At 57.2% G+C, this 1,108,724-nt stretch overlaps 33 protein-coding genes, 1 long non-coding RNA gene and 1 pseudogene across 126 annotated transcripts; 13 read left to right on the top strand and 22 right to left on the bottom strand.

Moving 5' to 3' along the window:
• Positions 1–5,291: 5,291 nt before the first annotated feature.
• RTP5 (receptor transporter protein 5 (putative)) lies at positions 5,292–9,958 on the bottom strand. The gene is made up of 2 exons (XM_027045258.2): positions 9,716–9,958; positions 5,292–7,107 (listed from the first exon to the last, which is right to left on the bottom strand). The coding sequence occupies exons 1-2, from the start codon at positions 9,940–9,942 to the stop codon at positions 5,622–5,624; spliced, it is 1,713 nt and encodes a 570-aa protein (XP_026901059.1). The 5' UTR covers positions 9,943–9,958; the 3' UTR covers positions 5,292–5,621.
• Positions 9,959–17,739: 7,781 nt separating this feature from the next.
• Positions 17,740–29,996, top strand: PDCD1 (programmed cell death 1). Its single transcript, XM_053216111.1, has 5 exons — positions 17,740–17,910; positions 24,982–25,341; positions 26,799–26,960; positions 28,770–28,804; positions 29,052–29,996. Exons 1-5 carry the CDS (start codon positions 17,835–17,837, stop codon positions 29,253–29,255), a joined length of 837 nt encoding a protein of 278 aa, XP_053072086.1. The 5' UTR covers positions 17,740–17,834; the 3' UTR covers positions 29,256–29,996.
• Positions 29,997–33,237: 3,241 nt separating this feature from the next.
• NEU4 (neuraminidase 4) lies at positions 33,238–42,602 on the bottom strand. 3 transcript variants are annotated; one of them, XM_027045288.2, is made up of 6 exons: positions 42,473–42,602; positions 41,428–41,819; positions 38,994–39,098; positions 38,238–38,441; positions 37,896–38,151; positions 33,238–36,909 (listed from the first exon to the last, which is right to left on the bottom strand). In XM_027045288.2, the coding sequence occupies exons 4-6, from the start codon at positions 38,436–38,438 to the stop codon at positions 35,924–35,926; spliced, it is 1,443 nt and encodes a 480-aa protein (XP_026901089.1). In that variant the 5' UTR covers positions 38,439–38,441; positions 38,994–39,098; positions 41,428–41,819; positions 42,473–42,602; the 3' UTR covers positions 33,238–35,923. The 3 variants fall into 3 exon arrangements, with proteins under 3 accessions (XP_026901089.1, XP_026901097.1, XP_053072085.1); XM_027045296.2 differs by having other exon boundaries at positions 38,994–39,088; XM_053216110.1 differs by lacking the exons at positions 41,428–41,819; positions 42,473–42,602 and adding an exon at positions 39,802–41,113.
• A 1,588-nt stretch (positions 42,603–44,190) lies between these two features.
• GAL3ST2 (galactose-3-O-sulfotransferase 2) lies at positions 44,191–61,436 on the bottom strand. Of its 2 annotated transcripts, XM_027045308.2 has the most exons (4): positions 59,324–61,436; positions 48,829–48,912; positions 47,469–47,733; positions 44,191–46,603 (listed from the first exon to the last, which is right to left on the bottom strand). In XM_027045308.2, the coding sequence occupies exons 1-4, from the start codon at positions 59,350–59,352 to the stop codon at positions 45,785–45,787; spliced, it is 1,197 nt and encodes a 398-aa protein (XP_026901109.1). In that variant the 5' UTR covers positions 59,353–61,436; the 3' UTR covers positions 44,191–45,784. The 2 variants fall into 2 exon arrangements, with proteins under 2 accessions (XP_026901109.1, XP_053072084.1); XM_053216109.1 differs by lacking the exon at positions 59,324–61,436 and having other exon boundaries at positions 48,829–49,996.
• Positions 61,437–67,019: 5,583 nt separating this feature from the next.
• Positions 67,020–93,404, bottom strand: D2HGDH (D-2-hydroxyglutarate dehydrogenase). 6 transcript variants are annotated; one of them, XM_027045319.2, is made up of 11 exons: positions 93,286–93,404; positions 92,042–92,403; positions 85,007–85,064; positions 83,432–83,571; positions 82,561–82,754; positions 81,905–82,073; positions 80,346–80,489; positions 79,952–80,038; positions 78,037–78,179; positions 75,166–75,331; positions 67,020–67,970 (listed from the first exon to the last, which is right to left on the bottom strand). In XM_027045319.2, the coding sequence occupies exons 2-11, from the start codon at positions 92,391–92,393 to the stop codon at positions 67,711–67,713; spliced, it is 1,713 nt and encodes a 570-aa protein (XP_026901120.1). In that variant the 5' UTR covers positions 92,394–92,403; positions 93,286–93,404; the 3' UTR covers positions 67,020–67,710. The 6 variants fall into 6 exon arrangements, with proteins under 6 accessions (XP_026901120.1, XP_026901121.1, XP_026901143.1 ...); XM_027045320.2 differs by having other exon boundaries at positions 93,282–93,356; XM_027045342.2 differs by lacking the exon at positions 93,286–93,404 and adding an exon at positions 92,916–93,238.
• A 5,505-nt stretch (positions 93,405–98,909) lies between these two features.
• On the bottom strand, positions 98,910–118,746 carry ING5 (inhibitor of growth family member 5). Of its 3 annotated transcripts, none has more exons than XM_027045366.2 (8): positions 118,647–118,734; positions 116,281–116,352; positions 113,120–113,286; positions 112,374–112,485; positions 112,113–112,206; positions 101,499–101,634; positions 101,320–101,381; positions 98,910–99,637 (listed from the first exon to the last, which is right to left on the bottom strand). In XM_027045366.2, exons 1-8 carry the CDS (start codon positions 118,681–118,683, stop codon positions 99,595–99,597), a joined length of 723 nt encoding a protein of 240 aa, XP_026901167.1. In that variant the 5' UTR covers positions 118,684–118,734; the 3' UTR covers positions 98,910–99,594. The 3 variants fall into 3 exon arrangements, with proteins under 3 accessions (XP_026901167.1, XP_026901178.1, XP_026901175.1); XM_027045377.2 differs by lacking the exon at positions 118,647–118,734 and adding an exon at positions 117,918–118,576; XM_027045374.2 differs by lacking the exon at positions 116,281–116,352 and having other exon boundaries at positions 118,647–118,746.
• A 7,452-nt stretch (positions 118,747–126,198) lies between these two features.
• On the top strand, positions 126,199–132,923 carry DTYMK (deoxythymidylate kinase). 2 transcript variants are annotated; one of them, XM_027045437.2, is made up of 5 exons: positions 126,199–126,375; positions 127,071–127,179; positions 129,651–129,741; positions 130,477–130,674; positions 132,513–132,923. In XM_027045437.2, the coding sequence occupies exons 1-5, from the start codon at positions 126,246–126,248 to the stop codon at positions 132,621–132,623; spliced, it is 639 nt and encodes a 212-aa protein (XP_026901238.1). In that variant the 5' UTR covers positions 126,199–126,245; the 3' UTR covers positions 132,624–132,923. The 2 variants fall into 2 exon arrangements, with proteins under 2 accessions (XP_026901238.1, XP_053072082.1); XM_053216107.1 differs by lacking the exons at positions 126,199–126,375; positions 127,071–127,179 and adding an exon at positions 127,230–128,344.
• A 2,489-nt stretch (positions 132,924–135,412) lies between these two features.
• On the bottom strand, positions 135,413–162,214 carry ATG4B (autophagy related 4B cysteine peptidase). 2 transcript variants are annotated; one of them, XM_027045408.2, is made up of 13 exons: positions 161,677–162,214; positions 152,927–153,028; positions 152,711–152,782; positions 150,719–150,817; positions 150,239–150,340; positions 149,688–149,760; positions 146,916–146,995; positions 140,790–140,983; positions 140,189–140,267; positions 139,774–139,919; positions 138,503–138,559; positions 138,006–138,099; positions 135,413–136,875 (listed from the first exon to the last, which is right to left on the bottom strand). In XM_027045408.2, exons 1-13 carry the CDS (start codon positions 162,197–162,199, stop codon positions 136,802–136,804), a joined length of 1,695 nt encoding a protein of 564 aa, XP_026901209.2. In that variant the 5' UTR covers positions 162,200–162,214; the 3' UTR covers positions 135,413–136,801. The 2 variants fall into 2 exon arrangements, 1 of the variants encoding a protein (XP_026901209.2); XR_008295684.1 differs by having other exon boundaries at positions 136,812–136,875; positions 138,006–138,559.
• THAP4 (THAP domain containing 4) lies at positions 161,991–203,144 on the top strand. 4 transcript variants are annotated; one of them, XR_008295683.1, is made up of 7 exons: positions 162,766–163,067; positions 164,453–165,615; positions 186,228–186,387; positions 187,337–187,446; positions 188,227–188,330; positions 198,745–200,983; positions 202,872–203,009. XR_008295683.1 is itself a non-coding variant. In XM_027045389.2 (6 exons), the coding sequence occupies exons 1-6, from the start codon at positions 162,342–162,344 to the stop codon at positions 202,989–202,991; spliced, it is 1,734 nt and encodes a 577-aa protein (XP_026901190.1). In that variant the 5' UTR covers positions 161,991–162,341; the 3' UTR covers positions 202,992–203,144. The 4 variants fall into 4 exon arrangements, 3 of the variants coding, with proteins under 3 accessions (XP_026901190.1, XP_026901186.1, XP_014938296.1); XM_027045389.2 differs by lacking the exons at positions 162,766–163,067; positions 198,745–200,983 and adding an exon at positions 161,991–162,418 and having other exon boundaries at positions 202,872–203,144; XM_027045385.2 differs by lacking the exon at positions 198,745–200,983 and having other exon boundaries at positions 162,783–163,067; positions 202,872–203,144.
• Positions 203,145–210,305: 7,161 nt separating this feature from the next.
• On the bottom strand, positions 210,306–223,436 carry BOK (BCL2 family apoptosis regulator BOK). Of its 2 annotated transcripts, XM_027045455.2 has the most exons (6): positions 223,251–223,436; positions 222,680–222,931; positions 219,837–219,965; positions 214,798–214,920; positions 212,091–212,254; positions 210,306–211,091 (listed from the first exon to the last, which is right to left on the bottom strand). In XM_027045455.2, exons 2-6 carry the CDS (start codon positions 222,900–222,902, stop codon positions 210,966–210,968), a joined length of 765 nt encoding a protein of 254 aa, XP_026901256.1. In that variant the 5' UTR covers positions 222,903–222,931; positions 223,251–223,436; the 3' UTR covers positions 210,306–210,965. The 2 variants fall into 2 exon arrangements, with proteins under 2 accessions (XP_026901256.1, XP_026901264.1); XM_027045463.2 differs by lacking the exon at positions 214,798–214,920 and having other exon boundaries at positions 223,251–223,432.
• Positions 223,437–240,828: 17,392 nt separating this feature from the next.
• On the top strand, positions 240,829–252,802 carry STK25 (serine/threonine kinase 25). Its single transcript, XM_027045491.2, is given in 14 exon segments — positions 240,829–240,968; positions 241,489–241,611; positions 246,770–247,000; positions 247,680–247,736; positions 248,193–248,301; positions 249,023–249,180; positions 249,264–249,449; positions 249,839–249,984; positions 250,202–250,234; positions 250,236–250,279; positions 250,282–250,316; positions 250,474–250,545; positions 252,088–252,224; positions 252,453–252,802. Coding segments are annotated over 13 exon segments (1,278 nt in total). The 5' UTR covers positions 240,829–240,968; positions 241,489–241,581; the 3' UTR covers positions 252,493–252,802.
• FARP2 (FERM, ARH/RhoGEF and pleckstrin domain protein 2) lies at positions 252,765–357,135 on the bottom strand. 7 transcript variants are annotated; one of them, XM_053216103.1, is made up of 29 exons: positions 356,996–357,135; positions 341,850–342,081; positions 311,470–311,574; positions 310,388–310,430; positions 308,938–309,016; positions 306,799–306,896; positions 304,939–305,053; positions 300,121–300,268; positions 295,309–295,404; positions 292,954–293,117; positions 292,555–292,623; positions 291,985–292,042; positions 289,023–289,275; positions 277,941–278,119; positions 273,522–273,611; positions 273,015–273,148; positions 272,542–272,623; positions 269,132–269,369; positions 266,406–266,536; positions 260,981–261,049; positions 260,299–260,388; positions 256,977–256,997; positions 256,687–256,769; positions 255,827–255,945; positions 255,320–255,480; positions 254,300–254,407; positions 253,913–254,064; positions 253,581–253,646; positions 252,765–253,286 (listed from the first exon to the last, which is right to left on the bottom strand). In XM_053216103.1, exons 2-29 carry the CDS (start codon positions 342,051–342,053, stop codon positions 253,220–253,222), a joined length of 3,222 nt encoding a protein of 1,073 aa, XP_053072078.1. In that variant the 5' UTR covers positions 342,054–342,081; positions 356,996–357,135; the 3' UTR covers positions 252,765–253,219. The 7 variants fall into 7 exon arrangements, with proteins under 7 accessions (XP_053072078.1, XP_053072077.1, XP_053072075.1 ...); XM_053216102.1 differs by having other exon boundaries at positions 252,765–253,288; positions 253,533–253,646; positions 256,687–256,997; XM_053216100.1 differs by having other exon boundaries at positions 256,687–256,997.
• On the top strand, positions 254,626–259,275 carry LOC128314167 (uncharacterized). The gene is made up of 2 exons (XR_008295682.1): positions 254,626–255,013; positions 256,545–259,275. It is a non-coding gene; the product is annotated as an uncharacterized LOC128314167 (long non-coding RNA).
• Positions 357,136–359,021: 1,886 nt separating the features above from the next.
• SEPTIN2 (septin 2) lies at positions 359,022–393,869 on the bottom strand. 7 transcript variants are annotated; one of them, XM_053216097.1, is made up of 14 exons: positions 393,271–393,325; positions 385,491–385,520; positions 384,034–384,260; positions 383,662–383,782; positions 374,262–374,384; positions 373,546–373,669; positions 372,129–372,263; positions 371,832–371,949; positions 367,936–368,037; positions 367,433–367,578; positions 366,005–366,088; positions 364,414–364,471; positions 362,967–363,069; positions 359,022–361,082 (listed from the first exon to the last, which is right to left on the bottom strand). In XM_053216097.1, the coding sequence occupies exons 4-13, from the start codon at positions 383,669–383,671 to the stop codon at positions 362,968–362,970; spliced, it is 1,002 nt and encodes a 333-aa protein (XP_053072072.1). In that variant the 5' UTR covers positions 383,672–383,782; positions 384,034–384,260; positions 385,491–385,520; positions 393,271–393,325; the 3' UTR covers positions 359,022–361,082; position 362,967. The 7 variants fall into 7 exon arrangements, with proteins under 7 accessions (XP_053072072.1, XP_053072073.1, XP_026901426.1 ...); XM_053216098.1 differs by having other exon boundaries at positions 384,034–384,239; XM_027045625.2 differs by lacking the exons at positions 384,034–384,260; positions 393,271–393,325 and adding an exon at positions 393,636–393,869.
• On the top strand, positions 393,524–463,978 carry HDLBP (high density lipoprotein binding protein). 2 transcript variants are annotated; one of them, XM_027045579.2, is made up of 28 exons: positions 393,524–393,675; positions 430,715–430,779; positions 431,977–432,089; positions 433,472–433,629; positions 434,865–435,080; positions 440,702–440,908; positions 440,994–441,209; positions 441,732–441,938; positions 442,071–442,178; positions 443,475–443,579; positions 443,951–444,029; positions 445,662–445,801; positions 447,215–447,319; positions 447,432–447,545; positions 448,525–448,611; positions 448,777–448,908; positions 452,182–452,400; positions 454,897–455,118; positions 455,210–455,428; positions 456,228–456,366; positions 457,832–457,986; positions 458,823–458,927; positions 459,104–459,238; positions 460,191–460,334; positions 462,316–462,501; positions 462,940–463,056; positions 463,270–463,398; positions 463,514–463,978. In XM_027045579.2, the coding sequence occupies exons 3-28, from the start codon at positions 432,014–432,016 to the stop codon at positions 463,598–463,600; spliced, it is 3,807 nt and encodes a 1,268-aa protein (XP_026901380.1). In that variant the 5' UTR covers positions 393,524–393,675; positions 430,715–430,779; positions 431,977–432,013; the 3' UTR covers positions 463,601–463,978. The 2 variants fall into 2 exon arrangements, with proteins under 2 accessions (XP_026901380.1, XP_026901389.1); XM_027045588.2 differs by lacking the exon at positions 393,524–393,675 and adding an exon at positions 426,274–426,366.
• Positions 463,979–465,870: 1,892 nt separating this feature from the next.
• Positions 465,871–495,663, bottom strand: ANO7 (anoctamin 7). Of its 11 annotated transcripts, none has more exons than XM_053216087.1 (24): positions 494,106–495,663; positions 492,852–492,963; positions 491,512–491,569; positions 487,042–487,181; positions 485,027–485,134; positions 484,321–484,457; positions 483,519–483,576; positions 482,710–482,820; positions 481,631–481,796; positions 480,217–480,307; positions 479,217–479,313; positions 477,954–478,097; positions 477,745–477,882; positions 476,999–477,097; positions 476,805–476,907; positions 475,813–475,924; positions 475,519–475,573; positions 473,821–473,918; positions 472,610–472,755; positions 471,003–471,208; positions 470,781–470,923; positions 467,220–467,310; positions 466,612–466,848; positions 465,871–466,480 (listed from the first exon to the last, which is right to left on the bottom strand). In XM_053216087.1, exons 1-24 carry the CDS (start codon positions 494,141–494,143, stop codon positions 466,364–466,366), a joined length of 2,805 nt encoding a protein of 934 aa, XP_053072062.1. In that variant the 5' UTR covers positions 494,144–495,663; the 3' UTR covers positions 465,871–466,363. The 11 variants fall into 11 exon arrangements, with proteins under 11 accessions (XP_053072062.1, XP_053072061.1, XP_053072064.1 ...); XM_053216086.1 differs by having other exon boundaries at positions 477,954–478,167; positions 479,217–479,309; XM_053216089.1 differs by having other exon boundaries at positions 466,612–466,731; positions 477,954–478,167; positions 479,217–479,309.
• A 4,340-nt stretch (positions 495,664–500,003) lies between these two features.
• Positions 500,004–529,048, bottom strand: PPP1R7 (protein phosphatase 1 regulatory subunit 7). Of its 6 annotated transcripts, none has more exons than XM_027045648.2 (10): positions 528,849–529,048; positions 525,894–526,034; positions 521,736–521,791; positions 521,077–521,142; positions 520,408–520,538; positions 519,887–520,049; positions 517,952–518,068; positions 517,008–517,112; positions 513,756–513,842; positions 500,004–500,315 (listed from the first exon to the last, which is right to left on the bottom strand). In XM_027045648.2, the coding sequence occupies exons 1-10, from the start codon at positions 528,898–528,900 to the stop codon at positions 500,139–500,141; spliced, it is 1,095 nt and encodes a 364-aa protein (XP_026901449.1). In that variant the 5' UTR covers positions 528,901–529,048; the 3' UTR covers positions 500,004–500,138. The 6 variants fall into 6 exon arrangements, with proteins under 6 accessions (XP_026901449.1, XP_026901455.1, XP_053072058.1 ...); XM_027045654.2 differs by having other exon boundaries at positions 525,906–526,034; XM_053216083.1 differs by lacking the exon at positions 528,849–529,048 and adding an exon at positions 528,451–528,499.
• LOC128312184 (deoxyuridine 5'-triphosphate nucleotidohydrolase, mitochondrial-like) lies at positions 521,800–524,374 on the bottom strand (annotated as a pseudogene).
• On the top strand, positions 529,022–570,841 carry PASK (PAS domain containing serine/threonine kinase). 3 transcript variants are annotated; one of them, XM_053216081.1, is made up of 19 exons: positions 529,022–529,115; positions 530,400–530,480; positions 540,017–540,401; positions 541,911–542,143; positions 542,699–542,869; positions 543,537–543,677; positions 544,140–544,274; positions 546,081–546,341; positions 548,115–548,307; positions 550,406–550,562; positions 555,585–557,326; positions 558,174–558,355; positions 558,728–558,895; positions 562,467–562,592; positions 562,708–562,842; positions 565,553–565,752; positions 567,751–567,884; positions 569,500–569,646; positions 570,251–570,841. In XM_053216081.1, the coding sequence occupies exons 4-19, from the start codon at positions 541,958–541,960 to the stop codon at positions 570,355–570,357; spliced, it is 4,185 nt and encodes a 1,394-aa protein (XP_053072056.1). In that variant the 5' UTR covers positions 529,022–529,115; positions 530,400–530,480; positions 540,017–540,401; positions 541,911–541,957; the 3' UTR covers positions 570,358–570,841. The 3 variants fall into 3 exon arrangements, 2 of the variants coding, with proteins under 2 accessions (XP_053072056.1, XP_053072055.1); XM_053216080.1 differs by lacking the exon at positions 529,022–529,115 and adding an exon at positions 529,729–529,954 and having other exon boundaries at positions 540,017–540,182; XR_008295681.1 differs by lacking the exons at positions 529,022–529,115; positions 570,251–570,841 and adding an exon at positions 529,729–529,954 and having other exon boundaries at positions 540,017–540,182; positions 565,553–565,756; positions 569,500–569,638.
• A 1,836-nt stretch (positions 570,842–572,677) lies between these two features.
• MTERF4 (mitochondrial transcription termination factor 4) lies at positions 572,678–643,446 on the top strand. Of its 2 annotated transcripts, none has more exons than XM_053216079.1 (4): positions 572,678–572,767; positions 573,878–574,373; positions 576,602–576,786; positions 640,494–643,446. In XM_053216079.1, the coding sequence occupies exons 1-4, from the start codon at positions 572,747–572,749 to the stop codon at positions 640,653–640,655; spliced, it is 864 nt and encodes a 287-aa protein (XP_053072054.1). In that variant the 5' UTR covers positions 572,678–572,746; the 3' UTR covers positions 640,656–643,446. The 2 variants fall into 2 exon arrangements, with proteins under 2 accessions (XP_053072054.1, XP_026901471.1); XM_027045670.2 differs by lacking the exon at positions 640,494–643,446 and adding an exon at positions 577,479–579,907.
• Positions 578,251–665,925, bottom strand: SNED1 (sushi, nidogen and EGF like domains 1). Of its 13 annotated transcripts, XM_027045538.2 has the most exons (31): positions 665,347–665,925; positions 641,339–641,626; positions 638,305–638,445; positions 637,522–637,684; positions 634,548–634,673; positions 634,194–634,307; positions 632,261–632,374; positions 632,043–632,156; positions 624,470–624,595; positions 623,790–623,894; positions 623,447–623,560; positions 622,731–622,847; positions 617,317–617,433; positions 617,050–617,166; positions 616,776–616,889; positions 616,300–616,473; positions 607,149–607,262; positions 606,720–606,833; positions 605,625–605,738; positions 604,911–605,207; positions 603,261–603,444; positions 601,411–601,523; positions 600,289–600,570; positions 598,993–599,134; positions 598,826–598,908; positions 597,221–597,334; positions 589,516–589,632; positions 588,914–589,001; positions 584,460–584,543; positions 583,571–583,616; positions 580,510–581,844 (listed from the first exon to the last, which is right to left on the bottom strand). In XM_027045538.2, the coding sequence occupies exons 1-30, from the start codon at positions 665,557–665,559 to the stop codon at positions 583,577–583,579; spliced, it is 4,143 nt and encodes a 1,380-aa protein (XP_026901339.2). In that variant the 5' UTR covers positions 665,560–665,925; the 3' UTR covers positions 580,510–581,844; positions 583,571–583,576. The 13 variants fall into 13 exon arrangements, 10 of the variants coding, with proteins under 10 accessions (XP_053072045.1, XP_026901339.2, XP_053072044.1 ...); XM_053216070.1 differs by lacking the exon at positions 580,510–581,844 and adding an exon at positions 578,251–580,477 and having other exon boundaries at positions 606,720–607,262; XM_053216069.1 differs by having other exon boundaries at positions 606,720–607,262.
• On the bottom strand, positions 656,206–664,918 carry LOC128314166 (histidine-rich glycoprotein-like). Its single transcript, XM_053216078.1, has 2 exons — positions 660,972–664,918; positions 656,206–660,628 (listed from the first exon to the last, which is right to left on the bottom strand). The coding sequence occupies exon 2, from the start codon at positions 658,752–658,754 to the stop codon at positions 657,417–657,419; it is 1,338 nt and encodes a 445-aa protein (XP_053072053.1). The 5' UTR covers positions 658,755–660,628; positions 660,972–664,918; the 3' UTR covers positions 656,206–657,416.
• A 3,184-nt stretch (positions 665,926–669,109) lies between the features above and the next one.
• CROCC2 (ciliary rootlet coiled-coil, rootletin family member 2) lies at positions 669,110–743,421 on the bottom strand. Its single transcript, XM_053203868.1, is given in 37 exon segments — positions 669,110–672,663; positions 673,297–673,450; positions 674,666–674,763; positions 675,516–675,710; positions 675,980–676,107; positions 676,614–676,712; positions 678,411–678,557; positions 686,637–686,770; positions 687,426–687,546; positions 687,941–688,104; positions 688,342–688,792; positions 690,011–690,046; positions 691,171–691,330; positions 691,962–692,179; positions 695,852–695,995; positions 699,466–699,579; positions 700,562–700,738; positions 701,338–701,507; positions 702,020–702,147; positions 705,599–705,792; positions 713,467–713,667; positions 713,880–714,026; positions 714,323–714,467; positions 715,016–715,198; positions 716,963–717,174; positions 717,493–717,699; positions 717,858–717,947; positions 718,027–718,123; positions 719,962–720,159; positions 720,705–720,984; positions 723,879–724,036; positions 724,193–724,211; positions 724,726–724,952; positions 726,314–726,420; positions 728,541–728,689; positions 729,691–729,841; positions 742,394–743,421. Coding segments are annotated over 37 exon segments (6,582 nt in total). The 5' UTR covers positions 742,973–743,421; the 3' UTR covers positions 669,110–672,263.
• A 7,953-nt stretch (positions 743,422–751,374) lies between these two features.
• On the top strand, positions 751,375–759,189 carry MAB21L4 (mab-21 like 4). The gene is made up of 6 exons (XM_027045698.2): positions 751,375–751,519; positions 751,990–752,757; positions 754,983–755,208; positions 756,277–756,430; positions 757,440–757,796; positions 758,680–759,189. The coding sequence occupies exons 2-6, from the start codon at positions 752,274–752,276 to the stop codon at positions 758,770–758,772; spliced, it is 1,314 nt and encodes a 437-aa protein (XP_026901499.2). The 5' UTR covers positions 751,375–751,519; positions 751,990–752,273; the 3' UTR covers positions 758,773–759,189.
• A 5,700-nt stretch (positions 759,190–764,889) lies between these two features.
• On the bottom strand, positions 764,890–775,723 carry AGXT (alanine--glyoxylate aminotransferase). The gene is made up of 11 exons (XM_027045722.2): positions 775,302–775,723; positions 775,010–775,202; positions 773,747–773,811; positions 773,012–773,112; positions 771,932–772,002; positions 770,374–770,458; positions 769,356–769,451; positions 768,637–768,706; positions 767,400–767,495; positions 765,827–765,955; positions 764,890–765,252 (listed from the first exon to the last, which is right to left on the bottom strand). Exons 1-11 carry the CDS (start codon positions 775,530–775,532, stop codon positions 765,145–765,147), a joined length of 1,245 nt encoding a protein of 414 aa, XP_026901523.1. The 5' UTR covers positions 775,533–775,723; the 3' UTR covers positions 764,890–765,144.
• A 20,778-nt stretch (positions 775,724–796,501) lies between these two features.
• KIF1A (kinesin family member 1A) lies at positions 796,502–893,146 on the top strand. 17 transcript variants are annotated; one of them, XM_053216052.1, is made up of 50 exons: positions 796,502–796,637; positions 822,462–822,628; positions 830,597–830,673; positions 831,327–831,506; positions 832,291–832,356; positions 832,837–833,015; positions 834,056–834,167; positions 835,413–835,490; positions 836,192–836,257; positions 836,780–836,797; positions 841,518–841,593; positions 843,107–843,185; positions 843,559–843,701; positions 844,148–844,174; positions 845,504–845,715; positions 847,004–847,083; positions 847,379–847,454; positions 849,406–849,485; positions 849,731–849,837; positions 850,571–850,654; positions 851,552–851,732; positions 851,856–851,928; positions 852,096–852,189; positions 853,134–853,282; positions 853,532–853,710; positions 855,362–855,499; positions 856,136–856,399; positions 862,934–863,052; positions 865,079–865,164; positions 865,979–866,117; positions 866,294–866,465; positions 866,599–866,689; positions 868,061–868,179; positions 869,213–869,268; positions 869,429–869,537; positions 869,730–869,796; positions 869,896–869,980; positions 872,236–872,341; positions 874,731–874,757; positions 882,268–882,382; positions 883,352–883,485; positions 884,480–884,541; positions 884,860–885,005; positions 885,268–885,468; positions 885,932–886,009; positions 886,554–886,678; positions 887,448–887,600; positions 888,160–888,352; positions 889,188–889,306; positions 889,659–893,146. In XM_053216052.1, the coding sequence occupies exons 2-50, from the start codon at positions 822,523–822,525 to the stop codon at positions 889,699–889,701; spliced, it is 5,469 nt and encodes a 1,822-aa protein (XP_053072027.1). In that variant the 5' UTR covers positions 796,502–796,637; positions 822,462–822,522; the 3' UTR covers positions 889,702–893,146. The 17 variants fall into 17 exon arrangements, with proteins under 17 accessions (XP_053072027.1, XP_053072028.1, XP_053072031.1 ...); XM_053216053.1 differs by lacking the exon at positions 796,502–796,637 and adding an exon at positions 796,677–796,696; XM_053216056.1 differs by lacking the exon at positions 796,502–796,637 and adding an exon at positions 797,579–797,714 and having other exon boundaries at positions 845,582–845,715.
• Positions 893,147–896,682: 3,536 nt separating this feature from the next.
• LOC113595523 (aquaporin-12B-like) lies at positions 896,683–902,162 on the top strand. 2 transcript variants are annotated; one of them, XM_027045859.2, is made up of 3 exons: positions 896,685–897,426; positions 899,013–899,129; positions 900,423–902,162. In XM_027045859.2, exons 1-3 carry the CDS (start codon positions 896,820–896,822, stop codon positions 900,626–900,628), a joined length of 930 nt encoding a protein of 309 aa, XP_026901660.2. In that variant the 5' UTR covers positions 896,685–896,819; the 3' UTR covers positions 900,629–902,162. The 2 variants fall into 2 exon arrangements, with proteins under 2 accessions (XP_026901667.2, XP_026901660.2); XM_027045866.2 differs by lacking the exon at positions 899,013–899,129 and having other exon boundaries at positions 896,683–897,426.
• Positions 902,163–919,547: 17,385 nt separating this feature from the next.
• LOC106984583 (G-protein coupled receptor 35) lies at positions 919,548–923,158 on the bottom strand. Its single transcript, XM_027045877.2, has 2 exons — positions 921,629–923,158; positions 919,548–920,771 (listed from the first exon to the last, which is right to left on the bottom strand). Exons 1-2 carry the CDS (start codon positions 921,630–921,632, stop codon positions 919,633–919,635), a joined length of 1,143 nt encoding a protein of 380 aa, XP_026901678.1. The 5' UTR covers positions 921,633–923,158; the 3' UTR covers positions 919,548–919,632.
• A 2,059-nt stretch (positions 923,159–925,217) lies between these two features.
• LOC113595526 (G-protein coupled receptor 35-like) lies at positions 925,218–943,424 on the bottom strand. 10 transcript variants are annotated; one of them, XM_053216047.1, is made up of 5 exons: positions 943,207–943,334; positions 929,998–930,660; positions 929,607–929,758; positions 928,493–929,292; positions 925,218–926,502 (listed from the first exon to the last, which is right to left on the bottom strand). In XM_053216047.1, exons 4-5 carry the CDS (start codon positions 928,603–928,605, stop codon positions 925,575–925,577), a joined length of 1,041 nt encoding a protein of 346 aa, XP_053072022.1. In that variant the 5' UTR covers positions 928,606–929,292; positions 929,607–929,758; positions 929,998–930,660; positions 943,207–943,334; the 3' UTR covers positions 925,218–925,574. The 10 variants fall into 10 exon arrangements, with proteins under 10 accessions (XP_053072022.1, XP_053072023.1, XP_053072018.1 ...); XM_053216048.1 differs by lacking the exons at positions 929,998–930,660; positions 943,207–943,334 and having other exon boundaries at positions 928,493–928,958; positions 929,061–929,292; positions 929,607–929,983; XM_053216043.1 differs by lacking the exons at positions 928,493–929,292; positions 929,607–929,758 and having other exon boundaries at positions 925,218–926,499; positions 929,990–930,660.
• A 1,422-nt stretch (positions 943,425–944,846) lies between these two features.
• Positions 944,847–956,604, bottom strand: CAPN10 (calpain 10). 4 transcript variants are annotated; one of them, XM_053216041.1, is made up of 14 exons: positions 956,265–956,604; positions 954,751–954,803; positions 953,888–954,019; positions 952,585–952,781; positions 952,316–952,468; positions 951,577–951,794; positions 949,855–949,996; positions 948,998–949,164; positions 948,355–948,635; positions 947,693–947,895; positions 947,291–947,546; positions 945,780–945,979; positions 945,517–945,562; positions 944,847–945,245 (listed from the first exon to the last, which is right to left on the bottom strand). In XM_053216041.1, exons 1-14 carry the CDS (start codon positions 956,587–956,589, stop codon positions 945,216–945,218), a joined length of 2,403 nt encoding a protein of 800 aa, XP_053072016.1. In that variant the 5' UTR covers positions 956,590–956,604; the 3' UTR covers positions 944,847–945,215. The 4 variants fall into 4 exon arrangements, with proteins under 4 accessions (XP_053072016.1, XP_026901714.2, XP_053072017.1 ...); XM_027045913.2 differs by lacking the exon at positions 952,316–952,468; XM_053216042.1 differs by lacking the exon at positions 954,751–954,803 and having other exon boundaries at positions 956,265–956,494.
• A 6,957-nt stretch (positions 956,605–963,561) lies between these two features.
• Positions 963,562–973,512, bottom strand: RNPEPL1 (arginyl aminopeptidase like 1). Of its 2 annotated transcripts, none has more exons than XM_053216038.1 (11): positions 972,879–973,512; positions 969,352–969,492; positions 968,871–969,022; positions 968,260–968,376; positions 967,845–968,080; positions 967,454–967,567; positions 966,782–966,894; positions 966,396–966,504; positions 965,173–965,403; positions 964,956–965,098; positions 963,562–964,495 (listed from the first exon to the last, which is right to left on the bottom strand). In XM_053216038.1, exons 1-11 carry the CDS (start codon positions 973,416–973,418, stop codon positions 964,208–964,210), a joined length of 2,184 nt encoding a protein of 727 aa, XP_053072013.1. In that variant the 5' UTR covers positions 973,419–973,512; the 3' UTR covers positions 963,562–964,207. The 2 variants fall into 2 exon arrangements, with proteins under 2 accessions (XP_053072013.1, XP_026901817.2); XM_027046016.2 differs by lacking the exon at positions 972,879–973,512 and adding an exon at positions 970,574–970,909.
• A 3,372-nt stretch (positions 973,513–976,884) lies between these two features.
• DUSP28 (dual specificity phosphatase 28) lies at positions 976,885–978,862 on the bottom strand. The gene is made up of 2 exons (XM_027046035.2): positions 978,362–978,862; positions 976,885–978,090 (listed from the first exon to the last, which is right to left on the bottom strand). Exons 1-2 carry the CDS (start codon positions 978,761–978,763, stop codon positions 977,935–977,937), a joined length of 558 nt encoding a protein of 185 aa, XP_026901836.1. The 5' UTR covers positions 978,764–978,862; the 3' UTR covers positions 976,885–977,934.
• Positions 978,863–981,397: 2,535 nt separating this feature from the next.
• Positions 981,398–1,025,164, top strand: ANKMY1 (ankyrin repeat and MYND domain containing 1). The gene is given in 19 exon segments (XM_053216037.1): positions 981,398–981,603; positions 982,060–982,213; positions 984,997–985,183; positions 987,795–987,938; positions 993,728–994,200; positions 995,921–996,137; positions 996,244–996,507; positions 999,123–999,586; positions 1,000,711–1,000,882; positions 1,001,993–1,002,133; positions 1,002,521–1,002,661; positions 1,004,196–1,004,303; positions 1,005,717–1,005,848; positions 1,009,091–1,009,204; positions 1,009,575–1,009,740; positions 1,014,571–1,014,649; positions 1,015,401–1,015,561; positions 1,024,845–1,024,963; positions 1,024,965–1,025,164. Coding segments are annotated over 18 exon segments (3,285 nt in total). The 5' UTR covers positions 981,398–981,603; positions 982,060–982,076; the 3' UTR covers positions 1,025,031–1,025,164.
• A 1,068-nt stretch (positions 1,025,165–1,026,232) lies between these two features.
• On the bottom strand, positions 1,026,233–1,054,424 carry GPC1 (glypican 1). 2 transcript variants are annotated; one of them, XM_027046050.2, is made up of 9 exons: positions 1,053,996–1,054,424; positions 1,033,335–1,033,493; positions 1,031,274–1,031,665; positions 1,030,308–1,030,473; positions 1,029,483–1,029,613; positions 1,029,277–1,029,396; positions 1,029,045–1,029,178; positions 1,028,525–1,028,700; positions 1,026,233–1,028,168 (listed from the first exon to the last, which is right to left on the bottom strand). In XM_027046050.2, the coding sequence occupies exons 1-9, from the start codon at positions 1,054,159–1,054,161 to the stop codon at positions 1,027,939–1,027,941; spliced, it is 1,674 nt and encodes a 557-aa protein (XP_026901851.1). In that variant the 5' UTR covers positions 1,054,162–1,054,424; the 3' UTR covers positions 1,026,233–1,027,938. The 2 variants fall into 2 exon arrangements, with proteins under 2 accessions (XP_026901851.1, XP_053072014.1); XM_053216039.1 differs by lacking the exon at positions 1,053,996–1,054,424 and adding an exon at positions 1,036,360–1,036,937.
• On the top strand, positions 1,036,361–1,042,438 carry LOC113595582 (translation initiation factor IF-2-like). Of its 3 annotated transcripts, none has more exons than XR_008295675.1 (3): positions 1,036,361–1,037,996; positions 1,039,773–1,039,988; positions 1,041,115–1,042,410. XR_008295675.1 is itself a non-coding variant. In XM_053216040.1 (2 exons), exon 1 carries the CDS (start codon positions 1,038,854–1,038,856, stop codon positions 1,039,463–1,039,465), a length of 612 nt encoding a protein of 203 aa, XP_053072015.1. In that variant the 5' UTR covers positions 1,038,637–1,038,853; the 3' UTR covers positions 1,039,466–1,039,988; positions 1,041,115–1,042,438. The 3 variants fall into 3 exon arrangements, 1 of the variants encoding a protein (XP_053072015.1); XR_008295674.1 differs by lacking the exon at positions 1,036,361–1,037,996 and adding an exon at positions 1,038,456–1,038,571; XM_053216040.1 differs by lacking the exon at positions 1,036,361–1,037,996 and having other exon boundaries at positions 1,038,637–1,039,988; positions 1,041,115–1,042,438.
• Positions 1,054,425–1,108,724: the final 54,300 nt, after the last annotated feature.

Below are 1,108,724 nucleotides of genomic sequence, written 5' to 3'. Positions count from 1 at the left end.
CTGCGGTGACAGGTCTGTGCCCACAACTCCCAGCCAGCCGCGGCCTCCCAAGGAGCCTGACCTGTGGCGCACACTCTTGAAGCAGAAAGTATGCGATTACGGTTCGAGTGTGTGCGAAAGGGAGCACGGTGGCCAGAAGAGTGTGGGTTCCGTGCTCCTGCTGGGATCTCACACCCGCTGAGGGGCCGACAGCTTGTGGCACGCCACGGGCCCAGTCTTGATCCCCAGAACGACTACTAAAAGCAGAGCACGAAGAGGCATGACTAAGAGGCCAGCAGAGGAAGTAAATTAAGGTGAAATACTAGGGGCGCCTGGGTGGCTCCGTCGGTGGAGCGTCTGACTCTTGCTTTCAGCTCAGGTCATGATCCCCGCGTCACGAGATCGAGCCCTGAGCCAGGCTCTGCGCTGACGGCTCGAGCCTGGAGCCAGCTTCGGATTCTGTCTCCCTCTCTCTGCCCCTCCCCCGCTCACTGGCACACATTCTCTCTTGCTCTCTCTCTCCCTCTCTCTCTAAATGAATAAATAAATAAACATTTTAGAAAATGAAGTGCCAAAAAAATTCTGAAAAAAGGTAGGAGTGGAGGAACCGAGGAAGAAAAAGCAGAACAGATACGAAATAAATCCCAAGACAAGACTGTTACGAAACAAACAAGAAAGGGGATTTCAAGCCAACTGTATGGAAAAGTGCACACAACACAAAGGCAGAAACAAAGACAGAGGTCATCAGACTGAGACGCACGCCAGGACCCAACTCCACTTCAAGCATGAGGACCCAGGCCGCATGTCTCCAGGACAGGGGTGCGCCCGGCCAGCCAGCGTCAGAGAGCTGCGGTGCCCACGTCGGACCATGAGGCATCCCAGGGGAAACGAGGAGTGCCGTGTTGCAACAAAGGAATCAGCCGCCAGGAAGACCTAAAAATCTTAAATCCTGGTGAACCTGATACCCGAGTTTCAAAATGTAACAGGAAACCGGGCAGAACTGAAGGGCGGGGCTCGGACGCTTCAGCAACAGGTAGGGACTTAGAAGCACCGTCGGCCCGGCGGACACGATGCACATTTACAGAACCTTGCACCCAACAATTGCCGAAAACACATCATTGTCGAGTGTGTGAGGCACACTTACCACGGATGTCTGCCACCATGAGTCATGAAGGAGATGCAAACCGAGGCCACACAGAGATGCCACTACCCTTGCGTCGGGTCACAGAGGCGGTGACGGGCCCGGCACCCGCCGGAGGCTCCGAAATAGGGTCAGGAAGAGGGTCCGAGCCGTGGCAGCTGCGGCTAGGTGCGCAGTGTCTGCTGAGGGTGGCCCTTCTTTCTTAAAGAGCTCCGTTCTAACGCTGCTCACCGAAGGAAAATCAGAGAGCTTCTCTTGGTTACGCTAAGGCTGTGCTTGGCGGGACCAGGCCCCTGTCAAAACCTAGCTGAAACTTAGTGGAAACGGCAAGCTTCCCATGGGCAGCAGGGGGGAGTAACGCCCAGGCGGCGGAGGAGAGAGGCCTGGGGATCCAGGAAGCTCAGAGTCAACGTTGGAGGAAAGGACTCGCAGCCATTTTGCTCTGAGGCCCACGGTCAGCGTCCAGTGCCTCCCCGACCCTCGGGGGAGCCCAGAGGTGGCCAGGAGCCCAGGGTGGCCGTCGCTGGAAAAGTCAAAAATCCCGGGCAGGCAGAGAAGTAACAGCTGCAGCAGAGGGGAGGGGGAGGGGGATCACTGGGCCGCCAGGGAGGGATCAGCTGTTTGTCACACACATCGTGTTACCTATAGAATTATTTTGACTTTTACACACCACAGAAAGTCCCACTTTGCTGTGATCTAAGGAAAATGATACTGCAGCCCCGGTGCCACCAGGAAGCAGGGAGAAGAAGCGGCTCCTGAACCCTGCGTTTCTGGGAGTTAGAATGTTTCCTATCACTTTCCTAATAAAAACGGAGGGGGAGGTTCAGGTCACAAGTGGGTAAGTGTGCGTTCTTGTGGGTACCTGGGGACAAGCTCTTCCTGGAGGCAGGCCCACCCCTTCCCTGGTGCTTGAAGGAGGACCTAAGATCTGCCCTGGCTCTGACCCCAAACTCACCCAGCCCCTTTGTGATTACAATGGTAGAACCTTCCAGAATTTTCTGGAAAACAATGCCAGACTACATTTGCTGATAAGAAGGGCTGGACTATAAGATAGATGTGTTTTCTAATCAAAATCAACAAATTGTCCTGACTTTTCAACTCAGAGGAAAGATGATAGAAAAGCATTTCAGATGGGACAGGATTCCAGCTGATAGAGTTTGCAGAGTGGGATCACAGCCACCTGCCAGGGCCTCGGGCAAGGACACCTGGTACCTGCAGGAGGCCAGCCGTGGCAGGGATGTGCCGGGACTGACGGTGCACTGTGGCTGCCCTCAGGGAGAGGGCCTAGGAAAGTACCCATCCACCGCCTGCATCCCAATGCAGGGCATGAACTAATCAGGGTCCGTCTGGTGCAGCCCTGTCACCCCCTGCCCTGCAGGAGGTCTCCTTGAAGCCCCCCTCCACACACACAGGGCCCTTCCTTCTTCCCCCAGCTTGAGAAGCTCACATCGCTGTGCTCAGTCCCTGGCACGCAGGAAGTGTGACTCATTCCTTCACTAGAACATTTACCAAAAATCAGGAAATTGTTCACACTTTGAGACCCCCCCCCCGGCTCTGGCTGAACTAACAGTACTTGCATTTAAAATGTGTCTGCCTTTGGTTCTCTTCGAGATGTTTTAGACATTCAGTGTCTCTATTATTGAGTTCCCAAAAATAGTTATTGCTACATCATACTGAATTAGGCCCAACCTGGTCATTCAGGCTGTACAAGAGACAGGTGTGGAATCAGGTGGAGACTCAAGTACAGGGTCAGGAACAGGCTCAGGTGTGGGCCCAGGTGTGAGCCCAGGTGCGGGTCAGGCATGAGCTCAGGTGCAGACTCAATGTGGGCCCAGGTGTGGGTCAGGCATGAACTCAGGGGCAGACTCAGTGTGGGCCCAGGTGTGGGTCAGGTGTGGGCTCAGGTGCAGTCTCAGGTGCAGACTCAGGTGTAGGCTGTCCTAGATTTGCGTCCCAGGCACGCCTTGGCATTTTAGCCGGTGTCTGTGAGCCTGCAGTCTCCCGTGATTACGAAGGTAAACAGGCGCTCAAAGGAGCTGGTGTGCCCGGATGCGGATGCCCGGATGAGGATCCGTCACAGAGCGAGTGCATTTGCTCTCCGCATTTGCTATCGGTCTTATTAATGAAACTGAATTTTTAATGAGTTAATTATTAATGATTTAATGAAATTTAGCTATTCATAAAGACTAATGTTAATGATGTCGATGATGGATGGAGTTTGCTGGGTTTTAACAAGCCGTCTGATTAAACAGAAATATTTAAACAGCTGCCATCAGTCGCGCCATCGCGGGGCTGCGTGTCCCGCCAGCAGCCACACGGGGGCGCCTCAGGACAGCGCGAGCGGCCAGGCGCTGGAGGCGAGGCCGGAGAAGGGGCGGGGCTGGGGCGAGGGGAGGGGAGGGGAGGGGCTGGAAGAGGGGCAGGCGTCTGGAGAAGAGGAAGGGACTGGGGAGGGGAGGGCTGGGGGCCAGGGGTCGGAGCGGTTTAGGGTGTCAGGGGCTGGAGAAGGGGCCGCGAGCTGGAGGAGGGGGCGGGAATGGAAAGCGCCCAACGCGGCCAACCGGCAGAGGGACCAGGTGGACCCTTACCTCCTGACTCTCACCAGGGCTCCCCCAGTGGGGTGGGTCCGGACTGGCTTCCATCCCTCTATCAATCAGAAGAGACCCCGGTTTCAGATATTAAGCTCCTCCCCAGGGCAGCCCTGGTGAGCAGGGTCCCTGAGCTGAGGGAGGTGTTCCCCAGGGGGTCCTCTGGGAAGGACAGACCCCTCTGGCCAGCCCCTGGTAGGGTTCCCGACCCCCACCCTCGTGGGGCAGGAGGGTCTCCAGCGCCCATCCCAAAGGGACGCTGGTCCTGCCCTGGGACCCCCGCGACTGTGGGCAGAGTGTCCCTCCCTGGAGAGAGTCCAGCGGCAGATCCCACGGTGGACACTGCCACCCCCCAGTCATTTCCAGGGAAGCCAGTGAGCTGGGCAAGGACCCATGTGTGGGGACAGGACATGGGAACCTGCCCATGTCGGACCTCCCTAACAGACTCCCGGGTAGGTGTCCACACCCAGTGTAGATGGGATGCTGGAGGCAGAGGCAGGGGGGTGGGGGGGGTTAGGGTTAGGGTTAGCGGGGGGGGGGGGGGGGGAGGGAGGGGGTGGCAGCTGCCCCAGGACAGAGGGCTGTCACCTGGTGTGGGTCCTGCCCTCCCAGTGAGGCTCTCACCCAGTGTAGACGGGACTTGGAGGGTCTGTGTTTAGGTCTGCCCCGGGTCCCAGTGGCGTCAGGTGAGGGCTCCTGTTCAGGCTGGCTGAGGTCTGCAGACCCTGTGTCCCACACAGGCTTGGCCTTCAGGGCAGGGCGGAACCTTCTGGGTTTGCTGGTATTTGAAGCCTCACCTGCACCTCTTCTCTCCCAGCCAACAACGTAGTCGGTGCAGGAGCACCCCGTCCCCGTGCCTCCCCCAACATGCACCTGTAGGATCCAGGTCAGGCCAGAGGGCAACTGGGCAGAGCCCTGGACGAAGGTTACCATACACTCAGCCCCCCCCCCACAAGGCAAGGCTTCCCCAGACCCTCTCATCTGACCCCCCGCTGCCCAAATCTCAGACCTCGGGGTCCCTGCAGACAACTCCCCACCTCCCTGGGGCCCCGCCTGGAGAAGGGGGGCATGGGGGCCTGACATGGTCATGCCCAACGTCACGCCTCCACCTGGCTGGGAACTGCACAGCCCAATACCCCTGCCCCTTAGAGTGGGCCCTGTGGCCTCTGAAGATGGAAATCCAGAGTGTGGCTGACGGGAGAGTTCTGATTTCTGGCGTGGACGGCCCTTCTCCCACCACAGCAGTGCTGTCACGCACGGGGTCCTGGGGCAGGTCGGGGAGCAGGGAGTTCACCATGGCTCAAGGGGGCTTTTACCTTTTCCCAGAGCGGCAGGAGTGTGGCAAGTGGTCTGCTCCAGGAGGGTCCCGGGGGTCCACACAGGAACACGGCTCGTGCATGGCCCGCGTCCCCGTGCTCAAAGGACAGAGCGCCCCGGCCCAGCACACCCGGCCGGGAGTCCAGAAGCCATCAGGGGAACAAGGGCTGGGCACGACCGGGTCCCTGCAGGGAGGTGCCCGCCACACCTGCCCACCTCCAACCCTTCCGGGTGCTGGCTTCCACTCAGCCCAAGAGCACTGTGGGTTTTTTTCCGTTTAACTTTTATTTTACTGGATTGTAACACTCACACAGACAAGTGCCGGGAGCACGCGTGGGCAGCTTGGAGGACAATCACAGCGTGGACATCCACGAAGCCACGACTCACATCAAGAGACAGAACACACACGGAAGTGGGAAGGGGAGGGGAGGGTAAGGACCAGCTGTCAGAGGACTCAGCTCAGGGAGGGCAGGGAGGGGGGCAGGGGGCCCGGGGGTGCGGACAATGGCGGGGGTCCCGTTGCTCTGCGGCCTGGGCGGCCCTGCTGGAGGGGCGCAGCAGGGACCGGACGGGGGGCGTCGGCCTCACCCTGGCCGTCAGGGGCTAAACTTGTACAGGTACATAATCCACAGGATGCAGACGGCCATGGACACCCAGATCCACACTTCTTCGTAGGGGTCGAAGCAGGGCCTGCAGCAGCCGTCCTCGGGGCACAAGTCCTCCTCCCAGCCGGGCTCGGGGCAGGACCTGCCCAGCCTGGCCCGTGACCGCCTCCTCTTCTGGGACTGGCCACGGGGGGCCAGGCCACCCCTCGGGGAGCCGCTGGCGGTGGAGCTGGGGCCCACACACTTTATGATGTTGAAGACCGAGAAGGGGATGGTGACGGAGCCCTCGCTGATGGTGACGGGTCTGCGGGCGTGGGGCCCCCGCGGGGGCTCCCGGCCAGCGACGGCGGGGCCGTGGCTGCCGCCCCCCTCCTCTTTGCCTCTGGTGACGTCGGCAGAAGCACCCTTGCCTGTGCCTTCGTCAGTAAAGATGAAAGGGAAGGTGACGGAGCCGTTGACGATGGGGAAGGAGTCCTCCTCTATGACAATGTTGGCCAAAGACGAGGGGAAGGTGACGGAGCCCTCTCCGTCATCCGTGAGGCCAACGATGTAGGACACTGGCAACCGGCTGCTCCCCGCAGGGCCCCGGTCGCCCGGGTCGGTGTCGGTGGGGCTGGGGATGGAGCCCCGGCCCTTGAAGATGAAGCCTTTGAGCTGGAAGGGCCTGATGCTGTTGATGAGGAGGCCTCGGCCGTGGAAGATGGGGCTCTTGAAGTTCACCGGGAGCCCTTTGCCCTTGGGCGGGGCCGTGGGCTTGGCAGGCAAGTAGATGGAGCCCCTACCAATGACGAGCGGCCCGCGGGGGTCAGCCGCCGGGAGGGGGCCCCCCCTGGGGCCGACACCGCCCCTGGCATCAGCGCCGGGCCCCCTGTCCCTGCCCGCATCCACAAGGGAGAAAGGAACCGTGACTATGTCATCGTCGCGCTCGAAGAAGTTGCTGCTCTCAGACACGGGGTTCCTGATGAAGTCGGACACGGACAGGGGGATGCTGATAGAGTTGGGGGTGTAGCCCCGGGAGCGGTCGACCACGGGCCCGCTGCCAAGGCTGAGCAGCTGCTTGCCGGCAGCGGCCGAGGCCACGCCATCCCCCCCATACAAGGTGTACCTGCCCTTAATGGAGCCGGGGCTCTGGACCTCGGGCCCCCAGGCCGGGTCTGGGGGCTTCTGGAAGAAGCAGACCCCCAGGTCGCAGGCCTCGCAGCGCTCGCCGAAGCAGATCTCGGGGCACTGGTCCGCGCTGAGGCCCTCCCCGTAGCACTTCTGCAGGATGAACAGAACCAGCTTGTTGAGGAAGAGCCGCACGTTCAGGAGACTCACCTGGCAGGCCCCCTGGGAGCCCGGCGGGCACAGTCGGCAGCGCTGGCCCCAGAGGCGCATCTTCACCAGCCCCAGGCAGCTGGCCGGGTGGAACCACACGTGGAAGAGGATGTGCACGTGCGCCGAGGACCAGCCCCACTGGCAGCGGCCACACTGCAGCCTGAGGAGGACAGAGGGGCCGTGAGCGGCAGGCAGGGCCGAGCGCCCGCGCCCCCTCTGGGAAGGGACAGCGGGCAGGTACACACCCCTGACCTGCAGCCCGCAGTCTGAAAAGCCAAAGGGCAAATTCTTTTCCACCAGTCTGGCGGGAAAACCCGCTCAGGGACGAAGCCCGGCCCGACACCCGTGAGGGGTCACTGCACTGCCTGCTGTGTCCTGCTGCTTTTGTTTTGGGACTCAAGACCCAGGCTTAACAGCCCTGAGGAAATGTCACCAGGAGCCAAGCACCCTGTGAGTACCTGGTGGGGGGGAGCATCGCTGTGGGTACCTGGTGGGGGGAGCACCCATGTAGGTACCTAGTGGGGGGAGCACCCATGTGGGTACCTGGTGGGGGGGAGCATCCCTGTGGGTACCTGGTGGGGGGCTGGGGGAGCACCCTGTGGACACCTGGTAGGGGAGCATCCCTGTGGACACCTGGTGGGGGGAGCACCCCTGTGGATACCTGGTGGGGGTGAGCACCCCTGTGGGTACCTGGTGGGGGTGAGCACCCCTGTGGGTACCTGGTGGGGGGTGAGCACCCCTGTGGGTACCTGGTGGGGGTGAGCACCCCTGTGGGTACCTGGTGGGGGGTGAGCACCCTTGTGGGTACCTGGTGGGGGTGAGCACCCCTGTGGGTACCTGGTGGGGGTGAGCACCCCTGTGGGTACCTGGTGGGGGGTGAGCACCCTTGTGGGTACCTGGTGGGGGTGAGCACCCCTGTGGGTACCTGGTGGGGGTGAGCACCCCTGTGGATACCTGGTGGGGGTGAGCACCCCTGTGGATACCTGGTGGGGGTGAGCACCCCTGTGGGTACCTGGTGGGGGTGAGCACCCCTGTGGGTACCTGGTGGGGGTGAGCACCCCTGTGGGTACCTGGTGGGGGGTGAGCACCCCTGTGGATACCTGGTGGGGGGTGAGCACCCCTGTGGTTACCTGGTGGGAGGGAGCATCCCTGTGGATACCTGGTGGGGAGCAGGGGGAGCACCTCTGTGGGTACATGGTGGGGAGCATTCCTGTGGATACTTGGTGGGGGGCCAGGGGAGCATCACTGTGGACGCCTGGCGGGGGAGCATCCCTGTGGGTACCTGGTGGGTGGAGCATCCTTATGGACACCTGCTGGGGGGAGCACCCTATGGGTACCTATGGGGGGAGTGGAGGGAGCTTCTGCTACGGCTCAGCTGTGCACAGAAACATGGGGAAGCCCTGGAGGGAAGAGCCCCGTCCAAGAGGAGAGGAGGTGACAGGGAAATAAAGTCGGGGCAGGGAGGGATGTCTGGAGAGCTGGGAGGGGCTGGGGGCTCCCAGCAGGACAGTGAGAGAGCCTCTTCGACGGGTCCAATCTGGCTCTAAACACGTGAGCAAGAGAGCCGTGCACCGGCTGTCTGGGGCTGAGGAAGGTGCTGGTCTGGGGTCTCTGTGGCTGCACGCCCCGGGGCCAGGCAGGGGCCCCCTCTCCAGACCCTCAGGTCCTGGACGAGTGACCACACGCGGGCATTCCTCAGACAGTGCGGTCACCGGTGAGGACGGGCTCCATGAGCATCAGCCGGCCAGCAGCACACAGCCACAGGTGGCCAGGGAGCACCCATACCAGTGCCCTGGGAGCCGCACTTCCAACTTCATTTTGGTGGGATCAACACGCGCGCCAAGGGCCACGTGTGGCCAGTGGCTGCTATGTTGCAGAATGTAGGGCTGTGCTGTGTGACCCCGCCACTCACTGGTGTGCCTGCACGAAAGCTGAAAACCAGCTAAACGGTGTTTATGACCCTCAACCACACGTTTCAGGCAGCTTTGTCGCTTGGCTGTGGGACAGTGACGTGTTTCTCCCAACACCTGGGAGAGCCGACAGGCCACCGGACACCTGCCCCCGGGGGCTTTCAGACGCCGTGTCAGAGTGTGGCTTCCCACGGAGTCCCCCTGGTGACCTGTGAGGCCCTCTCCCCCACTGAACCCCATCCCTGCAGGCCTGGCCCATCCCCACTGCTGTCATCATGCTGAGAAGAAGCGGGGTTCATGCAGTGACCCTCACAACACTAGGGTTCCCAACCTGGCCCTGGCCAGACACAGCCCCACCTCAGCCTGTGGCCCCTTCGGTCACAGTCATGACTCAGCTTCCCTGTCTCAGGCCCCTCTGCAGGGCAGGGTGTGACCACCATCACCTGCCCATCCCCCATTAGGCCGTCAGTGCTGCCATGGAAACCGGGAGATGCTGCAGTGACCAAGTAAGCCTCCCACGTGTGGGTGGCCATGTCACCCCACCAGCATCTGCCCCCCCCCCACCGAGTCCACAGGGCCCCGACAGGGGTGGCCAGCACTGCCCAGCTTGCCAGCACTGGGAAGGACAGAACAGGCTGTCCCCCAGCACCCCCACTTCCCAGAAGGGAGGACGCGCTCCGGGCCCACCTACCTGTTGGAGCCAAGAGCAGGCTGGATGCGTGCCCCTCTTCCCTGCCCACAGGGTGCCCGCCGCAGCCGGCCCGGGCCCTGGACTCAGGGCCGACCAAGGGCGGTGCTTCAACAGCTCCTGCCCCTCGCCCCCCAGCACCCCACAGGAAGCCCCCACCCTCAGCGCACCTGGAAAGCCCCCTCAGCCGATACTGAAAACCGCCACTCTCCGTGTGCCCGGAGGCCAGGTTCTCCTCAGGCAGCAGCTCCCAGGTGTCCCGGGGTTTCCTCTTGGCCATCAGCTGGGCCAAGGTGCTGGCCCACACGTCCACCCCGTCCATGCTGGCGCCGGGCTCCGCAGTGCAGTCTGCTGGCTGCACCAGCTCGGGCTCCAAGGAAGCCCTGGGATCCCACATCCTGCACCCTCACCAGCCAATCGCTGTCCTGACAGCCATCCAGTCTCCATGGCAACCGGGTTTGTCTCTGAGGAATGAGAAACAGGCCTTTTTCCTTATCCCCTTGAACATTTTCCATTACGCAAGCAATACGTTTCATTTCAGAAAAAACAAGAAACGGACAGAAAACTGCAGTACAATCGAATCGTACGTGATCACCCTTGTGGCGCTGACATCCGTACGTTTCCACACACGTGCCTGTGTACATTTTTGTACCTGTTTTTCATGAGCAGGAACTCATACTACACATGTTATCGTACAGCGTGGCCTCTTTACTCCACGACATACCGCGGCCGGTGGTCCGTACTCGTCCGTCTGGAAATATCTGACATCTTTCCAGTCCGCAGCCGAGCCCAAGTCTGCGTGCCCCGCCCCCGCCCGTGCTCATTCTTTGCCATCAGAAACAAGGCTGTGAGGAACTTTACGGAACATGTCTCATTGTAAATTTTCCCATGGTTTTTTTTCAAACTTCTTATTGGCTAGAAATGTAAAACGTGTACCTAAAACAATGGCTAAAACATAATGCTTCACAAGTTGTTATAAAGATCTCGCGCGGCACCCCCAAAACTCTCTGGGTGCCCCTCCCCTACAGAGGCTCTACGGGGCGGGGGGGGGGGGACCCCTTGGAGCTCCGCCAGCTGAAATGTTTCTTTCTGCCGCTTTGAGCTTTCTGCAAAAGGAACCCTGCAGGACACATACTGTGCGCGCGTGTCTGGGCCTCTGCCCCAACCTGGGCAAGCCGCTGTTCACGCGCACGTCCCCCAGATGAAGGTCGGACATCCGTCTTCAGCTTTCAGGACCACTGCCTCCGCCCCCGGGGCCAGCGTGCTCCGTGGGCCTTCCCGGCGGCCTGGGCCTCCTCCGCTCTGACCGCCAGCCTGTCCCCAGGTCCCTGCTCTCCCCCGTGGGTGCGCTGTTTCCAATCTCCCTTCCCACCCCTCCAGGAGTTCGGATGTTGCGCTCTGGTCCTGTTGCTTTGTGGAAGGCCCTGGAGCTCCAGGGTGTGAAGCCAGCCAACGCCTTCAGAGGGCAGAGCCCCATCCCCTGTGGGGCCCCGGACTCTGTGTCTCGCTGACCTGCACTCAGAGCAATCCTTTCCCCTTCTCGACAGCTGACGAATTCTCTGCTCGCCCAGTCTGCAGCTAATCCTGGCACGTGACTTGATGTTCCCATCATGTTTTGCATTTCTGAAACTTCTTCTTTGATCTCTCAGCGATGTGATATCCGTCTGTCTTGCAGCAAAGGGGAATCGTGGGACAGGAGAGGAAACTATTGGGACACACTTCCAGGAAGGCTCCATAATACAGGACCAGCTGGCTGGGGAAGACCTATTCCCCATCCCACTGTCCCCGGCATCTGTTTATCGATGCAGAGATGATGACCGGCACTCCTGCAGCCCTCTTAGACCATGAGGTGACTATGGTCACCATCTGGTCCTTGATGACAGTTGGAGTCACCACATCACTTCAGCGCTGCCCGCCTCTGGAATTATTGTTCAAGAGAGAAGTTCACACCCAGATGCCGCTGTTAGCTTAGGGCACTGTTTTCTGGGTTTTCTTGGTTATCACACAGGTAATCTCAGCAATTCCACCTGATATGCTGGGGCTGCACCTATGGCCATTGTGTGTAGGTGGGCACGTGTGGTCCTGGTCACACGCTGTGCAGGGGTCTGAGAGGATGGCTGTAGCCCTGGTCCGGGGGGGGGGGGTCCCCACAGAGATTTTCCTCTGTATGTGACCTGATTGAGCCCAGCGGCCCTGACTACTTCTGCACCGTGCTCTGCCCCGGGCCATACCACGGCCTCGTCTGCATGGCCGACCCCACAGTTTCCTCCCCTCCAGAGGCCACAACCTGCCTCTGAGTTTAGGGAAGAGTCTTGGTATCATGACTGACCCAACCCAAAAATAATCTTTTTGGTTAAGAAACTTCCTTAAACCTTTCCTAGAAGTCTGCTGCAAAGGCCTGGGGGGCCAACCCCAGGGAAACCAGCCTCATTCCACGTGCCTGGTTATCTCTCCTCCCAAACCCACGAACCGAGCCCTCTGCCACAGCTACTCACGGCCAACTAACAAGCCAGTTGGCCATAAACATCCCCCCCTTCTTTAGCAGAGGATGATGGAGGAGACTGAGTGTGCACATGGCCGACTCCGGAGGGGTGTGCCGTACCCTGAACCCGGTCGGCCGTCGCCCGCGTGGATGCAGGTCCCTCCGAGGACAGGCTCTGGAGGCTTGATCGCAACTCCCTCTGCACCTGCCCCATCCTCTGACCTGCGCCCACCATTCTGTGACCAGCCCCACCCCCAAGGCTCGGAGGGCTCCAGAATGGGAGAGTCCAGGGGTGACGGGGCACCATTTCAAGGCTACTGCACCCACCTGACAGAGACGGTGCTCTCCTCTCCCCGACGGACCCTCTCTTGCCTGCCTGGCACTCATCTTGAGTTCAGTTTTCCGAGAAGATGGCTAGAAGGCAGGGCCTCACCCCTGGGCAGCCCCGAGGGAGTGGATCTCAGAGCTCAGAGCATCTGTCCCCCTCTTGGCCTGGGCGTGGCCTGGGCAGGTTCCCCCAAAGCCACTCACTGCGAGGCTGGACCAGAGAAGTACCAGCTTTGGGGCAGGACAGCACAGCAAAGGAGTCTAAGCTGGAGGCCAGCTGGCTGGCTGGCTGGTTTGCTCTGTCGGCAGGACCCTACCTTGTGTGCCTGGAGGGAGAAAAGTTGAGAGACAGACAGGCCAGGAGAGAAAATCGAGTGGCAATAATCATGCTGGGTTCACCCCTGCCCTCCTCCAAACACCAGCAGAAGTTGTACACCTCCAGGGACACGCTGCCCGCGCAGACCCCAGCCCCCAGCAGGCGGGCAGGGCGGGCATCCTGGGCCCCAGGCAGGCAGCGGCATCTGCTCCTACAGGCTCTTCCCAGTGCCCCCAAGTTCCTTGCCCTGGCGTCCCCCCGGCTGCTACCAGGCGGGGGCCAGTCACGTCCTCCAAGCCTCAGTGGGATGGGGGCTTGCCCTGCAAGGAGCAGAGACCACCCTGGACAAAGAAGGGACAGACCAGGGGCCTGGGGACCCATGAGGCTGTGCATGTGTGGCTGGCACATTGGCCACAGACATATTTGCCGGGAGTGTGTCTGCCATAACCAATCGGCCATGTGGTGATTTTGCAAGAGAAAAAATAAAAAACTGGCAAACAGTTGGTTTGACAGTGCGATTTCCTCAAACCAGTAGACAGTTAGGTTTCGTTTCTCCATCAAAATGAGCAGGTGCGTGCAGGGCAGGACAGGGCCCCTCCACGTCCATGTCCACATGCCGGTGGCCAGCAAGGAGCCCGACTGGCGTCCACCATCAGAGGTCAGGGACGCGTTCACGTGAACCGTGTCTCACACACGCCTGTGAACACACAGCACACACACACACGGGAGCACGTACACACACACACACATGCAAGCACATTCGGAAATTTAAGATAAAAGTCCACATTTAAACAACAAACAGCATTCTAGAAAGTTTAGAAAGTGAGGGGACCTGGAAATCTCCTGTGACCCTCCTACCCTCACAAACACCCGACTCCCTTCATTCTTGTGCACAGTAAATGGTGTAGTATTTTGTTCACATTTTTAAAATTTGGTTCTTAAAATGGGCAGATAAATTAGGTGTTCTTTTTTAACTTCTGGGAAATGCTTCAAAAACAGGATAGAACAGAAAGTTTTTATTTGCAAACACTATTAACCATTTCCTGTTCCAACCTCAGAAATCGCTGTGAATCTGCTGCTGCCTCCCAGGGCCACCACCGCCTGCGTCCAGGCTGGGTGACATCACCCCAGCCTCCCTCAGAGGCGGTTTCGGGATGATCCTTCTTCCTGTGTTTTACCATAAATGGAAACCTCCCTGTGACTCGGCCGCTGGCTCGGGAAAGCGCGGGGGGATCCCCTCTCCCCCACTTTCCATCGCGCTGGCTCCTGTTCCGGCTCCCCGCACCTGCCCATCCGCCAGCCCACCTGCACACCCTGGCGTCACCGCTGGGCACCTTGGAAACCAGGACTCCTCTCCTCTCAGGGAGGGGGCACCCCACAGGACCAGACCCCCTGGGACCAGAGCGCCTGGTGGGGGAGGGGGGCACCCCGCAGGACCAGACCACCTGGGGGGGAGGGGGGCACCCCGCAGGACCAGACCGCCTGGGGGGGAGGGGGGCACCCCACAGGACCAGACCACCTGGGGACCAGACCTCCGGGGGAGGGGGGGACACACCGCAGATCCAGACCACCTGGGGGGGAGGGGGCACCCCACAGGACCAGACTGCCTGGGGGGGAGGGGGGCACCCCGCAGGACCAGACCGCCTGGGACCAGAGCGCCTGGGGGGGGAGGGGGGCACCCCCCTCGCTAACAGCCCGGGGCCTCCCGAGCCTTCTCCCCTTGGTCCTGCCAAAAGCAAACAGTGGACGCGGAGCAGGTCGGACACAGGGACGCGGGCACACGGCGCCCAGCAGGTGCAGCCCTGACAGTCTCCCGGCACAGACCACAGGCCTCCGGAGCCCGCTGCAGACGCGCACACGTGCGGGAACGCGGCCAGGGTCCTGCCCCGTGGGGCCCAGCCCGGCAGGCCACACGCCAGGCTCCCCCACAGCTCTCCAAGTGCAGGACGCTCAGGCCGTCCCACAGGCGACCCTGTGAGGCACTAACCTCGCCAGGCGTGCGGTCCTTGGGCAGAATGTCGCCCTCGAGAGAGCCTGGCCAAGGTAGGAGGCCGGCGAGAGAGCCTACGATCTCCCAGGGACCGCACACAACACGCTCTTCGCGAGAGACCCCTGACCCGGGGGTCAGGGGGCATCCCCGATGCCTGCCTACTGGAGAGGGTCCCGAGGTGGGGGCAGGGAGCAGGCCACCCTGGCTGGGACCTCCCGAACCTGAAGGGGTGAAGCCAGGACACGGCGGGGAGGAGAGGGCCGGCTAGCAGGGGCCACCAGAAAGGGACAGATGAAGACCCTGACCTTCCCCTTCCCTCCTGTCCCCAATGAAAGATGGTGGGGGCAGGGCAAACACACAGTGTGTGACGGGGACAGTGTGTGTGATGGGGACACTATGTGTGTCGGGGAAACTATGATGGGGATACTGACAAGGACACTGTGTGTGAGGGGACAGTTAGTGTGGCGGGGACAGTGTGTGAGGGGACACTGTGTTTGGGGGAGACAGCACGAGTTTGGGGGAGAGCATGCCGACAGGTGGTAGGGAGCTCCCCTTGGGGGTACGGCACTCCAATAGTCCCTGGGGCTCTTGCCCCCTCCCCCACCTGTCCCAGCCTCCTCCACCGGCTCTGATCCGGTCACCTGCTGGTCCTGCCCACCCCAGGGTGGGGTGGGAGGCTCCCCTGCCCCCCCCCCCCCGCCGCCTCCCCAGGCTTCACAGTCTCTGGGCCCCCCTCTGCCTCCATATCACCTGTGCCAACCCAGTGCCCCCAGGGTCCGAGTGCCCCTCTCAACCTCTCCACTGGGCCCCTGCACGCAGCCCACCACCCCAGTGGACATCAGTGGGAAAGGGGGATAGGAGCCAAGGAGGGAGAAGAGAGGAAGTGACAGAGGGGGGACGGAGGGCGCTGGGCAAGGAGGGGCACCACACACCCTTAGGTTCTCCGGGGGCCCACTCTAGATGCGCATCCAAGCTCCTGCCCGTGGAATCACAGCCAGTGTGGCTGGGGTGCAGGGGCCCCCGGGGGGCCCGACGACATCTTCCACCCAGAGCACACCCCCACACCGCCCCTCCCGGCAGACCCTCCAGCCCCGAGCCCCACAGGGCATCATGCCCCCCAGCGCGGAGCCTCGAGGCAGGTGCCCACAGGTCTGAGCCTTGCCGGGCACCCGGCCGTCCTTAACCTGACCTGACCCGCCTCCCCAGCCCCAGGCCAAGCGCCTGCCATCTGAGGGGAGGCCACGAGGCAGGTGTGTGGGAGACAGCTGTCCACGAGGGGTGTCCACGGGGGCTGTCCCCTGAGCCATCCGGCAGCTTCGGGTGAGCCACAGGCCCTGTGCCCAGCCTGGCCGGCAGGGCTCCTGCCCACCACGCCGCCCCCGCGGCCCGCGCCCCGACTCTGGGAGTGGCCCTTCGCTCAGCACCAAAGCTTCCTCTGCTCGCCCTCGCCCGCAGATGCGTCTTTGATGCTCTTTTTCCACAGCTTCAGTTCTCTTTAATGTCTTCCCTTCGCCGCCGAGCCGAGTGGAGCTGGGCGGCCCGCCAGCTGTCAGGCGGGCTCTGCCTTGTCGCTCAGGCTGTGAGACCCACGCGCCCAGCCACCCGTGTCAGCCGTTTCCGCTCCCGCTCGTCACCGTCGGACACGAGAGCACGGGCCAGGAAACCGGCAGCCGCCTCCAGACCCCAGCGTCCCTGGGGACCCCAGGACCACGTGCTGGGGGGGCCGGGCAAGAGGGGCTGCGTGACAGGTTGAGCCTCCAGGACTGGGTGTCCTCGGGACACTGCGTGGAGGAAGAGCCGGGGGCCGCTGCGGAAGGACGCGGGACCCCGCCTGGCCTGCGGCCCCTGAAGCTGGGCCAACGGCCCCAGGGCCGGGCAAACCAAAGCCACCCCGGGGCCAGGGAGACCCCAGTCCGCGACACAGGACTGGAGGAGAGGGGTCTCACGTGGGCTCGCACAGACCCTCAGCTGCCCCAGAGTGGTGGCCTTGCAGCTCAGGGGTGGGGTGAGCCCTTGGCCATGGAAGAGCCCCCTGCCCTCTGCCCCTGCCCCTGCCCCCTGAGCCTGCCCCCTGCCCTCTGCCCCTGTCCCTACCTCCTGCCCCCTGTCCCTGCACCCTGCCCCTAACCCCCGCCCCTGCTCCTACCCCCTGCCCCTAACCCCCGCCCCTGCTCCTACCCCCTGCCCCCTACCCCCTGCCCTTGCCCCTTACCCCTGCCTCTGCCCCCTGCCCTCTGCCCCTGTTCCCTGCCCCTGCCCTTTGCCCCCACCCCTCCCCTCCTTCTTGCCCCGTGCTTCCTGCCCCCTGCCCTGCCCCTACCCCCTCCCCTTGCTCCCTGACCCCTGCCCTTGCTCCCTGCCCCTGCCCCCTGCTCCCTGTCCCTGCCCCGCCCCTCCCCCCTCCCCTTGCCCCCTGCCCTCTTCCCTGCCCTCTGCTCCCTGTCCCTGCCCTGCCCCTCCCCCCTCCCCTTGCTCCCTGCCCTCTTCCCCTGCCCCCTGCCCCCTGCCCCCTGCTCCCTGTCCCTGCCCCAGCCCCTTCCCCCCACCCCTGCCCCCTGTCCTTCCCCCATGCTCCCTGCCCCCTGCCCCCCTCAGCAGTGTCAGGGTATGGTGGATTCCACCCCTCAAGCGCAGGCAAGGTGGGCTGACGCCACCCTTCATTGTAGATGAGGGGTGGCGGGGGGGGGTGCCTGAGCCCAGACGACCTGCCCTCCCAAGAGCAGGAGGGGGGAGGACACAGGGCCCTGCAGCCTCACCAGCCTCAGCGGAAGGGCGAAGAAGCAACAACAAATAAAAGGACAAAAACCGCTGCTGGACAGACCCCACGGTGGGGGAGCGGCGGCTGGCCTTCCCTTCTCCTTCGGCCTCTCTCTCTCCCTCCATTTCTGGGTCTCTGTGGCTCCTGCGTCTCTACCCTCTCACTTCTATCTTCTATCTCTGCCCCCATCTCCCTCTCCCACCCCCCCACCCCCATCTCTGTCTCTCTGTCTCCCTCTGTACCCTTCTCTCTCTCAGGCTCCCCTCCAATCTCCACCCACGTGGAGGAGGAGGAAGAGGGGGCAGGGCTGGGGCTGGGGCGGGTCTCGTCCTAACACGGGACAGTTTCCTTTCCGCTGACACTCTACCAGAGCCGTGGAGGAAGAGATTACGGAGGCAGCGGCTGCCGCTCCAGGCATGGGGACCCCACGGGCGCCCTGGCCTCTTGTCTGGGCCGTGCTGCAGCTGGGCTGGTGGCCAGGATGGCTCTTAGGTACGTGGTCAGGGGGAAGACTTCCCGCCCATGCCCCCTGGCAGGTGGGGAGGGGGCTGGGGGGTGGGGGGCCAGGGCCCGGAGGCCCAGCTCTGCCCCTGGCAGGGCGCTGTGTGGCTTTGGGCAGGGGAAGGGGCCTCTCTGGGCTCCAGTTTCCTGCCTGCCCACCTCACCTGGTGTCCAGTCCAATCCTCGCCAATAAGCAGGCAGGAACCTCCCAGCTCCTCCTCAGAGTCCCGTGGGACAGGCCGGACGCTCTCTGAAGGATGATGGGTCCTCAGCCCAGATGCTAATGTTCTGCTGGGGATGGGACCAGCCTCCCAGGGGGAGGACTGTCTCTGCAAGGCTCCAGGCTGGACAGCCCAGAGACACTTCTCTAATTATATCCGAGGTGTGGCCATTCAGGTGAAGACTTCTCACCTCTCCAGCACACCTGCCACGGGCCTGGGGCCTCTAGACAAGACTCTTGGGTGTGCAGGGGTGGGCACGGCTGGTGGGGGGCATCTGCGGCAGGATCTGGCAAGGAGGCCCTGGCCCCTAGCCCCCTCTCGGGGGGTGTCTGTCGGGCAGGCCCTGGGGGCCCCCGGTCAGAGTCTGCTGGTCGGGGAGAGGGGCCCGGCTGCCCTTGTCCTCCAGGGAAGGTGGATCCCTGGGAGGGGCCCAGAGTCTTTTCTCTGGACCTCGCTGGGCTCAGAGGTGTGACGGCCCCTGAGCCCCCTCCCCCCCCCGACCCTGGGGCTGCCCAACCACCCTGCATTTCCTCCTCAGGCTGGCCTGGCCCTCAGGTTCAAGGGAGGGAACTCAGAACAGAGGTCGGTTGTCCAAGGGCCTGTGGCCAAAAGGTGCCCCATGGGGGTCCTTGCGTGGGAGCCCGGGGAACAGGGGCCGAGGGGCGGATGTCATCCCAGCATAGTCAGGCCATGACTCAGCCCTGGTGGCCAGCTACCCACCAGGACCCCTTCCCAAAGCAGGGGAAGATAAGAACATGGCTGGGCGTGCCTCCATTTCCCCACCTCAGCACTGAGCGCTCACGCTGCCAACATCACAGGCCGGGTGGTCCTCCGGCTCTTCCATCGGCCTCCGGCACTGCTGGCTGTGGGACATCTGGTTCCATGTCATTTCTTTCCCTTCCTGATTTATTCTCTGTATTTATTATTTTGGTCGTTCCCATGGGTGTCCCCCACAGCTCCTCATGTACACGTTTTTTGTTTTGCATTTTACGAAATATCCCAAACCCAAGAGTTGGCCGAGCCCTATGCTAGCGAACAACAGTGGTAAGGGTACGTACAGGCTTTGAAACAGGCAGGCTTGAGTTCAGCATCGCTGACGAGGCACCTGCCGCTGGGGACAGGGATGCCTGCCTTATGCTGAGAATGGAATCAGATCGTTAATGAAAACTGTCCGGCACAACCCGTGATAATGTCCTTTGAAGCCAGATTTCGCTTATGTATCTTTTCTGCTTTATAATTTTGAGAAATGCCTGAAACCTACAGCAAAGTCACAAAAGCAGGCAGCGGACCCCCTCCCCAGAGTGGCCAGCTCGCAACCAACCCTGGCACATTTGCTTCTGTGTTAATTTGCCGGGTGAGCCATAACGAAATACCGACCCCTGGGGGCTGCGGGTCCGAGAGCAGGTGTGGGCCGGGCTGACCCCCTCCGAAGCGGAGGGGGCATCCATTCCAGGTTCCCCCGGCTTCTGCCGTTTGCTGGCAGTCCTTGGGGTTTCTTAGCTTGTGGGTGCATGACCCCATCCCCGCTCCAGCTTCACACGGACCTCTCGTATGTTTGCGTCCAAATTTCCCCCTTCTTACAAGGACACCAGTCATGTCGGATGAGGGACCCACAAGCTCCAGCTTATCTTAATTAATTACATGTACAATGACCCTATTTCCAAATAAGGTCACGTTCTGCAGTGCTGAGGATGAGGACTTCAACACATGCACCGGGGGTCACAGCTCAGCCCACAGGGCTTTCTGAGATGTCAGACTTCTCTGCTAACACTCCAGAGGCTTCCTCCCGGGACGGTAGCCTTGACCCACAGCCCGGATGCTCCTGCACCCCAGGGCCCCCCAGGCTGGGTTATCCAGCCCTGATGGGAGCCCAGCCGAGGACCCCCTGCTTCACTCAGATGTCTCTGTCTTCAGCTCCTTCCAACTGGGGGCCCCAGCTCTCTCTGCCACCGCCAGCCCTGCCCTTCTCTGTGTGTGCGTGTGGTGTTTGTTTTTTTTTTTCAATCAAATCTCAATTTTATTTTGGATATGGAAAGCCTTAGGGTCGGGAATACAGAATTAGGAATATTTTTACTGAGGTACGATTGACCACAACGTACTAATTTCAGATGCACAATGAAATGATTCGCGATGTGTATATACTGTAAAACGACGACCCCGGTAAGGCCACCAACATCTGTCACCACACACAGTCACAAAACACGTCTCCTGTAGTGAGAACTTTCAGTCCACTCCGTAGCGCTTCCAAATGCGCAACACGGCACTGACTGTCGTCCCCGTCACCGTGCAGCGCATCCCCGCGCCGTGACTCTCGCATTTCGTAACTGCAAGTTTATGCGCTTTGACACCCCCCCCAACTTGCCAGCACTTCCCTCCCCGTCTCGGTAGCCACCAATCTGTCCCCTACGTCCGTGAGCTCGGGTCGTGTTTTAGTTTGCTTTTCGTTTTTAGATTCCACGTGGAAATGAGATCCTATGGTGTTTGTCTTTCTCCGACTGACTTACTTCACTTAGCACAGTGCTCTCTGGCTCCGTCCATGTGGTCACAAATGGCAGGTTTCGTTCTTTTTTTTTTTTTTTTTTTTTTTTAGTCGCTGAGCAACATTCCGTCGTGTACACAGCACACCTGCCTTATCCATCGTCTGTCGGCTGCTTCCATACTTTGGCTGTTGGTACAATGCTGCTGTAAACATAGAGCTGCGCATATCTTTTCAAATTAGTCTTTCTCTGCGGATAAGTATCAGAAGAGGAATTGCCGGGTCGTAGGGTAGTTCTGTTGTTGGTTTCTTGAGGAGCCTCCACACTGTTCTCCAGAGTGGCTGCACCAATTTGCAATCCCACCAGCAGTGCACGAGGTTGCCCTTTCTCCACGTCCTCGCCAGCACCTGTTTCTTGGGTCGTTAACGTCAGCCACTCTGACCAGTGTGGGGGGAGGCGTCTCACCATGGTTTGGATTTGTATCTCCCCGACGATGAGAGATGTGGACTATCTTTCCATGTGTCTGTGGCCCTCTGTGTGTCTTCTTTGGAAAAGTGTCTGTTCAGGTCCTCTGCCCATTTTTAATTGGATTGTTTGGGCGTTTTGCTAGCGATTTACATGAGTTTTTATGTCTTTTGGATATTATCAGGTGTGTAATTTGCAAACACTTTCTCTCATCCCGTAGGTGGCCTTTCCACTGTGTTGATGGTTTTCTTTGCTGTGCAGACGCTTTTTACTTGGACGAGGCCCCATGTGTTTGTTCTCACTTTTGCTGACGGCAGAAAGGGTCCAAGCCAGGGGCACAGGCACGCACCCCCGGGTGTGTCTGACACCTGTTTGTGGGTGATCACAGGCGTGCTGGGGCCCTTCGGGGACCCCACGGCAAGGAGGCCAAGGCACCCTGTTTCCGTCCTGATGAGTAAGAGACCCGTGGGAGTGGCTGGAGCCCCGACAGCCCATTGCGTGACCCTTCTGACACCACAGACAGGGTTTGCCTAAATCCAGCGCCAGCTGGGGGTGAAACGTGTGGCCCGTGGGCCGCACTGCTCTCTGTGGGAGCCTGACACACAGCCTGTCCCGCAACGCTGGGCCCCACCGTGAGGTCTCGGGGTCCCCACCCTGCCAGGCGGGCACAGTGTTCTCTCCTGAGCCCACCCCCCAAACATCTCATTATCAAATATAAATAGACAACATTTCAGTGTTTAAGCCCAAACAATATAAGACTCACAGATGTTGGTATCGTAGGGACAAAGTGGACTCCCATCCTCTGTCCTCAGAAGTGAGTTCCACTATCGACCCTTCTCTGGGAAGGAGTTTGGGTTGACTCCCAGGCCCCATCTGGCCGTCGCTCCTGCTCCCGGAAAGCAGATAGCCGAGGGCCCTCCTAGCCCCTCTATCTCCCCCATGAGGTCTCAGCCCCGTGCTCCCTCTGGCCCACTCCCCCCTGGTGCTCCCAGGCTCCTATTCCAGGGAGCCCATCTTTCTCCATCCGGACAGGCCCCTGAGCACCCGGCTAGGATCCCCCCTACGGCCCTGCACCCCGGCCAAACAACCAGCGCCCTCGACGGTCACACACCCTGTGACTTGAGGGAGGTGGGTGCTCCCTGGTCAGAGCTGCTCTGGAGCCTTCGACGGGCCTGCCCCCTCCCGCCTTCCCCACAGGAACACTACCCCCTTGACCTGTCTCGGGCCAGGCGTAAGCTGCCGCTGTATCCGGCCCCTGCCCCTGAGCGTGCTGTGAGGACACGGGCGGGTGGGAAGGGAACGGGCCCGGCCGTGGGAGTGTGTCCCGGGCAGGAGTCTGAGGAGAAGCGGTGAGGCTGTATGGCGCCCAGAGGAAGTGGGACCTGGGCAGGACCGGGAGGCTGCCGTGTAGACGCCTAGGCAGAGAGGCTGGGCCAGGGTGGACGGGGCTCCGGACAGCCCAGAGTCCTCTCCTCACCAAGTTCAGACTCCCTGGGAGGCCCATAAGGAGCCGACGAACAGAGGAGTGACCCAAATGGTTGCAAATTCATGTCAGACACGGGGCAGTGAGGGTCTGAACCAGAGTCCTCGAGGGGCCCTTGTGGGGGGTGGGGGACTTGCGGGAGTGGGCAGCCCATGCACCACGTGGACCAGAGGGAGCCCGGAGGCACGGGGCTGGGTGGGCCCCACGGATCACACGGCCTCGGTGCCAGACTTCGCCCTGCTGGCACTGTTCCTCCCTCGACGAGTTCCGTGAGTGGACGTGCGCTTCTCGGGCAGATGCGTAAAGACGGCTGTCGGTGCCGCCAGGGTCAGCGGTCCTGCTGGCCCGTGCTGGTCGTGTGCGCCTGGGACGCACAGTTACAATAGGAGATGGGCTTACTGTGGGCGCCCCTGGTGCTGTGTCACCCCCGGGAAAGCCGGGCTGGGGTCCGTGAGCAGATGGCCGGCTCCACAAAGCAGTGGGTCTCCCGCCTGCACCAGCCACCCCCCCCCCAGTCCCGGCCTGGCCCCCTCCAGGCCTTCTGGCCTCCTCCTGGCCAGTGGGATGGGCCCTCTGCGGGGACGCAGAGATGCACGGACAGCCACCCCCCCCACGGGGGCCAGGGGACCCCAGGCTGGGCGGCCTCCTGGCCCTGACACCCAGGGGGTGCCCACCCTCATAGCCACGTGACAGCCCTGTCCTTCCATCAGTGGCCAAGGGAGACACCAGGGAGGCCAAAAGTAGAAGGTCCAGACTGGTTGGTCCAGCCTCTCTAAGCCTGGGGGCTCCCAGTGTAAAGGGGGGTGGGGGGCACCCTGCGTGCTCCCCCGAGCAGGGCCAGCGACGCACAAGGATGCTGCGGGCATGTCAGGGCCCACCCTGCTCTCACCACCTCTGTGATCTCGCCCCACGTGAGGTGCCCAGTGGGGACGTACAGGAAGAGCTCTTGTTACCCGCGCCCCGACGGGGCTCTCTGGGCCCTGGCACCAGCCCCTTCTTCCCCAGGGCCACAGTCACTCGGCCAGAAGGACCCGTGACCGGCCTCAGGCACCCTGTCCCCAGAGGCAGAGGGACTCCCGCTGAAGGGCTGTGGCCCCATGTGTGAGGAACCTCGCCCGGCACACGCTGTTGCTGGGGTGGAGGCCTCGCCAGGGAAGAAAAGCTCAGAGGGGCAGCCACACGGCCTCACCTCGGGACTGACGTCCCCGGTCCCTGAGCATTTGGGGAGCCGAGGGGTGGGGGACGTGCCGGGAGAGCCAGGAAACAACCCCGCTGGGCCACGTCTCAGGTCTGGATGCTCCCAGGGGAGCAGCGCGGCAGGGGCCGGGAGGGGCTGGGGGCTGCAGGGGCAGGGGGCCGGGGCAGGGGGCGGCAGGGCCAGAGCTGGGTCCTGGCTTAGCAGCTCATGGCCAGCCGCCTCCTCCCTCCGAGCCTTGGTTTCCCCGTGTGTAACTCAGGTTGTGGCGCAGCCTCCCCGTGTGAGCCGACCACAAGGAAGGGGGGCCCAGCACGTGTGGGTTTGGCCGTGACTCTGTCTCTGGAACCCGGGGAGCCTGTGACCCGTCCCCGTGTCGCCTTGACCCCGTATGGGTGCTGCTGGCGCGGTGCCTGGGCCTCGATGGAGGGGCCTCTCCCCGGCCGCGGTGAGCACGCGAGGGCGTGTACACTCACGCGGGCGCTTGTGGAAGTGTGGGAGCACGAGTGCATGTGTGCACGTGGGCCTGGGCGTGCCCGGCGTGGCGGCGTCCCTGGGCCAGAGCCCTGGCCGTCGGGTGTTCTTGCAAGGCCTCGTTTTGTGGAGAGCGGGCCGGGGCCCAGGACTGTCAGGGGCCTCCATTTCTGTCCATATCAGGGGGCGACGGCCCGGCTGGCCTCTGAGCTCCCGTCCCCAGGGTCGTGGCGGAAGACACGGAGGGACCCACGCTGACCCCACCCAGCTCTGAGCTTGTCCTGAGACGGGCCAAAGGCTGGACCCTGAGCCTCCTGGGGGCTGGGCTTTCCGTGGGAGGCCCCCACCGGCCCCTCCCAGCCTCTCGGACACCCACCCCTCCACCCTCAGTATACACGGGACCCGGCCAGGCCCCCGATGCGCCAGCGGCCCAGGACGGTGGAGCCAGGAACGTGGGGGGTCAGGCCCTCGGACACTAGCAACCCGGAGTCAGCAAGGGAAGGGTGACGGCCTAACCACCACGGTCCAGGGAGAAAACTGGGGGACCTGGGGCCTCGGGTCTCGGTGGGCTCAAAGGACAAAAGTCCCACCACAGAGCTGCCCGGGGAGAGCGCCTCGGCCTCTAGAGCCACCAGGGAGGAGCCACCAGGGGCTCTGCAGCATGCGAAGGTGGGGAGAGCAGGAGGGTCTGGGCGGGCTGCCCGCGTGCCTCCTTCCTCACCAGCCGGTCCTCTCCCCACACCTCAGACTCCCCCTACAGGCCCTGGAGCCCCCTCACCTTCTCCCCGGCCCAGCTCACGGTGCTCGAGGGGGAGAACGCCACCTTCGTCTGCCACCTGCCCGACGTACCTGAGAGCTTCGTGCTCAACTGGTACCGCGTGAGTCCCCGCAACCAGACGGACAAGCTGGCCGCCTTCCAGGAGAACCACACCGAGCCCGGCAAGGACAGGCGCTTCCGCGTCACGCGGCTGCCCAGCGGGCAGGACTTCCACACGACCATCCTCACCGCCCAGCTCAATGACAGCGGCATCTACCTCTGCGGGGCCATCTACCTGCCCCCCAACACGCAGATCTATGAGAGCCCACGAGCGGAGCTCACTGTGAAAGGTGCACGGCCGGGCGGCCAGGGCAGGGGGCGTGGCAGGGATTGCCCAGGCTGCACTTCCGACCCACGGGGTGACTGAAGCACCCCCACACCCGCTGCCCCTTAAGGAAAGGCAGGGCCTCAGGGGGGGGTGGCAGGTGGCACTTGTCAGGGTAAGGAAAGCTTGGAAGCTCAACGGAGGTGCCGCCTGGGAGAGGCTGGTCGGTGCAGAGCTAGAAGCCAGGCCCCTCAGGATTCGGGCAGGGGAGGATGCTGGGTCCCCTCCCTGGGTCCCACCTCCCTGGGTCCCCTCCCTGGGTATGCCCCCCGTGTACCCTCTCTGGGTCCCCCCTCTTTGGGTCCCCTCCCTGGATCCCTTCCCTGGGTCCCCTCCCTGGGTCCCCCCTTTCTGAGTCCCCTCCCTGGGTCCCTCCCAGTGTCCCCCCCATGTCTCCTCCCTGGGTCCCCCCATGTACCCTCTCTGGGTCCCCCCTCCCTGGGTCCCCCCTCCCTGGGTCTCCTCCCTGGGTACCTCCCCCGTGTACCCTCTCTGGGTCCCCTCCCTGGGTCCCCCCCATGTCCCCCCCATGTCCCCTCCCTGGGTCCCCCCTTCCTGAGTCCCCTCCCTGGGTTCCCCCCATGTCCCCCCAATGTCCCCTCCCTGAGTCCCCCCCTCCCTGGGTACCCTCCCTGGGTACCCTCCCCATGTACCCTCTGGGTCCCCCCTCTCTGGGTCCCCTCCCTGGGTCCTCTCCCTGGGTCTCCCCTCCCTGGGTCCCCCATTCCTGAATCCCCTCCTTGGGTCCCTCCCAGTGTCCCCACCATGTCTCTTCCTTGGGTCCCTCCGTGTACCTTCTCTGGGTCCCCCCTCCCTGGGTCCCCCCTCCCTGGGTCCCCTCCCTGGGTACCTCCCCCGTGTACCCTCTCTCGGTCCCCTCCCTGGGTCCCCCTTTCCTGAGTCCCCTCCCTGGGTCCCCCCCATGTCCCCTCCCTGGGTCCCCCCTCCCTGGGTCCCCCCTCCCTGGGTCCCCTCCCTGGGTCCTCCCTCCCTGGGTCCCCTCCCTGGGTTCCCCCTGGTGTCCCCCCGTGTCTCCTCCCTGGGTCCCCCCATGTACCCTCTCTGGGTCCCCCCTCCCTGGGTCCCCTCCCTGGGTCCTCCCTCCCTGGGTCCCTTCCCTGGGTCCCCCCCGGTGTCCCCCGCCATGTCTCCTCCCTGGGTCCCCCTGTGTACCCTCTCTGGGTCCCCTCCCTGGGTCCCCCCTTCCTGAATCCCCTCCCTGGGTCCCCCCCGTGTCCCCCCATGTCCCTTCCCTGGGTCCCCCCTCCCTGGGTCCCCCCCTGGTTCCCCCCCCGTGTCCCCCCTTCCTGAGTCCCCTCCCTGGGTCCCCCCCATGTCCCACCCATGTCCCCTCCCTGGGTCCCCCCCCCGTGTCCCCTCTCTGTCTCCCCTTAGTGAGTCTCTGTCCTTCTGCCCCTCCAGAGAGAGTCCTGGAGCCCCCCACGGAGAGTCCCAGCCCCCCACCCAGACTCACGGGCCAGGGCCAGGGGCTGGTCGTGGGCGTCACAAGCGTGCTGGTGGGTGTCCTGCTGTTGCTGCTGCTGACCTGGGTGCTGGCTGCGGCCTTCCCCAGGGCCACTCGAGGTAACATCGTGCCAAACCCTACTGCCGTTCCCCGCAGACAGAGCCCAAGGCACAACCCACAGCCTCACCCGCCAGGGATCCCAACCCTCCCCCTCCCCCCCCGCCTCCCCCCAGCGCCCTCGCAGCGAGGACCCCTCAAGGAGGGGCTGGGCCTGGAGCAGGCCTCCCAGGTTCCGGGGCCCCCTATCCCTAACACCTGTTTTAAGGAGGGATGGGGGCGTAGGCAGCTGCCAAAGTGAGGAGAAGCCCCCCAACAGGCTGAGCCACCTACTCTGCACCAAGGCCACCCCCAAACCTCAGGCCACACCTCAGCCCACAGGGCACAGTGAAAGTCATTCTAACAGCCGCTGGGCTCTGCTGTTGACCACAACCACCAGGGTGGTATGAGGCCCCCACCTCGCCCCCAGGTGCACCTACCCTGGCCTCCCGGCGTCACGAGGACGACTGGTCACTCTGATGTTGGATGCACGTCCCTGGGGCTGGAGGGAGGTGCCGAAGTTGATTCTCCCGGAGCCACTGAGAGGGGACCCAGCCAGGGGTCAGCTCTTCCCCAGGCTCCAGGTCATGGTCTCCTGGGAAAGGCACCCGGGGGGACATGTGGCCAGAGAATAGGAGGTTCCACAGGGTCCTGAACAAGACTTCCAAGATCTCCCCGCTGAGCGGGTCAGGGAGGGCAGCTGAGGTCAGGGAAGGCGGCTGGGGTTAGGGAGGACAGTGGGGTCAGGGAGGACGGCTGGGGTCAGGGAGGGCAGATGGAGTCAGGGAGGGCAGCTGGGGTCAGGGAGAGAGGCTGGGGTCAGGAGGGAGGGCATCTGGGGTCAGGGAGGGCAGATGGTGTCAGGAGGGTGGCTGGGGTCAGGAGGGAGGGCAGCTGGGGTCGGGGAGGACGGCTGGGGTCAGGGAGGGAGGCTAGGGTCAGGAGGGAGGGCAGCTGGGGTCAGGGAGGGCAGATGGCGTCAGGAGGGAGGGCGGCTGGGGTCAGGGAGGGCAGATGGCGTCAGGAGGGAGGGCGGCTGGGGTCAGGGAGGGCAGATGGCGTCAGGAGGGAGGGCAGCTGGGGTCAGGGAGGGCAGATGGCATCAGGAGGGAGGACGGCTGGGGTCAGGGAGGGAGGCTAGGGTCAGGAGGGAGGGCGGCTGGGGTCAGGGAGGGCAGATGGCGTCAGGAGGGAGGGCAGCTGGGGTCAGGGAGGGCAGATGGCGTCAGGAGGGAGGACGGCTGGGGTCTGGGAGGGCAGCCAGTCTCCCCGGGGCAGCAGTACTCAACCTCAGCCAGTCTCCAGTGGGAGTTCATTTCTCCAACGATTTTCCTCCTGATATTTTCGAGAATGTGCTATGTGCTCTGTGTGCTGGCCACTGGTGGACACGTGGCATCAGTTGGAGAGAGACTTGCTACACTGATTCACTGTGACCACCCGCCACCCCCCCCCCCCCCCGCCCCCCGCCACCGTGTGCTGCACCAGCCCGGGGATGGTGGGTGGGTCTGGTGGGCTCCTCTCTCGGCCAGGGTTTGCAGCCCGAGACAGTAGGCACCCGCGGCAGGACCCAAGCCGGGGGTCCTAGGTGGTCGCCAACCCGGACAACCCGCGGTCCAAGTCGGACTTTTGGTTGACAAGCAGGGACTCAGGGTCACCACGTGGGGGGCGGGGTCAGCCAGACCGCTGGGTGGGTTGGGGGGGGAGTGGAGAGGACATTCCTCGGGCGGAAGGCGTGGTGCCCTCCCAAGCCCCCGGGGGCAGGGACCCCTGCCACAACCCCCACCCCGAGGACCGCCGGGTCTCCTGGGCTCACTCCGGACGCTTCTTCACAGGTGCCTGTGCGTGTGGGAGCGAGGACGAGCCTCTGGTGAGTTCTCTTCCCTTGGCGCCCTGGCGCCAGAGCCCGCACCGTGCTGGGGGAGGGCCGGGGCCGCTGCAGGGCTCAGCGGGGCTGGGAACCCGCCAGGGAGTCTGAGCGCGGGGACACCGGGCCCCAGGAAGGGTCACGGAGCGCGGGCCCTGCCCAGCTTCGCTCCGGCTTGGCGTCTGCACGTGCACCGGCGCGCCTCCGCGTGTCTGCCGCGGGACCGCCAACGCCAGCCCTCTCCCTACAGAAGGAGGGCCCCTCTGCGGCACCCGTGTTCACCGTCGACTACGGAGAGCTGGATTTTCAGTGGCGAGAGAAGACGCCCGAGCCCCCGGCCCCCTGCGCCCCCGAACAGACCGAGTATGCCACGATCGTCTTCCCCAGCAGGCCGGGCTCCCCGGGGCCCCTGCCTCTGAGGCCCGAGGAGGGACCCTGCCCTTGGCCCCTCTGACCGGCTTCCTCGGCTGGCCTGCATCCTTCGGAGCCTCCGCCAGGAGCCCCGGCGGACCCTTCCCCGGAGGAGCATGCCGCATGCCGTGGGGAGGCTGTGGGGACTGCCAGCTTGGCTCGCCTCTCGCCGCTCACGTGACCCCGGGGGTAGGAGGTGTCCCCGTCCCGTAGGGAGGGGACTCGGGGCCGAGCCGGCCCATCGCTCCCCAGATCTGCTGCTCTGCACCTCCACACACGCCTCCCTGCGGGGGATGGTCTGGCGCTGCGGCTCTCCCTGACCCACCAATGCCTCCCAGGGGAGCCCCAGGACATGGGCGCACAGGGTCCCTGGTTGGGGACTGTGCCGGTGAAGTGCCCCCACGGCCAAGAGATGCAGCACACGGGTGGAGGGGCACACGCATGGGGTCCGGGACCTCGTGCCCCTCCGGGCCTGGAAAAGAGCTCCTGGTGTGGGGAAGGGCAGGCTGTCCGTGAGCCACCCTCATGCACAGCCCAGCCCACCAAACAGCCTGGGGGCAGGGGGGCAACAAGGGGAACGGGCCCCAGCTGGGGAGTCGCCCTCCCCTCGGCGCCCATGCATGGTGCTATTTATGGGGGCCTCCGCCCGGCACCCCCCGGGCCCACTGTCACGGCGGGGGGGCAGTGGTACCCAGGCGTCAGGGGCTGTCTTAGGTTCCACACACACCTCAGAGCCCCTCACCCTGCTCTATTATATTATAATTAAATACTGACGAAAACTCTAAGAAAAGCCTAGGTTCTCTCCTGGCCTTGTTGGGGTGGCAGTGGCGGGGGGGGGGGGGTGGGTTCTGCCTCAAATAGAGGACACAGCCAGCCCTCCTTGGGCCTGGCCCTCACCCACCTGGCCGGCACCTTCTCTGTCCCAGGAACACACGGAGCCCCGAGGCCCCTCATCTCCGTCCCCCCCATCATGTACCACGGCCCCCTCAAGAAGTCTGTCCCCAGACCACCTCAGCCAAGAGGCTGCGTCGGTATCTGTCCTGCTCCAGCCCTCCCCACAGGCCCCCTGCACCTGACCGTCCCTCCCAGGCAATGTCAGTGCCCTGGGCTGGGGTCAGGCCAGGCTGTGAACGAGTGGGTGCAGCCCCACTGGAGACACACGGCCCTTCTCAGATGCAGAGGGGAGGTTTGTTCCGTCCTCCGGGAAGAAGACACAGCACCACCATCAGGGGCCTTCAGTTCTTGTCCCTGACTGCAGTGACGAACACCCCCCAATCCTGTCCTTCCCCGTGAGCCTCGTCCAGACTCTCAGGGGCCAGGAACACAGCTGCCCCCCACCCAGCCCTCAGGGCTCACACCCTGTGCCCGCCACACTGGGGTCCTGTCCTGGGCGGGCAGGAGCTAGAATCACCAAGTCCGGGACAAGGCGAGGACATCAGGCAAGGTCACACATGAGGGAACAAACACTGCCGGGAAAGGCTGCGGAGGGCACAGGCTTGCATGCCTGGAAAACCCAGTAGCTTCTGCGGAAACACGAATAGGGCAATAAGAAAATGGAGTCAGGTGGCACACACAAAATTAACCTCCAGAAATAAATGGCTTTCATACATTCAAACAGCCGCCCCCTGGAAGAGAGAGTGATAGAGAATCTAAAGTTATGCCCGAGGCGTAAATTTAACAAGAAATGCGCCGACCCGCAGGAGGACAGCTTGGCCGCAGGTGTGGGCCCTCCAGGCGGGGACACGCGGTGCCATCGAGACACCACCCCCCCCCCCCAGGTTGACTGGTAGGTGTGACCATCCCAGTGAAAACCCACTGCGACTGAAAAGCTCGTATGGAGAAGCAAACAAGAAGAAACCTAGGAAACCAAGAGAAGGAGAGCAGCTGTATCAGACCTCCGGCTCGAAACGGTGGTGCTCACACACGAGAGGCAGGACACTGGGAAAGGACATTCTGCAACAGAGGGCGTGAGCAGCTATTCGAAAAGCATCAGGTGGACTCCGTTCGTGTGCCAGGGACTTGCACAAATCCCAAATACAAGGGTAAGACGGAAACCCGAGCAGACGCAGAGGAAGACGGGTGAGGTCCTTCACGCTGGAGCAGGAAAGCCTCCCCACACTGGCTCGAAACCACAGCACCATTAGAGAGATTGACACATTCAACTCTACAAATTGGGGGAAACACTTTAATGTGGCAAAAGGAAAGTCAGAAGCAAACCAGGGGAAAGTATTTGCAATATTGTTACACAAAAGGTTAAGACTCCAGTTATGTAAAGACCTAAAATACGGAAAGAGCAAGGCCGATGGAAGGTACGATGGAAAAGTGAGCAGAAGATATGACGAGGCGGCACCACCAACTCACACGCCCACGCGCACACATACGTGCACACGCATGCACGCGGACACGCACGTAACCACACACGCGCGCGTGTGTCCCATCTACGTATACTCAGATCCCTTAAGCAACCAAAGGATGTTCAATTTTACTCATAATAAGAAAAACGCAGATTACGACTTACAAATCACCCGCGGGCAAAACTCTGACCGCGTGACAACACGGTGCTGGCGAGGCCGTGGAGAGACAGCCCTGGAGCGGCTGGGGGTGACAAGGCCGGACTGAAGGACTAGGCACCAGCCAGTGGTTAGAGAAAATGTGCCCTTTGACCCCTAAGCCCCGCCTGTAGAACTCCTCCAGGGGGTGAGCCAGCCGCCAGGACCGCGCGTGCCCCAGGCAGGCAGCAGGAGTGGGGGGAACCCCAGGGGCAACTCACTGCCCCCCAAAACAAGGAACTGAGCTGGGGGCTCTACTCAAAGACAAGGGAGCACTTTGAGCACGAAAATACCAATTAAAATTAACATATTTTGAGTATGTTTTAAAAGAGATAAGTTCGTATTCTAAAAAAAGAAGAAGGAGGGGGAGAAAAAAGAAGACAGAGGAACACGCAGCAGAGAGGGAAGGAAGCGGTGGCCTCACCAAGCCACCGGCCGGGCCACCCACTAGCGGCAGCGCCACGGCTCAGACAAGAAGTGAGAGAGCGCGGGCACAGTCAGCACTTTGATGCTCGCCTTCCCGGAACACGGCCCCTGCAGCCCGCCTCCACTCATTTTTTCCGTGCCCTGCTCTGCCCCAGTCCCGTGTGTCAACGGCCCTGGCTGGGGCAACTTGCCCATCCCCACCCACGTGCCCCCCCCCCCCCCAGAGGTTCCCTCTCTGCCAGCCTTGCTCATCTCCTGGAGGCTGGCCTCAGGAGGACCAGTGGGGGCTGGGCTCTTCAGATGAGGCCTGAGACCCTGGCACAGGGCACCCAGGGCGGAAGGCATGTGGCCACCCCGACAGCCCGGGGCCACCAGAGCCCCACACTTGTAGCCCCTCTGGCCAGGAGGACGACCTCTCCCACTACCTGTGCTCACCTTTCCTGGTCTGCAGAGCTGGGGGCAAGGGCTGGCCTCCTCCCGATAGAAATGCAAGGTCGTGTGGGACAGGAGGACAGGAGTCTGTGCCACACCCAGAAATCCAAGGTGGGGGCCCTGACAAAGGTCTCCTGGTGGGAGAAGAGTACAGACCCCAAAGGCAACCTGCCCAGGGGATCGGGAAGGAGGGGCTGGCGGCCCTCACTCCAGGGTCCAGTGCGTGGTAACCAATCCCGCGTGGACAGGGGCATCTTTGCGCCTGGTGCAGCTCCTGAGATTCTGGAGAATTCGGGATGGGGTGGGGAGGTGTCTTCCTGAGGGCAATCAAGGCAGCATGGCCAGCATGGTGTTGACTCCAATCGCTGGAACCCCTCAACTGCTGCTCAACCGCAGCCCCCTGGGGGCCCTGGACCCTCTGGCTCCGGTCCGGTGGCCCCACCCAATGATGGGGGCCCATGTCTGAGGCTCCTGAGCTGACCGGCTCACAGTGAGGCTGATGACATTGTCACGAGTCCACTGGCCACTTGGATGCTCTCAAGATTATACAACCATTGTCAGGCACTTTCTTCTTTCTCTTTTCTTACTGTCAGAGTGTTTATGGCTATACTTTTTTTTAAATTAGTAGACATATTTTTTTTAATGTTTATTTATTCTTGGGAGAGACAGAGACAGAGACAGAGCACATGCGGGGGAGGGGCAGAGAGCGAGGGAGACACAGACTCCGAAGCAGCTCCAGGCTCCGAGCTGTCAGCACAGAGCCCGACGCAGGGTTCGAACTCACAAACTGTGAGCTCACGACCTGAGCCAAAGTCGGATGCTCAACCGACTGAGCCACCCAAGCGCCCGAATTAGTAGATATATTTTAAAGCGGTTTTAGGTTTACAGAACTGAGCAGTAAGTCTCAGTACGCCACCCCCATGCCCCCCGCACACACAGTGTCCCCGAGGTTAGCATCCCCCACTGGTGGCGCACATCTGTCCTAACTGATGAACCAGCAGTGATCTGGTACCTCACATCAGGGCTCACTCGTGTGATGTGCACTCTGTGGGTTTGGACAGATGTACGGTGACATGTACCTACCATTATAGTATGGCACTCGCTGCCCTCACTGCCCCAAGAACCTTCCGTGCCCCACACACACCCCTCTCCTCCCCACAACCTCTGACAGCCACCCATCTTTTCACTGTCTTCCAAGGTCCGCCTTCTCCAGGATGTCATATGGAATCGCACAGTACGTAACCCTGTCACACTGGCTTCTTTCACTTAGTGACGCACCTTCGCGGTTCCTCCATGTATTTTCATGGCTCGATAGCGCGTTGCTTTTTGGCGCTGAGTAATCTCCCGCTGTCTGGATAGACCAGTTTGTCCGTTCACCTCCTCAAGGACATTGATTTCTTCCAAGGTTTGGCAATTCTGAATAAAGCCGCTATAAACACCATGTGCAGGTTTTTGTGTAGACGTGGGTTTTCAACTCATTTGGATAAATACCAAGGAACACAATTGCTGGATCCTACGGCAAGAGTTTGTTCAGTTTTGTAAGAGACGGTGACGCTGTCTTCCCACGTGGCCGCCCCGCCCGCGGCAGGAGAACGCTCCTGCTGCTCCACCCCTCGCCAGCAGGCGGCGCTGTCAGCCTACCGGACCCGCCGCGCTGATAAACTAATCGCGTCCTGCTCTTTGTTTTACTTGGTCTTCCCCATGGGGGCATCTTTCCATATGCTCACTTGCCAAAGCATGCAAACAAGTCTTAAAACTCCCAATGAGAAGGCAAACAGCACAGTTAAAAAAGGGGCGAAGGCTCTAAACAGACACCTCACCAAAGACGAGCTGCGGCCACTTTGGAAAACAGGCTGGGCAATTTCTTGCGAAGCGAAACTATCCGATAAACCAGCAGGTATCCTGAAATGTTTGGCGGAATTCACGGGGAAAGCATGTACTCCTGCAGTTTTCCTAGAATGCACATATTTTTTTTTATTTTTCATTATTTTTTTAATGTTTTATTTATTTTTGAGAGAGAGACAGAGTGCGAGCAGGGGAGGGGCAGAGAGAGAGAGGGAGACACCGAATCTGAGGCAGGCTCCAGGCTCTGGGCTGTCAGCACAGAAACCGTCGCGGGGCTTGAACCCACTAACCGCGAGATCATGACCTGAGCCGAAGTCGGACAATCAACCTACTGAGCCACCCAGGTGCCCCAGTGTGCGGAGATTTTAAATTCCAGATTAACTTCTTTAATAGGATTTTTCAAGCTATTTCGTCTTTAATAAGTTTAGTATTTTTCCAGGAATTGTCCATTCATATAAATGGTTCCTAGTATCTTCTTGAAACCGGTGAACATCTGTAGGGCCCTCCTCGTGTGTCCCATCTCGTTCCTGATATTGGATTTGTGTGTTTTGTGTCTTTTATGACCAGCCCCTCGAGGGGGTTATCAGTTTTACTAGCTTTCTAAAAACCCAGCTCTGGCTCTGGCCATTCCCTCTGGTGTCTGAAGTCTCCTGTCCCTCTAATTCTGCTGCTCCCTTGGACTTCACTCACTGCCACTTTCTAAGGTGCTGGCATCACGGCGCCTCCCCCCACCCCCGCCCCCACGGGACCCACCTGGCTCAGCTCAACTCACAGATCGCCTGCAGCACTCACACAATTAACTTCAACGTCTTTTTCCATTTTCACTGTAGCATCTTCTTTGAACCAGGGGTAATTCAGAATTGTGTTTCTCAATTTTCAGACACAAGATTGGAAAAAAAAAATTTTTTTTTTTTGAGAGACACAGAGAAGCGAGGAAGGGGTAGAGGGAGAGGGAGGGACAGAATTCCAAGCTCAGCGCGGAGCCCAACGCAGGGCTCGGTCCCAGGAACCCCGAGATCACGACCTGAGCCGGAATCAAGAGTCGGATGCTGAACTGACTGAGCCGCCCAGGTGCCCCCACAAGGAAGATTTTAAGTTTCCTTTTGTTTTCATTTCCAGCTCAATTTCACTGTACTTTTCAATCCTTTGAAGTCTTCTAGAGACTTGACTTCATAATCCAATATAATGTCAATTTTCACACCTACGTGTACTCCAACAGACTGTAGATTCTGTTCTGTGCAGTGCTGTGCGTGTGTCCACTGAGTGAAGCTTCTTGGGCAAGTTGGCCAAAGCTTCTGTGTGCAGCCTGATTTTGTCTGCTCACTCTGTCATTGAGACTTGTATCTACAATTTTCTACTGTAACTGTGGATCTATGTCTCCTAGAAGTCTGCCCACTTTTGTTTCTTATTTCAAAGCATACTATGAGGTATGTACAAATGGGTCGGACCAGAGAGCCCGTCAGGAAGGCCGGCAGTGCTCCAGACGCTTGTCCCCGAGGCCGGGTGGCTTGGGGCCCGGCGGCAGGTTCTGCAGGACCTCACCAAGGGAGAACATGCAGAAGGAGATCTCCTCGTAGGAGACCCTGGCCCCACTCTCAAACAGACAAGCAAAGGTCAGGGCTCCCTTGACAGTTGGCCCGACGGATGCCAGATCAGAGTAGCCGCTGGGCCCCTCATAGATCACCCAGGGCTCCGTCCAGCTGTGGGGATCCAGGGGGGACCGGCTCAGATAGATTCCCATATGGAGCCGAGCCCTGCGCCCCACCGGGTGGGAATACAGCAGCCAGGTGGGGCTCTGAGACAGGGTGGCAGGGGGCCCGGGGACCTTCGAGGTCCAGGCCGCCATGATCCCACGGAGCCCAGGCCCCAGGCCAGGCTCTTCAGGGCTGTCCCTACATCCCTCCATCCCGCTGGGCCCCTGGGCCCCTTGGGTGTCTCCAGTACCCTCCTCTGAGGGTTCCTGGACTCCAAGACAGAGGTGTGGAGAGTAGGAGTGGCTCCCGGCACCCACTGGCCATCTACCATTCCTCGGCCTGCTAAAGAGCGGGGCAGGGAAGCCAAGGACGCTGCCCTGGCAGCCCCGGGCGGTCTCGGCCAGGGCGGGCACCAGCTCCCCGGGCAGGAAGGAGGTGCCCTCATCCGCACTGAGCGCCTGCACACGGCTCCCCAGGGGGCTCCGGGCGTTGCAGTACAGGATGTGGCCGGCCTGCCCGCTGTCCACCGCGGCCAGCTGGCACTCGCCCGAGCGAAGGTTGGGCACCAGGCCTCCGTGGCGCCAGGTGCGACCGTGGTCGTCACTGTAGAAGGTGAAGGCATGCGGGCTGGTCCTGCAGATCTTGCCAAAGCACTCGCGCCGGTCTACGTGGTACGTGTAGGCAGGCACCAGCAGGCGGCCTGAGCGCAGCTGGATGCCGTGGCCCGGGCCCACGGCAAATGTGGCCCAGTCTGCAGAAGAGGGACTGCTGATCATCCGAGCTGGGAGGCAGCCTTGGCCGAAGCCAGACGCCACCGCCCTGGGGGTCAGGGACGATCTGGAGCCAGTGCCTCAGATGTGGGGACAGCTCATGAGGAAATGGGGGACTGCCCCCCACCCACACTCCTGCTGCCCACTCCGAACCCCCCAGGGCTGGACAAGCCTCTCTTCACCACTAGCAGGAGCAGGGAGCCCGGGCAGGTGGCCAGGCTCTCCAGACGGCAGCAGGTAGCTAGTCCCTGAGGGTGGGTGGGGGGGGGGGGTGAGCAGCCACTGGCAGTGCTCAGCATGAGCCCTGCCCAGACAGAGGGGCAGCCAAGGGCAGAAGGGGTACAAGGACCTTCAGGGTGGGGTCAGGCCCTGGGCCTGGGTCGCATGGGGTAGGGTCCACAGGAACAGAGAGCTCTTCGGACCAGCTCCGTGTGACCTGGCCAGGTCCCAAAGCCACATCCCCTCAGCTCAGCTCCCACCTGCAAGGATCAGCGTGGCCCCTGGGCCAGTGTCGCCACACCAAGGTTGGGGTCGCCTCTGGGGGCAGTGGGTGGTATGGCCCTCGGGGAGGGGGCAGCAGGAGTGGAGGAAAAGCTTTAGGGTCAGGCCACCTGCCTGGCCCTGGGCTGGACACCCCCCCCCAGGGGTCCCGGTGCTAAGAAGGAGGGGCCTCAGCACTCAGAGCGAGAGGGGCTTGGTTAGATGAGCCTGTTCCTGCCGCCAGGAGGTGGGGGTGATGAACACCCATTCACGGGACTGAGGGGTTCGGAGGGGCGGGGGGGGTCAGTCCCAAGAAACGGTGTGGGGGAGTAGGCAGCCACGTGACCTGCAGACGGACCCTTCCCCCGCCCCCGCAGTGCAGAGCCCCCTCCCCTCACTTGGTGAGACCCCGCAGCTCTACAGGCCCCCTCCCAGCGCAGACCCAGCCGAGCGGACCCCCACCCCGAGCGAACCCCGCCCCGCCTACCCTGCTCGGCGCCGCCCACCGCCTCCTCCGTGAGGTCCCGGGCGGCGCCCCAGCTGCGCCCCGCGTCCCGGCTGGTCACGCAGCAGAGGCGCGCGGCGTTTCTGCCCGCGGCGATCTGCGCGGCCTCGGGGGTGCGGCCCCGCACGGCGATGAAGAAGAGGAAGACGGTGGCCGTGCGCGCGTCGTGCACGGGGCAGGGGTTCATGGACCGGTGCTCCTCCAGGGCGGCCGTCCCCAGCACGCGCGCGGCGCCCCACTGCCGGGGGCGGGGCGACCTCAGTTTACCCGCGCGCGGCGGCGGCCCGGCCCGGCCCTGCCCGCAGGGCGCGCCCGGCCACTCACCCGCACGGAGCCCCCCGCCAGCGTGCCCCGTCTCTGCACCAGCCGGTGCGCGTGCGCGTCGTCGGGGCTGAGCCGCTGCTCCGCGAAGGCCAGCAGGGTGGGCGCGGGGGGCACGGGCAGCAGCGCGGGCACGCGGTACGTCAGGCCGCTCCTCTCGCGCTGGAAGAGCACTGTCCGCTCGGGGACGCGCGGGGCCCCCATGCTCTGCGGGGACACCCCCGCCCCCCCCCCCCCGGGCCCCCGGGGTCAGCGGGCGGGGCTGGCGCGCTCCCCTCCTGTGCGCCTGGATGGGGGAGGGGGCTCTGCGGGTGCGGACGCCCCCACCCACCCGCGCGCCTCCCTGTGCCCCTCCTCCTCGGAGACCGCCCCGTCCCGGGCTCCTCACCCCACGTCCACGGCCGTCCCTGCCCACCCCTCCCTCCTTGCCACTGCACCCCCAAACGTCTGCAGTCGGCCCTTCCTCCTTTCAACCGGGTCCCCCCGAGCGGGAGCTGCCTGCTCGGTGTCGGAAGCGGGGGCCCCAGCCGGAGTGCCCCGACTGCCCGCCCCGTGCCCAGGCAGGAGGCTGGCCAAGTGGACAATCCGGGCCCAACGTGTGGGACACGCAGGGGTTCAGTTTCCCCCAGTAGGGACCCCACGAGCACGGGAGCCACACAAGCACAGAGAGACACAGAGTTCAGACGCACTAGACCCCGAAAATGAGACAGGGAGAGCCGGGCAGGCGGCACAGGTGGGGACACCGGTGCGCAAACTCACCACGCAGGAAGGAGCCTCGGAGACAGAAGGAGCTTGCGTCCCACACCCACGGCCGCAGGCTTCTCGGGGAAGGTGCCCCAGCTGCCGCCACCACCCTGCTCAGACCTGGGGGTCAGGGAGCTCTTGGGAGTGGCCAGGAGACGGGGGTGGCCTGCTGAAACCAAGAGGGGGCGCCAGTGGGGCTCCTGCAGAGAAGGGGCCTGAATTCCAGGTCCCTAGCAGGCCACCTATGGGTGCCGGGGACCAGTCCCTCGGGCTCCTAAGCAAAGCTGGGGTCATGAGGAGGTCCAGCAGAGACACCCCCCACAAGATACCCCAAATGACTCCCACGTGTGCCTCAAGGGAGGAAGGTACACACCCCAGTGTCCAGGCCCCCCACAGCTGGACCCCACAGTGATGGGAGGAAGGTACCCACTCCCAGTGTCTGCCCCCCCCCCCCGCCAGCTGGACCCCACAAGCTGAAGCCAGGTTGGGGAGAGGGTGGTGTGCTTGGGGGCTTCCCAGAGTGGAAGGCTAAGAGGCTGGGGGAGGGGGAGGGGAAGGGACCGAGGGGAGGCAACATTCCAGGCACGGGGGGATTCAGCAAGGAGAGAGGAGACCCTCCCCACTGCAGTCCAGGCCTCTCTTCCACAACCCCGGCCCCACCTGCCCCTGCCCCTGGGCCCCATGCCCCTCACAGCCCCAACCCCCAAAACCTTGGCTGGACACCCGGCCCCCCTGGCCCACAAGCAGGTGACAGAGAGTGGCCTACGGCAGACTTTCTGGAGGCAGCCCCCCTCCTAGGAGTGTGCTCCCAAGGGAGGCTCACATTTGGGGTGCACGTGGAGGCCTCTTTCTCTGATTTGCACAAGGCAAATGAGGGCTGGCCCAGCCCCCCCTCCCCCACCCCCCCCTCCACCGCAGGGACGGGAGTGAGTGAGCAGAGAGGCCCAGGGGGCCGCAGGCAATAGGGGCAGGGGTGCCACACGCCGAACTTGGAGCAGCCAGAGGCCCACCGCCAGGCACCGGGAGGTAACTGACACCTGAGGGCACTGAGGGGAGGGCGAGGCAGGGAGGCGGGAGAGAGCAAAACACCCCACGTCACGCTCAGAGTACCCCTCTCGGCAGATCAAGCCCCCCACACACAGGCACGGCCAGTGCGTGTCTGAGGAGACAGGATGCAGAGGGGTGACCGGTCACGAGAACGAGCACCCGCCGCAGGAGTGGCCTCGCCGGGACACACGGGAGGCCTTGCCGCTGGCTCGGCCTCCTCTCCTGAGGTCCCCCAAACAGACAGACGTGTCCGCCTCAGTCCACCTCGGCCCAGGGCCACCTGCTCCCGAAAGGCTCTCGTGGGCGGCACGCAGGCCCACCCCACTGCCCGCCCCACCCCCACCACAGCCTCTGGGGCTCTGAGAGCAGCTTCCTGTGTGCTGGAAGCCCCTGGCCCGCCCCCAGTCTGCATCCAAGGGGCAGTTGTCCCCAAGCAGGAAGCAGGTGCACATGCCATGTGTCCCCAAAGGCTGAATGGACACAAGGGGACATTCTCTCCACTTGGCTCACTCCACAGGCCCTGAGACCACCTGGGCTGGTGTCGGGGAAGGCAGAGGCTCCGGGCCCACCCCACCCCCACCCTGCGGACAGAGCAGGAGAAATGGAGGTTCCCCAGACCAGCGGCTCGCGCTGCTGGCTGCACAGAGCAGGGCAGGGCCGCCGGGCCTTCGGCGCCGTCCTTGTCTAGGCCAAGCCGCGGGTTTCGGCAGAGCCCCAAAGTCCCAGGGAGACCCCCTCAAGCGAAGAGGAAGAGCAGGGCCCCGGGGGCTCCCAGATGAGCAGGTAGCAGGGGTCTGCTTGACCAGGATAGGACGGCTGTGTCCCGACATCCTGTCTGGGCTCCCTGGAGCACTCAGGACAGCCCTCCGGACCAGCACGTCTCCTGTCCCTTGGACCAGGATCCCGGCCTGCTGCAGGGCACTTAAATGCACGCACACGAAGACAGCATGAAGAGGGACGGGCTTTGCGGACAAGCGGACAGAGGGGCCCTCTTAGCTCCGTCACTGCCCTGCCGGATGGGAATCCGGTCTAACCTGCCTGTCCTGTGCCCTGTCAGGGGCGAGGACTCAATTATAAACCCTGTGCCTGGTGGAGTGTGGCCTACACGCCTGTCGGATCCTGCAGGCTGGGACGGTGCCCCTGGCGTTGAGCCCCTGCACCCTGTCTGCATCACCCAACCTCTAAATCTACCCCTGGGGCCCTTCGGCACACCTGTCACTTGGGCCAGGACCTCATCCCACGGGGGGGGGGGTGGGGGGGAGTCGTCCATGCGGAACCTCTGGCTGGACGGCACCCAATCCAGGCACCCACTGCCCTCTGCCCAGAGAAGGGCGCCGGGGAGAATGGAGCACCGTTTCTGGCCCTCGGGGCTGGGGTGCGGGTGAGCGGGGAGGGGACTCACCGGGCACCACAGGGAGGCTGAAGAGCTGGCTGTGGGGCAGCAACAGGAGCGCCTGCTTCTCCGAGCCCCTGAGCAGCGCAGAGACAGAGACCGGCCCGCTGTGTGGGCGGGGGCCGGGAGCTGGCTGGATCCCAGGGCCGCGTCAGGACCCAGGACCCAGGACCTTCCCGCCAGCTGTGCGACTAAAGCCTGTGCAGCCGGGAGAGCGGGTGGAGGTGCAGAAGGGCACCCCGGGGAGGGGCCCGGCGTCGCGACAGGGCCACACGGCATTCCTCTCTGCTGCTCAGCTCTCTCCACCCTGGAGTGTAGGGGCTCACCCTCCAGCAAAGGGCCACGGCGGACCTCTGAGCTGGACCCTGATATCCGCTGCCCGCAAGCCTCGCCAGAGACACCTGCTGTGCGAAGCCGAGTGAGCGCTCAGACCCCCGGCCACACACCGTGACCCCCACACCGCCCCGGGGGTGCCGGGCCCTCTGGCTCTCACCGGACCCCAGCCCCGCGTCCATGCTGGGGAGCCAGCTCAGGCCCGGCGGGCCAGCACCCCACCCCCTTCCTAGCCCAGCCACCTTGCCACGCTGGCCCCTTCCACGAGGGCGCACTTCCCGGGGGGCCGCTGCCCAGGCCGGGGCTCCAAGGGAGCCCTCAGCACCCCAGCCGCCGTCCGTGGAAAGGCCGAGGGGCCGTCCTGCTCAGGAGCCCCTCTGAGGGCTCCTCAGACACTGCCCCTCCCTCTGACATGGTGTCACCTGCAGGAGCCCAAGACCTGAGCTCTACTGCCACCCGCTTGTCCCCCTGACCTTCATCCCCCATTCTTCCCGAAGCTCTTCCTTCCCCCTCATCTCCTCATTCAGGCACAAGACCCGACAGGTAAAGCATCCCGTGGAGGAAACTCGAACTTCCCCCAAGCAGTAACGACAGTCTGGGCGAAGAGCTCTGGGGGCCCAGACCGCCCAGACCACCCAGACCAGTGTGAGCTCAACCCCGACTCACGCCTGCGCAGACGGACCACGGAGTGACCCACGGAGCCGCCGACAGTTACCCTCACCTCATTGTAACGTTCCATCCTCCATCCAAGGAAGAGCCCAAGCCTCATTTCTACAACACACAGCGTGTGTGTACGTGGAAGGTTTCCTTAAGGCCCGTGTGTGACCGCGTGCCCACCTCTACACGGGATGACGAGGCTCCCCTTTCTGAATATTCCATCCTAACCCTAAATGAAAGGAAACCAGCCACCCTTGCTCGAGGGTCATGGCTTTGGAAGTTATTTCCCGTGATCTCCTTCTCTGCTGCAAATAAAGTTTTCTTTGTGTGCTAACTCACCTGGTGGAGTTTCTATGTGTGACTCACCAAGGAGGGAACTCACGTCAGGTGTTACAACAGGACTTGGAAGGGAAACCGAGCTCTGGGAAAATTATGACATCATAAGATGTCCACGTAGGGATGATGAACCTGCCGGGACTGTTCAGGTCCCCGGGGGGGCACCTGGGGAGCGGGTGGGAGGCGACCCCGATGCCGGCCAGGCCACTGGGCAGCAAGGATGTCCCTAGCCGGCAGCCTGCGCCCAGACGGAAGCCCAGAGATCTGCTGTGGAAGGAACGGGAAGACGGGGAAAGAGTCGGCACAGCCTCCCCACCTCTCAGGGCTCCACTCACACCATCTCGCTCCCCGTGTCCCCCAAGTCTGGGCCTGATGCAGTCTGATGGGCCCCCCACGGAGCCTCCGAGTCACGTGGGCAAAGTGCCCACGTTCAGCAGGGCCGTCTAACCACGATACCCTCTGGGGCCTTAGAAGGAGGAGACTCTTGGACAGGCCTCCTTCCCTCTGCGTAAGGATTTGGGATTCGGGTACTTTGTGGGTTGTTTTTATTTTTTTAACAATACCAAGGAGTGCTTAGTAAATAATTTACCGTTTGGAAAACTTTTATTCATAGAGATTTTCTAAGTAAGCCGTTAATAATCTTTCACGTGTATTCATCTGAAAACCAGCTGTTTTTCATGTGTGACAATGATCTTGCCTCTAGAAACAGAGCAAGAGATCTATGGGTTTTGTTTTGTTTTCTGGTGTGGGGTTTTTTTTTTCTGTTTTTTTTTTTTTTTATTGAAGTGTACTTGACATATGACACTATATTAGCTTCAGGTTGGGACACAATTATATGCATCACAAAATGCTCACTCCCGCCTGCAAACAACATTATCACAGGACTGACTGCATTCTGTGCTGTGCCCCTCACCCTCATTGCTATTTATTCCCTAACTGGACGTTTGTGCCTCTTAATCCCTCCACCTGGTCACCCATCCTCCCCGACCCCATAATGTTTTAGTGAGACGCCAGCAGGTTTTTAACAAAACATGGAGATTTTACATGAAAACCTGTATTTCCAGCTTCTCCTGAAAAATCAGCCCACAACCGGCCATCACTGCCCCCCTGCCCCCACCCTGACCCCAGCATCATAAAGGCGTTGGAATCCCCCTCCCAAAGGGATTTTCTGCCTGGCTCTGTGCTCCCCACTTTTATTGGCTGCAGACCCAAGCATTTTAAATATCCCTTTTGAATGGATTTCCTGAGCAGATGGTTTTCCGTGGTTTTTTTTGGTTACAGACCACATGCACTTTACCTTGTAATAAATACTCCCGATTTCCTTCCAAAGAGACAGAACCAGTTTACATTCCTGCCAACCTCAAAGGCAAAAGCAAACATCATTGAATTCCTATTATAACTTTGCGTTCTTGATGGGCATGCTGAAAACAGACCCCCTTCTGTGGTCCTGGCACTGGGGACAAGACGAGGCACATCTGTCCTCACCCTGGACGGGCACGCTGGCCCAAGCTAACTGGTGGAGACTGCCTGACGCCCAGGGCACCCAATTTGAGTCTGTCTTCAAATGGGGGTAATATTTCGTTTCTTTGCGTGGCTATAGTTTCTTACCTATAAATCCCTCACTCTCCTTCTGGGGCTCTGTTACCCACGTGCTGCTTAGCCTGCATCTGGTCTCCCTTCCATTCCCCAGGACGTCCCTCCACGGTCCCCACTGCCCCTGGCTCTCTGCAGTGTCCGTTCTGGTCTTTACTGTCTCTGTGCAGTTTCGGGGAAGTCAGGTTTTCAGTTTCTGATATCCTGTTTTACTCTCAAAAATCTCTGCACTATGTCCTCTAATCTCACTGAAGTTTCATTATTCTTAAATTTCCCATTAAACTGATGTCCAAGGTAGATGCTGCCTGTTCTGATGGCTGGGTGTCTCTGCGAAATGCTGACCCCCTGAAAAGTGTGGCCACGCCCCCTCCCCAGGTTGCCCCCCCCCCCCAACTCCCGGCCAGGCAACTGGGGACTTCGGGCCGAGGACCCTGGCGTGGAAGGAAGAAGACCCCGGGCACCCGGCAGACAGGCCAGGCTGAGCGTGTGAGAGCAGTTCTGGTTCTTGGCTGCCCCAGGCACCCTGCTTCTCTCGGGACACGGGGCATCCGGTTCCAGTGTGCACCCACCCTAAGCACTGGGCCCCGGGGCAGCCAGGGATCCTGTCCTGCTAGGCAGGGGGTCCTCAGTCCCTCCCCACGGGTGGCAAACAGGGGTGCCTGGAAGCCACCCCCCTCTGGCGCTGCATCCGAGGGGGTCTCCGGCACAAGGGAGGGTGCCACCAGCCGCGGGGGCTCCTCCGGCAGACACTCCGGGGGGCTGTCCCAACAGGGAGCTGCAGGACTAACCCCCCCCCCCCCCCGCTTGTGCTCCGGCCAAACCATGCGTCTTATAAACATTTCTCAACCTAAAGCCATTCTTCAGCTGGAAAGAAACTTCATACAGCCAAAGAGATGGGAAGCTGAACATTCCAGACTCGCTGCCTCATACCAGTTTCCTGGGCCTGTTATCCAAGTGCCGCCTGTGGGTGCAGCACAAGTGTCTCTGTGACCGGCAAGTTCAGGGAGCCACTCTGGGCTCCCTCGGGGACCCATGGCCCTGCTGCCCAAGCCCCTCTGGGTTCTCTGAGTTCCAATTCTTCTGACGGTTCACGTGTCCAGTGGTTCCTTCCACCGGCAGTGCTGGCATGCGCTCTGATGGGCCGCGTGTCCGTGTGTGTTCCTTCGTGGGACGGTGTACTGACGTCTAATTAAACACGTGAGCGTATTCTGTTGAACAGGTTCATGCCCTCAGACCAGGTGTCCCTACTGTCCAAGATCGGGGCCCTCACCGAAAAGGCCCCTCCAAGAGGATGGATCCCGGGTGGGCGCCTTCACAGGGGTCTTCACCCTAAAGAGGGGCTGCTGCGGGAGCTCCCCCCCCCCCGCCCCCGCATGAACTGGGGCCACGGCCTCCCCGCCATGACAGGAGGGGGCTGCAGTCACACGGGGGGCCCGACCCCGTCCCTCTATTCCTCCAGGAAGGGGATGTTCTTGGGGGGCTTCCCCGGGAACTGGCGGGCGTACAGGTGGGCCATGTACTGGAGCTCGGGAGTCACCATCCTCAGGCACATCTGCCGCGTCTGGTTGTCCAGGCCCCGCCGGAGGTTGTAGCCCATGATGTCGGCCACGCCCGACTGGTAGGGGCGCAGCCGGCGGTCGGTGATCTGCGACCCGTTCTTGGCCTCGCCGTCCTGCAGGCACCGCGCCGCCAGCTCCCGCCGCCGCGCCCGCAGCCGGGCCAGCTCGGAGCGCAGGCGCCGCGGGCCCAGCTCGGCGCGCACGCGGGCCCACAGGGTGCGGTTGAAGTGTTCGTAGAGGCGCCAGTCGAGGGCGCACCAGCGCCGGGCGCGCGCGCGGGCCTCGGGCGACAGGCCGGCGACGCTGCGCGGGCTGCGCGAGTTGAGCGGGAAGGCCACCACGTCGTCCAGCCGCCAGCGCAGCAGGTGGCGCAGCAGCACCAGAGACTCGTCCAAGTGCTCGGCGATGAGGACCAGCTGGAAGCGCCGCTCCACGTCGGCGAGGCGCGCGCGCACGTACGCCTCGTCGTCCGGCGCGTCGTTGTCAAAGCCCAGGTCGAACCACATGCCGTTCCGGGCGGGGGCGTTGCGCAGGCCCGCGCCGCGGTGGTAGTAGGTGCGCGGGGCGGCCAGGAAGGCGTCCAGGCTGCCCGCCGCCCGGAAGGCGGGCACGTCTTTCCTGTAGTAGGCGAAGGCGGACTCCAGCTGGAAGACGGGGTTTCTGAGGATGGAGAAGTAGAAAGTGTCGTCGGGCATGACCTTCTGCACCTGTTTGGAGACATAACGGGAAGGGCTGGTGACTCCTCTGGCGGGGCACCCCGGGCCGCCTCGCTCCCCTGCCCGCACCCTCGGCCGCCGTTGTCCAGAAGGATCCGAAAGACCTCGACGGGGGCCCCGCCCCCTCTCCTTGTCCCCCCACCGCTAAGCCTTCCGAAGGCTGGTCAGGGAAGCCGGCGGGAGGAAGTGACGACCTTTAAACGGAGATCAGAGGGGTGCCTGGGTGGCTCAGTGGGTTGAGCATCCGACTTCGGCTCAGGCCATGATCTCATGGCTCCTCAGGCCATGATCTCATGGCTCCTGAGTTCGAGCCCCACGTCGGGCTCTGTGCTGACAGCTGGGAGCCTAGAACCTGCTTCCGATTCTGTGTCTCCCTGTCTCTCTGCCCCTCCCCTGCTCACACTCTGCCTTTCTCTCTCCCTCTCTCTCAAAGATAAACCTTAAGAAAAAAATTTTAAATACCCGGAGGAGGAGGAGCTGTGAAGAGTGCCCCCTCAAAAGGGGGCAGCATGTGCAAAGGTCCTGGGGAGGGAGAGGTCGGTGGGTTTGGGGACCAAGAGTGGGAGTCCAGAGACGCAGATGGAGAGGACGGCAGGCCACGAGGGTGCCCACATCCGACTCCAAAAGCAATTGCAGGCACCCGTCAGCAGGGGAGGGGAGCGAGGTGTGTGGCAGGCCTCGTCCGGCCCCGTGCGAGGCTCCGGCGAGGTCTGCATGCACGCACACTCAGAGCCTTAGTCTCTCCAGCGTCCAGGCCACCCCCACCCCCCACCCCATGGTCACACCTCAAAGCCACAAAGTGCCTGGGGCTGCGTCTCACCCCCTGCACCTCTGCCCTCCTCCGCGCGCCCCGCACCTCCGGCAGGTTGAACCTCAGGTGGTTGCACATGATGTTGAAATGCCGCTGCGGGCCGGGGGACTCCAGGCCCTCCACGTAGCGCGCCAGGAAGAGCCAGGGGTAGCCCAGGTGAAAGCGAGAGCCGGCGGGTAGCGCCACCGACAGGTTGTGCATCTCCGCAAAGCGGAAGAGGATGTTGAGTACCGTGCTGCTGGCGGTCTTGTGCGTCTTGAGGAACATGACATTGATAATGGGTGGCCCCTCGGCCTGGCCCCCGAGCAGGCTGGGGGGAGAGCATAGCCAATGTCAACCAGGGAGGGCCCACGGACCCCCCGCCCAGAGAGACCCCCCAACCCCACAACCTGGAGACCCTCAGACCATCCACCACCGAGCTTTCCCTAACCCAAGATCCCCTAACCCACACTTTCCCTACGGTAACACCAAAACCTGTGCCCCCACCCACCAGAGACCCCAACCCTGCAACCCCAGAGGGCCCACTGGCACGGACCTGACTGCTCCCTAAGTGGCACATCATCTGTCCCCCCCACATCCCACAGCTCAGTCCCCAGGCCCTGGCACCCTTTCTTTTGCCTCCCAACTTTCTGTTTGGTTCTCAGGGCACCCAGCATGGCTCTGGCCCTGTGGACTGGACACCACATCCAGCATTTCTTGGCTGACCCTTCATGCCTGGACCGGCCAGCCTGACTGCAGGGCTAGAGTGGACACTGGTGGCCTCTCTCGTGATCCCATGACAGCACCTCCCAGCTGTGACTCCAGCCTGGAGAGCGGGCACCTTCCGTGCCCAAGTGCGTGACGGGTAAGAATAACCCAGGATAGTGGGGGAGGGGGGCGGACGGGATCCAGAAGCTGTGCCAGCCCTGGGTACAATGCGGGGGCCAGCAGAGACCCGGGCAGCTTGGGTGCCCCTTGGGGAGATCCAACCAGAGGTGGTAGGGTCAGGGAGAAGAGGCCCGGAGCCACAAGACCTCCCAGTGGCCAGCCCTGGACCTGGATGACCACCCCTGAGGACCTGGCTTCACAGAGGACGAACCACTGGCAGGCAGGGGAACAGGGGCCTGGCCGTCCCAGACCTACCGCGGGCCCTGGCCCTGCCTCCCAGCACCTGGTCACTCTCTGCACACAGCGGCTCTGCCCGACACCCAGGCCCGCCCCCGTCCTCCCCGAGCCCTCCCCAGAGGCTGGGCCGCTCACTGTCCACAGGAGACACTGGGAGGGCTCCAGAGGGCTATAGGATCCCTGAAAGGAATGGTCACCAGCCAGTGCTGGATGCCACCCAGAGGTGGACACCCTGGGGTCTCAGGCACGACTCTGGGAGGGGGCAGTGTCCGAACCATGGGGCACCCAACACAGAACTCACGGTTCGAACAGCCTGATGTCCCTGTGCAGGAAGCCAGCCAGCAGGAACACGATCAGGGCCAGAAGGAGAATGGCCTGGAAGCACCTGTGGGGCAGAGCGAGCCCTTCAGCCCCCCTCAGGGGCATGGGAGGGGCCGGCACCACCCCCTCCACCCCCCACCCCTGTCATCCGTGTATCAGCTCCGAGTACCTACCTGCGCCCACCCCATGGGGCCTCTGGGGTGGGGGCTGAGACCCAGGAAGGGCCTGAATCATCAAACTCTACCCCCTCTTGGCCCCGTACTGCACCCTTCTGCTGCTCAGAAGCTAGGAGAAGCTGGGGAGGGGGGCAGCGAGAGGGGCCAGCTGATGAGCCCTCGGCAGGGATCCTTGGGAGTCTGGCCTGCCGTAGACCCTTGAGCTCACACCCCCACGGGCGCATCAAGAGAGGGTCTGAGAGGTGGGACGTCCTGATTTTCCACCACTGGGGGAGGGGAGGGGCCCCACAAGAGAAGAGCGGTGTGGGATGGAGGAGAGAGTGAGCAGCGGGGCAGGGGCACGTTTGGAAGGTGGGGGGAGCAAATCTGTTGCATACGAAATGTCCTGGGACACCCAAGCAGAGATGCCAGCCCGTGGCTGGGAAAGGAGTCAGGAATTGCTGGGGCTGTGACACACATCTGCACATCAGGATAAAAATGCCATGTAACTTAGCGCCCCAGTCAGAAAACAATGGTGGATTCTCCTCACCAATCCAGAAGTCTGGAGAGGGGAGGCTGCTGCTTCTGGCATACTTAGCCCCACCACATTGAGGATGTTGACATCTCTCCCTCTCCGGGCTTGTAGCCTCATGGTCACAAGATGGCTGCCAAGCTCCAGACATCACATCAACATTTGGGTCAGCAAGAAGGGAGAAGGGGCAGGGCCAGCCATGGTAGAGGCAGATGCCTTCTTAAAGCCCCTAGCAAAATTCCACCTCCACCTTGTTGGCCAAAATTCAGTCACATGGTCACCTCCAGCTGCAAGGGGTTGCTGAGAAAGCATTACTCAGTGTTTACAGCCTCTGTAGTGGGGGGACAGGGAGAAGGTGGTGGGTGTCTATACGGCTATATTTCTGTAAATCTCTGGGAACGGTGGGCTGCAGCCTGGGCCCGAGCTGGGCTTGCCTTCGGAGGCAGACGCATCTCTGGAGGAAGTACGTGACCTGGCTAGTGGCCCAGGATCCAGGTGGCCAGGCCAGCAGCAGGGTGGCCCAGAGCCACCCGGAAGTCAGGCTTCTGTTCACCGCAGCACTCAGGTGACAGCACTTGACGTCAGGTTCTGCATACAGAATTCACGACCCAGGTGGCCCCAGACACAGAGCTGCAGCCGGCCACCCGTAGGCATGCCGCAACGTGGCGGGAAAACCGTCTTCAGGGCCTCACCGGGCCCTGGTCTGCAATTATGTTCCTGACATCAGACCGATAAATGCCCGTTCTGGTGCCTGTTAATGCTTTCAGCCCCTGTGCACTAAAACTGTCCATTTGCATCGAGGTATTTTCAGCCGCAGTTGATAGCGAGCTGTCCCGCTGTGTCTGCACAGCCGAAAACAGCCTGGACCTCCTCACTCGACGGGGACGGCACCTTGCAGACAGGAGCTAAGGCAGAGAGAGGCCGGGGTCTCTCCTTCCACCCGAGACAGCCGGAGTCAGGGTCCTTTCAGAGCCACCAAGAGGGGCTGCAGCCTCTTCCGAGCTCTGCCCGTCACGCCCGGCCTGTGGCCCGGCCGTCTGATGGGAGACACACGTGGTTTAGTGGTGGTTGACTAGATTAGCTCCGTGCCCTGGCCTGTCGGAGAGAGGACCCCAGTGTCCCCTCCTGGGCTTTGCCAACGACAGCACAGAGCTTGGGACCCTGAACTCCAAGAGGGGCGAGCCGGGAGGAGCCGTCCAGCCCAGATCCTCGACTCCAGGACAGGCGGCTGCCTGGCCCCTGTCCGCAGACGTGGCCAGGAAGATTTCACAGCCGTCCTTCCAGGCTGTTCCCAGCTCCTCAGCCTTCCCCCGGAGTACCCTCCCCACCCACCTGCTTCCCTGTACACAAGGGAGCTAGCTCCCCAGGCCTCCCCTTGGACAACCTGTGCTCAGAGGCTGAGCCTCATACTTCCCCGGGCTTGAAAGGAAAAAGACAGAGGGGGTCTCTTCCTGGAGCCTAACTGGGGGGCCTGAGTGTCCCCAACAGGTTGTGCCTGGGTCGGCAGACTGTCCCAGGGGCTCCCTGGAGGGGTAGCCGGTACCCAAAAGGCCTCTGAGCAGGGGAAGCGGAGGGTGTGGCGGTGGCCAGAGGGGGCGCGGGGGGAGGGGGCTCTGCCGTGTGGGCCCTCGGCCTTGAAGGAGGTCAGCTCACAGGTTATGAGGGAACTGGGTGCCACATCTGGACTCAAACAGCTTAGCATCTGGAGAGCACATAGGGAGGAACTTCCTGCTCAGACTGGGGCTTTCACATAAGGCTCCACAGGGTACACAGGGGTGTGACAAGCTGGGAACGGGGGTGGGGGGGGGCACTGCACTCCTCGGAGGAGAAGTGGCTATATCCACGCGTGGCCCACCAGTCAGGGCCCCCTGGCCCCGAGGCTGAAACAGGAGCAAAGAGGAGGCCCTCACCCCTGCTCGGCAGTGGCCGGCACACCCCCATCCTGGGACAAAGGAGGTGACCAGATTTCTGCATCAAACACGCTCAAAGTTTAACATAATTCCCAGAAGAGAATCTTTAATAATAAGTCAATTCTAGAGTTCCAAGGGAAGCAAGTCATACAGTAATAGCCAGGGACATTCTAAGCATAATTATAAGGGGCACGGGGTCTCCACTGCAAGGCATAGAAAACCACTCTCTCTGAAGCTCCTTGGTGTTAGTGCAGGACAGGAGCCCAGGGGAGGGGTGGGGGGTGAGGGAGCTTTCCAGGGAGGGGAGTGAGGGAGGCAGCGGTGGATGGCGTGAGCAGCTGGCTAGCTAGCTCTGGAAAAGGCTTATGCCGGATTTCCCTCACCCCACAGATGAGAATAAATTCCAAACGGGTGACATTTAAACGTGGCAGGTGTGGAGAGCCCAAGGCTGTCCCTCCCTCCCTGTCACTGGTGTCCTGACTGGCACCGCCTCTTGGGACCTCTGGATTAAAATGCACAGAGCCTTTGCCCAGCCAGGTTGTGACCAGCAATTCATCTTGTAGTCACCACAGATCCCCTTATCCCAGCACCCGACGTGCTCTACCCCGTGGTGTCCCCATGGGTCATCGCTGGTAGCCACTGGGCAGAGGGAAGTCACAAGCCTCGCCCAGGGCCCCACGCTAGGATGCAAAAGAGGTCTGTGACCCAGAGCTGCGTTAACCAGAGGGCCACGCTGTCCCTGCCCACAGAGCCATCACTGTGGCCCAGCCAGGGAACAAACAGGGAAGAAACGCATCAGTGACCTCCCAGATGGAGAGGGGTGGGGACTCCAAGGGGAGGACACGGCCGGGGTCAAGAGCGGAGAGGTGCCCAGCAGAGCCCTCAGTGGACAGGGCAGAACTTGGGGGACACCAGAAGCCCAGGAAGGGAGATGGGGGGGGGGGCGTTGGTGCAAGTTTGGAAAGAGGGACATCGTTACAACGCTGCCACGCCACGGGAAGCACTGTGTCCGTCCGTCCTCCGTCTGCATGTCCAAGGTCTCTACCCTTCAATCAGACGGTCAACCTAGACACTCTCAACACATTCTGGCTGTTTCCATGACGTCGGTCCTGTGCCTCCCGTTGTATTTATTTTGATTTGCTAGTTTTTCTTGCCACTGGAAATGAAACACTCATCCAAGTCCCATTTCTGGGTGCTTATCACTAGAACATTCTTTGTACATCGTGGCTGTCACTTCCAGTCTCTCTCCCATGCTGCCCATTTACTGGGCACCACTGTTTCATTCCAGAAGCCTGGTGCCCCTGGTGCTGCATCCGTGCTGGCTGGGACACAGGACACTCCAGCCCTGTCCTGCTCGCCTCCTGGCCTGGGCCTGGAGCCAGCCCCATCTCCAAGAAACCCTGGTCCCACTGGTAGGGACGGTCTTTAGGGACCATAATCTGGAGGCTGGGGTGCTCGCTGCTCAGGGAAGGTCGTAGTTTCAGGGGCAACAAAGCTAGAATGGCACGTCGAGGCAGAATCGCTCACGAGCTCACACTGACAGGTCCGCTGTGATTCAAGACTGCAGCTTTTTGAACAAACCTCTTCCTGCTGCCTCTTGCGTCCCCTTTCCCGCACAGGAGTGTGGTCTCACGGGAGACGGCCGAATTAGAGTAGCCCATCATTACTCGTTGGCTCCATCCACACTGCGCACACACCAGTGTTGACCATTTCTTGGCATACCCTGTCCCCTTCCCACAAAAGAAGCGACAAGCTTTCCCAGCTCTAGAAGGCCTCACTGTGGTCCCAGGGCTCCAGGGTCCTGGGGTTCCTGCACAGCAGCCATGCCATTTCTCCGGAACCCGTGAGGCCTTCCCGGGAGCGGGGGGGGGGGGGGGGGTTCCCCTCGTACCTGAGTGTGGATGAAGCCACAGTGGTTTTATAGCCCATATACACTCTAACTCCCACTGGGCAAGGCCCACACGGGATACTACCCAGGCTGGTCTCTACCCTCACGATCTTACAGACCCCACTGTGCCGCCACATAAACTCCCTTCTGCAAACACGGTGTGTTTGCTGGTCCCTTGCAGAGGAGCTGAATGAAGCTCTGTCACACGCTGACCATCTGTTCGAAATTCTCCCCTTTGGCCTTGAGGCGACAAGAACTGGCCTGTTTCTCACAGCTGTCCGACTAGAACAAACAGTCCTCAGAGAAATCCGTGTGCTTCTCAAGAGAGGCTCTTCTTTTGCCAAAAGAACCTGTGGCCCAAACGCCCACGGGGGCCGCCAGGTCACGGTTCTGGAGCCGCCAGGGTGCCAGGTGGCCCACCCTCAGGGCCGCGGGTGGGCGGGATTTGCTGCCAAGCGCCAGATGGGGAGCCGGGAGCCCCTCTGTGGCCTGTGTGTCTGACACACAGACGTGTGTTCTCTATGGAGAGCTCAGTGGCTGCACGATGTTAAATGGGTGAATTGTTTGCTATGTGAATTACGTGCCAATAAAACTGTTTAAAGTGATAAAAAAAAACCTATTTAAAAATATTTTCAAAGTGTTCAGATGCCAAAAAAAACTTTTTTGAAAGCCAGTAATTGTGGGAACAAATAAATATAGCTGGAAATGATTATCACGTGACAGTGCTCCCAAGTGCCTTAGCTGAAAGGGGCTTCCTACATCCCCCCCACCCCCCCCCCAGTGCCTGCCGCTCAGGCACAAAGGTCTCTGTGGACCTCCCTTTCCTTGGGGGCTTGGCCTGGGCTGCTCACAGGACAACTCCCAGAGTCTCAACCTTCCTGCCTTGGAATGCCTGGGGTGGGGCTCTGTGCCCAGCATCCAGGTGGTGGGCCTGCTGCCCGCCTCGGGAACATGAAAGGCTGGTGTCCCGTGGCATCCGGGGGCCAGCAGGCTCTCGGTCAGGCTTTGCTCTTAGAAGCCACAGAGTCCCAGCAAGCGGTACCAGAACCCCTGCAGCAGAGGCCCAAGAGCCAGTGCCGTCTGCCAGACGTGGCCCTGGTCCAGTCCCGGGGGGCACCCGTGGGAGAGCTCAAGACCCCAGGCCCCTGAGCCCCAGGTGGGTCTGCTCCCAGGTCCCTCAGGGAGAAGTCCCAGGCATGTGGGTAAGAACCAACACAAGACTCAAATCATGGATAAAAACAGTATTGGCACATCCCACCTCCAGCTCAGGAGCTTCTGGTCTGGCGAGCTTGCTTACATATGAGGGAGACTCACAGGGGGGCTGACGGAAATGGGTTTTTTATATCCAGATTACTCGTTCCCACCCTCCCCCACACCCCCCACACCCACACACACACCTACACACATACACACACCCACACCTGCTGTTCCAGCTGACCAGTTCCTTATAAACACACACTCGCCTCAGTGGGACTGAAGAAGGACATAGAACCAAATGCCTGATGGTCATCCAGTAGTCAGCCAGTTTCAGCCAAAATCTAGAAAAAACAGGACTGACCCTAATCCGGGGAGCTGACTTTCAGCCCCACAGAATGCACAGGAGGCCCCGGGCTACACCCAGCCACCTGCCCGGCCACACTCTCTGTTCCATCTCGGTAGTCCCACGGCCCGAGGGAAGCAGGAGAATGGGCTGGAAAGACCTAGCACCCTCCCCCCTCACCTGTACACACAACCGTCAAGTGTTACAAAGCCCTCCGTCTGTCCTCTGGGCCTCCGGACCCAATGGGCTTCCTTAGAACACATTCTACCTCAGCCCATCTGGGGCTCCAACCCAGGGCTCGCATGTAGGATCCAAGGTTGTCACACAAAGCCGCCCCCCTGCCAAATCCCTGCTCATGGTGCATCCGTCATCTTTCACCTGGCCCTCATTGAGCCCCTTGTACCACTGTAGGTACAAGGACAAGCTGAGGGCATCAGGTACAGTCGGAGCATCTCATCAGTGGGGGCCAAGGACAGGATGGATGTTACTCAGGGCTCCCTGCCCACAGCCAAGCACTTGGCCTGAAAGGCTGGTCTCTGCTGCCCCTGGGAGCTGCATCAGCACAAGGCCGGGGGGCAGGGCCACCCCAGGTCTCCCAGGTCGGCACAGCTTCCTCTGCTGAAGACACCATCAACGCCAGGGTGGGTAGAGCACAGAGCCATCCATACAAAGAAGAACCAAGAAGAAACAGGGATGGGCTGCCAGACACCCAAACCCAACATCTCCCGAATAATATGGGCCACCCTCCACCCAAGGGCTTCTTCTAGAAGAAGAAAAGAAGGCCACATTGTAACCGTCCGCAAGACGTGACAGAGAAACATGGCCACGGATGGGACGGGATGGGACGGGACAGGTTAGGATGGTTTAAGATAGAGAGAGAGAGCAGGACTGAACAGATACAGAATAAAATAAGACAGATGTAGGGTAGAAAAGAACAAACTGAGTAGATTAAAATAAACATGGAGCAGGACAGACCAGACCAGAAAACACCTGAGGGTGTCGCCTGGGTTTTTTTGACACCTGTTTGCAGAGGGATGCATGAAGTGTGTCCTGGGTGCTGGTGCTGCACCTGGGTGACCGTCGCCGTGGGGAGGTGGGCACTCAGCCCCTCTGCCTCAGCCGGGTGCTGTCCTGACTCCCTCCCCGGCGCGCTGAGGCCGAGGAGCCCCCAGGGAGCCCCTCCCCACGACGGCACGACCCCCGGCCCCTCCACACCCTGTCCATCGCCCGTTGACAAGGACGGCACACGCCCTGGCCCAGCAACCTTGCTGCAGCAGGGCCTGGTGCCCGAGCCGTCCTCAGCCTGAGCGTCCCAGCTCCTCACGCCCAGAGCCCATCGGGCCGGCCACTAGAACGCTGCTCCGTGACAGGCCATCCGGTCACACAGCTGGAGCCTCGCCCACCCTGGCCTGCACCTTCCCTCCTCGGGGGCGGGGGGGGGGGGGGCGGCGCGTGAAGGCCCCACCCCTGCTGCAGTACCCCCTCCCCAGGGACCCAGAGTCTGCCTTGGGGGCCCCGCAGGGGGCAAGACCCAGGAGCCCTGCTGCCTCAGTGGCCCAGGGCAGGCGCTGCCCATCCCCACCAACAGAGGCGTGAGATCCTCCCAGGGTCCCAGGGGCGGGGGGGGGGGGGGGGGGGGCGGGAAACGGGAGGAGCAGCGGGTGGGCAGGGCATTCACCTCCTGGTCCCTCCTGAGCTCCCAGGATGGCCTCCAGGAGAGAGGTGGCCTCCTGTGCTGGCCACCTGAGCCCGCATCCACTGGGGCACCGTGTAGGTGGTGGGGCCGCAGCCCTGCCCTCCAGGCCCCTGCAGGGTGGGTGACCACCAGGTGTGACCCTGGGAGGGCTGGCGGTCACCACCTTCACTGCAGAAACCAAATGTGTCTCCCGGATGGCTGCTCCAGAGGGCACCAGCGGCCCATAATGCTGGGAAAATACCAGACAATTCGCAAAGCACTCCTGGTTTGTCCCTCCCAGAAGTTTCTGTGGCTCTGAGAAGCCCTGGGGCAGACCTGGCCTGGCCCTCAAGGGGTGCCAGACCAGGAGGCTGGGAGCCAAGCCACTCCCACGGCCAGGTGTAGGGAGGACACGACCCTCCTCCCAGCCCACCCCTGCTCGGGACCGGGCCTGGAGGCCAGGACAGACAGCCCAACAGGGCACCAGCCACAGAGGTCACGGTGGCCCCATCACAAAGCCGCACAGTCCCACACCAAACAGTGCCTTCTGGAAGGTGTGGGCCTGACTCACCCTGAGAACGGCATCTTCCAGTTGGTTTATTCCTTGGTCCACTAGTGGACTGGGAACCCGTGAGGGCCACTGTCCCCAGCCCTCCAGCAGGAGGCCACACCTGGAGGGGACACCCTGTCTTGGCCGGCAGCCAGCTCAGAGGACACCCACCCAGCGCTCAGTCAGGGTGACAGCTGCAGACAGGCCAGCACACGGACCACGTGGGGACAGACCGTAGGGCTCCACGACAGCTTTGGGGCATAAGCCAGGCTTTTCCCAAAAGCACCGGTGACTCCTGACAGAGGGAACCCCACCTGACCACACACTGGGGGCGGCACGCTCTAGACACGGTGAGGAGGTGCTGCACCCTCCCCCCAGGCTCCACTGACCCTCTCCATCCCCCCTTCGCGGCCACCACAGGTGGGCACCAGCAGACTATTCCCAGGTCCCCCTGCATCGTCCCCCTCACTCTCAGAACTGGTCCCAAGACCTGGAGCCACAGCCTCCTGCGAGGTCAACCCCCACAGGGTCACACAGCCCTCCTACGGGGACACACACACACACACACACACCCCACAGGCAGGACCGGAGGCTCAGCACTCCAGGGGATACTCGATCCCCAGAAACAGAGCTGGGCCTCAAACCAGAAATGCAGGTTTTCAGGAGCCCCCCCCCCCCCAGCAACTCTGAGGCAGGACCTGGAAGATCTGGGCTTTCACCCCAACAGCTGCCAGGCAGATTGTGCCACCTGGGGCCGGGGTCCCCGCTGGGGATGCCACCCAAGCAGAGGGTGCCCCAAAGAGGAGGGTCTGTGCCTTAACCCATCACAGTCCACTCGCTGAGACCACAAGCCCCCCTGGAGGGGAAGATCGTGTCTCTGCTCCAGACGGCTCCTCCGACCACCAGGGCCCCTGGGCACCCGCTCAGCCAAGTTTGCCCGGGGTTATCCCCTCCCTGTGCCCAGGGCCACAGGGTACCTCCCCAGGCAAGCCTGCCTAGGACTGTCCCTCTGTCCCCAGGGCCATGGCTCAGTTTACCCATCAACCAGCCAAGCCTGCTGGCCAAACAGAGAGAGGCCTCTGGACATGTGCACAATCCGAGGAAAGCAAACAAGTCGAAGGCTGTGAAGACAGTGAGCAAGCGTGTCCGAGTGACCCAGGCAGCCCCTTTCTCCCGGGGCATTTGAGTGGACCCGTAAGCCTGGGACACCCAGCACAGCCGCCGCCCAAACCTGTTCCAGGACGGCCACCTGGAACCACAACACACTGCCCTGCTGTCCCACCAGGCGTCCTGCTCCGGGGGGGCTCCCCCTGGGGCCCCTCGCCTTCCCTGTGCGCCAGAGGCCGGGCAGCCAGTGGGACCTGGGCTTGGCCTCCGGCTGATAGAGTGACGTCCCCACTTCATGCTTCCTCCTCAGGGTGGTGACCACATCCACCTCCACGGAGAGGGGGACACCCGGACCTTCCGTGTGTCAGCTGGCCCCTGGGGACCCGCTGTCCTCACCCGAGGAAAGAGTTGGTCATGCCCACGTCCGGGGCCCATGGGGAGAGCGCCCGGAGGCACTGGCGTTTCCCCAAAGCGTGTGGGATGAGACAGAGAACGAAAATGCAAAGCATTTCCAGACACACCCATCCCCTCTCCGAACCTGAACTGTCAAAAAAACACAACTCCCTCTGTTTATACAAAGGGAAACATAGCACTTACTACCCTGAGCCAGCAGGGCCGGGCGCCTGCACCTGAGGGGGCCTTGCTCTAAGTGCCTCAGACCCTGCAGCGAGCACCCTAAACCATACATGCGGATATCTGGCCCTGGAGTGTCAGAGGCTCAGGCTGGAACTCCCCCAATGCCAGGAAGTTCCTGCTGCACACAGGGGCCTGGCCATGGGAAGTGGGGGACAAGGACAAAGCCAGGAGGTCCCGGACCCCCAGCAGCCGCCCACCCAGGCCTTCACTCCAGACACCAAACCGTCATCCCCTTGGCCCCGAGCCCCATGTCCCCACAGAGGCCGGGACCAGCGCCGGGCCTGGGAAGACAGGGAAGGGTCACTCACGGCCTGAAATGAAGAGTGAGTTCAGGGCAGTTATTCTTGAGAAATAGCCCCAAATATAGTGACTTCCTTCTAAAGACAAACACAGAACAGCTCATTTCTGCCAGTCCCTGGAATATGCAGGGACTAGAGACGTGTTTTGTGTCTCCGTGCCAACCCCAGCGCACCCCAACTTACCTCTGCATGCCACCTGGTGGGGACAGCATGCTGGCTGGGGCCCACGCAATGGCGGTGGGCAGGTGGCGGTCCAGGCGGAGGGAGGCCAGCCCTTAGCCCCTGGGCACAGGCACCCGGCAGGGTGCGGTACGTGCAGAGTATGAACTTGACTCCCACGGGAGCTGACCTGGCTCAGGTGCGAGGCCACGCCCTGCAGCCCAAGTCGGGAGAGCTTAAGCTTCAGTTCTCAGAAAGAACCGGACTTTCCCTGGGGCTCAGCTGGCGCAGGGAGCGTAGGGCTCCTTCCGTGGGCCTCCCCGCCAGGCCAGCCCCCCAGGGCTCCCACCTGCTCACCCGGCCCCATGCCCAGGGGTCCCTCGGCCCCGGGTCGCCAGGGAGCCACAGGCACCTTCAAGGGCCTCTGGACCCAGAGGTGAGGATGAAGTGGACGAGGTGAAGGCTGAGGGTCCGCGAACCCTCAGGATGGATCTGGGAAACAGGGGACCAAATTCAAGACCTGTTCTCCTCCTTCTACTCCTTCAAAGCTTGCTTTATACCAGGAGAAAGTCTAACTAGCTTTTACGTCTTGGGATGAAAACAACTTCAGAACGGGGACCTTGGAATGCAAGATAGAAATACTGGATTTTACCGCATGCAGATTTGTCTCTTTATCCAGGAAGTAAATAAATAAGCTTCAAAGACAAACAGACCAGGGGAAACGTCTGCAGTGCTCAACCGAGTGTTAAGTCCGTAAGGACAGGACAAAACCCCCATAACAGCACACGAGGTGGCGCTCCGTGGCTTGCTGGCCAGCGGAGGAGGGGCTGGGCATCGGAGCCAGGCCCGTGACCCACCTTCCCACACGGCCCCCTTTCTGTGACTGGTCCCCAGACACAATCTGGGGACTGAGTCCTGGTCCCCAGATTGGTCCGGGCTGGCCAGCGGCCTCCCTGCCCTGGCCGGTGGCTGGCATGGTGGGTGCGACAGGACAGAAATAACGTGGGTGGGCCGGGGGCCTGGAGGAGGAGAGGGGTGCCGTGGGCGGGGGCCGGGCTCAGGACACTCCCACGCTCCCTGGTGCCCGCGGGAGTACCTCCCCACCATGCTCAGCGGTCACACAGGAGCTCCCAGGGGCTGCAGCTCAGAGGGCAGGGAGTCTCACCCCCAGGACAGCCCTGGACTAAAGTGGGTGGGGAGGATGAGGCCAGTGTCCACCGTCCACGGGGCTCCAGGAGGACGCATCACGTGGGGGAGCGGGAGCCAAGCACCCAGTATGTCATTTCCACCAAGGGGGCGGAGGGGTGAAGCGAAAAAGGCAGAAGAAACACAGACAATATAGCCCTCCACTTCCAACTTGCCGATGTGTGAAACTCAGCCCCTGAAACTCGGCAGCTCCCCAGCAAGGGCTGTGCTAGAACTCATGGGCCCTAGGGGCTGTCTGCCCACCCTGCTGCTTCGGGCAGGGGGTTTGTCCTGGGCCCCAGCAGGATCTCTTCCAGGAGGACCCCAGGAGGCCAGGGCACACCTCACGCACCCCCCACCCTCATTGCAACCCAGCCCCTCCCATCTCACTGACCAGCAGAGCCATGTGGCCAAGCCCAAGGTCATTGGGAAGGGCGTGGGGGCACTGCAAAACCACAGCCCACGCAGGGAGTAGGAGTGATCAGTGGGATATCCTGTGCAACGCCCCCAGCCCCAGCCCAGGTGACAGATGTCACTGGATGGGGACAAGACAGCCCGTGACCCCCCCCCCCCGTGGCCTCAGGGAGGGCCCCAGGCCCCAGACAGACTGTGGGCACTCCTCCCTCAGCCCCCTCCCCACACCAGGGAGCCCAGGGAAAGGTGTGCTCTGGTCACTGAGCCTGGTCCAGAGATGCCCAGCCGTCCCCCAGTGCAGGGTCTCCTCTGCTTCCCTGGGGTCACCCCTCCCTGGGCCCGCTGTCCAGGAAGAGCCACAGTGGGGCAGGTAAACCAGGCAAAGAGCCACGGCTACAGCTGCAGAGTGCCACTCATCCAAGCTGGCAGGGCCCCAGGCCCCCATCGGGCAAAGAAACTTTGTGGCTGCCTGAGGGCAGCTGTCTGTCCACTCGCAGATGGAAAGGCGCCCCAGCATGGACACAGGGCCAGGACACTCCAGCACAGGGGTGGGGGGTGCGAAGAGCCGCACATGGGAACATCTCAGTGCCCAGACCACTCTTCCCCACCTGCTGGGACCTTCAGGCTCTGTGAACAACATTTCTCTTCCTCCTGATCTACTGCTTCTGTAACCCTAAGCCTCACCAGCGCCCCGGGGGCACAGCGGCTGCCCCTCGCAAGGCCAGATTCTCTGACACTTGCTGATGAGGTCACTGTGCCAAGCCCCATGAGAAGCACCCTGAGTGACCAGAGAAACCATAAAGCTGCCAGTCCTAAAGACCTGGCCCAGCTGGCCCAGTGACTGCGACCGGGCTCCGGGCAGCTGGGCTCGGGCAGTGACTGGAGCAGTGACTGGGGCTGGGCTCCGGGTGGCAGAGCCCAGGGACACTGGATCCAGGGGTGATACAGCTGGAGGCACTTGGAGTCTAAGCCACGAACCCCAGGAGGGCCCTGAGGGGTGCAGGGCAAGGCCTGACCACCAGGGGCTGGGGGGCCACAGAGAGGGAGGGAAGCAAAGACTCGACAGGGGTGGGAGGAGAATGAAGGATGGGGGGCTGGCTGTCAGGTGCAGCTGAGCCGAGGAGGACAGGGCAAGGACTGACCACGCCATCGGGAGGATGAAGCAAAATCAACTCTGAGCTGCTGAGGTCAGTGGGGCTCTGGGAGAGGAGACGCCCTTGAGAGCTGCCACAGACAAGGCCACCTGGGGACACAGGGCAGGGAGGGGACAGCACCAGGGCACAACCCCGCCCCACAGCTGCATCAGGAGGCTGTGAACGCAGGAGAGCTGGCTGATCCTGGACCACAATCCCTTTCTTTGACCCTCTGAGGCCCAGAGGTCAGGTAGACCAGGAGGCCCCGATCTAGGTGGTAGGCTTCCTGTCCAGCCCCCACAGAGGCCCCCTTGTGGGGCAGACGTCTCCCTGTGCCCTCTGTCCTGTGGCCGGGTGACCCCACAGGCAGGACTGAGGATGCCCAGTCTCAGAGTGGGGGGCCTGCCACCCCTCGCCTGCGATGCAGCCCCCAGGCCCAGCGTCCATCCTGAGGAGGGCCCAGGACAGAGGAGCACCGTGTCACCCACCGAGGCTGTCCAGAGGAGGCCCAGAGGGCCACACGGATGTGGGCCCCCAGAGATGCTCAGGCTGGCATCGCCGGCATCACAGATGCTTGGCTGGACGGCACAGCCCGCTGCCTATCCAGCTGCCAATGGGGCCCAGATGCCCCACTGCCTCCCTCCCCCGCTCACCTATGCCTGTAACCCAAGGTCATGACTCTGATGGCATATGGTGGACAAATCCCCCACCTGGACACACCCTGCAGCCTCCACATCCCTCCCTCCAGTGGGTCATGGGGGGCCTCCTTGCTTCACCTCTAAGGGGAACACTCCCTTTCCACCCCGCCGCCTAAACCTCGGACGTTGTCACCCGGAAGTCTGGGAGTCACGTCCACGATCCCTGCACTTACAGATGGTGGGGCCCAGGGCACCCCATCCAGTTGGGGTCCCAGCTCCCTGAATCAAGGCAGGCAGAGTGGGCTGAGGTGGGAGGCTCAGGGCCCTTCACTGAACCACCCAGTTCAGACTAGGGCTGGGGGAGCAGAAGGGGACAAAGCAAGGGGACACTGCGGCAGTGATGGCCCCAGCCCCAGGGACCGGAGGAAGGAACCATGTGGGACGCATGGGGCCTGGCCCGGGGCCCCTAGAGAGCAGGGTCTGTGGCTCCCGCCTACTCACAAAGAGGACTCAAGGGAAGGCTGGGATGGATTAGGGCCCCACACCCAGAGGGCCCGGAGGTTACCTCCAGGCTGCCTGGCCAGAGGACCCCTGCCCACCCTGCCCTGCAGGCCTGCTCCACGGCAGGAACCATCGTGCAGGGCTCCACCTCCAGCAGCGTGGCCGTGGCCGTGGCTCCTGCTTCTGTGCTGAGCACGTGCTCTGGGAACTCGGGGAGATGGACGGACCACACCCTCTTTGCCAGCCCAGACAGGGGGCTCGGGGCCAGGACCTCAGCCTGCTGACCAGCCTCCTGCCAATGTCCACGGAGCAGGCCCTCCGAGCCTGAGTCAGGAGCATCTCCAGACCCGAGGGCAAGGGTATTGTCACCCAAGCACCCCCGCCACCAGTTCTCTGCTTCTGAGGCCAGCCCTGCTGCCCGTCCACCTCAGACCCTCTGCAACCCATTTCCCTCGCCGGCCCACGGGCCCATGGCCACAGAACCCAGAAGGTGGCTCTGGGCACCGCACGTTCCGCCCAGAAACGGAGGGACACGGCCTGACTGGGCCACTGCTCCAAAGAACACCTATTTGCACAGCCATGGACCAGAGCCAGCAGGGAGGGGAGCCCGGAAACAGACTACCCAGATAGTTCCTTCTTAATGCACCCCTGCAGAGGAGCTATTCCAGAAACTTCGCCCTGACTCGGGCTGTCCCCCCAGGGCAGGTGTCAGGATAAGCCCAATGCTCGCTGGAGGCCTCCCCCGAGGGCCATGGTCAGTGCAAGCCTGCCAGGGAGGCCCAGCCAGCATGTTCCTCCTCACCGCCCCGGGAGACAGGCTGTGTCCCCACCACCCACGTGGCCTTTGGGGCCTGAACCTTTGGCAGGACAAGACCCAGCCTGCTCTCCCCAGACCCCTGAGGTCCAAAGGACCTCAAAGCCTAGGATGGCTTGGCAGCAGCAGGGCTGGTGAGACTGGCCAAGTAGATCCCCTGTCCCTCTGGGGGTCAGGGAGGAGACGGGGGCTGGACCTGGGACTGTGTCCAGGGTAAGCACTGTCCTCGTCAGAGGGTTGAGATCAGAGGTCAGGCATATTGTGCAACAGCCTGTCACCTCCTCTGCACAGGGTCAGCATCCTGACGGACACGTGGGGGCCTGCGGGCCACATGGCCCCCAAACTCTTCATCTGAGCCCCTGGGGTCCACAGTCAGGAAGCCAGCTCTCCCCGAGGAGGGCTCTGCTCCCTGCAGGCCTGGGGAAGGCTGCCCAGACCCCGGCCACGTCCCTGGGGTTGAGGGGCAGGTGGCCCCCTGGCTCCCCACCATTCTGACAAGCAGCTCCCTGGGTGGAGACCCCCAGGCCCACTCCCTCCCTCCCTCACCCAGCAACTCAGGCCCTTCCTGCTGCTCCCTGGGGCCCCTCCAGACGGGGCCCTTGGTGGCCATCAGCCATGAGCAGTGAGAGGTCCTGGTCCCTCTTGAATAACCACTTCTCTCGTTGCACCAGTGTAGAGGTTTTGAGGTGAAAATCACAAACTTTTCCTAATCCAAATACAAAAGCCACCCCTCACCACCCCAGGCATGCTGGGAGATTATCCTCGGCAGGAGCCCCACCTGCTGTGGCCCCGTCCCAGGAGGAGCCGTCCTGTCTGCAGATAGGCTTTGTGCTGCTGACGTTCCCGACAGCCCGGCCTCCTGCCTCTTTTCACATAATGTTTAGTGTGACCACATCACCACGTGGGGCAGGACAGCGTGGAATCCACCGTGCCCTGCTGTGCGCCCCACCGGTCTTCACGGTGGCCGGTGGCCGCCGGAGAGGTTGCTCCCCGCAGGCGTGAAGGCACGTGACCGGCTCTCCTGGGGTCTGGGGTCCTGTCCAGACAGCACAGGTCCTTGTCACCTTGAGACACATGTCATCCACCCAGACGGGACAGGGCTTCATCACGTCCCTGCTGGGTGTGCGAAGATTCAGGAACCCGTCTGGTGGAGCACACATTTACCACCATAAACACGGGTTTGCACCAGCAAGCCCCCTGTCCCACGTCCCGCTTTGCAGGCTGTGTTGTGTTCCGCGGACTCTAAGACACCATCAGCCTTAAGACAACACAGAGGAAAGCTGGAGGGGGCGTCCGTGAGACACGCCAGCCCCTACTGTCAGACAGTTGAGAGGTGAACAGCATTGAGTGTCCCGTACCTGCTCTCTGAGCTCCCGGAGCGGGTGCCTGGCGGCCGGCGGGCACCAGGCCTCATGCTCGTCGTGCCCACCGCCACTGGGTAACACGGGCAGGAAATGCCTAGCACAGGCCTCTCTCCCGCAGCCCGGTCCCTGCCACCTCCCCCACCCAGGCTGCCGGGCAAAGCAGCCCCAGCCTCCAGCCCAGAAACAGGGAGAAACGTGCCAGCTGCACACCTGGCTGCAGAGGGTCGAAGGCTGAGCCCAAGAACTGTGAGACCATGACCTGAGCAGGTCTACCAGCTGACCCCAGACGGGTGGGGACAGAGCAGGGTCAGCTCCGTCATGCCATCAAGCACCCATGGATCTGTCCTGTGTGGTGGAAGCCTCAGCTGCCCGTGGGCACCCAGCCAGGGGCATGGGACGGTGGCCACGGCCACAGGGTCAGGGCTGGCTCTTGGGGCTGGCAGGGCAGGAGGGGTAACTCGACAGCTGGAGTGGCCCAGGGCGCCAGGCCCGGTCAGGCACCAGAACCCAGGCGAGGCCACCAGTGCGGAAGGGAACTCTCGTCTTAAATCCTGGCAGGTGGGGCACCTGGGGGGCTCAGTCGCTTAAATGTCTGACTCCTGGTTTCGGTTCAGGTCATGGTCTCATGGTTCGTGGGTTCAAGCCCCACATATGCTCTAAACTGAGAGTGGGGAGCCTGCCTGGGATTCTCTCCCTCCCTCTCTGCCTCTCCCCTGCTTTCTCAAAAATAAACTTAAATAAAAAATAAATACATAAGCCAATCAATCCTGGCAGAGAGCAGGCGGGAGCAGTTGGGGACAGAGGAGGTGGGCCACCTACCAGGAGATGGGTGCCTGTGTATGTGTGTGTCCACATGTATGCATGTGTGCACCGTGTGTGCAGAGGCCTGTCTGTGGATTGTGAATTGTGAATTGTGCAGGGCGGGCCCCACGAGTGAACCACGGGGCCAAAGGTGCACCACTTCCCATTCTGACATCTGAGGGCCAGCTCATCCTCAGGGACAGGGAGGTTCCTCCTGCCACCTGCTCCCTATGACCCCCAGTCATTGGGCCACTTCTCAAAGCCCCACCCCTACACTAGCAGAAAACACCTAAAATCTTAAGCCTTTTCATATTTTGTGCATTATTTTTTTAATTTTTTTTAAGTGTTTTTATTTACTTTTGAGACAGAGAGAGAGCATGAGCAGGGGAGGCGCAGAGAGAGAGGGAGACACAGAATCCGAAGCAGGCTCCAGGCTCTGAGCTGTCAGCACAGAGCCCAACACGGGGCTCGAACTCATGGACTATGAGATCATGACCTGAGCCAAAGTCGGACACCCAACCGACTGAGCCACCCAGGCGCCCCTTTCGTGCATTATTTTAATTCTCACAGTGAAGCTGCTTAGTCATACGACCATCCCTGAAAGTCATTTTGGAGCCACAAAGCCCTCACTGTATGTCACTAACATGAACTGATTCCATCTGACAACTTAGGAAACCCACGTGAGGCCAAGCCCATGGGCCCAGGAGGCGGGGTCTTAGGTTACTCAGAGCGATGAGGACAGGGGAAGGGGTCAGGCCTGGGGTCACTCTGTCGGCCCCCATGTTCCAGCACTTAGGGAACAGGGCACACAGAGGCACCTCACCGCAGCCTTTATGAGATTATTTTCCAGTAAAAGAAACAAGGAGAGTGTCGTGATTAATTCCCATTTTTACTGGAAGTTCATGACGGCCAGAAAGCGAAAACATACCCAACCTCAGACCTCCACAGCCCCAGGAGGCCCCAGGGCAACAGCAACTATCAGGCCAGGGCCGCGGAAGCAGCGTACCCGGGCCTGGCCCCTGGCCTCACCGATCTTTGATGCAGAAGACCAGACACATCACAGCAAGCCACCGAGACAAAATACTAATGGCTGACCTCTGACAACGGTCTTGCCAATGCACAGACCTTCCAGAAAATGGAGGAACGATGCCTTCCAGGGTGGAGACCATCCCTGTCACTCTGGCTCAAAGGTGACCCTGGTGACCCGGGATGGACCCCACACAGAGCTCATCACCTCTGCCGGGGGCTCACGCCACATGGGGGACAGGACCACCCACGTCCCCTCCCACAGCTGCAGCCGGTCTCCGGAGTGGGCAGAACTGCTCGCCCACCGGCCTGCCCGGCACATGCAGCAGGAGGCCGTCTCCCAACCTGCAGAGGGCCGGAGGGCGCCCGCACAGAGGCTGAGCAGCACAGCCGGGAGGGACCTGCCCCCACCCCACCCCCACCCGGCCCCCACCCCGCCCCCAGCCAGCCCGGCAGGCCCACTGCGACCAGGACAGCAAGACCAGGACAGGACCAAGGCCCCTCCCATGTCTCCCACTGGCCCCGGCAGGCCTCGTCAGGCCTGGGCAGGTAGCGTCTTGTAGGGGTTCAGGATGCCCTTGGGGTCCAAGAGGGCCTTGAGCTGCTGCATGAGCCGCAGGGCCTCGGGCGGCTTGCTGTAGCCGAGGACGCCCCTCTTCTTGAAGCCCAGGCCGTGCTCTGCGCTGACGCTGCCCCGCTGCTCGGCCGTCCACTCGTACACATAGGGCTCCAGGGCGCCCAGCACCGAAGGGCTGAAGGCCTCTGACGTCACGTTGAGGTGCAGGTTCCCATCCCCTGCAAGGACAGGGGCGCTGGGTCAGGCAGGGCAGGCTGAGACCCCTTCCTTGGTACCCCCAGTCCTGCTCCTGCCCTCACGCCTGCTTCCTGCCCTTACGCCACTGGCCGCTGACCTGCAGTGACAGAAGTGGCCTGCTGGTGACCGCTCCTGTCTTCTGGGAGGTCTCTCCGAGTCCTTCCCTCTGTCCTCGTGGCCCTCTCTGAGGGCCCCCAGCCAAGAGTCACTGACCACCCATCCAGCTGGTGACAGCACCTGTGGCGGTCCCCAGACCCACTTCTCCCACGGTGCCAGGAAAACCCCATCCCCGCCCAGCCAACGCCCGCCACAGAGTCCTGGCTCCCAGCCTCCCCCTCAGGTCTGCTGGGGCCCAGCGCTCTCTGGCCTCAATGAGACATACAGATGCGCCCTGGCTCTGCCTCTGCCCACACGCACCCCCGTTGGGGGTCCCAAAGCAACGACGAGACACAGGATTAACCCGAGACAATGGGGGCAGGAGAGGGGGCTGCAGTCTGGCCGGAGGAGAGCCTGGTGCGCCCACATCCGTGGGGCTGAGGGGAGGAAAGGGACAACACAGAGCAGCCGCCAGCGCCCAGAGGCAGGAGGGAGGCAGACTTGCCCGCCATGAGGCCCTCACCCAGGAGGTAAACGTTCATTTGCTGGTGTGACCGCCATGCAAAGCCAGCATGGGAGCCACCGCAGATGCGCAGAACAGGAGGCCCCCGTCCCAGACTCGGAGGTCAGGAAGGTGGAAAGGGCCGAGCAGAGCAGACGGTGCGTGGGGTCCAGGGAGGGTTGCCGCCCACCCTGAGACACAGGGAGCCGGGGCGCCAGCAGGAGGGGCCCCTAGAGGCTAGAGCAGCAAACCCCAGGCAGCACAGGGGGCGCAGGGGGCAGGGCTGCGGCCTCGGACCGATGACCCAGAGCTTCTCACGCCCCACCTCCCTCCCTCCGGGTCTGTCAGGGGTAGGGAGCAGAGCAGGTACCCTCTCCCACCAAAGTGGTCCCACGGACACACTCAGGGCAAAGGCACCAGAGCCCCACCAGGGAGCTGCCCGGGAAAGCCGGTCCACGCACACTGCCCGGGTATGCTCGGCCACAGCCAGAATTCACACCACCTCAGTGCTCCCGCGGACCTTGAGCTAAGAACGCGAAGATTAAAGAGGTTCCAGCTCAGGGACCTGGGTCCCCACCCCCACTCCTTCTCCCTGCACAAGGAAGTCACCCAAATAATTCCCACAAAGCCCTAAATACAGGAGCCCACAACAAAAATGACCTGCACACAAGGAAGCAACCACCATGAGCAGGAGCCAGCAGAGAACAAGGCACAGACTTCTGACACTGTAACTTCCGGAAACTGAACACAAACGTGTCATATGTTAAGAGTAAGAGATAAAAAAGTATAAAGAGATAAAAAGTAAGACATAAAGAGTATAAAACACTGACCAGGCGAAGTTCTTAAATATCTAAGTCAATTTTCTAGAAACAGAAACTACGAATCACTGAAACATAACAGTCAATGAATGGCTTCAAGGCACACGACTCACGGCAAGAGATTAATGAGAACGTGAATCAAACATGGGAGCTTGATGCAGCACCGGTCAGAGCTGGGGACAGCAGGGGACACAGGGACCACAGGCTGCAGCCCCAGGGACACTGGGGGACATGGGGGGGACACGGAGGAGTCAGAGCCAGGAGACCGGGGGACACAGGGAGTCAGATGTGAAGAGAGAAGGGGAGTGCAATTTCTAAAACCAGAGCCCAAAAGACTGCAGGCAGGACGTGCAAACGTTCACCCAGACAGACCAATGACCCCAAAGCACCCCAAAGACAAAGGGAAAGAGAACACAACAGACTCCCTTTGTGGGGGGAGGGCAGCATTCTCACGGGGAGCTGACTTTGCAACAACACGCGAGTCACAGACGGCAGGACGCCTTCACCCTGCAGACAGGACGGAGCCGTCAACCAGACGTGGGTGTGTGAGTCCACTGGAAAAGACCTTCACAACAAAATCAATACATTGTCAGGCAAATACAATCTGTGATTTCTGTCACCCACTGCCCCACACTAGTGGACACTCAAAGCTGAGATTCGGGGAGAGGCTGTGACACAAGACTGAAGAAGGACCGCAGGCCGGCTGAGCCCGGACAAACACGGAGCACACGAGATAACATCATCTCTTTCCTCAGAAAAGAAAACTGAAACAGACCCCAAGAAACTGTGCGTGAACCAGGAGAGGACAATGACAATGAAAGTCACGGGTCTCAAGGTCTTTGCACCGTGTCAGTCGGGGATCTCGGAGAAGCAGAGCTGACAGGGTGTGGGCCCACACACAGATGGGGAGCGAGGTCTGAAGGGAGGGGGTCACACAACTGAGGGGCCTGGCGGGGCGGGCCAGCAGGCAGCTTGGGTCCAAAGGCGGTGTGGAGGCAGAAGTCCCTCCTCCTCTGGGGACCTCAGTCTCTCCAAGGCCCTCAACTGATTAGACGGGGCCCAGCCACATTACGGAGAGTAATCTGCTCTGCTTACTGCTGATTTAAATATTAGCATTATCCAAAAAACACCTTCACGGTGACATTGGGGCTGGTGTTTGGCCGCAGCCTAGCCACATCGACACAGAATTAACCACTCCATCGTGTTTAGAAGGAGGAGAATAATGACACTGATCGACTTCAAACTCTGATAAGCTAAGGATGCACGTGGCATCTGAGGCTGGTACAGAGAACAGACACACACACACGATTCCCTAATTTATAAGTGGGACAGGTTCAAACGAGGAAACAGAGTAGGCAAGAGAAGGCAGTAAGTTAGAGAAGAGAAACGCAGGACGGGAGGCCCACAGTAAGAGTGGGAGTCCTGGAGCCCAGCGGCTCCAGCAACGTGAGTGACGGCAGCAGAAGGGCCACTCTGAGCCGAAGAAAACTGAGAACGAGCAGATCCAAGAAAAGCTCTCTGCCCTCCCCGTCTGCTGAGAGCAAGACACACACAGGCCAGGGTGTGGCCCCGCCCCCGGAAAGGAGAGCCAAGCCCCGGGCGGCCGTGGGCCCTGACCGGCCAACCGGACCGCAGGGGTCTGCGCGGCGAGCCCGCCGTCCCTCCAGTGCCCGGTGTGCACGCCCACGTCCCCGCACTTTGCCGTCAGAAGGCCAAAGTCGCCTGCCTTGCCTGGGACCTCTCTAAAGACGCAGTATCCTTTGTCACGATGCTGCATAAGCCCCGGTTCTAACCGCCTGAGCCACTCACCGCTGAGCCTCCCTGGCGTAGGCCCGATGCACAGCCAGTGAACCTGCATGGTCTAACGTTCAGGCCCAGCCCAAGAACCTAGGAGGGCAGAGGGGACAGCTACGCTTTCTCTCCCCTCCATGGAGTAAACAACATGCTCGAGTTTAAAAGCAACGAACGTTTATTTGTGTGTCTCGTGTCAGAAAGTGGTCCAGGTTCATTCTTCTGCATGTCGCTGTCCAGTTTTCCCGGCACCACTTGCTGAAGAGACTGTCTTCATTTCACTGGATACTCTTTCCTGCTTTGTCAAAGATTAGTTGGCCACACATCTGTGGGTCCAATTCTGGGTTCTCTATTCTGTTCTGTTGATCTATGTGTCTGTTTTTGTGCCAGTACCATACTGTCTTGATGATTACAACTTCGTAGTAGGGACTAAAATCTAGATGAGACCTATCAAAACCCTAGAGGAGAAAACAGGCAACAACCTGTTTGACCTCTGCCGCAGCAATTTCTTACTCCACATGTCTCCAGAGGCAACGGAAACAAAAGCAAACATGATCTATTGGGACCTCACCAAGATAAAAAGCTTCTGCACAGCAAAGGAAACAATCAACAAAACTAAAAGGCCACCGATGCGATGGGAAGATATTTGTAAATGACATATCAGATAAAGGGTAGGTATCCAAAATCTATAAAGAACTTATCAAACTCCACACCCGAAAAACAAATAATCCAGTGAAGAAATGGGCAGAAGACCTGAATAGACACTTCTCCAAAGAAGACATCCAGATGGCCAACAGACACATAAAAAGATGTTCAACACCGCTCATCATCAGGGAAATACAAATCAAAGCCACACTGAGATACCACCTCACACCAGTCAGGGTGGCTAAAATTAACAACTCAGGCAAAACAGATGTTGGCAAGGATGCGGAGAAAGAGGTATCTTTTGCATTGTTGGTGGAAATGCAAGCTGGTGCAGCCACTCTGGAAAACAGTATGGAGGTTCCTCAAAAAATTAAAACTAGATCTACCCTATGACCCAGCAATAGCACTGCTAGGAATTTACCCAAGGGATACAGGAGTGCCGATGCACAGGGGCACATTTACCCCAATGTTTACAGCAGCGCTTTAACAATAGCCAAATTATGGAAAGAGCCTAAATGTCCATCAACTGATGAATGGATAAAGAAATTGTGGCTTATATATACAATGGAATACTACATGGCAATGAGAAAGAATGAAATCTGGCCATTTGCAGCAACGTGGATGGAACTGGGAGATATCATGCTAAGTGAAATAAGTCAGTCAGAGAAGGACAGACATCGTATGTTTTCACTCATATGTGGATCTTGAGAAACTGAACAGAAGACCATGGGGGAGGGGAAGGGAAAAAAATAGATACAGAGAGGGAGGGAGGCAAAACATAAGAGACTCTAAAATACAGAGAACAAACTGAAGGTGGATGGGGGGTGGGGGAGAGGGGAGGGTGGGTGATGGGCATTGAGGAGGCACCTGTTGGGATGAGCACTGGGTGTTGTATGTAAGCGATGAACCATGAGAATCAAACCCCAAAACCAAGAGCACCCTGTAAACACTGTATATTAGCCAACTTGACAATAAGTTATATTAAAAAATAGTAAAATAAATAAACAAAATTTTTAAAAATAAAATAAAAAATAAAAATAAACCCACAAGGTTTTCAGCATTGAAAAACAAAAAAATAGTAATAATAAACAAAATAAAATAAAATAAGACAACAAGTGGCAAACTGTGTAACAAAGAAGCCCCAACTCCTTGTCACCTACTAGACACGTCTAAGCCATAAGGAAGGAAAACGGTCGAAAGTCCTGGGAAGAAACACATCGTGTCAGGAAAACAACTAAATGCAAGGAAGCCTGTGTCACTGCACAGTATCAGTCAAGGCAGGCTCCCAGGACAGAGCGATTCCGGGGCCCAGAAGAGCCTGTCGTGACAAAAGAGCCCACCTACCAGAATGACCGATGTGACCTCCCTCCATCTTCACCACTCACAGAGCGACAGAGCCTGCGGCCGCTGTGAGGCTTTCTAACCCCCACTCAGTACGCAGCACCCAGGCACGACCCAGCGCTCACACAGCAGGTCTGTGTGCACAAACACTGGCCCCCTGACCACAGAGAACACGCTCTCCACAAGGACTCGGGAAATGTCAGGAAGCCGGGCCACTACCCGAGGGGCACACACGGTGTGACCAGGCTCGCAGGCTTCTATGCAACAAACAACAAGTCAGAAATTTTAACAACAGCTAGAAAACTCTTGTACGTTTGGGAATTTATAAACACATTTCTGCCTAACTGACGGGTCAGAGAAAAGAGAACAGGAATCAGAAAGTACGAGGGAGGCTGGCCAGCGTCCACAGAGGAGGCTCTCAGAGCCGAGTAGGGCCGGCCTCGCCCTCCGCCCTGTCCACTCCCCGGAGCCCGGGGCCGAGGTCAGGACGACAGGCAGCCCAGAAACCAAAGGGCAGGAGAGGGCGAGGAGGGCTGGCGGGCAGCAGCGGAGCCGGGAGCCCAGATGCCCAGCAGGCGGCACAAAGCGCCTGACTCTGGCTCCCTGGCGCACCCTCCTGGCCGAGCACACAGACGCCGGGGCTCCTGGGCCGGCGTGAGCAGGTGCCGGCCTCACAGACCCTCAGACATCACGTGGAGTCTGACAGGACCACACACAGAGACACTACTTAAGACAGTCACCCCTGGGGTCCGCGAGACTGGTGCGCAGAGAGAAACCTAAATACTTATGCTAGAAAAGAAACGAGGGCTGACCCGACAGAGGAGCAGGAGGGGGATCAACAACTTTGTGCCAACACGGCTGAGATTTACAAGAAACGGACAAACTCCCAGAAAGCAAACTTGGCAAGAGCACTCAGCCAGGACGGCCCCACGGCTGGTAAGGACACGGGTCCGCGCTCAGCCCCCCGCCGCCCAAAACACAATATGCCTCCGGCCCTGAAACTTCACTGCCAGCTCCCAGGGGACAGTCAAGGAGGCGGTAACACCAACCACTCAGACCATGCTGGGCCCAGAGGGAGAGGCCAACGCCCAGCTCGGACACAGCGAAGGGACCTTACAGGATGGCCAGGCCCGGAAGGCCACTGGAAGAACCCCGTGCAGAACAGAGGCACGTGGACCACGCAGGGCGCAGAGGGCCGGGCCGAGCCGGGCTCACCCGCGGGTCACAGCCCCCCTGCAGGAGGGGGTCTAGGGTGCACCACCCCACGACCACAGGAAACCATGCCCGGGTCGCATCTGCAGACACAGAAGCAGCTTTCCGCAAATTCAACACCCGCCTCGACTCACAGAGTGGGGGCCCGGCTCCATCTCCATCGGCGGCAGGAGCCACTGTCAGTGCCCCTCGAGGAGCGGGCTCTGGTCCGGGGGCTCCAGCTGCACGTCCTTGCCCCAGGCCCTAGGTCAAGATGCCCTCCGTGCCCGTCCCCCAGCCCCCCTTTGGGAGCCCACCGCGAGGACGGAGCTTCCTCCAGGCTTCCTCCCTGAACGCTAGGTGTGCGAGCCCCGTGCCTTTGCCCGCCAGCGTTCCCATTCAATGGTCTGACAAACCGGAGAGTGGTCCGAGTTAGCAGCCCCTCCCTCCTGTGGTTTACACATCTGCGTCCTGATGAAGAAATGGTCCCCACTGCGAGGTCATCATGCTCTCGGGTCCTCTCCTTCACGAGGGAGAGTCTGAGCCACGCGGACAGCGCCACGGGGGTGTGGGTGGTGGCTGCACCCAGCCCCTGGCCATTCTCACCGTCCTTGACGCTGGACAACCTCCCCCCCCCCCCCGCCCACTCTGGGGGCCACCAGCGGGCACCACACACCCTGCCTCCGAACCACAAACCAGGTCCTTTCCAAAATACCCAAAGATCCATGAAGACAATTAGGGTTCTCCCAGGTCCCAGGTTCCCCCGTCACTGCTGACCCCGGCGCAGCTCACCCAGGTGGCCGTAGCCCACCACGTGCTTGGCCCGCGGGCCGAGGCGCGCGCGCAGGTCAGTCACAAGGTCGTAGAGCCTCTCGGTGGGCAGGGATAGGTCATACTTGTACACGTAGCCATCCCGGCTCAGCGCCTCCGAGATCCTCTCCCTGAGGGCCCATAGCGCCTAGGATGGACAGAAAACAGGCAGAGTCAAGGGCCGCCACGAAGGGTGTCTATGCTGATGGCAGTCAAAATGCTGGGGCCTGGGGGGACTGGGACAGTCATGAGGGAACTTTCTGGGTGACGGAAGCGTTCTTGTGGTGATAGGCACAGGGATTTGATCCAAGAGCCAGTACCAGATGGGGCCCCAGAACATGGCCATGGCTCGCTCGAGGACACTGCAGGTGACAGGGTGGGAGCTGGTTGGGGCTACCGGCAGGCAAGGAGCCAAGTGAAGGCAGGGTTGGGACAGGGAAGACCCTGCAGACGGAGGGGACAGGGCCACAGGGATACGCGGGCTGTGGGGGACCCATCACATCACTGCCCTTCCAGATAAATCCGTCCATGGGTCACTGCCTAGGCTTGCTGACCTGTCACCAGGGACACCTGAAGTCCTCACGATGGAGCAGAGGACAGACAGCGCCAAGCAGGCCATCGCTCGGCTGCAGGGTGGTCGCTGTCCTGCCCTCCACATGTCCCCCGGATCCAGGAAGCGTCATGGCAAAATTTCTACAAGTAAGGACTCGTGCCCTGGCTTTTTCACATGATCACAGTGCCAGGACCACCCCCAAAAGAAGAACAACAACCCCTCACTCCCGTGGACCCCTCACCACCCCGGACCCCTCACCACCAGACAGTGTCCCAGCCTCCCCAATTCTGTCATCGGCGGTAGGGGTCACTCCGAGGTCACTCTGCCTCCGACCCTCAGCAGCTCCCACCACCACCTGCCTCACACGCACAGAACCCGGCAATGACCCCACACAGCCCACTATGCTGCTGGACCGCGAGCTGGAGCACTGCGGGGCAGTCCGGCTGCCCACGGGCTCCTCCATTCACACCCACCACACCCTTCCGTGGCCACAGACCTGCCCTCCCCCCCCCCCCCGCCTGCCCCACCCTGCCCACCCACCTCAGGGCCCTGGAGGACCGCTCCTGTCTCTGTCCTATCTTTGCTCAAATGCCCCTGTGGGGACGTCCCCCCCACCCCCGTGTCGTGCCCTGCCCACCCGGCACTGCCCAGCTCCTCCGTGTGAGAACACGGCTGTGAAGCCAGCAGTCCAGACGGGGCAGGGACCAGTGTGGGCACACGTGGCAGCCCCGTGGCCGCTGCCCCCACAGGAGGAGCGGCGACCCCACCCCAGCGGCCGGCTCTCGGGACTCGCTCTGAGCAGAAGCAGGGAGCACTGGCTTTCCCGCTGTCCTCCTACTGCTCAAGCCTCGGTCGGCGGAGCGGAAATGCCCGCTTGTGCAGGATAGGGTGGGAGCCTCTATTCTCACAGCCCTGGGGCCTGCACTCCCACCACGGACGGACACTGCATTCAGGAAGAAGTAAGGGCGTGGAAACACCAGAAAGGAAACAAATATGCCTGTCGGCAGGCAGAGAACAGCACCAAGCCGATCCGGAGACTGAAGGATTTGCCCACGTTTCCTGCACTGGCGCTGGCTGCATGACACTGCGGGGGAAGCACAAGACGCCCCTGCCTGGGTCTCCCTCAGTGGTGACATCACCCAGTGGAGACGATGGGGCCATAGAGGCGGGAAGACGGTCAAGTGCCCTGAGACCCTTCGTCAGCAGAGGGGCTGAGGCACTGACGTCTGACCCCTTTGCTAAACATACAAATAACTGAAGAGAAAGGTTCAGCGATAAGGCGGAGAAAGGAACCCACCGAGCAGACCATAAGGGCCAGCCTGAGACCCGCCCCACTCACCTGCACGGCCTCTGCCCCCGCCCCTGGTCAGCCCCAGCCCTCCCACCACCCCGCTCCCGCGGCTGCTCCCACACAGCGCCCCAGGGACCACGGAGCACAAATTGGGGAGGACGGCACACAGCACCCCAGTTCCCCAGTGACGGTAACGGTGACGATGGCTCCCACAGCCATGGCTTCCTTCTCCCTCCTTTGGCCTCAGAGCCGAACGATCTCTGGTGGCAACATCAATGCCCTCTCCTAGGAAAGTGTAGCCCTTGAGACTGGCTCAGTTCCAGGCACACCTTCCCATGTCCCCCGGCAGCTCTTTCTGCCTTTTTTTTTAATGTTTATTTATTTTTGTGAGACAGAGAGAGAGAGAGAGAGAGAGAGAGAGAGAGAGAGAGAGAGAAGGTGTAGGGGAGGGGCAGAGAGAGAGGGCGACACAGAATCCGAAGCAGGCTCCAGGCTCCGAGCTGTCGGCACAGAGCCCGACGCGGGGCTTGAACTCACGAACCGGGAGATCGTGCCCTGAGCCAAAGTCAGACTTTCAACCGGACTGAGCCACCTAGGCGCCCCATCTTTCTGCTTTTGTTTAAGATACTGATGATAGGGACACCTGAGTGGCTCAGTCTGCTGAGCGTCCAACTTCAGCTCAGGTCATGATCTCACGATTCACGAGTTCAAGCCCCACATCGGCCTCGCTGCTGTCAGCGCAGAGCCTGCTTCAGATCCTCTGTCCTCCTCTCTCTGTCCCTCCTCCACTTGTGCTCTTTCAAAAATAAATAAAACATTTAAAAAATAAAATAAAATAACATAGAATACGACCGATAAAGACAGAGACCCAAAAGTGTGCTTCCAGAGAGCGAGGGACACCTGCCCACATCCGGACAGCGCACACCCTGAGCCAGACACACGGCACCGTGCAGACGTCCTGCACCAGTTCAGCACGACAGAAGCAGGGAGGGGCCAGCAGCACACGCACCTTGACTTTCATGTGGTCTGTGGCCACGGTCCCATCCGTCACCAGGCCGGAGCTCAGCACCTGCTCCAGGAAGTCATTCAGCTTCTCAGCATCATGGCCTGCTCTGGAGCCTGAGGTCTCGATCAGAACATAGAAGGGACTCTCTGGAAGGCACAGAAAGCAGGATGAGCAGAGGCGAGGCCGGCAGACAGACAGTCAGGATGGGCCTGGGCTGAGCATCTCCGACAGCCCTGTGGGGCCATCGGGCAGGCAGCTCACACAGCAGGAAGCCTCTGCTCAGTTTAGAAATAGGTCCTTCAGCGCGCCTGGGGGGCAAGTCGGGTAAGTGTCCCACTTCAGTTTGGGTCACGATCTCACACCTCATGGGTTCGAGCCCCATATCAGGCTCTGTGCTGACAGCTCAGGACCTGGAGCTGCTTGGGATTCTGTGCCTCCCTCTCTCTCTGCCCCACCCCTGCTTGCACTCTCTCCCTCTCTCAAAAAAATAAATATTAAAAAAATTATTAAAAAATAAATAAAAACAGGTCTTTCATGGGGCGCCTGGGGGGCTCAGTCGAGGAGCACGTGACTCTGGACCGTGGGGTTGAGCTCAATCCACGCTGGGTGTAGAGATCACTAAAAACAATAAACTTGTAAAAATAATCATAAAATAAAATAAACAAAAAACAGGTCTTTCAGTGGAAGAGAGACCACGCTCCCCAGAAACACATGAACAACCACATGACACCATGAAACCCTCAGCACTGGCGCCTGGATGGGGCCCCTCTTACAAACCCACACACGGTGGGGAGGCTACGGGCTAAAGGAGAGATGGGGGGATCAGGGGAGCCTTAATTTCAACTCAGGTCATGTTCCCAGAGTCATGGGGTCAAGCCCCACATCAGGTTCCACACTCAGCACGGAGCCTGGTTGAGATTCTCTCTCTCCCTCTCCCTCTGCCCCTCTTCCCTGTATATACACACCCATGATCTCTCTCTCTCAAAAAAGAAAAACGCGTACCTTTTACCGAAGATATCTTTTTTGAAGTTTAAAAAAAGGTACGTTAGTAACTATAAGAAAACGTTAAGCTCGTTTTTTCAAGGCTACTGTAAGTTTATCTTTACACTTGTTGAAATCACAAATAAACTCACTGAACCGTCTTTTCCTTCAGTACTACATTGCCCTTCCAGGAAAACACAACAAGTTGGTCCTACTGTAAACAGAACAGTGTTTTCCAGAGAGTGGCTTTTTCCACGCTGAAATGCACATTCTGCTCTTAAATTTCTCACACGTCATAGAAAACACGGAGAGCTTTTACATTTCTATTGGCTCCTTTTCCAATTACAAAAGTAAAACATGATTATGAAAGGAGTCTTAGGGGCCCTTCGGTGGCTCAGTCAGTTGAGCGTCCAACTCTGGCTCAGGTCATGATCTCAACGTTCATGGGTTCAAGCCCTGCATCACGCTCTGCGCTAACAACATGGGGCTTGCTTGGGATTCTCTCCCTGCTTCCTGGCCCCTCCATGCGTGCCCTCTCTCTCTCTCAAAATTAAATCATTAATTGATGAACTTTTAAAATTTAGAGCATAAAGATCTTTCCATATTTATGACTATTTTGAACTAAGTTGTGTCCCCCAAATTCCCACAGTGAAGCCCTAACCCACCCCCAACATGACTATATTTAGAGACGGGGCCTTTTGGGAGGTAATTAAAGCTAACTTAGGTCATAAGAGTGGGGCCCTGACCCCACAGGGCTGGTGCCCTCATAAGAAGAGGGAGGGGCACCAGGAACCCCACCACCACCACCACCAGGAAAGGCCACATGAGCACAGAGCTCCGGGCCATCTGCAAGCCAGGACGAGGGCCCTCGCCAGAACCAGCCCTGTGGCCTTGCAGTGCCACCATCTGTTAGGGCAGATCTCAGAGGTGAAAATACCAGGATCTACAGGTTCCGAGGCACAGACACTTTCTGCAACGTGGTATCGGCGTCCTGTGTGCTGGTCTGGAATGAACCGGCTGGGATCTGTCACGGACAGATACCCCTCTGAGTCGAAGAGAAGCATTTCTGACGAGTGCACCTGGGTTCTCAAAGGCCCCGGCGCTCTGGCACAACAGGCAGCACCGACGGGACCCGCACTGGGGGCGCATTTAAAACGCGCGTAAAGGAATTCTGCACTCAGCCAGTTGTGGCGACGCCGGGGCCACAGACACACCGACCTGTCCAGGTTCCTGCCACACCTTCCCAGGTTGTGGGCAGGACTGATGGCCTGCGAGCCTCCCCTGCGACCCAGGGCCCGGAGGGGGTGCCGCCCACCAGCTGGGGTCAGTACCTTGCACCGGGCTGGCGAGGCGAAGGTGATGCGTGACCAGCCACATGCACTCGGCATCCATGAACTCGTACGCGGACAGGATCTCACCCAGCAGCCCCTTGCAGGTGCTGAAGGTCTGCAGGACCTCAGAGAAGCCCGGACAACCTGCAAAGGGTCAGAGCCTCAGGCCCCAGAGCCCACGGCCCCCGACACCCACCCCGTCCCCCCTTACCGCGGCCGCGCCGACCCCAACCCCAGGGGAGGGCGCTGGGCGAGCTGGGCAGCCTCGGGAAGGTGGTGGGAAGCAGAGGGGCCGAGACGTAATGAGAACGCAGGGCTAGTGGTTGGGAACGGCTTCGTTGTAGCTCTCTTCCCACAACCAGCACTCGGCTTTCTGTGGGAAATTCATCTGGGGCTTCAAGACACAGCCAGGCCCAGCACAGGCCCGGGTAGCTCGCCTGCCGGCGGCCGGAGGCGACCCTGCGGCAGGAGGGGTGGGATGCACGCGGCCTTTCAGAGGTGAGGCAGGGAGAGTCTGCGGGGGGCGGGGAAGTGTGTCCTGCACAGCGCGAGGCTGGCAGGTGCCTGCTCTGCACACATCCAAGGAGCACATGGAGGTGCCACGGCGGGGACGACAGGGCACGTGGGGGTTTGGCAGCACGTGGAGCACCGCGACGGGAGCACTCATAAATGGAGATCAGACGGGAAGAGACTGCCCAGACGCGACAGGAGTGTGAAAGGGTGGAAAACACAGCAGAGCGAGAGCACACACTGGAAAGTTGTGTCGTGGGTTCAGTGACAGCCCTGAGGGACAGGAAGACAGGAATCTTCTAGAACTGGTGAGACATCAACCACAGGTGCAGGAAGCTCACGAGACCCACACACAACGCGCCTCAAATCACAGAAGACCAAAGACAAAAAGAAGACCTTTAAAGTGACCACAGAACAGAGCGCCAGAGTCCCCGGAAGCCACAGTGGCAGAGGGCAGCAGGCCTCCCCGTGACCACCAGCACGAGCCACAGGCCACGCAGTGACGCTCGACAGGAGGAACAAAAACAAACCCAACGTGCTTGTGGACCAGTGACAGTGTCGTCACGGGGGGGGGGAGGGACGAAGTCACTGCGGACACAGCGGGGGACAGAGGACGCGTCACGAGGAGTGTGTCCCAGGTGGAAGGCCCGACGTAGGAGGCATGCTGCGAGCCGACGGGGACGAGCAGCGACAGGGCAGGCGGTGCGTCCCCACAGGCGTGACTGATTCCCCCACAGTAATGAACACACAAGAAATGACACGATCTCCCCCAGCATCTTCCAGCATAAGCTACTTAAACAGCGGACCAAACGGATGGAAGAGACAAGCAAAGCCCCAGTTGTGTTACAGAATAAAGTGTGCTCTGCACCAAGACAGGACAGGGTCCGCTCCAGAACCAAGAAGGCCAGGTCCTGACTCCTCTGGGAACAGACAGCGAAGCTGGGAGAGGCAGGAGTGGCCTCCCGAAGGGCCCCCACCCCTGCACCAAGGGCAGGGCAGCCGGAGGAGGCGCGGCTCTGAGCCGTCCACCCGGCGGCCGGCCCACCTACTGAGGAAAGCCACGCTCACAGCCCTGGGCTTGGGCGGACACAAGATGGACACAGCCGTGATGACCCCCAGCGTGCCCTCGGACCCGATGAAGAGCTGCTTCAGATCGTAGCCCGTGTTGTCCTTCCGCAGGGTGCTCAGGCAGTTCAGGACCGTGCCGTCCGCGAGAACCTAATGGGCGAAAGAAGCAGGCTCAGCCCTCGGTCCCAGCAGGTGTCCCTCCCCTCCCACCGCAATGCTCTGTGGGGCGGGGGGGTGGGGGGGGTTGCTGCAGCCCAGCACCGCCTCAGAAAGCAGAGCCAGGCATGGGCCCCCCCACCCCACCACACCCCGGAGTGTTCAGGAATGCGGGGCCCAGAGTTACTTAATCAGGCTGAAGGAAAGACTCATTCCCCCAAAGCCAGCAGACCCCCGAGGGAGGCAGAGAAGGGGGCGCAGCCAGGTGCAGCTGAGGTGGCATCGGGCCCACCCCCCCCCCCCGCCCCGTGTCTCGACCTCACCCTGCACCACCCCAGCTGTCCCTGCAACCTGCAGAGCGGCCCAGCAGCCCAGCCAGGACGGGGCTCCCGCGGACCTCACAGGGGAGCACAGTCCGTGCTGGGAGACGGCCAGGAGGGCCGGGGGGACACAGGACGGCGGACGGCGCCCCCCAGCTCACCACTTCCAGGCCTAGGACGGTCCCATGAAGTGAGCCGTAGCGCAGAAACCGCAGGCCACCTGCATTGGTGGCCACATTTCCCCCGATGTGGCAGCTGCCCTTGGCCCCCAGGTCCAGGGGCATGACGAAGCCCCTCTCCTCCACGTGACGGCTGAGATCCTCCAGGACACAGCCCGCCTGGCACACCAGGGTCCCTGCCGGGCGGGAGGAGGTAACTCAGGGCGGGGGGGGGCGGGGGGAGGCTCCCGGCCCCACAGGAGCAAGGACTCGTGGCGGGGGGGGGGGGGGGGCCACAGGGGTCAGCCACCCGAGAGCCATCCCCCCACAGAATCCAGGCAAGGAAAAGGTGTATGTCCCCCCAAACCAGAGAAGAAAACCCTCATGTACGCTCACCCTCGTGTGGGAGGGACGAGAGAGAGCAGTGCTCTCAGGAGGGGGTCCCTGGCTGGCAGGGGACCCCCACCAGGGACATGTGACGAACCTGACGACAGTTTGTGCTTTGGGTGCTGCCGGCAGGGAGCAGGACGGGTGCTGTGCCCAGGGCCCCCACCACAGATGTGTCCTGCTGGACAGACGAGCCACCGGGCCACTGGGGCTGCTGGGCGGGAAGGGTCTGCACGCTGGCTCGTGCCTCAGACGGGGCACCGCATCCACAAGGGCAGACAGGGCCATCTTGGCCAGAAAAATGCCAGGGTCACAGGGACGCACGGCCCTCCCCTTCACCACGAACCCCCAGCACAGGCCCCCGAGTGACCAGCTGAATGACTCCCCAGGGCACACACACACCCAGAGGGCCGGGCACACAGAGCGGGAGCCCCCGGGGCCCCGCCGCAGGCCGGCAATCAAGGCACCCCGGGCAGGGTAGGCTTACCGGACATGTCATGGAAGCTGATGACCTGGTTCATCAGGGCGGTGGACAAGATGATCTCATCGAAGACGGGCACGCTGCCCCCCACCATGCCTGTGTTTCCCCCCTGCGGGTTCACGGCCAGGTTCCTCTCGTGACAGTGCCTGAGACATGCACAGGGGGCATCAGGGCCCCCCGTCACGCACAGCGTCATCCCTGCAGAACAGCACGCAGGCCAACACCTGGCTGTGAGGCCACTAAACCTCGCTTCCGTACCCTCTCTTGTTGGCCGCAGCCCAGATGGGGGAGCCTCCTGGGTCCCCACGTGGGACGAGTCTGAGGAGGCCCGTGTCTGTCACAGACTGCACGGAGCGCGAGGCTGGCACTTTCCCAGATGCCAGACAGGGTGGCACGCGAGGGCGCCCCTCTTCGGACAAAGCGCCAGTGCCAGCTGCACCCCTGCTGCTCCCCAAGAGCCACTCAGTTCCCAGCCCCCGGGCTCCTTTCCCCCCACCCCACCACGCTCCACACACGTCCATGTCACGGTGGCACTTCGTCCACGGCCAGGCTCCAACTCCACAAAGGCCTAAGCGGAGGGCCCATAAGGGTGTGGCTTTGCAGAAGGAGCGCACCTGCCCTCGGGAGGCAGTCCGCGCACGCACATCACGTGGGCCGCCCTGGCAGGTGGAGAGCCCCCCGCGGTGGGCTGACGGTGAGTGTGCGTGGGCCCACGTGCGCTCACGGAGGCCATTCCGAAGCCGCAGTTACGTGAGTGTAAAGGTGCACGGCCCCGCTGCGTGCTCTCTGGCAGCTCCGGGAGGCCAGTGAGCTGCAGAGCACTGTGGGGTGCACCCCCTCACGCACTGGACATGGCGTGGAAGAGTCCGCGCTGGGGGCACGACACGAAGTGAGTCAGACGCAGGAAAGCAAACACTGTATGATCTCACATGTGGAACCCAGAAAACCAAACGAACAGAAACAGGCCCACGGAGGACAGAAGGCTGCCAGCTGGGGGGGCGCAGATGCAGAGGCACAAGGTCACGGTTATAACGTACATCGGTCCCGGGAAGGAGGCACCCACGGCAAGTCAGGAACGCCGCAGGGACCTTATGGGGACCACATGTAGTCACAAGACCACCTGCTAACGGGTAAAACTATCAAACCACGGTGTCATCCCCCACAGGCCAACAGGACACTGCACGTCGATTACACTCCAATCTCAAAAACGGCGTGGGAGAATAATTAGCATCTAGAAACAGGCGTGGACACGGCCAAACAGGGCAGGGGGAGAAGGTGTCACATGACAGACACAGTCGGTAACAGTCAGAAACCACACCAAGGCAGATGAAACAGAATGTCATCGGCGGTTACTTCTGGAGGGAAAACACTGGTTGCTTTTGCAATATTTTCCTTTATGGTTGTCTATGTTTTCCAACTGTTCTAGAACAGGCATGATGGTTTACTGACATAAAGCCATCAAAGACGCCATTTGCACGGCAAGGCCAATCCGCCGCCTGATGTCCGCAACTGCCCCCCCCCACCCCGCCCCACTCAGCTCCAGTCCGCGGGTGAGGCCCCTGCCCGGGGCGGGCTCCATACCTGAGGATGTGGGACACCTCCTCTGTCGTCCGCGGCCTCAGCAGCAGCACGCTGCTCCCTGCAACGCCAAGGAGCACGTCACACACGGAGGGCAGTGTCAGTGTACCCTCTGAGCGACGCTCCTCTGGGGGGCGACCCTCAGGGCACCGTTACCAACAAGCCCACAAACCTCAAGGACGAGAGCGGGGTGTCAAAAATGGGTCCCGTCTCAGCCCGCAGGGGGGTGGGGGAGACCCCCGCATCCACGTCCAGGCCCGGACCCAGGGCAAGGGGCGCCCGCCAGGCTCGTGATTCCCTAACTGTAACTCTCTCATGCGGAGACACTTGAGACTCCAAGTCTCCCATCGCTGTCCACACCTCCACCGCCAGTGCGAGCTCGGGGACAGTCTGCCAGAAGAGGCTCAGTCCATCCCTCGTCCATCCCTCCACCTGCCATTATTAGCTGACTTTCCACCCACAGAGGGGCTGCCCTTCCCTCTCACATACTTATTCGAACATATCCGTGAGGCCTCGTGGGCTCTTACTGGATGCACCAGCTTACACACCAGCCCTCTGCTGCCGTGACTGGTCTGACGCCCAGATGTGGCGGCAGGAGCCCCTCCAGGCCAGCCCATCGGTGTTCCTGACCACTGCCTCCCCCAGATGGTCAAGCTCCTCTCTGCCCCTTTGACTTTGTTAAAAGTACGAAAGTAGGCGAGGGAGCTTCAGAAGGCAGGAGGCACGCTTCACACGGGATCCTCCCATCAGTGACTTTTCACGGAGCCTCACCATCTGGCTGTAGCTTTTATCTTACTTTTTTTTTAGGAAGGAGTAAGTTTTTGGGTTTTGTTTGTTTCTTTTGTTTTCTTGAGGGAACTCAGGCACACATAGGGGAGAGGGGCAGAGGGGGAGAGAATCCCAAGCAGGCTCCTCATTCGGCATGGAGCCAGATGAGGGGCTCAGTCCCACAACCCTGGGATCACGACCTGAGCCGAAGTCAAGAGGACGCTCAACTGACGGAGCCACCCAGGAGCCCCAGGAAAAAGTAAGTTCTGAATATTTATTATCCTTGTTTTATTTTATTTTATTTTATTTTTTATTTTTGAGAGAGGGGCTGACAGAGCTCGAGCAAGGGAGGGGCAGAGAGAGAGGGAGACACAGAATCCAAAGCAGGCTCCAGGCTCCGAGCTGTCAGCACACAGCCCGACGTGGGGCTCGAACTAACAAGCTGTGAGATCATGACCCAAGCCGAAGTCAGACGCTTAACTGACTGAGCCCCCCAGGCACCCTTTATTATCCTTGTTTTAAACGTAATTTAATTATATATCTATGTAACTTAATTTTTAGTAATGGCTGTGTTTTACAACTGGTCTGCAACAAAATTCTAAGAGTTTTTTTAAAGTAGGCCTCATGCCTAGTGTGGAGCAAACACAGGGCGTGACCTCTCGACCCTGAGATGAGGACCTGAGCTGAGATCAAGAGTTGGATGCTTAACCGACTGAGCCACCCAGGTGCCCCTCTAACAACTGTTTGATAACTGGCTGTCCAGAGCCAGGACAGGCCAGCTCCGGCACACCACTGCCCCAAGGCTCCAGGAGACCCTGGGATTGCGGGGACCACCTGATGACACAGGCCAGAGGGAGGCAGCCGTGGAGGTGCTGCTGGCTTATTTCCGCGTTTTCTCTCGGAACGTGTGGGAGGAACCCAGGAAGGCATCTTCAGGCAGACTGCCACCAAGGTTCACTTAAATTCAGCTGTGTCCCTGTCTCCTTTCTTCCTTATCTGTGTGGAGACTCACGGGTTGAGGGCTTCACTGAGAGGAACAGAAAGGGGGAAAGCAGGAAAGGCTTCGCTGCAGAGGGAACAGAGCCAAAGCTCTGGAGGGGATGGGACAGGGAGGAGTAGAGGCTGAAACCCTCGGCCCTTCTGGCCATCCGCTCTCATCCTTGGGCTAGAGGAAGCAGAGTGGGTGGGGAACAGACACCTTTCCTTGGTCCAACCAGCATAACTAGTAGTAGGCTTGGGCAGAGCTCCCCTACCCGCCCGGCTCCCACTGTCCCCCTCCAGGGAGTTCGTGACTCAACATCCCCCCCCCCCCCCGCCCCGGGGAGAAGAGTGCCCTGAGCAGGGGTGGCGGGCAGAGCCAGGATCCGAAAGGGGATCAGGGTGATGGAGGAAACACAGGATTACCAAATCATCCAAATAAAGTGCCCATCAGGGCAGAAGAGATGGTGTTTCCCCATGTGGGCCCCTCTGCCCATGCCGGCAACGGGAGGGGGTAGCAAGCTCCCCCAGAGCCTTCCACCTGGGCCCTCCGTGCCATCAGCACCTCCCAGACACTGTCCTCAGCTTCCTTCACACTCCGCTCAGGGAGGATTCTTTTCTGTTCTAATTCTTTCATTCTTTTTTCTATTTTCTGTTTCTCTAGGAGCTCATTGTTGTGAGTTACCTCCTTGAATTGGAGAAGACACATGGTTCCTACACCTTCGTAACATGTTAGTCTCATCCACCAAGGCCGTGAGCTCTGTATCTGTAAGATGCGTGTGCTTTTTCGCTCCGTTTAGCTGTTCAGCCTGCACGTCTGCAAATCCCTCCGTCCGTTGAGAGCCACAACCGGCTGAGCTCAGCGAAGGCCTTCATCGACGCCAGATCCGTGGGGCTGCCGTCTTGGCATCCTCTGTGCCGGGGTCACGTCCGGGATTCTGAAAGCCCCTTCTCATTCGATTGTCATCAAACAAACCATGTCTGCCCTCCAGCCCTGATCTTTTGGGACAGCACAGTCCCAGGACCCTGGTCACCCGTGAAGACCCTGCAGGCTTCAGTCACCTACTGCTGGGATCCCAACGGTGTCTGTGTGCCCACCCTGTGTGTCGGGGCCTGCTGAGGGCACAGAGAATGAAAACAGGCAAGATGTCCCGTTCTCAGGACATTTACCTCCTAATGGGAGAGGAAATGCTCTAATATGTCAACAGCAGGCACCCACAGAGAGAACAGAAAATCATCAAAGACACGGCTGGGGACATGGCCCAGGACTGCAGGAAAGGGTGTCTGAGTGGAAGAGGCCCCAGAATTGCCCAAGCCAGCAAAAGCTGCACACAGGTCAGGGCAGCACAGCATGCAGCCCGCCGTCTGCCAGCAGTGCCCTCACCCAGCAGAGTGCCACGGTCAGCCCAAGTTCTCGCTGGGGCAGCCGTTTCCTGCGGCTTCTGAGCCTTCCTGCCACCTTCTCCTTCCACCATCCCGACTCCCTGGCAGAAGCTGGCTCCTCTCCCGCACTCTGGATGCCACCGGGCTTGCGGGACGGAAGGCACCCACCTGGCCCACGGCCCGTCCCAGGTGTGGGAGACCGCCCTCCGCGAACGCACGTCACCCACCACAGCAGACAGACCTCAGGGCTCCCAACTGCCCCACAACAGACATGGCCCCGAGGGCTCCCAGCTGGCCATCAGCAAACCCGGGACTCTTCTTTCCACACGCACACCTGGCACCCAAGCCCATCTCTCCTGGCGGCCCCTCGAAGACTCACGCTGTCCTCTGGGCTTCCCTGACTAGGCCGTGGAAGCCTGTGCCCCACGCGGCAGCCACGGTCAGGCCACGGGCCCCTCTCTTCCCAGGGCCTCCTAGTAGCTCCCCATCAGCTCGGGGGAGAAGCCAGGACCCACACGGCCCTAGAGGTCTCGACGACTTAGCCCCTTGCTCTCTGACCTCCCCTCCCCTCCCCAACCCACCGCAGCTGCACACAGGTCTCACGACCCCACAAACACACCAAGCGTGGCCTTGCCAAGGGCTTTGCACTGGCGATTCCGGCCCCAGAACACCCTTGTGGGTGGCTTCCCGAAGCCCCGAGAAAACCGCCTGTGCTGGCCTCCCGGGCCCTCACGGCCACCTGGCGTGCAGCCCACCCCGTTCGTGCCCCTGTCCCTCAGGTCAGCCTCCTGTATGTCTTCACATTTGGGACCCCCAGACCCGCACTCGGTGAGGCGCTCACTAAATCTCTGGGGTTCACCTCTGAACAAGTGACCTAATGTTTGGGCGAGATATTTAATGACAGCTTCCATTTCAAATAAAGACTATGCTTTAAAAAATTATGAAGCTCTGGGGTGCTGGGGTAGTTCAGTCAGTTAAGTGTCCAGCTCTTGATTTCAGCTCAGATCATGATCTCACCGTCACGGATTCGAGCCCTGCATTGGGCTCTGCACTGACACCATGGAACCTGCTTGGGACTCTCTCTCTCTCCCTCTTCCCCCCACCCCTCCCCTGCGTGCATGCTCTCTCTCACAATAAATAAACCTTTAAAAAAGAATCACGAAGCCCTAATCAGCATTTACTAGCTGTAACTTCTACACAACTCCAAGATTAAAATGTTAAAGTGTAGTTTAGTTTAGAGCTGCTTTCTCCCCCAAAGAAAGCCACGTCAAGGGCTATTTCAAGAAAAATTCAACAAACTATTTCAGCGGACACCCACCGCGTGGACGCTCGGAGGTGGGCTGGCTACAGTGCCAGCCTCCCGGGTCAGGGTCTCGGCAGCGGGGGGTCCCCCACGCAGGCACACACGATGTGCAGCCTTGCAGGCGGACAGGCCATCCAGCGTGAGGCTCCTAGGAAGGGCCCCCAGGGGACAGCCCGCCCTTGCCCAGGTTGGGGAGGCACATGGTCTCCATCCCAGGCACCGTTTCCACCTGCTCTGGAGGCCCGGAAGGAAGACACCCCAAGCCTCGAGCACCAAGCACACTGGGTTCTTACCTCCAAGGTGGGAGCCCATCCCCCGTTTACGGGCAGTGGAGCTCAGGTCCATCTGGCCAAGGGCCAGCCAGGCAGCGGTGCCAAGCCGGACGGGGGCCTGGCCCGGCTGAGCCCGAGGTGGACAGCGCTCTGTCCTGTTTCCAGGAGCAGTGCACGTGAGCCTGCAGACCCTGTGCGGGTGAGGGGCTCTCGGTGGGGCCACATCAGCCCTGTGGGGTCCCCACTTAGCAGGCAGGGTGGGGCTGGGAGCCCTGCCACTCTCAGGCACTTGGCCCGTAAAGAACAGGCCAAGGACTTCCTGTGTCTCCGGCCTCCTCACAGGAGGCGCCTACGTTGCCTGAGCCCACACCCTAATCCCACTCGCTCAAGACCACGCACCGGTTCAAGACGCACAGCATTTCCCAGCTGCTGTGGACCCTCCTCGGAGTTCTTCCCACCAATAGCACAGCCCTTGCAGGGGCTAAGTCCAGGCCCAGCCTGAGGACAGGGCTGCCTAGCCAATCCAGGCATTACGTATTTAAATACGTTACTTCGGTATATAGCAACCCAGGCCTTCCTAAAGAAGGAAGAAAGATACACAACCTAACCTTACGCCTTAAAGAGCTGGAAAAAGAGCAGCAAATAAAACCCCAAACCAGCAGAAGACAGGAAATAATAAAGGTTAGGGCAGAAATCAATGCTATCTAAACCCCCCAAAAAAAACAAACAAAAAAACCCCCCAGAAGAACAGATCAATGAAACCAGAAGCTGGTTCTTTGAAAGAATTAACAAAATTGATAAATCCCTAGCCAGTTTGATCAAAAAGGGAAAGGACCCAAATACATAAAATCAAGAATGAAAGAGGAGAGATCAAACCAACACAGCAGAAATCAATACATTACTTCATGGGGCACCTGGGGGGCTCAGTCACTTGGGTGTCAGACTTCGGCTCAGGTTGTGATCTCACGGTTCGTGAGTTCGAGCCCCAAGATGGGCTCTGTGCTGACAGCTCAGAGCCTAGAGCCTGCTTCGGATTCTGTGTCTCCCTCTCTCTCTGCCCCGTCCCTACTCATGCTCTGTGTGTGTGTGTGTGTGTGTGTGTGTGTGTGTGTGTGTCTCAAAAATAAACAAACATTTGAAAAAATAAAAAACTATAAACAAATACATTACTTCGTTGTAAACTGGTTGTCTCCTAGGTCTCTTCAATACTACAGCAAGGACGTCGTGATGGGTTTTGATCACTGTCTGAGTAGACGGGTTACGTTACCGCTGAAAACATTTCAGGAGAGAAGAGACTTACAAATTCTTTCTCGTGGGAAGGGTGTGCTGGGTCTGGACGGACGAGAACCACCAAGCAGGTGCCCAGGCATGTGCTGGTGCAGACAGGTGTGGTGAGAGGAGGGAGGCAGGGGTGGCCAAACAGCAGCCCCACACCTTGTCCCAGTGACATGCCAGGGGCAGAGTGTCCATGTCCTGTCCCTCAGAACCTGTGCACCTGACCTCATCTGGGTAAGGGTGTTTGCACACGTAATTAGACCAAGGATCTAGAGACGAAATCATCCTGGATTTGGGGGATGACAGGGGTCCTTACAAGAGAAGCAGAGGGAGACCTGAGACACAGACACACACGGGAAGAAGCCACGTGAGGATGGAGCCGGAGACCTACGGAAGCTGTCACAACCCAGGGACGCCCGGGGCCACCAAGAGCTGGACAAGGCAGGAAGGAGCCTGCGCCAGGGCCTCAGAGGGAGCACGGCCCTGCCCACGCCTTGATCAGACAGACTACATCCTGCTGTAAACCGCCCAGTGTGTGGCTGTTAGGGCAGCTGCAGGGACCGGCACACCCCCCTCAGAGCAGCCAGGGGACACTGCTTTTATTCGCAGATGTCACATACCACCAATAAACCTCTATGAATTTTGTTCTCAGAACACTTTAAAACCACAATACAGCTTTTCTTCAGTGTAAGAAAGGCTACGTGGGGGCACCTGCGTGTCTTAGGTGGTTAAAGGTCTGACTTCAGCTCAGGTCATGATCTCACGGTTCGTGGGTTCAAGCCCCGCGTCGGGCTCTGTGCTGACAGCTCGGAGCCTGGAGCCTGCTTCGGATTCTGTGTCCCCCTCTCTCTCTGCCCCTTCCCCTGTTCGTGCTCGGTCTCTCTCTCTCTCTCAAAAAGTAAAAATAAAAATAAAAATAAAAAATAAAAAAAAAGAAGGCATATGTGACAGTCACCCCGTGGTCCTCTACCCGGAGCTCAGTGCTGTCGTCTCTCCTCTCACTGCTAGCGCACACCGCCGTCCCCTTCAGGGACACCGTGTGCACAGACCCTCACTCACCTCGGACGGTTCGAAGCCAGTCCACATTTGAAGCCTCCAGCACCTCTGGGTCTGTGATGACCCTGCCGGGGACGATGCGTTCAAAGGCTGCCAGGTCTTCCCCAGACACCACGGAGAATGGCAGCCGCCTCACAGGGTAGCGCTCCCGGGTCAGCATCACCTCCGGGGCCCGGGGGGACGTGGAAAAGCCACTTCTGTAGACCCGGGGGCTGGTGGCCGTGGCTCCCCACGGGCTGCCCAGCCTGGGGATCCTGGACACCCCTGCCCATGTCCTGTGCTGCACAGAGGCTCCCAGAGTGCACGCCGCCTGCCGCCAGAAGCGCCACCCAGGCTGCACCAGATGGGGTGCCATCGCCCTTGTCCTACAAAAGCAAGGGATGGGACCTGTGACTCTGAAACACTAGGACCTGGGAAGAGACAAGCACCTGCCCGGAGAGGAGCCGGAGGCGTCCAAGTCCGGGCCAGGCCCAGGAACAGACCTGCTGTCCAGCGGGGAGACGGTCCGAGAGCAGGGGCGCTGCCCTCGATCCTGACCCGGGCTGTTTTCCTGCAGGACCCCCCTCTCGGGAATGCCCTGAGCTGCACACCTGGCTGGGAGCCAGCTGCGCCACCCTCTGACAGTCTGACATTTGCCGTCACAAAGCTGTCTTTTGGCCCCCTCGCCCTTCAGGACTAAACCAGGACTGAAGACACGAAAAGGATGGAAGCCACTGAGTACAACTGACAATGGTTGGAATGGTACGTTTTATGTCGTACGTGTACGTTACCAAGTGTAAAAAGTGTAGCAAAGGAAAGGGCGGGGTAGGGAAGCTTCTCCGGCTGCCAGCCGAGCTGCAGGCGACTTTCGACGTGTACAGGGAGCCCCCAGACCTACCCAGGCGAGGGGACAGGGGACGGGGACGCGCCCCTCTTCTGGAGCTCAGACAACCTGAACCGGCGCGCGGGCCAGCACTGCCCGCGGGGTTCACCAGCGCTGTGCGACCTGGGGAAAATGAGCGCGCCTCTCCGAGCCTCCCCGCGGCACGCGCGCCACCGCCAGGGGCCGAAGAACGAGCGCGCGGGCTCGAGCCGCGGCCGGGAGTCGGGCCCGCGCACCCACGTGACGGCACGTAACCCGGCGGGCTCGCACTCGAGAACGGCCTCGGCGCGCGACGCCCCCAGCCCGCCGCCCCGACTCGCGGCCCTTCAGCCAGAGACCCCCGGCGGCCGCGCGCACGCACTCGCGGCCGCGCGCACGCACTCACGTCCGCGTCCCCGTCCCGCCGCTGCCGCCGCCGCCGCCGCCGCAGGCCTTGCGCCGCCAGAGCCACGGCCGACTGAGCCTGCGCACCGGCGTCCCTCCGATCCTGCTCTGGGCCCCGCCCCCGCGTCTTCCAGGCCCCGCCTCCCGCGAGACGGGCGCCCTCCAAGCCCTGCCCCCAGGCCTGCGGTCCTCTGCGCATCGCGGGCAGAAGGCTTTGAACCGCGTTCGGCACGCCTTGCAGGGCTCCCCCCACATCCTCCCACCCCTTCCCAAGGCCAGGTCCTACCGTGGCCCGCCCTGACTGTCCCTTCTCTCTTCCTACTGCAGGGCACCCTCCAGGGAACTCTGCCTTCCGCCAGGGGTCTCTAGTTCCCCCTCAGGGAACTCTGCCCCTCCCAGGGATCTCTGGTTTCCCCCCAGGGAACTCTGCCCCTCCACCCACAGGAGTCTCTGGCTCTCCCCAGGGAACTCTGCCCCCCACCAGGGGTCTCTGACTCCCACCAGGGAAGTCTGCCCCCCCAGGGGTCTCTGGCTCTCCCCCAGGGAGCTCTGCCCCCCCCCCCAGGGGTCTCTGGTTCCCCCCAGGAGCTCTGCTCCCTCAGGGGTCTCTGGCTCCCCCCAGGAAACTGCCCCCCCCAGCGAACTCTTCCCCCCCCCAAGTCTCTGACTCCCCCCAGAGAACTCTGCCCCCCAAGTCTCTGGCTCCCCCCAGGGAACTCTGATCCCAAGTCTCTGCCCCCCCCCCCCCCCCCCCAGGGAACTCTGGCTCCCAAGCGCCCAATGCCCTGCCCCTACCCCACCTCCAGCCAGAGGGCAGACACTTCTGCAAGTTGGGCACGCATTACAGGCAGAACCCAAGAAGCTCAGAAAGCTGCCTGCGCACACACAGCCTGAACATTTTCCTGAACAAAGGCCCAGGCCTGGGACTCAAGTGAGGCGACCTCAGAGGGACCGCACTGGGGCTGGGGGACCGGAAAACCACACCCAGGCAGGGAAGTGGTGGCAGCCTGGCCTGGCGGCTGCCTCTTACAACCCCTCCAGGTTTCTGCCTGCCACCCAGCTCTGACATGCCCTGTGGGGCCTGTTAGGCCAGGGCACCTGAGAAAGACAGTGGCAGTGGGGGGGGGGAGGAAGAGGAAGCTCCTGGCCTGATGGATGCTCCCTGCAGCATCACCCCCAGCAGCCTGGCGCCAGGTCCCAGCCTCACCAAATTCCCTCAGGGGTGGCCAGGCCAGCTGAGCAAGACCCTGTCCTGGGACAGGAGTCCCGGCTCCGCGGGGCACCCCTTCCCAAACATCTTACCCGCCAGCCGAGCAGCCCGCCCTCCTCAGGGCTCTGAGTCCTAATCAGTGCCCCTCCTCCAAGCTGCCAACCCCAGAAACCCCCAGACTTAGGAGTGGTAGCCGCCTCCTGCAACCATCGTCCCGTCACCGTCACTAAAGTGGCTTCTGCCTTCCTGACACAGTACCTGGTACCAGGGTGGGGCTCATCCCCCACGCACCCCCCTGGTTCCCAGCCATCCTACTGAAGCATCTCCACTGGTTGTCGGGCTCATCCAATTCCATATGCCAATGACAGAGCAGACGGCGGCATGTTCTGGGGAAGGGTAAGATCACGAAGACGTCCGGCCCACGTGGCTGTAGGGCGGGTGTTCACAGAACCCTAAGGTGCACAACTGGCTTTGCCACATAGAGTGGATCCTGGTGGCCTTGCAAACTGGCAGAGAACAAGCACTTGCCAGGTCAGTGACGGCATGCCACGCGCCGAGAGGGCAGCGGTAGCAATGCCGCATCTGGGTGCACCACCTGTGTCTTCAATCAACCATACTCCTTACAACCTGCCCGCCTCCTTACAGGTGTGCTAAGGACACCACCACTGCACCCTCTCATCGAGGATGCATTCTGCCTTTGGATTGCCGTCCTGACCAGGGAGACGACGTTCTAGAGACTTCCACCTGCCCGTCCCTACCATGACGGCCCTTGCTCCAAGGTCAATGTGGAATCCATGTGGGAATCCTGCCAGTTCTCAAGTCTCTTTGCATGGCACATTCAGGTCCTGGGACGATAACCACAGGCATCTGTGGACTCACTCAGACAAGTGTCACCACTTGATCAAGGTAGCCCTCCTGGACCTCTGAGACTTAGTAACAATTCAGAGCCAGTGAAGATTACCACCCCCACCCAAAAACACTTCTTTGGTGTTCCCTTCTCCTAGGCAGTCACCACAACAGGTGGCTGCAGGTTCCTTTAGGAGTGCCCAAAGGAAATCCATGCATGTGGCAGCATTCCAGGCCCTTCCTCCAGAATCTCATGCTCCCCTCAAGCAAGGACTCTGGGTGTGCTGAGAGGCTGTGCCTCTCCATCATGGTGACCAAGCTGGGTTTCGGTGCCCTGACCATTAACTCTCCTCAAGGAAATGTCCTAAGAACTATTTAGTTCCCAAAGGGGTCTTGACATCTATGCAGATCTCAAAGGCAAACCTTCTGTTCCAGACAAAGTGCTTTATGCTTCTATGAAATAGCCACTCCAAGTATTCTACACTGACATTTCTTGTGAGCTTAGGGATCAGCTTCTGACACCACGTAATAGCTGAGGCCCAGGGTCCTGCCCAGGCCCGTGGCCAGGGAAACTCCTCTGCTCCCATTCACTGCCCGTCCCTTTAAAATTCTACGGAGGGGTGCCTGGGTGGCTCAGTCGGTTGAGCGTCCAGCTTTGGCTCATGTCATGATCTCATAGTTCGTGAGCTCGAGCCCTGCATCAGGCTCTGCATTGACAGCAGGGACTCTGCTTGGGATTCTCTCTTTCTCTCTCTCTGCCCCCCTCCCCCCATTTGTGTTATCTCTCTCAAAAAAAAAAAAAATTCCACGGAGAATACACCTACCATCTCTGGCCACAATGTAGAAGTTTTCACACTTCCTGGAATGACTCATCCTCAAACGTTTATTCCAAAAAATACTTTATTTATTAAACAATATATCCATAATCTATAACATGATCCAAAAATACAGATATACATCTTTACATTATTCAATAAAAAGATTTACAATATTATCTTTCCTTTACAAAGGGGACATAGATAATTCCTTGAAAATAAAATGTAACATTCATGTTAAAGCTGCATCATCTTTTTGGATGAAATGTGGTCAAAGTGAACACCACAAAATACATTTGTAGAAAGAAAGAAACTTCATAGACTTCTCTCCTGAATGAGAACGTTTTTCTTAGGCTTCCTGTTTTAAAATTCCTCTCAGCACAGGTAGCGAAGACCAGCCACGGCTCACTAGCAATTGAGGAAAAGCTTCAGTCTCCAAGGCCCATGATTAAGTGTCTATTCCGGCTCCGGCCACACGGCGGGGGGGGGGGGGGGGGGCTGCTGTTCGGACAGCGTGACAGCTCGAAGCCTTCCCTGCCAACGGCTGCCAGCCACAAGTCGTGAGGCAGAGAGCCGCGCGGCCGCCCGGGGACAGGACTGGCACCCAGCTGCCCAGTGTCGTCCGCAGCCCAGCAAACCGCCAGCTGCCCAGTGTCCCCACGCAGCCCAGCAAACTGCCAGCATTCCTGTGGCTGTGTCTTCAGCATTTGCTGCCCTGGGAAGACTCAAAGCCACCAGGCTCCCGTGACCCTGGCCAGTCCCATTTCATATCCACTCGCCCAGGGCCCCAGCCTGTGCAGTGGGGACGCTCACCACAGCCAACAGCTCCACCAGCGCAGCCACAGATGGCGGGGGGGGGGGGGGAGGGTTGGGGTTCAGTTTATAAGTGCAGCATGTGTCCTCCTGTGGGAAAATGAGAGGCTGTCGAGCTGCTGACTGATAATCTAGCACTGAGAATGAGGAACGTGCAGATTCTCCTCAAACAAGGTACTCCTTCCCTTACACGGAAACCCCGCGGCCGTGGAGGGCCCGCACCCTTGGCTCAGATACAGCTGCAAGAGGGACCGCTGGGCCCAGCCTGGACCCCCTCAACCCAAGGAACAGGGCTCTGCAGCCCCCTCTGGGTCCGATCCAGCGCCTGGGAGGCAGACAGGGTCTGGTAGGAATCACCCCAGGATGAAGGCGGCTGGCCTCAAGCAGCAGTCCTCAGGACCAGGGCCACGCCAGGTGGCAGAACATTCTTCCCCAAGCAAAGCGCTGCTGTCGAGTGTTGTTCTGACTTGCAGAGTGTTGTTCACAGTTGGGAAGGACAACCGATCGGTCTTGACCCAAACAGCATTCCAGGGAATCTTCCTAATCCACTCATGTCTTCTGTTTTCTCCAAAGCTAAACGCGTGTTATTTTGGAGATACCAATGTAACTGACAAAAGTAAACACCAGAAACAGGTAGGCACAGAAACCTAAAGAGAAGAGGTGACAGCAGAGACGCCATCAGACTTTCCACATAAGTTTCATATGGAAGTCGGCCATCTCTCCTGTCATCCTCGAGGCCCCGGAAACCAGGCATCGAGTGTACCCAACCAGCCATCGGCCTATGTCCATGGTCACCCGTCTTTCCGCGATGGCAGCGGCCGCGAGTGTTCTGAGAGGCAGTGCAAATATTAAACTAGCTTCCAAAGAATCACCACAAGCTCACTGTACTTACCTACCCTCTCCACAAAAACTGGTAAAAGAGTGAAGCAGACAATTTTCCACAATTTATTCCCCACAATCTTTAAACACCTGTGTTAACAAAAAGCTAAGTTCCTAAATACAGACGAGCCTCGGTTTTGGCTGCAGTGGAGACTGAGGGCCTCATGCGGGCCGGCGCTCAACCCGAAGCCCCCACCCCTTCTTTCGGAGAAGCAGGAAGGCATCGGTTCTGGGAAAGCCTGTCAGGCCCGGCGACCCCCTACCCTCCCTCGCAGCCCGGGGCGCACATGCCGAGCCAACCCCACCTGCAGTCGCCTGGAAGCAAGTCCCGCCACTCGGCCTGCTCCAGGAAGGACACAGGACAGCGCGTCTGCTGTGGGCTGACCCTCCGAGAACCACGGACGCAGGTCCCGGCTGGACACTCACTGCCCTCTGACGTCAAAGCTAACAGTCAGCGCTCATCTAGGGACGACGAGCTGAGCCGGCGCTAGGCGGCCCGTGCATGACACAGCTCCCCGAGATTCTCTACGTGGCATCTCCTGGCCTTGCTGACATACTAGAAACAGGAGGACACGTGCAGTGAACAAGCCATCGGAGGAAGCGGGGCACTGTTCCAGAAGGCCTCCTGATAAAGAGGAGACTCCTGTTCACCTAGGAACTTCCCATCTCGACCCTGCCTCCTGCGTTTCTTCTCATGCCTCCAGGACAGAGACCGGCTCTCCCTTCGGGGCTCCTCAGAGCCCTCTAAGTGGGTGCTGTGGGGTCTCGGGGTCCACAGATACTCCCAGACCGCACACCACCACAGACGGACCTCAACCGGAGGTACGCGACTTCCCCCAACTGTTACCAGAACGACGGTTCAAAACTGGTTTGGTGAGTGCAGACTGAAGGGAAAACGCGCTCCGGTTTCCCAGCTGCGGCGCCGACTCACAGGTGGCCTCACGTAACCGTGGTCCCCTCGGACGTGAGCTGCTTACCAGTGTGCAACACGGCAGGTTTAAAATCAGCCCGGCCTCGCCAGACCGGACTCGCCTCACGTGCACGCAGACTGCCATCTTCGCGCTGTTACGACAGTTCCAGCTTCACAGTAAAACATCAGGGATTCCCAGAGCGACGGCACACCAGCCGTCGGTCAGGCATCTCACGGGCGGCTCACGGCAACCTGCTGATGACGGGCCGTTCACTCCAGCAGGTAAAGCCCTCACGGAGGGAACTGGGAGTCCAGACGAACAAGGCAGCGCACAGTGCGGCGGGGCCCTCCCGCTCCAGGGACAGCCCCACCGTCCCAGGCAGGTCACCGAGACACGGAGGATGCCTTCCAGCAACGCCTCGCCAGCTTCCGGGCACACGCCTTGCGGGGACAGATGTGCCGCGGTGGCGCCGGGACAGTCGGACCACACAGGCTCCCACCCCAGCTGCAGAGCGACGGCAGTGCAGCGGGTGGGAAGGTCCCCACTGCACCGGCCCACGGAAGGCTCGGCCACTCGGTGCACCTGCCGTGCCCGGGGCCGGGCCCCGTACGAGAAGTCTCGAGAATGAAGTCACTGTGGCAAGTCCCTGTGAGATCGCTCCTCGTGCAAACAGGGCTCAGGTGGATTCTTGCTTGTCTCAGGAAATACCCAGACTTACAACTGGCCACTGAGTTGTTAAGTATCATTCAAAACAAGGTAGTTTTAAAATGAAGAGAAAATATTGCAACACGAAGGAAGGAATACATTAACTCGCTCTTCCAGCCCAGGTAGCAGCCTCACTTCCTCCTCCTCCTCTCCTGAACGCACCGCGGACAGAACCTGAGGAGAGAGGCACGGTGATCGGCCCTGTGCGTGAGGAGGCCCACCCCGCCCCCCAGGTCTCCAGGGACGGTGGCCGTGTCACCGAAACCACGCCGGCAGAGAGCACACGGCTCTCCCACCGGACGCCCCGGCAAGAGGAGACCCCCAGCAAGTCGCTGTGGCCAGCGTGTGTTTCCAAGGTGACAGAAACGAGTCAACGAGCAAGACTGTCTGTACGAACGAGTACGCCTCTTGACCCAGTTTCTTGGCCCTCCCTGTGAGACAACGTGGCCACCGGGGACCAAGGTGGAGGCGACACCCACAGTCACATCAGCAGACCAAGCACGGCGGAGGATGAACCAGTGCGCTCCAGCAGGTGGGGCAGGCCAAGAGGGCCCTGGAACCCGCATGGTTGGCGAGTGCTCCCCGGGGACCCTGGGCAGGCAGGCTCAGCGCCTCAGACACCGGGGGGCCGCTCCTGGTCACGCCTGGACCACGGCAGCTGTCAGTGACACCAGGGGACCTTCCAGCTACTCCCGATGCACGTGACTGTGCCCCCCCAGGCCCCCGGCCGCCCCGTTCCCCAGTGTCCGGTCTGTGCCAGTGAGCGAGCACTGAGCGCGCCCCCAGCCCTGCCCCCCAGGGAAGCAAGGCTCCAGCGGCAAATGCACTCACGCAGGCTCGTGCCGCAAGAACATGTCAGAACAAATCTCACTTAATAGGGAAGAAGCCTGAACACTTTGTGATTTTGGAAAGACCCCAGAGAAACCCTGAGTCAGACAACAGGGGGGGGCCCCACCCTGCCTCCCCGCCTCTGCCCACGGGGCACAAACCCCCTGCCGCTCGACCCTCCCAAGAGGCAAAACCGTCTTCCAATGCCCACTGACTCTCCCACCCGGAAGTTCCACCAACAACTCAAACCCACATCGGAACCCGAATCACGTGTCCCTGCCCCCCACCCCAGCAGGAGGCCCGCAGCCCCCCACCCGGGTGCCCGTGCCCCAGCTGCAGAGCACGGTCAAGGGCTGTGCAGTCACTGCTCAGACTTCCTGAGGCGACCCGGGGCCGGGACGCACGTGGGGCCAGGCACATGAGCACCCCCTCAGCCACTGCCCACTGAGCCCTGGGGACAGCACAGCCTGTCCTTCAGGGGTCTGTCACCACCCCCCATCCACATACACGCGAACACGGAGGACAATCTCCGAGCCTGCATTTTAGAACTGAGACCCACTTCACCCACAGGTAAATAAAACCCGCTTTTTCCTTAAATTAACTCTCGGGAACGACACCGAAGCCACCAGCGGGCACACGGACCAGGGACAGAAGCTGCCCCCGCACCCTGCACCCCTGCCCAGGTGAACACAAGCCCCAAGGCAGGTCACCGGCCTCACCCAGGTTCGGATTTAATGCTTGTGCTCTTTGCCTTTCCCCAAATCTCCCCGGGAAAGAACTCGTTTCACAGTTTCTATCTCAATCAAAAGCTTCCGAATAGCTGTTCCTTAGAAGCTTAACAAAAATAGGGGAGCACCATGCAAACATCCTGAGAGACCAGACCCAGGCGAGGGGCGCGGATGTCCCTCTACCAGCTCAGCCCCAGGAAGCAGGACCCGTGGACTGCCCGTGGCCACAGCCTGGGCCTGGTGGGGGCAGCACTCATGACGCCCCACAGGCAGGGGAGGCCGAGCAGAGCCCATACTGACCATTTTCCTTTGGGTTTCGTGGTCAGATCCACACAGGCGAAGTGAAACCACTCGATAGGACACTGCAAGGCAGAGGGGGGAGCTGCAGTCAGGACTCCATGCCCCCCCCCGCACCCCCGCACCCCCGGCCCTGGGTGCAGGGCCCTGCCCGAGGCCCGTGCACGGCGCCCAACACTCACGTCCGGGTTGTCACAGCCTATCATCTCCCCGTAGGACACCTGGTGGCACAGGCAGTAGGTGGGCTCATTTGGGTCCACGGGCATGTCCAGCACGTCAGAGGGGTGCACGGACAAGATGGTGTCGGTGAACTCAGACCTGCGGGGAAACCACAGCAGTGAGCAGCAGGTGTGGGGGGAGAACGGACTGGCCCCTTCGTACCAGACAAGATGGGGCACAAAGGCACCCCAGAGGGCGTGAGGGGACGCACTTACTACCCACTCTGGGGTCGTGAATCCATCCCTGACTCCTGCCTCCAACCTGCTCCCTGGGCTCCCCGCCCACCCCGCCCCAAGTCCCCCCATCCCCAGCCTCTCAGGGGCCCTCTCCCCTGGGGGCAGGCAAACACCCCTACTCACCAGCCACCAGCTGACGACACCTGAGAATCCTGGACCCCAACCCAACCCAGCACACCTGGTGCCAGTCCTCCACCCCACACATGCTCACAGCACCTTCACCCCAAAACCTACAAACCACCAGCTGCCCTTCCCATCCCTGGAGCAGTAGGTCTAGGGAGCCCCTCCAGCCCCCTACTGCCCATCCCCCAGTGGGGCCGCTTCTGACCATGTGCCGCTGTCAACTGCCCACCCCCCTGAAGCAGGCCTGTCGCCCCCCACCTTCCGCAGCCCCCCTTGGTCACTAACCAGTGGCCCGGCCAGAGTCCGGCCTGCCCGTGCTTTCCTCTGTGTCAGCTGGGGCCTATCCCCCTCACTCCCCACAACTCCCCCCACCGCCGGCCAGAGTCCGGCTGGCCCGTGCTCCCCTCTGTGTCAGCTGGGGCCTATCCCCCCCACTCCCCACAGCACCCCCGGCCAGAGTCCGGCCGGCCTGTGCTCCCCTCCATGCTGGCTGGGGCCTATCCCCCTCACTCCCCACAGCCCCGCCCCCCCCCCCCCCCCCCACTGGCCAGAGTCTGGCCAGCCCGTGTTCCCCTCCATGCCGGCTGGGGCCTATCGCCCCCCACTCCCCACAGCACCCCCGGCCAGGGTCTGGCTGGCCCGTGCTCCCCTCCGTGTCAGCGGCCCACAGCTCTGCAGCCAAGCAGATGTGAGAGCCGGAGCAAGCGTTCACCTGCCTTAGAGCAGGGAGGGCTGGGGGTTCAGGCTTCTACGTGTTTCGGCAGCTTTCAAGCAAACCTACCAGCTACGGGGCAGTGTAGACAGTACGCTCCTACTAGCACAGAAAGGCAATCTTCCCTATCTCACCCTGCAGAATCAAGAACACACATGTGACTCAGGGGTATACCTGCTATGGAAACACTGCAAGTTCACACCAGGAACTTGGTGACAGGGATGCCGCGAAGCCGTGGCAGACCACGTTTCCACACGCCGACCAAGAGTCCGGTTCCCGAAGGCAACCACCGACCCCTTTGTCCCATACTGCCCGTCTAAGGACACTCTGTGCCTCTGCCATCAGATACCCAGGGCCAGTTGTGCACGCCACACTACCCCCCTGCAGATAGCACTGTCCTCCCTACCGGCCCCCCCATGGCGCTGTCCTCCCTACCGCCCCCCCACAGCGCTGTCCTCCCTACCGGCCCCCCCACGGCGCTGTCCTCCCTACCGGCCCCCCCACAGCGCTGTCCTCCCTACCACCCCCCCCCCACGGCACTGTCTTCCCTACCGCCCCCCCCCCCACGGCGCTGTCCTCCCTACCAGCCCCCCCCACCCCCCCAGCGACAGTGTCCTCTTTGCCAGTGCCGCCTCTGGCCTGAGTGCCGCTTGCTGGAGGCAGTGCTGCCCGTGAGGGCCCCAAGGCCTGTCTAAGCCTCTTCTCTTTGTAAGTGACCTGCTCTCTGTCTCTGGGAAGAGGCAGGACTTTCTCTGTTTATCCGAAATCCGTGTGCATCACAAAAAGGTGTCCCGTCCACATGCTTTCAAAACGTTTCAGGCAACTCTCCAGACTAGGACGTGGTTTCCTCTGTTTTCCGCCAAACCTCGATTTCTCAAGCTGGCCTCTGACACCGTGTCTCACCCCCTGCTGGATCGGTGGGGTTTCCTCCCCGAGACTCACCTGGAGGACCGGTGCCAACCTGCGGTGGGGTCACCCCCAAACGCCCCAGGGCACGCGCCTTCCGTGTGCCGACCGCACTTCGGCGGCCCTGTGCGTTCTGCTTGCGAAGCTGGACTGAGCTCTCACACCGCGAGCTGACATCTGACCTGAGCACCTGTCCCCCAGGTTCAAGGGCGCCACCCAACCGGCGAGGAGGCCTGGGATCGCCCCTGGGCACCTCCTCTCCGGTCTCACCTGAGGGGGCTCTGGGGTGGGCGGGTGAAGGGCTGCCAGGAGGTCTTTCCCACCTGCCAGGCAGGCTGGAGACCCCGTATCGGCCGTGCTGGCCACCTCACTCCGACATTACTGGGCACAACAAGTGTCCTCCAAGCCGATTTCCCGGGACATCGCAGGCATCCCTCACCAGGCACTGCCAGGGATCCCCCCTCCTGTGCCTAAACCGCCAACTGCCCGATGTGCTTTCCAGGCACGAATCAGAGCCAGACTTCAGGGCGGGCCCGGTGCCCCTCACACACCCCTCACGTCAGTGGCCCCCGTGGCCCGTCCTGACCTCCGTACAGTGCTGCTCGGGGGCCCGAGAAGGGATTCGCACGGACGGGCCGGGCCCGGCCAGACCCACCCAGGCGCTCTGCACACGTCGCCACCCGACGTGCCCCGCTCCTCCTCTGCAGCCAGCCCAGCACAAAGGGCCGGCTACCCGCCTCCTCGGCGCCATCAGATGGCGGTCAGCGACGCACACGCCGTCACAGCTCTGCTGAGGGAAAAGCCACGCGCCCAGCCATCTCCAGTGTGTCCACACAGGTGGCGGCGAGACTCGTGCGTCACCGTGAGGTCTGCGGCACAGGCAGGTGTACCCCCGCCAGGGAAGCTCTAACCGCACCTGAGAGCTGGGGCCTCGTTCCCTGTGAGGGACCCGTGGGGAGGCGGCCAACGAGAGCGCCTGCTGTCTCCAGAAAAGGCCACCACGCCTTTCGGTTCTGAGCAGCGTGGAGCAGGAAGACTCGGGAGCCCTGCCGCCACGAGTCAAAAAACCAAACCCAACAAGTTGCTAAATCCACATTTTCCAGACACCGGAAAGCTGTGGCGTGACAAGGCCCAGACGCCCTAAGGCCAAGGGAAGGGCAGTGGCCAAGTGGGCAGGCCATCTGTGTCCCGGGCTTAGCCGAGGGCTGCCCGCCCTCTGGGGGCCACACAGAGCCGGCACAGCCAATGACACATGAGAGCTCTAGATGTGGGGCAGCCGTGACCCCAGAGTCATTCGCTGAACCTGGGGGCGGCACAGAGGCTGCAGAGCGGCAGAAAGGCTGAGCGCTGAGCCATATTCTCGGGGGAGGGGCCCGCCTCTGTACAGCGGCCCGTCCTCCACACCTCCGCCAACCCCAGGAGCAACACAGGCAGGAGACAAGAAAGGAAAGCCAGGGCGTGGACTAGCCACACAGGCGCCTTTCAGGAGGGGGAAATCAACCCTGGGTCCCCCACTGAGAACTGGGGGGGGGCGGGGTCTTCCATCGTGAGACCTTTGACATCAGAGGGGACAGGGGACAGGGCCCAGGTAGAGTGGCCGCCAGCCTCCAGCCTGCTCCATTTGCCTGGACTGAGAGCAAAATGAACTCCTTCTGGGGAACGGCAGAAATCTCACCCTCCGGGTTCCTCTTATACCTAAAGTCAGACAGACAACAAAAAAAAACTACAGGACGGGAAAAAGAGCAGGAAAACGTGAGTGAAAATCACGAAAAAGCTAATAGAAGCAGAGCCACAAATGACCCGATGTGCAAATGAGCAGACAAGGGCTTGAAGCAGCTGTTACAAAGAAAATCTGAATAACATGACTGCAAACAGGGAGACTCTCCAAAGAGGAACTAAAATCTGTACAAAAAGGAATCAAAGGGTGTTCGAGAATGGAGAACGCCACGTACAAGATGTCCTGCTGCTGGTCTCGTCCACCCGGAACTGACTCGGCCTGACCGCTCATATGTCAGCCAGTCGAAGGAGACCCACCAAGGGCCGGGCCCTTTCGATCCCGTCTGCGGGCCGTGTTTTCGGCCCAGCCTCAGGTGCCCCACCAGACCTCCAGAACGCTGGCACAAGCGGGAGCACACGCGAAAGCGCCCCCGGTCACAGATGGAACAAATCCACCGAGCACGGGAGGAGACCCCCCATGATGATGCTGAGAGAGGATGTACTGACATCTGTCAGCGAGATCTAGACTCCAGGAAACGCCGGGAGTCACACAGTCTGGGCTCCGCATTAGGAAAGCTGTGAAGAAAGGAAAGGGACGGAGAAAAACTGACGCGTGAGAGAGACTACAGGGCTCGTCTAAAGGAGAAAAGAAAAAACCTTCCGTTTCTGACCAGGATATAACAACAGGCACCAAACATGCCCCCCACCATGAACAGGGAGAAAACCGGATGAAACACGCGACAGCTCTTCAGACGCTGACTGCGGGCAGCACAGGACGGCGGCCCGAGAGAAGGTAACCGAGGCAAGCCCTGCAATCGTGTCGGCTTCCTGCTGGAGGCACTTCCCACGCTCCAGTCCACCAAGACGGAAACCAAACGCAGCATGGAGGTCTAGAACTGAGGGAAAAACCAAAGTTCCAGGAGGGCAAGGCTGCTGGCATTTGGTGGCAGGTTGCTAGAAAGGAGGAAGTAAGAGAATGTGCTCCCGAAATCTGCAGAGGGACCCCTTTAAGTTTTCAGCAAAAAACTAAGCTGTGCACAGGTGAGAGTCCCTGAGTCCTGGAAGAGGGTACAGGGCGGCTGGGAGCTGAACTCGCCAGAGCTCACACACAGGCTCGTCACACTCGCTCCATGCGGCCAGCAAGGAGAGGCCTCGCTAAACACAAACAGCATTCAGAAGAGAACCCAGAAGGGCTATACCTTAGCAGTACAGCTTAACCAACCCTACAGTAAGGCTACCCTAACCTAGGCGTTGGTGGTCTGTTTCTGTAAATAAAGTTTTATTGAAACACAGCCACATATTTTCTGTGTATGCTTTTGATATAAAATAGCAGAACTGAGTGGTCACAGCAAAGACAACACGGCCTATAAGCTTAAAATGTTTACCATCTAGCCCTTTAAGAAGAGAGGGTTTTTGGAGCACCTGAGTGGCTCAGTCGGTTAAGCGTCCGACTTGGGTTCAGGTCATGATCTCACGGTTCATGGGTTCAAGCCCCGCATCAGGCTCTGTGCTGACAGCTCAGAGCCTGGAGCCTGTTTCAGATTCTGTGTCTCCCTCTCTCTCTGCCCCTCCCCTGCTCGCACTCAGTGTCTCTCAAATAAAATAAACAAATAAACATTAAGAAAAACGGATTTTTTTTTTTTTTACAAAGGTTAAACATGTGCCTGCAAAGGATCAAGTTGATCCACAGGTAATTAAACTATTGACCAAAAAATTGGAAAACAAATTCAATACCTGTTGAACGAAGACAACAAAATCTGGACACTCAACAACACACATTCACATTGTCTATCATCCCATAAAAAAATCACTAGATGTGTGAAGAAGTAGGAAAATGTGACTTCAACCAGGAGAAAAATGAGTCAGAAACAGACTACGCATTACGCATGGACAGCTCTTTGTACCTCACTCATGCCTTAATAAATTGGGGGTTTTTTAGCATGCTTTTCTTTTCTTTTTTCATTTTAGAGAGAAAGAGCACGAGAAGAGAAAGGCAGAGGAGAGAGAGAGAGAACCTCGAGCAAGCTCTACTCTCAGCACAGAGCCCAACACGGGGCTCTATCCCACAACCCTGAGAGCATGACCTGAGCTGAAATCAAGAGTCAGACACGCAACCAACTGAGCACCCAGGTGTCCCAATAAATAGGTTTTTAAAAAAAGAAAGAAAAAACCCCTGGAAATGACAGAATCAGAAAAGAAGATCTTTCAGAAAGCTATCATAAATGTGTATGCTCAAGGAGAAAGGAAAACATAAATGTAATAAGGGAACCGTTGAATAGTACTTAAATAAATACGGTGTAAATAGAACTTCTTTACAAAAAAAATCTCTTAAATGAAAGATTCACTAAAAGAAGATTAAGTTAGACACTAAGGAAGAAGACCTGAAGACAAAGTAATAGAAACTATCCAAACAGAAGCATAGGAAGAAAAACGTTGAGAAAAAAAAACCACCACCACCGACAACAACAAACGAGCTGAGCCTCAGTGAACTGCCGGAAAATATCATGCCAGCATACATGTAATTGAAGGTCCATAAAAAGCCAAAAGGGAAGCAGAACTGTCTGAAGAACGTCTGAAAATTTTCCCAATTTCATACAAACTACAAACCAATAGTTCCAAGAAGTTCTCGATGAGGTCTAAGCCAAATATATACAAAAGATCCACACCGGGACAGATCATAATTAAGTTGTTAAAAATCAAATTGCCGAATGGATATCTTAGAAGCAGCAAAAACAAATAAAGCCACGTACATTCAGAGGATCAAAGAAAAGGCTTTCTCATCAGAATCCGTGCAAGATAGAGGATACCAGGGAAGGAAATATCTTTAGTGCTAGGAAAAGTCAACTAAAATTCTGAGTCCAACAGAAATAGCCTTAAAAAAGAGATAAAATAGACATTTCCAGACAAGAAAATTTTGAGAAAACACCTCAGCATCAGCAGACCCACAGTGTAGAACAACGTTGAAGGCAGTTCTTTAGCAGGAGAGAGATGACAGCAGAGGGAAATCCTCACGTCCGTAAAGAAATAAAGGCAGCGGAAACGGTACGTACATGGAGTGACAATAAAACCCTTCCTCGTGTTTTATAGTCTGTTTAACATAATCAGTGGTTTAGACCTAAAATAATAACAATATGTTGTGAGGCAAATTATCACGTGTAGAAGCAGAACTTTTGACGACGGCACAGAAGGCACAAGGAAAAACAACTCGTGTGGGTTCTTACATTACACACAAAACAGGGTAATATCATTAGAAGTTCACTGTGGTAAGTCAATGAACAGGGAAGACACACTAGAACAGTCCTTAAAACAGAATACCAAAACATGTACTCAAAAAAAATACATATGGAGCGCCTGAGTGGCTCAGTCGGTTGAGCGTCCAACTTCAGCTCAGGTCATGATCTCACAGTTCATGAGTTCAGGCCCCGCGTGCGGCTCTGTGCTGATGGCTCAGAGCCTGGAGCCTGCTTTGGATTCTGCATCTCCCTCTCCCTCTATTCCTCCTCCACTCGCACTCTGTCTCTCTCTCTCAAAAATGGATAAAGATTTTAAAATAAAATTTTCTAATACATGATTAATCTAAAAGAAGACACTAAACTAAGAGACGCACAAGCGGACAACTACCAGCAGAAGGTAAGTTCAAATCCAATCATATTGGTAATGATGTTAAATCTGAGTACTCTAAACATTGCAGTGAAAAGGGAGACACTGTCAGACTAGATTAAAAAAAAAAAGCGAGACTCAACTTCGCTGCCTTCAGGAAACCCACTCGAGGGGCGCCTGGGTGGCTCAGTCGGTGGAGTGTCCAACTCTTCATTTCTGCTCAGGTCACAATCTCATAGTTCATGCAATCAAGCCCTGTGTTGAACTCTGTGCTGATGGTGCAAAACCTGCTTGGGATTCATTCTCTCTCTCTCTCTCTCTCTCTCTCTCTCTCTCTCTCCCTCCCTCCCTCTCTCCCTCCCTCCCTCCCTCCCTCCCCTGTTCGTGCTCTCTCTCAAAATAAATAAATAAACTTAAAAAAATAAACCCACTCTAAATACAAAAGCATAGGGGCGCCCGGGTGGCTCAGCCAGTTAAGCGTCCGACTTCGGCTCAGGTCAAGATCTCACGGTTTGTGAGTTCGAGCCCCGCATCAGGCTCTGTGCTGACAGCTCAGAGCCTGGAGTCTGCTTCAGATTCTGTGTCTCCCTCTCTCTGCTCCTCCTCCACTCACACTCTATTTCAAAAATAAATAAAAAGTTAAAAAAATTTAAATAAAATAAAAAATAAATACAAAAGCATAAATGTGTTGAAAGTAAAAGAATGAAAAAGGAAAAAGACACACCATGCGAAAACTCATCATAAGACAAATGGAATAACTATCATAATATCAGACCACGTAGACTTCAAAACAAAGAATATTACAAGGGAAAAAGGAGGAAATTTCATAACAATGAAGAGTCAGTTATTTTTAGAAAAAACTAAATGCATATGTACCAACAAATAACAGACTTTCAAAACATGTGAAGCAAAGCTGACAGAAGAAACAGACAAATCCACAGCTTGAGTTAGAGACTGTAAGATGTTTGTCTCCGTAATTCATCAAGTGAGTAAACAGAGTGTCAGGAAGGACACAGAAGACCAACAGGACTGCCAACCAAGTTATCCGACTAACAGCTACAGAACATGCCGCCACCAGCAGAAAACACAATATTCTTCTCAAGGGCATATGGAATGTACAGCAAGGCCGGACCATAAACCATAACACAAGTCTTCATCGACTTCAGAGAATTTCAATTATACAGTGTTCTCTGATGACAGCAGAAATATTAGAAACTGAAATCACAAAGTTACCTGGAAAATCCCAAATTACTTGGAAGCTGAAAACATACTTCTACATAAAATATAAGTCAAAGAAAAATCAGAGGAAATTTTAAAATATTTTGAAGGAAATAAAAATAAAACATACCTAAATTTATGGGACATGCTAACAGTAATTAGACTTAACAATAGTTTAAAAAAAAAACTATAGCTTTAAGTGCTTATATTAGAAAAGGAAAATATGAAAATCACTGATCTTAGTTACTTCCAGCTTAAAAAGCCAGAAAAAGAAAAGTAAATCCAAATAGCAGGAAAGAAAAAATAAAAATACAAGCGGAAATCAATGACAAAGAAAACAAACAACAGAGAAAATATAAAAACCGATGAAACCGTGAAGCACCTGGATGGCGCAAACATCCAATTCTTGATTTTGGCTCAGGTCATGATCTCATGCTTTGTGAGATCAAGTCCCACATCAGGCTCTGCACTGACGTCACAGAGCCTGCTTGGGATTCTCTCTCCTCCTCTCTCTCCACCCCTCCCTCGCTTGCACCCTCTCCCAAAATAAATAAATAAAACATCAAAAAAAAAAAAAAAAAGTCAATGAAACCAAAAGCTAATTCTCTGAAAAGATCAAGACAAAATGAGAGAAGACATGAATTATCAATATTAGGTCTGAAAGAGGAATCATCAGTACAAAATCCTACAACAGAAAGACAATCATGTAATATTATGACCAACCTGGTATCAATAAATCTGACAACTTATATGAAACAACCAATTCCTTGAAAGACACAGATTACCAAAACCGACTCAAGAAGAAATAGAAAGGTTGAAGAGTTCCATAACTTGAAAGTGAAAACAGCATTAAACTGTAAACTTAAAGTATCTTATTGTATGTAAACCATTCTTTAATAAAGTTAAGTTAAAAGAGAAAAAATTAAAAGGGTGCCTGGGTGGCTCAGGCAGTTAAGTGTCCGACTTTGGGTCAAAGTCATGATCTCGCAGTTCGTGGGTTCAAGCTCCACACTGGGCTCTGTGCTGACAGCTCAGCGCCTGGAGCCTGTTTCGGATTCTGTGTCTTCCTCTCTCTCTGCCCCTCCCCCATTTGCGCTCTCTCTCTCTCTCCCTCTCTCTCTCTCTCAAAAATAAACAAACAATAATATAAAAAAATAAATAAAAGGGAAAAAAATAAGGTTAAACTATAGCATCCAGGAACACACACACAGGGGACAGAACTACAAAGAATGGAAACAAACACCACGTAAGTCTGGGTCGTAGGTCCCCGGGGCAGAGGGAGGAGGTTACGGCTTCCACAGAGCCATGAAAGCACTTTTGGCTGAGGTCAATCACTGACCAGGATGTGCCTCAGAGGAATTCGTTAAACTACCTGCTTCTTCTGCATTTATTTACTGCAAGATGGTATTCAGGGTGTTTCTTAAAAGTTTAAACAGAACCAAAACTTCTCCCGTTTTTTGTCAAGAATGGACTGTCCTGAGATCTCCCCGTAACCGTCAGAACCATCTCCCCAGAAGCTACTCAGCTCTCTACCGTTTTCTCTGAGTCTAAATGTCACTTCTGTGAAGCAATACAAGAGCGAGGGGGGTGGGGGGAGCAGGTGGGAGAAAGCTTTAAATGAAATATGCTGAAATTCAAGGTAAATGACACATCTGTTTAATAAATACAGTCATGCAACTTAATGATGAATATATCCAAAATATATATTTATACATAAAACAACGAACAGCTATATATTTAGCTGCTGAAGTGTGGCTCAGCCTGAAATGTCAGTAAATGTTATAATGTCACTCAAAAGGCAGGACACACAGGGGCTCAGAGCGTGGGTTTTGGAGTCACACCGCCCTGTGCGAACCCGGCTCCCCGCACACCAGCTGTAAAACCTTGGCCGGTCACTCTCCCCAGGAGCCCCGTCAGGCTGCCGAGCGCAGGTGGAACCGCACCCACAGCGGGCACGCAGGGAGCGCCTCCTCGCTGTTAGCGGCCACTGGTGCTCCTAGATGCTAAGTAAATACTAGCGCTAAGTAACCTCTGGGGAGAAAGAGACAAGGAAAAGAGCCTCTCACCCTCCTTTATGCTTCTTTTTCTTTGGAGTGTCTTCTTCTGAGGTCCTCCTGCCACGACCTCGGGAGCCTCTTTTTTCTTTCTGACCTCGACCTTCTGAAAGACCATAAACACCCCAATTATCTGCACAGAATTCACTGAAGCAGGACAAGATTTACTCAAACCTGATATTTACCATAATGTTCCTAATACATTTATCAGACAAAACTCTTCAAAACTCCGTACGTAACGGTGACAAAATGAAGAAAAATTAACAGACTTGCTTTTTAACCCTCGTCCTCCGGAGCTTTCAAAGTCACTGCCCTCCATCTTGTCCTTCAGGTCTGCTTCGAAGCGTGCCAGGTCTGCATCGAGCCTTCGAATGTGTTTATCCACCTACAGAAAAGGATGCTCGCAAGTCATTTAAAAATGGAAGCAGGACATGTCAGGAATCACAAACACACTGGAAATCAACCAGGACGTACATTCTTGGATTCAGTTGAGTCTTCAATTAACAGAGCGCTATAGAACAAGGCCCGCCATCCCAGTTTATGTGGGGGTCTTTGTCCCCACATGCTTTGACACCTCAACAGAGTAACTGCCACTCAGGAAAACCGTGAAGGCAGACAGTAATGAGACACAGGGCTGTGAAACGCAATGGAACGGGGGCGAAGACATAAAAATCTGAAGAACGTACAGATTTCAGAGTACAGGTTCTCACAGAAAATACCTCCGATGCCTTAGGTATTTAGACCAAGACGGTAGAAAGAAGAGAGAGAGGGCAATGGGGTCAAAGCTCGGGGATGAGACAGTTACCCGGCCCCACAGAAGAGACCTACAGACGCTGCCAAGACTTGACAAGGAGCCGGCGGGCTCGCAACACTCAGCCAATGCCACGTGCCACAGTCCACAAGGAGGACTGGTCGGGGCACCCAGAGGGTGTCTTCTGGCAGACAGGGCAGCACCACCCCCCCCCCCCCCCCGCCACCCCCTCTTCCCGCAGAACAGGGCGGGGCCCACCCCTCCTCACCATCTCATAGGTCTGCATGGCCAGCTGCACCTTATCATCACTGTACTCCTTACACTTGCTGTAGGCGCTCTGGATCTTCTGCAGGTGCTCCACACGCTGGTCTGGAGAAAGCGTCTTCACCGTGGAGATATACTCCGCAGCCAGGATGTCAATCTCTGCCTTCTTATCTGATGGGGAAATGGGGGAGAAGCTAGTCCCCGCAGGGGGTTCCAGAACAAGCCCAGCAGTGCCGATTCCAGTGACGGTGGCTGACTGAACTCCGAATTACTGCTGGTAGGAGCACATTGGGCACGGCCTTCTGCAGGGAGCCTGGCGCGGGGGGGGGGGGGGGGGGCACAGACGCCACAGCCAGGGCAGCGTACCCAGGAAGTTACAGCGCACAACCAGGCACAACCGTGGTCCAGGTGAGAACACATACCGGCCCCACCAACTCTCAACGCCCCCGAGTAACAAATTATGTGCTCATTCAGCCACAACCTGCCTACTGCCCTCGAGTCCACACCCGAAAGATTTAGGATCCATATGGGAAAACACCCATAAATGCAGAAAACAGGAAACAAGGCAAATGTGCGATCTATAGTAAGACGGATCAATAAACTATGGCCCAATCACATGGAATGCTACCCAGCACCAAATAGCACAGCTGTCACCCATAGCAATGTGTATTAATCCCACAAAAGGTGGCACTGAGCAAGTAAAGCCAGACACAGGGGCACCTGGGTGGCTCAGTCGGTTAAGTGTCCAACTTTGGCTCAAGTCATGATCTCACAGCTCGTGGTCCAGCCCTGCATCCGGCTTCTGTGCTGACAGCTCAGAGCCTGGAGCCTGCTCCAGATTCTGTGTCTCCCTCTCTCTGTTCATGCTCTATCTCTCTCAAAAATAAATAAACATTTTTAAAAAATTTTTTAAAAAAAAGAAAAGCCTGACACAGAGAACAACAGACCGTGAGATTCCACTGATAATTAGGGGCGGACTGATACAACTCTGAAATCTCTGGTTTAGCGAGGTGAGAAACCTACTGTTGCAGGAGGAAAGCTCGGGGTGCCAGCCCCTTGGGGGGAAGGGTAGCATGCTCAGCAGGGTTACATGTGCCCCAGGCTCCAGAGGCTCCATTGCTCCATCTAGGCAAAGGTTCGTAAGTTGGTATTTGTTAGACAATTTCTAAACATATGCTTATTCCTGGATGTAAATGCCATATTTCACAATAAAAAAAAGTCTCCGTATTTGCTAGTAGGGAGACTGTACCTCAGTAAAAAACCACAGCTATCCTGATCTTACAAAACTGTGCCAGGCACAATGAATGAAAAATCACCCATACCCAAGTACGTTGCCACAAAACACAAAACCTCAAGGACAAAGAAGCAGCAGAAGCTGCTAAACAGGAAAAAGACCACATATATAAAGGATGAGGAATCCAAACAGCATCACATTTCTCAAGGGCAATGTGGAAGCTGGGAGACAAGGCAGCAGTGCCTTCCACATTCTGAGGGAAAAGATGGTCAATATGGAATTCTATACCCAGCCAAACTGTTCATCAAATAGGAGACCAGAACAAACACATTTTCAGACATATAACATCATAAGAAATCTACCTTCCCGTGTACCCTTTTCCAGGAAACTACTGGAGGAAAGGCTGCAATAAAACAAGGGAGCAGATCAAGAAAGAGGATGTTTACAACAAAGCATTCAGGGTCCTGCATTGAAGATGAGCAGAGGCAGAGCCTGTGCAGCAGGCCTAGAAACAACCAGCCCAGGTATAGCCTGCAGGACAGGAAGCCCCAGGGGAAAAGGCTGCGTTTGGAGAGCAAACTCAGAAATGGCAGATAACCTAGTGTAACAGACACACGGAAAATGTGGAACATGTATGAAATGTGGAAAACAAAGCAATTATGAACTCCCAGAAAAACAGAAGTTATTCAAAACAGGTCACACAAGCAGAGCATGTAACATGGCCCAGCTGCAAACCACCCAGTCAAGAGTCCTGAAGGAAACACCATCCCTGTTGTACTGCAGGTTCAGATTCTAACCCACTACACCAGGAGGTGGCTGGGTGGGCGGGGGCGGTGCAGGAGCTGGGCAGGTGCAACTGGGGAAGCAAACCTTCATATTCCACAGTAACAGAATAAACCCCAAAGCAAAAGGGAGGTAAGTAAGAAATAGCAAAAACATGATGTTTAGAAACAGGGAGTTAAACACCAGAATATCAGAAAGTGCTCTTTTTAAACTATATACACACAGTTTAAAAACAAAAAATAATTTTTTTAATGTTTTATTTTATTTTGGGGAGAGGCGGGAAGGGCAGGGAGAGGGAGACAGAGGATCTGCGCTGACAGCAGAGGACGATGCAGGGCTCAAACACTCGAACCATGAGATGATGACCTGAGCCAAAGTCGGACATTCAACTGACCGAGCCACCCAAGTGCCCCGAAAAACATAAAGTCTTTTAAAGGAAAAGAAAGATGACAAACATTCTGATTGCAAGAGACAGATGATGGTCATAAAAATGATACATGAAGGGACACCTGGGTGGCTCAGTCAATTAAGCAACTGAATCTTGATTTCAGCTCAGGTCATAATCTCAATTTGTGAGTTCAACCCTTGCATCAGGCTCCATGCTGACAGTGCAGAGCCTGCTTGGGATTCTCTCTCTCCCTGTCTCTCTCCCTCTCTCTCTGCCCTTCCCCCAGTCGCCCACATGCTCTCTCTAAATAAATAAGTTAACTTAAAAAAGTGTTACGTGAAGCTATGTTAAAACCGAAGAAACTAAGTATAATTTTTTTAATGTTTTACTTATATTTGAGAGAGACAAAGCGTGAGTGAGGGAGGGGCAGAGAGAGGAAGACACAGAATCCAAAGCAGCTCCAGACTCTGAGTTGTTAGCACAGAGCCTGATGCGGGGCTTGAACTCACAAGCCATGAGATCATGACCTGAGCCAAAGTCAGATGCTTAACCGACTGAGCCCCCCCCAGGCGCCCCTAAGTCTAATTTTAAAGTGTCAGCACACTCCATAAGACACCACACAATGCCCAAAGTTTAAGGCTAGGCTGCAGCCCCACTGTCTTGGGTCCCCTGGGAGACCAGTGCCACCCCAGTATCTTGGAGCCCCCTCTCCCCAATTGTCAGAGCACACCGCCGGCTGTACTGTAAGGCCTGGACCCACCTTCCGTCCTCTGGTCCAGCTCTCTCATGAGCTGGAAGTTCCTCTGCAGCTCACAAGGAAGGTTCTCGATACCTGAAACACAGAGACATGTACTTCTCGGGAGCAGGACAAAATCTGCCTTCCAGACTTTATACCTAAAATCTACAAAAAATAAGCTCACGTCGTTTCCTGTTTCTGTTAGGATTTGGGGAGGAAAAGGATTAAGGTATCTTTTGGGGAACGGGTATCAAACACTGATAATAGACTCACAAGCTTCAGATGTTGTTGGAAGCTGGAGAAATTAGAGGGACTTCTCCTGGAGCTGCGAGCAGAGGTGGGGAAGTGGCCCGTGTGACTGTCCACCCCACACCCCCCAGTCACTCCTCCCCTCTCAATACCTCACCACAGTGAGTAAGACCGAAACCCTGGGGTCTCTTTGATCTCCCCCCCCCCCCCCGATTTACTGTGAAAACCCATTCACGGGGTAGAACAGCAAGCAAGGATGGATATGGTCTCTCCGGGCTACACAATACATCAGGCACTGACCACGGGGCTGCTGAGCACCTGAAGGGCTGCTACTACAACCGAGGCACTGAGCTCTTCATTCGCTTGTCTGATTACTTCCAAGTTAAACAGACCATGCTGAACAGCGTGGGTGGAGGACCCCACCCCACACTGCTTTCCCCTCTGCACTGCAATCCTCCTACTCCAGGACAACCTTCCAGCCTGCCTGCACAGCCTCAACAGGCCCCTAAACTGGCTCCCATGCTCAGTCCTAACCCCCTCCACTGTCTTCAGCTGACGGTGATTGGTGTAGGGCTAAATCCGGTCTTTACAAAGCTGCTGCTTAAAGCTGCCCAGCTCAGCCAGACAATGGCACAAACTCCCTCCACAGCCTCTAGGCTCACCACACCCTCCCATGGACCTCCCCGCTCTGTCCTACCCTGGGCTCTGCAGGACAGTGCCACCTCAGTGCTCTAGCAACCTGCTGGGGTCCTTCATGGCCCTTCTTCGGCTGCGAGCTTTTAAAAAAAATCTGTCTGCCCCATGTGAAAGTAAGTTCCAGGAAAAGGAGGACAGAGTCTGCTTCCCTGGCACACAAGCGAGTAGGCATGTCCATCCTGAGCTTTCACACAGGTGCCCAGAGCATGATGGAACTCACGATCCTCAAACCCTCCAAATGGGGCCCACTGGGAAGGTACCAGGACAGAGAAGAGCAAGCCCCAGCAGATGGGTTCAGCAGATGAGGTCATCGTGGTTCTGTAATGAGTGCTGCAGGGAAGAGCCTCCTCCCCTCCAGGGTGCTCTCCCACCTAGGACACCGCCCCCCCGCCCGCCATCGCTCACGCTTGGCCTGGGAGGTCCCCACCGTCTCCCCCAGAGCAGCGGTTCACTTCCAACTGCTCCTGCTAAAGCTGCAGGTGGGGTTCCCAAGCAGCCAGGTACCAGGGACCGCGTATATTCCCACTGCAATACAGCTCTCCAGCTCCCCTCCACCAGCCCCGCCCACCCCCTCCCGCCAGGCCATCCCCTAGCCAGAGCCAGACCAGCAAGAGTGCATGACCTTGACAAGCTACTTAGCCTCTGCAGCCTGCATTTCCCCATCTGTGAAATGAGGGCAATAACCATCTGCTCAGGAGTTCTTAGGAAGCTCCAACCTGTGCTACATGTGGACAGAACGACGCCTGCAGGAAGCGCCTCACAGACATCTGCCCGTGGTGCCGATCACTGCCCTGAACACCTGCGAGTCCCCCTCCTCCGTCCCCGGCCACGCAGAAACACAGGCACCCGAGGACACTCTCCAGCCAGTATCGTCTCCCCCAACTCCCAGGTCACTGCACGAGCAGGCACAGAAACACGGCCGGAATCCCGCCCAGGCCCGGTCCAGCGTCGAAGGGGATACGGGCTCAGGGCTCAACCACCTGCGCCAGTCAACTGGGTGGGAGCGGGGCCGGGGCGGGGGACCGGGCCAAGACAGCGGAGGGGGGTAGGGAAGGGCGGAGCGGGGCCCTGAGCTAGGCCTCTCCCAAGAGAGACTGAGGGCCGGGAAGGCGGTACGCCGCTGAAGGCAGGGGCGGGGCCTAGCATGGGAAGGGCGGGGCCGTGGCACGCAAGCCACGCCCCACGCCAACCGGCCCCGCCCCTCCGTGACGCACCTGGAATTGGCGCGGCCGTGACGGTGGGACCCTGCGCCGCGCCCCCCGCGCGCATCTCCTTGCGGCCCCGCCCCGCCCCGCGCGCGCCCCCGCCACCCCCGCCGCCCCCGGACTGCCCTCGCCACCCCCACGAGTCCTCGGGGTCCGCACGCAGCGCCTGGTGTCCGTGGGGAACCGTGAGGGGGGTACCCTGTGCGGGCGCCGGGCTCGGGGGCCGCGAGGGACGCTTACTGTCCAGGTAGTGCTCCAAGTACATGGCGGTCGCCATCTTCGTCCGCGGCCGCGCTCTAGGTCTGCGCGGGCGGGCGGTGCCGCGAGGGGCGGAGGCGGGGCCGGCGCGTTCACTATTAATGAGTCTCGAGTGTTGATTGGCCCTCGCGTAGGGGGCGGGGGTGCCATCTGGGCACGCCCCCTGGCTTCCGGTCGGCAGGCTGCGCGCGGCGCCGCGCGGGAGCAGGTTTTGGCCTGGCGCCGGGCGGGGCAGGGGACCCGGCCCGGAGGCGGGGTCGTGGGCGCCGCGCACCCTGGAAGCCCGCACCTGTCCGCGCGGCCCCGGACTCCCGGGCCCCCGTCCCCCGCCTGGCGGCAGCGCTGGCACGTAACAGGTGCGGGTCGGGTGTGACGAGTGTGGTACGGCGAGCGCGCGCGGTGTCGCCAGCGTCCGGCAGGGCGGTGGGCGACGCACGTGCAGGTAGAGCGCGGGCTCGCCACGTCGGCCGCTGTGCTGGGGAGAAGGGGCCCGGGCCCCGGAGGTTCCAGGGTGCCCTCCCGCAAGTTAGCACACCCTGACCAGGGGAGTTTCGTTATTCGGGATGCGTGTATAAACATGTAGCCCCCTCGTGACTCCCCCCTAAACCTGTCAAACACTAACGAATTTCCATTTGCTACGTTCGCTGAAAAAATTCAAGTCGTACAGGATTTTCGAGTTTCCCCACCTCCTAAGGGTACAGATCTCTGTCTTATTCACCTTTGAATCCGAATGTTAGCAGGTTGGGTGCATCCCTTCTGGTCCCCTTTCTGTGCTTGATGAAAAAATGCACGTAATTGGACACTACCGACTTTTTTTTTTTTTTTTTAAGGTTTATTTATAATTTTTGAGACAGAAAGAGATCATGAACGGGGGAGGGTCAGAGAGAGAAGGAGACACAGAATCCGAAACAGGCTCCAGGCTCTGAGCTGTCAGCGCAGAGCCCGACGTGGGGCCTGAACCCACGGACCGCAAGATCATGACCTGAGCCAAAGTCCGATGCTTAACTGACTGAGCCACCCAGGCGCCCCACTACTGACCTTTTTTGTTTTAAATGGCCATGGTTGGTTTTTTGTTGTTGTTTTTTTTTTTTCAACTAAATAGACTTTATCTTTTAGAGTAGTTGTAAGTTTACAGAAAAATTGACAAAAGTTCCTATATACCTTTTATCCTTAAACACATACACGTGCGTGTACACACAGCCCTGATATAATTTGCATTACTGTGGTACATTTATTATAACTGATGAGGGGCGCCTGGTGGCTCAGTCCGTTAAGTGTCAGACTTCAGCTCAGGTCATGATTTTATGGTTCCTGAGTTCAAGCCCCCAGTCAGGCTCTGTGCTGACGGTGCAGGGCTCACTTCAGATTCTCTCTCTCTCTCTCTCTCTCTCTCTCAAAAATAAACTTTTAAAAAATTAAATAATATTGATACATTACTATTAAAGTCCATAGTTAACATTAGGGTTCACTCTATTGAACATTCCATAGGTTTTGACAAATGTATAATGACGTGTATAATATACAGAATTGTTTCTCTGCCCTAAAAAATCCTGTGCTCCACCTTTCCAGCTCTCTCCCCACTCCCCATAACCCCTAGCAAACACTGATCTTACTGCATAGTTTTCCCTTTCCCAAAATGCCATATAGTTGGAATCACACAGTATGTAGCCTTGTCAGATTGGCTTCTTTCACTTAGCAACATGCATTTAAGTTTCTTCCATGCTTTTTTTTTAATGTTTGTTTATTTTTGACAGAGACAGAAACAGATCTCGAGTGGGGGCCGGGCAGAGAAAGAGGGAGACACAGAATCGTAAGCAGGCTCCAGGCTCCGAGCTGTCAGCACAGAGCCTGACGTGGGGCTCGAACTCAGGAAACGTGAGATCGTGACCTGAGCTGAATTCAGATGCTTAACTGACCGAGCCACACATGTGCCCCACCTCCATGTTTTTTTTGTGATTTGACAGCTCATTTCTTATTAACGCTGAGTAATATTTCATTGTCTGGGTGTACCATAGTTTACCCATTCACCTACTGAAAGAGATCTTGGTTGCTTCCAAGTTTTGGAAATTATGAATAAAGCTAGTATAGTCATTCTTTTAAATTTACATCCAAGTTAGCACGTGGTGCAACAATGGTTTCAGAAGTAGATTCCTTAATGCCCCTTACCCATTTAGCCCATCCCCCCTCCCACAACCCCTCCAGTAACCCTGTTTGTTCTCCATATTTAAGAGTCTCCTGTTTTGTCCCCATCCCTGTTTTTATATATTTTTTTTGCTTCCCTTCCCTTATGTTCATCTTTTTTGTCTCTCAAAGTCCTCATATGAGTGAAGTCATATGATATTTGTCTTTCTCTAATTTCGCTTACCATAATACCCTCTAGTTTCATCCATGTAGTTGCAAATGGCAAGATTTCATTCTAGTAGTGCAATTGCTGGGTCATAGGATAGTTCTATTTTTTAATTTTTTGAGGAGACTCCATACTGTTTCCATAGTGGCTACACCAGTTTGCATTCCCATAGTATAATCACTTGTATACAGGTTTTTGTGTGGACATGTTTTCAATTCCTTTTGTTAAATACAAAGAAGTGTAAGATTGTCTACGTTTGTAGAAACTACCAAACTGTCTTCCAAAGTGGTCGTATCATTTTGCATTTCCATCAGCAGTGAATGAGAGTTCCTGTTGCCCCGTATCGTCACTAGCACCTGGTGTCATAAGTGTTCCAGATTTGGGCCATTCTAACAGGTGTGTAGAAATAGTTCTTTGTTTTTTTGCAATTCCCTAATGACATGATTTTGAGCACTTGTTCACACATATATGTGCCATCTGTATATCTTCCTTTGTGAGGTGTCTGTTCATAAATTTTGCCCATTTTTTAAATTGGGCTGTTGGTTTTCTTATTGGTGAATCATACTATCCATTTTTCTACTATTTACATCTCTAACTTAATACTCTTTGCAAACATCTGGCCGTGTTTTACTCAATTCTACTTCATTTTGTTGACTAGATATATTTTCATTGGTGTACCACATTTTAACAATAGGTGTTTAATATTTTGATTGTTTTCAATTTTTCATTACCATAAATAATGCCCTGTTGAACATTTATTCATATGGCTGGCTGTATGTATCTGTGTGTTCCAGTTATTTATTCCTGCATAATAAACTACCTGAAAACAGTGGCTTAAAGGAACCATTTTATTATCACTTATAATTTTTATGAGTCACACATTGCAGCAGGGCTCAAGCAGGGGATTCTTTTTTCTATGGGAGACTGTAGAGATCACTGGGGTGGCTGGAAGGTGGCATTCAACTGGCATTATGGACCAGGGCACTTACATAGGACCTCTCCAGCATAGCTGTCCCACGTGGTAGTACTTTGCACATGGCCATGCAGGGCTTCCCGAGATCTCCAGGCCTCCGTAGAAGCTGCAATACTTGCGAATGCCCCTTGGAAGTCCCAAGACACCTCACTACATTTTATTGGTCGAGCAAATTGTTGGGGCCAACTCCGATTTGAGGGGAGGGGAATTAAACACACCTCTCAATGGGAGGAGTAGCAATGGTTGTGGACAGCTCTAATTTACACACTGTCCTATTAGCCCTTTAGGATAAATTCTTAGAAATGGAATTGCTAGCTCAAAAACTATTGCATGTTCTAAGTGTTGATACTTCTAAATGAATTGCCCAAGGGAAAATAATACCAACTGACACTCCACTAAGCATGTTTCTACACTTTTTGGCCATGATCTCGTGTTTCATGAGTTCGAGCCTGGCGTCAGGGTCTGTGCGAACAGCTCACAGCCTGGAGCCTGCTTCAGATTCTGTGTCTCCCTCTCTCTCTGCCCCTCCCCTGCTCATGCTCCGTCTCTCTCTTAAGAATTAAAAAAAAGAGTAACTCCTTCCAGATAACCATTTGTCTTCTTTCGTTCACGTGACAAAGCTGATGAATTCTCTTACAGAGACCCTGTTTTAGAAACTATCAGAGATGACTCCCTTACTGTCTACTGTAACTGCAACGTACTTAAGAGCAGGTTTCTCAATCTCAGCACTGTTGACACCTTGGGCCAGAAAACTCTTTGCTGTGGAGGTGGGGGTGGGGAGGGGGGCTGTGCTGTGCCCTGTAGGATGCTTAACAGCATCCCTGGCTTCTACTCACTAGATGCACTTTCCCAAGTTGTGACCATCAAAATGTCCCCTAATCGAGAAACAGTTGGGGGGCATTTTGGGCAAGAGTAAGCTACTCTGACATAAAGAAACCCAACCAAGATCCAGTGGCTTGGAAAAGACAGAATTTTATTTCTTATGTAACAGTCCCAATGTAGAGTCCAGGATGTGGCAACCATGCTCCCTGGGGTCACTCAGGGGCCCAGATTCCTCCAAGCATGGTGTCTCCCCCAGGGAGCTTTGTCATCGTCAGCAGAGGCAAGGCTGGGTTGCAACAAGAGGGAGCAGTGGGCAAAGGGAGAGCACTGTTTGCTGTCTCAAGGAGCACACACCGTATCTACTCACATTTATTTATTTTTTAAATGTTTATTTGGGGGGGAGGCAGAGAGAGAGAGGGACCAAGGATCTGAAGCAGGCTCTTGTTGACAACACTCACGAACTGTGAGCTCATGACCTGGGCCAAAATCAGACACTTAACCAACTGAGCCACCCAGGTGCCCCCCCCCACTCACGTTTAATTGGCAGTTACCTGGCCACACCTAACTGCAAGTGGGGCTGGGAAAAAGAGTCTGGTAAGGCACTGATGTGCCCAGCAGCCTTCTGGAAGTAGGTGAGTGCTATGGACTGAATATCCCCCCAAACTCATAGGATGACTCCTAGCCCACAGTGTGACTGTATTTGGAAAAGTAATTAAGAGGAGGAAGAGACGCCAGAGATCTCTCTCCACACCTCTGGTAGAAAGACTGGTGCCATCTGAGCCTCCCGGTCTGTGGTGTTTCGATATGGTAGCCAAGCTAACACAGTGAGAGGGTCTTTGCTCCACAGCACCAGTGTCTGACACAATCCTGCGAGGTGAAAGGTACAACACACCTGAGAAGGCAACAGTAAAAGGGTTTTAGTGATTTTTTTTTTTAAGATTTTATTTTTAAGTAACCTCTACACCCAATGTAGGGCTCGAACTCACAACCCCGAGATCAAGTCGCACACTCCACCAACTGTGAGCCAGCCAGGCACCCCAAGTCTTTTTGTTTTTTAATGGACAATCGCAAACACATTAAGAGTAGAGAGGACCTAAGAAGCTCTGTGTGCCCATCAGCCAGTGTCACCAACTCTCAACTTACAACCCATTTTATCTCACCTCTGTCTCCAAGCACACTTAGACCTGGAAGTGCATAACGTCGTCCATGAAGTGGATGTCCTGTGCCCACCTACAAGGCCTCCATGGTCTGGGGAAGAGGACTCACTGCTTCAGGACAGACCATGCTGAAAATCAGGCCCGAGACCTGACTCCCCCACCGTGGCAGAGCAGAAAGGAGACCGATGTCCAGAGCCAATGGTGCCCCTCTGCCCACCGCAGGGCTATGAGATCAGCACTGGATGCAAGAAGAGGCGGAAGTCACCCTGTGACCAAGAGGGAAAAGTAGAACTAAAATGTGGACCTGACCTTCAACATCACCTAGCAAAGGAAGCAGTTCTCAGCTGCCTAACTCTGAACTTCGAGTTATATGAGATAATGGAACATCCTGGTGATTTAAGCCACAGTGAGGCTGGGATTCTGACACGGGCAGTTAGAGTCATCCTGATATTTGAGAGGCGTGACATGTCCTTAGCGATGGAAGCAAAACTGTTTGCTGTATCTTAACAACATCACCGTGCTTGTGCCAGGTTAGCCGTTTCTGCAGTCAAAAGGGCACCCCCACCAGCATCCGGCACCCAAGACCCTCAACAGCCAGGCTCCTCCATTTCCACCGGCAGCCAGGAAGTCCCTGCATTCACGTTCCTCCCCGGCAGCCTGGTGAGCTCATCCTGCAGACGTAGCACAAGGCTACCCTGGGCCCTGCCGACCCCGCGAAGGTTCTCGTCCCCACTCTAATCCTTTTCACACTTTCGAAAGCAAGGAGATGGACATTTTAGAACAGGAGACACCAAACAAATGGATGTTACTTCCCCACCCTGAACATTAAGCACCAGCCTTTGTATCAGTGAGCTCCTCCTAGGCCATGCTGCAGTAACAAGGGATCCCAGGATCAAGGACAGGGAATCCCGCTGGCTTAACTCCTGCCGTGCCATCAGCTGCAGGGGCTGCAGGCCTTCTCTCTGGGATCAGCACGAACAAAGAGTCATAACCATGCAAAAACTCTTTTGGCACTGGGGGCAAAGAGGGGATGGATGAACCACACACCAGCTTTTAAAGCTTCTGCCTCAGAGTGTGCGTGTCATCTCTGATTACAGCAGCGTTGGAAGTCATACGCTGAAGATCGACATCGAGGAATGAGGCAAACGATTTGGAATGATGATATAATCTATCACCTTTTCCAGAACAGAAAACCAAATCAGGCAAAGGTCAGTTGGGGAAACACAAAGTTATTCCAGGTGTCTTGGGTAAGAGCGGCATCAGGGTCTTGTACAAACCCGAAGACCTGGGGGGAAAAGTCAGGGAGATCGCGACCGAGGACGTGGGTGGTGCGGAAGCCTCGGCAGTCTCCTGGGCTGCAGCAGGGAAGCCTGTGCTCCAGGAGGCTCGCTAGAAAATTCTACCTGCAACTGCCTCCGATCCTCAATCTCTAATCCAGTTATGGAGGCTATTCCGGGAAACGTGGCCCCCAGCCGATTACCACCCGAGCTTCTGTGTCCTGCTCCCCATGTGACGGCACCTGGGCAGGGCCCCCGGGAAGCGAGCAGGTGGCGAGGGCGGGATCCCGACGGTGGTACAGCGCCCTCACCAGGCGAGGCCGGCGGACTCCCCAGGAGCACAGGCTCACCTGAAGCACCCCAAACGGCCCGGGTGTCCCTAACATGACAACAGCACACAGGAGAGGGCGCTTTCCGGACGCCAGGCGCTCCTCTCCACCCTGAAGCTACCCGCCCCCCCTTGCCGTCGCCCCACGGCAGGAGTCGGGCACAAGGCGGCGGAACAGCTGCCCCCGTCCCTCTCCCGAGAGCCCGCCTGTGTCTTCTGAAGCGCACCCCGGGCCTCAGGAACAGCGACAACGCCACCGCTTCCCCGCGACTGTCGCGGAACTACACGGCCGCCACGGGACAGCTCAGTCCGTCCGCGGCACGGCCCGCAGCCCCGGGCCACAGCGGCCGCAGCCCGGGCCCGGAGACTGGGACTCCATCGGAAGGGGCAGTGTCCGACCAGAGCGCCTTCGCCCACCCCCGGGCCAGCAGCCAATCCCAGCGTGCGGCAGTGAAGACGGCCCACCTTAGTCAATCCCAGAGCGCGCGCGGGCGGCGCTCCGCTGACGCAGATATTTCAGCAGGCCCGCCACGCGCCGCGGCTACCGGTTCTTCCCAGCGCGCACTGCGACCGCGCCCCTTTCAGCCAATCACAGCACGCGCCGCGGACGCCCGCCAATGGGCGCTCTGAAAGGCGGGGCGGCCCGGGACCGCGGCGGGTGGCGGGAAGGCGCCGCGATGGCGGGCCGGCGCGGAGCCCTCATCGTGCTGGAGGGCGTGGATCGCGCGGGAAAGAGCACGCAGAGCCGCAAGCTGGTGGCCACGCTGTGCGCCTCGGGCCACCGTGCCGAGCTGCTCCGCTTCCCGGGTGGGTGTGGCGCCGGCGGGGCGGACGGTGCGCGGTCCCGCTCGGTCTGGTGTTTGTGCGGCTCCGTGGGTCTGTAGTGGGCGTACGACCCGGCGGCCCTCTCTAAAGCGGGGTCGTGACGTGGTCGTACACTCAGGAGACTGGTGTCGCGAGGTGACGACCCGATCTGTCACCCCCAGCAGTGTCCTGGCGCTGATGTGTAGTCCGTACCCCAGTGTCTGCTTTTGGTTTTCTGGATAGCTGTTTGCTCTCGGGGGGGGCGGTATGGGATATTTTTAGTTTGTAAAGTAAAACTTTTGATCTCCAAAGTGCTTACAAAAATTTCGTCAGTGCTTACGTTATCCAAAAACACCTTAAGGCCTACGAAATGGGTAGGGAAATGAGGGTAAAATGCTTTTTTGAATACCGTTCTAATCAGTCTGCAAATCTTATGAATACTTCTTTCGAGATAACTACTTTGTGCCCTCATTTCCTTTTCTTAAAGCATTTTTCGTCCCATCGGGTGTGCACGCTGCTGCCCTTTCTCAGGGAAGCTCCTTTGGCTTCAGGGGGAGGTGTGAACCTGTGTACACACGTGGTACCATAAAACAAAGTTCGACTTGAGTGTGGGACCGGAAGCTCAGCCCCAGCTATATTCTACTTCAGGTGGAGAGTCTGCCCTCACTTTTGTGTCACCCCCTCTTCTCTTTTTTTAGAAAGATCAACTGAAATTGGCAAACTTCTGAGTTCCTACTTGGAAAAGAAGAGCGAGGTGGAAGATCACTCGGTGCACCTGCTTTTCTCCGCGAACCGCTGGGAGCAAGTGTAAAAACAACCTTTGTGCCGCCCCTTCCTGGTGTGGTTCTTCCTTCTTGAGCCTGGGTGAACGGCAGCTCTTGATTCTGAAGGGTGTTGGCAGGAACGCCAGTAATGACACTTTTAAAAGTGTCAGGCTCGTCCCCCGTGACCCGAGGTCTTAGAGCTCCATAGTTCCCAAAGAGCACTGATTAGTGCTTTTCCTTCCTCCTGCCCTGCCACCTTTCTGTTATTAATAGACATTATTTAGGGTAGGTTTAGGTATACAGAAGAGCTGGTGAAAAGGTCAGTTCCTCCATACCCCCGTCCCTACCCCCTCCTCCATTTCTCATGTTATTGGTTAGATCAGCGAGTTAACTTGTTACAGTGGGTGAACTGATGTTGACACATTAGTAACTGAAGTTCACAGTTTACCTTCTCCCGCCCCTTTTGTTCTGCCTCCTCTTACTCAGCCTCTTCCCTCAACATGTAACTTTTACACAGTGCCTGTGGGGTATGCTTTTAGGTGCTTTTGTTTCCATTTACATACACCTGTGTTGTTGGGCTTGTTTTGTTTTCTAACATAAATAAATGGGATCCTCCCATACAAACCGCCTCCTAACTTGCTTCCTAATTCTGGCCTGCAGAGCTCTGACTTCCCTGTCGCTCTGGGGAGCTTTTCAGAAAGGCTACTCCACAGTAGATGCAGCTAGATGCCTGCTGATGGCTTTGCGCTGTCCCCCCTTATGAGCAAGCCTACGCTGCTTTCTTCTGGATCACCTGTGTCTTATTTGGAAAGCTCTTCCCACTCCAAGTATTAGAAGAAAGTGAGATCATTTTTATAAACTTTAATACATCTGGAATTCATGGACATAATTGGTCTGACTTTGCTTTTTGTGGCTTTGTAGAAAAATAAGTCCACTTAGAAATGAAAAATAATGCTGACTCCACTTCCTAGTGAGTGATCTTGTCCCTGGCACACAGGTCTGCGTGTGGCACCACTCCTCCTTCAGGTCATTCCAGCCACTACCATTTGCTCAGTCAGATGTGAAAGTCCTTGGGTGACCGGTCAGATGCCGGGTTCACATCTGGCACCATTGCCCACCAGTTGTGTGACCTTGGTCCTGCGCAGCCCCTCTCAGCCACAGCTGCCTCATCAGCATCGTGGCTGTGGTGGCCCCTCTTGTAGATCCAGGTGAGGATCAAGTACAGCTGGGCGGCAGGCCTGGGAATGAGTGCCCGGTTAACCTGAGCTGTTCTGAAGCACTTCTGTGAAGAAACTGCTGATTTCCTCCAGCCCTTTAATTGTCCATCTTTTTGCTCTGCTTCTTAATGGACTCAATTGCTGATTCCCAGAGATACTTGTCTTCTGGCTTCTGTACAGTCCGGGGGCACAGACTGGGTGGCACTGCCCTCACAGAATGGGGGCAGCACCCTGCACTTCCTTCCCCATCTCTGCCAAAACCCACCAGTCCTCCAGGGGCACCTTCCCACTCCATGCAGGAATTCATTCCTGGAAATTAGGGATTTCTTTTACTTCCCATAGCAATTTAGCCATTTTCTACTCCCTTCTGTGCCTGTCTACCTGAGATCTCAGGGCTGGGGGCTGACTAGCCATCATCCGGTCAAGGACACCCTTGGCCACCTGTCCATCCTCGTCCTCATCCTTCAGGCTCGAGGCCACAAGCATCATCGCATCTCCTCCTGGCCTCATCTGCTCCTTTGCCCTCCTGGGTTCTTCTTTTCAGCAGGGCAGCCTGGCCCCTCTGCACCCCCACCCAGACAGCCCCAAGCCTCCCTTTGCTCATCTGTCTTTGTCACTTGTGTCTGTGGTGCTTTAGCGGACTTGTCTTTTCTACGTTGGGCTTTGCCAGGAACGCTCCTATGGCATCTTCTAAAGAGAAGATCCAGGAGTGCCTGGGTGGCTCAGTCGGTTGGGCGACCAACTTCAGCTCAGGTCGTGATCTCATGGTCTATGGGTTCAAGCCCCGTGTCAGGCTCTGTGCTGACAGCTCAGAGCCTGGAGCCTGCTTCGGGTTCTGTGTCTCCCTCTCTCTCTTCTTCTCCCCCCTCTGTGTTCTATCAAAAATAAATAAACATGGGGCACCTGGGTGGCTCAGTCGGTTAAGCGTCTGACTTCGGCTCAGGTCATGATCTCACGGTCCGTGAGTTCGAGCCCTGCGTTGGGCTCTGTGCTGACAGCTCGGAGCCTGGAGCCTGTTTCAGATTCTGTGTCTCCCTCTCTCTCCGCCCCTCCCCTGTTCATGCTCTGTCTCTCTCTGTCTCAAAAATAAATAAACGTTAAAAAAAAATTTTTTTAAGTAAATAAATAAACATAAAAGATTTTTTTTAAAGCGAAGATCCAGATCTTTTCTGAACAAGAATAAAGTTACAAATCACTGCCCAGTAATCCCTTCATTGCATGGGTTTCTGAACTGGTGAGTTACATTCTCTGGACCTGTGAAGCCAGGACCGTGGTTCAGAAGCACTCTGTTTTTTAGGCCATTAATTAAGAAGAAGTTGAGCCAAGGCATCACCCTCGTTGTTGACAGATACGCATTTTCTGGTGTCGCCTTCACCAGTGCCAAGGAGGTGAGTGTCTCCTGGCCCCCAGTGTGATCGTGGCAGGTACAGACTCCGTGTGTTCATAAAATGCTTTCTAGGACTGCTAGGGTCCCTCTCTTTGCTGGGTTAGGTGGCTCTTTATCGGGAGGAAGAGCACCCAGATTGTTGTCACAACTCTGTGTTGCTCGGATAGCATATTAGCGCCTCCATTCCATGGTGGGTGTCTGGGTGTTTTCTATTAATTTTCCTCCCCACCCCCCCCCCAGTGCCATGTACTTGTCGTTCTACGGGGAGAACGGCAGTGACCATGCTGCCCATTTGTTCTGCTTTTTATTTAGAAATGTTCACATAAGCACCAGCAGAGAAGACGATAACCAGCAGCACCATCGCCTGCCTCAGAACCTTCTGGTCTCTGAGCTGACCCACCGGGCACGTCACTAGCTCCTTGGTGAACATTTCAGTTCACATCCCAAAATAACTTCTCACTAACATAATGTCACCTTAGCAAAGAGGAGCCCTTTCCTGATGCCATCATTCAGTCACGTGCTCAGTCGCCAGTTCTTTCGGGAACTGCTTGATTGGTCTTGTGTTTTCACACATAGATTGAATCAGAATCCCTTTCAGGGCCGTACTTGAAGTGAGATCCCTTTGCTGTCTCAGACACACATTAGCTTGTTTTTCCCCCTTTGTTAGGAATTTTGAAACCAAAAATTCGACCCCGTCATGGCTTCTTTCTCTAACTGTTGGGTTCTCTGTTGCCAGAATTTTTCCCTGGACTGGTGCAAGCAGCCGGACGTGGGCCTCCCGAAGCCGGACCTCGTGGTGTTCCTTCAGTTACGGCTGGCAGAGGCCGCCACCCGGGGAGAGTTTGGCCGTGAACGCTATGAGAATGGGAACTTCCAGGAGCGGGCGCTGCGTCGCTTCCATCAGCTGATGGCGGATAAGACTCTGAACTGGAAGGTGAGGGTGTCTCCCGGTGTCGCCGCCAGAAAGCACCTCAGTCCTGCTGCTGAGCCGAGACACCTGGCGGGCCTGGGGCTCCTCCAGGGCTTCTGTGCACAGCAGACCCCGGTCCTTTGTGGGTTGTGCACAACTAGGGAATTTGGTGCCTGGTGGGTGAGTCGGGGAGAGTTTACTAGATGGCAGCTCCCAGAGTGCAGTCCCGTGTGGTCAGGGCTCCTCTGTTGGCATCATGCCACCCACAAGTCACACCTGGCTTCGCCTTGTTTTTTTTTTTTTATTCTGGGTTTTGTTTTAATTTTTGTTTTTTAATGATTATTTTTGAGAGGGAGAGAGAGGGAGACACAGAATCCGAAGCAGGCTCTAGGCTCTGAGCTGTCAGCACAGAGCCCGACGCGGGGCTCGAACTCACAAGCTATAAGATCGTGACTTGGGCCGAAGTCAGACGCTCAGCTGACTTTGCATTTATGCGATCTTTGCATTTATGCGTCTCTTCCTGCTTTTTGTTTGTTTAGATTCCACGTACACGTGAAATCATACGGTGTCTGTCTCTGGCTTACTTCACTTAGCCTGCCACCCCCTGGGCTCACCTGTGTCCTTGCATACGGCGGGAGCTCCTTCCGCCCTTCGGCTGAGCAATGTCCCACTGTGTGCGTACCGGTGACGTTCACCTCCAGGGTGCTTGCCGGGCCCCACTGCGAGGGGACTCTCCGTCTGTAACTAATGCGTGTTTTGTGATGAGATTCTTCAAAACCACCAAAGAGTCTCATCGCTCATCACGTTTTCAGTTCACCTTTACGTCTATATCTGAACAGACCCATGTTTTCCTGCTTTACCACCAGCAGTCTGTTCCACCGAGGTCTGGCCCACGGGACCCCCCTCCCCACGGCTCCTGTTACACTTCTGCTCCCCAGCACGTGAACATTTTCTGGATTTGTCCTATATTTTTCCAGCCCAGCTCTAGAATCGGTTGCCTCCCCAGGTGTCCCTGGTTGCTTTTTGTGGCGAAAGGTATTTCTAGATCCGTGTCCAGGGACCCAGGGCGCTTGTTGATGCTGTGCTGTCTGTTCCCAGGCCCTCAGAGGACTAGAGATGTAGAAGTTTCTGTGTGATGTGCCACGTGTGAGTTTATACAGTGTGTGTATGTGTGTGTGTGTGGTACACGTGTGTGGTTTTCCCGTGTGTGTTTATACATGTGTGGTACGCCTGTGTGTGTTTACATGTATGGGGGGGTACACCCGTGTGCGAGCTCATACGTGTGTGAGACATGCCCGTATGCCAGTTCACACCTGGCATGCAGGGTGCAGAATGCAGTCTGGAAGGCCTTCAGGAGGGTGTCACCGGTGTGGGCTCTCGGGCTGTGTAGGAGGTCATTCCGACTCCTGCAACCAGACCTCACGAAATCGTTCCACAGCCGAGTGGGTCTGTGCTCCCAGGAGCCCGGCTGTGTCAGGACAAAACCGTCTCCCCAGGCCTGACTTCTTGCAGAACTTGCCCGAGTTCCGCTCAGCGACCGGGCAGGGCTGCGGCCGGGCGGGCCCTGCAATCCCTGCGCGTGCTCTGAGCTGGACTGGTCGGGGTGGGGAGGCGAGGGGAGGGGGCTGATGGGGAGCAGGACTGGGTGTTTCTCCTGTGTCGGGGCCACGGGAGGAGTGCGGGACGCCTTGGTCCTCAGGACACGAGCAAAGCCACGACCAGAGGTCAGAGGGGAGGGTGAAGGACCCCGGCGGCGTGGGGTGCCCCTCCGGAGCCCAGCCCCGCCTAGAGTCCCCGCGCGCAGCGAGAACGGCGAGAAGCATTAACCGTCCTCTCTCTCCCTGCCTCCCCTGTGGGAACAGATGGTCGACGCCTCCAAAAGCATCGAAGATGTCCACAAGGAGATCCACGCCCTCTCCGTGGACACCATCCGGGCCGTCACGCAGAGGCCGTTGGGGGAGCTGTGGAAGTAGACGCGCAGCGCCCCTCGTCGGTGGCCCCTCGGGGCGGAGCTGCCGGGGAGGTGGGCGACCCGACGCCGTGCGCATGCGTGGACCAGCGCCGGCAGCCGCAGGCCAGCCCGTCGTGAGGTGGCGGGGCGCAGAGACCCCGTGCGCGCAGTCTTCCTCCGCCCGCTTTTACCCCGAGATCCCAGTAAATTACTGTTTTCTCTTCCGGAGGGACCGCATCTGCGCGGTTTCATTGAAACGGCAGTCAGCTGAAACTCTCCTGAATCTTTTCTAGGAACTAATAAAAATGATTTGGGGAACGTCCTGCGGGGCAGTCGTCTCTTTAGCAGCCGTGGGCGTGAGGGAGAGGCGGTCGTAGCGGGCCAGCCCCGGCTGGGCCTTCGGGATTCCTGCCCGGCGTTGCCGGCAGCCACCGCTGGGCCGTGAGCACCTGCGTGCCGGCCCGTCGTAAGCTGCTGTGCGTGGTCTGAGGGCACGAAGAGAATCGGGGCTGGGGGCAGTGCAGCGGGGGCCCCCATCCAGAGGGACTGCGGCCGAGGTGTGGTATCTGGGTGACCACTACGTTGTAAGAGGTGACGAGAGGAGCCTGGGCAGCACCTGGCGGTGGCCTCAAGGGTCCTGCGCAGCGGCAGCACCCAGGGCCACACTTGCCTGTGCTGGGCAGGGTCGTGCTTGTCTGGGTTCTCGTCTGTGGTCACCGAGCCGGGGGCGCAGGCCCGGATGTGCCCAAGGCAGCCCGGCCCTGCGTCCTGGTCCTCAGGGGGCATCTCAAAGGGGACGGAGGAAATGATGGGTTCTGTGTCCTTTGGTTGCTGAGGGGCCTGGGGACAGCACGGTGTCAGCCTCAGGCCTCTGTCCATTAGAAGGTGCTGGTTCTGTCCACTCAGACCGCACCGCACCCTTGAGGTCACCATTGGGTAACAAGAGCTGTCCGGAACGGGGATAGACTGTGGAGTGCCGGGTGTCCCCCCGCGCCCCCCAGTGGTGGCCTGGCCTCACCATTGTTAGCTGCCTTTGTGCTCTTTGACAGAATCGAGGCCTCATGCCCTGTGATGAAAACAGTCGCTGCCCCCCCCAACTGGGGGCCCCTGGGTGGTCAGTCCGTTGAGCATCCAACTCTTGGTTTTGGCCATCATCGCACAGTTGGTGGGATCGAGCCCTGTGTTGGGCTCTGTGCTGACAGCATGGAGCCTGCTTGGGATTCTCTCTCTCTCTCTCTCTCTCTCTCTCTCTCTCTCCCTCTCCGCCCCTCCCCAACTTGCTTGCACATGCACACTTTCTCTCAAAATAAGTAATAGTAGACTTAAGAAGCTCCCAAACCAGCATCCCATGTGCCTCCCGTTGCCGTGGGGCAGGCCAGGGTGACTGACACCTAGTGAGAGGTGGGGACTGTCGGGCAGGCGGAGTGGGTGGTGGGTGGAGGCTGTGTCCGGAACACCCAGGCCACGATGTCGGCTGAGAGGACCTCTCAGCTGCAGACAGCTGCACCCCAGGCTAGAACTCAAGCCTTGGGGAGCCACCTGCTCAGCGCCGGGCCGTGGTGGGGTTGGAGGTGGACAGGAATTCGGGAAGAGAAGGGCTGGAGTGGAGACAGAAATGGTCTGACAGATTCCAACTTTCTCCAGGAAATACGGTGGGTCTTCAAACATCTGGCCAGGTGGCAGGGGCAGGCCTGACCAAGGAGGGGTGGGTGGGGGAGACAGGGTCCAGAGCACCCTTCTCTCCGGTGGTTTCCGGTCTCTCCCTAAAGACAACTGTCAGGTGCTGGGTGGGGCACCCGCATGGCAAGGGAACTGGAGAAAGCCCACGGTGCTGTCACAGGGTCTCTGGTGGGGAGGCGGCAGTCCTGGTCAGGGGAGTGGGCGGCAGCAGGAGGGCTCAGAGGGCGCTCCCTCGCTGGCACTCAGGGTGGAGGGAGGGCCCCACCCCGGGGAGCACAGGTGGCTTCTGGGAGACGGAAGGAGGTGGGCCAGCATGGGCCCGGGCCTCCAGCCAGAAGCAGCCTTGCAGAAGCCTTCTCAGGGCCCATGGGAAGAAGGCGGCTGCTGCTTCGACTGTTCCAGCTCAAGCTACTCTGGGTGTCCCCTAGAGGCCGTGGCGCAGGCTCCCGGACTTCCTCACCTGGGGAGTTTTGTCTGCCTTCATCCCCTGGCAGCTGCCGTGGATGGCAGATGGGGGCGCTGTGTGACTCGTGCCGAGGTGACCGGACGAGGCCAGTGGGCTCAGCCCACCTGGAAGGACACTGCTTTCAGAAATCAAACCAAGGATGGGGTGCCTGGGTGGCTCAGCCGGTTAAGCGGCCGACTTCGGCTCAGGTCATGATCTTGCATTGCCGTTTTTGAGTTCAAGCCCCACATCAGGCTCTGTGCTGACAGCTCAGAGCCTGGAGCTGCTTCAGAGTCTGTGTCTCCGTCTCTCTCTGCTCCTCCCCCACTCACACTGTCTCTCTCTCAAAAATAAAGTAAACATTAAGAATCAAACCAAGGCTAACACCACGCGCGAGACACTCTCCACAGCCTCTTGTCGGAGGAGGAGTCGCTGTGCGTCGTCCTAAAATCGAGTTCCTTGTCTTTCACTCTGGGGACCACGAGGCCAAGGGCAGCATCACAGCCCATGAGCTGGCGGGGGCAGGACGGGCTCCTCGTGCGCCGCTCTGGGGACGAGAGCTGCCCACACCTGCCGGCTACCAGAGCCCCACCCCGAGGATCTTTCTGTGGCATCGTGAGCCCAGGAAATGCTCTCATCACAGCACCTAGACCTCCAGTAGAAATCAAGACACAGACAACAAAGTGTTTTCTACTGAAACGGTTATTATTTGCCATTAAGAATTGCAAACTACGCTACGAGGAATGAACATTTTCTTCAGTAAGCCTTTTTCAAAACACACGAAACAAAGCTCCCCGTGGGTCAGGCCATCGCCCGCGCCCCCGGTTCGTACCGACGGCAGGGCTGCGGCAGCGCCCCGCGCCCCCAGCCCGCGGCAGCGGCGGCACATGTGTGGTCCAGAGGGTTGCAGCCAGCCCTCCCGGCTCCCCAGGCTCTACCTCACGGATGGGGCGCAGGACAGACGGCCCACACAAGCAGGGACACGGAGCCCTGGCGACACGTCCTGGCAAGCCCCGGCGGGCCCGGCGCAGTCTGGGCCCGGAACACGGGGGCTGAAGGCTGCAGGTGCTGACGTTAGAGCCGAGAAGGGTCTGGAGATGTCTCCAACTGGTGCAGAAGGATGGGGCGCCAGTCTCGCACCATCAAGCCTTTATCCTCTGGCCCCAAACCACCTAAAACCTCACCACGAGGCAACCCCGAGAAGGACAGGGAGCCGGAGGAAGGGCCTGGGGGCCCCAGGGCAGCCCCCTCCCCACCCCCCGACCCAGATCCGACCCAGGGGAAGCCGGAGACGGGAAAGCAGCAGCACGGCGGGGGGGGGAGGGGGGTCTTCGACGCCAGGACCCACAGAGGAGACGTGAGGAAGGCACGCCCGCATGACCTGCAGCTCCGAGGCGTGTCCCTGTCCTAGCGAGTCACATGCACGGTGACATCTTTGGATTTCCACCACGCCCCACCACTCTGCTACTTTTCCTCCCAAATCAAGGAGAAGCCTTGCCGTTGACTCTTCCGGCCCGGTTTCCCCCCGAGGTAGCCCTTGAGAAAGCACGGTGGCAGGGCGGAGGCCGCGGGGCAGGCAGGGGCCGAGGCTGAGTCCACAGGCGTCCCGCCGCACACGCCTGCCCTGCAGGTCTTCCGAGGCGGACAGGACAGAAATTCACGTCCTTGTGACTTCAAACAGGATTTTAATTCCAAAGCAAACCCAGAACCGAGTGCCCAGGAGGAAGCAAGGCAGAGGCGACGCACCAGCGCGGGGCCGGCAGTGTGGCAGGGAGAGCTCTCGCGAGTGTGACGGGCCCTGCTCTCGGGGGCTCCCGGCCCAGCCGCGCTGGGCTTCCCTCGGTGGCTCCTGGCTTGCGCCTTGTCGCCCAGACAGACCCTCTGGGCCCGAGCAGCAGCAGGGCTCACGGGGGGGCTCCGTGTGAGGGCAGAGGCGGCACGGGGCGCGGGCGCTCAGCGGACGGGCAGGCTGGATGGATGAAATGCGGCGGCACCAAGCGCCCCAGGGCAGGTCTGGGCTCTCGAAGGTGCCCCCAGTGAGGGCCAGTGGAAACCGTCCCCCAGCTCCGGGATTTTCAAAGAGACAGGATTTCGAAGTCTTCATCTTCTGAGTCAAAGAATCTTTCCAGTCGCTCTACGTCAGAAGAATCTAGGAGAAACGAGCCAACGCCTCATCAGGTGCCTGGCGTGGGACACCTGGGGCGTGGCGACGAAGCGACCAGCGCCTGTGTGCGCACCGCCTGCCGCACCCTGCCTCTGGCCGGTTTGCCCTCGGTGCAGCAGGAGCCCAGAGGACACCGGGCCGCTGCGGGTCTTGGCCGGCCCGGAGCCTCAACCAGGGGAGGGCGGGCCAGAGTCCCTGAGGCTCATCTGAGGAGAACACGCTTCTCGTTGGAGCAGAGAGAGAGGCTGGGGGCTGGGTGGGCAGGGATTCCCGTCCCGGGGTTTGGGGGGGGTGGGGGGCGGGCAGCACTCCCTTCTGGGTTCTGTCAGGCAGTGGACTCCATCATCAGCCTCCAGGATCTTCTCAGAGGGACAAGGACACGAGCCCCGTCATTGTCACGGAGACAGACAGCTTCAGGAACCGGATGTGCTCCCGGCCTTCCTGCCGAGGCCGGGTTTTCGGTACGCTGCAGGCTGACTGATGTCGGAGATGCGGAGGGCCTGAGCGAGGGAGGCGGCCTGGGCCTAGAGCCCGTGAGCAGCAGGAAACGGGCGTCCAGCTGCGGCCTGCCGTCCCAGAGCTGGCGCCGTGCCGTCTCGGAGACACAGCGTGTCCCGGCTCTGACGGAACCCAGGGGCCGCGTGAGCACCCCCGGGCACTGCGCGTGAGGCGAGGGACAGCCCGCTTGGGGCAGGGGACGGGCTGCCGGGCAGCACCCCTGGTCCCACACACACCACAAGCGGTCACATCTGGGGTCATACAAATCTTTTTTTTTTTTTTTAAATGATTTTTAACGTTTATTTATTTTTGGGACAGAGAGAGACAGAGCATGAACAGGGGAGGGGCAGAGAGAGAGGGAGACACAGAATCGGAAATAGGCTCCAGGCTCTGAGCCATCAGCCCAGAGCCCGACGCGGGGCTCGAACTCACGGACCGCGAGATCGTGACCTGGCTGAAGTCGGACGCTTAACCGACTGCGCCACCCAGGCGCCCCTAGGGTCATACAAATCTTAAAGGCCAAAGGCAACCGGAGAAGCAGAGAGACGGGGACAGAACGTCACACAGACCACAGGACGGCGCACCTGACACGTGGCCCCGTGGCCCCCCACACTCACCTAAGGACAGGTTCAGGACGTCGGGGCAGGCCAGGTGGGAAGGCTGCTGTTCCACCAGCTCGAACATGGGCAGGGCGCCCCCGAGCAGCGACAGCTGTCAGCAGACACGGCCGGCCGTCAGACACGGCCCCAGCGCCCCCGCTCACCAGGCAGAGGGAACTGGGGACAAGAAAGGGGCGGCAGCCTCCGCACAAGAGGCTCTCGACCCTCTGCTGAGGCAGGTGCTGCCGCCCCTCAGGCATCCACGTGTCATCAGGTCTCCGGCCACACGGGGGGCGGCAAGCGTGAGGCTGGCAAGCAGCCTCGGGGGCAAATCCCACTTACCGCCTCCCTTCACCGACACGACAGCGGCGAGCCAGAAACCGAGGCGCACGAGCAAGGTCCGAGGCCGACGCCACAGCCACGACCACGCGAGGGCCACGGCACGCTGCGAGGTGGGACCCCAAACCGGAGACGGCCTTCCCCCCTGCCCCACAGGCGGGGGACCCGCTACCCACCTTTCTGACGCGCCGGCACCAGTCGTCAAAGTCCTCCTCGGTCTGACAGAAAAACCCCTGCAAGAGAAACAACGGTGAGCAGCACACGGCAAGGCGCGAGAGCGGGGCCCCCTCAGACGCCGTGTGGACCGCGAAGTGGCGTCCACCCTCCTCTGGAGGCTCTGCCCCAACTGACCAGACACAGAGGCCGTGCACATTTTAACGGCCTGGCCGGCAGCAAAGGCCCCTGGGACCCACCACGTGCGGCCCAAGTGGGCCTCCCCCACCCAGCGGCACCTCGACGCGGGGAGCCCTGGGTCCCACGGAGCCAGTGAGGACGGCGCACTGTTACAGCCACGTGCACAGAGCGCCAACCCTGCTGACGAGTTACGAGAAACTCCAGGCGCCAGCAGAATCACAGGTTTTTACCACGAACAGGAGCACGGGCAGCACCCTGCAGGGAAACGGTCTAGTTTCTCCTAAGGAGCCCACATGCAGCACCCTTCCTATCAGACGAGGACACGGCGTCCACGGAGCTGGAGCTGGCTGTCCAGGTGGGTCGGGTACCAAGCACCTTGCGCAGCTGCGTACTTCGCGCTAGCCAGACGGGAACTCAACCCTCCACGCTCCAGCCACGTCCTGCCACCCTCAGGCATCCTCCCCGGGGCCACCAACCTCAGGACATGACACAAGACCCACAGACCCTGCGTCCAGATGTCTGTTTCAGGACCGATCTGCCTCATCTGTGACTCAATCACCCCCCGAGGGACATCATTACTTGCAGGCATCTTGGGCCTCGTTCCCCATCAAGTACATTTTGAGGGCAGGTAAGTTCAGAGAAATCACCACCCCAGATCCCAGCCTTGGAATCAAGAGAGAAGGAAACTGATTCTTAAGGACGATCTCACAGGCACAGAAGTCAAGAAACTTAAAAGTCAACCCAAAAAGCCCACAGAGGTGGTGCAGGGCAATGGGCTGGGCAGGCCGCCGCTGCCGCCGCTGTGTTACGGGGGCTCACTCACTCTCACTGCGCTCTGGCTCACACCAAGGCCGTGAGGGCCGCGCAGGGCCACGCAGGATGACGGCCTCTGGCGGGTGTGAGTAGCTCATGGACACCGTTAACCCTTTTGTGCCCTTTGCATTCTAAACCAACACGTTGGGGAAAAAAACAAAAATCACGAGAATCTGAAGCCTTTCCGAAACTTCCATTCTAAAACAGCGGGACTGAGCACAGGACGACTCATAACACCAGCCCACGTGGCCGGAGAAGGCGGGACGGGGTGGGGGCGCACCACGGCAATGGATGGGTCGAGCTCCCTGACGCCCATCCTGCTCGGAGGGTGCTGGCAGTGGAAGCTCTCGTCCGGGATGAAGCAGCTGTCCGCAAACTCCACCGCGGGCTGTGTCGTGTGCGGGTCCAGGTAGATGAGCTCCTCGCCTGCGTCAGAGGACAGCAGTCAGCAGACGGGGAGCGGCCCGGGGTCCCATTTCAGACCCGCTGCACCGAGACCCACCTGGCTGGGTGTATCAGGCTGGGAGAGCCGGTGGGCCGCAGACGGGTCGGGAACCAGCCCACTGGGGAGGCCGGCACCGGCCAAGAGGGGACACAGACCACCCGCGGGAACGGGACACCCGGCTCGAGCCGACGCCCTAAGCGTCTTCCTCAGCTTCGGGCCTGCCTGAGCATCCCGCACACCCACCACTCACCGACGTAGCCGATGAAGTAATGGGCGCTGTTGGGCTTGCCTCCGATCACGCCCAGGGACTGGGGCATCATGAAGCAGTGCTGCGGGACACAGGGGAGGCGGGGCGGCTCAGCATGCTGTGCGGCAGCACAAGCCACGCGACCGCCAGCCTGTGTGTCCAGGGGGCAGCCCCTTCCCTGCCGGCCCCAGGCCCGAGGGCGGGACGCGGGAAGGAGAGCCAGAAGACGTGGTCCCACAGAGCTTAGCCACGAAGGAATCCGCGGTCGCGTCCAGGGAAGCTCTGTGGGGGCAGTGGGCCTGCGGAAGGGGGACGCGGGCGCAGGGAGGAGGTACGGACTGGGCTCGGTGGCCCGTACACAGGGCAGACAGGCGTGGGGGGGGGGGGGAGCGGTGCCCCGAGGCTGGGTGCTGGCGGAGACCGGAGGCAGGGGGAGCAGGGGAGCAGAGGCGCAGCGGCCAGTGGAGAGGCGGTCAGGACTCCCTGCCGGGAGTGGGGCCAGCAGTCCACAGGGTGCCAGCATGGTCACGACAGCAGGGCTTTAGCAACAAGCGGCATCTCGGGCCCCCTGCTGGTGGGCGAGAAGACGCCGGCCCCCACCCACCTTCAGAGTCTCCACGTAGGCCTCGTTGATGTCCGTGAGCCCCAGGCGCAGGGGGATGAGAAGCACCAGGGGTCTCCACGGTGCCAGCCTGTTGCTGACCTCGGCTCCCGCGGGGAAGCCGTTACAGTGCCGGCCGGGATCCGCAGGAAGCGCGGCGGCCCCCACGCACGGAAGACCGCCCCTGCACAACCTTCCTGAAAGATGGAGACGGGCTTTCGAGGGCCGAACAGGGGCAGGCGGACGGTAACCCGACAAAAACAAGTACACAATCCTCTGGTCTTAGGAAAAGGGGATAAAAAGCCAAGGGCTTAAACACAATTCAAACTTGGAAAATACGATGATTAATCCTGCCACCCACAGAGAAAAAAACAGAATCAAACGTTTTCTATGCACGTCCGATAGACAGTTGTTACTGTGAAGTAAAGTGTCCCGTGAAACCGTACAAGCAAACACAGCCGTGCGCCCAGCGACGACACGGGTCCGTGGAGGCACGGGGCCCCTCAGCAACGAGATGCTTTCCCTCCCTCATGAACGCTGCTATCTGCCGTCTACACCTGCTGGTGATCCCTAACCGACGTGCTAACAAGGGGGCTGGCTGGTCGTGTGGACGGGGATGCTCCAGCAGCACCCGGTCAGTGGTTTCTGAACACCTTTCCCCACTACACGGAACCAGGGCTCCTCAGGGAAACCACCGACCCCAGGCCTGGGGCAGAGAGAGTGCAAGATGAGCCTGAATCTAGTTAACGCCCAAATGGAGGACTGCACGATGACGATGACAGAGCACGTCAGAAAACAGCACGAACCTGAAGGGGTGTCCACTCACCGTACTTGGAACAATGAGTAAGGACCATAACGTGTAATGCATAACCCGCTGAATAAAAAGAGAATCCACAAGTCCAGTGACTCACAAAGTTTCCAAATCGAAATAAGGAGAAAGGGGCACCTGGGTGGCTCAGTTAAATGAGGAGAAAGAAGGCAGAGAGGGCTCTTCTCGAGAAGGCCAGCCAGTGAGCCGGCCGGGGAACGTGGAGGAAGGACGGTTACAGAGCCACCGTTCCAGGCAAAAATCCTCAGAGCACACTCTGCATCACCCTCAGATCTCAGCGATCGCAGAAGCAGAGACGCGGCCAAGCAGGTGCCCTGAGGAAGCACCGCTGCTGGGCAGAACCTCCACGGCGGCGCTCTACTGGTGGCCCCGGGGTCTGCTTGTGGGCAAATGTTTACCCAGATCCGAGTGGGAGGAAGCGAATACACTGAGTGTGGGGCGCTGTACCAAACCGGCCCGGGTTCTTCAACAGGTCAGTGCTAGCAAAACCCAGGAAAATAAACCAAGGGGGCAAACCGTCAGATCAGAGGAGACCGCGAGGCCCCCGGACCACAGGCCAGGGCTGCGGAGCGGCGGGAAAGTGGGTGTGCCAGAGCACCCCGACTGGGGATGCAGGAGGGAGGTTGATGGCTGAACGAACCCGGGATTGGAATTTCTCAAAACGCGTAGTTGGGGCGTCGGGTGGCTCAGTCAGTTAAGCGTCCGATTCTTGACTTCGGCTCAGGTCATGATCCCAGGGACTCTGCACTGAACGCAGAGGGAGCCTGCTTGGGACTTTTTCCCTCCCTCTCTGCCCCTCCCCTGCTGGTGCTCATGCTGTCTCTTACTTTAAAAATACATACTTGGAAGATGAAAGAACGGGTGAGGAAGGGATTCAACTTTCTTTTCATCTCTGGCTAATCCTTGTTTAATGTTGCAGTTTATTGTAAGAAACACGTATTTGGTTTTCTAGCAGAGCTCCTAAAACCCTTTAATTTTCCTAAGTGATGAGGCCCACACAGGTGCCTTTCGTTGTACGAATGAGGCGACTTCCCCAAAGCTTCTACGGGTGGGCTGGAACTTCCAGTCCCACACCTGACCTCTGGGGAGAGGGGCTGGGGCGGAATCGATCCCCAACGGCCAATGATTCCATCAGCCGTGCCTGTGTAACAAAGCCTGTGTAGAGACCCAAAAGGACCGGGTTCGGTGAGCTTCTGGGTGGGTGAGCACGTGGAGATTCGGGCAGCGTGGTGCCCCCGGAGAGGGCACGGAGGCTCCACACCCCTTCCAGCCGGCTGTTCCTGAGCTGCGTCCCTTCCAACACTCCGGGAATCTACTAAGTGAGTTCTGAGAGACGCTCAAGCAAGTTCACCGAACCCGAAGAAGGGGTGGTCAGAACCTCCCATCTACAGCTCAGAAGCACAGGCCACAAGCTGGTCTTGGCGCTGGGGTCTGAAGGAGGGGCATCGTCTTGTGGAACCGAGCCCTCGGCCCACAGGGTCTGACGCTGCCTCAACTCAGTGTCCAACTGGGTTACAACGTAGCATAGTTACACCCAGCTGGTGTCGCAGAACTGCTTGGTGTGGGGGGTGCAAGCCCATGTAACAGAACTGATGTCAGAATCTTACCATCTAATTTCTGAAAGCAGATTTCTGGGCTTTTCCCATTTTCTTTTTTTATTTTACAGAGACTGCAAGTGCGGGAGCGGAAGAAAGAAAGAAAGAAAGAGAGAGAGAGAGAGAGAGAGAGAGAGAGAGAGAGAGAGAGAGAGGGACGGAGGGAGGGAGGGAGGGAGAGAGAACAGAAGATCTGGCAGGCTCTGCGCTCACAGCACTGAGTTCAACATGGGGCTCGAACTCGTGAACCTTGAGATCGTGACCTGAGCCAAAGTCAGGTCATGACGAAACAGAGCCACCCACGTGCCCCTTCCCATTTTCTCTTGATAAAGTTACCTGGTGATGTGTTATTGCTATTTTGAAAAAGCCAGCTCCAGAATTTATTAGTTCTACAATTCCTTCTTTTAAATCATTAATCATCAATTGGTCTTTATGAATACCACTCTTCCTGGATTTCTTCAGCTAATTTTGTTGTTCTTTCCCTAACTTCTTGAGTATATGCTCGCTTTGTGTGTTTTCACTTTTTAGTATCTGGCAAGCAGTACTGCAGATACAGGCTCTTCCTGAGTTTACAATGCATCAGATTCTGATACGGAGCCTGTAAACTTCACTTCTTTTGATCCAAAAGCTAAGGCCGGTTTCAAATTTCTAGGTAGTATTGTGTCTTCTATTTAGTCTCCATTAGTTTATACACACGGACACTTCAAAAAGGTATGTTCTGTGGCCAGAATCTAGAGTTCAATGTGTAGCCGCTAACCTCTCTTACAGTGTGATCGGGCCGCTCCATGACTCCACGTTCCGTATATTCAACCTGTCACCTAGTCTGTTTACTGTTCTGTGACACTTTCCTGGTTCACTGCATCTTCATCACTAGCACAGAATCTCACGTGGATGGGCTCAAGAGAGGACGGGAGCAGAGCCTGTCACTGCTGCACTCTGGGGACCCACCAAGGCTGCATGTGGCCCAAACACTGCAAACGTCCTGCTGTTAACGAACAACGGGTTTTCGTTTGTACCAGGCACCCACTGGCAATTCTGTCGTGCTGCTCTAACACCCTTACCATGTAAAAGCCCCCTGTGTTTCTATCAGTGACAACAGCTGAACACCGCCTGGGCCCCCAGCTCACAAGCCAGGCCACTGCCTCGGGATGCTGACCTGTCTCCGCCAGCATCTCCTGTGGCAGAAAGGAGACAGCCAGGCCAGTAGGATCACCTTTCTTCAAAGGCAGCTTATTATCATCGTCAATTAGGTGCTTATAAAAGTGTCTCTTTTATCTCTGACAGCTTGGAAGTGTCACCAGGAACAAGCATATCTGAACAACTCTTGGTTAAAAAGTCGGAGGTCTCCGATTCTACAGATAACACCTGCTCTGGAGCGAGGAAGCTTTCCTCCCGTTCCTTCACGGCCACCTGTCCTTGCCTCCTGAAAATTCTATCCACAGCCACCTCTGTTTTATCTCTGCCACCAGGGTCTTTCTGCCACATGCTTTCTCTGGTGTGCTCGAGTTTAGTTTTCCTTCATTCGTGCGCAACACCAGATCGTCTCTGTCAATCTGTAATTCCCCAGATCCAGTGACTTCCCACTGTCTGCTTGTTCACGAGGGTCTAAACCCACTGACGGCAAGCGCTGGCAGGGGCAGAGGCTGCTCTGGGTGTCCTGGCCGGCCCCCCAAGGAGGGTGGGCAGGTGGGTGGGGACATCCCAACCAGCAAGGCCTCCCCTCGCCCAGCACACTTCCCCTGAAGAGGAGGGAAGGTGGGAAGCCCGCGCTTTCCCTGGGGAGGGGCTCTGGGGGTGCTTCTGGCTGACCCTGCACACCCGGGGTGCTTCCGGCTGACCACTCCCGAAGCGGCTCTGAAAACTAGGTCGGCCCTTGCTCGGCCACTGCTGGTTCTCCACCACTTGCTTTGCTGAATCAGAGCTTTCCCTCCTGTGCCCACGACCTCAGCCCCCGTGACTACAAAGAGGCTGCCCTCAGGCCTTTGCTGCAGCCCACGGGGCCTCCCCTGGGGTTCCTAAAACCAAAAGCATTAGCACAGCCATTGGGAAGCACCTCCGTCTACTCCACGCACCCCTCACCCCTCAGGTCTCTGCACTTCTTCAGCCTCAGTGTCCTTGTGGGTTGGGTTCTGATGCTGTCCTTCCTCAGTCGTCCCCGTGACCAGCATACAGCGCTTCTGACTCAGGAGGGGAGGACCACAGGGCCCTGATCACGGCCGGGCAGCCACACTCACCCCGCTTAGGAACCCTCCCCAGAACAGACCCATGTCGTCCTCAGACAAACCCCGGATCTGCACCTCGTCTCCAGCAGCGCTGCCGCGGGCGACCTGAGACCCTGAGAGCCGGGAGCCAGCGTCCAGCCACGTGGCTGAGTCTCCTCCAGGTGCCAGCCAGCACCCTCCCCACCGAGGAATGGAGGTTCCGGACAGCAGCCTGTCCCTCACCCCTCCTGGCACCGCACCAGGGAGCCAGCCTCGCTCGTCTGAGGGCAGGTTGGGAGGCTGACTGGGTAGACCCTGAGGTAAGCGGTTCCCCCAACAACGGGGCCAAAAAAACCCTGATGTGTATCGGGAAGTGAACAGACAACAGATGGTTGTGACGTTTCACTGACGGAAGAGGCCGCTGTTGACGCCTGTAAGGACCGCTCTCAAAAACGAGACACACACTGGGAGGGGCCGTCTATACGCCAACAGGAACCATTTCCAAGTGAGAAAATCAAGTGTCGTTTCCCTCATTCTCTGTGCGTTTCCATAGTTTCCAAGGTGTCACAAACATTTCTAGAAACAGAATGCGAGGAGAAGGCAGAGGGAAAAGATACATGTCCTTCTGTGGGGGCCCTGGTCGGCCAGCCCTCAGGGGACACAGGGTCGGTGAGCTGGGAGGGCGGGCCGGGCAGAGGGCCGCTGCCTGCTGGAGGCCCGACCCTGGCTCCCCCGACACCTCATGGACGCTGTCCCCGAGCTGAAGAGGGGAAGGGCCAGTCGGCAGCGGGGAGCAGCGGTGCCTCGGGCCCAGGTGCGCTTGTGGCAGGGGCCCCCCACCCGCCATCACAGCACAAGACCCCCTCCCGCAGATCAGCTGGCTCACAAGGCTCTTTCTTATGTGACAATCTTCAACAAGACCGGAGGGAGGGAGGGCTGGGAAACTGTGGGGAAAAGGCGTTCCCGAGGAAAAAACTAAGACGTTCGAAAGAGTTTTGTCGGCTTGGTAGCACAAGAGGATGTCAACTCCAAATTCAAAACTCACTCTCTAGAGGCTATCTGCCAGATGGAGCTGTTTTCCTCCTGGACTACCACTTCAGCATGCCTGGACGCCTCCAGGTTTCCCGTGGATCCTTCCAGAGGGAGGGACAGAGCTACGCTCCCCTTTCCTGCTGCACGCTGGCCCGAGACGGCGCAGCAGAAAGCCATTCCTGCCTTTCCTTGCGGCGCACAGATGCCCGCGAGGGGCTGACCCAGCACACCGGAACACTTCATTTGCAACGAGGACACAAAACAGCACGGGGCACTAAGGGACCCAACCCAGCTCTACAGAGAATCCAGGCCCTCCCCTGAGCCTGGTGTGTGCTGAAAGAGAACAAGGGGTCCCCTGGCCTGCGCGTGGGGCGCCGACCTGCATGCCGGGGGGGGGGGGGGGCGCCCAGCGTGGGCCAGGGAGCCGCCCCCGAGGCCCACCAGCCACAGCCCCGCATGCCCATTCACTTACTGATGTCCTCCATCACCACCGTGTTGTCCATCGCTACGTGGACTGCCAGGGCACTCCACGTGTCGAAGACAGCAAGCTTCCTGACGGAAAAAGGGAGAACACACCAATAAGCCTTCACGATCAAAGACATCTCACTTGTGCGGGGCAGGTGAAGGAAAGAGCGTCAAATGCTCTAGCGGTTTCTGCAGATGAGAAAGATGACGACCGAGATGGTCAGCACCGCAGGCGGGAGGAAGGCCGAGGCTGCGGCCCGCTTGTTCCCACCTGGGCCCAGCGTACCCTCCATCACCCGCAGCCTCCACCTGCGAACACAGTCCCCGCGCCAGAGCCCTGCGCGGCATCACCTCCTGACCCAGCTGCACGTGGAAAGGGAACTGGGGCGCAAGCCCTGCCTCAGGCACCGGGGGTGTGGCCGACCCAGGCGGGTCCAGCCCCCTGCTTCTCCCAGCACCTGCACACGCAGCTCCAAAAGTGCCGGACTGACCAGCACTCGGGTCCTCCCACAGACATCTGGTTTCACAACTGCGAACAGCAGCGGAAAAGAACCGAGACCAAAGACAAGATTCTGAAGAAACCCAGAGAGCAACCAAAGGTGCAGCAGGAAGGCGGGCGAGTGCACCCTGGGTGCTGGGTGACGGGGTGGGGCCGCCCAGGTGACAGGGAGGACCTGGTTTGTCTGGGGACGCACGTGGAAGGCACGGGGCAGCCACACAGAGCCGCTCCCGATGGAAGGCCAGAGTGGAGGCCGGGGGAGCGCGTGCAACACGCCACTGGCTGCCTCCCTCTCACATCTGCCGAGGGCCAGGTGCGGGCCCGAAACCCACGGACGCACAAGACACAGAGCAGCCCCTCGTGAGGCTGACGTTCCGAAGAAGCGTGTGGGCAGCAGGCGTCGTGGAGAAGCACGGAGCAGCAGTGGGGGGCACTTCCAGGGCAGGTGCAGAGTGCCTGGGAGCGAGCACAGGGTGGGCAGTGGAGGCAGGGCCCCGCGTGTGCTCACCGCTTTCCCTGGACTCGGCTGGGAAGCCCCAGGACGGTTCCGAGCAGAGAAGGGGCAGGTGGTCAACTTGCACTTTGTGAAAGCGTCACCTACTGCTATTTCCACAGAGACTCAAGAATGACAGAAAAGGAAGACCAAGGAGGAGGCAAAAGACGGGGCTTGGGCCAGGGTAAGGACAGGGAAGCAGTGACCCCTGGTTAGAGTCTGGACACACTGGGACAGGGTGTGCCGAGAAAGAGTCTGGCAGGATCTCAGTTGTTGGCCTGAGTTCTGGAAGGAAGGACAGCACTGCCGTTCCCTGTAGAGGAACAGGCTGGGGAGGGGGGGCAGGGGGGCCGGCTTTGGGTTCTGGCTGTTAGGTTGACCTGCCCCTCAGACACCAAAGGGGTGATGCTGAGGAAGCATCACCTGGGCCTGGAGGCTGGGCACGTGGCTCTGGGAGCCGGCTGCGTGCACACAGCAGCTGAGGCCGGTGCTGACAGGGAGAGAGCGGCCAAGGGCCCAGGCCAGGCCTGCGGTGCTCCCCGATGGGGCGAAGCGGCCACAATGGAGGCACCGACAGGGACCAGAGAGCATGACCGTGCGGCCCAGGGTTTCCAAGACAGAACACCTGCATCGAGGGCCACCTGCTGGACGGCGGAGTAAACGGAGGACCCAAACCTGGCCTTCAGATGTGACCACCAGACTGACAGCAACCTCGAAGGAGCTCTTCAGAGCAGCAGCGGGGACGCAGAGCGAGGGAACAGCTGAGACAGGGGAGTCCACATGCAGAGCCCGCGGACAGACCCCATGTCCAGACACGCAGAGCACATGGAGAGCACCCACGCAAACCAGCACACCGCACAGACCACACACATAGGCCACGCAGAGAACACCTGCAAACCACGCACACCACACAGACAGCACACCACACTCACGCGGACCACATAGCCACGGCACACACGGGCCACGTGCACCGCGGACCACAAAGACAGACCGTATGCATGGAGCACACCAGGAGAGTCATATGCAGACCACACACGCTGACCGCACAAACAGGCCAGGCACACGGGCCACACAGACCGACCACGCGCGCGCACCATGCAGGGAGACTGACCATCCACAGACGAGGCTCCCGAGGCACGCGGGGCTGGGCCCAGGGCCCTTGAGGGCATGTGGTGGGGGATGAGCAAATGGGGGGCTGGGGAAGAACACAGATGGCGGGTGGGCTCGGGGCTCAGCTAGGAGGCGGACGTGCGAGAGAAGGCAGCATCTGGGTTCCTCCAACCCAGGAAACGCGACCAGGGCAGCCGGGCGGAGCTGGCAGCCCGTCGCCGTAACGAGGAGGAGCGGGCTTGGGGCCGAAGGACAAGGGCCGGTTCAGACCCGCTGAGCGAGGAGCCTGGGAAGAGCCCGGGGGGTGGGCAGCACGTGCACGAGTCAGGACGTGGAGGGAAAGCTGCAGCTGCAGACACGGGGCCCCAGGAAGGGGCAGAGCCCCACGGTGCCCACACCATACTGCCGTCGCTCCAGACCAGCGTCAACCTCCCAGACCCTCAGAAAGCACCAGTGGGTGGTCCGGGTGACACACACGGCCCCACCCAAAGTGAGCCATCTGGGTGAAGATGTTCATTTATCGGGAAACAGAAATTCCACACAGGAGACCACTTGGTGCAGCCGCCCGTGAGGGGAAGAGGGGAAGACCCCCCCACGGCCTTCAGCAAGCGAGACTCAGCGGAGTCTCACGCTCCACTACGCCCCAGGACACGGGAGGGACAGAGCTTGGCACGTACTTGAGCACCTGGGCGACCGTGTTGGGCCCGTACCACTGGCCGATGGACTTGCCCTCGCCGACTCCCATTTGTGCTGCAGGAAACAAGACGGGATGAGTGACGGGCACCGCAGCCCGCAGCCCTCCCCCCCCACCCCCCACCCCCCTGAAGCGGCAGCAGCAACGCTCCACAGGAAGCCCGCACGGGCGCTCCCACCCCGGCCTCCAGCGGGCCCTCCCCACGCACACCAGGACGCTTCCTCGCGAGAGGCGCGGAGGCCACGCCAGGGCTGCCCTTCACTAGGAGCCAGGACCCCAGCCCCTCGGTGAGGAGCAGGAGGGCCGGGTCTCTCAGAGCTCTGCCTCTCCCCTGCCCCGCGGGAGAACACGAATCAACACAAGGAGCACTTGGACCCCGCGAAGGGCGCAGAGCGGGACAAACCCTCGGGGGCAGGGTCCGGCTTTCACAGCCCCGCCGGTTATGGGCCGGAGTGACCTACATACAGCCTCACGCCTCGCACACCCCACAGCAGAGCGGCTCTCGGGGGACCCCGCACATCCGCAGCCTCCCACCTATCTGGTGAATGGAGTAGTAACTGTCCTTTCTGTCGATGAACGCGTTGAGCACGCTGAAGTAGCTGTCCGGCTGCCTCTTCCGCTGCGTCCACCGCCAATCTACCGGAGACACGCAGAGGTCAGCGGTACCCAAATAGCAGAGAGAGGCCTTTACGCTTCTAGAACACCCAAGCCACAGAGGATACCCTTCCCTGAACCTTCCTGACGTTAACAAATTCTCCAAGCTTCCAAATACGTATGAGCTAACCCACCGAAACAAATCCACGCAGAAGACAGACGTGGTTTATAAAGAGTTTTTGAAAGACAAACGCTCATCAGTATCCTTTACAGTCACTTTTTCAAGCTGACGAAACCCAGGGGGTCACCACTCAAGAAAACCCTGAACCCCAGTCTCTGCTCCACCAGTGATCACTCTGGGTGACCTCACCCCACAGTCCCCTTTGCTGAGAACGCTGCCGTCCCTGCGCCATGACTCACCTCGGCCTAAATGCCGGCACACCAGGGCCTGGGCAAAGATCATCTGTCCACACCGCAGCATACAGCCCCAGCCTGTGTCCGAGGTGGGGCCGGTCCCCCCTGGCAGGGCAGACAGACAGACAGGCCTCGCTGTCAGAGGGCCCGGCGGGCCAGGAGGCCATCGGCGGGAGGCCCGGACGCCACCTCAGCTGCACCCCAGGTGACAGGCCATTTAGAGCCTGCTCATGCCAAGGGCACATTTAGTGGGCAGTGACGCACCCCGCCATCCTCTCAAGATGGGTGAAATATGTGAACAAGTCAGTCGCAGAGAATTAAGAGTGTGTGGAACACATGAAAAGACAGGAAGCCTCGTGAGTAATCTAGGAAACCTGAAGCTGAATCAGGAGCCATTTTCCAAGCCCCAGAAGGGCAGAGACGCAGGTGCTGCGAGAGCGGGCAGGGGCGCGTCGGCCGCAGGGCAGGAGCAGAACCGGGGGGTCAGCAACAACCCCGTGCCCTGGCAGCGGGCCCGCCCCGGGGCACAGAGGGTGTGGCCACCAGGCAGAGCAGCTCTGCGTGCCCTCCGGGATGGGCCCTGGCACGCCAGAAGACACCTGTACGTCCTGTCCACCCGCAATTGCACAGGCAGGTGCTGGAGGAGCAGAGATGCCAGGGTCGCCCCAGCTGGCTCCACTGTCCCCGCCCACGTCACCTCAGAGCCTCGGACAGCCCCTCCCACGAAGCCTCTTGGGCTTTCAGAGCGCAGCGCCCCAGACAAACTAGTCCTCTCCGCGTAGCCAGGGCAGGAAAGAGACCATGGTGGCCCTCACAGGCAGGCCGCGTCCTTCTCGATGACTTCACCAAACCGCACAAGGCTCCTCTCGGCCTGTCCTTCTGTGCCCAGACCGCAGACCCGCAGGACAGCGGGGTCCTGCCAGCACCGCCAGGCACCCCCACCCCGCCTCAATCCCAGGGCGCAGCCGACAGGGCTCATCAGACAGTGGTGTGTGGTGGCACAGGCCTCGGATCCGCACTCTGCAACGCTCCCCGACAGGCACCATGGCTCGGCCACACACACCTCAGTCCAGGGACGCAGGAAACCGCGTCTGGGTAGGGGCCTGAGACCAGCCACCCGTTGGCCTTCTGGTGCCCCACCACCTCCAGTGTCAGGTTCTCCAAACGGCAAAGGCCAGGCCAAGCCCTGGTGCCCAACCTGTCCACCCCCAGGGTCCCGACGACAAAGGGTCACTCTCAGTGGGACGTACGCTCGTGCTACGTATGTAGGCACGTACGTATGCACGCTGCCCCCCAGCTCTCCCACGGCTAAGTGCGGAACACATCGGAAAAGGTGATGGGGGCGGGGGTGAGGGGGGCGCCTGGGTGGCTCAGTTGGTAAAATGTCGGACTTTGGCTCAGGTCATGAGGTCATGGTTCATGGGACTGAGCCCCGTGTTGGGCTCTGCGCTGACAGAATGGAGCCTGCTTGGGATATTCTCTGTCTGTCTCCCTCTCTCCCTCCCTCTCTCTCTCAAAATAAATAAACTTCAAAAAAAATTTAAAAAGTGTCGGATACAGGGCAATGGCTTCCACGCATGCTGGCCCCACAGCAGGAAGCGAACTGTCACCACCACGGCCCGGGGACAACACTCAGACACACAAACTAGATCCTCCTGGATTGACACGCTGTGCGCTACGGTAACACACCAATTCGTGTCCCCTTCTGTTCTGCATTTTTAAATGCCGGTTGTGACTCATTATCCTGATCTCAGGTCCCAGGAAGAAACCTTGACTTGCACACCGAGAATCCCTGCCCTCGGAAGAATCAGGAGTCCTGGGTTTGGCCCCTGACTCTGCCACACCAGGGGCGAGCCCTCAGCCGGCTTATATTTAGTTCAGGTTGCTACAACAATTAAAACGAAGTAACAAATAACTAGCATCCTGAAGTTAACTGTCAAGTTTCCCTCCTCATACGACGTACGTATCGTCAGAGGTTGTAACAGAGAGAGTACTTACCAATGGCTGGGAAGTTTTTTCTGTATGTAAACCAAAGTCTGGACGCCACGTCGGACAAGATCTCATCCTTTTCTAGGGATTATTTAAAAGAAGAAAACACAGCCTTAACTTGGTAGATCACGTGTCACAGAAACTTAGCAGGTAACTATTATTACCACAAAACGCTTTTTGTAGACTGAGCCCCGTGAGCACAGCAGGCCTCACCACGGCTAATACCTGTGGAAATGCTGTATTTTCTACCCAGTATCCACACAGGCTCTGAGGTCTCCGGGAAATCTTCAAATTCGGCAAATCGAAGAGTGTCGTAGGTCAGAGTAGCTATTGAAACCAAACACACAGTGATCCCATTTTTATGATTTCAGAGAACAGCATCAGAGACTATCTCTAGCATTTCTGTATAAAGAGCTAGGTGGAATTCTGCATCTCCGCAGGGTCGTGCCAGCTATCTGCCCCCCCCCCACCCCCCTCCCGGCCCGAGCCTCACCTTCCGGCAGACACGTAGGTGAGGCCCACTGGGCTAGGCCCAGGGCAGGGAAGAACTTAATTTTTTTTTTTTTTGTAAGAGTTTTTTGTCTTTGTTTTTTTTTTTTTTTTTTCCGAGAGAGAGACACAGAGAGTGAGAGAGACAGAGGGGGAGAGAGAATCCCAAGCAGGCTACACATTCAGCGTGGAGCCCAATGCTGGGCTTGGTCCCATGCTGAGGCCATGACCTGAGCCAAAATCTAGACTCAGGTGCCCCATTAAGTACTTGTTTTAAATTTAAACCTACAGGACAAAAGTAGCCCTGGCATCTCAGTGCACACGGGGGCCTGCAGACTGAACAGACGGTGGAGTAAATGTCCCCTAGGAGCATGTGTCCAGATGCCGTGGGGGAAGGCAGGCACTTCAGGGGCAAGAAAACAAGCTCCTGGACGACGAAGCCAGATGCAGAGGGCGGGACACAGACTCCCAGAAACAGACCCAGAGGCCCCTGCAAGCTGTTTCCACTTCACTGATGCTCTGAGAACAAGGCCACCGGCTCCCACCTGCTAAGGAGGTTGCCATGTGTGGAGCTAGCAAGTCCTGAGCACCACTTAATACTGTGTTGCTTCAGCTAAGAAACTAGAGAGGCCCAGGGTCCCTCTGTCCTTGGACCCGGCTGAAGAAACCCTGTGCACACAGTCTGCAGACCCGGCAGAGCACAGACGGACACCCGCGAGGCAAGGTGCACAGTAGGTCCCGGGCACCCCAACTCTGTGGCTGCTCCTCATGGAACAAAAATGCACAGCTCTCATCTGCTAGCTCCCAAGCCTCAGTGGCATCTAGTCACTTGTACCCTTCACCTGTAGCTTCCCCAAAATCTTTGGAAAATCTATCATAATAGTTTCTCCCGCATCTGAATTTACTTTTTGACAACAGCCCCACCTTTTGGTAACAACGATATATTGATTTTTAAAACCCCAAGACTACAAAAATATTATAAAAAACCATCTGCAGCTTCACACCCAGCGGTGAATCTCCTTCCAGAGGTCTACGTGTGGACCCACAAAGGAACTACACCACACCCCTGATTTCCTCCTCTCTGTTCTGGACAACAACGCGGTCAGTCCACACAGACACAGAGCTCCAGCAAATGTCTACCAGTCTCACGGTGTCCTGCTGCACAGATGTCCATGCCCTGAGTGCTCAAGCGCCCGGTTTCCTGCGTGAACGTCCCAGTGTATCGGTCTGTGCTGTGTGCGATCCCCTTGGGGTGTTGGGGGTGTGGCGCTGGCAGTGGGGGTTCAAATCCTAGCTCAGGCACTCACAGCTTCTAAGTTCTTTGGGCTCCTTGACCTCCTGGTGTAGCAATTTCCTTGCCCATAATATGGGGGGGTAGGGGGGAAAGTAACAGGATGCTCTCGCAGTGCGATTGCAAAGTGTCCGTGAAATCCTCCCCGCGAGGCGCTCACACAGAAGCTGGCAGACTGAAGGGCTCCGAGGTCAGCTGGCATCATTAATATCGAGGATGAGGACGCAGACCTGCAGGCTCAAAGGCGCGCAACTGTACTCCCCCCACGAGGCGAGGCTGCGCTGGAGGCGCGCTAATGCCCGTCACGGGGCTGGCCGCCAGTGCTCCGCCAACAGAGACATCCACAGGAACAGAAGACCCCGTGCTGGCTACTTAAAGAAGCCCCTGGCTGTCAGGAACCCAGACCCAGCCCTGCCTTTTTTTCCCACCCCGAATCAGATGGCATCAGAACAGTCTTGCGCTTCCAAAGAAGCCTCGCCGCCCAGAGCGCCTGAGCAGGATGCAGGCACCGGGGCGTCACTCACTGGGCTTCGGGCACATGCAGGGGCCCTGCTCGGTGCATGTGACTTGCCCACGCGTCCACCGTGAGGAAGAGCCCCAGCCCGAGGCTACCTCCCCCTCCTTTGTTAGGGACAATTCTGGTCTCCGCACACAACTGCAAACGCTACGCGGGAATGGACTCGCGTTCCACATTCTCAGGGGGCTGTAAACACCGCCATGCCTGTTACCTCTCTCTCTCTCATCAGGACCTCTGGGCCGTAACCCACGCGGACACTCAGCTATTCTCAAGGAGAAAGGAGGCAAACAGCTTGTCTGGTCTCAAGTGACACCACCACAGGACCACACTCTCATCCTGCCCTACTAACGTCTGAGGTCCTCCTACGGCCGCAGCCGTCAACTGCGGGTGAAGGGGTCTCTGACGACCCTGAGAGCTACCGAGTACTCCGGGCGGCATCTCCCCCATGCACCGCGTCAGGGGTGCGGCACACGTCAAAGGGCCGCCACTCCGTGTGAAAGCCGGGGCCCCTCTGAAGGTGAGAGGTTTTCATCAATGAGGTGGCAAAACGCAAAGCAGGTGTATTTCTTAGGTTTACTAGCAAAGTTTATAGGCAACCACGCCAACTTCAGAGGGAAAGGAGTAAGAGGCGTTCCTTTAACACCGGTCACCGAATTTCGTCCCAGAGCTAACAAAATTATGGGTTGCGTGCCCTCAGATCCTTTACTGCCCCAGCCAAAAGCAAGCAAGGAGCCAGACACTTGAAGGGAATGAACTACACCAGGGAGTGACCCCAGCTCTTGCCAGATCAGCAGGAGCCTTAAAGCGAGGGCACACGTTATCTGCGGGTCCCCAGAGAGCGCTGCCGTGCCCGTTCCCCATGTCCCCTCACACCACTGTTTCTTCTGCTCCTGCCCCTCCAGTGACCGCCCCGGGGGGGGGGGTGCAAGTCACATACCATCCGCCTCTGGAACCAGCTGCAGACACGCTGCCCCCAGCGCACCGCGGTGTCCTCAGACAGGGACCGTGGTCGCCTCCCGGTCCTGGGGGACACTGCCTGTCGAACACACTCCCCGCCGTGTGGAACCAGAAGGCTCACCCTCACTTGGTGGTGACCTTTCTCTGCCTTGGTCCTCTCATCGGTAAAACAGGGACGGTGTGAGGAGGAAACCGGAAAGGCTCTGTGCCACAAGGGGCGACAGGAAGCGAGGTTCAGGGTGGGTCCCCTGAGAGCGACCGAGCCGGCCACGCTGGCAATGCCACAGCCAGGAACGAGAAGCCCCCACGCTCTGTAACTGAGTTGTGGCCCCGAGGGCCATGTGAGCAGGAAGCTGGCCTGGAACACAACCCACAGGAGCACGAAAATGCATCTAAGGCCCAAACCTCCCTCACAGACGCAGGGCCGTGCTCAGAGCGCAGATGCCAGCCACTGCGACGAGTCCCATGGACCTGCGGCAGTTCAGCCCAGGAACGTAACCGAAGGACCCCTCGTCCCCGTGCAGCCACCAGAGTCCTGCCCGGCAATCCCCCCTGCCCCGGAGGACGGGACCCGCCTGGTGTCCCCACAGCCCGGCACCCTCACGGCGCCTGGACCATACCAGCAAGCTCCTGGCCCTTCCAGATTGTACTCTCCAACAAAGACAATGTTTTCCTAAATCCATGCACGTCCGAAGTTCAACTTTGTAGCTGCTGGAAGATTTGGTTCTGGGCACAGAGAGCGCACCTGCTGGCTGCAGGATGCACGCCCGGGTCCCCTGACCACGGAGTGGGGACACAGCCACTGGCTCTGCCCGGGGGGGTGGGGACACAGGCTGGTGCAAGGTCCCAGCAACATGTGTGGCACCCAGCCGTGGTTTTCAGCACCCCCTCTTCCTCTCTTTCATATCCTCTTGGACCTCACATTTCATGGGATGGAACTAAATCTCCCTTCCCCTCAGAGAACACTTTTGCCGTTCGTGTTAATTTGGTCAAAACACATATTAATGACCCTGCAGAACAGAAAATGTTACAGGACACCCGTTCAGAAAACAGTTTAATAGACAAACCAGCACTTTCCTCCTTTAAAACTCAGCTCGCAACGCCTGAACAAAGTGGCCAACACGGGAGGCCACTCGTCTACCAACTCCGCTCACACCGGCCGGCGGCCTCTGCCTCCTTCCCAGAGAGGCTGCGGCAAATTGATGAGCCCTTTATCTAATTTCATCACCATCCCGTGTGATCTCAATCCTGTGTGAAGCAGTTCACATACCTTCCACGTTAAAAAGGGTCAAATCCCGAAAAGACCGCCAGTCTCCTGACTCCCAGGAAATGACTAACCCCCACTAAGGTGACGCGCAGGACGAGAAGGGCTGACAGGTGCCATTCGCCGTGAGAAAGGGGCTCCTTCATAGGCACTTGCCTTCAGTTGGTCACCTGAGTCCCAGACACTTGATTTTCCACATTTTCCTCCCTGATCACATCCGGAAGAAGGAGCAGAAAACCCTTTAATAGCATGCTAATTCCATCAGGAAACAAATGTTCTGATTTATGTTATTAATTTGACACAAAAATAGGGAACTGTGCTCAACGAATGTCACCAATTTCTCTCCGCTTAGTACCAATCACACTGTAACCCAAGCAGGGAGAAATACAAAATACACACACCACTAGCTCCTTTCAAGCTTATTGTAAAGCATCACATTTCAAAGACATTTCCCCAAAATACCTACAGCTTCTGAGAGATCATGTTTTATAAACAAAATCAAAAGAAGCGTTCTCCCTTTCCTTTAAAAATGTTTATGCTAAGCAGCACCTGGGCGGCTCAGCCCTGACTTCAGCTCAGATCATGATCTCATGGTTCGTGAGTTCGAGTCCCACATCAGGCTCTGTGCTGACAGCTCGGAGCCTGGAGCTGCTTCTGATTCTGTCTCCCTCTCTCTCTGCTCCTCCCCCGCTTGTGCTCTGCCTCTCCATCTCTCTCAAAGGCTCTTAAAAATAAACATTAAAAAAAAAAAATGTTTACAGTTAAATCTTTCTTTTTAATTTAAAAAAATTTTTTTTAACGTTTTATTTATTTTTGAGACAGAGACAGAGCATGAACGGGGGAGGGGCAAAAAGAGAGGGAGACACAGAATCGGAAGCGGGCTCCAGGCTCTGAGCCATCAGCCCAGAGCCCGACACGGGCCTCGAACCCACGGACCGCGAGATCGTGACCCGAGCCGAAGTCGGACGCTTAACCGACTGAGCCACCCAGGCGCCCCGTTTAATTTTTAATTTTAGAGACAGAGAGAGTGAGAAAGCAGAGGAGGGGCAGAGAGAGAGGGAGACAGTCTCAAGCAGACTCCACGCTGTTACCACAGAGCCTGATATGGGGCTCAAACCCATGAACTGTAAGATCACAACCTGAGCCCAAACCAAGAGTCGGATGCTCGACCGAGTGGGCCACCCAGGCACCCCAGAAAATGTCTGTTTAAAATAGCAGGTTTGCAAGTAGTTACTTTCTAAAATCCCAAATAGTTTACATGAAGATGTTGGCGGTTCAATTCGGAATAGAAGGAAGAGACAGGAAAAGTACCCGGAACGTTAGCGACACCAAGAACTAGAAAATAACGCGCTCATGAGCACACCAGACAGAAGGCCACTCTGAACCCTGCTGCCCCGCAGGGATCAGCAGCCCCTTCTCGCCGTTTACACCTTCGTGTTACAACAGGCTAGCTTTACGTGGCAAACTCTCCAAACCGAAGTCCTTACAGTGCAGAGTGGGAAAGTGTCACAGATTCAACCTCTGCTTCAATTACCAGCCACGCACCAGACACAGCGCGAAGGCCTGCGCGCACAAGGTGCCGGCTCTGTCCTCAGGGGACGGGCGGTGCAGCTCTCTAACCGCTGGCACCGGTCAGTTCCCTGAACCCAGAGCATGTCTTGACACAAGTGCTGGGGGCTCAGGGGAGAACACAACGGGCCCGCAGCCAGCCTGCCGCCTTCTGGACCCCTATGCCCCGGCCGGCAGCCCTGGGCACCCCTCCTAGGCCCCTTCTTTTTCCTTCTCTTCAGACCATCAGCAACTCCTCCAAAGTGGCTTCCCACACACTTGAACCTCTAGTCCAGGCCCACGCCCTCAGCTCCAGGCCGGGGACCCAAACCTCCCTGGACGTCACAAAGCAGATGTCGAACAATAGTCAACACGTACAAAGCCCAACTCCCAACAGCTTCCCCACCGGCACCCCTCCCAAGGTCCTCCCCGGCAGTTTCTCAGCTCAGGCCACAAACCTCAGCCCCACCTTCGACTCCTTCCTCTCGTCCCCTCCTACCGCCCCATCACCTCCAACCCACAGACGGTCCTGTTGTCTCAAGCCTCCAACACATCCAGAATTTGACCCAACTAAGTAAGGTCCGCTGGGCTTCCTTGCAACAGGCTCCCAACCAGAGTGTCCCTAGCAGAGCGTCCCTACTGGAGCCTCCCTACCGGCTTCCTGGCTTCTGCCCTTGCCCCTCTCAGCACGAGCAGCATTCCCGGACGGAAGAGCCAGAGTGAGTGTGTGCAACACATTTCCCATCACGGTACTCCTCCACTCAAAACCTCCCAAAGAGTCACCAACTTGCTTAGAATAAACAGCCCAGTCCTGTGCCTGGGCCCAATTCGTCTCTCTGCCTTCAGCTCCTAAGCTCTCATCCCACCTGCTGCACCCCGGCCACACTGGGCCACCTGCCCTTCCTCCTACGCTGCTTTTGGGTCTCAGCTAAAACTTACCTCTGTCTGCAGAGACACCCTGCCCATGACTCCAACCCTCCTGGCCCACATCCCGCTCCCACGTGAGCCGCATGGCTTTTGTCTATTCTGTTCACGTCTCTAGCCAGGGCCTAGAACAATGCCCAACACAAACCTCTCACTCAACAATAAATGCAGTTTATCAAATGGATCACTGTAAAAACAGAACCACCAGGAATTGCGTAAGATTTGGTCAAAGAAGGCAGAATCCGTAAGGACTCCAAGGATCAGGGGAGACTGGATCGTTAATCATCCCTAAAAGGATGCACAACATCACGTCAGGAAAAAAACCCTCCACTGCAGCTTACAGATACCACACGTACTTTTATCAGCATCAACAGAGGCCCTCAAATGCAAACACCTTCTGGTACTTTGAAACAGCTTTGGTGTTTTCCCTGGAGATGACTTCAGGGAACCACCACGTGGCTACCCCTAACTTTAACCTGCTGATTTTCACGTGCACGGCAATACAACCAGCATTAAACCATGTTGTCCCCCTTAACCAACTCTCCCATGTCAAAGGTCTACAGTTTCTGGGCAAGGCTAACTTCAAGAAAGTGGATAAATCTATTCCTTTCTCCACCCTGTGCCCCCTGCCCCCAGCATACAGTAAAACACTCTCTGACACTTCTTTTTAAAACAAACCTCACAAAAAATAATCTCTTTAACCTGCTCTTTTGGGAATCTGGGCAAGTGTCCACCACAACTTAACACGTTTATTATTTTTTTTTTAATGTTTTTATTTATTCTTAAGACACAAAGAGAGAACGCGCGCGCGCGCGAGCGAGGGAGGGGCAGAGAGAGGAAGACACACAATCCGAAGCAGGCTCCAGGCTCCGAGCTGTCAGCACAGAAGCACAGAGCCTGACACGGGGCTCGAACCCACAACCCTGAGATCATGACCTGAGCTGAAGTTGCAGGCTTAACTGACTGAGCCTCCCCAACACATTTAAAGGACAAGATGCTACAAAAATCATTGAATACTGGCCATACATGTTTGCATTCATTTCCAAACTGAGATTTCAGTAAGTTTTTGTTGCCATTGCCAGAAGAAAGACACAGCAAACAATGCCATCCAGGATGACAGGTGGGATGAAACCAGGTGGGATGAAACCAGGTGGGGGAGGGGAGCGGTGCTTGAAGGCCAATCACTCCCTATAATGAACGAAAAGGCTAAGACTGCCCTGGAAATGCTTTCAAGGCTACTGAACAAAGACCCAAAATAGCTTGCCAGCAAAAATGAAGGGACGGTCTCTCCTCTGAACAGAAGCACGATGAGACAGACCAAAACACCACATATGCGGATATTCGCACATGTACGTGTACACACGGATAATACACACACCCTCCCGCTCGGCCACATACTTTGCATTAGGACCCCAAGAAGTTAAGTTATGATGAGATGAATTCAGGTGCTCTCTTCAACCACGGAAAGGAAGCTGGCATGATCTACTGGTCACTGAATTTAAAAAAGAAGAAGAAGAAAAAGAAGAAGAAGCGTGTGCCGTGAGTATGTTTCTGGCCTCCGGAGAGTTCAAGAGTCTCTTCCACTTCTTAATTCCCGGGGCATGGGGAGCGGGTGGGGGAAGACAAGGCATTCTCCGGCCGCAGTTTCTAGAGCCAGCTCCGCCCGACCCCCAGCAAGCGCCCGACACCGAGGCGGTGTCCCGTCTGGGACGCCACGCCGCCCCTTCTCGTCCGAGCTGGCCTTGGGCCTGTCGCCGGGCGCCCGGGCGGGACCGAGAAGGCGCCGAGACACGCAAACACCCGCTGTCACATCCGCGCCGGCCTTCCCACGGACGCCGTCCCCGCCCCGCTCCGCGTGAAGGCCAGCTCCGCCCCGCGGCCCCGCGCCCAGCCCTCACGCCCGCCGAGGCCGGGCGACACCCCGGCGGCCGAGGGGCCAGGAGAGCGCCGCCCGCGGGTAGCCCAGCGCCCGCTCGGGCCCTCACCTGCGTCCATCTTCCCTCTCCGGCCGCCGACTGAGAGCGGCGTCGCTCCGACGGTTCCGCAGCGCGACGCGACGGGCCGCTGCCGGGGCCAATCCGGGCCTAGCGGGAGCGGGCGGGGCCGGAAGTGAGGGTGGAAGCGCACGTCCGCCATCTTGGCGTACGGCGGGGCCCAAAGCCGAGGGCTGGGCCCGCGCGCTCGGCTCCCTGGCGGCCTGCACCGTTCGCTCCGGGGACCTCGGCAGCGACCCGTTGGGCTAGCGGAAGCAGACGCGGGCGGGCGGCGGGACCCCGGGGTGGGGGGGCGCGTCAGCCCGCCGTGCGCCCGGGCCGCCGGCGCGGCCATCTTGCCGTACGGACCGGCCGGCGCGCCATGCCGCCGTACGGGGCCACCGGCCCGAGGCGCCCCCGCCCACCCTCGACGCCTGGAGCCTCGGGCTGCGCCCCGCCTGGTGCTGGGGAACCCTGGCACGCCGAGGCCCGGCCTGGGGGCCGGGCGGCCGGGCGGCCGGGCGCGCGCCGCCATCTTGCCGTACGGGAGCCGCGGGGGCCGGCTCCCACGTCCCGCAGCCGTGTCGCCGCGCGCCCTCCCCTCGGGGCGGTCCCGCTCGCGGCGCGGCGAGGCGAGGGCCGGAGCCTGGCGGCGGCGCGGCGGCCTGAGGCCCGAGATGGTGATCTGCTGCGCGGCCGCGAATTGCTCCAACCGGCAGGGCAAGGGGGAGAAGCGCGCCGTCTCCTTCCACAGGTAACGGGGCCCCGCCCGCCACCGCCCGGCCGGCCGCCCGCGCGGCCCGGCCGGCCACGCCCCCGCCCGGCCCGGCCCGGCCCGGCACCGCGGGGAAACTGAGGCCGCGCGTGCCGGCCCGAGACGGGCGGCCCTCGGCGCGCCGGGCCTCGGGGCCGGTCCCGCGAGTGAGTCAGCGCGGGGCGCTGTGTGACCTTGGCCCGGGCCGCCGTCTCTGGGCCGGGCGTCTCGGGCCACCGCGGCCACCCCGGCGCCCACCGGCGGCCGCTCTGCGGCCACCGGCCTTTCGCCCTTCCGCCACCGGGCACCTACCCCACGCCAACGTGGAGGCCGCCCGGCGCCCACCTTACGGCCGCCACCACCCTCTCTCACCTCCGCCCCGCGGCCACCCTGCGCTCCATTGATTCGGGCTGGCCCCGCCGGTTTCCAGACAGTGTGTCCTGGAGACGCTCTTAGCTTAGTTGTCCTCTTGCGTTTGCTATGACTTTTGTGCTCTTTCGATCGCGAGGGAGCCTGCCTTGAGTCGAGTGATCAGGACTGGGGCCGAGCAGATGCAAGTTGTGCCTCGAGGACTGACACGCGCTGCCACACGCTCTGCCAGCAGCAGGGTCCCGGCGGTCGCGCCGAGAGGTGGCCCTGCCGCGCTCAGGTGCGTCCCTGGACAGTCGTGCTGGCTGCATCCTGCGCACCAGCAGGGCGAGGCCCGCTGTTCACAGGGGGGGCTTCCCGGGCCCACTCTTGGACCCGGCGCTCCTGGCCGCTTCTTCCTGGCCGGGCCTGGCCCCCTCTCTGAGGGATTCTGGAAATGGGCCGCTCTCAGCCCGTCCTCTTCCCTCGACTCGCTCCCTGGAAAGCCTCCGCGCAGACATTCGTGTTTGCTGTTTTAAAAACTTGAATCCCGTTGGTTGCCGGTAGTTTCGTTGGGAGTTCTCAGGGGTTTGTTTTCTTCAGTTGTTACAATCTATCAAAAGAGCTGATAGCAGATTGTTTTAGAGGTCAGCCACCGTGCTTTCTGGAGTTTTGCTCAGACCCTGTGTCCGGAAAGTTTTGATGCTGCTTTCACAGATGAGGCAAATCAGTGCAGAGTTGCTTCTCTTGGCCGGCATCCATAGTGGTCTTCGCTGGTAAGGGCAAAGGGTATGGGGATCAGGGTCTTGGGGAAATGGGCTCACAAAGCATTGAGGAAGTGTGGAAGGGCGCGTTGCATGGGACTTCCTGGGGCGCGTTAGTATCTGCCTGGCCCTGGCCCTGGTCCTGGTCCACAGTGGCCTCAGGTGGGGCAGAGGCGGCCCTTGGGAGGAACCACCCACCCCACCCCTAGGGCAGAGTTTGGTCCGACTTTTGTAAATAGGGATCTTGTCTAACAATGAGAAGAAACGACTGCTAAGTGTTTTAGTGTTTTCTAGGAGTTAGTTGCTTTTTAAAAGACACTTTCGCTCCCGGCCATGGAAATGTAGTAGAAACCCAGGACTGCAGCTTTGAATTATCCTCAGTTGCTGGAGTCACAGCTCTAGCTGTGAGGGTCGGGCATCAGGCAGACCGTCTGGGATGCTCTCCTGACCCCTTGCTGGCCAGCGCCTGACCTGGCCCCTAACTAGGAGACCAGCCGTCCCTGTTTTCGCACCTGGCATCCTGCCTCCGAGGCACACCAGGAGGGCAGTTGTGCTGTGCGTTTCTAGGAACTATTCCCAGGGCTTCCCCAAGCCTTTCCTGTAGTCGGACGCCCTCCTGTGCGATCTCTCCGAGCATTCTGTGTCCCTACGGGACATTCACCACAGCCTGGGAGGAGTTACCTTCGTTCTCTGCCCTACAAACCGTGAGCTCCTTGTGGGCAGGTGGTGAGGCTGGCTGGCTTCTATCTCACAATCACTTACGAGCAGAAGGTGTCCCTTACGTTTTTACTTAAGTTTTAAATGAGTAAAGTCAACGCGGCATTGGGTATTTGCAAAACCACTTGTTTTGCTTTGGTGATTGATAAATTTAGGAGGAGACGTTTAGCTCTTTTTTTCTAATTCTCTGTCATTCTTCCTGCAGGTTCCCCTTGAAGGACTCAAAGCGTCTGATCCAGTGGTTAAAAGCTGTTCAGAGGGACAACTGGACCCCCACCAAGTACTCTTTTCTCTGCAGTGAACATTTCACCAAAGACAGCTTCTCCAAGAGGCTGGAGGACCAGCATCGCCTGCTCAAGCCCACGGCCGTCCCCTCCATCTTCCACCTGCCTGAGAAGAAGAGGAGCACCGGAGGCCATGGCCGCACGAGGAGGAAGGACACCAGAAAGGCCTCGGGGGGCCTGAGGGGACACGCGAGCGGGGCGGACGGAAAAGGAGCTGGAGCTGCAGGTGCGTCGTCGTCCTCAGGTGCAAACCCAATGGCCAAGCCCGGGGCCCGGAAGGTGAAGCAGGCCGCGCCGCAGGGTGAGACCGCCCCCGGGGCCGCCCAGGAAGCCGCCGGTCGGGAGCGGGCGCCGCAGGCCCCAGCAGGAACTCCGGCCGATGGCTCGGCCGCCGCCGCCAGCAGTCAGGGCGAAGCAGAGGCGTCTGCAGTAGACGCCGGCGGTGAGAGCGCCGCCGCGCCTGACGGAGGCCTGGTGGACAAGAGCGGCATTTCCGTGGATGACTTTACCCCGCCAGGGTCTGGGGCCTGCAAGTTCATTGGCTCACTTCATTCTTACAGTTTCTCCTCCAAGCACGCGCGAGAGAGGGCGTCTGTGCCCCGAGAGCCCGTTGACCGAAAGAGGCCGAAGAGAGACGTGGAGCCCGGCTGCAGCGGGACCAGCCTGGGGCCCGACAAGGGCTTGGCCCAGAGCCCCCCGAGTTCATCGCTCACGGCGACGCCTCAGAAGCCCTCCCAGAGCCCCTCCGCCCCTCCGACGGACGTCACCCCGAAGCCGGCGGCGGAAGCCGTGCAGAGCGAGCACAGTGACGCCAGCCCCATGTCCATCAACGAGGTCATCCTGTCGGCGTCGGGGGCCTGCAGGCTCATCGATTCGCTGCACTCCTACTGTTTCTCGTCCCGCCAGAACAAGAGCCAGGTGTGCTGCCTGCGGGAGCAGGTGGAGAAGAAGAACGGCGAGCTGAAGACCCTGCGGCAGCGCGTCAGCCGCTCCGACAGCCAGGTGCGCAAGCTGCAGGAGAAGCTGGACGAGCTGCGGAGAGCGAGCTTCCCCTACCTGAGCAGCCTGCTGCCCCTGAGCCGCGGTCAGTACCGGCCTCGCAACCCCCGCGCCGCCCGGCCGTGGGAGGGGGTTCTCGCCGCGTGGCCGCCAGGCCCCGGGCACCCGTGCGTCTCGGGAGGAGGCCTCTATCGGAGCTGCCCTGGGAGACGGAGAGCCGGGTTAGGACCCTGCCTCGCGCCAGGGCACCCGAAGGGCGTCTGTGGCTCTGAGGGTTCGGCCAATGGGAAGCGAGGCCTGTGCCGTCTGCTGGGGGAGCCAGAACCCCCAGTGCGTGGCTTCCCATCGGCCGGGGGTGGGGGTGGGGCATCCGCTCCTGCACCCCTCACACGAACCACGGTTCCAGACGAGTTGACCTCTTGACGTGAGTGCAGTAGGCTCAGCAAGCTGTTGGAAAAGCGGTAGGAGACTCTTAAAATCGTGGGGAGTTTCTTTCCATTAGTGTTTTGAGGAATATCCTTGAAGTTAAATCGTTTTGAACGTCAATAGTTACTTTAGTGCGACTGCTCGTCATTTCCTTCAAAATAAAAAACCTTAGGGGCGCCTGGGTGGCTCAGTCGGTTAAGCAGCCGACTTTGGCTCAGGTCATGATCTCACGGTCCATGAGTTCGAGCCCGGCGTCGGGCTCTGTGCTGACCGCTCACGGCCTGGGGCTGCTTCGGATTCTGTGTCTCCCTCTCTCTCTGCCCCTCCCCTGCTCGCTCGCTCTCTCTCAAAAGTGAATAAGCATTAAAAAAAAAATTTAAACATCTATTCAAGTAGAATATATTCTGTCTTACAAAAATTAAGATGCTACGGAAATAAGGGGGCTTCAGAAGTGGTGAAAACTCCTGTTTCTCACTTATCTCTGACTTCTGGTCCTTGTTAAAATTTCCTGTATGATATTTTAGATCATCGTCTGTGTTGTCACATACGTGTCTTTCAACCTATAGGTACAGGCAGGTTGGATATATATTTTGTAAGCTTGTCAGCTACGTTTCTACTTTTCACCTTACCTTTCTACTTAGTATTTGTAAAAAACTGCTTTCTAGATATTCTCTACATTTTGAGTGTTATGTATTTTACCTGTTAAGTATACATGGAAAACATTTTCCTACTTGTTGTTCATGTGATCTGGATCAATATTTGTCTTCCCGGGCGTAACGAGCACTTCTTTGGGAAGAGGCTCCTGGCGTGACGGGCTGGGACATCCTGGATCCCAGGGCAGCAGCCACGCACAATATGAAACCAAAGCAAGAAAACAGCCCCATCCTGTGCAAAGTGCACGCTGGGGGAGGGACAGCCCCAGCTGAGGGTCACCGATGTGCTTACTGGTGGAGGTAGACCCGCTCACTACTTTACGGTACCTTCTCCTCCTGGCCAGACTCCCAGGGGCTGTCACTGTTTCGGGTCTTTCCTTTGCTCCATTGAGCAAGGCCGCCTTGTTTCCGCTTCATTAATCCTCACTTCTTTCTGCTTTCTCCACTGTTACTTGGTTTTCTTGGTGGTTCTGGCTCCTGGGGGGAAGAGGGTGTTTCCGGATGCCTGCAGGTGGAGGTGTGTCCGTCCCATTGGCCCGAGAGGATTTGTCTCGTGCAGCTCTCATCACTGGTCGTTTCTGAATAGTTTCTAATTTCAGTCTGTGTTCCCTCTTTGAGTTATTTAGAAGGGCGTTGACATTTTTCAAGTTGGGGGAGGGGAGCTAATTTTGTTGTAGGGTTTTTTTTGTTTTTTTTTTTTTTGGCGGTTTTAAATATTCAGTTTCTTTCTTTCAAAATGTGTGTTTTTAATTCCAGCGTAGCTGACATACAGGGTTGCATGAGTTTCAGATGCACGGGGCAGTGGTTCCCTAATCGTGTACTTTCTCCACGCATCAGGACGAGTGTCCTGTCGATCCCCTCCCTGTTTCTCCCAGCCCTCAACCTCCTCCCCTTTTTTGTGATTATTTTTAAACTTTATTGCTTTAAGGTCATATTTGGTTTTTGGCTCCTTTCAGGATTTCGTTGTGGCTTAATATGCAGCTTGTTGTCGTGACTGTTTCGCTGTGGTTTGAGAAGAATGTATCCTCCCCGCTTGTTGGTTCCATGGCTCTCTGTCTCACCGAGCCTCCGTCTGGCTTGTTAACAGGTCTGTGTCCTGACTCACCGAATCCCTTATCTCGGGGACAGAAGGGTGACGTGCCCATCCTTCCTGGGCGTCTGCTTGGTGCTGCCATGCGTCCCGCGGCCCTGTGTGAGATGCCCAAGTGGTCCTGACTGTTACCACCACGGAATGCCCCTTTCTGTCCCAATTTGAGTATTCTTTACCTGCTTACCTTTGAAAGCTTTTTATATTCCTCTATCTTTTAGCTATATTTTAACCCAATCTGAGAGTGTTTGCATTTTTTTAATAAATTTGTTTAAACGTTTATTTATCTTTGAGAGAGAGGGAGTGAGAGTGCAAGTTGGGGAGGGGCAGAGAGCCACAGAATCTGGAGCAGCCTCCAGGCTCTGAGCTGTCAGCACAGAGCCTGACATGGGGCTCGAACCCACGAACCATGAGATCGTGCCCTGAGCTGACTGAGCCACCCAGGCAGCCTGTCTTCCTTCCTTTAGAGTAATCCATTTATAATTGTGATTATTGATAAGTTGGAATCTGTGCCTGTCGTTTTATGTTTTAATTTGTTAGGCTTTTTCGTTTCTTTTTCTGTGCTTCTGGTGGATGTCTCTCAGCTTTCGAAGCTAACTGTTGAAGCCCATCTTCCTGTGGTGCTTAGAGCTTGGGCTGCTGGGTTCCACAGCCCAGCGCCTCCACGCTTCTGTCCCGTCCCCCTCCCCCACCCGCCCTGACTGTGTGTGTCCTCTACTCCCCTACTCAGGTCTCCTGTCTAGGGGCCTAGGGGCCGTAATGAGGTGCAAGCACACAGTTGGTGGGTCACTTCACTCACCACCGTTTGCTGTTTGCTTCCTTTCCAGAAAGAGTTAATGGTATTTTTGTAAGTCCTACCCTCGTAAGATTTTGAGAGGGGTTGAGTTTGAAATGCTGATGCCAGGAAACCATCCATTCTCTCAGAGCTGCCCGTGTGTGCGTGTGTGTGCGTGTGCGTGTGGTGTCAGGATGAGGTCAGGGGTATTTAAAGCCACGATTGAATGGGGTTTCCTGGAGAAGCTGTAGCTGGGGAAGGGGAAGGAGCCAGGCCCGGCCCGGGAGCCGGCTGTTTGCAGAGATGCGGCTGAAGAGGGCCAAAGAAGGCCCCAGAAAGGGAGAGTGAAAGAGGGAGCGTGGGGTCACGACAGCCCAGAGGGGAGATGAGGGTAAGCAGCTGGGCTGGACCCAGCTCTGATCAGAGTGGGGAAAAGATGGCTGGGCTTAGCCACATGGGGTCACTGGTGACCGCGGTGTCCTTGGAGCAGTGGGAACCCTGCTGGGTCGGTCTAGAGCGGGTGAAAGGCAGCACTGGGGCACTTTAAGAGGGTTGGCCGTGAAGGAGTGGACTGTGGGCAGAAACCCCGGGGAACGTGGCTCCAGGGGAGAGTTGTGTTTGTGAAGTGGGGGTCAGCAAGCAGGTGTCCGCGCTGCCCGTGGGTGGGATGGAGAGCAGGAGTCGTGGGGGCCAGGAAGGAGTGTGCTGGGCCCTGGGGAGGTGCCCGGAGAGGGGGCTGGTGGACAGGGTGTCCCACCGCCTCTGCCCAGTGCTCCCTGGGGGGGTGGGGCTGGTCGCTGGTTGGCAGGGGAGGGGAGGGTGCGAGAGGTGTTGGGGGGCGGTAGTGGGAGGGACAGCGGGCACCCTGGCTTCGTCTCCAAGGAGACATGCCTGGAGCCCCCCACTCAAAATGTCTTCTCTCTTAATGGTTTCCCTCCCAGGCTGTCGTGAGTTTGTTGGTCAACGAAGGAAACTTCTTAGGGATTTTATGTCCAAGAGGCATACGCGTGTTTATTCCGCCCAATGTCTTTAGCCAGGCAAGCCCTTTATTTTTGGGCAGATTACCTCCAGCGGGGCAGCTGGGCCAGGGGTCTGCAGGTTCTGGGTTCAGAGCCCTCCAGGAGGCGGGTGCTGATTGGCCTTCTCACAGGGTGTCCGCAGGGAGGACTTTCTCCCTCCTCCACCCGCCTCCCGCTGCTGTTTCTAGCCTCCAGGAGGACTTCTGTGAGCCCAGCTGTTCGTCCTTACCAGTTGGGAACTGACATCGATACATCGTTACCAGCCATCTTCCCATAGAGGTTTACTATCTTGTACTTGGATTTTTTCTTTTTTCTTTTTCTAATTTTGAGAGAGAAAGCAGGAGTCAGGGAGGGGCAGAGAGACAGGAAGAGAGAGAGAATCCTAAGCAGGCTCTGTACTGTCAGCACAGAGCCCGACACGGGGCCCAAATTCACAGACCATCAGATCATGGCCCGAGTGGGCCCTGAGCCGCCCAGACACCCCTTGGATTTTGACAAGTGGGTGCCCACGGTGATCCCGTGCGGTGCCGCGCAGAAGAGTCGTGTCCCTCAGCATCCCTGCTCTTCTCGTGGTCACCCCTTCCCTTCCCAGCCCTGGCACCACCGGCCTTCCTGGTGTTTCTGTAGTGTGGGTTTTTCCAGAGTGTTCCGTGGTTGGAGTACACGGATGCCGTGGAATCGCAGGCACAGCTTTTTCAGGGTGGCCTCCCTCACTCAGCGGTACGTGTGCTTCAGGCTCCTCTCTGTGGCTCGGTAGCGCATCGTCTCACCTTTTTTTTGCACTGACTTAGAATGTACACAACAAGGGCTGCCTGGTGGCTCAGTGGCTCAAGCGTTGGACCCCTGACTTAGGCTCAGGTCGCGATGTCACAGCTGGGCTCCGCGCAGACCGCACAGAACCTGTTTGGGACTCTCTCTCTCCCTCTCTCTGCCCCTCACCTGCTTGTTCTCTCTCTCTCTCTCTCTCTCACTCTCTCAAATAAATCAACTTAAAAATGCATACGTACAGAGCAGCGATTTACCGCTTTTAGGTGTGGAGTTCAGGGGCGTTAAACGCGTTCTCCTGGTCGTGCAGCCACCACCATCCATCCCCCAGAACTCACGTTAATCTGAAGCTTGACACGTGTGAGAGCGTAACGGTCCTGTCTCCCCTCCCCGCCGTTCCGATGTCTGCTGTGTGATGTTGTCGGCTCCCAGCGCCTCCTGGAAGAGGAATCTGGCGTGTTGCGCCGAACGTGACGTGGATACGTTGTGGCATGTGGCAGAATTTGATGCCAGCTGAACCATCCCGTTGCCCTGCGCGGACGCACCGTATTTTGCTCATCCGTTCATCTGTCAGGAGACGTGGGTTGCTTCCACGGTTTCACTGTCGAGAGTGATGCTGCTGTGAGCGAATCTCTCTTCGAGACCCTACTTCCACTTCTTTTCGGCATACACCCAGAAGTGGAATCGCCGGATCATGGGGTATTTTGCGTTTAATTTTTTCGAGGCGCTCCAGTACTGTTTTCGACACCGGCTTTAACGGTGTGCATTCCCACCCACGGAGCATGGGCTCCAGACTCTGCATTCTCGCCATCGCTTGCTGTCTTCTGTTTTCTTGATTCCCGCCGTCCTAGGGCGTGTGAGGTGGGCCCTCGTCGTGGTTCGCATCGGCATTTCCCTGGTGATCAGTGGTGATCAGTGATGAGCATCTTGTCCTGTGCTCAGTGGCCACTTGTGTGTATCTTGGGAGAAGAGCCTTGTTTGCCCATTTTTGAGTCTGGTTGGTTGTCTTCCCACTGCTGAGTTTGAAGACTTCTCTGTACATTGGGGACCTCAATCTCTGATCAGAAGTATGATTTGCAAATATCTTCTCCTATTCTTTGGGGCACCGTTTTATTCTATGCATAGTGCCTTTTGATGTACAATTTTATTTTCACGAAGTCATATTTGTCTATTTCTTTCATTACATGTGCCTTTAGTGTCCTATCCAGGAAATCATTGCCAAGTCCATGGTCGTGAAGCTTTTGTGCTGTTTTCTTCTAAGAGTTTTACTGTTTTAGATCCTTGATCTACGTTGAGTGAGTTTTTGTTTATGGTGTAAGGATCCAACTTCATTCTTTTGCATGAGGACATCCAGTTTTCCCAGCACCATTTGTTGATAACGTTCTTTCTCCATTGAATGGTCGTGGCACCTTGTCAAAATCAGTTGACCATATACAAACAAGGGTTTGTTTCTGGATGCTCTACGTTGCATTGATTTCTATGTCTGTTTTTATGCTAATACCACACTGTTTTTATTACTGTGGCTTTGTAGTAAGTGCGGAAATCAGGAACTGATTCCTCCAGTTTTGTTCTTCTCCAGGATTGTTTTCTTCGCTGTTCTGGGTCCCTGAGATTCCGCGTGAATTCTATCTACAGGCAGTGTCCTTGGGATGTCCATCGGGATTGCATTGAATCTGCAACTTTGTTTGAGTAATATCAACACTGTGACAACATTAAGCCTCACATGAACAGAGGATGTGTGTCCATTTATCTCTGATTACATGGATGTCCAGTCCCAGCACTGTTTGTCAAGAAGACTCTTCTCCATATAGTTGCCTTTGCTCTTTTGTCGAAAATCAGATTCATGAATTTGTGTGAATCTTATTTTTTTTTAAGGTTTATTTTTGGGAGAGTGACAGAGTGCAAGTGGGGGAGGGGCAGAGAGAGAGGGAGACACAGAATCTGAAGCAGGTTCCGGGCTCCGAGCTGTCAGCACAGAGTCTGACGCGGGGCTCAAACCCACGAACCGTGAGATCATGACCCGAGCCGAAGTCGGACGCTTAACCAACTGAACCACACAGGCATCCCTAATATTTATTTATTTGAGTAATTTCTACACCCAACATGGGACTTGAACTCACTACCCTGAGATCAAGAGTCACGTGCTCTTCTGACTGAGCCAGCCAGGCGCCCCTGTGTGTGAATCTGTCTCTGCACCCTGTTGTGTCACTTGATCTGTGTATCTGTTGTGCTGTCAGTCCCATGCTGTAGTGGTTACTGTAGCTTTTAGTGAGTCTTGAAACAGGACTGGGAGTTCTCCAGCTTTATTCTTTCCCATGAGTATTGTGTTGGCTGTTCTGGGTCTTTTGGCTTGTGAATCAGCTGGTCGATTTCCACAAAATAGCTTGCCGGGATTTTGATATTGGGATTGTGTTGAATCTATAGATCAATTTGGGAAGAATTGACATCTTAACAATACTGAGTCTTCCTGTGTATCAACCCGTTTATTTAGATCTTTTATTTCTTTCATCAAAGTTTCATATTCCAGGTTTTTTGTGGGTTTCTGTTTTGTTTTGTTTCTGCTGGTGTGTAGGGAAACAATTGACTTTTGCCTGTTAACCTTGTATCCTGCAACCTTGCTGCTTACTAATTCCTGGAGTTTTTTGTGAGTTCTCTGGGATTTTCTACACGGACAGTCATGTCATCTGCAAACACAGATGGTTGTTTTGTTTTTGTTTTGTTTTTTTTCTGTCCCAATCTGTATGCCTTTTATTTCCTTTTTTTTATTACATCAAGTAGGACTTCCAGTGCAATGCTGACTGTGAGTGGTGCTGAGCTTAGTAGGAAAGCTTTTGCTTTCCCACCATTAAGTATGATGTTAGCTGTAGGGTCTTGTTAACGATGTTCATTATTCCTAATAATAATATTTGTTCCTAGATTATTGAATAGAACTTTTATCAGGAATGGGTGTTGGGTGTTATCATGGTGAATAACTCATTTATTTATATTTTTGGATTCAGTTTACTAAATGCTTGTTAAAAATTTTTGTGTCTGTGTTCATGAGAGATACCCATCTGTAGTTTCCTTTCTTGTATGTCTTTGGTGTTGGTGTCAGGGTAGGGCTCACCTCACAGAATGAGTTAACACTCTGCTTCTACCTTCTGTAAGAGATTGTAGACAACTGGTATTAACTGTTTCCTGAATTCTGTGGTGGAATTCACTGATAAGCCCATCTAGGCCTGGGGCTTTGTTTCGGAAGGTTATTAATTATTGATTCAGTTTCTTTGATGGATGTAGGCCTATTCAGATTATTAGTTCCCTTGGTGAATTTTGGCAGTATGTGTCTTTCCAGAAATGCAACCATTTCACCTGAGTTACCAAATCTGTGGGCATAGAGTTTTTCATAGTAACCCTGATTGACCTTTTCATGTTCAGAGGATTGGTAGTGATGGCCCTCTTTTATTTATAATATTGACATTTTATGTCTTCTCTTTCTCTCTCTCTGTTCTTAGTTAACTGGGCTAGATGTTTATCCGTGTTATGGATCCTCTAAAAAACCTTTGGTGTTGTTGATTTTATTGTTTGTTGTCTTTATTTTCCTGTTTTCAATTTCATCGGTGTCTCTTTTTTTTTCTGCTTGCTTTCAACAACTTAATTGTTCTTCTCTTCCTACTTTCCTAAGGTGAACACTTAGATTATCAATTTTAGATCTTTCTTCTTGTCTAATGTACTCACTCAGTGCTATAAATTTCCCTCTAAAGATTGCGTTTACTGCACTGCACAAAATTTGATAAGGTATATTTTTCATTCTATTTACTTCGAATATTTTTTTATTTCTCTTGAGGCCTCCTTCTTGACTCACCTGTTACTTAGAAGTGTCTTGTTTAATCTACAAATATTTGGGGATTTTTCAACTACACTGCTGTTCCTGATTTCCAGTTTAATTCCATTGTGGTCTCAGAGCATACTTTGTATGATTTCTACTCTGTTAAATTTGTTATGTTTTATAGTCAAGAATGTGGTCTGTCTTGGTGAATGTTCCATGTGAGCTGGAGAAGATTAAGTGTTCTGCTGTTGTTGGATGAAGCAGCATCCTAACCTAGCCTCACGCTGACCTGTTAGGGTTCTCCAGAGAAACAGAACCAGCAGGATGTATACATACGCGTACACGACAGGAAATTTATCACAGGAATTGGCTCCCGTGGTTAAGAATGACAAAATTGGAGAACCAGGAAGGCTGAAGGCATAGTGTAGCCCCTGTCCAAAAGCCTGAGAATTGTTGGGGGATGGAGGGGCGGCGGGAGGGCATGAGTCCTGGACCAGCACTGATGTCCCAGGACTGCAGACCTCCCAGCTCTAACTGCAAAGTCACCTTTCCTCTGCCTTTTTGCTCTATTCAAGCCTTCAGTGCCCACCCACCTAGGGGAGGGCCCTCCACTTTACTCAGTTCACAGGCTCCTATCTTCCCTAAACACCCTCGCAGGCACACACACGAGTAATGTCTTACCAGCTTTCTGGGCGTCTCTTAGCTGCATCAGACCGACATGTGACATTACCTATCTCGGTAGCGTACGGACGTCACTTACATCCAGCTGATTGATGCCGCCCTTGAGTTTGGCCAAGTCCTTCCTGATTTTCTGCTGCTGGATGTGTGCATTTCTGACAGAGGAGTGTCAAAGCCTCCAACTGTAACAGTGGATTTGTGTGTTTCCTGTTACAGATCTGTCCGTTTGTCTCCTGTGTTTGAATGCTCCCTTGTTAGGAACATAGACATTAGGGATTATTATGTGGTCTTAGAGTATTGACTCCTTTGTTATTATGTAACGTTCCTCTTTGTCGCTGATAATTTTTCTGATCCTAACGTCTGTTTTGTTCTGAAGTTAGCATTGCTCCTCCAGCTTCCTGTTGATTTGTGTCAGCGGGATAGATGTTTCTCTGTCCCTTTCCTTTGGTCTATCTTTATACTTAAAGTGGGTTTCTTATGGACAACATATAGTTGGGTGTTTTCTAGTCTCCTGACTGTCTTCTCCCTCCCGTTCACATTTGAAGTGATAATTGTTGCAGTGGGACTAAGCGCTCAAATTTGTGACTGCTTCCCATTTCTGTTCTCCCCTTTTCCACCTTCTCTGGCCTTGATTGAGCATTTTGTGTGATTTCATTGTGTCCCTTTCTCAGCACACTGACTTGACTTCTCGCCGCACCTCTGTTTGTGGGGGCCCTGGGGTTTTCGCCCCACGTTTACAACTCAAGTACATCTACTTTCACACATTGCCGCGTCCCCGGTAGCGCAGGCACCTGAGACCTGGGCGTCCCCGTCACCCCCGTGTCGTCCCTTATAAAACCGGGACTCCGTTTCACTTGCACGTGTGCTGGGCTCACTACCATTAATCTGAACACATTCATCTGTTGGGTGAATTAAGAAAAAGGAAAGATTTTATCTTTCACATATTCCTTCCCCAGTGCTCTTGTCTGTACAGACTCAGGTTTCCAACCTGCTTCATCGTTCTCCCTGAAGAACTAATATTTTTTATAGGGCATGTCTACCAAGGAATCCCCTCCAGTTTTATTTGAAAAAGTTTTTGTCTTTAGTTCTTCTTTACTTTTTTTTAGTTTTTGTTTGTTTGTTTGTTTGTTTAGAGAGGGAGGGAGACAGAGTGTGAGCCAGGGAGGGACAGAGAGAGAGGGAGACGCAGAATCCCAAGCAGGCTCCAGGCTCTGAGCTATTGGCACAGAGCCCGACGTGGGGCTCAAACTCACGAACCTTGAGATCATGACCTGAGCCGAAGTCGGACGCTTAACCAACTGAGCCATCCAGGCACCCAGAAATCAGTGTTTTGGTTTGTTTTTTTTTTTTAATTTTTTAATGTTTATTTATTTTTTAGAGAGAAAAACAGAAAAGTCGGGGGAGGGGCAGAGAGAGAGGGAGACACAGAATCCAAAGCAGACTCCGGGCTCCGGGCTGTCAGCACAGAGGCTGATGGGGGGCTCAAACCCATAGACTGTGAGATCGTGACCCGAGCTAAAGTCAGACGCTTAACCTACTGAGCCACCCAGGCACCCCAGTTCTTTTTTACTTTTGAAGGACAGTTTCTTTTTTTTTCTTTTTTTTTCTTCTTAGGTTTTCATTTTATTCATTTCCAGAGAGAGTGCACGCACACACAAGTGGGGGAGGGGCAGTGAGAAGGACAGACCGAATCCCAAGCAGGCTCTGCGCCAGCAGCACAGAGCCCGATGTGGGGCTCGAACCCACGAACTGTGAGATCATGATCTGAGCCAAGATCAAGAGTCAGAGGCTCAACCGACTGAGCCCTCCGGGGGCCTTTTAAGTTTTCATTTTAATCCCAACTAACGTAGAGTGTTGTGTTTGAAGGACAGTGTCTCTGGGCATGGAATTCTACTCTTGTTGCCTGCACAAGATGCCCTCTGTGATTCTTCCCCATTTTGTTCTATAGGTAAGAGTTCTTTCCTCTGGCTTCTTTCAAGACTCTCCATCTTTGGTTTTCTGCAGTTTGAATATGAAATGCGCAGGTGTAGGGTTTTTGGTATTTGTTGTGATTGGTGTCCTCTGAGCTTCCTGGGTCTGTGGTTTGGTGTCTGTCATTAATTTTGAAAACTTCTCAGCTACTACTTCATGTATTTCTCCTACTTTCTCCCTCTGTCCTCTGGCTGTCATTGCCATGATGCATACACATATCTTTTGTAATTGTCCCCAACCCCCCAGTATTGTGTGCGTTCTGCTCTCTGCATCTCACTGTGGAACGTCTCTGCTGCCTGCCTTCGAGCTCGCTGGCTCTCTCCTGGACCTCAGGCACCCCAGGTTTCGCCTGTCTCGCGCTGGTTTGGATGTGCAGCCTTTCCTTCGGACCCTTGTTAGCTTCCTCTCCACTTGCAGAGCTCAGTTCATGCACGCTGTCTGCTCTTTCTGCTAGAACCTGAGCGGATGGATCATAGTTATTTTAAACTCCGAGTCTGAGGATTCCAGAACCTCTGCCTTATCGGAGTCAGGTTCCGATGTTGTCTCTTCAGACTGAATTTTTTCTTGCCTTTAGCATGGCTTATAATCGTTCTAAAAGGTGGACATGGTAATGGAACCTGAGCCGCCAAGTTGGCCTGCCTGGCAGGTGGGTTGTGTCTGATCTCTCCTGCATCAGGCTCAGATTCCTCTGCTGTCTTTACGCTTCATCTCCACTGTGGTCCTGGGGCTTGTCTGCCAGACTCCCTCCCAGCCCCTGCATCTGCGGCTTTTTCTGCTCTGATCCCCTCACCTGCTGGAGCCCTGAGGAGGGCGTGGGGGAGGAGGACACTCTGCAGTCAGCTTTCTGTGGGGTTCCTCTTCTGTGGCCTGTGTTTCTGGGCTGTGACCTTCCCGTTCTTGTCCTCTTGGAGTGGGGGCGGCGGGGGGGGAGGCCGTAGGAGCTCGTGGGGGAAGCCGTCCCCAGCAGAGTAAAGCTCAGGTGACATCTGCACTGCACAACAGCCCTTTCCTTTGGAGCATGCTCTGAGCTCCGGTCAGAACTTTCTCTCCCCTTCCAGTGCCAGAGAGAGACCAGGGGATTTTTTTTCCTTGGCTTCTCACAGTGAGAACTTGGTGGGTTCCTGGAAATGAGACCCGAGGGAGCATGGGGCCCCCAGGAAACTGTCACCTGCTCGTCTGCGTTCAGCTCCAGCCTCTTGCCCAGTTGTCATCCAGCGTCCCTGTCAGCTCACATCTGCCCCGGGTGAGCATGTCCCTTCAAGTTCTGGGACACTGGGACCTCACTTCTGATGGGTCCAGGCAGTCACTGATTTTCAGTTCGTTCCATGTTTTTCTTGTTGTAAAGACAGGAAATAGGGCTTCTAAGCTCTTTACGGGTCAGAGTTGAACCGTGAATCTCCCTCCTCTGTTATTTGGTTATTGTTAATATGTAGGAAAGCTAACTTTAAAAACAAACCATCTTATCAAAGTCACTTATTCTAATAGTTTTTCAGTTGAGGCTTTGGAGTTAACTAGGAAATCAACCATAATACTCGCAAATAATAACTACTTGGTCTCCTTTTGTGTCTTTCTGTATTTTACAGGAACGTTTGCCCTATTTCCTGTCCTTTCTTTTTTCCCTGTGTGCGCGAACACCTTTTCATCTGACGGGTCATAAAGTGAGGGCCTTGCCACCATCTCAAAAGAACAGCTTCCCCTGAGGCGCCGGGCAGGTGCGGTACGAGCGGTCACGGGGCCAGGACAGTGTCTGCTCCGCCGGGACGGCCAGCGCCAGCCAGGCGACGGCGGCCTGGGCCCTCTCTCTCTCATGCTTTGCAGCCGGTGTCGGAAACACTGCCGTCTGCTAACACAAAGCAGAGGGAGGGTGGGAGGCGCCAGGAAGGCGTCCGTCCCTAGCGAGCGTGTCTGCTTGTTTCCTGTCGCTGGGGTCCTGGGCCTGTCTGCTGACACCTTTGCCAGGAGGCACAGCAGTCTCGAGCACCCGTGTCAGAGCCAAGATGAGTGTCCACCAGCCCGCTGGGAGATAGATGCAAGGGACGCATCAGGAGTTTCCAGGGTGACTTACAGAAACAGCTTCTACCATGTGCCTGGCTCCGCCTGCTTCCCCGTTGGAGGGATGGGTTCCCTCCGTGGCCCCTGGGGGAGGCAGTGCAGGGCCGAGGCCCCACTCCTCACTCCCTGGCAGGTCCCACCTTCCTAAGCCCCGGAATGATCTCCTCCCAGATCCCAGTTCGGTCACCTCCGGGTGTCCTTGTCCTCTCCCGGCTGGAACTACACTTCCCAGAATGCACTCTTCGGCTTGGCACTCTCTTCCTGCCAAGCTGTTAGTAACCAGGTGCAAACGTTTCCGTCAGTTGGCAGAGAACAACCTTGAAGAACCTTGACGGTGTCTGGAGTTCAGAAAACTTAGTGATGGGTAAGCCTGCTTTTGCTGTCTTGGGCCAACAAACGAAAATTTAAATTTCTTGGAGAAGATTTAAATTTTTGTTTTTGCATTTCGGTTGAGGTTTTAATAAAAGAAGAAAAAAATGAAACTAAAAGCCTGTCTGATTTACTTGAAGAGGTAGAAAGTGGCAAATAGGCTTAAGTCCCTTACTTCTTATGCTCATTTGTTTGACTTTCAAGTTTATCTTACTTTCATTTTTCTAATGAAGTATGATTTACATGGAGTGAAAGACACCAGTGTGAAGGATGCGATTGGATGGCTTTTGACATATTTCACGTAACTTGACATTTGGATCTTAGAATTGCCCTGTGGGTCGTCCCCTGGACCGCTTCATTGAAAACAGGAGGCGACACGGTGGCAGCAGGACCGTGGGCAGGGGTGCAGGTGCCGAAGACCTGGCTTACCCCGTGCTGGGGGGCGGCGTCCGGGGGCACTAGACCTGGCAGGAGGCGTGGAATCCCCCTGCCCACCACCGGCAGGTTAGTGCCTGCCGCGTCATCCTTATTCGATTAAAATTCGTCACAGCCGAGAGCAAGTCGCCAGGAAGCCAGGGAAGACCCTAATTCAGAGCAGTTAGGTTCTCCGTGGCAGAATCCCACGCCTCCCGGGGCTGGAGGTTTGGTGGACGTGCGTGCTGGTCGTGGACCCTGGGCGAGGCGACCCAGAGTCTCCTGACGTTGACCTAATGGCACGCACCTTCCACGCGGGTTCTAACTTTTGCTGCTCGAGATGGTGTTTCTTTGAAGAGTCATTCCAGAAACTTTGCATTGCCAAAGAAACACTGCTTCCTTCCACTTGAATGTGATGCGTCAGAGGAGCTTCTGCAGGTCCATCAGGCGAGTTCTGTGGGCCTCAGAAACCACTGGTGTCTGAGGGCGTCTTGTCTCCCCAAGGGCTTGCTGAGCCTCCTGTACGGAGGCTCTGCGTGACCTACTGTGCACCCTCCCGCCGCTGCAAAGCCCACTGAACAGGTTTACACAGAACTGGGTAGAGGCAGAAGTTAGACCCTCAGCTGTCTCTCCCACTCGCTCTCCTGAAGACACCCTCTCACCCCGGGTCCCGGTGCTGTGACCCTGCTGAGCCCACCCCTCTGGGGGTTTTGACCTGTCCTGGGGTGATGTCCACCCTTGGCCCCGATCCCCCTCCAGGCTGCCAGCCTGGGACACCGGCCCCTGCTGGACTTTCCCCCTGACCCGCACCCGCCCACCTATCCCTGTTCTCCTCCACTCTTCCTGGCCCGCATCACCTCTTAAGCCCCTCTTCCCATTCTGTGGTTCCGGCAATTCTGTCCTCCGGGCTTCCAGCATGAGTCCCCTCAGCTCACCTCCCTGGTCCCCACCCTGGGCAGGCTGTCCCTCTGTGTCACCTCACCCAGCCGTAGTCACCCACTCCAGCCCCTCCCCCCGGTCCCCTGTCCCCTGCCCGAGCCCCCACAGCACAGCACCTGCGCTCTGGCCTGCAGTCGTCGTCACCAAGGAAAGAGGGAACGGGCCAGACCCGTGCTAGCAGACCACCTGGGGTGCTGCTGTCTTGTCCCAAGGCCCTGCATCAGCACCCCAGAGGTAGAGAGGGTGCAGTCCAGGGCTGCTGGGATGGTCCAGGCTCCGCCTGCGTCTGCCTGCGTTAGCTGGGTGGGCGGTCACAGTCCCCCGTCCCCCACCCTTCACAAGATCTTGGAGCACCTTTTCCACCTGTGTGCTGTTCCTGTCTTCTCTCCCCCCCCCCCCCGCTCCCTCCCCCTCCCTCCCTCCCTCCCTCTCCCCCTCCCCCCCTTCTGGTGTCACTTGGTCGGAATTGCTTGTGCAGACACCTGTCTTGCCTACTGGCAAGTGAGGGCTGACGCAGAAAGCCCCCAGATCCTCTGAGAATCACCTTCAGTGGTTCCAGGGCCAGCACCTGCAGGGGGAGGAGGCCCAGCAGACCCCCGGGCCCCTGCAGGGGTGTTGGGAGGATGTCCACATGCCCGGGCCCTGACCACTGACTCACCGAACCACACCTCACACTGTAAGCTGCAGTTGTTGTCATTCAAACGCATCTTCAGAAATTGGGGTATTTTACCCCCAGGTCAGTAGTTCTAGATTTTCTTAAAACACCAAAACAATCTGCAAGAGAAGGCTGTCTCCCTGTGGGCAGCAGTCGGCCAGCACAGACCAGAGGCCCTGGGAGGCTAGGCTGCCCCCTGAAGTGCCAGCTGAGGTTGGAGTCACCTGGCCACTCATGAACCTGTGCTGTGGTGACAGTAAACATGTCCTGGGAAGGCGTTCCCAGGCTCGGGTTGTTTTTTCTTTTCATGTTGGTTTGCTTTGTGGAAGTTTCACATCTGAATGTTTTCACTGAGGTACAGTTAATATAAGTAAAACAGCCCTTGGGTGTCCCTCCGTGACTCCTATGTGACGCCATCATCCAGAGTCCCCGGATCTCCACGCCCTCCTGCCCCAGCCCCCACCCCACACCCGTTTACCTATTCTAGAATTTCATGCAGATAGAAACGCAGATTACGTACATGGTCTCTTTTGTGGCATGACATTTTTGAGGGAAATCTGATCATGTTTTCATAGCCTTGCTGCACTGTGGTCGGATGACATGGTGGGGACTCTCTTTACTTTCTGACCATTTACGAGGTCAGTTTTCGTGAGGCTTGGAGAGGAGATTCTGCAGTCTCGGGCGCGGAGCACAGCGTCGCGCGCTCAGAACTAGCTCTCTAGTCGTGTGGAGCGAGCCCTCCGTGCCGTGCTGTTCTCTCGGACCCACGCGAACCACGGTTCCTGCTGGTTTCTTCCTGTGAGCATCTGTGTGTTGTCAGTAGTTTCTGCTTTGTCACGGCTGCCGCTGGTCGCCTGCGTCTTCCTGACCGCGGGGTCTTCGCCGGGACCGGGACCCTGAGCGCTCTGGAGAGCCGTGCTCTGTCTGTTCTAACGCGTCTTGGGTGGAAGTTCATGTTCCCTCACCACGGGAGCACGATGCTAGCTTTCCCTTGGGCCCGCCTTTGCCTGGCTCTGAAATGCCTTTCTGAGTGATTCTGTCTGGTGAATCTCTCCTTTGCAGCAAGAGTTGAAGGTCTTGCTCTGTGATCCAGTGTGAAAAGCTTTTCCTTTTCATAGGTGAGTTCCGGTACGTGTGGCTTTAGCTCTGCCTTATTTTTTATATTGTACCTTGGCGTATGTTTTTAGAATAAAACCTTCCCACTTGGTCTGTGCTTGGCTTGCCCGCCTCCGTGACGTCGCCACTCGGGGGTAGACCTCGGGCATGGTCAGGGCGGCCACCGCCTGGGACCAGTTCTCCTGGGGAACGCTTCCATGACTTTCTGGGAATCCCTTTGCCGTCACTTCCCTGTGGCTGCCTGGCGAAGGCTGTCCTTTGGTGGTGTCCTCAGAATTCGCTGTAGCAGAGATCCCTGAGTGTTAGTGTAGAGACCATCCATCACGGCGCCGTCCAACAGGAGCACAGCGTGAGCTCGGACATGGTTTGAAATTGTCCTGTAGCAACACTGAGAAGGTAAAGAGAGGGCCGCCTGGCTGGCTCAGCCAGTGAGCGTACGACTCTTGATCTCAGGGTTGGGAGTTCAAGTCCCACGTTTGGCCTGGAACCTGCTTAAAAATCAAAAGGTAAAGAGAAACAGGTGAAGTGAACTTTAATGCTATATTTTATTTAACCCAATGTTATCTGAAACGTTATTTCAGTACATAACCATCGGAACCTAAAAGTTACTGAGATGTCTGAAGTCCTTTTTGTGCTGAGTTTTTGGAATCCATGTGTGTCTTGGCCTTAAAGCACATCTCAGTGGACCAGCGCCTCCAGATGTCCACGTGGGGCCGTGGGCGGCTGTGTCAGACACACCTGTGGCAGCTACAAAATCCGTGACGCTCACTCTCCCCGTGCATCTTGTAAGTGTGGCACCAGCATCTGCCGGACGCTGCTGTGGAGGAACCGTTGGTCCGCTCTGGGCCTCTGCAGGCTCGCCTGTTACGTTTCATATGAGTGGAATCAGGGTGCGTGGTCTTTTTCTTGGTTCATCCACGTGGTAGCATTTGTCAGTGCTTCAGTCCTTTTGAGTTTATTTATGAGAGAGAGAGCACGCAGGCGCAGGAGGGGGCAAAGGGAGGGATGGAGGGAGGGAGAGAGAGAGAGAGAGGGTGTGATTGGTTGATTGATTCCCAAGCAGGCCCTGTGCTGTCACTGCAGAGCCCGACGTGGGGCTCTGTCCCACGAATCATGAGATCGTGACCTGAGCTGAAATCAAGAGTCAGACGCTTAACGGACTGAGCCCCCAGGTGCCCTCTTCATTCCTTTTTATGACGGATACTGTTCCTCCGTCTGGCTGTGCCACGTCGTGCTCACCCACTCGTCAGCCGGAAGCCGCTGGAAGGTTTCCGCATCCAGCAGCTGTGAACAGCAGCCACGTGGACGCATGTCGTCCTCTCACAGGAGGACACCCAGCCGTGGGACTCGCGCCCGGCCCAGGTGCCCCCTTCCCTCTCCCGCTCCCCCTTCCCCCGCCATAGTCTCTCCCCCCTCCCCCACCCTCTGCCCCCACCTGTCTTTGCACAGGCTGCACGTTGCACACACCCCCAGCCCAAGTCTCCAAACCTCTTGACTTTGTTTTCGTTTTGCTCTTCTCATTGTCCTCTGTGGCGCGTGTCTGCCGTGAGTCCCGGGCTGCCCTCATCCACCTCCACTCCCAGCTTCGTGACGCATCTCTCCCGACTTCTTTCTGCTGGAGTTTCACCTCTCCTGCTCCCCTGCCGCTTCTGTCCCACATTCTTGCATTTCTTCCCGGAGGTGGCTGCTTCACCGTGCCCAGAGCCGTGTGCACAGAGCGGGCACGCAGAGCCGTGTGCGCAGACCCGTGGGCACAGAGCCGTGTGCGCAGACCGGGTACAGACCCGTGCGTGCAGACTTGGGTGCAGAGCCTACGCTGACAGCCTCCTCTGGGCCCTGGTGGGGGTCAGTGCTCCTTCAGTCTTCGGGCTCTAGGCCCCACGTCCACTCTCAGGCTCCCGCGGTTGGCACAGTCTGATGGGAATGCAGGGTGCTTATGAAGCGGGGGGCGGGGGGTCCTGTGTCCCTGAAGGTCAGTGGCACCTGCCAGGGGCCCGGCTCCTTTCCTGCTGCTTGTGAACACGGGCAGGGTCCCAGGGCCACCCCAGCCCCACACAGCCCTCCTGCGCATTTTGGTGGCTGTGGGTTGTGTCTGTGACCTGACTTCCCTGAGAGCCAAGGCCAGGGGAAGGGTTTTCAGTTATCTCTGTTGTCGTTTTTTATTCCTTTCTGAAAGAGGTGATAATGCTCACCTACCAACCCTGTTCCCTCAGAGAGATCCCCAGAGAGATTTTGAGGCAAGAAAGAGCATTACCCAGCTCTCTCTGTCCGTCTGTCTTTCCCCATCTCTGGGTCCTTCCCTGTCTCTCTGTCCGTCCATCTGTCTCCCTCCATCTCTGGGTCCTTCCCTGTCTGTCTCTATGTCTGTGTCTGTCTGTCTGTCTGTCTCCACCCAGTCTCTGGGTCCTTCCCAGTCTGTCTCTGTCCTGTCTTCCCCCATCTCTGGGTCCTTCCATGTTTGTCTCTCTGTGTCCGTCTGTCTCCCTCCGTCTCTGGGTCCTTCCCGGTCTGTCTCTCTGTCTGTCCGTCTGTCCTTCCCCTGTCTCTGGGTCCTTCCCTGTCTCTCTGTCTGTCCGTCTGTCTCCCTCCGTCTCTGGGTCCTTCCCTGTCTCTCTGTCCGTCCGTCTGTCTCCCTCCATTCTGGGTCCTTCCCGGTCTGTCTCCCTCCCTCTCATCCCAGGCCCACGGGGCCTGGCTGCAGTTCCACCACCGCCACCCTAGGCTATGTGCCCAGGGGAAGGGCCACGCTCACCAGCCCAGGCGGGCACTGCTCTCACTCAGAGGGGACTGGACCAGCAGGTGGGGCCTGGACAGCGGCTCCAAGTGCTGCCCTGGACGTGACACAGGGTCCGCTGGACAGAGAGCATCTCAGAGGCTGTGGCTGGCTGGCTGGCTGAAAAACAGTGATTTCTGTTTATTCTGAGAACCGCAGGCCCAAACCATCCGAGCTTTGCTCTCCCCTTGTCTCCCTGATGCCTTGAACCTCGGGTGCCGCTCGCCAGCCCTGCATCCCAGACATCAGTGCGTGCAGCTGGCTCTCCCTGCAGGGCACCCCTGGGATCTGGCCCTTTCCACCGGCGACACGGGGCCCAGGCCGCCCTCTTCCACCACCAGGCACGTGCTGTCCCTGCGTCTCCCACTCAGACCTCCCCAGGGTCCTCCAGGATCTGGCCCGGCTGGCCCTGGGGAAGCCTCCGTGTCCCGGAGCGGCCACAGGCCCACTCCCACTGCGGCCTCTGCACGCGTCTCAGGGAGCCGTCCTCCGCCCTCGAAGTTTCAAGCTCAAATGCCACACAGCCCCACCCCCTTTCGGCTTGTCGCCTCTTTCGCCACACATTCAGCATCCTTTTCTTATTTCTTGGTGGACTGCTCTCTTCCCTCGGTGGGACACCGGTGTCCCTGTGAGCAGGGTGTTTGTCTGCTCTGTCCTGCTCCAGACCTTTGACTATGAAGCTTTTATTGCTGGTCTCCACCATAGGTGGCAGCCGAAGTCCCGACTTCACTTTTCTCTTGTCGTCTAACTACGAAAGTCTTATGGCCATGCTCACTCCCAGCTGTCCACAGGCCATCTGCAGAGGCCGGGAGGAGCCGGCCAGCTGGGGGAAGGAGCGGCCCCACCCCTCCCCGGCCACCTGTGTCTGTCCGGGTGGGCTCCCACGGTGGAGGGGCGACCCGCCATTTTCCACCCACAGCTGCTCCCACTTCTTGCCGCCAGCCTGGCGCAGGGCAGCCCTCCTCCGCGGGTCCTGTCTTCCTTGGACTTGGCCTCAGCCCCGCCCACCCCCAGGCCCTCTTGCTGTCTCCCCCGTGTGGGAGCTGCGTCTGACAAGATGACATTTGCTGTCTCTCCCCGGCTCGACGGCCGGCTGGTGCACGTTCATGGAGGCACCAGCTCTGCTGTCTGCACGAGGGCGTGCTCCCTCACCGAGCGTGGACACGGAGCCCACTGACCGCCTCTTCCCTCTGTCCTCAGAGCCCCCCACGATGAACCCAGTGGTGGAGCCGCTGTCCTGGATGCTGGGCACCTGGCTGTCCGACCCGCCGGGAGCCGGCACCTTCCCGACGCTGCAGCCCTTCCGGTACCTGGAGGAGGTGTACATCTCCCACGTGGGCCAGCCCGTGCTGAACTTCTCGTAAGTGTGCCCCCGACTGCGTGCAAGAGCAGGTCCGGGCCGGGGACGGAGCGGCGGGCGCCGGGTGGGAAGACACAAAGGAACTTGGTTGTATTTCGGAGACGCGCCCTCTCCCTGCCCCGAATCTGGTCGCACAGTGGGTAACGAGGTGCTTTCTGGTGGTCACGTTTCTGAAGACGCGCGGCCGACCACAAAGCCTCGGGCGTGTTGATGCAAACACACCATCAGTGGTGCCGGCACTCAGTTAAGTTCCCCGTGCCTGCCGCGGTCCTGTATGGAGACCAGCCACCCCCGTGTCACTGAGAATAAGATGACGAACATGCCTTTCCCAGAATTCCCCCCTGAGCTGAGCCGTGTGAGGTCTCAGAGAAGCGGTTAGTATCATGGTTCTCAGATTCGTACCACACAGCCAAGCGCACGGCCTTTGAGGTCCTCTGTCAGCACCCTGACTTCGTGCCTGCTGTGTCTTACGTGGGGGTTGGTGGGACCCCCGAGCACGATAATAGCTCCCAAGAGGCAAAGCCTGGGGTGAGGGTGGGATTTGACTGTGCTCGTGGGGTGCGTGGGACCGAAAAGCACGGAGGGGCCTTGCAGGAGGCGTGTGCCTAAACTATGGAGACCGAGTTTCTGTCATCAAGGTCACTGTCAGTCGTGACTGTCGGGAAGATGGGGACACAGACGAGAGCGAGGGCGGGTGACACCTGGAGGAGCGGCTTCTGGGTTGGAGACAGAAAGTCCTGACGTACCTGGCAGCCGGGCCACACACGTGGTCTCTCGTGTCTCTTGGGCCGTGTCTTTTATGTGTCTCTGCATTTTCCACATGAACAAGAAGCTGTTTATTTTACATTTGGTGGGTGGGGGCTTCGTACAGTGAGACGGGCACGTGCACGCAGCCTGGCCCTGTCTCGGGGGTATCCGCTACCTGGGCCTTCACCCTCCTGCCCGCTAGGTTCAACGCCTTCCACCCGGACACGCACAAGCCCATGCACAGGGAGTGTGGCTTCATCCGCCTCAAGCCCGACACCAACAAGGTGGCCTTCGTCAGCGCCCAGAACACAGGTACTGTCCCTGGACGGCCCGCCCCCTACCCACATGCCAGTAGAGGGGTGGCCAGCGCCAGAGGTGGCACCTGCGTCCCGCCTGCCACTCTGCAAGTGACCTCTGGGAAGCATCAGGCCTTCGGACGGGCCCAGTGGGGCTGGCGGGAGGGAGCTGGTGGCAGGGGCTGCGGGTCCCCTTTTGCCCTGAGCTGCACACGGGTGTTGCCTGTAGGCTGGGGCTGCGTGGAGGGAACCAGACCAGGAGGCCCACACAGGGCCCGAGGTCCTCTGGAAGTCCGCACCGCCCCCAGTGCCAGGCCACCCTAAGATAGCTCACAGGGTTGATTAATTGGAAATTACTCAAATCACACCTGCTTGACCTTTAACCTTGCTCACTGGTCCAAGTGGGGCTCACTTCCTAGAAGCAGGTGGACAGTCAGAACCAGCCCGACTTGGGGTGGGCCTGCCCAAGGCAGTAGTGAGCTGGAGGTCGGGGGGGCAGCGAACGGCCGGGAGGGGGATGCCTCCTGGCCTTTTTCATGGGGCCGAGGGCAGGGCCAGGGTCAGGGCACCCCCGGAGAGAATGACCCTCCACAGACCACCCCCGCCCCGGCTATAAGAGGACCCGTGAGTCTTTCCCCCTCGACGCCTGGGAGTCTCTGTGCTGGCCAGGGGGACAGGTCGTCGCCTCGATGGCTTCAAAGTTCAGACCTGTTGAAGCCTGGGGTGCAAAGGCCGGTGGTGGGAGCAGCGGCGTAGGAAGCCGCGGGCGGGACACTGAGGACTGGCGGTCCCACAGGCATCGTGGAGGTGGAGGAGGGCGAGGTGAACGGGCAGGAGCTATGCATCACGTCCCACTCCGTCGCCAGGATCTCCTTCGCCAAGGAGCCCCACGTGGAGCAGGTGAGTCCACACCGCAGTCCCCTCGCGGGTGCCCTCGCCACCGTCACGCACTTGGGCCAGGGTCCCGGCCCATCCCTTGGCCTAAAATCTGCCTTTCTGCTTGACCGAGCCTGTCTGCCCGTGCTTTCTCATGCCCACATGGGGGTGTGCCACCATTCAGACACCTGGTCCCTGGCCAGTGGGCGGGGCTCGGGTGTGCCGTTTTTTCTCGCACACACATCCTGCGTTTGTGCTGTCCGCCTTTGCGAGATTTCTCCCGATTGAATTGCTGGGTCAAAGGCACATTTTAAATTGTGACAGATTCCGTTAAATTGCTTTTCTTGACCGCTGTGTTCCCACCAGCGTTGCGTGAGGGCACCCAGCTCGCTGCTCCTTCATCAGCGCTGCTCGCAGACTTACTGGCCCTCGCAAGTCTGACGGATCAAAGACGGCATCTCGGCTGTGTTTACGTTGAACTCGTGGATGCAGGGAGCGTCCCACGTCTCCTCTCATACTTGATGTTCGCCGTCCTTGCCTGTGTTGTGTGCGTTGTCATTTATGGGAGCTTTCTGTGTGCGTGGCTGGTACCCCCGTGTCTGCTGCTTATGTGACACAGTCCCCATTTGGTGGCACGTGGTAGTTTGGTTTGTGCCGTGCTCCACCACCTGTTGTGAGCTTTCCTGTCGCTCCCTCCAGGGGTCTTTCCCTCCGTGGCGTCTGGATTTGGGTTCTGGCTCTGGGAGGTGTTTCTGCTCAGATGATCAAAGTATCCAAGCATCCCTCCCTTCCCCACGCTCTTGTAGCTTTTCACACTCAGACCCTAGTCTGTCCCAGATTTGTTTTCCCATGATGCCGTGTACAGACACGTGGTGACCAGTGCCCCACAGATCTGAAGTGTCCTGCCTGGCTCGGGCCCATCCCACAGGTGGGAGAGGAAGTGTCCGTCTGTCTGTCCGCCTCCTCACTGATAGTAATTTAAAATTGTTCAATAACGTAGGTTCCCGATACTCTTTTCTCTAAGTTTCCTTGGTGAATTCTTCAGCACTTCCTCTTCTGCATGAGCCATATGTGCTGGGCTGCGCAAGTGCACGAATGAATCCGGGGAGAAGCGGCCTCCTCGTCTGCAGCAGCACACAGCGGCTCGGGGCTGTGTTGCCATGGTTTCAGGTCTAGTTTGCGCTCTTTCGGGGGCACCAAGTTTCTTTCTTTATAATCTTGTGTAATTATGTAGGTGTTGGACATTTCATGGCAGGTGACGTCGTGGTCCTCTCTAGCATTCGCGGCTGTACCGACGGCATGTGGCTTCGCCTTCTGATTGCTGGTGGTGGTGGGAGGGCTCTGGTTTCTGTCCACCTGTGCTGAACTGGGACGTGTCTGTCACGTCTGACAGCTGGTTCTTGGGCACAGCCCTGACCGAGCAGAGACGTGTGTTGGCGCTCACCCCGTGAGGGGCTCGCGGGCTGGTCGGGTAAGGACATCCTGTTTCTACTATGTTTTTACTATGGTAAGAATTATATTCAGGAAGGGGTTTTGAGTTTCATCAAATGCTTTTGCAGCCTCTTTTGGGAGGATTCTGTGTTTTTTCTCCTTGAAGCTGTTGACGCAGTGAATCAGGATAATAACTTCTAAGTGTTGAGGCGTGCCTGCTTTTTGAGGGTAGCTCCTACTTGCGTGATTTTCAGGAATTATTATCCATTTGGGTATCAGTTTTTCACAGAGTGAGCTGGGAGCTTTTTAGTGGTTTCCATTCCCTGACAAGGAGGGAGCCCCATGGAAATTGCCTGTTCCTGGTGGGTGTCCAGGGGACAGCGTCTGGGCCCAGCCTGGGCGGCCCCTGCTTCCCTCCCTGCTTGCCCGACCCTCTCCCTCGTTGCTCCGTTGGCAGCCTCCCCTCACGGTTCCTGGCAAAGGTGCCCTTTCTTCTAGGTTTTCAAGTTTGAGGAAGAAGTGACACATACTGGTCTCTCTCTGCCATTCTGTGTCCACCTTACATCTCTGATCTTTTGCGTATGACCGTTTTCTCTTTTTCTTGCTGGTACTTGCCAGAGGTTACTTATTTTATCAGGGTTTTGTGGAGGTGGGGGGAGCTTTATTTTTGCTGGAGAACTGACTTTGGGCTTTAGGAAACAGAGGAGCCCCTCTCTGCAGGACAGAGGAGGTGAGGTGAAGCCTGTGGGGGCAGGGCCAAAGGAAGGCTCAGCCCCGCAGAGTGACCCGGCTGACCGAAGGCTGGTGGGTGCCTGGGTTGGCCTCCCCGCTGGCTCAACATGGACAGAACCTGGAAGTGAGAAGCTCACACTTGGGGCCAGAAGAAGGGAGGGGGGCGGGGACTGGAAGTATGTGTCTGTCCTCCCAGCAGCTGGCAGGCAGAACGCCTGGCTTCTGCAGACCCCTGGGAGTGGCAGGTGTCGGGACAGGTCCCTGCCTGTCTGCTACTGAAGCCCAACCCCGTCCTCACCCTTCTCTGTTACTTGCCATCTGTGTTTGGTCGTTCAGGACTCCACACTGTCCACACGGCTCTGAGTCAGCGGGTCTAGCCCCTGCCCCCATCTGACACTGAGGATCAGAGGGGCCCTGCCTTCCAGAAACTCCCCGCGTCCTGAGGTGCTGGCTTGTGTGGTCAGGCTGCTCTGACGGCCAGTGAGGCTGAGCAGTGTCCATCCCTGCCTGCTTGGTCCCTCCTTTTGGGAAGTCCTGACCCGGCCCTCTGACCCGCGTCCACTGTGTCTGTCCCGCCGGCTTCATCCCCATACAATTTCTTCGTCCCCATATAATTTGGATATAAGCTCCTTGTCAGTTACTTGTGGTGCCAGTATCCGTTCCTGTCTGTATCACTTCCTCCTCTTACTAAACTCTAATTATATGTGGTTCAATTTCCCAGGCTCTCCTTTCTGGATTGGTTTTGGTGTTTCTTAATTAAGCAGTCTTCCCTGAACACAGGTCAGAAAATACGTATTCTATGTATTTTTTTCCGGAAGCATTACAGCTTGACTTAAAACCTCCCCTTCAGCTCATCAACGCACCTAGACTTTCGTGCAGATAAAAGGCTCGCTGTCCCAGCCCCAGCCGGAAAGGCCTGCATCGCCCTCCCCGTCCAGGTGCCCTGCCTGTCCACCCTGGGCCAGTCTACTGTGTTTTAATTATTGGAGATTACTAGAATTTTTTTTTTTTTTTTACTTAAAAAAATCAACTCTTTTGAAGTATAGTTACGTAGAATTAGCACATACACTTGAGGTGTCCATGCCCGTACGTCAAGACCATAATAGCCCGGCCCCCAGCCCCTGCCCCCCAACCAGGGCCAGATTTCTGTTGCCACAGACTAGGTGTGCGACTTCTGGGACCCCTTATGAATGGAACCATCCAGTATTTACTCCTTTCGTTCAGGGAAACACTACTTTTGAGATTCGTTCCTGCTATTGCTCTTAGCGGAAGCTTGGGTGTTTTGATGCCCAGGGCACGTCCATCACAGCTTTGTCTACTCTCTTTGACGGACGTGGGTTGGTTTGTTTCCAGCTCTGGGCCGTCACGAGCGTCTGTGTGCTCCTGCACGCAGACACATGGTTTCACTTCTCGGGTGACGACCTCGGCCTGCCACCGCCCAGTCCCGTGGCGAGCGCCAGGCTTACTGGTGCCCAGCGCGACCGCACCACGGTCCCCGGGCCGCCCTCTCTGCGGCACTGGTCCTTGAGTGGCCGCGGACAGCATTCCCTGTGCTGATAAACACACTCCCGGATGCCTGACGGGGTCGCACCCTCCTGGTGCCCGTTTCTCATCTGTGAAGCCAGCGCCCGCCTCCTGTGCCCCTGTCGCCCAGCTCTGAAGGTTACACGTTCTGGATGCAAGGTCTGCACGTTGACACGGTAACAGCGTTCCAGCTGATGACTTAGCTTTTCGTTTCGTTAACAAAGTGTCTTACTTTTCACGTTCTGTTACCAGTCTTGTCTTTTACGGTTTGTCCTTTTAATGCCCTTTCGTAAATTGTTTTGCCCAAGCCAGGCAGCAGAGGTGAGTAACTTGCATTTTCTCCAAGAATTTTTATGGTTTTCTCTTTCACTTTAAGGTTTGTGATTTTGGAACTGATGTTTTTTTGTTGTTTTTTTTTTCCTTAATGTTTATTTATTTTTGAGAAAGAGAGAGAGACAGAGCACGAGTGGGGGAGGAACAGAGAGAGAGGGAGACACAGAATCTGAAGCAGACTCCTGGCTCTGAGCTGTCAGCACAGACTCAGGGCTCGAACCCACGAACCGCATGATCGTGACCTGAGCTAAAGTCAGACACTTAACCAAGCCACCCAGGCGCCCCTGCTATATTATTCTCTTAACGTGATTCATTATAGGAACAGTTTTTCAGATGTTGAACCAACCTTGCATCCTTCAGGTAAACCCCACCTGATTGTAATGATTTATCATTTTTAGTTATTGCTGAATTTTTGTATTGCTTAAGTACATAAATTGGAGAAGTTTTGCTTCATATTATTTTTTATTCTAATCATCCTGAGTTTAATATCCTCCTGTTTTTTGATTTCTTAAATGGGAAGCTTGCATCATTGATATCTAGCCCATTTTTAGTTTGTAACACTTGAAACTATGAATTTTCCTGTAAGCCCTGCTTCAGCTGCCTCCCGCAGGTATTAGTAGAGTGTGTTCTTACGACCTCCTAGCTCAAAATATTTTCTCTAGTGACTTTCTTCTTGGAACTGGGTTATTTGGAAGGTATGCTACTACTTTCCAAATATTTAAGGATTTTCTACTTATCGTATTGCTAGTGACTTCTAATTCAACTCTGTAAAGCCCAGAGAACGTGTTCTTAGAGTTACTTTATGCCACAATGTGTGCTATAACTTGGTGAATATACCATACACAGTCCAGATGAGTAAGAAGTCGACAGTTGTCGGGTGCAGCGGACCTGACACTGTTAGGTCAGGTCGCTTGATGGCGTCATTCAGATTTCTAGCATACTACTGAACTTTTTGGGGGAGGGAGTCTGGTTCTATCTGATTGCAGACAGGTGTTAAACTCTCCAACAATGATTGAGGCTAATTCTCTCCTTTACTTCCGCCTGCTTTTGCTTCACAACTTTGAAGCTCTGTTATTAAATGCGTGCGTATGATATTTCATGTTTATGACATGTTACCCTTGGTAACTTGTGTGTACCTTGAAGTTGGAGAATAACACAACCATACCTGCTCTCCAGTGGTGGTTGTCTATGTGCCGTGTCTGTCTTCCTACCTTTCTACATTGAACCTCTTTGTCTGTATTCAGAGTACATCTCTTGTAGGCTTGCTTTTATTGTCAAAAAACTATATTTTAATTGGAATGTTGAGTCCACGTATATTTAAGAACAATATTACTAGTATGGTTGGTTGTAAGACCGCCACCTTGATTTGTTTTTTTGTGCTTTCTTGTTTTTGTTCCTTTACTGCATTCTCTTGGGTTAAATATATTTGGCATTCTGTCTTATTCTGTTAGGGTTTTTTTTATGTTTATTTATTTATTTTTTAGAGAGACAGAGAGAGTGAGGGGGGGCCAGAGAGAGAATCCCAAGCAGGCTCCGCATGGTCTGTGCAGAGCCCAACACAGGCTGTAACCCACAAACCACGAGATCATGACCTGAACTGAAACCAAGAGTCAGAGGCTTAACTGAGCCACCCAGGTGCCCCCCCCCCCCCCCCCCCGCTTTTTCTTGTTGAAATGTAGTTGACACACATTGTCACGTCACTCTCAGGTGTACAACGTGGTGACCGGACGGCGTGGGCAGGACGCCGTGCTCCCACGAGCGTAGCTCCCGGTGGTCACTGCACAACGTTCCTCCAGCGCCACTGGCTGTGGTCCCCGCGCTGGGCCTTCCGCACCGGGCCTCCTTCGGCCCGTAACCGGAAGCCTGGCCCTCCCTCTCCCCTGCGCCCCTCCCTCCAGCCCCGCCCCTCCCCTCTGGCAACCACCAGGGCGTTCTCTGCATTTATGGGTCTCTTCCTGCTTTTTTTGCTTATTTTGTTTTTTAGATAACACATATAAGTAAAATTCTACGGTTTCTGTCTTCCTTTGGCTGATTTGTTTCACTCATGCTAGGCCCACCCACGTGGTCACAAATGACGAGGTCTCATCGTTTCTGTGGCTGTTAGCTTCTCAACTGTGTCTCCCTCGTTTTTTAATGGTTGCTCGGAGGCCACCGTGACATTTGCCCCTTCACACTGGTTGTGGATAATCCGACTTCACAGCTGATGCTTCCTTCTTCCCGCTCTGCAGTCCCACTGACCGTTTCTTCTGTACGGTGTCGTCACACCCGTAACATGTTTGTGTAAACATTGATGTCAAAAGTACACACACACACACCATAAATCTTCACGGTACTGTTCTTTTTGCTTTAAATAGTTGATTTGCGGGGAAATTACAGTGAGGGGAAACGGTACCCTCTTCTCATCACCCACTGCTTTTCTCTGTGTGCTGCTCTCGTCTCCTTCCTGTGGCCCTGCGTCTCCAGCGGTGTCATCTCCCTTCATCCTCAAGACCTACATCAGTGGCCCTTCTTGCAGCATAGTCTGCTCTCAGCAAGTCTCTTGGGACTATTTCACTCCCGAACTTTGTTTTTTCTTTTTCTTTTTTTTTTTTTTTTTTAACTGTGGGGTGAAATACATGTAACAAACTTTAGCATCTTGACCGTTTTTCAAGTATTTGTCTCACGTTTATGTATTTGTTTGAGAGAGAGAGAGTGCACATGTGCACGCCAGCACGGGAGGGGCAGCGGGGATGGGTAGAGAATCCCAAGCAGGCTCCACACTGTCAGCACAGAGCCCGACACAGGGCTCGATCCCACAAACCGTGAGATCACGACCTGAGCCAAAATCGAGAGTCAGACATTTAACTGACTGAGCCACCCGGGCGCCCCACATCCTACCTGTGTTTACGGACGTGCATCCGCGGTGTTAAGTATATTCGTGCAGTCGAGCAGCCATCACCACCGCGCATCCCCAGGACACTTGGGTTTCCTAAGACTGAAGCTCTATGCCCCGTGAGTCACGACTCCCCCTTGTCTCCCCCTACAGCCCCTGGTGCCCCGTGTCCCACTCGGTGCGCTATGAGCCTGACGACTCCAGGGACCTCATCCAAGCAGAGTCACACCCTGTGGGTCTCTTGTTACTGGCTTATTGTACGTAGCGCAACATGCCCAGGGTTCGTGCATGTTGTGGGATATTGCCGAACTTCCTTCTTCGGGCTGAGTACTACTCAGTTGTGTGTATGTGGTACATTTTGCTCATCCGTTCATCCGTGGCGGACGCCAGGGCCACCTGCACCTTGTAGCGGCTGGAATGCGGTTACCGTGGGTGCACAGACATCTGCAGGACGCCGCTTTCGGTTCTTCTGAGCGTGGACCCGAAAGCGGGCTGGCGGGGTCGCGCGGCAGTCCCGTTTCTGGTTTTGTGAGCCCCACGGCGGCTGTGCAGGAGGCCCCCTCCTCCACGTCCGGCTGCTCACCCTCCGGCTGCTCGAGCTGTTGGGGCGGCAGCCGGACTTCTGTTACCAGCGACGCGACCGGCCGATGTTTCTCTCGTTGCGTGAGTTGTTTTTACTGTTTGGTGTCTTTGGACGCATACAAATTTGTAATTTTCATGAATTGCGGTTTGTCTGTTTTTTCTGTTGTTGGCTCTGCATTCAGTGTCACATCCAAACATCGCCAAGTCCCGCGCAGTGAAGCGTTTGTGCTGTTTTCTTCTAAGGGTTTTATTGTTTTAGCTGTGACATTGAAGTCTCTGACTCGCTTTGAGTTAGTTTTTGTGTGTGGGGCTAGGGAAGCATCCAGCCTCGTTCTTTCGCGTGTGGACGTCCAGTTTTCCCAGCGCTATTTGTTACAAAGACCATCCTTCCCACATAGAGTGGTCTTGGCGGCTGCGTTGAAAATTGACCGCGTATGTGAGGGCTTGTTTCTGAGGCCTCTGTTCTGGTGCATCGTCTGTATGTCTGTCTGTATGCCAGTGCCACGCTATGGTGAAATCAAGAGGTGTGTGTCTTCCAGTTTTGTTCTTCCTTTTCGGGATTTTTTTGGCTATTCCGGGTCCCTGAGAATTCCATGTGACTCTTAGGATGGATTTTTCTGTTTCTACAAAACATATTGTTGGGGTTTTGATAGGGATTTCGTTAGTTTTGTAGATCCCTGGGCAGTATTGATATCTTACTGATACTGAGTCGTCTAATCCATGAACGTGGGATGGGCATCCCTTTATTTATGTTTACTGTTTTGGGGTGGTTTTTTTATTTGTTTGTTTTTGTTTTTGGTGTAGACTGTCCGTGCGCAGGAACCACCCAAGACATAAACTGAAGGTCTCCTCAGGTCTTTTCTGAGCCTTTCCCTGGGTGTGTGCAGGCACCCTCTGACCTCCCCGTGTATGCCCTGGTTTGTCCGAGTCGCTGATGCGTGGTTCCCAAAAGGGGAAAAGGAAAAGAAGTGGGGGAAGGGGGTGCCGGCCCTTCAGATCTCCTGTGGGCCTGGGCTGGTCTCCTGAAACTCTTGGGACTGTAAGATCGTGTTCTTCATACTTGGGGATTTTCAGACATTATTTCTTCAACTGTTCTCCTGCTCAGTTATTCCCGTTTTCCCCTCGGAACTGCTGTTAAATGTATGTCAAAAAGCCATTTAATCTTGTGCCACACGTCCCCGAGGCTGTTCATTCTTCAGTCTGCTTTCTCCATATTACTCAGTCTGGATATTTTAAAAATTGTATTGGGGCTCCCGGGTGGCTCAGTCGGTTAAACGTCCGACTTCGGCTCAGGTCATGATCTCACGGTTCGTGGTTTGAGCCCCATGTCGGGCTCTGTGCTGACAGCTCGGAGCCTGGAGCCTGTTTCGGATTCTGTGTTTCCCTCTCTCTCTGCCCTTCCCCCGCTCACTCACACACACTCTCTCTCTCAAAAACAAATAAATGTTTAAAAAATTTTAAGATTTTGTTTTATTCTTTTTAAAAAATTTTTTTTCAATGTTTTTTATTTATTTTTGGGACAGAGAGAGACAGAGCATGAACGGGGGAGGGGCAGAGAGAGAGGGAGACACAGAATCGGAAACAGGCTCCAGGCTCTGAGCCATCAGCCCAGAGCCCGACACGGGGCTCGAACTCACAGACCGCGAGATCGTGACCTGGCTGAAGTCAGACGCTTAACCGACTGCGCCACCCAGGCGCCCCTGTTTTATTCTTAAAGTTCATGTATTTTTGAGAAAGAGCACACACGTTCAGGAGTAGGGGAGGTGCAGAGAGAGGGAGAGAGAGAATCCCAAGCAGGCTCCACGCCGTCGGCAGAGTCCTGCTCGGGGCTCGAACTCACAAACGGCGAGATCGTGGCCTGAGCTACAGTCAAGAGCTGGACGCTCAACCGACTAAGCCGTCCGGGTGCCCCTAAAGATTGTATTTTTAAGAAATCTCTACCCCCCAACATGGTGTTCGAACTACGAACCCGGAGATCGAGGGTCACATGCTCCCACTGAGCCAGCCGGGTGCCCCCAATTTGGATATTTTTATCGACCCATTTTCAATTTCACCAAGTCTTTCTTCTGTCTCCAGTTAAGCTATTAAGTGAGTTTTTCATCCTTCTGTCTTGTGCCTCCTCTCAAAGTGACCTCTCTTCCTGGCTTCCTCTCTCCCTCACCTCCCCCTCGCCCCACTCTGGCAACCCCCTTTCCTTGTCGCCCGCGAGCAGCAGGGCAGGGGTCTGGTTACAGTCGTGGAGCAGCTGCGTGTCTACGGCCGTGAGATAGATACTGCCCCCCGGACCCACTGGGAACTCCTCACCCGTTCACGGAGACACGGAAGCAGCCTTCGTGTGCACCGACGGGTAGAGCGAGTATGTGTGCGATGTGCACCCACACACACGCACACGAGGAATGTTAGAATTTTAAAATGAATTAAATCCTGTCATCTGCCACATGGATAAAACCCCGAGGGGATCATGCTAAAGTAAAGTAAGGCAGGAAAAGAAACACTGCTGGTTGTTGCCGAGGGGCGGAGGGATGGCAGGTTGTAGGTCAAGGGCACAGACGTCCAGTTAGAAGAGGAGTGAGTCGTGGGGATGTGATGCCCAGCATGGTGTCTGCAGTTTCTACCGTATTGTATACAGTAGATCTCACAGATCGCACACCCCGTACACAAAAAGTGTGTGAGGTGATGGGGGTCAGCTAGCACCAGAGACACCTGTGTCCAGTCCACACTTTTGCACCTACACAGTGTCGTGTGTCTCAGTAAGCTGGGGGCGAGCGTGCGTGTGCTTGGATTCTCGGTCGTGCGGACTGGCGGCAGGCCACCGAGGAATGACGACAGGCCTGGCTGTAGGGTAGCTGTCGGCTCGCCGGGATTCCTGTGAAGCTCGGCCCCTGTCACCGCCACACCTCCACCTCAAACCTGCTGTACGGCGAGCACAGTAACCACTGTGGCTTCCTGATTTCTTTGTTTTAGGAACTAACACACAGTGAAAGCCATCTTCCTCCTGAATTTCCTTTTCCACCTTTTCTCTACTGAACAAAACAAGGAAAAGCATGCTTTTAGAAAGCATTAAGACATCAAAAAATTCTCACAGCGCGCCTCCCGCCGCAGCGCACTTCCCTGCGGTGGGCGCAGTCTAGGGAAAACGGGCACCCTTGGCTAAGAGAACAACTGGCGTTTGTCAAGAGGGACTCTTCTGCACCTCCAGAGGCTCGTGGGCCCTCGGCCCGGCTGTGTGCGCGGGAGCCGGGCTCCCCGCGGTCTGAGCGTGCTGTCTGCGATCACCGGGCCGCCTGGACCGGCTCCCCTTTGAAGCTGTCGAAGCTAGCGGCTCCTTCCAGCCTCCCGTTCCTCAAATGAGGATCTGTCTGTGGCCCAGATGGGTCTTCGATGATGCCTTCGCTGTCGTGGCCGACTTGGGATGAACACGAAATTACTCTGAGCGAGCTTACCAGATTGCTGTCTACGGGCAGAGGCCGTGGGAACCACCGAGCAAGGCCGCGTGCAGCCTGCCTCGACTTTACATCTTTCCAGCGACTGGCAGTAGGGGGGGACGAGAAACGTCCTCCGAGGGCCTCCAGTTCCAAAGGAACCCGATGGGCGACTCTCGGGGCCTGTGCGCTGGTGCTACCGTTGCTGGCTTTGGCTCCGAGTGCTCCGCTGTGACCGCTGTCATCTCCGCGACAGGCTGACAGCACTCCGGAGGCCACACGGCACGTGCCGGAGGTGCCCGACCTGACCAGAGCCCAGTGAGTGTGCTCTGGGGGCGGTGGGCGCAGGGTGGCCCCTCGCTCCCCAGCCCCGCATCCTTCCTGGACTAGCGGTCGGGCTGTGCTCCCCAGGCCTGCCTCCTGTCTCCTGCTCACCTGCTGCCCGTCGCCACGCTGCTTACGCCGGAATAGGATGGCCATCGCAGGTTTGGCACGAAGAGGCAGAGGTGAGGGGAGGCCACACTTGGATCACTGCACCGTGAGGCGGGCTGTGGGGGGCCGTGTGGTATTTCCAGAAGCCCCTCCAGCCATGCAGAGACAGCCGTTCAGAAAAGGCCAGTTGTCCTCAGGTGTTAGATGTTTTGAGGAGCCTCTCACGGGCTCAGAGTAAATAAGCAGCAGCCTCGCTCTTTTCTGTGGCTCACAAGGCAGTGCCTCACCTGCACGTCCCTGTACAGCGTGGTCCCGGGCACTCAGCTGAGGGCACCGCAAGACCACATGTCTCCACCTGTGTCCCCTGAGAAGTGGTCTCAAAGGTTAAAGCCAGCCTTATTTTTTTTTTTTTTTAATTTTTTTTGAGAGACAGAGACACAGAGCATGAGCGGGGGAGGGGCAGAGAGAGACGGAGACACAGAATCCGAAGCAGCTCCAGGCTCCGAGCTGTCGGCACAGAGCCCGACGCGGGGCTCGAACACACTGACCACGAGATCATGACCTGAGCTGAAGTCGGACGCTTAACCGACTGAGCCACCCAGGTGCCCCAAGCCTTGTTTATTTTTAAATGAAATTCCAGAAGAAATCACGTAGAATTACAGGCGCTGATACGGTGAGACGAAGCTTCCGTGCCACATGAGGCCCCCCGGTTGTGTGTCTGTCTGTGTGTCCTGTTTTGGGTGCTCCGCTCCCCCGTGCCTGCCTCTTGTGCTCTCCCGTCCTCCCGAGTGTTGCTGTCTGCCCTGTGGTGACCGCCACCAGGGGGACTTTGCAGATGGGCGAGGTTCCCAAGCTCCAGCACTGGAGCCTGGGTGCAGCCTGGGACTGCGTGGCCAGCACCCCCGGGCGGCAGCTGCTGGCGCTGGGGACACGCTCCGAGTTGCGGGATACGGGACGCGGACTCCGTGCGTCTCCCCTGCCCTGTCGTCTTTTTACTTTGCTTTTTATCTTCCACCACTCTTTTTCTGAATGACGGCAAAAGGAATCTTTTTTCTTCTCACAAGGAAATACAAGTGTTTCCTGTCACTTTAGCAGGAGTCAGAGATTTCCTCACAGGTGACCTCGGAAATCTTTCCTCGTACTCGAAGACAGAGATGAACATCCTTTGCGGGGAGCAGGTGTGTGTCCTGCCTTAGAACATACCAGTACCTTTGGCTAAAAGGGAGCCCGGGAGCTTCGTTCACTGGACGCCTTTCGCGGCTGGCGCCCTTCAGTCACAAGTTAGAGTCTGGGAGACCAGAAGGAAACCGTGTCTGACACAGCGGCGTGTGACTTTGAATATAGGGAAGGTATTTTCAAACACATCGCCATCTGAGGCATTTTTCGTACCCCTCCCATGAGCCGGACGTGGGTCAGCCCCTTCCCACGCTCCCCCGTTCACAGAAGCAAAGCGTGCTGCTGCCTCAGTTTCCCCACTCGCGCGCTCCCACGCCTCGCTGCACGTGGCCACCCACGTGCCTGCTTTCGCCCTGCCCTTCGTTTGCCCCTGCTTCTCCGTGCGGGGGGCCCTCTGGTCTTCTGTTTAAGGGGATACGAAATCTGTGGAGTTTCTTTTGTCCAAAGACGTCTTTATTTTGCCTCCAGTTTTGAAGAGAACACCTTGGGTGGCGGTTCTGTCATTTCTCTGTGGTGCCATCCCGCTGTGTCCTGGCGCCCGCCCTGCCCCTGCCCCTGCCCCTGCCCCGGGGGCTCCTGCTCTCCTGGGGCAGCCAGTGTTAGGCCCGGATGCACTTTGCATGCGAGTCTTACAGCTGCAACCTGCTCACATCTGGCCGTATCGTTCTGTCCTGTGTGCTGGGGTTTCCGCCACACGTGTGAGCTGTGACTTTCCGTCCGTCCGTCCGTCTGTCTGTCCTCACGGTCCAGCGGGTGTTTTCTACCAGCTGCGACTCTTCTGCCGAGTCCACCTTGGGGGCTCTAATTTTCATTATCACATTTTGCAGTTACAGAACTTCTACCTTATTCTTTCTGGCAGATCCGATTCTCTGCTGAAATTGTCCGCAGGGAATACCGTGTGGTCTCCTGACCGGGGCGGTATCGGCACCCCACCCCCACCCTGGGGTGCCGGTCCTGCTCTTACCTCCTTTGCTAAGCCAGTTCTTCTCTCTTTCCCTCTTGGACTCTAGACCCTGTGTGTGGAAACCTCAGGTGCCATGAGGCTCTGTGTGGGGCTGTCTCCCACGGAGGGCTGTTGTGGGGCGGACCCCGCCCGTTGCAGGCTGAGTCGCTTCGAAGCTGGCCTTCCCTGTCCCATAGCCGGTTAACTCTCGGTGCTGGGGGCAGCCCAAAGTCCGCGGTGCTTCCACAGCCTCTCCTTCTCGGTGGGCGTGGAATTGCAGAGTGCTCCACGCAGCACCGCGCCACGAATCGGAGCTGCCGTCCCCTCGGGGTCCAGGCAGCCGCTCACGGCAGGCACATGACTCGGGTGAAGGGCCGCCCCGAGCTGGGTCTCCACACGCCCTTCTCTCCGGGACCTTTGTCCCGGCTTCGGGGTGGTTCCCTGATGCCTTTAAGTGGACTTTCTGAAATGCGGCTTTTCTGGTTTTTCGGAGCCGGGTGGTCAGTTACAGAGCGGTTGGCTGCGGCCTGCGGCAAAGGTCCTATTTCCTACGTTTGCGGCCCCCGGCGTGTCCGGAACACCCGGAAGGTCCCGGCCACGGGGTTGTGTCTCAGCCGTTGCATGTTCCACGCTCTTGGGCAAACGTTCCAGACGGGTAGCATTTTCTCACCGGCCGCCGTACTTTGTTCTGACTAATTCGTGGTTCCAAAAGTGCTCGTACTGAGCTTTCCGAGAACGCGTGTTACGTCAGTTCGAGTCGTGGGCGTGAAAGTGAACGGTGACAAAGCAGGAAAGAGAAGGATGGCTGGCTTCTAAGTAGGCTGGGGTGAGACCAAGTCCCACACTTGCCTGTTGGTCTTTGGGGACAGCCCAGGGGCAGAGGGAGGGGCCGGAGCAGAGGTCAGGACGCCTTGACCCCGGCACGCCCCGTGGCGGCTGTGGGCCCCGTGTCCACCCCCCCCGCCACGCCCCCCACCTGCTGGCGGGGACACCATGAGGCCCACGGGCCCCTGACGACGGAGGCAGCAAGTTGCGGCCTGTGCCACACGCTTGGCCTGTGGCAGGGCCGCCCTTGGAAGACAGAACTAAGGGGTTTGCGTTTGTTTTGTCCTGCTCAGATCACCCGAAAATTCCGGCTGAATTCTGACGGCAAACTCGAACAGACGGTCTCCATGGCAACCACTACCCAGCCCATGACTCAGCATCTTCACGTCACCTACAAGAAGGTGACCCCGTGACCCCGAGCGTGTGTTGTGACCCTTCGGCTTTCCCGTGGACGCCCGCAGCAGGTGTGGGTGTGGCCACAGGTCTCCGTGGGCTCCCGCGTGTTGCCACGTGTTCCTGTAACGGCGTAGAAAAACCAAATAAAAGGCCTTTATTTTTATGACGGAGCATTTTGAATATTGTCCCTCGTGTAGACTGTGCGTTTCTTCCATCTGCCGGTGGCTGCTTGTTTTCCAGTCTTTTCCCTAAAAAATTAAGGAGTGACTCTCGTGTTCCCTCACCTTTTCTTCTGGTAGTTTTGGCAAGATCTAAAATACCTATAAATCTTCAGTGGGGGAGCCGACAACCAACGCGTCACAAAGGGGATCAGTTACTTTATGACTTTAGAGCTGACGGTCTCGGGGCCCCATCTGCACAGGTGAAGGGCGTTCCCGCGGCCGTGAGTCCCTCACACCCCCCGCCGTTCTGTGCGGACCGCTGCTCTCATTTCTGTGTGTGTTGTGCAGACTCCCAGCCACCCAGCCGTCCCCCTCCCAGGGCTTCGTCCCTTCTCCCTTCTTTTCGCTGGAGTATTTTTAAACAAATTCCCGGCGTTTCCACCAACTGCTTTAGTGTGCATATCAAAGCAAAACAAACCGTTTGCTTCTTCCTAACACCCCACCTTAAAAGCCCAGCCCTGAAGTGGAGCCCACGTGAAGGGAGGTGGTGCCCCAGCCCCAGGGAGAGGAGGACCAAGCCTCACCCACCCCCCCACCCCGGGCTTGGGGACAAAGGCGGTACCAGGTGAGGTGGCCAGTACCTAGGAGCTCAGGAGGGACCAGGACTGGTGACCCAGGTACCAAGGGGCCAGGGAGGTTGCTGCAAGCCAAGTAAATCCAGGGCAGGAGACTCGTATGAAGTCATCCTGAGGTGAAGTCCCCTCTAGCTGCGTGTGAAACCAGACAGTTGAGGTGCTTCCCGAACATGACAGGCCAGGGACGGTGTGGACGCTCCCCGGCAGGACCAAAACCTGAAGGCGGCAGAGTCCCGCTCTTTGGCTCCGGGCCTGCCCGGAGGCCCGCAGGGTGGAGGCCCTGCCTCCCCAGCTTTGCTGGACGCAGCCCACACGCGGCTCCCTGGGACGCGCTCCTGTGGGATTACGCGGCTGTGCCGCGTAGATTATATGCACTTCTCTGGGGTCTCTGCGGCTGGAATCACACCAGCGGCTCCACCCGCATGGGGCGTGGGTCTCTGCCAAGACTCCGGGCCACTTCACCCTCCAAAGTCTAGGGGGAAGTAGCAGAGCCCCTCTGGTTAGGATTTCAGCATCTGGGCTTTGGGGAAAACAAACATTTGGACTTTAGCACCGGAGGCCCCGGAAGCCGGCAGGGCGGCCTCCACCCCGCGGCCCTCCCGCCCAGAGCTGCTTGCGGGGTGGGCTCGGAGCCCAGGACCAGAAGCAAACATCCGGCACGGTCTGGTCCCTCCCCCGTGCTGTTTGGGAACGGGGTCTCTAAGCCCGGAAGGTGTTCCCCAGGCTGAACTGAGGGTGTGTCTGTCTCGTTCCTCCGTCCCTTCTGTCCCCGTGGATGGAAGTTCTCACTGGACTGTGTATGCCCAGAACTTCTGTCGCCACTCCGGCAGTCACCTGTCCAACTGCCGCCCTTTGCTGATGCTAAAATTAAGAGGCCCCAGTCGTGGGCGGCTGACCCCATCTCTCACCGGGGAGTCCGCCACCATGGGGGATCTCTTCCTGAGCCAGCCCCACGGTCAGCGCTGCAGACTGGCCGCCTTACCACTGTGGTCGTTTCTTTATTTATACATTTACGTCATCTCCACGCCAACATGGGGCTTGAACTCACAGTCCCCCGATCAGCAGGCATGCTCCTCCCAGCAGCCGGGCACTTTTCTTTTTCATTTTTCACAGAGCCATTGTATTTTATCGGGTCTGGCATATTTTTTATTTAACAAAATAGAGGAGCCAAAACTGCAAACCGGTCAGCAGTGTCCTGATGGGAAGAGGGGCTCTGCGCCCTCCGACCCTTCCCACCCGACTGGAGCTGAGCGGCATGGAGCAAGCACGGCTGCTGACAGCGGGTAGGACCCAGGTCCTGCGACTCCTGCCTTCTGCGTGTGTTCAGGGGCATCTGTGGGTCAGGGAGACCCCAGGTAGGAGCTGAGGAGTCAGCTCCTGGGTAGATCAGAGATCCCAGCGGATGCCCACCTTGGACGCCATGCCTGCCTCCCTCCTTCCCCTTCTGTGACTCGTTCATGCCTGCAGCGCTGGAGAGACAGAAAGGAAAACCAGTTGCAGCCGTCAGAGGGGGAGGCTGAGACTCCTGCAGGTGTCAGCAGGGCGCCTCCCGCCACATTCCCCAGCGGCCCTGCCACCGCCCACACAAACAGGAGAAGGAAAGGTAGGGATTCCAGGGACAAGCCAGACGTTGGGATCCCAGGCTCTCCTGGAAAACTGAGGAGACTTTGGAAATTTCTGGGGCATTTCCAAGGAGACAGCGTCTTCAGGAGAGCCTGGAAACTCCTATTCTGACAGCCTGGGGTGGCGGGGGCGCAGAGCCATAGTCCGTATCGCAGAGCTGCTGACCACCTCCAGGCCTCTCTGCGCTCAAGCCAGCCACCCGCGACCTACCCGCTGGCTCAGGCCTGACATTTCCCCTCCACATCCTCGTCCCCTCCGACAAGGCTCTCAGAGGCCCTGGTCTAAAAGGCCAGTCAGTGCCATGGACAGAGTAGCCTGTCTGAGAAGGAAATCGTAGGGGAAATGCATGAGATCACGGATGGGGAAGCGCCACAGCAGCAGACATTCTGTCTAGTGTTGTAGTCTCTGGAGTGGGGATGGGTGGCGGAGAACCACTCACTTCCTACCGCAGGGGCCCCCTCAGCACCGCTGTCAGGCAGGAGGGGTGGGAGCTCTTGGGAGTGGGGAACACCCCACGGACACACTGCCTGCCCACTCCCTGGCCCCTTTAGCTCCAGCCATCTGGACCACTAAATCCCCAGGCTCTTCTACAGCCCCCAGGGCAGGGCTGGGAAGAGAGGGACAAGTCCTGCCACCACTAGGGCCAGAGCATGGTCCCCGGGACACCTGACCCCCTCTCTTGAAGGACTGGCTACGTGACAGTCAGAGAGCTGCATGGACCTCACACTGTTCTCTTCCTGGAGCCGTGGTGTGAGTGGCAGATGGGAGAGAGAGAAGAATGGAAAGGCTTGTCAGAGACCCGGAGAGAGGCATTCAGAGGCGGAAGGGACAGGCCTCCCCACCAACTGCTTTGTTTTAAGTAATCTCTGTGCCTAACACGGGGCTCCAGATATCGACCCCAAGGGGCACCTGGGTGGCTCCGTCGGTTAAGCATCCGACTCTTGATTTCAGCTCAGGTCATGATCTCGTGGTTCACGAGATCAAGCCCCAAGTCGGGGTCTGCACTGACAGCACAGCCTGCTTGGGAATCTCTTTCTCCCTCTCTGCCCTTCCACCGTGCACGCGTGCACACACACTTTCTCTCTCTCTCTCTCTCTCTCAAAATAAACATTTAAAAAACAAAATATCGGCCCTGGGATGAGTCACATGCTGCCCCCACTGATCCAGCCAGGCACCCCAACAGCAGTCACTCGTGCACTGGGGGATGAATTGTCAGGAAGAAACTCCTTCCGCGTGCAGCAGGCTGAGCCTGGTCGCCCTGAAGTAACTTCCCAGCAGAAAGCCGGCCGCCATTTGCGTCAGAAAGCCCTAGCACCTCAAGTGGAGGCCCACACCCAAGGCTCCTCTGCTCCTCCTGCTGCCCGGAACCTGTGATTCGGGTCAAAGGGGGCGGGAGGTGCTCAGAGGACAGGAGGTCGAGGGTGGGGGGTCAAAGGTGGTGGGAGGTGCTCAGAGGCCAGAGCGCACAGCTGTGTCCCGTGGCCTCCGCTCTGGTGGCGGGGTGCTCAGAGGCCGCAGGCCCACTGCCCTGCTTCCCGCCTGCGTGGGCAGAGCCAGAAACGGAGTTACACCTCATGGTCTCCGCACCGCCGTGGCCCGTTTGAGGTCGCCACGCAGTCGGCGCCTTCCCCGTGGCTGCCTCAGCACAGGGGACTCACATTCGTGTTTACGGGGAAAAGCGTAGCATCCATGCCATCTCCAGTTCACGCTCTAGGAGCGCAGAACTTTTCACCTAAACTCTTTGATCTTACCTCTTCTAAGGTGAAAAATCTTGGTTCTTTGCAGCATTAGTTGCTTTGGTCTCCGGGTACATAGCGTTTTCAGAGGAGTAGCGCTGTGACAACGGACCGAGCCGGACGGCTGCAGTTTTTCCTTTTGGCTTTGCCCCTTCCCAGCAGAGAGAGCGAGTCCAGATGCAGTGGAACTGGACTCCTCGGTTTCCCTGGTGCTTCTGGCACCGGCTCGCCACACGAGCTCCCTGCGTAACTCTCTGATTGACTCCGCAAGGTGGCTCTGCTTACGCAAAACCCCCGACGTGACTTTATTGCCAGGACCGTAAAATAGGGCCCACTTGCGCGCCCCCAGCTGCAGGTGCTTCTGGGGCAGCCAGGCCACGGCTCACCAAGCGGGTCCCCTCCCGCCGGACGCCCACCCCGCTTCCGGTCTTCGGCGGGCCTAACGATGTCCCCACCAGTAACCTGCCGCTCTGGGTTTCTGCCGGCGCACGCAGGCGGGACGTCCAGGAGGGGGGCTGCCAGCCCAACGCCAGCCGCACAGGGGACCCGACCCCTCGGGGCTGTGCCCTCCACCCCCACGGCCGTGAGAGGCCGCCTGCCCCACCAGCCGGGCGCTCGTCAGGGAACGGGAGCTGGGCTAGCTGGGGTTTGCATTTCTCTCATTTTATTTTTTTCTTCTGGGTTTTTGTAGCTGGTGCACTCTTGAATTTGGAATATTAATCCTGACATGAACGTTCAGTTACAATTTTTTTATTGAGGGAAAACACACTGTTATGACATAAAGTTCGCCATTTTAACCAGTAACTAAAGTACAGTTTAGCGGCATTTAGTACCTTCATCCTCCTGGGCAACCGTGACTTCTGCCCTCTCCCAAACCATCCTTGTCGTCCCAGAAGGAAGCCCCCGACCACGTGATGGTCACTCCCGTCCCCCGACCCCTAGCCCCTGGCGCCCACTACTCTTTTCTGTCTCAAGTTACAAGTCTTTTTGAAAATGTTAAATGCCTTTTTATCCACTATGCATTTTGTCTTTCATCGTTCCTGAATTTTACGTCTTACTTCGGAAGGTTTTGTCTGTTCCCCAGTTACGGAGAAAATTACCCATTTCTTCCAGTACTTATTTCATGATTTACACTTAGGTCTTTGACCCACTTGGAATTTGTCCCCGTGTATATTGTGACCTCGGGTCCCATCTCGTCTCTTCCCCCACCTTACTCGCGGACTCAGTTCTGCAGGCACTGGGGTCTGGCTCTGGCTGTCCCAGGTCCCCCGGACTGCCTGCCTGCACTTGGCCTCGTGCTCGCGGTTCCGTGACAGACGCCACACCGGGCTCAGCTACAGGCGGGCTTCTCCCTCACCTTTCTCCTTTTTAAGATTCATTCTGGGGGCGCCTGGGTGGCTCGGTCAGTTAAGCGTCCGACTTCAGCTCAGGTCACGATCTCGCGGTCCGTGAGTTCGAGCCCCGCATCGGGCTCTGGGCTGATGGCTCAGAGCCTGGAGCCTGCTTCCGATTCTGTGTCTCCCTCTCTCTCTCTGCCCCTCCCCCGTTCATGCTCTGTCTCTGTCTCAAAAATAAACATTAAAAAAAAAAATTAAAAAAAAAAAAAAAAAGATTCATTCTGGCTGTACTTTTTTTCATTTTTAAAATTTTTTAACATTTTATTTCTTTTTGAGAGAGAGACCGAGCACGAGCAGGGGAGGGGCAGAGAGAGAGAGGGAGACACAGAATCCCAAGCAGGCTCCAGGCTCCGAGCCGTCAGCACAGAGCCCGACGTGGGGCTTGAATCCACGAACCGTGAGATCATGACCTGAGCTAAAGTTGGACGCTCAACCAACTGAGCTACCCAGGCGCCATTTTTGCTTTTTAAGAAAATTTCCTCCCATTAAAATTAGCTTGTTCGGGGGCGCCTGGGTGGCTCAGTCGGTTTAAGCATCTGACTTTGGCTCAGGTCACCATCTCACGGTTTGTGAGTTCAAGCCCCACGTCGGGCTCTATGCTGACGGCTCGGAGCCTGGAGCCTGCTTGGGATTCTGTGTCTCCCTCTCTCTCTTTGCCCCTCCCCTGCTCGTGCTCTGTCTCTCAAAAATAAAATAAACCTTAAAAAAATTTTTTTAATCAGCTTGTTTAAATCTAGAAAAAAAAATGCCATTCTGAAATGTCTACAAGGATGCATTAAATTTGTAAATTTGCTTATGAAGAATTGTCTTCTTTGTGGATGGATTTCCTCTCCGGAACATGGTGCCTCCGTCTGCTCAAGTCCGTGTGGGGTCTTGAAGGCACACGAGCCTTCCGCACACAGGCTCTCTCACTGTTGGGTTCATGCAGAGGAGTCTTATCCATTTGTTGCTGTTGGAAACAGAGCCTCTCTCCTACCGCGTCCTGTAACAGAGGTGTGTGAAGACAGCCCCCGTCTGATCTCCCTGCGGTTTCGGACCCTGCTGCTGTCCTGTGCTGCCAGCCTGCCCCAGGATTGGGTCCAGGGGGTGAGGGAGGAAGCTGGGGCAGGCCCAGCGGGCAATGAAGACCTGACCGGCATCGCCTGCCCCCGTCACGGGCACCAGGGCGAGAGGAGGGCAGGCAGGGCTTGGAGGAAGCAGCATCCTTACAGCCAGCCGACTCCCACCCTGTGCCGCTTCCCTGGGAGGCTGGATGGGAGGGCCGGGCCAGCTGACTTCAGCCTTCCTCTGGCTCAGCCATACGTTGCACAGAAAGGGAAACCCAGACCACGGGAGACTGAGTGGCAGAGTCCAGCACTGTGTGCCTGTGGCCTGAGCAGGAGTCGGGCCCCCATGGGGAGAATGTCCGTTCATCAGAAAGCCGGGGGTGCGGACTGCCCGGAGCCAGCAGCCAGGCCTCTGGGCCCAGGGGGAGCCCGGGAAGGGGCACGGAGGCCGTGGCCGGCAAAGCAAGGGGAGGAGAACGGCCGGGCTGGACTGAGGAGTCGTGCAGGGCAGGACCGCTGAGCATTTGTTCCTGGTGTGTGTGTGCGTGTGTGCCCGTGACGCCGTGCATGCACGAATGTGTCCGTGTGGAGCTCCCTGTCACGGTGCGTGGCAGCAGAGGCCGCCCTAATCAGGGAGCGTGCTGGGATGCTTCCGCACTTGTGTTTTCTCACCTGCCTCCTGTCCCGTCCCTGGGCGGCAGGGCAGAGGCACCAAGAAAGCAGATGGGTCACCTCCGTTGCCATGACTCTTTATTGGGACTGAACGCACACACACCAGCCTTCTTGTTCACAGGCTCCTGTGCCCTCAGGTCAGGCGTGCCGGCTTGGAGCCCACACCCCTGGTCCCCACAACACAGCCTCCCTGCCATGGGAGGGGGACACGCGCTCCCCCAGAAATGGATTAAGCAACCAGCACATGAGCTCTATGCCCTGTTTACAAGGTCAGTAAGACCCCACGGCTCCTCCAGCCTTGGCCAGGCCAGGGTCTCCTTCCGACCGAATGTGCAGGGCCCACGGCCCAGCTCACGTCCTGACGTGGTCACCCTTCACGGACGGGACCCGGGCATCAAGTGACAGCCTGGCGTTCCCAGCCCCCTTCCTTTGGGACCTGGATGGTGACCCTGGCTTCATGGCTCCAGATGGAAGAGGACAGGGAGGGGTTCCAGGGGAAGGCACTGAAACCCAGCTCCAGGCCAGGGAGGCCCCCGCTGCTTCCCCTTCTAGAGGGCCAGGGTCTGTGGACCAGGGGCTCAGGGCAGGGCCTCCGGCACCGAGGCGGGGCTCTGAAGATCGGAGCGTTCCCAGCCTGGTTGGGGAGGACGTTGGCGCTTTCGAGGGCCGGGGGTCTCCTGGGTCGGAGAGCCTGGCTTCGGCCTCTGCCCGAGCCAGCGGCTCATCTCTCTGGCAACAGCACGAAGAAGGCGGCCTTCAGGAAGCGGCCGAAGCTGCAGAGTGCGGCCACCAGCCAGTGTGAGCGGAAGCCGGGCTCGGTGCTGACCACACACTTGAGGACATCGGTCTGGGAGGGAAGAGGGCACAGTTAGAGGGCAGGGCACCTCACACGGATGTCTGCCGACACCCACGAGGGGGTGCGCGAGGCCGTTAGGGAAGGCCCGTGGTCCACTCCGGACGGAAGACCCGCGTGGGGCCGACCCGGCCACGAGAAGCGAAGGGAGGAGGTGGGTGGAGGCAGGGAGCGGCCAGCCGACGGGAGAAGCCTGCGGTGCCCACGTGAGGACTCCACCGCCAGCCCCGTGGCCACTACCTGCAGCCACGTCCCCGCAACCCCCGGCCTCCTTCTGCCTTGGCCCTGTGGAGCCTGGGGCGCCAGGAAACGCCAAGCCCAGCTTCAGACTCTCCCTTCGAACAGGAGTGGACACAGCTTTCCAGAACCCCAGGGAATGGCCACTATTTCTTCCTATTCCTGCTAAGAAATGAAGTATTTTCTCTACAGTCCAGACTTGGACCGTGGTGGTCACGGCCTTGCTGGCTCCACGGAGAGGAAGCAGGAGGGACAGAGGCCCCGGGGTCCCTGCTGAGGGACACCCACAGCCACAAGTCACCCTGGAGGCGGTGTCCCTCCGCCTGCCTCCCGCAGCGCCAACTTCAGATGAGCCTCCGGCCCCAGAACCGCCCGACCTCGGCCTTCGGCTCCGACCTCGGCGGAGGGCTGAGCTCTGTCATCCACAGCCGGCCTCGCACACCCTTGCCCGCCATCCTTTTTACAGAGGAGAAGACTGAGATCTCCTGTGGGAGCCTGGCCAGGGCTGGGCGGGCGGCTGGGGCGCGGGGACTGATGGGTAGGACGCCTGCACGCATCCCTGCGGGCTGGGCCGATGTGCCCCACCTCTCCTGGACAGAGGGGTCACGGCTGCAGACCAGCTTCTGCCCTGCGGGGGACTCCCGGACAGCAGGACTTTAGCCCTAGAGGTGGGGGGAGGCTCCGGCCTTGGAGGGAGCTGGGCCTCACCCCTGCCCCACCCAGCAACCCCTTCCCGGGACCTCAGGTGCCCCTCACCCATCCGCCGCGCCTCCGCAGCCAGGGCGCCAGGGTCTTGCGCACAAACTCCCCGAGGCAGTCGACGATAGCGTGGACCATGGCGGGCTGGGCCTGCCGCACACAGTCTACGGCCAGCCCCGCAGCCACTGAGTACAGGGACACCACCTTGCCCCACGTGATGCCTGCAGGGAGAGAGACAGACGCCGGTCAGCAGAAGGCCACCCAAACCCTGGCTCCGGTCCAGCCCTCGGGGTCGCAGGAAGGGCCTCTCTGAGCCACGCCCCCTGCCATCCTCCCACTGATGACTGGGGTGGGCACCCAGGGCGCCAGCCTCCACCCCACCTGGACAGGTGCCCTGCCAGCTGACCGCCAGGCACGAGCCCCAGCCACCCTCCATCACAGGTCAGTCCTGCCACCCTCACGGGTAGTTCTTAGGTGGAGATTCTCGAAGCCCCCGTTATCCGCCCGCACACCTGTGCCAGCGCCCAGGACAACCTCGCACGGCCCACCGTCTGCCGGAGGAGGCGATAAGACAGCAAGGCAGTTCAGTGAGGAGGAAACGGAGGCCAGGGGCGAGGGTGGCCAAGTGACCTGGAGCTGCACACTGTGTCCAGTAAGAGGCGTCGAGCCACACCTGCCCCGGGCGCGTCCGGTCTCCCGAACGGCCGTGTGAAGGCACCGGGACGTTCCCTACACGAAGCAGCTGAGGCCCACGAGGGGGGTGACCCTCCCCAGACCACAGAGCTCCTGAGCAGTGGCACCAAGATGGGGCCGCCCGGGAGGAAAAGGCCGATGAACGGAGTCTGAGAAAGAGTGCCCGAAATTCTAGGGTGTGGGCTTCCTTAATGTATAAAGAGAGTTTACAACTCAGCCAGAACAAAGAGAAACCTTTCAAACGTATGAACGCAGAATGAACAGCTGCTTCACGGGAGAAAAGATACAAATACATGAAACATCTGAAAAATGCCCACCTCGCAAATAACCACAGAAAGGCCAATGAAAACAAGATATAGATTGCAATCTGTCAGATTAAAACTTTATTGTTTTTATTTATTTTGGGGGGGAGGGGCAGAGAGAGAGAGAGAGAGAGAGAGATTGGGAATCTCAAGCAGGCTCCACGCTGTCAGTGCAGAGCCCGACATGCGTCTTGATCTCATGACCGGGAGATCACAACCTGAGTGGGTGTCAGGAATCGAATGCTTAACCAGCTGAGCCACCCAGCCTCCCCTCTTTCTTACCTCTCTTAATCTTCCTCCTCCCCGAACCCACCGTCCTTAATTCTCCGACTAACGAACACAAAGCACTTGGAAGAGCACTGCTGTAACATGTGGGGGGCACTTTATTTTCTGTGGCTGTATTACCGTTGTCATTGTAATTATAAGTATTAGTCATTCCTCTTTGTACCAAAATTTCCTCATGCTCATTAAAATACCAATTATAAAAGATACCATGAGAAAACATAGAATGTGTCGAAGAATCTTTAAAACAGATTGTAGCAGGGGAGGATTATGGTTACCTGGATATAACCGAGGAAGCGTCATATGACCCAGGGGAAAAATAAAACAATGGCCAGACAGCATCATCCCTTGGGATCTAGTGTGTCCCCTGTCCAGATTTATTATAACACTGAACAGGTCTGAACAGTGACTCTGGAAGCTGAGGAGAGGGCGTGCTCTGTGCAGAGTCACAGGATATAGCCCCTAAAGCCAAGGACCAGGTAGATACCCCAGGCTGGAAACTCTGACAGCTTCAGACTTGTGCACCCAGCAAACTTCTGACCCATGGCATGGATTGGACCAGTCAGTAAGCAAACGGGAGGGCCCCGGGGTCCCAGAAACCAAGGCCCAGATACCATGCCCGCCTCCCTGCCAGGCTACGAGAGTCACAGCCCTCCAGCCTCCCAACACGAGGGGCCCCTCTACAAGTAAAGATTCTTCACAAACAGCAAAAAACTACAATTACTCTGGTCTAGCGAGTACATGTGAGTACATTATCGACTGTCCTCTTTTGTCTTTTTAAGTTTACTTGTTTATTTTGGAAAGAGAAAGAAGGCGTGAGTGGGGGAGGGGAAGAAAGAGAGGAAGAGAGAGAGAATCCCAAGCAGGCTCCGCACCGTCAGCACAGAGCCTGATGTGGGGGTCGAGCTCATGAACCGTGAGACTGTGACCTGAGCCGAAATCAAGAGTCGGACGCTTAACCGACTGAGCCCCCCAGGCGCCCCTTTATTTATTCATTTTTAAAGTAAACTCTAGCCCCAACACAGAGCTTGAACTCATGACTCCAAGATCAAGAGCTGCACATTCTACCGACTGAGCCACCCCAGCGCCCCTGTCAGATTAAAACTCTAAATGCCAGTGTGAGTGAGGATCCAGGTGAGTCTGCACCTTGTCACCCTGACGGGAAAGACAGCCACCATCACGGCAGGAATTAGCCTGAGGACGCGGGCGGCATCCGCGGATGGTGGTGCTGCCGGGTCAACGCACCTTCGCGGAGCAGCCGGTGCATAGACCGGCTCCCACCCACCCTTGCTCACCCGTGTTCGCGGCAGCCCTGCTCACAATCGCCAAAAGGTGGAAGCGACAAAAGAGCCATCAACTGTGAGCGGAAGAGCAAACTGTGGTCCGTCCGTGCCAGGGAACACGACAGCCACGAAAAGGGATGGGGCGTCGGGGAGCCTCGGAAACACGGCGCTCAGGGGAAGCCACAGACTCAAGAGGCCACATACGCTGTATGAATCTGTTACGCACAACGTCCAGAATGGGTAAATCCATGGAGACAGACGCAGGTCGGTGGTTGCTGGGGGCCGGGGGAGGGGCGGGGAGGGGGTGCTCAAGGGGCTCCAAGTGTCCTGGGCGATGAAAACAGAGGTGTTAGTTGCACGCACTGTGAATGCACTAACGGCCACTCGATTGTACGCTTTACAACGGTTCATTGTTCTGTAAGTTTCATCTCAATAAAGAGAAAAATTTTAAACCCCATAAATGGGACCACATCATTCCCCTGCGTAAAAACCTCCCATTACTGTTACTTTGCATCTCTTTCAAAAGAAATCCAAGTTACGGGGCCCCGTGGCCAGCTCCCAGCCTGTGGAGCGTGTGACTCTTGAGCTCAGGGGTGTGAGTTCCAGCCCCGCGCTGGGTATAGAGATGACTTAAAAATAAATCCAAGTCTGAAATCTCATGTGAGCCCCCACCCCCCTCTAGGCCCCATTCCCACCACCCCGGCCCCGCCGGGGCTCTTCCCGCCTCTTCCCTGCTGCCGGCAGTGCTCCCCAGCTCCACAGGCCAGGCCGTGAGGGCGCCAGCTCGTGGTGACAGCACTCCCCCCTATGCCCGTCCCGCTCACGTGGTGCCCTTGGCACCTGACAGGCACCGCCCCCTGCCAGGACGCAGGTGAAGGGACTGACACGCGAGGGTCGGGGTGACTGCCACGGGATGCAGGAGGTGAACACCACGTTCTGTGGTGCCCCACGTGGAGACAGGTGCTCACTGTGGCGAGCTCCACGTGATGGCTGTATTTTCAGGTCTGGAGAGAAAAGCCAGGGATGGTAATAAGTTACCCTAAATTACAGTGGCACTTAATGCACTCACCGCCTCTGTCTCGCCCTAACACATTTTCATGCCCCCAAAGGACGCCCTCACCACGGACAGTCAGGCCCCTTCCCCACCCCTGCACGCAGACCCGTCTTCTGCCTTGGCGGATCTCCCTCCTGTAGGTGTTCCCTGTGGAAGGGCTCACACACGACACTCCGTTCTGCGTCTGGCTGCTTGCACCGGGCACAACGTCCCCAAGGTTCATCCACGTGGTACCTGTCAGCATGTCTCCCTTTCTGTGGCCGAATGACGTTCCCCTGCGCAAAGAGACCACGTTCTGCTCATCCATCCATCAGATGACGAACGTCTGGGTTGCCTGTGAACAGCACTGCTCTGAACGTCTGCGTAGACGTGTGCTTCCATTTTTCACGGGTGGACGCCCAGGAGCAGGACCGGTGTGCCCCGCGGTAACGCCACTCGAGTTAAACCGCTAGAGAGGCCGACCGTCTTCCACAGCAGCCGAGCCACACTGGGGCCCCACCAGCAGCTAATGAGGCTTCGACTGTTCACGTCCCCACCGTGGCGTGTGCACCTGCCTCTGATCCCAGCCATCCTGGTGGGCGGGCGCTGGGGCCTCGCGGTGGTAGCTCTTCCCTGGTTGGCTGATGAGAGCACTTTTCATGGGCCATCTGTACATCTTCTTTGGAAAAGCGTCTACTCAGATTCTTTGCTTCTTTTAGGTTGGGTGGTCTTTTAGTACTGTTTTCTAAGAGTTGGTTATCGTTTCTATTTTCTGATCTCTTTGTGGTAAAATATTTTGCTCTCGTCCTAAGAAGAAAAAACTGAAAACCCTGCCAACTTCTAACCAGGGAGAGAAAAACCAGTTTTTCCCCTGAAGGGAGCTGAGCAGACAAAGGGCAGGGACAGAGGCACGGCCACCCAGGGGATGCCTCCACAGGTCCTGCCCTGTAGTCCTCAAGCTGCCCCATCCGGGGCCACAGCCCTGACTGGGCCTGCACCCCAGGGGGGCCTGCCAAGGGGAGGAGGGGGTGCGAGGTGCAGCGGGAGGGTCCGTGTGAGCAAGGGGGGGCCGCGGGAAGACGGACAGTGCTGGCGAGCACCTCAAGGCTGGACCTCACGGCTGGGGCCGACCCAGTGGCGAAAGGGTCTAAGGACCTGAGACGTAGGATGGACAAGGGACCAAGGGGAAGCCTTGGGCGGCAAGCAGGGTGGTGGGAGGCGCACCCACAGCTGGTGAGGGGGTGGCCGGAGAGCCAGGCAGCAGCAGAAGGCCAGCCCTGCAACCCCACCTCCGTGCAGCCCTGCTCTTTTCAGGTGGCTCTGAGGTTCAGAGAAGCTAAGAAACCACTTGCAGGTCACGGAGCCACAGCCGATGAGGGGCAGCTGCCGCAGAGCCCACAGGGGCAGGTCAGGTGTGGAGGCTGCCCCCAGAAGGGGACGGGGCCGGCGGGGGCCAGGGCCGAACATGCTTGAATACGAGGGGGTATATTCCGCCCCAGTCTCCGGTGAAAACCACAAGACTAACTGACCTCTGCAAGCGGATCGAGCCTCCGGGCTTCTGTGCCCGTTCTTCCCTGCCCCTCCCCTGTCCTCGTGGTCCCAGTCGTTCCGAACACCTCCCTGAGCAAGGCTGGGCAGGTGGAGTGGTCCCTCTGTCCCCTGTCCCCTGCCCACATAGCAGCCACCACCCAGGAGCCTAGCCCAGCCTTCCCGCTCAGACCCACAGCCAGCAGCAGAGCAGAGCCGCATTCTCAGAGATAAGCCTTCCTTTTAAAGCCAGACCTCGGCTCATAAACCAGCCACCCGCCAGCCTGGAGTCAGACACAGGTGGCCACCCACGCGCCAGCCATCAGGCCCAGGACACAGGAGCCCAGGGAGGGGGAGGGGGATCCTCAGCCCAGGATGTCCCCTGGGCCCCACCTCCTTCCTGGGCCCCACCTGCTTCCTTCTCCACAACGTGCCCTCCCAGCCCACCCCTGCAGGTTGCCACAGCCCAGCACCGCCCTCCCCACCCCCCTGCCCCCCGCCCCGCCCCAGGTCAGGACAGTTAGAACATTCTGAAGGAAATTGGCCCTCCCACCAGCCCACCCAGGCACCTGCCTCATGACGTCCTAGCCTTACTGACTCCTATCTGGGAGGTCAGTGCTGACCTGGTGGTGGCCCTGGAGGAAGCTAGATTCTACGGTTGGCTGTTCCATGTCCCTGGCCATCCTGCGTCCCTGGCTGTCCTGTGTCCCTGGCCGTCCCGTGTCCCTGGCTGTCCCACGTTCCTAGCCGTCCCTGAGTGTCCCGCGTTCCTAGCCGTCCCGTGTCCCTGGCTGTCCCATGTCCCTGGCCGTCCTGCGTCCCTGGCCATCCTGTGTCCCTGGCCGTCCCACGTCCCTGGCTGTCCCAACGTTCCTAGCTGTCCCTGGCTGTCCCGCGTTCCTAGCCATCCCGCGTCCCTGGCTGTCCCATGTCCCTGGCCGTCCCTGGCTGTCCTGCGTTCCTAGACGTCCTGCGTCCCTGGCTGTCCCATGTCCCTGGCCATCCTGCGTCCCTGGCTGTCCTGTGTCCCTGGCCGTCCCGCGTCCCTGGCTGTCCCGCGTTCCTAGCTGTTCTGTGTCCCTGGCTGTCCCGTGTCCCTGGCCGTCCCATGTCCCTGGCCATCCCTGGCTGTCCTGCATCCCCACCGCACTGGCCACAACTGAGGGAAGCCTATGCCCACCAGGAGCTGGTAGAGCCTCCTTGGGGGAGGATACCGGAAGTCGACGTGTGGTCACCCCAGAGGGTGGGGTCAGCTGGGCTAGGGGTTCATCTCTGATGGGATGAAGCAGCCCTCTGCTTTATCTGTCTCTTTTCCCTGCAGGGTGTGGGCTGCATCTGCAGGTGGTGGGGACCGTGCCTCCCCCTGCAGCCCTGCTCTGCTGCTGTCCCAACCATCCCATGGATGAGGAAACCCAGGCCAAGGTCACATAGCTGGTCAGCAACAGAGCCAGGACTGCCTCCCAGAGGAGGGTGCGAGGCCTCCCTGCTGCCTGGGGCCCTTCCTCCTGCAATGGAATGCCTTCCAGAAAGCCCCAGAGGGAGGGTGGCCCTCTCCACTAGCCACATGACCGCTCACCTCACTCCCCACTCCAGCTGGGATGCAGCCTCTGGAACACTCTGGCTCCGAGGCCCCCAAGCTTTCCCCCGGTGAGGGCCAGGGCAGGCTGTCCCGTCATCAGGGGTCCCCTGGCCCCGGTGCCGGGGAAACACCCACGGGATGTGCTGAGGCAGGAGGTGCTGGTTGGGGCTGGGGCTCTGGTTACCTAGACGCACAGCCTGGCACCTATTATACAAGGATACAGGGACGGACTCACAGAGTGTGGGTGCCAGGACAGGACGTAGTGTCACAGGTGGGGATATGAGGTCCGTGGACGGCAGGGAGCCCAGCAGGGTTCCAAGGAGAGGATATGGGGACAGGAGAAGGTTTAGGGGGACGAGCCCCATCGCCTCCAGTGAGTCTGGGGGTAGCAGCAGGAGCTGAACTCAGAAGTGAGGGCACAGAGAGGAGGTGGCAGGAGCACATGTCACCTGCGCACAGTTGGGGCACCAGGAGATGCCCAGGGGAGTGCGGGTCAGCCAGCTGAGACAGGTGTGGTGCTCTTCCCCAGAGACTGCCCAGGGAGCCTCTGCTCCAGGGCTCCTGTCCTCATGGATCTTCCCTCCACATGGGGCCGCCCCGCAAGGCGCCTTTGACCAACACAATCCGGCAGAGTGACACCGTACCTGCAGAGGCTGCATCCCGAGAGCCTGACAGTCCCACCCGGGATGCTGGGGACACTCCCCTTGGGGACCCGGTACCACGCCGTGAGAAGCCCACAGGCCACACGCAGGACACGCTGCCCCCCCTCTAAGTCAACGGCCAGCACCAACTGGCAATCTGGGACACGCGGCCCAGACAAGACTTCAGGTCGCTGCCACCCCAGCCGATGCCCAGTCAGAGCCTCGTAGAGGCCTGGCACCAGCTGCCCAGCAGGCCCACCGTCCTCACAACCGGGGGAGGCACTGCACGTCACCGTTCGAGTCAAGGTTCTGGGCTCTTTTGTGCAGGAAGAAAGTACACGTGACCACCAGGTGGCTCCAGGGCTGTGGGGGCCGCTTCCTGCAGGCCCCAGAGCTGAAGGCCCTGCCCCCTGGCCCACCCCAGCCCTGTGGACGCCCTGGGGGAGGGGGTACCCAGGCCTACCTGCGGAGAAGATTTGTGCTGCCACGGCCAGGAAGGCATCGGTCACCACTGTCTCAGACTGCAGGGAGATGTTCAGCTGACGAGCCACGTTGCGGTAGATACTGGGCCGGATCAGCTCCAGCTCATCTCCTGTGCAGTCACACAGCGGGGTCAGAGGTGGTCCGTGCCTTCACGACCCTAGTCCCACCGTCACACGGGCCTGGGACCAGCCCACTCCTCATGGCCCGCAGCTGGCACCGAACATGCCTGATCCCCGACTGGATTCAGCCCGTCAAATTCCCACCCTGACTTGGCCCCACCATGGCCCCTGGGAACAGGAGACCAAGGAGGTACACCGGGAACCCCCAGACCTACCTCCGCGTCCCGCCCCTCCGACAAGCCAGCCACCCCCCACTCCCTCCCAGGGCCAAGCCTGCTGGGCCGGTGTGGTGGGAATCCCAAGGAGGAACAAGGGCCGTGCCTGATGGGTGACTCATGGCTCACAGTGAGCTGCCCGGGCGGCAGGCGGACTGGGCAGGCAGCCAGAGCCCGACCCGGGCAGGGGCTGTGCCAACGACCCCACGCAGGTGGGCCCCTGGCTGCTGCCTCCGAGGGGCATCCTCGCTCAGGCCCTGCTCTGTGAACCGAGAAGCTGAGCCGTTGCCCCAAGCCACCGACACCGCCCAGGCTCAAACCTGGGCTCCTGGTGCCAAGCGGGTGTGTCTGGACGGGCGGCCACGTTGGGCAGAGAAAATGCCCTCTCAGCAGCCCTGCCCGTGGCCTGCGCTCGCTGCAGCACCCCTGGCAGTGACGTGCTGGGAATCCCGCACGGCCCTCCGACCGGTGTCCCCCAGCCCAGGCACTTCTGCAGCCAAGGCCAACGGGGAGATGCCGGGGACTGGCCAGCACGGAGCGACAGGGGTGTCTGCGTCATTCCCGAGGCCAGCTGCACTCCATCTAATGAACTAAGATCTAGATGCAGAGCACAAACCGGCGAGGCTGGCGGGCAGCTGGAGGAGGTGGCATGGAAATCCCCAGGGCCGGCCTGGCCGTTCCCACACAGACCTCAGGGCCGCTGGGGACCGGCCCCAAGACACTGACCACGGGGACGCGACCCATTCTTCTTCCTGTGTGCCGCTGCCCCGGGAGCTAGGCGTCTGTGCCGAGGAGGGGCTGAGGGGCGTGCCGGGGGGCAGGGAGGCAGGGGGCAGGGAGGCAGTGCCGGCCGTGAAGGGGCTAGTGCGGAGCGGCACCAAGAGCAGAACGCAGCAAACAGACATGAAGGAGAGCACCCTGGGGGGCCAGGCCATCTCCTCCCTCCAGATTTCACCCGGCAGGGCTGAGTCCCAGCCACCGGACATAGCCTGGTGCCGGGGAAGGGCCTCGAAGGCCCTGCTCCTGAGATGGCTGGTGCTGGGCACCCAAGCCCAGGCCGGAAATGCCGGGGCTCTCAGGATGGGACACACAGGACTGAGGGCAGAGGAACCAGCCTGGTCAGACTGGGAGAGGCCGAAGCAAAGTTCTTCAGACAAGTTCAGACAATAGGCACTCTGGGCCCAGGGCAGAGGCAGTGCCCAGCTCCTGTTCACAGACAAGGAGACAGAGGCTGGAGGTTGGGGGGCTGCAGGGCAGGCCAGGACGGAGGCAAGACTTCCTTCTGGCTCCCCCAGGGAGGCCAAGGAACCACCTTCTCCAGGGCCCTCTAGAATGCTCCACCAGTGTCATCCCCACAGGCCAGCTGAAGAAACGGCTGTGGGTGGCTGACCTCATGGGAGTCTAGGCCCTCTGGACCCCTGCCTGGTTCCCCAAACCCCACTGGCTCTCCCCTCCCCTGAGGCCCCGGAGGGCTACCACCCTTCCTGGCAGCCTTGTCTGACGCCCCAGGGAATCTGTGTGTCTCCCCACACCCCAGGTCTACACAGCTCTGCTCTGAGTCCACACAAAACAGGGACAAGCAGACACCGGTGTCAGCCGGAGAAGAGGCAGCGTCCTCTCACACAGCACTTCCCCGCGAGCCTGGACCCACACTCTGCGCGCAGAGCCGCACCATCAGGCCTCCATCCCCTGCCCATGTGCCCACCGCCAGCAACCAGTAAGCGAGCTCAGTCCCTGGGGGAAGTACACTGAATCAGCTGGGCTGGTCCCCCTCTGGGGTGTAGACCCTGGAGAAGGTGGAAACAGTTACTGGGCTGTGTGTGACAGCACCCCCCTCCCATAAGTACCCCCAGGTGTCTATACACACGGGCTGGCCCCTTGGTGGCTCTGAGCCTCTGAGCCTCTTTTGCAGGGAGCCCTACCAGGCCTCCACATCAAGGGGAAAGAGCAGCGGGGATTTCAGGCAGCAACCCCAAAGACCTACTTTCCAAAACAAACATCGGGACACGTGGTCCCACAAAGGATTTCTGTGCCCAGCTCAGTACAAGGGTCACTCTGGAAGTTTAGCCACCAAAACACTGTTGTTTCCCAGAGATTTCTAGTCTTTGTGAACAGAATGTCTCAGATCTGGGCGGAGCTGGCATGCCGGGGAGCTCTGCAGCGGGTGGGCCGGAGAGCCCAGGGGCTAAAGAGGGGAGTGTGGGTGGGCCCGCCTAGCGAAGCAAGGCTATTCCTGCCCTCCTCCTCCTCCCCTCCGGGCCCGCCCCCTGTCCGCCCCCAAGGGAAACTTCGGCCTAGCAGCGGGGGGCTTCTCCCGGACACCCCTTGGCGTAGCAACGGGGGTCGCCCCCGGGGCACCCCTCGGCCCAGGATTGGGGGGCTTCTCCCGGGCACCCTCGGCCCAGCAACGGGGGTCGCCCCCGAGACACCCCTCGGGCCAGCAGCGGGGGGCTTCTCTCGGGCACCCGCCCGCCCCGGCCCGCACTCACCCAGGCGCAGCAGCACCGCGCACACCTCCGCCAGGCGGCCTCCGGGGGCGGGAGCGGCGCGTTCGGGCGCGTTCCAGGCGAGGCCGGCGCGCAGCAGTCGCGCATGCACGAACTCCCGGCCGAGCGCCTTGGCCTGGGCCACCAGCTCCTTGTCGGTGGGCGAGCGGTCAAAGGCGTCCATGATCTCGGCGGCGAAGACCGAGGAGCGCCGCAGCACCTCCATGGCGGGGACGCGGGCCAGGGGCGCGGCACCTGCGGGGAGCCCGGCTCAGCGTCCCGGCCTGGCCGGCGGCGGGGACGGCGCGCGGGGAGGGGGCGCGCGGGGAGGGGGGCAGCGGGGAGGGGTTGGAGGGGCGCGGCCGGCCGCGAGGGGCCGTTCGTTTTGGTGAAGGGGGGAGGGACAAATCTTTGAAATCACGGTGCCACGCTCTTTGAGATTCCGGGTTCCATCACAAGGCTCCCCAGGGTGCCCGCGCCAGAAGGACCGCTGCGAGGTGGCGATGCGCCCCTGGGGCCCCGCCTCGGAGGCGCGGCGTGCCCCGCGCCCGTCCCCAGCCGTCGCCCCGCTCACCTCCCCCGCGGCATGGCGCGGGCGCGGGGCCGGGGAGGGGGCTCTGGCCTCAGCGTCTGCGGGCCGCGGGCCCCGCCGGCCTCGGTCCTTCCCCCCGCAGCGGCGGGGACGCGCGCCCGCCCCTCGCCCCGCAGGTCCGCGCTCCCGGGGGCGCACGGCGCGGCTCTCCGCCGGCGAGAGGCGAGGCTTGGGGCTTCGCCTTCTAAGGAAAAGGCAGCCCCCGGGGCGGAGCCGCGGCCCGGCCTCCCCGCCGCCTCCCGGCTTAAGGAGGACCGAGCGAGTTCGCCGCCACCGGCGCCACCGGGCAGGACCTGGAGCTGCGGCCCCCGCGCGGGCCCCTGGCTTCGCACCCAGTGCGTTTTCTTACTGGTTCCCAGACGTTCTCCATGTGCCCCGGGGACGTGCCCCTGGTCTGACACGTGGCCTTGCGCTGTAGATAGACGCTTGGCCGCGTAGCGCATTGAAGACCCTACAAAAATCTTGTGGCGCTGGGGGGGGTGGGGTGGGGGGGTTGCTGTTGCTTACAAGGAACTGGAGTGATTCTCAGCCAAGTCCAATTTGCCTTTCTCTCTCTCTTTTTTTTTTTTATTAAGAAATGTTTTTAACTTTGTTTATCTTGAGAGAGACAGAGCGTGAGCAGGGGAGGGACAGAGAGAGAGAGAGAGAGAGGGAGAGAGGATCCCAAGCAGGCTCCTGGCTCCTCGCTTTCAGTGCAGAGCCTGATGCGGGGGTGGAACTCACCAAAGGGTGAGACACTTAACCCAAGGAGCCATCCAGGCGCCCCTGTCTTTTCTCGGTAAGGTTGGTGTTTTTTCATTAGGATAGTCTCCTACATTTCCTTTTCATAGCATAAATGTTTTACCGGTGACATCAATGGATCACAGATCAGTTCTTGTGAAGGGCGTCCTAGGGACCAGACAGAGCTCTTTTTTGTATTTTCATATGAATATCCAGTTGACCCAACGTCATTTCCTGGAAAGACCATCCTTTTCCTCTTGAATTAGACAAGAGCCCCCATCATAAATCAAGTAATGGTGTATGTGATGACCTGTTCTAGATGCTCTTATGTCCCACTGGTCAATTCCTCTATCCTTGAACCAACACCACACAGTTCAAACAACAAGATTAACCAACCTGCCCTAACTCACATACATAGAGCACATCATCCAATAGCTATAGAATACATGTTTCTAACACGTGCACATGGAATGTTAATCAAAATAGACCACATCCTGGGCCATAAAACCTCAACAAATTTCAGAGGATTGAAACCATGCAAGTGTGTCCTCTTTGAATTCAATTAAAACTCAATGTCAACAAAACTATTAGAAAGCCTCCAAGTGCTTGGTATTTAAACCTTACCCTTCTAGATAATTAAGGATCTAATGGTAAATCACAAGGGAAACTGTAAAATATTTTGAAGTGAAAATATGACCTGCCAAACACTGAGGGGCGCAGGTACAGCAGTGCTTGGAGGAAAACTTGTAGCTTTAGGAGAAAGGTGGAAAATTAATGCTCTAAGTTCCAAGTCAAGAAGCTAGTAAAAGAACAACAAATTAAACCCAGAGGTGAGAGGAAATAACAAAAACTATGGCAAAAATTAATGAAATAAAGCAAAATTAGAGAAAATCAACAAAGCCAACAGTTGGTTCTTTGAAGAGATTAATAGAATTGATAAACCCCTGGAAATGTTGGGTAAGAAAAAGAAAACAGAAATTCCAGTATCAGGAATGAAAAAGAGGACATAACCAGATACTACAAACATTAAAAGGATAATAAGGGGACCCTGGCTGGCTCAGTCAGTGTATCACACAACTCTTGCTCTCAGGGTTTGAGCCCCACATGGGTGTAGAAATTACTTTAAAATAAAATCTTAAAAAAAAAAAAAGGGGATGATAAGAGAATAGTATGAACAACTCCAAGACAGTAAATTTGAAATTTAAATGAAACACAATTTACCAAAACTGACATTAGAAGAAATAGAAAATCTGGATAGTCCTATACCAATTAAATAAAATTAATCCATAATTTAAAATATTCTCCAAAAGAAAATCTAATTCAGATGGTTTCTTTTTTTTTTTAGTTAGTTAGTATATTTATTTATTTATTTATTTATTTATTTATTTATTTATTATTGAGAGAGAGCACAACTGGGGGAGAGGTAGAGAGAGGGACAGATAGCATCCCAAGCAGGCTCTGTGATGGCAGCACAGAGCCCCATGAGGGGCTTGAGCTCACGAACCATGAGATCATAACCGGAGCTGAAGTGGAACGCTTTACTGACTGAGCCAGGTGCCCCATGTTTTTTTTTTTTAATTCAGATGGTTTCATTGGGGGAATTCCTCTAAACAGTTGAGGAAATATCACCAACCTTACACAAACCTTTTCAGAGACTAAAAAGTGAGCAAATACTTCCCACCTCATTTTGCAAGGCCAACAAAGCATTGATACCCAAACGTATGTAGAACGTTACAAGAATCGAGGAAAGCTATCGAACCTCTGCTGCCTTGGCTTCTGCATCTATAGAACAGTTACCTACCTTGTGTGGTTGTCAAGAGGCCTGGACTAGTGAATCCACGTAAAAACTTGCTTGTCACATAGAAAAGCTACGGGGCTCTCAAATGTGAGTGCGCATTTTAATGACCTCTTCAGTGTAGGGTCTGGAGTGTCGGGACAGAGTCTGCCCTGGCATTTCTGCAGAGCACTCGGGTTTGGTACCTCCCTGTGTTTTAAAGATGGGAACATGGAATATGGATGCTCAGAATGGAAAGGGATTTACCCACGGTATCTCCGCAAGACTGTGCATAATCAGATTGTGAACTTTGGGGTCCACCCCTGGGGCCCCTGGAATGTACTTCTGGCAGAGGGAAAACCGGTGTCTGCACACAGGAGACAGGGATGCCCCCTCCTGCCACCTTCCCCCCACGTGGCCTCAGGCAACTTTCGGCCCCACTCACAGCCTCCTATAGAACGTGAGATCCCATTCTCTGCTTCCTTCCTCCTGGGGAGCATGGATGGGTGCAGAAAGACTTGCTAGGCCCCCACGTGGAAGTGACAAATCACTGGACATAACTGATAGATGCCTATGTTTAGCACAGTCCCTTCAGTCCAGGAGATGCCATGCCTGAAACCAGCCATGCCTGAAACCAGCGGACTCCTCCCTGGACCTGTTATAGCAGATCAAAGCCATGTCTCAGGATGTTCAGTACAGAATATTGATAACAGTGAGGGACTGGAAATGCCCCCAAAGGCTTATTAAGAGAGAAGGTTTTTGGGGTTTTTTTTTTATTTTTTTTTTAACGTTTATTCATTTTTGAGACAGAGAGAGATAGCATGAATGGGGGAAGGTCAGAGAGAGAGGGAGACACAAAATCCGAAGCAGGCCCCAGGCTCCGAGCCGTCAGCACAGAGCCTGACGTGGGGCTCGAACTCACGGACCGCGAGATCATGACCTCAGCCGAAGTCGGACGCTCAACCGACTCAGCCACCCAGGTGCCTCCACGAGCCAGCCTTTTTAAGGTCTGGATAAGGGTTTGTGCTCTAACCACTCAGGACTGCTTTAACCTTCTCTCCTAGGGGCACCTGGGTGGCTCAGTCGGTTGGGCGTCCGACTTCGGCTCAGGTCATGATCTCGCCGTCCGTGAGTTCGAGCCCCACGTCGGGCTCTGTGCTGACGGCTCGGAGCCTGGGGCCTGCTTCGGATTCTGTGTCTCCCCCTCTCTCTGCCCTTCCCCTGCTCATGCTCTGTCTCTCAAAAATGAATAAATGTTAAAAAAAAAATCTTTTTTTAAAAAGGCTGGATCATGCTGGAATTAGTTGAGGCCTTCTTGTCCCTCGAGGCCTGAGGAAGCTGGCCTTGTCCACCCAGTCCTGGTCGCAGTTCCCCATGAGTGCCCCGACGCTCCGCCGTCACCTTCGGCCCCGATTCTCCGCCTCTGGAGAACGTATTGCTTCTGCCCCTCTGTCTGCCCTGGTGTTGACCAAGTGTGGACGTTGGTGCCTGGTGGCAAGGAGCCTTCTGCGGCCCCAGACTGGCCTGAGCATAGGGGGGCTTTTGGTTCGTGCGACTAAAATGTCCAGGGAGAGGTCCACTGGTTTCAGGCACGGCTGGATCCTGAAGGAGGCTCTCCTTCCGCCTGTGGGTCTGTCTGTGCTCCTTCGTGGTGGCTTCACTCTCAGGCAGGCTGTCCCTGAGTGACTGCACTCACCTCAGCCATGCAGGCTTTCCCAGAGGGAAAAAACCCAGTCTTTCCAGGATGCCCTGGGGCCAGCAGCTTTTGTCACAAGCCCCTCCCTGAACCAGCTGTGGCTGGAGACAGGGAAGGTGCCACGGTGTCAGGTCTGATTATATTCGTGGCCCTGGATGGGGTGCAGGGGCCTGTCAGTGCCACCAGGTAGCAAGGATAGGGGTGTAGCTCATGACCTGGAGAGGGAGCCTGGCTTTCCATAAGATCCTGCTCAAGGCCTTTGTGGGGGTCACGATTTGGGGAGCAGGGGGTCCACAACCCAGTGATGCCAGGTTTGAAAGGTGAGTGGTCATACTAGCACAGACGTGGACCAGGGTCCCTGCCTGGTCCCCTATAGCCATGCAAGGGGGAAGGCACACAGGCCAGTGTCCTGTCCCGCAGAGCCAATGCCCAGGCCTCCAGAAACCCCTGTCTACACTAGCACGGCCACCTACAGAGTCTGTGTGGGCCTCTCCCCGAGCCCAGCCCTGGAGGAGACTGAGCAGCTGGAGTCTGCAGGGATGTGGACGGTCACGGACGTGTGGATGGGCATGGAAGTGGCTGCACAGGGCTGCATACGTGGGGCTCACGTGAGGCCTCGTGGGCAGGACTGGCTGTGGCCGAGAAGGCCACGTGAGGTTCCTGTGGGACTCTGATCTTCTGGACCCCGTCCAGGCCTTCCAGGACATCATGGGGCTGCTCGTCTAAGGTGGGGGCCTGCATGTTGCATTAAGTCTTTGCTGAACTCCTCCTGTGTGCAGGCTGGGGACACGTGCCCGCCGTCCGGGGACCCATGACTCATGGGTGGGGTGGGGCTTCACCAAGCCTCTTCATTCTCCTTTCAGAAGACACCCTACGGGAGCTGCTTCTGCCTCCGTTGCTGTAAGCACCCTGACCCAGGTCAGCGCCCCTCTCTTCCGGAATGCCTGCCTCTCAGCCACACCTCTCTAGGCTACCCTGTGCGTGGGGAGTGCCTTTTCAAACCCAACCATTTTCATTAGTGCCCGGCACCCCGGCACCTGCTTTTACCCTCCCCGACCTCCGAGGCTTCCTCTCCCCTCCCTCTGCCTTGCTCTCAGCTCCAGCCACCCATCTCCTTGTAGATCATCAAACACTTGTGCCTCAGGGCCTTTGCACTTGCTGTGCCTTCTTCTCTACTATCTTCACGGCTCTGCTCACGTAACATTTCATCAGAGATGCCCACTCCTGGATCCTGACTCTCCCGCCATTCCCATTACAGTCTTCCTCACTCTCACAACCTCTGTGCAAAGCAGGTCCCTACAGGGGTAGCCCAGGACAAGGTGGACCAGGAGGACACGAGGCGGAGTCCCCGAGAGGTGTGACACAGCCTGCCGCTCACATACCCGAGTCTGCCCTCTCGGAAGTCCAAAGCCTCACTGACGGTAGATACCCTTATTGAGTATCACTTTGTGTATGTTCTACGGGGCACGGCGCACCGTCCTTCCGGGTACCTCAGGGCTCACCTCCTCCTCTGGCTCAGGTGTTCATCAGGTGCTTTGCTCCTCCTGGACGCAGGGGCAGAGATCTGTGCGGAGCACCCGTGTGGACTGAGCCGAGATTGGGGGGTGCTGCGACTCTGGCCCTCCATCCCTGTCGGCGGATCCCCTGGAGCTCTGTTGTTAGGGGTTCTGTTTACTCCAAGGCGTTCTTGCCCCTTTTCTCTTGAGGTCCAGGATGTGCACCTCGTGGGTGGTGATGGGATACCCTCAAGGTTCTCTGACAGGAAACGAACTGATGTACTTGACCTACTGGAAGGAGGTCAGGAGCCTCAGAAAAGACAGACGAGGGGAAATGGCCCCCCAGGCACCAGCCTCTCTGCAGGGGGTTCCGCACGGGGCCACTCGGGCTGGTGGAAACTGGAGCAGAGAAGGAGCCAGAGGATCCGGACCAGAAATGCACAGCATCCTTGAACCCTGGAGACGTTTAAAGAGTCCCAGAGGCAGAAGCCGATAAGGTGGTCACGTGGACATCAATCTGCAAACACTTGTGGCTTGGCCCAGGCTCTGGGATGAGGTCCCTGCCCTGCTGCCAGATGGGAACACCCCAGGAGGGGCCCTTGGGGGTGCTGAGCGAGGTCTGAAGGGGCTGGTTCCCCGGGCCCGTCTCCCCACCCCACCCCACCCCAGGGACAAAACAGGGGAGCGCGGTGCAGGGCGGAGCCGTAATGTGGGCGGGGCCCCAGGTAGCCCCTGCAGGGCGGAGCCGTGGTGTGGGCGGGGCCCCCAGGTAGTACCCCAGGGCAGGTGACCCTCACTACCCCTTCAGGAAGGCTGCGTGGGCAGAAGCTGCCCGGGTGGGCGTCCACTCCGGCTCTTCCATAGCGATGCTGCAGTAATAGGAGGGCTTGTGGGACAGAGGCGGCACCTGGAAGCTTCCTGGGACTGAGGCCTGGGGAGGCTGTGAGACCCGCTCTGGCCCCTCCCTGTTTTTCTCTAGTAGCTCATTCTTCTTCCGGAAGGATCAAAGCCCGGACAGAAGGGTTTTGTATACACTGGGGTAAGTGCTGGATAAACACCCAGGGGCAGAGACGGGGGGGGGGGGGGGGGGGGGGGAATGGAAGGGTGGGCTCCAGCCTTGGGAGGCGGCCTCAGGGCGGCGGGCTCAGCCGGACCAGCTGTATCCGCCCGCAGGGCCCGTTGCCCCTCTGCCAGCCCCTCCGCTGCTTAATTATAAAGTATTTGGGGGCACCTGGCTGGCTCAGTCAGTTAAGCATCCGACTTCCGCTCAGGTCATGATCTCACGGTTGGAGGGTTCGAGCCTGGCGTTGGGCTCTGTGCTGACAGCTCAGAGCCTGGAGCCTGCTTCAGATCCTGTGTCTCCCCCTCTCTGCCCCTCCCCTGCTCGTGCGCTCTCTCTCTCCCTCTCTCCCTGTCTCCAAAATGAATAAACATAAAAATTTTTTTAAATGCGAACATTGTCAAGCAGCCAGGTGAAGAGCCCAGTTAATGTGCCCGCTGCCGACAGAACTGAGCAACTTTGCACCAGCTGTGAGCCATCCGGGCTCTTGTAATTTCCCAGGCACAGAATCAGCCCTTTTCCTTCAGGTATTTATTTGTTCTCCTTGGCTTGTCCATATTCTTTGTATATTCTGGGTATTAATCTTTCGTCTGTTTTATATAAATGTTGCAAATATCTGCCCGCTCCCCCAGGCTGCCGCCCTTCCCTGGGGCCTTCGTTGGGGCAGGGCCGCCCACCCCGCTGTCTTACACCTGCTGCCAGGCTCTGTTCCTGCCCTTCTGGTGGTGTTTAAAATCCAGTTTTGTGGGGCCCCTGGGTGGCTCAGTCAGTTGAGCGTCTGACTTCTGCTCAGGTCATGATCTCATGGTTCATGGATTCGAGCCCCACCAGGGCTCAGCACTGACAGCCGGTAGCCTGCTTGGGATTCTCTCTCTCTTCCTCTCTCTCTGCCTCTCCCTGACTCGTGGCTTTTCTCTCTCAAAATAAAGAAATAAACTTTAAAAAGAGAGAGATTCTCTCTCTAACAAAAAGCGCCAGTTTTGTGGATGTTAGTAAGAAAGATGTTCTTTTTCTTGGTCTTCTCCAACCTGGGCTGGAGGTTTGTCCAACACTTCCTGCCGAAGAGGCTGGTGTTTTCCAGGACTTTGAAACTCAAAGCTGAACTTGAGTCCAAGTCTGGACTCACCGTGGACGGGCCCTGCCTCAATTCCTCATGCTCCTAGCTACTTCATGTATGTGTTCACATCTGGCACGGTGAATTCGACTTTCATGCATTCTTTTTGCATTTATTGTGCACTTCAACGAAAATCATGCACGTCCATGATTTAAAGAACTCAGTAGTAGCTTTATGAGATTTTCGGTGAAAAGCAGCTGTCCCCGGGGCCTCCTCCCCAGACACACCATCTCCAACCCTCACTATAAGGCACGCCTCTGGGCAGCTCTGGGTTCTCTGTCAGAGATGTGCCCACTCACTTGCTGCCTTGGAAGGTGAGGAATCAGCCCCCCAGCCCCACACCTACTTCCTGGCTGCTCTACCTTCCCGTTTTCACTCTCTGGGACTGGGTGAGGTTTGTGTCTGTGCCAAAGGGCAGAGCCATGCTCATAGCCCTGGCGTCCCGGTGGTGGCCCTGCAGTGCACACTCTTGGTCTGTGACTGTCCAGTCCCTGTCGTTTCCAATCTTGCCCCAAAGGAAGATAACCCAGAGCTCTGGGGCCCCTCGTCGCCGGTCCAGCCTGCCACTCCCCAGTGACATCCTCAGGAAAACAACATTCTGGATCAGTCTGATGGATTCATGTGAAGAAACCCAGGCCACACCGATCCTATAGTGTTCTCTGACCTCAGAGCTTGGCGGGGATTCCCCCAGGAGAGGTACAGGGCCTTCTCGGGCTCACCCCTCGCCCCTGCCTTCCATTTCCCCAATATGGTCACATCACAGGTTCACCTTGGACATGGCTTGTAAGCAGCCATTCTGATTCACAGGCTTCCCTGCCTGGCGTTAAGGACTGCCTCCCCTCCTACTGCTTCTGTGTGCCTGGTACGAACAGTTGATGGACACTTTGTGGTCCTGTCATCGTTATCAGTCATTGTTCCAAGTGCATCTGTCCGTTGTCCTGTCCTGGAGGCCCCCCTCTGCGTTCTTCCCCCGTGTGCATGGGTCTCACCCCTGTGCAGGTGATGCCAATGGCCTGGGGCCGGCACCAGCTTCCCAGTGTCCCCTCCCCCGCCCCCGTCCATATTCTCTGTTCCATCTCTGTGTCTTTGGTTCTGGCTTCTGGAAGAGTTCCTTAATTTTATCTTCATGCATTTCTATTCCAATGCTTCTTTCTTATTCTTTGATCATTGCCTTAACAAAGCTTCCTGTTCTCGGTGTTATGGACACAGTATCTTCTCTTTCTGAGGATTATAACTTTAAGGGACTTTTTGGTGGGAGGCCTCTTATTTTGCCCCCTCTCCCCCCACACTTCTGTATGATTTAGTCCTCCCCTTTCGTGAGGGAGGTGCTCCTTGGCTGTCCTTCCACGTGGACAGGAGGTCCAGCAGCTCCTTGTGGGTGTCCAACCAAGTCTGGTAGCTGGCCTGCTTCTCTCCTGGGAACCCTAAAACGAGGTCCTTTTCCTGGGCAGTCTGGCTTCCCTGAGAAGGTTCGTCAGGTCTCCTGCTTGGGGTGAGGGGGGCACTCCCTGTCTTTCTGGCAGCATCCTGGAGCAGCGCTCGTGAAGGGAACCAGGGTCTGCAGGCTGGGAGACAGCCCCTCCTTGACACCCCTCCCCTGGGCCTCACCGCCCTCGACATTCCCACAGCTGGAATGCCTCAGACCCAGTTTCCTCCGAGGACAGAGTCTGATCTGGTTTTGTCCTGGGGGCAGGAGGCTTGGGCAAGGCCACCCAGCCTGGCTGCGGGACGTGGGTGAGGGACGTGGGGGTCAGGCCCTGCTGCCTTCCCTGGCAGGGACTGGGCTGTGACACTCAGACACCCTCGGGGTCAGCGTGAGCTCCATCGATTTCACAGTCCCTGCCTGTGTGTGTCGGGGTGGGTACAGGCCCTGGACCCCAGATGTCTGGCGGGGCCACGAGACTTGCCTCGGCCTATGAAACGTGAGTAGGGCGACGAGGGCCATGAGTGAGCAGAAACTTGAAGAGCCAGGACGCGCTTCGGCCTCCTGACTCGGCCACAGGCTCTGCCCCAGAGAAGGCTGCCCCTCCCCCTGACTCCTGGAACGCAGCAGGAACAGGAATGTGTGTGGGCGGAGCTTCAGGGAGGAGCCAATGTGTGTGGGCGGGGCTGCAGGGAGGAGCCAATGTGTGGGGGCGGGGCTGCAGGGAGGAGCCAGGGGGCACAGGGTGCCTGCAGGAGAGAGACAACTTGGCAGCCGCCAGGGCCTGTGAGTCAAGGGCTGCTCCTTACTGGGAGTCACTGCCCGGAGCTGACAGCTACTTGTGCCGAGTCACACACCACCTTCCATCTTTCTTTGCATTACAGTGTGGTGGAAAGCAGTCAAATCTCTCATCTACTGTTGCCTTCTCTGCCTTCTCTGCAGTTCTCTTTGTTTTTGAGGGTTTTCCCTATTGTACAGTTCTTTCACTGCCATTTTAGAAGGGCGTGGGGAGGAGATGTGACTGATGAGCCTTTTTTTTTTTTTTAACGTTTATTCATTTTTGAGAGACAGAGAGAGACAGAGCGTGAGTGGGGAAGGCGTGGAGAGAGAAGGAGACACAGAATCTGAAGCAGGTTCCAGGCTCTGAACCGACAGCATGGAGCCCCTCGTGGGGCTCCAACTCACAAACTGTGAGATCATGACCTGAGCCGAAGTCAGACGCTTAACCGACTGAGCCACTCCGGCGCCCTGCTGTTGAGCCATTTTAAACTGGGATTGTGGTTGCCTGCTTTCCAGCGGTACAGTCAACACTTATGCTGACTTCCCAACACGTTTCGCTGACCTCTGTGCAATTCTGCTACTTGTGTCCTGTGCCTCTTTATCGTTGTTCTGGGCGACGCCGTCCGATCCTTCTTTCCGACTCCTGGGTCCCTGTGTGTTTGAAGATGCCTGTGACTCCACTCGGAATACAAGTAGACAGCACTCCACGGTCTCGGTGCATTTCCATTGTCCTCCCTCCCGTAGTCTTCCTCCCTGCTCCGTCCCTTCCTCCTCTCCTTTATTAATCTTCATTAATCTCCCGGGGCTCCTAACAAAGCAGCACAAACCTGGCCTAGAACAGTAGACAGGCTCTTTCACAGTCTGGAGGCCAGGAGGCCAGAACCCCAGGTGTGGGCAGAGCTGGCTCCCTCGGAGGCTCTTGGGGAGGGTCTGTCCTTGCCTCTGTCCTCACTGTGTTGCCCTCTCCCTGTGTGTTTGCGTCCAAATCTTCCCGTCCAGAGGCCCCTACTCCAGCACGACCTCATCTGAACTTGACGTCCTCTGCAAGGACTCCCTGTCCAAACAAGGTCCCATTCACAGGGACAGGGGTAGGACTCGACATGTCTCTCTGGGTGATGCCATTCAACCCTCTCAGCTTTTTTTTTTTTAATTTTTTAACATTTATTTATTATTGAGAGACAGAGAGACACAGAGCGTGAGCTGGGGAGGGGCAGAGAGAGGGAGACACAGAACCTGAAACAGGCTCTAGGCTCCGAGCTGTCAACACAGAGCCCGACACGGGGCTTGAACCCACGAACTGTGAGATCATGACCTGAGCCGAAGTCGGACGCCTAACCGACTGAGCCACCCAGGCGCCCCAACCCTCTCGGTTTTTAAGACTTGTTTTTATCCTTAGAATTCTAAAACTTACTACAATGTGTTAGGTCAAGACTTTATTTCCTCTTCTAACCTGAAAACCCACATTTCTCTTCACTTTTGTGGGGAAATTTTGCCTACTGTGTGTCTCTGCACATGCATGTGGTCTGAGTGGTTGTGGGTGTGTGTTTGCCCCTGCCTGCCTGTCTGTATCTGCCTGAGCGTCTGTGTGTGTCTGTGTCTGAGTGTGTGTGTGTCTGCGTGTCTGCGTATGTGTCTGAGTGTGTGCGTGTGTGAGACTGTGTGCGCCGTCCGTGCTTGGCGTGCCGAGTGATCAGTTCCAAAGATGTGCTCTGCCTAATCCCTGCGCGTGAGCTGCCTCACGTGGCAAAAGTGACTTCGCAGGTGGGGTTGGACTGAAGATCTTGAGGGGGGAGATCCCCCTGCATTGTCTAGATGAGCCCAGTATCATCACAAGAGTCCTTGTAACTGGGACCAAGGAGGGTCGGCCTAGAGAGCAGATCTGTAACAGGGTCTGGGAGAAGCAGGGTCAGAGAGAGGCTGGCTTTGCAGATGGGGGAGGGAGCATGAGCCAAGTTGGGCTGCGTGTGGCTTCTAGAAGCTGGAAAAAGCAAGCAAACGGGTTCGCCCTGGAGCCTCCAGAAGGAAACAGCGCTGATAACACCTTGACTGTAGCCCAGTGAGACCCATGTCAGACTTTTTCTTCCAGAACCATCAAATACCTGCGTTGTCTTAAGCCATTCGGTTTGGGGCATCTTGTTAGAGCAGCCGTGGGAAAGGCGCGTGCCTGGCGCTTCTGGTTGTGAGCTCGCCTCTGTTTAGGCTCAGGGAGCCCAGGGAGAGCTTGCGGGGCACTTTGGGAGCCGAGCTGCTGCCCTCCGCCAGGGGAAACCTAGTCTATAAGTAATACAGGGTCATTGATCAACTCTGAGAAGTACAGAAAAAATTAAAGAATTTGCAGGAAAGATTCATAATCTGGCTCACAGGCAAGCGAGCACTGTAAACGTTCAATACATTTGTTTCTATCCAACAGGGAAGAAGGAAGAGAGAGAGGGAAGGGGGGGAGGGGGGAGGGGGCTGGGTTGCAACAGGAGCAGTTTTTCTATTTTCCCACTTGCCTTGGGAACACTTTCCTGTCATTATGGCGTCTTAGCAACAGCAGTTGGATGACAGCACCGCGTCCCAAGGATATATGGAAGTATTATTCAACTGTTAGTATCACTGGGTTTTTGCGGTGTTCCCACTTTCCCACCTTTGAGCTAAATCGTGCCTATTTTTTTAATATTTATTTTGAGAGAGAGAGAGCGTGTGTGAGCATGTGTGCGCGTGTGCGCGAGGGGGGCAGCGAGAGAGGGAGGGAGAATCCCAAGCAGGCTCCTTGCTGCCTGTGCAGAGCCCGATGCAGGGCTCCATCCCACGAACCGTGAGATCACGACCTGAGCCGAGATCAAGAGCCAGACGCTTAGCTGACTGACCCCCCAGGTGCCCCGCGCCTCTCGATTTCTTCAGTGCTGATGCCTGGAGGTGGTGTTGCCGGGTCAGCAGGAGGGGGCGTTTTTTAAAGCTCTGCACCTGGGTAATATTATGCAGGACAGCATTGTTCCCCCCGCCGCCCGCCCCCGAACCCCACTGCCAGGATCTGAACCCATCCGAGTCTGAGCTTGCCCGGTGGGCACTGGGCAAAGCAGCACTTTTTTGGTCCGGAGCCTGACACGACCCAGGGTGTGTCTAGAGAGGCTGTACTGGCTGCTGGTGACTGGGAAGCTGGGCGGGAGGCAGAGGCTGCTGGCTAATACGGAGGCACCTGAATGCACCAGTCTTCACCAAACTGGGTTTAGATGTTTCCGGAACTTCAAGTCAGTCTTAGAAGGTGAAGATTTGCTGTCTGTGAGGGTGGAGGAGACCTCGACCCAGGAGAGCCTGAGGATCCTCGAGGCTGCGGTTGGGGGCCGTCACCTCCCCAGGGCCAGCCGGGGCTCCCACCCTGCCGCCTAGTGGGCCGGGGAGCAGGTCCGGGCAGGCCCAGGAAGTCACCTGAGCCCTGTCGTCGTGGGCCCTTTACCTCCAGTCCAGACTTCGTGTTTTGTTTGTTTGTTTTTGCCCTGAGGGGAGTGAGTTTTCTTCTACCTTAACCTCCTTCCTGAGATCCTGAGGCCTTGAATGTGTTGTTTGGAAACAATCCTCATTGTTCTGAGATTTCAAAGTCAGCCAGCAGACACAGATAAGGCTGTTTTTCTGAATACAGGAGTAAAATCTGGTCACTGAAGTCTACTGGACCTGGAAAGTTAGGATAGCAAATAAAATAAGACTTAAGATCCACATGGCTGTGTCCAGTCCCCATATCCTGTCAGTTCAAAATAGTCCCCATGTGTATACACAATTAGCGTGTAGTTCTAAAACCTGGTTTTTCGCAGCGCCGGGGTAGCTCAGTCGGCTAAGCGTCGGACTTCTTGCGGTCCGTGGGTTCGAGCCCCGCGGCCGGTTCTGTGCTGACGGCTCGGAGCCTGGAGCTGCTTCGGGTTCTGTGTCTCCCTCTCTCTCTGCCCCTCCCCGGCTCCCGCTCTGTCTCTCTCTCAAAAATAAGTAACCATTAAAAAAAAATTTTAAACTGGTTTTTCACTTAACGCCATCCCTGAGCATGTGTCCGTGGCATCTCTTCCGTCCCACGGCTGGAATCCTCCACCGCCCTCCAGGAGCCGTCGGCCTCGTCCACAGACGGGCGTGGACAGGACACTCCTGCCCTTCTCAGTGGCTTTCCTGGTGGTGGCAGTGGGTGCCAGGTCACGGCTGGAAAGTGAGGCTTCCTGGGGGTCGCACTTGAAGGCGCAGAGCCTGGTGGGCGGAGAGCGGGATGGGAGGCGGAGGTGCAGAGCCCAGGGAGCCCAGGGCCTGTGTGGAACTGGGTGCTCCCCATGCCGGTTCCATCCTACACCCAAGCCCGGCGGCCATGCCATCTGCCCGTGCGGGGTACTCTCCCGGCAGTCTCTCGGTTGCCCAGACATCCCAGGACACCCCTGTGGCCCTGTGACACCCGCTGCCTGAGTGCTGCCTCCCGTCCACAGTCACCAGTGGGAGGCATTGTCCTCGGCCTAGGGAACACCCTCCCCTTCTCCATTCTCTTGAACCCCTGGACTCCGGGATCCAGGCTGATGGGCGCCTCTGGATGACACAGGAGCCCCTAGGGGCCGGCTCAGCCATCCACACCCTCCTCCCACGACAGCCTGGGTCCCAAGGAGGGGCGGTGAGGCCGTCCCCACGCCCCCCCCCCCCCCCCCCCCCCCGCGCCGTGAGCTCTGCACCCTCTCATCCTTGCCTGGTTTAGGGTCTGAGAAGCCTGGGGATTCCCCTCTGGGACCTACTACCAGGGGCAAGGTGAAGCCCCCAGACGGCTCAGTCCCCTCCCACCCAGGGGGCGGTTCTGGTGCCTCCCCCTCGCCCAACACTGCCCCTGCCTCTTTGGACGGCGTGAGCTTCTGCAGCCCTCCCAAGATGAGTCCATTTGACCCTGACATTGGCCAGGAGAGCATGCACGTTAGAGCAGAAGCTTCTGGCCCGCCTTGTCCCACCCCTGGGGCCCCAGAACAGGGGGCCCCTGCAGAACTCTGACCCAGAGCCCGGGGCACTGGGCCAGTGGGATCATTCAAGGCCACGGAGGCTGGGAGAGGCCTAAAGAGAGAGAAGCAACCATCCAGATGTTGTCCAGAGCGGTGGTGCCATTTTGCATTCGCACCGTGTAGGATGTATGAGAGTTCCGGGTTTTCATCCTCCTCCTGAATGACCAACTGTTCAGCTCTGCCTCAGGCAGAGGGGTTTCCAGGGATGTGGGACTTTCAGTGCCAGAACTGGAAACTCCCTATTATCAGTACCTTTGATTTTAGCCATTCTAACAGGCATGTAACAGTACCTCGCTATGGTTTTGTTTGCATTTCCCTGATAGTTAATGACGTAAAGCATCTGTTCACGTGCTACTGCCATTCACCCATCTTAATCAATTATGTATTTATTTATGAGATAGAATGAGCAGGGGAGGGGCAGAGAGAGAGAGAGACAGAGAGAGAGACAGAGAACCCTAAGTAGGGTCTGCACTGTCAGTGTAGAGCCCAACTCAGGGTTCCAACCCACGAACCATGAGATCATGACCTGAGCCGAAGTCAAGGGTTGGACGCCCAACCGACTGAGCCACCCAGGTGCTCCTCACCACCCCCTTTAATGAAGTGTCTATTCAAGTCTGTTCTCAATTTTTTTTAATTGGGTTGTTTTCTAACTGTTGAGTTTGGAGAGCTCTGTGTATATACGTTGTATAGTATGTGTATAGTATAAATACATATTTCACGTACATACATCCGTATGTATGTATGTACGTATGTATTTGGATATGTGCTTTGCAGTTTTTTCCCCCAGCCTTGTAGCATGTCTTTTCCTTCTCTCAACAGTATCTTTCTGAAAGCAAAATTTAAAAAATTTGTTGACATTCACTTTATCACTGCTTTTCTTTCTTTGCGTTAAAATGCACGTAACGTAGGGGCGCCTGGATGGCTCAGTCAGTTAAGCGTATGACTCTTGGTTTCAACTCAGGTCACGATCTCAGTTTCCTGAGTTCAAGCCCTGCATAGGGCTCCGTACTGACAGGGTGGAGCCTGCTTGAGATTCTCTGTCTCCCTCTGTCTCTGCTCCTCCCCCACTTGCGCTATCTCGCTCTCTCTCAAAAATAAACTTTAAAAAATTAAATACACATAACATAGACTATACAGTGTACAATTCAGTGGGATTAACAAATTCACGATGTTGTGTAATCATCACCACTATTTCCAGGACTTTTTAAAAATCACCCCAAACAGAAACTCTGTCCCTATTAAGTAATGATTCCCTGTTCCCCTCCTCGGCCCCTGGAAACCTGTATTTGACTTTGTCTTTTGAATTGGCCTATTCTCCATGCCTTAGGTAAGTGCAATCATGCAGTATTTGCCTCTTGTGACCGGCGTATGTCCCCTGCGTAATGTGTTTGTTGTTGTTTGTTCTATTTTAAATAGGCTCCATGCTGGGTGTGGACTTGGGACTTGAACACACCACCCAACACAGAACTTGGACTTGACTTCATCAAGATTGGGATGCTTAACTGACCAGCCACCCAGGAGCCCCTGCATAATGCTTTTAAAAGTTCATGTTGTAACACGTGTCAGAACGTAATTCCTTTTCTATTTTATTGTATTTTATTTACTTTAAATTGTGACATAACACACATAAAATTTACCATCTTAAAAGTTGTAAGTACATTAGCATTGTTGTGCACTCAATCTCCAGAACTCTTTATTTTGTGAGACAGACTCTGTGTCGATTAAACAGTAACTCCCCCCATTTCCCCTCCCCCGGACCCTGGCACCCACCGTCTACTCTGCGTAAATCTTCCCCCTCTAGGGACTCCACGTATGTGGACCCATGAAATAATTGGTCTTCTGTATCTGGCTTCTGTTACGTGGCATAATGCCCTCCAGGTTCATCCATGTTGTCGCAGCTGTCAGAATGTCCTTTTTCAGGCTGACTAGTATTCCACGGCTTTGCTACGTCACATTTTGTTTCTCCATCCCACCCTCCACGGTTACTTGAGTTGCTGCACTGGGCAGGGTCTCCAAAACAGGGCATCGGCGAAAGCCCTCCAAGGCGGAGGGGAGGAGGGAGGAGGGAGGAGGGAGAGCAGAGAGCGGGGAGGTGGGTGGGAGGGACCACCAGGAGGGAGGATAGAGAGGGGAAGAGAGGAGGGGAAGGGAGAGGAAGGCCGGAGGGGGATGGACGGGACTGGGAGGGAGGACGCAAAGGGGGTGGCGGGGGTAATGGAGGAAGCAGACGGGGACCGGGTGGGCGGGAAGGGGAGCGAGTCCACGGGTGGGAGGACGCATGCCCAAGGGCCCCCCTAACCCCCGGCCGCAGGACCCCCTCCTGGCCCCGGCCCCGCCCCGGCCCGGCCCGCGGCCTGCTGGGAGACGTAGTGTAGAGCCGCTCAGGAAGCCCGACTCCGAGTCCCGGCGAGCCCCGCGACACCGCCCTGCCCCGTGGCTTGCCGGGACTTGTAGTCCAGAGCCGGCGGGCACCCGAGCGCGGAGCGAGCGGCGGGACTCGGTGTCCCAGAGAGCCCCGCGCCGGGCCACGACACCGCGCACCGCCCTCGCCGTCGCCGCCGCTGGGCTTTCTCCGGTCGCCGCCGCCACTGCCACTCCTTCGCGGGCTGGAGGTCCGGGCGTTCCCCGGGCGAGAGGAGGCTGCGGGTGGGAGCCTTCGTGGGCACTGAGGAGCGGGCCGGGGGAGGCCGGGATGGAGCCCCCCGGAGGTGGGCGCGCTGCCGGGTGGGCCCGCGCCTGCGGCGGTTGGGGAGGGGGCCGGGCGGTGGGGGGTGTCGGGCAGTTACGGACCGTGGGGCGAGTGGAGGGCGCTGAGGGAACTGGGGGCGGGGCTTGGCGGTGGGGGCAGGGCGCGGGGAGGGGGGAGAGGACGCTGGAGGTGGGGTTCGGGGTGGGGTAGGGCACTGGGGGCGGGGCTCAGCGCTGGTGAGGGGGGGGGGGAGGTGTGTGTGTGAGGGGCGTGAAGGGGCTCGGGGACCCGGCCCTGGGCTGCGGGGGGGGGAGTAGCGGTGGAGGGTCGAAGGCCAGAGCGCGGGCGGGAGAGGCTAAGAAGGGGGCCCCGCTTGGTGAGGCCATCAAGGAACGAGACGGGTGGGGGCGCCTGGCCCCGGGGAGCCCCGTGTACCCCGAGCAGCACCAGCATCGAGCGCGCCTGCTGTCCTTCCAGTTGACTGAAGCGAGGGAGCCGGCTTCCGGAGCCTCGAGGCGGGATCTAGGGGCCTCGTGGGGTTGCAGCCGATGGTCTGAGGGCATCGCAGACATGGCTCACCTCAGGGGCTTCGCCAACCAGGTAAGGCTGGTTCCAGGATGGGGGGTGTGCGGCAGCGTGCCTGCCCCGCCCCCGCACGTGGGAGCGCCGACCGCCGCGTCCCGGGAAGACGTTTATTTCACCCACGAGCGTGTCACCTGAACAGCGCCTGGGCTTTCAGGAGAGCCGCCCGCTGAGGACCCCGCTCCTCCGGGGACCCCGAGGAGGGGGCAGTGCAGAGGGGCTGCTGCCTCGGGGCGGCTGGTGCGGGTTTTGGGGGGGCAGATGCGCGCAGACTTCTCAGAATAGAAGCCCGGAGTGGAGGGTGTGCGGAGGCTGACCTTGGGAGCAGAGCGGGGCCGGGCGGCGCCGGTGGGTTTGTCTGGGAACCTGGGTGGCTGCGTTTGCGGGGTCCCGGGGCCGGGCCGGGGGCATGCCGGGCTGTGGCAGAGGCTGGGGGTCCCCTCCCTGGGGGCGCGATGAAGCCGCCTCGGGTGACTTGGTGTGTCGGGAGAGCTGAGGGCCCCAGTGTGTTTCTGTCGTGGTTTCTTGGGAAGGCTGCTCTAGGAGCGCGTCACCTGGGCCGGAAGTGCCTGCCTGCAAGGTTCTTGTGCTTCCCCACCCGAACCACTTTGCGGCGTCACCGGCGGGCTCTGGGGGACCCCCCACATCCGGCCGGAGTCTGCCCGGCTCCAGGACCGGCTGCTGCTGCTGGGACGTGGTGGCGGCAGCCAGCGTGGGGGCTTGTGGTTGGTTCCCCTCCCCGTTTTGTTGTCTCAAAACAAGGGCGATGGAGGCAGCACGAAGGAGACTTTTCCTAGGTGCTGGCGGTGTGGTCGTGTCCTCAGTGGGCTGGCTGCTGCAGGGCGATGGAATGGCCCGTTAGCCCCCCTCCGCTGGCATCTGCCCCCCGGGAAGGTGTGGACGGGGAAGCCTGTGGGGCTCCCATCGAGCGGCGCGTCCTGCACCAGCTGTGGCCACAGATGGGAACCGAGCCTCGCTGGTTGATGCCGAATGGGGCTAGCAGATTCCTCTCTAGGCTTTGACATTTCTGTCTGGTAAGTCACATTACTGGTGCGCAGAGAAAACTCGGCCTCGAGCTTATTTTCAAGAGCCGCAGGGTACATTTTGCACCCAGAAAGAGCCTCCCTTGCCTTACCCCGCCCCGCCCCCCATCCTGCTGCTGGTGAGTGGCAGAAGCTGCAGAGAAAGCACCGGAGAACCAAGCCGGTGATCGTGAAGTGACTGTATCGAAGCTCACCTTGTAAGTTCCACGGCTGCAGCTCCAAGTGCACAGGAAGCCCCAAACCCATGTGTGAAGGGCTTTGACATTCATTGTCAAACTTGAGAGAGGCGGTTAGAAAGGTGCGGGTTAGAAAGAAGAATTGATTTGGAAAAAAAACAAAACACTTTGTCTGGGTGACATTTACTCGTTCAGTAAACGTTTATAGAGCACTTGCCGCCAGTCTCTCTGCGCTAAGCCTTTTGCGTGTGTAGCTCTCGTGGTTCCCCTCAGCCTCACCACACAGGTGCCGTCGTCACCCTGGGTTTAAAAACTCGGTGCTTAGAGATGTTAGTCGGCTAGAAAGTGGCAGATCGAGGCTTCGAATCCAAGTCTACCTGGGGTGACGCTCCCAACCGTCCTGCAATCCGATGGCAGGATGTGTCTGTCGTCACGGCTTCATTGTTTCTCCCAATGAATCAGAAATACCCTTTACCATTCTTCTTTTCCCTCTTAGAATACAGGAAGGAAAAAAAGCTGTGGGAGTAGTTTCCGTGGCTCCCGGAAATCGGAGCCCTGAGCTGCCCCCGTCCCCGTGTGCGGTCGGTGCTTCGTGTCGGCCCTCGGCGTCCAGATCAGACGGGGAGAAGGGACCCCTCAGGAACGAAGCCCCCTTTGTCCTTTCAGAGGCCAGTGGCAGGGAGCCTGTCAGTGTATCATTTTCTCTTGAGACAGTTGTCACTGTGGCTCCGTGGGGCAGTCCCTGCATGGGGCAGTAGGCTGTGCTCCCCCACAGCCTGCCCTCCCACCCTCCTCATCTCCCCCCCCCCCCCCCCCCCGGCTTGTTCCTGTGCTGCCACCTGTCGTGTGGTGGGTGGGGATGGCTTCGCTCCCCTCATTTCGTGAGGTGACATTAACAGCAGACACGCTGCCAGGCAGCGGCCACAGACCTGGCAGCCTCAGGGTTGGAGGACAAGGGTGTCAACCCCCAGAGCCAGTCGAGCTTTTGAGCTGTTACAGCATCGGCTGGAAAAGCAGCCCGAGGCCCCCAGACCCAGGAGCTACTTGCCTTTCCTTCTCCCGGCAGGGCTGGGAACAGGTGGGCCCTGTGACATTCTTGTAGTGTCAGGCTCGCAGCCAGGCATGTGCACGTGTCACACTGTCTGCTGAGTTGACTGGCCTGCAGTCGGGGGGGACTCAAGGAGTATGAGAGTCGGGGGTTGCGGCTCCCCGCCTTCCTTGCCAAGCCAGGAACTCTGGCTTAGGGTCCACCGTGTTCTCCCGGGCAGTGGGGGTCTGAGTGCCCCGTCTGGGGGTTTCCCTTGTTGGGTTGCTGGCCCTGCGTGGAGAGGGCCGCGGTGTTCTCAGCAGGGCTGAGGGGAGCAGAGCTGGAGGACGTGTTGCCAGCAATTGCCTGAGGGTGGGAAGGGGACCCGCTGATTGGTTCTGCCTGCTGTCCGTCCCACCTCCTCCAGCTCTTCTCTCAGGGCACCTTAGGAGAGGGACTCTCTTCGGCGACAGAGGACACGAGGTCAGGGCACCAGCTGGACTGGAGTTACTGGACAGCCGTCGTGGGGTGTCCTGCAGGGCTGTGCCAGCCCTTCTGGGGCAGGGGACAGGCTGGCGGTCTGGTGGACTGCCGCCCCTGGCACCGAATAGGCGGTGACGGCTGAGTCGATGGCAAGAGCCTCTGGGAAGGTGCTGTTTGGGCAGATGCGGAAGGAGCAGGTCCGGGAGGGGCCGTGTCCCAGACCATGACCCACCGCGGCAGCCAGGGAACAGCGAGGTCCCCCACCCGCTCGCGGAGAAGGCCCTCCGGCAGGAAGGTGTTCTTGTCCGGCTGCCGGCCGGTCGCATGTGGGGTCGCGTGTGGGGCCGGGGGTTGGCGGGATGGCGCAGGTGCCCTGCCGGGCCTTTCTTTCGGGTGGGGGTGGGTTCTGGCCACGTGATCCGCGCCACCCCCTTCCTGAACACAGCCGACTGGCTGCAACTCGCGGCCACATGCCTAACCTGTCCTGGTTTTCTTGACACGCGCGGCAGGAATGGAGATGCCCGGCGGTTGGGCCCGAGGGACCCGAGTGGCGCTCAGCTCTGTGTCCTGCTGAAGCCTTCAGCCTTGGCTTGGGGACTCGGTGGTAACTTGACCGCGTGCACCCGCTGCGCCTTGTCCTCTACACGCACTGGCTTGGGGACTGGGCTGCTGGTTCTGGTGAGGAAGCGAGGAGGGCCACGTTCCTGAACCAGCTGGGCCAGCGTGTGGGTGGTGCCTGGCCCAGCCCGCCCCGTCTGTGGGGACTGTGCTGAAGTGCTGCTCTGCCCCTTGGTCCCGGCCAGGCCCCGCTCCATCTGCTGTCCTGCGGGGCTCCTGGCACCCGATGGCCCCTGCTGTCCTGGCTCTCCGGGTGCTCGGAATCAGGGCTGCTCACCTGTGGGCCTGCGTGCTGCCCCCTCCCTCCCGGTCGCACACCTCGGGAAGGCGGCTAATTAGCAGTTTCTGTTGACGCGTTGTCTCTGTCTGGAGCCGGTCAGGCCCGACGTGGAGCTTTGCTGGGGGTGAGCCCAAGGTGGGCCCCGTGTGTGTGCCGAGTCCATGCGTGGAGGGCTCTGCTCGGGACCGGGGGCGCCCACCCACCGCAGGATGGGCCGTCCCTCGGGCCGATGAGGCACGGGAAGCTGTACTTTTCTCCCTCGTGTACCCGGCACCAAGATGCTCTGTTGCCGGTGGTGCTGGGGCTGTGGCAGCGGCCTCTGTGCCGGGAGGCACCTCCTGGTGGATCCGAGTCTCGGGGCCTTGGAAAACCCTTTCTGCCTCTGCCTGGACAAGACGCTAGGCTCCCACCCTCCTGGCCCCCTGCGTCGCTCTGGGGCTGTGTGGACTGCTGCTGGCTCTCTGAGGACACAGTGGCTTGGCGTTCCCAAGAGAGTGCTGTTCTCGGGAGCCCGGGGGGCCACGTGCGCAGGGGTGTTGCCTCCTTCGGGCAGCCCCCCGAAGGCTGAGCGCCATCTCAGCCCCTGACGTGTGGAAGGGCAGTGTCAGGCGTGTGAGTGTCCGCCCGCGAGCGGGCGGGCGGGCGGGCGCCCCTCTGCCGGCCGCGCCCTGGTGCTCAGACCTCTGGGCGCTCTTTTTCAGGCTTTGAATTGAAGTCCGAGGACAGGACAGTGCGCTGGTTTTGCGTGGTACTTGAATATCCAGGATTAAGCATCCAAGACAGCATCAGTTTTCAACTCCCCGCTGGTGTGAGGGTGGAGCTGTCTTGAGGACTGATTTGGGGACCAGAAGGGAAGCCATTTCCGGGGGGTGTGGCTCCCAGGTGTGCAGGGAGAACCGGCTGACGCCATAGACTCTTGCTCAGGAGGAGTTCGGGGGGGTCCGGGGAACCTAGCGCGCCGGTACCTCCCTCCCCCGCCCCCGAGTCTAGCTGGGGTGTGTTTGTTACAAACGAAGAGGCGGCATGGGTACGTTCTTGCGAACTAGGCCCCTGGTCCGCGAGACTGCGTCGGTGCTGTCCCCACTGTCCCTGCTATCCTATGGGATAGCCTCGCTGCCCCCAAATCCCCATTTCCTACCCACGTATCCCCTTTAAACTTGTCCTTGTGCCTCACTTGGCCCTCCCCATGTGTCCACGTGTGGGGTGTGGGCAGGTAGGGCATGACCTTCACGGTCTCTCCACCTGCTCCACAGCCTGGTCCCTTGGCTGCTGCGGGGGCCTCTGTGCTCCTTTGTGGGGAGGGTACGTTTAGGTTTCCTGAACAAAGAGGTAAAAGCAGCAAGGAGAGCGGTGCCTGGCCGGCTCAGTCAGAAGACCGCAACTCTTGATCTTGGGGTTGTGAGTTCAAGTCCCACAGTGGGTGTAGAGATTATTTAAAAAGCGTAAACTTAAAAAAAAAATGTGGGTGGGCTCCCTAGCTCCTCATTTTGGGGATTGCCACCTCCTCCAGCAGGGTCACCCTCAGTCTGCCTGCTCCGTGTCTCTACAGCACTCACGCGTGGACCCCGAGGAGCTCTTCACCAAGCTCGACCGTATCGGCAAGGGCTCCTTTGGGGAGGTATACAAGGGCATCGACAACCGCACCAAGGAGGTGGTGGCCATCAAGATCATCGACCTGGAGGAGGCCGAGGATGAGATCGAGGACATCCAGCAGGAAATCACTGTGCTCAGCCAGTGTGACAGTCCCTACATCACCCGCTACTTCGGCTCCTACCTGAAGGTGCCTGTGGGGTGGGGGCTCGCTCCATGCCAGGCCTGCGCTTGGGTAGATGCCCGTGACCGCCGCCCCCCACCCAGGCTGCCTCCAGAGAGGCAGAAAGTCCCTGTACCTGCTCGGGAGGCCCGGGCTGGGTCTGCCCCCACATGGGGACGGTGGGGACAGGCTGGGTCTGAAGGATGAGGGCACTCAAGAAACTACAGTCCCGAGGGCCAGGTAGGCATGTAGGACATGAATGCGACCTAGTTGGCTCTGAAGTGGCCGTGGTGTCTCACTTCCTGGCTGTGCCGTCTCCCAGGCCAGGGCAGCCCCACGGCACAGCGTCTTTGAGCCCATCTCCCGCTCTGCCCTTGGGGGCCCGCCCAGGGGGCCGCCTGGGTGCAGGTGCCCGCAGGCCGAGTGCCGGCTGGACATGTCATGCCTGCAGCCTGGTTTCCATTGGGGTACTGGCATGGGGGACCTGGCCACCGGCCTGAGCACTGGGTCCATCTACACACACACACACCAGGGCTGTGACAGGAGGGGGGCTGGATAGGGGCCCCTGGGGCCTTTTTGCGGTGGGTCCCTGAGGGTTGGTCCCTGAGGCTTCCTGAGGGCTGGAGGCCTGAGTCTCCCCTGCCGGGGAGTGTGTGTGTGTCTTGGGGCCGTGGCCTTGAGCTCATGGGCGTTTCTCTGGGCCCAGGGCACGAAGCTGTGGATCATCATGGAGTATCTGGGCGGAGGCTCCGCGTTGGACCTGGTGAGGCATAGGCTGCGGCAGTGGGCGGCTTGTCGTGGGCAGGAGTGGACACAGGAGGTGGCTGTGGGGCTTGGGGCAGCAGCCCTGGACCCACTGCCTGAGGACCCCCGGCTCCTGTGGGCCTCCGGTCCTTGGCTGCTTCGGTGTGGTGCGTGCTCAGAGCCTTCTCAGCCCAGAAGTGAACTGGGGTCCATTTCCGCTGGTTTCCCAGGGGTTCTGGGCTGGTGGGTGCAGGCGGGTCAGCGCCCCCAGGTACGTGGGCTCGGCAGTGGCCGGGATCCCCTTCACGCCAGCGGAGAGAGCGGTAGATGCCGTCTGGAGACAGCCTCCCCCACTCCCACCTGACTCAGCATCTGAAGTCCACTTGTCCCCTGGTGGACGCTGCGGCCGTGGGGCTGGGATTGGCGTGTGCCGGTGGGGGTGCCTGAGGCCCTGCCGTCCCTTCTCTGCCTGCAGCTGAAACCCGGGCCCCTGGAGGAGACGTACATCGCCACCATCCTGCGGGAGATCCTGAAGGGCCTGGACTACTTGCACTCGGAGCGCAAGATCCACCGAGACATCAAAGGTCCCCGGGGGCGCGCCCCCTGTCCCTCGTCCCCGTCCCCTCCAGACCCTAGAAGCGCCAGGGTGCGAGGTGGAGGTCGCTGCGAGGGGTGTGCGGCTGGCGGTGCTGGGGGGTCTGGGATGTGGGGACCCTTGTAGTTCGGCGCTTCTGGCCTGAACTCCCTTGGGCCGTCCGACGCCGAGCGGTGCCGTCTTGCTCTGTTCCTGAAGATGCTGCCAGTAACAGAACTTTCCGAGTATGTTGTGCCCGTACGATGGGGACACCACCTCTGCTCCTCGGGTCGGAAGGGACCTGATTAAAGCAGACGTGTGGATTTTTGCTCGTGGTCTCCTGAGCGCCCAGTGTGTGCTACAGCGGCCCCACCGTGGGAGCCGGCCCTGCCAAGGGCAGCCGGGGGTGTGAGGGCGAGGGCCAGAGTCACCTCTGCCTGCTTTGCCGTTCGGGAGAAAAGGGTGGCGGCTCTGTTCTTGGGGTTTGTCATATAAGGCACACTCTGGGAAGGCCTGGACCTCGTGCCCAGGCGGGCCCCTCCCGCAGCCACCCCCCGGCTGTGCACGTGGTCCTGGGTGCCTGGCCTGCCGGGTGCCGAGGAGAGCTAAGGTCCCTGAGCCAGACCTGCTGGCGTCCCCAGGTAGCCCTGTGCTTCCTCAGGCAGCTGTGTGCAGGGGGAGGGGCCCTGCGCGGCGCTGAGGGTGACCCCCTACCGTCCTGTGTCGAGCAGCCGCCAACGTGCTGCTCTCAGAGCAGGGTGACGTGAAGCTGGCTGACTTTGGTGTGGCGGGGCAGCTCACAGACACACAGATCAAGAGGAACACGTTTGTGGGCACCCCCTTCTGGATGGCACCCGAGGTCATCAAGCAGTCGGCCTACGACTTCAAGGTGGGTGCAGCGGGCGGCAGGGGGGCCGCCACGTGGCTTGGGGCCCCCCCGGCGGCAACAGTCCTGTATGGGTCTCTGTCCAGGCTGACATCTGGTCGTTGGGCATCACGGCCATCGAGCTGGCCAAGGGCGAGCCTCCGAACTCTGACCTCCACCCCATGCGTGTCTTGTTCCTGATTCCCAAGAATAGCCCGCCCACCCTGGAGGGCCACCACAGCAAGCCTTTCAAGGAGTTTGTGGAAGCCTGCCTCAACAAAGACCCCCGATTCGTAAGGCCTGTCTCACCCTGGCCGCTGGGGCCCTGGCTCTGTGGGGTGGGCCGGGAGGAGGCCTGAGCGGCTGAAGGCGGTAGGGGCGGCTCTGGGACCGGGCCCCAGAGAACGGCCCCGTGGGAGGGGACGGGGCCTGAGGCCCCTTCCTTGCGCCCAGCCTCGCCCAGCCCCGATCGCCTCCTGATCCAGAGCGGACCCTGGCCAGGGGCTGAGGTCTGGGGGAGCTCGAGGCGGGTGTTTACCTGGTGTGGAGGGGGATGTGTTCCACCCCAGCCTGCTGGTGGCCTCGTCCCTCTGGTCCCCGGGGGGAGCCGTGAGCTCCGGGAGTGTAAAGGCAGAGCTCAGCTGTCCCTGGCGTCCGCTGACCTGTGCCCTTCCTTCGGCAGCGGCCCACTGCCAAGGAGCTGCTGAAGCACAAGTTCATCACCCGCTACACCAAGAAGACCTCCTTCCTCACTGAGCTCATTGACCGCTACAAGCGCTGGAAGTCGGAGGGGCATGGCGAGGAGTCCAGCTCCGAGGACTCCGACATGTAAGGGCCCTTCTGGGGGTCACGCCCCCTGATGGCCGTGGGCCTTGTGCCGTGGGGGGTCAATGGGCCCCTAGGGCCCCAGGGCGGGCCTACTCGACATTTAGGGCCATGAGGTTGTCTCCAAAATCAATGGGGAGACTAAGGGCAGGTGTGGGCCTTGGGACCCCCAAATCCCAGCCCCCATGCTCCTCACGACCCTTCTCACCTTCCACTGTAGTGACGGAGACACTGAGGATGGAGAGCAGGGCCCCCTCTGGACGTTCCCCCCCACCATCCGGCCGAGCCCCCACAGCAAGGTGCACAAGGGCACAGCCCTGCACGGCTCCCAGAAGGTCTGACCTGGCTGGGGGGTGGGGGGCAGGCACCCAGGCCTGGACACCTCACGGGCTGCACCTTTTAAGGAGGTCAGAAAGCTGGGAGGGGGACGGGGCACGCCTGACCCTGGGGCACACTCGCTCTCATCACCCTGCCGGGGCTTTGACTTGGCAGTCTGCGGAGCCCGCCAAGAGGCAGCCGAGGTCCCAGTGCCTGTCCACGCTGGTCCGGCCTGTCTTTGGAGAGGTAAGGGCCAGGTCAGGGGGTCCCCTGGGGCAGGAGGCTATCGTGCTTCCCTGCATACGCTGTCCCCACGTTGTGACCTTGAGGTTTATCAGGAAGTGTGCTGGCCAGCCCCCCCCCCCCCCCCGCCCCCCACGTGTGGGGCTTCTGGGCCCCTTGAAGCCCATTGTGGTTGGACCTGGACCTGGGGGCCAGGCTTTCTGAGCAAAGCAGAAGCGGCCGGGAGAAAGTACTTTAATGTGACCTCCCCAAGTTCTCCCCCTGCTGTGGTGGTTTGGGGTCTCAGGATGGCTTTGATCGAAAACTCCTGTGACTTTTATTTTGAACTGCAAACGCATGGGATGGTCATCTGTTGAGACAGAGCCTGGGAGGTTCAGTTCTCAGTGCTGGATGTCGGGCCCAGGGCAGGGAGGCCTCAAGGGTCATGCGACCCTGCATGTCACCTACCACTGGGGGGTCGATAGCACCCCAAGGACCCCCACACCCTGGACTTGGGGCTGGCAGTAGGTCAGGGGCCCAGTTCCCACCGCAGGCCCAGAGAGGGAGGAACGGGGTGCTGAGAGCCTTCCTGAGGCAAGTGGGCCCTTGGGTATCCGCTGGGGGGCAATGGGTAGAGGCGGGAGAGCTCCCACCTGGAGGGGCCTGATATTCAGGGGAGGAGGTTGGGGAGGAGCAGGTGGCAAGAGCGGTACTGTCGGGCCATGGACCAGGAGCTTGGGCTCAGCTCCTGGGACACGTCCCCACACTGGGGAGGGAGGCAGCCAGTGTCACAGGAGGGCTGGGGTTATAGCGCCCTGGGCCGCTTGGAATGTGTAGAGTGGAGGGGTGGGGCCCTGGGCTGCTGGAGCCCCTGCACCGTGTGTGATGGCGTGTGTGTGGGGAGGTTGGTGGGGAAGCATAGCCTCATCCAGGTGGTCGGGGCCCCCCGTGGGGCCTGATTCTGTGGGCGGGGCCTGAGGTGGAGGCCGCTGGACGGGGTGTGCTAGGGGGCACCCTTGTAGTTTCTGTGAGGGGTGTGGCAGGGGACCCGGGTGACCTGCTTCTAATCCCCAGGGCGGTGATGCCTCCATCTGGTTCTCACAGCCCCCGGTGGTGGTGGGGCCCAGGGTCAGGATGCCTTGATCTGGCTGTGCCGCGCACTGGGGGGGTTTCTGGGCTGTTCTCTCAAGTTTGTGGGGCCTGAGGCACGGGGTTTCTGTGACCCTTGGGAGGAAGCCACGTGGTTAGCCCGACCCACTGTAGCGTGACGGTGAGAGGCCATTAGAGACCCCTCTCGAGAACGGAGTTGGGAGATTCCCTCAGGCGTGGGGGTGGGGCAGCATCTGTCTTTGCGGGAGCCCCGGGTTTGGCCTAAGCAGCAATCCCAGGAACCCCGGGGGACCCGGCCCACCCTAGCTCTGCGGTGGACCGACGGCTGGGGTCCCGCAAACGCAGGTCACAGCGAGGGGCCGGGAAGCCTTCCGCGGGAGCTTCCTTGTGGGAGCGTCAGAGCCGAGGGCCCCGGGGTCGGCAGTTCCGGTCAGGCTCCCGGTGGTCTCTCCACAGCTCAAGGAGAAGCACAGGCAGAGCGGCGGAGGCGTGGGGGCGCTGGAGGAGCTCGAGAACGCCTTCAGCCTGGCCGAGGAGTCCTGCCCTGGCATCTCGGACAAGCTGATGGCGCACCTGGTGGAACGGGTGCAGAGGTGAGGCCCGGGGCGCCGGCCTTGTCTGCGTCGGCTTCTCTTTTTCTCTCCTCTGGAGCCTCGGGGCCTGCGAGGAGAGGCTGCGGCCCTCGTGGCCCCCGGCGGGCTGTGCTCAGAGGCTCGGGTCAGAACGCGGGTCACCCCCTCCCTCGGCATCCCGGAGCCCCCACCCTGTCCGGGGCCGCGCCCCTCCTGGCCGGGAGTGACCGCGTCTCTCCCGCTCCGCAGGTTTTCCCACAACAGAAACCACCTGACGTCATCCCGCTGAAGGCGCTGCTGCTTGAGAAGTGGGGAGAAGGGCCTTTGTGTGGAGCCCCCTGTGCTGTCGTGGCCACGTGGGCCTCACTGCCGGGTCACCGCCCCCCACCCGCGCAGAGGGTCCCTCTTCCACGTCCCCTCTTGGCAGCGGAGCACCGACCTGCGACCACGTGGCACGAGGAGCAGAGACTGTCGGGGCAGCCCTGCCTCCTCCCCTGCCTGGGGCCCACCGAGGCCGCGCCGGGCCCAGGTTTGCTTCGTGTCGCATTACCGTGTCTCCCAAGGACTCGTTTCGGCCAGGATTTTTTTTTTTTTTTTTTTTTTAAAGAAAATGAACTTCCTGCTTCCCTAAATGTTCTGAGGTTAAGGTGTTAGTTTTCATAGAACATCGAGAGGCTCGGGCCACTTTCAATAAAAACCTGAATCGGACAGATGCCGGTGGTGGGCAGGGGCCCCGGTTCTGGCTTCTGAGTCCTTATCATGGCACAGGGTGACCCTGTGGCCCGCTGGCAGGAGAGCAGGGGAGAAACTCTTTATCTTGGACCGCACGCACGTCTGCATGGACAGACTAACAGAGCCTGTGTCCATTTACTTTGATTTGTGAGGAAACCCTGGGGAACCGAGAAACTCTAGGCCCTTGCCCTCCCGGGGCCAGGTGGGAACTTTGGTGTCCTCTCCTCCAGAGGTCTGTGGGGCGGGCCCCAGAGTGGCTTCTGCTGGACTTGCGCGGACACGTGTCACCTGGCGTGCAGCTGTGGGGCCCACCCTGGTTCCTGTTCCGGGCCGGTCCTCGGCGGGGCGCTGCTCTGGAAGAGGAGAGGGCAGGGGAGCGTGGGGTGCGGCCACCATCCCTGAGCCGGGCCCGCCTTTTTCCTTGTGTGTCCTTCCTGGTGCCCACTGGGTCTCGGGATGACGACCCTCCCAGAGGTCACTGTGAGGCGTCCCCATGCTGTCCTACCCCACCTATCCTACGCCGGGGACCCGAGGAGACCACAGCCACCCCTGCGCCGTCGGGAAGACGGGACCCGCAGTCACGGGGGATGTGCTGACCCTGCTCTGCTCCTTGGTTCTGCCCTCCTCGGTCAGGGCGGGCTTCACGCCTCGTCCTCGGGGCGCCCGGCCCTCCCGGGTGAGCTGCTGGCTCTCTCGATCACCTCCATCCACCTGGAAAAGAGGCTGGGCCGTCAGAAGCTCCCAAGATGCTCGCTCGCTCGGATTTCAGGGTGTGCCCTGGTCACACCAGTGGCCTTGTGCTCAAATAACTCCCCAGGGGCAACCCCAGGCACGGAGCGAACAGGCCAGCCAGCCATTCTGGAGGTGGCACCCAGCCCTAATCTCCAGGGCTCAGAGCGCCTGTCTCCGGCACCCTCTGTAACAACAGGAGACCCGCGGGGACAGCGGCTGACCATGGCCGCCTGCCACAGGATTACCTCTCAAACGTGTACTTGCTCTCAGCCCGGAAGAAGTAGACGTGGGACTTGAACTGGAGCTTGAAGACGTGCTCCTTGTGGACGCAGTCGGCCTCCTTGGGGACGCTGACACTGTAGCCCAGCAGCGGGAGGCTGGCCAGGGGGTAGTCGTCCTGCAAGGTGGCATGCGGCTCGGCGGGTGCGCCCCCTCCCCTCCCCCCCCCCCCCCCCCCCCCACCGCCCTGCGACCACCGCCCAACCCACTCTCCCCGTCGGGACTGAATGCCCCGTGGGAGCGGGCGGAGGAGCCAGGAGGCCGTGCTCTCCTGTGCTAGGAGCAGGGGCCGCTGTCTGCCAGCGCCACGGGCACAGCCGCCTCCCCGCCCCGGCTCTGTCCAGCACCTTTACCTGATGAGTTTTGTAGAAGAACAAACAGAAGTTGGTGAAAACCACCCAGAGCTTCTGCCAGCCGTTACTGTTTTTGAATTTTCTCAGCAGATACCCTGAAAGCTGGTTCTATGGGAAAGAAAGACACCGGTACTGGTTAGGGTCCTGGGACTCTGTCCCGGAGCAGCACCTGCTACCCCGAAGCGCGCATCGGCCCCCGAGGGCTTTCTTGGCTGTGGCCTTGACTACACTTTCCTGAGCGGCAGCTTCCTTCGCCAGGGCTCTGGGTCGTCAGTCTGTTCATAGTCTGACAGAAGGATGTTTACAGATGTGGGGGGTGAGGTCCCGGGCGCTAAGTAGAAGGACACGAAGTTTCTTTTCCCTGTTTATAACCTCCCCAGCCATGACCCTCATAAACCCGATGCTGTGACAGGCCACGTGGAGTCAAGTTAGCACAGTCCCAACGAGACGGCCTGGCCCTGAGCGTGGCGTCCTGACCCAGGATGGCCCCTGTGGCCAGTGGCCCCGCCTCTCCCTTGTAACCCTGACTGTGCTCACGAGGGCCCTGCAGGGACGCCGTCACCGTGCGGGCCTTCAGCCCGCACTCCTCGCCCCGGGCTCGTGGGGCCTGGCGTGCTGGCGGTGCTCTGCCCTTTCTGTGGGCCCTACCTTTCGGGCCCCAGCTGACGGGGGAGCCCGGGGCTCTGACGGCTTCCTCACTTGGTTCTGCCTCAGGTACGACAGGAGCCCAAAACCCATAGCGAATGGGAGGCGGCCTGGGGGCCGAAGGGCTGGAGTGCGAAGTGGCCGCTCCGGGTGAAGGAGGTGGGAGGGGAGGCGGCAGCCCCCACGAGACCGCCCTTTCCGGAGAACCCCAGGGACGCCGTCCGCCCAGATCCTCCCACACGGAACTAATCTCGTGGGCCTGCACAAGCCCTGATGGTCACGGTCAGCCCGCAGCCTGGTGGCCCCCTGCTCTGCCCGGTCCAGCCCTCCTCCCCTGTAGCCAGCGCAAGCAGAGGGCGCTTGGGGCCACCGTACCTCAACGGCCGCGCTCTGGTCGGCTCTGGAGACGCTGGTGTTCCGGTACCAGCACACGTGCACTGTGGTGTTGGCCCGGTGCTGGCCCTGCCCCTCCAGGGACCCGTGGACGCCATGAGTGTCTTCGGACTCTTGCTCCGGAGAGACCTCCTCAGAGGACCCTGGGGAAGGAGTCGGCCCTCTGCTCAGAGGGAAACGGGAGCACGGGGCAAGTAGGGCGGGGGTGGGGGCTGCTTTTGGTCCAGTGCTCTGGACTGGGGGACGAGGGGAGCCTGCAGCCCGGGTCAGCAATGGGCGGAGAGCAGTCACGCGGCGCTTCTGCCAGGAGAGCTCGTGGCCCCTCCCCGCGCCCCTCCCAACCTCCCCCCTGGTGTTCGGGGTGCCTGGACCGTTCTCTGTGGAGGGAGAGCCTGTGGGCCGGCAGGAGGCCTGTGACCAAGAAAAGGGATCTGTAGGGAAGCTTAGGTGCAGCGGGGTCCCCGAGGGGGCGTCCCGGCCGGAACTCACTGCAGGGAGGAGCGCAGAGCACGCTACCCGGCAGCACCAGGGACGGGTCACCCCCGCTCTTGGCCACGTCGATGGCAGTGTTCAGGTCACATATCCACTTCTCCTTTTCCAGGCGGGTGCTGGTGGGGGAGGGCCGAGGCTCAGCGCCCGGATCACAGGACCCAGGCCACCAGGGGCTCCCTGCTGTGCCGGCTTCTCTGACTGAAGGTCCGAGGGCCGCACCCCCCTGGGAGGTGAAGGGCCTGGAGGGGGGGCTTCTCCAGGGACACTTTATTCCCGAAACCAGAACTTTCAAGTCTCTGCCGCTGAACTACCAGACCCGTTCCTGGTTCATGATTAAGCTGCCACGGCTTCCTGGTGGGGCATTAAGTGTCCTGTGCTCTCTGACGTCAGCCGTGACACGGTGACGACGGGGTGGAAGCCCAGAGCCAGGTGCCCTCCCGGGAGGAGAAACGCCTCCCCTCTGGAAGGGGCCAGGGACCCCCGGCCCCTACAGGGCAGTGAGCCGCCTGCTCACCTTTGAGCTCAGGCCTCCTTCACACTGGGGTGATTTGGGGGAAGTGGCTCGGCCGTGGGGGCAGGTGGAGGCCGGGCCCCTCCCGACTTGAGGGCACCTAAGTGCCACTAACCACGTGGGCTGCCCCTGGTCGAGGCAGCTCAACAGCACCGTGGCCGCTCCGTGGGGACATTCTCAAAGGTCACTCGCTTCCCACCACAGGAGAACCTGCTCTCTGGTCACATAACTGAAGCAGGGCTCAAGGGGGCACGCGCCCCACAACGACCTCGCTCGTGCCAGGGAAGCACTCCCCCGCCCTACCCCACCGCCCCGGGCCGCTGGGTGCACAGTGGAACATTCTTACCTGGCTGCCACCACGACTGTTTTCTGAGCTGCACAAATGGTGAAACAGTGTGGAACCGACCGCTCGCTCTCGCCCTCTTCTACCTGTGGCGGGAGAAGAGGCGGGCGTGTGGAGTGAGCCCGGGGCCGGCAGAGCCCGCGCCTGCAGCACAACACAGGTGCCTCGGAAGCCCTGTGCTGGGCAAATCTCTGCTGACTACCAGGGGCTACAGGGGGCATGGGGATCCCCAGGCCACGGCACCTGCCACCCAGGTGGGCGAGCTGTGGGCCGCAGGGCACCGAACTACTCACCGGTGGGTCCAGCACTATTAGCTGAAAGTCAAGCACAGGAAAAAATGTTGAGCATTTTCATTATCAAAAAGGGAAATGGACAGTTCGCTTTATAAACCTGGTACCAAAACCTGACAAAGTTAGTTTCAGAGAAAAACCCAACGGGCTGCTCACGGTCTAAGTGACTCACTGAAGTAACTCCCAAATAAAATACTATCCAATCAAACCCAAAGCACAGACAAGAAATTGTCCTGTGACCGAGGAAGGGTGCTCCCGGGATGCAACGGTGCTTTGACGCTGGGAAGCCGGCCAGCAGAGGTCTCCCTGTCGGGAGGAGGGCGGTCATTTCTGCAATGCCACATACACCTCAGCTAAAATCCAACGTGTGACTTTTGATGTCTCTCACATGGAAACAGGAGGAAGCCGTAAACATGACATAGGTTCTCTTTCTGAAGCCAAGACCTGTCACCCTTCCCTCTGCATTCAGGATGAGGGCCGGCTGTCTGTTCCCCGGAACCAGCCGGTTACAGACCACCCCCGAAGAGACGGCTTCCCCGTGTGGGGGCCCATGCGATGCCAACCACCAAGCCTCACTCAGGACACAAAAGATCTGAAAGTGTGAGCAGTGGCAAGAGAAGGTCACGATGTTCGTCTCCCTGTAAGTCAGCACGTAAATGTAATGCCATTGAACTAGAAATCCCGGTGCTGTTTTTGGAAGGAATTTGTCCAAATGATTCCTCAGTTTATCTGGAAGAATTAAATACTTGAAAGTAGCAAAGAACTTTTTAAAAAGGAGGACGAATAAGGGGTGGAGCTTCCCAACACAGCAACCCACCCCCCCACGTGACAGAACAGTGTGAACTGAGGCTGGCCCGGAGAAATGAGACGGGAGGCCCAGCAGGCACCCCAAGTGTGAAGGCCACAGTGTTTCCATGACGAGGGCAGCCTTGGAGGTCAGAGAGAAACAGGTTCGACAAAGGAAGCTGCGTGCAAGGGGGGACGTGGCACGTCCCCATCTGGTGGCCCGCAAGGAAACGCGTTCAGGCAGTTTGTGAGGGAGACTTAAGGAAACTGAACGTATCAGAAGAACAAAAAGGCGCCGGTGTGATCTTGGCACAGGGAAGGACTTCCTGAGCCCGCACTAAGGATGGGAGCCCTGACGGAAAGGATGAACTGATCTGACTATAAAAATGTCTGGATTCCCTCCTTCAGCAAGGATTTGTTGGGACCTCTGTGCCAGGTGCCGTCCCAGGAGGAAGACACGATCACTGTCCAGTGGACTTTCAATTCTACCAGATCACACCAAACCGCAGGCGAGACAAACAAGACTTGCCAGCTGCGGAAGGGATCCGTGGCCTCCGCGAGCAGGTGGCGTCTATAAAATGCGGCACAAATGTGTACGAAGAGCCAACAGACCGACAGAGACTGTGGCAGCAGACACCCGCGTGTCTCCTCGGGGAGGCCCCAGACTCTAGGAGACACGGACTCCGTCAGCCTCCACGACCGTCCAAAAGCTGCGCCACTGGCCGGACTGCGAAGGATGAGGGGTGAGTGCCCAGTGCCCCCCGACGCCGTGGAAAGAGGCTCGGATGCACTTAGTGGGAGGCCGGGTCGTGTGTATGCTCCGGCAGTGATGTGGCGCTGATATTCGGAGCCAGAAAAACGAGCGTGCCCAAGGCTCGAACAACACGTGCCGGGCGTAGAGATGTGTAGAAAGACCAAAATCCAACGGGGTTATTTCTAATTTCGAAAAACTAAATGGAGCCAGAATGTCCAATGTCGGGAAACAGTTCAGAAAGCCAGAGTCTGGCCTCCCAGTCCACTGCCCGTCTCCGTTAAATGTGCACGGAGCCCACCTATTACAAGCACAGGAGACGTTAGGGATGAAGTGCTGAGCAAGAACAAGCGAGTTACAGAAGAGCTTGTAGGTGATTGTGCCGTGCCACCCATGGAAATGTTCCCGTACAGACGAAGCCTGATGGGCACGTTGCAAAATGCCAACAGTGCGTGTTACTTGGTGGCGAAGTTATGAGAGATTTTTATATTTTCCATTTTTTTCTATAATGAAAGTATAATTAAAAAATATACACTTTAGGGGCGCCTGGGTGGCTCAGTCGGTTAAGCGTCCGACTTCAGCCCGGGTCACAATCTCGCGGTCCGTGAGTTCGAGCCCCGCATCGGGCTCTGGGCTGATGGCTCAGAGCCTGGAGCCTGCTTCCGATTCTGTGTCTCCCCCTCTCTCTGCCCCTCCCTCATTCATGCTCTGTCTCTCTCTCTCTCTCAAAAATAAACAAACGTTAAAAAAAATTAAAAAAAAAAATATACACTTTAGAACAGATGGGGTCTGCTTCCAGCGAGGGCAGAGGACTGTGTTTGGACAGGCCCCGTTTTGCTGAGGGTGGGGAAAACCACCAAATGTTACAGGCTCGGGTGCCCAGTGGAAGGAGGCACAGTGCCCAGGAACACGGAGGGCCGGGAAGGGGAAAACACCCTTGAAGAAAGGTGGGGAAGTTGAGGCAGACCAGGCAAGTGTAGCAGAGTGGTGTCTGAGCCCCCACCGTGGGCACCTGGACGGGAGGCTGGCGGGCCTGTCCTGGAGCAACAGCACAGCTCTGTGGCAAACACCCGAACCTGGCCAGCCATCTTGACTGTTCCCAAAGACGGGGTCCGGGCTGAGTGCAGGTTTACGCTCAAGGGCGAATGGACAGTGAGTCGATGTGTGTGCGTGAGCCTCTCCGAGACCTTCACGCAGGGTCGTCAGACCACGAACAGCACCGACCACAAAAGGTAAAGCTGGGGAACTGGGTCACGTCAAAACGAAGGGCTCATCAGAGACCACACTGAAGTGTCGGGCTGAGCCTGTGCTGAGGGGACACAGACACGCTGACCGGTGTGTGGTGTGGACAGAGGGCACACTGTGCAACAGGGTCACCGGTGGCCCAGGCCCGCTAGGGCGGCGCACAGACGGGGTGCGACGTTTCCTGTGGCCAGCTCCTAGAACATGGAGGGAAGGCCCGAGCCCAGCCCCCAGCTACAGCCCGACGACTTGTTGGTGGTGCTGTCTTCTGGTTTTGAAGCTGTGCGCGCAGGTGCACGTGTGACAGAACTAGGAACGATCAGACGACGTGAAGAGAATGGCCCATGTGAGAAGGGATGAGCACAAGAGCAGTGAAAGGGAATCGGGTTTTTTTTTTCAAGAGCTGGGTCAGCCCCATTCCCTGAGCACCCAACTGGGGTCTCCCATTGTGCCGTCTAAGGAGGGACAGGCCCCCAGGGGAACGGCAGGTGGGCTGGAGCGTGAGGAGGGATAGTAACGACCACCGGCGCAGTGCCTGGCACTCACCAGCATGCCACGGAGAGGAAGGAGGCCCCGGATCCGGAAGTGGCTGGTACCCGTGACCCCTTTGCTTGTGTAGAGCAGCATATCTGAGAACTGAAGACGACAGGCTTTATTACGTGAAGCTTAAAAGCAAGCGACAGGTTTCAATGTCTTAATAGACCAACTTCAGCGCCTGGGGCCTTTATGTGGTTATCAAATTTGCTCAGCTTGCTGGAGATTTGGGGCAAAAAAGGGATTTTTTTTTTTTTTTTCAGTCACACGATTATTTTGACGAGCTGGTAACCACATGAGGCAGCAGATCTCTTAGGCCCGCATGCCCAGTGCCCTCCAGCTGGAGGCGGTGGGGACTTCTGGCTGGTCCTCCGGTCAGGCTCAGCCAGGGTGGCTCAGGCTGGGGTCTCCTAAGTGGCAGGAGGAAGGGAGCCGATCAAGGGGACCTGCCGGGAGGGCCTCTCTGAGGCAAAGCCAGCTCTCAGCGGAACATTCCTGCAGCAACGGGAATGTGGACTTTTCTATCTTCTGGTTTTCTGATGGCCTTGCAGACAGGCTCCCAGAACACAGAATGAGGCAGGCGCCTCGCTGCGAGTGTTTTGTGCCGTCCTAGGCGGGCTCCTGTCTGACTTGGGGCTGCTTGCCTGGGCCTCAGCACCGGCTCACCGGACACAACCACACCCACCCCACCTACCAGAAAGAACATTCTCTGCTGCAGACCTTTCTTGGTGAGCTTGTGAAGGCAGCCCTCGCGGATGAACTCCTAAAAGAGAGAGATGAGGTCCTGTTTGTGCCGAAGGCCACCTCTGCAGGTGGTGTGCTGGCGGGGCTGAGGGCCAGGTGATGTCACCATTTATACTTCTCTGAGCCCGTCTGGATGAGCCACTCACAGGCCCCCGTCCGACCCTTCGACAGTGCCCTCCTACCCAGGACGCTCCATGCTTTTCCGACCTCTTCCCTTCCCCCCTCCCCCCCCGCACCCCCCCCCCCCCGCCTGCCTCCCTTGGCATCCAAGTCGGTCCCCAGACTGTCTGCTGAACACCTGCAGCCCCGTCTCGCCACCGGCCAGCTATGCTGAGAGCCTTCATGGAATGCAAAGGACACTGTTCTTGTTGAGGGGAAGCTTCTGGAAGGTTCAGACACAGAGATACCGGAGTTCAGCTTTGAGGAAAAACTCGGCCAGAGCAGCCTGAGAATGGGAGGGAGGAAGGGACAGCTGGTTCCCACCAAATGTTCACAGGTAATTAGTGTCAGCTGCCACCTGGGCACTGGCATTTGGAGAAATGATTCCCCAAACCATGCAGGCTTTTCCACCCCAAAGGAATGAGGCCCTGGTGGGAGCCGCCCACACTCGTCCTGGGCTGTCCCTCCACCGAGGAGGAGAGGGTGCGGCCTCTGCCGCCAGGGCCTGATGGCACCACCAGGACCCGGGCACACCCTCACACTTCCCCACCTGCCCCGGAAGCGGCACTTCCCAGGCCCTCGGGCGTCCACACAGGCCTGACTGCCCATACCAATGGCGGGAAGGGTCGGTCCTGGTAATTCCGAAGAATTCTGGTTTGGACAATTTCCAGACATTCTGTTGCCATCTGTCATTCCTTTCAGAGAAGCAGGAGCGTGAGCTTCACACCCTGAGCACTCGCCAGAGACCCCGGCCCTCGAATGGACCGAGCGAGGGCGTAAAACGGAGGACTTCGCGGAACCCCTGCGGACCCACCTGCCCAGCCGCACGCACTCTTCTCACTCTTCGGCTGAGGGTGAGCAGGGAGCCCAGCCCCTTCCTGCGGCCCCTAGTCCTGTTTGCAGGGCTCCTCCCTTCACACAGCCGGCTCCTCCCCCTCTGCCCCAGGGAGGGGGAGCCGCAGGGCAGCAGCCCCTTCTCCGGGGAGCGTGTCCCAGGTCCGTGGCTGCCCTTCCCTCAAACACTGCCTGCGGCACTGCAGGCTCGCCCCGGGTGGCAATTGCGTCCTGCCTCTCCGACAGGGCCCTGCTGGCCCTCTGGTACCTCATTATCAACTTTCTTCCTAGTTAATAACCCTGGCTCTTAAATTCCTCTGCTCACATCTCTGGTGTGGCTTCTGTCTCTGACATGAGCATTTAGCAAGCAGGGAGACCAGGAGCCCTGAGTCATGAAGACGTTAGAGGTTTGGGCTAAAAACAACTATGGCAGCAAGTGTTTGCAGACCAGCCACTTCATGCCAGGCGCTGAGCCAAGCAGCTGCCATCAGTCCCCTGTGGCCCCAGACGTGGAGCAACTTGCCGGGCCACACAGAGACCCCGCCCGGTTTTCCAGTCCCTGTAGTGACAGTCCCCTAGGCCACCACCGATAACCCATTGCGTGGAGCACCGAGAGAAACAGCCTGTATTGAGAGCCCTACTGACCTCCAGGAGCTCACAGCCAGCTGCAACCCTCAGCCACGTGGCAAGGAGAGAAAGGACACAGAGCTGTCTGGGTACCAACCAAAGCCCTGACTCCAGGAGGTCAGCACCTTCCTGTACGTAAAAAAATTTTTAATGTTTTATTTATTTTTGAGAAAGAGAGAGAGAGAAACAGTGCTCGAGCAGGGGAGGGGCCGAGAGAGGGGGAGACACAGAATCCGAAGCAGGCTCCAAGCTCTGAGCTGTCAGCACAGAACCTGAGGCGGGGCTCGAACTCAGGAACCGTGAGATCATGACCTGAGCCAAAGTTGGACGCTCAACAGACTGACCCACGCAGGCTCCCCCCTTCCTATACATTTTAGTGTAGCTCATTTCTTTTCTTTGTGATCCCACATTCTCCACACCTTCTAACAAGGCTAACACGGACACATGACTTACACACCACAGTCTAATTTGTGTTAAGATGAGAAACATCCCCCATGCAACCCTTAAAAAGGTCTTCTTAGGTTGACAGTACTAAGTTCAAAGCAAAAAGCATTAGTGGCAAAGCAAGGAGCAAGCAGCCAGGAGACATGTAGACCCATGGAAGGGAACTAGGGTTCAAAAAGAAACCTGCATATCTGTGTCTATGGACAGTTCAACAAATGGTGCTGGGAACACTAGATGTCCACGTGGGAAAGAATGGAGTGGGACCCCTACCTCACACCACACATAAAAATGAACTAAAAATGGATCAAATCTAAATATAAGAGCGGAGGGGAGCCTGGGTAGCTCAGTTGGTTGAGCGTCTGACTTTGGCTCAGGACATGATCTCACTGTGTGAGTTGGAGCCCACATCGGGCCATCTGCTGTCAACATGGAGTCCACTTTGGATCCTCTGTCTGTAACCTCCCCTGCTCATGCACTCTCTCAAAAATAAATAAACATTAACAAATATAAGAGCTGAAACACAGAAAGCTTCTAGAAGAAAACACAGACGTATATTTTCACACTGTGGACTGGGCAGTGATGTCTCAGCTGTGACACCTAAAGCACGAGCAACCCAAGAGAGAATAGGTAAATTGGATTTCGTGAAAATCAAAAATCTCTGGGGGCGCCTGGGTAGCTCAGTCGGTTAAGCATCCAACTCCCACTCAGGTTGTGATCTCACAGTCCGTGAGTTCGAGCCCTGTGTCGGGCTCTGTGCTGACAGCTTGGAGCTTGGAGCCCCATTTGGATTCTGTGTCTCCCTCTCTCTGCCCCTCCCCCACTCACAGTCACTCTCTCTCAAAAGTAAATAAACATTAAAAAACATTAAAAAGAATAAATAAAAACATTTAAGAAATCCCTAAAAACAAAACCCAACACCTTCTGTGTTGTGATACCATTGAGAAAGTGAAAAAACACCCCACAAAATGGGAGGGCATATTTGCAAATCCTATTCTGGTAAGTGTCTGGTATCCAGAACAGATAAAGAATCTCACAACTCAACAGCAAAAAGACAACCCGGGTGGAGAAAAGGATCTGAAGTGGCATTTCACCAAAGAAGGCACACAAATGGCCGACAAACACACAACAAAAGCCTTGGCATCTGCTGTGTGAGAAACGCAAATCGTAACCACAGTGAGACACCCTGTGTAGCAGCCCGATGCCTAGACTCACAGGGACAAGGTACAGAGAAACCGGAATCCCAGCGCACCCCTGGTGGGAACGTAAAGCTGTCCGGTGACTCTGAAAGACTTTGGAAAACTGGCAGTTTCCCACAAGGTTAAACCCAGTTCCCATACAACCCAGCAGTTCCACCCCTAAGTGTCTACCCAGGAGAACTGGAAACGTGTTCACAGATGGACCTGTGTGGCAGGGACAGACGTTCACAGCAGCGTTGCTCACGGTCCCCATTAGGGGGAGCAGCCCGAGAGTCCACCAGCAGATGAACGGACACAGAGAGCATGCTGTATGCAGAGAACAGAATTTACAGCCACCAAAGTGAGTGAGGCCCTGACATGCTACAACATGAACCCGAAAGCATGATGCTCAGTGAAAGAAGCCAGACGCAAAGGCCACACAGTGATTCCACTTAGAGGAAACGTCCAGAAGAGGCAAATGCACAGAAAGTGGATTAGTAGCTGCCGTGGATTGGGGACGGGGGAGGGGAGTGGCTAACAGGTGCAGGGTTTCTTTCACGGGGGATGAAAATGTTCTAGAATTAGCGATGCTGATTGCACAACCTTGTGGACACCCTAAAGACCACTGGACTGTACACTTTGGAAAGACGAATTCTGCAGTATGTGACGCAGGTCTCAATTACACGCAATGAAGTGAAAAAGAACAAGGCTGGAGGCATCACAATCCCAGATGTCAAGATGTACCACAAAGAGGTAGTCATCAAAACAGTGTGGTACCGGCACAAACACAGACACATAGAGCAGTGGAGCAGAATAGAGCCCAGAGATAAACCCATGATCATATGGCCAATTAACCTTTGACAAAAGGTGCAAGGATATACAGTGGGGAGAAGACGGTCTCTTCAACAAACAGTGCCGGGAAAACTGGACTACTTTCTCACACCATACACAAAAATAAGTTTGAAATGGACTAAAGACCTAAATGTGAGGCCTGAAACCATAAAAATCCTAGAAGAGGTAACATCAGAATAATTTCTCTGACATGGGCCTTAGCAACATCTTTCTAGATATCTCTCTTGAGGCAAGGGAAACATAAGCAAAACTAAACTATTAGGACTACATCAAAATAACTTTTTGCATAGCAAAGGAAACAGCAAAACAAAAATGCAATCTACTGAATGGGAGAACATATTTGCAAATGACATATCTGAGAAAGGATTAGTATCGAAAATATATAAAAACTTACACAACTCAACATGAAAAAATAATCCAAGGTATGAACAGAAATTTCTCCAAAGAAGACATCCTCATGGCCAACAGACACATGAAAAGATGCTCAATGTCACTCATCACTAGGGAAGTGCAAATGGAAACCACAAGATATTACCTCACACCTGTTGGAATGACTTAAAAACACAAGAAACAATAGGTGTTGATGAGGAGGTGAAGAAACGGGAACCCTCGTGCACTGCTGGTGGGAATGCAAACTGGTGCAGCCACTCTGGAGAACAGTGTGGAGGTTCCTCAAAAAATTAAAAATAGAACTCCCCTACGACCCAGTAATTCCACTATGGTTATTTACCCAAAGAATATGGAAACCCTATTTGAAAAGATATCTGCACTTCTAAGTTCACTACCGCATCATCTACAATAGCCCAGATATAAAAGCAACCCAAGTCCACTGACTGATGAATGGATAAAGAAGACGTGGTGTATAGATAAGATGGGGTATTACTCAGCCATAAAAAAGAATGAAATCTTGCCATTTGCAAACACGTGGATGGATCTAGAGAATATCATGCTAAGCGAAAGAAGTCAGAGAATGATAAATACCATATGATCTCACTCGTACGTAGAATTTAAGAAACAAATGAAAAAAAAAAAGAGACACCCCCCCCCCGCCCCCCGGCAAAGACTCTTACCTATAGAGAACACACTGGTAGTTCCCAGAGGGGAGGTGGGTGGGCAGATGGGTAAAACAGGTGAGGGGGATTGAGAGCCCACTCACCGTGAGGAGCACAGAACCATCACTGTATTGCACACACGAAGCTAACACAACAATGTATTGTGAACTACACTGGATAAAAACCAAACAATTAGGTGACCATCTCAAAAAACTTCCTCGAAGTCACTCACCCTGCCGGGAGTGATGAGATTCTCTATGCCGACCAAGTCCCGCTGCAGCTCTGTCAGCTTCTGGAGGTTTTCCAGCCGGGCAAGGCTGTGCTGCAGTGTGGAGGTCACCTCTGTGATGGCCTGGAGGGCATCTGTGAGGAGAGACCCCTCAGTACAGGCACCGGGGAAGGTGGGCATGGAAGGAACCCTCCACCCACACCTCTGCCACAGGAACTGGCATTTTAAAAGGCAGTTTTAACCCAAGGAACATTCTACTCCCAACTCCTCACGGGACTGCCGTCCATGGTTTGCAGCTGCCAGGGACAGCACGTGGGGGTCCCTGCAGATGCCTCGAAATTTGGACCTGTTCCGTCCAAACCACTGACTAGCTAACGCTCCAGCTTGGAAAACAGGAAGAATGGTCTTTGTGAATAATTGCCGTTCTGGGCACAGCCATATTTGTTTTTCACGGAGAACTAGCTACTGTAGTTGAAAGGTGAATGATTCGCATCTTCAAAACCTTTGTCCTTTTTCTCCTTGAATCGAGAAACACCTGCCAATCTTGTAGTTCCAGTACAGATATGAAGGTTTATCATCAGGAGGGGAAACTCATTCAGACAAAGCACAAAAGCAGCCACGGAGGGTGGCCTTCACCACGCAGCCCTGACCAGGCCACACCGGGAGCAGCCGCTTGGCCAGAGCAGAGTGGCCACATTTTGTTTCCTTTTGGGGACGGCTCAGAGAAGCTTCCACCCTCCCGCCAGAACCTCCGCTGACAGCCTGGCCACTGCCTGGTGCGCCCAAGAGGCACAGCAGGAGCTGTCTGCACCCTCAGCTCCGCCCTGCAGGTCGGTTGCTCCCAGCGGGGTGCCCACCCCTGCCTCACAGCTTTAAGAGGATCAAATCGGGTAAGAAAGCACGCGCTTTGATGAGCCACTCCTCCGGAGGAACCACTGGGAGAGCGCCTGCGGCATCAGGCCTTGCTGTGCTGCAGGGCTCCCCTTGAGTCTGGACGCAGGGCACACGGATGCTTGCTTTGCTCTGCCGGTGCACCGCGGGCTGCCTCGCCGGTGTCCCTCGCTCTCAGACGCCTTGTGTGCATGGAGCACAGGGCCGGAACGTGGGCTCGCACTGCACCTTTGTTGGCTGTGGAAGCTGGGGACACGTGTCTGACCTACTGCCAAACTGATGTCCCCAGGCCCACCTGTGCCTGAGTCTCCACAGAATCACAGTGATGTCGAGGGATCAGACACACACGTGTGGCCCCGAGCCAGTGCCAGGCAGCGCCCTCAGGAAACCCTTACTGAATGAAAGATAAAATAACAACACAAGGGGCTCCCGGGTGGCTCAGTCGGTTAAACGCCTGACATCAGCTCAGGTCATGATCTCGAGGTCTGTGAGTTCGAGCCCTGCGTTGGGCTCTGTGCTGACAGTTCAGAGCCTGGAGCCTGCTTTGCATTCTGTGCCTCCCTGTCTCTGATCCTCTCCTGCTCACACTCTGTGTGTGTGTCTCTCTCTCTCAAAAATAAATAAACATTAACAAAAGAAAAAGAAAAAAACACAACGCAAGCCTCAACCTAAAGGGATCCCCTTTTGCCCAACAGGTTCAAGGAAGCCCTGCAGGTCGGGGAACAGGTGGGAAGGGGCCCTGACCGCTGCTGTCAGCTAAGCATGTGTTTCGTCCATGGCTTTCCCAGTGCTCTAGAGATGGCCAGGCTCTGAGGCAAACCCATCCAGGCTGTCGGGTTATCAACACTGTGTCATGTTAACAATTTACACAGCACGTTCAGACACGCAACCTTGCTGGGTTTTTGCATCAGCAAAACCCCAGCCCTCTCATGCATCAGCCCGGGGATGGGTTCCACCAAGTGGGAAGCCGGTGGTAGCCAGTGGGCCCCGCCCTCTCCACTTGCACTGGCCTCCCTGCCGTGTCCTGGAGCCCGGGCCTCCCCTGCCGGCACCGCCCACCCCACGGCCAACGGACTTTTATAAACGCTCTGTACTTGTATCACCCTAAATGTGCTTGCGAGGATTTCCCACAATTTTGTCCTTTTATCGAGCAGAAAGCCCTTGCTTTTGGAATGAAGAGGAAGGGAGATGTCAGTGTCCTATGACACATTAGAAAGTATCTTATTTACTCCCTTCAGGACTAGGTGGGGACCAGCTAAATAATCTTTCATCTTCCAATGACAGTAGGGGACTCGCACAAAGGCTGGCACCAGAAGCGCACAACTAGAGGTCGTCTGTAGGCTTAAAAGCTCTGGGTTTATGCTCCTTTGCCCCTTTAACACAAATAAAAATGACCAAGCTCATTAATATCAGAAGCTTCTGATGGGCCATGCTGGCTCAAATGCTTGACTTTTAGAGCCAAGGCTTCAAGGCCAGAAAGGGTCAGCTTTCTGCTGCTCTCTACCGGCAGTGGACTTGGGTGGGGGGGGGGGATCCCCTCACAGCAGAAGGCCACTGTGACTTGGCGAGGCGACCGGAGTCCTTCCCTACACTGCGCAGACGTGCAGAGAAGAGCCCTGCCCTGGAGTGGCAGAGCTAAAGGACAGGCACCCACCTCTCCGGCAGCTGGGTGGGGGGGGGGAGGGGACTGCGGCCAGACCAGCCCTCCCAGGGGGGAAGCCACGCACTCCCCAGTTCCCAGTAAGAAAGCCAGCATGCTGCCCTGTAGCCGGGCCTCTGGCACCCGTCCACGCCAGCTCTGGGCCGCACCGGCTCCCGCCTGTCCGGCCCACACTCACCACGGCAGTCCGCGTAGTCATGGTGCCCAGGCTCACAGTGGCCGCACAGCCGGCTCAGCAGCAGGCGGTAGTGCACCAGCCGCTGGATGGGCTTCAGCAGGAACGCATTCAGGGGCAAGTAGCAGACTTTCTGGAGCTCAAACTCTTTGTACACCGTCTCCAGCTTCTTAAAGCGTTTGGTGGCCTTTTCCAGTTCCGTCAGGACTTCATCGTGCCTTTGGAAGTAGCTGGTGAACTCCTGTTGGGGCATAAAAGGGAGGGCCTTAGGTTGGGAGGCCGGGAGAGGGGGGCCCGCGGGGACAGCCTGGTCAGCCGGAAATCTCAGTGGGGCAAGACAGAAAAGAACGGCCGGTGCGCGTGCGACCAGACGGCACTCAGACGGGAGTGCGGGGCTCAGCCACAGGGTCACCACCACGTGTGGTGAGGGGACACGGGGTGTTAGCCCCACTTTACAGATGAAGGGCTGGGGCTGAGAGGGCCGTAACCTGCGTCACACGACACAGTGGTGCTGGGCGGCAGGGAAACAGACCAAGCTCCCCTCTGCCCTCAGCCCCGCAGAGGCCGTAGGTCCCAGCCATGTGCAGAGCAGAGCGGGTGTTCGAGCCACTTGTTGGAGTGGGAATGATCACTCCTAATATTCTTACAGCACAAATCAAAGCACACGTGTATGGATTCTGAGTATTATACAGATAATCCCAGCCAGTCCCTCTCTACCTTCTAGAAGGTTTCAATATTAAATCAGTTCGTTTTACTAATGTTACACATAACGTCTGTGGTACGATAGCCTCAAGCAGATTCGTGTGTATTTTGATTTTAAATTCGTGCAAGTGCTTTTGGGATAGGAATGATGAATTTGCTACCTGGCTCAGAAAACCAAACAAGTCTCAGGGTAAGAGAAGGGGCTCCGAGCAGGGCTCTCTGAAGACAGAACTGAGGGATCTGTGGGCCCCCCAGGCTTCTAGGAGTGGGGCCTACAATATGTCAGGAGTCTGGCTGGACTGGCTGGAAGGCAGGACGGGCCTGGGATGGAGGCGGCGGCCAGCCCAGCGAGAGGCCATGAGGGCTCGGAAGCCCAGAGCAGTACCAGTGGGTTTGAGTCCCCGGGCAGGATGCTGCAGGGCTGCTCCAGGATGAGCATGTGGGTGCGGCACCTGTCCCAGGTGTGTTTAGCCAGAGTGAGACCCCTGAACAGCGAAAGCACGGCTGGCCCCATTGTTTTCCACACCGGTGACAACTGGTCCTAATGAGAAGACATGCTGCTTCTGCCATGTCGCTGACCTCGGCTCCCCAGAGTCGCTCTGTACTTTCCTTGGCACATTCCCTTCAGGGAGCTCTAACACGTCTGAGGGAAAAAACCTGAACTATAAGCCAGCAGACCTGTGTGCAAAGACCCACTGCCAGCCTAGACATGTCCTGCACATCCTACTGCAGCTGGTGAGCTCAGCAAGGACAGCGACAACTATACGGGTCAACTGTGATCAGCAGGCATCAGGAGCGCCAGCCCTCAGCACGCTATTCCCTCTCATGCTGTCCTGAGGGAACACTGCTCTAAGGGAAATGCTGTCCTTAGGGGAAGGGTGTCTGAGGAGAATGATGTCCTGATGTCCTGAAGAGGAAACTGCACTAAGGGGACCCTGTCTTTAGGGTCTGCAGTCTTTTTTCAAAAAAATTTTTAGGGGCACCTGGGTGGCTCAGTCGGTTGAGCGTCTTTCATTCAGGTCATGATCTCGCGGTTCGTGACTTCAAGCCCCGTGTCAGGCTCTGTGCTGACAGCTTGGAGTCTGGAGCCTGCTTCTGTGTCTCCCTCTCTCTCTCTCTGCCCCTCCCCACTCGTGCTTGCTCTCTCTTTCTCTCTCTCAAAAATAAAGAAACATTAAAAAAAACTTTTCAAAAAATGAAGTAAAAAAAAATTTTAAGTGTATTTATTTTGAGAGAGACAGAAACAGTGCGAGTGGGGGAGGGACAGAGAGGGACAGAATCCCAAGAAGGCTTTGTGCTGCCAGCACAGAGCCTGACCCGGTGCTCGAACTCATGAAACCTCAAGATCATGACCTGAGCTGAAACCAAGAGTTGACTTATAACTGACTGGGCAACCCAGGCATCCCGAGGTTTTGCAGCCCTGAGGGAAAAGCTATCCTGAAGGGAATGGTGACCTGAGAACCCTGATCTGAAGGGAATTTCATCCTGACTTTTGTGTCATTCTAAGGTGAAAACTGCCCAGAAGGAAAGGCTACTATGAAGAAAACTTTGTCCTGAGCAAAATGCTGCCCTGAGGGGAACACTGCTGTGAGGGGAAAAATGACCTGAGGGGAAAACTGTCCTGAGGTGAATGCTTTCTGAGGGAAAACTCTGAGGTGAACACTATCCTGAGGAGAAAACTCCCCTGGAAAGAGCTGTCCTGAGGGGATAAATGACCTGAGGTAAATTCTGTCCTGAGGCAAACACTATCCTGAGGGGAAAACTGTTCTGAGGTGAACACTGTCCTGAGGGGAATGCAGTCTGGTCCTGAGGGGAAGGCTGTCCTGAGAGGAAGGCTGTCCTGAGGGGAAGGCTGTCCTGAGGGGAAGGCTGTCCTGAGGGGAAGGCTGTCCTGAGGGGAACACTGTCCAGTTCTGAAGGGAACACTCTTCTGAGGGGAATGCAGTCCAGGTCTGAGGGGCACGCTGTCCTGAGGGGAACACTGTCCAGTCCTGAGGGGAAGGCTATCCTGAGGGGAACATGGTCCAGTCCTGAGGGGAACGCCGTCCTGAGGGGAATGCAGTCCAGTCCTGAGGGGAAAATTGCCCTGGGGCAAACACTGTCCGGATGGGAACACAATCCTGAGGGGAACACTGCCTCAGGCGAATGCTGTCCTGAGGGGAACACTGTCATGAGGCATACGCTCTTTACAGGAGAATGCTGCTCTGTGGCTAATGCAGTCCTAAGGGAAAGCTATTCTAAGGGAGTCTGTCCTGAGAGGAAAACTGTGCTGAGGTGAATGCTGTCCTGAGGAGAAAACTGACCTGAAGGGAAATCTGTCCTGAGTGGAATACTGACCTGGGGTGAACCATGTTCTAGGGGAATTGTATCCTGAGGTGAACAGTGTTCTCAGGTGAATGCTGTCTTGTGGGGAAACGGCCCTGGGGCAAATCCTTAGGGGTACGCTATCCTGAGGGGAGCTATTCTTGGATGAACACTGTCCTGAAGAGGACTGAAGGGAACGCCGTCCTGAGGGGAATGCTGTCTTGAGGGGAAAACTGCCCCCGGGGAGAAACATGTCCTGCCTACAAAACTGTCCTGAGGGGAACGCTTCCCCGAGGGGAAAGCTGTGTTGAGGAGATAACTGCTCTGAGGGAATGCTGCTCTGAGGGCAACGCTGAGGGCGCACTGTCATTTGCTAGGTATGGAGTTATCACACCAACACGTGGTACCTTTAACTGATGCATGTTCCTGAGCAGGATGTCCCCGATTCGTTGATGGCCGCCTGTGGAATGGGCACTGGAAGACCCTTCCCTGGAGTGGACAGAGATGGACAAATACGGTCAAAACCTTGTTAAAACTTGCGAGCTGTACTTTGACGCTAGTGTGCCTGGCTGTCCTAGTCTTAGAATGGCAGTGAGATGCTTCAAGGTGGGAGGCCCGTATATGACAGAAGACGGTAATGAGGCAAAAAAGTGGATCTACCTTGACTTCATTCTCTCTTACGGAAAAGGAAGAATCAAAGTGGCTGTTGTTACAGGTCTACCCCTCCCACAAGTTCTAAAAATATGCTTCGACCAAACAATGGTTCTTGTGAGTTAGTTTCTGAAGCTGGGAATTTCCTGAGGGCAGTGATATAGCTACGTCGGCGGAGCCGGCCGTGTGGGGGTCCAGGGCAGGGGCCGCCAAGTGTGCAGGGTGTTACCAGAGTGCCAGCCTCTGCTCCACCTCACGCAGGAAGCCTCTGTGGAACTCGTAGATGGGGTCTATGTTGGAGAAGAGCAGGGTCATCAGATCTGCAGGCATGGCGTCCTCCTTGACCACCGCACTGCGGAACCACTGCAGGAAGAGCTCAGGGTGACCGAGGAACCTCGCCCCCGATGGTCTGTAGCCATAGGACACATGGCACCGATCCCAGATTCCCCATTGTTCAAATCAGTGCTACAGCTATCCTCTTGGCTGATCACCCAGTTTTCACAACATACGAAAACAGTTCTGGGTGAAAAGCTTCAAGTGGATACTAGTTTTACAAAAAAACTTGGACTCACTATTCTGACTCTATTCTTAGACAGGCTTGAAGGCAAACATGTTTAATAGAAGATAAACATGTACATCTCATGGTGGCCAAGAGCTACTTCTCAGGACAGATGCTCTATTTCTGGTGTCGATTATATTAAAGAAGACAAAGCAACAAAGGATTTAGGTTTCATACCACAGTGAGAACTTCTAAATCCTTCAGGTATGTTCGTTCTGTAGCGAGAATCTCCTTCGCTATGAAATAGGCCTCATCTGCTGCCATGCTCTGCAAGAGGCACAGACAGTGTGAGCGTGTGTCTGTCGGCCACGTCGCCCACGCTCACAGCTCTCACTTTCTTCTGCCCAAGCTGACATCATTGTGGGCTTTTCATCTGTAATTCCTGAAGGGATTTACTTGTGAGTCCAAACATAAGCCCAGATGGATCTCCTTCACATGTTTTCCCCATTTTATGTTATTTTTTTGGAGGGAGAAAAAAAAAAATCACTGTTCAAACATCAACATGTTCTGAAGCTTATTACTGGTTTTGTAATGAAATTATTGTTCTGGTATCGCTGCTGCTGGTTAACAGATACATGTGTCCGTATACACGCATGTATGTGACTAGAAACGATTAAGCTGAACTCACAAAAAAGTCATTAAAGTTGCCAAACATTCTAACTGTGCCCAACGTCAGAGCACCAGGCCGGCTAACACGCTTTGAGTGCAGGGCCAGAGATGACCCCGCCCTGGGAGCTCCGAATTCTCCGTCGTCACGGCCTCTGCCTGACTCTAGGGCGCCGGCAGCCAAATCAGCAGGGAGGGGACCCGACCCTTGGGAGCAGGAAGGGCTGCCGCAGGCCCCCTGGGAACCTGGGCCACACCACACCCAGCTCTCGGCAGGCCAGCAAAGGACAGGCCGCATGCCCCACGTGGGTGGCCCTGCTCAGCCCTGCAGGGCTCCTCCACGCCATGAGCGCCTCAGGTAGCCGCCTCTGTCAAGGTCCGGCTCGAAGGTCCCTCCTCCGTCCTGTCCCACCTGGCTGACACCCTGCTCTGTTCTATCCCTGCACGCTCCCCTGTAGCTCCCCCACCCGGCCGAGGACTTCTCTAGGGCTGGCTGTCCCTGAGGCCACCAAGCAAACACCTACAGAGCACATACCAACGGCACACAGGCACTGGGGACTCCCCCAGGAGTAGAGGCCCCCGCGCTGGAGCGACAGCAGTGGGAGGAAGGGCAGAGCGGGGAGGGTGGAGGCCGGAGGTGTGGGGCGGCCGCAGCCCCTGCCGGCAGAGACAGGGGGTCGGGTAGTGGGAGACCAGCTGGAGGTCAAGGATGGGGGGGGGACGGGCAAGAGACAGGTGAGCTGGTTACTGGTGGGGGAAGCAGGGCGTCTCTGGGGCCTACTGGAGCTCATTGGGAGGGGCTCGGATGCCGCGCCAAGAGCCGCATGGGGGGCTGGGGCCCGGCAGAAGTCTCCGTCCATAGTGGGGAGGGGAGCAGCAGGACCCGGAAAGAGTCTCCTGGTCACGTTCTGGTGTGGGTGGAGGTCCAAGGGACAGAGGAGACAAAGCTGACTGTAATTTTGGGTCCAGGCCCAGGGACAAAGCTGCCATCCCCGAGGTGACAGGTTTGGGGAGGAAGGTGAGGAGTCGGGTTTGCACGAGTCTGGGATGGGCTTTCGACGCCGGCGAGAAGCTGACAGGGGAGGCTGGGCTAGAGGCTGCTATTTGGGGGCCCCTCTCCTCCCTGTGCCCCTGCCCCCAGGTGAAGTTGACCAGAGGTTGCCATGTTCCCACGGTGGCAACACAGTCTCATGCCTCCTGTGTGCCCCGGAGACCACCGATTTGGCCGTGACCTCTCCACCCACAGGGACTACTCCCCGCGGCCCACTCTTTCCAAATAGTCAACAGCTGCTCTGTCCCAGCAGCCCCGGTGAGCCTGCTCTGCGGTCACACAACACCGGGGTCCCAGCAGCATCTCCTTGGAGTGCCCACCCCTTGTTCCTAGAGCTCCAGACCCCCTCCCTGCAGAGTGGCAACCTTTGTGGCTCTTCAATTCTTTCTGGGCTTTGTGCTATTGAAACATGACTTTCCAAATCCTGATTCAGTCCAGTCTCTTTGACACACCCCATCTCCACCTGAGCTCGAAGTGCCCAGCAAGCTCTCGGGGGCCAGAGCCGAGGAGGAGGCCCACGTTCCCGGTCTGCAGCCTCTGCCCACCCCCATGCGGCCAAGTGTCCCTGATCCTGGACACCTCCACCTGCACGCTGTCGGCCCGGGGGTTCTGGGTGGGGGATCCAGGGCAGGCAAGCTGGCTTCCTACCCACATTTCCTTTGCGTGGGGTCCCAAGCAGTGCCTTAGCCCTGAGTGCGATCCTGCAGAAGCAGGGTCACCCTGAGGTTCCAGACCGACTCCTCTTCCGTGGGGGATGAAAGTACCCACAGAGAAATGCTCAGAAACACAGCCACGGCAGTGTCACTGATTAGCTCACCATCACGTCACAGGCGCCACCAGTTGGTGACGGGACACAGGGGTGTGGCAGTCAGGAGCGGCTGACGGACAGCCTGCCTGTGTACCGAGGGTGGTCCGCAGGTTTCCAATGCGGTGAAAAACCTCTTAGGGAAACTCCCAGGGGAGCAAAAGCCCGGCCGGCCTGGCTGCAGATCAGTGGGGCTGGGACGGCACCACCCCGGGAGGAGTGTACTTTCTGCCCAGCCCTGCCACCTGTCCTCACAGGAAGCAGCCCAAGAGCCCCAGGCAGGGAGTGCCCCACAAAGAACCTCAGTCTTCGTCCCTCCCGAATACTGTCAGTCCTCAAGGATTTCTATTGGAAAGGGGGAGAAACAGCCAGTTAAGTGGGACACACTGGGGAGGAGGGACTCCAGGAAACAAGTGGGCGGGTTGCTCCCCACGGAGGGGGAGTCCGGCAGTCAGAGGCAAACGCAGAAGCCCCTCCCAGCGCTTAGCCACTGCTGAGGCCCTGCCAGGGAGTCCTCCTGGGTCTGTGGCCCATGTGTCTTAGCGCCAGCCTGTGGGCTGGCCGTGGGCAGCACTGAGGAAAGTGCCCAGGGACAGGAGAGGAGGCAGGGGAGCTGTGGGGCAGGGCCTGGGGTCCCCAGGTGCAGGGCCCAGACATGGCTCTGTGAGCCTGTGGTGGGGCTCCCAGGTTCCATCTCTGAGGCCTGGTCTGGTTGGGAAGGCCACGGCCACCCACTGGGAATCCGGCCAGTGACCCTCGCAAGTCTCCCTACAGAACCACCTAAAGGATGACTATTTTTGTAGTGCGGAAGAGTAACAAAACAAAATTTAGTTTTTTATGCAGCTTTCCAGCCATTCTGTTTATGCACCAAAGCAACAGTGAGCTAAACAGATAATTGTTAGGTTTGCAAAATCAATAAATAAAAACACCCCAAGCCAACAGTCTTGCTGCCAAACCGGGTTCGAGGGACCAGAGTGACCTCTGCCAGGCAGCCCGATGTGAACAGAGGCCTGAGGGGCGGGGACTGTGAGCCCTGCCCCCGGGGCCGGGGTCCTGGGATCCCTGCCCTTGCCAGCCGCCCAACGGCACACCCGTCTTCCGGTTCAGGACCTGCTCTCTCTGACAGGGGCCCCGGGAGGGATTGTGTGCTGAGGCCTCGCCAGGCCTCCGACTGGTCGACCCCACTTCTCGAGGAATCTCCCGCATCCCACGCATGGCATCCCTCGGAACAACTTCAGGATGAAACCCACGGCCTGACAAGGTGTTCTCCACGACAGCCCTCCCACGTGACAGGCACCTGTGAGGCAGGGTCCCACCTGCTGGCAGCCCAGTTGAGCCTTGCTTCCTTCCAGCTTGCTCCTCGGGGACCCTAAACAGGGGGACAGGTGCCCTCTGGGCCACCACAATCCACCGCCCGTTATTTCAACCACTCTCTTCCCCAAGCCTCCAGCTGCCTGGCCCCTTTGTCCTCCCTTGTGTGCCCGCCCACAGAGCTGCCTGGCCAGGACCACCTGGTCTATGCTGCTGCTCGGGTTGGGGGGGGGGGGCACAGGCCAGGAGGGTGGGGGGGGGTAGCCACGCAACAGGTGCCACTGCCTCTGGCCAATGCCTCATCCTCGAGTTGGGGCTCTCTGACCTGCCGGCCTCCTGTCCCTGAGAGCAAAGAGAAACCTGTGGGCATCCCCTCAACTTTCCACCGCAAACCCCACACAACCCTCCTCCTGTGCTATCACGCCCCCTCGTGTGGACCCCACCCCACCCGGTCACTCCTTCAGAACCCACTCATCCACGAGACCAAAAAGATGGGGGTTCCTGGTCACCCTCCCAATTACCCAATCGTTTGAGAGAGTGCCCAACAAGGGAGGGAGGGCAGGAGGCTGAGAAGTCCTCCAAGGCCCTACCATTCCCACCACATCCCCACTTGAAGCCCACAGGTGCCAGGAACGGCCATTAAATGAATAAGGAAGCCTGCCTGTGCGCAAAGGTGGCCGAAGAGTCCCCAGTGACGTGCAGCTCTAGGGACAGATTTCACTGGGCGAGCCAGCCCCCTGGGACAGAGCTTGCCCTGGGCCCCCCAGGCTTCCCTGCAAACCAGGCCCACCAGCAGCCAGCCTCTTGCTGGGGCGGCGCCCACCTTGTGTTTTGGCTCCTCCTCGCCGTCCATCCTGGCTCCGCCAGCGTTGCTAAGGACAGGGCTCAGGAGGGGGAACAAGCCCTGTTCAGCTGGGCCCAGAGTCACCTGAGATGCAGGGCTCAGGCTCAGCGGGCTCTTCCGGGTGGAGGGAGAAGGCTGAGGACTGTCCACGGAAAGGCCTGGAATTGAATGGGGCGGGGGATGGAGCAAGAAATGAGAAAGGGCCGCCACATCGGCCAGACACCACAGTTCTTAGCGTGCTTTAGCCAACATTAGCCTAACGCTACCACCGGGCACCTTCTGGGAGGCATGTAAACAAAGCCTCTATCAGGTGCAATTCTCAATATGACAGAAAGCGAAACGAACACAGGCTGGTGGCCGGTCGACTCGATTTCAGAGACCAACCACAGGTGGTTCGGACACCCCAGGGCTCTGAGTTTCTGGGTTTTTTTCTCGGTTCTAGACAAGATGCAACTGTGATGAGAATAAGCAGCACAAGGCCTGCGAAGCAGAAGGCACACCTGAGTAGGGCGCTTCTGTGCGCACATTAACGGAAGGCAGATTGCGGAGCTTAGACGGAAGGTACCCACCTGGTGCTAACGAATCTGAAAAACAGAAGTGTGCTTTAAGGTCGCACTCCTCACTTAATCGTTCGTTAAAAAAACTGGATCATGTACTCATCATACTGTTTTCTACTTCCCTGAATTTTTTATTAACAAGGATTTTATATTGGTTTTCTAGATTCATACCACAACAGTAACTACTACTATTTTTCTTCTTAAGACAGGGTTTGCTTGGAACTGGGCAGAGGCCAAAGCGTGGCCGAGTCCTAAGAGGGCTGACGAGGCATGCCCCATCCCACGTTTTGCAATACAGGAATTCTGTTGTCAAGAGACCTTCAAGTCTGAAAGGGTTATTTCTAATGTTTTTCTATGGGAAATCAGTCAACTACTGAATGGCAACTTTTGAAGGTATCTTTAAAGCAGAGTTGTATGTAAGAAATCGAACCAGTTTAGAAGCTATTTATAATTGAAATTTACCTCAGGTTTACAAATGGGCGTTTAGCTCTCATGCTACCATTACTCCTGACTGTGGCTAAGTGGGCTTACGGAATGCGGGCACCTGAGTGACTTGGCCAGGACCCCTGGTGCCTCCCCACCCCACCTCAGCCCATCCACCATTGGCTTCAAAGCGAGATCCTCTTACACCGTAGACAGAGACTTCAAAAGCAGTCACCTATAGTGACCAGCTAATAAAACCAAACCTTGGCTTATTTGACCTCAAACATGCACGTGTGCAGGCAGGTTAGTGCAGAGGGCTGCCCGGAGGGCCGGGTGAGCATGGCACCAGGGAGCCCTGGGGCGCGGCCGGCAGGCTTGATTTTCACATTGACAAAGGTGGAGTTCTGGAAGGCTGCTGGTGCTGGCGGGGTCTCGCCCAGGGAGGGGGTCCCGCCTTGGAGGGGAGCTACCAATGCTATGAGGGCAGAACTTTCCTGTGGGCCTCTCACCACGACGGAGAGTGAAAACTCAAGCAAACATTCACTGACCGAGAAAACCTGGATGCTGTAAGAGCATGAAATTATTAATCAAATCAGAATGTGCTTTTATTCCACATTAATTTAAACAAATTAGAATTTGCTTTTATTACACATTTAAAACATGCTAAAGCAACCTTGAAATCACATGGGCTTCCTTCGTGCCCTACTCATGTGCAGGAGCCTAGTCGCTTCTGAAGGGGTCAGATGGGGTCGAGGGCTCTGCCGGCCCCTGTGGTGCGGAGGACCCCTACGAGGGAAAGCGGTGTTTCCAAAGATGAGCTATTTTAGGACTCCTATCCAAAACCCTTTTTGTCTCAAGCAAGCTCAGAACTGTGTCGGGAGATACTTTTACACACAGGAGAATTCACAAAAAAGTCTAGAAGCTCCTAGCAACATACCTTATTTTTCACAACTGTACTGTTCAAAGTGTGAGAACTGAGATATTTCATACTCATTGGTTATGAAAATAAGGTAAGTCCACTGCTCCCCTCTGCCCCCCACCCCGCCCCATGCCCTGCGCAGCGCCTCCCTCAAAGATGGGTGGTCCTACCACAAGGTCATAGTGGACAGTTTCCCAAAAGTCACTGTGAACTTGACTTCATGTTTAAACAGCAGAAGGTGACGTTGGAGGAGGTGGTCCTCCCTGAAGTGTCATGGATGGGTGCCATGACCCGTGGGGTCGGGCTGGTCGGGCCATCAAACTAGAGAATGCGGCTTCCAATACACGGCCCTTCTGATGAACTTGTGAGAGGAACCACCCTTCCAGGACGGACCGCTCATTTGGAATAAAGCATTGTGGTTCCAGGGAGGGTACAAGCCGTCATTTGATATTATCACTGTGGACGCTTACTTGACAAAAGTCGTCACCTCACAATTTAGTGAATAGATTAAAAAGTACCACAAACTGCTATTAAACACCTGTTTTTATTAAATCTGTCAGCTACATCGAAACAGAAGTCATACCTACTTCAAATTATGTGAACACAGATCCTACACGACAAAGCAAATCTGTTAGGAGACACTTTTTCAAGCAAGTGGCAGTGAGCATGGAACCCGTCTACACTGCTGCTGGAGGCTGCTGGAGTGGGCGCCACGGCTCCATGCCCTATCCTGTGTGGGTCAGCCTTAGTACTGCATCTGAGGTCACCAACGCGTACACTGCACACGGAGAACACAGGCGTGGGCTGTGGCTCTGTGGTGTGTTCTTCCGGAGTGACAGAAGCCAGCGGTGTCCACGGCCTGCTGCTCTGGACCCTGTGTTGACAGCGCGCAAGGGCACTCACGTTAGAAGCTCCCTGCCATAGCAAACCCTGTCATCGCTGACATACCAGGATGCAGGTCTGAGGGATTTTTAAAATGCTAAGCCGTCGTTTCAGATACCACGGAACACATTTAGTCTTAATGGACACGGAAAGAGTCTTCAATATTTGCGAAAACAGACTCCCGTGTCCGAGGTCCTCTACGGAAAAACCGCGAGAGTACTATTCTGAGTGACAGGGTCCCTACCATTGATCTACTCAGACACAAAGGCGGTGCTCTACTGTGTCACCGCAGCATCAAGAATGACCAGTTCCGGGACACCTGGTGGCTCAGCTGGTTAAACGTCCAACTCTTGGTTTCGGCTCAGGTCATGACTTTACGGTTTGCGAGTTCGAGCCCCACGTCTGTGCTATCAGCACAGCCTGCTTGGATTCTCTTTCTCTGCCCTTCCCCGGCTCACACACTCTCAAAATAAACTTAAAAAAGAATGACCAATTCTTCTACTTGTGCATGAGGAATTTTCCAAAATTCTTCCATTTCCAGCATCGAATTCTTTGAAATTGATAGACAAAAATGATAGCTATGTTCTACTGAGCACCTCATTCCTGCTGGAGTGGCTCCACACTGTCCACCCAGTGTTCAAGACAGCTCTGCACTCAAAGGGCCAACACACAAGGTTTGATTATCTTTGAAAACACACATTTAAACCATTTCAAACTGCCAACAGGAAGCAACTCTGACAGGTGATGTTCTTTATTTCCCAAAATTTCTAACTATCTTGTAATTTTTGAAATGCCATTTTAAAAAGCACAGTATTACACTTCTGTGATCATCTTCACCTTATCCATCTAACTAGCTGGGGAGAGATAACAGCACAGAGCAAAATTTAGGCTTATTTTCATTTCGTACCTTTAAATTCTTTTTCAAAACCCTGTAATGAACTCTCTTGAAAATCCTGCCTAAGGTGGACGAAGAATCAAGGTTCGGTTTGGAAAATACAAGGTGAAGTCTGAAGGTTAATATGATAGCAAGAAAGTAAGATCTAGAAACTCCTTTCGTTTGAAAAATGGATCATTAATTCCATAAATGGAAAAGGCTAAACTGTACAGAGAATTCAGGTAAATGTGAGCATCACAAGTTAGCAGAAAACTACTTCTGGCTCTGCTTTTGGACTAGGATGTCGGGGTCACTTTTACACAAAATCTGGCTCAAAAATAAGAGTGGGAGGAAAATGGCGGGCGCATGGGGCACAAACAGCAGCTCGTCGCCCGCCGTGTTACCGCCAAACGGCAGAGGAGGGCTGACTTGTGCCGCACCTTGCCACGGCGCTGTGGTGCTCACCCACAAGGCTGTGGGCCGGTGCCTGGCACAGGGGGACCTCAGGGTGTGGATGTGGCTGTGGTGACCTGAAGTGAAGAGGGAGACGCCATCGTGCATTGTCAATCTTTTCTTTTGTTCTAAATAAACAGGACTCTTTCCCTGTTAAGGAAAACAGGTATTGTGGCCTACAACACAGTCACATTTTGGGCGTCTGCAGGGGTGAGGTCTCTTGCGTGTGGTCCAGGGTGCCCTGCATCTGGGTTCTAACGGAGGACCCGGGTCTTCTGAACCCACTGCAGCATCGGGGACAAGGTACCCACAACCAACTATTCAAAAAAACAAAAACAAAAACAACCCACAAAAAAGCCTGTATGTGATGTTGTTAGGAAACAAATGTAACCGAGATTGACATAATTCAGCAATAAAAGTCAGACGGTTTTCACCCTTCTAACCAGTCATCCTAGAGATGAGATGGAAAAGAGAAAGCTTTGAGCAGTTTCTTGAAATCTGGATTTGTTAATGACACACCTCGTGGGGACCCACGTGTCGCGGGAGGGAAGGACTTCCTGTGGCACACCAACCCTCTGAGTGGGGAAGGGACCACCCACGCGGGTTGTGGGGTGTGTGCCAAGGTGCTTTTCTAGAAGGCTGCTGCTGCTGCCACGGCCCCCCGGTTCCGGCCACACCAGGCGCCAGGCACCGCGAAGCCCCAGGGAGGAGACCGGCAGCCGCTCCCAGGGGCCCGTGTTGCTCAGAGCACCAGGAGGGAGAGGTGAGAGCAGCATCCGCCAAGCTCCAGGACCCAGCGGGGGGGCTGCACAGGGGTGGGCGGCTCCGTGGGGGCAGCAAGAGCTCGTGTTGGCCAGAGGGGAAACTCAAGTTCAGACTCTGTGTAGCTGCTGCGCTTTGGGTCGGGGACTTCACAGGGTTCCAGCTGACTCGGGGAAGAAAAGGCACAACGTTCTCACCTTCAGAATTAAGAAGCCAGCAGCAGGTGTTTTGCGTGCAGTCTAAGCCTAAGGACCCCGTGTTTGTCCCCAATGCTGCAGACAGCGCCACGCGAGAGGTGCGGTGCGGGGCCCCGAGCAGCAGGCCATGGCCCCCCAAGTCCGCCTGCACACTGGCCGCACCCGTCAGGCCCTGAGACAGAGTGACCCCCGCGAAAGTGCACGGCACCTTCCCCTGCTGGCCTTCCAGAGGGCCGCCTGTCCACACCTGAAGCAAGCCCGCCAAGGTGCCTATTCGCTGCTCAGAAGCCTACGAAGTGAAAGAGGCGCCAGTGAAGAGGTTGTAGAAACAAGATGTAGCTGTTCCGGAGATTCGTTTAATACGCGAGACCATCCTTAACATATATAAACCAAAACTATAAAAAAAGGAGAGGGAAAGGAAGCTAAAAATCCCATTTAAGAGTTCATAGTAAATATTTCCTTATTTTATTGAATAAACAATTAAGTTCTGAATTAGTACATATCTGTGAATTTATAAATGGCAATTTCAGTGGAAAACAAATTCTGTTAAGTACCACAAAGGAGGCAACAGCCGTGTTTTCTTTAGAGAATGAATAAATTAAGTGCGTCAGGAAGTACCGGTTCCTTTCCTCTGCATTTCCTAGAGGAAAGTAGATGTTTTTAGGCCAAAGATAGCACTTTGGGACCTCACAGCACAGCCACCAGACCTCACAGAGGGGCCAACCAGGCCACCTGCACTCCAGCCAGCTGTGACAAGCTCTGTAACTTCAGGACAAGGGCCAAAGAAAAACCCTGGCAGCGTGACTCCATGCCTTGAGAACACACACTGAAATTCTCAATTCTCAACTGTACGCGCCTGGAGAAGGTTAACATTTTTGTCTGTGAAGTAATTGTTCTAGAAATGGATTTCTTTTTTGATGTTCCGTGAACCAGGAGGGAATGGTACCTTGAAGACACAGGCACTGACATCAAATGTCACACAAACACATGGCTCATGGGGAGATGGCCCACGTGCCAGGTGGGTCTTACGTGATTGCAGCCACGACACGAGGGGCGCTCGTGGTGACTCATGTGGGGCGGCAGGTGGAGGAGATCGTCACTGAAAATCCACGTATGTCCACACAGGACCCAGTTAGAAAGGACTTTGCAAACGACTATGATGAACAGATGTACAGGTTTCCCTGTAAGCTTTTTGATGTCCTATTTTTATTGTCCATCCATCTACCATTACTGCTATTTCTAAAATGTGTGTTGTCACACACAAGGTACTGTGATGAGGTTGTGTGGTGACAGATGGCGGCCACCCTCACAGCAAGCACACCCGATGCCCAGACTTGTCCAATCACTGTTGTACAACTGACACTAACGTAACATCATGTGTCATTGACACAACACACTTTGTTAACTGGAAAAGGGGATCCTGACCTAACTCCATACTCAGGGAATTCCCTTGGAACACAGAAAAGGCACACAACCAGACCTAGCGACTCATAAAGTTACACAGTACATACCATTGCCTATTTGAGTGCGGTCAATCTTGCTAACCTGAAACTTTACTGTTAGACTTTAGATACTCATATATTGGTGTATGTAAAATACTGGACTTTGGAAACTTAAATACAAAAATAGACTTGATAACTAATATAAATAAATATTCTGCCTCAAGCAGGTGTACTCTCAGAGGTGGACTTCATGGAGGTAACAGGCACTGTCTATGGCCCCAACACTCCCGTCTGTGATGGGGCTGGTGGGTGCCCTCCTGTGGGAGGTCAGGCCTGCATCTGGCCAAGGCAGGCAGCACATAAAAGGAGAAAACCATTTACACTGCAGGCACTTTTCAACTACACACTCTCAGCAAAGTGGCCACTGACATAAGAAGTGCTCGTTACAACTCTGCACAGCTCACTCAGGTACGAACATCCATCCTGTGATCCAGGAATAAGGGACCACCCTCCCAAGACGGCCTCGTGCACATGAGGGCTTCCGATCGTGATCAATGGTCATAAACAAACAAAAGAAAGACCCAACGATGCTTCAGGAAGTACTGACGCTCAATCCGAACTGCTCCAGATATTTTGATATTTGTGGTAAAGCATCTCTTACTAAGATAAAACAGAACAAGGTCACTGCCTGAACTATCTGCTACAAGCAGAAAGCACATATGTAGCAGGAAGCGTCCTTCGGGCTCCCCTTCCCCGGGTTTCTAAAGAACTCCCTATGTGTGGGGGTTACGACCCACCCGGAAGCAAAGGGGGTTGGTGGAGACGTGAATGGCAGGCGCCGCCAAGGAGAGCCACGACTGGTTTCCAAGTCACTGACTTCACTAGAAAGGGAGACCTGCCAACCTAAACATAGTATGAACACTCTGGAAGAGAAAAGCTCTTCTACATTTCTCCAGATCTTGCCAAAAAGCTAAACCTGAATCTGAACGTAACAGCTGTCCCAGTGGTGTCCACAGAGCGTCTGGGACCGGGCTCGTTTCTCAGCCGTGCTGCCCCACGTGCTGATGGCACAGAGGTGCCAGCCTCGTGAGGCTGCGGGACGAGGGCTGGTGGGTGAGGGCACGTGCTCAGCGGTCCGCACGTCTCGGGGCTCAGCCCCCAGAGAATCAGGGGAAGGGCAGACAGGTGACGGCATAGGCAGGGGCGCGAGCCAGGACCAGGGGCCTGGCTCCTTCTACAAGTCACTGGCACGAAGTGGGTCTTGTCAACAAGAGAAGGTGGAAGAGCGGTCACTGCCACGTGTGTTGAGCAGAGTGTGTTTAGAGCCGGATCTGAACAAATCAGGTATTAACAGGCCCTTCAGGCACCAGGGCAAATTCAAGTACATCCCTGGTACTGGAGGATACCACAGGGTTATTGAGGATACCACGGGATTATTAAGTTTGCATGACTGTCTGTGGCCCCAGGAGAGAAGGGGTCACGTTTCAGAGATGTACGTAGACATTCTGAGGAAAGGCATCGGCATGTCAGGGCCCACAAGAAAATATTAGAGCACCAAACGCGGAGAAGGAAAAGGGGCAGACGGCACAGGCACGGTCGGACTCTGGTAACGCTGAGTGGGGTGGCAACGGGGGTATGTCTACTCCCTTTTCTGCTTTTGTGTATTTTGAAAACATTCTGAATAAAAAGCTAAAAAACCAACTCTAGAAAATGAAGGCTCACTGGGGAAACAGAACTCCTCTACAGGAAGGCCTGGTAGAAGCTGTCGGAGAACAGCCTTTGCTCGGAATCTGTGGGACAAGGGTGGTGTGATGGGGTCCTCCCCCACCCGCCCTGGCTGGCTCCAACCCACCCACGTGGGGCCTGCTGCCTAGGCACCCGAAACAGGACAGCCCAGGTTCGCTGAGCCCAATGCCAGGCACTTTCATTAGGAGAGAGGCAGCCCTCATGACGACTACAGCCCAGGAAAAGCACTTTCCATGGAATACAGATTAACTCCTCGCTGCACAGACACAGGCAGGGTTTGTTTCTGAGTGACCCCAAGGGAAAGACAAAGTGTCTGGAACATGCTATTCTAACTTGTGGTTCCCACCTGTGCAACCCTACCACCTTCTCCCTCGCTCACACCGTCTCTTCACAGGTACTGGTCAGCCAACACGAACGACACTGCACCAGACTGCCTCCACGCTGGACACAGGCCAGGTCTCAGGAACAAGGGATACGATAAGCGAGAAGGACCTGCAGGCCACAGTGATGAGACGGTGCCGCAGGTTTAAGGCAGGTACAGAAATGGAAAATCAACACATTTGGCAAAAAGCCTCTGCTGGTAATCCGGTGAATGCGGATGACAAAGACGGCCCCTGGCGAGAGGCCGCTGGCTGCTGGGCGTGTGCACACGTACCGGCCAGGCGGAGGGTCCGCCATCCGCACACAGGGACAGACGGGAGGCCTGCAGTTACCAAGGGACGTTTAAGAAGCACAGCCTTTAACACGGCCTGTCTCTACTAGGTGAGACCAGAAAGGATAAGCTACGAAAGTCCGATCTGTGGAGTGGGCAGCAGCCCGGGCTTCACAGTGGCGCAGACCAAGGCACCTGCGAGTGTGCCCGTCCGGTGGGCACGGCCACCTCAGGCTGTCCATTCCCGTGGCCGTTCCGTCTGCCTCAGAAACAGACACTACTAGAAAGGGCTGGCGCCCACGTACCACACACAACCCGACCTGAAGGAAATGACACTCCCGAACGAAGAGTGAACATCTCAGCCCTTGACGTGTGTGGAGCTCTTGGGCGCTGCTGCTTTTTAGTGAACAGCCCCCCCATCGGTGTGAAGCAGAGAGCTCTGGTGAGAGCTTACGCACTTGAACTTTCAGGCGGATCGGTGTGTCCAGTTCTGCTTTTTCTGCAACCAAATATTTTATATCCCGATTAAGCCAGATGGAAGAAAGCAGTTCAAACTTACATTGCATTTTAAACCAAACTTCTCCAAGCCCACTATCTAAACACAGCACCATTTCTGGATCTAAAGTCAGTAGACAATGCCCTTGGCGCAGAGAGCGCTGCCGCAGGGCCAGGGACCCCGCCACGTGCAGCTGCAGGGCTGGGCAGGCAGGGGGCCTCGGCCTCCAGGGCCTTTCCCAGGAGCTGGGTTCTGCGGGGCTTACTGGAAATTCTGTGCGGGGCCTGGACAAATCCCACCAGACTGCCGTCCTGATGAAGCTCAGGCAGCAAGCTTCATCTTAAAAAAGAAGCACCAGGCACAATGCACACTGCAGGAGAGACCAACGTGGACCAGAACCGCGTACCGTTCCAAAAGTGGGGCGCCAGTTTCTCGCTGAGTCAACGCGTATGCCAGAGATAAAGCTGCGAAGACTGACTCATCAGCCTCTAGGTGGAAATACTCATCTACTTTATGCCTTTTAACACACCATTCTAAGCAAAAGTTTTAATCCTTTGATCTTCAGAACAGACTAAGCAGAAAACTAGAAAAAGAAGAACATCTAGCCTCGAACACAGACTCGCTGCCTAGGTGTAAAGCCACCAGTCTGAGCTCTCACCACACTGAGCGGGTGGGGGGTGACCCTGCAAGGGGGCCCAGGGCTGCTCAGGAAGGGTGTTTATCTACCCGCTCTCCTGGAGTCAAATTCTTTATGGTCTGCAGATCAAAAAGGACTCTCTCTCCACCTGCCTGTGCAAAAGGGTTGCCGAAAAAAAGGCTCATGTCTAGTGGGGCCCCGGCCTCGGCGCCCCACGAATCCGTGTCTGTGCTGCTGGAGTCCTCGGCGGTGGTGGGTGGGTAGCTGAGCTGCTCTAACTGGTCGATAACGTCTGAGAGCCGGAAGGCTGAGCTGGCCTCAGAGCGGACCGAGCAGGCTGGGCAGTTGGCCATGGAGCTGGCCTCGGACTGATTGGCCGAGCTGGGAGTGCGCACGGACAGGCCGCTGTGAAGCGGCAGGTGGCTGAGGGAGCTGTTCTCAGACTGGTTGTTCCTCAGCGAGCTGGTCTCCGAGGCGCTCAGCAGGCTCTGCATCAGGCTGGCTTGTGCCTTCACCTCAAAGAGCTCTGAGGTGTCTGAGGGGTGCACGTTGCCACCAAAGCCATCCTCTCCCTCAAATTCAAAACCGTGCTCTACGTGCATGGGTATGACCCCTGGGGGGTACCTGTCTGGGCTGGAGGGGGTGGAGTTGGGGTGACCACAGGGAGGGGCCTGCGGGGCTAATGCACAGTACGGGAAGGAAAATGCCTCCGAGCCTCCAGCAAAGAAAGAGATGTCTGCCGGGTCATCGTCTATGAACTCCTCAGACACCTGCAGCCGGGCATTTGTCAATGTGAAAACAGGCCCCCCCCCACCACCACTGCCCTGCCGGCCATGTGGGTGCTCCCCCTTGGTGGGGGACAAACCCACAGTCAAGCCACCGCCACCCCCGCGGTCACTTTTACCAGCAGCTCTACGCTCCCCGCCAGCACCCCCTGCATCTGGGTCTGTGGCAGTGTCGTGACTCTGCCCCACGGGGCGACTGGGGCTGCAACTCCTCACAACGTGACAAAACCCAACACCTTGACAAGGCTGCGGCGCAGGGGGCCCGGGGGACTGGGCCCGTCTGGTGTTGCCGTCGGCCGCTGCTGTGCTGCTCCTCTCTGCGGCTGGCCTCTTGGTGTCGGGAGCCTGGGGCTCGGTGAGGGAGCCACGGCTGTCTCTGAAATCAGGCAGGCCTCGCAGGGCCAGAGGGGAGGTAGGAACGGAACAGAAGGAGGCGTCTGCTGAAGACGGGGACGCAGAGGTCCTCAGGCCCTCGGTGAAGGAGACGCTCTGCGGGTCACAGATGAAGAGAAGAAAAGAGGCGCACATAAGATTACAAATCATCATTAGAAAGCTGCAAAGCTAACGGACCCAAGCTCGTACGTCTGCCTCTACTAAGAAGTGCGACTGACCAGACTTTCCCCATTAGAACTGAAGATTTGTAAACGTAGATAGGATTTCAGAAGGACCCAGGGTCATCTGTTTAAAACCCCTTACAGTTTCATTTTTCCTCTTATGCTGTAAGAGTGTCCCGTGCCACCCTGAGGTTGCAGGAGAGCGTGCTGGATACTCATCATTTCCGGGGCAGAGGACAGAGGGTGTGAGCCACTCCATTCAGCTAACGAGACTCCAAAGCAAAGCACCAATAAGGCGACACACACGGCTGCACATGACGCTCATTCCTCGGAGGTCATGGCCAGGCACTGATGAAGCGCGTCGGTAGTACATTCACATGGGCACGCACGGCCGGGGACTCTGCCAGCGCCAGCAGCACAGGAGCCCGGGGCCTTCTGGAAGCACTGGCGTCGCCCCCAGCTCGCGTGAGCAGCTGCTCAGGGGCAGGAGGACCCTGTCCTCACTCACAGTCCCACACGCAAGGAGACGGGGTGAGCCCTCTCTTCTCCTTCTGTCACTGCTCACGTGCCACAAGACAGTCATGCCTCCAGGAAACTTCAGATGACATATACACACACAACATCGTCAAGAGGGTGGTTAGACCAAGGTATCATCAGACAGTCCTGAATGATTTTCTGCGCAAGGAGCGGCATGCGATACGAGCGCAGCGGTAGAAGCCAAAGCAGTGACTGACCAGAAAGAAAATGGTAGCTTTCAGTCCACAGGTCAGTCTCTCACAGGTGTACATCCCATCGCTTTTTCAATCATCCAACTGTACTCAACATGCTCTTGTGGTTTTTAAAAGACAGTATCAGAACTGAAAGTTTAAATGTAATTTTTAGACTATTCATATTATCTTTTTAATGTTTATTTTGAGACAGGGAAAGAGAGCACGAGTGGGGGAGGGGCAGAGAGAGAGGGAGAGAGAGGATCTCAAGCAGCCTCTACACTGTCAGCATGGAGCCTGATTCTGGCCTCAAAACCCTCAAACCTGAGATCATGACCTGAGCTGAAATCAAGAGTTGTACTGGATGCTCAATCAACTGAGCCACCCAGGCACCCCTATTCATACAATTTTATTCATTCATTTTTAATGTAGGCTGCAGCTCCAATGTGGGACTTGAATTCACAACCTTGAGATCAAGAGTCACACGCTCTTCTGACTGAGCCAGTCAGGTGCCCCCATTCATACTATTTCAAACTATTCAGGGGCACCTGAGTGGTTTAGTCAGTTAAGTTTCCGATTCTTTATTTCAGGTCTGATCGTGATCCCGCGGTTCATGGGATCGGCCCCTACATTGGGCTCTGTGCTGACAGCGCAAAGCCTGTCTGGGATTCTCTGCCTCCCTCTCTCTTTGCCCCTCCTGTGCTTGTGTGCTCTCTTTCTCTCAAAATAAATAAACTTTAAAAAAAATTAAAAAAAAGAAACCATTCATAAATTTTAACTTTGTTTAAACAGAAGTCTTTTAATATCCATTGATTTAGCAAAAAATTCCTAAATGTGAAATGTACCTAGAGGAGTTAAGGAATGTTTTTATTTAAAAGATCCAATTAAACACAGTTTGGGAAACACGAGCTTTGATACATGAGGTACAAGTGCAGCTTCTGGAAATACTATAACAATATAAATGACCAACTGTCAACAAAGACTAACATCGAACGGGAATAAAAACTTCTAAATGTGAAACTACAGAGCTGCACGAGGAGACAGTGACAGCATCACATGAAGAGAGCAAGAGTCTACATACAGTACATATGTGGAAGCTGACCTGTGAGCCTGCAGACAGGAAGACTCTAGTCAAGCACACGGGAAGCACAGGACCAGCCACGTCCCCTCACGCCGGCTCTGCTATCACATTTTGGATTCTGTGGTCAAATGTCTTTCTGTGAAGCATTTGCACGTGCCTCTGGCTATGCCCATGCTTAGTATAGTAGTAATCACGCCAAACACGGATATAAATTTGTTTCCTGCTTTTCACCCTTAACATATTAGCAAAAAAAATCTCACTCTGTGAATATAGTTTAAGTAAATTAGCGCCCTAAGCTGGCATTTTACAGTTTCACGCTTTTATAAAGGTAACATTCAGTGTCTGTTTTCCTGACAAGCAAGCTGAGCTTCCTGATAGGCAAGTAGTAGAACTTGCCTGGAACCCTGCCACCCAGAGACGACACGGGACACTTAGGTTTGTGCCTCTAGCCTGTCCTCTCTGTGCATCTGTCACTTTAGATTCATCACACAGGCTGCTCCGCAACCTGCTAGCTCCCCTTGCCAACACATTGTGCGTGTGTCCCAGGCCGCACACCGCTCTCCTGCCCCGGGACTTGTGGCGGTTCCCGGGTACTCCCCATCGAATGGGCACACCTGAAACCAAAACCGTGCTAGTGAGTCACCTAGCACAGGCAGCGTTACAATGCCACCGTGGTGCGTCTCAGTGCACAAAGCTTTTTCCTTACTTAGGACTCCTTTTCTGCAAACAGCCCCCGGGCTGGGAGTGCCATGTAAACAACAGGACTGATTCTAAGAGTCCTGTTACAACACTGCCAGGTGATTCTGCAAAAGAGTAGGGTGATAATATCACGTATGTTTCAACCGGAAGGACTAACCTGTCTTGGCAAGTCTGCAGTCAGAGCACGAATAGACATCCGAGTCTTGCTGTGTCTTCTGCAAACAGAGAACAATCTGTGAGCCACAGAGCCTGCCTCTCCCAGCACCTGTTCTGAGGGCAGCCGTGCCCCGAGGAAGAGTGCACGTAAGAACGGGGCTAAGGTTCTGATAACATGCCACAGGCACCTGGCTAGAAACAGGCAGTGACAAAAAGCAGGAATTCAGATAAAACAGATGTCGCAGAAGAGGTAAAATTATCCCCTCACGCTGAAGAAAAATTCCACATGCAAAAAACCCATGCATTTTCAGATTCAAAGTTAAGCATACTATATAAAAACATTATATATAAGATACGCTATACAGATTAGAGGCTAAAAAGTAATTATCCGTATCTGCGCAGAGTAACTATAGACAGATATTAATCCATTATTTAAAAAAAATAAGAGAAAGAGAACTCCAGTGTCAAAATACATGTTTACGTACTTGAGGTGACTACGTAAAGGTTAAAACTATGTAAAATATTAACTTTAAAAGCACATACTCTCCACCACAAAGACCATGGTGCTCACCTCTCATAGGGAACCCTCTTCACCCCACTGTCTCGGACATAATCCACCAGCTGCTTCTGAGTCCTTCCACTGTGAATAAAAGTTCAGATTTTAAAGGAAAGAATCGGCAGCAATTCACAGCATAAATTTTCCAGGAAGGCGAAATAGCACGTGCCAGCCCTCTAAGTTCCCAGAGACATTGTAAAGTTCTGTTTGTGATAAGCATAACCGATTTTGCAGTTTTTATCACACTGTTTTTTCCACTATCTTTCTGGATTTGCTCCCTCCAGTTTCACAGTAGCTGTGTTCTGCATGTAATTCTCTGAACCATTTCACAGTGCTTGCCTGCTGACCAGAGACATGCACACTCTCAGTCCTACAAAGCCGCCAGAGCCCCGTTGACACATGGTGTGGCCCCACCTGTATCTGAAGGAGGAGCCCCTGCTGAAGAAGACAGCTTTAGCTCTGGGCTGAGGTTGATCAAAGAGTCTGAAGAAGGTGTGATACTCCACACAGATCTTCCAGAAGTTCTTACAGCCGTCTCTACTACCCAACAAGAACTCCAGTGTGTCCTGGTAAGGTCCCTAGAAACAAAACACAAAGGTTCAAGTAACTAATTCAAGAAGAAAATTTAGGCAGTACTCAGGCAACAGGCTTTTTATTCAAAGTTAAAAATTAGGAAGATATTTTTGGGAGACCTGGGTGACTCCATGGGTTGAGCGTCTGACCCTTGATTTTGGCTCAGGTCATGATGTCACGGTTCATGAAACAGAGTCCCGAGCTGGGCTCTGCGCTGACGGCACGGGACTCTCTCTCCCCCTCTCTCTGCCCCTCAAGTGCTCAAGTGCGAGTGCATGTGCACGCACTCCTGCTCAAAATAAACTTGGGGCGCCTGGGTGGCTCCGTTGGTTAAATGTCCAACCTCAGCTCAGGTCATGATTTCATGGTTCGTGAGTTCAAGCCCCGCATCAGGCTCTGTGCTGACGGCTCGGAGCCTGGAGTCTGCTTCGGATTCTGTGTCTCCCTCTCTCTCTGCCCCTCCCCTGCTCACGGGCACATTCTCTCTCTCAAAAATAAAAATTTAAAATAAATAAATAAACTTGAAAAAACTCAGGAAGATTTTTATTCTGAATTATCTATAAAGACTTCTGGTGTCATTTATATTTAAGAGAAGAAATTTCACTGTAGAAATTACCAGAAAAATACAGTCACCCACGATCACACAACTGCTAACATTTATAAGTGTATCCTTGCGACACATCCCACCCAGCAAACCAGGGCATTTTGTCTGTGAGGCAATTATTTATATGCTGTTGCCTGCAGAGTTTTGGGATGTGCTGGATGTCCTCACACACATCGCCTTAAAGAAACTACTGCCTTCTCTCATAACTACTCCTCAGGATAAGTTCCTAGAATTGTTACACTGAGCTTAAAACAATGCATATTAAAACAAAATTTATTTATTTACTTATGTAATCTCTACATCCAACACGGGGCTCAAAGTCATGACCTCGAGAACAAGAGTCACATGCTCTTCCGACTGAGCCAGCCAGGTGCCCCCACAATGCACATTTTTGAACCTCGTGACATATTACTAAATTATCTTCCAGAAAGACTATCCTACCCAGACTCCTGTATTCTGTCTTTAAAATCTAAGTGCTGACGGATACAAGCTGTAACTGCCATGGGCAGGTGCAGCCGCAGCCCTGAGCCTTGATGGGAGTGTCACGCTGTGGCTCCAGCACACTGGGCAGGGACGCTCCTCTTTCCAACTTGTCCCAACAGCCCCAGAACCCTTTCTTTCACTCACGGAGAAAACGGCAGCCCTTTACCTGATTTTGTGTATGTTTTCAGCATCCCTTATCCTTCCCTCCCATCCCTACAGCAGATACTTGAGTAAGAAACAAGCCTTCCTTCCTGGCTTCTACAGAAAGGAAACAGCCAGGCAGCCCAGGAACCTGCTGTTGGACAAAAGCTCTTGCTAATCAAGTGTCTTTTAAAAGCTTAAGTAGAGCCTTCTTCTCAGCTGGTTCAGGGCCTAAATCTCCCCCCACTGGAAGCCAGTCTTCGCTGACACAGCCTCTTAAGCCTCAACCGCAGCGTTCGGCTAATCTACTCTCATTTCCTAACCTCCTTTGTACACTGGGAACGTACCAATGTGGACATCTTCGAATCGTTTCAAGTACTGGATTTTTCCTAACTATCACACTTATAGAGACATTTACTTTTTTCCATCTTTACCCATTTCAGTAAATTCATATGTAATTATTACTTAATTGACAGACAATCTCAAATGAAAGGAGTACTTATTTTCTGAAAATCAAGACTTCTCCATTTAGAGCACGTAAAAGGTCAATTTCTGAATCAAAGAGACAGGAGAATACTGGGAACATCCCTCAGCTTACTCGTGACAGAAGCTCTAATGCTAATGTGCTGTAGGCCTTCAGACCACAGCCTCCTTACCTAGAGAACAAAGAGGCTCAATAAACAGACTGTTCTCAGCAGCCCCTGGTAGCTTCTCTCTCTCACCCCAGACCCGGCTAAACCCGAAAGCCAGCTGGGAAGAGCTGTGTAAGTGGTCCCTGCCCAGAACGCTGACCCATCCTCAGCGGCAGCCCTACAGGGCAGGTTATCTAGAAGCCCTTCCGCACAATTCCAGATCCCATCCTTAAACTCTTGTGTGCATGGCGCCAAAGTGCTTTATAATTTGAAAAGTCAATATTCTAGCAGAATAAATTTTCTTAAAATTTAGAAAGTGCTCAAAATCGTACTTACATGGACCTCTGGGTGCAGTTTGATGAGAAACCTTTTCCTCTTGAAGCTGAGTTTTCGGACTCTGGACCAGTTAAAAGTGTTAATTTTGGTGGTGCCCTGAAATCCAAGAGATGCACACTCAGACACATTTATAATCCAGACAGACACACACATTTTTTCATGAAAAGAGAAGATTTTTTATTTTTTAATATAGATTTTTGAAAAAGAACACAACCGGGGAGGAGTGGAGAGGGAAGGTGGGGTGGGGAGGACCTCTGTCAGCACAGAGCCCAACGTGGGGCTTGAACTCACAAACTGTGAGATCATGACCTGAGCTGAAGTTGGATGCTCAACCGACCGTGCCACTCAAACGCCCGGAAACAGAGAAATGTTTAAATTACAAACTTACCAGATAGCACAACAACCCACTTGATACTTTACAATTATATTTGGAATGACTCTGAATTAATATGTCAACACTAAACATACAAATCTGCCTGTTTTAGGAAAAGTTGATGTTTTTGATACGGCTCTCCTACAAATTACTATTATTATTTTTTAAAGTATATTTACACACAGAGAGTGTGCGTGCACGTGAGTAAGCAGGAGGGGGCAGCGAGGGAGGAGAGAATCCCAAGCAGGTTCTGCGCTGTCCGCGCACGCAGAGCCAGACTCGAGGCTCGATCCCACCAACTGTGAGATAATGACCTGAGCCGAAACCAAGAGTGGGACACTTAACTGACTGAGCCACCGAGAAGCCCTCCCCGCTTTTAAAGTTTATTTATTTAGAGAAAGAGTGAGAAAGAGAGCAGAGACTTTCTAACTTTTAAACCTGAGCAGCCGGCAGCACTGCTCTCACACGGATTTGTATGCAATGACCCACGGTGTAATTAGAAACGTCAGGCAGGGCCTGAGACAGAACCCAGGCATTGTGGGCCCCATGCTCAAGCACTCCTGCTGGGACAGAAACCCCCCCACCCTCCCCAGCAGCTCTGACGCCCGCCCGGGGTGCCTGTGGGAGACCTGGCCTCTGAGCCCTCCCGTACCCCTCGATGGCCGCTGAATTTTAAATTTGGTTTCCATACTATTGATCACGTGAATACAGCTCACAGGCTGAGCTATGGTGAATTCTAACTATATTTTGCTCCTTTCCTTTTTCTTGACTTACTGAGTGCCTCTTTTCATTTACTCAATTCTCTATGTTCCCATCACCAATTCAGCCTAAACCATCCATGCAGAATTTAAACTCTTCGATGGGTCTGATCCACGAGACAATTTTCTCCCCGCTGCCTGCGTGCTGGCAGGTGCTCTCCAGGCCCCAGCCCCCAGCGTGAGGCCACCCCCCCCCCCCCCCGCCGCCATCCTGGTCTCTTTCGTCCTTTAAGGGGTGCTCAGCACTCACCCCTTTGCAAAACTGCGTGTCTGGAAAACTCTCTTATTTTCTCTGCACGGAAGTCCTGGGAAGTCCTGCTGGACGGGGCACAGGCCCTTGGGTGGGAACTGACTTACTTTTGTGTTCTGCACGACCGCCTGCCCGGTCGTCTTGTGGCTTCCAGTGTTGCCCCTGACGAGTCTGACACGCTTCCTGGTCTCTCCTCCTGGAAGCTCTCTGGTCCCATCCCCTACTATGACATTTCACACCGGTGTGTTCTGTGGTGATCTTTCCTCGTGGGTTACACGAGGAACGTGTAGATGGTTCTAACATAGAAATTTGTGCATTCAGTTCTGGATATTTTCCCCAGGTAATTTCTTAAAGGCTCCCTCTGCTGCTTTGGGCTTCCTGGGTGCTGGGTGCTGGGCCTCCCGAGCTGTTCCCCGAATTTTCGCTCCCCTCCTCCACCTTCAGTCAAAGCCTCCTGGTGGAGATTCTGCCTCACTTTCATCTTCCAGTCCCATCCCGCCAACACCGCCCTCTCTGCCACCGCATCTCAGACCTGCAGGCGCTCCTGTTCTCCGTGTGTCCCTGTGACTGGACACTGCTCGTGTTTCAGAGATGAAGGTCCTCTCTGACTTCTGCAGGGCGTTCCAGAAAACGTAAGACAGTAACACGTCAACAAGGTTCAAACTCGCAGCACCAGAATGTGTCCACGGGAAAAGCCCCCTCACTGGCTCCCGGAACCCATAGCTGCCTTCCCCATGGCCACGAATACCACCTGGTTCTTCTGTGGCATAAATGGGGTGTAATTCTCCTTTTTCCCCACGGGCAGCAGCAAACCCCACACACACCTGTTGAGTCTTTGCTCACACAACAGGGACAGGGCGTCCGACAGAACGTCCCACGTGCCACGACAGAGGAAGCCTCTACGTTCCTGTGCAGTTGCCTGATGCTCCACAGTATGGATGCACCAGCCTCCTGATGAATTACCAGTGTTTTACTGTTATAAATGACTAGACTAGAATTTCACACAACAAGATGAAAACTGTACATTCGGATTCCTATTCCTCATAAGCATCACCCAGCATAAAGCAATTTTCTATGTCTTGCCCATGGGACAGACAGAAGGTGGGGTCCTCTCTGAGGATTCTATGGGCTTTGTTTCTCCTCTTCCGTCCCTGGCATAGGTTCTGTTTCTTCTGAACGGAGAGGATTTCAATCCCTGGTTAACTGAGTTTGAAAGTGAGGCCCAGGACTGCGGGAGCCTGTGACCATCTGGTTCAGTGGGTGTGAGATCTGGAGGGAAACAGGATAACTGAATGGTCTTAACATGCCTCTCCACAGATTGCTTATTAGTTGAAAGAGAAAAACTAGTAACTATAGTAACTGATAGCTAATAACCGGAAAGCAGCGATGAAGATTCACACCACCAGTGAGGCCAGGTGGTGTCTCTGTCATGACCCCCTGAGAAGGACGTGACAATACCCGGGTAGGGGTCCAGCTGGGAATGTGTCCCCTGAACCTAATCCCAGGAAAACAGATGACAAACCACAAGTCAAGAACATCCTATTAAAGAGAAAAAGGACTGTGCTCTTCAATACTGTCAAGGCGGTAAAAGATAAAGAAAAAAATAAATGTTCCAGCTTAAAGGACACTGCAGGCACGATCGCTAAGTGCTGCATCTGGTCCTCGACTGGGTCCCATCCTGGGGAGAAGAGCAGCTGTGAGGACGCTGCCGGCTGACAAGACCAGAAAATGAACAGTGGATCAGCTGCGTCAGTGAGGAGGGTAAGGGAGCCCTTTCTTGTTAGAAATATGTGCCTTCAGTGGTCAAAGGCCCTCAAGTCTACAACTCACTCTCAAATGCTTCAGAAAAACCATCTGCAGGTGCACATGTGCGTGTGCATGTAGAGAGCTGGGGGAGGAGAATGTGTGCTGGGGGAAGCACAAACCATAAAGCACAGGTGAGAAACGCTGGAGTGCGTCAATCTGGGCAAAGGGCAAGTGGGGGCTCAATGTGCTGTTCTAATTCTTTACAGTTTTTCTCTAAGTTTGAAAGTATTTCCAAATGAAAGTCTTTAAAAGAGGAGGCTCTCTGTGGGCTGGAGTAGGGACGCAAGCCTGTCACCACGGGGTGCCCCTGCATCAACAATTGAGAGAGTAATAGTGAATTCCATCTAACGTGGTTAATTTGAAGACTCTAATTTCTGGTTTTAACTTCTTCCAGTTACAAACTAGTTATCCTTTTCTGGAAAATGACACTGGCTGGATTCAGATGGATGTGATTTTCATCATGCATGATGGTAGAACTGTCATCTGAGTGAGCAGGTGTGGGAGGTCATGGGTCCACCAACTCACTGGGTGTGCCTGACACGATCATTGCCTGTCAGTCAGTGTACGATATAACACAATTAGCGTTCTGTTTACAAATTAATTTTTTTCCCAGTAGGCAATTGAAATTTGATGGCTAGGTTAAAAAAAGAAAGGGAAAGAAAGCAAGTGTAGCTTGACTACAGAGGCCTGGACTAGACAAGCCATTTTAGGCAAACACAGGTTAAAAAGAGCCCACAGATGGGGCGCCTGGGTGGCTCAGTTGGTTAAGTGTCTGACTCTTGATTTCGGCTCAGATCATGATCTCACGGTTCATGAGATCAAGCCCCTTGTCGGGCAGGCTCTGTGCTGGCAGTGCAGAGCCTGCTTGGGATTCTCTCTCTCTGTCTCTCCACCCACCCCCTCAAAATAAATAAATAAACTTAAAAAAAAAAAAAAGAGCCCACAGAGTGGACTCCCTGGAGTCACAGGATGCAGCCCTGGACTCCCAGGATGCAACCTTCCATGGCGGTCAGCAATGAGCAGGTCTCTGCAGGTCGGCTGCATGCACCTGGGCCACAGAGCCCGAGTGAGAGGATGCAGGGAGCCCTCCACCATGTCCAGGCACAAAGGGTCTGCGTTCCTCTGCTTCGGATGCTTCCACAGCAAAAACCCAAGCACACACATGTGTGACTGCAGGCAGAACTTAGTGGCCATTTTATGTCACTAATTACATATCCATACATAACTAATACACGAGTTCCTGAAGGCTGTACTGACGCTTATCACGTGCAACAGACTCTGATATTTTCCAGTCTATTTCATGTACTGAAATGACACCTCACAGAGCGTCACACCCAGACCTGCAGCAGGTCCATGCCTGAAGCGTGGAAGAGCCAGTGTTTCTGCTGAAGGTTCTATGGACATGAACTGTGGCTCAGCATTAGAATGGTGGCATTTGACCACGTGCCCTGGGGGGCAGAGGGCTCTGTGACAGCAAGGACAGGGAAAGAAGTGCTCCGCGGGATGAGACAGGCACACTAGGTTCTTCCGACCAGTCCAAGACCTTCAGCATCAGAACGAAAATTTACCAATACGTGTCAAATCAGCCCCCACCCAGTCCTCGCACACCCCTGCCCTCTCCCTACCTGGAACACGAGGACACCCATGTGGGAAACGGCCAGGTTAATTTTGGCCCCCTCCCTGTCAGAGGCGGCGTGAAAACGGATGCCATACATTTCCAACTTTCGGGCAATTTCGAGCACCTGGAAATCCGACTCAGCAGGCGTCTGGCCCCTATGACAAAGGACGGCATGATCACAGCACTGAAAACAACCTGATTTCTAAAAGAGCCAAGGTGTGTAACAAAACTGATCAGGAAAACAAAGCAGAATGAAACAAACCCACACAGGAGGCTTTTTTAGAGAATGGATTGCTTTTGTGAGTGTATTTACCCACTAGAAGTGCAGCAGAGCACACACAGGCCAAAGAAACTGTCCATTTCCTTTTATCCTGTGATCCACTTCCTGATGGGTAGAATGTTTTCTTTGTATGCACAAAATGAGCTGAGGTGCTCAGCCTTGTAATTTGTTCTTAATACTGAGGAGGTGACATGCAAACACTCTACGCAGAGACAGGTACGAAACGCAGGGAAACCACAGATAACACCGGTATCTCATGAAACCCATTTCATACTTAAAAAAACCGTTTTCGTAATGTACAATTCTAACCGAGAGAGTATACTTTTATAAGGATAAAATTATGAAACGGAATAAAACCATGTTTCCCAAGTGCACAGTCCACAGTCCTGCTCCCAGGGCAGTGACCTGGGCAGGGACCATGGCCCATGTCACACTGACCAGCCTCCAGGAGGCTGCCGCTCAGGGAGGGCACAGCTGGGCGAAGGGGACAGACAGGGTCCTGGTTAGGAGAACCCCTACACAAGGCCTGAGCCCTGCATGTGGGGTTCTCCATCAACAACCCTTCCTCTCACTCCCACATGTCTGAGCTTCTGGATCTTTAAGGAACAGCCCTTCCCACAGTTTCTGTTGTTAGACTAAAGCTTCTATTCTCTGAGTCTGATATGGACACCCGACTATCAGCTTATATTTGATAAATCATCATCAAGCAGGAACACCCAGGGTGTGACAACCGTTTTCCATGGTGTCCCAATGCTTCTGTTTTGGAACGGGGCACTGGGCGGAAGCTGGAGGAGTTCTGAGGGGAGGTTAGGGTTAGGGATGCTAAGGGAGATTCTGGTAAGGGCTAAGAAGGAAAAGAGAGCAGAGAAAAAGCCTTTCTTCTCAGAGAAGCCCTAAGCCTTCGTGAACAAAATTTGGTAGACACGAGGGTGGTAAAGATCATTCTGGCGAGGTCTCAGAAGTGAGGAATATGTCATTGGAAGTAGGAGAAAAGGCGATCCTTTTTATAAAGTGGCCCAACACCTGGCTGAGTTACATTCGTGTCCTAGTGTTTTGTGGAGAGCCTGATGCAGGCGCGATCTCAAGAACAATGAGATCATGACCTGAGCCGAAATCGAGTGGGATGCTTAACTGAGCAAGCCCTCCTGGCACCCGTGGCCGAAGAGATTTCTAAGCAAAGTGATGAAGGTATGGCTGGGCTCCTCTGACTGCTGATAGCAATGCAGGAGGAGAGAGATGCCCGAGACATGGAAGTTTAAGCAAAAAGGAAGCGCAGAATTTTAAGACGTGGAAAGTGCTCAGCCTGCCCATATTGCAGAAAACAAGAACACTGAGGTGTGGCTAAGAGGCTGAGCAGGAGGTCAGTATGGACCGGCCACCGCAATGGAAATCAGGACGGGGGAAGGAGGATCCCAAAGGCAATCTGGATCAGGGCTGCCTCTCCCATCACAGGCCACGGTGGAAGAGGGTGGGGGTTGGGAACACAACTGGCCCTTGCTCAGGTTTCTAAGGCCAGGGCTGCCTAGAGCCGCAGGAGGGTATACTTGAGGAGTATGGTAGGCCTGGAGGGCAGGGCACAGAGCCAAAGAGGATTATTCCTGAGCCTTAAGGTTTATGTCATTTGCTCCACTAGGTTCTGGACTTGCCTGAGACCCGTCACCCTTTTCTTCCTTCTAGTCCCTCCCTTTGGAAGGGAAATGTGCACCCTGCGCCTATCCCCTACCACAGTACTTTGGTTTTACAGCTAGAGGAGACTGTGCCTCAGGCAAACCATACCTGGAGTCTCAGCCAGATCTCATCAAGATGAGATTCAGGTAAGGCCATGGAATCAGAGGATTTAGTGTTGGTGTTAGAGCAGTGAAGGCTTTTGGGCTGTTGGGGTGGAATGAATGTACTTTGCATGTGAGAAGGACATGAACTGTGGAGGGTGGAACGTTCCAGAGTGAATGTCTGTGTCCTCCAAAATTCAGATGCTTCAGCCTAACCTCTGGGGTGATGGTATTTGGAGGGGGGTCTTTGGGAGGGCCTGGGTGGGGGATTCACGAGTAAGAATGCCCTAACAGAAGCTCCGGGGAGCTCTTGGCCCCTCCCGCCCCATGAGGATGTGCGAGAAGATGCCATCCGTGCCGCAGGAAGCAGGCCCTCACCACACCCGAATCTACCAGTGCCTCCATGTCTGACCCCCAACTCCAGAAGTGTGGGAAATCACAGTCTGTGGTCCCCAAGCTGCCTGGCTCGGGGTGTTCTGTTATAGCAGCCGCGAAGGACTAAGACACCAGTTTTCAAATGTTTTTCCTTCAATGTCAAAGATCCAAAAGAACTGTAATAAAAGTAAAAAAACCACTCCTTCAATATCCTCTTGAAGGGTGATTACAAGGGTGTTTCCAGTGGGTCGAGGAAGATAATTATAAATAACTATGTAAGAACTAGATCTTGATTAAAATGAAAGTACTACATCGTCTCTAAAAATCCTACATAAAAAATGATTAAAAGAAATAAAAGTGCAGTAAATATCTGATGACCGTGGAGGACAAAGTTAGCACATCAGAACCACGAGAGGGGCACCTGGCTGGCTCAGAGGAGTGTGCAACTCTTGACCTTAGGGTTATGAGTTCGAATCCCACCTTGCGTGTAGAGATCACTGAACAATAGATATCTTAATGTTTATTTTTGAGAGAGAGAGAGAGAGAGCGAGCGAGCAAGCATGTGCGCAAGAGAGTGGGGGAGGGGCAGAGAGAGAGGGAGATACAGAATCTGAAGCAGGATCCAGGCTCCAAGCTGTCAGCACAGAGCCCGATGCAGGGCTCCAACCCAGGACCCGAACCATGAGATTATGAATTGAGCCAAAGTTGGATGCTTAACCAACTGAGCCACCCAGGCGCCCCCTAAATATCTGACAGAAAGAAAAGAAAAAGATCATGAGAGCCAAGAGACAGCTGAGCTCAGGGATGGCGGCACTCTGTTGGAAAGAACCCAGGTTTAGTCCTGTGTCAAGCACATCACCTGATTTCTCTTTAACTGGCTTTCACGAATTTTTAAAGCAGCCACCTTGAGACACACCCCTAAGACGCACAAACACGCACACACGTGCAAGCTCATGAACATGTGAGCACAGGCGTCCTCCCACGCGGCTCTCAAAGTGACTGCTCATAGACCTGCACCATTCCATCACCTGACACACATGCCTGTGTCCACACTCACCGGGCCCGGTGGGGAGCCTCAACCCTTTCCTGATGTACCCGTCCCTCAGAGCCTGAGACCCCCACACACCCTGCCTTGTTCTCATGGCCTCTGGCGGAGCCCCCTTCTCATTCCTCCCTTCAAGGCCAGTCTTCAGGAGGCTGTCCTGGGCCCTGCTCTCCCATCTGTGTCTACCCTCTCTTCCCTGGGTGACCTGCACAGCTTGATGTGCCCTACGTGTTGACAACACTCTGCCCGCATCCCAGACCCATCCACCTGCTGGCACCGATGCCTTGGTGGGACCCTTGACCCTGTAGTGCCCCACGCCAACTCCAGGAACAAATCCCAAACAGGCGATCATCTCCCTGGGGACTGGCGCTGGGAGATGACCCTTTGTTCTTCTGCCCCAGTGTGCTGAACCCTGACACTGAGAGGTGCCCCCAACCGTGCACCGAGAGGGGGCTGGGGCCTTTGCTTGGTCTTACCATGACAGTGGAGTCACACAGCCTCCTGTGAGCAGCGGGCACTATTACTCGCCCCACCAGCCAAGCCAGAAATTCAGGTGCAACTGCGGGCACCATGCTGGGTCTCCTGGACCCTCCCAGGCTGCTGCCTTCGCCTGGCACTCCCCCTTCACCAACCCTACGTGGCCAATTCCTTAGAGATGCCTGCTGGCCCAAGCAGCCCGGCCACTCACCCTTCTCACCCTGGCCGCTCTGTCTGCCCTCAGCTTGCACACCATAGTGCACAACAATATACTCGTGTATCCAGTGCCCGTCCCGATGCCAGGCACACAAGAGGAGCTCCCCAAGTGCCGCGAGTGGCCAAATGCATGAGAAGCACACAGTCTTGCCGGGGTAAGGTCCTCCAGGTGAGCATCTTGGTCCACCTTCTCAAGGGCAAGGCTTCTCTCCTGTCCGCTCTCCTTTTGGGGAGTTCAATATCACAGCTAACTCCCCCCAGGCCCTCGGCCCTGGCCCTCCCTCCTGCACCTCTCTTCAACCTGAAAGGACGTACCAGCGTCAAGTCAGTCAAAGAGCAGGCCCGCCAGCCCTACCCCACCTCACAGGAGGGCCGCCTGCTGCTCGGCGGGCCACCACACGCTTCTCACCATTAAGAGTGTCATGCATGTGGTGGGACCCCATGGCTGCCCCTGACGCTCTGCCCTCTGGTCACTCTTACCAGGGCCCTGATGTCCCTTCCGGCCTTTCTAAAGCAGTGAGACTGTGCCCTCCCAGGGAGTGGACGGCGGTCACTTTAGTCAGCCTTGCAGAAGCCTTAGTGGTGGCTCCCGTTACTTAAATACACTATTTCATCATTATAGCGTAGGGACAGGGTGCCAGCGGCTGACTCTGACAGACTCACGTGTGCTTCCGGTGGAATTCTAGAATCTTCTCAAGAGAACGCTCCTGACTGGGTAGGTACTCATTCACTTTAAGGTGCTCTCGATCCAGGGTTTCATCATAATCTCCTATTTCAGCTGAAGTGAGAGAACAACAGTCAGTAATTCTAATTCTCAAATAAAGAAAAATACAAGCATTTGTACATGCAAACGCATGAATTAAAAGAAAAAAATTATCCTAAATCTGTAATAAAAGAATATATAAATATTTTTATTTTATGAACAAGATTTTGTATTTTACTTTCCCACACATCTTAAGCTACTAAAGGCAAATATAAAGGCAGGTAAAGAAGTTTCTTCCTGAGTTTTGAAGAACAAAGATGCTGGTGAGTGACCCCAGGGAGGATGACACTCAGTCGCCAGTTTATCCTGAGTTTTCTGTGTTTTAAACCTCGCTTTATTTGTCTGTAGTCTCAAGACTGTTGTGACCAGGAATATGTATCTTGTTTGTTTCAGGACAATTTTTAAATCATTTTAATTTATTTTTTATTTATTTTATTATTATTAATTTATTAATTTATTTTATTTATTTTAAATCATTTTTTCCTTCAGGGCCTCTCAAATTCTTGAGGAACAATGTCTCTTTCTAATTTCATGAAGCTTGAGAGGCCACTAATGTTTCAAGAATTGTAGTTAAAGCCCAATAATCTTAAACAATATACATCTTTTTGTTTTGAGACCATCTCAAGTTCACAGAAACGTAGCTTGCACTGTGCCACACTTGAGGGTGTGCTGTGTCCACATAAGACACAGCCGCCCATGAGCAGGGCACAGCCCCCGAGCAGGCGGGCCCCGGGTCTGCTGCGGTATCCGAGCCTCAGACCCCACCATGCTGTCAGCAGCTGCTCTGTCACGTCTCCTACAGCCAGACGTCCTGGCTCAGAGTCACGCTGCAGCGGGTGGCCCTGTCTCTGCAGGTTCCCGCAGCGGACGCAGTGCATGTCCAAGGGCAGGGCGACGGCTCGACAGGTTATCACACCACATTGGCACCGGAAAGCCAGCTGTCTCTCTGAGAAGACCTCAAACCCAATAAAAAACAACGAAGTCACTTTGAAAACTTATATCAACAAGTGACAGCAAGGCCCCTAGTGATAAAATATGCTATTTGTACAAGGTGTGTGTGGGGGAGGGGAGGGGACCTGGCAAACCACAAATTAACCCCCGTACTTAGCCGTTCCTATGATCCCCCACACTTTCTACATTCTACTTTCTGTGCTCAAATTTCAGAAACATCACTTCTGTGTCAGGGACTCTAGTCCAGAAGCAGCATTTCCTTCGTCCTACCCTGTCGGGGTGGGGGGGGCTTTGTAAAGCCCCAGCAAGACACACACCCGTTTTTCGGAACCTCTTCCTACAATATAAATTTTCCCGCTCTTCTGAGCTACATCTTGCTGTGTGACATACTGAGAAATGTGTTCTTTTCCCTCAGGGTTTGATGACTGACTTATCACCAGAGGGGCTGTGACGGTCACCCCAGGGAGGTCTCTTTCCAGGGGTGCTGAGGGTCAGGGCTGCCACTTGGCTCCCAGACGCAAGACATTTACGGGGAAAATGCGGGAAGACACAAAGGAGAGACGTTCGGAAGGGATTCGTGTGGCTGCAGCTCTTGGCCTGGAGCCTTCCTTTCTTGGTGGAGACTGTCTGCCTCAAGGACTTCCACTCTGTAGATGTTAATCTTCAGCTTATTGGAGAAAATACTCAAATCAAAGGCCTGTTCTTTCATCACATTCATTAACTGTGCAGGTACATCAGGTGCTGGCAGTCCTGAGGGCCGTGCACCTAGGACACCGTATGCGCCTCCGCCCGCGGCTGGGGACACTAACACTGCAGAAGGTGGGATGCCAGAAGGGCTGCCGTGGTGTCCGCACAGGGCAGACGCTCCTCCAGGAGGTCCCTCTTAAGTTGCAAGGCAAACAAGTACCTAGAAGGGAGTTCAAACAGCACAAATGTCAGCTCCGAAGGCTCTAGAGCAGACCCCCCGCATCTCCGTCGCAGGACAGCACCTGTAAACAGTGGTGACCAGGGACACCAGAGCAGACAGTGACAAAGAGGCGAAGTCGCAGGCGGCAGCTCCGTGGGCAGAGTCACCACACACACGAGAGCACTCAGATGCTCGCCTCCCGGACACTACCGCACCTTTAAGGGCAAGCTCACAAGTTCAGGTCACTTCTGTCACACACACAACTGCACTTAATGGCTCTGTTGTGAAAGAATCAGCAACATCCAATTCAGATAGAGCTTAAAATGTGGCTATGGAAGTTTGAGACAGATCGATGATATTCAGCCTTGGCTAGGATCTGAGAAACAGGCACTCCTGAATGTAGCTAGAGAAGGCAGTATTAATATGCTCATATGCACATTTATTCCACCGACAAGTAATCACTGAGCTTGTACCATGTTCCAGGTACTATTTCTGGAGCTGGAGCTACGATGGACAAGACAAACTCTCTCTGCCCTTGCTGCCATTTATACCTGAGTGAGCTGTTAAAATTTACTGTATTCTCTTAAATTTTAAATGTGGCTACCCTTTAACTTAGCAATTTCACTTCTATGAAACTTTTCAGGAGAGATATTTTCTAGAGCTTACAAAGATGTGTGGGCAAGGCTGTTTGTTTGCAGCAATATAGCAGAGAAAAATTGGAAATGATCTAAGTGTGCACTAATATAAGAATAATTTAGTAAAGCAGATACAGGCACATGCACTATACGCACAAAGACGGACATGTGGATAACAAAACAAGACCAAACAAGCCATCCAGCCCACAGTTCTGGGCGCATAGTGTGATACGGCTTTGTAAATTACCATTTCTTTAAAGACCTGGCTCCATTTATACATTTGCTGTGAATTCGTCCGGAAGACACTCCTCAAGTGTAACTACTTCTGGGGACAGCGCAGTGGGCAGGGAGTGAAGGGGAACATTTGCTTTTTATTCCATGTAGCTGTATTCTGAAGATTTTCTTCTTTTATAATAAACTGCTTTTTTTTTTTTAAATAAATAAAAGAAGCACCTTCTGCATAAAGTTGGCTTGGACCCAGTTAGGTAACACCTTCCGTTACCTGTTATTCCCTCAAAGAGGACTTTTTTGGGAAACGCCAGGTACTTAATATGCTAAGAAGATGAGCTCTGTATTCACTCATAACAACACTTTTTGCTGCCCTTGGGGTTGTTTCCTTACCCACAAAGTGAGCAGCTGGGCTAATGGGATCTCTACATCTCCCTGCAGCTGACAACCTGGGATTCTGTGATGTTACAGAGTTCTGTAAGAACCTTCTAAAGAGAGATTCATAAGATGCCCATGATGCAGGTATAAATACATTTTTTTGCTCAGAAAGGCTGGTACCACCACAATGATATCACAGTTCTCTTTTATCTTATATCTGATCTTGGGTTTTGAATTGGTACATAAAACACAAGGAAAATAAATTCCATAATCTGTGGCCAGATGAAGCAACTGTAAACATTTTCTTCAAATCATTTCTACGAAGAATCAATCTCGAATTCGAGAGAGTGATAACAAAAGAAATCACCTAAAATACTTCTGCTCATATATTCATAAGGACTCTCAAACTCAACACTTCTCCCACTTGAGAGTATTTTGGGCATACGGGCTAGGCTCCTGACAACTTTATGCACATGCATAAATCTGTGTCAGCAGGAGGCTATCAGTTCAACAGCACACTAACACGTGTTAGTCCCCCCACCTTTGTCCCCAGTTTGCACTATAAACACTCTTCCAAGCTCCGCTGGCATTTATGTTTGTGCAAGAGTTAAATGCCTCTTTTAATACTAGACACTGACCACACCTTTTATGTGTATACTGTTCACCTTTTAGGTGAATGAAGATGTATTCGTTCATTCTTTGAATAGAGCCTGAGCACTTGATGAGCCAGGCGCTGCTGGAGAGACAGGTGAATTCTAGATCCCGCTGACAGCAGCTGTGGCTTAGTAGGGGCTCTTTACCTTGTATATTCTTCCTGCAACTGACCCGGATCAGGTGGGAAAAATTTGACTGCTAGACGAAGCAATGCGTTCTTTGGCCCTATGAAAAGAAACATTTTAAACTTCACAAATATTAGGTCAATCCCACTATTTTTTGAGACCTTTGTACACTTTAGTGAAAGAAAAATGTCACCATCGCTAACTATACTGAACCAGAACAATATGACTGCTGTAAAGAAAAAGCACAAGGTATTATTAGCTCATCTGAGTATCTTAGCTTTACTGAAATTTTACAGTAACACACCCATGTAATTTTCACCAAAAAGGAAAGAGGAGCTGTTTCGCTAAATGTGATGATGCCCCACACGGCCTGACGTCACCAGTGACTGGTGAAGCTACTGGTGCATGCCCTTCTCTCCCATTCGGGACTAAACACGTTGCAGGTGAATCTGGACCCCTAGAAAGGACCCTGTGCGTTACATAATTATTAAGAGGCATCACTATGTGCCTCAATTTAACAAATTTAATAGAGACTGACAAAAATAATGTTTAAAATTACAAAATAGTATGAACTATTTTATTAAAAATGTAAACTGTGTGTCAACTATACTCAGAAAAAAAACATCAAAAAAAAAATTTTAAAAACTGTTTAAAAAAAAAAGGGGGGTGCCTGAGTGGCTCAGTCAGTTGAGCATCTAACTCTTGATTTGGGCTTGGGTCACGACCACAAGGTCATGGGATCGAGCCCTGTGTTGGGCTCTGTGTGGAGCATGGAGCCTGCTTAAGATTCTCTTCTTCTCTCTCTACCCCTCTCCCCAGTCATGCATGTTCTCTCTAGAAAAAAAAAATTGTTAAAAAAAAATTACAAATGCTAATTGAACCTCAATGTCTTTTCATAACTCAGAGAGAAACTGCCTTCTTATTTTTTTGTTTAAATTCAAATTAGTTAACATACAGTGTAGTATTGGTTTCCAGAGTAGAACCCAGTGATTCATCACTTACATATGACACCCAGTGCTCATCACAAGTGCCCTCCTTAATACCCGTCCCCCACCCACTTCCCTCCATCAGCCCTCAGTTTGTTCTCTGTCATTAAGAGTCTCTTGTGGTTTGTTTCCCCTCTCTCCTTTCCCCTCCCATATGTTCATCTGTTTTGTTTCTTAAATTCCACATTTGAATGAAATCGTACGATATTTGTCTTTGCATATTGGTCCAAAATTAAAGTGCTATCAAAGAGCATATCCTGTTACTGCCACACCTGAGAATGAAGTGAGTTAAATTACTGCCCACCCCCAGCTAACATAGGATAAGACTAAGTAGTGAAATGACTTTCAAGTTCAAGTACTGTTGTCGATCACCTTGCTGCTATCCAGTGACAATGAACATCTGAACATACCTTCAATTTGAACAGTCAAGAACGAAAGCATCTAAAATGAACAGAATTTTTAAAGACTTTAAAAAAAGGACTTACTCCGTATTTGCCTAGTGATGGGCTTCATAGGTTCGAGCCAAATCTAAAGAGAATTTAAGAAAAGAGATCAGATGTGTTCAATGATTTCTCTATTTAATAAGTATGTTACAAAATACAGAACTGTTTATAATTAGGAGAGATATTTAAGGCGGGCCTATTTTGGTTCTCCGCTCACACACCAGTCTAATGCTGATAAAACAGCTGGGAGTGGGGTGTCTGGGTGGCTCAGTCAGTTGAATGTCTGACTTCAGCCTGGGTCATGATCTCACGGTCTGTGAGTTCGAGCCCTGTGTTGGGCTCTGTGCTGACAGCTCAGAGCCTGGAATCTGCTTTGGATTCTGTGTCTCCAACTCTCTCTGCCCCTCTCCTGCTAATTTTCTCTCTCTCTCTCTCTCAAAAATAAATAAATATTAAAAAAAAAAAGACACCTGGGAGAGGTATAGGAGCACCTGCTTTGAGAAGTGTGGCAGGAGGCCAAGATGCCACACTGTATGGGACCCCACCATGAGGCCACAGCACGCTGCTGTTGCTATGCACAGAACAGGTACCAATAATTATTTTGGGGGGGGGGGATCTGTTAAGGCCAAACAACTATGTGGTGCATGCTGCACTTGTAAACAACAATGGCAAGAACACCACTACACGAAGGGGTGGATGGAACTCTAACGTTGACATACTTATTGAACGAACAGGTTGATTTTGGGTTTTAAAACAGTTCCACCTGTAAATATCAAAGCTCCACACTTTTTAAGGCTCATCTATCAAGTAACAAAAAGGATAAACAATTTAGTAGCACAGTTTGCTAAAAATGATCACCAAACAGATGTACTAGAGGGAGTTTCTGGATCTCCTTGGCACACGTACTGGCAGGGAGAACAAATTCAGGGAGGATGGGAACTCAGCCTAGCTAACAGGCACGTGTACTCCGTATTTCCACGGGACAGCCCCAGTAACAGCCCTGTGATCAGGTTCCGTGCTCCATTGCTGCCACAGGTCCTCCGAGGCTTGCCATGGCCACGTGCATCGCCAGCACCCACCACGTACCCACAGCCCGTCTGCAAGAGTGAGGCAAGAGCACGTACCCAGTAGGCCCGGGGGTGCTGAAACTCCAGCCCGAAGTAGTCACACTCCGTCAGGTTCAGGCGCCTCCACACCTGAGTCAGCAGCGTCTGGCCATCGCGCTTAGGCTGTGAGAGGCAGGGAGGGGAGCACAGGAGAATGAGGTGCCTTCCAACAACCCGGGTTCGTGAAACAGCGTGGCAAGATGTGGCTTCCGCATGTAAAATCCATCCTCCTAACTCCTTGCTTCACTCTGCCTTCTTCTAAGGCTCTTAGTGCTCAGAAACGGACACCAAAGTGAAGCCAGACAACCCCTTCACTCTTACCTTCTCAGGTGCATCTTTAGCTATTTTTCTTGGCAACGTTAGATGACAGAACCCATTCTTAGCCTCACTGAACACTTTATCAACTTGGTATTCACTACAGAGGTGGGTCTCATACTCCATGTTTGCCCGAGACCCCAGTGAATGCTTGATTATTTGGTAATAACATTAGCGAGGAGACCTCGCACTGCTCACACTAGAGGTGGGATGATCGGCCCTCCATTCAGAAGAAACGTGAAGTTAGCTCCCTGGTCTGCACTGGCCACAAAAATAAACTCCTATGGACTAAAGAACAGAACAAAGCAGGAAAATATTTCTCCAGTTTTGGGGTTAAGTAAAGTGTTCCTAAATACTACACAAAGACAGACAGACTCGATTAATTAAAGGTGAAAAACTTCTGAACAGAGAAACAGCGAACAAAGTTACCATCCAGAATCATACTAAAACAAGTGATTTCTCTCTCACATTGCTCTCATGAATTGGGTAAAGAAATACAAATGGCTTTTAGGCACATAGAAACATACTCAAGCCCTCTAATAATGAAATAAAACAGTGAGACACCACTTCTTGTCCATCTCAGAGGACTGGGAGCATGGGTTAGTGCGGCTGGGGGAAGGCAGCCGTGTCCGCGCACTACTGGGAGAACTCCAGTTCGTCCCATCCTCCGGGAGAATCTGAAAACACCTCCAAAACTTAAAGTGTACACATACACCTTTGCTCCAGCAATTCCCCTTCTAGAACTTTCTCCTACCGATATTCTCACACAACTGCACAGAGCTAAAGATGCAAGGACAAACCCAACAGAGAACTGATGACACGAACAACGGTACCTCCGTTGTCACAGCCCTTAGGACTCTGCACCAGTGTGGAATGAAGTCCAAGACTACAGTTCAGTCATGAAGAAAAAAGGGTTCCCTTCCTATCCAGTGTACATGACAGAAGCCCGCTTCATAAAATGTGCATGCTGCATTTACCTTAACTGAAGCAAGTCTGGAAGGCTCCATCCTGAGAGGAAATCACCATTCTGGACTGAATGGGGGTGGGGGACAGGGACCAGGGCCTTCACTTTTACCTTATTTTCTAACTTCCGCGATGTCTCAGTTTTCATCAGCGGGCATGTCATTTTCGCACTGCAAAGATAACATCTGCAGGGGGAGGAGAGGCAAACCTCCATGGCTCCCCAGGACGGTAGTTTCCGTGAGTTTAAACACTGGACTTTCTTACTGTGTGCCCAAGAAGTGGCTGTGCTCCTAATGTGAGCACTCTTTTCTCTTTTTTTTTTTAACGTTTTATTTATTTTTGAGACAGGGAGAGACAGAGCATGAACAGGAGAGGGTCAGAGAGAGAGGGAGACACAGAATCTGAAACAGGCTCCAGGTTCTGAGCAGTCAGCACAGAGCCCGACGCGGGGCTTGAACTCACAGACAGTGAGATCGTGACCTGAGCCGAAGTCGGACGCTTAACTGACTGAGCCACCCAGGCACCCCTCTTTTCTCTTTTTTTAAGTTTATTTTGAGAGAAAGAGAAAGAGAGCGCAAGTGGGGGAGGGGCCGAGAGAGAGGGGGAGAGAGAATCCTAAGCAGGCTCTGTGCAGAGCCTGATGCAGGGGCTCGAACTCACGAACCGTGGGATCGTGACCTGAGCCGAAATCAAGAGTCAGCAGCTGAACCTCCTGAGCCCCACAGACGCCTGTAAAGCGAGCATTCTTATGGGAAGACGGAAATAGCCGCCCTCTGTGGTGACAAAGCGGCATGCAGCGAGTCACAGCCGCAAAGGGATGCAGACAACGCCATCCATAGAGAAGGGAAGAGCAAATGTTCTGGACGAAGTACCAGAAGATCACGTCTGACAAGGATCACGGTGAGGGCTCGAGTGCCGGCCGTCCTGTTGGGAGAACGCACCCACGACAGGCTCTGCAGCCTGACGTGCGGCCCAATCCCCTCAGTGGTGAGCTGGTCAGAAATCATGGGGTCTGCTGCAACTCCTCTCACGCTCAGCACTCCTCCCCAGGAAGCTCTCCCACAGCTGTGTCCCCTCCCCCAGGACTGCAGGGCTGTTGCGGGGTGGGGGGCTCCACAGGAGGACGAGGAAGGCCCCAAAGGTGTGTGCGCATGGGCCCCACAAGGCCTGGCCTTGCCCATTCGGGGGCGACTTGGACACCTGGCTGCTCCCTCACAGGGAGACCCCCTCTCCCTCTGGCGGCCTCGAGCAGACCCTTGAGAACCTGGTGAGTTAGTTGCCTCGTGGGGAAGGTCCCCTTAATTGCGTTTGGCTCCACATAACCGCCACGTCACTTGGCGCTTCTCTCCAGCACGGTGCTTATGGCGCTGTCGTTCCCACATTTACTTGTTTGGGTGCATTCCTACTACTACAGGGTCAGAGACTGCATCATCCATCTTGAATCTCGAGGCCCAGCAATGTGGCAGATGCGCCACTGACAGGCCCAGAACGTCCACAACTGCTCTGCTGCTCCAGTCCTCCCCTCTCCCTTCTCAACTGCCTGGTCACCCCACGCGGTAAGGGGCGATGGTGGGATTAACAGCCCCATCCAAGCCCTCCACCCACGGGCAGTGAAGCCCTGGCTTGTCCCAGGAGGCCTGCCGAACCGAGGGATGCCAACATGTATCAAGTGTGCAGACACACAGGCACACATCCATGATGCACCAGCGTCCAAATCCAGAACAGGGTTTTTAAATCTGGGCATAAAACTACACTTCATTACACAGGTTTCTGTACTAATGTACACGCATATACATACATATGTATGGACACACACATGGATACACATATATCCATACACACATATGCATACGTGTATATATATGTGTGTTTAACTCCTGTATTGGAGTAAATTTTACCAAAGTAAAAAAGCTTTTGCAAGTCAACTATCCTATGTTCAGCAAAAAAATAATAAGTAATAATTTTAATGTTGGGACACCTGGGGGTGGCTCAGTCGGTTAAACGTCCAACTTCAGCTCCGGTCATGATCTCAGGTCCGTGAGTTCAAGCCCCGTGTCAGGCTCTGTGCTGACAGCTCAGAGCCTGGAGCCTGCTTTGCATTCTATGTCTCCCTCTCTCTATGCCTCTCCCCTGCGCTCTCTCTCTCTTTTTTTTTTTTTTTGCAGGGGCCATATTTCATCTTTTTTTTGGTATTTTTCTAGTTTCCTTTACTTTTGCAATTGAAGTATAATTAACATATAGTGTCATTATATTATCCTCAGCTGTACAATGTAAGGATTCAACAATTCCATACATTTCTGAGTAATCATCAAGATAAATGTACTTTTTTAAATGTTTATTTTTATTTTTTATTTTATTTTTTTTAAAGTTTATTTATTTTTGAGACAGAGAGAGACAGAGCATGAACGGGGGAGGGTCAGAGAGAGAGGGAGACACAGAATCTGAAACAGGCTCCAGGCTCTGAGCAGTCAGCACAGAGCCTGACGCGGGGCTCAAACTCACGGACCGCGAGATCGTGACCTGAGCCCAAGTCGGATGCTTAAACCCGACTGAGCCACCCAGGTGCCCCTAAATGTTTATTTTATTTTTCAGAGAGAGAGAGAGTGGCAGAGCATGAGCAGGGGAGGGGCAGAGAGAGAGGGAAACACAGAATTTGAAGCAGGCTCCAGGCTCTGAGCTGTCAGCACAGACCTTGACATGGGGCTCAAACTTATGGACCTGAGATCATGACCTGAGCCGAAATCGAGTCAGCTGCCACCCAGGTGCCCATAGAACAGGAAGAAAGTGATTCTTGAACAAGAGGAGGAGGCCACTCTCTGCAGTACACTAAATAGCTACTATGTGACACTGACATCAAAACAGAAAGAAATGAGACGTAAAAAATCAGAAAGGAAGCAAAACGATCATTATTTGTAGAAACGATAATTCACTTTGAAAACCTGAGAACATCAACCAGAAAACTATCATGAAGAGATGGAACTGAGTCAGGTGATGGGGGAAAAATACCATACATGCATCTAAGCTGCGTTCCCCTATACACAATTAGCCACCATCCTCAGGACAGAAAGGAAGGAATCAACCACATTTGTAACAGTCACGAAAGAGCTGAAGTATTTTGGAGTAAGCTTAACAAAAGAAAGCTTCATGGAGAAAATTTAAAACCACTGCGATGAGACAGAAAGGGGGACACAGAAGGAGCGTGGAGAGGTGCAGGGCACACGAACGCCTCCAAAGGGGCGTCATTGCTCACTGAAGTAAGCCACGGATTCCACATGGTCCTAATAAAAAGAGCAAAAGGATTCTTTGATGGACCTGATAGACTGATTCTACAGCTGGTATTTTTTTTTTTTTTTAAGTGCAAGCATGCCAATGAAAAAGAAAAATAGGGGAAGACTAGCCTTAGCAGACATTCAAACCACAGTAATTAAAATGTTTGGTACTGGTACATGTCTACACAAACTAAATAGAACAGATTAGGAGGTGAAGAAATATACCCAGATATATAAGGTATTGGAGTGTCTGATAAAAGTGATGTTTCAAGTCAATCAGTGGGAGGAAAGCAGATTACTCAATAAAAACTACTTAGTATCCATCTGGAAAAAATAAGGTTGTACCCTTACCTCACGTAATAATTTCAAGATGAGTAAAATACCTAAACACAAAAACATGCACCCATCAAGGTCCTGGCAATGAGACCGTTTTGTTTCATACTCTGGGTGGAGAGAAGGCCATGGTCAGGACACTCCAGAAGCTAAGAGCTGTAAGAGGGGCTTGAGAAACTGGGACATCAAACAAGAAACGTCTGCACGAGATGAAACTGCTGTGGAGGCCAGCTCCTTTGGGGGAGCATGTGACTCCATGCTGGGCAGAGAGCTTACTTAAAAAATACAATCAGGGAAAGGGGAAAGGGGAAAGGCGAAAGGGGAAAGGAGAAAGGAAAAAGGAAAGGAAAACAAAACGAAACTACTATAAAGCCAAAAACACTCAGGGAGAAAACATTATAGCTCACATCACAAGGTGTTAATTTTTAAGGCACCTGGGTGGCTCAGTTGGTTGGGTGTCTGACTTCGGCTAAAGTCATGGTATCACAGTTCGTGGGTTCAAGCCCAGCATCAGGCTCTGTGCTGATAGCTCGGAGCCTGGAGCCTGCTTCGGATTCTGTGTCTCCCTCTCTCTGCTCCTCCCCGACTTTTCTATCTCTCTCAAAAATAAATAAGCATTAAAGAAAAAAAAAGCAATTGATAAAGCAGATTAAAAAACAATATAAATACCAAAGCCTGGAAAGTGAAGACAACTTTAGAGAAGAGGAAAGTTGGAGGACTTACATTGCCAGATATCAAGACTTATTCTGGGGCACCTCGGTGGCAGAGTCAGTCAGGTGTCGGATTTCTGCTCAGGTCATGATCTCGCAGTTTGTGGCTTATGGGATTGAGCCCTGTGTTGGCCTCTGTGCTGACAGCATGGAGCCTGCTTGGGAGTCTCTCTCTCACCCCTGTTGCTCGTGCTCGCTCTCTCTCTCTCCATCTCAAAACAAATAAAAACTTAAAAAAAAAAGACTTATTCTAAAGCAGCAGTAATTAAGATAGTATGCTATTGGTGCAAAAACCGACCTGTGGAGTGTGCAAGAGCCCAGAGAGAGACCCCTATACGCACACTCATTTAACTTAAAGACACTAGTGTAATTCAGTGTAGGAAGGGTGGTCTTTTCAACAACTGGAGCCAAGGGAAGTGAATGACCATATGGGAAAAAAGATGAACATCGACTCCTACCTCACACCATACACAAATATTAATTCAACATGAATCATGGAGAGGCAAAGCAATAAAGCTTGGTGTGAGCATCATCTGCTCCTAAAAATCCAGAAATGCACCATCAGGTGGACTACAGGACCCATGCCCACTGCATATTCCCGAAGTAGCAAAGGAAACCAGACTCTCTCTGAACTACATAAGGGGCTAGGCTCTACAGACACTGAAAACACTGGCATCATGGACAGATACTCACAATGGAAGAAAAATGGTCTTCACAACCCATTTCCCACTGAGGCAAGCAGCCACCCAAATTAGAACTGTGTTTCAAACACTAGACTGGAGAAGAAACAGCATTAAAAATGTAACATACAAAATATAGATTAAAAACCAAAAATTCTGTTTGGTGTTCCCATCTTCCAGTTGGCCACAGTATTCAAGTTCTTCTCCAAGCTTAGACATAAAGCATATTGTTAGAAATTTGCATAGACAAAAGTACCATTAAAGATTTTGTCTGGATGCAAATGGGCTACAAAACCTCAGCTCACAAAGTACTTCTTTATTCTTTGTCTTAAGCACTGTGGGAAAATTCTGGAAAAAGCTTGATTTAGTTCTTCAACTTGTTTCACATGCCCATTTACAGTTCATTTGCCAAATTATAACTCCTCCATCTATCTATCCAGATGCCTACTCCTATTATACAACTCATATCTCTACTGTTTCATTACTTAAAAAATTTTCTTGTCTAATAATTACATCAATGTCAAATTTCCTTTTATAATATTATGTTGTACAATGAATATAATCTTGAGTGCTCACAGGAAACTGTAGCTACATTCATTCTAGATTCTTTGAAAGGTCACCAACATTTTTGATAGGCATTTCATTCCCACTCTGGCACACTTTCAAGTCTTAGGTTCTCACATCTCCCTGAAATGCTGTGCACCAGAGAACTCCTCCAAACTGCATGGAAAGCCACAAGGACTTGTGTTAAATCTGAGCGCCGAAAGATGGAACTGCCACTTCTGCTTATCAGAGAGGGGATCCTATGTCCTGGAAGGAGAAATGTATCCCCACGCATTCAGTGTTCTTAGACTGAGGAGATCACCTTGCACGTAAATTCCCTCTACCATAAGACATGGACATAACGCGAGAGCCTACTTATCAATGGATCCACTGCTACCTTAGCTCTTTCTATGATGGTTTCTCTTAAATTACTCAAGGAAACAGGACAACCTAAAATTACCAAATTTGAACCTGTTAACACGGGTGAGCCAGGTATCCATTTACTGCTATTTTCTCCAAATCTACCCTTCTTTGCCTTGCTTTGTCACACGGGGGCAGGTCCCTGTAGATATTTCTCTTTTACAAGCTGCCTTGTCAGGAAAGGGTGCCAGGGATACTATGAGAAGAAGGAGTTTCTCTCCCTGTTTCTGGGGCTTTGGGATTTTGTGCAGCTATGGCCAGTCCATAGCTTCCCTGCCCACTGTGTGCAGGAGATCCCATGGCTGTGCCCTCCTGGGTCTCCCCTCTTCTACTCCAGTCCTGTCAGGGGGCAGTTTCCTGCCTGCCAGCCTGTTCCCGTGGCACCTTAGCAAATATCTCCACCAACTGTAGGTCTGAACCTTGACCCTAGAGAAGGAGACCTCTTCCAAGTTTGTGTTGGCCACTCTTTACTGCATTTCCGGTTCTGTATTCTTCAGCATTCTCTCCTCCCCTTAGTAGTTAATCCTTATACTACTTAATAATCACTCCTATTACATTTCCCAGTTCAAATTACTGGCATGTATATATATATATGTTTATTTACTTATCGAGGGGGGAGGGGCAGCGAGAGAGGGAGGGAGAATCCCAAGCAGGCTCCTTGCTGTCAGTGCAGAGCCCGATGCGGGGCTCCAGCTCACGAACCGTGAGATCATGACCTGAGCCGAGATCAAGAGTCAGACGCTTAGCTGACCGAACCACCCAGGCTTCCCTGATGTATTTTGTCTCCAAAAATGACAGTTGCCCAGTCGCAGGGCCGTGGGAGTGGCCAAGATCCTGGCTGGGACCCTGAATACGTCAACAGGGAGACCCTGGAAAATGCTGACAGTTGGCACATCTATCTGGAACTTGGAAGGAAGAGTTCTGTAACTGAGGAGAAAAATGTCGCATCTATAGTGGCCCTCCTGTAATCTGTCCAAGCTCAAGCTGTATGTCCTGGCGCACAGGCTTGGCAGGGCCAGGTGATGCTTACCAGTGCAAGAGTAATAACTACGGGGGGCTTGCGTGGGTGCCTGTTCTGCTTGTTCCCAATTCGTCAGGAAAAGAAAACACTGTGCCTTCAAGCGGCTCTCATAAATGAGGGAAGGTAGGTTTCTGCCTGAGAATACAGTCAGTAACAAGCTTCATAACAGAGGAACTGATGGAGTGCACAGAGGGGCTGAGACGTGAGCACAGAAGGGGATAGGTGTGAAAGACTCTGCTGTTGCGCAGAAGGACCGTTAAAGTCTCCTCATGCCAGAGCCAGGGCGCCTCCAAAAGGATACATGCCAAGTGAATGAGGCCCGGTTTTGTGACACTCATGGTTTCCCCACCACATATGTACACAGTAAGTTATAGACCAGCAGCCAAAGAAGCAACTTGCTATTTCTGGTAAGTTTTAGAAGTTGGGCAATCAACCTACTCTTCCGCGCCCCCCGCAATTCCTTGTCTTTACCTTAGCATCAGGGAAAAAGCAAAGGAAAGGGAGAGCATCTTAGGTTGGCAGTAGAGCTCTCAGAGCAGTCGGCCTCACAGGTAATTCCTTTCTTTTTTCCTCGTCAACAGAAGGGCTCTGGGCAGCTTGCCTGTTCTTACTTGTACTTGTGAAAACGCATACACAGAGAGGAAACCTGTCTGTCAGCGTGCCCTACCCACTCACCCAGCCAGGATCTTGACTACTCCCGTGGCCCTGCAACCAGGCAACTGTCATTTTTGGAAAGGAAGCTTGCCTGGGAAAAATCAACCTGTGGCCACTGCAAAGGCCAACGAAGCCAATAGGAACAGTCTGGAGCCTCACTTGCAAAAACACACGGGCGACCAAGAATGAGCAGACACAGAGAAGGAAATTCCTGAAACAGAGGGATCAGCCTGAAAAGCAGAGGAACTGACCCCAGTGAACAGAAAGAGTGGGGTACACCAAAGAAACCGCAGTAAAAAAAATTAAGGTCCTCAAAAAGGCCAATGTAACAGGCCACTGCATTCATGAAATGAGGAGACTCTGGGGAAAAGAGAAGCAACTAATGACTTAAAGGGGACATGAAAAGAGCACTCCAGAAATTAAACCTCAACTCAGGAGGCCTGAATCACAGTATGAATCAAGTATGAATCTGAACCGATGGCATGAAAAACAGAGGCAAACTTCTGCAGATAGAAGTAAGGAGAGAAGAGTTTGGATTCAGAAATGTGTGTGAGAAGGATTTCAGGATGGAGACGGTAAAGGGAACAGGGGGTGTGGGTGGTGCTACAGACAATACCCGGTGGCTTGCCTCTTGAAGACTGTAGTCTGAGTTGTCATTTCCTCAATCTCTTGCTAGAATCGTTCAAAATCAAAAAAGAAAATAACAAACAAAAATGTAAACTCCATTTTCAGGAAAATTGCTAAACCCTGAATCAAAAACCTTAGGGGTATGGAAGAGAAACAAAAATAATATAAAAACAGGGAGGGGGACAAAACAGAAGTGACTCATAAATACGGAGAACAAACTGAGGGTTACTGGAGGGGTTGTGGGAGGGGGGATGGGCTATATGGGTAAGGGGCACTAAGGAATCTACTCCTGAAATCATTGTTGCACTACATGCTAATTTGGATGTAAATTAAAAAAAAATTAAAAATAAAATAAAAAAAAAAACCCGAAAACCTTAGGGGGAGGAGTGTCACTAGCCACAGAGCCAGAGGGTGCTGGAGTATAGGGGTGGCTCAAACTAGATGCCAGGAAGCAAATTTCAGGAGAAGCCTCAAAGAATACAGATCAACAGTGAAAGACAGAACCCGGGGAGTAAAACTTAAATCCGTCGTTTGCAGAAACGAGGGGCAAGAGGCATCAGGAGCAGAGCTGCACAGGAGCCAGAGGCAAACAAGAAGTTGTATGTGAGCTGTACAAGGGAGACACTGTGAGACCCACCCTCCCCTGCCCCACCCCCCACAACCACAGGCGAAGAAGAAGTAAAGGCAAAGCTAACTTACATACAAACCTCAGGTCACTGGATAAATTTCAAATTTCAGCTAGGTTATAACCAGCCACCCATACAAGACCTCCTGAAGATAGCCATCCACGAACAACTTATCTGCCCCAAAGATGAGAAGTCAAACTAAAATCATTGCAAATATTCAAAGATACTCAAGATAAAAGGAGAAAAGAAACAAAATACAAAACAAATGTAAGATGAACACTCAGTTGAAAAATGTTGCCTCTTAGCACATGAAGCTGTGACTGAAATTTGAACTGAAAAAGAAAAGTTCATAGAGCAACTGCCTCTGTAAATTAAGAGCAGAAAGAAGAGATACAAGAGCTCTAGAGAAGACAATAACATCTATCCTGAGAAAAAGGATCAGCTGGGTGACAGTTCCTCTGCACCTGTTTTCTACTTGTGTGACCTTGGGCAATATCTGAACTTGGCTCGCCTTTTCATTATTGAGTTGTAAGTCATTTTAAACTATTTTTCAGATATAGAATTTATAAATATTTTCTTCATTCTTTTTACTTTCTCAATAGTATTATTTCTAGCACATTTTTTGTTTTGTTTTAATAAAGTCCAATTTATCCATTTTTCTCTTTTGTCATTTCTGGTTTTGGTACCATACCTAAGAAACCACTGTTTAACCTAAGGTCATGAAAATTTTCTCCTAGGTTTTCCTCTAAGAGTTTTATAGTTTTAACTCAACACTTAGGTCACTAATCCACTTCGAGTTGGTTTTTGTGTGTGGTGTTAGGTAGGGTTCAGCTTCATTCTCATCCATTTGTGGAAGACCATTTGTTCTCTGTTGAACTGGCTTAGCACTTTTTTTAGGGTATTTTCTTCAACTGACCATAAACATAAGGACTTACTTCTTGACTTTCAATTCTATTCCACTGATATCTATGTCTATCTTTACGTCAGTACCACTATGATTTGATTACTATAGCATTATAGTAAGTTTTGAAGTGTGAGTACTTCAACTTTATTCTTTTTCAAAATTATTTTTAGCTATTTTAGTTCCCTTTCATTTCCATATAAAATTTTATTTTAAATGTTTATTTATTTTGAGAGAGAGCAAGTGTGAGTGGGGAGGAGCAAAGAGAGAATCCCAAGCAGGCTCCATGATGTGAGGGCAGAGCCAGATGTGGGACTCAATCCTGCGACTGTGAGATCATGACCCGAGCTGAAATCAAGAGTTGGACGCTCAACCGACTAAACTACCTAGGCACCCACCCCTAGGTAAAATTAAATATAAAATTTAAAAATCAGCTTGTTAATTTCTGCAAAAAAAGCCCACTGGGATTTTGATGGGGATCACATTAAATCTGTAGATCAACTGAGGAGTATTGCCATCTTAATAATGGTAAGTCTCCTTTTATTATTATTATTTTTTTAATGCTTATTTATTTTTGAGAGAGACAGAGTGTGAGCAGGGGAGGGGCAGAGAGAAGAGGGAGACACTGAATCTGAAGCAGGCTCCAGGCTCTGAGCTGTCCACACAGAGACCAACATGAGGCTCAAACTCACGAACCATGAGATCATGACTTCAGCTGAAGTTGACACTTAACTGAGCCACCCAGGTACCCCATTAATGGTAAGTCTTCTGATACACGAACATGGGATGTCTTTTCTTAGCTATTCTTTAGTTTCTTGCAACAGTTTTACGTTGTTTTTTTTTTTTAAGTTTATTTATTTATTTTGGTATAGAGAGACAGACGAACTGGGGAGGGATTGAGGGGGCGGAGGCAGAGTATCTGAAGCAGGCTCTGTGCTGACACCAGAGAGCCAAATGTGGGGCTTGAATTCATGAGCTGTGAGATCATGACCTGAGCTGAAGTTGGACGTTCAACCAACTGAGCCACCCAGGCGTCCTGCTTTACAGTTTTCAGTGCACAATTAAAGAAAAAAAAAAGTAATAGTTTCACTGGAGCTCATAATATCTGTGTTTGGAATTCTGTTTTATGGTCTCTCATGATCACTGGAATCTGGGCTGTCCTGAACATGGCATGATGAAGTGGAGTGATAACATGCAAAGCAAAATTCCTGGACTTCCACAGCTGAGCTCTAGGTTTCATTTTACTGTCTTTTGCTAGAAGCACCAGCAAAAGTTGCTAATGAGTATTTATTATATTTTGGCAAACACCATCCTAAAATGGAAATGAATAATATATGTTCACTTAGCCCAATCTTTGCCTTTAATCTTTAAGTATTTGTTGAAGAAAAAAAATCTCAGTGTCTTGACATTTGGTTCTAGTGTTTAAAATTTCTCTTTAAAAATCATGTTTTTCATAAATATAGAGTGAGATTTATTGGATTTATTTTTAGTAGTATGTAGGTTTTTTTTTCTAATTAATATAGGTTTCCAGAGAAAATATAAAATTTGGTTCTATCTCATATATCAGTACTTCTAGCAGACAGGCCAAATGTAAATACAGATAGGAACAGTGATTCAATTATTTTAGGACTTTACATGTATTACCATGTTTAGTTTTTAGAAAAAACTGCAATGTAAAAACCAGTAAATAATTTTGCAGCTGGATTCAACATAAATACTCTACAACTGTAATTTAAGTTCTAAAACATAGGAAAATAGATGGACAATGTAAAGGAAGGATAATTAGACCCTATAAACAAATCAGTGGACTGTGTTTTAATTAGAATTTTGTTGGGCTCATGAATTTGTAATTATTTTGATAATTATACTGGGAAGGAGAAAAAGCCTCTCTGGGTTATTCTCTTTGGATTCTTCTTTCCTAAAAAGTTTTTTTTTTTTTTTAATCTTTTTATTTTATTCTATTTTAGAGAGAGAGTGAGCGAGTTGGAGAGAGGGACAAAGGGAGAGAGAGAGAATCTTAAGCAGGCTCTATGCTGTGTGAAGCTGGACGTGGGGCTCAATCTCATGACGCTGGGATCATGACCTGAGCCAAAATCAAGTCAGATGCTCAACTGACCAAGACATCCAGACACTCCCTAAAAAGTTTAATTAAACACCTGGAACTAATGTAATATTGTATGTCAAGCATACTTCAATTAAAAAAAAAAGCTTAATTCAAAATCTCCGGGTCACTAATTAGATTTTTAAAACTCTCTTTTTATGGGTTATAACAGATTTCTTCTTTAAGAAATTAGTAGTTGATAACCAGAGAGTGTAGAAGTTTTGAGGTTCTCTTGTTAAATTTATTCCCAAGTATTTTTTTTGATGTGTAAATTAAAGTGTTTTCTTAATTTTATTTTGGAATTGTTCATTACTATTATAAAGAAATACAAGTGATCTTTATACATTAAAAATTTTTTTTTAATGTTTTATTTTTTTTTGAGAGAGATGGAGACAGATTATGAGCAGGGGCAGAGAGAGGAGACAGAGAATCTGAAGCAGGCTCCAGGCTCTGATTGGTCAGCACAGACCCTGACACGGGGCTTGAACTCACGAACCACGAGATCATGACCTGAGCCGAAGTCGGACGCTTAACCGAATGAGCCACCCAGGTGCCCCAAGATCTTTGTATATTGATCTTGTATCCTGCAACCCTGCTGAATCTGTTTATTAGTTCTAACAGTTTTTTGTTTGGGTTTTTTGAGGTAGATTCCTTAGGATTTTGCATATTATGACAATGTCATCTGTAAACAGAGATCGTTTCACTTCTTCCTTTCCAACCTGGATGCCTTTTTAAAAAATTTTCCTCTTCTTTTTCTATTTTCCCCAATTGTCCTGGCTAGAAATTCTAGTAGTAAGTTTTTTTTTTTTTTAATTTTTTTTAACGCTTTATTTATTTTTGAGACAGGGAGAGACAGAGCATGAACAGGGGAGGGTCAGAGAGAGGGAGACACAGAATCTGAAACAGGCTCCAGGCTCTGAGCTGGCAGCACAGAGCCTGACGTGGGGCTCGAACTCACGGACCGTGAGATCATGACCTGAGCCGAAGTCGACTGCTTAACCAACTGAGCCACCCAGGCGCCCCATAGTAGTAAGTTTTAAGAAACCTCTTTACCTCAGTTTTCTTAAGTATAAAACTAATTATAATGCAAACGGTGAGGATGAAATTAAGTAACACATCCTGCAAAGCACTTTAGAACAGCACTCAGAATATGGTAAATACTTAATGTTGGCCATTAGGTTAGGACATCTAAAGCAAATGATTCAGAAAGATTGAAAAATAAAACTATGCAATGAGTGTACCAGGCATACTGTAAACAACAACAACAACAACAACAGAAAAGCAAGGGAAACCTGAACTTAGAGAATACACAGTTGCATTTAGGCCAAAAAGTCGCTAGAACAAAAGAAAGAGGACATTTTATAAAAGGAAAACAGTGCCATCCTCGTCAAGCTATAACCGTGAATATCTCTGTACAAGTGAATCTAGTGTCAACATTCATAAAACAACAATTACAGGAGATAAGAAGAGGAATAGACATGAACACATTACCAATGGCTAATTTACTTCCTCAGTGCTAAAGTAATCACATGGACAGAAGTGATATTATGGATGATGTGTGTGTGTGCACATAAGTGCATAAACAAGACTGAAAATGGTCAGGAAGAATTAAATGGATAATATGACCAAAACATCAAAGAGGCTATTTTGGGGTGTAAAAGAGTAAGAATTTTTTTTTCCTCTGTACTCTTTTATATTGACTGAATTTTTTACTGTGAGCGTGTATCAATTTTATAATTAAAAAAATACATACAGAAACTTCCTGGGGCAGAAAATGCAAAACAAAAAGACAACACAAAAAAGCACACAAAATGTTATTATTTTATAAATCCAACTGACTTGAATAATTAACAATAACAGCATTAAATTCTAAACTGCAGAAAATCTACAGCAATAGGAAATTTTGTTTTTCCAGAACTTTATGGAAACAACGTTCCAAAAACAATTTACTTTCTCTAGTGCTCTGACTTGTCTCCACATTTAAATCCAGTAAGAAAAAAATTGACCCACTGTAAAGCCTGTGTTCTCAGCAAGAGTCTGTCCTCTCTCAAGGTACCTATTTTTATTTTTTTTAAGTTTATTTATTTTTGTGAGAGAGTATACAAGCGGGGGAGGAGCTGAGAGAGCGAGGGAGACACAGAATCCAAAGCAGGCTCCAGGCTCTGAACTGTCAGCACAGATGTGGGGCTCAAACTCATAGAGTGTGAGATCATGACCTGAGCCGAAGTCAGACACTTAACCAACTGAGCCACCCAGGCGCCCCGTACCTATTTTTATTTTTTATGTTAATACACTAACAAGTTCAATTTTTATGATCTTACTACTTATACCTAATTTATACTTTCATTTCATATTACAATTTGCATTCATAATGACATTTAGGTCACGTTTTTATTATTCTGTGTGGTTTTAAAAGATGGAAGATTGATGTAAATTAAAGCCAAAAGCAAGCAACTACAGAGCTGAATGTTCTTGATTTAACAGAAGTTTGATTTGCAAGAGCTCACTATGTATTTAAAAACAAATTTTTTAATCTTTATTTATTTTTGAGAGGGGGGGAGGGGCATGGAGACAGGGAGACACAATCTGAAGCGGGCTCCAGGCTCTGAGCTGTCAGCACAGAGCCTGATGTGGGGCTCGAACCCATGAACCATGAGATCATGATCCAAGCTGAAGTCGGACGCTTAACTAAGTCACCTAGGTGCCCCACTATGTATTTTTAACATGTATCTTTCAGCATATTTTCCAGGAGAACAGCAACGTCCAGAGCCTTCAGGTGATTCTGAGTTGTCTTAACAAAAATTACTTTAATAGGAAAAAACTGGTTTTTCTTCTGCTCTAAAAATCTGACTTTACCAGTTTCAAATACCAATACATGCCCCCCTGCCAGAAGCATACTGCCACATATTAGTGAGAAACAAATTTAAAAAGTAAAGTTATGATGATATGAAGAAACATTATGAATATTTAAGTACGGAAAACTAAGAATGTATTTTTCATAATCAGGAACATGAGACTTATTTCCGAAAGACATTTTAGTTTATCAATGGACTTATTTCACAGAAGTCTAAACTGAAGCTTTTGAGAAGGTTATTAGTTCCAGGCAGGTGTTTAAGATTGTGGATTAAGGAAGAAAATATTTCTTTTTTCACCATCATGAGAAAAAGCTCTTGAATAAGGGCTGGGATCCTCTCTGCCACTGTGGCAAAATGAAGCTGTGTTATATAAACTATACAATTATACACATAAAAGCATAACACGTGTGCACAAGAACATTCCACAGCATTCCAACAACAGCAGTTTGGAAGCACCAACAGATGTTTTCATGTTTCTCTTTAATGACTAGTCAAAAATCTCTAAAAATAAAAGCCCCATAATTACTGCAACCAGGAGTCAAAGACTGAGGATAGTTTTAAAAAGTTGCCTCCCTGGCCCACAGCATGACACTTGTGACACTCGTCCTTTGACATGAACCAGTATGAATGCAATCACAGCACCACACAAGGGCAATACTAGCATCTCGGGAAGGTCACAGCAATGGCTGTCCTTGCCCTTGTGTATGAGAGTGCAGGTCACTAAAGGACACGGCAAGGACCCTCCACTCAGATGCTGAGGATCACTTCAGGCTCCTTGTGTCCCCAAACAGCTCCCGACCGTCCTCCCAAAGCAACTCTCCTCATGACCCCTATCTGAGGCCCAAGCTGGCATCACCTTGGCTCTTTGGTTTCTGTGCCAACATCTTCTGCACAGCAAATCCTGTGGGCTCCTGCTTCAAAATCCTTCCAGGACGAAACTGATGGTCAGCACTGTCCTGATCCTCCTCTCCATACCAGCTCTGACCTGGCTCTGGTCCAGTCATCATGCCCTTGGGGCATTTCTGCCTGCACCTCCAGACCACTGTTCCAACCACCCTGAACACTCTTCCTGAGAAGAGAGGTCTGAGCCCCACTCCCTTGCTATCTCAGAGTGCAAACCCCACATTCCTGTCCCCTTCCCGTTTTGTCTCTCTCCCTAGCACTAAGTGTTCTGTGTTTCGCCGTGGTCATTGTCAAACTCCTGCTGCAGAACAAGCACCGAGAAGGCTGAGCCCACTGTCCATCCTGCTGACCTATGCACTTCCGGCTTCCACGAGGGTGCCTGGCAGGTGCTGAGGAAACACACCAGCTGAACAAAGGCGGCCCCTATGGGCCTCTGGGTCAGTAAGCACAGCTCAACCCACACTGACAGTCTGTTTCCTAGGTCTCAAATTCTCATGTGTGATTTCCACCATTTCCTGTCCTTTTCGTCACTGTAGATGTCACTTCTGTGAAGTCTCCAGCATTCCTTCTTGTTTCCATCTCTTTTTTTAACTCTAAATACAATGTATATGCTATTTCCCTAACTCTTAACCTCGTATTTTTTTCTAAACTTCAAATACAATGTAGAAATATTTGCAAATCATGTATCTGATATAGGGGTTAATATCCAGGATATATAGAGAACTCTTAAAACTCATCAACAAACTCCAAACAACTTGATTTAAAAAGGGGCACAGGACTTGAGTATACATTCCTCCGTAAGAGATCTACCAACGTCCAATAGACACGTGAAAAGATGTGTGACATCACTAATCACTAGGAAGATGCAAACAAGAATCACAATGAGACACCACCTCACACCCATTAGGACGGCTGCTATCAAAATAACAGAAAACAAGTGTTGGAGAGGATGTGAGGAAATGGGACCCTCAACCACTGTGGGTGGGAATGTGAATTGGTGCAGCCAATGTGGAAAATAGCCCGGGGATTCCTCAAAAATTAAAAACAGAATTACCACACGATCCAGCAATTCTACTGCTGGGTGTACACTCCAAGGAAGTGAGAGCAGGGTCTCTGTGAGGTGTTTGCACCCCCGCGTCCAGAGCACCGTTATCCCCAACAGCTGAAATACGGAAGCACCACTGACAGATGAACGGAGGAGCACGGTGTGGTCCACCTGCACGATGGAATATTGTTCAGCCTTAAAAAGGAAGCAAATTCTAACGCCTGCTTCCACATGGCGGAGCCCTGAGGACATTAGGCTCCGTGATCAAGCCAGTCATGAGAAGACACGCAGAGTCGTCAGATTCACAGGGACAGAGAGCAGAAGGGTGGGCGCCAGGGGCTGGGGATGGGGGACGGAGAGTCAGTGTCTCATGGGGACAGAGTTTCAGTTTTACAAGAAGAAAAGAGCTGCACAGAGGATGGCAGTGATGGCTGTGCTGCGGCGTGAATGTATTTAAGGCCCCTGAGCCGTGTGCCCTTAAAGGTGGCTAAGGGGCGCCTGGGTGGCTCAGTTGATTGTCTGACTCTTGATTTTGGCTCAGGTCATGTTCTCACAGTTTGTGGGTTTGAGCCCCGCGTCAGGCTCTACGCTGACAGCTCAGAGTCTGCTTGGGATTTTCTCTCTCCTCCCCTCCCCCACATTCATGTGCTCCCTTTCTCAAAAATAAATTTAAAAACATAAAAAAGGTGGCTAAGATGCTACATTTTTGTTGCATGTATTTTACCACAATAAAAAAAAAAAAACAAAAAAAAATGATGCAGATCAAACACCAGAAAAATCCTCCCTAGACCCACAAAACAAAAAACCAGAAGTTTTATAAAAAACAGGCTCCTGCCCATTTTTTTTATTATATATTTTTTAACGTTTATTTATTTTTGAGACAGAGAGAGACAGAGCATGAATGGGGGAGGGGCAGAGAGAGAGGGAGACACAGAATCGGAAGCAGGCTCCAGGCTCCGAGCCATCAGCCCAGAGCCCGACGCGGGGCTCGAACTCACAGACCGTGAGATCGTGACCTGAGCCGAAGTCGGACGCGTAACTGACTGAGCCACCCAGGCGCCCCAGGCTCCTGACCATTAAACTGGAGATTTTATTAAAAATTTTTATAAGGTGGGAATGCAAACTGGTGCTGTCACTCTGGAAAGCAGTATGAAGGTTTCTTAAAAAATTAAAAATAGAACTACCCTATGACCCAGCAATTGCACTACTAGGTGTTTATTCAAAGGATACAGGAGTGTTGTTTTGAAGGGGCACATGCACCCCCATGTTTATAGCAGCACTATCGACAAGAGCCAAAGCACGGAAAGAGCCCAAATGTCCATCAATGGATGAATGGATAAAGAAGATGTGGTATATATATACAATGGAGTATTACTCGGCAATCAAAAAGAATGAAATCTTGCCATTTGCAACTACGTGGATGGAACTGGAGGGTATTTATGCTAAGAGAAATTGGTTAGTCAGAGAAAGACAATTATCATATGATCTCACACATACGAGGACTTTAAGACACAGATGAACACAAGGGAAGGGAAGAAAAAATAATATAAAAACAGGGAGGGGGACAAAACATAAGAGACTCTTAAATATAGAGAACAAACTGAGGGTTGCTGGAGGGGTTGTGGGAGGGGGGATGGGCTAAGTGGGTCTGGTGCGTTGAGGAAACTACTCCTGAAATCATTGTTGTACTATATACTAACTAAATATTTAAAAAAGAAAGAAAGAAATAGCAAAAAAAAAAAAAAATCTTGTAAGAAACATTGCCGAAGGGGGAGAAGCAGGCGCTGGTGAGCACTACCGGGGGTGCGGAGGAGAGTGATTTCACTGCACCTGTCCCAGCCTCACAAAAACGCGTAACACCCTCTGGTGTAGGACTGCCACTGTACATATTTATCTAAAGGAAACAATCAAGAATGTGTATAAAGACTTATTATAGAGAAACTGAAAGCAGAAAACTTTGTAGCCATTAAAAACTGTTTAAAGAGTAATTACACAGAAAAATATTTACAGTGCATGAAATTTAAAAATAGACTACAAAAATGCATGTAAATCTGATTCCAATTTTATTTAATATATGTGGTAGGTAAAAAGTAAAAGAAAGATATTCAGAAAAATGTGAATGGCTGTTCCCTCTGGGTAGTTATCTTTGGTCATGGATCACTTAAATTTTTCTATTTCTCTACAACGAATTATTTGTATGACAGAAACTGAATTACTTTGCAGATGAGTTCCATCTAAAACCAGGAGCATCAGGAACCCCAAGTGACATCCTGGTTGGTCTTGCAGCCACAGTCAGTTCAGCAAGCAGCAGAGAAGCGAGAGGGACCTCGCCAGAGCACAGCTTCTCTGTGGACACTGACCCCAGTGAGCACGTCATCGTGCGAGAGTAATAAAAAATGTACAAAACACTCTACAGAAGTGAAAATGCAGGGGTGCCTGGCTGGCTCAGTTGGAAGAGTGTGCAACTCTTGACATTGGTATTGTGAGTTTGAGCTCCACGTTGTGGGTAGAAATTACTAAAAAAAAAAAAAAAAATACACTTAAAAAATACAAGAAGTAAAAAAGCAGAATGCTCTCTTTGAAAAAAGAGAAAATTATAAGTCTACAATTAGTTTTCTGGAGAATCTTGGTTTCTTTCTGGATCTGGAAGTGACCACTAACACTGATAATGAACCGTGGGGCTGGTGTGCTCTAGAAATGCTCCACAGGAAGACACTCCAAGTTGGCTGTGAAAACAACATTGGACCTTCTTGTACAGAGAAGAGGGTTTTTGAATCTTGTTCAGTGATGGATGGGTGGGTGGGTGAATGAAGAACGAACGAACGAATGAACGAAGGACAGGGCCAGGAGAAAAGGGCACAAAGGTTGGAATCAGGTGGGGAGGGTACACGTTCCAGAACATACCAACTCTTCTTAAAGCCACAGGCCCTGGTTCTGCCCAGAATCACCTGAGACCCCTGCCAACAAGACCCTGTGAGCCAAGTCTGCGGCCGGTGCCGAGGCCCCTGGAGACTGTAGCAGCAGGAAGGAGGGACAAGTCCCTCCTGTCAAGCCGGTGGCAGCAGGATGGAACTGGAGGGTAAGAGAGGGTAAGAGTCCCCCATAGAGGAGGAGGGGACAGCTCGACAGGAGGGGAGAGAGGCACACAGTCCGGGGGGCATTGTGTGGAGGAAGGGAACGTATGACAGGAGAACCGGCTGGCAGAACCATCCTGCATGACCTGGGCAGGGCCAGAATGGGCACATCTCACAACCACAAAGTCTATGCTAGGAACACACCCTCGAGAAACCCACACGCGTCCCCACGACAACATATACAACCTCACTGTTCCCACCAGAACAAGACTGAATTCTAGTGCATCCAGAAAACACTGCGCTGAGCCCAGGGCAACAGGGGCTAGCAGGGCAGCCGAGGGAAGGCCTGCACTGGAGGACTTTGGGCCTTTCTGGCCTCCGGGAACTGCCCTCAACTGCAACCCACATGGCCCCAGTGGGAGGAGACATGGACCATGTCATCCCACAGTTCCAGATGGGTCACCTGATCAAAGCTGTCCCCAGACCTGGAACAAGGCACGTCTATACGCCGTCAAGAGGCCTAGGGTAGAGATTTAAAACTTGGTCCTCACTTGCCCTGTGTGGTGATTTTTTTTCTTTTTTAAAGGCTGCCCCTTGCAGGGACTAACCAATTCATTAAAAAAAAATTTTTTTTTAACGTTTATTTATTTTTGAGAGAGAGACAGAACACGAGCAGGGGAGGGGCAGATGGAAAGGGAGACGCAGAATCCGAAGCAGCTCCAGGCTCGTAGCTATCAGGACAGAGCCCGACGTGGGGCTCGAACTTACAAACTGAGATCACGACTTGAGGTGAAGTCCGACACTCAACTGACTGAGGCCCCAGGTGCCCCTGTGTGGTGATTCTTTAGGGACAGAGAGAAAGAAGCTGGCCGAGGAAAGGGGGACCAAGAATACTGGGCAAGGGGGCCCCAAAGAAGAGCTCATCAGGCAAGCATCACCCTCAAGTGGGTCACCTACTTGTGGGGAGGTGGGCCAAGAATGCAGGCATCTGAAATTTTGGGGAAGAGGTGAAAAGAACTGAAGGGAGCCATGAGTCAAAGGCCAAGTCAGTAAATTAGGTGTATGTTCAGCTCCTCAGCCTTCTAGGAACAAGCCAAAGCAGAACCATTCGGGATGAGAAGTGAAAGTATCACTGGGGTAAGACGAGAGCACGGGGCAGGGTGGCGCTCCTGGGTGGCTCAGTCAGTTTAAGCGTCTGACTTCTGCTCAGGGCATGATCTCATGGTTCGCGAGTTCGAGATTCTGCTTCGGATTCTGTCTTGCTGTCTCCCTCTCTCTCTCTCTCTCTCTCTCTCTGCCCCTCCACTGCTTGCACCGTTTCTGTGTCTCAAAAAATGAATAAAAACGTTTAAAAAATTAAAAAAAAAAGAGAGAGCACAAGGTTTCTGGAGACAGCACGGGGGTGGTCACAAGAGCAGGCTCCCAGCTGGAGAGGTTAGCTGCTACCTGTGTCACCTGGGGGCTCATTCCGTCTCATTCCCATATCCTGCTGGGGCTGCTGATGATAGGAGATAAAACTGCCAACTGCCAGAACTGAGGTGCCCAAGAAGTGGCATTCCACGTCCAGGTGACCCTCCGCCAAGACACTGAGAGATCTCGGTGGTGATGGGACTCTCACCGGTACAAAGATCAGGAGGACAACAGTTCCCTTTTCTTTTCCATTTGCTGGTCTAGCTCCTCCTCCGTCAACATCACATCCAACAGACTGTGTATGCCGACCTCGAGCTGTGTGCATGCACGCGCATTAGGGTTGGCGGGGGGAGCCGGCACCAGCAGCTTTGATGACACGTCTCAGTCACTGAGGATAAAAACATCCACATCTCTGCCCTGTACCACCTGGCCACATTCCTGGGCATCATGGTCAAAGGAACAGATCAGCTTTCTCAGACAAAATAACAGGGTTCTGAGGCTAGGACAGAGTCCTATAATAGCTGTATATACTCGAAATACATAAGAGCTTTTGTATAGAGCCTATATTATCTCCAAATTCAGATGCTGAATTACTGCCTTTTTCTTCTGAGATCACACCAAAATAAGTTCTAAGGAGGTTTATTTGCCATATTTAGGATGTTCATGTGGGAGCAATGACAAACATCTGGCTACGATACTTTCTGGAATTTTGACTATTTCTTCCTGGCCAGAAGGAAAACATTAACTTTTTACTGGAATAGCAACTAGCACAGAACTTCAGGATTGAGACACTGTCCTCCAACTTGTTACATATTTAATCTAAAGCTTTTCCAATTTTTAAAAAAAGTAAGCCTCCTCCAAAAATTCTGAGTATGATAAAGAAAAGGGGAATGTGAGCAAACAGATTAACAATAATCAAGAAACCTCATATTCATTAGAACTTGCTCCCCAGTTGCCAGCAAAGGCACGGAACATTCACTTCTGTGGGTGAGGTCTCACACACCCAAACTACACCCCAGATTGTTCTTTTAATCACTAAATATCACCTTTTCCACACTATTAGCTTCCAGATAACAGAAAAGCTAAAATTCACATCAGTTCCTAAACCTGGTGGTGAATTATCAATTAGAAGAATATCTGTTTTAGAAATCTTGCCCTGAAGTCTAGCAGAAGGCCTCTCCCTCTAGCGCACCAACACTCAGACACTTTCCACGCTTAACGTGGTGTGGAGCTGAAAGCATTTCTACTCTGTGACTTTGCACACAGGACAAGACAAGCTGACACATGGCTTCCAGATGGTTTCTTTTATGGCTCAGAAAAAAAAAAAAGACCTTCTAGAGCTGAGGCCAGATTTCTATTTTCAAAACCACAAAATTCATTTAACTCACTGAAAATAAATCAAGACTTTACTAGATCAAAAAACCGGCCACTGACTGACCTTCGCATAGCTAAAACCCCCATCAATAGATGTCAAATGTCACTTAAAATGAGACATGATGGGAGCCTAGGCAGATGGCTCCCCAGACTCCGTTGTGCAGGCTGCTCTCCTTTCCCGGAACCACTAGATAAGTGCCTTCTGTACAGAAAGTATCTTATCTTCATTAGTCATCAGAAGAAAGAGCCACAAAGTGTTATCTCACCTCCTATCTTACAAAGTCCTCGTAAGTATAGTTGTGGGCAGCAAACGATTTATATGGACAAGGGTAATCAAAGTAGTGGTTACTTATAAATGAATTAAGTGAGAGAAATAACTGATTTAAAAATACAGTGTATCGGTCCTTAGTTCTTTAAATTTACAAGACAACTCTAAAGGGAACTTTAAAATGTTTTACAGATCTTCCAAGTCAGCGTCCACTCTTCGCCAGCTTCATCTCAGGGACACTGAGGCCAGCCCTCAGCTGTGCTTTCTTGGTGGTCCTCACAACCTTGCAATGTAGAAACGTTCATTCCGGGGGCACCTGGGTGGCTCAGTCGGTTGAATGTCTGACTCTTGATTTTGGCTCGGGTCATGATTTCGTGGTTCACAGTCCTGGGATCAAGCCCCCATGCTGGGCTCTGCACTAATAGCTTGGAGCCTGCTTGGGATATTCTCTCTCTCTCTCTCTCTCTCTCTCTCTCTCTCTCTCTCTCTCTCCCCCTGCTCACATATGCATGCTCTCTCTCTCTCTCTCTCTCTCAAAATAAATAAACTTTAAAAACAAACAAACAAAATGTTCATTCCATATGTGTACCAGGGCTCTGCAAGAGGGTTAACTTCATAAGTACCCAAAACCTACCCAAGGAACCACTCTGGAGATAACTGTTTACTGGTACAGTTCTCATGTTTTTGGCTCAAAACTTTCCCTTCTTTAACCATTAAAAATAACCATTCAAAATAAACTTCTAGAATTTCACCTCAAACCATAATGAGCTACCACCTAACACCCCCCAGGATGACTAGAACTCGGAGACCAGGTAATACAGGTGCAGGGGAGGACACGGACAGACTGGAGGCCCACACACTGCTGGTGGGTGAGCCCCAGACACAGCCAGCCACTCTGGAAAATGGTGTGGCAGTTCCTCTAATAGTTACCATGTGACCCAGCAATTCCACTCCTGGGTACACACTCAAGAGAAACACACATGTCCACACAAAACCCTGCACATGAATATTCACAGCAGTACGATTCCTAACAGCTAAAAGGTGGAGTGTCCGTCAGCTGCCGAGTGATAAACAAAATGTGGTCTATCCATACACAGCGTTATTCGGGCACAGAAAAGAAAGCAGTGCTGACACATTCTACACACGTACAAACCTCTGAAACGTGGTGCTCAGGAAAAGAAGCCAGTCACAAAAGAACACACGTAGTCCCACTCACAGGAAATGTCCAGAACAGTGCGGTCTATGGAGGAGGGGCGCAGACTACGGTCCGCTTACCGCTGAAGCGAGAGGAGACGAGGGCAGCGAAGTGGCAGCTAAAAGCTGTGAGGTTTCTTCCTGAGGCGGCGAAGATGTTTTCAAATTGACCGCTGCAGCTGCCCGTCTGGGAACACACTAAGCCTCGTGGAAGTGCACACTTCAAATGGGTGACTTGTGTGGGACGTGAACTTTACTTCAACGAGGCTGTTGAAGACTTTACCATCGACGCCACTAAAACCTGTCTGGATGAGAGCAGACCCTGGCTTCTGGCTGTAAGCCCTCTGGACTCGCGGGCAACAAGCTCTGGACAAGCTCACGTGATCCAGCCCTAGAAGGGGCCGGAACAAAGTTTCCCCACACCCAGCGAGCCCCCCAGCTCCTCCTTGGCAGTCGGAGTGCTGGAAACATGGGCTGTCACCGCGGCGGTCAACACAGCGACGTGACACGCGGTGTGTCCGCACACCCAGAGACAGCGGAGAAAGAGATACAACTGGGGGCCTGCAGAGCTCACCTTTCTTAAGAAACTGTAACGAGGATGGCCAATGCCATCTTACTTACTAAGACAGACACGAAACAGCACACACTGCTCAGGAAGAGACGTGAACCCCAACAGGGAGGTCTTCGGGCTGAGCTACTCTGTATTTTCACTGAACAACATAGAAGCATTTCAAAAATAACTAAAAGTCAAAATTTTCCCTAAATTAAAAAGGTCCCTTCAATGTCAACTAGGGATTCTACACAATGCCAGTGATTCAAACTCCCTGTGTGCAGGAGCCAGTGGCCGTGTCCCCCCCCCCCCACCCCCAAACAAACACACACGCACTCGAATCTGAGGTCAGAAAACTCTGCTCTAGGGGAGAATTCAGGACACTCTTGAAGAAAGGATGTTAACCCAATCTATGTTTTGATTTCCTTCATTCAACACGTATTTACCGAGCCAGCACGGTGCCACATCAATAACTCGGCAGAGCCTCAGACAAAACCTTGTCTCTGGGACTTGCCTTCCAGGAGGAGAGAGACCTCAGACAAGCTCTGGGCCAGGGGGTGGCTTCACTAAGACCTTCCTTCTGTGCTGCCAACAAAGACCCAGCCAGGGGTATCTGTGCACTGTGGGCCTGCTGCCCATACCACGAGTGTGCGCCATCCCAGACAACAACCTGTGTCTCTTAGCTCAGATATAAAGGGCAGAGGGTGGCAGAGCAAGTGTCACCTGCAGGACCCTGAGACCTGAGCTCTACTGCCACCCGCTTGTCCCCCTGACCTTCATCCCCCATTCTTCCCGAAGCTCTTCCTTCCCCCTCATCTCCTCATTCAGGCACAAGACCCAACAGGTAAAGCATCCCGTGGAGGAAACTCGAACTTCCCCCAAGCAGTAACGACAGTCTGGGCGAAGAGCTTTGAGGGCCCAGACCGCCCAGACCAGTGTGAGCTCAACCCCCGACTCATGCCTGCGCAGACGGACCACGGAGTGACCCATGGAGCCGCCGACAGTTACCCTCACCTCATTGTAACGTTCCATCCTCCATCCAAGGAAGAGCCCAAGCCTCATTTCTACAACACACAGCGTGTGTGTACGCGGAAGGTTTCCTTAAGGCCCGTGTGTGACCGCGTGCCCGCCTCTACACGGGATGACGAGGCTCCCCTTTCTGAATATTCCATCCTAACCCTAAATGAAAGGAACCCAGCCACCCTTGCTCGAGGGTCACGGCTTTGGAAGTTATTTCCCGTGATCTCCTTCTCTGCTGCAAATAAAGTTTTCTTTGTGTGCTAACTCACCTGGTGGAGTTTCTATGTGTGACTCACCAAGGAGGGAACTCACGTCAGTTTGGTCACCAGTGGTCAAGGAACAAGCAGTGGTGGATCAGTGATGGGGCCCCAGGGGCAACCAGCCTCCATCTCTGGATCTTTTACATCTTTGGAGCCATGGCTCGTGGGAGACACTGGGGAGAATGGATCAGGACAAGCCTGTGTTCTTGGACCAGAATCTCACAGAGGGGTATGGGGGAAGCATGACCCCCCAGAGAAGGCCACGTGGCTTGCTCTGGGGCAGGCCCCACAAAGCATGTCGCCCGGCAAATGAGACCAGCCCACTGACGGGAGATACTAGAACTTCACAGAGACAGTCATCTTTCCAGAGATGCATTCCTGATCCACTGGCAACAGCTGTTGTGGTATACCGAATAAAATGGTCACAAATTCCTTGGCACTCCCGCTACAAGGTAGCTCTACTGCTCCCCACTCTTCCCTGCTTGAATCTGGGCTTGCCTGGTGGCTTGTTTTGGTCAGTTAAACTTGGTAGGCGTTACAGCACATGAACCCCAAGCAATCCAGGGACCTGGCAGCTTCCACTCGTGAGAACATTTCCATCACGGAGCAAATAAGAAGCTAGCTCCCTGGAGGGTGGAAAGAGGTTCTAGCTGGGGTGCCAGACATGGTAGGCCCTCCAGGCCGGCCCAGACCAGAAGACCCTCCCAAGCCAACGCTCAAACATGCAGGAAACATTTGATATTTACTGCTTGAAGTTACAAGGTTTTAGAGTGGTCTGTTACTTAACAAAATCCACTGACGGGGTTGAAGAGGACAGGATACCTGGAAGCTGAATACAAATGACTCAAAAAAATATACTGAATTCTAACTCCTCCTAAAAGGTATGCGTTAGTGGGTAACATCATTCAAAAAGTACTCCATCCAACTCGGGGTATGTGGCAGCAATGTGATTCTGCAATTTCTGGTGACTCCGACAGGCTTACCAAAACATCAACCTGCAGGGAAGTGAAGATGATGATTCCATCTGATGAACAGAAGCAACTATAGGGGCCAAGGGCAGGCCTCCCCAAGATGGGCCACTGTGGCATGAACGCTATTTTGAGTTAAAAGCAATAAAAACCCAGCAGATTCAGGAAAAGCTCTTCACCGCCCCCCCTCCACCCCCCAACTAACTGTCTGCACCAGGAAGACAACTATTAACAAAGACTCTTCACCTGAGACACTTATCTGCACGACAGTCAACCCCTATTCCCAGACATCTCCTCTCCCCTTCCTGTCCCAGACCCAACCCCCCTCCTGAGCTCATATAAGCATCGTGCTGCCTGTGTTAGGAATTTCCATCTCTGTGGATTCCCTATACATATGCTATTAAGTTGGATGTTTGCCCATTGATCTGTCTCATGTCAATCTGATTCTTGGTCTAGCCAAACAGATCTGGAAGGGCAGAGAAAATTCTTCCTCCCCAACACAATAATCTCAACCTACTCAACTCTGACAAGTTCTAAATATGGTGAAACCTTTACAAAATGCCACTTCTGAATGCTGACGAATAAAGCAATCCAGACACTTAGCGATGGCGTGTATATCAGAGAAGGGCTATGTGTTATTTATGACTCCACAATAAATATGTGCTTTCTTCTTTTTTGGGCCTAGTTTTAGTTGATAAAGACTATTAGGCAGGATAAAAAAAGATGCTCTGAAAGTAAGCTCTGAATAGCTCAGTTCTTTGTGTTCTTTTCTCTCCTCTCCTCTCCTCCCCTCCCCTCCGTTCTTTCTTTTGAACATTCTGAGAGTGTTATAAGCCTAGACCATAGTGGGTGTGTCTATCAGAAGACGGCTAGACGTGGAACTCTTGAGAGCACTGGCTGGAGAAGATCTGGGAGTCCAGCTGGCCCTGCACACCTTTAGCCCATTTCCTGCAGGTGACTCATCAAAGAGCACCACGCGGGGCTGGGAAATGCTGCCAAAGAGAGCCCACAGCCAGCCTCTAGCTCTCCAGCATTCAAAGGTAGCCTGTTTTGGACTACCTTCCCAGCAAAGGCTGCCTCTGGCAACACGGGAGTGACCCGGGAAGCTGGACAGACAGGTCCTACCAGTTTCAATTACTACTGCCCTGATGAAATGCTACTCAATTTCCTCCTCAGGTAAGACCTTAAAAGGAGTGTTCGGGGTCCTCTGAATTCAGATACTATGAATCTATGCACTAGACGCTTACCATCAAACACTCAAGCAGGAGAGGCAAGAGAGGCTGGTGTGCCTGGGACCCCAGGCAAGAGGACTGGGGTACAGCCCTGACCTCCAGCTCCCCACCACTGACCCCCTCCCTCACTCCCTCCTCCCCTTCCCATGCAATGCGTTCTGAATTAGGCACCACCAGAGCCCCCAAGAAGTTTCCTCTAGGGTCATCACAGCCTGGCCCCCAGCTCAGTAATCTTAGCTTCTGTGTAGCATCCTGACTTCTTGACAGAAATCTCTAAGCACAAATAAGCCTCCTGCTAAAGTTTAAATTCATTCTCTTGTCCTTCCTTTTGTGACATTAAGAGCAGAAAAAACTTCTAAAGATACTACTTTAAACCATTATGAAAAAATTAGAGAAGAGAGACTATCTTTGTGCATTACATATAAAATAAATAATTTTAAAAAGCACACTCATTCTAACACCATTTAGAAAATCAGTGTTTTCTAAAGTATTATGTGGGTCTAAAAAGTATTGATTAGATACATATATACACACATACACTTATACGATACAGGTACACATTTTTGCTATATTCACTTGTTTTTGCCAACGTTATCAGTGCAATCTATTGTTAGGAAATTTTCAAAATAAAAACGTTATTATGTTTTCTGTATCTGTTGATACAGAAAAACAAATTGAATGTTACTGTGCACCACCACCTGTGTGCCAGGCTCTTTGCACGCGTCCTTCCCACAGCCCCTGAGAAGAGGGGACTACAATCACCGCCATGTTTCAGAGAGGAGCTGACACACAGTGGGCAGATCTGGATGGGTCCAGTCCGTGCTCCACAGCAGTCAGCCAGCCTCTCTGAAGAACAGAAGGGCCATGTTGTATCAGAATTTCAAAGGAAAGACAGGAGAATATCACTTTTCAAATAAAAGGAGAAACTCAGAATCACTGTTTCCAAGGATCTTAGTGTTACCAACACCACCCTTGGTCAGCTTGATAAATAGGCCAAGTCTGATCAGCAAAATGGAATGTGGTTCATCATACTTGACTTTTAGAAAGTATAAGGAAATATGCATCCAAATATCACTACTTACCTCAATGTCAAATATTTCCATGCTGTTGTCCAGCAGCTTTACTCGGAGGTGAAGGTGCTTCTCCTGTGTTCTGGCTGATGCCCGTGCTGCGGTTGCCAAGAGGTTCTGCCCAGGTTCGAGGGTGCTCACTCCCCCTGGGGTCTGGGCGCCCAAGCGTGTCCCTGGAGTCTGCAAGACTCTGTATGTTCCTTCTATCTCCCCCATTCTTCATCAGCTAAGAACGAAGAGCACTCTAAAACAAAACAAAAAACCCCAAAGAGTCATTGAAAGTCATTTAATGTTTGTTTATTTTTGAGACAATGTGAGAGACAGAGTGCAAGCAGTGGAGGGGCAGATGGAGGGAGACACAGAATCTGAAGTGGGCTCCAGGCTCTGAGCTGTCAGCCCAGAGCCTGACGTGGGGCTGGAACTCATGAACTGTGAGATCATGACCTGAGCCGAAGTCGGATGCTCAACCGACTGAGCCACTCAGGCGCCCCCAAAGTTATTTAGATATTAAAAAAAATCAGGTGCCCAGGAATTCTCTGCTCTAATTTTGCAACTTCTAGGTGTCTTAAGTTACATTAAAGCAAAGAGTTAAACAAGATTACCTTCTACTCATACATGGATCGGTGGATCACAAAATAACTAGCACTGTTCACAAAGACACTATTTCCTGGTGCTTCTGCAAGCCAGGCAATGCATCCTCTCATGTAACTCACAAGACCTCATCCAACAGTGGCCTGTGCCTTCGTCTGGCCGCCTGGAGTCCCCCGGTACATCCTCTGGGCTCCAGCAGCCCAGAGAGTTGCTGTGCTGATGGTACACTGTTAAATGCCAGATGGTACATTTCAGCAAAGAGGAGCAGGTGCCACAAAGCAAGTGCAGTGCACGACGGGCACCATTCAGTAGGCCACTCCCTGTGCTGGGTGAGGACAGCCAGGTGAGGACAGCCCAGGTTGGTCTGGGCCGGGTTCAGGCTTCCCAGTTTTGTAAGTGGTGTCTTACCAGGCTGGATGGAGGCCATCAGAGTGACATGAGGGCTGTGTGCCTGATGTGAGGGGCACTGGCCCCAGGCCAGGCCGTTCCCAGCACCACTTACCTGTTCTCACAATGTTCTTGCACCCGCTGCCCGCTAAGCAGACACCAGCACACAAGCGATGCCCTCCGCCCTTTCCAGTCCTCCATGGCATGCCATGGAAACTTCTCTAGCTTCAAGCCAGAAAGCTGAACAGGGTTAATCACGTCATTGTTTTTACAAAGAAAGAAGAGGCTGAGTATCAGCTAGAATCTAATAATACCAGCTTGCTTTCCTTTGTATTAATCTAGCTACTCTCTATTTATGACAAATTTACTTCTTAAATATGTGTATTTATGTTTGAAAGTCAGCTTAAAGAAAAATCTTGATCAGTGAAGCACAGTATGACAAAAAATAAATTTGAGACGTTTACTCAAGAAAGAGCAAATGGGAATGCAAGCTGGTGCAGGCACTCTGGAAAACAGAATGGAGGTTCCTCAAAAAACTAAAAATAGAACTACCCTATGACCCAGCAATTGCACTACTAGGCATTTATCCACAGGATACAGGTGTGCTGTTTCGAAGGGACACAGGCACCCCCATGTTTATAGCAGCACTATCGACAAGAGCCAAAGTATGGAAAGAGCCCAAATGTCCATCGATGGATGAATGGATAAAGAAGATGTGGTATATATATACAATGGAGTTCTACTCTGTAATCAAAAAGAATGAAATCTTGCCATTTGCAACTACGTGGATGGAACTAGAGGGTATTATGCTAAGTGAAATTAGTCAGTCAGAGAAAGACAAAAATCATATGGCTTCACTCATATGAGGACTTTAAGACACAGAACAGATGAACATAAGGGAAAGGAAGCAAGAATAATATAAAAACAGGGAGAGGGACAAAACAGAAGAGACTCTTAAATACGGAGAACAAACAGGGTTACTGGAGGGGTTGTGGGAGGGGGGATGGGCTCAATGGGGAAGGGGCACTAAGGAATCTACTCGTGAAATCATTGTTGCACTATATGCTAACTAATTAGTATGTAAATTTAAAAAAATAAAAAAGTAAATAAAAAAAAAAAGAAAGAGTGGAGCTGCTGGGAAAACTACCTCACTCCCTTACCTCTGACAAGCATTCTACTAATGTGCGGTAAATTTCTTAGAGAATTAATCTAAATTTCCGGTCCATTCCCTCATGTGCCAACCTAACTGTTGGCTCCCCTGGCCCTTTCATCCGTTCCATGCTTACTTTGTTATCAAGAAGAACCATTTCATGAATGTTTTGTCTCTTGAATTAAGTTTAAAAACTTCTCAGTCACCCGCTGAGCCACCTCTACCACACACTTAAACCCTCCCCAGCAAAGACAAGGTCTCCAGCCCACGTGGGCAAGAACTTCCACACACGTGTGATCTGTCGAACAAGCAGGCAAAGCACAAGAAAGCTAAAACCTCCCGGGACAGTGAACCAAGAACGGTATGAGCAAAGTGACAAGGTGGTGTCACTTTGCCAAATACACCTCCCGCCCCCACTCTTGCACAAGGACGGACTGCCCCTCGTGGACAGGCACAGGTCTGGTTCAGGTTAGCAGTTACCCACCATATTCGAATCCCCTCTCCGGGTTGTATGCACCCTGACACCCTTGATGACAGCAGTGTCATCAAGGAACATGAACTGCCTCGTCAGGCAATGCACCATACAGGCCTGAGCAGCGAAAGACAGACTATGGTCACAAACAGAAAACACTGGAAAATCACTAATATTCATGCCACTAATATTAAATGTGGGATGAGATTCTGAGAACCAGAAGGATGAGCTTTTTCAATTTCACCGATGTGAGTAGTTAATGCAAAATTGATGGGATATGAACAAAGAAGACACCACCTGTAAGGCGTCTCTAATGTGCACACAGAGGAGAACAAGTTCTTGGTTAGTTCACAGCATTTACTGACCCTGAGGCACTGAGAGCAGGTCCTTCTGAGAAACTATGGGCCGTTTAATCCTGGGCACCAAAGTGATCCTTCCCTTTTTAAGCTACTGTTCTGAAAATTTCTGTACAACCAAAACATATTTTAACAAGTCACCTGTTTATTCCATTATATATTCTCATGTAGACTTTTTCTTTTTTAAATTTTTTAAATGTTTATTTATTCTTGAGAGAGAGAGAGGTGGGGAGAGAGAGAGAGACAGCAGGAACAGGAGAAGGGCAGAGCAACAGAGGGACACAGAATCTGAAGCAGGCTTCCAGGCTCTGAGCTGTCAGCACAGAGCCCAATGTGGGGCTCAAACTCACGAGCTGTGAGATTATGACCTGAGCTGAAGTTGGACGCTTAACTGATTAAGCCACCCAGGGTTTCCTGATATAGATTTTTTTCTTAATAATTTTAGATGGAAAAAATTTCTTCAGATTATCTTCTACTCATTATAATAAGAGAGTCCTGTCTAGACACATACTTCTAAAACAAAACAGGCAAGACTCACCCCCAGTGTGCTGAGGGGCACATCAGGGTGGGCACACTGTAAGAAGAGTGTGCAAAGAGATTCGTACTAGAAAACTCGCAGTGGTCCATCTTGGTGGGAGGGCTTCTGTCTCCAGGATAAGGTTTCAGAAGGGCCCTCTGGCATGGTCAGCATGGTTACGTCACTTGGTTAGACCATGTTCACTTTATAATCATTAAGCCATATACTCGATTTATGTGTTTTTTCTAGATCTTTATTTATATAATAAATAAATTAAAAACAGCATACTTTTAACATTATTTCATCTTTTCTAAGAACAAAAGACCACTTCTTGGTCCACAAGAGATCTGTGCAGGTCTGCATGCCTTTTGAGCAGCAAATGGACATCCTAGTTATTTTCATCTAGTCCAAAGACCTCAATGTAGCTTAAGCTAAGACTCGGGGTCATCAGACACTCTTGTTCTGGAAGGTCATTGAGGAAATGGCCCCGAAGTACCCTACTGCTTATGTTCTAAAGAAAAATACAGTTGCTATCACATAACGGTATGTGGCATAAATTACACGTTTAATATTTACTTGGCTTCAAAGTTTAAGAAATCTTAGAAAATGAGGAACTTAACAGAAAACGGGTACAGAACCCCGATGCTGCCCTCAGAGACTACCCATCTGCCCCAGAAAGAACGGCGTAACCGGACCCCTGTAGAAACGCCAGGCCACTCTTTCAGCAGTCACGTGCCCCGCCCACTGCCTCCTCCAGCTGACCGCGGGAGAAAACGAAAGGAAAAACGTATGCGCTGAATGAATCTGTTTTACATCAATTACGACCTAACAGAAATTACTTTGTTTTGCCTTGTGTGCTTCTAAATAAACATTTAAAGGGCAAAAGTATGCAAGACAGATGAGAAACACAGCAAGGCCACGTGAGCTGTTCTTCGGTCCTGGGAGCCCTAAATGTTAGATGTTAGCCCCTGCTCACTTCTCCTGCTTCCAGAGAGCCTCCCAGAAATCCAGAGGGAAGCAGTGGTGTGAAGAACCAAGGCCCTACACGGGCTCCAGATTTTGTCATCCTCCTCCATGAATGAAATGCTCTGCAGATTTCATTCCTAAAAATATTTCTGGTAGCCGGACACAATTTCCACTACTGACATTTAGCACTACCTACTAGAAAACTCCGTTCCTACCTAAATATTTTCATTTAATAAAAAATTTTTTTAATGTTTTTTTAATTTATTTTTGAGAGAGAGAGAGAGAGAGAGAGAGAGAACGCGCGCGCATGAGTAGGGGAGGGGCAGAGAGAGATGGAAACACAGAATCCAAAGCAGGCTCCAGGCTCTGAGTTGTCAGCACAGAGCCCGACGTGGGGCTCAAACTCACAAATTGTGAGATCATGACCTGAGCTGAAGTCGGCTGCTTAACTAACTGAGTCACCCAGGCACCCCTAAAATTTTTTTAATTTTCATTTTGAGAGAGACAGAGAGACAACAAGCGAGTGGGAGATGGGGGAGAGAGAGAGAGAGAGAGAATTCCGAGAAAAACTTTAAAAACCACCTTGTGATATATTTCTATCTCAAAGTTGGAAAAATTCAGCTCAAAAGTCTGTCCATTTGGGCGCCTGAGTGGCTTAGTCAGTTAAGTGTCCAACTGATCAGATCTCATAGTTCGTGAGATTGAGCCCTGCATCCGGCTCTGTGTTGACAGCGTGGAGCCTGCTTGGGATTCTCTGTCTCTTTCTGTGCCCCTCCCCCACTTGTGCCCTCTCTTCCTCAAAATAAACAAAAAGTCTATCCAAGCTTTGGGTGATGACATGTCAATGCGGGTTGTAGCAGATGTGCTACTCTGTGTGTGTGTGTGTGGGAGGGCTGATGGTGGGAAAGGCATAAGAGGGACAGGGCATTTGGATATCTCTGTACCTGCAACTTGACTTTGATGTGAACTCAACACTGCTCTAAAACATAAAGCCTATTAAAAAAAAAAAGTCTGCCACAGAACACATAACTCAGAAATGACTGGGCCAGGACCTAAGCCCGGCCTGGACCTAGCCACTAATCCGCCTTGCTGTCTACTGGAAAATGAGCACATGGCTCCCCAGACAAAAGCACCCACTGGTCATGGTCCACAATAAAGGGAATTGCTTAAAAATTCTGTTATGCAAAAGATCTCCTTGGTTGCCTCTTCCACCCTCCTTGGTTGCCTCTTTCAGGAGGATCATAAAACCTAAGTGTATACTGACCAATTAAGGAAGCAGAACATGGCACTCACTTCGACGACATGTTTCTAACACACCTAGAGCGTACGACAGCGCTGGCAAGAACGCTCGTTGCTGACAATGTTCAGATGGAGTCCTCACCTGGCTCCTGGGCCCTGGACTACATCACCTCTTCACTACAGCACAGCAAGAGGTAGGCCCTTTTATTCCCTAATAAGCATGACTGGTATTTTTTAGAACAAGCAACTGAACAATTCAATCGGTATAAGGAATCAGAGAGAAAAATGTCAGAACATGCACCGTAAGGCAACGCCTCAAAGAGCTGACAAGAAACAGCTGGCCAGATGGAGGGCAGGCAGGGCATCCGCATGCATGGGCACGTGTACTGGTGGCACAAACACACCCACCTCCTCCAATCAAGAGGTTGATTCTCAACCCTTTTTTCCTTTGGTATGAAGCTGCCCAATTTAACACCAAAATCTTCACGGACAAAAGCAAGGTCTTTATGGTTCTCTAGCATGAACAAGAGAGTTGGAATAGAAACATGTGCATTTGCTTGTCTTCAAACAACAATGGAAGGACAAACCCAAACGTACTGACAGTGGCTGCCCATGGGATGGAATGCACCAGGAATACAGCACTGGAAACCTCTTCTTCCAGTGCACAAGGTTTCCATGGGTTGACTTGGGAACCTCCCGAATGTTTTACATACTTAGAAAGCAAAATGAAATCAGTGTTTTAGAAAAGCCCCAAAACTCAAAAATGAAATAAATGATCCTCACTGTACATTCAGACAGCAGCTAAACTACAAAAGGAATTACTTCAAGTGACTTTCAAACTCAGTAACCTCATTACCCATCACTAGTGAAATACATCCTAAAGATTAAAGACTACGAGTAAAACCACAATGTGGCATATTCTACAAGAAAAACAATCTCATTTCTTCAATAAATGGCAAAGAAAAAAAACAAGCAAGCAAGCAAGCAGGCAGGCAAGCAAGCAAGCAAGCAACGGGGTGGGAGGAAGGTGATAGACACTGTTAAAAGATATTATCTGTCAAATGCTCCCCATGGACCTTATTTGAATCCTGAATCAAGTATTTGTGGAACAATCAGGGAAATCTGAGCACTTCCTTCAAATTAGGTGATTTAACAAGTACCACTAATTTCCTAGATGTTTTAATGGTATTGTGTATATACGAAGGTGGAAGACACCCTATCTCTTAGAGATACATAACTATTTTTGGATAGTGGAATAATACCTAGGATTTACATTAAAATAATCCACTGAGGTGGGGGTCAAGAAGATAATAGTCCCTCCCCCCCAAAAAAACCCCAAATTATTGCCCATATGTTAATCATTGGAGCTGTTTTTGATATATGCACTTTTGTGGATGTTTGGAATTTTCTACGAGTTAAAAAAAAAGAAAAAGAACAAATGAAAGAACAAACAACAGATCTGGCGACAATTTTCAGCGTACATTAAGGATCCAGAAAACCGCTGGAACAGTTCACCGGTGAGAGGGCGAGTGTGTGTACACCATGAAATGCTGGCCCAGCCCCTTATTTTCCATAGGAAACAGCAGCCTGAGAATGGAGCCACTTGCTGAAGGCCACAGATCCAACCTGTGTAGACAGGACTAAGGCCCAGTGTCCTGACTCCCAGTCCAATAAAATATAATGCAAATTCTTCAAGTTTAAAGGACAAAACAATTTGACTTTAAAAACTGTACATCCAGGGGCACTTGGGTGGCTCAGTCAGTTGAGTATCCAACTCTTGATTGGCTCAGGTTGTGATCTCATGGTTTGTGGATTCGAGCCCTGCCTCGGACTCTGCACTGAGCACGGAGCCTGCTTGGGATTTCCCCTCTCTCTCAACATAAATAAATAAACGTTTAAAATATTGCACATCCATGCATCATACGTTCACTGTCATTTGTTAACTCTGTAACTCCATTTTACGTCAGTTATTGTATTTTCAGTTCTAAAATTCCTACTTGTTTTTCCTTTACATCTTTTTTTTTTAAGTTCACTTTCTACCTTTCCATCTGTTTCAAGAATACCCTTGCTTCTCAGGACATTTTAGTAACAGTTGTTTTCAAGTGCGTTTCAGCTTTTTATCGCAGCCTTTAACAGTTGAGCAGCTTAAATAAGAGCCTTTTATTGTGTCAGTCTCTGTGGATCTGAAGTCTGGGTACAATGTACACCCGCAGAGCACTCTGCTGAAGGTCTCACAAGGTCTGCACAAGGGGACAGCTGGTGTGGGGTCTGAGACGGAAGAATGCATTTCCAGGCCCGCCCAGCTGTCTGGGTAGCGAACTGAGACCCCTGTCCTTGCTGGCACTGAGCTGCTGTACCATCGCATATTCCTAGAAGTAACATCAGGAGGTGAAGGTCACGGGAGCCAAAATTCTGCCAAAGTCTCTGTCGGAGACCTGCAACATTCGTATTACCTTGGTTTGTGCCTGTCTTGTGTCTTCTGAGGGGATATTTTCCCGATTCTGTGTATGCTATGTAATTTTGGATAGGATTGTGGACTTTTGGAGCCCCGGATTGTGGCCATTTTTAATACTGTGTGCACTTGGGGTATTTCTGCTTTAGTAGACACAGGTCTGCTTGGGATCAGGCCGCAGGCTGTGGTCTCAGCGTCAGTTCCATGTTCAGAGGCTCCATCCTCCTTGTGTACCATCATCCAGAGGCCAGCTTGGTTCCCAGGCCGTGGCCTACCTCTTAGTTGAGTTCCCAAAGCCTCTGGCAAGTTCTTCGGGGTCAGACTCATACGTGCCCAGCTCAGCGTTGAGTTCAAAGCAATTTCAGGGGTCACTTTCTTGAACTCTTCCCTCTCCCACATCTCCCTGGTATACTTTCCAGCTGCCTGGAGCTCCCCTTCTCAGTCCTTCAGCCAGAAACCTGGGGCTTTAGTTACTGGCTCCGCTGTGCACTTCCTGTGCCTGCACCCTTGCCTGGGAGAAAACAGCAATGGGGGTTTCTGGACTCCCTCAGAGTTTTAGGTGTCTGCAGGTTCCAGAACCACAGCCTGACTGGCGGACAGGGGAGAGGGGAGGAAACCAGCAGCTTTCTCCCATTCTCTCCTACAGCACTTTCTGTTTGCATCTGGTGCCCACCTCTGGGTTTCAGATACTGAGACCAGGCTGGGGAATCCTGGAGGAAAAATAGGAAACTCTTTACTGGTGCAGTAGTTCTTCAAATTCTGGCCTTTGTTCCCAATCCTCCTGTCACCATTGACTTGTCAGAGTCCTCAAACACCAGTTCCCTGCAGCTGTCCAGGCTTTATAGCCACAGGCAGTGGGAGAGCCAGGGTGGAGCATGCTTAGTCCATGGTCCAGGAGCCAGACTTGATATCCATGCATTTTAAAAATGGTTATGGTGGTTATCTTTGGGAGAGAAAGAAGGTTGATTTTTATTTCTTTTTCCAACGTTCTATAATTTTCAAATTGCCTCCAGTGATATGTATACATCACTTTTAAATGAGATGGCTTTTCTGCAGACAAGTACTACCTGCTTTAGGAGTCTTAAATGGTAGGGGTACCTATGGTATGTCACTGCTCACCTTCCAAGAGAAAGATGCAATAGCTATTATCTCTAGTCTAGGAAGTGTACTTGTTCTTCTAAAACAGTTCAGTAAAATTAAAAAAAAATAATAAAGTTTATTTATTTTTGGGAGGGGGGCAGAGAGAGAGAGAGGGAGAGAGAGAATCCCAAGCAGACTCTGCACTGTCAGTGCAGAGCCAGATGTGGGGCTTGATCCTATGAATCATGAGATCATGACCTGAGCTGAAATCAAGAGTCGGATGGATGCTTAACTGACTGGGCCACCCAGGTGCCCCTGAAATAAAAATATCTTTAAGCACTCCCTGGAATCGATTTCTTGTTCAGGTACTGAGACTTGTTCCCCCAACATGCATCTTATCAACTACTATCAAAAGCGTTCAGGGCTTTCATTATGAAGGAGGCAAGAGTTACTAAAGCCTAGTAATTGAAACAACTTGTAAAATTCCCTAGTGTTGCTTCTTCCTTCTCAAACACACTTCCACTGGGTGTTAGAAGGTGCGCTGAGCACCCTCAACCCTCGTGCCTCTATCGTGTTATCTGGCATCGAGCACAGGGACACAACTGCCCTTGCAAAAGCCTGATACCTCTAAAGCTGTTCTGCCTCTGGTTTGGGCCCCCCCCCCCCCCCCTGCAATGCACTGGCCCCTTCCAAGGTCCTAGGACAGGCCCTATGCAAAGTGTGCCTATGGTTGTAGCCTTCTGTAAAATTCACAGAGCACATTCTGATTGCAATCAACTTAGGCTGCTGCCGCTTTCCACTACAACCTTGTTCCTTTTATGTCAGGCAGCTTAGTAGGGGCTGCTGGCATTTTGGGGATGCAGCTCAGGGCACAAGGAGCTGGAGACACATTTAGCTTGGATTTGGTGGGATACGTGTATGTTTGCAATTACTTCTTGTACACTTACCACCTGCCATCTCAGTGCAGGTAGGGCTTCTGGGAACACTGGCGTCACCCACTACGCCTGCCCACCAGGGGCACATGAAACAAAGGTGCAGGGCTGGGGGCCTGAGGCCATCTGTACACATCTGATGGTGCCCAGCACTGGCAGTGCATGGGCTATGGGAAAGAAACAAGGTTTGAAATAAGGGGAGCCAGATGCTCACCTGTGGGAAAATTATCGTCACACATGTTAAACTGTAAGTAGACAAAACTGACGCTCTTGTTTGTCAGAAAAATAAATGTTAATGTAGTAGGTCTATCAACATAGCACAGATTATTTTTTTACTTTTTGAATGGAATTGTACAGAATTGAATTTATCAGAACTCCTGCTTTTCTGAGACACACACCTATAGCTGTACTAGAAACAGCAAACATATACTGTCCATAGGTGTAACCATGTTTTATGCATCCTATCGATATTTTTGATCACTTGTGTGAGAGGGATCATTGAGTTCTTTCTATTCTCTATCACATGAAGAGACAATTAAAAAACACATATGCTACTTTTGAACAAATATGGCATTTAGTGATGTTATTCTCAGCTTTTTTGAATCTGTACCTTTTTCTTATTCTACATAAATATTCACTTTCCAATTAATTATTTACAACATTGTATTCGTTTTCTTAGAAAGGCTCCCTCTCCCAAATTGTATGTATAAGCTTCAGGCCACATAAAACTTGGCATCTGCCCTTGCCCCAAATGAAATTTGAAATTTGATTTACTCAAACGTATTGAGCACGTGCTCAGTATCAAGAAAACCTAAGTCTGTAAGAACATGGGAGTTTTTTTGTAAGTTTTTTATTTTTAATGTTAATTTATTTTTGAGAGAGAGACAGAGCGTGAGTGGGTGTGGGGCACAGACAGAGGAGACAGAATCCAAAGAAGGCTCCGGGCTCTTAGGTATCAGCACAGAGCCCGATGTGGGGCTCAAACTCTCAGACCTCAAGATCATGACCTAAGTTGAAGTTGGACACTCAACTGACTGAGTCCCCCAGGTGTCCCTATAAGGACATGGGAGTTTATGAGACAACCCCTTCCTATTACAGCAGGAGAAGATGGTGTGTTAAATGGTGGTGGGCACCACAGAAAAAGTAAAGCAAGGCTGGCAGACAGGAATTTGGTGTCTGCAAGAGAGGGAGAAGCCCTCTGCAGGAGGGCATCTGCATCAGGCCAAAAGAAGGTTCTGGCACACACTCCAACGCCACAGTGTCCCAAGGGATGGCCACTGCTAGGCCCACATCATCTTTTTAATCCTCACAATCCCCATCACATAGATCGAGGAACTCAGGCTCAGAAAGGTTAGTGACTTGCTGGTGGTTGTTCAGTTCCTCAAGTGGCACCAACCCTACCCTGATTCCACAGTGGATTATCTCCTCTTGGTTTACGTGACCCTGCAGGCCAAGCACAGGCCCACAAGATCTAAAGACAACTCTGGGGGCGCCTGGGTGGCTCAGTTGGTTAAGCATCTGACTCTTGGTATTGGCTCAGGTCATGATCTCATGAAGCCTGCTTGGAATTCTCTCTCTCCCTCTCTCTGCCCCTCCCCTGCTCATGTGTGCACTCTCACAGAATAACTACGCTTTATTTTATTTTTGTAAAATTTGTTAATGTTTTATTTTTGAAACAGAGAGAGAGAGAGACAGAGACAGAGACAGAGGAGACGGACAAAGTGCGAGCGGGGGAGGGACAGAGAGAGAAGGAGACAGAATCTGAAGCAGGCTCCAGGCTCCGAGTTGTCAGCATCGAGCCTGACATGGGGCTCGAACCCACAAACCACGAGATCATAACTTAAGCTGAGGTCGGATGCTTAACTGACTGAGCCACCCAGGCGCCCCCAAATAAATACACTTTAAAAAAATAAGTAAATAAATTGTGGTATGATTATATTCCAGTTGACTGTAGATCACTTCACTAATTTACATTAAAAAAAATAAAATAAAAGACAGCTCTGTAAGTGGCCAGTACCACCTCTCCACAACAGTAACCAGGAGCAGAAAGTACAAGGTAAACCTAGGAAGAGGGTGCTTGCCTGACTCAGAGAGGCTTCCTGGGAGAAGTCAGGGCAGGGGCCCTGCAGGGGTCAGGACAAAGAACAATGTGGGTAGGTGTGGGGTCCTGAGGATGCCCGCAAGGGGCTGGGCCCTGAGGGATCTTGTGGGCCTACCGAGAGGTCTGGATGCAATCTTAGGTCTCCTTCTGCTCTGCAGCTGGGAGAGTCATCACTGCATCCTACAACGTTACAGTACCTTTCTGTTTCTTAAAAAGGCTATAAACTAAAACACCAGTTTGGCAGGGTAGAAATAATCCCATGACCCTAAAATAAAACTACATATATCCCTAACATCCCTTTCCATCCTGGTCCACGTCTTCACATATTTTTACAACAGTCTAATTGCTATGTACCCATGGTTTCACCTTTTTAGTGAAGGCATGTTTTTGAACCGATTTCCATAAATCAAAGGTTCACATTTTGTCTGGAGAGAAGGTTCGCATTTTGTCAGGATTCCCAGAGCATGCTCCCTAGCTGTGGAGAACTCTCCCATCCCGACATACAGGATTTGTGTATCAGGGTTGGTTTTCAGAACTGGGATTACAAAATGAAAATCTTTAGCACATACCGCTAACTGCTCCCCAAAAAGATCAAACCGATTTATAGAATCACCACCAAAGTAACCAATCCCAGAAACCCACAAGAGTGGGCTTTACCATATTAAGTTCTGTGTAATCCTCACTTCTTTGACTCCCTGTTGCCAAGGTAAAACCTGGAGTGGACAAATATACTATAGTCCAGTGACCCTGTGGACACCCAGATTTCAGACCACGACGCAAGAGCCCCCAGATCAACACTCAACTTTACAGTGGGGTTTCCCTGAATGCCCACTGCCACTGCTGCGTGTAGGAGGCTGGCCACCCACCGAGTGAAAGGGGCAGCTGGTGAGCTGATGAGAAAGTGGGTGAAGGAAAAACAGGAACAAAACGGAACAGGTAAGCAGCAGTAAGTTACTGTCCGACTACAGAGGGGGTGCCAAGGTGACCAGAGGCCAGTGTGTGGACAGAAGGGATCACCCACGTGTCCATCTTTGCTCTGCCAATCGGTTCCTATCTTCCCCCCCAAGGCAGTATAACTCTGCTTAAATTCTGCCTACTTCCCGGGGCGCCTGGGTGGCTCAGTGGGATAAGTGTCCGACTTCGGCCCAGGTCTTGATCTCACGGTTCATGGGTCCGAGCACCGTGCTGAGCTCTGCGCGGACAGCTCCGAGCCTGGAGCCTGCTTGGATTCTGTGTCTCCCTCTCTCTCTCTGCCCCACCTCCACTTGCTCCCTATGTCTCAAAGTAATAAATAAAACATTGACAAAAAATTAAAAAAAATACTGCCTACCTCGCTCTACCCTCTACTCAGATTATTCTTCCACCTGAAGAATAATGGCTAACGTCACTTAAGCGCTTGCTGTGTGCCAGACATCTCACACATGGCCCAGGTATATACAGACACTTCGGTGTCACAACAACCATGTGGGGTAGCTAAGTTTTCACCCCCTTTTACCGATAAGGAGCAAAGACAAATGAATAGATCACATAAACTTCCTCACATAAACTGGGGAATGACTTAGTGCAGAAGGACCCTGGAAACCTAGGAAAGGATGGCCATCATGTAAATGAGCCAGCAAACCTCCCCAGTTGAGGGAACTGCAGCAGCATCTAGTCCAAACGGCTCAGGGCACACTCGCAGGAGAGAAGCTGCAATAAAGTTCGGAAGACGCATGGCCAGGGTGTGATCCTAAACCGGTCTCTCCACTTCCAGATGGGGCTGTGCGACCTGGCCACGTCTCCTCCTCGGGGTTTGAGAGAACCAAGTACGATGACCAGCCCGGAGCACTTCACGGCTCTTCACACCTAATGCTCTTCGCGCACAGGGGCTCGCACGAATCTCAACAAACAGCAGATGCGGGAAATTAAAATTACATTTGAGCTACGAGTAAAGTTACTCCATGCCTGTCTGCCTGCCTTAGTGTCTTCTACAGTCTCTCTGGCAGAGAGAAAATCCGAGTTGTCTGCTGGTACGTCGTCTACACACAACCAACACTCGAACCCAATGCCACCAGATGGTTATCAAACGTTTCCACAGTGGTCCCACCAAAACCATCTCATGGAAACAAAACAAACGAAGAAAGAAAAACCACCCTTTAAAGACTTAGCCCTGGGTCTTAAATCTTCCCATCGGCTCTTTATAGGACGTACTGGCGTTATTTCCTTCAGCACATGGTTAAATTTCTGTTCTTTGCAGCCATTCCTGACCAGCACACCAAAGGCCACTGGAGGCTGTGGACACCAGCACAAGTGGTAAAAAGTGCTGGCGCGATACGCTGGGCCGTATCCCGGCCCCAGTTTTCCTTTAGATGCCTTCCTAAGGCCTTGGGGAACATTTCTAAACCTTAGTGGACTAAAAGCATGAACACCCAACACCTAGTTAACCACCTTTAGGATACCATTTAAAGGCCAAGAAGGGTGTGGTCACAACCAGCATGAGCTTCCACCTGTGGCTCTGCGCGGGCCTCCACGCGAGACGCTCCCTGGGCCACCTCCAGGGCCTCCACGCAAGGCTCTCCCCAGGGTCCCTGGGTCCCCACGCGGGACCTTCCCCGGGTCTTTACGCAAACCCTCTCCGGCCCGCCCCCGGGCCCCCACGCTGGACCTCCGCGGCCCGCCCCCGGGCCTCCCGCGTCCAGGCCGCCAGCGGGCAGGCTCCGCACTCTCGGGGCCTCCTCGCGCGGGGCCCGCCGCCCTGGAAGGCCTCCCGAGCCCGGGCTTGACTCCGCTGGTGGACCGCCGTCCTGAGGCGGCTCCTGAGGCGCCGGGCCGCCGCGGGCCCCAGCGCCAGCTCGGCCTCGGCTCCCTGCCCTCGCCCGCGAAACCGCGGCCCCGCCCGCCCGCGGGCCCTTGTGCTCGCGGCCCTGCGTCCTCACCCGCCGGCCCGGCCCGCGCCGTCGTCCGTAGCGGACTCCAGGTCTCGGCAGCTCCGCCCGCTCGCGACCGCCGCGCCAGACTGCCAGCCAGCCGCCTCCACGGCGCACGCCCCGCCCCGCGCCGGGAGCTCCGCTGGGGCCCGCCCCCGCCTCCGCGGACGCGCCGTCGATTGGGCTGCGGACCTTTGGGGCGGGGCCTCCACGGCCCGCGGCCTGGAAGTGCGGCACAGAGTTCTGATTGGTGAACGAACGGGAGGAGGCGGAGCTAAATCGACAGGCGGAGTCGAATGCAAATCAGCGGAGATTCGCCTAGGCGGACGGTGCTCGGTCCTGGGGGACGGGGGAGGGGGGGGGGGCTCGGCTCGGCAGGCGGGCCTCAGCCTGGGGCGGGGCTCTGAACCCGCGGCTGGGCCCCGGCGGCTCGCCGGGTCGGGGGCGGTTCTGGGCGCGGCTCCTCTCTTCCCGGTTCCAGCCCAGCCCGCCTGCTTGTCCTACCCCCGGATGCATTCCTCCTGGGGCTACCCGGACCATGGCCTAAGGGCACTGACTGCTGAACAGTGACGTGCTGCGGTGGGCAAGGGAAGGCGGCCCACGTCCTCTCAGCCTTGTGGTTCCCCCTTTAGCTTCGCGACTACCACTCGGGAATGGAAATGTGACAGTACGTCTTGGGTCTCCCAGGCCCGCGACCACTAGGTGCACACACCCCTTCTTCTAGGGGTTCAGTGAACTCCTACGCATCCTTCAAGCCCTACCCAACTTGCCCTCAGCACCAAGTCCTGACACCCGCCCTCCTGGGGCAGACCAGGCGTGCCACCGGCTGCTGTCAAGGAGATAAAGGTAGGATCAACTTGGGTTCGTTCTCAAGGGGACCCCCCACCCCCACAGTGTTTCACCTCCTGAGCTTAGCCAGACCCCTCAGGTTTCCTAGAGGTTCGAGGAACTGATGCTCCCCACAGGGCAGCCTCAGGGTCTGAGGCTCCGCAGAGACCCAGCTTGGCAGGCCATCCAGACAGCTCTGTAGAGAGCGGCCCCTCCACCTCCCGGCCCCATGTCTCCCACCACTCCCTTGAGGCCTTGCCTCTAACTGGCCCCCAGCACCAAAATTGGAGTCCAGAGAACTGTCCTCACTGCCCCCAGGGTGGCACATGTCTCAGGACTGGCCGCAGGGCAAGTGGGGGCTGGGAACAGAGAGCCTGGTCCCAGGGATGGGTGACTCCCCGGAGGCTGCAGGGCCTCTACTAGCACCAAACAGGAGGGTACAGGCTGACCTGAGGGAAGGAAGTGGAGATGGTGTTATCTTCTACCCTGGGGTCTGTGCAGGTGGTTCAGGAAGCACTAAAGGTCCTTGGGTGGTCAGTGGTGGAGGCAGCAAAGAGCATCCAGCCACCCAGATCAGGCCTGCAGTTCAGGTTCAAAGTTTCCTCTGTAAGTGGCCGCGTGTTCCTTATCCGTCTCTTCTCAGAGATATTTACAACAGAAATGATTTCCTAGATCTAGTCCAGGCACCACTGGACTCCTAATAGTGCTGACTTTTATTTTTATTTTTTTTAACATTTATTTATTTTTGAGAGAGAGAGAGAGAGAGAGAGAGCGAGCGAGCGAGCACGAGTGGGGGAGGGGCAGGAAGAGAGGGAGACACAAGAATCTGAAGCAGGCTCCAGGCCTTGAACTCATGAACTCAGGCCTTGAACTGATGCGGGCCTTGAACTCATGAACCGTGAGATCATGACCTGAACTGAAGTTGGATGTTGAACCGACTGAGCCCCCCAGGCACCCCGTAATAGTGCTGATTTTTAGCATACACTCACTATAGGTAGGTGAGCAGGTCACCCATAATTCCTTCCTTCCTAGTCTTTATGGCTCTTTCCTTCGGGCTGGGATCGCCAATACAAAAGGTAGGTACTGATATTACTGGTGCAAATAATTCTTCCTGATTTTGTACACAGATGTTTTGTAGGGCTTTGAACCCTTCCCAGAAGACATTACACCTTCATAAAGAACCAAAAATAACTATTCACTTCATAGCCAAACAATAGTGCTTTATTGATAAAAGGTTAGTTTCAATGGATACAAAATTGCTATGTAAAATAAGTTTTCAAAATACACTTCTATAGGTAAAGACTATCTCTTAGTAAAAGCAATTATCTATAGCGAAAGTATTTATTTAGAATTGGGCAGCACAACAAAAGGGGATTTAGAGGGGAGACAATGTAGGTCCACCTGCCCCCGCAGAAGCCTTATGGGATGGCAGCTGGCCCTAGTAGTCTTACTCAAGCAGACACAGGGCTTGTACTGACCACTTGCACATGTGCCCCCAGCTCCACCCTTTAAACAGCTTTTACTAGTGTAGTTCATGCCAAAATAACCCAAACAATTGGCCTTGCACGGACGCGGACGCGCTCTTTAGAGCACTTTCCCCTGGTAAAAACTCGGTACAATGTGCCTAAACCTAACAGCTTGTGACTACTCACCATTAAGTGACAGTGAAAAGGCAAAGTTGTTGACAACACCCGATTATTTTCCATAATACACCTTTGGAGTGAATATATTTTGACCATGTCACCATATTGTGTCTGGCAAAACAAAAACTCTTCTCCTACTCAGAGGAAGCGATTTCTGCATCTTAACCCCTGTTGTTACAGCAAAATGAAAACACTGAAGCCGCACCTGCCCCCTCCAGGTCTCCTTCCACCCTCTCTTTCTGGGAACTGCTTTCCCAATGTCAGTATAAATGTTGAAAACAGCATGCCGGGAGCATCGGCGCCCCTCGGAGCACATGACAGGGGGACACACTAGGAGGGAATGGAAGGGCCAAGGCTGCAGAGCACAGAAAACGGACCTGACTGGTGGCATCTACCAGTCAGATCGTGGTGCACATCTGAAATGTCTTTCAGTCTTACTCGGTACATGGGGAAATTGGTATTACACAGAATGATGGAAAGGACAGTGGCTGAAAATGGACAACAGTCTGCACATTAAAAAAAAAAAAAAAAAATGATCTGCTATTTGGCTTTCAGAAAACCATTAAAAAAACTTCAAGGAAACAAAAGAAAAGCCAAATCAAGAAAACCTGGTAGGCACTGAGGCTTCATGGGGCCATGAGCCTCAGGGCCCATGACAGGTCTGGGGGTTCAGAGGCCTACCCACCAGAGGACCCCGATTTCCACTGCTCAGGCAGATCTTACTTGCAGTTACAGAAAACACATTAAAGTGCAGTACAAAAATATAAAAAAGTTGGTTTCTAAATGTATCAACTTACTAATTTTCCTTAAAAAGTAACTTTTTATGTTAGTTGAGTAAAAATCGTTTATTGGCTATGTGTGCGTTAAGAGTCATCACTGTAATATGAAAACTGGAGTTCATGGACGACACCTGTCCACAGCAGAGTATAAACCAGGATCAGTGAAGAACACTACAAAACGTGGCTTGTGGCAGGTTCTCTGCAGAGCAGTTTAAAAAATGTAGCATCAGAATCCAGAGAATTCTTAACATTTGCTCCTAATGGCCTGTTTTTAAAGGAGCTGAGTATGCACGTCACATTAGATAATTCTATTGTTTCAAGTGGTGGAAAGGTGAACGTGCAGATGAATGAACAGTATCGAATTACAGCAGCAAAACTGGTTTTAGGTGTTGTAAATGCCCTACTGCAGGCCAGCTCATCTTTCCAGATCATTTGCTGGGTCTACATTGCCACCACCCAGGAACACTGCCGGCTCGATCTGAATGTTCTAGAAATGAATCAAGAGTGCTTCTTAACCATTAGTCAGTTAGGCCAGCCAAACCAAAGAAATTCAATGTTAACTACACATTCTAACTGACCCCGGAAATCAGTTCCAACATTAGTGGTTAGTTAAGGTGGAAGAGAGATAAAAATGAAAGGTTCACCTCACAAAATATGAAGTATAACAGAGCAACAAAATTACAAGTGTTAAAAGTACTTCATACAAAACATCAAAAGTTTAAAAAAAAATTAAATTCTCAGGCACAGGTACTGTAAAATGTGGACGGGCACCCCTCCAATAATCTGTCGGAAACACACAGCTGTATTACTTATGCGGAATGTTTTCTTCATCTTGCAATGTGTTTTCTGGAAAAACAAAGCACAACATGTTTAGATGGAAGCAGTGCGATGCTCCTGCTAGGATCATCAACAACATTATTTTCTGTATCACAAAGGGCACAAATTGAGCAGAAGGCTGGCTCACGTGACCAGAGTTAACTAAATCAAAACAGCATTGATGAGGCTCTTGGGAACTTGGGAGTTACCACCAAACTGAAAAGTATACAAAAATATAAAGTGGCTGCATACACCTAAAGTAGAATTTTCCTGATTTCATAATTAAAGTTTTTAAAAGAAAAGCAGGAAAATCAAGAGAAAATGAGCAAACATCGGTCACTCCCTCCTGCCTCAAATGAGCCCTCCCCATCAGAAGTCCTGTTTCCTGCTAATTCCCCAGCACTTCCCCATCAGGCACCAAACCTGCTCACGCACAATCAGCCTCCCGAGCTTGGGCGGTGCTGACATCTCCCCAGTGAGAGGCGCACAGGCAAATCACTGGAAACCCTGGCACGCGATCGGTGTCCACGGCAGTGCAGCGCAGACTCAGCACATGGCCTCGCGACTGCCGGGAGGTGTCGACAACCAACTCTGGGCTGCCGTTCAACCCCAAGTGGGGATATGTGGACGCTCCCGTTCCAGTAACCGGGGACACCAAACAGGTGTATCTGTTTGCTTCACAACTGAAACCTTGCCCCACAAGCCGCAAGGGCCCCACAAGCATTTGGTGGCCAATGCTCCCAGGGTGAGCCTGCAGGGCCTCCTCTATCACGTGTGCGACTGCCACGGTGGACTCCTGACAGTGGGTAGACTCCTCCCAGCCTCCAGGTTCCTCGCTTTCTGGCTCATCAATCCTGCTCTATGTCAGTTAAGCTTCAGCTCACTTATGTCCCCACATCATCTCCCTCTTGTCATCAACACTCTCCTGCCTCTGCAATCAGGCCCCACCGGTAGTGGACTCTGTACTTGCAGCACCCCCAGACCTGTGCCAGCGCTAAGCACCTCTCTTCCATGGAGCCTCTGCCTGAAACCCACATAGCTGCTTCCTCCTCGGGCCTGTATTTGACTTAACCTCTCCCTCCTTCCTCTGGGAGGTGATGACAGCAGTTCCACAGACACCTGTCCACAGAATACAGGGGAACATTTGCCCTTTCCTGGTCCTGGGTCCCTGCTGTCTGCAGATTCCCTTCAAACAGGGAGGCGAGCGCACACCGGGCTAGACATCTACGAGATTCACTGATTACCACGGGGCGGAGCAGGGCTGCGGTGGGATCAGCAGTCTGGATCAAGGAACCCCTGGCCTACCTGGTATAATTCACCCTTTCACGTCACCTTTACCTTTGGTTTGCAAAAACTGTTTTAATAACACTTTGAAATTCTCTTTGAAGAGATGTTTTCAACTGCAACAAATTTCCAATTGTATGACTAGTTAAAGGTTATTAAAAAAAATTTTTTTAACGTTTTATTTATTTTTGAGACTGAGTGTGAGTGGGGGAGGTGCAGAGAGAGAGAGAGGGAGACACAGTATGCAAAGCAGCTCCAGGCTCTGAGCTGTCAGTACAGAGCCCGACGTGGAGCTTGGACCCATGAACTGTGAGATCATGACCTGAGCCGAAGCTGGATGCCCAACTGACTAAGCCACCCAGGGCCCCCTAGCAAAGCTTATTTTAAAATATTTAACTTATTTTCGTTAATCACGTTTATCAGCTCAGAAAATATGGAAAATCTTCTCTACATTGGCAGGGGAGAAGGTTCCATCTTTTAGAGGCCACACTGTCTCCTTTAAGGTCAGTAATAAAGTTAAAGACAGCTTCAACACGCAAAACGTTAGTAAGACTTAAGGAGGAGGTGCCCGCCATTACATTTAGGTTGAGGTGTCTGGAACCACAGGTGTCTTCTAGGCTTCACTGTTACCTTACACGTGGTGCCCGTGGGCCCCACCGTCGCCGTCCCCGCCCTGCAGCTGCAGCTGCATCTGCGCCTGCATCCTGGCGATCATCTCCTGCATGCGGCGGAGCTGTGGGCAGGGATGGGCAGACAGGTTATTGCTTCTCCAGGTCCGTTCTCCCTGGACATTCTTTAGAGGTGTTCTCGTGATTCCTAAAACTTCAACCTCCATGCTTTCCCAAAACATTATAGAGAATTTAGAAAGAACTCTTACAGATCAGTAAAAGAACCAACAACTCAAGAGAAAACCAAGCAAATGATAATATGCAATTCAAGCAAGAAACAGAAACGATCAATAAACACGAGAATTCAGTAAAGGCAACAGGAGATATTCTTTAACCTAGAGGGTGGGAAAGAGGCTGCCACTTCAGGGTGGGGAGTAGGACTGGGCTCTTCTGGAAGGGAGCAAGGCCCTAGCTGTTCCAGTGCTGAGTGGGCCTTCCCTGCCACCCTCATCAAATTTCATCATTACGGTCTCCACTGGTTTAGAAAGGCCTCCAGGCAAGCATTATAAAGTATCTACCTAAATTTTCTTCAGGTAACTTTGTAGTCATGTTTTTAACATTTAAGTATTTTAATCCATACTGAATTATTAGAGCCAAAGAAGTGAGTTTAATTTTGTTTCGAAAAGGCTTGCCTGTTTGAGGATTTCCTGGATATGCTTGAATTCCACAGCCCTAACAGAACCCACCTTTACCACAGACACTTGTTTAACAACTTCAGACCTATTTCCAGCTGTGAATGTCATCAGCCCGTCAAGCCTGTGCCCCACTCTGGATTTCCACGAGCAGTGGAGCCAGCCCTCCTGGGTTAGTCTCCCTGACCCTCCTGTGCTCAGTCTTCAGATCAAACATCACAACTATGTCAGCAAGCTTCCCCCAGAAGAATTTCGCAAACCCCACCATTCTGCTGGAATGGAGTTCAGTTTAGAGAGCACTGTGATCTGTGCACTGAGCGTCCTACCTAAAGTGATGTGTCCATTTACACTTTGAAAATTGTTTTCGGTAGAGTTTTCTAGTTTCTTTTCTGTAGGAGTCCTACGTATTTCTTCTTAAGTTTTTGTTAATGGTTGTAAACGGCAGTCTCTTTCATTATATTTTCAACTGGTTATTGTCCAGGTATAGGAAAGCTACTAAATTTTGAATATTACTAAATTATCAAATTTGCTAATAAGCCTTAGTAACTAAAGTCACTAAATTCGCACTATTCCCCAATTTTTCCCACTAAATTGCTACTGGAGATCAGACGGTAACACATGTAAAGCACTAATCTACAACACATACCGATGTACATGTAATGAAATAAATTAGTGACCTATGATGTATCCCTTAAAAGAGTAAGGAAAGAAAACTGTAATGATGTACGGATGCACGCTATAGGCCTTTAGACTTAACAGGAACCCTTTTCTACTTACCTCAGCTTCCTTCTCCAGCAGGATCTGGTCTTTATTCATGTCCTCATTGTCCACTTTTCTAAGAGTTGAACGAAATTACAATTTATCACATTGCAACTAATTTAGCTGGTTATTTCTGATGACAAATGTCCAAAGTAAAATTTCACTTTGTTTTTGAGAAATGTTATCTATCTAAAATTACCCACATGCATTATTTTTCTGATTAATGACATAAACAGGTAAGAAGACAATGTTGGAAAAATGCACATCGTGAAATGGTAAATTCAAGAAACTTTCCCAACTCCAAGCGGGGCTGGGACACTCTGGTCTTTACTTACTCAAGGAATATGAGACATTATCAGGAGAATACTCTTTTTTAAGGTAAGCTCTTTACGGACATAGATCATAACAAGTTCACTTAAAAAAGGGAGGGAGCAGGGCCTGAGCACACACACAGAAGATGCCGGTGAGGGAGGCCCTCTGAGCGATGAGGACATAGCTCTTCGTGAACTCATGCCTGGCTCACTCACAGTGGGATGTTCTTGTGGCTTCTAAAACCCGTCTTAATGTCTGGTCCCCAAACAAATAACATGACAAAGCAGACCTTAACATATACCCTGTATACACACACAAACCCACCAGATGTCAAGAATGTGAGCACTTTAAAATAAACTACAACACGGCAGTCTCCCTCTTATCTGCGGTTTCAGTGGACCGTGGTCAGCTGTCATCCGAAGGCAGGCGACCCTCTCAAGCGTCAGGTCAGCAGCGGCCCAGGGCTCCGACACGCCGTCCAGGTATTCCCCCCACCTCACCTCATCCATCACATGGGCATCCTAGCATCTCACAGCATCACAAGGGGCGTGGTGAGAGCAGGGCAGGAAGCTCGTTCGTGTACTCTGATTAGAGTACGTGGCTGTAACTGTAGCACCGTATTACTGTTGTTGTTACTCCCTCACTGCATCCGATTTATAGATTAAACTTTATCGCAGACACGTACATACAGGAAACAGGTGCATGGGTAGAATATTTGGCACCATCCGCGGCCAGGCATCTGCTGGGGGCACTGGAACGTGCTCCTGTGGCTCAGGTATGTGGGAGCAACTACTGTACAGGAAACTCTTTTTGTAAGTGATGAAGGTCACTACCTGGGTAGCTAAACTGGGCAGAGATGTGATGTGACCAGACACAAATCAGGTCACAACACACAGACCTTGAGTAAAAACCCACTACGATGGTGAAACAGGAAAGGTGAGGGCAGCCGCCTGTGTCACTGAGGAGCCGGGCTGCTGCTCACCCCACCTGGGGAGCTGTGCTTCGTAACATCACGTGAAGTCTGTCCTCACTGACAGAGTGATGTTCTTGAGACCAGTCACTGGCCTTTCCACCTAAAGCTGTTCTTTGCATGCAGATGATTAAAGCTACCTTGGACAGATTAAACAAAGCACGACACAGTGACATGAGCAACAGGTACCTGGAAAGAGCTTCCGAGTAGGAAACCAAATCATGTTGCTTAGAGTCAGGAAGACAGAGTAGGACAGGTGGAAGGGGGGCCAGTGGGACTCTGTGACGCAGTATGGGCAGAAGGACAGTATAAATTGGGGGTAACAACCTGCCACCTCTCTTGAGCCTCTCGGAACGGAAGTTTTCATAATGCAGGTCCTGGGTCACCTCCTGGAGATCCTGCATGTGGGTGCTGGAGGAGAAAAGGGCACAGCAAGGCCGGCTGAGTGCGGAGCCATCTGCACGGAGAAACTAAAACCCCACTTGCTACTTCTAAATCGTACATGAAGTCGCTGGAGCTTTGGATACAGGAAGGAAGCTACAGAGGCCTCTCTCTCCTCCCTACCACGAGCAAGGGCGCACAAGCACACAGCACAGGGTCAGGTACAGAGGCCCTTCCGTGGGATGCCTCCCCCAGGCACTGCCCACCTCTGCATGAGACTGTCACCGGTGCACAGAGGCAGAGATTTTAGCAGACCCTTTTAGGTAAACAATGTCTGAAACACAACGTACTTTTTGTTTTCTCTCTTTCGACTATTCCTGACTTCTCAAGCTTAAAGAGTTGGTCAGTGTAAGCTATCAGCAAGACCATAAAACAAAGTATTAATATTTTGGAAAAACTAGAGATAGCACTTTGCATCCTGTAATCATCTCAGAAAACACTCATCATTTTTTTGGCTCGGCTCTTTCAAATACATAAACTGCCAGGAACGAGTGACGATGAGGCATTCTTGTCTGCTGCTTAGAGTCTGGAGAAGGGGACCAGTGACAGCAGAGGGTGGCGGGCTCTCCGTCACTCTAAGAAGCTGCCAGCAAACAGCAGCATGACCACAAGGACCCATCCTGAGTGACCTAAATGATGCCCGAGAAAGCTTGTGGCGTCGTTCTAATTCTAGTTTTGGTGCTTTTTCTGTTTATTAAAAATTGCTCAACCAAGACACACGTCGATGAGCACGTACATCAATTTTTAGTTACTCAAAATGTACCTCATCTGTTCTTTGAATTCTTCTAATTAAAGAGATTCTAGATTTTAGGAACACTCTTCCTTTCAGCCTGATTCAAGAGCAATAGCATGTGCATGTATGTCACTAAATGCGAACTCTACTTCTCAGAGGGAAAACGTGTGCTGCTGTAGCCAGGCCTGTGGGAGGTGCTGAGAGTGCACTGAGGACCCTCCCGGTGGCCCCAGGGCGGGAAGGGAGGCTGCCTGCCATCCTGCAGCGCCTGAGCCTTTGTGCCCAGAGCAGGTGTTCGGGCGTGGCCAGGCCGCAGTTTAGGACCAGTCTGCTTTCAGCGTCAAGAGAGCTGGCTGATGAGAAAGGAGAGGGTGCTAAGCCACAGGCCTCGAGTGGGAGAGGTTGGTTCTGTAGAACCACAGAGAGCTCCCGGTGAGGGCCTTCCATAACAGGTGCAGCGGCCCCACCACCTAATACCTGTGGCGCCGGCAGCTGTCTGCGAGGCCACACGCACACCCTGTGGTCAAAAAGCTCTGCTTCCTGCTATAGGCATTGCCAACGGGAACGCACGGGTGTCTTACATGAGCATCGTCCGCAGCTTCAGAAAGTCATTGTGCTCCGGGTTCTCCACCTCCACAACGCCCCACGGGTAGAGACGGCCTCTGACCTTCTTGCCCTTGGCTTCAATCAACTGATTGGACCCGACCACGGAGAATGGGATACTGGCCTAGAGAGAGACACATGAGGTAGACCGGGGCCCCACCGGGAAGCCCAATTCTCGCCGTGCACAGACGGAGCACGCTGCGGCTTACTGCAAGATCTCCTCGGAGAGCTAACGGTGTAGGACATCTTACTCAGAAGGACAGGTGTTTTCCACACGGGACAAGTTAGATGGAAACATATTAAACCTGCAATAAGATTTCTAAACCTCAGGTGGCAGCTGTATCACAATATATTTGAAGCAAAACACTATGAATCTCTCAAAGGTCAGCCATCCTGGATATGGCCCTTTGCCAACTCCTTCCAGGGTGCTCATGACAGAGCAGGAGTGACTCATGTTGGGCACCCGGAGAGGTGTTCTTACCTTGAGAAGTCTAGTCTGCTCTTTAAAATCCTCATCTTCATCGGATTCTGCATCGGGTAAGTGATAGATTTTGATATTATGTTCCTCAATTTCATCCAGAATCTGGAAAAATGACAAAGACAGGAGCAATTTTACCAAACAACTCATATTAAAGACAGGGGTGCCTGGGGCACCTGGGGGGCTTAGTTGGTTAAGTGTGGATTTCAGCTCCGGTTATGATCCTGGTTCGTGGGATTGAGCCCCACATTGGGCTCTGTGCTGACAGCACGGAACCCGCTTGAGAGTCTCTCTCCCACTCTTGCCCTTCCCCTGCTCATGTTCTCTCCTCTCTCTCAAAAAAACCAACCAACCAAACCAGATAAACCCCCCAATAAACAGAACTATCCAAATGCCAACACAGAATCAAGCTGATCACTGACTGCCAAGCGATTTCCTGTTAAGAAAGGCCTCGTGCTTGCATGTTGAGGGGACCCCCTCTGCCCAGGGATGACAATAACAGTGTGCCGCTGCTTTCAGGGCACAGAGCAGCAGGCAATCACTCCAGCACGGCAGCTAACAGGAAACACACTACAACCAGCTTCAGGAATGACACGTACCCAGGGAGTGGCACACCCAGACGCCGCAGGCCCCAGAAGAGCCACAAGCATTGTCTGAGGAGTCGGCAGGTGTGAGGGCTGGAGGGAGGGAGGGGCCTCTAGGGACCACGAAACCCAGGGTGGCCAGGAAGTCAGCTTCCAGGTTGGGGAAGACAGAAGAGTAACTGGAGTTACCAAGTGAAGAGTCCCCTGGAAGCCAAGCTGGGTTCTGGGTTTTGTTCAAGAGGCAAAAAAAGGCAGCCATAGAACCACACACTCAAACCAATTGGGCAAGCGGGAGAGTGGCCCAGAGGGCACGAAAACCTGGGCTGGAGATGAAGGAAGCAGCTGCGCACCCGCTGGCCAGCCCGCGCCCAGCCCCCAAGCGCCTTCTGTGCAGGGAGCGCCAGCAGATATGGGCAGGCTGGAGCTTCGCCTCCGCCGAGTGGGCAGAAATCCCTGCTTTGAACCCTGCTCTGGCATTGGTGGTTCTTAACGGGAACTCTGGGGCCTTTACGATTAAAGGATCAAAGATCGTGGGACTTAACGCGTTGTCCTCACTAATTCAGGACTCGCAAAGAGGTCTTTCTCCCTCCTCCCAACATCCTTCCCCTTCCAACTGGACCATCTGTGCTTTCAGAGCCCTCCCTCCTAGAGGAAGCAGAGGAACCATCTCACTGGTGGGAGAAGCCCAGCAGTGAGCAAGAACCTCCTCCATCTGTTCCTCTTTCCTGCCCATCATCCACCCCTGCTGCCCCATCAGGACAAGGCTTACGAGACAAGGACGAGAACCGAGTTGACAAAATGCAGTAAATGGGCGATTTCCAACCGGAAAAGAGGAAGAAAGTGATGAATCAAAGGCAGTCACACATTTCCCTGTCTGGGCAGCCACACCAAAGATGGGGGTGCAGGTGGAGCCAGCGAAGCTGGGTAACCAGCTCAGGACCGGGATGGCGGGGGTGGGGGGTGGGGTGGGGGTGGGGGGTGGCGCGGCTATCTCCTGTTTACACACAGAGTTCATGTGAAAAAGATTCTCTGAAAGGAAAAGCAGAAGCCACAGGAGATGACACGATCTAAACAATACTAAGCAATGCTGACATTCGTGGCTTGGAAGATAGGTGGTAAAGCAGGCAGAAAGACCCAGTCTCCCGAGAGCGCGGCCAACCCACTGGGGAGGCCCAAGGCTGGTGGAGGGTCTGCAGCCAGACCCTAGACAGGAGACCTGCTGCTGGATGAAGTGGAGCCAGTTAGAGACGAAGGAAGGGTAGGACTAACGCAGATCTGCCAGAGGCTCTTTCAGATGAGGGAGCGGGAGTACAGCAGGAGGCACAGGGAAGAAACCAGATAAAGAGAAGGGATTACAAAGGCCCAAGATGAAAGAGAAAAGAGCAAAAAAGGGTTTCAATTCATTTCAGACTTGGAAATCGAGCCCTAAGAGTTCTGGGCCCAGGATTAGAGACGGGTGTACAAAACATTCTAACCCTGACCCTGGTTCCCCCACCTCTCTGAAATCCAATGTGTAACATGCCTATTATAAAAGGTGGCGTTTCCTTAAGTGGGCATTACTAAAACACATACTGTCAAGCAAAAGCATGCCTAAGCTTTCAGGGGCTCTTCCAAAGGCCTGGATATTTCCTAAAAGGCTGGCAGGCACTGAGACAACAAAGGAAAAGGCTGACACAGTCCATACAATTGAAGAATTCTGCCATGACAGAAGACATCAAGAAAAATGTGAAAAGACAAAAATCAGACTAGGTCCAAAAACACAAGAATATCCGTTAATTAATAAAAAGGCAATAAAAACGCAACACAGGCTCTAAAAACCTCAGAGAGCACACTAACAGGCATCAGGCACCAGGATACATACTCACTCGCATCAGCAACCAGACACTTGTGGAAAACACTCGCGGAAACTAGACACCGCTTCCCATTTCTCAGATGGGAGACACTTTAGAAAACCTGGTGCCGGATCTGGGACAGTTCTGGCAGGCGTGGAGCATGCGCACATGCTGCTTTGAGAATGTGAGTCGTTACACATTTGTTTTGAGGGAAATTCAGCTACCTTTTGTAACTTTAAAAGCCAATCGATTTCCTTTCCAAGAATGTATCTGACTTCTACAATTGTCAGAAGACAGACAGGTGCCTACAATGTGCCAGGTACTGTTCTAAACTTTTGGAACACACAAGTGAGCTAAGCAAAGATCCCTGACGCCAGGAATAGAGGGGTGGGGGTGGGAAGCCAAGAAACACACTGAAGAGAGAGTTTGTGCCGGGAATGCTCCTGAGTGTGTGTGTGTGTGTGTGTGTGTGTGTGTGTGTGTGTGTGTGTTGCTCTAAGCTGAGTAAGGACGCGGGGGAGTGTTTTCTGTGTGTGCTGGGTATTCTTAGAAAGTGAAAACGGCAGAATAATATGTACGCGATGATCCCATTCTGTAAAAACAAAAACATAGGTAAACTATGTTCTGGAAAAATAGGTATGTCACTGTAAACAACAACTGCTTTTATGGATAATTCAGAGAACTCTTATTTATAGAATTTAGCATATGAACTTGGACTTTCTTTTACCAATTAAAACTTTTTTTAATGTGTATTTTTCAGAGAGAGAGAGAGAGGGAGACGGAGCACAAGGTGGGAGGGGCAGAGAGAGAGGGAGACAGAATCTGAAGCAGGCTGCAGGCTCAGAGCCGTCAGCACAGGGCCCACCTTGGGGCTTGAACCCATGAACAGTGAGATCATGACCTGAGCTACAGTTGGAGGCTTAACCAAGCCACCCGGGCGCTCGTAAACTTGGACTTTCTTAATGCGCATTTGAATAAAAAGACAAGTAATTAAAAAATATATATGAAAGAATCAACAAAGACACACCAGAGACCAATGACCGGCATAGGGCTGCTGGGTGGTGAGAGTCACACAGGCTGGAAGATGGACAAGTTCAAGGCAACCTCTAAATGGCCAAAACACAAGCCCTTGAAACGTTGATGGTACCAAACGATTACAACTGAAATACATTCCTAAATGAATTGGCTGCAATAAAATGTTTAGATAAAATAACAAAACTTCACAGAGATGATCACACTTCCATACTCATTCCACTCTCGTAACACATGGCGTCCCTTCTACTCATGGACAGTATTTTCATCTGAGGTGAATTACAAAGAATAAGAACTTGACATCTTTGTCAAAATACTAAAAATCTACAACTGTTAGGTGTTTTTCAAAACACCACCAGCCTCCCTACCTGCTCCCCCACATCTCAGGACACCCCTCCACTCTCTTTCCGAGGCACCTGGCCTTCAGCTACCCTGAGTAAAATACACTCACCCTTTTCTTCAAGCGCTCCCGCTCCTTCAGTGTGAGGGTGTCGGCTTTGGCAATGACAGGCACAATGTTCACCTTGTTGTGTATCGCCTTCATAAATGCAACATCTAAGGGCTTCAGTCTGTGAGGAGTGAGACAGTGCCACGAATTTAGGGGAAGAGCAGGGAGATCACACATTTTTGTTCTCTCAAAATTATCTCAATTCTTGTATTAAAATGTGCAACTGGGGGCAACGATCAGCCCACAGAGTAAAGACGAGACTGTAGCACACTTGGCTTCTGCGGCCAGTGGCCCACATACCCGTGGCCGAAAGGGGAGATGAAGTAAAAGCAGCAGTGCACCCTGTTGTCAACGATGTGCCGCCTGTTCAAGCCGCTCTCGTCATGCAGGTACCGTTCGAACTGCTCATCAATGTAGGCGATGATGGTCTTAAAACTGTGAGAAACACAAATACTGACTATCGGATTCCAAAGGCAGGCAGTCCCAAACTTCAAAGACGCAGGCTTTTTCTGTCCCCTGCCTCCACACCAAAAACAATTTGACAATCACTTATAAGATGGGGACGGAAAACTCACTCCTATGTTTGGCAAGATGGATGTTTTTGGAAAGTGTGCCAAGCATAATCTCCCCCAACCACAGGGGGCTTAAAGGCCCAAAGGGAATAAGTAAAAGCACCCGAGGTGGGTGCCTGGGTGGCTCAGTTAAGCATCCGGTTGTTTTTTTTTTAATGTTTATTTTGAGAGAGAGAGAAAGCACACATGCACACCCCAATGGGAGGTGGGGAGTGGCAAAGAGAGGAGAGAGAGAATCCCAAGCAGGCTCCATTGGGAGTCTGGCCTGAGCCAAAATCAACATCTAACAGACTGAACTACCTAGGCACCCCAAGAGTCCAACTCCTGACCTTGGCTCAGGTCATGACCTCACAGTTCCTGAGACTGAACCCCGTGTCGGGCTCTGTGCTGACATCGAGGAGCCTGCTTGGGATTCTCGCTCTCCCTTTCTCTCTGCCCCTCCCCTACCGGCGTGCATGTATACGCACCCTCTCAATAAACATTGAAAACAAACACACAAAGTGAATGAAAGCACCTGAGGTGACTGAGTGGACAGAGGGCCACCAGCTCTCGCAAGGACTGTAACTGTGCAGAGGGCAGAGGGGCAGCAGCAGAACACACGGTGGGGACAGGCGTGTGAAAGTGTGAACCAAAGAGCAGGGAGAGAAGGGAGCGACTCCCAAAGAAAGGAGACGGGAGACCCTTCCCCTTCCTTCCCTTCCCTCATCAGACGCTGGCAAGTTGATGCTGTCCATTGATGACGTAAGAAATTGCAGTTTCTACCACGAACGTGGTGCTCTCTGCGCAGCGCAGGGACAGACTGCTCTTCTGCTTGTAGCTTTCCTTAGTTTTGCTCATGATGTCAAGGACCGAGTCTCTAAGGGAAAGGGCTAGACCACAATCTTCCCCACTGGCCAGGGTTGATTCAGATCAAGGGGTTTCGTTTATACTAGCATTTGATGGATGGTTGGCTCTTCCAGAAAAAATACTCCTTCTCTCTGAAATTCCTCACTTCAAATGTTATAATCGGCACACTTGTAAACTGTTTCACTGTATTATTATACACAGCTACCTCAAGCCTAGTCATCACTCGTTAATGCTATGAAACCTGAATACGTTAGAGTAACCATAGCACTTCCAGGACCCCGTGTCCCTGAGGAGCATACCAATCCCTGCAGTTGATGGCGTCCCCGTAGCCGGGCGTGTCCACCACTGTCAGGCGCAGCTTGACCCCTCGCTCTTCAATCTCCACGGTCGAAGCCTCGATCTGGACAGTTCTTTCAATTTTCTCTAAAAAAAGAAACAAACTTAATGAGAGGATGTACCTAAAGACCGACCCAGTTCACAAGAGGAGAAACGAACCTGTTACCTTCTTATTAAGATACAAACGAACCTCACTACCTTTCCTAGAGGAAGGTTTTCCGAGCTAACACAAGAACTGTGTAAAAATAACCCCCAAGTTGGCAAGGGAGACCTGGAAGCGAAGATGAAACGGCAGCTCGGCAAAGTTAAAATGCCAACACTGGAAATTATGACCTTTGCTCACACAGCAGGCGCAGGCAGATGCCTACACCCGTGGCAGTCAGCCACTTACAGAACTCTCACATGAGGAAACACCGTCCCCCGGCCCTCCCGTCAAACACAGAATACAGGCAGAAACTATTCCTTCTACTTTGCCATAAAGGAAAACAAACTCGGAGACGATGGACCCGTGCACAAATGCCGAGTCTACAACCAAGACTCAAGGGCTGCAGGTCAGCACCTTTCCCGACCGAAAGAACGCTTGTCCTTGTGTTTCAAGCTGAGGCAAAAACACCAATTATGTGCTCTCAGCAGCTCTCATGTAGCACGACACTTAACAGTCCTGCGGGGGCTTCTGTACCTGCGGCTCCAGGTATGATTCTTTCTGGGTAGAGATCGGTCAGGAACAGGCTGTTTATGAGAGTCGATTTTCCTAGACCCGATTCACCTTTAGATGAAAATGAAAACATTGTCATGACTTGACCTGTAAGACACGGTTCATCTCCTGAGTTTACGTGCGGGCTGGCACTAGGCTAAGCCCTCACAAACCCCATTCTCTGCACTCCATATGACCACTACCAATTTGGTACGACTCTCCCCACTTCATTGATGGGGAAACGGGTGCTCGAAGGTTACTAAGTAGCGTTTGCTCAGAGAGCTGTCCAGAGCAGGGCCTTGATTGGAATCAAGGTCTCTGAGTCTCCAGAATTCCCCCATGGTGAGATCAGAAACATTACCCTTAATTCTTCACAAATGTATACGATGGACTTTTAGAGGTGGGCCTTTATTTTTTGATAAATAGAATGCAAAGGTTTTCAGTTATGAGTTTTGGTAATTATTAAAGTTCCCAATTTTCAGGAAACTGATCTACCAATGTCAAGTGCACTATGGCTCGCCAAGCTGTGGGAACCTGAACCAGAACACACGCCCAAGGCTGCTTCGCAGTCTGCATTTCTTCCTCCTGTCGCCAAGGCAGGGGCAGGCCACCTCCTCCCTTTCCTGCTTTACATACATTCCGTGCCCCAACACTGGCCCGGCAGCTGCCTCAGGTCAGACAGCCTGCCCACGCAACACTGTTGAGTGTGACATGACCAATTAAGAGAAACACATACTCATTCGAATATATAATGAGTTAATAAAGCTCTTCAACTACCATAATACCTGAATTCTGAACACTCTTGAGTTAAGTAACGTTTGTATTCTGAGCATCTGCAACTTAACTTCAAGGATGCAAAACACCACAAATGAAATATCTTTCAGAAATGTTTATTATTTTTTTGAGAGAAAGAGAGTGCAAGCAGGGAAGGGTCATTCCTAGAGAGAGGGAGAGAGAATCCCAAACAGGCTCTGTGCTATTTGCACAGAGCCCAACACGGGGCTCGATCTGATCATCCGTCAGATCATGACCTGAACCGAAATCGAGTCAGAGCTTAATCTACTGAGCTACCCAGGCGTTCCCCACCCCCCAACAAAATGAAATATGACATCTTAAGTAAGCATGCACAGATGCCATCATTTCACTGTAGCTGTGATCAGCCAAGGCTACATTCCGCGTGGAGAAGTCCTTCTGAACTCGGTGCCTGACTATCTCCTGGGCATCTTGGTCTGAACCTCCCTCTGCTAAGTCCTGCGCAGCACGTGGAAAGAGCGCACATCAGTTTTGAAAATTATTTCCGGTGAAATGAAGTACAAGAGTAAATTTGAAATGAGTAGACATATAAAATCAGGACTGCGCTTTAATTGGATGGCGATTTTCATACGTGGAAAGGACCACCAAGAGGACAAAACCAGAATTTCACGCTGAACATGTCCAAATAAAAGAGCATAAAAATATGCCACCAAATTATCCTTTTAACAAACTGCCCAGCAGTTTACGTCTTTATCACAAAACGAAGAGGTCTTGCCAGTACGCGAGTGCTCAGTCTTTATGTGTGCCTGGCACAGCTCCATGTGCCGGACAGCTAAATTCCTGCTCCCGTGCAGACTGGCAGTCCAGTGGGGGAGACGACAAACGAACAAGGTTACTTTGCCACCAGTGAAGTGGTGACAGCTGTGGGTAATGAAGCTGAAAGGGAATGGGGCTCAGGAGATATCTCAGCAGAGGTGTTTGAGTAGAGACACCTTCTTTAAAAGAAAAAAAAAAGCAGTTGCAACATTCCAATGTCTGATTCTGAATTACAGATCTTCACTTTAAGGGTGGAAGCATCTTCCCTTGGAATGGCTTTCAGGCAGCACCTACAAGTAATTAACTCATAAACGCAGAACATGATGCTGCTGTTGGGCTGAATCTCTGGGCGTGGCTAGCTTTGTGATTTCTTGTTCACCAGTATCTCTGTCCCAGAGGCGTTTCTCAGGCGCCTATACATGGGAGACACAAGAGCTCAAGAAGCCCTGCAGTGTATAACTCACAGCATAAAATGCACGGGGCTGAGCAACCCTACGTAGTTGTCCTGCACCAGTGATGACAGCAGAAGCTGACTGGGATGGGAGGTACTCAGGGTTTACAAAACGGCTTACATTCTCACCAATCGAGATACACAGCACCAGGCACAAGGGGGCGCCGCCACATGAAGAATATGCACAGGAGGAAAGGGAGCTTGGGTTTACAGCATCCTGAAATCCCATCAGGCTCAGGGTCCCAGAGATCCCAGAAGCTTCCAATTAAAACCTAGGCGAACCCTCCCATCCCCCCACAAAACTTAGGCCAAGCCAGGAATGCTAGGAAGCAAAAAGCTCCTAACCTGGGTGGAGGGTGTCCTCCTCACATTTACTTTTCAATTTTAACCAACACAAGAAAGCGCTTGCTTTCTCAAACACCCTGCAGCCAGGGCCACCTGGGAGGGCCCCGAAGGGCAGCACTCTAAGTGATCCCTTTTTTGCCCAGAGCCAAGCCATTTCACGGGGTAAGGATGCGCAAGCAGGCCCGGCTCAGAGTGGCCAAGGTCCCAGGTGCATGTGCCCTCATGAACGAGTCCACCAGGACACAAGTGTGCATTTTCAGGACGCGTGAACCTACAAGGATTCGTTCTCTTAGCTTAGTTCCGGAGTCTTCGGAAGTGTTCATTCTGTAACCCTCTTGTGAATTTGGTCACACTATCCATTCTTCGCACTTTCTACCAGGTAATATATATATTTGACAACAGGCTTTCTATTTTAATTTTGCTTTTCTTGTGAACAGACCCACCACCCCCAATACTCGTGGGGAGGCTGGAAACTTGATATGAACTATCACCAACTATCACCATTTGGCCAGACTTCAGCAGCACAGGCACCACGTTCCCTCACGAGCAACTTGCCACTGGGCTTTGATCTGTGATGTCTTTAAAGAACTTATTTGTGATTTTTAAGTTTCTTCCAGATTGCTGCCCAAACATTTGTAGTTTTTCACTTGCATATATGATCTTTTCATGAAATTTCTTATTCCCTTAGATGTTATCTGCAATTCTGAAAACACCTTTTTCAATAGCGTCTGACTTACAAGGTGGGTGCACTGGCCTTTTCCTGATACAGGTTCTCCCTCTACCCGAAAGTAGACTGTTCCTAAGCCCAAATGGTAGAAAGCAAAAAAGCATTATACCACTCACTTAGATGGAAACATTTTTTGACACTCCTAGCTTAAAAAAAAAAAAAAAAAAAATCATCTCTCAGCCTTTCTGATACCTTAGAACACATCATAACAGGTGCACAAAATCAGTCGAGATAAAGTCCAGATGCTCTCACAGCTCTGGCAGCCGGACACCAAAGCGCTTCGCGAGGAGACTCGGCGGGCGTGCTGCCTCTGCCACGGCTTGCTGCAAAACCTGCTGAGCTCTTGCTGGTCTTTTATTACTGAAAACAGGCACTACTACAGGCCTTTCATAAAAGTGGCATGCCAGTAACTTTCAGAAAGCAGGGGATACCTGTGTATCATTTTTCTTGTGCTTCTAACAGGTACAATTTAAAAGTTGAGGGTTCTCGTGGTTAAGTTTCTAGGTGTTATTCACTACCTGTCTCACCTTTAATTCCCTTACTACTTGCTTTATTTGAAACCCACTTTACTGAGGTGTAACTCACATACACCTCAGTTCAACAGTTAAGTGCACTCATTTGAACTGTACTGACGGATTAGTCTGACCAAGTACACACTCAGATAAATAAACTCAAGATAGAAAGGATCTCCATACCATGAGAGCTCCTTTGCCTAAGTCAGAGTCAGCTCTACCCCTCTCGTGTCATTATATGCATACACCAATCTGCTTTCTGTCTCTACAGACTGGTTTTGATTATTCTAGAACTTCACAAACATGGGATCATACAACATGCCTTCTTTTATCTGGCTATTTTGGCTCAGCACAATTAGCTCTGGAGGTTCATCCACGTCACGTCATCCATCAGCAGTCCGTTTCCTTTTCTCATGTGGACACATCATGACATGTTGATCACCCTCTTGCTGGGTACACCTGTGTTACATCCAGTTTGGGCCACTGCAGGGAGAGCAGCTGTGAACATCCAGGCGCAGGCTCTGTGGTCATGCTATCATTTCTCCTGTGTATCTGCCTAAGAGCGGACGGTCTAGTTACACAGGGAGTAACAGCTAAGAAAGCACCGAACTGTTTCCAAAGTGGTTGTTATCACTTTACACTGTCACTAGCCACTAGGAGAGGTGCGTCTGTCCATATCCTCGCCAACACTTGGACTACCGGATTTTTTGCAAATTTCAGCCATTCCAGTGAGCGCGTGGTGGGATCCCGTGGGTCCTGGCCATTCAGGATCTCCTATGAAATGTCTGTCCCAATCTTGTGGCCCTTTCTGTAACTGGGTAGCCTATCTTCTTTCTGAGCTGTACGGGTTTATGTTCCGGACAGGAGTCCTACGTTGCACGTGGTGCTGTGAACGCTTTCTCAAGTTTATGACCTTCTCTTGTTTTCTGAAGAGAATTTTTAACAAAGTGCAACTTTTCATTTATTTTGTGATTAGTGTTATTCACGTCCTAAGCAATCTGTTTACTCCAAGTCATGAAAATTTTCTTGCCCGTTTTCTTCTAGACTTCTTACAGCTTTACAGTTAAGCCAACAACCCACTTGGAGTTAAGTGTGTTGTACGGTGTGAAGGAAGGTTCGCGTTCGCTGCCCACCACACGACCACGCACTTGGTACAACGCTGTTTGTAAATGGCTAACCTCTCCCCCTCTGTGTCACCTTGGCACCCTTGTCATGAATCAGTTGATCATGTGTACACGGGTCTTTGGGCTGGTATTTTCAGTTGATCTGGAGTTCCACCCTCACCACGCTGTCATGGTTCCTATTGGGAAGGCTTGAAATCAGATAGTACAGGCCCTCTAAATGGTTCTGTCTGTTCTAGGCCCTCTGCACTTACATTCACACTTTAGAACCAGATTGTTCATTTCTATTTTAAAAAGCCTGGTGTGACTCTGGCAATGTGCTGACTCGATGGGTCACTCTAGGGGCAGAGTCACGGGCACGGTGTGCACGGTCACACCCAGAGCACTGGCAGGTCTCACAGCTTGTCTTTCTCTCAGCAGTGCTGCCATGGTGTCAGTGAAGGTCCTGCACCCATTCCGCTAAGTTAGCCTAAGCATGGTGCATTTCTTATATTACTATGGATGGTACTGTCTTTTAAAATGTTTCTTGTTGGGGTGCCTGGGTGGCTCAGTTGGTTAAGTGTCCGACTTTGGCTCAGGTCATGATCTCACGGTTCATGGGTTTGAGCCCCGTGTCGGGCTCTGTGCTGACAGCTCAGAGCCTGGAGCCTGTTTCAGATTCTGTGTCTCCCTCTCTCTCTGCCCCTCCCCCGCTCATGCTCTGTCTCCCTCTGTCTCAAAAATAAACAAACATACATTAAATAAAAGTTTTTTGTTACCATTGTTTTTGACGGTCTTTTCAAGTTCATTTTAAAATTATTTGTTGGTGGAGGCACCTGGGTGGCTCAGTCAGTTAAGCGTCCAAATTCAGCTCAGGCCATGATCTCGTGGTTCACGAGTTTGAGTCCTGTGTCGGGCTCTGTGCTGACAGCTCAGAGCCTAGAGCCTGCTTTGGATTCTGTACTCTATCTCTCTCAAAAATAAATAAAACATTAAAAAAAGAACCTGCAACTTGATAAAATTTACTTATTAAACATAGTAGTTTTGGGATTCCTTATAATTTTTAACATACACAAATCATTTCACTTGCAATTAAGAATGTTTTAGAAAATTTCCTTGTTTTTTTTAGTTTACAAAGTTTTAAAATCTTTAATGGGTTCGAATTGTTGCGACTGCATGTTTTAGATGACAGCATAAATTTCCCCTTTAGAACCACACAGATTAATCTTCTAATGTTAAATCATGCACTCCCAAGGGGTGGTGCCCGGGTGGCTCAGTTGGTTAAGAGTCACTTGATGTTGGCCTCTTGATTTTGCCTCAGGTAGTGATCTCAAGGTCGTGGAGATTCTCTCACTCTTTCCCTCTGCTTCTTCCCCTGCTCCCCCATGCTCTCTCGACAAATAAACAAATAAAAACACAAAAGCCCCTCCCCCCAAAACCCATGTGCTCCTGAGGTAAACCCCATTCATTAGGATGTATAGACAGCTTTGCCATTAACACATGCCTTGAAGGTGAGAATTTGTTCCAACACAATTGATATACTAGGGAACAACTTCAACATAATACAAGCATTGTATCTGCTCGTGTGATTTCACTGGTGACAAACTAGGTGAACGTCAAAAACTGTATCCAGTAGAATCAAGCCATGAAAGAACATTTTCAATAATGTGCACCCCTCAGCACCAGTGACCTCTGTTGAACAGTTATCGTGGACCATCCCCACTCACCTCTCCTGACACAGCTTCCCATCCACCATTTCCCGACACCCACTTTGACAAACTTCAGAGACTGGTCAAGCTATAGTGCCCATATTCAGTATAGTATGATTATTTTAACCAGTTAACAAGTGTAAAACCATTTAATATGTAAAAACCATTTTTATTATGTTCCTCACTTCTTCCTAATAGGTCCCTGAGGCAACTTTTGTGCCTGTATTTTCTCCAGAAGCCTATGGCTTCAAGTGTATTACTGCAGAGCATGGTGATATTTTTTTAATGTTTTTATTTATTTTTGAAGGAGAGAGACAGAGCATGAGTGGGGAGAGGAGCAGACAGAGAGGGAGACACAGAGACCTAAGCAGGCTCCAAGCTGTCAGCACAGAGCCCGAGGCGGGGCTCGAACCCACGAACTGTGAGATCGTGACCTGAGCCAAAGCTGGACGCTCAACCGGCTGAGCCACCCAGGTGCCCCACAGCATGGTGATTTTTAAGGAACACGTGTATACTGCATTATAGTAGAACTTAATGTATTAAGCATTTTTATGTATTGCTGGACTTGCTAAAATTTTATTGAGATGTCTGTGTCTACGCTCATGAATTGTCTATACTTTCTCATCATTGACTACAGGGTAATGTTGGCCTACTAAAATATTCTCACAAGAGTATCTATGGTGAATCCTCCATGTGCACTTGAAAAGAATGTATACCGTGGGGTTTCTCAGCACAGTGCTCTCGACATCAGTTGGATCAACCTTCAGATTTCTCTCTCTTGCAGATTCTGCATCGTGCATTATGAAGCTCCATCATTAGGTGCACATACATTTATTTTTTTAAATTTGTTTTTTAACATTTATTCATTTTTGAGAGTAAGAGAGACAGAGCATGAGTGGGGGAGGGGCAGAGAGAGAGGGAGACACAGAATCCAAAGCAGGCTCCAGGCTTCGAGCTGTCAGCACAGAGCCTGACACGGGGCTCGAACCCACGGACCACGAGATCATGACCCGAGCCGAACGCTCAACCGACTGAGCCACCCAGGCGCCCCTAGGTGCACATACGTTTAAAATGATGTTGTTTTGAACTCATCCCTGCATCATTAGGATACATACTTCTTTATCTCTGGGAATATCCAGGTAGTAGACACAAAGTCTACTCTGTCTCGTATCAATACAGCTGCTTTGGGTTTCTGATGGTTGGGCTTTGCATGATGATTTTCCATTCTGGTCCTTCAGGCTCATACTCTCTCCCTCTGACTTCTTGTCCCAGTCACGGCTATGCCCCTTCTGCTAGGGTGTTGCCCTCTCTCCATTTGTCTCATCTCTTGTTTCTTTGCGGCTTTCTGGATTGAACAGGGTTCTGTATTCTATTTTATCAAAACTATTGGCTTTGAGTCAAACCCTTGTTTGACTTTCCTAGTGGCTGCTCTGGAGTTGATAACACGCACCACTAACGCAGCATCCCTCCCTTATGTAACATCAGCTCAGCACCCTCCTGTCCTGTGCTGCCCTCATTCATCTTACTCCACGTTAAACACTGTTAACTTGGCTTTAAAACTATGTTCGACAGAAATGAAAAACCAAGAAAAGTGTTTTACATTTACCAACACACTTGCCATTTCCAGTGCTCTACCTTTTCCGTCAACCTGAAGAACCCAGTTTAATCTTTCTTTTGGTGTAGATCTGACAGTGACAAATTCTCAGCTTTTACTTAAAAATGTTTATATTTCATCTTTCTCTAAATCTCCATTTTTCGAGGTCATTTTTGATTAATTCAGAATTCTAAGCTGATGGTTTTATTCTTTCAGTACTTTAAACTATCACTGCATATGGCTCATATCTGATAAGTCAGTGGTCCTTTCCACCTTTGACCTTCTGCATGTAATGTGCTTGTTCCCTGCCCCCCACCTGCTTATACGATTTTCCTTCTTATCAGTGCTTTCACCAACTGTTTATTGTGTGCCCTGGTGTGCTTTTCTTATTTATTCTACTTGGTGTCTGGATGCTTTCTATTGCCCTTTCTCTTCGGCAGTATATAATTTGCTGTTAGCTCTGTCAGAAAAAAATTTAATCTCTAAAAGTTCCATGTAAGTTCTCTTGGTTATCTTCTATTTCCTTCTTATATTGATGTTCTCCTTTAGGTAGCAGGAGCACATTTAAAATAGTAAAAGGTCTTGTTCGCTAATTCTATCATCTCTGTCATTTCTGGATCTGTTTCTATTACCTGATTTTTCTCTTGGTTACGTGCCACACTGTTTTGCTTCTTTGCATTTACAACTTTTTACTGGATGATGGCAAGTGTAAATATTACACTGTACACTGGATTTTGATTTCCATTTTTAATGAATGATGGGTTTTGTCCTGACAAGCAGCTAATTTTTCACCCAGCTTGATCCTTCAAAGCTTGTTTATAACTTTGTTAGGGAAGGTCTTGGACAGCTTACACACAGCAACTGGTGGCCCTCAGCTCCTTGCCTTGTGAGACTTCTCTATAAGGCTGCTGAAAGGTCCTCCCAACATGGTGGATGGCATCCCCCAGAGTGATTCAAAAAAAGATAGGGGGCAAGCTGCAATGTCTTTTATGACCCAGTCTTAAAGTCACACACCTTCATTGCTGCCACGTTCTACTGGCTACACGGGTTAAGTCCTACTCAATGTAGGAAGGGGCTAGAAAGTATCACAAATTCCAGGAGGCAAGGATCACTGGGGCCATTCTGGAGGCTCACTGGCATAATGAGTGAATACTTCCACCACATACAAATAAGGAAACGACAGAAATATTAAGATTTTACTCTTCAGAAAAATTTTCTAAAGAATCTTTTCAAATTCCCCAGTTACTTGATCCTGACAATAAAGGAATATTCCCTTGGACTTTATAGGTCACACAATTATACCCTAAAGGTTGAGAAGAGGAAACACCTGCATATTTAAAAAGCTCAAAGGTGTAAGGTGTAAAGGTTAATTTCTTACCGACCACCATTAGTGTGAACTCAAAACCTTTTTTCACTGATTTTCGGTGAACTTGATTGGGAAGGTTTGCAAATCCAACGTAGCCAGGAGTTTCTGGATTTATAAACTGAGTTGGTTGTTGCTAAAATAAGATTTTACAAAAACAAAACAAAACAAAACAACAAAAAAACACCTTATTAGTTGCTTTTAAGATATAATCAAACCTGTGACAAACATAGGTATCATTAGTTCCCACAAATTAAAAAAAATACACAAACAAATCCACATTTTTGTAAAAAAATCACCTGTATCAGAAAACTGATTGTATTCACTTAACACTTTTAAAAAGATAAACCAATCTACTATTATTACATGCAGGAAAATCAAACTTACAAAGTAATGCCACAACTGAAAGTGGTTTCACAGAACAAACTTAGCAGAAGAATAGTTTCTAAAAGCCAATCCTTCTAGGTATCAGGTGTGATGCATTTGTGAACAGTGTTCAGGAACAAGCCGTGTCTCCTGTTTGTTCCCAGCTCTATGCAACAGTGCCATCAAGGGTGAGGCAGGCCATTTAGGGGTGGGATGTGAGCATCGGGCTTCAAAGATCAAAGAGAAGACTAGGAATGAAAAATGAATCACAGCTGAGGACAACGAAGCATCAATATTCCTGGACAGGTGGAATAAACCGGAGATGCTATAAAGTGTATCAAAGCTATAGAATCTAGGCATAGCATACTAAAAATGTGAGGAAATCAAAAAAGGATACACCAACTGCTTTATTAATTTTGACAGCCAAGACATAAGATAGTATTTTTCCTTTAGGATTTTGGAAACGTATATTCATATGCACACATGCGCAGATGTAAAAATATTCATAAAATGTTACTAGTAGTTATTTCTAGGTGATGAAATTATGGTTAATTTTTATTTGGTTTTTTGCTCATCAGTGTTCCCGACTCATACTTGCATAAAAAGTAAAAATTAGTAAGGTAATTATGCATCAGTAATGAACACTGAAACATTCAAAAATAAAAGGCAAAGGGAAGTAATAATCTTGCAATTTTAACCACAAGTTCTGCTTTTCTCAGCATGTCTTTCAAAACTAATTTACTTCAGGGCTTTGGGCTAATCTGCAAGAGCTGATACAAGCCAATTTGTCAAGTCTAAGAACCCTGTAAGTTTCATGATGAAATATGATTAGAATTTTAAATTATTATTTGATTGGTGTTCTGAAAATGATGTAAAGGAGGCTAAATGGATTGTTACTGATGTACTGAGAAACAAATTGGAAATCTAAAAAAATAAAGTTCAAAGTTTTTAGAATGTCAATTAAATTACACACTGCCTAGGGGCGCCTGGGTGGCGCAGTCGGTTAAGTGTCCGACTTCAGCCAGGTCACGATCTCGCGGTCTCTGAGTTCGAGCCCCGCGTCGGGCTCTGGGCTGATGGCTCAGAGCCTGGAGCCTGTTTCCGATTCTGTGTCTCCCTCTCTCTCTGCCCCTCCCCCGTTCATGCTCTGTCTCTCTCTGTCCCAAAAATAAATAAACGTTGAAAAAAAAAATTTAAAAAAATTACACACTGCCTCAACAAATCAAATATATCAGTCATATTAAAAATGAGTCACATGGGGGTGCCTGGGTGGCTCGGTTGGTTAAGCATCTGACTTTGGTTCAGGTCATGATCTCATGGCTTGTGAGTTTGAGCCCTGCGAGGGGCTGTGTGCTGACAGCTCTCTCTCTAACCCTCCCCAGCTAGTGTGCATGCGCTCTCTCAAAAAAAAAAAAAAATATTAAAAAAAAAAACACATAAAATGTAAAATAAATTAAAAAAAAAGTGTGATCTCTTACCTTAGACATCTTCAGTGAAGTTTTCTCAATCTGTTAAGAAAAAAACCCACATATACATATATGCATGTACACACACACTTTAGTATGAATTGACATGTACACAGACTTAACACCTAAAGCATCAACAGTTCCTGTTTTACTTGTTAATTGCATCAAATTACAGAAATGAGAAAATTATCATCTCATTAAAAATTAGATATAAAAAATTAGGTCAATTAAGTCAACCACATACACGTATGTACACATATAGACGTTCCTTATTTCCAACAAAGTCTAAACGTTTTTCTAGTACTGATTATATGCTAAGCACCAGGGACACAACAAGAGAAAAAGACAAAATCTCATGACCTCTGGAATTCTATAATTTCCTTTCCCTCTTCGAAACCTTTCAACAAGGAAAGCGTACTTATAGAGCGATGTCTGCTGCTGGGAGGTTCTCTGAGCTCTTGACAACTAGTTTTAGACAATGGGGCACTCAGAGCAACATTTATAATTAAAGGAAAAAGGACTGAAGGCATTGGAGTGTTTGAAGAACATGACAATAGTTTTAGAGATAGTTGGAATTTAATACGAATTTTAGAAGACTTGAAATTTTGGGGAACATGGAGTCTGTCGGCTAACAGTCTTTGGTAACAAGGTCAAAAGATATGAATGAGGTCAGATTTGATTCCCTCTGGAGCTTAGAAACTTATGCCCTTCGTGTTCTTGCTTCCCCATCCCCCAAACCTTAACATTCCTGAAAACTGCACACTGTTTCCCTTCTGAATGGAAATGTTCCCAACCACCTCTGAAGACGTGAGGCTCCTGCACCCCCATGCACAGTTTGGTTAACAAAGGCCAACAGCAGTAGGATTTGTATTATTTCACAGAAGGTAAGTTTACAGTCTTCGTTCTCGTTCTTAGTGGCCCATGGGAAGCCTTACCCTCATGTGTCCCACTGGAACAAGAAGGGAGGCAGAGGAGAGTTGAGAACTCACACGCAGTCTGTAAACCGCTTGTTGCTTCTATGGCTCAGAAGGGAGTATGAGGTAAGGCCTGGGCTAAAAGGGAAGGGCAGTGATTGAGGAGGAGTGGATAGCTCCAAGCCTAGGTGGTGGAATTAAAGTAAACTTAAAGGAAAGTAGGAATGTTAGGAAGAACAAAAGCAGGAAGTGAATTCTGAAGAACCTTCTGGCAAGGAAACGAATATAGTGCATCCTGGAAAAGCTCGGAGAACAGAGTCCCTGAGTGTGAGGACCCCAGGAGTAAGATGATAAGTGACCCCAACTCCCTGTCTCCAAGAAGAGCTCCACAGGCAAGCTGCAGGAAGAGGAAGGCAATAACGTGAACCAAAAAAATAGTAACGCTACGATAAAGATACAAGTATACTACTTAAAACAAAACATGATTTTCAAACTCAGACTTTGGTAACTCAACTGAACAAATGGTCACAGCTGCGATTCACCTTGGAAGATCAAACATTAGAAAACTTAATGCAAGGGCAAAAACACAGAGAAGGAAATCATGATTTAAAAGACAGTCTTGGAGAAACAATCTAGGCAATCTACCTTGTTTTTATTTTAACTTTTTTTTTTTTTTAAAGCTTATTTATGTATCTTGAGAGAGACAGAAAGCGTGAGCAGGGGAGGGACAGAGAGAAAGAGGGAGAGAATCCCAAGCAGGCTCCCCTATGTCATTGCAGAGCCTGATGTGGGGCCTGAACCCATGAACCGTGACATCATGACCTGAGCCGAAGTGGGATGCTTAACTGACTGAGCCACCCACGTGCCCCGTTGGCAATCAATAAGAGTTCTTGTCAGTAAAAAAGGAAGAGAGGGAGAAAAAGAATAACAATAGAATATTTTCCTGAGAAGAACAAAGAGCAGGGTCCATACATTAACAAACTATCTGGAATGAATTAAGGTGTCCTGAATGGAAAGGGACATCCTAGGAAAATTGTATTAATAATATAGAATTAGTATGAAACTACTTAAGAGTTGAGGGCAAGAGTGAGAACACAGAAGTAAAACATTCCAAAGGGGAAGTGAGGGGTCAGATGGAATACAGGTGGTCCCAGCGGAAGAAGGAGCTTTAGTCTTTTTTTCAAATATAGAAATTAAGTGACTATAAAAGAAAAAGTAACCATTAAAGAAAAATTATAGTGGAACTTCCAAATTAAGAGAAAAATATGGAATAGCAACTTGATCAAGCTAGCAAAATTGTGGAAAAAGAAAAAGTAATAAAATCAATCATTAAGTGGAAGAACATTCTTAAAGTAGCAAAAATGCTGAAAACAAAGGGACAGGCTGAAACATACCAGCCTAGCCAAACACAGAGAGCAGGACAGACATTACTGGTATTAACCCCGGGTGAGATTTAAGATTAAAATGTAATCATGATCATAAAAGGATGGAGAAAATACAACATTCCTAAACTTGCACATGCAAATCATTACAACAGATAAACACACAAGGAAAGCCTAAGAAAAATACCAGGTGACTTGGTAAAAATAAAAGACAAGTGGGAGACTTTAATAGCGCCCCTCAGAATGGTACAGATTCAGTAAACATAGTATGAGCAAGGGCAGAGGATTGAGTAATACAGCCAATAAATTAGAATTGACATAGAGAATCTTGAGGTAATAGAAGAAACGCAGTGAAAGAAAAAATTTAAAAATTATCATGTTACTATAGAGAAAATTTAAACTTTAAAAAATATTTTTACAATTTATGTTCTCAACTTCTGACCTGCTAAAACTAGGGGAAAAAAGATAAAATACAACTCCCAATTATTTGGGACAATCCTGGATAACCCTTGGATCAATGAGGGTAACAAAAGCAAAACCACAAGCTATCCAGAAAGCAATGGGAAGACAAAAGCAAGATCTATGGGACACAGTAAAAGCTCTACCGGTTCAAGTGAGAATTTGGGTTTCAGATATTTTCATTAAAGAACACTGAAAATAAATTCGATTCTCACAATATGAAGAAATGAATGAAATAACTCAATAGAAGATAAACAGATCCAAAAGCTAGTTCTTTGAAATAAATTCCCCACAAGTCAAAATTAAGGAAAAAAGAAAAGCAAATATGGAAAAAAAGCTATAATCACAGACTCAGGAGACATGTATCAAGATGGTCACAAATCTGGGGCGACTGGGTGGCTCAGTTGGTTGAGTGTCCAACTTCAGGTCATGATCCAGCACTTCGTGGGTTCGGGCCCCGCGTCAGGTTCTGTGCTGACAGCTCAGAGCCTGGAGCCTGCTTCAGATTCTGTGTCTCCCTCTGTGTGCCCCTCTCCCACTCTCTCTCTGTTTCCCAAAAATAAATAAATAAATAAATAAATAAATAAATAAATAAATAAAATAAAATAAAATAATAATTAAAAAAAAGATGGTCACAAATCCGAAAACCCGAAAGAAATGGATGATTTCCTAGACACTATAAATTATCAAAATGGAACCAAGAACTGGAAAATCTGACTAATAGTATTGAACAGCTGAATAAAATATACCAATGAAAACTGGGAGGGGGGGGTAGGGGAGCGCGTCCCCTGGGCAGCTCAGTCCGTTAAGTGACTGGCTCTCTTTTTTTCCTCAGAAATTTTACTATGCTAGGGAGCCTGGGTGGTGGTTAAGCATCTGACTCTTGATCTCAGCTAGGTCATGGTCTCCTAGTTTGTGGGATGGAGCCTGCCTCTGGCTCTGTGCCAGCAACGGAGTCAGCTTGAGATTCTCTCTTTGCATCTCCCCTGCTAACACGCTCTCTCCTCTCTTAAAATAAATAAACATTAAAAGAAAAGAAAGGAGGTGGGGGTGGGACCAAAACCAGACAGAATTAGAGCTGAGTTCTATCCGACACCCATGTCACTTAAGCCACTACAGAAACAGGGACAGCACTCCAATTTATTTTATGAGGACACTACAACTTCAACCACAAACCCAGAGAGATACCTAAGAAAGCAAGCTGGCTAGATAGTGGTATGTCAATCTCACTCATGAATATAAATGCAAAAATTCTCAATGAAATATTTGCTAGCAATTAGGTTCCAGAAATATACCCAAAGCATCTACCTACATAAAGCTGTTACAACAAACTAAAGGAGATAATCACATATGAATAGATGCTGAAAAGTCATATGATAAAATTCAGCAACAAACTCTAATAAAAACTCTAGGGAAACTGCTTAAATATAATACAGGGTGTTTCCAAACATTAATGTCAAATATTATTCTCTCAACAACAGAATACTAAATCTATTTAAATTACAATCACTAATTAGGTAGGGATGTCCATTACCACCATAATTGTTTTAAAATACTTACTAGAAATTCCAAACTTACACACAACGGAACAAAATCCCCATGTACCACCCATCATCCAGCTTCAGCAATGATCAATTCAATGTTTCAAATATCCCCTCTGCCGCTGTCATCATCCTTGATTATGAATCCCTTATTTCTAACAATAAGGACTTTTTAAAATGACAAATATTATTAAGGAAAATGAACAAATTTTGAATATAATATCCAATCAGCACTCCTATTTCTGATTGTCTGTTTCTGGTTGTTCCTGTAAGATCCAAGTTAAGATCTTCATATTGCAATCTCACCACGGTTACTGAATCTCACCACTCACTGAACTTTGACAAGTTTAGTGAGAATTCAGTGAAACAACAAAATGAGAAAACCACCTTTTTCACTGATAAGACTACACAGAAAACATAGATAGTCCAAAAATTCTAAAATAACAATTTAGTAAGGTAGCTAGATATAAGGCAAATATAAAATAAATAATTTCTCTCCAGTCTAGTTATGACGATAAAGAAATGGAAACAGGGGAGAAATGCCATTTACAACAGAATTAAAACAAAAAGCAACCAAACACGTAAGAACAAACTTAGAAAAAAGAAAACAGACCCTACGTGAATCAAATCATTTCTATTTCTCCCAAATTAGTATATAAATGTGGTCCAACCCCAAGTGGAATTCTGATGTGGCTTTTTCGCTAAAGGACTGGATAAAATGAGCTTCAGTTCACATAAAAGAATAAGTGCCCAAGTGAGCACTTGCCTTATAGGCTATCACATGTATCTTACTTCAAACCAACCCAGTAGCACAAACGACTATCACGGAGGTCTCCCCTGATCTCCCACAGACCTGCTTCAGCTCACTGAAGCCTGGGTTCTCAACAACTTCATTCAGCAAGCACCCTGAAGATGCTGTACCTCGAGCCCACCTGTGTTCATCTTACCTTGTTACCCTGTGGAGCAGGACTGAGGATGTCCCATCGGAGAAAAGGGGGACTTTCACTGCTCCTATCAGTTTCCTGGTATGTAAGAGCTACATGGATGTACAAGTTTGGGAAACGGAGAATACCATTATTGGAACAGGCTGTGAATTCTTTAATTTATCAAGTTTTTCTTGTCATATCCTATTTCTTCCATATTGTTTTTTTTTCCCTGAAATATAATTTGAATCCACTGTGATCTTTTAACAATACAGGTTAGAACTAACTAATGTAAAATGAAAGCTGAAAGAGGAATGTTGAACTTTTGAAGAACCAGAACACGGGATGCCAACCACTGTGATTAATTTAAACACTGAGTGCAGGCCATTGGCTCTCCTAAACTCAATGTGGTCAAATGAAAATTTTATTCTTTCAGGTTGTGCTCATTCTAGAGGCTAGCAATTGTTTAATAAACATTTTTTTTGTTGTTGAACATGGCTTCCACAGAACAATACTCCCATCCCAATTCACATAGAACAAATCAACTTTTCCAAAACAAAAGATGAAAAACAGACGGATAAAAATGGATTCTTGGCAATAAACGTACACTTTTTTTTTGCTAGTGGTATTTATACTAGTGGACTGTCCATAAATGCCAACCAGACATGTTATTCTTATATTTGCATACATTACCCCAATCCACAAAATGACCCTGCAGTATAGGACTCCAAATATCCATAATCTCATATCCAGAACTCTTGGAATGTTTGGCATTCAGATTCTTTGGATTGGAGGAAGGTACTTGTATAGCATACAACACAACATCCTCAACGGCCTCTAGGGCAGCACATTCCACAATCAAACGTATTTTCTATAGTGGCATATATGACCGTTAGCATAAAGTGGCACAAACACAGAATATAAAATGGCTTCAACCCAATTCCACTGCCAAATGAGTTATGATGTTCCCATCTCTGTGGGGGAAAACATTAAAAAAAAAATTTTAAAGCATTTTCTGCTTTTGAAATTTAAAAAGACCTGAATCACACTTAGGAATGACAACAGAGGGTGGTCCTTCCTTCCCTCGCCACTTCCCTGGGTCACCCCGCTAGCTCAAAAGCAGTCAGAATGCAAATACGATCTGATTGAGAAGCCCTTGTTCTTTACACTGGGCTTCTGTGTCAGGCGAGAGATCAAAGTGGAAAACAGGAAAAAACATCAGGATCACCTTCACAGCCGTATGTTGCCAGGACCTGACGGAGCAGCGCACATTGTGAGTCAGGGTACTGGCTGGTACAAAGAAAGTCCGAGTGGGAGCTACCAAAACCGAAAACAATGGGACCTCAAATTACAAGCACTGGGAAACAGCTTTCGTGACCCCCACGCTATCACGTATCACTAAGATGGCAAGACTATTTTAGAACATGAGACTTCTTTTGAGATATTACGATTTGAGTCGCTCAAGAAATACTTGAGAACTTCCTATGTGCTGGTCATCGTGCTAGACAACGGGTAAGGGTGACAAGACTCACACATCTCCTGCCCCTCAAAAGACCAACAATCCGGTAGAAAGCTACCACAGAGAATAAAGGCTGACACCAGGCGCAAACCTAACCCAGCCAGAGGAAACCGACTCTGGGCCGAATCTCTAACAACAGAGCAGAAGGTGGGGAGGTAACCGGGTTTCGAGCAAAAAGAAGGGTTTGGGCCAAGAACAAAGGTGACAAAGACCCAACAGTTTGAACGGAAAGTTCAAGGCGCTGGGTCAGGCGTCTGTGGAAGGGGGAGGACAGAGAAGGTGGGGCTGGTGCTGATAAAAATGAGTCCAGAAAGGTAGAAAGGTGGCCAGGTCTTGTGGGTCCTGCGGCCATCCCAGCTGAGCTTTTACTGAGAGCAACGGCAGCCACAGGTCGCCACATCTCAGGCTTTCATGGGAATGGCGGCCCCTCCCCACCTCCATCCTTCCGGATTTGGCTGTGCACAGGGCCGGGACCTCCTCCTCCTCGCCCCAGCTCTAATCGGCGGCCAGGAAGAGCCTGGAAACTTAACAAGACAACGAGGACTTGTTGAGGCTTACTCTCGGCTAGAGGACGGCGGGGTGGACAACGGGAGAGCCGCACGACAAAACCCGCCCCGCAGGACGCAGCCCGGACTTTCCCTCCCCAACCACGACCGCCAGCGCCCCAGGCCCATTATCAGAGTGGTCCACGTACTCTGCACAGGATGCGCAAGGGGTCGCTCGGGTTCTTCCGGACACCTCCCGCCGTGAGGGCCCGAGGAGGGCCAGGGAGGGCCGGGGACCCCGGGATGGGCAGGGTGGGGGAGGGCCCGGGATCCCGAGGAGTAGGAGAACCGGGGAAGGTGAGGAAGGGGCGGGGAGGGCTCGCGGAAAGTCCGCGAGCGTCGAGGCTCAGGCACACCGATCCTGCCGCCCCTCCCCCACACCCAAAAAGCCGCCCCGCCCGAGCGCCCCCGGAGCCGGTCGACCGCCGCCCCGAGCGGACCCCCACCGCTTCTGCATCGGCCCACAGCTCACGCCCCTGCGACCGCGGAACCCACGGCAAGACACTCACCGCGGAGAAGCCAAAGAACAGCAGTAACCGACCGCGCCGCGGACCCGCCCAGTGCCCGACGTCCGCCCGCGCCCCGCCCTTCCCCGCCCCGTGCGCGGATGGCGTCATCACGCCGACCCGCTCCCTGCTCCCCTGTCAACGCTGTCCTCGCCCTGGCGCGACCTGGCCTCCCTCCCCACCCCCACTCTCCGGCTTCCGAGTGCGCAGGCGCAGGCCCATCCGCGTTTTCCGCCTCTGCGCAGGCGCCGTGCCCCTCCCACGGCGGTTGGCCATATAGAGGCTGGGGGTGGGGGGGGGGAGGTCAAGCGTAGCCTCTTCTCCTTTACCAAGATGGCGGCTTGTCCCTGTTTCGCCACAGTTCCTACCTTATGAGCTTGGTTTCCTTACGCTGATAAAGTGGAAGAGGTAATGTGAGTCTTTGCCTTGTGAGTACCTAGAGTGGGGTGAAGGGCATCTCTTTACAAGGAGCTAAGTGGCTGCTGAGGAGAAGAGAGGCGGACGGGGATAGGGCAGGTCACAGTAAGACTGCGGAGCGACCACGGGGCGGGAGCCTTCGCCTCTGGCCCTCTCCTCCGGGAAGATGGCGGCAGCACCGAGCCGGGAGCACCAGAGCGGGACAGCGGAGGATACTGAGAGCGGCCGAGTGGGGCTGGTCTAGCCCCGGGCCGCCGTCGTCTCGGTGGTGCCGCGGCCTCGCCTCCATTGGCTGCTGCGGGTCACGTGGGCCGGCGGGCCTGTGCGCGGACCATCGAGTTGGGCGCCCGTCCCCGGGGACGTGGCCTTCGTGCGCCCGTGCTGGGGCCTGCGCCCGGGGGGAGGGACTGGCGGGCACGGCCCCTCGCGGTCTACTTGTCTGGTCGCGAGGTGAGACCTGGGGCGCGTCCCCAAGCCCACTGCGGCCACGCGGCTCGGGGACGGGAGGGCGACCCGCCCGGCCCGGGCCGCGTCGGCCCGGGTGCCCTTTCTCCCCGTCGGCGGCCTGCAGGCCCACAGCTGTCGGACCCAAATGCCTTCGCACAGGGCGCCTTTCTTCAAGACCCCGACCGAACGCAAACTCAGTTGCTGAGACTCTGATGGGCTACGGCACAGTGTTGGGGACGCTGGGGGATACCGACAGGGCACGTTAGGCACTTGCTAAGTGTTCTCTACCATCGACTCGGAAAATGAGAGAGTCAGACTTTGTAGGAGGGTTTGCACGCCGTGTGCATCCAAAGAGAAAACCTCCCCGTGTATTGTTTACAAAACAATATTTATGATCAGATGAAACCTCTGCGGGGATGTAGGTGAGTGGAATCTCCAGGAACAGGGTGACTTGTCCTTCAGTTTTGAGTTTGGTTTCAAGGCCCTGTTAACTTTTTTTTTTTTAAGTTTACTTATTTTTGACAGAGACGGAGTGCGAGCATGAGCTGGGGAGGGCCAGAGTGAGAGAGGGAGACACAGAATCTGAAGCAGGCTCCAGGTTCCGAGCTGTTAGCACTAGAGCCTGACGCGGGGCTTGAACTCACAAACCGTGAGATCATGAGTTGGGCCGAAGTTGGACGCTTAACCGACTGAGCCACCCAGGTGCCCCTTTGAGGTCCTGTTATGACAGGGCACGTCACAAGTAGGATTTTTGTCTGAAGCAGCTGGTAGTGCTGTCCTACAGAATAACTGTAGCGTTCATGGATGGAGCCAAACCTGGGGTATTGAAACATTGCATGAAACCTCGTCTTCAAGTTTAACGATTTTGATAAAAATAAGCACCCCCAAGCTAACCTTGTTAAGTACGTTTAATATTAAGGTACTTGGAAGCGGTGTTTTAAAATAGTTGAAAAGATATTTGGTTAAAAAAGGCTTCCATCGCTTGAACTCCCAATTCTCTGGGTCTGAAACATCAACCATCAGCCTATCATGAGACTTTTAGGCTAGGGAAAAATGGAGCACACCCCTTCAAGTCTTGAGGGACAACATTCAAAAGCCAGATAAATAATTTACAGTGATGATTAAACTTCCTTTCCTACGCTAACTTCCATTAGATCTTCTGTGTGCCAAGCACTGTTGATGGGCTTACCTGATTTTCTCTAATCAGGTTAGCCTCACTTGGATAAATGTACAGTGAGTTTAAGGAGAGCGCTCCTAAGGTGCCATCAGCCCACGTTCCTGGGCACCTCTGGGGCCAACCCCAGCTGGATCTCTGCACAGGGCCCTTTCTCATTGGCCAAGCTCCGCCTCTCAGCAGCCTGATGGGAGAACTTGGGTCATCGAGTTTTATGTGTTTCTTTTTCTTGTTTAGGGCTACTGGTTCGGCCTCATGACTTCTTCAGCAGTTCAATTCAAAAGCGTTTATTGGGAATTGTGTGCCAGATACTTTTAAGCGTTCTAGGGTCATAAAGATAAAGAGGATATAGACTTTTTTTTCTTTTCCTTAAGCAGCTTATGGTCTAGTATGGGGGATTCACTTGTAAAGTAACTAGGTTACAGAGTTTTTAGTGCAGTAGTAGAGATACATACAAGATACAGAGGTGCGAAGGAGGAGGCGGTAGTTACTGTTGGAAAGTTTTTACAAAGAATGTGGTTTTTGAACTGGTTTAGGGGATGAGCGTTTTTCCAAGATGAGGTGTTCTAAATAGAAAGACTAGCTTATGCCAAGGGGATGCGTGACAGCCATAGCTGGTGGCACAAATGGGCAAGAGGTTGAGAATTTTGGCATGCTGCTAATAACATCTCAAGTGGTAGAGGGCTTGCCCGAGGTCCTGTTGTAAAGGACTTTATGCCCTTCAGTCAGCCCAATCTAGGGCACTGTAACTTGGACAGGATTTCAAGTGATTACATTGTCCACCTGGATGATTTATATGAGCTTTAGTGACAAGTGGATGAGATAGGCTCTCCATTAATGCTTCCCATCTGAAACTTGTTTATTTACCGAAAGGGTTTGAGCAGAGAACACATTTTTTGAAGTACCAAGTGGTACTTACATTTGATAAGGCCCATTCAGCATACATCCATCTCACAGGGCTAGACTCATCCCTTTCCTATTAAAAAATAACCAAGCTCCTGGAAGAAACACAGCACACAGCCGAGTTCTCAGTTGCCACGTTATGGTAGCAAGAAGTCCAGCATGCATATTGGAAAAGTTTTTGGCCAAGTGGAAAAACAGCCAGAGAGCATCAGTGAGTCAAAATGCTTTTTCCCTTAAGTTATGAAAACACCACAACATTTCCCATTTGAAAACCAAGAAAACCAAACTCTTCATCGGTATGCCATTTTAAAAATTGATGACACAAGTAAGTTTGTTTTTTGTGTGTTTTTGTTGTTGTTTTATAGTGCTAAGATCAGAGACATTTTAGAAGCAATGGCCCTAGTAGGCTGTTCTGCCAGGCATACTAAAGGTCCTCGAATACTGCTAGAGACGAGCCAGACGTGTTGTTCCAGACATGTCTGGGCATCATGTTGTGTTAGTCATTTTGATGCTTGCCATTAATTTGGTAACAATACGTTGTGTGTACTCTGCCTTAATACTTTTTATTGGCATTCATGAATTTTAAAGTTAAAAATGAATTTTATTTCAATCAAGGTTATACCTTCAAGTAGTTTCAAGGAGGAGAAATAGGGCCCCTGGGTGGCTCAGTTGGTTGAGTGTCTGGCTTCATTCCAGGTCATCATCCCGCAGTTGGTGAGTTCAAGCCCCACATTGGGCTCGCTGCTGTCAGCCTGTCAGCACAGAGCCTCCTTTGGATCCTCTGTCCCCCATCTCTGCCCCTCCCCTGCTCTCCCCAAAGTAAATAAGCGTTAAAAAAAAAAAAAAAAAAGGAGGAGAAATAAACGTAGAAAGGCTTGTACGAAGACACTATGAATCTCCTTCCCCAGTCGTGTCTCCTCTCCTGCAGAGCATACACGTCCATCTCTTGGTGGGTTTCTTTGGTCTTTGCCTCTGACTCTAAACAGCACGTGTTCGCCTGCTCAGTTATTGCTCTTTTCTCTCCTGTTGCACACCTTGTCTCCTTACTTGACTCAATGGATATGAAGTTTCTAGCTTTCTTTCACTGCTCTGCCTTCTCTGTGTAAATACACGGCTGCCTAAAGCACATGCACCGTTAGTTTGGTTAGTCCAGTATTTAGTGTTTGAGTTTTTACTGCATAGTGCCATTCACAGCTAGGCAACTGGTGTGATGGGATTGCTTTTCCTTTCCTGGATCAGGTTTTGTTTTCCCTGAAGTTCTTGTGAGTCTTGTTTTTTGTGTGTTTAGTTTTCTGTATGTTTCTCATTAAAATTTAACCCCAAATTCAACAGTTGTCTAAATTTCTTTCAAGAAGTGGAGTCTTTTTGGGGGCTCCTGGGTGGCTCAGTTAGTTAAGTGGCCGACTTCGGCTCAGGTCATCATCTCATGGTTCACAAGTTCGAGCCCCACCTCGGGCTCTGTGCTGACAGCGCAGAGCCTGGAGCCTGCTTTGCATTCTGTGTCTCCCTCTCTCTCTCTGCCCCTCCCCCGCTGAAGCTCTGTCTCAAAAATAAATAAATGTTAAAAAATTTAAAAAAAAGAGAAAGAATGGAGTCTTTTTTTATCTGGTGAAATTCAATATTTCATTAATCTCCTTTTGAATAAATCTCCCCCAGGCTCCCATCTGCTGGGATCTTCCTGAAGATCTCACCACCCACTTGTGTTGGGTCCTTGGTTTCCTGGAACCCATGTCTCCATCTCTCTTGACTTACTACTCTCTCATTTTGATGAAGCACTTCCTCAAGAAGTCGTCTGGGAACAGACGCATGAGAGAGAATGTTTTGAGAACACGTGTGTTTGAAAAGTGCTTTACTTCTACCCATGTATCTGAGTGAGACTTGGACACCATTTTGCTCCATCTTCTAACTTCAGGGTTATTACTGAAGGCTTCAGCCATTCTGATTCCTTGGTCTTCATGTGTGGCTATTTCTTCTCTGAAGCTTAGTGGATCGTCTCTCTGAAGTTCAAAACACCCAGTGCAGCAATGTCCCTTGGAGTCAGTTTTCATCTAATGTCTTGCCTTACTTTAGGTTCCTTTATTTGGAAACTCCTGTTCTTTAACTCTGGGCATTTTTCTTGATTTATTGCTTTGATTTGTTCCCATTCACTTTCTCTCTGTAGAATTAGACTATCGTACCTTCTGGACTGACACTCTGGTTTTGCTCAGGTTGTCCACCTTCTTTCTGGAATATATTCTCAGCTTTATTCTGAACGTGCTGTTGAGTTCTCACTTTATTTCTCTAGGAATGTTCTCTTACTCGCTGTGTCTTCTGACACCCTGGTTTTGTTTCATAGCTGTTGTACCTCCCCTTATCTCTCTGAGGACATTTCTGAGTTAAGGTTTTCTTTTGCCCAAGTCACAGTTTACTTCAGGCTGCTTTCTGTTTGAGGTTTTGGCTTTCGTATCGAAGCCTTTCCGTGGTATCTGGTGGTATTTTCCCTGTGCTCATGTGGCAGTAGGTGGGGTTTGCCAGCTGTGGCATTCAGTGCAGAGGCACTGGCTGGGCCATTTCCTTGCAGCACTCTGTCAGCTTCCTTCTGTCTCTCCAGATTTTCCACAAAAATACCTTCTTGCCTCTCGCCTGTGTCCAGGGGGCCAAGTTTGGGAGAAGACTACAATCTTTGCAGTAACTACAGATGAACTTAACTTCTTGTCTTCAGAATGGTGCCTCACCCGCCATTGTAACGGGTACCCCCATTCCAAAGATTCTAGTTCCCTTTCCAGGGGAAAATGACAGCCTTTAACCAGGGTGTGAAAGGCCAAAAAAAAAAAAAAAAAAAAGCCCTTTTCAATAGTATTTTCTGATCATTTTTCTTCCTGGGTGTCCATCAGCAATGTTACTTTTAGCTTACAACATGAATTTCACTTACATTTGTAATTCTTCTGTTCTTTACTACTCCTTTGTAGCCTACATGTGGGTTTTCCTTTGTCTTACATGTGTGCTGAAATGCCCTAGCAGAAAAGAAGAGGTGAAAAAGGTCAGTCTTCACAGTCAAGAAATTGAAATGGCCGGGAAGCAAAGAAAGATTTCAGTTTTGCTCATGTCAGAGAATTGACATTGAATGCATATTTCACCTAGAAGTTGGAAGAAGTAAACATGACCATTTTAGTTATCAAGTGTGAGGGGGGGCATGTGTACTCAGGTGTTGTGGGGTATAAATACTTTAGCTCATTGGGAGGGTAATTTTGCCTCTATAATGACTATCCATGTACCCCCCTCTAGTCTTATCATTGAATTTGTGTGAATTTTTCCTGTGTGTAGAGTTGCTGGCTCTAGTGAGCAGAGAATATGTTTTCCAGCAGTGTTTGTAATCAGATACATACACAAAGCATGCAGTATCAGTAGAGAATTTCTGTTTTCATTCAACGTGCAGTTATTAATAAATGGGAAATTTGCACGTAAAATTTGGAAAGACAGCCATGATGCATTTTAAATGGAATTAAGACGGGGCGCCTGGGTGGCTCAGTCGGTTAAGCAGCCGACTTTGGCTCAGGTCATGATCTCACGGTCCGTGAGTTTGAGCCCCGTGTCGGGCTCTGTGCTCAGAGCCTGGAGCCTGTTTCAGATTCTGTGTCTCCCTCTCTCTGACCCTCCCCTGTTCATGCTCTGTCTCTCTCTGTCTCAAAAATAAATAAACGTTAAAAAAAATTTTTTTTTAATGGAATTAAGTGTAGCAAGTGGTAAAACAATGCGTATACTATGATCATATTTTTATTTGAATCATGTATTACATATCCAAGAAAAACCCTTAGATAAAACAATTTTGGAGATATTTCTTAGACAAGAATCAGGAGAAATTGCCAGTTTTTATGTTGTCTTATTGTAGTTGTGTTTTACAATTTTTTTTTTAATGTTTATTTCTTTTGAGAGTGAGAAAGAAAGCACGAGCAAGGGAGGGGCAGAGAGAGTGTGAGAATCCCAAGTGGATTCCACGCTCAGCACGGAGCCTGACATGGGGCTCAGTCCATGACCACGAGATCATGACTTGAGCCAATGTCAAGAGTCGATTGCTTAACTGACAGAGCCACCCAGGTGCCCCCATGTTCTACAGTCTTTTTATTATGAAAGTCCTTTTCCTTGGTAGACCAGCACTGCAGCAGGCTCACTATAGTGGTAATAAAACCAGTATTAATGTGGCCTTCTGGCCCCTGCTCATCCTATCCCAGGGTCTGTCATGGGTGTAGGAGCTTCTCAGGAGGCTGAGCTGCACCCTGAGACCCCACCTGCTATGGGAATAGCAGGCCTCATCTGGAGCAAGGAGAGTAGGGAGCCAGTATTTCGTTAGCAGGTACCGTTCGGCAATCTGTATGAATTTTTTTTTACAAATAAGTGTTTTCTGAAAACTCTTTCAGGTTTTCCTTTTATTTGTATGAATTGATATTTTTAGACATTGCTGAAGGTGGACCTTGTGAGACGTAACAGCAGTGCTTGTCCGTTAGTATAGATGGTGAGGCCTTGCTCTTTCTGCCAGACTGGACAAAGTGTTGAGACATTTGTAAAGTGAGGGAGGTGGTCCTCACCGGACTAGGAGTCAGGAGGCCTGGACTTCAGTTTGGAGCCCAGTCTTTTTTTCTTTTTTTTTGTTAAGTTTATTTTTCAAAAAATTTTAAAAATGTTTATATTTTCAAGAGAGAGAGAGAGAGAGAGCACAAGCTGGGGAAGGAGCAGAGAGAGGGGGGCACAGAACTTGAAGCAGGCTCCAGGCTCCTAGCTGTCAGCACAGAGCCTGATGCAGTGCTTGAACTCCCAAACCATGAGATCATGACCTGAGCCGAAGTCAGACACTCAACCGACTGAGCCACCAGCTGCCCCTAAGTTTATTTACTTATTTTGAGAGAGCAAGTAGGAGAGGAGCAGAGAGGGAGAGACAGAATCCCAAGCAGTTTCTGTGCTGCCAGCGCAGAGCCAGACGTAGGGCTTGAACTCGTGAAACTGAGATTATGACCTGAGCTGAAACCAAGAGTCTGGTGCTTAACTGCCTAACCACCTGAGCCACCCAGGTGCCCCTAGGGCCCATTCTTAATCACCCTTGTGACTCAGGGTGTTTCTTGACCTATAGGACTTTAGCTCCTTCTTTTTAAAGATAAGAAAGCTGAATCTGAAATTTTGTTGTTATTACCCTTCTGATAGCACAGAACACTTGATCAACTGACTCAGTTTGTCAGAAACTCAGTTTTCAAGTTTGGAAGGACGGCACTTGGAGCTGTTAGTCACTCATGTAGCACATTCTGTGATCCATTTCAAGGATGCACAAGTGATAGGAAAAGCTTTGCCTAGTAAAGCTTTTATTTGCTGATTCCTACGCAACAGGCCCCATGCCCTTTATTTCCAGCAGTGGTTCAACCAGGTGATTTTGGCCCCCAGAGAACATCTGGCAGTGTCTGGAGCCTTTTTTGGTTGTCGTGACTCGGGTGCTACTGGCATCTAGTGGTTAGAGGCCAGAGGTGCTAGGCATCCTACAGTGCCTAGGACAGCCCGTGACAAAGAATTGTCTGACTGAGGAGGTCAGCAGGGCTGAGGTTGAGAAGGCCTGCTTTGCAGGGTTAGTCCTTAGAAGGGTTCTGGGCTGTAGCTGTCATAGGCTCCATTTTCCAGTTAAGAGTGGAGGCTGCCTGGACGAAGCTCCTTGCACGAGTGGCTGGTTTAGGGCCGCGTTGCCCGTACTGTTGGAGCCCTCACATCACAGATCTCCAGGAGGGTGGTGGTAATAGACCGTCCTCACGGAGCCTATTGTGTGCGCTCTGGTGGAGCACGACGTATGGGCTGACTCAATCCTCACAGTGGTACCACCATTGAGAGCAGCTCCTTTTTACAGGAATGGAGACGGGGCCCAATCAAGATCCGTAATTGTTCCATCCTTGTCTTTGACGCCAGTTTTAGAAGTTCGACACATGTAAACATTCAGCCTTGACTTGTTTATCTGGTGTTTCCTTGCTGTCTCTAGGGCTCCTCCAAAGCTTGGGATGGAGAAGGCAGTATCCTATCCACACACTCTTTTCTAGCCCAAGAGTGGGGCCGTCCAAGCCTTTGCAGCAAGATAGATGGTCTACTCTGAAATAAATACTAAAATTGTCTTGCACCCCTTAGACTTTTGAATCTCTTTCCTTGGTTCAATCATCAAAGATTAATTTCTCACCAAGTACATATCCATTAGCAAGTTTCTGGTAAGGAAGTGGAGGGAAATGGAAGTTCCACTCCTAGAGTGCGCAGTCGTGCAGGGCCCATCTCTGCGGTAACCTGTAGACAGCTGCTGTCCGTCCATCTGTGGCCGCTGTACGGGATCCGCTTTCTTCTCTCAACTCCTTCTGGTCTGGTGTTTCCGTCCTGTTACGGCAACCCAGCACCACCGGCTCCCTGACATCATCTGGTGGATGTGCAGGCCTCGTGGAGTAAGTCCTCTCTTGGTTTTACTTGCCCCGTCCCTGTCTGCATTATAGGATAAGCCATCGGTAGGCTTTTGCTTGTTTTGGATCCCTGTGACACAGCAGAGTAACGGGGTTGTGGCAGATAACCTGTGTGTGCTGTGAGGGAATGAATAGGCAGGACAGCGTTGATTACTAAAATGGGAATATGCTGAACACTTGTCTTTTGCTAACTTTTGGTGAATTACAGCGGGCTGCTGAATTCCAGAATAGCTTTCTAGACTCAGGGGTACGCTGGACAGAGCAATAAGCCAGTCTAAAGGCCAGGTCCCAACGTGTTGCTCTTGTGTTCTTCAAGCTGCTGTTGAATTTGTGGCCTCAGCCGACCGTGGAGTAACTTTTTCCTGAGGTTTGGATGTGCTCGGATTAACAAACCGTTGTGATCCAAGAGCATTCAGAGCATGTGCCTTCTCCGTGTAGCACACCGTTTAGGGGCCAGCTGCTGCTTGGCCTGGTGTTCTGGCATAAAGCTGTCTCCTTGTTCTCGTTTTCTAGACTGTGTCTTTATTAGCATTCATTTCTTTGTGCGAACCTTCTAGCATCTCACCTCGGGCATGTGGATGGCGCTGGGGACCGCATTTATGAAGCAGAGCGGTAATTCTTGGCCTTGCTGTGTTGGGTGAGAGGGGACCCTGTGAACACTGCTCAGCTCTCTCCCCCCACTCAGGAGCAGGACACGCCATCAACCAGCAAGGGTGATGATGGCAGTGCTTGAAGCTTCTAGATACAGTGCAGGCTGGACCAGTGCTACTTTTGGTTTCTTTCTGGAGAGGGGAGATAACTTGAGCCTGGTGCATTTAGCAAGTATTGTCGTTTGCCACATGCAGAAAGTGTTGTGGAAATGGTTTTGCCCTTCAAGGGAGGTTCTGCTGTGGGAACTTGCTGGTGGTAGGGTGTGTCAGGCCTTTGTGCGTCACTGGCCCTGTGTGGCTGCAGTTCAGTAAATGGGGCTGGGAGGGAAGGCGCTGTGGGCCAGTGACTCCATCGAGGGGGCCGAGTTCCTCTAATCCCTGGTTCTGAGGCACCCTGCAAGCCTCTGGGTGCGTATGGTTCCTGGGAGAGGGGGAGCAGCCTGCGTGCAGGTGCCTTGATGGCAGCTACCTGCGTGGCAACCGTGCCCGCCCTCCCAGGAGGTTTGCATCTGGAGGCTCCAGAGAGAGCTGGCCTCCACAAACAGCCTTAGGGGAAGTGGCTAGGCTAGAGACGACACCCTGAAAGGACCAGACCTCTCGGAACAAGTAAAGGTAGGAAGGAAAAGGAACACCACCAGACGGAGAGAGCTAGAAGAAATCATTTCGGAAAGGGGGTCAGGTATTTGGCATTTTTTTTTGTTGCTGTTTTTAAGATCTGGTTGAGGTGAGTGACTTGCTGAGAAGTGTTCTCGTTTTCCAGGGCCGACCCCTCAGTGTCAGATGTGTGGTTTCTGGTTCCTTATTATCTAGGGTTGAAAACTTTTGGCCCTCTGTTTAACTTTCTTTAGTTTTATAATTAAAAAATAACATAAGAGGAAAAGCTAGCCCTGCGTGAACCTTTCCACCTTTCTGTTGTGCCGTTCTGACAGTTGTGAACCATGTTATTGATGGTGCCCATGACTTAGAGAAGGGGCTGGAGCGTGTCTGCTTGGGACTTGACGCTCACTTTTGTCTTTGTGTTCTTCCTGGTGGAGACAGTGTACTGACTCCTGGACGTCGGGCATCCGGTGAGGACAAGTGTGGGCTCCGGGCACTTGCCAGCTGTTGTGCACAAAATCACAAGTATGTGCTGCTCTATACTCTTGTGTGGTGTGCTTTCTGATTTTATTGCTACTTAGCTCATTTAGAACTACCTTTCAAATGGAATTGCTGAATTATGTGTGCTGTTTTGACTTTTTCTGGTATATAGAATATTAGCTAGGTGGTCCTGAAGTACCAGCTTAAAGCAGTGTTTGTGAGATCAATTTTAAGAATACAATTTTTTTCTTTTGAAACAAGGCTTCTATTTTGATACACTTGCTTATGCTCGGCGCTGACTCGCCAGCCCATGAGACCAAAGTTCTGTGTTGCCTTTGTCGCCCGCCAGTGAGCTCAGCAGTGCTGCCAGGCTGCCTGTGCGCGGGGCCCCTTGGCTCCCGGTGCTTAGCGCAGCAGCGTCTGGGATGTGCAGACAAGAGCCAGCTGCAGCCAGAGGGACCCGTCGCGCTCGGGGCTTTCGGGGCCCCTCCTTAGTTTATACAGGTGCTGAAGATGATCACCATGTCCCCTTGAGATCGGTAAGGGCGATTCTTTTCTGAAAGATTGGGCGAACAGAGAGAAAAAGATGGTGTTGCTCCGGGAGAGTCAGCAGTCAATTTGTAGAAGCGTGGGTAGAAAGAAGCCTTTGATCCGTGAAAGACATGTGGCCTTTGCTAGGTCAGCCTCACCTTGTTCTGGGGTGGTTGGGGTTTCGGGTATGCTTCATGCTGGAGATGCTGCTGAGCCGGAGACTGTGTGTGTAAACCTCCAGCCTTTCCATTTCTTTCCAATGCAGTCTTGTTGGTTTCAGGTTGTGCTGGTAGTTTTAGGACTAAATCCCCAAGGAGGAAATGCATGTGAAGGATTCAGTGTGGTCTGTGGGTCTTTCCCTTCCATCTGAGGTCACTGGAGTTGACTTGTATAGTGATTGTCTGCTATCATTCGGGCATGTGGCTTTATTGAAGGCTGTAGCCTGGTTAGCCCTTATTTGGTAAGAATTTTATTTTTTATTTTTTTCATGTTTACTTATTTATTTTGAGAGAGTGAGCGAGAGAGAGTGCATGCACCTGCGTGAGTGGGGTAGGGGTGGAGAGAGAGAATCCCAAGCAGGCTCTGCGCTGGCAGTGCAGAGTCCAACGAACTCCCAAACCAACTCACAAACCGTGAGATCATGACCCAAGCCAAAATGAAGAGTCTGACGCTTAACCGACTGAGCCACCCAGGTGCCCCTTGGTAAGAATATTTTAATTCCAAAATGTACTTTTCGTCTGTCTTCTCTCCTCACTGGTCCTGAAGTGGTAGGGTTGTGTGTGTGCTTTCCTCTCTTGTAAGCCATGGCTAAATGACATGGTCGCTCTCCTCACCCCGCCCTGGGCAGTGCTCCTTTTACATGACGTGGCTCACCCCATCTGCTGATGTCTCTGGGTCTGTTGTTGGGGTTCCCAGTGCGAGCTCAGATGGGGCGTTCTGTGCATTTCCCTTGTGGATGTGGTGTCTGAAAAGCCTGAGGAGCACCGAGGGGCTCCTGCCTTCTGTCGGGGGGCTGGTGTGGGACCCATGCTGACCTTGCTGTCGTCCGGGATGAGCAGCTGTGCATGTCTCAGGTTGTGCTGTCAGCAGCTTCCTTGACACTTTGTGATGGTTTGAAAATCTGTGTTTATGAACTTCGAGAAGATGACGTATAACGGAGGTTAGTAAGATGGAGATAAAACTTTGTTGTGCTACATAGAAGATGAGTGAGATACACACCAAGCCCAACAAATAAACATGTAATCAACTTTGAATTTGAAGGATCAGTGTCATTTGTTTATTTCGAAGATCAGTCATTTATTTATTTAAAAAAAATTTTTTTTTAACGTTTATTTATTTTTGAGACAGAGAGAGACAGAGCATGAATGGGGGAGGGTCAGAGAGAGGGAGACACAGAATCTGAAACAGGCTGCAGGCTCTGAGCTGTCAGCACAGAGCCCGATGCGGGGCTCGAACTCACAGACTGCGAGATCATGACCTGAGCCGAAGTCGGCCACTTAACCGACTGAGCCACCCAGGCGCCCCTATTTATTTATTTATTTATTTATAATTTTTTTTTTTTTTTTAGCGTTCACCTATTTTTGCGAGAGAGAGAGAGACAGAGCATGAACAGGGGAGGGGCAGAGAGAGAGGGAGACACAGAACCTGAAACAGGCTCCAGGCTCTGAGCTGTCAGCACAGAGCCTGACGCAGAGCTCGAACTCACGGACTGTGAGATCATGACCTGAGCCGAAGTCGGACGCTTAACTGACCAAGCCACCCCGGCGCCCCCCTATTTATTTATTTTTAAATTAAGAAGTAGTTCTAGGGGCACCTGACTGGCTCAGTCAAGCATCTGACTCCTGATTTCGGCTCAGGTCATGCTCTCAGGGTCGTGGGTTGGAGCCTGCTTGGGATTCTCTCCCTCTCTCTCTGCCTGTCCCCCACGAGGCCCCGTGAGTGCTCTCACAAAAAATAAAATTTAATTTAAAAAAGAGATTTAAAAAGTATGTTTAATTTTTTTTAACTATCTTACAGAGGAATTGTAAGACTGGTAGAAAACACTTTCTTAACCATTTGAGAGTAAATTGGGCACATGAATCCTCATCACCCTTGGATATTTTGGGGTGTTTCCCACAAATAAGATACTCTTCCTCCTTAACCACAATACAACCATCAAAATCAGGATGTTAACAAGAATACTTTGCTACCTTCAGACCCATTCACATTTCACCAGAAGAATCCACTCAGAAGCACACAATAACATTTCATTGCTGGGTCTCTGTAGTCTTCAAACTGAAACATTTATGGGGCTCCTGGGTGGCTGTCAGTTAAGCGTCCGACTCTTGACTTTGGCTCAGGTCATGATCTCACGGTTTGTGGGATCAAGCCTGCGTCGGGGCTCTGTGCTGACAGTGTGGAGCCTGCTTGGGATTCTCTCCCACCTGCCCCTCCCCTGCTCGCACTCTCTCTCTCAAAGTAAATAAAACAAGCATAAAAAAACAAAAACCAACAAACAGGACTATTTATTCCATCTTGCCTTGGCTTTCTTGGTCTCGTCCTTTAATGAGTACAGACACTTATTTTGTAGAATTTCCCTCAGTGTGTATTACATTTGGATTGGATTCAGGCTTTGTTATTTTGGCTGGAATAGCACAGAAGGAATTCTGGGTTTTCTCTGCATTCTGTCAGATGGCACACAGGTTCAGTTTGTCCCATTATCAGCGGTGCTCACTTTGATTGCTGATTAAGGTGGTGTCTGCCAGATTCTCCATTGTGGAGTCTGTGCCATTAATAAGTACATGCTGGGGAGCTACTTATGAAGCTAAATATTTGTTCCTGTCACATCTTCATTTTGGTCATGTGTCTGTATCAATATAGGCTAACCGTTGCCCATTTTACTTACATTATCAACCTTTGTCATTACTTACGGTAATGTTCATATTGACTGGAGAATGCCCCCCTTAAAGCTGGCTCCTGTGTCCTTCTGAAGCTTCCCCCATATTTGTTTAGAAACTCTTACTTTTTGGTACAGCAAGACACTCTGGGCTCTTCACGTACCTTCCCTTCCCTGGACCTGGAATCAGCCTTTTTCTTCAAAGACACCTCCTTTTATGGCAAGTGGTACTAAGAGAAGCAGAGTCTGGGCACCAGGTAGGTTGTTGTTGAAGTATTACTGACCCAGGTCCTCTCGGTGGAGAGAGCCACAGAATGTGTGTGTGTGTGTGTGTGTGTGTGTGTGCGCGCGCGCGCGCGCGCACACACACACGTGTATACACAGGTACCCATATGCACATGTGTGTGTTTATGACACAGTCATGTCTACTTTTATCTCTCAGTCGTAAAACATGAGTTTTTCTCTCTATTGAAACACATGAGTTCATTCCAGTACTTCCAACTCCGATCAGATATGTTGGTGCTCATTCCAGTTTCTCCCTTTTAAATTGGTAGCTGTCTTTTCCAATGATGATACTCCTTGATTCCGGTATCCCTTAATGTATTTGCTTATTTGAGTAGTCAACCCTGTGTGTTAACCAATCTCCTGCACGGATGTCTTCTGCCCTCTTCACCTCACTCAGCCTCTGCAATGTTCCCACCCCATGGAAGTGGCCTGCCACTTCACCTGGGCTGTGAAAACACCAGTGATGTGGACACCCTCTTACAGGGAAGCCCATAGTCTATTTTTAAAAAATAAAGCCCTGTATACTGTTTTTGCTCTCTCCAGGTCATTACCTAAACCGTCGTTTCATTGTTTGAGACCGTGCCTACTGTGGTTTGGACATGTCACCGTGTAGTTACCACTTGCTCACCTATGCGAACTTGTGTTCTTTCTAGTTCTTTGCCTTTGACGGAGCTTCTGTGAGTTTTCTTCTGTGTGTTAGACCTATGCCTTCTGCGTTCTTCTGCAGGTGCTTCTGGAGAGTGGCTTCTTTGAAGTGTGATTGCCGAATTGGATTGTGTGTCTGTTTCTTCATGATGTGTTTTTAAATTGCCTTCTGGTTTTACACATCCCCAATAGTCAAGTAGCCTGTTTTTCCTCACCATTTGAAAAATTGTACCACTTTTTTTTTTTTTTAAGTAGGCTTCATGGCTAATGTGGAGCCCAGCAGGGGGCTTGAACTCATGACCCTGAGATCAAGACCTGAGCTGAGATCAAAAGTCAGATGCTCAACCGACTTAGCCACCAGGCGGCCCCCAAAATTGCACCACTTTTATTCATGTTTGTTGATCTCATAAAGGGCTGAGTGAAGATGAACGTCCATTCCTGTTTATGTGTGGTTTGTATTACTTTTCTATGAACTGTGTGATCACATCCTAGCTTGTTGAGATGTTTGCCAAACAGAGAACTCTTACTTGTATCCTAACTTCTCTAGTAGATGATCTGTGCTATATAAAATTCTTAACCTCTTACGAGGGTCAAATGAGTCAATACCTTCCTTGATGGTGTCTACAGTCTGTATCCTCGGTAGACTTTTGTGCCCCAAAATCACTGGCTTTTCTCCTCAATCTTCTAACTCCCTAAGGCTTGATTTTTTACTTTCAGATCTCTAATGCAGTTGGAATTTATTTTGGTGTATAGCATGAGATAGAGACCAATTTTTATATTTTTCCAAAATGGAAATTTGTTATTGGCCCACTTCTGTCTGTTGCTATCCTTCCTTACTAATTTGGAGGGGCACTTGTATCAAGTGGTAAACTCATAGTACTCATGAGACTGTTTCATTCATACTTTTCCCTCTTTCTTAACCAACACCAAGTACTAGTTACTATTGCTTTGTCATGTGTTTTGCTAGTCTTTGAATCTCAACTCTTCTTTTTTTTTTCTTTTGAGGCCAAATAATCTAGGCAGATTTTAGGTGGATTTGGGAACTTTTTTTTACAGTAAAAAAAAAAAAAAAAAAGCTCCTGGGATGTTGGGTTAGTTTCTTAGGGATGCCCTAATAAATTGCCATAAATTTAGTAGCTTCAAACAACACAAATTTACTCTCTCACAGTTCCGGAGGTGAGAAATCTGAAATCTGGCAGGGCCACACACACCCTCTGTGGGGTCTGGGGGAGAAGCTGTTCTCTGCCTCATGTGGTTTTTGGTGCCTGCCTCTACACTCCTTGGCTTATGGCCACATCACTCCAGTTTCTGCCTCTGTCCTCTTACAGCTCCCTTTTCTGTGTGGGGTCTCTCTGCTGCTCTTTTATAAGGGCACTTAACAGTGGCATTTAGCACCTGCCCAGATAATCCAGGGCAGCCTCCTTAAGATCTTTAACTTAATTTGGAAAGACTGTTTTTCCAAATAAGTTAACATTTGCGTTCCACCTGTTAGGAGCTGGTACCTCCGGGTGGCTGTTTTCAGCCTACCACAGATGTTACTGGGCATCTCCTTGAGGGTGTAGATGAACTTGCAGGGGACAGACATCTTTGTGAGAAGTCTCTTGGACTGAAACCTGGCATCATCTCCGTGATATGGGCCTTTAGCGTGTGTTGTGTGTGTGCTTGTGTGTGCTTTGTATGGCTGATGTATTAAACTTTCCTTTAGTTTTCCTAGCTTTTTGTTATAGTAGAGGGGACTTCTAAGATGGTCATCTGCAAATAGTGACATTTGTCTCTGCTTAATTACGTCTAGTTAGGTTGCATATTTGACACTCTGTGACAGTAGTAGACATCCTTGCCATTTGAATACGTTTTACACAAACATGATATATTTTATCTCTTGGAAATATTCTTCATATAGCCTTTTCCTTCTATTGCTGATGTTAAATTCAATAGGAAACAAGGAACAGACACTGAATTTCCACATTCTTTTGAGCATTTTTTAAATGGCCCTCTATCAGGTCGTGTGTGTGTGTGTGTGTGTGTGTGTGTGTGTATGTATATGTGTACGTATATGTATATATGTTCTCTTTTTAGCTATAAATTTGAGATGCATACATTTCCTGACATTGAATCCTTACTGAATCCCTAGAACAGACCCTACTTAGTCATGATGTCTTATTTTATAAACTAAGTGCTGGATTTATTGGTTTGGTGTTTTGTTGACAACTTTTCATGTTTGTAAACTGGTTTGTAGTTAAGATCTTTTCTCTGCAGCACCCACTCATTGATTGGGGAAGCAAACAGTGCCTTGGTTTGCCTCTGGGGGCCACCCTTTTCACCACATACAAACTGTGTGTTTTGGATGAAAGGGCCCAGCTGCATGGGTGGACCCTGATTGGCCACAGCTAATAGACATATCCTATCCCCTTGGTCCCTTGACTGTGGTTATTGGTCCCCTGGTGGGCTTAGAACCCAATTAATGCCAGTGAGATACAAAAATAAATTTGTTGGGGCCCCATGGGGCAAAGAAGCTCTTACTTCCTTGGGAGCTACCAGAAGACATAATTACTGCCGTTTGTAATGGTTCTTATTTCAAAACCAAGCAAGGATAGTATTGTATCATTGTGACATTGTATTCTCTGTGTGTTCTTTTCTTTGTAAGACTAGCAGGAGTTAATTGCTCTTCCATTGCTATTTTCAGAAAAACTGATTTTGGTTTTGACTGATCAGGTCAGCTATTTCTTGTTTTTGTTTTCTATCTCACCAGTTCTTCTTTTATTTTTTCTACTTTCTTTGATTTTCTCTTAACATTTGACTTGAATACTTAGCTCATTTATCTTCATTTTTCCTTATAATAAAACTTATACGTTTGATTCACCCTCTGAGTACAGCTTTGGCAGCATCTTTTTAAAGTTTATTTATTTTGAGAGAGAGGGAGGGAAAAAACATGAGTGGGGGAGGGGCAGAGAGAGAGAGGGTGAGAGAATCCCAACCAGGCTCTGTACTGCTGGATGTGGGGCTCGAACCCACAAACCACAAGATTATGACCTGAGCTGAAACCAAGAGTCAGACACTGAACCGACTGAGCCACCGAGGCGCCCCACCTGTAAACCAACTTTAACAATTGTCACATTTTGCCATTTTTGGTTTGTTTTCCTCTGCCCCCCCCCCCAAACATTTTTAGCTTTGAGTATTTTATTTCATTAAACATTTTTTTTAATGTTTATTCATTTTTGAGAGAGAAAGAAAACACGCACACAAGCAAGCAGAAGAGAGACAGAGAGAGGGAGATGAAGAATCCAAAGCAGGCTCCAGGCTCTGTGCTGTCAGCACAGAGCCCAACATGGGGCTTGAACTCATGAACTGTGAGATCATGACCTGAGCTGAAGTCGGATGCTTAACTGGCTGAGCCACCCAGGCGCCCCTTGAGTATTTTATTTTAAAGCAAATCTCAGATTTTGTGTTCCTTGTAAATAAATACTTTGGCATGTATCTTTAGTAGAGGAGGGCTTCAAGAAGTCATAGCCGGCAAAATTAGCTGTACGTTGTTAATATCATCCAGTATCTATTGTGTTTGGTTTTCTCCAAATGTCATATTAGGGTTGGTTTGAATCAAAACCTAAAGAAGGTCTCTCCACACACTGCATTTTGTTGGTGCCTCTTTTGTCTCTTTTAAAATATATCACAATTTTCTTATTTTTTTTTTTTAACGCCATTTATTTACAAAAGCAACAGGGCCATTTGTGCTGTGGAATTTCCCATATTCTGGATTTGGTTGATTCTGTCGTGGTATGTGGTATGCTTCTGTGACCCTCATATTTCCCATAAACCAGTGGCTATGTCTAGATGCTTAATTTGTTTCGGGTTTGATGCCCCCCTGGAGGAGGGGGTGAAGTGGGAGGGAGGAGAGGTGTCAAGAGTATACCTTACACTGTGCTGTGGACCATATTGCATTATACCAGGAGGCATCACGTCGGTCATTTGTGATGTTAAAATTGATTAGTGGTTACCGTGTCAGCAGGCTGATTCCTTTATGTTCTTTACCAACCAGGGATCTAATGGGCTTAATTGCCTTTTTGCTTGTGTCCATTATTATTTCATTGGTGTATTAGTTTCCTTTTGCTGCTGTAACAAATTACCACAGACTCGGCTGAAGTCCGTCTCACTGGGGTAAGTCGTGGTGTCGTCAGGGTTTCCTTCTGCAGGCTTGTAGGAGAGACTCGGTTAAAGTACACGATTTTGAGGATGCTTGTGATTACACTTAGGTCCCACCTGTGCAATGCAAGGTACTCCCCCCTACCCCCCATCTCAGTGCTCTTAACCTAATTCATCTGTGACATTCACAGGCTTCAGGAGTAATGACTTGGGTATCTTGGGGGACAGTGATTTAGCCTATAATTGGCAAGTGCAAAATGAAGATTTTTCTATTTCTGCATTTATTAGCATTCTCTTATAAAGAAGGTTTCCCATCTCAGTTCTGGTTACTCTGTACTACAGTTCCTCCTCATCTTTATCGCTGTTTAGTGTGCACCAGGACTAGCACCTTCCAACGTGACAGAGCATTTTTGTGGCCTTTTTTCTTCTAGTCTCATAAACTTATGGATATGTATATAGTTGTGTGTCAACCCATTAAAGCCATTTTTTGAAGCTCATGTTATTTTCCCCAAGTTGGCTCTGTGTTCTTTGGATGTGACCCTGTGAGTCTGTAACTGCTTCCTTTCTGTCACAGCAAGGTGTCCCACCTTGTCCATATTCTTTAGCAGACCTGAGGTTTTTCTGAGGAGCCCTGGCTCCTTTCAGTGGCATGTGGTGTTTGGATGCCACAGTCCATATGCTAGGTAGGGATGCTCACTGCCACTGTGTTGTGTTAACCATAAAAATAAAGCAGCATGTTAAAAATGGATTTTGTTGAAGAATAACAGAATTACAATCGCAGATGTGCAAGCTATAGCAAAAGGGTAGGCGAGTCCGACAGAGAAGAGGAACGTAATGAATTATTACTCACTGAGCCTATCCGTGTAACCAGCATCAAGAAGGACATACTTTATTTCTAGAGTTTGTATGTCTCTGATTTGTCTGACTAAAAAAACCTATGAATTGTGCTATATTCAGATGAATTGGGCCTCCATCCCTTTCCCCTCCCTTCTGTGGACATTGTTTCCTTCCGTCCTCTCTTTTTAAAAACATGAACAGATAAGTATGTACTATGTGCGTGTGCGCACACGCAAGTGTGTGTGTATAGAGGCGGTATTTCTGATTCTTTCTTAGAGGAAGGCAGCATACTCTCTATACCTGCTTGCTGTCCTCTGTTGCCTTTGTTATTAACTGTAAACCCTGGAGATCACATATACTAGTGTGGGAAACCTCTCCCGTGCCTTATATGCTGCATGTTATTTCATGGCATGGATATAGCATGATTCGTTTAGTCAGCCTCCTCCTTAATGGAAGTTTTGGTCGTTTCCAGACTTTGTTACCTTTTTATTTCTTACTGTTTCTGCTGCCGCCCTTCTGTGTAATCCTTCCTTCACACAATAGGTAGAGTCCATTCCAGATAGCTGCTTAGTGTCCGCTTGGAGTTGGCCTCGGTTTTCTCTAGTCTGGCGCCACCATGCTGATCTGCCCTACTGCTTCTTACCCTTGACTCCCTGTGTCTTTACCCTACATCCCTCTTTGGTTGGTGCTGATTTTCTAGTAGCGGGGTTAATAGTTTGCTCTTGCCCTGCGTACCATTCTTTCTCAACAGGTGAAATGTCTCAGTTCCTGCTCCCCAGAGGTCCTTACGGTATGGTGGCCTGCTCGGAGTCCAGGATATCAGGTGTCTGACTCAGAACAGAGTAAGATGTATCTGCTTTGTTCTGTGCATTGGACTTGTATTAGTGCACCTTTACGTTGAATTCTTTAGGGCGACAGCTATGCCAGGAATTCTTTAAATCTAAAAGTGAGGTTTGCTCCCTAGAGCAGACTCAGAAAGACGGTACTGGAAGAGATAATGGAGTCCCACGTCCTCATTTGACAAGTGAGAAAACAGGCCAAGTGAAGAGGTGTGACATGTCTACGTTGAGTGTCCACCAGGGCTTGATACCCTAAACGGGAGAGAATCCAAAAACTTGCTTTTTCTGATACTTGTTTCCTTGTGGAGAAGCATTACATTTCCATTTGGATAGGACTGGTTCCAGTTTAGGTATTTTACCCATGGCTTTAGCTAACTTGGTATCTCTACTCTAGCATAGTGTTGTATAGAGATGACCTAAGTTCATTCTAGCTCATAGACCTTTTCTTTTTTTTTTTTAATTTTTTTTTAAACGTTTATTTTTGAGACAGAGAGAGACAGAGCATGAACGGGGGAGGATCAGAGAGAGGGAGACATAGAATCCGAAACAGGCTCCAGGCTCCGAGCTGTCAGCACAGAGCCCGACGCGGGGCTCAAACTCACGGACCGTGAGATCATGACCTGAGCTGAAGTCAGCCGCTTAACCGACTGAGCCACCCAGGTGCCCCGCTCATAAACCTTTTCTATGTAGATTGTAGGAAGAAAAAACATCTTTCAAGTATAAATTGTTGCCTTTGGTCAAATTGTAATTATTTTGTTTCTTATAGTTTTAATGGGTTTTCTAGGCAGAAGATCAAAAGTATTTTTTTTAATCGTAGGACTGAGGGGGAATACTGCCAGAGCCCTCCTCTATAGGCATTCCATCGCTGTCATGCCCTTACTGTCCTCTTACCAGAACCACCATTACCTTCCCAGAACTACCATTACCACATTGCTTGCCGTGGTCCCCAGTCTGTCACCACTGTGAAACCTGTGGCATTCGGAGACACGAATGACCCAGCGGTCAGTGGATGCATTTCCACCTGGAAGTACTTGGTTCCTGTAATGAAACGAAGAGTTTTAGACATGGAGCGACCCTCAAGAGGGGTCTGTCTGAGCAAGCGGTTGCCACATGGCGGGCGTGCCTGCTCCAGTGACTGTGCTCACTCTCAGGGGCGGTTTTCTGTCTGCCCAGGGGAGACGTGTCTCTGCAGTCTCTCCCTGTCCCTCACTTTTCCTAGCTGTGTGTGCTGGGAGCTGGGCAGAACTCATCCCTTCTATCCTGCTCTTCGAATATGTAAAGACCGGCTTGGGTACCTTCCAGTTGCCGGGGCCTTTAATAAGTTCGTGTAAGGCCTCCTCTCTCTGCAGTCAGCAGTCCCTCACAAGGAAGTGAACAACAGAAAAGTCTTACTTCAGATTTCTTGCTGATAGCACGGTCTAATAAAACAGCAAAGAAAATAATTCTTGTGACTCTGTCTTTCACTGATTTGTGGTAGCTAATGCTACTTAATAATACCTCTTTATTTCCCTCTCCAAATGGAAGTGTCTTTGTGGAAAAAGTAAGGAGCATCATCTGATACAGAACTAGGCTTCTCCTGCAGGTAATCCACATGAGCACTTAGCATATGTCCATCCATCATTTCTAAACCTTTTAAAATACACCTTTTTTGGGTAAGTGTTAAAAGAAATACGTGCTCTTTTTACGTGTGCTCACCTCCCAACTTCATAAAATGGCTCCTTTTTCAAGTCAGTAAGTATTGTCCCCTCTCCTCTCTCCAGCTCTGATGCTCGTGTGTCCTGGTGCCTGGCTCTGTGCTCCCTGTTCTCCTCGGTGGCTCGGCTACCCTAGAAGTAGCTCATGGGTATTTTATGTACATACAAGCATGTTTCTGTCTATGACACTGCTGGCTACGTAGCAATAGGATACAGAGCTACCCCTTTCTCCGGAGTTGACTCGGACACTGGTCCTACGGTTGAGGACCAGTCTTTGTTTCATTCTTATTCATTCACCAGTCTTTGTTTTTTTAAATGTGTATTTATTTTTGAGAGAGAGAGACTGGGGGAGGGCAGAGAGAGAGGGAGACAATCCCAAGCAGGCTCTGCAGCTGTCTGTGCAGAGCCCAACACGGGGCTCAAACTCACAAACTGAGATCATGACCCGAGCTGAAATTAAGAGTCACATAGATGCTGACTGAGCCATCCAGACGCGTCCCTCCCCCCCCCCCCCATTCCCCCATCATTGGTTGCAGGGCTGCAACCTAGTATCCGAGGGTCTGCTGACTGGATTCTACATAATCTCTGTCTATACAAACCAAACATAATGTGTTACCTAGGACATTCAGCATCAGTTTCTTTTAAGTGGATCAAGAACTTAAGACACAGGGCAATTAGAATATCACATTCCTTGAGGTTTTTAAGAACTGTTCACCTAACTGACATAATTCTTTAAAGCAACCTGCCCTCATTGAGAACTTCAGTGTGATAAGTTGAATATCCGTAGAACCATTTCACTCTTCCTTCCTTATTGTATTATTTTTAAATTATGTGGTTACGTACGTTAACAGTCAAGACTGGCATAAACAGCTTTGGGAGCAAGCATACACCATCCCAGGTGGGGGCTGGATTTCAGGGCGTGCTGGAGGCCGTCAGTGCATGGAGGGTGGTCCGTTCCTCTGTCTTCTGGTCGGTGGGGACTGGCTCACTCAGCAGGTTAGTTAGAGTAGACTTTGGGCCCTGCCATCATCTGTTTATGCAACCCCTTGCTAATAGAAAGAACACCAATGTCCAATCTTTTGCTCCTGCAGAAATGCTATAGTACATTTGTTTTTTATCACGTATGTGAGCATATGTGGGAGAAATTCTAAAGTAGGAATTACGGGGTCAAAGAATATTCGTATTTTAAGTTACAATATATAATCAAATTGCTCTCCAAAGAGATTCCATCAGTTACTCCTCCAGCCATAGCAGTTTCCTGTACCTTTTCCGACACTCATGAAACTCCATTTTTGCCAAACTGAGAGGCGTAATGTAGCATCTTTTCTTACTTTGAACTTGCATTTCTTTTGTGCAAATCAAAGTTTTCTGCATTTCTGTAAAAGATGGTTGTATCTTTTGCTTTTTTTTTTGGTTGTTAATGGGTTTTTGGAGTCCTTAGAAGAAATGCTGTGAACTAAACTTGGTCACGTCTTCCCTGGAAGTCCTTGAGAGCGCTCCCTGTGCCACACACCCCAGGGCGCTTGTGGCCGTGGAGACGCGACATAGTACCCATTTTGTGTTCCTTCCCCTCATCTATTTATTTTAAACAAGAAATTTGCAGTAAATTGATTAGGGACTTTTTAAAAAAGGCTGATATAAAGTTTATTAACAAGAAAAAACTTTTTGTCAGATTACATTTCTGCTTTGGTTTGGAAAGCCAGCTCTATAGCACTGTAATTCAAGTAAGAGTTTCACGTAGGATGTAAAGTTTTCTGTTGTCCACCTTAAAAATGCAAAAAAGAAACAAGTGAAATCAAGTCAATAATGTATTTTGTTTAACCCACTCCAAAACATTATTTCCTCATGTAATTGATAGAACATTATCAGTAAAGTGTTTTACGTTTTTCACATGAAGTCTTCCAAATCCAGGGTGTATTTGAGGTGTAGAGGGCTTACCAGTTTGAACTAGCCACGTCTCAAGTGTCAGTAGCCACGTGTCACCGGTATATGCTGGCCAGCATGGCTCTAAAGAGTAGTTTTCATTTCATTTCTATGGAAATCCATTAACTTACTCTTTTGAACCTAACATTTGTCCCATCCGCTTTTTTTTTTAATGTTTGTTTATTTTGAGAGAGAGCGTGTGTGTGCGCGCATGCACGAGCAGGGGAGGGGCAGAGAGAGAGAGAGAGAGAGAGAGAGAGAGAGAGAGGTTGAGAGAGAATCCCAAGCAAGCTCCATGCTATTAGCACAGAACCTGATGTGGTGCTTGATCTCCCAAACCGTGAGACCATGACCTGAGCCGAAATCAAGTCCTCATGCTTTACCGACTAAGCTACCCAGGCACCCCTGTCCCATCTGCTTTTTAAAGAGTTATAAGGTGTGCTTATCTGACACATGTTCTTAAATTAGACTCTAAATAAATGCTACTCTTTACTCATCTGTATAAAGATATGCTGGTGGGGCACCTGGGTTGCTGTGTCGGTTAAGTGTCCGACTCTAGATTTCGGCTTAGGTTATGATCTCACAGTTGTGAGATCGAGCCCTGCGTAGGGCTCCACGCTGGGCGCAGAACCTGCTTGGGACTCTCTCCTTCCCTCTCTCTCTCTGTCCCTCCCCTGTGTATGCACGCTCGCTCTCTCTGTCAAAATAAGTAAACAAACTTAAAAAAATGCTGATCATTTCAGTATTCATAAAATTAATGTAGTAGATTTCATTTAGTGAAATTAAATGCGGATATTCCCATACAGTGAGATACCTATTGTAGGGGAGTTTATCTTTCTTGATCTTTTCAGCAATTTACAAAGGCCTCAGAGGTTTATAAATGGGAAACTTGTAAATGTTGAGAGCTTAAACAACTTGTCAAGGTGACCCAAATAGGATCTGAGCAAGATTCTGAACTTCCGTCCTGACAACAAGCTTGGTGTTCTTTATACAGTCTGTTTTCACTGTGGGTGCCCATTATGACTTAGTTAAAACGTAGGTTAAAGAGAAATACATGAAATCTGGTGCCACTGTCATTGAAGACAATTGTTACCCTCTCTGTCACTTCCTGAAAAGACAGGACACCGATGCATTTAGTGGGGAGAGAACGAAGGGGGGCAGTGGAAAGCGTGGATGGTGGCTATGTATTTCTCTGTCGTCTGAACTTGGACTACTTTATTTTAGGGAAACAAGGCTGCCAAGTTGAATGTACTTATTGTAATAAAGATTATTTCCGAGCCAAAGAAAGGAACCTAGTTTTGATGTGTTATTAGAATATGCTACCAGTCAACTTGACACTGCAGTTTATAGCCGAGCATGAATAAGCTTCATCGTACAAGGATTTTTTTTAGTATATTTCAGCTATCGAGGGGGATGAGAACATACTCTTCTTTGCCCTGGCCCACCTACCACACTCATTATGGGAGAGCAGACTGTGAACACTCCCGTCCCTTAGTGCCAACTTCTTACAGGACTGCGGGGCCTCTGAACAAGTTACCAAACCTGAGCGGCTCCCACAGCCTTGGAGATGTCCACTCCAAGGACATCCACTGTTCTTCCTGACCCTGATCAGCATGGCCAGGATCAGCACTGAGTCCTGTCAGGTAATTAGTGAAAGCGAAGAGGGTAAGTAGTCTACATTATGCACCTTAGTTTGTTTATCTGTGTTTATCCATTGACAGGTCGTTCAGAATTGTTGGCTGTTGCTAACAGTGTGCTGTGATGACCAACATCCTTGCATACACTTCCTTTTACTCACGTGGGAGAGCTTTTTTCCATAAGTAGAAGTCTGACAGTAGGGTTGTGTCCCATGGTATTTGCATCTTTGGTCTTAGTTGGCCTTGTGAGTGGTATATAAAATAAGGGCCTATGCTTTTTCTTCATCTAGGTAACCAGTTTTCCCAGGGGCGTCAATCGTCAGTTCATCCACAAGGCCATCTCTGATACAAGTGATGGCTGTCTGTTCAGGTGGCCAGGCTCAGTGCCTCTTGTCTATGTCATTGTTCTCTGTGTCTGTCCCTGCACGAACACCACACTGTCTGAAGTACTGTAGCTGTAAAATCTCCGAGCCGTAATTGGCTGTTCGTGGCCTTTGATCTTTTGTAGAAGATTTGTTGCATAAATACAATTGCATATGTAAGTAGTTTAAAAATTATTTACAGAAATACAGTATTATAAAAATGGTATGTAGAAATACTGTTGTCTAAATAAAAATTGCATAAAATCTAGTTGCAAAACTCCACACACACAGCACACCCCTTTTAAGGTACAAGTTGCACTCGCACTGAGTTTCCAGTCTGACTAGGGGAGAAGGACAGTCTTTACAATTGAGTCTTCCTACATAGGTAAATGTGGCATTTCTCCATTCAGTTAGGTATTTTCTGTATTTTGACAGAGGTTTTTAGAATATTGTCTACAAATTTTACTATTTTCTTACTAGACTTACTGCTGATGTTTGGTGCTGATGTTTTGGAGCATAATCGATTTTGTGTACTGATCTTATTTCCAGAAAACTTTTAGTTCCAATAGTGTATCTGTAGGTCCTCCTGGATCTTGTACTTAGTTGTACTGCCTGTGAGCACTGCAGTTTGTTGTTTACAGTTCTCATATGTTTCTTTTTCTTGCCTTCCTGCCCTAACTAGGATCTCAAGTGTAGATTTGCACAGAGAAGGTGCTCTGTTTCAACCTGTTGTTGTCATGATCCTGAAGTGAATGATTCTAATGAGGGCATCTGGTAGACACCAGAACTAGCATCTGGTGAAGGAAGTGCCCTTGTATTCCTCCTTTTTATCAGGAATGGGCAAGTTCTATCAGATTCTTTATTGGAATGTTTTGAGGGGATAAAATCATTCTTGCCCTGGTGTAATAACATGGTGAATTACTTCATCTTTTTGATACTGCAGCACCTTGCATTATTGGAATAAAATTGACATTATCATTATATATTATTTGTTTTGACTTTCTAGATCAATTTGCTAGATTATTAAGTAGACAAAATTCATACATTCATGTTAGCCTTGTCTGGGAAAGTATTAAAGTCCCCTAGCTTTGTGAGTTGAGTTGGGAAGGTAATTTCTCAGGGCTTCCTTACAAAAAAAGCATCTGGGCCTGTCTCTGTGTTGAGGGTTTTATAGTTGTTTCTTTGAAAATTGGGGGAGAATTGGTTGTGTGAACTTTCCGTTTCTAACAGACTCAATTTGGGTGACTTGTTTTTCTGGAAGTTGCCTGTTTAGTCTGTTTTTCAAGGTGTGCATGTGTGTTCAAGTTTTTGAACTCTGCAGACTTCTGTAGAGTTCTATGATTTTTCAGAGTGTGCCGTGGCTATAGTTTCAGCCTCCTTGAATTCTTAGTATTGGCTGTTTATACTTGTTCTTATTCTTTTCCATGTCATTTTTTTTTTTTTTTTTGGTCTGTTTTTTTTCAAGACTCAGCTGGAAGTTGTATTTATTCTCTCCCTTGTATGTCTTTTATTTCATTAATTTCTTAACTGTATTTATTTCAACTTTCTTTAGGTTTTCTATTCTTCTGATTTCAGGAGAGGATGATTAAATTTTAACTTTTTTCTCTTCACTAGTATGATGGCTTATGACTATAAACTTGTCTCCAAGCAACACTCTGGCTTGATTCCACAAGTTTGGATATATAACTGCTTATTGTTCAGTTCTAAATATTTTCAGATTTCTTCTTTGTCCCATGAGTTATTTGGAAGAAAGCTTTTAAATTTCTAGGCTTCTTAAAATTTTAAGTTGTCTCTAATCGATTGCATCGTAGTCAGAGAATGTTGGTTACGCTATTAATTCTTCGCCATTTGTTTTTGTTTTGCCTTAGCTGCTGGCCAGTTGTTATAAAAGTTCCATTATGATTGAAAAGAACATGTTCTTTCTAATAATTGGGAAAATTGTTGAAATTTTTTCCAATAAAGTAGGTTTATTAACTGCATTATTGTAATTATCTATACATTTTTAATCTTCATAATCTGTATTACCAAAAGAGTGAGTCTGTCTTCCTCTGTAAATCCTCCATACGTCAGCTTCTAGTAACCTTCCTGCTTTTACTGTATATATTTTGTAGCTGTGTTTTTAGATACATGTATAATCAATTGATTGGGATTTTTTATTCTTGACTTTAATAGTGCTGCTTATCCTACAGCCTATTTTAGTCAGTATGGCTAGCTCAGGTTTCGTCAAGTTAGAATTTGCTGGGAGTATTCAACCACCCTTTATTCAGCCTCTGGTCCACATGGTTTAGGTCGCTTAGGTAGCTTATAGCTGGATTTTGTATTCATATTACATTTTTACCACGTTTGGATTCGATTCTTCCATCATATTTTGTGCTTCCTTTGTCTTGCTTTTTCGTTGCTTGTCTTTTGCTTCTTCTGCTTCCTATTCTGCTTTTTCCTCTCTTTTAGTTAATAATATTGATACAAAGTATGTAACTGGCAATCACTATATTGTAATGACTACCTCTGTACCTACCACCTAATTCAAGGTCTAGAACATTGCTGGTAACTTCTGTTTGGATCAGAGTTTGGTTTTTGGTTTGAAAGTTAAAAATTGTGCATTTACTAGATTGTCTTTACGTTTGTATCATTTATTCAACAAGGGCTAAAATTAGTATCTCTGACCTCTTCTCAAATAATCTTGAAATACAGCAACTTCAGTTTCCTTCTTCTACCTCCTATCTTATTGCTGCTTACAATTTTAATTGAATTTTGTGTTTTTGTTTCTTCCACATTGTATTGTTGTTATTAGTATATGGTCAGTGCTTGTTTCACTTTGGCTAGGTACTGGTTTCTTTCCCAGTATTCCCTCCTGCTTTCATACTCTTCTTGCTAGAATATGTTCTCAAATAGTTATTCCAGCACTTTATCCACTAATAGTAATGGCTTTCTCTTCATCTACAAGTGTCTCTTTCATTCTTGTCCTGAAATGAAATGAAGGTGCCTCCTTCAGCATAGTTTTCAGGTCTTATTTCATTGTCCCCTGGTGGGCAGTGTGCTCTTTTGTGGTGTTCCTCTAGATAACCTGTCTTGTCACTAGTTGCTTCTAGGTTCTACTCTTGTCTTTGTGGTCTGAGGTTTCACTGTAGTGCATTTCAGTGTGGATTAAATGGTGCTGCTAGCTACCTGTTCTCTTACATGGGGGTTGGATGGGTGTCTTTGCATTCTAGAATATTCTCTGCTATTTTTTCAGTATTGCCCTGTTCTTTATAATTGTTTCTTTCAGAACTGGCTCAGTCAGTTGTGTCCAACTTCGGCTCAGGTCATGATCTCACAGTTCAAGCCCCGCGTCGGGCTCTGTGCTGACAGCTCAGAGCCTGGAGCCTGCTTCAGATTCTGAGTCTCCCTCTCCCTCTGCTCCTCCCCTGCTCATACACTTTCTCTCTCTCAAAAATAAATAAAGATAAAAAAAAAACCAAAAAACTTCTATTGGACAGATGTTGGACTTCCACATCCTCTTATCCACAGTTCTTAATCTCCTTCATTTATTCTATTTCTTGATTTTTTTTTTTAAGCCATCTTTATGTCTTACATCTCTAATCACTTTAGGGTTTTTTGTTGTTTTTTGTTTGCTTTTTTACAGTCTCAGTTGGATAGTTCTGTCATCTGAAGTTCTTGAGTCCACTCCAATTTCAGTCTTATTACTTTTTGAATTTTGGACTTAGAGCCTCTCTACAGTGTGGGTAGATTTGTGGATATCCTTTGTAGCCTGGTATGAGGTTTTTCTGCTGAGTGAGATTGGTTTCTGATTTGCTGATTTCTAGGTTTGGACTAGGGGGTCTTGGAAAAATGGGGTTATAAGGATTTGAGCCCTGAGCCTTTTATTCATGGTTGCTACTGCTCAGTGGGAGTTCCCACCTCTCATACAAGCTGATTGGAAAGGATCTGTGCTGGTGGGCTTGTTCCCCCCCCCCCCACCCCCATGCCCTACCTCCTGCTGAGAGTTAGTCCTTTTGGGGATCATGGCTCTAAGTGGGTGGGAGGGTAGAGTTCTGTTCTTTTTACCTTGAACTGGCCCACATCTCCCATGTCCCTTTGAGGGCTGAAAACCCAAATGTCACAGACTGATGTTCACTTCTTGATGTAGCCATAGGGGGTTCGCACATTATCCGGCGTGACTGTAGCTGGACGCAACCCTCTCAAAATTTGCCTCTACAAACTTAGTTTCAATACACTGAAGCTTGCTGGGAAGAAAAGCTGGTCATAATTATCAGCAAAGAAGCACCCTGGGATGGTTTGTAGCACAAATTCAACTTTGTATTATGTAATATTTTTTTGTTAACTGTATGTTTTTAAACTTCTTTCAAGGCCTTCCATGCACCAGCTACTGTATGAGCTTCTGTCTGTGGTGACTTCCAAGCTTCACTGGAAGTTCCTGGACAGTGGACCTGCCAGCTGCTCATGAATCCCTCCTGTTTTCCCCCTTTACCCCCCACCCCCCACCCCCAACCCAGTCCTGAGACTTCAAAGCAAAACAACAGCACAACACACTTGTCTGAGTTGCTGGTTGATTGGTCTGGACAGAAGGCCTACCTTACAAACGCTAATAATGTAGTAAGGGATGCTACAGAATTCCCTGGTGCTTAAGAGCTTCTCCCAAGTCTAAGGCCATGGCACCTGTCCATGTCCTATTCTAGGGAGTTTGGGTACTGCTTTGGCAGTGAGTCCTTGGCTCCAAGTGGTGGATTTTTGTCTGCCTTCCATGGTTTTCTCTCCCCCAATGATGTCTTAAAGGGTTCCCGGTGTCTGGGCTGGGCTTGGCTTCTTCCCTAGCCTTCAGCTTGTATGTACAGTTTTGCCTACTTGACCAACCAGTGGGCATCTCACACATCACATCTCCATTGTGAGTTTTTGCAGCACACTCCCTCTCTCCATTCAAGTCTTCCTTCAGTCTCCTCATCTCTGTGAGGGCAGCCAAGAACCTCCCTGCCATTCTTCACCGCTGTTGTGCTCTGCCTCCAATCAATGAGGGACTTCTTGGTGCTGCCTTCCAAATTTGGCCACCTAGTTCATGTACCCTTGCCAACCATAGTGGAAAGCTGGTGTCATCTTCAGACTGAACCACTGCAGTAGCTCAGCCCCCCAACCACATACTTTGACTGCATTCTACTCAAAAAGTACATCTGGTCAAACCTGCCACTCAAAACTCTAAGTCATCCTCGGAACCTAAGCAACACCTGTACCAGAACTATAGGCTGTGCTGACCTGGTTCCTGTTTAAGCCCACCTGGCGGTACCCACAATCCCTCATTTGTCCCTCCCTGCCTCTTGCCCCCTGTGGCCCCAGGTATCTGTGGTGCACTTCCATAATTGATGCAGGAATCTGTTCCTGACATTTCCATCAGAGATATAAACTCATATATACAAACTCCTGCAGGAGACCTGTACCCTTGATTTAAAACAGTGCAAACCTGACCTGCCATTCTCCCCCTCTAGGGTGGAAGTCTGCCTGAGGGCAGGGATCTTCTCTCCTGCTGGATCTAGTGTTGCGCATAGTAGGCACACCCATTCTACACCCATTCTTACCAATTTCAGTGAAGGGGATTTAACTGGTAGCCAGGGAATAGAGTAGGGATGCAAGGAACTGAACCACCTGGCAGTGAGAGGGAAGGAAAGTTTGTGCCCGAACTTTGGGGCCAGGCCGGCCGTGTTTGCATGGAGTTTGGTTAGGACAGAGTGGGGAGTTGTAAATGCTGGGGGCGGGGGCGGCGGCGGCGGGCAACAGTTTCCCTTGGGGTGCCTTTCGAGGTCCCTTGTTTTATTCTTGGGTGGGGAGGCAGTATTGCTAGTGACCTCGCTTCTGGAGCGGCTCGGCTGGCCGGTCGTGGGGGGTGGGGTGGGCAGATGCATTTCTCAACTCCCCGATCCCCTTTCACCCCCGCCCCAAGGGCCGCAGAGCTCTTTCGGAGTTGAGCCCGGTCTGCAGGCTGCTCGGCCTTGCGCGGCGGGACTGGGGCCGCGAGTGGGGACCCCACGGGGGGCGGCGGGGGCGGGGCGTGGGCGCGGCGGCGGCGGCGGGGGCGGGACGGGGCGGGGCGGCCGCCGCCTGACGTGTCTCGGCGGGATTGGAGCCGCCGCCCTATATAGCCGCGGGGGCCCGGGCGCCGGCCTCGGAGCGCGGCCGGCTACTCCGCGGCGGCGGCGGCGAGCGGACGGCGGGACGGACGGGCCGACCCCAAGGAGTGAGCGCGGGCCGGAGCGGGGGGGAGGGTGGGTCGGGCGCGAGCAGGGGTGGGGGTCGGCGGCGCGGGGAAGTTGGGGCGCGGGGCGGGCGGGGCGCGGGCTGCCGACGTGGAGCGCCGGGCGGGGGAGGGGCCGCGGCCGCCTCCCCCGTTCCCCCGCCGCCAACCGGGCGCCCCCTCCCCTTCCGCCGCTCGGCTCGGCCCGGGGGGCGGCTACGTGTCACCACTGCGCATGGGCCGCAGCGCCGGCTTGGGAAGAGTGAGAAACTTTCCCGAGTCCGCGATGCCGGCCCGCGCCCACCCCACCCCCAACCCTCGCCTTCTGCGGCGCCCGCCCCCACGAAGTCCCTCTCTCTCCGTGCCGCCCACTCCCCCCCCCCCAGCCCCCTAGCCCAGGGTGGGGGAGGGGAGGCCGACCTGGGCCGGGGCCGCTGACGTGGGCGTCCGGCCGCTGAGTTGACCCCTCCCACCACCCCCCGCGCGCCCCTCCCCCGGCTCGGGTTGGGGGGAGGCTTGCAGGGCTGGGGGTGCAGCGCGGGTCCCGAAGGGCAGGGTTGGGGCCCGCAGGGCGGTAGGGCCCCGTGCAGGCCTAGCCGCACCTTCACCTGCTGCCTGCCTACGTGGTCGGGTGGGTCTGCTGCCCTGGGGGGCTGCAGTGCAACTTGGACGCACCCCAGGGTCGGCGCAGGAAAAGTGCATTACGGAAAAATACCGAATTTGGATGAAAGGCGGGGAGGCCGAGAGCGTTACTGCCCCTTTAAGCCTGTCCCCGCCCGCGGGCTCGCGTGGCCTGTGGGAGGGCCTGCTGAGGTGGCATCTGCGAAAGTTCCTCCTGCGGGACGGGTGCCGACTTCAGAACTTGGGGGAGCCGCTCACCTGGCCCTCGTTCGAACTTTTGGCCCGTGGGGAGCGCGTTTTTGTTCTCCAGTTCGGCGTGTGGGCCTTGAGAAGTATGTTGGAGAAAAAATCGGTTTTCCTGGTAGGCTTACTGTAGGCATAAAAGTAAATAGTTTTAGTCTTGGAAGAAGAGGAAAGAAGTCTGAGTTTGCACTGCGGGGGTTTAGTACCAAGCACATTCAGTCCTGTCTTGGCGCGTGAAGCAGGAGCTTGTTAGGTGGCCCGGGCGTACCTCTCTGTTCTGTTCCTCGGGAGTTCTCCCTGCATAGACTTCTCGCTGGGGAAATGTAATTGACAAGGTCACAAGGGAATGCACATGTACTTGTCCAGAAGCAAAGGAAGTAAAATTCTCTCTTTAAAGATTTTCTGTGATGTATTTGTTAGGACCGAGTTCCAGATGTGATCCACGGACGTTGTGACTGTGTTTCTCCCACGCAGCAGTCAGGAGTGCTTGCAGCTCCCTGCCACGGAGGACACTCTCTCTCTCTCTCTCTTTGCTTCTGTCTGTCCCCTTTCCTTTGGTTCTAGCTCTGCTGCTGCACAGTTATATTTTGAGAGGTGCCTTTTTCCCCCCTGTGGACACTTAAACTCTGGGAAACAAGAGTTAAAGTCCAGGGTGAGAATAGTTGAAGATTTGCATTAAGTGGATCTGAATGCTTCCTGCAGGGAAAGTAGTTGAGAACAAGCAAAATGATGTAGGGTCTGGGGCGATCTGGGGAAAACCCGGAGGAGACCGCTCCACGAGGCTGAAGCGATCTTGCAGAAAAGAGCGGCCTTGTTCTCTGTGGCGAGAAGGGGGGATAAAGTTGTGGATCTTGCCACTGTATACAGCACGCTATTCTGATAGCTGTGTAGAGGTGGAGCGAGGCTCCTTTGGAAGGCAGTGCAGGGGCCTGTCCGGTGGTATTCAAAGGTTGCTGAAGGTCTCTTTCAAGCCTGATTTGAGTAGTGTTAGTACATCAGTCGAGGACCTGCGATAGCATGTGTTTGGCCTGTACTCCTTGATGGTGGGGCTTGTGTCAGGGCTCCTGCGAACTTAAGATAGCAGTGGTCACTGTGCGGTCGTCCAAGGACTCTGGAGTGGGAGTCCTCTTGCTGTGTGTTGTCCGTGAAGGCAGAGTGAGGGCTTGCGGGGAGCAGGCTGGGGCGGGCATAGAGCTGTGGGGGACAGTCTCTCTGGTGCTGATTTGTAGACGTAGAGGCAGGTAGACTGTCATGCTGCGAGCACGTTAGGAGGGCTGAGATCAGCCTTTTATAAAATCTTAGAGCAGAGCCTTAAGAGAAGGGTCATCAGGTATGTGCTTAAAATGGATCCTTAAGACAGGGTTTTGAGAAGTTTATTTAAAAAAAAAAAAGCCATCTTATCTGAGGATATCAAAACCCCAGATGTTAACTCTGTTGTTGGTTGTGATCCATTCATTTCCAGCTGTGATAAACTACCATTGGCAATCTGGAGACGAGACCCAGTGTATCCTGTCATACAAGTCTGGAGTTTTCTGGAGATCCACTTGTCCTTCTGTTGCCCCGGGGGCCTGTGTGCACGTGGGGGTGTTAGAGGCTCTGGGACAGGCTCTCACTCTGGTACGTTAGTAGGTGTGCGATCCTTTCTTGTGTTTCTCGCACTCCAAGGTCCCATGGAAGAGCGAGCTGGAATGGATTTTTGAAAGGTGTGTGAGTTATCTCAGCAGGGACCTTCAGGAATTCGTCCTCTAACGTGACTCTAGGTGCAGAGTGGGAATTGCTTGTCACAGACCTGTGGCTGGAGGGGATATGGACAGTGACTGTACCTTGCAGGGTTGCTGTGTGGCTTTCACCAGGCACGGAAGATTTGTCCTGTCAAGGAAGGCAAGAGGACCGGTCAGTAGGTGCACAGAGAAGAGGGTGTGGGTCTAGTCGATCATGTGGGGAACCTGAGTTACTAGGGGGGTGTCTGAGGGTTTTAGGAAGTAACAGGGACTCCTCATGACCTGGAGTGGGAGGGAGGCTGTTGAGATGCAAGGTTGGCAGGTAAAAGGGCAGGTGCAACCCACGTGGGAGTTCTGAGCGACAAAGGCAGGGTGGATGCCTGGGTCCTGGCCTCGCTGTCGGTGCTTTGACTTAGAACACCTCCATCTTGTGCCTGGACTAGCTAAGTGTGCCCTGGCCAGACATGTGGGATTGCAAGGAGTGCTCACTTCCTGCACCTTGTCAAAATCAACATGTGAACGTGCTGCTCTGGTACTTTGATTTAATGGAAGAGCCTTAGTCTTCAGTAGGACTTGCGGGTTAGAATTATTGGAGACAGGTTCTTAAATAAAATTGTCTTGGTCAGTTTGTCTCCACTTTTCTCCCTCTGCCTTAGGGTGCACACCAGGATCTGGTGGGACTGGGGCCCCAGAGAGGCTCTGGCCTCTGGCTTGTGGCACTTTCCCCGTGTGACTGAAGCCTTGCATTTAGAGTTGTTGTTTTTTTTTGTTTTTTGTTTTGTTTTGTTTGTTTCTGTTTTAATTTCTGAAATGCTGCTGGACAATGAGACCGGAGTCTGTTGGTGCACCCCTGATTGCCATGAATTGTCTTCCTAACTCCTGAATTAAACGTATCACAGGCAAGAATTTGGGGATGTTATTCTACAGTTAGGTAGCAGGATGTTCTTATTATTGCTGTCGATTCTCCCATCTCAGACACATACCCAACCTTTGTTGGAAAGTCCACCTTCTCGCACCCTGTCCCTGTGTGTGTGCTGGTTTGCGTAAAGTGGCAGGTAACCTACCTGGCAGCCTCACTCTCCCAAAGTCCCTAAGGCAAGGTGACCCACACCCTCTTACTTCACAGAGTGGTTCTCGGTCCTCCCCAGATGGCCTTTGAAGGTCCCTTCCAACCCTGCTATTTTATGGCCTGGTTTCTAAATCCCCAGTGGATTAGAAGGGACCAGAGGACTTTTACAGGATAACAACGGGAACAGAGTAACCACAAGGCACAGCGAGCTCATGAAGACAGCAGCTCTCGTTCACCCCGAGATGCTCAGGAGGAGCCCCCCGAGGTCCACATTCTGTTTTGTGTCACAGAATGTTTTTCCTCCTGGGTTAGCAGTCAGAGATTAAGAGGGGTGCAGGAGAAATTCGTCAACCACGCAAGAGAACAGGAGTTTGTAAGGATTTTACTTCAAAATGGGTCAATTGAAAAGTTTCAGTGTTAAGGGCTCACTCCGGTCCAGGGAAAAATTGCCTCCTAAAAGTTCTAGATGGTTTACATTTTACTGTAATAGGTTTTGTTTGAAACTGATAGCCTAAGGGCAGAGAGCTTCCCCTTTTTTCCCAAAAAACTTGTCTAAATGTTGGTGGTAATACCGAAGTGTAGATGATGTCGCGCCCTTTTCTGTTTAGGAGGTAAACGGACCTGGGTTGTAGAATGCAGATAAGTAACTTCTCTCTGGTTTTCTTCTCGCTCCCGCTCCCTTCCTGTTCCACACCAGCAAAAACTGGCAGGCTGACAGAGGCGGCCTCGGGACGGACTCTCTGGCTACTGACCGCTTTGCTGGTAAGTTTGACCATCTTTTCCAGAGGTTTCCCGTCCCAGAGCCGCGCGCGCACACGTTTCTAGTGGTTCAGAGAGACTTGTGGCTCCACATCGCGACTCGGGCGGCATGCACGTGTGCCCTGCAGGTGTGTCGTCTGGCTTCCACGACTGTGTTCAAGTTTAGTGTTTAGTCAGGATCGTCTGAATTTGGGTTGTGTTCTCTTTAGGAATGTAGAGCTTAATTTTCTTGGATTTAGGAAGAGTTCTGAGTTGTGAGAATGACACAAAAACTTCACTTTTTTACATCAGTTGGCTCTCTTACTACTTTTTTGCCACAGTGGTACATACAGATTGGTGCGTAATTGTGTGAAAAAAGTGGGCTCTTCGTTCTCACAGCAGCGTGGAGCTCGCCTCGAGTTGAAAGGGGGAAGCAAACACCACGGCTTCCGTGCTGAAAGAGCCCCCTTTTCCAAATAAGGGGCTGTGGCTTTTAGAGCTCTGGAGTCCCGCTGAGTACGGGGTGCCCGGGCAGCAGGTCTGGAGGCAGAGACTGCATGGTTCTTTCCCTGGACTGAGGAACTCTATACCTGCGGGTCCCCTGTGACCCCTGAGACACAGGACTTCAAAGAATCCCCAGCCCCCACCTGTCAGAGGCACTTGCCCATCCTGCTTCTTGCTGTTCCAGTGAAAGAAGCTGCTCCCCATCCCCACCCCATCCCCCACCGTGGACCAGACTGCATCGCCAAGCTGTGCGGTGCCCTGGGCCTTGCCTGTAGTGCCCGTGGTGCCTGAGATCCCTGCAGACACTGTTTGATTGGCTTTTGGTAGCAGCTGTCACGTGATCTCTTGAGCATTAGGAGGCATGCGGTGAACCAACCCCCGGAATATCTGAGGCAGATGTTAGGATGGCTGTCCAGGTGTCGGTCTGCAGGCTTTCGCCGCCCCTGGGCTTCATGGGACTGGAGCGCTCAGTTGGAGCCTCCGCCTCCTCACTTAGCGGCCAAACTTGGAGGGGAGAGTTGTCCACGGACCCTCTTTCACTTGCGTTTTGCCTTTCATCACTTGGTGAAAGTTTGAGTGTCCTGGTACCTCACAGGTTGTGAGGAGAATGGTGTGGTTTGCCAGTGAAACGATTAAACCCCCGGCCGAAACGCGAAGCTTAACGGTCTCGCTGTGCCTTGACTTTCTTCTCTCTTGACTCCCTCCTTCCTGCTTCAGTGGCTCACCCGGATTGTGCGCGGGCGCGAGATCAACCATGAGCTCCGTTGCAGTTTTGACCCAAGAGAGCTTTGCTGAACACCGAAGTGGGCTGGTTCCGCAGCAGATCAAAGGTGACGGCCCCTTTTGTGCCTTTCTCCTTCACTCTGAGACGTCGCTCCTTCGTCATCTTTGTCAGATCTTTCTGCCAGTATTTCTGGATACAGAAACTCTCAAACTGTGGACCGCTTTCTGGAAAGCCGGTGATTGTGGTCACTGGGAATTAACGGGATTCTTTTTCAGAAATGCTGTTTCCCAGTTGTGTTGAGCTAAAATCCTTCAAGATCTGGTGTGTATTTACATAAACAGAATAATTTAATTTGAATGCTAAATTCTCATTTATAATCCTTCATCTGTATGCAGATTCTATAAAATTTTCAGGTGAGAGAGTAGGGTTTTCTATTCCAGCCTGTTCTCAACTTTCAACGTTTTCTAATAACTGAATCAACTATCAGTTCTTAAGTTTAATTAAAATTTCACTTTGTAAGTCCCACTGGCCGTGTTTCGAGTGCTCATTTATTGCTAGGGCGGTGGAGACCCAAGCACTGCCACGCGCCATCCAGCTGCCCCGTAGGGTTGTTTCCCTCTCTAGATGAGGGACGCCAGGCACTGACAGGACCCGGCTGCTTGTCAGCGCGGAGGCTTTTTGGCGTCCTGGGATAGCACAGCCACGTGGCCAGAAGTGGTGAGCCCGGAGTGGCACGTAGGCCTGTCTCATTCCAAAGGTCGTCTCCCTGCTCTGTGTGCACATCCATTCACAGTGGTTTTTGCGGGGCGCTACCATTGCCGAGGCACTAGGGGGGGATCCAGAACAGCCCCGCTCTTGCTTTCACAGAGCTCTGGTGAATGGGACAAAAAAACCGTGAATGATTAGGGCTCTGTGGGGGATGGAGGTGATGAATGCTCCGGGGCCCGGTTTCCACCAGGCTTGTTGGCTCCTGTGCAGTTGGGAGGGGGTGGTCAGAGACAGCAGCTCCTGCACAAGTCATTGTCAGCACAGTGGGAGATCGGCCGGGGTCTGCCGCGGAGGCGGGTCTCGAGGGCAGTGCTGAGTGGGCACTGACATTATTCTGTTCTGCATATTTAAGGGTTGATTGTGTGCCAGGCGTTGTCATAGTTGTGATTCTGTAAGCAAGAATTAGAAGACTCTTGGGCTCAAATTCTTTGTGGTAAGGCCTGTTTTCACGGGGCTCACCCCACTCAGGGAGGAGTAAGGCACCTGCTGTCGGGGTTGGCCCCTCCAGGCCACATGCTGAACCTGAGGGTGCTGGGCCTGGTGAGCTCACAGGGCCCTTTACCATCACTAAATGAAGAGATGGGGGTGGAGTGTCACTCACAGTTAATGTTTTGTAGCTCTCTTTTATTGATTTATTTTGACATTAAAACTCTCCAAGTGTCTTTTTCGTCTAATGTTGAAAGTGGTGTGCTTCCTTTTAATCTGTGTCGGCTGGTCCAGTTGCTACTTTAAATTCAGAAGAGGAGAGCGACCCTCCAACCTACAAAGATGCCTTCCCTCCACTCCCTGAGAAATCGGCTTGCTTGGAAAACGCCCAGGAGCCTGCTGGCGCCTGGAGTAACAAGATCCGGCCCATCAAAGCTTCCGTCATCACTCAGGTAGAAACTCCGTTCTTTCTTCCTCTGCCATTCCAAGTAGGAAGTGGTAGCACCTGAGGGAGTGGGTTTTGAACACACAGAAATGGGAATGCTTTGGGCATGCGGGGCGGGGGGGGGGGGAGTGGGGTGCGGCTTTCAGGGTAGATCATTCCCCACTGCTGGGGCAGCTGTCCTCACGCCCACCGCGTAGCCCTGGCGCTCAGAAGAGGCGGATCCCTTGGCTCTTCAGTCTCTGCTGCAATCCAGTCTCTGCTCCTAACTGCTGAAAGTGGCTTTCCACATCACCAGCTCCAACAGGAACTTGTCTGTCTTTTCTGCCTTCTGTCCCCCCATGTCAAAGCAAGTCTTCTCCTTTTGGCTCCGGGACACCCATTTCTGTGGCTTTCTTTGATCTCACTAGTCCATCTCTCTGCTCTCCTGACCTGGGACATTGGTGAGGTGAACCCCGTCTCCCATGTGAACGCTTGTCGGATCGTGCTTGTTGATTACCTGCCACCCATGTGCCAAGAAGTCCCCTGAGCCTGAACCTCCTAACCGACTGCATCCTGGGTCTTTCCACCTTTCCGGCAGCTATCTGACACAGGCCTGGTGTCTCCCCAGTCTTCCCAATCTTATTAAATGCACCATGTTTTACTCAGGGGTTCAGGCCCAAAACCAAGAGTCATTTTGGTTCCTTCCACTTCCACTCTTGCCTCTGCTCAGTGCCTTCTCCGTCCAGCAGCTGGAGCGTCCTGAGTTATCAGTCCACGTGCCTACCTCTGCCCGAACCCTTTGTTGCCCTCATCTTGCTGCAGAGTGGGCTGGGGAATCCGGTTCCTTCCTTTCTCCTGCTTGGACAACACCCCCTCGTGCTCACGCTGCTCCCTTATGTGCCCCCTTTTTATTGCCCTCTCCCTTTTGCTCACTCTCCCCTCTGAGTATGGCTTTTCTCTGTCTCCTTGTCCCTCAGAGCCCCTCTTACCTCCCTGTGTGTTTCCTTCACTGCGCTCTTACCTGGTGCTTCCTTGCTGTCCATTTGTATCGGGGTATAGTTGTCTTCACTGGAGGGCGGCCTCCTGCCCTGAGGTGCTTTCTGCGGCACCCCCTCTCTGGCTGTAGAGCAAGGGAGGGGAGGAGGCGGGATACTTAGGAGTCTGCGGACTCAGGCTCTTGACTCTGTATTCGGTGCCTACGCACCTAAGTGTTCTCCGTCTCTTGATCTCTTTACCTTCCCTTTTTTGTCTTTTCCTGAGCAGGTGTTCCATGTGCCCCTGGAGGAGAGAAAATACAAGGACATGAACCAGTTTGGAGAAGGTGAACAAGCAAAAATCTGCTTGGAGATCATGCAGAGGACCGGCGCCCATCTGGAGCTGTCTCTCGCCAAAGACCAGGGCCTCTCCATCATGGTGTCGGGGAAGCTGGATGCTGTCATGAAAGCCCGGAAGGACATTGTTGCTAGACTGCAGACTCAGGTGGGTCCCCCGCTGAGTTCTCCTGAGCAGGTGGAGAAATGGGGGTTCTCCCCACCTGCCACTGATCTTCTGCAAACTCCTGGGGGAGCTGGCTCTAGAATGTTGTGGCTAAAAGATGAGGGGCTGTGGGGCAAGAGCAGGGACTTAGCAGGGAGGAGGGGAACTGCCCTGTGCTGTCCACACTCTCACTCACCCCGTCCTGTGGGCCATGGGAAAGTCACTAACTCTCCACTAGCTTTAGGGACCGAAGTCCTGAAGCACAGGCAGCACTTCACCTTGCTGCTGACATGTAATCAGTTCTCAGACTTGCTGTTTACTGGTCAGTGAATATTTGAGTATTTTGTGAGTGAGCACTGGGCGGGAAAAGACCTGACCCACTCCACTCCCCCTGCATCTCCCTTTACTTTAAAGCAGATCCCAGATACATTCATCTGTAATTTACCGCCCACCTTTTTAAAAGTATAATCTACCAGGCTGTTACTCATTAAAGTTAACAGTAATTTTTAAGTGTGTTACTTATTTTGAGAGATGGAGTGAAAGCGCATGAGTGTGCGTGGGAGAGGGAAAGAGAGAATCCCAAGCAGGTTCCATGCTGTTGGAGCAGAGCCTGATGTGGGGCTTGATCCCACAAACTGTGAGATCATGACCTGAGCTGAGGTCAAGAGTCTGACACTTGAGGGACTGAGCCGCTCAGGTACCCCTGAAAGTAATAGTAATTTCATAATATATACATACTAAGCCCAGTCTGTGGACTTCTTACATTAATTATCGCCAGTTGTCTTTGGAGTTCAAATCGGCATCCACACCAGGCCTGCCTGCTGGGCGTCTTGTGCTCATGCCCTCTTTGATTCTTCAGTAGTACCCTCCCCTCCTCTTCTTGGTGCCTTTGATTTTCTGGGATAAGCAGGTATTTGCTTTGTCCCACCGTCCACTGTTACTTCCTGTAAACTGGGGGTTAGATCTAGGGGTTGGTTACTTTGATGTTCAACTTGTTCGGCAAGGAAACTTGCGGGTGGTTCTGTGTGGTTGTTATTGATTCCAAGACTAGACTCCAGTTTTCAGCAAATCCATCCACTAATAAAGTTCCTGATCTTTTGCTTAGTACTGTTATCATCTGCAGACGGCTTAAATTCAGTGGGGTGCAGATGGCAGTTTTCTAACTCCCTCCCCATTAACTTGGTCTTCTTGTGAAGAACTTTCCTCTGCCACCTGTTGAGTCAGTGTTCAGACTACGTTGGCACCCTGGCATCTTCACGGGGGACCCGGGAATCTTCTCACTGTCATTATGAACTTTTGATGTGTTGATTTAGTCCTTTATGGTGAAGTTTGCATCACCTTTGGACAGTGGGACCCCCTTTGGTTTGGCCTCCTGCCGCCTTCTGGAGTGATCATTCGTGTCCATCATGCCCTGATTTCGAACACAGAGATGTGCAGGCCAACTGTAGCCACAGACGTAAAGTCAACTGTTCATCCAGGAACTCTGTGCCTTTTTTTTTTTTTTAATTGTTTTTGAAGTTTATTTTTGAGAGAGGGGAAGAGACAGCATGACGGGGCAGGGACAGAGAGAGAGAGACACAGAATCCGAAGCAGACTCCAGGCTCTGAGCTCTCAGCACAAAGTCCAACGCAGGGCTCGAACCTACGAACCGCGAGATCCTGACCTGAGGCGATGCCAAACGATTAACTCTCTGAGCCACCCAGGTGCCCTTCTGTGCCTTTTTATTAGGAAGTTGCATGAGTGCAAACTGGTAGTTCTAATTAAGATGAAAGGTGATGGAGTCTTAAAATTGCTTGAAGGAGTTCATGCTCTCATCCTGAGATACAGTTAGGTTGGGACAGAGTCAGAGCTGTGTGATAAGATTCTGTCAGAGACAGCTTCCGCAGCCCCCCCCCCACCCCCCCAATCTCCCTCCCCTGCCAGGTGACCATTCTTAGTCTTTGATTTATCCTGCCCTTGTTTGGGTTTGAGAATAGAAGCAAAAGATAACTTGCTGTAATCAACCTTGCCCTACATCCTGTTTTTTCCTGAGTATTTTTTGGAGATGTATACGTATCAGCAAACAGTGGCTCTCCTCCTTTCTTACTTGGGTGCGCGGTGCTCTGTGCGTGTGCTGGAAGTTGTTCAGGCATTCCTGTTGATGGGCATTTGGGTGCCTCCCTGACTTCTGTTATAAGTGTGTCTGGTTAAAAACCTTGTACATATGGGATTTCCTGTTTTACCCTGTCTGTCCGAAGATGAGTTTCCTAGCAGTGAGGTGGCTGGTCTGGGCTGGTCTGAGGGCAGTGCATACTTAATTTCTCTGTAGCAGCCAAGCCCTGGCCCCCAGGTGCACCCGGGGGCCTCCCCCACAGGCTTGCCCCGCCTGTCAGATGCTTGGGCTTTTGGCCTTCTGGAAAGTAGCTGAGTGTACTTTTAATTTGGATTTTTCAGATGAGCAGAATTGTTTTATTTACTTATCTGAAAGAAAGTGTGAGTGGGGGAGGGGAGAGAGAGAATCTTAAGCAGCCTCCACACTGTCAGTGCAGAGCCTGACGTGGGGCTCGATCTTACGAGCGACCCGGAGATCATGACCTGAGCCGAAATTAAGAGTTTGACACTAAATTAAGAGTTTGCCACCCAGGCGCTCAGGATTGAGTGTCTGTTTAATACAGACTTTGCATTTGCTCTGTGTGCTCTTTGTTCTTTGGCCTTCACTATCAAGTTAAAGAGTCTACCTTGCTCAGTGTATTAGGGCTCTTAAAACCTGCCCCAGAGGGGCACCTGGGTGGCTCAGTCGGTTGAGTGTCTGACTTGGGCTCAGGTCATGATCTCATGGTTTGTTTCATGAGTTCGAGCCTGGCGTCGGGCTCTGTGTTGACAGCTCAGAGCCTGGAGCCTGTTTCGGATTCTGTGTTTCCCTCTCTCTCTCTGCCACTTCCCTGCTCGTGTTCTGTCTCTCAAAAATAAATAAACGTTAAAAAAAAAAATTTAAAAACCTGCACCAGTAATACACCTTATGAATAACGCTTCCTAGTTGGCCATTTGTTTTTTGACCTTGGTGTGTTTTGCTGTGTGACGGGTTATTCAAGTGTAGTCATGTTCATTACTGTTGTTATTTTGAGTCCTCACTGGGAAACTGTTTCACTTCTGGATTATGAGAAACTTCATCTTTTCCTGGTGCCTGGAAGGGTGTTCTTCCCTTTTTGTTCTGGATGTTTGGAATTTCTTACCAGCAGGGGGAGGGGCACATCCAGTTTCATCCTTCTCCATATGGCTGTTAGGTTGTCGACACCAGTTTTAAAAGTTTTTTCCCAGTGATTTGAGTGGCTGTTTTTATGAAGTCCTACGTTTCCGTATTAACTTGTTTCTGTTTGTGGGTTTTCAGTTCTGGCCTGTTGGTCTGTCTTTCTGTGTGCTAATATTCTGTTTTAAGGGTAGTAGTTTTATATTATTTATATTTAGTACAGTTACTGGTACCCTTCCCGTACTGTCCTCTTTCAAGATTTTCCTTGTGCCTTTCTCTTTTGTTCTGCCATGTAAAACTTTATGATCTACCTTTTGCTCAAAATTGCATTAGAGCTTTAAAGGAGTGTTTTGTGATTTTTTTTTTTTTTGAAAGAGGGCACAAGTGAGTGAGGGGCAGAAAGGGAGAGAGAGAAGTGGGGCTCACCTGACGCGGGACTCGGACTCATGAACCGTGAGGTCATGACCTGAGCTTGAGTCAGATGCTTAACGACTGTGCCACCGGGGCACCCCGTCCTGTGAGTTCTAGTGCTCGGATCCCCCCTGCGCCGCCCGGGCGCCCCGTCCTGTGAGTTCTAGTGCTCGGATCCCCCCTGCGCCGCCCGGGCGCCCCGTCCTGTGAGTTCTAGTGCTCGGATCCCCCCTGCGCCGCCCGGGCGCCCCGTCCTGTGAGTTCTAGTGCTCGGATCCCCCCTGCGCCGCCCGGGCGCCCCGTCCTGTGAGTTCTAGTGCTCGGATCCCCCCTGCGCCGCCCGGGCGCCCCGTCCTGTGAGTTCTAGTGCTCGGATCCCCCCTGCGCCGCCCGGGCGCCCCGTCCTGTGAGTTCTAGTGCTCGGATCCCCCCTGCGCCGCCCGGGCGCCCCGTCCTGTGAGTTCTAGTGCTCGGATCCCCCCTGCGCCGCCCGGGCGCCCCGTCCTGTGAGTTCTAGTGCTCGGATCCCCCCTGCGCTGCCCGGGCGCCCCCGTCCTGTGAGTTTTAGTGCAGGGACCCCACCTCTTATGTTGGGTTGTGTCTACTTAGCTACTTTGTCTTTTTTTTTTTTTTTTGGCCTGTCAGAAATGGCCATTCTTTTGCATTCTGTCTTCTAACCAGTTGCCGTTAGCATAAGATAAAGCTGCTTTGGTGCTGTTCTTCTTCCTGTTATAGACCTTAGACGTTTAATAAAGTTGTAGTTTCCCGGGGCTCCGGAAGGCACAGGCCCGTGCCTCTTCCCTGTCTCATCTTTGTGCCTGCTTTGCTTCCTTGGGTTTCCTTTTGTGGTGACCCCCTGCAGTGGAGGTTAGCGGGGGCAGACCTCAGTGGGTACCTCCCGTTAAGTACAGGCTGAGTAGGGTGCATGCCTTTTGTCATGTTACAGGAGTAACACATCCATTGATGTTCATGTTCTTGCACATTTTAAATCATAAATAGATTTAAATTTTCTGGAGGTGATCGTTTGATTTTTCTTCTTACGTCAATGTCATGACACGTCAGTGGTATGATGAATTATATAAACTGATTTCCTCATTGATCCATTTTTGGAGCAAACGTGAGCTGATCAGAATGTGTAACAAGCCGGTGGTCTTTTTCTGTGCTAGTTGGGAAGTGAGGTCTTGTTATGTGGTCTCTATGATGTTTTTGTTTTGAACGTCAGGTAGTCTGCTATAAGACGGTATTTTGGGGGAAGGGGGAAGTGGCTGATACGGGAGTTTCTGCTACACCAGTGTTGGGAGCTTTAACACTTTTCTTTTTTAAGTAGTCTTAGTGCATACTTTCTGCACAGAGTTGGGAAGACTGGGAGCCTGTGTCCTCCTGGCTCTTTGGGACTTCAGGAACCTGCTTGATTTCTAGCAGTTGGACTCATTGGATGAAGGCTTTGGACTATTTCTATTTTATTTTCTCAGACAAGTCGTCTGTTTTAACTGGTTGTAAAAGAGAGGAAAAAGAGTTTATTAGGGATATAGGTCTTATGTCTGAAAATAAAAATAGCTTAGTATTCCAGAAACAAAAATTAATGTGGTTAGTCAGTTATGTACCTGCTTTCCTACCATGTCCCAGGATGGTGTTGGCAGTCATGGAAGTGGAGAACAAGACAGCATTCTTGAATATTCCTGTTCTCGTGGTGGCTCATTGCGTCGAGAAGCTGTTGAACAAATCAGTACCTCTAACTAACTATGACAGCAGAGCATGTGTCATGGGGTCCTGGGGGGGTGTATTGCACTTGAACTTTTCCTAGCCTTGGGGTCAGGGTAAGCGTCCCCAAGACCATGATGTTTATTTAACCTGGGAGTGTTCTGAAGGATGGGCTGGCACTGGCAGGCAAGAATGGCGTTTCAGGCGGAGAGAATATCATGGAGAAATAATGCTTTTTCAGGACCTACAAATACTATTGTTTTCTCTGCCTCTCTTCCTCTTACAGGCCTCAGCAACTGTTGCCATTCCCAAAGAACACCATCGCTTTGTTATTGGCAAAAATGGAGAGAAACTGCAAGACTTAGAGCTCAAAACTGCAACCAAAATCCAGATCCCACGCCCAGATGACACCAGCAATCAGATCAGGATCACCGGTACCAAAGAAGGAATCGAGAAAGCTCGCCATGAAGTCTTGCTCATCTCCGCTGAGCAGGTGGGGGCCAGGTGAGGGCTTGGTGTGTGTGCATTGGCCTCAGCCCAAGAGCTGTGCCTTCATGGTTCTGTTCTGTCCTTTCCAGGACAAACGTGCTGTCGAGAGGCTGGAAGTGGAGAAGGCATTCCACCCCTTCATCGCTGGGCCTTATAACCGACTTGTTGGTGAGATCATGCAGGAGACAGGGACGCGCATCAACATCCCCCCACCCAGCGTCAACCGGACAGAAATTGTCTTCACTGGAGAGAAGGAGCAGTTGGCCCAGGCTGTGGCTCGCATCAAGAAGATTTATGAGGAGAAGGTAGTGGTTGGGCAGAGAGTGTGGGGACTGTCATCTGGAGGTGTGGCTGAAGTCTAGCCCCTGCCTCTTACCCTCTTGTGCCCAGATGAGTTCAGTTTCCAGTTAGTTAGCAGGTGGAGCTGTTGGGCAGGGAAAGAGTGGACAGAGCTTGGAGCTAGACGTCTGGGCTGGATGTAGCACCCAGATCCAGTCAAATGTTGGAGCTAGCTGTCTGCTGTGAGTCTCTGTCACGGAGTCCCCATACTCACTCCTTGAGGTAGGGGGAGGACTTGGTGTCCTCACCTCATGGACTTGCACTTTTCAGTCTGGGCTTGAGTTAAATTCTCAGGTGATTCTTGTGAGGACGAAACCCAGCCCTTGATCAGAGGAGGTTCTGGGGGTTGGCTGGTCCCCATCTTCACTTGCAAGGGCTCACGAGTATGTAAGGCTCTGCATCTTGCTCCCCCCTTCTTTGATGACAGTGTTCTGTTCCCACCTATTCCTCCTGAGTCCTCCCTTCTGACTCCCTCATGGTGCTCTTAGAAAAAGAAGACCACAACCATCGCTGTGGAGGTAAAGAAGTCCCAGCACAAGTATGTCATCGGGCCCAAGGGCAATTCCTTACAGGAGATCCTGGAAAGAACAGGCGTGTCTGTGGAGATCCCACCCTCAGACAGCATCTCCGAGACTGTGATACTTCGAGGCGAGCCTGAAAAGCTGGGGCAGGCGCTGACTGAAGTCTATGCCAAGGTAACTGCCGCGTGCGACACTGGGCGCTGGGTGCAGGGACCGCGTCGGGGGAGCACACGCCTGGCTCTGGTGAGCATGAACACGCGTGACCTGGCCCCCGCAAACCCGCTGCTCTGCCCCCTGGTTTCCTAGGCCAACAGTTTTACGGTATCGTCCGTCTCCGCTCCTTCCTGGCTTCACCGATTCATCATTGGCAAGAAAGGGCAGAACCTGGCCAAGATCACTCAGCAGATGCCTAAGGTGAGGGGGCCTTGCGGATGTGTTTGTTCTGAGTTTTTGATCTTGTCATCCCGTTGCTGACATTTGTTGTTTATTCTGGGCATGCCTCTGAAGACTGTGGCACGGTTTTTAAAAGTCAGTTGCTGTTTGTGACAGTCCGTTTACATGGGTGGCTGAGGAAGAACATAATAAAGTTTTTAATGTATCTGTCATTCTTTTGATCTTTTTAATCAGAAGCTGTGTGTATTGTTAGGTGTCGTGGATACCTTAGGAAAGATCTCATGTATTAGGGTGTAGTAACTTCACGATGGTTATGTCTATCAACTTGGAAGAGCACACGTGCGCCGTTTGTTCAAAGTGCGGTGTTACAGCCTTTTCATGCTTTACACTTCCGTCCTTGACGTCTTCCTGGTCTTCCGGAGGGGACCACAGCTCCCCGTGAACTTACCCCGGCTGACTTGCGCGGGAGCACATCCTTCGTACCACCCTCCGACTCACAGCGGGTTTCCAGTTGACTTCTTCATGTTTCCCTTAGGCTCAGGGTCCTGGTTCACACAAATGCAGCTGCTTCCTGGGGCCACTCTCCCTTAACGCCCTTGTCACACGTTGCTTTCTTGCCTGGTGTGTCGTAAGCGGGGACAGGGCTGGCCTTGCCTGTGGACCACCTTCAGGCAGCTCTCCATGGGCTCAGATTTCCTCCCTAATGCTTGTCCTCATTGTTTGACTTTTTTAAAAAAATGTTTTTAATGTTTATTTTTGAGAGAGAGAAGCAGACAGAATGCTAGTGGGCGAGGGGCAGAGAGAGAGGGAGACCCAGAATCCGAAGCAGGTTCCAGGCTCCGAGCTGTCAGCACAGAGCCCCACGCGGGGCTCGAACTGAAGAGCCGTGAGATCATGACCTGAGCTGAAGTCGGACGCTCAACCGACTGAGTCACCCAGGTGCCCCAATACTTGTCTCACGTCTCATTCTTTGTGTAAGCGAAGAGGAGTAGGCCTGTAACAGGGAAAGTGCCACAGTGAAACAGTGGGGAAAGTGGTGTTGAGGTGCTCTAGGTCTGTGGTTTGGGTGGTAGGCATATTGTGGAGGATTTTACAGTTCCCACATTTACTGAAGCAAAGATGATTAGATCACAGTAGTACCGAAATAACGGGTGTCTCCCAGCTGCCCTCTTCAGCCGCCTGTGGTGTCTCTGGACGTGCGTTTATATGAAGCAGGTGGGGTTGGCCGCTGCCTCAGGAAAGCACTCGCAGGTTCTCAGGGCACTGCCGCTGTGCCATGCCGTCTTGGCCATCTCTTTCCTCATTTTGATGTGGTAGGTTCACATCGAGTTCACGGAAGGTGAGGACAAGATCACTCTGGAAGGCCCCACAGAGGATGTAAACGTGGCCCAGGAACAGATTGAAGCCATGGTCAAAGACCTGGTAAGGTGCCCCCCTGCACATTGTGGGTGCTGGTGAAGTAGGGCCGTGGCTGGAATGTCCTCGCTTGCCAGTCAGACATCACGTGGGTGGGCCTGGCTACCCAGGGGTAGCCCAGGGCGAGTAACAGGTTCTGAAGCGGTTAGAACCTGGCCAAGTCCAGGAGGTTCATGGATGGAGGAGACTTTGTTTTGAAGAAGGGTCTTTGAAGTGGGCCGGAAGGACAGTCTTGGAACAATGCCCGACAGTTGAGTGACAAAACATGGCAACAGCTACCGGCTTTTGGACTTTGGTTCTTGCTGGTGTCTGAGACTGTGGCTCATCCCATGGCCTCAAGAGTTTGTCTCCGGACCCATTCTGTGCTCCTCCTGCAGATTACCCGGATGGACTATGTGGAGATCAACGTGGACCACAAGTTCCACAGGCACCTCATCGGGAAGAGCGGGGCCAACAGTGAGTGCGGCTGATGGCGCCGGGGGTGGTGCTGGGGTTGAGGCTGGGTCATACAGCTTCGAACTCCTCTTCTCCTCGGGCAGTGGTTGGTCTGGAGGTAACCATGACCATCCTGGTCAGAGGTCACGGTGAAGGACTGCCGAGCCTGATGGGGTAACATCACTGGTTTTCTAGTCACTACCGAATGGGTGCCTAGCAGGGCTCCCCAAGGAGCAGGAAATGTCTGGGCTCACAGGCACAGGGGGGGGTTCTTTTGGGCAAGCAATATCACGGCAGCCCAGGTGAGCTCTGTCTGATCAGGAGCGCAAGCGTGGTTCCTCAGAAGTGTGTTGAGTGAGGGCTGTGCCCAAATGAAGGATGTTTTCTAAAACCCACTCCTTGGCCTGGTTTACTGTGAGGCCACCCAACACATTACAGTGCTTTCCTTGTCCCTATGTTTCCTCTGTAGTAGGAGGTGAGAGGGCAGCACACATCCCAGCCTGGGTCCATCCCTAGGTTGTAGGGACCCCAGCCGTGTAGACAGGATGCCCTGTGAGTGTGTCCTCTTTGGTTTTTGCCTGATACGGTCCAGTTTTTGTTCATAGTAACATGAGCTTGTCAGCTGTGCCGTGTTTGGTGTCAGTCTTGTGTTCTGGGGTATTTTAAACACCAGCGAGAGTCCACAGACAGAACACCTCCTGATGGAGCTTCCTTGCACATACTGCTGAAGCCTCGCGCACGCTGTAACTCGATTTGTGTGTGTGTGTGTGGATGAACTCTGGGGTGTCTTAACGTAAGAACTCGTAGCTCTGACACAAATTGCCGGTGTCTGCTCCCCAGGAGTGTGGGGCCCCCCGTGCGGTTCAGGTTAATTCTCTTCGCTTTCTGGTTCTGTTTCTCCCCTCCTTTTCTTTCACGATCTGAAACCTCTCACCTGGCTTCTGAGTCCTTGGCTCTTGTTGTCCTACGTGGTTTCACCCTGGAATAGCACATGTCCTGGCTGTCTCTGTGTGTGTTCGAAGCCCTCCTCTGTGATCCCTAAGGAGCTTGGGCAAAATGCAGGCCTTGTTTCTTGGGATAAGGTCTCTCCAGGGTGTGGGGGCTTGGGTCTCTGTTCAAAGAAGATGACAGAGGGTTTTCAACTCAACTTGTTTGGCAAAGAAGTGAAGTCTTGATTTGGATCCCAGCTGATGGTGGGGTCTCTCTGGGCAGCAGCCTGACCTCCGTGGAGCCCTCAGGTGGTCATTGGGAGGTGCCCTTCGGTTATTTTTGTTTTTTTGAGAGTAATTTTATGACGTGAGAACACAGTGGTTCGGTTCCCAAACTTGCTTCCACCTTAGAAACCCCTGGGATCTTTTAAGTATTCTAAAGCCCCAGCCATAGCCCAGGCCAGGGAAACCTCATCCACTGAGAGGCCCCAGCTGTCTGTCACGTGACATCCTCAGGGTGACACCTGCACGGTCCGTCTAGGTAAAGACCATACCCAACACATTTGAGAGAATGGAGGGTCTTGCACCGAAGGCTTAATCACCCCCTTTACTTGTTGGGTGACCAGTGAGTGGGGGGTTTTAGTCCTGTTCTGCTAGGTGGTTAATCACTAGTGGAACATAATAGATTCTGAGTCTAAAACGTGTTTCTTGTTGTATTATTAAGTAAACAGAATCAAAGACCAGTACAAGGTGTCCGTGCGCATCCCTCCTGACAGTGAGAAGAGCAACCTGATCCGTATCGAGGGGGACCCGCAGGGTGTGCAGCAGGCCAAGCGGGAGCTGCTGGAGCTTGCCTCTCGGATGGTGAGACCTACGGCCAGGCCCTGCTGGGGAGGGGTGCGCCTGTGCCTGCTGGGTGACTCTGCAGGGTACCCTCTGTGCCTCTGTTTTCATGTGTGGTCCTGGAGAATGGGACTCGCTCAATTTAGGAGTGGTTCTGACCTGCAGGGGCCCAGGTGCTGTGCTGGAGGCACTGGGGCTCTGCAGCAGGGCTTTTGGCCTTGGGGAAACCCCGGAGTCTGGGATGCTTTGAGTACTGACTCCAGGGACTGTGATGGATTTTCTGGATTCTTAGAAGCACCCAGGTGACTTCCATGTGCAGCCAAGGTTGAAAATTCCTGCTGTGTGGTTATCTGCAACTCTAAAGGTTGGCGGGGCTTGTTCCTGCTGCCAGACTGAAATTCTGCACTCCCCTGTCTAAGCTGTCAGCGCTGGTGTGTCTATCTTGATTGTGTGATTCATATGCAGATAGCCATGCAGCTGTGATTGTTGGTTTGGGCTGCACGTATAAGCGTCACTGGGATGCCTTTCAGCATCCAGAGGAGGCACGTGCTGAGTGAGAGTTTACGGTTCAGCGTAAACATGTGCAGAACGTCAGGAAGCCTCGGGCAGGGCAGTGTGCGTGCCTCATCGGGATAGGGAGTGAGCTGCATGTCTGTTTCACCCTGTCACTGCCTGGCTCTGGTGCCCAGGCCTGGAGCCTGCCCTCAAGGCCCCCTTTGGGCAGTAGGCCTTTCCTTTTCCTCAGCTGCAAGCTGACACATGCGGCCTCCTGCCATTCTCTGGCCATCCCTGAGCTCACAGCTCAGCAGAGGGTTCCAGCTCTTCCCTTACTCAGCCAGCTCTCTTGTTGCCCGGGGGGGGGGGGGTCCCTTGGTCTGGGGTATCTGGTGCTTCTGTGGGATTACTGAACCCGTGTTTCTCTGTCAGCCTGGTGCCAGTCTGATCCAGAATCTCCCCCAAGATTTTGAATGGTTACCTGCTAGTATTTTTTCTTTATCCTACCTCTGTTTATTCTTTTGTATTCTTTGGTGTTTTAGTGAGATGCTGGGGTAGGTGAGAACCAGAACCATGCAGGTTTATTGCCTGGTGTTGAACCTTTCTTAATTATCCACGTGTGGCAGTGGTTGAACCACACTGTGTTCTGGAAGGATCACTGCCTGCAGGGCGTTGTGCCTCATGGTCTCTTGTTCTCATCCCCATGGATTGAGGCCACTGCACTGGCACTTCTGGTTGAGGGGTCCTGAACTCTGCTGCGGAATCGTACTTCATTCAGGAAAATGACACCCAGCCCATGTTGTTAGAGAGAGTGGGTGTCCTCTCCAGGGCACTCTGCTGGCTGCTGACTCCCTGTGGTGCTACGAGGCTGTGTGGAGCTCCTCAGGCCCCCGGGGGGCCTCCTGCTGTTAACATCATCTCCTCAAACCGCGCTTTTAGGAAAATGAGCGTACCAAGGATCTGATCATTGAGCAGAGATTCCATCGCACCATCATTGGCCAGAAGGGTGAACGGATCCGTGAAATTCGTGACAAATTCCCAGAGGTAAGGGTTTCCCAAAGGCATTCTCGAGTCCTCTAGGAGGGATTGATTGGCACTGTTGTGGAATCCGGTCATTACCAATAACTGAACTTGCATTTGTGGTGATTTGTTCCAGGTTATCATCAACTTTCCAGACCCAGCACAAAAGAGTGATATCGTCCAACTCAGAGGGCCCAAGAATGAGGTGGAAAAATGCACCAAATACATGCAGAAGATGGTGGCAGACCTGGTAGGGGGTGTTTTCCCTCCTTGGTTGTGATACAGTGTTACCGGTGGTGGAGAGGCCTGGGGGACTTGTCCCGTCAGTACCTCTGCTTGGGGAGCACACTTGGACCCTGGATTGGTCTGCCGTCTCCATAGTGATGCCGTCCCTGGTAACCCCGTGTGCTTAGACTGGCAGAAATTGTTAGGGCCTCAGTGTTGCGTGGAATTAAAGTGGGGTGCCAGGTTCCTTGTGTCCTGGAGGGGTCTTGGGGTATCTAGATAACGTGTGCCATCTGGTAAGGAGCGGGATGTACGCAGATAGTGTGGGGAGTCAGTTACCGATTTGTTACCTTCTTGAGAGCTGGAATGGGAACAGGTAGTTTGGAAAGTGCCAAGGGTCGTTATTGACGGGAGGACTCCAGGTGGACTCATGCTTTCTGTGGTCCTTCATGGGGCTTGGACCGAGCGGACAGCTGCCTCAATCACTGACGGGGGCTCTCCCAGCCCTGAGCACATTCACGCTGCCCTGGAGTGGTGGGGTTCCCAAGAGTGGCAGGGTCTGTGTGTCACCTTGAGGTGTGCTCTGGGCTTACTTCTCCCAGCCTGGTGTCCTGGTCTCCACTGGCCCTCGGCCAGCTCTGGTCCTGGAGGTGGCCAGAACCCCCTCGTACCCAGAGTGTCGGTTGAGGACACTTGGCACACTCCATTGCTTCTGGATTGTGGAACTTGCATCGAACAGATGGCAGGTTGTATTGCGAGCCACTTTTTATAAAGGTGGCTTTGCATCAGTTAACTGTGGCTTGCCCAGTTAGCTAATTGCTGAGTAAGTTATCCCCCATTCTTGTGACAAGCCTCTGAAGGTCAGAGGTCAGAGAGCGGGAGACCAGGAGGATCCAAGTGTGTGTTTTCCCATAATGAGACCTGTCATTTCATACTCTTTCATGGATGATGGGATACCTCACTCCAGTATGCTGGCTAATTGTGCCGCTCCTTTTGTCTCTAAGGTGGAAAATAGTTACTCAATTTCTGTTCCGATCTTCAAACAATTTCACAAGAACATCATTGGGAAAGGAGGCGCAAACATTAAAAAGGTGACCAGCCAGTTTGTCCCCTGAACCTTGGCTCTCCTCAGCCTACCCCCAAAGCCCTCTGCCATTCCGGCTGAGCTTTGAAGGAGGGAGCCTTCCTTTCCAGCCCTGGGCTCCAGCTGTCTCACCTGGGACGTCCGCTTTTCATGGTGTCCCATCTGCTTGTAGATCCGAGAAGAAAGCAACACAAAGATCGACCTTCCAGCAGAGAATAGCAATTCAGAGACCATTATCATCACAGGCAAGCGAGCCAACTGTGAGGCTGCCCGGAGCCGCATCCTGTCCATCCAGAAAGACCTGGTAATGGGGTGTTTTGTGACAGGACGCTAGCCAGGCTCCCTGTGGTCCTGTCTCAGCAGCCCCCACGGCGCTAGCCTGCTGTTCAGGCACACGGGGTCAGGCAGGCCGGCCCTCCCCGCAGCAGTGCTGGCCTCCGAGCAGCCACCTGCCGCCTGGCTGTGGCGGTGTGCCCCGCTGGTCTGAGTGGTAGCACTGGACTTGAGTGCTTGGAAATCAGGTCGTGAAGGCATTACAATAATTTTTTTCAATTTCTGAAAAGTCAACGTGTAAAAAACTGCATGTTTAAAGTGTGCGCTTTGGTGAGTTATGACACGTGTACATCCATGGAATCCTTTCCGTAGTCAGGATGCCGAGCGTGTCCAGCACCCCAGAAATGTCCTCCTGCTCCTTTTCAGTCCCTCCCTCTTTCGTGCCAGCCCCCGCCCCTACTCTGCCTGGCCATCCCCTTGATCTGCTTTCGGCCACAGGGGATTAGAGTGGGTTTCCTGCATCTTTGCCTAAAAGAAATCCTGGCGTCTGCTCCCCCATCTCCAGCTGCTTTCACCTCGAGCATCCGTGTTGCTCTGTGTGTCAGCACCTTGTTTTTTTATTAAATGGCCGCGCAATACTGTCATTGTATGCACTGATGATTTTCCTTTTGGTCTGAGACCTGTAGTTTTTCTTTGAAGGGGTTTTTTATCTAATAAGTCGTCAAATTTTTTAGTGTAGAATTTTGCATAGTATTCCCATAGTGTGTTTTCACTGTGGTGGTCTCTTTTGCATTCCTGATGCCTGTAATTCGTGTCATTCTAGAATCATCTTCCTTTACCCTGGTAGTAGTCTTTGCTGTGAAATCTACTTTTTCTCGTTAAAGTAGGTTTCTCTTAAGCAGTTTGCTTTTTTTTTTACTCAATTTGACCATCTCTGCCTTTTAATTGTACCTAATTACATTAGTAATTGTAGATATCTTGTTTTAATCCATGTTTTTAGTAAGTGTGAGGAAATGTGAATTTTTTTAATTTTAAAATTCTGTTAAAATTCACGTAAACAAGATTTGCCATCTTAGCGTACAGCCCCAGGACATTAAGTGCATTCACACTTGCTGTGCAGCCATGACCACCATGAGTCTCCAGAACTTTCCATCTTCCCAAACAAACTGTCCCCACAAACAAGTTCCTTTGGCCCTCCACAGCCCTTGGTCACCCCGATGTGGTTGTTCTGTGCGGTTCCGTTTCAGTCCACCGCCTTGAACTTGTTCTCTGTGTGTCCCGTCTTTGTCCTCTTTTTCTGCCTGCTTTTGGATTTAATAGAACTTTGTTTTTCCTGTGATCTCCCTTTATGGCTTACTGGATATTATAGCTTTTACTTTAGTGGTTGTTTCAGAGTTGGCCGGGCACACGTCCCACGTGCGCTTCCTCCGGGTCACTTCGTGCTATGGCAGTGTCGCTGGAGGTGCTGAGAATCCCGCGTCCCAGCGCTGCTGCCCGGCCTCCCTGGTCTGCGTTGTGGCCCCGCGGCACCTTCTTGTTTGCACATTGGCTTCTTTCCCTTAGTATTAACGTGGGTCATGTGGCAAGAATGTATTTAGTTTTGTAAGAAAGTGCCAGCCCGTCTTCCCAGGAGGCTGCCCCAGTGGCAGGGTGGGCATCCGGGGGCTCTGCAACCTTGGCTTGGAGGTTTTCTTTCTGCACCTGACTCTGTTTTGGCACCTCCCACAGTGTCTGTGAGGACACGTCTGAGGTCCTCCTTTACTTTGCTCCTCCACACACGTTCTTTGGCTCTTGTTTTTAGGAGTGTCTCGTAGGCTTTGAGCGACATACGACGTGTCTGGGGGTCCCTTTCCTCGTGTGAGTTCATTGAGCTTTCTTGGATACGTGAGTTTAGCATTGTCATCAAATTTGGAAAAATTGGGGTCACTATTTCTGAATATTTTTTTTCTGTCCTCCCCTTCAGGGACTCCAGTTACCTGGTGATAGGCAGCCAGATTGTCCTGTGGTTCACTGGTACGCTATTTATTTGAGTGGAAAGGTGAAGTGGTGTTTTTTCCTCCATTAGTTTCTTTAAATTTATTAATTTTCTGTAGTGTGTAATCTGTATCCCACCTAGTGTATTTGTCATTTTGGACATTTTCACCTGTAGGGGTTCAGTTGGAATATTGGAGGTTTTACATTGACACCTTCAGTCTTTCTTTGCCTTTTTGGCCATATGCAGGGTCGTGAAAATGCCTGTTGTAGTGTTATCGGTCTCCTCCGGTTCTTTTTTTTATGGTTTTTTTTTATCTGAGGTGTGGATGCAGAGGGAGAGAGCGAGAATCCCAGGCAGGCTCCACTGCCCAGCGTGGAGCCCAATGTGGGGCTCGATATCAGGACCGTGAAGTCACGACCTGAGCTGAAATCCACAGCGGGATGCTCAACGGAACCACCCGGGCGCCCCTCAACCCACTGGTTCTAGTGTCTGTGTCATTTCTGGGCTGTTTTCTGTGCTTTTCTCAGTGAGGTAGTTTTCTCCTGTTTCTTTGCTTATCTGCTATTTTTTCATTGGATGCCAGAAGTTAGGAGGTTTACTCTGGTGGATGCTGGATAGTTTTGCATTCCTGTAAGTGTCTTTCAGCTTCGTTAAGGTACTTTGAAATACTTTGCTCCTTTGTGGACTGGCTCTTGAGACACATGAGGTGGCGTCACAGCAGTGCCTAGTCTGGGGCATTACTTCCCACTACTGAGGTGAGGCTTTCCTGTGCCCACGTCCTGGCATGTGGACAGTGCTGTGTGCTGTGGTTTGCTCCCTCTAGTGATCCGGGGCTCTTTCCCAAGCCTCGGCCATTTCCCTCCGCACGTCAGTATGGGAGCAATGTCCAGTTCACGGGGGCTTCTGCCTCCACGCTGCTCCCTCCCCTCAGGCTCTGACCTGTCGGCCCTGTGTCCTTGACGCTGGGACTTGGCCAGGGGGCAGTCAGCAGGCTTACCTTCCTTCCTCCGTGTCTCCAGTGTCTTGAACACCATTGTGTCCTTGTGGGAGGTAAACCTGGTCCTTGTGTCACCTTGACTAGAGGCAGAATAGGTGCTGACCCGCAGGCATATCGGTGTATCTCTGCTTGGGCACCAAGAGAACCAAAGGAGGAAAGCACTGTTTTGACGGTGTAACCCGGAGGCTTCCCTTCCACATTGTGTGAGCCACTGCCCCCGCCCCATCCCGCACCCATATTCATGTACCCACTCATGCACACAGACTCGGGGTCCCTGGGCGGCGGGCGTGCCGTCCTGTGTCCCACACCTCACGGACTGTGTGTGATTCCAGGCCAACATTGCCGAAGTGGAGGTCTCCATCCCCGCCAGGCTGCACAACTCCCTCATCGGCACGAAGGGCCGCCTGATCCGCTCCATCATGGAGGAGTGCGGCGGGGTGCACATCCACTTCCCTGTGGAGGGCTCGGGCAGTGACACAGTTGTCATCAGGGGCCCCACCTCGGATGTGGAGAAGGCCAAGAAGCAGCTCCTGCACCTGGCGGAGGAGAAGGTGAGCCCCACGCCCAGGAGTGATGGTGCCGTGTCTGTCCCCTGCTGGAAGTCCTTGCCCTGTTTTTGTGGCGGGTCAGAAAACTGCTTCGTTACACCTTTATGTCTCTGGTTTTGCCATTGCTGAACAAAGGGCCTTGGCAGGTCGAATGCCTACCTGTACGATGTAGAAAAGTTGCGGTTTGGCGTATTGGCTCTTTAAAGTAGGGTTCATAGACCATAAAGTCCACTTTTCTGAGTTTTGACGAGCGTACACACACTGACATGACCACCACTGCAGTGAAAATGTTTTGGCCATCACCTTAAACTCTGCATTGAATCACCTTTGTCCCTTTGTCAAAACCCACGTGTGGGTCTGTTGCTGGACTCTGTGTGTCCCAGTGACACCGTAGGGTCGGGGGGGCTGGGAGAGCCCTTTAGCTTTGTGCTTTTGTAGAACCCACTTTAGCTGTTCTAGATCTTTGCCATTCTGCATTTGGAAACTGCTTACCAATTTCTAGGGGAAAATCCTGCTTAGATTTTGACCGAGACTGTTGAATCTGTAGACCAAATTGGGGAGAACTGACCTCGCGGGAATTCAGTCTTCCAGTCTGTTTTAAGTCTTTGATTTTTAATTGGTGTTTTGTTATGCTCAGCATGTGGTTCTCCTTCATGTTTTGTTCAGTTCATATCCTCACTATTTTGCTTTGTAGCATTGTTGTTCATTAAATCAGTGTCAAATTCCAGCTAGTGTCATGTATTGAAATGTGTTTTTTTTTGTAGTGGCTTTGTTTTGTGCATCTGCTTTAAAGTTCAGTTACTAGTATTAGTAGCTTTTTTTGTGAGTTTTATGTGTAGAACATGTTGTCTTTGCATAGACAGTTGGGTTTCTTTCTGATCTGTACGCCCATAGGTCTTGTCCTATGCGCCACGCGGACCTCCAGGATGGCGTTGCGTAGCAGTGGGGAGGGCAGACAGCCTTGCCTTGTTGGCAGCCTTTGGGGAAAGTGCTCAGTCCTTCACCATGAAGTGGGAGTTACACTGTCTTCCAAAGTTGCTCTTTATCAGGTTGAGGAAGTTCTGTCTGTTACCGATTTGCTCAGAGTTGTTGTGGGAACAGGTGTTGGGTTTTATAGGAAGATTTTTCTGCATCTGTTGACATGGTAGCATGGTTTTTCGTTTTTTAAGCATATGTATTAGATTTTTTTGGTTAGCTTTTTGCTTTTTTTTTTTTTTTAATGTTTATTTATTTGGGGGGAGAGGAAACAGTGAGGGAGAGAGAATCCCAAGCAGGCTTTGTACTGTCAGTGGAAAGCCCCACACAGGGCTTGAGCTCATGAACTGTGACGTCACTACTGTAGCCAAAATCAAGAGTCAATGCTTAACCCACTGAGCCACCCATGTGCCCCTAGTGGTTGTTTTTTGTTTGTTTTAATGTTTAACCGACCTTGTGTTTTTGGGTGACCCCACTGCTTTAAGTGTGTCACCTTTTATCGTGTTGCTAAGCTGGGCTCACCTTGCTCATTAGCTTTTTTTTTTGAACGTTGGTTTATTTTTGAGAGACAGAGTGCAGGTGGAGGTAGGAGGGGCAGAGAGTGGGGAGACACAGAATCTGAAGCAGGTTCCAGGGGCTGAGCTGTCTGCACAGAGCACGACGTGGGGCTTGAACTCACGAACACTGAGTTGGATGCTTAACTGACGGAGCCACCCAGGCACCCCTGCTCATAGGTTTTTTAATAATGGTGCTATTTGCCAATGTCGTTGTCTGAAGAGTAGAAGATTTTCTCAGGGGTGTTTTGTGAAACCAGCATTTAAAAGATAACAAAATTCACTTGTTTGTTACTCTGTTTAGCATGCTGGTAGACCCTCTTTTTTTTCCCCCCCTCTTGTGTTTCTTCATGCCTGTGAGCCAGGTTTCAGGATACAAGGAAGAAAGGGGAAGCATTGTATGGGTCTGAGTCAGCCAGGCAGAGTGTGTGCTCCAGATGAATCCTCAACAAGGTCGTCGTGTTGGGGCTTTTGCTGAGCCCTGGCTTCTCGGTGTCAGACTAGGGTCTTGGTTGGCTTCGGTCTCTCCGAGATTGAGATGGGGCCTTCCTGTTGGGAAGGGCTCCCCTGTGGCGAGAGCAGGTAAACGCCCAGACAGGGAGCATTCTGCTCGACTTGGGAGGACCGGAGTGCTATGGGCTTACTTGCTGTGCAGTTGCCTCCTACTTGCCTAGCACCCCGAGGCCACACTCACCCAGTCCCCTCTGTAGATGGAGAGCACTGGCGGGGGTTCGGTCGGTTTGGGGAAGCAGCAGGACTGGGGCTGTCAATCCACATGCTCTTGGCTATCTGAGTGTCTGTGGTCATGGTAGATGGCATGTAAGTACTTCCGTCTGGGAGTCCACCCATTCATTAGTTTCCGTGAGGCTCGATTAGCCCCATGCTGTTGTTCTCTAGGCCCTCTTTCTCACTTGCCCGGGGGACCAGGCAAGTAGCATCAGACCAATGTATCTGCGGTTGGTTTCCACAGCAAACCAAGAGTTTCACTGTTGACATCCGCGCCAAGCCGGAATACCACAAGTTCCTCATTGGCAAAGGGGGTGGCAAAATACGCAAGGTGCGTGACAACACTGGAGCCCGTATCATATTCCCAACGGCTGAGGACAAGGATCAGGACCTGATCACCATCATCGGGAAGGAGGATGCTGTCAGGGAGGCACAGAAGGAGCTGGAGGCCCTTATTCAGAACCTGGTAAGGCCCAGTGGGAGCTGCCCCTTGGTTGTCCATCCTGTCGGCGTGGTTGACACGAGTCCTCTCCCTCTCCTTTCCTCCAATGCTGCAGGATAACGTGGTGGAGGACTGCATGCTGGTGGACCCCAAGCACCACCGCCATTTTGTCATCCGGCGAGGCCAGGTCTTGCGGGAGATTGCTGAAGAGTATGGTGGGGTGATGGTTAGCTTCCCACGTTCTGGCACGCAGAGTGATAAGGTCACCCTCAAGGGCGCCAAGGACTGTGTGGAGGCGGCCAAGAAGCGCATTCAGGAGATCATCGAGGACCTGGTAGGTGCCTGGGAGGGTGGCAGGGCTCCAGTCAGGCTGGGGCTCTTTGGTTCTCAGTCTTGGACTCTCAGCCTCTCTGGCTTTACTCTTGGCGGGACACTGCCCTTGAGCAGCAGCTTTTAAAAACACGTTATGAAATGAAATCTGTATGAGGAACCGGCTTCCTTCTCTCTGCCTCTCCTTCCCAACGGGAAGAAAAGAGATGGCAGGGGAGGGCGTGTCAGCGAATCCACATGGAAACTTGTGGGGTTTTCTAAACCAGCCCTTAGAGAGCCTCATCCCCCCCTCCAGGGCTCCTCCCAGCCCTCCCCTGCTGGGGCCTTGGAAGTACTGTCCTGACCATTAAGCCTGATGCCTCCTCACAGAGTCACAGCCACAGCATTTGAATGTCACCTGGCTAGTGCAGTCACCCTACAGGGACAGTGGCTAACAGTGCCGCGTGCTTTGTGCTCAGGGTGGGGCCTCTGTGCATGGAGACAGGAGATGGTCACACATGCTCTGGGCAGCAGTGAGTGCTGGTGCCATTTTGTACAGACAGGTCATCAGTACTTAGTCACTGGGAGATGTCTCAGAAAGAGGCCTCCCTGTCAGTCCTGCCCCCACCCACCCTCCCTCTGTCCACCCTGTTGTACTTTGAGCACTTGGAAAAGGGGTGGGGGGGGGGGCGTGCATCTGTGCATTTGGGGGTCTCTGTAGAGGATTGAGCGAAAGCTGGTGAAAATATGCGTCGAGCCTAAGCAGTTAACCTTTGCCTTTATTTTTTTCTTTCTTGCTGTGTCCCCCTGCCCACCCCCCCCAGGAAGCCCAGGTGACCATAGAATGTGCCATACCCCAGAAGTTCCATCGATCTGTCATGGGCCCCAAAGGTTCTAGAATCCAGCAGATTACTCGGGACTATAACGTTCAGATTAAATTCCCAGACAGAGAGGAGAACCCAGGTGGGTCTCAGCGGTGAGCTCTGTGCTGAGTGGGGAGCCAGGGGGTGTGTGAATGGACCTCCCCTACGGAGGGTGGGTGTCAGGTGGCCATCACGTGTGCTGCCTCGTGTGTCAGTGCTGGCGTGCTGCTGGAACACCCGGGTCCCAGGGTGACCAGGTGGCCTTCGTGCAGGGTGACAAGGCCAAGGACGGCAAAGCAGCTGCGGCCTCTGATGCAGGAGATTGGTTCTGAGGCTACTTACAGATTCCCAAGTGATGTGTGTGACGGGCTGCTCCCACTCTGTCCACTGTAGCTGCCTCTCCCCCAAGCACCCCTACCTGGCGGGTCTTGTCCCTTGTGAGGCAGGCGGCTCCAGTAAAGGTGGCCACTGGCTGCCCTTCTGTGACACCCCTCCCCCAGCTCCATGTCCTGCTTGTCACTTGGTCCTGCTTGTGTCCTGGGAGCACGGCAGGGTGGTTAGGCAGCCAGGAGGTGACTGGCTTGTGGGCTCAGTGAGAGCAGCGTCCTGCCTGTGTCTCAGACCTCACTTGGTCACGCCAGGCTCCCAGCTAGGTTGCAGCCCACTGTGCCGTCTCTGGTCTCGTCTGGTCGATGACCGACCCTGCAGCCTCCTGGGTCCTCCCTGAACCGCCGCCGCCGCCGCCCATCTCTGTCCTCTCTGGAGCTTCTTGTGGCCATTGAAGCTCTTGTTTCCTTAGAACATGGGCTGTTTGGAGTATATTTGAAGGAACATCGTACCCGATAAAGACATATTTTATATGTTCATTATTGAAATTCAGTCTCTTTTGTTTTGCACCTCCTCTTCTATGCACACACAGTTGTTGTTTCTGAGACACTGGAGTGTAATTTTCAGACTCATCCCTTATCTGTAGTGGCTACTTCCTAAGAATAAGGATGTTTTCTTAACGTCATTAGAGATAACTGTGGCACATCCCCCAGAATCCGCGGAGCTGGCGTTCCGTGTACTGGTACTGAATTCGTGGTCGATGGTCACATCTTTCCGGTGCCGGCAGTTCTGCAGCGTCCACCTCTTACCCTGGTCTGTGCGGCACTGCCCTGCCTGATGCTCACTCGCTCGCTTGCGTTCATGTCGTACAGACTCCTGGGTTCCATCCCACTCCACGAACCTTGCTTTTGTGTTGGGTCCACACTTGTCCCCCGCCAGCCCACTCCTGTGTTCGTGTCCCTTCACTCTTGAGGCTTGCCTGCCTCCTGACATACGAGGCCGCTGGAGGCTTCCCTCGTCCCTCTCGCTGCCGTGTCCCAGCATCGTGGCTCAGTTTCTAGGCTCCATACCCTTTGGGCTCACCGGGCATCACGTTCCAGCCTCCAAGGAAGAGCGCTCCACTCCCGGCCTCACTGTGGGGCCTTTGTTGCCACCCAGGCCAGGCTGCGAGCCAGGCTGGCGCCGGTCTGCCCTGCCTCTCCCGCCAGGACTCTGAGCTGCCCTGCCCTTCTCCCCAGTTCACAGCGTGGAGCCGCAAGTCCAGGAGAACGGTGACGATGCTGGAGACGGGAGGGACACCAAAGACACCGACCCTGGCTCCCCAAGGAGATGTGACATCATCATCATCTCTGGCCGGAAGGAAAAGTGCGAGGCCGCCAAGGAAGCCCTCGAGGTGGGTGTGCCCTCATGCAGTGTGTGACTGGACCTCGTCCCGGTGGGGCTGCCCCAAGCACCTTGGCTTGCACTGCGGGCTGTGCTGGACCGGACCCGGGCACAGAGCCCGGCACTGGGGGCTGGGCAAGTATGTGGAACCGGCAGGTTTCAGTGACAGCAGGGTCAACGTGATCTGTAGCCTCTGTGGCCTAGTGATAACCACTGCCATCTCAGGTCTGTGAGGAGGAGTCTTTTGTGTGGGGGGCACCTACCTGAGAGCCACCTCCCTGTTGGGCGCTGCTGTAAATGCTATGTTCCACGGTGTGCAGATTAGTGCTTAGGTGGAGTGGACAGACAAGAAGCAGAAACAGGTCATGTGTCAGGTGGTGCTTAAAAACAGTGCAATGTGGAAGTGAAGGGGTTGTGGAGAGGTGGTCAGGGGCTAGCGTAGAGAGAGAGCAGGGGAACCTATGTCCCCCGCTGTTAACCCAGCAACCCACACAGGCTTGGCTACAGTCTGTTCCTGATGTCAGTGAGGCCAGTTTCTGTCCCTGAGCCCCACCGGTCTCTCTCTAGTTGCTCTGTTTTTCCTGGATTTGTTTTGTTTCTGTAAGAGGTTTGCCACGGTTAAGGGCATAGGCTTGGGGTGAGGGCCAGAAAGTTTGCTCTGGTGGCGTTAACCTTAAAAGTGGATTCTGGATTCTCTTCCTGTGTTTTCTGTTGAGTTAAAAGTCTGGGTGAAGTTCTCAGTTGAGGCAGAACATCATAGAAGGTTCCAGGAAGCGCCCTGTAATTCTCACAGGGTCACTGGCTCCCTGCCAGCTGCTCTCAGGCCCGACCCTGTCTTCTCTGCAGGCACTGGTTCCCGTCACCATCGAAGTGGAGGTGCCCTTTGACCTTCACCGGTACATCATCGGGCAGAAGGGGAGCGGGATCCGGAAGATGATGGATGAGTTTGAGGTACTGGGATTTGCAGTCTTTCCCCAGGAGCCAGTGTTGGGAGCGAGCCCTCCCACGGGCCCCTGGCGGCTCAGCCCCTCGGCAGTGCGCCTCATCCTGGTCGTGCCCCGTAGCAGTGTTCCGTCCCCGGTTCTTGTGCGGGACCCCCGCCTATATCAGATCTGTGTCCCCTGCAGGTGAACATCCACGTGCCAGCACCAGAACTACAGTCTGACGTCATCGCCATCACTGGCCTCGCCGCGAATCTGGACCGGGCCAAGGCTGGGCTGCTGGAGCGAGTGAAAGAGCTGCAGGCTGAGCAGGAGGACCGAGTGGGTGTCAGCCGGGCCCGCAGGGGTGTCCTCCAGAGCCACGGTCCCCGACCACACTGCAGGCGGTTCAGCCACATGGCTGCAGGGGGACCTGGCCACCCGGGGAGCCTTCCATCAGACACAGTGTTATGAGCATGGCACTTTTCTCTTCAGTATAACAGGGGCAGAGTTAGATTTCCTATTAATTAGCACTTTTTTTTTCAAAGTAACCCTGCCACGTGTGGTGTCTCCAACCCGATAGGTAAGGTAAGGTTGGAGAGGCCTGGGAGCTATTGCTGGAATAGAACCCCGAATATGAGTGGTGTGGTCCAGGGTGGGTGTCAGCAGGCCCATGCGGACCTTCTCTCCGGAGCTGCCCTGCTTTGAGTAGGTTTGGGGACCCATCTCCCTGCTTTGGAGAGCTGGCATTCGAAGGGCTTCCTAAGTGCATGGCAAGGCTGGGTGTTACAGGCTCTGAAGCCCTGCTAGAGATTCTGTAGGGAACGGGCTTCCCATGAGGAGGAGGACTTTCTGGAGTCTTGATGCGAAGGGTCCGCAGACCTCTGGAGCCTGGTTCCTGTGGTCTAGCCTCTGGCCGTAGATGTCCCAGGCCGGCCGTCCTTCAGCACTCTCGTGCCCCCTCTTCCTTCTGGCCTGCTTTCATACCCCACGCTTTAAAGACCCCAGGACGTGTTTATGCTTCCTCATCGTGTCCCCCATGAAATTCACTGGAGAGCCAGCTCAGAGCCCACCACGCACGGTGCCAGTCTTGTCAGCGCCTGAACGATGCTCTTGTGAGGGGTGTGCACACTCGTTCCGGGTCAGCCCTCCAGCTGGCAGTGCACAGAGGCTAACGGAAAAGTGTATCTTGCTTTTGTCACTGAGGAGATCTTTGGGGTCGACAGAGTGGGGTTGACATGTGGCTGCATGTGGTGAAGGTCAAGCCCGAACTCCACCCTTGTCTCACCTGCAGGCTTTAAGGAGCTTTAAGCTGAGCGTCACTGTGGACCCCAAATACCATCCCAAAATTATTGGGAGGAAAGGGGCAGTGATTACTCAGATCCGCTTGGAACATGACGTGAACATCCAGTTTCCCGATAAGGATGACGGGAACCAGGTAAGAATGCCTGCTTGGGTCAGACTCTGTGGCTGGAACGCTTTGGGGCAGGTGGACTCTCGTACCCTCACCCTGACCTGGGAGCCGTGAGCGGGCAAGCGTAGGGCCTGCCCAGGTGGGCGGGGAGGGTGGAGCGCAGAGGGGCAGGTCTCTGAGGGTCTGAGTTTGCCTTGGGCGTCGGGGCTCCATCTCGGTCTGTGCCAGCTGGGTGAGGTCTCCCTGTGCTTGGCTGCCGTGTGAGTGCGGAACATTTCTCCCACGCCCGCCTGGTTGTTTGTGGTAGGCAAGCTTTGGCTCAGGCTGAGTCCTTCTTCGCATCTGTACCCACAGGTGCGGTCCTTCAGAGGGCACCCTCCCCCTGCCTATCACACCCCAGCCCATCTTCCTCTCCGCTCCCATCAGGGCCCCCTTCCAGCATAGCACTGCCCACTGTGGGAGCCTTGGTCTCTGCCTGAATCTCTGGCCATGGTACACAGCCAGGCACCCAGAAATGGTTCTCTAGAACCTTCTGGTCAGCAAATCCCAACATGCCTCTGCAGACTCTGGCCTTTTCAGCCCCGTGTTCCCGTGCTGTGGCAGACTGCCTGTTTCTGCACCTTCCTCCTCTGCTCAGCCCGAGTCTATAAGCCACGCACTTAACCTGAGTTCAGAAAGGCAGGCAGGCCTGCAGGGCTCCCTCTGGAGCCCCCACCTCTCCTCTGCGCCACCTGCCTGGTCCTGACCTTCCCTGGGTGCATCCTTCTGTTCCCGCTGCGTTTCTAACAAACATGTTTATGCTCCTGATCTTTCTTACGCTAATTTGTGATTTTTGTTCTGTTTCAGTGAGTTCTATGCCCAACGTGGGGCTTGAACTCATGACCCTGAGGTCAAGAGTTGCCTGCTCTGCTGACTGAGCCAGCCAGGCGTCCCTTTAACTTTAACTTTTGATGTTGAATCCTGAGAATTGAGCTCCTCTAAACTCCGCACCTTCACTACCTTCTATTTTCTTTAATTTTCCCAAGGAAACGTGACTTTTTTAGTCATTGTTTAGGGTTCAAACCACTCGGGCTGGTGTTTCAGAGCCACGTAGGATTGGGTGGCCATGTGATTTTGATACGCAGCATTTTCCTGTGAGAATTATGCTTCCGTTTGCAGTCTGTTCTGTGTCTGCATTTGGCACAGCGCTCACGGCTGCTGGCGGGTTCTGGACTCCGCCAGGCAGGTTCTAGGCACAGCCCGCCGCCCCCCACCCCTCCACTGCCACCGTGGGGCCTGCTGCTGCTCTGCTACCGCCTGGCTCATTCTGGCCTCTTTCTCTTCTGGGTAGATCTCGAAGTGTCCGCTCCTTTGTTTCCAGGTGTTTTTGTTCTCTGGTCCTTTTCTGTTGTTCCATTCTTTTGTGGGTGTAACTTTTCCTTTGTCTTAAAGAATATAGCTTACGTGTGTGATTTTTTTCTTCTTTTTTGTCGTCGTTTCGCTTTGAGTCCTGTGTTGGCTCTGCTCGCACTGTGCATGCGTGGCGCTGTCACCCGTCCACGTGTGCTGTGGGAGGGAAGTCCTGCGCAGGGGTGTGCTGGGGCTGTGCAGTGCAGCCGCAGTGTCCCACCCCTTCTCTCCAGGCGGGTCTGTCTCCAGCGAGACGCCTCCAGATGCAGGGCCCGAGGTGACCTTCCCCGTGCCCTGTGTGGTCTCTGACGCAGCACTCTCCTCGCCTGCAGCCATCTCTGTGGCCATGTGTCCTTTCTTTTCCCGTACACGTCTGGGGGGAGGCGGGGACGCAGGAGCTAATGGGCATCATTGACCTGTTTTAAATCAGCTTATGGCGGTCTCCCCCATCTTCTTCCTCTCCTGAGCGGGTCAGTGTTTCCCCTCAAGCTGAGGTCTGCCTCACTCCACCAGCACTGCCTCTTGCCGCCTCGTGGAGCCGCATCTGCTGGCTTGAGGCTCCCAGCCTGGGGTCTCTAGGGGCATCCCCTCTTCTGACTGCGCTCTCCTTTCTTAGCCCCAGGACCAAATAACCATCACAGGGTATGAAAAGAATACAGAAGCCGCCCGGGACGCTATATTGAAAATCGTGGGTGAGCTTGAACAGATGGTTTCTGAGGACGTCCCGCTGGACCACCGTGTTCACGCCCGCATCATTGGTGCCCGTGGAAAAGCCATCCGCAAAATAATGGATGAGTTCAAGGTGGGTCCCCAGCCCCACCACGAAGGGGGGTGTGTGGTTCCACGCTGTCGGGGGAGTGAGTGCCTGGGACCACAGGTCTCCTGCCTCGGCTGCTGACCGCCCTTGGGGTCTGGAACGGGAGACTTCTGAGGCGCTGGTGCCCGTCCCTGAGTTGGTGAGGTCATGTGGAGGTCCCAGCTGCGTATACGCGACACCGTCGGTCAGCGTCCCACACTGGCCTGGAGGAGACGGCATTCCCTCGGTGCGGCACGGTCCTGTACTGTCGTGATGTGTTAGCTCTGACATACAGGACCTTGGCTCCTGAACACAAGGTTAATTTGGGAAAACTTCCCTAGAGGTCCACCATTCTCAGCCACACATGACCATGACCCTTTGGTCCAGAGACTCCAGATGGAGTGTCCTCAGACACCTCAGCGGCCGCATGTGCTGTCTTTCCAGGTGGACATTCGTTTCCCGCAGAGTGGGGCCCCAGATCCCAACTGCGTCACTGTGACGGGGCTCCCAGAGAACGTGGAGGAGGCCATCGACCACATTCTCAACCTAGAGGAGGAATATGTGAGTCATGGGTGGGCAGCAGGCCTGTGCCTGGGGCACCCTGCCTGCCACTAACCGGCCTGGGGCAGCAGCAAGGCCACGTATGTGCGTCCGCTCCCAGAGGCACGCCGGTTGCAGGGTGTCCCCCTAAGCGAGCCCTAAACACTTGAGACAAGGCAGGCGTGGTCGTCGTGTGTGCCTGCTGCAGACTGACGCCCCCACCTGTGCCCACAGCTGGCTGACGTGGTCGACAGCGAGGCGTTGCAGGTGTACATGAAGCCGCCAGCCCACGAGGAGTCCAAGGCACCATCCAAGGGCTTTGTGGTACGGGACGCTCCCTGGACCGCCAGCAGCAGCGAGAAGGTCAGACACTGTTAGGCCCGCCGTTGGAGGTGGGGGCACCCCCGGCACTCGCCTCTCGCTGGGAAGCGGCTCACGCGGGACCTCTTATTGAGGCTGTGCCCTCTCCCCCCTACAGGCTCCTGACATGAGCAGCTCTGAAGAATTTCCCAGTTTTGGGGCTCAGGTGGCCCCCAAGACCCTGCCATGGGGCCCCAAGCGATAATGATCAAAAAGCAGAAATCTCTCCAGCCTGCTGACCCAAACCCCACCAACACATGGTTTGTCTCAATCTGACCCGGCGGCTGGAGCCTCTATAAATTGTTGACGCTTCCCCCTCCCCGAGGTCTCGCAGTGAAGCCAGGCGCGCCAGCACCCCGCGTGCGCTCAGGATCTGCTCCCTGACACCTTCGCTCTGGGACGGCTCTCCGCTGTCGTGAACACTAACCGAGGTAATTGGACATTTCCCCGTAAGCGTCCTGGCTCATCCAGCATGTCCGTAAGGCTCTGGCCTCCGCTAGGAGAGCTCCACAGCTGTGGCGGAGTCTACTTCCTGTGTCATGACCTCAGGAAATAAATTTCCTTGACTTTATAAAAGCCAAAATGTTTGCCCTCTTCCTTTCCCACCTCCTTTCCTCCCTTTGCCTGCCATCCAGACCCTCCTTCCAGAATGCAGTCCGCCTTCCAGCTGCCAAAAGCCCACTTGGCCCAGACCACAGGGTGGTGAGGGAGACCCGGTTTGCACACTGGGAGTACCTGGGCCCAAAGGAGAGCCGTGGTGGAGCCAGAGGGGACCGAGAGGCAGCAGGGTGACTGGATTCTTGGGCTGTCTTGGCCTCACATGTGTCGGGGTCCGAAAGCACCCAAGCGTCTCTGCCCCCAAGCGTGGTGAGCAGACCCCAAAGGCAGGGCCGCGTGTCTCCGTCTGGGCCGGCCGTGGCTGTCGTGGCGGCCTGGTGTGGCCTGAGAGACGTGGGGACAGGGAGAGGGGCGGCCCGCAGAGTGGCAGTAGAGACTAGCCGCTCCTCTGTGGCCCCCTCGCCCCAGGCCAGGTGTCTGGCGTCCTCCTTTCTACCTCAGAGCCAGTGTGGCTGCTCTCGTGCTTAGGGTGGTGCCACCCTGGCGCTCAGCCTCTCGGCGTAGATGTTTCTGGTGGTGGCGTGTCTGCTGCAGCCCTGGGGGCGGGAAGCCGGTGCTGGGGCTCAGCCAGGCTGTCCTCTGACGCACGCTGGGATGCTGCGTGTGAGCCCCCGGGAGCTGTCTCAGAGAGGCAGGCATCGTGGTCCTGGGGCAGAGAGAGGTGGTTGCTTGGCCTGGACCGGAGGACCCGGTGCTGGTGAGGGAGGGTCCGCTCTTTCTCAGGTGTGTGCTGGGTGACTGTGGGTGTCGGACCACGGGCCTTGGCCCGACCACAACGTGCCCTGCCCCCCAGCGGACTGTTGAAGGTCAGCTCTGGAGAGGAGAGGTGGCCCCGGGCGGTACAGAGGCGCCCGTGTGTCGCATCGTGAGGGAACGAGGATGGCCCTTTGTGTCGGCCCCCTGGCCTCCCCATCTCTGCCTCTGCCCGCATGGAGGTGATGGGGCCCTGTCGGGTCACCCCACCTGGGATACTGGAGTTCCTGGGGGCCAGCTCGTGTCTGGCGCACACCCTGGGCCGCCCCTGCATCCCCGTCCTTCACTCTCCACTCGGTAGCTCAAGCCCGGTGATCTCCAGACTCTGAAATTCTAAGTAGACTGAGAATTGCTCGACCCAAGTGTACCTTCGGCTGCCCCTGCCAGCTTTCCGTCTGCCACGGCAGCCTCCAGCGTGCCCATCTGTGGGAGCGAGCCACGGGGGTAGGAGAGAGCACCCACCTCAGCAGGCGGCCTGGGTGTCCCCAGAGTAGGCCTGTGAGGAGACGGAGGAAGGGAAGGCACCCCCTCCCCTCTCGGGGAGCCTGATTGGGAAGGGGGGGCCCCTCCGCCTCTCCACCTGCATGAGGTTTGGAGCCTTTCCCGTGGGCCGTCGTTTCCCTCTGCCTGCCCCTCTGGCTCCCTCGGCGTCTGCCCAGCCCTCTTTGCCCTTCATCTTTTCTATGGCATCCTTCGACGTCCCCCGCCCTTCCCCAAACGTAAATTTTAAATTTTCACAAGTTTTTGCACATCTGCATTTATCACTAAATGTTGTAGATATGAATCCCCCCTTCCCCTGAACTGTGTTTGGGATCTTGCGTGCTCTGTTTTTGGTTGTTGTTGGTAAAGACTGTTGGTGGCCCTGCCCAGGCCTGGTCTCCTGTGGCTGCCCCTGCTGCTGGGGCAGCCCTGGGCAGGGTGGGGTGTGCGTGTCCATTTCCTTTGTTGAATGTCTTCCATATTATGTGTTTCCATAGCTATGATCCGTCCCTTGGCCTTAATTTTGGAATCTGGAGATTATATGCAAACATGTGTAAAGGCTTATGAATATGGATGACACTGGAATTTTATAAATTCTAAAATAAAACCCAAAACCAGATGTAGTGTGCTAGAACTCGTTTTATCACGCGGCATGCCGGTTCTCGGTCCTGTGGAACCAGGGGTGTCTTCAACATGCTTTTGAGTGGTAACTAGAGACCCATAGATGGTTCTAGTCTCCAGTGCGACTCTCCCGGTGGCACATGGGAGATAGAGCTGTGCCCCGCGTGCAGAGAGCTGGGGGTGGGGAGGGCCCTGAGCCACAGTGTCGGGGCCAGCATCTCTGGTGCGGGGCCACCTGCCCTGGGGGCTGGGAGGGAGGTGGCAGGGAAGCTCCAGGTGCTGCTGCGGGCAGGGCGTTGGGGGGCGGCAGCCGGCACCTGAGGGGCTAGGGCTCATGAGCAGAGGCCCAGGGTCACCGAGGGCACCACAGCTCTGGGCCAAGAAGGGGCAGAAGGTAGGCTGTGGCCTCTGAGGGCAGTGAGCCTTTGACATCTTCAGGGCAGCAGAGTCCCTCACCTCCAGGTGGGACTGCCGGCTTGGGGTGACCCCCGTGACCTCAGAGAGAAGGGACTCGTGAGGCCTGGCCACCTCCTGGCAATGTAGGCTGTGGGCCCAAACTCCTCTCTGAGCTCTGGGAGTAGTTGTCCTTTGCTCCGTTTGTTCCAGAGAGAGCCTGTCTCCAGGGAAGGGTACAGGAGGGGTGATCGGACTGGCTACCCTGTCACAGGCCAGGGTAGAGTGCTCGGCCGGGCACCGTGCCGCCGGTGGATGAGGGAAGGTAAAGCGGGGGGCAGAAGGGCTCACCTCATTCTCAGCCAGCGCCTGCTTGGCGGCGTAGTACTCTCGCTTCACCTTGACCTCCACGGACTCAGGAATGTCGGGTACCAGGAGGTCGAGGATCCGGCCGATGGAGAACACCACGTGCTGGGGGCAGGACATAGTACGAGCAGTGGGAGGGCGCCCACCCCTCGGTAAGACAGACGCCTGCAGTGGCCTTAATGGGGCCAGGGGTGCGCACCTGCTCCCCAGGTGTGAGCTGAGCTGGAGAGGAGCAGGTGCAGGAAAGGAAAGCCCTGGAGGCAGAAGCCACCGCTGCGGAGACCTGCCCCAGGTCTCACGGCCTGTGGAGCCTCCCCGGACCCAGCAGTGCCCAGAGCAGTTCAGTATCCACACAATCTAGGCCAGGCAGGGGTTGACAAAGTTTTCAAGACGGGGAAACGACAGTGCACAGGAGAGTGGCCCTGTGACCGGGTAGTAGCTTGGTCGCACACCTCCCCACCCCTACCCCCACCAACACACACACACACACACACACACCCCCGACATGGTGGGATTAGGCAAAGCATCCTGGGGGAGGGGTGGGTGTCCTGCTAAGGCCAAGAGAGCCAACGGGAACTAGGAACTTGGCTAACCTCAAACACTATGACGAAGGCCAGGCGGATGGCCAGAAGATTCCAGTATGTTGGAGAATACTGCCCATCATCTTCCCTGAAAGCCTGATACCTGTAGGAGACACGGAACTCAGTGTGGGGAGCTGGGGCTGAGGGTCAGCTGAGGAGCTGGCAGGGGCCCTTCTTAGCTTCTCTACTTTTTCCTTCCCTGATCGTGTAGTTCTGGGCCTGGCTTGCCTGAGAATGCCTGAAGGAGGGAATATTCCTAAACGGTACTAAACAGTGCCCTCGGCTTTACTTCTTGGGGTTCCGGGGTTCCAAAGGGATGGATGGGCTGGATTGTCCCATTCCCTACAGCCTGCACTGGGCCCCAGAGTGGCAAACGCCCTGTTAATGTCATGGATGTGATAATATGATGAATCTGCTTCCGCCGGTGATGTCAACCTCGTCAACACTGAAAACCTGCCATTCGGAGATCAGTCAGCTGTGCCCAGACACCTGTCCAGCATGGCTCTCCCTGACTAGAATAAGCTGATGTTAAGTTTTGCTTGCTATTTCCAATCTGTCATCTTGTCATCCTTTGACAACTTCCTGTATTTCTGGTTAGATTCGGCATTCCATTTTGACATAAACTGCCATGCTACCCTCCATGGAAAGCAGTATTAGGGCCAACTTTGTAGACAAAGAAACAATTCTTGAACATTAAAAAAAGTTACTGAAGGAAAAATCCTCAATGCCTGTAATAAACTCTAAGTGGCCTAACTAGGCACAACAGAAGAAAGACTGGGAACTTGGAGACGATTATATGAAATCACCCTGAACGCAACACAGAGAGCCAAAAGATTGCAAAATGCATCCGTGCCCTTGGGACGTGAAGGGAGAACAGAGGTGCTCCAACATAGCAGTTCCAGAAGCGGAGAATGAATGCAAAGAAAAGTTAGAGCAGCTCTGTTTGAAAAATGAAATGGAGAGGTTTCCATGGGGCGCCTGGGTGGCTCAGTCGGTCAAATGTCTGATCAGCTCAGGTCATGGTTTCGCGGTTCATGAGTTCGGATCCCGCACTGGGCTCTGTGCTGACAGCTCGGAGCCTGGAGCCTGCTCCGGATCCTGTGTCTCCCTGTCTCTCTGTCCCTCCACTGCTCACACTTTTCTCTCTCTCAAAAATAAACATTAAAAGAAGAAAAAAAAAGAAACCGAAATGGAGAGGTTTCCAGAACTAAAGAAAGACATCACCTTTCAGAGCAAAAGCACATAACTGATTTCCAGTGAGAAACTTTTATCAACATTTATTTATTTTTGGGACAGAGAGAGACAGAGCATGAACGGGGGAGGGGCAGAGAGAGAGGGAGACACAGAATCGGAAACGGGCTCCAGGCTCCGAGCCATCAGCCCAGAGCCCGACGCGGGGCTCGAACCCACGGAGCGCGAGATCGTGACCTGGCTGAAGCCGGACGCTTAACCGACTGCGCCACCCAGGCGCCCCACCAGTGACAAACTTTTAAATAAACTCTACGATGGCAGAGACCTATTAGTAACACAAGTCGAGGGAAACCTTCTATGCTTACCAGAGCTTTCCACAAGAGAGTAATAGTCCCAAAGAGCTAAGGGAAGATAGCTCAATGGAGAACTGTATACCCGCTATTGGAAGGACAAAGAGATACTTTCCGATACAAAAGGCAGCATACAAAAGGGTTTGCCGACTACGCACCATTCCCGAAAGCGCTAGTCAAGGATGTACTTCTGCAAGAATGAAAGTGAATTCAGAGGGAAGGCAGAGCGTAAGGAACCCCTGTAGCCACAGAAGCTACTAAAACATACCATATGGACATGATTAACAAATGACTAGAAATGTTTTTATTTTCTAATACTAAAACTCTGTATGACAATAATAAGATGGAGTGGTGGGTGCTAAATAGGCGATAAAGCACGTGAATTCCTTTAGTCTGATAGGAAAGTTTATATAGTTAAGAATGTATGCTAAAAATGTAAGGATAATCTCTCAAAGAATAAAAATATACGCCATCCGTTCTAAATGAGCATAAAGAAAAAAATTTCTAGTCATCCACCAGAAAGCAAGAGAAGAAAAAGGAAAAAAAAAATGAATGGAAAAAGTAAGTATCCACTAAGAAGAGATCACAAATAAGAACTTATGCAACTAAGAACCTCACGATACATAAAGCAAGATGCGACAGAACCACATGAAGAAACTGATAACTCTACATTCCTGGAAAGATTTTCACTTCGCCTGTATCAGAATCTGATAACGCAGCGAGGTGGGGGGTGCAGAAAAAACCCAAACAAGAGAGTTAAGAAGCCTTCCCTCAGAGGTTTATAGACAGCCTTACTTTAAAACAGATAATACAGGATTCAAGGTCACTTGAACCAGCAAAAATCAAGTGAGCAGATCATAAAGGAAAACGACACATGTTAAGAGATTTGTATCATATGGACTCTTCAGGTTCTCTGATCACCAAGCAGTTAAACCAGAATGGTTTTTTATAAGTAGAAGAAAAAAAAAAAAAGAACCCTCCACACCGGGGAACTTTTCTAAATAGTTCATAGATAAGTAGGGGGATAGCAACTGCAGTTACGAGATTCAGAAGTGAAGGGACAGGTATTATCAACGAAATGAGGCTTTTAAGGAGTAGGGTCAAGTAAACTTATAGACATAAATACGTTTATTAAAACGAAAGACAGAAAAGGGCGCTTGGGTGGCTTAGCTGGTTAAGCGTCCGACTCAGCTCAGGTCATGACCTCACGGTTCGTGGGTTCAAGCCCCGCATCAGGCTCTGTGCTGCCCGCTCAGGGACTGGAGCCTGCTTCGGATTCTGTGTCTCCCCCTCTCTCTGCTCCTCCCCCGCTCATGCTCTCTCTCTCTCAAAAATAAACATTAAAAAAATTTTCTTTAATGAAAGACTGAAAGCAAATGAGCTATGATGTCAAGTTCAGAAGATTGACTTTTTAAGAGGAAAGAAAACTATCTGGAAAGAAAATGAGATAACTACCAAAACAGAGCTTAAGCAAATCATCGTAGAATACTATGAACAAGTTTGTGTCATTCTGTTTTTAAAAGTAGTTGGAATAGGGACGCCTGGGTGGCTCACGGTGAAGTGCCAACCTCGCCTCAGGTCATGACCTTGCGGTTCATGAGTTCCAACCCGGCATCGGGCTCTGTGCTGACAGCTTAGAGCCTGGAGCCCCATTCGAATTCTGCATCTCCCTCGCTCGCGCTCTGCCTCTCTCTCTCTCAGAGATAATAAACATTTTAAAAAATAACAAAAATAAAATAAGTAGCTGGAATACAGTTTTCTGCAAATGAAATTGCCAAAACCGAGAAGAAACAGAGACGGGAAATAAACCTATGTCCATGAAGGGAATGGCAATGGAAGTAACAGGCGCCTCCCCAGGGGCCCAGTGTTGCCTACCAAGTCCGCCTGGGTCCCCGTGTCCCCAGACGCAGGCCTGCGCTCTCACCTCCTCCTCACCCCTACCCCAGTCCCCGCCCTCCTCCCCCCCCCGCCCCCCGACGCTGGTCTGCGACTCCGGGCCCCGCCCCCACCGGCTCCCCGGCCCCGCCCCCACCTGCAAGTGCGGTTGTGCGCGGAGGCGAAGGCGGGCGGCGCGCGCGCCAGCGTGAAGTTGACGAAGCCGCGCAGGTCGGGGGCGCGGGTCCACCGGTAGTAGGCGCGCGGCAGGAAGTCGGACGAGAAGGCCAGCAGGAAGGCCTGGGCGCGGGGCGGCTGGTCAGCGCGGGCCCGTCCGCGCGGCCCCGGCGCCCCCACCCCGCCCCGCCCGCGCGCTCACGTTGCTGACGACCGCCAGGTGCGCGATGCCAGCCAGGATGTGGGACCAGATGCCGATGTCCTGCGCGCGCTCGGCCACCGGGCGCCGGTGCTCGCAGACGAACTTGCGCGCGTCCAGGCGGATCTCCACCCAGTTGTTGAGCAGCGCGAAGAGCGGCGCGAGCGGACACGCGGCCACGAAGATGGTGACGAAGCCGAACTGCAGCACTGTGGGCGAGGGCCCCCGGCCCGCACTGTGTGAGCCCTGTGCGCCCGCTTAGGCCGGTGAGCAGAGCCACCCGCGCCTGCCACCAGTGGGTGCCACTGCCCGCCCGCCAGCCTTTCGCAGGCCCTCCTCTCCGGAGGCTCTGGGGCCACCTGCTGTTCCTGCTCGGCTCATCTGAGACTCCGCTGCAGAGCCCCCGCCCCCAGGAATTCTCCCCTGACTGCTCCCACAGCGCTGCAGGCGTTTCAGGCCGAGCTTGGGCCTCCCCTGGCTCTCTGAGGTCAGGGACTCTGGAACTCTCCAACCTGGGTGCTCAGACACCCTGAGGGCTCGTGCAGCGATGGAAACAGAAACATTTCTGATTTCAGAGCCGACTTCACCATTCACCCCTCTGGGGGGGGGGGGGGGCTTTAGGGAATGGCTTTTGTTGTTTTTAGGTTATTTTTCACTAATCTCAACATCCAACCCGGGGCTCGAACTCACAAGATCAAGAGTCGCCGGTCCACAGACTGAGCCAGCCGGGTGCAACCCCCACCCCCACCCAGAGCTTCGTGAAAGGGGTTCCTGGGTCTCATGTGAAATCCTGAAGGAGAGCATTGGGTCCCATTTCCTGTTGTCCAGTGAAATAGGGACACATGAGGTCCATCAACCCCACTCACATGCTATGAAAAAGCATGACTGCTCCCTTTTATGCAAAGAACGACGTCACCACTGTCACTCATTTTGCTTTGGCTTCCGGAGACCTCAATGTGTTGGGTTCAGATGCAGTGCTTTAGAGTAGGAGTGTGCCGTGATGGCTTCCCCTCCCTTGTCTCTGGGTAAGACCCTGGACGGGCAGGGGACCACTACCCATAGTAGACACAGCCCCTGCCCTCCGAAAGTGCTCCACCCCACGTGGGGAATGAGCCGCAGGCATGGGCACCACCTGGCTAGGGCACAGTTGAGGGTCCAGTGAAGAGTGTGGGCGTCGAGAAGCTCTCGAGAAAATCAACTCCTCGAGCCCACCACCTCCCGCCCCCAGGGCCGGGTCTCTTGTGCACCTCTCCTCACTCCCTCCATGTGCCCTGGCCCGTGCTTCCCAGGGTTGGGCGAGATTAAGGAGCACCCCACCCACTGCCCCCAGGCCCTCTTCTGAACCCCCGTGCCCAGGGCACCGTCCCTTCCCACCCTCGGCCATCCTTCTTCAAGATCTCCCCTCTCCAAACCCCACGATCTCCCTTCCGGAACCTTTGCAGGCCCCGCTCCACCAGGGACCCTCTGTCCCCATGTCCACATCATCTTTCAAGGTAGATGTACCCAGAGGAACACAGGCTGGAGCCCTTCTCGGGGTATGGCTGCCCCTCCCCCCCCAAGTCCCTGGTGCTGGCAGAGGCCGTGGCCGTGGCCGCTAACATGGCTCCTACCCATTTCGAGGTACTCGTCGAACAGACCCTCACAGGGCAGAAGCTCATAGTTGGCCTCCCAAGGTGCCTGGCCAACCGCCTCAGAAACCCCCGCCTTCCTCTTCTTGGAGCACAGCCGGAACTTCTGCCACCAGCGCTGTAGCTTCCTAGAGGAGGAGACATCCAGGAAAATGGCCCTTGTTCTCCCAGGCCTGGCCACGCTTGCTCTGTGGGTGAGGGGCAGCAGGGGGAGGAGGGCCTGGGCCATAGGGAGGGGAGGGGTGAAGATCTTGTGGAACTCACTGGCTGAGAGCATCTACATCCCCCCCCCCCCCGCCCCGCCATGGGGGCAACCCCTCCCCCGACTGCCCCCACCCCCCCACCCCACAGCGCCCTGGGGAACTGCAGAGAGGTTCCGAGCGCTAAGTCAAGGTCGGGAGGGGACAAAGGACACCGCGGTGCCAGTGGGGGCAAACGTGTGCGTCGCTCTATCATATTCGGGGAGGGGGGGGCGGGTGTGTCTGTTGCTTTGCCACACTGTCAGGTGTCCAGCTCCTGTCCCCGCCAGGCACCGAGGTACACGCTGCCCTTGTAATCTCACATTCAGCTTCAGGGCACCAACTGCCCAGAGAAGCAAGGCCACACCCAGGGGTGTGGGGGGGTGTGGATTGGTCACGGTCCCACAGCTAAGGGGAGTCAGCTAGTGGGGGAAGATCAGGTGTGCAGGGGCCGACGGGAGGGTGTCCAGGTCGGCTCCAGCCTGGGAGGGGCACCCCGTTGCCTTGAGGAGGGCCACGGTGGTGCCAGTGGGGTGGCACCGGGGAGATGGAACCCCAGTCGTCCCTGGTCAGGGCACCTGAAGCCTGGGGCCTCTCGCTGCTCCCTCTGGTGCTGGCCTCGAGGCTGGGGATGCTCAAGAATGCCCCGGCCCAGCTAGAGTGGGCTGCACACCTGATGGGCCAGCACGGGTGGGGCAGGGCCCGGGAACCCAGGCCTCCCCGCCACCCCAGAGCCGGCCCAGGGCCAGAGGCCTTCGTGAGCCTGCCCGGCAACCACACACCACACGGGGCAGGTGGCTGGGGCACACCCTCCCCCTCCCTTGCAGATGAGGCATCGAGGTGGTCTTCTCCACCTCTTTTTCCGGGCTGGGGCTGGGCCAGGGGCTGCTCTCCCAGACGCTCCCAGATCCCACGGCCCCTGGCTGCTGCCCAGGGCAGGGTGGGGTGGCTCACGGGACGAGAATCTCCTGCACGTTGTTGATGATCTGCTTGCCCACCATGATGACCAGGAGCTCCTGTGCCAGCTCGATGAGGCAGCCTCCGGCCGCACACTACAGCAGCAAGGCTTCAGGTTAGCTCTGGGAGGGACCGGCCTCATCTCCGCCACCCTTCTCTGTGCCTCGAAGGCGTCCCCTCCCACGCCGTCCCCTCCCTTTCAGACATGCCACAGCACACCCAGGACTGCAGAGACTGTCCCTCCCTCTCCTCGACCTCATGCAACCACCCCCCGTCTCCCCCAGATCCAGCTGGCAGACTGTGCATAGAGATGATGGGGGTGCTGCCCTATAGCACCCCAGCTTTCCTTTGGGGACCCACACAAAGGTGGGTTGTGTGGGGCTGACCCTAACCTGTGCCTCCAGGGAGGACTCAAGATGTAGGCCCCACGAATCGGTGACCCGAGTCAAGTGAGAGTTGGGCTGGGGCTCTTACGGGGGCTCCTGAGGCGGCACAGGGGTACTGGGCTCGAGGGTGTCAGGCCAACTGCAGGGTCTCCCCAACCAGGTAAGGAGAACCTGGCTGAGTGCACGCCAGCGATGGGGAAAGCAGCTCGGCACTGGTTAGACCCCTGGATCCAGCCATACCTGAGCCCACGGGGCCCTGAATGTGTTCGGTACCAGAGCCAGTGGCACTCCCTGTTTTGCTTAAGCCAGTTTGAGTTGGGAACTTTTCCCACTGACAACTGAATGCTGCTTCACTGATATGGCGTGTCGTGCACAGTCGTGCCCCCAGGTCGGGGTCCCAGCTGCCTGTCCCTAGGAAGCTCCTCCCATCTCATGGAAAATGGAGGGTGTCCCTCAGAGGTGGCAACTTTGCAGTCAGCTCTTGGGTTGGGTTACAGCCCAAACCTGCGGGAAGGAAGGAGACCCTCTTTTTCTCAGAAAGGAGAAGCGGGTCTTTTAGGTGATGAGCTCAGCAGGAGCTATCAGACCCCCACCCGTGTCCCCTGACCCAGCTCGGAAGCTACCTGTGGACCGTCCCAGGCACGCCCCTCATGCTGCCTGCACCTCTGGGCTCGGGCGTGCTTGGCCTTGCCCTGGTGAGGAACCGGATGCACGAAGACCATTTGGAGATTTCCTCCAATGTCCCAGAAGGTCCAGGACAGAGTCGCACCCAGGGGCTCATAGCAGTGACCCCTCCCTCAAATGCAGGCACGCTCCCTTCTCCTGCCCCGCCCCCACCCCTCACATGCTTGCTGGGGTAACGCCCACAACAATTGCTTGCACCTGAGTTTTTATCTTGGGGTCTGCTTGGGGGACCCCACACTATAGCGATGCTTCATCCTGCACCAAACCCGCTTCCACGTCCACCAGGTTCACGCCTGGCTCTCGCAGCAGCCTGTGCTAATGGGGTTGGGGCTGGCCGCGGGGAGAAGCCAGGGCCGCCCTGGCCACGGGCACCGAGCCCCTGAGGGTGTCCAGCCCCTGCACCCCCACTCCCCCACGGTGGTTCGGGTCCTTCACCAGGGCTGGAACCCGGCTCAGGTGTGCACCGAGCCACACGGGAACAGGAGGCACGAGCAGGACCTGTGACTAGGCGTGCAAGCGGTGCGGGGTCGTGCGGGGCAGGAAGGTCCGAGGCCTTGGAGACTCAGGAGGCGCGCCCCGGGGTCTCCGCCTCCGTTGGCGGGTGCTGGCCTCCCCACACACTCACCTCCTCGTTGCGGACCCCGAATAAGGTGTGATAGTTGCCCGGGTATCCCACAAACCTGGAGGAGAATTGGGGCCCGGAGGCCATGAGTGAGGAGGGGCTGCTGCCCCCTCGCCCGCCTGACAGGAGGAACACCAGGTGGGCCCGAAACCGAGTCTGCTCAGAGGCCCAAGGCCAGGACTGGCCCCGGTCCCACCCTCGGCTCCTGTGCCAACAGCCCCCTTCCCTGGGCGTCTGGACGGCGTCCCGTGCCCGCTGGGGGGAACAGGAGGGTAGAGTGGAGGGAGCGGTGCTGACCTGCCCTTGAAGAAGGCGATGTAGATGGGGGAGGCGTAGAAGTTGACAAACTGGAAGATGAACACCTTGAGGGTGAAGGCGTCCTCGAACTTGGTCTGCGTGCGGTGCATTTCTGCGGCACAGGGGGCCTCGCTCAGTCCCCCACGGGAGGCCAGCAGGGAGGGAGGAGAAGGTCGCATTGCCGGATGTTTTAAGGAAACTCACTCGAGAATGGGGTGGAGTATGGCACTCCTAAATTCCTATTTTCAAAGTCACTTAAAAACATTGCATTGGTAGAGGAGGAGCTGGGGGAAGGGAAGGGAGGTGGCACCGACGCTGAGTTAGCACGGTGCGCACAGGTGGGCACCAGGGGTTGGAGCGACAGAAGAGAGCCTGGGGGCTGGGCGGAGGAGGTGTCCGGGGCTGGGGACATACAATGTTAATCGAGGGGGACACCCGTGGCTGGAAAGGGGGGACGCACGAAGCCTGCTGTTGCAGAAACACTCGGGGCCACAGAGCCCGTCCCTGCTGTCCCCACACCTGGAGCCTCTCCTTGGACACCTGCCCACTGCTGTCCCCACACCACCGTCCCCAGGTGAGTCCTCTGTCCCTCTCTTAGACCAGGCTGGTAACAGGTAAGCAGTTTGTGTGGAACGGACAGACTGGTTCATCAGCGTTTGTCCTTAGGAGATGGGGGTCAGGGAAAGGAGGAGAGAGGCTGGCAGAGAGGGGATGGGGCAGGAAGGGCAGAGCAGAGGGAAGGGGCTCAGGAAAGTGGAGGGGGCTGGGTATGTCCCGGGCCCCGGAGGAGTAGCTCGGCTGTGAGGGTCTCCCGTTCTCCGCCCACGGAGGCCCCACTCAGTGCTATGTGTGAGGCCCCTGGGCAGGGTCCCACATGCCCCGCCGGTGCCTCACTCAGACAGAAGGGCCCATAGGTAGGACAGAAAGTCGAGTTCTGGCCGGCAGGGCTGGGCGGGTCCCAGGGTCAGCGCCCAGCGTCCTTGGCCACTCACCCCATCTCGTCAGGATGTGCGCCAGGGCCACGTAGATCTTGGAGAGGACGAGGATGAAGACCAGGTTCACCACCGACCCCGTGAAGCTGGCGACGCGCGAGGCCTGAGGGGAGCTGGCGGGTCAGAGTGGAGCGCGGGAGGGGTGGTCCAGAGCCTTCCACCCCACCCAGCAGGAGCGGGCGGTGGAGGCTCACCCAGGCTGCGAGGAGGGTGTTGTTCGACCTGGACACGAGGGTGGCCGTGATGGCCCGGTACAGGATGATGGACACAAGGCACACGACCACCACGGCCACCTGTGGGGCAAGGCAAGTGCGTGAGCCCCTGTGCGGCAGCCTGGCACTGCAGGGCCCTCTAGAGCTGGCTGTGGTCCCCGCCCGTCCTAGTTGGGGGGCAGAGGGGGAGGGTGGGGAGGAAGGTCATTCAGAATGGAGGGTGGGCACCACGTGGATGGCCAGAGGCCGCCGTGCGTTGCTCTGGGCCCTCGATGCTACGGAGCCGTCCCTCCTACCCCCACCCTGCGCCCTCAGCAACCGAACGTTGGGGATTGCTAATGTCTTGGAAGGGGAGGGAGAGGGAGGTGGTCCTGTCTGGAAGCCCCTCCTCTGGCTGGAGAGCAGGGGTGGGTGGGCCCCCGTGCTGGATGCTCCCCCCACGCTTGAAGGCTGCCCCAGGCCCGCGTCCACGGGAAACCTTCCCAGAGCCCCCACCTGGCACACACCGCCTCCTACAGCCTGGACCCCCGAGCGTGGCCCCGGGCGTGGTCCCCTGTCTGGAGCCCGGGCACACAAAGGCCTTCTGGGGCCTTCTGGGAGCCGTGAGAGTCTCGTGGGTCCCAGAAGAAGCCTCGGGCTCCCAGCCTCAAGGGGAGAAGGGGTGACGAAAGGTGCCCCACAGGGCTCACGATGGGGAGGGGAGGGCAGGGTGGCAGGGGCTCCCTCACCATCATCACGACCACCGTGGAGCCGGCCAGCACGCGGCGTACGCGGCTCCTCTCCGGGAAGTAGGGCTCGTCCTCCCCGGTGACGGGGTTCGGGGCCGTCGTGGGGGCCGAGGCGGCGAACTGGGGCCGTGGCCTCTCCTGGAAGGGAGCCCACGTTCAGCAGCGGCCCGCGCGCGTGGGGAGGAGCGGCCCCGGTCCCGGGGACCCACCTCGATGTCCTCGTAGTCCGAGCAGCCCCAGCGGTAGGCCAGCGTGGCGCTCTGGCGCTTCCAGTACTCCAGCAGCAGCACGGCCCACAGCGCCATGAACACGCTGAAGAACACGGTGCCGCCGTGGTCGAAGAGCCGGCCGGCCTGCGGGCGCGGGCGGGCGCGGCTGTGACTCGCGTGGGACCCGTGGCCCCTGCGTCCCGCCGAGTGCTCCCTTTTGGAAGGCAACACCTCTCCTGTGCCTGCCCGTCGCCCCGCTTGTCTCTCCGCGCGCAGGCCCACGGACGGGGAGGGCGTCGCCCCGGGGTGGCCCCTGATCGGCGCGATTCAGGGAATGGGACGCGGGACGTCCCACTCCGCCTCAACGCTGCTACGGGCTGAGACTTTGGGGGACGTTGGGTTGGGGCGAGCGTATTTGGCACACGGGATGGATGTGAAGTTTTGGGGGCCAGAGGGCGGATGGTGATAGGTTGAACTGTGACGTCCCCCTGGAACCATGGATCGTAACCTCATTTGGAATGAGGGCCTTCGCGCATATAGTTAAGGTAAGGACCTCTGGGTGGGAGCACTCGGGACAGCCCCTAAGCCCAGTGACAGCTTTAGAAAAGAAGGGGAAACAGGAAAGACGGGGACAGAGGTTGGGGGACGCAAGCCAACCAACACCGAAGACTCCTGCAGCCCCACACACTAGGAGAGGGCCGTGGAGCAGACGCCCCAGAAGAAACCAAACCCTGCGGCCGCTGATCTCGGACTTGGGGCCCCCAGAGCTGTGAGAAAACAGTTCTGGTGTTTTAAGCCCCTCGGCATGATCACCTGTGCCAGCAGCAGCCCTAGGAAGCTGATTCCGACGGGGTCCCAGGGGTGTACCAAAAGTGTGTCCGGTCTGCGGGTCCATCCTGGGCACCCGGGCACCCGGTCCAATGTGGGTGGCGTGCAGGCAAGGCCACAGGGCTGCCGTCCCCGTGGAAAAGCCCATGTGCCCAGGCAGTGCGCGGTGCTGACGTGCGGGCGGACAGGGTCCGGGACCCAAGGAGCCTCCCTCCTCCCGCCTCCCACTCGGGCTGTCTGTGCCCCAAAAGTTTCGGGGTTTGTCTGCCTTGGGGAGTCTCCCAGGCGACCTTGGCTACTTATGCACAACAACACAACGCAGCTAAAGCTGGCACGGCTCCAGCTGGAGCGTTGCCACAGTGGGCCCGCCTTCAACGGTGCCAGAGCTGGTGTTACCCACAGGCGGGACCCTCCCCTCCCCCATCACCCTCGTACCTGGACCAGGGTGCAGGCACTGGAGAGCAGCCAGAAGGGGCAGTCCAGGCAGAGCGGGCACATCTCAAAGTGATCGGTGCTGCTACACAACTCCTGCCTTCCGGGCACAAGGACAGGCTGCAGGAGCCCTAGGGGAGCAGGCTCACACCAGCCCCACCCCTTGCCCTCTGCCTCCCCCCAGCTGCCTTTGCCAGGCTCAGCGTTTCTTTAAAAAGCAGCTTTAAGGGGCGCCTGGGTGGTTCAGTCGGATAAGCGTCCCACTTTGGCTCAGGTCACGATCTCACGGTTCGTGGGTCTGAGCCCCGTGTTGGGCTCTGTGCTGTCAGCACGGAGCCCCCTTTGGATCCTCGGTTCCCCTCTCTGTACCCCTACCCTATCCCCCCTCAAAAATAAACATTAAAAAATAATAAAAAATGGCTTTAAGATACATGCAATGCAAATTTTTAAAAATACTTTTAACGTTTATTTTTGAGACAGAGTAAGCAGGGGAGGGGCAAAGAGCGAGGGAGACACAGAAACCGAAGCAGGCTCCAGGCTCCGAGCTGTCGGCACAGAGCCTGACGCGGGGCTTGAACCCATGAACTGCGAGATCATGACCTGAGCCAAAGTCAGATGCTTAACCAACTGAGCCACCCAGGTGCTCCTATGCAATGATAATTTTTGAGATAACTTTTTGAAATTTTAGCTCCATAATGAAGTAAAACCCAAGGCCATTTATTGATAAGAAAAGCCTATACTGTTACAAGAAGCGAGGGTAAGTACCAATAAAATTAATCCAGGAGCACACCTGTGCACCTGTGTCGGTCTGGGAGCACACCTGTGCACCTGTCAGCCTTCCAGCCAGGTCCACGGTGTCCTCTACGACAGGAGGGCATGGTTATGCTCAGTGCTCACCTCCATCCCCAGCTCTGCACAGGGCCTGGCACCTGTGGGTCCCTGAACCACACGCCCGCCTCAGGAGACACAGGGCAAGGCTCGGGGGCTGGGAGATGACACTTACGTGGGTATGTCTGAGAACACCAGGAAACAGCCCGCCAGGAACACCAGAGTGCCCACTGCCGCTGCCGGCAGGAGCCAGCCTGTGTAGAACCCTGCAGGGCAACACTGGAGTTGGCCCTCCAGGACTGGGCGGAGGGACCCTGGGAGTCCGCTGTCGGTGCCCCGAGTGGGCCCGTGTACCTGGCGCAGAGCGAAGCAGTGGGTGGGGTCTGCACAGCCACACTTGTCCCTGGGGAACCCATGCTCCGCCAGCAGAGTCAGACCTTCTGCCAGCAGCTCTGAGCAGAACCCCCCCGCTCCTGGCCTCGGCACTTGACTCCCCCAGAGCCCCAGCCCAGTGTGGCGACACCTCCTGGACACCCCTTTCCCGAGTCCAATTGGTCTCTGAGCACCATGCCTGGGATGGACGTCCCCATTGTGGGAAGCACACTGCTCACTGCACTCCACCCTGGGAGACCGATGGCGGCCCATTCTGGATGCTTCCCTCTGCCTCAGCCCACCCACTGTGGCCAGATTCCTGTTACCCCCAATCCCTCAAGCGGTCACCCCACTGTCTCCCATGGGTCTGCCTCCAGCCCCATCCTGCATGGGCAGAGGGACTTCCGTAGAAGGCCGGCCTGTCTGGAACCCAGATGAAGACCCTGTCCTCGTGCCGTCTGCAGCCCTCCAACCTGGCTTTGCTGTCCCATGGCCCCCGCTCCCCCCGGCCCCCTTGGGGTCCTCGCACACATGCTATGCCTTGGGCTGCATGCCTGGGCCTGGTGCACCCTTCCACCCACCCAGCCCTCTCTGGGGCCACAGAGGCTGTGGGTGGCCTCTCCTTCTGTGTCACTCATGGCTGGTGCCTTCCATGAGAGCAGAGTCCCTGCGTGCTGCACAGCATCCCCAGTGTGGCTTGAGGCCTGAACAGATGCATGCATGCACGACTGAAGGGCTGCCCATGCCTGGGGCTGGAGGGCACGGGTACTGTGTTTAGGGATGAGAAAGGACTTCAGAAGTTTTGGGGCACAGAACAGTGGGGAGAGGGCCATGCTCATGGGGGTGAGCCTGTGAGGGGGCAGAGGACCCCAGGCTGCCCAGGGAAGAAGGTCGTTCCAAAGGTGCCAGTCTGCCTGCAGGTGATAAGAGGGTGGCTGGCCCTGGACCCAGGCAGGGGTGACCTCAGCTGGTCGGGAGTTCCTGGAGTGGCCCAGGGCCTCGTGGGCCGCATCTGGTGGGCTGGGGACACTGGGGGCTGAGTCAGGAGGGCCCTACCTGCGGAGGGGTGTTCCTAGTCCCTTGCTGGGGCGTTAGGGCCCAGAAGAGCCACAGGAATATTACTGGGGCTGGTGGTCGCTGGGCAGGTAAGGCTGGGGATCGGGAAGGGTTTCCCCAGGAGGGGCCAGCGTGGCTCTCCCCGGGGGGGCAGGACTCACCAAGCCAGGCGAAGTAGAAGGCCACCTTCTCCCCGAAGTATCTGCGCACGTGGTCCAGAGGCTGGTACTTGTTCCACTGGCTCCAGCGAGCCCAGTACCGGAACAGAACCTGCCTTTGGGTGAGGCCCGGGGCCTGAGGGCCCTCTGGGGGTGTCCTGAACGGGCCCTGTGGACAAGAAGCTGTCGGGTGGGGAGACCCAGGCTGGCCGACTGGGCACTGTCATAGGTGTGGGGCTCAGGAGGGCTGCCTGAGGAAGGAAAGAAGAGTGTGGGGGGGCCAAGGGGCCAAGAAGGCCTCTGAGGAAGGGCTATCTGCGTTGAGCCCCTCAGCCAGGGCTCCTGGGGCCTGGGGCCAGGGCAGGGAAGGGTCTGGAAGACACCAGGAGGCATGTCTGGGTAGGGGCTCCTGCCACCCAGAGATGTGCAGCCCACAGCAACCACAGGGCAAGTGGGGCCGGCTGTGCCTGTGGAAAAGCAGTGCCTCCCAGAGCCAGGGGGCACTCGCCATCCCGCCTGTTGCCTTATGTACCCCTAGGCAGCGTCTGGGGAGGAGGGACAGTCCCCACGGTCACACAGCTGTGGGTACTGGCCTGCCCTAGCCCTGCAGGCCCCACCCTCTTTGTGCAGCTCTGAGGACTCGCGGTGGGTACTGCGCAGGGAGCCGGGTGGAAAACAGCTTCCAGACCTACATGGTGGACATTTTGCCAGGACCCTGGTCAGGCCAACAGGTGCCACTCCCTGGTACCGCCCTAGTTTACCTGGCTTCGAGAGGGGCACAGAAGACCTCCCCGTCTTCCCCGAGACCGAAGCTGTCCAGGGAGGGAGGGCTACTGGGCCTGACACATGGCAAGGAGGGTGGCATCTGGCTACCACAGCCTCAGACAGGCCCTCGTGTGGCCCTGTCGCGTGGCAAGCGTGGCCTGGGCTGCCCGTCTGACCACAGCTGCCTAGCACAGAGGGGGCCGCTGCCCCACATGCCCGGAGGTGGACGGCAGGACCCGGCGGTCCTCCTCAACCAGGAACCCACCCTAATGCCCAGGCCAGGGCCCCACCCCACCCCATCAAGCCCCTGGTCTCACATCATGCAGGGGGAAGGCCGCGCTAAAGACACCCTCCGCCAGCAGCTGGTCGATCCCGCACAGGCCTTTCTTCTCGTGGCCATATGGGGTCTTGGCCAGGATCGCAAACAGCTAGGGGTGGTGGGAACAGTGCCGGTTACCTGTCACGTGCCAGCAGGGCAGGACCATCCCGGCCCGCTGATCCCCGGCCGAGCCCTCTGCTGACTAGCAGTGACGAGACTTTGTGGGTCCAGCTCCTCCGCACGTGGCTGGCTCACACCTGCCCCACTTTACTTTGGCCACAGTCACTGGAATCACAGGAGTCCAGTCTGGATCTGAACCCAGGCCCCAACTCAGGGTCACAGCCTCCACCCGGGTGCCTGTGTCAGGGGTGGGCACCGCCCCTGGCCCCCGGGCAGCCCACACGGCCTCCTGCTCTTTGGTGGTCAGCGGGGGACTCGCGGGGCAGGCCTGTCCCGGCGTCTTCCCCACCACAGGCCACCGGAACAGGCCTCCTGGAGGGCACCTGTCGGGGGTGCTGTGGCTGTGCCGGTGCTCTGGCCCTCGGCCCCTCCTCACCAGCCAGCAGGACCCACACCACCACCCCCCTCCCCCGGGCCTGGTGCCTCTGGCCGTCTGCCCCGCAAGCCACAGTTGTGGCGTCCATTCAGGGTCCTGGGGGCCCCGAGGGGTGCCGAGCGGGGCCCCCGCTGTGCCGTGCGGTGGGGGGTAGCCCCGGTCACGGGACAGTCTTCCTGCGTCCACGGCTCGGCTCCCCTCTGTTCCCGGCTCGGGGCCGGGAGGTCTGAGGCCCACAGCCACACACTCACAATCTGGTGCCGCTCGGTGCTGGTAAAGAAGTTTTCTTGGTCGTCACTCCCGAGGAACCTGAGTGCGCGGGAAAAGGGCAGAACTCGAGAACCTGCGCACATGCAGGAGAGCACACACGGGCACATGACACGGGACGCACATGAGTACACATGGTGCACACGGGCGCACACGCACAGCCTCATCCCGCAGCTGGGAAGACAACCCCTAACCTGGGGGCACAATCAACTCCTGCTTTGCCTTTTCCAGTCTGGGGGCAGGAGGTCACAGCCGGGTCCCCGGACAGCACGGAAGCACCCCCCGACAGCCCACGTGGGAGCACCAGGCTCACCAAGGAGCCCCGTAGCCTTCCACATTCCCCTTGAGACGCTAAGCAGGGGGTCAATGGCCTCGTGGGTGGTGCCTGGTGGTGGCCTGTGCGGATGGATGATCGGCCAGGGGCCCTCCCTGGGCCCCCGGAATCCTGGGAAGCCCCAGAACTGCTGGCTTCCCCTCGAAAGGAGGTGAGCTCGGCACAGGCAGGAAGACCACCTGCGAAGCTTCGGTGCTGGTCACCGACAGGGGTCCCCACCGCCCCTGGACGCTCCCCTCTTCCGTGGCTGGGGTGGCTGTGCGGCTGGGCTGTCCCATGCATGCGGACAGCGCCTCCCGAGCCGAGACAGCGCCTCCTGTCTCTGCCTCAGAAGCAAGGAGCCTGAGCCCTGAAGACCGTGCAGAGCAGGGACCTGCCCACCCACCACAGACCAATAGCTGAGAGGGAAACGGACCTAAGCGCCCAGCGGGTTTGGGGGACGTTTGTCTCACCTTGACAGCTTGCTCACTTTGAACGGGCAGGAGTAATACTCAGGGGGTACGTCGGGCACGTCCTCCAGCAGGATGTTGGGGAGCCCCAGCCACGCCAGCAGGCCCGCCGACCAGTTGGAGGCCTGGTTGGGCAGCTCCTGGAGGGCACGGTTGCACTCCTGAGCGGATTCGGACGCAGAGGCAGGCACCATGTGTGGGGTGGGGGTGCGTGGGTTTAGAAAGTGGGCAGAGGGAGCCTGCCCGCCCTCCCCTGGCTCTGGAGCCTGCGGGGATTGACCGGGCCAGCCCCCGGCGCTCTCTGGGCCTTGGGCCATGGTGGGCAGTGGGAGCAGCCCCCAGGCATATCATCTGGAGGTCACCTGGAAAGTGCTGCCCCTCACCCCGTGTCCCCCAGGCTGGGGCTGGCCCCCAGTGGGTGGTTTCTGGTGGGGGGGGGGGGCTCTGGGGTCTGGGCCTGGAGGAGTCCAGGTGGCCAGTTCAGAGCCTTGGCTCCTATGCACGCTCCCTACCCCCCGAGCCCGGTACCTCGACCCTCTCTGCCCACCAAGGCTTCTTGGGGCACAGTGATGGGGGTGGGAGGGACCCTCGTGGACACCGAGCGGGAGCCTCCAGGGGTGTTGGTATTGGCCGTGGTATGAGGGCGCAACCATGAGTGACCTTCGCTTGCGGAGGACCCCCTCCCCCCACCCCGGGCACACCCGGGCACCTGCAGGGGCAGCTTCAGACGCAGGTCCTCAGCGTAGTAGCAGAGCACGGCCCAGGGGGCCCTGAGGAGGACGTACTGCACTGCTCCGTTCTCACCCTGGATAGCACGCTGCGGAGACCAAGGGCTCCATGAGAGCCTGAGGGGTGTGTGCACCTATGCGTGTGTGTGCACGCTTGGAGTGCGTGCACGTGTGTCCACTTACACTCCTGGGAAAGACAGATGCTTCTGTAGCCATGGTAACAAGTAACCAGCACCGGTTTTAAGTCTGTTCCAAAAATGACAACTTGCCTGTTGAATGTGCCTCCGAAAGCTGACCGGGCAGTGACCGCCCCCATTCAGCAACCAGCCCAGCGGCCAGGGAGGGACGGCACCCAGCCTGCGCCAGCCACGCCCCCTGGGACTGGCAGGACCACACACACCCTTCCCCAAAGCCTGCCTCATCCAGAGACTGTGGCTGACCCGCCCCACTCTCCTGACCTCAGCAGGCAATAGAGTCAGCTTTTGGTTTGCAGAGACTGAACAATGGTCTTGTCCTCTGACGGGCCGCTGGGCCTCTATGTTATGCATGCACATGTGTGCACACGTGTTTAGTGCATGCGCGTGACTGTCATATGCGTGCGCACATGTGGAGACACGTCGCAGGCCCTCTTGGGTCTCTGAGAGGGGACTTGGGGCATCCCGGTCCGGTGCACACGGTCTGGGGCCTGGTTTCCAGAACCTTGCCTAGTTCAGGTGCTCTCAGCCCGCCCTGTGTCACAGCCTTTAGGGTTCCCTGAATGCCAATGGCCAGCCCCCGCCCAGGGCCCACTGGAGCAGACACGCCCGGGGCGGGATGGGCTCGGCGGTGCTTCGGGCGACCGGCTGGCTGTGCTGTGCACCGGGAGCTGCCACCTAGACTGAAGACTCGGGGCACATCAGTCACCGTGGTGGGGCAGTTGCCCACTGCTGTCCCCTGTGGCTGTCCTCCTGTGACCCCCACTACGACTGTCCTCCGGTGACCCCCACTAGAAGGTAAGACCACCCATTCTGGGTGAAGGTTTTGCAATCTCATGTGGCCACACCCATGAGCCAAAGCTTTCTCCAAGATAAGGGGGGGGGGGGAACACCTTTCATCCCCACTCACCAGACTGTCAGGTGGATCCAAACTCAAAGGGGAGAGGGTGTTGTTCTTGTCTCCCCACCATCTCGCTGTGGGTATGTCTGCCAACAGCTACAGCCCTCTGGAGGGGCCTCAGGGGTGGGGAAGGTCAGCAAATCCGACACGTCCTCCCACAGGAACGGAGAGGTAAGTGGGGGCACATTCACGCGGGGGTTCTCTGGGCAAGGGCAGCAGCCCCACAGCGAGTACATGGGTGTAGCTCACAAGCATGGTGTCAGGAGGGGTTACACCGAGCCTGAGTCCATTCCATCAAGTTCAAACAAAACCAAGCTGTACTGTTTGCAACATAAAGTTGGTGCTAACATGATGAACAACACACGAAAATGTGATTAATGTAAAATTCAGGGCTGCTTTGCTCTGGGTGGGGAGAGGGCACCTGATGGCTGAGTCTGTTCCTGGGGACGGCAGAGGGCGGAGGACACACGTGCAGCGAGCCCAGCCAGGGTTCGGGGACGAGATGACGAGAGGGTGCCCTGCCACTGCTGGAGGAGGTCTAAGTGGGGTCACCGGCACAGGGGACACAGTGAGGGAGGGGCTGCTTTAGCTGCTCAGTTCTAGAAACACACAGTCATCATCGCAAGTGTGACACCGGGACGGTTCAGTGGAGGTGGGTCAGACGGGTGGGTCTGACGGGCTCTGGCTCCCACGAGCGAGCGTGGGGCGGGACCGGGGCAGGTGCTGGGCCGGCCTGTGCTAGGTGGTCCCATAGGCACAGGGGGCTCGCACAGGGGCCAGGCTCCCAGCAGGAACTGGGCTCTTGCTTCGTCCCAGGGCTCTGGACCCCACGCCCTTGGGCTTTGTCGGGAAGGTGGTGGATCACTGAACGGATGCAGTGCCCAGAACGGACCCCAAGTACCTGGTCCACGTGCAGCCCAGCGGCGCGGAGGTTATCCAGAAAGGTCTCCCTCCAGGCACCGCGCGTGTCTGTCTCGTCCCGGCCGGCGCCACCCTGCTGCCGACCCAGCCTCAGGTCTTCCTCCCAAACGAGGACGAAGTCTGCCAGAAACCACAGGGACAGAGGCAGGGCTGGCATTCCGGCCAGGACACCCAGGCTCCAAGTGGGAAGTGGGACCCGAGCTCTCGGACACTCGCCCTCTGGGCCCTCACTCTGGTCCCGCTCAGGGCTGGGAGCACTGGGGGCGCCGGCTGGTGGCACGGACTGGAGACGGGCTGGGGCCTGCTCCTGAGATCCCTGTGTGGCTCCCACTCCCGCAGGTAAGTCCCAAACCCCCAGAGGGGGCTTTAAGGACTTCACGTGTAAACCATCACAGAATTTCCTCCTGGCCAGAGACTGTAAAGGCTGGACACAATGTGGGAAGCCCCTGCTCTTCTGCCACCAGACAGCCGTGGGTGCAGGGCTAAGGCCTCTGAGATCTGAGAGTAGGGGAGCACAGGGGTGAGCCCAGACTCACTTGGGGGTTCTCCCTAAGAGCTGTTTCTAAACTGCGGGGTGGGGCAACAGAGCCCAAGAGGCATTGCTGAGCGATGAGTGAAGTCAGAATTGGGGGCTGCGGAGGGGGGCCTGGGGCCCGAGGGGTGTCATGTGGAGAGGACAGAGAGGACAGAGCCCTTGTGGCTCCAGAGCTGCTGATGCGCAGAGACCCCAGAGGAGGCACGGCGCTGGGGCTCCAGCGGCAGAATGGGGGCAGCGGGGGGGGGCCCTGGCTTTCCAGGTGACACTCCGGGTCCTACCCCAGGAGCCAGGACTCCACCACAGGAGTTAAGGGGCGCACCGGAGGGGGGCAGAGTTGATAAAATCAGCAGAAACAGACCCGGAGATGAGCCACATGGTGGAACTCGCAGAACAGGGCCGAGAGGAGGAATAGTGATGGAGGTAAAGCCGAGAAAGGAGTCCAGGACGGGCAATGGTTGGAGAGTGGAATTATTTCAAGGGAGACTTCGGATCTATGAAAAGGAATCAAGTAGACGTTCGAGAACAGCATGCCGCAGCAGCTGACACAACGGAAGACAGCTCTGGCAGACTGAAGGACAGACCGGTCCTTCAGCAAGGACAGAAAACATCCCAACTGAACTCAGAGTAAAAAGGACAGAAAGAATGGAACATGGTACCTGAAGGGTGGGGTCCCGGTCAAAAGGCCCAATGGGCTGCAAGCCGAGGACCAGGAGAGGGGAGGAGAGCAGCAGTCTTTGAAGAAAAACGGTCAAGAATTTCCAGATCTGATGAAAGAACTGACTCCAAAGCGATTCCCAAGCAGGATAAAGCAGCTACGCTTAGGAAAATCAAGATACAGCGTACCTCTGCTGTAAACTAAGGATAAAGATGAATCTTACAAGCAGCAAGAGTAAAGAGAACACACTGTTTTTCAGGGGGACAAGAGTGATACATACACTTGATCTCTCGACAGGAACAAAGAGACAATGGGATGGCATCTTTGACCTGCTGAGGGACAGATGCCACACGCCAGAATTCCTGATCCAGCGGAAATGTCCTTCAGAAACGAAGGCTCATGAAAACGTTCTGCAACAGCACAAATCAGAGACTTAGTTCCAGCACACCTGCTCTAAATTACTGAAGGAAATTCTTCCGTCTGCACAAGATCATCTTGGATGGAAGTGCTGATGTGCAGGGAGGGAACCCAAATGGAAACACACAGGAAAATATGAGAGCGCAACTGTCTCTATGTAGAGACGACACACAATCTTGTATACAGGAAATCCAAAGTCCCAAACTAGTAGAACTAATAACAGGTTTGGCAAAGTTCCAGGATGCAAGATCAACATATGGAAATCAACTGGGTTTCAATACACTAGCAATAAACCAGCTAAGAATGAAATGAGGAAAACCACTTCCGTGTAGAACGGCACCAAACACAAAATACTTACAAACACATGTAACAAAAGATGTGCAAGATTTAGACATTGAAAGCCACCCAATATTGTTGAAACAAATTAAAGAGCAAATAAATGCAAAGACATTCCACGTGCATGAATCAGAAGATTAATATTATCATGATGGCAGCACTCCCAGAGTTAATCTACAGAGTCAACACAATCCTTATCAAAATCCTAGCTGGCTTATTATTATTGGTTTTTTTTTTTTTTTTTTTTTTTTTTGCAGAAATTGGCAAGATTGAAATTTATTTGGAAATAAGAGGAGACCCCGAATGAACAAAACGATGTTGAAAAAGAAGAACAAAGCTGTCGGGCTCACACTTTTTGACTTCAAAACGGTCTATGAAGCTAGAATAACCAAGACAGTGTGGTACCAGTATACGGACAGACATATAGATGAATGGGTTTATTTGAGATTCTGAAAAACCCACATATTTATGGTCAATCCATTTTTTACAAAGGGGACATTACAATCCAATAGGAAAAAAAGTGTTTTCCGCAAATGGTGCTGGGACAAGTGGATACCTAGATTGAAAAGAATGATTTTGGTCCCTTACCTCACACCATATACAAAGTGCAGTTATGATAACCAGAGAAAGATGGTGGACCTAAGTATAAGAACCAAAATGATAGAGCCCTGATGAGGAAACAGTGGTACATCTTCATGACCTGGTGTAGGTGACGATGTCTTAGACGTGACACCAAAAGCATAGCAATAAGAGAGAATACTAATAAATTGGACTTTGTCAAAATTAAAAACACATATGCTTCAGAAGCATCACCAGGAAAGTGAAAAATACCCCACAGAATGGTGGGAGAAAATATTAGAAATCATATATCTGGCAAGGGAGAACTTTTCTAACTCAACATTAAAAAGACAAATAGCCCAATTTAAAAATGGGCAATGGTTTTGAATAGACATTTTTCTAAAGAAGGTGTGTAAACTGCCGATAAGGCCATGAAGTGATGCTCAATATCATCAGCCCTTGGGGACTTTCCAGTCAAAACAAGAGATAGATGCCATTTCATCCTCACTAGGGCAGTCGGCACACAGATAGACAACAGGCAGGTTAGGATGGATGTCCCGCAACTGCTGTGCTTTGTAAGGTGGTAGTTACTCTGGAAAATAGTTTGGTGGTTTCTCAAAAATGTTCAACTTTGAAGCGCCTGGGTGGCTCAGTCGGTTGAGCGTCCGACTTCAGCTCAGGTCATGATCTCGCAGTTCGTGGGTTCGAGCCCCACGTCGGGCTCTGGGCTGACAGCTCAGAGCCCAGAGCCTACTTCCAATTCTGCGTCCCCCTCTCTCTCTGCCCCTTCCCCTGCTTGTGCATGTGCTCTCTCTCTCTCAAATATATAAACACTAAGAAAAAGTTTAATGTTGAGTTACTATCTGACTTTGTGATTCTGCTCAAGTGTACATGGCCAAGAAAATCAAGCACATCCACGTGAAACCTTGTGCACGAATGGCCACTGTTGCTGCGGTCCTCACAAAAGCCACAAAAGGGGAACAAGCAAAACACCCGTCATCAATTCTTTCGGGGATACACATAGAAGTCGGATTGCTGAAATATGGTATTTCTTTTTCTCTTTCAATTTTTTTTAAAGTTTATCTATTTCTTTTGAGAGAGAGAGAGAGAAGACAGAGAATGAGCGGGGCAGGGGCAGAGCGAGAGGGAGGGAGAGAATCCCAAGCAGGCTCCGCACCGTCAGCACAGAGCCCGACACGGGGCTCGATCCCACCAGCTGTGAGATCACGACCTGAGCTGAAACCAAGAGTCAGATGTTCAACCCACCGAGGCCCCCAGGCGCATGGTATCTCTTGGTTTAATTTTTAGGAACCACCACACCGTTTCCCACGGCGGCTGTACATTCACCTTCCCTCCAGCTGTGCACAGGGTTCCAATCTCCTCACATCCTTGCCAATGCTGGTTATTTTCTGTTTTATTTTATTATTTTTAATAATAGCTGTCCTGGTGGGTGTCTACTTTCTGGGCCGCAGGGAGAGCGAGGTGGCAGCAGGGAGCCCAGGCAGGGGGTGGTCAGCACTCTGGGCTCAGGGCAGACGGTACCGTGGGGGCGGGGGGTGAGGATAAGTGGAGCTTAATGGACTTTCAGGTTAGAAAAGGTGTGGGCTACAAGAGACAGTCTGCGTTTGTCTTGAGGCCAGAGCAGGAGAGAGGCGGGCCGTCCCCCCGCCCCCGGCCCTCCAGAGCCTCTCAGCCCGCCCCCCTTCAGGGAGGACTCCCCCCACTTCCCTACCATCTCCCTGGCTGTGCTCTGCTCACCACGAGGCCCTCCCCTCACCCCCGGCACGGCGGCTGGCACCGAGTCGGCTCAGGAGACAGTGCCGGGCGAGGGAGGGGCGGCCTGGTTGCTGAGGACGGTGACCTGCCACCACCCGTGGGCATCCCGTCTGCGTCCCCACCCCCAGGACCAACACGGGCACAGCTGGCAGACACTGGGAGGGGCTCACCTACTCGGGGCTTGGAGGGGCTCCCCACCCTGCCGGCGGCCTCCCGGTGTCCACTCAGCTGGAAGGAAAGGAAGAGAGATGGCAGCATCTGACAACTGCTCCGCACTTCGCCCCCCCCCCCCCCCTCCCCGCACCCTCCTCCTCTGGGACACAGGAGGATGAGCAAGAACACAGCCACCGAGTGTGGGCAGAGGGGCTCACAGGCGCTGGCATGTCCGGCCGGGGAGGCCAGCCCCACGTCCCCTCCAGCCTCCCGCAGACCACACGGGCCTCCAAGCACCTGGCTGGGCTGTGGGCAACGGTCAGGATTGTAGGTGACCTGGGCACGACCCAGGGGTGCCCGCAACCGAGGGTCTCCGGGGGCTGGAAGTACTCTGTGCACCGCCCAGAGGCAGTCATGGCATCCAGAGAGTGGAATCAGCTTGGGTTTCTCGAAGTTGCCGGGGACCAGAGCCCTTGGTAAGAGGCATCTACACTCACTAGCTCCAGGAGACCCCGTCCTCTACCCCAATCATCGACCTTGACTAACCGCAAGCTTAACCTTAGCCCGGGATCCAGCAGAACGTAACGTTCGCTGACGCTGAACCCTGCGCTAACAGTAATGCTGACCCGACCTGAACTCTAAAGCGCGTCTGCCCTCGGGCCGCTGTGGCTCCTCCAGGGTCTCTTCTGAGTTCTGACCATCCTCACGTGCAGACGTGCTGCCACACGCACCCACAAGCCACTCCCTCCCCTCGCCCCCCCCCCCCCCCCCGCCAGAGCGAGCACTGATAACCTTCGACGTGCCCAGTCTACGTTTTTAGGTGACAAAACAGCGTGGACACAGCTGCCGTCCTCGACCCTGCCGTGGGGCAAGGGCCGTCGGGAGCGTGCCTGCTTCCAGGCTGCTCCCCAACGCTGCGTGTACATCCGAGCGGACGGGGCGCACTCCACGGCATTTTCAGTAGCATCTCTGGTTTACCTGCGGATGCCCGATGCTTCCCTCTCGCTGTCCTTCCCGCTGCTGAGTCCCGGCCCAGTCCAGCCTGAGCCCAGCCTGCACCCAGCCCGTCCCCCGGGTCGTCTGCACATCCCCGAGGACCGGTGACCTGGGCAGTGACCTGACCGCGAGCACTGGGGCAGCTCGAGGGCGCAGGAGGTCCGGGCGTCGAGGCGGGCTGTGGGTGCCGCGTCTGCCCACAGGCTCGGGGCTCCGGCTGCAGCCACTGTCTTCAGGGTCCTTGAGTCCAACCAGGGACTGGGGGCTCAGGCCCAGGCAGGGAGAGACCTCCTAAATCTACAGCGGACCGCGGGCCTAGGTCCCAGGGAGGGGACGCAGGACACTGCCTCTGGAGATTTACCTCTGAGGTGGGGGCTGTGCTCCCGTAAGTGTGGCCCTTCTCGGCCTCGGGGGCCACGTCGATCAGGACGGTACTGTCCTCCTCCGGGGACTGTCTCCGCAGCATCCCACTCCTGCACCTCACAGCACCGGGGTGGGGACGGGGCAGAGCGGTTACATGAGGCTCGGTCCCCATACCACTGCGCGGCCACGTGAACCCACTTCACAGGCAAGGGCACAGGCTGGGGCAGGCGCCAGGGCCGGCGCCAGGCTGCACTGTCCCTCCTGAGAGCACAGGCAGGTTCCCCAGGGGCCGACCAGGGAGGAGGAGGGAGGGGGCAGGGGCCTGGCCCAGCAGCTGTCCGTCTGTGCACCTGTCCAGCGTGTGCCTCCCTCCCTCCCAGCAATGCCCGGGGTGGTGGGGGCCGGAGGAGGCCCAGTGGGGTGGGCTCAGCTCTGCTCCCCAGCAGGAGGAGTGGGTGATACCCTTTAATAGACTCGAGGCCTCAGCTCCTCCCAGTGGCAGGGGGTGGGGAGGGTCCTGGACCCGTTGGGGAGGCTGGCCCGCCCACGCTGACCCTGTGTGTTCCCCATCTGGCCTCAGGACCCCTCCGTGGGGAGGACAGATGCCACTCTCCCAGTTGACAGGCTGGCAAAGAACAAGAGGAACCCTGTGGCCCAGAAGGGGTGGTTTTGAGTGGGGCCAGCCATCCGCCCCAGCGCAGGTGAGGCACTGACGGCCACCACCAGGCCCACGGAGGCGGGGAGGGTGGAGGTGGAGAAGCCGTGGGGGCCTTTGGGGAGAGCTCGTCTAGGCCACATAACCTGGGGGAGGCGGAGGTGTGAGCCCGCAGCCCGGCGGAGTCTTTGAGGTGCCAGACGGCCCTGAGCCAGGGCCTGGCATTGTGACAGTGGGGGCCACGAGGCCCTCCTGGAGGAGAAGTCTCAGGGATCTTAAGCCAGCTGGCAGCCTTCCCCACTGTGGTGAGCGCTCGGTGCAGAGAGGACGGGGGATGAGGCCACAGCAGTGACCTCCTCCGTGGTGGCTCCACTGGCTGTCCCTCCGATTGGAGGCGCCCTGCCCAGAGCCACACCGAGCCTTGGCTCTTCTCACCCCCGAGGCCTGGGCAGGCCTCTGGGTAGCAGGGGGACCTTGGAGCTTAACCCGTAGTTCAGGGCATTTGGAGCCCTGATGGCCCGGGGGTGCTCACCCAGCCTCCCTGGAGTCCCTCTCCCCCCTCCTCCCCATGGCCCTTGCATCAGAAAAGGCTCCCACCTGGGACGGCGGCTTCCAGAAGAGGCCTCCGAGGTCATGGCCAGCTTTTCAGCACAAGCCTGGTCTGGGCAGCTGAGTCCAAGCCAGTTCCATAGGCAGAGAACTGGGAGGGACCCTGCCCGGCGTGGGGGTGGGCGATGGCCACTCACATGTCCTCCCCTCGCCTGGCAAATGGGCCCGGAAGCAGAGTGGCTGGGGCAAGTTCCCCCTCCCCACCCCCCCAGCTCCTGGAATGGGATCTGCCTTTGTTTGAAGAGGGGGTGTGGGGCTCTGAGTCTGCAAACAGAGGCAGCCTATTTTCCTAGGGCCCTCACCCAGCGCACATGCAAATGCCACTGTGCTCCCCTTTGTACTCAGGGATGCCAGAGCCCATGTCAGCTGTCGGGCCGTTGCTGTGGGACATTAGGGAGAGGTGGCATCCGGCGGGGGTGGCCACAGATGTGGGCTGTCGTCTCTGCCTGGCAGGGTGCCCGTGTGGGACATGGGGGACCCAGGTGGTAGAGCCCGTTCTGCCACTTCCTGGGTGTGGCCTCAGGCTACCACGTCAGCTCAGGGCCCACTTCAGTGCAGGGAGAAGGGCCCCGGGCCCCCCCTGGGCCCTCTCTGCTCGGGGCCTTTCTCCCAGGATCCCGCTCACCCGCGCTCAGCCCTCCTCACCAGACACCTGTTGAAACCCCCGAGTCGCACCCTCGTCCTGGCTGCATCTCTGACCCCCCCCTCTGCTCCCAGGGAGACCCTGCTCAGCGGGTCAAGCTCCCACAGGCAGGGCCCAGCCACAGCTGGGACCCCCTGAGTCTGAGGGTCAAGCGCTTCCCACACAGACGCCGAGATGGGATGCCCCGGAGCCCAGGAAAGGGGTGAGGCAGGCGGAGACAGGAGGAGCACCCGGGGGGTGGGGAGCTCGGCTTGAAACCCCAGGGCCTCTGTCTGGTGTGGCCCAGAGTTTTCCCGGCCTGAGACAACTTTGCCCTGTGCTCCGGCCAGACACTGCAGAGGAGCATCCCAGGAGGAGGCCAGCTGTCAGGGGCTCCCGGCTCTCTGCTCTTGGGGCCTCAGGGATGTCTACCTGAGGAGGGCAGCGGGGACAGGTCGCGGGGGGCCACCGCGCCCCACGGCTGGAGCCCTGGAGGGACACATGCACGCAGGACACCTTCAAAAGCGGGAAGCTTAGATTTTCACTCTACACGATGTTGCCTGGTTTGACATTTTTCCAAGTTGCGTTACTCTGGCAGTTTTTAGAAATTAAGAAGAAGAAGAAGAAAAAAGCAAGCAAGCAACGAGCGCAGGTGTTTTGTTGGGTCCCGGGTGCCAGGAAGAGCCCAGGGCCCGGATCTGCCACACTGCACACTGGCCTTTTCTGACTGTAACCTTTTATATTCATCTGTTGAACATTCAGAAATACATCGGCGGAAGCAGGGGGAAGAGACCTCCAACTGTGGCTGAAAAAGGATCTTCGTCACCTCACAAGAACAGGGAGCTGCGGCACCTGCAGGCCCAGACTCCAGCCTGTGCCACCTGCACCTGTCCCTCCCCTCCAGACGGCAGGTGCCACCGGCTAAGCACGAGTCCCAGCCCCTCCACACCCCCCCCCCCCCCCCCCGCCACCGCCGTGGGGCAGCCTGGAAAGGGAGCAGATCTGACAGCTGGTTTACAACCAAATGTGCCTCCTCCCTGCGGTGGGCACACTGCTGCTCCGAACAAAATCACTGGGCTGATGGCCCTCGGAGTGACTGCCAGCTGGGTGCCTCTTCTGTTCTCCTCAGTCACCCGTCCTGCACACAGTCTGAGGGGTGGGTCATGAATGGTTCGCAGTCTTCCTGTACAGTATGTGTTATCCGCTCACTCAACCCCTGCCCTCCAGGACTCATCCCTGCCCTCAGGACTCCCCCTTGCCCCCAGAACCCTTCTCTCCCCCCCCCCCCCCGTCCCCCAGGACCCTCTCTTGCTCCCCAGGACCCTCTCCTGCTCCCCTCCCCCAGGACTCATACCTGCCCCCAGGACCCTCTCCTGGCTCCCCGAGGACTCACCCCTGCCCCCAGAACCCTTCTCTCCTCCCCAGGACTCCCCCCCCCCGTCCCCCAGGACCCTCTCTTGCTCCCCAGGACTCACTCCTGACCCCAGGACCCTCTCTTGACCCCCAGGACCCTCTCCTGCCCCCCTCCCCCAGGACTCATACCTGCCCCCAGGACCCTCTCCTGGCCCCCCCGAGGACTCACCCCTGCCCCCAGAACCCTTCTCTCCTCCCCAGGACTCCCCCCTGTCCCCCAGGACCCTCTCTTGCTCCCCAGGACCCTTCTGTCCCCTCCAGGACTCATCCCTGCCCCTCAAGAGCCTTCCCAGATTCCACCTCTCTCCCAAACATTCCCTCTGCACGGAGCAAGCACCCCCTCCCCCAGGTGGCCACCGCCTTCTCTGCTCGCCTCCTGCTACAGTAGGACGCCACCTTTGCGTCCAGCGTGTCTGTCTGCCCGTCCCCCTGCCCTGCCCCTCCCTGACCTCAGGGTACCTCCCCTGCCCCTCCCTGCTTCCCCCTCCCTCTGTGCCTCTCCCTTGCAGCCTGCTGGGGTCCTGCCAGCGCTTACTCCCCATCCAGGCTCTTCCCGCCAAGCGCCCGGAGCCCGGGGGATTGGGGTTCCGGAATGCTCTGCCCGAGGCTTCACTCTCCCCTCCCTCTGCTCTGCCTCCTCCTCTCTGCTGCCCCCTCGGCCTGCTTCCCCCCCACCCCCCAGTGTGGCTCTGGCCCGGTTCTGCCCCTCAGCGAGGTCACCCCACCCCTGCCGCCAGGGAGCCTGGCCAAAGGCACGTTTCTCCCAAACGTGGAGTCACCTTCTAGCCATACAATTGTCTTCCGGTTGCTGTTTAACCTACGCCCGCTCCCCGGGAAGTTCCCAAGGGCGGGTTTTTAAAAATCTTATGAGAAGAAACAAAGGGTCGTCTGGCTCACCGCTGTATGATCCCAAGTACCTGAAAGAGGGAAGGCCGACAGACAGGGGCGAAGGCGTCGAGTGCGCACGGTCGCGTCTCTTCCCTGCAGCCACGCTCCGCCCCCCCCCCCCCCCCGGTGGGATCAGCAGTATGGCCACTCCTGCCGGTGTCTGTGCTGTCTCCTCACCTCCCTCCCTCTCGCTCCAAACTTGCCTCCTAGTAGGTGTCTTTGCTTGGGGTTGTTTCGGACCACGTGCTTGAGGAGGCGGGGTTCCCGGCTGCCCCTCATTCCTGGCTGTTCCCGCCGCCGTTCCCTCCGTTCCCTCCGCGTCTGAGAGCCCTCCAGTCCGCGCGCGCGTGCCCCCCCGCAGGCCGTCCTGCCTGCGCGCGCGCGCCCCCGCACGGCGCTCCTCCACGCACACGTGGTTTCCGGGGCCGCAGCCTCCTCTGGGTTGCTCAGCAGGCGCCGCGAGCTGCTTCCGGCCGAAGGACATTTACCGTAGCCAAAGACCCAGCTTGGGTGCGCTTTTAGGGTTCAGGGTGCCCCTGGGGTCCCTCTGCCTGGGCCGTGACGGCACTGCGCCCAGGGCCCACGTGCGGTGCCCTCCTGGACACCCCACGCCGGGAGCTTTCGACCCGGCTAATTTTGGGTAGGGGCACAGCAGCGGCCCATCCCGTGTGTGCCTCTCCGAAGACCGGCGCGCCGGGGGTGGTCGCCGGGCCCTCTGGCTTCCCTGGATTGCCTGCTGTCGCCTTCGGCGGGTTTCTAGTGGGCTCTTTGATCAGGCCTCTGCCAGTTGTAAACACTGGGAGCATGTGTCTTCACCTGCTGTCTATGGTCTACCCGTGGTGTTCCGTGCTCTACAGGGATTTTATTTTTGCGTAGACGAACCCATCAAAACCGTGTCTGTGGCTGCGCTCCGGGCATCAATGCTCTGCTCCACTGCGGCTCACAGAGGTGTTCCCGCACTTCCTCCCGCCACCCATTTTCCCGGTCACTCCGAGGTTTCTGACCCCGGGCCACGCAGGGGGTGTCCTGTACACAGCAATGCTGCTCGGCACCGTCTGGGGCCGGGACCCCACCAGCCTGGTCTGTAGCTTTTAGGATCCGGCAGGAAGCTGCCTCCCTCGACCCTTGTCCAAAGTTTCACGGTTCAGTGTGGATCTTAAGTTTAATGAGCTTCTCAAATATTCAAGTGACGCTTGGTCTGGGACTGCCGGTTCTGCACACCCTTCCCCCCCTTCCCCCGCTTCCCCCCTGTACGTTTCCTGGGTCTGTTAAAGCACAGAGGCCGGATGTTAGTGGGACTGGGACTGGCTCTGGGCACGTGTCCCCACCTCATCCACACCAGAGGCTGAGGCTTATCTCCTTACTGTCCTGTTTGCCCGAGGCTCTCTGGGTTTCTTTTCCTACCCATGAGGACAAACCTATCCTGTTCGCAGCTACTTTCACCACATGGCTCCCCGTGCACGTGTTTATAAACGATTGCTCCTTTTCTTCCACGCCATGGTGAACACATGTGCCGTCTGCCGCTACCTGCGACGCTCTAGCTCCCAGATTAAAAAGCGGTGACCTCGTGGCTCACATGGCCCACTTTTCGGGGCGCGTCTCGTGCCCGGGCAAGAATGCGGTCTCTGCTTCACAGAGGGCTCTTTGTCAGCTGTGTGCTCAGGAATGAAGGTCCCGCCGGGTGTGGCCTGCTGCTCCGGAATGACACCTCCACCGTTCTGTGGTTCATCTGACGGGGTTGTATTTGGGTGGATGATGCCTGTGAATAATGCTCCCAGCAGTGGCAGTCAAGTCCCGAATGCTTGTGTCTAGACTGTCTTTCTTCTTGCTTCTAGGGCTGTAATCTGAAGACCCTTTCTGGGGCCGCGCCCTCCCGACCCCTTCCCGGAAATTTGCTTCCAGCGGGCAGGCACTCACAGGGACAGGCCACACGATTTATCCTGGTGAAGGTGAGTTGGGAACTAGACGTGACCTTAAACTTCAGGCCAACAACTGGCAGGTCCACGAATGCTGGCAGGGGTCACCTGGTCGCTCGGAGACCTCTGACCTGCTCCCTGGCTCTCAAGAGTGGCCTGTGCAGGCTACTCATCAGGATCTAGAGCAGGACCTTCCAGAACTCTCTGTGACGACGGGAACCGGTCCGCCTCGTGAGACGTGGCTACTGAGCACCTGGAATGTGCCAAGTGCAACTGAGGAACTGAATCTTTTATTTCATTTGAACAAATTTAAGTTTATGTTGAAGCAACCACACATGATGGCAAGTGGCCCCCATACTGGACAGGGCAGCTCTAGAACCTTGGAGAAGGGACCATGGTGACCATGATTCAGTGCTCTTTCTGCAGAAGGGAAATCTGAGACCCCGAGAGACCCTGGGTGAGTGTTGACGTAAATTTTCTAAGAAACAAGCCAACATGACAGGGAAAGACTGGGAAGTGATGTCAGAATCTGCCAGGAGGTGGGCTCTTTGGAGAAAGTCTTGAACAGAGACTTGGGCGGGTCCGCACTGCCAGCGGCACGGGCAGCCGTGCGTGTGGGAAGCGTTTCCTCTTGCGGGTGGTCCGGGCCCCGAAGAGCTGAGGTTGGGTCGGCAGGGCAAGCCCGGGCAGCGGTCAGCAGGGGCCTGGTGCATGGCTGTGACCATCTAGGAGCCGGGAGGGTTGCAGCACGCAGGGCTGAGGCATCCTGTGCCCAGTTTTGTTTTTTAAATACATGCAATTAGAAAAACTGAGGCATCACCTGGTGTTTAAGACCAAACAGCTTTGGCGGCCAGGCCGGCCACCGAGTGCCCCCACCCTGGGCAGCGCCCCCATACCCACCGGCCCGCCCTTCTCATGAGGGCCAAGACCTCCCGGAGAGGAAGGAGGAGACTGATGTGGCGGGAACACCACGGGTGGGACCATGACCGTCTAACTAGAACACCGCGTGGCGGCATCCCGGAGCGGCGCGGGCGTCACACACGGCGGTTATCACTCAGTGCCTTTTTATTGCCATTGGGTTTGTGACTGTTGAGAGTGACGGCTCGAGGAGCAACGGGCAGATAAAAACCGTGGCTGGGAAGTTCTTGTGAAGAGAGGGCCCGGGCGAGGAGCCGGGAAGACTCAGAACCGGACGAAGGTGGCGTCGATCTGCCGCACGGTGGGCAGGGCCAGCATGATCTTCCGCCTGTACTGGGGGTCCTTCTGCAGGGGGTTCCGCTCCAGGTACACCGTCTCCAGGCTCTTGGCTGCCTTCAGCTCGTCGAGGTCGCTCCAGCTCTCGAGGAGATTGTCGTTCATCTGGAGGACACACACACACACACACACACACACACACACACACACACACAAAGTGCGTTAGAAAAGCTTGTAGGACTGAAGGGCCCGAGCCTCCCACCCCCACACCTGGGCACGAGGCCACAGACGCGCTCCCGTCCTCCCCCCTCTGAAGACAGTGTGACTTGGTATTAAGTCTTCCTGGTGCCCTCATGGAACCCTGTCACCGCTCGGTACCTCCCGGCCACCTTCCAGCAGTGTCCCAAGGGAAATGCTCTTGCTCATGCCCAGGACTTGGGCCACATCACCACGAAAGGGGCTAATCCAAGTTAACATCAGCGGAGAAACGATCAGAGCAACACCGAGGACAACCCCGCCCCATCTCCTGGCAACGTGTCACAGTAGGTTCGGTTTCTTTTTCAGACCCATTCAGTCATCCCCACGGCCTGACGGCACGCCCTGCCTGTGACATGGTCAGCAGGGCAGCAGCCACACTGACTAAACGTCCATCTGTCCCCGAAGTTGCCTCTGGCTTGTCCCACTGGGATGCCCCTTGCTGGGGTCTGTGACGTAAATGCCCGGCCGCCGCTCACCTTGCATGGCTGACATGATGGCCCCAGGATATGAACCTGGAGGAGGGGCTCAGAAGTCTGAGTTACAGGCTCAAAGCAGGTTAGATTTCACCCTCCTGATCCTGCCAAGGCCCACCTGGACAGGGCCCGCCAGAGCCAGGGAGAATTCTCTCTTTGAACCACCGTCAAGACGAGGGCATGGTGGGCCTCTGGATTTAGAGTGCCTGTCACAGCACGTGCTTATGACGCTCAGTCCACACCTGTCCTGTGGATGGTGGTGGCTCCTCCGTGGGGGGCGAGGCAGGAGGCTCAGAGGGTGAGCCACCCTGGCTTCTGCCAGTTCCCCAAGAATCTGGCAGAGGACCACGTGAACACAGATGGCGGGACAGTCTCTGAAGGCTAGATACAGCCATCTGCCCCAGGGGGTGCGGAGGCGAGGGCATAGGCCGGGCGGTCCGGCAGGCGCCCTCAGCAACCAGCTCCAAGAGATTTCAAAGAGCCCTGATGGGTAGTGTCCGCCAGATTCTGTGGTGTAAACGCCCCGCCGTGGCCAATCTTACCCTACCCATGCCACGTCCCAGACCGCGGCGCCGGGGTGAGGCACAGCTGGCTCTGACAAGCAGGGCAACCGGACTCCAGCAGGTCATTGGAGGGTTTTGGATGACAGGACCTTTAAAGTTTTATTTTTATTTAAGTGATCTCTGCAGCCCATGTGGGGCTCACACTCGTGACCCCGAGATCAAGAGTCGCATGCTCCACCGACTGAGCCAGCCGGGTGGCCCCGATGACCAAGTTTAAACGAGGCGCAAGCCAGAAAGCCGCTGGGAGCGTAGGCATCACTAACAGGGGGGTGCCACACCAGCCTCACGGCCTGCTGGTCTGACCCCCCAGTTCCAAGCGCACACAGGCCGAGGGCAGGTGCGCTCCTCCCGACGGGCAGGGGCAGGTCCGTCCTCTGTGAACCTGCAGCGGGAGCCGGGGTGGGTGGAGGCGACAGCGCGGCCCCTTTCACCTTCACCTCTGCATACAGAGGAGCGACCCACGCGCACGCAATGGGAAGGAGGCGGAGCCTTTCCAGGAACCCACCTGTGGCCCCTCGGCAGGAGCGCCAGGGGAGTTCAAGCGCTGCGAGCCAAGAGCACGTTAGTCGGCATGGAATTCTGGGACACTGCCTTGCCTTCGGGTCTGAAACACTGACACGGCGGCTGGGCATCTGGGCGAATGCGTGAGAACCTCTCACGTACCAGGCTCTGTTCTAGGAGCTGGGGTTCGGCAGCAACAAGACATGGGCGTGGCAGTGGGGACTTTGAAGGACTGAGATGGTGGCCCTGGAAGGGCTGTGGACTTGAATCTGGTCACGGTCGTGTGGAGAGTGCTGCACATTAGAAAGTGGTGGTAATGGTGCCGGTCAGGGATGATGGTGGCTTTGTGGCACGGTGTTGACAGCAGAGGTGCAGAGAGGCTGGATTCTGGGTAGAAGGGGGAGGGAAGGCGTCGTCTTGCACGTGATGTGTAAAAGATAAGGAGAAACAAAGGAAGATTCTGAGATTTTTGGCCCGAAGAACTGGGAGGCTGTTGAACAAAATGGAGGAAGGACAGCTTGGGGAGGGAGGCTCACGGGCTCAGGACGTGCTGCTGGGTTTGGGGGTGGGTAGTCAGCCAACGACGTCCTGCGCTGGGCACACAGTTGTTGCTGCAAATCCGGAGCCCAGGACAGACTCGGGCTGGGAATATAAATATGGGTGCTGGGAGCAGACGGGGGTACTTGGACTGGAGAGGCTCATTAGGCAGAGAGAAGGCCCAAGACCGGACCCCGGGCAGGCACTCCAGCGTAGAGTGAGGGGTGCGAGGGACACTGAATCCAGCCACATGTCTGCTGGTGGAGGGAAGCTTCCAACACGCCAGGTGTAGCACAGGCCCCGACCGCTAGACCATCTTGGCTGGTGGGCCACACCGTGGCTGGGGGTGCGTGCCCGTCCTTGGCCACGGGGAGAGCTTGCTGCTGAGTGAGTCCCAGGGTGGAGGGTGGAGGTGAGTGACAGCCAGCCAGACGAGAGGTCTCCTGAGCAGGCTGCCTGCAAAGGAGGGCAGCGATGGCGGAGGGGGGGGTGGGGGGTGGGAGGGGGAGGGGGTCATGGTCAAGGAGAGAGGGCAGCCTTCAGGACAGGAGAGGCAGCCCGTCTGTGCACGGGTGGAAACGCTTTTACGGGCTGGGGCAGGGGCATCACTGGTGGGTGTCCTTGAACGAAGAGGAGGTGGCCGCAGAGAACCGCCTACATCCGCCGTGATGGGGGGCTGAGAGTGAGGTTCTCTCCACGCAAGGACGTCCGGCGAGGGCGGAGGAACCTGACCCGGAGAAGATGGGCTAAGCTTGGCTCGAAAGGCAGGAAGGCACTGCGGGGAGCATGGCGGGCTCAGCCAAGGCGAAGTTAACACCTTCTGCAGGGTGAGCCGGTCGAGCAGAAGGGGGTGACGATAGCAGCCTCCTGATGTAGGAGTGGTGTGGGGGTGAGCACCTAAGAAGGCGAGAGACGGAGAGGGGGCCGGGGTCCCTGGTGATGGTCTCGATGGGGCAGCAAGCAGATGGGAATGCTGGCGGATGGAGCGGACTGCGTGGAGCTGGCAACCACAGGGCTCGGGGTCCGTCGGGGGGGGGGTGTCAGCAACCGTGACTTTCGGGGGGGTGAGGAGGCGCCAGGCCCCTGGGACACCTACACGGACTCGGAGAGCAGCAAGGACCGCGCGTGGCAGGGGCAGTGCTGGGTGGGAGCGAGTCCTGACATCTTCAGGGAAGGGAGGGGTGAGGCCCCTGGGGTGGAGTGAGCACACCAGGCTGCGTGGCGGGAGGTCTTTAGGGAGGAGGAAGAACCGTCTGGAGGCGGGCATGAGAACAAGACACCACAACTCCCCTCCAGGCCCAGAGATTAATTGGCACCAAGGGTTTGGTTTCTTGTGACAACTTCTTTTTAAGCACAGATCATATTTTCCTGTTTATAGATCTGTGATTTTAGACCAAACGCTAGACATTGTGGATAACGTGCTATCGACACTGGATTCTTTGAAGAGAATGGATTTTTTGTTCTAATACCAGCTGATCAGCACGCCCTGCGTGAACCTGGTTTCACACTTTGTCAGGGTCCCTCCGACTCGGTGGGGACCGACCTCCAAACTCCACCTCTGGAGATAGTTTGAGCTTGATTTCGGCTTTATTTAGGGTGGGTCTGCGGTAGGTCGAATCTGAGCCTGGGGTCCTTCCGTCAGGAACGGCCTCTGTGGAGTCTGGCCTGGATGCTGATGGTGTTGGTAAGCTCTCTCTACGTGGGCACCGCACCCCCGCATTGCCACCGCGTGAGCCTTGAGTGGGGCGGCCTTGGGCCCAGACGGCTCGGGCCTCGGCCACGGTGTGCTGGGCCCCTTCTCTGCACGGCTACCCCCTCTGCAGTGCCTTATGCCTTGTCTTGCCATAAACTTTGACCACGGGTCCTGTTCTTCGCTCCACAGTTGCCACGCCTCCCCGGGGCCACAGCCTCGTGCTCTGCCCGAGTAGAGCCAAACCACATCTTGTGCTTGCTCATGGCTGGAGCCAGTCCGCTACCCGCTCGGCGGCCACGGCCAGAACGTCTGCACTAATTCCCCGTGAGCCCGCGCACTCCCAGACCTACTTGGGCGAGGAACCCTCTTTTCACATGACTTCTTGTGGGCCGAGGGTGCCACCTGCTTCGGAAAGTCTAGGTTTCCAAAACGCAGGTCTCGGCCCCGCGAAGGGACGGAAACCTGCAAGAGGGCCCGGACACTGAGAAGGCGCTCTGCCGTCGGCCTGAGTGGTGCATCCCCTGGAGGGGACGCTGGAGAACAGCTCCTTCAGGACGCATTCTCAAGTGTTACTCGATGAAGCATAAATCTGCCCACCCGTGAGCCGCTCACATGGCCAAATGCAAAGTGGGCACAATTAGAAGTGCCGGGGAAGCAGTCCATCCACCGCCAAAGTGGACAGCCACCGAAACGGTGCACACACGTACCTACGCTTTGACCTTAACACAGCAAAATAAAAGTAGCAGTCTAGCATTCTTTAGAAGAAATAAGGTTTTTTGCAACATAGTCTGCTTAAAAACCTTTTCATAACATCACAGTGGTGGACTCAGGCTGTCAGCTCTGGCACAGGCGGCCGCACAGCGCCCGGTCCTCTTCTGGTTCAAAACACACGTTTTCTCCTATCTGCCCACCGCACGCTTGCCGTCCTGCACGTCACGGTGCCCGCGGACACCCGCATGCCGCCAGTTCTGGGCGGGGAGACTATCTCTATGAAGTCCAGATCCAGCATTTCGGGTGATCCAGTCGGCCTCAGGCCAGTTTCCTCCAGGATTCCATCAGTGCGGAACTGGAGATTTCACTCCTCCCCACTGGAACACTGGAATGATGTCTTGGATACAGATAACTTTTAGAGTCTTATCTTCATGTTTCCAAAATGGAGCGCAAAACCATTCCCTTGTGTTGTTTCCACACACAGTTCAGAGTCTCCTGAGCCCAGGCCGGGGCAAAGATGTTATACTCACTGAGGGAAAACACGGCACCTCCTGTTCCCCGTTACGTTCTTTACAACTGGGGCGTAAAGGAACAGGGTGGGGTGTGACCCTTAGAGAATATCTCCCCAGAAGGTACAACTTCTAGTCTCTTAATCTAGAACATTTCCCACCTTCAACTCACATTTTTTTTTTTCTTCTGTTAAATGAAATTGACTTTGTGAAGAAACTCAGTTAACTTTCCTGTGGAATGCCCCTCGTTTGGACGTACCCTCTGGCTCTCTTTTGGTGTCACCTAGCATGTTCTCCTAGCCCCCGTGTTTCCTGTAAACTCAAAGTTAGGTCTGAATGCTTGGTTAGAGCAAATAAACATTTTTGGCAAGTACGTTTTATAGATGACTCACATGGGGGGCGGGGGGACACAGCATCAGGCTGTTGCTGTCAGGGATGGTAAATTTGGGCATATGGATGAAGTTGCCCTTTGCATTTAGCAAATTCTACGTGGGGCGACACACGGCAGACATCCAGCTCTTCAGTGATTTTAGCATCCGGTGATGAGGTGGCCTGAGTCCACGACTGGAATTCTGCTTTTGACGGTCTCCCTGCTCGACATCTTCCCAGCAGACTGCTTGTGGTTTTTGAGACCCTAACTTCACAGGATGTATTTCCCATTACGATGGTTTTTTGTGGCTGATGTTTATATAGAGGATTTACATTTAATTTCTCCTAAACTCAGTGACATCTTGAAAACAGAGGTGTGGAAGAATTCTCAAGGTACATCTTGTAAGTAACTGGTAGAATATCACAACCACCTATTTGTGGACAATCTGTAGGGCATTTCAAGAAAGGGGACGTGTGCCTTGTGTGCTGCTGGCGTCAGAAGAGGTGTCTGTTACTTCGTATTCAGGTACGGATTCAAGAGGGAGAACCAGACAGAGTCCCTGGGCCCGAGGGCAGCCTCTTCATAGCCCAAGCACAGGGGTGGGCTCCTGTGGCCTCTGCCATGTTTTGTTGGAAATGAGTTGGTAAGGCCCACACACACTTGTGGGCAGGGGTCACGTGGGCACGAATGCCAGGACCTCAGTGAGGGGGACACATCATGGGTCATCTCCTGTGGTTTCTATGGATGTTTTCTCCTTGTTCTGGGTGGCACTTTCCTGCCTCTCTGCACACTGGCTGCTGTGGATGCCACACTTCTTGCAGCCTGCGTTTTGCTGTCCTCCTCTAAAGAGCGGTGTTCTGCGAAGCCTCCTGGTCCTGTGAAGGCCTGGTCGCAGGCTCCGGGAGAGTGCTGCATGTGCCTCTGACGTGTGGCTGCGCTGGGCTGTCGATGCGCTTTCTGGGGTGTCGGGCACAGCCGTCCCGCCCTGGCAGGTTGGAACGCGGTGCCTCCACACGCTGCGTGGCATCCGGAATCTCCACCCGGCCTGACGTCCTCAGCTGTCCTCTGCCAGGCCTGCTGCCCATGTGCTGCTTATTCTTCGGCTGAGGGATCCTCAGGCTGATTTCTCTGGCTTTGTCTCCGTGTGGCCATCGCCCCGCTGTGAGCCTGCCCTGAAAATTTCAGCCCCGGGAGCCCAAGCTCCGATTTCTGCTTCCTTTGCTTGGGGAAACTGCAGCTCTGTGTCTGGGCCCACCTGTGGGTGGCGAGCACCCTTGGCTGAGGGCCGCGGTGTGGACACGGTGGTCGCCCTGAGCCCATGGCCTGGAAACAGCTACTCCCTATGCCTGCCCATGTGATAGCTGTTTGTGCGAGATGGGAAGACTGACGGCCTTTCCTCCATGCCTAAACCTGGCCCCAGATCCAAATCCAACACGACAGGCCACACTAGTGTGACTTTGTATTTGTGCCTCTTTTCTTGTATGTGGAGTATTCGGAAGGATCCTACTCACGTTAGTATATTTATCCTGTAACATATTTAAAATAGTTTCAAAATCATAACACCAATATTATCACTAATAAAACCACCAAGGGACATTCAAGATCCTTTAGGAGTTCTTTCTGTGCTTAGGATGCAGCTCCCAAAGGCCGTATGGTCAGAGAAATCTTTCCTGTGTCACTGTCTTCTGTGTCGTTATTGTAGGAATTTGAAATATCGAGTCGTTTGTTTCAGTCCACTTAGAATTGTAAATTAAAAATGTTTAAAAAAATGCATAAAGCATTGTCAAAAACCAAAACTCTGCAAAATGATGTGTTTGGAGAAGACACGGTCTGCTGTTACACCCTCCACCTTCCCCTCGGGCCCTACGGGCGACCGTTTCTGCAGGTTGATGCTTCTGGGGTTTCTCTCTGCAGAAAGGAGGGACACATGTACCCGCTCTTATTTATACACTTTACACACGCATGCACTAACTTCTGCGCAGCACGCTACGTATCTGGGCTCGTCCACGCCGACTTCTGGGAGCCGGGATGATCTGGTGAAGGGGAGGCCGTCTAGGCAGCTCCCAGCTCAACTGCTGCCTTCTTGCTCGGCCCCACACATCTCCCTGCCCGTGACCTTCGCCTTTCCCTCAGCTGGTGACCAGTTTCTGCTGACTCACCATCGATGTTTCATTTGGAACTCACTCCCTTCTTTCTCACCCCGCCGCGACCTGCCAGGTCTGCTCACGTGGCCTCAGTCACCTGTGGGGCAGCAGGAGAAGGGTCTCGGCCTCCGCTGGCCTCCACTGGCCCCTGCACTCCCGCCAGTATGGAGCACACAAGGCGGCCATGTGGCTCACCTGCTCGGCCCCTGCTGACAAGCGTGCGTGGAAATACACCTCCTTCTCTTTTTCTTCCCGAGATAAAAATGTTCGTTGCCGAGGAGTGGGAAATACAGCAAGGGAGGAAAAGAAAAAGATAAAAATCATGCACGGTCTCGCCACAAAAGGAAGACCGCTGTTAATGTTCTGTCTTCTTTGGCCTTCTCTGGGAGCCACAGAGCCTATCTTGGCGGGAGGCACTGGCGTCAGCTTCACCTCTGCTTCTCTTCGAATGTACTTTTCCATGCTTTGGTTTTCAATCGCGAGAGACATACGTGCTCACCATGGAAAACTTGGAGGAACCACAGAGTAGAGAGAGAAAAAGGAAGCCGCTGTATGTGTGCAATCCAGAGAGCAGGGCTTCTCGTTTCTACCCACGTTCCTCTGGCCTTTCTCTGTGTGCGAGCGTCCACGTGTACTGTGTTCACCAGCACCCGGATCTGCCCCCGAATACTTGGCACCTTCCTTTTTTCCCATCAACATTATGAGCATTTTCCTGTAATTAAATCCCCTTTACAAACGCCATTTGAAAGCCTTGCTTTATAGTAGCATATTTCATCGTGTGGCCACATCATAATTCATTATTCCCTAAGTTGGAGAGAACATATGAATGATACAAATTTAAAGTTTCAGAAGAAAATCTGGACAATTGTTTTTATAAGTTTTGGGTTTATGACCTTTTCTAAACTGACACCAAACGCTGAAAACCAAGGAAAAAACAGATTTCTCGTTCTTCTTTGTAATATGATCTTTTTCTTTTTTACAACGAACAGAAATACTTTTATTGTTAGAAAATACAACAAAGCTATTTCCACTGTAAAAAAAAAAAACAACAAACGCAAATCCTGATGTCTATGTATTTTTGTACATAATCTTTGACTTTCTCATCATTTTGTTAGGTCTTAGATGTGAAAGTTCCAAGGCTCTGAATGCCCCACAGAACACGTGTCAACCAGAGTCCTGCCGGCGCCCAAGGGAGTGCTCGCCACAACGCACGCCTCATTCTAGCAAAGGCTTTGTCAACCTGACCATCAAAACACCACATCTCACTGTTTCAGTGTATTCTAAAAATTAATAAGTAGGAAACGCTTTATGTACCTACGAGCAACTGTTACTTATTATTCTGCGACATGCCTATTCGTGCTCTGTTCCCCACCTCCCGTTTTCAAATGGCGCCCCTCTAGGAGCCGTTTTTAATACAGTAACCCTCAGCTCACGTACCTGCACGGGGTCATTTTCAATGTTATCCACAGCTGGTCTCCACCCAGCTACCCAAGCTTCCTCTCCTAAATCCCTGCCTCTCATTCAACCGAGTGTGTGCCAGGCACTGTTCTAGGGGTTGGTGAGGCAACACTGAGCAAAAGTGAGACTCCTCTGCCCCGCGAAGCTCACGGTGTGCCGTGGAGGAGTGAGAGAGAAAAGTGAAAAATTACATGAAGTCACAGGACCTCCACTTCAAGCGAGGGAAGGACTGGAGCGGGACTCCACTTTTCTGTCGTAAACTGGAAGACAGGACAAGTAACATGAAACTGCTGTTTGCATACACTGGACAACAGGTGACACGGGACAGTGACTCCAGAGAGCAGGGAAACGAGGGAGGTGAGCTCTGTGTGCATCTGGCCTTCTGTCTGCAGGCACGCTGTGGACCACAGGGGAACCCAAGTAGAGCCTGGAGGCCACAGTGAGTTGAGACAGTGAATCTGGTTTGGGAAGGCAGAGGCAGCTGGGATTTCTGGAGAGGAGTGAGCTGTATGGGAAAAAAGCTCCAGAAGGGCACCCAGTGTCCCCTTGAATCTTGGACTGACAACTGAGTGTGGATGGTGGCGTGAAATTACAGGACTGGCCACAGCATAGAAGCCACGAGGCGCCAGAAGCAATGAACTGGGCAAGGCCAGAGCTCACGCACGGAAAGGACATGTTTGTGCCGTCACCAACCAGAGGCAGAGACCTCGTTAAATGCCCAGGGCATTCACTAGAGACCCAAGAAGGGTCACAGCCTAGAAACAGAGCAGAGTAGCCTTAGAGGACAGGCTTCGTAGATTCACGCTGATAAAGCTGAAAGTGAGCCTCAAAAGGATCAGGTTCACTGTCTGCCAGAAATACAGGCCAATACGCTTTAAAGGAAAGCAAAAAAAAAAAAAAAAAAAAAAAAAAAAAAAAAAAAAAAAAAAAAAAATCCAGAGTCAATAACTTCACATCTTTTTAAAAAAAGATTTTATTTTTAAGTAATCTCTATACCTAGTGTGGGGCTTGAACTCACAGCCCTGAGACCAAGAATTGCATGCTCTACTGACTGAGCCAGCCAGGTGCCCCAATAACTTAACATCCTAATGGCCAGCATCTAATACAAAAATGACTAGCCATGTGAAAAAGGAAGGCTTCAAGGGAAACACAAACATTAAGGACAGAAACAGAATCTATAAAAAGAGAACCAAACTTTTTTTTAGAGTTGAAAAATATAACATCTGAGCTAAAAAACTGACTCCAAGAGCTTAACAGCATATGAACATTGCAGACGATCATGACCTTACAGACATAGGAACAGAAATCATACAAACGCAAGCACACAACATAAAAGCCAGTGACCCAGTGACCAAGCACTGGACAACATATGCATAATTGGAGTTTTAGGAAGAAACTGGGGGAAGGGGAGCAGAATAAATTTTGGGAGCAGAAATTATTTTCAGAAGTTTGCTGCATCTGATTTTGAAAACTATAAATTCACAGATCCCCAAAGCTCAACAGCACGTGACCTTCAAGTTGCAAGAAACAAAAGTGACGATAGAACATAAATAAGCAGCTGGAGGGAGACAGGGGTGCCTGGGGGGCTCAGTCGGTTGAACATCCGACTTCAGCTCAGGTTATGATCTCATGGTTTGTGGGTTCAAGCCCCATGTCGGGCTCTGTGCTGACAGCTCAGAGCCTGGAGCCTGCTTCGGATGCTGTGTCTCCCTCTCTCTCTCTGCCCCTCCCCCACTCACGCTGTCTGTCCCTCTCTCTCAAAAATAAACATTAAAAAAATTATATATAAAAAAAAAAGCAGCTGGAGGGAGAGAGACATGTCACACAGAAGGGGCGAGAATGACTAACAATTTCTCATCAGGAACAGTGCAGGCTGGAGCACAATGGAACACGTATGAAGTGCTGTAGACAAACCCCCCAAACTGGCAAACTAGAATTGTAGAGCTGTAATCCCATACTTCAAAAATGAAAGCAAAATAAAGAGACTTTTCCAGACAGATCAAAGCTGAAACAACTGGTTTACAACAGGCTGCACAATAAAAAATTATTAAAATTCTTCAGGTGGAAGGGAAATGGCACAATGGAAACCACATAAAACAATTAAAAAATGCCAGAAATGGTAAAATAAGTGGATTTTGTTATTAAATTTCCTTAAAAGATAACTGATACAGCAACATGTCACGGGGCTTAAATCTATGAAAAGTAAAACATAGGGCAATGTCAGCTGTTGGAGAGGAATGGAAGCACACTCCTGTAAGGGACTTACATTATTTGTGACGTGATATATCATTTGAAGGCAGACTGTGATAAACTGAAAATATATTTTGTGATTCCTAAAATACAGCATACAGATATAAGCAAATTACGTCAATAGTGAAAATAAGATAGACTACCAAAAATAATGTTTTTCTAATCCAAAAAGAAGGCAAGAAAAGAGAAAAAAAGGAACAAAGAACACATGGGACAAATAAAAACCGAATAGCAAGATGGCAGACCTAAACCCAACCATTGCACAAAGTGTAAGTGAATGTAATTGTACTAAACATGAGCAGGGTAAATACTGCCCTTAAAAGGCAGAGATGGTCAGACTGGATAAAAAAGCAAAACCGATGTGCTGTCTACGAGAGACGTATTTTACCTATCATGAAGACAGAGGTTGAGTAAATGGATGGAGAAAGATACCCATGGAAACAGTAACAGGAGAAAGATAGAATGGCCAGGTTAACACGGAGAGGTAGAATTCAGGACAAGAACAAAGAGGGCAGCGCGGAAAAGGGACATTCCATGTGATGAAAAGACAATACCTCAAGAAGACACTATGACCCTAAGTGTGTATGCAACCAATAAAAACCTTAAAGATACAAGGAGCAAAAGCCGGTGAACTGAACGGAGAAAGCGAACCCACGGTTATGTTTGGGATATTCCAACATCTTTCTCTCAGTAACCGGCAGGACAAGCAGAACATCAATAAACATAGGATTTGGGTGATTAAAATTTTATTAAGCCTGGCTTCCTATTTCTCTCTCAGAGACCAGCTCATAGCTAAGCAAACCCTACATGTGATAGGAGCACAGCAGAGTTTGAGAGCTCCCAGTTTGCAACCTCCCTTCCTGAAATGCAACTCCTCAGTGGTAAAATGGCATAATACCGCCTGCTTCGCAGGGTTGCTATGATCAGCAGATCAGAAGAGGAAGCAGTCTGGACACCATCAAGCACTGTAGGCTCTGCCTCATTTGACTGTCTTCATCTGCTTTGTGTGTTACAGGGCAGGGCACTATCCACCTTCCAGCAAGTGCCAGCCTGCCTGCCTGCCTTCCCGATGGCCAGGGTGCCCAGCTGGCCTCTACCTGTGGTCTCAGCACCCCATGTCCCATGCTCTTGTCCCTTGGCAGGGCATGTAGAAGCAATCACACATTTCAGAAACACTGCTTCAGTATCAGCTGGTTTCCCAAACCTCCTGAAGGTTTTCCCACCTTTCTACTTCTGGTTCTGGTCTCCCCAGATTTGCTCTGGCACCACAACCTGACACGACCCAAGACCCAGCGCTATCGGTAAGGGGCAAAGGTCGTTTTCACAGCAGGCTACCTGTGTTGTCGGGAAACTTGGGGGAGTTTTTAAGATGACGTAAGCAGGGTCAGCAGCACGGCTATGGAAGGAAGAGTCATGTCTCAGACTCCACGCACAGCCTGGTCAGCTGAGCACACCCAGGACAACGCTCGCTTCAGAGGATCTCAGGGTGAAACGTGTGCCACGATCCGTGCACGGGCCCCCAGCCCGGGGACAGGCAGAGCACACACGTCAGGAGAGCACGCCACAGAATCCCGACACTGCGGCCCTCAGCTCGGTGACCGTCGTGCAACGCTTTAGAGGAGTCAAGAAGTTAGGACCTGCGACGTGCTGCTTCTCTTCCTACTTCTTCCTCCCGGCTCTGGCATACCACTCCCCAACCCACACCTGTTGGCCCCAGAAAACACGAGGCAGAGCCCGGGAGGACTGAGTGCAGAGAGCCTTCCGGCTTCTCCTGTGCCGCTGCGGTCTATCTGCACTGAACGCACTAGCTCCCGGGCCGGGTCTGGAAAGCTCTCGGTCACAGACAACTCTCACCCTACAGATCCGGGCCTCTCACATCTTGTTGTGCGCTGCGATCCCCAGAATCTGTGAAAACGCGGATGCCGCTACAGCCCGCGTCTGTGCGTCTGGGATGACGGGGGGCCCGAGTTCCGCTCCTGGGTGATGCCGGCGCACACAGCCAAGAGTAAACTCTGCGACAGCGCCCCCCACCTCACGGCGTAGGAGGTGCCCGGGGCTGGCGCTCCGCACGCACTCAGTGCTACGCTCGGTGGCGCTTCAGCGGAGGCAGAACCAATCCCGGCGGTCATTCCACTTACCCAGAATTCCTGCAGCTCTGTCAGATGGCTGACGTTTTCAATCTTTTTGATTCTGTTTGATGCAATGTCCAACATCGTGAGTTTGTTCTAAAATAAGGAAATAAGATTGTTCTTGGATTACCTCAGTTCAATAATGTGTGACCACACACATGCTGTCGGGCGCCGTGCTCACGGCCGTGGGGCGAGCCACCCTCCCTACCCTCAAGGAACAGGAGCAGGCTAACAGGACGGGGTCACCTGCCACTCCCTGCGGCCCACCCGTTCTACTCGCACACAGACCCTCACCACCACCTCGGCAGAGCCCCCGTTAACACTGGCATCTGACAGTCTCCGCCACAGGCTCCCAGACTCCCGTCTACAAGGACCGGTGTCCCAGTGGGCTGTGTAGTCCTAGGAAGAGCAGAGTGACACCTCCCTAGAAGCAGGGGAGGCCTGGGGCTCCGGGAGGCTGCATGGGGGCATCTGGTGTGGGCCCCGAAGAAGGGGTAACCACTGTAGCAACATCTATTTAGTTTCTGTTGAGGACACGAACGATATATCAAAAGGAATCCTCAGAACGGTATTTTTGTTTTCAACAACATCTGCTTTAGCGTGTATCCCACAACCCCCTATCCTAAGAATGCCCAGCAGATACGGTTTTTCTAACACATATGAGCTAAGCCTGAGTAATATTTTTTTAAAGTTCAGGGTTTAAAGATTTAACAGAGTTGAATAACATTGCAGTAAAAACGAAGTCTGTTAAAGCTCCCGCCGCTTGCTGAAGTATGTGGAATCAAACCAGTTGGCGAAGTTTTTCTAAAATCAAAAAGGAAACATTTAGAAGTTGGTTCACAGCCGCCCAAAGAAGTCCATTCCCTTCTTGTCTGCCCATTTCTCACTGTGGATTCCTTCCTACATTTTCTACTGTATTTGTGGGATTCCGAGTCCTGGTCCTCCCAAGTTTTAAGGGAAGGTTAAAAACCGTCTCAATAAAATAAAAAGAAATCCACGAACACACACAGAAGCCCCCAGCCAGCGGCGGTGCTGACTCGGAGCACTCTGGTCCTGGTCTCGGATTCCTCGAGGGCCCGCCGCCCATCCCGCACCCACGTCACCCAGTAAGAGCACTGGCCAGTCAGTTTCCGGGAAGCTACGTGGTGCCACGTCAGGTCACATGCAAGCTGGGCACGGGCACGCAGATGAGCAGCTCCTCTGAGTAGCTTGTGTTGGGCACGTCGCGTGTGCTCAGACTGCCACGCGACTGCAGTGTGCCGGGAGGCTCCTGCCTATGGGAGCTGGGGGGCGGTTGGTGGGACCACAGCAAACGGGGACTTAGGAGAACTCGGCAGAAGAGGGCCGGGTCCTCCACGGCGGTGGTCTCTGGCCCCCTGACCCCATCCTGCAGTGCTCGGTGTCACGGGGTGCACACGAGGAGACACACGACAGGCCGATGACGGTGCGGGCCCCGTCCAAGGGCGTAGCACCAGGGGCATCACGGTGCACAGCACTGGCGCAGGGACTCAGTTATGTGTCCGACACTGTCTTGTTTTTTCTGGGGAGCTGGACAGTGTTTTGAAAGCTCATCCAAAAGCAAACCAGTGAGAGCTACTTAAAAAAATAAAAAAAATAAAAAAATAAAGAGAGGAACCGGGCAGGGTGGGAGCGAGCACAGCACATGGGGCCACACACAAGTGCTGCGGTCACGGCGCCAGAGAGCAGCGGGTGAGAGGTTGCCAGCGCCCGAAAACCCAGCGCCCAGGAGCAGACACAGAGGTCGGGGAGTGCCCGAATGCTGGGCAAGGCGTCTGTGGTGCTGGGACGGGGGATTTGCCATTTGGGAAAAACATACACTCAATTCTTTACTTCCCACAACAAAAATAACTTCCAGATAAACTGAGAGAGAAAATACAGACGAGTATTTGACCTCCAACTGAACGAAGCCGGAGCAGACTGTCACACTGGACCTTGATAAATATTCTAATTACATAATTACCTTCAAAACCACAACCGTTTTTTTTTTTTTTTCTGTTTTGTTGCAGAGGCCCAAGAATGATCTGGAGTTCAACCCTGACCACAGTGCCCACTCCTGCGGGTAAAATTCTAAGCTCTAGCTTCTCTCCTGCTGGCCCAGGGACCTGCCACTCTGTCGGCCCTGTTGCAGACACACTTCCCCCACCCTGGGGAGACCTGGGAGTTGGGGAGACCCCCAGCTCTCCACGATCGTGGGCCCCGCAGGCTGGTCATCGCGCGGGGTCGGCACACCCTGCCAGCTCTGACGCCACGGCCTCCGCACACAGTCCCACGTCTCGGAACCAGGCCTCCAGCTACCACCCTGCGCTGCCTGAGTGTACAGCTGGTTTACACAGCAGGTTGGTAAACTCTGAATTTGACTGCAAGGTGGAGGAAGACAACTAAACTTACCAGAGGCCCATTCTGCCTTGTCTAAAATTTGGTAAAAGGAAATTCAGAATGTGGCGTTCCCTCTAAGACGTTACTAACGGTGACCAGGCCCAGGGGCTGAGGCCAACGGAGCCTTTACTAAGAATGAAACGCTGTGTTTACGGTAACAAAAGTGACCAATATGGTTACCTTTGCTAAAAATAAAACAGAAAAAAAAAAAAGCTCAGTAAAACTGAATGAGAAAAAGTATTTTATTTGCCTTGAGAACCGCAGTGAGGAAAAGCAGGCTTGCCCGCAGGCAGCTGAAAAGGGCCGGGGCCAGCGCTGGCCCGCCTCCCCGCTCAGCGCATCTAAGGCTGTCCTGTGCTGAGTGAGAACGGGGCCCCTCCCTAGCCTCACGAGGGCTGGTGAAAAGCAGGCAGGAGCGGGAAACGCGCAAGAGCTCAGCTCAGAGCAGCTGAGACCTGGAGGCCCCCGTGGCCCCCGTGTGCCAAAAGGCTGCTGCCATGGAGTATGGCGGCCAGAATGGAGGGGGAGAGACGGCAGCCAGCACCTGCCAGCCCTCTGCAGCACGGGGCACCTGGGAACGCGCGGGGTCCGTGTTCCAAAATTCTTCCCAAATGGCTGCGGTGCCGCTGGTGACTGTAAGGTGCGCACGGCATGCAGCGCCAGCTCCGTGCTCCCCCAAGGGGAGGGGGAGCACTGTGTGTGTTTTATGCACGTGCTAGCGTGAAGACGGAGCTCTCTGTTTTCAGACTTGGGAAGGTCTCTACCACGAGCCCCTCGAGGCAGCGAGTCTTCTTCCGACCAGGCCTAGGCTGGCGGCTGCCCGGTCCCCATGCCCATACCGCCCCGGACCAGCGGATGTCTTACATTGTTCTCCAGGCCCTCGATGACCTCGATGCCATTGTGGCTCAGGTACAGCTCTCGAAGGTTCACCAGGCTCTGCAGACCTTCCATCTTGGTCAGCCGGTTGCTCTGTGACAGGGAGAGCAACAACCATCAGGATAGCACGGAGGGTATGGAAAAAACGGCTTTTAGGAAAGGAGGGCTCTCCTCTTGAGGAGCTGACACTTTAAGCGCGCTGGGTGGGAACTCACATAGAGAAAGAGATCAAAATTTTGAGGCTGTTGCACTGGCTAGAATGCGTGTGTAAAGGCTGGGGGCTTTTAGGCGAGGCATTCACTCTTTTAGGTGTGCCCGGGAAAGGCCTACCCCAGTTAATTCAGTAATTCAAAAATGTCAAATATACGAATGCTGTAAAATAAATCACTTCTCACTTCTTTCAGGACATACGGTAACTCAAATTCACATACAAGGCCCTCCTTTTTTAAGAGTCTGCAGAATGTCTGCTTCACAAAAGGCACAGGTGGTTTTGGTGGACCTGCCGCAGCCAGAATGCCCTCCTGCACCTCACCTCGAGGGTCCGGTTCCACTCATTCACTTCCAGCAGAAGAGGCAGCCTGAACCTGAACCTGGGCGTGCTTGCCAGTCCCTCCCAGGGCTGTGCTCTCTCTGCGGGTGTGCAAGGAGTGCTCCCACCACTGAGCCCGACACTCCAGGAGGCTTGAGAGCATGCACACGCAGCCTTCTCAAGAAGCCCCCCTTGGCTAGAGACCGCCCAGGGAGGGAACTTTTAGCTGTGTGTGCATATAACACACACGTACGTCTAAGTCTCTGAAACCTAACATTTCGGTTGCTCACTGGTGGTAAAAGTAGCGTCGATCCCGGACGCGGTGGCAGACAAAGGTGAAGGCTGTTCGGCAGCGGTGCGCCGGCCGGGGCTTGGCCAGATGGGAGCAAAGGTGGGTCAGTACCTGCATACTGAGGACCGTCAGGTTGGTAAGTGCGTCCAGGTTCTGAAGTTTAGTGATCTTGTTCTTCCCCAAAAACAAACTCTCCAAACTGGTTAACGTGTCAATATTTTCAATTGCCTACGAAAAAGACAGAGAAGCAGTTAGCACTGTGTGGCTGACCAGCGAGACTGCAGAGGGAAAGGTGCCGGGAGAGGAGATACAGCTAACTGGACTTGAGCCCTGGGACGTGGGCAATTTACTTATCCACTCGGGAAATTCTCCCATGAAGTCTCACTTGAAAGCACAGAATGCGAAAAGGTGGCTAGTCCAAGGCCTTGTCTCCTGGGTGCCCCCCACCCCCAGAGCTCAAGGTCAGGGGACACAGTTTGAAACCCACAGATGAGGACATTTCTCAAGTCCCTCTCAGTGCTGAAGTTGAGTCGATAGGTTATTGTCATCCCACGTAGGGTTCCTTACGATGCATTCCAAGAGCTTAGGTCTCCCCAGATGCAGCTCTGACCTTGGGATGCCACCCAGGATTCCTGAGAGCAGGCGCCTCTGTTCCATGGCTTTCTGTCCCCTGCCTCAGTTTCCACAACCGTCCCCCCTTGCCAGCATCCTGTGCTCCTCTATTCACTGTAAATTCCAGGGCCCTGCGGAGAGCAGGCATTCTAGCAAGCACTGACTGCCTGGACCGGTTTCCCTCCTCCTGAGTTCACTGCCAGCTTTTCCCGTAGACACTGAATGAGCAGTGGGTGCAGACCGCACCCCCCCTTGCACCTCACAGCGGGACTTGGGGGGCTTAGGGGGTGCTTATGAGGGGGGAGGATCCAGGGGGATGGATCCTTAGCTGCTCCTGCCTGCACAGAGCAGGAGGATCCTGCCAGCTGCTCCTGGCTCCTGGGCCACCGTGCTGCCTACAAACATTCTACAGAGATATACTTGAGATAAAGGGCTGACGTCTGGGCCACTCTTTAGTTTGAAACATGGTGCTCTGATATGGGGGCCATGTCCCTGCTAACAACTGTCACAAGAGGCCCTCCTTGGTTTGCACCCTGCCCAGCTCTCCAGGGCCAAGTGGGATGGATCACAGCGTGCCGTAGACACAAAGCCAGTCACAGGGCTACTCCCAACACAGAGGCAGGTGAAGAAGTGCTTGGAAACACCAGCTCTTAGTTGCTCAACAAGGCCAGTGGGAAGCCCCGGGCTCGGTAGCATGGCTTCACTGGGATGTGGGGTGAGCACTGAGGGGTCTTCTGGCTGGCAGGTACCCTCATCACGTCCTGGTGACCCTTCCCCTTCTCTGCTGGTAGGCCCCCACCCCCCCCACGTCAGTCCTTCTGTGACCCCATCTGTGGCTCCCACCACGGGCAGTGCCCAGCACCCATGAGTCAGGTGGGTAAAGGACTGCTCCTATAGCACCCCAGACCGTTTTCCCAAAGCGTCTCCTGCCTGCTCTGCCCAGTGCTCCCAGAGGTCAGGGCCTGGTAAATGGCGCGATGTTAGGCTGCCATGGGGCGTGTTCCGCTGCTACGCGGCTGTCCAGGGAGGATGGGCTGGCCAAGCACCCGAAGGTGCAATGTGCCTCCTACGGCCCCCGTGTGGAGGTCAGGTCACTGCAAGCCACCACTCTGCTGTGCTTGGGGCACTGTCACCTCAGAGAGGCCCACCAAAGAACACAGCCTCAGCAACTGAAAAGCAAAGTGTTTGGGGCTGACCCGTTCACCTGGGGCAGAACGTCACAGGGACGCTTTGCTAAGGTTAGGTCGTGACCTGGATGCAGAGCAAGTGAGAGACACGCACAGAAGGGCCAGACCGAGTGGTGTGAGCGCACGCTCTTGTGAACACTGACCTGCAGTTGGCACTTTTCTCCTGGAAAATAAAATCATATGGTATGAAACCCACAGCCAAACACACATCTCGAAACTGCCACCGCCAGCCGCACCCCACACCTACCCGGATGCGGTTGGACCCCAGCTCCAGCATCTGCAGCTGGTGTAAGCTGCTTATGTTCTCGATTTTACTGATTTTGTTGTTAACCAGGAAGAGCTTCTTCAGTCGTGTCAGCTTGTCGACTCCTTCAATGTTCCTCAGCAGATTAAAAGAAATATCTAGAATCCTGGGACAAGCAGAGCGTTAATTTTTTAATAAGAACAGGTGGAATAGAGCTCTGAATGCAACCAACCTAAAGGCACCGCCCCACCCGGTGGGCCAGGCACCACCCAGCAGCCCACCCCGACTCTCCAGGCGCCCCGACGGCAGCAATCGCGCCGGCCCCTAGATGGACCGGCCTGGAGTCCGCAATCAAAGGTTTAACCTGCAGGTTGGGACTGTGGGCAAGCCAACGCCACCCATGGAGACAGGCGCTGGCTGGGACCCTGTGGCAAAAGTGGCCCTCCAGGACTGAGTGTGGGGCCCAGGGCAGTTCTGGGGAGACTGGACAGGCCCCTCAGCTGTCCCCTGGACTCATGACTCACTCCAACTGTGTTAGCGCCTCCAGATTCTCAATCTTCTTGATTTGGTTGTCATAAAGGTCCAGCTCTCGAAGACTCTGTAACTCCTCCAGATTTTCAATGCATTTAATTAAATTTTGACGGAGGCAAAGACTCTGAGGGATGAAAAAGGACAGGTGACGTAGGCAGCAGGGAGGTCACGAGGAAGTGCCAACTGTGTTACAGGACAAACCTTCCGTGGGACAGGGAATGCGGTTTTCATCCTTCTGTTGTTTTCTAGAAATGTCCCCACCTTGGAGAGCATGGGCAGATACCCAAAGGGAGTCTGGAGGCAGGCCCTGCATGGAGTGCACCTCCTCGGTGAGGGGGTCGTTGGCCAGGGATTGCATTGGCCAACCTCTGAAGGGCTTGAATTTGAACAAACTTAACTGAAATGAGCTGAGGACTACATAGGCTGGGGTGTGCTGAACGGCAGGCAGGCCCTGCCTGGACCACTGCCAGGCATCAGGAAGAGCCCATCGGCCTCTGTAAACCCAGCCACGCTTAGGATACAAGTGCTGATGTCAGTTCTGGACAGAGCCTAGCCCTTTCTGCAGAACCGAGTCTCAGTGATGCACGTGCCTGTGTCCCTTGGGTAGGACAGGCTCCGGGGTGCGTGTGTCCCCAGGAGACAAAGGACAGAGCCCCTCATACCTTTACTTTCTTCAGCACCTCAAATCCCTCGATTTTCCCAATGCGGTAGTGGTTCAGATCAACGTCCTGAAACGAAGAAGAAATCCGGCTCAGCTGCCTGAAGACCCGTGTCCTGGACTAGGACCAAAGGAGGCCGGCCTGGCGGGCGGAGGGGAGGGCAAGGAAGGGCTGGTGAGCCTGCAGCGGACCGGCCACAGCAACATGCAGGAGCACTGTGAGACATTCCTCAGCAGTTTTACAAAACAATGAGCAGTATGTAAAGCCCCTCTCTCACCCCGCAGCAGCCCCGTGGGCAGGAGCTGTGATGAGTCTGCCCTCCCTGGCGGTCTCCTGCACACTGAGCTGTTGACGCTCAGTGTGTTTCAGATGCCGGGATGGCCAGGACCCCCACGACTTACAAAGTCGTCACCTGACCCACTGGTGGCATTTAGGAGCCAAGGGCGTTTCGTCTGCTGCCCAGCCCTCTGGTCACACAGAAATGGGTTTCAGTCACGGGTATTAAAAACAAGGACAGAAAGAATCTGACCCAACCAAGGGGACTCAGACGACCTCGCCTAGGGTAATCACTTACTAATCCAGCACCTCCATAGAAGATACCCTGACGGCCAGAGTGGTCCGTCACCATGCCCCCTGAGGCTGGCTCCAGCAGGTGGCATTACCTCTGCATCTCTGTCCAGGTTAATGGTTTCCATATCCACGGGCAGCTCTTGTCCTTCTGAAAAAATAAGGAAAAAAGCCCATTCAGAGCCCGAATGTCAGTGGAGCTGGGACTCAGGCTGCCTGGCTCACAGAGCTGAATCAGTGCAGAGGAGACGCCAATGGGTGGTGCGGGGGCCCTGGGTGGTGTGGCCGGCTTAACACCAGTTCCGATAATGGTCACCATTCAAGCATTCTGACTTTTCTGAATTAGGTGACTGGCAAAAGTCTCCAAATTTCCATCTGTGCCAGTGAACTTGCCAGGGAAGGAAATGTAGTCTGAAGCTGCTTGCAGGGAGGACGGTGGTGGGGGGACGGGGGTGGGGGTGGTGGCTGCCCAGAGCTGCACAGCTGGCAGCAGCCTGCTCTTCCCTGACCTTTCCTTTCTCGTCTGTGGCCACATGTCAGACCATCTGAATATGGATCATGCTGGGCATGTCAGATGTGCTAGGATGTGCCTTTTATTGCTTTGGAAAGTGGCCTGGTATCTCTAAACGCTTGTCTGCCAAGAGGAAAACACAACAGAGCACAGCTCAACAGACGGACCGGAGAGCCCTAACAAGGGAAACACGCTTTCCCCCCCCTGGGGGCCTGGCCCAGCAGAAGGCCAGCCCACCCCGGTGCCCGAGGAGAGCCCCAAGAAGCCCTCTTCATTTCCTCTGAACTGCAGAAGCATGCATGTCTGAAAGGATTCGATGCTTTAAAAAAGTAACAGTCGTTCTTTGATTTCATCAATTGTCTTACGATTCCCCCCATTCCCCTCCCCCCCGCCCCGTCTGCTTTTATTAGGATCTGAATAAGGGCATATATTGTGACTGGATGACATTTCTCTAATGTCCCTTTCTGCTCTTGCAATTTTTGGCTGAAGAAACTGGGCCGCCTGGCTGTGACACTCCTGTGGGAGTGTGTAACCTCCGCTCTCCCAGATCTCCCGCAAATCGGTCGTTCCCAGTGCTGTCCTGCCCGGCTCCTACCGCCGCCTCTGCCCTGTGGGGGAGCTGTGCTGGCTTCTGTGGTGGCTCACGGCTGTAGCCCTCAGGCCTCCCAAGGACCAAGGCCGGAGGTCCGTCTGCTGCTCAGTCTGGCCCCTTGACTGGAGGCAGCAGAGAGGTGCACACCACTCGGACCGGGCCCAGCAGCGTAAGCACCGGCTGGCACCGGCTGAGTTCAGATTCCTAACTGTGCCTGTTCCACAACAATCCACAACGGCCAGTTCAAAAGTATGTCGTTTAGTATGGTTTGTCATTTACTAGAGTTTTTTTTTTCACTTTTAGCAAAAACTCTGTAAAAAAAAAAAATGTCTTTTCATTTTCTATTCTTAGCACAAATTTTAATTCTTCCCAGTAGAACTCAAACGTCTTGAACTCCTTTCAGAGTCATCCAAAACCTGAACTTCCTCTACGTCTGGATAAAAAAATCCATTCACAAATGAGCCGTGCAATCCGATCACCCTTTTTGACTTTGAACTTTTCTTTGCCAAAATTAAATCGTACAACAGCCACGTTTCCTCTATAATCTTCACCCGTGACGCCAGCTTCTACATCTATGAAGTGCTTCGCAGCTAAGCCAGAATGGCGAGCTACCCTTCCACGGCACCCGGAAGCAAGAGTGTTTCCACAAGGGTTTTCTCCATAGGTGGCACTGTATAATCACGGGCACTGCACAGGTCGTAGGTCGTAGCCCGCAGCCCGCGCAGACCCCTCGGTCAAAGCGGTGGCGTGCTCCGAGGGCAGGACGAAGCAGAGCCTCGCAGTGTCCTCCGCAGGCTGAGCCCGCTTGCTGGGGGAGATGGTGCGTATGTCACCTCAGTGCAGGGTGTGGCAGAGCAGAACGTGAGAAAAGACAGCAGCACAGGGGGCAAGTGGAGCCAGAGTCACTTGCTGTAACTTTAGAGGATATCAAGCAACCTAGGAACGAAGTAAAAGGAGTTGGGCAAAACCAAGAGAAATAGCCAAATTACCCCTCAGCCCAAGGCAGCACAAATGCAGTGTCCACGAACTCAGGAAGCTGCAACGAAGGCAGGTGTCTAGGCCACCCAGTGTCCAAAGCAGGGCGCCAGGAGAGTCCAGGGCAGGTGCAGACAATGGAGCAGGGCCCATGGGTGGAAACCGGGCCCGGGCTCTCCTCAGGACAGGTGCTCACACAGTGTAAAGTGCTTCTGTCTGTCCATCCAGCACATAGGGCAGGCCCCTCAAAACATCAGCTTAACCTCTGAAACAGTCGCCAGCCTAGAATGTTTTCCCAAATGTACCATGTATTTATTGATCTTTTGGAAAAAAAAAAAAAAAAAAAAGCTAGGGAAAATAAGTGAAAGGTAACAGTCGACATGTTTGAATTTGTTTTATTTGAACTTAGCACTTAGACAAATACAAGTGGGAGTGAGTCCTGGTTTCTCTTAAGGACTCATAAAAATGTATATTCCCAGAGTGCTTCTAATCAGCCAGCAGTCTGGAGGAAGGAACTCTGGATTTGACAAGCTGCGCTCAAGTCCAGCTCCTCTACTCTGTCACCACGAGCCCTTGGGCAGGCCACAGGGAGCAGGTCTCACCACCCAGGGAGAGGAGCCCCATGACAGGGCCCCACCGCCTCTCCGGTTCTCCATGAGCGCCAGGTGTTCAGACGCCAAGAGCAGGCGACCCTCCCACTCTCTCGGTCGTCTGTGACTCAGTTAAGACGGTAACGAAAGCTCTCATCCATCGCTCCCGTGTACTTATTCCACCCACATCACTTCCAGAATATCGACTCTGGCATTCCAAAGTAAACGTGGCTGATACTTTCATGGTAATCTCCTTTTGCCTTAAAATTAGGTTGCCATAGTTACCAATCATCCTCACTGGCACAGAGCACAATGTTATTTTTAAAATTAGTCTTGTTTTCTTATAAATTTGTGTTTTCTTGTTATCATAAGGGTAGTACATGACTATTAACACCTTAGAAGTCCACACATTGTATATAAATCTAGAAAACGCAGAAAGTACAAGACCCTCTCACACCTGCTGTTCGGAGACCCTCAACTGAAACTTGATGTGTTTTCTCTGTTAAGTATGTTAAACCTTACATATTACTAATATTTTTAACAATAAAATTTTAACGTGCATACTGTTTTGTAGTTTGCTACTCTCACCTAATAACATACCTTGGACATCTTTCTGTCTGCTCCTATGCTCTGTCTCACTTCTTTTTTTCTTTTTTTTTTAATGCTTACGTAGTCTTGGGAGAGAGCGACAGGGTGCGAACAGGCGAGGGGCAGAGAGCAAGGGAGACACAGAATCCGAAGCAGGCTCTGGGCTCTCAGCTGTCAGCACAGAGACCGACGCGGGGCTTGAACTCACGATCTGAGATCATGCCAGAGCTGAAGTTGGACGCTCAACCGACTGAGCCACCCGGGCGCCCCTGTCTCACTTCTTTTCAATGTAAATCTATTTTCTAACCAAAGATCATGGTTGGTAGGGTGAAAAACCACCCATTATGGACTGAGAATTTACTTTTCTCATCTGTAAGTTAATTTTGTTGCTGTTAATCACTAAAACAATTAGGAGGCTATGGAGATAGTTTCCACCTAAGACAATTTTTCAAACATCTAGGTATCTTAGGAGTCAATTCTTGCCTGGAAGTATGGTGAAGCAGGACTCAAACGACTTCTCCAAAATACTAAGAGTGCTATTCTGAAATTAGTGTATGTTACTACGATAGGAAACAAAAGCATCATCAGCCAAAATATTTGTTTCACATCTCGCTTTCCGAATATACGGTTAATAATGCGATTTTCTGGTCCTGCTCCAGATGCCACGCTGGCACCAGTAACATTAGTAGTCGTGTTTGCCTTCCGTGCAATTCCAAAGAGATGCATCCTGCCTGCGGATGCCGTCCACAAGTCAGCTCACTAAGGGAGTACCACAGAGGGCGCACGCCCCCAGGGCACACGGCCACCGGTCCCCAGAGGGCCTCCAACGCTGCATCAGTGGAACGAGAGCTCGCCAAACGAACCCCCTCTCGCACGGCAGTCCTCCCGCTGCCCTTGCCTCCCCAACACCCACCGTGGGGTGGGTGTTGGGTGGACTGCGTGCAACATGGCCACACCCACCCCGCCTCCCGCCCTTAGTGAGTGAAAGGCTCTTAACTCGGCCTGGTACCTTCTGGGTCTTCCTCCCCCTGCTCCTCTCCGTCCTTCAGGCTGTGCTCGCTGAGGTCTGCCACTATACCGCCGCTCTGCTTCTTCCCCTCTTCATCGCCAGACTCTTCAGATTCGACTCGCCTGTCAACTGAATGCACACACATCAGTAAGAATTCACAGCCACTTTATGTGACTTTCTGAAGAACACGGAATAGACTGATATCCAGTTGTAACTCAAAAAGACTTCATTCAGAATCGTTCGTTGAATTCAGTTCAACAAACACCTGTATTCCATTTCTTGGGCGCCACCTGCAGCGCAGAGGTGGGGACAACTTGAGTGGGGGAAGGCAGAGCAGGGAGGACACAGGGGTCCGAAGATGAGTAACATACTGTTCCTGCCCTCGAGAAGACTGAAGAATTACCAGGTGTTCTGAAGGCCCTGGGTCATTTGTGACCGAACGTACTGACAGCGACGCAATGAAGTACCTCCTGCGCGGCTCACTTTCAGCCTGGACATCCGTGTACAGGGGACCGTGTGACCCTCCCCCCACATACCTTCATCCACGCTCCACTATCCATTTGGCCAAGAAAACCAGCCCCGTCACAGGCCCACGTTCTGAAAGAAATCAAGACTAACTCAAATCAGACTGTGGGCGGGAGGGGGGGGGGGGCTGTAATGACAAAGGAGAAGACAGCCAGTAGTGCCAACTGCCCCACATAGAGGTCACTGATGCCAAACACCAGCACACAGTGATACCAGCCGAGAGTTTTGAAAGGCTGGTAAATAAATATTTTTTGAATTAATAAATAAGGCAATGACTAAGTATAGCAGACTGATAAAAATTCTTTGGGGAGACTGTCACATCATTTTCCTTTCTCCTAACATTTTCCATGACCTGTCTTGGAATCTGGAAGAGCTGAAACACTAATGAATTACTGGGAGTTATCAACCATACTGAAAGCATTTTCTTTCCTGCCTACGGCTTATCCACAGAGGGGTGTGCTCTTTGAGGACAGGAGTTCTACTTCTCCTTTCTGTCTCCTCCCGGGCCTAGGAAAACAGTACCCAGGAAAGGACTGCTGGATAAAACCAAGTCCTTACGAAATCCAGCTCCCAAACCTCCAAATCCGTTCCTTCTTCCCCACCCTGGCAACTGCCAGGCCTCCCGACTGGTCTCTCGGTGGCATTTCTGGCTCTGTCGAATCCATTCTGCATTGCCAGAGGATCTGATTTGATTCTAAAATCCAAATCTGATCTTTGACTCCAAGTTTCTGGAACGTTTCTGGCTCCAGCTGAGATTTCAATTTGCCCTTAGAGACATAGCGTTGGCAGGCTCTCTCCTTTTCCAGCCTCACTCTCCTCATCTGTAGAAGGCTAGTTTAGGACCCATTTAGCAGAGGTGCTGTCAGGGCTAAAGTTGAAAAGGCACAAAAGCAGCAGTCAGCATGTGTGTGACACGCAGTCAACACCAAGTAAACTAGTGATCACCAGGCACAGGGCACTCTGTGGTCATGGCGAAGGGAGAGCAAGTTCTACTGGGAGATGGGGTGGCGTGGCTGAGACCAGGGTTGCAGGGACCTAGCTAATGAAACCTGGGACTCTACCCTGAAGGCAGCAGAGGGTCTGGAGCATGGGACAGTAGATCAGAATATAAGGTGACTTTGGGACACTGGGAAATGGGGTGGTTCAAAGTCTTGGCAGAGGGAACGGAAGAGGTACTGAAGACTTGAGATATTAAGGATACAGAGTCACCAGAACTGATTAATTGGATGGCTGGGAGTGGGAGAGAGAGGATCACCTAGGTTTTGTATTTTCCTTTTACCAAGACATGGAAACAGTGGAAGAGGAAGGAGTAGACTGGGACGCGGGGAGTCGAGGAGAGCAGACAGGAAGAGGCACTTTCTTGCTTAAAAGGATCCAAGACCCTTCACCAAGGTCCACCATGACCCTCTCTTGCCACCCTCCTCCAACAGGACTGTTATTCTTGGTCAAATCTTCTTCCAGGCAGACCGCATTCTTTTCACAGCTCTTTGCCTTTGTCTTTCTCTCTCCTGAAATGATCTTTGATCTTTCCCCAACCTGGTGATTTGTAGTTATCTGTCAAGGCTCAGCTCAGAGGTGGCTTTGGCTGGGCAGCCATCACTCCAAACAGGCCAGCTCCTCTTCGCACCCCGCCTCCCTTCTTACCTACTAGTTTACACATCAGACCAGTAGCTGCTCTTCTGGAGCTCTGACCTCATCCCCACTTCCCCTCCAAACCAGCAGAGCCCAAAGCATATAAGCACTAGGAAAACATGACTGACTCTCCAACTGCTGTGTGTATATAACTATATGCACACACAATATGCATGTGATTTTTTTCAACAAAGCTAAGGAGTTGAATTTAGTCTTTTGGGAACTAGAATAGTTTTTAAACCAGGCATCCCCTCTGCCGAACTCAACCTCTCGGCTCCTTGCCACCCGTTCCCCACAACACATTTGCTTAAGAGAGGACTCTTCTCCACCTCCACCACGTTCACCCACGAGCCGACTGGGGCAGGTCCCATGGGGCCGTGCGCCTTACTTTTCCAGGTAGCTGCCCAAGGGACCGACCCCATGGGCCAGGCTCAGAGAGAGGTTCGGTACGAGGCTCCCGCCAGCTGGTGGACGCCGGGGCTGTCGAACCACCGCGTCGTCAGTCCCCACCCACTCTACTGCGCCGCCGCTCTCCCCTCCCACCGGCCGTGGGTCCGGCGCCTCCTGGCCGCCAGCGCCTTCCTGACTGCCACAGTCTCGGCCCGGGGTCCCGGGGTCCCGGGCCGCCCCTGCCCCGCGGAGCCGGCTGGCAGCTGTCAGGGCGCGCGGCGGGGCCCAGGCCACGGCTAGAGGCGGGAAGTCCCGTTTTTCTCAGGCAGGACCGGCGCGGGCCGCTGCCTCCCCGCCCGCGGGGCCCTTGGGCCGCCACCCCACGCAGCCACTCACCCTCCATCATCTCCTGCGACTGTTGCTGGCCCGCGCCGCGTTCCGCCGCCATGTTGGCTGCTCTTCCCCTTTCCGGAATCTGTCGCCTCAGGCCCCTCAGCCAATCAGGGCTCCCGACTCAGTGCTGCTCAGCCAATGGAATCCCACCCCAGGTTTGAACCCCCGACGCGCCTGCGCAGCCTCCGCGCCTCATGGGAGTTGTAGTCCACTCGCGAGGCCATGCGGGCCTCAGCCCCAGGAGTAGCCAGCCTCACCTCCCAGGGACAGGTAATCTGAGAGCGCACCGGAGGCTTCTGGAGGCGAGGAGCGGGGAAAAAGACAGGGGCGGTCGGGGCCTCATGCACGGAGCCGTGGCTGCAGGCAAGCGGAGAAGAATCTGGGAAATGCTTGGGGCTCATCGAGGGTCTCTGCGTGGGGCTGCAAAGTGCGGGCCAGTCGAGGGCGTGCCGGCCCCTCCAAGGCTCAGAGGTTGCGTCTGTACAGTGGCCAATTTCGTCCCGAAGTCGCCGCGCGGATTTAGTCCGTGTGAAGGGATGGCCTCCAGTTAACGCTCAGCGCAGGGCGCCCGCTCTCGTGCCGGAGTCGGAGCCGAGGCCAGGGGCCGGGGCCCGAGCACCGGGGGCCAGCTCCACCCGCAGGTGCGGGGACAGCCTCTCGGGGGTCCAGGACGTCGACCCAGCCCACTGTGAGACGCAGCCTCTGTCGGTCCCTCGGTCCCTCGGCCCCTCGGGCGTGCGTGGCCCGTGAGGGATCCCCCCCGCGCCCCCCACCTCCGAGGCCGCAGAGAGGCGAGCTGAGCACTGCTCACCCTTCCGGATTCGGAGACCCGAGGAAACGGTGTCGGTCAGACCCCGCGGGCGGAGGCGCCGTCTTTTTTGGCTCCTCCGAGGCGCCGTAAAGGGAGTCCGGTGCGTCCCTAGCAACCGTTAGCGCCTGCTTCCCCGCGCAAGCTCGCCGAGTCCCGCCCACAAGCACTCGTGGTTGGCTCGTAGGGCCTGTCAATCGGCACGAGTCGTTCTGCGATTGGCCGGTGGGGCCGGAGGCGAGGATGCGCTCCTTCCCGGCGGGTGAAGCGAACTTGGCTGGGAGACCCTGGCAGGCCCCAGGTGAGATGCCTGCACTGGAGAGAGCCGGCCCGCGACCCGCTGGCTCCTGGCGCGGCCCGGGGACGAGCCGCACCCGAGCCCTGCGTCCCCTTCGCGTGGCTACGGCTGGTGGTGGCCCGCTGCCGCCTTGCCGCCGTTTGCGGCGCCCTGGGGCCCTAGGGCCCTGGGACCCGGCCGGGGCCTAACCCCACCGGCGCGCCGTCCACCCCGGAGTTGGCCGCGAGTGTTTTGTTTACCTCGGGTTGCCTGTTCCCCCTTCTGGATGGCGAGTCCGGGAGAACAGGGGCCGCCTCCTGCTCTCGGCTGCTCTCCAGCGTCGAGAACAGTGCCTGCCAGCGGGTATTTGTGGCATGAACGCCCACTGCTTCCCCCATCTCCATTTGGGTGTCGCATACAAACCTGGCTTTATCCTGAACCTTGTCTTCACCGGCTTTTCTTTTCCCAGAGCATGGCAGCGGCCTGAGCGGGAAACTTGGGATGCCGTCTTGATGCCTTTCCTTCTGTGCTCATCACCCAGTGTATCTAGGTCAGTTCTGTGCCAAGTTTTGTCTGTGTGTTCCTGTCTCCATCTTTCTGCCACTGCTTTGTTGTATTTTTTTAAATTTTTTTATTTTTTCACTTTACACATGCAACTTTATTTTTTTTCAATATATGAAATTTATTGTCAAATTGGTTTCCATACAACACCCAGTGCTCGTCCCCAAAGTGCCCTCCTCAATACCCATCACCCACCCACCCCTCCCTCCCACCCCCATTGACCCTCAGTTTGTTCTCAGTTTTTAAGAGTCTCTTATGCTTTGGCTCTCTCCCACTCTAACCTCTTTTTTTTTTTTTTCCTTCCCCTCCCCCATGGGTTTCTGTTAAGTTTCTCAGGATCCACATAAGAGTGAAAACATATGGTATCTGTCTTTCTCTGTATGGCTTATTTCACTTAGCATAACACTCTCCATTTCCATCCACGTTGCTACAAATGGCCTTATTTCATTCTTTCTCATTGCCACGTAGTACTCCATTGTGTATATAAACCACAATTTCTTTATCCATTCATCAGTTGATGGACATTTTAGGCTCTTTCCATAATTTGGCTATTGTTGAGAGTGCTGCTATAAACATTGGGGTACAAGTGCCCCTATGCATCAGTACTCCTGTATCCCTTGGGTAAATTCCTAGCAGTGCTATTGCTGGGTCGTAGGGTAGGTATATTTTTAATTTTTTGAGGAAACTGCACACTGTTTTCCAGAGTGGCTGTACCAGTTTGCATTCCCACCAACAGTGAAAGAGGGTTCCCATTTCTCCACATCCTCTCCAGCATCTATAGTCTCCTGATTTGTTCATTTTGGCCACTCTGACTGGCGTGAGGTGATATCTGAGTGTGGTTTTGATTTGTATTTCCCTGATGAGGAGCGACATTGAGCATCTTTTCGTGTGCCTGGTGGCCATCCGGATGTCTTCTTTAAAGAAGTGTCTATTCATGTTTTCTGCCCATTTCTTCACTGGGTTATTTGTTTTTCGGGTGTGGAGTTTGGTGAGCTCTTTATAGATTTTGGATACTAGCCCTTTGTCCGATATGTCATTTGCAAATATCTTTTCCCATTCCGTTGGTTGCCTTTTAGTTTTGTTGGTTGTTTCCTTTGCTGTGCAGAAGCTTTTTATCTTCATAAGGTCCCAGTAGTTCATTTTTGCTTTTAATTCCCTTGCCTTTGGGGATGTGTCAAGTAAGAAATTGCTACGGCTGAGGTCAGAGAGGTCTTTTCCTGCTTTCTCCTCTAGGGTTTTGATGATTTCCTGTCTCACATTCAGGTCCTTTATCCATTTTGAGTTTATTTTTGTGAATGGTGTGAGAAAGTGGTCTAGTTTCAATCTTCTGCATGTTGCTGTCCAGTTCTCTCAGCACCATTTATTAAAGAGACTGTCTTTTTTCCATTGGATGTTCTTTCCTGCTTTGTCAAAGATTAGTTGGCCATACGTTTGTGGGTATTAGTTCTGGGGTTTCTATTCTATTCCATTGGTCTATGTGTCTGTTTTTGTGCCAATACCATGCTGTCTTGATGATGACAGCTTTGTAGTAGAGGCTAAAGTCTGTGATTGTGATGCCTCCTGCTTTGGTCTTCTTCTTCAAAGTTACTTTGGCTATTAGGGGCCTTTTGTGGTTCCATATCAATTTTAGGATTGCTTATTCTAGTTTCGAGAAGAATGCTGGTACAATTTTGATTGGGATTGCATTGAATGTGTAGATAGCTTTGGGTAGTATTGACATTTTGACAATATTTATTCTTCCAATCCATGAGCATGGAATGTTTTTCCATTTCTTTATATCTTCTTCAATTTCCTTCATAAGCTTTCTATAGTTTTCAGCATACAGATCTTTTACATTTTTGGTTAGATTTATCCCTAGGTATTTTATGCTTCTTGGTGCAATTGTGAATGGGATCAGTTTCTTTATTTGTCTTTCTGTTGCTTCATTATTAGTGTATAAGGATGCAACTGATTTCTGTACATTGATTTTGTATCCTGCAACTTTGCTAAATTCATGTATCAGTTCTAGCAGACTTTTGGTGCAGTCTATTGGATTTTCCATGTATAATATCATGTCATCTGCAAAAGGTGAAACTTGATTTCATCTTTGCCAATTTTGATGCCTTTGATTTCCTTTTGTTGTCTGATTGCTGATGCTAGAACTCTCAACACTATGTTAAACAACAGCGGTGAGAGTGGACATCCCTGTCATGTTCCTGATCTCAGGGAAAAAGCTCTCAGTTTTTCCCCACTGAGGATGATGTTAGCTGTGGGCTTTTCATAAATGGCTTTTATGATGTTTAAGTATGTTCCTTCTATCCCAACTTTCTCGAGGGTTTTTATTAAGAAAGTTGCTGAATTTTGTCAAAGGCCTTTTCTGCATCGATTGATAGGATCATATGGTTCTTTTCTTTTATTAATGTGATGTATCACATTGATTGATTTGCTAATGTTGAACCAGCCCTGCATCCCAGGAATGAATCCCACTTGATCATGGTGAATAATTCTTTTTATATGTTGTTGAATTCAATTTGCTAGTATCTTATTGAGAATTTTTGCATCCATATTCATCAGGGATACTGGCCTGTAGTTCTCTTTTTTTAATGGGTCTCTGTCTGGTTTAGGAATCAAAGTAATACTGGCTTCATAGAATGAGTCTGGAAGTTTTCCTTCCCTTTCTGTTTCTTGGAATAGCTTGAGAAGGATAGGTATTATCTCTGCTTTAAACGTCTGGTAGAACTCCCCTGGGAAGCCATCTGGTCTTGGACTCTTATTTGTTGGGAGATTTTTTTTTTTTTTTTTGGGAGATTTTTGATGACTGATTCAATTTCTTTGCTGGTTAGGGGTCTGTTCAAGCTTTCTATTTCCTCCTAATTGAGTTTTGGAAGCATGTGGGTGTTTAGGAATTTGTCCATTTCTTCCAGGTTGTCTAGTTTTGTTGGCATATAATTTTTCATAGTATTCCCTGATAATTGCTTGTATCTCTGAGGGATTGGTTGTAATGATTCCATTTTCATTCATGATTTTATCTATTTGGGTCATCTCCCTTTTCTTTTTGAGAAGCCTGGCTAGAGGTTTATCAATTTTGTTTATTTTTTCAAAAAACCAACTCTTGGTTTCGTTGATCTGCTCTACAGTTTTTTTTAGATTCTATATTGTTTATTTCTGCTCTGATCTTTATTATTTCCCTTCTTCTGCTGGGTTTGGGCTGTCTTTGCTGTTCTGCTTCTATTTCCTTTAGGTGTGCTGTTAGATTTTGTATTTGGGATTTTTCTTGTTTCTTGAGATAGGCCTGGATTGCAATGTATTTTCCTCTCAGGACTGCCTTCGCTGCATCCCAAAACGTTTGGATTGTTGTATTTTCATTTTCGTTTGTTTCCATATATTTTTAAATTTCTTCTCTAATTGCCTGGTTGACTGACTCATTCTTTAGTAGGGTGTTCTTTAACCTCCATGCTTTTGGAGGTTTTCCAGACTTTTTCCTGTGGTTGATTTCCAGCTTCATCGCATTGTGGTCTGAAAGTATGCATGGTATGATTTCAATTCTCGTATACTTATGAAGGGATGTTTTGTGACCCAGTATGTGATCTATCTTGGAGAATGTTCCATGTGCAGTCGAGAAGAAGGTATATTCTGTTGCTTTGGGATGCAGAGCTCTAAATATATCTGTCAAGTCCATCTGATCCAATGTATCATTCAGGGCCCTTGTTTCTTTATTGACCGTGTGTCTAGATGATCTATCCATTTCTGTAAGTGGAGTGTTAAAGTCCCCTGCAATTACCACATTCTTATCAATAAGGTTGCTTATGTTTGTGAGTAATTGTTTTATATATTTGGGGGCTCCTGTATTCTTTCTGCCACTGCTTTAATGTAAGACCTTGTATTTCTTGCCTGTATTACTTGCCTCCCCACCATCCCCCACCCTTTGCTCCTGGAGTGATGTTTGTAAACTGCCAATCTGGTCATGTTACTCCCAAGCGTAGACAATCTTTGGTAAGAAGTCCAGACTGCTTGGGCAGGCTTAGGAAGCCCTGGGAGTTATGCCTGACTTTTCCAGGCCATCTCCACCCACTTTCCTGTGTCCCAAACTCCCCGGGGTACTGTGGGAATCTTTGTCTTAAGGTGCCTCTGTCTGCCTGGAAGGCTTCTTCATCCCAGTTTTCAGTGCTCAGCTCTGCTGCTGCCTCCTCCAGGAAGCCTTTATTGCCCTTTCAGGTCTGGGAAGTGCCTTTTGCTTCCCCCTCCCCGCCTCATCGCAGCAGCTGTCACCCTAGATATTCTCTAGGATGCCTCCAGGGGAGAGACACAGATGGTCTTGGAAAGGCTCTGAGTAGTTATTGGCCCCAAACCTGAAGTCCAGAGGAAGGAGGATTTTAGGGTGGGTTTATCCAGTGGCTCAAAATGCCATCCTTGCCATCCTCTGCTTTGCTCTCCGTCATGTTGGCTTCTCCCTGAGGCCGGTTCTGCACCTGGTTGCACAGCAGTGGTGGGATCAGTTGGAGCTGTTTGCTTCCCAGCTTGTGTTCTAGTGGGAGAAAGATGGTTGTTTCCAAAGGTTCACCCATAAGAGCAAAGGGTACTTTCCCAGAAGCTCCCTGCAAATCTCTTCTTGCTTCTGTTTGGTCTCGGGGGTCCGGGGTGGGGGGGGACACTCATGCCTTCTGAAATCAAAACTAGCAACAGCAATGGAATTACTCTTAGACACCGTCAGGTGCTCTCTGGTTCAACTTCCTGTATCTTCTGCTCAGAGCAGGTACAGAGGAAAAAGCAAAACCCAGAAAAATGATCCTGAAAACATAGGGCTGGACTTGCAGGTGTTTCTGGTTGGCATTTGAGTTAAACCTGTGAAAACAGGAGCGTTTGAAGGTTGATGAAGCCAGGTCGTGTGCTCTCAGAGGACAGCATCTCTATGTTAGAATTATTACGTTTTGCTGATGTAGTCGGTGTACAATTGTCATGATTATGCTTATAAAATTAAACCTTTTGTTATAGGTTTATTGGACATTAGGGCTTCCTCTTCTTGTTGAATGAAATCCTTGTTTTCATTTTTCTATAGAACTGGGTGTGTCTTTTAGAATTTTGTAAATTTTTAAAAAATGTTTATTTTTGAGAGGGGAGGAGGGGCAGAGAGAGAGGGAGACACAGAATCTGAAGCAGGCTCTGAGCTGTCAGCACAGAGCCGGACTTGGGACTCGAACTCATGAACCATGAGATCATGGCCTGAGCCGAAGTCGGGCGCTTAATTGACTGAGCCACCCAGGTGCCCTAGAATTTTGTAAATTTTCAATGATTGACCTTTTAAACTATACTGGATATTTTCTGGTGATATATGTGTGGCAAATATCTTCTCCCAACCTGTGGTTTATTTCTATCATTTGGTTTGTGTGTGTGTGCGTGTGTCTATATGTGTGTGTATGTATGTGAACAGGTGTTCTCAACTTTAATGCTAAATTTTCAATCTTATGTTGCAGGTAGAGCTTTTTGTGTCTTGTTGAAGAAAACTCTCCTTGCCCAAAACTTACAGACGGTCTTTCTAATTGTTTTCTAAAAGCCTAGTGTTATGACTTTGACAAGTTAAGTCTTTCACATCCTGGACACCGCTTTGTGCATTTGGCGTGTGGCCAGCTCTGCTGTGACCGTCCTGGTCTGGAGGTGGAGCCACTTTGGCCTCCCCGTGTGCTGGTGGCTGGGTTCTTCCAGCCACGGGCCCTCCCGCAGGCACGGGTCCGGGGTTCGGGCCCGCGCAGGCCTGCGGCTGGGCGCCCGCCTGCTCCTTTGATGGGTTTGGTTATTCCTGCCCAGACACACCTGCCCGGTGAGCACAGCTTCCTGTCGATCTTTCACGCCTGGCAGGCCCAGTTGCCCCCTCAGGGGTGTGGACCTGTACATTTATTTCTTTGTTATTGAAGCTCACTCGCTCTTACCTCTTCTGATGTTTCTTCCTCTCCACTCTCCCTCCAGTTAGATCATCTCAGCCTGAATCTCTTAACTTCTCTCTCATGATTTTCTGTCCTTGCATTCTGGGTTATTTATTCACATAGATCTTCCAATCCTCGGATTTTCTTTTCAGCTGTGACTACCTACCTGTCTTACTCATGCAATGACATTAAAAATTAACTTTATTGAGATAGTTTACAGACAATAAAACGTGCTGACGTTAAGTACATAGTTCAGGAGTGTCGGGAGGCTTACCCAACCTCACAGTCACAGCCACAGCTGAGTCTGAGGGCCTTTCCGTCACCCTCAGAATCCCCTTTGTGCTCTGAGTCCACCCCTGCCCTTCCCACCCCTGGCCCCCCACAGCCCCTGCTTGGCCTGCTGCCCCTACAGGTGGGGCCTGTCTGCGCTAGTGCCTGGTGCTTGTGTATGGTAGCTCCTTAAGGGCTTCACTGGCATTTCCCTGGTAACTGATGATGGTGAATGTTTTTCTCATGTGTTTCTTTGTGATTCATGTGCCTCCCTTGGTGAAGTGTCCATTGAAAACCTACATCCTCCACCCTCTTTAAAAATAAGCAGGTTATTAGTTTTATGAATCCTTAGGATTTTCTATGTATGTTCTCATGTCCTCTGTGAATTGAGACAGCTTTATGCTCTGCTTTCCAGTATATGTGCCTTTTATTTCTTTTTCTGCCATTGTGTCCTGGCTATGACCTCCAGGACAGCGCCGGAGAAGAGGCTAGAATGGACGTTTTTACCCTGCTCCTGACCTTGGAAGGCAAGCATATCGCTAGCTATGGGTTCTTCATGTATGCTCTGGATCAGGTAGAGGACATTCTCAACTCCTAACTGTCGAGTGTTTTTTCCCATAAAGGGGTGTTAGATTCTGTCAAATGCTTTTTCAACATCTGTTGATATGATATGATTGTGTGATTTTTCTTCCTTTTTTTTTTTTTTCCTTTTTTAGCCTGTTGATATGATGAATTACACTGACTGATTTCCAAATGTTAAACTGGCCTTTTGTTCCTGTGATAAACGCTGCCTGATTGTCACGTATTCTCCTTTGTACTTATTGCCTGGTGGATTTGCTAACACTTTGTTGAGGATTTTTGCATCTTTGTTCACAAGAGTTTTTGGTCTGTGGTTTCCTTTCCTTTTTTTTTTTTTTTTTTAATATTTATTTATTTTAAAGAGAGAGAGAGAGAGAGAGCGAGCGCGCACGAGTACACACAGGCCAGGGAGGGACAGAGAGAGAAGTAGACACAGAATCCAAAGCAGGCTGCAGGCTCTGAGCTGTCAGCACAGAGCCCCACATGGGGCTCGAACCCATGGACCGTGAGATCATGACCTGAGCCAAAGTCAGACACTCACCCGACTGAGCCACCCAGGTGTCCCTGTGGTTTCCTTTTCTATCGATGTTTTTGTCCAGTTTTGGTATCAGGGTAATGCTGCTCTCAAACACTGGGCTGGATGTGCTCCACTGGTTTTTAATTTCTGGAGGAGTTTGTATAGTATTGTTATTTCCTTCTTAAACGTTTGATAGAATTCACCAGTGAAGCCATCTGGGCTTAGAGATCTTTGTGGGAAAGTTTTTAAATTACATCTTCATTTGTATAATGCTGAAATCGATTCTTTCAGTCAGTATGTAGTTATTTTTGAGAAACTCTTGTTCTCACTTTTTGACTCACATCTTTTACGTTTTAAACATATACCTGGGTACTTCTAACATCTGATGTTCTTGTGGGTCTGGATCTGTTTGATTCTTCTGTAGACTCTCACTGAAGGTACCTGTTTCCCTGTCTTTTTTGTTGGAAGAGAATGTATTTGCTTGTTCTTGATCTTGGAAGCAATCAGGAAGATTGCTTTTGCCAGGGCCCAGGCTCCTGAGCTAGGGCCACACTGTCCCTTGTTGGGGCCCTGGCGTCCTTTCGGGGAGCCCCTGCCTCATTAGGGTGACCTGCTTACAGCTCTGTACAGCTCATGTGCATCTTTCAAAGGTCGTGTCTTTTCTGGGTAGCTCCGAGATGCCGCAGCACCAATATTCTTAATGAGCTCTAGCTGGTCTGGGATACAGGGCCCGCTCAAGTTACCCAGGCCACTGTATGCTTCATCTTTTTTTTTCCCTAGAACTTTTATGTTTTGTTTTTAAATTCACCTGGAACTAGTTTTTGTACATGGCAAGTCATAGAGGTGCCACTTTGCCCCTAATTACGCCAACTCCCAAACTGACAGCTCAAGGCTATTAGGCATTTCTAATTCGCGGTAGCAGCTGAGACCCTTGGGTCGTCACAAGCGTGCTGAGAGTTGTGCATTATCGTTGCTCACATTGTGCACAGAAGGGGCTGATGCTGGCAGGCCAGGGGGCTGTGCCGGGGAGCAGCGTTCACCCCCCCACCGATCTTCACCGGGTGCTGACATCAATCACAACATCAGTCTGTTTGTGAAATTGATTGTTTTGTCGTCTTTTTTGTTCCTCTGCTGTCCCGACCTCCATTTCTGTGGCTCGCTGGCATGTTTTGACGTCAGCAGCCTTCCATGCTGGTGATAGGAGGGCCTTCAGTTTTCTGTCTAGGGGGCCCCTGCCCCACCGTGCTCAGGAGCTGGCAGCTGAGGTGAGCATTGGCCGGGCCCTAACACCTGAGGGGCCTGGAACGTGAACATACTGGAGATCCCATGCTGTTACCACTGTATGCAAAATTATAGATTGGGCTCAAAGCCGTTAACTGTGAAAGTCACTGCCCTCCTCTCCTGGTGGTGAATCTTCATGAAGGCCTTCAAGCCAGAATAGAACGGGTAGGCGGGGCCTCCTTGGAGTTTGGAGCTGCAATGTGGTGGTGGGGGGGAGCATCTGCCTTCCCTTTCCATAGCAGGTCCATCCTGTGGGGCACCCTCGCCTGCTTATTGAAGCCTGGTCTTCCTTGGAAAGGAAGCCCCTCAGCCAGTCCTTGGGCCTGTGTGTGCCCACGAGGGAGCATTGGTGGGGGGAGAGGCCCACGAGGGTCTTGGAAGCAGGTTCCGTATACCCTGGCCTGGACCTCCAGACAGTGGTTCTGCAAGATGTCACCTTTGGAGGAAATGGTGAAGGACGCAGGAGATTTTTCTGTATTTGCTTTCCTTACAACTGCTTGCAAGTATTTAAAAATAAGAAGTTAACAACACAAATGTCTGGTGCCAGGCCTATCTCCAGACTCTGTATGTTGGCTTTGCGTTGCTATTTTGTTGGAAGCCCCATGGATGATTCTGGGTGTGGCTGGTCAGATGCAGTGGGTTTGGGGAAAGCTGGGGCCACACAGAGCCTCACACGCTGGCGGGTGCTCCTGTCGTCGGGAACGCCCTTCACCTGGGGCCATCTGTAGTCGGGGTGCCGCTGCAGCCTGGGCCTTCCTTGGAGGTCCCTCCTGCCCTGCTCTGCTCTGTCCTCATTTTCTTCTTTCCTTCCCGTCTCTGCCCCCACGTTTCTCCCAAAGGACTTCTCCTAGCAGGACTTCTGGGCTCGCCTTGTAAGCTGGGGGAGGCCGTGGGGCTGAGCGGCTCTCAGCCTCGCGGGGCGATCAGTTGCCTCTTGGTTCTTGTGCTGCAGATGCTGATGGCGTTCGCTTTGTTTTCCAGTTGTTCTCCTGGCCTGCCAGCTCCCCGATGGAGGGCGGAGGCCCGGCCGAGAGCCCCGCCGTGCGGACCACCTCCGAGCCCCGCAGGTCCTCGTCCTCGGCGCACAGACACCTGAGCAGAAGGAATGGGCTGGCGAAGCTGTGCCACAGCAGGATGGCCCTCTCCGGTACCCGCCCCTTCTGGGCATCGTGGGTGGCGGTGTCGAAAACGCAGGCGAGGGGGCGCTCTGGGCTCTGGCCACTCTCTCTCTTCTTGCTGAGAGGACGCGCTCTGTGTGCGGGCGGCGGTGCAGGCTGAAGCCTCTCCTGCGCCGCCGTGATTCTTAGGCATGAGCCTGTCCTGCGGAGTGTGTGTGAGCGCGACCCTGGGCTGGGCTGCCTTGCAAGTAAGATACAGTTTTGCGGCTTTAGTTCGGTAAATATTTCCCAGCTGCTGGGCTGCAGGCTCATGCTTTCTTCCCAGTTACAGATGAGTAACACGGGCTTGAGGGCAGCTAGCTTTCCAGTGCAGAAGATGGTGCCCAGTGTGGTGGGGGGAGGGGGCAGAAGGTCGAGGCACCTGCTACCCACTCGCTCATGTTTCCCCAAGTTAACTGGTGCCTCCAGAGCCCAGACACCCCCGAGGGGCTCGTTGTCGGAGGGGGTGCTTTGGGAGACAGAGGTGCATGCCTGCAGCCCGGGGCTAGGACACGGGGAGTCTGTTAGGTTGATAGAAGGGCTGGTGCTGGAGGAAAGGTGGAGGTGAGGAACAGTCCCACGGAGGAGGAGGGTTGGAGCCCAAGAAGAGGGCTCACGTGCTGGCCTGGAGGCACAGGGTGGGGCTGTTCAGAGGGGAGCAGAGGCTAGGTCCTCCAGGTGAGGGCTGGAGGTTCTGTGGGGTGGGCTGGGCAGGTCTGTGAGGCAGGCAGGTGGCCACCCTCGCCCTTGGCCTTGGGAGGGAGCATGGGTGGGTGTCTGCTTGGGGAGCAGGGGGCGGAGCTGGGGCCACAGCGCCTGTCTGGTGCTGTAAGGAGATCAGGCCGGGCCTGGGGCAGCCCGGAAGAGGAGGGCCGAGGCTCTGGGCCGTGCAGTTTCCAGGCTCCTAGAATGGTCTGGGGTGGGCCCATGAGCTAAGGAGGGGAAAGGGGGGAAGACTTGTCTTTACCTGGTTTTTGAGCCGTTTGAAGGATGGAGCTGACATTTACTGAGATGGGAAAGGAGAGGCAGGGCAGGGGTGTAAGCAGGGGCCTCGCAGCACATTCCTAGGTGAAGTGTATTTAAAGCCACCAAGGAGTGGCTGGGATGGAGCGGAAGCGGTGAGCTTGATCCCCAGGGTTCCAGGGTGATGAGAGCTCAGGCAGGTGGAGGGGGGAGGGAGCTCTGCCAAGGGCAGAGGTTTAAGAGCTGGGGAGCTGCCCCCTGGCCCAGGGCTGCTGATGGTGGGGGTGAAGGAGCCCTGAGAACTAGCCACGGGGTTGAGCATCTTGGGAGCCACTGGACCTGTTACCGGGAGGGGGTTTTCTGGAGGGATCGTGAGTGAACCTGACCAATGAATGAGGGAGAGAGGAAGGGGCGGGGACAGCCAGGCAGCTCTTGGATTTGGGAGACTTTCTGGGATCGAGGGGCGTTAGGACAGACCCAGGAGGGCACCCCTTGGGGGGCTGGGTGGAAAGGGACCTCAGAGTGTGTTTACACAGAATCACTGAGGCTGGGCCTGCTCCCCATAGGTGCGACTCCGCATGGCTAGACACACCCAGGTGTTGTTCTGTTGGGCTCTGGGGACGTTTGAGACGCACCCAGGGGTGCAAACCAGCCCTTGGAGCCTTTGGCAGGAACTGAGAGCAGGGGCTGTGTGTGGCGGTGTTTGAGGAGTGCGCTCCTGGCAGGTCCAAGGCTTCCTTTCCTTCTCTTTCCAGAAGGCAGATGGAGCTCCTACTGTCTGTCCTCGCTGGCTGCCCAGAATATGTGCGCGAGCAAGCCGCACTGCCTGGCCGCACCGGAGCGGTCGGACGCGGCCGGGTCCCTGGGGGGCGCGTCCTGCTGTTCCCTGCTGCGGGGCTTGTCTTCGGGGCAGTCCACGCCCCTCCTCCCGGCCCCCGTGTCCAACCCGAACAAGGCTGTTTTCACTGTGGACGCCAAGACCACAGAGGTATTTGCTTCGGTTTGTGACCCTGCCATGAGTGTGTAGCCCGTGTCTTCAACCTGTGGCCTCAAACAGAGGCGTTTGTGTTAAGTGAGATCAGAAAAGCATTGGGTTTCACCTGTGTAGTTGCAGAAGCGACATAAACAAGACTCAACCACACCAAACAGTCCTCTCACCAAGGTGGAGACCCCAGGGAGGGGGCGAGGCACGCGCTCGTGCTGTCTAAGGCACTGGCCGCCCGAGAGTGAGAATGCATTCCCAGCGTGAGAGCAGAGCGCTTAGGGGCACAGAGAACTGAAATTGTTCGGTGGGCAGGAGTATGGCCTAAGTCCCCACACGTCCACGTAGTCTTGATGACGTGAGGTGCCCGGTCGTGGCGCTGCCATTTCTTGTGTCCCCCTCTGTGGCCAAGGCCCCCGAGGACCCAAGGCGTCACTGCTGTGAACCGCCAGGGCAGGACACTGGGAGGAGGACGCTGGACCATGCCGCCTCGTCTGCTGTTCCCGGGGGTTAGAGGCGCCGCCGGTGATGCTCGTGCCCTCTCCTCTCCGTGACCCCCAGATCCTGGTCGCCAACGACAAGGCTTGCCAGCTCCTGGGGTACAGCAGCCATGACCTGATCGGCCAGAAGCTCACGCAGTTCTTCCTGAAGCCAGATTCCGACGTGGTGAAGGCCCTCAGCGAAGAGCATGTGGAGGCTGACGGCCACGCCGCCGTTGTGTTTGGCACGGTGGTGAGTGCCCGGCGTGTGCCGCCGGGGCCGTACAAACACGGCCGGTCACCGGCCACCGCGGCCGCTGTCCTCCCCTTTGGTGCTGGTGCGGGGGACAGCTGGGCTGGCGTGAGGGCGGTACCACCTGATGGGGGAGGAGGCCAGTCAGCGGTTTGCAGGCCTGCAGGATGCGGCGCGGATGCTCTCGTCTCAGGGTCCCCACCCCTAAATCTCCAGCTCTGTGTGTCGGTGTTCGTTGGCGGGGCTGGCAAGGTTTCCCGGGGGCTTCGGTCCTCCCCGTGTGGTGCATCAGCTGGCAGTTGACGGGTTGAACTGCGTGTTAGATGCTGAGCCCTTGGCCCCGGGCACCAAGGGGAGTGAGATGTGGTCCGCTACTTCTGAAAGGCCACCTGGCTGTCGTGAAGAAAAAGTTGGCATGTTCACCACACATTGGTGTCTGTTTCCTCAAGAAGTTACGGATGCTGTTTCCCCTGTGGTGTTGAACGAAGCTGCCAAAAGCCCTTCTCCTCCCATAGAACGTTGGCTCAGAGACTGTTAGGTTAAGTGTCCAAAACCTTGTTTATACTTTGGTTCGTTTCCGAGATGTGGGGCAGGTGAGCAGAGGCTGCAGACGTCCACGGGCCTGGGGTCCAGGGAGGGCCAGGTGCAGGCCCGTCTGTCCCCACAGGTGGACATCGTGAGCCGCAGTGGGGAGAAGGTTCCAGTTTCTGTGTGGATGAAGAAGGTGAAGCGGGAACGCAGCCTCTGCTGTGTGGTCATGCTGGAGCCCGTGGAGCGCGTCTCGGCCTGGGTCGCTTTCCAGAGCGATGTGAGTGTGCCCGCGGCATCTCAGCTGCACGGAACTTGACCCTGTGGCGTTGCTCCCGGAGCTCGGGCTCACCTTGTGGCCTGCTGTGTGCCTTTGGGGCTTGTGGGAGGCCCCGCTGCACCCCCCACTGTGTGCACTTGGGCAAGGAATCCAATCTCCCTGTGCCTCAGTTTCCTCATGTGTACTACTGGGATATAATCAGAACCACTCACAGGACTGTTTCCGCACCGTGTGTGGTACACAGCCCTGGGCTGTGAGCTGTGGGTGTCGTTTGTGCCGGCTTCTGCGGAACATCTCGAGAAGTCAGGGATTTGGGCCTCAGGAGTGTTTGTGCACGCCTCGCACACTTCTGCCGCGCGCGGTGCGAACTTTCAAGCTCGAGACTTGGCGTTTGGTGGAGCTTGAAGCTGAGGTGCCAGGAGTTTTATCCTAAGGCTTAAAAATGCTGGTACTTCCTCCTAGGGAACCATAACGTCGTGCGACAGCCTCTTCCCTCTCCTGTACGGGTACGCGTCCGGGGAGGAGGTGCTCGGGCAGCACATGGCAGACCTCATCCCTTCTGTGCAGCTGCCTCCGCCCGGCGAGCTCGTCCCACAGGTAGGACCCCGGGGACCTCTGGCCACCGCAGGGAGTCTGTCTATCCAGTGACTGGTGACCGTTCATCTCCCAGACTGGAATCCGTGACCTGGCCACACAGGCTGGGACCTGTGCTCAGTGGCACCCGTTCCCCTGTTGCTCTCTGGGCTCAGAAGCCTTACCCGGTCAGGGCCCGTGTGGCTCTCCAACTGACTGCCCTGTCCCCTCGGTCCTCTCCCTGGAGCCTGGGGTAGGGAACGCCTGCTGCCTCTCTTTACTGACAGGTCCGGGGTCTTGAGGGACAGGGAGAACGGGCTGATGGCAGGTGTCCCCTCAAGGCAGGATGGCAGTCAGATGGGGGAGGGCCGGCAGCTTTGGGGTCAGTGGCGGTCTGGGGTCGGGGGGAGGTTCTGATGCTGACCGAATCCTCCCAGTTCCCAGGAGTCCCGTTTCCTACTAGTGTGCAGCCTCCACACCAGTGACCCACACTGCAGTGAGTTCACCTCATGTCACACCCCAGTGACCTGCAGGATCAGACTGGACGGTTGATTTTTGCCTAAAGTCACCTCTGCCGCTGTAAGAAATCAGAGATTGTTTCAGGCCACCCATAGGCACTCGCAGGTGGTTTCAGGCCACCCAAAGGCGCTCGTTGGTTCTCTGGCTGGCCTCAGGCCAAGAGCCGAACCCCCTGAGCAGTCATCGGCTATTTTTCAGCTTTCCAGCTCAATGGGAACCCCCTGCCCCCGTCCCTAGTCCTTATTGTCTCTGTGTCCTCTCCCCTGCCCCAAGGCCGGGGGGTGGGGGGCGCCTGTTGGCCCAGCCCCGCTGGGAGCTCGCGTGTCAGCACCTGCTCAGTCTGAACGCAGGCGCATCCAAGAGAAGTATGTTCTAGAAGGCACGTTTGTAATAACCTCGAACTAGAGTCCCCGACTCCCCGGCAGCGAGTGGAGACAGGTGCTGCACCCCTCATTCCTTGTGGGGCCCCCTGGGACCTGGCGCCTGGCCTACGGCCTTGGTGCACGGAGCCTGGCGTGTGGAGTCCCGACCCTGTTGAGGGTGCAGTGCTGCTGAGTGAAGCTCCCCTCCTGTGTTCAGGGCGGTGCCCACGACGTGGGCCCCTTCACATCTTCTGTCTCCGAGGTGGCCCCTCGAAGGGGTGGGTGGGATAGGGCGAGGGGTGGGCACAGAAGCCTGGGCCTCATCTTGAAACCTGAAAGGGCGCACAGTCTCAAAGCCCCTGGTGAGGATATTGCCTTGGTCGAGGTTTACTTGAAACTGGATACATTCCAAGTCTTCAAGAAGGGAAACGTAAAGCAAGGATGTGCTCTCGTGGGTGATGGAGGTGCCGACGAGGCAGATGGGGCGTGGCCACCCAGTAGTCAGCAACAGCAGGGAGCCACTGCCCCTCAGGCCGAAGGATGGGGGACGGAGTGAGGGATGGGGCCGTCCGCAGAGGGGGGCACCCTGGGGATACTGGCGGTCCGAGGTGGAGAGCGGGGAGGAACGCTGGCCCTCCCTCCCAGACGCCAGCCCTCGCGCGCGTCTTGGTTGCCCTGGTGTCTGCTGCCCTCGGGCCTTTCTGGAGTGGTGAGCGGCTGCCGTGCTGGGGTGCCCTCGCCCCCGGTCACAGCTCCTGGCCAGCTTCCGCTTTCCCTGGGGCAAAGGCGGGGTGCGGGGAGCTCAGGGAAGGAAGGCCGGTGTGGGGAGTGTGATGTTTGGGGGTGCTCCCCAGCACACGTGGGTGGGTTCACTTCTCAGGCTGCAAAGACTCAAAGCTGGGGCTGGGTGCGATGCTGCTGTCAGCTCAGTGGTGCGTGTTCCTTCCAGAATCTCAAGATTCAGAGGTCTGTCGGGAGAGCCAAAGATGGCACCACCTTCCCTCTGAGCTTAAAACTGAAATCCGAGCCCAGAAGCGAGATGGTGGAAGACGGCAGGGCAGTGCCTGAGCGGGGTTACTCGGCGTCAGTCTGGGTGTTCTCCACCATCAGCGGCCTCATCACCCTCCTGCCCGACGGGACCATCTATGGCATCAACCACAGCTTTGCCCTGATGCTGTTCGGTTACGGGAAGACGGAGCTCCTGGGCAAGGTGGGCCTTGCGTGGGTGGCCAGCCTGCATGCCCCTGCAGGGGGCTGGTCCATTTCCACAGTGAGGACCTGTGCTTGCCACAGGCCTCGTACCTCCCTGTCTGCTGGGCCGGTCCCCTGGCTGCCCCTGGCGGGTGCCGGGCAGCGTGCTCCCTGTCTGCACTCATTTCTCTGGACCCCACACCGAGCCCTCCATGACCCCCTGGGCTGTCTCGAGGTGCTGCCCTGGGAGAGCGAGGGGCTGTCACCCTGAGACCTGTCCCGAGCAGAGCGTGTGTCCCACCTGTGGGGATTTTCTCTGCGCGTGGAGCTTGGGGCTTATCTCACCTCCTGTGCCCTGGGGGCCATCTTGGGGGGGGTCTGTTGTGCGGTCAGAGTCAGAGGAAAGTGTTTATGAACTTCTTCCTTGGATGGAGCTTTCTCTGAATTTCTTGAACACGGGGAGGCGGAACTCTCCACACACCAAGAGCCAGGCCCAGCTGGGATGCCAACTGCCAGTTTCTATCTAAGACCGTGCTGAGAGTCTGTATCTGTTGCTGCAAACCATTGTGAGCTTGGTGCCTAAAACATGACAATCTCATATTTAGGTCACAGATGGGCCCTTTGGGCTGGGCTCGGCGGGATGGCCTATTCTCTTTGATGTAGTGTCAGCCGGGGCTGGCATCGTCCCCAGGCGCGCCTACCCGTGGGTCTGGCTGCCTGGGTCCGTGGCTGGGGCGGTGTCGAGAGCCCCTGTGTGTCGTGTGGTGGCCAGGCTCCAAGGGCAGGTGAGCATCTCAGGCAGCCACAGCATGCTCCTCACGTGGTTCCAGGGTCCTCCTGGGTCCTGGAAAGGGGACACGGGCCCTCTGCTCAGTGGGAGGAGGGTCATGGGGGAGGGAGAGGCTGCCGGCTGGCGCATCGCTTTTGACGTTGAGTGGCCACTGTGCCGGTGCGCCCGGCTGGCTCGGCCCTTGGGTGCCTGCAGCCCTTCAAGGAGCACCTTGTTCACCACGCGCTGCCGCAGAGGAAGGGAACGTTGTTCCCTCTTGTCATTCTCAGACCCAGTGACAAGGTCCAAACACAGGTCCCTCTTTGTTTTCTAGTTAGAAATATTAAGGAGCAAGTAAGCTGAAACTTAGTTAAATGAAGGTAAACTTAGTTTGAAGTTAATGAAAACACAGTCAGTGTGAGTTCTGGACCAGGGGTTCCCGCAGGAACATCGAGGGCGTCCCGTCTTTGTAGGGACCGCGTGTGGGGTGGATGGACCTGCCTCTGGATTAGACCGTGTTCCAGATTCACACGGCTGTGAGTAGGGGGCGCACACGGGTTCAGAGAGGGCACGTGTCCTTGCAGCTCCGGGGCCTGGGACCCTCATGCTGAGGCGCTGGCCAGCACAGCAGAGGCGCCCCAGGTCCTGTGTCTTATCCTGGGCACCCATCGCTCCCTGAGAGCCACGTTTGCACACGTGAGATTTGCACACGTGGCTTTCATGCCTAAGGAAAACATGGGGCGAACATCTGCCCGGGAGACATGGAGGTGTGTTGGTATTGGTAGCTTCAGTTGTTGATTTTGTTTTTTCGTAAGAAAAGGGAGGAAAAGTCACGAATTCCATGTTGAGTGTCAGAGGGGCTTTGTGGGTCTGTTGAAAGGAATACGACCTGGGGTCTTTGCTCACCTTGCCCGGAGATGTGCTCGCGTCGCGTTCATTTTGTCTGCAGACCGGATGGTGCGCCGGCCCCGTGGGTCAGGGTGGATCCTCACCAGATCTGAAATGTCATCGTTTCTTTTCTAGAATATCACTTTTCTGATTCCCGGTTTCTACGACTACATGGAGCTCGCATATGACAGTTCCTTACCACGGCCAAACCTGACCAACTGCTTGGACGTTGGCAACCAGAGTGAGCCTGGGGAGAGTGCTGTGGACCCCCACCAGGGCTGGGACCCGGCCGGCGAGGCCAAGGGTCGGCCCAGCCTCTTCCTCCCAGGTGCGTCCATGGCTGCCCAGCCACACACAGCTCTACACCTCGGAGGGAGGGGGCACGGGCGTGCTGGGCAGGATGGAGAGTGTAAGCGAGTGGCCGCCGGGCATTCGTGGAGACCCTGTCTGTCGTGGGCCTTCTGTGTTCCCAGGGGATGGGACGTGTCGTGAGTCTGACAGCCATGAGCATAGAGAGGGTCCCGGGGGTAGCTTGTTGGTGGTGTTTTACGAGTAGATCTGTGGAGCCTCACGTAGCCTACGACAGTGTTAATGTAGCCTATCGCGTTAACCCCTAAGTTAAGTAGTTCTAGGCCTATTTGCTCGTTGTGTTTCTCCTCTGTACTTTTAGTTTAGCGTTTAATGTTATTTCAGCAAATATCCCAAGTCCCCAAGACGTGAACATCTTAGGTGCCGTGGTGTGTGAGGACAGGCCGGGAGCACGGCTCCCGCCCTGGCAGGGCTCCTCTCTGGCTTCGGGGCACCAGGAGCAGGGACCACAGAGCACGATACCGCCCGGCAGCCTCCTCAGTGCTCACCTTTCTGTTGACAAGGAGCGAGGAGCAGCTGCGCCCCGTTCTGCTCCCAGCCCACAGGGCCCCACTCTGCAAGTACCCGCTCCCTCACTGCCCGCTGACAGGGTGCGGTCCTCACGTTCCCTGGTCTCTGACGTCCCGTGGGAGGGGACACCGGAAATGAAACGAGAGGGCTTCTGGGGAGCAGCAGGTGTCCAGGGCTCCGTGGCCCTCTTGGAGGGTGGCGTGGTAGTGATGCCGTGCGCACGGGGCAGGCTCAGGGTGCCTTGGAACACGTTGTCCCCGTGCTGCCGCCTGTGGCCCGACTTGCTGTCTGAGCGCTCACATACGGGGGTTTAACACAGTCACCAGGGGAGTGGAGGGGCCACGTGGGAGCCGTTGTGTTGTGGGGCAGCGCTCTGTGTTCTGGGCGCTGAACCCCAGCGGGGGTTTCTGCAGCGCGTGGCTCGGACCCGAGGCTGGGAGTGGGGTGTGTGCCCTGAGGGTTGCTTTCCAGGCACTGGAGGTGACCTCGTAGCATTTTGTTTCACAAGGTGCTTTGTCGGGCTGCTGGCTCTGCTGGGGTCTCCACTGTTCCCACGCCGGCTTCCTCCGTCGCATCTGCGTTCTGTCTACACAGATGGCCCTTTTTCAGTTTCTTTTCTCCGTCGCTAGTTCTGAGTCTTCCCTTTCCCACCATTCTGCCGTCTCTCCCGTGTGTGTGTGTGTCTAACGCACGTTCTCTGTGGAAGGTCAGGGGGTGGGGGTCGCTTCTGCCCCTCTCCCTGTGCCTCCTCAGGATGAACTCTCGGAAGTGGCATTTCTGGGCACGTGGGGATGCTTGCTTTTTCTGGCTGTTGTCCGAATGTCCACTGGAAAGATGGTGCCGGCCCGTCCACTTCCACCGCCGGGGGCCGGGCTTCTTCCCCACAGCCCCGATCCAGACTGCCATTTACAGGGACAGCCCGCCTGCTCCCACCCCCCCTGCTGTGTGCTAGGCCCTATGTGGGTGGACAGGCACCGGGCCGGGGAGCTGGTGGGGAGGCTGTGACACGCAAGTATAGGCTTGACGCGTAGGTGACCAGCCCTCAGGAGGAAGAGCGAGGCAGGGGGAGGACGTACAGTCTCAGGGTCCGTGAGCCTGGGAGGGACCCTTGGGATGGTGGCTTTTGGTGAAGCACCAAAGGAGGCAGGAGTGGCGTTCCAGGGACGGGGGCCAGAGGCCCTGGGCGGAGTGTCAGGAGGCGGGCCGCAGGGCCGTGGGGGTCACAGTACGGATTTGGGCTTTTACCTGGAGTCAGAGCAGAGCCCTCGGGGGGCTCTCGGCAGATGGAGGGACGCGCTGCAGCCCCGGGGGTGGTGGCGGTGGGATCCTGCCGGCTGAGGGCAGGGCCTGGGACACCGCAGCAGGGAGAGTGGGGGCCGCTGGCCCCGACTGGGCACCTGCGGAGTGGCGAGGGGGTGGCCCGGGACACGCTGCGGACGTAGGCTCGCCACGGCTTCTGAGATCAGGTCGGGGCCCCCCCTGCTCACGAGTCCCATGGGGGGAGACTTGGTCAGCAGGTGGGAAACGGTCTGTTCTGTTGCTGCCAGATTCCAGGGTTAACGGCTCGCTTGTCGGAGACCACGAGCTGCCACGAGGCGAGACCCTAGAGGTAGCGGGAAGCCGAGAAGCCTTCGCAGGGACCGGGGGCCAGGCAGACCCCGGAGGCCACCTCCCTCCTGCCCTCCCGCCTCCGCCTGTTCCGCGGTGAGTCCCCTGGAGGTGGGGTGGGGCGGCGGTAGGCGGCGCGGTCGGTCGAGGAGCGTGCTGCGGGGAGACAGGTGCCCGCAGCAGCGGTGGCGCTAGCTCCTGGCCACCGAGTGCTTGCTCGAGTCCGCCGTTGGGCGTGGTCCCCGGTGGTGGCCTTGAGACCCAGCCCCGTTGTGTGGGTGGGGTTCCAGGGAGTTAACATAGCAGGATTTCCTCGTTTAAAAAACCATTTGCGTCTGCTCTCTTTTAAATAACGAAATACTGTATGTAGAGTGGTCAAGTCCACGTTAGAACACGTGGAAAATGTAGAAAGGCAGAGAGAGAAACTCACTGGTCGTCCCTGCTTAGTTATCGTGGTCCCACGGTACACAGCGTTTTGGAGTTTCTCAACTAGTTTTCTCCCCGCGGGAGCCACCGTCAGCCGTTGGGGCTGCCCCGCCACGTCCCCGTCCTCGGAGCGGGGCACCTTCCTAGCGTGTCCTCCGCGTCCGCGGGTGCTCGTGGGCAGCCGCTCTTGCCCCTGTGGCACAGACCGGGTCACCCCGTGCGTGTTGTCCTGGACGTGTGTGTGTGAGACGTGCGAGTCCGAGCCCTTTCCACGCGTCACCTCCCGTGGAGCTCTGCGGTTTCGCTGCTTTCCTGCCGTTGGCTTGGATTCCCTGGCTTTCCGCTACTTCGCTCTGGGGTCTGCTTTGGATGGTCTCTGTGCCACGTGCCCATCTGTGGACGGGGGGACCCTCTCCCGGCGGGGCCGCCTGAGGCGTGACCCCCTGGCCCCAGGGGTGGTCGCTGCTACAAGCTGCTGGGCTCCCGGCCTGCGAGTCTCAGGGTGGGGGACCCTGGCGGTGGCTCTCATCTGCTCTGCCCCAAGCTCCCGTCTGGGCCCCGCATGCTCCATTTTCTGGGATGAGGTTGTGTGACAACCAAGTCCTGCCAGTGAGCCGCTTCCGACGCTTCTCTTGGGTTGGATGTGCTGAGCTCAAGTTGTAGTGCTAGACCGACGTCCCTCCTAGAGGCCCTGTAGGTGTGCTTGTCCTTGTCACTGCCCCTGGCTTGCTTGCTTGCTTGCTTGCTTGCTTCCTTCCTTCCTTCCTTCCTTCCCTCCCTCCCTCCCTCCCTCCTTCCCTCCCTCCCTCCCTCCCTCCTTCCTTCACTCCTTCCCTCCTTTCTTCCCTCTTTCCTTCCTCCCTTCCTCCCTCCTTCCTCCCTCCCTCACCCCCTCCTTCCTTCCCTCCTCTCCTTCCTTCCTTCCTTCCTTCCTTCCTTCCTTCCTTCCTTCCTTCCTCCCTTTCTCCCTCCCTCCTTTCTCCCTCCCTCCCTCCTTCCCTCCTTCCTCCCTCCCTTCCTCCTTCCCTCCTCCCTCCCTCCCTTCCTCCTACCTTCTCTCCTTCCTTTCTTCCCTCCCTCCTTCTTCCCTCCCTCCTTCCTCCCTCCCTCCTTCCCCCCTTCCCTCTTTCCATCCCTCCTTCCCTCCTCCTTCCCTCCCTCCCTCCCTCTTTCCCTCCCTCCTTCCTTCCCTCCCTCCTTCCCTCCTTCCTCCCTCCCTCCCTCCCTCCCTCCTTCCTCCCACCGTCCCTCCCTCCTTCCTTCACTCCTTCCCTCCTTTCTTCACTCTTTCCTTCCTCCCTTCCTCCCTCCTTCCTCCCTCCCTCACTCCCTCCTTCCTTCCCTCCTCTCCTTCCTTCCTCCCTCCCTCCCTCCCTCCTTCCTCCCTCCCTCCCTCCTTCCCTCCTCCCTCCCTCCCTCCCTTCCTCCTTCCTTCTCTCCTTCCTTCCTTCCCTCCCTCCTTCTTTCCTCCCTCCTTCCTCCCTCCTTCCCTCCTTCCTCCCTCCCTCCTTCCCTCCTTCCCTCTTTCCATCCCTCCTTCCTTCACTCCTTCCTTCACTCCTTCCCTTCTTCCTTCCCTCCCTCCCTCCCTCCTACCCTCCTTCTGCCCTCCCTCCTTCCTTTCCTCCTTCCTCCTTTCTTCCCTCCCTCCTTCCTTCCCTCCTTCCTCCTTCCCTCCTCCCTTCCTCCTTCCCTCCTCCCTCCCTCCCTTCCTCCTTCCTTTTCTCCTTCCTTCCTTCCCTCCCTCCTTCCCTCCCTCCCTCCTTCCTTCCCTCCTTCCTCCCTCCCTCCTTCCTTCACTCCTTCCCTCCTTTCTTCACTCCTTCCTTTGTCCCTTCCTCCCTCCTTCCTCCCTCCCTCCCTCACTCCTTCCTTCCCTCCTTCCTCCCTCCCTCCTTCCTTCACTCCTTTCCTCCTTTCTTCACTCCTTCCTTCCTCCCTTCCTCCCTCCTTCCTCCCTCCCTCACTCCCTCCTTCTTTCCTCCTCTCCTTCCTTCCTTCCTCCCTCCCTCCCTCCCTTCTTCCTCTCTCCCTCCTTCCTTCCTCCCTTCCTTCCTCCCTCCTTTCTCCCTCTCTCCCTCCTTCCCTCCTTCCTCCCTCCCTTCCTCCTTCCCTCCTCCCTCCCTCCCTTCCTCCCTTCCTCCTTCCTTTTCTCCTCCCTTCCTTCCCTCCCTCCTTCCTCCCTCCCTCCTTCCTTCACTCCTTCCCTCCTTTCTTCACTCCTTCCTTCCTCCCTTCCTCCCTCCTTCCTCCCTCCTTCCCTCACTCCCTCCCTCCTTCCTTCCCTCCTCTCCTTCCTTCCTTCCTTCCTCCCTCCCTCCTTCCTCCTTCCCTCCTCCCTCCCTCCCTTTCTCCCTCCCTCCCTTCCTCCTTCCTTTTCTCCTTCCTTCCTTCCCTCCCTCCTTCCTCCCTCCCTCCCTCCTTCCTTCACTCCTTCCCTCCTTTCTTCACTCCTTCCTTTGTCCCTTCCTCCCTTCCTCCCTCCTTCCTCCCTCCCTCACTCCCTCCCTCCTTCCTTCCCTCCTCTCCTTCCTTCCTTCCTCCCTCCCTTCTTCCTCTCTCCCTACTTTCCTCCTTCCCTCCCTCCTTCCTTTCTTCCTTCCTCCCTCCTTTCTCCCTCCCTCCCTCCTTCCCTCCTTCCTCCCTCCCTTCCTCCTTCCCTCCTCCCTCCCTTCCTCCTTCCTTTTCTCCTTCCTTCCCTCCCTCCTTCTTCCCTCCCTCCTCCCTCTCTCCTTCCTTCCCTCTTTCCTTCACTCCTTCCTTCCTTTCTTCACTCGTTCCTCCCTCCCTCCCTCCCTCCCTCCCTCCTTCCTTCCCTCCTTCTTCTCTCCCTCCCTCCTTTCTTCCCTCCTTCCTTCCCTCCCTCCCTCCTTCCCCCCTTTCTCCTTCCCTCTCTCCTTCCCTCCTTCCATCCTTCCCTCCCTCCTTTACTCCCTCCTTCCTCCCTTCCTTCCCCCCTCCCTTCCCTCCCTCCCTCCTTCCTTCCTTCCTTCCCTCCTTCTTTCCCTCCTTCCCTCCTTCATTCACTCCTTCCTTCCTTCCTTTCACTCCCTTCCTTCCTCTCTCCCTCCCTCCTTCCCTCCCTCCCTCCTTCCCTCCCTCCCGTACTCCTTCCCTTGCTCCCTCCTTCATTCACTCTGTCATTCACTCCTTCATCGCTCCCTCAGTCACTCATCACTCACTCCATAAATAAGCATTGCAAAAGGAATGCTAAGGATCATCCCTAAGAATTACTTTGTAGCAGAAAATGGGCTAAATCAGCAAACATGGTGAGACTGGGAAGTGGGAAGGCAGGTTTGCAGCATGACTTTGGGAGTGTTCGGTGCCTGGGGACCAAGGGTCGTGCCTGCTCCTCATTCTCCCAGCTCTCCCAGGAGCCCCGGAGGCAGTTGCTAACACAACCAAGTGGATTGTTGTGTTGGAGACCAGCCTGTGACCCTGCGTGAACCACCCGGAGGCACTGGTGCGGGCCCTGCTGTGTGCCAGCTGGGGCAGCAGGGTGGAGGGGAGGTAGGAGGGGGACGGGAGCCTCTCTGTACTTAAAGCCTCCCCCAGAAGCCTCCTTGTCACTTCCTCAGTTTACCCTGGCTGGAATGCAGTGACACTATGAAACCTGGCTGCTGGGAGCTGTGGTGGTGGGACGCGGGTACAGTGCTGCCCCTGGCCTCGCCCCGCGTGCCCACATGGGAGGGTGCCCTACCCTGCCCTGGGGCCTGACCCTGCGTGCCCTCCGAGGGTGCCCGCACTGCTTAGAAAGGGGATTGAGACCTTCTGCCTCCTTTTTGGACCTTGCAGAGGACGTGCCGATTCCTGGGGGCCAGCTCCAGGCTGGTCTCTTGACCTGGGTGAATGGACAGAGATAGAGAGATATAGCCAGAGACGCAGATGATTTTTGCCTGGCCTCTACACACCCTTGCCCGTGCCCTCGTTTTCCCCAGAAAACTGCTGCTGTTCCCAGAACCCCACTCTCGGTTCCCTCCTCTGTGGGACCTGCCCTTTTGTGTTGGTTTCTTCCTAACCTGTGCCTCTTTACAAACCTCTGTGGTGACGCTTGCCAGATCACCGGCGCACACGCCCCAGCGAGGCCGGCCACGGCCACCTTCTGTGCATCTTGGTGCTGGCGTCAGGCTTCGGCTGGCCCCGGGCAGGAGCTCAGCGTCATCTGTCACGTGGGGCCACCGTGGCCAGGCCAGCTGTGGGGGCGGGGGTCCTCACCTAGGGCCTTTGGCTCTGTGATCGCCCCCCTGCCTGGAGGCGGCCCCTCCCTCGGTGGCCTCCATGCGAAGTTCCTGGGCTTGTGTCCCAGCTCTTCCCACCCCTGTGAGGCCCTGCTCTCACGGCGCCTCCTTGTGCCAGCCTCTCAGAGCTGTCTGTCTTTGGCTGTGACATCTGATAGCATTTGTAGCCGATCACAGGTCAACATTGTACAGGGCTGCACGGCTACAGGGAGGCTCCCTCCCCGTGAAGCGACGATGCTGACCGGAGCCCTGAACGTAGGGTCCTGGGTGTTCAGGGCTGTCTTTGCTAAATCATTGTTAAATGAGGATTTATCTAGAGAATACATGAGCTGCTCATAGCTTATGGTGGTGACTGCTTTATATTTGTCTTTAATAGAGGAGGATCCGTGTGGTCTTTACTTTTGGTTCTTCTGTGGCTCTTAAGTAATTACATCATCCGTGTTACAATCCTCAGAGGGGACAACATCCCAGAAGGAAGCCTGCCAGCCCAGGAACAGTCATCGCCCAAGGACCAGCAGAACATCCCAGAAGGATGCCCACCATCCCAGGAACAGTCATTGCCTGAGGACCGGCGGAACATCCCAGAAGGATGCTCACCATCCCAGGAACAGTCATTGTCTGAGGGCCAGTGGAACATCCCAGGAGGATGCCCACCATCCCAGGAACAGTCACTGCCTGAGGACCAGCAGAAGATCCCAGAAGGATGCCCACCATCCCAGGAATACTCATTGCCTGAGGACCAGCGGAACATCCCAGAAGGATGCCCACCATGCCAGGAACAGTCCTTGCCTGAGGACCAGCGAAACATCCCAGAAGGAAGCTCACTAGCCTTCAGTAAGTGGTTATTTCCTGAGGGCCAGCAGCAGAACACTCCAGAAGGAAGCCTGGCAGCCCTCAGAGAAAAGTCATTGTCCAAAGACCAGCAGAACACCCTGGAAAGAAGCCCGACAACCCAGGAATACTCATTGTCCAAGGACCAGCGGAACCTCCCAGAAGGATGCCCACCAGCGCATAGCCAGTGGTCCTTACCCGAGGCCCAGCAGGACACTATCTTGGAGAAGGAGGAGCGTGCAGCCCCAGAGAGCCTCATATGGGACCTTGAGGGAAAAAGTGGGTCTGGCCCCAGGGACACGTGGACGTTTGCTTCACGTGAAGACTCTGAAGGCCCGGCTCCAGCAGAGGGTGGGAGCAGAAACCCTGGGGTGTGTGGCCCGCACCAGGAGGCACAGCTGGAGGGGGCAGGTGTGAGCAGTGCCGGTGGTTCAAACCATCGGGCTGGTTCTGTCATGCCCGTGCCCCATGCTGCAGGCCAGCCGGCAGGACAGCGCCTCCTGCCGTGCTACCCCAGGTATGGGGGTGAGCAGAACACGCAGCCCGGAAGCCCCCCCAGGGCAGCGCCACCCTCATTCTGGAAGCCTGTGCTAGATGAGCCGTGGGCAGGGGAGAGTGACCGAGATGAGCTGCAGACTTGCCTAATTAAGGAGCAGCTGTCCAAGTGGAGCGTCGTGGGGCCACTGGGCGTCTCTTACACAGAGCACCCCCTATTCTCTGCCCCTGTGTCGCTGTGTGACCCGGGAGGTGGAGGCCCGCGCAGCCGTGTGGGCAGCTCCGCGGCTTACTACGCACTGGCCACAGACCTCCCCGGGGTCCTGGATGCGGTGCAGGCCCGGGAGGCCGATGGGAATTCATTTTCCTGGAATCTCAAGGAACTCTTTTTCGGTGAACGGACAGACCGAATGTTCTCGAACCGTTCCTGTACCGCGTCGGAGCTTGTGGAGATGGCCTCTCCTTCGCTGGCGGGCTCTGACGCAGACCTGAGTGGTCCGCACGGGCCCAGGTCACAAGTTCTGGACGACAGAGAGCTGTTGCTCCTGACGGGCACCTGCTTGCATCTTGGTGAAGTTCAGCCTCGCGAGAGCTGTCTGGGGCGCGGCCCGGCCGAGCCCTCTGAGACCCGTGTAGTGTCCTCAGGACCCTACAAAGTGAGTGGCAGAGAGAACCCAACCTGCGTCCTTCCCACGCCGGGAGCTGGCTCCGTGGAGGTGTGCCCGTTGGAGGAGCCCAGGCTGAGCTTCCAGGTCACCTCCACGCCTGTGAAAGGGGACAGCCCGGCGATGCCCGGGGCCCCTCCGCAGCATGAGATCCAGGAGGGCACCTATTCCGGCAGCTGTTACCACCGAGACGGCTCGTGGCTGAGTATGTGGCGGGCGGCTGCTGTGGGAGCACAGCGTGGCCGGTGCAGGGACTTCCTCGTCCCAGAGTCTGACGTGGCTGCACCCCCTGAATAGTTTGGGCAGAAATGATGCGCTAAAGGATCTGTAGTGAGAGCTTATCTCTTGAAAAGTAGGGTGACGAGTGCACGTGCTAGGGAAGGGTGGAGCCTGCGGTCCCTTCCTGGGAGCTGCTCCGTGCACCAGGGGATGGGTTCTGCCGGCCCCGACCTCCATGGTCACCCTGGGCAGCGAGGTGCCCTGTGGCCCCGCGTGTGCCGCTGGGGCTCTGGCGCCTGACGCGCTGTGCGCTAGGAGGCAATGTTCTTGTCGGGCCCCTTCACTTGCCCCTGGGAGTCGATTATGTTCGTGATTTCTTAGCACATTATCTCCTGATTTCTTAGCAGATCCACATCATTTTCACCAGTTGTTTCCTTACTGCTGGCTTCACAGTGTCGATTACTAAGGCTTTTTCCCTAACCTTAAAAAGGTTCTACAAGTAATATGTGTTATCTGTAGATGTACTAGAAAACACAAACAAAAAGAAAATAAAGCCACCTGTAAATGCCTCCCCCAAGATGACCCCGTTTGTTTTGGCGTGTACCTTGGAGGCCGTGCAAAAATGCACAGACGTGTATCCAAACCACGTGGGCTTTGTACGTATGCGCACGTGTGGTTGCAGGAACCGCCATAGGCACGTACGCGTTCCACTGAGGCCGCTCACATTCCTGGCAGCTGTCTCCAGGCTTCCCCCGTCCTCCGAGTATGGGTGCCCCTGCCCGCCCCGCCCGGTGCACGGTGGAGCTGTCGTGGTGACCGTCCCTCCCCTCCAGGTGTGCAGTTTGAGGTGAAGCGGGTGGAGCTCCGGGGCTCCGCGACCCTGTTCTGCTGCTGGCTCGTGAAAGACCTGCTACGCAGCCACCGGGACTCGGCCGCGCGGACCCGCCTGCTCCTGGCCAGCCTGCCCAGCTCCAGCTACTCCATGTGCGAGCTTTCTGGACCCAGCACAGGGGAGGTGGGTGTCTGCGGTCAGCTCCCACCTTGCACCCGCCGCGTGGTGTGGGAACCGGTGCTGCCCGGCTTTTCTCTCTTTCTCTCTGCTTCCTCTGCGACGGGAGGGAGGTCCAGTTGTGCCTTTTTGGGCCTGTCTTCTAAGTTCGTGGGTAAGTTGGAAGCCAGACGTGGAATCTTAGACCTGAGTTTGCCCCGTGTGCAGGGGGGGTATAAACACGCTCGGGTGTGTGTGCCCATCTGGGCTAACCGGGAGGGCACTTCTCAGGCCAGGTACCCCCAGGACACGGGAGGAGGGGGGACAGGGGACCGGATGACGTGAGCCTGCCTGCTGCTGGTCACACGTGGCCCCTCGGGCGTCCCGTTTCATTCACAGATGCTCAGGAGCAAGCCCTGGTTTGAGGAGCCTCCGACGGCTCTGGAGGTGGAGGGGCTGGCCGCCTGCGAGGGCGCGTACTCCCGCAAGTACAGCACGCTGAGCCCACTGGGCAGCGGGGCCTTCGGCTTCGTGTGGACCGCGGTGGACAGAGAGGAGAATAAGGAGGTACTGTGGCTCCTGGGCCGTGCGCAGCAACGGGGCCGCTCCGGTGCGTCCGTGGCCTCAGTGCCGTGGCACGGGGCAGGAGGCGTCCTCCGTGGAAAGCACTGAGCACACCGGCTGGCCCGGAGGGCACCCGAGGCAGCGCACACGTTCCCCCCTTGGCAATCCTGCCCGCCGCTTCCGGGCCATGTGGGCTTCTCGCGTGCCTCTCCCTCGGGGGCTGATGTCTATTGATTTTCAGGTTGGGACACGCCAGGCTTCCTTCTGTGGTCTCAGTGGGCGTGGCCATTCTTACTTATTCCTCATCCTCCTGAGCCGAGGCCTCGCTGCCCCTCCTCCCACATCCTGTTGAGACTGCGGGTGTAGCTGCCCAGCGTTTTGTGATTTGAGGGAATCGACATGGTGACCGTCCTGCCTGTCCCTGTGAACACCGTGACACTGCCCAGGTGTCCCCGTGCCACCTACTGGTTTCTGGGAGACCGTGTACTCGGGGTCCTTTGACCTGTTGGCTGTTACCAGCACATGTTGGGGTTGACACATCGTGTGTCTGTGCGAGACCCTTGCGGTCCTGACGTGTTTTCGTGGGTCCCCCGGAGCTCCAGGTGAGCGGCTCAGGAGCAGGCTGCCGCTTGCTGCGTCCCTGCCATCGCGGCCGCTCCGTTCCCTTCTCGATGGATCCTTCTGGGGAGGGTGTTTCATTTGTTTGCAGCTCGCTGAGACTTGGCTTGAAGAGCGAGTGCTGAGTTCTGTGTGGTAGTGAGTGGCTGACACGATCACACCCTTGGTTTCTCTGGTCAGTAACACCGATCAGCTTGTGTTTTCCAGAATCAGCCCTTGGTTCTGTTACAATATTCTCTTACCGCATTGCTGAATTTGGCTTGCTGGTAGTGCTACTTGGGATTCTTTTTCATTTATATTCCATCCATGAGTTTTCCCTCTCTTCTGACATCAGTGTGACGCGAGGCCTGTGGAGTTAGCGCTTTCGTGTCAGCGCGGTGTCTGTCCGCCTGTTCAGACCTGCATGTTTCTTTCAGCCTCATGCTGTGGTTTTCCGTGTGCAAATCCGTGTGCAGGTGACGTGCAGCTGTGTCTGCTCCCTCGGCCATCCTAGTTCTTGTGTTTGCCCTCTCTCGTCTTTGCGAGACTTGCCAAAGAAGTGTCTGTTTTGTTAACCAGTTATTTGTTTTGTTTTCTTTGAACTTGTCTTCTTGTACCTTCTGGGAGTTAATTGTGCTGTATTTCTAGCTTATCGGATTGGAGGTGTCTCGTGGAGCCATTACTGAGTGACAAGGCCCCTGCAGAGCGGTTGGTGGTGGCGCGGGCCGCTCTTGCCACCTGTGTTTGCAGGGGCTTCATTGTCTAGTCCTTGTGAGGCGGGTCTCGCTCTTGGTTGGGTCAGTGACCCAACAGACCACAGGGCTTTCTTTGGACCGCTCTGCCTAAAGGAAGAGGAAAGAAGCTGCCGAGAGTCCTTCTCTTGGTTTGAAAAGAAACACATGAGTAGTTTCACCTTTCAGAACACAGATGTCAGCCTAAATATTACTAGGCCAGCAAACGATGAAGGAAAGCAGCCAATCAGAAAACAGCCCTGGGCGGGTGAGGTGCCCGTTCGAGGGCCAAGCGCTGCTCTGCAGTCTCAGTCCACGGGACAGGATGGGAGGACTGCCATCCCTACACAGTGGCTCTTGTGACCCAGGACCTGCGGTGTCTCTCCGCGTGTTCAGACCAGCATGTTTCTTTCAGCCGCATGCCGTGGTTTTCCATGTGCAAATCCTGTCCTCCTTTTCTTAAATTGGTGTCATTTCTATATCCAGTCTCTTCTCTTTCTTGTGCCTAGTTTTCTTTTGCTGGAATGTGCGTTACTAATTTCCTAGGAAGGACACTTTGAGTTCTTACATGTTTTCTGATTTGTTTCCCTTCCATTTCAGTGGCGATGTGCCCTCCCTATTCCTCTCCGAACGTGTGAGCCCACGTCTGCTGTCATCTAGCATTTATTTGAAGAGCCATCTGATGTTTTTCCTTTTTGATTTTTTTAATTTACTTAAAAATTCTCTTTGAAGTTTACTTATTTTGAGAGAGAGAGAAAGAGCACGTGAGCGAGCAGGAGAGGGGCAGAGAGAGAGGGAGAGAGAATCCCAAGCAGGCTCCGTGCTGGAGCCTGTCAGCACAGAGCCCGACAGCACAGAGCCCGACGTGGGGCTTGAACTTAGATCATGGCCTGAGCTGAAACCAAGAGTCAGATGCTTAACGGAGCTACCCAGGCGCCCTCGGAATTTTTTCTTTTAATCTTTGGACTTCATACGTTTCATCAGGATGTATTTCTGCGTGTGTGTGTGTGCGTGTGCATGCGCGCATGTGTGTTGTTTATTCTTGCTTGATGCTTGGTGAGACTTTGATCTAAACTTTTAAAGCTTTCTTTACCTTAAGAGAATGTATTCTTTTGTTCTGTTAATTCTTTCTTTTCCTTCTTTCTCGCTCTGTACTTTCCCCTGAACCCCCTCTCAGGTGTGTGTTGCAGCCCGTGGCAGCAGGCTTCCTGCTGGTTTGCTCGAACCCCGTGGTGGGACGGCCACAGCCTCTGTGTGCCCCCCCACCCCCGCTGGCCGTGCCCCTGGGTGCACAGGGCTTCAGCCTTGCTTCCCTCATTTTCTTGCCTTCCCTCACGTGTCTCCTCCAGCCTATCAGATTACGGGGCCCTCTCTCCACAGGATCCTTAGGATCTGACCACTTGTCACCACTGATGGCCAGCACTAACCCATCACCTTTTCCTCGAGGTCACGTGAGGGCTGACCGGGTGCTCCACGTGCTCCTTGCTGTTCCTCCTGCCTCTGCGTGTTCCCCTCCGGCGGGTCCCCTCAGCTGTCCCTTCTCGGGGAGCCTCCCTACCTGCTTCCCTGCTCGCCCGGTGCACTGGGCACGCTGTGTGTTGGCCGTGCCCCCCGCAGCCGATGAGCCGGTGGGGTGGGGCTCAGGGGCCATCTTGTGGGGTCTCCTGCCGGCCGTCTCTGCTCCCCGCTTGGCCCCTCGGCCACGCGCCCGGCCCTCACCGGCACAGTGCTCGTCTCCTCCCCGTGACCTTTGCCATCGTCCTGGGCAGTGATGCTGTTTCTCTTGTGTTGGCCTCTGTCCGTCAGGCTTGCTGGACTCCACTGGGCTCCAGCTGATGTGAGTGGTGGCCTTTGTGTTCCCAGTCCTCAGGCCTCCTCGTTCGTCTCCTGGGGTCAGGGCACCTGTCCTCACTTGAGAAATGGGGGTGCTGGGGCCTCTGAGGGGTACCTGCTGCAAGGTCTCTGGCCCAGGCTGTGGCTCCTCAGCTCCCGGCCCCTCCATCATGCCCTCGCATCCACTTTAAGTGGGCAGGTGTCCTCAGCCCTGCTGGCCAGCTGCTGGTGTGCCTGTGTGTTCCTCGTGCCAGGCGGGGGTCACTACTAGGTTCCTCTCTCCCGTCCCTGGATTCAGGGGAGGTACGCGTGGAGGTTACCCTCCCCTGCACTGCGATGCAGCAGTGGGCACCAGGCTTGAGGGGACGCAGAGGCACGCTGGCGGTCACTTCTCCCCTCTGTCTTCCTCGCAGGTGGTGGTGAAGTTTATTAAGAAGGAGAAGGTGTTGGAGGATTGTTGGATTGAGGATCCCAAACTTGGAAAAGTTACTTTGGAGATTGCGATTCTGTCCAGGGTGGAGCACGCCAACATCATCAAGGTGGAGTGCTGTTTCTCACTTAGCGGTGTCCCGACGTTGCTTGTGGGAGAAGCTCTTAAATACGTGGTCTTGAAGGTGTCTCGGCAGGCCCAGACCTGACTTTGTGTTTTTGCAGGTGGTGGACGTATTTGAAAACCAAGAGTTCTTTCAGCTGGTGATGGAGAAGCACGGCTCCGGCCTGGACCTCTTTGCGTTCATCGACCGCCACCCCGGCCTGGACGAGCCCCTGGCGAGCTACATCTTCCGACAGGTGAGCAGGCTGGCGCCATGCTGGGGAGGTGACGGGCTTGGGCACGGGGCTCTGAGGCCGCGCAGATGTGGCTTCACACGCACTTCTCTCACGAGCTGGGGTCTAGCCTTTAGATTTTGGATTTGACGGAGTAAGATACATAATAAGATATACATTGGAGGCCAGATGCCGTCCTGGACCATTCGGAGATGGAAGCTTATTTATATTCCTACAGCACCCATGCCAATTGCAAACTTAGCCAGAAATATTCCTACAGTACCCACGCCAATTGCAAAACTTGGCCAGCAAAGCTGTTGGATTAAGGTTTGAGGCCTGCGCCTCTGATCTGAATCCTCGTCTCCCAGCAGGAAACCATTGCCAATCTGTGCAGCAGGGATCATGATAGTGCTGGTGCGGGAAGGCTAGGAGGGTTAGATCAGAGCCTCTAAGGCACTTGTGCGGCACGGTGTCCCGCACATTGTAAATGCTCGATAAATAGTAGCTGTCCAGTCAGTTAAAGTAATCAGTAAAGGTTGAGATTCTAGCAATCTCATTTTACAGTATTTGTTTTGGTCTTTTTATATCTGTTTATGTATTGATCTTGTCCGTTTATTCTTTTATTGGAATAGGAGACTGATCAGCGAAATAGAAAGGCATGCTGGGAGATTGAGAGGTTGGGGAGGGGGTGGAGAGGAGACAGTAATTCTTGTTTTGAGGAGACGGTGGTGATTTCATTTTAGACTGTTCCAAGCACCCTGGAAAGAGTGGAGAAATAATCTGGAAGGCCAGGGGCAGAGGGGAGTGAACAAGTCCCAGGTTTGCTCTCTGATTTTTTCCTGGTGATGACTTAATTTCTCATGACAGCTTCCATAAATTGACATTTTGTACCCAGAGCTATAAAATCCCAGAAGCTATTGGATTTCTGAAATTAACTTTCTCAGGCACCTACTTATAAATTTCAGGCATCATGATTCTGCTCAAAGACCGTCGTCCCCTTTTTCCCTCTTCCTGTTTTGCAAGATTACATACCCATCTACCTTAACGCATAGTGAAGATTTGTTTTTGAGATCTTCATGGCAGGCAGTCCTCTGACAACAGGAGTCACTTGTTAATAGCTGGTGTCTCTCAGTTGTTAATTCTGGGGCAACTGACATAGGTAAATATAGTGTCCTCTACTTTATAATTTTTCAAGAAGTATCTATAGCCCTTCTGTAAATTTACATGCGTAAGTGCTACATATGTATGTGCGTATGGATTCATGATTTTATAGAGAAATACCATTATATATTAGCGTATGTATGTAGAGTGCCAGTTATCAGTGAATTGCTTCTCAGCTCCAAATCCACCAAGGGCCCACTCAGCGGCCAGCTCTCCTATGCAGCGAGGGGGAGGGAGGACCTACAGTATATTGTCACAACCGTACCCTTTCAGAGCGGGAACTATTGCATGAGGCCTGTTGGAATGAAGCCCACTTCCAGTGGACTTACTTTACGTCTGCCTCCGTGAGAGCCCCACACAGTGTGGCTGATGCTCGGTGCTGCTCTCTGAGAAGCTGCTAGAGCCCAGAAGTAGGAATTTGGAGACTTGGCCTCCGCTCCCAGCTCTGCCCCCATGCACCGCGTGAACTCTGGGCAGGGTCCTTTCCTTCCCCGTGAACCGACGGTGTCAGACTCCGTCTTTCTCCAGGGCCTCCTCCCGTTGAACGCCCAGACCACCCTCAGTAAGGTGCCCACCGTGCGTCTTTGTAGCTTCTGCTTGTGGTCTGTCTTTCCTCCTGGGATTGTCACGATGTGTATTGAGGGGTGAGTGAATGTCTGCTGGGAAGGCTTCTCAGCGTGGAGAGAACTTGAGAATCAGTGTTTGTCTGGTGGGGGCACAAAGTGTCAGCTACACAAGATGACTAAGTCCTGTTTCATAGCTAATAATACTGTAGTGCAGGCTCAGAAATTGGCTTAGTGTAGATCTTATGTTGAGTGTCCTTATCACAAATAATGAAATTTTATTTTTTTCATTTATTTTTTTTAACTTTTTTTTAACGTTTTTATATTTTATTTTTGAGAGCCTGAGAAACAGAGCACGAGTGGGGGAGGGGCAGAGAGAGAAGGAGACACAGAATCAGAAGCAGGCTCCAGGCTCCGAGCTGTCAGCACAGAGCCCGATGCAGGGCTGGAGCTCATGAGCCGTGAGATCATGACCTGAGCCGAAGTCAGATGCTCAACTGACTGAGCTACCCAGGCACCTGCTTTTTAATTTTTTTTAACATTTATTTTTGAGAGAGAGAGAGAACAGAGCACAACTGGGGGAGGGGCAGAGAGAGAGAGACACACACACAGTATCTGAAGCAGGCTCCAGGTTCTGAGCTGTCAGCGCAGAGTCCGATGTGGGGCTCGAACTCATGAACTGTGAGATCATGACCTGAGCCGAAATCGGACGCTTAACCAGCTGAGCCGCCCAGGCGCTCCGAAATTTTAAAGAAGAATCACGTGCTGGTGCTCCTGACAGCGGTGGGACAGGCCGGCCATGCCAAGCACCCCACCTGGACCTGCTTTGCCTATGCTGAGCTGGGCGGCGTCTGCAGCATCCAGCCTTCTTTCTTGTCACCCACGCATGATAAACCAGACAATAGGCTCTTAGCTTCGTTACTGTTTCTTTCTTTGCGGTTAATCCTTATTTTAAATGCATGTTTTACTTGACTTGCTTTTTTAAAAAGTCCCTGTGGCCCCGATTGCAGCTGGTGTCGGCAGTGGCCTACCTGCGCTCCAAGAGCATCATTCACCGGGACATCAAGGACGAGAACATCGTGATTGCGGAGGACTTTACCATCAAGCTGATCGACTTCGGCTCGGCTGCCTACCTGGAGAAGGGCAGGCTGTTTCACACGTTCTGTGGGACCATCGAGTACTGTGCGCCCGAGGTGCTCCTGGGAAACCCGTACGTACGTGCTGCGCGGCAGCTGGGCCTTGCGCCTTCCGTTGGGGCCCTGCCACCCGCGGGAGTTTAGGTGGGAAACTGTTTCAGTTTGTGCCTCTTGGTGACAGGGCCGCCGACTGATTATGAGCGTTTTGTTGTCTGTGGGCAGGCAGGCAAAGTAAGGCTGGTTATGGGATGCTGGGCGGTGGCTGCAGGATCTGTTGTGGTCTTTTCTCAACTTGTGTGTAGGTCTGGAGTTTTAGAAAACATGAAAGATCAAGATAAGCATAAGAATGAAGAGGGTCTCTCCTCAGTTGGGTTTATTCCTTGTGACAACAGGAATAACAGCTATTCTAGTAACCACTGTTGGGGATCGAGCAATGGGACGTACTGGTGCAGAGGACCGAGTGGCCTGGGGCCTGGCCAGGCCTCCTGCTCCTGCCCCGGAGCCTGCGGGCCACAGGGGGCTCCAGCCAGTGCTCACTAAGCCCTTCCCCTGTCATCCGGCACCCTCAGAGCCACCAGACCGGAGGGAAGATTGAAGGGGGATAGTCTAAGAGGGCCTTGGAGTTTCTCTGAAGATGTAATTTGAGCACCTGGTGCCCCCAAGCGTGCTCTTGGCTGCTGTCTTGTCCTGTGGTGGCCACCAGGTCGCCAGAGTTGTAGCGGGGGGCTGCACGTCCTGTCCGTGGGATCACGGCATGTGCTCTGTGGTTTGTCTGCCCCCCACCCCCCCCCTGCACCCGGGCTGGGAAGCTCCCACAGGGAAGTGCAGGGTGGTGCCGAACCTCAGTGCCCGCCCGAGGGCGATCCCGCCTTCTCCGGGAGCCCCGTCCCTGCGCCCTCCTCTCTGGCCTGCGGGCGCCCTCCTGCGTGCTCCCCCATCTCACCTCACCAGGGGTTTGCTGAGCTCTGATTCTAGATCCCGTCCTCAGGGACTCTGCTTCCTTCCTCATTGTCTCTGTATCCTTCTCCGCCAAACCGGCTCGCCACTGGGTTTTATACGTAGACTTTTATTGCTTATGCAGTGTCTGTGGCAGCTTTCACGCTGCTGTGGCAGAGTGTCGTGCCGGTGACAGAGGCTGGGTGGCCCACAAGCCGAAAACGTTTGTGTTTGGCCCTTTACAGAAAAAGTTCGCTCTCACCTGTGGTACCCTGTTGGACTTTTGTCTTCAGTCTCCAGTATTCTTGAAATCTTTCTTTGCAAAACAACACAAAACAAAAAGTGTCGAACCTGCTTTCCTCGCTCTGGCTTGTGCAGTCTCTCACCCCGCACTTGCCTGAGGTCTGTCCTCCCGGCACCTGTCAGCGTCCAGGGCCCCCCCAGCTCACTCTCCTGCGCCCTGACGTCCTGGACCCTCTTACCGCTCACCAGTGACTCTCAGCCACGTTGTGTGACTGACTCTGTCTCTGTTCTCGGACCGCCCCCAAGTGCCAGACCCCCGTGACCATGCGGCTCTGGGGCCAGCTCAGCGGCAGCTCCCCACCTTCTGTGTCACGTGGAGGTGCTGCTTCTCGGGCCAGCTGTGGGGCTTAGGGCAGGGTCCCATAAAATGCCTGGCGGAGTGTTGGCATCTCACAGGTGCCCACGAGTGGAAGCCAGGTTAGGTCCTTACGATGATGAAACATGGCGACAAAGCACTATCCCTGTTCCACCCCCTCCCCCCCCCCCGCCCCCTCCTCTGGGTCGCTGCTGTTACCTTGGCCCTCCTCCTGCTCCCGTGCAGCTTAGAGCCTCTACTCTGCTGTGCCTTCTCTGCACCTGCTCCAGGAAGCCCTCCCATCAGGAGGTGCTCCACCCTCACATGCTGCACACCCTCCCGTTTGGCAGTGGGCATCTCTCAGCTGCCTGAGCACGAAGGTTTGCTTTTCTCTCCCTCCTCAGTGCGTGGCTGGAGCCGGAGTTGAGGGCGTAGTTGAGGAGGGCTGCAGGACGCGCCGGGGGCGTCCTGTGGGGCGGGCCTGTGGCTCTGGGCTGAGCCCAGGCGTGCCCCGAATGTGGCCGCCACCTCCTTGCAGGTACAAGGGGCCGGAGCTGGAGATGTGGTCACTGGGGGTCACGCTGTACACGCTGATCTTTGAGGAGAACCCTTTCTGCGAGCTGGAGGAGACCATGGAGGCCGTGATCCACCCGCCATACCTGGTGTCAGAAGGTGAGCCTGCGCTGCAGGTGCCGCGGAGATGGCTCAGTCCCCTGCCTCGGGCACAGCGCCCCTTTGTCCATGCTGACGACCTCATTGCTCTTTCTGTGCCTCTAATGCCGATGTGGACAGAAGGGTAACGTGACCATGACTAAACTGTCATGATAACATTATGTGCAGGAGAATCCCCCTTGGGTCCCGGGGGGCCCGCTTCTGAGACAGACGCTAGCAGCCTGAGAACCTGGCTGTGTCAGTGACTGTAAGGTCAGCACTGGGGTCAGACATTCATCACTTGGGGGCAGTGGTGGGACTCGGTCCCCTAGCAGCTGTTGGGAAGCCTGCGGGTTTCTGTCGCACCTCCGGCTCCTGTCGGGGCCACGGGGGGGAGGGGGTTGTGTGCATTTGGGGGAAGGACCAGTGGGCTCAGTGGCCTGGAAATGACTTCCTGTGCCTGGAGTCGGCCCCTTTGGCACCCCAAGCGGAGGAGCCCCAGGGAGGGGGCTGGTAAGAGTTTCACGGGCACTGCTGGCCCGTGGGCTCCGGGGTCCCTTCCAGGCTTGGCGTCCTGTGACTCTACGGCACTCGTTTATCCTTACAAGTGGCGGGGTGACGAGCATGAACATCTTGTGCACAGAGTCCGTTTGGAACCAGCTTGGGGTCCAGCCTAACTCCGCTTGGGTTGGAAGCCAGTGTCAGCGCCGCCACGAAAACACGCCACGGATTGGGGCTTACACGACAGACAGACATCCATTTCTGTCTGGAGGCTGAGAGGCCAAGATCAGGGTGCCCGCGGATTCGGTTCCCGATGAGAGAGAGTGCCCACACGCCACGCTCGGTCTCTCTTCTTGCGAGGATACTAACCCTATCACCAGGCCGCACACTCAAATGAAAGACGTCATACAACACTCCCCGCCCCCGTCACCTCCCGAGGGCTCCACCTCCTGACACTGTCCCAGTGGGAGACAGGGATGGGGGGAGGTGTGGGGACACTGAGTCCCTAACAGCCTGGAGGAGGATCTTTAGAGCTTTGCTGAAGTCCCGGATTCCCACGAACCACGCTGCTTGCAGCACATTCTGTTCCACCCACAGCGCCTATTCCACACACTCACCAGGTTCTCAGGATACCCTCTGGGATGGTGAGGCCCAGAGTAGCCCTGGTTGAGGGGACCCCATGTTCTTACAGGAAATGGGGCCCAAATCCAGACCCAAGGCTGGGGCTCTTCCCAGAGCCTGTGCTTCCTTTGTGGGGGGGGGGGGGACAACGCAGGGCTTGCTCTGGCCATGTCCCTCTCCTCTTGTCCCACAAACCCTGTGTCGTTCAAAGCTCTGCACAGCCAGAGCCCCAAGAACAGGTCGAGTTTACGAAGCTCCGCACATTGGTTAGGTGAGCGAGGCGGGACCCTGAGCTCCATGCTTCCATTTCAGAGGGACAAGCGTCTCCTGCAGCCTGTCTGGGGCGTAGCTGGGCCCGTGTGCCAGGGACCCCAGGTTCTTGTCAGAAATGGAGGTTCCAGGGCTCAGAGGTGCTCATGGCAGGCACACCCAGGACCTGTAGTTTTGAGACATATTCTACTTGAGCCTGGCCTGGATTCACCCACACACGTGGGGTGGGTCTCTCTGTCCCCAGATCTCATGAACCTCGTGTCTGGGCTGCTGCAGCCTATCCCCGAGCAGCGCACCACCTTGGAGAAGCTGGTGACAGACCCCTGGGTGACACAGCCTGTGAACCTTGCTGACTACACCTGGGATGAGGTGTGTCGAGTGAACAAGCCAGGTGAGAGGCATGGCCGGTGTGCCAGGAAGGCAAGGAGGTTCCCCAGGCTGCCTTCCTGGGTCTGAGGAGGACGATCCCTCCTCCATGCTGTCCTGGACACAAATGTCAGGGCTTGTAGCTGGTTTGTCACCTGTGGAGAAAGTGGAGCTTGATTCTGTTCCAGAGGCCCCTGAACACCACCGGGGCCTTAGAAGGTGGGTGAGCACCCAGGGGAGGCCCTGACAAGGAGGCGCCCACAGAAGGATTGGGGGCAGAGGGCTGGTGGTGGCCTGAGCCAGCTAAAGGATAGGGCAAGGCTGCAGATGGTGGGAGCGGGATGCTCTGAGGGGACCCAGGAGCCCTGGCTCTTCAGATAAGGCTTCTGGCTGCACAGCTGGGCAGCAGCCAGCGCGTCTGGTCACCAGTGCTCAAAGCGGGCGGACCAAGCTGGAGCTGGCGGCCCCTGGCTTAGAATCCGTGCAGCAGCTCGGCAGGGGCCGGGACTCGGGCAGTGCCAGGCCGGTTCTGAAGGCCCCTGATGTCTCTGCGGCTAGGGATTCTCCCAGCGAGAAGCAAGTGTCTTAGAATCTTGTGTGAATGATACAATGTCTTCTTCTTTCTTCAGAAAGTGGAGGTCTGTCGGCGCTGAGTCTGGAGATGGAGAGCAGGTGCGCGAGGGAAGTGGCCCCAGAGCCATGCGGGGCCTTGTGCCCTAGGGGCGGCCCCTGCTGAGCGGACACCAGCTCCCTGCTCCTCTGTATCACTCTGGGGGACTGAATTGTTTTCGGGCCTCTTCCATTCAGAGAAAGTAAACTCTCAAGAACTAGGCCCAGTTCACGTTCTAAAAGCTCACATGCAAAATGCTAAAAGCTCTCTAGCATTAAAAAAATGCTAGAACAAAAGCCAGTGATGCTGTAAGATTTTAGGTTTATAAATAGACTTGGAATTCACTTTTGTCATGACCTCGGGAAAGCGTTCTAGTGCCGGGTTGAGTTTGTACCGTTAAAGGGCTTTCACTTGTGGACTTCGGAAAGGCGTAAAGTTTTTTAGTCTTTCTGCTTTTGTATATACACATGTGTTTTTGTCTCCTCTGACTGGACAAGTGCCCATCGGATGTGTGGAGTTTGTAGAACTGGTTAGCAACTGACCAGACTATTTCATTAACTTATTTTCTTGAACATTTTCCAAATTAAAGCAATTTTGTAGTAAACAATTATCCTGACTTGGACTGTCTGAATTCTTCCACAACGCCAGTGTGGGAAGCGTTTCCTTTCCTTATTTTTATGTCTGTGCACACCCACTTGCTGCAGCTGGAGAGGGGCTCAGCCTCTGTCAGTTTGGGGCTGCCTCCCCCGGGTGAGCCAGGAGCCCTGCAGCTTGCTCAGTCTAAGGAGGCCGGGTGGGCACTGATGCTCAAGCACTTCTTTCTCCCCTCCCCCCCCCCCCCCCCCCCAGCACTGCAGCCCACCTGGGCCCTGCTGTCCACCCAGACGCCCTGCCAGCACTCCCCAGACAGCCTGCGTCCAGCCCAGGCCCCACCTCGGCCGGGGCGTCCAGTCTGTCTTACTTCCCATCCGGTTCACATGCCGGGGTGTCTCTCACACACTCCGATGGCTCCGACCCATCCCCCTCCAGAGCGGAATCCAGATGCTCACAGAGCACGTGAAAAGCAGCCTTTCTTTTTTATCTGTGTTGGAGGGGAGGGAGTGGTTGGGAGTAAGAGGGAACTCTTTCATTCTTCTCTTTGCTAAGATGGTGAGAAGAAAACAAAAAACCCCGAGCCCCCCCCCCCCTTCTTCCAGCACGTCACCCCTTTCTGCAGGTTGACGGTTCCTCTGCCTTGTCCTCCGGAAGATGCTCAGGGGTCACACAGCTCTGGTGAAGCCCTGGGCTCATTAGGGAGCACTCAACTGTCTTCCAGTATCTTGGGACACCCAGAGAGCAGTGGTTCGTTCTCAACTGTGGGGATATGGGATATTGCTATCCCCTTCCTTTACAAAGTGCTGCCTGAGTCCCTGCTGTCACCAGAGACTGACAGGGGGAGGGGGACACGCCCTCCTCCATCAAGGACCACAAAGGCCTGGTTTTTAGGTGTGTATTTTTTTTAAAGTGTGTAATAAAAAGTGACGTTTACTCTTCTGAGTTTGAATGAGTTTCTTGATAACTCTTTTCCAGAGTGAAAAAAACCCCCACGTTTTTCCTTGTAGTAGACATGATACTTATAACACGTAAGAGGTTACAGAATGTTCTTTTCAGACCCGGGTGCAATGGACTAAGAGGGTAAAGTCCTAGCTCTCCAAGGACTGTTAGTTCTGAGGAAAAATAAAACTCATCCTTCTGGATGGCAGTAGGAGGTCTGACGTTTTGAGAGCGTTCTTTGCAGAGAGAAGCTGAGGCTGAGACAGGCTGGCAGATCTTTCTCTCTGTGTTCCCGGTGCGATTCCAGAGAGCGGCATTTTCAGAGGACTGAAGATGCTGTTGGCTTCCTAGAGCGAGGCCTGCATCTCGGCCACGACTTTATCTCTCCAGCCGGATTACCTGTTGGGGCTCGTTGACTGATTCCCTCCAGGGAGTGGCGGCAGCACACGGGGATTTTCTTAGGCTTTGGGTGTAAAAGCATTACTTTATCCTGAGAGGCCAACACTTGGGTAGTTTTGCAAGAAAACTGGAGTAAAAAAAAAAAAAAAAAAAAAAAAAAACAAGAAAAACTACCAATGCTTTGGTTCTATACAGATTACAACCTTCTCTTTTGACAACGTCCTTCGTCACATGACCTGTGGCGGCGCCCAGCCCAGTGCTGGGCACGGAGCAGGTGCTCCAAGCCCTTCTCAGTCCAGAAGCCAGTGCTAGATAAAAAAAGAGGAAGCTCGTACAAACGAAGGTTCGGGGCTCGGGAGGGCGGAGGATGTCCTGAAAGACACCGGGGCTCCGTGTCCGCACGACCGGGCGTCCCCGCTAGAGGAGGGCAGGCCGGGGGACTGGGAACCTTCGCGGCGGAACGCGCCTCTCGCGCGCCCGCTCTTGCCGTGGGGAGGGCGGAAGGGAGGGCTCGCGAGGGCGGAAGCGCGGACCACTGAGGGCCGGTTTCCGGCGCCAGGGTCGCTGCTGCCGCCTCCGCGCTATGGCGGCGCTCGGCAGGCAGGTGAGGTGGCGCCCGGTGCCGGGGATCCGCGCGGTCGCAGACGAGCCGCCGCCGGGTGGAGCCTTACTCGGGGGCCGGTGCCCCGCGTGGGCCGCGGCGCGCTGTCGCGCGGGGTGGGATCCGGGGCCGAACCCGGCGGAGGGGAGGGCGGGCGGCCGGGCGGCGACCCCGGTGGACGCCTGCGAGCGCTGCGGGTCGGGGTGGGGAGGGTGTTGAGTGCGCGGGCGGCGACTGCGGGGTCTGCCTCGCGTGGCCCTTACCGCCGAGCCGTTCGAGGCGGGCGGGAGTTGTGTGTGTGCACCTTGGCCGTCAGGCTGATTCTGCGGAGTGGACTTAGGTCGATGAATCTGCACACTAGTGTGAGGTCCACATCTTTGAGGTGTGGACGCCAACTCAGACCCCCAGGGGTGGCACGGAAGTTGTTTTCAACTATTGTATTTAGGATACAGCAGCTGCAGAAGGGTTTCTGGGAGATTCCCTTATCTCACTGGTAAAACAGGCTTCATGTTTTTCTGTCTTGGGTAGTTTTATGGCCAAGAAGAAAACGAGAGACCACTTGCATCTGCCTAAACAAACATTGTTACAAACTTGCTTATCCCCCATTTGTTCTTCCTATAGACGCTGCCTCCTCCTTAAGTTAGGCCCTAATTTTACCGTATAGAAAGCTACCCCTTCTGTGAGCAGCTCCATGCCTATGAATAAACTTTGGTTTTTATCTTCCTGTTCGTCTGTCTTCAGTTAAATTTGCACGCCCCCCCCCCCCCCCAAGCACTGAACCTTAGGGGTAGAGCAAAAGTACCCCACGCACAGACACCCTTTCTAGTTCTGTTCCTCCCTGCCCCCTCAGTTACAGTGACAAAAGCTGACAAAAGCCGGCGGACACTTGCTTGGCTCTCTGACCTCTGTGCCCTTGCAGTACTCTGCTCTCTGTATGTGAACTTCCTTCTCTGCGGGCTTTTTTAGGTTCAAATACGGTTCTGCAGATTGCTTACAAAGGCTGCTGTGCTTATGTGGGACCGAGGCACTAGGTAACCTGGCTCAGGAGCCCTGTGATGTCTGTTAAATTGGGGTAGTGAGGAATTTATTCCCCATTGGTACTCTGTCTCGTAGGTCTTTGACTGGCACCGCCTGATCCCCCTCACCTGGGCGCATGTTGCTAGGCAGACTCCTCTCGGAGAACAGAAAAGGACGTCTGCATCGTTGTTGTGTCTACTGACCACAGCCTCCAATGGAGGGGGCCTCCAGAAGGTATCCTGCGTGGAACCCAAAAAGTATGTGGGGGAACCAGAGTGCAGGACAGATCTCACCCCGGACCCCCTTGAGAAGCAGAGGACTCCTGTGGCTGGAGGGTTCTTAGAGCGAGAGAACGTCATCAGTGCCCTCCTGGACATGGGTTTCAGTGACATCCACGTTAATGAATTGCTCAGTATGTGGCCAAGTGTGCCCCCCCAACAGTTGCTGGACATCATTTCAGAATTAATACTCTTGGGTTTGAACCCAGAGCCTGTGTATGTGGCCCTAAAGAAAAGCCCTGAGCTGCTGAAGCTGCCTATAATGCAGATGAGGAAACGCTCCAGTTATCTGCGGAAGCTTGGGCTTGGAGAAGGTACAGGAAGTGCTGATTTCGTGGACGACGCCGAGGACTCGGGGTTGGGGGATGAGTAGCCCAGGTGGGATGGACTAGGGGGGCTTCTGGGGAACGTCCTTGAGAATAACAAGTGATTTGGTTCGGAGGTGAGAAAGAGGAGTGACCTCTGTGGATGGCATTGCCGGAGGGAAGGGGGGACAGGCCAGGACTCTTGTCTGGTGTGCTCACTGTGGGGCCCCTGGCATCTAGAGCACGTACTACATGCTCATGCCCAGCAGATAGATGTCAGTATGTGATACTGATACATGTGTGTATATGGCATTTTTGATGTTTAACGTGAAGTGGTCTTAGTGCTTTGTGTCTGTATGACGTAGAGCCAAAGGCTTACAGAGGCCCTGGTAAAGACGTGCATTCCAACAAGGTGTCTTGATTTGCTGTGGAAAACGAGATCTTCCCAAACTCCTAGGAAACTGAGGAGTGACTGTTCCCTCCACCACGTCCCCCACCCCCTCCCCTATCCCCAACAGGATTCACACCTTAAGGATTCTAGAATTCCTTTCTTTCTTTCTTTTTTTTTTTTTGTTTATTTATTTTAGAGAGAGTGAGAAAGAGAGTGCAAGCAGGGGAGGTGCAGAGAAAGAGGAAGACACAGAATCTGAAGCAGGCTCTAGGCTCCCAACTGTCAGCACAGAGCCTGACACAGGGCTCGAAGTCACAGACCTCGAGACCATGACCTGAACTGAGGTTGGACACTTAACTGACTGAGCCACCCAGGTGCCCCAAGGATTCTTGAATTTCCTTGGATCTCTTTACGGGCCTTTAGGAGAAGGGGGTTAGGGGTCCATGAGCGTCTCCAAGGATCTTTACCTACTTTGAGCAGTGGAGAGCCACTGTTCTTTTTTGTCATTTTTGACTGTTACTGGTAATATATTGTTGAGGGCGACAGAAGGTTTAGGGATCTACTATTTCAGAGGATCTCTACGGACCTCCTCTAGAAGATAAGGAAGAAGGTAGTCTTCTCTCTTTCTCTTACTGGATTACCTGTTGTGGTATAATCTAAAAGGCTAAATTTAAGATTTTGTATGTTATGATTATAAATTACAAAGCTCAGAGGTGCCTGGGTGCTTCAGTCGGTTTAAGTGTCCACCTTTAGCTCAGGTCATGATCTCGTGGTTTGTGAGTTCGAACTCCACGTCAGGCTCTGTGCTGACAGCTTGGAGCCTGCTTGAGATTCTCTCTCTCTCTCTCTCTCTCTCTCTCTCTCTGTCCCTCTCTGCCCCTCCCTCCTTTTTCTCTTTCTCTCTCTCAAAATAAATAAACTTTAAGTATTAAAAAAAAAGATGTTCTTCCTCTCTATCTGCCCCTCCTCACTCCTCCCCCCTCAAAGAAAAGAAAAAAAAGACCATATGCCCCAGTTTGCATAGGGTAATCTCAGTTACCAGTTACCCTAATGCATTTGTTAATAGGACCTCTTTCACTCAGAATTGCCCTAATTTGGATATAATATATGGTCACTTCACTAACTAGGACATCAGTGTTTATGGCTACACATCATGAGTATTCTTATTATCACATTAATTATTATCATGGAAGTCCTTTTCATGGAGTTTAGGCTCCCAGATCTTAGGAACGTTGCTTGTCAGTGCTTCTGTTTTATTATGGAAGGAAACATCAATCCAAAGCCCCAGTGTGGGGGAAACTACTGTCTCATCTTTCCGTAAATCCCCTGTGAAGTTTTTTTTTTTTTTTTTTTTAATTTTGGAGAGAGATTGTGCACGAGCAGGGGAGGGGCAGAGGGAAAGAATCTGAAGCAGGCTCCACACTCAGCACAGAGCCCGACGTGGGGCTGTATCTCATAGGATCATGACCTGAGCCAAAATCAAGAGTCAGACACTCAGCCAAATGAGCCACCCAGGTGCACTAAGCCCCCACTGCCCCGCCGTGAAGTTCTTTAGAGGAAGGGGGCAAGAGGAGGAAGCCGAGAATGTGAGGTTAGCGGCTTTCAGCCGGGAGGCCAGCAAGAGGCCCCCTCTTCTATCGGGGAGGGAAGGTTGGTGAGTGTCAGAAGCGAGAGAGAGTCGGTGAGGCGCTGTGTCGTCCTGGCGCTCCTGGGCGGGCAGCGGACGCTGTCACTCGTGGAGGAGAGCGCCCTGGTCCGTGTTTTAAATGCTGGCTTGGGTGTAGCGAGCCCTTGGTTTTCTGGACGATCCTGAAATCATGCACTTGCCCTCTTTTGTGTTCTGCAGGGAAACTCAAGACGGTCCTTCTCTGCTGCCCTGAAATCTTCACCATGCACCAGAGGGACGTCGACAGCATTGTCGGAGTTCTCAAGGAGAAATGTCTTTTCACGGTACAGCAGGTGACCAGGATTTTGCACAGGTGCCCGTATGTTCTTCAGGAGGACCCCGGTGAACTGGAGTACAAGTTCCAGGTGAGGGTGCCTGGTCGGGGGTTTGGGAAGGGACAGCCAGCGCTTCAGCTGTAGGGAGGGGCCGCTCCACCGAGGGAGGCCTCAGGCGCCCTGAGGGTGAGTGGATGAGGCGAGGGGCCTCGATCCTCTTTGCAGGAGCCAGAGAGAATCGGCCTCTGGTCTTTCACCCCTTTATGTAGGACCTGTTCTGCAGTTTTTCTGCCATTGATGGGGGGTCACCCAGTCTCACTCCCGGGGGCCAAACGGGGCCTCTGCTTGAAATAGCTAATTTGAAAAGAGCTGAAAATCTTCCTTTCTTTAGAACCTATTCTGCATGTTGATTTTAGAAGTGTAATTGTGACAGTTGTCCCGACTTTTGGGTAACAATTATGACAACTTAGGTCAAATTGTTAGATGTTTTCTGAATTTTTTGCCTGTTCTTTCCATACTCACGGTTTTTTCCCTGAGAAAAACAGAACTGAATTTATCTCCCTTGTCCCTTTATTTTCTGCTAAATTTTTCTCAATATGAATTTGAAAATGTTTTGAAAACTCAGTCGTCACATAATTGCCAGGCGTCATGGAGTGTCCTGCCACTGTTAGTTGGGTGGCCCTTTGTGAGTGCGTTTGGACAGCTTGAGGCGATTATGGACCGTAGAAGGGCCGGTTGTAAGTCACTGTGCCTGGGCCTCCTAACTGTGTCTGTGTCTCCAGTATGCCTATTTCAGGATGGGGGTTAAGCACGCGGACGTGGTGAGGACCGACTTGCTGCAGTATTCCATCACCAAGATCAAGCAGAGACATGTGTTCCTCGAGCGCCTAGGACGGTACCAAACCCCTGATAAGAAGGGCCAGACCCAGGTCCCCAATCCTTTACTCAAGGACATCCTCAGAGTGTCAGAAGCTGAGTTTCTGGCCAGGACAGCCTGTTCTTCTGCTGAGGAGTTTGAAGTTTTTAAGAAGCTCTTTGCTCGGGAGGAGGAAGAGAAGTCCGAGAGCCCCATGCCTGACCATAAAAGCTTAAGTCTGGACGAGGAAGAGGAGGAGGAGAAAGAGGAAGAGGAGGAGGAGTGATGGAAGGACAGGAGTGAAGAGCCCATAGATATCCAAGAATGTTTTAATTTTCTCAGAGCTCTTGAGAGCTTTACTTGGATCTTCTCAGGTTATTTTTCCTTCTAAAACTGGTCTTCTAGTGAAAACATTGTTATAAATCACCTGAGAAGCAGGTCAGACTAAGAAGGAACTGCATTAGTTTGATCTGTCGTCGGATCTCTGTGGGGAGGGCCCTGTTCCATCCTGAATGAGAGTTACTCTGAGCTGTTAAACTCAGGGGGAACTGAGTATCTCAACATCCGGTTTTGTTTTTTTCTCTGTTACATACGTGGGTGATGACTCCATGATTGTGGGGAATGGGGTTCCTCCCTCTGGTTCGAGTCAATATATATTTCCTTCTAGTGATAAAGATACAATTATGAGCAGGCAGGGAGGCTTTTGTACATCACAGCACTTTATTCTATGAAAACAAGTAGCCGGTTTCCCACAGAAACACTCGTGTTTTCCATCCACACATATTGCTTCCTAACTGCATTCAGCATCCGGCAGCGTAAAGGGAGTTGTTAGTGATGTGTGTTTTCATCTCGCACAGCTTCTTGTTGCCATTGGAGGGTTGGGGGGCTGCTCTCTATGTCTGTGAGGACGAGGCCCTGGCTCTGACCTCTCAGGAAAGTTGGCTTCCCTGCGAGGCCGAGGCCGAGGCCGAGCTCACGGCGGGTGGGCCACATCCAGGCCTGAAGGCTCTGGCGGCCACAGGAATGTGGCCTGGAGTGCGCCAGAACAGGAAGGGGCTGGGGCGGTCTGATGTCATCTCCCTATCGCCCGTTTCACACAGTGGCTCCTGAGACCAGAGGAGAAGAGGAGTCACACGGGGTCTTTGGCGGGGCGGGACCTGGTCTCCTTCAGGGGGCCCCACGACAGCATGGTGCTGGGAGTCCCCTCGGGGAACCCGGTGGGCCTCAGGGGTGATTTAAAGAGCGGAATGTGATAGAAGTCATCTCTGAGGTAGAGGCCCGGCCCTGATGGTCTGGGCTCCGCGAGGGGGGGCTGGTGCACCTCAGAACGTCCTGGTGTCCCTCCCTTCGGGGGAGCCGGCACGGGGTTGGTGACGCAGAAGACGTTTTTGGTGATGCAACCAAAATCCAGGTCTTGGCGGCATTTTAACAACCATGTGAAAGTTCTGGTGCTCGGCCTTATTTTTCCAGCAGAGACTGTGCAGGAATCCTGTGGGGCAGCGGTTCCCACCTGTGGCGATCTTGACCCCAGGGAACGTCTGGCAACATCTGAGAACGTCTCGGTTGTTAGGACCAAGGGAGGGCGCCGGTGGGATCTAGTGGAGGCGAGCGCTGCCGTTCAACATCCTGCCAGGCCCGTGACGGCCTCACTGCAGAACCATCCAGCTGGGGTGTCAGCGGGGCCGTGGCCCAGGAGCAGCTCTAAAGCCTGGTCCGGTGGATTGTAAGCAGGCTTATGTTTGTTACATTTCTTGTATTTAAGAGAAAAGTCAGTAGCTGCGTGTTTGCGTTCCGTTCCCCCAGGCACTGGAGTGTTCTTGTAGTCTGAGCTCTGTTTGCTGTGGGGACTCAGCACCAAGGTACTTCTGTTTTCTCCGGGCTCATGTGTGAGCGTGACCACACAGAGCCACGTTCGGCGGAAGGAAAGTAGCTCAGTGAGTCCCTGTGTGGTGTCGGAGGCCAGTGTCGTGGCAGTAGCTGGCCGGCAGGAGAGTCCCTGCCAAGGCAGCTGCTGGAGGTGGCTGGCCCTGGGTTTGCCGGAGGGAGAGCAGCAGGATGGGTGAGGGATTGCTTCTGTGGCAGCCCACGTGCGGCGGCGGAAGGAAGGTTTTGTCTTCACTGCGTTCTCGGCCGTGGGCAAGGTTATGTGAAAACGAGAGCATTTCACTCTGCTGGCGTTTTCACTTTTCTGTTTTGTGGCGTCCGAGTGACCAGTACTCTCCCTCAGATGGGCTTTTGTGTCCAGTCGGGGGACTAAGTAGAATTACAAATTTCTATGACTGGAATGGCTAACCTAGCAATTCATGATTGCTCCTTGCATTTTGATGCAGAAATAAATTTCTACGCACCTGATAATTTTCTGATTTGCATTATTACTAATTTCTTCAGGTGGAGTTTGAGCGTATGTTCGAGGAAGACGCTACAGTTTTGTGAAAGAACTGTGTGAAAAAAGCAGTGTCTCATTTAGAATGTTTCCAGGATGAATTGTGATTCCTTTAGCATCAGGAGATGTTTTTACTAGACTTACTAGATTTGTAAAACATCACGATGAGTTCATCATAAGACGGCACCAAGCTCAGGATTCAGTAGACTGTTTCTTGTAGAAACAAACGTTTCTGAGTTAAAAACTGAAACACGCTAGTGTTCGCCTCACGGCTGAGGGGCTTGAGGTCATTAGCATCGCAGTAGAAAGTTTGATCTACTTTTCCAGTGATATCACTTGATCTCGCCACTTGCTGGTGATGCTGTAGCTTTCCGTAGGCACACAGCGACAGGTCCCAGGGACACAGCAGAAGTCAGCAGTACGCGTGTCTGTACGTGGTCTCCTCTCACTCCCCCAGTGCCGGAGCCCGCAATGAGCTCCCCCGTCTTCTCCAGGCGGGCCTGGGTCACTGGGGACGCTCTTGAAATGACCGTCTTTCCTTTCTGAAAAGGACAAATCGCATAATACACAGACATATGCACACAAAATTTTAATGAAAACAAAAAGCCTAAAATATACTCTAACTCTTCAAAAAAGTGTTTTTAGAAAAGATGACGGGAAGGAGCCCTCTCTGTGCTGGAATGCAGACTTGGGGCAGTGTCTGTGGGAGGCGCCCAGGGGCTCGAGTTCATGTTGGGTCGGCTCCTAAAATGTACGCGACTCGAGGTGGGTTGGCTTGCTTGCTTTTGGCCTCCTCAGGGAGAAGACTGCTGGTAGAAGACTCTGGAAGGCATATGTGGCGAGGCTGCGTGGCCCCCTGCTTGCAGAGACGAAGTGTGTGAACGGCCGCGAGCCGACTGCCTACAGCAGTGTCGCTCAAGGCACGGGCTGAGCATCTCCGGCGTGATCGGGTCTCTGTGGCACCCGGCCCCGAGAGGAGGAAGGAGCCCCTGCTGTGCGCCGTGGGTACCCCCTCGGCTTCCCGAGTTGGGGGGCTCGCGCGGGGCTTCCGTGCAGCTCTGGGGTCTTTGCTGCTGAGGTGCGTCATCGGGGCATGGCTTTCTCTGCGCGAGGCTGAGGCCTGGGTGACCCGATCGAGCGGGGCTTAGCCAAGTGGGTAGATGAGGTCTTACTGGAACACAGCCACACCTGTCCGGTCACACGTCTGTGGCAGCGCTGCTGTGAACGCGGAGCTGAGTCGTTGCCGCGGAGACCGTCTGGTCCACGCAGCCAAAAATAGTCACTGTTTGGGAAAGGGTTGGAGGCTGGAAGTGTGTAAACCCCATCTTCGTATTTATTGTACTTTCTCTTTCCAATCTGCTGGACCGGGTGCCGGGTTGCGCCTGCAGCAGACGAGCGGGGGCGATGGTGGAGGAGGGTCCGACGGGCACCCAGCCCTCGGCTTCCCTCGCGGTGGCGCCTCATCGCGGCCCCTTCCTGGCGCCGCCGCCTCTGCCTGGGGGGCTTGAGAGCCGCTCATCCTCAGCGTGACTGTGAGGTCTCCGGGGGAGAGCTGCCCCCCCGACCTCGGAGTCCCGGAGCAGGTGTCTGGATGTCGCAGGAGCGTTCCTGGCTGGCTGCCTCGCTTATCCGGGCCGATGCCTGGGCTGTCCCCGTAGGAAACGGCAGCCGGGCTTACAGCACGGGCTGCTAGAAGTGGCGGAGCCTGGAGGTGACTCAGCCCAGAGGGCGTCCCTGGCGAGGCCTTGGCCGTCTGTCTCGTAGAGGCGGGGGAGGGAAGCTGCAGAGGGTTCGGGCGCTAGCCAGGACCTGATGTCTCAGGCGCCCGTCTCAGTCCACTTTTAGCCCCGTCTTTCTGGGCTCTGGAAGCTCACGAGGTTGATGGAGTGTAACAAGGACGTCCTGAATCCTTTGAAGGAGAAAGAGAACGGGGCGTGAGGAGAGGGATACCCATACCTCTTTGAAACGCAGCTTCCTGTTCCCTTAGCGGTGCTCGGTCCCCGCCCCCAGGTGGCCCCGTGTTCCTGTCGCATCAGAGCCTCGCTGAGCCCTCCAACACTCAGCAGGGGGAGGGCAGGTGTGCCGAGGAGCTCTGGCTGCACGACCCCGCGGTAGGGGTGTTCGGGCGGCACCGCAGGCCGCCGGCTGCTCCCTTCCGTTAGGCGATGCCCTTGAATTTTGGCTCTGAAGACACAGGCTGTCCCTTGTTGCTCTGGATTGAAATGAACTCCTGTTGGTGGTGTTTTCTCCATTGTTTGAAGAATGGGTGTCCTGGAAGCTAGTATTTGATGATCTGGGAGTTAATTGAGGGTTTCTGATTTGTTCTTATACTAATGGACTTGTTGAGTTTTAGAGAAAGGTACTATTCTTTCAGGTGACTTATTGTGATACAAAGGTTTCAGACCCAAGCTATACTTGCGGGTTCTTGTCCCGGTAGCAAATTGCTCGCGAGCCGTGGGGCGTGTGTTGCATTGTGTGTCTGTGGGGTATGAAATGGGAGGGGAATGATGCCTTTGGGTAGACAAGCTGAACGCAGAGGCTTGTTGAGAAGTCGGCCCGGGGACGGCTGCCAAGGCCGCGCTGTGCGGACCCCAGCCTCGGCTTTCCCCGCTTGGCTGGGGTGGACGCACTTCCTGTGGTGGCGCCTCCCCTGGGAGGCTCTTTTGCTTCTGCTTGTTTGGAAAGGCTCTGAGAAACATTCCTCCTCCATCTCCTCAGTCCATAAGACGGTATAGCCTGTGCTGAAGCTGCCTGTTCCCTGAGGTGCCTCACTTTCCTCTCAACACCAGGAGGATGGACTCGGGAGGCTCATTTATGGAGCAGGAGGAGTGAGCTGCCCGGGGTGGGGTGGGGGGGGGGGGGTGTGCCACCTTATTCCCGGTGACGCTCAGCGTGGGACTGATTCTGGGCTGTAGACGGGTCTTCGTGGTTCAACCCGATATGTCCCTGTTAGGAAGACTTGGACAGAGTTTATGGGTGGCGAGTAAGCCGGGTGGCGTGGAGTTTCCAGGGGAGTTTGGGAAATGCCAGATCAAACAAGAATAGGGCTAGAGAGTTTCTTTCATTCCAGGATTCCGAATGCTCAGGATTTCTGCGTCCATTGGGAATTGCCCAGTGAGGGAGTCGTCAGGACTTCCCCAAAGTTACGTGATCAAGGTCCCTCACCCCATTTTTTCTTTCAACGTATCGCCATTCATGGAGTCTGGGAGCCCTCCTTTGAACCCCTGCGCCCCTGGGTCTGCGTCTCCCCAGGCCCCTCTGACCACCCTCCCTTCCCAGCTCCCCACCTGCCGCCACCCCTCACGGCAGCCCCCGTCAGTCCTGCCCCCTGCTGCTGCTGCTGCTGCTGGGGGGCTGGGAGGGGTTTCTCCATTTGCTTGAGGTAGAGTGAGACTCGTGCTCACCCCCAGGTGCATCTCTACCAGGTTTATGCGTATTCGGAGGCCTTGGGTATTTGTTTTTTCTCTCCCGTTGTAGCCCCCTCAGAGAGTTCTGAACCCCCTGGTCTGGGGGTTTGTAACAGGGTACAGCTGGGCCCCGAGGACATGGCAGCCCTCCCGGAGCCCGCCTGCCGGGCCAGCCCCTCCGACCTCCCAGCGGCTCCACCAGCCACCCAGCCGGGGTGGGAAACATACCTGTACCTAAGATTTCTTCAGTGTGGGACTGTTGTTACTTTGTTTCCTGAAATAGAAAAAGGCGGTTTAACAGAAAAGAAACTGTGTACCTGGAGCCCAGGCTGCCTGCTGGGATCCCTTCTTTGGCTCAGGTATATTCCATTTTGGGGAACACCGTTAGCGAGGCGCTGATGCAGAGACTAGCATTTTAGTGTCTGTGCACCCACTTGACCGGCTGTGAGTCACGGGGAGGAGAAGGAGAGTGGAAGGGACAGGCACATATTTGGCCAAGCAGGTGTCGAATTGCACACTGTGGTCTTTCCCTGACAGTCAGTAATGCAAAAGCTAAGGTGTGTGGTTACTGGTTGGTCTGTCAGAGCGACTGGGGTGAGGACTCTTCTGTTTGGGAAGCATATAATGTACTCGGGCAGTACATTATGTAATAACTCCTGTGAGTCCCTGGGGCCCTTTGGGGAAAGAACCTGGCTGTGAGTAAATGAAAAGTAGAGATTTACTATATTTGCAGTTACATATGTGCACCTGTCAGTGATGTCCCCTGCTTCCCAATTCACAGGTACTGTGTGAACCACAGGTACTGTGTGAACATGCATAACCAGAGACCCTCTAAGCACCCACCGTGTGACCCCCAGCACCCACTGTGTGGTCTCCCCCGCACCCACCATGCCTGGCTTGACCAGTCTGTGCGTGTTCAGGTGCACACGTACATGCACACAGTTTCTAAGTGGAGTGTCCATACGGGGCTGGACATTTGGACAAACACACGAGACAGCCTGGCTCAGCCCACAGGACTGTGGCAGCCCACAGCGCTCTGTCCCCAGGGCCACCTTTGCCCCGTTACCCTGTGAACTATACGCAGAACACTGTGTGGGCCTCCTCCCTGAGATGGCACCTGTTCGGGGTTTTCTTGCCGCTCGTGCTTTCACAGCTCTCTTTGAAGCAGATGTCCTGGTGCACCTTGTAGACTCTCTTATACCTGTGTCACAAGAAAGTTCTGTGAAGCCAGAAACTAGAGCAGGATGTTGCCCAGCTGCCTCACCTAGGCTTCACGGGCCCGCAGTGACCGTGCACGTGTTCGAGGGACAGGTCATTATTTTCTAAATAAAACTTTATCTCACGTGGATGTAATAAAATGTCCAACATAAAAGTCATATAATTAAAAAAAAATTGACTGCCCTGAGGCATAATTTACATAAGATACACCCATTTTAAATGTGCATTTTGAGAGATGTGGGCAAAATAACGATATTAAGACATGAGAGGAGAAATTTCAAGCACGTGTTTTGCTGAAGCCTTGATACAGTACGACTTTTCTGTCTTAGGGGCAGTTCTTGGAGAAGTTTGAGAGCCTTGAAGATGCAGGTGCTTGTCACGGACAGTGTAGACTCCAGCCCTGCCTCCCATTTATTAACTAGTCTACTTGGAGTGTGTGTCTGGAACTTAGGCCTCAGTTTTGTGTGAAACGGGAATTATTTGTGTTACCTCTCACAGATTTGTAGACAATAATGAACAGGAAAGTGTTTGTTGTTAAAGCTCTCAAATGTCAGAGCTGTTGGAAAGGGAGATCCAGGGAGTGTGATGGGCAGACCTCCAACTCATGTTCAGTCTAGGAGAGCCCTTGGGACTTAAAGCCTTTGGTTAAGTCTCACACTTGTGGCCATCAGGGAGTAACAAGATCTGGAGTGAACCCCCCCCAATACGAACAACCGGAGAACTGGACAAAATGTAAGCAGCAGTTTTCAGATGTTAGAAAACATACAGTGCAAGACTGTGGTCCTTGAGACAAGGGACACATGAAATGAGCCCTGTAACCCCTGAATTCAGTCTGGAGGCATGTTTTGGACTGCACTGCAGGGTGGCAGCGGGGGAGTGGTGCACTGCAGGCTGGTGGCAGTTGGGGGAGAGGCGCGTGGGAGCCAAGCAGTGGTCACACTGAGTTGAGGGAACAGAGGTGAGAATTGAGGAGGTAGAGGCAGCTGTGGTCTGTGGGGCAGAGCACTGGGGAGGAGGGAGCTATGTAGAGGACGAGCTGAAGCCTGGAGAAGGGTCCCTTTGAAAATTAAGCTGTGCACACATGTGGTAGAGTCCCCTGAGGCTGGGCAGGGGGAACTACCGAGAAGCTGAACAACTGAGCTAGAGCAATCTTCTATCCATAAACTAGAAGCTCCAGAAAGACCATGGTTTAGAAGGAGGGAAAATGAACACAAATCACCCTAAAACAGCCTTCAAAAAGATCAAACTAAAATCAGCTGCCTTGTAGAACATAACTAAGGTTCTTGGAAATACACACACAAAAAACTTAGCACTCAGTAACATAAAGTTCACAATGTCCAGCATCCAACAAAAAATTACAAGACATTCAAAGACTCATACAAAGTATCAAGAAAATGTGACCCGTGAACAGCAAACAATAATTGAATAGAAAGACACTCAGACGGGAGCGCAATGGCAGGAAGACCAGACAAGGACCATAAAACGTGTCACAGATTTGCTCCCATATGTTCTGTGATCTGAAGGAAAACAGAAGCAGTGAGGATGGAGAGGAAAGACATGTGAAAAGACTGGATTGGATTTCCAGAGATGACGAAGTGAAGATTTTGCTGAGTGAGTGGGATTGATGGCAGGTGAGACCGTGTGGAAGGAAAGATCATGGAGCTCAAAGGCACAGCTGTGGAATCGATCTACAGTGAAGTAGAAGAAAGGCTGGGAATGATGAAAAGCACCTTGGGGAGCTGAAGGGACTATGTCAGTCTAGCACCTGCATGATTGGAGTCACGGGACAGGAGAGAAATGGAGGGACGGTAAGAATCCCTGAAGAATAAGGGCCCGAACCCCAGAGATCCAAGAAGCCCAACAAACTCCTGAGAGCAAAACCATGTACACAAGCACGTCCAAATGCAGCACACTCAAGTTTCCCAGAGACGGTAGAAGAGAATAAGAGCATCCGTGGTGGGTGGGGGTGGGGGGGGGGGTGTCACGTCACACTGGGGGAGAAGATTGAGTGCAGCCTGGGGCACCTGGGTGGCTCAGTCTGGTAAATGTCCGACTTCGGCTCAGGTCACGATCTCCTGGTTTGTGAGTTCGAGCCCCGTGTTGGGCTCTGTGCAGACAGCCCAGAGCCTGGAGCTGCTTCAGATTCTGTCTCTGTCTCTCTCTCTCTGTCTGCCCTCTCCCACTTGAGTTCTGTCTCTCTGTCTCAAAAATAAATAAGCATTAAAAAAAAAAAATGAGTGCAGTCTTCCTGAGACCATGCAAGTCACAAGACAAGGAGGGGCCACTCTAAAGCGCCCAAAGGAAAAATGCAACTGTCAGCCAGGAATTCTATATTCAGCAAATACATCCTTCAAAAATGAAGGTGAAATAAACCCTTTCCAGACAAAAGCAGAGAGAGTTCATCGCCAGCAGGCCTGCACTGTGAGAGGGGCCACAGGAAGTTGTTCAGGCAAATGGTGCCTGAGGGCGTCTTAGGTCTGTAGGAAGGAATACCAGGTGCTGGGGATGAACACGGAAGGGAGAACAAGAGACTTGACTCTCAACAGGTTTTAAAAAGGTAACTGTCCTTTGAGAGCCGGCACACCATACTGTATGGTTCAGACTGTGGAAGTAAAGCGTCCGGCTACGGTCGTTGACGGCCTGAGGGGAAGTGAGCCTGCCGTAGCCAGAGCCTTCCATCATCTGAGCTCGTGTGGCAGCAGTTAAAGGTATGTTGTGCTGAGTTGAAAATGCATATTGTGGATCCCATAGGCATAGTCACCACAGAACATTCGACCGAACAAGTATTACCAGTAAACCAACCGCAGTGGTAAAACAGAATCCTAAGAAGTAACTGGTCCAAATGTAGGCAGGAAAAGAGAGAGAAAGGAACAGCGAGCGATCAGATGGGACAAATAGAAAACGCACAGCAATATGGTGGATTTAAACCCAGTCACGCCGGTCATCACGGCAACATGTAGATGGTGTAAACACCCCAGTAAAGACCAGAGGCGTCAGACTGGATGTAAAGCGAGACCCCCACGTGCTGAACACGAGAAAGTCACGTCCAGGCACGTGGTTAAGGTGAGAGGACGGAGAGCTGTTGACAGGTGGGTGGGCCTAGCAGGCACTGGTGTCTCTGGCTCAGTTGGAAGGTGGGGGACGCTGCAGGTTAGGGCTGCCGTTCTGCAGAACCAAACTCACACGGTCTGCGCACATGGATCCACGGGCACCAGTGCAACTCAGCACCCCTGTAGCTCCAGCTGTGTGCGAGGCCTGGCTTCCTGTCCACGTTCAGAGCAAACCTACCTGGCCTTCCCGCGTCCCATCCAGAGTGATCTTTAGACACGTAACCGAACAGGTCACTCCTCTGCTCGGCATCCTCAGTAGCTCCCCATTTCCGAACACATGCCAGCGTCCTTCCAAGGGCCTCCAGGACCCTGCTGGGTTCCTGCTGGCCCACCTGACCACCACTTCCCCTGGCTCCCCTCCAGCCCCATTGGCCTCCTTGCCGGTCCTCAGACAGGCAGACATGTTCCTGGCTTAGGGCCTTGGCGACTGATATTTTGACTTTCTGGAATGTTCTCCCCTCAGGTATCCCTCACCCCCTCCGTGTCTGTTCAATGTCGTGTTTCCACGAGGCTTCCCCTGACACCCTGTGTGATGCTGCAGCCGGCCCCTCCCCTTCCCCCAACCCTGGCTCTCCTGGCCCCACCTGTTCCCCAGCCCTACATAACATGCTCCTGCTGCTGGTGTCCTGTCTCGTCGAAAGTGGAAGGATCGCGAGGGCAGGACTTTGGCCAGTTCTGCTCACGGGCATGTGCCGAGTGTGTTTGTTAACCAAACACATTGTAAGTATGACCCAAAGGGCCACAGGGTGTTAGCAAGAAAGGTCCTGTGAGATGAGCCAGGCCAGCTCTCCCTCTGCAACCCATTTTACAGATGGGGAAGCCAAGGCATGAACGTCATGACCTAATGGCAGGACGGAGACTTGCGTTCTCCTGTGCAGTTGCTTATCTTTCCTGGGGGCTCGGAGGCAGAGAGGAGGGGACGTCATTTCCTGACATCGATGTACATGTTGCCCTGCCGTCCAGTGAGGGGGTGGGGTGATGCCACTCAAGGGTGCGGGAGAGGAAGGTCCGAGGGGTCAGGAGCCAGGGGACCAGGGTTCCCTGCACGGACTCGACAAGCTATTCAGCCGTCTGCTTCAGCTTCCTGATGTGTTACGTGGAGGGAATGGGTGCGAGCCCCTGTGTGACCTCGACCCCCAGAGCTCCTCGGGGCTTCTAAGGGTGGGTGAGCTGGGCTTTGTGAAAGCACTTCTGGAAGCCGGGAACTTTCCACAAATGTGGTGAGAGCAGGAGAGAAACTTACACGTGGTGGCAGGCTCCTCCTTCCCAGACGGGCACGGCCTTGGTCTCGGAGAAGAGCCTAGTGCAGGGCTGCGGCACCTTGGTGCAGGCTGCCGGCACAGAGGGAGGGAGAGGGCCGAGGCTTGGCACTGAGGTCGCACCCCTCCCACAAGTGCGGGGTTGCCCTGGCCCCTGGCAGCCCCAGGCTGTCGGCTCTGCCCGGCCACGGGGTGAGCAGCTGCTGTGGAGACTTCGTCCACACCCGCCCCCCCCCCCCCCTTCAGTCCCAGATTCTTCTTAGTGGGGGAGGCCGGCGGCTCTTCTCCCTCCTGCTACCATGTCTGGCTCTGGGGATGCTCCACGTCCCTTGCTTTCTGACTGTCCCCAGCCTCCCCCGTTCTCTGGGCAGCACCCCTCACCCTGGTGCTTCGGAACTCACTGCGCCTCAATATCCCTACCTGGGCACCGGAGTCTGGGGCACCAAAGCTGGGCCCCCGTCCTGGCACCTGGAGGTCGGAGGTCCTTGTGGCAAGCCCACCCTGGGCCCAGGGTTCCCATCACAGTCGGCTGTGACAGGTGATTTGAGACCTGGGTCCCCACAGGAGGGAGCGGCCCCTGACTTACCCAGCTCACAGCGTCTGCCTTTGAACCCTGGGCTGCAGTCACAGCTGTGGGTGTCCACACCTGGCACGCAGGTGCCTCCGTTCTGACAGGGGTTTTCTGAACAGTTCCCAGGAGTGTCTGCGAACAAGCCATGAGCAGTTAGTTGCCGGGACCCCAGAGGAAGGGCTGCCAACATTGCCCCGTGGCTGCCTCCTGCCGTCCGCAGCGCTCCCGGGCCCTGGGGGTGGTCCACTGTCAAGCGGTCCGAGAGCAGAGGTGGGAAGGTTGGCCTCAGTGTGCTTGTCCCTGACCCTGCACCTCCAGGGAGGGGGATGACTCTGGGGCCCGCAGTACAGAGACACTCCAGCCCTGCTCCGGCCTGCGGTCCCTGCCGCTGCCACCCTGCACTTGGAGCCCCCTCCTTGTCCTCCAGTGCCTGTCCCCAAGTCCCCAGCCAGCCCTCTGCAGGCCTCCATGCCGGTGTCTTCCCCTGCATCCTCACCGCACTGCTGGCGGCTGGAGGCAGAGGGTGTCGGTGCTGCTGCCCGGGAGGGCCAGGCCCGGCCCGGCTTTTTCCCTTAGACCTGTCTTTTGTTTTCTTTTTCTTTAGCTTTGTCAAGATACCTGTTGTTTTCCTTTTTAACTTAAAAAATTGAGGAACACGAAAGAGTGAGAACTGTGCGCAACCACCACTTCCAGTAGCAGAAGGCCCGTCCCCTCTGCATCTCCTCCCACGCCCCCTTCTCAAGACCTCCTCGCGGCTGGGTGCTGACCGCAGGCCTCACACCTCCCTTGGGCCCTCCTGGCCCTTGGGAGCTCTGTGCTGGCCGGTTCTCATTCCTCACTGTATCTACGCCACTTTTCCTCCTTCCTCCCCTGACTCTGCCCTGGGACTTGTCTCCTTGCCTTTCCTGGTGTGCTAAAGGTGAGTCGTCAGCTTTTACAAGAAAGTTTTATTGTTGAAAACTTAGAAATCTATAAAATGTCGAGTATGAAGAGCCCCATGAGCCATCGCTCAGCTTCAGGGATCTTTGGTATCTTGCCAATCTCATTTAATCTATTCCCATTTCTCACTGAAGAATTTTGAAGCAGTTCACAGAAACCATTTCACCTATAAATATAGCAGGTGTCTGATATGTACAGATTTTTATAAATTTTTACGTAAGCCCAACGCTATTTCTGTGAAATCAGCAGTAGCTCCTTAGTACTGTAAGAAATCGCAGTCCTTGTTCAGGTTTTCCCTGATCATCTTAAAAATGTCATTTCCAGCTGGTCTGATCTAATTAGGAGTCCTAAGGACACACTGCCTTAGTTTGATGTATCTCTCTTTTAATCTGGAACTTTTCGTCTTTCCCCCATCTGCATTTGTTAAAGAAACCAGGTCATTTGTCCTGTACAATCTCCCTCCTGGACTTTACTTATTTCTTTCTTGTGGCACGAACTCATCTCCGATCCCCACATTTCCTGTAAACTGATCATCAGAGAGAGAGCTTGATAGGGTTCGGTTTCAAGTGGTCTTTGCAGGACTGCTTCCGCCTTCCCCCTTCGCTACTCCAGGAGGCGTGTGATGTCTCTGTCTCCAGTTTTAGCGATGTGGGGATTGATCACTGCTTCAGCATCGGCAGCCTGATTAATCCAGGAGAAAGTTCTGATAGGCTCTGCACCTGACGGCTTGAGCGTCAGGAGATCTCGAGTCCCAGTTCCGTGATCTCACTGGGGCCGCATCTAACCCCAACTGTAACTCTTCTGCCTTCCTTGGCTGGAAGGCCTCCTGTGAGGACCTGCTTTCCCTTGCCCACTGCCTGGTCACCCTGAACTACAGTCCACATAGGCCAGGCCAGACAGATGCTTCATTCCTGCCCTTTATTTGTACACTTGCAGAGTACGCATTGGTCCCCAGCCAGCTCTAAAAGGGACCAGCACATGGTGCTTGCTCTCGGTGCCATCGTCAACTCGGGGATGCTTCCGTATTTGATGGGACTCAGTCTGCAGCTGCCATGAGTCTTCGGTTATCCAGATGCCCCGGTTATCCGTCCTCTGCCTGTGGGAGCCTTTCAGGTCTGTTCTTGTGCTCAGGAGATAAAACCCCAGTTGTCTTTGAAAGCTTGCTTGTTTTACAAGTATGTCCTGGGTGTATTTTGTTCATATTCTGCTTCAGTCTTGGAATCAGCCGCTTCTCCAAAGACCCCTGGTTCCTTTAATCGGAGGGTGGCGTCTAGAGCCCACAGTCTGGGCGGCCAAGGTGCTCACTGCTCCTGGGGTGTCAGTGCTTCAGGCCTTTTCAGTGGACGGAACTAGGAACTTAGATTTAAAAATAAAAGTAAACAAATTGTGAGTTTATATCAATATTTAGTTAAGAAGGGAAACGCAGGGATTTTACTTCTTTGATTTTATATTGTGTTTCTATACACTGCAAATCTTGGTGGCATTGACATAATTATTTTCGTTATCCCACGGTGTACGTGTAACAATTCTAAATAGTACCACTGTGTCTACTGACATTGAGATCATTGAGTACAGCTTGAAATTTCTCTCAATTCTTCTCATAATAAGAATTCTTCTTATTAAATATATCCTTCTAGGAATGAATAGTCAGAAGGCTGTTTTTAAAATCACTTGAAATGATACTTTTTTCCAGTCTGGTTATGCCATCAACATGGTAAATAGGTTTATTTATTTCAGTTTGTTTTCAGTTATTAGGTGTTGCTTTTTCTGTGTGTCATTTGGGAAAAAAACACTTTCTTCGTTCTAAAATAAAAACTATAAAGATACATTCAGGGAAGTCTAGCATCCACCACCATCCCTTTGCTTCCGTGTTCTTATTTCCTTCCTCACAACCATTTTTGTTAGTTTTGTTTCTTTTTAAATATAAGAAAATAGGTGTGTTCGTATATCCCTTCCCCACTTTTCTACACAAAAGAGATACTGAACACACTGGTCTACACGTTACGTTTTAATAATAGCTTTATTGAGATATAATTTAAATACCATACAGTTCACCCATTTTAAGTGTGTAGTTTATTAGTTTTTAGCATATTCAGAGATAGGTGCATCCGTCACGACAGTCAATTTTAGAGTGTTTTTGTCATTTCAGAAAGAAACCCCACATCCCTTAGCTGTCATCCCCCACGCTACACTGGTACCCCCAGGCGGTCACCCCCTCTACTCGCCTCTCCTCGCACCCCCAGTCCCAGGCAGCCACTGACTCTGCTTTCACGGTGGAGTGCCCTGTCCCGGACTTTCGTGTGAGTGGAACCATGTTATACAGAGTCTACTGTGACTAGCTTCTTTCACTTAGTACGATGTTTTCAAGGTCTACCTATGTCGTAGCCTGTGCCAGTACTTCTTCATTCCTTTTTATGGCCGAATCATGTTCCACTGTGTGGACCACATTCCGTGTATCCGTTCGCCAGTTGGTAGACATTTGGGTTGTTTCCATCTTTTGGGGATGGTGAATGATGTTCTTATGAGCATTCGTGCACAAGTCCCTGTGTGGGCATCTGTTTTCATTTCTCTTGGGTACATACCTAGGAGTGGTGGAATTTTCTGGGTCATATAATTCGGTTCAGCTCTTTGAGGAACTGCCGGGCTGTGTTCCCCCCAGCCCCGCCATGCTGCACCTGTCTTCCCTCAACCTGCTGCCCCTGCCTTCCCCCGACGCACTGCACCTGCCTTCCCCACCACGCGCTGCACCTGTCTCCCCCCCACCCCCACCCCGCCCCGTGCTGCACCTGCCTTCCCCCGTCATGCTGCACCACTCTACGTGCCCACCAGCAGTTTCTCCACATCCTCACCGGTGCTCATTGTCACCTTTTCGTTCTAGCCATCCTGCAGGTATGAGGTGGCATCTCACTGGTTTTGACTAGCGTTTCCCTGATGCCTAATGATGCCAAACATCTTTTCATGGGCTTCTTGGCCATTTGTGTATCTTCCTTCTAGAAATAAGTGTTTAGATCCTTTTGTCTGTTTCTTACTAGGGTTATCTTTTATTCAGGCAAAGTTATTCTTTATATAGTTTGGATACAGATGCCTTTCAGGTATATGTTTGCAGATATTGTCTCTCATTCTCTGGGCTGTCTTCTCTCTGATAACGTCCTTTGAAGCACAAAAAGCTTTATATTCTGATGAGTCCAATCTGCCTTTTTTTCTTTTGTTGCTCAGGCTGTTGGTGTCTATCTAAAGTCTTTTGCCAAATCCAAGGTCATGAAGATTTACCCCTGTGTTTTTTCCTGAGAGTTTTACAGTTTTTGCTCTTAGATTTAAGTAGTTGGTCTGTTGGGTTAATTTTGTGTATGGTGTGAAGTTGAGGTCTGACTTCATTCTTCTGCATGTGGACGTCCAGGGTTCCCAGCTCCCATGTGTCGAAAGCTGTTCTTTCCCCCATTGAATGGTCTTGGCCTCCTCGTTGAAATCAGTTGACCACAGACGTATGGGTTTCTTTCTTGGCTTTCAGTTCTGTTCTGTTGGTTATAAGCCTGTCCTTGTGCCAGTATCACACTGACCTATTACCGTTGCTCTGTGGTAAGTTTTGACAACGGGGTGTATGGGTCTTTCTGCTTTTTAAAGATAGTGTTTGTTATTCCGGGTCCCTTCCAATTCCATATGGAATTTAGGCTCTATACACCATGTCCATAGATATTTTATGGCAAGCTTACGGAACATGGCAGTGCGCAGGCCTGTGTGGAGCCCGTGAGCCTCTGCCAGCTACCCTCACCCTTTGTGATCGGGACACCAGGCTGCAGAGACTGACTGATGTTCGCTCCACTCTTGGGCAGCTGAGGCCCTAAGCCTGCAGGTCATGCAGCAGTGGGATTTTCACCAGGGCACTGCCCACTGTAGCCTCATCTTGTGAAGTCAGCCCACTGAATCCCGAGTTTATTGTGAGCTATGCACCCTTTAACAGAGGTGGCTGTTTTGAACGGGGTGGGGAATGGGTATGGCTGCACTCTGGGGTGGTGGCAGTGGGAGGCTCCCACGTGATGATAAGTCACAGAGTAAAGAGGTGTAAGTTCTGCCCTTGCTGCTGTCACCCGAGGATGGAGACTGCCTGCCTGTCTCTGGTATGCAGGGGATAAAACCGGGAGAACCCCCAAATCCTGCTGGGGTGAGAATTTGGAGGAAACAGGAAGAATTTGACTAGCCTCAGTGGCCACTCCAGACCTCTGTAGGGGCAGGTTATGATCTTGGGGATCCTCCTCCTCTCCATGAACTTTCCCTGGGAGCTCAAAGGTGCACCCCTAACCCAGAGAGCTGCCTGGTGAGGAGACACCAATCAAGAGTGTTAATTGTGTCTAGGGCTCTCTGGGGATCCTCCTTTCCTTGAGAAAGAAAAATCTAAGAGCTTCCGGAGAAAATGAGCAGATATCCTATAAGGAAACAGGAATAAGATTGACACCCATTGACAGCAGTGCTGGACAGATGACAGGGGACTAATGTTTGAAGAACTGAAAGGTAGACAACCTTTGAACCTCGAATTTTATACCCACTCAAATTGTCTTTCAAATGTGACAGCCACTAAGAGCATTTTCAGGCATGTAGGGCCAAATCCCAAGTGCTTTGTGGGACTCCACAAGATGGTTATAAACTTAAAAAAAATTTTTTTTAATGTTTGTTTATTTTGGAGAGAGAGACAGAGCACGAGCAGGGGAGGGGCAGAGAGAGAGAGGGAGACACAGAAACTGAAGCAGGCTCCAGGCCCTGAGCTTTCAGCACAAAGCCCGACACGGGGCTCGAACCCACAAACCATGAGATCATGACCTGAGCCGAAGTCTGGCACTCAACCTACTGAGCCACCCAAGTGCCCCTGGGTATAAACTTTTATAGAAAGAAGACCAAGAACAGCCAACACTGAAGGTCGGAGTGAGTGGGTGGGCCCTGAGGGATAGCATGTCTTACCAAAGATAGCGCCATTAAAATCGTGGTGTTGGCTTCAGGAAGGCAAAACAGTGGAACAGAGCGGTGGACCCAGAGCCTTTGGTCAAGACCAATGAAAAGATGCTTGACCGTATCCGCATTCAAGACACAAATCCAGATCCCAAGGGGTGTGCTTCATCCCCATTCCACTGGCAGAATCTGGAAACCCTGCCAGATCAGTTTTAGAGAGACTGGCTTAACCACACTCTTGATCATAGCTGGAGGGAGTATGAACTCACGTCCCCACTCAGAAAACAGGTTCGCACTCTTGAGTGACTTGGGCTTTCACACATCCCAAGCCCAGCATTTCTACTCTTGCACGTGTGCCAGGGGATACATGTAGGAACTTGATGGTGACGCTGCCAGTGACAGCCCAACACGACCCAGGTGCCCTCTGGGCAAAGAGTGGACAAGGCTGCGGCGAATTCACTCGTGCGTGAATGAGCTGTGGCCACGAACGACAGCTCTGACCGACCTTACTGACGGTCCGGGAGGATGTGCACGGCAGACACCTTGTAACTAAAAAACCTCAACTGTTGAGGCAAACGTGGGTATGTGTGAGGCCCCCTCCCCACCGCCCACCCTGCAGCAGAGCAAAGGGACTTAACACGGAGTCCAGGGGCATGGCTAGCTGGCAGTACAACAGCGAGATACAGGTTACTGTTCGTGTTCTAGTTCACGGGTCGGGTTCCACATCTAAAGGTCACTCGTTATCTTAGCAAAAGGTAACTTATTAAACTAAATAAAAGGGGCTGTCCATGGTCCCCAAATAGGTGTAACAGGAACCAAAAGCCACAATTAACTTTGCACACCTCGGGGATGTTGATGATTTTTTTTCCTGTTGATCACCTGAAACCTCCTTTTGCCCCTCCCCCGCCTGCCTGCATGGCTCTCGTTAGCAAACACTGCAGATTGCAGTGACGTCCGGGGCCAGCTTGAACCCCCGCCTTGAGAAGGAGCGGTAATTCACGTCTCTCTGGTTCCAGAGTTTTATGAAACGCAGCGTCTCATATTGGAAAGGGCTGACTAACACAGACCCTCTGATGACATGGGTGCTTATGTCACTTACAAAACAACAGCAACATAATTTTTACTTTACTCTGCACCCACCTCAACTAATGGGGTCATGCAGACCACCCTCTCGGGGCTCCTCGGGCTGAGGGCAACTCCAGGCACACACACCCTCTGGCGCAGATGCCCTTGATGTGTGCGGGTGTCTTTGGGTCACCCGGGGCAGGCCTGCAGGCGAGACGCGCCCTCGGAGGCGGCATCTCGGGCACTTGGCTCACCGTTCCCGCCTTCCTTGGGGTCTGGTTGGTGGGAGGGCCCAGCCTGGGCCTGTGGTGTGACTTGGGAGAAAGGGCCGCTGGGTCCTGCAGGAACGGTCCCCAGAGGGACCCAGCTCCAGGGGTTAGAGCGAGGAGGAAAGGTGGGGCCGGGGTCTGAGTTTGGGTGACGGACGTGTGTCTCGGAGCTGTCCCGGCTGCCCCTCCGGGACTTCTGCACCCTGCTCAGCATGGTCCTCTGGAGAAGCAAGGGCTGTGCTTTCTGTTGGGGGGGAAGGGGCTGTCCCTCCAGGGCAGGCCTGGGTCGTTTGGGTGAGTGTGCTCCCAGCCTGTTCTCTGTACACAGAGATGTGGGCGCCGCGGCCCGTGTGGTGAGCTTCGCCCACCCTTTCCAGGACAGGGTGTTTGGCTGCTCCTTGGGCAGCTCTGTGTCTCCCGCTTCTTCCCTGTGGGCGGCCCCCTCCTCACCTCCGGCCCTAAGGCCCCATAAGGTGGTCAGCTCTGAAAGTCCACTCCTGCTGACTTACTTTCCATGTCCTTGTCGCTGCTGCGTTCAGGGAGCTGGAGGGCCAGGCCGACCTGCTCAGGCGCCTGCTTGGGGGCCTCCTCCGTGTTCTCGAGCTGCGCGAGAGCCGTGGGTTCTAGGAGAAACGAGAATGCCCCGGTGTGCTGACCACACAGCCTGCTGCCTCGTGCCCAGGATTGTTCTTGGGTGTCCTTGAGCTGCTTCTCTCCCTCAGGGTGCAGGGATGGCCGTGGTGAGCGCTCGGTGCCCACTTCCCTGCTGCCCCCTCCCCCACTTGGGCAGAGTCCCACGGGCCCCTGCACTCCCTCCAGCAGGAGAGCTTTCCTCCCTGTCCTGCTGAACCTCACAGCTGCTTTGGTGAAGGTCACTGGTGGCCTGAGGCTGGGCCGAATGTCCTATCCAACCCGGTGGCCCCATCCCTCCAGGTGGCTGATGCTGTGCTGTCCTTCCTGTGGTCAAATTCTGCTCTCTTCACTCTCCACCCCTGCTTCTGGAGGGCTGTGGTGCCTTCTCCACCCCCATCCACCTTCAGGCGGACCTTGTACTTGGCCACCCCTGTGTGTAAGTCTGCTTTTCTGAGGGGTCCCTGCCCGTGTGCTTAATGGCTTTAGGAGGGTGTCCAGACGCAGCCCAGCCTGCGCAGCTGCCCAGACACCTGCCCGGGCCCTTCCTGCTCCTGGTCGCTGTGTGCGGCGAGCCGTTCGGCTGCTCCTCTGCTGGCCGCCAGGGCTGCGACACCACCCGCTCATCACTCTCCCTTTTGTTTCCTGGCCCAGGAATGTCTGTGTTGGTTGAAAATCCTCACTAAACTGGTAATCAGGTTCTCTGCCAGGGAATCCATGAGGACGGGCCCTGGTTTACAGTGTCCTGAGGGCCTTCGGGGCAGGGCAGCCAGTGGGCGTGTGGCTCCTGGCCTGCTGTGCCACAGTCTTGGGGAGGACCTGTTGCAGACAGGTTCCTGGCCACCTGCTCCTGCGGAAGCACATGAGAAGGGGCCAGGCCATCGGGGCCCATCGCCCATGCCCTGTGCTGCTGGGGCCCTGCAGAGAGGCCTGCCGGCCTGCCACGGGTGATCCCACCCATCCAGGCCGAGCAGGATCTGAACCCAAGGCTCTGCCTGGAACACGGGACACGATCTCTTACTGTAGCAGAGAGGTGCAGTCCGCTGACTGATGTGCCTGCTGTCACCTGGCTCCTTGTTAAAAGACTCCAGCTGCACAGCTCTGGGTGGGGCCCTGCACTTCTAGAAGCCCCCAGGCGAGGCTGGTGTGCTGGGAGCAGCAACGAGTTAGATGGCGTCACACTCTCCTGCTTAGTGTCGCAAGCCACGCGGGGACTCCTGAAGCAAGGCCAGCTTCTGTGCCTCAGACCAACTTGTGCCCCCGAGCCCTGCCAGCAACCTGCACTTCGGCTCCGAGTCAGGAAGGCTCCTGTGAGCCTGTGCAGGTGTGAGGGCCTGGCCTTGCGCCAGGTCCCTGCTGAAGGTGGCGTCAGGTGTCGGGGTTGGGGGTTGGGTGGGGAGGGTTGTCCTTAAGCTCTCAGGGTGCCGGGGACAAGGGCCGGATGAGGTGGCAGTGAGGCTACAGGGGCTGGCTGAGGCACTCACGTGATCTCACGGTGACCGATTTGCCAGGTGAGCCACTAAACTTGGCACTCACTCGCCCTCTGCCGTCCACAAGCTCCGAGAACCTGCCAAGGGAGTCACCATGCGTCACCACTGTGGGGCTTTTGGCTGGGGCTGCGCGCTCCGGGTGGGGGCGGCTGAGGCTGCACCTGGGGGCCGGGGTCTGAGCTTCAGGGGCGTCACGGTCACTGAGCAGGTGCTCCGGCAGGCGCACGGGGGGCGGTCTGTTTCTGAGCACCCGTGGATGGAGTCCCTCCCTGTGCCAGCGTCTGTCAGCGCCGTCCCTTGGGGCTGCAGGTGGGTGGGAGGAGCGGGTGGCTGCACAAGGCCTGACCCTCCCGGCCCCTCGGAGGGGGAGGACTGAAGAGGGGCGTGTGCATGCCCGAGATCTCGCGGCAGGCTCACGGCTTTCCGAGAAGCCCTGGGCCCTGTCCGTGCCCACCCCCGCCTCCACCCGCTTCCCATCCCAGGGCTCGTGGGACAAGCTGTCCTGGCCCACCTTGGGCCCAGGCTCTCGCTCTGCAGGGCACGGCCAGCCACTCAGACCTGACGGGACACCTCAGCGAGGCCCCCACCCTGCACACGCCCAGAGCGGGAGGACCAGGCGCCTCCGTGGGTCCTTGTTGCCTGACTGTGCCCTTCAGCCCTCCCTTGGGCAGGTGCATGCAGCCGTGCTGGGTCTGAACCTCTCGGAGCTAGCGTCCACCTCCTGCGTGGTGCCCGCGTGTCTGCTCTCTGGGGCTCTGTTCTGCCTCAGCCACTGTCCACCCCACTGTTCTTTCTTCTCCCTTTGTTGCCCTCACTGTAGCACCTGTCCGGATGTACCGTCTTCCTACAGCTTGAGAACGTGAGCAGGGTTGTGAGGGACCTGGGTGATCCTGCGGGCCACGTCCTCCATGTGGCCTCTCTGAGACTCTGCGTTCCTGAGCTCTTCCCACCGTCCATCTGTCTGGGCCTCCCCCAGGCTCCCCTTCCTGTGGCCATCCTGGGCCTCTCTCTCTCCCATGCTTCTGTCCATTGGCTCCTCATGGGTGAGGCCTGGCTGCACGGCCACGCCCCGGGGACAAGGTGAGGAGCAAGATGCTTGTGTCTCCAAATTCCTAGTGTACTGACCTTGTGCCAACTGCACACAAGTCCTTCCTCCCCCACCGATTTTCACACCCCCAATTCTCCTGCGTTAACACAGTCCTGTTTTGAGGTTGTCTGTCTGATGTCCGTGGGTCAGTTGTGGTCTGTGCTGGGAGAGGGTCCTGGGGCTGAGCCGTCTCCTGGGCCAGGACACCACTCCCCAGGGATGGCAGCCCGGGCCGCTGCCCTGCTGGTGGCCCACAGGGAGCACCAGGGGCCAGGCTGCACTCACCATGGCCCCATGGGTCCTGAGCAGACCACGGGGCCTTGTGTGTGTGGCCGTCCCCTCCCCCCAGCCCTGGTAGGGCTGCACTCACAGGTGATGATGTAGAGGTGAGCAGGCTCGCTGTGCAGTTGGTCACCCTCTGTGCTCTGCACGGCTGTCACCGAGAGCTGGTACCGCCGCCCTGGCAGCAGGTCCCTCACCGTGTAGGACGTCAGCCTTCCGTTGGGAACGTAGCGGCTTTTGGTGCTCTGGCTGGTGGTCACGTTGATGACGTATGCCTCCAGCAAGGTACTCGGAGTGGGGGTGTCCCAGACCACGTGGGCAGAGGTGGCCGTGACTCTGGCGGCAGTCAGGTTTGCTGGTGGCAGGGGCCCTGATCGGCACAGAGCAGGGGAGGGAGGTGACAGGGGCCGGCGGGGTCTCCTGCCACCGCCACATTTACAGATCTGACGTGGATTGCCAAAGCCTCGTGCGAAGCCAAGTCTGGTCATTACGGACAACCTTATGGTCCTGAAGGATGGTGTGGAGGGGTGTCTGTAGCAGCACGTCCTCCTGCCCGAGATGCACCCCAGAATGCTGCCCGGTGCACCCACGGAGGCCCCCATGCCTGTGCAGCCTGTCAGCGTGTCCTCCTTTTGATCCCCTAAGCCTGGCCATATGCACCTTCTCCTGGGACACATAAGAGGGGCTGGGCTAGACAGGCAGGGAATGGGCCAGGGTCCCAGCCTCAGGGTCAGTGCCAGGACTTGAGCCTGTGACCACCCTTGCCCCACGGGCCATCCATATGCCTCCCCGCTGGGCAAGGCCCCGCCCAGACCTTCCGTCCTCACCACGCATCCCCCGTGTTCACTGGTCCCCTTGTGCGTGGGCCGCACGGCACTCTAGCCCCCTCCCACACGTTGGGCTGGGAGGGCTGGTGAGGGCCAGGTCTCCTGCCCATGAGACACCATGGAGATCAGGAGTGGACAGCGTGTGCATTCACCGGTGTGCCCCTCTGGCCTTTGGCTTGTGACTCCCATCCGGTAGGAGCCCAGGAGCATCCGGGTGCCGGGTGAATGCGCAAGCAGGGGGCTTCCTGGGAAGGCCGCCTTCCCTGGCACTGGAGGGGAAGAGACCTCTGGGGCACCAGGGCCACATTGGTAGGACTGGGGCCGGAGGGAGGTGATGGCTGGCAAAGTTCCCTTAAGAGCTGAGCTCATGCCACTGTACTCACGTGTCCACACGTGCATCGGGGCCGAGGCCAGACTCTCAGTGGGAGGCTCCTGTCCCCCGAGCCCACTGAGGGCAGTCACGTGGATGGTGTATCTCCTTCCTGGCAGCAGGGCCCTTCGGGAGGGGAGGGGAGGGGAGGGGGAGAGACTCCATTACAGACTGTGACTCCTCCCACACAGGTGGGGGAAGAGGTGTGAGTGGTCCTGCAGGTGGCCCGGGGGGGCCTCCACAAGGACCAGATTTGTGGGCTGAGACCTGTGTGCTCCTCAGGTGGGAGCTCCTCCCTGGTCTGTCTGTCTAGAACAGGGCAAGGGTCGAGAAGAGCCCACGCCTGCCTGCGGCGGCTGTAGTGCCCAGGCTGGTGTTCAGACAGGAGAGGCCAGAAAAGGGAGGGCCCTTGGAGGTCATTGTGCAGAAAGGGTTGACCAGCAGGCCCCACTGCCCTCCTCAGGAACGCCCGCCCGCCAGGTGGCCCGCGGCTGGAACTCATGGATCAGAGGACCTCTCTGCCTCCTGACGTCTGTGCGGTCTGTGCGGTGTGGTTCGAGCTGAGCACCCGCTTCCGCCCGGGCATCCGGAATCTACGCCAGGCCCAGGGGGCCCCGTGCCCAGCCCCCGATTAAAACCCCGGGTGCTGCGTCTCTCACAGGCACCTGGTGGTGGCCTGTGTGAGTGCACAGGGAGGGTGCCCGGGAGCTCAGGCCTGCTCCCCCGACTTCTCCCTTCCTGCGCGCCCTACCATTTCTGTGTTGTGAATCCCAGCTGGGAGCGCGGCCTGTGCTGAGTCTCAGGGGGGCCCCCAGTGACTCACCGAGCTGGGTGGTCTTGGGGACCCTGACTCACCAAGTGCCCACCCGGGGCCCCACGTGTGTTTTTGTGACACTGTTCTTCGGAAGTGGGCAGGATGTACATCAAGAAAGGTCACAGCAACACTTAAGAGACAAAGAGAGCAGAGTCTTGTCTCCAGCACAGCAGGCATGGAAAATACGGCGTTGGAAAGTCCGCCAACTAGAAGCAACACAGCTCAGTGGTGCAGAGGGGACTGAGCGCTGTGCCCGGCTCTCCTGCCCTGACCCCTGCAGCGCCTGCCTTCCGGACAGCCCTCCCCATGGCCGTGGCCTGTGGCTGCTCTGGGCAGGATGCTGCTGATCTGGCGACGTGGCCCGCTGCTGTCGGGTGTGGGCAGTTAGGTGGGCCTGTCCTCTACCAGAGCTGTGTGCACGCTGCAGGCACAGGGACCCCAGGCCGCGGCCAGCTAGTCTTCCTTCCCACACTCCTGTCTTCCAGCACCATCCCCAGCAGGTCTCGGAAGCCCCTCTGGCTGGTGAAGGCCCACGGGGCTGCTGGGGGCTGAGGCCGTGGAGTGTGAGCCTTCGCTGCGGGCTGTCCGAGCACACTTCAGTCCTCAGCTGCTCGGAGCTAGTTTGTAATTCCGTTTGCATCTGATTTGTAATCATTCAGCATAAGATGGTTCTGTGCCCAGTTTAAGGTTTGACCATATTATTTAAACAGCATAAAAATGTAAAGCAGCTGCAGGGGTGCCCTGCGTCTCCCTTTCAGGGGAGGGGCCTGTGTGACTCAGGCCGTGCTGCCCTCCAGGAGGCCCAGTCTCCCTCCTTATCTGTGCAGGAGGCAGCACCTCCCAGAGTTTTTGAGAGTCTCTGCAGCCCCGTGATGAGGCAGGGCGGGCAGGTGCCTGGGGGACCCGGGGCGGGGGGGAGCGCACACACACACATCCCTGCTTCTCACGGCAGGCTGGGCAGCTGGGGAATGGCAGGGTAAGGACACAGAGGGAGAGAGGAGGAAGCTCTGGGGCCCGGAGGGAAGGGAAGACCGGCCCTGTGCTCTCACCCGAACGTGAACTTGTCCACGCTCTTGTCCATATCGGTGGACTGGTCCTCCTGGGCCTCGGGATGCCGGATGGACACACGAACACCGCTGACCGTTGCGTGACGGATCCTGTGCAGAGCCCACCGCACTGAGATGGTGCTGGCTGTCACGTTGGTGACCTCAAGGCCCTCAACGGGGCGGGGTCCTGGGGGGCAATGGGCCCCTCAGCTGATGCTGGCACCTCCTCGTCTCCAGGGGAGGGCAGGGGCTTGAGACAATGAGACAAGGCTCAGGAAGTGTGCTGGGGGTCACAGAGGTGGCCCAAGTGAGGTGCGGGCCCACCTGGGCTTGCTGAGTGCACCCCTTGGCCACAGTGGGACTAGGGGAAGTCAGGCCCCGGACTCCAGCCTGGGGTGGGCGGTGCAGTCAGCTCCACCGGAGGCCCGCAGTCTTGCCTATTTAGACATGTTTGGACGTGCACGGACCCTGGGAATCCCCTTCCCCTGTGTCTGTCTGATTTGGTCACACTGACAGTGAACGTTTGGGTGACGCTTGGGCCAGCGGGCATAGAAGCCGGGAAAGCTCTGGGCTGCCGCAGGGAAGGGTCTGGGTTCAGCACGGGAGCTGGGAGGGGAGCCCTTGGCTCCCTGGGCAGGTGCGGTGCCCGGTCTGGCGGACAGTGCTGGCTCTGTCCACCGTGATCTCCTGGGGAGACCCCACTCTGATGGGGGAGGGGGAGGGGTGCCACTTCTTCCTGAAGCCAAGCTCAGGCTGAGCCCACTCCACCCCACAAGCTCGCTCAGCCTACCTGCTGCCCAAGTTCGCTGTAGGTGCCTCTTGGCTGTGCTTTCCCACGACACACCTGTCCTGAGTTTCTTATCTCCTCTCTCACTTGGCCCTCAATGTCCTCAGGGTTAGTGTCTGGCTCGGGCTGGCAGGTGATGTTAGGGCACCCTCCCTTCTCCCGCTAAGTTCCTCTCCATGCCTCTGAGCGTCCTCACCTCCCTCCTTACCCAGCCCGAGTCCCCACCGGTGGGCCATGGCTGTCTGGCCTCACGGCGCTCCTGTGGCTGGCCCCGCCTGCCTGCTTTGACCTGTGCCAGCACCTGGTGTGGCGGGCACGGAGCCCCTTGTGTGCTGGCCACACTCTGAACCCCTACTGGCTGCCCTCACGGCCCCTCAGTGCTGCCCAAGGGACCATTGCCTGATCCATACTCCTCCCTCCAGCCTCCAGCACCCCCTTCCAAAGTCCCCAGGGTCCCCTGGCCCCTGCCCACCATTGGCTCCTCCCCCGTAGAGCCCAGAAACAGGCAAGCCAGTTAAGGCCCCGAGGTCTCCCTCGGCTAGGTTTCCAGCTACTCTGCAACAGCACTAGAGGCACCCTCTCTGCCCCACCCCCCTTCTCTAGACCTGCCACCAGCAGGCTCCCTCCCCGGCCCCTCTGAGCTGCCGTCTCCCCCCTCAGCATGTTGGGGTGGCCTCCTGGACGCCCCAACATGCGCTGGCTCGTCACAGGGGCCTTCTCAGGGAGACCCCCACTTCTCCCCTAGCCTCACTCCTAAGCCACCGGCTCTTATCTCTGTTAGCCACTGCCCAGGGAACAGGTGCCTCGGGGTGCCTGGCCAGTGTGCCTCTCCAGGTGGCAGCAGGCACGTCCAGGCGGGCACTCACGTGTGCGGGTGAGGAGCAGCACCGGCCTGCTGATGTCATTCTTGTTGTTGGCGTTGCGCTTGACGGAGAACACGGAGATGTTGTAGGCTCTGCCGGCTGCCAGGGCCCGGAGCTGGTGCGAGGAGCGGCTCCGGTCCACGAAATCTGTGCGGCGGTAGGCACCGTCCGAGGAGGCGTAGGTGACCGCGTAGCCATCCAGCATCTGCCTGGCGGCCTGACCTTCAGGCGGACGCCAGGAGATGGACACCCCACTCTCCTCCACTCGCTCCACCTTGAGGGCCGTCGGCGGGAAGAGCTCTTCAGGGTTTCGGTGGAGAACAAGGGAAGGGGGTGGTCAGCTGTCGGCCACGGAAGCCCTGGCCCCCAGTCAGATATCTCACCTGGTGGCTCTTGGGCCTGCTACCCTGGGGGGTGGAGGTGGGGCAGCTGCCGGGGGTGGGGAGCCAGCTCCTGTCGCCTGCGATGGACCTCTTCTCTCAGCCTCTGGCCAGTGCCTCCCAGGTCTCAGGTGTGTGCGCACCTGCGACTGCATTTATGCCTCCCGGAGTATTTTTATAACCCTCCCTGCTTCTCGGGCAGAGCCTGGGTGAGCAGCTGCCTAGACACTCTGCTCTGGGGGGCCGCTCAGCACTGTGGCCTGTCCCCGGGGGCGCCTGTGCCCTCTGAGGGGTGAGGGAGGCCCCGCCCCCCACACTGGTGCCTCTGCCACCTCACCTTTGGCGCAATCCTTGCCCGTGTAGCCCACTTTGCAGGTGCAGCTGTGGGACCCGTTGCTGGCCAGGCAGTAGCCGCGGCCCCCACAGGGGCTGGAGAAGCAGGGGTCGCTCACTGGGAGAGGGGAAAGTATTGGTGAACACTGGGGTTTTAGCAGCTCCGCCAGCGGGACCCTTGTCCTTCCTGTGTGGGTGTGTTTGTGGGGTGGAGGTGGCTGGTACCATCACAGGCAGGGATTTAGGAAGTGAAGGAGGGGACATTGTCTGATGGGGATTGCAGGGCTTGCTGGAGGTCCCACTGAGGGGCTGGGCAAGTGTGTCTTTCCTCCTGAGCCGGGCTGTCCCACTGCTGCTCCAAGCCAAGGTGGGCTGGCAGGCGGTGACTCGGGGGTGAGCGCGGTGCTGGCCCCTCCTGGGGGGGCAGCTGGCAGCCGGGCATCCAAGGGCCCCAGCCCTCTGCAGCCTCCCTCTGCGCCAGGGCTGCGGGCACCGAGCGGACCTGGGCTTCCCAGGCCAGGGCCAGGGGTCAGCAGGTTCCCAGTGGAGCCTCAGGAAACAATGGCAAACAACCAACGTGTCCCCTTATCACCGTCACAGCCACTAACCTTGCTCTTTCGGGTGTGCCCGCGCCCACCCCAAGCCTGCGCGGTGAGATCCCCTGGCCGCAAACGGTCCCGCCATGCTTCCGCCCGGGCCCCCTCCCCACCGCCGCCCTGCAGTGTGTGGATGGCACACCTCATCCCCAGCACAGCCCTCGCTGCCCTGCAGCGTGCACCCTACACAGTGCGGTGCCGCCGGCCGGGCCTGGCTTGGGGCCTAGAACAGGATAGGCCAGGATGTGCCCCCAGGACACACCCATCCCAGGAGGAGAGCTGAGGTCAGCAAGTTGGGGTTATATCGCAGAGGCGGCTCCAGACAGTGGCAAGTCCTATGAAGGGGGAAAAGGTGGGGAGCGTCTCCAGCCGTAAGGAGCCGTGAGGACTCTGGGGCTGTGGTGAGCTCCGCCCGTCCAGGCTGGACAAGGGGCCAGCCTGAGTCTCCCGGGGGGAGCTGGGGCCGCTGGAGAGGGAGCAGGGACTTGCCCCCACCTCCCTACCTGTCTCGCAGTGGTAGCCGAAGAAGCCCTCTGGGCAGACGCACAGGTAGGCCCCGCCACCGTTCTCACACCGGCCTCCGTGCTGGCAGGGGCTGGAGTCGCAGGCATCCACCTCTGGAGAATACCCAGAGAGTCGGCCAGAGCCGCAAGGGGGTGTCTGGGGGAGGGAGGAGAGGACAGCGGGAAGAAGGGAAGGGGAACCGAGGAGAGATGCCAGGTGGGGGGGCTGGGCAAACCCCCTCAGCCCTGGGGTCCCTCCCACCAGGGGGCCTGTCCAGCTGGGCCATGGGCCCCAGCCCCTTCCCTCTGCCCTCTCAGCGGTCCAGGGTCTAGGCTTGTTGAAAACAGGTTTGCCCGGGGTGTCCGGGGCATCGCGATCGTGGGTGAGGGCCCAGCCGCTCAGGGGACCCACCCAAGCGCAGCCCCTACCTGTCTCGCAGTGGACTCCAGTGAAGCCTGCGGGGCACTGGCAGACAAAGGCCCCCGGGAGGTCCCGGCAGGAGCCTCCATTTCTGCAAGGCTGCATTTGGCACTCATCTGTCTCTGCAGAGACAGGGGCACTTGTCTGTCTCTGCAGAGACAGGATAGGAGGCTGCGTGGCCCTACATGGGCCCTGCACGGGATGACACAGCCCTGCATGGGCTCTACACGGGCCTCCACCACACCCAGGGTTCCACGTGTGCCCTGCGGCTTCAGCCTGACACCCACCCTCTCCGCCGTCTGCCCAGCAAAGGCTCACCCCCAGGTCACTCCAGCATTTCCCTTCCAGGCTTCTCAGGGGCCCGGAGGCATCCTGGGCCTGGCCCTCCCTGGGGCGGTGTCAGAGTCCTACCTAGGTGTGGAGGGCACAGGGCTCGTCCGTCAGTGTACCCCAAAGGCCTCTCCCCTCCCTCTGCTGGCTTGGAGCACAGGACCAGGGGTGGTCAGGATGTGACTCTCTCCACCCCACCTCCTCCACCCCTGAGGCGGAGGCTGCAGAAGGAGGGGCTGCGAGAGGAGGTCAAGGTCAGCTTGTTCAGCTGCGCTGTCCGTCTCCCTGGGGAGGTGGAGGCAGAGATGTTTGTAAACCTCTGTCTTTCTAGAAGTCGGAGAGGCAGGGGTCCGAGGGCAGGCAGTGGTGGGCCCGGCAGCCTGGGCAGGAGGGGCTGGAGCTGTGTCCCGCAGTCTTGCTCAGCTCACAGTGGGCTCCTTTGCGCCCTGTGCTGCAGACGCACAGGTACCTGGCAGGAGCCCCCGTGCAGCTCTACCAGCTTCCGAGGGAGGGGCGCCCAGGTGCACGGGCACCAGGAGAGACCCCAAGAATAAAGCAGTGTTGTGATTGGAGGCAGTGGCTTGAAGCCGAATAAGATGGACATAAATCAGCTTTGTTCGAGGAGACAGACGGAAGTCTCCAGCACCTCTCAGTGCCTGGAGAGGCCAGAAACCAGGCAGGGGGGGGGGACACCCTGGAGAGGAAGCAGCGGCAGCAGGCCCGGGGACAGCAGGCGCGCATGATGACCCGAGGGCTCGCAGAGGTGGTGTGGGACCTCACCCCAGTGACTCTCGGGTGGCCAGGCCCAATCTTGTTCGTTCGATACACAGCAATCCCATATGAAACCGGCGCAATGGGGACGGGGCCCTCCCTTTGAAGTATTTGCCACAGGCTCACTTTTTCTTTTAAACTGGGAAGTGTACTTCCGAATTCAAAATTTTCAACTTCTTAAAGTTTACTGTTCCTGCTCAAAATGCAGATGAGTAAGTAATGACGCCTGGGAGCTACAAAGTCCACCGGCTCACCGGCACGTGCCCCTCCCCACCCCCGGGGATGGAATTTTCAGGGCCACGATCTCGTTACCCCTTCCGTGTTTCGATTTTTATGAATCACCTAAACATGTATGGTTTGTTTGTGCTACATATGAACTTTACTGATAAGATACTGGGGTATAGGGACTCTTCTGTTGGAAGGCGTGAGGGGCCTCCGCATCTCCGGGGTCTCTGCTTTCTGCTGCGTGAACGTGGGGGCGGCGGTGGGATCCGTGGTGTGACCACACCATACTTTGTCCGGTGTCGTTTGCTGGGCCTTTGGGTTGGTTGTGGACTTTTTGTTATGATAGAAACCTGCTTCTGTTTTTTTTCCCCTTTCCTAGCTCCTGGTATAAGTGTGCTAAGCCTACAGGTGGAATCACGGGCACACAGCTTATACGCATGGTCAGCTGGACAGGCAGACTGTTAGACCCTTTTCAAAGTGTTCCCCCGACTTACACTCCCTCCAGCCGTTGCTAGGAAATCCTGCCCATCCACGTTTTCACCAGCAGATGGCTTCTTAGGTTTGTCAACTGCCTCCGTGAGCTTTTGATGTGCAGCTCACTGATTACTAATATTTCTCCTTGTTTTTGTTGGCTTTCAGTATCTCCTCGTCCATGAAGGGCTTACTCGGGTGTTTTGCCAGTTTTCCTATTGGGTTGATCATTCTTTTCTTATTCATTCACAGAGTTCTTTATATATTCTTGAAACCAGTTTTATATAAATACATCTTTTCCCGCTTTGTCGCTTATATTTCGCTTTCTTCCTTAGGGCTGATGATTTTAAATTCATATTTATATAGTCACATTTGTCCATTTTTTCTTTGATAGTGCTTTTTTTCAATGTTTATTTTTGACAGAGAGAGAGAGAGAGAGAGAGAGAGAGACAGAGCATGAGTGGGGGAGGGGCAGAGAGCGAGAGAGAGAGAGAGAGAGAGAGAGAGAGAGAGAGAGAGAGACAGAATCTGAAGCAGGCTTCAGGCTCCGAGCTGTCAGCACAGAGCCCGATGCGGGACTCGAACTCACAGACCTCAAGATCATAACCTGAGTCAAAGTCAGACGCTCAACTGACTGAGCCACCCAGGTGCCCCTTTGATAGTGCTTTTTTGTGGCTTAAGAAAACTTTCCTAATCCCAAGGCCAAAAGATACCTATACTTTCCACATAAAATTTTATAGTTTTAGAAAAACATTTAAGTCCTTAATCTGGAATCTTGTGTGTGGTGAAAAGCAGGGGACAATGTAATATTTTTCCAAATGCATAACCATTTTACTCCAGCTGTCAAGAAGACTGTCTCCAATGCTCTTTTAGAAGTTTATAGTTTTAGCTTTTACATTTATGTCTACAATTCATTTCACACATGTAAAAATGTATCATGTTTTTGGTGCTGTTACACACAATATTGTTCATTTTATTTTATTTTCCAAGTGTTCACTGCCAGAATATGAAAATATCAAGGTTCTGTAATGTCGTCCTGTGTCCTGTGACCCACTTGAATTTGCTTATTTGTTCTATAGCTTCTTTTGTAGAATTTCTTGGGATTTCCTATGTGCATGATCATGTCCCCTTCCTTTCCAGTAGACGTGACTTTTATTTCCTTTCCTTGGCTGTGGCACCGTCTGGGAACTCCTGGGCAATGCTGGAAGGAATTGGTGAGACGGACACAGTTGCCTTGTTACTGATGGCAGCCAGATGTCTCCCACCGTGAAGTCCTTTGTTAGCAGTTGGTGTTTCATGGATGCCCTCATCAGGTTCAAGATCTTCCCTTCCACTCTTAGCTTAGTAAGAGTCTTAAACAGTAGTTGAATATTTTGAAATGATTTTTCTGCTTCTATCGAAATGACTATATGGTTTTCTTCTTCCTATCCTAATATGGTGAATTACATTTTTCAAGTATTAAGCCAACCTGTGTTCTTGAGATAACTCCCACTTGGTCATGATATATCATACTTTTTATGTAACACTGGGTTTGATTTAGTAATACTTTGTTAAGATATTTATGCTCATGTTGGTAAGGAATATTAGTCTCTGATTTCATTTTTTAAAATAACCTTTCTGTCTGCTTTTGTATCAAGGCAATACTGGTCTCACAGAATGAATCGAGAAGTACTCTTTCTCCTGTATTTTCTAAAAAAGCTTGTGTAGGGTTAGTATTATTCTTTCCTTCAGTGTTTGTTAGAATTCATCTATGAAGCAATCCAGTCTTGCCATTTCCTTGCAGAAAGGTTTTTAATTATGAATTAAATTTCTTTAGTAGATACAGAGCTATTCGTATTTTTTATTTATTTTTCTGTCATTTCTAGTAATTTGTGTCTTTCAAGGTAGTCCCTTTTCTTTCCCTTGCCAGATACATTGGCCTACTGTCGTTCACAATATCTCTTTGTTGTCCTTTAAATGCTGGTAGGATCCTAAGTGATGACACTTCTTTAATTCTGATATTGCTAATTTTTCGTTTCTATTTCTTGATCAGTATAGCTAGAGGTTTGTCAATTTTATCAAGCCTTTCAAGGAACCACCTTTCAGTTTCATTGGTTTTCTCTGCGTAGGTTTTTTTATAATTACATTTTCAATTGTTGAGATATTAAAATGTAATTGTGTTATAATAATCTATATCCACTAAATATACTACGTTTCCTGTCATTTTCAGTGGTTTGCCTGCAGGTTAAAGACAACCTTATCAGCTACAAATACTGACATTTTACCTCCCTATTTAGTATTCTCATGACTTTAGTTTCTTTTTCTTTATTGCACTGGCTAATACTTGAAATATAATTTTGATGAGGCTTAGTGACAGTGGGCATCCTTGTCCCCAGTTTTAAGAGGAATGCCTATTTAGGATAATGTTTACTTGGGGTTTGAGGAGAAGCATAGTAAAACTGCTTCAGAAGCTAATTTCCTTCCCCCTGTTGGCCGCTCAGTGTGTTTGAGTCAGATCAACAGAAGCACAGCTTTTGAATTCCAGATCCTACCTCTGTATAACAAGGGTCAGGACACTCATTGTTCCACAGCTCTCTCGATGTAACCTGTAGTCCTTCCTCTGTAAAGGTGTGAAGTCTTATAGCTTGGATACACACAGTATGACCAGTCTGGCTGTGCCCAGCCTAAGCACACCTCTCTGTGGGATGATGCACACTTTGGGGGTTATGTGGATTCTGCTCCTTCTCTCTTTTAAGCTTTTCCTCCAGTAAATCCTATATATTTTATACCACATGGCACTGCAGGGGTGTGTGTGTGTGTGTGTGTGTGTGTGTGTGTGTGTGTGTGTGTGTATTATTTTTATCTGGTAAGGAAGTACATTTTTATTCCTTATTTGGTAAGAATTTATTTCATGAATGGGTATCAATTTTGCCAAATGTTTATTATGCACTTATTTAGATACTTACATGCTTTTTCTCCTTCAGTTGGTTAATAGAGCAGGTTTTCCTGATATCGAACTATTCATGGCAACAACCCAGCTTGATAATGGTATGTATAGTCTTCATAGACCATCGAGTTTCTGCATCTATGTCCGTATGTTTAACAGACTCATGGCTTACTTTTTCCCACTGTCCATATCTGGTGTTGGCAACAAGATTATACTGGCCTCATAGAATAGGTTGGCACATACGCTTTATATTCTACTCTCCAGAGAGCCTATATAATGATGCAATGATCTATTGGTTGGCAATTTGGTAGAAGTTACCTATAACATTGTTTGGTTCTGGAGTTTCTTTGTGGGAAGATGCTTTAACTGCTGCTTCAATACCTTTAGACCTTTATAGAATTTTGTAGGGTTTCTACATTTCCTTGAGTCCTTTTTGGTAAGTTATATTTTTCTATGACTATGTCCATTTCTGCTAAGGTTTCAAATTTATTTGTATAGACTGGTTGATAGCATTCTCATTATCTTTTTAATCTCTGTTATATCTGTGGCTATGTAATTTTTTTCATTTATAAGGATTTTTATGTGTGCTCTTTGTTTTTCTTGATCAGTTGATTTAAGTTTGTCCATTTTCATAGGCTTTTCAAAGAACTGATTTTGGTGTTCTCTGTACTTTTGACTTATGTTTCGTTAATTATGGCTCTTGTGTTACCTTTTTCTTTCTACTTTATTTGTATCATTTGTTGTCCTTTTCCTAACTTCTGAACTCAGACATTTAATTCATTAATTTTTGGACTTTTCTTATTGTGGATTTAAAGCTGTAAATTTCTAGGGGTGCCTGGCTGGCTCAGTCAGTAGAGTGCGTACCTCTTGATCTTGGGGTTGTGGGTTTGAGCCCCCACACTGGGTGTAGAGATTACTTAAAAATAAAATCTTAAAAAAAATAAAGCTGTACATTTCCCCCGAAGCACTGCTTTTGCTACATCACACAAGTTTCTATATAGAAAATGATCGTTAATATGCACTTAAAATTTGTAACTGTCCATATTTCCTCTACCGATAAGTTAAAGTATCTTTAAAAATATCTAAACGTGGGGATTTAAAATTTATCTTCTTCTTCTTAATAACGTAATATTTCCTGTGTGTTCAGGGAATGAATTAGTTCAAATTGTTAGCTGTATTATTCAGATCTTCTTTTTGCTTATTGTCTTTTTGGCTTCTTAACCCAAACTAATTGAGGGAGGTGGTTCAAAATTTCCCAGTGTTGAGGTAAATCTGTCAGTTTCTTCGTGCAGTCTGTTAATGTCTGCTTTGTATGTATTGAGACTATTGCATTAGATGCTGGAATGTTTAGAACGATCTTCTTGGTGAATTGAACCAATTATTGGAGGAGACCCTCTCATTCTTAATGATGCTTTCCATCTTACAGTCTATTGTGGCTGATAGTAGTGTAGCTAAACCAGCTTTATTTCTGTATGTGTATTTATGTGATATTTTTTCCATACTTGTACTTTTTTGTTGTTCTTCTGATTTAGGAGTGTCTCATCCAAGAAAGTATAGCTTGTTTCGTTTTGTTCTGTAAAAGATCTGGCAATCTCTTACATGGCAAATTTAGCTCATTCGTATTGACTTGTATTTTTTCTATCATGATCTTAACTGTCACTTTTTTCTGCTTTTTTTTCTATCTCCTTTTAGATAGTGACAGACTTTACTATAGTATGTGATAATTCTCCCTTCTCCTATTGCTTACAGAATATTCTAGGTTTATCTTACTATTTGAATACTATCCCCCCCCCACCCCCCAATACTCTTCTTTGGTCAGCCTCTGAAGCTGTTTTTGTAAGGGTATATTTTTTATTATGCCCTCACATTTGAATAATTTGACTAGATAAAAGTTTTAGGTCTTAAGTTTATTTATGTCAATATTTATCTTGTGGTATTTGCTGAGCTTCTTGGATTTGTGGGTTGACATATTTCTTCATTTTTAGAAAATACTCAGTCATTCTCTCTTCAAATATTTCTTTTGCCTCTTCTGCCCTCTCTTTCTGGGACTCCCAATTGTGTGCTTGTTTGCTCGATATTTCCAAATCAGAGATTTCTTATGCTCTGTTGTTTTTTTAAAAATTCATTTATTGGGGGCACCATTTATTGGTGGCTCAGTCAGTTAAGCGTCTGACTTCGGCTCAGGTCATGATCGTGGGGTTCATGGGTTCGAGCCCCGCGTCGGGCTCTGTGCTGACAGCTGGAGCCTGGAGCTGCTTCAGAATCCGTGTCTCCCTCTCTCTCTGCCCCTCCCCTGCTCGTGCTCTTGTCTCTCTCAAAAATAAATAAGCATTAAAAAATGCTGAAAATTCATTCATAAGTAATTCATAGTTCGTTTTTTCTTCTGATCTTTAGTTTTAATCATTTTGTTGACTTGTCCTTGAGGTCCATGATTTTCTTCCGTTGTATCAATCCTATGGGTGAGCGTATCCAATCAGTCTTCACTTCAGATGTTGCACTTAATTTTGTTACTTTAAGAAGTTTTCTTTATTCTGCTCAAAGAGTGCTGTTCTCTCACTCTTTTGCTTCTCTTGAACGTATTTATAATGGCTTTTTTAAAGTCCTTGTCTGCTAATGCAGACGTGTGGGTCATCCGCAGGCCTGTTTCTTCTTGAGATGATACGTCATAATCTCTCGCTTCTTACACATACTGTGTGCAAGACCAGAGAGCCCGAAGCAGAAAATACCTACCCCGTACCAAGCATGGGCTTGCTCCACTCTGCGCTGGGCAGCTAGGCTGAGGAGCTGATCTCTGATATCCTCAGGAAGTGAGCTGGGCTGGGCCTGGTGCACTGTGCTCGTTAGTGTCAGTCCCCGATTGGCTTTAGATGCTTGAGGGTTGGAACAGGCCTCTCCCTCCAGCTAGACTGGAGACCTCAGCCTTGGGAGAGTATGAGATCTCTCTTTGCTTTCCAGACCAGCTCCTGGCTTCCCGTGCACTTCGTAAAAGTGCCGTGGGGGAGAATTGGCGGGTGCCGAGCACTTGCCCTGCATCTGCGACCCCTGATGCCAGCCCATCATGCTTGCTCACGTAGTAGTCATTGTTTTAAGGATTTTTTCTGTTTGTCTCTGATAATCTTAAATTCGGCTGTAATGCGCTAATGTTCCTCTTTTCTCCTGTTTGATGTTCCAGGCCCGTCAGGCCGTGGGGCTCACCTGTCATTCTGGAAACTGAGCTCCACAGTTGGTCAAACGTTTCCTTGTGTTTTTATTTTTCTCTCATCTTGGACTCCCGTTGCCTCAGTGCTGGCACACCTGCTTCCACCCTCCACAGCGCCTGCATTTTCTCTCTGATCTACACACGCCTCCCTGCTTCTCTGGGGGAAAATTCCTCAAATGGACCTATCAACTCATTAACTTCATCTGTGTCCGTGTGTAAATTGTGACTGTTGTTTCAACTATTAGGGTTCTCCAGTCTTCTTTTTTCCACTTTCTTTTGTTAAAAATGATTTATCGACCCTGTTTTTTTACGACCAGTGCCATGTTCTCTTCTGTATATCTGCCATGCCTATTTCTATGCTCGTCCACCTTCTTTCTTTTGCTCCTAAATATTTGTTGTCTGGACTTTATTGCTGTTATTGTTGGAGAGGGGTGTTCTCCCAGACAGTAACCACCAGCCCCGTGCGCTTGGAAGGATAGGAGGAAAACATAGACACGTGGGGCTAGGCAGCCCCATCCATCCTCCAGAATGCTTCACCTGTGTGGGGTCGCACGGCATGGGCTTTGCAGGGTGCTGGGAGAGAGCGGCACTGTGTGCCACACCCCGCCCCATCTCTGGGTGCTGTCATGGTCCCTGAGCTACTTTGTTTAAAACTCCTTGCTTTGTGAAGATGTGTTAACATCACACAGATTTTCTGATGGACAGAGTTAGGGATGCAGTGGAATACACATGCAGTTGTGTAAGTGACCCCACGCCTGCAGGGGCGTCAGGTAGACGGGGGCCGCCCCAGGCCATGCACCTGGCGCACTCTGGGAGCCTGGAGGTGACGCTGTCTGGAGCGGACCTCCTCCAACAGCTGTGGGTGTCCTGGGGGCCTTGTTCAAAGGAGGGTCTGCTTCCAGGGGGGAGGCCAGGGCCAGAGGCAGGAGATAGGCCCTGAATCCCCAATCTGCCCCTTGAGAACCCTGCCCTGGGGCCACCTCCTGGTCTGAGCTGCTTCATCTGCACAACAGGCATATGAGTTGGACACCTCGCTCTGAGGACAGGGAGGCCCTTAGTGAACAGTCATCAGCGCCTCCACCAGGGTCGTGACCTGACTTTGCAGGGAGGAAGGGGAGGACCAGGGTCAGAACTGTGGCTCCTGTGCTCCTCTGGGTGGCCCCGATGAGGGGGTTGTGGACCTCACCGGTTGAGCCCACCCACCCGTCCACCCTGCCCCGGAGGGCCTGCGGATCACCGTGGCACTGTGGAGGTTCGCTCCAGACGCCCTGTGGCTGGCAGACTCGGACGTGGTTGGGGGAGCTCAGGCTGTAGCCGTGGTCACACTTGTACAGGGCCACCGAGCCCAGCCGAGTGCCGTTAAAACGCAGCGTGGCATGCTTCACCTCCGCTGGGGGGCCGCAGTCCACCTCTGTAAGGACACAGCGGCCCTGTCCTGCACTGAGATTCGTCTGCCGGAGGCCTCTCCGCCGGCTCTGGCCTCTGCCCCACCGGGCCTCAGGGCCTGGGACCCTTCTCCCCTCCCCTCTGCCCTCTGCCCCGCTGGGCCACAGGGCCTAGGACCCTTCTCCCTGCACAGCCCTTCCAGGTGGAAGTGCCTTGACTTCCAGGGCTGGCTGCCCGTCGGATTTTCCTTCTTCCCCCTCCCCTCCTCTGCTCTTTCGGGATTAGGAAGAGATCCCGTCCCTCCACCCCAACCCCCAGCCCTCTCACCCGCCTGGCACCGGCGTCCCATGTACCCTGCTCGGCAGCGGCAGGAGAAGTCTGTGCCTAGGTCCTCACAGGTACCCCCGTTCGAGCAGGGGCTCCGGAAGCAGGGGGACGGGGCTGCAAGGACACAAGGGGTCACCATCACTGGGACCTCCCCGACGGCCTCTAGGCTCCACGGGAGCTCTGCCTCCCACTCCTCCAGAGCGGGGCCACCCCTGCCCACTGGGAGGACATGCTGCCCCAGGTGCCCTGGCCCGCTGGCCTCTACCCGCCTTACCTATCTCACAGTGCCGCCCGGAGAAGCCTGGGGGACAGTCGCACTTGTATTTGCCGATGTAGTGAAAGCAGGTGCCGCCATTGTGACAGGGGCCCGAGGCACATGAGTCTGGCTTCCCTGGAAACGAAGGGGCCCCATCAGAGTCGGGTGTCGGGTGTCCTGCACCCACCGCCCAGCGCCCCTCCCCTGACCCTCCCACACCCCAGAGCTGGTGGGCCTTGGGCCCCCCCAGCCCTTCCAGGCTGACTCCAGCTGGCAGGAGCGCACCGATCTCGCAGTGCCTCCCGGTGAAGCGGTAGGGGCAGCTGCAGTGGTATTCGCTGCCTGCCTCCTTGCACGTGCCCCCGTTCCGGCAGGGCCCTGAGCTGCACAGGCGTGGCCGGGCTGCGTGGGGTGGGGGAGAGAGAGAGAGAGAGACACACACACAGAAGTGGGTGAACAGGGGCCAGCCTCCAGCCCTGCGGCACCCATGATACCCTGCTCACCTCTTCTTGGCCTGCGGGCCCCACGGGCCCAGAAGGCCCAGGCCCTTGGGGGCCCCCTGCCCACCCTTCCTCTCTTTCTGCCCAGGTTCTGGGGCCCACTGGGCCCTTCCTGGTGGAGATCTGGCCCCACAGTGCAGCAGACACTGCAGCCCTGCTTCCTGCAAGGCAGGTGAGTGACAGCCAGCAAGGAGCCCGGTTGCAGCTGATACGACACTGGGATCCACAGCAGTCCATTTTTTTTTTATTTCTTTTTTTTTTTTAATTTAAATTTTAGTTAGTTAAGATACAGTGCAATATTGGTTTCGTGAGGAGAATTCAGTGATTCATCCCTTCATACCACATCCAGGACTCATCCCAAGTGGTCTCCTAATGCCCATCAGCCATCTAGCCCCTCCCCCCACCCTCCTCCTCCGTAACCCTCAGTCTGTTCTCTATCGTTAAGAGTCTCTTATGGTTGACTCTTAAATACAGAGAACAGACTGAGGGTGGATGCGGGGGGGTGGGGGAGAGGGGAGATGGGTGATGGGCATCGAGGGGGGCACTTGTTGGGATGAGCACTGGGTGTTGTATGTAAGCGATGAACCACGGGAATCTACCCCAAAAACCAAGAGCACACTTTACACGCTGTATGCTAGCCAATTTGACAATAAATTATATTGCAAAAAAAAAGGGTCTCTTATGGTTTATTTCCCTCTTTTCTCTTCCCCCCACTTCCTCTGTGTTCATCTGTTTCTAAAATTCCACATAGGATTGAAAGCATATGATATTTGTCTTTCTCTGATTGACTTATTTTACTTAGCATAATACCATCTAGATCCATCCACATTGTTGCAAAGGGCAAGATTTCATTCTTTTTGATGGCTGGGTAATGTTCTATTGTGTATGTGTATATATATCACATGTTCTTCATCCGTTTGTCAATGGACATTTGCATTCTTTCTATAGTTTGGCTATCGGCTATTGTTGATAATGCTGCTATAAAACATTGGGGTGCATGCACCCCTTCGAATTCGTATTCGTGTATCCTTTGGGTAAGTGCCTAATAGGGTAATTGCTAGGTTGTAGGGTAGTTCTAGTTTTAGTTTTTTGAGGAACCTCCACATTGTTTTCCAGAGTGGCTCCCACCAGCAGTGCAAGAGGGTTTCCCTTTCGCTGCATCCTCACCAACACCTGTTGTTTCTTGTGTTGTTAATTTTAGCCATTCTTACAGGTGTGAGGTGGTATCTCATTGTGGTTTTGATTTGTATTTCCCTGACGATGAGTGATGTTGAGCATCTTTTCACGTGTCTGTTGGCCATCCGGATGTCTTCTTTGAGAAAGTGTCTGTTCATGTCTTCTGCCCATTTCTTAACTGGGTTGTTTTTTGGGTGTTGAGTTTGAAGTTCTTTATGGATTTTGGATATTAACCCTTTATCACATATGTCATTTGTAAATATATTCCCCATTCCATAGGCTGCCTTTTAGTTTTGTTGACTGTTTCCTTTGCTGTGCAGAAGCTTTTTATCTTGACCAGGTTCCAACAGTTCATGTTTCCTTTTGTTTCCCTTGTCTCTGGTGATGTGCCTAGCAAGAAGTTGCTCTGGCCAAGGTCAAAGAGGTTGCTGCCTGTGTTCTCCTCTAGGATTTTGATGGTTTTCTGTCTCACATTTAGGTCTTTCATCCACTTTGAATTTATTTTTGTGTATTGTGTAAAAAAGTGGTCCAGTTTCATTCTTCTGTGTGTCACTGTCCAGTTTTCCCAACACCATTTGTTGAAGAGACTGTCTTTTTCCCATTGGATATTCTTTCCTGCTTTGTCGAAGATGAGATGACCATACAGTTGTGGATCCATACTCTGTTCCATTGATCTATGTGTCTGTTTTTATGTCAGTACCATACTGTCTTGATGACTACAGCTTTGTAATACAGCAATTATAATGCTTCTAGTTTTGTTTTTCTTTTTCAGAATTGCTTTGCCTATTCGGCTCTTTTGGTTCCATGCAAATTTTAGGATTGTTTGTTCTAGCTCTGCAAAAAATGCTGAGGATATTTTGACAGGGATTGCATTAAATGTGTAGATTGCTTTGGGTAGTATAGACATTTTAACAATGTTCTTCTAATCCATAAGCATGGAATACTTTCCCATTTCTTTGTGTCTTCTTCAATTCCTTTCATAAGCGTCCTATAGTTTTCAGGGTATGGATCTTTTACCTTCTTGGTTAGGTTTACTCCTATGTGTCTAATTGGTTTTGGTGCAATTATAAATAGGATCAATTTCATGATTTCTTTTTCTGCTGCTTTGCTAATTGGTGTATAGAAACGCGACCAATCTCTGTCTGTCGATTTTATATCCTGCAACTTTGCTGAATTCATGTATTAGTTCTAGCAATTTTTTGATAGTCTTTCGAGTTTTCTACATAGAGTATCATGTCATCTGCAAAATAGTGAAAGTTTGATTTCTTCCTTGCTGATTTGGATGCCTTTTGTTTCTTTCTGTTGTCTGATTGCTGAGGCGAAGCTTTCCAGTACAATGTTAAATAGTAATGGTGAGACTGGACAACACTGTCTTGTTCCTGATGATAGGGGAAAGGCTCTCAGTTGTTCCCCACCGAGGATGATATTATCTGTGGGTCTTTTGTATGTGGCCTTTATGGTATTTGAGGTATATTCCATCTCTCCCTACTTTGTTGAGAGTTTTTATCAAGAATGGAGGCTATGTTTTGTCAAATGCTTTTTCTGCATCTATTGACAGGATCATAGGGTTCTTATCCTTTCTTTTATTAACGTGGTGTATCATGTTGCACCAACATGATATTTGTAGATATTGCACCAACGCTGCAGCCCAGGAATAAATCCCATTTGATCATGGTGAATACTTCTTTTAATGTACTCTTAAATTCAGTTTGCCAGTATCTTGTTGAGAATTTTTGCATCCATGGTCATCAGAAATATTGGCCTATAAGTCTCCTTTTTAGTGGAGTCTTTGGTTTTGGAATCAAGGTAATACTGGCTTCATGGAATGAGTTTGGAGGCTTTCCTTCCATTTGTATTTTTTGGAACAGTTTGTGAAGAGTAGGTATTAATTCTTCTTTAAGTGTCTGTTAGTGGGACGGCTGGGTGGGTCAGTTGGTTAAGTATCCGACTTCGGCTCAGGTCATGATCTCGTGGTTTGTGGGTTTGAGCCCGTGTCTGGCTCTGTGCTGACAGCTCAGAGCCTGGAGCCTGCTTCAGATTCTGTGTCTCCTTCTCCCTCTCAAAAATAAATACACATTCAAATAATTTAAATGTCTAGTAAAATTCCCTGGGAAGCCATCTAGCCCAGGACTTTTGTTTGTTTGGAGATTTTTTGTTTGTTTGTTTGGAGATTTTTGATTATAGATTCAATTTCTTTGCTGGTTATGGGCCTGTTCAAATATTCCATTTCTTCTTGTTTGAGTTTTAGTAGTTGTGAGTTTCTAGGAATTTGTCCATTTCTTCCAGATTGCCCAGTTTGTTGGCATATAATTTTTCATAGTATTCTCTTATAATTGTTTGTATTTCTGTGGTGTTGGTTGTAATCTCTCCCCTTTCATTCATGATTTTATCTATTTGGGTACAGTCTGGACAGGGGTTTATTAACTTTGTTTATTCTTTCAGAGAACCAGCTCTTGGTTTCATTGATCTGTTCTGCTGTTTTGTTTGTTTCTATATTGTTTACTTCTGCTCTAATCTTTATTATTTCCCTTCTTCTGCTGGCTGTGGGCTTTATTTGCTCCTCCTTTTCTAGTTCCTCTAGGTGTAAGTTTTGCTTGTGTATTTGGAACCTTTCTCACTTCTTGAGATAGGCCTGAATCACAGCAGTCCATTTTGGTTTTTGTTTTCTGTGCCTGTTCTGGCACGGACGCATGTTCTCTGGCTCCCAACAGCTTCCCAGGGCCCCGAGGGGCTCACATGCCCATGCCTGCGCTTGAGGCGTCCACGATTTACAGATGTGAATCGGATGGCACGTTGGTCCCTCCACCCTGAGGAATGGCACCTTCACAGGCCCCGGGAGGAGTTAGAGCCTCAGCTTCCTTCACTTTTTTGGGAAAAGTGTGCAGCAGGAGGGGGGCCTGCCCGCCGCACTCAGCCCTTCTCTCCCCACCACCCCACACCTTGCACGGCCTCACAGGCTGCATGCCCAGATTCCAGCCACCCCACCCCTGAGAGCAGCCACCCCACATCCCCACTTTGGGGCGCCTTTGTCAAAGGCACAGGACCTCAACTGCACGTGCAGAGGGCTGAGCCCGGGGGCTTCCCTTTGGAAATTCCCTCCTCCTCCTACAGGGGTGGCCAAAGCTGTGGGGGTTCCGTGGGTCAGAGTGGCAAGGACCTGCCCTCGGGGCCCCCTTGAGAGCAGAAGAGACTTCCAGGTAGAGCCACCGAGGCCTCTGTTCGGACAGTTGAGGGCAGCAGGAGGCCTAGAGGGCTGTGTGTGGCCCAAGCACTGAGCACCGGGACAGAGGCCCCGGGCAGGCCCGGCTCTGACCGAGGGGTACCGCTGTACAGCCCTGAGCTTGGCTTCTGCCTGCACGGAAAGGACAGTCCAGGTTGGGCACGGGCAAGGACAGCAATGCCTGCCACGTTCTTTTTTGTTTATTGTGAGGGAGAGAGAGAGGGAGAGAGAGAACGAGCAGGGGAGAGGGCCAGAGAGGATCCTAAGCAGGCTCCGTGCCGCCAGCACAGAGCCCAACATGGGGCTTGAACTCATGAACCGTGAGATCATGGCCTGAGCCGAAATCAAGAGTCCCACACTCAACCGACTGAGCCACCCAGATGCCCCACCCACCATGTTCTTATACAACTCTTATGTGTTCTTATGTGCTCTTAAGTGGCTAAATGTTGACATTTCCCAGGTTCAGTTAGACTTAATAAAGTCCTAATTAAATTAAAAAAATCAAGGATTCTAAAATCCATTCAAAAAAATGCCGAGCAGGAAAGGAAAACCAGGGAGTGGCCAGGAGGCCACGGAGTAGAACTACGAACTAAATAAGCAACACTTGGGTGGGGAGATGGTGCTGGCATGAAACACTGAGTGTGAGTGACCAAGATGATTCAGGGTGAGCAGGGCCTCTGTGCCTTGTCCTGCCCTCCGGCCCCTCCCCCGCCCTCCTATCCCCTGCCCTCCCACCCCTCCCCTGCCCTCCTATCCCCTGCCCTCCCACCCCTCCCCTGCCCTCCTATCCCTGCCCTCCCCACCTTTCTCGCAGTGCCTGCCATGGAACCCTCGGGGGCACTCGCAAGTGTAGGAGTCCTCATGGGCGTCACAGGAGCCTCCGTTGAAGCAGGGGTCCGAGTCACAGGGTGATGGCAGTGCTGAGGGGACAGAGGGTGGTCACCCTGACTTCCCAGCTGGAACCGAGGCCACTTAAAATATACAATTTGTGGGATTGTGGGGTGGGGGGTCTTAATTCTTTACACCAGCCTCTAAGGCCCTTCCCTGGAAATTCTTTTATTCTCAAATTTTCCAGAATTCATCCTACCTCTTGTATGAGCTAGGACGAGCTGTGGTACGTAGATGTTTCTATACGAGCACCACCATCGTCATCACGTGTAATTATACGTTACGTAGGTAAGCCATGACTTCTCTGTATACCAACACATACACAGGAGTAAGTATTTAATCACACATACTGAATTAGGCTCGTGTGAAGGATTTTCATAGCCGAGCCAGGGGCTCAGGGAAGAGCTCGCAAGCATCTAGACATGACTTTCCAGCTGTGAACTTCTGGCGGTGGAGGGGGTGGACGCCTGGCCCAGACTACAGAAGGTGACATGGTAGGGGGTGGCATCACACACAGGGCCTCTGGTGGCCTGTAGGGAAGCCCCGGCCTCCGCTTGCTGTGCCCCCACTCCTCCTCCTAACACTGCCCCCCCCCCACCACCCCGTGCCGGTAGCCCCGCCCCCAGCTCACAGTGGCTGACGTTGTGGTCAGTGTGGCAGACGCAGAGGTAGCTCCCCCCGTACTCCATGCAGTAGCCCCCGTCCGGGCACTGCGTGTTCATGTTGCAGGGCGTGGCTGTGACTTCTGCAGGGAAGGAAGAGGCCCGTGTGTTTCCCTGGGGACTTGGAGTCTTGGGAAGGAGCAGGTGGCCAGCCCCACACCCTGGGGTGGGAGCGGGGGATCACGGGACCCCTAGTTAAGGGTCTGGGTCTATGCTGTGGGCCCAGACCCAAGCCACCACCTATCCTCTGGTTTGGGGGACTTTTAGGGGCAAGGCGGAAAGGGTGCCCCCGCCACAGCCCTGGGCACTTACCAAATTCACAGAGGAGCCCAAAGAACCCTGGGGGACACTGGCAGAGGGTGGTGTTGGCCTCTAGGCATCTGCCACCATTGCGGCACCCACAGTGCTCAGGGGTTCCTGCCGTAGACAAAGGGAGGGAAGAGCCTCCAATGTGGGAGTGCTGGAAGGCAGAGGCCTCCCCTGCACCTGCCTCCCTCCTGCGCCTGAGCCTCCCCTGCACCTGACAACACCTGTGCACCTGACTCTCTCCTAAGCCTGACCCTCCCCTGCGCCTGACTCCCTCCTGCTCTTGACCCTCCCCCCTCCCCTGCACCTCACCCTCCCCTGAGCCTGACCCTCTCCTGCACCTGACTCCCTCCTGCGCCTGACACACCTGGGCAACTGACTCTCTCCTAAGCCTGACCCACCCCTGCACTTGACTCCCCCTGTGCCTGACCCGCTCCTGCACCTGACCCCCTCCTATGCCTGACCCTCCCCTGTTCCCACGAGTGCTGCTGTGTACACACACACACACACACTCTCTCTCTCTCTCTCTCTCTCTCTCTCTCTCTCTCCCTCCCTCCCTCTCTCTCTTTCCCTCCCCCCACCCCCTCGTGGGTGTTTGCATGCACACTTACCTGACTCCCTGCATACACTACCACAGGAGGACCTTGCCCTGAACCACAGCCCCGGCAGCCCCAGCCCAGACTCACTCTCCCTGCAGTCGAGGCCAGTGAAGCCCTGGGGGCATTCGCACACGTAGCCCTCCTCTGCATCCACACAGGTGCCCCCGTTCTGGCAAGGGGCTGAGAGGCAGGGGTCGGGCACTGGGTGGCTTCCTGCAAGAAAGACAGAAGTCACCAGAGGCCACACGGAGAGCACGGGGCGGGGTGGGGTGGGGTGGGGAGTGAGGCCAAGGGCCTCCTTGCTCGGGCCCCACAGTGCTCAGGTCTCAGGTCTCAGATTTGAGTCTGAGGCTCACTTTCTGGAAACTGCTTTCTAGCTGCCTGTCACCGTCTGAGCCCCCTCTGTGGGGAGCAGAAGGGGAAGCAAGAGTAAGCGCCCCATGATGTGCACAGCTAAGGCCAGAGGCTCTAAACAAATGTTTCTAATCACACATTTCTGTTAGTAACATGGTTGGGATTTTCCACATACAGTTTTTGTTGATTTCTAGTTTAACTACTGTAATCAGAGAACACAGTCCTTTCCAACTGACTGAACTTTATTTTTTTTTAATTTTTGTTTCAATTTTAGTTGACAAGCAGTGCAATATTTGTTTCAGGAGTAGAACCTAGTGATTCATCCCTTGCATACAACACCCAGTGCTTATTCAAGTGCCCTCCTTAGTACCCATCTGCCATCTAGCCCACTCCCCACCCATCTCCTTCCATCAGCCCTCAGTTTGTTCTCTATCGTTAAGAGTCTGTTGTGGTTTGTTTCCCTCTCTTCTCTTCCCCCCCTCTTCCTGTACATTCATCTGTTTTGTTTCTTAAATTCCAGATGAGTGAAATCACTTGGTATTTGTCTTTCTCTGATTGACTTATTTCACTTAGCGCGATACACTCTCGCTCCATCCATGTCTTTGCAAATGGCAAAATTTCCTTCTTTTTGATGGCTGAGTAATATTCCATTGTCTACATATACCGTATCTTCTTTACCTAGTCATCAGTCGATGGACATTTGGGCTCTCTCCATAGCTTGGATATTGTTGATAGTGCCGCTATAAACATTGGGGTACATGTGCCCCTTCCAATCAGCATTTTTGTATCCTTTGGGCAAATACCTAGTAGTGCGATTGCTAGATTATGGGGTGAGATTTATTTTGTGTCCTACGGGATGGTCTGTCATAGTGAGTGCTCCATGAGCACTTGGAAAGGATGTGGGGGTTTGTAAATGTCACTTAGGTCAGGTGGTCCGATGGTGCTATTCACATCTTTGAGGTCCATACTGATTTCTGTGAATCACTGAGAGTGGCATATTGGAGCCACCCCGGTAGTTATGGATCTATTTCTCCTTGCTTTCGCTTCCTTTGTCCTGATACGTATTCAGCGTTCACGGGTGCAAGTACATTACAGATGCTCTGCCTTTTTGATGGGTTGACACCTTTGGCATAAAAGAGCCATCTGTCTCCGGCAGTATTCCTTACTCTAGAGTTTAATCTGTTTGATATGGAGATAGCCACCCCAGCTTCTCTCGATCAGTGTTTGCCAACCTGTTGCTTTTCATTGTTTACATGTTTGATTTCTTCATGTGGTTCAGAATTTATCTTTTAAGTAACATATGGTACAGTTGGCTTTTGCTCGATGTCAACTTTTAACACACGTACAGATCTGTGTTGCCCCCACCACAATGAGGACACTGAGTACTCCGTCATCTCAAGTGCTTCCTTGTTCTGTCTTTTCAGGGTCACAGACTCCCTCCCTTCCTGAGCCCCTGGCAACTACTGATCTGTTCATCACCACAGTTTTGTCTAAGAATGAGAGAAGTGGAAGATTACGTATGAACAGTATGTGATCTTTTGAGACTGGCATCTTTCACTCAGCATCAAGCCTCCAAGATCTGTCTCAGTTGTATGATCAGCAATCAGGTATTCCATGAACGGGGAAGGACATTTGGATTCCTAGGTTTTTGTGATTATAAATAGACACGCTATGAACATTTGTGTATTTTGTGTGAACATAGTTGTTATTTCTTTAGGGTTAATAGCTAGGAATGGGATTGCTGGGTCATATTATAAGTGCACGTTTAACTTTATGAAACACTGCGAGGCTGTTTCCACAGTGGCTAAACCATTTGGCATCACCACCCAACATACGCAGGAGTTCCTATAGTTCTGTGTCCTCACCAGTCAGCACTTTTTCTCGTAGCCATTCTGATAGCTTTGTGGTGGTACCTCATCGTGGCTTTAATTTGCAATTCACCAATGGCTAATGATAATGACAGATCACCACGTTTGTTCATGTGCTTCTTTGCCTTCTGGGCATCCTTTATGGTTAAATGTCTTGTTCAGGTCTTTTGCCCATTTTGTGATTGGTTGGCTGTTTGGTCACAGTTGAGCATGGAGAGTTCTTTATGTGTTCCAGACACCACTCCTTTGTCAGACAGGACTTCTTGAAGCATGCAGCTTGTCTCCTCATTCTCTGGACCGTGTCTTTCACAGAGAAGTGTGTTTCATTCTGATGAAGACCACTGTTTCTGTCTTTCTCTGCTGGGATACGCTTTTGCTGTCTTACCTAAGAACCTTCATCTAACCCTAGGTCACAGAGATTTTCGTCCTATGTTTTCTTCTAGGAATATAATGGTTTCAGGTTTTCCATTCAGGTCTATGATTCATTCTGACCTAATCTTGTATAAGGTGTGAGGTTGAAGCTGAAGTTCATTTTTTGCACAAGAATGTCTAATTGTTCTGATACCGTGTGTGGAAAAGATAATCCTTTCTCCACTGAATTGCTTTCATACCTTTTAAAAAACTTGGCCATATATGTGTGGGTCTTCTTCTGGATCCTGTCTTCCATTCCAGGGATGTATGTGTCAATCCCTTTGCTAATACCACAGGGTCTTAATCACTGTAGCTTTATAGTTAAGTCTTAACACTAGGTAGTGTGATTCTTCAACATTTATTCTTTTCCAAAATTGTTTTGGCTGTCTTAATTCCTTTGTCTTTTCATATAAATTTTAGGACCAGCTTATGCATAGCTACAAAACTCTGCTGAGACTTTGGTTGGAATCATGTTAAATCTATAGATCACCTTGGGGAGGACTGACATATTTACTATGTTGAGTCTCCCAATCCACGAACATGGGATGTCCCTCCATTTCCTTAGATCTTCAGTTTCTCTCACCAGAATTTTGTGGTGTTCAGCATACAAGTCCTGTATGTGTTTTGTCAGATTTATGCCTAAGTCTTTCAATTTGGGAGAAGCTATTATAAATGGTATTGTTTTTAACATTTTCGATCGGATTGCCCAACTTAAGGAGCTCTGGAATTCAGAAGTGATTATGGGGTTGCTGAACCCAGATCCCCCTCTCTGCAATCTCCCCATAGTTCCCAGTGTTCTGGGGCGACCCCTGAGTCCTCTGGCAAGAAATCTGGGGCTTTTATTGACCCCATTCTGCTACTTCCATCCTGTGAGTGCGCTCTCAAGTCTGGGCCAAGTGGTGGGTGGACAGAGAAAAATAAAAGCAATGGAAGTTGCCCATCCTTGTGGAGTCATAGGACCTCCAGGTGGAGAGGAAGTTTCCTCCTGTCAGTTTGGACCCCTGAGGGATCCCACCCCCACCCATTGCTGCTGTTGTTGGCCCTGCTTCTCGTGTCCGACTAGTGCCTACTCCTGGAGCTCTTTCTGTCCATCTGATGCTCATTTGTGGCCCGGGAGATGCTTTGAGTCCAGGCAGGGGAGGCACCAGAGGAAAAAAATGGTAAATTCACCACTGGTTCTGTGGTGCTTCGAAGCTGGGTCCTCTTCCCCAGTCCGCCTGCTATTATTTATTTTTCCGAGTCCTCAGAGAGCTACTCCACGCATTCTGTCCAGGATTTATGGCTGCATCCAGTGGGAGAAACAGGGCACAGCATGCTTACTCCATCTTACCCAAAACCAGAAACCCACTCCACTACTTTCAAATTATCTGTGTCTTTATATTTATAGTAGGTTTCTTGTAGACAGTATCTAGTCGGGTCTTGCTTTTCAATTCAGTTTTACAACATCTGCTTTTTAAGTGGTGTGTGTACCCATGTCACACGTTAACAGAACTAGCAGTATGATCAAACCTGCCATCGTGCTGGTGGTTGTGACCTGTTCCATGTATTTCTTACTCCTTTTTTTCTTCTTTCCTGCCTTCTGGACTGAGTATTTTTAGGATTCCGTTTTATTTCCACCACTGTTTTATTTATTTTTTTTAAGTTTATTTATTTTGAGGGGGGAGAGGCAGAGAGAGAGAGGGAGAGAGAGAGAATCCCAAGCAGGGTCTGCACAGGCAGAAATGTTAAAGGAAATTGCTTAGATTAAAGAAAAATGGTACCAGATGAACATCCGGATCTACACAAATGAATGAAGGGCTCTGGAAACGCTAACTATGTGGGTAAATGTACAAGCATACCTCGTTTTACTGGGCTTCACTGATACTGTGTTCTTTACAAATTGAAAGTTTGTAGCAACCCTGCACCAAGCAAGTCCCTGGGGCCATTTTTCTAATCACATTTGTTCACTTTATGTCTCTGTGCCACATTTTGGTAAGTTTGCGGTATTTCAAAATTTTAAATTGCGATTATATTTGTTATGGTGACCTGTGATCAGTGCTTATAACTCACTAAAAGCTCAGATGATGGTTACCATTTTTTAGCAAAGTAGGTTTTTTAAAAAATATTTTTAATGTTTATTTATTTTTGAGAGAGAGAGACAGAGCGTGAGCAGGGGAGAGACAGAGAGAGAGGGAGACAAATAATCCGAAGCAGGCTCCAGGCTCTGAGCTGTCAGCACAGAGCCCGACGTGGGGCTCGAACCCACAAACTGCGAGATCATGACCTGAGCCAAAGTCAGATGCTTAACCGACTGAACCCCCCAGGCACCCCTAGCAAAGTAGTTTTTAATCAAGGTGTGTATATTTTCTTAGATGTGATGCTGTTACACACTTAATAGACTGCAGTGTAATGTTAACATAACTTTTATAGGCACTGGGAAACCAGAAAATTCATTTGACTCCCTTTATTGCCATATCCATGTTATTATAGTGGTCTGGAACTGAACCCACAGTATCTCCAAGGTATAATTGTAAAATACTTCTCTTCTTTTTAATCTCTTCAAAGATAATTTTAACACAAAAAATAAAAGTATGTTTTGGGCTTTGTAGCATTTATAGAAATAAATGTATGACCTTAATAGCTTAAAGCAGAGTGTGCAAGCTTTTCCTGTGAAGCACCAGATACTAGTATTTTTGGCTTTAAGAGCCATGTGACCACAGATATTCAACTTGCCAGTGTAATGCAAAAGCAGCCAGCCATAGACATACATGAATGAATGGGCATGGCTGTGTTCCAATAAAACTTTATTTTTTAAAATGGGTGGCAGGCGGGGTGCCTACGTGGCTCAGTCGCTTAAACATCTGACTCTTGGTTTTGGCTCAGGTCATGATCTTGCGGTTCATGAGTTTGAGCCCTGTGTCGGGCTCCATGCTGACCCCGCAGAGCCCGCTTGGGATTCTCTCTCTTCCCCCGGACCTTTCTCCCCTTCTCTGCCCCTCCCCACCTCTTTCAAAATAAATAAATAAACTTAAAAAAAAAACCCATTTCTTATAGATCAGATACGCCGGTGCTGAATAATTCTGTTTTTGCTGTCTGACAGATCTTTACTTCATGTTTGAGAGACAGTTTTTCTGTGTATACACTGCTAGGGGGACGGCCCGCTGTCTTGAGGCTGGCACTGCTTCTGATGAGAAGTCTTTACCATTCTTGTTTCTCTTTGTCCTGTGTCTGGTCTTTGTCCTCTGGCTGCATTTCAGATTTTCTCTGCTACTTGTTCTCAGCAATTTGATTATGATGTGCTTTGTGTGATTTTCTTCATGCTTTTCTTGGATACGTGGGTTTTAATTTTCATCCAACTTAGAAAATACGTGGCTATTATTTCCCCAATCTTTTTCTGTGCCCCTGCAGCCCCTTCATCTTTCTGGGCCCCGCATGTGTAGACCCTAAACTGCCTGGTGTGTGTCACACGGGTCACTGAAGACTCGGCCTTGGTCGCAGTCTCTCTCCTTCCCGTGCTGCCTGTTGGGTCGTTTCTTCCAGTGCACGGATCTTCCCTTCTGCAGTGTCTAACCTGTGGTTAATATGTCCAGTGTGTTTTTAATACAGCTCATCCTCAGAGCTGCTTCTCACATCTCCTCCAACGTCCTGCTTAGTAGCTCCATCCCTTGTGGAGTTCTCCCCACAGACTACAACCACCAAGCTCGAGTCCCAGTCTCCGAGACTCCGAGACTCCGGGCAACCGCTGGAGCCTGGATCCCTTGCTGCAAGGGGCCGGGGGGCTTCCTGCAGGCAGACTCGGGGCAGTCGTGGGGTGTACTGCACTTCAGTCCCTCCTCGCAGGGGAACAGTCCCAGGACGTCTGTTGTCCAGAGGCCAAATATAGTTGTTTCGTGTATCTTGTCCGGTTTTCCAGTCGTGGACGGTGAGGGAAATTCCCTTGGCCAGAAGCAGAAGAGTGGATACTGCTTTTTAAAATTACCTCCACCTTTTGGTCACCTTCCTGTTGAATCTGATTAGGACGTGAAGGCTGGCATCTTGCAGCGTGACCGATGAGCGTACATTAGGGATGGAGGTTCTGTCCTTCCTCGTTATTTGCTTGTATTTGCGTTATTCTTCCCATACCGAATGTGGTTTCTTTGCGAAATCTTTTAAAATCAGTAATCTGTTTTCTGACATGAGTTTAGTTAAATACACAGATATTTAGATAATAATCTGGGCAAGGTGAGCTGGGACCCCTCACAGTGATTTTAAGCAACCAGACAGATAAGATTGCTGCCCTCCCCTCCTCCCCTCTGCACTGCAGAGCCTCACCCTGTCCTCAGGACGTGGCCCGTCCTATGTGTGGCCGTCTGACCAAAGACTGATGGAGGGCATAGCATCCACCTACATCTTACTTGTGGGCAAAATGTCATTTCCTTCTTAAGTTTTTAGACTCCAAGGAAACCTGACAAGCTTGTCTTGGGCCCCCTGGGGAGCAGCTGCCCATGCCGTGCACACTGCTCTCGTTGGCACAGTGGCTGAGCAAGACCTTTGGAGGTCAGAGCAATGTCAGACGCTGACAGCCTGGATTTATTCTGTGGGTTGTAAAATCTGGTTGTTTTTTACATTGATCTACCAAGTCGTAATCAGCATTTAAAACAATGGGAAATAGAAACCAGCAAATTCATCACATGTAGTAAAGATCAGTTTTCTTTCTGACTCCCGTCGCCCATTCCCTTGCACGGTGAGCGGTCTGGAGTCGGAAAGAAGGATGTGAAAAAGCCAAGAATCTCCTGAGCTGGAGGAGGGGCCTTGAGGGTGTGGCCATCTTTCCCTGCATGTTACAGATGGACATGGGGACTGGAGAGGACCCCGCACGGCATGTGGGCGGCAGAGTCGGGGCCACAACGGCAGCTCTGGGGACAGGCTGGCACAGGCAGGCTGGGGAGGTGACCCTCCCCACCCCAGACCACAGTGGAGCCGATCTGGACAGTGAGGTAAAGGGGCCGGGTGCCCGCGCTGGACCGCCGTCGCTGTGGGGCCCGGGGGCTGTGGGCACGTGCCCTTACCTGTCTCGCAGCGAGGTCCCGCGAACGGCTCTGAGCACAGGCAGGTGAAATTCCCCACGAGGTCCACACACGAGCCTCCGTTCAGGCACGGGCCCGAGGCACATTCGTCCACATCTGTGGGCAGAGGAGGTGGGAGCTTGCTCGAGCCAGCCTTTGGCTCCCTGGCACCTGGTCTGGCCGGGCGGGAGCCTCTCCCTTCCCCCAGGCAGGCCACTCACCCGTCTCGCAGGCCGTGCCCGTGTAGCCGGCCTGGCACAGGCACACCGCCGAGCCGCTCTCCGCCTGGCACCGGCCGCCGTTCTCACACTCTCTGGTGTCACATGGAGACAGTGCTGCACGTGCAGAGGGGGGAAGGTGTCGGACCCCTCGCTGTGGCCGCGGGGGCGGGAGGGAGTCCCGTGGAGCCCCACTCTGCAGGCGGCTCTGGAGGGTGTTGGCTGTGGAGGGCCTGGCCCGGACGGTCCCCACCCATCGGCCTCGAGCTCGTCTGCGCCGGGGTTGTGGCAGCAGATCTGGGGTGGAAGGAGGCTGTGCGCGCTGGTGGGGGGCGCAGGGGTGACCGGGCCCAGGTTCCACCCTCTCTGTGGTTGTTCTTCTCAGTTGCCAGCACAGAGTGGGATTCTGGGGCACTGGCTGGAGGGATTCCTCTGGGCCAGAGCCTTGAAGGGGTGCAGCGGGCAGGGAGAATGGCCCTTAGGGGAAGGGGCGGGGGGGGGGGGGGAGGAGGCGTGTCTTGCCGCAGGGCTGGGCGCAGAGGCTGTCAGCCCCCACCAGGTGGGGGTGAGCCGAGGTGGCGCCTGTTCCTGGCCACCTCCACCCAGCGTGCTGGCCTCTCAGACTCCCTGGTGGCTGCTGGCCCCTGAGCTCTGGTGGCTGAGCCGGGGGTGGGGGGACACTGCCTTCCCTCAGCCATGACACATGTCCTGATGACAGCGCATTCCCCAAACGACTCAGTGTGGGCGCCAAACGCATCGGGAGCACGTGGCCCTCCCGGGCCTCGTGGGGGACAGTGGGAGGAAGGAGACGGCGGTGTGGAGGGGCTCTGCTGGCTGACGGCACCAGATGACCCCCGTCTCCCGGACCCTGACTCCACCAGAGAGCAGGGCTGGGCACCCGTGGGGAGGGGAGGCTCATGGTGAACAGCACAGGTGTCCCTGTCTGGACGCTGCTGGGTGTCCCTGCTGTCGTGTGCCCTGGTGGCTGAGGTGGGTCCTGAGACCAGCGAGTGTCGGTGGGGACCTGGGACTCGTCGGTGTCCCCGTCTTGGCCGTGAGGAATCTGAGGCACGGGGCCACCGGCTCCAGCCCCAGGCCCTCCGAGGGGCCTCCCTGGACCCAGACACGTGTATGTGCACTGGAGTCACAGACCTTGAAACATTCCTTGTGGCTATAAGCCTCCCTGAAAAATGGATCTTCTTCTATAGGGGAATGGGTGTGTGGTCCAGCCCAGGAGCGTTAGGGATCACGGTGCTTTGATCTTAAGAGGCTCTTTTTCTTGGGCTCCCCTAGCAGCTTCCCACAGTGAGACTGGGGGTGGAAGTGGGGGCCCCCCTTCCGGCACCAGGTAGGCAAAGGGCCAGGGTGAAGGGACCCCAGAGAGGTGTTGGAGGAAGGGCAGGGGGTGGTGTTTGGAAGGAGGGAGGCAGGTGGGGTGCAGCAACAAGGAGGTCTCAAGAAGGACCCCAACCCTCGCCTGTGAGACCTGGGGGCCTCCCCTTCTGTTGGGGGCTGTTGGGGTTTGGGGTCCTGGGGGTACAGAGAGGAAGAGGGTGGGGGGTTGTGCCCTTCTGCACCCCACAGCTGGCCTGTCTGACCTCAGGAGGCCCCACATTCGCCCCAAGCCAGTCCAGAGCTGAGAGGCAAGTGATGGTGTGTAGCACCTGGGGCGGCCCTCGTGCAGGCCCTGTGGCCCGGCTGGAACCGGGCACCGACTGCTCCAACGTGTCATCCCTGGTGTGCGCACCAGGGCCCAGGAGGCGCTCTGGATTTGCCTCTCGAGTCTCCGCTCCTGCCCCCACGAGCCTCGGGGCTGCCCGAGTCTACCGCTGAGCCCTCCGCGGATGCCGACCCGGTGCCCCCACCGGGCTGACCACGTGTCCCTGGCCGGGCAGGACCACTCGGGGTGCCCTGCAGCTGCTGGCGTTCCTCTCACCTGTCTCACAGGTGGGCCCCCCGAAGCCGGCTGGGCATCGGCAGCTGAAGCTGTTGATGCCGTGTGTGCAGGTCCCGCCGTTCTGACATGGATGGGAAGCACATTCGTTAACATCTGAAAAACAGGGCCGGCTGGGGCCTCAGTGGACGAAGCCAGGTTGGGGAGACTCTGCCCGGATGCCCTCCCGGCCTCGCTTCAGCGGGGGTCGGCTCAGACGGGGCAGCCGTAGCCCTGCCTGCCATGCTCTCTGTCAGGGAGCCTCTGTGTGGTCCCCCTCCATCGCCCACACTGTGGGGACAGACACACTGACCTTGGGCTCTTGGGGCCCCTGGCTGTGCTGCAGTGCAAACTCACCCAGGTGACACCGCCTCCCGGTGAAGCCTGAGAGGCAGGAGCAGCTGTAGGAGGGGTTGCCCGTGATGCAGTCGTCAATGCACTTGCCGCCGTTGAGGCAGGGACGCAGGGCCAGGCACACGGAGGCTGTGGACACAGGAGGGAGCCGAGCCGTCCCTTCCCTCCCCTGACCCAAAGGGCCCGTCTCTGAAGGATCACCAGTGGTCTGCTGGCCACCCAGCATCCACGATTCACTTCCCAGGTCTCCCAGGGTGCCCAGTGCACCTGCCGTCTGTCCTGCTGACATTTAGATTCCTACGCTGTGACTCTGGCTTTCCCTGGAGGCCAGGCTTTCCCAGAATCCTTTAAGCCCACAGCACTTCCTATCTCTTTAATGCATCACCTTGTCTGAGGAACTAACAAGGTTCAAGACCCAAGGGTGCCTAGCGACACAGGAAGGTGTGCGGGCATGAGTGAGCCTGATGAGAAGGACGTCTGCAGGTGTGGATGAGGGGGACCCACCCCTGTGGGAGCCAGAGGTGGTGGGCGGGGGTCCCTCGGGCCCTTCTGAGGGGATGCAGTCTGCTCCCAGGGCCGCCCCGATAGTTACGGAAACGCACGCCCAGCTGCCCTCCGGGTCTCCCCGCGTGAAACAGGAGGGCCACACTCAGGGCTGTTGAAGTCAGGGTTTCGCACATCATGGCCTCCTGGCCAGGGGGTCTCCAGCGGTCCCCGAGGGCCACCCGACCCCATGCCTGGGCCTCGCAGGACGCGCAGCCCACAGAGCTCAGCTCGGGGGCCGTACCCCTCTGGAGAAGTAGGGCCACTGAAATCTGCGATGAAGAAGCACAGCTTGGCATGTAACTAGAGCACCCCCAGGTCTCGGATCTCCTGTTACTAGGAGGGCCCCGGGAGATCTGGCGTGGTATGAAGGAGAGCAAGCGGGGGACACTCCCGTAAGGACCTCGTGGCCCAGAACACCGTCAGAGCTAAGGGTATCTTTCGGACGGCCCCCGCCCCTCACCCGTACCCCTCCTCCGTTCACTCGGTCACACTGTCACTCTGCCGGCCATTGTGTGGTGGCTGTGTCCACCAGCCGTTTCTGGACCGGCCTTCCTCAAGAGTGAGCCTTCCAACGGTGGAGGCGCTGCCTCTCGCGTGTGAACTGACCCTCCCGTCCCGGCACGTCCCGTGTGTAGGCAACTCGGACTGACACGCACGGGCTCCCTCTCCTGGGCCCGCAGCGTGGCCGCGGGGAAGCAAGGGGGCTCCTGTGGGCCTCTGTGCACACTAGTTTGGAAGGCCCAGCCCTGCCTCCTCCGTCTACTCCCCCAGGAGCCTGGGATCGTGGAGAGAAGCACGTCACCATGGGAAAAGGATCCCCGAGGGACTGGCCAGACCCTCTTCTGAAGATCATTTCTCAGGGTCACAGCCTGCAGCCTTGGTGGGGAGCATGGGCCTGGCCACAGCTAGACACACGCCTGCTCTCACACCTGCTCCCACACTCGCGTCCACACCGCACCGCTCACAGCAGCCCACACCTGCACCCGTACTTTGATCCCTAACCACAGCCTAAGCCCCTGGCTACTGGTGGGTGACAAGCAACAGACCTCCCTGCCATCAGAGACACAGCGGTGTCCCCACCCCCGAAACACCACCGCCCAGAGCCCAGATGGGCAGAGTAGGCCGCGGGCTTGGCCTGGCCCGCCCTGGGGCTGCAGGAGGGCTTGCGTTCTTGGGTGCCCCGCTTGCCACTTTGGGGAAGGGGCAAAATTATTGGCTCCTGGGCTCCCTGGCCTGTGGGTTCCCCATCCTCTGAGCTCAGGCTCTGGCTGGGGACTATTTGGTGCTCCAGTGAGTGGGTGGGCTCGGCTTCCCCAGGCATCTCTCACCGGGGCACCATCCTCAGGCCTTGGTGAATCTTCCTGCCCGCCGGGGCGCACACCTGCCCTCCCCGGCTCCTGCCCCCGTCCCTGCAAAGTGCGTGCCTGTTGCCCTGGAAGGTCTGGGTGGGATCCACCCACGCTGGGTTCGCTCGCCGAGCTACGGGGTTGGGAGAAGTGGGAAGAGGGTCCTCTCTGTGGCCTCGGTCTCCTTGTGGGTGGGAGGTGAGTCTGCGAAGGCGGTCCCCACGTGGGCGTCATTGTGGCCTCAGCCTTTGCAGGCCTGTGGTTAGTCCTCCCCTCAGAGTGGCCACATCAATCATTTACACACCCTCTCCATTTCTAAGCACGTTCCAGGAAAGTCTGCACCTCGGCCAGCGCCACACAGGGGAAGGGGCTGGGACAAATCCTTCCTCGGCCAGTCCCGACTGTCTGCCCTAAGATGGACCCTACCCGCCACCCCGCCCCGTCTGATGCATGGTCATTGCCTGAAGACCCCCTGGGTGTCGGGGAGATCCCTCTGGTCAGGCAGATGTGGGGGGTGTGAAACAGGCAGCAAATCCCACCAAGCATCAGGTCCTTGGCAAACATGGGGAGAAGAGTGAAAAGGGTGCCTGCCTTCCAGGCGATCCTGGGGACAGGTGCTCCTCCCCAGCCCAGGACACAGGCTGGGGGAGAACGAGGGGAGAGTGCCAGCTCCTGGACCCAGGACGGGTGACCCCAGCTCCTCCATGGTCTCCAGCATATTCCCCCACGTGGCGCCCAAAGCAGGGATAGGAAAGCCTCCCCAGGAAAAGATGGGGCTCAAGGGGCGAGCTGGTACCAGCCCAGGTTCCTGGCTGGGGGGGGGGGGTGGGCAAAGCCATGCCCTCCAGCAGCCTGCTTGTCCCCAGCGTCCAGCACCCCCTTCATCCAGCCTCATCCTCCCTGCCCCCTCTCCCATCCTGCCCTTCCCCCATCAAGCATCCAGCCCCCTTCTTCTTGCCCACTCCTCCCTGTCCCCAGCATCCCAATCCCTTCCTCCCTGCTCCGGTCCCCTCCTGTCACCCCCCACCGACTCCCTGAGCCACCCCAGCCCCCACAGCCCTGAGCCGCTGTTTCCATCCTCTTACTTGTATGGCCGCAGCCCCCCACGCGCACCTGGGCATCATCGATTCTGAACGCCCAGCGCCCGGGCACACCCACGTTGGTGGTGGTCTCCACCTCGACCATGTCCGCGGTGCGCGAGCCGGGGATGCTGAAGTAGCGCCGCCCGTCACCCGCATTGAAGCCAGCCTGGGGTGGGGAGAGTGGGGGGCAGGCGCCAGTTGGGTCCCCAGGTCCCCCTGAAGCTCCTGAGACCCACATAACGCCTCCCCCCGCCCCCCCCCCCCGAGTGGCCAGGGTCAAAGAAATCACGTGGAAGGCAGCTTTGTAACCCTGGAGCTTTACAGGTTTAGGGGTACCCCTACCACCCCCCATGTTGTCCTTGTCCCGATCAGCAACCTCCCAGCCAGATCCTGACCCCAGCCGACAGTCCCTCCAGCCACCAACCTTGAGCACTGGCGTGCTCCCCACACACACACCTGCGGGGCTCACTCCCTTGGGGTCTCAGCTCCCATAAGGACCAGGGGCCAGGGGCAAGTGTGAGCTCAGGAGAAAGTAGGTGGCCCAGGAGGAGGTGGGGGCCTTCACACAGTGCAGGAGCACTGGCTGGCCTCGGGGACTTGCACTTGACCACGCCCTCCACACTTAAGACTTCCTGCTGGCCACAGTTCTGTGGGCCATGGGCCAGCCCCTGGGACAGTCAGTGCACGGAGGACCACTGGCCTCTTCACGGTACTGGCTGTGTGCAGGGAGGGTCCGCCCGCCTTGTCAGCTGTGACAGGCGTGGCGGCGGGGAGCCGGGCCCCTACCTGGGCCGCGATCCCTCCCAGGCCAGTGGTGTCACCCCCGCTGCTGGCGTGTGTGCCTGTGGTCCACGTGATGGACTCGTAGTTGAAGATGGTGAAGGAGAACTTGCCGTCAGTGATGAGCACAGTCTGGAACGTGTTGACCTGCCGAGGAGGGAGGTCTGAACAGGGCTCTGCACCCCAGTGTCCACGCCGCAAGGCCCTGCCCCCCTCCGGCATCCCTTCGCGCACTGTCATCATCCACCGGCTGTGTTCCCGACCGGGTGGTCAGCCATCTGCCATCAGGCTGACGGCCTCGTCCCCGTCCTCCACCGTGTCCCCAGAGTCTGAGGCCCCGGCACGGGCCAGACCCCCAATATCTGTCGCCTGGTGAGTGAGACACACCGAGGGGTCATGAGGGCCCACGGATGCCAGGAGCAGACGCTGCGCCCTGTGGTGGCTGGGGCACAAGGGTGAGCGTTGACTGGGCCAGATCCGCACCACTGCTTTGTGTGAAACAAAAAAACGTAAGGGGGGGGGGGGGCGGGAGGGAGATAAAAAAAGGAAACGAGAAAAAGTGGTCTTAGTAATTCTTGTTTTTCATGGAATTCTCTTCCATGAAACTATGCTTGAGTAGCATGTATAGGAGACATTATTTCAGATCGGGCAGGGAGGGGGGCTGTTTAAAAAGTGATCTCGGGACTAGTAGGAAACTCTCTGAAAGAGTATAAAATTGGAGCTTTACATCTTTACCTCACTTTAATAAAGCCCACGTCAAGTAAGGTCATGGATGGAACCATCAAAGCCCTAGAGGAAAATATGGGCACTCGAGTCTGCAGAGCTGCGTCGGGGAAGGACTTGAAGCATAACGTTTGTCGACCGTGAAAGCCAGAAAGGAGATTTGTATGTTTGACTACAGAAACTTCTGTGTATAAAAAGTGCCATAAGATCACACTGAATACTAAACAGCAAAGTGGAAGATGTTTCTACAACATAGGTGGCCGGCGAAACTGTGGGTGTCTTTAATTCAAGCACAACTTGTACGGGTCAGCAAGAAAAAGACGAGAAAGGTGACAGAATTGGCAAGGGTCGCGTGAGCAGATGCGTTACAGCAGAGCGCGACCGCCCGGTCACACTGAACAGATTCGCCAGCCCTGGACGCCAAAGGCCTGGAGTAAAAGGAAAAGGCCTTCCCCATTTGCCCGTGGCGCTGGCGAGGGAGGGGAGCCACGGGCGTCTGCTGGGTCCAGGGAGACCGCGCGGCCACACGTGGCTCACTCACATGTCTGAGGCCACGAGTCTGAGAGGCACGTCAGAGCTCTGCGGGCAGCGGCCTCCCTGCTGGAGCCTCGTGCCGGGAGACGGTCCCCGGTCTAGCGGGGCCACGCGGTGCCCGCCTCGGGGCACAGGTGCCGCCCGACACGGCATCATATGGTCCATCTTCTTACTTCCGTAAGAATGAGCAAGAGGGAGACCGAGTGCTCCCCTTCGGGATGGCAGACCTGGAGCTAATACGACCAGGACGCCGCGGCCACGAAGGCAGGAAAGCCAAGGGGGGACGTAGGGCGAGACTAGGGCCAGCAAGGCCAGCGGCGGGGCTTCGCGAGCTGCTGAGGCCTGGCGTGCGAGGAGAGCGAGGCCGGGCGTGGGGCTTACGTCCCTTCCTCCCTTCTTGTCATGCGGCCTGTTCCCAGAGGAGGGCTTTCCGGGTCCGCCAGCACCCGGCCCCTCTCCCAGCCCAAACTCAGAACTCTGAGCCCTTATAAGAATTCTTGTGTTGCCCAGACATTCACACCCCTGGGCCCGGACACCGGAGAGCAGTAAGGTTTCCTCTGGCAACACAGGAAGGGCTCAGGAAACAGAGGGCACAGGTGACATCACGGTTTCCGCGATGCCGTGGGGAAGGCGGACGCTGTTGAGCGAACAAAACCACAAAACGGCGTGTTCTCCGTGGCTCTATTTATTTCTTAAAGTGGGTGTCAGTATACAATAGGAAGTGTTTACTGGGAGTTACCTCTTGGTGGTGGAATCTCTGGTTCTTTTTTTCTTTTTGTTACACAGATGTTTTTCTTACAAATTGGTGATAAGAAAAAACAAAACTTAGCGAAAGATGAGTGGGCTCTGCATGAATGAAGTTCACCAGCGTGAACGCTCATCCGTAGTAATATTTACAGAAAAAGCCCATCTTTCCCTGTTGACTGCCCTCCTTTTAGGAAGCGAGCACTGCAGTCGCTCAGCGGCTGCGTTGCTCAGCGGCTGTCTCGCTCCGGGCGTGCTCGGTCCCCCCGCTGCTGGAGAACTCGGCCAGCGCTCTCCACCTGCGCTGTGTTCCCGAGCCGCCGCTACTGGGGACCCCGCACCGCCATGCCGAGTGAAGACCTCACCTGTTCCCACCCTCTGCCCACCCACTCGTGTGTGTGTGTGTGTGACAGGAAACCAGGCCCTGCCCTTGACTGCTGTGCCCGTGCCTGTCCCCTGCGGTCCACTGCGCAGACACATCTATCCCTCGGGGCTGCTCTGAGCCTTCCCGTCCCTCGAGCCCCAGAGCCTCCTGTGGCTAAGCCGCCACCTTCTGCCTGGCACAGCAGTCCCACGGGCTGTGCTGGCTGAGTGCTTCTCGGCCCTTGGCGTCTAGAATGTGCCGCATAGGAGACATGGGTCCCCAGTGCCTTTGTCGTCTGGCATTATCGCAGAATAAAGGATAAAACAGAATAAACTTCCCGCATAACCTGTTGAGTTTCAAACCATTCCAGGAGGAGACTCTTCTAACACATGATCGGTATCTCCCTAGCGTGTGAACTCCTGTATCGGGGCATTTGGCATTTTCCTAGAGGCAGATGGGTTCCAGGGGGGTGGGGGCTGGGGAAGGTCAGGGCTCTGCCCTCCTCCAGCCTGACTCTGCGACCCTGGGAGAGTAACTTCCATCCCTGAGCCCAGTTTTCCCCTCTCGGCCATGCACCAGTGATTGTGTCTGACCCACCTCAGCAAGGCAGGGTCCCTGGAGGGAGAGCCTGGACCCCAGACCGACGTCCTCCCTCCCCCAGGACAGAAAACTCACGGGGGAAGAGGAGCTGCCTCCAAAGAAGGTCACACGGTGCCAGGTGGCTATGAAGACCCAGGTGGCGGAGAAGTCCTGGAGCTCGGGGAAGTAGCGCCTGACGTCCTCTGTGGCTCTGCGCAGCGTGGCAGGGTCAGTGGCCTCCCTGTAGTACACATCACCTGCACGCCGATTGTCCACGTCTGCCCAGAAGGCTGCCACCACGCAGCGGTCCTTGGCGATGGGGAAGGCCGCGGGGGTGAACTGAGAGACCTCCTTCAGGAAGGAGACGACTCCGTTATTGTTCACCTGTCAGGAAGCCAGACGGGGGGGGGGCCAATGGGCACCTGGGGACAGGTGGGTGGGCCCGGCGGCCTCCCCTGCCTCACCCGCCAGGCGCCCTCCAAGGGGGAGCCGGCCTTGAACCGGGCAACCCTAGGACGGCCTGACAGTTCCTGGTCCCTGATATGGGACCCCTCGGCCCGTCCCATCCCCTTGCGGACAGGCTGTGCGCTCAGGCACAGGCTCTGACCTGTTTGCTCTACCTGATGCGCCGCACGGCGCCCAGACCTGGGCTGCTGCTGTGGGGTCAGGGAGCTCCCGCTGTGGGCCCTGGCCTTGGGCAATTGGGGCGCTCAGGGTCCTGGGTCCCACTCTAACCAGGCACCTTGGGAGGCACAGTAGGCTGCCAGCCTTGGATCCAGATCCGGACAGGTGAGCTGGAGCCATGTGAGGTGGGCTGAGGGGAGGCCGGAAAGGCCTGGATGTCTGGTTGGTGGGGAGGGTCTGTGCTCAGGACTCCAGACAGTAGGGAGCTGCAGAAGGCTCCTGAGCAGAAGGGGGGGTGGGGGGCGGCAGGCAGCGTCTGTGCGGTAAGACGCAACTGGTCCCAGTGCAGTTAGCCGTGCAACCAGGAGGCAGTTCAGCCTTCACCTCTCTGTGCTCTGGGTTTTCACCTGTGACATGGGGATAACACTAGTTATTGCCTCCGGGATGCTGGCAGCCTGGAACGAGTTAGTGAGCACAGAGCTGGGCCCTAGACTGTCAGGATTTGCTCCTGGGAAGCTCGTGGTCAGAACTATGCTTTCAGAAAAGACTCTGGACTTGCCCTTTAGGTGAGGGTGGCCCAGGAACCCAGAGAAGCACAGCTCTCTTCTTAAAGGCACCGAGAGCGATCGAGCAAGTGAAGTATTTCAGGGCTTGGATTTCAAATTGAGGACAGGGAGGGACTGAAGGCGAGCCCGGCTCTCAAAGCTCCTTCCCGCCCAAGTGAGGGCACCTGCACACTGAGGAGCAGTGGCTGCAAACAAGACCTAAAGTTTTGCAGCCTCGTGGAGGAACAGAGAGAGAGACGTCAAAGCTCGGCGCTCACTTGGGGTTGGGGGTAAGCCCCCACACTAAGCTGGGTGAACTTGAAGTACACAGTCCTCATGTGGCCTCACGCTTTGCCATCCCCTCACCCAAGAGATCCAGGGCCCCTCGAACTGGGACTCGGATCAAGGCTCGGATTCTCGGTTCCCAATGGATAGCATCCTGAGGTTCCAGAAGCAAAGAAAACCCTCTCTGGTGGAAGCTGGCATCACCTTAGGCCTCAAGCTAGTCCTGTAAATAATTGTTCAAGTACAAAACCCAGGTCACAAAGATAATTGGGCACATAAGGAAACAAGGTACCACTCACAAGAATCAGCAGAAATGCAAGAAACATTGGATATCAGAATTATCAGACCAGAGACTATAAAGTGACTAAGTTTACTGTGTTCCAAGTGCAAGCTTTAAATTTCTTCAAGAGAATGGCCAAAACAATCTTGAAAAAAGAACGAAGTTGGAGGACTTATACTTTCTGCTTTCAAAACGGACTGCAAAGCTGTAGCAGTCAAAACAGTGAGGTCTTGGCTTAAAGACAGAAATACAGACAAATAGAAGAGAATAGAGAGCCCTCACATATATGGGCAAATGATTTTCATCAAGGGGGGGCAACAGAAAGGGCAGTCTTTTCAACAAATGGAGCTGGGACTACTGGACGTCCACATGCAAAAGAATAAAGTTGGACTCTTACCTCACCTCAGATACAAAAATTAACTTAAAATGGATCAAAGACCTAACCATGAGGGCTAAACATATAAAGGTCAGAAGAAAACATAGGATAAAAGCATCACAGCATTGGCTTTGGTAACGATTTCTTGGATATGACACCAAAGGCACCAGCCACAAAAGAAAAAAAAAAAAACAGACAAACTGGAGTTCATCAAAATTAAAAATATTTGTTTCTATCAGCAGAATGAAAAGGCAACCCACAGAATGGGAGAAAATATTTGCAAATCATGTATCTAATAAGGGCTTAATATCTTAAACATATGGAAAGCTCCTACAACTCAGTAACAACAACAAATGCAAACAACCTGATTAAAAAATGGGCATAAGACTTCAATAAACTTGTCTCCAGAGAAGATCTACCAATGGCCAATAATCCCATGAAAAGATGGTCAACATAACTATCGTTAGGGAAATGCAAACCTAAGCCACAATGAGCTAACACCTCACACCCATTAGCATGGTTCCCATCAAAAAACCTAGAAAAGAACAAGTGTGGTCAGGGACATGGAAAAGCTGGAACCCTTGTGCACTGCTGACAGAAATGTAAAATGGCACAGTCGCTGTGGAGAACAGTTGGCAGTTTCTCAAAAAATTGCAAATAGATATACCATATGATCCGGAAATTCTACTTCTGGGTATATATCTGTATTAGTCGGCTGTGGCTGCCATAACAAAATACCAGACTGAGTGGCCTGAATGACAGAAATTTGTTTTCTTGTAGTTCTGGAGCTAGACATCCGAGATGAAGGTGTCATCAGAATTGGTTTCTAGCGAGGCCCCTCTTCCTGGCTCGTAGATGGCTCCCTCCTTACTGTGTCTCCACACTGCCTTTCCTCTGTGTGCACACGAGAAGGGAGAGAGCTCTGTGGTGTCTGTCCCTCTTATTATCAGATTGGGGCCCTACCCATACAACCTCAGTTTACCTTCCTAAAGGCTCTATCTCCAAGTACAATCACCTTGGGGGTTAAGAATTCAACATAAGAATTTTGGGTGGGACATAATTCATCCACAACGATACTCAAAAATAATTGAAAGCAGGGTCTTCAGGAGATCTTTGTACACCCATGTTCATAGCAGCATTCTGCACGACAGCCCAAAGGTGGAAGCAACCCAAGGTTCACCAATGCATGGATGAATAAGCCAATGTGGTCCATCCATATGATGGAATATGATTCAGTCTTAAAAAGGAAGGAAATTCTGACATGTGCTACAAAGTGGATGAACTTTGAGGACCTTATGCTCAATGAAATAAGCCAGTCACAAAGAGACAAATGCTGTGATTTCACTTATATGAGGGATCTAGAGTAGTCACATTCATAGAAAATAGAATGGGGGTGTCCAGGGGCTGGAGGAGATGGGGCGGGGGCATGTCTAGTGGAGACAGAATTTCAGTTTTATAAAATGAAAAGAGTCTGGAGGTGAAGGTAGTGATGACTGAACAACATGTCCTTAATACCACTGAACTGTACACTTAAAAATGGTCAAGATGTAGGGGCACCTGGGTGGCTCAGTCAGTTAAGCATCCAACTTCAGCTCAGGTCATGATCTTGCAGTCCATGAGTTCGAGCCCCACATCAGGCTCTGTGCTGACAGCTCAGAGCCTGGAGCCTGTTTCAGATTCTGTGTCTCCATCTTTCTCTTTCCTTCCCTGCTCATGCTCTGTCTCTCTCTTCTCAAAAATAAATAAATGTTAAAAAAAAAAAGGTCAAGATGCTAAGTTTTATATTATGTGTATTGTCCACAATATAAAAAATTGACTAAAGCAAAGTCTGGGACAAAAAAAATAATCAGGAATGGAAATTCTCTTTTTAAGAAACCATTTTAAAGAACTAAATAGAAATTCTAGGACTAAAACTAAGTAAATAACAAATTAAGAAACTAAGTAGATAATTTAAAAGCAGATTTAAATGGATAATTTAAGAGCACAATTAAAGGAAGAATTAGTGAGCTGGACCTAGAAGACAGGTCCGAAGAAACCATCTGGAATTTAGAACAGAGACAAAGACATGGAGAGTAGAGAAAAGAAAAGAAGATTTATGTGAAGCAGGAGGATGGTCAAATACAGGTATGGTTTGGAGCACCAGAGGGTAAGGAGGTATAAAGGCAATGGCTGAGAATTTCCAGAACTGATGAAAAACATCAGGCCACATATTCAATAATCCCAGTGATTCCCTAGCTGGAAGAATTAAAATATAGCAACAACAAATGACTGCTGTAAATGCACATCAACGATAAGGAGACAGTTATAAAAGTAGGAATATATGAATTATCATCAAGGGTCTTTCCCGTAGAGTGTCAGCTGATTTCTCATAAGCAACAATGGGGACTAGAAAATGGTGGGATTGTGTTTTGAATACGCTGGAAGAAAATAATCTGCTTGCAGTTTTATACCCAGATAAAATATCCTTCATTACTGCAGGCAAAAGAAAGATAATTGAAATAAATAATAAATAAGTAGGAACTAAATAGCAGATCCACATAAACAAAGCCAAGTCAAAGGGAAATGTAAAGTCAGAGATGCAAGGAGGGGAAAAGGGCAAAGAAGGTGAAAGAAGGTGCTATGAACTGAATGTCTGTATCTCCCCCAAATTCTTATGTTGAAACCTGGCCCCCACTGTGATGGTGTTAGGAGGTGAGGCCTGTTGGAGGAGACTAGGTATGAGGGTGGATCCCCCATGAAGGAGATTAGTGTCCTTATAAAAGAGACCCCAAAGAGCTGTCTCTGTTTTTCTGACATGTGAGGACACGATGAGAAGATGCTGTCTATTAACCAGGAAGTGGGTCCTCACCAGACACTAAATCTTCCAGCCCCTTGATCTTGACTTCTCAGCCTTCAGAACTGTGAGAAATAGTGTTTGTTGTTTAAACTACCCAGTGTAGGGGCGCCTGGGGGGCTCAGTCAGTTAAGCGTCCGACTTCAGCTCAGGTCATGATTTCACTGTCTGCAGGTTCAAGCCTCGGGTCGGGCTTTGTGCTGACGGCTCGGAGCCTGGAGCCTGCTTCAGATTCTGTATCTCCCTCTCTCTCTGTCTCTCCCCCTCCTCATGCTCTAGCTCTCTCTCACAAAAAGACATTTTAAAAAATTTTAACTGCCCAGTCTGTGGCATTTTTATCATAGCAGCCAGAACAGATTAAACCAGAAGGCAGGAGAATTAATCTAAATGAACATTGACCATATACAGAAATAATATAAATAAAGCTTTGTGTAGTTGTGTGAAAAAAAAAACCTGTAGAATTAAGATTAATGATAATAGCTTATAAATTGGGAGAATACATAAGTGTTTGAAGGTCACTGTATTTTCCAGAAGGGTAAAGGCATTCACTTATTAGTGAATATTGGTAAGTAAAAATGAATACAGTACTATCTAGGATAATCACCAAAAGAATAGGAACAGTGTATATCATCCTAACCGATAGAGGGGATGTGACTGAATGATTAAAATACTTGATGTATAAGATGGCAAGAAAGGAGGGAGAAGGAAATATAAAGCAAGTGGGACAGACAGCACAGAAGATCTTAGATTGAACCCAGCTCCGTCAGTAACACTTTAAATAAAAATGAATTAGATGTTCCGGTTAAAATACATACTATCCAAATGCTAACCAAAGGAAACCTGGTATAGACCATAAGGCAAAAAGTATAGCTAGAAACCAAAAGGGCCACTTGTTGATAATAAAGGAAGATATAACAAGTTTGCATTTTTACATGCCTAATAACAACGTTAGTTATCACATAAGTGAAAAACTGACAAAAGGAAATAGGTCAATTCATAACCACTGTGGAACATTTCAACATACATTCCTTAGCAAAATGGACTAGGCAGACAAAATTATCTGGCAGAATACGGAAGATTTGAGCAATGAAAATAGTGAGTGACCTAATAGATACTACAAATATCTTTTTAAAAATTTACTATATACTGATCACATAGCAAGTGTCAACAAATTTCAAGTGATTGCAAAAAATAGTTTGTTCTCTGGCCACAGCACAATTACACTCAAAATATTAACCCCGAAAAGGTAGGAAATTTCTATGTATATGGAAATTAAGAAATATAGTTATAAATAACTTGGGAGCGAAAGATAACAAAAGTGCTATTTAGAAAAAACCCGTGAGGGTGTGGGGCGCCTGGGCGGCTCAGTCGGCTGAGCTTCGGCTTCAGCTCTGGCTCAGGTCATGATCTCACGGTTTGTGAGTTCGAGCCCCACGTCGGGCTCTGTGCTGACAGCTCAGAGCCTGGAGCCTGTTTCGGATTCTGTGTCTTCCTCTCTCTTTGTTCCTCCCCTGCTCGTGTTCTGTCTCTCTCTCAAAAATAAATAAACATTAAAAAATTTTTTTTAAATAAAAAAAAGACTCATGAGGGTGAGGTGCCAGCAAACTTAAAAGGGGGATTTATACCCTTGCATGCTTATCTCAGTGTGTATACTTAGTGAAGAAACCAAAAATTTAGTAAATAATCCACATACAGGAAAGAAACGACAACAACAAGAAAACAGGGGAAGAGAAAAACAAACAATTAAGAGCACAAGTTAATAAACTAGAAAACAAACACTGAAAAAGAGAACCAACAAAGCCAAAATTTGGTTTGTTTCAACTACCAGTAAAATAGATAAACTTCTGTTGGAATTGGTTAAGTAAAAAAAAAAGGTACTGATGGCCAGTATCAGGACTGAAAAAGAAAATATGGCTTCATACTCTGACACTCTCAAAAAAGATAACAAGAAGATATTGTAAATACCTTTATAATAACAATACATTTAAATTTTTAGATGAAATGAAAAAAATTTCTAAAGAACTGGGTTAAGAAGAAATAAAGGAGGAAGGATGTTAGCATAACAGAGAACTGACTTTCTGGAAGAGGATGGACAAGGGCCTCCGTGGACTGGGACAGGAGAAACTGAGAAGATGCCCCAGGATCCCAGCAGATAGTGTTCTCCACAAGTGAGGTGTAGTGTGAGTCGGGGGTGGAAAGTGAGGGTGCCCACTGTCTTACCTGCAATAAAGCAGAGCAGTGAGAGCTAGGCTTGAAATAAGCCATCCGATCAGAACTTTGGTTGGTACCATGACAATGGGGTAGCAACCCTCTAACGCCCCAATGAAAAAGCAGAAGGGCCCTGATGACTGAGGAAAGATTCCCAAAGCTGAGATAAATGGTTTTAACAATGAGGATTTAGAGAATTATTTTTTTAAGGATTTAGAATTTTGAGGGGACCCGAAACATTAAAAGTCCATTTGGCTGAGCTGCGTGAGTGACCACTGCAAAGCCTTGCTTATTGGTGCAGAGTCACTGTCTTCTGCTGGGTCCCTGGATCCTTGCTTCCTCCTCTATCCTGACTTCAGCTGCTTTAAGGAAAAAGCCACATATGGCAGGAGACTTCAGAGAGGGGAAGGACTTACACTTTTACAACTCTGGGATGTATTAGTGTAGGTTCATCAGTTATAACAAAGCTAGCACTGGGGTGGGGATGTTAATAATGGGGAGGCTGTGCATGTGTGGAGGCAGAGTATATGTGGGAAATCTCTATCTTCCTCTCAATTTTGCTGTGAATTTCAAATTCTTCTGAAAAAAATAAAGTCTTAGGAAAAAGACAACCCAATAAAAAATGGGCAAAGGACTTGAATAGTGAATAGGCATTTCTTCAGAGAAGGTACACAAATAGTGTAAAAGATGCTCAGCATCATTAACCATCAGGGAAATGCAAGTCAAAACCACAGTGGGACAGCACTGCACACCCACTAGGATGGCCGTAACGAAAACAAAGAGACAGTAACAAGTGTTGGTGAGGGTGTAAAGAAATTGGAACCCTCATATACTGTTAGTGGAATGTAAAATAGTACAGCCACTTTGGAAGAGTCTGGCAGTTCCTCAGATGGTTAAACATAACATAACTACGCACGTCAACAATTCCATGCCAGGTACATATCCATGTATATCCAGGAGAACCAAGAACACATCTACACAGAAATCTATACGCAAATGTTCATAACAGCATTATTCACAATAGCCAAACAGTGGAGCCAACGCATGTATCCATCGACTAATGAATGGATAAAGGTAAATGGAATATTATTTGGCCATAAAAAGGAATGAAATACCCTTGCCACAACACGAATGAACCTTGTCAACATTATATTAAGTGAAAGAAGCCAGACAAACTAAACTGTATGATTCCCCTTCTATGAAATGTATGGAAGAGGCAAATCAATAGAAACCGAAAGTAGATTTGTGATTGCCTAGGTCAGGGCAGAATTGAGGGGCTGGAGAGTGACAAGTGCGGGGTCAGCGTTTCTTTTGGAGGTAAGGAGAATGCTCTAAAATTGTGGTGATGGACGAACAAATACTTGAAATCTATGAAAACCCATTGCATTGTAAGAGAGTGAAAGGTAGGGTATGTGAAGTATATCTCAATAAAGTGGAAGGAAGGAGGGAGGAAGGGAGGGAGGCGGGCAGGGGTTGGGGCTTGGGCATCACCCGAAGCTAAAGGCCACACAAGCGAGCAGCTTCCCCTGTGCACGCCACCCCCTCCCCACCCCCCACCCACCCACCGGGCTTCTAGAGGCAGAGCATGGGCCTCTGACTCAGGGGAAGACAAACTTGCAGTGGAGACAGGAAGCTTAAGGGAACCCCATGGCCGGGATTCAAGTCCCACGGCCTCTGTGTCTAAGTGTGTAGTTGCTGCCTGCTGTTCCGCCGGGAAGGGTTGGGGCTTCTCCTTTCAGGGGCCGCTGTAGTTGGGAGATAAGAGGACACCGCAGAGCCCTGTCTGCAGGCTCTTGTGCAGAAACTGGTGGAGTCCGGGCGTTGTGGGCCCAAGAGGCGCTTCCATGCAGCGGCTCCCCCTGCCCGAGGCAGGGCCCAGCTGGGAGCTTGCAGAAGCCAAGGTGACCCATGGGGGCTCATGACTCTGAACGTGCCCACGAGCTCGGGAAGGGCCCGACGGGCTGGGCGGCCAAGGGGAAATTGCACAGAGGCTAAGGCATCTCGGTTTTACGTGAAAAAATGGCAGCTACCCCTGGGGGACCTCGTCTTTCAGGCCGGTGCCCAAAGCAAAGGTGCTGGCTCAGTGGGCCCTCGAGTCACCCAGGGTCCCTAGAAAGCCTGCCTGGCTTGCCACTGCTCTGGCCGAGCTGGGGCCCGATGGTGTCCCCTGGGGGGCAGCAGCCTGGGGAACCGCCCCGGAGCCCCAGCTCTGGCAGGGCAGCCTGTGGGAAGGTCGGCCGGTGCTTCGGGTGGGATCGGACACGGTCACCCTGGCTGAGGAGGGACTCTTGACCAGGCACGCCAGATTTTTACTGACCTTTGAGTTGCTGCAAATGGTCTAGCTGGGGGTCAGCACGCTGTTCCGCGAAGGGCCAGATAGTAAACGTGTTTGGCTTTGTGGACCACATACGGTCTCTATCACATATTTTTCTTTGTTCTGTGCTTTTGTTTTTATAGCCCTTTAAAAATATAAACAGGATTCTTAGCTCACAGGCCATCCGCAAACAGACGATGGGCCAGTCCCTAGGCTGTCCTTTGCAGACCCCTAGTCTGGTCTTATAAACAAAGCTCTGCCGGAACGCCGGGGCGCCGCTCACCCCCACTCCGCCTATGGCCGCTCAGAGTTCAGTATCCAGACAGAGCCCTTCGGCCCGAAAGCCCCACATACTCGCTCGTGGCCCTCCGCTGAGAAAGCCTGCCATCTGTCATCGGGCCTGCTGCTCGGAAGGGCCCGGCCTGGCAGACGAAAGACGCCCACCTCTGGGGCCTACTAACTGGGCGCACGGTGCGGCCACTGGATTCAGTCTGGGTCACTCTCAGAGGGGTCCACAGGGAGGAGCGTTCTCTGATGGCGCTGATGGGGACCAAGCTGCCGATGGAGGCCTCTCACCGGCCGACACTGCCCCCGGGATCCCTCCTTATACCGGAAATGGCACCACGGCCACGGCAGGGACCCAGTGAAAGGAAAGGCCTCTGTGTTGCTGGTGCAGAAGCCCCTCCCACACACCGGGTTTGTCCCCATGGAAGCTGGCCCACTTTCCATCTTGCCGAGAAGGACCGTGGGCCCCCAGGCCCAGCATCTAGGGGACAATGCTGCTGTGGCAGCCCAAACACCTGCTCCGGCCACATCACTGTCAACTTCCTGGGCCATTTGTGCCCGACAGAGATGCTCCCTCTGTGTCACAGGCCACTGAGCAGCAGAACTGTCCAGGGACCATTCTATGCTTCCCACCATCCACTGGCATCGGGCCTTGCCGAGCTCTGGATCAGCCTCCCCAGACCCCACCCCAAAGACCTCCGCCCCTGACACCCCATGGCCCTGGTCTGGGCAGCTTGCTCACTGAATGTGGCCGTCCCCCGCCAGGATTTGCTTCCTCTTGGTTGCCCTTGGGTAATGACCAGGACAAAAGGGAGGAGACTGATATGGGGTTGTGCGGGCCTATTTTGAAATTTGGGGCCTACGCCCACACTGCTCCTGGGCACGACGGTGCAGCTCCCCCTACCAATAGCAGGACAGGCCAGCCCCTGGGGGTGCCTGCCGGGTGCCGCCGGGCCGAAAGGGGCCTCGGGGTTCAAAGTGAACTCTGGTGCAGCCACCTGGATTTTCTTGGTGGACCAACACGTCCCTAGGTCCTGGAGACACAGGTCACTTGGTTGCGTACCCCCTCACTGTCATCTGTGGTGGTCCACGGGGGCCGAAGTAGGGGTGTGGTGAGTCTATATAAATTTCACTCAGATGCCCCCATTGCTTTTTTTCTCCTAAAGCCTGCAGGTAAAAGGTCTGTGTGCGAGCAGGCGATGGGTGGAGAGAAGGCACGAGATACTGAGATGGGCACACTGTGCAGGCGGGGGCACACTGTGCAGGCGGAGACCCACCTGGGCACCGGCAGGGGCCACCTCAGGCCTGGGGCTCGGGGGTCAGAAGCAGTGACGATTCTTTCCCCCTGGATCCGGCACCTGGCAAGGCAGGGAGCACCACGACCTGTGCCGGCTTTGCACCCCTGCTTGCAGCAGAAACAGTGGCCATAGCCAGTCACAAACCATTCTGCTGGGCCTGACTCCCAACGTGGGCCCCTGCCTCTCACGGGCTACCACACATGTCGTACGACCTTGTCTAGGTCCTTCAGACACAAGTTCACACTTGGCCTTGGGTTACGTCGTGTGTGGCGAGCAAGGCCACAGGAGCTTGGGGACACGGCCCACAGACCTCAGGCAGAGATCCAGATCAGGTTAGCATCAGATCCCAAACCGTAGTGGCCTGTGCCCCTCGGGGGAGGGTGAGCCACGGACTGTCCCTCCACGGGGGTGGAGATGAGGGGGCCAACCGTGCCCCATCGGCCTGAGACCGAGGGGGTTCCTGGGCCTTCCAGTGCCGAGACCTGGAAGGTTCTGGTAAAGCAGGATGAGATGGTCGCCCTAAGGGGAATCACCTACTTGGCCCATTTGCTGCCCCTGTAATTATGGTGGTGGCACCAGAGGTCAGCGGTCCGAGCTCCTCGTGTGGGTCGTAAGGGGGAGTAGCCTGGCCTCAGGCCGCACCCTGGCCGAAGTAGCCCCTGCCAGCCTCTCCGGGACTCACGCACAGCCGGCTGCACCTGCAACCCGGCGGCGAGGTGCAGTCCACACCGCAGGGCTTCACGCTGCTGCTGGGAGCCCCGTGGGGGGCAGCCCGCGGGAAATGCGTCATGAGGCAAATCACACAGAATCGGTCCCGGCCTCTGTGGTCCGACTGATCAGATTGACTGTTGGAATGGCAGACTCATGTGAAAATCTGAGTTGGGCCAAGAACGTGTGGGGCCGAGGAGGCGGACTGTGGAGAGAGGCAATCTGCCATGGGTCCTCAGCGCCTTCGTGTTTTTGTTGGGTATGCCAAGAACGCAAGGCTCCGTCTGCCGTCCCCGGGCTGCGGCTCGGGGTTGTGTTTGCAGAGATCAGCTTGAGGGACGAAGTGTCTCCCTTGTGCACAGAGGGCAGGCTTCCCCAAGCTCAGTGTTTCTTGGCCGTGACACACACCCACAGTGGGGGGAGCATGTACCTAGACCCCTGTGTTGCCCCGTGGGACTTGGGGAGGAGCAAGGGACCCCGATGCAGATGACTGCTCTGTGCTGCCCACTGCACCATGGATCTGTGCTTCTGACCCAGGAGTCTAGGGTCCTGCCAGTGCCCCGCCCCCCAATCTGAAACAGGCTAACATGAGCCAGTAAGGAGGGCACAGCACATCCTAGGCCTTGACAACTTCACGTTAACAACCTTGAAATTGTACATAAAATGGAAATTTTCCTAGAAAAACACAACCTACCGAATGCGAGGAGAAATAGAAAACTTTTAAAAATATAATCGTTAAAGAAATTTGAATCGGCACAAAACTTTCTCCCAGGAAAGCTTGCTCCAGACGGCAGCCCCAGTCAGTTCCAGCTGACATGTAGGGGGTAACTCCAGAAACACACCCGCCCTTCTAAACAGAAGAATCACTTCATGAGACGGGCACGATCATGACACTGAGATTAACAGGGCCAGTTCGTGCAGGAACAGCAACCAGGCCAGTTCCACTCACCGAAAACGTTGCCAAAATCTTCAATAAATTAGCAAACTGAATCCAGTGATGTATGAATAGGATAAACAGTTCATCATTAGCAAGTTGGATTTTTGTGAGGAGTACAAGCTAGGCTTTACATTAGAAAACCAACTAATTTAAGTAATTTAAATGATCCACTTAGCGGAGTAAGGGAGAAAGTCCTATAATCACCTTACTAGGTATAGAGACGGCAGTTAATAAAAGTCAGCATCCATCTGTGATCAAACTTCTCAGAACACGAGGCACGTAAGAGAACACCCTTCATCTGATAAAGAGTGTCTTCACAATAAACAAGAACGAACATCATGTTTAGTGGTGACATACAGACTTGGTTTCTGAGACTGGGAACGAGACAAGGAGCCTTCTAACACCATTTCCACATTGGAGACCCGAGCCAACACAGCAAGGCAAAAAAAAAAAAAAAAAAAAAGGAATCAAAAAGTAAAGAGATCAGACAGGGAGGAACACAACTGCTATGAGTTGTGTAGGATACGAACATGGTTGGAGAAAATCTGAAAGAATCCCCAAATAGTTCAGTAAAACTGATAAGAGGCTTGGTTCGGTTGTTAAATATAAAATCAGAAAATGTAAAAAAGTCAACTGTGGTTCTACATACCGGCAATAAGCAGAAAAGAAATGAAAGAAAATGCAGCATTGACACTAGTAAAAATATAAAGTGCTTAAGAATAAGTTAAACGGGAGATGCGCAAGACTTGTCCGCAATCACTTCTAAAAGTGGATTGGAAACATTCACGACAACGCAAATCAATATAAAAGCACACCGTGTTCCTGAACCGCATGACTCAATACTGTGAAGATGCCAGTTCTCCCACGCGGGTTTATATACTCAAGGCAGTGTCAAAAAATCCCAGCGAGTATGTGTGTGTTCGTGTAACTTGATAAGCCAATTCTAAACTGTAAATGCAAATGCGACGCCAAGAGTGACCATGACTCTCTCAAGAACGAGGCAGGTGCTTGCTGCGACAGACACTGAGGTCTCCCACAACACCGCGGTAACCTGGCGATGCTGGCTCAGGGACAGAGAGCCAGGAGGCAACCCCACACGCAGGACAATCCGTTTGGACAGAGGGGGCGCGGTTGAGCCCTGGGAAGGGGGACAGGGTGGTTCCTCTTTTGTAAGATGGGAACCCGTGTACCTTCGATCTCGTGCCACACACGGAGCCGAGCTCCACGTGCGTTAGACGCCTCAGTGTGAGCAACAAAACAATCCGGCAATAACACTGTTGGAGAGTATATTCCTGACTTCTGACGGTGGTTTTTAAAGTCCGGCACAAAAACTTCTAACCATAAAAAGAAACCTGGACACATTTTATTACATTAAAATTAAGAACGTCTACTCACCCAAAGACGCCATTAACGAGGGTGAAATAAGGCGCAGAATGGGAGGAGAGATTTACGATACTTGGGACCTGGGTTTGTCAAGCTCTCCCCCAAATCAACAGGAAAAAGGCATCTGTGTAGAAAAGAGGGGAAGGACTTTACAGATGAGGAAATCCAACAGTCGGTGAACACGCACAGGATGCGTTCAGCCTCGTGGAAGAGAAAGGAAATTCAAACCGCATTAACGCACCAGTGCACAGCTGCCAGATGGGTAAAAGCGTCGGCTAGGGTGTCACGCAGTGGGGACGCCTGTCGCCGCCACATCTAATGAAGCTGAAGACAGGCGCGTCCCCCGGCTCAACGCTCTCGCTCTCGTGTGAGACGTGCCCTTGTGGACGGACACCCGGGTACATGTTCCAGAGTTTCATAAACAGCCTTGTTAAAAATAGTCTAAAAGTAGGAACCCCAAATGTCCCCCACGGTGCAGCAGATAAACCACTTGTGATCTCTTCACGTAATTATCGGCAGTGACAAACCAAGACGCCGCGCCAAACGTGGGTGGGCAAACGTCCGCACGTTTTGGAGCAAAGGAGACAGGTGCAAGAGAACGGGCTCCGCGTGCCTCCGTCAGACCGAGTCTGCACACGGTCTTAGGGGCGCATGGTTGGGGGGGGGAGGAGGGTGAGGGCATCGTCACGAGGGGCCGGGGCTAGGGGCTTGTACTGCATTTGTGCCTTTGTGGCACATGCGTTTAGGAAGAGAGCTAAGGGTGAGAAGTCACAGGTGGGCAAGGTGACTGTGGATGGGACAGAGGCCACTGCAGCAGGCACCGGGGGACCCTGGGTCGGGTTGGAGCTGCAGGCAGCTATGGGCCACCTGCCGGGGTGGGACTGGCCTGCTCCCCACTGTGGCTCCTACAGACAGACCACTGAGTTTCCTCCTGTCTTTGAAGTCCAAGTCCAGCCCCCAGGTGTGTGTGGTGTGTGCCCCCATCCCACACTGACGCTGCCCGCCTCCCCCCCACCCCCCGGGTGTGGGCCTGGAGCCCAGGGGTCCGGGAAGGAGGCAGAACAAGCCGGCCCTGTTTCCCTGCCAGGGCAGGGCCGGGCCAGGACCACAGCCGAGAAGGCGGTGGGGGCCCGGGGGCTGAGCAAGCGGGCTGCTGGCAGGCGCTGTCACCTGGACAGGAACCTTGTTGGACTTCCTTCACCCAGATGAGAGCATCTGCTCGTCTGGTGGGGGTTTGGGGAGTGGGCAAGCTGGACCAGAGGGCTGGGTGTGGAGGAACTAGAGCAGGGAGCTGAGGGGTGCGGGGAGCCGTGTGGCTGCCGCTTTCCACCCCACACCGGGGTCCCTCCCCTCCTTCAGGGTGGGGCAAATGCCGCTTCCCACAAAATTCCAATTTTATTATTATTTTTCTACGTGCAGTAGTGCTTTATGAGACATGCGGTGCAGACACGGAAACTGAGGAGAAAGGATTAGGCCCAGACTCCCCCTCAGGTGCCTCCCCGTCGCCAGGTGAATGTCCTAGACGAATCATTTAGGTCTGATCTGCACCTGTGACTTAGAGAAGGGGGACCCACCATCACTACTGAGCCACTGAATCCCCAGAAACGTGGCCACGGGCCTGGGTGTTTGCTGGAGCCCGGGGCCTGGAACGGCCACCCCCCACTGGCCATGGGGACCTGGTGGCAGATGAGGGCACTGCCCAGCTCACCGGCACTCTCACAGAGACACAGGGAGACCCCAGGAGCAGTGGGGACAGGGGACCTGCTTGCATTGGTCTGCAGGACCTGTTGCTCCCAGCCCCTCCCTGCAGACCCCTGTGGCCAGGCCTCCCTGAGGCCACCCTGTGGTGTCCCTAAGCCAGGCCTTGGGGTCAGTTCTCCTTTCCCGCACGGCGGCTGTCTCTCTGGTGTCCAGGCACCTGCTGCTGAGAACAAGGCGCCACTGGGGGTCCCAGCCCCGGGTGGGACTTGCACACGGGCTACCTTGTGAGGCCTGCGTGCAGCACAGAACCGAGTGCAGGGGTGGGTGACCGGCAGTTGCACCCTCCACGCCATCCCCCTGCACTCTCCTGTCCCAGGCAGGTGCAGGAGGCCTGCGGTCAGTCAGCGGAGGGGGTGTTCCAATCCCCTCTGAGCTGGCTGATGGTCCTAGGGAAGGAATTGCTGGCGGTCGCTGTTAGGGAGGCCCCGAAGCCACATGTAACAGGAAACTGCAGTGACTCTGTGAACTGCAAGGTGGCCCTGGGGTGGAGAGGCCCCTCTTTGACCTGGGGGAAGGGCATGTGTCTGTGTGCATGCGTGTATTGTGTGTGTGAGTGTATGTGTGTATGAGTGTGTGTGAATATGTATGTGTATGAGTGTGTGTATAAGTGTGTATGCGTACGAATGTACACGTGTGTACGAGTATGTGTATATATATATATATGAGTATGCGTATGTGCATGAGTGTATGTGATGAGTGTATATGAGTATGAGTGTGTGTATAACTGTGTATGTATGAGTATATATGTGTACGTGTATGTGATGAATGTGTGTATGTGCGTGTGCATGTGATAAGTGTGTGTGTATGTGATGAGTGTGCGTATGAGTGCGTACATTGTGTATGAGTGTGTGTGTATGAGGGTGGATATGTAATGAGTATGTGTATGAGTGTGTATATATGAGGGTGTATGAGGGTGTATATGTGTGTATGAATATGTGTGTGTGTGTATGAGTGTGTGTACGTTTACGAGGGTGAATGGGTGATCATATGTATGTGATGAGTGTGTATGTGTGTGTATATATGATGTGTGTGAGTGTGTATGTATATGAGTATATGTATGTGTAAGAATGTGCTTGTGTGTATGAATATGTATGTGTATATATGTATAAGAGTGTGTGCATGTATATGAGTATGTATGAGTATGTGTATGAGGGTATGTGTGTGTATGAGTGCGTGTATGTAATGAGTATGTGTGAGTGTATGTGTACAAGTGTGTATGAGTGTGTTTATGTGTATGAGGGTATATGTGTGTATGAGTGTGTATATGTATGAATGTGTATGTGATGAGTCTGTATGTGTGTATGAGGATGTGTATCTGTGTATGAATGTGTGTGTGTGAGGGCGTGTGGTGATTGTGTATAGGAGTGTGTACCTGTGTGTACATGTGTATCAATATGTACGTGTGTATGAGTGTGTAATTGTGTATATGTGTGAGTGTGTGTATGTATGAATGAGCGTGTATGTGTGTACGAGGATGTATATGAGATGAGTGTGTATATGACTGTACATGTGCATGAGTGTTTGCATATTTATGAGTGTGTGTTGTGATTGTGTATGATGACAGTGTGTATATAATGAGTGTGCATATGTGTGTATGAGTGTGTACATATATGAGCGTGTATGTGATGAGTGTATGAGCGTGTATATGCATATGAGCATGTGTGTGTACGTGCATGAGTGTGTGGCTGTGTGTAGGTGATGAGTGTGTACGAGTGTGTATATGCACATGAGCGTGTGTGTGTGCCTGGGTGTGCAGTGCGGTGTGGGGGCTGGCCAGAGGGCGCCCATGCCTTTTCTGCAGGACCAGCCCCCTCCCCCCCCCCCCCACGCCGCCTGTTGAGAAGCACAGAAGGACAGCACCGGTGGCATTTCCGACTTGGATAAAACCAGGAAAGAGCGGAAATGTCCTGGAGAGCCTCTCGGAGGCGACCTGCAGCCCAAAGTATGTGACGTGTGTTTGGCGGGTCCCTGAGCCGGGAGTTTGAGGGCTCGCCAGTGCCACCCTTGCTGGGTGGAGGGGCTGCTCTGAGCGGGCCAGGCAGGCCTGGAGGGGAGCCAGGGACCCCCGAGGCCATAGCACCCCTGCTCTGCAAACATCAGATCCAAACGGGCGGGGCCTTGGTTCCTGCTTTGACTTCTCTGCCAAAAATAAAACAATAAAGCCCCTGAGGCCTTTTATAAGCTTGTTTTGAAAAATGTAGGCATGTTTTTTATTTCCTGGCAGCTTTCTGGGTAATTAGGATTCCTCCCACGGCACAGTTGGGGGCTGGAGTCCGGCTTGCAGGGCAGCAAGTGGGCAGGGCCCCTGGGGCTCCCGGGCAAGGTCAGGTCTGAGCCCCGGAGACCCAGAACTTGCCGCACGCCCAACCCAGGAAGGAGGGGAGGCCCGCCCGCCCCGGGCTGAGCCTCGGCAAACAGGCAGACTCAAGGGAGCGGCCCCAGGGCCCTCTTCCGGGGGAAGTGCCCCCACCAGAACTGGGGCAGGAGGGAGTCCCCCCCCCGAGGCTGGGACAGCAGAGTTTGGTGTTGGAGTAGTCCCTTCTGCCCCCACAGGCCCAGCCGGCCTGGATCTCGGGCCCCCGGGACTGGGCTTCCTGCCGTGTTCTCCCTTTCCTCTGTCCTCCTCCAGGGCCGCCCTGTGGCCACCCTCTGGTCTCCTGGGGGGCCCCACAGTCCAGGCCCTTGTTCCCCCACCAACAGAGGCTGCCTCTCCGGGTGTCCCAGCACCTGTCCCTCCTTTATCCTTGTGTAGATGGCAGCTCCCGCCTCCCCCTCCCCGGCAAAGCCTCCCCCCGCCTCTCCTCTGGTACACCAGGACCAGGTGCCCCCCCAGGGCAAGAGCCCAGCTCCCCAGTGGCTCCTGGACACGCCTCCCTGTGGAATACAGTCCCACAGCATCTGGGCACCCTTGCCCTCCCTCGGCATCCATTACCAGCCCGAGCCGCTGCCTCCCCGTCTCTCTGGAGGCCATGTTGCCTTTCAGCCTGGTCCACTCCTCAGATACCGGCGCCCTCCTTTTGGACACCCTGCACCCCTGGGCCACCCTGCATCTCTGTGACCACCATGGGGTCCACTGTCATCCTGCAGCCACCACAGCTGGAGATGCAGCTGGTGTGTCCCTGCCCTCCTCTCACACTCACTTCTGGGGACAGTAGTTGCTCCTTCGGGACCCCAGCTCCACCCCAGACCCCATCCCCAGCAAGCTTCAGAAGCTGCCTCTGCCCATGCGCCCTCTGCCCAGAGTAGCCAGCAAGGCTCGAGGGACTGCGTTTGGCTTTGGTCCACCCCGAGGCCAGCTCAGGGGACAGTGTGGTCCTGGGCTGCCTCCCGGTGTGGAGGGGCTGGGGTCAGGGACCCGAGCCTGGACCCCGTCCTGTTCTCACTCCTCCTTCCCGCACTCAGCCTGTGCAGCTCAGACTTCTGGACCTATTGAGTCCCCTCGGGCCTGGGGAGCAGGGCAGTGGCTAAGCACACAGTAGGTGTTTAGTGAACAACTTGCCCCACTTTGTAAAGAACCAGTTTTTGGATGTTGAGGCCCTAAGGCTGGGCCTCCCTGGAGACCAGGTATGGGGTGAAACCAGCCGGGTGCCCTCACCCAGCTGCCTGCTCACAGACCCACAGCAGCGGAATCCCTGGGGCTCAGGCTCTTCCAGATTGTTCTGTCCTGGGGCCCACTCACTGCCCCACCCCCATCACGGATCACAAGGAGCACCCGTGCCCAGGGCCCTGTTGGGGAGGCTTGTCCTGGCCGCCCTGTACCAGTAAATGGGAGGCAGTCAACACCCGAGCCTGCGGGGCTAGGAGTGTCCAGGGCCAGCCGTGAGTAGGAGGGCAGGTCAGTGGGTGTCCTCAGGAAGAGCAGCGTTTCTCAGATGGAACTCTGGACAGGCACCAGGAACCCCTGGTCAAAATGCGGAGTCGGGCCCATGCAAACCTCTGGAATCAGATCCTCTGGGAGGGCCCGGGGATCTACATTTCTACCATGCCCCCTGGCGACCGGCAGCACACATGCTGGGGTCGTGCCCTGCAGGTGCACACAGCTCCTGATGGCTGCTGGAGCTGAGGGAGGTGGGGGGGGGGGGTGGGCAGAGCAGTTGCCCCCGGGCTGAGCCAGGCCAGGTGAGGCGGCCACCTGACCCAGCAGAGGAAGGTGTCGAAGAGGATGCCCTTCTGAATGGCCGGGGCAGTAAGGAGACATTCCTTCGGACGCAGTCAGCCCACTTGGGGGAATTTATTGTGAGGAAAGGACGAGAGACCCGTAACAAGGCGTGTATAGGGTGCACGTGCACCAGCACACCGTCAATTCATGGGAGACACTGAAACCAGTCACAGGGGCAACAGTCAACAGAGCAGTCGACTTAAATAATTATGATGCAGCCACAGGAAGGAATATTACACTGTCACCTAAAAGCATGTTTCTATAAATTTAGGGCATGGGAAATGCTCACAGCCTAAAGTACCGAAAGAAATATGCAAAATAGAAACTTGCACGAAATGGGAGCCCCAGGTTTGTCTCGTGGGACCCTAGGTATGCTTGCAAACAGATCAAGAAGAATTTCACCAAAATGTTAAAAGTGTTGTTTTTGGATGGTGGGATTACGCCTGTACCATCCCACTGATCAGAAGATGAACAACAACATTGACCTAGAAGCTTCTAGAAGCTAGCTCTCTTCCAGCAGCCAAGATAGCGCGGTGAACAAAATAGACAAGGATGATGGTAATACTAAAACCAAAACACTGCTGTTAGTGCATCTGGACTCCTCGATTCCGAGCAAGGGCTCAGTCAAGGTTTTGGAATGAATGAATGAGTGAATGAATAAATGAACGAGGGAACAAGTCACTGGCGAAGGAGTGCACGAGGTTGCCATGGTGAGTTGTCTGGAAGGACAGGGTTTGGCGAGCTGGTCGCTTCTAGCTCCAAAGTTCATACGGTCACCGAGAGCTACGGAGTGGGGACCCCGGACTCATTCCCAGCTGGCCAGGCTTGCCTCCCAGTGGGGCTGGCCAGGTGTGTGGCCAGGTGCTCTGGGCACAGACACAAGGGTGTTCTCACCAGGAGGCATTCGCTCAGTTTTGACGTAAAGTCAAGCTGACAGCGTTACGCAAGGTCGCAGCCAGGAATGTCCTCCCACTCTTAATCCACACGCTCCCACTGCTCAGATTTGCCCCGTGCACGCGCTCTCCCCCCTCTGTCTGTCTGTCCGTCTGTCTCTATGCAATGTTTCCTGAGCTGTTGGAGAGTGAAGGGCAGACAAGAATTCTCTCTGCTGGAAGCGCACATGCAGGACCCAGGTCGGGAAGCTAGAGGTTGATGTGAGGCCGTCCACACTACTTCCTCCCATTTACACACTTAATCGTTTATTTCCTTTTACCAGTGCGAGCTCACTGGCTCCCCCTTTATCCAATGGCTTAAAACCTATTACTACCATTATTTTAATGCTCAGATTGCCCCCCCCCCCCCCCCGCCTCCGTATGGCCAGGGAGCCTGTTTGATGGCCTCTGTGTCCTCTGGACACATCCCAGCCATTCTTGGAGCACTCTTCTTCCTCCTGCGTGTGACTGATTCCCAGGTGCATTTTGCACTTTCCCTGCCAGGGCTCCCTCACCTCCAGAGAGTCCTGGTTCCTTCCAGGGAGAACTGGTGTTTGGCAAGCAGGATCCGAGCACCAGGGGTGCTTGGCACTGGGGGGTGTCGCAGCGTCGCTCTCCCTCAGTGGACAGAGCCAGGAAACGAGTGACCGTGTGCATAGACACATGTGCAAGGGCCCGTGTCCACAGCCGGCTGCCATGAGATGTGAACGTAGACATACGGACATACGTACTGTGAGGTCATCCCTCCGTGGCTCGCAGGGCACACGTCCACACGCAGGAAGTGGACACCAAAGGGCAACGACTGAGGTGGGGTCAGGGGCCAGCACAGGAGACAGAGCTGGAGGGTGTGGCGGGGACAAGGGGGCCAGACCACCCAGCCTCAGGGCCAGGAGCAGGTAAGGGCTGGAAGGAGAGCCAGGATCTCATTCACATTTGGTAACGCTGCTTCAGCCGCCTGATGCACAGGCTCGAGGGGCAGGACCGGGAGACAAAGGCCAGCGAGGAGGCACCTACATGCATCCAGGCGGGTGGGAACGGTGGCCCTGCCCAGGGCTGTGGCCATGCAGGCGCTGAGGAGTGGGATGTATTTCTAAGTCTCCAACAAGGAGGGGACAAGGGAAAGGAGGGAGGCATCAAAAGGCTACGGTGGCCCTAGGGAGGAAGCAGGACCTCTGTCTGGGTCCTGCTAAGTTTGAGATGCAATGCTAAGGAGGCAGCTGGACAGGGTGGTCTAAAGGCCCCTGAATCTGCATTCTGAGCCTCAGTTTCCCCATCTGCCCTCTGATATCCAGGCGTAGCCACCAGGTAGGCATGGGAGGCACTGGCCAGATCACCTGCTTTGGAATAAACACCTTCCCTTCTCTCACTTAGCTTTAATCGGAGCCACCCACCGGCCTGCTCGTGCGGGACCCCCGCGCCCTCCCGGCGCCGTCAGGCAAGCTGTCCGGGCATGGCACCCTCAGGAATCCCACGGTCTTTCTCGCTGAAGGAAGAGAAGGCACAGCGTGGCTACTTATGTCCACATGGACACTTGTTTTTCCAATATTATCTTTGTTTCCGGAAAAAGGTCTCATGGAGATATATGTTTTGTTAGCGGCCATAATGTTCATTTCTGATGAAACTGTTTGTTTTCCTAGTAGATCTTTCCACTTTAGAACCATTTCTCCCAGTTGTTTTGCTAAGAGTAGATGTTTTTGGTGAGGCTATTAAGAAGGTCAGCCGTCTTAAGAATATTTTCACCCGTGACTGTGAGGGGGAAAGCTGAGCCTGGCCCAGATGCTTTAGGAGCATTTTGACGGTGTTCTGTTCAAATGGTGCCAGCGTGAGTTTTCCCACTTCCAAGCTGCTCCGGCCCCTGCAGACCCTGAGCACAGCTCTGCGCTGTCCACGACGCACTTCTGGAAGTCAGTCCTGGCCTACAGAGAGGACGGCGGCCCCCTCCTACCACTGTCACGTCAGCAAATGCTGCTGCCAAGGTGCGGAAGCTTCCCGCATCGGCATGGGGAGTGCCGTGGTCGCCGGGGGAGAGAGCACATGACGGTGGCCACGGTGGTGGAGGGGCTGGTGGTGGCCGCTCGGACAGGGCCCGGTGAGGGTGTCAATAGTGCAAAAGATGGGAGTGGTGGTGCGGGTGGCCTTGAAGGTGGTGGGGAGGGTGCTGGTCATGTCAGGAGGGGCCGATGGAGTGGGTGACAGTGGTGAAGGGGGAGGTGGTGGCCCAGCGGGGGGTGCTGGGGCGGGTCCATGGCAGGACAGGTGGTGGAAAGTGGATGGAGTTGAAAGTGGCTGAGGTCGTGGTTGGGGCGGCGGTTGTAGAGGTAACAGTGCATCCGGCCGGCCTAACTCTTTTCTATTCAGGGGACGGCAGGTGCCCAGTGGCCCACCCACAGAGCAATGCGGTGACGAGCCATCACGTTTCATTCCCTCTGTGGCCCACAAATGGCTCCCACACCGGGAGCGCCAGACACCGAACCCTCGCCCTTGCCCCTCGCCCTGAGGACTCCTGCTGTCCTGAGTGCCTGGCCCCAGAGCTCCCTCTGGGAGTCCCGTTGGGGAGGCACTGGCCTGAGTAAGTGGCTCCTGGACTCAGGAGGAAGGGAGAAAGGGAGGGAAAGGCTCGGAGGGGACACTCCGCCCAGCTGCTGCCACACCCAGGGGGGCTTCTGCCCAGAAGCAGGCCCTGCCCTGACTACCTGGCCAGGGGTCCCAGCCTCCTGCCAGTGGGCCTCAGGCGTCAAGGAGGGCGGGGCGGGGTCTAGGTGGCTGCCAGAGGGTACTTGCAGGCCAGGTGCCCCGCTCGGGAGACTGAGGCCCCAGGGAGCACGTGGCTGCCGTCACACTGACGTCTGGGACCAGGACGGGGCCAGCACTCTGCGGGGGGCCAATGGCTGGGCGGACGCGGTGTGCGCACACTGCCCAAGCCCCGGGGGCGGGTGAGGCCGGGCCCGCGCTCCGCTCGCCCAGGTGGCCGGGCCGCAGCTCGAACCCCACCCCCGCCCGCCTCTCCCGCGGGCCGCTGTCCGGCCTTGGCCGCCGCAGGGAGGAAGCGCTGTCCTCATTCCACCTCTGGCCGCCGCGGTGCCAAGTTGCTGGCGGCGGCGGCGCGAGTCGGGGCGGCGGGCAGCGGCGGGGGCGCAGCGCCCGCCCCGGCGCCCCCGCGGCCCGAGGTTACTCACGTAGAGTCCGGAGTGCTCGGCGCCGAAGAACGGGAAGGGCACGGAGAGCGGCTGCAGCCCCGAGCCGCCGTCGTCCTGCTTGGGGGTGACAGCGTCGCCGCGCTCCGTGCCGAACGGGTAGAAGTCGGCGAGGGCCACCGCGCCGCGCACCCCGCGCACCCCGAGCCCCAGGGCGGCGGCCAGGAGCAGCGCCCAGGCGGCGCCGCGCAGCATCGCCGGGGATCGGCGGGCGGGACGCAGCAGGACACTGCGGGGACCGAGCGGGGGACACTGCGGGGACCGAGCGGAGGACAGAGCGGGGACACTGCCGGAACCGAGCGGGGACGGAGCGGGGACGCAGTGGAGGCAGAGTGGGGCGCAGTGGGGACAGAGCGGGGGGCGCAGCGGGGACGGAGCGGGACCGAGCCGGACGCAGCGGGGACAGAGCGGGGACCGAGGGGCCTCGCGGTCCGTGTGGGGCCGGAGCCGGCGGGGCCGGGTGCGGTGCGGGAGGCGCGGCGCGCCGTCGGGGAGCTCCCGCGCGCTCGGCCGGGCCGCGCTCGGGTCGCCGCTCCGCGAAGGAAGGCGCCGGGCGGGACCGCGTTCAGGGCCGGCCCCGCCCCAGGGGCCGCGGCTTAAATACCCGGCCGGGCGGTCCCCGGGCCTGGGCGGGGCCTGGGCGGGGCCATGCAAATAAGGTCGCTCTTAAAGCGCCAGGCCCCGCGGGAGGGCGAGGGCGCTCGCTGCGCGCCTGGGGCCGCCCCGCGACGGCGGGGAGGAGCTCCCTGGCCCAGGCTTTGGCGAGGTGAGCGCTTCGCGGGCGCGCTCCTGCGGCGGGGACCGTCCTCCTCCTCCGTGGGCTCCCAGCTGCCAGACTGGAGCGAGCCCAGAGGAGGCGCCTTGCTCAAGGCGCAGTTCTGAGACAGACCCTAAGGCCTGCCTGCCTGAGATGTTGGGCTTGGGCCGCTGCTCTACCGCAGAGTGTCCTCGGTCGGGGCCACCCTGGCTTAGCAGTGCCTTGGATACCCTTATGGAAGTGGCCAGGGGCCAGCCCCGTGTTGCTCCCCAAGATCTGAGCCTGTGGACACTTGTTGGGGGGGTGCTCCTGGTCTGATTTTATGTGAGGACCCCTCGCCTGGGGGAATTCAGGGCACTAACCAGGTGTTTGCATCCTGCGCTGACCCATCAGGGAGAAACCCCCGGGAGGTTTTCTGATGGGTTCAGGGCCCTAAGGGAACTTCACAGCAAGAGAGTCTCTAGCAGACTCCAGGGTAAGGAGGGCTCTAAGGGAAGGCTGGTCCTCTTGGGCGGGGGGGGGGGGGGGCAAGTGGACGGATGTTAGTGGGCCTGGCGGACCGCAGTAGGGCCTCCAGAGCCCAAATTCAGATTCCGTATCCCCAGCTGTGGCCATCCCAGCGCTTCTGCCGTCTCTGAGACCACTGACCGCACACCTGGTCCCTCCCCAGGTGCAGGGCCTGACTCCTGGGGTTGAGGCCCTCCCCCACCCCCCTTGCTCTCAGAATCCTGGTGTGAGGGGATGTGTGAGTGCAGGCCCAGCCCGGAGCCCCTGAAGACAGCGGTGTTCCCGTCAGAGATCAGCAGAAACAGCCAGCACGATAGCAGCAGCTGCCACTGAGTTTCTGGGCGCTCTTACGTTGGGCTCCGTGTTTTTTCTGTGTGTCCTAAGACGTCTTCAGTGAACAGGTGTTGCTCTGTGGTCAGCAAGAAATAGTAAATGTGACTTTTAGGAAGTAGTGGAAAGGTCCTCTGAGTGTGACTCTGGGGGCCAAAGGTTTACACAGGTCCCGTTCGGCCAGTATCCTGGTGGCCTCGTCGTTCAAGGAGGCAGCCCCTGTGGGGCACTGGCCCGAGAGAGGTTCCCCTTCAACTTCTCTCTGGTTCCCCTGTGCTCAACTGCGAGAAGGCCAGCCCTGGGGCCGGGCTTCTGCCTCAGAGAACCCTGGACGGCAGGACAACCGTGTGGTTCCAGGGAAGGACGAGAAAGGTCAAGGCCTCCCGTCTCTAGGAAAGGTCAGAGAGGACATCGAATTACGGGGCTGTGCTGGGAACAGAATCTTCACGGTGTTGTCAGCAGGAACCTGGGGAGGAGGGGCACGTCCCCACTTGCTCCCCTCCACTTACATACACATGCACATCCCCACTCACACACACACTCCCATTTCCACGTGCATGCTCACACATGGAGACAACACTCACACTTCCACACCCACACTCGGTCACATGTGCTCCCACATACAACACTGCACACATTCCTATGTGCCCCTCTTCACTGCTGACCTTCTGCCCCAAGGGATCCTAGTAAAGGCCCATGTCTGGGCTACGTTATGGGTCCACCTGGGGGCTTATAGGGAGTAGGGCTGCCCCAGAGAAGGGCTGTTTCTCTAGACATGGTGGGTGTGGTTGGCCTAGACCGGGGGTCCCAACCAGGGCACTCAACTGAATCCCCTGGGTGGATTTGTGAGGTGCTCAGGCCCGGGCCCCACGCTGGACGGCAGGTGCTTGTGGGTCTAGGCTGGAGCCAGCCACAGGCGGACTCTTCGGTCACGGCCCCAGTGAGGCCACGCTTACCTGGGGCCCAGGCCTTGCTGCCTATTTGCAGCCTGGTCTGGGAGACTGGGGGTTAACATGAGGCCCCACCACTGCTGGGCATTACATTTCAAACACACACACACACACACACACACCTCCACAGGCAGCAAAAAAGAGGAAAAAAGTGTGTGTTTTTTTTTCAGGTGCTAAAAATATTATCAGGAAATACTTTTCAGCAATGTGCCGTTTTAGGTTCCCCTCTGGACTCAAGGGCGCCTTTGTCTCTGCCACAGAAAGTCCACATTTATCAACACCAAAATCGTTTTATCAAGCAAGCTCATGTTCTGCGGCCAGGAAACCTGAGCCTCCCCAACAGGCCTGTGACATTTTAGTTTAGGGCCTGAGTATGTGTGCAATTTAGATGGGGGAGCCCTGGAGCCGACCTCGGGACACCCCAGGACTTGGGGCTCTGTTGGGGCAAGGTGGTGCGTCCTTCCCCACAGCGCACCTGGCCTGGTGGGCTTGTCCCTACAGGGCTGGGTGGGGCTCCCTGAGCAGGGCTCCGGCCGGGGCCCTAGAGGGCCCGGCTGGCTGTGCCTCCCACTGCTTTCTCTCCAGAGGCAGCAAGCTGGGCACAGATCTCCCCAGAGCAGCCAGAAGCCCCTGCCCCAGGTAACCCTCACCTGCCCCAGGAGCAAGGCTAGGAAGTTACAGGGCCCGAGGCTCAGGCTGGGTTGCGCCCTTGCGGAAGCCCACCCTACCTGGTTGTTTCACTGTGAGGCTGGACGGGGTCTTGTCACAGGTGGGAACGCCTGGTTCAGGATGAGCGGAAGGGACGGTCCTTGGGTCCTGGGCCCACTCGGCTCCGCCCCCCCCCCCATGTGCAGCAAGGGGGCACAGCCTCCAGGGAGCCCCCCCACACCTGGACCCCTGACGGGTGTCCTGCTATCTATCGGAGAGAAATGATCAGAATAGGGTTCAACGTTTACTTCCTGGGAAGTTCACTGCTGCTTTCTTCTTTGAAAAAACTAGAGAGGAATTAGAAACCTTTCGAGCTGGAGAATCTGCAGGGAGAGGCCAAAGATGGTTACGGGTGAGCTCAGGTTGGGCCTCTCTCCGTGGTTTGGGTGAGGAACGACGCCTTCTGCCGTCCACGGGCAGCCTCCCCCACCCCCCCCCCGCCCCTCCCCGCCCCCGCCCTGCCCCCACCCCGCCGCTGTCCCCCAGGGCACAGGGCAGAGACTCGGCTTGGCTTCCTGAGTGTTCCACAAGCGCCAGGGACAGGTGCGACAGAAGGGCTCTCAGGTGGCCCCCGCATGACCCTTTGCTGAGAGGTTTGGCAGCTGATAAAATCAAGCTTCTGTGGCATTTTTCATGACGTGGGGAAAAGCCTTGTGATAAAACGTCAAGTAAAAGTTTTTCAGAAGAGTATTCAGCGTGGCACGTGCAGCAGCCCCCAACCATCGGGAATGTTCCAATTTTACCCGAGGATCTGCTGTCACGGAGTACGGGCGGTGGCGGGTTTCTTTTTCATAGGTTTCATCGTCACAGTTTTTATTTGCAGTTATTTGAACAAATTAATGTTTTAGAAGCCGGAATATCAGTGACCCTGGTTCCAGCTGGCCCATTTCCTGCTCCAGCGGTGGCCCAGGTGAAGCCCCTGCCTCCCTCGAGAGCTGGGGTGCTGCGGGGGGCTGGGGCCCGTGTCCTCAGGGTGTTCATTCTCCCTCCGCCGCCTCGTCTGTCTGGTGGGAATCATGGCCTTCCCTGGGCTCCCGGGGGGCCCTTTCTCTGTGGCATCCCTGCTCTCCTCCTTCGTACACCCCACCTGCAGTGGCTACAGGGTGGTGATGGTGCCCCCACCCCTGTTGCTGAGGGTTCACGATGGGCCCGGTGTCAGTGTGGGCGATACCTCATAGAGGGCTCACCGTGCCCCTCGGGGGTGGGCTCACCCATTTCACAGATGAGGAAACTGAGGCTAGAGAGCCTGTCCAGAACCACACAGCTGGAAGGGGCGGAGCTAGGATTCCTCCAAGGCTGATGAGTCCCAAACTGATGTGGGGGCTGCTGGGCCTCTTACAGGCTGGAGGCCTCCGTGCGGGGTGGTCAAGGAAGAAGCCGTGAGCCTTTCCCCTCGGGCCACAGGGAGGGCATGGGCAGCAGTAGAGCCTGTCCTCTCGGCCTGGCCCCGCCCCAGGCCCTCCTGCCTTGACCTCACCTCCGGAAGTGTGGGGCGGGTGGTGCGTGTGAGGACAGGTGGATGCCCGGCAGGGTTCCAGCACCCCAGGCACTGGGACCCACCCTGCTCAGCACCCCCAGTCCGTCTCTGTCCTCCAGTCAGCAGGACGCTGTGCCTGCAGCCTCGCTGGCCTCTGGGTTTGACTCTGACCTCTTGCGGACTGCCTTGTGGCCTTGGTCCAGAAGCAAGACCTCGTGGAAGCCTGGTCAGGGAAGCCCCCGTGAAGTCCCCCGTCAACAGGTGTCCCAGGGTGCTGTTGGGAGGACAGAGCCAGGCTCCTCCAGGTTCTGGGGTAGTTGTCAGATGCACAGGCCCTTGTGCTGGAGATGCTCAAGGAAACACCAATTTATTTCCACTAGAAAAATCCTCTTTTTCCTAAGTGTATGACTTTATGTTGAGTAAGTAAAAACTAGCATCTCCTACATGGGTTGAACTATTAACATACAAAAATCGAGAGGTCTCACAGGTGCTGTGAAAGTCCCGCATGTGCAACCGGGGGCAAGGAAAACACCAAATCACCAGGATGTCGGTCAAAACATGGGGGCTTTCATTTTACTAACGAGAAGTCACCCGACCCCTTCCGCATCTGAGATACATTTTCCTCTTTCACCCGTGAGCGTGCACTTGCTTCTTCTGTGCTGGGAGCACCTACAACGCCAGCGGGTGCCGCAGACACGCACAGACTCGGGTCTCCAGCTGCTTGTTCCTCCCTCCTCACACCCCCGCCTGGCCCGGCCCTGGGGTCCTTCTGCTGGGGGGCGTCTGTCTACTAAAAGCCAGGCCCCGAGGGCCACGCGTCCCCTGTCAGGGCCCCAGCCTTTCCCATTTGGCAGAGCACGCTTCTGAAGTAGGGGTGCACCTGCCCGCTAGCCTCCACCGGTGGCACGGATCGGGCCGCAGATAGCACCAGTACGGCCTCCCGGGCCCAAGGCAGCCACTGCCAATGGGTCACCCGGCGCTTCCCTCCGAGCCTGGGCTGGGCTCCAGAGCCACACAGCCACCGGTGAGCAGGCTGAGTTGAGGGCGGAATGAAACCCGTCTGCTCCCATCCTTCTAGCCGCTGCTTTCGTACACATGACGGGCTGTGGGAACACGTTGCTAAATTCAAGCGGAAAGCAAGGTCTTGACAGGATGGCCTATTTTAAGCCCTGGATCGATCTTGAGACAGACATACGGCGATCGCACATTCGGGCAGCAAGGTGCAGGGACAGCAGTGAGGTGGGCTGTGTGCTCTCGGCCCTGCCCGCCCCCAGGAGTCCTGGAGGGCAGCCAGCACCTGTGCACGCAGGAATTTACCGGGCTGGCTGGTGCCCTGCGTATCGTAAACGTGCCGCTTGCAAAACAGGGGAGGCCATTTGGGGAGGAAGACAAATCACTCTGGCCGACGTTCATGGGGGAAATGAGTAAAAATGCTGACAGGTGAACCCCACAGAGGCCCGAGATGGCCACCTCGGTCTCCCTAGCAACTGGGGCCGGTTCCCCCGGGAATTTTCCCAGAGTTTATAGGCTGGAAAAGTGGGGGATTCTGCAACAGCTTCAGCTCTCACGGCCAGTGCTTCCCGTGGCCGGCGAGTCACAGGGACTTGATTCTGAGTCATTTCCAGCCACCTGCCACTGTGACGGACCTGCACTTCCTGGATACAGAAGGTTCCGCGGCCTCTGGACGTAGGGAAGTGGTGGCTGGGCCTCGCAGGACATTATGTTTTTGGCTCTAGTTGGTGGAAATATTTTCCACGTGTTTCCCCATGTTTATAGAGCTGAAGGCATGGAACGCAGCCTGTGGCTGCGGGAGCCGGCCTGATGGGGCCTGGTGACCAGGGTCTGGCCAGATCAGTGCGTCCCAAGTGGAGACAGAGTGCCAGGCCGGGTGCGGGCCAGGGGCAGGGCGGCGCCTGCGAGGAGTGTCCTGGAGGCCGGTCCAGGGTGCGCAGAGGTGGAGGTCCCAAGGGCCGGGGGGAGCTCGGTGCTCTGTGGAATCGCGGGGCGCCTGCTGGTATAGGACCCCGGGGGAGGCGTGGTGGGCTGTGGGCCATGGCACCACAGTCCTCTGAGCAGCGTGAGATGTCCGTTTGCCCCGTGGCGGCTCTGATGCGCTGTCGGGTCGGCGCTGGGGCCGTCGGGCCACCCTGGGGGCTTGGGCAAGCAGGGCTCACTTCTTGGCCTGCAAGGCCTGGCCGAGGCGGGCCTGTTGATGCCGAGGTGCTTCCTGGTCCGGCTGCTTCTTCAGACTGGCCACCTGGGGACAGGGCAGGAGCTCAGGTGGGTGGGCGGTGGCAGGGGGCGGGCAGGGCCTGTAGCCAGGGCTCCCAGGCCGTGGTTGTGGAGAGCTCTGGGGGTCCTGAGGAGAGGCAGGTGCCTGGGAGAGAGACATCAGGCAGGCAGGGGACTTGCTGGCTGTCACATGGGGGTATGTGGAGCCATGCTCTTCAGGGACACCCATCCCAGGGGTCCTATGGACTGAGGCCACTGCACACCCGCAGTGGATGGACCCCCTTCCATTCAGGCCGTGAACACACTCGGAGTGATAAGGAAATGCATGCTGCTCGGCTTATAAATTTGGCAAATGTGGCTTGGTGGGTTAGGGACACTAACTTGGGGGTGACACCGGGTGGTCACTTTACCCTTCTGGGTTTCAGCTATAAAATGAGAGTTTGGACCAGATGGCCCCCAGGAGCCCAAGGGTGAGCCCCAGCAGGTGTGCGTTCGTGTGGGGGGTGGGGGGTGCCGGGGGGGAGGGGCACTGCCATGTTTCGTCACTGCCTTGTCCCCACGTACACCACCGTTCTCCCTTCCTGACTCTGACAGACAGGTGCGGGGGTCACCTGTGCTCCGACTGCCATGTGCTAGGTGCAGTTGGACACTTTACCCGCGGTGACCTACGGCCCAAGAACTGTCCTCACCTTCCTCCTAGGGGCCCAGCGATGGAGGCACAGAGAGGCTGGTGGCCTGTCTCAGAACACTCGCTCCGCCCCTCGGTGCGTGGTGGGGGTGGTTGGATGGAGTGTGAGAGCCCCTGGGGGTGGCTGGGACCCCCCTGCCGCAGGATTTCAGGCCGAGGCCAGGCAGGCACCCCTGCGGTGTGCTGCTACAGGGTGCCCGTCCCTCCCCACCCCTCCCTCTGCCTGGGGCACTGAGGTCCAGGTCCCACTTCCTCCTCCGGGAACTTCGGCCGCCACCGCTACCGGTGGGTCTGCTCCCGGCTCTCCAGGGCCTGCACGGCCTGCAGCCGGGCCCTGTGGCCAGCTCCCGACCCCTGGGCCTGTGCCTGGGCCTGCTCCACTCTCCGGGCCCGAGGTGAGAACCTGGGCTCCTCCCTGCTGCCCACCGACCTGAGAGCTGCACAGAGTCCAGGGTAGGGCGTCCAGCCCTCCCCCTAGGGCTACTATTCCTTCCTCCAGCCCCCAGCTGGCTCCGCTGCCCTCTGCTGGGCACGGGCCCCGGCCCAGGACTGGCAGGCCGACCCAGGGGTTCGAGCACATTCAGCCCCTGGGCCTTGTCTGGCCCAGAGCCCCACCCACGGGCCTCCAGGCTAGGCCTCACAGCTGTTTTACTGGGATCCCAGTTTCTGCTTGGCTGGACTGGGGGAGGCGTCGGGTGGGGGGGGGGTTCGCGTGGGCGTCACAGACTGACTCTCGCCCCTGCCCCTCTTGCCAAGTCCTTGTGTGGAGGTAGGGGTCTGGCCAGCGGTGGGAGGGGAGATGCCCCCCAAACACACAGGAGCAGCCCCTGGACTTGCCCACAGGCTTGCCTGACCCCATGCTTCCCACACTCCTCCCCGTCCTGCTCTGTTCTGCACAAGCCCCCTCGGCCGTGTGGCCACTCCCGCGGGGCCTGGGGAGGGGACCGGGAGGGGCCCACAGAGCCCTGGGCCCTGGTTCCACCTCTGCCTGCCCCTTGCGGTGTGAGCCTGGTAGACCCCACTGTCGTCTGGGGCTGGGTCTCCGCATCGGTCGGTGTGGGAGCGGTCCGCCCCGCCCTCCCCGGCTTTGTGGGAGCCTCCGCGTGGGCTGTGCGGCGTGAGACCCATGGACACTCCCCGCCCCTGGGTGCACCCCCGAGGCTGGCCCAGCTGACCTGCCGCCGCTGGTGGTGCCTCGGCGCCCTGTCCCCTTCCTGGTGCAGGCTGCCCGCGGGCTGGGGCACTTGCTCCTTCCGCCCCCCCCCCCCCCCCCCCCCGCCTTGCCGTGTCCCCTTCTTTCCTCAGCGTCTCCTGCTCCGTCTGTAAGAGCCCAGGGGTCGGAGTCTGTAGAGGCCCTCTGGCGGTGGGGGGTGGGGGGGAGGTGGGGTCAGGCCAGCCTTCCCCTCTGGAAAGGAGGTTCTGGAAAGGGCTCTGCGTCCCCTGAGAGCAGGCTGGGTAGAGGGAGGGCCCTGCAGCCAGGGAGCGTGGGCTGAAGGAGCACGGGCTCCCAGTGCCAGCCTGCTTCAGGCCGGTGGGGGAGGGGAATGGCTCCATCTTTTGGGGTGGCCTCCGGGGCCTGCCGCCCAGGGGCCCTCCCAGCATGGCCCTGGCCTCATGGAGCCCCGACCCCCTGCACTCAGGGCCCTGCCCACTCTGACCCAGGCCCAACAAGCCTATGTCTCCACCATCTGTCTTTAGGGGGCTGCAAGCTGCCCCCAACCGTGCCCCCTTCTTGGTGGCCTCCGGCATGCTGGTCACAGAGCAGGGGGCTAACGGCAGGGGACTGAGAGAGCAAACATTTTCAACGGGAAGTTTGGCGGGCCTCCTTTTGTCCCTTGTGGGTGATCCTTTTGGAGGAAGGCACGGACACCCCAGGTCATGCCTCGTGGGTGCTGGATGTGGACAATCTTCTTCTGGAAGCCCATGGGTGGGCGCTGGGCCTGTCAGCAGTTGGGGCTCTCCAAACGGGGCCCCCTCCACTACCCTGCTCTGCCCGCCTGCCTGGTGGGTCCTGCTGGCTCCGGGCCAGTCCCTGTGCCCGGCGGGGGGCGGATGGGGCCCCTGGCCACTCCTCCGTTCGGTGTCTTCTTGCCCTGTGCCCAAGGCCTTGGGGCTGGTGTCACAGAGGCCCGGAGACGTGGCGGCTCTGTCTTGCTGGTAAAGTTATTCGGTCAGTAATAGGAGAACAGCTTACAAAAATAAGGACTTCCGGGGGTGCGGAAAACAAAGGGTCCGTTACAAAAATAAGGGCTTCTTTCTTCTTCAGGGGTGCGGAAAACAATGGATCCGCTTCCACTGAAGAAGGAAGGTCCTGTTTGTCTAAAAATCCAGTCACACTCCTGGAAGTGCATGTTAAAAAGGGAAGAGAAAAGTGAAATCCAAAATAAATAAACGGCCACATCCGGGTTTCCCCTCCTGAGACACCAATAAAGGGTTTATGGCTTTGGGGGCCCCTCACAGCTGACCTCCTGGAACTCATTAGCTGTTCCTCCCCTCCCCGACCTGGGCTGCAGGGGCCCACAACTGGCTCCGCGGCCCTGGGCAATGCCACCGCGGCCAGGCCCGTGCTGCCAGGAGGAGGCTCGGCTCCCCCCGCTCAGCAGCTCAGTGTCGTGCCCGCCTCTCAGGAGAAGCAGGACTCCCGTGACCGTGACCGTAAGGGTGGGCCGACCCACCTTCCTGGGAGGGCAGGTGGCCCTGCATGGACAAGCTGGCCAGTGGCTTTCAGAGACTGTCCTGACCTGCTGGCCCCTGTGCCTGCATCCCGTTCCCAGGGTCCCTGCCCCTGACTGCCACCCCGCTGACCTGGCCACTCGCCTCTGGAAAACCCACTTGTCCCCGAGTCCACGTCAGCTGGGCAGTGTGGTGGCCAGGGCCTGCCCTGGGACAGCTGTTCACACGTGCTTGGGCAGACTCTGTGCTGGAGGGTCCAGGCCCAGCAGCGCCCTCGCCTGGTGGGGCCTCACTGCTCTTCTTCGGGCCTGCTGGTCCGCGGGCACTGCAGCGGGCCCTCCTTGTCAGAGAGGCTGGGGGCCAGCTGGGCGCGGGGAGGCCTTCGAAGGCAGACATCCCTCCCAGAGGGACCCCGCTGCTCCTGGTTTGTGGCACAACTCCACACCCTCTGTCCCGCTCCTGCTGTGGCTGGTGGCCTCTGTCTTTCTTCCACTCCTTGCTGGTGCCCATGTGCTGCGCCAGCCCCTCTGTCCTCCAAAGTTTGCGAGTTCTGGACACCGGCCGTCTTGTCATCCATTCCACGGGCAACGACTCGGTTCCGGTGAGGCCAAGCCCGGCCTGTACGGTCCCCTGGCCCTTCTGCCCTCGGGCCGCACCGCCCAGCCCAGCCTGCCCCGCGTAAAGCTGGTCCGCAGGTCTGGGTGAGCAGGGGTGTGCAGTGGCCGGCTCAGGGGTCTCCTGGACCTGAGGCGGCCCCTACAGATCTGTGAGGCCGTGTCGTTTAACATGGACCCTCCCCACCGTCCCCTGGGAGACCCTGGCTGGGTGCTGCTGCCTCGAGCAGCCGTAACAAATGCCCCCCCCTCGGGGCCCGGTCCCCTGTTCCGCGTGTGCAGATGAGCCCCCGTTGGCACACGCCTCCCACACCTCTGCCCAGGCCAGCGCTGCAGCGGGAAGGGCTTGAGCCGGCAGGGCCTTGTCCCCGTGCTCCTCCTCTGTGCCCACTGAGTGCTTCAGGCCACTGTTCTAGGGGACAGGCCACGAGGGTTTCTGCCCAGATGGGGCTCAGGCATGCTCATGGAGGTTCTCGGGCACGAGAACCAGGCCATTAGGCCAGCAGGACACCTCTGTATCCTCATCCCCGTGAAGCCTTAGGAAGCCCACCCTACCCTGGGGACCGTGGCCGAGGCCCTTGGCACCCCTGTGAACGCCAGGACTCTTGCTTTCCTCACTTTGTAGATGGGGTCATGGAACACGAAGGGTCAGGTGCCTCAGACGCCAGGTCATCAGCCCGGCAAAGGCTGTCCCCACCCTCCCCTATGGCCTGATTCCTCCGTATTCCCTGCTCGAGTCCCCATCCTGTCTGCCCCCAGAGGGGGCTGTGAGGGTGTAACTCCGTCACAGGCAGCCGGTGGGTCTGCCACACAGCCCCATCCGTCTCAGGTGATGTGAGGGGGAAGGGCCCCCCCCACAGCAGGCACCCGCCGGGTGGACCCACAGAGCCACGAGTGGGCGTGGGGCCTGGGTGATGTTCCGCCTGGTTCCCTTTCTCCGGGCCCCAGTTTCCTCCTCCTCAGTCAACCTGGGCCCCAGGATGATGCTCTGGTGACCCCCACCCCTAATTTCAACCCGAATAGTTCCACTTCGACCTGTTTCTTACATGGAGACTGGATCCACTCACAGAATTACTGGCCGGTGGGCCCCTCGGCCTCCCTGCCTCCCCATTCTGTCTGCACACTGGGGGCCGGCTCGCTGCCCTGCCTTGCCCCGGACGTCACCGTCTACCTTTGTTCGAGGGCTTTAGTTGGGGCCCTGTCGCGCACCCTGCCCTGTGTGGAGACTGCTGGGGTGACTAGATCGGCTTCTCCCCTTGAGCCTTCCTGGTCTCCCACTGTGTAGGCCTGTGCATTCCCCAGCTGTTGCCCTGGTCCTGTCTGTAGGGCACTCCCCGGACCTGGGGTCATTTCCAACGTGGACGGCAGAATCTGGGGCTCCCGGGGTAGGCCGTGTGCCAGGCCACACAGCTCCATGCAGGGCTGTGGCCCAGACACTGGGGACAAAGCCGGGCGATTTGCTATGGCACCCCGGGGTGCCATACGAGAGGAGAGGAAAAGTAGCGGGAGCGTCACCACCAAGCATGGGGTTACGGAGGTCTACAGGGCGGCCCTGAGCTTGGAGAGGGGTGGGCAGGTGCAGGACAGGTGCCCATCCAGAGAGGCGCCTCCGGCAGCCTGGCCCAGCTTGGACCCCCACGGGATGCTCCCTTTTCCCCGCCTCCACCCGCCCCTCCACGGACCCCCGCCCCCACCGCCGGCCCCTGCGGCCAAGGCCCGCCCACCACCCCTGCGCGCGCAGCACCGCCAGCTCCCCCTGCAGGCGGTCCCGCCGGCGCGCGGCGTCTCCTCCCGCGGGAAGCGCCTCCCCTGCGCTGTTGCTGCTGAGCGCTGAGCCCCGCCTGGCCCACCGCTCACCCGCTCTCTTCCCCTGAGCTGCGCGTCCACAGCCGGCCCTCTGTCCTAGGGGCGCGTGCTGTGGAGCCGGAAACCCGGGGAGAGGCCTCGGGCCTCTGACTCCCTCCCGCCTCAGTTTCCCCGTCTGTCCGCTGTGGTGTCTGGGCATCTGGGGCTCCAGGTGTGAACGCTCGCCTCCGGCATCTCCTTTCCTGCCGGGGGGACGATGATTCTGTAAAGGGAATGCGGGGCCCTGCCCTCTGGGGCCCCTCACCTGCGCGGGCTCCAACGTGCCCTCTGCCTCCTGGCATCTGCGCCCCAGGCAGGGGACCTGCGCCTCCAGCCGCGTCCCCCTCTGGGCCAGGCCCTGGCTGTGCCTTCTGCTCTCATCCAGGGCCCCATGCAGTGCGTCCACTTGCTCCTGCGGAAAGGATCGTGAGGTCTCCTGGAAACACGGCCTGGGGTATGCTCCAGGGGCAGGAGCACAGGGTATCTGCCTGGACGGTGCTGCGGGTCTCTGTGTTGTAAAAAGTCAAGAACAGGTCGAGTACCCGTGCACTTGGAGTTCCCTTGGAGCCGTGGTGGGAAGGGCGCCGCTGCAGTGGGTGGGCTCTCTGCTGTGGCTGGGGTGGCCTCAGAAGACGCGTGGCATCCCTCCAGGGCTTCCAGCCCTTGTAACGGTCTACGGTAGTCCTCCCCAGCTCACCGAGCCTGGTGGGCTCAGCCTGTGTGCCCCCCTTCTGCCTCTGAGATCTGCCCCCGTGTGTCGTCGCCCCCCCCCCACGCCCCCGTCAGCACTTCTGACCCTGCTATGTGCACAGAAGCATCTGTCCTAGGACACTATTCCCTGCCCCACGGGCACCCTGGACACATCGGGCTCAAACTGAGCCCTGGTACGTGGCCCTTTCCCCTCCCCCGACACCCACTCACCCACCCTGCCCAGTCCTTGGCCCCTCTAGCTTCAGCCTGCCCAGACCGTCATCGTTTGCCTGGGCGCCCGTGACGCCTTTGCTTTGCTGTTTCCAGGCATGCTCCACGGGGTGGCCGACCACGCGTCTCAGTCCGTACATTGAGTTGGGCCGTGTGGTTGCTCTGAGCCTGCAGTGGCTCCCCACTGCCCTCAGGATGAAAACTGAGGAGGGAACATGGCCACTCGTCAAACCCACCCACCCTGCTCACTCTCGAGTGAGAGCCTCTTGCTGCCCCTTGCCTGAGCTCTGCCCGATGTCCTCTTGGCCCCGTGGCCCCCTGGCCCCGCGGCACTGGGTTCCCTGCAGCACCGCTTGGCCGTCTGTTAGCCATCGTCCCTGTCACCCCCTGCTCGGAGCCGTCCCCAGAACAGCGCCGTTGTGTCTCTTGGGCCCCAGGGCGGGCACACAGAGGGCCTGGAGAGCTCTTGTGAGCAAACAAACACACCCAAGCCTACTCGAGTCTGCCCGGCAAAGCCGCCGTCCTGCCCGCCGTGCCAGGCCAGTCTCCTGCATTTGAATCTTCCTGAGTGTTCCGTGGGGGAGGTGGCCTGTGCCTTCCGGTACCTCAGACTCCAGAGAATCAGGAGTCACACCTGTAGTGCTTTGGGGGCTGAGCGGGAAGGCAGAGGTGTGGCGCTGGGGGAGTCTGGGAGTCCCACAGTTGTCCACGCGGGAGCCTGTGGTAACTTGGACTCAAGGGGGCAAGAAGTTGAAGAACATGACTTGGAATCTAGAGACGGCTGGGGGTGTCACGTGGGGGCTGAAGAGCCGCTGGTGTCCCAAGGGCTCCCAGGCCTGTACTGCTGGGTGGTCCAGGACCCACTTACCAAGATGGGAAGGGGGCGCCTTTGGGGGTGAAGGTTCAGAGTTCAGTCTTGAGGAGCCTCCCAGGAGTCACTGGATGTGGGGCCAGTGTCACAGAACCAGGTGGCTCTGGAGGCCCAGGGCACTGATGGCCCAGGGAGGGGAGGGCTGTCCTGGGGAGAGGGGAGAGGGGAGAGGGGAAGGGAACAGGTCCTGGGCCAAGGAGATGTGAAAGCAGAGGGGAGGAGGCAGAGACCAGAGGGAGGGAGAGGTTGGTCCCCCGTGTGGAATGTCCCAAGAGGTCAGGCAGACGCAGATCCATAAGGGACCCTTTGGATGGGACCAAATGTTGCTTGTGACCTTTGCACGTGTGTGAAGGTGGGGGGAGGTGGGGCTGAGGGTGGAGGGGGGCAGCTGTTCCCAGCAGCCTGGCTGGGGGAGGGGAGACAGGGCTGCAGACAGGCGAGTGGGGTGCTCGTTCAGGAAGAGGGAGACTGGGCACGGAGCCAGAGAGGGAAGGCGGGAAGGCGCAGGGACCCCCTGATGAGCCACGCGGGTGCCAGCCCTGCAGCCACAGGGTCCCGGGCCAGCCAGGAGCGCTCACGCGGCCGTGTCCCGCGTGTGTGTCTGCAAGGCCTTCCCATCCGTTCGCTCGCTCACTCGGTTGTCACAAATGCTGGCGTGAACTTGCCCTGCTTGTGGCGGAGGCTGATTCAGAGGAGGGAGGGGAGTGCCTGCCTGGGGGAGGGGCTGCAGGGCTGACCCTGGACATCCTCCTTTTTGTCTGACGCCCGAGTACTTTAGAAACGGACAGTGGGGACCGTGCCTGTGCCTAAAGCCAGTGACTCACCCTCCCCTGCACACTTGAAACCTACTGTTTTCTGCTTGTGCACGTTTCCAGCAGAAAAGCAGAGGTTTCCTTCAAATATGGCTTAAATATTTCATGGTATTTTAAAGAGGTCCAAACCACGTCTGTGAAGGATTGTGCTCCTCTTGTAATGACTCAACTTTTCTGGAATTCAAACGAACCGTAATGAACGGTGCACCCTTTTAGGAAGGTCAGCCGGTGCACCACTCGGTTATTGTCGTTTCTGGTGTCCTGTTAGTTCCGAGTCCTGATGCTGTACAAGATGTGGGCTGGGCAAGCAAGCCTCGCAAACCCAGGTTCGGTTGGAGGGTCCAGGTAGCTGCAGGAAGCTGGGCACACGGCCCTGCCCTCTGGGAGCCTCGGAGCCCAGATCCCCCCGGGGCCCGGCCCAGGAAAACACCGGCACCAGGAAGCGCTCAGACGTAGAGGGGACCCGGCCTGCACAGGAGCCCAGGGCCCGATGGCAGACACCTCTGGACTCCGCGCTGCCTGCCTGCCTCTCGCTCCACTCTCCCGCTCTGACCGGCTGAGCCTTATCGTCAGTTTCACTATTGTTTTTCAACTATTGTTTTCCTTTAAAAATCTCAAACGTTCATTCTTCCCTGTAAACGTTGCCCAGTTTCCCTCCAAACATACCATAAACAAACAGACAAAACCAAACCAAGAGAGCAAACAACCGACAACCTACAAAGCAGGACCATAAACGCAGATCCGTCCGGAAGCTAATCAAAAGCTCCTAACGGCCCTTGAGCCTCACCCCCTCAGCGGTGCGACCGGACACGGCAACCAAAAGAGAGACAGATGTGTCATCATTCTTTTGAGAAGTAAAAACTGAAACTCTTAGAAAAGTGGTAAAAAGAAAAAGAATTCATGTCAGAAACCCATGGTGCACACGGGCCCACAAGGAAGGAAACTGTGATAACGCGGAATGCTCTATTGAGGGAGGAAACTCAAACATAAATACATCACTTACTCAGTTTAAGAAATGAGGGAAATTACAAAAACACAAGAGAGGATGTTAATATAAGCTGGAATGAATAATTGTAGGCAAAAATGCGAGAAGAGGTCAAGTTGGTTCTTTTGAAAAGACCAGTAAAACAGAGGCACTGTTGGCAGGTCAGATTAAGAGAAGCAGCTAGAAGCCTTCGAGGCCAAGACACAGACACAGCCACAGGTATAAATAAGATAGAGCCTCAGGTACAAAACGGGTCCAACCAGAGACCTAGCTACATGTGTGATAGAATGTCAAATAGCGTGTGCAGGTCCTTGGCATTTAAAAATACAAGGTGGACGGAGGTCCAGATGACAACAGCCGCCCCAAGGGGAGAGGCGGCCCCCGGCGGCCCCCGCATCGCCTCGGGAGGAGCAGGGGAGAGGCAGTGAGGTGGCGTGTGGAGTGAGTGAGGTGAGGAGCGTCTGCGGGCAAGTCCCGTGCGTCTCGGGAACCTGACCTTGGCCGCTCCGTGTCTCGCAGGTGGCGGCGGAAGCTCACCAACTGACCGCATGAGGATAAAATAATCTTTGTGCCCAAAGTCTGGCAAGTGCGGCGCCCTGAGGGGGTACAGATGCAGACAGTCGTCACTAACGGCGGGCGTCCGCTCCAGGCTTGGGTGGGCCCGCCGACCCGCACGGCACGGCCTGCCAGTCCACGAGGCCGAGCGGCTCGCGGCTTTGCTTCTGGGACCTGACTGACGCTGTTTAGGGCCCGGAGGAGCGCGCTCAGGAGAAGAGGGCGTGTGCGGGGCCCTGGGGGCTAGGGCAGGTCGGATGCCCGGCAGGCTGTGACCTGGCTCTGATGGGGGGACACCCCTTCTCCCTGGGGGCGTGTGTGGGCCCGCACCCCCGCTTGCTCTGAGGACCCCCGGGTGCGGTGTTGGGCGCGTGTCCCAGCGCTCTGCGCTGGGTTCTGCCCTGTTGATCTCTCGAGTTCCCAGGGTGGCCCTGGAAACGGGGAGGGATTTGCTCTCAAACAAGAATCTTACTGTTTGCATAGCACAGCCTACCATTTAGTTAGGAAAATATGTTTTTAATTGACTTTCTCTTGACAAACACATTGGCTCACGTGAACCGGGGGGAAAACCCAGCCATGAAAGTGAAAGCAGCCGTGTCAGACGCAGACCTCGCTCTAGCACGTGCTGGCGGCTTGGCCACGTGACGGACGGTGGGGGCGTGGGCGGTGGGGCGTGTGGCCACGCCACCGGAGCCCCTCTGGCTGCAGACGCTGCAGCTGGGATTTGCTGTTGGTCAAAAGGGCCTGGGGCCTCTGCGCCTTAGGTGCGTCTGAATCCCCCTCCCGGGTGCCCACCTCAATGGCCGACAGGTTAAAACACTGGGTAAGGGGTGCCTGGGTGGCTCAGTCGGTCGAGCATCCGACTTCAGTCAGGTCATGACGGTTTCTGGATTCGACCCCCACGTTGGGCTCTGTGCTGACAGTGCGGAGCCTGCTTTGGATCCTCCGTCTCCCTCTCTCCCTGCCCCTCCCCCTTTCACACACTCTCTCTTTCAAAATAGATAAGTAAACATTTAAAAATTGGGAAAGACCGTCCTCAGACCTGGAGATCAGAGATTTTGGGGGTTCCCGCGAGGTAGAGGCACACAGAACCAAGTGGCCTAAAAATAGGAGAATCACTAGAGTTCTGAGAACAACGGATGGATTGTAGCACATAGACTTTGCTGAAAAGTTGAGGAAATTCTTAATCAAGCAGGAAAACGAACAGGGGTAGAGAAGGTTTGAACAACATCCAGAAGAGCCTTCTGCACCCATGTGTGGAAACCTCACAGAACCTTGGGGACGCTGACTCGGGGCCTGGGCCGGGGGCTGGAGGGCAGGCTAATAAGGACGAGGTCACGAAGGCCCCCAGTCCCCTGGCAGGCAAGTGCTGGAGAGGAGGGGACCCCAGCCACCACAGCCACCACAGCCAGCCGTGCCCCTGAGAACAGGGCCTTCACCCTCCCTGTCCCTGGTGCCCCCCGTGCTGCCCCTGCTGCCCTGCCTGCTCCCCACAGCCCCCAAGGTCCCCGTGGGTCCCCATGGCTCCCCCTTTCTCTCTGCCTTTCACTTTGGGCCTGAAATATCTGGACAGGGACATGTGAAGTCCCAGGTGGGTTTCTCTCCACTCCTGACTTTGAACAAGACCAGACCCCCTTCTTTGAAGACGTGCGGAGGAAGAAAATCTCGACAGCAGCAATCAACTGTGGTTCAAGAGACAAAGTCAGTCCGAGGGATCAGATCTGAGGGTATTGAGTTAAAAGAGAACAGAGTTATTGCAAGAAATGGGAACAGGTGTCAGGAAAGGTTCGCTGACGCTCTCATGAAGGGGAGCCAGAGAGGGAACAATCGAGATTAAAAACACAAGGACCGGGGTGCCTGGGTGGCTCAGTCGGGTGAGTGTCTGACTCCCGATTTCAGCTTAGGTCATGTTCCCGGGGTTGTGGGATCCAGCCCTGCATCAGGCTCTGCACCGGTCGTGGAGCCTGCTTGGGATTTGGGATTCTCTCTCTCTCTCTCTCTCTCTCTCTCTCTCTCTGTCCCCCTCTGCCCCCGTCCCCGCACTTGCAAGCACTCTCTCTCAAAAAAAACAAAACAAACCCCCCCAAACCCCACAAGGACCAATCCAGGCATGAGGACAGGGACTAGGTTAGACATGGCAGTCAGATGAACTAACCTAGATAAAGACCCGAAGTTCTCTGGGACGTGGCAGGGAGCCAGTGACAAGAGGTGACATTCAAGATGAACAAGGAGGAAAAGGCCCAGAGAGCAAGGCTGGGCTGCAGTGAATTTCAGGACAAAAGAGTGGGAAGAGGGTGGGGGAGAAGCGGTGGTTTTTAGGTGGAAATAACGTGCGTCGACCGAAGACAGATTCGACTCTGCAAGTGGAGATAACGCACAGGCTAAGATAACAGAGGGAACAAATCCACGTTTGGCGAACGTTTTTGAATTTCCAAGATAAACGGACCTTCTGGCTTCCTCTCTGGAAGGAACGATTCAAACCACCTAGATATTACCTTTCTGGAACTGTCTGAGCCTGGGGTCACGGGGCAAACAAGAAAAGAAGTCCGAGTAGAAACAGGCCCCTCCCCGGGGAGATGGGTCGTGAGCCTCGCTCACCGCGTCCCCACCGACCTGCTGGGCCCACTGCTGACACCGGGTGTGGCTGGCAGAGTTCTGACCTGGCCTGTGCCCCGCAGCCCCAGGGTTACCCCAGGGCCACCCTGTGACCACGTTAGGACCTGTTGCAGACGTGATTAAGGTGACTCCTCAGTGGCTCTGAGTTAACCAAAGGGGGATGACCCAGGTGGGCCTGGTGACTCCCACGGGCCCGGCGGGCTGGTGGCAGAGCAGCGGCCGTGGGGTTCGAGTGGGAAGGGGGCTGTGTGGGGGTCCTGCCGTCGCTGCCGTGCTGTCGTGAGGGCCGACGGGAAGGCCCAAGCCGGAGCCGGAGAAGCCCCCAGAAGCCGCTGGCTCCTCAGCCAGGAAATGGGCTGCGAAGAGTCTGCCTCAGGTAAGGAAGTGGCTCCCCACCCCCTGCCAAGAGCCCCCCGCTGTGCCAGGTGGGACCCCGCCCCCCCGTGGGGCTGGCAGCTCAAGCTGCCCGGGGTTCAGTCATCAGTCTGCGGCAATGGCTGCGTAGCGGTCGGAAAGGAACACAGTGTGGGCTGCTGTGAGTACAGAGCCTCCTGCAGACAGGAGGAGGGGTTCCAATTCAGGGGCAGGCGCTTCATGGACCCCCGCCGGGCACTCAGAAGAAAGGTGGAGGCAGGGCCATCTGGAGCAGGGGAGGGGCCCAGGGGAGAGCCCCTGGACACAGGTGCGGAGCCCTTGTGGGGGGAGGGGCGGGGAGCCAGAGGCGTCCCCTGTGCACAGCGCGGTGACACGTCGGCTGCTGTGCTCACTTTTGCCACACTCCCACCGCCATGGAAGGGGGCAGGGGGAGCAAATAACCCTGAAATAAAAAGCTGGCATGGAAGTCGTGAGGAAGCATTAAATCAGCAAGGATCCTGTCAGCAACCAAAGAAAACCAGAGCAAATAAATTATTGCAAAACTTGTAAGCGGGATAAATTCCTTCGGAAAAGGCACACGCTCCGAGGTGGGCTTGAAACCAAGGCCAGGCGGATGAAATAAATGCTGACCGAAAACATACAGGGCGGGAGTGCGGGGCCGGGACCTGGGGATGGGGGGTGGCCACTGCACGTGTCAGGCACAGCAGACTCAGGACAAATGGCACAGAACAGGCACTGGGAGCTCTAGGCTGGTAAGAGGCAGAGCGGCCAAGAAGCTTCAAGTTGTGAAGAACGTGTCCTAGAAATGTATAAACCAAAGACCCTTACAGACAAAAGGAGGGATTGCCCTCCCTGCCCCCACCCTGATGGCAAAATTCAGCACTTCACGCCCGGTTTTCATAAACTCGAGAGACAGATCCAACCTGGAGTATGTGACTGACATGGTTGTAAAGGTTGACTTAATACATTCTTTTCAAAATGTGTACCCTGCAAACGGAAAGCCTTATTTTCAAGCACGCACAGAACACACACCCGTGAACGCACGTAAAATGGGGCGCGGCCCGCCCCTCCTGCCCTGGGGGTCTGCCCCTGGCTCCGGGCCTCGCCAGCTCTGTCTTTCAGGGTGCTCCCTAAGGCTCAGTTTTCCTAATCTGTCAAATAAGGGCTGGGACCACCTCCAAGGCAGCTCTGCCAGGGGATGCCCCCGATGAGCGCTGTGGGGCCACCACAGCCCTCGAGGCCACCTGCTCCAGCCCAGTTGTGTTTCTGCCCATGGGGACCCCAAACCTCCGCCCCCCCAGAAGCCACCCCCTCACCCCCCTCCGTCCCCAGGTCCCCGCCAGCTGCGTGCCCCACCTGGAGCCTCTGCTTCTCCCAGCTGGCCGCCCGCCTGCGAGCCCGGTGCTGCTCCTCCAGGCCCCGGAGCGCCTCCTCCTGCAGGGCGCGCGCTGCCTGGGCCCTGCGCCTCTCACTCTCCGCCTGGCGCCGGGCTGCGGGGCAAGCAGGGTGCTTGCTTGCCTGGCTCCCAAGGTCAGTGCGGCCACCACATGGGGGTCGCCCCTGCCCATTTCACAGGCTGGCTAAGTGACTGGGAGCTAGACGGTGGGGGCTGGAGCCCCCTCCCCCCCCCCCCCCCGACCGCCCGTCTGACAATTCCCTGCCACTTGAGGGTCCCTGGGGGCGGGTCTGGAGTCCTGGCTCCCTCTGCCTGCTCCTTCTCTCCCAGGTTCTTTCCTTCCACACACATTCCTCCTTCCAGACACCTCCTGGGCAGACCCACTAACGGAGGGAGGAGGGCACGTGATGCAATGGGGCGACCAGCAGGCCAGGGGCGCTCTCGGTGGTGACAGGGGTCAGAGACCTGACGGAGAGATGGCCTCATGGCTGTGGAATCGGGTTCTGGGAGGTCAGTGTGGTGGGAGGAGGGTCTGCAGACCCTGCAAGGTCTCTGGACCGCATCCCCTGGTGACGGGGAGCCACTGTGAGAGGGCCGGGCACACCCGGCGACACGCTGGCCCACGCCCGAGCAGCTTCCAGGACTGAACCCTCCCGGCCGCCAGGGTGGGGTGCTTGGGGGGAAGCCCGGGAGGTGGCGATGTGGCCCTGTCAGCGGCGTTCGGGGACGGGGCGAGGGAAGGGGGTCACCTTCCTCCGCCTCTGCCAGTGCCTCCTGCAGCCGTGCCGCGTGGCTCTGGGCTTGGGCACGCTCGCGCTCTGCCTCACTCAGCCGGCTGCTCAGGCTCACCACCTGGAGGTGCCAGTCGTCCTGGGCGGAAGGACCCAGGTCAGGGGGCAGCCCGGTGGGTGAGTGGGGGCCGAGGTGTCCGGCTGGAGGTTTGGGGGGCTCGGGCACGCTGACCTGGACCCCGGTGGGCATCATAGTGGCGCCTGGCGCCAGGGCCTCTGCTGCTAATTGGGAGTAAGGGAGGAAGCCCTGCCTGAGCCGTTGGGGCGGCAGCTGAGTTTTGAGGGACTGTGGTGTTTGTTGCTATCTGTCACGCCCAACAAAGGACAGTCTGAGCGCTGAGGCGCCCGGTGACCCCAGGGCCCTCCAGGGCCTCAGCATATCTGGGGTGGATGGACAGATGGACAGCAGAGTGACGGGCAGCATCTCCATGTTTCTGGGGGCCCCCGGGGCATGTCCTCTCCGCCCCCCTTACCCGTTCCCTCTGGGCAACCCGCAGTTTCTGCACAAAGTCTGTCAGGGCGTCTCGCACAGAGTCCACGTCCACATCTGGGCAGGGGTCCCCAGGTGCCAGTGAGGGCCATCGGAGTGGTGAGCCGGACCTGGTCGGGGGGCTGGCGCTCTGGATGCTATCTGAGCCTGCAGGACAGTGGCAGCGGAGGGGATGTGGTGGGGACGTGGTGGGGACTTGGTGACAGGCATGCAGGTGCCCTGCCCCCCCTTTCTCTGCTTGTCCCCACCCCCAGGGAGCTTGCGGGGGCACGGGGTCCAGGCCCCTCACTGTGTGGGTCGTGAGGCCCAGGGAGGGGAGGGGGTGTCCTGGGTGGGTGCCAGAGCCGGGACAGGAGCCTACCCGAAGCCACTGAGGACACTGACCTGTACTGGGGAAGCCGGGCCACTCGGGGGAGCCTGAGGGGCCTCGTCCCCGCAGCCCCAGGCCGCGGCACAGGGTGGACCACAGCTGGCCCAGCTGGGCCTCCGCGTGCCGCCTGGCACCTTCAGCCTGGGCCAGCTCCCCTTCCAGGCTGTGGAGCCGGCGGCCGGCCTCGTCCAGGCGAGCCTGGAGGCCGTCGGCCACGCTACCGGCCTGCTGCAGCTTCCCCGTGACCATGTGCAGCTCGGCCCGGAGGGTCCGCTCGGCCCCCCGGCTCTGGCAGAGGCCCTCCTCCAGCTGCTGCTTTCGGGCCTCAGCTCCAGCCTCCGCCTCTTCCAGCTCCCGCCGCAGCCTCAGGACCTGTGGGAGGGTCATGAGGGCTCACGTAGAAGCCCTTTGTCCCAGAGCCACCTGCCCTCCGCACCTCGCCCCCAGGCCTCTTGTCCTCACTCCCTGCTTGGCATGTCACGGCCAGGGGCACCTCGGACCTGCCTCCCAGCCCGTGTTTGGCCGTGGGGGCCCCTGAGCCCAGGTGGAGAGGGGCACCTCAGGACCACAGAGCACATCCTGGCAGGCGTCCTTTCAGACTCGTGAACCCCCCAGCCAGCTGTTGGCCCTAGGCTGTCCCCTCCTGTGGCAGGGGACCGGCTGCCTCGAGCCAGCCCCATGCTCGTCTGTGGCTGCTCTTGGCCTGTGGTAGCAAAGGCTGGGTCAGCATCGTCCTGAGACCAGGGCCGGGGAGCCTCAGGGGGCCTGATGCAACACCACGGGCTTGCGCGGGGTGGCACGGGGGTAAACCAGCCTCTCCTCACCTGGCCTCTGGGAGGCCGGTCCTGGGCCTCTCGTACCTGGGTCACTCTTTCTACCCTTCCACGCTCACCCCTCGGGTCTGCTGGGTCCCAGGCCCCTCTCTTCTCTGGCGGCCTGGCCTGGGTGCGGAGGGGCCCTACCTGACCTCCTGCCCCTCGGTAGCCACCCGTCCCGTCGTCTCCAATGAGGCCACCTTGTCTGCCTCTGCAGACCCTGGTCACAGCCTGGCCTCTGCCGCTTAGCCCCTGGGATGGGGCCTCCGCTCACACAAGGTGCCCCCTAAATACCTGTGAGTGAATGACGGAATAGACAGGGTCACGTCACCCCTAGGGCAGTGACAGGCTTGGGGGAGGCAGCCAGGCTCCCGGCTTGAGGCCACAGAGCCTCTGCCAGACCGTAAGCCCTGGCACAGGGGGCAGGGCCGGGCCCCACCCCATTTCCTCTCCGGGTGGCCACAGTGTTAACGACCCCATTCACGGGTAGAAGTGAGGAGCCGTGAGGTCACACAGGGGTCACATAGGTCGTGGGAGGAGAGTCCAGGTTCTCTGTGCACGGTGGGTGCTCAGTGCAGCCGCCGTGTGCGTGATTTTGGGTCCGGACCAGGGGGTCCCAGGCGGGCCAGGCTGTGGGAACACACGTGCAGGCGTGGGTGTAGGTGTCACTCCGAATCCAGAGGCTCTTTGACAATTGGGCATTTGGGGGCTCTTGCCTGTCCCCTGGCTCAGAACTCTCACGTCCCCTGGGCGAGACTGTCCCTTTCTAAAACACGAGAACCTTAGGAGATGCAGGGGGTCCCCGCTTTGCCTGCATTCGTTCAGTCAGCACCCCTGTCCCTCGGCCCTGGTGGCACCCAGTCCCCACGTTCTTTCTCCGGTTCTCAGCCCGCAGCATGTTCACCTGCGAGTGTGGGGTGGCACCGAGGGGGTCGCCGGGCCCCTCCTGGGCCCCTGCCTCTGCTCACACGTGCTGGGGAGGGAGCCTTCCTCCTGGGCAGCGCCGCCCCCCACTCTGGCCAAGCCCAGTTCTGGGCGATGGGGGATGTGGGTGGTGGGGGTGCCCTCCGAGACCATGCCCTTGTAGCTGATGGACTCCTGAAGCCGTTTTTGTCTGAGGCCAGGACACCCCGTGGGCAAGGAGCGGGCTGGGCCCCTCGCTGGCTGTCACCCTCGGGGACCCTGGTCCGACACATGTCTCTGTGTCTCGATGTCCTCATCTGAAAAGGAAGGCGCTAGACCTTCCTCACGGGGGGGTCAGTGGTGGGGCAGGGAGGAGGGAGGGCGGTGCAGCACACGCCTGGCCTGGAAGGAGCACTGGACCCCGGGTTTCTCCTCCCCGTGCACCTCACGGCCCACTCCCAGGCTGCAGAGGCCCACTCATGGCCCACTCACAACGACTGCGGATGTTTGGACCGGCCTCCCACCTGGAGGAGTATCTAGGCCCCTCTTCTGAGCGGTCCCGAAACCGAGTGAACTCGGTGTGAGTGGCCCTTGACTCTGGAGACCGAGGCAGATGGACGAAGCCATGCAGGTGGTCTCCGAGACCCTGCTCCGAGCCCCACCTCCGGGCCGGGAGGTGCCCAGCCGGCAGCCGGTACGGCCACCGACCCCGCGAGCAAGGCCGCCTGCCGGTGAGCCCAGCCCTGCCATCAGGCCTCCCGCCGTGGAGTCTTCTTGGCGCGTGCACCGTCGGGCAGAGCCAAGGCGCCCCTCTGTGCCCTCGCCGCATTCCTGATCTCAGGGGCCACGGGCGTCCAAGTGGTCGTTTTCAGCCATTAATCTTGAGGCTTGTCATCCGTACCCCATGGGGCAGACCCAGCCGGGAGCCCCACGAGTCTGAGCAGGGCCCTCCAGCTGAGGCTGCAAGTGTGGGGACAGAATGTTCCAAAGGCACAGACAGCGAGGCCATGTCTTGGAGCTCGGGCTCCGGGGTCCAGCGGGTGCCCTGGAGGCACCTGGGGGAGCCGGACAGAGGGGGGAGGGGACATCTCTGTGGGGGCGGGGCTCCAGGACGGCTGCCCTCACCTGTGTGCCCAGCTCCTGGAGCTCCTGGCGGGCGTCGGCGCGAGCCTGCTGCACCTCCCGTAGGCTGGCCCGCAGCTCACAGGCCTCCTTCTGGGCCGCTGCTCGCGCCTCCTCCAGGACCAGCACCTTCTGTTCCCTTTCTTCCTTGGACCTCTGAAAACTGAGCAGAGTGTCACAGGCTGGGGCTCCAGCAGGTCCCGCAGAGACCTTCCCGCCGCCCGCCTCACTCCGGCCGGATGCCTCCCCCCGTGTCTCGGCTCTGCGGTGTCCCAGAGCCCAGCCTCCTCGGGGCTGCCTGGGGCCGGTCCCCTCGGGCATACTAGGTCCGGGTGCCCAGCCGGATCTGCCCCTCTCCACGTCTCTAGACCTTCCCTCCACCCTACTCCGTGCTCCGGCCACACTCCCAGAGACCCGGTGTCCAGCGCCAGGCCCGCACCTCTAATGCCCCTCTGCGAGGGGCGGCCTCCCGGTCCCTCCCACGGGGGGCCTCCCAGAGTCCTGGAACAGGCCTCTCTTGCTCCCTCCACTCCCCAGCCCTTGGCCGTCTCTGGCCCACCACTTGGGGCTTGTGTGGCCCGCTGGACGGGAATGCTCCGAGGGCAGGGACAGGCCCCCGCTCGTGTGCGGGCACCGTAGAGCCTTCTGATGGACAGCTGGCACCGTGAGCTTGGTGAGCCCACCCACCATCCTCTGGCCGCCTCAGTAGAACACCCCGCGTCCCGCACACTCTGCCCCTCTGGTGGATTTCGGGGCCGGGAAGGCCCCCTGACGGATGCTGCTCGGGCTCATACCTGGCCGTGTCCTGCTCGGCCCTGCGGAGAGCGGCCCGCAGCTCGGTGTTGGAGCTCTGCAGCACAGCCTTCTCGAGGGCCTCCTCGCGCAGCGCCCGGCGGGCCTCCAGGGCCTCCCTGCGAAGCCCCTCGCGGCTCTCCTCGCTGCCCTGCAGCTCCCCGCGCAGCACGGCCAGTGCCTCCCGGGCCTCGTCCAGCTGTGCCCGCAGCCCCTCCGCCTGGGGAAGGGGCACGAGGCTGTCGGGGCCGCTGGGGGCCGGGGCGCCACGGGCAGGTGGGGGGGCAGGTAGGAGCTGCCGATCGGCCTCTGGCTCTGGTCCGGCAGCGCCCAGGTGCCCCCAGCCCCATGTGCCCAGGTGCTTGAGAGAAAAGCAGACCACCTGGCTCTGCCCACCTGGGGGTGCAGGGTGCCTCGCGAGGGCTGGTCCCAGAACCGGGGAGGTGACGGTCTGGCCCTGCTGGCCCTGGGCCCTTGCTCCCTCCCTGGCCCCCGGGGACGCTGCTCGCCAGACAGCAGGGACAGCGTGGCACCTGGCTGTGCCCACACATCCGTACTGCCCCCTCCTGGGTCCAGATGCCTCCGCTTGACGGCCCCCCGCCCCCGCTGCTGCCTGCTGGCCTTCAGTGATGCCGTGGCACTGGGGCTGCTGCCCGCCCTGGGGCGGGTAGCCGTGCAGGTGGCCCTGGCTCGAGACCCCTGCTCCTCGGCCCTCATCTCCCTGTCACGTGGGAGGCAGGGGAGGGTGGGTCTCTGGGCGATGGTGCCCTCAGAATTCTCTGGCAGCACGAAGGCCGGCTCGGGCCAGGCTGTCCAGTTTGCTTGGGCGGCAGGTTCTCACTGTCACCAGGGCCCTGGACAGAGTGCTCCGCAGAAGCAGGGACACCCTAAACCCAACGGGTGGGGGGCAGCAGAGGCCCCCGGCTGGGCAGGCTCTGGAGCCAGTGGGGGCCACCCTGGTCTCAGGGCTCAGCAGCCCGGACTCCGGTTGCTTTGAAAGCTCTGAAAAGCTGACCCGAGGGCGGGGAGAGGCTGTAGGTGTGAGTCCTATGCCCTGCCCCTACCAGACGTGTTCCAGGCCCAGAATGGGACACCCGTCACGCCATCCTCCCTACAGCGGGACCCCCACGCCCTCTGGGGGCTTCTAGGCAGGGCTTGCGGGTTCTGTGGTTGTGTGAAGCTCAGGGCCTGAGTGAGGGCCAGAGCTGGGTCAGGGTGGGGTCGGGGGTCCTCCTCACTCCTCGCCCCAGCACCACCTCCCCCTCGACCCTTGGAGGGAGGGTCTGGAAGCCAGTGCAGACCCAGGGCAGGGGCGGCCCACCTCCCAGCGCCCGCACTTTGGTGAGGGAGATCTCCAGGCTCGGCCGGGACCTCTGGTCTCCCGCCTCCCAGGCCTGCGCTCCAGCCCTGACCGGGACACTCTAGAGAGGGCTCCGTTCAGGCTCGGGTATCCCGAGGAGGAGGTGGAGAGGAGGTGGAGGGGGCCGGCGGCGTGCCGACAGAGGGGAAGCCGCAAAAACTCTGAGCCATGTCAAGGCGCTGGTTTGCCAAGAGCAAACCCCACTTTGCTGGCCGTTTCAGCGGGACATTGTCCAGGCCCCTGGCCAGCCTGGCTCCCGTGTCCGCCCGCTGTTATTGTTGTTCTGTTTTTGGGAAGGGCCTGAGCCCCCCCCCCCCCCGCCCCACTCCCCTTCCACCCCCCACATATGGGAGCCACAACTGTGCAGGGCAGTTTCCGCCGAGCTCAGCAAAAATCCACCGAGAAGGTCAAGGACCAGCAAAGGGCCCTATCCATCATAAAAGGAACTGTTTTCATTTCCCAGGGCAGAGGAGATGAAAACGAGCACAACAAAGCTGGAGAAGGGCCCCCCTCACCCCTGCACCCCCACCCGCTTCCCTCTGCCTCATGAGAACAGCCATCCTCTTTACAGGAATTTTACAGCCAAATCACTTAATGTGATTATAATAATTATTTCTTTACTAGAAATTGTATAAACAGCATCTTTTGAAATCTCCTGCAGGGAGGTGGTTCCAGGGCTCTGCACCGCCTGAGGGAAGGCAGGGGAGGGGCCGGTAAGGGGCTCTCGCCCGTGCATGCGAGCACGCACATGTGTGGTCAGCGTGCGTGTCTGCACGCGACGTGTGTGAGTGTGGCGTGCGCACCTGTACACACGCATGCAGGAACACGCGTGCCCATGTGCCCACACACATGCATGACGTATGTGCGTGTAAGTGCATGTAGGGCTGTGTGCACTACTTGTGGCACATTTGTGCGTGCTTTGTGGTGTCCGCGTGTTTCCCTGTGAGTGTTGTGTCCACAGGTGAGTGTGTGTGGGTGCATGCACAGGTACGCTGTCACTTGTGTGCATGCGTGTGCACGTGTGGGCAGGGGTGTGAACGGTGCAGTGGGTTCACGTGTGTGTGCAGGCACACACGTGTGGACTCCAGGCAGTGCCGAGAGAAGCCTGGACGTTCCTTCAGTTTAAAGGCTGTGAAAAACGTTATGGTTTCCATGGCGACCGGGCCAGCCTGGCGCCTGGGAGGCTCTTCAGTGCTGCCGTTCCCCCGGCTTGCTCCTCCTGCCCCCGCCTCAGCCTCCTGCTCCCCCACTGCTTGCTGGGGCCCCTCTCCTTTCTGGGGGTTCCCTCCCCTTTCTGGGGTTCCCTCTCCTTTTGGGGGCCCCTCTCCTTGCCGGGGGTTTCCTCTCCTTTCCAGGACTCCCCTCTCCTTCCCGGGGGCCCCCCTCTCCTTCCTGGGGCCCTTTCCTTTGTAGGGGTTCCCTCTCCTTTCTGGGGGTTCCCTCCCCTTTCTGGGGTTCCTTCTCCTTTTGGGGGCCCCTCTCCTTGCCGGGGGTTTCCTCTCCTTTCCAGGACTCCCCTCTCCTTCCTGGGGCCCTTTCCTTTCTAGGGGTTTCCTCTCCTTCCCGGGGGCCCCCTTTCCTTTCCGGGGGCCCCTCTCTGGGAACCTGAGCTCCTCGGGAGGCCTGTGCTCTCTCCTCTTTCACCTCTCCAGAACAAATGTGCCCCCAGTCTCCTGGCCCCTCCCCTGCAGCCCCCAGTTTTAAAATCGCATTTTGCTTCCCCGTGTGGTCGCTGACCGGGCCTGACTTTGAAATCTGTTGAAAGGAGACCTTTCTCTTTGGGGGCCAAAGTAAACAGCTTGTCATGTTAAATCATGCTCTCTCCCTCCCTCTCCCTCCACCACGGGGCCTGCCCCTGGGGGCGCTGGGGGAGGGCTGAGGAGCCCCCTCTCTCTGCTGCTGCCTCAGCAGCCGGTGCCTGCTTGTGCCCCCCCCCCCCACCCCGAGCTCTGGGTCAGCGGGCTGCCTGCCGGCTTCGGCGCCTGGCCCGGGGAGGGCACGGGTCCCCCAGTCCTCGCGGCCCCACCTGGGCGCAGGCTCACCCTCCCCCAGCCCAGATCCCCGTGCCCTCCTGCCCTCCCCTCTCCCAGGCTCACCAGGTGCTGTCGTGTCTCCCTCAGGAACACCTCCCCAGTCTTGCTTGCCCGCTGGGCCGCAGCCTGGCCTGGCCTGCCCTGCCCGAGACTCTCCCCCACCGCAGGACACCAGCCCATGGCTCCTGGGGGCCCCTGCGGCAGCCTTGAGGCCGCGGCCGGGTCCACGCATGGTCGGCCCCGGAAACACCACAAACCCCCCACACCTCTGCCCCTCTACTCCCCCCCCCCCCGGGCACCCCCAGGGCAGCTCCACCCCACCCAGTGCCCAGTCCCCTGGGCTCCGTGCGTCGTGCTGCATGTGGGCAGAGCCTGGCCAGACCCACCGCACGCAGGCTCTGCCCAGGGCTGGTGGGATGGATGGGTCTCCGGGCACCCCTCTCCCTCCCCGGCACCTCTCCCCCCTTCTCTCGGCACCCCTCCCCTGGCACCCCCTCACTTCTCTCCCGGCGTTGCTTCTCTCTGCCGCCATCTCCCGGAGACTGTCTCTCAGAGCCGCGGCCTCTCTCTGATGGGCCGAGATGGCGTCCTCGAACTGGGCCTGCAGAGCCTTCAGCTCCGCAGCCGTGGCGCTGACGGTGGCCTGGAGAGAGTGGCAAGCTGGCCGCGGCATCCAGGGGCAGCCCGAGGCTTGAGCGGCCGGTGGACAGCCATCTGCTGTCCCGGGGCCGGGCGGAGGCTCGCTCGGGCCGCACAAGGCGGGCAGAGCAGAGCCCCAGGCCAGCCTTCCCATGCCGCCCACTGCCCGTGCCACCGCTGCCGACCCCGAGGGGACGTGGCGATGGGGCGGGTCTCCCCGCGCGGAGGGGCTGGCCCTTTCCCCCATGCCTTTCCTTTGGGGTCTCCAGGCCACCAGGCCAGGGCAGCTTGGGGGCGGGGACCCAGTCAGGGCCTCAGGCGCTGACCTCTTTCAAGCCTAAAATGTCGCTGTTGGGCCGTTCAGCTGAGGGGCCGAGAACAGCCACTTGGCGAACGAGACAGGCCCTGCCCTCAGAGGAGGCTGACTTCGAGACCCCCTCAGCTGGGCAGTGTGCTCGGCATTCGTGCCCAGGACGTGGGCATGGGAGAGGCAGCCCGGGTCCCACGGTCCTGTAGTCTGGGACGTCCACTGCGGTCAGTGCACGGGGGGCTCACCCTTCCGAGGCGTGCTTCTAGTCCCCCTCTCTGGGACCCTGCCCATCGGTGGAGGGCCAGAAAGGTGGACCCTAGCTCAGAAGACATGGTGGTGGCAGGGAAGGGGGGAGGTGGGTCTCAGGACAGCCCTGTCCCCGAGTCCAGGCGAACACAGGAGCCCCTCCGTCAGTCTAGCCCTTGGTTTCCCGAACTTTCAAATAGGCAGGTGGCATTCGGGGATGCCCACGGTCCCTGCCAGCCTAAACATGCGAGCACCCACAGACATGCCTGGAAGGGGGCCACGGGGCTCAGCCTACACCCCCCCCCCCCAGATGGAGGCCCCCCTGCAGAGACACTCAGGCAGCACAGACATTCATCGGACTCAGCTTGGCCTGAATCTGCTCTCCTGGACCCTCCTCTCCAGCACTACCCGGTGGGCACTTGGAGGAGGAGGGGTCCCCTGGGCCCCAGGCTAGGAAGCAGTGCCCAAGCTTTCCTTGTCCACGAACAAGGACGCCGCCTGCTCACCTGGGGCCTGAGGCCCGCCTGGCTTCCCGGCCCGGACGCTCCCCCTCGCCTCTGCCTTGGCCCCAGGGTGGTCTAGGCCCCCACGGGGGGGCGGGGGGGAATGGAGCCGGCTTCGTGTCCCAGGGAGGCACAGGTGCCTGTGCTGGTGCCCCCGCACTGGAGCCCCACCCCCGCCCACCCAGATTCTGTAGGCCGCTGCCCCAGGGCACTAGTGGGCTGGGGCCCTCTGAGGCCTGGCCTCCTGCTCTTGGTGAAGGAGCCTCACTGGTGCCTCCTCCCCTTGCCCCTGCCGTCCTTCTGCATTACCCCCCACCACCCTCCCGTCCTCCTGCACTGACAGGTATCACCCTGGGTGGCCCGTTTGGCCGTGCCCTCGGGGCGGAACCAGCGTTGCTCTGGTGGCCTGGCTAGGAAGGCCCTGCAGAGGCTGTGGGTGATAGGATACAGCCCAGGATCCCCTCCACCTGCCAGGGGGCTTTTCTCACGTCACCCCACAACTGGTTTTCCTCGGCAGGCATTTCTTCTCTCCTTCTGTCCTCAGTGGGTTTTAATTTCCACGTTCCTTGCCGGGGGGCAAAACGACCCTTAACGAGCTCGCTGAAGTGCCCACCCGCTGGCTGGCCGGCTATCCCCAGTCCAGGTGGAGACTCAGCCAGCACAGAGGGGGAAGGCTCCCGACCAGCCCCTCTGAGTTGGGGGGTCAGCTCCCAGGGTCTGGGGGGGTGGTCCCTGGTTCCCCGACGAGAGTGGGATGGGCGGGGCAGCTCAGTGGGAATGGGAGGAAGGAGGGCACCACCCCGTGGGCCCCCCCACGCCTCCCAGCTGTGCCCACGGAAACACCGGCCAGCCCGTGACAGAGCAGGGCGGGGGCTCCAGCGAGAGGGGCTCTTGGACAAGACTTTTCTGGGTGCCGGGAGCCCCTCCGGGTGGCGGTGCTCAGAGTGACCCTGTCTGGCGGTGGGGGGGAGGGGGTGGAAGGCAGCTGGCTCCTAACCGCAGCCCCCTTTCCTGCTGACTGTGCCCCTGGGACAGGACTGCGTGTCCCTGCCTCCCCAAGGCCCCGCTGGCTCTGCATCTGCCCCCGCCGGGCAGCCCTCTCAGTGCCCGCTGCTGCTTGAGCAGGTGCAGAGTCAATGACGCTGAGACAGTGGCTCCTGCTCCGACACCAGTTCTGGGCCGGGCACTGCAGCCGGTGTTCTGTCCACACGCTGGTTCCCTGACTCGCTGAGTCATTCACTCAGCACCAGGGGAGCATCTCACCCTTTGACCTTGGGGCTGGGACACACCAGGGACAAGGGTGAAAAAGGGTCTCCTAGAATAAAAACGAAGGTGACAGGAGCTGGAAGGACACAGGCAGGAGGCAGATGGGACAAGGTGCTGGCCTGGCCTTGCCCTGGACCACGCTGGCTCCCCGCAGTCTGCAGGGTGCGAGAAACGCCCCGTGGGCCTCTGGGCTGCTCCCTACCTGCCTCTGCTCAGTGCCCGCCCTCGGGGTCCTGACCCCGCTGCAGACAGCCCTCCCCTGAGCTCGCCGTGGTCCTTTCACCTAGCTCTGGCCACCTCCCCCTGCGGGGGCAGGGGTCATCCCCACCTTGCCTACACTGGTGGGACTGCACTGCATTTCGTAATAGGCTGAGCCTCCCCCACTGGAGACAGCAGTGGGGGCCCGGCTCCACACATGGGGTGGGGACACAGGGTCCCCAGGGTCGCTGCCTGCCCTGTTCCCTGGACACGGGCTCCTGATGGAGTCTGGAGCCCCAGGTGGCCCCAGCTCGTTGCCTGAGGCAGCCTCAGTGTACCTGTGGGTGGCTACCCACGGGGGGTCTCTCCTGTCCCTCGTCCCTCGGGGATGCCTTTCTCCTGGCTCAGCTGGAGACTCTCTGTGGTGTCCTTTCCAGTGAGGGTCTGCCTCAGGCACAGTGCTGGCCTTTCCCAGTTTGGTTTCTCCTTTGGACGCACGTCTCTAATGAGCCAGCCCCAAGAGGCCTCACGCACATTTCCCGCAGTTCCGTTTTGCCAAGTGCATCTCAAGTGCACAGACAGGCAAGGCTGGATGTACATGGGGCTGGGCGGGGCACAGGGCTGGGTCCTGCCCGCCTCTGCTGCTGGCTCACCTGCGGCCCCAGGCCCTCCTCTCTGGCCCCTTTCTGGCCAGGCCCGCTGCTGGCGAGGAGGGACTGGCTCTTGGAAGCCCCCACCCCCCAGCCGGCTTTGGTTCACTGGGCCTTTCCTTGCCATTAAGACAGTGCCCCCTCCCAGCAGGAGACCTGGACATTCCCTGGAGGGTAGAGAGGGCTGTGTCCCTGGGACCAGGAAGGAAAGGGGTGCATCTGAGGGTCTGCCTGAGCCTGCTGGGCAATGCAGGTGGCCAGGCTGGGTACCCAGTGTCTGGCTTGGGCACACAGGGCTCACCTCGGCTTGCTTTTGTTGGCTCTGGGCTTCCTGCCGCACCTGTCCCAGCTCCTGCATGGCTCTGAAGAGTTCTTCCCTCAGCAGCCTCCTCTCTTCTTCTTTCAGTGACAGGGCCTGGCAGGATTTGGGGGGGGGGGCATGCTTGTGAGGGTCAGGGGGCCTCCACAAGGGGAGGCTGCAGCAGAATGCTGGGTGCTAAAGCCTCTGCCAGGACGTGTTGTGTTCTTGATTCCACATCCCTGCTCAGGGAGGGGCATCGCTCCAGAGGCAGCCCTTGTCCTGAGTCGGGTCAGTGGGGCCTTTTTACTGTCTGCATTGGTCCAGCTTCCATGCCCGTGCTCAGTTCTCTACACACTGGCTGGATGATCAGGTGGGTGGGATGGTCAGACACAGAGATGGATGGTGGATATGGATGGACAGCTGAGTGTGTGGATGGAGGGAAGGATGTTTAAGTGAATGGATGGACAGATGGTCAAGTGAGTGGTTGCATAGATGGATGGTCATATGAATGCACGAATGGTTGCGTGCATGGCTCGTTGATGGATGCTTAAGGAAATTGATGGATAGATGTATGGTTAGGTGTGTGAATGGAAAATCGGGTATGTGGATAGACGGCCATGTATGTGGGAGGAGAGCTAAGTGTATACATAGAAGGATGGGTATTCAAATAAATGGATTGATGATGACAAATGGAGGGACAGTCAAGTGCATGGATGGATGGATGGATGAGTGGATGAGTGGATGAGTAGATGAGTGGGTGGATGGATAGATGGATGGATGGATGGATGGATGGATGGATTGGTGGATGGATGGATTGGTGGATGGATTAGTGGATGGATGGATTGGTGGATGGATTGGTGGATGGATGGATTGGTGAATGGATGGACTGGTGGATGAATGGATGGAGAAATGGATTGGTGGATGGATGGATGGATGAATGGATAAGTAGGTGGGTGGATGTCTGTCGACTGGGACTGCTGTGAAGACTGAAGCTTCAATAGCAGTGATCTGGAAAGGTTAGCCCTCTTCTTGGGTCAGAGAAAGCATGGTGAGGTGGAATGTGAGGGTCCCCCACTGCCTCACGGTCCCCCATCACCTCTTGCATCTCATTTTCCAATTGGAGGAGACTCTCATCCCGCTCATGCTTTAGGCTCTGAATTTCCTCCTTCAGAGCCTCCCTCTTGGCCGCATTCTTTGCTACCAGCTTCTTCTCCTGTTCCAGCCGGTGAGCTGCCACTTCCTTCTCCTCTGTCAGAGACAGACTCAGGGACTCCTGGGCCAATGCAAAGGAACAGGCTATGAAGACTGCGTAAGTCAGGACACGTGAGGCCAGCAGGTACCTGTAGTCCTGAGTGAGACCCGGTTCATGGGACGTCAGGACAGGACAGGACCCCAGGAATGGCCACTCCAGTCAGCTAAACACCCTTTGTCTCACACAATGGCGTTAAAGCAAGAGCTGGGTCTCACCACCTGCCATCCCTATGTAGTGGCCCATATACCTCTCCCAGCCCCCACATTCAGAAGATGCGTAACATGTTAAACAAGACCTCGCAGGGGCCTGTGGCCAGTGGGACAGCTTAGCGGGAGGAGGGAGTTCCCTCCGGCTACTGGCCCTCGGACTGCAGCCAGGCCAGCCAACCCGAGGTCTGGCCTCTTCCGTGGGGGAGGAGACCCCCCCCCCCCCGCACAATGCTTCAGGCCCTGGACCACCCACACGAACTATTTGAGTCCTCTGGGTGCGGCCCCGGTATGGCTGGGGCACCTCTCGCCTGGCTGGTCTCCTAAGCTCCCTCCCCCATGTGTCTGCTGGCTTTTGGGACATGGCAGTCTCCTGGGAAAGGGCCACGCAGCAGCGGCCCAACGGAAGCAGACCTTCTCCCTCTGGAGCCGAGCCAGGTCCTCGTGGTGGGCCAGCGCCTGGCTCTCCAGGGCCAGCTGCAAGTCCCGCTCCTGCTGTGCCACCTGCTGCTGAAGCCTCCCTACGTCCCACTGCAGCTTTGTCTCCTGGACCTCCCAGGCACTTCTCAGCTGCTGCATTTCCACTGTGAAGTGACAGAGGCATCAGGGACCGGCCACAGGGCCCCCACAGCATGGAACCCCTGTGGCCCTCACAGACTCCCTGTGGAGTGATGGCCCCATGGGGTGACAGCCACCTGCTTTGAGGAGGCTGCCATAGCCAGTGGGACAATGCACTCCGTGCCCCACTGCAGTGTATGTCCTAATTGTCACCTTGTATTGGCTCTGGCCAGGCCCACACAAAGCAGGGGCGCTGGGCAGGGAGCACGGGGCCTGGGAAGGGAGCACGGGAGCTGGGTAGGGAGCCACCATGCTGACCCTGTGGCCGCAGCCCAGTTCTGCGCCTGGGCCCGGCACTGAGAGCAGGCTGTGCAGGTGGCCGGCCCTCCTAGACAACAGTGGCACGACCCGATCAGCCACGTGAGCTCCAGGCCTGTGTTCGCGTCCCTTCAGGGGACTGGGGAGTGTGAGCAGCACATCTGGGGACTGAGCTCCACTGAGGGGAGAGAGGAGCAGAGAGAGCCTGCCCGAGGAGCACCTTGCAGGGTCTGCCGAGTGAGCCGCATGCTCCGGGCCTGTCCCTCCAGCTGCTCCCGCTGTGCCTGGAGCTGCATCACCAGCTGCTGGGTCTCAAAGAGGCTTCTCTCCAGAGAGTCCCTCTCAGCCCTGCAGAGTCATCAGACAGTGGAGCAGGTCACCCAGGCGGCCCTGCTGATGAGGGACGGTGCAGAGTCCTTTAGCTAGATAACAGAACAGTGCCCACCGAGGCTGGGCTCATCAATCAGAAGATAAACAGAATGAACATCTCATTCCTTTTTTTTTTAACTCTTTTTTTTTAGGTAGGCTCCACGCTGAATGTGGGCTTAACCTCACGACCCTTGGATCAAGAGTCGTGGGATCTACCAAGAGCCAGCCAGGCATGGCCCATCATTCATTTGAAATCTCTAAAACCAAATTAGGCCCTGCACAACATAATCTTTCAGGTGGATTAAAAAGCTAAATGAAAAACAAAACAAAACAAAGCACAAATAAACAACTCGGAACTATAAAAACCATAGAAAAAATAGAGAAAGGTATTTTATAAAGTTTGTAAGCAAAACACAAAACCGAGAAGACAAAAATAAAGAGGCCAGCAGATCTGAATACACTTAAAGGGGTTGGGGGCTTATGCAGAAAGATTTCACAAACCAACTTAAAAGACAAGGGACAAAGAGTTAATATCCATCATATGCAAAGAGCTTCTACAAATCAATGACAGAAAGTCAGCTGATCCTACAGAAAAATGAGAAAAATGACTGTTATTCACAAAGAAAACGCAAAGGGGGAATGAACATGTAAAGTTTGCTCACCCTACTGGTACTCAAGGAGATTCAAATGACAACCGTGTGGTGTCATTGACCACGCACCAGATTGACACAACTTTAAATAATGTTTATATTCAATGTTGGCAAGGGTGCGAGGACCATTTTCTCTGTGGAGGGGAGGCTAGGAAACTTCAAGATTTAGAGCGTGCCTATCTTTGAGCCAGCGATTCCCAAGTGTCGGTTCTTTAGAAATACACATGAACCAACTACACACGTACAAGGATGCTCACTGCAGCCTTATATCGCGCACTAACTGGACGTGGCTTCCATGCTGATAAGTGGCAGAATGTTCTAGAAATGACGGTGCATCTAGTGAGTTGTTATCGAGGACGAGGAAACTCTCTTCTCTGATCTCTGAGAAGCAACGTGTCAGAGCGGAAGGGCACGCCCAGCGTCCACCGCGTACGAAAGCTGCCGCGGTGTCTCTGTGCACGCAGACACAAATGTGCAGAAAATACCTGCAACTCAGAGCAGCGTTCATTCCCGGGGAGGGGGGTGAAGTGGCTTGAAGGAGTTGTCAGAAGACAACCGATCAGCCCACCGGTCGTCGACCAGCCAGCGAGCACGCTGTAACCGATACTGTGCTTGGCCCCACGCGAGGTGTTACGGTGAAAACATCTGCCAACCAAACAGCACACGTGCACACACCACAGACACACAAAAATACTCACGTGAGCACACAAACGGCAGACACACATCCCCACACAAATCGATGGGTCGGGGAGGGCCGTGGGCCCCGGGGGACCCTGCTCACCGCTGCCACCTTGGTGGGGGGGTTGGGCGTGTCGACACCGTCCAGGGCTCGCTCTTGCCTGCAGAGCCCAGAAACTTCACTCCTCCGATGTCCCCAGTGCCCCCTTCCAGTCCCCATCCTAGTGAGCTCCCCACGTTCCCTGCTCCCCGCTTCTGTGTGAACAGACGGCAGCGGGGGCTGCCTCGGATGCCCTCCCCGACACCTCGAACCCACCTCCTCCCAGACAGCAGCCTGGCCCCCTCTGGGAGGGGCGGTCTCTGCCGCTCAGACACCAGAATGTTCTTTCGCCCCAGAGCCTGGGAATCTAAGGGTGTGTCCGGTCTCTCCTTCCTTGGAAGCCCAAGAGCACCTCCGCCTCCTGGAGCAGAGGCCCGGCGTGACCAGCGAGGGCGCAGGCAGACACCCTCCATCCACCTCTCCGGGTGCCGAGTGAGCCAGCAACCCCTCAACTGGGCATGCGTCCCTAGCGCTGCAGCCCGGTCAGGGCCTGGGTGTGGGGGCTGGAGGAGCTTGAAACCCGGGGTCCTCTGTCATCAGCCCGCCACGGAGAGGCAAAGAGCTGCCGCAGGACTTCTCGCACCTGGTGGTTATCAACGTTACCCGGGAGCTCATTAAAACCGCAGTGGCCAGACCCTCCGGCCCATGGAGCCAGCCAGACACCTACCGTGGGAGCTAGGCGGCACCCTGTGCCAGCATATGTGATTTCAGGACAAGCCCCCAGCAGCCTTGTCACCGGAAGCTCAGACCGGTCACTGCAAAGTGCTGTTTAATGAGCAGGTGACTGTCTGGGGCCACAGGGCTGCCCAGTGATCGGGGCAGAGCCTACGGGGAGGACCCTGGGCTGCCACGGTCTCTGCCCTGCCTCTGCCCGTGATCTGGGCAGCAAATACTGACAGGTGACAGAGGCCCTCCAACCCCTGCTTGTCTGAGCACCCGTGGGGCCTGGAAGGGGGTGACAGGCAGGGACCCTCTGCTCCTGCTGACCCGGAGCAGGCCTTTGTTAGGTTTTCTGTTCCTGTTTCTGTGCGAACTTTCACTTGCAAAAGAGGTTTGTCTGTGAGGATGTTCAAGGACCTGGGACTCAAGGGTTCTGGTGACCCCCAGGTTCTGGAGTTCCAGGAGGAAACCTTTTCTACAAAAATACTTAGATGTTCCCAAGAGAGCCCACAAGTTTGGTGACAGAAAGCAACCAGCTTTTGGATTGCTGCAGAGGCCATGGGACCAGCTCAGCTTACCAGGTGACAGCCTGAAGGGCACCCCCGTTCTCACCTACAAGTGCCTATTTCACGTCTTCTGGAAGTGGCCCCTGCTGATTTTTGAAGCTCGCTCTGGCCCTGCCCTCAGCCTATGGTTCCCTGGAGTTGACACTGTGCCTGGCTTCAGGGATGGGTATGTGACCCCAGCCTGCCAGTCTGAGCCTTACGACTCCCAGGACCGGTTCAGGGATATCAAATGGCTCAATATGGCCAATGGCAGCAGCTTTTGGGTTTTTTTGGGGAGGAGGACACTGTGTCTGCTGGAGGAGGGAGCCTGGGGTGGCCACTGACCATTTGCCACCTCGCACCCTGACTCTGCCTGAGAACAAAGTCTCCTGAGTTAAGTAGCACTGAGCAGGGAGAGGCAGGATTCTGACAGCACTGTGGGAGCACCTGGATCCAGCCTTGCCTGAAGCTGTGTGTATCTTGAACTTAAATTCCTTGAGCAGGACATCCCATGCCTTCCTTCTGCTGGTCTGGACTGGGTTTCTGGCACTTGCTATCTGGCCAGTGTGGCCACCTCTCTCAGGAGGGCCATCCCGGGACTTTCACTGGATTCAATTCTTCTAGATGCTCCTCTCAGCCAGGCTCTGTGTCTGCCCTTCATTCACAGCCTCTCTCCCATGTAGACATAACATTGCCCTGCCCTACAGTCGCTGAGTGAGTTCCTGTCCCCTGCCGCACTGCGGGCTCTTCGAGGGCGAGGCCGTGTGGACAGAACCTGCTGGTAGGGCCCCAGGTACCTGAGCTCGGCAGCCTCCTCAGCCGTGAGCCGGACCTGCCTCTCCAGGGCCTCCTGCTTGGCCAGCAGCTGGGCCCGCTCCTCAGACAGAGCCTCCTTCTCCTGCAGGGTCCTCTGCAGCGTGTCCCGCTGGGCCTCCCGGTCCTGCAGGCTCTGGGCGAGCTGCTCCTCCAGGGCCTGCTTCTTGCACGTGATCTAGAGGAGGGGGAAGGGATAGTCCAGCAGGGAGTGGGAGGGTGAGGGGGGCCCTCTCAGGGAAAAGAAGCGATTTTGTGCAGAATGGCAAGGAGGGAAGGGTGGAGAGGAGGGTGGGCATAAGACGAATTGGACCTCAGAAGTACGTGTGTGTTCACAGCAGAGGGGCCCCGGTGCCTATAGCCACGATGGAGGTGTCCCTGAACCGAGCACTCCCAGGGAGGAGCTAGCTGCCAATCTAAATGGCAACCCGGGTCAACCCACAAGGGTCCAGGGAGCAGGAAACATCACACAGTGATGGCCATAGAAAGTGGCGGGGGACCTGGTTGCTGCAGACCGACACTTCCATCAAGAGCATCACAGGAACCTGGACGGAACATAACACAGGAATCTGCACAGAGCTTCTGAGAGCTGCCGAGGCAGCTGGGACCTCAGAGGAAGGGACACAGAGGAACGAGGTATCTCTTCTCTGCTCAGAATTTGATTTAAAAGTTTTGGCTGAGAAGTTGAGAAGCCAAGGAGAGCTTCTGACAGCACTCTGGCCTTAGGGAAACAAAAAACTCAAGCTCAGAGCCATCCTAGCAGAGGGGCCCAAACAAACACTGCGGCTCTGAGTTGTATTCGCTGCAGGACTTCACCCTGGTAGTGGTGGTGAATCGGAAGTAGACCATCTCTCATAAAATCTGAAGCTCGGTTTGAATCCCTTTAACCAGGGACTATGGTGATCATCTACCTTCACTTCTTGCCAGGACCAGAGCAAGAAGAACAGTGTCATCAAGATCCTCAAGTTATTTCTACAGTTTTTTTTAACCTAAGATATTTAGCATTTAATCAACATTACCAGGCATATCAGGAGATAAGACGATATGGCAGGAAAAAAAAGTAATAATATAAACACGGATGCCTCCCTGACCCCTTGGGTACCCAGATATTGGAGTTGTCAGACACGGAGTTTAAAATAGCTGTGACTAAGTGTTCAAGATGATGGATGGCAAGATGCAGAACTTCACAACAGAACTAGAAACTAAATATAAATGATATAATTTAAAAATACAATAAGCAAAATTAATAAATGTATGAGTTCAATGCCAGCTTAGATGGAAAAGAGAACTAATAATCTGGAAGATAGACAAAAGAATGTGTTCAGACTGAATCATGAAGAGAAAAAAGGAGGAAGAACACAGAAGAGAGTGTAGTAGACTTATAGGACAAGGTAAAAAGGTCCAACATATGTACAATTAGAGTCACAGAAGGAAAGGAGAGAGAATATTTGAACAGACACTGCACAAGAATTTCCCAAATCTAATAAAATACATCAAGCCACAGATTTAAAATGAGCCACAATCCTCCAATAGGATAAGTACAAAGAAAACAGCACATAGAGTATACTAAAGTTTCTGAATACCAAAGATGAAGAAATATATCTTTTACAATCAGGGGAAAACACACATTGCCTTAAAATGAGCAACAGTAAGACTGACATTTGAGTTCTAAACAGCAACAATGAAAGTCAGAAGATGGTGGATGAATTCATCAAAATGCTGAAGGAAATAATGGCCATCCTAGTATTCCATGGCCAGTAAAAATATTCTTCAAACATAAAGACCAGAACTTCCTGCTTCTGTAATGATGAGGGAGGTTGTTAAAGACCCACCCTCCCACCTGTAACAGATAGAAAATCTATACGATGTATGTCTAATATAACTGAGGGCATAAGAGATGCCAAGTAGCCAAGAGCCAAGGAGACATGTATCCAGCTGAGCCCAGCGCTTCATCACATAGCTTCCTTGAGTTATTCTCCAGATCCCAAGTCGTGCAAGGCCCAGAGCCTTAGCAGCCATGCATAAAGCCTTGGCTAAAAGTCTGGGAACTTGGTTTCAATGGGATTATAAGATCAGGGAGACCTAACGTGTCATTCAAAGCTACCAAAGCAGCTGGGGTTTGAGAGGAGAAAACAGAAAACATAAGAAAGGAGGGGAGACTCAGATTCTATATTGTTTTTTTTAATTGTTTTTTTTTTTTTTTAAATAACTCCCAAGAAGTACAGGGTCAAGGGACCATGAATGTGAATGAGAAATGGCAGGTGAGAGTCTGAGAAGTCAGGTAGAACTTCGGGCAGTCTTACAGAACTGAGAAACAAAATCTGCAGTTAGGGCTCACCAAAAGATGGAGGCCCTGGTCAACACTCCACACTTCCAGCTAGGAGACAGGAGAGCTATGTTATACTCCGGGGTGCACGGGAAATAGATTGCTCCTCACAAAAGACTGAACCCCAGTTACAAACCAGCTTGATCCAGGACTGGATAAAACTGATCTGACCCTGCTTTGATTTCCCAAGATCAAAACAAATTCCCTCTGGAAAAAGTTGGTATCATTCAGAGCCTCAAGTTATCCCTACAAAAACATAAAATCTTATTCAATATATTCTATTATGGATATCAGCAGGCAAGACAAATGACTGAAAGCCAAGAGATGAAAGATAATAGAAAGAGAGCCATTAGGGGATCTAGATGATGGAGTTATCAGAAAAAGACTTGAAAAAGATTACATACACTTAATATACCTATGCAGATAAAGAATTTTGCCAGATAACTGGAGTGTGTGTGTGTGTGTGTGTGTGTGTATGTTTGTGTGTGTGTGTGTGACTGTTTAAAGCAAAAATTTTAATAATATATGGTAGGGTTTATAATAGCACATGTAGAAACAAAATACATAGCGTGAAGAGCACAAAGGATGAGAGGGGTAAATGTAATACATTGCTGGGAGGGTCTTAAATTGTTTTTGAAGTAGTAAAATATTTACATATGAACAATGCATATCATAATTTTAGAGTGATTACTAAAATAATAAGGAAAAGAACTATAGCTTAGAAACATCAACAGACAACACAAAATGCAATTCTACATAAATACGTAACTAACTCAAAAAAGGCCAGAAGGGAGGAAAGTAAAATTTTTTTTTTAATGAGACAAATAGAAAACAAATGCCAAGAAAACAAATTCAAAGATGTTTCAACCCAACATATCAATGGTTACACTAAATGTAAATGGTACAATCACTCCAACTAATTGGTAGAGACTGTCAGAGTAACAATAAAAGCAAGACCCAACAATATGCTTTTTATAAGAAACACACTTTAAATACACCGAAACAGACAAATTGAAAGTAAACGTATGGAAACATATACAATGAAAACGCTTAGCACGACAAAACTGGTATGGCTAAATCAATATCACAAAAAGTAGGTATCTAGAAAAAGAGATTAAGAGGGAATGTTTTATAACAATGAAAAGTTAACGCATCATGAAGACATGAACTACTTAATGTGTATACACCTAATAATAGGAATTCAAAACATGAAGCAAAAATGGACAGGACTAAAGGCTGAAATAGACAATCCTACAATCATAGATGGAGATTTTAACGCCCTTCCAGCACTAATGATTAAAACAAGGGGACAAAAACAACCAGCCAAGTAAAACATACAAGACAAACAAACAAACCCCAAAACAGTGAGGACATGGAAGTTTTAAAGAATACTTGACCTAATTGATATTCACAGACTCTCCATCCACCAGTGGCATGGTGCACACCCTTCTCACATGAGCATGGGATGCTCAACAAGATACGATGGGCCATAAAACGTGCCTCAGTACCTTTAGATCTATTCAAATAACATGGAGTATGTTTTCTGACCACAACGGAATTATATTAGAAATGGGTAACAAGTAGGTATTTCCAAACACGGGAAAATCCCCGTGTTTGGGAGTTAGGCAATGTACATCAATAAGCCACAGGCCAAAAGAGAAGTCACATGGGAAATGAGAAGATAGCTTGAACCGCACGGTAGTGAAGGTACAGAGAGCAGAGGAATGCTACATTTGTTTCAGAACTTGAATTCCTTATCAAAATTCTCACAAGGGAAATGTCAGACTGAAATGACTTCACTAGCAAATTCTACTAACATTTAGGGAAGAAACAACACCAATGTCAAAACACGTTCAAGAGGTAAATAAATTTCCCAACTTATTTTATGAGTCCCTGGTTCCAAAACTGAGAAAAACACTATGAGAAAAGAAAATCACAGACGAATAGTCCTCGTGAATATCAATGCAAAAATCCTTCACAAAATGTTATTAAACTGAATCCAAAAATATATAAAAAGGCTATTAACTTATGGCCAAGTAGGCTTTATCTCAGGTATGCAAGGTTGTTGTGACATTAAAAACATGAGCCCCTATAATCCACCACATTAACAGAATGAGGAGAACAATGATATTATCACTTTATAAAATAAAAGCAGTTAAAGGAATTCAAGATTCAGGGCATCTCGGTGGCTCAGTCAGTTGGGCATCCAACTTCAGCTCGGGTCATGATCTCATGGTTTGTGGGCTTGAGCCCCACGCCGGGCTCTGTGCTGACAGCTCAGAGTCTGGAGTCTGCTTTGGATTCTCTGTCTGTCTCTCTCTCTCTCAAAAATGAATAAGTATTTTTAAAAAATGTTAAAAAAATTCAAAACTCATCTAAGATTAAAAAAACAATCCTGTCATCACACTAGAAATGAAAGGGAACATCCTTAGTGTAATAAGGGGGATCCGTGAAAAGCCTACAGAGAACATCATCCATGATGGTGAAAGACTGAATTCCTTCACTGTGACTGGGATCAGTGAAAACATGGCCACTCTCACCATTTCTTTTCAACTTTGTGCTGTGGCTCTTTAGTCAGTGCATCAAGAGAAAAAGAAATAAAAGTCACCAAGATCAGAAAGAAAGTAAAACTATTCTTTTTTTGGCTATTCACAAATGCCATGATTATGAGCATGTAAAAGCCTGGCACTCATGAGTGACTTTGTCAAGGTCGCATGACTTAAAGTTCCTAGATGAGACTGTATCCCATACACTAGTAATGAACACCAGAAAAATAAAATTAAAACAACAAGGCAATTCACAATATCAAGCTCAAGAATTAATGTAATCAAATGTGTGCAAGACCCCTACACTGAGCACAAAACACAGCTGAGAGAACCAAGTAAAGAAAGAGAGATATTCCACATTTTCGTGGATGGACACCTCAATGTCGTGAAGGTGTCCAGTCTTCTAAAACTGACCTATGGAGTCAACACAATCCCAATCAAGGACCTAGGAGGGTTTTGCGGGGGACAAAAATTCACAAGCTGATTCTGAAATGTATGGATATGTAAAAAAAATTAGAGCAGTGAAAACCATTTTAAAAAGGAAGAATAAGACTGGAGGAGTCACACTACTTAATTTCAAGACTTACTGAAAAGCTACAGTAACCAAGACAGGGTGGTTTTGGGGAAAGAAGGAACAGATTGATTTGTACTGATCGGCAATCTGATCTGTGCACATACACACATATATATGATCGATTTACTTTCAACAAGTCAGGTAATTACTCAGGTAATTCAAGGGAGAAAGGACAGTCTGTAAAAACTGGTGCTGGAACAATTGGATATTCATCTGAAAAATAACAGACTTCAATGCCTACTTCACACAACATACCTGCGGTCCTCACACTTTTGTATGCATCAGAATCACCTGGAGGGTTTCTGAAAATCCAGATTTCTGCCACCCATCCTGGAGTTTCTGATTCGGTTGGGGTTTTTAAAATTTTTTTTTAATGTTTATTTATTTTTGAGACAGAGAGACAGAACTTGAGGAGGGAAGAGGCAGAGAGAAAAGGAAACACAGAATCTGAAGCAGGCTCCAGGCTCTGAGCGGTCAGCACAGAGCCCAATGTGGGGCCTGAACTCACAAACTGTGAGATCGTGACCTGAGCTGAAGTTGGACGCTTAACTGACTGATTCAGTAGGTTCTGAGTGGGGAATTTTACGAATCTGCATTTCTATCTAGTTCCCGGGTGATGCTGATGCCGCTGGTCTAGGGAACACACTTTCAGAGCCACTGCCATATGGAAAAATCAACATGAAGTGATCACAGACCTACATGTAAGAAGCAGGTGAAAACACCGGAGGGTCTTTTCTTCTCCTTGTCCTACACAGAAATGTGTCAGCAGCACCTAGAAAATACTAGCCATACATTTTTTTAAAACTTGGCAAGTTGGATTTCGCCAAAGTTAAAATTTTCTGTCCATCAAAAACAGCACTAAGAAAATGCATAGGCAAGTCACGAACTTGAGTAAACTCTTCTATGTACATCCATCTGACAGAGTACTCGTGTTCAGGATATGTGAAGACTTCCTATACATCCGGAGCCAAAACACACACACACACACACACACACACACACACACACTAAAAAATGGGCAAAAGACTCGAACAGACAATTGATAAAATAAGGTATACAAATTTCCAGTAAGCATATGAAAATGTGCTCAACATCATTTGTTATCCAGGAAATGAGAATTAAAACCACAACGGTACCTAGCTTCACACACACAGAATAGCTAAAAAGCAAAAACTGATGATGCCAAACGTTGACAAGTCTGAGGAGCACCTGGAACCCCCTCGTGCCCCCCCCCCCCACTGTGCCGCTGGCAGTAGAATAAAGTAATACAATCGCTTTGGAAGTTGTTCAGCAGTTTCTTATTAAGTTCAATGCACACCTAGCACCGGACAATTTCACTCCCAAGTATGTACATAACTTGTGCACCAATGTTCACAGCAGTCTTGTCCATTACAGCCCCAAACTGGAAACAACCCAAATGTCCAGCAGCAAGTAAATGGGTGAGTGAATGTGGTTTATTTGTACAACGGAATATTACTGTGTTGTCAGCCCCCCACCCCACCCCTGCTTGATACACCTAACAATGCCAGAACTTGCAAAGACATCCCCTTGAGAGAGAAGGTGGACACAAAACCTGCGGTTCTGCCACAGGTGAAGCCAGTGTGGGAGGCTGCGGGGGGGTGGGGGGGAGCATGTCAGAGCGGAGGCTGCCTGGGACGGTGCTGACCCCAGGGCCAGGGGAGACCGTCCACGTCTCCTGGGTGCTTGCTACACGATGCACACAACCGTCACAGCTCGCTGAACCGTGCACGGGCTCCCTGAGTGTAACTCACACTTCAGTGAAAGAAGGGGGAACTGGCGACCGACCGGAAGAGATGGGACAGAGCCTGAGACACTGAGGGAGGCTGAGCCGAGTCCCAGAGGAGGCAGGGGACATGCGGTCTGAATGCCGCCGGGGGCACAAGGCTGCCAGCACAGGGCTCCACGCGGGGCAACACGCTGGGACTAGAAGAAAGCAACCCCGCTCAGTGGCGCGCCCCGGAGCCCGTGCTGGGCCAGAGCATGGCGTCCACAGAAGGTCCGAGAATGCCGCGTCGGTGAACGAGCCCACGGCAAGTGGGGACGTGGTCCGGGAGGCGAGAAACGACACAAAGAGGGAAGCCGTGAAGCCCTTGACCCCCAAGCGTGTGGAAACCAGGGGCCAGGGGCAGGCCCTATGTAAGCGTCCTCTGCAGCTCCCCTCCCCCCCATCCCCCGTCTCTACCCTCTACCAACCCCCCCCCCCCTTCCGCCACCGCTGCCACCACCTCCGGGGAGCCCTCTTCGACGCCGGCTTTGAGTCTAGCCAAGTCTGTTAGCTTTGCAGCCGGAAGTCCCTGGTGCCCCGAGCCCGCCGCCGGACTTCTGAAGGTGCCCCGTGACCCTCCACACCCCAGAGGGGCAGGGGCAGCCCCGCGGACGCCTCACCTGGCCCACCTGCTCCTGCAGCCGGGCCCTCTGGCGCTCGAAGGCGGCCTCCCGCCCCTGCAGCCGCTCCTCCAGGCGCCCGCAGGCCTGCTGCACCGGCCCCAGCTGCTGCTCCGCCCGCGCCAGCCGCTCCAGGGCACCCGCCCGCTCCTGCTCCAGAGCCTTCTGCCGCTCCCGCAGCTGCTCCCGCTCCTGCTCCAGCTGCCGCGGGTGGGGACAGGGAGGGGTCCGCGTCCAGGCCCGTGTGCCACGCGCCACGCGCACCCTCAGTCCCGCGGGCCTGGCAGGCACCCCTGTGCCCCTGGGCCTCTCCCCCACACCCGCTCTCCGCGCAGGAATGGAGGAGTGGAGACGCGGTGTCGCCAGGGGGACCTGGGCTCAGCCACACGGCCAGCCCGGGCCCCTCGCCTCACCTGCAGGACCTGGTGGCCCAGGGCGCCTTTGTCCCGAGCCAGCCCCTCCGTCAGGGCAGCCATCTTGGCCAGGGAGTCCCTTTGCTCCACACCCTCCGACTTCAGCCGGGTCACCAGCAGCTCCAGGTCAGTGTTGCTGGACTCTGCCTAGGGCGGGGTGGGGGGGCCTCTGAGACACACGATGGGCCCCTGGGTAGTCAGGCTGCATCCAGGAGAGGTGGCAGGGTGACCAAGGGAGAGGGCACAGAGAGGCGGGTGTGGCTAGGGGTCAGGGCGGGTAGGCCGGTGCCCACTGCCTGGAGGCCCAGGAGCCCCACCCCCCACCCCGGGTGGCTTTGGGAACTCTGGGGAGGGACTGAGGGCGCAGGAGCAGGAGGAGACAAGTGAGTGGGGGCAGGTGGGCCCCAGCAGATGGTGGCAGAGGGCCAGACATGGAAGTGTACCCGGGCCAGGGCTCTGTGCAGACCCTCCCTCTCGCTCTCCAGAACGTCCCTCTGCAGCCGGGCCGAGTTCAGCGCCTCCTGGGCGGACACCAGCTCCTTCTTGAGCCCTGAGACCTTCTCCTCCAGCTGCTCCAGGCGCCCTTGACTGAGGTCCGGAAACCAGAGGGCAGAGAGTGTGAGGTCACTTCAGGGCAAGATGGAGGGGCACAATGGGCGGGGTGATGACCTGCAGCTCCCTCGCAGCCCAGGAGCCCCTGCAGGGCCAGGGGGTTCGTGGGTCCTGCTTCAGGGCTGGGGGTGCGGTGGTGTTCTTGGTCCATACCCTGACACCCAGGGTGAGGAGTGTGTGTGCGTGTGCACGCACGGCTCATGGCACCCATCTCTGCTGGGCCCAGGGTGGTAGATCTGCCCGGGAGGGGTGGGGAGTGCGCCTGGGGCAGGACGTCGGGGCAGGTGTGTGGGTGTGGGGTGATGGCCCAGCCTGGAGGAGTCTGGAGAACACTTTGCCCCTGCCGCCCCATCAGGCACCCCCTCTCCTGTAGATGAGCCTGGGAAAGGGGTGGCCCTGTTGGTGGTGGGGGACACTGAGGCTGAGGGGCGTGATGTGCCCCCCCCTCACCCGCCCCAGCCCACCTGGTCTCCAGCTCCCCGCGGCCCCGCCCACCTGGTCTCCAGCTCCCGCGGCCCGCCCACCTGGTCTCCAGCTCCCGGCGGCCCCTCTTGCCCTGCTGCACCAGCTCTTCCTTCTGTTCCGCCCACAGCAGGAGGCTCCTGTGCAGCTCCGTGTTCTCGGCTTCTAGCCTCTGCTTCTCTGCGTCTGCACAGGCCGCCTTCCGTCTCATCTCCTCCACCGCCGTTTCCAGAGCCCTTTTCTCTCTGGGAGCAGGGGAGGCAGAGGTTGGGGCAGCCCCAGGACATGGGTCCAGGGAAGGGGAGCCGAGGGACCCTCACTGGGCATAGTCAAGCCTTGGCCGGGTGCCAGGAGCACGGACAGGGCAAGGTGGGCACCTGACCCCGGGGGCCGCTCAGGGCAGCAGCCTGGGGAAGCGAGGTGGGGAGCAAGAGAGACCCAAGCATCCCCAGCCCCAGCCAGCCTTCCATACTGGGGTGGCCCCTGGTGGGCCTGTGCCCTCCTGGAGGTTGTGCGGGCCTGAAAGCAATCAGGGGTCTTGCTGCCTGGTACGTCCTGTGCTCAGCCCTCAGCCACCACGGTCCAAGCTCAGCTAGTCCTTGCAGAACTCAGCTGGAAGGAAGGGTCCCCTCCTCTTCCTGGTATCTCCCCAAATTTCACATCGGCTTGTCCTGTTCACCTCGCCCTGATGGGGGCCCCAGGCCCTTGAGATCTAGCACCTGTGCAAAGCTGTGCTCGCTGGCTGACCCATCCCTGAGCCCTCTCCGCTGCCACCCATCATCCGGGAACCTGAATCTTAGCTGCTCCCCCTCGGCCCCTCGCCCCTGAAGCTTCCATTTCCCGAGTGCCCCTTGGATCCGGCCCCTCCTCCTCCCTACACAGGGGGCCCCACCCTGGCCTGCCCACCTGTCCCCGGATGCTGCAGCTTGGCTGCCAGCAGCCAGACCAGCCCTTCCAAGCCATGGGCTGTGCCCCTGCCAAACGCCCCCAGGGCCCCACGGCCCTCTGCTCCTCAGAGTGATGACCCACATCAACCTCACCCTGCTCTCGCGGTTTTGTGCTCCCACCTCTGCTCCCATCTGCCCCTGGGAAGGCATCCACCCTCCAGGGAGCCCTCCACAGCCCCCTGTGGTGCCATGCCCCCACCAGGCCAGCTCCTCTGCTGGTCTTTCCCTGGGCGCCTCTGGAGGAGGGCTGGGGCTCTGTTTTCCTCAGACCTCCTGTCTCAGCACTGAGGGCAGTCAGGCCGTGCAGAGAAGGGGCCTCCCCGGGGAGGTGTCCCGCTCCCCCAGGGGTGAAGAGTGGAAGCAGCCTTACCTGCTCCCTGTCCTGCTCCTTTGGAAGCCCCCCAGCTCCTCCAGCCAGAGCCTGCTGGCCTCCCACAGCCCAGCTCACGCAGAGTGTGGATTTGGGAAGCCCCATCTAGCCCCTTACTCAGGACTATGAGGCCCCGAGGGATTCCTGTCCCACGCCTCCCCACTCCCACCAACCCCAGGGCAGTAAGATGTGCCCGGAAGCATCCAGAAAGCCTCATAGCCAACCGCACCATAGGCCACCGGATCCACAGGACACGCCAGGGGGGCCCTTAGGCCACCCCAACGATGAGGAGAGAAGGGGTCAGGGATGTAGGGACCATTTCTGAAGGATGAGTGGGACCCCTGGCAGGAGTCCTGGGGGTCAGGGGGGAGCAGGAGGTGGGAGAGCACGTGGAAGTGGAGCCAGGCTGCACTTTGGGGATGCAGCAGCACGGGCAGGGCACACGCTCAGCCTGGGCTTTGGGAAGCTGCGTCCTGGGCAGCGGCAGGGCCCAGACGGCCCCAGACGAGGGAAAAGGGACTCAGAGCAGGCCCGGGGCTGCGGGGACAAGGCCAGGCCAAGGGAGGTGGCCTTGCCAGGAGCAGTTTCTGTCCTGGGGATGGGACCCTCTTTGTGGCCTGTGGGCAGGCCTTATGGGGGAAGGCCCCCCAGGCTGGCACTGCCCGGCCCGCCCTGCTCAGCCCTCCGGTCACCTTTGCAAGAGCTCGCTGGACGCCCTGCAGCGCTGTGCCTCGCGGCTCTGCGCCTCCAGCTCGCGCAGGAGGTCCTCGGGCTCCCGCACCTGCTCCTGCGCCCGCTCCTGTAGGAGCCTCCTTGCGGCCTGCAGCTCCCGCTGGGCCTCCGACAGCTGCTCCCGGAGACTGGCTGCCACCGCCTGGGAGGACCCCAGCTGCAGGCGCAGCTCCTGCCCCGAGGAGCGGGTGTGGCGTGAGTCACTCTGGCCTGCGTAGGCCTTGACCACAGACTCCCCCAGAAAAGATGCAATTAAGATGGGGACCCCCTCCCTGGGACTGTAGGGCTTGGGGGCAGGCCACGCGGAGACCCTTCCTCTCAAAGACCCCTGGCTCCCGTCTGGGGCACCCAGGTCCCCCTTCCTGTGGCCCCAGGGCGAGCCACCAGCAGGCTCTGTAATGGCACTTCCGGCCTGGGTTTCAAAGCCGCGCCTGGTGGAGACCAGGCCACTGCTTCGCCTCCGGGGCCCCTGTGGACTGAGGCCGCCCACCTGCTCCAGCAGCCGCCACCTCTCGATAGCCACGTGCACAGCCTGCAGTGCGGGGTGCAGGGTGTCCAGGGCGCGGGCCCGCAGTGGGGACACCCCGCGGTGGGGGGACGCAGAGCTCCCGGGCCTCCACACTTGGCCCTGTGCCTCCTGAGCTTCGGGACCAACGCTGCACGCCCGCTCCGGGCACCCTGCGTCTTCCTGGGCCACCTTCAGGGTTCAGAGAGGAAGGGATGGAGGGGAGAGAGCTCAGGGCTGTGGCCACATGGGGATCTTCCAGATCACGACGTCAGGGCTCAGCTGGGACCATCGGGATCCTACGGTTCATGCTCTGCTTTACCGCGGGAAGGACCAAGATGGGCCAGCACCTCTGTGATGCTCTTCAAGACACGCTGTAGGGCTTCAACTTGGTCCTCCAGAGTGTCCGCTGCCCGCTGGCCTCCGCTGCGCCGGGACTCCTGCGGCCGGAGCAGACTCCTCAGTGGGGCCGGCAGGTGGACCCCCGCCCTGCACCTGCCTCTTCTCAGCCCCACGCACCAGTTTCTGGACATCCATTTTGAGGGAAGAGATGGTTCTCTCCTTCTTCGAGTTTTGTTCTGTGAGCTTCTCCACCAGCAGCGTCTGCTCAGAGAGTCTGGAGAAGAGTCGGGCGTTGGGGGGGAGGGGTTGTCAGAGTCGAGAACAAAGCCCAGAGCATACGTGGGCCCCGAAGATGTCCAGGCGGTGTCCAGATCCCTCCTGTGCTGTGGCCGCCTCTGTCTGAGTGGGCCTTGGTCCCTTGTCTGATCAGATGCTTCTCTTCTGCTCTAGAGCCTTCGGTGGCCCCCACTGTCTCTGGAGCCAAGTGCAGAATGAGAGTTCGGCATTCAAGACCCTCACCCTGACCCTGGCTCTGCCCTCCAGCTTCATGGCCAGTGGCTTCCTGAGGCCTTGCCCCTGTCCATAGGGGACAACAGATGCAAGCAGCCACTTCTGGGCCCTTGGCCCAGCGGCTTCCTCTGCCTGGATCACGTCCAGTGCTGTAAGTCTAACAGCAGGTGACGTTATTGTCCCTTCCTGCCTGGGAGCCACCTTCTTCTCAAAGACCTGGGTCTCCCCTCTGTGGCCCCTGGGTCTCCCCTCTGTGGCCCCCGGCTCTCCTTTCCTGTGGCCCTGGGGTCTCCCTTCCTGTGGCCCGTGGCTCTCACTTCCTGTGGCCCCGGGGTCTCCCTTCCTGTGGCCCCCTGGCTCTCACCTCCTGTGGCCCCTGGCTCTCACCTCCTGTGGCCCCTGGCTCTCACTTCCTGTGGCCCCGGGGTCTCCCTTCCTGTGGCCCTGGGGTCTCCCTTCCTGTGGCCCCCTGGCTCTCACCTCCTGTGGCCCCTGGCTCTCACTTCCTGTGGCCCCGGGGTCTCCCTTCCTGTGACCTGTGGCTCTCACTTCCTGTGGCCCCGGGGTCTCCCTGTGGCCCCTGGCTCTCACTTCCTGTGGCCCCGGGGTCTCCCTTCCTGTGGCCCTGGGGTCTCCCTTCCTGTGGCCCCCTGGCTCTCACCTCCTGTGGCCCCTGGCTCTCACTTCCTGTGGCCCCGGGCTCTCCCTTCCTGTGACCTGTGGCTCTCACTTCCTGTGGCCCCGGGGTCTCCCTGTGGCCCCTGGCTCTCACTTCCTGTGGCCCTGGGGTCTCCCTTCCTGTGGCCTCGGGGTCTCCCTTCCTGTGACCTGTGGCTCTCACTTCCTGTGGCCCCGGGGTCTCCCTTCCTATAGTCCTGGGGTGTTCCCCTCAGGCCCGGCAGAGCTGCCCCTGCAGGCTGAGCTGGGCCATCTGGCATCCCCGGGCCCTGCAATCATGCTCCTTTGGGGCTAGTTAGGGTTCGTTTCACTCAACTCACCCCCTGAGGGCGGGACAGCTTTCTTCCCCTCAGCCTGGCAGGTGTTTGTGGCCAAGGGAGCCCCAGACCCCTCGGTTCTGTGGAACTGTGCCCTGGGGCCGGTAGGTGAGGCCTCCCCAGGGAGCTGTCCCCCCATTTCCTGCTGAAGCTGCTCTCAAGAGATTTCTGAGCTGCAGACGTGGGTTCTGTGTCCAGAACCTTCTGTGCTTACTCACAGACTCCACCTCCACCTGCCTCAGTTTCTTAAGTGGTCTATCTCAAACAGGCGTCCCCCCTTTGCAGGAAGGTGCTCTTAGGCCTGAAAGTTTCCCTTCTGGGAACAGCAGAGACATGCCCGCTGCAGTGTTCACGGAAGCCCTCGGATGTCGGGAGCTGTACCTTGGCCTCGGGGGGGTGGGTTAGGGTCGCGTGAGCCCAGTGACCTGGGGACCGTCCCTGGGCTGCCAGCAGGGTGGGAGAAGCAGGATGCTGGGTGCAGATCAGGAGGCAGAGCTGTGCACGGGCCACGGGCCTGAGTCTCAGAACCGGCAGCCGCCCGGGAGACAGGACAGGGCGGGGCGGCCCTTCCCCCGCCTCCGTCCACCCTCGGGCCCCCAGCACCCACCTGGCCTGGAGCGCCACCTTCTCTGCGTCCCAGCGGCCCTGCAGCTGCAGCGTCTCCCGCACCTGGTCCCGCAGCCGCTGCTCCAGGGCGCCCGCCGCACTGCTGGCCGCCAGCCGCAGCCTGGAGCCCAGGGCCAGGCAGGCCGTTTGCAGGCGCCCGGCTGTCCTGGCCATCTCCACGCGCATGTCGGTGAGAGCCCTGGGAGGCCAGAGCAGCACCCCCTGCTGAGCCTCGGGACCGTCCGGGGGGGAGGGCAGGATCCGGTCACATCGGCCCGCCCTCTGCCACGGCAGCCCCCTCCCCGGCCATCCTCAGGAGAAGCCCCCACCACCAGGTGTGCACTGTCCCCTCGTCACAGCCAGGGAGGGCGAGCAGGGGCCGGGCCGGGCCAGACCAGGTGGGCTGCCTGCCTCCATCAGGACGCCGGCCCTCTGACCCTCAGCCTCCCCCTGTGCGAATGGGGGTGCTGTCTTGTACCTCGAGGCTCCCAGGTCAGACCTGTGTGAGGTGCCGGAGGGATCCCAGGGCCCCTGAAGCTCCCCGCTTTGCGGCGGCCCCCCAACTGGCCTGCCCCGCTGTCCTCTCTCCCCTGCACCCTTGTCCATCTTGGTCTGTCCGTTCTTGCCTCTCCCCCCGCCACCCGCCCCTCCTGCCTGTGCACCGCACCTGTGGGGAGAGTGCGAGGTCCAGACAGGTCCGGACGCCCCATCTCCCCCACCGCCCGGTGGACCCTATGGCGTTACCTCTCTGCGGTTGTGCGCAGCTCGGCCAGCTGTACGCGGAGTGCGGTGACCTGTCTCCACAGGAGGAGGAAGTCCTGGGACCCCCCCGAGTGTGTGCGCCGGATCTGCGAGCAAGAGGCCTGAGTCTGCTCAGGCATGCGAGGCGAGTGCAGCCTGCAACCCCACCGGCCTCTCCACACCGCCTCTCCCGGATCCTCTGTGGGGAGCACACCCATATCACCTGTGGCTCTGCAGCCCCCTTTCCCAGGGGCTCGTCTTCCCAAAAGGTGCAGATCCCCTGCTCCAGGGGGCAGTGCTCACTCCCCCACCTCGCGGACCTGGGGAGGGGGCCGCATCCAGCTCCTGCCCCGACCTGGGGACTCACCCAGCCTGGTCTCCCCGCCGGGGTGGGAGGTACTTGGCGACCCTCAGCAGCCACCCCACTCCCAGCATGAGGGGGGGCGGGGAGGCCAGGTTTCCCCCCTTCCTCCAGCACCAGGACAGCAGCTGTCACTCTAGGGGGTCCCCAACACGTCCAGGGACACAGAAGCCTCTACCACTCAGAGCGCATGGCGAGGCAGTGGGGAAGCCGCCCGCTAAGACGGGGCAGAGTGAATGGGGAGTAATGGCGGAGCAGGAGGCTACAGCAGGACTGTGGGGCGGCGGGGGAAGAGGGGAGAGTGGAGGCGGGAACGGGACAGAGCCATGTGTGGCCAGTGGCACCAGCCTTTCAGAGAACTGAGCTGAAGCCTCGGCGTCCTGAGTCTCCATGCCACCTTCCCTGTCCCTGGTCCCTGGGCTGCGTCCTGAGTGCTGACTTCCGGGACCCCCAGAGGGCTCACCGCATGCCCAGTGCTTTCCCACACTCCTCTGTCCCCTGCCTGTCACAGCGCAGCCTGGCTGCTTCCTGACACAGAGTGACCTCACCTTTCCCAGCTCTCAAGACCCACACACTCTCCAACCTTCACAGAGCCTCTGCTGCAACCCCTGTCCTGACCCCACATCTGAGGTCCCCCCCCCCCACCCAAGCCCTGTATGCCTTCTGTAGGGAAAGCCCCTTCGTGCCCGGGGCCGGGGTCCTCTGTGCACTCGCACTGCACCTCCCAAACCCCATTGTGATCAGCAAAGAGCAGGGATCAGACATGCCCTGCAGTACCGGATGCCTGGACGGGCCTGTCCAATAACAGCGATTAGCTACATCAGATTCCAGGCTTCACAGCTCCCTGAGTGCAGGCTGGGCTGGCCCACGTGGTAGGGAGCACTCGGGCAGGGACCCCTGACCCACACGCTAGGGAGCACTGAGGCCAGAAACCGGCGAGGTCAGGAACTTGAGAGGAACATCGGCAGCCAGCCTCTTGCCAAACCGAGCAACTTGAACGTGCCTCCTTGACCACAGGGGCTCGGGATGCAGAGGAAAGCGTGGGGTCCATCCAGGTGTGGAGTCTGCCCACACTCGTGAGTGAGAGCTCTCTGGAGGGTGTGCCGGAGCTGACTGAGCGGGACACACAGGTGCACACGTCCGCACTCACACGTGCTCACAGCCCTGCCCACAGGGCACTGTGAGAAGGCACAGGGGACACAGAATGTTTGTGTCCCCTGAAATCCTATGCGGAAACCTAATTCCGGTGGGACTGTATTTGGAGGTGGGGCTTTCAGGCTCCACCCTCGTGATGGAGTTAGTGCCCTTATAAAAGGGCCCCAGAGCGCTCCCTCACCCCCTCCACCGTGTGTGGTTACGGGGAGAAGGTGCTATCTCTGACCCCGGGAGCATCACACACTGAACAGTCTCCCACCTTGATCGTGGCCTTCCTGCTTCCAGAACCGTGAGAGAGAAACGTTAGCGTAACATAGCACCCCTCTCCAACCCCCGGTCTGTGGTGTTCTGTGACAGCAGCCTGAATGGTAAGACAGGAAGGAGAAAAATCTCCCCTCCGGATTTGGAACCACACATCAGCCTTTATGCCACCTGAATTCACATAACCTGGGCGGTTTAAAAAAAACTCAGGTTGAAAATCTGCTTCAATTCTAACAGGTCCAAAGACTGTTAGAGCCCCGGGTACTTGTCAGAAGTGAACGGAAATCCTTTCTGGAAGATGCCACATCCACTCTAGGTTTCGAAGAACTTTCACAAAGTTGCAAGAAAAATAAGCAGCTTTTGGTTTAAGAAATTTTTTTTTTTTAAATCACTAAAGACACAAGGAAACAGCACTAACCTTAAAGAACTTGGACGTCAGAACATCAGGCACAGCTTGGAACATAACTATTTAATTTGCATCAGCAAGTAAACCGGGAGCTTGACCATGAGTTAAGTGTAAGATATTTGGAAGAGAATCAACCAGAATCCTTAAAGATGAAAAACGGTATTTGGGATTTAAGCAAAGCAGGCAGGTTTAACAGAAATTGGAGGCTGAAGACAAAATTACTGACCAAGTAGGTATATCTGAAGAAATATCTAGAATATAAGCCAGGGTGACACAAAGAAAGCAGACACGAAGGTTCAGATGGCTGTGGGCGGAGCCACCAAGTCGGGGAGGAGAGAGCGTGAGCGCAGGCAGGGCTCAGAGGGGGAAGCGCTACTTTCCAAAAATGACAGAAGACACAGAACCCTGGTGAATCCGAAGCAGGATAAACAAAAGGCTGCACATAGACACACACACGCTAGTAAAAACTGCAGAGCAGCAAAGCCAAAGCGGGATCTTCCAGCAGCCAGGGGAGAGGACAGATCGCCTGTGCGAGGAGTCCAACGGAGTCACAGGCGCCTGGAGCTGAGCACTGGGCGGCGACGGAGGAGGAGACGGAGACAAAGGGTCTTTAAAGCACTGGGAGAAAACACCCGCTGACCAGCGGGACGTCCTTTCAAGGACGAGGAGGAGGGGGAGATAAAGACCCTCGACAAACCCCACTTGAGACCCGGCATCCAGGGGCCTTGTTTCCACTCAGGGGTCACAAGCCCGCAGTGAGAGGAGGAGGGGCTGCCTCGAACACGCCCCCTGCCTCACGGGGGCGGGGGGGGGGGGTCCTGCCGTCAGCTCCTCCTCTGTGATGTGATGATGGACATGGCCCTCTGAGTGACACACACCCTTGGTTCCGCCTGGGGCGGCCTGCCTGGCGCCCTCCCCTTCTGTGCAGCAGGGGGCACCCCCAGCCTCTGATGGCAACGGCAGCCACAGAGGGCTGGGCACAGGGGCCCCCCACCTGCCCCCTGGTGGGAGGTGCAGTGACGGGGGGGCTTGCGGAGGGATGTCTCCGCGGGGTCGGCCTGAGGCCCAGGCCCACAGGGGCCGCCTCGGCCTCCTTTCCCTGGAGGGGGCCGTTTTCCAGGCAGCGTCCAGGAGGAATCCTGCCAGCGGTGCCTGCAGAGGACAGGCGGAAGGCCGTGGGGACACCTGCGCCCCTTCAGGGAGGGCTGCAGCTACAGAGGCCTGCCTTGCCCCCGGCCATGCCCCTTTCCAGGGCCCGGGTCCGGTGACACATCAGCGCATGAAGGCCTCTTTTCACTCGGTGCTCACCAGCCTATTGCGGGGAGACCTGGGGGGGGAGCATCATCCGTGTCAGGCATCTGCCCGGCTCCCGCCAGGGGTCTTGCCGTTGGTGACCACCGGCCGAGGCTGTGCCTGGAGCACTGTGCCCTGAGCCCCCGGAAGGACTTAGGGATTCGGAAAACTGACAGGGGGCAAGGTCACAGCAGGGGGCCCTGCTGGCCCCGGCCACGGGCTGGGAGCAATGGTGTGGCCCCCGCCCTTGCAGTCAGGACGCGGCGAGGAGTCGGGCCCACGGAGACCACCTCTCTCAAAAATGGGGCAGGACGTGGCCCTGTGACCTTGTTCTACTTTCCAAGTCTGTTCTTGGGGTCCTGCTCGCCTGTTCTCAAGGAAGGGTCTCCTTACCCTAGCGTCCCCCACAAAGTAGACTGCGGGGGCCCAGCCGAAGGCCGAACATGGTGCGGCAGGAGGTCAGCGGCCTTGCCCCCCGGGGGGGGAGGGGGAGGGGAACCACAGTGGGAGCCAATTCACCCTGTCCTGGTCCCCACTGCCTACCCCCTACCGCCAGCCAAAGCACCAGATCAGGTGTCCCCTGCCGACGGGCAGGAGCGGGCAAAGCACCTGTGTCTCTGCCCGGCGCCGTGCCTCCCTCAGCTCCAGCTGGCCCCGAAGATGGAGTACGCCGTCCGTCGTCCTGGCCAGCTCCTCGGCCAGCCTGTCGTTGGCCTTCTTCATGTGCCCCAGCTGTTCCCGCAGAAGGGTGTTCACCTGGGAGAGCCCCGTGCTCCTGGACGGGCAGACACCACAGCAGCTCGGCCACGGCCCGGGGCTTCTGGAAAGGCTCCCTGAGACCTGGCCGACCCGGCTCAGGCCCGAAGGCCGCAACCGTTCCTAAGCAGCACTGGCCACCTGCAATGAGTCCCCGACGGCTCCCCCAACTGGGGCCAATTTCTGAGTGCCACCCTGGTCCCCTCCTCCTTCTCTGGGATGCCTGCTCTCCCTCCCCCGCAACACGGACTCTCCTGGCCACGTCCACAACCGTACCGCCTCGGCCGTCTCCGTCCCTCGTGCCGAGGGGAGCCCTCAGACAGACTGCGCAGAGGGGCAGCGCTGGGAGCTGAGGGACGGGCCTCGGGGGAAGGGGCAGGGCAGTGCAGAGGGGGAGCCAGGCACGCCCCCCATCCCCTGAAGGCGGCAGCCCCCCTGTTACCGTGGAGGCCTTTCTCCAGCGAAAGCAGCCGAGCTGGGTGGAGCCAGCATCCAAGAGCCAGCCCTCCCAGCCAGGCTTCGGGGCCACAGAAAAGACCTCCTCTGTTCCTCTTTGCAACTCAGGCATCACCCTCCTCCTGGGTTATTACCTCCCACCTCCGCCCCCGCCGCTGCTTTCGGAAAACTGGTTTTCCAAATGCTTCCCAGCACTCTTCTTCTTTTTCCAGAGTCCCCGAGGACAAAGCAAGTGACGGGAAGTAGTCCGCACGTGTCCTAACCTCCCCCAGGTCTGGAGACGCAGCCGTGCTCAGGGGCCCAGCCCCGCTGGCTGCCGTCCCTGCAGTGCGGAGACATGTTCTCCCTTTCCAGGGACGGTGCCCTGGGGCCTGGCGGTTCGGGGGCCACCTCTGGAGGGCTGAGGTTACCCCTGGGGGTGCCGGGCCATGACCCATGCTTGCCAACAGTGAACGGATGAGCCCCTGACCATGACGTCAGAGAGGCTTGGCACCCAAGGGGCCTGGGAGTCAGGGCCAGAGTGTGAAGAAGGGTGGGGTTGAGGGCAGCACCCCCAGGGACCCCAGGACTGGCTGTGCCAACCACGGGCCACAGTCAGCTCAGGGGACCCGTCAGCAGGACTGCCCAGAGCGGCAGCCTCGGCAGGCAGCGGGGCCGAGAGGAGGCAGATGTGGGGGAGCGGGGCCGGGGGACCCTCAGACCCGGGGGGCCTGCACCCTACGCCCGAGGCCCACGGCAGGCTGGTCCTCTGCCCACCCTGCCCTGTCCACCCCAAGCCTGTGGCCAACTCCCACGGGCAAATTCGACCTGGAGTCACTCTGGGAAGAGACTGGCCAACAGCCCCAAGGCACAGCGGGGTCTGCCGCCTCTGGGGGTGATGGCCGAGTTCCCTGTGGCCCCGGCTGCCGCATCCACCCAGCTCACCTCTGCTCAGCGGCCTCCAAACGGCCCAGGGCCTCCTCCAGGTCCGCGCTATGCTCCAGCTCCGACCTCCGCAGCCGAGCCTCGGTGGTCTCCAGACGGGCCTGTAGCTGGCGAGGGAATATGACCCACCTCGCGAGCAGGCAGGGCGGCTGTGGCACCGAGCCCTCCCACAGGTGGCAGAGAGGGCTCCCCTCAGGCCCCAGCGGGGTTGGGGTCCAGGTACGGCTGGGTCTGCTGAAGCTCAGGCCCCCCCACACAGTGGGTCCCGTGGGCGGGCGTTCACACCCAGACCACGTGCCCAGGGCCCGTGGCTGGCTGAGGAGGGGGCCTCGGGGCCCGGTTCATAAAGGGCAGGCAGCATGGCTGAATTGCAGAGCAGGCCTGGGGTCGCCCCCCTAAGAGAGTGCGTGTGGGGTCCCGGCCCTCCAGCCGTGCCCACCGCCTGTGCTGGAATGTGTTCCCAGTGCCTCCTCCGGCCCGTGGCAGGGACCACGCCCACCCTGAGCAGCCTGGTGGGGAGGGGAGTCCTCTAAGCTGGACCAGGCCTGCCCAGAGTCTGCATCCTTCTTGGCTCCCTGCTGGAGCCTGAGCACACGGGGACCCTAGAGCTCCAAGGGGAACAGGAGGGTGCTGGGGGCTGCCCCTAGACGTGCTGACCCGGAGCACACTGGGGGTGTCCGGGGAGGGGCCGTCGGGCCGAGCAGGCAGGCTGGTGGGGGGCCGAGCTACGGGAAGGCCGGGAGAGCCTGGAGGCCACCAGTAGGACGAGGGAGGGCGGGCCGGAGAGCCCAGCGGAGCCAAGAGGCCGGGGCAGGGGCTGTGGGGATGCCAGCTGGGATGGAGATGCCCACCAAGCAGTCTCACCGCCACCCTGACCCCCACCCCACCCCGCCATCTGCTTGGGGGTAACGTGGAGGGGGGCCCGGCCCCTGCTGGCGCCTGCCCAAGGGGAGGCTGAGATGCCCGCGGGAGCCTGACATGTCCGCCGAGCTGCGGGGTCTGGGAGTTCAGTTCTGACTCATGAGGCTTACTAATCTGTCCGCAGGATTTCTGGCTTCTATTCCCACCGCTGGTTCCCAACATCTCCCCACCCTGTGCTAGGAAGGCCCCCCACCCCCACGACTGGGCCGAGGCCACAGACCGCCAGGGAGGGCAGGCGAGCTCACTGATGTACTCCTGGCCCTGACGGGGGGCGAGGGGGGGCCCTCGCGGTCCTGCCCTGAGGGCCTTGCTAGGGGTGGGGGCAGCAGTGGGAGCAGGTGTTCAGTCCGGGGGCTGCGGATGCTGCCTATTTCTGGTAGCCCCGGGCATCCCAGAGGACACGAGGCCAGCCCAGGGCCCTTGGGCAGTTGGCACCGGTCACTGGTCGTGCTGGAGAAAGGGCGGGACCCTGGTTCAGGTCTCAGCTCCAACACTGGCAGCACGGCCCTGGGCAGCTCTGGCCTGCTCTGAGCCTCAGTTTCCACATCTGGAAAGTGGGGTCATCTATCCCGCCACGTAGGGCAAGGAGGACTCCGAAAACTGCAGAGGTGGGGGCCGAGACAGACATGCCAGGGGCTCTGAGCACCCCACACGGAGCATCCCTAGCCCAGTCCTGCCTCAGAAGCCACAGACACCGGAAGGAGGGTCTGGCCTGGCAAGTTTCTTCACCTAGCCGCCACGGTTTCCCCGTCCACACAACAGGGGGCCCTCCCCACCTCCACACCTTATAACCATATGGTCTCTTGCTGTGGCCGAAGGCATTGTGGATGCCCAGGGGGCCAAGGTGGAGGACCCAGGGGGTCACAGGTGTCCTCTGAGGTCTGTGCCGGCCTCGGCTGTCAGGAAAAGGTAGAGGTGGGGCAGGGGGGCGAGCCAATTCTCTAGAAGCTCTGTCTGAGCGTTGGGGCCAATTCGTCAGCAGACCCCAAAGGTGAGGTGCCGGGGCTGAGGGCTCAGGACTGACCAGGCTGCCCCCACAAATCTCCCAGGTGGCCAGGGCACGAGTCAATGTCCTCAGCCGGGCTGTGAGATCTAGGGGGGACTTTCGGGGGCAGCGGGGCCTGGACGCCCCTCCTATCCTCGCCCTCCCGCCTCCAGCCTGTTTTCCCGTCTGCCGTTTGTGTCCGTGGCCGACGAACTGTCCTTCTGTGTCCCGAGACTGTGTCCCACCAGTCTGGCCGCCAGTCCCAACAGGTGACCGCCTCACCACAGGCCAGTCTGCCACCTCCGTCTGCCACGCACTTACCCTCGCGCTGACCGCGTGGTACCTGCCGGCCAGTTCGTCCTGCTCTGCGTCTGCCTGGGCCAGCAGCTCCCCCAGCCTGGACAGCTCCTCCTGCAGACGCTCGTTCTCCTCCTGCACCCCTGCTGACACGGCCGGCGGCTCCTGCAGCCCTGCGCAGGTGCGGCCCCAGGTTCAGCCAGGGGGGCCGGACCGGGGCCCCCCACCTGCTCAGCCACGGCGCACTGTCTCCACGGTGGGGCTGTGGGCCGGCCACTGGGCTCTCACTGCTGGCCTGCCCCCATCTTCCAGCAGGGGTCCCAGTTCTGACCCGGGACACCCCGGTGTGGGGGACGTGGACTTCATGCTCGAGGCCTCCCTCCCTCTCCCGTTGGTGGGCGTGCTACCGACCTCCTACCTTTGACCCCAGTACCGCCCCAAACCAATTAAAGCGAGGGTGTGGGCGAGGCCTGCACAGCGGGTCCCCCCACGCCCTGTGAAGCAGTGAGAGCTGCTGATCTGGGGTAACCGGATCTCATCCGAGTAGGAAGTTGCTTTTCTAAGTGCACAGTGGAGTTCCCTTTTCCTTAACATATACCCGGTGAACCACTGGTTCCCTCGGGGGGCGGGACAGACCCTCACTATGGCGAGGGGTCTTGGGACCCACACATGAGGGAGTCACAAGCACTAGCTAGGGCCAAGTGGCCTGGCCAGTTGGGCGGCCGTGCCACGGGGACCCAGCCTGGAGCCAGTGCCTGCAAAGCGCTGGCCCTAGGGGGCCCTCGGCCTGGGTGAGCAGAGGTCGGGGGCGGGGCTGCTCAGCACCTGCGCCTCCCGAGTGTCAGCCTTCAGGATTTTCACTCATCTAATGAAGAACAAATACGGACGAAGTCCAGACTGGCGGTCGCGAATGTGCCACAAACACAAATGCAGCACCGGACAGTCCTTGCGGGCTGGCCGTAAAACACACGGTGGGCGTGGACACACGACCCCCGTGGCTGACCCCGTGGGAGGGTGTGGCTCCGTGCCCCATCGCACTGGAAGATGATGACAGGCCGGGGGGGGGGCCAGCTGAGCGGGGGCTCGGTACACCGAGCCAGCCTCCAGCTCAGGGCTCTGTGGCTCCCCCGGTGCCCACCCCACCCCCACCGTCACCCCTACCACCTCCCGTCACCTTGGTGTGGTTCGTCCCTCAGGCTGCCAGCTACGATCTCACGGATTCGGGCGGGCACAGGGGTGGGCAAAGCCGGCCAGCCTTCCCCACGCACGGTCAGTGCCCGGTCTTCTCTGCTGGCCATGGGACTCAAGACGGTGTCCTCCAGCCTCTGAAAAACAGCCGTCCAGAGAGACACCGGGGGCTGGCAGTTTCCTGGACAGCCGCCAAATAGCCCCACACGCCCAGCGGAGTTAGTGGGGGCTACCGCAGAGCTCCCCCAGGGCGGCAGCAAAGTGCCCCGGAGAGGCCTGGGTGAGGCTGTCATCCAGAGCACATGCCCTGGTTTCTCTACCTGTAAGGTGGGAGGGCACCTGCCTGTCCTGGTAGTGCCCTGAGCACCGGTGACCAGGACAGCACCTGGCCTCGGTGGCCACTGTGCGCTGCCCTCTGGCCCTGCTCCCCCTCTGTGAGGGCAGGGCTGGGTGTCCCCAGTGGGCCTCTGCAGGGCGCTGGCAGGCAGGCACCCTTGCTCTGGCCCACGGGACACAACGACCCACCCAGCTGCCCACACAGTCTCCACCTTCACGGCCTGGGTTGCTGGGAGGACTGGTAAGGACCTGAGACCACCCACCTGCCTCCCTTTAGGGCATGGCCAGCTGCCTGGGGCTTCACCCTGCCCACCGGGAAGGGCGCAGGTGGGCCCTGGGAGAGGGCAGGGTGGGCTGTGGGAGGGTAGTGAGGACGGCCTTCCCCCCTGGCCAGTCCAGAGCCACTGACTGCCGTGGGAGAGGTCTGAAGAGGCCTGGCAGCGGGCAGGAAATCCCAGGGTCCTGGATGCCCAGAGGCTGGTGTTGGGAGGTCTTGGGCTCTGAGCTGGCACACTGCCTCGGCCCTGGGGATTCGTTGCATCGTGAGGTGGGCAGAGCTGGGGGAGGGCCTGGGGATGCCCTTCTTGCCATGTCTAATTGTGGCACCGCCCATGGGAAGGATGTTCAGGGGCCTGTGAAACAGCACTTCACTGTGGACATGAGAGGCCTTGATGTGACAAGGTCACCGGATGCTTCCCAGGAGTTCTGGAGACAGATGTCTGCTCCCCACGACTCTCCAGGGCTGCCAACCAGGTCCTCCTATTACTCCCTGCCCCATTCCCAGGCCTCTCGAACTCATCACCGTGTGCCCAGACTCATCCTTCCTCCAGCTTCCCAGGACCCCTGCTCCTGGCCCCATGACTCCCCAGCTCTCCCTCCCAGCCCGGGGTCCTGGTGAATGACCACCAAGCAGCCTCCTTCTGCCTGTCCCCTCCCTCCTCTGAGCTCCCCCCCAGCTCTCCCTGAAGACCTTCTCCAGGTTCAGACTTGTCTACCTGGCTCTGAACCTCAGGGCCCGGCTGGAGGGCTTCCTGGGTGCACCCCTGACCTGCCCAGCCCGCTGCCCTGGTACATTCCCCCCTACAACCCCCACGTTCCTTCTTCCTGAGATCAGAGTCTGGTCTCTTCTGCACACACGACCTCAAATTCTCCCCAGACACGAGGCCTCTTCAATCAGGACCAGGTCGCCAAGAGTCACCCCAAGACCCGGGCTCCGGAGTGACACCTGGTAAGTCCCCGCTCTGATCCCCAACAGCAGCCCAGTTGTGGGGCAGCCACTGAGCAAATGCCGGGGACCGACCTCCATGCCCTCTGGCTGGAGTGAGGGCCCCACTTCTGGTTCAGCCATTCTTCAGGCTGGAGCCTTACTTCTCAGGGGTGTTTGAATCTGAGTCAGCTGGGGGGTCTTGGGGAGGCCCCCTTACCCACCATTGCCCCCAGATGACCCCCTCCAGTATTGCTCTGGGTGGGAGGTGAGAAGCCTGCCTTGGGGCAGGGGACGATGTGCCTGCTTCCCATTCCGGGCCAAGCAAGGAAAGGGTGCCAAGACCATCAACGGCCCCTCCTGTCCTCCTGGGAGGAAAGGCGGCCGAAAGGGCTCAGCCGTTGTCTGCCCTGAAGCCTTTATTTGCACGCGGGGAAACTGAGGCTCAGCGGGGTAGCGAGACCCGCCCCTGGCCCCCCCACTCCGCTGCAAGGAGCATGAACTCCAGGAAGCTCTCCCTCCGAGGCCAGGAACGACTCTGCCCCTTCGCCCTCCCCCGCCCTCCCCCGCTCCCTCGGGCATCCGAGGCGCCACCCGCTAACGGGAAGGCAGCAGCGAGGCATAAACTTGACTCATTCCTAACATTCACAGAGGGTCACTTATTAGCCGAGACGTCCCGAGAGGCGCTGGGGGCGTAATGGGTTCCAGCTGTGGCCGGGTGCCGGCGATGGGCCGAGGCCCAGCTGGAGCGGAGGGGGCGCGGCGGGGGGCGCGTGGAGGGGAGGGGCCGTGGGGTGGGGGGGCAGCCCCGCCCCGCCCCCGTGGAAACCTAGGGAGGGAAAGGGGCAGGCCCAGCAGGGGGAAGGGAAGGGGAGGAGGCAGGGAGGGGGCGGGCGCGGCAGGGGGAGGGGAAGGGGAGGGGGCGGGGCCAGGAGGAGAGGCCTGGTCTCCAGCCCGGGTGCTTCTCGGGGCCTCGGGACGCGCGGGCTGGACACCGGCGCCCGCTGCCCGTTCCCGGCCGGCCTGAGTCTGGCCCGGAGAGGTCCTCCCTTCCCGCCGCAAGACCTTCCTGTCTGCAGCCCCTGGCCGCCACCTGCGGCCCTGCAGGTCCCCGCGGGTGGCCTCCTCTGCGGGCCGGAGGGGCCCTCCTTCCTGGCCGGCCATTTGTGGCAGGGCCCTGGGGTGGGGGTGGGGGTGGACGTCCGCGTGTCCGGCCAGTGCACAGGGAGACTTCCAGAAGCCTGCCTCCCACCCCGGGACTCTCAGCCCGTCGGAGGGCTGGACACTGGTTACCAGAAGACCTCAGACTCGTAGTTGAACCCAGCCGTGTCCTTTCCTCCTGCCCCCAGTGTCCTGCTCTGCTCAACCTTGGCTAAGGGCCGCTGCAAGTTCACAGCCCCTGCGTGGCACCGCCCATGGGAGCAGATCTCGACCCTAAGGTGGGCAGTCACCGCTTCATCACTGTCACCCTCCCCGTTGTGGCTGTGTGGACGGGGGAACCGTGGGCTCACCTATCTACCCCCACCCTTGGATCAGAGCAGGACTCCCCGTTAGGAGAATGGGTCCCTGTTCCCCCCCAGCCGGTGCACCGCGTGACCCTGGGCGTCAACGGCCTCAGGTCCTCATCTGGGAAATGGGAGGGGGCATCCCAGAGCCCCGGGGGGCTACAATTCTGTGAGGGTGGGGTGTGGAGTCTGTGGGTCAGGAGGAGGCTGGGGAGGGCAGAGGGTGTTGTAGGTCAGAAATGGAAATCAACAACAATTTCATCACTTCCTCTTGCTGGTGACCAGCATCAGAAAGTCCCCGAGTGGCTCCCTCTGAACGTCCAGGCTGCTAGGGGGCATGGGCAGACAGACAGCCTGTCACCCAGGGGGAGAGAAGGAAGGATTCGCAAGAGGAACCCGGCGTCTTCCAGACGGAAGAAGATGAGGCTCCCCCAGACCCAAGTCAGGGAGACCCTTGGATGGACCAGGGTGGGTTCAACGAGCCCAGTGGCACCAGAAGTGCGGATTGACGTCACCCTGGGAGAGACAGCGTCCAGTGGAAGCGCCCAACTCAACCGGGTCTCAGGCCGCAGCCTCCCGGGGGAAGGAGCAGGCCGGGTGACCAGCTGGAGTGCAGGAGGCGGCCGGGCCCCTGTGCGCGGTGGACTGGCCAGCCCCGGGGTCTGGCGGCCGAGCTCCCACAGTGCCGCCGTGTGGCCGCCGGGGGCTCTGCAGGAGGCTGGGCTGCAGGGGAGGGGAAGGGTGCAGGGCCGGGCACCCACCCGCGGAGAGGTAAGTGACAGCGGTGAGCCCGCACCAGTGAGGCGGGGCTGGGCGGTCACCGCTGAGGATTTCCTAGCAGACGTGTGTGCGCCCCTGACCGTGCCCTGAGAGGCCAGCGTCTCGCCTCCACCACGTGAGGAAGCTGGGGGCCCACTCAAGGTCATTCACGCTCAGGCCCTGAGCCCGTGGGTCCCAGCACCTTCCCAACGCCCGCGTGGCCCCAAGCCTCTCTGCACCGGGCACTCCCACAGGCCTTCCTGCATCCGTAGGTGGCGGGCGCTGGCCCTCGCCAGGAGCGGGCACAGCTTGAAGAACACGTCTGAGGACAGAGCCTGCAGCCAAGTCCAGCTACCGGACGTCTGCTTGCCATGTTTCCGTGGCTTGGCCTGCTGCGGGGGGAGCCCTGGCCAGGGCGCTGGCCTGCCAGGCTCCATTTCCGTAGGAAAAAGAGCTTCTCTGTGTCTGGGCTAACACCTGGCCCCTGCCGTGCTGTGTCTTAACCCCGCTCGGTTCAGATGTCTGTGCGTCTGAGCCCTCTAGGGCCCCGGGCGTCACCCCAGAGCAAGGGCATGCTTCCTATGGCTGGCACTTTGGTCCTCAACTCATAGTAAGTGGGAGATCCAGGCCAGGCGTTGAACGAGGCATTTGGGAGTGAGGGGCAGGACCTATCATTCCTCTCCGTGCCCCCCCCCCCCGAGCCCCCAGTGCAATCAATGCTTCACATCAACCAGACACAGGGCAGTACAGGAATGACTGAAAGCCCAGCCCAAGGTATGAATCACTAAGGACAAAATGACTCATATCAAAGAGCTCTGGGAAGGGCAAGGAGCCTGTTGATGTTATGGTTCCTGTGCCCCCCGTGCCCACACCGACTTCTGGAGGAGGTGGCAGGTGAGCTGGACCTTGGGGAATAAGTAAGAGTCCAACAGCCAGAGGGAGCTCGGGTCAGGTGTCCTGGCGGAGGGAAGGGCACAGGCAGAGGCAGTGGGGTGGCTTCTCAGAGTCTGTGAGGGGCTGGGGAACAAGGCAGGAGAGGAAGCCACAAAGGCCTTGAATGCCCCCTTGAGGGATGGGGAGCCACAGTCCCCCTGACCCCTAGGGTGGCGGTGGGGAAAGCGGTGTTTCTGAATGAGGACCTGTGGCCCATCTGACTGGCCCAGCTGGCTGATCTGACCAGGTCTGCTGTGGCCTTGGCTGTGTCAGGGCGAACGGATGGACGATTTGGAGACGGGCCGGTGCCGCTGTCCCTGGTCTGCTTGGGGACAGCACAGGGCTCGGCTCCTGGTAAGTGACTGGTCTTGCCACACCATGGTGCTCTGGAACCGTCCCAGCTCCTGACCTGTGGGTGGGCCCTCTCAGGTTCTGGGGAGCCCCAGAGACTGTCTGTCTCACCGCATTATACAGCTGAGGACACTGAGGCACAGGCAACCGATGACTGAGCCGGCACCACAACTAGGACACCACACTGCCCTCCCTCTGCTCAGAGGCTGTGGCCCGACTCCTTCGCTGTGCCCACCTCGCTTCCTGGACCTCCCGACAGCACCTTCCCTCCACCGCGCCCCCTCCACTCTTTGATGGGGGAGATTCTGCCACAAGTGTTTCCCGTGCCCTGGGGGGTTCCCGGGGCCCCACAAAGCCTGTGGGTGGAGAAACTATCTTCAACAAGTTAAAATCCAGGGGTGCGGAGTTTGCCCTTCCGGGAAGGACGCAGGGGTGCCGCGAGCCAGCACTCCCTCTTTGTGGCAACTGGCCACAGTGGGGCATCAGTGGGTGAGGCAAGCAACCAGGGAGGTCAGGGAGGTGGGCTGAGGTTGGGGGGAGGTGAGAACCCTGGGGGTGGGCTGTGGTCCTCCTGGGCTGGGGGCAGGGCTGTCTCAGGGGGAAGAGGAGCTGACAGAGTTCTTTGTGGCTTTGTGGGCTGGAGATCTGAGGAGCCTTGGACACAGGGCCTCTCCCGCTGTTCCCATATACACAGCGACAGTAGCATTCCGGCACGTCGAGTATCTACAGGTAAACGTCATAACGAAACGTGTGCGAGACCTTTTCATCGAGAACTACACTGAGCAAAATTGGAAAGAAAACTTAGGGGCGCCTGGGTGGCTCAGTCGGTTAAGCGTCCGACTTCGGCTCAGGTCATGATCTTGTGGTTCATGAGTTCAAGCCCCGCGTCGGGCTCTGTGCTGACAGCTCGGAGCCTGGAGCCTGCTTGGGAATCTGTGACTCCCCCCTCTCTCTGTCCCCTCCCCAGCTCATGCTCTGTCTCGGTCTCTCAAAAAATAAGTAAACGTTAAAAAAAATTCAAAGAAGAAAAAGAAAGAAAACTTAAACGAAGAAAGGGGTGGTGTTCGTTTACTGGAAGCCTCAAGATTGTAAAGAGGTCACTTCTCCTCCAATTAATGTGTAGGTTCAGTGGGATCCCAGTCCGGTCCCAGCAGAGTTTTCATCATGTAGAAACTGACACACTGATTCTAAAATCCCCTTGGAAATGAAGAGTCAGAAGTACGACGGCAGCCGGGGAGAACGAAACTAGAGAGAGGGTATGTGCCCCCGGAATGAAGACACGTGACAAACCCACGGTGACTCTGACAGTGTGGTGCTGGAATAAGGACAAACTGACCGGTGGAAGAGGTCATGAACTCTGAAAGCGTGTCCATACATCCACGCACACGCACGTACACACGCACGGACACGCACCCACAGCTCGTTTGCGACGAAGATGACGCAGGCTGTGCAGGGGGAGATGGTGGGCTTTTCAATAATGGGGGTGGGGGAGGCCCCCGGGTGTTCACGTGGAAGGAAACGTGCACCGATCTCCAGCTCACACCGTACGCAAAGATCGGTTCCAAAGATCGATTGAAGGTTTCAGTCTGAAGGTATAAGAAAAAAGCTTTGAAAAGAAAGCCTAGAAGGACACCTTTGTGACTTCGGAGGAGGCAAAGTGTGTTTCTTAAACAGCACACAAGAAGCACTAACACGGAAGAGAAAAAATTGGTAAATTGTGCTATATAGAAATTATGATCTTCTGCTCATTAGAAGATGCCATTACAAGAGTGAAAAGGAGATATTTGCGCTGAATGTATTCCATAGAGACTCATTTTCAGATTACACAAGCAAATTCCCATCAACAATTAAAAGCGGGGCACCTGGGTGGCTCAGTCGGTTAAAAGTCCGGTTCTTCGTTTGGACTCAGGTCACGATCCCAGGGTCGTGGGATCGAGCCCCACCTTGGGGTCCATGCTGAGTGTGCAGCCTGCTTAATATTCTCTCTCTCCCTCCCTCTGCCCCTCTCCCCCTTCTCGTGCTCGCTCTTTCTCAATGATTAATAATAATGAAATTATTTTAATACTAATTATTTTAATGATAATTATCTCTTTAATAATTAAAAGGTTTTCTTAATAATAACTTAAAGAGAGGGTACCTCAACGGAAAAATGGGCAAGCTTTTAGAGCACACACCTCACAAAAGAAGCTATCGAAGGGGTCCCTAGATATACAGAAATGTACTTAGCTTCACTAGTTACCAGGTAAACGATGAGTAGAAGCTTCACTAGTTACCAGGTAAACGATGAGTAGAAGCTTCACTAGTTACCAGGTAAACGATGAGTAGAAGCACAATGCAGTGGCACTGTACCTTCACCGTAACAGCTAAATAGGAAAATGACAAGAGTGCCGGGCGTGGGCAAGGACGTATGGCGACTAGCCCCTCCCATGTTATAAATTGGTGCGACCTCTTTGGAGTCATTGGGCGGTATCCACTAAAGCTGACCACGTGCAAACCCGTGACCTAGCATTTCCACGGATGGAAATGTATACACAGGGCCCCGAAGATACGTGCCAGAATGTTCGCGGCAGTGCCGCTCTTACTAGGCCAAAGTGGAAACTACTCAAATGGCCATTGAGAATAGAATGGAAGAAAGCGCGGTATATTCACACCATGCGATCCTATAGAGCAAAAGAAGGAGCAAGCTATAACCGCGTGCTGCGTTCTGGGTGAAGATGTGGTGGTGCACAGAGTGTGCTTGTGCACAAGCACACACACCCACACACGCGGTTCCATCTGTATAAAGAGGCGAGACTAAGCTGTGTCGGTGGGGGGACTTCTGAGCCCAGCGGAGGGCTCAGTCAAGCCGCACGCTTAGGACGGACGCCCGCACGTTTCTATATGCACGCAACTGCTCGTCCCAAGGGGGAGAACAAATCCTGTGATGTTTTTCCTCTCAAAGGCCAGTTCCTAGAATATGGGATCTACTGTCTTCCCCACCCTTTGTGGGCAATGTCCTTCCAGCCGTTCTCCAGTCTGCCACCTATCCAGCCACGGCCACACACCCACCAGCCTCATAACAGTCCCTCCACCCACCGACCCACGTATCCTTCTATTTATCCGTCCTCTAATCCACAGTTCAGCGAGCTGTAGCTCGTAGGCCAAATGTGGCCTGCCGCTTGTTCGTAAATAAAGTTTTGTTGGAGAATAAGCCATTCGTTTCCATACTGTCTGTGGCTGCCTTCGTGCTCCAATAACAGAGCTGAGGAGTTGCTACAGAAACTTTATGGTTTGCAAAGCCTAAAATATTAATTATCTGGCCCTTGGGGGAAAAGAGTTGGCCAACTATCCACTCGTCCCGTCATATCCCACCCGATCCCACCCCATCCCCCCATCGACTCTTACCCCGTCCCATCCCGCCCCCTCCCGTCCTCACCCCATCCCATCTCACCCCTTCCCAGCCCATCCGTCCCAGCCAACCCCACCCCATCCCCCCATCTTCTCACACGTACCTAACACACTGCTCCAGCAATCCTTCCTTCTCTCTTAGGTATCAGTGGTTTTTCTCTCTCTATCAGACCATTCTTACCGATACAAACTGTTTTAATCGACACCTCTCTGTAAGAAAACTGTTGCTTCTACGTGCCCCTTGCAATCAAGATCATCCACGGCCTCCGTGTTGCTAAACCCAGCGGTCCATGGTCTCCGTGTTCCTTGATCTGTCGGCAACATGTGGGTCACCATGTCCTCCCTGAAATGCTTCTCCTGACATCACTCCCCCTGCTTGTTCTCGCCTCATTGGCCGTCCGTCTTGGTCTCCTCAGCTGCTTCCTTCTTGCCTCCCTGGCCTTTCAGTGTGGGGTGCTCCAACTCCTTTTCTGTGTACGCTCACCGGTTACCCGCATGCCAACAACTCTGAATGTCCATTTCCAGCATGGAGCCCTCCCCCGAGGCCACTGAGCTCCCACTATCTCTGCTTGGATGCCGAGAGGCTTCTCCACGCGAAGACGTTCAAAACAATACCTCTGCGCACAATGTAGTCAAAGGAGGTGCAGAAAAGAATTTGAAAATCTCTACATATTTGGAAATCAGGGTATTTCCACCTCTAGATAAGCCATGGATAGCATAAGAAATTGCAATGGAGGGGCGCCTGAGTGGCTCAGTCGGTTAAGCGTCCGACTTCAGCCCGGGTCACGATCTCGCGGTCTGTGAGTTCGAGCCCCGCGTCGGGCTCTGGGCTGATGGCTCAGAGCCTGGAGCCTGCTTCGGATTCTGTGTCTCCCTCTCTCTCTGCCCCTCCCCCGTTCATGCTCTGTCTCTCTCTGTGTCAAAAATAAATAAACGTTAAAAAAAATAAAAAAAAAAAAGAAATTGCAATGGAAATTAGGAAACAGTTTGAAGTGGATAACAGTGAAAACTATTATACCAAAATTTATGGGATGCCGCTAACACATTGTTTAGAATGAAAAGCATCCTTTAAAAAAAAGAAGAAAAAGAAAGTGGGAACGTGAGGGGCACCTGGGTGGCTCAGTCGGTTAAGTGTCCGACTTTGGCTCAGGTCGTGGTCTCGTGGTTCACGAGTTTGAGCCCCGCGTCGGGCTCTGCGTCGGCAGCTGGGAGCCTGGAGCCTGCTTTAGATTCTGCGTCTCCCCCTCTCTCTGTCCCTCCCCCTGCTGGTGCTCTATCTCTTGAAAATAAATAAAACATTAAAAAAAATGCAAGTGGGAATGTGAAATGGTGCAGCCGCTGTGGAGAATAGCACGGTGTTTCCTCCCATTAAACAGGGAGTCACATGTGGCCCAGCAGCAACTCTTCTGAGCGCATCACCACAAGAAGGGACGGCGGGCACCGAAACAGGTGCGTATGTCAGTCTTCAGGGCAGCGCATTCACGGCTGCCCAAAGGTGGAGACAACCTGACTGTCCATGAACCTAGGAATAGATAAACACCACGTGGTCCGTCCGCACAGCAGACGGTGACTCCGCCTTAAAAGGCAAGGCCATTCTGACACCGGCTTCAACACGGCTGAACCCAGAGGACGTTGTGCGTGAAACAGACCCGCACAGAGGGAGGGGTGCCGTAGGACTCCACTTCTGTGAGGGCCCGAGAATGGCCCAAGTCACGGAGGCAGAGACTGGAAGGGTGGGCGTCGGGGGCACGGGCAGGGCTTGGGGGGTCAGTGTTTCCGGGGACAGAGGTTCAGTTTGAGAAGCTGAGAAAGTTCTGGAGATGGCGGTTGCACAGCAGGGTGAATGTGCTCGGTGCCACTGAACTGCACACTTGAACATGGTTAAAATGGTAAACTTTATGTGTATATATGTGTGTATCTATTTTAACACATTTGTTTTAAAAGTTAAAAAAAAAACTCAACAGAAGGCTGCAAATCCATGAGCTAAGTACACATCTCAAACAACTAGCTGAGCAACAAACCCAAAGAGCTGGAAAGCAAAGGAACAGCAGATGTTGACGTTAATGAAACAGACAGAAGTAGCCTAAGAAGGATCGACAGGTGGCTGGGATCAGGAAAGGAGAAGGGGAATCACTTCAGGGTGGCCCGTCCGGACCTCCCGGGTGTCACACACGAAGCCCTGGCCTCAAACCCCTCAACGTCGGGGCCGGCGGCCGCCCCGCTTCACGTCCTTAGGCATCAAAATGACAGCGAGAAGATATCGCAACGACTTTTGTCAGTAAGTTTGGAAGTCTGGGTACCGCAGACAAATTCCTGGAAAACTACCATTGATCGAAACCTAAACTGGGGCATTCACTTCCGAATGCCCCCCCTCTGCAAAGAGAGCTTCCATACTGTTCTTCCTTTCTGATCCTGTCATCTAATAAAGTTTTGCCTGCTGCTCAAAAAAGAAAACAACACAGCACAACAACACAACACAACACAATCCCCAACCCAGAAGGCACAGGGTCTGACCAATCTGGTAGCTCTTCAGGGGACTGAGTCTAGGATCACAGCCCTCTGACCCATCACCCAGGCTCTCCCGTGCCACCCCTCTCCATCCGCACTGGGTCTGGACCCTCCCCCTGGGGGCCCAGCTCTGAGCGGGAGGGCAGGGGCGGGCTGCTCTGGGATGCTCTGCAGAGGCTGCAGGGGGTGTGCGGAGCACATTCAGGCCTGGTCACGAGAGGCCCCCAACCCCCAGCCACACCTTGCCCAGGGCCATCAGTTTCCCTGTCTGCAGCCAGGGGCTGGAGGGTCCTTCCGGCCTGCCTCCCCGTCTGGACAGCCCTATCTGGACGTCTCTTGGCGCCCGCCTGCCTGCTCACCCCCAGGGCAGTGGCACCAAGATCTCCATCACCACGATGCAAATAACAGGTGTTGGCCGGGTGGGCAGAGCGGCCCTTGGCTGGGCCTCCTTGTGGCTTTCAGAAGACAGTTTCCCGCAGGGGTTTGGGGGCAGCCGTGTCTGCCAAGCACCTGTGCCCGCTGCCAGACAATGGCACCAGCCTGCGTCTCTCCCTCGAACTGCCTGTAACCATAGCGACATGCTTCAACCCTCAAGCCTCCGTTTTCCTGGAATCCAAAGGGGGTGATAGAATCCTCCCAGGCTGATAGGGGGATCCTATGGGGTGCCTGGATGAACGGGTCTTGAGAACTGTGGTGTGCAAGCCTTTCCTTCCTGCCTCTATCCTTCTCTCCATCCAGGGAACTGAGACCCTTTGGGAGCTGGACAGAGACAGTCACCCACCCAGGGCCACCTTGTTTTGTGTGGTTGGCATCACCTGATTCACTGTCCTGCCACATCCTGACCTGTCCTGTGTGGGCACCCGTGTGTGCGCGTGTGCGCCTGGGCGTGGGTGTAAGGTGCCTCCATCGTGGTATTTAATCACCTGGCACCAACTGTGGGCGATTACTCTTCTCCGGCGACCTGTGCTGTTTATATCGGGCTGTGTCAACCCCCTGCAGCGCAGTCTGAGATTCTAAGAACTGGGTTAATAGACAACTGTGAGTCAGCTGGGGCACCAAGGTTCCCTGGGCTCCCCCAGGGCTCACTCAGGGTGGGGACTGCCCGGCTGTGGTGGCCAGAGTCAGGTGATGGCAGTAGCAGGCACCTAGTGGGGCCAGGCAGTGGCTTGGCTCTGGGGGGCAGGGAGTGAGGGAGAGACAGGCCTGGGGACGCTCTCAGCCACCATGGTTGCTGCCGGTATGCAGGCGGTGCTCTGGAGAAAAGCACCCGGGGAGCTCCTGGAACCGGGGACGAGCTGCAGCCACCCACCAGTGGCGGATCCCACACTTGGCCACAAAGAAAGCAGTGCACAAGGTCCGAGAATGATAGCGTGGACGGTTGCTCTGGCCGTCCCCGTCCCCGGCGTGCAGGCTGCAAGCCTGAGGCTCAGAGAAGAGGGCTGGCGGCCTGAGCTCGTGCCGGCACGGATGGGGAGGCTGGGGGCTGGGCTCGGGTCTCCCTCTGCCCAGGTCAGTCTCCCCCCAGCCTCCTCTCCTGAGCCGCGGCTGCACGTGTGTGTGCGTGCACGTGTGTGTACGCAGGCTCGTGCTGACCACGTGAGCCCTCAAGTGGGGAGCGGGGGAGGTGTGGCCTCTCCGTGCACCCTCCCAAGGTGCCCTCAGGGCCTCCTCCCGGGAGGGTGCTGGAGGGCGGGCACCCCACTGACCTGGATCACGGTGTCCAGCCCCAGTGGGGACCGCTCTGCGGTGGCACCCCCGTGGCCAGGCTCGCTGGAGGGAGAGCTCATCTCGAGTGGGAGGGCGGGACTCCGAGAAAGCCGGGGCTTGGCGGCCAGGTGAGTCTCCGGCCGGGACCCGGGCCGGGCCAGGACCTGCGTCAGTGCACCAGCCCCACGCCGGCACGACACCTGGCTCCTCTGTCCAAGGTGCCCAGCTGCCCCTCTGGGCTGGCGACCGAGTGGCCGAGGAAGCCCGTAGACGTTGCTGTGGCAACCGCGACGCTGAGGATTTTGTTTCCCTGGAAACAGGAGCGCAGGCCCTGTTGCCATGGGGACTAAAGAACGCTGTTGTCTGGAAGCGGTTTCCTGGAGACCTGGAGGCGCCCTGAGTGAAGCTGTCCACCTGCACGACCACGCCCGGACAGGGGCTGGCCTCTGCCCCGGACCCCCTCCCGCAGCCGCGGGGAAGGGCCCCAGCCTTCTCCTCGGGAGGCGCTGTGAGCTTGGGGGCCGCACGTCAGGGGAAGGTGGCATGTGGGCCACTGGTTCCTCCCGATGGACAATCATAAACAAACAAACAAACCCCGTTTTTTCCCTAACATCTAGAAAAGACTGTAGAGGTCAGTAGTCGGATTGTGTCCAGCAGGTGGACAGGCTGAGGGCTGGAGAGGAGAAACCACCTGTCTAAGGACCCCAGGAAACCCCCATCGCCCTAACCTCCTACCTGGACTGGCTTTCCAGAATCTGACCTCCCTCTGGAGCCCTCTTAGGGCCATCTGCCCCACGGGGATTCCTCCCATAGTTGGCACAATATCCTCGGTCACTGAAAGCTTCCCAGAGCCACATAAGGGACTGACCGGGACACTCACAGCTCACCCATTGGGGTGGTGGGACCCAGCCCCCGGGGCAAGGCAAGGGGAGGGACAAACACAGACTTGTGCCCATCTAACCTGGGCCTCCTGGGGCCTCTGGACTGAGTCTGGTCTGGTGATCCGGTCACACCCGTGTCCCACCCCCCCCCCCCCGCCCCGAGTCCTTGCTCTAAGTAGACCTCTCCCAGTGGAGTCCCTGGAGGTGGGCTTGGCAGCCAGGACTGACTGCCCCTCTAACAAGAGGAGGCCAGTGTGGGGGCCCCGGGGGTGGGCTCCTCTGGGGCAGCCTGCCAGGCAAGGCCAGAAGTCCCTGGTGGTCAGGGAGTGTATCTGTCACCAGCACTGCTGAGGGATGCTAGGGGCCCAGGCTCTCTCCTCAGAATAGACGTTCAAGACAGGGCCACTGGTGCGCAAAGGCACCTGTCCCTGAGAGACACCTGTGCTCTGTCCTGGCCCCCCAGGAGGAGTGCTCCATGCAGGGACAGGACTGGCTCTCAGGCGGGACATCGCCTCACTGGGCGTCCAGGCCTGTCAGGAGGCTCCGTGCACAGGCCAGTGCACTGAAGGCACGAAGCCGAGATACAGACTCGGAGCCCAGGGGACCCGTGCTGTGGCCTGGGCACCTCCCGGCACCCAAGGCCGTCTACAGCACCCCTGGGGTCTGAGCCCCAGGACTTGGGAGAGGTGTGAGACAGGTGTCCTTGGTGGGGCACAGGGGCTGGGCCTCATCTGACCCCAGCCAGATGGGCTCTGGGGGCACAGAGGGCATGGCCTGCTTCCGGTGAGAGCTCCTGCCTGGGGAACTCCGTCGGGGCATCCGTGTGACGGCCGGGTGGCGAAGAGGCCGTGGAGGCCGGCGACACCGTCTGTGATCACTTGCGGGAAACCAGGAAAGGTGGTGCCTCCGGTGGGTGGGGCATCCTTCCGGGGGCCTCTTGCCCTGACCCCACCCCAGCATTTACTCAGCCTGTTCTCCCCTTAAGCCCTTAAGGCCCTGTGGAGAAGCCTAACACATTCCGGCCTTCACCCCCACACCTGTACCCTTTCCTTCAGGGGGAAGCCCAGCCCCTTTGAGGCTCCCACAGGCCCCGTGCGTAACCCCAAGGCCTCACTGCTTGGTGTCCTTGCTTGTGGCTCCCGGTCCTGGGCCGTCGATGGACAAGAAGGAGAGCCCTCAGGACGGGGCTCAGCCTTGGACCTGGGCATGGCCCCCACAAAATTTCCTGGAATGAACACACGTAATGTGTGACGTAAGGTCCTTACCATGCAGGCGGCATCTCTGTGGGCCGGGTGGGCCGGGCGGGCTCAGGGAGGGTCACGGCTGTCCTGACCCAGGGCAAGAAGATGGCCCCACCTCTGTCTGTTTGCCACTGGCCCCAGGGGCACCGGAATTTGCCACACCCAATTCAGACCCTCCCGAGAGGGGAAGGGACCTCAAAGCTCGAATGACAGTACTGGCTTCCTGGTGTCAAGGCCACGCCTGCCTTTCATCCACGTCTCTTGTACAGGCCGTGACAGACAGGACCAGGGCGGGTCAGCTGAGCCTGCTGTGGATGGGACACGTGGCCCTGACACATCCTCCCGAGGCGGGTCACAAGCAGGGCAACCCCGGGGAAGAGGGCAGCAGGCTGTAAAGGAATGGGGTGCCGCCGTCCAGCCCCTCGGGGCCTCCGTCCCACCCACCGGCTGTAGGACCTGACTGGCTCTGCATCTGTGCTCCTCAGTGACCCCCCCGCTGAGCCGACCGTCCTCAGTGACCGCATGTCGGGAGGGCGGGTGATCGCTCAGGAAAGGAGCCACTCCCACTGACAGGCTCAGCTCAGCTGACCGGGGTTCGAGGCCTCTAGCGGGCGTGTCCCCTGCAGGTGCGGACAGGAAAGCAGGCCGTCTACTAAGTGCAGCCCTGCTCTGGGCCCGGCTCGGGGGCCGCCCGGGGCTGCTGCCTGGTGCTGAGGCGACTGGTTGCTGTCTGTGCGTCGGCCCCCTCTGCCCATGCGACAGAGGTGGAGGCCTGTAGCAGAGAGGTGGGATCTGAGGGGCCACCGGGAGGCTCACATCTGGGTCCGCGCCTGGGTGAGGCTCTGGGCGTCCCCAAGCGGGCCCCCGGGCACACATGCTGTGGGAGAGACGCGTCATCCTTCCCTCTCGGGCCGGCTCATGGGGCCTCTCTCGGCATCCAGTCCACCCTCAGAGGACCACAGGGGCACCGGTCAGCCCTGGGCGTGGCAGGGGCAGCCTGGGAGCGAGTCTTGAGAGGTTCCCTGGGGCGGAACCCACCCTGTAGGCGTCTGTTCACACGATTGCCGGAGAAGGCCGCCGTGGGCAGGCCCTGCGCACCTGGGAGCTGGGGCGGCCGGGCTTAGTCCTGCTGAGGACTCGTCAGAGGAACAAACCACAGAGCCCTGACGAGAAGGCACAGGAGAAAAGCACCGTGGCCACGATCTCTTGGGTGTCGCACCAAAGCACAGAGAACACGGGGGAGAAAAGTGAATCGGACCACTGACACACTCGCGTGCATCAAAGGAAGCTATCGAGAGAGCAAAAAGGTGACCCTCGGGTTGGGAGGAAGTATTTGGGAATCATATATCAGATGTCGGAATGAAGGTCCACAATCTGTAAAGAACTCCTACAGCTGAGCAACAGGGGGGCAAAGGCCCGAATCGACCTTTCTCCAAAGAAGAGGCATGGACGGCCGATAACTGAAAAGATGCTCGTTAATTGCAAAGGAAACGCGAATCAAAACCACAGCGGCGTCCACACGCATAATCAGGGCTCCTGTAACACAGACCCCAGGAAATGGCAAGTGTTGTCAGGGGCGTGGAGAAACCGGACGCTCATCCCCTGAGTGGAAATGCAGAAGGGCCCGGCCGCTGCGGCGAATGCTACGGCGGCCCCTCACGCGGCTGGCCGTGGCGTTGCCGTAGGACCCAGCAGTCCCGCTTGCGGGTATGTGTCCAAAAGAATTGAAAGCGGGTTGTCCCAGGGACATTTGGACACCCAGGCTCACAACAGCCAGCGGGAGGAAGCAGCCCAAGTGCACACGGACGATGGACGGAGCAGCAAAGTGTGATCTGTGTGTCCAACGGAGTGTTATTCAACCACAAGGCGTGAAATACCGACCCGAACCTTGTGGACGTTCTGCTCAGTGAAATTAGCCGGTCACAACAGGGCCAACTCCACTTATATGAGGTCCTTAGACCAGTCAAGGTCATAGAGACAGAAGGACACCCAGCCGGCTCAGTTGGTAGAGTGCCTGTGACTCTGGATCTCGGGGTTGTGTGTTCGAGCCCTGTGTTGGGTGTAGAGATACCTTAAAGTCTTTAAAAAAAATCATAGAGGCAGAAAGTAGAACAGGGGGGCAGGGGGCTCAGGGGAGTGGGGAGTTAGTTTTTGACGAGGAGTTCAGAGTTTCCGTTTGGGAAGGAGTTCTGGAGACGGGGGGGGGGGGGGGGGGGCGACGGTAGCACAACAATATGATAGTAGCAACAATGTAAACGCACTTAATGTCGCTGAATTACACACTTAGAATTGTTAGGAAGGTAAATTTTACGTTATGCTTTTTATCACCATAAAAAATATCAAACCAAATCAAACCGAACTCAGCCCTGCCTGCAGCACCGGGGGCGACCCTTCTGCCACAGCTCTAAGGCAGCCTCGAAGGAAATCTAGTTGATTCTTTGGTCTGAGCCGTGCTGTGGTTCCCGTGGTCTAGAGGAAGGTCGGGGAGAAGTCCCGTCCGGCCCTGCGCTGACCACCTGGGCCCTGGACAGACAGAGCTGGGCCCTGCGTGACCACTGGGGACCCACATCAATGCTCCTCGGGCCTGAGAGATCGTCTGCCTGGGGTCCTCCTTTCTCACAACCCCTTCTCCCCACCCCTGTACTGAGACCCTGGGAGCCCTCCTCTCCCCCCGGGCCCCCGCCGGCCCCCATCTTGGGCTGTGGACTCCCCCAGACTCCTTCTCGCTTGGAAAGCCTCGTGGCTCAGCTGTCCGCTCCCCGTTGCTTCTGCTGCTGGCCGGGGGTGGCTACCTTCTGGGTGACGGTGCTGGCTGGCCACACAGCTGCTTCTCCTTGGGTGACCCCAAGTGTCCACAAACACCTGGATGGCTCACCTTTCGGGCCACCCCCTGGGCAGCCCCCACCACACAGATGAACCTTCACAACCCAGCTCACCACCTCGGGCACCTTCTGCATGCACCTTCCTCGAGGGGGCCTGCTGCCTCCTGACAAGCGCCCCCTCCCCCCATTACTGCTGGTGTTAGGTGCCCCGTCACCTCCCACATGTAGCCCCACAGTCCCCTGCCTGATGGAGTGGCACAGGTGGGATGGGCGGGGCCCCTGGGCAGTGCCGGGGGGGGGGGCGGTCGGTGGGGAGAGCCCCTGGGACCTGGGGGGACAAGGGCCAGTGATGTGACTCGTGTGCTCTGTGCCTCCCGCGTCCTGCAACCCAGCAGACGATGCCTTTGAGGAATCACCAGAAAACAAGGGCAGAATAACCCCAGGCATCGCTGGTTCTCGGGCCGCGGGGAGTCTGACGCCCAGTGACAGGGATGCAGCAGGTCGTGTGGGCGCCGAGGGGCAGCCGAGGGCAGAGCTCCCGTCTCACTCCGACCCCACCCACCCACCCACCTCGAAGTCTCTGAGGCAAGCTGGGGCAGGGGTACTGGCTGTGGTCACATCGGGGGCCTGGCTCCCTCCCTTACAAGCCCCCTACTTCGGGGGGGTCACCGCTGTCCAGCCCTCCCCCTGCCAGGCAAGGGTCCCGATGTTGAGGCTCGCAGGGCCGCGCCTTCTCTGAGCCCTCCTCTTTCCTGCTCTGTGGCCCTGGACCCCACGCTTTCTTTCGTCAGCTCCTGCTGGCCCGGAGGATGGCCCGGCGACCTGGGCTGGTTTCGGCCAGAAGGAACGCGTTTCGCCCTCCCACGGTGACTTTTAATTTGCCGGCTCCTGCCTGTCTCTCCCCCTCCCCCCGGGGCAGCCGCCCCACAGGGCGGGTTGGTCGGCAGGCACAGAGGACCCAGCTCCTGAGGTCCCCACCCTGAGGCCGCTTCAGAGCAGCCCCAGCCCTGGAGCCCAGGCCTCCCTCCTGCGGCCAGGGCCTCGCCCCTGCTGGCCCCGCCGCCCTCCTCTCCCTCTTCCCCTGACCCGCCCCGGCTGCCTTCCCGGCCTCTGTGCTTCCTGCAGACCTTCTGCCTCTAATCCCCGCAGAGAAGGAGGCCGAGGCCAAGCCCTGGACCGGAGGCTGGAGGCGGCTGGGAAGGGCCAGTGACTGGAGCCAGTGTGGCTCTTCAAAGGCCCCCATTTCTCTCTGCTGCTTCACCCTTTCCAGGGGCGAACGAGAGAAGGGGGGCCAGGTTTGGCAGACGCACGTACACGGCCCGTCACAGTCGAATATTCCGCAGAAGCAGCACACGAGCGCCCACGGCTGCGTCCAATGCCAGTCAGACACGCGCGTCAGACTATGTCCGTCTATGTCCATCTATGTATGTGTGTCCTGTGTGTCCTCGGGCCACCGCACACCAGAGTTAGGCGGTGACGGGGCTGCCCGTGACGACCGGATGGCCAGTGACAGTGGGACTGCCCCGGACAGTGGGGCTTCTCGGGACAGTGGGGCTTCTCGGGACCGTGGGACTGCCAGGGACAGTGGGACTGCCAGGGACAATGAGACTGCCAGGGACAGAGGGACTGCCCGGACGGTGGGGCTGCAGGGACCCTCGTGGGAGCCAGCGCTCCAGTTCGTCCAGCTTGGCGAGCCTTGCTGTTCCGGCCTAAAGCCGACGGAAGCCACTTGTGGGAGGGGCCCTCTGACGCCGGCCACATGCAGACCGCTCGTTTCGGCAGCTCACAGGCATCGTGTGGAAGGGGGGCCGGTTTCGAGTCGCCGTCCGTCACCGTCAGAGCGTGGAGGCATCTCGGGGGCCCATCCGTGTGGCCTCCTCGTCTCCCCGCAACGGCTTTGAGGCCGGGCCGGCAGTGGCTTGCGCGGAGTGTCAAATGGCCCCCGAGCGTGTCCTCTCTTGAGGCCTGACTGCTCCCTGTGCCTCCCGAGTGCCAGCGGCTTCTGGCCCGGGTGCTCTGGGCACGCGGGCTCAGCCAGACCGCGAGGCCCTGAGGGAAAGGCCCACCACCGTGCACGGAGGGAGGGGTCCCCACGGGCAACACTGACAGTTTTGGGGGATCACACTGGCAGCTCAGGCAGCGTCTGCTTGTGTGTCCTGGGGGCCCCCCTGGGGCCGTGCATGCAGGGACTTGACAAGCGTGGTCTGGACGGGGGCCTGGGAGTCTGAGCGGAGGGGCGGGTGAGCACAAGACACGCGAGGCGGCTTCCCGGAGGAGGTCGCGGGACACGGTCTGATGCGTGTGAAGAGCAGCCGCTTCCCTGCGCCTGGAACCCGTCGCTACGATCAGGCAGAGAGGGTCCCGGGTGAGCAGAGCTGAGGCTTGTGCGGTGAGGCCGGCCGGGGCTGGCCCTCCCAAGGGTCCTTGTAGGACAGAGGCAGAGGACGATGACAGAGATACACGGAGAGGGCCACGTGGGCGCGCAGGCACAGGCGGGGCTGGAAGAGGCAGGCAGGAGCCTCACAGGGGCCGGCGACACCTTGACCTGGGACCCCTGGCCCCAGAAGCGGGAGAGAACAGGCTCGTGTTGTTCTCAGCGCCCCGGTGTGTGGTGATGTGTCACCGCCACCACGGGAGACCAACGCATGGACTTTGAGTGGCACCCGCCCGGGACCACCTCTCCAGATGAGCCCACGACGCCGAGGCAGCGTGCGGCCCACCTCACGGGCTCGGTGCGGGTCCCTTTCTGCAGCGCCTCTGGGAGCTCCCGAGACACGGGATCTGTGAGCTTGCCCTGAGCCGAGCTCTCCGGGGAGGTAGAAGCACAAACACGTGCTGGTGGTCGGCACATCTTCCAGCCAGCAAACTCCCCCCGCGGCCCGGCCGCCCAGGCCTGGGTCTGCAGCCCTCCCAGTCACTCGCCACGCTGGCCCTGGGCTCTGCAGGGTGGCGGTCCCGGTCCCTCTGTGGTCAGACTCTGCCCGGCAGGCCGGGGTGGCGCCCGTGTCTTTGCCCTCCTCTGCCCTCCCAGGGGACGGGGTGCGAGGTGCCCGTGGGCAGTCCGGGGGCAGACACGGAGCTGCCGTGGGGCACCGAGGAGCAGGTGCAGGGGCTGTAGAACGGGGGTCAGCAGAGAGGGTCACCTGACCAGCGGAGGAGGGGAACATGGACCGCAGGCCTTGGGCGCTTCTGTGTCACTGTCCGGAAGAGGGGGCTGCAGGGGGCTCCCCGGATGACAGGGGGTTGGGGGCACAACATGGGGGTTGCCCCCGATGGGGAAGGTCCCTGCGGCATCGTCCCCAGAGTGGGCACTTTGGAAGACGGGGCCTCAGGGTCTCCCGGGTGAATTCGGGATTGCCGTGAGGTTCCCGTGAAAAGAAGCTGAAGGGACATGGGATCATCGGGTCACAGACGGTGGAGCCAGGGTACAGACAGGACCCTGTGACCCAGGGTCAGGGTCAGGACCGCAGTTCCCAGCGCCTCTGCAGCAATGCCCCATAGCTCAGAGTCCCATGAAGACAGAGGGGCCAGGGCAGAGTGTGTGGGGGCAACAGAACGGGGTAGAGGTGGGGTGTGAGGCAGGCCAAGGGAGTCTGGGTCCTTGACAGGCAGCAGCTGCCCTGGGAGAGGGACGGACGTGCTCTGGGCAACCCCAGAGGACAGGATGGGGCCAGGTTTAAGGCAGGAAATTGGTCTCTTGTTTGGCCGTGCCATGGGCTGCTCTGTGAGGTGGTGAGCTCCCGGACCGGGGAGGTGCGGAAAGAGAGAGCCAGTCACCGGGGCTTCCGAGCACCAGGAAGTGAGCATCTTGGCTCCAGGCTCTGCCTGCAGCAACCCGGTGTCTGAGGCCCCTGTGTGGGTAGGGGCGAGGCCGCCGCCGGAGGGCTGCAGGGCAGCGTCTCCAGGATGCCTTGCTGGGGGCTACGTCCAGGTTCGCTGTTTGCAGACACCCCGGCAGGGGCACCCAGCGTCCCGGGCCAGCCCAGCAGGGCCAAGGGTCAGCGGGGGCGGTCCCCCCTGCTGGGTGGGACTTGCCCGGCCCTGAGTGGGGAGACGGGCCGGGCCGGGCAGCGCTCCCAGCACGGCGCTGGAGGGGTTCGGCAGGGCGAGGCTTTCCGCCCAGCAAGGAGGGGCCGGGGAGACGGCTCCTGGAGCCAGACTCGCTCCCGCTGCAGAACCAGGTGGGTGCGGGCCCCCCTCAGGCTGAAGGCCCCGCGGGCTGGGGGGGCAGGCAGCTTGAGGGCCTCAGGCCGGCCGGGGGGGTTGGACGTGTGGTCCTGACGGGAGAGGAGGCAGGATTCACAGCGGGCTGCGGCCCGGGCTGCCGTCTGAGGCGCCAGCTCGCAGGGGGGCACAGGTGCCCGAGGGGGCTGCTCAGGTCGCCGTGGAAACACAGTCCCAGCGCTGATTTCCAGCTGCCTCCCACGCAGGAGGTCTGGGGAGGCCACCCCCCGGGCCTCACCTTTCTCTTCAGAGCGATGGCATGCCACGCGGCCCTCCCCCAGGCTCGCAGGGAGGCCCACATGCCACAGACACCCCGCGGCTGCTGGCATGAGGGTGGGGGGCGCCAGGAACGGGGTCCCCACCTCCAGGACAGCAGGGCGGGAGGTGGCCACACCCCGAGTGGCGGTGCCGACTGATTTTTCTCCAGGGCGGTCGGGAGCCTGAAGGTGCCTTGGGCCCAAGAGGCGGAGTCAGCGTGACAGGAGGGAGGCCCGGGGCTGGGTGGTGACCAGGCCCCGCCTCCCCGCCCAAGGCTGCGGTGGTGACATTCCTAATTGTCGGTGACTGACTCAGCCTCGCTTCAAAGGTCTGGGTCAGGCCCGCAGCCCCCGTCACTCTGGAATTCTGCTTCTCGGGGGAGCCGGCCCGCCCGAAGAGTGCTCCTCGCCCGGCCGGTGCCTCCCGCCCGTCCCGTCCACACCCGCCCCAGCCATGGCCGTGCAGGTGCCCCTGTGGCAGCACTACCTGCAGGCCATCCGCTCGCGGGGGGCACGGCGGGCGCAGGACTTCCAGCGTGCGGAGAACGTGCTGCTCACGGTGCTGGAGCACGTGCACCACCTGGACCCCCGCTTCCTCGTGGACTACTCCCGTGACCTGGAGGCCTTCCAGTTTGCCCTGCGCACCTCGGAGGAGCCCCTGCACGTGGAGGTGCCCCTGCGGGTGGACGCGGACGCCCTGCTGATTGAGGAGGTGGGGGCCGCCGAGGCGGGCGACGGCCCTGCGCCCTGCCGCCTGGGTGTCTCCAGGGAAGGGGCCCGCCCGGAACGGCGGATGGCCGATGACGTCCTCAGCGTCTCCTCCGAGGGTGGCGCCGGGTGCCGCGGCCACATCGCGCCCAGCAAGGTCCTGCGCGTCCTCAAGGACCTTCTGGTGGCGGCCGTGGTGCACTGCAGACACCAGGGCCTCGTCACGCCAGGTAGCGGGCGGGCGCGTGTGCTGAGGTGTGTGTGTGCGTGCGTGTGCACAGACTCGCGATGGCTCAGTGGGTGTCAGGGCACACAGGCTGGGGGATCCCGCTCTGAAATCCTTTCTGGTTCCAAACACTTCTAAGAACGCAGGTCACCCGTTTCCACGTTGCCTGATTTTCACCTGGTGACTTTGGCGGTAACATGTTAACGGATGTTACTTGACGAACAGCTGGAAGCTAAGTCCGGGGCACGGGGTTTCCGGCTGACCTGCTTGATGACGGTCCCTGCCATAGTTCTGGGCAGGTGGCTCTGTTATCAGGTCCAGCTCAGCATGACGGGTGTCCCCGCTTCCGGCATCTGGGCACAGCGCACGGAGCGGGAAGACTGCGTGGGTGCGTGTGCGCAGTGGGTGCAGGCCCAGGACAGCAGAGCACCCTCCTGGGGGCCAGAGCAAATACATCGGGTTGTCCTGGCAGGGAAGTGGGGACACAAACAGAAGTCCCGTTTCCCTTGGGAAGGAACGGGCCATGGCGGTGGCAGCCGCCTGGTCCTCGTGTCTTTCATAACGTCAGAGAATGGGGATGGACGGTCAGCCCGTCGCAGGGACAGTGGCCTGCCCCGGGCTGCTCCGAGAGGCTTCTGGACGGTCTCCTGACAGCAAGAGGGGCGACGTCCAACCCTGGCCCCTCTCCAGACCTGCCTGGAGACCCGGGCGGGTGGCCACCCTCTCAGAGCTGACGATAGATAGAGCCCTCCCAGGGCAGCCGGAACCTGTCATCAGGCCCCTTGGACATCTTCTCTGGTCATCTTCTGAACCTTTCAATTACCGCAGGTGACTTGGCAGGGCCACTGCTGTCTTCTTCCATGATCTACGGTGGCCATGCCCCCCTGGCCCTGTCACCTGCAGGCCGTCTGCCCCGCCTGCTGGGATGGCCCAGCCCTGGGCCTTTCAGCCACACTCTGAGCTGCCACTCCCAGGTCCCCACCGTCCCCTGGCCCGGCCCAGAAAGCAGAGGAGGCTGGGAGCCACGCCCAAGGGGCCGACCCAGCTGGGCACGCAGGGAAATTCCAAGCATTGCTCCCAGACACTTACCTTAAAAGGGAAGCAGAGCAACCCCAGGTGACGAGGTTCAGGCTGCCCGCACCTGGGAACAAACCGGTGAGACCGGGCTGGGGGCTGAGGCAGGGAGTGGCTGGGACAGGCTGCGGGTGTGGCTGGCCGCCCTCCAAGCCGCCTCCGTGGACAGAATGTGTGACCAATGGTAAGTAGGGAAATGAAGCCACCAGTAGTGGCTTTGGATGACAAGTGCCTCAAACCCTGAATTGGAAGGGGCCAGGGGTCACTGAGCTCCTTCCTTCCTGTAACCGATGGGGAAACTGAGGCCCATGTAGGCGATGGAGTGGTCCGGCGGCAGGGCCAGGACCTGGAATACCCTACAGGGGTTTGGGGGGAGCGGTCTGCATAACGGGGCCCAGGCTCCTTCCTACAAGACCCCCACGCCGTGGGTGGGCCAGGGCGGGCTGCGTGCCGCTGTAGGACGTGAGGAGCCCCACCCCCCATGCTCAGTCCCTGAAGGCACATGTTGGGGGTTCCCTTTGGGACATGGCTCCCAGACGGTTGGTCCCCTGGCCCCTGACCAGCACCCTCACTGGGCAGTGCTGGGGGAGGGAAGGAGGGACGTCTCCGAGTCTGGTGTTGGCTGGGGTTGGTAAGGGCCGGTGACAGGAGTGTCCCCCACACTGCTCAGCTCCCCTCCTCTCTCTGTGGTATCAATTTGTTTACTGGGGGGGAAGGGACAGCTGAGGAGGAAGGCCAGAGGGCCCCGGGTCATCCCCGAGTGTCTCCGCCTCGCCAGCCCCCAGCCCTGTCACCCTTGGAATGTCCCCTCCTGGGTGGTCTGGGGGCTCTGGGTTCTGGGTGTGGGTGCTGGGCTGGGTCCGAGGGGTGATGGGAGCGGGAAGCATCTTTACTGGAATGCGCCATCTGGCGTGTGGCTCTGGGGACCCGGGGTGTGGAGTGGAAGCCAGGCGCGTCCACTGTCAGCCTTTGGATCCAGGCCCTGCTGGGCGCGGGGCACCAGGCACGCATCTCCCGACACCGGGCCTCTGGGGTCACGTGTGTTAACCCCGAGCCGTCCCGGGTCTGGCCCTGTCCTTCACCTGCCCAGCCCCTTCCCAGAGGCGCGGGGGGCCGTCTGAGATGAGGGTTCCAGGGCTCGGCGGGCTGTTGCAGGTTCTCTGAACGCGGACAGCCTGGAGGAGAAGGAGTCCCACCTGTCCCTGCTCGTGTCTAGCGGCTGGCGAACCATCCGGTTCAACATCGTGCCCATGGTGCGGAGAAAGCTCGGGGTGCCCGCCCTGGAGAGGGCTCAGTGGATGCGCGGGTTCCCTGAAGGCAGCTTGAAAAGGATCATCGGCCAAGAAGCGGCCCTGGTGCCAGCCAGTGCCCAGCACTGGAGGTCGGACACGCGTCCTGGGGTCTGTGGGGTCCTGGGGAGCCGGTGGGAAGGGGGCTGCCACCCCACTGTTCTTCCCACTCCGGGCAGGAAGGTCTGCGGGGACCCCCTCCCCCCGCCTCTGCCCCATAGGCTTCTGTGCCACGCTGACGTCCCTGGGATCTCTGGGGGACGTGGGGTCATCACTGCCCACCGCCAGCTTCGCCCCTCTTGGAGCTGCGGGGAGGGTGGAGCCGTGCCCCCTGCCGCCCGAGCCGGGGGCCAGGGCGGGCTATGAAGGAACACTCAGAGAAACGCAGAAGGCTCTGGACACCAGAGGCCGGGTGGCTCACCCAGGGTCCCACAGGTTCCGGGGACAGTTGGGAGGGGTGTCCACACAGTGAGGTGGGGGACGCGATCGCACCGGGAATTTGCTAGCATTTCCTGTCCCGGTGGCCCTTCCCCATTAGGAGACGGTAGGTCCTCCTGCCAGGAGACCGCCACCTGTGGTGTCCCCGCCCCCACCTGGCCCCAGAGCTCCAGCAGCCCCTGTGGGGCCCACCCCCCCCCCCCCCCCGTCTCCACCCCAGGAGTCTGCGAGCTGGGGGAGGTGCGGATGCCCCTTCCCCTCCCTCTCCGGCCGGCAAAGGGAGACCCCGAGTTGGTGTCCGTGAGCAGGAAAGACAGAGTAGGGGACGTGGGGCAGAGGCTGAGCTCCCCTTGAGACCCCGAACCAAGGGCCGGGGACTGAGCCCCATCCAGCTCTGACAGGACTTAAACAGCAAGGCCGCTGTGGTTTGACCAGGGTGATGCCCCACTGGCTCCCACGCCCGGGGAATGCAGCCCGGGGCTGAAGTAAGCAGGGGTCGCTCTCACAGTTAATCCTTGGAAGTGGATGACATTCGTGGGGCTGGGCCAGGCCGAGTGCAGCGGCATAGTCCCTGCCGTGGCCTGGACCATCCTGTGGGGCTCAAGACCTGATCCTGGGGAGGCCACGGCTGGGGGCTTTCCTTTCTGGGGATGCAGCGTGTCCCTGGACGGCTGGCCGGAGCCCCGATGCTGACCGAGTATGTGTGCTGTCCCGGCCCCCAGGGTCTCCACGGACTACCTGCTCACCAGGCTGCTCGGTGCACTGGGCTCCCTCCCGGGCCACCGTCTAGACGGCCTCTCCATCCTGGACCGGGTCAACCACGAGAGCTGGCGCGACGGCGGCCAGAGCCCCGGCCTGAACTTCAGTCACCTGAAGGTGCGCATAGGGGGCTCGTGGGCACACTGGCCCCCGTGGCCGTGAATGTTACCGGCTGGGGGTCCCCACTCTGAGCCCTGTGCTGCTCACTGGCTGCTATGACATGGCTGGAGCCGTGTCCTCCTCGGCCCCTGTGACCGTCAGGGGCTGAGAAGAGCAAAGGAAGGCCAGAGCCGGGGCACAAGACCGGGAAGGGGAAGCGGGCGGGGTCTCTGCCTGGAGCGAGCCGCGGTGGGGTGCGGAGGCCTGCCGAGTGCTGCTCCGTGATGGGAGCTGGGGGTTAACAGAGAGGTGGCCTGGCCTGCACAGGAGAGCCCGTCTGACCCGCTCCCCACCCTTGCAGGCCCTCATCCCACCCCCGAGGGGCCGGCAGCTTCTAAGAGGGCCCTTGGCATCTGGCCCACTGTGGCTCCTGAGCCCCATAGTGAGCAGGGATGATGGGGGCTGGTGGGAGGGCACAACTGTGGCTGGGGAGGGGCCCTGGCTGGGGGGCTCAGGGACAGGGGGAGGAAGGTCCACTCTTACGGCTTTGATGCAGACCTGGGCCAGGACGATGCCACAGGCTCAGGCTGGTCTGTATAGCAGGAGTGCAGTCAAGGCGCAGGGCACGATGGGAAGGGCCAGAGGAGGGGCAGAGCCTCAGAATCTCCTGAGAGGGGTCCTGGGCACCACGGATGGGAAGCCAGAGTGGGGCCCCAAGGTCCCTCCGAGCCTGGGCTCAGTGGCAGTGCCTCGGGGAATTGGGGAGGTGGCAGGATGGGGACAACAAGTGGAGAGGGGCTGGGGCTCGCTCTGGGACCTCTGGGGGGAGGTATGGAGTGTGGGGGAGAGGTGCAGGGGTCAGGAGACTTCCAGGGGACAGCTTCCATAAGGGTGATGGGCTGCGGGTGGGCAGGAGTGGAGGTGGTGGGAAGGTGGTGTGGGTCACAGGGGGCTGGGCAGGTGTGGGGGTGGAGGGAAGGCCGGGAGGGCGGGGCTGGGCCGGACCGCGTACCCCGCCCCGCTGCAGACGGTGCTGCTGTGGGCATCCGCGCTCTTCCCGGCGCCCGAGGACTGGGTGGAGCTGCAGGGCGCCGTGTACCGGCTGCTGGTGGTGCTGCTCTGCTGCCTGGCCACCGGGAACCTGCCACACTTCGTCTACCCCAAGCGGAACCTGCTGAGCGACGCCGGCCTGGACCTCAACGCCCTGTACCAGCGCGTGGAGCGCTTCGCCAGCCAACCCGAGGCGTCCCTGCGCATCCACGTGACCCACCTGGGCCGCGGCCCCCCGCCGCGCATCGGCAACGGGGTCAAGGCCCTCCTGCAGCTGCCTGCCAGCGACCCTGTCTACTGGGCCACCGCCTACTTTGATGTCCTGCTGGACAAGGTGGGCGTGGCAGGGGCGTCTCAGACTGCCCGGGGTGACACGCGGGGGTGGGGGGGACCCGCTCCCCCGGGGGGGTGGGGGGGGGCAGGAGCTGAAGGAAGGCCGGCCGGGCCGGTCCTCGGGCCGGCAAGAGCCGGCCGGGGCAGACGTGACATCGGGAGGTCAGACAGGCCACGAGCGACCCTGCCCACTGGTGCCCCAGGGCCCCAGGGTAGCGTGTCCGAATGTGCCTCCAGAACCACCCCCAAACCCACGTCCGGTAAGTGCTCAAACCCCCTGGACTCCGTTCCTCAGGAAGGAGTGTGGCTGTCCCTGGGCCTCACGGGGCCAGTTTCCTGCCGCATCCCGAGACTCGGGAGGCCCACGCCGTGTCCTCGGACTTTGCATCCTGCGTCCGGCCTGGTGTTCAGGGGTCGCCTGGCTGTTCTGCCGACCTCACCTCCTTGAGTCTCCGAGGTTCTGCCGGCTCGCTAGGCCCTCCTCTCCCCTGCTCCCGCAGAGCCCGCTCCCGCTCCTCTCCCCCAGGGCCAACCCCCACCCTCACCCCAAAGAGCCAACCAGGTCTCCCTGCAGGACACGTGGGGCCCCGGGGGACGGCAGCAGGAGGGCTGGTGCGTGCCCCGTCCTCCACAAGCACCTGCTGGGGCCTCCTGTCGGGCCCATCCGGGGACACCTGTGTGTGAGGAAGAGCCCCCCCCCCCCGCCGCCCCCGGGTGAGAGGGCCCTGCGTGGGTCCACCTGTCAAGAGGACCGTGCAGGCAGAGACCCAGACGCAGGAAGTCCTGGTGGCCAAGGAGCATGTGTTGTCCCGCGCCGCATCCAGGACCCTGCGATGGGCTCCGAGGTGCCTCTGTGACCCCTCTGTCCCCCGCCCCGTCTGCAGTTCCAGGTCTTCAACATCCAGGATGAGGACCGGATCTCGGCCATGCAGAGCATCTTCCGGAAGACCAAGACCCTGGATGGCAAGGAGTGCTGAGCGGCCTTGCCTTTGCTCGGTCTTCACCACCCACAGCCGGGCTGCACGGCCCCGCGGAGGACCCGGGACACTTGGGGAAGGGAATGGGCTTCACCCCGAGGCAGGTGATGGGCGGTAGAGACGGCCACCTCAGACTGCCCGGGGGATGGCCTCCCGGGACTCTGGGAGCGCCGGGCAGCAGGTCCCCCCAAGCAGCTGCCTGGTCTCCCCAGGGCCTGGGACGAAGGCGCCTTGTATTTCACAAGACGCGTGTGGGTCTGTGTGATGTCATCAGACTCTCAGAGCCAAGCGTCTGCCTGAGACCTGGAGCTCGAGGGCTTGTCCCGACCTGAGTCCCATGCTCCTCCGTGGTGATGTAATGCTATATATCTGATCTTGAATAAATTAACGCGCCGGGTAGGCTCGGTGGGGACGGCAGCCGCCGCTTTCCGTGTATCTATGTGGAGAACATTCCCCTGGAGACACGGAAGGAAACTGAAGCCAGCAGAGGGGACGCCTGTGGCTCCCTCTGCCAACAGGGGCTGGTCCCGCCGAGGTGGGGCATCTTCCGTCTTATTCAAGGTAGCATCTCCTGGCATCTGACGCCACCCCCCCTTCTGTTCTCAGGGCTCCGTGTCCCCACCCCACGCCCTCTCATCGGCCCATGACGGCCACCTGCAGCCCCTTCCCCGCTGAGCTCTCACGTGACCTTCGTGTGCCCTCGCCTAGCAGACAGTGTCCACTCTCCACCCTCTTTGCCTGTCAGTGCTATTTATGCCCCGGCGTCTGAGGCACAGCCCGCACCCTGGCTCCTGTAGAGGGACCTGCAACCCCACGGCGATGCGTGTAGCGACACCTTCCCCAAACCTCCTGCAAAGCAGCCCCCGGCCGAGTGCCCGAATCGCCACACACAGAGGAGAGGAAATGCCAGGGCCTTTGAAGGCTGTGTGATTCGGGACCTGAGCTGACACGAATACAGGGGGACACAAAATGCCATGAGAGTAGAGGCTGTCAGAGCACAGGACCTTGACGTTACAGAGAGGGAGGGAGGCAAACCATAAGAGACTCTTAAATACTGAGAACAAACTGAAGGAGGATGGGGGGTCGGGGAGAAGGGTAAGTAGGTGATGGGCACTGAGGAGGGCACTTGCTGGGATGAGCACTGGGTGTTGTATGGAAACCGATTTGACGATAACTTATTTGAAAAAAAAAAAAAAAAGAAAAGAACACAGGACCTTGGGCCAATCCGATTCACAGTGGGGACAAAGTGTCCAGGCCCACCCTGCGGTCATTTCCTCAGTGTCTGAGTGTGTCTCAGGGCGCCTGTACCTGGAAGAACTAAGGGCCTCAATGGTGGGGGAGGCCAAAGGGAAAAGTTCAAAAACACATCTATTCTCATGGCCAAAACAGTCTAGCAAAACACACTGTCTCCCAGGGGCAATAGCAGAACGTAGCATTACCCCGAAAGACCCGAATTCACCAGTATAACCTTAGCAAAAATCGGATGAATCAAAAACGCGACACTTAGGTATCAATCCAACAAAATATGCAAAATATCTGTATGAGGAAAATGACAAAACTCTGACGAACAAAATCAAAGAAGAGGTAAATAAATGGATGTCCCATGTGCATGGATAGGAAGACTCAAGGTTGTCAAGATGTCTGTTCTCCTCAACTCGATCTGTGAGTGCAAATTAAAACAACTGGGAGGAAACTCCACGTGCCGATGTTGGAACGTTGACAGCATCGAATGCTGGCGAGGACATGGAACATCAGGAGCCGGGAGGAATGCAGGTTGATGGTTTCTTAGAAAACTAAACGCTCTTTTACCGCCCGATCCAGCAATTGCACTCCTTGGTATTTACCCAAAGGAGCTGAAAACCCATGTTTGCCCAAAAACCTGTATATGAATTTTTACAGTGACTTCATTCGTAATTGCCAACACTTGGAAGCCACTCAGGTGTCCTTCAGTAGGTGATGGATGAACAGTGGTCCGTCCAGACAAGGGGAGATTACTCAGTGCTGAAAAGAACTGAGCCATCAACCCATGAAAAGTCAGGGGGGAACCTTAAATTATTGCTTACTACTTAACGAAAGCTTAGTACTAAATGTAAGAAGCTAATTTGAGAAGGCTACATTCTGTATGATTCCAACTCTGACATTCTGAAAAAGACAGTGGAAAGATCAGTGGTTGCCAGGGGGGAGGGATGACCAGGTGAGGCACAGAGGATTCTTAGGGCAGTGCAAATACTCCGTGTGGTACTAAACTGATGAATACATATCATGACGCATCTGTCCAAACCCACAGAGTGCACAACACCAGGAGTGAGCCCTGATGAGAGTAAGGGGCTTTGGGTGATGTTGACATGTCTGCGTGGGTTCGTCACCTGTAACACCTGGTCCCTCTGGTGGGGGCTGTTGGGGACGAGGAGGCTGTGCATGTGTGGGGGCAGGGGGTTATGGGAAATCTGTACTTTCCTCTCCATTTGGCTGTGTGTCTACAAACTGCCCCTGAAAATAAAGTCTAAATAATCAAATGAATTTAGAATGTTCTATTTCAGTTGGATCATGATGAATGACAGCAGATCCCTTTAACTGAACCAAGTTTTAGCCTGTAACCAAGGTGCTGTGCTGGGTGCTGAGTGTTACGGATCTAGGAGAACAGGACAGCACAGCCTGTGGCATGTGCTTCGTGGTGGCCGATCTGTGGAATGAGTTCTTTCCAACCCCGTCGGGTGGGGGGAGCAGTGAGAAACAATTGTGTTCACTTGGAAGAGGCAAGAAGTTATGTTTCCGGTCTTGCCCCAGGCTGAGGTTGACCTCCCTGCTCTGTGTCACAATATAGGCCCCATGGACCTTTGTCATCTGGACTGGGCCTGTGGGGTATCTTGCTGGCTCACTCTTTTGATGACATCATGCTAATAAGACCCGGGGAGCATTGACTGGCAAGTGCTTTGGATGCCTCGTAAGATGCGTTTATGCCAAAGGGTGGGAGAGAAATGGTAGAGTCTCAAGGGTCTGTCTCATAGCTGGCGATTTGAGAGGTCCGGGGGTCTGGGCATGCCAAGACATTGCCTCTAAGGAGTAGCGGAAGTTTTGATGCCTTGCCCCACCTCCTGTGATGAGCAAGGACGATGCCAGGTGGGCCTCACCGATTTTGGAGGCTGTGTGCATCTTACTTGGAATGTCCCTGTGTCAGGTGATGCAGAAGGCTCTTAGTGGGGCCGGGGCGCAGGTGAGCTCTTCATGCTGCAATAAGACCACTGCCCTGAGGGTACCCCTGGGAGAGGGGGACACCACACGGCATCTCTGAGAACTCTAACACGGGAGCAAGGGTGCACCATCTGGAGCACAGAACCGCTCACGGCTCAGAGCGCAGCGTCTGTCACAGTGCCGGGCCCCAGTGGAGAATGAGCCACTGGCCACGAGACCCTAGGTGACTCTGGGACCTGAGCCACCCACCACGAGCCACGTGTTACAGGGTCCTCACCGCGTAGCGAGGCGGGAGAAGGAAGTAAAAGGCGCAGATATCGGAAAAGAAGTAAAGCTGTCTTTTGCCTAGATACATCGCTCACCTACATAGAAAATCCAAAGGAATCCACAAAAAACCTTGTGAATTTGGCAAGGTTAGAAGACAGGTTAATAGAGAAAAATCAACTGCACTTGCATACATTAAGAATAAACAATTGGACATAAAAGTTTTAAAATACCATTTACGGTAGTCAAAATTAACACACCCAGGAATAGATCTAACGAAGGCTATGGAAGCCCTTGCACTGAAACATTGTGGAGTATAATTTAAAAGACCCAAATCAATGTTCATGGAAAGGAATTCATATTTTGATGATTTCCGTTGTCTTTAACTTGATGCATAGATTTACTGCAATTCCTATCAAAATTCCAGGAATCTATGCTGAAAAAATAGACACGATGATTCCAAATTTACACGAAAATTCAAAGGATCTAGGAGAGGAAAAACAATCTTTCAAAAGAGAGAGCAGAATCGGAAGACTTGAACTAATTGGTTTCAAGACGGCTCACGAAGCTGCGTTACCGAAGGCGGTACGCGACAGGGAGGAGGCCGTGACACGGGGGAGAGGCCAGAAGCAGGTCTGCTCTGATGGTCAGTGGCAAAGCGGCCGCCCCAGTCAGGTGGGAAAAGGAGAGTCTGTTTAACAACCGTTGCTTGAACAACTGGCTGTCAGCGTGGAAAAAAAGCAAACCCTGGCTCTTTTCCACCCCATTCACAAAATTAACATAAAGTGCACCATGAACCCCTCCACACAAAAGCTGACACCGCAAAGTTTCCAGAAGAATCTTCCTATGAAGATATCAATGTCAGCAAAGGTGTTCTGGAGAGGTTCCCGACAGCACGGGCCACGAGAGAAGCCGCAGGAGCTCACCAAAGGAAAAGACCTGCCCTTTGGAAGACACGATTAAGAAAATGAAATGGTAAGCTGCGGGGAAGGAGAAAAGGCTCACCACTCTTCCGGCAGTATCCCGAATCTATAAAATAACGACCATAAATTGACAATAAAAAAGAGGACAATCAAGGAATAGGAACAAATGCTTGAGCCGACAAGTCTCACAAGAAGACTCACACGTGGCCAGTCTGCACGTGAAAAGATGCTCGATATCATCGGTCATCGGCGAAAGGCAAATGAAAACCAAATCACGTGCGCTGTCACACCCACTAGACAAGAAGACAACACCAGACATCGGTGAGGCTGTGGAGGGACTGGGACTCTCGGATGCTTCTGGTGAAGATGTAAAATGTTAGGAGCACTTCAGAGGGTTTTGTGGCATCTTATAAAGCTGAAGGGTTACGGTGGGACCCCACGATTCCCTCGTAGTTATTTTCCCAAGAGCAGTGAACACGTGTGTCTGTGCAAGGCCACGTGTAGGAAAGTCTATCACAGCCTTATTCATAATAGTCCCCAACGGGAAGGTCCCTTCACAGCAGATGATAAACAGATTGTGATCTATCCGTACAAGGGAAAAGCACCAGCAAGGAAGACAGTGTCCCTGCGTCCCCACGGCAACACACGTGACCATCAAGAGTGTTAAACGAAGGCAGCAGACACAATAGGGAATATGTCACGCAAACACCTACAAAGCTGGTCTGTGCTGACAGTCCGGTGGGGGCACTGACCGGCTGGGGGCACAGGGCACCTGCCACCGGATGGGGATTCCTTTCTCATCCCCATGTCTGCTGCAGGAAAAACCCAATCAAGACAGGGCTGCTGTTGGGACAAACGCCACGTCTCCAAGGTGGCCCACACGGCCCTGTCCAGCCTTCTCTGGAAGAGCCTCCCTCCACCCACCTTCCACTTCTGGATTCAGACCCTCGGTCCCCTCAGCTCCCGTGTGCGTCTCTCCTGGTGTCCGTGAGCTCACGGGGCGGACGGCCTCCGGTCATCCCCGTGACCCCAGAGGCCTCCAGACGTCCCCCACAACCCCAGCGCACTCAACCGTGCCGGCCGGCACCTGGGTGAGTGACGGGGGCCGAGCCAGGCCGACCCCTGCCCTACACAAGGTCACGGGCTGTGGGTGTCCACCTCCGCTTGAAGCCCTCCTCCGGGGACTCTTAGGACCAGTGAGGATGTGGAGGCACGGGTGCAGCTGTGATCGAGTAGAGCCGAGGCTGCATGTTCCAGAAGTCTTAGGAGAAGCTAAGGGCGCCTGGGCAGAAACCCCAAGTAAGGGGGCAGTTAAGGGCCAGAGGGGGCCAAGCCAAGAACAGGGAGGGGTCGGGGTGCAGAGGCCACGCTCGGATATGCATCTGAGGCCCCCAGACTCTCAGCACATGTGGAAACCCGTGTGCCTACGTCGTGACCTTCAGTCTTCCCAGGTCAAGTCCTGGCTGTGTGCTCCAGGCATGTTGGTGCCTTAACCTCTGTGACTCTGATCACAAGTCATGAGTAATAAGCCCTGTGGGTCATGGGGGGTGCCCTGGTGGTGTGGGGGGTGCGGTATTTTGCAGGTGTGAGATCTGGGGCAGGGGGTATGGTGATAGGGCCCCTACACACTGTTTTCCAGCCCTGGGGAGGCCCTAGGCAAGGAACTGCCCCCAAGCAACCCCCATGAGGGCACAGTCAGGGGCCAGACTCTTCCGCCGGCCACCCTACACACAGTGAGGACAGATGACCGACGATTCTTTATTGAGTGTCCACCTGCCAGGGGCCTGTGGGGGTTGCAGCTCATTTGGGAGGTGCCGTGGGTCCCGAGCCCACGTGGTCCGCTTCCAGGAGGTGCCGCTGGAAAGGAGAAGGACTTCCTGGGGCCGGGACGGCAGCCTTCCTGCCCCCCGGGGGCCCTGACCGACAGCAGAGTCTGTTTGCTCCTGGTGCCTCCGGCCGGCCCCTCCGGGAGGGCGGGACACAGGCAGCCAGGTCACAGCTTGTTTCGGGAGCAGCGCTGCAGAGCCTCCTGTAGGGCCTGGATCACTCGGTCCACGTTCTCCCGGGTGGCGTTGCAGCCCAGCAGGCCGATGCGAAGCACCTGCAGGGGTGGGGGAGGGTCCGGGGCAGATGTGAGCCCCACCCTGAGTGAGGTCTAGGCAGAGCCAGGTCCCCCCCACCCCGGCACCGAGAGCTTCCCCCAGTTATACAGGGAGCCCCCCTCCCTCCCAGACCCAGGCAGGGGTGGCTCTCTTCCCTCTGCACGCACAGAGCTCCAGAAGGAAGGTCAGGATGACGGTCAGTTACAGGTCACTCAGAATCGCCCACTCAGTGGGCACAGCCAGACCCAGGCCTGGCGCCTTCAGCCTGGTCTGCCCGCTCGGAGGAAGGACATTCTGGGTGCAATCGGAGGGGCCACACCCCACAACCTCACCAGGCTGGGGCGAAAGGGGGCAGGAGAATTCATTCGCCCAGCTCCCCCTGCAAAACCCCTGGGGTTCAGAGGAGGATGTTCCCGTATGGGTGCCCCTGCCGTCCTGGGGAACCGATGACCGCCGACCTCGGCCTGGGCCTGGCGCATGTGGCGCTCCATGTGGGGGTGGAGAATGTAACTTCCGTGGCAGGCGTGGCCAGCCCTCACCCCTGGCCACTGAGAGCAACAGCTGGCCCCTTACCTTCCCCATCGAGGGCCCAAGGCCGCCGGTGATCTCGATGTCAAAATGGTCCATGACATAGTTGATGATGTCCCTCCAGTCGTAGCCAGCGGGCACGGCCACCGCGGTGACGGTGGGCAGCCGGAGTGCCTGCGGGACAGGAGGCCCAACTCAGCCTCCTCCACGACAGCCTACGGCCAGCACCACCTGACCTGGCCCGGGCAGCCCTGGTCTCAGGCCCCAGAGGGGCGGGCAGAGATGGGGGAGGGCACGGAGGGAGCGAGAAGGGGCCCAAAGACACGGGGGCCACCGTCTCTCCTGTTTCCTACTGAAACCTGGACTGGCTGGCTAGTCGAGCGGACCCTCCGCCCTCCACCCCCGCCTGGCTGGCCTGCCGGGCCCCCGGGGGCCATGGGCGTCTTCCGGCTCAGAGGTCGCCCATCATTACTTTGGCGGGAGGCTGTCGGGGAGAGTGGGGTCACTGAGCTAAGCATCCTAAGATCAGAGGCCAGGCCACTGTGACCGTGAAAATGACCGTCCAGGTGACCCCAGGACTCTGTGTCCGTTCAGAGGGGGCTGGGTAGGAGCTCTCCTCTCCCCCACACCCTCTGCCTCTCCCCTCTCTACCCTGCCCCTGCCCCTGCCCTCTGCTCTCTGCCCCCGCCCCCTGCCCCCTGCCCTCTGCTCTCTGCCTTCCACCCCCCTCCCACTATCCCCCACCCCTTACCCCCCCACCCCCCGCCCCACCCCCTTCCACCCATCCCCTGCCCTCCACCCCTTGTCCCCCACCTCCTGCCCCCTACCCTCTGCTCTCTGCCCTCCGCCCCTCTGGCCCCCACCCCCTGCCCCCTGCTCTCTGCCTTCCACCCCCCTGCCCCCATCCCCCACCCCCTGTCCACCCACCCCCCACTCCCACCCCCTTCCACCCACCCCCTGCCCCCCACCCCTTGTCCCCCACCTCCTGCCCCCTACCCTCTGCTCTCTGCCCTCTGCCCCTCTGCCCCCCGCCCCCTGCCCCCTGCTCTCTGCCTTCCACCCCCCTGCCCCCTATCCCCCAGCCCCTGTCCCCCCACCCCCCATCTCCACCCCCTTCCACCTGCTCCGTGCCCCCCACCCCTGGCCCCCACCACCTGCCCCCTGCTCTCTGCTCTCTGCCCTCCACCCCTCTGCCCCCCACCCCCTGCCCCCTGCTCTCTGCCTTCCACCCCCCTGCCCCCATCCCCCACCCCCTGTCCCCCCACCCCCCACTCCCACCCCCTTCCACCTGCTCCCTGCCCCCCACCCCTGGCCCCCACCTCCTGCCCCTTGCTCTCTGCTCTCTGCCCTCCACCCCTCTGCCCCCCACCCCCTGTCCCCTGCTCTCTGCCTTCCACCCCCCTGCCCCCTATCCCCCACCCCCTGCCCCCCCACCCCCTGCCCCCACCCCCTTCCACCCACCCCCTGCCCCCCACCCCTTGTCCCCCACCTCCTGCCCCCTGCCCTCTGCTCTCTGCCCTCCACCCCTCTGCCCCCTGCCACCCACCCGCTGCTCCCCGCCCTCTGCCCCCTACCCCCTGTCCCCCACCCCCTGCCCCCTGCCCTCTGCCCTCCTTACTGGATCCTTCACGAACAACTGCAGGCCCAGCCCCTGCAGGCGCCCATGCAGATATGCCGTCACCTCCCGGTGCTGCCGCCAGCTGTTCTCCAGGCCCTGGGAGGGGAGAGGACACCCAGTGGGCAGGGCAGGGGAGGGCAGGGTGGGGTCCCTCCTTCGGTGGCGAGAGAGGGGAAACTGTGTCTCATCCATAGTGGGGGGCAGCTTCAGACTACGGAGGGGCTCCTCTCCTAGCCTGGACTCTGATCCCCATAGAGACCCCCTGAGTCCCCAGATTCGGGGCCCCGGTTCTGCCCCAGGGGCCAGACCTGGAGCCACCTCGGGGCAATGGAAATAGTCTGGGCCTGGGGGAGCAAGTGGGGGGCCCAGCCACGGGTTGGAGCCTTGTGGCCCCCGGAGGGTGTGAGGTGGGATCACCTTGCTGCAGGGGAGAGAAAGGGGCTTCTGAGTCACACGCTGTCCTGTCTCCCGTCTTCCCCGTGCACGGACCCCACAATCCGCTGTCCTCACCCCTCTCAGCCACACGCCCCCATGGTGCACGGCCAGCCTGGGTGCCGGTGACCCCCCCCCCCCAGCTCACGGGACTCCTCAGCTCCTGCTGGCCGGGCCCTGGGGTGCCGGCTCCATGAGCAGGCGCGGAAGGGCACACAAGGCCCACACCGCGTGCAGCCTCCTGGGGAGGCAGCCACTCACGGCGCTCTTCCCGCCTCCGGGCTGCTGGCTGCAGGGTTCCCGGGAGACACCGGGATGACCCCAGCTATGCTGGGGGCAGTGTCTCCTGTCCTCTGTCCCGCAGGGCCCACACACTCTGTGCCCCGAGAGCGTGGTCATTGCACCGGACAAAGACACTCTCCTGGTCACACCCACGTGTCCCCGCTTGGCCCCCGCCCCACCCCGGGAGCTGGCGGGGGCTGCGGGAAAGTGCTCTGTCCCCCCCCAGGACCCCTCTGCCCGCGCTCCTGCACGCAGCCCACCCTCTGCTGCAACACCCCCTCTCTCTGCTGCTCCGTGGACCCGTTCTTCCTTCGGTGCAGGCCAGGCCCACCCGGCAGACCGCCCGGCACTTAGAATCCCTCCCATCTGTGTCCTCAGAAGGGCTTGAGGGAGTCAGGAGAAGGGGCCTCTGAGAGGCCACCGGCCTCGGCACGGAGACTCCAGGGAGCCGAGAATGCTTCCCTAGGGGTCCTGCACCCGCCGAGTCCCTGCTCCACGCGGCTCTCTGCCCCACTCCCCTCACCTGTTCCGCTATGAGGGCCAGACTCTCTCTCAGGCTGTACAGGCTGACGACAGGGGTCGTGTGATGGTATCTGGAAGACAGGAGGGGACTTGGTCCAGTGTCACCGGGTGGGGGGTGGCCAGGCCCCCTGACAACGGGTCTAGCCACTTCCCAGGGGGCTGCTGTCTGGCTTGGGGGTACGGACTCAGCTGGAGAGGCAGCTAGGGCTGGAGAGAGCGAGGCTCAGGGCAGGGACACTGGCCCGATCGCCTAGGGCTGGCTCCCCACCCAGCCTGTCCTTCCCGAGAAGCTGCTGTGCCCACTGAGTAGGGCACACTTCCTGGTCCCCCAATCCCTGTGTGGGTTACAGCGAAAGCAACTTCACATGGAGCCCCTGGCTGAGCCCCTCTTTTTGAGAGGTGGGTAAGCCGAGGCCCAGGAATAGGAAGGTGTCGCAGGGCCAGGCCCAGAGCGTCCAGAGGTTCCCTGGGTCTGGGAGGACGGGGCCCGGGGCAAGGGTGGTAGGGGCTGTGCTGTTGGACCTGAGCTCCCAGGCCAGGGAGGGGTGGGGGAACCGAGTGGGGGCATTGATGGCCTGACTCTGGTGAGTCTTGCGGCTACAGCTGGGGCGTGGGCCCCGAACCCAGGGTGTAAAGCTGATGAGAAGCTGGGTGTAGAGAGAGGTCACCCCCACGCCCCGCCACCAGATATGGCCCTGGCCCCGGCCCTGCAGTCCTCACATCCTGGGCTTGCCGTCACAGCCCCAGATGTTGGCCAGCCACTTCATGTCCAGGTAGAAGGAGACGGGCTTCGTCTTCCGAGTGTAAATCTTATTTCTGGGAAGGAAGGAGCAGCGTGAGTGCCCGCCTGTCTGGCTGGAGCGCCTGGGGGTGGTCTCGTCAGGCTAGCCTGCTCCGGGGAAGCGAGCCAGAGGGGCAGGTGCCCCCAGGACCCCTGTGTTTGTGCTCAGGCCCAGGTAGGGTGTGTGTCTTCCCAGCCGCTGCACCTCGGGGGGCCAGGCATGGTTGGGGACCTCGGCTCCTCTCCTCCCAGGCCCCAGGAATGCAGCCGATCTTGAAGCTTTAAATACACCTGTTCTCCAGACGGGCGTGACAGACAGGGCCTCTACCCGAGCTCCATACTCAGACCACCAGCCACTTCCTGGACCTTCCCGCAGGCGGTCAGACGTCCCATGGCCACAGACGACCCCTGACCCCATCTGGGACTGTCTCGGTGCCGCATCCCTGGGTCCTCCCCCATCCCGGCCTGGCCTGGCTCAGGGGCTGGACACTGGGGACCGGGGGCACTGGGGCTGCTGGACAAAGGTGGTCCACACCCGCCCCGTCGAGCAGCTCGTGCGTCAGCTCCTGGGCCCTAAGCCAAGGGTGGAGGCATGGGAGACAGGCACTGGACCCCCAGTCCTTGGCTTGAGGCTGGGGAACTTCCAGAATGCCAGGCCCTGCACCCTCACACACAAGCCCAGGCTCCATGAGGAGAATCTTCTGGAGGCCAGACTGGCCAGGCCACCAGCCTCACACCGGGACCTCACCGTGCCCTGGCTACCCCCTGCCCTATGAACTCAGAGCTTGGGCACATCTGTCCAGGGTGGGCACCTGTCCAGGGTGGGTGATGGACAGGCCAGAGGTGTCTCTGAGCACAGCCCCTGAGCCCTCCCTCTCTTGCTCTGACCTCCCGCTTCAGGGGCCTTCCGGCCTCACTGCACATCCACCTTAGGTCAGGGGCCCAGGAGTCACCCACTTGGCCTTGTCACTGAAGGAGATGAGCGAGGTCCCTGGAGGCGAGTTCAGGACCTTCTGGGAGCCAGAGTACAAAACGTCAATGCCTGTGGAGAGGAGGGGCGTGTGCTCCTGGGGGCCAAGCTCCGCCCTGGGTGGGATCATCGCGGGGGTGGGGGGGGGGTGGGGAGGGTGCCCACCCAGACCAGACCCCAGCAAGTCGAACAGAAGTTTTGGGCAACCTGGGGACCTGCAGCACAAGTGCTGTGTGAAGCAGGCTGGATGGTCTTGTAGGAGTGAGACCCTGACGTATGCGACATGACGCCCTCTCCACGTAGGTGGAGTGAAATTGCAGGCCACCCGCCTACGGTCGGCTCGGGTGGAGGAACCCACACGTGGCGTCAGTGTTGTGAGCGAGCGTGTGGCAGAACACAGGACGAAACAGGTGTTCTTGCCACATCAGGCGGCCGCTGAACTGTCGCGAAAACCGACAAGGTCACCACCTGAGATTTACGCTCCAGGTGGCTGTGAAGGGTCTTGGCAAAGCACAGGGTTCACGTCTACCGCCTTGCAGGCCCTGCAGCCGGGGCCTGAGGGAGCTGTGTGCACACGTCCCCAGCAGCCTTGTCTGTGCAGGAGCGCCCTCTGCAGTTTACTCCTGAAAGCGTCAACCCAGAAGGAGCCCAGAGGCGTACTGACAGGAAAAGGGTGAGCCTGGCGTATTCACGCAAATTCAATCCTGCGAACTGAAACTGACGGGTAAGGGCCTCGAACGCCCCGAGCGAGCGGCGTTCGCCGACACTTCCCTGAGGTCCACACCCTCCACTGAGGACGGGGAGGCAGGGACAGGGACGGTGCGGAGGGCGTCCCGGGTTCCAACCCTGGCTTCTCGGGGCTGCACTGTCACCTGGGATCTGGGCTGGAGCCTCCTCCCTGGCACCACAGGGACCGCCAGCCCGGGAGGCGCAGTGTGGGCATTCCGGGGACAGCCCTGTCCCCTCCCCGAGCCCTTCCTTTCAGAGCAAGGCTCTGAGGGTCAGCCCAGAAATCTCCCTTTTGACGGCCCAGAGTGCCCTGATACGAAAAGATTCTGGAAGAAGCTTGCCCGATGGAGCAGGGGAGGGGTGGCTGTGGCCAGGCCCCACCCCCTGTGGATCGGGACTTTCTTCTGGGAGGAAACGCTGGGCCCGGAAGCTTCTCCAGGCTGGCCGGCAAGGCGACCCTGGAAACAGTGCTTGTTGTGTGTGACAGGCCGGCGGGGACCCTGGGGCCCGGCCTGACTGGCGGGGGCCCTGACACTTCTGCCACCCAGCCCTGAGGGGCTCTGAGTGCGGCTCCAGACGCTGGGGGAGCTTCTCCGCCTGCTCCCTGTAATGGGGCCGCAGAGACGCTGCGGTATTGACCAGTCCATGGGCCGGTCCTGCCTCGGCGAGGAGAAGAGCGTCCCCTGGGGCCCTAATCCGACGGGTGCGCTGCCCACGGGCTTGTAGGCACTGCCTCAGGAGTCTTCCCCCCCAGGGCCCTCTGCACCCTCCGGGCAGTGGTGGGGAGGGTGGCCGGGTGCAGGGGACACGCCTTACCTTGCTGGTCCATGTAGATGGGGGTCCCGCACAGGGATGCCACCGAGTCCACCAGGAGCAGGCAGTTGTACCTGGGGGCACAGGGCAGGACAGTGAGGCAGGAGAGGCTTCCTGGAGGGGCCGTGAAAGCCCACACGGAAGCGTGGAGGAATTTTGGCCTCCCCCAGGGCGCCTCCTCCTGGAGGTTGAGACCTGCTGTCGATGGGCGTTGACACCCGCCCCTCGGCCCGCCCTTGTTCCCACACACAGCCAGTCCTGGGGGTCTGGGAGTCGCGAGGGCCCGCCCCGGGGCGGCGTGTGGTCCTGGGGGCGGCCGGGGCTCTGCGCACTCAGGCCCACAGGCCCACGTGGGGCCCAGGGCTCAGGGACTGGTCCCTCTGGTAACAGCATGCTGGCCGTGTATCCAGAGCCCAGAGGGGACAGAGTCCAGAAACAGCTGAGCTGGAAACTTTGACTCTCTTCCACCTCCACACTTTCTTAGGAAACGAGAGAGGCATGGGGCCGCCTGGCTGGCCCAGGCAGTAGATGTGTGGCTCTTAATCTCAGGGTCAAGAGTTTGAGTCCCACGTTGGGCACCGAGATGACTTAAAAAATTCTTTTGAAGCATAAAGAGTATCCCACGCTGGGCATGGAGGGGACACGTGGATGTCCTGAGGGTCCCAGCCTAGGCTTGGTTTACTGGACAAGACCCTGGGGGACGGGCTGTCCTGGCAGGGTGAGCCTGCCTGGCTGCGGAGAGCTCCCTCCTCCCATCCTGCGGTCAACTCTCCAGAGCTGAATCCCACTCGACTACACCCGAGGTCCGGCCCGCCCCTTGCCACGGTGGGGAGGCTGGAGGAGGGTAGTGGAGGTGGGAGCACCTGGTCCTGCCCTCAGCTGGGTGGAGCCCACCCAGACGCAGTGCGGAGCGAGGAGGACCCCGGGACCGACTGCATCTCACTGTGCGTGACGGAGATGGGGGGAGCCGGGTCTCTCCTGCTGCCCCTGGCCCGGAGGGGCCTGCCTGCACCCCCACGCCCAGCCGGACTCTGAGATGTGCTTGACTCCGCCCCCCGGCACCGCCCCCTGGGCCAGGCTCACCTGTGGCAGAGCTCCCCATAGCCGTCGAGCGGCTGCAGAACGCCACTGGAGGACTCCCCCTGGGTCAGGAACAGCAGCACCGGCTTGTGCTGGGCCAGGGCCTGAGTGGGACGGATGTGCCAGCTGTGGGCACAGCCAGAGGGGGTGGGCGCCTCCCCGTGGGCCCCCCAGCCCCTCCCAGAAAGACTTTCCCTGGCGAGGGCAGGGCAGGATCTGCCCCCCTAACACTCCTTTCCTCCCCGTGGATGGGACAGATCTGGGCGGCGGAAACTGGATGGGCCTCCTGTGCTGAGCCCGCGTCTGGGCTCTGGGAGGTGGGCTGGTTCTGGGAGGAGAAGGACTTTCCCCCCTGAGACAGAGCCGGAATGGGCCCAGCCTCCTCCTGCCTTGTCCTGTTGGGGCCCGGTGAGGTCAGCTGAGTCCCCAGGGTCTTGGCTGGTTGGGAAGGACCTTTCCCGACAGGGAGGGCTGGCATCCTGAGTGTCAGGGCGTCCTGCTCCCACCTCCTGCCTTCAGCCCCTCTCGCCCAGCCCACAGAACCGGGCTCCTGACTCAGTTTCCCTGCCAGGCAGCCTCCCTATCAGGCTTCCCACCAGCCCCTAAGTACTGGAATGATCCTCCTGTGCACGGTCACCTGCTCCGGGGAGAGCTGAGGGTCAGCCCCAGTCTCCCAGCCTGAGCCCCCTCGGCCAGCCGGCCTCCTCCCCTCCCTAGGGCCAATGTGCCCCACCCTACCTCTTCCAACTCTTGCAGAGTGTAGTGGTTTCCAGGGTCCTTGATCATTGGGTGCACTCGGGCTCCTGGGGGCGGGGGCAGCGTGAGAGGTAAGCACCCTCCACCCCAGTGTGGAGACCGGGGGTCTGTGCTGACCGCCCCGGCCTGCGGCCGCAGGGAATAGGAAGTGGGGTGTGCTCAGGGAGCTGAGGCTCCAGGGGTGCGCGGGATGAGAGTGACCAGGCTCAGCTCCTTTGCCCCCACCTCGGGCTAACCTCCCCGAGCCCAGCCGGGCTCCTCCCTCGGCCAGTAGACAAGCATTTGTACAAGGCCTGGTGGGTGGGCCGCGCCTCAGCAGCGTGCGGTGATGGGCTGATGGAACAATGGACGGACGAGTGAGGCTCTGGGAGGCAGGCCTTCGTCCCGCTCTCCCTCTCGGGCCCCTGCGCCCCCCTGCACAGCGGCTCCAGAGTCGGTGTAGAAGGAAGGAGGCCGTGGGACCACCGAGCTTCAGGGGGGAGCCCAAGGCAGGGGTGCGGGTGGGGGCCAAGAAGGGTCTCGCCCGGGGTGTGCAGGGGTCAGGCAGGGCCTCTGGAACGAGGGAGCCTGTGAGGTCCGCTAGGCGCCCTGGCCTCTGCCCGACGCCGCCTCCCCTTGAAAACCGGCGTGTGAACCGAAGGGGACGGGTGAGGGGTGGGGGGCTGTCCATTAACCAGGACCGAGTGCGGCCATGTGTGGAGCTGACCGTGCAGGATGTTTCCAAAGGCCACGATCAATCATTAAACCCGCTGCACACTCCTGCTCTTGATTTCGGTCCCTCCTCAGAAAGTTTTACTCTGGAAGTGAACACCTCGTCGGTGCCTCTGTTTACTTGGCCGCTCCTGAGAGGCGGCTGTTCCTGCGACCCTGGGAGGGGGTGTCAGCCTCCAGAACCCTGTCCTGTCACAGAGCAGAGGTGAAGCCCGGGGACCCTGGGGAGCTGCGGGGGCTGTCTTGGGTTTGTGCGGAAACCTGAGGTTTGCCCACATGCTCTGGAAATAGCTGTCCTCAAGCTCTGGGCGACTGGGAGACGGGGGTCTCTCAAGCACCCCAGCGCCCGCTTGGAGGAGGCAGCAGCGGGCCTGGCAGGGGTGGGTGCGTGAAGGGGACGGGCACTTACCCGCGGAGGGGCCACGGTTGGCGCCTGGGGCGTGTGGGGTGGGTCTGCCGGGCGGGAGGCAGGTGGGAGGCCTTGGGGAAGGATGGCTCGAGGGCCCACACCCCACCCTCTGCCCCGTCTCTTACCGATGCGCTCCCCGATGTCCGCAGCCCGCTGCCCCCAGATGCCATTGACCCCGACCAGGAAGGGGTCCCCTGGCTCCAAGATGTTGAACAGGGCGGCCTCCAGGGCGCAGTGCCCCGAGCCACTGATGGCCAGGGTGAGGGGGTTCTTGGTCTGGAACACGTACTGGATGCCTTGCTTGATATCATCCATTATCTAGGGGCCGTGGGCACGCAGGTCAGACCCTACGCCTCTGCCCTCTCCCCCCTGAGGAGGACACTCAGGGCACCCACTGCCACCACCTACGTGGCCTACCTGGAACATCTCTTTGTGCATGTGGCCAATCATCTGCTTCCCCCCGGCCACCAGGACACGTGGAGCCAGGTTAGAAGGGCCCGGCCCCAGCAGCAGCCGGTTAGGGATGGACAGGGGCCTGAGCAGGGCCTCCGGAGGGGCCACCAGCAGCTGGCGGGTGGCCATGGTCCGTGCCCAACCGGCCACCTGGGGCCCCAGGGTCGCACTGGCCCTGGCCAGCGCTCGGAACATTTCCCAGCTGGCCTCGAGCTGGTGTCCGGAGGCTGGTCGATGGGCTCCCCCGCTGCACCCTCTCTGCCTTTCGTTGTTTGTCGCTGTTACCTGACCCCTTATTGACACTTCTCCTGCGTGTGAGGGCCTGACAGCCAGGGTGTTGAACCCTCGGTCGGGGGAGGTTCCTTCAGAGTCCGGTCAATGAAAAACAGAGTTTGGCAAGCTGCCCTCTGCCCTCCGGCCCCTCCCAGCTCCTCAGCGGTCGGATGATGCCCGGCCCCAGCCAAGTGCATCCTGCTGGGCTCAGGGGTCCCCTGAGTTTTTCTTAAAGGACCAGAGAGCAGATATTTCAGACTTGGCAGGCCTTCTAGGCTGTGTTGCGGCCACTCAATCCTGCTGTGGCCGTGCAAAAGTGGCTAGAGTGGTGTTGCTGTGTGCCAATAAAACTTTATTTACAAATACGAATCGTGGGCCAGATTTGGCCCAGGGACCACATTTGGAAAATATATATGCCCCGTCTGTATAGACACACACACTCTCTCTCTCTCACACACACACGCACACGCACATATACCCACCAAGGGCACAGTCATTCCTGATCCTTTTAGAAATAAGGGTCTCCTCGGCCTCTCCACTCCCGACGGCCCTGACGTTTGGTGTTCACTCACGTACCCAAGGGCACATCTGTCTGGGAGTCCTCCGCTCGCTAAGTCGACAGGTGGTTGGAATAAATGCAACGCTCGACTACTTGCAGGAAAGGGAGCCAGGCCAGCTGGGCCAGAGGCACCCGTGCAGTGGAGCCCCAGGTGCCCTGGGAAGCCAGGAAAGGCCGGAGCCCGACCTGGTGCTCCCTGAGCAGCACCCATGCCTCGCATAGTTCTCGACGGGGCCTGGTGGGAGCATGTGGATTCCTGCCGTGCTTAGGGCTCTGACGCTGTGGGCCTCGGTCGCCGGGGACCGGGAAGCATCGGGGCTTCCGCAGGAGACTTCACAGCCACCGAGGAGGCGGCACCCTCCCCCTGGGGCCAGGCACGCGACCTCCCCGTGCCGGCTCGATTCCCGGCCCAGCAAAGTCCCTTCCTTCAGCTCTCGTGGATCGGTCTGGGTTTGTCTGGCATCCTGGGAGCCCCGGGGACCCAGAGAGCCTGAGCCAGGCTGGGCCTGAGCACCCGGGAACCTCCACAGCCTTCGGAAGCGGTGGTGGTCTGTCCATCCGACGGGCGAGGAAGCAGGCGCAGGAGCAGGCTCCATGCCCTGGGCAGAGAGCAGCCCGGGCGGCCCCAGGGAAGGTGCGGTCCCAGCCGGCCCGGGGCATGCCCGCCATGACAGTTGGCCTGGACTTCTCCAGCTCAGTGGGCCCTCCCTCTCCCCCTCCCCTCCCCTCCCCTCCCCTCCCTCCCCTCCCCTCCCCTCCTCTCCCTTTCCTCCCCCTCCCCTCCTCTCCTTTCCCTCTCCTTCTCTTCCTCCTTCCTTCCTTCCTTCCTTCCCTCTTTCCCTCCTTCCTTTCCTTCCTTCCTTCTTTCCTCCCGCCCCCCTCCCCTCCCCTCCTTTCCCTCCCCCTTCCCTCCTCTCCTCTCCCTCTCCTTCTTTCCCTTCCTTCCTTCCTTCCCTCTTTCCTTCACTCTTTCCCTCCTCCCTCCCCCCTTCCCTCCTTCTCTCCCTCCCCTCCTTCCCTCCCTCCTCTCCCTCTCCCCTTCCCTCCTTCCCCTCCCTCCTTCTCTCCCTCCCTCCCTCTGCTCCCTCCCTCCTTCCTTCCCTCCCCTCCCTCCCCCTTGCCTCCTTCTCTCTCTCCCTCCTTCTCTCCTCCCTCCCTTCCCTCCTCTCCCTCCCCTCCTCTCCCTCCCTCCTCCCTCCCCTCTCCTCCCTCCCCCTTCCCTCCCTCCCTCCCTCCCCCTTCCCTCCCTCCCTCCCTCCCTCCCCCCCCTCCTTCCCCTCTCCCAGAGCACTCACTCTCGACCAGGACCGTCTGGCTGCTCCAGCTGATGTAGTATCAGCAAGAGGAAAAGTAGAAGCCCTAATGGGTAGGGGAGGGGTGGGGACTAGAGGAGTCCGGGGTGCTGGGAGCTGAGAGCCTGGAAGAGGGGAGAACCCCAGGGGGCTGTGAGGAGAAGGTCAAAGTGGAGTGGGAAGCACTGGGGGCCTGGAGAATGGGGAAGGGTGCCGGTCCCAGGGCCAGGAGGGCAGTGAGGTCCCAGGGGGAACCGCAGGGGCCGAAGGACAAAGGTGGGGGGTCTATGCAGCTGGAGGCCCGTGTCAGGAGGACGTGTGCAGACCCCCTAATGGAGCCGGCATTCTCAGGTCCTGCCCCACCATGGCACCTGCCCCACCACAGCCTGGTGAGCCTGCGTAGCCCTGGGCCCCGGGAGTCATGGTGCGGTGTCAGCCCGGCCCGGCCCTGGTGAACCCTCCCTCTGCCCTGAGCTGGTCAGACAGGACACACCGCACCGTGCGCCTTTCTGCCCGCTAAGAACAAGGACAGCATGCCCTCCCCGGGGCCGGGCACCCTCGGCTCAGCAGCTGCCCTGGCTCTTTCCCTTGGTGGCGGCACCCCTTCCTCTGGGCCCCCTTCCCTCCCGGCTGGGGGGCTGCACCACCTCCCCCTGTGTCCTCCAGGCACACACACCCCTTCGCTCCAGTCTAACACGTGCCTCTGTGCCTTGGCACGTGCTGTTCCCTCTGCCTGGAATGCTTGTCCTTTTCTTTGCTCAGCCCTGCTTGCTCTTCTCTTGGGCTGTGGCCAAGCCTCCCGTCCAGGGAGTCATCTCAGCTGCGTGGGGTCCCCCGGACGCCCTTCCGCCGAGCCGTGTGCCGCATGCCAACCGGGTCACGCGGTCCGGCCCACCCCACCCCGGGGAAGGACCCCGCTTTGTGCGGTGCGGCACGTGGGAGGGAGGGGGAAGCCTGGGTCTGGGAGGACTGGCCGGTTCGTCCCGGCAGATGGGTGGGCGGGCACAGGCCAGGAAGCCGGGGGGGGGGGGGGGGGGGGGGGGTGTGCGCGTTGTTCCCAAACAGGAAGGAACCCTGTGTCAGCGACACGGGGGCGGAGGGGGGAGCTGTTGCAATCCAGAGAGGCGTCGCCTCAGGCCAAGAGCCCATTGGGAGCCGAGGGAGCCCGTGACAACAACCGGCAGCCGGCCAGGCAACCGACCTCTGTCTCTGGAGCCCTGGAGATAAGGGCCACCTGGCCAGGTGCGCCTCGACCTCAGCTCGACACCAGACCAAGCGAGGCACCCAAGACCAAGGACAGCACCCACCCCGGAGAGTGTGCCGGTCGGCCAGGGCCTGGGTGGGGCGTGGAGTCCTCCCCCCGGCGCCTGGGTGGTCCTCCCTGGCCAGCTCCCCGTCGGCCCAGGCGGTCTTGCGTCTCCATTCGGCCGTGGGCCCCTCGGCTGCCGCCTGCCACGCCATGATACAGAGTCTGTGTTTTCACCTCCACTTTTCCACAGTGGACGTGAAAAGTGCAGGTGACTGCTTTTGCCTACGGGTCTGCTGCCTGCCGTGCCCCCGAGCTGCGTGAGGAAAGCAGGGCACGTGCCGTCTGTCCCCCGGCGCTCGAGGTGGATGGTGACCCGGTCTGTGGGCCACACAGGCCCGCTCCCCTCTGCCGGCCGCCCGCTCCTGCCCGGCGTCTCCAAGATGCTGTTTCTCAAACTACGGCTAGAGCCAGCCTGCTGGGACACCCCAGGCCAGGGAAGGCCATTAGAGGCCCTGTGCTCACCTTCCCACAGACAGCCCGCCGGGTCCCAGGAGGGGGAAGGGATTGGCCTGAAACCTCCGTCTCAGCCTGAGGGGCAGGACTGTCCCCAGCAGGGGCCGCCTGCTGTGAAGGGCGGCTCTCAGCTCGGCAGTGTCCAGCCCCAGGTGTTCAGGCCTTGACGGAGGGGTCTCTGCCCAGTATGTGTCATACAGAGCCTGCCCCACTGAGAGGCCCCTGAGAAGACACTGTGTCCCTGGGTGATGGCTTAGTTGTGTGGCAAGAGGCGCCACAGGCCCGTCTTGACCGTCTGCTGGCGGTGCCCCCTGCCGCCCCGCTGAGCTGCCTCCCTGGGGCACAGGGCGCCCTGGGGTGCGGGACACAGGGGTCCGAGAGTGAAGAACGTGCACCTGCAGGGCAGACCCGGGAGCCCAGCCCCGTGCGGCAGCGCTGAGACATGGGGACGGCCCACAGGCTTCAGCCCTGCGCCCGGGAAGGCCGGGAAATTCGGCGGCCGAGGCTCCTCTCCCGGGCAGCCCACCGCGTCCTCACCACTGCCCGCTTGTCTGAGCGCCAGCTCCCCAGGTCACCCCCGTCCCCATCTCTCTGCGCCTCCGAGGCTGCACACGGGCTCCGATGCTCTGCCCACCCTGGACCCCGGGCTCTCCCTGATTTCCCCCCAAAACACCACCCACTTCCCGTGCTGCCCCTGGTCAGCCTGAGCGTGCTGGGTGAAGCACCCCTTCCAGGGTAAGGAGGGGGACGCATGGGGGTGCCCCGAGGGTATGGGCACAGCCTCTAAGTTCTGGAAGGGCTCAGGAGTTAGAATTTCATGGATTCGTCTGTTCCCCAGGCTGCACCGAGCTGGGTGAGGTTGGGGGAGCAGGGGTAGGGCCCAGCTGTGCCCTCCGGGGACCCACTGCTGATTCTCAGAGAGAGAAGCCTCCTGGCCCCATCCTCAGGACCCTTGGGGGCCCCGCCACAGGGCTGTGAACAGGCTCAGGGTGGGGCTCAGAAAGGAGGGGCCGGGCCCTCTCCCCTGGAGGTGGGGGGCCCGGGCAGGTATCTGGAGTCACCTGCAGCCTGATCAGTGTCTTCGTCCAGTGTCCTCATCCATAAGTCAGGGAAGGCACCAAGGGCCACAGGGACCAGGGGAGACCAGGGTGCCAATTACTACAGAGCCTCTGGGCCCCCATCACACTCCTCTGGCTCCGGGACTCAGACTTTTAGGGATTTAAGGCTTCTATGAGCCTGAGAGATATGCCTACGTCAGGACGACCCAGCAGCACTCTCCCGTCTGAGATGAGCAGAATCCAGGCCAAAGTCGGGGGACGCCGCTGGGGCTGGCCCCACTGCCCTGTGCCGCACCAAGGCTGCCACTCCCACTGCTGGAAAATTCTGCCCTGGTGCCAGGGAAACAGATCCCAGTGGTTTCTGGCTGTCATAGATTGGATGGGGTCCTCCCCAAATATATGTGCTAGTCCTGGGGAATGTGACTTATAACAGGGTCACTGCAGATGTGATCAAGTTAAGATGAGGCCACACTGGAGTAGGGGGGACCGCAATCCAATGGCTGCCGTCCTCACAAGGAGGGGGAAGTTTGGGCACAGACACAGAAGAGGCCATGTGACAACGGAGGCAGAGATGGGAGTGATGGGGCCACAAGCCACGGACTGCCAGCAGCAGAGACGCTGGAAGATGTATGTGGGCAGGAACCTCTCCTACACTGGCCTCCAGGACAGAGACAATAAACTGTCATGTCTGAGCCTCCCCGTTTGAGGTCATCCGTTACGGCAGACCCAGGGCACCCACACATCGTGTCCAGGAAAGGGTTGACCAGCAGGCCCCACTGCCCTCCTCGGGAACGCCCGCCCACCAGGTGGCCCGCGGCTGGCACTCATGGATAAGAGGACCTCGCTGCCCCCTGACATCTGTGTGGTCTGTGTGGCGTGGTTTCAGCTGAGCACCCGCTTCCACCCGGGCATCCGGAATCTACGCCAGGCCCGGGGGGCCCCGTGCCCAGCCCCCGATTAAAACCCCGGGCGCTGCGTCTCTCACAGGCACCTGGTGGTGGCCTGTGTGAGTGCACAGGGAGGGCGCCCGGGAGCTCAGGCCTGCTCCCCCGACTTCTCCCTTCCTGCACGCCCTACCATTTCTGTGTTGTGAATCCCAGCTGGGAGCACGGCCTGTGCTGTGTCTCGGGGGGCCCCCGTGAGTCACCGAGCCGGGTGGTCTTGGGGACCCCAACAAGTATGCGCAATTGACTTTTTAAACCTCAGGAAATTGAATGCTTTCCCTTAGCACCCACAACCGTGTGAACAGACCCACATTTCTGTCCTCCATGCGACAGACGTCTGCCTCATTTCTTCCGGAAACATTCTGGGAGAGGTTCTGGCATTTTGCGTCATCGGTTCGTATTTTTGTTTATTTAGCACCATTCACGTGCCTTCTGTGTGTCAACCACACGAGAATGAACAATTCTGAACAAGATGCCGGAGCCGAGTGGCCTCGCTGCTCCAGGGCGCAAGCCCGGATGGTGCAGGGCCTGCGGCCTCAGGGAAGTACCCAGGGTAGCGAGCACACGCACTCCGGGTGGGAGCGACCGGCCGGGAAACTTTCTGGCAGGAGCACATCTGAGACAAGATCTGACAAGGAGAAAGGTTAACCAGGGCTATAAAGGCGGGGTGCAGAGTGGGCCAGGCCCGTGGAGCAGGGCACAGTCAGAAACAGAGGGAGGCCCTGCGTGGTTTCTCCGGAGAGCCCCACGGAATCACGGACTTTACCTATGACAGTCACAGATCACAGCAAGGAAAGTGCTTCAAGAGTCGGCCAGGAAAGGGAGGTGCCTCTTCCCGGGCAACCTCCTGTGTCTGGAGGGCACAGTGTCCCAAACATGAGTATCAGAATGCCCAGACTTTCTGGTTCTGGAAGACTGGGGTAGGCCCGAGAATCCACATTTCAGCAGGGAGCCCGAGAAGATCAGGCTTCTCAGTGGGTATGTGTGGGGTCAGAGGTCATTCAACTCCAAAAGCCTGTGCTTGGACCCCACCTTGCCCAGGGAGCCACTGGGGGACCGGACAGAGGTGAGAACACCACACGTTGGCCCCGCGGGAAACAGCGACACCCAGTGGCCAGACTGAGGCCCCACGGGGAGCCTGGAGAAAGCCGTGTAGGAGGATTGTTGCAGGTGGGGCAGAGGCGAGACTGGGGGTCTGCGGGCACGGGTGCAAGCTGGGCGGAAGGTCTGCGTGGGTGCACGTCGGTCCCAGGTGGTAGTTGGATGCTCACTTTCCTGCACGAAGAATTTTGAGCCCGGCCGTGCTCTGGGTGTGAGCAAAGAGACAATGACCTTCTGTGGCCGGAGCCTGTGGGGACTCACAGCGGCAGTGACCGCTGATGCAAGCAGGAAGGCTGCAGACAAGGCCTGGGGAGACGTGGGGGTGATGTTGGGACCCCTGACAGGAAGTTGTTCTCACTGCCTGGCCAAAAGTGCGGGTCACAGAGAGTTCTGGGGGGTACCAGGCCCCCCTCTTCTGCTGCATCCATCTGGGAAGGGTTGAAACCAAAAGCCCAGGTGGGAAGTAGGTTCCGGGGTGTTCTAGAAGCACAGGCAATGGGTGGGTGGTAGTCCTGTCCTTATATTTTACAGAACTGAACTCAGCCAATCGTTGAATCCCCTGGAAGAAAGTCTGTTGCTATTCTGTTTACAGATGAGGAAACTGAGGCATGGAGCAGTTCACCCCCCTGGACTGAGCTTTACTGGGCCACTGGGCCGCCGTGGGCTTCCGTTCGTGGTGACCAGCAGGGCTCCTTGTCCCCGGCCCCAGGTGACCATGCAGAGGAAGAAAGCTCTGGGCCACTCTCAGGTACATGCTTGCCATCAGGGCTCCAGCTGGGGTCTCCCCAGGAGTTGGGCCCGTCTGCTCCAGCTGGGCCAGGGCCCTGGGCCTCCGCGGAGGGAGCCAGGCAGAGGCAGCTCCCGGAGGCAGTCCGGGCCCGAGGCTGCTTATGGCTCACGCACAGCATGTCCCTGTTGGGAGGTCTCCGCTAAGCCTTTCTACCACTTCTAGATGTGTTCTGGGTCCTACCTCTTTCCCCCCTTGTTCCCAGAATGTGGCTCAGACCCCGAGGTCACTGGGGTCTCGTCCCGTGCATACCTGGCAGAGGAAGCTTGCTCTAGCAGGGCCTGCACAGGCCACGCCCTGGGCCCTGAACTCCCCGGGGGGACCCTGGTCTCTGCTCCACCGTGGCCCGGGACGCCCCTCCACACGGCCCCCGCCGTTTCGCCCACGTTCCCCCAGCGAAGGCACCTGAGTGGGGCCCCCAGGCACTTCCAAGGAGGCCTGAATCCCCGGGCAAGCAATGCGAGGTGTGGTCCGCTCACACCAGCTCCCCGAGAAGGCTCAGCAAACAGCACCGTCACTGTCGTCGGGACTGGCCTCCTGGCTCCTTCACACATCCTCTCGAATAACCAACGAGAAAGGAATTGATCCTCAAACTCCTTCCTCCAAGGTCAGCCTCCTTTCTGCCAAGATCTAAGAAAAGATTTAATTTCAGTCACTTCTGCTGCCAGTTTCAATTCTGCAATGTCATCTTCCGAGCCGCGAGTCTGAATTACACCCTGTGCACCCTGGGTGCCGTGTCGTCTTGGTTGAGGCGAGCAGAAGACCCTCCGAGGGAGCCCCGTGTGCCGAGGAGAGGGGCGTCGGAGGCCTTTCACACACAGCTTTGTCTGTGCAGAAGGGGTCCATCCCGAATGGTCGACAAGCACATCATCACGTGCAAAACAACACAGATTTGGGGGCCACACAGGCGGGAAGATCCTGACAGCCAGACACACGGACGTGAACGAACGACCTCTGAGTACAAAAACTGTGTCAGGGACGTGGCCACGGAAGCGCCGTGAGGGGAAGGGGCTCCTGGTGGCCCGAGAGTAGCAGGTGCTGCACGCACTCGTGAACAGGAGCAGGACGGCCGGACTCCTGTGGGATGTGCGTGCGGTGGCCGCTGCAGCCACGGAGCCTGACACGAGCCAGACACGAGCCTGATGCAGCTTCGTGATCTAAAACGACAGGGGAGGGGCGCCTGGGTGGCTCAGTCGGTTAAGCGTCCGACTTCAGCTCAGGTCATGATCTCGCGGTCCGTGAGTTCGAGCCCCACGTCAGGCTCTGGGCTGACGGTTCAGAACCTGGAGCCTGCTTCAGATTCTGTGTCTCCCTCTCTCTCTGACCCGCCCCCATCCATGCTCTGTCTCTCTCTGTCTCAGAAATAAATAAACATTAAAAAAAAATTAAAAAAAATAAAACGACGGGAGTTGTTCACACCTTCGCGGAATAGAAGCCAAACACCTCTGCAGACGTTGTAAACATTTCCTCCTCGTTGGCTATTTCTTGTCCTTGAAGTGTTGCTGGTTGATTCTGTCACATTCGAGTTCCAGATTTTGATGTGGCCACATCTGCTGGGCTGGTCCTTCACAATGTCTGGATACCTTATGCTCCAGTTTTCCGCCCTCATGATCTGGTGCCCTGCCCGAAGCCCTTTCCTAATACCATCCCGCAGGGGATTCAGATTTCGGGAGGACATAAACATTCAGTCTATTAGCTCCTGTGAGAAAACCTTGGTAATTAACACTTGCTTAGAAAATTACCAATTTGGGCGGGGGGCGGGGCGCCTGGTTGGCTCAGTTGGTTGAATGACTGACTCTTGATTTTGGCTCAGGTCATGATCTCATGGTCCCTGGGATCAAGCCCTGAGTCAGGCTCTGAGCTGATAGTGAGGAGTCTGCTTGGGATTCTCACTCTCTCTCTGTCCTTGCCCTGCGCACACGTGCTCTCTCTCCCCAAATTTATAAATTAGTAAATAAATAAAAAGAAAGAAAGTTCATTCCTTTGTTTTCAGTGTAAATCCATGACCCTCCCCCCCGGTTTAAAAAAAAAAAAAAGATTACCAATTTGTTTAGATTTTCACCTTTTATATAAAGATTTAAAGTGCATTTGTTCTGTAGTTACATTTTCTCCTTTTCAAATAACTAAGCCTTTTTTTTCCCCCTGAGTCTGGATTTTGTTTATTTTCTCCTCCATAACTCCAGGTTTTACCTTATCTCTTGAAAACTCTCTGCTGAACTTTGTTGTTGTTACTTACCATCTGAATTCTGGGGTTGAATATAAGTCAATCATTTTCAGTCCTTCTTGAATTCTTATCAGGGGGGCCTGGGTGGCTCAGTGGGTTGAGTGTCGGACCCTTGACTTCCACTCAGATCATGATTTCACACTTCGTGGGATCGAGCCCCATGAGGTTGAGCTGGAGCAGGGCTGTGCTTCGTGGAGCCTGCTTGGGATTCCCTCCCTCCTGCTCCCCTTTTCCTGCTTGTGCGTGCCATCGCAAATTCTCTCTCTCTCAAAAGTAAATAAACATTAAAAATAGTTCTTATCAAAGCATTTAAGGCTTGCGTTTGTGTCCCTTTATTTAAGTTTATTTCTTTAGAGAGAGAGAAAGACGGAGAAAGAGAGAGCGGGCGAGCACATGTGCCAGCAGGGGAGGGGCAGAGAGAGAAGAAGAGAGAGAGAATCCAAGCAGGCTCCGTGCTGTCAGCGCAGAGCCTGACATGGGGCTTGAACTCACGAACCGTGAGATCAGAACCTGAGCAGAAACCAAGAGTCAGACGCTCAACTCACGAGCCACCCAGGCGCCCCTCATTTGCTTCTTTTAACACAGGGGCTGCATCGGACTGACACCAATGAGGACCCCCTCCTTCACCCCTGCCCAGAGTGCCATTTCACTTCTGTCTCCTCCTTTAGCCAAATACATTTTTCATTTCCAAAGTGCTTGATGTTTTCTCCTTGGGCTGTGTTTTTCTGGTTTGCTCTCTTTTTTATTACCTTGGACTCAGAAAAAGATGACCTATACAACTTCTTCTGTGAATAATTTACTGACGTTTGAGGGGGGTGGGGCTCAAGGCCTAACTGAAATGCTGTCAGTGTTCATGGGCTTTGGTGAGGGTCCTGTCAGCGGGCTCGCGGAGTCCGCAAAGGGCATTTAGTCACCGTGGGCAGGGCTACGGGCCCCCTGAGTTGGGGGTGAGTCCCAGGCGTCAGCTGCACTGAGAAGCCTCGCCGGTCCTGGAGGGTACAGGGCGGGGGCCGTACTGGAACCCGGAGTAGGCCGTGGAGGGTCCAAAGCCCTCAACGAGCATGGCAAACCACTAGGGGTGCTCTGAAAAGGCGGAGACACGGGACACCTCCCTGCACCCGCACCCCGCCCTCTCCTCCTGCTTTCTGATCTCCTGCTGGACCCTCCCACTGGCTGAAACCAGGGAGGTCAGAGGACCCAGAGAGGTCAGCCCCCGGGGACAGAGCGGGCAGAGGCTGACTGGGGAAGCAGGGGCCAGGTCTGGAGGGGGTCCCCACCCTGCATACCCCCAGGCACGGCCGTGACAGGATGTCCCCTGCCTCGCTGTAAGTTCCTGTGGAAGGGCCTGTCTTCACTAAGACTGCTCAGGCCCAAGCCCTCAGCAGCATCTGGTGGTGTGCTGAACGTTCTTTGCATACGGGACCTCTGACCTCCAGGCTCTGTCTAGTGCCCGGCTGCTGCTCCCCCGACCCCCTCCCCACCCCCTCGGCTTTCCCTGCCAGCAGCAGAATCCGTCCTGGAATTTTCCGGGAGCGCTCAGTCTGCTTTCTCCCCACCCCCCCCAACCCTGCTCAGCTCATTGCGGGCAGTGGGGCGTCCTGATGTAGCCCCACCTAACAGACGGCATCTTCAGGACACAGAGAAGGACAGCCCTTCCTGTTCCCTCCCCCTACAAGCCCCAGACACAGCTCAGAGCTTGTAGGGTCTTTGTGGATGTGCAGGGGAGGGGTGCAGGGGAGGGACAGGGGAGCTCCAGGTGGGGACTCCGATTGACCTTTAGGGACCTCCTTCTGGTCTGGTCACATGAGGAGCCCCCAGAAGCAGCCGTTCTGTGGACACGGTCCCCCCACAATGGGCTCTGGCTCAGCCCAGCTGCCAGCTGCTGCCAGCCAGACACTGAGTCAGCATCTGGCCCGCAAACAGAGCCCAGCAGAGCGGTCCACACGCGGTGCAGGGCCCCTCTGGGCCTCCCGGGCCAGAAGCTCAGGGGCTCGTCCACTTGGGACCTTGCCAATCTCCACCTGGTTCTGCTCTGTCCCACCCACGGTTCCAGGCTTCCGAGTCTGACACCCAGCAATGCCTGTCTCCTTCAGGCCATCTCACTCCTTCATAAAATGGAATATCACGTTGGTCCTACCTCCTGGGTGATTCAGCAGTAAAGTGAGAGCAGGTATTGCAAAGGGACAGGTGTGTTCTTCCAAATACAGATTCCTCCCTGCTGGCTGGGAGGGTGCTGTGAACCAGAGCCTCCATTAATTAAAGCCTGGACTGGGCGCCCCGAAACCTGCTTCCTACCATCCCCCAAGGGCTGCCTCAACCCCTGGGGCTCTGGCCCCCGAGAAGCTACTGGAGTCTGGGAATGAGCTTTCAGCCAAGGGCCTGACTGGCACTGACTTCACGCACCCCGACCCTCAGGGGCCTTTTCAAGTTTCTCAGCCTTGGTTTCCTCCTGGGCAAAATGGGGCTGACAACTGTGCCTCCCTATGCAAGACAGCAGGAGTAAACCAAGCTCGTTATTCAAAAGTAAGCACTTTGCAAATTCTGATGCAGGTGCTGGGAGAATTAGGAACAGGTGTCTGGGGGCTGCCTCTCTGCGTTCCCACATGCCCAGCCTCGGGCTGCCCTCAGATCAGCCTGGTGGACAGTCGCAGCCCTAGGACTCGAGTCTGTGGTCAGCTCCTGGGCCCCAGCCCCACTGCCTATGCTGGGCCAGTGCCCGGGGCTCTGCCAGGCCTCCTTCCACCGCACCCAGACCAGTGGCTCCTGTTCACTCACCACCCCATCTCTGCGGCCCCACAGAGTGCAGGAAACCTGTCCACGGCTCTGTGAGGTTCCTGAATGCTCTGCCCATGTGCTGGCCTGCCAGCCTGGGGAGTCCGTGCCCAGAGAGCCTGGTCCTCAGCTTACACACTACACTCCCTGTTGGCTCCTTTGTTTTACTTTTCTCCAAACCCAAACAAGGGTACTATCCCCACTTTAAACACAAGGGCCTGAGACTCTCAGGGGATGGAACGAATGAGAACTGGGGGTTGGGAATGCTCCACCCAGTGTCGGAGGCAGGAAGGCTGCATGGAGGAGGCATCCTAATAGGGCTTTGGAGGATAGGAATTGTCAGTTTTAGAGGAAGTCCGCAGAAGCTGAAGAGAAGGCGTGACCATGGAGTGGGCAGTGGGGCAGTTGGTCAGGCACCTGGAGGGAATAAGCAAGGACCAGATGGACAAGGGGGCTTCCGCCAGGTGGAGGAGCTGTGTGGCCACAGGATCCAAGGTCCAGGTCAGGGAAACTGTCCCACGCAGGCGCCCCTTGGGGCCTGGACCTGCCTAGGCAACCCCCGCAGCCCGAGCCGCTGAGCAAGTTGGGAAGAGAAGGGTCCCCACTAGGCCAGCGGGTCCTGCCTCAACAGGAGCGCAGTGCCTCCGCGCAAGCCCTTCCCTCGGTTTCCCGTGTTGGCCTCAGTTTCCCCATCTGTAAAATGCAGCTAACGCCTTCCAGCGTTGGATCTGGAACCCCACGGCGATGCAGCTCCAGCCCACAGAGCCCCTCCCCGCCGCGGCCCCGGGCCCGCCTTCGGGGCGGGGTCTGTTCTCCCGCAGCAGGAGAGCCCCACGAAGGCCAGCAGCCCCCGCACACGCGCCGCTGTCCGCGGGGATGCGCGCCCGGCTCGGCTCCCGGAGACACGCCCCGCCGTTGCCTTGGCAGCCGCGTCCCCCGGGGGCGCGCAGGGCCCCGCGCGGGGCTGCGGGAGTTGCCTAGGCAACCAGGCGCTGCCGCCTCGGGGCGAGGCCCGCACTGGGCGGGGCCTCCAGGGGCGGGGCTCGGGGCCCCTGGCGCCAAAGACCCGGGGCTGGAGGTCCCCGAGTGGGCAAAGGAGTCGGGAGTTCTGGCCCCGCCCATCCACCGAGAGGACACCGCGGACTGCTGGCGGGCGTTAGAGGCCTCGCAGCAGCTTCCGAATTGCCCCTGTCCCCTTAGACATCCCCCCACCTCCAGAGCCAAGGTCGCGTAATTTGGGCAGACGACAGCTGTCCCAGCACCTCCCCCTACCCCCCAAACGGTCCAATTGTCACTACTTTTCAGGTAACTTGTCTTGTCACTCTGACTTCTATTTTGGATGATGATGATGATGATGTCCTGCGTTCTGCAGGTTTGGTTTTATTTTTCTCATTCGGGATCACGTTGATTTCTCGCTGAGCATTTCTGTCTATCTGCAGTTCTGGAAAATGCGAAGCCAATATTTCTTCAAATATAGTTTCCATGTCTCTCCACTCCTCCTTCCGGAATTTCAGGAGCCCTTTCTCAAGCACAGGTGACAGGCTTCTACCCGGCTTCCCGATTTCTCCCGACCCCACCGCCCTGCCTCGGCGCTTCTGTTGCGCGCGGGCCCACAGTCCTAGGCTTCCCTTACCCGACAGGCAGGAGCCTCGAGCTTTGCTTTTCTTCCCAACTTTGCTCCACATGACCCCAGTGGGACCTGGTGCTCACAAAGCTCTCCCAAGTAGCCGGCACCCCGTCCCCACTTTGTTCCCCAGGTCCCCTCTGCACCCTCCGAGCTGCTGTGCAGACATTACAGTCCCTGCTGGTCCTGAGGGGCTCAGCCCAGCTGAGCCGACACCATGGGTTTGTGGCACTTGGGCGGTTTATCTTTTCTGTTTGCAAGCTTGGTTTGTGTGTGTTGAATCCTGCGATATATTTTTCCACAATTTGTTTTTATTAAGTGAAACCATTTGAAATGACCATTTTTTTGTAGGTCAAAAATAGTTGCACATGAAGGATGCCATGAGTTAACCTAACGTTTGGAGTGACTGGGGGGGTCTTTCCAGGTTGTTCAGCTCTACAGCATTTTGTCTACAGCTCGGACAGGATTTTAAAAACCTGATTTCTAATGTAGGATTTATTAATATTGTAAATTCAGAACGGTACAAAGAGAAAGTAAACGTGAAAATGGATCTTAACCTCTACTCTTAGAGCCGCCGAAATAAAAAATGTATCTGTATACCCAAAGAAGATTACCAAGTTCAAACTGCACATACAGAAAGGCTATATAAACGTGTTTAAAAGCGAAGGCCTTCTCCGCTCCTCTCCCCAGCAGCAGCCCCAGCCGTGGCAAATACCGTCTCCCGGTTCTGGTGCTTCTGTTCAGGAATACAAGAGAGGGAGGTGAATATTATGCACACTCTTCTGTGCCCCTTTGAAATAATTTAGCAAACATCCTTGTGATCTTTGCACATCAGCACATAATTTGGGACTCATTGTTTTTAGTAGCTTCAGAAAAATCTCTCCTGTACATACCCCCAATTCAATGAACCACTCCCCTTCGGGAAACACCTAGATTATCTCCAGTTTTGGGGGCAAATTTTTGTGCGTAGATACCGCAGGCGAATATCTAGCCACAGCCTTACTGAATCAAGGATAGGAGCACCTTTGGGGTGCCTGGCTGGCTCAGTTTGTAGAGCATGCAATGCTCGATCTTGGGGTTGTGAATTTGAGCCCCACTTGCGGGTAGGGGCCCCCCGGGTGGCTCAGTTGGTTAAGCGTCCAACTTCGGCTCAAGTCACGATCTCGCGGTTCATGAGTTTGAGCCCCGCGTCGGGCTCTGTGCTGACGGCTCGGAGCCTGGAGCCTGCTTCGGATTCTGTGCCTCCTTCTCTCTCTGCCCCTCCCCCGCTCGTGCTCTGTCTCTCTCTCTCAAAAATAAACAAACATTAAAAATTTTAAAAAATTAAACAAAAATAAAAAGAATGATAGGAGCACTTTAAACGTGGAAACAATTCGACAAACTGAAGAAAAATCATGATACTTGTCCCGGGCACTGCCACCACCATGTTGTAGAGGGGCTCCTTTCCACACACCCTTGCTCACTGGACATCACCAGACATTTACATTTTGGACAATTCAGTAGGTCAAAAAATATCTCCCTGTTTTGATCTCTATCCCTTTAACTGTGATGACGTTTGCTATTGACCCATTGTCTTCCTGTCACGTGTCCCTTCGTAGTATCTGGCCATTTCTCTGCCGGTGTTTACATTTTGTGCTGTCAGGTCGCACGGGCTTTTTGTAGCTGTAGAAAATTCCCTTCATCTTCATATGTTCTGAAGTATTTTTTCAGTACGGGGCTGGTCTTTCAATTTCGTTTATGATGTTTGGGCCATGTAGACGCTCCGTTTTCACGTGGTCCTTCGGTTTCTAGCACTTTCAAGTCATGGGTCCTCGTTTGTCCGCACCAAGATATTGAATGTGTCCAATCATGCTTCGTTCTCATTTCCTAAAGTTCCATTTTTTTACAACAAATGTTTGCTCCACCAGAAGCTTTTCTTGATGCCGTGGCAGGCAGTATTCAATGTTACAGATCTCCCACAGTGGCCGATACCAGGGACCAAGTCATCTACTCTCCCCAAATCATTTTAAAGGATATCCTAAACTTTTGATCTGTATCTTTCAGAATTTAGAATTTTGGAACTTTCCGTTTTAACGTCTAACAGGGCAGATGCTCTTCCTTCCTCTCCTTTTAAACAAATTTCCTGATTAGTCTTGTATGTTCCTTTTTTTCCAGGTGAATTTTTGTTGCTATTTTAATTAAGACTGAATCAAATGCGTCCTTTTAATCTAGGGAAAACTGGGCCTTTTACAACATTGCCTCTTTCTTTCCGGGGGTATGCTGTGCTTTGCCATTAATTTACCTCTTTTCAGTGGATTTTTAATTTTTGTATGTAGTTTCTTTACCCATGAGAAACTGGCACATTTCTTGTTGTTTCTGGATGTTTTACATTTCTCAGTGCTATTGTGATCGGACTCCTCAATTCCAGGCTCTAACTGGTTATACTGGTGACACTGCTTGCTTTTTGGAAACTGTTGCCCTCTCAGTGATGAGGTTTCCTACCCGCCCCAACTTACTGTTTCCTGTGGCTTTTCGCTCATCCCTAAAGTTTTCTAGGTCGACAATCACATTATCTGAAAAGAATGATAATTTTGTTTCTTCCTTTCTAATACTTTTGCCTTTTTTTCTCTCATTTGCAATTATAGCGGCTGATACTTCTGAGTGGAGTGGAGGGGACTGTGCACGTCCCTTGCTGTCACGGGAGTCCTTTTGTGTCTCCGTTACAGTTGTCATCTGCACAGGGCTCACTGTGTGCCCAGCCCTGCTCTCAGCATTTCACATGCAAACCCCCAGCCCCACCTGTGAGGTTGGGACGACTCTTACCCCATTTGAGGAGTGGTGACAGACATGGGGTGACTGACCTTGTCTGGAGTCACACAGCTGATGGAGAGTGAAGCCCACAAGAATGGCCACGAGAGGCAATCAGGGTGTGGGTTGAAAGAGCCCAGGGGAGGGTGCAGTTGCAGGGCTAAGTCATGTGGGGTCTGCCGGCCAGTCCAGTCTTGCTGCTGGGGGGAGGGGCATGAATTCCACCAGGGGAAAGGAGAGTCAGAACGTACAAAGAGAAGAGAAGGAGTTGTAAAGGATGCGAGGGCCAGCATGCAGATGCTAGGAGTCCCAAAGTCAGAAAAATATTAAAACCAAGAGGAGTCAAAATATTTGAAAAACCATGCAGATTAATTTTCTGGAATGAAAGAAAAATAAACAACCTCAGATTGAAAGGGCTCACAGGGGGGCACCTGGGTGGCTCAGTCGGTTAAGTGTCTGACTTTGGCTCAGGTCATGATGTCGTGGCTCGTGGGTTCGAGCCCCGTGTCAGGCTCTGTGCTGACATGTCAGCTTGGAGGCCGCTTCGGATTCTGTGTCTCCCTCTCTCTCTCTCTCTCTCTGCCCCTCCCCGCCTTGTGCTCTGGCTCTCTCTCTCAAAAAATAAAATAAAAACATTAAGCAAATAAATTTTAAAAAGGGGGGCTCACAGAAAAATCCACACCTTTAGGAAGTTCTAGAAGCATCCTGAGAGAAAGAACATGGAACAAGAACCCAGGGGACATGGGACATCTCAATAGCATACAAGGAGACCACGAAAGAATATTTTTTAAAAATTGGAGGAAACAGGGCACCTGGGTGGTTCCGTCAGATGAGCGTCCGACTTTGGTTCAGGTCATGAGTTCATAGCTTCTCAGTTCCAGCCCCGTGTCGGGCTCTGTGCTGACAACTCAGAGCCTGGAGCCTGCTTCCGATTCTGTGTCTCCCTCTCTCTCTCTGCCCTTCCCTCGCTTGCGCTCTCCCTGTCTCAAGAATAAATAAACATAAAAAAAAAAAAATACAAATTGAAGGAAACAAGCTTTGCACCTAGAGTTTTGTATCCAGCCCAATTGAAAGTATAATAAAAGTCTTCTCAGGAACCTGAAGCTTCAACATATTTTTCACCCAAAACCCACGTTAAAAATAGTGTATTTCATGAACAACATAAATGCAGGAGAGGCTTCCCAGAGGTATGGAAAATAACAGTGACCACATTCCTGGGAATGAGTGTTAGTTATTTTAAACAAAAGTGAGGACCAAAGGAAAAAAAAAAAGAGTATGTCCACAATAACTCAGAACCATAATCCTAGACAATCAGGGCCCTGGAGTAAAGAATCTTTGGCAAGCTGAGGTACTTGAATGTTAGGGACAATATGTGACTACAGAGGTTCATGGGGTAAGTAAAAATGGTGTTAAATTTAGGGCAATTGCCATAAGAATAAAAGTAAGACCAAGGATAAAGCAGAAGAAAATTCACGATACTCCATGAAAAATAGAAAAAAATAAATACAATAAATAAAATTTTGTATAAGCTGGCAAACCAAATCTCAATATAACAGTTAATTACTATAAATGTAAGTGGATAAAATTCCAATTAAAAGGTAACCCCCCCCCCAAAAAAAGGTACAACCTGATTAGATTTAAAAATGCTAACAATGGGTAGCTTAAAAGAGATACACTTAAAAAGAAAGATACAAGGGGCACATGGGTGGCTCAGTCGGCTGAGCATCCGACTCTGGAGTTTGGATCAGGTCATGATCTCACGGTTCATGGGTTGGACGGCAAGGAGCCTGCTTGGGATTCTCTCTCTCCATCTGTCTCTGACCCTTCCCCTCCCCCCTCTCAAAATAGATAAATAAACTTTAAAAAAGAGAAAGATACAAATAGCTTAGAATAAAATGTTGGCAAAAGACATGCCAGGCAGATATGAACCAAAGGAAACTGGATATGACTTTCAAATTTAAGACAAAAAACTTTTTTTTTTTAATTTTTTTTTTAAAGTTTATTTATTTTTGAGACAGAGAGAGACAGAGCGTGAAGGGGGGAGGGGCAGAGAGAGAAGGAGACACAGAATGGGAAGCAGGCTCCAGGCTCTGAGCCATCAGCCCGAGCCTGACGCGGGGCTTGAACTCACGGACCGCAAGATTGTGACCTGAGCTGAAGTCGGACGCTCAACCGACTGCGCCACCCAGGCGCCCCCCCAAAATTTTTTTTAAACCCACATGGGACACCACATGCATTCTGATGAAATGGGCCACAGAACAATAGTGCACGTCCATCAGGATCATTTAAATACCCGAGAATACGTCTCAACGTACATCACGCAAGATCTGCCAGACCTGCAGGGAGAAATAGGTATTTCAACAATTGTCACTAGAGATTTTAATTAAAAAAAAATTTTAATAGCTCAAGCAGACAAAAACTAGAAGTCTCCAAATCCTGAACATCATAATTAATAATCTTAAAATCATAAATATCTACAGAACTCTATACCCATCAAACAGAGAGTACAACCTTTTAGCACATGTAGAATAGTTACAGAAAAGGACCATGTGTTGGGAGCTGAAGAGGCCTCAATAAATTTCTGGGGCAACATTCCATGCAGCGGGCTGCGATGTTTGGCTTGTGCTTCAAGGTCCCCTCTGCGCCATGTCCTAAGAAACCATGCTGAATGGACCTCGTCAGTGGGTGCCCCAGCCTTCCAGCTGCCCTTGGACTCAGGCAAAGGGGGCGCTCCCAGGTCCAGAGAGGAGGAGAGTGGGGTCCAGGGCCAGGGGTTGGCTGCTCTGGTCCCTCTTGATGAGTGCTCAGCTAAGCCCTCTGTTCCTGCCAGGGCTGCTCCCTCTCCTCCCTCCCACCCCTGCAGTGGGCCACAGTGTCACTGCAGTGTCCCTCAGTCCTGGGGTTTCCCTTCTCCTACCTACACCTTTGTAAACAGTCCCTTTATCAAATACTCCTCACATTACCTAATTGGAGTGTGCCATCTGCTTCCTGCCAGGATCCTGACTGAACACAGACTTTGTTCTCAGGCGGTAATGCGATTAAAATAGAAACTGGTAACAAAAAGTTACGATAAAAGAAATACCGAAGCAAGCGAGCAAGAAACGCTATTGGAAAGTAAATAACATTATTAAACAAGGCATGGGCTTATAACCCGCGAGTTTAAAAGGAGATCATCAGGGATATTAGAAATATTTAGATCTGAGTGATAATGAAACATCATATGTCCAAATTTGTGAGCCCTGATAAGGCTGTGCTGTAGAATGAAGTTTGCAGTTTTAAATATATCCGTCAGAAAATTAGATGGTTTAAAAATAAATGAGTTTGAGCACTTAGCTCAAGACCGAAGCAACATACAGACCCGGAGAACCAGGAAGGAGGGAAATCATCAACAAGGGCAGAAATGAGTGAAACAAGAGGAAAGATGAGAAGACGGCCTAAACAAAAAGTTGGTCCCTTGAAAATATCTAAAAATATTAACAGAGAAAAACGCAAGTAAACAAAGTACAGAATTGAAAAAGGAGAAATAACTAGGGAAGCGATTGACATAAGAATGAGTGTATGCTGGTAATTCTAAAAGCTCAGTGAAATTGATTGATTCCTAGAAACATGTAAAATTTGGCCCAAGAAATAGAGACCTTGACCAGATCAATAAATATGATGAAAATGGAAATGATAAAGCCCCCCCATGCCCCGCCCAGATAGTTCCATTGTTTCTACCACAAGTTTGGGAAAACAAGAATTTCTCTTTTATGTAGGTGGTTCCATGAAATAAAAGAAGAAAAGAAGAAGTGGGGGGGGGGGCTTTGGGGGATGGGGTGGGAGGGTGGCCTCCTTGGCAGGATGCATATTCCAGGAGCTGGGTGGAAAGGGACCTGGGACCTGGGAATGTGCCACACAGATGGTGCAAATCGAGGCGAAGCCCCCCAGCCCCCACTGAGTGGGTGAGGGTGCAATGGCTAACTAAAACCTTCAGGGCAGCGTCCTGCACCTGCTGGGCGCTGGGGGAGGCTGAGCCACGGGGGTGCAGAGAAAGCTGATGGCAGGAGCTGGGCTGGAAAGGGACCTGGGCACCCCGCTTCTGCGAAGGCATAACGTCACCGCGCCCACCGCAGTTCCGGTGGCTGAGCTGGCTGGAGGCGCTGTCAAAGGTGCCACCCCCTAGGGTGGCCGGTGGAGGTTGGTGGCCACAGCGATGCCACTCGGTCTGGGTGGCCTGGGAAGCCTCTGGACAGGTTGACGCAGGCCGGGTTTGCCCGTGTGGCCCGGCAGCAGCGTGCGACCCGGCAGCAGCGTGCGACCCGGTCCACGGAAGTTAGGCTGCGGAGGCAGGGTGTGAGGACCGTGGGGGCTGATGACCTGGAGAAGTGGGGCGGGCGGCGGGTGGGGGTCTCCACCCAAGGCATGACGGGAGGAGAAGCGGGAGGCGGCCGGCCGGTTGCATCATCCCTCCGAGAAGAGCTGTGCGCGATGCTCTGGTCCCCTCCAGTGCCGGACCGAGCCTGCAGACGCGATTAAAATTCACCTGTTACACCGGAGTCGGTGTCCGCTCCCCGCCCCCACCGCCCCTCCCTGCGGCAGGGACCCCACCGAGTCTTTGTCCCTCTGCGACCAGGCGCTCGTGCTGCCAGCCTCGCGGGTGGGGGGCTGGGGGCAGGCGGAGATTTCACTAGAAAGGGGTCACACTTGGGGGAAGGCCCGGCGCGGGATCCGCGGCAAGTGCGGGTGGGCAGGGGGCCTCTGGGCAAGTGCGGGTGGGCAGGGCGCCGCCCGGTCACTCACCCCCGCGGGGGTGGGGGGGAGGGCGCGCGCGCGCGCGGACTGCGCGGGCGGAGGGGGCGCCGCGTTCGAGCCCGGGGTCGGTTCCCCACGTCTCCCACCGAGCAGACCGCGGTGTCGACGGTGATGTCACAGCTCGGCTCCAGGCCCCCCGCCCCCTCCGGTCCCAGCCCCCCTCCCCGAGGCGGCCGCGACGCCCGTCCCTCTCCCCGCGCGACAAACCAGCTGGCGGCTGGGGCTCGGGCGCCGCGCGCAGCCAACCAGCGCGGCGGGAGGGGCGCGGGGCGGGCCGGGCCGGGGGCGCGCAGCCCGTCACGCGGTGCCGCCGTCACAGCGCCCAGCGCAGCCCAGGAGCGGCAGCAGCTCCGCGCTCGGGGACCCGCGCCCATGCCGGGCCGCCGCCAGTGACGCCGGAGAGGTAAGGCGGCCGCCCGCCTGGCCTCGCCCCTGCGCCCCGCTGCCCGCACCTGCCTGCGCTGCGGGCCCCCCCCCCCCCCCGGAGCCGCGTCCTTGTCGCCGCCGGCACCGCGCGCGCGGCCCCTGCTCTCCCCCCGACGCTCCCCGTCCCCGAGGAGAACAATGGGGCAAATTCAGGGGGTGACCGCCCTTCAGTCGCGGCCCGGCCGGACCCTCGGGAAAGGCCCCGTCGCCGCGACCCCTGCTGGGGCGGGACCGTCGCCGGGAGGGGCCGGGGTCGCCAGGGGAGGGCGCGCGCCGCCGGTGGCCTCTCGAGACGCCCCCTCCGTCGCTTCCGCCCTAGTCCTTCCCTGGAGAGGGGCCGCCGGGCTAGACCGCGGGGGAGGGCGGGCCGGGGCGAAGCGGAGAGCGCGCGGCCGGGGGCGCGGGGCAGCTGCCCGGGCCCCCGGGGTGGGGGAGGGGGTGCTGGAGCCCGGAGCCTACCAGGCGGGGCGGGGCGGGACGGGCGGGGGCTGCGGCGGGAGGTCCGCTTCGTGCGCACCTCGGGGGGGGGGGGTGCCCTTCATCCTCCCCCGGCCGCATCCTCTTCGGGAGAGACCCCAGCTCCATTCTGGAAAGGCTTGGGAGGGGCCGTCAGCGGATGAGGCCTGTATCTGCGCAGCCGGCGCCCCAGTAACAGGTGTGGCCCGGCGGCGGGCAGGGAGGGGGCTGCGGGGCCGCCCGACTCGTGTGACAGGGACCAGCGCGGACGCGAGCACCCCCGGACTCCCCGTTTAGGCTGCGGGTCCTCCTCCCTCCTCCCACCGCAAACCAGGGGCGCAGCCCGTGTGCTCGAGAAGGGGCGGCGGAGGCATCCCAGGGCCCAGCGAGGGTCTGCGGTCCCCCGGGCGCTGGGTGGGCGGGGTGGGGGTGGGGGGACAGCGGGCCGCAGGGCCGAGTAGGGGGGAGGGGAGGGAGGGAATGCCAAGTCATGGGGCCTGCTGGGCGCGGGCACGACGTCGCCCCGGCGCGGACCCGATGCGCGCCCTCGTTTCCAGGAATAGGGACTTTTCCCGAGAGACCGGTGGCCCCCTCCCCAAGAGGCGGCCCCCTCCGAGGCGCGCCCGCTTTGCTGGGACCAGAGGCCCGTTAGGGCATCGAATTGGACCCTGCGGCTGCGGAGAGGAGGAGGTGCGGGGAGGTCCCTGCCGCGCAGGGCTGGCCGGTCCCAACCCCGGGGGAGGACTGCAAGACAGAGCGCCCGCTCCTGCGGAGCGGTCACACCCGACCCGCTCTCCCTGCCCTGCTGTCTGTCTGCCTAAAGGGGCTCTGCCGGGGGCAGCCTGGCCCGGATGCCTGGCCTCTCGGCCCGAGAAGGCAGCTGCAGGTTTGAAGGCGCTCTGGGGTCCAGAGCGGGGGGCTGGGACCGCACCTGCGGCGGCCATTTTGCAGGTGTGGTTGGCCACCCGCCTCGGCCGGGGCCGCGGGGTGAGGGTGGGCAGGCGTGGCGCCGGCAGCGGGGCGCAGCGTCTGCAGGGGCGGGTGAGGGATGCTGCGAGGGCCAGGGCCAGGCGCCAGGGCTGCTCTTGGTCGGGGTCGAGATCCAAGATGGGCTGATGCTTGCAGGGAGGCCGCTGGCTGGGAGACCCAGAGGGGGTGGGGGGGGGGGGGGAGTCAGCCTCTACCTGGATGCTAGGTCTGCGGAGGGCACTGGGTTCAAGATAGGGACCGGGTGAGCAGCTCTGTCCCGCCTTCTGCCGGCATCTGAAGACAGGAGGGGTGTCCTCTGTGGGGTGTGGTCCACAGGACAGAGAGACTGGGATCGGGCTTGGAGTCAGGGCTCCCCGAACCCAAGAGTCCCAGTGGGGTGGGGGCGCGACGAGGGCCTGCTGAACGTCGGCTGTGTGCCCTGCCCCCTCTCCCACACTGGAGTGTCCCACAGACTGCCCCTCCTGGGGCCTTGCCCTGGGCCCGCCACAGCCAGCCGGAGACTGGACAAAGCTAGAATTTATGCCACCTGACACAGAGGCCGTCCACTCTGCCTCGACCCCCTTCAGTCACCACTGCAGACCCAGGGCTGACCATGTCCTTTGGAAGGAGAGCGAGATGGGGCCCTGGGACCACCGGATTGGGGACTGTGGGGGGGAGGGACTACCAGCTTTGGGAACCATGCCCTTCATGCCTGAGACCCCGTACCTCTGAGAGTGGTCACTCAGCCGCTAGTGACCCCCAGGATGAGCGCACGGTCGTCCTCCTGCCCACTCCCGAGTGCTCCCTAGAGCAGCGCCCCATTTAGGGTTCTTGGGCCCAAGGGAGTGGATCCCCACCCACATCCACTGCCTCCCTTTCCCCACCCAGACCCAGGAGCATCTCAGGGCCTGGTTGGGGCTGGACCACACCCTGCCCCAAACCTCTCAGCTTGGCTGGGGCAGAACCAGGCAGGTGGGTCTGTTCTGTCCCATTAGCTGATGGGCCTCACCCCACAGCAGGGCTGGGGTGGCAGGCAGGGCGTAAGGGTCGGCGGCGTGGGCGTGTGACTCACTTCCCCACCTGACCTAGTAGGTTTGCAGTTTAAGTCCCAACAGGACCGTGATTCTGGCTTTGGGCACCCCCCCCCCCCACCCCGCCCCAGGTGCCTCAGAAACTCATTGAGGGGCCATTGCACGGGGGGCACTGGAAGTGTGGAGGGCACGGTCAAGTCAACGGTCCGCTGAGGCTGAGCCTCTGACCCGTCTGGGTTTCTCTCCAGCCCTTCCTGTGTGCCTCCATGGTCACGTCCCCCGCCCCGGCCAGCTCCCACCCTGGCTTTGTCATGCGAGCCCCTGGGAGCCCCTTGCTAGCTGGTGAGGCCTCACTGGGCGCCATCCCTGGCACTGGGCTGGATTTACCTGCCGCCTGGGTGGCTGGGTATCTGAGAGGAGGGGCTGTCACCTTCTCGAAAGCCTCCTCCCCCTGGCTTTAATCTGCTAATCCTGGTTCCGCAGTCTGGCTGCCTGAGCCCTGCCCGCCCTCCCCCTCCTCCATGCAGACAGAAGCCCAGGGGTGCAGAGTGCCCGCACTGCCCGCCTGCTGGGTTCCAGGGCCCCCTGGGTCGGGGGTGGGGGTGCTGGCCAGGACCCTCGCCTCCTGTTCCTCCTTACTCCTCAGCCTGCTCCACACTGGTCTTGGGCTGGCTGTGCACACAACAGTCCCTTACACGCTCAGTCTCAGCACACCCCCACGCACACTCACATACGCTCATGCTTCCGGCCTTACTCGCACTCATACACATATTCACACATGCACACTCACATTCACCCATAGACACACTTACACACCCAACCTCACCCTCTCACTGAGCCTCTTACACACGCGGCCTCACACACTCTTCCACTCTCACTCTCGCACACTCACCCCCCACACACTCCCCTCTCACACGCGCACACGTGCACACACGCACACAGCCCTCACTTGTCTTTGTTCCTGCCTAATCCTCTCTCTTCTCTGGAGCCTTCCACCCAGCCTCCACGGGAGGTCCCTGGACCCCGACATGCCACCACCGTGAAGCCAGCTGCAAGGCCCCACTGTAGGTGTTGGGTCAGGGGAGAGAAGTAGGCATTTAGTGGGTGCAGACTGCGTTGCACATCTCATGGGCCTCTCCTCATGGGGGGCTCCCAAGCCCCCAGCCACTCGGGCGGTGCTCTCTCGTTTCTCAGATCTGGAGACTAAGCCTCCTGATGGGCCTGTGGCTTGTCCGGGGGCCCTGAGATCCACCCAGCTCCCTAGACCCCGGAGATGGCTGCTCTTAGTACTTCCTGCCCTCCTTGCCACCCCTCTACGCCACCCACTGGCCTGCCCCCCACCCCACTGCCTCACTCCCACCCACCCCACCCCTCCACCCCCCACCCCAACCCTCTACCCCCACCACACCCACCGCCTGCCCCCCCACCCCACCCCTCCACCCCCCACCCCAACCCTCTACCCCCACCCCACCCACTGGCCTGTCCCCTCACCCCACTGCCTCACTCCCACCCACCCCACCCACCGGCCTGCCCCCCACCCCACTGCCTCACTCCACCCCCCCACCCCTCCACCCCCCACCCCACCCACTGGCCTGCCCCCCCCACCCCACTGCCTCACTCCCACCCACCCCCCCTCCCCCCCCCCACCCCACCCCCCCACCCCCACCCCCCCACCCCCCCCACCCCCCACCCCCCCCCCCACCCCCTCACCCCCACCCCCCCCCCCCCCCCCCCCCCACCCCACCCCCCTACCCCCCCCCCCCCCCCCCACCTCCCCCCCACCCCACCCCCCCCACCCCACCCCCCCCCCCCCCACCCCCCCCCCCCCACCCCCCCCCCCCCCCCCCCCCCCCCCCCCCCCCCCCCCCCCCCCACCCCCCCCCCCCCCACCCCCCCCCCCCCCCCCCCCCCCCCCCTCCACCCCCCACCCCCCCCCTCCACCCCCCCCCCCCCACCCCCCCCCCCCCCCCACCCCCCCCCCCACCCCCACCCCCCCCACCCCCCCACCCCCCCCCCCCACCCCCCCCCCCACCCCCCACCCACCCCCCCACCCCCCACCCCCACCCCCCTCCCCACCCCCACCCACCCCACCACCCCCCCCCCCAACCCTCTACCACCACCCCACCCACCGGCCTGTTCCCCCACCCCACTGCCTCACTCCCACCCCCCCACCCCTCCACCCCCCACTCCACCCACTGGCCTGCCCCCCCACCCCACTGCCTCACTCCCACCCACCCCACCCCTCCACCCCACCCCACCCCTCTACCCCCACCCCACCCACCAGCCTCATCCCCCACCCCTCACCCCACTGCCTCACTCACACCCCCCCTCCCCTCCACCCCCCACCCCAACCCTCTACCCCCACCCCACCCACCAACCTGCCCCTCCACCCCACTCCCACCCACCCCACCCCTCCACCCCCCACCCCAACCCTCTACCCCCACCCCACCCACCAGCCTGCCCCCCACCCCTCACCCCACTGCCTCACTCCCACCCACCCCACCCCTCCACCCCCCAACCTAACCCTCTACCCCTGCCCCACCCACTGGCCCGCCCCCCACCCCCCACACCACTGCCTCACTCCACCCACCCCCACCCTTCCCCTCCATACATACCCCAACCCCAAACCCCCAACCCAATCCTCCACCCCCACCATCCCACCCACCACCCCTACCTGTCCCCTCACATCCCCACCACACTCTTCTGTCCCAGTGCCCCACCACCCCACCTCACAAACAGTAGGCGTCCAGTAAATGCTATTTTCTTGTTGAGCTGGTTGTTTTAGCGCAAGTGGTCCATTTCCTGTGTGCCCAGAGGAGGCAGCCACCGCCCTGTTCAGGTGCAGATTTTCTGTGTGCCTTCACAGCTCCCATTTAGGGCCCGTGTTTCCTGAGGAAAGAGCCCCCCTGCTCTGGGTGTCCTGTGAGGCTCCCGAAATGCAGCTCTGGGGAGGGGGTGGGGATGGCCCCCACTGCACCTGCAGACCCCTCTCCTGCCTTCAGAGTGAGGCTGCTGGTGCCCAGGAGTGCCCTAGGGGGGTGTCGGGAGTCCTCTCCCCCCTCTCAGGTCTAGCCCAGCCAGTAGTGCTCAGGGGGGCATCGGTGTTCTTCCCCAGCTGTCGTCAGCTCCGCCAGGATGGTGAGGGGCAGGGCTGGACCATCAGTGCCCACGGGCTGTGGGTCCATGAAGACCAGGCATCTGAGGGGCCCCTGTGGAGCTGGGGCATGGGAGTTGTCATCTGCTTTGTGTCATCTGATCCTCACTGTCCGCCTGCTCCTGATGCTTGGGCCACAGCATGGACACAGGCCCTGGTGCCTGAAAGGTGTCGGGATAAGCAGTGATGTGGCGGCCAGGCCCAGAGTGGAGGAGGAAACTTAGGGCCTCCCTCTCCTCTGCATGAGCTCCATGCTTGGGCAGGACATTCTTCACTAGCGCCTTATTCCCCAGCCCTCAGTCACACTCTGTCCTGCCAGGTCCCTTCTTTCCTGGCTCCCACACCCCCTGGAGCCCCGTCCCTGCTGTCTCCCTCCTGTCTGTAACCTGCCACGTGCCAGCCTGCGTGTTGCTCGCCACATCCCCTGGGTCAGTGGCTCTGTTTCTCGGACCCCAGAGCTACTCTGGTTTTGGCTTCCTGTCCTGTGTGACTTCCTGAAAATGGTGATGAGTTCTTGGCCATGTGTCTGCGTCTCTGCTGTGTCCTCACACTGGGTACATGGTTTGTCCGGCGGCACTTGTTTTCCTTAAACATTCCGTTCAGAGCACTCGACATTGGCTTCATAGCCTGCTGCATCCAGTTCCTTATGAGCAAAGATCCACCCCTTTTCTTTTCCTGTTTTCTTCCTCGACTTTATGCATTGTCTTCTCGTCTTGTTCTCTTTTCTTTCATATATCGTGTCTCCTTTATTAGGTCTTATTTTCTGGGCAGTTTTGGACTTCATTTGCAAGTTCCTCTTGAAATTGTGTATTTCAGCACCTACCTTTTCCATCTCTAAGAGCTCCTTCTTTCTTGTTACTAACTGTTCTTGTTTCACAGCATCCTGTTCTTGTTTTGTAAATGTACTATTTTCTTGAAACGTTCTGAGTATATTCATTGAGGGTTTTTTTTTTTTTTTTCATTTGCTTGTTTGTGCTTCCATTCTGTGCTTTATCTCTTGTCTTCTGCTGGTTTATTCTGGTCTTTACCTTTGAAACTTTTTACTCTTGTCTTGTACATGGAAGTCCTCGTGGGCCTGTTTGTGTTGGGGAGCCCACTGGGTAGTAGAGCGTGCTGCCACTGGTTTCCCCAGGTCTGAGTGGGATTCCGACTGGCACTCGGTGTGGGCTGTGGAGGCTCCACTGGCAGCCTTTGCTTTTGGTCTGAAGGGCTAGGAGCTGGATCCAAGCTGTCCTGCTCCCTCATACTGGAGTGTGGGGTGCCAGCATCCACACTGAAGCATTCACTCTCACCGGGCATTTCCTTCCATGTCTGTGAGAAGAAACGTCAGCTGTGTGCCTGAGAGTGTTGGCAGCCACTGCCCTCTGTGAGGGTGGGTGGCAGGGAAGGGGGTGAAAGTTTTACTGATGTGGCTATTCTACAGTCAGACTTACACTGAGGACCCTTTCTCCAGCCTCACTTCCTGCCCCTGCTCTCCACTGGCTGCTTTGAGCCCACGGGCCCAGAACCCCCGAGGCCCCTGCTCTGTGCCAGTCACTTCTGGGCCGTGTCTGGCTCCGCCCCCTCCCACAAAGGTATGAGGGCCTGAGGTCATGGGTGATGCCTCTCCCCTGCCCTTCACCATTGGGGTGACTCACTGGCGTGCTCTGGGGCCTCCAGAGTGACCCCTGGCCATGCCTGGCACTCGTGCAGCCCGGGGGTCCTCCTCACCCTTCTGAGGGGTCTAGGGGCCCGGCCGGCATGGACTGCAATGTGTATCTGTTGTAATACTAAGAAAAGCTAGTTTTGTCTTTTCTCAAACTCTTCAGGAAAAATCAGTGTTTCAGGAGGAGGTGCTGCGTTGCTGTGGTGCTGCAGGGTGTGCCGCTGGGCTGGGGTGGCGCAGACCGATGCCCGAGGGGACAGCGGCCAGGGAGGCCTTGGCGCTCAGTGCGGATGTGTGCAGGGGCCGGCTCCAGGCCTCGGGCAGCCTTTGCTCGTCCGTTTCTCCACAGAGGTTTGGCCTCTGCTTGTGCATGCTGCCCACACCCCTGCTCCGTTCCTTTGTCCTGTTCCTTGGAGAAATACTCCAAGGGCCCTGAGAAACAGATGTGAGCTCGTCGAGGGGCTGGTCCCATCCTCTGTGTCCGCAGTGACCTGTCCGCGGTTGGGTCCTCCGCGTGTTTTCACCAAGCGAACGGATTTCAACTCCCCTCCTAACCCGGGGGCCTTGGCCCATGGCTCCGGGTCTCCCTCCCCCGCGGTCCTGACCATCGTCACTTCCTCGTCCACATGCGTGCCTGCTGTCGCCTGGCCCCTCTCGTCCTTCTCCTGCTGACTGTCTTCTCTGCCCCACTTCTCACGGATGCAGCCCAGGTCTTGTCGCCCTCAGACACTGATGGCAGCCCTCTTCGGGCCACGGGGCAGACCCTCGTGGCTCGGGGGCCCTCTGGAACAGTTCCTCGGGCTCCTCTTGGGTTCTGGCGTGCTCCCTGCACCTGCGTGGTTCTCCCGGCTCTGAGCCCGGGCTGGCCTGCTCATCACCCCTGCACACGCCCTCCCGGCCGCCCTCTGTGGCACCTGCAGCCACGTGACCCTCCACCCCTAAAGGGACCATGGCGCGCTTTCTGCCTTCCCGTGTCCTCTCAGACGCCTCACCAGGCGCTGGGAGGGGAGCTTGGCCCTCTTTCTGCTCTCCAGCTTGTGGCGTGTCTGCGGCAGTGACCCCTGAGCCCCACACCTTCACACCCCCCGCCGGCAGCCCCGCCCCCTGCCGTAGGTGTCACGGGCTGGCTCCGCCCCCTGCCTCATCACCCTGATTTCCTGCTCCCCTTCGTGGCGAGACTCCTCGAAAGAAGTTAAACACTGTTGTTATGTGATAGGACTCACGAAAAAGAATGCAGAGCGTGTCCACAAACAGCCACGTGTCCACCCTCAACTTCGGAGGTAAAGCTTTTCCAGCACGCTCCCCGGTTCCCCGGCACTGAGGGCGACCGCCCCCCTAACCCTCGCGAGGGGGCTCTGGGGCCCGGCCGCCTTGCTGACCCGGAGGGCCACATCAAAGCCTCGGCGGCACCCGTGGTCAGACTCCTGACCTGACCTGAAGGCTCACCATCACCCAGACTGCCCCCCGCATGCTCAGAGCTGCGTCATGGACCCCGAGGCTCCCCTGTGGGTGTGCAGCCCTGCATGGGCCGAATCCCCTCACGAGTCCGTCCGTGTCCCGCCGGGCTGTCCGAGTGACGTTTGCTGTTTATGACGTTCCCAGGGACCGTGTCTCTGCTTCATTCGGTCCCATCTGGACAGCCGCGGTGTGACCTGTCCTGTCTCCGGTCGGTGGACAGCCGGTCTCTCCATCCCCTCCCTCTTCCCTCCTCTTTCTCTTTTCTACTGCAGACACTGCAGTGTTGGGGTACACGTCTGGTCACAGAGCGGCCGGTCCCATAGTCTGCGACTGTCCTGGACGTGTCTCCCCGTGTTGTTTCTGAGGCGGTCATGCCGGTGAGCTGTTCCCGGGAGGACCGTGCCGTTCCCTTTGACCTGTCCTTGCAACAGGTCGTGTTGCCACATGCGTTGACGCTGGGACCCGAGGGGTGTGGTTTGGAGCCCACGCTCTTGATTACCGTGGTGGTTGAGTGTCGTGTCCTGTAAGTTACCTGTTCAGATCTCGTCGCTATTTTCTCGACCTTTTTGTTTGTTTACTTGGTTTCTGTGTGTTGTCTGTGTGTTCTGCACACGAGTCCGCGTGATTAGACGTGCTAAAGACATCTCCGGGCGCCTGAGCGTCTCTGCACCCACGATGGTATCTCGATGTCTGGGCTTTTCCTTCCGGAGTCTACATCTGTGGGTTGAAGCCTCAAAGGAGAACGTGGAGATAGCACCCATCTCCGTTTTCTCCCCAAACTGTTGTTCACGTTCGGGTCTTGAGTCTGGGTGGAATTGGATTTGGTATAAAAAAGGAATCTAATTCTGTGTTTCTCCATATGGCCAGCCAGTTGTCTTCATCCCCCCGGGCCGCTGTAACAGAACACGCCAGGCTGGGCGGCTCATAGACCCTAGTGATTTCTCACACTTCTGAGGCTGGAAGTCCAAGGTCAGGGTGCCGGCAGGGCCAGGTTCTGGCGAGCGCCCGCTCTGGGTTGCAGTTGGCCAACTCCGTCGTAGAGCGGAAGCAGGCTCTCTTGGGACTTTGATAAGGGCACTAATCCCATTTGTGCGGCCCCCCCCTCGCGAACTCATCTGAGCCTAACCGCCTCCCACTGCCTCCCCCATACCACCCCGTGGGGTAGGGTTTGGGTTAGGGATGTGGGGACACGGACGTTCAGTCCACAGCCAGTTTCGTCAGCCACTCAGCTTCCGGATCCCTCCCTTCCCCGCTGACCTGCACAGCCCCCTTGGTCCGCTCTCCGAAGGGCTCGGTCTGTGCACGTGTGTTTCTGGGTCTCTTCTGTTACCCTGGTGGTGACTCACCTGGTCCCAGCCACGCCACCTTACCCACCATAGCTTTGTATTAAATCTTCATACCAGGAGGGCGTGTCCTCATCTACCCTCTTGTGTTTCTTCAGACGGTTTGCGGTATTCACAGCGCCTCACTCTTCCGTAGAAATTTTTGGAAAGAGTTTGCCAACTTTCCAGAAAAAAACGTGTTTGAGGTTTCGTTTGAAATTACAGTGAATTTTTGATTCACTCGGGTGAAAATAAACGTTTTTTAAAAGATATTGAAAATTTTCCACAAACAAGTTATAGGTCTTCATTTATTTAGATTTTCTATAAAATTTTTGTGAAGGTTGAAAATGTCCTCGTAAAAGTTATGCACATCTTTTGTGATATTTATTACTATCAAGGTCCTGTATGCTTTGGGTCCATTTTTATTTTTAATTTTTTAACGTTTATTTATTTTGAGAGAGAGAGAGAGAGAGTGAGTGAGTAGGGGAGGGGCAGAGAGAGGGGGAAACAGGGAATTGGGTTATTCTTCAAAGGTACCTTAAAAATATATTTTAGCCACTAGGGTGGCTCAGCCGGTTAAGCATCCAACTCTTGATTTCAGCTCAGGTCATGATCTCATGATCATGAGATCAAGCCCCACGTGGGGCCCTGCGCTAAGCATGGAGCCTACTTGGGATTCTCTCTCTCTCTCAAAAAAGAGATACACACACACACACACACACACACACACACACACACACATCTTTAACTCTTTGCCTCTAGTATATTCCAGTGTGGTTGGTTTCTAGCAATTTTATCGTACCTTCCCCAATTCAAATAATTTGTCTGTGGATCCTCTTGATTTCTTGATTTCTGTGTGAATAAGCAAATGGTCTGTAAATGATGGCAATTTGGGTTTCTCCTTTCCAATCTGTATTTTGTCATTGTTTCTTTTTCATGTCTTATCGCTCTGGCCAGAACCACCACTTCCATGTGAAATAGAAGTGTGATAGGCGTCCCAAACTTGTTTTTGAATGTAAAGGAAATGTTCCTAATATTTTAGCATTAAGTATGATGTTTGGGTAGGGTTTTAGCAGATACGTATCATGAGATTAAAGATTTCTTTTATTCTCGTATTGCCAAGAGTTTTATCATAAACAGATCTTGAAAATTACTGAATGCTTTTTCAGTATCATTTGGCTTTTTCTCCTTTAATCTGCTATGTGGTGAATTCTATTAATAGATGTACTTATGTTAAACCATACATATGTTATCATACTGGTATTCTTGGAGTAAACCTACCACGTTATCCGTTTTATTTGCTGCTTGGCCTTCTTGCTAATGTTTCAGACTTTTGTATCTATGTTCATCAGTGAGGTCAGTCTATGGTCTTCTTTTCTCAAATTTCTTTTGTCTAATTTGATGCTAAGGTCATATTGGCCTCAGTGAATGAGTCGGGAGTATAATCTCCCTGCCTCTGTCTGCCTCTCATTTTTCTGTTCTCTTAAAGAGTTTGATTACGATTGGAATTACCTAGGTTTTTGAATGTGTGTTGGGGTTCACTTGCAAAAAGTGTCTGTGTCTGCTGGGTTTTTTTGGTAGGTAGATTTTTAAACTATTGAATCAACTTCTTTAATAGTTATAGGAAAATTCAGGTTCCCACTGAGTAGTTTTTCTCCTGGTTATAGATCATCGTTCCCTGCTTCTTGGCATGCATAATAATTTTTTTTATCAGATTCTAGACATTTCTACATCGTGGAGTGTCTGAATTATGCTTTCTTCTTAGAAAGCATGTTGGGCTTTAGTTTGGCAGGCAGCAAATTACTTGAGATAATTTGATCCTTGAGACCTGATTTTAAGCTTTCCTAGAGTTACTCTAGAGTAGATGTCGCTCCAGGGACAGTTAAGCCTGCTGCTGAAGTATGATTTCTTTGGGGTCTTTACTGAATGTCTGGGAGGGAGGGATCGAGAGGACTCTCTTCTGGCTGGTTGATGCACAGATACCTTCTTTTATGTGAGCTTTGGGAACCTGTGTCTTCTTTGCCTGGACTACATGGGGACAGACTAGTTCTCTACAAAGACTCAAGGGAACCTCTGCTGCCTAGCAGCTATTTCCTTTCCAGAACTCTGCTCCACGACGTCCAGCCGCTTCAAACTACCCAAACTCTGGCCTCCATCTTCTCAAGTCATGAAAGCTGCTTGGGTCCTACCTCCCAAAGCCTGAAATCTGGAAATTGCCTCTGGGCAGATTTGGAGTGATTATAGGTTTCCTCCTGTATGTCTCCCTTCTCTCCGTGATCGCAGCCGTGCACTGCCTGCTGTACAATGTCTGAAAACAGTTATTTTCATACATTTTGTTCAGTTTTTGAGTTGTTATTTACAGTGAGAGTTTAAAGGTACCCTTGTAGCTTCCCTCGTGGCTGAATGTGGAAGTGCCGGAAGTTTCTTCTTTTGTGTATTAGCTGTCTCGAAGTTTATTTTTCAGTTTTATTTTTTTAAGTTATTTTCATTTTATTTTCTTTTCTTTAGAGAGAGCGTGAGCATACAGATGTGTGTGCAAGCAGGGGAGGGGCAGAAGAGGAGGGAGAGAGAATCTCAAGCAGTCTCCACACCTAGCACAGAGCCAGGCGTGGGATGTTATCTCATGACCTGAGACAAAATCAGGAGTTGGACGATGAACAGACTGAGCCCCCTGAGTGCCCCTCTTTTGAAGTTTTCTAAACACAGGTCTTTAATGATCTTTTATTGGTTTTTAATTGTGTTCAAATTACACGATCCATTTGACACAGAGTCTTTGATGTTTATTAGGAGTTGTTTTGTGACCTACTACGTGGTGAAATGTTGTAAATGTTCCATAGGTGTTAGAAAAGGGACTGTTTCTCTCATTTTCCGGAGGAAGACAGCACCTGTGTTCATCAGTTCGTGATGATCACGTTCAGGTTTTCTACATCTTTGCTAATTATGTCTGCTTGATCTGTCGGCTAGTGAGGGATTCGTGAAAATTCCCGTCATGATAAGTTAATGAATTCTTTCGTGTAGCATGACTCTTAACCTTGGTTTTATGTTTTCATCGTGTTGTCTCTCTGGGACCATTCTGAGTAATTTTTTCTGATATGTTTTCCAGTTCATTAATTCTCTGCTCAGCTTCATTCAATTTGCTGATTAATATGTCTGCTAAGTTTTGAAATTTGAATGGTTGCATTTTCATTTCTAAAAGTTCTGCACGGTTTTTGCCCCATATTTTACACCATCATTTCCCATTCCTGTTTATTTCTCTAAGCATTTTAGGCACACGTATTTTATAATCTGTGGCTGACAATTCCAGTATCTGTAATCTTCGATAGTCCAGGATGAAGATCTAATTCTGGTTCTTTTTTCGTTTCCTTTTCTACCCCCCACCCCACCCCCACCCCCACCCCCCACCAGAACTCTTGCTCATGGTGAATTGCTTCTCTGGCGTTTGGGTAATATTTAATTGTGAGCATCCATTTGACTGATCTTCATCTGTGGGAATCCTGGGGACCCGAGAAGAGGAAGCTGTTTCTTTTATTTATCATCATTATTTTTTAGTCTTTATTTTTGAGAGAGAGAGAGAGAGACAGAGAGAGAGATTGCGTGTGAGTGTTGGGGAGGGGCAGAGAGAAACAGAGGATCTGAAGCAGACTTTCGCACTGTCAGCACAGAGCCCGATGCAGGACTTCAACCCACCAACCGTGAGATCATGACCTGAGCCGAAGACACTTAACCAGCTGAGCACCCCCTGCCCCAGGCGCCCCGAGGGCTAAGCTGTTTCTCAGGAGATTTGTTCTTGTGGTTGTGATGTGCTGTAGCGGCTGAGCCCTGCTCTGAGGTCACTTCTCAAACTTGGGTTTCACTGATCATGCAGGGGTCGCAGATTTGAGACCCAAACCTGCACGAGGACAGGTCTGTGACCTCGGAGTCTCGGAAACACTGGCTTTTCCACCCCAGGGAACTGAGAGGTGTCACAGTAATTCCCCTGGGTCCCTTTGATGACAGGTGGCTTTTCCCCAGCCTTCCGTGTCACACGATTTGGTTCCACTTCCAACTTTGTGTGTGTTTGAGGCCACGCCCTCCAGCCTCCATTCAGCAGGGAAAACCCAGAAAAAATTCACCTGTTTTCCTTGTTGGTTGAGAAATACGACTTTTATTTATTCATTCATCTATCTATCTATCTATCATTTATCTATTTATAATTTTCTATTCTATTCTAGAGAGAGAGTGAGAGCAGGGGAGAGTCGGTTGCTCAGCCGACTGAACCACTCGGGCGCCCCTAGAAATACTAACTTTGATGAGCCAACTGTTTTTGTCTTCGCACATGCCGGTGTTTGCCAACCAAAAGGAGGTCTGTTTATTTATCTACTTATTTGCCTGGGCCATTTGGTAATTAAAACAAATTCTGTAAGTGTGACCACAGCCTAGAAGGGTCAGATACAGCCGCCAAACCTGTTTATGGAATCAGCAGGTGTCCGTCTCCGTCCCCGTCCCCATCAGCTCTCTCTCTCTCTCTCTCTCTCTCTCTCTCTCTCTCTCTCTCGGCTGTTGTGTCGTGCTCAGTCGCTCCGTCGTTCCGCGGTGCTAAGTAATGTGCTTATTCTGCTGAATGGTGTTTGCCTGGTTTGGAAGTTGCATAAGTGGAATTATAAAGTGTGTACCTTTTGTGTTTGAGTCCTCTTTTCTCAGTGTTATGTTTGTGAGATTCGTCCATTTATCTTCTCTCCCTCTTGAAGTGCCATCAAAATAAGGGCAAAGGTAAACTCAAGAAAGACCTAAACTCTTCAGGCGGGAAGAAAGACCAGAGAAGGCACAGTAACCGCATTTCGGAAAATGAAAAGCCGAACCCTCGTGGTGACTGATGGCAGACTCCTTGGACGCCAAGGAGGCCGAGGGGAAACCGGGAAGCGACCTGTGGTGTCCCCACAAGGCCCAGGACCTGGGCACCCAGCTGCCTGTGGCAGTGAGGGCGAGATTCAAGGGGACCTGCTCGAAGTCTGCTTAAGGGGCGGCTGGATTCCCAAGGCTTCTCCACTGCTCCTTCTCTGTCTCTTTCCATCTTTCTAACCCTTCGGCCGTGACTTAGTCAGTGCTCACCAGTGACTGATTCAGTGACCGAGTCCAGCCCCCTCCCTAGTAGAGTTTTTCTCGAATCTCCAGCCCCCTGCCCTATCAGAGGCTCCGCTGCTGGTCCACAGACCTGGGCCTTTCTCCAGAAAAACTCTCCTGAAGGTCCCCCCCTGGCGAACCTGCAGCTCCCTGAGGGACGCCGGGGTCCGAACCTGCTTGGGAACAGTGAGGCGCCCCCCCACCCCCGGGACGGTGTGAACCCCCCCCACCCCAGGCTTGTGGTTCAGCCGCATCCCACAGTTTTCATATGCTGTATCCTCACTGTTGTTCGGTTCAAAATAGTTTCTCATATCTGATGAGTTTTGTTTGTTTGTTTGTCCCATGGGTTATTTAGAATTGTACTGCTTCATGTCCAAGCAGTTGGGGGATTTTGTAAGTTGTTTTGTTTTGTTCCGTTCTATGCACCTTATGAGTATAATTTTATTTATTTATTTATTTATTTATTTATTTATTTATTTATTTTCTTAATGTTTATTTATATTTGAGAGAGAGAGACAGAGAGGGCACAAGCCGGGGAGGGGCAGAGAGAGAAGGAGACACAGAATCCAAAGCAGGCTCCAGGCTCTGAGCTGTCAGCACAGAGCCTGACGCGGGGCTCGAACTCACGGACCGTGAGATCATGACCTGAGCCGAAGTCGGACGCTTATCTGTCCACCCAGTTACGCTTAACAGGATGCTTAACTGAGCCACCCAGGGGCCCCTTGATTTTAATTTTAAATTGAAATTTGTTAGAGTTTGATTTATGACTAGCAGATGGCTAATTTTAGTACGTGTTGCATGCACTTTAAGAGAATGTGTGCGATATATATTTTTCCTTCTCAGTAGCTGATGGAACACGCAAACCAAAAAATTTTATTGTTTTATTTTCAACCTCTCTGTGTCTTTTTATTTAAGGTGTCTCTTGGCAACAACATAGAGTCTTTAAAGACCTGTTTCGACAATTACATTTTAGTGGGAGTGTTTACTTCATACAAATTTCGTCTATACTAATGGGGCTTTTGTCTGCAGTCTTAAGTCTTCATTTTCCATTTGGCCTAACTTTTGTTGTTGTTGTTCTGTGTTTCCTCCTTAGTTGCCTTCTATTGGATTAACAACAAGATTTACATTTTTTCCTGTTTTTTTTCTTGCTGCTAAATTGTCTCTTTTTCTGCTCTTTTGATGACTACCTTAGCAGTTGAAACAGTATACTCGAGAGTCTAATATAAATTGTTGCTTTTCCGGTTACCTAATAATGCTGACGCCTGAGCCCTGTCTCGTGGCTTCCGTCATTGCTGCGGAGAAGTCAGTTGTCAGGCTTGTTTTCGTCCCTTTAAATGTTATATGTCTCTTTTTTTTTTTGCTTGGCTGTTTTTAGGATTCTTCATTTTTGGTACTCAGCAGTTTTATTATGATGCACCTTCATGTAGATTTCTTTGTGTTTATCCTGCTTTGCCTTTGCAAGGCTGCTTGAATCTATGGGTTGATCTGTTTCAGCAATTGTGTGTATGTATGCACATACATATGTATTTAAACTGTTTATTTATTTATTTATTTATTTAGAGAGTGTGTGTGTGTGAGTAGGGGAGGGGCAGAGAGAGAGAGAGAGAGAGAGAGAGAGAGAGAGAATCCTAAGCAGGCTCCATGCTGTCAGCACAGAGCCCGATTCAAGGCTTGATCTCACAAACTGTGAGATCATGACCTGAGCCAAAATCAAGAGTTAGATGCTCAACCGACTGAGCCACTGGGGCGCCCCTTGCTTCAGCAATTTATTTGTATTTTTTAAAATATTTTTTTAACTTTTACATTTATTTATTTTTTGAGAGACATAGAGAGACAGAGCACACGTTGGGGAGGGGCAGAGAGAGGAGACACAGAATCGGAAGCAGGCTCCAGGCTCCGAGCTGTCAGCACAGAGCCCGACACGGGGCTCAAACTCACAAACCGCGAGATCGTGACCTGAGCCGAAGTCGGATGCTTAACCGACTGAGCCACCCAGGCGCCCCTAAAATATTTTTTAAAGTTTATGTTTTGAGAGGTGGGGGGAGAGGCAGAGAGAGATGGAGAAAGAGAGTCCCAAGCTGGCTTTGTGGCGTCAGGACAGAGCCCAATGTGGGGCTCGAATTCGTGAACCATGAGATCATGACCTGAGCCAAAATCAATAGTCAGGTGTTTAACTGAGTGAGCCACCCAGGCACCCCAGCTTCAGCAATTTTAGACAATTAATCGTCATTACCTTTTTAAGTATTGATTCTCTCCTATTTCTTTTCCTTTTCAATTCCAATTACACGCATGTTAGGCTGCTTCACTGTGTCCGATATCACTCTGAGTCTACTTTCTGTATTTTCCGTTCATTTTTTCCTCTGTTCTGTAATTTCTGCTGGCCTGTCCTCCAGTTCATGAACACTGCCTTCAGCTGTGTCTAATCTCTTGACCTCTTAATGTCAGTTATTGTGTTTTCAGTTCTAGAATTCCCATTAGAAATTCTTTGTTATCGTTTCAAGTCTTCTTGCAAAATTCTTCATTTTTTTCCATTTAATTTCTCCGTACTGTTCTCCTTATTTTGAATATATAAGTTGTGGTCATTTTAAAGTCCTTGTTTGATAACTCCTAGATCTGGATCATGTGTAGATATGTTTCTTTCCCCCCCCCCCCCAATTTGTTTTGAATCCTATAGTCCTGTCTTTTCTCATGTCCTATGACTTTGGATGTATTGTCAGACCTTGCCTGTTAAAACACTGTAGAGGCTCTGGATGGTTTGCTCCTTTCCTTCCAGACGGGCAGAGTAGACGGTCATCCCTGATTCAGGCAGAGACTAAGCGGAGTCAGGTAGTTTGGGTAAGGTTAACCCTCCCTGTGGCTCTGGCTTCCCTTTAGACTGTGTGCTTCCCCGGGCTTTCAAACCAGGCTGTGGGGTGATCACCAAGAGGATCCTGAATGCTAATCCCTGTCTCCTTAACACCTGAGACCGCAAAAGACTCCTGGTGGATTTTTAGAAGCTTTCTGCTTGAGATTTTAAACTCCACCCCTCATACCCTCAGAGTTCGGCACATGTCTTAAGGCTTGAACTGGCCAAGCGAAGTTCCCCACTCCTTCTTTCTCCTGGGATTTTGGTCTCTCAAGTGTGCTTCTTTTGACCAAAAGCTCAGCGGGTTTCTCCATCCCTCGGCAACGGCCCTCTGCCTGGGAAGACTCCGGATTCCCAGCCTCTTGCCCTGTGCCCAGAATGCAAATGCATTTAAGGAGAAAGTGCTGCGGAGTGCTGGAATGTTGTCTCCTGCCCTGGCAGCCCCCCATCTCCGGAATCTTGGCCTCCTCGCCTGCATGGTTTCAGTAGCTCTTTGATTCCTTCCAACAGATTGTAAGATTTTACCCACCTTCTCTAGCTGGGCATGGTGGGAGGGGCACTGCTGTGCTGACGGCCGTTCTGCTGCCTGCTCTGCTTTCCGGGCTTCGTGCTAATGCACGGTCTCTACCCCAGAGCCATAAGCGTGGTCTTCGTTCTTGCAATGCTTTCAAAAGCAAAGTTCTTGCTCTATTTTTTAATTTTTAAAAATATTTATTTTTGAGTAAGAGAGACCGAGCATGAGTGGGGGAGGGGCAGAGAGAGGGAGACACAGAATCTGAAGCAGGCTCCAGGCTCCCAGCTGTCCGCACAGAGCCCGGCGCGGGGCTCGAGCTCGGGAAGGGTGAGATCATGACCTGAGCCGAAGTCAGATGCTCAACCGACTGAGCCCCCCAGGCACCCCTTTAGCTCTATTTTTTAATATGGGGGAGCCATTGGTTCCAATACCAGCCTCACCCCGTTACCTGAAATGCTGTTTTATCGTCTGTCTGTCTCTGGTCAGGCTTAGTCTTTTCTGTTGATCTCTGTGCCTGTGTCATTACTGGACTTCGCAACTTGTAGCTTTACAGCGAGTCTGATACCTGGTAGGATATGCCCTTTGTCCTTATTTTCCACAGCTGTCTTTCGAACTTTTGCAACATGCCACTGAAAATCCTGTTGGAGTATTTTGCTTATTGGAATCGCACTGAAATAATGTAGCTAAATTTGGGGAGAGCTGAAAATTTTGCAATATTGAATTGAACATCTGCTCTCATAAATATTTTCCTCATTCCTAATGATTTCCTATTTCGGTGCTGAACATTACTTACTCTACAGATATAGCCTCTTTTTTAATGTTTACTTATTTATTTTGAGAGACAGAGGGGGAGACAGAGTCCCAAGCACTGTCAGCGCGGAGCCCGATGGGGCTCAAACCCACAGACCTCGAGATCGTGACCTGAGCCGAACCAGGAGTCGGACGCTTCACTGACTGAGCCACCCAGGCGCCCCAGCCTCCTTTTTTAGGGCACAAGGCACGCTGGTAAATGCTAGAAATGTCATTCCAATTTACATTCTCCCCAGGAATTCGTGACCTTGGTCTCGCTCTTCCCACCCCGGCTGGAATGTCCTAAGACTTTTCCCCGTTTCGAGGGCACAGAGATTTTCCAGCATGAGGAAGCAGATTGTCAGGGAGGCACGTCCCTCCAGTTCCCGCCTGGGTGGTCACTCGCGGAGGGAGGAAGGGGAAATTTTTGGGAGCGCTCGGGGCTGTGTGGACAAGCGCTGCGGCTGTAAGGGGCCCCGGGGTGTGGCGGGGCGAGCCCAGACCCCTGCTCCTCTCCATCCGCCTGGGCTCCCGCTCGCGTCCTGCGCTTGCTGGCCCTCCGCCGTCGGCTGCCCTGGGCTTCCTGCTCTCCCTGCAGCCTGTGGAAGAGCTGAGGCTGCCTGAGGGGATGGGTTCCGCTCCGTGTTCCAGGGAGTTCTGAGGGGTCGAGGCCCTGGCCCTGAGAGGGCCTGGGAGTTTATCGCCTGAAACCTGCACCGATCCCCGTCCCCGGGGGGCTCCCCTCCGCCTGCACCGAGAGGCCCCCCGAGAGGCCCCGGGACACGCTGCAGGCCCCCTCTGCTCTTGGTCCTGAGTCCCCAGAGGTCCTCACGGGCGGGGGTTGGGTCCTTGCTGGAAACGGGTCTTTGGGGCAGATTCTCCTGAGGGTGGGAGTCGCAGGTGAGGAGGGTGAGGCAGGAGGTGCCCCTTCCGGGAGGGCGGATTTCGTGGAGCCTCAGTGTGGGCGAGTCTGAAGACCTGTCCCCGAGCCCTGGCTCTACTTGGATGCCTCCAGTGACGGGGGGATCGCAGCTAAACGGGCATGTGAGTTCATTTCAGACGGCTGAAGCCCCGAGCGCCTCTTCGGGTGGGGCTAGTTGTTTCCTGGCGCTTCTGGCCGTTCCTGTAAACACCAGCTCTCTGCCCCGAGCTTGTCCCGAGCGTGTTCCCAGGGGCCCGTCCCTCGGGCCCCCAGCCCCCCTGGGGTGGCCCGCCGCAGCCTCAGGCCGGCAGCCCCGGCAGCGCCCTATGGGGACGGCCTTTCACCGTGGCCACGGCGGCAGCAGAGTTCCGCAGGGAGTTTTCTGCCAGGTTTCCTCAGGGGCCCGGGACCCGAGACTCCGACTCACTTTGGGGGCCACCCACCTCAGCCTGTCATTTCACAGGTGGGTAAACCGAGGCCCAGGGGTTAAGTCACAGGGGTAAAGGCAGGACCTGGACCGGGTCCTCCGGTCCCTGCTTGGCCCCTAATTGTCTATGACGCAATTTGCTCCTCATCAATGGACGTCGATGTGGCTTCGGGAGTACCCCAGGCGCCTTCGGCACGAGCCGTGCGCAGTGGCCCATGACGCCGACACGCAGACCCCTGTCTCGTTGCTGAGGGCTGCCTGCCCCGTCCTTTCGATCTGCTCTCGAGCGAATCGTTTCCTTCCCTGCTAGTGTGGAGGCCATACTCGTGGTTGCGGCTGCCAGCGAGAACCCCAGGGTGTAGGGTGTGGTAGGAGACTCTGGAACCCTGTTCGATTTTGAAGCACACCTTGACGACCCTTCTCGATGCCTCGAAGGCCCAGACTACCTAAGGGTCACGCTCCCGCTCAAAGAGCCTCTGTGTCTCACGACGGCTGTGCCCGCTGCCCGCGTGCCCGCCGGGTCCCTGGCCAGATGGGCTAGGCCAGGGCTCAGGAACGTGAGTCTGAGGGCACCGGGGCTCTATGTCTGCTTCTGCCTGTGGCTGCCCCACCCCCTTCATTCCAGGCCCTGCCTTGTCCTGGCGTCCGCGGCCTGGGGACTGTGGCTGGGGGCGCTCAAGAGACAGCACCTCAGAGATCCGGTTGGCAGCATTTTCTGTGGAAACAGATGCGTGAAGGTGGTTCTGTTCCCGGGACCCCCTGGAAGCTTCCCTGGGCCCACTGGCCGTGAGGGGACGCTTGCATCTCTACAGGCCCCGTCTCTGCCTCGGGAGGCTTGCCGGTGAGTCATCTGGTCTTCGGCAGCTGTGGCTTTAGGGAAAACAAGATTTTTCTGTACCTTTGTGATTCCTGTGAATATTCACCCCTTCCCCCCCACCGGGTGGGGTTTGGGGCTCTGTGTGCCCCGGCATCATGGGATCGTCCCCTTGTGCCAGTCCCCGCACCCCTGTGCATGCCTCCCCCCACCCCGCCCCCGGCCTCCCCGGGGTCCCCCAGGCGGCTTCTTTCTCTGCCCCCCTTGGCACGCGGGGAGTCGAGCACAGTCCGATGTCTGGAGGAAGCTCACCGGCACCTCGCTGGCATCGAGGCCTGGAGGGAGGGCTGGCGGCCTGTGCTCCGCCGTGAGTCCTGCCCACCCGCGCCCGCCCCGCTTCCGGGGCTCCCTCCAGGAGCCTCAGTCTGGGCACGCAGGGTGGGCAGGGGGATGCGCAGGGGCCGCCTCCCGCAGGGGACGATGAGGTGTCATGTGCCCCCCAACAGGCACAGGCCTGCTCCCCCTGTGGCCCCGTCCTCGGCCTCCTTCCTCCTGTCCTGTCTCGCCCGGGTCTTGCCGCAAAGACTGTTCGCCCGCCCCTGGCCTGTGGGCTTCCAGCGCTTCCAGCGCCCAGACACTGTCGTGTCCAGCTGGCGGGAGCCCAACCCGGGCCTGCATCCTCGGGGAGCCGCTTCCTTGGCGTGAGCGTGAGGCTGACCTCCAAAGGGACGTGAAGGTCGGCCTCGCACTCGCCGAGGTTGTCACAGAGCAGGCCTGGTGGCGCCGGGGCTCCAGCAACCGTGTCTGTCCTGCTTGTCGTCCTTTGGTTGGTTCCTAAACTTCTCACCAAGTAGCACATGTGGACGTGGCACCCGAGGCAGCGGGGCTGAGGCTCCTCAGCAGGGACAGAGGGACAGAGGGACGGCCCCGCTTGCCCCCCCCTCCCCGCTCCCGGCTCTGGCGTGTGCTCCCCCGTCTCTCAAGTCCGCTCAGGTGGCCACTTCTTTGGTTTCTGGATTTAGCTAATCTGTTTTTTTGCCTTTAATGTTGATTTATTTTGAGTGCGAGAGAGTGTGTGAGTGTGGGAGGGACAGAGAGAGAGGGAGAGAGAAAGAGAATCCCAAGCAGTCTCTGTGCTGTCAGCGCAGAGCCCGATGTGGGGCGCGAACCCCGAAACCGTGAGATCACGACCTGAGCTGAAGTCGGGGGCTTAACCGACAGAGCCCCCCGGGCGCCCCTGGGTTTAGCTACTCTGGAGGTTCAGCTGTCGCATAGCATCGCTCCAGCAGAGACCACCCCCCCACCCCGGCCCGACAACTCCATCCCCGTCTTCCTGCCGCATTTCCTGTGCGGTTCCTGAGTTAGAACTTTGTGTTTGCAGCAGTAGGACCAGAAAGGACTCTTCTCTGCTCCGCACGTGCCTCCTCTGCTCTCGTCAAACCCTGTGACACTCTGGCGGCCACTTCTCCCTGGCCTCGGACCTAGCCTCCCTCCCGCTGGCGTCACTGATGTCCCCTCCCATCAGGGGTGTCCCCCTGAGGCAGCCCCAGTGTCCTCCTGGGACCCCCTGCGCCATCCCCTGAGCCTGGACCCGCGTCTTCCTCACGTTCCCTGTTCGCTCCCGCACTTGCCGGAGCACAGATCCCGGCATGTTCCACAGTCTTCCGGGTCTTCGTTCTCCTCGCACTCGACTGGCAGTTTGGCTGCGTTTAGAACTGGAGGTGGCAGGACACCTCTCCTCGGCAGTTTGGAAGCGTCTCTTCATCACCATGTGGCCGAGGAGATACAGATACCGCTCTGATTCTCCATCCTCTGTGGTCTGTTGTGCCTCTGGAAGCTTATGGAATCTTCCCTTTAAGCCTGAAGTTCTGAAATTTCACGATTTGCCTGGTGTGTGACGTTTTACGGCCGGCAGGGTGGGTAGGCCCTTTGAATTCGGAGACGGGACTGACAGTCCGGGGAGGTTTGCTTGAATTATCTCTTCAGTGGCTGCTTTTCACTGACCCTCAAATTCTCTCCGTCCCCTTTCATGGAAAATTGGTAATTCCAACTTTGAAAGTTTCTGTTTTCATTTCGAAGAACTGCCTTATTCGTTAAATAGTCCTCTTACAAATAGCGTCCTCCCCTCGCTCGTGGACCTGGTAGCTTTCCTTTCTGAGAACATTAGTTACAAGGCATTAAGAAAATACTTTCCTTCTGTTCCCTGCACTGTCTCTTGCTGTTGCGTTCATTGTCTGGTTGTTTTAGCCTCTGTTTCTTGCCAGAGGGTATGGTCCTGGCTGCTTTCCCCAGACGAGAGCCCTGCACAGGGTTCCCGCCGCCCGGCATTTCCGTGGCCTTCGTTCAGCCCCTCTCCAGTGGGCGCTCCGCACCTGCCCTCGTCCGGCTCTCGGGCGCCCCGGGCCGGGCAGGGCCTCTGACCTCCTGCCCGGTGGTGGTGGAGGGCAGGGTCCTGGATGTCCGCAGGGGGAGGGTGGGGGGCTAGGGGTCCTCACCGGCCTGCCCGAGCGGCTGTAACAAAGTTCCACAGATCGGTGGCTCAGAGAACAGAGACATATTGTCTCCCGGTCCGGAGGCCGGAAACTCATCAGGTGTGAACAGGGCTGGTTCCTACTGAGGCCGTCAGGGAGACTGTTCTGGGCTTTCCAGCTCCTGGTGTTTGCTGTCACCTTTGCCGTTCCTTAGCCTGTGGAGGCATCGCCCCGATCTCTGCCTTTGTCTCCACATGGCACTCTCCTTGTGTCTCTGTGTCTTTTTATAAGGACTCTGTATTGGGTCGGGGGCTCATCCGACTCCAGTGTGACCTCATCTTAACCAGTAACACCTGCAAGGGCCCCGTCTCCAGATAAGGCCACGTTCTGAGGTCCTGGGGTTTAGGACTTCAACGCAGGAATTTTGACGGGATGTAAGTCAACCCATAACAGGTTTAATGCTGATTTTCCACAAACACCCGCCTTTGATCCCACCCAGATGCGAGCCTTCGGAGGCACCTAGAGTCTTTCCAGGTCCCGCGGCGTGAATCGGCTTATTTCTTGTTGGGCTCTGGATTTCCCAGGCTCGCTAAGCCAGGCTCCGCTCATCCTGTCTTCTTTCTTGTCTAAAATGTGTGGTGTTTCGCGTCTGTGGCCGCCCTCTCCGGTTCCTGGCCCCTGTGGTGTGGCACCACATGCACGTATCGCTTAGGGGGATTTCGGAAGGGAGAAGGTTCAGTCCCCAACTGGAAACACTGTTCTGCCTTTTGGATATTGCTTCTAATTCGTGTCTCCCTTTCTCCCAAGGTGTCTCCGCCCTCACCAGGGCTCCCAGCGCTGCTGAGGGTGACCAACAAAGGCCGGAGAGATGGCCGGGGCCTCGGTGAAGGTGGCGGTGCGTGTCCGCCCCTTCAATTCCAGGGAGATGAGCCGAGACTCCAAGTGCATCATCCAGATGTCTGGAAGCACCACCAGTGAGTATGGGTCGTGACGGCATTGTCGTCGGCTACTGGGTGCTCAGGGCCAAGGGTCCTGGGCCTCCCCCCCAAGACACAGCAGCCACCCTGGCCCCCACCTCCCTCCTTGTCCACCTGGTGTGTTGGCTCCCTGGGGGCAGCAGTGGCCAATCACCAGTGGGGCGGGAAGGCTAAAGTGCCGGAGATGTGTCCTCTCCCGGTTCTGAAGGCCAGTGTCGGAGATCAAGGCGCTGACAGGGCCGTGCTGCCTCTGAGGTCCTAGAGGAGGCGGCTTCTGCTGGTCTGGCCATCTGGGCCTGTAGCCGGCATCTTCAGGTGACCGTCACGTGACAGCACGGATCGCCTGGGAGGTGGGTGGGGGATGGGCATTAAGGAGGACACTTGTTGGGACGAGCGCTGGGTATCCCACGTGAGTGACGAATCACTGAATTTCTGTTCCCGAAACCGGTATCGCACTATATTTTAACTAAAAGCCCGACCAAGACAAAACCCTGCTGATCACTGGATTTAGGACCCACCCCAATCCAGTCTGATCTCATGGTAACGACTAGTTACATCTTCAACAGCCCTGTTTCCAAATAAGGTCATGTTCTGAGGCTCAGGGTGGACGTGAATTTGGGGGCACGCTTTCCAACCCAGTACGCGAGGTTACTGCTTTCTCATCTTGTTTCAGCGGCCCTCCATAGACACGTTCTTTTATTTGTGTCTGTCCTTTGGCCTTGTGACTGTAAGGCGCCTCAAAACTGCCTGAGTAAGAGGCCTGCAGTCAACACGTGGACAGTAAGAGATAAGATGATGGTTTCACGCTCAGATGTGCCCCGAAGGGTTTCTTTAGGGCACACGCAGGCTGCTGGAGTCCAGGGGAGCACTCACTCCGAGTCTGGGGAGCACTCTCTCTGAGCTTGTCCTTTGCTCTTTTGCTTTGCACTTTCATGTTGAGTGGCAGCACGCGTGCAGACGCCTGCAGGCAGAGCACAGCGCGTAGCCCGGAGGTCTCACAGCCTGAGCAGAGCATTGCCAGACCCCCCCACCTCCAGCCACCTGGAAGGCCCCCCACCCCTTGCTTCCCACCCGTGGGTTAGCGGGGCTTGTCTAGGGTCCCGTGGAAACTGCAGCCGTGTTTGGCTGATATCTCCCGCTGATTGATAGCCTGTCCCCACAACCGCTGACGTACGACGAGAATTCAGGGCTCAGCCAGGCGCTTTGCCCCCAAGGTCCCTCAAGCGGCTAAGGCAGCTGTCACCTGCGGGCTCCGGGGGTACAAGCTGTCCTGTGTGCTCGACGCCAGCTGCTCACTCCGCGCCTCGTCCTCAGGTCGTGGGGTGGATGGAGGCCTCGCCCGTCCTCGGGTGCCCTGCACCCCCACGTAACCCTACCCCGCCTGTTAGCCACCAGGTTGGAGGGAGGGGCTGGCCAAGGGGAGGGATACTCAGGACGTGTGGAGGGCGTGAGGACTGGGGAGTCTCTGGGAATGTTCTGGGCCCCTTAGGCTCCGTGGGAGGGGGAGGGGCCAGGAGGTGGCACCCTACATCCCTTCGTCCGTGTGGGCAGGTTGTGGAGGCCCCCGGGTTTTGTCGTGGCTTTTAGGAACCGAGTCGCTTCCACTTGGTCCCTGGAAGCAGACCCTGACGGGAGGATTCAGAAGGGTTTACCGGGGAAGTGGTCCGTGACACGTGGGGAGACAACGTGGAAATGCGGAGGGCGCTGATGCTTGGGGGGCAGGGGGCATCACAGGCGGCAGGGGCTGGTCGCCGGGACCCCCTGACCTAGAGAATGCATCTCTGAGTCATTGTCCTCAGAGGCTGGCTGCCTGTCCGGCGTCTCCCCAGCGTGAGCTGAGGGTCGGTCCAGGGGCCTGCTTTCCTCGCGGCCAGAGAAGGTGCTCAGGAGGGTGACTCTCACCTTAGAGGTGGGAAGCCAAGAGCTGCACAAGAACTGGGACCCCCGGGTGGGAACCACGACCCCTGGTGGGAACCGTGATCCCTGGTGGGAACCGTGACCCCTGGTGAGAACCGTGACCCCTGGCGGGAACCGTGACCCAGGGTGGGAAGGTGACCTCTTGGGTGGGAACTGTGATCTCTTGGGTGAGAACGGTGGCCCCTGGTGGGAACTGCGACCTCTAGTAGGGGCTCTGGCCCTGGGTGGGCAGTGGACACGGCCCAAGGAGCTGACAGGGTCTGTCATGTCGGTGTTGGATGACCCAGGACACTGGGAATGACTATGGGGGTCCCTGCTCACACCTGGGCCAGGCCTGACCAGCACAGTCGCCACCTTAGACAGTAGCTGAGGGTCTTGGCCTGAGGGGTTCACAGGCAACCAAACCCTGTAAGAGCCTGCAGAATAAACAGAAAGAACAAAACATCAGAGTCGGACCCCTGTCTCCCCTGGAACTTGGGAGTGGTCTAGGACAGAATGGGATGGGTGTCACGGAAGCAAATGGCTGGAGGAGATGATGGGCCGTGGGGGGTGAAAACTCTGACCTACCTCTGGCCTGAGAGACAGAGAGAGAGACAGAGATGAAGAGACAGACAGGGAGGGAGAGGAGTGTCAGAAGAATGGATAATCAGGACACTTGCTTTGGAAGCTATTTTCATTTTCAGAGAAAACAAAGCAGTGATGATACTGATAGAAAGTGCTAGAAGCCAGGTCAGAAGTGGGGGTGAAGGCTGAGGAAACCCAGAGGCAAGGAGAGTGCCCTCCAGCCCTTAGCACAGAAGAGCGTGTCTGAGGAGCGGGGTCAGAGGGCAGGACGGGCTTTATTCCTGGCCGCCCTGGGGCAGAGCTGCGCAGGTGGGTGGACACCCACGGAGGCGGGGTTTGGGCGGCCACCTTGCCAGTGTCTGTGGGGCCTCTGAGAAAGGGTGGGGACGATGCTCCGCTGGGTAAGGCTGTGCGAGGCCTCGAGGGCCAGCAGAGAAGTGTGGAGCAGGGAGCCACTCTCCCCAGTGATACACCCGGTGGGCTCCGAAAGTGGATTTGCCCAACGGCATCTGGTGCCAGGCCATGAGTGTCAGGGATGTGACATATTTCTTGAACCTCAAGACTAGGTGTGCACAGGAGATGCCACGTCCCTAAATGTACCCCTTGAACCTCCATCGTGAGGCGCAGATTAGAAGCATTTAGAGGTGAACTTAATTTGTCGTCCCATACTCACTGCCTGGATGAACAATACGGTTCACTGGAACATTCCAAAACTAGTAATTTTGTGAGCCAACCAAATCGTACGCAGCGTACGCTTCTGTGCCTGCGTGGCAGGTCTGGTGTAGGTTACTCGGGTACAGAGGTCCTGTGAGTACCCCCACATCCCCGCTTTACATAAGAACAGACTGAAACTTCTGGAAGGGTTTGCTCTCTTCTGAGTCCCGGCTATACAGAGGAACCCTCAGGACTGGGGGCCCCCCACCCCTGCCCCTGTACCCCTGGGGCCCCGAAGCGAGGCTGGGCCTGGATCTCAGCGTCTCTTGTGTCCATTTCAGACTGGCCTTCATTCCTGGACCCTCTGCACCAGTGGGAAAATTCATTTTCCCAGGAAAAAAAAGCTGGGATGGAAATTATTTTCCCAGAAACCAGAAGTGTGAGATCAGGCTGTCCATGGGGCCGGCTTCCTCTGAGGCTCTGCGAGCATCCGTTCCTGGCCTGTCTCCTGCCTGTGGGGGCTGCCAGCGGGCCTGGGCTTGCCTCTGTCCTCACGTGGCCTTCTCCCTACGTGTCTGCTTGTCTGTCTGTGCTTTCCCTTCTTACAAGGACCCCGGTCACTGAATGTACGGCCCACCCTAATCTGCATGATCTCATCCTAACTAATTACATCTGCCAAGACCTTTTGTCCAAAGGTCACTTTCTGGGGTTCCAGGTAGATGTGAATTTGGGGAGGACGCTGTTCACCCAGGACACTGCCTCTGGAGCAGAGGGCCATGGCAGGGCTGATCATCCAGGGCCTGCCCCCAGCCCTGCCAGGCCCCACAGGCCCACACCCAGCCCGACCTTCCTGCCTCCAGCCCTCCTCCTGGATGCTGGCGAGCTGGTCCTGGTGGGCATCAGGCAATGCACCGCCATTCTGGATGGTCTGCTGGAATATTCCGGACCCTTCTCCTCTGCTCATAGTGGTCTTTCTCCCAAAGGCCTTTGTCAACCAGCAGCCCTGTGCACAGACCCAGGTGTTGCAAACACCTAATTCATCTGAGTCAGTCCTTATTTGCCATCACTGTTCTAGAATGTTCTTGGCTCCAAATAGAGTGAAACTGGGAACAGAAGGCCACCGAAGGGAACTCGGCAGTGGCTGAGGAGGCAGTGGTGCTGCTGCAGGCCTGTTCATGGGAGGAACGGCCGATGTGGTGTCAGGGAGGAGCCCTGGGACAGCTGCCTTCTCTCCTGGATGCCTGCCACCCGATAGGGTCACCATGGCCATTCCGCTCACAGGGTCACAGTGGTGACCTTGTTTGCTGTCCCCATGGGGATGAGGACCGTTTCCGAGGCACAGACGGGGAAACCGAGGCTCTGTGAGGGCCTGTCATCACGTGTGGCCATGCAGGAAAGTGGACAGGGGGCCCCTTCATGTTGTCAGCAAGCGTGTGCTGGGCACGAGCTTCCAGGCATGTGTCCTCTTTCTCTCTCTCTCTCTCTCTCTCTCTCTCTGTCACACACGCACATACACACTCACCTACCTGCTGGTGATTTACATGGAACAAGTAACAAGTACTCTCCCCACGGAGCCCTAGGGGGGCAGGACAGAGGCTCTTACCACCCTCAGGGATGATGTTCCAGCAGGGAGGCGGACCTTGCACACGTGGATGAGGGCTGTGCCTTGCAGAATCAAGAGGGCACAGTGATGGGGTGCAGAGGGGCTAGCCAGGGTGCAGGGGGCTGGCTGGGATGCAGGGGGTTGTCCCGGGTGCAGGGGGATGGCCGAGTGCAGCAGGGCTGGCCGGGTACAGCAGGGTTGGCCGGGGTGCAGCAGGGCTGGCCGGGGTGCAGGGGGTTGGCCAGGGTTCAGGGGGCTGGCTGGGGCAGCAGGGCTGGCCGGGGTGCAGGGGTTGGCTGGGGTGCAGTAGGGCTGGCTGGGTGCAGCAGGGTTGGCCGGGGTGCAGGGGGCTGGCTGGGGCAGCAGGGCTGGCCGGGTGCAGGGGGCTGGCCGGGGTGCAGGGGGTTGGCCGGGGTGCAGGGGGGCTGGCCGGGGTGCAGGGGGTTGGCCGGGGCGCAGGGGGTTGGCCAGGGTGCAGGCGGCTGGCCGGGGCAGCAGGGCTGGCTGGGGTGCAGGGGGTTGGCCAGGGTGCAGGGGGCTGGCTGGGGCAGCAGGGCTGGCCGGGGTGCAGGGGGCTGGCTGGGGCAGCAGGGCTGGCCGGGTGCAGGGGGCTGGCCGGGGTGCAGGGGGCTGGCTGGGGCAGCAAGGCTGGCCGGGTGCAGGGGGCTGGCTGGGGTGCAGGGGGTTGGCCGGGGTGCAGGGGGGCTGGCCGGGGTGCAGGGGGTTGGCCAGGGTGCAGGGGGCTGGCTGGGGCAGCAGGGCTGGCCGGGGTGCAGGGGGCTGGCTGGGGCAGCAGGGCTGGCCGGGTGCAGGGGGCTGGCTGGGGTGCAGGGGCCTGGCTGGGGCAGCAGGGCTGGCCGGGTGCAGGGGGCTGGCCGGGGTGCAGGGGGCTGGCTGGGGCAGCAGGGCTGGCCGGGGTGCAGGGGGCTGGCCGGGGTGCAGGGGGGCTGGCCGGGGTGCAGGGGGGCTGGCCAGGGCACAGGGGCTGTGAACCAGATCAGATGGCCACGGAGCCTCCTTGTCTGTCGGGAGAAGGTGAGGAGGGGGCTGTCCCGTGCGCGAGGAATGCCAGCGGCCGGGTGTGGGACTCGCTGTTCCCCGAGGCCCCGCCGAGGTCCCGCTCCATGAGGGTGGCCACCTCCTAAATCCTGCACGCTTGAGGCAGCGGCCTGCTGGTAAGGCAGCTCGCTTGTGCACATGCGCTCTCACGCTCACACACACACTCTCTCACCGCACTCTCACACGCCGTCTCACACGTGCTCACACGCTCTCACATACACACGCTTGCACACCCCCCCACGCGCTTACACGCTCACACTCTCCCACACACACCTGTCGCCTGATTTACGTGGTATAAATACTCTCTCTCCCCTCGGCTAGTTTCGAGCTGCAACGGTTTGACAGCAGGCTCACAAAAGTCTTCAGTGTTTGGCTGGAAGGGGCCCAAGCAGCACACGCTGGCTCGTGGGGCCTGAGGTCGCAGGGACATTGAGACGGAGACGAACGGCTTCCGTTCCACTGCTTCCTCCCGGCCGTCCCTTCCCTGTTCCAGCTGTCCCCCCGCCCCCCACATGTCTGTGCCTTGCAAGCGTGCACCCCGGGCGGCTCTCCCGGTACTGTGTGCTCGTTAGAGGGGCCCCAGCCCCCCCCAGGCTTAGTGGGAGCCCGTCCCCGGCTCGGCGAGCCCCCGAGGACCCCCCTCCCTCCTCCCTCCTCCCTCCTCAATCCCAGACAAGGAGAAACTCGAGACCCTGGCAAAGGAAGCTGTTTCTCCGGTGAAATCGGCTGTGTCTGGGCATGCAGGGTGGGGGGGGGGGGGTCGGTGTGCCAGGTGGGCCCGGGTCTGCCTAGGGAGCAGGGTTGGGGAGCGGGCCTGTCCAAGGACCCGGGATAGGGATCAGGGCCTGTTTTGGGAGCAAGGTAGGGGGGCCAGGCCTGCAAGGCAGGGAGGTGAGGAGCAGAGGGGACCGGGACCCTGCCGCGTGAGCCATGGAAGGCCTAGCCTGGACTTTGCATGGGGGGGGGGGGGGGCGGGGTGCCGTGATTGTTGTTTCCACGGCGCTGGCATTATCTGCGCTCGGGGTTCCGGTGGCTGTGTCCCCAGGTCCCAGCAGGAGTGGACAGCAGGACAGCCTGCTCTCCTTGGCCTTGCTCCTGGAGGCAGCAGGGATGTGACCCCCTCGAGGCCCCGAGGACAACGCTGGGGTGGTCAGTCACCTGCTCCTTCCTGCTAGCTTCCCCAAAGTGCTGGTTATCTCCCGGAACTCCTCAAACCTGGGGTCTGGGTCCCAAAGCCAAGTCAGCCCTGGGGACAGGGCTTCAGGTGATGCCCGTGCTGGGAGCTGACCCGTCAGCCAGAGCAAGTGGCCCCTAGGGCCTGCCCGCACAGACCCCCGGCCCCAGAGTCCTCCATCCAGGTCAACGCAGACCTCAGAGGTTCAGATGGTGCTCCAGTAGGCAGCGGGTGGGGTGGCTCAATGGGGGTGGAGGCCTCAGTCCCTCCTGCCTGGCCACAGAGCAGTCACCTCTTGCAGGCCTGGGGCAACGGGGGCAGAGCAGGCTTGGGTCGGGGGCCGCTGGGACGCGTGGCAGGCACCGGCTGGTGTGTGACGGCACCAGCACGCATTCGTGGCCTCATTCCCAGGGCTGCCTCTGGTCAGCCCGGGGTGCAGCCCGCTGCAGGGGCGGGGCGCGCACAGGACGGCACCCGGGGGGCCCATGAGCGCGAGCCTGGAGGGAGCCTGCAGGCACAGGCCGGGAGGAGCAGGCGGTGGAGGCTGTGATGGGGTGCCCTAGTGGGGACAGCCAGGGCCGCACACAGCACACGGGAGCCACATGGGAACGACAGGGCCCGGAGGAAGCAGAGCACGACCGTGCCGGGCTGCCCAGCCTGCCCGGCCTTCTGGCTGCTTCCAGGGCACGTGTACGCGGAGCAGATGTGTAAGACCCAGAGGGGTGGGCGGCGAGGGAGGCTGGACCGAGCGGTGGGGGTGGGCTGCAGGCTCCACCCGACAGAGGAAAGGGGCAGACGTGGCTTGTCTGCCTGGAATTGGAGCCCTGGCCCCATCCCACTGTGGGGGGCTTGTCTGGGGCCAGAGGCCACCGGGGACCCCACCTCCCTGCCCTGGGTACCTCTCTGGTGGGTATGGACCACATACTGGTCGTCTCTCCCCCAGCACAGCATTAACTGCCATGCCTGTTCCCCCCCCCCCCCGCCCCCTCCGCAGCCATCATTAACCCCAAACAGCCCAAGGAGACACCCAAAAGCTTCAGCTTCGACTATTCCTACTGGTCACACACCTCGGTAAGCCCAGGGCTGGGATCCAGGGGGGTGGGCCGCAGTCGTGTGGATGCTTGTGTGTGGGCCTTAACCAGTCCCTTAACCTCTCTGAGCTCATGACCTGGGACATGAGGGTGGGACAGGGGAAGGGGCCAGCGGCACCTGCCCGGCCGGGGGGGGCGGGGGGGCGGGAAGGGCCTACCTCCTCAAGTCCCCGTGTGCTTGAAAGGTCACCCTGAGCAGTGACAGGCATGGTTATGGTAACGCCCCGGACCTGCCTAAATAATCCTCTGTTGGGAGAGCATCCGGCCGCCGTAACCGATCTGGGGGCTCCCAGGGCCTCCAGCCCCACCGCTTCTCATTCCCAAGGCTGCCAACCCAGCCTTGATTTTGAGCCTTATGTCCCATGTTCCTGCCTCGGAGCCTTCACACAGGCAGTTCCCTCTGCTGAGAAGCCCTTCCGCCCCGCCAGCCCCTCCCAACCCCTCCCTCAGGAAGCTGCACCCCGCCAGGCAGGATTAGGTCCCCTCTCCAGGGCGTCTGCGCGCCGGGGCGTGGGGCGGGCGTCCCTCCCCAGGGGGAGGCCTCGGGCTGCGAGGCAGGTGCTCGGAGAACACAGCGGGCTGAGCCTCGGGCGCACCCGGCCTCCTACAGCCTCGCTCCCTGTTGTCTTGCAGCCGGAGGACATCAAGTACGCGTCACAGAAGCAGGTGTACCGGGACATCGGCGAGGAGATGCTGCAGCACGCCTTCGAGGGCTACAACGTGTGCATCTTCGCCTACGGGCAGACCGGGGCCGGCAAGTCCTACACCATGATGGGCAAGCAGGAGAAGGACCAGCAGGGCATCATCCCGCAGGCACGCGGGCCCCGGGGCTGGGGCGGGAGGCCGGGGGAGGGCAGCACGGGCAGGGCTGCAGGAGCCCAGCGGGGAAGGGCCGGGCAGGGCGCCCCAGGGGAGCAGCCTCGGAGAGAAGGGGGCCAGGAGGGGAGGGACACTGCGAGGCGGGAGGGCAGGGCAGGAGGGGCGGCGTGGGGCGGACCTGCTCTGAAGAGGCCGGAGCCCCAGGCTCTGCGATGGGGGGTGCTGAGGGGCAGAGCCCTGGCCGTGCCCCCCGGGTCCCATCCGTAAGATCGGGCAGTCGGGAGAGTCATTGTCACGCTGACCCTTCCCCCGGGAGCTGTGGAGGCTGGCGGCGGACAGGGAGAGACGCCCGGGACAAGGGGTGGCCTTTGGTTAACTGCAGGCTGAGACATGGATGACTCAGGGGCCCTGAGCTGCTGGGACCCCGGGCAGGCTTCTGGATCTGAGCTGGTCAGCGCTTGACCTGGTCAGGGCAGGAGAGAACACCGGGTAGCCTGTAGCACGGGCGACCCCAGCCCACCCGGTGGAGACAAGGACGGCACGAAGAGCATAGGAAGGGATCACAGATGGTCCGTGGGGACTCCATGACTTAAGCAGAAGACAGCCGCTCTTTGGCTGCAGACCTTTTCAGTGCCTTTGAGGTGGACTGTTATGAGCGACAGGGGCCGGGAGAGCAGCGTCTGGCCTGGGCTCAGGCTGCCCACAGCACCCCGGGGGCAGGGCTCCAGGAACAGTCCCATTGTCCCCATCACCTGACGGTGTGTCCTCGGCCCTATAGCTCTGTGAAGACCTGTTCTCCCGCATCAACGACACGACCAACGACAACATGTCCTACTCCGTGGAGGTAGGGCTCCCCGAGCGTCCGTTCTGCCAGCACAGCGGGGGGCTCGGGCGTGGACAGCGGTGCTTTTCTGCTTTAAAGCAAGTCCCCACCACTGGTCTGTGCCGTTGGCTCGTCCCTCCCTCCTGCATGTGATACCCACACCGGGCACGGGAGCGAGGGGTGGTCCTCTGCTCAGCAAGTCTCACTGAGTAGTGGCTCCGGACCAGGGGCAGGGACGGATGTCTCAGAGCCGCGGGACCTGGCTCTGCCATGGCCGCGGTGTGTCCACGTCGGACAAGCCCCAGGATGAGCGCAGGTGGGGGGGGACCAGCAGGAGGTGGGCCGACTTCCCTGCGCACTCACTGCACTCACCTGACCCCTGCACTCGCACATGCCTCCCCCTGCCAGCAGGTGGCCCCCACACCCCTATCCCAAGAGTCCTTGGTAACGGCCCTGCACCCCCACCTTGGGGGGCCCTGATGGTACATCTCCGCCCTGCAGGTCAGCTACATGGAGATTTACTGTGAACGCGTCCGTGACCTCCTGAATCCCAAGAACAAGGGCAATCTGCGCGTGCGCGAGCACCCGCTGATGGGGCCGTATGTGGAGGACCTCTCCAAGCTGGCCGTCACCTCCTACAATGACATCCAGGACCTCATGGACTCAGGGAACAAGGCCAGGTGCATGCCGGGGGCTCGCCCTCCCCCAGTTCTCTACCCTAAACGCTGCCCCCCCCCCCACCGCCATTGTGAGTCTCCCTGAGGAAGGCCTGCTCCTGGGGCACCTGTCGGTTTCCCCGTGGGGTCTGTCCAGCACCCCCGTGGAGGGTGGACCCCGTGGGCCTGAGGCCACTGAAGGGCCAGCCTGGGAGGGGCCTCCAGACCCCCACCCTGTCACCTCCACAGGGGCTGCTCCTCCTGGGGGGGACTGGCATCATCTGTGAGGCTCCCCGGGGTCCTTCCCTGTGGGCAGCTGCCCCGTTGGGCCCAGTGGTCAGGAGGCTGTGCGGCCCGGTTCTGCCCGCTCTGCAGGGGGCGTAGGTGGGGGCCTGGGGGCAGGGCCAGCCATGAGGCACTGCTGGCCACGGGCACTGGTGGCACTGCCCCGGGGGGGTCTGCCTGGCTGCTCACAGAAACAGTCGCCTTCTCTGCCGCCCAGGGACGCCCCCACGGTGAACGACCTCACGTGGGTCAGAGCCCCACAGGAGCCGGGTTCTGGTGAGGCCCGTCCCTTCTGTGGGCTGTCAGACAGCGAATCCCCACCAGGGGCACGTCCTGAGGTCCCGGCAGGTCGGCAGCCCTGGGACCAGCCCTGCAGCTCCCCTCGCGTTGCCTTGGGCTCTGTCCCCCAGGGGCCTGCTGCCGGCCCTGCCCAGACAGGGACTGAAGGGACAGAAGGTGGGCGCCTCCTTTCCCTCCTGGGCGGGGCCTTTCCACATCGCGGCCCGACAGGGCCCCCTCCCTGTTTCGTGAGTGCTCCTGGGCTCTGCTGACCCCCGTCACAGCGCCCGAGTACCGGGCTGGAGCTGGTGGCCGGGAGGGCGTGGGCCCCGTTTGCACTGTGACAGGACACGCGGTCCCCACCGGGCTGGGTAGGGCAGCCCCGGGAGCCCTGGGAGAGCCGATGCCCCGTGACCTGGTCCAGCTGGCGGGCACCGTCAGCGACTCTCCTGCCCGACCACAGGACGACAGGTAACCACGTGTGGCTTCCGTTCCCCCAGGACCGTGGCGGCCACAAACATGAATGAGACCAGCAGCCGCTCCCACGCTGTCTTCAACATCATCTTCACCCAGAAGCGCCACGACGCGGAGACCAACATCACCACAGAGAAGGTGAGCGTGGCCCTGGCAGAGGCGGGCCATGTGGGCGGGGCACGGGTCAGTCCCGTCGGGCAGGATGAGGAGGCCAGGGAACCACCGGCCTGCGAGGCTCGGGCAGCGTCCTCACCCTGGGCGCCGGGCCCTCACCACCCCCTGCGTAGCGTGGGCCTCCGAGAAGTTGGCCGGCCTGCGGGGCCACCTCGTCTCGGTATTTGGCACCGTCTGGGCGTAGAAGGGACTGACGGTGGAGGGGCCGTGGACCCGGGGTCTGCCTCCTGCCGGGTGGGTTTGGTGGAGACCGTGGGGGCTGAGGAAGGGCGTCCCCACGGCCGCACCGCTGAGGATACCGGTGGCCCTTGGAAGCAGAGGGCCGTGGGTGGAGTGAGTGCCTGTCACGACGGTGACCGACTGGCAGGAGAACGGGGCCCCCGGCATCCACAAGCACAAAGGAGAGGCTGTGGTCTGAGCACCACCCCGCCCACCGCCCCGGCTCCGGATGCCTTTCCCACGCGCCTCGGCGTTCTCAGGGAACCCGGGCAGGAGCACGGTCCCCTGGGACCTTTATCTGGACACGTGGTCTCCATGCCCCGGAAGGAGCCGCAGGGCAGGCTCAGAGCCTCTTCCTGCCCATCGGTGGCCCTGTCCCTTGGGGTCAGGTTTTCTCTGTGTCACCTCCCCTGACCCACTGTCCAGGCCTCCTCCCCGGGGCGCCTCGGCCGCCGCCTGGTGGGCAGTGCTGTCTCCGGCAGCAGGCAGCCCCCCAGGGTCCGCATGTCCCGGGGAAGTTTGCCTCACGTCGCCGCCGATCGCGCCAGGGTCCTCTCAGCCTGGTGCCATCCTCCCAGAGATGGCCCGGCAGGGTCTGGGTGGGCAGAGAGAACGGAGCCAGAGCTGGGTTCAGATCCCACCGCGGATGACGAGCCCATCTGTGGAAAAGGGGGGCAGGACACATCTGGGGAGCTCTGTGGAGGTTCCGTGCGAACACGTGGAGAGCCCCGTGCACCGAGGGCAGCGTCCCCTCAGCATCGCGAGTGTTAGGGGTGAGGGGCACGCAGCCTCTTGGGGAGGTGGGCTTTGAACCCCAGGCAGAGCCTCCGGTGCGCTGTGAATAGAGGGAAACCGCGGGGTCTGAGACCGGCGGACCCCCGAGGCAGGGCTTGGCCACGGCCCCTCAAGTGTGCACTTCAGGCCTCGGAGGGGGCAGGGCGCCCCCTAGCGGCCTTGAACATCTCCTGCATTTGACACGTGCCGTTTCAGGTGAGCAAAATCAGCCTGGTGGACCTGGCGGGGAGTGAGCGGGCCGACTCCACGGGAGCCAAGGGCACGCGGCTCAAGGTAGGGGCCAGGCCACCATGCCTGTGGACGGCAGCGGGCCCCTCCACGCCTCGCTCATCCGGCAGGTCCCATCTTCCAAGCCTGGCCTGCTCCAGGGTGGGCCGGGCGGGAGGGCTCCTCTTGGGGAGCACCGCCACCCGGGGCGAGCCTGGGCAGGGAGGGCAGGGGGCGAGGGTGAGGGCGTGGGAGGAGGCCAGTAGCCAGAGGGCCGCGCCCAGCACGCTGGCTTAGTGGTTAACGAGGACGGAGGCCCTGGCGGGAAGGCTGGGCCCCGTGCGGGCCCTCACAGGACCCCGGCCACCCGTGTCTGCGCTTCCCCGCCAGAACCCAGGCTGCGAGGCGGACAGTGTCTGGCCAAAGCGGTCCTTGGTGTCGGGAAGGAGACTTTTCATTTTCAGCCTCCCTTTGGTGCCCGCCGTTACCTGGGGGACGGGAGGGGGCCCTGGAAGTTGTACCAGCGGGGCTCGTGTGAGGTGTTCTAAGGACTCCCTGGGGGACTAGGACACACACTGGGCGCGCTGCACCCCCTTGGCCAGGGTGGGCCTCTGAGCAGCTCCTCGCCAGAGCCTCCCGTGCTCCAAGGAGCCCCGGGATTAACGGTCAGGGCTTGGTGGCCTCAGACCAACGTCACGCGGGTCAGGCCCCATGGGATCACGCTGGAGCAAGAGGTTCATGAGGCTTCCTGTCCTCTCCGCACACAGGAGGGAGCCAACATCAACAAGTCCTTGACCACGCTGGGGAAGGTCATCTCTGCTCTGGCGGAAATGGTGAGCCAGCTTTGGGTTTCTAGAACTAGGCTGATGGGATGGATTGCGGAGGTGGCTCCCTGTCCTGCCTTCTGTGGAGGATGCCGGGGGCCTGTCACACCTGCCCCGGGCCCTGTCTCTGGCAAGGAGCCCGGGGTTCAAGGGAAAGCCCGAAGGTGTGAGGGGTGTGTGTCGCTAGGCTACAGATGGGGTAGTGATCCCTGTTACTCCCTGGAACCTCAGTTTCCCTACCAGTATTGGCCACTCAAGACACCCAGGCCTTTGTTCAGAGAGGGACGAATCTTACGAGGCCCTACCCTTCTGAGATTGTTAGGGGTGAAGGGACCCGAGAGGTCGCGCTGTCGTTTGGCCTGTCGGGACCCGGGTGGCCAGCGGTGGCCAGGTGAGGAGGGATGGACCCCTGGCACGTGCTCAGGCCTCTCCTGCTCCTTTGTTCTCTGGAGCCTGCCATAGTCTCCTCCCCACACACCTTGTGTCCCCAGGCTCGCCCCAGGTCCTCAGACTCTGTCTTTTCTTTTCCAGGACTCTGGGCCCAACAAGGTAAGCTGCTTTCTTCAGTTCTAGGGGGAGGAATCTTCCTCCAGGGCAGGGCTGGGGGCTGGAAGCGAGGAGCCCCTTTAGCTCCGGTTGTCCTGTGAAGGTCTCGGTCGTAAGAGTGCTCCTTCATTTGTGCACCTCACAGACAGACGCATCGAGCCGGCGCTGAGCTGGGCGCTGTGCCAGAACAACACAACCCTTCCGGGGCCACGGCACAATGGGGGACGGAGATGTAGAGACGTGGACAGAGAAAAAAAAAATTACGAGTTGGTACACCTTTCATAAAGGAAAAAGATGGACTGTGAGAGTGACGCACAAGTGAGACGGCCTTTAGTCGGGGTGGCCAACGAAGCTTGACACGTAGTTGTAAGGCTGAGACATGAGGAGCGGGGGGGAGCCAGCCATGTAGCTGGAACGCCCAGTGTGAGGTGCTAAAGGGGAAAAATGTTGGCTTGTGTAGGAATTGTGTGTGAGGAAACGTGAGGAAGCACGAGGAACTGTGTGAGGAAATGAGAGGCAGCGTGTGACGAAGTACGTGTGGGGAACTGTGTCGGGACGCGTGGTAGGAACTGTGAGGAAACGTGGGAGGAACTAAGCGAGGGTCTGAGAGGAGCTGACTGTAGAAACGGTGTGAATATTTGTGGGGAACGACGTGGACGATTGTGTGAGGAACTGTAAGGGAAGTGTGTGTGGAAGAGTGGACCGTGTGAGGGACTGTGAGAGGAAGTCCGTGAGGTGGGGGTGGGGCAAGGGTGGCACTTCTGAGGGAATTGTGAGGAACCGTGTGTAGGACTGTGTGAGGAGCTATGTGAGGAAGGATGAGAAACGAGCGCGGCCCTATGGGACCGTGTGATGGACCGTGTCAGGGACGGGACAGAACTGAAATCGTGTGGAAACGTGTAACTGTAGCTGAGAAAGTGCGTGTGAAGTTGCGTGCAGAACTATGAGTGCATGTGTGGACTGTGTGAAGAGCTGTGCAGAATGGTGTGGGGAGCTAAATGGGCAGATACGTATGCGGGGAAACTGAGGGACGGTGTGGAAACTGTGAGGAACCACGTGAAGATCGTGGGAGGGACCGTGAGGAACCGCGGGAGGAACTGTGCTGGGAGTGGGACATGCGTGTCGGGAAGTCTGTGGGAACTGCATGTGAACACACGTGAAGAATTGTGAGAAACTGTATGTGGACCGCGTGAGGCACCGTGGGACTTTGTGTGAAACAGCGTGGGGCCGGTGCGAGGGATCTCTGAGGAGCTGCGTGGAGGGCGGGGGAGGAAGTGCGGTCTGTGAGAGGCCCCATGCGAGCGAGCTGGGGATCCGTGTGGGGAGTTGTCCAGGGAGCCTGCATGAGGAGGCGTGTGAAGTGGGAGTGATGCGTGAGACGCCGCGGAAGAGCCGTGTGGAGAACGTGAGCAACTGTGCGACTGCGTGCGTGTGGCAGCCTGAGGCGCGAGGAGCTCTGAGGAACCGTGTGGGAGCCGTGGGGAAGCGTGAGGGACCGTGTGAGGAGCCACGTAGGAAGTGTGTGGGGAGTGGTGGCGTGGATGGTGTGTGCGAAAGTGGTGGCTTAGGAGGGGAATCGCGAGGCGTTCGTGAAGCGCGTGAGAGAGAGCCGCGCGGAAGTGCGCGAGGGACTCTGTGGGGACCTGAGGGCACTGGGAAGAACCGTGAGGAAACGCGTGACACGCTGAGGCGCCGGGAGGAGCTGTGCGAAGAAAGCGCCGGGACCCACGGGAGAGAGAGGAACACCCCGCGGCCTATAAAGAGCCGTGCGGGAAGGGCACGCGGAAGTGTGCGGAAGCGCGTGAGAAGGAGTGCGGGGAGCTGGCCGTGTGAGGAATTCTGGGGAGTAGCGTGTGAGAGCGTGTGGGCGCGTGTGAGGGGACCGTGAAGAACGGGGCGCGAACCCGTGTGCGGAGCTTCGTGGGAAACCAGGGGAGGGCGGTGTGACGAACGTGCGAGGACCCGTGGGAGAAGCCGAGGGTGCAAGTGGAGCGCTGTGAGGCGCTTCGTGGAGCCGCAAGAAGCGTGTGGAATGGTGTGGGCGGGCCGCGTGGGAAGCGCGTGAGAGACCCTGGAGGACATTTCTGGAGGGCGGTGCGGAGCTCTGGGACGACGGGGGGAGCCATGTTGGGGAGCGTGAGGAACCGGGTAGAACTGGGTGTGGGGGGCTGGGAGGACGGGAGAGAAGCTGCGTGGCAAACCGTGATAGAGCCGTGTGGGGAACTGTGAGAAAACGTGCATGAACTCTGGGAGACGGTGTGGAAGCGCGGGCAACACCGTGGGCAAGTGCGGGAGCCGCGTGGGAACGGGCGGAAAACCGTGGGAAGGACAGGCCACGACCCCTCACGCGGGTCTCTTCAGTGCCTCAGAGTCCCCCGCACGGCCTCGGTGCGGTTCATCACGCCGTTCCCGGCACAGCTCTGGGCACGCGCCTCCCTCCTAGTCAGCAGGAGAAGGGGTGTGTCTGAGGAGCCGTGAGGAACTTTCTGGGGCAGGGCACACACGGTCTGTGGAGCAGGCCGTGCCAGAGATTTGCGTGGAGGACCGCAAGAGGCTCCGAGGGGACGCACGTGAGGCCGTGGAAAATCGCGCGGGGTCCGTGCGGGAGGTGCGTGTGCGGAGCCGTACGCGGCGCCGTACGGACCCTTCGGGAACCGCGGGGGACGGCGTGCACGCCGAGGAACCGCGTCGAAGCGTGTGGAGGGGGCCGATACGAGGAGCCGTGTCACGAGCCGTGCGATGAGTCGTGCGGAAGCGTGTGGGGCGCCGTGGGAGGGAGGAGCGAGGGGCCGTGAGGTCATCGGCGAGGCCCCCCGGCAGCCGCGGTGGAAACTTGGGCAGGAATCGTGCGAGCAAGTTTTTGAGGACGAGGGCCCGGAGCAGGGGGCGTGGGGACACGTGCTCGTGAGGCGAGGAGGCCAGCGGAGGGCGGGGGTCCGACGCGAGGCCCGGAGGTCCGTGTCAGGCGCCGGTTGACGGCGGCTCAGCGGGGCGAGCGGACGGGTTTCGAGCAGGGCTCGTGACGTCTGATCGAATCTGGCCCGCGCTGCTCGGGCCGCGCGAAGAGGAGACTGGGGACGGGCGGTCCGGTGCGGCCGCCGGGGGAACGGAAGCCGGCGTTGCGGAGCTCCGGGTGCAAGATGACGGAGGCCGGGAAGGCGGGGGAGAAGGGGGAGCAGGGGTGGCTCTGGGAGATGCGGGAGCGGGAGCGATCGGGGGCTGCCGGCGGACGGAGCGGGCCGTGGTGGGGGCGCGGCGGCATCGAAGGTGACTCTGGGGGTCCTTGCTGAAGGGCCCGTGTGCCCAGAGGGCGGCTACCGTGGGGACGAGGAATGTGACAAATGTGGCAGAGGGTTCGGCCTCGGGAATTAAATCAGCAAAAAACGAGGTAGAAATACAGTCTTCGTCCGTCACGTTTCGAAGGAGAACAAAGGGCCCTGGGTGCCGACGAGCTGCCGTGAGATGGGCCCCCAGACCCGCTCTCAGCGAAGCCAGCGCGGCCTCTCTGCGGGCTCTGATCGCGTGCCTCAAGAGCTTTCGCAGTTAAAAACGATTTTTTCACGTGTCTTCAGTTTTGAGGGAAAGAGACACGGAGCTTGAGCCGGGGAGGGGCAGAGAGAGAGAGGGAGACACAGAGTCCGAAGCAGCTCCAGGCTCCGAGCTGTCGGCACGGAGCCCGACGCGGGGCTCGAACTCAGGAGCCGTGAGATGGTGACCCGAGCCGAAGTCGGACGCTTAACCGGCTGAGCCGCCCCGGCGCCCCAGGCGCCCTCCGAGATCTAGGGGAGCGCCTCTTGGAAATCAGCCTGAAGAACAGCGATGGAGGAGCCTGCGTCCAGAGAAAAGGCACAGCCCTTGTGGTGGCGCCCGTGTGCGTCTCCCGGGAGGGCTCTGGGGGACAGGGCCGTGTCCGGTGGCCTCTGCAGGGGCTCAACAAATACTTTTAAGCAACTGTGTGCACGAACGAGGAGACGATGGAAAGTAACTGGGTGCCCTCGGCCAGTGGGCTCCCTCGTTCCATCAGCGGCGTCCCCAGGGAGCGGTCAGCGGTCTCCCTCAGTCAGTCCGTAAGCAGTGTCCACGGGGCGCGGTGCCCAGCGGCCGTCGCGTGGCCGGAGTCCGGGTTCCGAATGTCCTCTGTCTGCCGGAACGGAGGAAGAAAGGGGCACAGGAGTAGGCGAGGGTGTGGAGGACGCTTCGTCCTGGGGCCGGCGGGCGGGGGCAGGAGCGGCTACCGAAGAAGGGGCCTGTGCCCTGGACGGCAGGGCAGGGGAGGGAAGGTGAGTTCAGTGAGGGAGACACGTGAGCGACGGGCGTGGGCAGAGGCCCGCGTTGTCACGTAAAGCAGCGGGGCCTTTGCTGTTTAGTCAGCGGGACTGACGGTGGGGCCCGAGGAGGGGGCGGTGGGCTCAGACCGGCCCTTCTGACGGAGCAGAGGCAGGACACGCGGCCGTGTCGGGCTGCGTGGCCCAGACGCGCGACGGGACAGACGAGGGAGGAACCCGAGGGATGTGCCGGCAAGTCTGCTCCCAGCCCTGAGTGCAGGCGCCCGGGGGCAGCACCCTGGGGTTCCGGTGGGGAGAGGCCTTGAGAACCGGCCCGGCCCCGCCTTCCACACCAGCCTTCGGTCTGGGGGACCCACCACAGACCCCGTGCTTTGCCCTTCCAGCTCCCTTCCCTTCTGGCGGGCTCAGGCTTCACCTCGAATGTTCCTCCCCCACAGAACAAGAAAAAGAAGAAGACCGATTTCATTCCCTACCGAGATTCCGTGCTGACCTGGCTGCTCCGGGAAAACCTAGGTGAGGCCTCTCGGGGTCGCCTATCCCCCGGGTTCTAACTTCCACCCTGGGCCGCTGTCCCGCCCTCCCTCCTGGGGAGGGGCGTCCAACCACCAGGAGGCCCCTCCCCCTCTCTGGGCTGAGGTTGAGGCGGACCTGGGGGGTCCTTCCGGAGGGCCCCGGCTGGTGGCCAGCGAAGGGCTGAGGAGAGCAAGTGCGGGGACGCAGCATGGGCCACAGGACACACGGGGCCACAGGACACACACGCCTGTGCCGCTGCTCCCGCTTTAGGCCTGTGACACCCGGACCACGTCCCCCCACCCCCCGCCCTCGCGGGGACTCCGCGATTCTGGGGAGCCCTGCTTGCTTGCTGGGCTTTTGGGAGGTGCCACACGTCACGCCTTCTCCCTGAGTTCTGGGCCACCGAGAGACAGAGAGGGAGATGGAGACTGAAACGTTCCCAATCCCGATCCCTTTGCACCCGAAAACAACCGTGGGGGTCCTCCCTGGCTACGTTTACAGCTTGGGAGGCCGACACCCAGGAAGGTAAACTGAGTCACGGGCTGACCCGGTGAACATAGGCAGCTGGGATCTACAGCCTTCCTCAGCCCCACGGCTGTGGTGTGGGGGCCCCGGCTGGCTGACCCTGCACCCCGGAAGCAGTCTGGCTGTTCCTCAGCTCAGACTAGCGATGGGCGCCACCTGGGCGCTCCGGGAGGCAGGTGACCCCACCGAGAGCGGATGGTATGTGCCAGGAATGCGTTTCTTCACCCGAGGCCAGGAAGGAGGCCTTTGCCACAGGGCGGGGGCCGGCCCCAGGGTTGGGACAGGGGGAGCCCCCCACAGCCCAGCCTGGCGCCCGAGCCCTTTAGGCTGTCACCTCACAGTTTGTGTGGGGGCCACACCCTGGGCACATGACTCCCGGGACACGCGTCCCTGAGGTCACAATGGAGGGGCCATCGGTCCCAACCCTGAGCGCGGACAGGCAGCCGTCCCGAGGGCTGCCCGGGCCGCTGACCCGACCGCGCCGACGGCCCAGCCCCCGCTCCGCTCAGAGCCTGCGAGTGATCCTTCGGCGTCTGAACTGAAGTCGAACATCCATTTCCTCGCGCAGTGTGTTACCTGATGCCGGGCTCCGCGCTGCCCCGGGCTGGGAATCTGACCTTAAATACCGAGAAAAATCTTCCAAACGAGGAAGATAGAAGTGAAAGAAATCATTGCACCTGGAGTTGAATTGAAATGAACGTTGACTTTCTCAAGAAATTATCCTGACCCTGAGAGGAAATGCTCCTCTCTTCAGTGTGGGGAGGGAAGACTGGTGGTTGAGAATAAACCCAAATTCGAGCAAAGCACTCTGCGGGAGAAAAATGACCGAGGTACCCGCTGCGGTGATGAAGTCAGACCCCCCGTTCCCACAGTTGGCCCGTGACGCAGTTTACCTCTCTGAGCCTTGGCCTCCCCAGCTGTACATGCAGGCGGGGAGGGGCAGGAGGGTGGGGGGAGGAGCCCCCGCGACCTGGCCTTCTTCCCGCAGGCGGGAACTCCAGGACCGCGATGGTAGCGGCCCTGAGCCCTGCAGACATCAACTACGACGAGACTCTGAGCACGCTGAGGTGTGTCCTCCAGGGAGGTGGGCCCCGTCCCCCCCCACCCACCCCCCCCCCCGGCAATGGGACTTGCTCGCTCGTCCCTGGGACCACAGGCCCAGACGCGAAGGCCCCGCCACGGGGAGAAGATACCACCCTGTCCCTGCTCCTCCTGGGGACTCAGTTCCCCAGAAAGGGGGCAGGGTTAGGTGAGGCCCCCTGTGGGTCTCTGGCCAGTGGCCCCACTGACTCCAAGTGGCATGAGCCCCTGCCCTGTGTCACAGTCCCTGGGTCCCCGCTACTGAGGCCCTCCCCACCACGGCTCTGCCCCGGGCAGGGCTCCGGGTGCCCTCGGGCCTGCCCGGCACGGGCACAGCCCACAGTTCCCTTGGCCGTCCAGGTACGCCGACCGGGCCAAACAGATACGCTGTAACGCCGTCATCAACGAGGACCCCAACAACAAGCTGATCCGTGAGCTGAAGGACGAGGTGACCCGGCTGCGGGACCTGCTGTACGCCCAGGGTCTCGGGGACATCACCGACAGTGAGTGTCTGTGCCCGCCTGTCCTGGGCAGGGCAGCCGGGCCAGAGTGGCCTCCCTCCTGGGGACGGCCACCCGCTCGCTGGCTGCGGCCCGGCCGGGACCGGTCAGGCGGCCTTTGTGGCCTTGCCACCGGAATCCTAGCCCTGCTCTGAGTCCCCGTGCGAGGCCCCCCCTGGCGGGAGGCTGGGGTTTCTGTCCTCGACCCGGGTGGACTGCATGGTTCGGGTTTGGAGCTGGCCCAGGCAGGCCACGGACGTTTTTCCCGGAAGCCACATGGGCATGCCGTGGGCGCGGGGGGTTGCAGCGGTCTCCGTGCGTCCCCCGAAGACCCCCGCCACCCTGTCGGATGCCCGGCCTGCAACCGGCGTGCCTCAGACCCTCTGGAGACAAACCTGTTCTTCTGTTTCTCTGTCTCTCCTCCTCCCCCACGCCTCCCCTCCCCATAGCCAACACTGTGCCCGGAGGACCCAAATGTGTGTATCCCCCTCACTGCTCTCCCCATCCCCGCTTCTGTGCCTGCTCGGCGGGGCGTAGGGCAGCACGGCAGGGTGTAGGGCAGCATGGCGGGGAGGGGCCCGCCCAGCCCTCCTCTGCCTTCCCCTCTTTCAGGGGCTGGGGACAACAGCCGTCTTGTTCGCAGACACCCTCTAGGTGGATGCAGGCCATGCTGCCTTGTGAGCCTGCGTTCCGGGTTCAGTCCCGTGTCTGTGTGGGAAACTGAGGCCACAGGGAGGCCTGGTGCAGTCGAGGCCCTGCCAGGCCGGAAGTGACTGAACTCGGCCTGTCCGAGCGCCCCGCAGTGCCAGAGGCCTGGCAAGCTCGGAATGTTAGCTGGCACCGGAGGGCCGGGAGAGCTGGAGGGCCCGCCGAGGCCCGGGGCCTGTCCCCTGGCTCCCAGCTCCGGCCTCCCCCAGACCACACCGCACACACCTTCCCCTGGAAGCGCCCGTGTGCCCTTCTGGCCTTGGGCCTGGCTCCCTGCGGCATGGACATGTGGTTTGGTGCCTCCCCGACCCAGGGGCCGCAGGGTGCCCTCGGCTGCCCCAGCGCCCCGTGCTGTCCTATGTTTGCCGCTGCTCTGCTGTGTGTCTGCTTCTGCCAGGAGGGCTCTGGGCATCTCCCGTACCAGGGGTGGCCTAGCTCAAATCCCAGGCCTCGGGCTCTCCGGGCACCCCAGTGCCAGGAGACCCTGGTCCCAGAGCAGGCTCTTCGGGGTGCAGGAGTAACGTGCTCCCTAGGGGGTTCCCAGTTCACCTCTCCTCCAGGGTGTTCTCGGGGCAGATTCCTGTGCCCGGTGGGGCTGGACAGTTAGCACAGCGCAGTCCCCGCAGCTGGGGGGTGCATGGCTGACCAGGCGGGTGATGGGTGCCAGGGGTGGGCGCCCATGGCAGGGAGGATGAGGACGGGTGTCGGGGCCCCGGGCGTAGGAAGGCCGCAGGGCAGCGACAGCACAGGGTGGTGGATGGGGTGGGGGTGCGGGGAGGCCGCTCCCGGACAGAGGCCGCCGGGCGGCCTGGGAGCAGGTGCAGGGAAAGCAGACGGGCCTCAGGGCCGGGCAGGTGCGGAGGGTAGAGGCGCTCGAGCGGGTGCCGGGGTGGTGGGCAGGCTCGGGGGGCTGCGCCCTGGCGGGAGGTGGTGGGCAGCCTTGCATGTGCTTGTGCGGCGCTGGGCCCCAGGCTGCACCCACCGGCCGTGTCTGTTTCCTGCCTCTCTTCACCTGCCTCTTGCTTTTTCCCAACTTGGTCTTTCTTTTCTCTCCCTCCTGTCTGTCTGCCCGCCCTCTCCTTCCCTTCCTCCCATAGACGTGTCCGACCTTGAGAACAATAACCGTAACCGTGGCGGGGCGGAGTTGAGTCCAGCCCCTGACAATCTCTCCACAGTGACCAACACCCTGGTGGGCATGAGCCCCTCGTCCTCGCTCTCGGCCCTGTCCAGCCGCGCCGCCTCCGTGTCCAGCCTGCACGAGCGCATGCTGTTCGCCCCAGGCAGCGAGGAGGCCATCGAAAGGCTGAAGGTGAGGGCTCGGCTGGCGGGGACGCCACCCCCGGGGTGGGGACGGGGGGGCGGGCCCGGGACCTCTCCCGCTGGCACGGCCGTGCTAACGGCGCGGGGTTGGCCGGCTTGGAGGCGGAGCGGCCGCACGGATGGGTGCAGACGGAGTCTGGGCCCCACCCCCGGTGCCCCCACCGGCGCCCACCACCGAGGGGTCCCCGCCTGCTGAGCAGGGCGGGCGCGGGTCCTGGGGGTTCTGTGCTCACACGTGCTCGGAGTGTTCCCCTGGCCCGCAGCGGCCCAGCGGCGGGTGGGCTGCCTTTTCGTTTATTGGCGTTCCGTCAGCAGATGACTGGGGTGCCGGGCTGTGTGGGGCTGGGGGGGTCCAGGCCTTGGAGACAGAAGCACGGAGGCTGGACAGAGGCTGGACCGTGGCTGGCGTGGGGCACGGGTGGGGCAGGCTGCCCACCGGGGGGGCAGCTGGGAAGGTAACCGGGAGCTGGTGCGGATGTCGGAAGTGCTCGTCCCCTGTCCCGGCAGCGGCTGAGGGTCACCTGTGCCTCGGAATCAGTTTCTCAGTGTCCGCATGTGTCTCCCAGGGTCCCACATGTCTCTCAGTGTCCCCATGTGTCTCCCAGTATCCCCGTGTGTCTCCCAGGGTCCCCGTGTGTCTCCCAGTGCCCCCGCGTGTCTCCCAGGGTCCACTGTGTCTCTCAGTGTCCCCACGTGTCTCCCAGGGTCCCCACATGTCTCTCAGTGTCCCCACGTGTCTCCCAGGGTCCCCATATGTCTCTCAGTGTCCCCACATGTCTCCCAGAGTCCCCATGTGTCTCCCAGGGTCCCTGTGTGTCTCCCGTGTCCCAGGTATCTCTCGGTGTCCCCACGTGTCTCCCAGGGTCCCCACGTGTCTCCCAGGGTCCCCATGTGTCTCTCAGGGTCCCTGTGTGCTTCCCCATGTCCCAGGTATCTCTCAGGGTCCTCGCGTATCTCTCAGTGTCCCCACATGTCTCTCAGCATCCCTGCTTGTCTCTCAGTGTCCTGCGTGTCTCACAGGGCCCCCATGTGTCTCTCAGTGTCCTCGTATGTGTGCGTTTCTCTCCCTCCAGGTTTATTTTGCCGTTTCCTCTACTGTCTGGCTGTGTCCACGGGAGAGACTTGTGTCCTCCCGTTAGCTCCTCAGCCCTTCACCCTGACCTTTCAGGCATTGTGCCGCCTGACCAGACTGGGGATTGGGGTCTCGGTGCCCTTCCACCTGGCCTCCGCTCCTGGCACAGGTCCCTCACCTCACTGTGCTCTTTTCCGTTGCCCAGGAGACGGAGAAGATCATAGCCGAGCTCAACGAGACCTGGGAGGAGAAGCTGCGGCGGACGGAAGCCATCCGGATGGAGAGGTGGGTGGCGGGGAAACCGAGGACTCCAGCGCTCCAGCCCGGGCCCCCACTCCTGGGGGTGGCCATGCCCTCTCACCCGGTGACTCTTGCCCCGTCACCAATGGCCCCACTGACCTGATCCCTGATCAGGAGACCAGTCCCTCCAACTGGACACCTCAACTCTCTGACCGGATGGGACGCCACCCGGGCTCCGCCTTGGGCCGTGTGGCCAGAGCCCACGGCCGACTGGTCGGTTGGGGGCCAGGCAGGTCCTGCGGCCTCGAGGCTCGAGCTGACCCAGACACTGTCCCCACAGGGAAGCACTGCTGGCCGAGATGGGCGTGGCCATGAGGGAGGACGGCGGCACATTGGGTGTGTTTTCTCCAAAAAAGGTAGGTGCTCTTTCTAGCTCTGGGGTGCAGCCCTGACTGGGACAGGGCCGGGCGGCCCAAAGCCCTTTGTGAGGTGTCAGCTCCTCTAGGAGGAGAGGGGACAGGTCCAGGCACCGGGGGCCACGCTCGGCCACAGCCACACCTCCCCAGTGTGGGAGACACCCTCTTGGAGCTCAGCCAAAGTCAGGTCTGGCTATCCCAGCTGGCACTCAAGTCTTCTCCCGCCCGGGCCCACCTCGCTCACAGGACCTGGCCCCGTCACTAGGGGGGCCTCCAGAGCACTGTCCTCCTCAGTAGTTCAGGTGGGGCACAGCACGAGTGTTTGGGGAGAAGTTGTCTCTGATAATTCTAGGACCAGGCCCCCCACCCACCCCAAAGAGTGCCAGAGCCTCGAGCCCTCAGGAGCTATGTTCTAAGCCCGGGAGCCTCCAAGGAGGTGGTGGCCGTGTGTTCTGACCACAGCTCCGGACTCTCTGGGCCCTGCCCTCGATACTTTGTTAGTGAGGAAGCTCCTGCCCGCCTTCCTGGGAGCATCTTCGTGTGGCTGGCCCCTCACCCTGGCTCTGTCTGGGACGGCGGGTGCTCTGTGCCACCAATGCCCAAAGCCAGACACACATGGAGCCCCCACGGTGCCGTCGGGGACCCTGTAGGAAGAGATGTGTGGACGACGGTGTGATGCGTGCATCGGCCAGGTGTCCTCTCCTTGGGGACAGGGACAGGCTCCTCGGGCTTCTTCCGCCTTCGTGCGCTCCAGGCTGGGGCGGGGGGCGGGGGGGGAGGCAGCAGTGCTGAGGCTCAGAGGCGGGGGTGGGAGTGCTTGCAAGGACTCGGGGCAGGCTGAGAAGTAGGTCACACCCTGCTTCATGTGCCTTCTGGAGAGGCCTTGAGTTTTCCTGGGGAAACTTGCCCCTTCCCGGAGGGTGGGGTGTACCCCGGGGCTGTGGGAGCAGGTGCTCTTGGGACACTTGGCACCCTGGTGCCTTTGGTTGGTGGCCCCAGATCTGGGCACTGCCCAGGAGTGGGAGGATGGCCCTAGGGACCGCCGAGGACACCTCCTTCTGAGAAGGGCAGCATTCCTGGGACTCTGGGGAAGTGCCCGTGCCAGCTGGACCCCTCTACTCAGCCCTGCAGGGCTAGAGCACCGTTCCCCTTGCTCGGGAGAGGGGGCGGTTGGGGACCGCTGTCCCCAGTGTCTGATGACCAGGACTTCACAGCCCCGCACAGGAGCGTTGGTGGTGCATCGTGGGATTTATAGCTTAAAGTGGAGGTGGTTTATTCCAAGGTGCCAAGCGGGAAACCGAGGAAGCTGTCCCAGCCTCCACCATGTTGCAGGACCCTGGCCTGGGACACAGTCAGGGGTGGCGTTCCTGAGCTCAGGAAGCATGTCTAGGGCCCCAGTGCCCTGGGAGGGAGGCAGGTTGCGGAGGGCAGGGCAGCTGGCGGGTGCTGGTCGCCTTTGGTAGGCCTGTGGACAGGAGAGCGGGTCCGAGCTGGGTGGTTCAGCAGGGACTTCCTTTACAAGCTGTGCTCCAAGCCCCCAGGCCAGATCCCTCCCTGGCTAGTGTCCTAATCCTTCTGGACTCTCAGATCCACTGGGACCTCAGCTCCTGGGCACTTCAGTTGGATTGAGGGCCTGTAGCCCCCTTGTAGGGTGGAGCAACAGACCCAGAGCCTGGTGCCATGGGCCCTGCAGGACTCGGCCTGCGCCCTGCACATCTGAGGGCCCGCCACAGCCCTCAGAACCCCTAGGTTCCCAGCTCCCCTAAGTGCCTACTGCCTGGTTCTGAGCGCCCTGGGCTCCTCACGGGAGCCAGGCCGGGAGGACACTGTGTCCCCAGGAGGCCAGGCCTAGGCTGGTGGCGGTCTGGCACCTGAGGAGAGACAGGTCAGGTGCGCGTCAGTGCTGGGCCCTGGCGCCTCCCCAGGAGAGGTGACCCTCCTTTCCCCCCAGACACCACATCTCGTCAACCTGAATGAGGACCCGCTGATGTCCGAGTGCCTCCTGTACTACATCAAGGACGGGATCACCAGGTGGGGGTCGTCAGGGTGGGGCAGGCTCCCTGGCAGAGAGGCTGCCAAGCCTGGGTATGTGCTGCAGCATTGCTGTCCCCCGTGATGGCTGCTGGAGACAATGCCGAAGGCCACCCTGGGCTACGTGGCTCTCCCAGGCGGGGCGGCGCTTGGGGCATCCCTGTGGGGATGCGTGGGCAGGCCAGCGGGTGGCGGCATGGGTGCGCTGGGTCCTGCCAGTGCTGACGTCCCCCGCCCCTCCCCAGGGTGGGCCGGGAAGATGCGGAGAGGCGGCAGGACATTGTCCTGAGTGGGCACTTCATCAAGGAGGAGCACTGTGTCTTCCGGAGCGACTCCCGGGGCGGCAGCGAAGGTACCTGTGCCCTTCAGTCCCCACCTCTGCTCTGGCGCCACTGACTGTCAGGCCTGAGCAGGGCTGTGGGTCAGCCCTCACTCCTTAGCCTGTCCCGGCAAAGCCGTTCCATTACAACGGTGTTCTGAGGGCTTGGCTGTGGACGCGGGAGCTCCCTCCCCACGCCGCGAGTGGTCTGGGGGTCTCTGTGGGCAGGAGAATGGGGAGCCGTGAGGAATGAACCTCCATCTGGGCTGGAGGACTATTTTTACACCGCACTCTCCTGTTGGCTGTGGCGCAGCCATCTGTCCGTGTCCCCAGCCTGCCTGCCAGTCACCTCAGGGCGATGGCCTTGAGCAGGGGTGGGGACAGAATTCTGTCTCCAACGCCTGCCCTCCTCTTTGGGATGGGCACAAAGCTCTAGGGGGCTCTGGGACCCCTGGGACCCCTGGGGACACACTAGCCACCGGTTCCCGTCCGTGCCCACCTGGTTCTCTGACTGGGGCAAAGGCACCTCCCCATCGGGCGTCACCCTCACCTGTTGTATGGGGTGTAGCCCTCCTCTGGCTTCTCCAGGGCCCACACGATGTATTGTCTGGTGGCCATCAGGCTTTGCAGCTAGCAGGGATGAGAGAGGCCTGATGCGGGCCACACCTGGGTAGCCAGTTGAGCCGAGCCCTGCATGAGGACAGAGGGCATGGCCACTCAGGATGACAGTCCCTCACTCTCTGCCCTCCCCATCTCTGTCACGTAGCCGTGGTGACCTTGGAACCCTGTGAGGGGGCAGACACATATGTCAATGGCAAGAAAGTCACGGAGCCCAGCATCCTGCGGTCAGGTATGGCTAGGGCCTGGAGACAGGTGTCTCTTTCTCCCCTGCAGTTTCGGGACTAGGCCTGGGGTCCACGCACTCAGGAGGATAGGCCTCAGCTCGGTGTCTCCTTCCTGGTACCTGGGCCCCAGGGCAGGGAGGACAAGTGAGGGTGACTAAATGAGGGTGGCTGGCCAAGGTGGCGGGGGAGGAGGTGAGGGAGGCTTTAGGGAGGACTCACCAGCAGACAGGGGCTGGTGTGGCAGATGCTGAGCCTGCTCCGTGGGCCCTGAGTCGGAAGGAAACTAGGCTGTCCAAAGAGCCCTTGTAGGCAGGACTGTCCAAGACGGTGGGTGCTACAGCCCTGGTGGACGTGTCTGCCTGGAGGGTCCTGCAGACTGGGGGACCCTGGCCCTGGGCACATACAGACGGGGGGCCCTGGCCCCTGCCCTGCTTCCATCGAGGTGGGTACTGAGGGGAAGGGCCCGTGAGCCCGTGCTGCAGCATCCTGCAGGGTGGGGGTGGGGGCACACACAGCCCACAGGTGTGGAGGAGTGGCCAGGGCCAGGGCCTGGGGGCAGGAGACCAGGCTGGCCTGGGGGTGACGTGTGGGCTGTGCGCAGGACCGCACGTTGGAGAAATCCCAGGACTGTTTTGCAAACATCACTGGCTGCTGTATATTGGGGAGGGGGGGGGGGGTGGTGAGGGGGTGGGTCTGGGGAGAGAGTCAGGTCCCGGCCACGGGGTAGGTGGCTGCTGGTCCAGAGCCGACCCGGGTAGCTCCTGGTGGCCCTCCCTGGGGCAGGGCAGCCTGGGGGACCTGCCCGTGCTCCACTTTTCCCCGTCTTCCCGCCCTGACCCCTTGAGGCCACCCCCAAGGCCACAGGCTACCCCCTGATGGCCGGCCTTGCTTCTGTCCCCCAGGAAACCGCATCATCATGGGGAAGAGCCACGTGTTCCGGTTCAACCACCCCGAGCAGGCACGGCAGGAGCGCGAGCGCACGCCCTGCGCAGAGACGCCCGCTGAGCCCGTGGACTGGGCCTTCGCGCAGCGCGAGCTGCTGGAGAAGCAGGGCATCGACATGAAGCAGGAGATGGAGCAGAGGTGAGGCCCGAGGCTGCGGGTCACCGCGCCCCCTCTTCCCCTGCCGCGCTCCATCCCCTTCCACCCCCACGCTGCGCCCGCTCACCCGCTCACCCGAGCCCGCTCCCGCTCCCCCTCCCGCAGGCTCCAGGAGCTGGAGGACCAGTACCGCCGTGAGCGAGAGGAGGCCACCTACCTGCTGGAGCAGCAGAGGCTGGTGAGGGCGGCCCGCCTGCCGCCGGGCCCGGCCTGGGCGGGGGCCGGGAGGGGGGTGCATGAAGGGGCCGGGCCGGGGTTGGGGGAGCCTGAAGGGGTCAGGCCCGGGGGCGGGGCGTGAAGGGGCCCGGCCTCCACGTGGGCCCACACTCCTCCCTCCGTGGCCAGGACTACGAGAGCAAGCTGGAGGCCCTGCAGAAGCAGATGGGCTCCAGGTGCTTCTCTGAAGCAAACGAGGAGGACGAGGAGCCGGAGGACGAGGGTGAGAGGCTCGGGGGGGCAGCCTCTGGGCCGGGGCCGGGCGGGGTCTTGGGCACGAGGAGCCCCCAGGCGCCTGGTCAGCGCCTTTGCCCTCGGGGTCCCCGGCCCGCCCCTCAGGGAGCGAGGCCTCCTTGTCCCCGGGAAGCACCCACGGAGGCAGGATTTGGGGGAGGCTGTGCTGCAGCGGGAAAGCGCAGGCGTGTGCTCGTGCAGTGTGTTCACACAGGCGTGTGCTCATGCACACAGGTTATGGCAGGAATGGCCCAGGTGGTGGGGAGCACGGTGCGGGCAGGGTGTGGTGTCTGCTCGTCCGCCCTGCCGTGTGTCCTGCCTGCACAGGCTGGTGCTCTTTCCCAGGACTAGGTCACCGCTCCTCACCTCAGGGGGAGGACCTCACATTGCTGTGGGGCACGAGGGCGGCCCACAGGCAGGGCAGATGGGGTGGAGTCAGGCACAGGATGCGCGTCCAGCTTGACCCCTCTGGTCAGCACCTTTGTGTAGATGTGACCTTGGCCTCCTGTTGCCTGGAATCATCTTCCCTCGGGGCAGGAGCCCTGGATGAGAGGGGCGGAGCCTGGGAGCCTGGACAGGCCCCTCCTGGTGTCCCTGCTCCCTTTCTCTTGGGGACACAGTAGACAAAGGTGTGTGAGCTGGGACAGGGTGGGAGGTCACTGTGCTCTCTTGCCTGTCCTGTGAGCACGTGGCCCCAATGCTGCTCCCTCCCCCCGCCCCCAGCCCCGCTGGGCTTCTCTGACTCTCAGAATGTCCGGTTCTGGTCAGCCCCTCTGGGGCACATGGAGCCTTCAGGCCGCCCCCCGGGGCGGATCCTTCTGTGGGTTTCCTTCCCTCCAAGAGCCCGAGACAGTTAGTGCAGAAGTGGGGGCCCCGGGCCAGAGTGGGGTAAGGTGGCATTTCCGTGACAACCGCACGTGCCTGTCCCCGCAGTCCAGTGGACGGAGAGGGAGTGTGAGCTGGCGCTGTGGGCCTTCCGGAAGTGGAAGTGGTACCAGTTCACGTCTCTGCGGGACCTGCTGTGGGGCAACGCCATCTTCCTCAAAGAGGCCAATGCCATCAGCGTGGAGCTCAAGAAGAAGGTGGGCCCCCACCCCGCCGCCCACAACCCGGGCCCCGTACAGCCGTGGGCAGAGCGAGGGAGGCCCGGGGACGGACCCAGGCGAATGCGCACCCTCCCTGCTCCGGGAGCAGCCGGGGTGCAAGTACAGCTTCCCCTCCGGCTGCTGGCTGGAAGGTTCCGGTGAGCCCTGTGGGGCGTGCAGCCCGGAGGTGGGGCCCGGCTCGCACACCCCCGGGGGCTGACGGACGGCCGCCTCCTGCCGCCACAGGTCCAGTTCCAGTTTGTCCTCCTCACGGACACGCTGTACTCCCCACTGCCGCCGGACCTGCTGCCCCCAGAGGCTGCCAAAGAGCGGGAGACGCGCCCCTTCCCGCGCACCATCGTGGCCGTGGAGGTCCAGGACCAGAAGAACGGGGCCACCCACTACTGGACACTGGAGAAGCTCAGGTGTGGTGGGCAGGCCGCGAGGGGGGGCGGCAGGGGTGGGTGCGGGTTCGTGGCGCTCCTGCGTCCCTGCGCTTCCCTCCTGCTGGAGTTGTTTTTACGGTCAGAAGGCAAAAGCGTTAGCGTAGAATCGGCGTTCTCCTCCTACGGATGCAGCGGTCAAGTGTACCGCGCTTCCAGGGAGGAAGGGGCGGATGAGGTTGACGGTGCTGCAGGAAGGCGGGCGGGGGGCCGGCAGGGCACGCCGGGCGGACATGTCCTCAGAAGAGCTCGGCAGCTGCAAGCCTCTCCGCCCTGGGGCTGTAGGGATCCCAGGGGAAGACAGGGACGAGGGTCCGAGGGTCCGGGTGAGGGCCTGAGGGGGCTGGGCTGGGGGCGAAGCTGTCCCTGCGAGAGGCGTCTTTTCTCCAGCTCCGCCTGCACCCTCCCCGCGTGCTCGTCCCCACGTGTGGCTCTTACCTGAGAAAGGGGACTGAGTGAGGCGCAGGCGATGCCGTCCAAGGGAAGTCGAACAAGCGCTGCTCGAGGTGCCCCAGACGTGAGGCCCTGCACGTAGGCCGAGCCAGGGTGGGCGGGAGGGAGCGCAGGCCATCAGGAGGGAGACAGGAGCAGAGCAAGCGAGTCCGCGGCCTCCGTGCGGGTCTTCACGCCCTGGGCAGGGCAGGGCCAACCGCTGGGACCGTCCGGTGTGAATTTCTCTGGAGGGCTTTGGCACACAGAGCCTGCCCCTGGCTGCCGAGTCCCTGGCTCTAGGGTGATTTCAGGCAGGGGGTGCTGGCTTGGCGTGAGTCAGACAGGTGGGTGGCGGGGGTGAGGGGTGGTTTCGGTTTCCTTGTGAGAGGTGGGCTCACCCAGGACTTATCCACTGTCTACAGGAACCGACCGGCCCAGCCAGCAAGGCCCCACAGATGTCCCGACACCCTAAAATACAGAGAAGGAAAGCTGTAAAAATACACAGTCCTACCCAGACACTCCCGCACATACCCTCACACACTCACAGATGCCCGCACACCTCCTTTCTCGCATGGCTCGCTCACACGCTCACACACATGCTGGCACGCACGCACGCGCACACAGGTACACGCGCTCTCATAAGATTCATGCGAGTAGATGCGCACGCTCAGGGCCCCCCACCCTCCCCGGGGCCGCGCTGTGGCGGGGACGAGCCCGTTCCTATCGCCGCTGAGCCCTACCGGGAAACGATTTCGTTCCCATTCTTCCACAACTTGTTGGTTTTCCTGGGGATAATACTTTTTGAAATGTGTCATGTTTCTGTATCCCGTCACCGATTTGCCGTCCCTTCCCTTGAGCTTTCAGGGCTCTATGACGGGATCCCCCACCCCGAGCGTCCCCGCCGTGGCTCTGGCCGGAGCCCTCTCTGTTTCCCCTCCAGTTCCCGGCCCATCCTGCCTGCACAGATCACGTGGTGTCCCTGGGCCAGCATCGAGAGTATTTAGCACATGCTCACCTGGAGGTCTCCTTGCTCACGGTTGACAGATTGCGAGGACTGCGCAGGGCCTGTCAGCAAACCATGCTGAACCCCGGATGACGCTGAACTGTGGCCGGAGCCGGGTGGAGCCTGCTGTCCCCAGCAGCAGAGGTGTGCCGTGCCGGCCGCTCGCCCAGGCCCACAGTGATCCCTGTTCCCCTGCAGGCAGCGCCTGGACCTGATGCGGGAGATGTATGACCGGGCCGCGGAGGTGCCCTCCAGTGTCATCGAGGACTGTGACAACGTGGTGACTGGCGGAGACCCCTTCTACGACCGCTTTCCCTGGTTCCGGCTGGTGGGCAGGTGGGCGCCTCCTTCCCTCCCTGGGCTGAGAGAGAGAGAGAGAGAGAGAGAGAGAGAGAGAGAAGGTGGTAGGGGCAGGGAGTGGGCATCCTCCTGAGGCCAAGCGCCCTGGCTGGGCCCTGGCCCTGACATGAGGAGGGAGCCATCGAGAGGCCCTTTCCCACCTTGACGTCCCTGACCTCGTCCTTCCTGGGTCCGAGGCACCCCGCCCCAGCCACTCCTGTCCACAGACCAGTGGGCCCTATAATTTGGGGACCGGGAAGGGGAGGGAGTCTCAGTATCACCACCTACACCTGCTGCGGGGCTGTGGCCGCCGGGTTGCACGTGTCTCCGCGTGTGAATGTGTGGCTTGGTCAGGCTGAGTGACCTGGTCCCCACACGACCTCAGCCACACCTGGCGAGGATCACGCCAGTGGCTGCTTTCCAGAACTTTCGGTGACCTTCCCCTGAGCACACGTGTGGTTTCTTTCCAAGCCTGGGGACGGGATGCACTTTTGGTTCTCGTGTCTTTTAAAGCAGCATTCCTGATGGTCTGTGTGTTTGGTTTTGGTTTAAACAGAAGCCCCCACCCCCGCCCTGTCCGTCCCCGCGAGTAGCTGGTGTTAACTTCTCTCTGTCTTGTCGCACTAACCTCAGTTCAGTCATCTCTGGCTGCAACAGCTACCCTCTTCTCAACACATGCATGAGCGAGCGCATGGCTGCTCTCACCCCCTCCCCCACCTTCTCGAGCCCCGACTCCGACGCCACCGAGCCTGCCGAGGAGCAGAGCGTGGGGGAGGAGGAGGAGGAGGAGGAGGAGGAGGAGGAGGATCTGCAGGACGACGTCTTTCCGGAGCACGCGCTGTGCGACGGCCGGGACCCGTTTTACGACCGGCCCCCCCTGTTCAGTTTAGTAGGAAGGTTGGTGAGGTCGAGGACGGCATGCTGGGAAGGAACCAGCTCTTTTGCGCAGGAGCACTGCTGCGGGCACAATTTGACCGCCGTCAGGGCGTGACCCCCGAGCAGAGGGTGTGAGGGAGCGAGAGGACTCCTGGCCATCCTGGAGTGTGCCCAGCAGGGAGAGTCGGGCCCCAGTGTCAGAAGAGGTGGTGCTCCCCGAGCACGGCCGTCTGGCGCTGTGTGGTGGAGCTGTGTGTACAGACAGGCCCTGGAACCCGGGAGGAATCCCCGAGCGGGGCCGCTGGGGGGCATTTGGGAGAGTGGGGGTTTGCGTCTGTGCACCCACCACTGGCTGCAGCGGCCTCGCTTCCCCCTGCCTCCTCGTGCTATTGACCTGCTATTGACCAATAGCTCCCCGCTGGGAGAAGGAGGCCACCCTGGCGGGGGGTGGGGGGGAGGAAGAGCTGGCAGGGGAGGGTCTGCCTCTGAAGCCGGGGCCCAGGTGGACCTTGCCTCTCCCTGAGCCTCTCTCCATCTGAGAGTAAGGACGGTTCACTCCTCCTGACCTCCCAGCTGTCATGGCGAGAGAGGGCACACGTGGCCCTGTGCCCTCGAGGAAATGCCCTCGGCAGAGAGGGCTTGTTACACTTTCTGGATGGAAGAGGGAGGCCGAGGTCAGGAGGTGGAGCGGAGGCCCCGGGGAAGCCCAGACCCCACAGGCAGATGGGGCAAATGCAGCTGCCATTCATGTTTTTTACTCCCATGGAATGGAGGCAAAACAGAGGAAGGAAAGATCTAGAAACTTAGCTGCTGTAGTAAGGCACTCAGCTCATTTTGATTTTACATATAGAAAAAGCACAAGACGGTTTCAACAGCAGCCTTTTCTGAGTCGGAGACGGCTTTCGTGGGCTAGGCCAATGGGAGTTTCTGCAGGTTTTGACCTCGGAGCCCCAGTACTGGAAGCTGAAGGCCGAGGCTGGCCCCCAGATAACGGGTTCACACTAGGAGCCCTTGGGCACAGACGCGGGACTGAAGGCCCACCAGCTTCTCCTGGAAGGAAGCAGCTCCCCACGGGCGCATGTCGTGGAGTCCTTCGACTAGCTTTCCGTGGGTGTGGCGTGCTGGCCTGCTCCATAAACACGTGGGCTCTCGCCCTCCGAGATGCCCTGGGTCTGGGCCTCCCGCTCCGCTGAGAGTGGGGTGTAGCCCCGGGGCCGGCTCCACGCAGGCCTCTAGAAAGCCCTGGGCGGCTCCGGTGTCAGGTAGGCGTGGGCTCAGGGCGCAGGGGAGCGAGGGCACCGGGAGAAACGGGGTGTGAGCTCTGCAGTCTCAGCCAGAAAGAGCTGGGTCCTTCCAACACTTTCCCCCTTCTGTGGATCTGAGATGTTACCAAACAACCAAATCAAACCAAGTCGTCAGCGAGAGGCCAGCCCCCCCTACGGCGGGCGGTCTGTGTAGGGCTTCATCTGGAAATGTCCCGATCTTTTTGGTTTGGCAAGAACTGGCTTCTCCCGCGCAGCAGCTGTGCAGGCCCAGGCCCTGAGAAGGACCCCATCTTTGGTTTCCTTTTATCCTTCTGGTAGCTGCTGGCTCTCTCTCTCCAAAGCTTAAGCAGAATTGGGGCACCCACTCTTGTCTCCCTTTGGAAAGGCTTTCCTGGCCCCAGCATGCGTCTCTGCACCTCACCAACCTCGTGGTTTTAGCCCTGCCTCCTCCCCTCCCGCCGCACTCAGCCCTGGCTCTGCCGCTCTGCCATCTCCTCTCTCTCCGGGCGGGTTTCAGCCTGCTTCAAGGTGCCCTCACCCCTGTGGACGGGCCCCCCCCCCCAGCCTGGGGGGCTCCTCACCCACGGCCAGGGTTAGCCCCCCAGTGGCCTCTCCCTCTGGTGGTCTGGGGTGCGAGGTGAAGGAGGGAGGTGGGACGGGCTGACCCAGGCAGCAAAAGTGGCCCCGGGGGCTCTGGTTCCCCCCTCCCCCAAGAATGCTCCCTGCCCGGAACGTCGCTTTCAGTAGCTGGATGGGCAGGGAGCCCCAGAGAGGAGGGCGAGGGGCTGGCAGCCAGGGATGGAGGGCCTGGGGACGGGTGGCAGGGGCGGCGTGAGGCGGGACCGTCCGAGGGGAGTGTTCCAGGCTCTGCGTGGGAGGATTCTGACTTGCTGCGCGTCCGCATCGTGTCACCTGGGCTGGCGCGGCCAGTGCCTCGGCTCCCAGCTGGGGGCCCTCCGTGTCCCGGGCCAGCAAGGCCGTGAGCCCCTCTGTGCAGCCGGCGCACCGTGGCTGGCGGGGCCCACGGGGCGGTGCTGAGGCTGTTCTGGCCCCTTTGCTGACGGACGCTGATGTCGGGCCGTCTGGCGCGTGTAGGGCTGTGGGGGGGAGGCCGGCGTCTGTACCAGGGTCCTATTCCCTCACGTCCGGGGTTCTGTCGGCCAGGGTGGGCTCTGCCTGGGCCGTGGGCTCTTCCAGCCCTGGCTTGTGGAGACCTTCCAGGCTGTGCCGCCACTAGGTGGTGGCTGCTGGGCCCCAGGGGTCCCTTCTGGCCGAACGTGCCCATCACCGTGTCAAGATTAGGTCTCGGGGATTAGGGGCGGCAGGAGGGAGAGAGGGCCCAGCGGCCGGCACCGTGCTCTCTTTTGCCTTCTGGGAGCGTCCCAGCTGGGTGCCCCAGGGGACTGTGTGCATGTGCTTTAGCCACTGCTGGGTTACGAAGCTCAGAGAGGGGCAGAGGGGTGGCCGTGGACCCCCGCGGCCGACCTCATTGTGTGGTCCTGCACCTCCAACCAGGGGGCACCTCGAGGCCCCCACCCCTGGGCAGCCCCACCTCCGGGGAGCACATCGAGGCTGCATTTGTCTAATGGTTTGAAGTTGGAAATGGCAGTTTTTGATGCCACGGGTGTTTGGATGTTTTTTTGCCCCCGACAGGAAATCCTAAGTTGATCTAGTTAATTAGCCGATCGAGCTGGTGGGCGGGACGATGGTGTCTACCTAGTAGGGCTAGGAGCCAGCCTGTGGGTTTAAACCCCAGCTGGGGCCTTAGCTCCCAGCCCGAGGCACTTCCGCCTCTGTCTTCGTGCCTCAGTTTTGGGTCTGGGAGATGGGTACCGACAGCTCTAAGGCGAGGAAGGTGCAGGTGCTTGAACTGAGACGCGTCGTGGGTGAGGAGGACACACGCGCTGCCCGGGGCCGTGGAGGCACCGCTGTGTCAGTGCTGGCCCCTCGTGAGCTCAGAGGCACAGGCTCCCAGGATGGCTTCACGACTTTTCCACCCACCAACGGGGTGATTGTGGCCTCGGGCACACGAGAGGCCCAGCCCCAGCCGGCGCGTGGGAAACCTCAAATCTGCACGATGCTACAGGTTCTTGAGCCTGGCAACATGAGGACTGGCAACATGGCAGAAAGCGTCCACCCTGAAGACGGCAAGGGGCTTTGTGCCATGAGGCCCTAAGGACAGAGCCAGGACTGGGCATGCCTGCCCTGACCTGGGCCCGGCCCTGCCCTCTGCCTCGGTCTCCCTCTGTCCTGGCCTTTGTTAGGGACAGGGGAGGAGAGTCAGGAAGCGGGGGGGCACAGACCCTGAGAGCTCAGAAGGGGGTAGGGATCACCTCTGGGGTGCTGTGAGCGGTACTCTGGATGGCCCCGGAGCCCAGAGCCAGCCCCCGTGGAATGGTCCCCAGAGCCTTCTAGGAAGGCACTCCTGGCTTTGAAGTGGCCTGGGTGGGAACAGCCTTCAGCTCTCCTTCCCGGAGGCTATAGTGGCTGAGGACCCTGGTGCCGGGCACTGTGCCCTCACAGGCCTGTGGTGGGAGGTGCTCCTCCGCTTCTGAGGGCCCTCCCGTTGGTTCCTTGGCAAGTATCGATGGGGGTGGGCAGGCCGCGGCCCCTGCGTCTGTGCCCAGGGCCCCTGGGGGCCTCCTCTCTGCCTCCCAGCACGGGGCTTTCTGCAGTGGGCCCTGCGCTGGGAGATGGGGTGGGGGCTGACTTGAGGGCCCTGCAGCTGGGGGCTGTCGGGCTTGGTCCCCTTAGCTGTGTCCCGAGTGGTGGGCTGGCCAGACGGGGGCCCAGTCAAGGGGGCAGAGCAGGGTCGGGACATGTTCCCGCAGCCTGAGTTCCGGGCTCCCTCTGCTTCCCCCTCTGGACCTCAAGGCTTCGCTTTCTTTCGTGGCCGCCCCCTTCATGCACCCTCAAATTCAAGCAAAGGCCCTTGGCCAGGATTCCGGGGGCCCAGGGAGGGCAGCCCAGCACTGTCCCTGTCCGGAAGTGAGTGCTGCGAGAGGCTCACCAGCCAGCCCCGGCCAGACCCTGTCAGAAGCAAGGGGCTTCTGCTCTCTGAGTCTCGGTTTCCTTTTGTGACCAGGGCCATGGCTGGCTTTTGCCGACAGCTTCCGTGCCCAGTCTTGCTGGGTGGCCAGGGGCAGGAGAGCCCCCGCCCCTGTTGCAGTCAGGCAGACCTACCTGCACCGTCCTCAACACAAATGCTTTTCAGTGATGAGTTCCCCTGGGACAGCCCTCCCCTGGGGCATTCTCAGAGAGGGCACCTTGCTGACGAAGAGAAGGGCTCCACAAAGCCATCAGGGGCTTCCCCTGCCCCAGCGGGACATCCGGGCCCTGGAAGGCAGTGAGCCCTTTCCTCCAGCTGGTGCCTGTCTTGGCCTGGGGGGTGCCCAGGGAGCAAGAGACACTTGGCAGAGACCGCCCCCCCGCAGGTTGGGACAGATGGCTCTGAGGAGATACGTGACATGGGGGCTGGGAACAGAGAGGAGGACAGGCCTCACTTGTGGAGGGAGCGGAGAGCACCGGGGTTGCCCCGGGACCGAGGGGGTGGCTGGGCGGTAGGGCTAACGGTGAGGCAGGAGCTTGGCTGGCATCGAGGGTGTGTGGGAGTCTGGTCAGAACCCCAGGCCCCGTCTGGCTGCTGTGGGGGCCGAGCGGGAAGCAGCTGGGTGACAGGTCCTCCGCAGAGGACCTCTACGTTTGAGGGAGAGCTGACACATTTGAGAGCAGAGCCAGGACGCTGCTCAGGTTTCTAACCTTCTGTAGGCAGAGGTCCGGCAGGAGTGGGGGGGACAAGATCTGGAGCCCACACGAGAGAGGGGCTCCGGGGTCTGGAATCAGGCCCCTGGGGCACAGCCCTTCCCCACGCCTGTGGTCACAGGGGCTCCTCCAGGAAATGAGGCATGGGGCGAGACCAAGGGGCTCAGCCTGGGTGGTGTCTGATCTCTAAGCAAGCTAAGAGGGGTCGGGGATGTGGTGATACCTCTCCTCCTCCTCCTCCCCCTCCTCCTCCCTGTCCTCCTCCTCGTTCTCCTCCCACTCCTCCCCCTCCTCCTCCTCCCAGCTCAGCCCTGGGCCGTGCATCTGGGTGCCAGCACCCACATAGCCTTCAGACTGTGACCTTCCCTCCCCTCCCTCCCTCCCCCACTTCCCCTATTGCTCTCACTTCTGTCCCCACTGTGTTCTCCCCAGCTGAAGCCCTGGGACTCCCTTGCCCCATCTCTACACCTGCTCCCCCACACCTCCTGCCCATCCTTGCCCAAGCTCTCCCCCTCCCCTGGGATCCCCCACTGCCCCAAGATCCCCCCTGGAAGCCTGGGGCTATCGAAATCTGCACCTCCGAGCTGGGCCCAATGCCGGTCATGCCGGGAGGGAAGGGGAGGGCCGGGCGGGAGGCAGGTCCTGCGCCGATGTGTGAGCGGAGCTGCGGGTTCTCACCAGATGGGCCACGTGGGCCGCCTTCCCTGTGTCAGGTGTCCCCTCGGGACGGGTGCCCCCGACCAGGGAGGAATTTTGCTCCGCGTCAGCCTGCACACCTAGCTGCGTGGCACGGGTCTCCCAGAGTCCTCTCTGTCCGGGCGGCCCGTGCGACCTCTGTGCATTGGCCAGCTCCGGGAATTCGGTGGACACCTGGGTGACGTGGCCCCTCGCCGGCCTGGCCTGCCACTCGCTGGGTGCGCGGCAGAGCCACTCGGGATGTGAAGGGCTCTGGGCGCCCTGGGGGTGGCGGTGCCCTGTGGGCCGGGGCTGCTGCCCCGTCGGCTGCCACTGTGCGCTCCCACCCGCCGTGTTCCCCGAAGGGTCCGAGAAGGAACCGAGAGCTGTGTTCCACCTTAGGAGCCCTCTGTGGGGCCCCGAGGTCAGGGGTCACTGGGAAAGAGGCGGGAGGCAGGGGGATGCCGGGCATCAGTGCCAGTGTGAGGTCCTAGTTCGGCGTGGCCGGGTCCCCAGGTCCTCCTCCTCCTTGAAGCAGGCTGAAACCTCCCTCCTCAGCTCTGATAGCGGGTATGGCCCCACGGGCTCCGCCCCGTGCCAGCCCCGCTCCGCGCTTCCTCTCTGCCCGCCCTGCGCACGCCCTCCTCCTCCTGTGTCCTCCGCGGCCCGTGGACCCCCCCCCCAGCCCCCGCCCAGCACAGCCCTGTGTCCGTCCCGCCTGCTCGCTGCCCTGGCTGCCTTGCGCCTCGCTCTGCTTTGCAGTGTTGTGTCGTGAGCCCGGGCCGTGCTGCCGCCAGCGCCGCTCCGCGCGCACGCTGGAGAGGCCCTGACCTCTGGCCTCTGCTTCCCCCAGGGCCTTCGTGTACCTGAGCAACCTGCTGTACCCCGTGCCCCTGGTGCACCGCGTGGCCGTCGTCAGCGAGAAGGGAGAGGTGAAGGGCTTCCTCCGCGTGGCCGTCCAGGCCACTTCAGGTGCGTGTGGGGCGGCCTGGGCGGAGGGCCCCGTGGGCACCACGCAGCGGCCGGAGCGCCCCCGGCCGCCTCTGTGTCTCCGGCTCCCGGCCGGCACACGGCTGCTGGCTCCAGGAGAAGCCTCTGCTGCCCAGCTCTGCCCTCCGGCCTTCCAGACGCTCCCGGGTCAGGTCGGCCGGGGTCCTAGGAGACTGTGCGGGCCGAGCCCAGGGCTGTCCGAACCCACTTCGGTTCGGGGGCCCTCCTCCCTCCCATTAGACAGCCCCAGGTGGACCCAGAGACCGACCGGCTCCAGACCCCAGCCTGGTGCAGAGCGGCCGCTCCCCGGCGGTCTCTGAGCCCAGCACAGGTGTGCAGACTGCAGCCCGGACCGGGGCCACGACAGCCCTCAGAGCCTCTCTCCAGACTCCCCGGTGTGCCCCGCTTGCAGGCCCCGTGGCCTCCCTGGAGCTGGCCTTTCTCCCCAGAGGGTGTGCACAACCCCCCTCACTGTGGGCCTGCAGAGGTGGACACCCTCTTGCCGCTGAGCCCTCCCCTCACCCCCCGGCCGGGGTCCCGGGACAGGAGAGCCACAGAATGCCTTTGAGTCTGGGTTTGCTTCCCTGTAAATGGCATCCCGTTTGAAGCTCCCTACCCAATAGGAGTGTCGAAAGATTGTTCCAGAACACAGATGTGGGCATGCTTAGCCACCAGAAAGCTGCAGGCCAGAGAGGGCCTAGTGTTCGTGCTCTAATGGCCGTTGCTCCCTTCTCTGCCCTCGGGCCCCCAGCCCCTCCACCGTGGCCTCCTTCTGTCTCCTCCCAGACTAGGTGGGGCTGGGCTGCTCCCGAATGCTCCAGCCACTGAAAGGGTCTCGAGTCACCCCACCCCACTTGAAGCCACTTCAGGCAGTTTTGGCTACACCTTTAGGATTCTTTTGTCAAATTCTCACTAGCCTGTAATTTCCAGATACTCTTTACAGCGCTTCCCAGTCATGTCACTGTGGTGCCGAGATCCCCCGGGGACCCTGAATGGGGGAAAGGACAGAGGACAGGGATTCTAGGGACGTCTAGTGCCACAGCCATTCCTCAAGGGGGACCCTGTCCCTGTCATCTTGGAGGGGCTGTGTCCCCCTGAGCTCTTGGCCCTTTGTGACCAGCGGGAGCCCCGATGCAGCCGGTCCCACAGAGTGGCCTGCTTTATAGGCGGACGCTGTGTGTATTTGGGCCACACCTGACATTCCCTGTCTAGTGGCTACAATGGAGAAGGAGCCACTTGGAAAAGCTCCGGTGGTCACAGAAATCACACCTGTCCTGCAAGTGTCAGCTTGCAGGACCCCTCAGCACCGAGTGGAGGGGCCGGCCCCGGGCCCTTGGGCAGCTGGGGTAGAGAGCACAGCAGGGTTTTGCCCCGTCCCCCTGGGGGCCCCAGAAGAAGAGGTCAGGGCCCCTGGATTATCTGAGAGGCCTCCCAGGGGGGTGGCTGGATTTGGGGTTGGGGAGGCTGACGGAAGCCAGGTCTCAGGGGTGTCCCTTGGGAAACAGTGGGAAGGCACAGGACGCCATGAAGGACGGCAAGTGGGGGGCGTGTGGGGAGCAGGCGTGGGAGCTGAGCGGGGGCTGCCTGGGGTCTGGGTGGATGATGGTGCAGTCAAAATCAGGAGGACCCCACGGAGGGGTCTTGCCCAGTACGGCTCTGCTGGTGCAGCCGAGTCTGGGGGAGGGCGGGGGTGGCCAGGACTCAGGGAGATGGGCAGTGGTCATAAGGCTGGTTCTGAAAACACGGAGCTGTGGCCCCATCAGAGGAGGCTGTGCTGAGGATATGGCCCCGCCTGGGTCCTAGGACAGCACAGGCGGGCGACCGGTGTGCCTGGGACGCGTCCTCCTTGTTCTGGGGCTGCGGTGGGCGGCACTGGGGATCCCCCCGTGTGGGCCAGAGTCTGTTCCGGCTCCTGTGCCTTCCCCCCACTTGGCGACCCCGCCTGGCCCTGCCACTTCCCCCTGGGGGACGAGCTGGGCTCCGACCGTCTGCTCTGTCCCCATTTCAGCTGATGAAGAGGCCCCTGATTACGGCTCTGGCGTCCGACAGTCAGGAACCGCCAAAATCTCCTTTGATGACCAGCATTTCGAAAAGGTGCCGTGAAGGGTTTGGCCCGGCTGCCCAGCACGAACGCCGGGGGCAGCTGTGCAGCGGGCCCCGGGGCCTCCTGTGTTCCTTCCTCTCCTTCCAAGCCCCAGGCCTCGTGGCATGTCCCCCTGTCTCTCACTGTCTGACTTGCCCTGACCCACTGGGTCTGTCTCTGTCCTCTCCACGGCCTCTCCGGGGTCTGTATCTGCTTTCCCTGCCTGGGCCTCAGCTGCAGGCCGGGACACAGAGCAGGTGTGCACCCCCAGACGCCAAGATGCCTCCACCCCATCCCCCTTGTCCCCTCCTCGGGCTTGCTCTCCTGGATGCTGTTTCCACCAGCATCTTTGCCCTCTGCCAATATCCCACTGAGAGCTAGAGGGCCCCTCCTCACTGTCTCGACATCAGGTGCCGGGCTGCCCCCGGCCCGGTCCTCCCTCAGAGGAAAGTGCTTTCCACCTGGGCTCCCCTTTCTACTCTCAGGCCAGAGGGTGGAGGAGGGGGAGGGTCCTGCTCAGGGCCCCAGACCGGGCTTAGCTCACAGGCCAGGAGGCTCCTTCCCTCTCCTTCTTTGGCTCTTTCCTAACCTGCCCCCACCTGGCCACCCATCACCCCGCCTGAACTGCTCCCCTGCTTTCCCACTGCAGCCAACACAGGCCACGGCAGCCTAGGAGAGGCCGAGGGAGGTGGGCGCCCGTCTAGGCGGGGGCAGGTCTGCAGCGCGGGTCCACAAAGGCCCTGACCCGACTCCGGGGCCCTCAGTGGGCCAGAGTGGCCTCACCTGGAGCCGGCTCCCCCTGACTCTGGTCCCCAACCCACTCAGTTCCAGTCCGAGTCCTGCCCCGTGGTGGGGATGTCCCGCTCCGGGACCTCGCAGGAGGAGCTGCGCATCGTGGAAGGTCAGGGCCAGGGTGCGGAGGCAGGGCCCTCGGCTGATGAGGTCAACAACAACACCTGCTCAGGTAGGTTGCCACACCTGCCCCGGGGCCTGGGGCACTGGGACACGGCCCCCGCCCCGCTGTGGCCGGGGAGGCTGTGAGACCTTTCCACGAGAGGACACTGCGTGGGCTCCCCGCCTGACGCCGGGCTCCAGGCCTCTGGGGTGCTGCCACGTTGCTCTGCCCTCGGCCCCCTGCAGCCGTGCCTCCGGAAGGCCTCCTCCTAGACAGCCCTGAGAAAGGCGCCCTGGACGGGCCCCTGGACGCCGCCCTGGACCACCTGCGCTTGGGCAGCACCTTCACCTTCCGTGTGACAGTACTGCAGGCGTCCAGCATCTCTGCCGAATACGCGGACATCTTCTGCCAGTTCAAGTGAGCCCCGGCACCCCCTGCTGGCTGGGGACCAGGGCGGGCACCTAGCGCCCCGGTGACCCCCACCAGTCCCCGGGAATGGGTCCCCGTCCCGTCTCCTGCACCCAGCCGAGCATCTCCTCTAACTCTGCAGCTTCATCCATCGCCACGACGAGGCCTTCTCCACGGAGCCCCTCAAGAACACGGGGAGGGGCCCCCCGCTGGGCTTCTACCACGTCCAGAACGTACGTCCTGAGCGCCCCCGCCTCTGCCCCCCTCCCGGGTCTCTGGCTTTGCGGGGCCTCCCCGGAGCTGAGCCGAGCTGTGGTCACTCTCCGTCATACCGTCTCCCTGTCCTGAGCCCCAGCCGTGAGCTGGCGGTGCCTGGGTGTGAGGGCACGGGGGCTCTGGTGCCAGGCAGGGCCGTGGAGGCTGCTGCTGGACAGTCGGGGCCTCGGTGGGCTGCTACCTGGGGGTAGAGGCAACCCGGGGAGCAGATAGGAGCACGGGGAGTCCGGGGTACCCCATGTGGCGCCGGCCTGCTGCCGGGGAAGAAGAGAGAGAGGCAGGGCACACAGAGGGCATCGGAGAGGTTGGGGAAGCTGCAGGTGGGGCACGTCCCAAGCTTGGCTGTGGGAAGAGCGGGACTCCGGCTGGAGTGGCTCCGTGAGGCAGGAGAATGTGGCCAGCCAGCCGGGTAGCGGGGGGAGATGCGCTCCACTTGGCCATAATGAATGCCGCCGGGGGGCAAGGCCTCGAGTGCCCCCCGAGGAGCGTGGATTTGACCCTGAGCGGTGCGGCCTGTGGGTGCGGGCTGTGTGGCCCAAGCAGTCACAGGCCCCGCACTCAGAAGGGCCCCACGGACTGGCCCGTGCTGACGCTCAGGCAGCAGGGAGCTAGTGATTTCTCAGCCAGGGAGGCCGGGCCAGGGGTGAGGGTGTGCAGCCTCCGTTCCTGGGCTCCGGAGCAAAGCCCGCGCCCTGGCGGCCTTGACAACCAAGTTACTGCCTCTCGGCCTTGGAGGCCGGAAGCCCGAGATGCAAGTGTGGGTCGGGTCGTTCCTTCGGTGACCGTGAGGGGGACTCCGTGCCGGGCCTCTCCTGGGCAGATAGATGCGGTCTTCTGTCTGTGTTCTCACACAGCCCTCCCTCCGTGCCTGTCTTTGTGTCCTCATTTCCCCTTTTCATACCGCATTAGGGCCGCCCTAATGCCCTCATTCTAACTTGGGATTCGCTCTCTGAAGAGTCTAGGTCCAGCCACAGGTCCTGGGCATTCAAGCTACAACATAGGAATTGGGGGAGGGGGGCACATAACTCTTAGGGAGTGGGCGAGGGCCCAGGAAGGCTCAGGCCAGGCCACAGACCTTCGTCCCCTTGCCAGGCCGGTGTTCTGAAAGGGCACTCTCGGGGGTCCGGCCTTCAGGGGTGTGATGGGAGGGGAGGCGGGGCAGGAAGGACCAGGTGAGGAGTGTCACCCCTTCATGGGCAGAGGTCGGGCGCAGCCGCGGTGTCCAGTCTGGTTCTCCACAGAGGCTGAGCGCTTACCTCTGCAACCTTCCTTCCCTCTCTTGACTGTGGCGTGGCTGCGGCCTCCTGCCTGCTCTCCTCATCCACCAGATCGCAGTGGAGGTGACCAAGTCCTTCATCGAGTACATCAAGAGCCAGCCCATCGTGTTCGAGGTCTTCGGCCATTACCAGCAGCACCCGTTCCCCCCGCTCTGCAAGGACGTGCTCAGGTCAGCAGCCCTGGGTTGGGGGGGCTAGGGGCCCCCTTCCCAGACCTCATCCAGCCCCCGCAGGGCATGGGCCCTCTCCACCTCCCAGCCAGCGAAGCCGGCCTTGCCCCAGACAGGCCTGGTAGGGCGGCTACAGGACGCATGGGCCTCAGATGCCCATTTTCCCTGATGATGGGGCGGCTGGTTACCCAAGGTCAGCGGGACCCAGAGCAAGTCAGAGACATCCCTTCGGGGATGTTTCTTAAAGCAAGTTTCTTAAAGAGTACTGCCGTCTGGGCCCAGACCCCTGTGGGTATGGGCCATGTCCCCAGGCCAGGGAAGCGGGCGTTGGGCGGGAGGACGGCCCGGGTGGCCCACGGGGAGACGGCTCCTGCTGCCTGCTCACCACTCCACTGCCCAGCTGTCCCTTCCCCCGGAGTCCTTGGCCCCCAGACTGAGTGACGGAATATCTTTCCGTCTCCCTCATTCCATGTGACCTCTGGGGGACTCGGAGGGTAGGCCAGGGTGTCCCTTCTGTGGTCCCCACCCCCCCCACCTGGGCGCAGGGAGAACGGCACATGGCTTCTGTGGTATGGGAGCCTCTGGCCACCTCTTCCCCCCTCTCAGCTGTCCTGGGGGACCCGGAGCTAAGTGGGGCGTCCCGGGTGGTAGAGGAAGAGAAAAGCCATGAGAGGTACTGGTTCCAGGGGGGTGGCCCCAGGAGCCTCGTCTGTCCTCGGGAGGGCCAGGGGAGGCTCTGTCCTGGAGGCCCCTGGATGGAGAACCAGCATTCTCGCCCCGTTCTCCTGGACTCGTGGGACCACCCAGGCAAGGTCTGGGGTCCCCAGGGGCCCTCCTTCCCCATCCAGGCTGCTGGAGGGCCTGAGCCCGGGGCCTTTCCTAGGCCCTGGGAGGCAGGGGTCAGGCGGAGGCTTGGAGCGGACCGTGTCGTGACCGCCCTCTGCCAGCCTCCTGCCCTTGGCTCCCTCTCCAGCTGGAGGGTCCCAGAGACGCCACCTGCAGCCGCCTCACAGAGGCTCTTCTTCCTCCGCAGTCCCCTGAGGCCCTCACGCCGCCATTTCCCGAGGGTCATGCCGCTGTCCAAGCCAGGTAGACAGAGCCCTCCTGAGTCCACCCCCGGGGGAGGGAGGTGCCCACGCTACCCTGGACGCGTTCCCCGCCCCGGGCCTCCTTCCTGAGCGTGCCCCCAGGACGTGGCAGGTCAGGTCTCCCATCAGTGGCTGCTTCTCTCTCTCCCGTCCTCCCCCAGTGCCTGCCACCAAGCTCAGCACCCTCGCGCGGCCCTGCCCAGGGCCCTGTCACTGCAAGTACGACGTGCTGGTCTACTTCGAGATCTGTGAGCTGGAGGCCAACGGCGAGTGAGTCCCAGCGCCTGCCGGGGTCGGCAGGGCTCCAGGTGGTGCACGGGGGCACTCTGGGCTCCGGGCCGGACCACCTCACCTCCGCCAGAAGGCGGGGCTGCTTTCCCTGCCGTGGCCCTTCGGCTCCTCGGGCGGGGGCCGCGTGTGTCTGCGGGGCGGGGCTTTGCCTCATGCATCTCTCTCTTCTAGTTACATTCCTGCGGTGGTGGACCACCGCGGCGGGATGCCGTGCATGGGGACCTTCCTGCTCCACCAGGTGCGGAGCGCTCCCTGGCCCTGCCCGCCTCGTGTCCCTGCCCTGCCCCATGCGACCCCCAGACCATCTGACCGTGTCCTCTCTCCTGGTGCCTGGCAGGGTATCCAGAGACGGATAACCGTGACACTGCTGCACGAGACGGGCAGCCACATCCGCTGGAAGGAAGTCCGAGAGCTTGTCGTGGGTGAGTGAGACGGGTGGGGGCTGCCTTGGGGGCTGGGGCTGGGCTGCTGGGAGCAATGGGGCCCCACCCTCTCCGCCCCCCACCGTCCCGGCCAGGCGGCTGACTGCTAACCACAGCTCTGCCCCTGATGCCGTGTGACTCTGGCTAAGTCGCTTAACCTCTCTGTGCCTCTCTGAAGAGCCTAGGAAAGGAAAGCTCAGACTAGGGTGATGATTCCAAATTTCTATGCAATCACCGTGTCAGCTCACCAGGGCTGCCGTGACACAGCACCACAGACTGGCAGCTTAAACAGCAGAAAACGATCCTCCCGTAGACCTGGGGGCCTGAGTCTGAGGGTGTCAGCAGGTGGCCATGCCCCCTCTGAAGCCCGTAGGGGAGAGCCCTTCCTGGAGGTTGGGGGGGAATGTCTGTCCCTCTTCGGCTTGGGGACCCGTCGGCTTCAATGCTTCAACTTCACGTGGCCTCTTCCTATAGAAGAAGCTACATTCAGACCTGCTTACTCCATCGTGACCCCATCTCAACTGATTATACTTGCCGAGACCCTGTCACCAAATAAAGTCACGTTCTGAGGTCCTGCAGGTTAGGACTTCAACACAACCGTTTTGGGGGGAGGACACAGTTCAGCTCCTGGTGGTCACCACGGATCTTAGACGGTTTTCTTCCACGACCTCATGCTGTGAACTCTTTGGTCTACTAGAAGAGTTTCTTGGCCGAGCTATAGACTTTTTCCAGTTTTCACTCAAGGACATGGACACCTGTCTGCCCCTGCCCTTCCTGGGTTGATGGATCCCTCTGGAAACCCCATCCTGGGCATTTCTGTGGCCAGAAGGGTAGCAGCTGCAGGGTGCTGTCCCTGGGGCTTGGAGAGAGGGTTCCAAGGGTGCAGGAGCGGGGACATGACCGTGAGACCCATCGTGCTATGCCTGAAAGTGCAGAGCTGTGGACAAGGAGGTTCCGGGGGCCCAGGACAGATGCTTTCGTTTTAGACATCTCGTATCTTTTTTCACTCACACGGTGAAAGGCTGGAGCAGGCGAGCCAATCCTCATCTCAGATGTCGTTTAGGGCCGGTGTGGACAGTGAATCGACTTAAAGAGTTAGCAGACACCCGGCCAGCGCGTGGACCGGATGCAGACAGGAGTGTGTGTCCCGTGTGTGGGCAGAGAAGGGGAGCTGGTGAAAGGATCTGGGGAGATGCTGGTGTGAACGCCAAGGCCCCTGCTCCACCTTGGGGTGTTTGGGCTGTGCCTCTCTGGGCTTCATAAACCACACGGACCGGCGAGCGGGCTGGGAGCGAATGGGCTCCGGGCCGTCGCTCTTGCAGGCGGAGCACCTGGCCAGGCTTGGAAGGGGCAGAGAACCTCTGCGGAAGCACGCGCTCCAGGGGCCGAGCAGGGATGAGGCTGGCACTGTGGCGAGCTTTCTTCCGGCAGCCGAGCCGTGGGGCACGCCACCTCCAGCCACGGGGGCACATGCTGGAGAGCACTTCTCGGGGAGCCCACACCTGCCTTCTCCCAGAGCCCAACAGTTGCAAGAAGGTTCCAGGAAGTGGGGCCAGCAGCTGCCGCGTGTACAGACACAGAATCCTGGCCGCGTCCCGGGCTCTGCCTCACCTCTGTGTGGGGGGCGGCACACAGGGCTTGAGGAGAAAATGTAGTGCGTGTGTGTCCCCTGAAGAAGCAGAGTATTCAACCTAATGCTACCAGGGCAGGAAATTACTAACGGGGTCGCCAGCGGGATTCCTGACTCGCAGCGGCTAGGACCACCACCCCAGTGTGGGCGGCTTAGAGGCTTCTGTTGGAAATGTGCCCTGCAGGGAGAGATCTGTGGCCCAGATAGTGTCCTCCCTCCCTCCCTCCCTTCCTTTCTCTCTTTTTCTCTTTCTCTCTTTCTTTCTTTCTTGAAGGGAAAATCTCTCCTTATCTTGCTAAGATTTTCTTTTCCAATGAGAGCCTGTACATTCTAGGCCGAGTGTTTGGAATCTATCAGTTGGGTGCAAGAGAGAGACAGACCTTGAGAGTGTCTAAGCTGAAAAACTCCAATTACGGGAGGAACGACGGTGGAGTGATCCACAGGGCGCTCACGCCCGGGCTGGTAGCAGACCTTGCCATGGGCTCCCTGTCCGGTGCTCTTGTGGGCACATGGGGAACCCGCTCCCTGACGCAGTGTCACAGTTCTGGAGGCCCCGCCTAGGCAGGGACCCAGCACCCCCTTCCGTTATCCTGAGAGGTGACTGAGCCCGTGGCCTTTCCCTTAGGTCGGATTCGAAACACACCAGAAACTGACGAGTCCCTGATCGACCCCAACATCTTGTCTCTCAACATCCTCTCCTCCGGCTACATCCACCCAGCCCAGGACGACCGGTGAGTCCCCTTGGGGTGACAATGGGTTCTGTTCCCAGCTCCCTGGAGACAGGGTCCAGGTCAAGACCCAGGGCGTGCCCTCAGCCGACCTGGCTTTTGTAGGGTCCGGTATGTGTCCAGCCCCGAAACTCTTGGGCCTTCCTTTCCGACACCTCCGGAACAGGTGCGGGACGGGCAGGCTCATGGCCTCCACGTCCTTTGGTGTGTTTGTCTACACGTTGTCCCATCACTGGCTCTCGCATTCGTCCAGCCTGTCCATTCGGTCACCTGGTGGAGGGGCAGCGGGACTCGGGGGTTGGTGAGCTGGGTTCTCTCCTCAGGAGTTTTGGGGGGGCAACACGGGGTGGTGTGCAGACAGGCGGTCCTGAATCTCCCCGACCACACTGCTGTGGGTGAGTCTGGGGCTCTGGCCGGGGTCCCTCGGGCTGGGGGTCCTGGATCCGCCAGGCACCATTTGGCACGCGCTCCTTGTCGCTGGGCTATTCCTTTCCGAGCTTGTGGTTAATGGCCAAGACTCAGCAGCCCGGGCAGCCCCAGCCCCGCCACATCTGGGACAATGGTCGGGGTATGCAAGCCCCCAGGGACACCCTTAGCAGCCCCCGACAAGGCAGCCTTGTTGAGGCTTGCCGGAGGCGAGGGGGCGGGAGGCGAGGGATGGTATCTGAGGACTGACGGGGCAGGGGGCAGGGGGAGGGCAGCTCCTAACTGCCGAGAGCTGCCCTGTTGGTGGGGACGTGGGCTTGGCTGTGTCTGAGATGCTGCTTTCTAGGGACTTGGGGGAAGGATGAGGTGTTCCAGATTGCTGGATGGCTGCTGCGGAGGGCTAGACCTGGCCCGGAGGCAGAAACTGAGAGTTGACCCTTGGAGTTCACACTCTGGGTGTCCTCACGGGTTCCTGTGACAGCGTCTGCAGGAAAAACTTTGAGGGCTTGGTGTGCTCGGAGGGGACAGGGGACCCCACACTTGCAATGAAGGCTGGGGTCCGTAAACGTAAAAGGACCTGAGGGAGTCGTCCTATCCTGACTCCCGGGTCCAGACGGAGCCTAGGTTCATCATGGACACCCCAAGGAGTGGGCTGTAAGGGAAGCACCCTCAGTGTGGGCAGTTGGGGGGCTAGGAGTCCAAGACCCCCAGAGGGGCAGCCGTGACTCCTAGCCCTGCCCAGGAGCCTCCCAGAAGAAACTCCGCTGCCCTCATGTCCAGGGGAGGGAGGAGTGGGATGCAGAGTGCCGAGGGGGTTCTCATGATGTGCAGGCCGGGGGGCCCCTCTGAGGCCGTGAGAATGTGTCAGAGGAGGCCTGATCCCCAGCCACACGGGGCTGTCTGCAGGGATGTGGGGACCGGGACCCCAGAGGGGAGGGTGGCCCCGGGACCGCCTGTGCCATTGGGGAGGGGTCTGTCTGCCATGCTGAGTGACCTCAGCATCCTCCTGGCCTCTGACCCTTCCTTTGCCCAGGCAACTTCTAGATTTTGGGGGCAGAAATGGAGTGGGGGCAAAACCAAGCGAGCGGGGGTGGGTATGTTCCCTCTGGGCCTCCCTCCCTGCGCGGTCTCTCTACACTCAGGACCGTGTTTCTGGGTCTTTCCATTGTCCCGCCAGCCTGGCTGAGGGGCCCTTGGCTCTGGGCTACGTCCCGGGGTAGCTTAGGAGGCTGTGGCTCCCGGCTGGACCTCGGGTCAGCAGGGCTGTAGCTAAATAGGTCCACCCCTGTCCCTGGAGGCCCGAGGACCCGTCACTGATGGGGCTTTGGTTCCGCTTCCTGGGAGCTGTGGCAAGTGAGGCTGGCCTCGGGGCAGCTCTGGGGTCCACTGGCCCTGTGTCTTAGGTCAAAGCCCTGGTCCAAGGGTAGAGGAAGGCCCGTCCACGGGGCAGGACCATAGACCTTGCCAGAGCTGCTTGGGCCTCAGGCTTGGCTCCTGCCCACGCCAGGATAGCCCCAGGACTGCTCTGACCCCCCAGCTTTGCCCCCAGCAAAGTCCTGGGGACCCTCCTCACCTGGCGGCCCAAGGCAGGTGCCATCCCGAGGCTCCGCTGGCCAAGCCAGCGGGCCCCTTCCCGAGAATCTTCCTCTTCCCCAACCCTGGCTGATGTCCTCAGAGCCCTGTGATGGGCCGCTTGGGTGCGCCCTGCTCCCCCTGGAGACGCTGGGGCTCAGAGACCCCAGGCCTGGCTTGGGCCGAGGGGCTCGGGCTGTCCTCATGCTTTGCCACGACCTCGGCCTCCTCCGCTGCAAGGCCCCACGCTTTGCTCAGAGTGGGCCTGTTGCCGCAGACGGCTGCTCTCCCGCTGCCCCTCCCCTCGCTGCCGCTGCCCTGCCGCCCCGCTGCCCGCTGTCCCGCCGCCCTGCCCCGCCGCCCTCACTAACCTGTGATTGTTTGTGTTTTGCAGGCAGTTTCTTGATTCGGACATGCCTAGGTATCATTTGTGCCCCCTTGGTTTTATTCCAGCCTCTCTCCTTCCCCAGACCCACAGCCCTGACTTTTAATTTCGGCTTTTTGATCCCTTCTACACTCGCTCCCCTTTCCCTCCTGTTTCTCCGTTTTCTTTCGTTTTCTTTCCTCAGAATACTTTTTTGATTTTCTCTGTTGCTTCCTCTTCCCACCCCCTTCCTCCCTCTTGGCTGAGCTCCTTCCCGTACTCTTGATTTTGGCTGCATCCGTAGTTTCCCGCCCGCCCCTCCGTAGACACTGGCTGGCCTCCTGCTCCTCCCACCCCTGAGCCTTGCCCGCCCCGCGCTGACCCACCCCTGCCGGAGCAGGAGCCGGTGCCCCCCCCGCATGCAGGCTGGCCGCACCAGCCCCACTCCCTGCAAGGTGAAAGAGAAAAGGGGGAGGAGGGGCCGGCGCTGGGCCCGGGACGGGAGGGCAGACGGGTACCGGCCCTGCAAGGGACCTCTGCACCATCCCCTCCGCTGCTGGGCGGTTGCCCGGCCAGGCTGGCCACCACACACCCTGTTTGCAAGTAGGTGGGCGGTGAAGTTGGGAAGGGCCCAGTAGGTCTCCGGATTCACCCGGGTGGCCCCAGGTCCAAACCCCCCGGAGGCGGGGGTTCCCGGGCAGGGGATGCCCTCTCTGAGTTGAGTGGGGCCCCTGCCAGTGCCCACCGGGTGCAAGGGTCAGTGAGGCCCTGGGCACGGACAGCCTCAGAGTTCCTAATCAGGACCGTCCCTGAGACCCAAGTCTGTTCTGGGCAGAGGGTCAAGGTCGTCTCCCTCCGGGTCCTGTGGATTGTGGTCAGAGCTCCGTGGTGGCGGTCTCTCAGGACAGCCGTTTTGAAAGGTGAAGTGAGCGGTTGGAAGGCTTCCGGCAAACGTTTGAGCCTTGAGGCTGCATGGTAGCTTGAGCCGGGTAGGGGTGGTGCCTGCTCCTCTTCTGGACGGAGCCCCGGAGTGGGGCAGGGGGCGCGGCAGGACTGAGCCATGGCCGTGAGGGTCACTGTGAGTGTGACCCGGGCACTTGGAGCCTAGGCCCCAGGGAGGGCGGCAGGCTGTGGTCCCGCCGGTGTGACCCTCGGGGCGTACTCGAACATCGCACCTGTTGGATGAACCCATCTTTTCCAGAGCCTTCTGCGGGCCCTCTGGGGACCCTGTCAGGGGAGAACTAGGGTGGCAGTGGCTGCCCCAGAAAAGGGGGCACGGCCGTGCCGGCCGGAAGGGACCCGTCTCTCCGGGCCATGTGCTGGAGGAGGTCGGGCGGGGAGCCGGGCTGGTTAAGGCCGTGTCGCTGCTCTCAGAAGGCTCTGGGCTGGGAGCCCCTGGCTAGGGTTCCTCCCCTGGGCGGGACCCAAGTTAAGGGCTGTTTCCTTGACGAGGGGAGACCTCCAGGCCGGTCGGTGTGAGGGCTCGAGGGGGCATGACTGTTTCATCCACGTTTGAGCTGCCACAGCCAGCGCAGTAGGATAGAGGGGCGCTTGCCGGTCCTCAACCCGCCCCCCAGACACAGACCTTCCGGAAGGTTCTGGGGAGAGATAATGCCCCGTGGCCAGGGGGGGGTGTGGCACCAGGAAAGGGAACCAGTTTTCCTTTCCGGCAGGGCTTTCTTTGCTAGCCCCCCAACGTCATGAGGCCCTCACCCCTGCCCCTGAGCGGGGAGCACAGTCCCCCCAGTTCCAGAAGAGGGCTCACTGGCCCCAGTGGGCTTGGCCTGTAAGAGGAGGCCTAGGGCACTGAGAGCGAAATGGGGGTCAGAGCCCCAAGACTCGGACTTGTGCCTTCCCCGCAGGGCCCGGCTCTACGGGGCAGGGAGCCACCGCGGTGGCGGGACCGGGGACTGGCGTGACCGTGGGAGGTGGTGGAGGGAGGGTCTTGTCCCACGTGTGCGGCGTAGGGCGGGGACCCGGGACAGCCTGGCAGTGCCCTCCTCTGGCCCAGTGAGTGTGGACAGGTGGCAGAGCCTTCGGGAACCTTGTTCTCCTTCCCCCTTAGAAAGGGGATAATTTCGCCCCTGCCTGAATGGCCGTGACACACACGGGCTGCGACGTGAAGCTCTGGGCAGGGCGGCTTGCACACAGCTTTGCACCCGTGGGTCTCCTGCTTGTCACCCGTCACCTGTCACCCTCGTCCCCTCATCCCTCACCCCCGACCGCTTAGCCCTCACCCCGCATCCCCTCACCCCTCACCCCTGACCACTAACACTCACCCTTCATCCCCTCATCCACTCACCCCCTCATCCCTCACCCCTCGCCCCCGACCACTTATCTCTCACCGTCTTCCCTCACCTCTCAACCCCTCACCCCCTCACACCACACCCCCCACCCCTGACCACTTATCTCTCCCCCTTCATCCCTTCACTCCTCAGCCGTCACCCCCAACCACTTACCCCTCACCCCTCATCCCCTCACCCCTCACCCCTCATCCCCTCACCTCCTCTCCCCCCACCCTTCACGCCTCACCCCCAACCACTTATCCCCTCATCTCCTCACCTCCTCACCTCCTACACTCTTATCCCCTCACCCATCTTCCCCTCACCCCTCAGCCTGTCTCCTCGCCCCTCACCCTCTTATCCTCTCACTCCTTCATCTCCTTACATCCTCACTCCTTACTCTCTTATTCCCTCACCTCCTCACCCTTCACCCTCTCATTGCCTCATCCCCTACTCCCTCACCCCTCACCTCTTATCCCCTCACCCCTTCATCCCCTCACCCCCTGCCTTCATCCCTTCACCCCCTCACCCCCTCACCTCCCCACTTCCTCGTCCCTTCAGTCCCTTAATCGTCTCATTTCTCCTTTTCCTTCTGGTCCAAGGACTCTCGCACGGCACGGTGGGTGAGGCCGCTGAGCCTTACATGTGTCGCGTCAGGTGCAGCAGAATCCCCAAGGCTGGGGTTCAAGCCCGTTGCCCTGCTCCTAGCTGTGTGACCGTGCTGGGGTCACGCTCCTCACCGGACACGAGGGCTGTCCCGGCTGCAGTCCGGGGGGCTCCGTCCTGGAAGTCTGCCTGTCGGTTCGCCTTCCCCAGGGCCACTCTTGAGAGTAATTCTCTTCTAGAAACGGACTTCCTAGAGCGTTATGAGTTTCTTGTTGAAACTTTGAGCATGGGTTTAATTTTCAGATTCTCAACAAATCTGTTCACGTCAGGATGCCCACCTGGCCCGCCCACTAACCTGCCACAGCTGAGACACTTGTCACAAGCGCCAGGTGCAAGTCACAACACGGTTGTCTAGATGTCTAAATAGGCCACGTGCAGCCGGCACGCGAGAGTCCCATCGGGAATGCCCAGGCCTGTGTGCTGGGAGCCCCGACCTCCCGATTACCCTACCCTGGCAGTCCAGCCCCACCTGAGCCCCGCGGGGATGTGCGCGGGCGCACAGCCCGTTGGGTTAGGCAGGGCAGGGCAGGCGTGGGGGCTCCCGTGTCACAATCCGAGGGGAGATGAGACACCTGCCCCTGTCCTGGCCGGTGTAGCCGCTGAAACTTTCTGAGCAAGAGTCGACACGGACAAAACATTGTAGAGCGTATGACGTTTTCTCTGTCGACAGACTTTTTTTTTTTTTTTTTTTTAATTTTTTTTTTCAACGTTTATTTATTTTTGGGACAGAGAGAGACAGAGCATGAACGGGGGAGGGGCAGAGAGAGAGGGAGACACAGAATCGGAGACAGGCTCCAGGCTCTGAGCCATCAGCCCAGAGCCTGACGCGGGGCTCAAACTCACAGACCGTGAGATCGTGTCCTGGCTGAAGTCGGACGCTCAACCGACTGCGCCACCCAGGCGCCCCTGTCGACAGACTTTTTAAGTGAGTTTTTGGTTTTCCCCACATGGGTCCTCCCTTGTTTGAGCATCAAGCTCCACGTCCCGGCACTCAATTGGGGGTAGTCCCGTTTCTGGGCCCCTGCGGCCCCACTCTCGTGCGTGGCTAGAGGAGAGCCGGCCGAGCGACCTCCCAGCCTGGGACCCCGCCCCACCCGGCTTGAGCTGCTCTGTGTTGAGACAGGGCTGGAGGCTGCTGGACTGGGCCAGGGATGTCTCAGAGGAGGGGGGGCCTTGACCCTGAGCCCCGCAGTCGGCTGCAGAAGGATCTGTGCAGGGCGGCATTTTCCTTCCAGAGGGAGGGCCCCGTGGGAACCCCTAGGGCTCTGCCGTGGGCCAAGCCTTGCCCTGCCCGCTGCTCTTTCTACACAAGGGTGGCCCGGAGAAGGGCTGAGGACTGGGGCCGTGGGTGGGACCTCACTGGAGGAGGGACACGTGCTCTGGCCTGTTTCCCCAAATGGGCTGGATCCCGAGGGCCCGCGGGCTGGTGGGGTGGGCCAAGCCCAAGGGGAGGCGCCGGAGCGGGCTCAGGGGCTCCACTCACGAGGTGGCCGCATCCCAGTGTTTCGGCCTCAGTGGGTCAGTGGGTTGGGGTTGGGGCCTGAGAATCCGCACTGCTAACAGCGCAGCGTCCGAGTGGTGCTGCCGCTTCGGGTCCGGGGACCCCACGTCCGGGCTGCACGGTTCCCCCAGGAGTTGTGTCTGAGGGACTGGCTGGGTGTCGGGTGGGGCAGAGTGAGGGGTGCTGTGGGGAATGGGGCTCTCTTCTGGGGGTGACCTGATGCCCAGAGAGATCTCCAGAGTCCTGTGCCTGTTCACAAGCGGGGGTCCGGTATGGTACCCACGGCCTCCCATGGCATCCTGGCTCACTACGGCTCCCTCTCTGGCTCTCTGGGTCTTAGTTTCCTGCTTCCTGATCAGGGGGGCACCAATCAGCGGTTCCCATGCTGCGTCCTACAGGCTTGGTGTCCTACGTGGCTGTCTAGGTCCCACATCGGGGGGGCCACCGCCCTCTGCACCCCAAGCACACCTGCCGTCATCTGGGCGGGACCTCCCTCTGCAGAGGCTCCAGGGGCTCGGGAGTGTTGTTGGGGACAGTTCCTGCCTGGGGCTCCGGGGTCTGGCACCCACGGCTGGCTGGGGGCTGACCAGTGGTTTGGAGCCAGCTATGGGCAGCAGCTTGGCTATGCCAGGTCAGACCCTGGCCATCTTGGCACCTGGGGAACGGTGCGGTGAAAGGTGCCATCCTAGGCTGTGGACGTGGGCCCAAGAGGGTCCCCACCCCCCGTCACCTCATACGTGAGACCCACAGGTTCAGGTTTTCGGAGAGATTCTTGGTCACTGGAGTCTCATCAGGGCAAAAGCCTGACGGAGGGCCTCCCGGCCAAGAGCACCTTCGAGGGGCCTCGGTAAGCCTTGTTGGAGGTGTGCCGTCTCTCCGTGCGGCTCCAGCCGGTTCTGGAATGGCCCACCTGGTCCTGGGGCGAGGCCCCTGGCTGAGCCCTGGGTCTCTGGCTGGCCAGACCGGGCTGGCTCTGGCTCCTCTGGAGTGTCCCGCCCGAGGCTGAGGGGCTCCGGACGAGGCGGGGACCCAGCTCCTGATGCCCGAGTAGGAGCCTGCCCTGGGAAGGGCACACAGAGAGTGCACGCTGTCCCCGTGCGGGTCCCCGATCTCGGGCCAGCGGTGGGGGCAGGCTGGGTCCACACGGCCGGAGCGCTTGCAGTGGAACGGAAGCCGGCGGTGTTCTTTAGTGACTTTTGAGGCAGGTGGACAGAGGGAACTGCACCGAGCTGAGGCCGTGGGCCAAGCTGGAGGGTTTGGGGCTGGCTGGCCCACTTGGGTGGGGGCCCCAGGCTAGCCGTCCCCGGTGTGTCATCGGGGCCTCTAGGAGGCGAGGACTAAGGATGATGACCCCCGGGCCCCGCCCTCGGCACCTTGTACTGGCTCGTTCAGCCCGCAGCACGTCTCCATGGGGCCCAGTGCCGGCCGGTGGTCCGTCCAGGAAGCAGGGTACAGAGATGTCTGGCGAAGGCCCGGGGTCGAGTGGCCGTGCGGGAGCATTCGGAGGCCGGGGGTCCGGAGGGCGTTTGGGCCAGGCTGCCGTGGACCACCGGCCGTGCCTGCGGGCCTGCGGCATCTGGGGGCCCCCGGGACCGAGGGTGTCCCTTTAGGTCTTGGTCACGGGTCCACGGGTACCCGCCTGGTCCTGCTGGGGTGGACCCAAAGCTCTCAGCGCAGACGCGGTGGGCCGGGGTCGGAGAGGGCCCCGCCCGCCGCCCCGTGAGGCGCTTCGGCGGCCGGCGGGACAGCACACACACCCGCTCACTGTCGGTTAGCTTGTACCCGGCCGTGTGACCGTGCTCGTTCTGACTTGTCCATCTCTTCTGTGTGTACGTGTGTGTCCTGGCTGCCTCCACCTTTAGCGTTTCGTTTGGAAATGACACTAGGTACAGCTCACTTTTCTCTTCCGCGCTGGCTTGGTCCGTCCCTCTTCCGCTTTTCAGTCCCCTTTCTCCTGCGACGTCTCCCCTGCGCTCTCTGCCAGTTCTCCGGTCACCCCACTGTCCTCACGTCTCTTCCCCTGGGTCTTTGTCCTCGGTGACGTGTGTGTGACAGCGGCCCTGCCCCGTCCCACAGCTTCGCCCCACGCCCCTGAGCGTGTCACGGGAAGCCCGTCCGCGCCCCGGCGTGGCCTTGCTCCTCCTGGCCGCCCTCTGTGCCCCTGGGCCGGGCTGGCTCCTCGTGGGGCGGGGGGGGGGGGGGGGGGGCCCGGTGGGGCCAGGGCATGAGCCGCTGCCCGCGGTCTGTGTCTTTGAGGATGCTTGGATGGAAACGGGGCAAGGCTGGGGGCTGAGTGGCCACACTGTGGACTGAGGCAAATTTACCACCTCGGATAGGATCCTCGAATGCCCACCCGGCCTCGGACAAGAGTTTAGGAGCTCTGCAGGGTGGTTGAAAACAGGAGCTATCCTATAATAGGAAACCCTGCCCTGGAGCGGAGGCCGCTGAAAAGTGTGATGTCCCGCCTCCCAGGGGCGGCTTAGGCTGCCCTCAGAGGGGCCACGGGCCTCCGGCTCTGCTCACAATCTTTCTGGGTTCGAGACGGGGACAGGGAGCAGGGCCCACCACCTGCTCTGTGCTAAATCGAGAGGAGCCTGGCCGCGGGGCGTAGGGGCGAGGCCATCTGCCCCGGGCCACCCCGCTTCCACTCCAAGTGTCCTCCCCCAAGGGAGGAGATGGGCCACACAAGGTTTTGGCAAACCTGGGCAGGTCGGGACCTCCTTACTCAGACGGGGCAGGAAGGGGCGGCCCCCTTCTGCCCTCTCTGCGTCTCTCACCCCTGTCTGCCTCCACCTCCCCTCCTCTCCCTCCCTCTTTCCCTTTGTTGCTGTGTCCCAGCCCGCTTGCCTCCTGCCCTCCCTTCCCTGCCCCCTCTGCCCCCGCCTCAGCGTCTGCGCTGCGGCTGCCCCGTCCGTCCGTCCATCTGTCCGTCCGCAGGGGAGTCCCCCACCCAGCCCGGTCCCCAGTAAGGAGGAACCTACTGTTCTCCTCGACCTGCCGCCCGGGCTTCCTGACCGGTGGCCCATAGGTCTCTCTGTCTGTGTCCGTCTGCATGTCCCCAGCCCACAAGCGCGGCCTGTGTGCTGCCACATTTGACCTTGTCTCTGCTTCCTTCCAGGACCTTTTACCAGTTTGAGGCCGCGTGGGACAGCTCCATGCACAACTCTCTGCTGCTGAACCGGGTCACCCCATACCGAGAGAAAATCTACATGACCCTCTCGGCTTACATTGAGGTGAGAAATCTGTGCCAAGGGTGCACCCCCAAATCGCTGCCCCCCCCAAGTCTGAGATGCTTGCCAGGGGGCAGTGGGGGCCCTGGGTAGCCCTGGACAGACGACTTGTCAAGTTCTTATTCGATCCACGTACTTCTAATGGTGCCGTTCCCCCTCCCAGCACTATGTTCAGTGTGGCTTTGACCTCGGGGTTGCGGGAGGCCTGCGTCCATGTTCCGGGCAGCCTGAACCAAGAGCCTGCCCAACCCCGTCCCCAGGGTCTTGCGCTGTGCCTTCCCTGCCAAGCGCAGCGGGTGGCCTGGAGCATGGGCGTTGCCAGCTGGGTGCAACAGCGGGGACCTAGCAGCCTGGAGGGTGGCAGCTGGTGGCACGGTGGCACTCCACCTCCCCTCCCAGCCCAATTGCTCCGGCTGTGGGAAGGGAGCGTCCCGACCGCCTCTCGGGGTGGCGGTTTGCTGGGGAAGCACTGGCTGGGCCCTGCCGCCGTGAGTCCTGGCCCACAGAGGCCCTGCCGGCACCTGCTGTTGAGCTGCAGGAAAACAAGAGAAGCAGCGGTGTGAGAAACGGCGTGTCAGGGCCCCGGGAAGTCATCCGGAGTTAAAATGCGGGTGGGAAGCCAGGATCTGGTTTGATCTTCACAGGTGTTTTGGGGAACGTGTTGCCCCATCCCGTGGCAAGGTGGCGGGGCCTGACGGGGTGAGGCCTGTGTCTGGGACCTTCGGGGTCCCCGGCACCAACGCCAGCCCTCTGCGGCCCAGGGAGGCGGGGCCCTGGCTCTCTCCCGGAAGTCTCCTGGGGGGGGGGGGTGGTGCAGGGAGCTCGCATCTGGGTGGGGGGCCAGGGCAGAGACCCAGGAAGGTCTGGGGCTGTCGGTCAGTGGCTTGTGCGCCCCGGGAGGTTAGAAGGGGGCCTGGGGCCTGGGTGCGCGGGGTGCTCCTGCGCCTGAGCCCCCCCCGCCCCCCACTGCAGATGGAGAGCTGCACCCAGCCAGCCGTCATCACCAAGGACTTCTGCATGGTCTTCTACTCTCGGGATGCCAAGCTGCCCGCCTCGCGCTCCATCCGCAACCTGTTTGGCAGCGGGAGCCTGCGGGCCTCGGAGAGGTGAGCCTGCCCTCGGGGGGTGGCCCGGGGGTCTGCTGTCCGGCACTCTGGTCCCAGTGAGGACAGACCGGACTCTGCACGGGGAGCGGCTGGCGTGTCTGGCAGAGGCTCGAGTGACACGCCGGCTTCAGGCGGGCCCAGACCAGAAGGCAGACTGGCCGCTGTCCCAGCCAGTGCCCTGCATTCAGAGCCTCTCACCTGCCCTTGCTATTGGGGTCACTGGAGGCCATAGGACACAGATGGCACATCGAGGGGCATGAGAGAGCCCGAGTCTGCCCACAGGCATGCAGGAGAAGGCCTGGGGGGTTTGCCAGCTGGGTGCAGCTTCGGCCCTCCTGTGGGTGGTCCTGAGCCCGCTTCCCCGTAGGACCGCAGGGCCGTGCCATCAGGCCTGGGAGGCCTGGGGGCTGCGACTGGAGAGAGGGCATTCTGGACAGGGCCTCTTGCCATTGGAGGCTGGCAGTGCCCGAGGGAGGAGAGTGTCAGGCCCAGGCCCAGCCGTCCCTTCTTGCTCTCTGACCTGTCCCTGCATTCCTGGGGCGGGGAGGGGTGGTGAACGAGAGTGTCACGGCAGTGAGGGGAGACCACCAGGCCACCTGTGCTCACCTTCGGTGAGGCTCCCCACACTGTCTCGTGGACCCCAGTGTGCGGGACACCTGGGCACAGCCAGGAGGACAGAGTCTGGGGCTCAGGACTTAGTGGCCTTGGGCTGGCTGTAACCCGGCCACGCAGGGTCACCTAGTGAGCACGGGATACCGCCTGCGAGCCTGGCTCCCCCCTGTTCGTGGCGCGCACTTGGCAAAATCGTGGTCCCTGGCAAGAGGGGGCCCGGAGGAGTCTGGGAAGGGGACCGCCCACACGTAGCTGCAGCTCAGGGCCCCCGCGGCCCCGCGCAGGGCCACCAGGCATGGGCTCGCAGCAGGACCGGTGCCAGCTTCACATTTGATCGGCCCTGGCCATGCCCGGTGCCCACCCGCCTGCCCTCTCCCCGCAGCAACCGCGTGACAGGCGTGTACGAGCTCAGCCTGTGCCATGTGGCCGATGCCGGCAGCCCAGGTAGGCGCCTGGTGGGGGGGGTACTTGGTTAGGAGCCAGGGTTCCCCGGGGTCCCTCAGCTAAGCTGCCGTTTTGGGGGGCCCTCACTTTCGAGACTCACGTGCTCACCTTTGCACTTCGGGAGTTGTTCTGAGAGGCCAGAGGACCGTGAGGGGAGAGGCAGCGCGGGGGGCGAGCCCCGCGGCCGCCGTGCTGGATGACTTCCTGTGGCTGAGGCTTTCCCGGGGGGCCGGCCTCCCTCCATGGACAAGTCCCCACGGGGGGCCCAAGGCCTGGTGCCAGGGCGCGGATGTGGCCAGACTGTCACCCCCTTTCCAGGGATGCAGCGGCGGCGGAGGCGTGTGCTCGATACGTCTGTGGCCTACGTCCGCGGCGAGGAGAACCTGGCGGGCTGGAGGCCCCGGAGCGACAGCCTCATCCTGGACCACCAGTGGGAGCTGGAGAAGCTGAGTCTCCTGCAGGAGGTGCGCTTGCGCTCATCGGGCGCGGACTGCGGGCCGCAGGGTGCATGGGGGGGTGGGGGGGCTCGAGTGTCCATCAGTTCCACCCCCCGCCGACCCCGGGGCAGCCGCACACCTGCGGGGGGAGGGCAGCTCGCTGGCTGCTTCGAAGGGCGGCTGCGGGGCTGGGGCTCAAGGCCGAGTGCCAGCAGTGCCCCAGGGAAACGGCGGGCGCTCGTGGGTCCGGGCGCCCCCGGGGCTGAGCTGCGCTCCGGCTCTCGTGCAGGTGGAGAAGACCAGGCACTACCTGCTGCTGCGGGAGAAGCTGGAGACCACACAGCGGCCCGGCCCCGAGGCGCCATCCCCCGCCTCCAGCGAGGACTCCGGCTCCCATGGCCCGTCCGGCCCCTCGTCCCCACTCTCGGCCGAGGGCCGGCCGTCCCCCCTGGAGGCTCCCAACGAGAGACAGCGGGAGCTGGCCGTCAAGGTGGCTCAGGCAGCGCTGCTGTGACCCCGGCCCCTCTGGGGGTGACTCAGCCCTGTCCTGTCAGAGCAGGAGCGGGGAGAACGAGGGGTCCCGGGAGTCCCCTCGCCTACCCCTCACCCACCCACACTGGAATTTGTCAGCCTTTTACAGTTTCCTCCCCCAAGCAGTGACCTGCTTCCTTGAATACCTATGCTGACGGGGAGCTTACCCCCTCTGCCCGGAGCTGGCTCTTTCTGCCGCTTGACGGGCCGCGGGGAAGGCCTCTTAGACTGTGGGCAGCGCTGCCCACCCCCCGTCTTTGCCCTCGGCCCCCAGCCTGCTCTGAGAGGCTTCCCCGGCTCAGCCGTCACCTCGGAGGGTGGAGGTGCCTGGGCCCCCGGACAGTCACCCACGTCAGGGGCCGTGCCTGGGGCAGAGCCGGGTCCGGGGGCCTCCTGACTCCGGGCATTTGTTCCTCTAACAGTGCTTACGCCTCCTCACGCACACGTTCAACCGAGAGTACACCCACAGCCACGTGTGCGTCAGCGCCAGCGAGAGCAAGGTGGGCAGAGAGGGGCCACCCCCAGGTCATCACAGGGCTGTTGTCACCAAGAAGAACTCACAGTCGTATCCAGAGAAGGAAATAAGGGTTTTCTTAGAAACATACTGTCATAGCCAAGGGCCCCGTCTCCCTGTGCCTGGGGTCTGTGGAGCACAGGGGCCTCCCGGCCTGGCCCTCACCCAGCTGCCTCTGTCCTGGGCTGGTCAGGCCCCGTCCCTGTGGCCATCCTTCCCCTACCAGGGGACGGATCCTGGTCCCCAGAGCTAGTGTGGTCCCTGTGCTGCCCCACCCCCCTTGATTCGGGACCTGCCGTGTGCAGTCTCTGCTCAGTCTGCGGCCCATCGCTGGTCGTCACCTTTGACGTGTGTAGGGGCGTGTAGGGCCTAGGGGCAGGTCGAGGGGGGCTGGGAAGAGGGTCTGGCCTGCAGTTGGAATGGGGGTGCCCCAAACGGAGGTAAAAGGTGAGCAGAGGCATAGGAATTAGCCACTGCAGGGGTGTCCCCACTCTGCAAGCCCCCCGCCAAAGGCCCACTGTCCTCCACAGCTCTCCGAGATGTCTGTCACCCTGCTTCGGGACCCATCCATGTCCCCTCTGGGGGCAGCCACGCTCACACCCTCCTCCACCTGCCCCTCTCTGGTGGAGGGGCGGTACGGAGCAGCCGATCTGAGGTGAGTGAGCTCCGGGCTCTGGGAGCAGCTTCCAGTGCCGAGAACCGACCGATGACCTCGGCCGTGACTCAGGCGCACAGTGCAGGGAGCGGGGCGCGCGCGTGGCCGGGACGGCCACAGGCATCTAGGGCAGGGCCAGCTGGAAGGGATCTGCCCCACGCCCTGCCCTGGCTGGCGTGGCCCCCACCCATCTCCGGTTGTGTTACTTTTCCGAGGCCAGTTTCTGCTGAAGGGTAGATTTAAAATGCACCGGGGACAAAAACCGGGAACGGGTCAAACCGGCACAAAAGCCAAACCCTTTTCGGGGACAAGTGCTCGTACAACAGTCAGTAGGAAAACCGGCACCGAAGTAGCTTGGAGACCCACGGGCCTGCCGTCGTGCTGATGGCTGGTGTCTGCTCAGCTTTTCTAGCACCTCTTACGCCCGGTCCCTTAGACTTTAAATCCCTCAAGGCACCCACATTTTCTTCTTAAAATAAAAAGGCATCCAGCCCTCTGGGCCTCATCTGAGACGGGCCTGTGCTCAGCTGGGGAGCTGAAGAGACAGGGGGCCGCTTTCACAGGGGCGGCAAGCAGAAAGTCCCAGGAGAAGGGCGGTGGGTCTTGCGGCCACGCCGGACCCTCCCCGAGCTCCAGCTGTGGCTGCGGCCGGGCAGACCCTGGGAGGTGCCCATGGGGCCGGCTGGGAGGAAGCCCGGTCCCACGTGGCTCCCCGGCCCAGCGGGGACTCTCCCTGCAGGGGTGCAGAGGCTTCGCTTTGCTTCCCCAGGACCCCGCAGCCCTGCTCCCGGCCGGCCAGCCCAGAACCTGAGCCTGTGCCTGAGGCAGATTCGAAGAAGCTTCCATCCCCTGCTCGGGCCGTGGAGGCGGACAAAGAGCCCCCACGCCTGCTGGTTCCTGACATCCAGGAGATCCGGGTCAGGTGTGTGGGGGGTGCCCTGCCCCAAACCGGGGCTCTTCTAAAACCACCCGGCCAGCTCTGTCCCTGACCCAGGCCCGGGGACAGCGCCACACTAGGGAAGCAGGCAGGCAGGCCACCCCTGACCTGGGGCAGGAGCAGAGAAGGAGCAGACAGCAAAAGGGCAGGAGGGGGCCGGGGACCTCGCGGGCACCTCTGCAGAAAGATGGTGTAATGCATCTGCGAGTTATCAGTTTGGCCTCTGTGCCAGATGCCTGCCTGGTCCTTGTGGCCCAAGAACGCACCCTCCACAGGTTGTGGTCACGGAACCCCATGGGACAGCGAAGGCGGCTGCAGCTTTTTTTTTTTAAAGTTTCTCCTTCTCACAGCTGGAGAAACTGAGGCCCAGAAATAGGTTGGTGGTTCTGGTCTCCGATCTCCCAGGTTGGGGTTCTACCGGGTACCCCATAGCCCCTGAGCCCCGGCCGGTACCGCCACGGGCCTGGTGGAGGGTGGTGGGCCCCACCGTGAGACCCCCACTGACCGCCAGGAGCACATGAGCCAGCAGGCGTCCCTCCTGCAGCCCCATCGTCTCCAAGAAGGGCTACCTGCACTTCCTGGAGCCACACACGGCCGGCTGGGCCAAGCGCTTCGTGGTGGTACGGCGGCCGTATGCCTACATGTACAACAGTGACAAGGACTCTGTGGAGAGGTTCGTGCTCAACCTGTCCACCGCCCAGGTGGAGTACAGCGAGGACCAGCAGGCCATGCTCAAGGTACAGCCTTGGAAATGGGATGGGCGGGTCCCGGGTTGGCCAAGGCCCGGCGAACCCCCGGCAGGGCTGCGGGAGGTGGGAGCCAGGCCCCGTCCCCCGTAGGCCCGTTTCCTACTCGCTGCCAGACCGAGGTCCCCATGTCCTGTCTCTCACAGGGTCCCCCTTCGGCCCTTCCACAGGGCACCTAGTCCTGGTGATGGCCAGCCATGGCTGTGGTCCACAGATGGGGGGAGCACTGACCCATTCCCCAGGGATACCCTGGGTCGGGGCTCTGAGCCCCACGGGGCCGGCCATGTCGTGGGCCTGGGAACACGGCCTTCCTGTCCCCTGGCTTTGCCCTGCCCCTCTCCGAGCCAGCAGTGACCCTGGCTTTGCCAGACTCCTACAGCACCCGCTGGCCGATTTCTGATGCCCTGTGGTGGGGGGTGGGCACGAACTCGGCGTGCCGCCCACTCCTGCCCCACCCAGGGCTCAGGCTCAGCAGGAGAGGCCAGCACGGCAGCGGAGTCAGAATCGCAGGGGAAGGAACCTCGGCCCGGGAGGGGTAGATGCATCCCAGGGGACCACGCAGAGCAGGCCACAAGGGAGCCCTGGGGCAGGAGAAGACACAGGGTGTCCCCACCGCAGAGCCTTCTGCGAGGGGGCCGCCCCCGTGTGGGTCAGACCGGGCCGTGTGCACTGCGGTTGTCCCCTGCGGGTTCTTCTTTCCTGCCCCCTCACCCCTGGGATGTCCCGGTGGCGCCCCTCCCCTGCCCACACCCATGCCCCACGGTGACCACCGCGGGCCAACCTGGCAGAGGCCTCGCGCCGTCTCACGGCAGCCCTGCCTTTGCAGACACCCAACACGTTTGCCGTGTGCACGGAACACCGCGGCATCCTGCTGCAGGCCAACAGCGACAAGGACATGCACGACTGGCTGTACGCATTCAACCCCCTCCTGGCCGGGACCATACGGTACGCGGCTCCCCCTGCAGGTGGCAGGAGGGCACCGCCCCCGGGCACGTTCTTGAGGACGTTAATGCCTAATTTGTGTCCTTGCTGCTGGTAAAGCGTATGAGCCCCTGAGATGTTCAAAATGTACTTGCTCCCGGGGGCAGGCCCTCACGCGGTCGCAAACACAACTCACGGTCAGGCCTGGGCACAGCGAGCCCTGGCGATGGGACCCCTGCCCCTCCTGCACCGCTGACTTGCAGAAGGCAGGTGGGCGACTCCTGAGCCCGGGTCTCCGGGTGAGCAGGGAAGCAGAGGGGGCGTCCGCCGCCGAGAGGCCAACATCCCGACCCCCGCTTGTCTCCACCTCCCGCAGGTCCAAGCTATCCAGACGGCGGTCTGCCCAGATGAGGGTCTGAGCCGGAGCCCCCCGCGCCCCCACGACAGCCAGCAGGCCAGCCCCGCCCCCAGTCCCCGTCACCATCCATCATGTCACGCGTGCCCAGCCTGCCCCCACCAGCCAGCCAGCCAGCCGGTCCCCTGTTGGGGACGCTGCGCGGGGCCCCACAGAGCGCCACGTCTGGCCCGGGCGCCTGCACCGCAAGACCTATCCTGCCCCGAGCAGAGGCCACGTTCTGTCTTCTTTCGGAGCGGGCCCCGGGTGGGAGCGGCTGGGAGGTGCCAGAGAGGCCGGAGGGCACAAGTCAGGGGCGTCGCCGCCGTTCTGATATTTTTTTAAGCATAGACAGACTTATAATTAATATACATTAGTTAGTGACACCGAAACAGGCCACTCAGAAATTAACTATAAGACTGTGTTCTATTTATAAGTATTTATTTCTAATGCCTTCACATAGACCCGTAGGATTCGGATGGACCCCGTCCCCTGCTTGTTCCCTCTCTCATCCCCAAGCCTCGTAGGGAAGACCACGGTGAAGAGGCGTCTGCACAGGCCGGGGCACCACCTGGTTGGCACCACGGGGGCACGTCCACCCAGGCCCGAGCTCAGGCTCGTGGGGGAGGCCTTCCACCCGGGGTGCGTGTGTGTGTGTGTGTGTGTGAGCGTCAGGGGACCCGGTGCCCGAGGTCCAGGCCGCGAGGGGGGTGGCGTGCACCCTCCCAGCTGGAGGTAGAATCCGCATCTCACCCAGACAGCAGCCGCTGAGACGCGACCCCGCGGGCAGTGCCGGCAGCTTCTCCCCAGGAGCGTGCGGGCATGAGGGGGACCAGGCAGATGGGCCCCTCGGCTGTGGGGCTCTCCCGGCAGGGACGGCAGGGGTGGTGTGTCCAGGCCGGCAGCGTGCAGGTGGCGGGGGGAGAGATGGTCCAGGCGGTGGGGGTCTGGGGGTGCAGCTTCTCAAGCTCCAGGTGGTTCCCGGGAAGAAGGTGTGTGGCTTCCCCCCCTTGCCCCGAGAGAGGAGTGTCTGTGAGTCCCAGTGAGAAGATTCCACGGGGTCAGGGGAGGGCAGCCAGCAACGGGGCCCCCGTCATCAAGGAGGCTCCCCTCTTCTGCACCGGAGGGCGCTGCCCTTGTGTTGCTGCAGTGTCCGATTCGTGCCCCCAGGGACTGCCCGCCCCAGGCCCGGCCGCCGGGGCAAGAGCCTGCCCCGGGCTGGGAGTCCGGTCGGGCACCACACCAGGGCCACAAACACATCAGAGAAACCCCAGGGTCTGGGGGGTCTTCGGTGACCTGTTCCCTTGCCCGCAGCCACACGTGGCCTCTTTCTAACTCCAGTCAAAACAGCAACCGATCCAGAAACCCCTGTCCCGCCACGAGCAGGTTCCGCTCGGAACCTGGGCGTCCATGCCGTTCTCTGGTGCCTTCCACTGCCTTCGCCAGGCCCTGCAGGGCACCCCAGTGACACCCCCTTTCCCACTTGGTTCAGATCACCTTGTCGCACCCCGGCCAGTGGTCTGGGGCCCCCTCAGCCTGGCTGTCCCCAAGCGGCACTGAGGAGGCCTGTGGATATTGTACGGGTTCCGCGCCCTGAGGCCCGAGGTGTGCGCGGCCTCTTTCCTCTAAGGGTGCGTGGGCGTGGCTCCCACACCAAGTGACCAGGTTTCGGTTGGAGGCTTCCCTTTGGGAAAGTTGTCCCCCCAATAACTTGAGCTTCGCCCCGGACGTGGGACCAGGCGGACGGGCTCCCCCATCTGAGCGCCGTCTGGCAGCCGCGTCTGGTTCCGCCGGCCGCGCCAGGCCGCTTGGAGGCTGTGAGCGCGCCTTTCCCGTAGCTGGTCTGGGCAGTGCGTCAGCGGTCACTTCCACCCGCTGCTCCCCTCGTCCCGGTGCTCGGAAGTCACCACTGATGGCATCGCTCCATTGGCAGAAAACGCGTCCGAGGAAACCACATCTGTGGGACGCGGGGACCCAGCGGCCTTCTTTGGGGACCCCCAGAGGAGGGCTCGCATCCTGGACAGAGAGCAAACGTCCGGAGACCGGACGTTCCCGGGCCGAGACGCAGAGGGCAGGGGTATGGCACAGTCCAGAGCAAGCATTTATTCTGGCTCCTGTGATGGCCTTGAGGGCAGGGAGGGGACCAGGGAAGGAGGACGTGGTTCCTAGATGAGTTGGTTCCCGACAGCCCCCCTTCCCGCGGGGAGACTGGAGGTGCAGGGCCCGGGCCGCAGGCCACCCAGGTCAGCCAGCCTGGAGCCGCGGCCCGGGAAGGCTCCGAGGCCCCCGCACCCGGGGCGCAGGGGTCTGAGGCCAGCCAGCCTGCAGAGCACCTGCCTCGTGGGGCTGAGGGAAGGGGGGACGCGCCCCATACGCGGGAGCCTCCACAGCCATGGAGGTGCCCCCAAGACCGTTTGATTCTGGCCCTGGTGCCCGTGCCCGCGAGCCAGGTGTGGGCCACGTGGACCCCCTGTCCCCTGCCAGACCCTCGGAGTTGGTGGGGAGAGAGATCCGAGTCAGAACACCTGGTCCCTTGTCCGCCCTGCCAGAAGCTACCCAACGTGTCACGTCAGAGGGGACGGCACTTAGCAAACTGGGCCACAGTCTTCACATCTATGATGAAGGAGGCTGCGGTTTCCCAGAGGAAGGTCAGGCCTGGCTGTGGCTGTGATGTCTCACCGAGTGGGGAGGGAAGAAAGATCCAGAAAGCCATCTCTCTGGGAGTTTTTTTTTACCACCTGATGGCACTCGTTTTGCTTTGAGGGATAGCCGTCCTCACCCAGAGAAGCTCTCTGTCTCCTCCAGGGAGACGGGGAGTCCCCCCGCTGATCCGCTGTGGTCCCAGGAAGGGGGGCGCTGGGCTCCAGGCTCCAGTGTGACCCAGCTGGTGCCCAGGGGTGTTGATGTGTTCCCAAGTTCCAAGGCCTCCGTGTTCCGAGGAATCACTCGTAAGATGCCAACGTTTTGGTCACCGATCACACACACGCACACACACGCTCCGGGTGGCTGCAGGGAGGCAGCCTCCCCCTCCGTCCCGGTTCCCCCTCCGCACCTGTCGGGCGGGCGTGGCGAAGCACTCGGGGAGAGTTCCTGAATGTCGCTGGTGGTTGGGGCGTCAGCGGATCGCAGTGCTGGTCCTCCGTCCGCCCCCTCCAGTGCAGGACCCTGGGAGGCGCCCCCCTTTTACCCCGGGGACCGGGGAAGTGCCCCCAGGGATCAACAGACTCTATGGCTTCTTCCAGGCCGGTGCTTCCCGCAGCTGGCCGTCCCCCGCGTCCCCCCGTAGCTTGTACATATGTGGTTGTGTGGCACACCCTGGCCCCTGCACCGTAACCACCATCCCGACGTAATGACTCGAGTTCCCTGACGTCCTAAACCTGAGTGTTAGGCTCTAGGCTCCTGTACTGTGTGTGTGCACTTAAGAATCTGTCCAATTAAGAAATAAATGTGGCTCCTTACGCAACATCAGACCCGCGGGTGTCCACTGTGGCCTTACTTGTGTGTTGAGTCTGTTCGATGCGGCCAAGAATGGCCCCTGGGGTCAGAGGTCCAGCACTGTCCGGAGAGCACCCACTTCCCACACCGGTGAGGCAGGGGGGAAGAGAGCCTGGAGGGGTGTGAGGGGCGATGGTCACGGGAGCACCCGCCTGCTTCCCTCGGCACCCGGCCGCACCTGGCTGCGTAACCCACGTGCCCAGGCAGCCTCAAAGCTTTTCTGTACGGTCAGCTTCACCCGGTACCAAAACCACACGACGATATTGCAAGGAAATGAGATGCAAACCAGTGTCTCAGCGACATAGAAAACGAGTATCTTCGGTAACGTTTTGCCAAACCAAATCTACTGACTAGAAGGATAATCCCTCGTGATCGGGCGGGGCGAACCTCGGGAATGCGGGGTTGGCTCAAAGACCGATCAGTGTGATTGACCACGTTAAACCAACAAAAATCTGGTTGAAAATCAGAAAAATTAGAAAAATCACAGACACAGAAAAAGCATTTGACCAAATGTAACGTCCGTTGCTACCTGAGCCTTTACGTGGACGATCACGTCCTCAACCTGACAAGGCACGTCTCTCAGCAGCCCACAGCTAACGCCATCCCTACGGGCAGATGGGAGTGGGAAGCCTCAGGACTGGGAGCGAGACAGGACGTCCTCTGTCAGCAGCAGTTGAAAGGAAGCAGACTCGGACACAACAGGGTCTGAGCTCCCCCGACACCCCCCTGGGGAGGCCGCCAGGCTCAGCAGTGTGACCACCGCTGCAGTCGCGGGCCGTGGTCCTAGAGAACGCGTTGACAACGGAGGAGTGAGCACCTGTGATCGTCGCCTGTCCCCTGGCTTTATCCCGCTGCCCCACGGCGTGCATGTTGGCCCCGAGACCGTGTGCTTTGCTCTATTTAAGTTTTATCTAAACGTTAAAATGATGGGGCGCCTGGGTGGCTCAGGCGGTTAAGCGTCTCGGCTCACATGATCATATGATCTCACGGTTCCTGGGATCGAGCCCCACGCCGGGCTCTGTGCTGACAGAGCAGGGCCCGCTTGGGATTTTCTCTCTCTCTCCCTCTCTGTCTCTCTCCGTCCCTCCCCCGTGTGTGCTTGTGCGAGCATGCGTGTACGTGCTTTTTCTCTCTCCCTGTCTCTCAAAAACAAATATAAATAAATAAGTAAATAAAAGTTAAACTTAGGCAAAAATAAAGATTGAACTCACACTGATCGCTCAGCATGAATAGCCACTGAGCATTAGCCAGGCTTGTGTTCTCGGTGATGTGCTTCCTGGGTCTAAAACCACTTTCTGTGTGTTCTGACTGGGCCAGGCCCACCCCCCACCCCAGTTGGAGCAGGGGGTTGGAGGGTGGAAGGGGGTCTCTGCGTGATCCCTGAGGGAGCCCCGGCTTCTCTGCTCACAGACTCCAGGGCTCCACCTGTTCCCCGCTCCTCCAACAGGGCGGGACCTTAAAGGAAAGAACAGGCCCCTTGCCCCCCACACCCCTTCCTGGGGCTGGGGTCTGGACGGTTGTCGGCCTTCCAGGGGGAGCAGCAGGCAGAGCTCCTGTGGGGTTAACCTCACCCCTGCCCCCTGGGGCCCAGGCCCCTTCCCCACCTCCAGGAAAGTTCTGGACCTCAAAATCCTCTACTGGGACAACCAGAGGAAAGGCAGCACCTGTCACCCATGCTCTGGACCCCCCTCCTAGCTGTCAGTCTCCCCTGCGTCCACGCAAAGGGAGGCTGCCAGGGGGGCGGGGGGAGCCCTTGGACTGGAGCCACACAAACAAAAGGAGGGTCAGGGGGGCGGAGGCTGGGCCAGAGGTGAGCCCCCCCCCACCCCCCCCCCCCCGCCCCGCAGGAAGGCTGGTTCTCAAGGAGGCGGAGCTACCGCTGGGCCTCCTTGTGAATGTGTGCACCTGCTCCAGAGGGGGCCGCAGTCCAGAGCTGGGCCCTGCTGAGCAACCCTGCAGTGCTGCAGGTGACAGGGCCATTTGGGACACGTCCAGGACTTTAGTCACGGTCCCCCAGGAGTCAGGCGCTCTCAGGGGGCCCCCTCCTGGTGACATCATACCCAGCCTTTTCTCCAGTAGTCTTGCTCAGCCGAACTCCTTGGAAGGAAGTGGGTGGCCGGCCTTCTCTTGAGGGGCAGGGGGAAGCAGGATAGGGAAGGCTTGTGAGAGAGAGGGGTGAGGAGCTGCTGCAGGCCTTGGGGACCCCCAGGTGGGCACAGGGTGAGGGTAGGAGGGGCAGAGGCGTCACCCGTACCCCCAGCGGTGTCTGGACGGTGGGGCCTTTGCCTTGCAGAAAGCCCACCTGCTGTGCTCAGAGCCCATCTCCATGGCTCTGTCTGTCCATCTGTAGGGCACGGGGGTTGGGACATGGGGTAAGGGGACGAGGTGCCCATCTCCCACTGGCCCACCTGCCCCGCTGATCTCCCCGCCCCACTGTGCCCACTGCCTTGGGCCTGGTATGTCCAGGAGACCTTGACCTGGGCCTTCACCCGAAGCTCCTCCCTCCCCAGTGCCACGCCCCTCCCAGCCTCTGTCCCCCTCCCCTCCCAGTCCTGAGGGAGAAGCTCAGGGCCAGAGGCCCCTCCCCAGCCTGGCAGAGACCCCTCCCCCGGCAAGCTCCCCATCCAGCGGTCTCTGCACTGTGCCAGGCCATCTCCTTCTGCCTGGAATGACCCCTCCACCAGGGGTTGGCCGCTGAATCCAGCTGCCGTCAGTGACCCAACGCAACTGCTTAATGTCTGCTCTTCCCCAAGGTCGATGGCATACTACAGTCACTGTGACGTGTCGGTGACCTCAAGCCCCTGAGACTACGACCTCCGAGCTCGTGTCTCTGAAGCCTGGCCAGTGTCCCAAAGTCCCCGGTTGCTCTGGGCTTGAGAGCCAGGCCCCACAGCCTGTCCCCAGGAGGGCTGTTCACAGGCAGTCTCTGCTTACCGAGGGGGAACGGGTCTAGTCTTCCAAGGTCATTGTGATCTTGGGTCCGGAAGGAAGCACCTGAACGTCTCAGCCAGCCAGGCTTCTTGGAAATGCATCGTTATGAGTCTAGGCTGCTAGGCAGGAAAAGCAAAGTGCATGGTGGGCCGGGCAGACTTCTGCAGGGTCAGCTTCCTGAGGAGTCCGGAGCGGCCAGGCCGGAGCGCCCACGGCTCCCTCCCTCACTTGTATGGGGACACCTGGCCCGGCACGCAGCTGCCTTCGCAGGGGGATCTGGGGCCAGGGGACCCACAGTGGAGGCAGAGCCAGGGCCCCTCACCCAGGTGGGACACAGCACAGGGGCAGGGAGCTGCCAGGCCGTGCCCACGGAGCCAAGGGCCCGGGCCGTGAGTCACGGAGCTCCGACGGAGGCTTTGAAGCTGCGTCCAGCACCCGCGGCTGGCCGAGTGGGGGCAGGGGGCCAGGCGTGCCTCAGGCCCCAGGGAGGACGCCTGACCTATGGGCGTCCGCTGTGGTTCTGCTCCCGGGCCGGCAGGTGGGGGGTGGGGGGGCGGGGAGGTGAGGGCACAGGTGTGGCGTTCGCAGGGACAGCCCGCCCAGGCGGACTCTCCCACAGCGGCCCCGTCCTCGGGGCTCAGGGCTCAGGGCGCGCCAGCCCTGACACGTCAGCTCGGGTCCCCCGCTCGGCCTGCTCCTCTAGGGGCCCCCAGGCCGATGGCCAGTCTGAACGTGTCCCTCTCCTTCTTCTTCGCCACCTTCGTCCTCTGCCAGGCGGCCAGGAGGGCGTGCAAGGCCCTGCTCCCGGCGGGCGCCTACGCCAGCTTCGCCCGGGAGGCGGTGGGCGCGGCCCAGCTGGGGGCCTGCTGTCTGGAGATGCGGATGTTGGCGGAGCTCGGCCCCTGGGCGGGGGGCTTCGGCCCCGACCTGCTGCTCACCCTGCTCACCCTGCTCTTCCTGGTTCACGGGGCGACCTGCGACGGCGCTGCGGCCAACCCCACCGTGTCCCTGCAGGACTTCCTCCTGGCCGAAGCCTCCGTGCCCCGCACGCTGCTGAAGCTGGCGGCCCAGGGGCTGGGTGTGCGGGCGGCCTGTGCCCTGACCCGGCTGTACTGGGCCTGGGAGCTCTGTGACCTGCACGTCCTCCAGAACCTCCTGGACCCGCACTGCAGCTCCCCCCTGCGCACGCCCGTGTCCCACGGCGCGCTCGTGGAAGGCGCCGGCGCCTTCTTCTTGCACCTGACCCTCCTCCGCCTCCGGAACAGCCTGCCCGCCTACCGGGTGCCGGCCGTGGCCCTGCTGGCCACCGTCATGACCCACACAGGTGAGACAGGGCTGCCTCTCCCCTGGGCCACGTCAGAGCCTCTGCACCCGTGTGGCCACCGCGCCCACCCGCACCTGCGGACACCCGGGGGTGAGGCCGCCAGCCAAGGGGGACCGCCGGCCCACAGAAGCTGCCGACCTCCCTTTCCCGGGAACCCAGTGGTGGCACGGCGGCCGGCTGGACAGGACCCGGTGCGGCAGGGTGGACCTGGGCCCCCGTCGGGGCCGTCGTTCTGGCTGGATCTTCCACATCCCAGCTGCTCCTGGCCATCTCAGGAGGCCGGCTCCCGGGACAGGTCGGGGCGAGGGGAGGGGCAGCCAGTGCGGTTTCTTCAGGGCCCAGGCCAGGCCCCGCTCTGGAAGCCCCTGCGCATCCTCTGCCGCCCCATCCAAGAGCACCAGGTCCCGCCGTGTCTGCCCCCGCCCCCTCCCCCTCCCCACTTGGCCCCAGATGTCTCCAGGGAGGGCAGCGCCTCCCCCCTCCCATCCTCGCCCGCGCCTCGGGCCCCGGGCCTCCTGACCAAGCTCCCTGGCACCGCCCCCCTCTCCCGGACCCCACGCAGCCACCCTTCCCACCAGTGGTGCAAGCAGAGGGCTGAGGTCAGCTGTGGGCTGTCCGGACTGCTGACCTCACAGGGCAGCTGTCCCGGGCAGGGGAACAGAGCCGTGGGGGTGGGGTGCAGGTCATGTGGCTGGCGGCTCACTCCTGCTCAGGGCGCTAGGGCTACACCTGGAAGGGCCTGAGGGCCCAGCTCTCCCAAGTCTGCTTTCGGGGGCGGGCGGGGCCCGGTAGGGACAGAACCAGAGGGCTGACTTTCTGAGACGCCGTCCAGGGTCTGGAACAGAACAGACATCACGTGCCCGGGAAGGCGCCGCGAGAGCCCGCGCACAGGCGGGGAAACTGAGTCACGGGTGAGCAGAGACTTGCCAGGAGCAGGGCTGTGCGTCCGGACTGCCTGGGGTCCCGCCCGGGGGAGATGCCGGGAGCTCCTGAGTCCGCCCTGCCGCCACCCAGGGCGCCTCCTGGAGATCCTGGTCTGCAGAGTGCTTCCCACTCTGGTCTGCCCGGACGAGGCCGGTGCTCTTTGGCAGCGGTGGACGTGGCTGGGGTTGAAGGACGCTGGCTTTTTCCCCAGCCCCTCCTCATCTGCCCTGCCCCTTCCCCTTTCTCTTGTTTCTTCACTGGGCTCAACCCTTCTCCACCATCTGTCTCTGTCTCTGCCTGTCTCCCTGTCTCACCGTCTCTGTCTCTCTCTCCATCTCTCTGTCTCTGTCTCCCTTTCTCTCAAGGACAAGTGCCCCCAGGTGGACAGAGGAGAAAAGAGCTGGGGGAGATGAGCGGTGGGTCGGGTGGGGGAGGTTTGCGGACGGACTCTTGTCCCAGCTGCTCCCTGATCCAGGGACCTTTGGCTTTGGCCGAGTAGCCCTCCTGCCCACGTCCCCATCAGTACAGGGGGGCGAGGATAGGCTGAGCCCCAGCCTGTGTGCCGGGAACCACGGTGGGGATTTCCGGGGTGGCTCCTCTCCTGGCCGGAGAGGTGGCCGCAGGCAGGGCCCCACGGGGACGGTCTGTGCCTCCTCCCACAGCTGGGCCCTTCACGTCTGCCTTCTTCAACCCGGCCCTGGCCACCTGGGCCACCTTCCACTGCTCGGGCCACACCCTGCTGGAGTACATGCAGGTGTACTGGCTGGGTCCTCTGACAGGTAAGGGCAGAGGGGTCACCTGGGAGTCTCCGTGGGCAGCAGGCAAGGCCAGGCCTGGACAGTGGCTTGGGGATTGCCACGCAAAGCATTTGTGGTGGACGTGGGTGCTGGGCGGGCAGGAGGGACGCACCCACGCCTGCAGGGCGCCCTCGCGGACCCTGAGCCCGGGGCCCAGGCAGGGACCGCTTCTCCAGCACCTGGCCTTGGCCCCTCGGCCTCACCACACTCTCCACACCTTGTCCGGCGGGTGAGCGGGGTCCAGTGGAGCTCTGGAAGCTTCCTCCACTTCTCTCTGTCTACACGGTGGGCGTGTTCTCGGGGAGCACAGCCTCGGCCTCCCCGGGGCTCCCAGGCAGCTGTAGGAGCCATGAGAACTCCCATCGTTCCTATTTGCGACTTCACTTTCCACTTGACCGCGGCCTCCGGTGCATGTGGTCCATCCGCAGAAAGCACCGGGAAGAGAAGCAGTCCCTGCCCTGCCCGCATCCCCGCCCCCCTCCAGAGGCAGCGAGGGTCTCCTTAACCCCTCCCCCTTCCCTACATAACAGGCTCGCAGAGCCACTTCTGGGTTTTCAGTTAGGGCACTAACTCTCTCGGCCCTCCCTGTGACTTCCTCCCCCGCCGCCTCCCGGGGACGAGCCCTGTGCACCTGAGAACAGCCCTCAGGCTCAAGGGGGCTTCCCTGTGTAAGTCCTTAGAAGATTCACGTACACTTGAAGAAAATGTGCTCTCCTGTCCCGCCGTGGCCCACTTACCTTCCCAGTGACCCTAGCGGCCACGTGAGAATTTAGGATTCTCTGCTCTATGAGTTCTGGGAAGAACCTGGGAACCAGGGGCCGGGCCCTGCCCTCAGCACACCCTGCACTTCCCAGCCCCGGCCCCACCCACACCCGTCTCCTCCCTCGCTGTCACCTCCACTCTTGCCTACACGCCCAACACAGCCATGCACAGGGATGACAGGTCACTTGGGAGGCAGCCCTGGGAAGAAAGAGGCTGTGCACGCGGCCCACGACATTTGTGCCGGCGACACCAGGCCCAGGTCCCCGGACCCTGGCCGAGAAGTGAGCCCGGTTCCTGATGGGTCATGCACGTCTCCCAGGGGTAGGCGCAGGGGGCGGGGAAGGGAGGGAGGTGTGGGAAGGGCCAGACCAGGGTCCGGGCGCTGGCTCCCTGACGGAGGTGCGCAGGCTCCCCCAGGCCCAGGCCTGCGGGGCCCCCGTCGCGAGCACCCGGGCTGCCTCATGCTGTAACGAGCCGACTGGGCCCTGTGGTCTGACGCCTGGTTTCTTGCAGGGATGGTCCTGGCCGTCCTGCTGTATCATGGCCGCCTTCCTCGCCTGTTCCAGAGGAACCTGTTGTACAGCCAGAAGAACAAGTACCGAACTCCTAGAGGGAAGCCGGCCCCGGGGCCTAGAGACACCCAGACGCCTGCAGAGGGGTGCAGAAGCCGGGAGCCTGGGCGGGGTGGGGCGGGGCAGCCGCTGCCGGGCTCCCGCTGAGCCAGCACGGTCTGCGGGGAGGGCCGGGGCTCTGGCTGGACTCTGGGGCCTCCCTGAGCCGAGGGGGCACCGGACCCGCAGCCCTTTCTCCCCCCAAACCTTTCATCAATAAACCATTCCTAAGACCTGCCCGTCTCCCTGGCCTGACAGAGGCTTCTGGAAGGGCAGGCAAGGAAGGGCATACGCCATGGAGGCTGGTCTGTGTCACCTCCATCTTCCCACGGGGCGTCTCTTGCCTCTTTACAGAATTAGGATCAAAGGGAAGACCGAGGAGGAAAGGCAAGAGGTCCAGGGTGGGTCACGGGGTCCTGAGAAGATGCTGGGGTAGAGGTTCCACAGGTGGTGCCTGGCTGCCCAGAACACACCGCCCGGGAGGCCCGAGCAGCCTCTCGCCCTGAGACCTGCTGGCCACGCGGGGGAAGGCGGCCGGAGCCTGAGGCTGCAGGGGAGCAGGCTGGACACAGGGTCCGGGTCCCACCATCCGCCAGCATCTGACCCTCAGGGCGGCACGCCCCCGGGTCCTCGTGGCTGGGCAGGAGTGAAAGGAGAATTCGGCCCCCCCCACTTCCCGTGGCCGCCCCTTCGCCCCTTTTTCACCCGCTCTCCACCTGGCCTGGCAGTGAGGCTGCTCCCTCTGGGCCCCAGCTCCCTCTCCCCTCCCCGGAGGGGCTGCTCCGGGAGGGGTGAGCAGGCCCAGGTCTCTGAGGCCAGCCCTGTGTGCCTTCTGGAAGGCCTGATGGGGCTACCCGGAAGCTTCCGGAAGGAGGACCAGGTGCGCACAGGGTTGGTGCCAGGATGGGGGGCCGTCCAGCCCCCTTTGAAAGGAGTCTTTGTGGGCCGGGGGGCCGGGGGTGATAGCAGAGGTTGCAGCCCCAGGACGGAGGGGAGGGTCCTGGGGGGCCAAGGTTAGAGGCTGGCTGGCACGTCTGTCCCCAGAGAACGTGGCCTCTGCACAAATACTTCCAGGACAGAAGCTTCTGGTGCTCACTTAGTAAATTTTTTTTTTTTTAAGTAGGCTCCACATCCGGCAAGGAGTCCAACGCGGGGCTTGAACTCACAACCCTGAGATCAAGACCTGAGATAAGCTCAAGAGTGGGACACTCGATCGACTGAACCACCCAGGCGCCCCACTCATGTAGTAAACGTAACCAGTGAGTTCCTACAGGAAAAGCAAACCTGTGCACATTGTAATAAATAATATCAGCAAATTATCAGAATTCCCTGAGGAGTTTAGGGTCTTTGTTTTGGAAAACTTCAACGTCATAAAGCAATCCCCACGTGCTGGGAAGTGTGACTTAAATTTAAGGAACACTGCACTTGATGGAAAGAACACAGTTTTCATAATTTCCATACGAAGCTCTGATGAACTGATAACTAACGTGGGAGGCAACTTAAAAATTACTACAAAAAGTTGATGACGAGTTTAACACGAAGAATGCAAAATGGTTCCATACTGGGCCACTGTTTAATATAATCCCCCTTGTTAATCAATCTAGGAATAAAATCATACGATTATCTCCACTGACACTTAAAAGGCCTCTGAGAAAATATAACATCTGTTTCCTGTTCAAAAAGATGCGCATTAGGAAGCGGTGGGTCATTTCTTAATCATGCATACACGCCTACGTGCGCACAGGGCGCGCCCACAACCCGACGCCCCACTCGGTGGGAACAGACCACGTCTGGCCGAGTCAGAAAGACAGTGAGGAGTCGCGGCTCCTGCTAAGATACGAGCGGATGAAACCGGACAGGAGGGAACAGTTAGAGGAAAACCAATTCCTATCTGCAGACAGCGTGATAGTGACACTGGAAGAAATGGACACCACAAAACCAATCACAAGCACTGAGAGCCTCAGGACGGTGGCGGAATGTCACATTAACAGGCACTAGGGCCGCCCGGGAGGCTCAGTCGGTTGAGCGTCTGACTTCAGCACAGGTTGTGATCTCACGGTTCGCGAGCTCGAGCCCCGCATCGGGCTCTGTGCTGACGGCTCAGAGTTTGGAGCCTGCTTCGGCTTCTGTGTCTCCTCTCTCTCTGCCCCTCCCCTGCTCATGCACACTCTCTCTCTCTCTTAAAAATAAATAAACATTTAAAAAATTAAAAAAAAATAGGCATCCAACAGGCTTCACATAGCATACAATGAGAAGAAAAATATTAGTAACAGCAAAGTTGTAAAGAGCTTAGAAATAAATCTAACAGGGAATGCGTAAATCCTGGTTCCAGTGAAAATTTTTTTAAATTCCCGAAAGACTTGAAAACACGGAAAGTCATCCCTTGCTCTTAGAAACGATATCCCAACATCCTAAGGATGTCAGTTCCCCCCAAGTTAACACATACGTGTTGATGATACAGTAATAATAGTAAAGTCATTAGCATAAAATTACATAATATAGAATCGTAAATATATAATAGTAATAAAAATAACAAATAATAACGTCAGAGTGCTTTGAGGCTGGATGCCAGATTCCCAGATCAGTATGAAAACAGCCAGCAAGAAAGCCAAGCAAATGCCGCAGGAGACACGCGCGGGCGGTGGCACTGTGGTCAGGTCACCAAACACAGCTCAAACCCTCCGCAGTCACAGCACGTGCTACGGGCGAGTGGACAAAGATGACTGTCCACAACGAGGCCCAAGTACAAAGGACACTCAGTATCTGACGGGCGCGGCCCCAGCGTCACTAGGGAGAAAGCAGACATCGCGGTAAATGGTGCCCGGGCCGTGTGGGGGAGGGTTGACTCTGTGCCTCGCACCGAGTGAACGCCCAGAAGGGACTCGAAGCCATTGGAGACCTAACTGTAAAAACGTGAAAGCGGGGGTGACGTTCTTTCTACACTTGGGAGCGGGGGAGATCTCTCTGACCGTGACAGAAAATCCAGAAGCAATAAAGAGACTCGATACCTATAACAAATAGCAAACTAGGGAGAGAGTTGGCAACCTTTGTCACAAAGGGTGAAGACTAATGTACAAAGAACTCTTTAAAAAATAGTTTTAGCGGTGCCCGGGCGGCTCAGTCGGTCACGATCTCGAGGTTCGTGAGTTCGAGCCCTGTGTCAGGCCGGGACGGCTGGGAGCCTGGAGCCTGCTTGGGATTCTGTGTCTCCCTCTCTCTCTGCCCCTCCCCTGCTGGCACTCTGTCTCTGTGTCTCTCTAAAAAAATAAATGAACATTAAAAAAATTTTTTTCATTGTTTTCAAAAAACAGAGAAACCATGAATAGAAATGGACTTCGGTGCACAGCGACAGGCTCGCACCCATAAGAGGACCGCAAACCGTATCAGGTACCAGTGTTCCTCCCCACAGTGGTAAAAAAAAAAAAAACAAAAAAAAACAAAAAAACCACAGCTTCTCTGCACAAAGCCAGGCCTCCGCGAGCTTGCAGGGCAGGTAGCTCCTGCTGAGCCGCAGGAGCCCGGCCCCAAGACGGGGCCCCTGAATTCAGACAAAACCCTGCTCCCGGCCCGGCCATCACTCCGGAGCCTTAGGACAGGACACTACACCCTGACCCCGCCTCCCGCAGTGCAGGGCCGGGAACAGGCCTGGGCTGTCGAGGGAAGGGACAGACCACCTCCCTCTGGTGGAAGCCGGTCCCCGTCAGCTGGGGGGAGGCCCAGCGGGCTCCCGAGCATCCATCACATCCTTCAAGGGGACAAACCACAGCCCTCAGCTGTGGCCCTCAGCTCCTCCTGGCCCCAGCTGGGCTCACCGTCCGGGCCCCAACCCCCCAGAGCCTGCGCTCTCTCCCACGGACTCTGCAGGGCTGGGACTTTCACACAGGCCCCCAGGCGGCTGCTGCCCCAAGCCCTGCGTGCAGCTCTGGGCTGGGCCCGCAGGGCACCGTTGTGGGGGGAGGTGCGGGGAGGAAGAGCTACCCCGGACCCGCTCAGGGGGACAGCCAGGCATCCAGCTCTTGCCTGGGGGCACCATAGTACCCAAGGGTCACACCTAGAGGGCCTCCCGCAGAGCTGGCACCTCGTGCTGAGTGCCTGCCGAGTCCCCTGCCTCTGAGACCTTTCCTCGCCACTTCTGGGCGTCACTGCTCGTGGCCGAAATAACCTGGGTTCTCAGAGGGACAGAGCCGGGGAGCCCACTCACCTGTTATGCCAGCCATGCAGGTGGCAAGGAAGTTGCCCACTCGAGGGGGTTAGATTCAGCCCAGGCACCAAGCCTGGAGCCTCGTATCCGCTTCACCTGAGCAGACTGTCCTTCCCAGCAGGGCCCACACCTGTCCAGTGTCAGTGCCTGAAAGTGTAACCTTTTCTAGAGCCAGTGGAGAGACTGTGATCTAGTCAAAGGAGTGAATCCTGAATGGTGGAACGGTGGGTGAGTGGAGAGAGATTTGGAGAGCAAGTGCCTCCTGGGCCAGGGCTGGCCCCCCAGGGGATAAGAGTGCTCGGGGTGCCGGTCAGAGGCCCGCAGCCCCTCCGGCTCATGAAGTCGGCAGCCCAGGCTGTGAGGTGGAAAAGCAGGAAGAGGTCACAGGCACGTGGCTGACCCCGGCAAATATTGGCAACACGGATGAGTGTTTCTGAGCCGTGCGTCCAGCAGGCCCAGGGGAGACCCTGCCTGCTCGTGTGAAGCTTCAGTGATAGCAATCGTTTTGACTAAAAGAAATGCCAATGGCCACTCCGGGGAGCTGAGTGTGGTCAGCCCGCGGGGAACACTGGCTACACCCTGCTGACTCATTTCCTCTTCTGCAAATTGGAGGCGTGTGCGGAGCCTCCAGGCCCTCCGCAGCAGGTCCAGCACCGAGCCAGCCGCTTCGCGGGGCTCAGCACGTCGGGTCCCTGTCCCACCATCCCCCGGGGCCCCTCGCCCGACCACGCTCTCCTAAGTGAAACGTTTTCTCACCCAGCCCGGGCTGGCTCACCCGGAGGGGCCCCCGTGTCCCACCCCACCTGTGGCCACTGCAGGAAATCGCCTTGAGTGCGAAATGGAACATGTATGTGTTTCTGCATGTTTGTGTCTGTGTGTGTGGACGTGCTCACTTAAATGTGCACGTTCAGGGCAGGGGCCCGGAAGGCCCCCTAGCAGCTGGCCTATGTGGGGTGAGTCCCTCAGGGCCTGTGCCCCCGGGCTCCTCTGGCCCCTGGCAGGCACTGGCTCTAACGAAGCAGCCTGGGCACCTGCTCCTGTCCCTGTGCCGGCCACTTAGGGAAAAGGCCACTAACGTGCTGAGGGGCCTTTCCTCCGTCCCTGGCTGAGCCCTCACAGCCCCTGTGCGCACCAACTGCCCGTTGACTCTGATCACGTGGTGCCCGCCTCTGCCTTGGACCCTCTAGGGAGGCAGGGCCACAGGAAAGAGATTTGGGGTGGACCAGAGGGTCCAATGGACAGCTGAGGAAGGCCCTGGGGGGCCCTGCTTCTATTGGGGGAGCCCCCCAGCCAGGGGCAAGCTGCGGGGTGGGGGCTCTGCTCAGGGCCCGCTATAGGGGGTAGAGTGATGGGACCAGGGCTCTGTGAAGACGTGGCTGAATCTGGAACGGGGACAGGACATGCCCGAGTGAGCCCAGAGCGCCTGGTAGCACCAGGAAGTTAGAGAGCGCCTCCCAAACACCCACATGGATGGGAGCATGTCAAAGGGATACAGAGGCCAACTCAAAGAGCCCCCCCATCACCAAGACCATCTGAGCAAAAAATAATAATAATATTGAATTACTGACCCAAACTATAAAGCAAGTGCCCGTGAATCCATGCCGATATACATAAATTATTGAGTAAATAAATCAATGAGGTAGAAGGAGACAACTCCTGTGTAGGAGAATTCCAGATCTTTTATTATTTGACATGGATACTCTGCTCTCTGGGAGGGATCCTATCTCCTCACTCCCGCAGGGTGGGTTGCTCATAACGACTTCCTTCCGAAGATGGCAGGATGGAAACAGGAAAAGATTGGGGTAGAGAAGCCTGACACCCACCCCCTGAAGCAGGTGGCCAAGGTCAACATCAGCTGTGACATGTCACGTCGACAGTATGCGTGCTCGGTAGGGCGTGATGAGAATGGCCTTGACCTCTTGGTCTTCCTCCCCAAACCCACAATCGCACAACCTAACAGGGAAAAACGTCAGGTAAATTCTAATAGAGGGACATCCTACGAAATGCCTGGCCAGTCCTCCTTAAAATGATCAAGGTCATCAAAAACAAGGGAAGTCTGAGAGGCTGTCCAGCCAAGAGGACCGAGGAGTCGTGACAATCAAACACAGTGTCATCTCTGGCCTGGTGCCCTACAACAGAGAAAGTACATTAGACAAAAGCCACATACTGGGGTCTGGGGGGCTCAGTCGGTTGCGCATCTGACCCTGGATTTCAGCTCAGGTCACGATCTCACAGTTTATGGGATCAAGTTCTGTGTCAGGCTCTGCCCTGGCAGCTCAGAGCCTGTTTGGGATTCTCTCTCTCTCTCTCTCTCTCTCTCTCTCTCTGCCCTTCCCCTGATCGTGCTTTCTCTCTTTCACTCCAATAAACAAACTTAAAGCAAAATGAAGAGAAACACATACAAACTGAAACATACATCAGAGAAGCCTAAACTACATGAATGAACACAATTGACATGGGTTCGTGGGTTGTAACAAACGGACTGTACTGAGGTGAGGCGTTAGCCAAAGGAGATGGTAGATGCGGAGTATATGGGGAGTATTTGCACTTCTCGATCTTTCTATAAATCTAAAACTACTCTAAAAAACAAAATCTGTGGGGAGAAAAAAAAGACAGACAAAAACCAGAGAGAACGAACAATAGTTTTTTATGCGGCAGGATTAAGCCCTATTACATCAACACCTACAGAAAATGTGAGTGGATCAAATACACAATGGAAAGATCTTGGCAGAATGGCTATAAAAACCTGGCTCTAATCCACATGGTCTTTAAGAAACTCGGATCAACTGTAACCGCACAGGCAGGTGGAGGGTAAGAGGAGGGGGGGAGACCCAGCACGCCAACACCGGCCCTGGTGAAGGAGGCGCGGCTACGCAGTGTCAGATACACACTTCCGGGCAAGAAAACCAGGCCAGCACGTGCGCACCAGGCGTCCAGGGACACGAGAGTCCACCCCCTGCGGAAGGACGCGTGTGTGCTTCTCTGCCTCCTCCCGATCTGCCAGAGAACCGGAGCGTCCCTCCGGCCTGTGGGGCCTGGTGTGCGCTCGCACAATGCACGCCACCCGGGTCTCAGCCGCCCGTCCCAGGCCTCTGTCAAACCGCCACTCGGAAGATAAGAGTACGCTCTTTGGCCTGAAGCGGTGAACTCCACGGTCCCGGTGGCGGTGACGCCCTCTGCTCCTGTCCCCCGGCGCTCTGAGCACTGCGTCCCCAGGGCACCAGGTAAGTAAAGCCCTGTCCAGAGTCGGCGCCCAGTCGGTCAGGACCCACCGGGCCCCCTGGGGCCACCGGGCGTCGGTCCAGCTTGTCGGCTGCGCGCCCACTTCCGGAGCCACCGCCGGGGAGCCTGCCCCACAGCTGTGTGCGGACCCGCTCTTCCTGCGGACGGAGCAGCTCGTGTGGGCACGCCTGGCTCCAGGGTGCTGGAAGGGCATGGGCAGACCCAGCCCGGCTCCATGTGCCCCCCTTCAACCCATCTCGCGGACGCGGTGGCCTCGACAGGCAGCCGCGCTGAGACACTCACCTGCCAATCCCGGTCACTTCTGATCCCGGAAGGGAGTTCTTCCTGTGAAATCAACACGTCCTGCTCAAACACACCCCTTAAATATGCACAGGGGTTTGCACGGGGCCATCTCTGTCCCAGACTGGGCTTCCATCTTCCGTCCACCCGATCACACGGCCAGCCCGTCGGCCACCACCCGTACATCAGTAAAAACCCAACAGAGGGGCCGACGGCACGCGGTTCCGTTCACTGACCGATTCACTTGTGCCGCCTTTGATCAGAGTGGTGGCCTAGGACGCGGCCCGTTCCCCTTGGAACAAGCCAGCAACAAGCCAGGCAGCCCTCGGTGGGCCAGCCGAGAGCTGCACGTCGGGGACTGTGCACGCGGCAGTGGAACCTGGCAGCTCCTCGGGGGGCTCCCTGCTCACAGACGTGAGTACCTCTTTGCACCCCCGTAGTGGCATGTGCACCTGCAAAATACATAATAAAATGTCCCCCTGTCCCAGGCCTCTTCTGGTCACTGAACTCCCACTGCAGGATTTCTCGGGCATCACTCAGGACGCTACGAGTATTTAGGGTTTCAGGATCAGGTCATTTGGCATAAGCGACGTCAGTCAAAACCAAATAGGCCGCGAATTGGGTATTTTCTGGTCCGGTATCCCGGTGGTCGCCCCCGGGGGGCACTCACTGGCCTCTGCCATAGTCTGTCTGTGCTCCACACAGAGCTATAGCACAGGGAGCACCTGTCCTCCCGCACTCCAGCTTCTGACAGCGCATGCGTCCGGTGGCCATCCCTTTTTCCCACCAGGTGTCCCATCCTCTTTCGAAATATTAGCCTCTTCGGGCTTGGGCCAACTTACTGGCCCCCATTTCAATGCCGGCTGAAGGGGGCGTTGACATGCCTTCTGGCTGACTGCAGCAGATGGGGAAGGAGCCCCTCGGCCAGCACAGCGTCTGTCCCCACAGCACGCAGATGTGAGATGCGAATCCCTCACGGACACTTTCCAGTTTTCATCCAAACCTTCACCTTATAGTGCAACCACCTTGCACTCCCTGATCTTCCCGGCCTGCTTCCAGGAGGTTCTGGAATCGGGGCACGGGGCTCCCACGCCAAGGGGTGCCCAAAGGGAGTCCCTCCAAATCGCCCCCACCCTCCAGTGAGCCTGCTTCTGAGGATGCAGGTCTACAGGGAGACGCTTTTCTTTTTGCTGAAATAGCTTTGATTTTCTCTTTCGGTTTTACTGCTGTTAAGTGGTCATTCATGGCTCACGTGGGAACCTCTCAGATTATAATTCTCCGACGATGTTCTACAGCTTCAGGTGGCTTAGACAATTCTTACAAGTGCTTCAGTGTTATTCTCTCTGTGGGAAGTGTCATTACAGTATTTCATTGTTGCTAACGAATGCAATAACCCAGACACGGCCAGATTTGGTCTCCTAAAATAAATGCAATTTTTTCTCTTTTGGTTTCATGGTTATTATCAAGTGATTACCCAACACCTCAAGTGGAGACCTGGTAAGATTATAATTTCAGGGTAGTGTTTTATGTGTTCGTTCCACACGTGTGAATCTTATTAGTAAATGGCTCCCATCTCATGTGATTTCTAGACGGAGCAAATCGAACATTCCCATCACTCTATTCAACACGTCTCTTCTATTGATCCAGAAACTGCGATATTTGGGCTCTCTCGCAGAAAGCAATTTCCTCCCGTTTGGTGTCACTGCTGTGGTTAGGGGACCATCGCTCAGGTTGACGCCGGACAGGACGGACATCCCCGGGACGGCGACGTGTACGCGGAGCTTCCGTGGCAGAGAATTTCCCAGCACCCTGTCCCTTCCCGGATCCTGGACCGGAGGACGGGGTGGGGGTGCGGCCGCTCTCAGGGCCCCGAACGGGAACTTGGGTGTGGATGGACAGAAGGATTCGCTCTAGTTAGGAGACCGATAGGTTCAACCCACTAAATTTAAGTTAAAAAAGTTTGGGGGACACCGTTACGACAGGTCGTGGTTTCCTTCAACACTCACGGTGTGAGCGTGTCGGCTCTGGGAGGCTGGCCCTGTGGACACGGCTGCCTCCCCGCCTCGGCCCCGGGAACCAGGTCCCGACAAGGATCTCCTGCTGGCCTGTGAGTTTTCCTCCACGGGCAGCCCGTCCTCACCCAGGGTCCCCCTGCCCCACTCTGACCCTGGTCAGCGTCTCAGGACCCGGCTCCCCAGAGCTCACTTCGGGGGTTCCCACAGACGAGACGGGCCCATGGGCACATCCGACGGGGACCCGAGCCCAGCAGTGACCCCGAGGGCACGGGGTGGGGCTCGATCTGCTGCAGCCAACCTCCCCGGGCCTTCTTCAGGGAGACAGCCCGAACCTCACCAGGGCAAGTGCCCCAGGTGACCCTGAGCAGAGGTCACAGGTCAGACCTGCCACCCTTTAGCCGGGCCTGCCCCAGGCAGATTATGAAGGTGACAAGGATTTTCCAGGAACCCCCTACCCCCTTCCCTGCTCTCAGGTCTGGTGTTTGGTTTGGAAAAGACCTAAGAGGTCAAATGGCACTTTCGCCCCCTCCCTGGCCCCCTCTGACCTCAGCCATGGCCTGGCCATCCCCAGTGACATTTGGAACAGAATGTGGTCAGTTTAGAACTCGGCAGGGTGGGGCCTGGGGACGCAAGCACGGTTGGCCTTGGGCAATTGTGCTGGTCTCAGCTCCCCACCACCCTGTGGTCAGGCTGGGGAGAGCGGCTGTGGGACCCGGCCGTGGGCGTCCAGCTGTCCTTCAATCCTCAAAGCGCTGTCAGAGCACGTCACTGCCAGGGACAAACGTCCACACCACCTGGAGGGATGGCGGGCCTCCTTCCCAGCTCTACCCAGATGGCTGCCCCTGAATGAAGTGCGCGTGGGGGCTTTGGGGACTTCGTCCACCTGGAATCCACGGCCCACGGAAGTGGTGAGCGGGCTTGTCCACGCAGAGGGTGCGGAGCTCTGTCCAGCCCTGGACGGTGCCCAGGAACCATCCATGTGGGTCCCTGAGATGGTCCAGCTAGAGCCCCAGTCGGCTGAGCAGGACGGGCCTGAGGGGGACGGGTCTCCAATCTCCTCCCTGGTCGCAGTGTCACACGGAGGCCCGCCTCGAGCCTGCGTGTGACAGGGAATGACTCTGGCCCCTCCAGGAACCATAGGGCCCCCTCTGCTGAACCCGTTGGGCTGATCAGAACCAGACTCGTCCAGGCCTGTGATGTGTGGTGCTCTGCCTGTGGCCGCCCTCAGTGGGCCTTGTGACCAGAAGTGGAGAAGGCCTTGTTTGGATCCTCTGCTCCCAGAACAAACCCGGGGGGACTTGCTTCCCGAGTCCAGTGGTCACCCTGCCACTTCGGGGCTCGAGCAGCTGCCGAGCTCAACCGCAGCCCAATCAGGGGCCAGCGGAGGCCCCTCCTGCCCTTGACGGGGACTACGTTCAGGCTCAGTCTTCATTTCCCTTGGAAACCTGGACTCACCTGCCGGTTTCTGCCCAGCAGGCTGAACACCTGTGCAGTCGGGTCCGCTGGAAGGAGGCCCACCGCAATCGGTCATGTGACAGGAGGTGCCCGTCCCGGGAGACGCTGTGAGGCGGGGACCCCCACCTATGTGCTGTGTGGGCTGCTGCCCGGGTGTTCAGGGAACAAAAAGGCACTGGAAAAGGCCATGACATCTGGACACGGAGGACGCTCCCAACACCTGCCGAGGCCACGGCACTGGACCTGGGGGGAGGTCCCTGCTGGCTCTTTCTGGTCGTCCTATTCCCGCTGCCACTCATTTGCCCCCACCTCCCCGCGCCTGCTTCCTCCTTTTCTCCTGCCCCACACATGACCAAAGTGCGCCAGGGCGTCGCCTGGGGATGGGGGCACAGGCGCCTCGTGCTGGGCCTGAAATCCAGAGCTGGAAGCCGGCAGCGCTGGGGCCGCACTCTACCCGTGTCCGGCTGCTTCCGGGCACCTTGGGACATCCGCCGGGCTCCTCCTGCCTGCCCCGTCTCACCTTACAGCCGTATGGCCAGACGAACCTCCTAAGCCACAGACGACACGGTAAGGTCCCACTGCCGAGAGCTTCTGTGTCACTCAGACACTCAGATCTGAACTCCCAGCTGCCGTGGTCTCACAAGCACTTAGCTATTAGCTCCTCCCCCGGTTGGAGTAGCTGTAATATGTGTGAGGCCACGACCCCCAAAGCAGAGAGGCCACAAAACCCTCACCACCTCCCAGTTCGTCCCATCAACCCCTGCTGCCCCCTCCGGGGCGGCTCCCTGGGATGGCAGACCAGCTTACCTTCCTGTAGCTGGACGCTGGTCTTTCCCACCGCTTCATGACCCATCCTTCCCCTTGATTGCGCTTGGAACCCGCGGACCTACACGTAGCAGCTGTTCCTTTAAATACTTCCGAAGGTAGACTTCCACCCCCAAGGTCACCTTTGACACTTAAATTTCCCTCAAGTTTTTATCTCAACCTTCAATTTTGGAAAACCGAACTGGACCTTAAATGAATCAAAGACTCCTACTGAGCTGGTTCTAACTCTGTCAACAAACCCAGCCCATCGGGAAAGGAAACTCGGGTGGGCTCTCGGCTACAATATTCCCTGTGGTGGGAGAGAGGAGGGACCGCGTGGCACGTAAGAGACCACGGGCACCTGAGACCAGGACTTGCAAACTCCCCCCCCCCCCCCCCCCCGCCCCGGACACCTGCCGCCCTCAGGCACCAGCGGGTGGCCCCTCGATGCCCCTGGGACCCGCGGCTCCGTGCCCCACAGTGCTGCCATACAGGGGGCCACTGCTCCCGGGCACCTGAGCCCCGCGGGCTTCTTCTGTTCCAGGGCTGCCTGAGCAAATGCGGAGCCCCTGCCTTCGTGAGCCCAGGGGGCTCCGGGCTACAGCAGAGCCCACTGCGCACAGATCAAGGAGAATGGCCCGTGCCCGGGGGACAGAGGAAGCCGCCCACGTCTCTGCCCACGCCCACCGCCCTGGTTGTGGGCACGCACACCGGGGGCGGGCTAACCAGCTGAAAGCAGCCTGCTGCCGCTTTTCGTAAATAAAGTTTTGTTGGAACGTGACCTTGCCCGCTTGCCTCGCCCGCACGGTGTCGTGCGCTGCTCTCCCTCGCGGGCACCGCTGGCGAGCCCCATAGCAGACTGAAAATACCAATTCTCCGAGCCTTTGCAGAGAAGCATGCTGACGGCCGGTCGGGACCAGCTTTGCGGCCCACGCCGGGACGAAGGGGTGCTTCATTTCTGACGGCTGCCTGCAGGGAGGCTGTCTGGTTCAAGGGCTCTGCCGTGGCTGCTCTGGGCCCACTGAGGATGCCGCCCCCGGGCGGCCTCCCGCAAAAGCAGATTCCGACAAAGGGCAGCTGTGACGTCACAGACCTCTGCTCTCCCCTGCAGCCGCTTGACTGCTGAGCCATCGTGGTCCCCAGCCACCGCGGGTGGTCCCACAGAAGGTCGGCATTCGAGAAGGGTCTCTGTCTGGGATGAAAACAAGACAGAAAGGCATATCTGGCCCCTGCAAACGTGACCCAGTATCACCCGCCCGGCCCCCGTGGAGGACCACTTCTTGATGTCCAGTCACTCCCACAGGCCCAAATCCTCCCGCAAACGCGAGGCCTCTGTTCGCCCCACGTTTTCTGGAGATGCGGCCCCCCGCCCTCACTGCAGAAAGCGATAAACCGACGCGGGATGCTGATGGCATCTTCCTGGTCTCGGGCTGCGGCCTTGATACAGGTGGATGTGTTACCAAAGGAATCCTGACTGCGTGTCACGGGTGGCCGTCCCGCCCTCATGTTCAGCCTCTCATTTCTAGCCCAAAGCCGGTGCCGTCGCTGGGGCTCTCCAGGCCAGACCATGCTTCCCAAGTCTGAGGCAGGGCCACCCCAGTATCTTGGCAGAGAGATGGTGACCAGCTGGCCAGCCTCTTGGACTGACCCCGATGGCACAAACAGTGGGACCAAAGCCTGCAGTGGCCGGACCCACAGGGCGTCCCAACAAGGGCTGGGGCTGTTTCTCAGAGCACCGTCTGCTCACTTGCTAGCTGTGTGGGGCAGTCCTAGAGGTTCTGCAGTGGCTGAGGGAGTGCCCGTGCAGGCCTTCCATTATCCCTCGCTCGGGAGTCACCCCAGGAGTCCTGCCCTGGTCCCACAGACGGTGCTATGGCTCAGGTTCCCAGGTCCGGGCCGGAGAGAGGGCAGCTCCTCAGCCCTGTGACCTACAGCCAGGGGTGGGGTGGGGGCACCGGAGGTGGGAGCTAAGGTCAGGCTCCAAAGGCACAGACGTAAGCTTTAAATATTTAGACTAGCATGTGGGTCTCCACCTGTAGTCATGTCCTGGACCTCACGAATGTTAGGGGTGGCCCCCCTGGATCCGAGGGTCCTCAGGCCACATGGGAGAGCACCGAGGTAGAGAGGCAGCAGGCCGGTAAGCATGCCCCCTGCATTTGCACTCATGCAGCCAGGTTCAAGGACCACATTCTTTTTTTTTTTTTTTTTTTTAATGTTTATTTTTGAGAGAAAGACAGAGCGTGAGCAGGGGAGGGGCAGAGAACAAGGGAGACACAGAATCCGAAGCAGGCTCCAGGCTCCAAGCTGTCGGCACAGAGCCCGATGCAGGGCTCGAACCCACAAACTGGGAGATCATGACCTGAGCTGAAGTCAGACGTTTAACTGACTGAGCCACCCAGGCGCCCCTCAAGGACCCTGTTCTTAACTGCTGGACCATGGGCCATCCTGTGCAAGCTCAGTGTCTGAGGGCCCCAGCACCCTGGACTCCTGGGCAGAGCCCAACAAGGCAGTGGTAGGCAGGTTCCAGAGGCTGGGGGGTGGGGGGGGGAGGGACTAAGGAGGGAGCTGCTGTGGGGTAAAAATGGGAAGAGGTGGGATGGGTGTGGAAGTAGAAGGAAACCTTGTTTAGCATGGAGTCTGGAGGCCAGCAGGGGGAGCTCTCGTGCCCAGCACTGTTTGTCAATTGCAGATCCAGCCGGTGACTAGGCAAGCTGACCAGAAAGAACACTAATATAAGAGGAAAATAGAGGATTTTGTTCAAACCCAGATTAAGACAGCTGCCCAGGAAACACGAACTTCGCAGGGAAGAAAGTGCTTCAGAGAGTGAACAGTTTTTACAGGGTTCTATACCTTTTGCATAAAAAGCCACAAATCAATATGTCAGAGGTATATTCTTGTTAAAGTTCAAAAAGATTATAGATTAGCGCGTAGGCAGGATCATGAGTATTAATGTCATGAGTATAATTAATGCAAGGGAGTAGCAGCATCGATCCATACGTGCAGGACAAGATGGTTTTCCTTTAAGCTACTCATTTACAAAGCAGGTGGGTAAGATATGCACGGTGGGTGGGCCATAAATCGGGCTTTTGGTTTAAATATAAAGTTAATATAGACTCATGCTGCCTTAGAAAGAAATCTAAAATGGCTTCCCTCATATAGCAGCGCTTGAGAGAGTTTTTCTCTCACCAGAGGAAGAGAGGGACCTTGCAGGTGGCTGGCCACCACTTTACTCTGCCCCCAGGAGGAAGGAAGGTTTTCTCCTCCCCTGGCAACAGCCCAGCCAATGAGAGGCAGTCACAGCCAAAGACAGCCCAGCCAATAAGAAGCCACTACCAGCTCCTAGTTTACTCCAATGGGCTTTTAGTTTATAACAGTCCCTTTCCTTAGAAAAGATCTGCCTGGGGGGGCGTGGGTGCAGCTGGTTTTCTGGACTTGTCTATGGTTTTGCTGTAGCTCGCTGGTCCTGGGTTGCAATTCTCTGCTCTTCCCAAAGTAACCATTTCTGGCTGGTAAAATACCCGCAGTTGTAGTTTTCAGGTTAACAGTGGGCGCGGCGCTCCCTGGCGTGTGCTGGGTGTGAATCGGGCAGAGGGCGGGCACCCTGGGTTTCAGTTTTGCTTCTCGCCGGGAAATGGCAGGGGCGGGCACCTCACTACCCAAGTGGACCTTGTCTGGGAGGGCGTGGAATTCCCTAAGCGAAAGCCAACACTTTGCGATGCCAACTGCGCGCCAGGCATGGTCTAGGTGATATACTTACTCCTTGCTGAACGCGCACTCCCCTCCCCCCATTCATAGGTCGAAATCCTAATTACAGACGTGAGGGGATTAGGAGAGAGAGCGTGCAGAGCCACCTAGCCCCTCCAGGTGAGGACCTGGGAGGTGTCTGAAGCAGGGAGCACGCCCTTCCCCGGACCGACCCTGACGCCCCCTGATGTCTGACTTCCAGCCTCAGAACCATGAGAAATAAAGACCGCGCAGTCCGTGGTGTTCCCATATGGCAGCTGGAGTAGATTTAAGAACAGCCCTGGAGCCAGGAGACACCAGAGGGTCAGGGGACCTCAGGACAGGACTGAAGCCCCCGGACCCCTGCCCCGTGCTGACCGCGGGAACTGGCAGGCCCTCCCCACCACGCATGGCCTGTTTGTACTTTGGCGTGTCCCCTTCGATTGGGGATTCCCTCCCTAGATTACCTAAAACCTCAATCCTGCCTGGAGCAGCTGGGTGGGGAGAGGGGGTCTTTCCCATCTTTGCCCCCTGTGCCCAGCGCCAGGGTCCGCCCCTTGCTTTTCTTCGGGAACCCAGAGCCGTCTTTAGGGAGAGAACGGGGTTGGACCAGCCGGCGGCAGCCGCACAGAAGGGCAACAACCTTTGTAGGGACCGCGGCCGACCCACCAGCCTGGGAGGGAGGGGAGGCGGGGGCGGGGTGGGCGGGGCCGGGCGGCAAGGCCCCTCTCCGGCTCCGCCCCCGCGGCCCGGGGTGCCCCAAGGTCGCCCAGGTGGAGGCTTGCAGAGCAGCGCCAGGGGCAGCGATGGGGACTCGGCCCTGGTGAGTGAGAGGAAAAGATGCCACGGCCAGTGCCCGCGGCGCGGGGCGTGTCCTTGAGGTGAGTGGGGACACAGATGACCCCTTGGGCGGCCCTGCCCCCTTCTTCTCCCCACAGCACCTACCTGAGGGCAGAGGGTCACACCTCTGCCTCCCGGCTGCCTGGGTCCCCTGCCTTTGCCTGCCCCCTGCTTCCTCCTGGCCCTCGTGCCCCTCCGCACCTGCCCGGGGTCACCCTAACTCCTGGAAGCCTGCTTTCTTCCCCCGTAGCCAAACCACTCGAGAGCGCTGCACCCCCATTGCCACCCCAGCTCACCCTTGACGGCCTGGCCCCCGTCACAGTCCCAGCCCCCATCCTGGTCAACATTCACTGTTGCCACCCCCGGGCCCCCACTGACGTCCTGGTCCTGCCGCCCAGCCCCCAACTTGCAGCACAAAGAGGTGCCGCACCAGTCTGAAGCAAAGCCTCCCGAACACCATCCGAGGCCTGCCTCTCCCCTGCCAGGCCCTCCGTGACCCAGCCTTTCCCTTGCCCACCCCTCCGCGTGAGCCTGTGAGGCTCCCCGTGTGCACGTCTCAGGGCTCAGCGCCTAGAGGGTGTCTGCAGCATGGTGGGTCCGATATACGCTTCTGATGGTCAACACCGGAGCTCGGCCCGGAAAGCAGCACCCAAGGTGTCCAGGAGTCCGGTCCCCGTGGCGGCCCTTCAGCCTGCTGTGCCCCAACGCTGCCTCCAGGCTGGGACGGCCTGGGTCTCAAAGGGATCAGTCCTGCAAGCTGACTCCGGGGCGCTCCTCCTGGGGGGGAGGCGCCCTAAAGGGGGTGCTGGGGAATGGGGTGAGCCCACGTGCCTCCCGCGTGCTTGCCAACAGCCTGAGCCCCAACGAGCAAGAGCCCCCACCTCTCTGGACCCCCACGCGCACCTCCCCAGAGTGGGACGTGGGCTCGCTGGGCAGAGGGCGGCCGGACTGCAGCCGTGGACTCGGAGGGGAAGGCCACCTGGCCGAGCCGGGACCTCCGTTCACCGCCGCCCCGAGTGTGCTCCGACAGGTGGCTGTGGAGGGCCTGGCCCTCCAGGGGTCACACTCCTAGCCCAGGCTTGTCTTCCGAGGAAGGCTCCACCTCATGGTGACACAGGAGCGCCCCTCTTTCGGGAGCCCCTTCCGGATGCACTGGTGGTGAGGATTGGACCGGGGACTCTATGCCCTACGATCTCTGTGTGTGAGGAGGGGGGCGATGCGGGCCAAAGCCGTACTTGCCCTGGTCGGCCAGCTGCCGCTCAGGCAGCCCCAAAAGGACGGAGGGGCCAGTGACCGTGGCCGTACTCTCGGCACCCCGGCAAGCTCCACACCTGGGGCAAGGACAGGACAGCTGCCCTCGGCCTCGGCCCTGGAGCGGTGGCCAAAGGCACCGATGCCGCCGTCGGCCTTGGCCGCACAGATGGCCTCTCCGAGGAGCCTGCTGAGCGGTGACCAGAACGAGTGGGCCGGGGGGCAGGTGAGCCGCTGCTGGGGACGCCAGTCGAGCCTGGGTCTCCAGGCAGCGGAAGACCAGGCCTTGGCGGGGCACCTGCACACGCGGAACAGGACTGACCACCAGGCCGTGCCGACCGCCGTGCAGGTCCTGGCCTCAGCTCGAAGCTGGTGGTGCCGCAGGCTGACAGGTCCGGCCTGGGGCCCAGCCCAGAGGCCCAGCTGCTCTCATTCCGCAGGAACAGATCTCCCTGTGCGGCCGCGGGCCCTGCCAGGCAGAGCGCTCTGAGGGTGCAGGTGTCGGGGGTGGGGGTGGGGGCGGGGGAGGGGGAAGAGGAACAAGGTGAGGGGAAGGAGGTAGGGGTCCGGGTCTCCCATTCTCCCTCTAGTCACCTGAGGCTGTCGGGAGCCCCCCCCTCTGCTTCCTCGGCCCCAGTTTGGGGCCCCCAGCCTCCAGCACGAGCCCCTCAGGTCTGTGTCCTGCCCGGGCTTCCTAGTGGAGGTGTTTGTGCCGATCCCATAAGTCCATTCCAAGCCGGGCCCTCGGGCCCCGGCAGGGTGGACACCTCCTGAGAACCTCAGCGTTGTGGGGAGAGGCACCCCCCAACCCTCAGCTCAGCCCGTGGGTGTCCACGAGCCCGGCCCAGAGTGGGAGGCCCCCAGCGGTGCCGGGAGACATGAGGGGTGCGGAAGAACGGGGGCTCGGGGAAGCACCCCGAATCCCCGAAGGTCAGGACGGGACCTCTTGGATGCTCTGTAAGAACCCACGGAACGGTTTTTACAAAGGAGTGTCTTTAAGCTTGTTTAGTGGCTGTGTCTCTGTGAACGTCCTGTGGCCCATGGGACGTACTTGGATTCTGTCTGCAGTGGTGTCACCGGCCTGAGGAGAGACCTGGTCGCCTCTGAGAGATTTTGGTTCTAATCACCGTCTATAGGTGACAGAAATGCCCTCCCCAGTGCTTGCCGAGGAGGGCCGCCCAGGCGCTGAGAAGAGAGATCCGTCTGGGAAAAGAGATCCGTGGGGTGGCAATTTTTTAATGCCTTCGTTAAATTCTATTTGCTGAGGGAGAGTCCACGTCCCAGGACCCGTAAATCCAAAGTCACACGTGAGCAGTGAGGCTACTTCTGGTGCACGCCGCGGAGGGGGGAGGAGTCGCCTCGGGGGGACCCGGGGCTCCCCGCACCACGCACTGCAGGGCCACGCATGGGGCCTCTCCCGAGCTGTTGTCCTCATCCGCCCACGCCCGGACGGCCCGGTCAGGGTGGTCACGTGTAGGAGCGCCCCGCATCCGTCCCCGGAAAGGCCGGGACGTGCTGAGGACAGCCCCCACCTCTTCCTGGAACTCTTTGGCCACAAAATAGTAGCTGACGGCGTCCAGGCAGCAGTTGGCGTTGGCGACGCGGGAGGTCACCTGCACGAAGGCAGCCACCGCCTGGAGAGTGGGGCAGGCCGCGTCTGTCCACCGGGCCACGAGCATGGCCAGCAAGGCCACGTGCAGTGGGAGGAAACAGAGCAGGAAGGTGGCCAAGTTGGCCGCCACCACGTGCAGGGCTCTGAGGAGGTGGGCGGCGTCCTGGGGCGGTGACCGCGCGCGCTTGCGGGTCAGGTGCCGGAGCACCTGCCAGGAGCAGAAGCTGAGGACCAGCAGCGGGAGGAGGAAGAGCAGCAGGGAGAAGGCCAGGGTCCTGGGGCCCCGGGTGCGGCCCCGGCCGAAGCAGAAGCTCTCCCCCGCACGCAGCCAGGACGCCGGCAGGGCCACGGCCCCGAACACCAGCAGCCAGAGGGCCAGGCAGGTGAGGGCGGCCTGGCGGGGGCTGCGCCAGGCGCGAGACCGCAGCGGAAAGCGCAGGGCGGCGTAGCGGTCGGTGGCGATGGCCGTGATGAGGCATATGCTCATGTAGGTGTTGACGTAGTAGAAGCTCTGCACGACCCTGCACAGGATGCCCTCCTGGGCCCCCGCCGCCTGGCCCAGCGTGTGCAGGACTCCCGGCAGGCTCAGCAGCAGCAGGCAGTCGGCCGCCACCAGGTTGGCCATGTAGACGCGGGTCTCGGTCCACCTGCGCAGGCGGCACCAGAACACCCAGAGCCCCAGGCCGTTGAGCGGCAGCCCCAGTGCCAAGATGACATAGATGGAGACGCTGGTGGCCGCCTGGGACAGGACGCTCCTCTCCGTGCTGCAGCCCTCAGAGCCGTTCCCGTTCCCGGGGACGGGGACGGCGGCGGGCGCCCCAGCTTCACCTGCGGGCAGGGAGGGAAAGGCTGCTGTGGCCTCGCCCCTCCTCCTTCACCTCCCTCCCGCTGCCCCCCTCCCCCCTCCCTCCTCACCTCTTCCCCTACTTCCTGTGCCAGCCCCGGGGCTCCCTCTCTTGACCTCAAAGGGCTCCACTGGGGCCGCCTTCCCTGCCCCGCCCAGAGGGTCTGCATTCCTAGATGTGGACGGTGGCCCCTGCCACGAAGGGGACTCGGGGGGGCTTCTCTCTGGGCTTCTCCACCAGAGGCTTTAGCTCAGCCGGGGACCTTTGCCACGTTGCCGTCCCCCACCGCCTGTGGCCCTGTCCAAGGTCCCTCAACGCATGACCCATGGAGCGGGACCCCAGACTCCTGCGGCAGGGGCCACGGGGGGTCCTGGTCTGCAGAGAGGGAGCACCCCCAGCCCATCAGGAGAGCATCGGGAGCCCTGGGCTGATCCCACTCTTCTCCGTCTTTGTTAGGCTCCCTACTTCTGTGTGTGTGTCTCCCTCACCCCAGCCACCCCACTCTGCCCTTCCTCTCTATCCACTTCCTCCTTGGGGCCCTCTTTTCCCCTCCCCCCAAAGCTTTCCCCTGCACTCCCCCCCATCTCCTATCTCTCTCCTCCTCCTGTCTACCTCTGCCTCCCGTGGCCCCCCCTCACTGTCCGTCCACAGAAGCTAACTGCCCCCTCAGCCCTTGCCCTCACGCCTGCTTGGGCTTGGAGCCCAGGCGTGGTCCCCAGGTGGGATGCACGAGGCCCACGGCCCTGCTCCCGGGAGCCCTTTGTGGCGGCCGGCGTGGCAAGGGCAGGACGGGGCTCATGGAGGCGACAGCAGGGGGCTTCCAGGCCTGGGTGGACTCACCCATCTGGGATGGCTGGGGCCTCGGAGACTCCGGCTGGGCCGCTCACCGCTCGCCAGCCCCAAGGCTGTGGTTAGGCTTTTGTACTCTCTCGAGTGGGTGTGGTCCCATCTCCGTGCAGCTGGCAGGTAGGCGGCCCCCTTCTCCGGTCCATGTGTGCCTGGGGCCCGCAGCTTCTGCCTGCGGCTTGTGACGCCCAGACCACAGCTCTGGGCCCCTGTGCAGCAGCCTGGAGCTCAGGGCTGGATGGGGACCGAGGGTGCCTCTCACACGGGGCGGGGGGACGGCCTGCATGGGGCTTCAGGCAGGCCCGTTTTGGCCGGGTGGTGCCCCCTACCTGTGTGCGTCCAGGATTGGCACCGGGTGGGGAGACCCCGGGCAGGAAGCCTGCAGAGTTGGGGGCTGGAGAACCCAGAGACCCTTGGCCAGGAGCCCCTACCCATGCGGCCCAGGGGTCCGGGCGCCTGGCCTGACAGGGTGGGAGGCTGTAGTGGACGCCGTGGGGTGCTCTGGTGGGGGCGGGGGGAGCGTCACGACCGAGGCACATGGTGCTTGTCTTGCCGGCCGGAGGCCCCTCCGGAATCACCTTCAGCAAGTGACACATCAGAGGCCGTGCACCCACGGTAGCCCTGCATGGTCAGCCGTGTGGTCACAACTCCAGAGCTTCCCGTGGGCACGGAAGCTGTTCCCTCCGTCCATCCCGCTTGGCCAGCTCCTTTTTGGGTGGGGTTCCCAAGAGCACTCCCACAGAAACCCCTGCGTGCCAGTCTCCATGTCAGAGAGGCTTCTGGAACCCACCCTGAGGCAGGGGTGTATTCCTGTCCAGCACCAGCACGGCCCCGACCTTGGCCACACCAGCAGCTCCCCCAGAGGGCTGGTGTGAGGGGCTCTTGGGGGTGGGGGTGTGGGGCCGGCACAGGGTCTGCTGTCCCAGGACCTGGCCCGGCCGCCTGCAGGAACAAGGAGGCCAGAGGAAGCTGCCTCCCCCCACCCCCTGCTCAGGAAAGCAGGGGGCGCGTACTCCCACGAATCTGGGGCGCACGGCACCCTGTGAAGCTGTGAGGTGGGTGACGTGGCGGCGGGTGCCCAGGGGACCCTGAGAGGGACGGCCTGCCACACAGACCAGGAGGCAGGGGCAGGCGCGGCCCCGTGCGGACGGCAGCGGCTCTGAAAGCCGGGCGAGGTGAGGTCCCCCCACCGCCGGAGGGGGGGCTCGCGGTGCTCAGTGTCACTGCTGCCCTCCTCCCTACCCTCCCGGGTGGCAGGAGCTGAAAGGCACCTCGCCGCCGGGGGCAGGTGCAGGCCAGCGTGCCCACGCGAGGCGGAGGCCGACGCGTGCTCCTCTGTGGACTTCGGGGTGCCAGCCCCGGGCGCCTTTATCCGAAAGGTCCCTCGTGGGCAGCAGTTCCTTGCAGTACCGACCTTCCCATTGGCTCAGCTCTGCGATCTGCCGCCCCCTCCCTGCTGGGAGGGGCAGCCCTGGGGTCCCCGCGGTGCCCCAAACCCTGCACTGCAGCCGCGGGGGGGCTGACCTGGGGGCTCACAGCCCCCCCCCCCCCGCCCAGCACCCACTTCCCCAGACCCTGCAGGGCCCCGCGTCTGGTTGACGCCCGCTGCCCCGTTGACCTCGGACACTTACTCTTAGGAAAGTTTCCTCCGAGGCACAGCAGCAGGGGGCCCCGGAGAACAGGACACAAAGCGTGGCTCTACCCACTAACGGCCGGCCTGCCCCCCCAAACTGCCTTCTGAGACCGGCTGCAGCCGGGCTCGACCCCCCAGCAAGGGGCATGGACTTCCCGGGACACCTTCTCTCTTTCTGAGAATTATCGGCACTCGGGGCGCCTGGGTGGCTCAGGCGGTTAAGTGTCCGGCTCTCGGTTTCAGCTTGGGTCACGGCCTCCTGGTTTGTGAGTTGGAGCCCCACCTCGGGCTCTGCGCCGACAGTGCACAACCCGCTTGGGATTCTCTCTCTGTCTCTCTGCCCCTCCCCTGCTCTCTCTCTCTCCTCTCAACATAAATAAAGTTAAAAAAAAAAAAAAAAAGAAGAACGTTATTGGACACTTGGATTCTGCCCTGTCCTGTGAGGTTCTCTGAGTCCCTCCCCGTCGGGGATCTGTCCTCTGCAGCCACCCAGACCCATCTGCTTCTCGGGGACTGCAGATGCTGCCACTTCCTGGGCCGCACCTCACTTTATCTGACTGCTCATACTTCCTCTGCCTGTGGCCAGCTGGCCTGGGTTGCCAAGCCCTCAGCAGCCTGAACCCTCCAGACCCTCTCCCGGGTGACCAAGGCCTGGTACAGAACAGTGCCCTGGCCAGATAAAATACCCCAGAGGTAATCCTAGTGGAGGGAGAATGAACTGTGTCCTCCCACATTCTGGGCCCTATACTCCTGATGATGCAGCCTCAGAATGAATCTGCTTTTTTTCAGATGCCGGTCGTTTGCTAATTAATGGCAAGCCCAATCCTCATCAATGGCCAGACTGCCCCCTAAGCCCTCTGGGCCAGGGCTGGGGGTGGTCTGTGCATACATTCATGATAGAGGTTCTTCCACTTGGCCTGGCACAGCCCAGAGGCTGGACTCTGGTGTAGGATACTGAGCGCGTGGGCCGTGATTAGGGTTCAGAAGTCAGTTGTGGGGATGCTTAACCTCTCTGATTTTGCTTCTGCCCCATTTCTTGTTCTTCCAGGAATTTTGTGCAAAGTCCAGCTGCCTCCACTTGCTGGGAGCCAGGAGAGGCCAGAGGCAAAGGTTGTGCACACATCCCCTCTCCAAGCCGTAGACTGGGGAGGATCAGCACCCCTGGGGCCAGGATCGGACAGCAGGATCGGGCAGCATTGTGGTAAAGCTTCACGGGGCCCCCCTGAGTGTGGCTCTTCCCGGGCACGGGTCCACCCAAGTGGGGGCCTCCCTGAGCACCAACCTCGCAAGGCAGGGCCCCCTGAGTCTGCAGGCCCCTGGGGCCAGGACACGGCTGCCATTCTGGCTCCGATCACACACGCGGAAGAAAGAACAGGACAGGGAGGCTGTTTGGTGCCCGGGGATGCAGGTGGGGTGGGGTTTGAACCCCAGCCCTGCTTGGACCAGCACCCCGGGCGGCCTCTGGAAGGCTCTGGCTGCTCCAGCTCGAGGCTGGATGCCCGGGGTCCCACGCAGGGAGGCAGAGGAGAGGTGGGCACAGCGCACACCAGGCTGGGCATCCACACTTCCGCCTGGGCGGGCATCCGGGCCACCAGCTTCCCTGAAGGAAGCACAAGGGGAGTGTGCCCCCTCGACAGACCTCGGCCGGTTCCTCACCGCCCCCAGCCCACCCCCAGACTAGTGCGGCTGGCTGTGCAGCCCCTACGAGGGGTCGAGGGGCCCTGGCCCTGCCTCGGCAAAGGAGAGAGCAGCGCCGCCCCCGGCCCTCCAGATGGCTGGGCGTGCTGCGGGGTGGGAGCAGGTGGGAGGACCCAAGGAGAGCCCCCAAGTGGCTGGCCGTCTAGGAAGACGCCCCGGCCCTCCTACCTCCCACCATCCGAGTATGGACAGCACACGCGTGTCCAAAAGCACACACACATGCACGCGCGCACACACACACACACACAGCCCTGACAAGGTCAGGGGAACAGCTTTATTCCAACCGCCGTAGGTTGGCCGCAGAAAGCTGGCCATTGAGGCCTCCAGGCACAGAGCAAGCGTCCACCCCAGTACCCCAGGGGTACCAGACCCTGGGCACTGCAGGTGTTGGCCCGATCTCAGGGCCCCAGGGGTTGGCCTCGCTCAGTCGTCCCACCCTCTTCCACCCCGGGGCTGGGCGCGTCACCGCCGCGGGGTCCGTGCCTGGGTCGTCGCCACCCTGCCAGGCCCCCTGGAGCCTGCCCCCATCCACGGTGAGCCGGGGCGCCCCCAGCAGGCAGCACCTCCCGGAGAGCCCGGGACCCGGCCCACGTGCCCGCGACTTGCGTCCTAGGCCAGGGTCACAGAGAAAGAGTCCCGGCTCCTGTGGGCCTTGGCAGTGGGCATGGAGGCCAGTGCCGACACCTCCTCCTGGAACTCCTTGGCCATGAAGCAGTAGCAGATGGAGTCCAGGCAGCAGTTGGCATCTGAGAGCTTGCTGGTGACATAGAGGGCGTAGCAGAGGGCCGGGGTGGGGGCGCTGCGGCTCGTGGCCACGCGCACCGCCAGCACCACGTGTAAGGGCAGGAAGCAGGCCACGAACACGACCAGGTTCGCCCAGACCATGCGGGTGGCCCTCCGGGTGGCCTCTGCCTGGTCCGTGTGGGCGGCCGGCCCCTGGCCCAGGGCAGCGACCACCTGCAGGGAGCAGAAGAGCAGCACGGCCAGCGGCAGGTAGAAGCCCAGCAGGGAGAAGGCCGTGGTGTGGGAGCTCTGCCGGGAGACGCTCAGGAAGCAGAAGCCGCCCTCCCGCACCCCCAGGGCCCACCGGAGCACCAGCGAGCCCGTCACCAGCGCCCAGAGCGCCGCGCACACGGCCACGGCCTGCCGCGGGGAGCGGAGGGCGGGGGCGCGCAGCGGGTGCCGCAGGGCCACGTAGCGGTCCACGGCGATGGCCGTCACCAGGCTGATGCTCATGTACCTGTTCGTCAGGTAGACGCCCTGGGAGAGCTGGCAGAACAGCGTGTCCTCGGTTCTCTGCTTCAGGGAATACAGGAAGAAGGGCAGGGCGCAGAGCAGGCAGAGGTCGGCCACGGCCAGGTGGGCCATGTAGATGTGCGTCTCCGTCCACCGCCGCACGCGGCAGCAGAACACCCACAGCGCCAGGCCGTTGAGCAGCAGCCCCAGCGCCAGCAGCAGGTCCACGTAGGCGTCCACGATGTTCTTGACCCAGTAGGGCCAGGTGAGCTCACTGGTGTGACAGGTACCGTTCATGGTCCTGCGGCTGCAGGAGAGAAGCAGGGATGAGGAGGGCTGGCGGGGGGGGGGGGGGGGGGGGGGGGGGGGGGGTGGGAGGGGCACCCCTGGGGCCAGCGAGGCCCCGCCCACCTCTGGCCAGGGATGCAGGAGGTGAGCACGCCACCCCCCCCCCCCCAAAACGAACCTTCCCAAAGAAAATCCTAGAAATCATCACGGGCTCTGAAGCACCCTCCAGGCCACACCCCTGCCCGCTGGACGAGTGGGGGAACCGAGGCTTTCAGAGGCCTGAGGGGGGCTCAAGGTCACACAGCGAGCCAGCCCAGGGCTGGGACTAGATCTCCTGGATGGCGAGGAAGGTGGGAGGGGCTCAGGGGTCAGTCTCCACTGGCCAGCGCCCAAATCCTGAGGGCCCCCCACGGTGCCAGCTCTCAGGACAGGGAGCCCGAAGGGCAGCCAGCCTGGCCCCAGCCCTTGCCGCTCTCAGGTGGCCCCAAGGAGAGACCTGAGGGCCATCCCCTGCCCCCTCCCCCCTTCCCCCACTCAGTCTCTGGCTGCAGGGGTGCTGACATGCCGTTTAGGCAGCGGGGCTGCGGCTCAGGACAGCCCCCCAGGAAACCCCAGAGCACCCTTGTCCCCCCTCCCTCCCTCCCTCCCTCCCGTGCCACCCCGGGCACCACCACCTTCCGAGTGCCCGCCCACCCAAGTGCTGTGCCCTGGGGTCCACTTGCAAGGGCCCCTTGAGCCCTCTGTGGTCAGAGGTCCAGACCCACGGTTCAGAACAAGCCTCCGGGTGGCACTGGGGCGTCCCCTGCTCCATCATCATCAAGGCCACTGTTAAGGCCTCACCCTCCACCACCCATACTGTCCCCTCCCTCCCTTGGACAAGCTCCACGACAGGGCCCAGGAGGGCTGGGACCGGTCCCCCAGGGCCGGGGTGGACCTGGTCAGGGGTCTGACACACAGGGCCTGGCCTGTGATGTAGGGATTGGACTCCGGACTCACCCGAGCGCCGGGTGAGCCTTGGCCTCCGGAGCACAAAGGGGTTCTGGTGTCACACATGTGGGGTCATGGAGCACTTGTGTGAGTGACCGGTGTGCCAGTGCCTAGCACAGGGAACACACTACCAAGCCCCCACCTCACTTCCCTCCGGCTGGAAGGGCCTGGAGGGGCAGGGTGGGCGTGGCCTCCCCGCCCCCAGGAGCACCAGGCCCTGGGGGGAGGGATGCTCCCTGCGCTTGGGGTGATAAGGAAGGGCGGGTCCTGGGCAGCTCTACTGCCTTGAGCCCTCCCCACACAGGAAGAGAAGAAATATCTAGAACCATTAGGTTCATTAGTGCCTGCAGCCGGGCGGGAGGGAGGGGGACTCGTTTCCTCAGCCGCAGCCCCCTGGGAACCTCCAGCCCACAGTCCTTTAGGGAAGCGGGAGCACAGATGTCAGCTCGAACAGAAATATTCCACCAAATCATCCCATTTTATCTCCGGAATTTTCAAAGGGCGGCCCTGCCAGCAACCAAAGCTTTATGAGCCTTCACCATGGTTTCCGCTCTCCACGCCCCTGACGAGGTGCTCTCCTTTTTTTGTTGTTTTTAAGGAGTCTGCTCTTCTTTCTGTTCTGTGAGTGACACCCAGGTTCTGAGGCCCCTCAGACCACAAGCCAGCCAGGCTCCACAGGCCCCGAGCCCACCAGAACTGACCACGGGGATCCTCCCTCCTTGCCTGCCCCGCTCTCGCGGCCGCAGCCCCCCCCCCCCCCAAGCATGTGTGAGCTTCCCGGCGGCTCAGTCAAGGCCCCCCACCAGCCCAGATTCCTGAGAACCTGCTGGGAAGGTACCTCAAGGCCCCACAGAGTCACAGTGCCGCCGTGGGACCACCCCCCCCCCCCCCCACCCAAGACGGGTCCAGCAGCGGTGAACGGTTGCTGCCCTTCTGGCTGACCTTGGCGGGGGGGGGGGGGGCAGGATGAGATGCCCGGGGCCGCATGCGGTTGGGTGTCTGGGAGTATGACTCACAGGCTGGCCTCGGTGTGGCCCGAGCTCTCCTCACCGTCCCAGACAGGGCTTGGCATGGTTTTGAAGGTACCCGGTGGGGTCCTGAACACTTGGCCAGCTCGGGGGGCCCGCATCTGTGTCCTTGGGGCGCCTCCCGTACCAGCCTGGGGAAGTCAGGTCGCGGGTCCAGCCCAAGTGGCACGGGGCCGTCCGGAAGCCACCGATGGCACCGCATGTCCTGCCTGTGTCTGGCCCTGGCGTGGGGACCTATGTCCAGGGCAGGGCCCCCGCTGTCCTAGTGTCCTAGTGGCCCCACTGCCGCACGGCCAGCGCAGAGCGCTGAGTGACACGGGCTGGGAGCTTCCTGCTGGGGGGTGGGTGGGGAGGGGAGCGGCACCTCCCGGGTACCGCTTCCTTCCTGATGGCGCCATCAGTCCGCCTCCTCACGCCAGTGGAAAGGTGTCCTGGATTCTGCACTGAGGCACCTCTGTAATGACCCGACAGGGGCCTGGGGTCGGGTCTGGGAGGCCGGCCCACCCCACGGCCCCGGGGCCCCACAGACGCCTTGAGCGGGACCTGGGGCAGGGACTGGGGTGCAGACCCTGGGGCCTGAGCACCGTAGAGGCCTCTGGAGCCGGGGCCCCGCGCAAGAAATACTCCAGGATCCAGGACGGATGCGTGTGGGTGACCGAAGCGTCGCAGAGCCAAGATCCCCGCGGCGGGAATACGGCGCGCAAACATTTTCTGTTCTAGTTTCTCAAGCGCCGGTCCCAGCCCACAAGGTGGGTTTCAGGGTCTCGAATGAGGTGGGAGTCCCGGCCCTGGAGGAGACCCCAAGTTGCTTCCCATTTGTTGCCCACGCTGGATGCCCCTCCACACGCATGGAGGGCGGCTCTCCTTTCCAGATCATCGTCCTCACAAAGCACCTCTGGCAGGATGCTCCCCTGAGCTCCCCCCCTCACCCTTCCGAGACCCCACCACAGCCTCACCCCCTCTGAGACCATCATACCCTCACACCCGCTGAGACCCCCCCATCACACCCCACCCCCTCAGACACCCCCATCACACCCCACCCCCTCTGAGACTCCCCCCACCATACGCTCACTCCCTCTGAGACCCCCCATCACCCCCTCACCTCCAAGCTTCCCGGCTCCAGATGGGAAAGTGGGGGCAGCCCTGGCCGACTGTCCCCCGACCTTAAGGCAGGCAGGTGGCAGGGTTGACGGACGACAGAGCGCAGGTGCCGGGACCACCACCTGTGCCGGCTCAGGGCTGCCGGGGTAGTTTCTGGGAAGGGAAGTGGGGAGTGGCATGGCCTCCCCAGACACGTCTGCGGAGACGGGGCGTCCTAGAAACAACCCGAGAAAGAGCGAGACCGCTCCTCTGACCCCAGCCTCTCTATCCATCCACCCTGCAGAGTGAGGGACCTTTCCGGGGCAGGGCCCCCCGGGGCTGCTGCAGGTCGGTGTCCCCCGCCCCCAGGGCCAGCATCCCCTGGCGGGAAGGCCACACGCGCAGGCACCCACCGACGTGTGTGGGCACAGAGGCTCCTCCGGGCCGGCGGTGCGAACCCAGACAGGCGACTTCCTGTGGCTCTGCGCGCACGGGCGGCCCTGCTCCAGGGGCCTCCTGGGGCGACCTCCCCACTCTGAGCTCACGCCGAGCCTTCGCGTCTTCCTCCCACTTAGCCCGGCGCGGCACGCACAGTGTGGCAGGGACCCTACTCCTCGTCGTTGCGGCTTCTCTCTCTGCGCCGAGCCATCACCACCACCCCTGCTCATTGGCGGAGGCAGCAACCGAGGCCCCCAGAAGGCAGTGGCTGGGCCGGGCCTCCTGGCCCTGTGACCAGGGCCCCCTCCCCCACCACAGCAGCCCCAGGCACAGCCCTCCAGAGCCCGCCTGCCTCCCCCTCCTCCCCTGCCTGTCTGCCCCTCTCTGGGGGCCCCACCCTTTCCTAGCGCCCCGTTCGGTCTGGTTTTCCTTATAGAATTTCTCATGAATTAGAAGAGCTCTTCCGTGTACTCAGTTCTTGCCTGTGGCTGGGACCCGCCTGCTGTCGGACACGTCAGTGCCTGGTGTGGAGTGAGGCCTCCCTAAAGCGTTTTAACCAGTGGGCGGCGGCCTCGAAGGGAGAATCCAGCCGGCGACGCGTGCCGAGGAAGAAGCCGGATTCTTGGCTCACGGGCATCCTGTAAACAGTGGTGGCCTCGACTCAGAAAGCGTCTGCCCCGGGTGGGCTGGGGCGTCGGAACCTTCCCTCTGCCAAGCTCCCTCCCTGTGCGGGGCCGGGGCCGGGTCCTTTCCCCCTCAAGCCCCACTGGACCCCGCGGGTTCAAGAGTCCTGACCTCGCAGGGCAGGCTCCAGATGCCAGACCAGGCCCGTCCTCTGGCTGCCAGGCCGCCTCGAACCATAGCGACGGGCCTCCACAAAGCAGCGCTTGCGAGGCCCCGCTCGCTGCCCCGAGACCCACCGCGGAGCCCCTGAGAGCCTCCACCAGCCGGGGCACTGGGGCTCAGCGGACCTGCACCCCCTGGCCGCCACCCCTGCCTGGGGTCCCAGTCCCCGCTCCTGCTTTGCACGCGCAGAGCCCACGTGGCAACCCTCGTGTGGTGGATCCTTCTTGCCCCTTCCTCCTGGCCCTCGCCCCTCCGAATGGTTGGGGTTGGAGGGAAAAGGGCCACTTGGCTGATGTCAAGATGACACGTCACTGCCCTGCTGAGAGCCGGGAGCCTCCTAGGGAAGTGAGCCCGGGAGTCTGAGTCACTCCGCAGGAGGCTGCTGGATGGGGCCCAGGGGCGGGCCCAGGAAATGCTCAGCCCCTGCCTCCGGGGGGCTTCCCTCCTTGGGTGGGCGTGCCCCTGCCCACCTGGGTCACGTGGAAACCAAGTGCTGAGAATGGGGGCATTCAGGACCCTCACCTAGGAAGAGGGCAAAGGATACTGAGGACACTGGTCAATGCGGCCGCCCAGGGTCGACTCCCTGAGCCAAAATGTGCGTCCACTCTGACCTAAAATGACCGTCTACTCTTGGTCTGCTCCCTCTTCTGCACCCATGCTTGGGCCCTGCCTGGGCACTACGCTGGGCACAACGCTGAGGCAGGCGCCCCAGGAGCAGGACCCTGCACTCACATCGCCTCCGACTCCTGGGGGTTCACAGAGGGCAGGACCGGAGGCTTCTAAGAGGAGGTGGCCAGGGGCAGGGAGGAAGCAAGCTGCAGGAGGAGCAGGAAGGGAGCCTCAGGCGGACAGTGGGCAGGGGCGTGGCTTGACTGTCTGCACGGAGCCACGGCCCTTTCCTCTGGTTTGGGGGTGGGGGGGGCGGGGGGAGCCTGAGCGGAGCCCCGAGAAGCAGAGCCGAAAGCTGGCCAGGGGGCCGCCTTCTGAGCCACACTGGGGGTCGGGTGGGTCTTTCACGACCTCCCGGTCCCCCCACGTTGGAGCCTGAAGCCGAGGCACGCCAGGCCCCCCAGCCTGCCTTCACTGGCCGCGCTCACCCTTTGCTCAGTGGGTTTGCGCATCAGCCTCCGAGTACGAAAATGTGGCACCAGAGCATGGTTAATCCTCACGCCCGAGTTGTCGGCAGCCCCTTGGATGCTGTGCCAGAGGCCAGCGCCTCACCCCTGCCCGGCCTAACCCCAGGCACCTGGGGGTGGAACCAGCCGGGCCTCTGGCACGGAAGCCGTTGCCACCGCTGACACTTTCTGTTCCCCTGTCCCCAGCAACTGTCTCTGGGAACCTCCTCCCCCTCCCCCGGTCTGGCCCAGAGCCAGATGAGGACGCCAAGGGGCTGGAGGGGTCCCGGGAGGGGTCAGCTGCCCCCAGCACCCCCGCACCCGAGTCCCCCTCCCCTCCTCAGCTGGGGGGCCCGGCCTTGGGCCCCCCCCCACTCCTCTTCACAGACCCTTCCAGCCCTGTCCCCTCCTCAGGCCCCTCGGGCCCCTCCTCCACTTGGCAGCCAGGGTCCCTCTGCCTCCTGGGAAAATGAGGCCCTGTTACTTGCTAACACTCTCCAACCGCATGGGCCTGTCCCTAGGTCACCCCCAGGCACTGTCTCCCATTAAAAGGGCTTCTTCTTTCCCAGTGTCCTCAGCCCGGGGTCTTCCCTTGGCATTCAGAAACCAGCCTTGACTCCCCAGGGGGAGGAAGTGGGGGGGGGGGCGGTGACACCTTCCTGGCCACACTGCCCCCTTGACATCCCTCCCTCTGCTCCCTCTGGCATCCACCCTGTACCACAGGAAGTGGCCGGGGTGCAGGGAAGGTCAAGGATAAGAGCCTCCCACCCCCCTGGCCTCCAGCCAAAACCCCAGGCCCAGGCCTGCGGGGACAGGCCGTGAGGGGGCACCGGAAGATGGGCACCCTGTTCCCAGGGACCCGCAGGCACATCTGGGGTGGCAGAACAGCCTTACGGGCCTTGGGCCGGACAGCCGGCGCTCAGGACACAACTCGGCCTCCGGCCTCTCGCGCTGCCGATGACCAGTCGGCACACGCCGACACCCCACGGACAGAGGCCCCGCCTCCGGGATGCGCACCCCGGAGCCCTGGGCGGGCAGCCCTGGCCGCGCCCGGCGCGGTGCTCCTGGTCTTGTTCCCTGCGTTTCTCCTCGGCGTCCCCTTGTGAACCCTCCGTGCCCCAGACAGACCCTGCCTTCAGCCACATTTGCCCCTGGAGCCCCTTTCCCAACCCTTGGCCCTGGGCCCAGGAAGCGCCTCTGCTCGGCCTCCCTGGGACAGAGGGTCAAGGCCAAGTCAGGCGCTCAGACAGCACGTCCACAGCCCTTCCTGGACAGAGATTTGGCCCAAGCATGGAGGGGAGTCAGACAGAAGGCACCACAGCACAAGGGACACTGTGGCAACTTGGGGAATGTGAGGGCATCTTGAGAGAGTTCTCAGGGGGGCCTGAGGGCCTGAGGGGTTCCTGGGGGGATCCTGAGAGAGTCCTGGGGGGGTCCTGAGGTCTGCTGACCTTGGCTGGGCTGTTCCCGCTGGTGACATCCTAGGGCCTGTCCCTGGCTGGGCAGCATGGGCACAGGGTCCCCAGGGGTCGAGGCAGGCTGCTCTCCTGCCCCCACCCCCACCCCACAGCCTCACAGATGTACAGGCTCAGCGAGGAGCACAGTGGGTGCCGCCCTCCCTGCCCGTCCTCCTGCCTACCCCACCCCTTCAACAGCAGCGGTGGGCAGCCTCCCCCGACCTGCGCCCTTGGACACTCAGGGACCAGGGACCCAGGGCACCTCCCGCCACCTCTGCTTCTTTTGCCCCGAGGTGGAAGATGCCTCGGGACATCTGGACACTCGAAGATGACAAAAGTGCCCCATCGGCAGGCCGGCCACTGCACGCACGGGGCGTGGGGGATGGGGGTGAGCGGGGACCCGGGCAGGTGTCGGCCTCCAGCTGCCCGGGATAGCTTGCTCACTCCGACAGCTCCTGCTCCCCTCCTCCTGGGCTGGCTCCTCGAGGAGCCCCTGGGGGACCCGGGGGTGGGGTGAGTGGTGGAACGCTGCAGGTTCCTCTCCGCCTCTTCCTGCTCATGCTGACCCCTGATGTGCTCCTCTGCCCTCCCAGGCACCTTCCCCTTTCTCAGCCCCAGACGGCTCTGAAGGCAAGGCTGGTGGCTGCCCCCTCCCCCAGGTTCCACGCCTGGGGCTGCGGTCTCCCTGCACCCCACCCCCCCCAGCCGACCTGGGCCCTGCGCTCCCTGCCCTGCCTGGGGAGTCCTCCCCACTCCCTGCGGCCATCCTCCCGGGGATGGCTCCGTTTTCAGTCAGTGCTGCTGGGGCGCAGGTGGGGGGGGTGGGGGGGCTCCATGCCTGTGGACCCCAGGCTGAGGATTGAGATGGGCGGAGAGCAGCAGCTCACCCCTGCCCGAGAGTCAGCTGTGAAGGTGCAGCGCCGGCTGCCGAGCCGGGAAGGGCCACCTCCCTTGAAAGCGGCTTGTCTGGAGGGCTTTTCCCTGCCTCCCCTCCTCCAAGGGCAGATGGCCTCCGGCTTGGGTTCGTCTGAGCCAGTCTGTCTGGGGCGGGCCAAGAAGCGCCCGCTTTACCAGCGCCAGGTGATGCCAGGGCAGGGAGCCGCCCCCCCCCCCCCCCCCCCCCCCCCACCGCAGCGCTCTGCCCAGCATTCTGTGTCAGCCCCTGTCCTTGTCTCCGCCCAGGACCTCTGCCTTTGGAGGTCGGCGAGATGCCAACAAGAGACAGGAACAGACTCACAGAAAAGGAGATGTGAGATGCAGAGGACTCACTGGAGATCTAAAAGGGGCCCACGCACTCATCAAATGAGAAACGTGAACTCAAAGTGCACGGCAATTCTGCTTCTCCCCGTCAGATGAGCTAAGTCCCAGCACTCGGCAGCGATCAAAGGCGGGGAACATCATCAGATACGGCCCACTGATCTTCCCCGTGGAGAGGGCCTGGCAATCCTGCAACGTTGGAGATGCCCTGCCCTTTGACTCGGCGACCACACTTCCGGGCATCTGTCCCACGACAGAGCCGTGGGGTTCTGAAAAGGATACTCGAGGGTCTACCCTCGCGGTGCTGTAGTGAAGCGGGGCCTGGAAACCACCTGGACGTCAGTCCATCAAGCCCTGGAGGCATGAGATGCTTGCCGTCCACACCACGGGGCACCAGGAAGTCGTAAAAAAGGAAGGAGAAATATTTCTATCCATTACTCAGTGGTTTTCTCCAGGATCGATTGAAGAACGAAAAATAGTGTTGATGCGCATTTATTATAGCACACCAACAGCTTATATTTTACAAATGGAAGGATAAGCCAATAAATTCGTTTAAAATTAAATCATTACCTATGAGGAACAGGTGGGGGGGAGGAGAAGGGAGCCAGGAATAGAAGCTAGACCTCGAGGGGCACCGGGGTGGCTTAGTCAGTCGAGCGTCCGACTTCGGCTCGGGTCATGATCTCGCGGTTTGTGAGTTTGAGCCCTGCGTCGGGCTCTGTGCTGACGTCTCGGGGCCTGGAGCCTGCTTCAGATTCTGTGTCTCTCTCTATCTCTCTCTGCCCCTCCCCTGCTCACGCTCTGTCTCCGTCTCTCAAAAATAAATAAATGTTAACAGAAGTTTTTAAGTATGTAGCTCTGAATTTGAGTGAAAGGTATCAGTATATCCTTGCACTGTGTTCTATCTTAAAAAGAAAAGTTAGTATCTTAATTCTGTCCGTTGACAAGACCTAAAAGCAAGCACCTTAAACATCCAGATGTTGGTCTGTAGGTATCATTTCTCCTGAAGAGAAAGAGGGGCTCCTGAGGGCAGCGGACGCTCTCAGGCCTGGGTCAGAACATGTATAAAATGAGCCTGGAATTGTGTTTCGCCCTAGAGAACGAAGCAGATCCAGACTCTTGGCCACTGTCTAGAGGACTCAGGAGTGACCTCGAGTTCGCTCCCACTGGCCAAAGATAAGATGATCTGAATATCAATAGGAGGATCATTTCCATGAATTGGAACTCAAAAAAAAATCGCTTAAATCCATGAATTTGCACTTAAACTTAAAAACAAACGACCTGTCACGTCATGTGTCAAGTAGCTTGCCAAAAACAAACATCACACCTGAACTTGAAGAAGTGCCTGGAGCTCGCGACCTGTGACAAGAGCCACAGAGGGCGTGGGATACAGTAAGTGACGCCCTAGGGGTGCAAGCAGCAAACCCCGGTGTGGGGCCGCTCTGCAGGGCAGGGCATCAAAGGCAAGAGTCTGGAGGGGAGTCCGGAGGGGGGCTGGGCTGCCTCCATCACCCACCTGGGCACCAGCCTCCGCAGCCCCGGCTCCGAACCTGCACCGCCCAGGTGGGAAACTGAGGCCCAGGTGGGGCAGGGACTGGCCTGAGGGTGCCGGGGTGAGCAGAGGAGAGAACCGGAACGCCCAGCCCGGGCTCTTGCCCAGCGCGGACTTGAGGATGCAGCACGCACCTGGGGCGAAGGCCAGGGAAGGAGCAGCGAGGGCGCTGAGCTGACCCTCAGACATGGGTGGGCCGTGGGGGGCGGGAGGGCCACAGAGGTGGGGAGGGGGCGCACGGTCGGGGTGTGAGGGTGACGGGGACTGGGGAGAGGGAGGAGAGTGGGCCCCTCCAAGGTTGAGGTTGGGCCTAGGGCCGGAGTGAGGGGGAGGTCAGAGGGCAGTCAGGGTCAGGGTTAGGACTGTGTTAGGGCAGGGTTAGAGCCAAGCATTAAGGAGTCGTGAAGTAAGCCTTGAGTTTTTACTTGATACTCGCTTATTCTAAAAATCTGGAGTCCGAGATTCTCTTTCCAGAATTTTGTGTTGGTTTTTTGTTTTGTTTTTAAATGTTCATTTATTTTGAGACAGTGAGCACGGGTGTGTGAACAGGGGTGGGGCCGAGAGAGGGCAAGAGAGAATCTCAAGCAGACTCCGTGCTCGGCACAGAGCCCAACATGGGGCTGGGTCCCACGGACCGTAAGATCACGACTTGGGCTGAGATCAGGAGTCGGACACTTAACCGCCTGCACCACCCAGGTGCCCCATGTGTGTGTTTTGATGAGAGACAAACTCTTTAAAGGCCTGATATACAAGCGAAGCCATTTTAGATTTCTTCTTAGAAAGAAATCAAGCTTTGGTTCAAACCAAAAAGCCTGGCTTGTGGCCCATGTTGTGCACTTGCCTTGTGAACAAGTACCTGCAGGAAAACCATCTCGTCCCTCACACATGGACCGATGCTGCTACCTCCCGCATCCCTCGATGGTAAAACTCAGGATTCCTGCTACGCGCTAATCTCCAATCTTTGGAGCTTTTACAAGATGTGAAAAGTATATAACCCTGTAAAACCGTTCATTCTCTAGACGCCTTTCTTCCCTGCGAAGGCGTGTTTCCTGGCAGTTGTTCTAACTTGGGTTCAAGCAAAACTCTTCTTTTAGAGATTCCAAAAGGTTTGTTCATTTTGCACCTCTCTCTCTCTCTCTCTCTCTCTCTCACACACACACACACGCACACACGCACACAGTTTCATGGGCCCTGCTCTCAGATCTGCTCACCCTCACCTGGAGCACCCCACCTCTGCTCTCCCCTCCCTGCCTGCCCATCCTGCAAGTCCGCCCATAGCAGGCTGCTCCTTGCCAGCGCCACCCGTGCCCACCTGTCCACTTTAACTTCCTCCAGCACATATGTGCTGAGCTGAGTGGGGTCCGGCCTCCTCTTCCAGGCCAGCTCCCGCCACGGTGGGGCTTGTACTCCCGGAAGCCACGTTGCAGGCTTGTGGAAAGCCACCCCGTGTGGCAGCCAGAGGCGCAGTCTAGATGAGAGACCGGACCTCCGCCGTGGTCCCAGCTGTCTGCCAAGCCCTGCCAGAGCACCGTGTGATGGCGCAGGTCAGATCCTCCTGAAGGAGGTGTCCTCATGCAGAGTCTAGCTCCTCAAACCCCTGCGATGCTCAGACACTGAGGTCCGGACCCCACCGTGGGCAGTCCGCACCCCGGCAGGCACCTAACGGGCACCGTCTTGACTCCCAGCGACATTTGGCAGAGTTCTTCATTGTTCAGTGTTTTAACAAAGTATTGAATAGATTTAAATGTACAGTCACGTGCACGTTCACAAATTAAGAAATGGAGCTTCCAATGACCTTCAAGCGCCCCTGCATCCTGCCCCAGTTCTGAAACCCTCTCACAGCGCCCCCCAGGGGCAACTGGAGCTGCCGCCTTCTTTGGTTCCAAGGTGGCACGCTAGATGGTTCTGCTCCTTCCTCTCCGGACTCTCCCCTCACGCCTCTGTCCCAAAATTGGAGTGCATGGGGCTTGGTCCTGGACCCTTTTCTTGCCCCATCACACACTCTCCATAAGCAGATTCACCCACTGCCATTGGTTCATCAATTACCGAATGCCCGACTCCAGCTGCCAGCTCCAGCCCAGACTCCTGGGCCACACGTGGAACTGCCCCTCAGGCATCTTCGCTTGGATGCCCTGGAAGCACCTCCGGTGCAACTTGTTCAAAACCGACAGGACCCCCTTCACCTCCTGCTCTAACACTCATCTTCCTTCAAAGTTCCCCATCTCAGAGAATGATCCCCTCCCCTGCTTCCCAGGCCAGATATTTGACTACCATTCTTGATACTCAATTTCCCCTTCCCTTCTTCCCCCCCTCCCTTCTATATCCCATCAGTCAGCAATAAGTTAAATATGCATACTGTAAACCTAATATCACCCATTGAAAAAAATAAAAGTTATAATAAATAAGCCAATAGAGGAGATGAATGGAATACAAAACAGAACATTTGATCCCAAAGAAAGGAGGAAACAGGTACAAAGAACGGATGAGATAAATAGTACACAAATGTCAGGGGGTAGATTTAACCCAACTGTATCAACACTTACATTAAATGTAATTGGTCTGCTGTTCCAATTAAAAGGTAAAGATTTTCAAACTGGATGAAAGAAGCAAAAGATGATAATATACTGTCTGACACTTTATTATTGTTTTTTTTAAGAGACAGAGAGAGAGAGCTCAAGAGAGACAGCTCACAGGGGAGGTGAGGAGCAGGGGAGGGGCAGAGAGAGAAGAAGGGGCAGAGAGAGAGAAGAAGAGAGAATCCCAAGCAGACTCAGCGCTGTCATCACAGAATCTGATGCAGGGCTGGATCCCACGAACTGTGAGATCAGAACCAAGCCAAAATTAAGAGTTAGACACTCAACTGACTGAGCCACCCAGGTGCCCAGAACACACACTTTAAATATAAAGTTAGGTTAAAAGTTAAAAAAAAAAAAAAAAGTAAAATGAAAGAATGGAGAAAGAAAACGCCAATGCTAATCTCAAGAATGCTGGAATGAGTAAATTAATATCAAAGTTGACTTCAATACTGGGAATATTACCAGAGATTAAAAGGGACATTTCATACCAATAAGAGGATCAACTCATCAAGCATGTCTAACAGTTCTAAATGCGTATTACCCAATTTCGGAGGTTCAAAATATGGGAAGTAAATTAACAGAACTAGCAGGATAGATAGAAAAATCCACAACTGCAATGGGTTATCCTGACACTCTTCTCTCAGTAACTGAGAGAAAACGAATAAGGATATAGCTGACTTGAACAACAATCAGCTTGTCCAAGCTGATACTTAGAGAACGGTGTGCCCAAAAAGAGTATGTAATCCTTTCATGTGCACATATGAACATTCTCTAAAATAGGCCAAACACTAGGCCACAACATATGTCTCAATACAATTAAAAGGAATTAAATCATATAGAGTATGTTCTCTGAATATGATGCAATTAGAAATAACAAAAAGATATAAGATATCTGAAGAATGCCCAAATATATGGAACTTAAACAACACAATTAACTCAAGGGCCAAATAAATAATCAAAGGGAAACTAGGAAATATTTTGAACTAAATGGCAATGAAAACACAATTTACCAATATTTATGAGACAAAGCTAAGGCCATGTTTAGAGGAAAATGTGTAGCTTTGAGTGCTTATATTAGAAAAGAGAAAAGGCCTAAAATCATTGATCTAAGATTCCACTTTGGGAACCTAGGATAAAAACAACAAATTAAAATGAAGTGAGTAGAAGAAAGGAAATTAAAAAAGTAGAAATTTAATATAATACAAAAATAACAGATAAAATCAATAAACTGAAAGTTGGTTTTCTTGAGAAGATCAATGAAGTTGATAAACCTAGGGCTACACTGATCAAGGTAAAAAACACCCCACAAATTACTAATGTCAGAAATGAAAGAGAAAGCATCAATTCAGATCCTACCGACATTAGAATAATAAAAGAACGTCATTAATAATGTCATGCAAATATATTTGACAACTCAGTTGAAATGCACAAATTTATTTTTTTAAGTGTATTTATTTATTTTAAGAGAGAGAGAAAGCAGGAGAGGGGCAGCGAGACGAGAGAGAGAGAATCCTAAGCAGGTTCCCTCCTGTCAGTGCAGAGTCTGATGTGGGGCTCAGTCCCACTCACGGTGAGATCATGACCTGAGGTGAAATCAACTGAGTCACTCAGGTGCTCTGAAATGCACAAATTTCTTAAAAGTCACAGCTTGTCAAAATTTGTACAAGAAATAGAAAATTTGAATAGTCTATATTTATTAAAGTTGTTGAATTCATAATCTAAAACTTTCCCACAAAGAAACCCCCAACCCCGATGGTGTCACTGGTGAATTCTACCAAACATTTAAGAATAAAATAATATCAATCCTTAGCACTTTCAGAACATAAAGAAGGAGAACACTTCTTAAAACTCATTTTCAAAAGCAAGGCATACCCTCATTCTAAACCTGAACAAAGATATTACAAGAAAACAAAAATACAGAACAATATCATGTATGAACACAGATATAAAAATTCTTTAAAATATATTAACTGAATCCAGCAATGTATAAAACAAATAATACATTGCACACAAGTATCCTGAGGATATAAGGTTTGTTTTAACATCACAATGCCAACCAATATAATTGACTACATTAATAAAGGGGAACATTTATATAGTCATCTCCTCCGATCTTCCTTGCATTTATATAATGGAAGAAAATCACTTGATAAAATTCAACATCTGTTTCTGATAGAAACTCTCAAAAACTAGGAATAGGGGGAAATTCCCTCAGTCTGATAAAGAACATCTACAAAAAAAAAAAAAAAAAAATCATACCTAATGGTGAAAGACTGAGTGCTTTCCTACTGTGATCAGGAACAAGGAAAGTGGCTCTCATCACTTTTACTCAAAATGGTATTGGAGGTCCGAGCCTCCAGAAATAAAGCAAGGAAAAAAAATGAATTCAGGTAAGAAAGGAAGAAACAGAGCTTTCTGTTTTCCCATGTGACGTAATTCCGTATGTAGAAAATCCTAAGACATTTACAAATCAAAACCAAAACCCAACAAAAAACAACAACCCAACCCCCAAACTATGAATAAGTGAATTAACAAGGCTATAGAACACAAAATAATGTACAAAAAATGTATTCCTATATACTAGCAAAAAAAAAAATTAGAAAAATGAAACCTAACATACAATATCATTTGCAAGTGTTGGAAAACAAAGTAGGTAAGAATAAGTGCAAAATATCTATGCTCCAGGACACACAATATTGCTGAGAGAAATTAAGGAAGACCTCAAAAAATGGGCAGGTATACCATGTTCATGGATTTGAAGGTATCAATTCTCTTCATGTTGCTCTAGGCGATCAATCTAATTAAACATCAAGCATCATGTTCTGCTGCTTTTGCTTTCTAAATGTACCTCAACAGTGACCTCTTCTCTCTGCCTCTCCTACCTCCCTTCTGGACAGGACACCATCATCTGTCTCTTGATGTCTGCAACAGCCTTCTATTTGGTCCCCTCCCCATCTAGAGACTTCGACCAGAGAGAGAAGTCACATATACACCTATCAGGTCCTGCTTAAAAACTGTGTAGTGGCTCCTTACCACCCAGGATGTAAGACCCAAGCTCCTTAAATGGACCTCAAGACCCTTACCTACTTTTCCAGCCTTAGCTCCTGCCACAGGTGCTGAGCCTACTTGCCACACTGCAGGCACAGAGAGCTTCTTTCCATTTCCTGAGGCTGCTCAACTCCTCTGCCAGCCCCTGCTTGCCCTGCACTGCTGACCCCAGGCTGATCAAGGGCCACCCCTACACATCAATGCATCATCTATCCCTCATCATCAGTACCATCCAGATGATCTGTGTGCAGACAGTCCTCAAGGGCAGGGTACTGGGCATCTGAGCCCCATCCACAGCACCCCACACACACTCACAGAGGGACTTCAGAATGAAGGGACAGGGGATCAGGGTAGTGGAGAGGGATGTGTTGGTGCTGGTGGGTCTTCTCAATAGGCCTTGGGGGATGAGGGATGAGACCACATCAGTCAGATCGCACGCGCGCGTGCGCACACACACACACACACACACACACGTCATGGTGCCCCAGCGTCACACCTGCCCAGGCACCAGGAACCCACAAGGGACTAGGACTGGCCCCTGATAGAGCAGCCAGCCCAGTCCAAGCCAAAGCTGTTTCCTGATCCATCAGCCTCCCCTCTTGGGTGATTTGTGAAGGGACAGGCAGCTGAGGATGTGTATGGCCTGAGCCCCAGCCCTGGAGGGGAGGTGCTTTAAGGAACCAAGCATAAGCATGATCCTGACTAAAACTCCATGGTCTGAGTTCCCCAGGATGCTGAGTGAGCCGGCTCCCAGGCCAGACTGTCCTGTCTGTGCAGAAACAGCCTGTGCTTGCTGGGAACCAGAGGAACAGCCAGAGGGTCCCAGCCAGTGCCCTGCATCTGAGGTCCCCTGGGGAGGGACGGGGCCCCAGAGCCGCTGAGTTGAGTACTCCTAGGTGCTGGAAGGCCCAGCCTGCCCCTTAAAGTTCATCCTCAAAACCAGCAACGACCCTCTCCTTGATGGAGCAGCCACGTCCAAGGCCTTGTGTTGGGGTCCAAAAAGCCCCCAAAGTGTCCCTAGGAAAAAATGACTCTCCTATTCCTTTCAAAAGGCAGCATATCGAGCTTAAATCTGTTAAATATTACAGGAGAAAAAAAAAATCTAGTAAAACCAAATGATGCAGACATGGGACACTGAGTGAGAAAAAAATGATTATTAATGGAGAGAGAGACAGAGAGGAAAGAGGCTGGAGCATCTGACAACCTTGGCCCCGTCTGGCTGGCCCTGTCCCGTTCACTCCAGCTCTGTCCTTCGTCTCGCCCCGGAAGCCCAGACCCAGCCAGGCCCTCTCCCTGACTACCGCTCTGAGGACACCAGGATCTTGATACTCACCCCAGGACCCCTGCGGCCCCCAAAGCTGACCCAGGCCCAGGGGAAGGAGGGCAGGTGAGGACAACGAGAGCAGACCCAGGGCCAGGACTGGGTAGGACACGGCTCCCATGGAGAAGGCACGGTCCACCTGCCCCAAGCAGGAAGTGGAAACGAGAAACCAAACAGGTGGTGTGGGGCAAAGTCTGCTGGGAAGGCCCGAAAAGGTGGCGTTCCCACATGCACACACCCAGACCTGCCCGTCAGGGGTCTGCCAGGGCCCCCGGACACAGGAGGGAGGCCCTTCACCCGAGTAGTCCCCCACCGGCCCGTCCACAGAACCAGGCCTCTAGGGCGTGGCTGGTTGCTGCTGCCCAGCTCCCCGGGGCCACAGGCCAGGTCCGAGGCGGGGCTCAGGTCAATACAGAGGACGGGTGAGACAGCAGCGCACCGGCCCGGACCCCATGGGGTCTGTGGTCTGCAGTCCCCCCAGCTCACACCGGGCTGGGTGGGGGGCCAACGTCAGGTGGCTGACGGAGACTGGAAGTCGCCCGTGCATCGGGTCCGCCTGTGGGGTGGGAGGGGGTAAGAGCCCTCTTTCGGTCACTCTTGTCCTCCGCAGAATGAGCCCCGCTGGTGCCCACCCCACAGGCCCTTCCAGGCCAAGGACTCCAGGGCAGACATGGGGGCACACTGAGTATGGCCAGGGCTCGGACACGTGTTCAGCAAGGACATTGAAGCCCAGAGAACACAAGCTACTTCTGGAGCTCACTCGGTCAGAGGGAGGCAGCCACGCCCAGGACAGCCGGGCCTGCCTGCCTGTTGAGGATGCCCTGGGGGTGAGGTCTCCTTCAGCTCTGCCTCCCACGAAGGAACCATGCGAAGGAACCACAAGCTGGCACAGGCCCAGGGGGCTGGCGGCCAGGAGGGCGCGAGCCTCCTCTGGTGCGGGGGCCATGGCCCGTGCCCCACAGGCCCAGCCGTGTCCTGGAAGTCCAGCTAGTGTCTGGCCGCCTCTGCCAGGCTGCCTCTCCATCCGTGGCACCTCCAGATCCTGGAGCCCCTCCGTCCTCCACTCGACCCCAGAGAACTGGTCACCGCGAGGGGTCTTGCTCACACGTGAAGGGGCGTGGGGCAGCGAGGTCTTCCTCGGGCCTGTGTTGCGGCCCCCAGCCCTCCTTTGGAAGGTGAGGACGGCGACGCCACGGCGCTGGCCAGTCAGGGAAGCAGCGGGGGTGGGGAGAGAGGCCCGGCCTAGACCAGGGCTGACTGCGTCCAACCGGTCAGAGGCCCGGGGCCCCCGGGGACGCCTCCTCCCACGTCAAGAGCGAACGACTGCATCTGGCACCTCCAAACGGAAGGGAGGCCGAGGCCGAGAGTCCCTCCGGACGCCCAGGTGGGGTAAGGCCCAGCAGGGACAGGGCGGACGACGTGGCCGGCACCAAGGTGCTGCCCTGGGCTGCTCCCTCCTGCTCCCGTCACGGGGCGGGCGCCCACGGCCCCTCCACGACCCTCCAGGCTCCCACCACCCACTTCGTCCTCAAGCAGCCTGCCCGCCTCACAGGCCAGCAGGGCCCCGAGGGAGCGCAGGGCCCGGGCCTTCCCCTGCTCCTCAGGGAGAGCGGACTCGGCCTGCGGCTCCCCGAGACGAGGCTCAGCAAACCGCTCAGTACTCACGTTTATTCATAAAGTTTCTTCCTAAAAACGTCTGCCGTAATAACTAGTTCTAAACAAGATTTGTCCTGACACGCTCTTGTCCCTTGTGAGGCCTCTCTCCGGAGCTGGGGACAGATGCCGCCGAGGGTCTCTGGGAGGCTCTCCGGCCTCAGCGCCATGGAACAAGGACGCCCGATGCAGCGGTTTTTGCTTTTCCGAGGCACCTGCTTCGCCCCACGGCCACCTCCCTGCAGGACCCGCGGGCACGTGCAGCCGTCCGACTCGGGGCTGTGAGCCACAGCATGGAGGCTGGTGGCACCGTGGGAGGGGGGGCCTCTCACCCCCCAGTCACCGGAGCCGACACGGGGGTCACCCAGTTAGGTTTTCATAACTGCCATGAAGGAGGCCTGCAGGACGAGAGACGGCGAGGTCTGAGCAGGGCCGCCCTCCTCCGAGCAGCACTGCCAGCGGCTGGGACTGCAGCCCCGGGCTCTCGGTTGCTGAGGGGCTCTGCCTGGTGGCCCCCATGTTCACACACCGGTGTGCCGGTGTCCCCGAGCACAGCCTGGCCTGCAGCCTGGCCTCCGGGAGGAAGCTGGGGTAATTCAGACCCCAGGGCGCCAGGCGGCCTCAAGGCAGAGTAATGGGGTAGCCCACTGCCCTAGGCCCCACACGTACCTCCTGGAGAAGCTGCCCCAGCCTTTCCTGGCTGTGAATGGAGCGCCTGCGGGAGAGAAGACACGGTCGGCCTCCTGGCCCCCAGCTCGAGAGCAGCCACGCTCCCCCCCAGACTCCCAGGCAAGGAGGGGTCCCAAGGCTCACGCCCTGCCCGCTGCTGCTCTGCGGGGACAGACAAGCGCTGGGGCAAGCAGGGCAGGCGGGAGAGAACAGGCAGGTGAATACTAAGACACCGAGGGCCACCCCCAGCCCCGGAGCCCCACCTGTCAATTCTGGTGGCGATGGTCACCGTGAAGGCCCCTTCTGTGTCTGGCAGGTAGGTGGAGGGCACAATCCTGTAGGTCCCCGCCGACAGGTGGCAGAGCCGGCTCACTTCCTGGGCGTAGCAGTGTGGCACACAGCTTAGCAGAGGGTCCTGGAGCAGCAGGCGGGACGCGCCCTGGCTCCCGCCATCCACCGGAACCTGGCGGAGGCGTGGGCTCAGACGGGGTCGAGGGGTGGGGCTGTCCGCTGGGCTGCCACGGCCACCAAGTCCTTCCCAGTCTCGGGACCGCACTCCCTTTCTGAGGCCGGGGTGTCCAGGGTGGGGAGGCGCCCGGTGCAGTCTGCCCGGATCTCATGGTGACGTCTCCCACGTCACACTCCCTTTTCCAGGGAGGAAGGGCCACCAAGCTGGAGAAGCTGGGCTCACACTCACCGAGGCCCCACGGCCCTTGTCAGGCGGGCGGCCCCATCAGGCGTGGGGGACCGCCACGACCACCACTGCCCAGGCCTCTGTCCTGAGGGTCGTCTGACCGGCTCCTGGCACTGGCACTTGTATCGAAGCTCCTTGGTGCCCTGGCTGGCAGCCCGGGGGCAGCGAAGCTCCAGAATGAGCCCTCACCTCTTGGGGAGCACAGTGTCCTCCCAAGGGTACAGAAGCTTCTCAACCAGAGAAATCCCCACCCTTCCTTCACATCATCTGCACCCCGGGCTCTGTGTGCCCACCCCACGACACGACGGCGCCCAGGGCACGGCTCCAGGCTGCCCTCCTGGCCCATGCCCTCCTCGGCACCCAGCATGAAGCGGGGCCCCCAGGAGGGGCACAAATGTGAGCTGGGAGCCACTTCATCCCCGTGGAGTCTGGGCTTACGACCCCTGACCTCCGGCACCGCACTTGTCCCCCTTCCTCCAACTACAGGTCTGCTGGGCTTGTCCCGGCTGCGTTACAACACAGGGCGGGCAGACTGAGGTGGAGGGAGGTTTGGGGTGGCGTCTGTGACGTGCTGGCCCTACTCCGGCCTCAACACAGCCTCCTCTCCTCCCGCGGGGGGACAGCTCTCTGCTCTGAGAATCACCTGAGCAACTGCGATCGGGGGCATCTGTCTGCCAGGCCCTCACGCCGGCTCTGTGGGCGGGTGGGCTCCCTTTCCTGTTCTTCCCCGCGAACCTGTGCCATGAACTGCGTCATGGCTTCGGGGCGGCTCCTGGCGGACCGCCTTTCCTGGGGCACGCCGTCGGGTCTCCTGGGCGGGAGGCACGGTTCTAGGGAGCAGACCTGACCTCGTGACGCTTGTTCTGAGCCAGGGTTCTAAGCTGACCTATGACCCCAGTGAATTACAGACTTCACGAAACCCAGAAACGGATCTTGTACGGGACCGGCCAGCCTGGCTGTGCCCACGTGACCGCGTCCGGGCCTCTCTGTCCAGCCTGGCCGCCTGTGTGGACCAGCCCCCCCCCCCCCCCCCGAGGGCCGCCCTGTGCCCGCCTACCCGCAGGGACAGGAAGGGCTTGCCTGGAAGACGTGGAAGCCGATGGGGTGGCACTCGCTGTCACGGCAGTGTTGGCGCAGAGTGATTCGGATGCAGCGGGGCCCTGCGCCCTCAGGGACCGAGAGGGGGAAGCAAGGGTTGGCAGGGTAGGAGGCAAAGTTCCTGCTGCCCCCCGCCGTCTGGCCGATTCTCCAAGAGCCCCGCAGCTGCACGGTCTCCCACTCCCCTGCGGGCAGGGCCTCCCCAGAGGCAGGGCTCGCGGTCGCCGGCTTGATGGCACTGCCCGGGGGAGACACGCAGGAGGACCCGGCTGTCAGGGGCCGCAGACGCACACGGACCGCCAGGAAGCTGCCCGGGCCGCTCCCCCTTCCTCCGCTGAGGCCCTCGAGGGAGCGCGGCCTGGAGACCCCACTTGCCCCTCTCACCTGAGGGAGACTCTCCCACTGGAAAAGACCCGGAGCAGAAACTGCCCCGGCACGTCCTTCAGGAAGGTGCTGGGGACGGCCAGGTAGTAGCCGGGGCCGAGCTCACAGCGGAGGTGGACCTCCCGGTCGTAGGCGTGGCACACAGTGCCAGCCACGGGGGGCGTGGACAGAACCCTGGGCAGGCTGACCCGCCGCTTCTCCACCTGCAGAGAGGGGGCCCATGTGCCAACGTCCCGAGACCGGCCTGCCGCCTTCACCCAGCACAAAGAAACCGCCCGGACCTGTGGGCCCCGCCCCAGCACGGCAGGGGACGGCTCGAAGCGCCCACCAACCCAGGGCTCTCACTCGGCCCCAGGGGTCAGTGGCCCTGTCCCAGATGTGAGCCTCCAAGTCCTCCCGCTCTGGGGAGAGCAGAGGGGGATCGAGACAGGGCTGTGCCCTGGTCGCTCCGGCCGGTTCCGCCACCGGCTGCTTTTCTTTTCGTTTCCCTTTGTCTGATGGATGCCGGCTGGGTTAGGCGGGGCCGGGTCTGCGGGAGCGCCAGCTGGTGTATGACCCTGGGGTAGGCAGGGGACACCTGAGGCTCCTGGCAGTCACCGGTGTCACTCTTGTCCTAGCGCCCCTAGGCCCTGAGCAGGGAGCCGGGACCAAGGTAGAATTACCTTCCAGATATGCAGGCCCACGGCCTGGTAGTCCTTGCCCAGGAGGCTGGCCGGGGTCCATGAGGCACGGTCGTCCCTCAACGGTGCCCGAGCCCGGCCTGCCCAGTTTGCTGTGCGCACCCTGGGTCTCTGCAGGACGGTGACATACACCTCGCTTGGTTCCGAGACCCGCAGCCAGAATTTGGGGTTGCTGGGAAAGCCGCTGTTGTTCCGACAGCCTCCTGCAGACTGCCCCTTGACCCAGGCCCCGGGTAGCTCCTGAGTGTGGCACAGCTCCTTTTCTAGACGGAGAACCAAGCATCAGCTCCAGGAAAGGGCTCCCACGCCGCCTTTCCTGCCCCTCTCACCAACACCAGCCACGGCACCCTATAGGAGGGAGCCCCGTGTCTCCCAGCACCTTGAGCTGCCAGGGACGGGAGGAAGTGGAACCATCTCTCTGCACTGAAGGAAGTAGATTGGGGCCTGTAGCCAGGCTGGTGCCCAGGGGCCCCCAGAGGGACGCGGGCTCCGCTCAGCCCTGACTTCCGAAGGCAGAGCCCATGCGGCTTGCCGCCCCCCCCCCCCCCACCAGGCCTCCCCCAGGGTGAGTGTGCGGGCCTCCCCCAGGGTACGGGCTTCCCCCAGCGTGCGGGCCTCCCCTTACCTGAGTAGAGGCTCTGTAGGTGGCCAGCCTCCGTGATCGGGAAGCCCACGGTGACCTCATCAAACTCCTGGAGGAACTCCTCCTCTTCCACCCAGAACTCCCCTTCCTGCAGCTGGGACAGCAGTGTAGCCTCATCCGCCGGGTCCACCTGGCTCCACCCTTCGCCCCTGGAAGACACTGCACTTCAGAGGGGCCTCTCATCCGAGAGCGGACGACACTGACCGAGGAGCCCTGTGCCCTGCCAGCTCGGGTGGCTCCACACTGGCCCTTCCGCAGGCAGTCACCTCTGTCCTTCCCTGAGGGCCCCCGTCTCTAGACACATCTCCCCAGAGCGGTGTCCTCGAGCAGGTGAACAAGAGATGTGCTTGATCGACTCGGGTGGAGCTGCCACCAGCCTGGGCTCGGGGGCAAGCATCAGATCTGCTGACCGGCCATGGCCAGCCACGGGGAGCGGGTCCAGCACCCTCATTCAATCCAGGTTCCCAGCACCAGTGAAGGTCAGAAAGCTGAGCACTCACATGTCCCTGTCACCCGCAGCCCGATGGGGCACCTGCCATTCCATGGGCACCCTCGAGACGGGACCCCAGGGTCTAGGGTTGCCTTGGTCCCGGCACCATGCACGACACTGGCCTCCTAAGGTTGTCTGGGGCCGAGCACAGGACTCAGGGGACCAGAGGTGGTGCCAGGAGGGCCTTGCTGGAGACCAACCATGCACCGTCCTGACCAGCTACGAATGGTCTGCCACGAGCCACGGCACCAGAGCCCGGGACACACACGGTTGTGACACACACAGCTCTGAGTTGCCACTCGGGGCCCCTGCCTGACGGCAGTATAGTTCTAGCCTCGCCCATACTCACCCCTCTCTCCAGGGCCCCTGCCAGCACCGCCGGCCCCAGGGGTTCTGAATGCGCAGCAGCAGGATGGCCTGGCCAGTCCGCCCCCGGAGCTCTCGCAGATCCGACACAATGAAGGCATGAAACTCCCCCAACTCCCTGGCACCTGGGAGAGACACAGCTGGGATGTGGGCAGGGAGTCCCCAGGCCAAGCAGACCCACGGGTCTGTCTCCTTCCCCGCGGGCTGCTCCAGCCCACCCTGCTGCGGCCACACCAGCACCCAGATCCCCACGGACCAGTGGGGCTCCTTTCCCGACCCTATGGACAAGCGAGCTTAGGAGCGGCCTTCGCCACGGCAGAGCCACGGCGAAGGACCCAGGTCTGGACTCTGGCTCCGTGGCCACAGGCCCGGCAGCTCATTCCCTTCTCGGTGGCTCGGTCCTTGCCTGGGCGGACGAGAGAGGATGGCCGGCCGGCCGGCCGGCCGACCGACAAGGGGCACAGGGCCCCTGGTGCCGCCACCAGCACTGTCAGCGGCAGGTCTGTGACCTCCCGGCGAGGCTGGCTCGGGCGGCATCGCACAGCAGGTACTGCTGGAGGAAACACGTGGTGTGGGGCGGGGGGACCGGAGGCTCCAGAGAGGAAACCACCCCATTTGCCCAGAGCCCTTGGGACAAACAGACATGTAAAAGGAGGGGCCGAAGAGTGAAGGAACTCCAACCTGGGAAGGGGGGTGGCGGTCCACAAAAGGAAAAGAAACCCCAGGAATGTCTTGAAAAGCTTTATTTACAACGGCATTATAGCCTCCACTCTCGGGGTCTGCCTCAGTCCTCAGCCCTGAGACGCTCCAGGGGGATCCCGATGACCTCCCACAGCCCCCTCTTTGCCTAGGGGCTTCTGCAAAGCCTGGAGCGCCAAGAACTGACCCCACCCACCCTGGGGGCAGCTGATGCCAAGACTCAGGGAAGGTTCTAACGCTGCGTCACGCACAGGCTTCCGCGGGCTTCCCTCGTTTCCCGCACGTGGGGGCAGACCCAGCCCTCACGCACAGGCCGGGCAACTGAATTGTCCACACGTGTCCATTTATTTCAATGTCCGTATTCTGGGGTCGCTATGATTTTCATAGTGAAGTTCATCCTGGACGCTCTCAAATACGAACACGTTCAGTAATGCCGTCTATAACGCGAGAAACCGAAAAGACCTTAAAGGTCTGACGTTAAGGGAAAGAGTAAGAAAACCACAGCAGATCTGCGAACGGAACTGACGCTGACAGTTTACACGGCACCTGACAAAATGGCATACGGTGCAAAGTGCAAAACACACACGTGTTGGTGGGAAAGACCTACTAAAGTCCGCGAAAAACTCAAAGGCGCTCTGGTTGCATGTTGTTTTCCTTTCAACAAGCTTTCTCTGACGAGTGCGAGGACCACCAAGGCGGAAGCCTCAGTGCTGACTCCGCCAGGTCGCCAGCCGGCCCCAGATGCTGCCGCCACCCATCTCCTACGAAGTCTCCACACGGCGGCCACCCGCAGGGCTCCGGCCTCACCCTAGCGGTGAGTCGGGGAGCAAGGGACACCTCCCTCCAGAGAAGGACGGGTGGCGGGGACAGTCACACACCAGACACCAGCTTTCAAGCACAAACGTCTTGCTTTCCACTCGGCCCTGACGGGGCTGCAAGAAGAAGACGCACGTGTGTGCGGGCCTCTCGCGCTGCCCCCCCCCCCCACCCCCCGCTTGCGTCTCACCTGCTCTGGGACTGAGCACCGAGCAGCTTATCAGGCACCGGTCCTTGAGGCTGAGTAGCTGCCGACAAGTCCTGTGCTCTGAGCCGCCAGGCCTGTCCCGTCGGCCGCCGGTCCTTGCCAAGTCCTTCAAGCTCCACCTTTCCGCCAGGCCACCGGTGAGGTCCACCAGGGCATCCGCCACCTGCCCGGCCCACAGGTGCTCATAGGACCCATAGACCCTAGGGAGACAACCGCAGCCAGTGAGCCTCTGGCCCGGGTACCCTGCCCCTTCCATCCCCACACCCAACACCCCCAGATCACCTCGCCCACCACTTGAATTGCTTCTCTTTACTCCTGCCTCATTCTCATCAAGTCCAGGCATCACCTGACCCTCAAAGGCTGTAACGCACAGCGGCCCAGCAATGCCCTGCCGCCTCCAGGGCAGACATCAGCACGAGGCGGTGCGGGGCGCAAGCCTGTGAACACCCGCTCCTTGCCTCTCGAGATCAAACCCCACACTGGCCAGGGGATGGAGGGACTCACTCGCACCAATATCACTGCAGGCCTTCCTCGCTCCCTTAGGGCTAAGGCCTATCGGTGCAGCCTCTTTGGGCAAGCTGATATGTGCATCCTAAGAGGAGGCTTCTTCGATTCAGACCCCGGGTGAGGGTCGTGGTCTCAGGCAGGACCAGGCTAAACAAGCATTGCGACCTGGGTGGCCTCCCACCTCCCACCATTTCCAGGGGAGGGAAACGCACACCCTCTCCCTCTGGAGGCGATGCCTTCATGCCCGACTTTGAGATGAGTGCGGAGAAAGGGGGAGCGGGCCGGGGATGGGGCAAACCACAGGCCGAGTCTCAGAGTTTCTGTCTCTGGACAAGTCAGTCCCCACGCCGGCCTGGCTGTCAGGTCCCTGGAACGGAGGAGGACACTGCAGCCCAGGGAGAGCGGGGACGTGCTTCCCGGGGGCGGACTCAGGCCGCTGTGGCTCCCTGCCCACCCCGACCCTCCAGCCTCCGGCACGCGTACTTGGCGTAGACCTTCTCCAGTAAGGGAAGCCAGAACACATCCTCTCTCTGGCACCGGGAGAAGCAGAGTCTCCCTGCAAGACAAGGCAGACGGTCATCTATGGTCACCTCCACCCAGCGTCCAAACCGCCAAACTCGACAGGTAAAGGAGCCGCGGTACGTTGGGTCGAGCCAGCTCGGCTGTCCTGGAGGAATGACCTACCGTGCACAGGGAAAGGCAAAAGGAGACCGTGAGAGGCAACGCACGCAGCGCCCTCCAAGCACCTTCATGAGAACCGTTCCAGGGGACCCTGCCGGTCTGCGGAAACCTAATCATCCCACGGAAAGCTAACCGACTTTTCAATGTACGTATCTCGGGGCCACACTGAGGGAGCCGAGTGTCTCCAGAAGCTTAAAGCCAACCATTATGTCCTATTGTCCCAAATAAGCACTCGACCTGAATCCAAAACAAACGTGACTTTTACAGGCACGAGTGACCCAATTTTCAGCACAGCCGGTGGCAGACGGCAGGTCACCGTGGGCACAGCAACCCCCCGGCTGGAGGCTGGTGCCTCGGGATCCGGGCCAGCCCGTCCACTGCTGCCTCTGGTGCTGGGACCCCACAGGTGTGGGCTTTGCCCCGGACACACTTGTCTGGTCCTGGCTCTGCCCCTCAGCGGCTACAAACACGAAAGCAGTGGTTTTCGCGCTCTCACTTATGAACCGGGGTCAAAGCCAGAGAGGCCCGGAGAACAAATGCCAGCAACTGTGGTGTGCTTAGCAAGGCCTGGGGACCCAGGAGGAGCTCTGGATGGGTCACCACTGTCAGCCTTGCTGCATTAATCAGTAACATTCTAGCGACGAGCCAAACAAAGAGCTGTGGTGCTCCTGGGGGAGCACTCTGAGCAGCCCTCCTACACCTGTGCTAGCCGCCCAGCCTCGGAAACCATTTTAATCACCTTTTGCCAATTTACATTCAAAGCTTGTTTAAAAAACAACAACAACAACCAGCTAGGAAAACTTACTCCAAACCCGGGGCATTCCTACTCTGGGCTGGCCTGCTCATCTGTGCATCCCTCCAAGGGTGTCGGAGGGCAGAGCAGGGCAGAAAGCACCGGGGAGCCCTGGTGAGAGGGGGACACGGTGTCTGTGCCTTGGAGCCCCTGGGGCCTGTGAGCAGAGCCCTCCCTTTCCACCAGCCATGCTAGGCGACCTCAGCAGAGCCCCGTAGAACAGGAGGTTCGGCTGCCTTGCCTCCCGCTTCCTTCCTGTGCGCAGCAGACAGGAAGACAGAGCAGAAGAGAAACACGCTCGGACGCAGGTACCTGGTCCAGGAGGCGCCGGCTCTTCTGCAGGGCAGCACAGGCGCACAGGAGCCAGCAGTCTCCCAGCAGCCCTTGCTTCACCTGTCCTTCCTGTGGGTTATCTGCAAACAGCCGGGGTGTGGCACAGATCTCCTGAAATAAAGAGTTCACCTCGTCTGAAGGCTAGTCTTTAAAACGAAGAACACGGGATCTAGGCGACAGGCGCTGGGGAGGAGCTCTTCTGGTCATCCGCATTGCCCAAGAGGGGAGGGGAAGCAGCTGGCCTCCGCAGACTCCATCTGTCAGCCCTCCTGGCTTCACATCATCCCATCTGGCTTAGGTTCTAGGGTCCTCTTCTCTGTCTACCTTTGTTAAGTGGCAAAACCCCAGCTCGGGATGGATCCCACGTCCCCCTTCTCCAAACAGCTAACTGTTGGCCTAGAAAATGGTTTCACTTAAGTCCACACTGGCAGATCGCAAATGGGTCCTCCATACTGCTGGAAACCGAAACCCTTCTCTCCAAGGCTTAATTGCCCACTCCCCAGACTACTTTATTCCCTCTTCTCTACACTTCTACACTGCCCCCCTCTTGCCTGCGCCCCTCTGAGCTGATGACCTTGCCAGAAGCTTCATCAGAAGCAACCTGACCTGACCCTCTCTTGTCTTCGGAGCCTGGGTTCCTCCCATGACCCCCCCCCCTTTCACCCCTACAGGCAGAATCCCACCAGCAGAAGACGAAGAGAGAACCCCCATCCTCTCTAACAGACCATCCCCCCTGCATTAGCTCCCCTTGAGGCTTCCCTTCACTGGCAGACTTCTTGAAACAGCTGCTCATTACTTCCTCCTCCCTCAGCATAGGCCCCTCTAGCCTCTGAGCCAGTCACCTCTGTGTGGTCAAATCCAGCAGGCATCTCTCTGTTCTCATCTTTCCTGGCACCTGCAGGCATCAGAACAGTGGCTGAGCCCCTGCACTTCCCCACAGTCCCCTCTTGGCTCCCAGGGTTCCATGTGTCCCCGCTTGTCCTTTTCCCTCACTGCCGGCTGCTTCTCGCGGCTACCTGCCAGGGCACCTGCTTGGACACCCTCGGAAGTGTGAGGGTCCCTCAGGGCTCAGTTCCAAGCCCTCTCTTCTTCTCCAGCCCCACTTTCTCCTGAGACACTCTTCAGGGCCCTGGGACAGTGCCCATTCCCAGAGGGCACCTCTAGCCCAGAACTTCCTGCGTGCCCGACTCTCATGCCCACCTGCCTCTGACAGCTCTGTCTGCACCTGAGAGAGCAAACCCCAACCCGAGAGTTCCATCCCTAGCTCTCCCCCACCTCCCCGTGTCGCCTAGCACATCACCCAGGTGCTCAGTCTCGAAGTCTAGAAGTCATTCCCAAGCTTGGCTTTATCCTCACCCTCCACTTCCAGTTGGTCAGTAAAACCTGTTAATCCCCCTCCAAAGTACTTCTCAAACCCACCCACTCGGAAGCCATCCTAGGTGGCCATGCTACCAGGAGCATCACTACTGAGATGGCCGCCTGCTTGCTTGCCGGGTCAATCCACCGCCCAGCCAGCAGTAAAAGTGAGCTTCTTCAAACATAAACCCACTCAAATCGCTCCTCTGCTAAAACCCCCAATGGCCTTCCAAGGTGCCTAGAATCCATTTTTAACCCGAATTCCACTGGCATGGCCTGTAAGGCTCTTCATGCTTTGGCCCTCCCGTCCTTCCACACCAAACGGGCACTTTCCGTGTTGCCCAAATGCCTCAGTCGCCAGACCCAAGCTGCTCTGGCTTTGAGGGCTGCTGGCCATGCAGGCTGTGTCCGTGCAGACGGGGGAGGGTCGTACCTGAGAAGTCTTACTGGGCAGATACACTGTTTCTAAGGATTATCAACAGAGCACTGGGCCGGAGCATCCCCGCAAATTGCCACCTTAAAGCGTTTACATCTGAAAATGCAGGTGCACGAAGCCCTAAACAACTTTGCTTCGTAGGCTCAGTCTGGCCCTTCCAGAAGACCACAGGCGTAGCAGATACCAGCAAACACAAGTAACGGGGCAGGCCCGCTGGCGGCCAGGAGGGCCGTGCACACCAGAAACTAAGTGCGGTCAGGCGCCCGTCAGGGCAGAAGCGGGGCTGGGTCTGTGGGCCCTGTGGCCGGGCCCCGAGCCTCCTCCGGAACCAAGTTCTCACAGGCGCGGGCCAGGCGCTGGTCCTCCCGCACACCCGGGACGGACCTGGCACGGAGCTAGGAGGGGCTCCCTCCCGACGGACCACCCTCCCCGTTTCTGGGACAGACGCGGCAGACGCGGCCACCCCTCACGCGGCAGACGCGGCCACCCCTCCCGCCGCGCACGGCGCGGGAGGCAGCGCCCGGGGCCCGGCCCTCGGCTCGAGAGCCGCGCCAGGGGCCGCACCTGGGGCCTCCTCCACGTGATGTCCTCCCGGAACTGGGCCAGCGGCGTGGAGAAGCTGGAAAACAGTGAGGAGTCCGAGGCGGGGAAGTCGGCGTCTCGGAACAGCTCCCTGGCCGGCGCCCGCATCCTGGGCGCTCGGGGCTCCCATTGACAGCCCGGAAGGTGGGCGAGGCCCGGCGCGCGCCCGTCCGGTCGCCGCGGTAACCGCCGGGCCACGTGACACAGCGGCCCAATCGCACTCGAGCGGCGGAAGTCCAAACGGATTCCCAGTATCCCACCCTCGGGGGCGTGGCTCCCGAGCTCGGCTCTCGCGAGGCCGTGCCATCGCCGTGCGGCACTTTTCTTTCCCCGGGAGGTGTGTGGGAACTCGCCCGGCGGAGACTCACGGGAGGCTGACGGGCTTCGTGTCCTCTGGCCGGTGCAGCTCGGGCTGGGGCGTCGGGGCCGCTTGGACTCGCGGGCGTTCGGGGCTTAAGGGACCGGAGAGGCCTCTTGGGCCGAGGTCCGGGCCGCGGACTACAGATCCCAGAATGCAGCACCGCCTCCCAGAATGCGCCGCTCGTCCCGGCGCTCGGCGGCAGGTCGGGCCGCCTGTTGGCGGAAGGATCCGGGAAGCGAGCGCCGCGGCTCGCTTGGGAAGGCAGCGGTGGGCCGCGGTGGTGTGCTCCCGGCACCGAGCCGGCCCGTGGAGCGGGGGGACGGGGGTCCTCCGGGCCTAGGAGGCCGTCTCGAGGCCGTTTGGGATCGGACGCGCTGGATCCTGAGCGGGACAGGGGATGGGACTGCGGCAGATGACCGGGCATCTGGTCCTGGTGGGCTGGACAGTGAGTGACCTGCTGGACGTGCGGTTATAGCTCCTGGCCGCTCGATGCTGCGGGGAGGCGAGGACGGCGATTTAGGGACCTGCCTAAGCATTCACTTTTGCTGCAGGTGCCTGTACTTCCCCATTCCCGGGAAGGAGGGAGAGCGGCCAGAGGCTTGTTGTCTGCCTGCCCCTCCAAGCCTACTTCACTGTGTCTGGCGCCTTCACAGAGGGTCGGGCAGGGGAGGAGAAGGCGGCCTGAGCCCTTCTCGTGGCAGCTCTGTGCCACCTCCTAGGGTTAGTCAGATCTTGCATTCCCAGACTTTTACCCAGCCCCCTGGACATGAACGGCGGTCAGATTGAAGCCCTTCTGCAGACCTGGAAAGTCCCTACTGCCCGAGAACAAACCGAACCTGGTCCCGGAGCCTCTGCCCCAGGTTCCTCTGACAGCTGCAGCTCCTCCCTCTGAGAGGCCAAGAAGGGCCTGCATGAGTGGCAGCTGCTGGTGGTAGTGTGACATTGTGTTAGCCCTAGCCCCCAGGCTATTTGGGGGGGCCTCGGATATTCTTGTTGCGGTTCTAGAAGAAAACTACATAGCCCAACACCTGCCTCTGGGATGCTAGGACTTATGGCATGACCATTCAGCATCCCTGTGGCAGTAACTCCCCCAGAAGATGCTAATGACTCCTTGGCAGGCTGGTGGCTGCCGTAGCTGGAGGGAATCCGTAAAGGCCCCGGGCTCTGCCTCTTGTAGGGATCCTGAAGGAGTAAGAGACAGATTTCCTACCTGCCCTAGGGTGCCGGACAACTCCTCTCCCCAGGTAACACATGGGGGTGGTTAGCGGCAGAACCGAGGCCAGCCCAGGATCTGGACTCTACGTAGCGGCCTTTGCTGTGTCACTCACCCTGGCTCGTGAGGCCTGGAGAGCAGGCAGCCTCCTACAGATGTGTCATCGTCCAGGGGTGGGCCTGTGCCCAGAGAAGTGGCCTGGAGACAGGTGGTGCTGGGTAGGCATTAGCCCAGGCCCGGAGTGACAGATGAGTGGCCAGTACCGAGATGGTCTGAGGCCTGCCTGCCGCGGCTCCTACACCACCGTTACCCCGTGTGTCCCGTGTTCCCCTCTGCCGCTTGGGCCCACCCGCAGCCCTGTGCAGAGTGGGGCTTGTGGCTCCTGGAGTATTAATAGGAGTTGGAGGCAGCCTGAGGGGTGTGACAAGAAGGTGTTCTGGAGGCAGCTAGTTCATGACCCCCAGTTCCCACAACCACAGGCCCTACGACAGACAGTTAGTTATTTGAAGTGTGGGCCTCGGGGTTGTCACTGTCAGGTGGGAATGCCACCCTATGTCACAGTGCTGTTTGGAGGTTACAGGAGAATGAAGGTAAAGGTCCCCCAGCCGTCAGGCGGGACCAGCCTCCCTGCTGACCACCTCCCAGCCCGTGGACGGCGCACGTCTAGCCATTTCCTTTCCCAAGCCTGTGGGTGTTCACGGGTTCTGTGGAACCTGAAACCTGCCTGCTCCCCTCCACCCTCCCCGGGTTATCACTGCTCTGGAGTGTTTGTGCTCCGTGGCTTTGCTCACACTTGTGCCTGGATGACCGTCCTTGTTGTTTTTCAAGGGACATTCCCTGGCTTCGCAGCTGGGGTTGGGGGTTGTCTCTTCGAACCCCCGCAGCTCTTCTGGTCAGCGGGCAACAACCAGGCACTGCATTCTTGTGTGGACACAGAGATTAAAACCAGTGTCCTGCCCACACTTCACCCAGGGTGGGGGAGGGCAGGCCAAGGTGTCCCAGGGGAAGGGACAGCTGGTGACAGCTGGGCCGAGGCTGCAGCCCTGGGCTGGCAACGCGCCACATCCCGTCAGGATCCACCGTGTGGCTGACCCTGCCTCACCAGCAGGAGGCCAGCTCACTTGCTGTTGAAGTCATCCGGGGAGCCTGGACCCCTCCTGGCTCAGGGTCAGAAGTTAGAAAGGGGTGTGCGCCCCAACTCAGGGCAACGGGACATGGGGAACAGCCCTGTGGGGGGACGCTGGAGCTGTCTCCAAGCTTCCCAAGGGCACACGATGGCATGTTCTCCTGTAACCCGCCTTGGATGCCCGAGTGTGGGAATGTGGGAACAGAAACTGCTGCGGCCAGCTGGTGACCACAAGGGACAAGCCGGAAGACAAAGGCCAGCGTTACGGAGACTCCAGAGCAGAAGGATGAAGGACCTGCTGACGTCCCTGAGCTCCTGAACTTGTTGGTGCTAGAATGGTCCACTTTGGGATTTCTGGTCATAGGTTGTAAATGCAGTTTTATTGTTTGAGTAAATTTTGAATCGGATCTTTTGTTGAAGCATAACTGACCTTGTGCAGAGACCTCTGTTAATTATCCACTGCCGTGTGTCCGATGACCCCCAAAACTTAGGAACTTAAAACGATATGTATTACGTCACAGTTTCTGTGGATTAGGAATGTGGCAGCCGCTCCCGTGGGTGGTTCTGGCTGACGGTCTCTGAGGAGATAGCGGTCAAAATATTGGCCAGAACCGAAGTCCTCTGGAGGTTGGCTGGGCCTGGAGGCCTCAGTTCCTCGTGTGGACCTTCACGAAGCTACTTGGGTGTCCTCACATCATGGCGGCTGGGTTCTCCCAGAGCAAGTGACCCAAGGGAAAGGAGGGCGGAAGCTGCGGTGTTTCACGACCTAGCTCAGGTGTCCTGCTCCATCGCTCCCACAACACTCCTTTCGCTGGGAGCGAGTCACCCAGTGCAGCCCATACACCAGGGAAGGAGCGTCAGAGAGTCTGCGGACGAGAGTTAAGCCCCCCGAGGGGTGAGATGAGAGTGGGGCGTGCGTGGGAAACGGATGAAGCAGTTGGGGAGCCCGGGCCCTGGCGTGGTCCAGAGGCACTTTAAGGGATCGTGCCCTGTGCAGTGGGCTCAGGAGGAGGTCCTCGAGGCTAGGGTGGGAGAGTGAGCCCGGAGGCCCAGGGTTTGAACCAGCGATGGAGAAGGAGATTTAGTTTCTTTGAAGGTGCTTGGTGACTAGTCACATGAGTCAGAAAGAGGGAGGGTGCCCCGGGCCCTGTGGAATCGGAGGGACTAGCTTCATGCCCTGCCGGTTTAGGAAGCTCCCGGAACTCCCAGCAAAAGAACAGTCTTTGTTCAGGGACCAGCCTTGACGCGGACTTGGGCCAGGCACATTCTCAGTTACACTGGCGGGTCTGAATGGCAGGGCAGTTTCTGGCCCACAGAACTGTGGGCCCTGCTTCCCACCCCCAGCAGCCAGAGAGGGGCCTAAGGTCCTGATCCTGTGGGCAAGTCTTTCTCTCCGGGAGTCTCCAAATGAGGGAGGGCGTAGGGGCGAGATCCCCCAGCCTGCAGGGGCCGCCTCCACCGTGCTTGTCCCAGAGCCAACTGCCCTCAGAACACTGCGGGATGGCAGGGGCCCGGGCCACCATCCCAGCAGGTCCAGGGGCCCAGAGCCTGGACCCCTCTGGAGTCACCTGGGCAAGGATTCTCCTGGCTGCTCTTGGCCACAAACCCTGTGGTACAGAGGGCCCGGGGTGGTTGTGGGGATTAGGTGAGGAAACGCAAAGTGCATGGCTGGTTCCGGGTTAAGGGGGGTGGTCAGTGAGGGTCATGGTCCCGGGCTGTGGGGGTGGTCAGCGGGGGCCACAAATACGGGCTGCTTCCTTGGGCACGTCCAGGGTGGCATGGGCGTCGGCCCCTAGAAGCCCAAGTCTCTCCCAGGCCAGGCTGGAACGGGGCCGCTCTGCCTTGCCCGGCTCGCGGTCAGTTCCCCAAGAGGAGTGGGTTCCGCCTCTAAGGGCTCGAAGGGTCCAACTCCTTTGAAACACTCTGTGTTGAGCTTGCATGGTCCTCGCACATCCCAAAGGGAGAAGGCGACAGCGCAGGGGTGCATTGCTATAGCGGGGACACCGCCAGCACCCCAGACCAGGCCGACCTTGCCCACTGCGCTGTCTGCGACGGAGGAATGGATTCTTTTCAGGTGATGTTTTAGATAACATTTCTAAAATAATAATACAAGGGGTGCCTGGGTGGTTCAGTCGGTTAAGTGTCCGACTTCGGCTCAGGTCATGATCTTGCAGTCCGTGAGTTCAAGCCCCGCGTCGGGCTCGGTGCTGACAACTCAGAGCCTGGAGCCTGTTTCAGATTCTGTGTCACCCTCTCTCTCTGACCCTCCCCGATTCATGCTCTGTCTCTCTCTGTCTCAAAAATAAGTAAACGTTAAAAAAAATTAAAAAAATAATAATAATAATACAAGCTCCTAATAGGACCCTCCCCCCCCCCCCGCAACCTATTGCTCCCAAGTGGCCCTAGGGGTCATGTGCATGATGATCATTTCCACAGTTGATGCTGGTTCTCTGAGGGGAGCCCACCTCTGGCCCTGGCTGTTCTGCGCATCCCGGGTCCTCACCCTCCTACCTGGGGAGCCTGGCTGCTCCCTTGTCTGTCCCGAAAATGCAGCTGTTGCCCAGCGTTCTGCCCCCAGCCCTGTGTGGTCACTACTGCCACTTGTCACCCCCCGTTCCGTGCACGTGGTGGCAGTGGCCAGTGTGAGCCCCTCCCCAGCTCTCCCGTATCTCTGGCAAGGTGCCTGGAGTGCTCCAGATGTCCTCTCCCTCGTCAGCATGGGTGGGTCCCTGAGGAGTGATGGTGACGGGAAGGCCACCCAACTGCTAGCCTGTAGCTGAATGAGAAACACGCCTTGTTGAAAACGTTGGTATCTCAGAGGTGTTTGTTGCTGGAGTGTGACTTAGCTTGTGGCCTAGAAACCAGCCCCTAGAAGAGGGTGCCATTCTATCAGAACACAGGACACATGTGCCATGGGCGTGGGGCGGGCGGGGCCGCTCCGGAAGTGGAAGCGTTGGCAGGTGGGGTTCCGTGGTGGCTGGCACAACACGGTCAGCACCCGGCTGGGGTGACTCACAAGGCAGGTGGTGTGTGATGTGCTCGAGAGCCTGGTGGGAGAGCGGCAGCATGTGTTGGTCACAGGCAGCGTTGGGCAAGAGACTACAAGGAGGAGATGGGCCAAGAAAGTGTTGCCCGGGCTGCGAGCTGGGAGGGAAAGGAATGTTGAAATGCCAGGAGCGCAGGGCCTCCCAGGGCCGGGAGTGCTCCGGCTCGCCCCAGAGGGTCGCTCAGAGCCAGGACTGGGACAAGGACATTATCAAGGAGATGGGCGTCATCCTGCTAGCTGTGACAGCTGGGAGTTGCTTCTGAGCTTTGCAAAGTCAGGAGAGAGCGGGCAGGTGGAGCGGCAGGCAGGGAGCAAAGTGCACCCAGCAGCATCCGGGAAGGCACCGTGGCCGTGGAGCTGCGGGCAAGTCCGCGGCAAGACCGGCATCGTGAGAGCGCCGGACTGCCAATGAGACCGAGAGCCCGGGACTGGAAAGGGTGCGACTAGAGACTTGAAATTAACCTCCCCTCTTGCAGGGAAGAGGCCGAGAGAGCGGCTCAGCCCCAATAGGGCTTCTCGTTGGCACCTGGTTTGGGAAGAGAACGGATCCTCCTGAGGGGCCACAGAGAGCCCAGGACGAGGCCTCTTGCAGGGCACCAGGATTGCTGTGGGGCGGGGGCTGCCGGACGCCTCCTGTGTTCTCCCTTCCGCGAGGACGTTGCTGCAGTGGCCCTGTCCGTCCCCTGCAGGGTGGGTGACCAGCCTTCTGGTTCCCAGGTTTCTGGGCTGAGTGGAACCCCACTCAGCCCTGATGCACAAACCCACGCTAATGGAGACCACCCGAGATGCTGGGTGCGTGGGGACCGGGCCGTCCCCCGGGGCAGAGGGGTCTAGAGAGCAGAAAAGTCCACGGGATACTGGTGACCTGGCGGCTGGGCGAGACGCTGCAGTCCTCTCAAGTCCCAGCCCCCTGTGCAGAGTGCGGCTCTGTGCCCGGGGCTGGCCTGTGGCCCAGGTGATGTGTCCTTTCTGGGCCTGGCGTGAGGCTCTGCAGGAGACTGAGCCCGCGGGCGACCGTAAGCAGAACCCGGCTCAGCCCTTGGCCTCAGCGGGTGCGTCACACGCCCCCTTCCACCGCTCAGCCGGTCGCCCTCCGTGGCGGACACCCAAGTGGAGTCCCCGACCTCCTTCTTCCCTGAGCCCCACTCGCACCTGTAGCGTCTGCTACGGTGGTGCCGGTGGCCGTTGGCCCTTGGCCATCCAAGATCAAACTTGCCCCCACCATGCACCCCTGCCTTTACCCCAGCGAGGGATGGGGGCCGCCCCTGAGAAAGGCCCAGAGGGAGGGTGGTGACAAGTGGCCTCCTCCGCTTTGGTGTTCGAGGGCCTGGGCGGGGAGGGCGGGGCTGGCCTGCTGCTGGTCCTCAGAACCCCAGGCTGCAGGGCAGGATCTGGGGCCTCTGAGGGCAGAGCCAGGAGTGGCTTGAGTGCAGAGGAAGCCCCCTCCGCGCCATCAGCAGCCCTCTGCCCGAGCACAGGCCAGGGTGGCCAGGTGCACGCGGAAGACGAGCTGGGACGAACAGGCCGGGGGGCTGTTTGCAGAGTGGAGGTTTAATGGGACGATCACGGTGACCCGGCTGCAGGGCCCCCAGGCCTCTCCCTCACGGTGGGAAAGAGTACCAGCGCCAGCACCACCTGCCCTCTTCCCTGTGGGGTGTTACAGCCGCGAGACAGACTGTCCTGGGGCCCGGGACCCCGTGTTCCCTGAGGGGCTAAGGCTTTCTGGGGACCCCTTCCCAGGGAGGTCCACCCTCTCCTCAGTGTCCCCTGGCCTTACACCAAGGGCATGTCCGTGTCCTTGTCCTCTGCCAGGGGCCGGCTGAGGCTGCCGACCCCAGCAGCGGGGTGCGGGACTCCGTGGGCAGGAGGCCCGCCGTGAGGACAGTGCGGCCCGGGCTTCCCGGCGGACGTAAGGCACAGTGTGGCAGTCGCCGTGGGACTGCGGGGCTGTCACCCCGGGGGCAGTGCCCGGCGGTCAGTGTTGAGACAGGCATGGCGTGTGCTGGCCTCTCCGGGCCTGCAGTGCAAGAGAGCTGGGGGACCAGGTCCACGGGCCTCGCCGGCCGTGAGGAGGTCCCTGGCAGAGCCCGCAGGAGGGAGCTCGCGGCCAGAGGCGAGGCACAGTCACGGCGGGCCCGGGGCTACAGAAGGCACAATCGTGGTGTCTGGGAGGTCAGGGCTAGGCAGACACGTTGACGTCCCTGAGAGAAATGGCGGCGCCGGGGGCGTCGTCCCCGAGCAGCAGGGCCGGTGCTTCTGGGTCCACCTCCGAGTCTGCTCCGGCACCGCCTTGTTCCGCGCTGGGCTCGGCGCCAGGGCCCAGGCCCTGGGACAGGATCTGCTGGATGGTCCTGCGCAGGTTGGGGTGAAGCCGGCCCTGGGTCTGGTAGAACACCTCCAGGGCGAAGGACTTGAGGGCGCCGGTGCAGAGGTCCTCGTACAGCGGGATGGTGTACATGCGGGACATCTGGGGAGGTCGGCACACTGTGGCGCCGGCCCTTCCCTGGCCCAGCCTGCCAGCCCAGCCACCCCGGCCTGCGGTCACACTGCCGGAGGCCTCTCAGCCCCCACCGCTGCAGGCCTTCCGCAGAGGCCTCGTCTCCAGGGAGCTTGGGTCCAGGGGCAGTGAAGGGGGACAGGTGTGCGGGACGGGGAGGCTGGAGCCCGGGACCCTCGGATACCCCTGGGGCCACAGTCCGGGGGCCGGACTGCCCACGGGCGCAGGACCCGGTATGCCTCGACCTCCAGCCTCTACTCCCGGCTTTGACCTCTGGAGGACACGGCCTCCCCTCCCCTCTGGTGTGTGTCCCCAGCGCCAACCCAGACGCTGCATGTCTCCCACCTCCTCCCGGACACCATCCATCCTCCCGGAGGCCCGGCCTGCTGGGTGAAGCCGTGGGGGCGGGGCCTGGTGCGGGAGGCCATACCTGGCTCTCGAGGAACCGCCGGACCCGGTGGAGGTCGGGGTAGTAGTCGTTGCGGACGACGATCTGCAGCCAGCGGATACGGATCTCGGCGTTCATGGAGTCCAGCAGGGACGAGTAGCACTTGGACAGGCGCATCACCACCTCTGCCAGGCCACACGCAGGTCAGGGCCGGGCAGGCACCCTCCGCCCCAGCCACCCTGGCGGCCGCAGGACCTACCCTGGGGCAGCGGGGACCCATCCAGGAGCCGGTCCAGGAAGAGCGCTGTCTGGAAGGTCCTCCACTTGGAGATGTCGATGGCACTGGCAGAGGCGGCCGCCTGGTCCAGAGGCTCCGCGGTCCACAGCTGGAAGAGGGCCTCCACGGGCCGGGTCAGGCTGGAGCCCTGGGACAGGTCCGGCTCGGCCAGTGGGGGGCCCGTGGCGTTGAGCCAGCGCTCGAACTCCAGCCCTGCCGGAGAGATGCCGTCCTGGGGTCCCCACCCGAAGCCAGCTTGCCCCGGCGACCCCGGACTCTCAGAGCGTCCCCGGGTGTGACCGTCCCAGGGAGCCCCAGGGCAGGGGCAGTTAGGGGAGGCCGGGGTCCGCTCTGGCGCCTGCCACCTGGAGCTGCAGGAAGGGCTTCTGTGAAGCAGCGCAGGGAGGCCTGAAGACTGAAGCTGGTGGCTGAGGGCCCCTACCCCCCCCCATGCTTCCCATGGGTACAAAGCAGCGAGGCACTTTAAACCCAACCTCAGTGCCCGGGGTGTGTGTGTGGGGGGGGTGGGGCGGGTGCACCGAGGCCTCAGGGAGGGGTGGGGGAGCAGGGGGTGGGGCAGCGACCTGCTTTAAAGCCTGGGGCAGCTGGGGGGGGGGGCACACGTGCTGCTGTTCCCCACCCCCAAAGGCCCTTGGTGCTTTTATTAATCCTTCCGAAACCAAGCCACGCTGCCCACGCCTCCCAGCCACGCTTCATTGCTCTCTAGCAAATCTTGGCTCTCCCTAGGCGTCCGACACCTCGAGTCTCTCCTTTGGCCCCAAGCCCTTGGAGCCCCAGAGACACCTCTGTGGGTAAGGTGGCACAGGTGGGCCAGCTGGCCTCAGGCAGCTCTGAGGCAAACCTCCCTCTGCCCAGCCAATCATGCCCCAGGCCTTTTGCACACAGTGCCTACTTTTCAGCCTGCTTGACCTAAGGGCTACCTCCTCAGGGAAGCCGCCTGGGCCCCACGAGGCTGGGAAACACACTGTCCTCTCTGCACCCACGGGGTCCCAACCTGAGGACCGTGCCATCCAGCCAGGGTTGGCTGACGGGGGGCAGACGAACCCAAGGGGGGGCCTTTCTCCAGGCAGGAGCGGCATCCTTTGCAGCAGAGCCTCCCCGCCCCCGCCCCCGCTCACACCCGCTGCGCCCCTGGTGGGCTGAAGGCTAGCCGGACGCGGACATGTGGCCGGCGGTGGCCTCACCTGCCCGGCAGTCCACACTTTGCTCCTTCAGCTCTGGGAAGAAGCTCAGGAAGGAGTCCAGCAGGTCCTGGGCTACCACGCTGGTGAACTTGTACTTCTCCACGTAGGCCTGTGCAGGTGGGGCAGGGCTCAGGAAGGCTGCGGGCTGGGCGCACCAGCCTCCACCAACGCAGGGGTGGGCGCAGAGGCACCCGTGTGGCCACGTGGACCTTGCCGAGTGGCCGAGACCGGGAGGAGCCGGAGGGAGGAGGCGGTGCCCTGCACCGCTGCCGTCAGGCCCCCCTGGACTCCACGCCGCCCTCCAGGACAGAAAGCAGCCCCGGGAGCTGGGGAGGGGCTCAGGGCGGGTGGAGGGCAGGGCCTGTCCCGGGGAGAGGGCTGCTCACTCGGAGAAAGTCGTCAAAGCGCTGGGGGTCTCCACACAGCTGGGACAGGTAGTACACGAAGCAGTAGCCCTTCTCGTACGTAAACAGGTTCATCAGGTGGCTGGGATTCACTCCTGCAAGGGGAACAGCCCTGGCTCTGGGCGGTGTCCCGGCCCTCCCACGTCTGGCGGGAAAGGGGGCCGGGGTGGTCGGGCGCTGCGGAGCAGGAAGGGCTCACAGCTCCTGTCCCTCACGTCCCCAGAGCCCTGGGCGCACGCCGATGGGGCCTGCCCTGCCCGCGGGGCCTTGGAGGAAACCGAGGGCCCGCACATCACGGTGGCCAGCGCTCAGAGCCCGTGAGAGGCGGCGGCAGGCTGAGGGAGCCTAGGGGAGGCCTTCCTAGGGCTGGGGGCACCCAGCCTGGCCTTTGCAGGGATCCAGCCAGAGACGCCACAGCCAGAGGAAGCAAGGGGTGGTGAGGCCCTTCGGGGCGACGTCTGCAGGGCCCAGGGCAGGGCCTGGCGGGAGTAGCTGGTGAGAGCGGGTGCCTGGCGGGAGCGGGTACCCAGCGGGAGTGGGTACCTGGAGGGAGTACCTGGTGGGAGCGGGTACCTGGCGGGAGCGGGTACCTAGCGGGAGTGGGTACCTGGAGGGAGTACCTGGCGGGAGCAGGTACATGGCAGGAGTGGGTACCTGGCTCCAGCTTGACCTGCAGCTTGCTGACCGGGCTGTCCTCTCCGAGGAGCTTCATCTGCCTGTGCAGGGCATCCAGGCGGAAGGCCGTCTCCAGACAGGTGAAGGCAGCCCCTGGACGGGGACAGGAGGGCAGTGGAGGTGGGAGGGGGCAGGGCCAGCCTGAGCACCCGGGCAGGTTCGAGGCCGCTCCCCGCCCTGAGCCTCGTGGGGCTAACCCAAGACCAGCCCGCCGGACACGCACGCGGCAGGGGACCGCGCACCCCAGGGGCCGGGCTGGGCTCTCAGCCCCTTGCACGGTACCCCGGACGGCCCTGGCCCCGGCCCCGGCCTGGCCGTGTGGGGCTCCTACCGTCCCCCCACCCTTCCCGCAGCCAGCCGGCGGCAGTACCGTAGGTCTCAGTGGTGATGCGGCGCTGGGCGTAGGTGGCCAGGCCCTCACTCAACCACATCTCCTCCCACGTGGCGTTGGTGACGGCGTTGCCGAACCAGCTGTGGGCCACCTCGTGGATGACGTCGATGACCAGGAACTCGTCACTCTCCAGGATGGAGGAGATGATGAAGGTGAGGCAGGGGTTCTCCATGGCCACGATGGGGAAGGAGGGCGGCAGGAAGACAATGTCGTACCTGCCCCGGGCGGGGGGGCGGGCGAGCGACCGTGAGAGGCCCCGGGGGGCCTTCCTCCCCCGGACATCAGACGGGGCACCCTCCCCGTAGGCCCTCATTTACCCTCCGGGAAGGCAGGACTTGCCCTCTGACCCGCCCGCCGTGTAGCCCACCGGGCTCCCGGGCGCCCCGGGACGTACCTGCCCCACATGTACGGCCCATACAGCCGCTCGGCTGCGCTCAGCCACTGCTCCACTGCGCCCGACAGCTTGCTGGTAGCCGTGGGCAGGAGGCACGGCTCGGCCCACACGCGGCTCCTAATACAGGGCGGAGAGGGTGGGCAGAGGCCGAGCGGCCCCCACCCCACTCGCCCGCAGGCCTTCCCTCTCCTTCTGGGCTCAGATACCACCCACGCCTCCGAGAGCAGCCAGCCTGCTGCCCGCCACCCCACCTCACGGGAGGGCCGCCACGCAGGCCCTTCCCGCGGCAGCGGCCGAGCCACACGCCAAGGGGGTGGCTCGGTTCCCCTTGTTGCTGGGTCCAGATAACCCACCCAGGCTCGAGGGTGTGTCGGGCTCTGGTGTGGCCCCAGCAGGAGGACGCTAGGGAGGGGGAGAGCCCCGGCTTCTGGCCCGGGCCGGGGGGAGGGTGGGGTAGGAGGAGCCCGGCAGTGCGAAGCAGCGGGAACCACGGTGTGGGGGTCCTCGGCAGGGCAGCCACGGACGCGGGCCTCGTGTCCAGCCCACGGTGGGATTTCCCCCCAGCCTGGGCCCCAGGCAGCAGCAGCTGCTGCAGGAAGCGGTGGCCCTACCTAGGCCCGATGTCTGCTGGCTGGAGGTCCCCGGCCACCAGGGCCACGAGGTAGGCGGGCACGGGGTGCTCCATGTGAAAGCGGTAGACGCCCTCCTCCTCCACGTACGTGCTCTGCGTGGCACTCATCAGCACCTGCACCCCCGACGGGGCCTGCGTGCAGGGAGGCCCCACCCATCAGGGCACCCCATGTCCTCGATGGGGAACCCCGCATCCCCCCGCAGGGCGCCCCACGTCCGTGATGGGAAATCCCACACCCCCTGTCAGGGTAACCCATGTCTTCAATGGCGGGTCCACAGGGTGGGTCAGGGAGTCCCGTGTCCGGGGTGGGGAGCCCCGCCCCCCTGACGGGCACCTCTCCTCCCAGAGAGCCTCCACACTACGCTGGGCACCCCGGTCAGGCTGCCCCCCCACCGCCGCCCTGCGCTGGGGCTCCCGCTCGGAGGGTGGCGAGGAGGTGGGCCAGGCTGGCGGACGCTGACCTTGACGACGGCCGAGTAGGTGCACTTGACGGCGGGCGTGTCGAAGCAGGGGAAGAAGGAGCGGTTGCACACCGAGTGGCCCTGGGTGAAGACGAAGGGCTTGGCGTTGCCGTAGGTCAGCTCGGGGTCCAGCCACCAGATCTGCAGGCGGGCAGCGGTCAGGGCATCAGCGCCACCCTCCCCGTCACAGTGGGCCGCGGCCCCTCTCCCCGGCGAGGCGCGAGGGTCCCTGTCCCGCGGAAAGCATCACGTGGACAGGTGGCCAGGACACCTCTGCCAACCACGCCTTATTTCCGGGAAGCTGGGCAGGTTTCCTGGGGAGAGCAGGGCCTCGGGGAAGTGGCCCTTGACCGGTGGTCCCACTCAGGCTTCTCGGCCCTGGGCCTCTGGGGACGGCGGCCAGAGAGGAAGACAGTGAGGGCCTGGGGGGTGGGGGGAGATGGTCCCATTGGGCTCCTCCAGAGCCAACAGCCACTCCTGGTCACTGTCGCTTGCCTGCGCCTCCGGCAGGCAGGGCAGCTGACCCAGAGCACGGCCTCTACTACGTCACCAGAGCCAGCAGGAGGCCGTGCATCCAGGAGCCAGCCCAGGGAATTGAGCCTCCTGGCCCCTGCTCCTCCTCCCAGCTTCCAGAGGGAAACTGACGCCCAGTCTGAAGCACGCCCAGATTCTCACAGGCCGGCAGTGGGCAAAGGGAGCCAAGAAGGTGCAGATGGGGGGAAACCAGAGCTTCCCGATGAGCCACACACTGGGAGGGAACTCCTGAGCCCGGGGCCGCCCCTGGGAATGCGGTTATCCTCGCCGGGAGGGACCCCATGGGGGGATGGGCTCCGGGCCAGGAGAGGTCGGGCGGGACAGGAGTGGCCCCGAGGAGGGCCGCTGGTGCACGTGCGCGGCCCCTGAATCTGTTCTTCACACGCTCCCCTCTGTCCGCACACGATCACTGAAGCAAACTGGGTTGTTCCTCGTCCGCTCCAGCGCCCAAGCGCACAAGGGTCCTCCCAGGGCGGTTATGAAAGGACCCCAACCCCCCACAGCCTCTGCAAGTGATGGCTTGGTGGAGTCCACAGCTGCGGGCCACCGTGGCTGCTGGCCGGCCATTGACGGTGTTTCATGCTTAAATCACAGAAGCGGTGGACACCAGATCCAGGGGGGCCTCCCTTCCCCGCAGATCACAGACCCCAGACCCAAGTGGATCCCTAGACCCGGCAGGGCTGCCTACCCGGCCCCGGCCAGACGCTGGCCAGTGTTCACAGGTGTCTTTAAAACTTCCCTCTGGCCGCTCTGTCTCTGTCCCCTCACTATGGGCAGCCCGTGGTGGCATCTTCTTTTTCTGCTGACCCTCGACGTGCACAAGGCCTGTTTGTGGAGCCTGTTCAACACTGCAGACTCCCAGGCCCCACCCCAGAGCTTTCTGGGGCCAGGACCCAGGAATCTGCATTAAGCAGACTCTGCAGTGGATGGTGTGACCGGTGGTCCTTGGCCCACGCTGGGGACGGGCTCCCAAGGTCCCCCAGACCCCCTTCAACCTTACTTTCCCCTCTCACACCTACTCCACCACCACAGCCTCCCCTTCCACTGACTCCTCCCTCTCCTGTGGTCCTCCTCAGGCTCCGCCCAGCTCAGCTCAGCCCCCCACCCCCACCCCCATTTCCCACTCCTCATGTCCACTCGTGGGCCCAGCCAGAGAGGGCGCACCCCGCACTGGTCTCCCCTTAGCCTAGCAGAGACCAATGGGGTCCACAGTCCTCCCTGGGAGTGGGGGGCTGGGGCAGACCCCCAGACGGGCGGGACCCTGCCCCAGAGGTGAGCCACCAGGTCCAAGGGGCAGAGGCACAGTTGCAGATGGGTGTCAGCCTCTAGACATCACAGTGCAGGAAGAAAGCTGTCCTTGACAGGGTGGGTGGGATTCAGGAATGGGACGCAAGAGACATCCCAGAGTCTGCAGCACCCTAAACTGACTCTGGAGGTGGGGGGACCCACGGGCAGGGCCTCCCAGGAAGCGACAGCCTCACCTGGCACAGGGATGGGTTTAGGGATTTAGGCCTGAGTCCTAGAACAAGCCAGGAAGAGAAGGGGACTCTGTGCACGGTCCCTGAGCCCTGTGGCCTTCACGCGGGACAGTGGGTGCCTGAGGTCAGACGCCAAACCCTGTGTGCTCTGCAAGCGATCCAGCTCACGTGCCAGGCCCCTGCCACCCCACCCACAGCTGCGCAGTCTGTGTGGGGACCATGGCGCCCCTCCCTGCTCCAAGCACCCGTAGAAAGCCCAGGGACAACGGCCACTCTTGCTGGCAGCCTGCTGAGGGTCCGGGCCCCACCATTCTGCTACTCATGGCCTTGAGTGGACCAGACACGAGGGTTCCAAGCTCACAGAACAAGTTCAGGGAGAAGCACACCTTCGTTCTCACTGCATGCTGGGAGTGTGTCTGCCACCTGTCAGAGCCCCAGCCTAGCTGAGCAGGCAGCGGGGGGGGGGGGGGGGGGGGGCCAGCACACTGGTGGGGGCTCAGGGGAGGAGGTGGGGGCGGGGCCTGCTCAGGGCCCCCAGGAATCGGGCAGGAAGCCCGCAGGTGTGCGTCTGGTCCGGGCTCTTCCCATCCTGACGTCACCTTGGTGGCTCCTGGCCTGATGCCGCTACGCCACCTGTCCCTTTGCAAGCTGCGGGCAGTGACAGACGGAACCTCTCAGGGCCTCCCAGAGCCGCGTGCGTGTGGTGTACATGGGGGAGCGGGGTGTCACGCGTGTGTTGTCCACATGGGGACCCAGGGAACCAACCGCGTGCCGCGGGAACGAAAGACCTGCTCCTTCCTGGAAGCCTCACCACGGAGCAGGGGTGCCGCAGACACAGCGCCCCACCTGCGCCACCCAGGCTTCTCGGCAGAGCCTTCGGGCCGGTGGGCGTCCCGGGCCCAGAGCCCGGCAGAGCCTCCGTAAGTAAGTGCCTGTGGGGCCACCCGGCTGCAGCATCCACCAATCCTCACGCAGGGGGGCCCAGGGCACCAGAGCCAACCCGGCCCTCTCTGTCTCCGCTCTGGCAGGCCTGTCCCTCATGCCACCTCCAGAGAACACATCAGGTGCCCCCGAGTCCTCTGAAGACACAGGTCCCACGGAGGCCCTTCCACGTCCGACACCACCCACTGGCCTGCCCCGGTGCCAAGCTCCGGCAGATGTATGGCTTGGCTTGTACCCACCAGAGGCGGCCCTCGTCCCCAAGCAGGGACCATCTCTGCACAACTGAAGGGAGAGGCCTCCCTTGGTGGCATGCAGTCCCCTGCCCCCGCCGGGCCGGCACCAGGACTCTCGCTCAGCCCAAGTCTCCTAAGACTCGCAATCACTGAGGGCACCTGAACGGGGCCCCACGGCCAGGGGGAGCAGTGCTAGGCCAGAGGCCACGGACCCCTGCAGGTGCCCTCTCTGCAGGTGCCTCAGGCTCAGAGCCCGGGTTAACGCCCTCTAACCTGGCAGCGCGGGGAGAGGCCGCCCAGACACGGCCCTGAGACCAGCCCACAGCCCCGGCGGACTCACGGCGGGGGCGTCGGTCGAGGTGTAGCGCAGGATGACCTGGAAGGGCTGGTGCGCCTGCAGCTCGGGCGGCAGCGTGACGGTGAGCGAGGAGCCGTAGTCGGTGAACGGGTCCACCCTGAAGGCCAGCGGGCAGCAGTCGGGCTCGGCGCCGGGCGCCTCGGGGAAGGCGGGCAGCGGGGGCGGCGGCGCGGGCCCGGGCCCGGCTGCGGCGAAGGCGAAGGCGCAGGGCGGCTCGGCGGCGGCGGCGGCGGCGGCGGCGGGGGCGCGGCGGAAGGCGGCCGAGTGCAGGCGCAGGGCCGGGTGCGCGTCGAGCACGAGCGCGCGGGGCGCGGGCCGCAGCGCGCACAGCTCGAGCACCAGGCAGCCGGCCAGCTCGCGCGCCTCGGGCCGCAGCTCCAGGCCCAGCTGCAGGTGGCGGAGGCGGAAGAGCTGCGCGCTGGAGGCCGAGGCCACGTCCAGGGCGGGCGGCGGCTCCGGCGGCGGGCGGGCGGGCGCGGCCTCGGCGCCGGGCGCCTTGCAGCAGCAGCACTGCGCCGCCATAGCCGCCCGCGCTAGGTGAAATCCATGGGCGGCGGCCGCGGCGGGCCGCCGGGAGCGGGCGAGGGGCGCCGGGCGGCGGCGGCGGCGGCGGCGGCGGTGGCGGCGGGGCGCGGGCACAACAGGAAGTCGCGCCGGGAGCCGCCCGGCCCGGCCCCGTGCCGTGCACCGCCCCGCTCGGGCTCCGCTCGGCCGCCGCCGGGGGCGCTGTGCGCGGGGCCGGGCCCGGGGAGCCGGGGACGCCGTGCGCACGGGACCGGGGCGGGGCGGCCGAGGGAGCTGGGCGCCGAGGGGGACCGGAGGTCCGGGGCGCTCCTCCGGGGGCCGGGCCGGGGAGCCGGGGACGCCGGGTGCAGGTCCGGGGGGCAACGCGTGAGGGGTTGGGACGCCGTGCGCGAGGCGGGGCTGGGGAGCCGGGAGAGCTGTATGCGGGGGGCCTGGGGACACTGTGCGCGGGGATGGGTACTAGGTGCGGGGCGGGCCAGCAAGCCGGGGAGGGGGGTGTTGTGCACTGGGGGACCGGGGCGCACAGGGGCCTGGGTGCACCGGGTGACCAAGCGGCATCCCAAGCCCTGTGCGCTTCTCTCCCGGCTTCTCAGGGCTGCTGTGAGCCGGGTTCCTAGGGGTAGTGGCTGCTTAGTGCGGTCTCTGCTTGTGCGAAGCCTGGAGGTGTATACACCCCTCCCCCGCGCCCCCTCCATCGTGAGGCCAGTAGCCTGTGTTGCGGAGCCTGGGGGCCTTAGGACTGTGGTGTCATATAAGGTAGCAGTAGCCGCATGTGGCTGTTTAGATTTAGCCAAAATGTTAAGTTTATTCCTCCGTGGCACTAGCCATAGCTCAAGGTCTCCGACCAGTGTGTGTAGGGTAGTGTGTGGCTAATGGCAACCGTACTGGATGGAGTAGATGTTCATTCTGTTGGACAGTGCTGCCTAGAGGGCCGGCAGGGCCCCGGAGACGAGATTGTTGTTCAGGAGGTGGTGTTGGGGCGGTAACAGGGATCTGGTCTGCCCCCATGCCACTTTGCAGGGTCTGCGGCCTGGATCCAGAGGAGAGGGCTGCAGACCAGTGAGGAGGTGCGGATGCCCAGTGAGCAAACATCAGGTGGATCTTGAAGCCTTGGAAAAATGTGAGGGGCCACCCTCTGAATGTAAGAATTCAGATCTTTGGGGAGAAGGGGCTTTTTGGCCCGGGAGGGCACCCAGGAACTTCACACACCTCTTTGCTCAGTTGTGGTGTGGGACGGAAGTTGCTCCGGACCAAGGCATCATCCCCGAGTAATATTTAACCCTTCTGGACTCTGTCCCCATCTGTAACCCACGTGATGGTGCCCACCGTCCTCCCTGGGGGTGGGGGAGGGATGGGGAAGGATGGTCGGCTGGGAAGGAGGCCCATGTTCGCTGATGTGGAGCATGTGCACTGAGACGTTGCTTTAATTTTCCCATGCGTCCTCGGGTCCCCATGTGTCCTCTTAGCAGGGGTAACACAACCTCCCTGTTGGGGCACCTGGCTCAAACTCACCAGGAGCCCCGGGGCTCACACAGCCACCTGAAGGAGGGTCAGTCCTATGTCTGAGACTCGAGAGAGGAGAGCGGGGGTCTGATTGGTCCTCACCAAGTTCAGGTGGCCCAGTTCCCGCCCAGGTGGCAGTGGCCCCAAAGTGCCAAGGGCGGAGGGTTTTAGATGGCACTCCCAGTTTTATGAGCTTCTCAGAGCCCCTTCCCCCAGGCCAGTTGGTCAGGGCTGGAAGGACATCATCAGGACTGCACATGGATGCCCACACTAGCCTGCCCCAGCCCCCCCTCAGGCGGGTCGACCAACCATCTGTGCCCTCAGAAGCCATCAGGGGCTTCTTGCCCTCCTGGTCCCCTGGACTTGGGGGAGCAGCGGTTACATCTCATCCCTTCCCTGCTGGAGGGCCCTGGGCATCTCCCCAAGGTGAGTTCTGCACACAGGGTGGAGGGAGGAGAGGTTACCACCTCTCCTCCCAGAGTGGGGGCACCTGCTACCCCCTATTTATGTCAGGAACCAACACAAGCCAGTTTTAGAGCAGACACATGTGTTATGCAGTAGTATTCCCTCCTGACTGTGAGGCCCACAGATGGGGATGCTGTCGCTGTCCACCCTGTCTCTGCCCTTCAGGGGACAGAGCCTTCAGCACGGCCCCACGGCCCTTCCCTGTAGCCCATCTGGCTGTCCTCCCTCCCTTCCCCTGCAGCAGGAGGCAGCTCTCTGCTCTCTCTCCTTGCCCTGCCTCCAGGGAGAGGAAGGTAGAAGTTGGGGCCATCAGAGGCTGGGGCTTCTCCCACAGGAACTTTCATACTTTAGTTTTCTGGTGATCAAGTCCTGGCTGGCCTGGGTGGGCTGAAGCAGTTGACGCCCTGCCTGTGCCCCAGCCTTCCAAGCCTAATGCTCACGGATGGGCACCACCGTTCAAGTGTGGCATGCTAGGGAGGGGAGCAGGTCCCTGGCCTCTCCTGCCAGGCGGATGTGCAGACAGGCGGAGGTCCTCGGGAGAGCTGACCTCTGCCAAGAGCCGCAGTGAGATGGTTCTCAAACAGAGCTGGTGGGATAAAACACTGACGGGACCCACAGAGGTCTTTCAATCTGGCCCAGCTCTTGCACCTTTGGTACCTGGAGCCAGGGCAGCCCGCCGGGGGGTGTCCCATGAGAGGTACATGGACGTGGGAGGGGTCCCATCCCAAGTGCCATGGACATGGTGGCTAAGAAGCTGGGCGCAGGTCCTGGCGAACTGCTCAGCTCACCTGCCAAGCGGAGACGTGGCAACAGCTTCCTCACGGCAAGGGGTTGACGGAAAGGCGACACGAGGTGCGAGGCGCTTGGAGGGAGTCACGGCAGCAGGCAAGCCCTTTATAAAGGTGGTAGAAAGCGGCTTGGCTGCAGGGAGCTGCAGAGCCACGTGGAGAGGGGCTGGGCGCCAGCTACCAGGTGTGGTGTATGCGCTGAGCCGGGGCCAACGCAGGGGGTCAGAGCTCAGGTGCAGGTGTAAGCGGGGTGGGGAGGGAGCCCCTTTCACAACCATCTCCATGCCTCCCGGCGTGAGCTTCTCATCGGACAGCTTTGGGCTCTGCTGAGTCAGGGGTTACGTTCCCAGGTAGCATGTTTCCACCAGGGACACGCACGTTCCCCTGGATGGCGCGCTGGGACACCGGCTGGCTGTTCTAGGCTCCCCGGGCCACTGACACAGCGGGCAAATCAGGGGTTGCTCTGCTGGGTGGAGGGACTGATCCTGTCTTGCCGGGAGGAGGACACTGAGCTCAGGACATTCTCCTGATGCGTCCGGTAATCCCGCTCGTGTGGTAGGTGATGGCGGCCACAGCAGTAACACAAGCAGGGCCACTCAGGGCCCTTCAGAGTGAAGGCGTGAGTCATCTCACCGGGAAAGACTAGGACCAGCGAGGTGCTGGCTGAGGAGAAAGGGAACATGAAATGACTAGTGGCAAGAGGAAATGTTAAAAACTGATTGTGATATTTTATTAATTACCTTATTATGTATACAGTAGCATATATTTACCAGGGACTGTATTCTTTGTAACTCACATTATAACCCAGTTTCCCCTTTTCCTTCTTTCCCTTTCCTATTTAAGGAGTGTCGATGGTGATTAATTTTTTTTAAGTTTATTTATCCTGAGCGAGGAGAAAGAGCGAGTGAGCAGGGGAGGGGCAGAAAGAGAGGGAGAGAGAGAATCCCAAGCAGACTCCACACTGTCAGCAGAGAGCCTGACACGGGGTTCAAACTCACAGGCTGTGAGATCTTGACCTCAGCTGAAACCACAAGTCAGACGCTTAACTAAGTCACGCAGGTGCCCTATGGTGATTCATTTTCTACAGTCTTTAGGCCATAGGAACCAGGTGAGGGGTGTCTGAACCAAAAGAGGAATCAACACACTCAGATGCACAGGTGGCCAGTGCGTCTTTGAGATGATGGTGGCCGCAGGATGTTAGGCTGTAAGATAGGAGGTGGGCACAGGTGCCCAGAGCCCCAAGGGTGCCCGTGCTAGGCTGTCACGCAGCCTCACATCCTGGCCTGTGTATGGTAGAAACTACAAGTCTGGGTCCCATGCCGGATTCCAAGATGGGACCAGCATGAGGTTTGGGAAAAGCCCCTGTGGCCTTAACAGGTGGCAGGCAGTCAGGACGGGGGTGGGGGGTTGGGTCTCCAGGACTCCTGTACATCCCATCTTCTGACCTTGGCTCCCTGGCCTTGCTCTCTGTATTAAATACCTTCCTGTCTAAAATTTCTCAAGTGGTATTGACTTTCCTGACCAAGCCCTGTTGATAAACCTAAGGAAGGGATGCTCTCAGTCCCTTCCTAAGTGGATACGCTCCTGCAGTACCGTCAAAGGGCACAAGAGCTGCATTTAAGGTGAAATGTAAACTCTGTACGACAACGAGGAAGAAGGGAAGGGAGGAGGAAGATCATCCTCCAGGCAGCGCTTGAACTATCTTCAACTCCATGCGCCCTGCTTTGGGCGCCGGGTCATCTCCAAGGGTTGTAGGACTAGGGCTCATTCTGGAGCTCTTCTCTCGTTCGGGAGCACGGTCCCGAGGGCTCCCCGGGCGGGCAGGACAGGGACTGCAGGACCTCCTCGTACTTCTGAAGCTGAGCCCAGAAACCCGGGTTGGGCTCGGCCACCGGGCGGGCGCTCTTCACCGCCTGAGAACAAGAAGGTTAGGTTGATCCCGGCGCCAAAGGTGCTCCGCACCTCTAACGCCCAGAGGCCCGCCGCACCTGGAAGGCCGTCCCACCCGGGGCCCCTCCTGGGAGCCCCGCCCCACCTGGAAGGCCCGCCCCACCCGGCAAGTCCGTCCTCCCCGAGGCCCCACCTGGAAGGCCCGCCCCACCGGCTGGCCCGCCCCACCTGGAAGGCCCGCCCCACCCGGCAGGTCCGTCCCACCCGGGGCCCCTCCTGGGAGCCCCGCCCCACCTGGAAGGCCTGTGCCAGGCTGAGGCCGCGGTGCCGCATGAGGTAGGCGGTGCACACAGCGGCCGAGCGGCTGCGGCCGTTCTTGCAGTAGACTAGGCAGGCGCCGCCGGCGCGCACCGCGGCCTCCATGGCAGCGCAGGTGGGCTCCAGGTGCGTCAGCAGGTCCTCGGCCGGGTCGTCGAACACGGGCACGCGCAGCTCGGCCACCCCGGGCGCGCTCGGGCCGGGCTGCTGACGCGAGACGTTGACGCACAGGCTGACGCCCGCGCGCTCCAGCAGCTCTGGCGCGGCCGCGGTGCGCGCACTCCCCAGGAAAAGTGACGGGGCGATGCGCGCGAACGGTGGCGGCGCGGGCGAGGCGGCCCCGGGGGCCCCGCAGCGGACGGGTCCTCCCGGGTCCATAACCGGCGCTCGGGCACCCGGCCCGCGGATCTAGTTTGGGCGGCCGGGCGGACCGCCGGGCACCCCCGGGTCCTAAAGGGCTCCCGGGGACCCGCCCGCAGGGCCTTGGCTGCCTCCCTATTGGCCGGCCGGAGCGGGGCTCCTTCCCCGATTGGCTGCGGGTGGGGATGGCGGCCATTGGCTGGCCTCGTGGTTGGGAGGACGAGTGGGATTGGCCGCAGTGGGGTGGGCGGGGCCGGGACTCTGGGATGAATGGGCGGTCCCTGGGGGACGCGGAGGTTTCAGGAGCTGCGATCCTTTGCGCGAGGGTGGTGTTTTCGGTCAGCTGGCCTGCGACCCTGCACGACGCTGCGACCGCTGCGGCACCTGTCCCTTCGAGGGGTGGGGGTATGGTTCACACACGCGGGCACCTGCCCAGAACGGGTCCGGTCGGGCCGGGGCCGCAGGGCCGGAGGGCCGCAGCAGGGCTCCGGGAGGTGGGCTTCTCCTCAAGCTGTGCTGTAGTGCGCAGGACAGGGGTCCGGTCCGGTAGCTTCCCGGTCGTTTTGTTGGTAGGCTGCTTGGCTTCGAGTACGCTTAGTAACTACGCATGATTGCATTGCCGCCTGATGTACCTTTTAGAAAGCTCTATCTTCCTTTTTTACCTGCTTCCTAATTGCTCTTTGTAATTTCTGTATCTTAGTTTCACTTTAATTGTAAAACATGGTTCGTATGAAATAAAGCTGTCTGCCCTTTTCATCATTTCTTCATACACCCATATTTATTTTTTATTTTTAGTAACTTCTGGTTCATCGCTGTAACTTTTAAAAACTGAGATCATTTATTGCCCAACATTTACTATGTAAGAAGACTTCTTCCGTAGGTTTTTTCCCCCTTTTTAAACAATTGTTTCAAACGTTTATTTTTGAGAGACAGGGTGCGAGCAAGGTAGGGGCAGAGAGAGAGGGAGACGCAGAATCCGAAGCAGCTCCAGGTGCTGAGCTGTCAGCACAGAGCCTGACGTGGGGCTCTATCCCACCAGCCTCGAGATCATGACCTGAGCCAAAGTCAGACACTTAACTGACTGAGCCACCCAGGCGCCCCCAGTAGGTTTTTCTGATGTCCCGTGTCATTCAGGGATGTGTTTCAGGGATGTGTTTCAGGGATCCGTTTCGGTGAAAAGCTGTCCCGCAGTGAAGAGCTGTCCTGCAGCCCTGCATACATTGATATTGTGCTTTGTTTTATTAATCATGGCACAATTTTGGTTCATCTATAACAGAGTATCACAAACTAGATGGCTTAAAACAAGTTTATTTTTCCCTGGGTTTGCGGTTTCCAAGCCTCTGTCTCCTTATAAGGACACTAGTCATCTGGTTTAGCGAATACCCTAATCCAGTGTGACCTCTTGATTATTTGCAAAGACCCTATTTCCATATAAGGTCATTCACTGGTACCCGGAGTTGGGATTTAAACTTAATCTTTTGGGGGGATGTCATTCAACTTACAACAGATGGTACGGTTTGATAAGTTTGTAGGATATTTTGAAGTTGATCACTTCTTTCTCTTTTCATAACAGGAATTTTAAAGACAGTTTGGTTTGTGCTCTAATGCCCAGGCTGCAGCTGGAGGGAGCAGGGCAGAGAGAGGGGACCTGAAGGTGAAGGATAAGAAGTAAAGAGAGGGGGGATCCAGGAACCAAGGTGGATATGAAGGGAGAAGGGGAATTGGGAGATAGAGGGGTGGAGGAAGCACCCCAGAGCCTTAGCCTGAATCTAGCCACTGGGGGCGGGTGTGGGAGGCGGCTAGGCTTCTTTGTATGTCTCTTTCCCCTCTTTCTAAGGGGCAGTCTGGGTTGAGAACCCCAGGCCCTGCGCCTGCAGAGAGCCCCGCCCTCTCTCCTAGAGGCCCCAGTTGCTTCCTTTGCAGAAAGTCCTTGTGCTGTTTCCCACCACTGTGCCTCTCTGCACATTTAGCCCAGTTCCCTGGACTGCGCTTGCTTTGCTCTTTGGAGAACTCCTGCGCATCCCCTGAAACCCTATTCAGGTCTCCTCTCTCCATAGTCTTCCCTAGAGACTCCTCAGTCCCCACAGCTAATCCTTTTTCTCTCCGTGACTTCAGTCCCCTTTGTCGACTCGTCCCGAACCAGGCCAGGAGCTCCCGCTCCGTGCCTTCCACAAACTTGCACGGAACCGCCAAAAACCGGCTTTGGAGTCCGGCAGAGCTTGAGGAGATCTTGGCTGTACTGCGTCCTGGCGCGGCGGTGGACGATTAACCCCATTGTCCCTCGGTTTCCGCAGGTGTCTCCCGGGCACACCCCACCATGCTCTCTTCCCGGGGTGCGGGGGGCGGGGGGGAGCGTAGGGGGCTTAGTGCTCTCCCCACGCTCTCCCTGAGACCTTGGCCCAGAGCCGGCTCACCGGCCTCTGCTGGACGTGGAGGTCGGTGCCCGTAGCGGACACAGGCGGCCGGGTTCCCGCGTCTCGCGGGGCTCAGGCGCAAGGCCCGCTAGCGCCGGGGCGTGGGGGGCTCGGCGGCCGCGGGCAGGCGGGGGCCCTGTGAGGTCACAGAGGGGCGCCCCCTGTTCCGCCAGGGACGCCCGGGGGCGGGGTGTGGTCTGGGGAGGGGCCGGGCGCGGGGATTGGTGGAGGCAGGGAGCGTCAGGCGCTGGGGCGGTGGGCAGGTCTCCAGGGAAACCCGACGCTCTGGGGCTCCGGGCGCTGCGCCGAGCGGGACGAGACTTGCGAGTGGGGCTGCGCTGCGCTGGCCGCCGCCCTGGGCGGACCGGGTGCAGTAGGTGTGAGCTCTCCGACCCTCGGTGCGGCCCGCGGCAGGGGCGCAGTCGGGATCCCGGCGGGAGCGCGGTGAGACGGGAAGGGGCGTGTCCCGGGGCTCTGCGCGTGGTCCCGACGCCCCCTGGGCCCGGCCCTCTGTCCTCCCGCGTCTGGGACAGGCAGGAAACTTGGGAGCCGACGTGCTTGTGTGAGGTCGGGTGAGGGCCGTCTCCCTGCCCTTGGTCCGGCCGCCCTCGCGGGCTGGCATCAGAGACCCGGGGGGAGGGGACGCCTGCTGTTCGGGGAGGAATATTGACTCCAACGTAGGGCCCTAAGGAGGTCGTGGGAGGGTGGCCCAGATGGCTCTTAATGTGTGGTTCCTGCCCCCACAGGAGGGACGCTGGCGGAGTTTCCAACAGGATGGGGGCATCGACCGGGTTAGGGGAGGGGGGCTTTGTTTCTCTGAGGCGGGTGGGGCTGTGGGCACGTCCCCGGGGCCCGCCAGGAGCTCTGAGGGCGGATGTGGGTCCCTGGCTTTGCTTTCAGGTTCGAAGGCCAGAGGCATGGAAAGTGGGTGTCCCTCAGCCTTGTATTATAAAGTCCCAGATGATGACATCTCTGAAAATCAGCTGGCAGGGAGGGGCGGCCAGCCTGCTGCCACCGACTTCCTGGGGACCCTAGAGATGCTCTCTACCAAAAGGTGTGGGGGCCCTCCTACCGGGGGGGGGGGGTGTTCCCAGCCCCACCCTGGGGACCAGACTTAGCTGGGATCCAGCGTTGGGGCAGGTGCTAAAAACCCCTAAAAGTTATTTTACCCCTCAAAAAGTAGTCTCTGGAGAGAGAGGAAGACCTGAGCGTCGTATCAGCAACCACTGAGAAAAATTACAACATGGGGTAGATGCAACACCCCCCGCCCCGGCCAGATGTCCACACTCCCTTCTAGCTAGGCCCCTCTGCTTTGGCCTAGCCTCGCCACGAGGGTTCCCAAGCCGGGCGGCTTCACACTATGGTGTTAACAGTGAGAGCCCACACCTCCCAGGCCTACTCTGGGCCAGGGGCTGGCTGCCCTCCCGGCCTAACCGGGGCATCTTGTGAAACCCTCCCTGTAGTCCTGTTGTACTTGTCCCTGTTGGTGGACTGCACTGTGCCTCCCTTCCCCCACTCACACTCCCGAAATTCGTGTTGAAGCCCTAACCCCCAACGTCCTGCTGGCTGGTGCTCCTCCACAGGCTCAGTGCAGGCTCGGGCCCTAGCCATCCTGGCCCCTGCCCTGGTCACCGTCACGTGAGGTCTGTTGGCTCAGGGGTGGGGGGCTCAGAAGCTCTGCCCTGCCTGCAGCTGCGCCTGCCCCCGCCGCCCCTGTCCCCCCTGCCCCTCCCCAGGCTCCAGCCCGAGACCCCGGTTGTCAGGCCGCCCTGCTCTTCTCTGGCAAGCACACCATCCTCCACGCACTGACACACGCAGCCCTGGAGGTGGGGCTTTTGGGGAGTGATTAGGCTTAGAGTTGTGGGGCCCCATGATGACATTAGTGCCCTTCTAAGAAGAGGAAGAAGCCGACACTTTCTTTCTCTGCCACATGAGGACACAGGTGCCATCTGTGAACTAGGAGCCTGGCCTTGTCTGGGAACCGAGTCTGCAGGCACCCTTAGATGTCTAGTGTCCCCCTCCAGAACCATGAGAATGGATGTTTGTGGCTCAAGCTCCCTGCCTGTGGGACTTTGCAATAGCCTGAGCGGACTGATAGAGTCCCTGTTTTACAGAGGAGAGAGGTCTCTGAGCCCCACGGGGACAGGGAGCCTGCCTGGTGGCAGAACCACATGGCCACCCTGCTCACCCGGCCAGCCAGCTGGGCATTTCCAATGACTCAACAGAGGGCCTTACGGCTGATTGTTGTGTTGGTAATTTTCTTGCTTTGTTTTAAAGTCATTTCCTTTGGCTTTTTGAGGAAATTTTCCATTTGTTCATGTTTTTATAGTCCATTACCTTTTCCTCTTAATAATTCAAAAAAAGGTTTGTTTTTTTTTTAATTTTTAAATTAAGCATGTAGTGTGTGTGCCCTGTGGCAAAGCAAGAAAAGTGGCACGTTAGTCTGCTGGGGCTGCGACAAAGTGCCACCCACAGGGTGCCTTAAACAATAGAGATGTATTGTCTTTCAGGCTGGAGGCTGGAGCCCAAGGTCAAGGTGTGGGCAGGGTGGTTTCTTCTGAGGGTGCGAGGGAGAATCTGTTCCAGATCTCCCTCCTTGCCTTGTAGACGGCTGTCTTCTCCCTGTGTCCACACATCATCTTCTCTCTGTGTGTTCCTCTGTGTCCAAACTTCTTTCCCTTGTCATAGTACAACAGTCACATTGGACTAGGCCCCCACTGATGACCTCCCTTTAACTTGGTTACCTTGTAAATGCACTCCCAGGTACAGTCCTGGGATGTAGGCTCTAACGTAAGAGTGTGTGTGTGTGTCTGTGTGTGCGCGCACGCGTGTGTGTGTTGGGGGCTGGGGGGAAACACAATTCAACCCATAAGCACAGATAAGCCAAAGAAGAAACAAACCAAAGCGCAGCCCTCAGATTTTTTCATTGTTGCATGTGTGTATCTGTTTTTCCTGGCTTCTTTCTTCAAATGCATAACAAAGTGGCAAATGGAGATTTTTGTGTTCACAGCAGCTGTATCCCTTCTTTGGGCAAAGCTTTGTGAAGCCTCTGTGACTCACGGCTGGCATTTGAGGGCTGGCTGGTGGAGGGGGCTCAAGGTCCGGGGGTTTCCATGCTTTCAGCAGCCCAGCTAGACCATCAGCCCGACAGTGGCACAGGTCTGTAGACCAGAGACATCGAGATACAGCATCCCCAGAGAGCCCTTAAGTTGAGAGGGAGGCAGAGAGGGGGGCCGTGTGTGTGACGGGGGCTGGGGGTAGGTCCCCCTTTAGGTCAGGATTTGTACTCTTAGCAAGAGCAGAAAAGAAGCCAGCTCGCCCTCGTGAACATTTTCTGCCCCTTGCGGTGCACCCGCCCATCCCTGCGGTCTCTCTTAGTGGGCAGCTGGCTGCTGCTCTTGGACCAAAGCTCCCTCTCCTTGTTCAGACCACCCACTGGTCCATGCGTGCCTGCCAGGTGTCTGCCTCCTGCCCAGCTGTGGGCCAGGCTGCTGGCCCCCGGGGGGAAGACCCTGCCGCGGCGCTCTGGGCTGCTGGTGGATGCAAGGCTGGCCCCGCAAACAGCTGGAGCTGGAACCCATCAGCTTCCAGGACACCGGCAGCCCTTTACCCGTGTTAGAGACTCGGGGTTGCACACTTCCTGTGTGACCTTGGGCAGTCACTGCATGCCCGTGCCTCAGTTTCCCGCTCTGCAAAATGGGAGTGGCAAGAGCGTCTGCCTCGGGATTGTTGGAGGAAGAGACGAGACGGCGTGTGTTCTCTGCACGTGGTCCCCCCCTCAGGCTGGTTCCAGCATTGATCTTCCTCGCCGCCCCCCCCCCCACTTCACCTTCCTAGGGACATCCTAGAGGCCCCGGAGGAGGAAGAGGAGTCCGAGGGTCCCCCCAGGAAGCAGGACCTGAAGGAGGCCTACATCCAGCTGGTCCGAGGCGTGCAGGAGTGGCGGGACGGCTGTGTGTACCAAGGGGACTTCGGGCTGGACATGAAGCTGGGATACGGTGAATTCTCTTGGCCCACGGGCGAGGTAGGTGGCTTCCGCGGCTGTCCCCCGCCAGGGCCTGGCTGTCTCTTTTCTTCTAAGAGGGGTGTGAGACAGACTTGCCCGTCTCCGGCAGGAAGGGTGCTGGGCTTGTGTCTTTTCTACCTTCCAGAGAGAAACCTTCCAGAAACTTCCAGAGAGAAACATTCTCACAGATGTCCAGGGTCACACATGCAGTTGGCCTGGGCGTTCCCGGGCTGCGGCTTGGGAAGGGTCACTTACGATAGATTCTCACTCTGGGCAGCTGTTCAAAAACTTCAAATTACTGCATGGAGCTGTATGTACGTCGGTGAAATTGCATCGTATTTAGGGTTAAAGAGAAGGGAAGGATCTTTTTAGCAATCAGATGGGAGCAGGCTCCAGAGCCCACGCAGTAGGCCGCGTCCAGGACCCCAGCGGAGACTCCCGGAGACCTGTGGGAGCTCCGCAGGTGCCTGGGGGAGGGCACAGCGGCCTGGCCTGTGGCACAGGCCACAGGCCTGGCCGACACCTGTAGCCGCGGCTGCCTGCTTGTGCAGTGGGGAGATTTCCAGAGCGTGGGTCCTACCGCGAGCTGGGGAGACGGCCCCGTAGGGTACTTTCGTTCAGATCCAGGCCCAGTGGGGTCCAGGCTCAGAAGAGCAGCCGGGGCTGGGTGTGTCAGTGCGTGGAGGATGGCGTGCTTGCCAGAGGAGAGCAGGGCGGCCTGATAAGCGGGGTCTCGGGCCGGAGCCTGGGAGCGGCAGGGGCGGGGGGACAGGCGCAGCTGCAGGCAGGGGCGAACCTTCCCCCGCACCCCCTCCGATCCCTCTCCCAGAACGCACCTCAAGCTCAGACGAGCCTCCAGACCTCGGGTGACCGGGAGTCCGGGGCCGAAGCCTGTGTTGAGTGCAAGCCACCGTGACACTGGTGGTTCAAGCGCTGACTCCCGTGGCTCCGGGACTGGCACTGAAACCAGTCCTCGGCTAGTTTCTTTCTTTTACCCCATGCCGTGGTGTCCCGTGCCCTCGTTCGTGGCTGTGGGAGGTTGGGCGTGCCGGCCTGTCCCGCGGAGCCCGGGTTCCACTGTGAGGGAGACCACGGGGGGCGGGTGTGGTGGCGGGGCCTCGGCCTCATTACTGCCTGGCGGGACCTCCGGGTCGGCGGAGCAGCTGCTTGTGCAGCCGAGACAGCTCACAGGCCGGAGAGGCCAGGGGGACGAGAGGGTGTGCCACCCACCAGCGGTGACCCTACACGCGTTAATGGCCCGAGCACATCAGCCCTGGCCGGTCAGACGCAGCTCGTGGTGTGAGTGCCGGGGTGGGGACGGATGGGGTGGCTGTGGAAGGGCCTCCCTCCAATGCTGCTTTCTCCTGGGGTGGGGGGGGGGGGCAGAGAGCCTTCTCCCGCGTACGGACCGACGCTCGTACACGGTTGTTTTCGAGTCGGGTGGACTCCGTTTTCCCCCACAAAGTGGTGCGGGTGTTGGCAGGAGCGGGCAGCCCCTGGCCTCATGCCCCTCTGCTCCGCGTGTCCTCGTGCTCGACATTCTCTTCAGAAGTGCTGGCGGAGCCCACGTTCAACCCAGGCAGCTCTGAAAAGGGCCTTCGTTGGCTCTTACGATGGGAAAGCCCATCAGCGGGGCTCTGCAGCCCGAGGCCTGGCTGGTCCGGGGACTCTGATGACCTTGTCGGGCCCCCTCTCTCCCCGTCTCTGTGTTGGCGCCCAGACTAACCTTCCGCCATCTGGCGAGCCTGTGGGAGCTACGCCTGACACTTCTGGGGGAGAGGAGGGGCCCTGGGGACACTGGTCTGGCCCCGGGCATGGGTCCCGTGGCCAAACCCAAATTGAGGCCGGGGCCGGGGGTCGGGCATCGTCTGGTCGGACAGACCTGGTCACTGGTGCCTGGTCCGTCAGCCACCAGCCCCACGGGGAGTCCTCTCCGTTACCAGGGGACAGAGGAGGGCACGAAAGCACCCTCACCTGGGGTCCCGTTCCTACAGAGCCGTCTCCGAGCGTCGCAGGACCGGCCTGCGGCTGGCTGGCACGGGAAGAGCTCGCAATGGGCGTCACGTTGTTTGACCCTCCTGAGGCCCCAGCAGGGAGGCGGCCGGCACAGACCCGCCACCGGCATTTGTGGGGCTTGGGCCACGAGCGGAGGCCGGCGTCCGTGGCTCAGTGTAGCCACACCAGTGTTCCGGCGCAGGCCCATAGCTTGCCCCTGGGGTCACACGTGGCCCCCCCCCACCCCCCCCGTCCCCGCCAGCCTGCTGCCTATAAACCCAGGCAGGCGTGGAGCTGAGCCCGGGTCGGGGCTCCGGCCCAAACCCAGGCGTTGCTCCGCAGTGGTGGCCATTCCGGCACCTCTCCAGATTCCCCTACCGGAGGTAGGGCAGGCGACACGGGGGCCACTGGGGCCCGACCGCCTGGCACCCGCTCTGTGTGACATAGGTGACGTCTCTCATAGACTCGTTCGGCCCCCGAACTTGAAGGGGCCCCGTGGCCAGGTGCCCCTGTGGTCCGCCTCACTGCCAGCCTGGCGGGCTGCCTCCACCTGGGGGGCTTCCTGGAAGGCCGGGGCAGGGGGTGGCCAGGAGCAGCTTCTCGGACACAGCCTGTCACTGAGCGCTCTTCACAGTCGTACCGCGGGCAGTTTTACCGGGACCACCGCCACGGGCTGGGCACCTACCAGTGGCCCGACGGCTCCAGCTTCACTGGCATGTTTTACCTCAGCTACCGAGAGGGCTACGGCACCATGTACCTGAAGACCAGGCTCTTCCAGGTGAGGGGGCGGGGCCACAGGGGAGAGGGGGCGGGGCCACCCTGTGGGGGTGGGGGGGCAGGACTACCCCAGGTGCAGGTGAGGGGGCAGGGCCACGGGGTGTGAGGGGCGGGGCCACCAGGGGAGGGGGAGGGGCCGCCAGGGGGTGAGGAGGTGGGGCAGCCCCGGGGGGAGGGGGGTGGGGGGGGAGGAAGGATGAAGGAGCGGCCCCCCCCAAGGGGTGTGTGAGTGTGAAGGAGGGTGAGGGGGCGGGGTGCCCCTGGTGAGGGGAGGTGTGGGGGTGTGAGGGGGCAAGGCTGCCCCAGATGTGGGTGACAGGTGAGGCCGCCCTGGAGTTGGGGGTGAGGGGGGAGGGTCACCCCGGGTGCAGATGATGGGGCGGGGCCACCCCTGATGCAGATGACGGGCGGGGTTCTGTGTGCTCAGGCCACTGGACAGAAAGATACTTAGGTCCTGGGGAAGTTTATTTGTGTAACAAGTGGTAACTTCCTTATTTTTAAAGATCGTTAACGGTACCAATAATAAGGTTCGTGAAAAGAAAAGGAACAAGAATGAGAAGACAGGATGCTTCATGATCCCATTTTCCAGAGCAGGGAGTTGTGTATCCTTTAGATTAAGCTGCAAATGCACTGTAATATTTACTTTTTTATACATGAGCTGGATCATTCCACATAGATTGTCTCGAAGCTTGTCTTTTTTAAAAAAAAAATTTTTTTAATGTTTATTTTTGAGACAGAGAGAGACAGGGCATGAACGAGGGAGGGTCAGAGAGAGAGGGAGACACAGATTCCGAAGCAGGCTCCAGGCTCTGAGCTGTCAGCACAGAGCCGGACGTGGGGCTTGAACTCACGAGCTGTGAGATCAGGACCTGAGCCGAAGTCGGCCGCTCAACTGACTGAGCCACCCAGGCACCCCTTGAAGCTTGTCTTTATTTGTGGAGGACCTTCCTGGTTTTGCAGAAACAGTTGCCTTTCCTCCTTTTATTTCCGGACGGCGTAACTTAGGGTACAGTCCACCCCCTTGAGTGTGCAGTTGTGAAGGTTTTCACGAGCGTGGAGTTATGTGACTACTACTGCCGTCAATGTACAGGACGGCTCCTTCTCCGCTCCTGCCGGTGCCCCTTTGGGACCGGTCTCTCCTCCCACCCCAGCCCTGGCCAGTTGCTTTGCAGATGATTTGCCTTTGCAAGAATACCAGGCTAGTGAAATACAGTAGGTAGACTTTTGAGGCTGGTGCCTTTCACTTAGCGATCGTATTGAAGATTCATCTGCCTTGTGGTGAGTCCGCAGCTCCTTCCTTAGCGCGGAGCACTGTTCCGAGTGCACGGCGCCATTCTCCATTCCCAGCTGACAGACGCTCGTTTCCAGCTTTTGTTGATTATGAATCAAGCTGCTGTAAACATTTATATATGGTGTTTTGTGTGCGTGTTCGTGTGCAAGCATTGTACCCTGTCCGAGCCCCTAATATATACTGGACTCCATCTCCAGCCCCACCCCCTCAGCTCTCGGTGACGCTGCTCTGCTTTTCATCACAACGTCCCCTTTTCCGTTGTTTCAGATCAGTGGAATGGGTGTTCCTGCGTGTTCGATTTCTCTGGCTTAGGGCGTGATTCTTTTGAGATTCGTACGTATTTGCATATGGCAGCAATTTGTTTCTTTTGCGGCGAGCTAGTATATTCCGTTGTGTGGATTCGAGACACGTGTTTTACTGATTCGCCAATAGCTACACGTTTGAGTTCTTTCACGTTTTTGGTTATTTTGAGTAAAACTGCTAAAAACGTTTGATTCCAAGTCTTCACGTGCACACACGTCTATCTTTTCATTTGGGTAAATACTGCGAGCGGGATCGCTGGCCGTAGGTGACGTGTGTGGCCAGTTTCGCAAGAAACCTCCAAAGGGTTTTCCAAAGTGGTACTGTTTTCCATTTCAGCCACCAAATACAAAGGTAGTAGTTGCTCCACACCTTTGTCAGCACTTGGCGTTGTCTATTATTTTCATTTCAGCCACTCATGGGGCGCCTGGGCAGCTCAGTCAGGTAAGCAGCTGACTTCAGCTCAGGTCATGATCTCTTGGTTTGTGGGTTCGAGCCCCACATCGGGGCTGTGCTGACAGCTCAGTCTGAAGCCTGATTTGGATTCTGTCTCCCTCTCTTTCTGCCCCTCTGCTCATGCTGTATCTCTGTCTCTCAAGAATAAATAAACATTAAAAAAATTAATTTTAGGGGCGCCTGGGTGGCGCAGTCGGTGAAGCGTTCCGACTTCAGCCAGGTCACGATCTCGCGGTCTGTGAGTTCGAGCCCCACGTCAGGCTCTGGGCTGATGGCTCAGAGCCTGGAGCCTGTTTCCGATTCTGTGTCTCCCTCTCTGTCTCTGCCCCTCCCCCGTTCATGCTCTGTCTCTCTCAGTCCCAAAAATAAATAAAAAACGTTGAAAAAAAAATTAATTTTAGCCACTCATAGGCTTATCGATTTTTCTTTCCCTGGTTCTTGCTTTTTTACGTCCTAGTTACGCAATTTTAGCTTAATCCAAGTTTCCTAAGATTTTCGTCTGTGTTCTCTTCTGCGTGTCATGGTTTTGGCTCTGACATTTAGGTCTGGGATCCGTTCTGAGTTAATGTTTGCACTGCACGTGAAGCAGCGGTTGGCTGGGCCTCCTCCCCTCCCCCGCCTCCACCTGTAGGCGGCCGGCTGATCCGGTGCCATCGGTCGAGAAGACTGTCATTTCTCTACTGCTGCTTTCGTACCTTTGTTAAAAACCACACTCGGAGACACGTGTCTGGCCGTCTTTCTTCATGTGATGTCGGGACTGATCCGTGGGTGCTGGTGTCTGCAGTCCTTTTCCGTGGGTTCCGACGGCCTCCTCACCTTACTTGTTGTGATTTTGGACAATATCGCCGGACCGTCATTTCATTAGAGGGCGCAAGTTGGTGACACTCTAAATCTACGATCCCTCCTTCATTTATTAACTAGAGTTCTTTTGTCTACGACAGCCTTCATCAACCGTTTGGTTACTTTGAGGTAGTTTTATGGGGAAGGCGAAATGACACTTGATCTTTTCCTTTTTTGCCCCTCGTCAGGGTAATAAGTGGATGATTACCTAACACTCTTCAATGGCGATCGGTGGAGCTTACTCGGGTTTTTTGTTTGTTTGTTTGTTTCTCGGATCTGTAGAAACTCACGGATTTTAGTCTATTTGGTGTATCTCAGTACATTGTGGTGGTTACGCTTTTGGATGCCCAAATCGTCACTCTTTGGTCGGGGGAGTTTGGTTTTTGCTTTAGTTTGGTTCTTGCCGTAGGCATAGCTCCACCAGGTGCTGGTGGTTTTCTTGCCTTTTGTTGGGGCAAGGAGACCCCAGCTCATCCATACACTTCCTGCCCTGGTCCCAGGATTGACTGTTGACCTGGCCTGGTTCCTAGATGGGGCGTGGTGTGGAGAAACCACCGTTTGGGTGTTTATTACTATCGTGTTGGCTGGTTTTCATTTGTAGGCTTTTTCAGTAGCAGATCTAGATTTTTTTTTTTTTTTTTCTCTCTAAATGAGAAAAGACACCGTCAGTTCATACAGACGTCTCCGGCTCCAGTTTGGGAGTACAGGGCTTTTTACTCAACAGCCATGGTGTCGTATTTGCACGTCTTTCCAATTAGTCTTCAAAATCTTTGTTTCTAACGTTAGCAAATTTCCGATTTATTTCCCCCCGTGAAACATGTATGACGGTTTCAGAATGACGGCATAGCATTAGCTCCAGCGCCGTGCCTCCTAAAACAACTCAGGGCTCCTTTCCTGCCTTTTGTCCCTGGGACCCATCCCACTGGGAAGGTGGAATCCAATCACGTGAGCTACTGTCCGTCCGTGCTGCCTGGAGGTAGAGCTAGGTTCACTTGTGTTGCTTTTATTGTTTAGGATTTGATTTTTACCATCTCGCTTTAATTTAGTTTGGTAATTCAGTAAAAAATGGATATTTTTCTGAAGGCAAATCTAGCAAACAGGGTTCCCCCACAGGAGTCCAGCTTCCACTGTTTCTATCCGGAGTCCTCTCTCGTCACCGGGGATTGTTTGTACAGCTTCCTCTTTGCATTTACACACCAGGAGCACACGTGCACACACGTTCCTCCCCACGTAGGCAGTGGGATGTGCACCCTGCACGCTTCCCTGGGCCGCCTGTGGTTGCCCTTCCTCCCGACAGCCCAGACCCCCTCCTCACTGCTCGGGAAGGGCCAACCACACGCGCACTTTCCTCCGGCCTTTGTGGTGCCGAGGGGCGCCCTGGTGACGGTCTCGCCAGTTAATGGTTCCACGCTTTTGTCGGTGATCTTTGGGATACGTTCCTAGAGGGGGATTGTTTGGTCACAAAGTAAATGATATCAAAGGCAATTTTTTAAGCCTGTGGCGTGTAGTGTCCTGGAGACACATTCTCCTTTCTTTAACCGTCGACATTACTGCCATTATATTTTACTAGTAACGTAACCGTTAGCGTTATTAAGAGCTTGCTGCTAGACGTACTGTTGTGAACGTATGTGTGACTATAGCTTTGATCACGTTGGGATTGTTTCCTTACGATGTTGAGGAGATTATGTCCTTATGATAGCATCCTAGAAATGGAGCTCTTGGGTCAGCTCTCGGGGCATGAACGCCTTTGGTCTCCGCACAGACCCCCAGCAGCTGCCTTTCCGACCGCCTGCCTCCCTGCACCCCCTTTCCTTGCCCCGTCCGCAGTCTTCCTTCTCGGCCCATCCATCCTGTGGCTTCCGCTGCCTCGGTGACGCTCCGGCGCTGCCAGCATGAATGCGCACCGCCTCCCCCCGGCCCCCGACCCTTTCACAGACCGCGGCGGCACTCGGTGCCCTACTGCCACTCGGCAGATTCTCCCGGAAGTGCCTCTGCCGTCCCCACCCAGCTGCTTTGCACGATGAAGTCCTCTTCGGCGTGTCTTACTGTTCCTTTCATGTTCTTTCCTCTGCTCTAGACTGTGAACTTCTTGTGGGGGACTGTGTAGCTCAGAGACTTACACCCCAAGTAAGTCTGCAAGCCCGGGGCTCTGAGATAGAGGCCCGGTCCCAGGGTCACAGGCGAGGCCGTGGCACCAGGGAGTGACACAGAGGTCCCTGCTGCGGCTCCCAGTGACCTCCGGATGCCCTTCAGAGCCAGCTCTCCTGGGAAGCCGGGCCCCTCTCCGAGCTTCCCGTCCCTTTTTGTGGGCCCAGCATTACCTTTCATCCAAGGCCCTCTTGGCCCTCCCCTCGCCACACATCCCCCACCCAGCACAGACCACCCCACCCAGCGGAAGGGCCTCGAGAGGCCCAGAAATCACTGCACTCTGCTGGGTTCATGGGAAGCGGGGGGGTTAGCTCCCTTTCCCCCCTCCCTCCACCTGTCTCCTCAGGTCACACCTGCCAGAGTCTCTCTGACCCAGGGCCCCGCATCTCCGCTGCCCCGGGTGGCTGGGCTGGGCCCACAATGTCACTGCTACAAGGGGTTCCCTGAAATGAGCCCACACGTGGTATCCCTGACACGCTTCCGCCTTGAGACTCCCGGTGATGTCCCCACCTTACCGGTAAGGCCACTGCTGACCACCCCGGGTCCGAAGCACCTTTCTCCCCCAGTGCATTCCATATTTACACGTTTGCTCTGGGACACCATGTCGGGTGCATACGCGGCCTCCGTAAGTATTTGTTGACTGAATGACGACGTTTCTCCTGGAATTTTGTTTTTCTTTGATTTTGAGAAAACGGTTGCAAAGCTTAGGGCCCTGCTGAACAACGTCTCTTGCCCTGGTGACTTTCGTTTCGCAGGGGCTGTACAAAGCGGACCAACGGTTTGGGCCGGGCGTGGAGACCTACCCGGACGGCAGGCAGGACGTCGGGCTGTGGGTCCGGGAGCACCTCATCAAGCTGTGCACGGAGGTTCCCTGCAGCTTCTCCATCCACAACTACCCCGAGTACTCGGGCTTCCTCACTCACTCTCCTGCTAGACTCAGCCTCTCGGATGAGGAGAAGGTGGACCGGGACCAGCCGGAGGGACAGGACCCCTTTTTCTACGACTATAAGCGGTTTCTTCTGAACGATGACCTGACTCTGCCTCCAGAAATGCACATTTACTCGACCGACAACAGCCACCTGCCCATGACCTGCTCTTTCCGCAAAGAATTAGATGCCCAAATCTTCCTTAATGACATTCCTCCATTTGCTGAGGATGAAGAGCCCTGGTTTATAAAAAATGAGACCCCTCTGATGGTCAAAATCCAGAAGCAAACCTACAAATACAGGTAACTTGCCCCATCTTTCTTTCCCTCCCATGACGGGCCCGTGCTCGGGGCTGGGCTCCTGGGAGGCCTCTCGCACCTGGCTGAGTAACTCGCAGGGTTATTTCTTGGGTTCACGTAAAGGTGCTTCTCCTGTTTGAGGCAGTGCAACGACGAAGGGGGAGGGAGAGCCGTGTGGGGCCGGTGAGCTGGGACACACGCCCTGGGTTGTGAGCATGCAGATGCAGGCGGGTGCTGTGGCATCGATGTCTGCACAGGGGCCTGGGATCCTGCTCACCTGCTCTCGGGAGAAGGAGTGGTCCGGAGGTTGCTGGGGAGCACGGAGTGAGGGCAGTCCCTAGAAGAGTGTAGAGCCTTGGGAGGAGCTGTGGAATAGGGTCAGCTGGGTTGATGGAGCCGAGTTCAAATCCTGGCTCTGAGACCTTGCGTGTGTTTGCTCTGTGCAGGTCGGAGCCCGTGCTCCAGCCTCTGTGGGTCATGTCTGCACACAAGGTGCACACGAAGAGATGTATGAGAGCGGGGCTGAGCAGAGAGCCGAGGGTGGGAGAGCCGGGTAGGGGTGGGCTGGGGGCTGGCTGACCCTCTGGCTTCTCGACGTCTGGGAAGGCGTGGAGCTGCTCCGTTGGTCTTCAAAGACCAACCCAGTCTCCAAACCCCCAACCCAGTCCAGCCCTGGAAAAGTAGGCAGCCACCTGATGAAAACTGATTTTTTTAAGTTAAAAATTTTAAGAATATTTTCATTTACTAAACTTTGTTCTCAGATATAACTAAAGTATTTTAGAATCCAGGTTTTGTAAGCACAAGTGGTTACTTGTGCATTCATATACCCACCCATCCATTTACCACCCCTCCATCACCCGCCCATCCTCCCACCCACCCCTCCATCTGTCCATCCACCCACCCACCCATCTCTCCATCTACCCCCATCCATCCATCCTTCCATCCACCCACCCACCCTTCTATCCACCCCTCAAACCACCCCTCCATCCACCCACCCCTCCATCTGTCCATCCATCCCTCCATCCCTCCACCCCTTCACCCCTCCACCCCTCCACCCATCCACCCACCCCTCCATCCACCCCTCCATCCCTCCATCCCTCCACCCCTTCACCCCTCCACCCCTTCACCCCTCTACCTATCTACCCACCCCTCCATCTTCCCATCCACCCACCCACCCACCCATCCATCCATTCATCCCTCCCTCTACCCCTTCACCCCTCCACCCATCCACCCATCCCTGTATCCACCCATCCATCCACTCACCTGCCCATCCACCCATCCAGCCATCTACACCTCTGTCCACCCATCCACCCATCCATCCATCCATCCATCCATCCATCCATCCATCTCTCCACCCCTCCATCCCTCCATCTATCCACCCATCCACCCATCCATCATTCAGACGTCAACTGAGCCAGTAATTGTTGATAAGTGTTGGGTACAGAAGCTGCCATAAATCTATAGGTTCTTGACCATGAAGGAGGTTATGTGTGCACAGGAGGCTGAAGTACGTGGTGGTGAATGGGCCATGGGACTTGCATACTCTCTACTCAAATAGCAGAGTGAGTGAGAAGTGGATGTGAGTACTTGGTGCTGAGTGCCGGACCCATGGGTATCCCTGGCCTCCTTCCCGCCCAGGGTCCCTCCCTTGAGAACCCCTTCCCCAGCACAAATGGAGAGACTGATGAACCAGGGATGCCCAGGGTCCCCGCTGTGTCTCCAGGAACAAGAAGGCCCACACCAGCTGGAACATGGGTGCCATCTTGGAGGGGAACCGGAGCGGCTTTGCGCACCATGGGCCCAAGGAGCAGCTTTCCAAGGAGATGATCCTGCGGGCCGAGGAAGGGGACTACGATTGGGTCTACAGGATCCTCAGGGATGACCTTGCCAGCGCCGACGTGGCCGATGCCAAGGGCTACACTGTGCTCGCTGCAGCCACCGTGAGTCCCAGTGCCGGGTCGCTTCCCCTCAGTGGGGCCACCGTCCTCCAGCAGGGGCCTTGCTGGGATGCCTGCCGTCCTTGTGAGGCTGGCCTTCTCCCTCCAGGTTCACTGTCACACTGACATTGTCAACCTTCTGCTGGACAGCGGGGCCGACGTGAACAAGTACACGGACGAGGGCCTCACGCCGCTCAGCATGTGCTTCCTCCTCTACTACCCGTCCACGTCCTTTAAGCCCAACATCGCTGAGAGGATGGCGCCCAAGTCCCATGTCAGCCCCGTGGCCCTGCGGCTTCCAGCACCGTGCCCCGTCTACCATCCGCCTGTCCGTCTCTCCACCCAGCAGTGCACCTCCCCCCGCCTTGCACAGGTCAGGTTCAGATGGGGTGAGCAGACACTGAGGCCTGCGGGCGGGGAGTCGGAGTGGGGGACGGGGCCGGCATGACATCTAGGGATGTGTGTCCCACGTGAGCCCCATGCGCAGTGGTTGGGGCTCTGAGACCCCTCCTGCGGGCTTCAGGGAAGGAATCACAGGGTCGGGGAGTGAGGGAAGGAGTGAGGCCTGCCTTTGCCCATCGTGAATAATGTCGCCTGGAGCTTCCCCAGGCAGGCATTGGTGTGAGCTGCTCCCGGTGGTTTTGGGTATAGGCCCAGCAATAGGATTGCTGATCACACGGAGGTCCCGTGTCTCATTCACTGAGGAACCACTCTGTCACCACGGTGGCATCTCTTGGCGCTTGGTTCCAGTGCGGACTGGGGGCCTCCCAGCCCGGGGTGGGCGATGCCCAGGGGCTGGCTTCCTACAGCACAGGGCACCCTGGTGTCTGTCTTCTGAGCACCGGCCTGAGGGGCAGTGCCTGCAGGGGGCACGCTTCCACCCCTCAGGAAACCCTGGACCCTAACTGTCAGCCCCGCGAGGCCGCCCGGCCTTGACAGCTGCCGAGAAAGCCTTCGGAGGGGCTGGGGCTTTCTCTGAGCGTGGTCGGGGTCCCTCCCGGGTGGGTGAGGGGATGGCACTGGACAGTGTCCCCTTGGTGGGGTCCTTCCCTCACCTTATCGCGGGCTCCTGAATCTCTTCCTCGGGGAAAGGCTCTTACTGCACCCCGGCCTGTGCCCATGGTGCACAGCCTCCCTCAGCTGCCAGACACTCCCTGAACCTCTGCCTCTCCAGGGCCCCGGCTCTCCCCGGCCTGTGGTTCTTGACGTGTGGCCGCACCAGGTCATCAGAGTCCAGGGTGGGTGGGGGCACACCGGCCGGGGCCCCAGCGTGTGGTGAGCAGGTGCACGCGGGGAGCCCGCCGGAGGCCCTGCTGCCCTGGATGGTCCTGTGTGCGGGAGGCGGGGCGGGGGGGGGGTGGTCCCTGGGAGGAGGGAGGCGACATCCCTGCAGGAAGACTGCGGTGGAGGGTTTGTTTTCATAGCAGCGTTAACGTGTGCCTTGTGAGTGCCCTCTCCTTCCTGGTCAGAGGTTGTGACCTCAGAGTCACGACCAGCTTTCAGTTTCAATGTGATCATAGGAATGGGGACGGGGGGAGACTGTGTCGGTCCTTGTGTTGCCCCTCGGCCGGGAGCTTCTGGGGACAGGGGCTGACTTTGTCGCCACAGCCTCTCCAAGCCCAGAGCATCTTCCAGGGGGACCCTGGCCGCAGGGGAAGCCTCAGTCATTATTGGTGAAGGCAGCGAGAGCCCCAGAAAGGGTTTTATTTGTACACTTAAAACACTGGTAAAAATCGCTCCTCTCCTCTTCTTTGAAACTTCTTATTCTGGAAAACATGGCATGCACACAGAATAAGCGAAAACAGTGGCATGTGTGGGAGCTTGCGTGGACCCGTCACCAAGACTAAGCAGCTGCCAGCACGCGGCTCACGCACCACGTCCACACCCCCGCCTCCCCCGCCAGCTGCACTCATCTTAGCGTGGATTCCCCATCGGCTCGCTTCAGCCAGAGACGTCGGCTGAAGACACATTCTTCTGTCTCCCTCTCAACACACCGCAGACACTAGCATCTCACCTGAAAACTTTGTTAAGTCCTGTGGGATCCCACCCAGGCAATTTTCCCGGGTTCCCACGTAACCTTCCTTTTAGACTGGGGATAAATGAATCCAGACCCAAACAAGTTCACACACCGCACATGGTTGAGAAGAATTACTCTCTTCCAGCCCAGGGCAGGCTCCCTGCCCTTTCCCGAGTCCAAGGAACCGGGTGGCTTTCCCGTGCCGGGCCTCACCGGCCGCCTCCGGGTGGGCAGCGCGCCCCTCCGCCACCTGTACCCGGTGCGACCGTCCCGGCAGAGGGCCCCGGCCCACGGAGCCACCTCTGTCTACCGTCTGGCCCTTTACAGATGTGGGTTGCAGGGGGTAGGGCCCCACTGCCAGGGATCCTGCCTCCCGGCTCTGGGACGGGGCCCAGGATCTGCATCCCTGGCCACGAGGATGCTGCTGGTCCCGGGACCACACCGGGGACGCAGAGGCTGTGCATCGGGCTTGCGGGGCGGCCTCCGCGGGCAGGACCGTAGTGAGCCACGCTGCTGGTCGTGAGTGTCGCGCAGATGCCTCTAGGAACCACAGTAAAAAGAGGTGGAACAGGTGGAATTAATTTTGACGCATTTTATTTCACTGGTGTCTCCACAATTTACCATTTCATTGGGTCATTAGTGTAAAGACAGGAGGGCAGTCTGCATTCTTTCTCTGGCCACGCACACACCGGTTTGGGATGGGCCTCGCGCCGAAAGCTCGGTTGCCACGTGTGGCTGGGGGCTGCCATGTGGCTCAGGTTTCTGTGTGAGGCCCCTGAGATGTGTGCTTCCCTCTCTCGGTTTTTGCAGAGTGCTTTAGCATGGTCAGCTAGAGGCCTTGAAGGTCACTGCCAGCCTTTAGGGCTGGTTCATTGGTTAGATAGGATTGTCACTCTGATTTCTTTTCTTCTTTCTTCTAATTTTCTCTCTCTCTCTCTCTCTGTCCCTCTCTCTTTTGGTACTTTCCAAAGGAAGCTCCCAATATGCCAGTAAATCCCAACCTTGCCTTCTCATTCCCTGAAATGGCCATGGAGTCCATCTGTTTCAAGGACCTGGCGCCCACCCCAGGCAGCCAGGAGCAGAAGTCCACCGTGTGGGGCAGCGAGGAGGACTGTCTCTCCCCGGGTGCCCGGCTGTCCCAGGAGTCCCCCGACCTGGGGAGCAGCCCTCGGAAGCAGGACTTGTCACCGTGGGACAGTTCCAGTGACTTGGAGAAGGGGCCGGATGGCACGGAGGGGAGTCCGGACAGGTGCGCGCCGGGCAGCCAGGAGACGGACGTCGAGTCCGCCGTCTGTGTGCGCAACTTCTCCTTCGGGCTGTCCCGGGACCTCCTGGAGAGGAGCGCCCAGGCCCGCCGCATGCTGACGGCCCCCTGCTTCAGTGCCACCGGCTTCGACAAGGGCACCACGAGGAAGATGGCGCTGGCCGTGGCGGAGTAGGTCGCCGGGGTGTGGGCGGCGGGGCCGAGGGTCACTTCCACGGGTGGATCTCCTGCTCGGTGGGCCAGCATCACCTCCCTGGCCACCAGGAGGAGGTGTTTCCAGAGGTGTGTGTCCCACACCCCCTGAGCCTACAGGGGTGCGTGGGGCCCGTCCTGCGCGCTGCCTCCAGGGTCTTAGCGTGGGCATTCTGTGCATGGCTCAGGGTTGGGGCCTGGGTGTGACCTTAGGGGAACGGTGGCAGTGAGAGGCTAAGAGATGTGCCCTGTGGCTTCCAAGGTGCAGGTGCTCATGTACATGTGCCCCCACACACACACCTGAACGCCCGCACACACTCACATGCACCTGCACACGCCCACGGACACGCACTCTCCCAACCCGCACCTGCACAGCCACGTACACTCATATATACCCGCACACATATGTGCCCAGTGTGTGTGTATACGTGTGTGCGTGTGGATGTGCGTGGTAGCCATGTATGGGTGTGTGTGTGTGAGTGTGCTGTGTGCGTATATGTGCATACGTGTGTTCTCTGTGTGGCACGTGCCCGTGTGTATGTATACACACGTGTGTGTGTGGTGTGCACGCGTGTGGTCGTGCGCATCGTGTGTGACGTGTGTGTGTGTACGTGTGTGTGCTGTGTGTGTGGTACCTGTGTCCCTGTGCAGTGTGCGTGTTGTGTGTGGGCGTGCGTGCCTGCGTGTCTGGGTACAGTGTTGTGCCCTACGTGTGCTGGGTTCTCTGTGTCATCCACTTACAGCCACCCCAGGAGGGAGGGCTGGTCCCCACCTCACGCCCCGTGTCGCGGATGACCTGAGCAAGGCCGAGTGAGCACGGGACACTGGGGTGGGACGGGGCTGCGTCTGGACTCCAGCCCGGTGGGGGCCGGCTCAGGTGTGGCAACGGCGGGAGCAGCCCTGGTCCAGGGCGGGGGCCAGTGGCCTCGAGGAGGCAGGGTCCTGGGTGGTTCCGGGAGAGGCCGTGGATGCTGGGGCTCAGGTGCCACACGTTCAGCGCCCTCCCGAGCCCCCTTTACCGGGGAGCGTCGGTCCCGACTGGGACCGGGGTGCTGTCCCGTGCCTGTCCCCAGCCTGTGACTGTGTCACCCTGGTCCTTTCAGACGCAGAACCAGGTGGCTGACCATCGAGCTGCTGTTGCACCGAGGCGCGGACCCCAACCTGTGCCGCGTGCCCATGCAGGCCCTTTTTTTTGCCGTGAAGGCTGGGGACGTGGCCGGGGTGAGGCTGCTGCTGGAGAACGGGGCCAGGACCGACATCCAGCTCCCGGCTGAGGTAGGACCTGCGGGCTGGGGGTGGGGACCAGGGGGCAGGGCCGGGCTGGCGGGGGGGCCGTGAGGGCGAGCGGTCAGAGGGTGCGGCGCGGCCAAGGCTGGCGGGTTCTTTTGGCTTCAGCCGCCGCCCGGTGTCCCTGTTCAGGGGCAGGTGGGTCTCGTGTGGCCAGCCCTTCGGCCGGACCACGCACCCCTTCTTTTCTGAGCATCTGGGAACGTGAGTGCGGGACAGTGGCATGTCCGTGGGAGACCCAGGGAACCTCGTGATAATCTTTCAGGTTTACCGATTGGGCTCTGCCTTGGGAACTAAGATCGTAGCCTCTCAACATGGCTCCGAATCGGTTCACTTATTCTTGCCTTTGTTCATTCCCAGCCAAGCGCCTGTTACTTACACAGTCCTCCTTCGGGGGCATTGGGCTTTAGTAAACTGTTGGGGTGGATGGTAGGGGGAGGAGGAGGAGGGTGCCTGTGCCAGGAGAGCGCCTGTGCGCCGTGGACTGATGTCCTCCCCACTCCTCTCCAAGGGCGCCTCCTGTTTCCCCGAGACCCTGCTTTGCGGGTTCCGGTTGCGGGACACGGACGGCCCTGTGCCTCTGCCCCCTCGCGCTGTGTGCTCCTGGCCGGGCTCTCTTCCCCAGTCGGCTGTGCTCCCTCCAGGCTGGCCCGGGGTGTGCGCCTCTGTGTGGCCACCCCGACCAAGCACGGCCCAGCAGCCCGTGGCTCTCCCAGGAGTGGCCGGAGGGTTGCTGTGGGCGGAGAAGGACAGGCCCGGGCGGGGACCGGAGTCAGGAGCCACATGACCATCCACCGGTGGCATCCATCCCATGGAGGCCCGGCAGGAAGGGCGGGACGGCCGGGCTGTAGTGGGGCTGGCCCACCGGGGCCCCTCTGCGTCTGCAGGGCTGGCAGATGGAATTGGAGGGTGCGTGTCCGTGGTCCCGTGCGGGCGGGCCTCGATGTCCTGAACGTCACATGAGGCCCGGATGGTGCCGTGGGGTCTCCGAGAGGTGTGTCACGAGCGGCCGCGCTCCCGCCCTGGACGGGGCTCTCAGCCTGGGGGTTTTGCTCACCTGGGAGCCCGGCCTCACCCCTGCCCGTGTGGCCTCTGCAGCTGGGGGCCCTGACCCCCCTGCACATCGCAGCCGCCCTTCCCGGGGAGGAGGGCGTCAGGATAACGGAGCTGCTCCTGCACACTGTCACCGACGTGGACGCCAGGGTGGCCGACGAGGATGACGTGTACAAGCCGAGCAAGGTGCCCGGTCCTGCCGCGGGGGGCGGGGGTGCCGCGGGCCCCAGGAGGTGCCCCTGCACACGGTGGTACCTTTATTGCCCTTGCTCTGAACGGGGTCGGCTACTGCTCCGTGTGCCCCAAAGCCAGCGGGGCCCGTCCCAGCGTGTGCGCCCCGCCGACCCTCTCCGGGGCGCGTGGGGGATGCACTGTCGCGCTCGAGAGGGTTTTGCGGGCCGGTGCTGGGCCCCGCGGTCTGGGGAGGGATGCTCTTGCTGCCCTGTGGGAACCCGTCTACGTGTGAGTCTGCACCCGCCGGGTCTCCGGCCCAGCCTGGCCGGGCGGGAGCTGAGTGTCTGGGCCCTGGGGGGCGAGGCTCGGGGCCAGCGCTGGTCCCCCCTGTCTGCACAGCTAGACCTGTTGCCTTCAAGCCTGAAGCTCAACAATGAAGCGGGCCCGGCCGGCATCTACCACAGCAGGCCTACGTGTGTGCCGGATGAGGGGGGCAGGACGGCCCTGCACGTGGCCTGTGAGCGTGAGGACAGCTACAAGGTGAGCCGGGCCTTTCCGGGGCCGGGCGGCGTGCGTGTGTGGTGTGTGTGCGCACGCGCGAGTGCGTGGACGTGGGCCTGTGCACGTGCGTTCCGTGTGCGAGCTCGTCCTCGTAGGCCGGTCTGCTTGTGTCTCCGTGTGCACGCGTGAGCAGGCTCTGCATGTGGTGCTTCGGGGACGCGGGCCCGTGTGTCTGTATGTGGTGGGGGCGGGGCAGGGCGGCGAGCCCACGGCCCCCGTCAGTCACCGTCTCTGACTCGGGACCCCAAGGCTGGGCCTGTCCTGCGGAGCCCTGGGCTTTGACCCTCCGGTGCGGGAGCCTCTCAGAGGAGGCCGAGAGGTGGGCCTGGGCGGGGGGAGCCGGGAACCAAACTTCACTCTGTGCTGTAGTGGCCAGTGCAGCCCGGGCCACTAGGCCTCGGAGCTCGTAGTAAACTGAGCCTCCGTTTATGCAGCCACAAGGTGAAAATCGCAGCCGGCTTCTCGGGTCTGTGGCACGGGCGGTTTGCCCCCGCACAGCGTGGTGATGAGTCATGCTGCCTGTTGCAAGGGAGTGAGGGCCTGCGTGAGGGTCGGCGGGGGGCGAGGGAGCGGAGGTGGGAGGCACCCAGACCCCCCCTGCTTCGTGGCGTCCCTGGTCCGTGCTCCTCGGGCTCCGGCCACTGGGCTGAGCAGAGCCTTCAGGGCTGCCCGCACCCCACGCTAGGAGCAGAGACGGCTCGGCCCCGGGAGGGCAGGCTGACCCGGGCCCGGGCCGCGCGTGCCAGGCCTGGGCTGTGAGTACAGAGCTTCCCACCCCACACGCCTGTATCTTTGCACTGGTTACAGATTTGGAAGCATTACGGGGAAACAAAGCCGGGAGACAGTAGAGGCACCGTCACCATTAGTCCAGGGTCATTGGGTCATCGGTAGGCCAAGGGCAGATGGCAGCTTCGCGCCCCTGTTGAGAGATGGGGGCTGCCGCCGTCCAGCCGTGCAGTGTTTTGGGGGGAGGAGGGGAGGGAGAGCCCCTCAGCAGGTTTGGGCTGGCACCTACTTGGCTTGGCCAGGGCGGGAGGGGGAAGGGGCGTGCGCTTGGAGGGAGGCCCGGCCGGTGCACGGGGTCCACACACCTGCAGGGGGAGTCGGCCCTCAGAGCGCTCACTCGGGAGTTGAAGCTGCGAGGGCCACTCCTCTCAAGCGCTGCCCTGCGCGGTCCCTGAGCCCTGGAGCTGGGCCAGCCCTGCTGCCATGGTCGTGCGGTCCCGACTCTCCCCTTCCTCTGACAACAAGCTTCAGGGCAATTTGCGCGCCGCGTGCCCTTCCCGTTTTGCATCAGAAACGATGTGTGTTTGGAAAGCCCCTTCCCAGTTCGAGGATCCACCACCCGTCCGTTCATCCGTCCCAGATTTGGAAGAGGCAAGGTGCTGGTGTGGAGGAGATAGCAACCAAGCGGCAGACTTGGTTTTGTGGCGTTTGAGTTCATGCTCAATGTCCGGTGCTCCTGGGAGTCCGGGCACCTCTGACCTGCCGTCCTGCCTTTCTCCTCACCCAGTGTGCCAGGGACATAGTCCGGCTCCTCCTCTCCCACAGAGCGAACCCCAACGTGCTGTGGAGCGGCCACTCCCCGCTCTCCTTGTCCATCGCCAGTGGCAACGACCTGGTGAGCATGTTCCAAACCCGCTGGTGGTTCACCTGCGACGTTTGTGCCGCTCAGTGGCCCCCGGCCTGGTCAGTCTTTGGGATTTGCTGTTGTCGTGGTGGCTTGGAGACGGCACGGGGTAAGGGGCGTGGGGGATCCCCTCTCCAGTGGATGGAGCTCCTCAGAGAAGGGTATAGGAAGGAAGGTGAGCAGTGAGGATGGGGGTTCACCTGGTGGCCGCTCCCTCAGGGTGGGTGGACCCAGTGTCCCAGGCATTGACTCCTCAGTGCACCGGGAAGGGCACCTTGGCCAATGCCCATCTCCTGCTGCTGCCGAGAATGTGTCTGTCCGCCATGAATCCATCCACCTGTCCGTCCGTCCATTCACCTACCCCCACCCATCTGCTACACATCTCTCCATCTACTCACCCTCACCCACTCGTCCATCCGCCAACCATCCATCTTGCCTCCCTCCCTCCCTTCTTTTCCTTCCTTCCCTCCCTTCCTTTGATCTATAATCCATCCATCCGTTCGTCCTTTCACTTCACTGTTATTTTTGAGCATCCACTGTGTGCCGGGCGGGCACCATTCTAGGCATTAGGTGTCAAATACGACGATGTCTTTGCTCTCAAGGATCCTGCATTCTAGTTGTAGGAGACAGACCACAATCCGGTGTGTCACAGCATTTCAGGCAGTGGTGAACGCTACGAAGACAGTAACAGCTGGATAAGGGATAGAGAATGATGAAGGGTTTCCCTGGGGAGGTGACCTGTCAGCAGAGGCGCGGAGGAGACGAAGGCGTTGTTGATGAGGGCTGGTGCACCTGCTCTGTGCCTGGGTGGGTAGGTGGGGCACGGAAGCATAGAGAGCTGCCCTCTGGGGCAAGGAAGCTCTTGAGAGAGCCCCACGGTGTGTGTCACGTCCAGCCAAGCCGCTCTCGCTCCTGGCTTCCTGGTGGCACTCGGGCCAGTGGCTGGGGACCCGGCAGGGAGCGAGTGAGATGTGCCCCACTCTGCGTCTGGTCAGGTGAGCGCAGTGGCTCAGGTGCCCGGAGGGCAAAGGCACACGGGTTTCAGGGACGAGGGCTTCCGGGAGGTGCACCAGGCGCCACACTGGCCCCTGGGCCGGAGAGCAGGACACGAGCCAGGAGCACTTTGGAGCAAGCGGACAGCGTGCAGAGAAAGTGCCAGGCCTGGGCTGCCCCGGCGTGTGTTGCAGCCCTCCCTGGGGGCCCCCGCGTGCCCTCTCCATGCCCCAGCGTTGCGCCCTGAGCCGGGCAGCAGTGAGAGGCCCAGCAAGTGCCCAGGTGGCAGCCACCGTGAGGCCCAGGTGTGGCCGTCTCTGTGCTCAGAACTGTGGGAGCCTTACTCCGGGGACGATCTCCACATGTGAGGGAGGGGACCTGGCGGGGGCTCACGAGCCTGTCTGTGTCCAGATCGTGAAGGAGCTTCTGTCCCATGGAGCTGACCCCAACCTGCTGCTGACCAGAGGCTTGGGCAACGCCTTGTGTGTCGCCTGTGACCTCACCTATGAGCACCAGAGGAGCATGGACAGCAAGCTGGCCCTGGTGAGGAGTGAGGGGCGAGGCGTGATGGTGTAGGGGTGGCCGTGGAGGGCGGCAGGCCCTAGGGTGTAGGGTCTGGGGGGCTGTGTCAGAACTGTCGGTCTAGCCTTCATTCCTCTGTGAAGTTCAGATCCTTGAGAAACAGTACAGAGTTCTTGCCTTTTGTGTTCTCTCGGCCTAAAAAATGTGAAGTACAAACCCGCTCAGCAGGCCAGACAGAAGTCCTCTGGCTTAACTCAAGAAAGTCGCAGGCCATCACTCTGGCTGGGCTGTGGGATCGTAGACCTCCTATGCAGAGCGGGCACCGGCCGGGGGTCCTGGTCAGGGACCTGCCGGAAAGGCATCTGGGGGGCTGTGTCCCGGGCGGGGACCCGGGGTGCTGTGTCCGGGCCGTGGACGCAGCTCGTTGGTGTCGGCCCTGTTCTTCTAGGTGGGCTCAGTGTGACCAGGAGGCACTCTGTGCTTTGTAGGTCCCGGAAGCCCCGCTGTTCCCTCCGAGTCCCTTCCTGCCTTGCCAGCTGGTTCTGCCAGGCACCGAGGCACGTCCCCTGCTGCCTCCCCACTCCCCTCCCTGGGCCTTCCACGGCCCTTCCCAGAGAAGTCCCTCCCCACAGCCTCGTGGCGCGGCTCTCGGTGGGCTCCTCCCTGCCCTGGCTCCACCGAGGGTCACAGCGTGGTTCCCTGCGAGCTGTGAGTGCCAGAGGGGGAAGCCGGAGGCGGAATGAGACCCTGACTTTCTGGAGGCCGTCGCACTTGACAGAGGCATAACTTTATGTAAAAAGAACCAAGACTCCTTTCCTTTCTTTTCGAACATTTTCGTTTAAATTCTAGTTAACGTACAGCGTGAGATTGGCTTCGGGAGGGGAATTCGGTGATTCATCCCTTGCATACGACGCACAGGGCTCATTCCAACAGGCGCCCTCCTCAACGCCCCTCCCCCATCTGGCCCCGCCCCCACCCCACGTTCTCTGTCGTTGAGAGTCTCTGGTGGTTTCTCTCCCTCTCTCCCCCCTTCCCATACGCTCCCCCGTTCTGCTTAAATTCCACAGATCAGTGAAATCGTATGTTTATTTTTCTCTGACTTATTTCGTTTAGCATGACACGCTCCAGTTCCGTCTATGTTGTTGCAAAAGGCAAGATTTCCTTCTTCTTGATGGCCGAGTAATATTCCGTTGCATACAACACCACACCCTCTTTATCCGTTCATTTAGCCGAAGGACACTTGGGCTCTTTCCCTGGCTTGGCTCTTGTTGATAGGGCCGCTGTACACGCTGGGGTGCATGTACCCCTTTGAATCAGTATTTTTGTATCCTTTGGGTAAATACCTAGTAGTGCAATTGCTGATAGTTTCTTGAGGACCCTCCTCACCGTTCTCCAGAGCGGCTGCACCAGTTTGCATTCACACCAACAGTACAAGAGGTTCCCCTCTCTCCGCATCCTTACCGACACCTGTTGTTTCTTGGGTTGTTACTTTTAGCCACTCTGACCAGTGTTTGGATTTGTATTTCCCCGACGATGAGTGACGCGGGGCATCTTGTGCTGGCCCTCTGTCTTCTTCGGAAAAGTAAGACTCCTTTTCTTGAGATCCTGTTTCCAAATCCCGTTTTGAGGACCCTATTTTGTCCCGAGATTGTCCTCTGAGCACCTGGAAATGCCTGCAGATGTGCTTCTGGGGCCTCTCCGTGCTGCGTCCCGGATTCAGGGCTGGGTATTTCCGCTTGGCTCCAACTGTGCTATCTGCTTCCGTGATTGTTTGGCGGGTGGAAGGACTCTCTTTCTTCCCCCTTGAATCGTCTCGTCTTTGACCTCGGGGCCTTCCCCTGGTCCCCTCAGCCTCTGATGTCTGCCTTGCTCTCTGGTGCCTCAAGGGGACCCAACACCCCTGTGGGTTCTTGCCCCTGGCCCCAAATGAGGCAGCTCAGTCGGTTTTTCAATGACTTAATTACTTAAAATTTATTCGCTTAACACTGCCATTGGCAGGCCTTCCTTCCCCTCTGGGTCAGCCCACGTTGCGGCTGCACCCTTCACCTTCTCCTGCCCTGACCCGAGCCTGCAGCCGGCTTTAGAAACCACTGCATTTCCTCCTCCTCGACCCCTGAGCAAGTCCTTTAAGCCAGCTTCTTGCCCTCGCGACCGCAAGGTGTGTCTGTGAGGTGTGAAAAGCCCAGGTGCAGCAGGGACGACGCAGAGGGCTGGCTTCCTCTGTGAAAGGCACCCCCCCCCCCCCAGTCCCAGTGTCCGCAGCTAAATGCACGCGTCAGTGGGGGAACGTGGGGCTGTCGGGGCTCTGGAACAAGAGAGTCCTTTGGTGCCTCTGGTTCTGGCTGCGAACGTGGTCAGCACATTTGAGGACAGGCTTGGGGCCTCCCACCCGCTGGCACTGTGCTCTGCTGGCTGTTTGGGGACCGCTGCGCATCTCCGACCGGCGGCCCCGCTCGGCTAGGAAGTGGACCGTACGCGGTACGGGCGGTGGCGGCCGATGACGGCCCGGTTCGCATCGGGTCATACTGGGCTGCCCTGGGCCCGGTGGTTTTGCGGTTTTGTTAAGATGCCGCGCCGGAACTGTAACGCCACGAGACCTCTTCGCGGAACTCGCCCCCTCCCTCCTCGGCGTGAGCGGGGGCACCTCTGCTGGGTGCCATTCGCTATGAATGGAACGTGGAGGCCCGTCCTCCAGCCTGAGACCTTGCTGTGGTGGGCGCCCGGGCTCCCTCACGCACGCCTCCGAACCGACGCACTGCGTTCGCACGGGTGCGCCCACGCGCCCGCAGTCACTGCGCGCCCGGGCCGCGTCGGGATGGGGTGGCGAGCGGGACCGGCCTGGCGTTCGCTCTCCCGTCGCTTCCAGTCTGGGGACCGGGACGGTGACCGGTGACAGACTCAAGTTACAGACCTGCGGCGGCTCCACGTGGGGTGTCCGGGGGGCTCCCCGAGGGGTGGCCCAGCCTGTGCTCCGCGCTGACTTCCCAGCCGTGAGGTCGGCAGGTCTCTCCGGTCCGTCTGCTGACTCTCCACACGCCCGGGAGGGTGGCCCCTGGATAATGTGAGCGACAGTCCTCCTTGCTGGTGGCACCTGCTCTCCTGCTTGGGGCCCTGTCCTCGGGGCCACCCTCCCGCCGTCCAGTGAGTGAGCCTCGGAAGCCTCGGGTGGCCTGGGTCACAGCACCGGGCACCCTGGTTCCGAATCCTGCTTTCTGCTGGCTGGGGCGTCCGTGCCCATGTGACACAGGCTCTGTTCTCCACAGATTGACCGGCTCATTGATCATGGGGCTGACATCCTGAACCCTGTGACGCTCACACAGGGGGACAAGGTGGCTGTGGGCACGGCTGTCGATTACGGGTACTTCAGATTCTACCAGGTACGGCTTTACACGCCTGTTGGCGATAGGGGTAGAGGACCTGGGGCCGTCGAAGGCTCTCGGGCAAGGCTGGGCCACAGGCCCCTCACGCCTGACGGAAGCCCACCCCTGGCCTCCCGGAACGTGGGCTCCCCCAGTGCATCCTGCTGGCGTGGCTGCTGGTGTGGCTGCCTGTGCGCCAGCGTTCTGAGCGCTGTTCCGCTTTGCCCCCACCGTTAGGACGTGTGCTCTCTGCCAGTGTCCCCCCCCCCCGTGGTGGCCGGCCAGGGCGGGGGCTGGGGCCCTGCGGGGTGTCCCCTCCTGTGGTGGCCGGCCAGGGCGGGGGCTGGGGCCCTGCGGTCCCTGGCGGTAACCTGGCGCTGGGCCGCAGGACCGGAAGATCGCCCACTCTCCTTTCTACGCGCTGACGCCGGTGGACCGGGAGGTCCTCCTGGCCCGGAAGCAGATCCTGGAACACATGGGCTTCCAGCTACGCCGCGCTGTCTTCGCCAAGGAGAGCCAGTGGGACCCGAAGGTGCTGTACCTGAGCAAAAGAGGTGGGTGTCGGCGGGCACGGCCGCGCGGGCGCTGAACCATCAGCTGAGAGCCGAGCCTGCTTCCCCGGAGCACGGGGAGCAGTGTGGGGCCGGCCCCTCAGCTCACCGGCCGGCCAGCCACGTCTCCTCTGCGCGACGGAGCGTCCCCAGAAAGGATAGAGTCACATACCCGGGATGGTGGCCTTTGTACCCATGTCACCGAGGGGCTGGGGTCGTGACCCGCCAGGAGCAGCACAGGTCGCTGCTCTGGCTGCAGTCGGGTAGGAGATGCTCCCGTCTGGATGGCAGCTGCTGCTGGCCATATGCTGCCCTGGCCACCAGGCCTCTGTGCCCAGCACGGCCCGTCCTCTGTGCCCAGCACGGCCCGTCCTCTGTGCCCCAGAAAGGCCTGACTTCTGTGCCCTAGCACGGCCTGACCTCTGTGCCCAGCACGGCCCGTCCTCTGTGCCCAGCACGGCCCGTCCTCTGTGCCCCAGCATGGCCCGACCTCTGCCCCAGCACGGCCTGTCCTCTGTGCCCCAGCACGGCCTGTCCTCTGTGCCCCAGAAAGGCCTGACCTCTGTGCCCAGCACGGCCCATCCTCTGTGCCCAGCACGGCCTGACCTCTGTGCCCAGCACGGCCCATCCTCTGTGCCCAGCACGGCCTGTCCTCTGTGCCCAGCACGGCCTGACCTCTGTGCCTCAGAAAGGCCTGTCCTCTGTGCCCAGCACGGCCCGTCCTCTGTGCCCAGCACGGCCTGACCTCTGTGCCTCAGAAAGTCCTGTCCTCTGTGCCCAGCACGGCCCGTCCTCTGTGCCCCAGAAAGGCCTGACTTCTGTGCCCCAGCACGGCCCGTCCTCTGTGCCCAGCACAGCCTGACCTCTGTGCCCAGCACGGCCTGTCCTCTGTGCCCCAGAAAGGCCTGACTTCTGTGCCCCAGCACGGCCTGACCTCTGTGCCCCAGAAAGGCCTGACCTCTGTGCCCCAGCACGGCCTGACCTCTGTGCCCCAGCACGGCCTGACCTCTGTGCTTCAGAAAGGCCTGACCTCTGTGCCCCAGAAAGGCCTGACCTCTGTGCCCCAGCACGGCCTGACCTCTGTGCCCCAGAAAGGCCTGTCCTCTGTGCCCAGCATGGCCTGTCCTCTGTGCCCCAGAAAGGCCTGACCTCTGTGCCCAGCACGGCCTGTCCTCTGTGCCCCAGAAAGGCCTGACCTCTGTGCCCCAGAAAGTCCTGACCTCTGTGCCCCAGCACGGCCTGACCTCTGTGCCCCAGAAAGGCCTGACCTCTGTGCCCCAGCACGGCCTGTCCTCTGTGCCCCAGAAAGGCCTGACTTCTGTGCCCCAGAAAGGCCTGACCTCTGTGCCCCAGAAAGGCCTGACCTCTGTGCCCCAGCACGGCCTGTCCTCTGTGCCCCAGAAAGGCCTGACCTCTGTGCCCAGCACGGCCTGTCCTCTGTGCCCCAGCACGGCCTGACCTCTGTGCCCCAGAAAGGCCTGACCTCTGTGCCCCAGCACAGCCCGTCCTCTGTGCCCCAGCACGGCCTGTCCTCTGTGCCCCAGAAAGGCCTGACTTCTGTGTCCCAGCACGGCCTGACCTCTGTGCCCCAGCACGGCCTGACCTCTGTGCCCCAGAAAGGCCTGACCTCTGTGCCCCAGCACGGCCTGACCTCTGTGCCCCAGAAAGGCCTGTCCTCTGTGCCTCAGAAAGGCCTGACCTCTGTGCCCCAGAAAGGCCTGACCTCTGTGCCCCAGCACGGCCTGTCCTCTGTGGCCCAACACAGATTGACTTCTGTGTCCCAGTCACCCAACCTCTGTGCCCAGGCTGCCTGACCCCTGCAGACTGAGATTTAAAAAACAGTTTCATTTATGACATCAGTAAGAATAAAATACTTATTAATACACTTAACAAAAGCAGTGCAAAACTTATACTCTGAACACTACATTACTGAAATTTAAGGAGGCCTCGATAAATGGAAAGACATCTCCGTATCAGAATCCCATTGTCTACTTTGTATAAACCGAGAAGCTAATTTAAAAACTCACGTGGAATTACAAAGGTCCCAGAACAGCTATAGCAATCTCGAAAGAAAAGAACAAAGTTGAAGGACTTGCTTCCTAAATTCAAAATGACAAACTTACTGCAAAACAACAATACAAACAGTGTGGTGGCACAAAGGCACACATGGAACAATGGATGGGATACAGATCCCGGAAGGAAGCCCACGTGTATGTCCGTTACTTTTCAGCAAGGGTGCCAAGGCTTTTTAGTGAGGGTAAGAACAGACTTTTTAATAAATAGTACTGGGACAGCTGGTTATCCAGACACAAGAGAATGAAGTTTGACCCTACCTCACACCATATACCAAATTTAATTCAATTTGCATCGAAGACCTAAATGTGACAGCTTAGACTGCAAGTCTCATCAAAGGAAATGTAGGGACAGGGGCACCTGGGTGGCTCAGTCGGTGAAGCGTCCGGCTTCAGCTCAGGTCACGATCTCATGGTTCATGAGTTTGAACCCCGTGTCGGGTTCTGTGCTGACAGCTCAGAGCCTGGAGCCTGCTTCGGATTCTGTGTCTCCTCACTCTCTGCCCCTCCCCTGCTCGTGCTCTGTCTCTCTGTGTCTCAAAAATAAATAAACACTTAAAAAAAAAGAGAGAAAGCACAGGGACAAATCTACCTATCCTCAGACTTGGCAATGAATTCCTAGGTATGACACCAAAAGCATAAGTGATGAAAGAAAAAAATAGATAAATTGAATTTCATCAAAATTAAAAACTTTTGTGTTTCAAAGGACACTATCAAGAAAATGAAAAGACAACCAACAATGTGGGAGATATACTTGTATGTAGGGTAAATTTAAAAATTTTAGATCTCCGTAATAAAGACAACTGAATTAAAAAGTGGATGGGGCACCTGGGTGGCTCAGTTGGTTAAGCATCCGACTTTGGCCCAGGTCATGATCTCATGGTTCATGGGTTCGAGCCCTGGGTCGGGCTTTATGCTGACAGCTCAGAGCCTGGAGCCTGCTTCGGATTCTGTGTCTCCCCACTCTCTGTCCTCCCCCACTTGTCCTCTGTCTCTCTCTCAAAAGTAAATATTAAAAAATTTTTTTTAAAAATGGACAAAGAGTATGAATAGAAATTTCTCCAAAGAAAGATACACAAATGGGCATGAAGCACATGAAAAGATGCTCAACATCATTAGTCATTGGTGACGGACAAATCAAACTGCACGGAGAGAATCCCTTCGCACCCACCGGGAGGACTGTAATCAAAAGGCAACGCGTGTTGGCGAGGATGTGGAGGAAGCCCTCGTTCGGGGCTGGTGGGAACGTACCACGGTGTAGCCTCTTGGGAGAGCAATCCAGCTTCCCTCGAATGTTAGTCGTGGAGTCGCCGTATGACCCAGTGATTTCACTCCCAGGTAGAAAGGCGAGAGAAAGGAGAATATGAGTCCACCCAAAACTTGTGCTCCACTGCCTACAGCAGCAGCATTTACACAAGTCAGAGGATGGAAAGAACCCCAATATCCGTCAACTGATGGATGGATGAGCAAATTGTGGCACATCCACATGATGGAATGTGACTCACCCGGAAAAAGGAGTGAGGTGCTGCTATGTGCTGCAACGTGTATGCGCCTCAAAAACGTTATTTTAAGTGGAAGAATCTGGTCCCCAGAGACCGCACACACACACACACACACACACACACACACACACACACACACACACTGTATGAGCTCATTCACGTGAAACGTCCAAACTGGGCAGATGAGCAGAGACAGAGTGGATCGGCGGCTGCCTGGGACTGGACGGCCAGAGAATCACGGCGTGGTGGTTATCGGGCAGGGTTCCATTTTGGAGTGATGAGCACGTTGGACAGTTGGTCACAGCGATGGCCGTGCACCTGTGGATGTGCTAAGGGCCATTAAACCGTGCACTTGAACGCATGAATTGGATGGAATGTGGAGGGGATGTCACCGAAGCCGTTAAAGAGCCCCAGCGCTCTAACAAAGAGATGCTCTCTTTTCTCTGCCCGTGTCCTTTGAAACGAGTGGCCGTGATGCTGTGGCACCACGAGATCCCGCGTCCAGCTCGGCTTTGCCGTCACCTCTCCTGGTGCCACATGGTGTCCACCACAGTGGCTTTGACTCTGTGTGCACGGTCACGGAGCTGGCTCCCTGGGCCCACGCTCTAGCCCCTGTAGCGGCTGGGGTGCAGCCCTGGCTGCCGGTGGGCGCGGGAGGGACAGGGGAGGAAGGGGGGCCCCCACCCTCTCTGTTCTCGTGGCCGGCAAGTGTCTGTGGGGTTCCTGCCTAATTAGAGGTCAGGCGGCCTTCCTGGGGAGGACTGATGTGCCGTGTAAGGAGAGGAAGGTGGAGAGGTGCAGCGGACCCCCGGTAGTAACTAGGGGGGCTCACTGGCCTCTGGCCCCCCGGCTCAGGTGCGTCCCGTTGCCAGCTGCCAGACGGCAGAGCCAGGAGGGTCCGCTCCAGAGAGTATCATGAGCTGGCCAAGGGCAAAGAAGCCTGGTGGCAGAGGGGCAGGGTGGCCAGGAGGCTGCAGGTGCGAGGCCAAGGATGCAGGAGCAGAGGGGGGCCGAGGGGTGAAGCCCCCCTCCCCAGAGGTCGTGGACTCCTCAACGGCCCCAGGCTCCGCCCTGTCTCCTCAGACTTGCCTTGGGCTGTGAAAGGCTTGGGGTCCCCCACCCAGTTCCCTGCAGGGCTGGGCATGGTCTCCCGGCAGGAGGGTGGTTGAGGTGGGCAGCTCAGAGCTCCTTACACCCGAGGGCACCACGGCGCCACTAGGCGGGCCCGCGGGGACTGACACGGTTCTCTGTCCGTGCAGCTGAGCTGACCCCCTACCGCAGACTGAAGCAGAAAAGCACCGGCCTGTCCAGGGAGCTCCCCTTGGAGGAGCAGGAGCCGTAAGTGGCTGAGGGTGGCGGTGGGCCGGACGGAGTGACCGGCCTGACCCCCTGCCCAGGACCGCGTTGCTCCGTCTGAGCCCTGAGCAACACGGGTCGAGGCTGGGGTCACGGGTGCCCTCCCGGAGCGGCCCGGTGGGGGGGTCTGAGCCTGGGCTCCGCTTCTCAGAGACATCTCTGCTGGTGCTGCCCTGCGCCCCTGCGTCCCTCCCAGCCCCTCCCCCACCCGCTCCTCCTCGAGGTCATGGCTCTGCAACCACCCGGCCTTTCCAGAACAGTCTCTTTATAGACGTACCCCTGTGGGCGTCCTGGAAGGTGCCCGCCCAGTGAAGCCTGCTGGGTGAGGTGCGGGTGAGGAGCGGGGACAGGCCGGGGGTGCGTCCACCCCGGGGCTCGCCTTGCTCCCGAGGCAGACGGCGTGGGGGTGCCAGGCTCACTCACAGTCGCACGGGGTGCCCGCGGGAGTGTGCTCCCCTCGTGCTGTGGCGCGTCAGGGTCTCTGACGCCACGGCATCGTCTCCTCCGGGCCCTGGTGGCGGGCTTTCAGGCGGCAGAGTGTGTTTCCCGCTCTAACCGGCCCCGTGCCGGACATCCCTGGACAGGGACTTTGGGTCTTCTGTCCGCATGTGAGTGGCCATCCCGTGAGGGGGACGGCAGCTCCGGCGGGGACGGCTGGGAAGGTCCCGGGGCTCGGGGTCGGGCGGGCACGGACGGCGGGCCCTGCCCCACTGCCCGTGTGGCTCCTTTGCAGGATCCCCTTCTTCAAGTTCTGCTACCAGTGCGGCCGCTCTGTCGGGGTGCGCCTCGTGCCCTGCACCCGCTGCTACGGGATCCTGACCTGTGGCAAGTACTGTAAGACCAGGGCCTGGGGTGACTTCCACAAGAGGGACTGTGGCAGCCTGTTGGCCATCGGTGAGTCCGGCCGCCGGGCAGGCTGCGTGGGGCCTGCCGTGTGTGAGGACACGGGCACCGGCCCGTGGGGTGGCTGAGCGAGGGGGTCGGTCATTCCCTGAAATCTCTCAGATTCAAGCCACTTCCCACAATTCCCAGGCGGGCCTGTTGTGTAGACATTGAGCCTACCTGGTCCTTCTCCGGGCGTCATGTGACCGTGGCTCCCCGGAGGTGGGCGTGGCCTGGGCTCCACAGAACTGGGACATGATCCGGGGGCTCCATGGGACATGTGAGGGCCGTTGCTGGACACGTGAGGGCTCTTGTGGATGGCGGGGGATCCTTCTGGACACACGGGGGGCTCTGCCGGCCACACGGGGGCTCCACTGGACACGTGGGGGCCCTGGTGGGCACTGGTTTCCCTGGATCACAGGGCACTTGGCCTTGGCGCTGCTTCTGGAAGCTTCCTGCTAGCCCACCCTCCCCGCCTCCCCTCCTTTGGGATGACCTGAGGAGGAGCTACGGGCTCGTGGGTGGCGACGCCACACTAGGGCTCCACGGCCCCGAGGGTGCCAGTGCTGAGCACGGCTGTGTGCAGAGTTGTCCCCTGGCACTTGACCAGGCGGAGGGAGGGCCAGGTGTTGGCTGCCCTTTCTCGGAGCCTGTCTTTGGTGTGGTCGGACAGAGAGGCTGGGCTGATCCCGCCCTTGGGTCCGTGGCTCTCTGAGCTCTGACTCTCCGTCCTCCACGTTCACCCTCGGTAGAGTGGGGATTTTACTGGCGGGCTCCTGTGGGGTGCGCCTGGATTGGGCAAGGCGTGCAGATCCCGGGCTGGGAAGCCCCCCTCTGAAGAGCTATCACGGCTCACGCTCAGTCCTTGCCACGCGTGCCACACGTGTGCGAGCGTGAAGCCAGGCGTGGCACGGTGGGGTGGGGGGGCTCTCGTCACCCTGTGTGTGGCGGGGAGCGCCGTGTCCCAGGTGGTATAGCAAGCTGGCAGGGCCCACCGGGGGTGGCCCTTCTGTGCTCCTGCCTCCCGGGGGCAGCCCGGGCCCTCACCTCCGTGCTCCCTGCCAGTTCCCGGTCCAGAGGCCCACCTGGAGGAACCGCACCTGCTGGAAGAATCTCAGTAATGGCGTGATGCCCGAGGCCCGGGAGGGCCCTGCGCGGCGGCTGGCGGGCGGCAGGCGGTCTGCACCCATGGCGCTGTGCGAGGCAATGTATCCCTCCTGGCCTCGCAATAAAGTGGCCCCACTGGGGATGTTTTTAACCCCTTCTGCCTTGCTCCGCCCCTACCCTAGGGTCTCCCTGGCCGTTCCTGCCCGGCGTCTGTCAGGAGACGGGCACGCTGGGTGGATGAGGGTCACGGCTGGAGCGCAGTCCAGAGATGACCGTGGGGAGGTCACTCCTGCGCCCGGGGGGATGTTTGGAGCCCCTTTCCAGGGGCTCCCAGCCCTGGGTCTCCATCGGTTCGGTTCCTGCTCAGAGACTCCAGGCTCCCTGCTCCCTACTGGCGTCCGGGGCGTTCATTTCTTCCATGTGCATTTGCTGAGTGTCTGTGTGGGTCAGGCACGCTCTAGAGGGCACGGTGCATGTGGAATTCACCTGTGACTGAGATGGAGGTGACCGTGGGGGTGCCTGTGGGTCGTCGGCGTGGTTGCAGCGATGCTGGGCCGTGGGTGGTGGGTCTGCTTTCCTGGAGGGGTGGGAGGAAAGGGGCAGTGAGGTCTGAGGACTGGGGTGTGACTGCTCAGAGCACTAGGTGGTGGGCGTGTGCAGGGGGCGGGGAGTGGGGCGGGCAGGTGGGAGGAATGGTTGGGAAAGGGGGGGGACTGAGCCCGTGTGGGGACCCCAACAAGGCCGGCTTTTGGCTGGTCAAGGCAGCCCTGCCTGGGGCTGTTGTTTTGCCTGATTTCCTTGGTCTCTTGTCAGAGCTGGGGCTCCTTGGTGGCAAGCTGGCCGGGGGGCTCCCAGGCGATGCTCCCGTAAGGGGGTGAGGAAGGCGCCTGGGCAGGAGGAGAAAGGGCCGGAGAGGCACACGACCCCCCCCCCCCACGTATCTGAAAGTGGGGGCTCGGTTGATAGGTTCTAAACGTAGCCACAGACATCTTTCTATGCTATTAAAAGTTTTTCTGCAACATAATTTTCCCCAAATGAAGATGATTTTTATTGTGATGATACACGTGTTTATACACCTATTGTTTAAAAAAGAACACAACAGGGGCGCTTGGGGGGGCTCAGTCGGTTAAGCATCCGACTTCCGCTCAGGTCTTGATCTCACGGCTCCTGAGTTCGAGCCCCGCGTGGGGCTCTGTGCTGACGGCTTGAGCCCGGAGCCTGCTTCGGATTCGGTCTCCCTCTGTCTCTGCCCCTTAGGGAGCAAATACAAAACTAATGTGAAACGACAGTAAAATAAACCATTGGAAATCGTCCTGGTCTTACTACTCGAGGATACCCTGAACATACCAGGTTCTAATCTGTCATTGTGCGTGTGCGCACATGGGTTTTTTCACGTGTCCTTCCATTTGTTTTTAATTAAACGACCCATTTTGTGACCTCGACCTGCCTTTCTGATGCGCCAGGCGCGTCGCACCATTTCGGCGAGGGAGCGGAGGCAGGTGTGGCGCCCGGTGGCTTCAGGGCTCAGCGGTGGCGCAATGCTGTGCGCACACACCATCCGCCTCGGTTCACAGAGGTGGTGTTTTCGGGTTTTCGGAGCGCTCTCGTCTTCCGCCTCCTCCTCTTAGCCTGCTTTGAGGCTGGTGAGCGAGTCTACGCCCGGTCGCCCGGTGCCTAGCAAGCGTCGGCAGTAAGTTCGATGTCCCACCTCCCAGGGAGCGCGTGTACACGGGGAAGTCCTCTGCACACGTGATCCTGTGTTTGGGCTTTTCCTCGTGTTACTGGAGATGCTCGCCCTTCCTGCCTCGGGAGCGCTCCCCCCGGCCTCTTGTGCGGACGACCTTCTCCCAGTTCGAGTTTAGCTGCACAGGGTTTCTCACTCTGTCATCAAATCCGGTCCTTCCGGGTCGGGTTTGGTGGCAGGTCTAGGAAGCCGTCCCCATATGGAAAGGTTACAGGGCCCAGATTTGACAAGCGATCTTCACGCATTATTGTTTCACCTGTAATTTTGCAGTCAGCCTAGAGTGAATTGTCGTGTAAGATCTGCGACCCGCCCGGCAAGAACTGTCCCGGAGGCCGAGTGATGACGGGACCCCGGGAACCCTTCGCTTGCCAGCCATGTGTGCCCAGGGTGCCTGAGTCCCAGACTGTCCAGGCTGAGGCCCCTGCGGCATTTCTGTTTACCTGTGACGGGTGCCGGCCGTAACTGCACGTGGACGGGGTCTGCCGGGTCAGAAGGCGCCTTGTTGTCCTCGTGTAACTGTTCTGGTGGTCCAGTGTGACTGGGAGGGCGCGGCGTCTGCGCTGGGGGGGCCTCCAGGCGGGGATGTGCCCTCCGGGCCCAGCTTCATAGTTTCCTGTGCAGAGGAGTCACCCCGTCTGCTCTCGGACCTTTCTCTCCCCCACCCACTCCTGTGGCAAGTCTGCTCAGCTCTGCCTTCAAAGTTGGCCCCAATCAGGCCACTTCCGGAAACTCCTGCCACCACTGACCCTTCCCTCCTCTGTCCCTGCAGCCACCGAGGCTCCGCGCAGCCACAGGGCCCCCCGCGTTGCTCCCGCATCCACTTGGCATCTGTCAGAGTCCTTTGCTTGGCTTGCTCCCTGCACCCGTCGCTCACAGTCCCCCTTACGGCTGCTCCGGCCCCCTCCCCGCCCCTGCCAGTGCCCTGCCCTCTTGCAAGCATCCCTGTGGCTCCTCCTTTCCCGTTCTCAGACAGCTGCCCAGTGGAGTCCTCTCTGCTTCTGGGTCGATTGTGCCTTGAGCACTTCCTCTCTGATGGCCATGCTCTGGGCACCTCAATATCGTAGGGGACAAGATAACCGGATCCCTGGCCCCCGGGAGTCTGTTCTAGAAGGGAGAGCTCTCGTGTGGGAGATACGCCGTGTCTGACAGACCCCAGGACAGGAACGGTGTTCCCGGGAGAACCTCAGCCGCTGTGAGGCCACCAGCTGGTGGGGACCCCGGCCGCACCGATGGCGGGCCCAGCCGGCCGCTGCACAGGCCCACTTCCCTTGGCGCCGGGGCTTTCCCGCTTCCCGTCCTGTCGGGAACAGCCTCTGGGCTGGTGGCAGGGTCTACGGGTGCCAATGGAGGATCCAGCGGGGGATCCCGTTCCTTTTTCGTGTCCGCGGCTCGCTCTTTATCCCCTCCGGGGCTCACATGAGCTGGCAGCATGGCGGCCTTGTGTCGACAGGGGAAAGCTTTGCCACCACCAGTTTCTTAAAAGGATGGAGATGCGTCTTACAGAAAGGTACACCGAAGTTAGTCACTCCAGCTTGAGTCTTTGCCTCCGGACGTCACTTAACCCATTCATCTGTCTGTCCAGTCCCCGTGGTGCCTGCGTGTGTTTTCACGTATGTGTGAGGCGCCCCCGCCTCGCCCAGTCTCCCCACCGCCGGCGACGCTCAGGCCTGCCTCTGTCACCCAGACATCCTGCTCATCAGGAATCCGGTGCCTTCCGTCTTCAGAAAATGCTGAAGCAGCCGCCTCTCACCTCGCCCTTCTTTGCTGGGCACCAAGGCATGGGCGGGGCGGGGTGGGGGCATGCCTGCTCGGCCCGGGCTCTGTACCAGTTCCGTGCGGGGGCTGTGGAGACGCTGGCCCCGGTGGACATGCAGTGCGTCCTCTGACCCCTCCCAGAGCAGGTACGTCCCAGCCAGCAGCCGCCCGTCACGTCCTGAGTGCCGGGGGCCGCCGGGCTGGTCTTCTGACTCTCAGGGACAGCTCGGACCTACGCTGTCCCTGCGGTTGGCTTTCCCCGCTATCGGCCGAGCTGTTTCTGCTCCACATCAAGTAGAAGCTGGACACTGCCAGGGTGTGGAGCGAGGAGGGGGCCCCCCTGGTCGCCTGTCCTGGGGGGTCCTGCAGAGTTCAGCTCCCTCCTCGGAAAGTTCTGTGATGTCGCTGAGCCCCTCTACCTGCTTCCCTCTGAGCACGAGGTGCCCCGGAGGCCCGGCTGCTGTGGGTGGACCCGCCTCCCCTCTCCTCTGGCTGCAGTGTGCACGCCCTTTGGCTCTCTGCGAACGTGGGAGTTCTGGTCACTCAGGCCCTGCTGCAGCGTGCACGTCCCAGGAGGACGAGGAGGCCTGTACCCAGGCCAGGCCCCGCGCCGAGCCACCACCCGTCTCCCTGCTGGCCTGCGCCCGAGGACCTTTGAGGCCCCTGCTTTGTGGGTTCCTCTGTCATTGGGGGTCTGGCGCCCCTGGGACTGTCAGTCACATGCTCAAGGCGGAGAAGAGGTGCGCGTGCCCAAGTCACACAGGGGAGGAACACTCAGGTCTTCTGTGCTTCAGGGCGCTGCTGGGCGTGGGAGGAACGTGGTGGGGGTGCGCGGTCAGCGGGGACAGCGTGTGGGGCCTGGTGACTCGTGAGGACCTAGACACTGTGGAGGAGGCGGCCTTGGAAGGCCCGGCTGGAGTCCGTCTGGGGGCTCCGCCGAGCGTCAGGGCCGTGAGGGCAGGAGTCGAGGCCAGTGGGCGGTGGGCGTGGGAGGGACGGGTGCTCAGGGGAAGGGCCTGGTGGGACAGGGGCAGAGCTCGGCACAGAAATGCCCGGCACGTGGGAGGCACCCGCGGGAACTGGGCCACAGAGAGTGTCCACGGTGGCTCACAGGAGATGTGGCAGAGCCCTTGGGGTGGACGTGGCCCATGATGGATGATCACCGGGACACGAGCTTCCGCTGGGGGTGGGGAGTGGTCTCAGGGCTCTGCCGTGGGAAGAGGGCTTGCCCCCAGGACTGGGGAGGGGGAGCCCGGAGCGTGGGACTTTCTCCTGCCCTGCTGGACTGTGGAGGGTGCGTGTCTCTGTGCGTGGATGTGTGTAGACGGCTGCTTGCTGAGTAGGCAGAGCGCTGGACTTGACAGGCAGCTGACTCAGGCAGCTCTCGGGGGGCCAGTTTGCTGAGAGCGGTCGGGGGCTAGCCCACCTGCCCCGCCCTCCGGTCCTCCAGCTTGTGTGTGCTCACCCGTCCGCGCCCCTTGCTCCCGTCTTCCCGCCCCTCCAGGCTCTACTCAGCTACCCCCCTGGACCCTTGGGGTCCTCTCTCAGGCTGGGAAACAGGTGGCCTGCCCCAGCCCTGGGGGGCCGCACTGGTGGAGCAGGTGGGGGCAGGACAGCAGAGGTGCGGGTTGTCACAGGGTGACCAGATGGCGGCCTCAGGGCGAGCTTGGAGGCGCCTGTGGCTCTAGACGGAGTTGGGCTGTGGCAGAGCCCAGATCAGGTTTAAGAGACGGTCAGGAGGACAGTGGGTGAGGGAGGGAGGCTCAGGCTGGGGAGCTGGCCAGCAGGACAGGGGGCGAACGGTGGCTGCAGCAGGTGCGCTCTGGGGGAGGTAGGGTCCAGGAGGGGACCCTGCACCAGGGGACGGGTGCAGGGGGGTGCTGGGCCTCACTTATCAAGGGAGCCGATGGAGCCGGGCAAAGATGATGGTCTTCAGGGTGCGGGGAGGGGCAGAGGTGCAGTGGGAGGGCCAGTGCTGGGGAGGTGGAGGGACCAGCCCGGTCGCCACCGCCCCCTCCCCGGGCCTTCCATACCTGGGCTCTTGGGAGAGCGGGCAGAGCCCCGAGGGGCGGCCGGGTAAGGTCAAGGGAGCCTTGGGAGGAGACCCCCAGGAAGCCGGGAACGGGGGTGGTTCGGGGAGCCTGAGAGGGGAGCGGCCAGAGATGAGCTCGGGACGGAGAGGGACGGTCGGTCCGGAATGTTGGCGATGGACACAGAAGGCCTGGAACCCGTGTTTGTCAGGGTTCTGCCCGGAACCCAGCGTTCTGTGACTGCTGCAGAGATGGTGTTGGGGTGGCCAGGTGCATCCTGGGAAGGACACCGAAAACCCAGGGCCGGGAGCCTGGGTTCCTTCCCAGCCACAGAGCGGAGGCACCGCTCCCCCCCCATCCCTTGGAGCCTGGCGAGCCGGCACCTGCCCCTGTCCCCTTCCTCTGGCCGTGTCCGAAGACTGACCACAGGCCAGGGTGGCCAGCTTCGTTTTGTTTGTGGTTTGGGCCCTTTTATTTTAAAGAGCCGCCCCTCCTTCCCAAAGTGTCAAGGCTCTGCAAAACCTGGCTCTGACCTGGCTCAACACTGCACGTCTTAAAAAATCAACAAAATAACGAGAGGAGCCCCTGACGCACCACCCCCCGCCCAGACGTCCACACGGAGCTCTGCTCATCTGATGTCTGGTTTTTCCAGAAGGGAACCGAGGTGCAGTGAGGCCTTCCGTCTTCTCCCTCGTGAGGTTCTTTTTTCATTCCTGCGTCCCTAACAGACTCATGGGATTGCTTTCCACTGTGAGACTTTTCACATGTATTCAATTTTTATTTATCCTATGTATTATTTATTGGCCATTTGGAGTCCCCTGTCTGTGATTTAGCTCTGTGTGTGTGTATCTTTGCCCACCGTTTTCTACGCGATTGCCTTTTCCCTTGATGGTGGAAGCTTCTTACATATTCCACGGCCTGCATTTCCGCATCTGGTCTTTCTGGTGCAGGACTGGAGGCTGACGCGGCCGCGGCCGGCCACCTCATCTTTGTGTGTCTGGGAAAGGTCGCTTCACCCTCAGCTCACGCTGTCCTGTTGTCTTGCCCGTGTTCCGAAGCGTCGCTTTCCACATTTTTGTCCGTATTGCTTCCCGATAGATTTGTTGTTGCCAGTGTGACGTAGGGGCCCTGTTTTCTCTTTCCCCTTGTGGCTGGTCCGTGGCCCAGCACCATTTATTTCCTGCCCTCTTCTCCCCCAGCCCCTGGCAGCTGCTCGTGTGCTCCCTCCCTACAGACTCGCCTTTTCCAGAATTTCATCCTGAGGGACTCAAACCGCAAGGTCTTCCATAGCCTGGGGGCCGCAGTCAGGCTGACAGCCAGGGGACCGGTGCAGTGGGGCTTTATCTCTATGGGGGGGGGGGGGCTCAGCCCACCCCCCCACCCACCTGGAGGCCTGGAATTACTGCCAACCCACCTCCTGGGGGGTCCCTGCCTCTTGTGGGGGGAGTCCCTGCCTCCTGGGGGGTGCCCGCCTCCTGTGGGGAGATCTCTACCTCCTGTAGGGGGTTCCAAGCCTCCTGTAGAGTCTTGCCTTCTGTGGGGGGGGGGGTCCTCACCTCCTGTGGGCGTCCCTACCTCTTGTGGGTGGTTCCCTGCTTTCGCAGGGGTCCTGTGGGGGGTCCCTAGCCTCCTGTGGGGTCCTGCCTGCTGTGGGGGGTCCCCACCTCAGCTTCTGTTGGTGCTTTCCCCAGTCTTTTGTTTTCTTTTAAACAATGGACGCGTTCTAACCTGACGATTTCCATCTCTTTCTCTGGGACACCACACAACACCGAATTTGTAGACCGCTTGTCCTCTTACCCGTGTTCTCAAGCTATGGCTCTGGGCACTGGGTGTTCTTGGCATGTTGTAGTTTTTCATTTGAGTTCCCATCACGGGGCATTTGTCACTCCCTCTCCCATAATCAGAGGGAGCCCCGTGCTCTGGGGAGCCCCGTTTCTGGGCGGAGCCCTGGCAACACAGCTCTCTCGGCCCGTCTGGCCAGCAGAGAGCTGCTGTTCCTGTGTCCAGGCTGCCCGGGGTCGGCTCCAGCACCCCCCCATCCCCCAGGGGCATTTCTGTGTCTGCCCCACCCCCACACTCCGTGTGGCCTACAGGGACCCTCACTCAGGTGACCTCAGACGGCTCCTGACTCTGTAAATGTCCTTGACTCGTCCAGCATCCTGAGGTGTCTACCGAGTGGGGGGTGGGGGTGGGGGGGTCATTGCAGTCGAGCCACCGTGCGGCTGTGACATTTCAACGCCAGACATTTCCCAGTATTTTCTCCCGCTTGTCACTCTTGCTTGGGACAGTGGCCGACGTGGCTGTGTTTTTTGAGGTTCCCTAGAGGGTCCTGGCTGGCTGGTTTCTCTGCTTTCCCAGGTGGGGCCCCGCAGTGCGGGTAAGCTAGAAACGTCTCCCAGCCTCAGGGCTGCGTGAGGGGTGGAGGGATGTGCTTAGAGCCACCACTGCCGCCCTTCACAGGCCGAGGCACCTGCCCTGGCCTCGGCCCGCACTCTCGATGGCTCCAACTTGTGACTTGCCACCTGGCTTGTTTCCAGAAGGAACCTAGCCCCCGTTTCCAGTCTTTCCACGTCCACTAGGGTATGGGGTGAGACAATCTGTTCTCTATTCTGAACGAGAGAGCTAGCACTTTGATTATAAATGTGACTTCTGTCTCCAGGTGAAGGAAGGCTGGTGTCACCTGGACGGGAGCAGAGCGTGTGCCCCGTGTGTCCCCTGCAGAGCCCCACTCTGGCCTGCCCGGGCCGCCACGAGGGGCTATGCAGCAGCTGGCCGCTCTCTGCCAGCAGTGGGGGTGGGGGTTGGTCCGGCTGCCGGTGGCTTCCTGGATTCCCCAGAGAAATGAATTGGGACCAAGAGCCAGGGAGGGGCCTCTCCTCGACCATCACCTGGCCGGCTGTGGGCGGGGTGGACCCTCCCCACCTGCCCCCCCGCCGTCAGCTGTCCTGTGCTGACGTCCACCTCACTTGGGTCCTCTCTCCCCAGCAAGGAAAACGCATCCGGCTGGGCGCACACCCAACTTCCAGAAGACCTCGAAGCATCTGGGCAAGGAGGCGAGCCAGAAGCCGGAGGCTCCGAAGCCACCACGCCGGTTAAAAGGCTTCTATTCTACATACAGCCACGAATGACTGTCTAGAGAGACCCACCTGCCCCCTCAAGGAGGGAGGCCTTCGCCCCCGCCCTCACCTCCTGGGAGGAGCTAGACCAGGGGCCATCCCGGGACCCCCGGGAGGCGGGCCACTGAGCCCACAGCCTCTGCTCTGTAGGGGAGGCCGGCGTATGGCCCAGGGGCCATCGAGGAGCCGCAGGCCCTGGAGAGGGCCCCCCCCCCCCCCCCGCCCCACGCCAGGGCCGCGTCTTCCCTCCCAGGACGCACTGCCCGGCTAAGCAGAGTCCCGGGCTGGGGGGGCCAGGGCCGGGTCGCTGGTTCCTCAGCACTCCAGGCCCGTGGGGACAGAGAAGCTGTGCTGAATGCCTGCCAGGCCCACCAGTGTGGCCGCAGTTCCCAAATAAAGTGGCCCTTTAAGGCAGCTCCAGCTTCCGTGTTGGCCTCCAGGCTCTGGCCGAGGAGCTGGTCACGAGGTCCCGCGCTGCCTGTGGTACCGGGTCGCAGGGCACCCCGTGGGGGTGGTGATGGGGCCCGGCAGCTGTGCCCCAGCGATGACGCAGGACTCCGCTTGGTGGGGTCTGGTGAGGTGGCAACAGACTGGACAGTCAGGATGTCCAGCCAGGCCCGGCCTCACAAAGCCGGTCCCCACTTGGTGGGAGCTGGAACCTTCCTGGGACACGCATCAGGATGCGTGTCCAGGGCAGGGAAGGAGCAGACAGCAGGTGGGTCCAGGCCTCTTCCGTCTCGCTGGCACTGAGCGGGCACAGGGCAGGCCGCTGAGACGCGGACCCTGCAGCCTGGGGGCTATGCCGCCCGGCGCGGTCTGTGTCCAAGCCCTTCCCCACCCCCCAAGACACCGCCCCGAGTCACGTCTGCTGTGCACAGTCCACGGACACATGCTCAACCCCGAGCTGGGCAGGATGGGGCCACCACAGCCACACGAGCTCTCCAACCTTTTATTCGTACAAGGACTCAAGAGCATGTGACGCCAGGTGACGCCGTGCAGGGGGACACAGCAGGCCTGGCTACGGCCCGGCCAGCAACTGTGCTGGGGCCACCCCCTCCAGAGAGGCACACAGGGTGGGGACGCCCACGCGCGGCCAAGGCAGCCATCTGGGCACGTGGGCGGCCGCTGCCCCAGAGCCCCCGAGAGTACAGCTGGCCTTTGCCTGCTGGGAAGGAGGCCCCAAGCCCAGCCCTCTGGGGTGGCAAGAGCAGAGTTATCACGAGGTGGGGGTGCCCGTGGGGGAGCGCTGCCCGGCGGGGCACAGGCTGGGGGCCCTGACCAGCGCAGGACGCAAGGCAAAGCAGCTCGAAATGGCCTTGTCGGGTCCCGGTGCTGGCTAGGACTGCTGTGCCCGGCCACAGGGCTCAGCATCCGACAGACCCGTGAGGGTCCCCTTGCCTGAGCCCCTCTCTGGCAGGGTCCAGCCCCCTCCCCAGGACCCACAGCAGCTAGGGCCCAGGAGGGAGGGAGGATGGCAGGGTCCCGGGCCTGGACAGCCCGAGTGAGCAGGGGTGCGCCCAGGTCCGGGAAGCCCAGGTGCCTCCAAGCTCTGGGAGTAGCTGAAAAGCAGCTCTGGGTGAACAGGTGGATAGCGTCTGTGAATGTATGTAAGTTTGGAAAAGCCCTTAACTGTCAAAGCCCCCTCCTGGGCCCCCTGCAGCTGGTGGGGTCAGAAGGGCCAGGCCTCCTGGCCGGGCTCAAGTTTCACTGGCCTCCCTGCGTCCTGTGGCCATGTGTCACCTCCAGCCCTGCCTGCCCCACCTCGAGCTGGGGGCCACAGGCCTGGGGGCGGTGAGAGGCAGGGCACGGGCAGGCAGCTCCTGCACGCGGCCGCAAGTCCCCATGCAGGTGTGGGGCCCGTGTTTGAAGGGGGCACCCAGCCTGCTCTCCCGGGATGGCCAGGACCGGCACCCCCAGCCTCGCGTGAAGGCCAACCAAGGGCGGGGCCCGGAAGTGGCGAGGCCGTGCCCATAGCGGCCCATCTGTGTGCCCCAGACCCTCGTAGCCAGTCCTTGGCGAGAAAAAAGTCCGGACAGACTCATCAGCAAGGGTGCCTTCCCAGTCAGAAGCCGCCCTGACACTGAGGGCCTCGGGGGGCGGGGTTGGGGGGGGCACGGCATCACGGGGGCCTGGCGGAGTCAGAAGGGTTCATGCATAATCTCAAAGCCCCTGCTAGACCCTGGATGGCAGAAACCCTGATGCCCTCCCAGGGATTCTTAGGCATCCAGGGGTGGGCTTTGCTTTCTGACACACGGAGCCCGGAAGTTCTCGGCAGGAGGAGGCAGGAGAGGAAGGCACAGGCTCGCACTCTCCAGTGGGACGCTGCTCGGGGAGCTGGGGGAGAGGTGCGGGCAGGCAGGCGGGAGGTGGCCACCGGCATCCCCCAGGTCCCTGAAATACATGGCTTTTGGGGACATTGTTCCCGGCTGACCTGAGGCCCTCATACAAAATTAAAAGCCAGGGTGGCCGGCAGGACCAGGGCCCCCTGCCCCACCCCAGCACAGTCCCAGAGCCGGGGCCCCTCACTGTCCCTCCCTGTCCTGCCCCCGGGCCTCTAGGCCCAGCAGAATTAAATATCGTCTGTTTTGCGTTTTGGCAAAGTCAGTTCTTGGCCTCGGTCCCTGGGGCCTGCGGCAGTTACCGCCACGTGGGCCTGGCGGCCGAGAGGACCAGGGAGAGGAGCAGCATTAGGGACACGCAGGGCCGGGGGCAGCCGGAGGCGGAGGTCTTCTGGCCCTCCCGCTCTGACAGGCCCGGGAGGGCGTGGGTCAGGGTCGTCCGTGGGCTGGAGCTTTTCTTGCTGACTCTCCGGCCACAGAGGTCGTCGGGGCAGCTATCCCCGCTGCCCGAGCCACTGCTGTCGTCACCTGGGGAGGAGAGGAGGCTCCAGCAGGCCCGCCCCACCGTGAGGGGACCCCGGGCACAGCAACCGTACACACAGGCCTCCCGCGGTCGGCTGTGCCAGTGCCAGCTCCGCCCTGAGCTCCCTGACCTGCCCGGGCCTGCCGGGTCCGTATGGACATCCTGGCCAGGCCCAGCTGTGCTTGGGGACACACGGGTGGGGCCTGCTTGGTGTCTGTGTCGAGACAGCAACAGCATCTCCCTGCCACCGTGGGGGCCTGGGGGCTGGAAGGGTCTCTCCAGGGCACCCTTGCCCGGCCCCGCCCCCGCCCCCAGGGCCCCGCCCCTGCCCCCCGCCCCGCCCCCAGGGCCCCGCCCGCACTGGCATCCTGGAAGTCCACGTCGTTGCCGTTGTAGGCGCTGCGAAGCCGGTTGGTCATGACCTTCAGCTGCATGATCTGTTGGCGGACCGTCATGTCGGGCTTGGTGATGTCCACCTCCACCTCAGGGTTGTTGATCTGATTGGCCAGGCCATCACCCATCACTTCCGGGAGGTACCTGCGGGCCAAGGGCAGGCCCTGGGTCACGGCCTGGTCCCTGCCAAGGGGCAATACCCTGGCACGCCCTCCCACACCCCTCTTCTCCTGCCCAGGTGCTGGCAAGCTCGAGACCCCCAGTGTCCTTTCAGGGGCCGATGGGAGCCCACAGTCGCGGGGCGCGGGCACACGGAGCACGGTACACGCTGCCGGGAGCTGGCCCGGGTGAGGGTTTCCTGTGTCCTACTGTGTGTCTGGGGTCGGGCACGGCCCTGTGCACACAGCACTTGGTGCCACAGGCCACACAGGCCCAGGTGAGACCGCGAAGGGGGGCCGGCCTGTGGCCAGCCAGGCAGCAGCACCTACCGGCCCTTGGCCATGCCGTTCCAGCAGCGGTCGTCACTGGCGGTGCTCATGGCCATCTTCTCGCTGCACAGCATCCCCGGGAGGCTGATCCAGAAGTCCTGGGCATCTCGGAGCTGTGCCTTGGCCTCGGAGACCTGCAGGGCGGGAGTCAGACCACGGGGCGCCCTGCTCGGCCTGCCCTCCCCTCCCCTCCCCTGTCCACCCAGGGCCCGGCGGGCTGAGGACCACTCACCAGCTTCTCCAGTGAGCCCGTGGGGGGCCTCTCCTGTAGCACCAGCTTGCCCCGGCGCTGCTTCTGCTCAGGCCCAGAGCTCTGGGGGTTCACCTTGGGGTTCCCACAGCCCTGGATGACCTGGGGGAAGACCGTAGGGGTCCTGCGGGGGCACGAGGCCACATCCGGGATGCCACTCCACGCCCACCGCACCCTCCTGCCCGCACCTTGGCTGTGAGCATATCCCTGTTGTCCTGGAGGGCGTTGATGGCTTCTGCGAGCCACAAATGCACACTGCCGATGACGCTTTCCGCACCCGACGGGCCCCAGAACTTGTCGGTGATGAGCACCATGGAGTCTGGGACAGGCATGGGCACACGCACAGAGGGCATTTGGTAAGTATGCACGCCAGCCAGGCCGTGTCCACACGTGAGCTCACGCGTGTGCTGATACGCACGCGTGCCGGCCGGCCAGGGGTCCGTGGGTGAACGTGTTAGTTCCTGTGTGTCGGCATGCACGTGTGTTGGGCACACGCGTGTGGAAGCTCACGTGTGCTGGCACATACTGAACTGGCCCACCGTGGGCGGGTGCTAGTTCACACGTGTGGGTGAGTCTCACGCATCAGCACATGTGAGCGTGTACACGGGTCAGCCTGCGGGGTCAGCACAGTTAGGACTTACCAGTGCCGGAGCGCGGGCACGCTGGCCCACCTGACGTCAGCAGCGTCAGCTCACATGTATTGATGTGGATGCGTGTGGGCCCCCCACGTGTCGGCACGTGCACAGGCCGGCTGGCCCACCGCATGCGGTGGCCCGCCTTAGGTCACGTTCATGTGGGCACGTATGCGTGAGGGGGCCCTTGCTCAGCGGGGAAGGGCGAGGAACTAGGACCCCGCAGGGCTCCATCCCAGGCAGCAGCCTGCACTCAGAATGGCCTCCCTGTCTCTTGACCCCGGGTCACCCTCCTCCCAGGGCCTCTGACCAGGCACTCCCGAGGACAGGACTGGCTTTGTCCCTGCTCTGCTCTGGCGCGTGGTGGCAGCGAGGGCTCACCCAGAAGGTTCCTCCACTCGGCGTCGAGGTCGGCCTGGTTGGCCAGGCAGCCTTTGAGCACATTGCGGCAGTAATCAGGGCAGGGCCGGGCGCCGGGGACCCCCAGGCAGTGCGCGCAGTAGACCAGCTTCATGACAGCCCTCGAGCACTCCGGGCCCAGGGGCACCTGCGGAGCCAAGGCAGCCTGAGCCCAGCCCCGCAGCTGGGCGTGCCCAGCCCCCCAAGGAGCCCCGGGCTGGAAGGCTCTGGACAGAAGTCAGGAGGCCTCAGTTCTGCCCCACCCACAGTGGGACCTCCGCCTGGCCCTGGCCCTTCTTGGGGAGCCCCTCTCTTCTCAGATGATCAAGCAGGCCCACGGGTCGTGGGACCACTCATCCTAATGACTGCTGCCGTCCTAGTGAGCGACTCCCTGGAACACTGCCGTCACCAAGCCTCACGGGGGAGCATGAATAGGTCTGTGTGCCACGCGCACGAGGGGACTGAGGCTCAGGGCTGGGAGGAGGACCCACTAAAGGACGCCAGCTGGAGGCAGAGAGGCAGCTCACACCCAGGGCTGTGTGGCTCGGAGGCCGATGCCCTCCCCCTCCCCGGTTTGTCACCAGGGGGTCTGACTCCAGCTGCCTCTTTGGGGACGGGCCTGCTGGCCCTCGAGGCCTCAGGCCCCGGCCAGAGGCCTCCGAGCCAGTTGCCCTTTCGACTCCCGGCCCCTGACCCCGCAGTCGACTCGGCATCTAGCCCCACACCTTCTCCCCTCTGGTCCTGCATGGGACCCAGGCTGGCTGAGGATGGGACCGCCCGGCTGCCCCCACCGGAGCTCAGGAGCTCAGTCACGGGACATTGGGACGTGCTGTAGGCGGGGCAGGGAGCCAGGAGACCCGGGGGCAAGGGGCGGGGCCGAGATGCAAAGCAGCGGGGGGCGGGGCCTAAGGGTCCCGGGGGATGGGGGGGGGCCCCCGCCAAGCGCACCTGGGCCACCTTCCGGACCACATCACTGGCCACGCCCAGGCCCTGCACGAAGGCGCGAGCTGCCACGAAGGCGCGGGTGGCGCGCAGGCGCAGCTCGCGCGGGGCCTCCCCGAAGGGCCGCAGCGCCTCGGCCTGCTTGCCCAGACAGTCCAGGTAGTCGTCGGGCAGCAGCAGCTGCGGGTGCAGCTGCCTGAAGAGGCGCTCCAGCAGGCGGGCCCAGAACTCGGCCAGCGTCTCCTCCAGGTGCAGGTTTGCGCCGCGGTAGTAGAGGCGCAGCTCGGAGTACAGGTCCCGGAAGGCCCTGGCGCTCTGCGTGTACAGCTCCCCGAAGGCGCCGGGGAAGGTGTCCTGCAGCGCCCGCTCCGACTCGTTCAGCAGGTGCTGGAAGTGATCTGGGCCAGTGGGGGGGGTGCGGTGAGGCCTCCCGGGGGGGGGCCTCCTGTCCCCCCCGCACACCCCCTTCGCTGTGGAGGCCAGGCCGGGATTCAGGGGGCTCTGGCCCAGACCCCCGATGCCCCTAGGACTTCTAAGACCTCCCCCCCCCCCCCCGTGGCCTGGGGTGCAAAAGCCTGGGTGGGGGTCCCCTCTCGGGTCTCAGGGCCTCCAATGGACACTTCTGAGTTGGGGGCAGGCTCAGGGTGCCCTCAGGGACTCATTGGGATCACCTGCAAGGGGGGCAGGAGGGTCCTCTGAGTCAGGAGGTGGGGCTGCCTCCTTCCTGCTCTTTCCTCCCTGCGTTGCCCCCCCCACCCCCCAGCCCCGTGTCCGGCCCTCCCTCTCATGCCTCCCAGAAGCTGGCCTGCTTGAGGGTCCGGGTTGGATCTCCTGTAGCCCTTGGGACCTGCCCAGAGCCCCAGACAGATGTGCTGCAGCCTTCCGGGAGACAGGGCGTGGGTGTGGTTCCAGGGAGATACCCTGCACCCCGTATGCCCAGAACAGGGTCCCGGACAGCACCCACCCCCTTTAGTAGCAAGAGTGCAGTCTGTAACCACACGGCCCCTGCACTCGGACTCGGCCCCCAGAGCCGTGGCCACCCTCCCTGCACAGGCCCCTGGACCCTGGGCCCCCAGGGGTTTTCAGGCTCCTCCACATCTACGCCACCCAAGGCCCTGGGCTGTAGGGCTCAGGACACCCTGTGCAGCACCCCAGGTGGGAGCCGGGCAGCTCCTGGCCAGGCTGTCGGATGGTGGGAAGGAGGCGGGGGGCTGAGGTCACAGGCCCCCAAGGACAGCCACTGCTGCAGGTGTTTCCAGGCTGGGCCTCAAAGCCACTCAGGCCTGTCTGCCAGCTGCAGGCTCACACTCTCCCTCCTGTCTCAGCTCGGGCTCTGCCGGGGCACCTCCTCCCTCCAGTCAGACCTCAGGCTTCAATCTCAGCTCAGAGGTCACTTCCTGGGGGCCCCCCACCCCAGCGCCCACACCGTCCCCCTGGGGTGGCCACCGTGGACGTCGTTACGCCAGCCCACTCTTCACTGTCCAGGGCGTTCGCTCTCTGCCCAGACACGGCGTGAGACTCCGGGTGTGAGACCCACGAATGCCACACACAGCAGCTGCCCCGGAGATGTGAGGGCCACGCCCGGGGCCCCAAACTCCTCCTGCCCCCGCACCAGCGCAGACCCGGCCCTCCGAAGCCCCATCCTCAGTGCCCCGCCCGGAGCTCAGCCCTCACGCTGTGGTTCCTGGCTCCGGGCCACCTGGTGGCCAGTGCAAGGCCTGTTCCTGCCTCTAGGGATAAGGAGCCACCTTGAGAGCAAGAGGGACCCTCTGAAGGGCCGACAGAGGGATGGGCCTGATCTCCCCAAACGTGCACGTGTATTGCCGTGCACACCACGGGGTGGACAAAGTCGCCTGCAGACCACCCCACGCTCACGGGTCCCCTGCTTGGGCCCCTGCATGTGGGCAGCTTTCTGCTACCGGGACACCCCAAATCTCAGCTCCCAGCCTCAGAGCGCTAATAACCCCACCCATCCTGTGACCCTGCCTCACCAGCAGAGGTGCCCTCGTGCCCCGCTCCCCACCGTGTCAGCGTCTGGTGGTCCCCAAACCCCAGTGGCCTGCTCACCATCGAAGTTCTGCAGCTGGGTGGTGAGTGTGGCCTGCAGGGCGCGGCCGCTGTCCAGGAGGGCTGTCTCCAGTTCAGCCCGGCTGCGGTTGGCCAGGTTCTCCTCCATGTGGCTGGTGCAGCAGGTGTAGCCCTGGGGGCAGATCCGCAGGTGCTCACCTGTGGGGAGGGGCCGGCGTGAGGGGAGGAGGGGCGGGGAGGCTGCTGGGGCATGGGTCCGGGGGCAGGCACAGCTTTGGGGACCAGGAGAACTGGCCCTGGGGCTTGGCGGGGTCTCCTGGGCAGGGTGGGCATGAACAGCGGACCCTGGGAGGGGCACAGCTCCAGTGGGGGTCCCGGGGTAGGCAGTGCAGTCCCCAGCGTGGGACACAGGAGCAGGGCTTCCTCCGCAGGCCACCCTCCAGGCTGTCTGGGACAAACGCAGCCGGGCTGGTCATAAAGTGAGGGTGCAGGGATGTCGGAGGTCCCCCTGGCCCCTCAGTCCCCCTGCTGCCACCATGCAGGTGAGGAGGGCCATCCCAGCGGCTCTGGAGCAGCTCAGGTCACAAATGTGACCCAGCACGGAACTGCCTCAGGGCCCTGTGTATGCGCGGAGGGGTGGGCTCCCAGACTCAAGGCTCCCCAGGGTAAGCCTCCAGGCCTGCATGGTGCCCCCTGCCTGGGCTCTGGCTGAGAACGGGCAGGGAGGAAGGGGTCGCTGACGGGCAGGGCCGGACAACCAGAGCCTCCTTACCCCCCCCGCCCCCCCCACCCCATGCCAGAGCACGTGGGGGGCAGCCTAACCCAGCCAGGACACGGCCTGGACACAGATCTGCCAGGGGCGGGCAAGAGGACACACGGGTGTCTCCGGATGTCCCTTCCGCTGCGTCCCCAAAGCCCCCATCACTCCTCACACCGCGGCCTTGGCCCTTGGCTCCAGGGCAGCACCACTATCCGTGTTCCCACCTTGGGGTTAAGGACAGGTGCTAAGTCACACAGCCCTGTGGTTACACCGCTGTGCATACTGCGCCGGCCGCAGGTCCCAGTATTACGATCACAGCAGTTCAGAGGTGGGTGCTGTGACCCCACTTTACAGACCAGAGACACCGAGCTCAAAGAGACTAGTTTCCCGTCCAGTCCATGCTGCACAGTGAGAAGCCAAGGCTACTTGCTTTCAGGCCTCCCCGCCCTCTCCACCCATCCCTACCCCACCCTGCAGGCCATACTTCCTGCCTCTAAGCTGTGGGAGCGGTCCCTCCTGGGGCCTCCTGGGCAGCAAGGGTCTGACGGGGGAGGGGGGGCAGGGGCTGTGTGGGGCTGTGTGGGGGCGGGGTCATCCTGTGCACAGTTGTGGGGTGGGGGTGCGGCGGCCTGGGCAGAGTTCTCTGGGTCCCGAGGGCTGGGGGCTGGCTCCAAGGTGAGCCTCGGGGGAGAATCAGCAGCCCTGGGTGCAGGCAGCCTCTAGTAGAGGCCTCGGGTGGAGGGGAGAGAGAAGTTATTATCCTGAGGCTGAATTGCCCCGAATTGCCTCTCGGGACCACCGGGTCACACCACGTTGGACTGTGTTTATCTGCTGCCGGGTCTGGCCTCCGTGCCCGTTGGCGGGACAGGCGCCGCCGAGGCCTGCAGGTGCGGTGGGAGGGGCCGCAGGTGCCTGGGGGGGCACTCAGACACAGTGTCTGGTCTCAGACACCTGCTCCCCCCAGGGGCTGCATGCCTAGAGGACCGCCGCCCCTTCTCCCAGGGCCTGGAGGTGATGCTAGCATGTCCGTCTGAGGGGGGCTGGGGCCCCCATCTTGGGGCAGGGCTGACCTCGGGGTAACAGACTGGAGCTGGGGACCACTTGTGACCACCTCCAGGGGAGCCCCAGGTCTGCGGGGGTGTGTGGCCGTTGGGGACCTGAGGCCTGACCCTCTGGGTGAGCCAGACCTTTCCGGGCCTTGTGGGGACCAGCTGGGGCTGAGGGTCGGAGCCCGGGCCTGGTGGTGGTGGGGGGGGGCACCCGCCAACATCCCTGTGCCCCTTCTCCTGAGGGGTGGCATGCCCAGGTGCCTCCAGGCAGGGAGGGCTGGGCCAGACAACAGCTACCATGCTTCCCTCTCGGGTGCCTTTGCCAGCGGGAGGCAGGACGCTGGGCAAGATGAGGGTCCTCTCCATGGGGTCCCTGGGCCCCAACCAGGAGAAACCTGAGCTCCCCTCCTCAGTGGGGGCCCGGAAAGCACCCTCTGCACACCGGGGTCCCAGTGGTGCTGGGGGGTGGGGGTGGGGGTGGGGAGGGCGAACCGGGGGTGTGGCCTGGGGCAGGGGGCAGGTGCCAGCCGGGCTTCAGGTGGGCCCGGGGCCGCCCAATCCTGAGTATCTGCAGGCTGTGGGGGCGGACGGCATCCCTGGCCGGCTGCCCTCCCTCCTGAACCCTCCCGGTCCCCCAGTGGCCCAGACCCCCTCCCCGAGCCTGCCATTCACACAGACAGCAGAGAGGCTGGGCAGAGGAGGGGGGCGCCGAGAGATGCAGCGGGCTCCGCCGTGGGCGGCTGCTGCGTGGGCTCCCTGGCACTGTCCCCACAGCCTCCCCAGCCCTGCCCGGCCACCTCGTCCAGCCGCCCGGTGGCCTGCGCTGTTCCGGCTGCCCCGGCACAGCCCCCGGCCCTCCCTCCCTCCGCGGACACACGGGAGTGAAGACACGGAGCCAGAGCCCGGGCGCCGGCCTGAGGCCCCGGGCAGGCTGGGCCGAGGCGGCCGCGGGGCAGACGCAGGGGCTGCAGCGCCTGGCGCTCGCCCTCCGCCCACCCTGGCCCGGCCCGGCCCGGTCCGCTCCGCACATCGTCTGACGGCCCTGGACGCCGGCCGGAGGCGGGCTCAGCAGCGCACCCCCGCGCCTCCGGGAGAGTGGGCCTGCCCCTCCTGGTCGGAGCCAAAGCGCTGGGCGGGGGTCTGTGGGAGAGAAGGGGACCCCCCCCCACCCAGGGCAGTGTGCACGTCAGACTGACGGAATCGCACCCTGTTGCTTCGAACCTCTCCAGCCCCGAACCCCCCCACCTCTCAACACCTGCCGAGAAACGAAGACTTGCCCGCGCCAGTAGGCGCCGGCCCCTCTTCCCAAGGACGCTTCCACCGGCCGGCTGGTGACCGTCCCTCCTTCCTCCCTCGGTCCCTTTGCGGTTTTTGCAACAGCGGGCCGGCCACATCCAGGACTTCCCTTGGCCTGTGGGACACTTCCTCCCTGTGGCGATCCCCGGGGGGAGGGGGGGTTCTGGGGAAACGGGAGGGAGGTCCGATTCACCGATTCACGGTGGGATGTATGGCCCGGCCAGTCCTGCGATCCCTGGGGCTCCTTCCCTTAGGCCCCGCCCCCAAATTCCCAGATTCCCTCCCTTCCTGCTCCTCAGGTTAAAGTGCTGCACCCACTCCCCTCACCCCATCAGCGGCTGCTTCTCTTTCTGGGTGGCAGACCAGAGGTCCACCTTTTCCCTCCAGATTCAGATCTCTCGGGGTCACCCCAGACCCCCGGTTTCTCTTCACTGAGCCCGTACCAGTCTATGACTTAAACATCTTTAAGGCTCACACCCTTCTGCCACCTGCTGAGCGCTGGTCCCAGCTGTCCCATCTTAGCAGCCTCCGGATGGCGTTCCCCACCCAGCAGCCACCCCCACCAGCACTATCACCCTGATGCTTTAGCCCAAGACCCCCTTCCCAGCAGTGGTCACCAGCTCCAATGCCGGACACGGACCTCATGTGTCCAGGCCCAGCCCAGCAGCCACCTGTGTCTGGTGGCGCTAGAGCCCTCCCAAGGAGACTGCAGAGGGAAGATGGCGCCACGCCAAGCCCACGTCTCCAGAAGCTTCTAGTGCTCACACGGGAGTATGCAGACTATCTGCCTGCCCTGTCTTTAAAGCCACAGCCCCAATGCTCTGCACCACCTGGCCCAGCGACCCCTAGATCACTCTAAGTCACTGTCGACAATCAGCCTGCGCTAGCCTCCCTGGATGGGCTGAAGCGGGGCCGTGTGCCCAGCTCCAGGCACCAAAACCCAGCAAGGGAGAGGCCCGGGTCTGGAAGGGCAGGAAGGGGGCAGCTTCCCCACCCCTCTCCTTTACTCAGTTCTGGACCCTACCTGGAGCTTTGCCGGCAGACGGGGTGAGCGGCTGTCCAAGGCTTTCCCCTGGACAAGTGCCCCCGCCCACTCCTGCTCCTGGACCCTATGTAGCTCCAGTGGCCACAGGATCCCCCTGGCATGTCTACCAGCCGACTGGGGGTGGGAGACACGGAGCAAACAGAGGGAGCTTCCCTGGCCGCTGGCCACAGCGGAGCTGCAGACCTTCCTTTCTCAACAGCCCCCCATCCCCCAGAAGCATCTGCCCCTGACTAGTCCCTGTTGGAGGGTCACACTTGATCACCTAGAGTCCGTCCAGAAGGGTGGCCTCGGATGCACCTTGCAAAGGACATTTCAACCACGATCTCCTACTCCCCCTTACACACCAACAACACCCATAACCCCTCCTGCTTCCGACCCAACCTGCTTCCCTACCCCTCACCGACCACCCAAAGCCCCCTCCCACCCCACCCCCACCATTTCAGGCGAATGACAGCGTCACCAAGCGGCCCTCTGCCAGTGCTGCCGCAGAGCCTCCGCCAGGCACTGGGACCCGAAACCGAGGGGCATCGGTGCGGACAACTCCTCGCTCGGTGGGTGGGAGGGGTGGGCCCCCCAGGCCTGTGAGGGGCTGCGTCGCCGGGGCCGCGGAACAAAGGCTGGGCGCCCCGGTGCCCTCGCCAGTCGCTGCGGGCCAGGACGCGTGCCGCGGGGCGGGAGCCGGGGAGCCAGCGCGCGGTCTGGAGATGCGGCGGCGGTGCTCCTGGCGCGGAGGGGACCGGGCGCTGGTGCAGTGGGCGCGGCGGGCGCCCAGGGGCTGCGGGGGCTGCGGCAGGCGGGCGGGGAGGCGGCGAGCAGGGGGGCCGCGCGGGGGGCTGCGGCAGGCGGGGCGGGCGTGGGGGAGGAGGGCCACGCGATTGGCGGGGAAGGGGCTTGCCGCAGTGGGCGCGGCAGGCATGGGGAGGGGGTGGCAGCAGCGGGGACTCGCGGGGGCTGCGGCAGGCGAAGGGGAGGGGACGGGTCTGACGGAAGAGGAAGGGGGGCTCGCTGCAGGAAGGGGGCTGCGGCAGGCGGTGGGAGGCACTGGAGGGGGTAGGGGGTGGGGGGTGGGGAGGGCGGCGGGACGCTGCGGGATTGCCGGCGGAGAGGGGCCGGGAGAAGGGGAGAGGTGGGGAACGGCAGGAGGGGACGGGGTGGGGTGGCGATGGGGTGCGGCGAGAACGGGGACCCACGATCCACGGGGTGGACGCTGGGGCACCTGCTGCAAAGCGGTGGAGAAGCGGAGCGAAGATGCGCCTGTGGGGGGTGAGGGCAGCGCAGGGCAGGGCGGACAGAAGATGGGGCCGAGGCGGAGGTGACGGGGGACAGGGGTGGGGATGAGGGGGCGAGGCGGAGGGAGTGAAGGGAGGGGTGGCAAGCCTGGGGACGGGGGCGCTGGGGGACCGGGGAGATGGAGATGGCTTGGGGTGGACGGCTGGCTGGATCCCAGGCGGGGTCGCCCAGCTTGGATCCCGGCCTCGCAGACGCCACCCGCGCCGTGGCCCCGAGAACCCTGCGCGGCGGCGGCGGCGGCTCCAGCGGCGGCGTCCCAGGCTGCGGTGGCGGTGACGCTCCGGGTGGCGCGCGACTCCGGCTGCGGGCGCGTGGGGGGGGGGGGCGCCTGGGGACCCGGCCGGGGGCCGGCGGAGGAGCAGGACCGGGCCGGAGGGCTCGGAGGCGGCGCAGGCGGCGCAGGCGGCCAGGAGCCGGAGAGGAGCAGCTGCCACCGCCGCCCCGGCAGCCCCGCGGCCGCACGGGCGCGCACGGCGAGGGCGCGGCTCCCGGCAGCGGGGACGCGCCTCCTCCCGCAGCCCCCGCCCCGCCGCGCTGGCACCGCCCCGTCTCCCAGGAACCCGCGGGCGGCCTCCCCGCGCCCCCTCCGGCCCGGCCCCTCTCCCGGCGGGGACCCAGGCCCTCCTCCGCTCTCCCCCCGCAGCACAGCCCCGAGGCGCAGGCCCGGAGCGCGCTCGGGAGCCGGGAGCCGGGAGCCGGGGGCGGGGGCCCATCCCGGATGCTGACCTGAGGCTGGGGGGGCGGGGGTGGCAGGGAGGGGATGGGGGTGTCGGCTTTCTCCTGGGGACGGAGAATGGCAGCTCCCCACCTGGGAGCCCCCTCTCCAGCTGACGACGACCAGACCCCCACTGCTGTCTGGGGCCCTCAAAGCCACCACAGCCGCTACCTGTCCCCTCCAGGCCTCCAGCCTCTCAGCTAGGCGACCTGGGCCTGTGTGCCAACTGCTGATCTCCTTCCCCTGGGAATTGGCCAACCCCCACCTGGCCACAGGCTCCCCGGGCACCCTCCCACACTCGTGTCTCTCCCTTCCCTCCCAGGACACCGGGACAGCCCTCACCAATACCTTGTACTCCCCGGAGCCCTGGCCCTGGCCTCACCTGGCTGCCACCCCACAGGAGAAAACCACCCACTCAGGCCACCCTCCTCGTGGCCAGCCTGCACTTGGAGAGACCTACCTGGCAGGCAGCGCTTGATCAAAGACCCCTCACCAAAGCCACAACACCTAAGACTCCTGAAGAAGGGGGTTTCACCAGGTAACCACAAGGCTGCTCTCTGTGCCGCCCGGTTCCTGCTCGGGACCTCCCGGGCAGGCCACCCTGCCAGTGAGCACCAGGTTTGGGGGCGCCTCGGTGAGGCAGTGGGCCTGGCCTCATCAGTCTGGCCACAGCTCTGGCCAAGAGACCGAGCCCTCTCCAACAGGCCTCCCCTGGGTTGCTTCAGGGTTCACAGCTCACTCTATGACCTCAGAACAAGTCAGGGATAAAGGGGACCCTGGGTTTGTGCCTGCTGCACCTGAGACCTCAGGTCTAGGCTGCAGGGCAGGGAGCAGCACTCTCTTGGGGCCCAGGGGTAAGTGCTCCCCGGAATCTCTCCCATCAGGCCGAGCTTGGCCCAAGCTGAGCTGAGGAGAGCACCCCCTTGGGCTCATCCGCATGCCAGGCAGCTGGGCATCGGTGGGGCGTGAATGCCTGAGGCTCTGCACAGCCCTCCCATCCACCCTCCCCTGGGGCCTGGGGCAGCTGAGGGGGCCTCTCCAGTGTCCACAGGGAACGACCTGGAACAGCAGGAGGGGGTACAGCTCAGGGACCCTCTCTGCTGTGTTCCCCGCAAAGACACGCCTCAGGTCTGCCCATCCTCCCCCCTGGGACCCCCCCCCCCCCCCGCCACAGGCAAAGGGGGCACCAACTCCTAGCTGGGCTGGAACATCGGGCAGGACCCTCCAACTGAGCGAGCCCACAGGGGCTCACGGTGACCCGGGCCCAGTCTCAGCTCAGGCCCCATAAATCCTGGGGCTGAAAAGACAGAATGGGAAGGGGCAGAGGGCTCGGCTGACGCCCCCTGACCCAGCCACTTCCCGCCAAGCCTGGTAGCCATGTCCAAAGTCACGGGTGCCATCGGCCTGGCATCCCAGCTCCTCAGTCCCCCTCCAGCTTGTGGCCCGCCACTTGCAGTAACTCTGGGTCCCAACGCCCTTCCCCCTGGCCCCACCCTCTTTCAAGGCCAACTCAGGCCTCCCTCCAGGAAGCGTTCCCAGGCCCCCCCCCCCCCCCGGGGGCACAACACCCACTCAGCACAGGCAGCCCACCCTCCCTGGCGGCAGGAAGGCCACTCTGCCTGCTGGTGGGGCCTCCACTTCCCTTCTCTTGTCTCCCTGCCCAGCACCCAAGCCGGACCTGGGTCAGTAAACAAATATGCCTGAAGACACCGCACAGAGACACTCTTTGTCTGGTGTCGGCATTCAAGGAAACGCAGCTTCGTGCCATCACGGCCCCAGAGTGGCGGCCTCAGACCTTCCTGACCCGACCCCTCCCACAGGCAGCAGGACAGCGGGCAGCATCCACGAGGGGGTTTTCGGGGCGAGTCTGCTCCCCACAAGGGTGCCCTTGTTCTCACAGAGGCCCGGCAGCCTCCGCGGGAGATGGGAGTACTCGCTGCTTGCTGTGCAAGGTGTTAGACGCGATCTGCACAGCAGCCCCTCTTTCCCTCGCCGCGGCGGGCGGTGTAGGCGCTGACATTAATGCCCGCGGTCACTCGGCGGGAAGTGGCTGAGCAGTGCTGGCCTCCGGCTCCCCCCCGCCTCTCCCACTGCGAGACCTCCCCCCACGCCAGCCCCGGGGTGGGGGGGCGTCCTGAGCAGGATGGGGACGCGGAAGCAGGGGCAGGGGCAGGCACGCCCTGCCGCCCAGCAAGCTGCAGACGGCCGGCCCGCTGCCTGGGGAGGACGGTCCCCCCCCCCCCCCCCACCGGCTGAGTCAGGGGCCGCCTACCGCCCAGGCACCTCCACCCGGCTCGCCAGCCCAGCTGGCAGGCACAGCTGGGGAGGGGGCTGCGGATCTGGATGGGACACAGTTCACCGTGAGTGACAGAAAAACGGCATTATTTCTTAGCATAAGAGTATCTGGCCCAAAGGAACTGAAACGAAAGCAAGGACTGGAACAGAATCTCGCACGCCCCTGCGCACAGCGGCTGCCTCACAACAGCCGAAGGTGAAAACAACCCGTGTCCGTCCACGGAGAAGTGGGTCACAAAACGTGGCAGAGCCACAGGACGGAATATTATTCAGCCTCAACAAGTAACGAAGTGCGACACCTGCTACGACGTGGAGGCACCCGACCTTGCCAACGCCGTGCGGAGTGAAAGAAACCAGACTTGAAGCAACAAATACCGTGTGACTCCCTGTACGCGGAGGCCCCCACGGTCGTCAGAGTCACAGTGACAGAGCGGAAGGTGGGCGCCGGGGCCAGGGCGGGGCTGGGGAGTCCGTGTCCCCTGGGGAGAGAGGTCCAGTGGGGGAAGATGAGAAAATTCTGGAGACGGATGGTGTGGACGGTGCGTATGTGTTTAATGACCCTGACCTGTACACAAAAATGGTTAAAATGCTAAATCTTTTCATGCGTATTTTATCACCAAAAAAGCAAGACCCCCCCACCCCCCACTACCTGCAACGTACGTACGCTAAACATCTAGCACGTACTTTCACCAAAAACTTACACTGGTTTACTTTAAATTATTCAGGACATACCTAAACTACAAACTTTTTCGCTATCTGGATTACCAATTTAAGAAGATATACTGCAGTTTTGTTTCCAGCCCTTCGTGGGGTGTGGACAGAAGCCTGACTGAAGTCACACAGGCTCCGTCCCTGCAACACTCAGGCACTACCCCAGCTGAGGTCCTCAGACCCACAGCCCCAACCCCCTCAGAGCAGGCTGAGTACCAGGAACATAGAATCGTACCCATCTTACAGATGGGCAGACTGAGGCTGGCTGGGAGACGTTCCGTGACTCGCTCAATGTCTCAGGTCTGCTGCCTGACGCCACTGGCTTGTGTGCCTCCCTGTCTTCGCTGAAGGGGAGGAAATAAGAGCACGGTGGCACCTGGGGCCCACCAGCAGCTTGGAAGTCCCGCGTATGGACAGGAGACCCCTCTCCTGGAAGCTGAGCCAGGCCTGGCCACTTCCATTGGCCTGCACCATCCTCTCCGTGGCCAGGAGCCCCAGGGCCAGCAGGCCACCTCCACCTGGGGGGTGGGACACCTGCCTAGACGCTCCTGCCAGCAGCCAGCAGCCAGCCCTCCGCCGGAGGCAGCGCCCACCAGGCCCCGCTGGGCGCACAGAGGGTCACGTGAGCTCAGCGTCTGCCCGCTTGCCGGCTCCCCAGAGGTGGAGCCCTGATCTTGTTTGGGTTCGCGGAGCAGGTGGGAATGTTGGGGACCATCCTATTCCCTGGCTTCTCCAGATCAGTTTCTCAGGGTCCGGTGAAGCTGCAAGCATGTCAGAGAAGGGCCGGGCCCCTCAGGAGGTGGGCAATTCTGCTCCCCTAGGCACCCAGCGTCTCAACCCCGGCCCTGTCCAGCCATGCGCGGCAGGCAGAAGGGCACACAGGCACACAGCTCTGGATGGGGGGGCATGGTCCCGCTCAGGGAAATCCTGGAGCAGATGGTCAAGGGGACGGAACCAGCCCCGTCCCCAGAGAGGGGCCACGGGGACGTTGGTAAGGCCCCACGTGACCCGGGCGGCGAGAGGCCCCCCCCGATGCAGGCTGCCAGACTCCAGGCCCGGCTACGGATCGAGGGTGTGTGTGGGTCCTTCCGGCACCATCTCCTATCCCCCTCCAACCTCTACACAGGATCTGTGGTTACTTCTGGTGCCTCCACCTGTGGCTCTCTTGTAAACACCAGCTGCCACCCTCCAAGGCCACACGGAGTCCTTCCTAGGTGTGGGCATGGCCCTATGCTGGGGCAGGGCTCCCTCACCGAGGGCTGTCCTCCAGGACCAGCTCTTCCCACAGTGCTCAACTACCAGAGACCAGGGCCAGCGGGCGGGAGCATGGAGGCCACACCCAGCACTGGCCGGTAAGCAGAAGTGGGGGACTGACCAAGGGGAGAATCCTCCTCTCCAGCCTAGATCTCTGACCCCCGGCCGTGTGGCTGCTCAGCCTCCCACCAGGGGCCCTCCCCCACGGCGCCTGCAGAAGGCAGGACCTGGAGACGGAGGGCCCGTGTCCCCAGCAGGCCCCGCGGCATGGACTCTGGCTGTGACCACGGACACTCCATGCAGCAGGCACTGCTACCATCCCCATTTAATGGAACAGCCCTCTGAGGCTCAGAGAGGTTCAGTAATTGGCCCAAGGTCACACAGCGAGTGAATGTGGAGCTGGCACTTGAACCCCAGTTGGGAAGGGTCTTTGCTCTACAGCCCTGGCGGGGGGGTGGGGGGGGGGGGGGCGGCGGCGGCCTGACTGCAAACCTCACCTCAACACGCGCATGTCTGGATTCACGTGTTAGCTCTCCTTGCTTCCGACTTCCTACATAACACGTGGTCACCGTGGCCAGCAGAGCCACAGCTCACAGGACACGACCGACGCTCGTCCTGTCCTCGTGCCACTGGCTCTGCCGGTGGCTGCGTTTCAGCGGGAGAACAGCCCCAGCACGCGGGAGGAGCTCAGGTAACACCCACTGAGTGATGCAGAGAGACTGTCACCTCTGAATGTCCCCGTCACCTCCGGGTGCCCGTAGACACCCCTGCTCCGCGGCCCGGCCCCACCCCCAGCCCCTGCAGGCCCTCCTGGGTGCATACACTGGCCGGAGCACTGGCCCCGCTGGACCGTCTGCTGAGGCCCGCTGACCCCTTCCCGGGGCGCTGACGAGTCGAAGAATTACGCGGAGGACCACGAAGGACGCCAGGCAAGGCGCAACGGTCCTCAGAAAACCACACAGCGAACGCGTGACGTGGTGCCTCGCCCGCTCTCCTAGGAGCGCGCTCTGCGTGAGCTGACGGCAGGTCTAGAGCCAGCAGAGACGTCAAGGTCGTGGAGAGTGTGAGAGGGATTGCCGGCCACCCGCTGCAAAGGAAAGGGGACAGAGTGCACCAGCGGCTTCCACGGCAACCACGCCCCAGATACCCCACCGCTGCCTCGTTCGTAGCAACAGGAGACGCTCAAGTCCACTTAGAGGTTAGCAAAAACAGAAACGCGATTTCTTCCTCGGCCGTGCTTGCCAATTGCCCGAACTCCTTCCCCGGGCCTCGCCATGCACCCCAGCTGAGGACCCCAGCCTCCCGCGCCCTGCCTTCACACCTGTCGGTCCGCCACAGTTCGCCCTCCTCCAGAGACGACTCCGCCACCCACCCCTGCGAGGCCATCCTGGCCCCAACGCAGAAGGGCACCCCTCCCCCGTGCTCCCGGCCGCTGGTCCCACCCCGCCCAGAGCTTTGGTTCAAGGTGCTTCGCATGAGGCGCTACCGGCATTTCTGGAAGCCACCTCCTGGCTGTTCAAGAGTGCCCAGCACTTCACAGGGTCCCTGGCCCTGACCGAAAATGCCCGCAGCGCACAGCTCCTACTTGGGAACCACACCGGACCCTGGGGATGGGGCTTTAGCTGTGTGTGTCTGACCTGTCCCCCAACCCCCCAAATGCGCAGTGATGGGGACGTGCCAGTCCCTGGGTCACTTGAGGGCAGGATGCCAAGATGCCCGGACTCTCCGTGGTGTGGGCAGCCCGTGCCACGCCGGGGGAGGAGGTCAGGACGGTGGAGCGGAATTAAGAGCCTCATCCTTTTAAAATAACTCTGTCGGTCCACTGTGTCCCACACTCCATGACAACGAGATGTGAGTGATCATGAGCCAATCCAGGCAGTGGGTGGCATCATCTCTGTCCCCAGGGCCTGGAGATGGTCACAGGTGGGTGGGATATACTCCCTTGGCCCCCAGAGCCAGGGACAGGCAGTCGGGGGCCCCGGAGCCTAAGGACACACTCAGTTGTCACCCATGGCTCACCACGGGGCCCACATGGTTCGATGTGGCACCAGGCACGTAGGATGCCGTTAGACACAGGGATGGGCCTGGATGGGACTCACAGGCTCAGAAAGTGGGTCCTCGGTGTTGGGGATACTGTCTGAAGGTATGCACGGGCCACCATCCCCCAGATTCCAGTGCCGATGGGGAGGGAGCCCCAGAGAGGACAGGTGCACCTGTCCAGGGCCTGGCTGTCCACCCTCCAGGTGTTGGTGGCACTGCCACCGTCCTAGGACCGACCAGCTGGGGTGCAGACGAGGCTTGGACAGTCAGTGTAGGCAGGCTCTGGCCCGCTGAGTCCAGGATGGTCTGAAGGCCCCAAGGGAGTTTCTCACTAGACCTTGATCTTCTGGGAGACAGAGACCGTGGCTTTTCACCTCTGTGTTCCAGAAACTGGCAGAGGGTGAGCACACAGTGGATGAAAGGTGGAGACCCTCGCCCCGGCCTGGCCAGCCCTTCCTCATCACAAGGGGCAGGGCAGTGGGGCTCGGACATCTGTTGCCGTCAGGAGCACCGGCTCTGACCTCAGGAGGCCCTCCCGGGGGCGGCTGGCCAGGCGCTCCTGCAGTCGAGTGTCACGAGGGCCTCAACTGGGCCTCACATGGGCCTGAGAGTTTCCTGGCCTCTTCCCGGGCCCCTCTCTCCGTGCCTGTGGGTGCTCCGGGGCCTCGAGCCCCAGCTCTCCGTCCTACCGCCGACCTTCCCCTTGCACTCTGGACCACATGCCCAGCACCTATGGGACAGGGACACACAACGTCCTCCTAGTGCCCCCTCCCAGGGTGGGCACTGTTACCCAGTACCCACACCGGACACCGAGGCAATGAGGCAATTTGGAGAAACCCCTCAAGGGACAGGCCTCTGAGCACGGGGGACCCCTTTCTGGGACCCGGCTTCCTCATCCACACGCTACGTGGCCAGACCCACCCTGCAGACACCCATGGAAGCACCTCCAAGCCAGAGACTGGAGGCAGCCAGCGCGAGGGGCTAAAGGAAGCAGGGCCTCGGTCCTCAGCAGGTGGTAGTGGGGGGCGGGGAGAGGCCCAGAGCGGGGTTCCCGCAGGCCCCCCTGCCGGCCAGCTCTCCTCCTCTCTTCTGGTCCTCGCGTCCACTGCGGGGCCCTGGGGCTCACGGCGCAGTCCCCCGTGCTGTGCTCTGCTGGCCCTCACCCAGCACCACCCGACAGGGCCAGTCTCCCCTGTGAGACGCGCAGCAGGGGCGGTGGGCGGGGCTCTGGGCCTCCGGGGGGGCTGAGGTCAGGACAGATGGCAAGGGAGTGGGATTGATGGAGCCCCTCGGGGCTGCCCTGTCACCCAGCCAAGCCTCCAGGACCCAGGGAGCACTTAGCACAAGTGAGCAGCAAGCTTCCTCAGCTGGGCCACCGTACCAGGGGACAGCTGCCACACGGTGGCCCGTCTGCCACCTTCTGCCTCCCGTCTCCAAACCATGTGCCCCCTCCTGGCCTCTGGGCCCCCTCCCTCCCCCAGGCATATTCCAGCACGTACCCCGAATGCTGGGCCCCCTCCCCTCAGGTGGGGACCTTGAGCCTGTTGAAAGAACACTGGTGTCACTGAGTACCATCCCAGCCAGGTGCCCCCAACCCCACGAAGGTCTTAAGGCCGCCTCACCGCCCGCCCCGCTTCTGGGACGTGACACAAGCCGGATGTGTTGGCGGGTCAGCAGTCAGCAGTCAGCAGGCCCCGAACGCTGGAAGGAGTGGCCCCTGACCCTCCCACCTTGACAGAGATGGAGAAGTTGAGGCTCACAGGGGGCTGGAGACTACTCAAGGACCCGGCGGGGGTCAGGGCCTAGACCTCTGAGCCCACCCACACCAGGGCCGTGCCCGGAGAAGCTTGTGGGTGGGAAGGGGCCTGACCCCTCCACACTGTCACCAGGGCCTCGGTACGCATCTGTGCCGGGCTCCTGAGCCTGTGGCGGACACGTGGAGGCATGACCCTGTCCCGAGGAGCCACGGTCGCGAAACAGCTGGGGCTCAGGACCACCGCGGCCAGACGGGAAGTATCTCAGGGAGCAGATGGGCTGGGCCACCTGATTCATACGCTGCAGTCCCGGCCCCAGGAGGTCAGAGGTGCCCTTATTTGAGTAGGGGGTCTGTGAAGGTGAGGTCACACGGGAGTTGGGTGGCCCCTAATCTGATAGGTGTCCTTACTTTTTTGAGGTGAAACCTGGAGGCAGATGAGCCCATGTGGACAACCCACATGAAGCCAGAGACATTCAGGCCCAAAAGGCCAAGGACCCCCAGCGGCTGCCGGAAGCCGGCAGGGCCTGGAACGGGTCCTGCCCCCCAGATCCCAAGGGAGCCAGCCCCGCACACCTTGATCCCGAACTTTCGGCCTTAGAACTGCCAGACGGTAACCTTCTGTTGCATAAGCTGCCCAGCGTGTGTGTCTGACACGCCCCCGGCACCCGGCCCAGGCCTGGCACACGGGAGGTGCTTGGAGTATTTACTGCCGAGGCCCGCCCAGACTTGGGGAGAACCCTGGGAAGCAGGGCAAGCCCCAGAGCGTGGGTGCTTGGGGGACGCCCGGCCAGGCCGGTGCCAGCCGTGTGCCAGGGGCGGGCACGGGGAGGACCCACCTGGCAGGAGGGGGTGTGGGTACCAGAAGACGACCCAGCTAGGAGCTGGCGGGAGAGGATGCTGAGGCCACAGGCAGAGGAGGGCACGGGACGAGGCTGGCCTGCCCGCACCCCCCCCCCCCCCAGCGGCTCCTAAACCCACCCAGGATTCTAGGGCTCCTGCTGGGAGAGCAGGTGTGTACTCCCCCTGCACTCCCCCCACCCAGAGCCTCCCCGGCATCCACAGCCTGTCTGAAGTCAGTGTCTGAAGTCAGTCGAGGACGCTTGGCCTGGGTCCTGCCCCCAGCAGGGAGGCCACGCCTGCCCTCACCTCACACCTGGCCGCCATGTGCCCCCACCTGGGAAGGTGGGGAGAGGCCTGGGGCGGGAGGAAGCATCCCCATCCGTGCCACCCCCGCCCCCAGGAGACTTCCAGCAGCGAGGGGCACCTGCCCGGGCCTGTTCCTAGACAAACACCAGCAAGAAAGACTGCCAGCCGCCCTAGCAGCGAGGAGCCGGGCTCCGGGGTGGGTGGCCTCCGGCTGGAGCCCTCACGCTCTGGAGTCTTCTCGTCTTCTCCCCAGTGTGGGCAGTGACCTGGGCCCACAGGGCTCTGCTAATGGTCAGATGTGATCGGGGATGGCTCCCAGCAGAGACGCTGGATAGGCAGGGGCTGCACTGGACAGCAGGGCCCAGTGTCCTCCAGGCGCCTGACAGGGGCCCTGAGCCTTGGTCTGAAATCACCCTGAACTAAGCAGGTCTTGGAAAGAAGAGTCTGCCTTACAAGGGAGGTGCTCCTGCTGCCTGGGCACGTCCAGGCCTGGGCACGGCAGAGGCCGGTCCCACGCCCGACCCGACTCCCAACGGCCTCGGGGCAGGCCCTCTCCTGTCCAGGGCCAGCCAGGCTGATACCCGTGCCTGTGGGTGTGGATGGCCTGGCACGAGCATGGGCACCCCCCCACACAACCGGGCTCTCCTCCCGGTTCTGAACCCAGCCTGCTGCCTGGCCGATGTGTCCCCAGTCCCTCTCCCAAGAGGCTGGGCCACCGTCTGTCAACCTCAGACTTACACTGTTCCTTAATTAGTGCCTGCACGGAGCCAGGCCGACCTGCCTCGTCCCCTAGGCTCTCACCCCTGGAGAAGCATTTGTCCGTGAGTCCTGGGGGACTTGGCCCAGCACGGTGCTGGGGACACGCCGGGGGTTTCTTGCAATGGCCAGGAACACACAGCCAGGCCATCCTGCGTGTACCCGGGGCTCATCTGATTCACGCCCCTGGTGCCTGGGAACAGCCCTCCTCGGGCAGGAGCAACAGCCCTCAAGGCCTGCGGAAGAGCTGGCCGCCACCAGACAGGTATGGGGGGGGGCGGGCAGGCAGAGGGCAAGGCCCAGCTATGAGGAAGGCCAGTGTATACACGGCCCTGTCCCGACGGAGGGAGGGAGGCCAGGTCATAGGCTCGGGAAGAGTTCCAGTTAAGAGATGTTCTAAGCCGGCCTAGAAAGGAAGCCAGGCCCAGGAGAGCCCACAGGAGAAGGCAGTGGGGGGGACCACCAGGGCCTGGGCCTCGGGCTCCTATCTCAGGCCTCCAGGCCGGGATGGCTCCAAGCCTTCCAGAAAACTCAGAGCCCAGGACTGGGCAGCAGCGAATGCCATAGGCTTTGGGGTCCACAGCTTGAGCTGCACGTGGGCTACGCGTGCTGGGCAAAGTTACTTGGCTCCCCTGGGCCTCGGTTTACTCATCTGTGAAGCAGGTCTACAAAAACCCTTCCTCACCCAAGGCATCAAACAGACAGTAACGCGAAAAGATGTGCACCGAGTCGGGGTCACGTTAAGGGCTCTCCAGACGCTACTGCCCGAGGGGTCTGCGTGGGCCTGCAAAGACCCCAGGCCAGGGGCAGGGGGAGAACGTGGGCCGGGGCCAGCCACACAGTGCACGGTGCCAGCACATCCCTTCCTGGGCACCTTCAGGGGCGGTCGTGACCATTCCCAGTGTTGTGCGTGAAAACCAGGGGCCGCGTGGCGCGGGAGGCTTGTGCAGCAGGACTGACATTTGAAGTAAGGCCCAGGGAGGATGTTGCTCCTCTCGCAGGAACACCGCAGCGTGTCCAGCAGGGGGCTCAGGCCGTTGCATCATGCAGGTGGCCCCGTCGAGTCCTGGCTCCCTCGGGCCTCCCCATCACACGCCTCCGCCCCGTCATCTCAGGCTGGGGATGATGAAACCATAGGTCCTCAAGTGGCAGAGGGACGGAGCCGCAGCACAACCAGGGGCTGAGGACCACTTGGGGACCCGGGCCAGGCACACGGGGTGTTTTGGCCTTCTGAACAGGGCAGGGTACACAGAACCCCGTGGTCTGGGGCCAGGCCGTGTGCCATGTGGCCTGTGAGAGCCCTATAGGCCACAGGTGACGGACAGATACTGGGTCCAGCCAGGACAGCCCTTTCTGGGATGCGGGCTTCTGAGGACCCTCCCCCAGAGTCTCTCACCACCCAACAGGCGTCGGGGGTCAGAGCTGGCACACGGAAGCAACGGTTTCTGCCGATGGGCCCGGGGGGTGGTCCTTGGTGTGAGCTCCAGGGTACGCTGTCCCCCCCCCCTTGCCGGCAGGTAGGCTCAACCCCAGGCTAGAGGGGACATCAACCGGTTCTCACTGCACTGACGGCCCCCTCTGACCTCCAACCCCCAGCGCTGGACCTCTAGACCCCTCCTCCTCTGCCCAGGCCCTTCGTCTCTCCCTGCCCACCCTCCATGGCCTGGCACGGAGCAGGACACAGGTGCGTCCCCAGCAATGTGGACCGAGGACCTACTTGGTGCCGGGAACGGGGCCAGCTTCTGTGGCTACAACACGGATGTGACAGGAGTGGCCCCTGTCCCCAGCGAAGGGTCAGAGCAGTACAAGGCATGTCACTGGAGTGCCAGGAAGTCAGGCAGGTGCTGGGAAGACAGCTGGGGGCCAGGAGCGACCTCACAGGCAGAGGCAGAAAGCCTGCGGGCTCCAGCGGGCATGTGTGATTCAGCACGGGGCACTGCACGTCCCCGGCACTGGCTCCCGGCAGAGGGATCCCTCACTTTCTCTGTTGCCTTCTGGCCTTCAGGAGGGTTCCCTGGGCTTTGTGGCCCCCACGGCCTTACCCGGCTGCTGCCTCCCCAGGCCCGCTTCCTCACCTGTAAAATGACAACAGCTGTCATCACCAACTACCGGGCACGGCCATCCAAAAGAATCACACGAAGTCACGAACTGGAATCTTATGTGGCCTGACACTCCCCACTCTCACGAGCTCACCATCATTTCTAAGGTCCCTTGGGCAGAGGCCGTAAAAACCTCCCTGCTTTCCAACCACTCCACCCGGTCAGGGCCGGCTGAGTCGGGGGCGGGGGGCTCTCCACAGGCGGGGACCCCAGGTCCCCACGCTAGAGAAGTCTGGCTGCCAGGAGAGGAGAAGCAGGCAGGGTTTCCCCAGAGGCGCATGCTGTGTGAGGCCGCCAGGGGGCGCCTGGTCCACGGAGGCCAGGCCCCGTGGCAACAGGAGGGGACGGGCCCGCCGCTGCCCCGGGAGGTCACCCTGTATCCTCTGCTCCACGTGGCGCTGGCACCGTCCGGGCGCCTGGGCCCTGCAGGGCCCTCCGACGTCCCAGCGTTCATGGGGGCTTCAGCCACAGGCTGAAGGGAGGTGGCCCCTCTGAAGAAGCCCTCGCGCTAGGACGGAGGAGCTGAGGGGCGCCCGCAGAGGGGGCGCCGGCAGAGAGCGCGGCCCCTTGGCATTCCAGGCCCGGAGGAGGGCGGCACCCAAGCCCTGGCCAGCACGACGCTGGGACAGCTGCTGGGTAGCCACTGTCCCCCAGCCGGACAGCCAGCACCCCGTCTCCACCCATCACACACAGAGACTGCAATGCACTTTGATCGTCCGGGGCCCCTGATCGACTGCCTCCCCCAACCCAAGGGGAACAGGAGCTGGGCCCCAGCCCAGCCTCCGCCCTTCCCCAGCTTCCCCAGTTTGCCCCATTCTCTCCCACCCCTTGGCAGCTGCCCAAACTCGGCCTCCTGGCCTCTTGGCCTCACCGAGACAGAGGCCTGTGGGTTTGAGCAAGTTCACGATGGCCCCTAAGGACACAGTGGCCGAGCGGGAGTGGGTACACGGAGAAGAGGCACAGGCACAGGCTTCCAGCCGAGATCGGGGGCTGCGTGGGGGCGTCTGGGGTGGGATCCAGAGGGAAGGCTGGGGACACCCAGGCCAAAGTTCTCCTGTTTGTGTGGGAGGAGGGGCAGTGGTGGAGCAGAGGGTGAGCCCAACTGCAGAGGGCCCTGTGCAGCCAGGGAGCCCGGCAAACCCGGCCCGCCGGAGAGGCAGGCCTGACACAGACAGGAACTCTCAGCACAGGGAGATGCCGGAAGGCCCGCTCTGGGGTATTGAGAGGGGGCCTCTCCAGAGCCTTGGTGGCCGGGTGGGCAGGTATGTCCAAGGGTCTCTCAAGGCAGCCCTGTGTGTGTCTGACCGTCCCGGGGCCCAGGGGGCCAGAACCCGGCTGCCTCCCTCCCAGTCCCCAGCAAGGCAGGGCCATGGACTGCACACGGATACGCTCCTCTGTCACTCAGAATTCCTGTATTTGTGGTCATTCCCTGTCCCCCATGTCACCGTCTGAGCAGAACCCTTACTCACAGCTCTCCCCCTAGTGTGGGAGAAATCCCTTCCCTAAAAGAAACTAGTCCGCTCTGAGCTTGCCCACCGCGTCCCAGGCGCCCTGCACGGACCTAGTGTGGTTCCCCACACAGTTGCAGTGTGAAGAGCCTGGGGGTCTGGGTGGTCCTTAGGACATTGTACTCCACCCCCCACCCTCCAAAGCTCCTCAGAGGCCGGCAGGGAGGGGGTGGGCAGGACTGCAGGCAGCTGCAGGGCTGAGGATGCCTGGGAGGGTCGATGCTCTTACAAAGAAAAGAAACGGCCCCTGGGCGGGATCCAAAGCGCCGACCACCTGCAGCTCGACTCCCCGCCAGAGGCGGCCCCGAGTGCGAGGCCGGCGAGCCAAGAGTCCAAGTTCGCCAGGCAGGAGCCCTTGCTTCGGGCTCCAGGTGGCAGAGGTCAGCGCCTCGCCCCCACCCCCAGGCGCACGGCTGACTCCCTACCTCGCAGGGGCCCACCCCGGCCAAGAATGGGGGACTTGTAATTGAACCCACCCAGGCTGCCGCTGCTGGGGACCCCAAAGGAATCCCCAGGCCCGACCCGCGGCGCCTCCCGGAGAGGCCCGACCAGACAAATGGGAGTCCCTTGCCCGCGGCCGCCGTCAGCTGCGCCCCGACAGCCGGCCCCGCAGTCAGCCCTGCGCGCCCCCGGGCTCGGACCCCCCGCCCCGCCACCGCGCTGGGCCGAGCCGATGGCCGAAGACGCCCAGCCCTAGCTCTGGCCCTGCAGGACTCCCCGCCGGGGACGGCCCGGGCCACAGCCCCACGAGCACAGCTCCGCGGGGAAGGGGCCGGCGTGCGTGCTCGCGGCTGGGGGGCGGCCGAGAGGAGCGCACGAGACCCGGGCGGCACTCGGGGGCGAGGGCCCGAGGGGGTGCAGACGGGCGGGGGCGCAGGCGGCCGGCTCCGGGCTCAGGGCACGCAGGGGAGAGCAGGAGCGCGCAGTAGGGACCCGGGCGCGCCGGGGTCCGGGGCCCCGGGTGCCGCGCCCTCACTTACCCGAGATCTCCGCCTGGGGCACGTCGCTGAGGCTGAAGCCCTTGGCCCCGTAGATCTGGCGGACTTCGCTGCAGCTCCGGCTCTTGCTGGCAGGGTCCCCGCGGGCGCAGGCGGCCAGCGCGGCGGCCGCGCAAAGCAGCCACCAGCCTCGGGCCCGCAGCTCCATGGCGGGGCCGGGGCGCCCCGGCCGCCCGCCCGCCCGCCCGCCCGCGCCTCTCTCGGATCCCGGCCTGGGCCGCGCAGCCCCCACCCGCGAAGGGCAGAGCCAAGGTCCCGGCGCGTGCGGCTCGCGGTCCGCAGGCAGCGGCGGCCGAGAAGGCGGCGACAACAAAAGCCGGCGGCGCGGGGCGCGCGGGGCGCGAGGTCCGGCCGCTCGGTCGGGCGGCACAGAGCGCGGCGGGCGAGCGCGCAGTCCCGGCTCGGCGCCTCCCCTGCCGGCGGCCCGGCCCCTCGGCTGCCGGGGCGGGGGCGGGGCGGGGCGGGGCGGGGCGAGCAGGGGCGGGGCGCGCGGGGCGGGCTGGGCGAGCAGGGGCGGGGAGCGGCGCGGCGCGGGGCGCACCGGGCGCTCCTCCCGCTCCCCGAGGCCTGGGGCCGCCGGCTCGCGCCGCGCTGCGGGGCGCTCGCGGGGGGGGGGGGGGGCGGGGCTACCGGGGAGCGTCGGGGTCCCCGAGGGCAGGTCCCCCACGCCCAGCGCCCGGGGCGGCGGCGGCACCACCTGTGGGGGCGGGGGCGGGGGTGCTGAGGCAGGGCTTCCCCCGCCGGACGTGACGTCACGCCTCCCGCGCGCCTATCAGGGGCTTCCCCGCCCCCCAGCCGAACTCGGCATCCCTCCCACCTTCGCCTCCCTGGCTCCCGCCCTGCCTCCCTGCACCCTGGCGGCGCGCCCGCGTGTCCGCTCCCGCAGCGCCGCCTTCCCCTCTGCGCGCCGTCCCCCTCCTGGCCTGCACCGCCGTCCCGGCCCCTCACCCCCCCACGTCCACCTCAGTGGCCTGTCCCACGGCTCCGGCTCACACCTGAGATTTTGGTGGGGAGGGTCGGGGCTAGGGGGCTGTACGCCGGAAACTAGCTGGGACGCCCGACCCCACCCTTTCTCAGCCCTGTAGAGTGGCGGCCAACGACTTAGTTATTGGACATACTCAGCCGGGTTTTAGTCTCCTCCGCGTGGGTCCTGGAGAATCCAATGTGACCCAAGCAGAACGTCTCTGTAGGCTGGGGTCACTGGGCGGTGGCGGGTAACCTCGGAGCAGGGATGAGTTCGGGGCCAACAACAGGTCAGGTAGCTGGGGGGTGAGCAGGGCGTGCAGGCCAGAGAGCTTGATGGGAGAGGCCGGTGGGGCAGCACGCGAGGTGGTCAGAGTGGGTGGGCCGGCAGTGCCCTAGCTGCAGGGGGGAGTGGGGATGAGGGTCAGTGGTAGGGGAGGTAGGAAGCTGAGGGCCCTGGTATCTGGAGGGCTTCCGGGTTCCTTTCCTCCCCAGCTGCTGCGCCCCTCCCCTGGCCTCCACTCTCCCCACTGCCCTGGGGCAAAGGCCTCAAAGACCACCAAGGCCACCAGGCCCCCAGGCCATGAACCCACATACCTGACTGGCAGAAATGGGAGGACGCCAAACGAGTCAGTACCCTTGGCAGAGGACTCCGAGGTAACTACCATGTGGCAATAAGAGCCTCAGGGCTGTGGTCTCCCCTCACTGCAGGGAGCGGTAGCCCGTGTGTGCAGGGTGTCAGCTGTGTGGGCTGTGAGCGGGGGTGGGGGGCCCTCCCTCCCTTGGGACTCACGGGAGCAGTTGGCTCTGCAGCCCCGGAAGGGGCCTGGGGTCTCCTGCCCTGCCTCCCAGAGAAGGCTGCTCCCTTCACCCGGAGACACTGAGTCATTGTACCAGAGGGAGGCTTTGGGGACCCAACCCGAGTGTGCAGACCTCCTGCCCTCCCCACGCACCTGCTGCCTCATCATGTTGGTGACTCACGGACCCCCGCACGGCACACACAGACACACGGGCCTGTTCCTTCTTGTCTCCCCCTGGCACAGCTGCCCGGACACCTCCCCCTCCACACCACATGCCCGCCCGGCTTGGCAGGCAGCCCCCGATAGGGTTAGGAACACCAGCCCGGGCACTGGGCACTGTAGGAGCTCACCTCCGGCCTCCAGGTCAGGCAAGAGCCTGGAACCGGGGGGCCTAAACTCGCCCGAGGCTCTCTCTCTGTCTTGTTGTTATGGTGATCGCTGTTGCCACCTCTTAATCCGACTGCTGGGAAATTCCTCAGGGTGGGGTCAGTGTCCAGTGCATTTCCGGGCCTTCAGACAACAGTGTGGCCGGAATGTCCGTGCACCGCGCGCACAGCTCAGGTCTCCAGGGCCGCCCTGCCCGGGCTCCTCCATCCCATAGAGAAATCCTTCCCACCACCTGCAAGGTCAGTCCCACCACCTGCAAGGTCAACGAATCACTCCAGCATCCCGCAGGGGCAAGAAGAGCTGTGATGAGGGCCCCTCCTTGGGGTCGGCACATGGCCAAGGGCGGGGGGTCAGCAAGTGGGACGGTCCTCATGGCTCTGGATGGGGCTGTACCTGCTGAAGAGCCTTGATGACGAGGGGCCGGGAGGGCACGTGCAGAGGGCACCTGGCGAGGCAGCAGCAGACCTGGGACGGCTAGATGGTCGCCGCTGGAGGTGGCTCTGCTGAAGGCTGCCAGATGTGGGGGCCAGCTGCACCTCCCTTTCCGTCTTCTCTCTCGCGTCGTCTGGTTCCCAGGGCCTTCCTTGCTCCCCCACCCACGGGGCGTGCTTACGTTTTACAGGCTGTGGACACGGGTACTGGGCGCGGACGAGCGCTCCGACCCGGGCCATAGGCCCCAGAGCAGCTGCTCCAGGTGCCGGCCGAGACCTCCTGCTCCTGAGACACAGGCTGCCTCTGTTGAGCCCGCCCTGCTTCCCGCCGTGGGCCTGGACAGCCCAGGATGAGGGACGCCGGTTGGCCAGGACAGGGCACAGCGTGGCACCAGCAGCCTGGAGGGGCAGGAGCAGGGCCAGGTTACGCTGGGGAGGACCACGTGAGCCTGCCAGGCCAGCCTCACCCTGCGCGCCCCTACGTGCTGTCACCCACGCGTGGGACAGCCATCGGTCGCGTGGGAGCAGCAGGGGGACTGGGTGGGGTCATCGCAGGGCGCTCCGGGGGTGAGGGTGTGGGGCTGACAGAGTCCTCCGTTTGTGCCCCTTGTCCCAGCCCCTGGGATGGGACCGGCCCTTCCTGACTTGGGGAGCTGGCCCGACCACAAACATGATGGCAGGAAGGAAGGCAGGAGTGAAGCAGGTGTGTATGCGCTCGTGGGAAGGGAAATGGTCCTGAGCCAGTGGTGTGTGACAGTCACTGGGTTTGCCCTTTTGGTGGCACCAAGTGAGGAGCTGGGAAGAAAGGGACCATTTAGAGTCAGCTGGGGGGGGGGCGTGTGGGCCCCCCCACATTTCCTCTTCTTGAGGAGAGACCTGAGTCCTGGAGGGCACTGCTTCTCGGGGTCCCACTGTCCCCCCGCCTCCCGCCCCTGGCCAGGAGGAGTCCCAGCATGTGGGGCCCTGATGGCCCAGAAGAGGACAGACCTCGGACTCAGGGCCACGGGCCGCTGGCCTGCACTTCCTCTGAAGAGATGGAAGCTCCCAGGCTACCGGGGAGCAACGGGGGTCTTTTTCTGTTGGGTCTCGTGATGACTTTTGGCAACCCCCAAAAGCGAGTTTCCAAGTAGACTGAACAATTAAAGTCACTTCCATTCACGTGTGTCTGCTCAGAATGTCACCGCCAGCTGTGTCCCCCCCGATAAGGGCTGAGTCCTGCTGGCAGTCAGAGACCACTGGGCGGGGATGGCTGGGCTGTGACACCCTGACCTACTGGGACCCTGGGAGGTGTCACGATGCCCCGGGGAGAGCAGAGGGTGCTAGGGACCCCTGGGCAGCAGCCTGGTGGAGGAAGTGGGCACCACAGGGCGTGGCTGACGGAGAGGGTGTGACACGGGCCAGGCAGGGGCTTAGCGAGGCAGGGCTCTCTGCAGCGGCAGTCGGGGTCTCCAATGGACAGCAGCTCGGCTGGTGGACTCTGAGTGGCTGTGCAGAACCATGGAGACAGGAAGGGAGCTGCCCTCTGACCTTTGCTGCCTTGAGGATGCACCCACTTACAATGGCTCCCCGCCTCTTGATGGCGACACTTGGGGAAGTCACTTTGAGTTTCTCACGTCAGCTCAATAAGCTGTTTGTTCTCTTGTCCTACAAAGAACCTGGGCCCAAGACCACCCCCGGGGATTGCTCTAGTATGGAGTGTCTGAAATGCAGCCTGGGTCTGGCTCTGCGGCACGCTCAGTGGGATTCTGGAAGCTTCCCCCCCACCAGCCTAGGCCTGGTTCCCAATCCAGAGCAGCTGGGCTCTGAGTCTCAGCTACAGGGCGCCCTTGCTCCCCACGCCTGGCAGGCTGCCCCTCGGGGCCGGAGCCGGGTGGAGTTTGCAGGACGCAGAAAACATGGGTGCCATTATTCTGCAAAGGTGGTCCTAGCCGTGCCCAGCCCCGCCTCTCCCCAAACCCCTGCTGGGGGCAGTGGACTTCAAGGAGAAGCTCCTTGGCAGTGTGCTCGGCTCAGCAAGCCCTTTGATCAGCCAGAGGTCTGGGCATGCCTCTCTCATCCGAGGCCAGGGGCGGGGCAGCCGTGCGAGGAGGCTCGGTCACCCACTCGGGGCTGCGGGCCGCACCTCCAGGAGATGCTGCTGGGGGCGCTTTCCCAGGTCTGAGCACACACCCAGCTGGAGGACGGGGCCCACACACTCAGCTCTGGCCTGGGGCCGGGAGTGGTTTTCCCTGGGCTGCCTTGCTCTCTCTGGCTCCTTGGCCCGGCTCCTGGAGGAAGGGGAAGCCCAGACACAGAGCACCAGGCGCAGTCTGACATGTCGGGACCAAGCGCTCCCGGGGCCCGGTGCGCGGAAACGCGTGCGCAGCCCCCTTGGGCGCCGGAGCCCCGCGAGCTCGGTGCGTTCCTGCGTGGCTGCCTGCTCTCCCTCTCGTGGCTTCGGCCTGCCCCCCTCCCTGCCCCCCTGCCCCCCTGGGCTTCTCAGTCTTTTCCCTCTCCGGTCTGTGTGGCCAGGCCGGCTGCTCCAACGCCAACTTCAGTCAAAAGCCGCAGCGACTTGGCCCGCGGAGCAGACGGAGCAGGAGGGCCCTTAGCTGCTGTGCGTCCGGGCCCGGCCCACTCCCTGCCCCCCCTCCCCCCGGCTGAACTGACCGGTCCAATAAACTAACCCAAACTCTTCCCGCTCCCAGGACGTCGCCGGCCTACCCCCAGAACCTTCCTCTAATCTTAGGGCGGGCCTGAGAGGTTCCTTCCAGTTCAGGAGGCTCGGAGCTGAGGGCCTTGTGTGCACGCAGATGTGACTCCTGAGACCTCCCGGGGAAGTCACTCTGCTGGGTGAGGCCTTCCACTGTCCCTCTGTCACCCTTCGCAAGGTGTGGACCAGCCTGTCCCCAGGACGTGCTCAGTGCCCAAGACACAGAGCAGTTTCCGGGGCGCAGATGAGCTCAAGGTGCCCGGTGCAGGACTTACTTCTGGATGAGCTGGTTGACGACAGGTGCTGCCCACGCACTGGGCCCTGTCCCCCCGGCACCGTGGTGACCAGGGGTCCACCACGAGGCTGGAAACCTGGTTTCCACTTGTCATTTTAAAGAAGAAACAAATCCTGCCTTGGTTGGCAGCCCCTGAGCAGGGGCGGGGGTCTGTGCACCTGGCCAAGGAGGCTCCAGGCCCGTCTTGGGTCAGGGTCCGGGGTCCGGTGCGGACCCGGTGTGGACACGTGGTACTCAGACCCGCCCGGACTGTATGAGGCTGGCTGGGGCAGAGCAGGGCTGGGGTGTGGGGAGGAAATCAGGGGCTGCAAGGAAGACACTTCTGCTCAGGGGGGACCCGCCAGAGTCCAAGGGGCGGGGTCTCGCCACCTCTGCAGATGGGGACAAATCCCAACGTGGACCGTGGGGGGCAGGCACCGACAGGTGGGGCTGAGAGAAGATTCCAGCCCGTCTGGCAGCTGAGGGGAAGCACCAGGTCCTCCTGTGTGTTTCTCTGTGTGGCAGTAAAATCCTGCCGCGTGGGATGGGACATCTGATGGCCCACAACAGCAACCCCACCCCAGGGCAACAGGGCTGAGCTGGGGAGTGGGACCCCGGAGGCCTGCAGGAGGAGGGGCTGGTCTTCTTGAGACGGGGGGGCTGGCTGCTGGTCTCAGAGGCAGGGGAGAGTGTGGGGACGGGCTGGCCGGGTGGGTGCAACCGAAGGCGAGGGAAGGTTCAGGTCCCTGGCACTGCTCGTGGGCAGCTGTGCATCCCCACAGCACAGCAGGAACATCGCCAAGGACGAAGGAGGCACAGAGCTGAGGAACTGAGTGACAGAGGAGAGGCTGGTGACCACAGTCCATTGGGTCAGTTCTAGGGGAGCAGGATAGGGCCACGGCCGGTCCTTGCTGGAGAGGGACAGGCCCTGGAAGTGGAGCGGCCCCTCCCTAGAGGCACCCACCCTTCCGTGAGGGTCTGAGCACCCTCTGAGCACCCACCCTTCCGTGAGGGTCTGGAAATGGTGTTCCCTGGAAGGGGAGGGATGGGCAGCTCACCCCTCTCGAGGGCCCCCTGAGGCGAGGGCTCAGCCTGGTCTGGCCAGGGAGAGACAGAGCCGGAGGAGGGAGCTGGGGTGCCGGCCCGCTGTGCCCGAAGCCTCGGCCTGGGAACCTCTCAGGGGGCTGGCCTTGCAGGCAGATCAGGTGGCTCAGTGGCAGGCGGAGGGCCTTCCAAGGAGGCACATGGAGCAGGGGCGGGGTCAGCCAGTGAGGGTGGAACCAGGCTGAGGCCGTGCGTGCAGGTGCTCCTGGCCCTACATATACGGTGCCCTTCCCCGCCTTGGGGCCCACGCCCTGCCTGCCCTCCCACCTTGCTGCTGCCTGACCACTGGTGATCGGCTGGGCCACCCTGGCAGGCCACTCTGCCTCCTGCTGCCTCTGCCTCCATTTTCTTACAGGGAAAATGGGCAGAAGACAAGGTTGTTCCCTGATTAGCCAAATAATCTTATACAAACAAAGAGAACTGAGGGACTCACACTCCCCAATTTAAGAACTTACTGCGTAGCTACAAAACAAGTCAAAATGGCACGATGCTGGCCTAAGGTTTACCTTGGTCTGTAGGTTTACAGACCCACAGGAAGATGGAAATAAACCCGAATACGTCGGTGGCCAACTGATTCCCAGTAAGGGAGCCCAGACCGTTCAATGACAAAAAGTCCTTCAACAGATGGTGCTGGGCCCCTACCTCACACCGCACACAAAAATGAACTCAGAGTGGACCAAAGCCCCACATGGAAGGAGTCAAAACTATGAAAGTCTCAGAAGAAAATGCTGGGGGGGCTCCTCGCCGCCTTGGACTTGGTGAGAGGTTCTTGGCTACGACACCAAGGCACAGGCAGTCAAGAAAAAACTGGATAAATTGGACTCTGTCCACATTAAAAACTTCCGGGCACCGAGAGAGTGTATAGACGGCCCACGCTCGGGAGAGGCCGTCGGCGGATTATATCCCTGATAGAGACCTCGTGTCAGGATATATAATGAACTCTCACAGCTCAGCAACAAAAGGTCAAGAATGGACGGAGGACCCGAACAGGAACTTTTCCCAAGAAAACGTGCAAATGGCCAACAAGCACGTGAAAAGAGGGAAACGCAACTCAAAACCACGCTGAGATGCCCGCGAGGATGCCTAGAATGGGGGGGAAATTAGCGAGTGCTGGCCAGGACGTGGACAACGTGGAACGCCTGGGCACTGCTGGCAGGAGCACAGGACGGGACGGCCACTCTGGAAAACGGGCTGGTGGATCCCGAAGAGTAAAACGTCGAATGCTCATTTGATGAAGCTTCTCCACCCCTACGTACACACCCAGAGAACCGAAACCAGGGCTCCAGACAAACACTTGTACACAAATGTTCACAGCAGCTTCATTCACAGCGGTCGCAAAGAGGAAAGGACCCAAGTGCCCGTCGCCTAAAGCAAAGGTAAGTGAAGGGGGGCCCGTCCCCACAATGGAGTATTATTCAGCCACTAAAAGGAATGATGTTCTGACGCTGTCCGCGGCGGGGTGAACCTTGAGATTGTTATGCTCAGTGAAAGAAACCAGACACAAAGGCCGCATTGTGTGATTCCACTTACAGGAAAAGTCCGGAACAGGCAACCCACGGAGACAGAAGGCAGATCAGTGAGGCCAGGAGCGAGGGGGAGGGAGAAGCAAGGAGCAACCGCTAATGGGCGAGGGCTCTCTTTTTGGGGGATGAAAATGGTTCACAGCCGGACAGAGGTGTCGATGGCACAACACTGCAAACGCGCTAAATGTGCTGAATGGTACGTTTTCAAACAGTTCGTTTTATGTTCTGTGGATTTTACCTCAATAACAAAACAGAGCGAAAGGAAACCAGGTTGTTTGGAAGTGTAAGTTGGATTAATTCTTTTTACTTTCCAGTTTATTTATTTATTTTGAGAGACAGAGAGAGAGAGAGAGAGAGCGAGCGAGCAGCGAGAGAGAGAAAGAGAGAGAGAGCGAGAGAATCCCAAGCATGGAGCCTGACTCGGGGCTTGAACTCCCGAATCGTGAGATCATGACCTGAGCCGCAATTGAGAGTCAGACGCTTAACCGACAGAGCCACCCAGGGGCCCCTCGACTGGATTAAAATGTTGACGCCCTGCGGGGCCCTGACGTTCTCACTGTGGCCACAAGGAGTGCCGTCCAGAATGCCCACAGCCTGGGGCGCCAGAGTCAGGAGAAGGAGCAGCCTTAGGGTGTCCTCACTTTAACTTCAGGCCCGGGTCAGACCACACTTGTCATGGTGACGCTGGAGTTTGTCCCTGGGAAGCCTGGGGCTGCCGTGAGAGCAGGAGCCTCTCTGGAGGGTCCCCTGGGAGGGGCGGGAGTCGGGGGAGGAAGTTCCCCCCGGGGAAGCGGAGCTTCTTCAACTCAGGGACGAGGGCCAGGGGCTGTGTGTTTAGTGTCCCATCCACGACCCCTGGATTGCCACTTTTGTGGTGTGCAAGAGCCACGCCCTCACGACGTCAAATTGCCGACTCAGTGCGTCGCCCACCAGCACGGGGAGGGCATGGGCCGCACAGAGCAGGCCGGGAGTGCTCAAGGGGAGCCGGCCCCGGTGTCGGTTAATTTGCTCGTCTCGCCTGCAAGCCGGCAGCCCAGCCCGGGCAGGGCCACGTGTGTGTGTGGCTGCGGTCCATCCAGCCCCTATCCCTGACCCCACCTCTGGCTCCTGGGCTCGGGAACTCGCAGTGGGGGAGGGGGCAGGGGGGACAGTCACCTTCGCCCAGGCTTGACTCAACCCCACCTTAGCACCCGAGTGACCATACCCGGACATTTGCCATATGCCCCGTTCCAGGCCGACGGACCTGCCCCAGGATTTGTTCCTACCACGAAGACCGCAGTTGGCTGGTGTCCCAGAGCCTCTCCTGTGCGGGCAGGACGCGCCCCTCGGGGCCGGGTTCAGAACCAGGCTCTGGTGGGACGCAGACAACGTGTCCCGCCTCTAACAGAAGAGTGGGTCACCAGCCGGTGTGCTTTCTGACCCCTCTCGGTGCCTCGGGAAGACCCCCCCAGCCCCGGGGGGCCACTTCCTCTGGCCTCAAGCTCCTTCCCACCCTGCCTGCGCATTTTCCGGAAGGAGCTATTCTGGACGAATGGCGAATTCTACAGCTGCGCCTTCAAGCCGTCAGGAATTGGGCATCGCAATTTAATTGCGGTGTGGAAAACACGCAGAGACTTCCCATGCCGGCCACGTCCCGCTCCCGGGGTTCGAAACATCCAGAGCGAGGCGCTGTTGCTGTGCCGAGTGGACCCGGGCCCTGGGGTGAGAGGACGCGGACGGGCTAGTGGGAGGGCTTGCAGCCCTGGGGCTTACATGTCAACACGCTTGATCTGAGCCCACGAGGGGGCCGTCCAGTCAGGAGGCTCAGCTCGCCGCGCCTTGGGGTGGGGGACCGTGCGCCGCAGCCCCTGTCAGAGACGGCGGAGGTGCCGGGGAAGGAGGAGGCCGAAGTGGCTGAAGACGGCTGCCCTCAGGCAAGATCTGGTTTGTGTGACCAACAAACCAGAAAGTTTCCCAGAAACTTAAAGGTACCCAAACCCCAAAACCCTAGTAACTCACGTATACGTGACGTTAAAACGAAACTCCACGTTCAGAAGTATATGAAAAATCATAATAATAATAATAATAAAGTCCCTGTATACACTCTCAAATCACACCCTCCATCCAGAATGATGGAGGCTAACACTGCAGGCGTGCCCATCTAGAACCGTCTCTGGGTTCTTATGTGGGCACATCTGTTCGGGTTGATTGAGCACATTGTTGTGCAGCTTTTTTTTTTTTTTTTTTTTTTGTAAACCGAACTGTAAGTCCCAGCGGTCTTTCCACGTCTGTAACAAGATCCCCTTGTTACTTTCAATCTAGTGCCTGTCTTCTGCAAAGCGGCTGCATTTTCCGTCTGTGGAACCACGCCTCTGCTCAAGAGTGTGGTTATTTCAAACAAAATGACATTAAAACCGCACCATGGCTTTGTGTGAGCACACGTGACAGGTTCTATAGGAGAGACGCTCAGAGACACGTCTGCTGAGACGTGGGACGGGCGCTTTAATAGTTTCCACGGATGCGGCCACGCTGTCCTCCAAGGGCACCGGGTCAGGGCAGCACCTGTTCACAGATGTGGTGGTTCTTTGCTACCTGGAGACGAGAGGTGCTGTCTCGGGAGGGTGCGTGTGCTTCCCGAGGCGTGTTCTCACAGACTCACGGCCTCTGTTGTGTTTCCCGGTGGCCCGTGCATTCAGGCACGTCACCATTTTTCACCTTCGCTGTTTTCGTATTGATTTTTGAGGAGCTCTTTATGGATTAAAGATCAGGCTGTTGCCTGGAAATCTGGGTTGAAGCTCTCCCTCCCCCTCCCCCACTGATGAAATGCCAGTAAATACACAATCCAACACACGCGCGTCTATTTCTGGGCCCTTATCCTTGGATTTCTTTGTATATTTCTGTCTGGGCTGAGACCACACTGATGTGAACGCTAGTTTTACAGGACGTGTATTGCTTAGTTCTGAACGTTTCTTGGCTCTCTTCATTCAAATGTTCTCCGTCCTAAGAACGTTGGGTTCAGCCTGTCAGATCCCATAAACAGCAGAAGAGAATTGCCCTGATTCTGTAGAAAAGTTCTAGAACTGCTTTCTTTCCCCTCAAAATTGAGAATTCTTTGTATTTCACACTTCTCCCTTTATTCATTTTTTATTGCTTTTCAGTAAAGTTTTATAATTTTCATCATCTAGGCTCTTATTTATTTTTTTTTTAATGTTTATTTATTTTTGAGAGGCAGAAAGAGAGCGCAAGCAAGGGGGGGGGGGCAGAGAGAGGGAGACACAGAATCCGAAGCAGGTTCCAGGTCTGAGCTGTCAACCCAGAGCCCGACGTGGGGCTCGAACCCACGAACCGTGAGATCATGACCTGAGCCGAAGTCGGATGCTTAACTGACTCAGCCCCCAGGCGCCCCATTTTTCATTGTCTAGGCTTTTAAATTATTGGGTTTATTTTTAGAAGTTTTGGGCTGCTAGGAGCAGTATTTTTGACAATATATTTCCATTGGTTGTTGCTGTGTGCAGGACAGTTAGTGACTATTGAACATTGATTTTTTCCTTCACAATCTGATTAGATTCTTTTTTTCCTTTTTCCCCCCCCAGGTAGGCTCTGTGCCCACTGTGGGGCTCAAACTCACGACCCTGAGATCAAGACTTACATGCTCTATGGACCGAGCCAGCGTGGCACCCCACTTATCTCACGAATTCTAACAGGATTTCAGTTGACTATCTATTAGCCACAACTTAATCTTTTAATTTGCAAATATTTATGTCTTTTATTTCTTTTTAAATACATTATTATCTTGACTGGCATCTCCAGTAAAATGTTGGTAGATGATGAAATATTGTAAAATATTGACCATCATGAAGATACTTGTTTTTCCTTCCTTTTGAAGCTTCAGCGTTAACCGTGGTGTTGGCTGAAGGTTTCTAGAAGAAATCCTCATCAAGTTGGGGAAGTCTCCTTTCCTTGCTAAGAGGTTTCCTTTTAACGTTTTAGTAGGGAAAGAGGTGGGATTTTCCCACACCTGTTGTGATGAGCGGGCCATTTGTCCCTTCTGGCTTCTCACTGCCGTCAATTATAGTCATAGGTCCTCTGCCGCCGAGCTACCCTCACATTCCAGGATTTACCTGACTTGGAATGCGAGCATCTTCGACACCATCCTGGCTGTCGTTTGCTAGGGTAAGCCTCCGAGCCCTTCAGTCCTGATGGTCTGGCCGACTGCTGTGTGGATGGTCTGCCCCGGGCTCAGGGCAAGTGTCTGTCACGGTGTCCGTGGGTGGGAGGGACCCCGTGGGCATCAGTGGCACCGTCCCCTGTCTTGCTCTGGCTGCTGTTCCACCGGGGGGTGACCGACGTCGCCTGTCGGCCTGGCCTACCGTAGCCAGCTTCCGGTGCTGTGTGTCCCACATTCTAGCAAGTTCTCTGTAGAGCCGGCTGCCTCCTGACCTCCCTCTGGGCTTTCTGTGACCTGCTCAGTAAGCACCGCCCAAGCTCAGGACAGCACCACCCTGCCTCGGGGGGGCCTGGTGGGGGAATGGGCGGGGGTCTCCACCTTCTCGGAGGAGGTCATGCACGGGGCCTGTAGTCTCTCCTCCCGCGTCTCCATATAGTTGGTCATTGGGATATTGTACTGGGGGGATCTAAGTGCCACTCACGGCTGGAGGACAGAGAGGGCCACCCCTCCTGAGACCTGGGCACTGCTTTAGGCACAGCTTCTGGGGGCTTGGTGTGCCCGGCAGGCTTCTGCTGCAGGGGGAGACCCACGGTGGGGAGGCACACGGAGGATATAAGGACGCTCACCCTTAGTCCAGGAAGAAACTGTTGTTCAGAGTTGTGGATACTTGGCTCCCGGTCCCGGAAATAGGCCTTGGGGGCTTGTCGTGACATGGGCGTGGGGCCCCTCAGCAGACTGGCCCTGTAAGAGCCAGCCACATCCTCCACTGTGGGCCCAGAAAATGCCCTAATGCAGGATGGGGGAGCTCAGGGAGGGGCCCTGGAAGCTCACGACCTGGGGTCTGCATCTTGGGGCCCCAGCCCGCCTGTCCCGACAGCCCAGCCGGGGCTCTTGGCCCCTCCAGACCCCCCTGCCCGGCACCTGCTCAGGCAGGAGACCGTCGTCTATCCTTCGTCCTTCACCCCATTTTCCGGGGGACTTATCGTGAGGCAGGACTCAGGTTGGGCACTGGCCGTGACCCCAAGGCTTTCTTCATGCCGCCTCCTCAGCCCCCACCACGGCAGAGCAGCCCTTCCGCTAAGTGCCCCCGAAACACTGAGCTGAGACCCCTTAGGCCTTCACGTACGTGGGTGGTGTCGCTGGTCCGTGTCTGTCGTGGCACTGAGGGGCTCGGGCAAGTGGCCGCTGGATTCCTGACCTCTGGGGTGGATGGCAGGGCGGCGGACAGGCCTCTGAGCACGGAAGCCCCTGGCAGGCTGGGGTCCGGCCCCGGGGGAGGGGTCCTCGGCAGGCCCCCCAGCCACCTGCGGCCTGGGTTGGCGGGGGCAGCTCCTCGTTGACAGATGACAGTAAAATAAAATAGGAAATTGGAAAGCCGGGGAAGAGGCTCCGTGAGGCTATTTCGACACGGAATAGACTCTCCAAACCGTGAGTTTGATGACTGTGGTAGAACCAGAGGCACGCAGACCACGTTCCCCTTGAAATGCACAGTGGTTTTGTTTTTTGTTGTTTTTTCTTCTTTAAATTATAGGAGGAAGGAACGCTTGGCACAGTACAGCTTGGGACTTGCCAAGCCCAAACTATTTGAAAAAAAAAAAAAAATCACAAGATTTTTGCCCAAACTCTAAAAAGCCTTTGATTCTGCTGGAAATTCAAGGTCTGTGCAGATGGCCGCTGGGTGGGGTGGAGCTGTGGGCCGGGCCCCCACGGTGACCGCAGCGTGGCCCTGGGAGGTGGCCCAGGTCAGACTCCACCCAAGCGCCCACCCGCCCTGCGCCCGGCTCCGGCCAAGAAAATCCAGTCCCTGAGGGCTGTGGCCAGCGCTCATTTAGGTCCTCCCAAGTGCCCTCTTCTTCCCCCGCCCGGGAACACGGTCCTCTGCGTCCAGGGTAGCAAGTGGAGGGTCCCGGCCCCCCGGACGTCTGGGGCTCCCCTAGCCGCTCTGGGAGGCGACGGTGAAGACGGGGGCTTGCCCAGGGTTCACCTAATACAAGCTGGAAGGGGCAGTCCACACAAGACGCCCTCACTCTGACACCCGTGACACATCTGTGGCCCCCGAGACCACCCGCGAGTCCTGTGACTCCCTAGGAAGACGCACACAACTCACCCAAGCTGTCACTCTCACGGTTTCGGGGCAGCCGCGGGGACGGCTGCAGGGCAGAGCCCAGCACAAACTCTGAACAGGACGCTTCCCCGTCCCTCTCGTGGGTCAGCACAGCGGTGCCCTCCTGGCATCCACGTGGGCCCATGTACACAGAGCACGGCCGCCGGGCCCCCCGTCCCGAGTCTGTACTGGGGCTCCATCGCGGAGGCACAATTGATCCTTCAGTCTGATTGTCCAAGTCGCTGACCTCAGTCTCCAGCCCTCTTCTGAAGTTAACTGACACCACATGACCCAAGGACCCCCGCACTGTCACGATTTGGTGTGCCTGGGGCCCCTATCAGCCCGAATGTCCCAAGGGTTGAGGGAGGACCTCCCAGACGCCGAGGGCAGACCTTGGTTAGGGCCAGGCCAAATTCCTCGCTGCACAGGCTCACCCGCCGTCACCGAGGCCAGTTCTGAGGGCCACCCTCCACGGGGGTCCCTGGAAGAGAGGGCAGACCCCTGGGGGCACGCGTGCTGGGGGCTCCACGCCCGCACCCCTGCCTGGCGTGGGCTCGGCCTGTCTTCCAGCTCTGCCCACCGAGTGCCCAGTTCTGCACCACTGCGGCCGGCAGGCAGACAGCATCCCCCACGTCCCCGCGGTCACCCCAGCCAACCCTCCTCCTGAGGTCCCAGGTGCACAGCTGGGGCCGAGTGTGGAGCTCAGCCTCAGGGAAAAGACGGACCCGGATCGCTGCAGGTCAGAGAAAGAGGAGGCCCCCGGCTCCCTGAGCCCGGCACCTCCCTTCTTGAGGGGACAGTGGAGGCAGATCATTCTGGAATCTTTCAGCTGTGAGGCTCCATCCACCCTGGGTGATTGATGACAGAGCTGGGGCCGCCTGCCAGGGGTGGACGCTTGGCTCCCTGCCAAGTCCCTGTCCCAGCCCTCCTGCGGCACAGGCCATCTCCGTCCCCACGTGGTGGGCAGGACGGAAGCCGCAGCCGCGTGGGAGGGGAGCCTTGTGCAGCGCCTGGGCTTCCCCTGGCTTCGTCCTCCACCAGCTGGGACTCTTCCTGCCTTGGCCGCGGGGCCTCCTTCTGGGCGTCGACGAGGCCTGGCCCCGTCAGTGGTTTGCAAGCTTTATTTTTAGCAGGAAATGCTCAATTAAAAGAGTGACTTACACAGACCTCCACCTTGGTCTACAAAACGGACAGGCCTGAGGGTCCTTGGGCTGCAGAAGGAAGGGGTCCCCAGGCTCCGCCCTTCCAGCCCACTGTGTCCGCTGGGGCTCGGAGGGGTGGCATCGAGAGGACACGTATACATACACCGGGAGATGTGGGGAGGCCGACCGCTGCCACAGGGGGTCATCTCCGTTACCGCGATCAGCTGATTGTGGACTCCCACCCCATCTGTAAAGTGCCCTGCCGGCAATTCCTAAACTGGCATTTGATTGAGTCGCTGGGGTCTCCAGCTTAGCCGAGTGGACACGTACCACTGACGATGCCCTGAGGCACCCTGGCTCCAGAGCACTTAGGACCTGTCTGCAGGTGTCTCTGCTCTCCGCGCCCGAGGAGTCTCCAGTTACCGGGACCTCAGGGTGGGCGGAGGGTGTGGCAGCCCCTGCCCAAGAGTGGACTGAGACCCTCGCCCCACCTGGCCTCCTTGAGGGACCTCGGCTGTCACCGGGGGAGCAGACCCCTGATGACAAGAGTGACGGAGCTGAGCAGAGAGGGAAGGGGACAGGTGCACACAGTCCCAGGTTGTGTCTGGAGGACCTGTGCGGGAGCTCAGCTCATGCTGGATGCCAAGGCTCCTGGCCCCATCCCCGCCCCTGGAGTTCAAGGTGGGGCAGCAGGGTTAGTGTCGTAGTCCCCCGGCCTCACCCCGCACCAACCCCCCGCCACCCCGGTGCTGGAGTATGTGGAAAGGACACAGCCAGATAAGCCACCCCTCACCTCTGTTGGGTTTTTAAAACTCTTTATTTGGAAATAATTGGAGACTGAGAGGTGAGCTTCTGTAGACCCTTCACCTGCCTTCCTCCAGTGCTAACATGTTACATAACCACAGTGCATTTGTCCAAACTAATCTTTTTTTTTTTTATATATAATGTTTATTTATTTATTTATTTATTTATTTAAATTTTTTTTTCAACATTTATTTATTTTTGGGACAGAGAGAGACAGAGCATGAACGGGGGAGGGGCAGAGAGAGAGGGAGACACAGAATCGGAAACAGGCTCCAGGCTCTGAGCGGTCAGCCCAGAGCCCGACGCAGGGCTCGAACTCACGGACCGTGAGATCGTGACCTGGCTGAAGTCGGACGCTTAACCGACTGCGCCACCCAGGCGCCTATAATGTTTATTTATTTTTGAGAGAGAGAGAGTGTATGAGCAGGGGAAGGGCAGAGAGAGGGAGACACAGAATCCGAGGCAGGCTCCAGGCTCTGAGCCGTCAGCACAGAGCCCGACGCGGGGCTGGAACTCACCAACCGTGAGACTGTGACCTGAGCGGAAGCCGGACGCTTAACCGACTGAGCCCCCCAGGTGCCCCGTGGGATTTTCTCAGTTTTGTTACTGTGTTAAATGATGGCACTTCCTTGTGTGGAATGATGGCTTGTCCTTGTACCATTTGTTACGACTTATAAAAGCTATAGATTTCTATATATTATTTTGTATTTGGTCATGATGCAAAATTATAGTTAGCTAGTATTTTGTTTGGGATTTTTGCATGGATCTTCATAGAAGAAGTCAATCTTTATATATGACATTTGTTGAATTTTGCCATCAGTATCACGTTGGCTTCATACAAGACCAAAGACTTCACGTTTTATCCAGTTTTCCACATTTATTCGCATCGGGTCGAATAAGGCGGCCATTAACGAGTCCCGGCAAGCTGTGGGGGGGGGGGCACTGCCCCTGGCTGGGACCGCGGCCGGGCTCCGGGTGCGCCACACTCCTGCGCGGTCCTGTTTGCAAGGAGCGTGTCCCATGTGGAGGAGGGGAATGTAACGGTGCACGCTGGTCATGTCGCCCACGCGTCTCAGGAGGGCTCAGGTCGTCAGGCCGTTCTGCGGCCAGGACAGCCAACGTTAGCACGCGTGGCCAGTGGGGATCTAGGTTACCTTGTTCGAGACGCAAACCACAGGATCTGACAGAAAAGAGCAGTTTCACGGCCAACGATCGCATCGGAGAGTAAGGCGACCTTTCGTGCATCTCGCACGATTCCGTTACTCAGGCTTTCTGTGACTGCGTGTGTCGGGAAAAGCTCTGAGACGGGGCTGGAGAGATCATCTCGGGTCAGAGCCCGGCTCCTGCGCCCAGGATGCGCCGCACAAGGCTCCACGTTGGAGGAAGGATTTCATAATGAAGCAGAGGAAATCATGGAGGACTCATCTGCTCTGTGCTTCTGCTCCAGACGCTCAGAGGCCGCTCCCAGCCTGTCATTGCACCTTCCCGGGGCTGTGTCCCTGACCCCCCGACCCCGGGCCCCTCCAAGCTCTGCCCTGGGAGGATTTGCCCCTGGGCTCCTCCCCTCCCCCTGGGACATGTGCACCGGGTAAGAGCAGGTGTCCGGAGGGGACCAGGGGCTGGGGGGGGGGAGTCCCCTTCCTCCTCCTCTCCCGGGAGCTGGCGGCGGGCATGAAGGAGACTGGATCCTGAGCCGACACAGGGCAGTGGACCACCCTGGGGGCAGCTGTGTGAACAGAGAGGCCCGCAGGGAGTCTGTGAGGAGCCTCCAGGGTGGGCAGGAGGACAGGTCACAAAGGAGAGGGCTCGGGTGGGCTCGGGTGGGTGTGAAGGTTCCAGAAGGGGGGAGGGTCTCGGTTGATGGGGGCCAGGGGGGTGTGGAGTAAGAAGGGTCTGGGGTCCGGGCCCCTGGAGTTTCCTGTGGCTGCACTGGTAGGTCGGCCCTGAGTCGATGGCTCGAAACAACGAAGTTTTATTCTTACAGCTCTGGAGGGCAGAGGTCGAAAATGAAGGTGTCGGCAGGGCTGGCTCCCGCCAGAGACTCTGGAGGACAATCCCTCCCCGGGCCTCCAGCTTCTGGAGGCGCCCGCGCCCTGTGGCGCATCGCCCCATTGCGCCACCTCTGCTTCCGTTGACCCGTCTCCTTCGCTGGCCCATGTGATGACGCTGGGCCCCCAGGACACGCAGGGTGACCCCCGCCTGCAGAGGCCCTTTCTGCATTAAGGGGACTTTGCTGCAGGTTTTGGGGCTTCGGAAGTGGTTGTCTCAGGGGTGTGATTCTGTCACCCTCAGAGACCGTCACCAGCATCACTGCAGGGGACACTCTGGGGGTGACATTGCCGGACCGCAGGTCAGCGTACATTCAGCCTCCCGACCCGGGCCTCTCGGGGGCTCAGAGGTGCTGCCCTGTGCCCTGCCCCTCTGGGGTCCCCAGTCTCCCAGCGCCTCTAGGGACCTGTGTGAGCCTCCGGCCTGCCCTCCAGGCATGAGACAGGACGTCCCGATTGCAGGGGTGACCCTGTCCTGGGCAGTCAGCCAAAGGCCAAGGGACTCACCCACCCAGAGACCCTGGCCCAGTCTCACGTCCTGTCTACACAGGGAGGGGCCGTGGGCGGGGCTGCCAAAGGCCCTTGGAGCACAGGCCATGTGTGTGTGACTGCACCCCTGGGGCATCCCCGGGCAGGCACCCCGTCTCCCTGGCCGCTCCCCAAAGCACGTGGTTTTGAGCCCTCGCGTGCTCCTGAGACAGCGTGACGTACTGCCCCCACCCCGGGAGAGGGTCTGTGTGCCTCGTCTGGGCCCGGACAGGGGCTCGGACGAGGGCGTGGTGCTTGGGGGGCTGGCTCCCCGGGGCAGGGTCACCCCCCTCCTCGGAGGCGGCTGCTGTCGCTGGCAGCAGGCAAACTTTGCAAAGAAGCAGGGCCTCAAGCTCCAGCCTGACTCCCTTTGCCCACAGCCTGGCTCCTTTGATGTCTGCGTCCTGGGTCCTGGCTGGGCTGGCCCTGTCTGGGCAGGCACGACAGCCCCACCCCCGGGCCGTGGGGCCCTGAGGGCAGGGGCGTGGGTGCAGCCGCTGCAAGGGACCCTCTTCCAGATCACACGCTTTTCTTCTTTGATCTCGACCCCTCCACCCACCACCCTCAGTCCTCAGAGAGAGAAACTGGGCCAGAGGAGGGAAGCCTCGTGTGGACTGCGGGCAGGGAGGGGGGCCTGGGGTCGGGGGTCTCCGGCTCCTGCTGGGGTGCCCTCCTGGCCTTGCCTGAAGGGACAGAGCCCCCGGTGCTACCCTTAGACCTTCCCTTCCTTCCGAGTCTACGAGGCCAGCCGTCTCGGTGGCCACACAGCCTGACGTGTCCCAGGGACCCAGAGAAGACCCTGGGCGTGGGCTCCGGGTGAAGGACTCCACCTCCGAGCAGATGCTGGGAGGGACTGTCCCCCGAGCGGCTGGTGGGCACCGGTGTCGCTGTCCGAGCTGGCCTGGTCACCCCTCGCCTTCCGGACCGGCTTCTGGGGACCGAGACTGCTGCTCTTGAAGCCCCTTCCCCGAGAAAGACCCTGTGGCCACGTGGTTGGCTTGCGCCCCTCAGGTGTGTGGGGGCCAGGACCCCTGGTAAGGCAGGAAGCCGGCTTGACCCGCATCCACTTGGCTGGGGTGGGGTGTTCACAGGGTGTGAGCGAGGGGCCGCTGTGCTCTCCCATGGACCCTGTCTCCCTGGAGGCAAGCCCTCCTGCAGTGTGAGCCTTGCTGTCCCACTCATAGCCGGTGTCACCCCCCCCCCAGTGCCTGTGTCACGCCCTGCCACAGCTGATGTCACCCCCACTGTGTCCTGTGTCACCCACCACGCCCCATGTCACCTCCCGTCGTGCCCCGTGTCACCCCCACTGTGCCCCGTGTCACCCCCCACTGTGCCCCGTGTCACCTCCCGTCGTGCCCTGTGTCCCCCCATCATGCCCCGTGTCACCCCCCACTGTGTCCCATGTCACCCCCCATCGTGCCCCGTGTCACCCCCCAATGTGCCCTGTGTCGCCCCCCACTATGTCCCGTGTCACCCCCACCACCCCCGTGTCCCCCGTGTCACCTCCACTGTGCCCGTGCCCGTGCCCCGTGTCACCTCCTGTCATGCCCTGTGTCACCCCCCACTGTGTCCCGTGTCACCACCCACTGTGCCCCATGTCACCCCCCACTGTGCCCCGTTTCACCCCCCATTGTGCCCCGTGTCGCCCCACACTGTGTCCCATGTCACTTCCCATCGTGCCCCGTGTCACCCCCCAATGTGCCCTGTGTCGCCCCCCACTGTGTTGCGTGTCCCCCCCGTTGTGCCCTGTGTCACCCCCGCTGTGTCCCGTGTCACCCCCACCACGCCCCATGTCACCTCCCGTCGTGCCCTGTGTCCCCCCGTCGTGCCCTGTGTCACTCCCCACTGTGTCCCATGTCACCCCACCACCACGCCCCATGTCACCCCCCACTGTGCCCCGTGTCGCCCCCCATCGTGCCCCGTGTCACCCCCCACTGTGCCCATGTCACCCCCACCACGCCCCATGTCACCCCCCGTCGTGCCCTGTGTCACCCCCCACTGTGTCCCGTGTCACCCCACACCCAGTCACCCCCATGTGCCCAGCCCCCACTGGTCCGGCCCCATGCCATGTCACCCCCATCGTGCCCGTGCACCTGCTGTGCCCGTGTCACCCCATGCATGTGCCCCAGTGTCCACCCCCCCAGTCACCTCCGTGCCCCGTGTCACCCCCTCCTGCCCATGTGCCCCGTGTTGCCCCATGTGCCCTGTCACCCCACTGTGCCCGTGCACCCTCAGCCTGTCACCCCCACTGCCGGTCACCTCGCTGTGCCCGTGTCCCTGTGTCACCCCCGCGTCCGTCACCCCCCACGCCCCATGTCACCTCCCGTTGTGCCCCGTGTCACCCCCCACTGTATCCCATGTCACCCCCACTGTGCCCCGTGTCGCCCCCAATGTGCCCCATGTCACCTCCCATCGTGCCCTGTGTCACCCTCACTGTGTCCCGTGTCACCCTCGTCATGCCCTGTGTCGCCCCCCACTGTGCCCCGTGTCCCCCCCGTCGTGCCCTGTGTCACCCCCCGCTGTGTCCCGTGTCACCCCCCCACCATGCCCCATGTCACCTCCTGTCATGCCCCGTGTCGCCCCGCACTGTGCCCCGTGTCGACCCCCGTCGCGCCCCGAGTCTCAGGGCTGGGAGGTGAGTCCATCTCCTTTCCTTTCCCGGCCCCCAGGTCTCCACACGTGTGTTTGTGGTCACTTGTGAACTAACACCTGTGAACTTCCAGAAGGACTTCGAAAGCACTGCGTGAAAGTGAGGGGTGGACACCCAGACGCTGGGTTTGAGGACCCCCATGTGACACAGGCCCGCGTTCCAGCAAGCGCGTCAGCGGGACGCTGGGACGTGGGGAGCGCCCACGGCCACCTGCGGGAAGGTCGTACTCTCCCCAGGTGATTTATCCTCACGTCACCAACGGGAGCGGCCACGGGCGGAGACCACGCGGGCAGGGATGCCCGGCCTTCGGCCTGGAACGTACCACGGCGTCGCTTTGAATTAGAAACATCGTGGATATTCCAGTCTGAACTGATGGCGATCTCTGGGATGAGACTTTTTTGTGATTTCTAAATGTCCTGTATCTTCTTTAAATCAGAGGAAGGAGGTAGGACGCGCACCTGGCCAGGCACGCCCGCCTGTCTCGCCTGCGTCAGCCTGAAGCCGTGCCCCACGGGGCCGGGGAGCACGTGGGCCACCCTGCCTGCGTGCGAGGTGTGGTCACACGTGCTGATGGGGTTTGGAGAGCCAGGGTGTCCCCTGGGGGGACACCTTCCGGTCGGGGTCCCATGGGCACAGGCCTAGAGTCGCGCCCGGCTCTCCAGAGGCGAACCCCGCCGTCGTCCCCTTGTCTACGCGGCACACATTCCTCAGCCTGGCCCCCAGCCTCGTCGTGTGGAGCGACGGGGCGTCTGAGGCTCTGGCCGCCTCTCCCGTGCCCGGGGCCACTCGGCCAAGAGGGAACTCTGGGGTCCACCGGCCTGGGTCCCCCCCTTCCCCCCCGGCTGTGGCCCTTGGGAGGTGGCTGGCCGTCTTTGACTTCACTCTCCTCCTTGGACCAAGAGGCTGGTAACAGCCACCTTCTAGGGTGGCGGTTGACGTGCACAAGTGAGGTGGGTTCAGTGCCTTGGGTTAGGGCTTCTCAGCAGACACCTCCATTGGACACTGCCCGTGGTCGCCAGTAACAGAGCTCTGACTGCCGTGGCTGGTTTTCTTCAGCAAAGTTTGGGGCCCACACGGCGCCTGCAAGATCAGGGGCCCAGGCTCTCTCCTTGCTCCTCCACCAAGCTCAGCATGGAGCTTCCACACCCACGGCTGCCTCATGGGTGAAAATGGTCGCCGTGGCTCCCTCCTTCACGTCTGTATTCCAGGTGGGAGGAAAGGGACAGGCCCAGGGCAGCGGGGACTCTCTGAGCAGACTTGGCCTTCCCCCAGGAGCTCTCTTGGAAGCCCTACGGGGCACCTTCTGCTTTCATCCCGTGGGGCCCTCGAGCTCAGGGAGGCTGGGCAAAGTCTTTGCTGTTCCAGACAGAGTTCTGTGCTGTAGGTGGAGGCACGGTGACAGTGCATGCCATTGCTGCTGTTACCTCCCGGGAAGTGCCCGCACAGCGCTGGGTGTGGGGGGGGGGGCAGTCGGAACCCCAGGGATGGGTGGCCGCAGCCTGGGAAGGGCACCGGGGAGTCCTGGTGGCTATGGGGGTGGGGCTTTGCACAAAGCGGCTCCTTCAGCCCCTATGAGATCCTGAAAGCGGGCAGGCGTGTCAGCCGCATCCCACAGATGAGGTTCAGAGAGGTTGAGTGCTGGCCCCGAGTGACTCAGCTGGTAAGTGATGAGCTGGCATCGCCCCAGCTGGCCCGACACCAAACCCAGCTCTCGTTACGGCCCCTGCCTGCCCCCTCTGCCCACAGCTGACTGTGGCTCTGGAGAAGGCCTCTCGGCCAAGTCCCCAGCCCAGAGCGTTCCCGCGGCTCTGGAGGCCCCGAGGGGTCGCTGGGCAAGACTGCCTCCCCACCCCCGCTCCAGCCAGGGCTCGGCCTCCTGCTGCCCTGCCTTGTACTGGGTGGGCATCGGAAGGAGGCGGCTACTCTAGGCCCGGGCATCAGCACGGCTTTCTCCCACGGCCTACGCGGACCCCCTTCCCCCCCCGGATCAGCACCCTCCCCAGATCACGGCCTCCGGAGGCCCCATCAATGGTGCCTGAGTCCCCTGGGGACTGAGGAAGACGTGCTGGCCTGGGCTGGAGGGCCTGGCAGGAGGACTTGGACACGGGAGGGGTGGTGCCCACCTGGCCCGCCTGCCCCAGGTGTCACAGGGTGCCTGTGGAGCTGCCCCAGGGGGCTCTGCGACGTCTGTCTGCCTCGGCAGGGCTGGCTCCCGTCCTGAGCGGCCCCCCCCCCCACAACCCCCCGGGCACCGGGCCCTGCCAGGCGCCCCCTGCTCGGCCCCACTCCGCCCTGGTCCACTGCAGGCGCCCTTGCAAGGCGGGCAGTCTTTGTGTCCCCAACGTTCAGCCTATCACGACAGTGATTCAGACTCGCTGTGAGACATCTGGAGACAAGGCCGGGGAACACAAGTGGTGTGGGTATTTGGAGGTGTTTCCTGCTAGTCCTCACCCTGACGAGGCGCTTCTGTTCTGCTTCTGCGGGTGGCAGATGACGAGCCGCAGCCCTGAGGCCTCCTGCCTGAGTGCTGGCCGGACAGAGCCAAGGCCCCATCCGCATCCAGCTGGTCACACCCTATTTTTAGACGCTGCTCAGGAGCTGGGGCTTCAGGGAGTGAATGTAGGCCAGCAGGCTGGAGTCCTCCAAGTGCATCAAAATGTGCAGAGAAGGGTTAGGGAGGGACGCTGGGAGGCATTTCCTGGGCTCACTCGGAACAAGTGAAAACGGCACGGGCCGAGGGCAGAGGGGCTGAGCGCAGAGGGGCTGAGCCTCTCTGGTCACTGCCGACAGGACGGGCAGGGCGAGGGAGGGGCTCTCACCAGGGACGGGCCTCGGGAGCCCGCCGAGGCGCGGCTGCCCTGCAGGGCCCCTGTGTGCTGGGAGCCCCCACTTGGGCGGCCCCTGGGCCTCAGGCGGGGGTGGCTTCCCGGGCCTCTGTGTCTCCCCAGGCTTCTGTCCCTTCCCTGGTGTAGGTGGGGGAGGTTCTGCTGGCCCTCTGGTACTGGCTGAGTCCTCCCCGGGGATCTGATGAGTCACCTTTCCGGATGCCCAGGTGGGGAGGGGGCTGCCCGGCAGGCGCGTGCCCTCCCCCAGGCCTCCCAGCGGGTGCCCCCAGTCCTGCCTCAGCTGAGCAACCTGCCCTTGTGCTGGGCTCTGCCGACCAGGGCACCCTGAGCTGATGCACCTCTCAAGGGCGGGGTACCCCCCGGGGCAGGACCCAGGCCTGTGAATCCGCTGGGCTGGGCAGGGAGGCGCTGTAGGAAGGATTGTCACGGGGGGTGGGGGGGGGGGGTCGGGCGGGTCTGGACTCGGGCACAGCAGGGGGCGGGGCCCTTTCTCACTGGCTGGGTCTGTGTCCCTGACACCTGGCCCCAGGCCCCCCAGGCTTCTCCTTGGCCCCGCCCACCCCTGACCCCACCCCGATCTGGCCCCGCCCATGTCCTGGCCCCCCGCCCCGTCCTTCTCCTCCTACCTGACCCTACCTGACCGCTTGAGCGTGGGAAAAAGCAGATCTTGCAGCCAGTGAGGACTGGGTAAAAGGTCTCAGCTCCCTGGCCACCTGCTTGCTCACTGCGGGCAGAAGGTAGGGCAGAAAGAGGAATCAGAGGACAAACCAATTTCTTCGTGAAATCTGCCCGCCAGTCCGTGCTTGGGGCCCTGGTTGAGGCCGGCGGGTCCTGTGTTTCCTGGAGGGGCCGCGCTGCGCTGGGGCAGGGGCGCCTGAGGAGTGAGGGCGCCTGTTCTGGAAGCGGGGGACAGCCCGGGGCGGGGGCAGGGAGGGTCCAGCCTAGGAGGAAGCTGCCCAGGTGGCATCGCTGTTGCCCTGGCCCCCCGCCCTCCCTCGCTGGGCCCTGGGTGTGCTGTTCCCGGGGCGGCCCCTGCCTCTGGAGCCACGGAGCTTGGTGGGGGGGGGGGCAGAGCCGCCTGCCTGGGGCTCAGCCCACGAGGCCTGGGGGGCTGGGACCCAAACCCTCTCTCCCCTGAGGTCTTGTGAGGCCCTGGGCCACAAGGCTGAGCAGGTGGTGTCCACAGGCCAGAGGCCCCACCCCGCTTTTGATCCTAGGGGGGTGGGGGCACCCTTGGATCCCTTGGCTCCCCTTGGGAGGAGCAAGGGCACCCTTGGCTCCCCCCCTTGGCTCCCCCTTGAGCCCCGGGAGAGAACCCCACCGTTCAGCTGGGTGGGGTTTGCTCAGCTCATTCCTCTGGGGTGGGGAAGGTCAGGGGTCCTCAGTCCTGGGGACCCCAGATCCCAGGCTGGCTGCTTTGGTGCCGTCTGTCACCCAGGGCAGGAAGTGTCTCCGACCACGTGTCAGCGCCCTAGGCTCGATTGTCTGAGCCCACTGAAGACCCCTCCATGCCCTCTGCTGCTTCTGGATGAAATCCAGACTTCTCCCCCTCCAAATCCTCACTTTTATAAACTCACCCCAAACCCGCTGTCGGGAGCCACGGCACATTTGACCTTGGGTCTGGCTAAGGCCGTGGAACCCCCCCAGCTTGCCTGGGAGCGTGGGCCGGAGCGGGGGTGGGGGGCCCTGTCCCGCACAACCCTGTGTTCGCATATTCGCCGGTGCCTGGTTAGCCTCTGTAGTGGTCAGGACAAAGGATCTTGCTGGAATGACAGAAATCCAGCTCACAGATTGAGAATTTACTGTCACTGCCCGCCTGGGTGACCCGCGGGCCCTGCTCCCCAAGCCCTGGTAGCTGTGTGACCTCAGGGCATTTGGGGGCAGCACCAGGGCCACGGGAGGGAAGCTCAGAGTCCACGCCTTCCCCTGGAATCCTCCTCACTGGGTGAGGGCTTCCAATGGGGCACACTGGTCCTCCGGCTGGAATCCCCAGCTCAGCGCCTGGGTTGTGGGAGCCTCGGTGTGAAGCCAGGAGCAGGGAGAGGCTGTCAGAGAGGCAGAGGGGTGGGGGGCCTTGGTGAAAGGGCCCAGGACCAGTGCTGAGTGGCCCTGCAGGGAGCAGGCGGGGCTGGTTGGGGGGGGGGGGAGGGGAGGGACCTGAGCAGAGAGGCCCAGAGCCCCAGACTCTGCGGGCAGGACAGAGGGGGGTGCTGGCACCGCCCCTCTCCACAGCCGCCGTGCCAGAAACCGGGGGCCTGGGTTACCTTGCATTCGGCTCCTGCCCCTGAAGGACTTTGCAGCCACCCCTCCCGGGCTCCGGGGTCTGGGCGCCCCTGTGTCACAGTGTTTGAACGTTCCTTTCTGTGAGGACAGCCCATCACCCTCACCCCCGTGTACTTGAGGGGGGGCCCGAGATGCAGGTACTTTCTGGGTCCCCGGCCCCTGGGACCAGGGTAGCTGGGAGTCCACACCCTCACCTGGAATCCTGCTTTGATGGGGGTGAGTCCCCCCCCTGGAGCAGATGAGGTCAAGGTGTTGGAATCCAGGGCCTCGACTGGAGGGAGCTGGGGTGAGGGGAGGAGGGCTCATTGGGAGGGGAGCAGGGGAGGGGAGGGGAAGGGACAGGTGTGTGGGGGGAGCAGCCTGGTCCCTCTGTGGTTCCATGGTCTCCAGGGCAGAGATGGGCGGGTGAGGACAGGGCTGCAGGGAACAATTGTGGCCTCTGCTGGGGAAGGGCTTCTTACAAGTAGACCACTCTGCTGGGAGGAACTGCCTGCTGAGACCCCGTCCTGCCCCCTGGTCCTGGAGGGGAGACTGGACCGAGCCCACAGTGTCCCCACCAGGACCCTCACTTAGCCTGCCTTCAAGGGCTGCTGTGGGGTCGGCTGCTTTGGGACACTTGACCAGACGCCTTAGCCACGTGCCCGCTGCCCAAGTCCCCGGGGGGCTCGGGCGCTGGGTCCCCTTGACCACCATGTGCGAAACTTGTGGGATGGATGGCACGATCCCATCGGTGAACTGTCCCGGTCACTGTGATGGGTCCCCAAAGTGGTGCTGAGGGTCAGAAGACCCCACACCCGGGTTGGGGTCCCTCAGCGTGAAGCTCCCAGTCGCCGGGGCTGTGGAAGCCAGTGTCTGTGGCCGAAGCTCAGCCCTGCCTCGGCTGCCTTTGGTTTCTCACTGTGGATTCTAGAGCGAACCAGAAACTCTGGAGTCCCAAAGCCGGTCACACATGCAGTGCAGACCCCGGAGGCCCACACGCTTGGCAGGTGGGGGATTCTCTGAGGACCTCTCCCTGGTACCCCTATGACACACTTGGTCCCTTGGGGTCCCCTCTCCTGGGCGGGCCCACCCCTCCCCCATGGCCTCTAGCACAGCCTGACGCCAAGGACCCCCAAGTCACTCCTGCCCACACATCTGTCTGGTGGCTTCTGGGATCTCTCCCCAGACGCTGTTCCTGGTCCCGGACCCAGTGAAGCCCTCCTCCCATCCAGACCTAGCTCCTACCTTAAGGCCTGGTCATCTCTGTCCACTTACTGCCCGACCCCCAGGCTGGTCCCTGCCCCGGGGCTCCCTCCATGCGGCAGCCAGTCGGGTCCCCCCAGATGCCAGTGTGGTCAGCCCTGCACCTGGGCCTCCCTCAGGATAGAGGCCAGCGTGGCCTGGCCTCCTGATCACCCCCTGACCACCCAGGACCCCGGGGGTCCTGCCTTTCCCCTGCCCAAGGCTTGGTGAACACCCACATTCCTCGTTGGAGGCTTGGTCACTGGGGCTATCCTTCTGGGTGCCTTGCTCAGGGCTGAGCTGGCCCGCGGGACACTGGCTTCCGAGTCCTGGCTCTGAAATCCTCAGCGGTATTCCCTCCTTGCTCCTGTGCGAGTGTCGATGGGGCCGGGGCCCTCGTGTCCTTGGGTGTTGTCCAGGGCACGGGGTGCTGGCCGCTCCGGGGCTTGGTCTGTGGAAGGTCTGCAGGTCTGACTGCCTTTGGACGCTGCTTCCCTCCCGGGGAGGATGTGTTAGCGGGCCGCGTGAGGGTGTCGAGGTGAGGTCGGCCAGCAGCAGCCAGAGCCCTGCTGGAAGGGGCCCGAGTCCCGTAGGCCATAGGCCTTCCCGGGCACACGCCCTCCCCCATCCTCCCCTGGGCCCCATGAAGACTCCTGTGTTCAGAGTGGGCACAGCGCCCGGGGCCCGGCAGCTGCAGAGGAACCCGGGTGACCGCTTGTCAAGAGGTGTCCCTCGGGGCTCTCCTTCTGGGTGGACGGGCCACGGCCAGCAGGAGCGTGGGGTGGCCTCAGGTCAGAGTTCTCTGGACAAGCTTTCTCCGGTGGAGAAGACTTCTGGGGCTCTGGGACTGGGGACGCCGTGATTCAGCACTTGAAGGTGACTCAGAGATGGCCAGAGTTGCGATTCAGCCATCTGAGATAGCATGGCTCGACTGTTTTAAAGTCCTGTGTGTGATTCATCGGTCTCAAAACGTACAAGCAGGTGACATTCAGGTGTCGTTCCACCACGGTCGTTATCGTGTTTCCTATACGATTGAAACTGGACTGTTCTGATTAAAATGGCAGGATGACAGTCCTCTGTGATTTTAAGCTTTTTGGTGATTCTAAGGAAAACGGAGCTGCGCAGAAATCTGCGGGCAGTCTAACTGTTACAAGTACCATGTTGTCACCGAAGCTATCATGGGTGTGCAAACACTTGTGTTTCTGCTGCCGCACTCGGAGGAGGAGGTAATTGGGTGATTAGGAACCAAGATGTTTTGTGCAAAAGACAAGACGCAGGCAGGAGAGAAGTTAATTAACAGTCCTGTGCTGTTGACCCTGAGCTGTAAACATCAGGATAAACTCCCTGATTTTTCTTTTCAAACACGCGCATCTCCCAGCTCCCCCAGCGGGGCGACGCTGACAGAAGCGAGCCCGGGGGCGGCTGGACGGCACCCCGCGAGGTGGCGAGTCCGGCTTTGGGGCAGCGTCTCATACATTTGGTTGTTTTGGACTCTAGAAGATAGCGTTACCGAGGTGGAATTCGCTCGCGTGAAGCGGACCACTCAGCGACTTTTCAATGTATTCAGAGCTGCGCAACCTTCACCGCTGTGTGATTCCAGAACATCTTTGCCACCCCAAAGACACACCCCCCCCAACTGATGGCAGTGCCGCCCCGCCCCCGCCCCCCACCCCCCTGCCCCCCTCGGAGCCACCAGTCCGCTGTCTGTCTCTGTACGTCTCCTGGACATTTCACAGAAATGCGATCATTCAACGTGTGGACCACGCCTCCGGCTTCTCTCAGGGAGCGTGTGGACCACACAGCAGTTGTTTCCAGAAATGCCCCACCCCTGCTCTTCCTAGAGCTCCTCTGTTGCTTCTCCCACCAGGCCTGGGGGCTACCTCCTGCTCCTCTTGGCTCGGGGCTGGCCCCGTCACCCACAGCACCTGGTCGGAGCAGTGTGGCGCCCCTCCCGCCCCCCATCACCACCACTGGGCCCCAGGGAACAGACCCTGGCAGCCCTCAGAGCAAGAGGAAGGGAAGGAGGGGCACGGCCAGCGGTGTCCTCTAGGCTGGCCTCGTCCTTCAAACTTACCAGCCCAGAAGCTCAAGCACAGTACAGAGGCAGGACCCAGCCCTGCCCAGCCCAGCCCAGTCCAACCCAGTCCAGCCCAGCCTGGCCCAGTCCAGCCCAGCCCAGCACAGCCCAGCACAACCCAGTCCTGCCCAGGCCTGCCCGGCTCTAGCTAGCCATGCCCGGCCCAGCCCAGCTTAGCCCAGTCTAGCCTGCCCTTGCCCAGCTCTGCCCAGCTCTGCCCAGTCCAGCCCAGCCCAGCTGTGCCCAATCCAGCCCAGTCCAGCCCAGCACAGCACAGCCCAGCATAACCCAGTCCTGCCCAGTCCTGCCCGGCTCTAGCTAGCCATGCCCGGCCCAGCCCAGCTTAGCCCAGTCTAGCCCAGCCTTGCCCAGCCCTGCCCAGCTCTGCCCAGCCCAGTCCAGCCCAGCCCAGCCCGGCCCAGCCCAGCCCAGCCCAGCCCAGATCCTGGATGCCTCCTAAAGCAGGGTGTGCTTGTGGGTTGGAGCCTGTGGATTTGGGGAAGCGATGTTGGACAGGAGGGCAGAGGGCAGAGGACCTTCAGGGCCACGCAGCTGTGGAAGGTGTGAGTCTGTGGAAGGTGGGACTTGGGTGTTGAGTTGATTCAACCAGCCCCTCCCCATGGTGGAGCCGGGGGGGTGGGGGTCAAGACCAGTGGAGGGACGTGCCACAAGTGATATCTTCGCGGGTCTCAGACCACCCAAACCGGCACGAGACCTCCAGGGTGTGGAGCCAGCTTGGGCTGGAGAGGCCTCCCCTCCCACCCCCACCCCTACCTTGTGACCTAACGCAGGTAGTGGTCTGAAATCAGCTGCGTTTGCATCACGGAAGTTAGCGAATGCTACAGTTCAGCCCTGGCCCTTCCGAGTATCCGCTGTTGAGCGTTTACCAGAACACCACCGAGTTCGCTGATTTACTAGACGTTACGGTAGATTCGGTTCTGCCTCGCCCCTCAGGCGCTGCAGTCCTGTGGCGTGTGTGGGGGTGGGGGGGCGGACAGTGTGGGGCGGGACGGGGCTGCCCACCCAGCTGGCACGTCCGGGGGCTCTCAGGACACGTCCCTGCCTCTGGTGTGATGTAGGCGTGGGCTGAAGCTAAGCGTGCAGGTTCATTGGCTCGTTTGTGCCCTGACTCTCCCCAGGGAGCACGGCTGGTGGGGCCCATGGTGACTGGACAATCTCTGTCCACAGGAACTCCTAGTTAACAGGAGAGAGATACACAAGAAAGAAAAAAGAATGAACAAAAAGACAGTGCGTTTAGCGCAACCTGCTGGGGCAGGGGAGGGGCCTTGTCTGAATTTCCAGGGCCTTCTCCTGGGACCGTGGGCATTCCCGCCATCTTGCTTTCAGGGCTCCCTGACTTACACTTTCTGAGGGAGTCCCATTCCTGGCCACCAAGCCTCTCCCAACCCCGGCTCGCTGGCCGGCTGCACTGTCCCCTGCTGCTTGGTGGGCCTGGGGACACTCGGGCCTAGAAGGAAGTCTGGCTGCCCTGGGCCACCTCCTTCGGGCCGCTCCTCAGCCCTTGCCGCAGCCCGAGGCCTTCTCCTCTGCGGCAACTGGGGCAGTGCAGGGGTGGGGGGCGGCCTCGGGCTGTGACAGCAGGTGCTAAGGGCTGGCGGCCACCACATGCGGCTTCACCTCCGGGTCCTCCAGCGCCTGGGGCCGGAGACGGGCTCCCCTCAGAGGGCAAAGTCGGCTTTCACTGTCTAACTGGACGGGGGATATGAACTCTGGATTCTAAGAGCCCAGAAAGCACGTGAGAAATCTCACACGTCTCTGTCGTGTCTCCGAGGAAAGGGCCAGGGACGCCGGTGAGCATTGGACACAGAGGTGCACGGCGACCCCGCGGGTGGGGTCCTGCGGGTGTCTTGAGAGCCTGTCTCTCCCGGCAGCAAAGCACCTCTTCGTGGGACGCAGCGGGGCCTGCAGGGACCAGGTTATCCCTCAACTTCAAAGTCTGCGCTCACCTTTTCATGGGCATGGTGTTTTCTTCTTAGTAACCTTTTCACTGCAGAGGAACGTGGGCACCAAAGAGTTCGTCAATCATAAATGTACAGCTTGGTGCATTTAGAGGAGGGGCCACACCCACGAAACCACCATCCAGACGAAGACGCAGAACATCGGCCGGCCTCTCCTCCCCTCCGTCAGTGACCCTGTCTCTCAAGGGGAGCCCCTCCTCTGCCTTCCACTACCATCAGGGAGTTTTGTCTGGGTGTGGACTTTACATCAGTGGAAACACACAGCGTCGATCCCTTTGTGTCTGGCTTCCTCAGCGCACAGTGTCTTTGTGAAGTTCACCCCGGTTATTACCGGCAGAAGTTCGTTCTGTTTTCGTTGCCGTGTTCCGCGGCATGACTCATTGGGACTATTTCTCTGTACGACTGTGCTCGGACGCTTGTGTTTCTAGCTCACGGCCCAGATGGATGCCGCTGCCCCCTGCACGCGTGCGCTTGTCTCCTGGTGAACACGCCCAGGCATTTCTAGGAGAGGAGCTGTGTGGATTCCCAACTTGGGAAGATAGTGCCAGACAGATTTCTAAAGTTGTGCTCACACCAAAAATCACGGAATCTCCCTCTCTCTGCATCGACAGGAACCCTTGATTCTGTCAGCCCTTTTAATCTCACCGTCCTGGCCACCATCGTGGTTTTAAGCGTGCGTTTCCACGGTGACTGATGATGCGTTCTTCATGTGTTCATTTACCACGTGGTGGGGTCCTTTTCACGTCTTTCACCCATTAGGAAACCGAGTCGTCCCTGCGCACCGAGGACAGCGGCTTCCTCCACCGTTGCCCGGGCTGTGGAGCAACGAAGATGTCCTGAAGCAGGTGGACAGGTAAATGGACGGGGCGCAGCTGGATGGCGGTTACGTGGCCCTAGAAAGAGACCGTGAAAACACGGGGGGCGGGGGCGGGGAACTTGAATGCAGATTACTCGGTGACAGAAGTAAACCCAAAAAGGCTACACGCTGTGTGATCCCAACTGGGACCTTCTGGAAAAGGCAGAATTACAGAAATGGTAGAGTGATCAGTGCTTACGAGGGGCGGAGGAAGGAGGAGGGATGAACGGGCGGAGCCCAGAGGGTTCCCAGGGCAGCGAGGCCACCCTGAGTGATGCCACACTGACGGATGCACGTCATTACACCTGTGCCCGAACCCACAGAGTGCCCAACAGCCGGAGCGAGCCCTCGTGTCAGTGACAGGCTTTGGGCGATTGTGACGTGTCAGTGCAGGTTCATGGATCGTGGCCAGTGCCCCACTGTGGTGCGAGGTCGGTAAGGGACCAGCGTTGTGTGTGTGGGGGCAGGGGGCCATCTGGGAAATCTCTGCACATCTGTTCAATTTCGCTGTGAACCTAAGGCTGCTCACAAAATAAAGTCTGTTAATCAAAAATACGACATTTAGAGAAGAAGCGAGAAACAAAATAATGCATTCATATGATTTCATTTATAGACAATTACTTTATAGAACTTATTGAGATGTTCGCTGTGGTCTGATATGTAATTGTGTTTAAATTTTTTTAATGTTTATTTTTGAGAGAGAGAGAGAGACAGAGAGAGACAGAGCACGAGCAGGGAAAGGGCAGAGAGAGAGGGAGACACAGAACCTGAAGCAGGCTCCAGGCTCCGAGCTGTCAGCCCAGAGCCCGACGTGGGGCTCGAACCCACAGATCGTGAGATCATGACCTGAGCTGAAGTCGGACGCTTACCCGACAGAGCCACCCAGGCGCCCCGTGTGATTCTATTTACACAGCATGTGGGTGCTGGAGAGGACGGTGTACCCGCTGGAGCAGAAAGACACTGTACAGGTGAAAACATTCGTAACATTGTAAAGTTTCATGTGCTTGCACGCGTGTTTTCAGTTACGTTAAATACCATTAATGAAATCTTTAACATTTTTGAGTGTCCAAAGGGTTTTTCTGGACAAAATTCAAGCGCAAGGGAGTCTCTTGTTTTGTTTCAATCACCTGTAGTTGCCGGTGGAACCCTGCCTCCTGAGGGTCCCTCCCCACCCAGAGCCTCTGCGGTGTCTGCAGCGCGGGTGGCGGTCCCTGTGTCCACACGTGAGTCCGGGGGCGCTGGGCCTGGGAATCTGCATGTGCTCCAGGAGAGGCCCGGGATCTCCCCCGACGGCTGTGGGCCATCTCAGCTCCCTGGGGCGTCGCCATGACCCCTGCCCGGGGCGTACCTCTGCCAGGACCCCTGTGTCCAGCCGGCAGGAACCTGCTGTCACGCCAGGCACGTTGAGGGACCGCGGGGCTGAATTGGGGTCGAGATGCTCGGCTCCCTGGCCGGGGCTTTTGACAAAGGCTAAGCTCCCCCAGAGGGGCCGTGCTCCCTGGTGGCTCCTCCCAGGCTGTGCCATCCACACAGCCCTCCGGCCCCTCAGTGTCCACTCACGGGCCGGGTGTGCCAGGGGGGCCGGGCAGGGGCTTCTGGAGCAGGGTGCGCAGGGCTGGGCAGGGGTTCCTTCTGCCCCATCCGCTCCCCGGAGTATCCCCCCTCCCAGACTCCGTCCCTGTTGTCTGCCTGTCTTCGTCTTCCAGAGAAAGGGACTTGGCGTTCTCGTCCTCGAGGGCAGCCGAGTACGTGGCCGGGAGAGGCTGCCGGTTGGTGGCGTCGGGACCTGGGGCTCTCTGTCCAGGCGTAGAAATGAGCAGGCCACGGTCATCAGACGCGTCTCACTGCCCTCCCTTCGGGCAGAGGGGCCTGCACCGTGCCCGCCGGGGCCCCGGCGTGGTCTGGGGAGAGGGCTTCCTTCCCCTCCGGGGCCCATGACGCCGTCCCCACCTGCCTGGGCGCTGCTCACCGACGGCTGCCGGCCTAAGGAGCTTCACGGGCAGCCGAGGACTCAGTGTCCAGCTGTGTGGCCCAGAGCGCCCTCCAAGAGCCCTCACTTCGCAGGCCTTCCTTCCTTCCGTGCCCCGAGGACGGGATAAGAAGGAGCCGCCCAAGTGGGAGGAAGGAAGCGTTTCTCCTCCTTCCTGGAAGCGGTGCTTGTGGTGAGCGCACATCGCTGACCGGCCCCCTCCTCTGCCTGAAGCCGCTGCCCCCCCAAGTGCAGGTGGAGCCCCCAGCAGGTGGGTGGACGGCCCCTCGCGGCTGCACCTGGTTGGCCCCATCGCGCCCTGTGGATCCCAGAGGGCGGGGATGCCCTGTTCTGTCCCAGTTACCACCTGGCCCCAAGGCTCGCTAAGGAGTTGGTAAGTGAGTCAGGGAAGGAAAACCCCAGGTCCCGAAGAGGAAAAGCCAGAGGCTGGGAAGAGAGATTTGCAACACAGAAACGGAGCTCCCCTGAGGCAGTTACAAAATAGCAGGGAGGAAACTGGGGGGGGGGGGGGGCTGGACAGGCACCTCATGCAGAGGAAGCCCGAAGGGCACGGACCTCGTGAAGACGAGCCCAGCCCCTTCGAGATCAGGGAGGGGACAGCCCCCAGGCGGGCAAAGAGACCGTGGGGACCACACAGGGAAGCCACGGGGACCTGCACAACCGGGTGCAAACGGGGGACGGTTTGGGAGATGGTGTGACGCTGTGTCCCCTGGAGGGCGGGGGCCCTTGACCGGGCGTCTTTGCTCTCAGCTTGACCCTGCAGAGATCGGGGTGCGTGTGTGGCAAAACGGTCCTCGTGGCCGCCTTGTTCCTCACAGCTGGAAGCAGAAACGACCCTCACGGCCCCCAGAGAACGGAGACGCGGGCTGGCAGAAGAACGGGTGCAGAGGAGCCAGGACCGGTTGGAGTGCGCGGGCCCTGACGCACCCCAGGTGGCTGAGATGGCAGGCCTCCCGCGGCCTCCCGTGTCCCCGCCCTGCCTGAGGCCACCGCAGCGTCTCTGGGACGCAAGGAGAGCGGGGGACACTGAGCCGTCATTCCTGGGCAGGGGACAGCACAGGCACGTCGGGTTCCCAGATCCCGGGACGGGAACTTCCCAGACAATGTCGTCAGCCACACTGCGGCGTGCTGGCACCGAGCTGGCAAACGTCTCACGGGGAATTTAAATATGTTTCGATAGAATAAAGCGATTCAAGTCCACTCTAGAGCAGGAGGGATTGTATTTTGCCTTGAAAGGGGCCTCGGAGAGCCGTTCGGGGGGTTGTCTTGGGGCAGGGCTGGGGTCATGGGGGAGGGGAAGCACATACCTAGAAAGCTGGGGATCTCAGGGTCCTGGGGGCCGAGGAGGAGGAGGGACCTGGCTGTGACCTCCTCGGGCCACTGAGTCAGTCAGGCATGAGGCTGCGTGCTCACGGCCACCACCAGACCTTCCTCGGTGCCCAATGTCCAGGGGCCCGGTGTTTCTTGTCCTGGACCCCTGGGCCCCGGGCCCCGCCCCCCCCCCGCCCCCCCCAGTCCTTGAGTCCTTGGGGGCCCGGTGTGGGGCTGTGTGAGTGCCCGAGGGTAGCTCAGCCGGAGGAATGCCTGCATCTGGGCTGGCCGGCATCCAGTGTGGGCTCCCCCAATGACAGCCTTCGACAACCAGGCCGCTGCCTCATTGCTCAGGAATGCGACTCGGCCTGTGCTGGCCCCGCTGGCCTCGCTGCTGGGCCGGCACCAGGGGACCCTCCGGGCCAGGCCTCCTCTCCCTCCTCCTTCTCCGGCTCCAGGGACGGGCCGGGGCTCTGCTCTCCCAAAGACGCCTGAGCACGGGGTTACTGGACTGTGGGGAGCGGCTTCTGTGTGGCATCACTCGGGGCCGGGCCATCTCCAGAAGACCGCTGGACGGTGTGGGGCCATCGACGGCCTTGGGTTTGCCGTCAGCCGGGAGCCTCGGGCCCAGAGTCACTCCAGGGAGGAGGGCCAGGGCAGCCCGGGCTGGCACGGACAGGCTGGCCAGGGCGTGGAGCCTGCAGGGGCCGGGGATGGGGGGCGGGGGCTGCCCCAGGCGCGGCCGTGGTTGCGGCCTGGAGGCAGGAGCTGGGGTGCAGGGTGCCTTTGCCGCAAGGCCTTGGAGGTGGGAGCCAAGCGAGGCTCCCACAGGACGGTGGGGTCTACACCCGGGACGCCACCGGCCGCTCTGACCACCCAGGCAGAGTGTGTGCCAGTGTGTGCGTGAGTGTGTGTGCAGCTGGGTGTGTGGGGGTGAGTGTAGGGGGCCCTCAGCCTTCGCCCCTCTCAGGAGGGCCCGGGGGGGCGGTTGGCAAAAATAAGCATGCAACTTTCCCCCCGAGTGTAAGGACGTCCGCAAATGTCTTCCTGCCTCCTTCGGCTAAGCCGTCCTATTTCTCAAGCCACATGGCAGGTGTTTATTGTTTTGTTAAAATGTACATATGTGTTCCACGAGTTCTTTTTGACATATGATACATCTAACACTAACATGCGAATATACGGACTAGAATACTTTGTTCAAAAGGGGACAAGGTCGGGTGTTTCCAACGCGAGTGAAAGGTGCCTGTGTCCCCAGGTGCCGAACACACCACCTCACGACTTCCCAGGTGGATGTGGACGTTCCTTTCCTGGGCTGGGGGGGGGGGCCCTCAGGCCCGCCTGTTCCAAGGCCTCTGTCCTTCGTGCCTCGCTGCACCGTGAGACACGAGATACGCTGGCCCAGGACACGGTGTGGATATGCAGGGGTGTGGGGTGAGGGGCGACATAAGAAAAGGGAAGCTAAGTGATGGGAGTGATGGAATGTGGGTCAGAGGCCCCCCCTGCAGCTCTGATGTCTGGGCTGGGTCCCCACGGCCCCTGGGCACATGCCCACTGGGCTGGGCTGGGCAGTTTTGGCTGAGGAGCCGAGAGAGAGAGGGAGAGAGAGGGAGAGAGAGAGGGAGAGGGAGAGGGAGAGAGCGAGCAAGCTTGTGTGTGGACTCAGAGGGCTGGCTGTGAGAAGTGCGTGCAGACCCCCGAGGCCCAGTGAGCAGGAGACCCAGTTCGAGAGGAGGGGGGATCCGTCCAAGAGGAGGCCTCAGCGTCCCTGCAGGGAGTCCAGAGCTGGGGGCAGCTCTGTGGGGCCCCTCCAGCCCTCCTGCTCCGCCACGCCCCCCCCCTCCGTCTCCTGCCCCGCTGCCCCTGCCCAGGGCCCGCCCCCAACCTCTGGGGGAGTGCGTCCAGGACTTCAAAGGCCCAAGGAGGCTCCCAAACCACTCTCCCTGGTCCTGAGCACAGAGGTTCCTTGTTTCCCTGCCCCAGGCCCTTCCGGCCCCCCTCCACACTGCAGTCAACAGGAAACCCTTGGGGTCGCCAGCCCAGGGGACCCCCAGCACCACCGCCTGGGCCAGTCCCCGGCCTCACTCGGAGCCTGTGAGTCTGACCTGCCCAGGACACCCTCCGGCTGCCTCTGGGCCAGGATTCACGGGGGTGACAGGCAGAGAAGGGAGACCCTTCTAATTCCTCCGATGGCAGCTTCTGTAGGTTCCAGAAGTTTCTACAGAGACTACCTGCTAAAGAGCCAGAGAAGTGGGGACAGCCTTAGCCCAGAAACAGCTTACAGGCAGAGGACAGACCAGGATCAGAGGTCCAGGCCAGTGGGAGGACCGAGGCCAGCTCTCAGGACAGGTGTCATTAGGACCGTTCGCCAACCCAGGAAATGCTCAGCCCGACCTGGGGTCGACCTTGCCCCTCCCCCCCCCCCCACATTGACTTCAGCACATCTGCCATTTGTCTTTGGCATGTGTCCTCAGCTTGACTGCTTCTCAGTAGGTACCCCCAGCAGCTTTACCATCAGAATGAGAAGCACAGTCCACACCCAACCCCCATGTCTCCCAGCCGTCAACCACCTTCAGTGGCCTGGTTTCCTCATCTGTGGCCACACTGACGTCTTTGCTGACTTTGAATGCTCCAAGCATGATGCTGCCCTAGGGCCTTTGCACAGCTGCTCGTCTGTCAGGAGCTTCTTCCCTGGCACACACACACACACCCTCTGCCTGCTTCTTGTCTCTGCTCTAACGTTGTTCCCTCAGTCACACCCCACCTGCATTTAGCAGAGCTCCAGGGCTCTGTTGTCTGTTCACCCGGCCCGTGTAGGCCCCTGAGAGCGGGACTGGTGTCTGCCCAGTTCGTGGCATGCGTCCCAGAAGACGCTTGTCCACAGCCGAGCCTCACCCCTGCTCAACCCGACCGTGCCAGGGCTGACCTCGGCTGGACTTGAAGGCCGCAGGTAACAGACACCCTTGCTCTTTGGGCTATTGACACCCCCCAGGTGTCACCCCAAAGGAAGCAGGGCAGGCCGCGTGGCTGTGTCCCAAGAGCTGAGGGCTCCGTGTGTGGGGTGCAGTGGGCCAGGACTCCCAGCCGTCCCCAGAGCCCCTTGCTTTCACACACGGTGTACAAGGCGAGACTGTGGGGAAAACACGATCGCAGATAGAAATGACATGAAGATTCTTTACTTGCTTTGTAAACTTAGGCTTGGTAAATCCCCCTGAGCCCACAGAGACCCCAACTGGAAGGACACAAGGTGGTTCTCTGTCTCTGGGGGCAGGGCCACTCCCTCCGTGACCGTGGAAGGGGCACAGCCCTTCCCGGGGTTGGGGGACAGCCCTTCCCCAGAGGGATAACCCTCCTTGGGAGTGACAGCCCTCCTAGGGAGGAGGGGACAGCCCTTCTCGGGGGGAGACCCCTCCTTAAGGGGGGACAGACGATCTGAGGCCAAACTGGCTTACAGATGAGTAGCCCAGGTCCAGCCCAAGGGCAGTGTAGGGCAGGCAGGGGGAGGGCCCTTGCTGGGACCCGGGGAGAGCTGGGCTCGGAGCGGCCGGCTGCCTCTGCGGTGGGTGGGTGGCCCAGCGGCTGTTCTTGCCGTCCACCGAGGCCCAGCAGGTGTGGCCATGCAGACAGCTGGGCTCGCACAGATGCTTGAGCACTGAGGTCAGCGGCCCATCCCTGGCCGCTGGCCGCGCCCGGGGCTATTTTGGGAGCGCGGAGCCTGGCCTTGGTGCTCCTTCCCCGGAGCTCCTGGAAGTCCGCTCGGGAGTGTGGACGGTAGCCCCCCGGTCCCACATCTGTCCCGTCTCCGGAGCAGCTGGTCCCGACCCAGGCGGGCCTGGTGCCCAGGTGCCCAGAGGGCCCAGGTGCCCGGCGTGGAGGCGACTGGCCCCGTGCTGGGTCCCCCAGAAGGCCACATCCGTCTGCTCGGAGCCCGTAGCCCATCCCCCAGGATGCTCCGGAGCGGGGCCCACGCCCTTCTGGCAGGGAGGGTTGTGGAAGCTTCTCCCACTCCCTGTCTGTCCCTGTGGGGAGGAGGTCAGGGTCGATGACCCTGGAAAGCCAGTCCTGTCTCCCTCGTCCTGCCTTACACACCCGGGGTCACTACAAAGAACTGAGAACTGCTCATTAATTCATCCCTTCGTTACACAGAGATCAGACTCCTGTGTTCAGACCTTGTCTGGACAGACCCGCAAGGTAACACCAAAGCGAGGGGCCTGGGCCCACCGTGGCCCAGGGTGACCAGGGGATGCCTCAGGCAGGGGACTAGGGGGACTAGGGGGAGCCAGCTGGCTTGGGACCCCTGGGCGTGCGGCCTTACGGAGGACGGTGGGGCCAGGCCTCAAAGCCCAGCCCTCCCAGGCACACTGGCCCCATACTCGTGGGCATCCCTCGGCCCACCCTGCCTCCTCTGGGTTCCTGCCGTGGCAGCCAACCACCCAGGTCCCAGGCAGGCGGGACCTTCCGGAGAGGGCAGAGACAGGCTACCTGGGCGCCGGAGGGTGGAAAGCAGCACAAGTCCTCTGGGCGTCTCCTGCTGGGATGCACCCCCCAGTGCCCTCAGGGGGGCGGTCCTGGGCCCAGGGAGGGTGTGGCTGAGGGGCTCCCCAAGACTCCCGTTAGGGTTCCATGGCGCTCCAAGCAGCTGGGGCAAACCCAGGAGGTGCCCCTTCGTCAGGGCCCACGGCTCCCGTTGTCGCGGCATGGGGTCCCCCAAGGCCGGAGGGCACGAGGTGCACTGAGGAGCCAGACTCGGGGCTGAAATGAAATGTCTGCTGACCGTCCTTCGCCCTGTGCACCTGAAGCTCCTTCCCCCGGCCTAGAAGACGGCCGGGGAAGAGGCCACAGCTGCGGGGTCTTCTTGGTGACTTAACATCCAGAGAGTTTAATGAGCTGTTTGCACTGCATGCATGCACGCGTGCGAATGCGTCTGTGTGTGCACGCGCACGCGTGCCTGGGAGCAGGTAGGGGCACGCCGCGTGCTCGTAGGTGTGCGTGCCTGTGCGTGGGCGTGTTGGGGGTGGTTTCCGGCCTTGAGACGCCTCTCCCCTGCCCCCCTACAGACTCGGCCCCTCTGGACTGCGCTGTTTCTGGGACGTGAGCAGCAATGGTTTTCCATTCCCTCCCCGGTCTCCTCTCAGGGACGACCCCACAGGGGTCCGTGTCTCCAGCCCTTCCTTCTGAGGTGCAGTGTGCACTCACCAAGTGGCCGTCTCCACACAGCCCGTCCTGCCCCTCCTTCCTGTGGGCCAAGGCCCTTCCTGGCCCCGCCTGCAGCCCCCAGGGGGCTGTGTGAGCCTGTGGGGCCTGAGCGCCAGGGCGGCCTTCGTCACGGCCCCCCAGGCCCGCACAAGTGAGGCCTGACTCCCAGGACGTCCTGCCTCCAAGCTGGGGTGGCCGGGTGGCCGGACGCTTCTCACAGGGGCTCCAGTGTGCATGAAGGAGGCTCAGAGACCCTCTAGGACCCCCGTGGCCTTGGGGAGGCGTGGGCGAGGAAGCAGCCCCTCCACCACAGAGACGTGAAGACAATCTCTCCCCGAGGCCAGGGCCGCCAGACTCTCCTCCCATCCTGAGGACGAGGGAGGAGGGGTAGCGTCTGGGTTTGGTTCCTGTGCGCAAGCCCAGGGGTGGGGGCTGGGAGGTGATGTCCGGCGCTGAGGGGTCTCGCCTCTGTGGGGCGCAGGATTTCAGGAGCTTCTTGTGTTCTGCTTTAGGAGACCCCGAGCTCAGGCCGAAGGACCCTGACCGTCCTCCCAGGACCTCGGCAGCCGAGGTGGCTGTGTTTGCCTGGCTGGGCACGCTGGGGGCGTCCTGGCTGTCCTCGGTCCCCGTCTGGACCTCGGCGGGGGCGTGTGGTAAAGGCTCCAGAGTCTGGCTGGGTGGCCAGCTCGCAGGGTGCAGGGTTCCGGGTGGCAGTGGGCAGTGAGAGGGGCTAATGAGCTCAGATGGGGGGGGGGACCCGATCTGCTCTCCTGGAAGGGTGGTCCCAGGCCTTGGCCCTCAGGACGGCCGTGGTCAGAGCCGACAGGCCTGTCCTTGGGCCTGGGGTCAGCGCTGCCGGGTCCTGTGTCTGGAGGGTCGTGTCGGGCGCAAGCAGGTCCTGAGTTCTCGTTTAGGGTTTGAATAAGCCTTTAAGAGGCCGAAGCAGCCTCGCAGCGCAGCGTGGCCTCCGGAAGCTGAGCAAAGGAGGGTGAGGCCCGGAAGGGGAGGCCCCTCTCTGCGGCGCGGGTGACGCCTGAGGCCTCCCCGGGCCCGACTCGCTCCCAGGCCTGGCAGGACGAGGGGGAGCCTCGGCAGGGCTGTGCTGAAGCTGCGCCGTCCTGGGCCCGTCCAAGCCACAGGGTGGGGAGGAGAAGCCAGCAGAAGCCAGAGCGCAGCCAAGAAAGTCTCCTTTATGCTCCGGCCCAACCCGAACCCGCAGACCCGAAATAATATGGTGAAGCTGTGGATTGCTGCCCAGAGACGCCAGGCTCGGGGCCTCCCCCGGCCCCTGCCCTGCCCAGACGGCCGACGGTTGTCACGGAGGCTGCCCGTGGTGCAGTGTGTGCCCACAGCCACGGGGGGGAGGGGCAGCAGGGCCCCGAGGTCCTTTCCGGCTGGGCCCCCGACCAGCTGTGTGGACCCACGGTCTCCGCGTCCCTGCCCTTCATCCCTGTGCGCAAGCAGGAGCCTGGGGAGTGGCCATCTTGGGGGTCCCGGGTCCCCTTCCTCTGATTTTCCAAGTAGGCTCTGTCCAGTTCCCCAGGAGAATGGAGGCAAGGACCGGGCGAGGGCCAGTGGCCTTGGTGACTTTCCGAACTGGACTGCCGTTCCCTTGATCCTCGGAAGAGTGGGCACACCCCGGTGGGCATTGGGGCCACAGTGGCCTCTGGCTCCCTGGGGCAGGGGGACTTGTGCGCCTCACAGCCCCCCCGGGAGCCACGTCTTGCCAGTTGCAGGCTGGGGGACCTCAGAGCCTCGGGAGGGCCGCCCAAGCCTTTCTGTTCCAACCCTGGGCCAGCTCGCTAGAGATCCTGGCCCTGCTCTGCAAGTTGGAGGGAGGGGCCCCGTGGAGCCTCGGGAGTGTGACATCAGCCCTGTTCTCTGGATCTACCAACAGTGTCCCCTGCCAGGACCTCATGGGCACGGAGCGCAGGAGAGGGGACACGTGGTCTTGGGGTGGCAAGGGAGCTGGGGGTCCTGAGGCTGGGCTGGCGTGGGCAGGGATGGCCGTGGCCGGAGACTCAGGTCCAGCCAAGGTTACTGGCAAGGCCTCTGGGAGCAGGCGGCCCAGGGCGGGGTACCGCTCCCCCCACCTGCCAGCCGTGCCAGCCTGTCCGCGTGAGTCCCCACCGCGGGGCCCGTGCGAGGGCCCGTGAGCCGCCGCCACGCTCGGCGTGATGCGTCCCCCCGTGGTAGCCTCTCCCGGCCAGGCCAGGGGATGATAAAGACAGGGCACCCGGGTGGCAGGAGCCGGGCTGCCCTAGGGGAAGAGTGAGGGTTCAGCCGCGGACAGAAGGAGGGGGTCCAACAAAAGGACCATCAACGGTGCTGACAGCTCCAAGCACCGAGAGCTCACTATCTGACCCCCCCACCCCCGGGCACGTACCTGAATTAGTAAACGGTGTGGACGACATGGGGCTGCGTCTCAGATATTCGTGATTGTGGTGCTTTTTCTGAAAGCAGAGGGAGCCGGCCAGGGTTTTTCACGATGAGCATTCACCAGGGACACGGGGTCTGGAAATTGAATTCAATGGCTGCCAGCAAGGACATACTGTGCATCCGCTTTTGGCCAGGGATTGGGGATGGGGGTTGGAGGGGGGTTGGCTGGGAGGACCCAGCTGTACCCTGAGAACAAACGTTTTGAAATCTAAGTACCACGAACTAAAAGAAAATCAATTTCCAATTACTTCTAAGCCCCAAGGTTACACGGAAAGATAAGCCCGGAGAGCAGCGTCTCGGGGGCTGGAAGCACGCTCCCAGGTGCCGCCCCCCCCCTTCCCTGTGACCTTGGACAGGGCACCCCTCCCCCACATGCCACGGTGTCCACACCTGCCGGGTCGCCACTGCCCCTTTGTCCCACCCCCCGCCCCTGACCACAGTGCTTCGTTTGGCATGTGGGGGACGCCCAGACTGGGGGGGCAGGCAGGGAGAGAGGGGACCGAGGCCTCCGCTGCCCCTCAAACAGCCAGCGGTCAGGTGGCAGTGTGCCCGGCGTGGCGGGACCGTGGTTGCTGGCCATGACGGCTGTGTGACTCCTGACACGGTCTGAGCTCAAAGCACGGCTGGACTTGGGAGAAACACCTTTCCGTTGGCCTCAGGAATCGGCACGTTCGTTGGGGAACCGTGGTGCTGGGGTTTCTTCAAGTTTCCTCCATCGGACCAGCCTCGTGTGAGTGCGGGCGGCCTTGCTGTCCCCCCCCCCGCCCCCCGTCTGCCGGCGTAATCCCTCCTGGGGGTCCCGCTGGGTCCCCAGTCAGCAAGTAAATCCCCAGGGAACAGGGGCCGCAGGCCGCCGGCTGGGACCCCGCTCGTCCTCGCCTCCCCTGCTCTCCCAGGTTTTGCAAGTAGCTGTCTCTGCTGTGTCCTGCGGGGAAGCACTTCTGTCATAATTTGGAGCAAAGGGAACGGGGGTCCTGCCTGCCTGACCTCGTGCAGCGGCCACAGCCTCCGGTTAGCAGGTGCCAGGGGGTGAGCCCTGCTGGGACGGGACGGGGGGGCCTTCTCGGGCCGGTGGGGGGGGTGAAACGGGAGGGGCCCGGGCACACAGGGAAGTGCATGCGCTTGGACAACACGCAGGGGTGAGCGCGGGACGTGGGTGGGGCGTGGGGGGGGCGGGAGCCCCAGTTCCATCCCACGCCTCCGTCAGCCAGTTTCACGGGTGGGTGTGGTCTTCCCTTTAATCCTGGGGTGAGTCTTACTTCTAGTCACCGTTGGCGTGGAACCGGCCACAGCGACATACACGTGAGGCAGGCTGTCACCTCGCCCGAAGGCAGGGACCGTGCTGGCTTTTGAGTTGCCTGAGAGAGCTGAATGGCGGCACCACGAGCCTGCGCAAACCCGGCGTTCTCTGGGACGGGGTGCCTCCGCGTTTCCACGGAAACTGGTGACAGCGTGGTTTGGGGACATCTCCCGTGAGTGGGGACGCGGGAACTTCTCTGAGCTCCCAGCGCCTCCCCCAGCAGCCTGGCCTCCCCCGGACACTGCGGAAGGCTGTCCGCCCGCCCCATCCCCCACCGGCCTCAGCCAGCTGTCACCCCGTTGCCCAGCGCCCCGCCTGGAGTCGCTCCCCCTCAGGCCTCTGCCATGACCCCGCCCCGCCCCCCGGCCAGGGCTCCAGTGGGCCCCGCTCGGCCTGCCTCTGTGAGCTCAGTGCCCCACCATCACCCACCTGCTCTCACCCAGCGGCCTTCTCTCTGTCGCCTGCCCTGTGACCTCCAGACCCCCTACACCCCACACAGAACCAGGTGCAGCTGAGGCCCTGGGAAACACGGGGGGAAATGGATGGATGGATGTATGAAGGACCCCAGGTCAGACCCCCCACCCCCGCCCAGGGAGGTCTCCCATCCCCCCCACACCTATGGGGAATCAACCTGTTTTCTGTGATTCCCTCTGGGGCAGGGGAAGGTAGTCCCCTCTAGCCTATGTCCCCCCCTCCCCTTGCCCCACTCCCGCCCCCCACACTGGGGCCTGGCACGAACTGGGCAGGGTCCCAGCTGAATTTGCACGAGACACAGGGGCTCGAGGGGGCCCCACCCAGGCCACCCTGGGGAGTGCAGTATAACGTCTCATTTTCCACAAGAGGCCAGAGGGTTCTAGGGCGTGCCCAACCTCAAAATGGCAAGCATCCCCCCCGACACAGTCATGCGCACCCTAAGCATGCACACCCCATGATGTCCTGGGGACCCCACCTTTTGACCCTCTCTGCAGGGCTCTGTGAACACTTACTAATCAGCGTTTTAAAAGAAGGAGTTACTTCACTTGGAAGCCCCTGAGAATGGCATGCTCACTGGTCCTCTGGGCTGCCACCTGGACCCTGGATGTCTCCGGGGTCCCCCTTCCCGGCCTTGTCTTGGGGGACACCTCTGAACCCGGATCTGATCCAGGGCATGTGCTACGTGATAGGTCCAGGGCTGTCCTCGGGAACCTGGGAGGGGCTGGGGTCTCAAGGGCCCCCCAGGCTGTGGGACACGGGGTGGGGCACGGCCGATGCAGTCCTGGGCAGGAGATTCATGGCGGGACCTCCGAGTTGGCCCGAGGTCACGCCAGGTCCCCCATCAGGGTCAATCCCTGAATGTCGTGCCAGAGATGAGGGTCCTGCCCCCAGGATAGCCAGGGGTGTGGCCCCCCAGCTGCTGGGACAGATGGCGGTGACAGGCTGGGAGTGGGGGGGCTGGAGGGACAGCTGCTCCTGTCCCTGTGACCGCCCCAGGCCACTGGCCCCTCGAAGGGCTAGACAGGGTGGCATCGGTGGCTCGGACATTAAACCCAGACCCACAGGCCTGGGGCTGCGACCCCCTGGTCCTCCCAGGAGGGCAGGTGGACGGGAAGGCCCCTCCTCCGGCAGATCTCAGGGGAGACGTTGACTCCTGGCTTCTCATTATTTGCACCCCCCTTCCCAGTGATCAAAGGGACTAAGTTCTCAACTCAGCAGGTGCTTCACACCCAGCCAGGCCCAGGCTCCCCACAAGCTGTAAGATGGGGGCGGGGTCTCCGAAGGCCCCCAGAGCCCTGGAGGAGAGGCTCCCGTTCTTTGGAGGTGGTGGGGCCAGAGGAGTCTGGCGTCCATGGATCTGTCCACCTGGCGGAGCCTGGAGGTGGCGGGGCTTTGGGGACGGGCAGGGAGGGCAGGCCGGGTGGGGGAGGTGGAAGGGGTGGGAGGCAGGACCCCGCTGGGACCCCTCTGTTCACCTGGGTTCTGCACGTCGTCCTGCCGACCTCCCACACAGGGCTTCCCGGATATTTGGGGTTGATATTTGGATACAAACCTTTTACCTGGGGGCTCCCCAAGTCCTTCACCCGAGGAGACGACTTTGCCTTCACCTGGGAGTGTGGAAGCTTGACATCAGACTTGTCCTTAACTTTATGTGGCTTTGGGAAGTCATCTGGCGCCTCTGTGCCCTGCTTCTCCATCTTCGGATGGTGCTGATGAAAGTTCTGTGCTCGTGCACGGAACCCAGACCTGGGGGGCGGCGAGGTCTTGTAACGTTGCCGGGACCGCCAGGGACAGCCCCCAGGCCACCGCAAATATCTCCCTTTAACAGGAAGGGCGTGTCCCCCCACTTATAAATGTCCTACTTGCTCACAGCACCCGGAGAACACAGGAGCACAGGGGGCAGACACAGCTGCGGGCCTGACGCGGTCGCCGCCCCGACTCGGAGGCTCCGGGTGTCCCTCTCCACCTTCCATGCTCACCGCGTCCAGAGGACTGCGGCATGCGCTGCCTGCGGCCTGTTCTCTGCCAACATCACTCTGTTGGTGGCCACACGGCGTCTGCTGGGGCTCGGCCATTTCCGGGAGCTCGTGTCACGAACGGGGCAGAGGACTGGCCACCCGTACGTAGGGTTATGGCTTATAACAAGTTCCTAACACTGGAGTTGATGGGTAAAGGGCACGTGCCCTTTAAAGACCTTAATGTTATGGCCAAAGCGCCCTCCCTCCCCGCGGACTAATTAAACCTCATGCCCTCCAACCCCCCACCTCCCCCACGCTGGCCTTCAAACCCGTATTCACTTGTCCCCAGTGTTGGTAAGCATGCCCTGGCACTGTAATTTAATCTTTAAATTTGCTGGAGAGGTTAAGCGTCCTTCCAGAAATTTCTGGCGCGTCTCACACTGCCTGGGTATAGTCGGAGTCTTTTCGCCTTCTCACGGGTCCTGTCTTCCCGGGAATGCCAGAGGCCCGTCGTCTCCGCAGCTGTCACCCCAGCTTGCCGTGAGCACCCTGTCTTGTGGTCCTCGGGGCCGGGACCGCAGGGCGCTGCGTGGGGATTCGCCCACGAGAACGTCCGCCCGTCTGTGTGTCCGTGCGATTCCCTTCCCGCGTCAGCACCTTCTGCACGGCGCTCAGAGCAGGCGTGGGGTCGGCCTGAGGCTCCGTGGGTCTGGGAAGTCGCTCACCCTCAGGTTACGCACAAGTTTGGCTGAACTTGAAATTCTACGTTCGAAGCTGATTTTCTTCAGTCCTCTGAAAACATCTCTTTGTTGTTTCTGGTTCTCAGGGTTTTGTCGGGCAACCTGATAACCTGGTACCGGCCCTCTCGGAGGTCAACGACCTTTTCTGAGAACATCTAGAACTTTCTTTGTCCTTGACGTTCTTACATTTCTTTTTAGCGCGAGCGAGCTGGTCCTCTGCCTGCCCTTTGAATCTGACACCTCGTCTTCCTGAAGACGAAGGAATTCTCACCATCTAGCTCTTGAAATATTTACTCCTGTTTCTCTCTCTCTCTGTCTCTGTGACTCCTGTTCTGCAGACGCGGACCCTCTCTGTCCCTTCCCCAGCCCTCTCCCTGACGCGCTGGGGGGCACCGCTTGCCCCGAACTCCCGCCTCACCGGACGTATTCCTGCCGTTATCAAGCCCATCCGTCGAGTCCGCCGTCCCAGCTGCTGTGTGTTCCCGACCTGGCGTGTCCGCCATTCCTGCTCTGCACCCCCCAGCGCCCCCTGCTCCCTGGGACAGTGTTATTAAGCCCCCTTTCTGTCCCCGCCTTACCTCGCCCGTCAATTCCAGATCGCCTGGTGGAGAGTTATCCGTGGGGTGGGCTTTCCTGGGCTTCCTCTCTCCTCCTGCATTTACGCTCCCATGGGTGTGGTGGGGTGGGGTGGGGGTGTTGGGGGTGGTGGGAGAGTGGGGGTGGGGTGGAGGTGGGCATCAGCTCCGAGGCTGGAAACGAGCACCCAAGGGTGGGCTGCAGCCCGAGGGGGAGGCGTGCCGAGGGGGCGAGTTGCTGGCTGTGCCTGGCCGGACCTCACCCCCTTACCCTGGGCTGCCGTGTCCCCAGAGCCTGGCTGTCATCACTCCCTGCCTCCGGTGGCCAGCGGGTGCTGCCCCACCGTGACGGTGCTGCCTGTCCCTAGGGCTCAGCACTTCTGAGCTCTCGGAGCATTTGACAGACGTGTGATAGGTTTGGGGAAAGGGGGCAGAGGGGGGCTTTTGACATCGACTGGAGGCATTTGCCAGCCGGTCGCAGGAGGGTGAGGCCCAGGAGGGAGGCAGGGCTGGCTGGGAGGGCGTGGGAATCTGCAGACCCACAGGACCCTTCTCTGGGCTGGGAGGGGAGCGGCCTGCTCTCTCCCCGGGGGCTGGGCAGGCAGACCTGGTAACACGGGCAGGGTCTTCTCGCTGCCGATGGCATTGGGGGGCCATGGAGGGCACGGCCAGCCGGGCCCGCCCATCGAGGCTGTCAGATCTGCCCGGTGTATACAGCACCCTCCCCCAAAGTGGACCCCGCACCCTGGGAGGGAAACCTTCCTAATGTCGGATTCAAAAGTAGGTCCAAGGATGACTGTTGGCGTCTCTCCACAGCCCTCAGTGCCAAGCTTCCCGCTGGCTCCCTCACAGTTCTTCCCACCTTGTCACCTTTGACCTCTGAGTCAGCACGGAAAGTTCCAGCCCCCCAATTTTGGACCCACCGCAGTGGCTCGGAGGATGGGCTTCTTGTCCCCCCTAGGTGTGGCCCAGGATGTGGGGTGCTGAGTTACAAAACCCCCTTAAATCTGGGCTCCCACCACACTGGGCTGTCTCATGCTGACATCCCCCCGCCTTCCCAAATGTCTCAGGAGGGAGATTCCGATCGGCTGCAAGGCTCAGTGACTTCCGAGCTCCCACGGAGCCGCACGGGGGTTCCAGGGACCTCCGACCTGTGCCGAGGCCCTGCGGGCTCCCCGGGGGAGATGGGGTGCTCTGGGGAGCCCCGTTTTCTCGGGACGTGGGAGCGCTTCTAGCAACACGCAGACCACAGTGGAGGCCGACCAGGGCCCCGGGGCTGCTGGTGCCTCCGGAAGTTTGGGCGGGGAGGGCGGGGGGGGGAGGGGGTCAGGTGCAGCCACACCAGCGGCCACTGAGGAGGAGGCTAGGAGACGCTTGGGGACTGCGAGAATGGTTACAAATTGTGTCAGCTGTCATGAGGCGAGGACACATATTTGATTTAAAGACAAACATTTCTGTTTTTGCTGTCTCTTCTGTGAGTCTCCCAAGAGAGGTGAGGTTCTGAATTAAAATGACCCGGTTGGATAGCTGTGCTGTCCGCGTGCCTCAGTAGGCGAACGACGGCACAGACAGAGGAGGATTCGTGTGGTCGGGTCTGGGCAACCGGCTGTCTGTCGTGAACGTGACGGCGCCTGAGGTCCTCGACCCTGGTGGGGGGGAGGGGTGGCATGCATCTACGCCAGGACAGGGGCTGAGGGGTCCTGCTGACTGACCGCTCCCGTCCCCCCCCGCCCGCAGGATCCGAGAGGGCAGCTGGCTTCTGCTTGCCCACCTCCCTTGTCGGCAGACTCACTACCTCACCTTGGACGGGTCCGTTACAGGTGGTGCTCCTGATATTGGCCCCAAGGAGCCCAGCCCACAGTCCCGCCTGAGGGGCGTGGTCTGCTCCCATGGAGTCATCTGGAAACCAGCTTCCGGCACAATTTACGCGTCCTTCTTAAAGAGGTACAGAGAGGGGAAGGGCCCAAGGAACAGAAAGCGTTGCTGTAAAGAGCTGGGGGTGCCTGATGGCCAACCCCCCAAATAGGTCTTTCATCGGCGCATTTTCTTTAAGTTTATTTGTCTGTTTTTGAGAAAGAGAGAGAGTGCAAGTGGGGGAGGGGCAGAGAGAGAGAGAGAGAGAGAGAGAGACAGCATCCCAAGCAGGAGCCACACTGTCAGCACAGAGCCCGACGCAGGGCTCGAACTCGCCAACGGTGAGATTGAGATCTAGAGCCGGGCGCTTCCCCGAGTGGGGCCCCCCAGGCGCCCCCGGGTGGCTACGATTAGCCGCCACCATCGGCGCCGACCGAAGGCGGTGAGGGCACCTCCTCAGCTGCTTCTCATCGCGGCCCCAGAGGAACTGCGTCCCCCCTGCCAGGCCCGTTCACCACCCAGAGCCACAGGGAAGCCTCCCAGCCTCTGGCTTCCCATCCCGGAGCGACGGGCTCGCCAGCGCGCTTGGCGACCCGCCGGCGCTCAGCCCACAAAGGAGCAGCCGCGGCGGACGTGTGGCGGGAGAGACAGCTCGGTGCGGAATGAGCAGATTTCAGCAGAGACAGCAATTGACGTCGAACAGACGTGGCTTGTCTTCATCAAGGGCTCTGGAGACAGAACTCCAGCCCGGGATCAGATTCTAACGAGATGCAAACAGTTCGCACACGACCGTCAACGAGAGGCGCTTGACATAATGTCTTGCAAATGGTGGCTGGCGATGACAAGGCCTGTCTACAGACCGGCGGGCGGGGAGCTGGGTGTGCTCAGGCGCTTCTGTGAGCCATCCTCGTGCTGCTGACAGTCATTTTTTCCAAAGGGGCTGCACTGACTAAAACGATCTCAGTCGTAAGCTGCTATTAACATGCCACGGCCCCCACGTTCTTTTCACAGAAATAATTTAAAACAAATGTGTCAGCGCCGGGAGCCCGTGAGAATGTTTGCACATTCTGATGTGGAAGCATGTGGAAGGTTCCGGCGCCATCCAGCTCGGGCTGCCTCCTGCTTCTGTGAAATGCAGTCAACAGACAGTGTGCAGTTCTGACCCCAGCCGTTACCACGACCGTCACCTGCGCCCGTTTTCACCGCCACCACCGCCACAACCTTTAGGTGTCCTGTGTGCAAACCTACCACGTGTCACCGTCCTGTTGCTGTCCTGTCTGATTGCCCAAAATGTGGTGGCTTGAAACAGCACACGTGTATTATCAGTTTGGAGGTCAGAAGTCCTAAAGTTAAGGTGTCCCCAGGGCTGTGTTCCTTCGGAAGCTTCTAAGGGTGAGTCCGTGTCCTTGCCTTTTCCGGCTCCGGGGGGCTGCCCACGTTCCGTGGCTCGTGGCCCTTCCTCCGTCTTCTCTCTGTCACCTCTGCTTCCATTTTCACGCCTGTTTCTCTGACTCTGACCCTCCCACCTCCCTCTCTCCCTAATAAGGACCATGGGATGACATTGGGCCCACCCAGATAACCCAGGATAATCTCCCCGTCTCAAGAGCCTTACCTTAGTCACACCTGCAAAGTCCTTTGCCGTATGAAGTCACACATTCATAGGTTCTGGAGATTGACGTGTGTCCGTCTTTATAGAAGCTCTTATTGTGCCAGCCGTGATAGGTATGGGCAGTGGATGCACTGGATTCTCGTCTTTGTAGCTTGGGGGTTGCAGGATGCTGTGGGCATCTTGGTACCGCGAGGTCCCCTGATCCTCAAATGCACCCAGGTGTTGTGCACTGAGGATAGGAAGGTCAATCGGTGCAGCCGCTACGGAAAGCGGTCTGCGGGTTCCCCAAACAATTAAAAATAGAAGTGCCACATGATCCAGCGATCCCACTTCTCAGTATATACCTGAAGGAAACAAAATCTCCGTCTTGAAGAGATATCTCCACCCCCCATTTCAGCATTCTTTACAATAGCCAAGATATGGAGACCATCCGTCTATTGAAGGATGAATGAAAAAAGAAAATGTCACCCCCACACACGCATGCACATGCACTGAGATATCATTCAGCCGTAAACAGAAGAAAATAAATAAGGAAGAAGAAATAATAAGGAGAAAATCTTGCCATTTGTAAAACCATGGATGGACCGCGAGGCCATTATGCCAAATGTAGTAAGTCAGACAGAGATAGATGAATACTGTATGATCTCGCTTATATGTAGAATCTAAAAAACTGATTCTATAGAGTCAGAGAACAGATGGATGGTTGTCGGAGGCAGGAGGTGGAGGGTGGGTAAAATGGTGAAGGTGGTCAAAAAGTAAAAACTTCTAGTTTATAAGATAAATAAGTCCTGGGGATGTTATGTATAGCACGGTGACTGTAGTTAACAATACCATATGGTTATATTTGAATATATATATATATATATATATATATAAATACATACATATATATATTTATACATATATATATATAAACCACAATCAGTTTAGTTACACAATTATATATATACCATCATTATCTTGTAAAACTAAAAATATAATGTTATGTGCCAATTATATCTCAATAGAACTGGAAGCAAACCAAGAAAGATCTCAAATCAACAACCTAACTTTACAATTTAAGGGACTAAGAAATGAAGAACAAACTAACCCCAAAGCTAATAGAAGGAAGGAGGTGATAAAGATTATGGCAGAGATAAGTGAAATAGAGAACAGAAAAATTATAGAGGAAATAGAGAACATCAAAACTTAGGGTTTTGGAAAGATTAAAAAAGTTAACCAGACTTTAGGTAGATGGACTAAAAGAAAAAGGCAACGACTTGAATCAAAAATGAAAATGGGGAAACCACTACTGATTCCACAGAAGTAAAAGGGATTATGAGGGGCGCCCGGGTGGCTCAGTCGGTGAAGCGTCCGACTTCGTCTCAGGTCATGATCTCGTGGTTTGTGAGCTCGAGCCCCACATCGGGCTCCGTGCTGATAGCTCAGAGCCTGGAGCCTGCTTCGAACTCTATGTCTCCCTCTCTCTCTGTCCTTCCCCCACTCACACTCTGTCTCTCTCTCCTTCAAAAATAAACATTTAAAAAAATTTAAAAAAAAGGGATTATGAAGGAGTGCTCTGAAAAACTCTACACCAGAAGATTGGATAACAAATTCCTAGAAACACAAAACCTATCAAAACTAAGTCACGAAGAAACAGAAATTCCAAGTAGACCTATAACTAGTGAGGAGATTGAATAAGTATTTCAAAATCTCCCAACAGAGAAAAGCCTTGAAACTGGTGGCTTCACAGGTGATTCCTGCCAAACATTTAGAGAAGAAATAATGTCAATCCTTCCTAAATTTTTCCAAAAAGCTGAAGAGGAGGGAATAAATACATCCTTGTTGTACGAGAGGCCAGTGTTACCCTGATACCAAAGCCAGGCAGACAGACTGCAAAAGAGGAAATCTGCAGCCCGATATCTGTATGAACATTGACACAAGCACCCCCAACAAAGCACTAGCAAACTGAATTCCACGGCATGTTGGTAGGACTATATACCACAACCAAGCAGGTTTTATTTCCTGGAATGCAAGGATGGTTCAGCATACAAAACTTTGTCAGTCAATACACCACCTTAACGGGACGGAGAGAAAAAAGTCACACACTCATCTTCATTGATGCAGAATAAGCACTCGACAGAATTCAACATCCTTTCATGATGTGACAATCAGCAAGCTAGGAATAGGAGGGAACTGCCTCCACTTGGTAGAGCCACGTGTGAGAAACTCACACCAGACAGCACACTCCATGGTGAAAACCTGAAAGCTTTTCCCTTAAGATCAGGAGCAGGTCAAAGACGCCCATTTTTGCCACTTCGGTTTAACAGAGTGCTGAAAGGCTTACTTTTGGCAAGTAGGCAAGAAGAGTGAGGAATAAAAGGCACCCAGATGGAAAAGGAAGAGGAAAAAAGATCTCTCTTCCCAGTT

This window comes from Acinonyx jubatus, chromosome C1, assembly GCF_027475565.1.
Source record: "Acinonyx jubatus isolate Ajub_Pintada_27869175 chromosome C1, VMU_Ajub_asm_v1.0, whole genome shotgun sequence".
Classification (NCBI taxonomy): domain Eukaryota; kingdom Metazoa; phylum Chordata; class Mammalia; order Carnivora; family Felidae; genus Acinonyx; species Acinonyx jubatus.
The sequence above is the reverse complement of the archived record's forward strand: the minus strand, read 5'-3'. Positions and strand labels throughout refer to the sequence as shown.

Bases quoted from the DNA above. Each gene is read 5' to 3' on its own strand.
- RTP5 (XM_027045258.2), bottom strand. From the start codon at position 9,942: ATGTGGGATCCCAGGGCTTCCTTGGAGCCCGAGCTGGTGCAGCCAGCA. The intron at 7,108-9,715 runs GTGCGCTGAGGG...TGTCCTCCTCAG, and splicing joins CGGCTGAGGGGGCTTTCCAG to GCTGCAGTGTGGCCGCTGCC.
- PDCD1 (XM_053216111.1), top strand. From the start codon at position 17,835: ATGGGGACCCCACGGGCGCCCTGGCCTCTTGTCTGGGCCGTGCTGCAG. The intron at 26,961-28,769 runs GTAACATCGTGC...GCTTCTTCACAG, and splicing joins CTTCCCCAGGGCCACTCGAG to GTGCCTGTGCGTGTGGGAGC. The intron at 28,805-29,051 runs GTGAGTTCTCTT...CTCTCCCTACAG, and splicing joins GGAGCGAGGACGAGCCTCTG to AAGGAGGGCCCCTCTGCGGC.
- NEU4 (XM_027045288.2), bottom strand. From the start codon at position 38,438: ATGGGGGCCCCGCGCGTCCCCGAGCGGACAGTGCTCTTCCAGCGCGAG. The intron at 38,152-38,237 runs GTGAGTGGCCGG...CGCCCCCGGCAG, and splicing joins TGGCGGGGGGCTCCGTGCGG to TGGGGCGCCGCGCGCGTGCT. The intron at 36,910-37,895 runs GTAGGCGGGGCG...CCTCTTCTGCAG, and splicing joins GGTGGGCGGCGCCGAGCAGG to ACTGGGCCACATTTGCCGTG.
- GAL3ST2 (XM_053216109.1), bottom strand. From the start codon at position 48,953: ATGCCCCTGAGGGGGGCTGAAGGGCTCGCTCTGCCCCACAGGTGCTTC. The intron at 47,734-48,828 runs GTGAGTTCTGTG...CTCTCCCCCCAG, and splicing joins GACATCAGGCTGTTCGAACC to CCTGCTCGGGGGCCAGGCCG. The intron at 46,604-47,468 runs GTGCGGGGCGCG...GTCTCCAAACAG, and splicing joins TGAGGTTCAACCTGCCGGAG to GTGCAGAAGGTCATGCCCGA.
- D2HGDH (XM_027045319.2), bottom strand. From the start codon at position 92,393: ATGGCACCCCATCTGGTGCAGCCTGGGTGGCGCTTCTGGCGGCAGGCG. The intron at 80,490-81,904 runs GTAGGTGGGCCG...GACCCTTTGCAG, and splicing joins TGTGAGCGTGGCTTTCCTCA to GTTGTCCGGGCTTCTCTGAG. The intron at 75,332-78,036 runs GTGCGTGTGCTG...TGTCCATCCTAG, and splicing joins CAGACCACATGAAAGTCAAG to GCGCTATGGGCCCTCAGGGA.
- ING5 (XM_027045366.2), bottom strand. From the start codon at position 118,683: ATGGCGACCGCCATGTACTTGGAGCACTACCTGGACA. The intron at 113,287-116,280 runs GTGGGTCCAGGC...TTTCCCCATCAG, and splicing joins GCTGGACCAGAGGACGGAAG to ATAAGAAGGCAGAGATTGAC. The intron at 99,638-101,319 runs GTCAGTATGGGC...CTCTCTCCTCAG, and splicing joins ACGAAACCCAAAGGAAAATG to GTTCTGTCCGCGGTGCGTTC.
- DTYMK (XM_027045437.2), top strand. From the start codon at position 126,246: ATGGCGGGCCGGCGCGGAGCCCTCATCGTGCTGGAGGGCGTGGATCGC. The intron at 126,376-127,070 runs GTGGGTGTGGCG...CTCTTTTTTTAG, and splicing joins CGAGCTGCTCCGCTTCCCGG to AAAGATCAACTGAAATTGGC. The intron at 129,742-130,476 runs GTGAGTGTCTCC...CTCTGTTGCCAG, and splicing joins CCTTCACCAGTGCCAAGGAG to AATTTTTCCCTGGACTGGTG.
- ATG4B (XM_027045408.2), bottom strand. From the start codon at position 162,199: ATGGCGGCGCGCGCCCGGCCGCCCGGCCGCCCGGCCCCCAGGCCGGGC. The intron at 150,341-150,718 runs GTGAGTCATGGC...TGTCTCCGGTAG, and splicing joins GTGCCGGCATTTAGGCCGAG to ATTGGCGGTGGACGCAGCGG. The intron at 146,996-149,687 runs GTACGTGCCAAG...TTTTTCCGTCAG, and splicing joins ACGGTCGCCCAGGTGCTCAA to GAAGCTTGCTGTCTTCGACA.
- THAP4 (XM_027045385.2), top strand. From the start codon at position 162,970: ATGCAAGTTGTGCCTCGAGGACTGACACGCGCTGCCACACGCTCTGCC. The intron at 187,447-188,226 runs GTACTGTCCCTG...GCGGTCCCACAG, and splicing joins CGTCAGCGCCCAGAACACAG to GCATCGTGGAGGTGGAGGAG. The intron at 188,331-202,871 runs GTGAGTCCACAC...TGTCCTGCTCAG, and splicing joins AGGAGCCCCACGTGGAGCAG to ATCACCCGAAAATTCCGGCT.
- BOK (XM_027045455.2), bottom strand. From the start codon at position 222,902: ATGGAGGTGCTGCGGCGCTCCTCGGTCTTCGCCGCCGAGATCATGGAC. The intron at 219,966-222,679 runs GTGAGTGCGGGC...GTGACTGCACAG, and splicing joins CGCGGTGCTGCTGCGCCTGG to GAGATGAGCTGGAGCTGATC. The intron at 214,921-219,836 runs GTAGGCCTGGGT...TTCATCGCCCAG, and splicing joins AGCACAAATCTTCTCCGCAG to GACACTTGGAGCCCCTTGAG.
- FARP2 (XM_053216100.1), bottom strand. From the start codon at position 342,053: ATGGGGGAGATAGAAGGAACATACAGAGTCTTGCAGACTCCAGGGACA. The intron at 266,537-269,131 runs GTGAGTGTGGGC...CTCTCCTCACAG, and splicing joins TGACTACGCGGACTGCCGTG to ATGCCCTCCAGGCCATCACA. The intron at 254,065-254,299 runs GTAAAGGTGCTG...GCCACCTTGCAG, and splicing joins TCTTCTACAAAACTCATCAG to GACGACTACCCCCTGGCCAG.
- SEPTIN2 (XM_027045599.2), bottom strand. From the start codon at position 393,378: ATGACGCCATCCGCGCACGGGGCGGGGAAGGGCGGGGCGCGGGCGGAC. The intron at 385,521-393,270 runs GTGAGTGTCTTG...TTTTCTTAACAG, and splicing joins TGTTCTTTGGCTTCTCCGCG to ATTGAGAAAACTTCACTGAA. The intron at 366,089-367,432 runs GTAAGACACCCG...TTTCTCCTCCAG, and splicing joins AAGCTGCGGACGATGCTCAT to CACCCACATGCAGGATCTCC.
- HDLBP (XM_027045579.2), top strand. From the start codon at position 432,014: ATGAGCTCCGTTGCAGTTTTGACCCAAGAGAGCTTTGCTGAACACCGA. The intron at 443,580-443,950 runs GTAAGGTGCCCC...CTCCTCCTGCAG, and splicing joins AAGCCATGGTCAAAGACCTG to ATTACCCGGATGGACTATGT. The intron at 460,335-462,315 runs GTAAGAATGCCT...CTCCTTTCTTAG, and splicing joins ATAAGGATGACGGGAACCAG to CCCCAGGACCAAATAACCAT.
- ANO7 (XM_053216086.1), bottom strand. From the start codon at position 494,143: ATGACCTCGGAGGCCTCTTCTGGAAGCCGCCGTCCCAG. The intron at 479,310-480,216 runs GTAAGTGTCATC...CCCGGAAGGCAG, and splicing joins GTGTTCTCAGACATACCCAC to GAGTTGTGTAGCAGCACCGA. The intron at 476,908-476,998 runs GTGAGCCTCCAC...AGCTCCCCTCAG, and splicing joins ACACCCTCCTCGCAGCCTGG to GCCTCGCGCGTCGCCAGCTT.
- PPP1R7 (XM_027045648.2), bottom strand. From the start codon at position 528,900: ATGGCGGCGGAACGCGGCGCGGGCCAGCAACAGTCGCAGGAGATGATG. The intron at 517,113-517,951 runs GTACTGACCCAC...TCCCTGTCACAG, and splicing joins TGACGGTCCTCAGTATGCAG to AGCAACCGGCTGACCAAGAT. The intron at 500,316-513,755 runs GTAAGTGGAATG...TGTGTCCTCCAG, and splicing joins CAGAGCTGCAGGAATTCTGG to ATGAACGACAATCTCCTCGA.
- PASK (XM_053216080.1), top strand. From the start codon at position 540,044: ATGGAGGGCGGAGGCCCGGCCGAGAGCCCCGCCGTGCGGACCACCTCC. The intron at 546,342-548,114 runs GTGGGCCTTGCG...TTTCTTTTCTAG, and splicing joins AGACGGAGCTCCTGGGCAAG to AATATCACTTTTCTGATTCC. The intron at 562,593-562,707 runs GTGGAGTGCTGT...GTGTTTTTGCAG, and splicing joins AGCACGCCAACATCATCAAG to GTGGTGGACGTATTTGAAAA.
- MTERF4 (XM_027045670.2), top strand. From the start codon at position 572,747: ATGGCGGCGCTCGGCAGGCAG. The intron at 572,768-573,877 runs GTGAGGTGGCGC...TCTGTCTCGTAG, and splicing joins TGGCGGCGCTCGGCAGGCAG to GTCTTTGACTGGCACCGCCT. The intron at 576,787-577,478 runs GTGAGGGTGCCT...CTGTGTCTCCAG, and splicing joins AACTGGAGTACAAGTTCCAG to TATGCCTATTTCAGGATGGG.
- LOC128314166 (XM_053216078.1), bottom strand. From the start codon at position 658,754: ATGCACGTACACACACATGCTCATATGCATATACACGCTCATACACTC.
- SNED1 (XM_053216068.1), bottom strand. From the start codon at position 665,559: ATGCTGCGCGGCGCCGCCTGGGCGCTGCTCCTGGCCGCCGCCCTGGGG. The intron at 607,263-616,299 runs GTGATCCGCAGG...CTGTCTCTGCAG, and splicing joins CGAACCTCCACAGTGCCACG to AGACAGATGAGTGCCAAATG. The intron at 597,335-598,825 runs GTGAGTGCCTCA...CGTTTCTCCTAG, and splicing joins ATCGGTCACCGTGAGATCAC to AACCCACGGCTCTCGCGCAG.
- MAB21L4 (XM_027045698.2), top strand. From the start codon at position 752,274: ATGGCCGTGCAGGTGCCCCTGTGGCAGCACTACCTGCAGGCCATCCGC. The intron at 755,209-756,276 runs GTCGGACACGCG...CCCGGCCCCCAG, and splicing joins GCCAGTGCCCAGCACTGGAG to GGTCTCCACGGACTACCTGC. The intron at 757,797-758,679 runs GTGGGCGTGGCA...CCCCGTCTGCAG, and splicing joins TTGATGTCCTGCTGGACAAG to TTCCAGGTCTTCAACATCCA.
- AGXT (XM_027045722.2), bottom strand. From the start codon at position 775,532: ATGTTCCGAGCGCTGGCCAGGGCCAGTGCGACCCTGGGGCCCCAGGTG. The intron at 772,003-773,011 runs GTGAGCCTGGCC...CTGTGCCCCCAG, and splicing joins TATGGGGAGCTCTGCCACAG to GTACAACTGCCTGCTCCTGG. The intron at 767,496-768,636 runs GTGAGGGGAGTG...CTCCCCTCCCAG, and splicing joins TGGCCCTCATAGCGGAACAG to GGCCTGGAGAACAGCTGGCG.
- KIF1A (XM_053216052.1), top strand. From the start codon at position 822,523: ATGGCCGGGGCCTCGGTGAAGGTGGCGGTGCGTGTCCGCCCCTTCAAT. The intron at 835,491-836,191 runs GTAGGGGCCAGG...CTCCGCACACAG, and splicing joins CCAAGGGCACGCGGCTCAAG to GAGGGAGCCAACATCAACAA. The intron at 869,981-872,235 runs GTGAGTGAGACG...CCTTTCCCTTAG, and splicing joins AGTCCGAGAGCTTGTCGTGG to GTCGGATTCGAAACACACCA.
- LOC113595523 (XM_027045859.2), top strand. From the start codon at position 896,820: ATGGCCAGTCTGAACGTGTCCCTCTCCTTCTTCTTCGCCACCTTCGTC. The intron at 897,427-899,012 runs GTGAGACAGGGC...CTCCTCCCACAG, and splicing joins CACCGTCATGACCCACACAG to CTGGGCCCTTCACGTCTGCC. The intron at 899,130-900,422 runs GTAAGGGCAGAG...GGTTTCTTGCAG, and splicing joins CTGGCTGGGTCCTCTGACAG to GGATGGTCCTGGCCGTCCTG.
- LOC113595526 (XM_053216043.1), bottom strand. From the start codon at position 930,468: ATGAGAAATTCTATAAGGAAAACCAGACCGAACGGGGCGCTAGGAAAG. The intron at 926,500-929,989 runs CTGCGCGTGTGG...CAGCCGCAGGAC, and splicing joins CCACACACGTCGGTGGGTGC to CATGAACGGTACCTGTCACA.
- CAPN10 (XM_053216041.1), bottom strand. From the start codon at position 956,589: ATGGCACGGCCTCGCGAGAGCCGAGCTCGGGAGCCACGCCCCCGAGGG. The intron at 954,020-954,750 runs GTGACTGGCTCA...TCTTTATTTCAG, and splicing joins CTGGATTTGACCACACAGAG to GAGATCTGTGCCACACCCCG. The intron at 947,896-948,354 runs GTAATTCTACCT...CCCTCTCTGCAG, and splicing joins TGGGCCTGCATATCTGGAAG to GTGGAGAAGCGGCGGGTCAG.
- RNPEPL1 (XM_053216038.1), bottom strand. From the start codon at position 973,418: ATGGCGGCGCAGTGCTGCTGCTGCAAGGCGCCCGGCGCCGAGGCCGCG. The intron at 967,568-967,844 runs GTACTGCCGCCG...GTCCCCGTCCAG, and splicing joins CATCACCACTGAGACCTACG to GGGCTGCCTTCACCTGTCTG. The intron at 964,496-964,955 runs GTATGGCCTCCC...CGACCTCCCCAG, and splicing joins GGCGGTTCCTCGAGAGCCAG to ATGTCCCGCATGTACACCAT.
- DUSP28 (XM_027046035.2), bottom strand. From the start codon at position 978,763: ATGGACCCGGGAGGACCCGTCCGCTGCGGGGCCCCCGGGGCCGCCTCG. The intron at 978,091-978,361 runs GTGGGGCGGGGC...TCTTGTTCTCAG, and splicing joins GCCTGGCACAGGCCTTCCAG to GCGGTGAAGAGCGCCCGCCC.
- LOC113595582 (XM_053216040.1), top strand. From the start codon at position 1,038,854: ATGGAGATGGCTTGGGGTGGACGGCTGGCTGGATCCCAGGCGGGGTCG.
- GPC1 (XM_027046050.2), bottom strand. From the start codon at position 1,054,161: ATGGAGCTGCGGGCCCGAGGCTGGTGGCTGCTTTGCGCGGCCGCCGCG. The intron at 1,030,474-1,031,273 runs GTGCGCTTGGCG...TTGGCTCCGCAG, and splicing joins TGGTCCGGAAGGTGGCCCAG to GTGCCCCTGGGCCCGGAGTG. The intron at 1,028,701-1,029,044 runs GTAGGTGCTGCT...CTTGGCCCGCAG, and splicing joins AACGGCATGGCCAAGGGCCG to GTACCTCCCGGAAGTGATGG.